This window comes from Carcharhinus amblyrhynchos, chromosome 30, assembly GCF_965287045.1.
Source record: "Carcharhinus amblyrhynchos chromosome 30, sCarAmb.v2.hapA, whole genome shotgun sequence".
NCBI lineage: Eukaryota > Metazoa > Chordata > Chondrichthyes > Carcharhiniformes > Carcharhinidae > Carcharhinus > Carcharhinus amblyrhynchos.
In genome coordinates, this window is record NC_137353.1 from 12143932 (window position 1) to 13093741 (window position 949810).

At 42.2% G+C, this 949810-nt stretch overlaps 2 protein-coding genes, 1 long non-coding RNA gene and 1 pseudogene across 5 annotated transcripts; 3 read left to right on the forward strand and 1 right to left on the reverse strand.

Annotated features, from left to right (window-relative positions):
• The first annotated feature begins 140086 nt into the window (after positions 1-140086).
• LOC145360182 (actin-1-like) lies at positions 140087-141205 on the forward strand. 2 transcript variants are annotated; one of them, XM_080215211.1, is made up of 2 exons: positions 140090-140707; positions 140894-141205. In XM_080215211.1, exons 1-2 carry the CDS (start codon positions 140090-140092, stop codon positions 141203-141205), a joined length of 930 nt encoding a protein of 309 aa, XP_080071337.1. The 2 variants fall into 2 exon arrangements, with proteins under 2 accessions (XP_080071338.1, XP_080071337.1); XM_080215212.1 differs by having other exon boundaries at positions 140087-141205.
• A 43066-nt stretch (positions 141206-184271) lies between these two features.
• LOC145360313 (uncharacterized) lies at positions 184272-194717 on the reverse strand. Its single transcript, XR_013889683.1, has 3 exons — positions 194539-194717; positions 188709-188797; positions 184272-185202 (listed from the first exon to the last, which is right to left on the reverse strand). It is a non-coding gene; the product is annotated as an uncharacterized LOC145360313 (long non-coding RNA).
• A 1179-nt stretch (positions 194718-195896) lies between these two features.
• prdm16 (PR domain containing 16) lies at positions 195897-930533 on the forward strand. Of its 2 annotated transcripts, XM_080215484.1 has the most exons (17): positions 195897-196324; positions 450058-450407; positions 809056-809190; positions 847087-847189; positions 850755-850953; positions 852581-852728; positions 856531-856684; positions 862839-862874; positions 863987-865367; positions 869612-869635; positions 869756-869840; positions 890697-890866; positions 893401-893478; positions 899310-899479; positions 901138-901312; positions 920476-920718; positions 930413-930533. In XM_080215484.1, the coding sequence occupies exons 1-17, from the start codon at positions 196288-196290 to the stop codon at positions 930423-930425; spliced, it is 3501 nt and encodes a 1166-aa protein (XP_080071610.1). In that variant the 5' UTR covers positions 195897-196287; the 3' UTR covers positions 930426-930533. The 2 variants fall into 2 exon arrangements, with proteins under 2 accessions (XP_080071610.1, XP_080071611.1); XM_080215485.1 differs by lacking the exons at positions 862839-862874; positions 869612-869635.
• LOC145360334 (U2 spliceosomal RNA) lies at positions 533193-533373 on the forward strand (annotated as a pseudogene).
• Positions 930534-949810: the final 19277 nt, after the last annotated feature.

The following is a 949810-nucleotide window of genomic DNA, read 5'->3' on the forward strand; positions in this document are numbered from 1 at the left end:
TTCTGCCATTATTCAGGCTAAGTGGCCTCCTGTCAAATGCATTAACCTGGCATTAGTATGTTTATTGTAGCAAGACTCAATGCCAGGTCTTTGCCGTTAATTTGTTCTCCAATAAAATGTGCTTTATTGATTCTCCTCAAACATTTGAACACAGGCCTTTTGAAGTGGTTGGTATTATAAAGCCATTATTTGTCTGAAAAAAAGATATAGCTTTAATGTGTTTTTCTAATTGATAACAAGATTTGTGATTGGCAATTAGCATCCACTAATTGCAGCCTTTACACTTTGAAAGGTTTCTAACCAGGTTAATAGACCACAATCATCCATGCGTTGAATCTGTATAACTGTATTAAGTAGGAGGACAGTATTTACTACCTGAAAGATAGTTTGTTTATGACACAAAGCTTTTAGTCCTGTTTTCTTTTTGCAGTACTGTTCAGGAACTATTACATTCACAGGGATCACAGTAATTTAAAGCGTAGCATTAAAGGTTAATCACCTGGAATCACCATTGGCTCCCTGGTGTTTGATGAGCTACTGTTGCTTCAACGGTTGTGCCTACATTTCAAGGATTAAGGAAGTTTTTCTAACTTTTGACTTTCTGGTGATTGTGACATCACCTGATTCACACCTTGTCTTTTACACACTTCTTATCAGTGGACAGCTGATCAGCCAACACCCTTTACATATTTGTTAAACTTTAAACATTAATATTACTTTTTACAGTGTTATGGAGCTAACCTGGCTTTAATAAGGATAAATTCAGTAACCCTATGTTCCCGAAAGGGAGGCTTGCTTGACTGGTATGTAGGCCAGTTGAGCTTAGCTGAGGTGGTAGCACTCAACTTCCCTTTGGAAGATCCTACTGGCATCCCAGCCAATCGTCATCACTTGACTAATATCTCTAAAACAGTTCAACTGATCAGTTATTTAATTTGCTGTTAGTGAGACCTCACTGGGTGTAAATTTATTGCTGTGCTTATTTATATGACAACAGTGGTTACACATTGATATAATTTGTTGTACTATAGCATGTCCCGAGAAAGTGACAGGCACATTGTAAAGACAATGGGTACAAACTTGTGCCCTGTAGAGCTGCTGCTGATGGCATGCTGGCACTGTGGAAGCCCTAAGCTCATAAAATGCCAGCCAAACTGCTTCTGGCCACCTTCAACATGGCCCACCTGGAACATGTTTGTAAGGGCACTGGCAGGCGCATGCAATGGGCATGCTAGAAGCATGCTGAGTGGATGGATAGTGATATCAAACAGCATCTAACACCAATTTGTCACATGACCTGCCATGTTGGATTTTGCAGACCCTGTTATTGCCCTCTCTTAAACACTCCCAGTTTAACATACATCCAGCTGCATGAGAGACCCCACGTTATTTAAAGGGATCAACATGTATCTTCTAGATGAGGTGCTTTTGACTTTATTTTGCTACTGCAAAGTAGAAGCATTATGTTCAATGCTGTTGGTCGAATTTGAAAAACTTTTTGAATTCAGAAGGAACTGATGCTGGACTTTGACAAAAAGGTTAGAACAGCTTGAAAACCTGTCAGCAGATAGCCTGCTTTCACCATGGGGATTACAGCTGCAGTTCCTCTTGGGCTACAGCATAGGACCGTAAGAACAGAAATAGACCACTTAGTCCCTTGAGACATTCTAGAATGACAGACCACATTTTAGACGAAAGAGATGGCAGATTTAAAACAGAAATGAGGAGGAAGTATTTCACTCAAAGGATCATGAATCTGTGGAATTCTCTACCCCAGAACACAATGGACAATGAAACGTTAAGCAAATTTGAGGAGATAGATAGATTTTTAATTAATAGCAGGACAAAGGGCAATGGGGAATGGGCAGGAAGGTGGAGGTGAGGCAAGATGAGATCAACCATGATTGCATTGAATAGCAGAGCAGGCTCAAGGGGCTGAAATGCCTACTCCTGCTCCTCGTTCTTATGTTCATATGACTCTGCACCAGCATTCAACAAAATCATGACTGCTCTGCAACTTAACTGCATACAGCTACCTTTGCCCTATATTCCTTGAAAACTTTGGTTGACAAAATTCTACCAGTCTCAGATTTGAACTTAACAAGTGATCTAGCATCCATTGCCATTTTGGAAAAGAGCTCCAAACCTCTCTCAACCTTTCCAGGCCTAGAATTTTACCAGCTCTTTGACAATGGGCTGGGAGATAGGAAAGCTAGCAAAATGACAAGAGAAAGTATATAGAGGAATGACCAATGTACTCCTGCCACCATGCCATTTTGCCAGCCAGGGAAAAACTGGCAAAGCAGCTGTCTGTGACAGTTCAATTGAGAGCACTTTGTCCCTTTCAGGGACGTGTGGAGATTGCCCATTGAAGCCTGCCAGCGGGTTCTAGTGGGAGGCCCTCCTTTAGAAGCACTCATGGCTCATGGAGGGGCCCCATGGCAGCAACAGCACTGCTGGTACTTAACAACACCCAACCTAAAGATCAAACCCCAAGGGTCCTGTTTACCCAAACCCGACATATCTTCCTTTGAGGATATCCAGCCATTGAGGAACTCTCCTCCAGCAACTGCAACCTCATCAATGGCCATCATTACCAATGCATTGCTGAGTCTCCCCAGTTCCCACTGCCAGCTGAAGCAGGGATGACATCTACTTTCCATGGCAGGACTTCTGGCTCTAATTTTCGAACAATACCGCACCCCCCCCCCCCCCCACCTCCACCCAGCCCCCAACCCCCCTTTAGTCCTAGGCTACTCAGTCAGTAGAAACAGTTTCTTTATATCTACTGTTCCTAATAATATCTTAGAAACTTTGATCAAATCACTCCTGAACCTTCTAAATTGCAGGGGATACAACCCTGGTTTGTGTAATCTATTCTCATAATTTAACCCTTAAAGTCCAGAATTATGCTGGTGAATCTACTCTGCACTTCCTCCAAGGCCAATATAACCTTCCAAAAGTGCTCACAATACTCCAGGTGTGGTTTAACCAGAGCTTTGTGTAGCTGAATGACAGCTTCTACCCCTTGTACTCTAATCCTCAAAAGTTAAAGTCCAACATTCCATTTAGCTTTTTGATTATTTTCTATACCTGTTCATGATATTTTAATGATCGACGTATCTGGATCCCCCACAATTTCTGACTTTTCATCAATTAACGGTACACTGTTCCATCCATTTTAGGTCCTTAATGGATGACCTCACATTTTCCTACATTGAAATTCATTTGCCAAAGTTTCATCCGTTATTTCTTCTCATTTTGTTTCTCAATCCATACTGTCTTTTTGTCTGTGACAAATTTAGTTATGTGGCTCACTATCTTCTCATTTAAGAAAATTTAAAAATGTAATGAATACTTATGACCCCAACAAAGGTCCTTGCAGGACACCACTATTCATATCCTGCCAATTAGAGTTAGCTACCCATTACCCCTATTGTCTATCTCCTGCCACTCAGTCAATTTTCTAACCAGGTCAATAATTTGCCTTCCATTTTATGGGCTTTAATTTTAGCTCGCATTCTCTCACGAGGGGCGTTAACAAATGCCTTGTGGAAGTCCATAAATATCATCTGCAAACATTGTATTATTCGCTATTTCAGTCAGCTCTACAAAAATTCAATCAGGCTCATCAGACCAGTGTGATATGTTGGTGATGTGGTGGATAGGAGAGATGAAGACACACAGACCTTGACCAATGGTATGAGGTCATTGAATTTTTTCCGGCACTGCAATGAGGCTTCTGAGGTCAGATTTTAGGAATTGACCTCCCTGGTTACTTCCTCCCATTCGTTACGCTCAGAAGATCTCTTAGTTCCCTTTGGAAACAGGAACTTTGCCATCCTGATCACCTGAAATAAGGCATCCAGCACTGGGGCTGAGAGTCTAGGAGCTTTCTCACTGGTCTATTGCTCAAGTGGCGGTCTCCTCTCTTCCCTCAGAAGCTTTCTGAAACATTCCTCTAGCTGCTATCGTATGACTGCACCTCAGCTTTAATCAGTACAGCTGCCTTTCAAGTGTAGGCTAGCTGTGTAACGTATTAGCCAAGTATGTATCTGAGCCATAATATAATGGATAGGCTCAGATACAGACTTAGATGGAGGATGGTCCAAATGGCTACCACTGTACATCAGTTGTGGAGGGATATTTGTGGAAGGGTTAATAATCAAGTTGGCTGCTTTGTCCTGGATGGTGTCGAGCTTCTTGAACGTTGTTGGAGCTGCACTCATCCAGGTAAGTGGCTCATCCAGGCAAGTATTACATTACATAGCTGATTTGGAAACCAGTCCATTATATACCTGATCTGTGTCTTGTAGATGGTGTACAGACTTTGGGGGGGTTCAGGAGGTGAGTTAACCACAGGCATATATAGTGGCAAATCTTGTCTATAATCCCATTCCATTGACAAATAGAGCAATAGGAACGATCACAATGACCTAGAAAAAAAACTATGATTTTGCTTTGTGCCTTACTTGACAATTTCAAGCTATTCCAAATGAACAAATGAATTAGGAGCAAGACCACTTGGTCCTTTGAGTCTGTTTCACTGATCAATAACATCATGACTGAGCTGATTATAACCTCAACCCCACATTTCTGCCTACCCGAGGCAACCTTTCACCCCCTTGTTTTTTGGGCAGCACAGTGGTTAGCACTGCTGTCTCACAGTGCCAAGGACCTGGGTGATTCCTGGCTTGGGTCACTGTCTATGTGGAGTGTGCACGTCCTTTACCCTCCCCCATCCTGTGCCTGCATGGATTTCCTCTGGGCACTCCAGTCTCCTCCCACAGTCCAAAAATGTGCGGGTTAGCTGGATTGGCCATACTAAATTGACCCTTAGTGTTGGGGGAGTAGCTAGGGTAAAAGCATGGGGATAGGGCCTGGGTGGGATAATGATCGGTGCAGACTTGATGGGCCGAATGGCCTCCTTTTGCACTGTAGGATTCTAAGAATCTATCTAGCTCTGCCTTAAAAATATTTAAAGACTCTGCTTCCACTGCCTTTGGAAGAAGCATTCCAGAGAATTACTATCCTCAGAGAAAAAACATCTAATTTTTGCCTTAAATGAGCAAAACATTATTTTAAACAGTGACCTCTAGTTCTCGATTCTCTGACAGGAGAAAACATCCTCTCCACACACACCCTGAGAATACACCTCAAGACCTTAGCTAGACCGCTTAAGTTTCTGGTTAATAGTAGCCCCTTAAATGAGCAACCCCTTCCTTTTAAACAGTGACCCCTAGTTCTAATTCTCCCATGAGAGGAAACAACCTCTCCACATCCACCCTATCAAGATCTCTCAGGGCAAATAATATACATCGCTATTGTATTTGGACAGTACAAAATACATGTCTCTATCTATAAGTTGGAATTTCTGTTGAGACAGGACTAATAATACACAGGTGAGAATATACACAGGTGAGAATCCTCAAGATGGCACTGTATAAACAAAGATAAGATCCTCAGTTGTGTCTACAAGACAGCTCAGAAAGAATTGCAGAAAAAATAGATGGAATAAACACAGCCTTCTATATAGTGGGCAAGTGAATGACATGGCATGCAAAGTTAACATTTTGCCATATAAACCTCGAAATTACTGCTGGTAATGGTTCGCTCATTGCTCAAATATTAGGAATAATTTCAGGACTACAGACATTTATAGAGCTGGAAGGGTGAGGCCATGAATTAATTTAAACAAAAAAATTAGCATTTTAAATTTGAGCATACTCAAAAAGAAATGTGGGGGGGGGTGCGGGGTGGTGAAAAACAAAGTACAGAACAAAGTAGAAAGCTTCTAAAAAGAGTTGTATAGGCATGATGAGCTGAACAACCTCATCCCATACTGTAGAGGCCTTTGGTTTTGTGTAATTACCCAAACCTCTACTGAGCTAATTGATATTTTCCCCTCAATGATTTTAGTGGAAGCATTAATGAATTCCACATAAATGGTTTAAATCCTCCATTAAAATAACAGAGAAACGAATGTTTATCTACTAATAGTGCCAACAGTTACTTCAAGGCACTCGCAGTTTAATGAAAGATAGGCTGAACAAATAGTAATCTGCAGACTTAAAAATGAAGGATTTTTAATAGGGTAGTTTAGGAAAACACTTTCCATAGGCTTGTGGGTTGGTAACCAAAGGACACAGATTTAAAATAATTAGCAAAACAACTGGCGGGGGAGGGGGGGAGAATGTTATTACACAGCCAGTTTTTCTCATATGAAATCTTAAATGGTGGTTTAAGCAGATTCAATATTAACTTTGGAAAGGAAATTGCACACATACTTCAAAAGGAAAAATTGTACAGACAAGTAAAATTAATTAGATAGCTCCTTCAAAGATCCAGCGCAGATAGGACGGACCAAACTGTTTAGTATAAGGGTGTGACATGATGGCTAATCACTGCTCTGCTTCCTATAGGACAATAAAATGAATGGGACTATTTTGCATTTGCTGCTAAAGTATGATAATAGGAAAGGATGGATGCACATTCCTTTTAAACTTTGGCCTGGACAATACGAAGACTCCAGGAGCAGCAGCAGCAGTCACGTACATGATAACAATAAGGATCGATGAAGGTTGAAGTTCAGTCTGCAGTTATCTCTTTATTTTCAAGGTGCGCCTTATCCATTAGCAACCACTGCTCTTTTGAATCAATAGTTGAAAGAAATTCCACACTTTATTTTCATTGTCCTATTGTCACCACTTTAGCTTTTGTAAATTATAGGAGATGCCCCTTTCCCCTCAATTTATTAATCTCTTTGCAGTAAACAGCCCAAGCTGGAGTGGTTGTCTTTAGATAGTATTATAATGATGTCTTCTTATCTTTTAGGGTTGCTGACCTTTGGGTTTTTTTTAATTGGAATGTGAACACAACTGTGTGATTATCTGAGTTATAGGTGAATCATCAATTACCATGTAGTGAATGATTCCTAATCCATTAAGTCTAGGTCCTCATGTAGATCAGTGAATAATACTGTACACTGCCTGGTGTGGTACTGAGACATACAAACAGGAGTAATCCAGATTTGATCCTGCTCTGTAATATGCCTAATCATGGCTGGAGATTAATGGAAATGTTACAATTGGCCTTCGTGTCCCTGGCCCAGAGACAGTAAACTCAACCAGATTCTCACAATAAGCACTGTAGGAATAAAAGCAAATTACTGCAGATGCTCGAATCTGAAATCAAAAGAGAAAATGCTGGAAAATCTCTGCAGGTCTGGCAGCATCTATAAGGAGAGAAAAGAGTTGACGTTGAGTCCAGATGACCAAGAAGCTTTGACAAAGGGTCATTTGGACTCAAAACATAAGCACTGTAGGGGCGTGCATGTGTGTGGATGTTGGATCTTCACGTTCATCTGGGATGGTGAAATGGTCAAGGCATGGACAGAGGGGCCTATAATTACCCATGATTTCCTATCTGTTAACTGCTGGTATTAAGCCTAGCCAATAAACAAGTTTGATTAAAGCTCTGGGATCTTTAAATGGCCAGAAGTTGAAATTCAGGTGACTCTGGGCTGTGCAAAGGCAATGCATTTCTGTTTAGTGCCAGGACAGAGGAGCCAGGAAATCACTTGTAAATTTTCCATGTCCATTCTTACTGTTGCCCGGAGCTTTGATTGAATGGTTAAGTTGATAACTGCCAAATCTCACTTCAATATGACTAGTGAGTGTGAATGGCATGACGCCATAGTAGAAAAATGCCAAACTTTGGCATTAAAGAATTCACTGTCTTACTGCTGCTGCAGAAGAATATTTGAAGGTCGATATCCAGTATTACATCTATTATAAAAAATAAATTCCCCAACCAGCAAGTGGTAGAGGAGTTGGGGAGAAAGGGTGATGTACAATACAATACTGTATAGGGCATTGGTGAGGCCGCAGCTGGAGTACTGTGTGCAGTTTTGGGCGCCGCACCTGCGCAAGGATATTTTGGCCCTGGAGGGAGTGCAGAGGAGGTTTACTAGGCTGATACCGGAGTTGAGGGGATTGAGCTATGAGGAGAGGCTGAATAAACTAGGCTTGTACTCGTTAGAGTTTAGAAGAATGAGGGGAGATCTCATTGAGATGTATAAGATGATGAATGGGATGGATAGGATAGAGGTGGAGAGACTCTTCCCGCTCAAAAAAGACAGTAGGACTAGGGGGCACAGCCTCAAGATAAAGGGGAGGCGGTTTAGAACGGAGTTGAGGAGGAACTTCTTCACTCAAAGGGTGGTGAATCTCTGGAATTCTCTGCCCGTTGAAGTGGTGGAGGCTGCCTCGCTAAATATTTTTAAGAAGCGGGTTGATGGGTTCTTGATAAGAGAGGGGATTAAGGGTTATGGGGAGAGGGCGGGAAAGTGGAACTGAGCCACAACAAATCAGCCATGATCTTATTGAATGGCGGGGCAGGCTCGAAGGGCTAGATGGCCTACTCCTGCTCCTATTTCTTATGTTCTTATGTTCTTAATACAAGCTGAGGAAAAGGGCAGCAACTTGTCATAGAACATGGATCCATCAGGTTTCTAAACTTTTTACATTTCCCCCTATATTGCACTCAGGGACACAGGGGTTCTTAAGTCTTTTTGTAACATAAAGGAGGCTAGCTGAGGGACTTCTCAAGACATCATATCCAGCTGATGGGCCTTGCAGGGCCTCTGGTTTTTCAGAGATGGGTAGTTCTTGTTTTGAGAATTAAGAAAACCTAATATTTGTAAGACCATTATAAATATAATCCTCTATGAAACTATATTTATCTCAAAAGATTATTTTTGAATTCACTCATTGAAAATCAGTAACTTTTTAAAGACTAAAGTCATTCCATTGACTTGGTACCACAGTCAAATTTGGCTGCACAAATCATTGCATCAATGTACCTTCTATCTCCCAAACTATTGAAATGGAGAAGGACTATGTACAAAGTCACACAAGAAATAATGGCTTTGAAAGAGCTGAATGAGGGTCATCACCTATCCCATTAGCAAAACTTCCAGACAATCATCTGAGTCCTCTTCTGGGTGGAGATGCTTGGAAAATGAGGCCCTGGCTAAGAGAGGAATTCCTAGCCATGATCAAATCAAGGTAATAGAAATACACTGGCCGTGATCATATTTAGGTGACAGGCCAGTTGGAAAGAGGTCATCTGGCAAGCCAGCCCTTATGTGTTTAACACCAGTTTTCTCTGCAGAATGGAACAAGCAATTGAGATGCTGAAGGAACAAGAGCCTGAGTGGGTTCCTTGCCCTTCTCTTTTTCTTTCCATCCAACTGGCAAGTTTTGAACGCTGCACATTTTTTTTTAGAAAACTGCCTCCTGAAGAACAGATCAATCATTCAACTGTAGCTTTTAAACCACTTAAATGTCCACAGCAGAAGGACCACAGAGTTGGGCCTGAAGCCACCCAACCTTCAAAATCCATGTACCTTTTTAATTTTATGACTCTAAATTCTCCCCTGTCCGTAATCTATTTGTGTGCATGTGAGCTTTGGGTGTCAGTAAAATCCAGAGGGTTTCTTTGATGATTACTGGATTAGTACAATTAACACTATCCTCTTTTTCTTTTAAAATTACTCAACAAAACCTGTCTGAACATCTTTTTTTAATGGTGATAGTATGCAAGTAAGTTAGATACTCATGGAATTGTCAAGTAAATCAATTTCTAAAAAAAATTAATTGCACCAAATGAGAACAGGGAAAATAGGAGAGTCATTCGATCCTCTCCTCGTCTGATCATAACACCTCTGTTCATTGAGGGAAAAGAAGAAAATAATTTTTACCATTTTTCTTCTAGACTTTCAACCCTTCTCTGAGTGGAAAAGTGCTGTTCCATCTTCTCATGTATGGACACGCATGCCATGTTTTTTTTCATTTCTTCTTGAACAATGAACAAAGCTGGCAAGACCAAAGTTTGTTTGAGCCTATCACTGAATGCCCTTGAGGAGATAGTGATGAGTCACCACCTAGAACCTCTGCAGTCCTTGTGGTATAGGTACATTCACAGTGTCTTTATAAGGATAGTTCTAGGATTTTGACTCAAGAATGGTGAAGGAAGCACAATACCAAGTCAGGATGGTGCATGATTGGAGGGAACTTACAGGTTGCGGGAGTTCTCCTATGCTCGCTGCTTTTGTTCTTGTCAATGATAGACTTGCGATATCACTTTACGTAGTAGTGTTTTGATAAGCATATCACTGAATAAAATGCATCATCATAAGAAGTAATGCAAGGCAACATGTGATACAGCAATTAGAGCAATGTTGATCCCTTAATAGGATGTGTACATATAGCTGTCCTGTAACCCTGTATAGAGTGTTTTTCAACAATAAAGAACCCAAGAATTTGTTGCTATCCAATGTGAGATTTGTGCTTGAGATCAATAACAAAACCATAAATTTGGAAGGCAATGTTGAAGGAGTCTAGTTGAGTTGCTCCTGCCATTGTGCTTTGGTGGAGGAGGGAGTGAATGTTTTCAGCTGATGGACGGGTTGCCGATCAAGTGGGCTTCTTTAACCTGGATGGTGATTGGCAAGTGGAAATATGCCACCATGCTTCTGACTTCTGCCTTTTCAATTGCAGATAGGCTATAGGGAGTCAGGAGATGCACTACAGAATTCCTGGCCTTTGGCCTGATATTATAGACATGTCACCTATACATGAAGATACGAATTAAGAACGGGAAAAGAGCATTCAGTCCCTCAAGTTGCTCTCTCATTCAATAAGGTCATGGTTGATCCGATTGTAACCTCAACCTCACATTCCTGCAACCCTCTTGTTAATCAAGAATCTATTTAGCTCTCCCTAAAGAATATTCAATGACTGTGCTTCCACTGCCTTTTGAGGAAGAGACAGAAAAAAAAATCCTTTCACTTCAGTCTTAAATGAGTGACTTCTTATTTTTAAATAGTAAAGCCTAGTTCTAGATTCTCTGACAGAAGGAAACATTCTCTCTGCATCCACCTTGTCAATACTCCTCAGGATCTTAATTAAGTTTCTGATTAACGGTAACCCTAGAATTACATTCTTATCTACAAGTTGTAGCACCAACTAAATGGTTATTAGTGTCACCGCTTTGGTGACTATACACTTTTCTGACCTTCAAGGATGTTGATGGTGGAGGATTCAGTGATAGTAATGCTGAATGTCAAGGGGAGATGATTTGATTTTCTCTTGTCAGAGATGGTCATTGTCTGGCACTTGACTGGCATAAGTGTTACTTTCTACATACCAACACAAGTCTGTAAGTTGCATATTACCCCTTTCAGAGATTCAGGAGAACTGCAAATTGATGATATAAGTCCCATCCACTATATTATGGCTCTTCAAACTTTAATGTTCTAAAACATCCATAATATATTGAAAATTAAATCTGTAGATGCTTCCTGCAAAATTCTGCCAGTATAAATGTAAGCTACACATTCACAGTGGAAATTGGTTATGTAAACTTATACAGTAATTAAAAGTGGCAGTGGATAGCACTCTTGCTTCTAAAGTCCTATATACTGCTGCAAAGACTTCAGACACCTAGGCTGTCACTCCAGTGAAGTACTAAGGGAACGCTGCATTGTCAAAGGTAACATTCTTCTGATAAGCCCCCCCTTGATGGACGTGGAAGATTGAATGGCACAATTGAAGAACAGCAGATTTATCTCAGTATCCTGTCCAACGTTTATTCCTTAACCATCACCAAAAACAGAAGGGAAAATTTGTTTGCATAGCATTGCGTTATGCAAATTATATCAATCCCCAAAGGGTAGATTGCACCGTCAGCCACTATTTATGTAGCTCACAAAGGCTTCTTCAACTATATTAATGCATAACCATGCAGTGCCCGTGGCACTGTGCTCTAGGCAACTGATGCAACTCTGCATATCATTCATTGCAAACAAATTTCTCTCCCAGGGTTCAATATTTTCTTGCAATGCTGTTTTTGGGACCTTGATGTGTAACAAATGGTTAAAAACAGGAGTGTAACAAAACACAATAAAAACACTCTTTAATAAAAGATAGAACTCCACAGATCAGTCAGGGCAATGGGTTTTAGAACTGCTAATCTTTATCTTATCGTTTTAAATTCAGATGGACTCGTGTACATACTGAGAATAGAGGTGAATTGCATAGTCACTGAGACACTGACACCAACAGCCATTTACTCAGTGCTACCACTTGCAGATAAGAGTATAATTCTGCCTCAATTTTTTTTTCCCTGGAGTGGTTATCATTAGCTTTCGAGTAATCTCTGGCTGTAGAGTAAAAGAATCATTTGTTTTGTTATTAATTTCAATTATCTAGTCAGAATGTGCAATTGAGGAAATTATTAACTTTTACAGTTCCATAAAAGCCAAGAACACACCGAGTAATTTGCCTCTCTTGAACCCTTGTTAACTGCCATGATGCTGATTGTGCAGAAGGAACTTTAACCCATAGTAAGGGACCAATAAAAAGCAGAATTTTTGTCTCAAAGTGTATAATGTGATATTAAATCATAACTAAATATCCCCCTCCGACATTGATTCAACCTACTTGTCTAATCTTGTCCAGTTTACAACTGTGATTTATTTTCTTCCCTGGGTGTTGTGTCATCGGCATCTCTTTTAAGTAAACAAATGGCAGCAACCTGACTAAAGGACAAGTCTTATCTATCCATAGTTCAGCCTGTGAATCTTCAGTTTGCTATCATTTTTTTCTGAGGAGGTGGGGTTGCATGCATGAGGATTGAGTCATAGCACAAAAGAAGGCGATTTGAACCATTGGGTCCATATTGACTTTCCATGGAGCAATCCAATCAGCCCTTTTGCCTTACTGTTGTAAGTTTATTTTTGCTCAGGCGCCCATCCAATTCCCTTTGAAATCATTAATTATCTCTACTTCAACCATCTTCAAAAGCAGCAAGTCATTACCACTTGTTAAGTAAAAAGTTCTTTCTCACATTGTCCCCTGCATCTCTTGTCCAAAACCTTAAATCTGTGAGCCATAATCCTTCATATCAGTTAATGGGGACAATTTTTTTTGTCACCCTGTGCAAACCTGTCATACCCTCGTACACCTTTCTCAAATCTACCCTCAATATGAAGATACAAATTAAAAACAGGAGTAGCTGACTTGGCTCCTCGACTCTGCTCTTCAATAATCAAAGAACAAAAGAACAAAGAACAATACAGCACAGGAACAGGCCCTTTGGCCCTCCAAGCCTGCACCGATCATGTGTTCCTAACTCGACTATCCATTTTTATCCCTCTATTCCCAGTCTGTTAATATGGCTATCCAGATAAATCTTAAATGATCCTAGCGTGTCTGCCTCAACCACCTTGCTTGGTTGTGCATTCCAGGCCCCCACCACCCTCTGTAAAATACATCCCCCACATATCTGTATTGAACCTTGCCCCCTTTATCTCGAACTTGTGACCCCTTGTGTTTGTTATTTTTGACCTGGGAAAAAGCTTCCAACTGTTCACCCTATCTATGCCCTTCATAATTTTGTAAACTTATTAGGTCACTCCTCAATCTCCATCTTTCCAGGGAGAACAACCCTAGTTTACTCAATCTCACCTCATAGCTAAGACCCTGTATACCAAGCAACATCCTGGTAAACCTTTTCTGCATTCTCTCCAAAGCTTCCATGTTAGTGTGACGACCAGAACTGGATGCAGTATTTCAAATGTGGCCTAACCAACGTTCTATACAACTGCAACATCATATGCCAACTTTTATACTCTATGCCCCATCCAATAAAGGCAAGCATGCCATATGCTTTCTTTACCACCTTTTCCACCTATGTCGCCACCTTTAAGGATCTGTGGACTTGCACACCCAGATCCCTCTGTGTGTCTATACTCCTGATGGTTCTGCTATTTATTGTACAGCTCCCCGCTTCATTAGATGTACCAAAATGGATCACTTCACATTTATCTGGATTAAATTCCATCTGCTATTTCTCCGCACAATTTTCTAGCCTATCTATATCATGCTGTATTCTCTGACAATGTTCATCACTGTCTGCAACTCCAGCAATCCTTGTGTCGTCCGCAAACTTACTAATCAGACCAATTACATCTTCGTCCAAATTATTTATATATATCACAAACATCAGAGGTCCCTGCGGAACACCACTAGTCACAGACCTCCAATCAGAAAAAGACCCGTCCACTGCTACCCTCTATCTTCTATGGCCAAGATGTGCAGATGCTGGCGTTGGACTGGGGTAAACACAGTAAGAAGTCTGACAACACTAGGTTTAAGTCCAACCAATTTATTTGATAGTAAACTCGCAAGCTTTCAGGGTTTGCCCCTTCGTCAGGTGAATGGAGAGTTCTGGCCTCAGACAGAGCATATAACAGCACAGACAGTTTACAGATTACTGATTAGAACATAAGAACATAAGAACATAAGAAATAGGAGCAGGAGTAGGCCATCTGGCCCTTCGAGCCTGCCCCGCCATTCAATAAGATCATGGCTGATCTGACGTGGCTCAGTTCCACATTCCCGCCCTCTCCCCATAACCCTTAATCCCCTCTCTTATCAAAAACCCATCAACCCGCTTCTTAAAAATATTTAGCGAGGTAGCCTCCACCACTTCAGCAGGCAGAGAATTCCAGAGATTCACCACCCTTTGAGTGAAGAAGTTCCTCCTCGACTCCGTTCTAAACCGCCCCCCCTTTATCTTGAGGCTGTGCCCCCTAGTCCTACTGTCCTTTCTGAGCGGGAAGAGTCTCTCCACCTCTATCCTATCCATCCCATTCATCATCTTATACATCTCAATGAGATCTCCCCTCATTCTTCTAAACTCTGACGAGTACAAGCCTAGTTTATTCAGCCTCTCCTCATAGCTCAACCCCCTCAACTCCGGCATCAGCCTAGTAAACCTCCTCTGCACTCCCTCCAAGGCCAAAATAGAATGCGAGTCTTTACACCTAACCTTACACTTAGGTGTAGAGACTTAAAGATATTCAAAAATTCAGCTCCACTGCCTTTTGTGGAAAAGTTCCACCTGCAGAGAAAAAAAAACTCCTCATTTTATCTTAAATGGGCGATCCCTTATTTTTAAAACAATGGCATTTGGTTCTAGATTCTCCCAAAAGAGGAAAAATATTTCCAAAATTCAAACTGTCAAGAACGCTCAGGATCTTATGCAATTCAATCAAGTCACTTCTTACTCTTCTGAACTCAAGAGGATACAAGCCAAACCTGTCTAATCTTTCCTCATAAGACAACCCACCCATTCCAGGTATTAATCTAGTAAACCTTCTTGGAGCAGTATTCCAGAAGTCGTCTCATCAATGCCCTGCACAACTGAAGTATAATTTCCCTACTTTTGTATTCAGTTACCCTCACAATAAACAATAACACTCTATTAGCTTTCCCAATAATTTGTGACACCTGTATATGAATTTCTTGCAATTTATATACTAGGACACCCAGATACTTCTGCGTCTCAGAGCTCTGCAATCTCTCACCATTTAGGTAACATGCTTGAGGTGATTCTCCCAATCTGCTCTTCACGTCTCCGGCTCCAAGTTTTTTGGAGACATCAGTTCTGCACTGGAAATAAGTGTGGAGCTGATTACAATATTTAAATGTCATTAGCGGGCCCAGCATCCCCACCACCCCCACCCACCCGGCAAAGAATGGTTCAGCAGGGAGGTTTATTCTTGCTCCCATGGAGAACAGGTCGTTGACCTCGCTGGAGGGAACAGAAGCCATGGAGGACCCCCAAGACAGACGGTCAAGGGTAAGAGAGGGATGCCCCCTGGGCAGTGCCATCTTGGCAGTGCCAGTCTGTCCCCCTGACACTGCCCAACAGACACCTTGGCACTGTCCACCAGGCATCGATCACTGCCAGGAGGGCAGGACATATTGGAGGGTGGGGGGGATCCTGCTGCCACTCTACCAGAGCATCATAGGCAGAGGGAGACTGGATGGCAAACGGGGCTGGCCATTCAGGTTCCAGAGGGAGTGGATGGTGTTTGGGCTGCAATGCAGGGTCACAGGGCTGGCCAGCAATTGAGTTTGCCAGCGATCAGGAGGTCAACAGTGCAGGCCACTACTCATGTGCTGATCTCTGCTCTGACAGATCAACACAGTAGCCCGTTCAGCAATATGCTGCCAGTCTCTTCAGTGGGAATAGGCAACACTCCTGATTTTCAGTATGGATCACGTTAGGGCACTCTGCAGTGCTCAAGGTGTGGGAGAATCATTCTGAAAAACATGCTATAAAAATGGCAGGAGTTACTCTAGTTTTCACGTGAATCCAGCACTTAAAATTTTTTGGGGCGTATTGCCCCTGTTTTTTAAAAAAATTTCCAAAATTATGCTCTATTTGCATGATACTCACACATTCACTTAACCTGTCTACAGCCTCTTGTGGCCTCCTTATGCTGTCTTCACAATTTACTTTCCTACCTATCTTTGCTCCATCAACAAATTTAGCAACCACACATTTTGGTTCCTTTATACAAGCCATTTAGATAAGTTGCAAAAAGCTGAGGCCCCAGCACTAGTCCCCGTGGCACACCACTTGTTACGTCTTGCCAATTACCTTATGTCAATTCTCTGTTTCCTGTTAACTAGCCAATCTACTATACTTGCCAATGTGCTATCCCTGCACCATGAGCTTTTATTTTCCATAATAATCTTTGATATGGCACCTCATCAAATGCCTTTTGGAAATCCAAGTATCATACATCAACTGGCTCCCCTTCATCCACAGCACCTGTTACCTCTTCAAAGAGCTTCAATAAATTGGTTAAAGATGTATTTCCTCTCACTCTGACTGATTGCCTTGCTTTGCCCTAATATTTCTAAGTGCCCTGCTATAATATCTGTACTAATAGCTTCTAACGCTTTTCCTTTGACAGATTTTAAGCTAACTGGCCTGCAGTTTTCTGCTTCCTTCCCTTTTTGAATAAAGTTACATTCACATTTTTCCAAACTAATGAAACTTTCCCTGAATCTAGGAAATTTTAGAAAATTAAAACCAACACATCATCTATCTTGCATGCCACTTCTTTTAAGACCCTAGGATGAAGTCCATTAGGACCCGGTGACTTGTCAGCCCACAGTTTCAACAGTTTGTTCAGTACCACTTCCCCAGTGATTGTAATTTCCTTGAGTTCCTCCTTTCCTTTCATTCCCTGATGTACAGCTATTTCTGGGCTATTACTTGTATGTCCTATAGTGAAGACTGATGTGAAATACTGCTTCAATTTATCTTTCATCTGCTTATTTCTCATTATTAATATTCCAGACTCACTTTCTCTAGGACAAACACTCACTTTGTTAACACTTTGATAAAAACTGCTATTACCTGTTTTTATTTCCAGCTAGCTTTCTTTCAGTCTAATTTTTCCCCCCTTATCAATTTGTTGCTGTTTTTGACCTTCTGAACTGTCACCCAGCTTTGTGCAATCTCCTTTGCTCCAAGAAAAACAACCCCAGCTTCTCCAATCCAATTTTGTAGCTAAAATGCCTTCTCCCCTGTACACATTCTCATGAGCCCTCATATCCTTCCTAAGGTGTGGTGACCAGAACTGGACACAATATTCTAATTATTGCCTAACCACAGCTTCATACAAGTTCAGCCTAACTTCCCTGCTTTTGTTCTCAGTATGTCTATTTATTCTTTGTTATCCATAGTCTTAATTTATCTTATGTTGCAACCGTCAAAGATCTATGCACATGCACCCCCAGGTCCCCCTGTTCAGGTGTATTTTTCCAAGTTCAGAATCGTTGGCTAATTTTGAAATTTTACTTTGTATTCCAATGTCCAAATCATTTAAATATATCTAAAAAAAATCAGTAGTCCTCACATTGACCCTTAGGGAATACCACAACCAATCATCCTCCAGTCTAAAAATAATATAATTTACTGTGGTTCATTGTTTTCTGTCCTTAAGCTCTTTTTAAATTCAAGCTGATATTTACCCTCATATTCCATGAGCCTCAATTTTGTTTATCCACCTTTTATATTTTTCTTTGTCAAAGGCTTAAAATCCAGATGAAGAATATCCATTGCTTTCCCTTCATCAAACCTTTCTGTTACTTCATCAAAAAATACAATTAGATTAGGCAACATTACATGTGCTTTTTACAAATCCATACTGACTCTCCTTAATTAACTCAAACATCTCAAAGTGTTTGTTGACTTTTTTCCTTGATTATTGTTTCTAAACCATTACCTACCACAAATGTTAAACTGACCAGCATGTAGTTATTCGACTTTGCACCCATTTTGAATAAAGGTGTCACATCTGTTACTCTCCAATCCTCTGATAGCTCCCCCATTTTTAGGAAAGATCTGAAGATTATGTCACTATCATTGTTTCCACATCCATTAGCAAGCCATCCAGACTAGGTTACTTGTTCACTCTAAATTTTTACAAGGATGTTGCCTGGATTGGGAGGCATGCCTTATGAAGATAGGTTGAGGGAGCGAGGTCTCTTCTCCCTGGAGAGACGAAGGTTGAGAGGCAACCTGATAGAGGTTCATAAAATGTCGAGAGGAATAGATAGGGTGGATTCTTGGAGGCTATTTCCCAGGGCTGAAATGGTCGCTACGAGAGGACACAGGTTTAAGGTGCTGGGAAGCAAGTACAGAAGAGATGTTAGGGGTAAGTTTTTCACTCAGAGGGTAGTGAGTGACTGGAATCGGCTGCCATCGGTGGTGGTAGAAGTGAACTTGCTGGGGTCCTTTAACAGACTTCTGGATGAGTATATGGGATCTAATGGGATTGGGAGTTACAGATAGTTCTATAGCTTGGTAGGTGTAGGTGTGATTGGCGCAACTTGTGGGCCGAAAGGCCTGTTTGTGCTGTAGTGTTCTATGTTCTAAATAAAGTCAGCCTTTCTAGTACATCTTACCTAATAACCTTGCCTCAGACTTCTTGAATTTTCTTGACTAGTATGTTCCCAGTCCAAACAGGAAGGAAGCATTGCTGAATCTGGTGCTGGGGAAAGAGGTGGCCTGAGTGTTTGTCGGGGTATACTTGAATAAGGACGATCATTGTATCATAATGTTTAGATGATCAATGGAGGAGAGCAAGGAACAGTCTAAAGCAAAACTTTTAAATTGGAAGAGATGTCATCTGTCCCCTTTGAATAGAAACTTCTTGGTCCAGAACTGGTCCATGTCCTAAGAATCTCAAGCCACACATCTTCATATCTCCACTCTTGCTGGTGTGTGTCACTGGGAGGAATTCAGAAATGATTATCTTCAAGGCACTTGTTTTTAACTTGTGCCCTAGCTCCTGAACATCTGTTTAGGATCTCAGTACCAGCTCTCTCTATGTCATTGATACTGGTGTTTACTACGATTTATGGCTCAATTCCTTCGGCTTGCAGAATATTCTTTACCCAGGCATCAAAGAGGCATGAGGAATTTATGATGATAGTTACAGAGATGTCTGTGTGTCTCCCAGCCATCAAATTTCCTGTTGCAACTGCATTTCTATTCTTTGCTGTTACCCTTGTGCATTCCTTTGCCAACTGGTGTTTTGGGCTGAACTATACTCTTTCAAGGTATTGTCAACCCCGACAGTCTTTAATGTTGAACACCAGGTTCAATGTGGCACACTCTCCAAAGACTTCTGCATTTCCTACCTCTTCCTACACTTCCAATGTCCACCCATTGACTATTCTGAACTCTCACAGCTTGGAGTGACCATCTTCCGGAATGTATAATCCAATTCCCACATGGTGCAGGAATTGCAAACAACAGGTCTCAGTTGCCGGTCGTGATTTAACTAATCTTCATCGCCTTTTTCAGAATCTAGTTCACAACTTGTTTAAACCACCTAACTTTAATTAATGCCTCTAGACTGCACTGTGCTAATATTAATTCACTTACTGTCATGTTTACCGATTGTTTTTTTTATTTCCCCGACTCCTACTTTAAAATAATGCCCTGATTTATACGGAGAAAACTAGAAATGCTCAACAACTGATCAAGTACTCATTTTTCTATGATGTCACATTCTCTGTCAGGCTCGCTCTGACTCCTGTTGATATTCTGCTGCTGCTTAACTGTGGATGTCCAGCACTGTTCTCTCTCAAGGTTACTTACTCCATTCAATTGTACCCCTGAGTTTTTTTTTAATTTGTTCTCGGGATGTGAGCATTGTTGGCCAATCCCTAATTGCCTTGAGAAGATGATGGTGAGTTGCCTACTTAAACCATTGCAGACCATATGGTGTAGGTACACCCACAGTGCTGTTAGAGTGGCAGTTGCAGTATTTTGATCCAGACTTGCGTTTTGTAGATGGCAGATAGTATAGTGAAATCAGGAAGTGAGTGACACGTTGCAGCAATTCCCAGTCTCCGATCGGCTCTTGTAGCTCAGTACGGCTGATCCATTTAAGTTTTTAACTCGCAGGATGTTGGAGGATTTAGTGATGGTAATGCTATTGAATGTCAAGTGGAGATGGTTTGTGAACCAGATGGGTTTTACAACACTGACATGGTGGCACAGTGGTTAGCATTGCTGTCTCACAGCAACTGAGACTCAAGTTCAATTCTGACCTTGAATGACTGTCTGTGTGCATTTTACACATTCTCCCTGTGTCTACGTGAGTTTCCTCCAGGTTACCATTCTTCACTTTCTAATCTGTAATTATCTTGCAGTTGTGTTTTTGCCTATATATGCCACGTTTGTGAACCTACCTCCACTCACTTGATGAAGGAGAAGTGCTTCAAAAGCTTGTGATTCCAAATGAACCCGTTGGACTTTAACCTGGTGCTGTGAGACTTCTTACTGCATCAACAGGTCCGGGCAGAGGGGGTCTTCTGACCTGACTGTCTACGCCCTACCACGTCTACATGTGTGGCTGGGTGTCCCCGGAGAGGGAGCATACAGTGTCCATGGGCATTATCAAGACCTACTGTGGTCAGTGGTCACTGAGGGGACTGAGGTGCCTTATCAACTCCTTTAATCACCTTTCAGTTTGACATTTTAATTTTCACTTGTAACTTGCTTTTGTTTAGCTTAGTATTCCTTTAAGGGTCTGCCCCTTTTATTTTGTCCCTTAGTTTGTTTCATTTAGTTTAATTTTTTTTAAACAGAAGAGCTGGGAGACAAACCCCAAGCATTGAATTTCATGGCTTGCACTCAGCATTCAATTTCACCGTGACCTGGCTAGTCAAGCCAAAGCTACGGGTTCGCCTACGTAGCTGGCTTGCCCCAAATGCAGGATCCAATTGACTGCATGCTTGTGGCCCTGCATTCCCCATGGCAGCATAGAGTGCCTTTCCTAAACTGCAAGGAGTTCCACTCCCCGCACGTGCAGTTTGTCTGCAGCAGCACCAAGCATACCGTGCAGGTTGCATCCGTTTCCTGGTAACTACATCCTTGACCACTCTCTGATCCTGGCAGTCTTTGAGGGAGAGCAATGGCTAGAGGGATAGCCCCTCTGAGACAAGGGGTACCCCCTCAGGAGGTGGCTGATGATGCCAGTGCAAAGGCTACAAACTGCAACTGAGACCCGATACAATGAGGCTCATGCAGCTACGCGTGTGCTGGTGGAGCAGATAGATGGCCTGCTGAAGATGCAGCTCCGGTGCCCAGGCTGGTCAGATTGAGTCCCACAGACCTCACAGGATATTGCATATCATGGTATTCTGCATCCTCCATAACCTTCTGTTACAACAGGACAAGAAACTGGCTAAGGAAGAGATGGAGGACTGCAACATCTCCTCACATGAGGAGGACATCCAGGAGGGTGGTGAGCAGCAACCCAAGAAGAGCCTCAGAAAGGATCTTAGACAATGGCCAGGGCCCAAATTCCATGGGATGTCTCTGCCTCTGCCAGTGTGGATTGTCAGCTACTTATCCAGAAACCTGCTTATTCATTGTACTCAAGTGGTGCAAATATCTGCATTGGTGGAGGTGCCAGTGATAGCTGGGATGCCTCTTCAGTGCTAATCTCTGAAATATTTTCCTTAGAGCTGCTCGGGTCAATCATCTCCAAAGGGCGAGAGGATGGGCCAGCCTGGTCGACTGATTGATCTGCAAATGAAATGTGATGGCACAAGTGCATGGAAGGGGCATAAGGATAGCAAAAACATAACTCATGTGAAGCTGGCACTACTGCTGGATAAGGGTTCTCATTCTTGTCTCTTGTCCCCATCTCGCACAGGTGAGGTCCTGCTTCTCTCCGACCAGTTCAAGGGCTATCTCCTCAAATTGTGAGGGTCTTCATCTCAGATATTACACTAGTTGGCTGTGCCCACTCACTGCCAATTGTGCTTGAGCATATCCTACAATGAGACAGATGGGGAGAGTGTGGGTAGGATGCATGGCATGCATGCATGATAGGTAAGTGGGAGAGGGGATGTGAAGGAAAGAGGAGCCACTAAGGGGATCAGGGGTGCAGGAAGGTGAGTGCTGGGACACTGTGAGGTGGCTGTGAATTATCTCCTTGTGGTAGTGTGATGCGTATGAGAGTGGGTGCATTATGAAAAATGAGAAGAGTGACCTACCCTGACTGCATGAAGGTTATTCATCTTTCTCCTGCATTGAATACCCATACTCTTTTGAAGCATGTTGGTGCTCACAAGTGCTGTCTTCACCTTCCATGCAAAGTTGATGACTTTTTTGATAGTCCCTCTACCCTTCACAGGGTACAGAATGTCATGTCTGCTTCACCCCATCCAGCATCTTGGTCAGGACTCCCTCTGAAAACCTTGGGGCTCTTTTTCTGACTGCCAGCCTCCTGATTGGACTTGGAACAAATGCTGGGGAGGTGTTTAAAAGGTGCACCCATCTTATTGTTGAGATCAAATAAAGCCAAGGTGAGTCAATCAGAAACAGGCTGCGATAGCATGACTTGAAACTCGTGAAAGTGGTGAAGTTACAGCAACTTTTGTCACCAATGATATTAGCGGGATTCTCCCTTTTTTTTGCTGAGACTGACACTTTGAAAAAATATTGAAAGATTCTGTCTGTTGTGTTGTGACTGGTGTGTTTTGCTATGTACTTGATGTATTGTGTTTGACATGATGTTATATGTTGCTGTGTATTTTTTCTTTTTTATGCGCAAGTTATTATGATCTGAAATGCACTGTCTGGAAGGATAATGGAAGTTGATTCAATGGTAACTCTTGTAGGAATTTGATATATACTTGAGAAAGAAAGAAACTTCAACACTTTGGAGAAAGTGTAGGGAAGTGGAACTAATTGGATAGACTTTTTAAAAAGATGGTGCCATTGGTCAAATGGCCTGCTGAGGTATCAGATTGTTTCATATTGAACTCAGCATATAGAAATATACAAATCATAGCACACAGCAATACATGACAACAGACTAAATACAACTTACTGTAATGTCATAAACTATATTATAGCATCACATGGTCACTTATCATACACAGCACATTGATTATATGACCTTCTGGAAGTCATCTAGTTAATGGTGCTTATTTTTAAATTGGTACAGCACAGAGCTACTACAGAATATTGTCTTTCAATAAAAACCTTATCATTAGCCCAAGTACTGGGCTGTGTTTCCTGTTATAAAGTTTGATCTTGTGACCAATGTCATTACATAAAACAGCTGGGACATTTTAAAGTACACCTGCAGCAATTAAAATACACTTTATACAGTCATTTCTGTCTTTTATCTCTTTTGAGCAACTCTCGCTTTCCAGACCTGCAGCCATCTGCCACGTCCAATTCATCAGTGCATTTAACTCCCCCTGTACCAGGGAGGTGTTCACCACACTTACAGCCTAGTACATTGAATCTTGGAATAGTCAACTAGTCTCTGGAGTTGAATCCTCAATCAAGTTAGATATAAAACATTTAAGGTTCTTCCCTCATCCACACCCTATAGAACAATGAAGCCCTGCTGACTCCTAACCTACCAACACCACAAGATCAAAATGTTCATAATTGTGTTCAAGCTCCTCCAGATGACCTCGCTGCTCTCTATTTCTGTAACCATTCCTACCTGCAACTCTTCAAAAGGTTTGCATTCCTTCAATTCTGACCTGTTGTCCTTCCTTGACTTCCTCTGCCCCATCATTGGCAGCTGTATGACTAGACCCTGAGCTCTCAATGCGTTTGACACAATTTCCTTCTGCAATTGCCTAGCAAGTTCCTCAATCAAAAGCAATTAGGGACGGGAATAAATGTAGGCCTCGTCAGTGAATCTCACACCCCAAGAACAAATATATATAAATTACCCACCTAAACTTCTCAGATTCTCATCTCTTATTTGCAATCCACCCTTAAATCCTATCTCTTTAGTCAAGCTTTTAGTTACCTGGCCTAATGTTTCCTCTTTTGGCTCAGTGTCAATTTTTTTGACATTATTGTTCTGATTATCCCTCTTCAGATGTTTAATCACCTTGAAGGCTCTATATAATACCTATATAATGTTGTTGTTCATTAAAACTCCCAATTAGACACCTTCAATTAGACACAGATTTCCACTGTTATTGCCACAGCAGAATACAGAAGTATATCCAATTGGATGGAAAGGTTGTAGCTCTTGATGTCCTGTCAACACTCTGCTGAGGCAATATTGTATATTCAAGATTAACAACATAGATCAGCACCCCCATATTGCTGCTTCTATGTTGATCGCCACATAAAAATGGGCAAGGAAGACTAATGCGACTGCTTTAATTTATTCATCCAGAAAGATGCTACTGCCCTCCTCTTCAGCAACCAAGTGATTCCAGGACTTAAGTCTCCACTATCCTACGTTGAAGTCTATTTAATATGTTGATTACTCTTAGTGGGAAGAAAAATATCCTGACATCAGTCCTAAATTTACTTTTAACTAGCTTCCACCTGATATTTTGTCCAACTTACAATTTATCTTTCCTGTTACATTTACTGTCTTATGTGGCACTCAGTCATTCCAAGACTGAAATTCCTGAGTTCCTCCAAAGTTGTGTTGATAAATTAACCGTAGATCTGAAATCATCCTCATTTTAACCTCAAACTATTGGTCATATTGTCTCAAATCACTGCCTCTTCCAGTTCTTGCTGAGATCACTGTTCCTCTCCTTTGATTACTAGTTGTCACTAATATTAGGTTCCTCTGCTATGGTGAATGCATTCTTCGTTCTCCTGAGGATAGCAATTTTTTTAATAGACAATCCTCAGCCTAGAAATTATACTATGCAACACCAGTAGCCAAACATTTACCATTTTGAACACATTCTGCTCAATGTGCACAGTTGCAACAGATGTGTTAACCAACTTGATTACTGGAAGTAGAGGGATTTCACACACACACACACACACACACAACACACACACACACACACACACACACACACACACTTCATATTGTTACAACCATTCCTGATTCCCAATCCCTAAACCTTCCTCCACTGAGGAGCTCCATGTGATTTCATCATACACATCATCCTTCAATGGCCAGAAGTACAACACCCTAACTCACCTAACTTTTTTATTGCCCCTAGGTGTAAGTCTCAGTCCAACTCTAAAGGATCTGAAAAGAGTAAAAGTCATCTCACTGCATCACACCCCCTCCAAGTTACACACTATCTTGACTTGAAAATGTGTCACCATGCTTCCACCAACACTGGGTCAGAGTTTGTAACAACACTATGGGCGCACTTATACCTTATGGACAGCAGCTGTTCACCACCACTCTCTCAAGAGCCTTAGGGATGGGCAATCTATGCGGGCCTTGCTAGAGACGCCCAAGTCCCATGAACAAATAAAAAACAATGGTGAGCACTGTTCTTTTGCCACTGACAGCAAAATCTAGGCCATAGTGTTTTGCAAAAAAGATTTGAAAATTTTTGAGTAATTGAATTTCTGAAAGGAGAAATTCTACAGCAAATAAAGTCATAAAAGTTCCTTAAGACAAGACAATGGACAAGTAATAGTATTAAAGAAAGAAGGAAACAAAAAAAAATTTAAAAATGTTATTGCGTTATCTGCAATTGACAAAGGCCAATGATTATCCTATAATTCTAAAATGTTCTGGTAGCTACTGGTCCTTGTTGCTGGGGACCAGCTCTGATTCTCGCCAGACAGAACCTCTTTGGCGAGGCCACAGAGGCAAGTGACCTGGGATGATTGCAACCTGAATTAGAAGGTACATTGATTTGTTTTGCCTTCAGGCTACTTTTACGAGATTTGATTTGTTCTGTTCATTAATTTCTATATGGGTCAAGAAGAGGAAATTTACACAATGCAACTGAAAGATACTTTCTCACAGTTAGTGAAGCATAATTTACATCCATAGAGACCTACAAAGAGCGTATCATTTCCTTCTGTACATAGTACTGGAAAAGAAAAAATCCATAATGTAATGGGAAAAGAGCAAGGGAATGGGATGAATTGTATAGTTCTTCCAAAGTGAGCACTGCACGATGTCTCCTTCTGAAATGTCCAATTTTAAAATCGGAAGCATGGCCAGCTTAAAAAGGGAAGTAAGAAAAAAAGGGGCTATTTAAAAGTATTATTTCCAAATATTATGATTTCTGATCACAAATACCTGTCAACATTTACAAGGGAAAGGAGATAGTGGTGGGAGTAGTCTATAGGCCTCCTAACAGTAGCTATACTTTAGGATGGAGAATAATTCAGAGATAATAAGGTCATGTAAAAAAGCCAGCACTCTAAACATAGGTGACTTTAATCTTCCTGTAGATTAGGAGGATAGACTGCAGAGTTTCAGCAGGGCTCCTCTCCCCTCTTCCCAACCCCCCATCCCCTTTCCTCCAACTGTGCCCCCAGTAGGCCCTGCCTCCCCTCAGAAACGCTTAGCCCTCAGGCCCTGATTCTTGGCACTGCCCACTGGGCACTGGGTAGTGCCAGGCTGACACTGCCTAAGGGGCACCCCCATTTGCCCCCATCCTGTTCCGGGAGCCTAAATGGACTTCACTACTAAATGCCATCACTACTGGTCCTTGTTGCTGGGGACCAGCTCTGATTCTCACCAGACAGAACCTCTTTGGCGAGGCCACAGAGGCAAGTGACCTGGGATGATTGCATCCTGGGCTTGTCAATTACATGCAAAACAGATTTAAATAATTTATTCAGCCTTGTGCCCATTTCCGGTACGAGGCTGAATAAATTATTGAAATCTGTTTCACTTAAATCTGTTTGCTGGATCTCTGGTGCTGGTAAGATAGCAACAGGAGAGAAACCAGGGGCAAACCTGATTTCTTGGCTCTCGCACGACACATTCCACTGATCAGCTGGTGAGGCGCAATGGTAAGATCTTCATCTTTGTGTCATTCTTCAAGGTGGAGGAGAATAAATAACATTCTAAAACTACTAAATAATCAATGGGTAGAAAATGGGGTGGGGGAGTTGCGTTGTGGGGGGCAGGGGGTGAGGAGGAAATAAATACAATAACAATCACTAGAGAAAAAGAAAATGTACCAGGGAAACTAATGAGACTAAAGGCCTATAAGGACCCTGGACTTGATGGATTACATCCCAGGGAAGAAGTAGCTACAGAGAAATTCATTGCACTGGTAGTAATCTTTCAAGAATTCTTAAATTCTGGAAAAGTGGCGGTTTTCCAATTCTCTGTGACTTTTGACTTTTATTCAAAAAAGGAGACAAAAACAACTAATGATAGGCCAGGATGTGATCACGGAACATTTAGAAATGTATAATATGATCAGGCAGAGTCAGTATGGCTTTGCAAAAGAGAAATCATGCCTGACAAATTTATTTGAATTCTTTGAGGTGGTAACGAGCAGGATAGATAAACAAAAACCAGTAGATGTGATTATACTACAATTTCCAAAGTCTTTGATTAGATACTGCGCAAAAGGCTACTTTAATTAATAAGGCAATGGTGTTGTGGGTAATATATTAGCATGCTCGAGGATTGGCTGACTGAAGACAGAGACTTGGAATAAGAGATGCTTTTTCAGGGTGGTAACCTGTGGAGTGCCACAAGGATTTGTGCTGGGGCCACAATTAAATCACAAAAAGCTAGCACTTAAATTCAGCAGGTAACTGAGAAGGTAAATGCAATGTTGGCCTTAACTTCAAAAGGAATGGAGTATGAAAATAGGGAAACCTTGATAAAACTATACAAGGCTCTAGTTAGAACATAGAACACTACAGCACAAACAGGCCCTTCGGCCCACAAGTTGTGCCGATCACACCTATACCTACCAAGTCATAGAACTATCTGAAACTCCCAATCCCATTAAATCCCATATACTCATCCAGAAGTCTTTTAAAAGACCCCAGTGAGTTCGCCTCTACCACCACTGACGGCAGCCGATTGCACTCACTCACCACCCTCTGAGTGAAAAACTTACCCCTAACATCTCTTCTGTACTTGCTTCCCAGCACCTTAAACCTGTGTCCTCTCGTAGCGACCATTTTAGCCCTAGGAAATAGCTTCCAAGAATCCACCCTATCTATTCCTCTCAACATTTTATAAACCTCTATCACGTCACCTCTCAACCTTCGTCCCTCCAGAGAGAAGAGACCTACCTCCCTCAACCTATCTTCATAAGGTATGCCTTCCAATCCAGGCAACATCCTTGTAAATCTCCTCTGCACCCTCTCAATAGCCTCCACATCCTTCTTGTAGTGAGGCAACCAGAGTTGCGCACAGTACTCCAAGTGGGGTCTGACAAGGGTCTTATAAAGTTGCAGCAATTAGACCACACCTGGAATACAGTGAACAGTTCTAGTCTCTTTATCTAATGAGAGATATACTGACATTAGGGGCAGTCCAGAGAAGTTTCATTAGGTCAACCCCAGGCATGGAGGGATTTTCTTATGAGGTGAAGTTAAATAGGTTGGGCCTGTACTCAATGTTCAAATTCAACCATCTACCATGGTAAGATTTGAACAGGGAATTCCATAGCATCCCTCTAGTTTTTGTAGTTTACCAGTTCAGTAACCTATGCCACTAGTCCACAGGAGGAACTCGATCAGGTGAGCCTCACCTGCCTCAAGAAGTTTATTCCAGAATTCAAATTCAAATTCAACCATCTCCATGGTGAGATGCAAACCTGGAACCCCAATTCTTTTGAGTTAAACAATTAAATTGCACAAATTGAGGGACAAAGTAAAAAGGATAATTCTTTAAAGGGCTACTGCCCTAAACCAAAAAAAGTCTTTAAACGTGAACGACAGTCCCTGCGGTACCCAATGGCATGAAAGATTTTGATGGTGCCTATGGACTCTCCAGAGACACCTAGCTGCAAATGTAGGCACGGTAAAGAAGCAGACAGTCAGGTCAGGCAGCCCCCTCGGTTGCCCACTGCCTGGGTCTGTTAATGGCAATGAAGTTACCATGAAATTCCCTTAGTCGCCACACTTCAGCATCCGTTCGGGTCAATGCACCTAACCAGCACGTCTTTCAGACGGTGGGAGGAAACCGGAGCACCCGGAGGAAACCCACACAGCCACGGGGAGAACATGCAAACTCTACACAGACAGTGACCTAAGCCGGGAATTGAATCCAGGTCCCTGGCACTGTGAGGCAGCAGTGCTAACCACTATGCCACCCTGCCGGCCACAAAACTATAACAAAAGATTTTTTAAGAAATTAAAAAGAGAGTGCAATCTAAAATAACTGATATAAGCATGGTTCACAAGAGCACTAAAAGGGCAAGTATGTTGGAAGTCCATGAACGATGCATCCTTCATTGTATAGGACTGCTGCATATTGCTACAGGGACTGAAGGCTAAAGTTCACCACCTGGATTCAAATGCACATCAGTACCTGACCACTTTCCCCAAGTGGAAGACTCAGAATTTCAGCAACGGCCCAGTGCAGTCTTTTACCCCAAAGAAACTATACAAGTGTTCTCTGGAATTTTGGTGACAAAGTCGTGATGCAGAGATGCCAACGTTGGATGGGGGGAAACACAGTAAGAAGTCTCACAACACCAGGCTGAAGTCCAACAAGTTTATTTGGTAGCAAAAGCCACTAGCTTTCAAAACTCTCAGGTAAGTGGGAGTTCTGTTCACAAACAGGGCATATAAAGACACAAACTCAATTTACAAAATAATGGTTGGAATGCGAGTCTTTACAGGTAATCAAGTCTTAAAGGTACAGACAATGTGAGTGGAGAGAGGGTTAAGCAAAGGTTAAAGAGGTGGGTATTGTCTCCAGCCAGAATAGTTAGTGAGATTTTGCAAGCCCAGGCAACTCATGGGGGTTACAGATAGTGTGACACAAGCCCAAGATCCCGGTTGAGGCCGTCCTCATCTGTACGGAACTTGGCTACGAGTCTCTGCTCAGCAACTCTGCGCTGTTGTGTGTCGTGAAGGCCGCCTTGGAGAATGCTTAGCCAAAGATCAGAGGCCAAATGCCTGTGACAGCTGAAGTGTTCCCCAACAGGAAGAGAACGTTCTTGCCTGATGTTCATTCATCCGTTGTCATAGCGTCTGCATGGTCTCCCCAGTGTACCAAGCCTCGGGACATTCTTTCCTGCAGCATATCAGGTAGACAACACTGGCCGAGTTGCAAGAGTATGTACCGTGTACCTGGTGTATGATGTTCTCACCTGAGATGATGGCATCCATGTCGATGATCCAGCACGTCTTGCAGAGGTTGTTTGGCAGGGTTGTGTGGTGTTGTGGTCACTGTTCTCCTGAAGGCTGGATAGTTTGCTGCAGACAATAGTCTGTTTCAGATTGTGCGGTTGTTTGAAGGCAAGTGGGGATGGCCTTGGCGAAATGTTCGTCTTCATCAATGACATGTTGAAGGCTCCAGAGAAGATGTCGTAGCATCTCAGCTCCGGGGAAGTACTGGACGACAAAGAGTACTCTGTCCACCGTGTCCCATGTTTGTCTTCTGGAGAGTCGGTGCAGTTTTTCACTGTGGTGTGTTGGAATTGTCAATCAATGAGTCAAGCGCCATATCCTGCTCTTATGAGGGCATCCTTCAGCATCTGGAGGTGTCGGTTGTGATCCTCCTCACCTGAACAGATGCTGTGTATATGGAGAGCTTGTCTGTAGGGGATGGCTTCTTTAACGTGTTTAGGGTGGAAGCTAGAGAAGTGGAGCATTGTGAAGTTATTTGTGGACTTGCAGTACAGTGAAGTGCTGAGGTGACCATTCTAGATAGAGGTGCATGTGTCCAAGAATGCAACCGATTCCAGAGAGTAGTTCATGGTGAGTCTGATGGTGGGATGGAATTTATTGCTGTCATCATATAGTTGTTTCAGTGATTGTTCACCATGAGTCCAAAGGAAGAAAATGTCATTGATGTATCTGGTATATAGCATCGGTTCAAGGTCCTGAGCGGTGAAGCGGCAGAGGGGTGGTGCTCAAGATTCGGATGGGGGGTGGCGGTCAGGGTCAGGCCTGGGAATGGTCAAGGACCAACAGTTGAACTGGCCTGCAAACGGGAGGTTGACAATGCAGGGCCATTGTTCATGCGCAGAGACTCGTTGATTTCAGCCTCTCCAGCAGGAATAGACTCTGCCCCTAAAATCCAATGATATTCACACTGGCCTCTGCATTACACAGAGTGTGGGAGATTCTAGTGTGAACTCCCACTGAAAAAAATGTGAATTATTCCAGTTATCCTGCAAATTCAACACTCAGAATGTTTTAGGGAGAATTCTGCCCTAATTCTTTCCCTCACAATTTTGTTCCTTGTCCTGAGATCAGACTTTCCTAAATGACTGGTATGAGTGATAGGGTTGACTATAGAGCAGCCAGGGTGACACCAGCATGACTGTGTCCTATCAGTGTGAGTAAAGGCCAATCATTGGGCCGACATGCTTGTTGATGTGAAATGGAGACAGCGCTGATTGTTAGCATCCAGCCTTAGAATGTTAGATGCAAGGTATTGTGTATGCAGCAGGTTTTGGATCTATGGTATGAGAATAGGAGACACTAAGTAAATGCAAGAACTTGGGTTTAATACATCTTAGAGGTGCTCCCATATTTACATAAGTGCTTGCTATCTATGTGGCTAAAAACATCTGTGCCCACACTATGCAATCAAAATTTCTTTACTTTTCTAACGCTGTTGCCATGTTTTGGTGTTACTCCAGGATCCACAGCTGAGGTGGAGCTGGCCTGCTGCATTACTAAGCCCTGTTGTCTGAGATGACATTGATGAACATCCTCTGATGAAATCTGGAGAGTCCCAGCCTGCTTTGGGTAGCATGGGTATGATGGCGCTACATTCCTCGATGTGTGAGACTGAAGTTGTGTTGGTCACAGGCAGGGAGGAGTCAGATGGGCTAGACACCCCTTGGATCTGCTGGGTGAAAGGCCCCAGACTATGCACCAGCTTCAACTCCTCCCTGTGGGTGTTCAGGGGCTCAGAATTCCTCCTTGGGATGGAGGAGCAGCAAGAGTGAGATCCTGAAGCTCGACCATCCTCTGGCGCTTGCACTCATGGTTGCCCACAAGTACCTGCACCATACTGCTGATGCTCTGAACCATGGAGTTTATAGTCTGAATCATGCAGTGCAGATCCCTCACCTTGAACATCCTACATCAAGGTCCCCACTGTGGCCACCATCTCACAGTGTTGGCCTGGTTGTCTCGAGTGTCAACACAATATCCTAGAACAGAAAGCATTGGGACTTCTTCACTCAGTCTTGCAATTTGAGGGGTGAAGCTGAAGTCCCTTCCTGATGTTCTTGATTTTCCCTTTGTAGCTCTAGTGACTGAGAGATGACCGATTCCAGAGGCATATCATCTGACTAAGGCTCGGTGTCTTGGCCTCCAGTAATCCTCCAAGTGCTGGATTCCTGGAACATACTGGTCTCTGTAGACCATCAGAAGTGAGTTGCTCAGTCGTTAGTAACCCAGAAGCCTGTCTACTACTAATTGCACTGAGGTGCACTAGTGGAAGGTGCAGATAACCATGCTTCTTCCATGGGAACATCTAAGAATTTGTTGGAGCTGCTCTCCTAGCTGGTCTCCAAAGCCACACTTTTGGATGGACCAGGTTGCTCCACTGATTTTCATGTAAGAGAAGGGAAAAGGCATCAGTGTATGGCAGGAGCAAAAGGAGAGACAATTCACATAAAGCTGGCCAGGTGAATGAGTGTGTTGTGGGTTCTCATTTTTTCCTTTTGCACCCACCTTGCCCCAGCACAACAGAGGTCTTCTTCCATCTTGGCACACTGGATGAGAGGATTTTCAGTTCAGGCATGACTCCAATTGTGCTCTCATTCTTCTTTTTATTACGAGTCAGCCTGTCCAGCAAGGAGACAGATGGGGAGACTGTAATTGGGTCACGTGCCATGTCAGCTGGTAAGAAAGCCTGGCATATGATGTTGGTGAGTGAGAGGTGGGATGTGATGAGGAGAGAAACTGTAGTGAAGATGAAGTATATGAGAGGATGAGAGGGAGGGTCGAATGAGATGAGAATTAGTGAGCTCCTGGTGGATGTGTGCTGGTTAGTGAGTGGGCAAGTATTGAGAATCGAGAAGAGTAATTTACCCTGGTTGCCCGGAGGTGCTGCAAGCTTTCGGGGCAGTCTGTCCCTTCATCAGGTGGCTGAGAACTCCCAGCCACCTGACGAAGGGACAGGCTGTCCCGAAAGCTTGCGGCTCTTGCTACAAATAAACCTGTTTGGACTGTAAACTGGTGTTGTGGGATTTCTTTGTGTTTTACCTCAGTCCATTGCCAGCATCTCCACATCATGCCCGGAGGAAGACATCCATCTTCTTCCTGCACTAGGTGTCCGTCCTCTTGTGCAGGGAGCTTGCACTTACAAGTGCTGGCATCACCTCCCATGCAGGGTTGGTGACCTTGTTGGTGGTCTTCTGCCAAGGGTACAGTAGGTTCCACCTCTACTCCACTCCATCCCCACAGAGAACCTTAGAGCTGCCTTCCTTAGCAGCCATCCTCTTGACTGGACTAAAAACAGTGCTGGGGAAGGACTTAACATAGAGCAGCCCCCGATTGGAGAGCTCAGATGATACTGGGGCAGATGAATCAGAGACAGCATGCCATGGACATGGCATGAAATGTGTGCAAAGCCGTTTTCTCAAATGCCTAAAATACGGTGTATGGACACAAAGACAAGCTACTCACCACCTTTCTTGCCCAAAATGATCCTTAGCCAAGATAATGGAAAATTCTGCCCAATGTTGCAGGTTTTGGTTACTCAAAGGTTCAGCGGAGTAGGTTTCAGAAGTCTTTCACCCAACTTTGTAACCATCTTGTATGTAAAAAAAACTTACAATTTACTGTGGCCAACTCTATGCACAAGTTACTAACTGAATAAAAAGTACCAGTGCTTTCTGAGAGTTTGCAACCTCTTCTGGCCCATAGGGAAATTATCCATTAGACAGCCATAGCAATGTTTTTTGAAGGCTGTTCTGCGGTAGTGTTTAAAATGGATTTGAGAGTGAAATAGTGGGTGTAGTGATGTGGTGTGAAATTGCTACTGTAGGCTTTCTTCTAATGAATTATTATTGGCAGCTTCTTGAAGCAAAGAAAGTTTATTTTGTTTGGCATTTCAAATAAGAACCATACATTTTTGTACTCTTCATTGACAAGAGCTTTAACTGTTTGAGTTAAAACATCAATTGCCGTGACAACTTTAAAAAACTTCCTTAATATTCTGGAATGTTCAATGGTAGCCACTAACAACACGACAGGCAAAGATTGATGCTTTCATTTGTTCACCTCAGACACTCCTGGACCAGTAAATCAGCACTTTATTGTATAAAAATTCCTTTTAAGGAAATGTGGTCTTGACTTTTTCATTTGTCAAAGAACTCCAGTCCCCTGAGAGTTAATTACTTTCTCAAAACACGACCCCAACATTAGCAAAATAAAAAATTCCACCTGGGTTGTCACTCTGTAAATCTCTGATTCTAATTGTTTGCAGCTAATCTTTAATGTGTTGGGTAAAGCATTTCCCTCCCTTTATCATTCAAAAGACTTAAAAGTTTAAATGTACTACTTATTATGATGTGGGCCACTTGCATATATAGCAATCAATCTTTTGATGAAGTGTTCAGGTGGAGACATCCCATTCTTTTCTTAAAAATGAAAGAATTATTTTTATAAGAATTATATCCAAAAACAAAACTTGAACCTGCTTCACTATGCCCTTTACCCCAGCTAAAGGCTGAAGGCATCCATGTTTTATAAGCTAAAAGTAACCACAGGATTACACAATATACTTAGATTCCAATAATATCCTCTTTATGGCCTCACCAAATAAGTAAATTTGCTGCTGTCCATCAAATTGAGACACACACGAACATATAAAAATGATAAGCAAGAAAAGACCAGCTGTTCCATCAAGCTCACCCCACACTCATGATGCCTGGGGATATCATGGCTAATAATTGTTTAAAATCCAGCAAAGGGAACTTTGCCAACAAGTCAATATTTTGTCCCGGTTAGGGTAAGATAGGGTTTAAAAAGAAGGTAAAGTGAACTTTTAAATTCTTTATTGAAGAATGCCATATATAGAACATAGAACATTACAGCGCAGAACAGGCCCTTCGGCCCACGATGTTGCGCCGACCAGTTAAAAAACAATGACCCTCTAACCTAAACCAATCCCTTTTCATCCATAAACCTATCCACGGATCTCTTAAACGCCCCCAAACTAGGCGCATTTACAACTGCAGCAGGCAGGGCATTCCAATCCCTCACCACCCTCTGGGTAAAGAACCTACCCCTGACATCCGTCCTATAACTACCCCCCCTTAATTTAAAGCCATGCCCCCTCGTGCTAGCTTTCTCCATCCGAGGAAAAAGGCTATCACTATCCACCCTATCTAAACCTCTAATCATCTTATATGTTTCAATAAGATCCCCTCTTAGCTGCCTTCTTTCTAGCGGAAACAACCCCAAATCCCTCAGTCTCTCCTCATAGGACCTCCCCTCCATACCAGGCAACATCCTGGTAAACCTCCTCTGCACCCTCTCCAAAGCCTCCACATCCTTCCTATAATGTGGGGACCAGAACTGCACACAATACTCCAAGTGCACATTAGGGGTCATGTAGGAGAACCATTGGGAGGGCTCCAATGCCGGCGATCTGTGTTCGGGAGGGGTTGGGGAAACATGTCACAGATGAAGGCGGGGGTCTCAATGCCCATGGAGGGAGGAAGGAGGTCTCCCAGTGTGCTGTGAGATTGGAACACCCTTCCAAAATGGAGCTTGCTCACTTTGCAGCTGGGCTCACCGGCTTGTTTGGGCCTCACTTCTCCCAGGAACAGCATGCAACTCACCATTCTGCCAAAAATTGACAAATTGTGGGGACAATTGTGATCTGGACTGTGCTGGTCTGTCTGGTGTGGATCGCTCTGGTTTTCTTGACATTATGACATATATGATGCAATCTTACGATGGAGGCACACCCTGCCTCCATCAATGAGCACGATGTGCCCTCACTCCTTGTCCTAACAGTTCATCCAATATGGTCACAGCCACCATTATGCCAGTTTCTCTGCTGATGCTCCATGCCGAGACTTGGTGTGCTGTGCGTGCATCCCTTGATGTTTCAGGTATCAAGGGCGGGTTGTCGGTCTTTTTGGCTGCCTCTGATGTATGACTTATCTGAGAGATGAAAACAAAGGGTGGAATCTTACGAAAAAACTTCTAAGTGCTGAATGAGCAAGAAAATGGGAGAGTTTCAGACTCATTAGCTGCGATTCTCCCATCACGAACCGTAACTTTTCTGGCGGGTCAAGGTGGGAGATGCACGTCGCCAGCCTTGTACTGGAATTTGCACCAGGACACATATGCATCTCCCAGAGCCAGCAAACAGACCACCCTGGAAAATGGCGGGTAGGCAGGTAAGTTATTTCAATCGATTTTTGATATCTTTTAAATGTATTTTAACTGAATTATCGGGAACTTTCATATCCCAGTTGAATTTCCTACTCTTCCAGGGGTACTCCATTCTGGCGGACTTTAGACTAGCTCCCCACATTCAGACAACTATCAGAAGAACCCGCTGGAAATGAAAGGGGGTGGGGGGGGGGGGGGCTCAATCACCCTGGCACCCTGGCAATGTCAGCTTGCACCCCCTTGGCCCTGCCCAAGGGGCAAAGAGCCCATGCTCACGAGCACCTTGGCACTGCCCTTTGGGTAGTTACAAGGGGTGGGGCCAATTATGGGCAGGGCCTGGGGTGATCATTCGGGGTGGGGTGTCCTGCTGCCACTCTGCCTGGGGATTGGTCTGGGATGGAGGAAGGGCAGTGATTGGGGGGTGGGGAGTTTGCCTCTGGTGGGTCAGCAGGGGATGGTCTGCAGGGGTGAGGGGGATAGGGGAATTGCTGGGTGGGGTGGGCTGTGCATCAGGGTGCTCTGGGGTGAGGTGGGGGGGTCAGTGCTGGCCTGGGAATTGTTGGTGGGGCCATGAGGGGGCTGGAAGGGCAGCACTGTAGGGATCCCAGGCTGGCCAGCATTCGAGCTGGCCAACAAATGGGGAGTCCAACAGATCATGACCACTGCACATGCGCAGAGTTCCAGAACTGTCAGACTCCGGTGTGAATAGCCCCGCCTCCTGGGTTTTTAATGATATTCGTGACTGAGAGCTCTGCATTGCACAGAGTGCAGAGATTCAGATGAGAAACTGAACTGAGAAAACAATTGAGATTTAGAACAATTTTAAGAACATAAGAACATAAGAAATAGGAGCAGGAGTAGGCCATCTAGCCCTTCGAGCCTGCCCCGCCATTCAATAAGATCATGGCTGATCTGTCGTGGCTCAGTTCCACGTTCCCGCCCTCTCCCCATAACCCTTAATCCCCTCTCTTATCAAGAACCCATCAACCCGCTTCTTAAAAATATTTAGCGAGGCAGCCTCCACCACTTCAACGGGCAGAGAATTCCAGAGATTCACCACCCTTTGAGTGAAGAAGTTCCTCCTCAACTCCGTTCTAAACCGCCTCCCCTTTATCTTGAGGCTGTGCCCCCTAGTCCTACTGTCTTTTTTGAGCGGGAAGAGTCTCTCCACCTCTATCCTATCCATCCCATTCATCATCTTATACGTCTCAATGAGATCTCCCCTCATTCTTCTAAACTCTAACGAGTACAAGCCTAGTTTATTCAGCCTCTCCTCATAGCTCAATCCCCTCAACTCCGGTATCAGCCTAGTAAACCTCCTCTGCACTCCCTCCAGGGCCAAAATATCCTTGCGCAGGTGCGGCGCCCAAAACTGCACACAGTACTCCAGCTGCGGCCTCGCCAATGCCCTATACAGCTGCAGCAAGACCTCCCTACTTTTATATTCAATCCCCCTCGCTATGAAGGCCAGCATCCCATTCGCCTTCCTGACCACCTGCTGCACAATTCAGCACTTTTGGGAGAATCAGATCATTTTTTTCAGTGATTTTGAAAATGCAATCCTACAGCACTTGTTGCAAAAAAAAGTAGCAGGATGCGATTCTTGTCAGCAGGGGAAGGAGAGCTGTGAGCCTGACCTCGCTGGTGAACTGGCTGCTGAGCTCTAGGTGCACAATTACACAGATGCCCTGATCTCCAAGTGTGCTGGGAGATCTTCTGTGACCACCCCCCCCCAACCACAGACAGTGCCAGCCCCCTACCAATCATCCCCCTTGCAGAATTCCTTCCCTCCCCAATTACCAATTGCCCACCCCTTGCAGAGTTCCCTCCCTTCCTTCTGATTGTCCACCCCTGCAGATTCCCTCCCATATGCAGCCTCTGCAGAGTTTCCTTCCTCTCTGATCATAGATCACCCCCCCGCCGCCAGAGTACCCCTGTAAGTCGTACCCTCTGGCAGAGGACCCCATTCCCTCCCATACTGGCAGACTTCCCTCCATCCCACACAGCTGAGCTCCCCACTTGTCTTCCCTCATGCCATGGTTCAGCTCACTCTGGTGCCAGGAAGCCTAATAGGCATTTTCAGAATGCTTGGCCCTGACCCCCGACTATCCAAGGGTTTCAATGGCCTCCAATTCCCATCACATCTGGTTCTGTTGGTGGGGACCATACGTGATTCTGGTCAGTGTGTACTTCAGCCATTGATGGGGTAGAGGTAAGTGAGCCCAAACAATAGTATCCGAGGATTTGATGGTTTGAGTTATAAAGAGAGGCTGGATAGACAGAGACTTTTTTCTCTGAGGCTTAGGAGGCTGAGGAGTGATTTTATAGAGGTCTAAAAAATAACGAGGGGCATAGATCAGCTAGTCAATATCATTTCCCAAAAGTAAAGGAGTCTAAAACTAGACGGCATAGGTTTAAGGTGAGAGGGGAGAGATATAAAAGGGTCTGGAGAGGCATTTTTTTCACACAGAGGGAGGTGAGTGTCTGGAACAAGCTGCCAGAGGTAGTAGTAGAGGTGGGTACAATTTTGTCTTTTAAAAATATTTAGACAGTTACATGGGTAAGATGGGTATCAAGGGATATGGGCCAAATGTGAGCAATTAACATAAGAACATAAGAAATCGGAGCAGTAGGCCATCTAGCCCCTCGAGCCTGCCCCACCATTCAATAAGATCGTGGCTGATCTGAAGTTGATCAGTTCCACTTTCCCGCTTTCTCCCCATAACCCTTAATTCCCCTGTCTATCAGAAACCTATCTACCCGTGACTTAAATATATTTAGCGAGGTAGCCTCCCCACTTCAACGGGCAGAGAATTCCAGAGATTCACCACCCTTTGAGTGAAGAAGTTCCTCCTCAACTCTGATTTAAACTGCAACCCCCCCCCCCACCCCTCCTTATCTTAAGGCTGTGTCCTCTAGTCCTGCTATCCTTTCTAAGCAGGAAGAATCTCTCTACCTCTACCCTATCCATCCCCTTCATTGTCTTATACATCTCTATAAGATCCCCCCTCAGCCTTCTAAACTCCAATGAGTACAGACCCAGTCTATTTAGTCTCTCTTCATAGGCCAACCCCCTCATCTCCGGTATCAGCCTAGTGAACCTCCTCTGCACTCCCTCCAAGGCCAAAATATCCTTCCACAAGTGCAGCGACCAAAACTGCACACAGTACTCCTGCTGCGGCCTCACCAGTACCCTGTACAGTTGCAGCAAGACCTTCCTACTTTTATATTCTATCCCCCTCGCTATAAAGGCCAACATTCCATTTACCTTCTTGATCACCTGCTGCACCTGCAGACTGGGTTTTTGCGACTCATGCACAAGGACCCCCAGGTCCCTCTGCACCATAGTATGTTGCAGCTTTTCACCTTTTAAATAATAATCCCTCCTACTATTATTTCTGCCAAAGTGGATAACCTCACACTTGCTAACATTCTCCTCCATCTGCCAGGTCCTCGCCCATTCGCTCAGCCTATCCAGATCTCCCTGCAGACTTTCCACACCCTCCACACAATTTGCTTTTCCACTCATCTTTGTGTCATCAGCAAATTTCGTCACCCTACACTCAGCCCCCTCCTCCAGATCATCTATATGGTGGAGAGTTGGGACTACCTTCATGGTAATACTTAATTGGGACTACCTTCATGGTAAAGAGCTGGGGCAAAGGGCCTACTTCCATGCTGTAAACCTGTATTACCCTATGCTAAGCGTGCAATATTTAAATCAGCTTCATGTACGATTTTGCATGCAAAACAGTGTCAGTACAATCGGGGGATGCAAAAAACCTGGCATGTACCTGATTTTTCATCTCCCCATCTTGTCTTGCTGAAATTTGGATGAGATGTGGTTGTAAGATCGCGCCCAAAGAGTGAGATGCTTCATTCATATTACACAGATTAAATTCTCAGCACACACTGCCAAATGTCGTTGGTCTTAGCTGCACTGAGATGCCTCAGTGACTGGCGCATAACAGAGATTATTCCGATGGATGAGACGCTCATTTATCACTTTCACCCTCAGCCTGTTATGCTTCAGCCAATGGGTTCTTACTTTCCTCTGAGACACCAACCTCTCTGTGACCTGATGGTCTCTTCCTCACTGGGTCTCGAGTTCCAGAGCTCCCAGCTCATGGCTGGTGAGGATTGTAGTTTTGGCACTCACCACCAGTGACAGATCACCCATAATTTACCCAAGGGTCCTTCATCTTTCGCGCCTTGAGACGCACCAGCATATGTGAGCTTTGAGACTTCCTGAAATACACACACTTGTTTATAACAATGGATGGGCATCCTTCCTCAGTGCCCAATCTGCACAATGCCCACTCAGAACTCACCCATGGCGAATACAGGTTATTGAACCTTTTGCCATATTGGTTCCAGGTGTGCCAGACCAGGTCCTACCCCTTGACCTCCTCAATCACTTTCTTAGCCTTCTTGATTAGATGCAGTGGTCTATTTCTTCAATCCCTTGGCATCAGAATATCTCTCCTTTTGCAATCATTTTCGGTTCTGTCTGCCATGACATGTGAAATTCTACCCATTGTTTGAAGATCTTTGAATAAAAAGCTTCTTGATACTTGTCCAACAAGACTGCCCAAACTATTGCTACTTTTGCATGCAGATAAGCTTACAAGAAAAAGACATCAGGAGCGAACACCCAGTCACTTTTCCTTCTTCAGGCTCACGTAGGTCAGGAACCAATAATGCCACACAGTCAGTGTGTTCCAATCCCTACCTCCACTTCATTTCAAAAACTGCAGCAGGCGACGGTGCAGAGGGACCTCGGGGTCCTTGTGCATGAGTCGCAAAAACCCAGCCTGCAGGTGCAGCAGGTGGTCAGGAAGGCGAATGGGATGCTGGCCTTCATCGCGAGGGGGATTGAATATAAAAGTAGGGAGGTCTTGCTGCAGCTGTATAGGGCATTGGTGAGGCCGCAGCTGGAGTACTGTGTGCAGTTTTGGGCGCCGCACCTGCGCAAGGATATTTTGGCCTTGGAGGGAGTGCAGAGGAGGTTTACTAGGCTGATACCGGAGTTGAGGGGGTTGAGCTATGAGGAGAGGCTGAATAAACTAGGCTTGTACTCGTTAGAGTTTAGAAGAATGAGGGGAGATCTCATTGAGACGTATAAGATGATGAATGGGATGGATAGGATAGAGGTGGAAAGACTCTTCCCGCTCAAAAAAGACAGTAGGACTAGGGGGCACAGCCTCAAGATAAAGGGGGGGCAGTTCAGAACGGAGTTGAGGAGGAACTTCTTCACTCAAAGGGTGGTGAATCTCTGGAATTCTCTGCCCGTTGAAGTGGTGGAGGCTGCCTCGCTAAATATTTTTAAGAAGCGGGTTGATGGGTTTTTGATAAGAGAGGGGATTAAGGGTTATGGGGAGAGGGCGGGAAAGTGGAACTGAGCCACGACAGATCAGCCATGATCTTATTGAATGGCGGGGCAGGCTCGAAGGGCCAGATGGCCTACTCCTGCTCCTATTTCTTATGTTCTTATGTTCTTATGTTCTTATAGCTGAAACATGTTTCTTACCAAGCTGATCTTTCATCTACATTGAATTTCTTAAGGGTTAGACGAGGACAGATATACATTTCTTACAATGTAATTAAATTCTCACTATGTCTTACTACCTGTTTTCCACTGTAGCTTGTACGAATTGTTGGTTTGATAGACACTGACTATTTGATCTTGGGAAGCTTCAGTGCCCAGACAGCTTGTTTCATCTGTGAACTGGAATGAATACTGTATTGATTTACAATTAATCTTTAATGATGGTTTGCAGAGACTTTGGGATAAGATTCTGTGGCTCCGAGATCATACATTGTTTCCAAGTCCCATCATGTGCCTATGTTGTTTCCAAGTCTCACAAAAGTCTCCAATAATTTTCCAAGATACAAACACATGAAAAGCTTAGAGAAGCAGTAGGTCCAGAGAAAAGTGACATTTGTTCTGGTCATCCTTTCTGTTTCAAAACATCCATATGATGTGCTCTAGTAAAGCAGGGCATTATTTTTTGCTCAGGTCTTCAGCTGACCTCCATTATAACACCCTACTTATTCTGTCCCAAAAGTAATGGCAGAGCATGCAATCTCTGTCTGAAAGGATAATACTCAATAAATAAAAAGTTAATTCTCGCATTGGCAGGCTGAGGCTAGAAGGGTACCAGAAGGATCAGTACTTGCACCGCAGCTCTTCACAATATAGTTGTGATTCTCCCATCTGTGCCCGCCACTTTTGTGGCGGGTTCAGCCAGGAGACGCGGGTCTGTGGCCTTGAACAGGGATTTGCGCATGCACGGGGAACACGTGCGCATCTCCCAGAGCCGGTGAGCAGTCGCCTGCCAGACCACACTGAAAACTGGTCCCGATTGAATCTCCCACCCCACCGGGAGTACTTCATTCCAGCAGTGTTTGGACTAGCTCCCCACGTTCGGGTAGCAAGCAGGAAACTTTGGCAAATGAAAGGGAGGGGCAATCGAGGGACCTCAGGGGATCGAGGGTGCCCTCAGGCATGGGCACCCTGGCACTACCAGCCTGCCCCCCTGGCAGTGCCCAAGGGGGCAACGTGCCCATGCCCAGGGGGTACCTTGGCACTGCCCATTGGGCATTGGGCAGTGTCAAGGGGGTGAGCCATTGTGGGCAGAGCCTGGTTGCAATTGATGGGGGTGGAGGAGTTCCGCTGCCACTCTGCATTGAGATCGGTCTGGGCTGGAGGGAGGGCAGTGATTGAGGCTGGCTGGGGCCGGTCTGCCAGGGGTCTGACTTGGTGGGGGGGGAGAATTGCCACTTTTGGGTTGGGGGGCGGGGGGGCCATGAGGCCTGGACATTGGGGAACTCCAGGACAGGACAGGGTTAGGGCTGGCCCGGGAACTGCTGTGGGGGCCACAATCGGGCTGTACAGGTGCTGGAGGGGCAGCACTATGGGGGTTCCAGGCTGGCCAGCGATCAAGCTGGCCAGTGAACGGGAGTTTGACAGTTTTGGGCCACTACACATGCTCAGAGCTCCTGAACTGTCAAACTCCAGCGCAAATAGACCCCACCCCCCTGGAATCTTAATGAGAATCATGATGTGGAGATGCCGGCATTGGACTGGGGTAAACACTGTAAGAAGTCTCAGGTTAAAGTCCAACAGGTTTATTTGGTAGCAAACACCACTAGCTTTCGGGCCTCTGCCCCTTTGTCAGGTGAGTGAGGGTTTCTGATCACAAACACGGCATATAAAGAAAGACACACATTCAGTTTACAGAATACTGATTAGAATGCGAGTCTTTACAGCTAATGAAGTCTTAAAGGTGCAGACAATGTTAGCGCAGATGGCATTAAGCATAGATTAAAGAGATGTGTATTGTCTCCAGACGGGACAGTAAGTGAGGTGTTGCAAGCCCAGGCAAGTTATTGGGGTTACTAATAGTGTGACATGAACCCAAGGTCCTGGTTGAGGTTGTCCTCATGTGCGCAGAACTTGGCTATCAGTCTCTGCTCAGCAACTCTGTGTTGTCGTGTGTCATGAAGGCTGCCTTGGAGAACGCTTACCCAAAGATCAGAGACCGAATGCCTGTGACCGCTGAAGTGCTCACCAATAGGAAGAGAACATTCTTGCCTGGTGATTGTCGAACGGTGTTCATTCATCCGTTGTCGTAGCGTCTGCATGGTCTCCCCAATGTACCATGCCTCGGGACATCCTTGCCTGCAGCCTATCAGGTAGACAACATTGGCTGAGTTGCAAGAGTATGTACCTTATACCTGGTGGATGGTGTTCTCACCTGAGATGATGGCATCCGTGTTGATGATCCAGCATGTCCTGCAGAGGTTGCTGTGACAGGGCTGTGCGGTGTCACGGTCACTGTTCTCCTGCAGGCTGGGTAGTTTGCTGCAGACAATGGTCTGTTTGAAGTTGTGCGGTTGTTTGAAGGCAAGAAGTGGGGGTGTGGGATGGCCTTGGCGAGATGTTCATCTTCATCAATGACATGTTGAAGACTCTGGAGAAGATGTCGCAGCTTCTCTGCTCCAGGGAAGTACTGGACAACGAAGGGTGTCCTATGTTTGTCTTTTGAGGAGGTCAGTCCGGTTTTTCGCTGTGGCTCATTGGAATTGTCAATCGATGAGTTGAACATCATATCCTGTTCTTATGAGGGCATCTTTCAGTGTCTGAAGGTGTCTGTTGCGATCCCCCTCATCTGAGCAGATCCTGCGTATATGGAGGGCTTGTCCGTAGGAGACGGCTTCTTTAACATGTTTAGGGTGGAAGCTGGGGAAGTGGAGCATCGAGAGATTATCCGTGCGCTTGCAGTATAGTGAGGTGCTAAGGTGACCGTCCTTAATGGCAATGCGTGTGTCCAAGAATGCGACTGATTCCCGAGAGTAGTCCATGGTGAGTCTGATGGTGGTACAGAACTTGTCAATGTCATCATATATTTGTTTCAGTGATTGTTAACCATGAGTCCAAAGGAAGAAAATGACATCAATGTATCTAGTGTATAGCATCGGTTGAAGGTCCTTTGCAGTGAAGAAGTCTTGTTCGAGCCTGTGTATGAACATGTTGGCATATTGGGGTGCGAATTTGGTCCCCATGGCTGTTCCGTGTGTCTGGATGAAGAACCGATTGTTGAAGGTGAAGACATTGTGGTCCAGGATGAAGCGGATGAGTTGTAAAATTGCATCTGGAAACTGGCAGTTGTCAGCATTGAGTACTGAGGCAGTTGCAGCATAGCCATCGTCGTGAGGGATGCTGGTGTAGAGCACTGAGACATCCACTGTGACGAGTAGTGCCCCTGGTTCAACTGCTCCATGTGTGCTGAGTTTCTGTAGGAAATCCATAGTGTCACAACAAAAGCTGGGGGTTCTTTGTACAATGGATTTCAGGATGCCCTCAATGTAGCCGGACAGATTCTCACACCGGGTCCCATTCCCCGATACGATGGGACAGCCAGATGTGTTTGGCTTGTGTATCTTTGGGAGGCAGTGGAGATCTCCAACGCCAGGAGTACGTGGGATGAGAGCACGCAGGGTGCTCTGAAGGTCCGGATCCAAGGTCTTGATCAGGGTGTTGAGTTGACGGGTGTGTTCTTTGGTCAGATCTGCGGTAACTGTCTGTAGTGTTCCTCATTGTTCAGTTGTCGGTACACTTCTTTGCAGTAATCTGTTCCGTTCAGTATGACGATGGCCCCTCCTTTGTCTGATGGTTTGAGGACAATGTTGCAGTTGGTCTTGAGAGTGCGGATGGCATTGTGTTGTGCTTGGGTGATGTTCGGGACATCTTGTGAGTGCGATTGATGAATCTGGTGTTGACGCACCTCCTGATGGCTTGGGGCTACATGTCAAGTCGAGGGCAGCGGCCTTCCGGAGGAGTCCAATTGGACTCCTTCCTATTTCGTTGCTGCACTGCAGATCTCTCTGTCAGCTGTTCCGGTTCATTGGCTGTTTCATTGTGTTCGTTGTTGGCCTCCTGGAGTTTGTGGAAGAACTCCCGCAGCCTCATTTGCCTGATGAATTCCTCTGTGTCTGCTGCGAGACTGATGGAGTCCATTTTGTGGTGGGGCAGAAATTGAGCCTTGGGCTGAGAACTTTGACTTCATCTGGTTGAAGTGTGTAGTCCAACAAGTTGACAATGGACTTCCCTGCGATGGTACTGTTTTCTACTGTGGTGCCAGGGGAGGCTTAGTTGCTGCTGGTGATGATGCCAAGTTTCTCAAGTTTCCTGTTTTTGGTGTGCATGTAAATGGTGTAGTTCCTTTGTCTCATCCGCTTGGCAGAGTTTTGCAGCTGGTCTGCACCCTGAGCACAAGTTAGAACATGAATTCTGTCTTGGTTTCCAGGATGCAGCATTTGCTCTAGAGCTGGTGTATGAGGTGGTTGAGGAGTGTGAGAAGAGGTGTGAAGTCAGGTATGATCAGGCTTGATTTGCTCTATGATCAGAATGATCAGGTATGAATTGTTCTATGAGTAGAAAAGGTTACTTAGATAACTGCTACAGAAATGTTAGGCTCCACAAACAGAAACAGTTTACCTAAGTGACTGGGTGATTCAGGGCTATAGAAATGCGAAGTACGTGGTACATACTCTTGCAACTCGGCCAATGTTGTCTATCTGATATGCTGCAGGAAAGGATGTCCCGAGGCACGGTACATTGGGGAGACCATGCAGATGCTACGACAACGGACGAATGACCATCGCTCGATAATCACCAGGCAAGACTGTACTCTTCCTGTTGGCGAACACTTCAGTGGTAATGGACACTCAGCCTCTGATCTTTGGGTAAGCGTTCTCCAAGGCGGCCTTCACGACACACGACAGAGCAGAGTCGCTGAACAGAGACTGATAGCCATGGCCTCAACTGGGATCTTGGGTTCATGTCACACTATTTGTAACCCTCGTGACTTGTCTGGGCTTGGAACATCTCTCACCGTCCTGTCTGGAGACAATACATATCTCTTTAATCTATGCTTAATGCTATCTCCACTCATATTGTCTGCACCTTTAAGACTTGATTAGCTGTAAAGACTTGCATTCTAATCAGTTTTCTGTAAACTGAGTGTGTGTCTTTATATGCCCTGTTTGTGATCAGAATTCCCCACTCATCTGAAGAAAAGGCAGAGCCCCGAAAACTAGTGGCGTTTGCAACCAAATAAACCTGTTGGACTTTAACCTGGCATTGTGAGACTTCTTACTGTTTTTAATGAGATTCATGACTGGCCGTCTGCAGTGCACAGAGTGCAGAGATTCAGATGAGAAGCTAACCTGTCAGAACTGGCATGATCTAGACCAGTTTTGCTGCCAATTCAGCACTTTTGGGAGAATCATCCCCATATTTCAATGATTTAGATGTAGGGACCAACTGTAATATTTCCAAGTGTCAGGGATTTGCCTAACAGCAACATTAATAAGATTTTAAGGGCGGCACAGTAGCACAGTGGTTGGCACTGCTGCTTCACAACTCCAGGGATTTGGGTTCAATTCCCGGCTTGGGTCACTGTCTGTGTGGAGTTTGCACATTCTCCTCATGTTTGCATGGGTTTCCTCCGGGTGCTCAGGTTTCCTCCCACAGTCCAAAGATGTGCAGCTTAGGTTGATTGACCATGCTAAAAATTTCCCTTAGTGCAATGAGATGCGTAGGTTAGAAGAATTAGTGGGTAAATATGTAGAGTTTAGAAGAATGAGGGGAGATCTCATTGAGACGTATAAGATGATGAATGGGATGGATAGGATAGAGGTGGAGAGACTCTTCCCGCTCAAAAAAGACAGTAGGACTAGGGGGCACAGCCTCAAGATAAAGGGGGGGCGGTTTAGAACGGAGTTGAGGAGGAACTTTTTCACTCAAAGAGTGGTCAATCTCTGGAATTCTCTGCCCGTTGAAGTGGTGGAGGCTGCCTCGCTAAATATTTTTAAGACGCGGGTTGATGGGTTTTTGATAAGAGAGGGGATTAAGGGTTATGGGGAGAGGGCGGGAAGGTGGAACTGAGCCACGACAGATCAGCCATGATCTTATTGAATGGCGGGGCAGGCTCGAAGGGCTAGATGGCCTATTCCTGCTCCTATTTCTTATGTTCTTATGGATGTGGGGGTAGGGCCTGGGTGGGATTATGATCAGTGCAGACTTGATGGCCAAATGGCCTCTTTCTGTACTGTAGGGATTCTAAGTCATTCAAAAAGACCTGAAAGGTAGAAATATGCCTAGCAACAGTAACAACCAGCATTTACAGGGGCATGCAAGCCTCTAAAAGTGATCAGGGCATTCCAAAGGCATAAGGGAATCTAAAGATGATCAGGTATGAATTGCTCTATGAGTAGAAACAGATTACTTAGATGACTGCTATAGAAATGTTAGGCTCCACAAACAGAAACAGTTTACCAAAGTGACTGGGTAATTCAGAGCTGTAGAAATGCAAAGTGCCACTATAGGAAGTAATTTGAGATCTGTTTGCCTTTTCAGAAGCAGATGGCCAGTTCATACCTCACAGCTAGATGCCAGTTCACACCTCAGAGACAGAAGCCTGCCCATAACTCACAGCCACGAGACTAGGATCTATTTTACAGCCAACGGGTCCTGTAACATCTTTTACTTCTCAGAGATGCTATAGTGTTGCATCCATAGTAAGATTTAGATGCAGAATTAGGCCAATCGGCCCATTGAGTCTGCTCCGCCATTCAATCATGGCTAAGTTCCTCAATAACATTCTCCCACCTTTTCCTCACAACATTTGATCCCTTTACGAATCAAGAACCTATCTCTGTCTTAAATAAACTCAATGACCTGGCCTTCCTCTGTGGCAATGAATTTCATAGATTCACCACCCTTTGGCTGAACAAATTCCTCTCCATCTCGGTTCTAAAGAGTCATTCATCCCTTTACTCTGACACTGTACCCTTGGATCCTAGTCTCTGCTACTAATGAAAACAGCTACCCCACAACCACTCTTCCAGCCTTTTCAGTATTCTGTAAGTTTCAAAGAGATCCCCCCTCATCCTGACAAACTCCATTCAATACAGACCTAGAGTCCTCAAATGTTTCTCAAATGTCAAGCCTTTCATTCCAGGGATCATTCTCATGAACCTCCTCTGGATCCTCTCCAAGGTCACCACATCCTTTCTTTGATATGGGTCCCAAAATTGCTCACACTATTCCAAAAGTGGTCTAACCAAAGCCTTATAAAGCCTCAGAAGTACATCTCTGCTTCTGATTTCGAGTCCTCTCAAAGCAAATGCTAACTTTGCATTTGCCTTCCTAACTACCAACTACCAAGCCTTAGATCCAAAGCACTGCATCAAAAAGATAGCTTAAATATACTCACTGGACCAGGATAAGACATTTCTCAGACTTGATCATCAGCCCTGTATTATGTGGTAACTGTCAGCTTGATTTGACTTGTTGTGTTGTTTAACTTGGATGTTGTTCAGGTAAGGCAAGTCTTTGAGAGTTCAGGGATCATAGATATATTTTGGAACAAGTGATAATTTCTGCATAAACTATGTTTGTATTTAGTACTCATGTACTTAAGTGTCTTAGAGTATTGTAGTCCTTTTTGTTGTGTATTTTGCTTTTCTTTTAGGTTAATAAATATTCTTTAATAATTGTTCATATGACAACTGGACTGGTTCCTCATTGGGTTTTATGTGACTCCTCACAGTATTCCATAAAAACTATACACCACCGTGAGCTAGTGTTTGAAGTTGGAACACCTTCACAGGTAACATAAACATGGTTCATGACACTAGTTCATAGATGCTACAAAGCTAGGTGGAAATGTGTGTTGTGAGGAAGATGTAAAATGGCTACAGGAGGACTTGTACATACTTAGTGAGTGTGCAAGAACATGACAGATGGAAGATAATGTGAAAAAATATGACGTAATCCATCTTGGTAGAAGGAACAGATGTGCAGAGTATTTCCTAAATTGTAAGAAATTAGAAAGTGTAGATGTACAAAAGGACCTGGGCGTCCCTGTCCATAAGTCACCGAAGGCTAGCATGCAGGTGCAGCAAACTTTTAGGAAGGCTAACGGAATGTGAGCCTTTATTGAAAGAGGATTTGAATACAAGAGTGGTGAAGTCTAACTCCAATTAATCAGGAGCTCGGTTAGACTGCACCTGGAGTAGTGTGTGCAGTTTTGGTCCCCTTGTCTCAAAAAGGATATTATTGCAAGGGAGTACAATGAAGGCTTGTCATTCTTGTTCCAGGGATGGTGGGACTGTTTTATGAAGAGAAATTGGCCAAACTGGTCTGTAGTCTGTAGAGTTTTGAAGAATGAAAGATTATCTCATTGAAACAATGAGACAAAATAGATGCTGCTAAAATGTTTCCCATGGTTGGGGAATTGGTAACCAATGGGTACAATTTCAAAATAAGGAGGATGCCACTAAGGACTAAGATGAGGACAAATTTCTTTACACAGCGGTTTGTGAATCTTTGGAATTCTCAAACCCAGAGGATTGTGGAAGCTGTCATTGAGTGTGTTTACAGTAGAGATTTACAGATTTCTGATTAACAATAAGGTTAAAAGGTTATACAGATAGTGGGTGTAAAAGGCGTTGAAGTGACTGATCAACCATGATCGTGTGAAATGGCAGAGCAGGCTCAATGGGCTGAATGGCTTACTCCTGTTATTCTCCTTGGTTCTAGTTTGTCACCCAGGCTTTCCTGTTGATTTAAATAATGACATCCGGTTCTGCGCTAATTTGCTTTCAGCTGGAACAGGATGCAAAAGATCTGCCCAGACGCAAAGAGGAGAAAGCCTGGTTCTCATATATTTTCTTTTACATCTCAGATCATGCTGCTTGTAGTCACTGTGATCATTGGTGTAATATGAGAAAATGTAGAAATTGAGAGTACAGACCCAAATATCTTTTGACTAAGCTTTCACCTATATCTCTCTTCATAGGAGATGATTTTTCTGCCTGAGAATCTTTTTTTCCCTGAAAAGATTCCTAAATTGCCCCTTTATGATTTGGAGCTTAAGCTCACTGTCTTGTTTCAATCCTGAAGTGGTGCATTTATTTGGCCTTCTTGCTCCAGCTTCAGGGAAACAAGGATCTAGGACTTCTAACTTCTATTCAGAAACTAATGAATGTTAGTTAGCTCAGGTGAGAATGGTGCTTGGTTCTAGCGGACCCCATTGTAAATAGGCCGTTGGTATTCACTGTCCAAATGCAGAATCCACAGAATCCCTACCGTGTAGAAAGAGGCCATTTGGCGCATCGAGTCTGCACAGACCCTCCGAAAGGATATTTTACCTACAGAGTCACCCAAAGCCAGAACTGAACCCAGGTCCCGGTTCTGTGAGACAGCAGTGCTAACCACTGTGCTGGCTTACATACAAGAATGGTCACTTAAACAATGTATTAGAGTTGCTGGTAATCTAGCATCTTTGCCAAGGGTGTCATATTGTAGAGACAACTGGTTGTACCAGATGGAACACATAATGGATTGAATTTTATGTTTATGCACCAGGAGGTTTGTAGGCGAGGGGGGCTGTAATATTCCCCAGATCCCTTCCACTCACCCTAACCTGTACACAGCCATAGGGTGAACCAGGCAAAGCCTAGTCGGACCTGTCCACTTGGCCCCAACTGAGGTCCTTAAATAGGTAATTAAATGACCACTTGTGGACCATTACCTACCTAGCCTTAATTTTCAAGGAAGTGGAAGAATTTCAAGAGTAAGGGAAGCCTGGAAAGTCACCCTGCTCTGACCTCAGGTGGGAAAGGGAGTAAGGCCACCTCGTTTCAACAGTGCTTCAAAATCCATAAAATGCCTACTAGCTTTTATATTTTTTAATAATAGATTTTACAAGAGAAAAGTTGGAATAGATTACAATTTTGGGATGCTAAGATATTTCTTTATACCTAAAGCATTCATTGTTGGTAACTTTATCTCCATATCCTTTACTTCTTACTGCACTAGGGAGAATATAAACACTCAGTCAAGCAAAACAAATACTAAACATTAAAATAATGTTGTCACCAAGTAAAAGTAGCTCCGTCCTTCTTATCTGTTGGACATGACAGGTGATTTTTCTACCTGGACATTGTATAAATTCTCATTTCTCTTTGTCTTTCGACAGGTTGGAAATCCCTGTTCCTAGTGACAACATTATTTGATCGTGTTGTAGCAGAGACAGAATGACCTTTGCAGTTGGAAAAACTGTTAAGCTGTCAGTAGTATGAAGAAAAATGAGCATTTCTTAGCACAAACACTCCACATTTCAAAGTTACGGTATCTCATTTCGTTGGACTTTTGTAGTATTATGTATTTAAATAACATGATCTCCTAATCTCAGGGAATTTTTCATCTTTTGTGAGGACCACACAACGTTTTGCATGTTCAGTGTATTGAATATATCTGTAATGATGTTTCAAGTTTCTTTTATGGGACCCTGACTGGACTGAGAGAAATGTTTAATTTATGATACAAAGAATCTTGTGTGAAGCATTGTGGAAAATTTTTACATTGGATAAATGAGTGGGATCAAGTGAATGTTTAATAGTCAAAAAACTGGCATGTGCCGTAATGCTGGTTCCAACCTGATTCTGAATTTTGCTAAAGCGGAACAAAGGCAGGCAACCAACCTGCTCCAAGGAGGTGGGTTGGCATTTTAAATATGTTAATGAGGGTGGAAGCTGTGGTAGTGTGGCCCTCAAAGATGGGGGCATTGCCTGAGGGCCAGTGTCAATGTTACTTATCACTGTCAGTGAGGATCGTATGATCCTCTCGATGAGAAGCTGAGCCAGTCAGCAGGAGGATGTGTACAATCCGTTGAGGAGGGACTCTGCCATTGGATCCAGGGAGTCAGGTAGAACAATCACATTATAATTTGGTCTGAACATTGTAGAATTATTCTTCACTGGGCAATAAAGTCTTTTTTGATTCCAACACATCAAGTTGCCTTCAATCTATCACATTGGCAGTGAGGCAACACATCGAGGTCATCAGGGATTGTGGTGTCCAATGAGTGGGGAGGACACTTAAGTGTCAAGAGTAAGAGGGAGTAAGGTATACGCACCTATCAATACCTTTGATCAGAAAAATCGAGCCATTTGAACTCAGGGGCAATACATAGAAAAGCTGCACTATTTCTTCATGGTGAATGAAAAAATTACTGAAAAAAAGCATAAATTTATTTTGCTTACAGTCTGTGACCCACAGACTTATAGTTTAGTGAGAACAATAAGATCATCAGATACTCCAAAGACAAAGAAAAGGCCCATTGCTTTCGCTTCAAAAATGTTGTCTGATGTGGAGAGGAAATACTCCCAAATAGACAAGGAAAGCTAGGCTGTCATCGCTGCAGTTAAACAAGTTCCATCAGTATATTAATGGCTGGCATTTTAAAATAATCTCAGACCACAAGCCACTGTGAAGTCTCTTCAGAGAAGATAAGCTGAGATCACCAATTACCTCTGCAAGGGTGCAGAGATGTTTGTTAACAGCCTAGAATTATATGTTTCAGTATCACCCTAAAATATAGATACTACATGCAGATGAACTTAGCCAGTTGCCTTTGCCACAAATAGTAGCATCACTACCAGTTCCTCAAGAGATGATACTCACACTGCAAAACACAAATTTGTGGACAGAAAGAGACCCTGTATTGGCAAAGCAAAATAGATGGTCATGCAAAGGTATGAGATGTCAGAGTTATAACCCCATCCCAGGGAAGATGACTCCTGTTATAAGAATTGCATGGTTAATTCAGGTCAAAGTAGAATGAAGACCCTAGCCAGGAGTTGTGTGGTGGCTGGGCATTGACAAGGGAATAGAGAAGATGGTTAGTCAATGCCTAATTGCGAAGCTCAACAGACTTCACCAACATCGTCGAATCTGCATCCATGAGCACAGCCAAGCCGACCATGGGTGAGGTTACATATAGGTTTTGCTGGACCATTTATAGGTTATACGATTCTTACACTGGTGGACTCATATTCCAAGTGGTTAGATATGCAGTTGATGAAGATCACAACAGCCACAAATACCATTGAAACGTTAAGAAAGATCTTTACCATTCATGCCATTCCAGAAGAGGTGGTGTTGGACAATGGCACATTTTTCACAGCAGAAGAGTTCCAAAAATGCTTCAAGTCCAATCACAGTTGCCATTTTGAGTTCAGCACCTTATCAGCCAGCATCAAATGCGCTGGCACAGCGTGCAGTACAAACATTTAAGTCAATTATAAAGCAAGTGAACAGACCCCTTCATTTATGGATAGCCAGTTCTCTATTATCACACAACATCACACCTAATGTGACTACAGGGGTCATGCCAGCCGAACCACTGATGAGAGGTGGTTAAGAACACAATTGCTCATTACCAATCAGAAGTGTAGACATGTTAACCTGAAAAGTAATGATCAAGAGGGGACATAATCAATGCATATAAAAAGATTCTTCCCATTAAGCAATCCCTCAGGATTGAGAATTGCTTGCTTCACTCCAATCTGTTTAGTGTGCCTAATGGGTCTGGTGCGTGATAGACAAATTCCACCACCAGCGGCACAAGTGGTGTTTGCAGGGATGAGTAAATGAGTTACTCTGGAAGTCTGTGTGCTCCTTCTGCTGCTTGGATTTGGTCTCTAGAATTAAGCTGTGACAGTGAGATAAAGAGACTCAGGTCAAGCTGAAAAAGTAAATTTTAAATTGATGTCATGAAAACTGAGTAGCATGTGAAATAAACTTTTGAGGGAAGAGAGTAGAGCAAAACTTAAGAAATTATTTAACAGTTGGATCCTGCATAAAGGAAGCTCTGAATTATATCTAAATAGATAGTCAAGATGCATTAAGTGGCTGTTTCCATCAATATTTATTTTAATTGAAGTAGCACTTCCAATTCAGAAATCAGGTATTAGATAGAAAGAATATTCCCAATGGTGAGGGAGTCCAGAAGTAGTAGTCATAATTTGCAGATAAAGGGTAAAACCTTTCAGAACTGAGGTGAGGAGAAATTTCTTCACCCAGATGGTGGTGAATGTGTGGAATTCACTACCAGAGTGTAGTTGAAGCCAAAAGGTTGTCTAATTTCAAAAAATTAGATATAGCTCTTGGGATGAAGGGAATAGAGGGATATAGGGGGAGGGGGTGTCAGGATGTTGCAGTCAATGATCAGTCATGAATCAAATGAATGGTGGAGCAGCCTCGAAGGGCCGAATGGCCTACTCCTGCTTCTAGTTTCCATGTCTCTAAATCTGCATAGACACTATCTCTGCTCATGAAGCGATTTTAGGGGGACTGATGGCCTAGTGGTATTGCTAGACTATGAATCCAGAAATTCAGCTAATGTTCTGAGGACCGGGGTTTGAACGCTGCCTTGGCACATGGTGGAACTTGAATTCAATAAAAGATATCTGGAATTAAGCATCTACTGATGACTCTCAGAAGGTGGTGAGTGTCTGGAACAAGCTGCCAGAGGTAGTAATAGAGGCAGGTACAATTTTGTCTTTTAAAAAGTGTTTAGACAGTTAATTGGGTAAGATGGGTATAGAGGGATATAGGTCAAATGTGGGCAATTGACATTAGCTTAGTGGTTAAAAGAAATGGGGTGGCATGGAAAAGTTGAGCCAAAGGGCCTGTTTCCATGCTGTAAACCTCTATGACTATGACCATGAAACAATCGTCGATCAGCCACGTAATACGAAAGTCAGGATCTACCCAATTGTCTTCAATGTCTATCTTTTGCGGTCAGTCGTGAAGTAATGATACTCATATGCATGCAGCATCAGTAATGTCATCAAGCAGGGTAAGCAGGCAATCACATTGAAAAACTCTCACAAACAGCAAACTGTGTAGTAAAATGCACCTATTATCCTTCATGTTTTATAAATTTTACAGTGATTAAAATAAGATTTGGATGTATGTATTAGAAGCCGAACTATCATAAACAAATGTTTTTAAAAATAATTTCAATTATATTAAAAATAATGGAGCATAGTGCAGCAATTTGACATTCCAGAAATATTTTGAAAATGGCTTCCCAGAGGCAGAAAGCACAGCACTTGTTAAAAATCCAGTTATGTCTCATTAACAAGAAGTAAAATTTGGAGGGAGATCGAATTTTAACAGTCATATTCAAGTGCTAAAAGAGAACATTTTCATCAGTTAAATAATTTCTACCATCTGCAGGAACCTGTATATTCTAAAGTGGGACAGGAAAATACTGACAGCAACTTCTGGATTTCAGATACTGACATGTGTGTGCAGATGCCAGAAGCTCCTGTCTGTTTATAATTCATGACAGTGAACATGAACAGTTCTGGCATCATGACAATTACAAAATAACTCCTTGACCGAATCTGGTATCTCAGTGGTATTAAACTGACGGGTTTAGTGTGCATTTTTCCCAAATTAGCTTTGTGCTTTTACCAAAACAGTTGCTAATTAATACATCTAAAAATTTGGTTTGTACAAATTCAGAATTCATAGAACAGTCAGTTGAAACTCTACCATTCCATTTTCAGAGTCCTTTTTTCACTATTCTTCTTGTAATTATAGGCCTGTTCCATTTTACTATGGAGAAAGACTACACAGGTGGTCCCATGTTACTGTCTGGGACTGTTGCCTCAGTGCAGCCAAGCCTTCAAATCTATTCCTTGTGATGCAGTGAGAATTGAATAGCTATGCTTCCATCAGGATCTGCAAAGCTGCTGATTTCAGTGGGCAGACACAGGGGCCTCTTTCTCTCTCTTCTTTTTTAATCACTTAATGATTGACAGCTGCTCATTCCTTCCCATAAGACCATTTTGCCAGCCTCCTGAGGGTCATCTTTTCTCTGTTAATGGCCAATGCCCTGCATTCTTCCATTGTCACTGCTCACTCTTTCACTGTGGTAGGTAAGGGGCTGATATTTTTTCCTTAATACACCACTTCCCTGCCCTCTCAAATGTCATACCTTTTCAACATTCCTGATAGGCAGAAATAAATCTTGGCCCAGTCTCTGAGCAGGTCCCTGAATAGAACATCAGCAGCCAACAATAGTAGAGAGGTTTATGGTTTGTACTGTTTAGAATCTCCAAGCGCACCTGGATGGAAGAGCTTCTTGGCCTTGCTGTGAAGATTATTGTTCTCTATGTCAGCAGCCTGTGCTTTTAATGGGACATACATCATCATTCTGATTATCTGAGATGAATGCAAAGGGCTTAATTCAACACTGAATCCCTTGGCTGAAACCTTAGCACTTAACCCAACCATTGGGCTTTGTATGTGTTTTTTTAGTGGAGTATTATCCACTTTCATGCTCTCTCTTTATTTTTCTTGCATCTATATTTGGACAATAGAAATTGCAAAGCAGCCACAGTTCCCCATGGATTCACATACATGAATGGGGAATTTATGTATTGTGAAGTAGAATCAGTCATATTATTGTACTTTCATTAACTGAATCGGGAAGGGGTGTAAGGGTTAATGAAGATAGCTGGGGGCAGGGGTGAGGAGTGGTGGGGGTGTGGGGGGAGGGCGCAAAAGAACAGAACACAAAAATAAGTTAAGACATATTTTCTTTTGCATGGCAAGTCCTTATGAGATTAGTAATGACAAGATAATCACTATTTACAATATTGAAGGCATTACGAGTGTTGTGAATTAAGTAATGTCAAAAGTTTCAATATGAAGACCATGGTTTCAGACTGTAAAACAATTTTCAGAAGTTCTTTAATGGGTTGCTCATCTCCAATTGCCCTTGGGGTGGTGATGAACTGCTTTTTTGAACCACTGCAGTCCATGTGGTACAGGTACACCTACAGTGCTGTTAGGAAGAGAATGTTTTTACAAGGAAGGAATATTGAAGTGAGCGTTGCTTATTCTGAACTTTGATCATCCTGGACTGGCATTCGTTGATTGGCACAATTGTGTCATGAATTGACAACTCATTGGCTTGTAAACAAAAAAATTATGGCCTGTCATTTTAAAGAATTATGTAGCATTTCTACAGTTAAAGTGGGCTATATTAATTTCCCACCAAGCCACTCACCTTAAGAGTCTCTTATCCTTCAAAGCAGCAACTTGGGTCCATAAATGAAACAAGGAAATTACAGGTGCAATTTCATGTTAGAACTGTGATGATATAACCTTGGTTTTCACAGAGCTGGCTTTGAACATGACTCCTCAAGGATCAGTATACAGTCAACAGAACTCCTGGCTCCACTAACCTGGCCTTTAATAATAGCTACTTGTACGTCGTACTTTCAGTCCAGGGCAGGCAGCTAGCATAAGTGTCGGGGGGGGAGGGGCAATCCCAGAAGTGAGAAGGTTGATAGATGTGGAGTTGGATTGGATGGAACATCTGTGTTGGGGCTCCAGCAGTGTCCAGGGATAAAAAGTGACAAAAACATAAAACATCCCCCCAACTCTCAAACCCCTCACCTCCACAGATGTTCCCTATGCTTCATCCATGCCAACCAATGCCACATCATGCCCTGCACCCACTATACTGGCCTCTCATATCCTTCATGCCAATCTATGACCCTATACACATTACCTATGGTCATGGACAGCATACATGTCAACTTAGTACCAATTCATACAAACCCAAACCCTTCATCCCCATGTTTGCCTTTACGTATACCATGCTAACTCAGATAGAGAATCTGGTGAACTGGTGCGACAACAATAATTTTGTCCTCAATGTCAGCAAAACAAAGGAGATAGCCATTGACTTCAGGAAGCGTAGTGGAGGACATGCTCCTGTCTACATTAATGGAGATGAAGTGGAAATGTTCGAGAACTTCAAGTTTCCAGGTGTTTAGATCACCAACAACTTGTTCTGGTCCTCCCATTCGACACTATAGTTAAGAAAGCCACCAACGCTTCTATTTTCTCAGGAGGCTAAGGAAATTTGGCATGTCTGCTATGACTTTCACCAACCTTTACAGATGCACCATGGTAAGTATTCCTTCTGATTGTATCACAGCTTGGTAGGCTCCTCTTCTGTCCAAGAAACTACAAAAGGGTCGTGAACGAAGCCCAGTCCATCACACAAACCAGCCACCCAACCGTTGACACTGCCTACACTTCCTGCCGACTCGGAAAAGCAGCCTGCATATTTAAGGGCTTCATGCACCCCGGACATTCTCTCTTCCACCTTCTTCTTTTGGGAAAAAGATACAAAAGTCTGAGGTCACGTACCAACCAACTCAAGAACAGATCTTCCCTGCTGTCATCAGACCTTTGAAAGAACCTACCTTATATTAAGTTGATCCTTCCTTACACCCTAGCTATGGCCGTAACACTAATTCTGCACTTTCTCCTTTTCTCTTCTATGTGCGGTGTGCTTTGTATGAATAGCACGCAAGAAACAACATTTTTCATTGCATACTAACACACATAACAATAATAAATCAAATTATCTACCACAGGCAGGCCTCAGGATCTGCAGAAGTGTGGATTAATTCTACGTTTATGTTGCAGAACTCACTATACTGAAAACAAAACTCCAAGAAATATTAAATCTGCATACCTTTAAGTATTTTAGCAACAAATTGACGAAGGAAGCACAGTGGATGTGGTTTACATGGACTTCAGCAAGGCATTTGATAAGGTCCCCCATGCAAGACTTCTTGAGAAGGTGAGAGGGCATGGGATCCAAGGGGTTTTGGCCTTGTGGATCCAGAACGGGCTTGCCTGCAGAAGGCAGAGAGTGGTTGTGGATGGGTCTTTTTCTGCATGGAGGTCGGTCACCAGTGGCATGCCCCAGGGATCTGTTCTAGGACTCTTGCTGTTTGTCATTATCATAAATGACCTGGATGAGGAAGTGGAGGAATGGGTTAGTAAGTTTGCCGACGATATGAAGGTTGGTGGTGTTGTGGATAGTCTGGAGGGATGTCAGAAGTTGCAGCGAGACATAGATAGGATGCAAGACTGGGCGGAGAAATGGCAGATGGACTTCAACACAGATAAATGTGTAGTGGTCCATTTTGGCAGGACCAATGGGATGAAGGAGTACAATATCAAGGGTAGGAGTCTTAGCAGTGCTGAGGAGCAGAAGGATCTTGGGGACGGGTCCATAGGACTCTTAAATCGGCATCACAGGTGGAGGATGTGGTCAAGAAGGCATATGGTGTACTGACCTTCATTAATTGAGGGATTGAGTTTAGGAGACGGGAGGTAATGCTGCAACGTTATAAGACCCTTGTCAGACCCCACTTGGAGTACTGTGCACAGTTCTGGTCACCTCACTGCAGGAAGGATGTGGAGGCTATTGAGAGGGCGCAGAGGAGATTTACAAGGATGTTGCCTGGATTGGGAGGCATGCCTTATGAAGATAGGTTGAGGGAGCTAGATCTCTTCTCTCTGGAGAGACGAAGGTTGAGAGGCGACCTGATAGAGGTTTATAAAATGTTGAGAGGAATAGATAGGGTGGATTCTCGGAGGCTATGCTGGGAAGCAAGTACAGAGATGTTAGGGGTAAGTTTTTCACTCAGAGGGTGGTCAGTGAGTGGAATCGGCTGCCGTCAGTGGTGGTAGAGGCAAACTCACTGGGGTCTTTTAAAAGACTTCTGGATGAGTACATGGGATTTAATGGGATTGGGAGTTACAGATAGTTCTATGGCCTGACAGGTACGGATATAAGAACATAAGAAATAGGAGTAGGAGTAGGAGTAGGCCATCTAGCTCTTCCAGCCTGCCCCGCCATTCAATAAGATCATGGCTGATCTGAAGTGGCTCAGTTCGACTTTCCCGCTTTCTCCCCATAACCATTAATTCCCTTGCCTACCAAAAACCTATCTACCCGCGTCTTAAATATATTTAGCGAGGTAGCCTCCACCACTTCAATGTGCAGAGAATTCCAGAGATTCACCACCCTTTGAGTGAAGAAGTTCCTCCTCAACTCCGTTCTAGACTGCCCCCCGCCTTATCTTGAGGCTGTGCCCTCTACTCCTGCTGTCCTTTCTGAGCGGGAAGAATCTCTCTACCTCTACCACTATCCATCCCCTTCATTATCTTATACGTCTCTATAAGATCCCCCCTCATCCTTCTGAACTCCAACGAGTACAAACCCATTCTATTCAGCCTCTTCATAGTCCAACCCACTCATCTCCGGTATCAGCCTAATGAACCTCCTCTGCACTCCTTCCAAGGCCAAAATATCCTTGCACAAGTGCGGCGACCAAAACTGCACACAGTACTCCAGCTGCGGCCTCACCAGTGCCCTGTCTCATTGCAGCAAGACCTCCCTGCTTTTATATTCTATCCCCCTCGCTATAAAGGCCAGCATCCCATTCGCCTTCCTGATCACCTGCTGCACCTGCAGACTGGGTTTTTGCGACTCATGCACAAGTACCACCAGGTCCCTCTGCACCGTAGCATGCTGCAGCTTTTCGCCCTTTAATTAGTAATCCCTCCTACTACCATCCCTGCCAAAGTGGATAACCTCACACTTGCTAACATTGTACTCCATCTGCCAGGTCCTCGCCCACTCGCTCAGCCTATCTAGATCCCTCTGCAAACTTTCCACACCCTCCGCACAATTTGCTTTTCCACTTATCTTTGTGTCATCAGCAAATATGATCGGCGCAACTTGTGCGCTGAAGGGCCTGTTTGTGCTGTAGTGTTCTATGTTCTATGTTCAAATATTTCATTCAAGTGCACAATCCCTTAAAACAAGCATTGAAATTCAAAGTCCCACAAACCACTTGTAGCTGTCAATCAAACTGAAACCAAATGTCAACAGACAGAAACATTGAAATAGCAAAATCATTTTTTTACACTCCAGGCATTTAGGACTGTACTTAAATGCTTTCACAGGTCGTTTCAAAAGGTTCTTCTGACAGATTTGTCAGATCCATTTGTTAGGTGTTTTGTAATGAGTTTATTCACTTTTTACGCATATTTATGTTGATTTTGAACTCTTTCAAAAGGCACCTGACTTCTATCAAAGGATATGCTGCCTCTTCCAAAAGTGTCATGAGCACAGATACAAAGGAGCACTTCACCATCCTAAAGGAGTACTTTGGCTGTTGAAACGAATCCACCAAAGTCTGAACTGCTCTTATCTGGTCATACGTGTACACATCAGGTTTCATTGTTCTGGCCTGCCAAAGTCCCACTTAAGTGGGGGAAGCTGATTAATTAAATGGCCAGCTACCTCCATCAACCATGCATCCATGAAAAACGCCCCACCTCCATTTATGCAAAAATTGGAAGTGCCATGTTTGGGTGCAGGACTTTTGATTTTTGGGCAATTCCCTGATTTTTACTACAATGGAGATTCTCTGATGTTTGGGCTTCCATTGCTACATTGGCCATTTTGGCTGATGCAAGTTCATTGCCCAGGCAGGCCACCTGCTCTCATAAGGCAGGCAATTAGGTTCATCAAGAGCCTTGTTAAAGGCAATTTGAAATTTCTCGTCAGCTTCCAGTTTTCTAACTAATAACTTCTAACTGATCAACTACTTGGAGCAGCAAGCAAGTATTCTCGGACTCTTGGCAGGCCTACGTACATTCCAGTCTGTTTGGGAGGAATCCACCCTTCAGAGGGACTAGAAAGTGACTGAGAAGTTATCTTCTTATTGAAATGCCCTCCCAGTGACTTACCTTGTACTGCAGCCAAGCATTCCTCAAAGTAAGAAGGCAAAATCTGATTAGCCCTCCAGCTTTGACAGCCCAGAAGCCAATCTTGATTGAGATACAGGACCGAATAATGTTCAACCATCTGAAAATCCTGATTTTAATAATTTTCCCAATGGAGATAGTTTTAGAACCAAAAACAAATCTGCACTCATGTCTCCTAACTATATGAAGAAAATTCAACTCCTGATTCCTACACAGTGACTGACACCTGTGAACCTGAAGAGTAGCATCAAGCTCAAGTATGACACCCAGCAGTTGTGAAGCTAAATGATCATTCATTAGGCTCCTACAAAACAGTGACCATTCAGGTGAGGTACCATAAGCTGACTGGCACTTGTGAAATTACAGCTAGCTTCGCTGTATTTATTCGTTTACAGGATGTGAGTTAAGGCCAGCATTTATTGCCCATCCCTTGTTGCCCTTGAGAAAGCAGTGATGAGCTGCCTTCTTGAACTGCTGCAATCCCTGTGCCAAGATTTTGAACCAATGGCTGTGAAGCAAATGCGATATGTTTCCAAGTTAGGGTGGTAAGTAACTTGGAATGGAATCTTCAGGTGGTGGTATTCCCAGGTATCTGTTGCTTTGTCTTCTAGATGGTAGTAGTTATGGGTTTAAAAGGTGCTGTCTAAGGAACATTGGTAAGTGAGGTGGGAACCGAATTACGAAGAAAAAGAGGAAAAGTTAGGAACAGAAGCCTTGTAATCGTTCATAATGGAACAAGTATGAAACAGCACTGGTTAGTAATGAGAACTACTACTTTATTATATTTTGTTCAATCAATTTAGAACGCTGGTTTGTCAAATGACTTGTAAATTATGAGGGTAATATTTGAAAATATTTTAAACACTTGAATTGAGAAATATTTGAAATTTCTGAAGATTTTACATTCTTCTGGAATTGAATGTTCCTATTCTCAGTTTCCCATTCTACCCACCTGCCTTATACGATTCTCAATAATAACATCCTGTTGCACTCCACCCTCTCATATCCAGCCCTCATTATAAAACTCTGGTATAATACTGTTACATCCTTCCTAAGCTGTCAGCTTTAATAATGGGGCAGTTTTTCCATTTGGACATTAGCCAGCATTCACATTATTGGCACCTGTTAAACACGAGTGTGCTGACAGCATCTATCTTTGCACAGTCACTTTCAATCTCACGGCGTGGATGATCTCCCAATCCACATTTCTTGACAGAAAGGGGCAGAAATCACATATAAACGGCCCTAAAAGACCTACTTTACAAAGAGTGACAGATACATTTAAAGGGATATAGAAATAAAAATTTTGATAGCCTTTTGTTATGTTCTTGTTATTTGTTCATTGGATGAGTATCACTGACAAGTGCAGCACTTATTGTCTATGCCCTAGAAAAGGGGGGTGATGACCTGTGTTCTTGAACAGCTGCTATCTGTGTGGTGTAGATGCACCCACTGTGCCATTGCATAGAGCTCCAGAATTTTGAACCAGTGATGAAGAAGTAATGGCGATATATTTTCATTTCAGGATGGTGTGAGACTTGAAGAGAACTTGTAAATAATACTGTTCCTATTCCCATGCACTTGATGTCCTAATTGTTTTAGTCTCTGCAAAGGATGTTGGGTGAATAAATATGTACTAGGATCCAATAATTGATAAAATAAATGTGGAGACTGGCTGAGACTGTATCAAATGATGGCGTGGCATACACTTCCATCCTGTGGTGCCTGGAGTAGGGGTAGTGGTGCCGAATAAGGTTTCCCTGCTTATCTTTCTAGAGCACCCTCAGAGGATTGCATCATGGACGCAACTGAGTATTATTGTTATGAACGGCGTCAGCATCCCCCAATTATGCATATTATCTACAGGCATTCTTGCAGGAGACTTAACAGCTCTATATCTGGTTGTTTGTCACCCAGAACACATATAGCTACTTATATAAGTATGAGTGGGATGGCACCAGGACTTGCTATACTAATCTGGTAGTCTCCATATGCGTGGCATCCATCCCTCCATCGCTTCTTCTCTTTCTACTTCAGGGAAACATAAAGGAAGAGTTACATTGAGAACCCCATTTTCCAACTATAAATGAAAATATAGTAGTGAAAGAACATCTGGCTCAAAGAACATCTGGCTCAAAGACAAAGTTGAAAAAAGAAAGTATATTTTTAAAAAGGAGTTGGAAACAGCCTCACAAAGCTGCTGCATTTTTTCTTAAGACATTCTTTAAATGCAATTCTCTAAACAGTGCACACCGTATACCCATTTAATATGGATTATATATGACAGAGATCTTTGCTGACATTTGTGAAATTGCACCAATGTCTAAGTGATGTAATCAGAGTTACTTTTACTATAATTAATTGAAATTTGCTGTCTGCTTCAGGTTTCATTGGAAAGTTCAACTATGAAATAGCTTGAAATCTATCATAGTGGATCTCTGTCCACTTTACACCTGTTATTGAAATATAACCACTCAGGAATATGCTCTCTCTATTATACACACTGTTTCTCATGATAAAGCTCTCAGCTATATTAACTTCGCTACAAACTACTGGGCTATGCCCAGATTTCTTAAAACCTTCAGACTTTACAGTGGATGTTCCATTATACACTTCAATAGATTAAATGATTGGAAACCTGAGCAGGGATTACTTTGATGCATACTAGATCACAGTTCCAGCTCTTGTGTATGCCACCAGAAAGATGCTATTCACCAAAACACTGAAGCAAACTGTAGCAGAACTCCTATATTTGTACAAGAGATATTTGATTCAGTCAATGATAGTGTGTGTCATGTAACAGGTAGATAACAGGGGACTTCACACTTCCAAATGCCAACAATTTTATTAGCAGACCCATAGCACTAAACAGCAAATCCCTTTGGGGTCTGAAAATGTATAGCACAATCTGGCAATAATATGCGTTATGGGGTATTGATGTACACTGCTGTGAATGGGCTGTGTTTCAGTTTGGTTCAGTTAATGTGGAAACAAGAGAAATAGGATCAGGAAGCCATTTTGCCCTTTGAGGTTGCCTCACCATTCGATACATTTATTGGCTGAGCAAATGGTGGCCTTAACTCCACTCTCCTGCCTGCTCCCAAAAGCTTTGTATTCCTTGTACAAAAAAATCTGTCTGACACAGCTTCCAAAGTTCTCTGAGGTAGAGAATTCCAAAGACGAAAGGCCATCTAAGAAGAAATTCCTCCTCATCACTTTTAAATGGGAGACGCCTTATTTTGAAACTATATCCCCTAATTCTAGATTTCCCCACAAGGGGAAACAATGGGCGGAAATTTCCCATCTCACCCACCATTGGAATAGTAGTGGGTGGGATTGGTCCATGTAAAGGTCTGGTGACCTTGGGCAGGATTTTCTGGTCTTGAGGTGAGCATGGATGGAAAATCCTATCCATTTTTTCAGATTCTACCCTCTTAAGTCCCCTCCGAATCTTACGTGTTTCAGTAAGATCACCTCTCATTCTTCTGAACACTGATAAGCCTCGGCCCAACCTGTTCATTTGGCAATCCTCTGTCCTTTAAGTTGGAGTTTATGCATTCAAGTCCCATAAGTGAGAATGGGGGAAATTTAACAAGCTGCATTTTTGGGCATGATTTCATGTTCACAATTACCCTGCACTCTGTCCCATTGAAGAAGTAAGCATACAAGCTTTGTGCTGCTTGCTTATCTAACTAGTTTTAGCTCACAGCCCAGAATGGAGCAGGCTGCTGAATGGTTTCATGATGGATATAGAACTGGCTTGGCCATAGAAGATAGAGAGGAGCAGTAGAGATGTGCTTTTCTGAATAGAAGGCTGTGGACTAGCCGTGTTCCACAGGGAACAACTTTGTTGTTCATGGTATATATAAATGATTTAGAGGAGAATGTATCTGGTCTGATTATAAGTTCACAGACGACACAAAAATTGGGGGAGTTGAGGATAATGAAGAGGATTGTCGGAGGATACAGCAAGATATAGGCTGGCTGGAGACTTGGGCAGAGAAACGGCAGATGGAGTTTAGTCCGGACAAGCGTGAGATAATGCATTTTGGAAAGTCCAATATATGTAGGAATTATACAGTAAATGGTAGAACCCTTAGGAGTGTCAGCAGGCAGAGATGTCTGGGTGTACATGTCCATCAATCACTGAAAGTGGCAATGCAGGTGAATAAGGTAGTCAAGAAAGCATTTGGTATGCTTGCCTTCATCAGTTGGGGCATTGGGTATAAAAATTGGCAGGTCATGCTGCAGCTGTACAGAACCTTAGGCCTCATTTAGAATATTATGTACAATTCTGGTCTTCACACTACCAGAAGGATGTGGATGCTTCAGAGAGGGTACAGAAGAGATTTATTGCGTGGTCTGGAGGGTATTAGCTATGAGGAGAAGTTGGATAAATTTGGTTATTCTTACTGAAATGACAGAGGCTGAGGAGTGACTGGTCTACAAGATTGAGTGGCATTGACAGAGTGGATAGTCAGATGCGCTTTCCAAAGGTAGAAAAGTCAAGTACTAGGGAACATAGGTTTAAGGTGCATGGGTAAAGGTTTAGAGGAAATGTGCAAGGCAAGTTTTTTTATGCAGAGAGTGATGAATGTCTGGAACGCGCTCCCTGGGAAGGTGGTGGGACCAGGTATGATAGCGGCATTTAAGGGGCGGTGAATCTCTGGAATTCTCTGCCTGTTGAAGTGGTGGAGGCTGCCTCGCTAAATATTTTTAAGACGTGGGTTGATGGGTTTTTGATAAGCGAGGGGATTAAGGGTTATGGGGAGAGGGCGGGAATGTGGAACTGAGCCACGACAGATCAGCCATGATCTTATTGAATGGCGGGGCAGGCTCAAAGGGCTAGATGGCCTACTCCTGCTCCTATTTCTTATGTTCTTATGTTCTTAGTCGAATAAATGAATGGAATGGGAATGGAAGGATACAGACTGCTTAAGTACATATGGTTTTAGTTTAGGCAGGCATCATGATCAGTGCAGGTTTGAAGGGTTGAAGGGCCTGTTCCTGTGCTGTACTTTTCTTTGTCCTTTGAAAAGGGTGCCTACCAGTGTGTGTGCTGAACATGTTTAGCCAGCCCTCATAAGTTAAAGGAAACCTGTCCTTCTTAAAAGGAAAGTTGCATTCATTGTTCAGACAATGCTGCATACTTTGAGATGAATTTTACACTGGAGGCAGTGGTTCCAAACCTTGCATAAAAATCAAGGGTGAGCCACCTCCACTTTGATGCTCATTAAACAGCTGATGGCCCTTTAATTGGCTGGAAGTGAGATGTCTGCTCTTCACCATGAAGTCCTGCTTCAGAGATCAGTTGGCCAATCAAAAAGATGGCAGCTCTCAAGTCCTAGCGAGAGAAACTGCAGTAAGGCTGAAATTGCTGGGGCCAAGATGGAATGTTCCTGTTGTTATAAAACAGTACATTATCTGACTTATCCATAAGCATTGCCACAGGTGGTTTGTTAATCCATAGGGTGAAAAAGCCAACTTGGTAAAGCCTTGTTACATCTGCTTATTAAGATCTGTTAACAATGATTTAAACTCCTTAGGAGTGTTGAGTTGTGTGTTCCTGATTTGTTCAGCAGAAGAGAATTGTACAACATGTATTTTAAAGCCGAAAGGCATTTTGTTTGTTCAATTTTCTGTTGGTTGATTTTGGTCTTTCAACACTTGAAACCCAAATGCTTTGCATCTTGTTCCATATAAATACACACCACCAAAATGTTCAGGAAAAACATGACATTATTTATTGTCAATAGAACAGGGAAAACAATCTGGATTGAATTAGAACCCCATGATGATGGGAAAAAATGCAATTATAAATATCTCACATTTTTCAAAGCTGGAAGTAGCAATTCTACCATTTATGTTGCACCTTTCAGCTCCTCAGACTGGCTTAAAAAAATTAATTGATGGACAGAGCTTGAAGCTACTTATCATCCAAGCTTAAGGTGAGGTTTTTAAAAAAGCTGAGTGGACCTATCTGAATTGATTGCAATTAGTTCAGTTGTGTTTGAGTCCTATTTTAATTTATTTGGCTGTCTCTCTCTAAGGGGCTTAAAAATTCATTGTAATGGATCTGGTTGCATTTTTAGTTGAATAAGTTTCTGAACGAACTCCCTTCAAGCCTACTGTATTCAGATATGTTTGATTTCATCCCATATAGAGCCATTTCTGATTCAAATGACCCATTGAGATAAACATTGTTTCACAGGTGCGTTAGTTCTAACAGAGCATATGGAGGGGTAAAGAAATCAGAGATCCCCCTAGAATCGCTGTCAAATCTAATTCTGGGGCTCACAATTTAGATTACTCAGCCATGGGAGGTTTCTTCTCTCCCGCAACATTGAGAACTGACACTGGACAGTATTATTTAAGAGTACTGTTGGAAACAGGGATACTTTCTACTTTCATAAAGAGTAGATTTTGTCTGGTAAAAAAGTTTTACTGAAGCCTTTAAAAAAAACTTTTAGAAAGAATTACATTTATATGGTGCCTTTCATGAGCACAGAATATTCCAAAGCACATTATAGCTAACTGAGTATCTTTGAAACGTAGTCACTGTTGTAATGCAGGAAAGACAGCAGCCAAGTCGCATACAGAAAGTTCCTACAAACAGCAATATGATAATGATGAGATGATCTGTTTTTACGATGTTGATTGAGGGATAAATATTGGCCAAGATGCTAGAGATAACACTCCTGACCTTCTTCAAAATATCTTTTATGTCTATCATGAGAGGGCAGACAAGACTTCAGTTTTAGGTCTCGTGAAAAATGGCACCTTCAACAGTATGAGCATATTAACTCAAAAGACAGCACTAGAATACAACGAGAAAAAGTTAATTTGCACAGCACTTTTAACGAACACTCAAAGCCCTTTTTTAAAAATAAGAAAATAATGCATGTTTTGGCAAGATGGAACCTTGCAAAGGCTTGACTTTGAGAGCAAAGGATGCGACAGAAGCAAACAATGACCTCTCTTAGTGACAAAATGACCAGAGGTCAAGAGATAAGAGCTCCGCTCATGTGCTATTGGAGGTGAGGGTGGAGAGGACAGGGAAACGAGGTTGAAAATAATGGCTCATAGTGAAGAAAAGGAGCAGGAGTCATTTTAATTTTCCATGATGATCCTAAAACTAAGCAGTTTTACAAATGACAGCATGGTTCACTAGTGCTTGATGTGCTTCATCCAGAACTGGCATTAGATTGCTGCTTTAGATCTGTGCGCCTTGCATTTAATGGAGTAAAAATATGGTTATAATCAGGGAAAATTACTCAACCAGCAAAGGGTTAAGGTTTTAAATAGGGACAAGAGCAAAGGCAGTGGTAAAGAAGCGGTTGTTGAGACCCACAGCCACAGCATTCTGATAAATGGGGGGCCAAATGCCAGAATATTGGAGCTTTGAAAGAACAGTTGCATGCAACTTGATGGGAGCTTTTTTACGAGGCAAAAGTAGTAGGAAATGGAGTCTGAAGAGGATAGGGGATGTGGGTAGTGAGGTGGACATGAAAATGGTTGGAATTGGTCCTGTCAATCACTGTGATAATGAGTGTATGGAAACAATAAGAAATGGTGAGGTGAATATGGGTAGACAAATTTATATGGAGGTTCAAATTAAGGGAACACAGGACAGTAAAATCAGAGAAGCAGGATCATGAGACAGAAGTAAGAAAAAGGTAGTGAACAGTAGAGAATAAAATAGACAGTTTAAGCACTAAAAAGTGAGATAAAGGAAATGATTGACAGAGTAACTAATGGAGTATGTGTGAATATGCAAGGGATGAAAAGTAATAATAAAATAGAGACATCTGTATTCATCAATACCCCTCCTCCATATAGACTCTTGAGGGTTATTTAAACCTCAAAAATGAGTACGGTGGGTTGGGAAGTAAAACTATTTTTAAAGATCACAAATGCAAAACCAACCTGCCCTGCACCCATTCACTTATGATTTTAACAGAATGAGAAAAGAGACAGGTTTTTAAAGTGCAAGGTAACTCATTTCAATATTTTATGCTGTTTATCTTCAGATTTTTTGTCACTGTTTTCGCTTGAAAACTGGTGAGCCACGTTTCCTGGCCTTCAGAGAGCCTGGCAATTGTGGGGAGGTGAAGAGTGCTCAATGGAGCAGGTGTTTGTTTCAAGCACCATTTGTGGGCCAGAAGGCACAATAATGCCTCACCAAGCAAATTTACTAACTTATGAGCAAACTGATACTCTGCAATCAAGCCTACAGTGTGCTACTCGTGATCTTCTTCCTTCTCCAATCTCTCTGGCCCTGTCCCTGACCATCTCCTCTTCTTCCCAATCTCTCCACCTCCCTTCCATCAATGTCCACCCATCCCCGCTCCACCACTGACTCCCTCTCTCTTGCTCCCTTTTTTCCACTTACTGGTTCTGGTCATTCAATCTTGTATGTCTCTCACTCTAGTTGGCTGTGGCCAGAAAAAGGAGTTCAAAAATGGTACTCGGGTTCTAGCATTAAATTCAGTCTTACAGGATTTCTGACTACATAATAACATCCATGCTGTTCCCTCCCCACCTGAGGTCATGCTGTCCAAGAATAACCCGAGCCTTCGACAGTCTGTAAGCAGCAGCACATGAGATCAATGGGGGTAAAAATTCACCTTACGTGGTAGTGCAAAAGGGCAATTGTGAAACAGCAGCTTGTTTTGCACACTGCCTGATTTTCTCTTCAATTGACTGATACCAGTAGCAAAGAAAATTGGACAGGGTGTGAAATGGACTGGCAATTTCCTATTGCCTAAATTATGCTACCACCCAAGGTTAATTTATGTGTTACGATTCTCAGATATCTGCTGAAAATGATTAATTTGAAGATACTTTTGGTGATTTAAAATAAAGATAATTTATTTAAAGGTGAAAGCCTCCCAAAATAACAAAATGTTTACACCAAGCTGGAAATACATAGCATTTGAGTGGCTCGGTGGCACACCGGTTGATACTGCTGCCTCACAGCACCAGGGACGATGGTTCAAATCACTGTCTGTGTGAAGTTTGCACGTTCTCCCCATGTCTGCGTGTGTTTCCTATGGATGCTCCCGTTTCCTCCCCCAGTCTGAAAGACAGGCTGGTTAGGTGCATTGGCTCAAACAGGCGCTGGGTGTGGCAATTAGGGGCATTTTCACAATAACTTAATTACAGTGTTTTTGTAAGCCTTATTTGAGATTAATAAATAAACTTTACTTTTACTTTATGTTTGTCAACATCTGTAAAGATAAAAATCAAGTCAACATTTTAACCCCTCAATTTTTTCAATTCTTATAAAAAATCCACAGCCAGAACATTACTTCTCGTAATTTCGGCGTTTATTGTCAGTTTTCAATTTTTATTAGAAAAGTACTTCAAATTTTTAAATTGTAGAGAACACAAAAAAAGCTTCATAAATTTAAGTTTTGATCTTCAGAATATGGTGCAACTCAGCAAACATTGCTTATCATTGCCATTAATAATTACATAAATGTCTTTCCTTCTTCAAGTACCCTACCCATCAGTTCTCCTCTTCACCCTTGATGGTGGAAGTGTAAAATTCCCTGGACACAAGTAGCATGTCTTATCTTGCACAATTTGACATTCTTCAGATGTGAACATGGAACAATGTTTAATAAAAGCGAACAGGGACAGAGTATTAGTTTACGGCCTAGGCATAAAACTAGTGTTCTGGATTGTTGGCATGTTTGTGATGATACTGTGACTATAACAAATACATTTGAGTCATCTTGTGCAGGATTCTTTTTTTAACAATATATTCTAAACACCAGTGCTGCTTGTACTATAACTGCAGCCTCTGTTATTGCAGCAGCATAATTGCTCCTAACAGCTAAAATGTTTTGTTTTAATCTGGATTGATGCAGTTCTGTTGTTTTAGTGTTTTTCTGTGGGGTTTTGTAGAGTAGAACTTGATTAGGTCGATCGACAGAAAAATTAGGTGACTGAGTGAAGACAGAGTATTCAAGCTTAGGTGCACTTTGGAGTTGTTAGAGAGTGGTGCCACTCTTTCTCTCTCTGGAGTTGGAGACTGCAATCTGCCAGGAATAAGTGTCTCTGAGAATCTGCTATTTAGGGGCAGATCTTTTTCTGGAGGTGGTTGCATGAGAGTCAGAAGACAGGTATCCATCTGGATCTCTGTCCAGAGGTGTTAAAAAGCTGGAAATCCAGCATCCATGTAATCATATCTGTTTTTGTGCTGATTCAAAGAAAAGGATTTATGTCAATGGGGGATGTTGCTTACACTGGAACTATAGAGATAACCAGCTATTAAGAATTATAACTTGTCATGTTTAGACATTTAAATTGGTAACAGCTATGCTAATTCTTTTTGTTATATTCTGTGTTCTTAAATAAAGCTTGTTTTGATAAAAGCTTACTTGTGGTCAACTGAACCATTCCTGGAGCGAAACACCTTATGCTCATCTTAATGCCAAAATCAGAAGGAAAAGTTAGGGTTGAGGCTAACTTTATAATGTACCTTGGAGTTTCTGATCCAGTCCCTAACATGTTATACAGATAGGTCCGTTTTCATGGCACAATTTCTACAGTAATTGATGAACGCACAGTGTCATTTTTATGCCTAGACATCAAGTTGAAAATACATCCTAGGGATTCAGATTTTCACAGGAAACAAAACTCCATGAATGTAATTTGGTTGTGAGTGGAACCTTGAGGAATGAAAACCTCTTTCAGCAAAAATGGAGAAGCAGCTATGATTCATTCCAATCAATTGCTTAAGACCATTATTACTTCACCTTACAAAATAGTTCATTTGCATGTTCTCAGCCCTATAAATCCCCAAGACCAGACAGGGTATTCCCATGGATCTTGAGGGAGGCTAGTGTTGAACTTGCAGTGGCCCTGGCAGACATATTTAAAATGTCAGTATTCACGGGGGAGGTACCAGATGATTAGAGGGTGGCTCATGTTGTTCCGTTGTCTAATAAAGGTTCCAAAAGAAATCCGGGAAATTATAGGCCAGTAAGTTTGACATCGGTGGTGGGCAAGTTATTGGAAGGTGTTATAAGGGATAGGATCTACAAATATTTGGATAGATAGGGACTTATTAGGCAGAGTCAACATGGCTTTGTGTGTGGTAGGTCATGTCTGACCAATCTATTAGAGTTTTTCGAGGAGGTTATCAGGTAAGTGGATGAAGGGAAGGCAGTGGATGTTGTCTACCTGGGTTTCAGCAAGGCCTTTGACAAGGTCCTTCATGGGAGGTTAGTTGGGAAGATTCAGTCGCTAGGTGTACATGGGGAGGTAGTAAATTGGATTAGACACTGGCTCAATGGAAGAAGCCAGAGAGTGGTTGTGGAGGATTGCTTCTCTGAGTGGAGGACTGTGACTAGTGGTGTGCCACGGGGATTGTTGTTGGGTCCATTGTTGTTGGGTCCATTGTTGTTTGTCATCTATATCAATGATCTGGATAATAATGTGGTAAATTGGATCAGCAGATTTGCTGATGATACAAAGATTGGAGATGTAGTGGACAGTGAGGAAGGTTTTCAAAGCTTGCAGAGGGATTTGGACCAACTAGAAAAATGGGCTGAAAAATGGCAAATGGAATTTAACACAGACAAGTGTGAGGTATTGCACTTTGGAAGGACAAACCAAAGTAGAACGTACAGAGTAAATGGTAGGACTCTGAAGAGTGCAATTGAACAGAGGGATCTGGGAATACAGGTACAGAATTCCCTAAAAGTGACATCACAGGTGGATAGGGTCGTAAAGAGTGCTTTTGGTACGTTGGCCTTTATAAATCGGAGTATTGAGTATAAAAGTTGGAGTGTTACGGTAAGGTTGTATAAGGCATTGGTGAGGCCTAATTTAGAGTGCTGTGTACAAATTTCGTCACCTAGTTACAGGAAGGGTGTAAATAAGGTTGAAAGAGTGCAGAGATGGATCACAAGGATGTTGACGGGACTTGAGAAGCTGAGTTAGAGAGATTGAATAGGTTAGGGCTTTATTCCCTGGAGCGTAAAAGAATGAGGGGAGATTTGATAGAGGTGTATCAGATTTTGATACGTATAGTTAGAGTGAATGCAAGCAGGCTTTTTCCACTGAGGCTAGGGGAGAAAAAACCAGAGAGCATGGGTTAAGGGTGAAAGGAGAAAAGTTTAAAGGGGGCTTCTTCACGAAGAGCATGGTGGGAGTGTGGAATGAGCTGCCGGATAAAGTGGTAAATGTGGGGTCATTTTTAACATTTAAGGAAAAACTTGGACGGGTTCATGGATGAGAGGGGTGTAGAGGGATATGGTCCAAGTGCAGGTCAGTGGGACTAGGCAAAAAATGGTTCGGCATAGACAAGAAGGGCAAAAAGGCCTGTTTCTGAGCTGTAATTTTCTCTGGTTTCTATGTCAAATAAATAAAACAGAGGTAATCAGTAAAAGTGATACAAGGATAAACTTTTTATGCAACGAGTGTTTAGGGTTTGGAATGTACTACCTGAGACTAAGGTGCTGACAGGTTCAATTGAAGCACTGAAAATAAAGTTAGACTGTTATCTGAAACTAAAGAATGAACAGGTTATGGGGAGAAGACAGGGAATGGTGCTAAGTTGTTCATTTGGAGAGCCAGTGCAGACATGATAGGCCAAATGCCTCCTTCTGTGCCATAACAACTCTGTGATTCTGTAGGATAAAGGGATAACTCCATTGTATTTTTAACTTCCAAACCCATGAACGCTATCATCTAGAAAGACAAGGGCAGTAGATACCTGGGACCATCACTACCTGGAACTTCTCTAAATAATTCAGCATCCTGACTTGGAAATCTATTGCCGATCGTTCACTGTTGCTGTGTCAAAATCCTGGAACGCCCTTCCAAACAATACTGCAAGTGTGCCTACACATCAGGGATTCCAGCAATTCAAGAAGACAGCTCACCACCCCCACCTTCTCAAGGGCAACTGGGGTTGTGTAATAAATGCTGGCCTAGGCACTGACACCACACCCCAAAAACAAACAAAAAAACCGTGTACTATAACTGTTTTGGCTCTGGTTCAAGCTTTCATTAAGTACATTTATTTTCAGTCTCAAATATTTGCATTTCATTTTGCTATTCCTGCCTTAACATTTTACTAAATTCTCTTATTTTACCTTAATTAATCTCTTCAACAACTATCCAATTAACCACACAACAGAAAATGGCCCAGACTTGCGAAGTAGTCCCAGGCAAGAAACAATGAAATGGGTTACTAATAAAAGAAAGAGAAAAGCTGCGTTTCTCAAATGCCTTCCACAACCTCAAGGTGTCACATGGTGTTTTACAACCAGCAAATTACTTTAAATATATTTTCTGTTGAGATGGTGTGACAACCAATGTGCGCACAGCCAATCCCACAAGTAGCAATGCGATAGATGACCAAATAGTATTTTTAATTATATTAATTAAGGGATAATTTTGGAAAGAACACCTGGAAAACTCGCCTATTATTGTCCGAATAATGTCATGATTCTTTTGTATTTTCCTGAGACATCAGGCAACTGTTTGTCATCTCATCCAATAAGTTACATCTCCGACAATGCAGAACCTACACACTAATGTAAAGAACTGACAGCCTGAATTATGTTCTCCAGCTTCTGAAATGGGGCTTCAGCCTCTGATCTTCGATTGCTATCACTGGCTATAGGCTGACATTGTCTATTCTCTACAAAGTAGGAAACTGTTCTAGGCCAAGATTATCAAGGGCTGATACTGGGCCTTGATCTCAATTCAAATGCAAACTCAGCACTGCCATCAGCTGAAATCCAAGCCCACATTTTTCAGTAGAGGTCACTGAATAGCACAACTCCAGTTCAATTTATTTTCTTTCTACTCCAGAGACAAAAACAATCTGTGTACATAAATGTCAATGAGCAAGAGTGAAAAGGGTGTTGATAACAGATGTGGGAATAGATAGCAAATAAAGGAGATTATAAAGGCTATAAGTCTATTTACCTGTTTATCTTGGTAAAGGATTAAATGGAAGGTTGTAGGTCTACAAAGGGAAGTGTCACTCCTACAGAGACTTGAAGAGGTGTGTTCTTTTTAGCTTTAATAGGACCTTGCTGCATTCTCATTTTACTGTGACAGTTATGATTTATTACTTTGGATTTAATTGAAAATGCTGTAAATGAGAAATCTTTGAATTGGGATAGTCAGGAGAACAGAGTAATCTTAAGCATGTCTCAAATCAAAGAGAGCAAATAACCCAGGGGACTGATCTATTCCTGCTGAACTGCAAAATATATGTTAGAAGAGAGCATGCAGACTAAGAAAAGGGAAGAAACTCATCAGCATTATACAGGGTCGGATACTTATATCTGCCCCGTCTTATGTTTTTAAGTGGTTAGAGAAATATAATGCTGATTAAAACTTCTGAAGTGAAATGTAACCAGACACACTTAGAATCCCTACAGTGCAGAAGGCCATTCAGTCCAAGTCTGCATCAACTCTCTGAAAGAGCACCTTACCCAGGCCCACCCCATGCCCTATCCCCACAACCTTACACATTCACCCCACTAATCCTCCTAACCTACACACTCTTTGGACACTCAGGATGGGATTTTCCAGCTGTGCTCGCAAAACTGAAAAGCCCATCCAAGCTCAACAGATCTTTGCACGGTTTTCCTCCTAGCAGCAGCGCCCCCCCTCCTATGAGCTTTGAATCCTGTGGTAGGTGGGACGGGAAAATTCTGATTCAAGGAGCAATTTTGTCTACCTATGCACATACCTACACATTCACTCGTACACTGAAAATCCGTTTAAATGTCCCAAAGCTTTTCACTGTGGATGTGAGCCCTTACTGGAATATGGCAGTTACTGCAATAAAAAGGGAGCATGACTCATAAGAACATAAGAACATAAGAAATAGGAGCAGGAGTAGGCCATCTGGCCCTTCGAGCCTGCCCCGCCATTCAATAAGATCATGGCTGATCTGTCGTGGCTCAGTTCCACTTTCCCGCCCTCTCCCCATAACCCTTAATCCCCTCTCTTATCAAAAACCCATCAACCCGCTTCTTAAAAATATTTAGCGAGGCAGCCTCCACCACTTCAACGGGCAGAGAATTCCAGAGATTCACCACCCTTTGAGTGAAGAAGTTCCTCCTCAACTCCGTTCTGAACTGCCCCCCCTTTATCTTGAGGCTGTGCCCCCTAGTCCTACTGTCTTTTTTGAGCGGGAAGAGTCTTTCCACCTCTATCCTATCCATCCCATTCATCATCTTATACATCTCACCTTCTTACAAAGTTCCAGCACTACAAGGAAGCAGTTAGATATAAGAGCTCTGCATCTCTTAAAAAGCTAGAATTGGAAGATTTGGCCAAAATGCAGAGCTTCTTCATGCACAGAAATGTACAAACTATGTGGCCCATCCCTCACTGACCTTGAAAACATTGTGGTGAATCGTTGGTGTTGGAGGGAAGAGAGACTGGTGAAAGGTAGGGTGGGAAGACAGACTGCCTGCCTTTGATCTGCTGCACTCCATTTGATCTAAGTACATCCACTATTAAGAATGTAGTTCCAGGATTTTGTGACAATCAGAATGGTGTGTGGCCTGGAGGGAAACTTGCTGATGATGGTGTTCATGTCTTCTGCCCTTCGAGGTGGGAGGGGGCATGGCTGTGAAAGGTAGAGACAAGGCCCCCAAAAAGACTACACGAATAAAGATAGGAAAGAAGCGGTTGAAACAACAGTGGAATTTGGAGTAGCTCGAGTGTTAGACAGAGTGGAGAGGAGGAGTCTTGGTACTCTCCTTAGTGTTTTAATGTCCAAACTACCTGTATCCATCAGGCAGGAGTGAGTGAGCATGTGCGTGAGTGAGTGAAACGAGCGCAAATGTATTGGCTCACACCCAGTCTCGGGTTTCACTCACCTTCACCTGAGTGAGCATCCTGATACGAGGAGTAAACTGCACTCTCACATATTCATTCTAATTGTCATCTTTCTTAATTACTCATTTTAAAATTTCAATTTATTTCTTTAATGCATTTTTTCTCAGCAAGTTGTTTCTTTTCATTATCAACTTTTACTTTTTAATTTGTGTTTAGTGTTGTGCCAAACCTTTTCTTTCCGAAGATAAAAGCAAAATACTGTGGATGCTGGAATGTGAAAGAAAAATAGAAAATGCTGGAAAATCTCAGCAGATCTGACAGAATCTGTGGGGAGAGAATAGAGCCAACAGTGAGTCTAGATGATCCTTTGTCAGGGTGGGATCAGCTCTGATGAAGAGTCATCTGGACTTGAAACATTGGCACTATTCTGTCCCCACAGATTCTGTCAGGCCTGCTGAGATTTTCCAGCACGTTCTGTTTCTTTTCTTTCCACAATTTGCTCATTGGCCCCTCGAAAAATAAAATGAAATGTGGCCCACATGTGGAAAGGTTGGACAACCCTGTACATAATGCTGCCAGTGTGCATCAGTGGTGATGGTTAAAGGTGGTGAATGGGCTCTCATCTGTCCAGTGGACAGTTTACCACCACACTCTTGACTTGTGCCTCATTGGTGTTGGATAGGCTTTGGTGAGTCAGAAGGCAAATTACTCACTGCAGAATTATCAGCTTCTACTCTGCTCTTGTAGTCATGGTGTTTATATGGTTAGTCTAGTTACATTCTGGGCAAAAACTTAAGTCCCAGGATATTACCTTTGGGGGATTCAGTGATAGTAAGATAGTGACTGTCAAGGGGAAATAGTTAGATTCTCTCTCATTGGCTACAATCACTGCCGGGCACTTGTATGGTCCAGAAGTTAGTTGCTACTTAACAGCTCAACCAAGCCTGAGTGTTTTCCAGGTCTTGCTGCATATAAGCACACACTTGTTCAGTATCTAAGGAATCACAAATGGTGATCAGTGAAACTCCCTACTTCTGAACTTATGATGGAGGGAAAGTTATCAATGAAGCTGGAGATGGTTGGGCCTAGGATACTATCCTGAAGAACTCCTGGGATTGAGATGACTGGCCGTGAACAATCACAACCATTTTTCTCAGTGCAATGTATGACCCTGATTCCCAATAACTTAATGTTGATAGAGTTCCTTGATGTCATACTCAGACAGGTGCTACCTTGGTATGAAGAACAGTATCTCTCTCCTCAGCTCTTCAGTTAACCTAAATGGGCTTGGCAGATCCCAAACTGAATATTGGTGAACAGTTTTTATTCAGTAACTGCTGCCCTATTATGCTGTTGCCAACAAATTCTAATTGATGATCAGGAGAATAAGACAGTGTTGTGGACAAGAAAGAGGAGCAAAAGTCCTTTGTTACCTCACTATTGTTCATAAGCTGAGGTGTTTCTTGTTTTAAAAAGAAGCTGTAACACTCATCCCAAAAGCTCTTTGTGTGGTCAATTTTTAAAAATGACTCACTGTTTGGTGGTCAGTTTTTAAAAATGACCTTCAGCAAACTGAGGACTAAATTGGAAGTTTAGTTTATTTACACATTCAAACCCAGGAGGGATGATCAGAAATACACACTTGCAACCCTCATCTACACAGAGACAGAAAGAAAAAACTTGCATTTTTATATATTTTTCAATTTCAGGACTTCTTAATGCACCTCAGAGCCAATGTGTACTCATGGTTCAAAACTCAGCTAAATGTATCTTGACTTGGATCAAGTCCCATTCACCCATGACCTGTGTTCATATTGTTCCCTGGTCTAGGATGTCTCAATTTTAAAATTCCTGTTCTTGTTTTCAGATCCCTCTGTGGGTTAGATTTCTGTAAACTCCTCCAACCCTACAATCCTTCAAAATCTCTAACCCTCAAATTCTGTCTCACACATCCCAGTTTTAACCACCCTACCATCGGTAGCTGTGACCTCAGATACCTAGATCCTAAATTCTGGATTTCACTCCACAAACCCCTCTGCCTCTCCAACTCCTGTTGTTATCCAAGGTATTTTAAAATATATCTCTGTCATCTAAACTAATATTTTCTCATGTGGTTAAATGTCAAATTTGCTTTGATAATGCTTCTGTGATGCATCTTCACAAAACAATTACAGCACAGAAAAGGGCATTCGGCTCATCATGAAATTCCCCTTGTGCCATTCCCCCATTTTCTCCCCTGCATATCTGTCCTTTTCAGTGCCTTGATAGAACCAGCCTCTACCACAGGGCAGCACAGTGGCAGTGGTTAGCACTGCTGCCTCACAGTGCCAGGCACGGGCAACTCCCAGCTTGGGTTTGCACATTCTCCCTGTGTCTGTGTGGGTTTCCTCCAGATGCTCTGGTGTCCTCCCACAGTCCAAAAGAATTGCTGGTTAGATGCATTGGCCTTGCTAAATTCAGTTATCCGAACAGGCGCCAGAATGTGGCAACCAGTGGATTTTTACAATAATTTCATTGCAATGTTAACGTAAGCCTACTTGTGACACTAATAAATAAATAAACACACAGGCACCAAGTCCAGATATTAATCAAGTTTTGTCAATCCATTTGTCAATCACCTTAAATCTGATGTCTGGTTTGCCATCATTCTACCAATGGGAACAGTTTCTTATCTGTTCTATCTAGCTCCCTCACGAGTTTGAATACATTTATCAAATCTCCTCTCAACTTTCTCATTTTATTACAATGAGGGCGGAGGAGGGTGCAATCTTACTGGTTCACTGTGCTGGTCAATCAGCACGGCAAGCAGGGAAGATAAAAGAATGATTCGCAGCCGACGAGAATGGCTTCATGTACAGAGAGAGCACAAAGCCTATTTATATAAAAATAACCAAAGTTGAAAGGACTTACCTTCTTCCACATAGCTGCTTCCCCTTTCACCAGAGAGGCATCACAAGCTATTACAATGGTAGGTCGGAATGGGAGGCTACTAAAGCCCCCAAATGGTCGGGAACATGGTCTGGCCACACCTATCAGGCAGTGCCCACCTGGCACCACAAGTGTGCTGGGTCAGTGATATGACAGGAGGGGTGAGGGGAGGGCCTGATGCTGCCTGTCAACAATCAGTGTGGGGGATAGCAATGTCATCAATGATTGGGAGGTGATGTTGGGAGGTGGTCTTCCGGTACACAAGTGGATTGGGTCACTGCATAATGGCACCCATGCACTCTCAACTGATTTCCCTGGTGTACTTAGGCTCCCCACCAGCACCACTGGCACAAAGCACCCTGCTGAGGGCTGGAAGATTGCAGTGCCAAACTCACCAAAAGACTAGTGTGGAACACTCCTGTTTTCAAAGTGTCAAGTCACTTTGACAGGGGTCATCTGGACTCGAAATGTCAGTTCTTTTCTCTCCTTACAGATGCTGCCAGACCTGGTGAGATTTTCCAGCATTTCCTCTTTTGTTATTTTGATGATTATTATTGACCAAACTTCCTAGCCAAACTCTGATTTAAAGATTTATCTGTAAGGATATCTCCACAAATTTATGGGTTTGCTGTATATATATGTTCCTGGAGATATCTTCCAGGCATCAAACAATATATCAACGGAGATATCCATGGGAAGATTATGGCCAAACTGCACGAGGGAAAAAGGAGGAGGATATTGTAATGAAACTGAAAAGAAAAAGAAACTTGCTTTAAACTGGAGCTCGGGAACTGCAGTTCCCAGTGTGCCTTGGAGCTTCTGTTTATGCATCAGCCAGGAAAGGAAACAAGTGAAATTGATCTCTTTCAGGCTGGGAACCAGCCCTGCCCACAAACATGTTTAATTTCTTTAACTTCTTTAAGCCAGGAACTAGCCCTGTATGCAATTGCAGGTCAGGTGACCCAAATAGGAGCACCTCCGCAAAGATGGTGTCCCAAGGAAAAGGACATGGGGAGGGGATCAGGGAGTGGCTCCAAACTAGGAGTGGGATTAAAACACATCCCAGAAGATAGTCTGACAAGGACAAGGGCAGAAATCAGAAATAGATCCTGTCAAACAAAGTTGAGAGAAATGAGCAAAGCAATTGACTTTGTATTAAAGAGTGAAAGCTGCAAGAGTAGACTTTAAATAAAGTAGGCTCAAGTGAAACCCTGAAGACCCGAGGGGGCAAACGAAGTTTGGTGACTCCATGCTGTGGGCTATAAGAGTAAAGGTACCCTTTGGTGTCGTTCTGCTTGGCACGGTCAAAAGACTGAAATTGTGCTCAGAAGCAGGATTTCAAGTATACGCAGAGATATAGGAGAAAAGAATTTCAGAAGGCAAGATTGAAATTTTGCAGATGAATCCTGGTTGAAGCTGTCAAGGATGAGTGCGATGTGTGCGAGAGAATTTTAAAGCATGCTTTGAACATGGAGAAAAACCTACGTGAGGAAGACAACGTACCAGTGAGCTTCTTTGGCTCACACACTGAAGAGCGTCTGATGGGGTTGGTGGGAAATCCATGGAATCTGCTTCGAGGACATGTCACTTCTTTTGGGATTGGTGTGTCTGACCACAGTCCATCTGTCAAATCAAATGTATCGTGCGCGGACCCTGAATGTTATAAAGCATAATAGATATTGTAAATTGTGTGATCATTCTAAATCTGTATGTACCTGTAAAGGTATGACTGGAGTGAAAGAATAGTATAATTTGACTAATTTACTTGTGTTTGTATTGAAATCTTTCCAATCTTTGACAAAGGGTCATCTGGACTCGAAACGTCAGCTCTTTTCTCTCCTTACAGATGCTGCCAGATCTGCTGAGATTTTCCAGCATTTTCTCTTCTGGTTTCCAATCTTTTTGTCTGGTTCATATAGTTCATTTTTCTTGTTTAACAAATGTTTTATTCTTTATGTTAAAAGTTCCTCAGCAGATTCATGTAAACTTGTTCAGTTAGGATCTATTAAACTAAGTTTCACTGCGATCTGACTTATCCCACATCAGCTGGGATCGTACCAATATAGTATTGAGGTGTGATGAAAAGGTGTTGGAGGAGATTTGTGTGGAGCATGAACACTGAATATGAACCTGTTGGATCAAATGACATTTCTGTAATACTTTGTCATTCTTCCATCAATGGCTTTCATGAAAATAATTTCTGCGTCCAAGTATCTGTTTGAAAAAGAATTCGCCAAAGTGCTGGATAGATGATTTCCAATGATAATCTTATAATTACGGGTTGAGTATCCTTTAACTGTATCTCTAAACACATCAAAAACTGCACTTCTTTTGAACCTCTAACTTTTATTCTAGTTGTTGTCTACACTCTACAATGTTTCTGGTCAACATGTCAAAAAGAAACTTACAATGTATTTATTGTTCATACTTTTCTAGCCATTTACTTTAGACTATAACTAGCTTCAACTTGGACTACTGTAATATAAGTTTTCAAATGGTATCTAGAAAATGAAAATTATCTGAAACCCTAAATGCAAATGATCCCAAGGATTTCGAATAAAGCAAACAAACTTCCACAATATTTCCTGCCATCTATCATCACCCTGGGACCAATATGACATTTATTTTTCAAGGGATTTTTTCCAAATAGTAAAAATTTTTGTAAACTTCAATTGGTCTCCTCAACATTGAAACTGACAATAAATAAACAAGCGCTGTTGTGACTTTAAAGTCAAAAAATCTAGTCAGGTTCTTCAAATGGTATTCAAAAAAAGCACAACTGTGTTTGGCAGTCTGTTGAAATTGGGATTGTTGTATTTAATAAATAAAAAATGTGATAATAAGTTGCAATTCCAGGGGAAGCACATTATATACAAATTCATCAGAAGTATTGGCCAGGGATTTCAACAAAAAGTAAAAAGAGTTATGGGTTTAAGTCAAAAATGATGCAGGTATATTTAGCTGTTGTTCGTCCAATGTCCAAGATGGAAGTGCCCCAAAAGCCTGCAAACTCTTCTGTTTACATCATGACAGGTCATGCGACATTTTACCAACAGAGACGCAACTACTTTAAAAACGTAACAGGACACATGAAGACAAGCATTCTTTTTTATTCTTTCATTGAGGCCTGACTCTCACAGCTTCTCTCCATCACTCAAACTTCTATTGCATGCTACATTACTTGAAAGTTACCTCAAGGAATTGAGGAAAGCCAAGTCAGTTTTATTCCCATGCCGTCTGGTGTGGAATTTTCCCCTCCTTTATTGAATTTAACTCGTGTACATGCTGACCATAATCTTTCAAATGTAATATGGCCTTCCAATGTCAAACCTGTTCAAGAAGGGAGAAACGGTATAGCCAATAACTTTTAAAAGTTCACTTTTAACAGTGGATTAATTAACAGCAACTAGCATAGATCTGCAACTAACCATCATGTCTAATAATTTTGAAGAAATACTCAAGTGAATTGTTAAAAAATGCTGTGGATTTTGTGCAAATGATTTTCAAAAGGCATTTGATACGGTGCCTTATAGAAGACCTATAAAAAAACAAATGTATGTCATAGACAGAATAAGTCTGCTCTCTTACTCTCCAATCAGTAACTGTCTTTTCTTAACCATAATGTGTAATAATTCAGCAGGAAGCTTGTGAGTTTAAAATCATTGCGCTGTACATTGTGCAAATTCACAAACAGTCCTAAGGCCATCACTTTCAGCACTGAAAAGTGCCCAATCTACCACAGATTACTCTGTAAGGGCAAAATGTCTCAAACATCTGAGCAAAAGGTGAAGCTATTAGAGAAGTTTAGTATGCTCAATAGTAGTCAGCATGGCTTTGTCAAAGGCAGATCGTGCCTTACAAGCCTGGTTGAGTTCTTTGAAAATGTGACGAAATACATTGACGAAGGAAGAGTGGTAGATGCAATTTATATGGACTTCAGCAAGACGTTTGATAAGGTCCCCCATGCAAGACTTCTTGAGAAAGCGAGAGGGCATGGGATCCAACAGGCTGTTGCTTTGTGGATCCAGAACTGGCTTGCTCGCAGAAGGCAGAAAGTGGTTGTAGATGGGTCATTTTCTGCATGGAGGTCGGTCACCAGTGAGTGTCCCAGGGATCTGTTCTGGGACCCTTGCTGTTTGTAATTTTCATAAATGACCTGGATGAGGAAGTGGAGGGATGGATTGGTAAGTTTGCTGATGACACAAAGGTCGGTGGTGTTGTAGATACTTTGGAGGGATGTCAGATGTTGCAGCGTGACAGAGATAGGATGCAAGGCTGGGCGGAGAAGTGGCAGATGGACTTTAACCCGGATAAATGTGTACTGGTCCATTTTGGCAGGTCAAATGGGATGAAGGAGTATAATATCAAGGGTAAGACTCTTAGCAGTGTAGAGGATCAGAAGGACCTTGGGGTCCGGGTCCATAGGACTCTTAAATCGGCCTCGCAGGTAGAGGATGTGGTTAAGGAGGTGTATGGTGTACTGGCCTTCATCAATCGAGGGATTGAGTTTAGGAGTCAGGTGATAATGTTGCAGCTTTATAAGACCCTAGTCAGACCTCTCTTGGAATACTGTGCTCAGTTCTGGTCGCCTCATTACAGGAAGGATGTGGAAGCTATTGGAAGGGTGCAGAGGAGATTTACAAGGATGTTGCCTGGATTGGGTGGCATGCCTTGTGAGGATAGGTCGAGGGGGCTCGGTCTTTTCTTAGAGAGACAAAGGATGAGAGGTGACCTGATAGAAGTGTATAAGATGTCGAGAGGTATAGAGTGGGTGGATTCTCAGAGGCTTTTTCCAAGGGCTGGAATGGTTGCTACGAGAGGACACAGGTTTAAGGTGCTGGGAAGTAGGTACAGAGGAGATATCAAGTGTAAATCTTTCACTCAGAGGGTGGTGGGTGAGTGGAATCGGCTGTCGTCAGTGGTGGTGGAGGCAAATTCAATAGTGTCTTTCAAGAGACTTCTGGATGAGTACATGGAACTTAATAGAATTGAGGGTTATGGTAAGCCTAGTAGGTATGGATATCATCGGCGCAATTTGTGGGCCAAAGGGCCTGTTTGTGCTGCAGTTTTTCTATGTTCTAACTTTCACACTGCTCAATACAGTGGTATTTGCCACTGACATGATGCTGCCATCAAGCCAAAAGGACATTCTGTCTATCACACAAATGAGTAAATATTAATTTCAGTACCAGTGTGATGCTCAGTATGTAAGCTGAACGTCTCAAAGACTGGCAGACTATACAATGCAGCATGTCCCTTCTGCTGTTCACAATAGGCAAGGTACAAACTATGCCCAATCAGCTTGTACTTGCAAAACTTAAACGTAAGTGTCTATCAGACGCGATTGAGTATTTGCTAAATAATCCCAGTGTGCTACAATTGTGCTGACAACAAATTTAAGATTGCCGGGCTCACAGTGTGGCATACTTCGTGTATTGGAAGCTACATATATTAATGCATAGGGTGCTGTTCTTTGCAGATAGAAAGATCATGTACATATATGCACTTGAGCTAAACAAAATAAGCAATAGCCATTTTCTGGTTCTTTCCTCAGGGAAATACCCAAGTCAAGTTACCTGGTTTAAATTTTCAAATAATGCTTGGCAGTTAACTGTCAGTCACCATTAACTGATACATTCACTATGGCAATGTCTCCACTAATCACAGTCCACTTGCCAACCAATCAGCACTCTTTTTTAAATTTGTTTCCCCAGCTTTGACATTCTTGTGATTGTCCTGTTGAGTACAAGTCAAAAAGTTTTGACAAAACACCCTTTTCAACAATTCTGAAATAAAGAATGTTATTTATTCTCATTCACTTGCCCTGAATTAACATAGCATCATACACAAAGATTGGATACAGATTGGAAGCACTGTGTTTACAGATTATAGTGCACTTTGTTTATAGATTATGGTTCATTCAGTTTCTGACTTACAATTTCCAGTCACAAAGGGTTCACAGCAAGTTGCGAGATTTCATATGCTCGAAAATCTAGGAGGTTGGTTTCAGGCAAACTTTGAAACTGAAACAGATTAAATACAGTTTCAGAGTCTAGTTCTCACACTGGCTGATGACTGATGCTTCACTTAAATCTGCTAAGTCCTGGGATAATAAAAACATAGAACATAGAACGTAGAACATTACAGCGCAGAACAGACCCTTCGGCCCACGATGTTGCGCCGACCAGTTAAAAAACAATGACCCTCTAACCTAAACCAAACCCTTTTCATCCATAAACCTATCCACGGATCTCTTAAACGCCCCCAAACTAGGCGCATTTACAACTGCAGCAGGCAGGGCATTCCAATCCCTCACCACCCTCTGGGTAAAGAACCTACCCCTGACATCCGTCCTATAACTACCCCCCCTTAATTTAAAGCCATGCCCCCTCGTGCTAGCTTTCTCCATCCGAGGAAAAAGGCTATCACTATCCACCCTATCTAAACCTCTAATCATCTTATATGTTTCAATAAGATCCCCTCTTAGCCGCCTTCTTTCTAGCGGAAACAACCCCAAATCCCTCAGTCTCTCCTCATAGGACCTCCCCTCCATACCAGGCAACATCCTGGTAAACCTCCTCTGCACCCTCTCCAAAGCCTCCACATCCTTCCTATAATGTGGGGACCAGAACTGCACACAATACTCCAAGTGCGGCCGCACCAGAGTTGTGTACAGTTGCAACATGATGCTGCGACTCCTAAATTCAATCCCCCTACCAATAAACGCCAAGACACCATATGCCTTCTTAACAACCTTATCCACTTGATTCCCAACTTTTAGGGATCTATGCACACACACACCCAGATCCCTCTGTTCATCCACACTACTCAGAGTCCTCCTGTTAGCCCTATACTCGACACATCTGTTATTCCTACCAAAGTGAATTGCCTCACACTTCTCCGCATTAAACTCCATCCGCCACCTCTCGGCCCAGCTCTGCAATCTGTCTAAGTCTCCCTGCAAACTATGACACCCTTCCTCACAATCTACCACACCTCCGACTTTGGTGTCATCAGCAAATTTACTAATCCACCCAACTATACCCTCATCCAGATCATTTATAAAAATTACAAACAGCAGTGGCCCCAAAACAGATCCCTGAGGCACACCACTCGTAACTGGACTCCATGACGAATATTTACCATCAACCACCACCCTCTGTCTCCTATCTGCTAGTCAATTCCTGATCCAATTTCCTAGATTACCCTCAATCCCATACATCTACATTTTCTGCAGAAGCCTACCATGGTGAACCTTATCAAACGCCTTACTAAAATCCATATATACCACGTCAACTGCCTTACCCCCATCCACATCTTTAGTCACTTTCTCAAAAAACTCAATAAGGTTAGTAAGGCACGACCTACCCCGCTACAAAACCATGCTGACTATCTCCAATCAATTCATTACTCTCCAAATAACTATAAATCCTATCCCTAATAATTTTTTCTAAAACCTTACCCACAACAGAAGTAAGACTCACTGGTCTATAATTCCCAGGGAAGTCTCTGTTCCCCTTCTTAAACAATGGGACAACATTCGCTATCCTCCAATCTTCCGGTACTATACCTGAGACCAACGACGACCTGAAGATCAGAGCCAGAGGCTCCGCAATCACCTCTCTTGCCTCCCAGAGAATCCTAGGGTAAATCCCGTCCGGACCAGGGGACTTATCTATTTTCAAACCCTCGAGAATATCCAGCACATCCCCCTTATCAACTGCAATACTGTCTAGTTTACACCCCTGCAACCCAGTGTTCTCCTCAGCTACATTCATGTCCCCCTGCGTGAACACCGAAGAGAAATATTGGTTCAATGCCTCTCCAATCTCTTCCGGTTCCACACACAACTTCCCTCTGCTGTCTGTAACTGGCCCTAATCTTGCCCTAACCAACCTTCTGTTCTTAACATACCTATAGAACGCCTTAGGATTCTCCTTGATCCTATCAGCCAAAGTCTTCTCATGTCCTCTTTTAGCCCTTCTTAACTCACTCTTCAACTCCCTCCTAGCCAATCTAAAGCTTTCTAGTGCACTACCTGAGCCCTCAAGTCTCATCCGAACATAAGCCTCCTTTTTCTTTTTAACCAACGAATCAACTTTTTTAGTGCACCACGGTTCCCTAGCTCTACCAATTCCTCCTTGTCTGACAGGGACATACCTATCAAGGACTCGCAGTAGCTGCTCCTTGAAAAAAACTCCACATTTCAGACGTTCCCAGTCCCTGTAGTCTCCTAGTCCAACCTATGCTTCCTAATTCTCTCCTTATAGCCTCATAATTACCCTTCCCCCAGCTAAAACTACTGACCCGAGGTTCATACCTATCCCTTTCCATCACTAAGGTGAACGTAACCGAATTGTGGTCACTATCACCAAAATGCACACCAACTTCCAAGTCTAGCACCTGGTCTGGCTCATTTCCCAGCACCAAATCCAATATAGCCTCACCTCTAGTTGGCCTATCTACATACTGAGTCAAAAAACCTTCCTGCACGTTTTGTACAAAAACTGACCCCTCTAATGAGCTAGAGCTATAGCAATTCCAATCAATATTAGTAAAGTTAAAGTCCCGCATAACAATTACCCTATTACTTTCACTCCTAACCAGGATCGTCTCCGCAATCCTTTCCTCAACCTCTCTAGAACCTTTAGGAGGTCTATAAAAGACTCCCAACAGGGTGACCTCTCCTCTCCTATTTCTAATCTCTGCCCATACTACCTCAACAGACAAGTCCTCATCAAACTTCCTCTCTGACACTGTGATACAGTCCTTGACTAATAATGCTACCCCTCCCCCCCTTCTATCTCCTTCTCTACTCCGACTAAAGCATTTGAACCCCGGAACCTGCAACAACCATTCCTGACCCTGCTCTATCCATGTCTCTGAAATGGCCACAACATCAAAGTCCCAGGTACTGATCCACGCTGCAAGTTCATCCACTTTATTGCGAATACTCCTCGCATTGAAGTATACGCATTTCAAACCCTGCTCCGCCCCACCCCCACGATGCCATGCATTGCAGTCCCCATCAATGCCCCCCTCACTTTCACCCCCTCTACTCAGGATCCCACCCCCCTCCGAATCAGTTTAAACCTCCCTGCATAGCCTTTGCAAATTTACCCCCCAGGATATTGGTCCCCCTCTGATTCAGGTGTAGACCATCACTCTTATAGAGGTCCCACCTTCCCCAGAATGAGCCCCAATTGCTCAAGTACCTGAACCCCTCCCTCCTGCACCATCCCCACAGCCACGAGTTCAAACTTTCCCTCTCTCTATTCTGCTCTAAACTATCCCGTGGCACAGGCAAGAGTCCGGAGATAACCACTCTTTCTGACTTGGCCTTTAGTTTCCACCCCAACTCCATAAATTTCTGCTTAATATCCCCTTCCCTTAACCTCCCTATGTCATGTGTCCCCACATGAACTATAACTTGGGGTTGATCTCCCTCTCCCCTAAGAGTCCTGAATATCCTATCCAATACATCCCGGACCCCAGCCCCGGGAGGCAACACACCAGCCCTGAGTCCCTACCATTACTTCTGACTCTCCTATCCGTCCCCCTAACTGTGGAGTCCCCAATCACTAGGCCCAATCTTTTACATCCCCTAACCACCTGAGCTTTCACAATAGGCTCACCCCCAGACACCTGCTCCCTTTGGCTATCTCCAGTTGATTCCTCCTCAACTGTAGCCTCCAGGACCAAAAACCTATTTTGGAGGGGAACAGCCCCAGGGGATTGTCCCCCCAATTGCTTCTTTCCCCTCTTCCTGGCATTTACCCAAGACTCATTTCTAGGAGTGACTATCTCCTTATAACTCCTATCGATGTCCGCCTCCGCCTCCCGAATTATGCGGAGTTCCTCTAATTCCACCTCCAGCTCCTTTACACGCTCCTCCAGAAGCTGCAATCGAACACACTTCCTACAGGTAAAATCACCAGAAACACTACTGGAGTCCCTCACCACATACATCCCACAGGAGATGCAGCTTACCGCCTGAACTGCCATCCCTGAAACAATTACCAGCAGAAAAAAAAGAAAAAATATTTAAAAAAAATTTCCCACACACTTATAATTAGGTTAGAGGAGGTGGGAGGGTGGGATTCTCTACCAGTGTAGAGGTACAGGTAATAAAGGTACAGTTCTTGAAAATAGTTTTGATCACCTGACTGAATTAACAATTCTAAGGCCCAGTAAATCTAGTTTGGATGGGAGAGATCATTGTGATACAATAGGAAGGTGATAGTGGCCATTGAGTTTCGATCTTCCCTTTAGTCCAGTCTGAAACATGCAGGCAGTCTGGAAATTCTATAGTTTTTAGATGGTACTACATCACCTATGTTCATATTCAGTTAGATATTCACCAAAATGTTGTTAGCAGTGATTTCTTCTAAAGCTAACTGATAGGTTTCACAATGAAGCAAGATGATAGGAAAATATTGCTAATCATCACGCCCAAGATTTCATGGAGTGGTGGATCCACAACAGCCTCCTTCAACATAAAATTCCATTTCCAATTATCTTAATTGTGATCTTTTTGTCATCCACCCATCATTTTAGCATGCTTAAGCAAAATTCTAAACAAGCAACCCATAGCCTACTTTAACTGATATCACTTAGCACACCAGCCTCAATCTCCCATTTCACAGAATCCTACAATGCAGAAGGAGGTCATTCGGCTCAGAGTCTGCACTGATCACAATCCCACCCAGGCCCAATCTCCATAACCCCCATGCATTTACCCTAGCTAGTCCCCCTTATAGTAAAGGGGCAATTTTGCACGGCCAATCAGCCTAACCCGCACATCTTTGGAGTGTGGAAGGAAACCAGGGCACGTGGAGGAAACCCACGCAGACACGGGGAGAATGTGCAAACTCCACACAGACTGTGACCCAAGCTGGAAATCGAACCCAGCTCCCTGGCCCTGTGAGGCAGCAATACTAACCACTGTGCCACCATATCACTCTTCCAATTTTTCTTTTTAATAGATTTAATGCAACTATAGCTCCAATTTATTCAGTTTCTGTTTAACAGCTGTGGGAACTGACTGCTTAATTGTAAAAAAATCTGCTGGTACAGATTTCTGAAGTGACCCACTGGCACCCTTGTCTAATTATTCCCCATTTCATGAAATTGCATTATTCCTATGTTAATAAAACATGAATCATTTTTTTAAAAAATCATCCTCTGCATTCTTGTGCAGTAACACTTTTATGGGGTGATATTTCTGAGCAATCTCATTGTGTCAACTTTGAATTGACACACTATTGTTGCTTGTGACATGGCTATCATATACTTAGAACATTTCCCATTATAAGTCCCTACAATTGAAACAATTTGATTTTGTTAGATACAAAATCCACCCATTTGAGAACTAAAACATTAATGACATTAATGAGAATTAATAACATTATTGTTACTAGAGAGGCGGTACTCAACAGACTGGAGGGACTGATTGTGGACAAGTCCCCAGGACCGGATGGAATGCATCCGAGGGTTCTGAAAGAAATGGCGGAGGTGATAGTGGATGCCTTGGTGGTTATTTTCCAAACGTCGCTGGATTCCGGGGAAGTGCCGGAAGATTGGAAAACGGCTAATGTTACGCCGTTATTTAAGAAGGGTGCCAGGCAAAAGGCAGGGAATTATAGGCCGGTTAGTTTAACGTCTATTGTAGGTAAAATGTTAGAATCTGTCATCAAGGAGGAAATAGCGAGGCATCTTGAGGGGAATTGCTTGATAGAGCAGACGCAGCACGGTTTCGTTAAGGGGAAGTCGTGTCTGACAAATTTACTGGAGTTCTATGAGGATGTGTCTAGGGCGGTGGATAGAGGAGAGCCGGTGGATGTGGTCTTTCTTGATTTTCAGAAGGCGCTCAACAAGGTACCTCACAAGAGGTTATTGAAGAAGGTCAGGGGACATGGAGTTGGGGGTAGGGTGTTAGCATGGATAGAGGATTGGTTGTCAAATAGGAGGCAGAGAGTGGGGGTCAATGGGTGTTATTCAGATTGGCGGATGGTGACTAGTGGAGTGCCCCAGGGGTCGGTGCTGGGGCCTCAGCTATTTACCATTTATATAGATGATCTGGATTGTTCTCCGGAGCATTGAACCTGGTGGCTGTGGCTGTGGTGAGTGACTGATTTAAAGTGAAAACCGCTTTTTTCCTGTACTTCCGGTTCTCGGGGCTTGTTAGAGTGTAGTTTACTTCCGTACCGGAAGTTAGGCCAGGGGATTGTCGTTAAGGGGGAGCGGGGGGTATAAAAAAGGGGTAGCAGTATAGAGCGGGCAGCGTCGGGAGCGGGCAGCGGAGTGAGTGGGAACTGAGTGAGAAGGGCTTTGGCTTGCTGGGCTTAGGCGAGGGCAGGCTTGGAGAAGGTGAGTGACAGATTTCTACCTTGGGCACTTACAGGAGGTTGGGACATGGCAGGGAATATAGGGAGGAATGTAAGTTGCGTCCGGTGCCACATGTGGGAGTTCCTGGTGGTGTCACGTGTCCCCAAGGTACACATCTGCAGTAAATGTTTAGAACTACAGCGATTGAGGGCCCGGGTCAGGCAACTCGAGGGGCGACTGGAAGATGCGTTTCTAGTTAGGGAGAATGAGGAGATAATGGCTGGGAAACATGAGCAGGAGGAGGTCTCAAGGGCTGAAGAGAAGGGAGGATGGACGACTGTTAGGAGGGGAAAGAGGAAGAAGAAGAGTAGTCAGGGTCCCCCGGCCTCCCCGGAGGCCCCCCAAGGTTCGTCGGCAGGGGCACAGAAAAATAGGAAGGAAGGGGAGGCTGACTTAGAGGGACGGAAGGGAGCTGGTAAGGTGATAGTGGTAGGGGATGGGAGGGTCCGAGGGATTGATAGGAGGTTCTGTGGGCAAGGGCGCGACTCCAGGATGGTGGTCTGCCTCCCTGGAGCAGGGGTAAAGGATATAATGGAAAGGGTAGAGGGAATTTTGAAAGGGGAGGGGACCCAGGCAGAGGTCATAGTACACGTAGGGGAGGGGGATATAGGAAGGAGGAGTAGGGGAGAGGTCCGTAGGCAATTTAGGGAGTTGGGGGCCAAACTAAAGAGCAGGACCTCTAGGGTGGCACTGTCTGGGTTGCTGCCCAGTACGAGCAGGGCTAAGAATGACGAGATCATGCAGTTGAATGCATGGTTGAGGGACTGGTGTAGGGTAGAGGGGTTTACTTATGTAGATCACTGGGAGGTGTTTAGGAGAGAAGGGCAACTGTACAGGAGGGGTGGGGAGGATTTGAACGGGAGGGGGACTAGTGTCTTAGCGGGGAGGTTAGCTGGGGTGTTCAGGAATGATTTAAACTAATAGGGAGGGGGGGTGGGGAGGTGGCTGGGAGAGAGACGGGTGAAAGGAAAATTATAAGGGAGAAGGTGGTTCCGAGGGACATTTGTGGGTTGAACTGTGTCTGTTTCAATGCTAGGAGTGTGGCAGGGAAAACGGATGAGCTTAGGGCCTTGATGTTTGTGAGGCAGTTGGATGTGGTGGCTGTAACGGAGACGTGGTTACGGGAAGGGCAGGACTGGCAGCTGAATGTTCCTGGGTACAGGTGTTTTAGGTGTGACAGAGGAGGGTTGAAGAGAGGTGGAGGGGTGGCACTGTTAGTCAAGGAAAACATCACAGTAGTGCAGAGGGAGGGCGATATGGAAGAGATAGGGATTGAGTCGCTGTGGGTGGAGTTGAGGAATAAAAAGGGAGAGATCACACTGCTAGGGGTGTACTATAGGCCACCCAACAGCCCAAAGTCAGTGGAGGAGGGAATTTGCAGGGGCATTTTGGACAGGTGCAGAAAGAATAGAGTGGTTGTAGTGGGTGATTTTAATTTTTCCGGAGTGAATTGGAGGGGGCCTAGAGCTGGGGGTACGGAGGGAGAGGAGTTTGTGAAATGTGTTATGGAAGGGTCGCTAGAACAGTATGTAACTTTCCCGACTAGGGGAGGGGCTATACTGGATTTAGTGTTGGGAAACGAGCCGGGGCAGGTGGGTGAGGTAGAGGTAGGCGAACATGTGGCAAACAGTGACCACAGGTCCGTCTACTTTAGGATAAAAATGGAAAGGGACGAGTGCCGTCCAAGCGGGAGTGTACTGAACTGGGGAAAGGCGAGCTATGGCAGGATTAGGAGGGAGCTGCAGCAAACTGACTGGGAGGGACTGTTAGCTGGCAAGTCCACGGTTGGCAAGTGGGAGGCTTTTAGGGACAAAATGAAATGGTTGCAGGGGAGGTTTGTTCCGGTTAAGCGAAAGGATGGGAAAGGTAGGATTAGAGAGCCGTGGATTACGGGGGATATTGAAGACTTGGTTAGGAAGAAGAGGGAGGCGTATGTTAGGTCAAAACAAATGGGTACGGAGTGTGCGCAGGAGGAATATAGAGAGAGCAGGAGGGAGCTAAAAAGGGGAATTAGAAGGGCGAAGAGAGGGCATGAGATGGCTTTGGCCGGTAGGATTAAGGATAATCCTAAGGCATTTTATTCCTATATTAGAGGCAAGAGAGTAGTTAGAGGGAAAATTGGTCCTCTTAGGGACAAGAGTGGAGAGTTGTGTATTGAGTCGGAGGGAATGGGGGAGCTCCTGAATGAATACTTTGCGTCGGTATTCACGAAGGAGAGGGGTTCGGAATCGTGCGGTCTCTTGGAGGGAGCGGAGGTGCAGTTGCAGGATATAGTTATTACGAGAGAGGAAGTGCTAGGGCTTTTAGGTAGCGTAAGGACGGATAAAGCTCCGGGGCCTGATGGTATTTATCCCAGGCTGCTTAGGGAGGCGAAAGATGAAATTGCTGGGCCTCTGGCGCACATCTTTGTCTCTTCTTTGGACACAGGTGAGGTCCCAGAAGACTGGAGGGTAGCAAATGTGGTCCCGTTGTTCAAAAAAGGTAGTAGGGATAACCCTGGGAATTATAGGCCGGTGAGTTTGACGTCGGTGGTAGGGAAGTTAATGGAAAAAATACTTAGGGGTAGGATGTATGAGCATTTGGAGCGTTGCGATCTGATTAGGGATACGCAACATGGCTTTGTTAGAGGGAGGTCTTGCCTTACGAATCTGGTGGAATTCTTTGAGGAGGTGACAAAAACGGTTGACGATGGGAGAGCCGTTGATGTCATCTATATGGATTTCAGTAAGGCGTTTGACAAAGTCCCTCACGGTAGGCTGGTAGAAAAGGTTAAGGCGCATGGGATACGAGGCCAGGTAGCTAGGTGGATTGAGAACTGGTTGGGAAATAGGAGACAGAGGGTAGTTGTGGAGGGTACCTTGTCGGGCTGGAGGCCAGTGACCAGTGGTGTGCCGCAGGGCTCGGTACTGGGACCTCTCCTCTTTGTAGTCTACATAAATGACTTAGAAGAGGGAGTAGGTGGTGTGATCAGCAAGTTTGCTGATGACACCAAGATGGCATGGTTGGCGGGTACAGAACTGGATTGTCAGGTGATACAACAGGATATAGATAGGTTGGTGCAGTGGGCAGATAGGTGGCAGATGGCATTTAATCCTGACAAATGCGAGGTGATGCATTTTGGAAGGAATAATGCAGGGAGGAGCTATGTGATAAAAGGTAGGCCGATTAGGAGTATAGACGTACAGAGAGACCTGGGAGTGCAGGTCCACAAATCCATGAAGGTTGCGTCACAAGTGGAGAACGTTGTTAGGAAGGCTTATGGGATGTTAGCCTTTATAGGAAGGGGCTTAGAGTATAAAAGCTGCCGTCTAATGCTTCAGTTATACAGAACGTTGGTTAGATCGCATTTGGAGTACTGCGTCCAGTTCTGGTCACCTTATTACCGGAAGGACGTGGAGTCTCTGGAAAGGGTGCAGAGGAGGTTTACCAGGATGTTGCCTGGCATGGGGGGACTGGGTTACGAGGAGAGACTGAAGAGACTGGGGCTATTCTCCTTGGAAAGAAGGAGATTGAGAGGGGACATGATAGAGGTATATAAGATACTGAAGGGAATAGATAGAGTTAATAGTGAGAGACTGCTCCCTAGACTGGGTACGAACACAAGAGGTCATCACTTAAGGGTGAGGGGGGGGAGGTATAATTTGGAGGTAAGAGGAAGGTTCTTTACGCAGAGAGTTGTGGGGGTCTGGAATGCGCTACCGAGTAGGGTGGTGGAGGCAGGCACGTTGGACTCGTTTAAGATGCAGTTAGATAGGCACATGAGTGAAACGAGTATGGAGGGATATGGTAGGGGCTATTAAATAGGGTTAAACCTCGGGAGACACCGGAAGGGCAGGCTGTATGATTAATATGTTTTGTCTTTATTCCACAGGTGGAGGTCCACCTCGTGTCAAGCGAGGGGCATGCACACGGCGGGTCGTGCGTGGGCTGCTCTTGGAAGTCCAGGAGTGGCCTAGTACTTCATGTCGGTGTGTGTGCTTGATCCTGGACCGATAGACGGGCTCCACAACAGCTCAGTGACTAGCACTGCTAGCTGTGCAGATACATGGATTTGGGCCTGTGTCTGTGGGAGTTTGCGCATTCTCCCTGTGGTTGCGTGGGTTTCCTCCGGGCGCTCCGGTTTCCTCCCACACCCCAAAGATGTGCTCTTAGGCTAATTGGTTTCCACCAAATTGACACTATTTCTTCCCTGAATCTGACTGAGTAGGGTCCCATTCGTAGACATGCAGGGTAGAATAGGTGTAGGGCGATGCGGCGGCGCGGGCTCGTTGGGCCGAAGGGCCTGTTTCCCGTGCTGGGTTGTTCTTTGTTCTTTGTTCTTTGGAGGAGGGAACCGAGTGTGTGGTGTTGAAATTTGCTGATGACACCAAGATTGGTGGAACGGCAAATTGCACGGAGGGTGTGGAGAGTCTACAGAAGGATCTAGATAGGCTGGGCAAATGGGCCAGGAACTGGCAAATGGAATTTAATGTTGGCAAGTGCAAGGTGGTCCACTTTGGTAGGAATAATGGTAGGAAGGGCTATTACTTACGTGGCAAAAAACTGCAGCAGGCGATGGTGCAGAGGGACCTCGGGGTCCTTGTGCATGAGTCACAAAAACCCAGCCTGCAGGTGCAGCAGGTGGTCAGGAAGGCTAATGGGATGCTGGCCTTCATAGCGAGGGGGATTGAATACAAAAGTAGGGAGGTCTTGCTGCGGCTGTATAGGGCATTGGTGAGGCCGCAGCTGGAGTACTGTGTGCAGTTTTGGGCACTGTACTTACGCAAGGATATTTTGGCCTTGGAGGGAGTGCAGAGGAGGTTTACTAGGCTGATGCTGGAGTTGAGGGGGTTGAGCTATGAGGAGAGGCTGAATAAACTAGGCTTGTACTCGTTAAGACTTTAGAAGAATGAGGGGAGATCTCATTGAGACATATAAGATGATGAATGGGATGGATAGGATAGAGGCGGAGAGACTCTTCCCGCTCAGAAAGGCCAGTAGGACGAGGGGGCACAGCCTCAAGATAAAGGGGGGGCGGTTTAGAATGGAGTTGAGGAGGAACTTCTTCACTCAAAGGGTGGTGAATCTCTGGAATTCTCTGCCCGTTGAAGTGGTGGAGGCTACCTCGCTAAATATTTTTAAGACGCGGGTTGATGGGTTTTTGATAAGAGAGGGGATTAAGGGTTATGGGGAGAGGGCGGGAATGTGGAACTGAGCCACGACAGATCAGCCATGATCTTATTGAATGGCGGGGCAGGCTCGAAGGCCTACTCCTGCTCCTATTCCTTATGTTCTTAAAACCAAACCCAAAAATTCCCAAATTTGAAAAATAACTATGGCATTTTAAGGCTCTAAAATAACTAGTCAACTTATACTTGGAAAATTATCCCTCCCAACTACACACATGGGAAACAGGATTCCAATACATTCTGTAAAACAGTTTCCCATTGCCCACGAGTGTATAGTACCTTTGTAAATTAATCTTATGACTACTCACTTGTCGATCAACTATGTAATTACATTCTTGTAAAGTACTCAGTGACACACTTAAAAAAGTAACAAATCATTGTATGCTTGTAAAACACCTATTTGTGAAATTATCACCCCAGCTGCTTACTTGTGCAACACCTGCTTGCACACTTTTGAAGTCATTCAGTTCATGCTAATTTGCGATGCATTATTTTGTTGCACTTGTGAGTGCTATTCCTCTACCGGTCATTAATGAAATTATTTCTTTTGCCTTTGCACATTTGTGCGATAATGCTTTGGCATCACACACTTGTGCTCGGATAATGTGAACACTCGGATAAGCTTTCTCAAACAATTGTACTCATTGTTGCAATACAGCTTCTCCGTCTAACAAATTGTTTCTCGCAGCGGGCAGCCCAGTTTTTTTTAAACAGCTGGTTTGCATTCCCAAACAGTGTTGGAAGGAACATTCGTATTTTATGCAGAGAAAAAAATATGATGTTGGGATGGCGAGGAGTCTTTATTAAGGTTTAAGTAAGATTGCAAAAGGCTGGCGCAACCGCAAGGAAATCCCACAACCACAAAAAACTTGTTCCATCTGAAGTTCTTGCAATGCAAAAATTGTTGTTCAGCCAGACTGAAGGGCGAAATAAATCAGGCTATCACACCGCACGCTACACAGATGTGAGGTATAAAGCTTCCCCTGTGAACGACAAAACACATTCCCTTGTGGACACAAGCAAACAAGAGCACTATAATTCAGAGATAATAAACATTTCGAGCACTGGTGATAACATGTCATTCCTACTCCCCAATTCATATGAGCTACTCATAAGAGAAATTAACACCAACCTATTCTTCCATATGTTAAAAGCATGAATAGATATCATTTGTTGGCTAAATAAGTGCGTTCTGGACAACTAGGCTGTTCCCGGAATCTATTTTCGTAGTTCAGATATGAGATTTTAAAAATCAGGGATGTTTAAGATGGGTGAAAGAAGTTCAGGTGAGATCTTCGAGCTGTGAGCCTGTTGTTCACTTTCCCACACTGCCCATTATCTGCTCGCGCTAATCCTCCACGTGCAGGCCCAGCACCTGCCGCCGGCTCGTGCTCCCCCGTCCTCCAATCACAACCTGGCATATTTCCCTACCCCCTCTGTCGCGGGCGTTTTTTTCCCGTTGGGTTTGAATGGTGGATACGTGGCTCATGCTCCCGATCCACCAATCGCAGCTTCAAATTTTCCGCCCCCACCCCGCGCGTGCACTTTCTTCCGTTGGGTTTGAATGTTAAGCACCTGGCGCTGGTTCGTGCTCCGTGATCCACCAATTCACATTTGTTGGCTTGTCTCTCATAGAATCCCCATCATGCAGAGGGAGGCCATTCAACCCGTTGGAACCTTCACCAACAACAATCCCATCCAGGGGCCCTATCCCCTAACGTCGCGTATTTACCCCTGCTAATCCCCCTGACACCAAGGGGCAATTTTTGCATAGCCAATCAACCTAATCCGCACATGGTTGGAGTGTGAAACCCACGCAGCGAGGAGGAGACTGTGTAAATTCAACGCAGATAGACCGGGAGTTTGAATATCCAATTTGTGCTCTTTCTTCAGTTACTTCTGTTGCTTGGTAGCAAACATTTTAAATTAGATGTGTCTGTTAATAAAAGGTGGAGCAGGTAAATGGAAAAGCGGACAGGAAACTTTGCCCCAGCCAGAAAAGGGACTGAAAACAAAAGCTAAGAATAAGATCAAAGGCTGTTTGAATTAAATCAACTGGGATGGCAAAGTCATCCTCTCCGAGACCACATGTTGAGACTTGCACTCTGACTATAAAATGGGAGCCAAGACTGTCTCAGTCAGGTAAATCTTGTCTGTGAATCCTCCTTCAGTGAAGGCAGAAGATGGGTCATGGGCTAAGATATTGTGGTGGACTTAGATGGTGACCAGTGGGGCTTGGTGAATGTAATTGTCAGAAGCCATTTTCAGGCACACAGATGATTAAATTTAACCATCAGGACACTTGGATTTGTCTGGTCTGATGCCCAAAGCCCAAGGTTCTCACAGTCTTTTATTCTGTTAAAAATGTGGAGATGCAAAGGAACAGAAGAAATTGGGAATGAGCCAGAAAGAAGATTCCTGGAATGAACAATTGAAGAGGCTGTTTTGAGACTGGCCCTGCATGAGGTACACAAAAATGAAAATCGAGTATCTGGTGATATGATATGGTTAGTAGTGGTTCTAAAGCTGTCTGTAAACATTGAACCCAATGCTTAACACTTTAATTTGAGCCTGTATCTCTTCATGCCCAGTTCCAATCACTAACTTTAATCTGTCAAGTCCTAACCTCTAAAACCCTAACCCCATGCTGAGCCATACCCTTACCACTAATCCTAATCCCAACCACTAACCCCAAGTCCAATTCTAACCATTGTCTAAATCATGCCCTATGATTTGGGTCTGTGATATGTCGCCAGTTACTTTGAAGCCATTGCTGGCTCAGTTGACATTGTCAATAGTGCCTCCAAACAGGAAAAAAAATCCAAATTTCCTTGAAAAAATATGAAGCAAGTTACTTTATTTGAACAGAAAAGTTTACAGAATAAAGCATGTAGGTTACTATGTGAAGGTATCCTTTTTTATTTTCATGCAGTTTTCTTCCCCACTATGCAGGCCACAGAGATAATGTGTGCCAGGTGTGTGAACAGAGAATGCTGAGTGTTTGTACTTTATATTTGGTAATCAGTATGGCAGCCAGTTGTGGTGATATAATAAATTAGGTTTCCAAGAAGTTCAACATAATAGGTGCATTCCAAATCAGATGGCTCAATCTTAGTCCATTTTGACTTGTGGCCCTTTTGATTGTGATTCACATTCTTTGGGTTGGGAGAAGTTGAATATATTTAGTTTTGAAACGGGTATACATACTCTGCTTGAAGCTGCAACTGGTTAATTCAATAGCTGGCTTAAACTGGTTTTCAGAAGCTTGAATCAAGGAGCATAAAAACAGGTCTTTTTTGGTGCTGCTTGTGTACACAAGAGTGCTGTTTTGCATGCATTAGAGTGCTTAAGTTGGAGTTTGGTGAGTGAAGGAGCTCAATGAAGAGGAAAATTAGGTGATTCTTTAATATTCCACCTTTCCTCCAGTTGCTGGCTTTTATAGGAAAAGCCTAAAAGCGGAGGGAATTCAGAGATAGAAAGACAGCTGGGAATTTACAGATAAAATTTAAAAGTGACATTACAAGAGTCCCATAAATTGATTGCTTGGTAAGGATTGACTTTCCAGACTCAACACAGAGAAGACAATTGGTGAGTAACAAGTGAGTTATTAGATTATACCATATTGTCATAAGTACTTCATGTAAAGTTTAAAGTGTGTCAGTGCAGCTTGGCCATGTGGAATGTGGCAAGTTGTGCAGATACAAAGTGTCCTAGATGTCCTATATCTGCACGAAGTATCACCAGCTGCGGAAACCTGAGTTCTGGATTGAGGAGCTTAAGTGGTGGCTGGAGTCACTATGGTATATCCATAAGGCTGAGGATTACATGGATTGCACTTTTGGAGAAGAGGTCTCACTGCAGCTAAGAGAGATGCAGGTAGAGAGGGAATGGATGCCTGCCAGAGTATCTAACAGAAATAGGCAGGCACTGCAGGAGTCCCTGAGGCTTTCTCGCTCTCTAACCATTTTGGATACCAGTGAGTGAGGTGGATCGTCAGAGGACTGCAGCAAGAGCCAAGTTCATGGCACCACGGGTGGCACAGCTGCAGAGGAGATGGGAAGAATACTGTGAATGCTTTATTTGTAGGATATTCCATAGTTAGGGGATCAGACAGGTGTTTCTGCAGCTGTTGACTTGACTCCAGGATGATATGTTGCCTCCCTGGTGCCAGAGTGAAGGATGTCACAGAGCAACTGCAGGACATTCTTTTGCGAGAGTGTCAACAGCCAGAGGTCATGGTCCACATCGAAACCAATGACGTTGATAGGAAAAGAGATGAGGTCCTGAAAGCAGATTTTAGAGAGTTAAGAAAGGAATTAAAAAGCAGGACTTCAGGAGCAATAACCTCAGAATTACACCCAGTGTCACATGCTACTGAGCGTAATAATAGGTAGATTGAGCAGTTCATGGCTGGAGAAATTGAGTAGGAGGAAGTGTTCTACATTTCTGAGGCATTGGGCCCGGTTCTGGGGTGGCATTCCCCAGGGGTCAGAGTTAGGACCTTTATTCTTCTTGATATATATTAGTAACTTAGAATGTGGTGTTCTGGGCACGATTTCCTAAATTTCAAAATTTGCTGATGATACCAGATTGGAAATGTTGCCAACTATGATGCAGATAGTATTGCATTTCAAAAGGATATAGACATGTTGGTGGTTTTGGCAAGCAAGTGGAAGATGAAGTTTAATGCAGAAAAGTGTGACTCACTTTGGTAGGAAAATATGGATAAATGGTGAGATCTTAACTTCTCGTCCCATCAGCCGACAGGCGAGGAAAGCCGATAAGATCACGAGAGAGGCAGAAAATTGGGTTCACACCAGATTTCTCATCTCTTGCTATCTTACTGGAACTGGATATCTTGCAAGATCAGCCTTATGCTTGAAAAAGGGCAAGGATCACATATGGTCCCCATCAATGGGGACCTGTCGTGATGGCCTTGCCAGTAGGACTGGAGGCCATTGAGGTTCCCCTGGGAGGTTAGGAGCGTGGGTGCCATCTGACACTGCCAGCCGGCACTCTGGCAGTGACCACCAGGCATTGGGCAATGACAAGGCCTTGTATGTTGACCAGGAAGCAATTCCATGATTTTGCAAGACTCACCCAGTACTATTTGGCTTATGAAAAAGTTGAAACAGAAATCCAAACGCTGGAACGTGAAAGGATCATCAAACCAGTCCAGTGTATGGATTGGGAAGCACTGGTCGTACCAATTGCGAAGCCAGATGGATCAGTCTGCTTTTGCAGGGATTTTAAACAAACAGTTAACCATTTCTCATTGCTGGATAAGTACCCATTCTCTCACATTGAGCATTCATATGAGAAATTAGCTGGAGGACTCTCGTTTTAATGAGTCATGCTTAGTTATAATTACAGCCAGATGAGGATTCCCAGAGACATTCAACAATTCATATTGTAAGAGCTTTTACCAATACAAAAGACAATTTGGGGTATCGCAGCCTGCTCAATTTTCTAGCAAATGATGGAGAACATTTTACAAAATCTACCTCAGCTTGCTATTTAACAGGATGAAGTCCTCATAACAGAAAATACAGATAAGGAACACCTGGAGAACCACTTTCCCAAGGCTGATCCTTTTCTAGTAGTTGGTATTATGGTGCTAGGATGGAGGCAAGGTTGGGTATAAATTTCCCCTAGTAGGTTACCAACCCTAGAAACTAAATTAACTCCTGGATGGACGAAGGATGTGGGGCGCCTTTGATCGTCTGCACTTTGTCCTCCAAGGGATGAAAACTAGACTTGTCCTCTAGGTATTGCAGATACGTCACTTGGGGGACCTGGAATACACATTATTCCCTTCTTAGACATACGCCTACATTGGAAAATCGACTCACTGGTGAAGGAGCAGCATTCTGAAAGCTCATGCTACCAAATAAACCTGCTGGACTTCAACCTGGTGTTGAGACTTTCACTGGGCTCATATCAGCCAAGCTGACCATCCCATTGGTTGCTAGCTAACATTAAAATTTTAATTGGCAGTCGACGGCATTGAACATGGATTTACACATGCATGCTTCACTTAAACTAGTCAAACTATAACCTGGGCCTGCTAACATTGTTTGCTGGAGCAGACGAGTGAAGGAGCAGAGAGAGAGCTAAGATTTTACCTGTTAAAAACCTGTTTAAAATAAGTTTAAAGCACTTTGTTCTTTGTAGAACTGTTTAAAGCATTTATTTATTGTATTTACTGCTTTAAGAATTCTGAGGGAGTGGTTAGCAGGCAGTTGTGGGACATCAGCTTTAAATCAGCGCCAGGTTTAAAAGGAGGCCTGGTGTAGACAGCGGGCAGCGGAGTGAGTGGGCAGCAGAGTGAGCTACTAGGGCTTAATATCAAAAAGGGCTGGAAGGAAAAAAGGCCAGGTGAGTTCGTTTGAAAAACAAAAAAAAACACAAAAAAAAAATTTTTTTTTTTCAAAACTACTACAGTGAATAATGGAGGGGCATGTGATGTGTGGTTTCTGTATGATGTGGGAACTGGTGGACCCCAGGGTTCATCCCAGTGACCATGTCTGCAGTAAGTGTAGGTTGCTGGAGGAGCTCCAGCTCAGGGTAAATGAGCTGGCCTCTGAGCTACAGACACTGAGGCTCATCAGGGGGAGAGAGGGTGCCATTGTCAATGGGGTGCAAGTGACATCCACCCCCCCTAGACTGGCTAACTCTAAGGGTCAGGGACAAGTGGGGGCTGCTGGGAGGAGGAAGAGGGGTGAGGAGCGGAGGCCTCAGCCTCTTAATCTGCATAACAGGTTTGAGGTTCTTGCTTCCAGGCTGGACGAGAACGAGGCAGGTGAGGTTGGTGAGCAAACTGCACACGGTACAGTGCTGCAGCACGACATAGGCCAAAGAGAAGGGGAAAAGGAATGTAGTAGTGATTGGGGATAGTGGGGTGAAGGGTATTGACACTGTCCTTTGTCACAATGACAAAGTGCACAGAAGGGTGTGTTGTCTGCCTGGTGCTCGGGTCCGGGATGTCGCAGCTGGGCTGCAGAGGAACCTGGAGTGGGAGGGTGAGAATCCGGTCGTTGTGGTTCATGTGGGTGCCGGCGACGTAAGCAAAATGCAGACTGAGGATCTGGGGAGGGAGTATGAAAAGCTGGGAATGGAATTAAAAAGTAGAACCGACAAGGTGGTTATCTCTGGGCTACTGCCTGAACCGTGTGCAGATGGGCGTAGGGTTGACAGGATTAAGGAAGTGAATGGGTGGCTCAGGGATTGGTGTGGGAGGAATGGGTTTGAATTTATGGGGCATTGGCACCAGTATTGGGGTAGGTGGGACCTGTTCGGGCGGGATGGGGTTGGTCTGAACCGTGCTGGGACCAGAGTGCTGGCGAATCGAGTAAAGAGGACTGTAGACAGGGCTTTAAACTAATTGGGGGGGGGAGGGTGCGAGGGTAGGTGATGGTACGAGGTCTAAAGTTAAGGAGAGTGTACATGTAAGGGAAGAGGCCGAGGATGTCCCAATAATAGAGGGAGTGGGGGCGTGAGTATAGTTGGTGGCGTTGCGGCAAATAGGGTCCAGGTGAAGGCTGGGATGAAAGCACTTTATCTGAATGCACGAAGCATTCGGAATAAAGTGGATGAGCTGGTGGCGCAGATCGACACAAATGGATACGATCTGGTGGCCATTACAGAGACGTGGCTGCAGGGTGACAGGGATTGGGAGATGAATGTACAGGGCTATCAAGTGTTTAGGAAGGATAGGCAGGAGGGAAAAGGGGGGGGCGTAGCTCTGCTGATTAAGGATAGCATCACGGTGGTAGCAAGGGATGATATTGGAGCCAAGGAGCAGAGGGTGGAATCGTTGTGGGTGGAGATTAGGAACAGCAAAGGGAGGAAGACGCTGGTGGGTGTCGTCTATAGGCCTCCGAATAATGATCTGGAGGTGGGGCGGGCTGTTAACGCGCAAATAAGTGCGGCGTGCAGGAATGGGATGGCCGTAGTTATGGGGGATTTCAATCTGCATATTGATTGGTCGACCCATGTTGGACGTGGGGGGCTCGAGGAAGAGTTCTTGGAATGCTGCCGGGGTAGTTTCCTCGAACAGTGTGTGTTGGAGCCGACGAGGGAGCGAGCTATCTTGGATCTGGTGCTATGTAATGAGGCGGGTAGAATTAGGGACCTTGTGGTGAAGGATCCTCTTGGGGAGAGTGATCATTGTATGGTGGAGTTTCTGGTGCAGATGGAGGAGGAGAAAGTGGGTTCCCGGACACGCGTCCTTTGTTTGAATAGAGGGGAGTACGGTAGGATGAGAGAAGAATTGGCGAATGTGGACTGGGGGAGCGCGTTGGAGGGAGGGTCTGTTGAGGAGCAGTGGAGGATCTTTAAGGAGATCTTTCTTGGTGCTCAGCGGAAATTTATTCCGATGGTCAAAAAGGACAGTAGGAGGAGAGGTAATAAGCCGTGGATAACGAAGGAGGTGAAGGAAAGTGTTAAACTAAAAGCGGAGGAATTTAGAGTAGCTAAGAGTAGTGGGCGAGAAGAGGATTGGGAGAGGTTTAAATGTCAACAAAGATTGACAAAGAAGTTGATAAAGAAGCGTAGGAGAAACTATGAAGCTGGGCTAGCGCTTAATATAAAAAAGGATAGCAAGAGTTTTTATAAATATATAAAAAGGAAGAGGCTGGCTAGGGTGAATGTTGGTCCTTTAGAGGATGAGAAAGGGGACCTAGTGGTAGGGGATGGGGATATGGCTAAGGTATTGAATAACTTTTTTGTTTCTGTCTTCACGGAGGAGGACGTGAATAATTTGCCGGGTGTTAGCGATGGAAAGGTGGTAGGACTGGAGGGTCTTAATGACATTACTGTTACTAGAGAGGCGGTGCTCGACAGACTGGAGGGGCTGATTGTGGACAAGTCGCCAGGACCGGATGGAATGCATCCGAGGGTTCTGAAAGAAATGGCGGAGGTGATAGTGGATGCCTTGGTGGTTATTTTCCAAACATCGCTGGATTCCGGGGAAGTGCCGGATGATTGGAAAACGGCTAATGTTACGCTGTTGTTTAAGAAGGGTGCCAGGCAAAAGGCGGGGAATTATAGGCCGGTTAGTTTAACGTCTGTGGTAGGTAAAATGTTAGAATCTGTCATTAAGGAGGAAATTGCAAGGCATCTTGAAGGGAATTGCTTGATAGAGCAGACGCAGCACGGTTTCATTAAAGGGAAGTCGTGTCTGACAAATTTACTGGAGTTCTATGAGGATGTGTCTAGGGCGGTGGATAGAGGAGAGCCGGTGGATGTGGTCTTTCTAGATTTTCAGAAGGCGTTTGACAAAGTACCTCACAAGAGGTTATTGCAGAAGGTCGAGGGACATGGAGTTGGGGGTAGGGTGTTAGCGTGGATAGAGGATTGGTTGTCAAATAGGAGGCAGAGAGTGGGGGTCAACGGGTGCTATTCGGATTGGCGGATGGTGACTAGTGGAGTGCCCCAGGGGTCGGTGCTGGGGCCTCAGCTTTTTACCATTTATATAGATGATCTGGAGGAGGGAACCGAGTGTAGAGTGTCGAAATTTGCTGATGACACCAAGATTGGGGGAATGACAAATTGTGCGGAGGGTGGGGAGAGTCTGCAGAAGGATCTAGATAGGCTGGGCGAATGGGCCAGGAAATGGCAAATGGAATTTAATGTTGGCAAGTGTGAGGTGGTCCAGTTTGGTAGGAAGAATGGTAGGAAGGACTATTACTTACGGGGCGAAAAACTGCAGCAGGCGACGGTGCAGAGGGACCTCGGGGTCCTTGTGCATGAGTCGCAAAAACCCAGCTTGCAGGTGCAGCAGGTGGTCAGGAAGGCGAATGGGATGCTGGCCTTCATAGCGAGGGGGATTGAATATAAAAGTAGGGAGGTCTTGCTGCAGCTGTATAGGGCATTGATGAGGCCGCAGCTGGAGTACTGTGTGCAGTTTTGGGCGCCGCACCTGCGCAAAGATATTTTGACCTTGGAGGGAGTGCAGAGGAGGTTTACTAGGCTGATACCGGAGTTGAGGGGGTTGAGCTATGAGGAGAGGCTGAATAGACTGGGCTTGTACTCGTTAGAGTTTAGAAGAATGAGGGGAGATCTCATTGAGACGTATAAGATGATGAATGGGATGGATAGGACAGAGGTGGAGAGACTCTTCCCGCTCAAAAAAGACAGTAGGACTAGGGGCCACAGCCTTAAGATAAAAGGGGGGCGGTTTAGAACGGAATTGAGGAGGAACTTCTTCACTCAAAGAGTGGTGAATCTCTGGAATTCTCTGCCCGTTGAAGTGGTGGAGGCTGCTTCGCTAAATATTTTTAAGACGCGGGTTGATGGGTTTTTGATAAGAGAGGGGATTAAGGGTTATGGGGAGAGGGCGGGAAAGTGGAACTGAGCAGCGACAGATCAGCCATGATCTTATTGAATGGCGGGGCAGGCTCGAAGGGCTGGATGGCCTACTCCTGCTCCTATTTCTTATGTTCTTATGTTCTTAACTCTATAGCAATCTGTGTACATCTATCTCAAATGGGGATCTATAACAAAACAGTACCAAGCGATTTTGTAATAGCCATGTGATTTTTTTTCAGTGTTATAGAACTGAATAGATTTATATACCAATTTCAGTCTTGAAGAAAATTAGTAAACTGAAACTTGTAATATGCATTTTAATCTGGCATTACACTTTAATAAGAGTCTTAATTGAAACACGTACTGTTTGGTTTGCCCAGTGCTGTACGTCCTTGGGACTTATTCACCTGGGATTTTATTTCTGATGGAATGATAGAAGTTTGATTTGCTTGAAATTAGTGAGTGTAGCCTTTAAAGTCATTTCTCTTTGTACAAAATGTCTAACCTTTCATGTTAGTAAGGACTGAATAAATTCTACTTTTAATGTCAGACATATTAAAGCAATGTTCTGTTAAAGACTGATACATGTAAGTTTGTGTCTAAATTGCAATTCTATTTTCAGCTCACTTTAACACTTTCACAAAACATTATTCTTTTCTTGTGTTTTTTTATTTTTTCACATATTGGTGTCTTTGGTTAGGCGAGCATTTCTTGCCCATCCCTAATTGCCCTTCTCCAAGACTGGATTGCATGTTACAATAGTTCGTGTGGTTATTAAAGAAAAATGAGCAGGCAGTTCTCCTGGCACAACTTCTTCAATAAACACCACCAATTAAAACAAATAAATTGATTATTCAGTCCCTGCTGCTTCTGTTCACAAACTGTTGCCTTGTTCTCTATATAAGTTTTCATTCTACCCTCCATTCAAAATTCTGGTGCCTGTATTTTAACTTGCAGTAAGTCTGATTCCCCTATCCCCCTGTACTCACTGACCTTCAGATCCCAGTCAAGCAGCCTCTTGGTTTTAAAATTCTCATCCTTATTTTCAAATCCTTTCATGAGCATACTCCTCTCTATCACTGCAATCTCCTCCAACTTTACAGCCCTTTGAAATATCTGTGCTCCTCTAATTCTGGCCTCTGTATTCCTTATCATAATTGCTTCATCATTCGTGGCCAGGCCTTCAGTTGTCTAGTCCTCAAGCTCTGCTCTCCTACCCACACGTCTCCACCTCACTTTCCTCTTTTAAGATAGGTTTTAAAAACAATCTCTTTGACCAAGTTTTTGGTCATGTGATTTATCTGGCTTGGTGTCGTAATTAGTTTTATAATGTTCATTTGGACATTTTATTACATTAAATACCCTTTCTAAATACACATGGTTGTTGTTGCATAAGTTTTCTCATTCCATAGTAAATCGAGTACTTTGAGACATTTTGGGACACGAGGAGATATCATTTAAATATTAGTCCTTCTTCCCTTCTGCCTTAACTAGAGAAATATTCTATTGATTTGCTTTTTATTCAGTGAGTAACATACTTGACTGTTAGCAACAAAAATAGAAAATGTTTCAGTTAGTCATAACTAGTCTGTCGGTATTAATTCCCAAAAAAGACAGATGTTTATTTCATTTTGAAATGTGGAGGTAGATGGCCAGGATCCAGGACTGGCATTGCCGATTGGCCACTTGGATCTATATAACCACGTGATTTCCACTTTGACTGAAGTCAGTGGAAATGCAAATTAGGTAGTTTCTACACAGAAATGACCTAATTTGCATTTCCACTGACTTCAGGCAACACCAGGAGGACAAATTGAAAAGATGACTGCCACCCTGTCCCATGGCCTTTCTCATCATTTCAAGGTACGTGATAGAGTTAACCATCTGTTGATTTTGATGACTGAAATGCTGGCAGTGTGTTGGGGACATGAATGAATTGAAGAGGAATCTGTATGGAGCATCTTGATCAGAAATGTTGGGTACAACATTTCCAGAAAAAACTAAGTACCCAATGGGCAGGGAACCCCCCCCCCCCCCCGCCCACCCTACTTTTTGGGCGAGCTTGATGAAATGAATTTACGGCACTTATGTCAGTGGGGCGGATGGGGCTGGGGAGGGGGGGGGGGGGGGGGGCAAATCCCACTATAGAGGCTGGCATCAGACTACTGATGGGGCCACTGCGCATGTGCCAATCTCCCAATATACTGGGAGATTGATTGACATGACTTGGACCGTCTGAGAATCTCCTCTCCCCTCAGTTGGCTGCCCTCCGAGCACCAGCCCCACCCCTCATGCAGAGATCACCCCTTCTCTCCCCTCCTACTTCCCCACCCACACCAGTCTGGCTTTTCCCCTCCCTGGCCCCAACTCCTTGGCTCTGTCCAGAGCCTGCTCAGAAGTGCCAGTGCCACATTGGCAATGCCAGGCTGGCGCTACCAAAGCGGCACTCCCTTGCTTCCTGCCTCCCAGGGGCTTCAATGGCCTCCAATCCCATCAATGAGTCCATCAAACCAGATCCCCATTGCAGGGGACGATGCATTATCCCTGTTGGTATGAACCTCCTCCAGCGGAGTCAGGGATATCATTGACCATGGGTGATACTATCCCAGGATTTATATTGTAAACAGCCTTGTGCTATTCCCCAGTGTGAGGCTGATTACATTGAAAGAAATGACCCGGGAAGATTCCGACTGGCTGAATGCCAGCCATGATTCCTACTTATGGCCTCCCGTTGACATTTCACATGTGACCAGCGTAGCAAGGTGGGAAAATCGTGCACATTAAATTTGTTTCCTTCCGCAGATGTTACCTGACCTAATGAGTTTTTCCAGCACTTTTTCTTAAATTCCAGCTTTTTAGGATCTGGAGTATTTTGCTTTTAGATCAGTCAGCATCTTGTGAAGAACCTGTGAGCCTCTTCTGCCAGTCATTGAGATCATGGTTTATCAGTATCTTATCCCCTTCCAGCTGCTTTGACTTTGTGGCCTTCCATACACTTAGCTAACATAGTCTATTGATCTCCAATTTAAAATTACTAGTTGAGTTCACAATTATTGTTGTTTGTGGGAAGGAGTTCTGCACACTGCTTTGTGTGAAGAGGTATTTACTGACAACTTTCCTGAATGGCCTGTCTCTGATTTTAAGATTATATCCCCACATAGACTCTGTTGCCAGAGGAAAAGATTCTATTCATTTTTAAAATGTATTGATGGGATGTGTATGTCACTAGCTTGTCCAGCATTTATTGCCCATCCCAAATTGTCCTTCAGAAGGTGATGGTAACCTGCCTTCTTGAACTGCTGCAGTTCATGTGGTGTAGGTATATCCAGCGGGTTATTAGGGAGGTAGTTCCCAGATTTTGACCCAATGACACTTAAGGAACAGTGATATATTTCCAAGACAAATGTGAATGCCTTGGAGGTGACCTTTCAGGTGGTAATGTTCCCATGTGCCTGATGCCCTTGACCAGATAGTAGGTTTGGAAGGTGCTGTCTAGGGAGTCTGGTTGAGTTTCTGAAGTGCATCTTGTAGATAGTACACAGTACTACCACTGTGCATCATTGGCAGAGGGAGTGAATGTTTGGGGATGGGTGCCAAACAAGTGGGCTGCTTTTTCATGGATAGTGTCAAGCTTCTTGACTGTTGATGGAACTGCACTCATCCAGGTGATCCTTCTTGACTTGTATCTTATAGATGGTGAGCAGGCTTTGGGAAGTCAAGAGGTGAATTACTCGTCACAGGATTCCTAGTCTTTGACCTACTCTTGTAGCCACAATGTTTATACGGTTGGTCCAATTCAATTTTTGGTCAATTGTAACTCCCAGGATTTTGGTAGTTGGGGATTCAGTGTGGTAATGACATGGAATGTTAAGGGGTGATAGATTATCTCTGGCTGGGGATGGTCATTGCCTGGCATTTTGTGGGGCACAATGTTACTACCAATCATCAAGTCAACCCTGAATATTGTCTAACTCTTGCTACATTTGGACATGGACTACTTCAGTATAGGAGGGGTCACGAATGTGCTGAATATTGTTCAATCATCAGTGAACATCATCATCTGTGCTTTTTTTTCTGAGTAAAGTTGGTTGAGGAATAAACATTGGCGAGAGCCTTTGAGAAGTACCCCCCAGCCCTTTTATGAACAATGCCATGTAATCCCTTACATTCACCTCAGAAGGAAGAAGGGACTTTTGCGTAATTAAAAACCATACATGCTGGAAATACTCTTCAGATAAGGCAGCATCTGGGGCAAGAATCAGAGTTAATGGCCCATAATTTCTGCCTGTGGCAGAAAGCCATGTGTCGCCAAGAATAGGATAATTCATTCTGAAATTACCGGACTGAATTGCCAATCTAACTCCCGATGGGAGCAGTAGTCCCCAGCAAAGCACATGAGGACTTTAACCACGCTCCCTTATGATGGGACCAGATTGGGAATGCCCATTGAGGTCATGCTTTGAAACACCATCCTGAGGACTGACTGGGGACTTGGTGCTGACATCTGATATGAAGGTAAAATGTGTGTTCCAGGTAAATGAGGTGGTGCACTTCGGGTGTAGAATTGACAAGTATGGGTTACACCCTGTTGAAGAAAACATAAAAGGACCTCCTACTCCAAGGAACACAACAAAATTGAAGTCTTTGCTAGGTCTCAAATTACTATTGGAATTTCAAACTAAACATGGCGGGGCGATTCTCCCATCCCATTGCACTAAAAAACTAGCATAGTGGGCCAGGAGAATCCTGCAGCGGGTGATGCACGTGAATTGTGCGTGTTCCCACCACCATAATATCTCCCAGTGCCAGATCTCCAGCGGCATCTATTCTGCGCCAGAAATTGGCAGGGAGACAGGGCAAGTATTTAAATCGTAATTTTAATCTAACTTAAATGCTATTAGTGGGCTGGGGACCGAAGTCTCTGGGCCCGCTAGCATCTTTCTCTCGGCCTGCCCCCGCCAGAGTGTTTCACTCCAGCAGGGTTTAGAGTAGCCTCCATTTTTGGGGAGCTAGTGTCCTGACCCTGCTGGGAGCAGTACTGGTGGGGCAGTTGGAGTCCTTCAGAGGGTTGGACTGCAGAGGCTATCCTCTGGGTATTGGCACTATGGCAGTGCCAACCTAGATCTCCTGGCACTGCCCAAGGGCAAAGTGTCAATGTCCGGGGTGGACATGGGGGTGGGACATGTGGGGGCGGGACTAGGGGAGTGATCCGCGGTGGGGGGGGATCCCACTGCCACTCTGCCATTCTGCATCGGGATCAGTGAGAGGTAGCGACTGGGGCGGGTGGTGGTCGTCAGCCTACTTGAGGGTGGGCGGGATGGTCAGAACAACAGGATGTTGCCTGGTATAGGGCTTTAGCTATGAGGAGAGGTTGGAGAAACTTGGTTTGTTCTCATTGGAGCAATGGAGATTGAGGGGAGACCTGAAAGAAGTCTAAAAGATTATGGGAGGCATGGACAGAGTGGATAGTGAGAAGCTTTGTCCCAGGTGGAAAAGTCAATTACTAGAGGGCATAGGTTTAAGGTGCAAGGTTTAAAGAAGATGTACGAGGCAGATTTAATACACAATGAGTAGTAGATACCCTGGAACTCGTCGCCGAAGGAGATAGTGGAGGTGGATACGGTGGTGACTTTTAAGGGCATCTTGAAAAGTACGTGAATAGAATGGGAATAGAGGGATATTGTGCCCGGAAGGATAGGAGGTTTTAATTAAGTTGGGCAGCATGGTTGATGCAGGCCTGGAGAGCCGAAGGGCCTGAACCTGTGCTGTAATTTTCTTTGTTCTTTGTGCAGGGCTGTTGGGTTACTGTGGGTGGGGGGAGCCGGAGATCCTAATGGCAGGAGGCATTGGTGGTCAGCAGTCGGGCTGTGGGGTGGCGGGGGGGGGTGCGTAGTGGAGAGCCAGTGTTGCAGAGGTCACGGGGCTAGCCAGTGATTGAGCAAGCCATTAATCAGGAGGCTGGCTGACGGGCTGCTGCGCATGCACCAATTTTGGCACTAACAGATCAGCGCATGCACGGTGGCCCACTCAGCGCACTGATTTAAGCCTCTCCAGGCTGAAATTAAAAAGTCCCTACTTTTTAATGATATTCACGCTGTTGGCTTATGTAATGCAGTGAGTGTAGGAAGTTCTTCTCTGAGCTCCCACTGAAAAAACTAATGTAAATTACTCCAGTTTTCACATGAATTTGGCACTTAGAATTTTTCTGGGAGAATTCCAACTGGCGACTCTGCTGTCATCCCTCCACGTACTGTTAAACAAAATCAGAAGTTGGCATGGCAAATGCCACAAGAAGAAGCCTTTGGAAATGTCAAACAATAATTGGTGTAAACAAATGTATTAGCCCATAAAGATCACTCATTTTAACCTCCTTCTATGGGATATGAGTGGAATTTTTGCACTGTTAGGATGATGTGACAAAACACTCAATTTCATATGCATCACCAACCCTAGCAAGATGCAGAGAGGAAGTATGCCCAGATCAAAAAGAAGGTTTTGCCAAGGTGTTCATAGTGAAAAACATCCAGCAGTATGTCTATGGTCAGCATTTCACAATAGTAACTGAAAACAAACCTGTGGGCCGCTTCAAGCAAGACAAGTGATTCCTCCCATTGCATCAGCCCAGATCCAATGCCGGGCGTTGATATTAGATGCCGATGAATAAACTTCAGAATACCATTCAGGGAAACATATAGACAACATGGATGCTCTGAGTTGCCTGTCACTACCATCCAGTGATGATTGTCCAGCGACCAATACTTCAAGAATTACACAATGGCCACCAGGAATTTTGAAGATGTCATGGACACTGATGTCGAAAACCTGGTCAAGTGGTGCAGAACTTGCCAGGAAAACCAGGAGGCCCACCAGCAGCCTTGTTGCACCCTTGGGAATGTCTGGGGAGAGCCTTGGTGCGAGTACATGCAGACTTTGCAGCGCCATTTATGGGCTACATATTTTTAATCCTTTTCACCCATTCAAAATGGATTGACATGCACTTTCAGTATGCATGGTATACCCGTAACAGGACCCCATTTACCAGTGAGGATTTTCAGACTTTCATGAGTATAACTGGAAAAGCTCACATCTTCATGGCACCCGACCACATGTTCTCAAACGTGACTGATCAGGCAGTCCAGACAAACAAGTGTCTTATAGGGACAAACCACAGATTCCCTGGAAGCAAAGCTCACATGTTTGTGTTTCAACTATCAGACTATGTCATATATGACAAAGAAATAACCCTGGTGGAGCTATTAATGGGCTGATACCTTGGGACTAAGCTTAGACTGCCATCCAAATTTGGAATTGTCAAAGTTGTTTTCAAACAAGAAGCCCAGAAAAGTGACCATGATGGTCAAAGGCCAGATAGAACCTTCAAAATGTGAGATACAGTCCATGTGAAGAACTTTGGCAATGGCTGTCTCCATTCTGGAGCTCAGGAGTTATATGACATTGGTTCTGCTTTTTTGAGAATAAGGTACAAACTAGGGAGAAGACTTCCAAAAAACACATTGATCACAGCGAACTCTCTACAGAATCAACGAGTTCTATGAATATGCCACCGTTGGCATTGTTCACATCAGTATGCAGATGAGACATTCCAACCACTAAAAGCTGAAGAACTAGTCCTCAGGATGTTGATGATTTTGGCTCAGATGTGGAGACAGAGGTGGCAGAAACCCAGTCAGAGTTTGGCACCAAGGATAAATAGCCTGCAGTGGCTCTTCGGCACTCTGCACAAAAGAGCCATTCACCAACCCGTAATATGTCCCCCCCTCCCTCACCAGACCCTTCAAGCATTGTTACTGTTTCAACTCACAGTGGCTTTCAGCCAGTACTCTTGTTCAGTCAACTGATTAAGATTAATTGAGATTAAGATTATGAAGGGAATAGGTAAAGTAGAAACAGGGAAGTGGTTTCCACTGGCTGGTGAAACTGGAACTAGGGGAGATAGCCTCAAAATAAGGGGAAGCAGATTTAGGACTGAGTTGAGGAGGAACTTCGTCACACAAAGGGTTGTGAATCTGTGGAATTCCCTGCCCAGTGAAGCAGTTGAGGCTACCTCATTGAATGTTTTTAAGGCAAGGATAGATACATTTTTGAACAGTAAAGGAACTATGGGTTATGATGAGCTGACAGGTAAGTGGAGCTGAGTCCACAAAAAAATCAGCCATGATCTTATTGAATGGCGGAGCGGGCTCGAGGGGCCAGATGGCCTACGCCTGCTCCTAGTTTTTAATGTTCTTAACTTGAAACCAGTGTCTTCAAAAACAAAAATAATCCTGGCTCCAATTAAACACCTCAAGATTCCAGCCCTGGGAAATACATGCTTTGTCCAACATCTAAGAGAAGTGGTGGGAGGTATTTCATATAACCACCCCCAAGCTGCTAGAACTTGTTTAATATTGCTCTGTGGACCTGAACTCAGGCAGTCACTCAGGCAGCTCTGATGAAGGCAGTATTTTGCCTTTGAGGCAGTCAGTGTTTGATCTCCAAAGAAAGTTGCTCCAGGCAAGCATTGGAACTCCACGTGCTGTCTCCCCATGTGAAATTCTTGTTTCTGAAAAGGTGGATCACCTTGCAACAATCAACCTCCTCTCTGAAGAAACAATCTATTAGACTTTTGATGCCAAATTCTGGATTCATGGAAAACCGTAACTTGTATTTTTATTGTGAATTTGCACTGAACACCCTAGCTGGGATTCTCCCAAAGGAAAAGTGCCCAACAGGCAGGAAAACTGGAAAACTTCCTGCCCATTTTTTGGGCGTACTTACCTGAATGAATCTCCAACACTGTGCAATGCAGAGCACCTTAGAGAGATTCACCTTGAAAAGTAGAGGGTGGGGCCTCATCCCACCTGAGAGGCCAGCAGCAAAGTGTTGAATGAGCCATTGCACATGCGCTGATCTGTCAGTGGGGAGATTGGCGCATGCGCACTGGCTCCCCTATCGCCATCCTTCCAATCGCTGGTATACCTGATGTTCCTGAACACCCCCCGCCCCCCGCATTGGATACTGCAAAGACTGTAGGCCCTGACAATATTCCGGAAATAGTACTGAAGACCGGTGCTTTGTGAGCCAAGCTGTTCCAGTGCAGCTACAACACACAGTATCTGGAAATGTGGAAAATTGCCCAGATATGTCCTATACACACAATGCAGGTCAAATCCAATCCAACCAACCCACTTGGGAGGCTATCAGTGCGAGGCCACTAAGCATGCACCGATCTTGGCACTGACAGATTGGTGCATGGCCTGCAGCCTACTCAGCGCACTAATTTCAGCCTCTCCAGCAAGAAAAGGTCTCGCCTCCTAGAATTTAATGGTATTTATGCTGCTGGCTTCTGCAGTGCACAGAGTGTATGAGATTGTTTTCTGAACTCCCAGTGGAAAAAAAGACAGCCTGGATTGCTCCAGTTTTCATGCAAATTCAACACTTAGAATTTTTTTGGGAGAATTCTGCCCTAGGTGTCTGGATCAGTGAAGCTCCAACAACACTCATGCCCTGGAACAATCCAATGGGAAGGACGTTCAGGGTGATAGTGACCTTTACAGCCACCAGGAGCCAGTGTCCTCCTCCTTCTCTGTGTCAAGTGATCAAGAACCTGGCCAAATTGACTGTCTTTACAGACATAGTCTTCTATGGCACATGAAATCCAGCAGCTCCTCAAAATGCCAGCACCTCCTGTAGACCCAGAATGAATGGTATCACTGTCTTCTTGCTCCTTCCTTAGCCTGATGGCTGACACTTGAGTCTTTGCAGCAGCTCCCTAATCTTCTGGATCCGTCTCCTGTGGTACAGCATCATGCCTGCGCTGGCCTTGGCGCTCTCGCTTGCCTCAGTCCAACAATCAGAAGCATCACTATCTGGCATAGCTCCAATCCAAAATCTGTGAGGACATAGGAGAGAGAGAGAGAGGGACAGATAGTCATCTTTACACTCTAACAACCACTCCCATCCTTGTGTGGTGCAGTGGCTGGAGGATGACCAACCTTCAACATTCCCCCTCCATAGCTATGCATTAAAGCAGCTGCTGTCCATACCATCCAGCTTGCGGAGTGAGGCCTTTGCCCCTTGTCCCATTACTCCTCCTTTCATATCATCTATGGAATACTTTTGGATGTGCTAAAAGTAGTGAAGAATGAAGGTTTCCTTCAATAGGCAAAGTAAAAATGCAGCACATCTTCTCCTAGACTGAGTGACACAAACATTGGTTTGAATCTAAGTTCTGACTGAAATCTTTTTGTGGCCCAGCAAGTTTCTTGGGGCGTTAGTGTCATGCAGTGGGTTAACAATGAGACATGAGGGAGCAGATGGCATGCAGGGGCAATGAACAGCATCCAGGACCATCCCTTGTGTGTCTCAGCAATGAAGCTGTTTCTGTGATATGGGTTACCAGGCAGCACTTCTTTCAGCTGCTACGGGGGCACCTGATCCTCAAGTGCACTCACTTTACAATTCCCCTCCCTCACCTGGTTGGGGCCTTGAATGATGGAAGTTCCAAGGGATGTACCAACATCCATTTTTCATGTACAGTCTGAACGAAGAGAGATCCTGGGTTAGTGACGCTCCCTGTGCGTGAAGGGAGTTAAGACAGGCTAGCTTGAATTGGGGGTTTCTGCATGAGGACAGGACAATGTCAAACTGTGAGTGGTTAATAGGTACAAATATGCAGAGGTCCGGATGTCCTCTGTGTTTGGTTTCCATGGAGCCAAAAGGTCAGAGCCAAGATTCAACACAGAGGAAACAACACTTTTAACATTCAGATGGCTGAAACTGACATGGATTGAATTAGCTACAACGTGATAGAGTCAAAGGAAGTGGCCGGACAAGGATTCCCTCTCTTGGGGATCCCCGAGGTCATCATCTTCCCTCCAATTGAACCCGTTTCCCCTGTTGAGACAGACATGCCCCCTCAAGCAAAACCAAAACATTTCAAAATGAACACTAACCTGCTAGCTCCCCCTGGGATAACTTGCCACCAGGTCTCCACTTTTCAGTAGTAACACGAAATTATGCTTGCGTGACTTCCGGAGCCAAGGAGGTGAACATCACGTGGCCACTACATCTAATGACATGGAAATTAAGGTATTTACATAATTATTGGGTTGCTGCCTGCCTTGGAGAGGAACCTGATCAGGACTGGTGGCGCAGTTCAGGTGAATCCAGATTGCCTTGATGCCCATCAGGAATCCTGATTTTTGGTTGATGCCCATTTAGCAGGGCATCAGGGTTCCTGCCAACCATCTGAGGCGATCACTGAATCACTCCCACTGTACCTGGATTTCCAGAAGGTATTTCATAAGGTGCCACATCAAAGGTTATGGTGGAAAATAAAGGTTCATGGTGTATGGACGGAATGTCGGCTGGCTGGCAGAAAACATTGAATATGCATAAATGGGTCTTTGTCTAATTGGCGAGTGATGAGTGGAGTCTAGCAGCGGCCTGTCCTGGGTCCTCAACATTTTACAATTTATATCATTCACTTGGAAGAGGGGAGTGAAGACATGGTAGCTAAATTTGTAAATGACACAAAGACAGATAGGAAACCATGTTATGAAGAAGATATCAGGGGAGAATTTTCCCATGCTGCCCGCCATGGGAATTATAGCAGGTGAGGGGTGGACCACGGAAAGATCCGTTGACCTCGGGTGTAATTTTCTGGTTTTGGGGTGAATGCGATTGGGAAATCCAGGCCAAGGAGTTCACAGGCAGATATAGATAGGTTGCGTGAGTTGGCAAACATCTGGTAGATGGCGTATAATGTGGAAAAAAATGAAGTTGTTCACTTTGGTAGGAAGAATAAAAGAGCAGAGTATTAATTAAATAAGAATGAGTACAGAATTCCGAGGTGCAAATGGATCTAGATGTTCTCGTGAATGAGTCACAAAAGGTTAACATGCAGGGACAGCACAGAATCAAGGCGGCTAATGGAAAGCTAGTCTTTATTTTGAGAGGAATTGAACATAAAAATAAGGTTGTGAAACTTCAATTATATAGGCCATTCATGAAACCTTGGGCGGGATTCTCTGCTCCCGTTCACCCCGCCACTGCTGCTCGTGAGAACAGAAAACCCCATTCACTGCAGCTGCACCAGAGGGTCCCAGCCACGGACAAGATCGGAGGTTTCTAGCGCACATAGAATTTCTACAATGCAGAAGGAGATAATTGGCTCATCGAGTCTGTACCGACCATTATCCCATCCAGGCTCTATTCCCATAACCCCACACATTTACGCTTTTAATCCCCCTGACACTAGGGTCAATTTGGCATGGCCAATCCACCAAACCTGCACAACTTTGAACTGCAGGAGGAAACTGGAGCACCTGGAGGAAACCCACGCAGACATGGGGAGAAAGTGCAAACTCCATGCTGCCCATTTCCAATACTGTGTATACTTTTGGTCTCCTTATTTAAGGAAGGATATAAATGCATTGGAGGCGGTTCAGGGGAAGATTACAAGATTATTCTGGAATGAGGGGATTATTTTGAGGAAAGGTTGGCAGGCTGGGCTTGTTCCCACTGGAGTTTAGGAGAGTGAGTGGTGACTTGATTGAAGTATAGAAGATCCTGAATGTTCTTGACAAGATGGCTGTGAAAAAGATGTTTCTTCTTGTGGGTAAGTCCACACCTAGGGAACACTTTTAAAATTAGAGGTCACCCTTCTAGAACAGAGATGAGGAGATTTATTTTCCCTGAGAGTTGTGAGTTTGGCATTCTCTGCCTCAGAATTCAGTAAAGGTCGGAGAATTGGGGTCATTGAGTATTTCTGAAACACAAGTAGATAGATTCTTGTTAAGCAAGGGAATCAGAAGTTATTGGGGTAGATGTGAATGTGGAACTTGAAATACAAACAGATCAGCCATGATCTTATTAAATGGCAAAGTAGGTTTGAAGGGCTAAATGGCCTACTATTTTGTATGTTTGAATGAATCCTTGTTGCACTCCCTCTAAGGCATGTATTTCCTTTTAGCTAAGAAAACCAAACTACATACAGTACTTCAAATATGGTCTTACTCGAGCTTTGTATGTTTTACTTATTTTCTTCTTATTGTTATACTTCAGTCCCTTCATTATAGAAGTTTGTATACTGTTTTCTTTCCTAATTTAAGGGGAATTTCACAGTAATTTCACTGCAGTATTAATGTAAGCCTTACTTGTGACTAATAAATAAATGTTACTAATTGGATACTGTACCTGCATGTTAATTTTATGATTCAAAATAAGAATTCAAAGTGCATTTGAAAATCAACAATCCTCTGTCTCTCACCATATTAAAACATTCTGCTTTTGTCTGATCCTTACCATAGACTCCCCACAGTGCAGAAGCAAGCCATTTGGCCCATCGAGCCTGGACTGACATCAATCCCACCCAGGCCCTATCCCCTTAACCCCACAGGTTTAACCTGCTGACCCTGACAAAGGAAAATTTCTTCTGGCCAACCCACCTAACTGTCACATTTTTGAAGTTTGGGAGGGAACTGGAGTACCTTGAGGATACCCACACAGACACGGGGAGAATGTGCAAACTCTAAACAGACAGTGACCCAAGGCCAGAATTGAACCCAGTTCCATGGCACTGTGATGCAGCAGTGCTATCTACTGTGCCATTGTACTGCCTATATAGGACTGAATTTTTAAAATCAGTTTTAGGAAAGTTACCTCAAGTTTCTAGTTGCACAATTTTGTTACATACAGCAGACATATCAATAAAAACATGATCTGCATTTAAGATTTAGTATAGACCACACTGACCAGCTTTACTGAACGACTGGGAGAACTTAGGGGTGGCACGGTAGCACAGTGGTTAGCACTGCTGCTTCACAGCGCCAGGGACCTGGGTTCGATTCCCGGCTTGGGTCACTGTCTATGTGGAGTTTGCACAGTCTCCAAGACCTAAGATAACAATCTGACCTCACTCCCCCCCACCCCCGACAACGAACTTGCCTCACTCCCCTCCACCCCCAGAGAATGATCTGGCCTCACTCCCCTTCCCCTCCAGAAGAACATCTGACCGCCTCCTCCTTCCCACCACCAGACAATGATCAGCCCTCTCCCCCACCACCAGAGAATGATCAGCCCTCCCCCCTACTACCAGACCATAATCAGCCCTCCCCTGCTAGAGGTACATCTGATTCCCTCCTCCACCTCCCCCCTCAACCAGACAACGATCTGACCTCAGTTCCCTCCTCCCCCCTCCAACCAGAGAATGATCTGACCCACGTCCTCCTCTCTCCTCTCCCCCTCCTCCTCCTATCTCTCCCACCTGCCCCCCGCACCCCCCCCGATCTGAATCAGAGAACAGTTGCAAACACAACATGCTGTTCAGAGGCTGGAGCACCTGACTCAGACTTTTATTCAGCAGGTCCATAAAATCGTGGTTCCGGATCAGTGAACACAGTGGTAATGGGGGAAATACAGTTCATTAATTCAATTTAAATGCATGCAAATGCGTTTACGTTGTCGTTGCGCCCTATTTGGGGATGCCATTCGCGGGTCTCGGTAAAGTGGCAATCTGTGTGAATTCGGGTGCAGATTTTGATAAAGGCCTTACACCCGACTTTACCATGATTTTCACAAATTTCTGGTAAAATTGGGCCCAATATCTCCCATCTCTGCCTTTTCCTGCCAAACATATTTAGTTTATTTTGAGAAAATAGCATTAAACAATTAAGATTTCCCCACTGCGGATTTGTTTGAAGGGCAGATTTCTTCTCCTCAACCCATGAAGGAAAAAATGATTTGTGAAATTTGGACATTTGAGATACAAAGACCTTCACTCAATTCAAGTAACAGCCTGCTAGCGCTGAGAATGAATCTACATCTTGTGGCATCAAAATGAAATCTTCATACTTCTCCATATTGTATTTTTTTCCGGAGAATTAGACTTAACCATTTCACTCTCAGATTCAATATAAAATTGTATGCTATATTCACTTTTCTCTGAGGTTTCTTTGCTGCAAAGTTATTAATTAACTCTGTCTTATTGCACAATACTGGGCAAAATCTTACCAAAAATATGGCAGAGTGTTGGCTCTGGCATGTTTTTCTCTAGCTCTTACCCCACACCACTACGAACAAACAAGCAGGTGTATTTCATGCCACCGTGTAGGAGGATGGGGCCTCAACACACCACAAAGCCTAGCTTCGTTGAGATCAAGGCTCCATGTTTAAAGGGCATGCTGATCAAAGCAAGAAATAATCCCCCCCTCAATCCCACCACAGAGGTTTCAGGGGCTACATCCCACACCATGATCAGAGCTGACATGGTGCTAAACTGGCAGTGCCAAGCTATGCTGGAGGCATTGCCTTGCCATGTCCCTCTCCCCCCGGGATTATACTCCCCTTTACGTCCCCAGGAAATCCCCACGACAGGTTCATGTCTGGGTGAACCTGTTGTAAACTGGGGCGGGAGGGGCATGCGGGGGTGCTCAATAACATACTAATATAGTGTAATGTATGTAAATCAGATTCACGCCATTGTGAGCATGAACCTGATGACGATGCTGGTGAGATTTGTGACTTCTGGATTTTGCCAGATATTGTTACAGGGGAAATTAAATACAAAGATAGAGAGGTTATGCTTCAGTTTTAAAGGGAAATAGCGAGGTCATGTATGGAGCGATGTGTACATTGTTAATCTCCTTATTTATGGAAGGATGTAATTGCATTGGAAGCACTTCAGAGAAGGGTTTATTAGATTAATTGCTGGTGTTAAGGAAAGTTTGGACAGACTAAATTTGTTTCCACTAGAGTTTAAAAGAGTAAGAGATGACTTGATTAAAACATATAACATCCTGAGGGATCTTGACAAGGTAGAAAGGAAGATATGTTTCCTTCTGCGAGAGAATGTAGAACTATGGGTCACTGTTCAAAAATAAGGGATTGCCTATTTAAAAGACAAATATAGATTTTTTTTCTCCTCGGAGTCATGAGTCTTTGGAACTCTCTTCCCCAAAAGGTGGTATAAGTAGAGTCTTCAAATATTCTTAAGGCAAGAGATGGATAGATTCTTAATAAGCAAGAGGCTTATGGGGTACTATCGTTAGACTCTTAATCCAGAAACTGAGCTAATGTTCTGGGGATCTGGGTTTGAATACTGCCATGGCAGATGGTGGAATTTGAATTCAATAAAAAAAATCTGGAATTAAAGAATGTACTGATGACCATGAAACCATTGCCAATTGTCTGAAAAGCCCATTTAGTTCACTAAAATCCTTTAGAGAAGGAAATCTGCCATTCTTATACCTGGTCTGGCCAACATGTGACTCCAGACCCAATGCAATGTAGTTGACTTTCAACTCCCCTTGGGCAACTAGGGATGGGCAATAAATACTGGCTGGCCAGCGATGCCCATGTCCCATGAATGAATAAGAAAAAAATTCAGCCTATCCACCATTTGATAAGATCATGGTTGTTCTGATTGCAGTCTCAGCTCCATCTTACTGTCTATCCCTAGAACCCTTGTTGATCAAGAAGATCTTTCTAACTGAGCTCTGAACATATTCAATGACCCAGCTTCCACTTCTGGGAAGGCCTTATGTCAGTCTTAAATAGGTATCCCTAATTTTTAAATTGCGTCCCTAGGTCTAGACTCCCCACTCTTCTCAGCACCTACCCTGTCAAGTATGTTTCTTCTGACTGTTGGCTCTACAAACTGTTACTACTGTTCCTCCAGATTTCTGTAGATCCTACTGAAGTAACACCAGTGAGTTGAAAAAAAATCACAGGCAACTTAGTCTAAAATAACAACAGGAAAAGTTGGAATTACACAACAGGTCACTCAGCTCCTTAAAAAAAATGAATTATAGATTCTAGTCTATGGATTAAGTGGGGCCCTTAATCCATTGACTAGAAGACATTATATGAATTTGGGCAGATCTTAATCCTAGACCAACAGCACAAAACTGTGCCTAATTGGTCTTTAACTGATTGACTCATCTTAAAGAAGCCACCGGTAGCTAATTCATTCATGTTCGTTCATAGGATTTTGACATTGTTGGCAAGGCCAGCATTTATTGCCCATGCGTAATTGCAGTTGCTAAAGTGGCATTGAGCTGCCTTATTGAACCACTCCAGTCAGTATGGTGTTGGTATATTAACAGTGTTATTAGAGAGGGAGTTCTAGAATTTTGACTCTGTCATGGTTCAGGTTAGAAACTCCAGAATGTTTAATGAAGCCCACCTGAACCATACGTTTTGCATCTTGAATTTAGCAAGGATAAGCATGAGATGTTTCATTTCAGGTATGATTCAAGTAAACCACTAGGGAGCTTTTATCAAAGAAAGCTTATTTAGTAATATAGTCAACATGTATAGTAAGAAAATTAACAAGAACTTTCATCAATTACAAACAAGAAACAAAGCAACCACTATAATGTATCACCCTTAATGAATATCTCTAATGTATTCCAATTCAAGCCAAAACTCATAGACAACAAAAAAACTCTCTTCACATGTTTAACATAGCACAGATTAATTCTCACTTGATACTGGGATTGAGCCCGTTAGTTGAATTTTGTAAATCAATGCTTTTGAGACTCAGAACAGTCTGAAGACAAGACAGCTTTCCAAAGCACCCCAACAACAGATTTCCCACTTCAGGAAGGCTTCCACCTAAACAGCAGAATTTCACAACACCAGAGAGAGAGAAGAGACACTGCTTTCAGTCTGATGTCCAATCCCTTCTAAACCTAACTCAAAACTGCAGCTCAACACTGAAACTGAAAACAACGCCTGTCACCTGATCTGCCTACAGTTTCTTTTCATCTCCCAACAATGACATCACCTAAGGCAGTGAGCATGAAACTACTGAAACTGTGAGCTGCAGAAATCATGTTTTTAAAAAAAAACTTTCTTAAAGATATACTGACATCACAACCCTGCATTGATGAAGGAATGATGATAGAATTCCAAGTTAGAATGGAGTATAACTTGAAGGGAAGTTGCAGTTGGGACGGTCCCATGACTCTGCTGCACTTGTCCTTCCAGGTGATCGAGGTCTTGCATTTGGAAAGTGATTTCAAAGAAACCTTGGTGAGTTACTGTAGTCCATCTTGTAGACAGTATACACTGCAGCCAAACTGCACTAGTGGTGGAGGAAGCGTTTTGTTTGATAAAAGCCCGTTAGTGGGTCACTTGAGGTATGGATATGATGCCAGTCAAATGGTTTATCCTGGATGGTGTCAAGATTCTGCAGTTGTTGGAACTGCACTGATCCAGGCAAATGGAAAGTATTCGATCACACACAACTTGTGGTTTTTAGATGTTAGAAAGACTATGGTGGATCAGGAGATGAGTTATTTACTGCAGAAAATCCATCCTCTTTTTTGCACTTGTAGCCGCTTAACTTTCTGGTCAATGACGCCAAGGTGTTAATGGTGAGGGATTCAGCTATTGCAATCCCATGGAAAAAGAGAAGATGGTTAGACTCTCTCTTGTTGGAGATATGCTTGTGTGACATGATTGTTACTTACCACTTATCAGTCCGAGCCTGAATGTTGTTCATTTTGCATATAGACATGGACTGCTTCAATATTTGAGGAGTTATTAAAACAATTGCACACAGTACATCTGTAGCAAACATCCCCACTTCTGAGTTTGGAATGAAGGAGACTTCATAATAAAACAAATGTGGACGATTGATCAGACATCACTGAAACTGAACTCCAACAGCAACATTCTAGTGCTGAGATGTTTGGTTTCCACCTACAATTGAACCATTTACCTTTTTGCTTGTTATGACTCTAGCTAGTAGAGAGCTTTCTCCCTAATTCTCACTGACTTCAATTTTATGAAAGATTTTTTTAAAATCAAGGGCTTTCATGGGATATGGGCATCACTGGCAAAGCCAGTATTTGATAAACTGAGTGGTGTGCCACATTATTTCAGAAGGCATTTGTGAGTCAACTCCAGTACTGTGGGTCTGAAGTCACATATACACCAGATCATGTAAGGATGGCAGATTTCTCTGCCTAAAGTACAGTCGTAAACCTGATGGGTTTTTACAACACTCATTAATGGTTTCACGGTCACCATCACCAATGACTCGCTTTTCAGTTCCAGATTATTAGTTGAATTCAAATTTAATCAGCTGCCTTGGGATTTGAAACCATTTCCCCAGAACGGCCCAGACCTTTGGACTTCTAGCCCAGTGACATCACCACTATGTCACCTTCCCCACCCCCACCCCTCACCCTTGATGTGTTAAGACCAATCCCTGGGTGAGGTCCCCCAATACTTTGCAATTCTGGACAAGATACCACCCCCCCCAAATTGTTATGCTCCCAAATGAGGAGGGATAAACTGGCTCTCCTTTACACCATCCCTTCAGTCGGTCACAACAACGTTAATTTAAAAAGGATGGACACTCATGGACACCTTTTCCTAATCTAAATGTATTCATGTTTGAAAAGGAACCAATTTAGCCAGGCTTTCATGAGGTAAAGGAACAGTAAGTTTGTTAGTTCCTAAACCATGAGAAAAATTAATAAAACACAACACACACAAATATTAGAAACAAGAAGTGAGTTCAAAAATAAATGTTAAAAAGATCATTTAAATGCATGAGTCAGTCTTTGAGTTGTCCATGAAACACTGAAGTCATTAAGTTGGGTGACTTCAGTAGCACTGGATTTGGTAGTTGAGCAGTTAGTTAGGCGATCCTTGGTTCTGCAGATTAGCTGAAAAGAATTGTCCTGTTTTCTCTTTGACTTTGCCGTTGCTGTCTTGTGACCTTGCTTTCAGCAATCAGAGAGACACATTTTTTATCGGCTAGCATAGGGATGCCAGTGGATGTTCTTCAGCCGTGACCTTCACAGCACACATCATCACAATAGAACCAGAACACCAGACTAGCATACAGAGACCAAGGTTGCAGTTGGTTTTTAACTCCTTTTCTTGTGTATCCCTGTAAGGAGAAAAACATGTATTTCACCCAGAACTGGTTTTTTTCAACTCACATCATGTCTAGTCTGGGATAAAACTGACAGGAGATAGTTACTGCTGAATGGTAATCAGTCTCAATTATTTCAAAAAGTGGTTAAAGTTCAATTTTTGCAACTCCTCCCTTGAAATGTCTGAAAAGGTGCAACATTCCATTTTCTGGACTTACTGGTCAATGTAATCCCCAATGGGATTTTCCAGCAAATGGTTATTTTGCAGTTTTAGCCAGATTTTGCTTTCATATCCTTTTTTATAATAACACACATCTTACTTAAAAATTCATTATGTCTGTAAGCAATTCAGGGCTATGATCCGTTGTCATGCAAGGTACCACACTCAATCAAATATTGTCTCAACGTCAAAGGCAGTCAATCTCACATCACCTTTGGAATTCAGTTTTCTGATTTTTAAATTTTGATTTTGGGTTATGCATGTCATTGGCAATTTCAGAATTTATTTCTGATCCCTAATTGCCCTTGAAAAAGTGGCGGTGAGCTGCCTTCTTGAACCACTGTAACCCAAGTGGTGTAGGTGCACCGCATGGTGCTGTTAGGGAAGGAGTTCCAGGATTTTAACACAAAACAGTGAAGGAAAGACAATATAATTTCAAGTCAGGATGATGTGTGGCTTAGAGGGAAACTTGGAGATGCATTTGCTGTCCCATCCTTTTAAGTAGTAGAGATCAGGAGTTTGGAAGGCGCTGTTGAAGCAGGCCTGACAAGTTGCTCTGGTACTACGTGTAGATGGTCCACACTCGTGCCACTCCATACCAGTGATAATCGAGTGAATGTTTAAGCTGGATAGGGTGCCCTTCAAGTGGGCTGCTTGGATGGTGTAAAGCTTCTTGAATGTTGTTGGAGCTCTGCACATGCAGGCAAATGGAAAATATTCCATCACACTTCTAAATTGTCCCTTATAGATGATGGACAGCATTTATGGAGTTAGAAGGTTGGTGTGGTGGGGTGAGGGGTGGGAGCTGACAGAGGCAGTAGTTGACCACAGCAGAATTCTTAGCCTCTGAACTCCATATGTAGCCACAGTATATATCTGGTCAGTTTAATTTCTAATCAGTGGTGATTCCAGGATGTTGAATGGTGATGGATTTAGCAATTTAAGGGGGATTTTCTCTTGTTGAAGATGACCATTACTTGGAAGTTATGCAGCACAAATGTCACTTTCTACTCCTCAATCAAGCCTGAATGTTATCCAAGTTTTGCTGCATGAAAGAACAAACTGTTTTAGTTTCTGAGAAGTTGTGAATGCTACTGGACACTGTGCAATTAGCAGAGAACAACCCCACTTCTGACCTTATTTTGGAGACAAAGTCATTGATGCAATTACTGAAGATTGTTGGATTTTGGATATTACCTTGAGGAGTTCTTGCAGCCATGTCCTGGGGCTAAGGTGATCAGCCTGCAACAATCACAACCAGCACTCTTTGCGCAAGGTGTGAAACCAGTGCAGAGTTTTGCCTTGATTTCAATTTTACGAGCGTGCCTAATGCTACATTTGATCAGATACTTCCTCGATGTCAAGGTCAATTGCTGTACCAATCTTTGGAATTCAACTGTTTTGTTTGGAGCTTAGTGGCTTTTGTGGAACCTAAGCTAAGTATCAGTGAGCAGGTTGTTGCTGAGCAAGTAGCACTTGATAGCTCTATCCATGACACCTTCCATCACTGAGAGCAGACTAATGGAGTTGTAATTGGCAGCATTGGATTAGTCCTGCTTTGTGAGGACAGGATATACCTAGACTATGATGTAACTGTATCAAACACAGCTCCATAGCCAGAATAATATCAGGACCCTAGTCTTTGCTGTTTTCAGCCTGTGACCTTTTTCCTGACCTGACTGTGAATATCAACTATGCTTTTCAATGTATACTGCCAGACTCCTGATTATTTCTGGGATTTTTTAACATTCAGAATTCCAACATCTCCAGAATCCAGTATTTTGCTTTGTCTCCAAATCATTGGTCCAAACCTATAGATTACTATCCAGTCACATGGCCACTATGCACTATCCAACTCAATTTGGGCAGTGGAAAAGTGCCGTACTGGTCCTAGTGAGTTGATCTTCTGAAGTTCCAACTAATTAATCAGCCAACAGAGTCAAACATTATTTCTTCTTTACTCCTCTGACTGATCTACTGCACATTTCTAGCATTTTCTGTGCTAATTTTGTAGTAAACTTCTTGCATTTAAAATGCCATTTTGGCAGCTGCTCCCAGTGTCCTCAGATGGTAGCTTTTGGTGCATTGAAGAGCACTATTGTCTTCTGCAGTTATCTAAATCATGCCATAGACAATCTTAGTTAACATAGCAAAGGAAGTACAGTTATTTTATGTTGAAAAAGAGAGAAATTGGGAATTTGAATCAAAATCTTTATACTAAGTATGATTCTAAACACCCCCATTTTAAATTGTTGTCATAAAGTGTCAGTTCTCAGGCCAGTTGAAAATTAAATATTGGTCCCATGGGTTGGCAAGAACTGGCATGCTAAGAAAATATGGACAGTAACACTTATCAAGTTAATTAGATCTTCTTATTCAGCTTGTCCTGGCACTAAAAAAGACAGGAAATATTAATTTTGTAAATACTTTATAGATACTCTTCCTTGGTAATGAAGTTTAAAATGAACAAAGAAAAGTTTTTTGGTTCAAAACGTCCATTAGGGTTGGTACATAAATCTTTCATCCACATAAAGTCCTTGCAGAAATATACAAACTCACAATTGGAACATAATTTTATATAGTGTCCAGCAAACACAAGGTGATTTTTATAACAGAATAAATATAAACTATTGTTAATCAACAGCAATAAATTGTATTTGTAAAGTGTTTTTAATGCCTTAAATCATCCCACAGATGTCTGACGAATCCCATACTGAAGAAGGAAGGTAACAACTTATTGAAAGAGGCGAGTTTTAGTAGAAGAGCGAGAAGAATAAGGAGAATTTTAGGGAGTATTGGATCTGGGCATCTGAAGACAGAACCATCATAGGATAGGCAAAAGAAATAAGGATGAACAAGAAAAATGGAGATTTGATGGTGTTGGAGGATTGGAGGATGAACAAGAAAAATGGAAATTTGATGGTGTTGGAGGACTGGAGGAGGTTACAGGTTCAGGGAGGGACAAGGCTATGAAAATATTTGGATACACAGGTAAAAATTGCATTCAAAGGATTCATTTTAAAAATTCAAATGTAGTATTGAATAATGACACAAATCGGTGCAGGATTATGCCACACAAAGTAAAACTTTCCAGGAATATATACCCAAATATTAAAGGATATTTGACATTTTGAAAGGACAAAAAGAAAGGAAAATTGAATGGGATGACTTTGTCAATAAAAGATGAGATGATTAGTGAGAAATGATCTTGGTTCAGAGGATCAACATATAGGATCAGTTTAGGTTGAGATAAGAAATGGGAAAGGAAATAGGTCACTGGTGGAAATAGTTTATACTAGATATAGTATGGGACAGAGAATATATGAAAAAATAATGGGGACTTGTAAGAAAGGTGTGGAATAATCATGGGAAATTTTAATCTGCATGTAGATTGGAAGAATAAAATTGGCAAAAGTAGCCTAGAGGATGAGTTCATGAAATGTATTCAGGACAGTTTCTTAAAACAATACATTCTGGATCCAGGAAACAGACTATTAAAGAACTGGTAATGTTTTATTGGACAGGATTAATTAAATATCTGGCAGCGGGCGATCAAAGGGGCCGTCCATTCCGACTGCCTGCCCCTCTACCGCGGCTACGTTCGCGGCCAAGTGTCCCTGGAGAGGGAGCATGCGGTGTCCACGGGCGCAGTTGACGCCTTCCGCGCCGGCTGGGCACCGCAGGGGCTGGTGTGTGTTACAGACCCTTACAACCACATTTTGATTTAATGTTTTAAGTTTCCTTTGGACTTTGGTTTCTGTTCAGGCCGTCCCCCTGTCCTTTTTGGGGGGGCTGCCCCTCTTAATTTGTCCCTAAGTTAATTTGAGTTTGTTTTACTTGTTGGGTCGTTGAAAGAACTACCTGATGAGTAAAAAAAAACCTAATTAAATATCTCATTGTAAAGGAACATCTCGGTAAGGGTAATCATTGCCTGATTGAATTTATCAGTCAGTTTGAGAGTTAAATATTTGAGTCTGAAACTTAGTATCTTTGACTTAAATAAATGCAATTACAAGGCTATGGAGAGAATATTGGCTTAAGTGGAATGGAAAACAAGATAGAAGTTAAAATAGTAGAGTAACCGTGGCGGACATTTAAGTGAAAGATGTATTCCATTGAGAAATAAAGACTCCACAAGAAATAAAAACCATGTGTGGCTAACTAAGGAAGTTAAAGATAGTATCAAATTGAAAGAAAAGATGTATAATGCTGCAAATCTTAGTGGTAGCTTAGTAAATTGGGAAAGTTTTAGAAACCAGCAAATAATGACTAAAAGAAAACAGAGGGAGAGTTTGGAGTACGAGAGAAAACTAGCAAGAAATATAAAAACAGCAAAAGCTTTGCATGTGCATAAGGAAGACAATAGTTAAAGTGAGCATTCATCCCTTCGGAGGGAGACACTTGAAGTTAATCATGGGGAGCAAGGAAATGGCAGAGGCTTTGGACATTTACCTTGTGTCTGACTTCACAGTAGAAGACACAGAAAACATTCCAAGAATAGTAGAAAACCAGAAGGGACATAAATGAACATAAAACAAGCATAATCACTGGAGAAAAAGTACTGGGAAACCTAATGGGACTGAAGGCTGACAAATCCAATGAACCCTATAGTCTGCATCCTCGTTCTTAAAGGAAGTCAATACAGAGATAGTGAAAACGTTGGTTGTGAACTTCTGAAATTTCCTAGATTCTGGAAAGGTTCCAGCAGATTGGAAAGCCGCCAATGTAACACCTTTATTCAAGGAAGGATGGAGACCAAACACAGGAAACTTAAGGCCAGTTAATCCAACACCTCTCTTTTTGAAAAAGCTAGAATACATTATTAAAGGGCAGCAGGACATTTAAAAAGAATGATAATATATTCAGGCTGAATTAATATGTTTTTGTGAAAGGGAAATCAGATTTGTCATGTTTATCAGAATTCCTTGAGGATGCAACAATAATGGTCGATCAAGGGAAACCAACAGATGTACAAAATGCATTTGACAAGATACCGCATAAAAGGTTGCTGCAGAAGATAAGAGGGCATGGTATTGGAAGTGATATATTAGCATCAATAGAGGACGAGTGTTATGATCTCTGTTGGTATTAAAACTTGACAGGGAGATCCCAGAATTGAACCCTAACTCAAAAGATTCATCAGATATAGGAGCAGAATTAGACCATTTGGCTCATCAAAACTGCTCCATCACTTAATCATGGCTGAAAAGCTTCTCATCCCAATTTTCCTGCCTTCTCCCCATAACCTTTCAACCCATTACCAATTAAAAATCTGTCTAACTCCTTCTTAAATTTACTCACTGTCCAAGCATCAATCTCACTTTGGGGTAGCAAATTCTATAGATTCACTTTCTCCCTGTTGATTATTCTAAGTTCCACCCTTTCTATTACCTCTGACTTGCCTGTTCCTATAGGAATGGTACTAGTGTCCTGCACCATGAAAACTGAGGCAAGGTATTGATTTAGCATCTGTGCCATTTCAGGATTCATTATTATTAACTCTCTGGTTTCATCTTCCAGGGACCAACATTCATCTTAGAGACTCTTCCCTTTTATATACTTACAGAAGCTTTTGCTATCCTTTTGGATATTTTGCACCACTTTTATAATTTATAATAAGAACATAAGAACATAAGAAATAGGAGCAGGAGTAGGCCATCTAGCCCTTCGAGCCTGCCCCGCCATTCAATAAGATCATGGCTGATCTGTCGTGGCTCAGTTCCACATTCCTGCCCTCTCCCCATAACCCTTAATCCCCTCTCTTATCAAAAACCCATCAACCCTCTTCTTAAAAATATTTAGCGAGGTAGCCTCCACCATTTCAACAGGCAGAGAATTCCAGAGATTCACCACCCTTTGAGTGAAGAAGTTCTTCCTCAACTCCGTTCTAAACCCCCCCCCCCCCTTTATCTTGAGGCTGTGCCCCCTAGTCCTACTGTCCTTTCTGAGCGGGAAGAGTCTCTCCACCTCTATCCTATCCATCCCATTCATCATCTTATACGTCTCAATGAGATCTCCCCTCATTCTTCTAAACTCTAACGAGTACAAGCCTAGTTTATTCAGCCTCTCCTCATAGCTCAACCCCCTCAACTCCGGCATCAGCCTAGTAAACCTCCTCTGCACTCCCTCCCAGGCCAAAATATCCTTGTGTAAGTACGGCGCCCAAAACTGCACGCAGTACTCCAGCTGCGGCCTCATCAAAGCCCTATACAGCCGCAGCAAGACCTCCCTACTTTTATATTCAATCCCCCTCGCTATGAAGGCCAGCATCCCATTCGCCTTCCTGACCACCTGCTGCACCTGCAAGCTGGGTTTTTGCGACTCATGCACAAGGACCCCGAGGTCCCTCTGCACCGCCGCCTGCTGCAGTTTTTCTCCACGTAAGTAATAATCCTTCCTACCATGATTCCTACCAAAGTGGACCACCTCGCACTTGCCAACATTAAATTCCATTTGCCAGTTCCTGGCCCATTCGCCCAGCCTATCTAGATCCTTCTGCAGACTCTCCCCACCCTCCGCACAATTTGCCTTTCCACCAATCTTGGTGTCATCAGCAAATTTACTTTTTCAGTATTCCTTTGTTTATGTTTGAAAGTTTCCAATCTTCCAGCCTGCCATGGCCTTTGCAATATGATAACCTTAGTTTTTGTCTTTATATTGTCCTTGACCTCCTTGTGTAGCCATGGATTTTTGTTTTACCCTGTCTTACCATCTTTCTTCCTCACTGGGATATATTTTAGTTGCGAGGAATTGAGTGTCACCTAAAACAACTGCCACTGCTCATCTGCTGTCCTACCTTATAGCCTTCCTACCCACTCTACTCAGGCCAGAACTGTCCTCATGCCTATGTAATTTCCTTTGTTCAATTCCAGAACATTAGTGTGGTACTCCACTTTCTCACCCCTAATTCTATCATACTGTGGTCACTACTCCCAAGAGGATCCTTAACTATGAGGTCATCAATTAATCCCTCCTCATTACACAATATCAAATCTAGAGTAGCCTGTTCCCTAGTTGGTTCCACGACATGCTGTTCCAAGAAACAATCTCCAATGCATTCAGTGAACTGCCTCCAGGCTACCCTTGCCAATTTTATTCTTCCAATCTATGCACATATTAAAAATCACGCAAAATTATTGCCATACCTTTCTTGCAAGCTCCCATATTTCCAGTTTTATACTGTGCCCCCCTGTGGAACTACTGCTTGGGGACTGATAGATTCTTCCCTTTGTTATTCCTTATTTATACCCAGACTGATTCCACATCTTGATTTCCAGAGCTTATGTCATTTCTCTTTACAGCACTGATCCCTTTCTTCACCAACAAAGGTACACCACCTCTTTTTCCTTTCAGTCTATCTTTCCAAAATACTTGAGTATCCATGGATATTCAATTCCCAGACCTGGTTTCCTTTTAACCATGTCTCAGTAATCGCCACCAAATCAGACCCTTTTGTTTCTATTTGCACCATTAATTCATTAATTTTCTTCATGCATTTCGGTACAAAGCTTTTAAATTTGTTCTACTGGTAAATTTCCTTCCTCTTTTATAATTCTTTAGTGCATAAAGATATTCACCCTTTCTGTCCCTCACCTTTATTGTCTGGTAACTATCCATCACATTGCTAACCTGCACTCTTAACTCCTCCTTTAATTTGGATTTTCTAATTTCCCCTACAATTGAACACCCACTCCCATTCACTTTAAAGCACTATCTATGGCCCTTGTTATACAATTTGCTAAAACTCTGGTCCCAGCATAATTCAAATGAAGACCAACCCATCAGAACAGGTCCCTTGTTCCCCAATACTGGTGCCAATGTCCAATGAATTCAAACCCATTTTTCTCACACCAATCTTTAAACCATGCATTTACTTGCTTAATCTTATTGACCCTGTGCCAGTCATGACTCAGGTAGTAATCCAGAGATTATTATCTTTTTGGTTCTGCTTTATAATTTAGCTCCTAGATGTCCATACTCTGTATTATCTATATTGTTGGTACATGTGTGGACCATGACAAGTGGATCTTTACCCTCCCATTCCAAGTTCCTCTGCAGCCTCGATGAGATATCTGAACCTAAACACCAGGTAGGCAATACAACCTTTAGGACTCCCAATCCTGGTCACAGAGAACAGTGTCTACGCCCCTAACTATTCTATCCCCAATTACAACTACATTTCTTTTCTCTTCTGCCCCTCCCCCACTTGAATGGCTGCTTGCACCACAGTGCTGCAGTCAGTTGGCTCATCCTCCTTGCAGTCCCTGTTCCCATTCACACAGGGAACAAGAATCTCGAACCTGATGGACAAAGAGAAGGGCTGAGGCTCCTGCAACTCTACCTCCTGGATCCCTCTACCAGCCTCAGTTGCAGCCACGTCCTCCTGTCCCTGACCACTGGTCAAATTTATGTTAGTAAGGGGTGTGACTGCCTCCTGAAACACAGCATCCAGGTAACTCTCCCCCTCTCTGATGTGTTACAGCGTCCGAAGCTCAAAACCCACTCATCAACTCTGAGCCAGAGTTCCTCAAACAACCAACATTTACTACAGATGTATCACTGGGAACCACAGTGGGGTTCACCTGCTCCCACATCTTGCAGGAACAACACATCACCAGATCCTCATCCTTATTTAATTAGTTTTGAATTTGGTTTTTAAATTTTTTGAACTTTTTTATATCTCTGCTTAATATCTCAACCTGAACACAACTTATCACCAGGAACTTAACAGATTCAAACTTAACACAAATTCAAATTTAGCAGATTCCCTTTTAATCAATCAAATCATAGCCTTCCTGTGACATCACTTTTCAGTCTCCTCCCCCATTCCCCCCATCCCCCCACCCCCGCACCAGTCTCCCCCTATCTCACACCCCCTCAACTCGGAATCAGAATCCTGAAAATCCTTGAGATAAGTTTTTATATATCCCTTACTTTGCCAGCCTACTGTTCAGCTCACTCCTGCTCAGTTCCACTCCTGAAGTGATTGTAACTTTTTAAAATATGAAATGCAGAGGAACAGAATCACAGGATCACTAATTAGTCCTAACAACAAGAAAAAAAATTATTAAACATGAAAATTGGGTTACGATGCCAAAGCCCACTCTAAGCACAATAGAAATGGTAGCACAGTGGTTAGCACTGCTGCTTCACAGCTCCAGGGCCCTGGGTTCAATTCCCAGCTTGGGTTACTGTCTGTGTGGAGTTTGCACATTCTCCTTGTGTCTGTGTGGGTTTCCTCCGGGTGCTCTGGTTTCCTCCCACAGTCCTAAGATGTGCGGGTTAAGTTGATTGGCCATGCTAAAATTGCCCCTTAGTGTCCTGAGATGTGTAGATTAGAAAGATTAGTGGGTGGATATAGGGGTAGGGCCTGGGTGAGATTGTGGTCAGTGCAGACTTGATGGGCCAAGTGGTCTCTTTCTGCATTGTAGGGTTTCTATGATTCCATGAAACACAGTTGGAATTGAAACCAACCCAGATAGACAGCACCTGCAGGGGAATATAGATAAGTTATGTGAGTGGGTAAAGAATTGACAGATAGCATATAATGCGAGAAATGTGAAGTTGTCCACTTTGGCAAGAGGGAATAGAAAGGCAGAATATTATTTAAATTGAGAGAGACTGCAGAATGTGTGGTACAGAAGAATCTGGTGTCCTTGTATATTAACCACAAGATGTCAGCATGCAGGTAGAACAAGTTATTAGAAAGGCAAATGGAATATTGGTCTTTATTGCAAGGGGGTGGAGTATAAATAGAGCAGTCTTGCTGCAACTGTATATGGCATTAGTGTGTATAGTATATAGTTTTGTCCGCCTTGTGGAGGGATATACTTGCACTTGAAATAATTCTGTGTAAATTCACTAGGCTGATTTCTGGAGTCTCGAAGAATGAGACGTAATCTTATTGAAACATATATGCTAAGGGGACTCGGCAGGATAGCTGCTGAGGATGGTTCTCCTCCTGCAGAACCTAAAACCAGGAGACTCAGTTAATAAGAGGTGTCCCACTTGAGAGAGATAAGGATTTTTTAATTAGTCTTTGGAATTCTCTTACACATTGAACTGTGGAGATTGGGTCATTGATTATAGTCAAGGCTAAGTTAGATAGATTTTGACTCACGAGGGAGTCAAGCGTTAATGGTGGATGTGCAGGAAAATAGAGTTGAGGCATAATCAGATCAGCCATAATCTTAACCAATGTCGAAGGGCTCACGCCTTAAATGATCTTATGAGTTCGTCACAATGTCTATTTTCTATTCTTTTATTACCCACCATCGTCTATTTTCGATATCCCATTGTTTTCCGCTATCCTGAAATTAACATTCTATTTCCCTGTGTTCTTTATTTCTCTGACTTGCTTATCGCTTTAGGTAAAGCTCAAAATCCAGCGCTATGAACTGCTAATTTGCGTTGCCAATGTATCTGCATCTGTCATCTTGCGTAACAATGTGTCTGGAGGGAAGAGAAAATAGGATACTCCGAGATAGGGGCCCCTTATTGGCACACAGAGAGAAAGAGTACGGCCGAGCTCTGTGACCTCATTAAAAGAGAACTCTCAAAACCCATCTCTTTCACTCAACCTTCCCTCACAAGACGAACTGCTTTCCCCAACTTCGCCACGAGCATAAACGGGATCAAAACCATGGACCATTCCGCTGTAATCATTGACAACGGTTCGGGTATCTGCAAATCAGGGATAGCTGGGGACAACGCTCCAAGATCGGTTATTACATCCATCGTCGGCCGTCCCAAAGCCAAGGCAACCATGCTTGGGGCTGGTCACAAGGAGTACTATGTCGGGGAAGAAGCTCAAGCCAAGAGGGGCGTCTTGAGTTTGAAATATCCAATTAAACATGGCATAGTGACTGCCTGGGACGATATGGAAAAGATCTGGAGACATGTATATGACTGTGAGCTCCACTTAAAATCACACGAAAGGCCTGTGCTTTTGACCGAAGCCCCTTTGAATCCCTTACATAACCGAGAGACCATGACCGAGATAATGTTTGAAAGTTTCAAGGTGCCCGCAATGTATGTGGCCGTCCAGGCTGTGCTAGCTCTGTACGCTTCAGGGCGGACCACTGGCTTGGTTATGGACAGTGGAGATGGCGTGACCCACACCGTCCCCATCTACGAAGGCTATTGTCTCCCTCATGCTGTCAACAGATTCGACCTAGCTGGCCGAGACATCACACAATACTTCGTCAGGATCTTGATGGAAGTTGGACACTCCTTCATCTCCTCTGCAGAAAGGGAGATTGTGAAGGATATCAAGGAGAAACTGTGCTATGTAGCCGTTGATCCACAGTTGGAGCTGAGGAAAAGGCGGGAAGATATCCAGAAGGAATACAAGCTGCCTGATGGAAATGTGATACAGATTCAAAGCCAACTTTTCAGAGCCCCGGAGATACTTTTTTCTCCTGCTAACGTGGGCGTTGAATGTCAGGGTGTCCATAGGCTGGTCTTCAAGAGCATCTTGAAATGTGACATCGATCTACGGAAATGTCTTCATTCAAACGTGTTGCTCTCGGGTGGCTCCACGCTCTTCCCATGCCTAGACGAAAGGCTGCTGAAGGAGCTTCAGTTGCTGGTTCCAGCTGGAGTCCCGGTGAAGGTCATTGCTCCTCCAGAGAGGAAGTACTCTGTTTGGATAGGGGCTTCCATCCTAACGTGTTTAACTTCCTTCCAAGAAATGTGGATTACTGCTTGCGAGTACCTGGAGATGGGATCGTGTGTGGTTCACAGAAAATGTTTCTAGGAACTCCTGTTTGAATAACAACTATCGCTAAGAATAGCAGATACTTTAATGGGCCATGGTTTTAAATGTTGAATGAGAAATAAACGACTGGAACTAATATTGCTGAGTAGCTTTGGTTGTGGGATCCTGTGACTTTAACTTAGCTGTTAATTGGTTGTTAACAATACAATCCAAAAGCCCAGGTAGAGGTGTGTGTGTAATATGTGTTTTACATAGAGTTATTTAAAAAGCATCTTGTGTACGAAACTTTATTTCCTGTTGTAATGTTTTTGTAACATTTTTGCGTCAACATATTCCCATTATAAATTCCTTTGTCCAATTTATCATGAAAGTAATCATAGTTCCAGGTGACCACTGGGGGTGATTTAAACTGAGGAGCACCACACCTCAGGCAAGGGACAAGATTGAGGCAAGCATTTATGAAAAACCTCACCTGTTACTGGAATTAAACCAGCACTGTTGATATTGCTCTGCACCACTAACCAACTGTGCAGTCAACTGAGCTAAGTAACCCCTGGTTAATGAAAACTTTCTATATAAACTTGTAATTACAACATTCCAATTATGGTGGCATTGTCACACCTCAATCTTATACCTCAAGTCTCTCAAAGCTGTACTGTGGAGGAACCCTTTTACTCCAGTCAAATCTAACTCTCTGCTTTCAAAACTGATTTTCAATTGGATAATATTTTAATATTATCTGCATAAAACAGAACAAAAAGTATAACTTTAATTTGGACAGTAAACATATATAGGGTGGCATGGTGGCGCAGCTGCCTCACAGCTCTAGGAACCTGGGTTTAATTTCAAGTGACTGTGTGGAGTTTGCACATTCTCCCCAAGTCTGCTTGGATTTTCTGAGTGTGCCGGTTTCCTTCCACAGTCCACGAAGATGTGCAGGTTAGGTGGATTGGCCAGGGTTAATTACCCCTTAATGTTCCAAAGTGTGTCGATTAGATGGATTAACTGTGGAAAATGTGGCAGTTACAGGGATAGGGCAAAGGATGGGCCTGTGTAAGATACTTTGTCACCGATGGGCCATGTGGCCTTTTCTGCACTATAGGGATATGATATATTTAGCTGAAAAAAGAGACATTATGCTAATCTTTTCATCTTGCATTCTGGTGGCAATGATAGACAAAGATTACCAACAGTCAAGGGAACAACAAATTTATACTGTGTGAGAAAAGAATGCTAACTGGTTGATAAGTAGAGTACTGATTGGTAGAGGTGTTGCCAGGGAGAATGGAGCAAGACCAGTTAACTGCCAGGCTTATTTTCAAATATAAAGCACACAAGTCAACTCTGGTCAAGCCATTGCTGTGGGGAATTAACAAAAGCAGAAAACACTGGAAAATCTTAGCAGATCTGACAGCATCTGTGGAGGTAGAATAGAGCTAATGGTTTGAGTCTGGATGGTCCCTCATCCTGGGGAATTAACCTGCTGTCCCCCAAGCTATTGTTTAGTTGAAAAAAGCATAATGTGCAGTCAAGCTCCTTCTGTCTGCAAAGTACAGGGCCTTGTGTGTGAATTAATATACGTGGCTTCCAATTTGCCAATCAGAACTCCCATCTGATGCATATAAGTTGCAATACCCTTTATTGTTGATAATCTTGTGAACTGCTCTGATGAGTGCAAAGGGAAAATCTTGGACAGCATGTCTCTTTTTTCAGCAATGTTTAAGTTCTGTACCATCAATGACTTTATATATTCTAAATCTAAACATTTTTCAAATGTTCCCTGTGCTCTGACCTTGCTTCACCTGAAGACTATTCAGTACATCAACTAGTAAAATACCAAGAGACGTAAAAAAATGTAAATTCTACTTCAAGTTAAATCATAACAAATGGGTTAGGGAACATAGATTCAAACTGGAGAAGACCTAATCTAGGACTCATTTAATGAATTTCCTGGTAGAGCAATAGAAGCAAATTAGAAAAACCAAATGAATAAAGAATAGGCATTTAGATAGTACATTTTATGACCTGAGAATCTCTCAAAGCATTTCATAGCCAATTAAGTACCTTGAAATGTAGTGATTGTTATAATGTAGAAAATTTGTGCACGGGTCCCACATAAGTCAGATAGTGATCAACTAACCTGTCAAGAGCATGGAAGAAATATTGACCAGAACATTGTGAGAATTACCTTTCTCTTTGCTGAGTAGTGCTGTGGGATCTTTTACATCAGTCTGACAGGGAAAATGGATTCATCGTTTCATCTGAAAGATGGCAACTCTAACCATGCAACGCTCCTTTAATACTGCACTAAAGTGTCAGCTTGGATTATGTATTCAGGTCCCTGGAATGTTAGTTGAACTCCGAGTTCCCCAACCCAGTCCAAGCTGACGTGGGTCAAACATGTCTTAGTTAACTTTCAGTTGGGTAATCCCTTTCAAGGAAGGGGGGAACCTCATCTCAAGATAACTTGTAAAGGTCCAAAACAAAAGTAAAATTTACCTTGCTGAACGTCTTTGGTAATGGTTGCTTTCTTTGGCAGTTTTCCCTGGCTGAAAGCCATCATTGTTCCCCTGGAGAAGACTCAGGTTAAAATGGCAGATTGGGTCTTGCTGGTATCATCGGGATCTAATTTGCACATTTAAAGAATACCCTGCTGGTTTGTGACAGGTGTGGAGGAAAGGAGTTGGTAAGGCCAATTTAGAATCAGAGGCTGAATTTTGTCACTTGTGACCTATTCTGACCCCAATTAATGACCAGTCAGTGTGAAACTGATGCTGAGACTGGCTCAGTGTTGTTAGCAGGGGCAGGAGCAGGGCAGGTGCAAGGTCAGTGAGATTGTGGAGGGGGATTTAAAAGTGGGCGGGAAGTTCCCTGAAGGCTGCAAAGAGGTGTTTAGGATCCTTGGGGAACTGTCCCACAGTGTGCCATTACCTGGAGGGATTATTAATTCCTTGCATTAATCATGGACTCATGACCCTAATCCATGCCAGGAGGGAGGGCAATACAGGCAGGCACTCTGCCTCCTGCTTCTCAGATGAATGCTTGCAGGTTCTGCTTGAGGCAGTGTTTGATCAGCAAGATGCTAGTAATCCTACAGAATGATAAAGCCACCTCATCAAATGAAGAGCAATGGTAAAAGGTTCAATGACCTTGTGCACTCTGCGGGGGTTAGTACAGAATGATTATGGAACTGTTCATAGATGTCTATGTGGATAACAGTCTTCATGCTGCACATGGAGTGTGAGATGTCCGGTGCCAAATATCACATATCCCTGTGCTGAAAAATATGCCTCCTTGGCTTGGTTATGTGCAGCGATAAGTTGTACCTTTGTGATAGGCATCTGAGCCTGTGTCTCCTAGGCGGATGGAACAGGCTGTGGTGATTGGGCATGTAGAGAGTGGAGTCATTACAGGAGAAGAAAAGCCCGAATGCAAGGAGCACAGATGAAGATAATGGGGTGCCATCCTCCTGATCATAGAATCCCTACAGTACAGAAGAAGCCATTCAACCCATTGAGTCTGTACTGATTCTCTGACAGAGTATCTCACCCAGGCCCTCTACTCTACCCTATTCCTGTAACCCCTTACATTTAGCGTGGCTATTCCATCTAACCTACACATTTAACTTACACTAAATTGCCCCTTAGTTCTGCCTATATGCATTCTTTGGAATGTTGGAGGAAATTGGAGCACTGGAGGAAACTCAGACAGACTTGGGGAGAAGGTGCAAACTCCACACAGTCACCCAAGGCCAGAGTTGAGCCTGGGTCCCTGGAGCTGTGAGATAGCAGTGCTAATAATGCCACAGTGCCACTCATCCTGATGTAGGTCAAGGAAGAAACCCTTGATTTAGCATTTGTGTGTGGAACCAGGTCCACAGGTATTGGAGAGGCAGGGATCTTGTAGAAAGAGAAGAGTCCAGAGGACTGTAAAGAGATTAGGGCAGCGTACAAGAGAGGGCAGTGGCATTTGGAATGAGATGTCACCCATTTGCAATGCTTCACTGAGGCACTTGTCCGTTGTGACAAGCAACTGCATGTATATTGACTTTGCAGGCCAGGGTTCTCCCAAAACAAAACTAAGTGCCCAACAGGCAGGAAGATGGGAGTATTTCTCGCTCATTTTTTGGGTATACTTACCTGAATGAATCTCTGACACTTTGAGCATTGCAAAGTGCCTTAGTGCAATCCTCTCTGGTAAGTAGGAGATGGGGCTTATTTCCTCCTGAGGGGCTAGCAGCATTGTGCTGAGCAGGCTGCTGCACATGCACCAATTTGTCAGTGCAGAGATCAGCACATGCACACTTCCAGCCCTCCCCCTCAACAATTGCTGGTCTCCCACTGATCCCCATGGAATGTTGTACAACTAGATCATAGGCCTGTCCACAACTCCCTGATCACTGGCCTTCCACCAGATCCCCCACCTCCCAATCACTAGCTTACAGAACCTCCTCAGGCCAGCCCTGATCTCCCCCTGTCCCATGCGGCCAGCCCCGATTTCCCTACCACACCACCACCACTCCACCGCACCCCCCCCCCCCCCCACTCCGATGACCAAGCCCGATTCCCCACGTCCCCCCCATCTCCATGGCCAACCTGAACACCTCTTCCCCACCCTGATGACCAAGCTCAATTATGCCCCTGCCCCCACCTCATGGCCAGCTCCTATCACTTCCTCCCTCCTCCCTCCCCCACCGATCCCATATCAATGTGGCAGAGGGTCCACTTTCCACCAGTCCCCCCCAAATAGGCCCCATCCCCAGTATGCCCTGTCCTTTCTGGCCCTGCCACCAGTGGACAATCACAGTAAGAAGTCTCATAACACCAGGTTAAAGTCCAAAAGATTTAGCTAAGTCTTACCTGATGAAGGAGCAGTGCTCTGAAAGCTAGTGGCATTTGCTATCAAATAAATCTGTTGGAATTTAACCTGGCGTTGAGGCTTCTTACTGTGTTTACTCCAGTCCAACACCAGCATCTCCACATCATGTCCAGTGGGCAATGCTACTTTTCCAACTATGGCACCCCCAACCTTGCCTACCTCTTGGGGCAACCTCAATGGCCTCTTTTCCCATCAACGGGGTCAGGATGCTTGTACTCCATTAATGGGGAGCAGTCAAAAACTCTGCTGGAGGGAACCACTCGCAGGCCCAAAGAATACAGTCCTGATTTCTGGCACTGAGCAGATTGAGCTAAAAGCACTTGGGAGTCACAAACCTTGTTAAAGGCTGCTTGAATAGTGTAGTGAGCCAGGAGACTCCTGGTCATAATATTTGCTGCTGACATTTTCCCTTCCTCCCTCAGAGGGGGCATCCTCATGATGCACCCCAGCCCCTGAGTGCCTTCCTTTGACCGCCCACCCCCTCCAAGGAGGAGCTGATGCACCAGCATCACAGCCTTTCTCTTACCAAACTCCAGTGCAGACACAGCACATTGCATTAACATGTCAGATTAGATGCCAGTGCACTGTTGTGAGGGCACATCACACTCACCCGAGGAACTGGAGGAGGCAGATAGTTCACTGGGAACCTTCAGTGACAGGATTGCTGGAGACCATGATGATGCTGACTATGAGGCAGATGATGAGCTTCTGCAGTTGTCCATCAGGTGCAGAAGCTGGTTGTCCAGCAGGATGTGTTAGAAGGTCCAGCAGAGATACATGGACAGGATGGGGTGGTGGAATGTGGTCTGCGTGCCATGGTTTGTCATGGGCATTGTGTTCACCTGCAGCTCCAAATACACATGCTCTGCCATAGAGGTATGGCGACTCTCATGGAGAGACAGTTTCAAAAAGATTAATCCAGTTTCTGGGGTTATATTTGGAGCTGCATGCTCATTCACTGGCAGTGACCTCAACTGGGTGCCCATCCATCTATATTGAGTCAGGAAATTCAAATCAATCTCATGTTGATGGACAAGCTTCAGTTTGTATCTACAGACACTTTGCAAGATGCTCTGGATAATGGCAGCAATTCTCTGTCCCTCTGACGGTGACAATTCATCTGATGAGCCCACAATAACTGAGTAGTGCCTAGCCATGGCACTGGATGCTCCTGCCCAGATGGAGCCTGAACAGGACGTTTAGAGTTAATAGGATGCCTCCAATGCCACTGCCAATGAAGGACGGGGCACCTCGATGCGGAAGTTTAAATTACTTTGCGCATCAGAGGGTTTGTCACAGATGATGTAACTTTCACTGAAACAAGTACTCTATTCAATTTGTATTTGTGAAACCACCATATAAATGTCAGATTATGTGCAATAGCATGAACATGTTTCATAATTTAAAGAGGTGATGGCCTGAGAGTTGCTTGTGACACATGGGAAGAACTGCAAACTTTACTTCAGAGGTCATAAATTGACTTAGGGGTGACAAAATGGCCTCATCAGGGAAGATCAGTAAGGTGATGTTATCGTTGCCCTCATATTCAATTCACGCCATGAAAACCAAGCTCAAAGTTGATGAATTAGTGTCTCCCTACCTCCGGCAAGGATTTTCACTTTGACATCCACCTCCTCACCCTGAGGTTCCTTCAGCTCCTCCTCAGACCCAAGCACTTGAGTCATCCTCTGTGACCTCTGGAACAACATCACTATGTTTGTCATCCAGTGAATTGTCACTTGATAGAGCCAGATTGTGCAATGCACTGCAGACAACAATAAGTTAAACATATTCTGGGGAATACTGAAGTGATCAGTTTCGGCAGTGGAACCTCATCTTGAGAAGCCCTATGGTCCTGTCCATTGTGGAGGTACGAATTTGATTATAGAAACTAACAGCAGAAGTAGGCATTTGGCCTTTCAAGCCTGTTCTGCCATTCACCACGATCATGGCTAATCCTGGATCTCAGCCATATTCCCACTTTCTCCCCATATTCCTTGATACCATTAAAATCTGAAAAAAACTTTTTCTTGAATACACAGTGACTTGGCCTTCCGTGGTAGAGAACTCCACAGGCTCACTACCCACTGAGTGAAGGACTTTTTCCCTGTCTCAGTCCTAAATGGTCTACCCTATATCCAGAGACTTTGTTCCCTGGTTCTAGATTCTCCAGCAAGGAAAACATCCTCTCTGCATCTAATTTATCCAGCCCTGTTAGAATTTTATATGTTTCAATCAAATCTCCTCTCATCCTTCTAAACTCTAGTAAATAGAAGCTCAGTAAAAGAAATCTCTCCTCATGAGATAGTCCCATCAATCTTGATATCAGCCATTTGAACATCTGGTGCACTCCATCTATGGCAAGTATATCCTTTCGTGGATAGGGAGACCAAAACTCTAGGTGTGATCTAGCAAGGCTCTGTACACTGCAGTAAGACAACCCTACTTCAAATCCTGTTGCAATGAAGGCCAACAAACTATTTGCATTTCTAATTGCTTGCTGCACTTGCTCTTCACTTTCAATGACTGGTGTACAAGGATAGCCACCCAGATCCCTTTGTACATCCACAATTCCCAATATATCACCATTTAAATAATACCCTTCCTTTCTGTTTTTCACACCAAAGTGCATAACTTCACATTTCGCCATATTGTATTGTATCTGCAATGTATTTGCCCACTCACTCAATTTGTCTAAATCTCCTTGAAAGCTTCTTGCATCCTCTCAACTCACGATCCTGCCCAGCTTTGTGTGATCACCAAACCTGGAAATGTTAAATTTGATTCCCTCATCCAGTTCATGTGAACAGCTGGAGCCCTAGCACTGATCCCTGTGATACTCCAATAGTCACTGCCTGCCACCTAGAAAGAGACCTATTTATTGCTACACTCTGTTTCCTATCTATCAACCAATTTTTGATCTATGCCAATACATTGCCCTGTGTCCCACATGCTTTAGTTTTGCCTACTAACCTCTTATGAAGGATCTTTATCAAAAGTCTTCTCCATTTCTGTCTTTGGGTGTTTGAGTGGTTTTCAGGCAATCAAGAAAGCTTCCAGAGTACCTACAATAGCTGAGTCATGGTCACAAACTGGATATTCAGGGAGCGGAAGACCTTCCTATTGACTAAAGCACTCAGCTCATCTGCTGGCACACTTATGGTCATATGCATTAACTCCATGGCTCCCCAGATGTGGGGAAACATAGCAATTGCAGCAACACTTCTAGCTCGCTCAACTGGCTGACTTTGTTTGTCCAGAAGTGAATGAAAGTACTGACCCTTCTGAAGAGAGCATCAGAAACCAGGTTGACACATCTGTTTTTAGGTGTCCAGATCACCAACAACCTGTTCTGGTCCCTCCATGCAGACACTATAGTTAAGAAAGCCCAACAACACTTCTACTCGGAGGAGACTAGCGAAAATTGGCACATCTGCTCTCACCAACTTCTACAGTTGCACCACCGAAAGCATTTTTTCTGGTTGTATCACAGCTTGGTATGGCTCCTGCTCTATCCATGACCACAAGAAATTACAAAGGGTCGTGAATGAAGCCCAGTCCATCACTCAAACCAGCATCCCATCCATTGACTCTGTCTACACTTCCCGCTGCCTCGGAAAAGCAGCTAGCATAATCATGGACCCCACGCACCCCGGATATACTCTGCCACTTTCTTCTGTCAGGAAAAAGATACAAAAGTCTGAGATCACGTACCAACCAACTCAAAAACACCTTCTTCCTTACTGCCAGACTTTCAAATGAATCTACCTCACATTAAATTGATCTTTATTTCCACCCTAGTTATGATTGTAATACTACATTCTCCACTCTCTCCTTTCCTTCCCGATGTGTGGTATGCTTTGTCTGTACAGTGCACAGAAACAATGCTTTTCACATGTGACAATAATAAATGAAATCAAAATCAAATTTGTGGACAGTCAATTGGGAGACAGCACATAGATCTGACCCCTGGAAAGAACCTGAGGTGCAAAAATTCAGAATCAAAATAATTTTAAGAGCATAAGGTGGCCCCCTACAGTTTGAAATAATCAATCTTTAGACCAATCATCTTGCATATGGAGGTCACAGTGTCACTAGAGAGGCAGAGCCTCCTTCAGCACTGGCTCTCAGACATGTCTGGATAGTAAGAACGCTGGCTATAAACTCAACCTGTTGCACAATGGCATATTCTGCAGATCCCTCTGCCTTGTACTTCTGGCCATGCACCCGTTCTGGCTGTCTTCCCATGGGTCGCAATCTGAAACACTGTCTGTGCCAGCTGGCCTCTTTTCTCTTTGGCCTTCTCCTCTTCTGAGGAGGCCCCTCCAGCCGAGTAGACAATCTCTATTTTTTGGAAAATGATTGCACAAAAGGCACCCTTGGCAGAAAACCCCTGCAAATGCTTGGGAAATCAAAAGAGTTCTCCGAAACACACAGAAATGCCAGAAACTATCTGTAAAGCAGCTCCAACCTACTTGCATCAAAACTCCTATCTACTCACCTTGCCAAAATCATGTTCTCCTTTTATCCTGAGCTATATATAGAATTTATAAAAAATGTGAAGGTCACCTGGCTGAGTGACTGTGTGCTGGGCAAAAAAAACACACAGGCCCCATAAATTCAAAGTCAATTGGTTTTTAATTGAGTCACATTGTCCCTTTTATTGTCAGCAGGTGCACTGCTGACTTCCATGCATACCTGCTGACCATAATATCAAGAGATGGTGCAATAATGTCAGGACGCCCTCCTAATAATTACACATATCACTTTATGTGAGATTGGGATGGCGTGTGCCCATTCTGACAAAGTTTAGTGCAGACCATAGAAATTAATAGCACAATTCAAGCATCATGACTAGTCCATTTGATAAAATGTTAACCAGTCATCCCATTTTCCAGCTCTTGTTGTGGCACTTCAAGTGCATATCTAAATATTTTAAAAATATAATTGGTGGAACTTTCCAATATTTTGGCAAAATGTTAAGACATACAGGAAAATTGGTGCGCTGCCCACCAATGGCAATGCGGTTTTTGCTGCCATATCTTTAGCCACTTAGCAATGAAAGTTTTTTCTCGGGTTTCATTCTACCTCCATGATGACTGGAAGTTGATTTGCCCATCTTGAGTGCCTGATTACTGGGGACCTCCACTCAAACACCTTCTCAGCATCAATTTCAATTCTAAAGCAAATGATGGCTGGTAGGAAGGCCAAAATTTTCAGACCAAGACCTGACCAAAATGCTGGACATGATGTGGATGTGCCGGTGTTGGATTGGGGTAAACACAGTAAAAAGCCTGACAACACCAGGTTCCCTCGTCAGACGAGGGAAACCTCAAAAGCTTGTGCGTTTACTATCAAATAAATTGGTTGGACTAAAACCTGGTGTTGTCAGACTTTTTACAAAATGCTGGATGCAATGAAGGCGAGACTCCGGGGAGGGGTGATTTTGTCAAAGAGAAACTAAGTGCCCAATGGGTGGAAAAACAGGAGATATTTCCACCAGTTTTTTTGGGCACAGTTAGTTTGATGAATTTCTGGCTTCACAGAGTCTGCCAGGGAATTCAGGCTGGTGGTAAGGGGGTGGGATTAAACCCCACCCAAGAAGCCAGCATCAGCGCACTGTGCAGGCCATTTCACATGTGCTAATGTCCTCCCCATCGCTGGCTTCCCGATGGCTTCCTCGATCCCAAGCCACCCCGACTGCCCCCTCTCCATGACCAGCTGACTCCTCCCACCCACCCGATGGCTAGCCCAATCCCCCTCTCATAACCACCACTACCGATCAGCTTGTCCCCGGTCTGGCCCCACCCCTCCAGAAGAAGACCCTGCAATCAATTAATCAACTGAGCATAAGCAGCAGTGGCAGCACGAGCAAGCACCAACTCCCTGTACAAAAGATTGGGAGTGCAGTGCAGGAAGAGAATGAATGACCTCCTCTGCTTAGCCAGTGTAAGTCACTATTTTCATCATACCTGTTCACCCACTCACAGACGGCCTGCGTAAGCTCTCCCAATCTGTTCTCTTGCAGGAAAACTTGTCTTACAGCTGCCGTGACAGTGCACAATCAGGCAGATGAGCAGCCGAGTTAAACCTCCAAACTGAGTTTGAGGAGAGAACTGTCCTGCTGGTCGGGGAGGGACAGGACCACTTCTAGGCGAGGTGGGTGCAAAAAATAAAAATGAGGACCTATAAAACCCCGCATTGTCTACCTTACCAAACTCATGTTTGTTCTATCTCTTATATCCTTATGCCATTTCCAAACACTAATGCCATCTCCCTTCTCTTGCAAGCACAGCAAGGGAGCAGTCAGAGCCACATTTATGCAGGGTGAGAAAGAGCAGCCCGTCAGCAGCAATGAGGATTTCTTGGATGTGCACCCGAAAAAAGTATCACAGCTTTCAGCCACATCTTCCACCAGCACAGAGGCACACACACTTGTGGGACTTAATAATAGAGGTTTTGGGGTCGCAACTGGTGAGCATCTTGCTTTTTCTGATCCACAACAGGCAGAGGCAGGGATGTACCATGGATTGGCACTTGGAAAACTGCTCAATGCCAGGACTTTGTGCTCCAATCAGATGATGCGCCTCTGGGCTAAGTCATTCCACAGTTGCTGGAGCTCCAAAAGCAGAGTAGGGAACATCAGGAAGTGACAACCACACCAATGCTTGGATTGCAAGGCCGACTGGAGGAGTCCCAATCTCTTGCATCTGAGGAAGTCATGTTGGCATTCTGGAGAAACCAGGTCAACACTGCGAGGGTGGCAGCCGCAATAGAGACTTTGGGCACGACATCTGCCCTGCACTGGTGGAGGCCATGACCTTCCTCATGCAGGGCATGAGCTCCATGGTGGAGAGTGCAAACTTCATGATGCAGACACTTGTTGGCATTCATGAGTGCTAGCGTCAGAAAATGGTGGGGTTTCTGCATGTCACTCCAGCTGCCCCTCTATCACAAGGAGGAAGCCAGGAGCCCTTGACCACACAGGGGGAGGAGGAAAGATTGGTCCATATCACAGGGCCTTCCACTCAGGAGACTCTGGGAGTGCCTGGCCCATCTGACTCCCTCTCTTCTATGATCATTCTAGCTCCAGCCTCGCACACTCAGGAGAATGTTGTTACCACATCACAGCCTAGCCTGGAGGATGACTACCAAAGTCATTACAAAAATTGGGAATGACAAACAGAAGACTTCCTCCATCTCTGCTGTGGATCCTGAGCAGACACTGACACTGTCAAAGCGCAAAAAATATTTGGACACAACGTTTGTGAGTGCCGAATCCTTTATTGCCTTCTTATCGATAAAGAGAGGAGAACTGAAGAATTCCTAAGGTTTCTTCAGACTGCTCTCTTCAATTGTGTACAGTCAGCTTTTTTATAGAGCACAACTTCTAGTAATAATTGTTTCGAGTCACGCACAGCAGTAACTTATTTACATATGATACAAAGAGGCAAGCCTGAGACAATAGCTGTTTAATCACATCCCATTGATAATGTCATAATCTTTAATGGTAGATGGATGGAATGTTTGCTTAGTCAACAGTCACTTAATCATGTAATCAATACAGTTTCAGTGCTGTTAACAGGGACATTCAGCTGTATTCTGATGATAGATTATAGTGAAACATTCAACTTTGCCTGCGCTGTCTATTCCATGCATATACAGAGACAATGAGGGTGCTGCTAATTTTCCAGGCCACCTGGCCAACCCCCTGCTGAGCTTAGTTTTCCTCTCCCACAACACTAAGACACAGAGATGGGTTTTGAAAGATGAAGAAAGTTTATTTGCACTAAGTGGATATTAGTGTTTTTAGGCAATTATAGATAGGCAGCACTTATGTAAGCATTAAACCAACTTTGTCAATTTTTGTGCACCCTATTTGTGCCTGTCTGCTCTGATTAGATCTCTCCACTGACCTGCAACCTGACCAGCAATGTGGCACAGTGATTAGCACTGCTGCCTCACAGCACCAGAGATCCGGGTTCGATTTTCGACTTGGGTTACTGTCTGTGTGGAGTTTGCACATTCTCTCCGTGGGTTTCCTCCAGGTGCTCTTGTTTCCTCCCACAGTCCAAAGATGTGCTGGTTAGGTGGATTGGCCATGTTAAATTGCCCTCCGTGTCAAGGGAACTAGCTAGGGTAAATGCATGGGGTTATGGGGATAGGGATATCAATTGATGCAGACTCAATGGGCCAAATGGCCTTCTTCTGCACTGTAAGGTTCTATGATTCTCAATGACCACCATGGTACAAACCCCCCTTCTCCCTGGAGCAACAACACTCATCCCCCAGAAAATGGAGCCCCATAGCCATCACTGAACCTGCAGTGCCAGGATCTTCTCTCCCCTTGGAGTCTAGTGGAGGGGGTGGGGGGCATTTGCTGTGAAAATCCCCTGTTTTTGGCTCCCATGATATTTTACACTCCTTAAGGGGAACAGATGCTCCTTATCCACTCTGTCCATGCTCCTCGTAATCTTGTACACCTCGATCAGGTCGCCCCTCAGTCTTCTGCTCCAATGAAAACAATCTTCTCTGCACCCCCTCCAAATGCAATCATGTCCTTCTGTAATGTGGTGATCTGAACTACACACAGTACTCTCGTTGTGGCCTCACCAAGGTTCTATACAACTCCAACATGACTTTCCTGCTTTTGTAATCTTTCCCTCAATTGATTAAAGGCAAATGTCCCATATGTCTTTTTCACCAACCTATAAACATGCCCTTCAGAGATCTATGGGAAAAATGCCAAGGTCCCTTTGTTCCACAGAACCTCTTAATGTCATGCTGTTCATTGAACATTTCCTTGCCAAATTACTCCTTCCAAAGTGTATCACCTTACGCATTTCAGGGTTAAATTCCATCTGCCACTTATCTGCCCATTTGATTATGCTGTCTATATCTTTTGTGGCCCATGACACAGCCTCAGTGCTAGCCACCCAACCACCCAGCCAATCTTTGTGTCATCCACAAACTTGGTAATCCTACCACCTCCCCTCCCCCACCCCACAAATACATAATCATCTATGTTGTTTTTACAGATGACGAATATAGGGAACCCAGCACAGCTCCCTGTGGTATGTCACTGAATACTGGTTGCCAGTCACTAAAGCAGTCTTCTGTCATCCTGGAACTGAGAAAACTTTACATCCACTTCATCAAGTTACCCTGTAATCCATGTGCATTTAGCTTCTATATAAGTCACCCATGTGGGAGACTACATCAAATGTACTATCCTTAATGATCTTCATTGCACCCACTCAAAACATCCATTCAAGTTATTCTGACAAAGTTTTCCCTTAACTAATCCACGCTGACTATCCTTCATTAAATAACTTCAACAAGTTACTAAAAATGTCCCAATGTGCTTCACAGAAGTGTTATAAAGCAGAATTTGACACTGAGCCACATAAGGAGATATTAGAGCAGATAACCAAAAGCTTGGTCAAAGAGGTAGGTTTTCAGGATAACATTAGAGGAAGAGAGACCAAGAAACTTCCAGAGTATAAAGGCCTTGGCAGCTGAATGCACAGTCACCAGTGGTGGAACAATTAAAATCAGGGATGCTCAAGATGCCAGAATTTATGGAGCACAGATATCATGGAGATTTGTGGGTCTAGAGGGGATAACACTGACAGGCGAAAGGCAAGACTATGAATGTATTTGATAACAAGGGTGAGCATTTTAAAATCAAGGCATTACTTAACTGGGAGCCAATGTAGGTCAATGAGCATAGAGAAGATGGGTGAATGGGATTGTGCAAGGACACAGGAAGAGAGTTTTGGATGTTTTCATGTTTCCACAGGCGAGAATGTGGGAGGCTAGCCAGCAGTGCACTGGAATAGTCAAATCCAGACATAACGAAGGCATGCATGAAGATTTCAGTGCAGATGAGCTGAGGCAGCTTAGGTATGTTACAGAGGTGGAAATAAGAACTCCTGGCAATCGTGCAGATATGTGATTGGAAGCTTATCTAGGAGTCAGATACCAGATCAAAGTTGCAGAAAGCTCAGTTAGACTCAGACAGCTGCCAGAAAGAATGATGGAATCAATGTCTAAGGAACATCTTGTAGAGAAAACCAGAATAATGGTTTTGTCTCGTCCAAAAATTTAAGTGAAATGCACTACTAATCATCCAGCACAGATGTCAGACAAATAGTCTGATAACTGAGGGCCAGTGAAGGAGTTATAAGAGAGTATGGTGAGGTAGAGCTGTGCCACTTGAATCCATGTAGAAACTGATGTTGTACGTGTGGATATGTCACCAAGGGGCAACATGCAATTGAGAGAACAAAAGGTTAAGGCTAGATCTTGGGATCAACAGTGGTAATGGCGCAGAAGCAGGAAAAGAAACCATTGCAACTGATTCTCTGGCTGCCATTAGATAGGTAACAGTGTAACCAGGTGAGTGCAGTCCATCCAGTTGACAAAGGTGGAACAATGGGGAGGAGTTGGAGGATGATGAAGTCAATCACGTCAAAAGCTGGAGATATTCGTCATCTATATTCCTCGGATGGAGAAAGCTAGCACGAGGGGGCATGGCTTTAAATTAAGGGGGGGTAGTTATCGGACGGATGTCAGGGGCAGGTTTTTTACCCAGAGGGTGGTGAGGGACTGGAATGCCCTGCCTGCTGCAGTTGTAAATGCGCCTAGTTTGGGGGCGTTTAAGAGATTGGTGGATAGGTTTATGGACGAAAAGGGATTGGTTTAGATTAGTGGGTCAATGTTTTTTTTTTAAAAATAAGACCGGTCGGCGCAACATTGTGGGCCGAAGGGCCTGTTCCGCGCTGTAATGTTCTATGTTCTATGTTCTATGTTCTATGACATAGTTTATCTTTGTCATAACCATGAAAGGCATCATTTATGACAGTGATAAAGCCATTTTAGTCTTCTGCCAGTTGTGAAAACCTGACTGGAAAGATTTAAACATGAAGTTTCAGGAAAGACAAACATACGAACTAGAAGCAAGAGTACGCCTCTTGGCCCCTCAGGCCCACTCTGCCATTTAATAAGGTAAAAGGTCTGACAACACCAGGTTTTAGTCCAACCGATTTACTTGATGTTCACCTCATGGTGAACAATCACTAAACAACTATATGATGATACCAACAAATTCCACCCCACCATCAGACTCACCATGGACTATTCCCCAGAATCAGTTGCACTCTTGGACACACGCATCTCCATCAAGGATGGTCACCTCAGCACCTCACTGTACCGCAAGCCCACACACAATCTCACAATGCTCCACTTCTCCAGCTTCCACCCTAAACATGTTAAAGAAGCCATTCCCTATGGACAAGCCCTCCGTATATACAGGATTTGCTCAGATGAGGAGGATTGTGACAGACACCTCCAGACGCTGAAAGATGCCCTCATAAGAACAGGATATGGTGCTCGACTCATAGATCGACAGTTCCAATGCGCCACATCGGAAAAACCGCACCAATCTCCTCAGAAGACAAACACGGGACACAATGGACAGAGTACCCTTCGTCGTCCAGTACTTCCCCGGAGCGGAGAAGCTACGACATCTTCTCCAGAGTCTTCAACATATCATTGATGAAGACAAACATCTCGCCAGGGCCATCCCCACACCCCCACTTCTTGCCTTCAGACAACCATGCAACCTCAAACAGACCATTGTTTGCAGCAAACTACCCAGCCTTCAGGAGAACAGTGACCACAATACCACACAACCTTGCTGCAGCAACCTCTGCAAGACATGCCGGATCATTGACATGGATACCATCATCACACGTGAGAATACCATCCACCGGATACATGGTAAATACTCTTGCAACTCGGCCAACGTTGTCTACCTGATATGTTGCAAGAAAGGATGTCCCAAAGCATGGTACATTGAGGAGACCATGCAGACGCAACGACAACAGATGAATGAACATCGCTCGACAATCACCAGGCAAGACTGTTCCCTTCCTGTTGGCGAACACTTCAGTGGTCACGGGCATTCAGCCTCTGACCTTCGGGTAAGCATTCTCCAAGGCGGCCTTCACGACACACGACAGCGCAGAGTCACTGAGCAGAGACTGATAGCCAAGTTCCGCACACATGAGGACGGTCTCAACAGAGATCTTGGGTTCATGTCGCACTATCTGTAAGCCCCGTGACTTGCCTGGGTTTGCAAAACCTTACTTACTGTACTGTCTGGAGACAATACACATCTCTTTAACCTGTGATCAGTGCTCCTTCCACACACATTGTCAGCCACTTTTGGACTTGAACAGCAGGTTAGGTGTAAAGATTCGCATTCTAATCAGTAATCTGTAAACTGTCTGTGCTTTATATGCTCTGTCTGAGGCCAGAACTCTCCATTCACCTGAAGAAGAGGGAATCCCCTCGAAAGCTAGTGAGTTTACTATCAGATAAATCGGTTGGACTAAAACCTGGTGTTGTCAGACTTTTTACTGTGTTTACCCCAGTCCAACGCCAGCATATCCACACTATTTAATAAGACCATGGCTGATCTGATTGTAACACCAGCTTGACATTCTTGCCTACCCCCAATAACTTCTCACCCCCTTTCGTTTCAGAAATCGATCTAGTTCTGCCCTAGAAATATTCAACAACTCTGCTTCTACTGCCTTTTGAGGAAGAGAGTTCACAACCCTCTGAAAAAAAAGAAATCTCTCATCTCTGTCTTAAATGAGTGACCCCTTAATTTTAAACATTAACCGCTAGTTCTAGATTCTCCCATAAGATGAAACATCCTCTCCACATCAGTCTGTCAAGACCCTCAGGATTTTCAAAGTTTCAATCAAGTCAAGTCTTACCCTTCTAAACGTCAGTGGATATAAGCCTAATCTATCTAACCTTTCTTGTTAAGACACCAGCCTATTTCTGCTATTAGTCTAGTATACCATCTCTGAACTGTTTTTAGTGTGTTTATATCTTTACTTAAATAAGGAGACCAATGATCTATGCAACACTCCAATATAGTCTCACTAATGCCCTGTACAACTGAAATATAACCTCTCTACTTCTATTATCAATTTCCCTCACAATAAATGATAACATTCTTTTAGCTTTTCTAATTACTTGCTGTACTTGCACACTTGCCTTTTGTGATTTATGAACTCGAACATCCAGATCGCTCTGAAGTTAGACCTCTACAATCTCTCAGCATTTAAATAAGATGCGTCTTTTTCATCCTTTCTGCCCTAAGCACCGCTCCACTATTGAACGGTTGCAACGTGGCCCTCATTATTATCAGATCTGTGCCTCAGTCTCAGACCTCTGCACAGGCATCATCAGCCAAGTCCAAATAGGGTACCCCATGTCACTTATGAGCCATCCCTACACCCTGGGCTCCCCTCAAAGACTTCCAGCACATTGAAGTTATTCAATATAAAACTCATGCACACTGCTGGGGTGTCTGGCGCAGACGTGCATGATGTTCAATTGATGGTCACACACCAACTGCACATTTATTGAATGGAAGCCCTTTCTGTTCATGAACCTTGAGGGTGACGTGGATGCAGTTTACAGCCCGCTACACATTTGGCATCCCTGTGATGGCTGTAAATCCTTTAGCCCAGACTTCCTGCTGGGCCTGGTCCAGGTCAAATTTAATATACCAGCCGACCCCAGCATACAGGGCATCCATGACTTCCTTGACGTACTTGTAGATAGATGTTTGGAAAAATGTCACAAAGGTCTCCTCCACTAACAGTCTGGAAAGACCTGATAGCACAAAAGTTTAGGTGGCCGTCACTTTCACATCAATCAGGAGTGGGTGCCCCCTGTGTCCTGAGGTGCCAAGTCTTTTTTTTTATTCATTCGTGCTACATGAGCATCACTGGTTGGACAGCATTTATCGCCCATCCCTCGTTGCTTGAGAGTGCACTAGGCCATCGCCTCCCCCATGTTGTAGCGGGCATGTCAAATTTCCTTAGTCTCCTGAGAAAATAGACATTGGTGGGCTTTCTTAATTATAAGAAAGTTGTTGCATGGGAGGACCAGGACAGGTTGTTAGTGAGCTGGACACTAGAAACTTGAAGCTCTTGACCACTTACAATTTATCCCCTTTGATGTAGACAGGGGCATGTCTTCCACTACACTTCCTGAAGTAGTTGACCATCTCCTTCATTTTGCTGACATTAAGGTAGAGATTATTGTTGTCGCACCAGTTCACCAGATTCTTAATCTCTTTCCTGTACTCTGTCTCATCACTGTTTGAGATCCAACCCACTACAGTGGTATCATCAACAAACTTGAAAATTAAGTTAGAGGGGAATTTGGCCACACAGTCATAGGTCTAAAAGGAGTATGGTAAGGGGCTGAGGACACAGTCGTGTGGGGCACTGGTGTTGAGATGATCGTGGAGGAGGTAGGTTGTTTCCTATCCTTACTGATTGTAGTCTGAGGCCCAGGCCATGGAGTTCGGAGATATGTTTTGTGGGAATAATTGTGTTGAAAGAATAAAGAAAATTACAGCACAGGAACAGGCCCTTTGGCTCTCCAAGCCTGCATCGACCATGCTGCTCCCTAAAAGAACAAAGAAAGCTGAGCTGTCGTCAGTAAATAGAAGTCTGACATAGGTGTCTTTGTTTCCCAGGTGTTCCAGGATTGAGTGTAGAGCCAGGGAAATGGCGTCTGCTGTAGACTTGTTGCGGTGATGGGTGACTGGAGTGGATCCAGGCAACCTGGGAAGCTGGAAGTGATTTGTGCCATGATTAACCTTTCAAAGTCCTTCATAATGATGGGTGTCAGAGCTACTGGACAATAGTCATTAAGGCATGCTGCCTGGCTTTTCTATGATACCTTCTTGAGGTGCTGGGGTCCTGCTTTGGGAGAGGCAGGCTGCATGGGCAGTGCGGGGTTATCAGTAATGGGGAGCTACCCTGCTTTATGTGACATAGAGACCCTCTCACTTGGGAGAGGGCGAATATTGTGAAACCTACAAATGCTCACTCTGTCAATGGGGTGAGACTAGAGAGGATTACTGGACAGGAAGTTTCACTCCATTTCTCTGTGAACTCTGACTGTGCAGCAGTGAGAATGAGTTGATTGCTCTCATGCAATGCTACTTAACCACACAGCATTGAAGATCCTTAAGAATGAGATTGCTCTCTAGGGAGTTGCTTGAAAAGCTAATTGCATACCTCTTAAAATTCAGCTGTGCCTCCTCAAGATGAATGTTGTCGCCCAAGCAACTAACTGATGATCCTTTGAGGAGTTCGGCATGCCAGTTTAATATCCAGAGCTAGATCTAGTTACATGGTCTGGAGAACATCAAGCCCCAAGAATGTAGATGCTTCTTTCAATTCAAGCCTTAGCAGTACAGAGCTTGCATTGTGGTGAACCCCTAGGTAAGGCAAGATGGTGATGGCTGGCATCACTCCTCCTGTTCAATATCATGTCTGGCAACATTTCTGAGGTGCCCCTTTGGGATGCAGACCTTGCATTCCTTGTCATGCATTCCCGGTTCTTTGGCGGGTGCAGAGCAGGGGGTGTGAATGTGCAGGCCAGATGCCATGAGACAATTGAGGCTCAATGCTATTCCTCCTGCTGGAGTACAAAGAAAGCTATGTGGGGATGTAGTTATCGTGTCATAATGGGTGGGAACAATGCTGGGTAGTGGACTGGGCCCGAATTGGCCGTCAAACAAGGAATGCCCTGATCTTGTCCCTAGTTTCTGGGACAAGCGGAAGTAACAGATGGTGAGGTCTCCCATAATGCGTGCAAGTTCAAATCAATGATGTAGTGCCACGATTATTTAACAATTATGTTACATGTTTTCAGTGAGAGGGGGTTGAAGTCATTGGCCTGACTCTTCAGGGGAATGATGATGACTTGCAGCGAGGACAAAGCATTGCTTTTCTCATCATCAGCGAACAATATGTCTGACTCCTGACTAACACAGAGATGCATGTGTTCTGCCAGTGAATGGGCACATCATGGGGTTCATCACAGTTGGAATGATAGTCTCAGGCATTGCAGGCCACTTTAAGTATTTGACCATGTTTTCATTTTCATCTTACTCCTGAGGTGGGCATGTTACAGCACGTTGACAGTTTCTTGGCCTCTCCTGCTCAGAGATGCAAAGTTGAATGGCTCATAGTCCTGATGGATGGGTGAGGGGAGGCCGTGATTTGCTACTTCCTTGAGTGGGGTCCTGGGAAGGGTGTCCAGAGTTTGGGTGTGGTGAGGCGTTACCTGCAGCAGGGCTTCTTTACTGTCTTCAGTGTGGAAGAGACTTGGCACAGCCATTCTCATATTCAACAGAAATAAAGCATTAGGTGTGTGCATGGGCCCACCAAATTGGGTGACATGACTGGAAGCTAGTGTCCAGTGGCATACCACAGGGATCTGGGCTAGGTCCCCTATTATTCAACATTAATTGTGTCATATAAATGACACAAATTAATTTATGGAGGTTAGGCATAACAAGTTTGCGGATGACACAAAAACTGGTCAGGTGGTTAAAATGAGGTTGAGTGTTAGGTGCTTCAGGAAAATATAGCTGGGATGGTCAAATGGACAGATAAGGAAGTTGCAGATGGAATTTAACCCTGGAAAATGTGAGGTGATATGCTTTTGAAGGAGTAATTTGACAAGGAACTATTCAATGAACAGCAGAACACCAGGAAGTTCTGACAAACAAAAGGACCTTGGCATGTTTGTCTACAGATCTCTGAAGGTGGAAGGGTATTGTTTTGATTTGATTTGATTTATTATTGTCATATGTGCATGCTATGCATACAAATCATACCATAAATAGCTTGCAAAGAGTTGCCACCCTCCAGTGCTATCTTGAAACATGGATATGGTCAGCCAACAGTGACAGCAGTACCACATCCCCGTTGTCTCTCCGCTCCCTATGTTGTGGCGATTGACCACAAGTACTTTAGGGCCTTGTATCGAGGTCAGGATTTGTGAATTAAAGGAACTTGACCAACAGGGGAAAGAAATAAAGTTTTAAAATAAATTTAAAAAATAAAGACAGCAGCTTGCACAATGAATTGCAGTCCTACGTTAACATATCAATAGAGAGAAATTGCAAACATGTGAGAGACTCATGGGAGTGAAGTATGCACACAGCTCACTTAGGATGATTTGAAGTTGGAGACTTCACTTCCCAAACCAGTAATCCCTGAAAATATTAGCAAGAGGATTTGAATATAGGAATCAGGATGTTTTATTGCAAATGTATAGGGAAATGGTGAGGCCAAACCTGAAGTGCTGTATGCATTTTTGGTTTCCTTTTCTGAGGAAATTAGTGGGTGGTGAAAAAGCCATGTGGGACACTTGCCTTTATTAATCGAGGCATAGACCATTAAAGCAGAGAAACATGTTGGAGTTGTATAGAACATTGGTGAAGCGACAGCCAGAGTACTGAGTTAGTTCTGGTCACCACATTATAGGAAGAATGTGATTGCACTGGAGAGGGTGCAAAGGAGATGCCTGGGATGGAACATTTATATGATGATGGGAGGTTGGATAAGCTTGGGTTGTTTTCACTGGTGCAGAAGACTGAGGGGCAAACTGATCAAGGTGTATAAGATAATGAAGAGCATGCACAAGGTGGATAGGGAGCAGCTGTTCCTCTTAGTTGAATGGTCAGTCACAAGGGGACATAGGATTTAGTGGCGATGTGAGGCCAAACCTTTTTACCCAGAGCGAATGATGGTCTGGAATGCGCTGCCTGGGGTATGGTGGAGGCGGATTGCCTCACATTCTTCAAAATATCACCATAACCGAAACATGGCTGGAAGAAGGCCAAGCCTGGCAGCTCAGTGTTCCAGGATACAGATGCTGCAGATATGACAGAGGTACAGATAAGCAAGGAGGGGAGTTACCTTTTTGATAAGGGAGAGCATAACCACAGTCCTTAGAGGGGATATTCTTGGGTGTTCATCAAATAATGCCATATGGATAGAACTTAGGAATAAGAAAGGGATGGTCACTCTGATGGGACTGTATTATGGATCCCCCAAGAGCCAACGGGAACTAGAGAAGCAAATGTGTAGAGAGATTGCAGATAGTTGTCAGATAATCAGGTAGTATTAGTGGTAGATTTTAATTTTCTTGGTATTGACTGGGCCAATCAGAATGCAAAGGGCATGGACAAGGTGAAATTTATTAAATATGTCCAAGAAAGTTTCCTGAATCAATATATAGAGGGCCCTATTCGGGAGGACGCAACACTGGACCTCCTCTTAGGAAATGCGGTAAGGCAAATGACTGAAGTGTCAGCACGTTGGGTCCTGTGACCATAACACTATTGGTTTTAAAATAGTTATGGAAAAGGATAGGATGGATCCGCAGGTTAAGAACTTAAACTGGATCAGGGCCAATTTTGGGAGCATTAGGCAGGATCTAGCAGAGGCCGATTGGGTAAGTCTATTTGAAGGGAAAGGAACGACTAGCAAATGGCAGGCTTTTAAAAGTGTGATATCAAGAGTCAGGGCTGTATGTTCCTGTTAAGGTGAAGGGAAAGGCTGCAAGTTTAACGATCCCTGGCTGACAAGGGATATTTAAGCTCTGGTCAGGAAGAAGAAGGAAGTATACATTGGATTTAAGCAATTGGGGACAAGCGAATCCCTCGATGACTATAAAAAGTGTAAGAGTACACTTAAGAGGGAAATCGGGAGACCAAAAAGAAGGTATGAGATGGATCTGGCAGATAAGGTTAAAGAAAATCCCAAGAGGCTCGATAGCCATATTAAGAGTAAAAGGGTGGTTAGGGAGAGAATAGGTCCCCTTAAAGATCAGCATGGTCATCTGTGTGTAGAGCCAAAGGAGATGGGTGAAATTTTTAATGAATATTTCTCCTTGGTGTTTATTGTGGAGAAAATCATGAGTGCTAAAGAAATAATGGAAACAAGTGCTGAAGTCTTGAGCCATATGCATATTACCTGGGAAGTGATATTTGCAGCCTTACAGCACATTAAAATGGATAAATCCATTGGGCCTGTTCAAGTGCAAAAATTGAATGTTGTGGGAGGCTAGGGAAGAAATTGTAACAGCCCTTGCAGAGATATTTGCTTCACATGTTCCTTCTGGTGAAGTTTCAGAGCACTGGAAGGTGGTTAATGTTGTTCTGTTGTTTAAGCAGTGTAGCAAAGACAAGACAGGGGATTACAGGCCAATGAGCCTGACATCAGTGGTGAGTAAGTTACTAGAGGGGATTTTGTGGGACAGGATCAAACAACATTTGAATAGTCAGGTCTGATAAGGTATAGTCGGCACAGCTTTGTGCATGGGAAGTCATATCTGCTGAATCTTTTAGAATTTTTGGAAGAGGGAATCAAGAGGACGGATGAAGGGAGGGCAGTTGATGTCAATGTGAACTTTAACAAGGCCTTTGACAAGGTCTCACAGGGCAGGCTAGTCTGGAAGATTAGGTCGCATGGGATCCAGGGAGAGCTAAGTAATTGGATTCAAAATTGACTCAATGGTAGGAAGCAGAGAGTGATGGTCAAAGGCTGTTTCTCAGACTGGAAAGCCTGTGACTAATAGTGTGCCTCAAGTGTCAGAGTTGGGACCTTGTTATTCATTATTTATATAAATGAATTTATAAGGCGTGGTTTGTAAGTTTGTAAATTAGGAGGTATTGTTGACAGCAAAAAAGGCTATTAAATTACAGGAGAACCTTCATCAGTTAGGGAAGTAGGCCAAGGATTGGCAAATGGATTTCAATACAGACAAGTGTGAGGTATTACATTTTGGAAAATCAAACCAGGGTAGGACTTATACAATGAATGATAAGGCCCTGGGAGTGTTGAGGAACAGATGGGCCTGGGAGTACAAATACATAGTTTATTGAAAGTGGCATCACAGGTAAACAGGGTGGTGAAGAAGGCATTTAGCACACTGGTTTTCATCAGTCAGGGCACTGAGTATAGGAGTTGAGACAGTATTTTACAGTTGTGCAACTCATTGGTGGGGTCCACTTGGGAGTATTGTATGCAGATTTGGTCACCCTGCTATAAGAAAGACATTGATAAACTGGAAAGAGTGCAAAGAAGATTTAAGAAGATGCTGCCAAGATTAGTGGGCCTGAGTTATAGGAAGAGGTTGGCCAGGCTAAGACTTTCCCTTGGCACACAGGAGAATGAGGGATGACCTTATTGAGGTATATAAAATCATGAAGGGCATAGAATAGGATGAACACACATAGGGGGGGGATTTTTCAGCCTTGCTCAACCCAAGACTGAAAATCCCCACCAGAGGCCAATGGACCTTCCTATTGTCCACCCCTTGCCTGCTCCGATTCCCTTGGTGGGCGGAGTGGGAGAATTCTGGTCATGGTCTTTTTCTCAGGGAAGGTGAATTGAAAACTAAAGGGCATAGGTGTAAGGTGAGGGGAAAGATTTAAAAGACCTGAGGGGCAGAGGAGGAGGAATAATATGGAATGAGCTGCCAGAGAAAGTGGTTGAGGCAGGTACAATAGCAACATCTGAAAAGCATTTGGATAAGTACAAGGATGGGAAAGGATTAGAGGGATATGGGCTACACACGGGCAGTTAGGACTAGCTGGAAGGGCACCATGGTCAGTCTGGACCGCTTGGGCCAAGGGCCTGTTTCCATGCTGTATTGGTCTGTGACTCTAAGTACTTGGATAAACACTTGGCCATGCGCTAAATGTTGGTAAATGGGATTAGGCAGGTGGGTAGGTAGGTCAGTGTTTCTCGTGTTGGTGGAGACTCGATGGGCCAAAGGGCCCTTTGATTCTGTGATTCATGAAATGGCAGAGTGAATGCTGTGTGAGTGAACAGAGTGATTTATTATTTGTAACTATATACAGTGGTGACCTCTCTACACTTGTGCCTACTTTCACCCGTGCCAGCTAGATTGCTCATCATCAAACTACATCTGGGTTCTTCCTCAGGATCCACAGTTGAGGTTCAGGAGGCCTTCTGACTTCCACACTCTGTTGCCTGAGATGACCTTGATGAGCATCCTCTATGGGCCTGGACTTTGAGGGCCTACTTTTGGGCAGCACGGATGTTGCAGTGCTGCCCCCATCAGTGTGTGGGGCTGGGAGTGTGACTCTCACAGGAAGGGGGGGAACTCAGATAGGCTAGACACCCCAGGGTGAAGGTTTCGGATTCCCGCTGGTGCCTGCACCATGGAGTTTATGCCCTCAGATCATGAGGTGAACCATGGTGTGGACATCTCCTACCATGGAGCACATGTCCTGCACCAAAATCTTCACTGCAGACACCACCCTCACAACGTTGACCTCGTTGCACTGAAGTGATGGCACCATCACCTCAGGTAGAAGACAAAAAGTCTCATCCAGTCGGACTTGTTGTCCAAGTGATTCTGCCTTTCCAGTTGCATCAATTCTGCAATGACCAGACCCAGGGACACATAATCAGCTGGGGGTCCAGCAGAGTCCTGGCCCCTGGCATCCCTCTGCTGGTTCCCTGGGACATCCCTGCTTCCACCTACTACAGATCATCATCTATGATGTGCTCACCAGAGAGTGACCCAGAAACCTGTCTACTTAGTGATCCCACCAAAAGTGCCAGGTATGAGTGACAACTGTAATGCTTCTTCAACAGTGGGGTTCGAGAAGTTTCCCTCAGAATTGCTCCAGAACGATTGGTCCAGAGGGCATTAGTGAATTACAGAAGTGAAAGAGGGAATATTGATTTCTGACTTGAGTCTTGAAGAATGACAGCATGTCCTGAGGATTCTCACGTTTGTGTGCTGCCTCATTCACCATTGGTGCAGATGTACTTTTCCTCCTCCTCAGCCAACTCAAGGGCTCTCTCCTCGACTATCATTAGAGTTCTGAGTTCTGGCATCACTCTAGCTGGGCATGCCTGCTCATGCTTTTAGTGGTTGATTTTGTCCTTCTATGAAACATGTAGAGAAAGTGTAGACATTAAAATGGTGAGGAGGTGTGGAAGGCATGAGTCTTGATGACAGCTAGAGTTTGAGGAGCGTGGAACCGAGTAGGGGGGAACATGGTAATTGGGGGGTTGCGGGAGGAGCATTTACTGCCCATTCTAGTTGCCCTTACCATACTCAAATGCATCAAGAAATATTTTATAATGCAAGGGGAAAGAAAGAAAAATAATGTTTGAAAATACTACCTGATTGTATTGGTTTATGAACAATTTTACATTTCTGATTACACAAATACAAGCAGAAAATTGACCCATAATTTAACTTCTAAAAATCAGTGTTATTTTGAGCACAATTTGTGACCATATTGTACTTAAAGTGGAGATTGTACCTCGGTTTTGTATCCTTTTAATCCTTCTTAGATCTGTAGGTTGGGAAGTTTGTGAACATCATGCCAATTAAAATAGAAAAAAAACATAAAATATTTCATTCAATGTTTCACTGGATATTTCAGATCTACTGGAATTATTCAAGGATATAACTAGCAGAGTTGATGAGGGGATTCCTGTGGGTGTGATTTATTTGGACGTTCAGAAGGCTTTCGACAAAGTCCCACATAGAGATTAGCATGTAAAATTAATGCACATGGGAATGGGGGTACTGTATTGAGATAGAAAACTGCTTGGCAGGTAGGAAACAAAGGCTAAGAATAAATGGGGCTTCTTCCAAATGGTAGGTCATGACTTGTGGGGAGCTGCAGGAATCAGTGCTGGGATCATAGTTATTCACTATATAGATTAATGATTTCGATGAGAGAACAAAATCTAATATCTTCAAATCTGCAGATGACACAAAGCAGTGTGGGGGGGTAAGCTATGAGGAGGACGCATTGATCCTTCAGTGTGACTTGGAACAAGGTGAGTGAGTGAGCAAATAAATGGCAGATGCAGTATAATGTGGATAATTGTGAGGTTAAGCACTTCAGTAGAAAAACAGGAAAGCAGATTACTATCTCAATGGCCATAAATTGGAAGAGGAGAACGTGCAACCCAGACCTGGGTGTCGTCTTACACCAGTCACTGAAGGTAAGCATGCAGGTGCAGTAGGCAGTTAAAAAGACAAATGGTATACTGGCCTTCGTTGCGAGAGGGTTCGCAGACAGGAGCAGGGATGCCTTGATGCAATTATACAGGGCCTTGGTGAGGCCATACCTGGAATATTGAGTGCAGTTTTAGTTTCCTTATCTGAGGAAGGATGTTCATGCTCTGGAGGGAATGAAGTGAAGGTTTACCAGACTGATTCTAGGGATGGCGGGACTGACATATGAGGAGAGACTGAGTCAGTTAAGATTGTATTCGCTGGAGTTCAGAAGAATGAGGGGGTGGAATCTCACAGAAACTTGTAAAATTCAAACAGGACTAAACAGGGTAGATGCAAAAAGGATGCTCCCAATGGCTGGAATGTCCAGAACCAGAGATCACAGTAGGGTAGAGTATTTAGAACAGAGATGAGGAGAAATTTCTTCACCCAGAGAGTGGTCAGCCTGTGGAATTCACTTCCACAGAAAGTAGTCGAGGCCAAACATTATATGTTTTCAAGAATCAGTTAGATAAAGCACTTGAGGCAAAGTGGATCAAAGGACATGGGGGAAGGCAGGATCAGGCTATTGAGTTGGATGATCAGCCATGATCCTGCTAAATGTATGGCAGAGCAGGCTCGAAGGGGTCAAATGGCTTCTGCCTGTTCCTACTTTCATTGCTTCTATGTTTCATACCCTTTGTAACAGTGTACTACTCATAATATTCCAGTGGGAAATAAGGTAGCATTTAAAGAACCATCAAAAATCATTATTAAATGATATAATATTAGCTGTATCAATAAGCTGTACTGATTATTCTCTTAGATTTGGGCACTAGAACATAAGAACATAAGAAATAGGAGCAGGAGTAGGCCATCTAGCCCTTCGGGCCTGCCCCGCCATTCAATAAGATCATGGCTGATCTGAAGTGGCTCAGTTCCACTTTCCCGCTTTCACAAGAACATAAGAACACAAGAAATAGGAGCAGGAGTCGGCCAACTAGCCCCTCGAGCCTGCCCCGCCATTCAATAAGATCATGGCTGATCTGTCGTGGCTCAGTTCCACATTCCCGCCCTCTCCCCATAACCCTTAATCCCCTTGCTTATCAAAAACCCATCAACCCGCGTCTTAAAAATATTTAGCGAGGTAGCCTCCACCACTTCAACGGGCAGAGAATTCCAGAGATTCACCACCCTTTGAGTGAAGAAGTTCCTCCTCAACTCTGTTTTAAACTGCACCCCCCTTATCTTGAGGCTGTGCCCTCTAGTCCTGCTGTCCTTTCTGAGCAGGAAGAACCTCTCCACCTCTATCCTATCCATCCCTTTCATCATCTTATACGTCTCAATGAGATCCCCCCTCATCCTTCTAAACTCTAACGAGTACAAGCCCAGTCTATTCAGCCTCTCCTCATAGCTCAACCCCCTCAACTCCAGTATCAGCCTAGTGAACCTCCTCTGCACTCTCTCCAGGGCCAAAATATCTTTGCGCAAGTGCGGCGCCCAAAACTGCACACAGTACTCCAGCTGCGGCCTCACCAGTGCCCTGTACAGTTGCAGCAAGATCTCCCTATTTTTATATTCAATCCCCCTCGCTATGAAGGCCAGCATCCCATTTGCCTTCCTGACCACCTGCTGCACCTGTCGGCTGGGTTTTTGCGACTCATGCACAAGGACCCCCAGGTCCCTCTGCACCGTAGCATGCTGCAGCTTTTCGCCCTGTAAGTAGTAGTCCTTCCTACTATTATTCCTACCAAAGCGGATAACCTCACACCTGCCAACATTGTATTCCATCTGCCAGGTCCTCGCCCACTCGCTCAGCCTATCTAGATCCCTCTGCAGATTTTCGACACCCTTCTAGATCCCTAGACTGGATGGATTTCAGATTACACCATGGTGTTTGATGTTCCTAGCCTCTCTTTGCACTTATTTAATCAAACCCACATAAAAAGGCACCTGTGTCAGTCTGTTTGTGTACATTTTCCCTATAACAAATATGAAGCTAACTGGCCTGCAGTTAGTTGCTTCCTGTCTCCCTCCCTTTTTGACTAAAGAAGTTACATTTGCTATTTCCCAATCTAATGGGACCTCCCCCAAATCTAGAGAATTTTGGAAATTAAAACCTATGCAACAACTATCTCACTTGTCATTTTTAGAATCTTATGATGTCTATCAGGACTTTGGGACTTGTGAACCCACAGCTCCTATAATTTGCTCAGAATCACTTTTCTGGTGATTGTAATTTTCTTGAATTTCTCCATCCCTAGCATTTCATAATTTACAGTTTTCTCTGAGAAGTTGCTCGTGCCCTCTATAGTATACACTGTTGCAAAAAAATCTATTCAATTCACCTTCCTTATTTTCCAATGTTGTTTCCCTGACTCATTTTCTATAAGACCAGTGCTCACCCTATGTCTCCACAGATGCTGTCAGACCTGATGAGATTTTCTAGCATTGTTTTGTTTTTGGCTCACTTTTATTAGCTATTTTTAAAAATAAGTATAGAAACTCTGAGACCACGATCTTACCTTCTTGCCCCACTGGCCAATGGGTGGGGGAAGCCGGTAAGATCGCGAGAGACCCTAGAAAACAGGTTCTTGCCCAATTTATCACCTCTCGCGATTTTACCAACAGGGATATCCAGCAAAATCAGCCTCATGCCCGAAAAGAGTGTGAGGCTGATTGTAATACTTAAGTCCAATGTTAATGTGAATTTCCTTCGCCGTGGCTTCACCGGTGAAGGTTCTCTCCAGCGAGGATCATGGATGGTCCCCATCAAATGGACTTGTCATGATGCCTTCACTGTTAGGAACAGGTGTCATTGAGGGTCTCCGTGGGAGGTTGAGGGAGAAGGGCAGATGCCCTTCAGCAGTGCCAGCCTGGCACCCTGGCACTGCCCACTAGGCATAGTGGCACTGCTAGCCTAGTATCCAGGCAGTGCCCACCTGCCAAGGTTGCTGGACAAGAGGATCAGGGCCGATGGGAGGGCCTGAACAGGACAGGTCTGAAGGGGTGGGCCAATCAGTGGGGCGGACTCACTGCTCACTCTGCAACAACGATCAGGTGTGGGGGACACATACAATGCACACTGCAACAGTGGTCAAGAGGGGAAACGCTGTGCAGTCTGTGCATGGGGGAATGGGTGTATGTTGGCCACAGAGCCTCATGTTAGCAGGGGGGTCCGATCGGCATGTGCAGTGCCAGGAAGATCAGATGGCGCATGCCAGGGGTGGGGGTGCAGAACACAGAGATCTGCACATGTGCAATGGGACCCTCTGCTGCTATCTACTAGCTTGCAGTGAGCTTAGGCCCCACTCCCTCCCCCTGCTGGCAGAAAACAGATATGGCTTCATTTGTTGACAGTGAATTAAGATTCCATTTTTAACTTACCCATAAAAATGATGTGATTCTCTCCCATTTTCACACTTGGGCATTTTTAGCATTTTTAATATTTTTGGTAAGATCGCCCCCAAATTATCTATTTCTAGCTAACTTTCCCTCAAACTCCAATTCTTCCCTCCTTATTAATCTTTTAGTCAGTCTTTGTTTTTTTCATGTTTTATCCAATCTTCTGACCTGCCACCAATCTTTGCACAATTAAATGCTTTTTCTTTAAGTTATATACTGGCTGGAATTCTCCAATCTCGTTCACTTCAGCACCACTGATAGAATGGAGAGTTTAGCACTCAGCCTAATTTCCATTCACTGCAATGGGATCGGGAAATCCCAGCCGTGGGGGAGGTTGGAGAATTCTGGCCACTATCTTTCATGTTTTTAGTTAACCATAGACCCCCGCTCTCTTGTAATTTATCTTTCCCATTGGAATGGATCTATTATGTGTATTCTAAATAGCCCCTTAAATGTCTCCCCTGTATTATGTTGACCTATCCCTGAACCTAACTTGACAACTTATTTTAACCATCTCTGCTTTCATGCCCTCATAATTGCCCTTATTTAAGTTTTTAAATACTAATCTTAGGTCCACTCTTCTCTCCCCCAAACTAAATGTAAAATTCAATTATTAGGATTGCTGCTACCTAGGTTATTAACTAATCATACCTTGTTGCACAACACCAGAGTTAGAATAGCCTGCTCTTTGGCTGACCCAAAAACTATTCTGAGAAACCATCCCAAAAACATTCTATGCATTTGTCATCTAGGCTACCTTTGTCCACTTGATTTTTCCAGTCTATATGTAGATTAAAATCCTCCATGATTGTCGGCACACCTTTCTGAGAAGCTCTTTCTTCCTGTATATTTCTTCCTGTATATTTCTGTCCTGCCATTATTACTTATGATATTTAGTTAATTTAGTATAATTACTTCTGAACCCTTGCTGACAATGGCAAGGTCTGCAAGATGTAACAGGCTACAAGATGAAGGCATGTAAACTCTGGCTCCAATGTACTCCTCTCTGATGAGCTCAATGCGTTCTATGCCTATTTTGGGCAAGAGGTCAGCGAGAGCATGCCCTCCATTTTGGAAACTCTGGATGAACTTGTACCTGAGATCAGAGCAGCTTTGTCAAAGATCAACCCGCGGAAAACGATTGGCTCAAGGTCACTCGCTTGGGATGAGCACTCAGATCCTCTGCAGATCAGCTGGCGGGAGTATTCGCAGACATCTTTGATCTCTCTTTACAACAACTTGAGGTCGCTATTTGCTTCAAGAAGATGACCATCTTCCTGGTACCTAAGAAAAACTAAGCAGCGTGCCTTAATAACTATCAGCCGATGGCTCTGACATCCATCATTATGACGTGCTTCGAAAGTCTTGCCTTGGCACGAATCAATTCCAGCATCTCAGACCACCTGGAGCAACTACAGTTTGCCTATCACTGCAACAGGTCCACAGCAGATACCATCTTCCTGGGACACCTAGATAACAAGGACAACTATTTCAGACTCCTGTTTATTGACTACAGCTTCAACACCATTATTCCCACAAAACTCATTTCCAAACTCCTTGAGCCTTGGCACCTTCCTCTGTGACTGGATCCTGAACTTCCTAACTCACTGACCACAATCAGTAAGGATAGGCAACAACACCTCCTCCATGATCATCCTCAGCACTGGTGCCCCACAAGGCTGTGTTCTCAGCCCCCTACTGTATTCCTTATACACCTGTGACTGTGTAGCCAAATTATCCTCCAATTCAATTTTCAAGTTTGCTGATGATACCACTGTAGTGGGTCAGGTGTCAAACAATGACAAGATAGAGAACAGTAATGAGATAGAGAATCTGGTGAATTGGTGCAACAACAATAATCTCTCCTTCAATGTCAACAAAATGAAAGAGATTGTCATCGACTTCAGGAAGTGTAAAGGGGAGCATGCTCCTGTCTACATCAACAGGGACAAAGTAGAAAGGGTCGAGAGCTTCAGGTTTTTAGGTGTTCAGATCACCAACACCTGTCCTGGTCCTCCCATGCTGACACTACAGTTAAGAAAGCCCGCCAACGCCTCTAATTTCTCAGAAAACTAAGGAAATTTGGCATGTCAGCTATGACTCTCACCAACGTTTACAGATGCACCATAGAAAGCATTCGTTCTGGTTGTATCACAGCTTGGTATGGGTCCTGCTCTGCCCAAGACTGCAAGGAATTACACAAGGTCATGAATTTAGCCCAATCCATCACGCAAACCAACCTCTCATCCAGTGACTCTCTCTATACTTCCCACTGCCTTGTCAAAGCAGCCAGCATAATTAAGGACCCCATGCACCCCGGACATTCTCTCACCTTCTTCTCTCAGGAAAAAGATACAAAGGTCTGAGGACACATACCAACTGACTCAGGATTAGCATCTTCCCTGCTGCTGTCAGACTTTTGAGTGGACTTACCTTGCACTAAGTTGTTCTTTCTCTACACCCTAGCTATGACTTTGACACTATATTCTGCACTCTCTCATTTCCTCCTCTATGAATGGTACTTTTCACTGTATGTTAATACATCTGACAATAATAAATAAATCAAATCAAACTTAGAATAACTTATGTATACCACAATTCACCGTACCTATTAAATACTCGTACCACAGTCAGCTAAGAGCTATATAGTTCCTTGTTGTAAATTGACATCAGTTACTCACCAAGCAGCTCCTTCTGGTGCACCACCCCACCTCAGCCAGAGATCCATCTGAGCCCTCTCCCCCTCTCCAGCAGATGCCAGCCGAAGGCCAAGAAGATGTTGCAGGCTGTCCAACGAGTGCAAAAAGAAGTCTCACAACACCAGGTTAAAGTCCAACAGAAAGTCAGAAGGATGGTGGAGGGAGAGCAGCAATCCAGGTAGGTTGGGGGTGTGCTCTGCCGAGGTGGGGGGGGTCTGCCAGGGGGGCCTGCTTCTCAGGGGGGATTGATCATGCCGGGGGGGGGGTGCTGCCTTCCAGGGTGGTTGGATCACGGGGCGGTCTGCCAAGGGGGGCCTGCCTCCCGAGTGGGTCCGATCGCAGGAGGGTAGTCTGCCAGGGAGGGGTCTGCCTCCCAGGGGGTTAGGATCATGGGGGCAGGTCTGCCAGGGTGGTTAGCGGGCGGTCTGCGAAGTGTGTTCGAGGAGGATGGGCTTTGGAGGTTCCCCTGCAGAATAGGAATCCTTCAGATTTTTATTCTGCAGGTTGAATACAGCACAAATCCAGAACGGATCCGAAGACGGTAAAGTGGGGTTTGGCGGTAGAGTTGGGCGTGCGGTTCATTAAGTCGATTTAAATGCATGCTAATGCATTTAAATTGTCGGGCCGCCCGATTGGGGCGCGGTCTGGATCTGCTTGGTTTCGGGTGCAGATCGTGTTATAGGCCCAATTTGCCATGATTTAAAATCGGGCCCTGTATGTTTTCAAGAAGCAGTTAGATACAGCACTTGAGGCTAAGAGGATCAAAGAACTTGGGGGAAGGTGGGACCATGCTTTGGTTGAGCTTGATGATCATAATGAATGGCGGAGCAGGCACGAAGGGCCGAATGGCTTCCTCCTGATCCTATATTCTTTGTTTCTACATGATTTTATTTGCTTAAAAGATTAGGTGGAAAAGAAAGAGCAGCAGAAAATCTGACATGCCACATTACGAATTAAATTTACAAGAGTGGAGACATTACCATCCTGTTCTTGCCAGCTGCAAGATTTAAACTTTGGAACGTGATACCGATTAGAATTAAAGAAAGTCCATTTCAACAGCCTGTGATTGTATTGGACCAGACACCGCAATCATGAAAGTTGCTACAAAAACAGGATAACACGTAAAGAATGTGAAGAAACAACAGAAATCCCTTTGCCTTCGTTGGAAAAGATGATTCTGTGCAGCAATGAAGGCAATTAAGGACAACTGTGGCGGATCTGGTGAGAAACCAGGAAATGAACACCGGAGGGCTTCACACCCCAGCGGGTTTAAACGCACTAATTCCACAGTCTCAAGTCATGTAAACTACAAAGGGCAGATAAAAAAGAAATCTATTTCTAAAATAAACAGGAAACTTTGAAAACTTGTCCAGGAGAAAAGAAGGTGGAAAAAACAATTTCATACATTTCCATCTCATTGATTCTGTTTATGATGTTTCTGCAACGGAGAAATTTCCTCCACGACGTTTATGCTACGGAACGAAATATGTAGTGTGTTTTAAGTGTATTAAACCTAACACCATAATGTGGGGGATTTTTCTGGTTAAAAATTCTGGCATAAAAGTCAAATTCATTATCTTAAACATGTTGATATGATTCACCCTCCTATTTTTAAATATGTAGGATTAAACTTTAACATTAACTCTTTGTTGGGAATGTAAATCATTAATATCACATTAATCTAAAATATCACAAAATTACCTTTCCTCAGGATTCTGATGTATAAAAACATCAACGTAAAAATATAATAAATTCATCAGAAGTTATATGTAGGAATAGATGACCATTGACGAATCATTTTGAATGCTAAATAATAAAATCCTGAATTGCTTAGGTAGAATGAAACATGAAAACATTTGTGCTCGAATTTCTGTCATCATTAACGGACGCAAACGCCTACCAAAAGATGCCAGTCAACCCACATTAGTAAGCTTCATAATGTGGGCCAGATGTTATGGATTCATTTTGTGTCATAAATCAAAATAGAATGCAGCCAGGGCAGAGCTGAAAGATTGCAACTTCTCTTAGCCTAATGTTTGTAAATTTTAACCATATGAAAACAAAATCAACTAAATGGCCTTTACAGCAGCCTTACTTTCCAAAGTCAATCAATACCTACTTACAGTGAACTTTTAAATTAGACAACAAAATTCTACCCCTTGTCCACCAAAATGTTTGTACCACTACATCTTTAAATTTCTGCTAAGTATTATGGTAAATCTAAATAAATTATTATTGGAGACAATTGTTCTGATAAAGTATTGATTGTGAAGGTGCAATTTCGGAAAGAAGGGTCGACAGGTCTCAATTTTAACAAGCCCTTTTAGTTTGAAGAGATTCAAAATATCAATGTGTAGATCGTTTTGCATATATTGCAGGTAAATAAAAACAGCTGGGAATGAAAGGATCTAAATCTGTAAATAGCGCTGAAGGAACCCTTCGATAAACTGGTCACGTTTTCACAAGTAATATTTTAACTAGTAAAACAATTCATTGTATGTCTTCCAGCCTGCCCCTCTTCAAACATTATTCTATCAAATGGAGGGGGGGATCAGCATTTGAAAAGTATTCACTCTGTAACTGTCTGCTTTAATGCATTTCTTTCTACATTGAAAACATTTAAACTTAGCCCCTAGATTTGCGGCCCCAGAAATTTGTTTTCCTTTTGCTGGCTGGATTTATTGGCTTTGAAATCGGTATCTTTGTTTCTTCGTTTATTTCTTTTGGCAAGCAATTATTGCTGGATTGTGATTTTTATTCCTTTACAATACATATCTTTTCTCTTTTCCACTCTCTCCTTTACCCCCACACTCCACCCGTAATTCTCTTTTTTCTTAGCTCTGTCCCTTAATTGATTGTTTCGATATTAATCAATTTCTTTAAAAATATCACTCTTCAAAAGACTAATCCGTCACAATCAATTTGGAAACATGTCGCCATGAATTAAAATAATTACTTGAATTAGTTACCTTACTCTTGCTATGTTTTCTGTAAAAAGTTTAACCTTTGGAAGTGTGGGTGCCTCCCATATGCAATCCTTGGATAATTTGGCTATGAATGTACAACTAAAGGACATGTTTGATTTAATCTCCGTTATACTCTCAAGGCCTGGTCTAACGATGTTTCAAACAAGCCACATATTGCATATGTCTCACGTAAATTGCTCTCCGCCAGATAATCTGATTAATGTAGAAATTAAAGCCGAGTTGATTTTATCTTTTTCAAGATGGACATTCCTATGGAAGAGTATCTTATCGATATATCTTCTGCCTATCTCTGTGCAAGTGACACGCTTCAACAGGTTTACAAATATTGTAGGCGAGAGCTTCACTCAATCGTTTGGGCAAGCGCGGTTTGCCGCAGCTTTATTCATAAAATACATTCCATTTAAGTAATTTTGCCCCAGTTATTTCAATCAGGGCCTTGAAACATCTGTACTAATTTATAAACCTTCAACCTGGGACTAAATGTTCCTGTTGTATTAGATTTTCTCAACGAGTATGTTTCACAAGACAAAAATATTTAGATAAGTCATTGCAGCGGCGTTGAAACTCTGGGATAGTTTCAGAGTTGTGTGAAATGATTTTTATACTGACAAAATACAACTGGTAACATTAAAACATTTCATACTCTGCTTCAGTGCACCGTGACTCCAGAAAATCACCTCTATCTTAAAATCACTGACATGATCGAGACGAATAGGGCGGAATTATTATTTGTTTAATAGCTCTTTTATTGAACCACCTTGGTTCAATAGATAGTACTTGGTATTTGTAAAATTTTGTTTTCTAAAGTTAAGTAAATTTACATTGTTCCTTTTTTTCCTACTGTGCTCGTTCTACTTTTTCTTGTAGCTGTTTCTGGTTTGAAATTGCTAATTAAAAAGGCAGTTTTACCAAGCTGCCAAAATAATATGTAACCACAATAAAACAGGTACCTCGTCTGGCATCTGGCCCAGGAGGAGAGACAGATGTGACTAGCAGTCCGGCTCACCCTTCCCCCAGGCACCAAACAGAAAAGTTAGAAAACCTTGAATTAACATTTCAAACCCCTCCAAATTATCATCTATTACAAACAATAATGCAATAGCTAATATGATTAAATCTGTTCGCATTGTATCTGTTAAGAGAAAATGTAGATTATATACAAAAACAGACAATTATAAATTATTAAAGTTTCTAAACCTTTCTAATTAACACTTTTCATAACACATAAATATAGCTGTGATGGACACTGGGAATGACAACACAATAATTATTTGTCAAGCGCAGTAGTCTGAATCATAAATAGAGAATAAACTTAAGGGGGCATGTATTTATGGGGAGAATCGTTCAGATAGTTTATAGAAATCCATCTTGCGCTATTGATTTATCTCCCAAGATAAGGTTAACTTACTCCAGTTAATGGTCGTTATTTTGTTGAACAAGTTAACTGGATGTAACTTTAGATCCTAACTGTGTGGAATTTAAAAGAGACTCAATTTAAAACTTAGTTCCAGGAGAAACAGGGAACGATTTTCTACAGTTTATTTTAATGATCTTGATGTCGTTAGTGACTTTATGGCCATTTAATCTTAATTAAGGCACTGTTCGCCAATATTAAATCAAGACAATACTTTGCTTTTTTAAGAAAGAAAACATTAAGCCAGCAAATGACCAATTGTTTTCTGTTTGCTTCGTTAAATCAAAGAAAATATGCTGAAATGGTGGACAAATAACTCTAAAATGTGAAAGTTGAAGTTGGGGATGTATAAATAAATCTGTGAAATATATGTACATCTGTATATGTGAGAGTGTATTTTTGTATATGAGTGTGTGTTTACATGCATTTTTAATTACGTGTAATTATAAAAGATCCAGCGTGGATAAGTAGATGTGCTTAAGTCTGCTTTTAGGCTTATTTGTGCGCAAATATGTATCCAGTATGTTGGTCTTTGTGTGTGTATGAGTGAACGTGTCGGTGGGTAGTTTGCATTAGTGGGTGGCGGAATTCATCTGCAAAAGTAAAGGTACACCACATAGTGAATATACAAAAAATAGATTTAAAGTGCAATAAAAATAAATTAACTGTCTAAAATGTGCAATGATTGAGAAAAACTAAAAGACGTGTGTGTTCTGGAAATGTGTGTGTTACTTGCGTCAGAAATAAACATAACATTGAAGCAGTTCAATTATATCTCAGAATCTATATTAACACCTGCCTTGAAAGTAGCATAAGTAGATATGGCATTTAAAGGTTTAGAAAGAAAACAACCAGCGGTTAAAGGGAGAGGGCGACACGTGCACACGTGAAGCAGTAGCCAGGATGCATCCAGTCCCATTCGAAAATGAGAAACTTTTTTTTCCCAAAACTTACAGAACAACTATTGGCCAACCTATTCAAAGCTTCCAACCCATTTCCTTTTAAGTACAGTAGTTTGATCGTACATTTATGGTATTTTTTAACTGATAGTATACAAGTTAAAAAGCTCTTCAGGAAATATATCATTTCTAGAAGATGAAGCATTGGGGCTTATATATGAATTATCAACATTACAGTATTCACTCATTGACGCAATGGACTAAAATATACAATAGCATCCACAGACAAAGTATCAATTCAGTTATCGTGTGAGTCAATTTCAGACATCCTTGAAATGTAATAAATTCGGGAGGAAAGGGACGTTATCAAATAAATCATACGAACAATTGTGATTATTTTATAACACAATATCATGAAATTTTTGGAAACATTATCAGGCAATTACTTGGGCTGATATCAAAGATTCTGCTTCAGTCGGGGACATTGGCAATGGTCAATCAATGTAAATACAAAGAATTGGTGTTTATCAAACATAAGCAGATGAATAGGAGGAGATGGGGCGATAGCGGCTAAGTCGCAGGAAGGGAAAAAGTACACCCAGATCCTTAGGTAAGCAATCTTTCCTGTTTGCCTGAGACACGAAAAGGGCAAGATTTTGGTGTGTATGTGTTTGTTTTATCGCCCCTAATGAGGTTGTAATGAAATCATAACGCACTCCGTGAAGTCAAAATATTACCACTGTTTGTATTAGTTGTCATTGTATTAATTAGATAGTATACACGGATGCAATAATCCTCGAAATGTCTCCGATTAACGTGGTGAGTCTGAGAGTTCGTGAGTTTATTAAAGGGAGACACATGATTTATTGGAGTTATACAATAGCTTCCTTTAACGATTCAGTGTTTCCTCTATAGAGGGATAGGGACATTCTGCCTCACCCGGGGGACGTTTTTCTACACAACTCAGGTGCAGATCTCAAAGGGTTAATGTGAGCCCTCCAGGCATGAACAAGCTATTAATCCCCCTAGTTTTTTTTCCTTGAGACAAGGCGTTTTAATCAACAACTGGGGTCTACTTGTCAGTGAAATAGGATTATATTTATATCAGGAGACATTTATAAAGGGGAAAGGACATGCATCATCTTGCCTAATGTATCTATGTATTCGAAATGTGTTAAAATACTCACATATTTAGAGTTAGCTATTTCATTACTGTTGAATGGTATTTGTTTCAATGACAAGTGTAGTCCTTGTTAACTTCCACAAAAAGAAATTGGTCTAAGCTTTGTTTCTTTAAAATGAAGGCACTCCCCTAACCAGGTAATCTATATCTCGGGTTTTTCCCGAAATCGGATAGTTTTTGGAAAGCTGCGCTTCGAATCCATAGCCACGAGAACCGAATTTCCGTAACTATTTGGCCATGTCCTTAGCACAAACAATGGCGGAACCTTCAGTTTGTTTATACTGTCGTGTTGTAGTTAGATAGGTAAGGCTATCTCCTGGCTATTCTCAAATGATGCCCTTGCCTTTTTCAAGAAATAATTACTGCCATCCGCACTGAAGCCTTCCCAAGCTTGTTTGGTTTTAAATTGAGAATCCGGCCATCAGTGCACCATTTTAAGAGGACAGCTACAAAATCTGTCAATTTATACCGGCTCTCTAGCAAACAATATTCAGAAGGGCTGACAAAATAATAGAGAAACTAAGTCTGTGGGAGTTTCTGAGCCAATCGGACGAGGGAGTCACCACAAGAGATTCAACTTTTAATCTAGCAACCTTTAATAATTGTGCTTTCAAACATGTGTTAATCCAACACCTGCATATTGAAGTTCGGCAACTCATTCAAGGAAGCTACTCTAGTATTAGCGGGATCCACTGCTTCACTACAATAATATAAAATAAAGCCCGTATGTAAAAGAATTTAGAATAGGGAGTTAGGCAGATTCTAGCCTTCTTGCAATCATCACCTGACTGTACCTATAGACAATAATTTTAGCCATATGCAGAAAGAGAAGGCATCTTGCTTAATGTGCCCAAACGGCAGCCCGCATTGTTCCTGTATCGTCTATTTTTACTCTTTAAAACACCTTTATACTTTATATTTTAAACTGCCCCACTCTCTGTATGATACGCTTGAGTTGCATTCAGTGAGGCTATGATAGAGATGAGTGAGTTGCGAATCCCATTCTCTGTGTCACGCAAATAAATTAACAATGATGTCATCAAAAGAGGCAACGTATACAAATATTCTCACTGGGCGATCATGTTGCTTTACCCAGAATCACGACTAAAGGGAGCAAGGGTGGGGTTAGGTTCGGAGGAATCCTCGTGGGTCCAGCCATTTTATTTATAAGTTGCATATTGCTCCAGGCGGGAAATGAATTAGATGTAAAAGGATCGCTGACTTGTGTCTGCAATAAACTCAATTTAATAGTAATATGATCCAATATTTTAAATATAAGACTAATATTATAATATTCTCCGCGAGTATTTTAAATTATTAAATGTTGGAAGCCAATCTGTTTCTTGCGATGGCTCCCTGTAAAACCTAAAGACTGCTATTTTGTTAAAGAATAATAGGCACCATCATGAAATGCGAATTGGAAGTTCCAGAATGTAATTTGAATAAAACCAGATACAGACTTATTCAGTACACATAAGACAACCCCCCTCCCTCCCCACCATAACCTGATAGGAAAGCAAATACCTTCAAAATACCTCCCAGTTAAAAAAAGACTGGATTTTTTAAATGTCCCCATAAAGCATTGACCTGATCAACTCCTGACATTAACTTGCTGCACCGACTTTGGGTCCTCTTATATGAAAGGACTAAGAATTATTGTTCCAGAACATGTTGCGATTACAAGGCAATCCATCAGAAGACGCTTACTCCTTTAATCGAAACACTACAGACTCATAATCTCAACAGTTTAAAGAGGGTCACGAAGAAATATTGAGATATTGTAATATTCGTCATTTCAATCTTGTAAATAATTAGAATAATTTAGGGAAAGTGTACAGCATGGATCTGCCAGCTTCATTCAAGAAATGATTTGGTGACATATCACAAAGGAAACGGATTATTTATAAAATGTGGATAGTGCAGTAAAATAGACCTGGTTTATAAATGCCTCTGCAACATATCTCGTACAAAGTAACATCTTCCAGTTGAACTGGACGCCACTTTGCATTTCAATTCTTGAGTAAATAGCTTGACTGTCTTCTAACCCGCTTCAAAAGCAGCCTAGCTGTTTTAAATAACACACTTCCTGACCATAGGCATATTAGAGTAAATTAAATATTTGTCATTCCGTTTACAGCGGGAAAAAACGAGCGCAAATATGACCCAGCTCTCGGTGTCCCTGTGCTTTATTCGCTCTGATATTATTCTTTCATAAAAGATTTATGCACTCCTCCGGAGCTATTCTCTACCTCTCGTGCCCGAGGTAACAATTTCTTAAAGGGGTAAAAAGAGGTGTTTTTTTAAATCACATGACTCTCTCATCTAGCCTCCCTTGAAAGATTAAGACTGTGATACGTGTCCCTACGGATCGTTTGATTGATTACATCATCCTAAGGTCACTTCTACTTCTGGTAATTTTCTTTTTGCCCCGGGGCTCTGCATTCGCGCATTTTTATTGCACGCTTTGGAGACGTGCAGCTTCGTTGTTTTAGTCGTATGGATTAATGACTTGAGTGCAATGAAGTGAAACAGGGATTGCAATGGTGAGCTGCCTATACAGCCAAGACATGAGTCTTAAAGTGGCAACAGTAACCCATTTTCTCCCTCTCTGAATCTGAAGTATTAGCAACGGCTTAAAGATCGCTTTTAATACAAATGACAAACGGTCTTGCCACACCTGTATGGTTTATTGCTTCTTATCCACATTGAAATATTAATATAATTTCAAATATAAACCGCTTTCGAAAGATAGAGGAATGCTTCTTCCAAATGCAACCGGAGAGGCAATATAACTGCAAGGGCTGCACAACTAATACATATTAATACATGTAGCAAAATGCAATCTAATAGTGATATACCTTATTCACTTCGTCAAATAATTACATGTAATACATTAACAAGATCTCATCGCATTTATGTCTATAAAATTGGTTTATTTCTATGTTATCTACCGTTAAGATACTGAAATACAATAGCACAAAATTAATGGATTGGAAGCAGTTGTGAAAAATAACTTGTCTTTAAGTGCATACCATCCTTGATCACCAAAGGCTGCTGTGCCTTTAAGAAAATGTTGGTCCTTTGTAAGCTTTCAAAAATAGATCTGTTTATAATATCATAATTGAAAATTATCATTTAAAAGATAAAAAGACAAAAATATCGCTTCCAATACGTTACGTATATATGCATATACACCAAATACATACACACATGTACACTCACATATACAATAGGCAATCATTGTTGTAACAGTTGCAACTTGGCCGCAGTCCCCAAACAAAAACAGGAGTAACACAGAAACGTTGGAGGAGATGCAGCCTGGTTAATATAAGCTGCTTGTAAACACCTACCAAAGGGGGCACTCAGGATCCGCCAAGTTCAAGATTTGATGCTGTTCCAACCGGCGGTCTCGTCCATATAAAAAAAATCCAACCCAACATCTGTCTCCAAAGCCTTCCCTCATAATGTATGTACAGATCTTGAAAAGTGACTGGAGACAGCCCCCTCTAAATATAGAATAAAAGTTTTTAAAAGTTTTATTTCCCATAAGATCGACGCCAGATTGCAGTTATTTAAATATATTTTACACACCAAATTATTTGACGACAGATGCAGGTGGGGAGCGGGTGGCTGTAGTGCTTGACTCAATTGTTTCCCAGATAGTCAATCTCACTGCAAGGAATGGAAGCAGAGGTTATCGAAAAAAATTTAGCAAAGTTGAGGAAAGAGTGATAACACCTCACTAATTAAAACGCCCTCTGTTGTCCCTTTTAAAATCCGAAACATTTCAGTCCCACAGGAGGAAACGTGTCTTTATTCAAACCAAAAAAGATAAAAGTTAAGGGGCCGTTGTTTTTGTATGAAGTGGTAGGAGTTGAGTGCGATTATATTTTATAATAATTCTGAAAGCGTCTCAGGATCTCTCTCTCGAACGTAATCTGGATTTCTAAGAAGGCCGAGAACTTAACAATCCTCCAGAGGTAATAAACAGCATGGGGACACTTTCAAACACACCAAAGGTTTCATCTCGCTCTAATACATATGTGTGCTCGTCTAGTCTGCCTGTATGTCAACGTCTACCTCTTTAGCTTTGTCAATTTCTCTCTGCTAATCTATCATTTTGTTATGTCAATTTAGATACATATATATGTTTCCCTCTGTCTGCCCCCGCCCCCCCCCCCCTTGTGTGTGTCTCTTTATCTATATTTTCTCCCCCTTTCTCCATCTATAAATGTTATACATTTCCATTGACTGTTTCCATATAGTGGAAAAACAATCAGTTAAATACTAGAAACGTCAAAGTAGAAGCCATGATGTAAATAAAGTCAGGTGTGGTCCAGGGCAAGGTGGCGTGGACCACAGTGATCAAGTTGATAAACTAAAATAAATGCAGAGGCACAATTCATTGAGATGCCTGGGGCACTTCTATCAAAGGCGGCGCCAAAACTCCACCGCTTGGGCTAAAGTCAGGCGCTACACAGTAGACTTGTGTCCTCGGAGAGGAAGGGTTCTGCTTTTATGTGGTTCCGCTTTCTTAAACATAATCACTTTGGTTACCGGTGTGAGCGACAACCTTGTCCATTAGTTGAGAGTTGCAGGCGAGGTATCTGAGGAGTGAGCAGGTTTACAACACTCTCACAGGGTGACGATACAAAGTGAAAGGATACGGGAAGGAGAATACTGGGTCATTCTTGAGAAATGAGTGCCTTTAGTAGCTGGCAGCAATCCATCGCTCTCTTTAAATACATATTCCTGAACCGAAATTGGGTGCTGTGTTGTGAAACAATGTTATCACGCCCTCGCCGTTTCATATCTTTTCATTTTATTCAGCCCTTAAACTCTCTGAGATATGCTAAATTTCTAATTCTGACCTCCAAAGCATCTCCGATTTAATCGCTGTACAATTGGCAAACCAACTTTTAGCTGCCGCGGTCTTAAGAGTTGGGATTCCCTTTCTAAATCACTTTGCTATTCTCCCTTTCTGCCTATAGGACGCTCATTGAAATTCACCGTTTTAACCAAGCTTTTGGCCACCCGCCCTAAAATTTCCTCATGTTGATCAGTGCCAAATTTTGTTTGATGATACACCTGTGAAGCATCTGAGGACGTTTTCCTACGTTAAAGGTGCTATGCAAATACAACATGTTTTATTAAATTTTGTCGGTTCATTACTTATAGACACCTAATTTACCGATATAAAGAAAGCAACATCTATCAGCTCTACACCAACTTTAAAACAATAATAGAATTGTGTTGGAGATCATTCTGTAGCTCCATAATGCATACACTGCTTATCTCAACATTGTTTCGCGGAATAACAAAACAATCGATTATTTAGATGTTACATTGTTTTGGAAATAACTGCCCACTCAGTGGTGTATTGACTGCCTTCAATTGGACTCCAGTTTATCTGATGATGAGTAAAGGTACATCACCGGAGTTATATTGAACTTGAAACGAAATGCATTAAAAATACTTCTGTAATGATTTTTATCACCAGTGACTGCACTGCTGTACTATGGAGGGCCGGAATATCTAATTCGTGGTAGCAAAAACAAGTTTAGAATATTATGTATACACTCGAGAAAAATTTGGTTTGGTTGCTGATTCTCATTTATTTCCTCTCAAAAGTACTTTCTGGGAAGTTAAATGAATCTTTAGTATTCGCGGAGGAGACAGTTGAATCAAGCCACCAATATTAAAACGGATCAACGGAGTCTTAGTTTCGTGAAGTTTTCAGAGCTGCTGCATTCCAAAATGGATCTAGTTCATTGTCATGAGCTAGCAATTCTGGAACAACGCTGTACTCCGCCATCCTTTTTAAAACTTGTATTTAAATGTGTTTTTCAAGAAATAAACTGTGAAACAGAGAGTACATTTGTAACAAGCGAGTGTATGATTCATTGTAACCAATGGGATTGTTAATCCTGACATACTAACATATTTGAATTGAGTTTTATAATGAGTAACATTCGAGTGCAGTGCAAAGGACTAATCCGAAAGCACGCAATCGGTGTATCGAAACAACTACAGTGTTTCACGTATGTTTGTTCAAATTTACAGCATGTAATAATCCATCAATAATGGGGAAATATATTTAGTCACAGTGCACCCGTGTAACGGTTTGTATCGATTCATCCGTTTCTCCCTTTCACACACAATCATTTTGTTGTCTATTTTATAATTAATTAGTTGGCAAAAAGTATAATGGGGTTTGCATAAAACGAAACCATGTGAACATATTAGTGTTTGGAGTTGAGCAATTGTTGCAGCTCTGGCGTTCGCTATCCCATCTCACTCAAAGAAATATCTAATGATGACATTTTCCTTCAAATAAAGTTTTGTCTCCTTGAAACAACAGATCCAAATATGCAGCATAGATGTTGTATTTTCTCATGCCCTTTTTGCTTCTAATGTAGCTTACGGCATGGATGTGGCTGTTATCTATGTGCTTGACCCCCTGGAGTGCGGCAGGCTGAGTCCAACCAGTTCTGGCTTTTTCTAGCCCCCAGCTGTATATCCTGATTGGGATTAGCGGTCAGACTTCTCATTTACCACAACCACAAAGGTCCTGAACCCAATTAATGGCTAATAATTACACTCTAAACTCCTCCACAGTCCCTCCCTGCATCATTAGTCGGCGCTCCGGATATGAGAAGGATCCACTATGATCAAGCTCTTGAGTGACTGTCCCTTTACCGTCCTCTCATTATGTAAGAGTGAAAAAAAACAGTTGGTCTAAAAAATAGACAGGCTTTTACATGAATTGTGGACGAATATCTTCAATGTAACTATGAGTAAAATTTTAATACAACGAAAGGATAAAAGTGGATACCAACCATTCTTCATATGTAGAAACGTACTTGTTTATTATAAAATATAGTTAGTAGCTCAGTTATATACGGTAGGGTGGTACTATGCTCAAATATACTGTATAAATAGCTGCAGATAGTTATAATGAATTGACACCTGAAAATATGCGTCGAAGACTTGAAAAACTTCACAAATCGAAGAAAGTCTTCAAAGTGTAAAGATCCTTCTATATGGCGATTAAATATTGGATGTGTTGTACATTTTTGGGAAACAAATGTCGGCTTGACAGCTACCAGTTAATGAGGAAACGTGAATTGCCTACTAACTCGAGGATATTAGCTGTTAGCGGTAGTAATCTGGTTTACCTGTAACGTTCTGCATTGTCCGCGAAACGTCAATGACCCAGAATTTCCTCGTGAACAGTTTCGGTGACTTTCAGAAATGTTCAATGTTACTAAAGGCATGGAAAAGGATAAAGGCAATTGAGAACTACTTTAAATTCACAACACTTGTGCAGTATTGTTGCGAACTCACTTCTGATGTTTTCATCCCTATGAGCAGATCTACATCTAAATCCAAATATTATTATTGGCCATCGAGAGTCCATGGTCAGCTGATTATCAATCACTGCATTGGCGGCCATTTGTTCCGTGTTAACTCAACAGTCCAATCTTAGCCATCGACCTTTCATCTACTGATTGTCCCAATTATTTAGAAACATGCATCTCCTGGTAGTCCTGCCATTAGTTATCATCCATGGGCGGCAAGGTGGCAGAGTGGTTCACAGTCTGCCTCACAGCACCAGGGACCCAGGTTCATTTCCAGCTTTGGGTGACTGTGTGGAGTTTGCACGTTTCCTTCGGGTGCTCTGGTTTCCTCCCACAGTCCAAAGATAGACTATGCTAAATTGCCCCTTAGTATCAGGGGGGATTAATGGATAAAATATTTGGGGTTACGGGAATAGGGTTTGGGTGGGATTGTTGTCGGTGTAGGCTCGATAGGCCGAATTACCTCCTCCTGCACTGCAGGGGTTCTATGATTCAATGATAACCTCTGCATCTACTGACTACCTCTTCATTAGCAGTCATCCAGACTATCCAGAAACCCTGTCTATACTGACCATCTCACTATTATGGCCATCCAGATAACCTGCCTCGAATGACCATCACATCACAAATGACCGCTCAGAAACCCTATTTCTCCTGACCATCTCACTATTAATGACCAACCAGAAACCTTGTACCTACTAACCATTTCACCATTAATGCCCATCCAGAAATCTTATATCTACTGACCATCTCACCATTAATCACCATCCAGAAATCCCGTGTTTACTGACCATATCACCATTAACGACCACTTGTAAACCCACTTGTAACCCCTATATCTATTGACGATATCATCAATAATTATGCAAAAAAGCTTAATATACGGATTAGACCACAATTGGTAACCATCCAGAAACCTTGACTCCACTAATCATCCCACCATTAATGGCCATCGAGACACCTTATATTTATTGACCACCCAACCGTTAATAACTACACAGAAAACCTGCATTCTATGTTATTAATGACCTTCGACAAAACATGCAAGGTGCTTGACATTCTACTAGTAGTGAACAAAGTCAGAACTCTACTTCGTAATATCCATCCATCTTTGCTGACCAGCTACAAAACTGCGTGTACTGGCAATTCAATCTGTGAGCACGTGCGCGTTCTAAATATACTGACCGTCGCTACTTTGTTAGGATGGACGCACCATGCCAGTGGTAGAACTTAGAGTAATTTCTTGAAAACGGTAGATGCAAGATGACTCTGAGGCCTGATGAAGTCTGGTTATAATCCTACCAGATTTTATTTCTTAACTGCGTGCAGAAATTGCTGATACATCATTGAGAACAGAAAGAAATATGTTTTAAGAAATCAGAAAAGGAAGTAAAATGAGGGGCAGCAAATTGTAATACATTACGTGCAGGAGTTCTAAACTCTGAAATACTGAGATCGATATTCCGGTGAATAGGACATTATCTTTTGCTGATGAGTTTAAACTTTATTTGTCAATTTTGCAGTTTGCATGAGTCCGCAATTAGGAAATGCTTTGATTAAAAACCTCTTGTATTGGCAACTAATTTGTAACAAATTTTGAGTTGTAGGACTTGTGCTTGATTGGGTTCCTGTTGTTTGGCAACATAAAACTAACATGCTTACGCCAACTACAAATAAAAGAAGAAACTGTCTTGAAATATTTTGCAAAATGCAGGTCAAATGTTAGAGAATAAAAAAGGGATCCTTTAGCTTAGGATAAAAACGGTTGCGGCCTGAGTCAATTATCATGTCCGAATTCTTCTTTCCCTATTGCAAGTGGGAGCAGAGTGTAAAAACGGCATTGATAGTTTAAGTGAATGAGCGAAATTGTGGCAGATGGAGTCAATGTGCAGAAGTGATTTGAATATTTTCTCAATAGTGAGAAACTATGGAAACTATGTAATAATAGAGAAATTTAAGTATTATATAAAGACATTTCTAAAAGCCAGTGGAAGACAAAAGGTGATTTAAAAGGCTCGTGGAATGTAAGCTTTTATATCAACGGGACTGGAGTACAAAGGGATGGAAGTTACATTGAAGTTGTACAAAGCTGTAGTTAGACTACACCAGGAGGACTGATTTTAGTTTGGACACTACAACTCAGGAAGGATATATTGGCCTTAGAGATGGGTCAACCAGAATTATACTGGAACTCAGAAAAGTTATGTTGTGAGAACCGATTGCAGAGAGTAAGCTTTTATTCTTCGAGTATTGAAGATTAAGGGGTGATCTATTTGAGGTACTAAACGTAGTTAAATTATTTGATAGAGCTAATGTAGAAAAACGATTTCATTTGGTAGGGAGTGGAGAACAAGGGTGAGTGACATTAAAAATATAGTTAGGCCTTTCAAGGGTGATGTCAGCAAGCATCTTTTCACTCCAAGGAAATATGGATTTTTCTCCCACTGGTCAATTGAAATTTTCAAACTGCGATTAATATTTTTTCGCTAGATAAGGGATTTGGAATCAATGGGGGTAAATTAACTTGAAATACAGACTGAGTGGCGGAACAAATTCGAGGGGCTGGATGGTCAATCCTGTTCCTGTTTCCTTGAGATTTAAAGCCATTTTACGAACGTTTTATGAACAATTACATCGCAGAGTGATCATATATGTACCAAGAAGACACGAAGGAAAAATAAATAGGGAGGGGCGAATGGTGGAGATACACTACAGTTAAAAGATTTTACTGGTACTTACAATCTGACTGGGGTGGGGGGGGGGCGTTCCCTGTGGAACACTCATTGGTAATTATGTTTTTACTATGTGAACAAGGTCCTATCTGACGTCCGCTTTGACCCTCAGATGACTATAGCATCACATTGGAAACTTCCAGATTATTTCTTCCTCCACATTTTCTGGCGTATTAGAATGGAGTGGCAGGGGGCATAGTGATGGAAACACGAGTGAGGACTTAGAAAGGTGCGCAAGCTTTAGACTGATCACAAATTGTAATTTCAGGCCAATTGATTATGTGATTATTTTCAACGTGAGTTTATTTTGTTCTAAGATTTTAATCTGTGGTCCACGGCAAACTCAATTACGTGCATTATTTCATCATTTCCAATGGACGTTCTACTCTTGGCTATTGAGTGCACATATACCTTATCGCCAACAGATGTATGTAGCAAATGTCATGTAGAAAAATTATTTTTGTGAATAATTTGGCTTTCACTGAAGTGAGGCAGTAAACAAATGCAGGCTAATGAATAAAATTGAAATATTGGGCCGAGAATGGGGAGACGAGTCGTGTTTGCTGAACGGGCAAAGCACGTATTTCCGGTGGACCCTGAGGACAAGTAGCTCAGCTCATCCTCTGCCCCCAAGGAACAGGCAGTGATTCCTACATCTCAACCGATTTATAGTATAATAGACGTACATTATTTCCAAATGTACTTAATTCTGAAAATGTGTCTGTTGGAGCAGAAAAATATTCCCCGAAGATCTTTATCGGCAACTGTTTAAAGCAATTTAATTACCAGTTGACACAATTAGGAATTGTATAAGTGGAATTCCTAAATGTCAGACACGGGTCTTCTAATTAATAATCCTAAACCGATTAGAATCTGTAATTCTAATCCTTATTACCAAACCATAATCTCAACCACAGTGATCCATTATGTACAACATTTTTTTATGCTGAACTGCGAAGTTTACTTCGAGATTTAGTGAATGTATGATTTGAAATCGAAGTGCGGTTACTCCTCAGGTTCAATTCTGGCCAGTTGGTTGCTATAGGGGAGAATTGATTCCCAATTGGATTTCCATTGTGTGTGGATATAACGGTAAAACGGGATGTGTCATTCGGGGTGCTAGCAATGTTGTAAATGCACCTGCATAGGCCTATTTTTAAACCCTATTACTGCAGTTTTTATAACATGCATCTGCTAAATGTATGTTTATAAATGTATTCACACGCGCAGAATGCATATTTACTTAAATATTACCAGTGGCTTCTGCAGATAGCATGCCATGTTACTTAGGAAAATTTTTGCACAATTAAAATGCAACTGGGTTGAAACAATCGGCCCGAGTATTTTATACAAGATGCGACACAGTCAGATTGTTGAATCAGGTGAGGTAGTCGTGGTGTATTCATTTCATATAATGATTTTACAGAGAGATACTTGGGTTCAAACTGAACATGTCCACCCGCATAGAGATTATGTAATCTGTATCTTTTACGTACTTAATTGTCCATACGAAGGGTTAATCCACTCATATCTCACACTCAAGAAAATGTCAGGAATATGTATTAAATTCTACAGATCTGCATAAGTCGTAACTGTTAATGTTACCGGACAAAACGCTGCAGCTTTCTTAATTTCAGATATAAATGATCAAAAATCATTACACTATTATAATTGATGAGCTGTAAATAAAATGAAAGTACCTGTGCGAACGTCTCATTGCGTGTTATGCGTGATAAGGATTACATTGTAACAGATATTTCTATGGAGATTAGTTCCTTGCTTATACCCATGATTTAAAGTACTAACAGTGGACACTCAGTGGGATAGGATGTAAGGATTATACTGAGACCATTGTTTTAAAAAATGCTTTCCAAAACACATTTCTGACCTGAATTCATCCAACTTTAATCATTATTATGATCACATTAATTAAACCATTTCCCACTACCTGTTTGTCCCTGACCTCTATATTTTTAAAGAAAATTCTTGTTACTGCGAATACATCCAACTATTTTCCACTGCAGTTTTACTCAACGAATTGGCATTTTATAGTTGTTGCTCTTCGTGATATTCCTTGTAATTTAAATTTAAATTTATTGTACAAGTTGGATTAATGGGTGTTATCTTCTTTCAGTACTAACAATGAATCATTTGTGTATTCCTTCACTCAAATATGTTGCTATGTAAAAACTAATTCGATTACATGTTATAGCCCAGAACACAGAGGCCCCTGTTCCTTCTGTGCACTGTTCCGATTGCTGAAGAGCAAGTTTAACGGTGTTTGCAACATACCTAAAATTATAAATCGCAATCCCTCGTTTAAGCAATAAAATAAAAAATACGCTAGATCTAACTTACAGCAAACCCTACAAATTCCTGAATAATATTTATGGTAACTGATAGTTAATGTATAAAAGAGATACTTTGTATGTGTACTACCAAGCTTGCCAAGTTTCTGAAAATAGGAATCTACTTCCTCGGAGGTATTTGTCCCGGACTTGTGTCTTCTGCGGTGATGTATTTCATGGGATTAATTTTAGCAACAAAGACTTCGCTGACGCTTCACTATCATTGGATTTGCAGAAACCGTCCCGCACTGAGCGCAAGTTATGACACGATCCTAGTTAAGAAAACTAAGATTTATTCCAATTTGCAGTTACACATTTATATCATGCTGTTGGATTGAATTACGCGATTGTGCCGTTCACTTGGAAATACCTCTTTCGCCATAGTTATAGTTTGTCCTTACTCCTTCATAAAATTTCCTAATTTCTCCCCCCATGTTCCAGTGAAACTTTACTTAAGGATTTACTCAAACATTGTCCATTGTGAAAAGGTCGTTTTTCTAAAGAATTAAGTACAATGAAACATTTCTAATTTTACAGAGCTCAGCATATAGTAAGAATATATCTCACCTAAAGAAGCACGGCGAATTGTAATACAGAATATGAAATGTCTCAAGGGCAGCTTTGAGAACTCCAGCCTCCAACCAACACCTCAACCATGTAACCACAGCCCACCTTGAGTATGCGTGTAATGCTATACGATCTACATTTGCTATGTCTAAATGCGAAACACTTGCCATAGAAGCTGTTACAACAGATGCAAATATACTCTAGCGATTCTCTGATACTGACTTCGAAATCAACGAGTATAATTTCTCTTACTATGGGAAGTGCGATGTCAGTAAAGAGGTGAACACTGCAATATAGCAATCTTCCAAAAGACCCTTCGTCAGTTATATAGCCTAAAACGTGGCGCCTGCAATGTGTCTCTGCCTTGAAGTTCAAAGACATTTAGTCTGGCAGAGAGGTGTAAACAAGACATTAATAGATCTAAACCCCTCACACCCAAAGCCCAGTAATCTATTAAAACCTCGTTAATAAGATGGAGAACATAGAATTATTAAAATAGATTTTGTCAGTTTGCATTTTTAAAAACCAAGTGACTGTTTTTGTTAACCATATGAATTAAACTACCCACATAACTATACGAGTTACACCCTAAACTAATTCACTTTGCGTCGCAATTTTATTTTCATCTGTTTTTCTGTTGGTTAGCAATGGATTTTAAAATAATCATTTTCTCCTTTTACCTGCAGTACAAAATCAAAATACATTTCCACCATCTTTCTCACTATGCTGAAGTTTGTCCTAATTAAATAAATTGCTATATAAAACACCACACATAAGAGACGGATGGAAACGTGAAGCACTTACTGTGTTCAGTCTCAGCTTCTTCTCTCTCTCAGTCACCACCCCCTCCCCCCTCTCTCCCTCTCTCTCTCAAACTACAGGGTCCATTCATTTTGAATGAAGAACTTGAAGAGAAACGGTCTGAGAAAACCGTGCATTATAACCCATTATTTTTCTTCCCTTAAAATTATGTATATTAAATGATATAATTAGTTTTGTGCTAGGTTTAAGGTAGGGACGAAGATGCTGAGGCTGCAGTTTAGGACAGAAAAATTGTCTGTTTAGATGTCCGGTTCTCACCGTCGATTAGCTCTAGTAACTGCCAGACCCATGTTTATTATTCCATAGCACTAACACCGGTTGTTGAATCACTGCTGTTATCCGGGACTATTCAATCAGCTAAAGCTATCGATAGCTTTAATTAATACCGTCATAACCGATGGGGGTTATTAGGGCGCATTATTGAGTTAAGATAGCATGCCAATCTTTTCCCCTGCCACGACCAGTTGTGCTAAAACTACATACTATAAATCATCCAAGTCTACAAACTATTAACGTAATTTTTAACGCGGGTAACGTGTGCACTGAATTAAAATTACTAATTTGATAACTTTTTTGGTAAATTTCCACGGCAGATCCTCTGCAAATGAGTTTTGTTTTGAAAAATGGTCGTGTGATTTTTTTTGTAGGTAAGCTATCTTTACCGGGCAGTTACTTCCCAAGGTTTAGAAGACGAATTCGTGCAAGTGAGAGGAATACTGTGTGAAATGGCGTTAGAGAAGCAGAGATAATTGGTCTGATGGAGTTGAGGACAGATCGCGGCCAAATGATGAATATATTCAAACTTTTCCCTGCGTGATGGTGTCAGATTGAAGGCTCTGTGCGCATGTGCGAAGGTGTCCAAACTGACAATGCCAGGGAGATAGCGTGTGCGATTCTCTGAAATCACGACCAACGCCGACAGACAACATGAGATCCAAGGCAAGGGCGAGAAAACTGGCCAAAAGTAGGTCCCTATTTTCTTCTCCTATCTCTCCGCACCTTTTTTTAGCTCCTCTGTATAACCTTCCAAAAAGACCCTCCATAAAAAACCAACAACTCCAAACGATCCGCTATACACCCATGGTCTTTGTGAAGAAGCGATCAGGAATGTATTTTCTCCTCCAGATGATGTCGATGCAGTGGGGACGATTAGAATGATGTACACCACGGGCTCGCGAAAAGGCTGGGGCGCAAGAACTTAAGACTTGAACGCTCTGGCCACAAGAGCGGCGCGGAGCTCTCTTTCTTCACAAGTTTCCATACCTTGTTTATTTCTCTCATTCAAGAGAAACTTGAATGCCCCCCGCGTCTCGACCCGAGAGGTTGAGAAGTTGGAGAGAAACAGCAAAAAAATAAAATGAAAGTTATCGAAGTTGACGAAGAGATATGTAACTTTTGTTAAAAAAATATAGAGAGCCATTGCAGAGTATAAACAGTTTTCCCAGAGTCTTAAATAGTGGGCGCTAGAGCACCGTTGAAGAGTTGAAAGTTGCTGGCCAACTGTTCGTCTCTGGTTGAAAGGGGGCAAAATATCTTGGGGAAGTCCGTTTAATAGACTGAGTATCATTAGGAGCGGAGCCGTACGGGGGTTTCTGAGAAACCGGGAATATTGTTTTGGGGGCTGCTTCGGGGAATTAATAACGTCAATTTAGTGCGAGATGAATCGCACAGGAACTGCAGGGAACGCGTTGGAATAACACAACTGACAAGCTTAAACTTTCAATTTAATCATGCCAGATCGTGAAATAGTGATCTAAGGGAAACAGGTTTGAGAGCATGGAGGGAGTTTCTCAAACTTTATATTTTTTAAATATATCTTAATTTATACAAATATTTTATCTTCGCTCGTAGTGTGTCAAACGTTGGAGTTGCGCTGAATATTAATCTTTAACCCATAGCCGGAAGAAAAGCATGTATGTGCGTGTTTAAAATGAAATTATATTCACGTGCCAAGAGTGTAGACTTTTCTGTGAGGCCGCAAGCAGGTTAGATCCGTCCGGATTTCGCTTTTTAGTTGTTTTTTTTAAGGAGCTGGGCCATTCTGTAGTTGGAAAGTATCTTTTTTGACTTCGCTATGTTCCACACTTTCTGCTTCCGCCTCTCTTAACATGACCGCATTGATCAACGTGAATGTGTGTGAGATTGCCCGACTTCTACTTTCAGTTTGAAACCTCATTATTCTCGTCAGCTTATTTTTCTCAAACTATACGGAATGCCAGAATGCTCCTTAACCCAACTGAACCTTTCTGAAAAATAAAAGTTGCAAATTATTAAACTTTTAAAGTTTGAACTACTGGCACTATTAATAGTCACCGCTGTATGCAGAAACAAGTCTGCACATTTATATGCAATAGTATGTATGCATAATACTATTTATCTGTTTGCATACTTGATGTTATATATTTAGGTATTTGAAGTATTTAATGAATCTATGCCCTTTATTGATTGACATGAAGAGTCATTTACAAAAATTAAATAGGAAATTAAAGTTTATTTTCTGGTATTTAGGCCCGGTTATATTACACATACATATCACTGTGCTGGGTGCACTGCAAAAATAGCATTTAAGTTATTCACTGGAGAGATTGGTATCCAGTGATCCTTGATTCAAATCCCCAATGAGAAGGATTAATTACTAAGGGCGCATTTAAAATAGCTTGTTCATATGCATGATTTGTATTCTAAAGTGTATACGGTTTCAAGAATATGTGTGTGTGTATGCATAAACGTGCATGTACGCACGTGTGCGTACATGATGTAAAGGTATTTATAAATATTTATCAGTCCCAATCACCCGCACCAATTAACAATTTGGCTAATAGATTTAAACACCTTTTTCTATAAATTGGGTATAATTTTAGACTTTTTTTATATTGCAGTATATTTTATTGCTTTCAAGGAGCGAAATTGTTTGATGAATGGCTGAGTCTTAATATTTTTCAAAGTTGTTTGTAAATAAATGTGTGTTTAGTCTGCGTGATACGATCCCCGCTGAGCTCCGATTACTAATTATTACCATTAAAAATGATGCATAGCAAATGCCAACATCAGACAGTGAGAAAAGTGCGTTTAATTGAATCAGAAGGTTTGGTTACAGTTGCACGGGGCTCATAACTAGAAATGAACTGATAGTGATTTTTTCAAAGGTAGTGTGTGTTTAGAGTAGGACACAAGGAAGATAAAATACCAGAGTCGTATGAAACTGGGATTGGGCCGAAAGCTTTTCAAATGGAAGGCATTTATACACGACACACGTGTATAACATTATTTGCTCCCCAGATCGGACTTGGAAGTGATCGTATGTGCTCTCGCGCTCTTAACTTATAACATCCTACTATGATTTTCATGTTTGGGGTTGTGGGGAAGGCGGGGGAGAGAGAGAACCCATAATTCAACTCAGTACACAGTTAAAAATAAACAAATAAGATTGCCAGACATTGCAATAGCACTTAGCGTGTGTATAACAGTGTAATTGTGCGTGGCCAGACAGAAAGCTGTTATTTGCTTTTTATATACATCTGTGTGTACATGTATGTCTGTAGAGGATGTATATATGTGTGAACACACGCACGCATACATATACCAGACTTTGACGTCTAATTTTTTTTGTATTACGCTTCGGTTTATTTTTAAGGAAGTTTGATGATACCGCCATACTATTATTCTATATTTGAGTTTGTTTTTTTAATGAAATAGTTTGAGTTATGGTTAAATAAAACACTTCAACAAGGAAGGGGAAATCGATGCTCGCTTGTTTAACTATCATTTAAGGAATTAATCGATGTTTTATTTAAGCAGATATTTCACTTTCAACGCTCAGATGAACTTGAACAGCTGTAAATATTATCACTCGATAGGTTTAGGTCGAGGCACCTTAAGGAGACATCAGTTATTTTTCATGCTGTAATAGTACCGTGCATCTAAAGTGCACGCATATGCAGTCAAACCATTGCACACCTGGAAGATTTACAGCAAGGGAACCTTTAAGCTTTTAATGTCCTTTTAAACATCAACGTGTTTATTTAATGCTACACTGCTCAATTCCAACTATCGTCTACATTATTTCACAAAGCGTTTTTTTTGTTTTTAATCTCCAAACCACTGGATCCTTTCCTTGTTGTTTCGAGATGATTTAAAACTCGGATCAGCTTTAATATATCAAACAAATGAAGGTATTTGTACAGTCTTACTTAAAGAACCAACTGAAACAAATATCATAGGTGTTTTAATCACAACATGCCAATGCTTCATTATAAACTGGATTGAAAATTCAGAAAGAATTGAGACTGTACTTCACCAAGTAACCCTGGTGACTTTCTCCCGTCAGATCTGGGGATTTTTAAACAGCAGATGGGAATGCTAATTGCTAGCGTTTTATGATTCCATGTTTCGAAGGTAATGGATTGTTTATTAAAACCAAGTAATTGAAACAGTAAACAAAGAAGTTGTGAAAGATTTTGATGTTTAACTGCTGCACGGGGGGAAAGTGGCCACAGTAATGGGTTTCCAATAAAGCAATTACTGCACCCGGGGGCTGTGAGGCCAGGATCAATGCGGACAGGACAGATTTCATATATAGGGGAGGCAGCCAATGATTAGAATGCTCTTAACCTGAAATCGAGTTGTTTGTCACAATAAGAAAAACTGACAAAACAGAATGGAAGCTGGAAAAACAGTTCTCGATAATTAACGTAAATTGGAATAGCACATCTGATCAATGTGAAAATTGACGGTTTCAATAAAAGTTATCGAAAACTTTTTAAGACCTTTAATTTCCCAACTCTCGGAGTGATGCCAATGCCTAATTTATGCACAAGACTTTTTCTTGCGCATTCTCAAGATGACTTGAGAAGGCATCCCATTACTTTCTAAAAGGGGTTTAACTTATACAAGTGAAGATTAGTATATATAAACGTTTGCTTCTGTGTACATGCGGATTAGGAAATTACTGCCTTATATATTTGGACACGACAGTAGTTTTAAGAAAACAGTTGCATAATTATCACAGATATTACTTTATATATGCAGACATTTTATATTTACATTAGCGGTGATCTTTTCCTCCTATTTTGTCTGCATCACAAAGTTATATTTGTGAACCTTTTAAATGTCCTTTTTACTTTAAAAAACATATTAGTTTTCTTAGCAAATCCAATCCTCGTTTATGTAGTAATCACGATTTCAATATGTTTTACCAGAACAAAATACAAATTAGAATTTTATAGGTGTTGCGGTGGTCTGAGGCTCAATTCAATTAAAATGCTTTGTAAACATTGTTTTGAGCATGGGAATCCCTGGGTGGGAAGGAAAACTTTTAACTTGGTTGGCTTGTACAAAACACTATCGGAAGAACGTTGCGGTGTTCTGGCTGTATTCTATGCATTCTGACTCCTCCTCCAGGCCCCCCCCCCCCCCCCCCCCGACAAAACTTGCTTGATTTCCTTACAATAATCTGACTCGGCAATCAGACATTTTTCCGAGTTACAAGCGAGGAAATATGCTGCTATGGTAATCGGGTCAGAGTGCAGGGGAAAGAGATTGGAGCCAGAACGCACTTTCTCTCTCTCTCTCTTACACACACACATCGTTTCATTCGCATATTTCGCTTTCCTCTCTCGCCTTTTCTCTTCCAGTTTCTGTTTTCTCTCCCTCTGTTTCTCCCTCTCCCCTTCGCTGGTTCTCTCTTTATATTTTCCACTTCATTTCAATAGCTGTGCATCTCGCCAATATTTCGCACACCATCTTTTCCCTCGCTTTTTTTTCTCACGCGTTGTTTCTCTACCGTTTGCTGGATGTAACGTTCTTTTCTCCTTTTACATATTCCCCATCTCTGCCCATACCTCTCCATTGACAGAATTTATTTCTCGCTCTCCCTTTTCCAGCAGAATCGGCTGATTCATCGCTCCTGGTCTCAAAAATTCACCCGAATTACTGCACGTCACAGCGACAACTCTATAGTTTCTACATTTCAATCTTGACATTCACTTCTGCAATCTCTCACACTTTGCACAATCACAATATCTCATACACAAAAAACTGACGGGGGCCGGGGGAGGTGGGGGGGAAGTGGGGTTGTCGCTACAAATTAAAGGCTCAACGTTTTCAGCTTTCACTTCAGGTTAGAAGGGTATTACTAAAATACTAAGATGCAATCAGTATAATGTTGCTATCTGTGATTGCGATTTATGTGTTGAAGCTGAACTCGTATGGGGCCGTTTACTGGAATCGGAATGCTTGTATGAACATTTTCAGTCACACATACACACTTGCAGTTTTCTTTGCAAACACAACCACACATGCACTAATACACAGTTGCACAAGCGCTTATTCACTGGACTGCACACTTACACTCAGTCACAGACATATATACGTGCAAACATATACACGCAGTCACATAACATACTATATACATATACGCAAATTCTCTTATTCACTCAAACTCACAATACCCTCACAGACACACGTCACGGGCTCTTAAATTGTGTCGCACACTCACACTTTTGAGCGTGCTTCAATTTAACTCTTCTATTTCTGAGAACATGCTAAGATTTAATTTCATGTGTCGTTTCTTACATTGGTCATTTCTCACACATCTAACATGCCTCCAACTTTATTATAATTATTCCGTTCATCAACTCTCGTCCATGTAACAGCTCTTTTTCTGTATCCTAATTATCGTACCTTAATGGTACAATTTAGGTGTTGATTTTGTGCATGTATATACGAAATATAAGCATAATTTATAGTAGAAATTATTATAAATTGCACCTATACAGTACATGATACGTAATTATTAAAAACTACAAAGGATGCATAATCGTATAATTTTTTTGGACAAAAGTTTGCAACACGAATGAAATAGAAAATTGAATTGCGTTAGCAGCAAATACAAAGCACAAATACCAACACAATGTATATATACATTTTCAAATGGTACGCATGCTTGTACTTTCCAGGTATATCATGATTTCGTCACGTTGATCCGAATTCTCAAAAAGGTACTCTTGGCTGGATTCGAAGATTTTCCGAATTTTTAAAAACATAAAATTAAAAAGACAATGCACTACACAACTTTAAGATATCAGCTTTCAGCTGTGCAGCGTTTGATTTATTTTACTAGATACTTGTATATTTTGTTCAATTTATGAAATACTTAAGTTGTTACAATTTTTAAACAGGAACTCTGATATCTGACAACCTAATGGACCTCGAAAGAAAAGCAATTTATTCCAAGCTTTTTTTAAAAAATGAAGCCTCTTGTAAACAGATACTGTGATGTCGAACATAATTTCCTTAAGCAAATATTTCGCAGTGCTGCGTTATGTATCTGGTTAGTGGAGGGTTGGGGGGCGAGCGGCGGAGATGGGGAAAGTTACTGAATCGCAGTTCTCATTGTAGAGATTGAAGTAAGCCTACGAGTTGTCTGTCGCGCACTGATCAGTGGGTTTTATACATTGTGTAATGCACCTAAACATTCTGGAACACCAGCATTGCTTTTTCCCTTCCCCTTCTTTAAGTTAAAAGTGTGCTTAATCTGCTATTCCTTCTCAGCCCAGCACCCGTTTAAACCCATCACTGCACACACCTCCATATGTTTCAGTGAGTGTGACTGAGGGTCCCTACCAGCTCTGTAGATTTGTGGTAATCAGATAAACAATTTGGGAGCAAATTTTATTGATCATTAAATGCACCTGTTAAATCTGAATTTTCTCCACAACATACAATTTCCAATGTTCTAATTATAACTACATACGTATTTCAAAGACATCCTATGTATACTTGAATGTCTATCGTTAACAATACATTACATCTCATGTATATTTCGCCACCCAAGCCATCTTATCTCTGCTATTTCTTGTCATTCCCAAACACCGGGCATACTTGGATTTTAGACTTTGAGATTTTGCCTTAATCATAGGTACCTTCTAAAATTAAGCATGTACAAAATGATGCAATGGACACTTCAAATGAACAGCGAGTCATATGTTGCAGTGTTTATTTCTCCGACATTTCTACTAAACAAACATGCAGTGCTATTCAAGTAATACTGGTTGTATGTCACTGGTTATATATTGTTTTAGACAACGATCTATCAAAATTGTAGAATACAATGCGTATGTGCATTATTTTTGCATTTGTGTCACGAGTGCCGATGTACCTTTATGTTTTCATTCTCCATCTCTTTGGGCCAACTAACTTAATAACTATTATTGCTAACGCTGTAATTCTTCTTTTGTTTATTAACGACGTGTCAGAGTTGGAAGCGCTTAATTCGATTAATCTCGCGTAACAAAGCTCAGACCTCAACGCCTGTCTCTGAATTTTTACTTCATTAACTAATTAGGAATCATTTCATTGTATCGAGTGACTGACCTTGTTCTACCAACACCACCCGCCCCCCTTCAACATTACCCCGGCCCCATTGAGATTATTTGGTGAGGTAGGCTTTGCAAATTGCTGCCGTCCTTCTTTACAGACATTAGGGGAAATGCATAATTAATATATTCAAATATTAGTTTGGCGATCATACAAATATATGTAGTTTTGATATTCTTTGATGGGATGTCATGTCACTGGCAAGGCCAGTATTTGTGCCCATCCTTAATTGCTTTTGAATTGAGTGGTTTGCTAGGCAATTTCACGGGATAGTGAAGAAGCAACAACATTACTGTGGATCTAGAGTCACATGTAGGCCAGACCAGTTAAGGGCACATATTTCCTTTCCTTAAACACCTTAGTAAATCAGGTTTTTTTAGGACAATGGATCATAGTTTAATAGTCGCCATCACTGAGACTAGCTTTCAATTCCAGATTTTTAAAATTATTTAAAATTCTACCAGCTGCCATACCAACATACAAATTAGGCACAGGAGTAGGCCATTTGCCCCCTTGAGCCTGCTCCATATTTGATGAGATTATAGATGATCAGTTTGTGGCCACTACTTTCCTGTCTATCCCTTTGAATCCCTTGTCAGTCAAGAATCTATCTAACTCAGCCAGGGTGGGATTTGAACCCATGTCCCCAGAACATTTATTAGCTTGCATGTCTGGCTTACAAGTCCAGTAATATTACTACTATGCCACCATTTTCCTATGGCTGTGAGGCTGGGTTTGATTATTCAGCAGCAGCTATCATGACTTGTGACCCAGAGGTGATATTTTGCTTTGCAATCTGTTGTGCTTCTATCAGTCTATTATTCATTATTCTCTGCAATGCCCCTATGTCAAGTGAGCTGGGTCATAAACTGCCGTCTTCAAGGAGAACATGCGCTAAAACGTGGAATGCAGGCTTGTTAAACATATTTAGCAAAATGATCTCCATGATTACACCAATCTAATTGAGAGACAGAGAACCTGTCATTGCAGTACAAGATTTAACAGCAATTTACAATGTAACATTTTAAATATGTAAAATAAAACATAGCAGCTGCAATTCGGTGTGATGGAAGACTTCGGTAAAAAAATACATTTTTTAAAAATGAAGCCTATTTGCAAAATTGGGAAACCTAAGCCATTCAGGCCTTTGCAATTTCTGTAGTTGGCACCCAATACGATACTTGCTGTATTGTGTTGATGGTCCTCAAACTTTTAGCTTTGAATATGTGCTCTGCCTGAGCCACCTGCCAACTTCAGGTGGCATTTCATCAATTTCACATCTGCCTTGCTCATGGTGAGGACTCCATATTTAAAATGAAACTTAATAAAACTTAAAACACAAACACATTTTAAATAGGAAAGGTGGATTTTTAAAATGCTAAACACATTTAAAATGAATGACATGCTAGGATACACGCTCCACACACAAATACATAATAATCATAAGATTGTTCTGACCAGGAATTTTGAAAGTAAATATGGTTTCATGATTCATTCTGGGCCAACATGAGTATGGTTATGTGAAGCTCTAGAGAAAACTACAGTTACGAGCTGAGCACTAATGAATGAGATGTTTAGGAAAGCGTACATCAGTCTGAATACTTCAGTTGAGGATCTCATTCTCTTATCCCTAAAACACATAAAAAGAATCACTATTTCTCAGCCCCAACTTCCATTGATTTTATATATCTCATCCTCTAACATTATTTGGGCACTTGCCTGTTGAGGATTATAGCTGAATTCCTGATTGAGAATAGAAGACGTCATTAGACATTAGCTCAACTAAATGTGAATAATGCAATTGTCACCGTTAAAAGCTGAACTACTGGGGTGGGTGGGTGTTAACTATTAGAGATCTCACTCACTAGGTTACATATGGAGCAAGTATTGATTTTACGTTCCATTTTAATGCATCATATTTTTATGTGTATCAGACCTTTGTGAAGGGACTAGATTGGCAAGTCCAGATATTTCATTGACTTGTGCCCTCCTCCTTTTTGTGCACTTTCAAACCTCCCCAAAGGCTTGAAAACAACACTGCAGCCTGTGTCCCTGAATTGTCCCAAATTCCTTGGACTGGCTTATGGAAAGAAACAACTTTGATGGTGTTCTACATTACTGACATTCTACAGCAAAATTAAGTGTGACATTTTGATGTGTTGTGCTAATTAATACCCACTATTCCACTTGGAAAATATGCATGTTTAGGTGTCTGATTGACACATCATTAGACTCAGACTCAGATGCCAGGTATTGAACAGCTTTCCGATGCTCATTGTCTTGCATCTGAAGAATGGCTGTGAGTGTGGCATCTGTAAGTAGGTAGCACCTGTGGAATCATAAAATCAGCAGTTGTTACTGATGTAATGGTTTGTTTGGTGTCTCATTAAGAAAAAAGTTAAAGTTTATTTATTAGTCGCAAGTAAGGCTTACATTGACACTGCAATGAAGTTACTGTGAAATTCCCCTAGTCACCGCACTTTGGTGCCTGTTTGGGTCAATGCACCTAACCAGCACGTCTTTGAGACTGTAGGGGGAAAACCGGAGCACCCAGAGGAAACCCACGCAGATACGGGAGAACATGCAAACTCCACATAGACAGTGACCCAACCCAGGTCTCTGGCACTGTGAGGCAGCGGTGCTACCACTGTGCCACTGTGAAGAGGTTCAGAGTCTTGTGTGTTTAAACATAAACCATTTATTGTTAACCCACAACTGTGTACATATTCCTTGTATGGGTGCTGCCTCCATGTTGGCTCCTTCCAAACTCTACTCCACAGTCCAGTAACATGTGTACATCGTAATGTGGGCTGTACTGTTCTTCAGAATCACATTAACTCTTGCTCTGCCAGACATCTTTATACTGTTATGACATGCTGCTATCACTAAATAGGTATACAGCAGTTACTATCTTCAGGAGAATGTTGAAACAGAATAAGGTATAAATAATCTAAATTATAAACATCGCAAGTTTTCATACAGAGAACAGGAATGTCCTGGGTTCGATTCACAATCCAGCTAATTGATCTCAGTAAGTTGCAATGACCAAAGGTATGTCAATTGACCTAAGCAATCCAAGATTAGAATGGAAGAAATCAATCGAGTTTCCCAAAGCTGATAACTCATTTGGGAGAACATCTGTGCAGGTATTGGTTGAGTTTTAGATGTTCCCCATTTCTGAAGCTCATCTTACATGTGGCTGTTTGGATAACAGAAGCCATGATGTGGGTATGCCGGCGTTGGACTGGCGTAAACACAGTAAAAAGTCTGACAACACCAGGTTTTAGTCCAACCTATTTATTTGATAATATACTCACAAGCTTTCGAGGGGACTGCCTCTTCGTCAGGTGAATGGAGAGTTCTGGCCTCAGACAGAGCATATAAAGCACAGACAGTTTAGATCTAAACTGTCTGTGCTTTATATGCTCTGTCTGAGGCCAGAACTCTCCATTCACCTGACGAAGAGGCAGTCCCCTCGAAAGCTGGTGAGTATATTATCAAATAAATAGGTTGGACTAAAACCTGGTGTTGTCAGACTTTTAACAGAAGCCACTCAGCATCTGGCTAATCATATAACCCTGCAAGGAGATAATGCCTTTAGGAAGGGATAACATTTGTGAGATTGAAACAAAATCACTTTTGGTTTGGTGCCATTAGAATTCTTCAGTGAGTTTTAAGTTTTAAACATTTTCACCAAAGTTGTCACTACATAAAAAAGTCGGTTAATACAACATACTCTTCCACATGATGCAATATCCAGGACATGATACATTATTTATTGTACAGCATCTAATGCTCTGTTTTTGACTAAATAAAATGTCAACAGTTTTGGCGTGAAGTCAACCTATTGTAGGAGACTGTGACAAATTAAAAGTGAAACTTGGTTTCTTTAACATATTATTAATAATGAAAGTTCTGGAGTCAAATTAATGCTATATTTTTCTTAATCTTCCTGGCTGCACATGTTATTTCTCACATTGGCAAAAGAGGAATAGCTACCTCAATTGTTTTGGCATTTGGGTTCCAGCCTAAAGACTTATATTCTTGAGGCCTATGGTGGTGTCAGCTATTTTGACTTTGAGAAACATTTCCAAAACAAATTTGGAAGTCGTTTGTAGGCAGATAAAGTAAATTCAAATTATTACTTTTAAATGTATTTTAAGAATTTTGCTCAAAAGTTGCCAAGAAAGCTAATTTGGGGAGGCAATGGCATAGTGGGATCCAGCACAATGTTCTGGAGACCCTGGTTCAAACTCCACCCTGGCAAATGGTGAAATTTGAATTCATTTAAAATCTGGAATTAAAAGCCTATGATCATTAAACCATTGTTGATTGTTGCAAAAGCCCATTTGGTTCACTGATGCTCTTTAGGGAAGAAAATCTGCCATTCTTACCAGTTCTGGCCTATATCTGACTCCACTCCCAGAGCAACGTGGTTGACTCCACTCCCAGAGCAATGTGGTTGACTCTTAAATGTTCTCTTAAACAACCTAGCAAGCCATTCAATCCAAAGGCAATTAGAGATGGGCAATAAATGTTGGTCCAGACAGTGATGCCCACATCCCATGTAAGAATAAAAAAAAGTAGAAATTTTAAAATGGATTCAGGAGCTATTAGATAGTATGATTGGATATTCAATAGATTTTTCTAAAAGGGACCCACTTGTTAGGCTGAATGTTTTTTGGCTGGTATAGAAGCATAGAATCCCTACAGTGCAGAAGGAGGCCATTTGGCCCATTGAATCTGTACCAATCACAATCACACCCAGGCCCTGTGCCCGTAACTCCACATATGGTGTAAAAATATCTTCAAGGAATTGTTTAGTGTCAGTAGAGGAAAGTTCCATCTTATCTGGCAGGATGCATTAAGTGCAAGCAAGGGTCATAGAGAAATGATGGAATCCATATCAGAAGAGAAAGCTGAGGTATCCTTGTCCTGATTGCTTTTTCATGTCATCATGGCTGGAAAAAGAAACATAATGGGTACTGAAGTGTAGGATGAATAGAATGGAGAAACCATAGAGTTCAATAAATATAATTACCTACTTGGGTGAAATGGATCGTCTTTAAATTCTAAGGTGCTTACATTGCCAGTGAGATCTGATTAGCACAAGTTCTGTTTGGGTAAACTGTCATGAGCACTGCACTCACTGGCGCTCTGACTAGCATTTTGCCTTTGTCACTCATATGTTTTCAGATCTTAAGGAAAAAAATAGGATTGACATGCCCAGTACTATCATAATGCAAGTCTGTTGAACATAGGTTTTCAAACTAGGATCCACTGACCCTAGAGCTTCCATAGTCAATAGATTTCTGTCTGCCTGTGATTCAATGTATAGATTTTTACCTGTATTTTTTAAACATAAGAACATAAGAAATAGGAGCAGGAGTAGGCCATCTAGCCCTTCGAGCCTGCCCACCATTCAGTAAGATCATGGCTGATCTGAAGTGAATCAGTTCCACTTTCCAGTTTTCTCCCCATAACCCTTAATTCCCTTGTCTATCAGAAATCTATCTACCCGTGACTTAAATATATTCAACGAGGTAACCTTCGCCGCTTCAATGGGCAGAGAATTCCATAGATTCACCACCCTTTGAGTGAAGAAGTTCTTCCTCAACTCTGTTCTAAGCTGCGCCCCCCCCCCGCCTTTTTTTGAGGCTGTGCCCTCTAGTTCTGCTACCCTTTCTAAGCAGGAAGAATCTCTCTACCTCTACCCTATCTAGCCCCTTCATTATCTTGTAAGTCCCTATAAGATCCCCCCTCAGCCTTCTAAACTCTAACGAGTACAGACCCAGTCTATTCAATTTTTGATGAATCAACATTATTTCTGCGGTTGGACACTAATGAAAAATATCACTATTTTCCTTCTGGGTAACAGACTGTCTTTCAGGAGCGAGGACAGATAGCCCTCAGGATTATGTCAGTTGCAGGGGTCACCTAAGAGTGCATTAATATTTGCAATAGCTTTTCCACTCCATTCCCTGTCTTGCTCAACCCCTGACATAAACATATGCGTGCACACAAAAATGTTTGAAAGCCAATATTGTATTAGGTTTTATAGATAATTGTGATTATTATTAAAGGAACACTGTCTTCATCAAAATTGCCAAGTACATTATGCAATTAAGGCAAATATGTTATATTAAATCGAGGAACTTCTCATGTCTCTTGGTCTTTCTTCCTTTTCTAATTGATGGGTGTTTAAAACACAATTGACCAGCACTTCATTTATCTAATTTTTCCAACTATTTTCAGTCCTTTGGTTTTTTTGTACACCATGGATTTTAGCCTTTCAATTTGCTTGTTATTTAAAAAGTGCTATTAAAATACCATTCTACAGTGGTGCATTTTCTGATCCCTTTTCCTGACAAGTAAAGGTATTCCTATTGCTTTATGTGTTTTATTTTTGAAAGGTCTTTTTCTTTCTGAAGTGATGAAATGTTTGGCGTCTAATATATTTCCATTTTTTATTTAATACCAAGATTAATATACTTCTGAACATCACCCTTTATCCCTCAACCCCCTGCAAAGAGATTATTTCATTTATTGTAATATATTAACATGTCCTGTAGTTGTTGCTTGCAGTACTCACAAATGTGCTGTTTGTGATTGTAATATTATATCATGGAATGCATAAGGTTGCATTATGTTCCTGAAGTGAATCTAAAGTGTTCTTGTGTTTGTAAAACTACAAAGTGTAATTTTTGCAAATAGACACATCCTCCTTTTTAATTGCTGTTGGTGGAGAGAGTTTGTAGGTTAGTGGGTGGTTGCAGATTCATGGCTCCAGGTCAGAAGGAAACAGCTTGAAATTTTGTTTTTCTGTCCATCGCCAACAGCCCCACCACCACCCTCATAGCCCCACCCCCATGTTTAAAACTCCTGAAACATGATGGTGTGTACTGTAGGCAAAACATTTTAAAATCATATTCAATTGATTATTTGAATTCTTTTAGAGTGAGAGCTATCCCAGGAAGGATGCCATGTAATATTACTGTTTGTCTGAATTAAGTTTGTCAATTTTTTAACAGGTGTTAAAATAGTAATTATACTGTTTGGTATTATTGTAATGTTTGTGTGTACTATCATACTGAAATTGCACAAATAATTGCAGTGGCTCTTCCTCTCCATTCCCTGCATTGGCCAACCCACAACGTAAACGTGTGTGCACACAAAAATGTTTGAAAGCCAGTGTTGTGTCAGGTTTTACAGGTAATTGTGATTATTACTAAAGGAATACCATCTTCATCAAAATTGCTAAACATATTATGCAATGTTGGCAAATATGTTATACTAAATTAAGGAACTTCTCATGTCTCTTAGTCTTTCTTCCTTCTCTAATTGATGGGCTTTTAAAACCCATTTGATTAAACTAATTTTTTCGACTATTTTCAACCCCAACACATGGTGTTCTTCTAGACTGTGGAGATATTTGTGTGGATCTAACACTAATTGTAACATGGCAATTAAATTTTTACTGCTGTGGTAATTGGTTCTATGTTGGACCAACCTTTCAAAAGAAGAGCAGAGACATTTTAATGAGTCAGCCTTGCTTAAATCTCTCTATTTTATATCAAATGTGTCTAATTATTGTAATGGCAATAGCTTTTATAATTTATATTGTAAAACTATCTAACTAGGATCATTTATCTTCATTTGTAAAAGTTGACAATCCCCTATGGTCACTTGAAGGCTTGTGTTTGATTTCACTGGTGCAGGCTGCAGTGGACTCTCACTGATATAATTATATCCCACAATCCTCCTCATCTGCAGGAATATTCACTCAGTGTCTCTGCATGATTTTCTGTCATTCTTTACTTTCCAAAAAGCTTGTACTATCTCCAGAAAATGGATTTCAGATCCTTTCAGATTGTTTTAGATTCAAAATTTACACAAAATGTGCTAATCTCTAAATTACTGAACCATCCAGATACTGGTAGCTCCCAGGTTTAATATCCCAGACCATGATCTTTGCCAGTGTCGGCTGGGGCTGTAGAGAACTCTACTGGGGTCTGGGGAAGTTGGGGGGAGGGTGCAAGGGGAAAAGAAACAGTCAGAGTTCCAATGTTGGAAATTGCATGTGGCAGAATGAGAATCACCTCAGCTAGTTGAATAGCCTGCCCACACTTGCTGCCTGTGTTCACACATGATGTGAAGGTAGCAGACGGTAGTTGGAGCCCTTACAACTGTATCCTGCTTGAGGCAGCAGCATTAGGAGAAGAAGGGAGGAATAAATTGTGGGATTGACATTGGAATTTGTTTATTTCCAAACTCTTGTGAAGATTATTGCTTGCTCCTTTGTTAGCCTGATCTCTGCTGGGGGGGAAAGCTCCATTTCCAATTGTGTGTAAATTAGCAATAAAAACTTCGTAGTTAGTGACATCAGTAAACCATCTCCCAGATTCTTTTGTGTACAGAGACTCTGCTGAGTGATGTTAGCCAAATGTGGTTTCAGTACTTAAAAATGTCAAGAAGCATTTGTAGTCACAAGGACGATACATTCAACAAAAATAAAATATGCATGCAAATGTTTTCTATGATCTGGTTGTATATTTCTTGCAAGCATTGAAATTATTATTTCAGCAGTGTGCAACTTTTAGTTATTAATGTTGTTTGCAGTCTGTGGTTAAATGATATTTTGTGTTATTGTATGGCTGACTCAGTCTGTTATTGCTGCATGGGAGTGTATTGGATGACTGAAGTCAGCTTTACTTGTGTTGATTAACAATGGTGCTGAGAGTTTATGAAATAAGTAGCTGAGATGTTGGGAACATGGAGGCCCCATGTTTGCTCCCTGGGTGTGCTAAGTTAACTGATCTTTGGTTGAGTGATAGGGATGTTGTATTTGATCACAGCATTCCTTGGAGTAGATTGGGAAACTACGAGTACACTTAAACTGGATCTAACACAAACTTTTAATGAAACAGTTTTTCACTAAGCTCTGAAATGACAAATAAGCAATTCATTTGACAGTACTCTTGTCCCTGAATCACAAAAGAAGTGGCTTTAAATCCCATTCCAAAACTTCAGTGCATGATTCAGGCTAATACTGGCTGCTGCAGTGGCCCACCATCTTTTAAGTGAAATGTCAAATCATGATCCCATCAAAGCTGCCCTGTTGGGAAAGACATTTCCAAGAAAAAGCAAGGCATTTCATGTCCTAGTCAACATTGCTCCATCAACCAATGCCACCAAAAAACAGACTCGGTCGTTGCTTGTCTTCTTGCTGCTTGTGAGATCTTACTGTGCGTAACCTTGTTGCTGCAGTTGCCTCTTTAACAACTATTACCCAATTCATTCATTCATTGTATCTGAAGCCCCATGAGTGGTTTCTGAGAAATATGCTTAAGTGCTGAATAATGTGTGTCTCTTTTTCATTTAGAAGTATGCCCTGATAACTGCTGTATTATTTGCTGCACAAAAAAGAGCCTATTGCATCATCCAGTCAGCAACAGCAAACATAACATATAAGCTAGCACTGTGAAAGTGACCATGAAATCCGCTGGATTTTTGTAAAAACCAGACTGTTCCACTATTATCCTTCATGGAAGGGTTATCCCTTCCCAGTCTTACCTTTATATGACTCATTGGCCCATACCTGTAATTGGCTGTGTTCTCTGGGTAGTTGTAGATATGATGTGGAGATGCCGGTGTTGGACTGGGGTAAACACAGTAAGAAGTCTCACAACACCAGGTTAAATTCCAACCAGTTTATTTGATAGTAAACCCACAAGCTTTCGGGGTTTGACCCTTCATCAGGTGAGTAGAGAGTTCTGGTCTCAAACAGAGCATATAAAAGGCACACAGTTGTAGATAGACAGCCCTTCCCACATTGTCTACATCTGAAAATCAAGATTATATCAGCAACTGGTCATCTTGTTGAAAGCAAACATGGGTACATTTCAGCCTTTCAAATTTGAATGTCTCACTGTGTGCAATTGTTACATAGTTCCATTGTTTGATATGGTAGTGAGCCCTAAAGAAGAGGAAAGTCACAAGTTCAAAATATAGTTTGTGTCTCACCCAAGCCATTTGTGATTGTTTGTGATGACGTTGCATTTGTTAGGACAAAGTTCAGCCAATGATCTTGAATATTGTGCCTTCTCGCAGCTAGAAAGAGCTCATATGTGGATGTTGCCCTGTGACAAAATTGACGTTGGCTGTGATGTCCCCACCTTGCATTATCAAAAGATTTGTCAACATCCCCCCCCCCCCGCCCCCCAGTGCTTCATGCTCCTGAGGTCTGCTTGTTAAGTTATGAGGAAAAATGGCAAAAATGTCTTACAGGCTGATAGCTCATGGGTTTTGTACTCAAGAGCATTACCTCATTAATGCCATAGTTCTTCAGATGGATTTGGTTCACTATTAAATCATTGCAAGTCTATTGTATAGCAAAGACAAATATGTTTTGCAATTTCCATGTTTACATTGCTTATTAATCCAATCCAATATTAATTAATTAGGGATTTTCACAATAACTGCATTGCAGTGTTAATTTAAGCTACTGTTAAATAAACATATAAACTACTGCTAACTAGTACTGAATTATGGATCTTTTATAATATATATACTTATAATATGAAGCTATTTTCAAGAGGGCCGACGATGCCCCAAATTCATTTCTTTAAGGTTCCTTAAGTTGCAAAAAGACACTTGCACACTGAATGAGATTTAAACCTAGGTAAAGAAAATAGTGACTCTCAGCCCACTGCAGTTTGCTGACTTGAGGATTTATTGGAGAAATGCCACTGGCGAATTTCTTCTGAATGTTAAGTGTGTTGGTGGGCAATGTGCAACATTGTAACATGCTCTCAGACAGGACTGTTAGAAAAAGCACAAATTGGGCAGGAATGGAAACCCAACTTAAGATGGATGACTCCCATCTGATTCCTAACAACTGATGCTATTGCAGAGAACTGGGCACCAATCCTCTCTCATCCCCTCTCCAGCTGAAAAATCGTGTATGAAGGGATTGAAAAATAAGAACATTTAATTTTCCCCTCACTTCAATTTTGACAAAGTATGAAAATTCAGTGTGGCATCTGTTGTAAAAAAAAATCACATTATCATAGAACTATTTATTTAAAGGAGCAGTACCCCATAAATCATGATCAGTATCTACATATTAACCTGCTCACTGATGTTCAGTTTGGATTCCTCACCAGGATCACCCCCTTGGCTTCTGGCCCGATTGCAGTCTTAGTCCAAACATGGATGGAAGAAATGAACTCAGGTGAGAGATACTACCTTTGATATCAAGGCAGTGTTAGATGGGCTGGGCATCAAGGAGACCTGAAAAATTGAAGTCAATGGATATCAGAGGGAAAGGTCTCCAATGGTTGGAGTAATACTTATCACAAAGGAACATGGCTGTGTCTCACCAATCATCCTCTGTCTCAGGACATTACTACTGATGTTCCTCATGGCAGTGTCCGAGGTTCTACCATCTTCGCCTCCTGCATTAATGACCTTCCTTCTGTCATAGGGTCAGTAATGGAAATGTTTGTTGTTGATAGCACACTGTTCAGTACCATTCACAAATCCTCAAATACTAAAGCAGTCTGTGTCCATGTACAACAAGACCTGGACAACATTCCAGATTGGGTTGAAAAACAGCAAGTAACAAGTACCAAACAATGACCAAATCCAACAGCAGAAAATCGAACCATCTCCCCTTGAAATTCAATGGCATACTATCACTGAATCTCCCACCTTCAACATCCTGGAGTTACCATTGACCAGAAAACTGAACTGAACCAGCCATATAAGGACTATGACTACAGATGAGCAGATCAGAGATTGGAAATTTTTAGTTGAGAAACTCACCTTCTGACTCCCCATTCCTGACAACCATCTACAAGGCACAAATCAGGGGTCTGGTGGAATACTCTCCACTTGCCTGCATGTGTGCAGCTCCATCAATAATCAAGAAGCTCAACACTAGCCAAGACAAAGCAATCCACTTGCTTGACCCAATATATAAACATTCACTTCCTCCATCACTAATGCACAGTGGCAGCAGTGTGTACTATATACAAAATACACTGCAGCATCCCACCAAGTTTCTTTTGACAGCGCATTCCAAACCGGCAACCTCTACCACCTAGAACAATAAGGGCAGCGGATGCATGGGAACATCACCACCTGCAAGCTCCCCTCCAAGTCACATGCCATCCTGACTTGGGACCATATTGCTGTTCATTCATTGTCGCTGGATCAAAATCCTGGAATTCCCTTCCACTGTGGGACTTTCCATTATAGATGGACTGCAGTGGTTCAAAAAGGCAGTTCAACACCACTTTCCCAAGGGCAGTTAGGGATGTGTAACAAATGCTGGTCTTGCCAGCAAAGTCCATATTCCATGAAACAATAAAAAAAACTTAGTGCCAATAGATTTAATCATTGTGTGTATTCTAACGTTTTGCACTGAGCGTGCCAGGGCTACTCCACTGTCTCCTGAAATTGGGAGGAATTAGTGTTAACCTATGGATTGCTGTCTGGCCAAGGGGCCATATAGTGCAGAAGGAAAAATTAGCTCTCACACACCTTCTGTTACCCAGACAATCTTAAGAAGAATGATTGGTGAAGTGGACTGACTATTGGATTACCATTAAATCAGACCGCAGTTTCTCAACATGTCTCTTTTAGCATCTTCTGAAAGGACTTTAAGGCACTCTTCACTGCCTCCCTAACATCAGCAACTGTCCCATCCTATTCTCTTGCTAAATTTCCCTTCGAGTACAATGCTGGGATCTAATGTTACTAATCTCCTTCCCATTTAACTCACCACTCCAAGTACCTGGTAAACTTTGCCAATGTATTGGCTATCATTGCCCCCTTTGTATTTTCATCCATCATGTCCATTCACTTATGAACAAGATTCTTGCACTCCATGGCTTATTGTAGATGATGGCATTGACATAATGGCTTGATTGAAAACTGGTTGAGGAATGATGATGCATTCCCTCAAAATGAGGCCTCCCCATTTGGGTTCATCTTCCACCATTTGCCCCACTCTTATCACCAAATTACACTTTGGCCTTTTCCCCTATTTCTGGTATCTTCTCCTGCTGTGAGTATCTTTCTTTGTGCCATCTCTCCCACCTCTCATTTGAAATCCTCTTTCTCTCTCACATCCCCAAGTGCCATGAAAACTTTGTGACAGATGTCTTCAATACTTTCTGTTGTTTATTGCACTGAAATAAGACTTACCATGTGGATTTACTGTGAGCAGTCATTATTGAACTCACTTTATTTGCACATCCCCAACAGAAACAAAGAAGGTCACAGAGAAGCCACTATAATGTACTACACTTCTTAAATTCCAGAATACAGTTTGAATATAAACCAATATCAACAATACCTCAAACTTAGCAGGTTGCCTCTGTAGTCACAAAACATAAATGGTCAATATTACCAGACTAAATAGCATGTTACTACCAATAGCAAATAATAGGATGTATCATCATAACATTAACTTGACCTAACAACAGAATGCTGTCATTGGAATAACTAGTCAGTTCTGCGTAAGAAAATCAAAGATAACAGACATGGTTAAAGATATACAAATGATGAAAGCAAGTTGTGAATTTCCAACTCTCATTTTGATTGTGGATGTTGGAATAATATCTTCAGCCCTTTTATTCTTATCCATGTGCTGTTTCATTTGCTCTCTGAATGAATACTGTGCTTAATCAACGTTTTTTTACAGGATCAATCATGTGTGCATCAGATGACTTCCAAGCTCCTGAACTAGTTTTAGCCTTGCTTTCCTGCAACCTAGAGCATTACTGTTTCCTCCATTCCTGCATGCCATCTGCATGTCATCAACTCCCAAGGACATAGTGGGAAATTTTAGTGGGCATTTTGATAGTTGGTGGCTACCATAGCAATGGCAACCAATAAATATTTGACTCTGAGACTGAAATGGCTATTGTGCCCTGGATTTCACTGAAATCCAGATCTCATCAGCTACTGTGGGAAAATAACTTCTCTGCAATCTGCAATTAGTTTGATTTTTAAACAACATTTCAAAGCAAAGTTTATTTGGAGGCTTTCTCTCTCTCTGGACATCTGCAGTTTCTTGACAATAAAGAACTTTTAAAAAAATACACCAAGTAACATTTCTACGCAAGCACTGTCTCTGCTGCACTCACTTTTGTCCTACTCCATGAGACTACAGTACCTGGTATTCCTAGGCAGTCTCCCATCCAAATACTAAACAGGCCTGAGTCTTCTTAGCATCTGAGATCAGATATCTTTAGACTAGAATGGCCATAGGCAATGGAGAAAGAGCCCCACTGTACAATTAGCTCAAATGGAATAAGAATTACCTCTTTCTGCCAATTCCATAGCTGTTATCTCAGGCTTCCTTCCACATCAACTCATTGTCTTTATTTAAAAGCTTTGTTTGGATTTTATTGTTCTTTAGGCCTCCTGTGAAAGCACCATACTCACAACGGTGAGAGAATTTTTTTAAACTTGAGAATGTAATCTGCAATGATCTCACATGGCAACTGCTTCCTTTAACAAAATACACCTTTCAGTGCAATTTCATTCTTAGTTGTGCCGGAGTTTCATTAATTTCAGTATATTCCAGAGAGCTAGGATCTCACTGTCAGCGCTGGGTATGCACTATATCAAAAAAATTCTGACCCTATCATGGTGAGGATAACTACTTTATCCTTATCTCCTATTTTGTTTGTTTGCTTTCAGCCAAATATGTGTCTTTGTTCATGATTACACCAGTCCTCTTTGTTGGGGTTGAATACCCTATTTTCCCCAGATATGTCTTCAGTGACTTTTTTCAATTACATATTGTGCCAACTTGTTGAGCTGAACCTAAACACAATGAATAGACAGAGCAATCTTTCAAATTTCCAAACATCAACTTTAGAAGTTCCCAAAAGTGTGTCATAATATTCTTCAGTCCTTGATTTCTCAAATGCAATATAAAAAAGAATTTCACCCTATCCTAATCACATCTCTTTGTTGTATACTGCTCTGAGAAAAGACTTGCCATGTATATTCATTATAAGCAGCCATTATTGAATTAAACTTATTTATATATCCCCAAAAGAAACAGAGAGGGCAGCAGAGAGGTAGTTGTCATCTATTACACTTCCCCCCCCCTAGTTTCTGCAGTGAGCAACTTTTCATTCATGGTGATTTTACCTCCATTTTAATTATTAAACCTCCTCTCCTCTCTGTTACTGCCTTCTACCCTGCTTTAATTTTCTTCATATAAACTCCCTGACACATATTCATGTCCTCCCTATTTCATCATGTGGTCTCACTATTCCATCATGTTCCATCATGTTAAAGACAGATAAGGCCATCTCTGATCAATTCCTTGTATTGCATTTCACTTATATATGCCTTATCTCTTCCAAACCTATTTTCCTTTTTGTCTATCCCTGGGAAAATCTCTCTCCCATTCACTTAAACCAGCCTTTCAAAATCCAGATGTCTAACCCAGTAGTTCTCAAACGTTATCATCTGTGGATTAGATGGAATAATAGACTGTATAGATCACCTGAAGATCCTACCCTATCTGCTTTTGTTTGCAACTGCAAAAATATTTATTAGAACTCATATTGCTCCTGCACAGTTCCCTCTGGTCTCCCCCAAAAATCTATCTTCACCCTCAAATTCCCATCTGTATGCTGCCCTTCAGTAATATCACACAAAAACACATGTAGAAATTGATGACACTGATTGCACTGATGACACTCAGTTCTACCTCACCACCGCATCTCTTGAACTCTGCCGTGTCTTTAGATTATCACACAGCTTATCCATGTAGGGTAGGAGAAGTAGAAATTTCCTCCACCTGAACGTTGGAAATCTCAAAGCCACTCTCTTTGATTCCTGACATAAACACAATTTTCTAGTCGCTGGGTCTATCCCTCATCCTGGCTACTAATTGACTGTGGCTGAATCAGACTGTTCTTAACCATTCCATTACATTGACCCCAAGATCAGTTTCCAACCTTATATATATACCATCATTAATATAGCCTGTTTCTCCACCATAACATTACTGCCTGTGTCTCAGCTCATCTGCTGCAGAAGCTTTCATCCATGTCCTTCTTTAATCAAGACTTGACTATTTCAATGTACTCCTGACCAACCTCCTATTTTTCTATACTTCATGAAATTGAAGTTATCCTGAACTCTGTTGCCCCTATCCTAATACATACTGAGTCCTGTTCACTCATCACCCTAGTACATGGCTTTCCTACATTGGCTCCCAAATAAGCAACACCTCAATTTTGAAATTTTCATCTTTGTTTTCAAGTCCTTCCTTGTCTTTCCGTTTTCTTCTCTCCATGATCTTCTCTATCCCTAAAAGCCTTCCAAGATACCTCTGCTGCTTCGATTCTGATCCCTGAAGCTCTCTGATCATGTTCCACAATTGGTAGTTGTGCTTTGGCTGCCAGTGCCCTGAGCTCTTGAATTCCTTCCCAATACTTTTCCTCTTTCTCTAGCTCTCTTTCCCCCTTTAAGCTACTTCTTAAAACCTACCTCTTTTACCAAACGTTTGACCATATGCCTTAACATCTCCTTGTGCAGCTTGTTGTCTAATTTTGTTAACTAATTCACATGTGAAGTGCCTTTTTATCATGTTAAAGGCACAATATAAAGGCAGATTATTGTCTAGATCATGGTCTATACAAAAGATTAAACACAATATCAGTAAAATAAATTGTGGCATTAATTTTAAAAAAGATAAGTGTATTGAAAATTCCAGATTGCTCTCTGAATGCAACCTGTTATGTTCTCTTCTCACGCAGATCACAAAAGAATTTTTTTTAGAACAACTGAACTTTGTCTTTTTTTAACTGAAGTTCCTTGGAGGGCTATGCAGTGCTGTGAAAGGCTGTCGTCAGCATTGAATCTTCTCTGCTAATTGCAAGGGATGACTGTTCAGGGTCAGCTCTGCAGCACCACCTGGGCCCACTCTGTTAGCAGCCTTTGATAATGGATCACTCTCACCCTTCCTGAAGCTTTTCTTGGTTGGCAGGAGTTTTAAATTGCTTCCACCACTGCCACACTATCCTGATTCAAACAGACCAAAGGCTAAAGTAGGTATTACCAGTCCATTACAGCAGCCTGAACCCTGAATGGTCTGTGGGGAATTTCTGTATCAGACAGAATATTACATTGTGAGAAAAAGATCCCGGTGAAGGAATGTGGTCTCACATCATCTCTGAGATCCCCCACAATACTTGATTGTGCGCTTAATATTAGCTTCTTCAGCTGTAAGAATTATAACGTTTTTAATATATTAAAGTTAGCTAACCTGAACTATAATTCTTTATGTTTTTAAGGTATCTGCAGGCAATATTAATGCTATTTTTAAATATTAAATAATATTTTAAACAAATTTGATGTCAAAGGGGTAAATGTCAGGTAAACTTCAAATTTGTGCACTGTTTCTGCTATGTTGTCTCACATTAACATCTTTTAATGGTAAATTTTATTAGCCTACCTTGTGAGCCCTCTTTTTCATTCCCCTGCCCCCAACTGCCCATTCCATGAAATCTTCCTCTCTGTCAAGCTCCCCTTGCAAGAAGTGAAGACATCCACCTTGCTTTCTTGAAGTTTGTAGATGCTCTGTGTGTGTTTATGATCCCTGTTTTAATTAGTAAGCACTGTTCTTTCTCAGGATCAGGCCAGGTTTGAGTTTGTTAATTCAGAATTCCATTGTAAATCAAAGCCAAATATTTATTTCTGTGATTGAGATGCTGCCACTGGGAAAGATAAATGTGCTGACTAAAGTTTCCCTTTACATGGAAATCACAGTGAGTATATTTTATTTTCTTCCTGCCCCTAAACCTGGAGTCAAATACAGACAGTAGAAAATTGGCTTTGCTCTTTCATCTAATTTTCTCTTGATATTTCCTCCCCTTTTTCTCTCATTCGCTCTCTTTCCTCTATTGCAGTCAAATCTCTTTTGCTTTTGAATTTTCTAAGCTACTGGCAAACCCAGTAAAATAAATGTAAACTAAGTCACTACTTCAACTTTTATTTTCATAACTAAATTGGGTTTCCTTGTAGTTTCTTGATTGAAATATTCAATCAAGTTTTGCTGAGCAGCAATAAGGATTAACTAAGAAGTGCACTTTCCACAGGGGTGCAGTATGAGGCTAGAACAGAGCTATGTTAGCAGACTTGCACAAGGAAGTATTTGCATCTCACCTGTGCTGTGTGTTCTCAAGTATGTGTGAGGCAGCTTGCACTAAATGTGTGTTGAACCTTACTTAAAAGTATGTAAAGGAATAATGTAGCAGTGTTACTTTGCAACTCAACTACTGTTCCATTGAATCCATGATTCCAATTTATCAATTTCACTTAAGAAATATAGAACAATTTATTGCATAAGCAATAAACTTATTGCTTATTGCTTGGGGCAGCACGGTAGCACTGCTGCTTCACAGCTCCAAGGACTTAGGTTCGATTCCTCGGTTGGCTCACTGTCTGTGTGGAGTTTGCACATTGTCCCTGTGTCTGCGTGGGTTTCCTCCGGGTGCTCCGGTTTCCTCCCACAGTCCAAAGATGTGCGGGTTAGGTTAGTTGGCCATGCTAAATTGCCCCTTAGTGTCCCGGGATGCATAGGTTATAGGGATTAGTGAGTAAAATATAGAGGGATATGGGGATAGGGCCTGGGTAGGATTGTGGTCGGTGCACATTCAGTGGGCTGAATGGCCTCTTTCTGCATTGTAGGGTTTCTGTGATTCTAAACAATCGGTATCCATCAACCTGATTGTCTCTTTCAAATAAGCTAGGTATTTTTGTTGGTGATGTTAAGGGTATACAGGTATTACTGTCAACCTGTGTTTACCCCATGACATAATTTTCTCCTCTACCCTCCAAATATGCCAACTATCTGCCATAAAATATTTTAAGAAATCTGATTTGGAGAGGATGGTGTTTACAATACTTTTCGTAAGTGCTACCTGAGGAGAAATTACACACCACTTAAATCACTATGGAACCAAAGGTTTAGTTGCCTAAAAGTTATAATTCTGGACTAACAAACAAGGGGTCACTTCCGGCCCTCAGGAATGGCAAGAACCTGGCAAGAACCACTACTGGTCTCTGCTAACAGAGACTAGGTATAATGGACACACTGGAAGGGCTTGGAGACCAATGAAGCCCTTAAGTGGTGTGGGGGCATGGCTGTGCCATGCGCATTTAGCAGTACCCATCTGACACACTGATCATCAAAGGAATAGGGCCTGAGTGGGGGTCAGGCCTCAAGGAGAGGAGGTTATGATGGGGGGGGAGGGGGGGGAGGTGGTGGAGTGCGGGGAAGGACACTATGCGGGGGTGGAGGGGGCCTATGCAGAGGGAGTTGTAAAGGGGTGGAGCATGAATGGAGGTACAAAAGATACAAATGGTGGGGCATGAAGGGGGATCCATTGGGAGGGCCCCAATGCCTCATGATGGCAATCCGAGTCAGAGGGGGGTGGGGAAACATGCGCTCTTTCAATACGGTGCCCGATTGTTTTGCAGCCTGGTTGTGTTGAGGCTCCGTCCCTCCAGAAAAAGTGCACAACTCACCACTCTCCCCAAAAAATGACTAAGCGTGGAATGATACCGGTCCAGTCTGTGTCAGATAAACCTGCGTGGATCACTGTGATTTTCTCGTTATGACACTAGTTCGTTTTTAGGAAAATTCTGCCTGTTAGGTTGCTATTTAAAATCTTTTAGATCTGTGCTTAAAATCCCATTTTACACTGGTTCAATGGAAAGAGCAGGTGCCTTTGAGGCTTTACTGTCCTAAAACACCTAGATTTAATCAGTGCCAGGTTCTGCACTTTCCTAACTTAAGGATTGCTATTTTGTCGTGCTGTTTGTAAAAGGTTCCTCAAATGGTGGTCGGAATTTACCACCCCGCCCGCCATGGGAATCGAAGCAGGTGAGGGGCAGACAATGGGAAGATCCATTGACCTCGGATGGGATTTTACAGTTTCGGGATGAGCGAGGCCATAAAATCCAGCCCAATATGTCAATTTAAAATCATTAAATGTGGGGTTTCTTTGCCCTCTCCAGCAATCTCTTGAAGAATCTTGAATTGTACCAGGATGAGGGTCAACACATTGTGGCTGGAATAATAACCAGCCAAAACCCCATCATTCTATAACAACTGGACATTGATATTTGAGACGATTGCGGCAACATTAGATCGGGACATAAGTGCACTCCCACAGGCTGTCTTGTTTGAGGTTGTGCCTTTAAATCCACCGCTGCCAAAATACCGAGCGGATTTTGTAGCTTTCACTACACTGCTGGCAGGACGACAAACCCTGTTTAGGTGGAAATCAGGTGCACCCCCCGATGCACTCACAGTGGGAGAAGGAGGTGGTAGATACTAGTAAGCTGGAGGAGATGAGGTGCAAACTACATAGGTCCACTGCTAGCTTCCATAAGACTTGGCAACCATTTATAGCGCATGTTGAGACGCTGCAGTCGGAGCCATGTGAGTAGATATCAGGAACCTGGGTGCTCCCACAGAACCTCCCCCTCCTCACCTGATTGGCGGATGCACCTTCGCCCTTTACCTGAGTACTCCCGCCCACCCTGCTGAGGTGTGGGGACCAACATGAGAACTTTTCTTTTTTCTCTCTCACCCTCTTCCTTCTCTCTCCTTCACTGTCTCTCATTCTTTTCTCTGCTTGCTAGCTTATAGCCTGTGCTGTTTGGGTGCTCAGTTGGTTCTCCAGCAGTGTTCCTCTGCCTTTTTGTTTATGTATTATTACTGTCATTACTGGTGCAATTAGATCAAACTTGGGTGGGATGGGTGCCAGGGAAGTCTTGTCCCCTTCCTCAGGGAGCCCTGTGTCCAGTCGCATTGCAATGTACATGTGAGCACTGTGTGGATCTGTAGCTGTGTTTGCTATGTAAAATATAAGAAAATTTTCAATAAACATATCCAAAAAAAAAGCCAAAACTCACTCCCTAGGCTCAGGTATATCTTAAAATACCATTTAGGGACTTGTATACCAACATGAGCCAATGCCTTCAGAAGAAAGATGCAAAACTGTAGTGGCAAATTACATTAGTTTACATACGTTGTTTGTGATTAAAGTTTCACTTGTATCATTGAATATACATGCAACTTATGCTGAATTACAACATAGTTCTGCCTGTGCAGAACACTTGTTGAATTGCACCTTCCAGATCCAGATGTGAGATGCTCCATCTGCAATGTATTAATGACTATTAGGTGCTAAAATTAAACAAAAACATTTTACATACAGCTTTTTTTCTTTGCTTCAGCAAGGCCTGTACTTAAGATGCACAAGGCCAGAGCTGACAATGATTAGGGGCATTGGAATGAAGTAGGCCTTTCTTGACAAAGAGCTCTGTCTGAGGTGAAAGGCTTACACATCTGAGTTAACTTTACTGAAATAACAACAGATGTTTATCTTGTATTGTATGGCAACAGTACTAACACCAGTTGCTCCTTCAGCCTCACAGACAGCCTATATGCACTACATCTCTTCATTCCTTCTTCCTCGACCATGAGCCTCCCACGTCCCCACCCCCATGACTTTTCTAATATAACTCAATGAGCTTTGCAATTCCATGGAGTATGTGCCAATAAAAAGATATCTGTTTCTAACACTCCAGAGATTGTATTTCATCTGCAACTCTATTTTTTGCTTTCCAGAGGTATTTAAATTCTCCCAATGACTCAATGAGTAAATGCACCATTCAGTGTGACACTGACTGAAGGAAACCAGGGAAGTCTTGGCTTCAATCCAAAGTGTGTACTGTTTTAGCTGATCTCACTGGTGACTCTGGAGCACTATAATTAGCCTCAATGATTCTGGTTTGGGGATTGGAATAATGCTATTGAGTAGAGCAGAGGATTCTTTGCTTTTTATCTAACCTTAGCTTTGCAGTCTACATTTACAGAGCACTCCACGCAGGAGTAGACAAGAGGAATGTTAAATCTTGAGAAGGAAGTTAAAAACATGGTTGAAAAGATTATTTATTCGAAAGCATTAATGAGCAAAGAGAAAGAGATGTGAAGACAAAAGTGTCTCTGGAAGAGTTCCAGAGGACAGGAATGTAGTAGCTGAAAGAATGGACTCCAGTGACTGAGCAGAGAGAGTGGGAATAGAGCAATGATTCTGAACCAGAGGAACCAAGGGCGCAAGCTGATTGGTAAGGAGGAAGATGGCAAGACCAAGATCATGGAAAAATTGAGAATGGATGTGAAGGATTTTGAAATTAATTTATTGGAGATTGCTAGGTTGAGGGTGATTTTGGGCTGAATTTTCACTTGGGAACAGGAAATAGGAACTGGGACTGTTTCCGGGCCTTGAAACTACCTGCCAAAAAAAAGTCATTGATCTAGAATTTTAACGAGGCAGCTCCCAAATTGCCATGTAGACAGATTCACTGTTCAAATAAGGGTGGTGGGTGGGCTCTCAATGATGGAGGGCAAGCAAAGGCCTTCCAGCTTCACAGAAGATCAAACTGAGGTACAAGGGAGATAAATGGGAGGGTGCTTGAACAAAACATACCCTCTAAGCTACTTTTGAAAAACTTCAAATAAAAAAATCCAAAAAGCAGCCAGGCCACCACTATGGAGTGGAGAATGTCAGGGGTGGGGAGGGGTTGGTGGTAGTGGCACAGTGGTGTCGGATGCTGGTAAGGGATGGGGGGATTTCTAATGGTGAGGCAGTGGTGGTGAGGCAGTTAGGAGGAGGCGACTAGAGGATGGTGGTCTAGGAGCTGCCACTCTTCATAGTGGCCTTTGGTTCCAACCTCATTCAGGTAGGCAAAAAGGGTCTAAAGGTCTACCTGACACTCCAACTTACTGCTGAATGCATGTCTCCAGGCATTTGATAGCCAACTCCATATTATGATGGGAAAATACTGGAAAATTCCAATTGGCCTCCTTAATGGCTGAAATTGGGAATTAGGTCCAAAGCTGGTGTGCCAGCCAGCCTATAATATTTGGGCCCTATCTGCCTCCATTCCCATGCTGGTGGGGCCCAAATATTTAGCCTCTTATGAAGGAAAGGGGCAAAATCTGCAACATCTTGGATTAACTGAGTTTAGGAAAGATGTAGCTGGGCTGAGACCTCAAAAATGGAGGATAAAATTACATTCTGCAATATTAATTTTCTTCACATCAGAAATTTTTAAAAATTAAATAATTTGTTTGATGCAGTTTCAGTTCAAGGGCAAATTGGGATTGCCAAAATAAAGCTTTTAATCTCATTACTTGTAAAACAAAGGGACACAAGATAATTATAATGCATTGAATGTCATGAAGCATTTAGTGTACAGTTCAGACCATAAGATAATCCAAATATATCCAAGTTTTCTTTTTAATCTGGCTTAATTTATTTCAATTACATATTAATCTTTCAATTAAAGAACTCTGATGTATATAGCTGCCAGACAAAAATGAAATGGGAGATGGGCAGCAGGTCACTTGGGGCAGAATCTTCTACTAAATTGTCAGTGTTGATTTCGGTGAGAAAACCAAAACGTAGCTCTCCAGCTCCACAGCCTAGTTTTTTCTCAAGATTCCCTGGCAGTCTTTGCACAGAGAATCTGGGGGTAAATGTTCTGATGTCATTTTGATGGTATGGGGTCTGATAGAGACGGTAACAGCAACTCCACAGAGATCGGGATGCCATCTTTAGAGGGCACCCCAATCTGTGCAAAAAAGAAATTCTCCACCCACCCCCATGGATACGGCAAGCATTGGGATATCTCCCCAGGAGGTGATGGCACCATGGTATTGTCACTGGACAGGTGATCTTGAAAGCTAGGACAAAGCTCTGAGTATCCAGGCTCAAATGCTACTGCAGCAGATGGTGAAATTTGAATTCAATAAAAATCTGGATTAAAAAGCCTGATGATGATCATTGTCAATTTTTGGAACCCCTCTAGTTTACTAATATTCTTTAAAGAAGAAAATCTGCCATCCTTAAATGGTTTGGCCTACATATGACTCCAGAACCACTGCAACATGGTTGACTTTTAATCACCCTGTTAGCCTAGCAAGCCACTCAGTTCAAGGGCAATTAGAGATAAGCATTAAATGCTAGCCCAGCCAGTGATGCCCACACCCCAATAAATTAAGAAAAGGCACTGGGGCAACCCATATCCCCATCCAAGGTTTGCACTGCTGGGTTGGACTGCCCAGGCATGTCCCACTCCCACCAGGGATTGTACTTAGCAACCCTGCTTCTCATTCCTAACCACCTGTTGTAATCCTTGCTGACGCGATGTCACATTGGTAAGATATGAATATTCAATGGAATATGGCTAACATGGGCTCAAAATCGCCCCCGGCATCTGAAAGGAAAGGAGGGGTTAAAATTCCAGTTGTATGTCTGTTTTCCCATGTCACAATTTCTTTAACTGAACTTAGTTCTATTTAGTCCATGTTTTCTTGATTGAAATAGAACTTTCAATGCAAAGTTAGATCCATGATCTTTCAATGAGGCCTGAAATAGAAGACAACAACACAGTAAAACTAGAAAAGGAGACCATATGGGATGACAAAACATGGGATAGATACAGGATATGCCATGTAGCTCTAGTTTCCCAATCAACAGTCATCCAGCAATGAAACAGATACTCTATGGGTTACCTACTAGGCACAATATTTGTCTTATACAGCTTTGACTAAGTTCTCATCTCAATAATTTGTGTAAAATGGAATATTCAACATTGGGGAAACTGGGAAACACATAAACACTGACTGAAACTGTTCTAATGCAAACCTCTAGTCAGGCCAATTTGATTGCTCAGCAATGATCTCAGGCCCCTTTTAACAAGTGATTTATTTGTACGATGCAAATGTATTATTTTTCAAAGAACAAATAAGAATAATAGAGCGTTCAATTTCCATCTTGAATATTTACTGAAATGTTTCTGTCAGCTTTATTCTGTAAATATTGATCACCAGCTTCCTCTAGCTTGGCAGTTGAGCGTGGTTAATGTGTGAGGAACTCTGTTGACAGAAGTGGTTTCAGTGGAATAAGCTGGAACCTCTGTCTTGGTTCATGGTTACAGTTGGTGCCTGTTCTCTAAACCAATCCTGGTAAACTAAATTAAAATTGGAACATATATATACATCAGTGCTCTGCTTAGTGGGTAAGTGTACAGCATGATACATATAGGGCAGAAAGTTTAATCTCTGATTTATGCTGAATTAGCTGATTTTAATTAGGCCGCCTCCAAAGTTGCTGCAGCTGACCTCCACATCACTGAAGATAGGGAGGGATAAAATCAATTCCTGATTTACCTGCCTTCAAGTTGGTTTGCATGAATGCCTTGCACATAAGAAAACCAAAGTTATGGTCTGATGTTCCCTTTGGAAAATTAATCTGTTCAGACTCCCTTCCTAGCTCACGTTGAAAGGATGACCAATTGGATCAGATATTGCAGGAATACTATTACCTTTAGGAGAAGAGAGGCGAGTATTAATATCTGCTTTGATTCTGTGTACCTACTTAGTGACTGCCCATGTCACATGACATTGAATGCACCATGGCATCTTGTACAGACCAATTAACTGCAGGTGAGAAACCAGAACTCTGTCAATATGACAAAGTCTCCCTCTCCTCTCTCTCTCTAGCACGTCCTCATATTAAACTCTCCCACCTCATGAATTCTTTATAGAGTTAATCAGTAAAGATGAAGAGGTTCATTATAAATTGAGCTTTGAAATTTAAGATCTGTCAATTTCTAGGTCAGTTCACATCATAAAACTAATGCATTTTATTTTTTAATAACTTTTTTTTGAAGAGAGGTCTATGATGAAGATCATGAGCATTTGAGGATAACCAGTCTAATTCCATCAAACCCAAGTATTTTTCTTGGTTATTTTCAGTGCACAAAGCATTAGTAATTGGACAAAAGGTGCAAAAATGATGCTATATTAAATAAATATGGTCACTAGCTCCAACTAAAGGAAAGGGATATTTGCACTATTTGTTATTTATCTGTTTAACTCTCGCGTTCTGAGATAAACCTACATTTTCAAGCTCAGTAGAGTTGAAAATAAAATTGGTGCAGGAGTACTGCAGAAGTGGATCATCAAATTCTGTGAACAACTTTATATCACAAACTGCAAACCAGAGCAAAATTACTATTCTCACTACCTGAAACCAAACTCTCCCAAAACATAATGGCTGAGATTTTGCAGGTAAAGGTAATGCTGAAGTTAACAGTTCTCACCACTTATAAAAAGCAAATGGAAAGCAATTTTGAGAAGTATACATGCACAGTTAAATGCAGAAATCAGGAAGTTGCTGTCCAATTCCTCTGCCCCACCAGCATCTTGGCTATAACACTATCTAGCAGGGAAATTTGGAACAATGCAAAGTTGCTACTTACCTGATTGATGTGCGGGGCTGTCCATCCTAGACTAAACTAAATTCTTAATGGTGCAGTAAGTCTTAATTACTGCCTAAAAGCCTCTCTTACACTGAAAATTAACTTTTACAAGTGTGGAGTCTCATTTCCTTAGACTGTATTAATAAAAATTTCTAAAAATTGTTTTTACTTTTACTTTTTGTCTCTTATCGTTCCATCTGTCTTATTCCTGTTCTTTCCTTCTCTTTATGTTGCTTTCTGTACATGTTTGAATTCAAACCCCAATTTATACTTCTTGATTCAAGCTCTGCATGAATTCTTCAATCAGATTGAGTAAGAAAATGCACAGTTGCTTATTCTATTAACTTGGGTTTCAGGCCCACTGTAAGGGGAGTGGCATTCTTTTGGATTTCTAATCACTGCAGGTTCTAGTGCAAAAGTCCATAAAAAGCTTGTGAGCAAATTTAAGTATCATAACTGGCTAGTGCTGTTTGTTTGCCCTTGACTGTAAACATATGCTTTTGTGTTTCAAAATGCAATGGTGATGTTATATGCATCATGATTCCTTTACAGTTTACCACCAAAGTGAGCCTCTGGTGACAGTTATCTTGTATTATGGGAGTTGGAAAGTAGAAGTAAGCCTCTTTTGTACTCCCACAGAGTCCTAGCTTCCTGTTCAAGAAATAAAGAACCTGCATTTATAAAGCACCTTTCATGACCTCAAACCCTTCCAAAGCATTTTACAGTCAATTAAGTACTTTTGAAGTGTAGTCACTATTTTATTGTAGGAAATGAAACTGCCAATTTATGCTCAGCAAGGTTCCACAAACAACAATGTGACAATGACCAGGTAATCTGTTTTAGTGATGTTGAACATCCTCTCAATATAACTTGAAATGTCAGCCTAAAATTTGTGCTCAAGTCTCTCGAATGGAACTTGAACCCTTTGGCTTAGTGGCAAGACTGTCACCACTGAACCACCATTTAAGTCTGTGCTTTGAAATACCAGCTGCAGTCTCAACTTAGAACTCAATCTTTTGGTGATAGAAATCAGAAATGTCGGGCATGATTTTCCCACCCTGCAATGTGGGTAGTGTAGTGAGGCAGGAAGTGTCAGCAAGAGGCCAATAATGGGAATCAAAAATCATATCCAGCTGGTCGCAATCTACCCAGGCCATTATTTATGATGTGATCACTGGTGTGAGGCAGATTTAAATATTCATAACCTGATTTAAATCTGTTTAGCGAGCCTGGGTCGCAATTATCAGGACATACCTAAGGTTCCAACCTCACGGTGGAGGTCCGTACCAGCGGGGATCACTGATGGTTCCCAGCAATCGGGTCTTCCATGATGGCTGGTGGGACTGGAGGCTGTTGAGGCTGCCCTGGAATTTGATTTGATTTGATTTATTTATGTCACATGTATTGGTGTACAGTGAAAAGTATTGTTTCAATGCTAACACTGCAAGGGTGGCAATCATAGTGAAAACCTTGGTGCAGGACGTGCACTGCAAGACAGGAATGACCGCACCATTGTGCAGGGCTTCGACTGCATGGTGCAGACACTGGTGGGAATCCACAAGTGTTGAGCCAGAGGAAGGTGGTGCTTCTGGATCACAGCAAGGGAATTGCTGATAAGAAATAAGTGAACTCCATCAAATGCTTGAGATGACTGGTATTCACCTGCTTTATTTTCCAAATTACTTGCTTCACCAAAAACTGATGATTCATTCTGGAGTACAGAGAAGAGAGCAGAAATATTCAACTGGATTGACTTTCTTTATCTTTTGCTGAACTGTGAGGTCCTCTAAGTTTGAATTTGAGTCGAAGTTTGAATTTGAGTGGGACAACTGGGCCAGGGGCACATCCCTGGTAAAGGGCTCAACAGAGTCCTGGGCTCCGGGCATCCTCTGAGTGCCAGTTCCCTGGGACATCCCTACCTCGCCTGCTGTAGATCTTCAGTGTGATGTGCTCATGAATGCCTACATATTGGACCCATCGAAGTGTGAGTATCTGTACTGGTGCCAGTGACAACTGTGAAGCCTCTTCACTGGTGGGGTTGGAGAAATTCCCCTTTGAGCTGCCGGAGTCTGGTAGGTCCAGAGGGTGGATAGATGGTCGAGCCTGTTCTGTTGGCCTGACTGCATGAGAAGGGATATGGCATCAGTGTATTGCAGCGGATACAGAGGGAAATTGACTAATTACTTGAGACTTCAGGAATGACAACATACGTGTTGAGGATTCTCACATTTCTCTACTGGCTCACATCACCAACAGTGCAAGCACACTCTTCCTCCTTTCCGGCCAGGTCAAGGGCTCAGTCCTCAAAGCATGTGAGGGTTCTGAGCTCAAGCATGACTCCAGCTGACTCCATCTGGTCCTGGCTGTTGTAGCTGAGTTTGTCCTGCAATGAAACAGAAAGGAAGTATAGATGGGAGTGTTGACATTTAAGATGGCGAAGATGTGTGGCAGCTGTGTGGCTTGGGTGGGAACTGCAGTGTGAGGAGCATAACAGTTACTGGGAAAACATGGTGATTGTGGGGGGGAGGGGGAGGGATCCTGGTACTTGGCGTTGGCAAAGGCCAAGATGGCTGAGTGAGAGAAAGGGTTGGCGGTGCGAGGAGGATGCAAGGGGAAGGCTCACTTATCTTGGCTGAGAAAAGTTCAGTCAGTTTCTTCCATCACTGCTGCCCTCTCCTCTTCTGGAGTGCACTCGTATTGACCAGGGATATCACTGGAGCCCAAGCAAGGGTAGTGACGCTGCTGGAAGGCCTTCTCCTGGAAGCAGGGTCCTGCCTCTGCTCCATTCCATTCAGCATCCTTATGAGCCTCCAAAAAGTACAGTGCTGCCTTCTTGCCTGCCTTCCCCTGCAGTCACTGTGGAATAAGCGCTGGGGAGTACTGGGGAGCTGTTTATCTGGAGCTCCTCAGTGCTTGCAGCAATTAAGTTGTTGCAGAGCAGGTGAATCAGAGAACATTGTGGACATAAAAATTATCGCTAATGAGGCATAACACACTCGCACCATCATCAGGAAACATTTGGTTTTTCGCACTGGAACCAGCACTCTGCCATTGTTTGGTAAGATTTTGCCTTTTGTTTTTATTTCAGATAACCAGCATCCACAGTATTTTGCTTTTATTATCATAAGCATGCATGCTTGCTGTGTCTGCTCAGTCCTTGCCAGTTAAGAGATGAAGAAGCCAAATTGCTATGTAAAATGTGGTTTAAAGGGTCTGTCAGACAACCAGTGCTGATGTCCCTTCTGCTCGTAATGTATTAAGCATTTTATCAATGATTTGGAAGAGAGGGCTGAAGGATGGGTTAGTAAATTTGCTGATGACACCAAGCTTGGTGGAGTAGTGGATGAGGTGGAGGGCTCTTGCAGGCTGCAAAGAGATACTGATAGGATGCAAAGCCAGGCCAAAAAGTGGCAGACGGAGTTTAACCCTGATAAGTGCGAGGTGATTCATTTTAGTAGGGCAAACTTGAATTCAGATTACAGGGTCATCGGCAGGGTTCTGAGGAATGTGGGGGAACAGAGAGGTCTTGAGGTTCATATCCACAGATCTCTGAAGGTTGCCACTCAAGTGGATAGAGCCATGAAAAAGGCTTGTAGTGTGTTAGTGTTTATTAACTCTTCCTCCTTTCTGGCCAGGTCAAGGGCTCAGTCCTCAAAGCATGCTCCTGGCTGTTGTAGCTGAGTTTGTCCTGCAATGAAACAGAAAGGAAGTATAGATGGGAGTGTTGACATTTAAGATGGCGATGATGTGTGGCAGCTGTGTGGCTTGGGTGGGAACTGCAGTGTGAGGAGCATAACAGTTACTGGGAAAACATGGTGATTGTTGGGGGGAGGGGGAGGGATCCTGGTTTAAGAGCCATGGGGTTATGCTGCAACTATACCAGACATTGGTGAGACCACATTTGGAATATTGTGTTCAGTTCTGGTCACCTTACTACAAGAAGGATGTGGAGGCATTTGAGCGAGTGCAGAGGAGATTTACCAGGATGCTGCGTGGTTTGGTGGGTAGGTTTTATGAGGAAAGGTTGAGGGAGCTGGGGCTTTTCTCTTTGGAGCGGAGGAGGATGAGAGGCGACTTAATAGGGGATGATGAGGGGGATAGATAGAGTGGACATGCAGAGACTATATCTTCAGGTGGATGTAGCTGTTACTAGGGGGCATAACTATAAGGGTCATGGTGGGAGATGTAGGAGGGATGTCTGAGGTAGATTCTTCACTCAGAGAGTGGTTGGGATGTGGAATACACTGCCTGTTGTGATAGTGGAGTCGGACACTTTAGGAACTTTCAAGCGGTTATTGGATAGGCACATGGAGCACACCAGAAGGATAGGGAGTGGGATAGCTTGATCTTGGGTTTGGACATAGCTCGGCAGGGCTGAAGGGTTTGTACCCGCTGTACTGTTCTATGTTCTATGTTCTATGAAATCCCTATGGACTGTAATCTTTTGAATGCCTGATGTCCTTGTGAATGAGTTTGGAGTGAGGAGAAGGTTGACTTACCCTGGCAAAGCAGATGAGATCATTCATCCTCTTACTGCACTGCAAGGTGGTCTTCTTCTGGGGTATACATACGCTGATCTCCCTGGAGACCTCATCATGGGCCAGCATGGTCAGGCTGATGGACGCCCAGCTTCCATCCTGAGGAAAGAAGACCTCCCACCAGTCCAGGATGGCCTGGAATGCTCTCTTTGGGGAGGTGGGGAATGCATGGTTCTAATCTTCAGGCTGCTGCATACCTGGGCTACAGAGAGTGAATGTATATCTGGGTACCATTTAATTATGGCTACCTGACCTTCAACTCAACAAGGTAACGGCAGGATGGATGAATGCCTGCCCGCCCCACCATAGGACTCGATGAACTCCTTACTGATGCATAATAATAAGCTGAAGAGTGGACGATCTGATGCAAGAACCTGCCCAGTTGGAATCACATTAATTTTCCAGCCCAGATCTGAAAGCTACAGAACTGAACTTTCAGTTTTCCCCTCCTCCAATGAGCTTCAAGTTTTGAAAACCCAACCTTGGCACTAACAAATAAATCTTTACCCCAATTTTCCTTGCCTTCCTGCTTATTTTTATTGGACTTTGATGAAGACTAGCCTGCACAATGGACCTTGGGCCTTCACTGAAGCCCTGTCAAAAGCTTACAAACAACAATAAGTAACCCTTTAATTTCCTCTGATGTGTTCTAAATCTAAATATGTCCTGGAATCTTCTTTGTTTTGAGCAGTTAACTATTCAAATGCAAAACATATTATCCTGGTATATATGACTTGTTTCTGGTATTGCACTAATTTGTGTATTATGTAAAAGCCGTGTGCTACTTTAATGAAGTAACTATTGTGACTATTTTTACACAAAGGATCGACTGCAGTTAAGTAACATGCAAAGGAATTCTAGACAAACACTTCGCTCTGAGCCACTCCAGGATATTAAACCATCATGACTCCCACATAACCATCCCCCTCCGCAGTCCATGTTTCTTTTAGAAAATTGGGATAAGCATACAGACTTGTCTTGTTCAAAATATACTGTTAAGTAGGAGAATATTGACATCTAGAATAATCTTGGACTGTCAGCTTTTTACTGCTGATTAATCGGGCTCACGTGGATGGGTAGGGTTGATATGAGTTAAAATTGTAAGCCACAGTGTGGACTCCTTCCTTTGTTGTTTGAGAAAATATGAACTGCATGTTAATGGCACAGTTAAACCCCATCAGCGAATTCAGATGGACAGTGATTGATGAGAGGCTCCGAAAGGAAAATGCTTCTCGTATAAAATCCGTTTTTCAATCTAGGGGCAAGTCTGGACTAATTAAGTTGTTAGCATGGATCGAAATGTGCTGGGTAGTGCCCATTTTCTACTGGTTGTTAAGACAAGCCTGTCTTAATTTCTAAGAGAGTTAGTCTGCACAGTGGAAAGAGCCATTGGTTAAACTTCTGTACTGCGACAGTTTATGCTGTAGCAATCTCTGTATAGTTGCAGATTTCTGTTTATTGCTGGAGAGCTTTCTCCTTATTGGTCTCATTGTTACAATAAATGTGCACTGCTCTCAGGAGTTCATTTCTAGGCTCCTGGGACATCCTGACCAGCATTGCTTTGTGCTTTCCTGATTTCCTCTCCATTTTTCCTGAAGATTCTAATTTTGTGCTGCATTACACTCCTATAGGTGCTAACTACTCTTCTGGAATGTTTGTGTGAGATTCTCAAAAGTCAGCATGCCTGACCTTGTTTCATCGAGTGTGGACTTCCCAGCAGGAGTCACTGAAATGGCAAAGAACAGCAGGAATCCCAACTAAATTTCCCTTACTCCTTCTTAACCCAGAGGGGCTGGAGACAAATGTGGCATCAGAATGAGAGTCAGATTGAATGTGATACTCTCCTATTTTGAATAACTCAGTAACTACATACAGTAGTATACACTGTACAGAACTTCTGATCTTAGCTGTGCTGCTTTAGGCTACATATTTCCTTACTGAGGGTAAGGTGGATGAGAACAAATGTCTTACCTGGACTGCTCATGTACCTTTCAACAAACAGCTAACTTTGAGCCAGTTAGTAATCAGAATGATAGAGAATTTGTTGCCCTTACTAGTGGTAATTATTAAATGTATAATTAATAATTATAAAAAAGGGAAAAAGGAATCTTAAAAATAGGGGAACCATCTAAAGGTGACAGTGGTTAAGCTACCTCTAGTGAATGTTCCTTTTGTACAAAAAGCTTCTGCCCCAGAAAAGATAGAGACCACATCGATTATGGAACTTCTTCTCTTTTCCTGAGCTCCTTCCTCTTTCTGTCCCCAGCTGCTTCATTCTCTTTATTCTCTGTTCTAAATCGAGTACCTGAGCATGTTTGGGACAGCTGGCAAGTAGATCTGCACTCCCGTGAGGAGAGCTGGAGATTATCTTAGAACAAGTTGTTCAGGTTCGTGGTGGGGAGTTTGTTTACAGGTAAGTTGTTGTCTCCATTACCTGTATTGAAAAAAAGTGGAGGTAGAATATTCTAATAGTCATGCTTAATTAAGAAAGCAGTGGCAGAATTATGCTATGCAATGAGAATCTTCTAGAATTCTAATAAGCTTTGAAGACAAAATGTGAAAATATGGAATATATCACACCCTTCTCTGATATGCTTCAGGTTTAATTTAGTTAAGTTTAATTCTGAGTTTTTTTTTAGAATTCATTTTTAACACAAGAAACTTGTCAAAATCAGGTGGGCTGTAATAAGGTTTGATCCACTGTGTGTGTAATTGCATGAGCTAGGTACGCTAGCTCCCTGCTTTACATTGTCATGGTCCCTGCCAGAAAATGCATGTGTAGATGTTGGGTGTGCTGTTCAGCTGACATTTGCTAACTGTCCATTTGCAGAGTGTTGTTGGCACAAGTGGAAATGTGCAGCAGTAAGCATCTGCACCTTCATGAAAGGGAAGCAAGTCAGAGTATTGGAGGAAGAGGAGGAAGGAAGGTCATGCTGAGATTATCTGAAATTATTTAGTGATTTATAACCAAGCAGATGAAGATCTCTCTGTGTCGCAGTTGCTCATCAGACCACAAAATTAGCATTTTTATGTAATTCAATTCAAATTTGCATCGAATTGTAATAATGTGTATTTGTTTTGTTTGTGCATTTGAAGACCACGGGGGAATGATTCTCTGGCCCCACTTGCTCAGGTGCAAATGCCGTTATGACTGAGATTCTTCCAAGAGGAGTCATAACACGATTTGTGCCAGTGAGAACTCATTTTGAGAATCTCCCTACCTTTGGCCAGCGATGTAATCTGGTTCATGCCCAGTGAGGGTGTGAACCAGATTAATATATTTACATCTTTATTTAAATATGTAGGATCTGTTTTAGGCCGAATTTGCCCGGTTCCTGGAATTCACCACTACCGACGCAACTCGAAGCCGATGGGAATCATTGCTGGTCTACACAAAGAATGACGAGAAATAATGACCATGCCGGGGATTTCCAAAGGCCATTGGAACCCCTGGGTGGTAAGGGATATGGTTATGTGGCTGTGCAGTATCCTGGCATGCTCCCTGATGCTCTGGCAGTGCTAAATTGAAGCGGGGGGGGGAGGTGTACCTGAAGGGGGCAGAGCCTGAAAGGACCTTTGGCAACCCCATTGGGGAGTGTTATCACCTGAAGGGAAGGGGTTGGTACTGGCAACTGGGGGTGTGCCTGAAGTCAGTGAATTGGTGGGTTTCTGTAGCGGCAATTTGCAGGGAGCAGGAAGTGGGGGTGGGGTTCTGTAGAGCTATTTTGAGATCAGGTCACTCTTTGAAAAGGGCACCCCAATATCTGAGGAGCGTCTTTAGATGTCAAACATCTCTTTTATAGTGCTAATTGCCTCAACCTCCAAAGAATTGCCTAGGTGTGGTTGGACTGTGATCAGAAACATACGGACCCACCCGGCAGGAATTGCATTTCCCACCAGAGTCCACACTTAGTAATTCTTTGGGAGAATTGTGGCCCAGATGTGTACTGTTTTTTTCAAAACTGGCACAAAAGTTTCGAAACCCTTGTGCCAATTTTTATAAATCATTATGAAGCAGCCATAGACTTCAGATACTTGCTGTAAAATCAGGATACGCATTGCTACCTGGGAAACCAATCAGAACGTACTAAATTTTATAATTTAAAACCTACAATATACCCCCTCACTAGTACCCATATCCCTCTGACCAGAAAGTGGGCAGCTTGGTTGTGGAACTTCCCTAGTTCAAGCTTCCCAACAATACACTTCCCCCTTGAATCAAGAGGATGGAATAGGCCACACCATAGGTTCCTCCATGGTGTTTGATCCTTTTGGCTTCCCCCGTTAGCTACGGCAGGGTAGTGCACCCTCTGGTGGTCCGGCTTAGAGGAAGCAACATTTGACAACTGAGCAAAATGTTCATACAGGCATTCTGGTCTCTTCTGAATAGAATCCCCATGTTCTACAACTGCGTCCTGTGTTATGCTACCAGTTTGTTTTGATTTTAAGTTTATTTAAATAAGCTTAAAATAAAAACAAATGAATATGTGATCCTTGTGCCATTAAACAGAGGACAAATTTCAAATTGGAGCTGTACTTTCAAGAGTAGTAATCAAAGAGCATTATAGCCAATAAACAGTGATCATATGACAGGGTGAATCATACTTCTTAAACTTGAGAGTATTCAGCCAGAAAAGGATGGGAATAAATGTGATAGCTTATTCAGCAATAGTTTGCATTAGTTTTTGACCTGAATGAAATGACAATGAAACATCCTTTTCCAGATGATGAGAATGGATATGGAATATGCTAATAAACCCTAATGACCATTTAGAATGTTTAATTCTGCCAGCCACCCATGATATTGTCTCTGTAACTGCTGTTACAAAGTTATTTTGGATGTCTGTGATCTTACTCTTTCTAATGTCTCAGGGTAATCTATAGCTTGTACAAAGCAGATGATCACAGCCAGGGTGATTCAGGAATTGCAGGATCCAAGTGTCACCCTGAGCAAGCTCGGAAGTGTTAAAGAATCATCCAGGTGCCCTGCTGCTGATCATTTTCTATTGAACCCATCCAAGAAATGCTGACAATGGGTGAAAGTAGGACTAGACTCAGCAAAGATGCTTCCTGCAGTTCAATAGCTTGTCTATCTGGGCTCAAACATGAAGAATGGTCACTGGGGAGGAGCAACTAGTGCCTACAGAGCTGCATTCAGCAATGATTCAGCAATTTCTGAAGAGGAAAGGGAGGGCTAAAAAGTAACATAACTGGCTGGACGTTTTGTGGGTGAGTGGCACGTATCATACTTTTGCTGGTTAAAGGTTAGAAATTTTTAGGTTAAAGTTGGAGGAAAACAGAAGTAATGGTTTATGGAGTGTTAGGTGCTTGGTGTTTATGTTAAAAGAATAGACAAAGATGAACGACAGTTGACAGAAGTATAGGCTCATTTTAAAGAAAGAATTTGCATTTATATCACATTTTTCATGTCCTCATAGCATCCCAAAATGCTTTACAGCACATGAATTACTTTTGAAGTAAAGTAATTGTTTTGTGAGCATATGTGGAAATAGGCTTTTACATAACGTAATGTAGGAATAGTCATTTAATGTGTGGTGGAACCTGTCCATTTAATTACGACCAGACATGACAGCAGCACTGGCTCAGCAAGCTATTTGATTTGAATTTGATTTGATTTGACTTATTATTGTCAGATGTATTAGCATACAGTGAAAAGTACTGTTTCTTGCACGCCATACAGACAAAGCATACCATGCATAGAGAAGGAAACAAGAGTGTGCAGAATGTATGTTACAGTCATAGCTAGCAAAGAACAAAGAACAACCCGGCATGGGAAACAGGCCCTTCGGCCCAACGAGCCCACGCCGCCACCCTAAAGCATTCTCCTACACCTACCTTGCCCCGAGTGTATGCGAATGGTACCCCTACTGTAGCCAGATTCAGGGGAGAATAGTGTAGGGTCAATTTGGTACACCAATCAGCCTAAGAGCACATCTTTGGGGTGTGGGAGGAAACAGGAGCACCCGGAGGAAACCCATGCAACCACAGGGAGAATGCGCAAACTCCCACAGACACTGGCCCAAATCCATGTATCTGCACAGCTAGCAGTGATAGTCACTGAGCTGTTGTGGTGCCCGTCTGCTGGTCCAGATTTAAGCGCACACATCGACATGAAGTACTAGGCCACTCTCGAAACATCCAAGAGCAGCCCACGCACGACCCACCGTGTGCATGCCCCTCGTTTGACAACAAGGTGGACCGACACCTGTGGATTAAAGAGACAAAACATTAACATATACTATTACATTTCCAGTATTGACCCGAGGCTCTGTCCCTTTTTGAAACCCTCCATACCTGTTTCACTCATGTGCCTATCTAAGTAAACCTTAAACAAGTCCAGAGTGCCTGCCTCCACCACCTTACTTGGTAGTGCATTCCATACCCCTACGACCCTCTGTGTGAAAAACCTTTCTCTAGTATCAAAATTATACTTCTCCCCCCTCACCCTTAGATCGTGACCTCTCGTGATAGTTGTCCCCAATCTAGGGAAAAGCCTGCCACTGTTGACTCTGTCTATACCCTTCATTATTTTATACACTCTATCAGATCCCCCCTTAATCTCCATCTTTCTAAGGAAAAGAGCCCCAGTTTTCCCAATCTTTCCTCATAACCCAGTCCTTCCATCCAGGCAGCATCCTGGTAAACCTCCTCTACACTCTCTCCAGGGTCTCCACATCCTTCCGGTAGTAAGGTGACCAGAACTGGACGCAGTACTCCAAATGTGGTCTAACCAACGTTCTGTACAACTGAAGCATTAGACGACAGCTGTTATACTCTATACCTCTTCCTATAAAGGCTAGCATTCCATAAGCTTTCTTTGCAACCTTCTCCACCTGTGTTGACACCTTCAGAGACTTGCGCACTTGCACTCTCAGGTCCCTCTGCATTTCTATACTCTTAATTGGTCTACCTTTTATCATGTAACTCCTCCCTGCATTATTCCTTCCAAAATGCATCACCTTGCATTTGTCAGGATTAAATTCCATCTGCCATCTATCTGCCCAGTATACCAACCTATCTATATCCTGCTGTGTCACCTGACAATCTTTCTCAGTATCCACCAATCCTGCCATCTTGGTGTCATCCGCAAACTTGCTGATCACACCACGTACGCCCTTTTCCAAGTCGTTTATATATATTACAGACAGAAGAGGTCCCATTACTGAGCCCTGCAGCACACCACTGGTGACAGACCTCCAGCCAGAAAAGGACCCTTCCACTACTACTCTCTGCCTCCTATTGCTTAGCCAGCTTTCAATCCACCTAGCTACCTGTCCTTGTATCCCATGTGTCTTAACTTTTTCTAGCATGTAGAGAAAGATTAACTTAATGCAAGGTAGGCCCATTCAAAAATCTGATGGCAGCAGGGAAGAAACTGTTCTTGAGTCGATTAGTATGTGATCTCAGACTTTTGTATCTTTTTCCCGACGGAAGAAGGTGGAAGAGAGAATGTCTGGGATGCTTGGGGTCTTTAATTATGCTGGCTGCTTTGCCGAGGCAGTGAGAAGTGTAGACAGAGTCAGTGGATGGGAGTCTGGTTTGCATGATGGATTGGGCTACATTCACGATCTTTTAAAGTTTCTTGTGGTCATGGGCAGAGCAGGAGCCATTCCAAGCTGCGATACAACCAGAAAGAATGCTTTCAATAGTGCATCTGTAAAAGTCGTATTTGACATGCCAGATTTCCTTAACCAGACAAGAATTCTGTTTTGAACTCCAGCCAATAACAGACCATTGCACTTTGTACTTATTCGTAAAATTTATAATTGAAGATGAGTGTTAATTTGTGCATCAAGCTAGTAATTATCATAATTCAAATGCATTATGACAAAATTCCTTGTGGTTTGACATCATGATTTATATTTTTATGTCTTTTCTGGGTGCTAGGCACTTATCTAACAATTCCTTTAGGGGAAATGTCATGAATTGCAATTTTTTATACTGCAAACAGCATCTCTTTCAATGGCTGGAAGTGTTCATCCATAATGGCGATGATTAGTATTGGCACCCCATTCAAGTCCAGGCAATGAGGCATTCAATGTTAAATTTGGTGTTGGGCGTACTACTGCCTGAGGAAATACCACTTTTGTGGTTGTTGCACTTCAAGAGGCAGAAGTACATTCTCATTTACCCTACATCACCAGTAGCTCAGGGTCAGTGGCTAGCACCCAGAAAGGACACAAAAATATAAATTAACACTCATCTTCAATTATAAATGTTATGATTAAGTACAAAGTGTAATCATCGTAATTGGCTGGAGTTCAGAACAGAATTCTTGCCTAGTTAAGTATAAGATGACTAACATTTAGTGTAAAACAGTCTTGCATTTTTATAGCATCTCATCACATCACCCAAATGTATGCATTAAATAAACATACTGGTTGCAATGTATGTAAACATAACTTGTCCACAATATGATCCCACAAACAATTATGAGCTGACTGACTGGGGGTTGGATCAGGGAGAAATGTCCAGTATATCCGAAAAATTCCTAGTTCCTCTTAAAAGATATAACACTCAGGACAAATAAAGGCAACCAATAAATGTGATGTATTTGGATTTCCAAATGGCATTTAATAAGGTGCTACATAAAAGGTTACTGCACAAGGTAAGAGATCATGGTCAGAGGTGGTATATTAGCATGTTAGGGGATTGGCTGACCAACAGGAAACAGAGTCAGGATAAATGACTCATTTTTAGGTTGCAAACTGTTACCAGATGGATCAGTACAGGGGCAGCAACTGTTTATTAACTATATTAATAGTTTAGATGAAGATACAGATTGTATTGTAGCCTAATTTGCTGATTATCCAAAAACAGGTAGGAAAACAAATTGTAAGGAGGATACAAAAAAATCTGTAAAAGGAATATAAAATATAATAGATTATTAGAGTGGGCAAAGAATTGGCAGTTGGAGTATAATATGGGGAAATGCGAGGTGTCACAAAAGGTTAGCATGTAGGTACAAGTAATGTGGGAGACAAATGCAAAATTAACCTTTATTACAAGGGAGATAGATTATATAAGTAGGGACACTTTGCTAATTGTACAAAGCATTGATAAGACTGCACCTGGAATACTGTGTTTTGGTCTCCTTACTTAAGGAAGAGTATTGAAATAACTCCTCAGAGGCTGGTGTTCCTTCAGCAGAATCCCTTTTATTTACAAACTTGTCTCTACTTCTAAGAGTGTTTCAGGTACACAGTCAGAAACCCTGACACTCCTCAGTACAGGTGAGACTCCCTAATTGGGAAGGAAATCATGATCTCAATCAGGGACGTCTTTTTGTGTCCAACCAAATAAACAAAGTCAAACTAACTTAAGGACAACTCAAAAAGAGCAGCTCCCTAAAAGGAGGGAAACCACCCGAAACACATAAACAAAGCTGAAAGGAAACTTAAAACATCAAACTAAAATGTGATTAAAGGGGTTAATACACCCCAGATACACCCCAGATCCTACGGTGCTCAGCAGGCATGGGAGGCATCAACTGTGCCTTCAGACACCGCATGCTCCCTCTCCAGGGACACTCAGCTGTGAATATAGCCGCAGGTAGAGAGGCAGACAGTTAGGTTGCACAATCCCCTCAATCGCTCGCTGCCTGGACCTGTAGATGGCATGCCTTGCCAGGCTTAGGAGCAGGTTCATGAGGAGATTCTCCTCCTTCCCCACCCCCCTCTGCACCGGATGCCCTTAGATCAGGAGAGTGGGAACAAAACTTCAAAAAAACGTTTTTGAGAAAACTGAAAATATTGTGCATCCTACAATATAGAACATAGAATATGGTCCATGGGCTCACAAGGTTGCAAAAAGGACACGCTTGGGAGCCAGTGAACCAATACAACCTGTGGCTGTACAGTACTGCCGCATGCAGCACCAGGTCCCTGAGAAGGCGGGGAAGATCCCTCCATAGACAGACCTCCACTGGGAACTTCTGCCGCACGGTGTCAACAAGGCCTAACAAGGTGTGTCTGGGCAACAGGCGAGGATGCGGTAATAGAAGGTGTGCAGCAGCAGCCCATACAGGAAATGCCTCTGTGTGGTAGCAAAGAGCTTGGAGGGCATTTCCACGAGGTAGTGCAAGCTGTAGGGCACCTGATCCGGGTGGGGTGAGGTGGTCTAGGTTTGAGGCCAATATGAAATTCCGTCCAAGCAAGGGTACACTCGGGCGGGATCCCACTGCACAGTTGCGCCTCCTCGAGACCATGTGTGCCCTCGAATTCGAGCATGACCATTCTGTGTTCAGTGAGCTCGTGCGGGTTCATCCAGCCCTCTCCTCCGCCACCCAGCATGCCCCCGATCCTGGTCACCCCAGCATCAACGCCCTCCTTTCTGTTAGCCAAGTTTTTTGGTTGGAAGAGCGGATAACCACTATTCCTGATGGAGGAGAGCTGCGGCACAAGGTGACCATATTCCAGACTTCGAGAACGTTCTGGAAAAGATGGGCAATGCCTGCTAGGAGATTCAAAGACTCCCCAGATTTATGTACAGGAATTGCACGTCGTAGTTCAGGCCAGGCACCTGGCGAAAGAAATTACCACAATCAGGGAGCTCATATTCCAAGAGATCAACCTCATGCACCTCGTTGAGGTCATTACAGATATAGTTGCATTTGAAGCAGTTCAGAGAAGGTTCGCTAGGCTGATTCCTGGGATGAAGGGGTTGCCTTATGAAGAAAGGTTGAGCAGATTTGGCCTATACTCAATAGAGTTTAAAGTATGAAAGGTGATCTTTTTCAAATATAAAGTTGTGAGGGGGCTGGGAGGATGCTTCCTCTCGTATTGGAATCTATAACTAGAGGGATAGGTTAAAAATAAATGGTCCCCTTTAAGATGGAGAAAAAGAGGAACTTCTGCTCTCAGATGGTTGTTAGTCTTTGAAACTGTCTTCCACAGAGACTTGGTCATTGAAGATATCCAGAGAAACATAGAACATTGGAACATAGGAGCAGGAGTAGGCCATTCAGCCCATTGAACCTGCTCTGCAATTCAACACAAATCATGGCTGATCATCCACTTCAATGCCTTTTCCCACATTATTCCCATATTCTTTTACATCATTTGTATTTAGAAATCTATTAATCTCTGCTTTAAACATACTGAATGACTGAGTTTCCACAGCCCTCTGGGTAGAGAATTCCAAGATTCATAATCTTGAGTAAAAAAATTCCTCATTTTCATTCTAAGTGGCTGCTACCTTATTTTGAAATTGTGTCCCTTGGTTCTAGACTCCCACGTCCGGGGAAACATCTTACTTCCATCTACCCAATCTATTCTTTTAAGCATTTTATTGGTTTCAATGAGATCATCTCTGATTCTTCAAAACTCTAAAAATAGAGGCCCAGTTTCTCCATTTTGTCTTCACTGGACAGTCCCAGTATCTGGGGGGAATAATCTAGTGAATCTTCATTGCACTCCCTCTGTGGCAATAATATCCTTCCGCAGGTAAGGGGACCAAATCAGCATACTGTACATTCTATACAGTTGAAGCAAGACTTTGCTATTCTTCTGCTCAAATTCTTTTGCAATAAAGGCTAACATACCATCAGTCTTCCTTATTGCTTACTGCACCTGCGTGATAGTTTTCAGTGACTTATTAATGAGGACGCCCAGGTCTTTTTGTAGATTGACACTTTTGAATCTCTTACTATTTAAGAGATACTCTGCATAACACTTCTTCCTAATAATGTGGATAACCTCACGTTTTCCCACATTATATTTCATCTGTCATGTTCCTGCTCACTCACTAAGCCTGTTCAAATCCCTTGAAGCCACTTTACATCTTCCTCACAGCACACATTCCCACCTAGCTTTGTGTCATCTGCAAACTTGGAAATATTGTATTTGGTCTCCATCATATCCGAATCATGGTGAACAACTGAGGTCCAAGTACTGATCGTTGTGGTACCCCACCAGTCAATGTGAGAATGATCCATTTATTCCTATTCTCTGTTTCTTGCCTGTTAACCAATCCTTAATTCATGCGAGTATATTATATCCTGTCCGATGTGCTTTAATTTTGCTAACCAACATCCTTTGGAGGACTTTATTGAAAGTCTGCTGAAAATATACTACATCCCACCAATTCCCCTTTATCAATTCCATTCATAACATCCTCAAAAACCCCCAGCAGGTTCATCAAACATGATTTCCCATTCATAAGGACATTATTAAACTAGAAAGAGCGCAGAAAAGATTTACTAGGTTGCTACTGGGACTTGACGGTTTGAGTTATAAGGAGGCTGGATAAACTGGGAGCATATAAGGCTGAAGGGTGATCTTATTGAGGTCTATAAAATAATGAGGGGCACAAATCAGCTAGATAGTCAATATCTTTTCCCAAAGATAGGGAATCTAAAACTAGAGGGCATAGGTTTAAGGTCAGAGGGGAGAGATACAAAAGTGTCTAGAGGGGCACTTTTTCACACAGAGGGTGGTGAGTGTCTGGAACAAGCTGCCTGAGGTAGTCATAGAGGTGGATACAATTTTGTCTTCTAAAACGCAGTTGGACAGTTACATGGGTAGGCTGGGTATGGAGGGATATGGTCAAATGCAGGCAATTGGGATTCGTTTAGGCATTTTAAAAAAATGGGGTGGCATAGACAAGTCGGGCCGAAGAGCCTGTTTCCATGCTGTAAACCTCTATGACTCTAAATCCATTTTGACTATGCTCAATCAGATTGTTATTATCCCGGTGTCTATTTATCACATCCTTTAGAACAGATTCCAGCATTTTCCCTGGTACTGATGTAAGGATAACTTACATGCTCTTAGGCTAATCGGTTTCCACCAAATTGACACTATTTCTTCCCTGAATCTGACTGAGTAGGGCCCCATTCGTAGACATGCAGGGTAGAATAGGTGTAGGGCGATGCGGCGGCGCGGGCTCGTTGGGCCAAAGGGCCTGTTTCCCGTGCTGGGTTGTTCTTTGTTCTTTGTTCTTATCTGTAGCTCTCTGTTTTCTATCTCTATCCTTTCTTAAACAGTAGGGTGATATTTGCTATCTTCCAATCTGCAGGAAACGTTTCAGAATATATTGAATTTTGGAAGATGATCACCAATGCATCCATTATCTCCTTAGCTATCTCTTTCAACATTCTGGGTTGTGGAAAGCAGGACCTTCAATCCCATTACTTTCTCCAGTACAAGCTTCTTACCAATACTGATTTCATTCAATTCCTTATTTTCCTAGTCCCTTTGATTTGATTTATTATTAAATAGTTTACAAAATATTATTTAAGTGCTAGTCCCGCCTCCCAGCCGATTCCTAGCGCTGCGCAGACGCAAGCATGGCTCGAATGCTCGCAGGAATCCTGCGAATCGGCCAACATGTGATTCTCCCGGCCTGCTTTGCTAAAATGGGAGAATCGCCCCTCTATATTTTGTTCTTCTGATCTGACATCCTCCCTTACTAATATACTGATTCCATCCCCTATTGTTAGTGCAACACTATCGCCTTTTTCTTTTTGATTGTTCTTCCTAAATGTCGAATATCTTTGAATATTCAGTTCCTAGTCTTGGTCACCCTGTAGTCGTGTTTCCATAATGATAATCAGATGATTAGATGGTAATTAGATTAGGGTGGCACGGTGGCTCAGTGGCTTGCACTACTGCCGCATAGCACCAAGGACTCGGGTTTGATTCCCGGCTTGGGCCACTGTCTGTGCCGAGTGTGCACATTCTCCTTGTGGCCGTGTGGGTTTCCTCCAGATGCTCCAATTTCCTCCCCACAGTCTGAAAGATGTGCTGCTTCAGTGCACTGGCCTGCTAAATTCTCCCTCAGTGTACCCGAACAGGCGCCAGAATGTGGTGACTAGGGGATTTTCACAGTAACTTTATTGCAGTCTTGAATTTGTGACGATAATGAAATAAAATTAAGATCATACCCATTTACCTGTGTTTGTGCCTTTAACTCATCTACCTTGTTGCTAAGGCTACATGCATTCAGGCAGAGTGCACTTAATTTTGTCTTTTTGACATTTTCGGCATTCTCAGCCTCGTTGATTCTCACCTTCATTTTGCTTGTCTTTTTGACATTAATCATCATTCTAAGCCTAGTTGATGCTCATGTTCATTTGGCCTGCCTTCTAATTTGGATTGCTACTTTTTTACTTCCTGTTATCTGCTTTATTTCCTTCCAATCCAAGCTGCCCTTCAGGTTTCTATTCCTCTGACAAGCTAATTTAAATACTCCCCAAGAGCACCAGTAAATCTTCCTGTGAGGATATTGGTGCTTCCTGTGAAATTGTAACCAGACCATCTTGTACAGATCCCACCTACTCAGATCCAGCCCCAAAGCGTCAGGATTCTGATACCCACCCTCCTGCACCAATTCTCCAGCCATGTGTTCAATTGATCAATCCTTCAATGCACTAGAAAGCTTTAGATTGGCTAGGAGGGAGTTGAAGAGTGAGTTGAGAAGGGCTAAAAGAGGACATGAGAAGACTTTGGCTGATAGGATTAAGGAGAATCCTAAGGCGTTCTATAGGTATGTCAAGAACAGAAGGTTGGTCAGGGCAAGATTAGGGCCAGTTACAGACAGCAGGGGGAAGTTGTGTGTGGAACCGGAGGAGATTGGAGAAGTATTGAACCAATATTTCTCTTCGGTGTTCACGCAGGGGGACATGAATATAGCTGAGGAGGACATTGGGTTGCAGGGGTGTAAAATAGACAGTATTACGGTTGATAAAGAGGATGTGCTGGAAATTCTTGAGGGGCTGAAAATAGATAAGTCCCCTGGTCCGGATGGGATCTACCCTAGGATTCTCTGGGAGGCTAGAGAGGTGATTGCAGAGCCTCTGGCTCAGATCTTCAGGTCGTCATTGGTCTCTGGTGTAGTCCCGGAGGATTGGAGGATAGCGAATGTTGTCCCATTGTTTAAGAAGGGGAACAGAGACTTTGCCGGGAATTATAGACCGGTGAGTCTTACTTCTGTTGTGGGCAAGGTTTTAGAAAAAATTATTAGGGATAGGATTTATAGTTATTTGGAGTGTAATGAATTGATTAGAAATAGTCAGCATGGTTTTGTAGCGGGTAGGTCGTGCCTTACTAACCTTATTGAGTTTTTTGAGAAGGTGACCAAAGAGGTGGATGGGGGTAAGGCAGTTGACGTGGTATACATGGATTTTAGTAAGGCGTTCGATAAGGTTCACCATGGTAGGCTTCTGCAGAAAATGCAGATGTATGGGATTGTGGGTAATCTAGGAAGTTGGATCAGGAATTGGCTATCAGATAGGAGACAGAGGGTGGTGGTGGATGGTAAATATTCATCATGGAGTGCAGTTACGAGTGGTGTGCCTCAGGGATCTGTTTTGGGGCCACTGTTGTTTGTAATTTTTATTAATGATCTGGATGAGGGTATAGTTGGGTGGATTAGTAAATTTGCTGATGACACCAAAGTTGGAGGTGTGGTAGATTGTGAGGAAGGGTGTCATAGTCTGCAGGGAGACTTAGATAGGTTGCAGAGCTGGGCCGAGAGGTGGCGGATGGAATTTAATGCGGAGAAGTGTGAGGTAATTCACTTTGGTAGGAGCAACAGATGTGTCGAGTATAGGGCTAACGGGAGGACTTTGAATAGTGTGGATGAACAGAGGGATCTAGGTGTGTGTGTACATAGATCCCTGAAAGTTGGGAATCAAGTAGATAAGGTTGTCAAGAAGGCGTACGGTGTCTTGGCGTTTATTGGTAGGGGGATTGAATTTAGGAGTCGCAGTGTAATGTTGCAACTGTACACTACTCTAGTGCGGCCGCACTTGGAGTACTGTGTGCAGTTCTGGTCCCCGCATTACAAGAAGGATGTGGAGGCGTTGGAGAGGGTGCAGAGGAGGTTTACTAGGATGTTGCCTGGTATGGTGGGGAGGTCCTATGAGGAGAGACTGAGGGATCTAGGGTTGTTTTCGTTGGAAAGAAGGCGGCTAAGAGGGGATCTTATTGAAACATATAAGATGATTAGAGGTTTAGATAGGGTGGATAGTGATAGCCTTTTTCCTCGGATGGAGAAAGCTAGCACGAGGGGGCATGGCTTTAAATTAAGGGGGGGTAGCTACAGGACGGATGTCAGGGGTAGGTTCTTTACCCAGCGGGTGGTGAGGGATTGGAATGCCCTGCCTGCTGCAGTTGTAAATGCGTCTAGTTTGGGGGCGTTTAAGAGATCTCTGGATAGGTTTATGGACGAAAAGGGATTGGTATAGGCTAGTGGGTCATTGTTTTTGTAACTGGTCGGCGCAACATCGTGGGCCGAAGGGCCTGTTCTGCGCTGTAATGTTCTATGTTCTATGTTCTATGTTCTATTCCTATGTTCACTAGCGCATGGCACTGGAAGCAATCCTGAGATTACTGCTCCTGGGGTCTTGACTTTTAATTTCCTTCCTATTCAACGCTGAGTTAGACAGATTTTTGATTGACAAGACAGCTGACAGTTATAGGGAACAGGCAGGAAAGTGGAGTTAAGGTCTTAAACAGGTCAGTCATAATTTTGTTAAATGACAGAGCAGGATTGATGGGCCAAATGGCCTACGCTGCTTTTATTCTTCATTCTCTTATGGTCAAAAAAACAGCACATTCAAGAATGGAACATTCCCTTAGTGCTGTACTGGAGGGCAGCCAGGATTCTGTGTTCATCCTCTGCAGTGAAGCTTGTGAGTACACAGTTGTTTGAATCTAAGATGACCAGAGTCTTTAGGTTCTGAGGAAAAAGATGGACGACAGTTTTTAAAAAAACCAGAAGTAAGAATCAGCCTGAAAAGAAAGTACTGCTTTTGTCTTGGCTTTTGAACTTATAAAAGTAAAAATTAAAAGTTAATATGGTCGGAATAGACTCGTGATCAGCAGGAGGTTTTAGACACCTCACCGTGCGCTGTATCACCAGGAAATGCCTAATAACTACTGACTCTAAAGCTGCAATGAGCACTCAGTCACAAAGCACTAGCAGTCAATAACCTATTAACCTCATACACAACTCTGCAACAGCAGGCATTGAGAGAGAAAAACTCCCTGCGAAGGACATTTCGGGAACATGACAGTTAATATATGTTTTGAAAACTGAAAGAAAGAGGGGGGTGGTAAACGGTTTTATTTCCAAATTTTTTGGCCTTTTCAAACCTGTGTGACAGTACAAAAGTTATTAAAATTTTGCCCTGGTTGACTTCGTTGTCAAATGAAATAATGTGTAATTTATCATTGCCAAAGATCAGAGTGTATTGCAGGTGACTGGGTTCCTGCCTTACGGCCAAGCACTGCAGCAATTGCTTTCTACTTCTCCCAGACCAACTCCTCCTACCTTTTCTTCAGTGATGAACAAATGAAGGTTGGGTGACAAAGTGACTATAGAACATTTTATTTCCAGAGAAGCTGTTTGTTTTATTTGTCTAGACCTGGCTGGAAAGCATGTACCTGTTGACCCCAATATTTGTTAGTAGCATCTAACGTAGTATGTACTTTCATTTGCAAACACAAATTATTCTGATTAAAATTTTATAACGATCAATAGGCTTTGTCCCTTAAATCATTCAAAAAAAGTTTATTTTATACCTTGTTCACCTGAAAGCATTGACCTGGCTTGCTACTGAGCCATAAAGCAAAGAAGGAACCTAGTCTATGCTGAATATTTTTTATTTTTGTGTGAGTAATGGCCGAGGTAATACATTTAGCATCAGCAATCCAGGGTTAGGGAGTGAAATAATTAGCTATCTTCCTGCTATTAGATTTGGTTTTCCTTATGTGGCATGCTCACTTGGGGTATGTATACAATAAAATGATAGGCTTTGATACCCGGGTACAAACTCAGAACCTGGTTTTTATAAGGGTAAATGATGCAGAATTGTTTGAGGGCCTGTATATTGGCGATCTAGTTATCGAGGAAAGATGTGCGATAAGTATATTGAATACATAGTGAAGGTCTGTGCTATCAGTACTTCTACAGTCATTTTTCTTCTCAACGTTTCACTCTTGCCTCTGAAACATTCACTTCTCCATCATGTGGCAACTTATGCGTTATGGCGTCATACGGTCTGCTGCTACTGTATATGTTGAGGGTCTTGATATAGACCTCAAGGGATCTGTCCCTTTGCTAAGCAAGTTTTGGGTGCGATTTTTCATCACCCAGCCGCACACCCACTGCAGCGTGTATTGCGGCGGTGAAGGTGGCCCACCAAGATGTTGTTTGCATCCTCTGCTGCCAGGGAACCCATGGTTGACATTAGCAGGACCAGAAAATTCCGCCGGCAGGAACTGCCGGAAAACCTCTCCAATTGAGAATGATGAGTGTTCTGGTTGTACACAATTACATGAAATTTATGACTAGCAATAACTATATACATCTCTGCTCAAGCCTTGATCTAGTCTGGGTCCTAATAGTTACATTCATTGCTTGACTATATGTCTGGCTCATAAGGTACATATGAGCTGGGATTTTCTGATCTTATCCGTGGCTGTCCCACTGCAAGTGAGGAGAATTTGGCATTCCAGCCAAAACTCTATTCACTTCCAGCAGCACCAAAGAATCCCAGCTGTGAATGAAGCCAGAGATTTTCAGTGATGATTTCTTACTGATACAGAGTCACAGACAGTAGTGAACATCTGCAGTAGGGATCACAGGCAATAGTGAATGCCTAACATGGAGGTTGTACCTTTCATTCTCCAGCCTTACACATGGTGATATCAAACTAATGTCACTGTGCAGTTTTTTAAAGGTACATGTCATTGTCTAAATTGGTACGTATACCATATCTCAACAGTATGTGCCATCTATAAGATGCACTGCAGCAACTCACCAAGCCTCCTTCAGTAGCACCTTTCATAGAATCCCTACAATGCAGAAAGAGGCCTTTCAGCTCATTGAATCTGCACCAGCTGTCTGAAACTGCATCTTACCCAGGCCCACAGCCCATCCCCCCGCCTTATTCCCATGACCCCATGCATTTACCATGGCAAATCCAACTAATCTTTGGGCACTAAAGGGAAATTTAGCATGACCAATACATCCAACCTGGACCTCTACCACATAGAAGGACAAGGACAGCAGACACATGAGAACACCAACACAACGTGTTCCCCCTCCAATCCATACACCATCCTGATTATGAAATATATTGTCACCTCTTTGTCGGTTCTGGGTCAAAACACAGAAATTCTTTCTCATAGAAGACCCATAGAATCCCACAGTGCAGAGGAGGCCATTCAGTCCAACGAGTCTGCACCGACCACAATCCCACGCAGATCCTATCCCCATAACTCCATGCTTTTACCCTACCCAGTCCCTCTGACACTAAGGGACAATCTAGTATGGCCAATCCACCTAATCTGCACATCTTTGGACTGTGCAAAGAAACCAGAGCAGCTGGAGGAAACCCACACAGACACAGGGAGAATGTACAAACTCCACACAGACTGTGATCCAAGCTGGGAATCGAACCTGGATCCCTGGCACTCTGAGGCAGCATTGCTAACCACTGTGCCACTGTGCCACCCCTGTGGGTGCAGTAGCACTGTGCTATTAAGGTTAGTCACGCACAATGGGAACTGAGAGCATAGGAAGAACTTGGAAATTAAATTGTTCTGTACACAAGAATGAAATTGAGAACTCCAAGTTTGAACAGACTGCAAAGAAGACAGAATGGCAACAAGTCTAGGTTGACAAAATGGCCTCTTATTCACTAATTATGAGTAAGTAAAGTTTTAATAAAAAATTGGGAGTTAGGTGAAAGAACATCATAAAGATTGAAAAAAGACAACAAGAATGACTAGAAGTAGTTAAATGTGGTGACTGGCCCCAACAGCACTGTGAGTGTGAATTACAGTGATTTAAAGTGGCGCCTTACCACCACCTCCTCAAGGGAAATTAGTGATGGATAATGAAAGCTGGCCTTGCCAGCCATGCTTCCATCCCATAAATTAATTTAAAAAAACCAAACACCATGCTATACTCTCTTTCTTTTTGCATTCTCACTGTAGTGAAATTAATCAGCTCCTATTCTAACTTGTTCTTTCTCTGATGGTAGAATAACAGGCAAATATATTGCCTATTCATCTAACCTTCTTCTGCTTGCTATTTTAATGGAGATGTTTAACCTGTTTTTAAAGATAAAGTATTGGACAGAGGAAGGCCATACACACCACAGCTGCGGCAGAAACCTCTGACCTCGTCCGCAGCTTGGATTCTCCGGTGCCACTGCAGCGAATGGAGTATTGGCTGGGCACCAAATTCTCCATTCTCACTGGCAGCAGAGGTGGGGCGAATGAGATCGGAAAATCCGGCTCTTGGTGTTTGTCAATTAATCAGTCTCTGCAATCAAATTCTCCAACATCACCCCACAATCTATAGGCTATGGAAAACCAACTTCATGTCATTTAACTACTTCTTGTTGTCTTTTTTCAATCTTTGTGTTGTTCTTTCACCTAACTCCCAATTTTTTATTAAAACTTTACTTACTCATAATTAGTGAATAAGAGGCCATTTTGTCAACCTAGACTTGTTGCCTTAGTACATCCATTTTGACTGCTTTGCAGTCTATTGAAGGTTGGAGTTCTCAAGTTCATTCTTGGGTACAACACAATTTAATTTTCAAATTCTTCCTATGCTCTCAGTTCCCATTGTGTGGTGACTTTGTTGCAAACTACACCATGAAATCATGAATTAAAAGGGGGATTCTTCAAAAGTAGTTTGCAATGTTACTTGGAAACAAAATATTTTAAAACGTCAAAATATCATGGCAATGAAGGATGAAACCCTCAAATGCTCTAGAACTAGCTTATAGGAGATGAACTGAGCTGATAATTCCAATCAGGGACTTTACCAGGTTATGTGTTGGAAGAGAGGAAAAATTGGGACTTGGTCATATTGGACCATAAGAACATAAGAACATAAGAAATAGGAGCAGGAGTAGGCCATCTAGCCCTTTGAGCCTGCCCCGCCATTCAATAAGATCATGGCTGATCTGTCGTGGCTCAGTTCCACATTCCCGCTCTCTCCCCATAACCCTTAATCCCCTCGCTTATCAAAAACCCATCAACCCGCGTCTTAAAAATATTTAGCGAGGCAGCCTTCACCACTTCAACGGGCAGAGAATTCCAGAGATTCGCCACCCTTTGAGTGAAGAAGTTCCTCCTCGACTCTGTTCTAAACCGCCGCCCCTTTATCTTGAGGCTGTGCCCCCTAGTCCTACTGTCCTTTCTGAGCGGGAAGAGTCTCTCCACCTCTATCCTATCCATCCCATTCATCATCTTATATGTCTCAATGTGATCTCCCGTCATTCTTCTAAACTCTAACGAGTACAAGCCTAGTTTATTCAGCCTCTCCTCATAGCTGAACCCCCTCAACTCCGGGATCAGCCTAGTAAACCTCCTCTGCACTCCCTCCAAGGCCAAAATATCCTAGCATAAGTGCGGCGACCAAAACTGCACACAGTACTCCAGCTGCGGCCTCACCAATGCCCTATACAGCTGCAGCAAGACCTCCCTACTTTTATATTCAATCCCCCTCGCTATGAAGGTCAGCATCCCATTAGCCTTCCTGACCACCTGCTGCACCTGCAGGCTGGGTTTTTGTGACTCATGCACAAGGACCCCGAGGTCCCTCTGCACCGTCGCCTGCTGCAGTTTTTCGCCACGTAAGTAATAGTCCTTCCTACCATTATTCCTACCAAAGTGGACCACCTTGCACTTGCCAACATTAAATTCCATTTGCCAGTTCCTGGCCCATTCGCCCAGCCTATCTAGATCCTTCTGCAGACTCTCCACACCCTCCGCGCAATTTGCTGTTCCACCAATCTTGGTGTCATCAGCAAATTTCGACACCATACACTCGGTTCCCTCCTCCAGATCATCTATATAAATGGTAAATAGCTGAGGCCCCAGCACCGACCCCTGGGGCACTCCACTAGTCACCAATCTCCAATCCAAATAGCATCCATTAACCCCCACTCTCTGCCTCCTATTTGACAACCAATCCTCTATCCACGCTAACACCCTACCCCCAACTCCATGCCCCCTTACCTTCTGCAATAACCTCTTGTGAGGTACCTTGTCAAACGCCTTCTGAAAATCAAGACAGACCACATCCACCGGCTCTCCTCTATCCACCGCCCTAGACACATCCTCATAGAACTCCAATAAATTTGTCAGACACGACTTCCCCTTAACGAAACCGTGCTGCGTCTGCTCTATCAAGCAATCCCCCTCAAGATGCTTCGCTATTTCCTCCTTGATGACGGATTCTAACATTTTACCTACAACAGACGTTAAACTAACCGGCCTATAATTCCCTGCCTTTTGCCTGCCACCCTTCTTAAACAACGGCATAACATTAGCCGTTTTCCAATCTTCCGGCACTTCCCCGGAATCCAGCGACGTCTGGAAAATAACCACCAAGGCATCCACTATCACCTCCGCCATTTCTTTCAGAACCCTCGGATGCATTCCATCCGGTCCTGGGGACTTGTCCACAATCAGTCCCTCCAGTCTGTCGAGCACCGCCTCTCTAGTAACAATAATGTCATTGAGACCCTCCAGTCCTACTACCTTTCCATCGCTAACACCCGGCAAATTATTCACGTCCTCCTCCGTGAAGACCGAAACAAAAAAGTTGTTCAAGACCTCAGCCATTTCCCCATCCCCTACCACTAAGTCCCCCCTCTCATCCACTAAGGGTCCAACGTTCACCCTAGCCAGCCTCTTCCTTTTTATATATTTATAAAAACTCTTGCTATCCTTTTTTATATTAAGCGCTAGCCCAGCTTCATAGTTTCTCCTTCCCTTCTTTGTCAACTTCTTTGTCAATCTTTGTTGACATTTAAACCTCTCCCAATCCTCTTCTCGCCCACTACTCTTAGCTACTCTAAACGCCTCCGCTTTTAATTTAACACTTTCCTTCACCTCCTTCGCTATCTGCGGCTTATTACCTCTCCTCCTACGGACCTTTTTAACCATCGGAATAAATTTCTGCTGAACACCAAGAAAGATCTCCTTAAAGATCCTCCACTGCTCCTCAGCAGACCTACCTTCCAACGCGCTCCCCCAGTCCACATTTGCCAATTCTTCTCTCATCCTACCGTACTCCCCTCTGTTCAAACTTGTTGTAACTCCAAGAAATTACTTGACGACTTCCCTATTTTGGACTAGCCAGGCCATTTTCTGGATGGTCAAACTTTGAAATTAAATCTGATCTCCCCCATAGCAAATCAAATATTAGAGCTCAAGTCAATTCGACTTCATCTTCCTTATTCCTATTCTGTCCTTTCTGATTTTGACTAAGTAATAGAGTGATAATGCTAGATAGCGATTAGCATTGGTCATGATGTTGTAATGGGTCTCACAGTTGGAAAAGTATGATTGTTTTAGGAGACTGCAGACAGAAATTAAGGGAAACAAACAACTATTTTGATTTCAGTAGAACAAATGCCAGAGAAAATATCTTTATGGTCAAGCATACATTTTTCTCTTTACAATATTTGACAAGGAAATGATAACCTTTACGGTATGCTACATATACAATGCCTTGCAAAGAATATTGAGTACATGGAGGGTTAATGAAGGAAGAAGTACATGAACCTGCATAGTTTTCACTCTGTGTGTGTCTATGTGTGTGTGTGTGTGTATGCGTGTGTGGCCCTTCATGCTGTACCTGCGGGCTGCTTCTCACTGAAACGTGTTTGATACAAAAACCATTAAGGAAACAAGGGAGACTCACTATAATAGCAGCAATGTCAGGCCATAGCTTAGGGCAAAGGCTATTGAAGGGCAACAGAAATGTGTCTCTCTCATTCCAACTAAGACTGTGCTGGAGTGTCCCTGAAATTTTCTGGCTGACCGGTCAGCTCACCCATAGGCTGCCAGTGAAAGACTGTGAGTGACAGTTTAATTTCTCAAGGACCTGGTGTCAGGGCTCAGGTGATAACAATGGGAAAAGGCGCAAGAGAGCTGATTAGGTGCTGGATCGATGATGCCTAGAGACCAGGTGAAATCACTTCACTCCATAACGACTCTAGAGTCCAGTTAAATACAGAAAGAATCTTGTTTTTACCATCTCTGCCTTGATGCAAGAGCGTAGACCGGAAAACTATCTTATTTCCCTCTATAACTTTGGAATGTTCCTTCTCCTGGTTCCAATTTTTTTCTCCTCCCCACCCCACATTCTCCTCCTCCTTGCCTAACATGCAGCATAGATGCCACATCCCTCCTGATTGGGTAGCCAAGATTCATTTGTGCTGCTGGTTGGTCAGCATTGAGAGATTTTTTTCCTCTCAGACAGGTTGAAAAAAGTAAAAGAAAGAATGAAGTAAATAAAAAAAAACCTGATTAGATTTTGAAACCAGCAGACTTTGAGAGTACAGATGAGTCCTGTAGTCATTTGGGACACTTGAAGTGGGAGACTGCAATGAGTTGTGATTACAACCTTATCAGTATACAGGAAGGAGAAACAATGATCTGTGTCTCGAACTTTGGAAGCATCAATTTCCAGCCCGATCATGGTTTCACCATACATACTAACCATTAAATTTTTAAGTTGACATCAGCTTTACAAACCTTTTGCCAACTTGTCATCATTTCATAAGAAAAATCAGCATTTCTTTTCCCTCTGGGCTTAGAGATTTGTTCAGCTTGAAGGCACATGGGAGGCTTTCTGAACCAAACAGATTAGTTAGAACTGAAGATTGTTACAACCGATTACTTCTTTGCATTTTTGCCTGAGATCAAAATTGAAGCAGAAATGTTTTACGATGAGCTGATGGTTTCAGGGAATCACGGTTACCTTTAATTTATATTTGCTGAATATAACATTCAGCAAAGCTAAAATTCAGCTTTGCAAAAATTTTAACTTTCCTTAACAAAGCTCTGTGGCTTTGTCCAATTTGTGGTTTTATTGAAAGATTTGATTTCTTATAAACTAGTTGCAGCCATCTTTTTCTCAGATAGAATGTTGTATGAATGCACTAACTGCTTTATTTGCACTCTTATGTTTGAAGTGGTAAAATTGCTCAGGTTTGGAAAGAGAATTCAGTGGAAATGCTGATGAGCTTTGCTTGGTTTAAACAAATCACATTTAAATTTCCATGTTTAAAATTTTATTACATCCATGTTGACCTTTGCTTCTTTGTGTGTGTCGCAGTAGTTGATGATGTTTTCAGTTTTGAACGCATAGTTTGAATTTTTTTGGTACTGTGGATTAATCGGAAGCTTTTTGTTGTCTTCATTCGCGGGTAGATATAATAGTAACATTAATAATTAGTGAGTACAATGGTCAGTGCCAGACTGGAGGCAATCAGGCAAGTGAGGCTCCCAGCATGAAATTTAGCTCCCTGAGTGAGTTCCTGGAAACCAGATATGTATCCACGTTACTTTGTTTAGAAAGATAGCAGTGTGCAAGATTTTTTTTCTCTAAATAAACTTTTTTTGGTGGTTCAAAAGAACAAAATATGCCAGAATATGACTGCGTATGACAGTAGTTAGCTATTTCAGGTTTTTGTATTTGTCTATCTGTTCATTTAGTAGATGGTGTCAAAGTTATAAATTGCCTGTACCCGCTACATCTTCAGTGTAAACCTGGGCCATTTCTGAGACATAAGCTTTTCAGGGTTTTTTTGGACTTGGCCAGCAGATTAGCTGATATTTCACTGAATAACAGAACAGACTTGATGGGTTATAACCTATTCTTTTCATTGAATAGTACAATATAGAAGATCTTTTGATTTCCTGTGGAGGTGTTGATGAAGTTTTGGTTTTCTAAATTGGCCCATGATTGTGACAAGAGAGATCACTGTAACAAACATGGAAAACCTGTCTGATTTTTTGCAGTTCCTTTTCCCTAGCCGAAAGGTGGAGAAGCAATTTTATCTCCTCCACTCTTCACCTTGCTGAGATCAACTAATAGCGTAGGCAAAGGATTGAGCTTTAAACTCTGCAGGTTGCCATTGTTCAGTGCCAGGTCATTCATGTAACCACCGATCTATCATAGGAACTCACATAGTCTGAATTTACATTCAGAATTTAAACAAATACTTATTCACATTTTCTGGATCTATTTCTGGAAACTCACTTAGCCTTAAATGGAATGAATTAGAAGGAATCTGCATAAAGCTAACAACTGGTTTCAATGTCATTGTTGCTAGTTGTCAAAAATTAGGGATAAATTCTTAGCCGCAGGATAATACACATGGAGGGAATCCCCATTATTTCGCCATTTCCTTCCCGCATTGCATCCAGGATGCTGATGCCCATTGTGGTAGAATGACCTGCTACTGCCTCAGCTGAGATCTGCTAACTCAGCACAGACTAGAAATGAGATCCATTGCTAATATGGATCCATTTGTAGTTTGCATGCTGGTAGCTATTTAAATTACACTGTCTGGAGTATCAGGTAAATATAATTAACGTAATTAATTTTAACTTCCGCTATTCAGAGTAATTAATTCTAATCACAGATATGCATGTGATAAATTTGCTAAAGACTAAAAATTAATCAACACGCTTTACTAAAATGAAAGCAAACTAGCTATTATATTAACAAGTATAGAACTTCTTTGAAATATTTAATATACATAGCATAATAATAATTGTAAAATTTTGTTCAACCTATGAATATTTTATTGCTTTTGCTTCTGTTTTTCAGTTCCCTTGTTCCCTCCACCTCTCCCCCCACATTTCCCCCAAAGGGCACATGATAACATTATTATAATCGTGGAGTTCAATCATTGGACTCGGGGCCATCCATGATCCAAACAATGTAAGAATCTAATTTATGAAAGCCAGTCAAATCAGTAATTTTATTCCTTGTATATCTTACTCACTGAAGTGCCCCATTTGAATTTCATGCGCACAGAGATTTGAAAAGGCCTGTTTTAATGCTGCCTCCTGCCTGACGGGTAAATCCTAAATCAGAACGTATAGAGATCTGTTAGCTAATAACAGCAACTGAGAGATATACATAACAGGAATGTTAGTCTAAACTGCTCTATGGCTGCTGATGCTTCAACTGTATGACTCATGAAGGCAAAATATTTGGACACTCCTTAACGTATAATTGATATTCATCAATATGCCCAACAGCTCTGAAGGCAGAACAATTTAAAAGGTTCCCCCAAGTCTTAATTGGAAATGTTTTACTGAGTACAAAGTTGTGTTATAATAGGCTAGGAAGATCCTAGTTCTCTTTCTAGTTTGCATTGAGATAGTTGATCCAGGGTGGTAATAGGTACAATACATTTGGCCGCAATGGTCCAGAGGTAAGGAAAAAGCAAATTGACCAATGTTGTCATTCACAATCATCATAGAGGAATCACCTTAATATGTAAGTGTGTGGTTCAGATTTTGCTGATCTTTTTGTCTCCTGGCCTGTTGACACCTATAGTTCATGTTTTACTCATGAATAGTCATTTGGATGAAATTCCGAAAGGCATCTGTTGCGATGTAAAATACGACAGCATGAGACAACGTCTGAGGGAGAAAAATGAAAGGCAAGAGAAGAAAAGGATGGTAACTTTGTGAATAGCATAGCGTGGTAGGCTTAACTTTTCATTTGGTTTATTCACCATTGCATTGGGTGAACAAACTGGATGCATTGTGTAAAGGGGAAGTATTATGTTTGGTTGGCTGAAGGTATTTCATCCAGTGGCACTTCTATACGAATCCATTCAACTTCTCACAGCTGAAACATGAGATATGTTAACAGCAAGCACCTGTACTTCTGGAAGATTCCAAGACAAAAGATTGAAGTTAAAGCTTTTGTTTTATATGGATCTTCTTTTAAAAGGAATTAGGAGGAATGTTAAGAGTTAGAGTGGAGAGAAAGCTACCTTGTTTTTTGACTTCCTGAAGAAACATTTGACCAAATTTAACCTTTTGAACTTTCATGTTACTACAGGCCAATGTGTTCCAGCTTCCTGTTGGATTTTGACAGGATCGGTGCTGAGAATCACTGAGGGATACTGACTGTAGTTAACTATAAAGAACAAGTAGAGTGTCTTGTTGTTTTTGCTTTTTTATGCAGAAATGAATAAACTTTAAAATTATTAGAAAGGCAAATCTTATTTTGCATCACGGGTTTCTCAGTAAGAGGAGTTAAAAGGGGTGAATGACCTCTCACCTGAGCACTTTTGTGGGCAGAAAGATGTGAACTCCAATATGGAGAATGCAAAACTAAGTTAATGACTAAGTAGTCAACTTTTCTTCCACGCTATGCGCAGGAATAAGTTAAATATTTAATCTATTTATGTTATTAAAAGTCCTGTGTATGCAAATATTTCTTCTCCATCTTCCTGCTAAATTTTGAGTCACATGTTTATGTCAATGTTTAATATTTCAAATGTTTCCATTGACAATTTCAATGAAAAATATGTCTGTAAACATTTGCTGTAACTGTGCCATTGTAGTTATCAGCTAGCAGGTGACATTTTCAAACAATTTTCTGAAGGCTCTCCAAACTGAGGGATACTGAGGATTGCTATACAAAAATTATAACCATGAACTGAGCAATGCCACGAGCAATTTATTTATAATTTAACAGACCATAAAGGGTTGGAATAGCATTTCTCATGTAGGGTAGTGACTCTTCTTGGAGTTTATTTGTTTCTCTTTGTGTCCATTCCTTGCCCCCTGGCTGGGATGTGTATTAGCTGTCCTCCAGTATGTATGTATATTGAAGGGCAACTAATACACATTCCAGCAAGAGGCAGTTAATAGAGGCAAACGTTCAACACATGCGTGATTATTTTCAGCACCATGAACTAGATAATAATCGCTTGAGCCTAGAGGCCTTGTGGCAAACTGTTAAACTCAACAACATATACAACATAATTGTTGGGCGAGATTTTTTCACCCTGCTACGCTGGTCGAGTAGCATGGTGGGGCAGGAAACATGAGCAAGAAGCGAGCAATCAGGTTTGTGCCGGACTTCGTGTCTCTCCCGATCTTGCTGGCCCCATTATGCCAATGAAATCAGTCTGACATCCTCTGCTAATTTAAATATTAATAGAAGGCAGGGTCTGATGGGGAGTATTGCCGGAGGGGATGTAGCCTAATGGGGTGGGGCTGGGAGTGGGAGTGAGAGGTCCGTGGGAATGGAGGGAAGGGGGTAACTCTGCACCAGGACAATCGGAGGAGAGGGCAGCAATTGGGGTGGTTTGATGATCGGAGGGATACACTATTTGGGGGTTGGGGGTCCATGGGATGGAGGTTGATGTCTGTTGGGCATTGCCCATGGGGAGGAATGACAGTTCTCCCAGTAGGGGATCCAGTTTACCAGCAAGCTGAGACTCTAGGCCCTCCATCCTACTGGCAAGAATTACATTCTGGCTTCTGTATTGTACAGAGTGCCATAAATTACGGCTATAGAATGGCTATATGTTCCAAATTGCACATCTGACATTTGTGGTTCACAGAGGCAGCTTTCCACATAAAACAGTAGCTGTCTCCAGTCATGTTGCATTTTCCTTAACTAAGAGTAGGAAACACGATGTGCAAATTAGACCTGATAGGACCAGGTCTAAACTTTATGGAGTTGCTTGCATTGATAGAGTGCTATTTTTGAGAGATGAGCTACTCTTTTGAATATAGTCCTAAGACACCTTTGGAGAGATAAACTGTTCTCTCAGATTGTTAAAAGTCAATGTGAATGAGTGTAAGAAGTGCATGAGCCCATTGGGCCCGACAGAAAGGAGCTATCAAGATATTTAAAACTCCTTCCCTTTAAAGATATGGGCTAAAAATTGTCTGCATTGTTTAAAAAAGTCAATGCTTGATATTTAATGCTGTCCCTTGACATAAACCTGAGGGTTATTGTTACTGGATTAGTGTTGCATGACTGATCACAAATCTTTCACTAAATCAGCATAATAGCTATAAAGGGCCATGTGGTGTGCAAGAGCATGAAGATAATCTGGGGGTGGGACGGGGGGTGAGGGGCAATGGGGTGGAAAATGAAGGGTGAGGGCTGTTTTATGTTTTTTTTTAAACTTTGACACAGTGTTGATGCAGCCCAATCCACCTCCATAGCTGGTGGCCTCCACACATGGTTTGCCCACCATGACTCCCATTTTGACTCAGCACCTCAGACCAAAATCCCAACCCACTTGGGTACTTTCTCCCAAGTGGGATTTGCGGATCCGGGAATTGTCCCAACTTTGCCTCTGATCCTTCCTTCTTGTGAGGGAGTGCTTGAGATGCAGTGAAGTGCACCCACTCAAATATTACCTGTGCTATTTTCTACTCACATGAGTACATCCTCAATAAAGTAAAGAAGAAAGCTAGGTAATCTTAACAGTCCATAGTTCAGTTTGTTAGTTCTTTATTCAGAAGTGATTGATTTTCAACTTTTTCCATATTAGCAGATTTTGGTAAGCTATCTGGATGGGTTTCAGTTAATTTTTTAGAAGTGTTTTTTTCCCTTTGAACTTTTCTGACTAGTTCATCAGTACTGGCAGTGCTTCAAGCATTAACAGGATATTGCTTGCAAGAAAATAAAACAAAAATCTTGTCATACCACGTGCAAGTCAATTACATCATTTGAATGTGACCAAATGGGGCAGTTTGACGGTTAGAGATCTGGTTGATGACTAAAGTAATCACTAAGGTTTATATTGCATCTCTTCACGTGGAAAACTGTCCCAAGATACTTCCGAGAGACCTCAGGAAATATGGATACAAAACCAAAGGAATTGGTCATAAAAGATGGAGTTTTGAGGATGTTTTAAGAGAGGTGGAGAGGGCATCATTCAAAAGTGTAGTATCTTGACATTCAAACATGTCATTTTCCATATACATATATTTTAAAAAATCATCATTGGTAGGATTCCATGTGCAATGCTTGCTTTTTGACACCTCTTCCAAATGGTTCTCCTCCATAATTCACTGGAGATTATTTGACCAGGAACAAATCACAAGCAGGGCCAATCTTCTCTTTACCTGAACTCTACTGAGTTTTCAAAAGGAATAAAATCTGTAGCACAATTTTTTTTTCCATTGGTCTTGACACTGCTGAAACTAACTGCATGATCTTTAATACTTCCCTTGCCCAATTCAACTAACTTGCACAAATTGGGGGTCAAAAACAGCACTTTAGTCTGTGAGTTTCGGTGAAAATGTTGGGTGCATTTTTTGAGTGAGGGTTATGGGGAGAGGGCGGGAAAGTGGAACTGAGCCACAACGGATCAGCCATGATCTTATTGAATGGCGGGGCAGGCTCGAAGGGCTAGATGGCCTACTCCTGCTTCTATTTCTTATGTTCTTATGTTCTTAAACCCTATTCATGAAAACAGTGGCCCCTTTAAAAGAAATCTGATGAAAAGAGCTTCTTCAGTTTAGCTGGAGAAGATTTTGATGTAGGGATGCAAAGACGATGGTGTAGGTGGAGTTGTAATGACCCGTGCCGAAGGATGATTGATTGGAATTACATGATTGCAGCAATCAACAGTTTCTTTCTGGAGTGACTTTGTCCACGGAGCATTGCTGTCAGTTGGGGACATAGATGAATGTTTTGTTTTTGTACGTGTTCCGTGAAAATGCAATCAAGGTGAATGAAACCCAGAATGGAATGTTTGTACACAATATTGAGAAATAATTGGTCCTACACTGCCTCTACAGGTAGTTTCCTTTACAAGAGTACTATTCGTTACTGGATTGTTCAGAATAAGAATCCCCCCAATAAAGGCAGACTTTTGTTGAAGTTATTTTCCTTTGACACCATCCAAGCTACATTACCTCACCCAAATGGACATTTATCATGTGTAAGTCAGCAAGTGTGGTAACTTGCTCCATTATGGAGAGAAGGGGTCATTGCCACCCAGCTGAATCCCATCCTTTACTCTTTGATATGAACTTGCCAACAGTGGACCATGCATTAGTTTAAAATTTATTTTTAAAGTTTATTTATTATTGTCACAAGTAGACACTGCAATGAGTACTGTGAAAATTTCCTAGTTGCCACAGGAGGAGGAACTCTATTTTTGGCATCAAACCCATCTCTGGTCCAGCAGTTCTTGAACCAATTATTAGGTCTGCATTGATGATCCAGCTAACTCCAGCAATAAATATAAATCTGGCTAACTTCACCATGGGAGTTGCAGGATGCAGGGAAGTTCAAACATACAAGTGGCAGGAGGAAAGTATTTGAAGTGGAAGTCAATGGAGTAAATATACACTGTCTAGTGTGTTAATGAGTTACGCCAAGACCTCTCCAGGTCAGTCTTTCAGCTGTGTTATTTCTTCACTTTGAGGAAGTATGATCTATGTTTCTATGATTCTAGGAAGTGACAGAGAAAGAAAATAGTCATTATGTTGTTTTGACCTGTCACATCGAAGTAACACTGACCCATTCCAAATTCAACCCAAATAACATAATCACATACCAAAGCTAAGCATTTTTCACAAAAGATAGTGTCCTTTTGATTCCTGATCGACAAGTCATTTTGCTGATGTCAATGACAATTTTTGAGCATGCATATAGATCAGCTATTGATGCTAACTAAATATACTGTGTTGATGCATGATATCGTGAATAATTTTTTAGTCAATTCTGGCAAAGTCAATGACCGGGGCATTATATCTTTTGTCAACATTCAAACCAGTAATATGTAGGAACATTTACAGTAGGAAATGAAAGATCAGTACATTGGTAATGATCTTCACTCCGAACAATTTAAGACAAAACAAAGGTCAAAGAAAAGTTTATTAGGCATGCATTAATTGAGACATAACTATGAAATCCATCAGCTTTTTACTGGAACCTAAACTTAACCATTAAGCTGTTTGACTTGAATGGGCGTACACTTTGGGCAGAATTGAATACCTTCCCCTTTGGTGAATTTGATGGTGGAAGGGGCATTAATCAGGTAGGAGATTGCATGTGAGATCTCAGCCTTTTTCTCACCTCCACCCCAATTAAGTTAATGACAGGAAGGCCTGTGGATGGCCTTCCTGCCCTGCCACCAAAATATAAAACTAGTGGCAGGGGACCATGAAAAGCAGAGAGGGCGGGGGGGGGTGAGGGGTGGTGGGGGCAGCCTGATGCCTTTTTCCCTGCAATCCTCATGTTGTGACTCTCCTTCCACTATCACTCACCTGGTCTGGTGTCCAGCAATGATACAAGGTCTTATAAGGGTGTCATACTGGCTGAAGCCACCACCACTATATGATGACATCAACAAGTTCCATCCCACCATCAGACTCACCATGGACTACCCTCTGGAATCAGTTGCATTCTTGGACACACGCACCTCCATTAAGGACAGTCACCTCAGCACCTCACTGTATCGTAAGCCCACGGATAACCTCACAGTGCTCCACTTCTCCAGCTTCCACCATAAACATGTTAAAGAAGCCATCCCCTACAGATAAGCCCTCTGTATACACAGGATCTGCTCAGATGAGGAGGATTGCAACAGACATCTCCAGATGCTGAAAGATGCCCTCATAAGAATAGCATATGGCGCTCGACTCATCAATTGACAGTTCCGACACACCACAGCGAAAAACTGCACCGACCTCCTCAGAAGACAAACACGGGACACAATGGACAGAGTATCCTTTGTTGTCCAGTACTTCCCCAGAATGAAGAAGCTACGACATCTTCTCCAGAGCCTTCAACATGTCATTGATGAAGACGAACATTTCGCCAAGGCCATCCCCACAGCCCCGCTTCTTGCCTTCAAACAACTGCGCAACCTCAAACAGACCATTGTCCACAGCAAACTACGCAGCCTTCAGGAGAACAGTCAGCACGACACCACACATCCCTGCCTTAGCAACCTCTGCAAGACATGCTGGATCATCGACACGGATGCCATCATCTCACGTGAGAACATCCTCACCAGGTACACGGTACATAGTCTTGCAACTCGGCCAACGTTGTCTATCTGATACGCTGCAGGAAAGGATGTCCCGAGGCATGGTACATTGGGGAGACATGCAGAAACTACAACCGTGGATGAATGAACAATCACCAGGCAAGACTGTTCTCTTCCTGTTGGGGAACACTTCAATGGTCACAGGCATTCGGCCTCTGATCTTCAGGTAAGCATTTTCCAAGGCAGCGGTCATGACACACAACAGTGCAGAGTCACTGAACACAGACTGATAGCCAAGTTCTTCACACATGAGGACAGCCTCAACCAGGATCTTAGGTTTATGTTACACTATGTGTAACCACCACAACTTGCCTGGACTTGCAAAATCTCACTAACTGTCCTGTCTGGAGACAATACACATCTCTTTAACCTGTGGTTGACGCTCTGTCCACTCACATTGTCTGTACCTTTAAGACTTGATTAGCTGTAAAGACTCACATTCCAATCATTATTCTGTAAGTTGAGTTTGTGTCTTTATATGCTCTGTTTGTGAACAGAACTCCCATTCACCTGACGAAGGAGCAGTGCTCCAAAAACTAGTGGCGTTTGCTACCAAATAAATGTTGGACTTTAACCTGGTGTTGTGAGACTTCTTACTGTGGGAAGCCACTACTTCCATGGCAACACTGCCATTCATTAGAATTGCCGGCCTCTGATTGGCCTGCAGGACGTCTGACCCTGGGGTCATAGATCACCTAGAAGCTCACTGCTGTGCAGTTAAGCACCCTTTACCCACTCTTGATCTGGTGACAAGATCCCAATTACCTCCATTAAATACCACTCTAATTAATTGCCAACTAATTGTTTACTTAAAGACCTCTCTTGGCAGCAGGGTGAGAAGGCCATACACAGGTCTTAAATTAGGATGAAGTGGGTAGGCAGCGGGGATCCATCACCCTGCTGCCTGACCACCAATTTTGCCCGGGAAAGGGCATTAAGTTCTGCCTTACATGCATCGGAGGGCTATTGTCTTCAAACCATGAAAAAAGTCTATTTTATTCTCTCTACATGTAAATAGAATTATCTTGGAGAAAATGCCTCTTTTGTTTCTAGACTATGGGAGTTGTGTTTTGTGTAATATCACTTCCTATGTGAATTTATTTCTCTTCCACACCCTGTCCAAAAATAAAGAGCCTACTTGCCATTTCCAAGTTGGCATTCCTGCCTTTTGATTGTCAATGCACTTGGCCTAGACTTTTCCCTGCTGATCCTGTTAGTGTTCAAACACATTAAATGAGAGATAGTGGCCAGCATCCAGTCCAGCCCCGCTAATCACTCTCCATCGTGGGAAAGCCACAAGATGGGGCCTAAAAAACAGGTCATTGTCTCTGTAAGATTAAAGCAGAAAAAGCGGTATTGTGTGGCAGAGGGATAAATCTTCCTGCTGTCACTCAAAGTCTGAATTAAACTCTCCTTCATTTCTAAGGGGCTTATCTGTGCTGAATAGATTGTTGCACCACAAGTGTAAGGGAACGTATTTAGTGAGCTTCCACTCAGCCACCTTCTCACAGAATACACAGAAGACGAAAAACCCAAGGCAAAAAATAAAAATGAAAACCTTCAGATTATGAAAGAGGATGTTCATGCTGCTAGATTGTTATCATGTGAAGAGGCAAATGGTCTTGACTTCATTGCCAGTGTTTCACATTGTCTGCCCCTAATTCCACTACTTCCTCCTCCGTGCTGAGCACTGCTGTATGGCTGGTGTTTTCCGGAGGTTATCTGCTATTGAAGGGAGGAGAAAGCAGACTTGGTGCCTGGTGGGGGAAAAAGGGGGCAGCTTAGAGCATGGTCGAGTTGCAATATTGTAAAGAGAAATTCACAAGCAGCAGAGAATTTAACAACCCTGGGTCTTTGTGCCTGTAGCGTTGCAATTTAATTTCAATCTTTTGAATCGCCTTCATTTGTTTATTTCTCTAATTATTGGTTGTGTTTACAAATGTACTCTCTTGCCCTCCCGTTGACATTTTGGAAGTTGTCGAACAGGTTAGTTTGACAATTGGATTTACTGAGACTTGAAGATGGTTGGTTTCTGGTGTCATGGCGACGCTGCAGTAGGGTAAAGGTTAAGGAGTTTCTTAGACTCACTGTCATAGAAAGCAAATTAAAGGCTCAATTTTTTGTTCCTGATTCATTTATTTGAATACATTGACTTGAAAAAAAAATTGGACAATGTTATCGTGGTGGAAAACTTATATAGCATTTTTAAAGAAATAAAATATTCCATTTGTACAGGAACACTATAAAACAAGGTATGACACTGAACCACATAAGGAGATATTTGGTCAGATGACCAAAAGTTAGGTTTCAAGTAGCTTTTTTTTAAAAAGAGAAGTGACGTAGCGAAGCAGAGAAGTGTAGTGAGGGTATTCCAAAACTTGGGGCCTAGGCAACTGAAGGCATAGCCATCAGTTGTGAGTAGATTAAAATCGGGGATGCACAGGAGCCAGAAGTATAGGAGCACACCTGGATACGGAAGAGATTCGATAGGTAGGGATGAGGCTATGGAAATACTTGAAAAAGAGGATAAGAATTTTAAAATCAAGATGTTGCTTGATCTGGAGCAAATATTGATCAGCGAGCATCAGGAAGATAAAGGGAATGGGATTTGGTGTGAGTTAAGACTTGGCGAGCAAAGTTTCAGATGATGTCAAGTTTATGGAGTGTAGAATGTGGGAAACCAGCCAGCAGTACACTGGAATTTTCAAGTTTAGAGGTAGCAAAAGGCATGAATGCAGTTTTCAGCAGCAGATGCGTTGCGATAGGGGCAAAGGCAAATGATATATTGAGCTGGAAATAGGCAGTCTTAGTGATGGCACAAATATGAGGTTAGAAGCTCATCTTTTTAGGTTGAATGTGATACCAGCATGATGAACAGGTTGACTTAATCTCAGATTGTTGCCAGGGAAAAGGATTCAGTGAGTAGTTAGGGAATGGAGTTTGGAGCTGGGACTGAAAAAATGGTTTCAGTCTTCAATGTTCAATTGGAAGAAATCTCTGGTCATCCAGCACTCAATGTCAGATAAACAGTTTAATGATACTGAAGCTGTTGAGAAAATTTGTGGGTAGAGCTGGGTGTAGTCAGCGAACAAGTAAAAACTAACACTGTGCTTTCAACTGACATCAATGAGGGGCGGCATAGAATGTTGATGAGGGCCAAGGAAAGATCCTTGAGGACACCAGAGAAAACAATGTGGAAGAAAAGCCAAAGCAAGTGATTCAGTGCTGACAATGAGATAAGAATGAAACCAGCTGAGATTAATCCCATCTAATGGTTTGATTGCGGTGTGACGTTGGAGGAAAATAGTGGGGCCTTCTGTGTTGAAAGCTGCAGACAGGCAGGATAAGTTTGTCACAATCACGTAGGATGTCATTTATGACATTGCTAAGAACTGTTTTGGTATTGCGGCAGAGCCAGAAACCTGACTGAAGGATTTCTAGCATGTAGTCTTAGGCAGGATGAACAACTCCCAATTAAAAGTTCAAATGACACTTTGCCATTAGCGTGAACTTGTGGTGGTGGTGGTGGGCGGAGATTGGAGTGAGTGGTGAATGCTGCCAGAACTATAAGATGTGGGTATGCCGGAGTTGGACTGGCGTAAACACAGTAAAAAGTCTGACAACACCAGGTTTTAGTCCAACCTATTTATTTGATAATATACTCACAAGCTTTCGAGGGACACCCTCTTCGTCAGGTGAATGGAGAGTTCTGGCCTCAGACAGAGCATATAAAGCACAGACAGTTTAGAGATTACTGATTAGAATGCGAATCTTTACACCTAACCTGCAGGTTAGGTGTAAAGATTCGCATTCTAATCAGTAATCCCTAAACTGTCTGTGCTTTATATGCTCTGTCTGAGGCCAGAACTCTCCATTCACCTGACGAAGAGGGTGTATTATCAAATAAATAGGTTGGACTAAAACCTGGTGTTGTCAGACTTTTTACAGAACTATAAGAGCCAGAGAGGGTGGGTGCTGCCAGAGCTTTTAAGGCTACCGAAGAAAAGATCAGGACAGAGAGAGCAATGTGCATGCACATGACTAAGCCCAAATATCACAAATATTGGGAAAAATGGCACCCTCAAACCATCCAGAACATTAGACAATCGGCCCAATTATGAGACAATCCCATAAATTCCAGATTGGTTGATCACTCTGGTCCCGGGTAAAATGGGAACAGATTGGAGAGGCAACAAAACACTTAAGGACAGAAAATGCTGGAAAATCTCAGCAGGTCTGACAACATCTGTGGAGAGACAACAGAGCTAACGTTCTGAGTTTGGATGACTTGAAATGTTCCAGACTCTCTGCACAGATGCTGTCAGATCTGTTAAGATTTCCAGCATTTCTTTTATTTGTTTCAGATTTCAACATCCACAGTAATTTGTTTTTAACACATGAAAGGACTTGAGAGGGAAGGGTGATTGGAGATGGTAATTTGCAAGGATGGTGGTTAAAGGGATTTTTTCGAAAGGGGCTAATGAGCCAGTTTTAAAGGAAAGGACAGAGGCACTGAAGAGGTAAGCGGCAAATTATGTTGTTCATCAATGGGTTAACACAGCAAATTCATCAAAGTAAATTCATTGTTAAAATGACTTGTCATATGACACCAAGTGAAAAGGTGTCCTTTATACAGAGCCACAAAACAGAAAGTGATCTTTCAGTCCAACTAATTCTCATTGTTTATCCTTCCATGACAAGGTCTCCTTGCATTCAATGGTATCATATTGTGCATTATGACTGAATAATCCCTCGCTAAACTGCAAATGAACTAAATGTTGAGAGCAGGACTTGTCTGATGAACTTTCATGGGGCTCATATTCTGGTGTAACTGCTGGGTTATGGTAATTGGTGACCTTTGTTTCTGATCCTGAGTAAGTAGCCATTCCTCCTAAATTATAGGGCAGGATTTTGGTCGCAAGAAGAGGGTGGGATGGAGGCGGGTAGGTCTGAATTTCCCAGTACTGACCGGTATGCCAATTCCTCTTCAGGGTTCTGAATCCTGGCCATTTCTAAGGAAGCTGTGTCAGGTTCAAAACAGCTATCCACCTTCAGGTAGTCGGTAGCTATTAGAATTAATTGAGGTATGTATTAATGCTCCTTTCCCGAATCAAATGGAATTTTCCAGTCGACAAGCAAGTCCTCTTAAGGGAGTTGAAACACGATCAGAGGAGGCGTTCTCTTGGTGGCTGCCAAACAGGCCAGCACTCCATTAATGTGTTCGGACTTTGCGATATTTTATTAAAGTATACTGAAGGTCCTGAAAAGATAACTACATTTCATGGCACTTTCTTGCCCTAAACTGCAATAGCAGGCTTCCATTCCAAGTGCGGGAGGGTTTTCTTTTGGCTCCACAATGTTGGGAGTGTGCCTGCCATTCTTAATTGAATGGTAAGTGAGACCTATGGCCATTAATTGGCACTTGTTTGGAAAATTGCGTCCGGTGACTAATCTCAACAGCGGTACTGAGTCTTGGATTTGATCCCGGTCCCAAAACAGAAATCCTGACCATAGTGGGAGTGCATTGGAGGAGTTGCAGAATTTTAGACATACATCTTGGATGGAGTTTAACTTCCTCACCCTCTTATAGTTTCAATCCATATCGTGCTGGTATTACTCAAATGATTCAGTTCTAGTTCCAAGCTTATTTACTCTCAGACAACTACTAGCATTAGTATTTGGGATGCATGTCCCTCAAGAGCTAAACTAAATTCTGATGATGTTGCCCCTCAAGGAGCCACATTAACATGTAACATGACTGAAAAGAAGTTCAACTTGCATTGGTGAATAGAATTTTTTATGATTGATGGGTGGGGAGGTGTGGAAAGGTGATGCACACAAGAAGCAGAATTTAACACCCTCCCAAGAGGCAAGTTTGTTGGCGGAGGGGGTATTTTATCAAGTGGGAGAGTGGTGGGTGGGGACCCTGCTGCCTTCTAGCTCTGCCCTGATTAAGTCCAAAGCTGTAGGGATTATGGATGGCCCACCTGCCCCGCTGCCAATTGAGTTCTCAAGTGGGCAATTGAAGTCCACTTCAGGCCTCATCCTACCATGGCTGGCATTCACCCAGTGGCAAGTGAGGAGTTCGCGAAAAGCAAACCCTATTGGTGTTGCTGAAGGGCTTGCAGGAGGCTCCCTTGTTGTCAGCCTCTCAGTCTGATTTTAGTAACTCTGATTGTGTCACCTTGCATCAGGAAGGGGATTCACACTGACAACTGGACATCTCCAGTTCTCAGAGGATGGAGGCGGGCTTTCCATCCCCAGGATCCTTGATCCTGGAGAAGATCTGCCATTGCCCAGTCAAGTACTAACTTGCACTTAGTTCAGTGAGTCTTCGTAAAAGGACTTAACATGGGGCACTGATCAGCTCTCCAGCCAGCAGGCAAGATTGATGTCACTTATATTAAATTCTGACCAAGGTGTTCAAGTGGATATATATTGCCTTGACTAGTCTTCAAGTTCCTGCATATATTTGATAACTTTTCGAATGATCTCCTTTGGAATCATCTTAAGTGATCATAAACAGTTGTGCTTCAATGGCAGTTTAGTCTAGAATTGAGTGATTTATAAATTCAATTAGCATTAACTCACTTGAGTTACAAAGAGCCTCCTGGTGGTCTTCTTATTTTTGCAATTATCTCATTCAATCTCGGAATATTAGACTATGGCTCTACTTGCCTCTCCTCCTCATAAACATTTAAATATGAATTCTGTCATTTTCTCACTGCTTTTTGATCTCCCTGCCTTTTCTCCGATACTTTTCAATCTGATTTTCCACCATATGGGCTTTGAACTTCCATCTAAATATCTCAGTCTTAAAATAAAAAAAAATGTTGATTTACTATGTCCACTAGTCCTTGCACATGAATAGAGACTGTTGAATTTAGAGGAGAGATATTAGAGAATCAATTACTCTTCATGTAGGGCACTAAAAGCCGAATCTCAATTTCCATGAAAACAAGGTATGTAGGCCATTTCATATTTCCAGGAACAATCAACGACAGCTGTAATTTTTTGTAACCAGTGGCATCAAACATGAAATTCAATGGCAGTGTTCTCAATCCTGATCATTCTTCATTGATTTCTATTATTTTCTAGCATGCGTCGTAAATTACATGATTAAATCCCACCCCACAGCTAGATCAATTAATCAAAACTGATACTCCATTGCGGTGCTGAGGGGGTGCTATATTGTCTCAGATAGGAGGCTGGATTTTGTTCAAGCAGTCCCACCCCACTGTTTGGAGAACTGGTGGAATCCCTGTATGAGTTCTGAGGGGAAGGTCTGACACAATTGTCCATCAGAGAACTTACCTGGCTAACGTGGGCCTCTCATGCAATAAAAACCCTTAAAATTTGCCATTGAGAACTATGGCAAATCAAAGGCTGGCAGAGTACCATTGTCAGCAGCACCACTGAGTGTGGGGGTTGCTGCCGATAATGCAATGGGGTCCATCCCCAGGATCGATGCTGGATCTCAGGATACCAAGTGAGTGAGGGTTAGATGGAGTTTTCAAGGAGAGGCTCACCAGAGAGGAGATGAAAGGGATCAAAAGAAAGAGCAGACTGGTAGATTGTGTATCCCTCCCTTTCCCAACATCCCATATTCCACAGAGCAGGGTCCCTCTATCTGGCATGGAGTGCTAAGAGATCTCAATCCCCTCTCCTCTCTCTCCCAACCAACGGTTTGCCATAAGGAAACTGATTAGTCTTTGGGAGACACAAAAAAGCTATGTGAATTTGGGAGAATTCCTAAGCTACCACCATTTGGGAATAATTGACTTTAAGTGGTTTATTAATGAGCCCAAATGTCTTTCTACTGCTGATGGCAGGATTTCCGGATCAGGCTCTTGCCACCCCCACTGTAATTGGGGACTGTTTCCTTGACATTGGGAGTCTGATGTGGATACTCCCACGCAATTCTCCTGATTTCCCTGCCAGTATGTCCACTCTGCAGGCTCCACTACTCCACCAACTCACTCTCGATCAGATGACATGTTTAATTCAATCTTCATCTGAAATGTTCAGCACCCAGGAAGGGCAGAGCATTCTCCCCATGTCCTGACTAATATTCTTCTCACAAAAACACTAATGAAACTGATTTTCCTGGTTCTTTGATTTCCATCCATGGGATCCTAAACTAATGCAAATTGGACATCGTGTTTGCCTACTAAACAAATGGCTGGAATTCAGAAGAAATTTGGGTGGAATGTCTTGAGATTTTTTTTGAAGACAAGATGAGACACTGCATAATATTGTCGGGATCCATGCATTCCAAGTGGACAAGGCACCAGTGCATGGCCGAATTCCTAGGGAAACATATGCCAGCATGAATCAATACTTTAAGAAGAGAGACAAAAATTAGGGGATTCTTTTTCAAATTCATTAACTGTTCCATCAAAATAATTTGTTCTGCATGTCCCAGAAACATTCAAACTGGATCCCTTCTAATTGTAATCCTGTCACAGGTCTCAGTTTAGACATGCACTCTATTAAAGCTTTTACAAAAGGATTGTTAGCATCCGGATTGAGTTTGTTGTTGTTTCACAAGTCTTTAATGACCTGTGTAAATCAATGGATTTCCCCTCCCTGTGTCTGATGGTATCTTACATCTTACATCTTTTTATCAGATTACACTAATTAGTTTAGGAGAAATAAAGTGTGTTGCAATGTTAAAGGGGAATAAACTTCAGGTAGAGTAGCGGAGATTGTTAAACAGATGAATATCCAATTACTGAATTAGGCAGCAGAAACATTCTGATAGTTCATAACTGTTCTGTTGTGATACTATAGTTTATTACAAACATGGTTTCTACTCCTCCCTTCTCGACTTTCTCCCTGTCCCAACTGGGGAAAACCCAACTACCCAGCTCTTAAGTACAAACTTCAATAAGCATCACTTTCTCTCAGTTCATTCTGAAGCAAGACTATTTACTCTTACAGTATGTGTGTTTCTAACATTGTTAAGAGGTGAAAACCCTTGAATCACTCAAGGAATAATTTGAATATAATGATGGGACTGCTATCAGCGTCTCTCTAGATGGGTCAAATGCCGTTGTACATTAATGATTATCTTATGAGAAGAGAAAACATTGGTTAAACTTATATGCAGTGAGTTCTACCAGTAGACCCTATTCTCAATATGAACCAAATTAAATTCAAGACCTAAATCTGTTTTAAAAAATCCCAATATAGTACATAATTAACCCTAATTTTAACTACGTTAAACAATGGTCCTACTTCTAACGTTTGCATATTAAAATTGGCCCAGGAGATGATTTAAAAAGATATCAGTAGGTTCCATATTCCATGGAAAGTGGAACTTCATTTGTTTATTTTCTCCCTTTGTCACCTCAGCAAACTGACACATTCCAGATCACCATTAAATGGGCAGAATCCTTCACTACCATGCATAAATGGCTATTCTTCATGTGATTTCAAACAGTGAGATTCAGCAGACCATTAGAAAAGTGGGAGGACCACATAGCTAAACACAATCTTTTCCATCTAGCATCCACAGAGGTGCATTTTCCAACTCGTGCCCTTAGATGTTGATCAGGCATTGTGGGTTGGATCTGAAGATAAATTGTGGCATTCCACCCAAGCAGAGAATCAGCTATGCCTGAGCAGCACTCTAGAAGCTGCACAATTTGGTCTTCATGAACAGAGGCCTCCCATAACAGGACAAACACTTTAGTATACAGTCTTGTTGTTGTAAACACCCTTATTGGACTACCTATCAATATTGCCTCCAAGTGTTGAAGAATTTCCACCAGCAGTATTTCTGCAGGATGTTCAAAGTCAAGTAGGAAGTCCCTCAAACAAATTCTAGCATCCTCAACATAAACAATTTCTTCAGCAATGCAACCATGATCATGCAAAATCAGCTCTGGATGATCTGGACACTGCATCCACATGCCAAAAAGAGTCATAGTCATACACCGCAGAAACAGGCCCATTGGCCACCATATCTATGCTGACCATTAAAAATCAATCCATATTAATCCCATTTACAGCATCTGGACCATAGCCTGCCATACTTTGGTGATTTAAATGCTTGTCCAAATGCTAATTGAAACATATTGGGCATAATTTTACCACCCTGCTACGCTGGTCGAGTAGTGTAGCTGGTTAGGAAATTTAAGCAGGGGGCCTAAATTGGGGATGCCAGTCGCAATCTTCCTGGGCCATTTTTTCTGATGTAATCATCCGGGCATGAGGTTGATTACAATATTCATTGTGTCATTGAAATCTATTTAGTAAGCTCAGAACAGTACTATCTGGATTCACTTATGTTTCTGACCCCACCATTGGAGGTCCGCACAAGTGGAGATCACCTATGGTTCCCTGATGGCCTCATTGTTGCACAGAGTGCCATACATTCATCTAATGAAGCTTGCACAAAAAGTGGGCAGGAAATTGGGAGGTTTTTCCTGCCCATTTGGCACTTATAATTTTTTTGGGAAAATTGCATCCATAAAATTATGATGTGGAGATGCCGGCATTGGACTGGGGTAAACACAGTAAGAAGTCTGACAACAGCAGGTTTAAGTCCAACTGATCTATTTAATAGTAAACTCACAAGCTTTCGAGGTTAAACTCTTCAGTTTATTCATTCATATGGTTCAATAAGAACATAGCTGATCCTCTATCTCAAATCTCACACTCTTCCCAAACCCCTTGACCCCTTTATAGTCTAGAAATCCATCCATTTCCTTTTCAAATATGTGCAGTGATTTAGGCTCCACAGCTTTCTATGTGAGAGAATACCACAGGTTCACCACCCTCAGAGTAAAGAAATTTCTCCTCATGTCAGTCCTAAGTCTGCAGAAGGATCTAGATAGGCTAGGCGAATGGGCCAGGAACTGGCAAATGGAATTTAACGTTGGCAAGTGCGAGGTGGTCCACTTTGGTAGGAATAATGGTAGGAAGGACTATTACTTATGTGGCGAAAAACTGCAGCAGGCAACGGTGCAGAGGGACCTCGGGGTCCTTGTGCATGAGTCGCAAAAACCCAGCCTGCAGGTGCAGCAGGTGGTCAGGAAGGCTAATGGGATGCTGGCCTTCATAGCGAGGGGGATTGAATATAAAAGTAGGGAGGTCTTGCTGCAGCTGTATAGGGCATTGGTGAGGCTGCAGCTGGAGTACTGTGTGCAGTTTTGGTCGCTGCACTTACGCAAGGATATTTTGGCCTTGGAGGGAGTGCAGAGGAGGTTTACTAGGCTGATACTGGAGTTGAGGGGGTTGAGCTATGAGGAGAGGCTGAATAAACTAAGCTTGTACTCGTTAGAGTTTAGAAGAATGAGGGGAGATCTCATTGAGACGTATAAGATGATGAATGGGATGGATAGGATAGAGGTGGAGAGACTCTTCCTGCTCAGAAAGGATAGTAGGACTAGGGGGCACAGCCTCAAGATAAAGGGGGGGCGGTTTAGAACGGAGTTGAGGAGGAACTTCTTCACTCAAAGGGTGGTGAATCTCTGGAATTCTCTGCCCGTTGAAGTGATGGAGGCTGCCTCGCTAAATATTTTTAAGACGCAGGTTGATGGGTTTTTGATAAACGAGGGGATTAAGGGTTATGGGGAGAGGGCGGGAATGTGGAACTGAGCCACGACAGATCAGCCATGATCTTATTGAATGGCGGGGCAGGCTCGAAGGGCTAGATGGCCTACTCCTGCTCCTATTTCTTATGTTCTTATGTAAATGGCCTACCCCCTATCCAGAGACAGTGACCCCTTGTTCTAGATACCACCAACCAGAGCAAAACAACATCCCTGTATCCCATGTGCCACCCCTGTCATAATTTTATGGAGTAAGAAGTCTGACAACACCAGGTTTAAGTCCAACTGATTTATTTGACAGTAAACTCACAAGCTTTCGAGGTTAAACTCTTCAGTTTAAACTTATGGTTAAACTCTTCAGAAATAAAGTCATCTTTGTACCTTTTCCATTGTTGCTACAAATGACCACTTTGTATTGATGACTCTTATAAATGTTAATATGCTGAATTTCCATACAATAATCATGCAAATAAGAGTCTGTACTTGCATGATTGATAACATACTCCGTAGTAAGTATTAGGGTCATTCTCCTACCTGCTCTGTCTTTCAAAAAAATGCATATCGGTCCCAAATTCTCCAAAAATTGGCATGCATTATCCTTCCTCTCGCTCGTATTAGTCAGGATTGGTATAAGGGAGTCAAGGTTATGGGGTGGAGATGGGGGGGAGGCGATATGGGTGCGCAGACAAGAAAGTGGGGTTGAGGCCACAGTCAGATCAGCCATGACCTTATTGATGGTGCAGCAGGATCAAGGGATCAAATGGCCTACTCCTGTCCCTAAATCTTGTATTCTCTGCAATTCAGCAGTTGCTGAATTGGCTGCACTCTCACCCATCAACCAGAAGGCTGTAAGTTTGAATTCCTAATACAGGAAGAACTTTAGGGGAAATTTATGAATATGAACTGGCAAACGTGATCGCAGTAAGCAAATTCCCTGCCACGAATGGACATTTAAGAAAGGCCTTTGGCTGTGGAGGAGGTGTGCATCATCCTTTAAATGAGATATTAAACCAAGATCAAATCAGCCTCGACATAAATGACCCCATAAGAGTAATGGTAAAAAGATAGAGAGGTTTCTCACTATCTTTGCCAATATTCCTCCCTTTACCAGTACCATCAAAAACACTGAGTGGTCATCCACTCAGCTGTTTGTAGGATATGGCTGGTACTGTCTGCTTGCTACAGTTAAAGTTTATTTATTATTGTCACAATTAGGCTTACATAACCCTGCAATGAAATTACTGTGAAAATCCCTGAGTCACCACACGCCAGTGCCTATTTGAGTACACTGAGGGAGAATTTAGCATAGCTGATGCACCGAACCAGCACATCTTTCAGATTGTGGGAGGAAACCAGAGTATCCGGAGGAAACCCATGCAAGCATGGGGAGAACATGCAGATTCTGCACAGACAGTTACCCAAGCTGGGAATTGAATCCGGGTCCCTGGCACTGTGAGGCAGCAGTGCTAATCAGTGTGCACCGTGTCACTCATTTACGTACATGATGCATCAAAAAACAATTTCTTATGTGAAGAGCTTCAAGTTGTGCTAACGCAAAGTTCCACATAAATGAGACGTCAGGCAATCAAACTTATTTCTTCCCTTCTGTCCTCCGAGGAGGTGCCAGAGCCTCTATCTGATTTGTCCCCCATCTAATCCAGACTGAAGTCAGAATTTTGCCACTCCTAACATTTGGAACCACCAAATGCCCAGAAAAGCAAGCAGGCTCACCTGTTATAAGGTTCTGAATTAACATGGAAACAAACGTTCATGACTGAATTCAATACACATCATTTTATATTGTTGATTCATTTGATAAAAAATACTCGCCAACACTGAGGCTAACAAGTACCATTTGTGCCACACAATGCCAAGGAATGACCATTTCCAACGTAAGAGAGTCTAACTATCAACACTGTACATTCGGTGGCATTACCATCACTGAATCCCACCTATCAATGTGCTTTGCGTTAACATTGACCAGAAACTGAACTGGACTAGCCATATAAATACTCTGACTACAAGAACGGGTCAGAGGCTGGGAATTCTGTGGTGAGTTACTCACCTCCTGACTCCCCAAAGATTGTCCACCATCTACAAGGCACAGGTCAAGAGCGTGATAGCCACTTGCTTGGATGAGTGTACCAGGACAAAGCCCGCTTGACTGGCACCCCATCCACAAATATTCACTCCCTTTCCACCAACGCACAGTGGCAGCAGTATGTATCATTTGTAAGGTGCACTGCAGCAACTCACCAAGGCGCCTTTGAAAGTACCTTCCAAACCCATGACCACTACCACTTGGAAGGACAAGGCAGCAGATACATAGGAATACCACCACCTGGAAGTTCCTGTCCAAATCACTCACCATCCTGATTTGGAAATATATCACCATTCCTTCACTGTTGCTTGATCGAAATCCTGGAACACCCTCCCTAACGCACTGTGGGTGCACCCCACCACATGGACAGCAGCAGTTCAAGAAGGCAGCTCACCAGCCCCTTCTTAAGAGCATTTGGGGATGGGCAATAAACAATGAGCCAGCGATGCTCACGTTCTATGAATGAATAAAAAAACTGCTGTCAAATATGCCCTCATACATAAAGAGTCTGTGGACTGCGAGAAACTTTTCCACTGCAGAAAGTGATTTCAGAGCATATAGAGTTAACACACATATAAAAAAATGTTGACTAGCAATTCAGTCCGATGCAACCTATATCCATCCTTCAATCCTTTCCTTATGATACTGATTAAGGCAAGGGGATGAATAGATTGAGCAATCATTCCTATGGCAACCTACGGGACACATTCCTTTTGGAGACGCGCCCACTCAGGCTAATTACATTCTTAACTTGTCTAAGAAATAGCATGCTAATTAGATGCTTTACCAGCTTCATTACATTAGCTTCACTGGTTAGACAATTTTGCATTTGTAATGAATTCAGAAAACTCCACATATTGAGGGGGAAATCATCAAGTAGCACTTAAATATAAGTGTATGGTTCTCTTCAATTTCTCAATTTCTATCATGGTTTCTTTTCTGTTTTCTCTCCCTCTGTATTTGATTGGATTGGACATTGTCGGGTGAGCTTTTTGGCATATTCCCCAGAGCAGGTGGGATGTTTCATGGAGATACCCATAGCTTTGTTTCTCTCATTTAAGCAACACATTGGGCAGTGGCCTTTTCTGTGAAGCCCTTTAACTCATTCAGCTATTTTCAACAGGATACTCTCTCCTAATGGATAAGTTACATGATGTCTTTGGAAGCACGTATTTTGATTTATTTTCCCACCAACTCACCAAAGCTGCCGACATGTACTTGGATATATTATCATAGTTACTGGCAGCCGTCCAATACCTCCATTCTCCATGTTCATTATTCATAAAAATACATGCATGGGTACTGAATTTATTCGGGCTATTTGGCAATGATAATATCACAGCCAAGTTTAACGCAATTCTCTTGAGATCTACACATATACTTCAGAGATAGACAAGGAGCAGGAGTAGTTTTTAGTAACCCCCACCTCTCACTTTCCAATGATATGGGGACCAATTACCTACTGCCACTGTGGTGATTGCCCCTTTAAGGACAAAACAACACAACAAAAGAGGGTTACCTGGCTGGAAGGACCAAGTGTAGGTAATCACTCCAAATGAAGAGCAGAGCCGGGGTGGGGGGCATCTGGGTAACAATCCCCGCACTGAGTGACTGCAAGCAAGCAGCGAGATTAAGACATTTTGGGGAGAAGTCTCCAACCTGTACAAAAAAAAGTTTAAAAGTTTCTTAAGAAATAGCCCCGAACATACTGAATCTCCCATTGAAATTGACAAGGGAAACCAGCACACTGAGGAGAGGAGGAGAATGGACTTTTCATGCAGCCAATGGAAAGAATAAAAGCTGCAGAGATCACTAGAAGGACATTCTAGTCTCGTTCTCATCACAGAGAAGTTTTAGAAATTGAATAAAGTTTCAAAAATGAGCAGCCAGAATTCATGCATGGGAAAATCACATAAAGAGAACCACCAGCTGCTGACATTTGAAAAAGCTGATAACCTGAAAATGGTAACGCATTTAATGTGGCAATATAATCAAAGCAGCAACCACAAGAAGAACCGTGGCAATGGACAGGAAAATTGGAGAAGACTCCAGGTAGAGGACAACTCTCAAAAAGGTCCATAAGCAACAAAGACATCAAGGAAGAGGCAATGGAAAACCTCAAAGGAGGCAATGAAGACCTCGGAAGGAGGGCATTGAAAGATCCCAGAAGGAGGGCACTGAAAGACCCTGGAAGGAGAGCAATGACAAAAGACCTAGAAAGAGAGCAATGACAAAAGACCCTGGATGGAGGGAACAAAAGACAATAAATGACCAAATGAAGGGCAATGAGAGAATTGCAGAATGGAAACAAGTCAACACTTCATTGGAGACAGAACCGATCAAAAGTGAAGCCAAAAATTACATAATATGACATGGTGTCATAATATGAAACTTTGGTAAAGGATCAAGTTAGATCCCTGGAATTATTATGTCTGTGACCAGACCTCCTGTTGACATGGAGGGACAAATCATTTGAAAACATGGGGATCATTGGAGGAGTAGAGAGGCGCTCCAGAAGTCAGTGTTGCCATCAAGAAATGTTTTTGAACCTGTAAGCACTAAAATACCTGATCAACCTGTTATAGACATAACTGATAATTGCATAGAAGTAAGTGTGAATGAACTGCCTGTAAGTTATCTGTTATTTGCAGTTCCTGTTAATACCAATCTAGTGGAAGCATCTCAGACTACGGAATTATACAGTTCTCCAAGAAACAGAAAAAAACCCCAAAGATTTACAATTGTCCAATTTATGTATAAATGTTTAGTTAGAGTTTAGGACTAAGTAACTTTATTGTCGAAGATTGTCGAAACGAATTAAAGGGGGAGGGATGTGGCAGTTGTCTCTTTAAGGGGAACACAGCAGTAGAGGATCATATGCTTGAGGAAACATTTAGGATTGAGAGTAGGTAATCACCCCAAGGGATAGAGTCATCTCTTAGATGGAAGACATTCTGAAGACATGTAGTAGACATAAAGGGACTGGGGCTGCTGGCCTCTGTACAGTTTTTCCTTATTAATGAATAATTGTAGTGTTCTTGACAAAGTCTGTGAGTGTGCATCATTACAGCCACTGACCAAGATCAGCTAAAATAACACAGACCAGAAATCAAGGGTAGAATTTTGCCATACCACCCACCACAGGAATCCTAGCGGATGGGACAGGACCATGCAAAGATCCATTGATCTCAGGCAGGATTTTCCAATCTTGGGGCAAGTGCAACAGGAAAATTCTGCTCTAAGTCTGGATTTTTCTAATCTATGTGGCTGTGCATCACACTTATCTACTGTGAGTCACTAAAGGGCCTCAAACTATGGCAGAAGTCAACTATAGTGTAATGGCAAATTAGGTGAAGGAAAAATAGATTTATAGAATGCCTTTAAATCTTTTAGACTCACTGATGTACTTCACAGCCAACATATTTACATCTGAAATGTAATTTGTTCTATTTCAGAAAGCCAGTTGGTGAAGCATAGTACTGGAACCCATATTTACTCAGTTATACATTTATTTAATGAGTAAAATTTTATAAGCTGACACCTAACTCAATCGTAGCACAATTTCAGTAAGTGTCTCTTTAAATGTGCTCAAGTGCAAAAACAATTAATACCTACCACTTGCATATAATTAAACCAAGTTAATATGCAATAAAGTATGTAGGTAAATGTGGTAACCATTTTTTTATTATCATCCATGGGATGAGGATGTCACTAGAAAGGCCAAAATTTATTTTCCTTCCCCAACTGCCCTTGAGAAGGTGATGGTGAGCAGTCTTGAATGGCTACAGTCCATGTGGTGTCGGTATGTACAGTGCTGTTATGGAGAAAGCGCCAGGCTTTTGATTAAATAACAACAAAGCAATGTCAATTTTTTCTATGTCAAGATGGAGTGTGAATTGGAGCCGAATTTCAGGGTGGTGCCGTTCCCATGCTGCCCTGTTCTTTTATGTGGTAGAGGTCATAGGCTAGGAAGATACTACCAAAGAAGTCATGGCAAGTTGCTTATGTGAATTTTGCGCATGGGATGCACTGATATATATGGTGGTGTGTGCTGTTGATGAAGTAAGTGAATGTTTAAGGTGGAGAATGGGGTGCCAATCAAGCAGGCTTCTTTCTTCTGGATGGAATCAAGCTTCTCAAGTGATGTTGAAGTTGCACTCATCCAGGCAAGTGTTCAATTACATTTTGGCCTTGAGCTCTATAGATGGTGAACATATTTTGGAGAATCATAAAATCATAGAAGTTCTACAGAAGGAGGCCATTTGGCCTATTGAGCCTGCACTGACAACAATCCCACCCAGGCCCTATCTCCGTAACCTCACATATTTACCCTACTAATCTCCCTGAATTAATGGGCAATTCATCATGGCTAATCTACCTAACCTGCACATTTTTGAAGTGTGGGAGGAAAGCAGAGCATCTGAAAGAAACTCAGACACGAGGAGAGTGTGCACGGACAGTCACCTAAGGCTGGAATTGAACATGAATCCCTGATGCTGTGAAGCAGCAGTGCTAACCATATGTCACAGTGAATCAACTATAACCTTGATGTCAAGGGCAGTCACTGTCACCTCATCTCTCGCATTAATCTCTTTGTCCATATTCAGACTAAGGCCATAATGAGCCAAAACAGAAAATGTTGGAAAATCTTTGCAGATCTGACAGCATCTGTGGAGAGAGAATAGAGCTAATGTTTCAAATCTAGATGACTCTTCATCAGAGCTACTATCTTGTTCTCTCCCCACAGATGCTGTCAGACCTGATGAGATTTTCCAGCATTTTCTGTTTTTGTTTCAGATTTCAGCATCCCCAGTATTTTGCTTTTAGGCAATAATAAGATCTGGAGCTGAGTATTCCTGGCAGACTCCCAAACTGAGCTTAGATGAGTAGGTGCCATTTGATTGCATTGTCATCACTTTGCTGATCATTAAGAGAAACTGATGGGGGTGACACTGTGCAATTTTCCACTTTGCACAGTGAGGTCCCACAAACAGTAATGAATGAATAACTGGAACACCATTACTTGGTGGTGTTTCCTGAAGGACTGATGTTGGTTAAGACTTGGGAGAGCTCCCTATTCTCTGAATTGAACCATGTGATCATTCATATCAACCTCTTGAACCATGTGATCATTCATATCAACTTCAAGAGACAAATGGAGTTTTGGTTTAAAATTTTGTGTTAAAGAGGGTGCCACTGATAATGCAGTACTCCCTCAATACTATACTGAATCATCAACTGAAGTTTTATGTTTAAGTGCCACATCCACTTGATTCGGAGACTATCTAAATTAATAAAAGAAGCATTCTAAAGCCCTTTTCCCATCAAAAATTGTTCCCAGTTGTTACAGTTCACATTTACAGGACGATGCCAAATTTAACCTGCCATGGGATTATGGATGGAGACCAAACAGCACTGCTCCTTACTCAAGTATCAAAGAGGCAGATACTAGAATCATAGAATCCCTACAGTGCAGAAGAAGGCCATTTGGCCCATCAAGTCCACACCAAGTCTCCGACAGAGCATTGTATCCAAGTCCATCCCCCGCCCTATCCCCTTAACCCCAGACATTTACCCTGTTAATCCATATTACTCCTCTGAAGAAGAATCAAATGACTCGAAATGTGAACTCTGTTTCTCCCTCTACAGATGCTGCTCAACCTGCTGAGTTTTTCAAGCATTTTCTGTTTTATTTCAGATTTCCAGCATCCATAGTATTTTGCTTTTATTAAAGTTATGCATAGTTTTTCTTCTTCTTAAGCTAAAATGGGTTTTCTTTTAAATGCACAAATGTCAAGCTGGGATTTAAATAGGCATTGTGTCTTTCAGAGACTCCAGGACATATTGAATAAGTATAAGGTGATGTACAGGGGTAATTTTTACTAGGCAGCCAGAAGTGAAAACTGAGAGTGAACTTTGGTTGGTTAATCATCTCAACTTCATGTTGTGTGACATGCTGGAATTTTACCACCCTGCTCGCCATAGAATCGGAGTGGGTTAAGGGCGGACAATGGAAATGTCCATTGACCTCTGGTTGGAATTTCCGTCTCACTCAAGCGAGGCCGTAAATTCCCACCTATTGCCTTTCAATAGCATTTTCTATATAACATAGAAAGTGAGCTTTGTTTACTGTTTGCAAGAATGCCAATTGTTGAGGGGGGAGTGTTGCGGGGAGAGAAAAAGCTCCCTAAGAGGAGGAAGCCTGGATAACTCTTGCCAACTGGTTGGGAAACCTCAGACTAGCAATATCTGTTCATGCTTTTGACACAAGTAAAGTAAGAGGTAGGCAAACAAGGTTGGTGGAGAAAATAATTCTGTTGTGCTGTTCGCTCTTATGCAAAGAAATTATTGGACTGAATTTTTAACAAAGAATTAAATAGTCGAAAGAGGCATCTTCTTGACATCGAAGATGATGAGCAAGCGGATGGCCTGCTAACAAATCTAATTTGACTCCTGGATAATTGTAAATCGTAAAATTCATATTCCTTTCTCTGAATTGTTTAAAACATGTATACTAAGTGATGTTTTATTGTTTGCAATTCTCTCCCTTTTTTAATTAAAAAGGTGCAGTTTTTCCCAATCATGTGAGGGTAGGTAAACTGAACTCCATGTTCCTAGGACTTGCATTCTAAATGCAAGAAACTGTTTTTGATAGCATGTTTCAAATTTTGCAGCTGACATGATAAATCCAAAACTTCAAACAGAATAGCACATCAGTCACTGTGATGGGAGTCTTTCACTAGGGCTGGCGTAACATTTAATGATTTTATTCCCTCCCCATCTACTAATAGACAAATGGGCTGACTGGCATTTGCAGGGTTAAACTGCTCCAGCCTGAGAGTAGAGGCAGCCTGTGACTTTCCAGGCAGCTTTGATCCCTTCAGGTATTCCTCTATTGTCTAGAGATATAACGGCCGCCTGTCAGCCCACTGTCAGGGGCCTAATCTTTTTTCTGTGTGCCATGAATGGTCCCAGTGCCATGTCAGGGCAACACGCCGACTGCCTATTCTTGCTCCCAACAGAATGCAATCATTCGACAACCTGATGATAATTCACTCTCTGACCAGCTTTTACAAAAGGTGCTCGCTCAATGCTGTTAGCACAGCAAGATAAATCATGTACTTCAAATTAACTTCTATTGAAGAAAATAAAAGCAGTGGTCAGGCAAGGAGTTAGAAGAAAGATGACTAGGGTTGATAAATGTCAATGCATATAATTTGGCTGTGATTAAGATCTTATCTTAGTAGGAACTAAATGGAAAGGATTTAATAAAATTCCAGCAAGGGGACTCTGCGTACAGCAATGTCAGTGTGTTTCTGAAGCTGTTTTTTGTTTAACAGAAAAAAGACCTGAACAGCAAAAGCCAGGAAGGAAGAAACTGATATTCAGGGTGTCAAGCAAAGGGATTAGTGACCCCAGGTGAAGCCAGTGCACTCTTTTCTTCCTTTTCAGACAAGTAAATCTTTCACAAAAGCATCTATGCTGGGGAGAAAGAGAGCAAAAAAAACGTGAGAAAAAGGGATGATGGTTGATTGCAGTTGGCCAGCAGAGAAGGCCTATCTTGGTTTCTGAGATCTATGTGTCATTCCAAGGCCTAAATATGGGGTATGTCATCATGCTTGGGTAATGATTGACTGAGACAAGATGCCTATTCCTCAGAAGCCTGCTCTCATGCCCAATGTCCGTCGATGGCCGACTGCAGTGTTTTAATGAAGCCCATCACAAACTGTGGGAACATAGAAACATAGAAAATAGGAGCAGAAGTAGATTACTCGGCCCTTCAAGCCCGTTCAGCCCGTGCCATTCAATATGATGGCTGATCCTTTATCTCAACACCATACTTCAGTGCTCTCCCCATATCTCTTGAAACTTAAGTCCAGAAATCGATCTATTTCCTTCTTAAATATATTCAGTGATTAGACCTCCACAACCTTCTGTGGTAGAGAATTCCACAGGTTCTGAGTGAAGGAATTTCTCCTCACCTCAGTTCTAAATGTCCTACCCCACAACTTGAGACTATAACCCTTTGTTCTGGACCCCCTCCCCACCAACCCCCAGTCAGAGGGAACAGCAACCCTGCATCCAGTCTGTGCGGTCATTTCAGAATTTTATGTTTCAATTAGATCTCTCATTCGTCTCAATTCCAGTGAATACGTGGCCACTTGACCCAAGCTCTCCTTATATGATAATCCTGCTTCCCAGGAATGAGTCTGGTGAACCTTTGTTGCACTCCCTCTATTGCAAGTATATCCTATCCTAGTTAAAGAGGCCAAAACTGCTCACAATACACCAAGTGTGGTCTCACTGAAACCCTGTACAGCTACAGTAAGATATCCTTGCTCCAGTACTTGGGTCCTCTTACAATGAAGGCCAACACCTATTTGCCTTCCTATCTGCTTGCTGTACCTGCATGCTTGCTTTCAGTGACTGACGTATGAGGACATTCAGGTCCCTTTGTAGGTCAACATTTCCCGATCTATCACTATTTAAATAATACTCTGCCTTTCTGTTTCTCCATCTGAATTCAGTAACTTCACATTTATCCATGTTATACTACACCTGGGCAAGACCTGCTACCTGTCACTGCTTAGAGCTACTTAATTCAATGGGCCTTTCAAAATAAGGTGAGGTTGGGCTCCCACTGGCTATCCAGCTGATAGGCGAGACTCCCATTATTCACATTAAATGTCACCTCGAGTCTCTTGCACCAAGATACACTATTCCAGTAACAAGACTCACTAGCAGCCCCCACTGGTGGCTTTCAAGCATCATGATATTCTCATGGCCTGAGGAACATTTCCAGTCTCAGGTGCAATCTTTTGGATCATTGAGGTATTTTAGGTGCATACATTTTTTAAAAAAATCTCATGTTGTATTCTTGGGTAAGAGTCCAAACATCTTTTAGAGTGCTGAAACAGCTACACCCCAGGGAAAACATTGTTTGATTGACAGCTGTGGCTCTCTATTCTAGTCTATCAATTTCACAATGTTTGTTTACAGAAGATAAAAAAATTCCAAATGCTTGTACCTTCTGTGATTAATATGTAAAAGAACCTGGTTGATTGACACTTGGATACCATTAAAAACATTTTTTATGACCTAATGACCATTTTTAATGTTTTTTAAAAAGACATGGTTCAATGTCAAGTGTATAGTGAGTGAATGGTCATGGGAGTGCCATAGCATGGCATGGAAAGTATGAGGGCCATGTGGATGGATGGGGCATAGCTTAGTATGGGGAGGCATGGGAAAGATCTCTTGAATTTACTTTCCAAAAGGTTCCCTCATCCAGACTATGGTTTGCAAAACGTTTGAGGTGCTATGAACTACAGGTCCTTTAAATGTTGGCCTGACTCCATGCAAATTGTAGAGGGCTAAGTCATGCCTATCTCCACAATGGACCCAGCCAAGTTGGGAGTGCAGGATGTGAGCATAAGATCAAACAACCCTGCACCCTGAAGCAGCACTAAAAAAAATCAGAAACCCTGGGAATGGGATCACAAATCCTGTTTTGCTGCCTTTTTCGTACTCCACGGAGTCCCCCTGACTGTATGAAAACCAGCCCATTGGGTATAAATGGGAAAGGAAAAATCTTCCACAGGATTGATAATTTTACTGCTTTAAGGATGAGGATAAGGAGACATTGACTTGCCTGTAAGCATATTCTGGTCACTTCCATCTCTGTTCCTTCTTTCCCTCATGTCTCACATCCTCTTTTTTTTTCACCGTTCCTCATTCCTGCTTTACTTCATCCATGCACTGTTTCATCTCCAAATCTTTCATCTTCTCTGTCTTTCTTTCTCTTGCCCACTATACTTCAAGATATTGCCTTCTTATTGATGCGTGGGTTAATAAGCATCACACAATCTTCTAGCTTTCAACCAAGTGTCAGTGTGGATAGCACTACAGTTAAGCCCCTTACCATCCATATAACTGCAGTACAAGGAGTCTCTGCGTAATGATTGAAAGCAGTAACCCTCATTGATTTAACACCACCCCCAGGAGTGCTGAGGCCAACTGTACTGCTCTTACTGATATTGCAGCTGAGATCAGCTACTTTGGCATAGGTCCAAGAATGGGACAAGATATTTTCAGCCATTTATTGGATGAAGTCACTGAGACATCAAGACAACTCATTTTGTTTAAATTTAAATTAAGCCTGCATGTTGCATTTCTGCTGGCTTGTTGAATCAGTCCAGCTACTGAAGCTTATTTGTACACGTTAATAACCTTTCTAATCTCTGTACAGCTTCCTTGTGGCATCATAAGGAGACTTTAGTCAGTAAATGTTTCTCTATTTCTCTTTTCATTGAATCTTAGTTTAAATATGGGATTTCAAAATGAATATTGCATTCTCTATTGTCAACTGTGGGTCAGACAAAAGGCGCAAGAGGGAATTATGATTGAGTTGATTCTTTCACATCCTTAAGTCTGGGATTAGGAGATTTATTACTTGATTAGTACATTTTATGTACGCCATTTTCCCCATCCCCTGTGCATGTGATTGTTAGCTGCGCAATTGATGAAGTCCATTAGAAATTTGGATCGAATTCTGGTGAAACACGATTAGTGTTCAAGTGAGCAAGCCTGGTCCAGTGGTTAGGCGTTACATTTTTCAATCAAATGCTTTCTAATTTAAACATTCTTATAATTTAAATGCGACTGGATGATTATTCCCTTGGAGCAAGGGACTCAAGTTAATTCAGCTCAATTCTTCCCAGATTCTAAATAGGTATCAGCAAAGATTGGAAGACAGTCGTCCTATGTGAAATCATGGATCCCTATCCACTTTAAGTGCAAATCCTTAGCCATGTACCTTTGAATTAATTGTACTTCTCATTTATAAATAAGGACTAACTATGGGGAAATACAACTCCTTTTAAACATGTTTAAAGGACCTTGTGGATTCAGTTCAGACAACCTTTAAAGAAATTAAATTGGACTGTCTGAGTAGAATAAAATTAGACTTGTATAGAGCTTGTGACACTAGGTGTGCCTAACACAAAATACAGTACTATCTCTCTTCATTGGGGAAAAGCATTGGGATGTGAATGTGAGTAGTGCTTGTGCCATTGAGTTGGATTAGGTTGAGGAGCAAGACTATTCTGGCATGTGATTGCCAGTGTTCTGTGGCACAGCTTGGAAATATGTCCTTCGATACTTCATAAGAATCACTGACTGAGAGAACAAATTATGTCCTTCAGAGGGAAGATAAAATGGAGAGTGCTCAGCAATGGATTGAGAGTAACATTGGATCTGCCAAGTCACTGAGTATGGCCACTTTATGGAGAGAAAAATACATTTTTTAAGTTTATTTTTCATTGATTTGGGAAATATTATCAAGATTTTTAATTTCAACTCAAATAAAAGGGACACTGAGACTAGGAAATGAGACTTAGAAAGAATTTAAACTACTGTTAAGTGAACTTCATTGGGAAGAAGATCTTGTGTGGTGAAAAGTCAACTGCTGATTCAAATCAGGTCCATTTTGTACTGTTGACATAGTCAAGTTTCAGCCCTTATGTGTCCAATAATTTCTACAGTGAATGTGGCTAAAGTGTTACGGCTATAATTTAACTCTCTCCCTTTACTCATAGAATTCTGCACTTTATGTTATCTAAATACTTACTAAGATGATGTAGCATGCAATATTATTGGATTTTTCATTAATTGAATTCAAGTTGGCTAGGAGCTGGAATATTAATGGTCAAATGACTTATTGATGTGACAAAATTCTGAGTGGACCTCCCATGTGCTAGAACCAAAACTATATTAGCATTAAGAAAGATGTGCCAAGTGCAACAATGTGCTAAAAATGGCAAGCACTAACCAACATCTTATGAGTGACCTAAGAAAGAATTAATGTCATCTGTATTTTTCAGGCATACAACAGGCCTTTAACATTCAATATGTTGCTCTCCAGACATACATTATTGGATTGGTTTCGGGACAGATCTGAAATTGTTTGGCCTTGGGGCACACTTGCATCAGATTAACATTGGTTTATCATGATGAGCTATGTGGAGAATTATGCTCCACAGTATCACAAGGAACTGGCGAGTTTATGTGACCCATACCTTATCCTGTTGAGTATGGTAAATTTCTTGTCATGTACGGAAGTAAGATTGCCAATCCTCCACAAGAGTAGAGTCTCGGGAAGTAAGGATTAATCTCCTGGGTACTGCTGTAAGCAGCCCTTGAGTGAAATCATAGAGATGTCAAAATTATTATTTTTATTTATTTTTTGAACATTTGTGTTTATTATTTATTGATGGTGGAAAAAAGCCATTTGACTGGATGGGGTGATTGGACACCTGAGGTCATGCAATGAAACCTCCAGGAAAATATCCAGCTAGAAGTGGTATGACTAACTGGGGCTAAAAGGTGGCCAAGGTTTAAAGCAGAATGGGTATTGAATCTGCTATGAGGAAACTAGCACTATTAGCCCCTCTTCCAGTTCAATGTTGCATGTCAGCCTCAGGAAGGTATAAACTTTATAAAACAGAACTTGTAGATTACTGATGGTTGATTTTGGAAGTCCTGCCTCTTCTGATAGTGGGACAGGATGGACAGGGTGTGGGCACAAGAACCAACCATATCACAACCCAATCAAAATTTGTCAATAGAGAGGATGGGTGGAATCTAAGTGGAACCAAGGGCTAAATAATATGTTTGCATATTGGGTGCTTTTTCTGTTTTGTGGAGCATAGTTTGGAGTGTGATGACGATGGGCGTCATTTATGATGTCATCATGCTGGTTTGTGATTATATGGTATCTGGGTGGATCAAAAAGTCAGAAATTTGCCTGCATTATTCAGGTTGCAATTGAGAAGGCAATTAAAGTCATTAATGACCCAACTCTCAGCTATAATTCATTCAGAAGGCAATAATACATCTTCAGAATGAGAATCACAACAGGTGGGGAATCTGTTTTTTAATGGATAAGCTTGTTTGGGGGGAATTTAAAAGTGCAGCTGAGACCAGAGTCTTAGTTTTGCAATTAACACTTCATTGACTGCAGGACTTCTCATATGAATGAGGACAGGAACCTTTTGAATATTGTTTAATCCAGAGGACTCTCCTCTGATTTGAAGGACTTTTTTGATTGATTATATTCCTGTCCATTACCAGGGCATAAAGTTTCTGAGCCAGATGGGCATTGTTTTCTCAGTTGGAGACACAAGCTCCAGTGAAGAGAGGAATGGTGCTGAAACATATCCATTTAAGCTGTCAAGGAATTGAATCAAGTCTGAGGAAAACAAGAGAAGTGTTCCACTGGCAAAATGTGAACAATAAAATCAAAGGCCACATCAGCCAGTGCAATGCTTGTAATGAGTGCCACGTGTGACATTAGTGTCCGTTAAAGAAAGGTTTCTTTTAAAATCATGCTCACAGCCTTAGGTGGTATCATTGGTGGGAGGAGAAAAAAACTGTGTGCCGGTCAGGTGAAAAGAGTTGCTTTTAGTTTTGTTTGGTTGCTGTGTTAGAAGCATAGCCAAAAGAAGTCTCTCTCTCTCTCTCTTTTTATTTTGAAAGTTTTACTAGTTAGCTGAAAGCACAACTTATTGCCATCCTGCAGTAAAAAATCTGTGTTTTTGGTGTTTTGGGGAGCTGATGACTACAAGCTGCTCTGAGTTTTCAAGATCATTTGAAATTAGCATTCAACCCAGGGAACAGGATTCCAGTATTATGTGAGTTTTAGCCTGTGCAGTGATAAATCTGTTTGTTTATTGATCTTCGTTTTAATTGAACCGCATTTGAGATATTCATCAAGTTATACATTATAGTGGTTTTGTTTCTTGTTTATAGTTGATAAAAGTTGTTGCTAATTTTCTTAATATACATGTTAACTATATATATTCTTAAATAAACTTTTGTTTTAAGCTCCCTAGTGGGTCACTTGAATTATACATATGATGAAAAACATCTCATGCTTATCCTGGCCAAATTCAAGATGCAAAACTTGTGGTTCAAGCAGGTTTCATAAAACACTTTGGAGTTTCTAACTTGAACCATAGCATAAGCTCAACAAGCTAGAGAGCCTATGATTATGCATGATGTCCCAGACAGACCATGGATGCACTTGGGACTATACTTTCTCATTCTAGAAGGAACTGATTGTCATGTCATTGTAGACTACCATTCTGACCACTAGGAGATTGACCAGCTGATAACAAGAGAGATGGCAGAATGCTTGAAGGCATACTTCAGTTCTTACAGACATTGTGATGAGTGATAATGGCCCTCAATTCATGAGTGAAGAATTCAGCCGCTTCACAAAAGCTTGGGAAATTCAGTACAATATACTATTTCCGCACTCTTCCTCGGAGTAAGGAAGGCTGAGGTGGCAGTGAAAATTGCCAAAAGAACCGTCAAAAAATCTAGGAAATCTAACACAAGCATATATCAGGCAACCAAAAGAGAAAATGCTGGAAAATCTCAGTAGGTCTGGCAGCATTTGTAAGGAGAGAAAAGAGCTGACATTTCGAGTCCAGGTGACCCTTTGTCAAAGCTGGAGTCCAGATGACCCTTTTCAGCTTTGACAAAGGGTCATCTGGACTCAAAGCATCAGTTCTTTTTTCTCCTTACAGATGCTGCCAGACATGCTGAGATTTTCCAGCATTTTCTCTTGTGGTTTCAGATTCCAGCATCTGTAGTAATCTGCTTTTAACCATGTATGAAGCAATCCTCGAGTAGTGAAACACACCAACTGAAGGAATTAAAGTAGTCCAGGCCAAAGAATAATGTCACATAGCACCGAACTACTCTTCCAACAGCAAAAAAGCTACTGAATCAGACAAGAGTAAAAAAAGTCAAGGTGGAATGATAGAAGGCTAAAACCCATTTTGACAAGACTGCAAAACCAGAGTTGAGAATTAGACAGCCAGTCAGGGTACAAACCTTCCATAATTTCAAATGAAGCCAGTTCACATGCAACTTGGGACTTACATTGAGCAGTTGTCACCTTGCTCATACACAATCAGGAAGGTGGAACCTCATCAATTGTACAGAACAACCATTTGTCCTAGAGGTCAACCGGTCACCCAAAATAGAAATGGAACAACAACAATAGTTACCATGGCAACAATGCCACAAGGATGTTGACCCAGCCCAGACAGGGAACATAACCAAACAAACAGCCAATAACAACATGCATGCGTCATTAAAAGACCTGCGCAATTTAACAATTATGTGTGCAATACATGTGCAGCAACTGGTGAGAGTAACAGATAGTCCATTAATATTTTAGAATAGTTGGAGTATAGTAGGTGACTTGGGTCACTTACAGTTACATATATTCGTACATGCAAACTTGTCTTTTGTTAATTATGAAAAGGGGAATGTTCACTTTTTTCAAATGCAATCATTACTACGTGTCCTATCTCGTTTAAGACGTTATGTGACCTCTGCCATGAGTAACTCCCAGAAGGTAGCCATCTTGCATCCAGTTCAATAAACACATCACACTGGAAAGACTGTAGTTTTTGAGCTTGTAACATCTGTCCTGTGTTTTAAAGTGCTTTTAAAGTGCTGGCTCTGATCTTGTTCTGGGGCACAGCCTGCAGCTTCAGAGAATGGACATTAGACCTTCCAGCAGATTAACGTCTGTAACCTGCCCTTGCTGCTAATTGGTGGGAATTAACATATTATTAAGTGCATTCTGATGTCAGGCCCTGACATTGGAATACCACCGACTTCTATGCACACAACCGTATTATTCAGCCCAAGTTTTAAACAAAATTCTGTCCCTTCTGCATACACTCTGATAATATCATGTGAGATCCATAAGTTTTAAGTTGACCATCCACAAGGAGGAAATATGCACTGGATAGTCAGATTGCGATGGTTATGTTCACTGGGATGAGTGGTAAGATCTCTCTGAAAATGTTACTTTTGATAATGGGTTCATGATTTCTGTTGTTCTTTATGTTTGATTGAAAAGTGCATTCCCATTCAGAAAATACGAACAGCAACCTTCATTCAACTCCCTGTAATGGGTGAAACAACAGCAATGGAATACTCGCTGACCTTTACGATCTAGATTTATCCTTGAAGCATAGCTGTCCTACCCATGAGATATTTTAAGCATGTAGCAGCTGACAGGCGTTCTACTGTCTCTGGAGTGTAATACACCATCATCCACGCATTGTTCTTTTGAAAGGAAATCGAAGTAAAGCAGGAAGCCTTTGAGGGAATCTAGTGAGAGTTGTACGAGGCGTGAAGGCAGTGGTCGTGTTTGATCCAATGTGACATCATTCTGGTATTTCCTGGAATGAAAAGATACAATGATGGTTACTGAGGAACTCAGGCCACTCACATTCCACTCATCTACATAGAAAAAACATATGTTGAGCAAGAGCAAATTTCATTGTTTTGCTGAGGTTCCACCAATTTATCTCATGAGAGAAGGAAGGTCATGACCTATGACATAAAGTGTAATGGGAGCGCCAATTTATTTTATTTCAAATTCCAAATTTATTTGTCATATTTACATTAATTATGGTAATAAATTTGCAATAAACAAAAACCTCCATTCCTGCTTATGAGCTTTGAACTCTCTGGTCTTTTCCGCCCTTTTACATTGCAAAAGCAGGCCATTCGGCCCATCACATCTGCATCAACTACAATCCCACCAAGGCCCTATTCCCATAACCCCACATATTTACTCTGCTAATCCCCCTGACACTAAGGGTCAATTTAGCATGGCCAGTCCACCTAATCTGCACATCTGCACTGTGGGAAAAAACCGGAGCACCCGGAAGAAACCCACGCAGGGAGCATGTGCAAACTCCACACAGACGGTGACCCAAGCTAGGAATCAAACCTGGGTTCCTGGAGCTGTGAGACAGCAGTGCTAACCACTGTGCCACCGTGCCGTCCGAACATTTTCTTTACAATGTAGCTGCTACATTTAAAAGAATGGTAAGTGTGATTTATTTTTTCTACTTCACCAGCTAATTTTCATAGATTTACTAAATACAAGGAAGAAGCCTTCAGACCATCATGGCAGTAGCCAGGTTTTGAATGCTTTTCCGTTTCCCTTTAGCCCACCCCATAGCATTATTGCAAATTTCCCAACACTTGGAGGTACAGGTAACCAATGTTCTTTCATTCCTCATCTAAGTGACAATTATATAGTTGTCAGCCGAAACTGTGAATACTGCTAGATCAGTTAGACTGGGGCAGTCTAATACTATCCAACAAAAATCACTGGTGATCCGGTGCCGAAGTTCTGGCCTCATTAATATGGAGGCACAGAGGCCACTGGAGCACCCATAGCATCGTGCAGTCTACAAGTAAAAGAGGATGGGTGCTGTGCTTGAGTGGAACAATTTTGTATCCGCTTGATCTGAGTGGCTAACTATCACCCTGGACATAAACACAGTGCCTTATAGCTTCTTAACAAAATCAGAGATACCTCAAAGTGTCTCTAATCAGGCAGTCTCAGGTAGTTAGATAGATATGTTGGTAAAACAATTGCCCAATATGCATACATTGCATTCTTCACACATCAAGGCAATGTGATGAATGGGTTGCTGATGTGAATGTAGTCCTGTAAATAAGACTTGGTAGAGACATGGGCAGAGAAAATGAACAATTAATACACCGTATATTTGAATGTGGTCGCCCTGGTTGGATGACAGCATGAAAGTTGAATGCTTTATTCCCAATCTGTGATGAGTTAGCTGGTGTCCACTGGAGCTGCAGAGCAAACACTTCACATTCTCAAGATACTGGGTTGGAGAAACCAGGCTCAGATTTGCTGTTTTTCATCTTAAACCAGTGAATACACGTCCCACACCTCAAAATCTTCAAGAAGTGTGTCTGACTAAACATCCAGTGATAATGTTCAGACTGTTATGCTTTTCTTCAGCCTCTCCTCGAATGAGCAAACAGGCCGGTGAAACTACCCAGTTGTGAACAAGTGGAGCAATTGTTGGCACACTGGAAGGCATTTGTAGATTTGTATCAGGAGTGAGTCAGTGCCTTCAAGGGAAGTGAGGATGGGAGAAAACTGGTGGAGGAAAAAAATCAAACCATCCACTGATTAATTTTCTGGTTGGTAAAGTGTGATTTACCATGGCAAATATAGGATACAACTCCAATTTATTTTACTTCATTCAAAAGGAAATTGAAAACATGTTTCCTAAACACAGAATGCAGTGTTAGAATTCCAGCCAAAACAATATTTCATCACATGCAACATCATATTCACCTCCACTCACTATTATTTGATCACTCAGCTCCTGATCTCATTACAATCTTGATCCAAACATAGACAAAAGATCTGAACTCAAGATACAAAGATGTGTAGAGGGACAGGTAGTACTGAGGAAGCAGGTGGAATACAATGTAGAAAAGTGTGAGGTAATGCATTTTGGAAGGAGGAATCGAGGCATTGACTATTTTCTAAATGGGAAAATGCTTAAGAAATCAAAAATGCAAAGGGACTTGGGAGTCATTTTTCAAGATTCACTTAAGGTAAACATGCAGGCTCAGTTAGCAGCTAAGAAGGCAAATGCAATGTTAGCATTCATGTTGAGAGGGCTAGAATACATGAGCAGGGATGTACTTCTGAGGCTGTATAAGACTCTGGTGAGACCCCATTTGGAGTATTGTAAGCAATTTTGGGCCCCATATCTGAGGAAGGATGTGTTGACCTTGGAAACCATTCAGAGGAGGTTCACGAGAAGAGCTTGTCAGATGAGGAATGGTTGAGGACTCTGGGTCTGTACTCATTGGAGTTTAGAAGGATGAGGGGGGATCTTATTGAAACTTACAGGATACTGCGAGGCCTGGATAGAGTGGATGTGGAGAGAATGTCTCCACTAGTAGGAAAAACTAGAACCAGAGGGCACAACCTCAGGCTAAATTGATGATCCTTTAAAGCAGAGATGAAGAGGAATTTCTTTAGCCAGAGAGTGGTGAATTTGTGGAACTCTGCCGCAGAAGGCTGTGGAGGCCAGGTCATTGAGTGCCTTTAAGACAGAGTTAGATAGGTTCTTGATTGATAAGGGAATCGCGGAAATGAGAAAATGGCAGGAGAATGGGAAGGAGAAAAAAATCAGCTATGATTGAATGGCGGAGCAGACTCAATGGTCTGAGTGGCCTAATTCTCCTCCTATGTCTTATGGCCTTATACTCTGAGAGTTGAGGTGACAGTGATTGCCTTTGACCTCAATGTGGCATTTCACTACATATTACATCAAACAGCCCGAGCATAATTAGTGCCAACTGGAATTGGGTGGAAAACTTTCCACTGGTTGGACTCCTACCTGGGGAGATGACTAAGGTTTGTTTCATCTCAGCCCAGAATATTGCTTCAGAAGTTCCTCAGGTAATAGCCTAGGCTCAGTTATCTTTAGCTACTTAATTAATCATCCCTCCATCATAAGTGGTGATGTTTGTTGATAATTGCACAATATTCAGTACCATTTGCAACTTTTCAAATACTGAAACAGTCCTTATTTATATGAAACCAGACCTGGACGATATTCAGGCTCAGAATGACACATGGTAAGTAACAATTGTGCCACACAAATGCCTGGTAACAATCATTTCTATCAAGAGACTCCGACCATATCTGTTTGACAGTCAACGACATTACCATCATAAAATCATTCACCATCAAATCCTGGTAGCTTTCATTGATCAGAAACCAGACTGGACCAGCCATATAAATGCTGTGGTTAAAAGAGCAGGGAATTCTGCAGAAATAACTCACCTTCTGTGTCCCAAAGCCTGTCCACCATCTACAAAGCACAAGTCAGGAGTGTAATGGAATACTTTCCACTTGCCAAGGTGGATGTGGCTCTAATAACATTTCAGAAGTCAACATAATCCAAGACAAAGCATGCTGCTTGATCAGCACCCCATCCAGCCCCTTTAACATTCACTTTCTCCATCATCCCGGGTTTGATTTCCCCACTTGGTTTACCGTCCATGCGGACTCTGCATGCTCTTCCCATGCCTGCGTGGATTTCCTCCGGATGTTCCGATTTTCTCCCACAATCCAAAAGACATGTTGGTTAGGTGCTTGGCCATGCTAAATTCTCCCTCAGTGAACAGGTGCCAGAAGGTGATGACTTGAGGATTTTCACAGTAATTTAATTGTAGTGTTAATGTAAGCCTTCTTGTGACAGTATTAAATAAACTTATCGATGCACAGTGGCAGCTGTGTATACCATATACAAGGTGTACTGCAGCAACTCGCCAAGCCACCTTCAGCAGCCCCTTCCAAATCTGCAACTTGAACAACCTAGAAGACAAGGGCAGAAAGCCATCATCTCTAAGTTTCCATGCAAGTCATACATCATTCTGACTTGGAACTATATCACCACTCCTTCACTATTACTGGGTCAAAATTCTGGAACCCTCTTCCAACAGCATTGTGGATGTACCCAGGTCAGATGGACTGCAGCCATTCAAAAAGTTGGCTTATCATCTTCTTCTCGAGGGCAGTTAAGTGGGCAACAAAGTCTGGCCTTACCAGTGAAGCTCAGATCCCACGAAAGAATAACAAAACCAGGATTTGCCATGTTAGTTGGCTTGTTCTAAACTTGCATCAACAAAAATGGCATATTGGAGCTACCTCAGTCCTAAAGAAATTCCAGACATGTATTCTGTCCATTGCAATCACTATTTGGATACTTCTGAAGGACATGGAAATCAGTGTTGCCATTGGAGAAAATATGTTTTAGTATGAAGATAGCAGTATAATAAAAATAAATGCTAACATCTTTAGATATTATTGATTCCTAGGGTACTAGCACCATTATTTAAAAACTGTACCAGAGGGTATGATGGAAGCACTCATTATTATGGTCATGCCTCCCAACTCTCCCAACATCCCCATTCTGATTAGATGAATATTCTTCTCAAGGCAATTAATAACAGCCAATCAAAACCAGCCTCTGCACCATCACATCCCAAAAATAATTTTATTTTCACAAAGACGGCTTGAATGACAATTGGTAGTTGCTCCATATTGTCACTACCTGAGGGGCTTGGTCCAAACCTTATTCTCCTCACAGGTTAGCAAAATCTTATTGTGTAAATAAATTCCATGGCAATGATTAGTGTCATCAGCCGTTTATGTTGACATTTAGTTAAAGCCACCAACTATATTTGGGCAGTTGTGTTAAATTCCTTGGTGCTCACAGTTCCTTAGCAAAGTTAAAGTTAAATCTAATGGAAGGATGACAATGCATGTTTGGAGTGACGGATGGATAGAGGGTGGTAAGTGAGGGACGTAATGGTGAAGTGGGCATTGAAGTGCCCAGTTGGTAGCAATTTGGTGACATTGGATCGTCCCAATGTTGAATAGACCCCTGCTAAGGTCAATTTACAGTGGATCAGCGAGCTCACCATCTCATGCTATCTCCACGCCCAAAAAATGGCAGGCCATACATGCATATTTTTACACTTTGATAATTCTTAAATGGCATCTCCATTTTGAGGCATCCTCACATTCTCCAACCTGTGTCAGCAGTGCCCTACCTTGCCTACTGGCATTGCTGGCTGGACATTGTTGCGGGCACTCTGGACCTGCTTGCCTTGGTCTGCTTGCCATCCTTCATTGGATGGGGCTCCAGGAGGTGACTTGTTTATTGGCTACCTCTGGGAAGATTATAACCAGGGTCCTGCCATGACCACTTGTGTGTTCCCAGGCCTAAATTGAACCAAACATCAGGATCTGAACAATCTCAGCAAAACCCAGCCTGACATCTCTCTTTGGGTTCGAAATCATAGAATCATAGAAAGCCTACCCTGAAAGGCCCCAGCTTCAGATTGGCCATTGGCACCCGGGAAGCAGTGATACCAGATGAGTAAAGTATTTAAACTTACACTAGCCTAAAAAACAACAGGTAGAATGTTGAGATTATGGCTCACAAAGTTAAATATTAAAACTATAAGGAGAAAAAGTGAAGGGACAGGAGTTGGAGAACTGCAGAAGGGAGAATTAGTAAAGATAAATATTTACTCATATAGTTTGTAGGTTCACGGTAGTAAAAATTTCTTTTGACGTCTCACCAGCTGTGCTACTGTGACCAGAAAGTTCCCTTCAGCATTACAATGAGAAAACTAAACATTTTATAAGAGTGGCCAGTCCAGGAAAATTGAGTTTGCTGGCAGTCTAAGGTATTTATAGTACGTTTTTAATTACAACATGAAGTTAATTAGCTGCACTTCTTAATACAAAACCTGACAATATTATGGTCTGCTGGAACTTATTGCACCAATACACCCAGACAGACACAGCCCACTTCACCACCCAGATAGATGACTGAGCATTAGAGACAGGACATTTATACAATGCACTACTGTACAATACATTGTATGCAATTACAAGAAATAAATTAAAGAATTCCTCATTCACAAGCTGAGAAGTGTCTGGAATAACATAGCAAGTAGGGCCATAGGGACAAACATATTAGCAATATTGTAAAGCAGCTGGATGTGCAGTGGAGAGTTGGGGACCATGGCAATGGTTTTTGATGAGTCACACGGTCTCCTCTTGCTTTTGTTTGTTGTTAGCATGTAGTTCCTTATAATTTAATGGTTACAATGGGTAACTGTGTCTTGTAAATGAATATTTCTCATTGCTGTTTACTGTTGAGAAAGGGATGGATATTAGGGAACTTGGGGAAATAACTAGTGATGTCTTGAGAAGTGTCAATATTACAGAGAAGGAGGTACTGGAAGTCTTCAAGCACATCAAGGTACATAAGTCCCCGGGATCTGATGAAGTGTATCCCAGGATGCTGTGGAAGGCTCAGGAGGAACTTGCAAGTTCCCTAGCAGAGGTATCTGAATCACCGACAGCCACAGGTGAGGTGACTGAAGATTAGAGGATAGCAAATGTTGTGCCTTTGTTTATGAAAGGCTGCAGGGAAAAGCCTGGAAACTACAGGCCAGTGAGCCTAATGTCTGTAGTAGGTAAGTTGTTAGAAGGTATTCTGAGAGACAGAATCTACAGGCACTTAGAAAGGTAAGGACTGATTAGGGACAGTCAGTGTGGCTTGTTCAGTGGCTGGTACATATGAACTTGAATCGGGACACATTTGTTCATCACCTGAAAGACTTCAGTTCTGTCACATTTCTCAGCTCTGGCAGTCCTACATTAACTTTCACCTTATCTTCAAGGGGATGCAATCCCTTTGCATCCACTTTCAACCTGAGGTATGCAATCTCTTCATCTTGGAAAACACATTTCTCCTGTTTCAATTGTAAACCAGCTTCCTTAACTCTCTTCACAACCTCTTCCAGGTTAGCTCATGTTCTTCAGGAGACGCGCCTGTAACCCCCACTTCGGGGATTCCCTGTAACAGGCTCTCCATAGTGCGTTGAGAAATGGTGCAGGCTGACGGGACACTGAATGGCAGTCTGGTGTACTAATCTAACCCCTTGTGGGTCCTCTTCCAATTCCAGCTCAAGTAAATTTTAGCTTTAACCCGCTTTCATTCAATCAAGTTCTCTTTTGAACACCTCCTGGCATTTACACAGGAGTTCCTGGAATCCTCCATCCTGGATTTTGAATGTTTCAGCTAGTCCAGTTTTATTTGTCCAATCACTATAATGGGCAGCTGAGTAGGCTGGCTACTGTACGATACCAACACAGAGGTTGGCTCCAATATTCTTAATGTTTCTCCTACATAGGTCCTCAAGTTAGCTTCTGAACGGCTAAGGCTTACGAGCTCTTGTCTCTTCTGGAGGTGCTTGAATGTCTTTTCCCCGATGATGGTCACAACCCCACCAGTGTCAACCTCCACATTTGGGGGCACCATTAGGTCAATCCGTATAGGTGGTACCTTGCTGAGTTGAATTTGATTGAGTGTGTAAGCCTCGGATCTTTCCTTTAGTTTCTCTAAAAGCTTTTTCACAGGGGTTGTACTAATTGTTCCTTTATTGGGGGGTATTTTATGCAGCCTGCCTAACTGTATGCCTAGCTTGCAGATAACCCTTCTTTTTACATAAAAACAGACATAATTGCTGGAATTTTACCGCCAAGGGGTGGGTGCTGTTTACAGAACAGAATTCCCTGTTGACCGTGGAGGGGATTTTATGAGCCTCACCCAAGCGAGGTCATAAAATACTGGCCAGTTTCTGTTTTGGCATGTCTCTTGGGGGTGGGGTCTTCCCCGACACCTAAAGCACATCTCAGACCCTGATGCTGAATAACTCTTTTTCAGGCTCTGCTGCGGTTCCTTGCAGTAATCGTTTCCCAACACAACGGGTTCATCTCATTCTGCATGCCTGGCAGCTCATACATGCCTTGCTCAGCACACTCAATTACTTGGACTATCTCCACTGCATTCTCCAGCAAGATTTTTTTTCCAGCCAGCAGCTTCTTTTGGGTAAAGTCAAAGTATTGCAGATGGTGAATCTGAAACAAAAACAGAAAATGCTGTAAAATCTCAGCAGGCCTGACAGCATCTGTGGAGAGAGAATAGAGGTAAAATTTTCAGTCAGGATGACCCTTTAGCTCTATTCTTCACCAGAGATGCTGTCAGATCTGCTGAGATTTTCCAGCATTTTCAGTTTTTTTTGACTGTTGGGTTTGTTGATCCTACATGCTAAACAATCCCTCAACATGTCTCCCAACGAAGGCCCAAACTCACAGTGCTCTGCCCGCTGTCAAAATCTAGCGATGAAGCCAGAGGCTGATTCTTCTGGCTCTCTGACTGCAGAATGAGATTTGTATCTGCATAATTACAGAAGGCTGGGGGTTATAATGCTCCTTAACCAAATTTACTAGCTGTTTGAAAGTTTTTGTGTCTGGAGCTTCAGGTGAGGTTAAGTTCCTCACTAGGTTGTAAGTCTGTGGGCTATCGACTGTAAGCAATATCACCTTTTGTTTCTCCTCAACTGCTATTTTGTTTGCCATGAAGAAATGCTGCAGCTTTTCAATATATTGCCCTAACCAACAATTTCAGGGTCAAATGGTTCTATCTTCCCAAATAATGGCATCTGGGTTGAAACCTTTCTCTTTTTTGCTCTTTGACTTAGACTTTCCTCCCCCTCCAATTCTGCACTGTGGCTCTTAACAACTGACCCAGTCCCATCACCAGTGTGATAATCCAAGGCAACCTGAAGTGGCAAACAATTAACTACAAGGTTTATTAATAATAAGAATTATATACATGAAGAGTTCAATAGCAGAGTCAGTTCTACTCCTAACAGCATCTTAACTCCAGCTGAAGCTCTTCAGTCACAGGACTGCTCACCCTCAGTCCCAGTTGGCTCAGTTTCACACGCTTGGTCAGGTTGGCTCCTGTATGGTTATGTAGGCCCGTGAAGGATTGCCCCTTAAAGGAGCCATGCTATCACAGAGAAGTGACATACTATACTTTATCTGTAAAGCTCATACAACCCAATGACTACCTCAGCCAAAGTGCCCAGGAACATTAACCTCTGTATCCACATTCAGAATAAGCACTCCTGGCAGACCTGGCAGACCAACTAAGAATGAGTTGACCCTGTAGCGTTTCTCACAAAAAATAATATCATTTTCACTCCAAGGAACATTTATTATATTTGCAGTATATTGAATCAATCCATAATACATAATGAAAAACATATAAATGTTTATTATGTGTGTATGCTTACCTAACTATGTCTTCACAATTAGTTTACATGTTCTATTAATTCAGAATTCTTCACTAAGCATTTCAAGGAATTGAGGTAATGCACAGAAGATAGTTATTTCCTATTGGAATGCAATGTGACTGAGTCTCTGTGTGGCTTTTCAGAATTAATCAACATGCATGAGTTAGCACTGGTCCCTCAGGATGGTGTTATATTATAATTACTGTCAGATCCCAGAATGAATCTTCACAACATACTTACTGCAGACTAACAATTCGACAACACTTATTTTGTCTTCCAATAACAACAATCCATTAAGGATGACAGAAAACAATGTTCAATTCAGAATGCATAATTAATTGAAGATCACCCCATAGTTGTTCAAAGATAAGAAAGTGGTTGAGGGAGGTAACAGAGGTTGTTAGCATGAACACGTCTGTGGAATGAAAGCATCAGCCATGCATCCAGAGCATTGATTCTAAGAAATCAACTTAGTTAAAAGTGCCAAGCTTCACATATTAGTCACCATCAAAATAGCATTAATGTGTTCTTTTTGCCTTATTCACTTTACCTCTCTTCTTTTCTTGTTCCAGTAATTCTTTTTTCACAGCCAACTTGTCTGTGGAATTTATAAGTTTGCTTTTCTCTCCCCCACCTCCCTGGCAAACAAAAAATTGTGATGGATGAGGAGGTATTTAATATTTAAGTCAGTGCTAAAAATCCTTGACTGTTAATAATTGAGACCTTAACCAAACCTAAAGCAATTTTAATAATTGACTTTTTGTATTGCTCTGAATGCCAATAGCCCAGTATCCAAAATATTCTTTACCTTTCTGTCCATTGAAAGAAATAGTGAAAAATATTTGGGAACTTGCAGGCTAGTCAGACTTCTTCCCAAACACCAGAACAACAAATCTTAGCCTTTTTAAACTCATTCATGGTTGTGGTTGTAACTGGCTAGGCCAGCATTTAATGCCCACCTCTACTTGCCCTTGAGAAGATGGTTGTCTTTTTGAACTGCTGCAGTTCATGTGGTATAGGTATACACACAATGTGGTTAAGGAAGGTGTTCCAGAATTTTGGAACAATGAATATATTTCCAAGTCAGAGTGGCATGTGGTCTAGAGAAGAACTTCCAAATGGTGGTATTCCCATGTGTTACTGCTTTTATCCTTCTACATGGTAGCTCTTGCAGATCTGGAAGGTGCTGTGTAAGGAGTATTGGTGAGTTCCCACAGTGCATCTTGTAGATGATATATGCTGCTGCCACTCAGCATCAGTGGTGGAGGAAGTGAATGTTTGTAGGTGGGACGCTAATCAAGTGGGCTGCTTTGCCCTGGATAGTGTCGAGCTTCTTAAGTATTATTATAGTTGCACTCACTCAGGCAAATGGAGAATATTCCATCGCACATCTGACCTTATAGATCGTGGACAGACTTTGGAGAGTTAAGCAGTGAGTTACTTGCCACATGATTCCTAACCTCTGGCATGTCCTTGTAGCCAAAGTATTTATATGTCGAGTGCAGTTCAGTTTCTGGCCAATGGTAATCCTCAGGATGGCGAGACTGGGGGGATTAGTGATGGTAATGCCATTAAATGTCAAGGGGCAATGGTCAGGTTCTCTCTTGTGTCATGCGAATATTACTTGCTGGACATTGTGCAATTATCAGCATCCCCACTTCTGACTTTATGTTGGAGATAGGATCATTGATGAAGCAACTGGAGATGGTTATGCCTGGGATGCTATCCTGAGGAGTTCCTGCAGTGATGTCCTGGTGCTGAGACTCCAAAAACCACAACCATCTTCCTTTGTGCTAGTATGATTCCAGCCAGTAGAGAGTTTTCACCTTCCTTCTCATTCGTCCCAGTTTTGCTAGAACTACTTGATGCCTGGTCAATTTTCCACATTGTTGGGTAGATGCCCAGCTGCACTGGAACAGCCTGGCTGGGGGTGTGACAAGTTCTGGAGCACACATCTTCCGTACTATTACTGGAATATTGTCAGGGTCCGTAGCCTTTGCAGTATCCAATGCCTTCAGCTGTTTCTTGGTATCACATAGAGTGAATCAAATTGGATGAACACTTGCATCAGTGATACTGGGGACCTCCAGAGGAGGCCTAGTTAGATCATCCACTTGGCACCTCTGGCTGAAGATTGTTGCAAATGCTTCAGCCTTGTCATTTACTCTGTGGTGCTGGATTGCCCTATCATTAAGGATGAGCATATTTATGGAACCTCCTCCTCCAGTGAATTATTTAACTGTCCACTACCATTCATTGAATGGTTTCAAGGTGATAGATATATTTCTAATAAAATAAAGGGATAAAGGGATATGGGGAACAGGTGGGAGAGGTTTTGAGACAAGAGAGAAATCAGCCATGATCTGATTGAATGGCAGAGCAGTTTCAAAGGGCTGAATTTGTCTACTTCTGCTCCTAATTCCTATGTTCCTCTTTACAACTGGATGTGGCGGGACTGCAAAGTTTAGATCTGATCCGTTGGTTGTGGAACCACTTAGCTCTGCCTATCATTTGTTGCTTCGGTTCTTTGGTATGCAAATGTTGTAGCTTCATTAAGCTGTCCCCTCATTTTAGGTATCTTGGTATTGTTCCTGGCATGCCCTCCTGCACTCTTCATTGAACCAGGGTTGATCCCCGGCTTGGTATTAATATTAAAGTGAGGAAAATGTCAGGCTATGAGATTACATTTCATGGTTGAATACAATTTTGCTGCTGCTGCCTCATGGTTGCCCAGTCTTGAGTTGCTAGATCTGTTCAAAGTCCATCCCTCCTAGGTCAGTGTAGTGCTACACAACACAATGGAGAGTATCCTCATTGTGAAGATGATACTTTGTCTCCGTAAGGACTGTATAGTGGTCACTCCCATCAATACTGTTAGGTACAGATGCATCCTTGATAGACACATTGGTGAGGATGAAGTCAAGTACATTCTGCCCTCTTGTTGGTTTCCTTACCACATGCAGACTTAATCTAGTAGCTATGGCCCTTATGCTACCAGGCACTCTTGATGATGAACACTGAAGTCCAAAGATGTGCAGGTTAGGTGGATTAGCCATTCTAAATGGCCCCTTAGTGTTCCAAGATGTGTAGGTTGGATGGATTAGCCATGGTAAATGGGTTAGAGGGATAGGCGAGGGAGAGGACTTGGGTAAGATACCTTGTCAAAGAGTCAGTGCACCGTATGGATACTATAATTCTAAATTCCCCACCCAGAGTACATTCTGTGCCCTTGTTACCCTTAGTCTTCCTCCAGGTGGAGGTCTGAAATCAATGTTGAGGACTCCCAAAGCAACTCCCTCCCGACTGTATACCGCTATGCCACCACTTCTTCTGAGTCTGTCCTGCTGGTGGTGATGGTGGTGTCTGGGACATTACCTCTAAAACGTGATTTGGTAAGTATGACTACGTCAGGCTGTTGCTTGACTAGTCCGTGAGACAACTCTCCCAATTTTGGTATAAGCCCTCTGACGTTAGTACAGAGTTGATGAAGCTGAGCTAGCCATTGTCATTTCCAGTGCCTAGGTTGATGGTAGGTGGTCTGTCCAGTTTTGTTATTCATTGAATTGTTTTTGACACAAGTGAGTGGCTTGCTAGGCCATTTCAGAGGGCTTTTAAGAGTCAACCACTTTGCCTTGAGCCTGGAGTCACATGTGGACCAAACGAGGTGAGGACAGCAGATTTCCTTCTTGAAGAGCATTAATGAACCAGATAGATTTTTACGACAATCAACAATGGTTTCATGGTCATCGTACTTTCAATTACTGATATTTATTGAATTCAAGTTCTCCCATCTGCCTTAGTGCATTCAAACCTGACTCCCTAGAGAATTAGCCTGGGCCTCTGGATCAATAGTCCAGTGACAATACTGCTATCCCACTGACCCCCCACAGTTGTGAACGGGTGTGCAAGGAGATGGGGTGGGAAAGGATAAAGAATGCATCAGGTTCATCTGTGATGCATTTCTCCACCAGACTCAAATTTCTCATATTCCATATTTATCATTATGCAAGGAAAATGACCAACTGGATGAAGTACGCAAACGCCAAATGACCATGAATCCCAGAAAAAGCTGGTATCTGGTGAAGGTGGGGGTGGAAATTTCAGCATTTTTATAAATCTCACAAAAGTATCATCCAGAAACCTTGGGCATTTTTGAGCCGAGTAAACTATGTAAGGGCCACATTGATAGCAGAGTTCTGGCTCTTCTGACTGATGCTTAACAGTCTGTTAAAAATTATTCTCTAAATGTATTCCCTTTCACAAAGAATTTATGATTTTGTAACTTCAGCCAAGAATCACATGAAATGGGATGTTGTGTTTGTCTTATGAATATCCTCTTAAATCCTTAAAAGATCTAGTAAAAAATAAACTCTGACCCATTAAATGAAAAGCTCTTCCTTGTGTTTTAGGGATCATTTTTGATGATTGTGATTAGATTACTAACATTGCTGGATTTCATTTTGCCTGAAAATTGATATTATGCATTTACTTCCTACTTTTTCTACATATTTTGGCCAGGGTATGGTTCCAGAGACGTATGCATCATCCAGCACTTTGGTCAAATAACTATGCTTTATGAGTGAGCATGGAAAATTCTGAATCAGGCTATTTAACTTAGTGAGGAGGCACTATAGTCAAGCACTGTCTTGTCCTCAGTCGATTTGTGTCAGCGCGTGTAACATGCATACACAGACACTCACTCAACAGAAACATTCGTTAGCGACCAGGAGCGGGAGCTCAGGCTGATTTTCCCCCTCCCTCATTCAGAGTACTGGACCTAATTGTAATGCTATAATTTATAAAAAGAAAAGTTGAAAGGGGAGGCAAACTCTATACACTGACTAGGAAATTGTACAGTATTTGTCTGAACATTGGGATGGTTGTGTATTCACTAATTAAAAGTATCCTGAATGGACTACATCTTGATATGTGGTCAGTTTGGGTCACCAAGAAATAAAACAAAGCATAGAGGTAAGTTACAAAGCTGATCCTGTTCATGAAGTAATTGGGTTACATGAAGAAACTGGGCTGTTTAGCTTTGAAAAGAGGAGACCCTAAGATGTAAACAAGACCTTAGACTTTACAAATATTATATTAAAGTATGTGCATTCAAGAAGAAAAATATATCAGTTAAAACTGATGAAAGAACAATTTAGGTTTGATGTCAGGAAGAACTTGCAAAGTGGCCAATACCTGAAAAAGTCTTCTTAGTAGAGTGATGGGAATGAAACAGATTTATTTAAGCAATCTAGATGACATAATGGAAGGGGCGGTGTGGTAAATGTAAGCTTTTTAAATTCTTGTTGTTCAAATTAAATTGACTTCATGGATTCCTTTCAACTCTATCTATCTTGCAATTTTAATCTCAATTGATTGCTCCTTGACTCAGATATCAAGTCATCAGCTATCAACATATGAACTGGTCTATGTTCAGCAGCAAAGCTGGCAAGCTGAAACCACAATGAATAAGAATATGGGAACATTGATATGACCATTTACCAATCCTACCCATCCTTTCAGCGGATAACTGATTGAATGTGGGTTCTACTTTTAATTTCTAGAAAAGAAACATAAGAACATAAGAAATAGGAGCAGGAGTAGGCCATCTAGCCCTTCGAGCCTGCCCCGCCATTCAATAAGATCATGGCTGATCTGTCGTGGCTCAGTTCCACATTCCCGCCCTCTCCCCATAACCCTTAATCCCCTCATTTATCAAAAACCCATCAACCTGCGTCTTAAAAATATTTAGCGAGGCAGCCTCCACCACTTCAACGGGCAGAGAATTCCAGAGATTCACCACCCTTTGAGTGAAGAAGTTCCTCCTCAACTCCGTTCTAAACCGCCCCCCCTTTATCTTGAGGCTGTGCCCCCTAGTCCTACTGTCCTTTCTGAGCAGGAAGAGTCTCTCCACCTCTATCCTATCCATCCCATTCATCATCTTATATGTCTCAATGAGATCTCCCCTCATTCTTCTAAACTCTAACAAGTACAAGCCTAGTTTATTCAGCCTCTCCTCATAGCTCAACCCCCTCAACTCCGGTATCAGCCTAGTAAACCTCCTCTGCACTCCCTCCAAGGCCAAAATATCCTTGCGTAAGCGCAGTGACCAAAACTGCACACAGTACTCCAGCTGCGGCCTCACCAATGCCCTATACAGCTGCAGCAAGACCTCCCTACTTTTATATTCAATCCCCCTCGCTATGAAGGCCAGCATCCCATTAGCCTTCCTGACCACCTGCTGCACCTGCAGGCTGGGTTTTGGCGACTCATGCACAAGGACCCTGAGGTCCCTCTGCACCGTCGCCTGCTGCAGTTTTTCGCCACGTAAGTAATAGCCCTTCCTACCATTATTCCTACCAAAGTGGACCACCTCGCACTTGCCAACATTAAATTCCATTTGCCAGTTCCTGGCCCATTCGCCCAGCCTATCTAGATCCTTCTGCAGACTCATTTTATCCCTGGCAAAATAACAAACTGTTAAGTATTATCCAATCTTAGATCCTGCATTATTGTCTCCGATTAACTATCTTCCTTGAGAGCTTAGGGATCCATATGTCCCACAAACCATTTGACCAGCTATACGTATACTTACTTCCATGTGTTGAAAATTGTGCATGTCATTCCATTATTTGGCAATTGTGAGAATACAAAACCAGAGAATTATAAATCAGTTCGCCTAATAACGTCAGGGAATTGCTAAAGTCTACAATGAAGGATAGAATGACCGAATATCTTGAAAATTTTGAGCTGATCAGAAAGAGCCAGCATAGATTTGTAAAGGTTGGATTGTATCTGACAAACATAATCAAACTTTTTGAAGAAGCGCCTAAAGTATTGGACAGGAGATGTCTATAATTGTTATTTATATGAACTTACAAGCATTTAATATTGTCCTATGTGACCTGCACTGGGGCCTTTACTTTCACCACATTTATTAAATATTTAGATGATGGGAGAGAAAGGCACATATCCAAATCTGCTGATGACGAAGATATGTGGCATTGTAAGCAACGTAAATGGTAACGTAAAATTATAAAGAACTATTTATAAATTAATTGAATGGGCAAAAGTTTGCCAAATTAATTTCAATGTTGATAAATGTGAAGTTATAGAATTTGGACAGAAAAAGTATATAACAGACTTCTTTTAAAAGATGAAAAACTAGAAACAGAGGATATCCAGAGGCCTGGAGTTGATGTACATAGATCATTAAAATGTTGTGATCAGGTGCAGAAAATAATCAAAAAGATTAATGGAATCATGACCTTTATTTTCAGAGGTCTGGAATACAAGGGGATAATGATGTTAAGTTACAGCTATAGAAACTATTAGTCAGACCCCACTTGGAGTTTTGTGAGAAGTTCTGGGCACCGCACCTAAACTTAGTTAGATTCATTGGCTATGTTAAATTCTCCCTCAGTGCACACAAACAGGTGCTGGGGTGTGGTGACTAGGGGATTTTCTCAGTAACTTCATTGCAATGTTAATGTAGGCCGAATTGTGACACTAACAAATAAACTTTAAAATTTTTGTAAGGATACGTTTACCTTGGAGGGAGTGCAACGTAAAATTACCAGAATGATGCCTAAAATACAAAGATTAAAACAGAGGAGAGTTACACAAAGTAGGGTTGCATTCCCTGGAATTTAGAATTGATTTAATCAGAGTTTTTAAGTTAATAAGGGAAATTGATAAGGTGGATAAAGAAAAACTAGTTCTCCTGGTATGAACGTGGAGCATAGTTTAAAGGACTGAAATTAGGAAATAGTTCTACTCACAAAGAACAGTTGATGCTTGTAACTCTCTTCCACAAATGGCAGTTAATGCTAGGACAATTGTGAATTTTAAAGCTGATGTTAATGGATTTTTTGTTAAACAAAGGCACTAAGGATATGGAGCAAAGGCGGGTATATGGAGTAAGGTCACAGATCGGCCATGATTACATTGAAAGGCAGGCTTGAGGCGCTAAATAGTTCCTATGTTGTATTAACTGCTGCTTTAAGAAAACAAATACGAGAAGAAATGACCCATCAATGTTTGCTCATCAAAGGGCAAAAGTTAATCATTATTGTTGTTCTAAGGTTAGAAATACTGGTCTGAAAATGTTCAGCGGTTCTCCACTTTAACATTTTTAACAAAATCAGTGCAGATGTCATGAGCAGAATTATACAGTGTTCGAATCCAGCCACATCTTGGAAACTCAGTTCAGGTTGGTTATCAACACAGAATGAATCATTTGAATTATGGAGCCCTGAAGAGATGCAAAAGGCTGACCCCACATTGCAGTAGATAGAGTTAATAGAAAATATTGGAAAAACTGGGCCTTTCTAACCGAACAGTGATAACTGAGGGGAAATTACAGAAGTATACAAGATATTAAATTGCATAAAACAGGTAAACCTTGAATACTATTTTAAGGTAAGCCAATAAGGGAGACACAAGTTAAAACTGGTGAAAAGACAATTTAGGATGATGTCAGAAAGATTATCTTTTTGCAAAGAGTGACCAACAATTGGAGGTGTACACTACTTACAGAATTGTAGGTGAAAACAGATTCATTCAATACACAAATTAGATGATGTAATGTAGGAATTCTAGAGTAACTTTTTCCTAGATGGATGAGCTAAGCTAGGCTGAATGGCTTTCTTTGTTTATCTTGTATCCATTCTTTTGATACTTCCTGCTATTTCCTCATTCTAATCCATTCTTCCCAAGATTACAGAGCTCCTCTTTTATATTGAATAGAGTAACTGAACATTCTGAGACTGGCACAAGCGAAGTTGAGTTATCATTCACAGTAAAGATCAGCAAGCTCAAACTTTTCTGACATATGACTGAATAGTTACCACTAATTGCTTTTGTATGAAGCAAACAATTCAGACTTAGTTTTTATTTTCCCCCCTCCTCCAAGCTCCTGCTTGGTTCTTGGTAAAAAATTATAAACAGGATACAATTAATACGTCAAGTTGACAGAGTTTGACAGTAAAACAATGAAAACTTCAGATTCCGGGGTACGAACAATCTAAATTTTAATTGTATTATAAATGTTCTCGAAGTTCAATACTTAGGATATTCCCTTTTGAAGAAGTGCTATAGGCGGGGATTAATCAATCAATATGTAGCAAGTAGTACGAAACTAGTTCCACTTCCTCAGATAATGCCAACTATAGAACATCCACTGTGTTCTCAACTTCTCAGAAGAAACTACATATGGGTTGCTTGGATGAAGTTCAATTTTGGAATAAAATATGCTTGAACTGGAAAATACACTTAAGTGTTCATTCTGGCCTGTAGTGTGAAGTGTCTTCACATTTTTTTTCATTTGAGGCATTATGCAGATATGTTTGTTGTTGTAATTGTGGTGTTAGATTTTTCTGGTTACTAGTAGGGAGACCACTGTCTGGTTTTCAAGTGATCAAGGATCAACAGATCCGTAACCTTTGGCCATTGAAATGTGAATAGCATAGCTCCAGTTTCTGATCACATTGCTGGGGAGAGAGCTATAACTTGAATCTCACACTACATCTATCCAAAGAACAGAAAAACAGACTGCAGAAATTTTGAAAGCCCTGAAGACACATTTTGAACCCCAAGGGAATGTGTGCAGATTGATTAGTGTGAGTTGTCCTGTCTCAATATGGACAAGTCTGTTTCATTAATACATGTAATAGTTTATTTTTTAAATACCATCCCACTGTCCTGATCTTGAACTCAAAGCCAGTTGTGTAGTCTGAACAATATGTAGGTCCAACCCTGTTTGATTATAGTGGGTCTGCAATGGAATATCATTGTCAAATTTATACCTGACATTGGAATTGCCAACTTGGTTTTGCAATGCAAGCTGTGACTTTGGGGATTGCTAGTAAATCATAGAACATAGAACACTACAGCACAAACAGGCCCTTCGGCCCACAAGTTGCACGTATCATATCCATACCTACTAGGCCTATCTATAACTCTCAATCCCATTAAATCACATATACTCACCCAGAAGTCTTTTAAAAGACCCCAGCAAGTTCGCCTCTACCACCATCGATGGCAGCCGATTCCACTCACTCACCACTCTCTGAGTGAAAAACTTACCCCTGACATCTCCTCTGTACCTGCTCCCCAGCACCTTAAACCTGTGTCCTCTCGTTGTGACCATTTCAGCCCTGGGAAATAGCCTCCAAGAATCCATCCTATCTATACCTCTCAACATTTTATAAACCTCCATCAGGTCGCCTCTCAATCTTCATCTCTCCAGGGAGAAGAGACCTAGCTCCCTCAACCTATCTTCATAAGGCATTGCGCCCAATCCAGGCAACATCCTTGCACATCTCCTCTGCACCCTCTCAATAGCTTCCACATCCTTCTTGTAGTGAGGCGACCAGAACTGCGCACAGCACTCCAATTGGGGTCTGACAAGGGTCTTATAAAGTTGCAGCATTACGTCCCGACTCCTAAACTCAATCCCTCGATTAATGAAGGCTAACCACCATATGCCTTCTTGACCACATCCTCCACCTGCGAGTCTGATTTAAGAGTGCTATGGACCTGGACCCCAAGGTCCTTCTGCTCCTCAACACTGCTAAGAGTCCTACCCTTGATATTGCACTCCTTCATCCCACTGGTCCTGCCAAAATGGACCACTACACATTTATCCGCTTTGAAGACCATCTGCCCCGCGTTGAAGTCCATCTGCATACATAAATCATACATAAGTCATTTTATTGCAAAGTAATTAAAGTGTGTTCAGCAAACAATGCATTCAGTTTTATGCACTGCATTTACGGAATAATATGTTGGTTTTGGAGGGGGTGGAAGTCAGCACAGTTGGCTAGATAGATAAAACGTGATGAAGAATGATGCCAAAGGTACGGGTTCAGTCCCTGTAACTGCTGAAGTGTTCTGGAGACCTGTCTCCTTATCTTGTCCCACACTTATAAATGATGCCCCTCAAGCTATGCATAAACCCATTCTAGTGGCAAGAGATGCCTATGTTCCTTTGTGGGTTCTGGTTCATTACTGATCACCATAGAGTGAATGCAACACAAATTCAGCAAAATGATGTCAAGGCTAAGATATGAGGAAAGACTATGTTAGGTTTTGAAATGCAATAATTATTACACATTCTATCTGGGTTGCCATAGCTATGTGACCTCTGCCATAAGGAACTCCCTGCAGGAAGTCATCTTGCATTTGGTTCAGTGAAGATGTTCTTTGAGTTGGTAACACAGAGTCAGAAGTGAAGCTGAGACTGAGTTTTGAAAAGCTGTAAGAGAAGCCACTTCTGTTGGAAGAGGAACATGGAAATGTCCCAACCTGCAAAAAGCTGCTAAGAAAACACAGACAAGGAAAAGCTAGTATAAATGGAAGGCTGCAAGTAAAAGTGACAAAATGACTGTAAATTTTCCACCCCCAGCTCCTGTCTAAAAAGAAGATATGCAGAAGAACTGGCAATTTTTTCACTTGCAATGGTAAAATGATGAGGTTGCAACAGATTTAATTAACAAGGCAGAACCAATAAAACTAGCAACACTTGGAAAACTAAAGTAAAATTAAAATACGATGGATGTTGGAAATCTGAGATAAAAATAGAAAATGCTGGAAAAACTCATCAGGGGTGGCGCGGTAGCACAGTGGTTGGCGCTGTTGCTTCATAGCTCCAGGAACTTGGGTTTGATTCCTGTTTTAGGTCACTGTCAGTGTGGAGTTTGCACATTCTTCCTATGTCTGCGTGGGTTTCCTTTGGGTACTCCAGTTTACTCCCACAGTCCAAAGATGTGTAGGTTAGGTTAATTGGCCATGCTACACTGCCTCATAGTGTCCCGGGATGTGTAGATTAGCGGGTAAACGTGTGGGGATGTGGGGATAGGGCCTAGGTGGGATTGTGGTCGATGTAGACTCGATGGGCCGAATGGCCTCCTTCTGCACTGTAGCGTTTCTATGATTCTAGGTCTGGCAGCATCTGTGGAGAAGGAAAAAGAGTTAACATTTTGAATATATCTCTGTTTCAGAATTAAAGTGAGGGAGGAATGAGATAGATTATACACTGAATAAGAGTGGGTGGAACAGGTGGAGCAAAATAGAATGTCAGTGATAGGTGGGAGCTAGTGATTGCAACAAAGATGTGTAAAGCACAAGACAGAGGAAGTGATAATGGCAGTGTGATGGATTATGGAAGGTGCTGATAGTGACATTAAGGTAAGATAGCTGAATGTGTTACTTTTAACACTGCTGGATAGAGACTGCTACACATTGCATTCTACTCTAAATCTATCCAAAGAACAAAAAAAGACTGCAGAAATCTTGAAAGCTTTGGAGACACATTTTGAATCCCAAGTGAACATAACTTATGGACAATGTGTGTTCAATATTAGGAATCTAGGTGAAAAAGAGTCCATTGACCATTATGTGACTGTGGTGACATAATCAGAATCATGTGAACTTGGGCTATTAAACAGAAATCTCACTAAAGATAGAATTGTCATAAGTATAAGAGATCCAACAGTGAGAGTATGTCCACTGAAAGAGGAGAAACTTATTCGCAAGAAAGTATTAGACGTGTGCAGAAGTTCAGAGATTATAAAACATCAGTTAGGACACATACATGGCAGAAAGACAGCAGAGGAGTACAAATTTATGTTGACAGAGTTTGTATTCTTACCTGGAGAATATCATCTCAAAGTAGATGAGAGTGTAGGACTAATTCAGCAACCACCAAGGAATGGGCCAGCTGCCCTCAAATCAAGCCTAAAAAGCAAAATAGAAGAGCTGGAAAAAAAGAGAATAATCGAGAAAGTGACAACTCCTACAGACTGGATTAGCATGGTAGCAATGAAACAGCCTGGAAAGCTGAGAGTATGCTTAAACCCAGAGGATCTAAATCACTGAAGAAATCTCACTATCCCATTCCATTTGATTTGATTTATTATTGTCACATGTATACGTATATAGGGAAAAGTGTTGTTCGTGCACACTATACAGACAAAGCATACCATTCATAGAGAAGAAAAGGAGAGGGTGCAAAATATAATGTTACAGGCATAGCTAGGGTGTAGAGAAAGATCAACATTGGGTGAGGTAGGTCCATTCAAAAGTCTGATTGCAGCAGGAAATAAGCTGTTCTTGAGTCAGTTGGTACGTGACCTCAGACTTTTGTATCTTTTTCCTGATGGAAGAACGTGGAAGAGAGTATGTCCAGGCTATGTGGGGTCCTTGATTATGCTGATTGCTTTACCAATGAAGTGGGAAGTGTAGTCAGATCAATGGATGGGAATCTGATTTGTGTGATGGACTGGGCTTCATTCATGACGCTTTTTAGTTTCTTGTGGTCTTGGTCAGAGCATGAACTATACTAAGCTGTGATACATCCAGAAAGAATGCTTTCTATGTTGCACCTGTAAAAGTTAGTGAGAATCGCTATGGACATGCTGAATTTCCTTAGCATTCTGAGAAAGTAGGGGGGTGAGTTGACTTTCTTAATTATAGAATCGGTGTGGAAAGACCAGAACAGGTTGTTGGTGACCTGGGCACCTAGAAACTTGAAGGTATCAACCATTTCCACTTCATCCCCATTTGTGTAACTGGGGCATGTTCTCCACTATTGTTTTACTGATACTGAAGGAGAAATTATTGTCGCCGCCCCGATTCACCAGTTTCTCCATCTCTTTCCTGTACTCCGCCTCATCATTATTTGAGATCCGACCTACTACAGTGTGTCATCAGCAAACTTGAAAATCGAACTGGAGGGGAATTTGGCCACACACTCATAGGTATGTAAGAAAGAGAGTAAGGGGCTGAGCACCCAGCCTTATGGGGCAACAGTGTTGAGGATAATCGTGGAAAAGGTATTGTTGCCTATCCTTACTGATTGTAGTCTGTGGTTAAGAAGTCTAGGATCCAGCCACAGAGGGAGAAGCTGAGCTCCAGGACATGGAGTATGGAGATGAGTTTTATAGGAATAATGGTGTTGAAGGCAGAGATGTAGTCACTAAATAGGAGTATGACGTAAGTGTCTTTGTTATCCAGGTGTTCCAGGGTTGAGTGTAGGGCCAGGGAGATGGCATCTACTGTGGACCTGTTGTGGTGATAGGCAACTGTAGTGGATTCAGGCAATCCAGGAGGTCAGAGTTGATCCATGCCATGACTAACCTGTTGAAGCACTTCATAATGATGGATGTCAGAGCCACTGGGCGATAGCCATTAAGGCACGCTGCTTGGCTTTTCTTTGGTACAAGGATGATACTCATCGTCTTGAAGCAGGCAGGGACCTCAAATCATTGTAAGGAGAGGTTAAAGATGTCTGCAAAGATCCTATCAGCTGTCCAATGCAGGATCTAAGTGCTCCTTAAGTACCCATCTGGGCCAGTCACTTTCCGTGGGTTAACTTTCAAGGAGGTTGATCTGATGTCTGCAATGGTGACTTCAGATACTGGTTCGGCCAAGGCTTCTGGGGCGGAAGGAGTACTTTCACTGACCTCTTGCTCAAAATGGGCAAAGAATGCACTGAACTAATCGGGGAGGGCTGCATTGGTGCCGGTAATTCTACATGTCTTCATCTTGTAGCCTGTTATGTCTTGTAGACTTTGTTATAATCAGTGGGAGTCTGTGTGGCTAGTGGGACTCCAGCTTGGTTCAGTACCGTCTCTTGGCATTTTTGATGGTTCTCCATAGATTGTATCTGGATTTCTTGTATAGGTAAGAGTCATCTGACTTGAATACCTCAGACCTAGACTTCAGCGAGCAGTGGATATCCCTGTTCATCTATGGTTTCACTTGGGAAACACATGGATTTACTTCTTTGGCACAGTCTTCCACGCACCTACTAATAAAATCTGTTACTGTAGTGATGTATTCATTCAGATTGGTCATTGAGTTCTTGATCATCCACTGACTCTAAGCAGTCCCGTAGGAGATCATCATATTCCTCAGACTAGCATTTCATGACTTTCTTTATCGGATTGCCAACCATTGAAGGAATTTTGTCACAGCTTTCCAAGGCAAAGATCTTCACTATTCTAGATGTATAGGATGATTACTATGAAGTAAACATCCTTTAAGTCGGTGGCATGGTGGCTCTGTGGTTAACACTGTTGCCTCACAAATCCAGGGAATCATTTCCAATTCTGGTCTTGGGTGACTGTGTGGAGTTTACACATTCTCCCCATGTCTGCTTGGGTTTTCTCCAAGTGCTCTGGTTTTCTCCCATGATCCAAAGGTGTGCAGGTTAGGTGAATTGGCCATGGTAAATTGACCTTTAGTGTCCCAAGATGTAGGTTGGATAGAGTAGCCATGGGAAATGTGATGGGTTATGGGGATAGGGCAAGGGCTGGGTCTGTGTAAGATACTCTGTCAGAGAGTCGGTACAGACTCGATGAGCCAAATATCCTCTTCTGCACTGTTGGGATTCTATGATTCTATGATATAAAGGTGGATGAAAACTGAAGCTTTCTAATCACTAAGATAAAAGCAAATTACTATGGATGCTGGAGTCTGAAGCAAAAATAGAAAATGCTGCAAAATGTCAGCAGGTTTGATAGCATCTATGGAAAGAGAATAGAGGAAGTTTCAAGTCTGGATGACTCTTAGTCAGAACCCCATTCTCTCTCCACAGATGCTGTCAGTCCTGCTAAGATTTTCCAGCATTTTCTGTCGTTGTAGCATCCTAACTACATTCTGGATGCCATTTAGGATATATGGATGGTTATACATGCTTTTCGACATTTCCAAGGCTCCTGAAGAGTATCAACACAGATATGGAATAATCAGTGATCTTCCCAGAGTGGAAGCCACTGTGGGTGTCCTCCTAGTCTATGGATGTGGAGACACAATGGATCAAGTCATAGCTGACCATGATCAAAGTTCAATATAACTGTTAAGGAAAGGTTATTAGATGAACCAGCAGCTGAACAAGAAAAAATAGCAATTGAAGAATCCTGAAGTCAAGAACATGGGTCATATACTGACAGCACAAGATCTTCACCCAGATCCTAACAAGGTAACAGCTCTAGCAATAAAGTAGCGACCAACAATGTAAAAGTACAAGGGATGTTTGGATTTGTGAACTATTTAACAGATATTTTGCCTAATTTGTCGTTGGAATGTGAATCATTACACAAGCTCACTGCTAAGGATGTGACGTTGTATTGGGGCACAGAAAAATAAATAAAATTCAGTAAAACCAAACATGACAACACCGCTACTGAGCTACTATGACATCGATGACATTGATGCCAACCAGACAGATCTTTGAGAAGCCCCAAATGCAGCAAGGACAGCCAGTTGCATGTGCACCTAGGGCATTAATGCAAACTAAACGACACTGTGTTCCGATCGAGAAAGAGTGTCTGGCTATTGTTTTTGCTTGTGAGCATTTTTACCAATACCTGGAAGGCAACCCTTGAGAAAAGAAACACACACCTGAAGGAATGGCAAATAGTCCAGTCCAAACACCAATGTCACACAGCAACGAAACTACTTTTCTAATAGTAAAAAAGCTACTGAAGCTGGGCATAGTAACAGACATGAGTAAAAAATTAAGGTGAAATGGCAGAGAGCCAAATTTCATTTTAACAGGATTGTCAGACTATTACCAGAGTTGAGTATTGGAGAGACAGTCAGGGCACAAATCTTCAAAAGTCAGCCCACATGGCAACTTGCGTAGAGCATTGTCATCTTAATCATATGTAGTGGAAGTTAACGGCCAAAGATACCAGTGCAACTGCAGGCATATACAAACAACTAGAGAAACTGTTCCTTCACTGCAGGTGGCTGATCAGGAAATAGGGATCACAACAGCAGCGCAGAATACAGAACAGCCATTAGTCCGAGGTCTACCAATCCTCAATAACAGAAATGGGACAACAGGAACAGTTACCATGGCAACAGTAAGTGCCATGGAAATTACAGTCCCAGGAGATGGAACATCATCCAGATGACCAGCCAATGACAACATGCAAGTGTACCGTTAACAATTTGACAACTATATATGCCATGCATGAGCAGTGATTGGCAAGAATAATAAAGAGTTTGTTAATGCATGAGAATAGTTGGGGTGACTTGGGTAACTCACAGTTACACATGGTAGTACACACAAATTTGTATTTTGTTCATGAGGAAAAGGGAAATGTTTGGGTTTCGAAATGCAATCTGTGATGAGCGACTCCCTCGTAACAGGCTACATAAAACTGACATTGATTCTCTTTGAAACATTGGCTGAAATTTTACCAGCAGTGAGGTAAGCCTTAATGTTAGGATCAAACTGAGCAGCGACAGTAATCTTTCTAGTGGTAGCATCTTAATTTGCTACCATTGGGCCCACCATTTAATTTGGAATGATGGGTTGGCTTTCCTCACAGCTGTCCCAATCAGAGGACCAACAGCTTGGCAACATCGGCAGTGCCAGCAGGAGAGATGGCTGCTGCTGGACCTCAAGGAAAATGGGAAGACACCCTTGCAGGTGAGTTGGAATTTTCCTTTCTGTTGTGGGACAGGCATGTAGACCCCAGTGATTGCAGGGACAATGTCTCCAACAGCAGCAAGAGGACCATAGGGTGGCCTTTGCTACTAGGGGCTCTTTCCTTGGATCTTGGAGCCTTTGAATATGATAACCTTCCCCCTAGGAAGCCACAGGGAGGACGCATCCATGCAGCTGGTGATCTCACTGTACTTTTCTGCATAAGTGTAAACATTCTCTGTACCTTCAAGCTGTTTTGAAGGCTGGATTTTTAGAGGAGGCTGTTCCAACAACTCTCCAATGATTCCTTTTTCACTCATCTTTAAAAACCAAGAGCTGTTAACTGACCAACTAGGTCTGAGAAATTTATTGAACAGTATAATCTGGCTGTCTTTAACAGGCCTGCTCCCAAACAGCTCCTTGACTTATAAGCCATTATTGTTAAAAAGACTGAGGCCCACTAATATACCAGCATTTTAACTTTTCCTTTCCTTGTTCAAGTTCTTCCATCCACACATAGCACTTCCCACAGACCTCCCTCAAATTATGTCTTTCATCTGATGAGGTAGACTAATGCTTCTTCAATGCTATTTGGACACCAATGGAGGAAGAGAATGGGGGAGTATCTTTGGCAGCCTTCCTCTTTTGAGATGGTGGTTTGCATCTTACTGGTCAACCATGTGTTAAACGTTGTCTGATGTGGCTCAGGAGCCCTACTTTGGTAAGTCTCTGGCACTTTTTCTGCAAATAAAAACAGTGAGTTGAGAAAGTTCAGGATTTGCTGGCTCTTTTTTTACCTTGACCCTCTTCCCAGCTGGCTGAGCTTTCTGTTTCTCTTTTGGGGAGTCTACTGACTTACTATTCCATTGACTAAGTAAACAGTATCTGGAGTGATTCTTTAATGTCCCACGAAGTTGCAATTTTCCACTTCACTTATTCCACAAGATCCTAAACTCAGACAAAGAACAAAGAACAAAACCAGTCCGGGAAACAGGCCTTTCGGCCCAATGAGCCCGCGCCGCCATCTCAACACCACCAGTCCCTCTCTCCACCCACGACCCCTGTCTAATGTTTTATGGCCATCCAGATTGAGGGAATCTGATTTAGGGACAATTTATTCCTGCCAATCAGCCTAACAGCACATCTTTGGAGAGTGGGAGGAAACCGGACTATACATTTTATCAAACTTCACAATCCAGATTTCAGCCTTTACATGTCAACTCATTTTGTGGTCCATATTATCAATTTAAAAGTACAATAAGGAACAAAGCATTTTAGCTAGTCAACAACAGGGGCCCATATGATCCAACAAAAATATTCTCACCTTGAAAGTATGTGAAAGATATGATCAACCTAGGTCACAGGACAGTCCAAGATCTTCCACTAGAAAAAGCCACAATTTCTGGTGTGCAATTCAGAACTGGTATGAGTGTGATAGTCAGAAGTGCCAAATTGTTTTTAACAATTATCTTTTAATTCTTTGAATTGGGCTAGAACTAATTGCCCATCTCTTGTTGGCTGGAGAAGCTGATGCTAGAGAACCAACACCAGTGTACTACTCACTCAATGCAGTATTGTATTGTACCAATTTTTATAACTGCTCACGACTGACCTGTGCATTCCAGCTGATAGGATTAAATACAATGCTGATCAATGTTAAAGTGATCTACTGAAACAAAGATCCTCCAATTCAGTGGCAAGAAAAATTCAACAGCAGTATCTTCTCTCAAGCCAACCTAACTTGCCCAGCATTCAGAATGAGCTCTATTGAGTGGAACATGTCATTCCCATGCCTGATACCTGATTTTGAAAGCAACTGCTCTACTTGGGACTTAGTCATGACAGGAGATTCCCAGAAGAACAGCAGAAATGCTTTTAGAATGTCCTTCAAATATCTCTGTAGAAGTAAAAAGCACCAGCCAACACATGAAAAACCCTGACTTGTGACTGGCCAAAATGGAGAAGGCTCATTTGGGAAGGCGTCAAACGTATGGTAAGACATCATCAGGAATGTGCAGAAGTGAAGTCAGGGTGTCAGAGGGAGCACATAAACTTTCAAACTCAACCCATCTTTCAAGCACCACCTGCCCTGCACGTGCTGCAGTCACCAGATCGTGCATGGAATGGAAGTAAGTCATCTTCAATCCCAAGGGCCTGCCTAAGAGAAGAGACCAGTCACTATTGATAATGACAGTTGTAATATTATGTCATCATAGAGTTAAAAAATCTTTCTAGTTGTGTCTGCAGCTCTGTGTTTAGTGAGTCATATTTTCAGTTAAGTAAGACTTCTCTTATATTAGTAATAGTTTTCTGTTATGAGACCATCATTAATTGACTTTGAACTATTGCAGTACCACATGACAATGTAGGTGTAAAGTTCCTTTATTCTATCAATCTCAAACCACAGACTGTAGTTCAATTTACCACTGATTCAGCATTCTATCTGACCCTGAAGAGAGCTTCTGTCCCCATATCCTTTCCATCACCATTGCTTCACCTCCTTGTCTCCATTTCTGCCTCAGTTCAACTATTGGTGTAATCTCCATCAATGCTCTTATTATCTCAATACCTAATAATTTCAATGCTCCGAGCCAGCATTCAACTTCCATCAGTAGTTTCTGAAGATTCTGTCTGAAACTTGATAGTAAACAGCATGTCCAAAGCCAAAAAGGGACTACAACTAATGGGCCACCTCCCAATACCTCAGACAGGTAATGGCAGGTTAGTAGAAACAGAATGTGATGGAAAATCTCAGCTGGTCTGGCAGCATCCACAAATATTGAGCTTGAAACATCTCTTTTTCTCTCCCCATAGTTGCTGCCAGACCAGCTGAGTTTCTTGAGCACTTTCTGTTCTTAACTTCGATCTCCAGCATTCGCATTATATCGCTTTTATTATACGCAGGTTCATAGGATCCTGGATATCCCCCAACTCAAACTTCAAAGAATCATCAAATTATCTAACTTCCACCTAATTCCACCACCCCCCCACCCCTTCCCAAGAATTTTGTTATTTTGTTTGTGTGCATAACTATGCCAATAATCCTGAATGTTTGAATATTCACCCAACTCAACCCTGGAGCAAATTTGCAAAAGCAATTTATAATATTTTTGTTTGTACCCTGCTTGTTGAAGATAATTTAAAACACTTTGATGGAAAATTTAAGGTTGTATCATTCACACTTGGATTGGCTTCTGTGGTAGAAATTTTAAACAGCAGTTAATTTACAATAATGCCTTACCTTTCCACAGGAGTTGACTTCACTGATTGGAATTTTTAGTTGTTCATGTGTGTGCATGGATGGGTGTGTGTGTTTAGGTACATGTTTGTATTTGGGTTCATGTTCGATAAGAGTATGGAATACTGTGGAGTTTTGTGTAAGGCACAAAAGCCGTGTTGGTTGAATTTGGAGGTGCATGTTCGCTGTGAATAAAACTGTATAAATCTGTTAAAACTGAGCTCTATTTCTATCCTTCACTGCTTGGCTTTCCTGCATGTAACACTAACAGGGCATAAGCAATCACCCAAACACTTTTGAGCAGCTGAAGTTGGTGACGGAGATGAGGGGTAATCCAATGCAGCAGAGGCGAAAGAAGCTGCTCGCCTGCAACGTTCTTTTTGAGAGCACCATCTGCTACGTGTTTAAACAGCATGATCCCAAGAGAGAAGCTGCAATCTGAAGATCTGGCTGTTCAAACATTTCACAAATAGAGGAAAGTGGATGGTTTGCTTACACCCCTGATAGTATGATAATGCTTGGTTCATTTAATATTTTGGAAAGGGGGCAAGACAAATAGGCAGTCAAATATTGCACCACTTGCATTTAAAAACGACGTGCTCTTGTATGCACTCTTTCACGCTGCAATGTGTCATAAAGAAATTAAGGCTGGATGAAATTGGGATAAAAATACAAGGATCTGTTTGACCTACACCTCTTCCAGGCAGCTCCTGTTCCTACAATGTGAGGTTAAGAGTAAAGTAGGAGTGAGTTAACATGCACATGAGACTGCACATCCCCTTCTCTCTGCCAGTACAAGAAGAGCAGTATTTGTATGTCTTTGCCAACCAATGTTAACCATGCCTTTAGTTGACTAGGCCCTAAGCTTTGAAATTCTTCCCTAAACTTCAAACCCTTTACCCCTTCTGCTTGTTTGAATTTCTCTACCGCAGAGCGTTGTGTATGCACCATCATTATTTACATTTAAGGCTTTGATAGACAGATCCAAGTTTCTCAGGGAATCAAGGGATATAGTGAGCAGGTGAGAAAGTGGAATTGAAGCCCAAAATTAACTTTGATCATGTTAATTGGTGGAGCAAGCTTGAAGGGTCAATATGGTCTACTCTTGCTGCTGTTTCTTTTGTTCTTACGTCCGAGGCATTTGTTTTTCATCAATTGCTTGGTCACCTCTCCTAATAACTTCTTACGTGGCTTAGAATCAAATTTTGTCTGATAATGCTCTTGTGAAGCACTTTGAAACATTTTACTATGTGGAAGGTGCTACATGCATGCAAATGTTTGTAGCTGTGTTACCCATAGTGCTGTTCTGTCACTAATATCCTAAGAAGTATTTTTGTCTTATTTCTTAACCAGAAAAAATGTTTTAATGAATTTGGTCAAACTATTTGATTTTCCGAGGTAAATTCCTACCCTAACCCCTCAATCTTAATTCCCCAATTGCACTCTCCACCCCCCTCCCTCTACCCCCACCCTTCCATTTTCCACTCAGAAACCTTCACTTTAGAAGCTACATCAAGATTCTGTCAAGGAACAGTGAATTGTGCCTGGTTTCAAGTTCTTCTGCTCCAAAATGTTTCAACATTTGAATAAATGGATTAAAGTCTTCAGAGAGAGGAGAGAAGTAAATCAGGGACAAAGGATAAACAGTGAAAAATGAACTCTGTTACAGTGCAGAGAAACAACTGTGGAGCTGCACTGAATGAAAGAAGGAAGACCATTATATGAAGACAGAGTAGAATGCAATATAGATGAATGAAAATTGCTGAGATATGCTGCTTGTATCATCATTTCTAATGCACAGTCCACTTACTTATAGAGCAGAGAACATAAACACATCTCACATGCTTACAGAAATTGAGGATGATTATGAATTGGAAGCCGAGGGGAAAATCAAGCTCTCAGGGCAATGATGTATCATCAGCCATTTGCATGGGCAAACTGGCAGTGTAATATCACAGCTTATAGTGTTAACATCTTCTGAATAAAGCTGTTAGTTTTGTTGAACCTCCATGGCCTTCTAAAGTCAATCCTGCAAACAACACACTAAAGTGGCCATGAGGACATTGAACAGCCACTGGGGAAAATAAATTGTTGAAAAATTCAAAGAAAATAACTTTGAAGAGATCTCGCCTTCTGCTGCGCCTGAAACTCATGATAACCATGAGTAGCAGGTTCCCCACAACAACAAATTTAGAGTTGGGAATGTATTAAAACACAAAGAAAACAGGCTGAGCTTGGGTTGTGTCTTCATGTAGGAGAAAAAAAGCATTGTAATGCTAAATGTTTGTGACACATTGTGCACATGCAAATCCTTCCATAATGAAAATGGCAGAAATTTGTGGTGTCGTGAGACCGTTTGATGAGAATATGGAGCGATGGAATTCACGTACGGAACAGTTTGACCGTTTTGTTCAAGCTAACAAGATAGCAGTAGATATAAAAGTTCCCACATTCCTCAGCATGATGGGTGTTGGGGGAACATTTAGCCTCCTCAGGAGTCTGGTGTAGCCAGCAAAACCGAGCGTATAGACATACAAAGAAATAATGGAAATTTTGCAGGCTACTTTTCACCAAAACCCGTCATCGCAGGTTTAGATTTCATAAATGCAATCAAAAAAAGGGGGAATTGATTGCACAATTTGTAGCTACCCTGGAAAAACTGGTTGAAAACGGCAAATTCGGGGATGTGTTAAATGATACCATCAGAGGTGGATTAGTTTGTGGAATAAGGAGTGAGGCTATTTAAAAGCGATTGTTAACCAAAATCAAGCTGGCCTTAAGGAAAGCTTTGGAGTTGCTGTATCCAGCCAGAGAACCTCAACAGTTCAATTCAAGAATTCACAAGATGTCAGCCGAAACCCAAATGCAAACACGGACTCACATTTGCCATGATTGTGCAAACACCAGACACCCAGCAGCAGATTGTTGGTGCAAAGACATACGCCGGAATTCTACTGTCCCGCCTGCTACGGAATTGGAGCAGGCAATGAGCAGACAGTGGAAGTGTCCATTAACCTCAGATGGGAATTGCCAATCTCACTCGAGCAAGACAGTAAAATCCCACCTATCATGTGTAGAAACTGTGGAAGAGAGGGCCACATTGAATGTGCATGTTGGAAAAAAAAGCGTACTTCAGGCAAAGGTTGCAGAAAGCAAGAGCCAAATAAAACAAATGGCATGCTGAATAAAAGAAACAGTGTTCATGTATTATATAGCAAAATTGAAGGTGACGCATTGTTGTGGCTTCAACAATGAATGATTATTATTAATATATATATACATACAAGATAAGGATCTGACAGAGTTAGTACACAAGTCTCTTTTGTCCCTCCTGGCCAACTGAGGTTCCTCCCTGTCCCAGGATGTTCACCCTTGCTCCTGATTGATTCAGCTTCTCACACAGCTCCTCCACAAGGTCTGGCCCAATAACGTGACCCTCAAAGGGTTGTCCCTTTAAAGGGGTCACATTATCACAGAGTAAAAAAAGGAGAAGGAACGGGCGCCGCACCTGCGCAAGGATATTTTGGCCCTGGAGGGAGTGCAGAGGAGGTTTACTAGGCTGATACCGGAGTTGAGGGGGTTGAGCTATGAGGAGAGGCTGAATAAACTAGGCTTGTACTCGTTAGAGTTTAGAAGAATGAGGGGAGATCTCATTGAGACGTATAAGATGATGAATGGGATGGATAGGATAGAGGTGGAGAGACTCTTCCCGCTCAAAAAAGACAGTAGGACTAGGGGGCACAGCCTCAAGATAAAGGGGAGGCGGTTTAGAACGGAGTTGAGGAGGAACTTCTTCACTCAAAGGGTGGTGAATCTCTGGAATTCTCTGCCCGTTGAAGTGGTGGAGGCTGCCTCGCTAAATATTTTTAAGAAGCGGGTTGATGGGTTCTTGATAAGAGAGGGGATTAAGGGTTATGGGGAGAGGGCGGGAAAGTGGAACTGAGCCACGACAGATCAGCCATGATCTTATTGAATGGCGGGGCAGGCTCGAAGGGCTAGATGGCCTACTCCTGCTCCTATTTCTTATGTTCTTATGTTCTTATGTTCTTAACTCGATTCAGTCCAAAGATAAATTGTCATTAAATGTACAGGCAATTGCTGGTACAACAAATGGATATTAGATAACTCCCTTACTGGACAGACAGCCGGTGAACATAGAGGTGGACACTGGGGAAGAAATCTTGCTCATGCCAGAGACTGTGCACAAAGAAAAGCTTTGAAATCCTCGAAAATAGTGTTTAAAACCTACACAATTCCAATTAGTTTGATTTTGCCTTCATCTGAGAACTACGTGAGTAACTTCCAGCAGGAATCAAATAATTGTAAATAGGGCTGGAATCCCACTCGGTGTTTCATATTCCCCAGCCTAGTGTAACTAAAGCTGGTTATAGTACCCTTGACCATGGAAGGTATCTGTGTTATGAGCCCCCCACTGATCTTCAAAGTGAGGGTACCCCAAATCCCAGAAAGAAAACTTAGAATATCAGTTCTTAACTATTTATTTTTGCAGTTTGGAAAAAAATGTGAAAATAGAAATGAAACCTGTTGAGGAAAGGGCTCAGTCTTGTTCTAAGTTATTCAAATAGCAAAATGTTTATTAAACTTTAAAAACGTACAAGAAAGTCAATAGTAAAGAACAACATTTACAATTAAATACAGCGATGATTATCCAGGCAGTATATGTAAACTACCCCCAATTCAAATCTATCTATTTTTCTAAACTCCTAGGCTACACCTCTCCCCAAAAAAATTCTACAGAGTTTAGCACCATGAGTCAAATCCAGCAAATAATTACTACACAGGACATATGGCTTTCTTTTTGGAACTTCTTTGGTTTCGAGTAGAAATAATGGGATCTGACACAGAATTCTGCTGCTTTCTCTTCTGCACAGCAGCTTGATCCTGTGAAAGAGCTCTGCTTTGCAACTGGCATAGATATGGTCTAGGTCCCAAGATGGCTAGTCTCTTTGCTTAACATGGTGTGCGTGATCTTCCAAAAAATATTCTAAGTCCAAACCAGTGAGAAAATGGAAGAATGGCGCTAGTTTTTTCAGCGAGCAGTGAGTTGCAATCATACGACATTCACTCTTATGGGGCGGGGAGAGCCTAAGTTTGCCAATGAAGCCATTGCAGAGCACTTGGGGTGCCATTGTGCAGGCACCCGATCTACCAGTGCACTACCCCACAGACATTGCGCACTTCCCACCCCTGCCAGCAGATCCATGTGCCAATCCCTCCTCCCTCTCACCAATCGCTCCCTGTGCTGGTTCCCCCCCACCTTCACCCCCCGCCCCATCTACAGAGTTCCCTTTTTCCTCCCTGTAAATCACCACTCCCGCAGAGCACCTCCCCACTGATCACTACCCCTGCAGAGCTTTCACCTTCACCCATCACCAAACTGTCTGCAGAGATTCCCCCCAGTTGATCACCATCCCCGCAGAGTTCCCTGCTTGCCTCCCATTATAATTGCCCCACCTCTACTCAGGTCCCACAGGTCCAACCCTTTTGCACTGCCCTTGGCACCATTATGGTGCCCAATGGGCAGCATCAAGGTGCTTAATGGGCAGTGCCAATGGTGGACTCAGTGAGTCGGGAATTTAACTTGAGGCTTTTGTGCTTGGGTGCCTGCCCCTAGTGGGCACTCCCAGGGTGCCCTGTAGGCACTGCCAGGTGGCATTGCCCATAGATAATGCCTAGCCATGCAGTTCACCACAGGGGGGGATTGGGACTTCAATGGCCTCCGACTCCCCCACACCCACTCCCCCAACCCTCCGCGAGGCTACCATGTCTGGTCCCCACTGGTGAGAACCATGAGTGATTCTCTTTGGTGAGACCTCTCGCAAAGCTTGACATTAATATTTAAATCAGCTTCCCACCCATTTTGATGAGACCCTGATGCCTCAGCAAGATTGCATCCAATGCCTCACTTTGGAGCAGCAGGAGTCTGCCCATTTTATTGTGTATATTTGTGTTTGGCCAGTCACGGTTTAAATAAAAAGCATAATACTCTATATGAATTATGTAAGCATAAATAACCTGAAATTGTATTGTTAAGCCAGTGTAATACAAGTTGGAGGATGTCAGCATAAAATGTACAATATCTAGGTAACACAGATTCAAGCTGACCAAGTGCAAATTTGGTACTAATGGCAGGAAGTTCCTCATGCAAGAGATGACCAACAATTTGATTCTTGAGCAGGAATTTCAGGCAATAACCTTGGCATTCTCTAAAAGATATTTGGATGCTGAGAAGGAGAGGTTATGACTTTTTCGGTATTAAGTAGCTTAATTAATCATAAAGGGCTTCCTCATCCACTTTTATCTTATCATCTGCAGTGGACATTGTCAGCAATATGGTATTTCTGATCAAACAGAAAATCTCAGACAAGAAAAGGAATGGGAAAAATAGGTTCCTGGGAACTCTTTTTCTGCTCATCTGAAGGCACATTTTTCCTTTCAATTGCTAGTTCTATATTTAGCCCCAGAACAGAAGATTAGGTCGTGGTGCAGATTCACACATTTGCATTTCTGAGAGCTGGATTTGAATCCAGCTCAGGATGCTGAAATAAAGATCTACCCTGTCTGTCTCCTGTAAACATTCTATATGAGGCAAATTTGAGTAATCTCATTCCTGTTCTTGAAGGGATTAAGCCAATAACACTGAACTATTTCTAATTTAGTACCAGAATGCCAACCTCACTCAAAAGACGGGTTTGGGAAATGAAAAATGGTACAATGGTTTAGATGAGGCAGTCTTCTAATACAGTTTACTGTTCTGCTATACCTAATGTTCTTGATATGAGAATGTATTGCATTTCTCAGGGCTTACATTCCTTCTTTCTAATAACACAAAATGAATGATTGCTCACAGTCCCCACAAGTCCCAGCCCTTCAAATTCCCAAGAATCAAGTTGTGCCAAAATTGGAAATTGCTAACAAGTCTTTCATAAGACCAGGTTTCTTCAACCCTTATTGAAGTAGTTGCCCCTTGACCTTGAGCAGAAAATTATTACTGAATTCTTTAAAGCTATTTAAAGAGAGAAGAAATCTTGTGATGAGGCCAAAGTGTTAACAAATTATTTCTGAAGGCCCCCCCTTTCTTGGTTGATGCGATTGGAGAGAATGAACCATGATGTTTTCTTCCCATCGTCTATCATTAGCTTCCAATACTGGCAGAGGGCTAAGTAGCATGCTTGTGTGTCTATCGTCCAGACACACAGACAGGGCGTCTCACTCAGCATGTCCGTGTTAGCATTTATTTTTGAGAGGCAAAAGAAGCTGAGCGAGGAAGCCAAAAGGGCTCGCATCGGAGCTGCATGTTTGTTTTTTTGTGTGGAAGCATTAGGGAAAATGCAAATAGCATAGAGGTGCTAGAAGTATTGAGATCAACATTAAACTGTCTGCCACGTTCACCTTTAATGACAGTTGAATCTGAGCCTCATCTGTATTAAACTAATAAACTGTTTTTGTTACATGTTTCCAAATCTGTAACAAGAAAGCTCACTTGGCAGAAATTCATGCTGAAATATTTGGATATGCCAATTGTTGTGGCCTCAGCCGTCTTCAGACATATTTATAGATCTATTTTATACTGCAGACATAGAGGAAAGAATTGCACTTTGAAGAAAGGAATTGGACAGAAGAAGGGAGGAGAACATTGGGCTGATCATTGAGATTTCCAGTACAGCTACAACATTGACATCAACAAACCAGAGTGGAAAATTGCCCAGGTATGTCCTGTACATAAAAAGCAGGACAAATTCACCAGGCCAATTACTGCCCCATCGTCTACACTCGATCATCAACAAAGTGATGGGAAGTGTCATTGACAGTGCTATCAAATGGTTCTGACTCAGCAATAATTTGTTCACTGATGCTCAGTTTGGATTCTGCCAAGGTCACTCAGCTCCTAACCTCATTACAGACTTGGCCCAGACATGGATAAAAGAGCTGAACTCCAGAGGTGAGATGAGGGTGACTGCTCTTGACGTCAAGGCAACATCTGAGCAAATACAGCATCAAGGAGCCCTAGATAAACTGAAATTAATGGGAATCAGAGAAAAAAATTCTCTGTCATGATGCACACTTATAGACTTCATCAGGAACACAAAAAGTATTTATTAAAAATGAAAAACTGTACAGATGCCTGCACCCCCTCCCCCACAGCTGCATTGGAGCAGCCCACCAACTAGCCCCTGCATGTCTTCAAACTGTCTTCAGCCTAAGAAAGGACTCCACTCCCTGGGTGATTGCCCACTTTCAACCTCAATTGGTCCCTCAAGTCAGATGACCGTCTTCTGCTTTGTTGATCTTAAAAGAGACAATCACTACATCCCTCCCCCATTAATTCCTTGACACAATTTTCAATAACCAAGTTACACAAGCTCAAATTCTAAATAAACAAGTTGTAATTATAAATCGAGTCTTTGAGGAGTTCTTTTGTATTTTGTAGAGCGGTGTAATTCTGTAGCCTGAGATGCTTCCAAAGGATCAACATTAACAGGAATGGTAAATTACAGAAATTTCTTCTGGCAGAGGCAGTTCGTTAATACTTTGTTCTGTGAAGAGATCAGTTATGTGTATGACAGATATATCTGGTACTTCAGTGCTTATGGGTTCAAAAACGTTTATTGATAGCAATATTGATTGCTAGAGCATCTCTCTACTCCCCCAGTGATCTACATGCTGAGGAATGATCCATCACTCCATGACTGCTGGGTACGACAGGAGCCCAGTCACATTGATACTAATTCTAGGGATCTAAGTGATCCCCTACTGAAATTTCATATCACAACACCATATCATATTGTGTATACAATATGGATTTTAAAAAATTTTTACAATGGTGATAGCTCATTGATATCGTTTTGAGGCTTGTGTGTTCAAACATAAACACTTAATGGTAGGCTTTTACTATGTACTATGAGGCAGAATTTTATGAGATTGATTCTAAGAGTCCAATTAGTGTGAAAATGGGAGAGCTCCTGATCTGTTTTTTGGGCGAGTTTTTATACCCAATCTTATGCACTTAGTCACTGACAAAAAGTTCTAAACCGTTTCTAGCTGCTGCAAGCAGTGGGCTGGATTTAGTTCACCAGCCAGCAAGTAGAAGGAGAAACTGCACATGTGTAGACCTTTGATCCTGCACATGATCAATAGCAACTGAAGGAGTCTGACAGACAGAACAAGTTGTCAGACGCCTGCTACAGCAGACAGCTACAACCAGTTCCCCCTACAACTGCCACAATTGTGGGGGGCCCATGGTCAATTACAAGCCCCTCAATACATGGGTATTTAGCCCCCACTGCCCAGACCAATTGGGCTCCCCCTCTCCTGATCCAATTGCAACTGCAGAGTGGCAGTGGCTCCCTTCCCCCTCCTGATCCAATCCTATGGCAGAGTGCCCAGCAGGGCCCGTCCCCCGATTGGGCTCTCCCTTCAAGCCAAGCCCCCATAGGCCCTGCACCAAAGGCCCTACCCTGTGGCCTTTCTCCCTATGCCCTGCCCCCAGGCTAGTGCCATTATGCCTGCTGGGCATTGCCCAGGTGCCAAGGCCAGGCTGGTACTGCCCACGAGGCACCCCACCCTTTGCCCTCAGCTGTCCCAGGCGGCCTCAATGGCCTCCAGTTCCACCGGTGAGACAAATAGACTGTTCCCCGTTCATGGGGAGCAGGTGTTTTCCTCACCAGAGAGAACCTCTCCTAGCGAGGCCATAAAAGCAAGTGAGCCCAGATGATTGAGTTCACTAACCATGTGGAAATCCAAATTTAAATAACTTATTTAGCCTCTCACTCATTTCCGGTGAGAGGCTGACCTCGTGATCCTTCTTTCTTGGCTCTTGCCCTGTCCATTGATGGACAGGGTGACCCAGTAAAATTCCACCCATAGCCTTACATGGAGCTCTTCCAAACAGGCTTGCTGCTTTTCTATTCCCATGACCAATTCAGCAATCTTGTGCTGGCATATAATCTCAGTTTCTTTCTCTGTCTGAATTGCTGATTCTGCTGTCAATTTAAATTTTTACACCTCTTCAGATAATTTCTCATTGCCAAGCTTCCTTTTTCAAGTTCTTATTTTCCTGATTCAATTCTTCGCTGGACTTTTCTTACTTTCAGGTTACTTTAATGGAGTTCAGTTTATTCTCCATTGTCTCACGAAGTTCTCCTGAGCTTCATTTTGTCAATTTTTGCAACTTTTTAAATAAGTTGTCTATCAGTTGTTACACCTTGTTGTGTTAATGTCCCCTCTAGAGCTTTAATTCTTTTTACTGATTCTTCTTTATGTTCAATTGTTCCAAGCTAATTTCGAAGTCTTTAATTTTTTCCAAGGTGAATCCATCAGGTGGGATTTTATGGCCTCGCTTATCTCAGAACAGTAAAATCCCGCCCAAGGTCAACGGACTGTCCTATTGTCCGTCCCTTGCCTGCTCCGATTCCCATGGTGGGTGGGGCAATAAAATTTTGGCCATCATGTTCTTACTGGACATATACTTTTCACAAATGGAATCTTCATTTCTACTTGTCTTAACTTCAGCATTTTTGGCTTCATTGTGGGTTGGGTCTGTCTCTGATGATTGTTGACTTGTTTCCATTCTGCAATTCTCTCATTGTCCTTCATTTAGTCATTTAATGTTTTTCATTGCCTTCCTTCCGGGGTCTTTCATTATTATCCTCCTTTTGGAGTCTTTCACTGCCCTCCTGTGGTCTTTCATCATTGTTCATTCTTGGGGTCTTTCATGGTCTCCTGAGGTTTTCCATTGGTCTTCCCTGGGGCCTCATTGCCTCCTTTGATGTGTTTGAGGTCATTGTTGCTTATTGACATTTTTTGAGAATTACCCTTTAACTGAGGTCTTAGAACATAGAACATTACAGCGCAGAACAGGCCCTTCAGCCCACGATGTTGCGCCGACCAGTTAAAAAAAAACAACAACAATGACCCACTAACCTAAACCAATCCCTTTTCGTCCATAAACCTGTCCACAGACCTCTTAAACGCCCCCAAACTAGGCCCATTTACAACTGCAGCAGGCAGGGCATTCCAATCCCTCACCACCCTCTGGGTAAAGAGGGATTGGGTCTTCTCCAAGTTTTCTGTCTGTTGCTCGCTGTTCTTCTTGTGGTTGTTGCTTTAAATACATTGCAACATTAAATGCATTATCTTTTTAAATGCATTACTGCTTTAAGACTGTCAACTTTATTAAAAACTGTCAGCAGCTGCCAGTTTTCTCTATGTGCTTTCCTGTGCTTTTGAAGTTTTGGCACGAGCCGGGCAGGTTCTCTTATTAACCTTTTTTTAAACTTTTTGAACTTCTTGTGTTTACAAACAGAAAGCTCTCTCAGCGATCTCTGTAGCATTTTTCCTCTCAGGCCATTTGGATGCACTGGCTTCTCCTGTTAATTTCACTGCAAAATCCAACGCTCTCAAGGCCCATGGGGCTGTTTTTAAAACTTCATGGCTGGAATCTTATGGCCATTCACGCCAGTGGGATTTTCTGGTCCTGCTGCAGTGAACAGTAGTTTGGCTGGGTGCCAAATTCTCTATCCCTGCTGCAGCGGCAGCAGAACATGAATGACCAGTAAGATCACAGCCTTTAATTTATCTTCTACACAGATGAAGATTTTTTTAAAATTTGGAACTTGCTCGCTGTAGTCTCTCAGTGCAGAGACCACTACCGTCCCACTCACCACCCGTAGACTCTGCTTGGATCGTGAGCTCAACAATCTCAGCCTCTTCACTTTCCTGCACTCTGAAAACCAAGCTACAGCTCCTTGGGGCATTTTCTTTGTTTTAATTTGTCACTCAAAATACTACTGTGTTCTCTTTGCTTTCTTATTAAGAAAAACAACTTGCAGCATCTCCTTGGCCTTTTTTAAAATTTATGTTCCACTTTTCCTTCGACACAAAATCTCGCTTCTGAGAGGTATTTTCCCTTCATTTTCTTTCTATATATTTCTAAACTTCTGACTGTACTGGCCATTTCAGTTTGCTCTGTGTATTTTCCTCAGAGTCTGGTAATATCTTAACATCCCACACTCACACATCTCAAGCCTCAGGCAGTATCCTCATAATCCATTTTTTACTTGCTGCCAATATAATGATTCACATTTATAGACTTTGTCAGGAACACAAGAATTATTTATTAACAAGAATAATTGTACAGAGGCCAGAAGCCCCCCCGCTGCCCCAGTCCGTACATGTCTTCCACATGTCTTCAGACTGTCTTCTGTCTAAGAGAAGACTCCACTCCCTGAGGTGATTACCCACTTTCAGTCCCAATTGGTCCCTCAAGCCAGGCAATCCTTTTCTGCTTTGTTGTCCTTAAAGGGATAATCACCACAATCTCCATTAGTTGGAATTATATCTGGCATAAAGGAAGATGGTTGTGGCTCTTGGAGGTCAATCATCTCAGTCCCAGGACATCACTGCAATAGTTCCTCTGCAATAGGCCCTACCATCCTCAGCTGCTTCATTAATGACCTTTCTTCCATCAGAAGACCAGAAGTGGAGATGTTTGCAGATGACTATACATTGTTCAGCACCATTCATAACCCCTATGACCCTAAAGCAGTCCATCTTCCTATGCAACAAGACCTGGAAAATATTTGGGCTTGGGCTGATAAGTGGCAAGCAATATTCATACCACACAAGTGCTAGGCATTGACAATCTCCAGAAGATAATCCAACCATCACCCCTTGACATTCAACGATAAAAGCAAATGACCACAGATGTTGGAATCTGAAACCAAAAGAGAAAATGCTGGAAAATCTCAGCACCATATGTAAGGAGAGGAAAGAGCTGATGTTTTGAATCCAGAAGACTCTTTGTGAAATTCAATGATGCTACCTTTGCTGGATCCTATTATCAATATCTTGGGGGTAATCATTGACCAGAAACTTAACTAGGCCAGTCATATAAATACTGTGACTACAAGATCAGGTCAGAGGTTGGAAATTCTGCGGAGAGAATACACATCCTGACTCCCTAAACCATGTCCACCATCTACAAGGCTCAAGTCAGGAGTGTGATACTTTCCACTTGCTTCCAACAACGCTCAAGAAGCTTGACAGCATCCAGGAAAAAGCATCCTGATTAATCGACATCCCATCAATCAACATTCACTGCCTCCACTACTGACACACAGAGACAGCAGAGACAAAATCCACTCACTGTGGCTCCTTTAACAGCACTTTCCAAATACTTCACTTCTATCACCTAGAAGAACAAAGGCAGCAATTGTATGGGAATACCATCAGCTGCAACCTCTCCTCCAAGTCACACACCATTCTGACTTGAAACTATATTGCTGTTCCTTCACTGTCACTCAGTCAAAAATCCTAAAATTCCCTTTCTAACAGCACTGTATATATTCCTACAACATACACACTGCAGCAGTTCAAGGCAGTCCACCATCACCTTCTCAAGGGCAATAAGTGCTAGCCTAAACAGCGATGCACACACCACAAAAACAAAAACAAAAATTAGAGGTCTGAAGTATGAGGAAAGGAGGAATTCCTGCTTTGAAAAGTTTTTGTGGATATCTAAGATTGTACATGATATGGAAAAGATAAATCTAGAAGTTAATTTTAAATTGTGAATAGGACAAAGTGACGTTGTGTCAAACCAGTAAAAGGAAAATTTAAGACTAATTTCAGGAATTCTTCGCGGAAGAGTGATCAATATTGGGAACAGATGGTGGCTGGAATAATGGAATCAAAAATCTTGGAATTATCTGAAAATAATTGAATACCATGATGGAAAAGTCACTAGATCTTTCTGGGGGAATGATCTAAGTTAAATCAAATGGCCTGCCTGATCCATATTGATCTTGTGGTTATGACTTGTGGAAACTTGAAGCCTTAATAATGTTAGATAGCTAGAAAGTACAGGTTTACAGGACACCACAACATAACCACTATGGTATTGTGACCCTACAGCATTAGGATTTGAGTAACTTAATTTTTTGTTAATTTAAGGTTGCAAATGTTGTAAGGTTGTAAAGTATAAATTATAATGAAGTAATTTGTTCAGCTAAGAAAGAGGTTTTATTAGTGTAGCATTTTATTACATCATCAGGATCCAAAAACAATTTATATTTATATAACACCTTTAATGTAATAAAATCCCAAGATGATTCACAAAAGAATTATAAAACAAAATGAGACACTGAGCCACTCGAGATATTGACCAGTGAACTGAAAGTTTGGCCGAAGTGTTGGTTTTAGGAAATGTTTTAAATGAGGAAAGTGAGGTACAGATGGGAGAAATATAGTGAGGATATTCCAGAGCTTAGGGACTAGACAACTGAAGGTGTGGGCACCACGGTGGTACAACTAAAATTGGACATACTCAAGAAGCCAGAATGAGAGGAATGCAGAGTGAGGCTGGAGATAGGAAGGGATTGAGGCCTCTGAGATGGGATCCTTACCTCATATTTGCATGGATCATTAAGTCTAGCTATTTCCACCTCTACAACATTGTCCGGCTTTGCCCTTCTCTCAGCTCATCTGCTACTGAAATCCTCATTCATGCCTTTATTAGCTTCAGCCTTTCCTCTTCCCATGCACATCTGTGGTTTCCTACATTCTACCCTCTGTAAACTTAAGGTAATCCAAAATTCTACTGCTTGTCTTTTAACTCACACCAAGTCCTGTTCACCTATCACCCCAATGCTTACGGACCTATAGCAGTTTGCAGTTAAGCAACATCTTGATGTTAAAATTCTCAGACTTGCGTTCCAGTCACTCCATGGCATCAAGGTTGCAAACAGACTAGTTAGTCTCAGAATGGACTCAATAGCTAGGTAATGGAGTTTGGAATGAAGACCAAAAGCATTGGCTTAATTCTTCCCAATTTTTAATTGGAGGAACCTTTTGTTCAGTCACAAAGATTAAATTTGAGATGTTGAAAAGACTTGCCTACTATGCTTGTGCTGCTTTAATGATGGTTCAAAAGATTAGACGAAGCCTACTGGTTCCATTCAATTTGTTTCAGCCACTGATATTGTCCAAAGTGTAACTTTCCCAACTAATATTGCTTCATGTTTGGTACATGAGGAGTACATGAGGCAAGGGAATGTGTACATTACAATGTCTGTCTGTCCTTTTCCCCTGCTGTCCTCTGAAAAATGGCCTAGTCCTGAAAGAACTGATAAAATGTATCCCAAATAGGGAATTGAGCGGCAGCGCCTGGAGGCAGACTCCCATGGGTTTTCAGCTGACAAAGTCATGCTACCAGTCTAGGTTTCTGAAGCTTGATATATTTTTAGTGACTTTGTGCTCATCAAACTGACACCACATTGTTTAAAAAAGCAAACCAATTTTTCACAGCATTTTGTGTTCATGGATTAGGTGTGAAGTGGCTAAGATAAATACCTCATTTATCTAACCTAAATGCATTAAACCTGACACTGGAGTACCCCTACAGCTCCAGCGTGATGTTGTCATTGTCTCACATCAGTATTTTGTAGCTTCTCTTGACTAAGACTATTTTGTGCACAATACACATTTCACTTTGAGCCTTTACTGTTGGCATCATATGAGGGACTGTTTATTCAACTTTACAATTCAGGTCCAGATCCCAGAGGTGAAAGGGGAGTATGAGGCCCACCATCATGCTGAAATCTTTTCCATATTAATTTTTTTGTGTTGTAACTGGGATTTAATATTCTAACTTCAAGCACTGACAACCCATACACAATGACTAGCTACCAGGTAATCTTACTGGAGCTAGAGATTAAATTTTTTATTTTAACCATCATCTCTCCCATTTAATGTATCTTTCAAATGTTTTCCAATGCTTGAATAAATTGGAAAACAAGAGACTGGTCTATTTGTAATGCACAAACTGGGAAGCAGCTCTTAGGGACGTTGAGACTAGCAGCATCTGCTGTTTGCTTAGCGTATGACTGTTTGTCTCACGCCACCAGACCTATTGATGTCAAGTGTGCTGTTCAACATAATGAAATTGTGTTCGAAACCCACGAGCAATTAACAGGGAGTAATTAGCCCTGAATTATAATTTAAGTGGTTGATCTTTGCTTAAATCCTTGTAAAAGCTGGAGCCATTATCTGATTATGCATTGATCGCGAAGGTTAACACTGTCCTAAGGTAATTTTCCACTTGCTATAAACTTTAAATATACAATTGTTTTAATATTCAACAGCTCTCATTAAGCACAGTGAAGTTTCATCATCAGTAGGGCTGTAACGTTGCCACTAATGAGCTTTGCGTAAATTTTGCCCTACAGCATGAAGGCCAAGGTTTTGCAAGCTTCTCACTGTCTCAACAGAAAGTGCAGCACTTAAAAGGGATGGTATCCCGAATGATTCTTACGTTATCATTTCTGAATCTTGAAAGGACATATACAAGCTATGATAATTATTGTGTTTTTATCTAATCAATTTTCCAATGATTTTAACTTGGCCATCATATTAAATTCTATAAAAATGAATCTCTGATAATCCAACTGAATTTCTATGGTAGAAAGTTAATGATCATCAAGACTAGTTCTTGGCTAGAAAAGTCAACTATAAAACATAGCAACTATAGAGAATTTTTTTTTAATGACCTTTTAACCAATTTTCTCTTGTCCATGAGTAATTTGTTTTTGTTTGGTTAATGTCCCAAACTTTACGAGGGCTGCACTTCAGTACATTATCTAGATGATCATTGTCCATTGGAGATGGTGGAAAGTTGGTCATCGTGAAGCACTTGACAATTATACACTGAACTGATTTTTTTTCTATAATCGAAGTCAACGTGCAATTGATCCACTACTGCTAAAAATTATAATCAGTTTTTAAGTGTCAACAGCCTGTTGAACTACAAAAGACATTACAGTTAGCTTTTGATCCTGTTTTCACTTGATGTCCATTTTTCAGGAGTGACCGTTGAATCCTCGGTTAGAGATTTGCATCCTTTGTAAGCATAGTAGAGCACTAATGCCATTGTTCTGCTCCAACTGCCATCCAGCTGAGATAATCTAACGTGGTAAAGAGCAAATATTGAACTTGCGGTCTATTTGATTAGTGTGACTTAATTGTACTCTGGATAGGACATTTACCAGTAGAGCCAATAGATGTTTAAAAATGAATCTAAGCTTCCAGTACTTTAAATTCAACTCTAGAAGTGCATTCTCTACTGCACCAGCGACTCATCAATCACCCCAAGGTTCTTTCTGAGTGTGATTGCCCATACATTTTCAATTTAATGTTAAGTGAGTTTTTAATTGGTGATCTCACCCACCAGAAACTGCTTTAAGCCCACTACAGGCTGGTTTTCATTTACTTCCTGACAGACAATGGTAACGCAAGACTATATTCCCAACTGTTCGGACTAGATTCAAGTTTAAGTTCCATTCAATAGACTTAAGCACCTACCGCAGGTTGACATTTCAGTGCAGCACAGAGGGAGTGCTGTACTGGAGTTGTAGAGGTTATGACAACGGATGAATGAACATCGCTTGACGATCACCAGGCAAGAATGTTCTCTTCCTGTTGGGCAACACTTCAGCAGTCACAGGCACTCAGCCTCTGATCTTTGGGTAAGCGTTCTCCAAGGCAGCTTTCACAACACACAACAATGCAGAGTCACTGAGCAGAAACAGATAGCCAAGTTCCGCACACATGAGGATGGCCTGAACAGGATCTTGGGTTCATGTCACACTATCTGTAACCTCCACTACTTGCCTGGGCTTGCAAAATCTCACTAATTGTCCTGGCTGGAGACAATACACATCTCTTTAATCTGTATTTAACCCTTTCTCCACTACGTTGTTGTACCTTTAAGACTTGATTACCTGTAAAGACTTGCATTCTGACCATTATTTTGTAAATTGAGTTTGTGTCTTTATATGCCCTGTTTGTGAACTGAAATTCCACTCACCTGATGAAGGAGCAGCGCTCCGAAAGCTAGTGGCTTTTGCTACCAAAGAAACCTGTTGGACTTTAACCTGGTGTTGTGAGACTTCTTACTGTGTTTATCCCAGTCCAACACCAGCATCTCCACATCACTGCAAACTGTCGGAGTTGCCAGCTTTCATTTGAGACATTTAATTGAGTTCCAGCTGCCCTGTAAGTGGGTATAAGGTATGTTATGTTACAATTTGAAGAGCAGGAGAGTTCATCCGACCAATATTTATTACTCATTATCTGGCCATTATCTCATTGCTGTTTGTGGAGCCTTCTGAGACAATTGACTCTGACCTTTTCTATGTTATAACTGTGAATGTGTTTCAAAAGTGCTTAATTGGCTGTAAAGTGCTTTAGGACATCCAGAGGTCATCCAAGGTGCTTTTTAAAAACAAGTTCTTTCCTTTTCAGTTTGGAAGCTAGGTTGTTGAGGTAAACTGATGGCATGCTAACCCATCAAGTTATGCATACCCTCTGTTTTAAATTTATCTTTCAGTTTATCCATATTCTCGATTACTGAAGTATTTTCACTGAATATTCTCTGTGACAGATTACATATAAATTTTGGATTGTGGCATTATGTTTGGTTTTAAACTTGGCCTGCAAGTTTCTTGAATTGACCTTGGAATGGGTGCAATAATTGGTCTCATTAATGAGGAAACCCAGTTATACTGAAGGGCAGACTGATAAAGGAGGAGTGTTTCTGCAATCTTTGTGATAAAGGACCTTTGTTATCTCAGCCAAGATACAAACAGCAGAGAGAGACTCAGCAAGTCACAGGGTACAAATACCACCTTTGCACTTATCACTGCAGTCATGCACCTGCTGTAACAATGGAAAAGCAGACAGTAACAAGCTGGTGCTTGGTTTCCTGCAGGTGATACCTGTTAGATGCAGCAGGTTATAGGAGCACTGTAGTCTGTGTCTGACATCTGACTGAATGTTTTGTTGTATCTCCATAGCACTGAACATCTATTGGAGTCCACAGGTAGTTTAGAGGTTCATTTCCTGTTCAATGGTATTGCTTCTTTTTCAACCTGCCCCAATTTTACCCCACTCCATCCCCTCTTCCTTAACACTGCGGCTTAATTTTATGCACCCCTCAAGGTGGGTTCTGAGGCAGGTGTGGAGTGGAGAGTATAAAATTATAGGGGTGGGATTTCCCCTGGGATCTCGCCCGTCCTCACACAGGTGCAGTTTCATGGTTGGAAAGGAAAGGCCTCTGGCAGAAAACCTGTCCTTTTACCTATTAAGACCCTTAAGTAGCTACTTAATGGCCATTTGAGCGTCTTTTCCTGCCTAGCCTCAATTTTTAGGCTGGTGAGAACAATAGAACAGCTGGCAGCTCTTGGCAGGAAAAAAATTCTGCCCCTCTGGTCCTTCATCCTGGGAAGACACAAAGCCATCCAGTTAAGTGCCTGAGTGATATTTAATTCAGCAGGTCTTCCCTAAAGAGGCAACACTGGGTTCTCATTGCTCTAGAGACAATCAGCAAGACTCTCATCGCCTCCATTAAATATTACTCATACTCTCAGCCTGATATTATCTTCCTATTCTATATAACTACAGTTCAAACCTGTGAAGAACCATAGGCAGAGAGATCAACAGTAAACCTGAAAATGTTAACACTGCTCAAATTTAACACCAATGGAGATGCTGGGACAAAAGGACAGCATTGTTTCTTCTTTGGCTGAGACATGTCTTCTCATGGAACAGTGGCGCTCATAGAGAAATAGAATCATAGAATTGACAGCAAGAAGACAGGCCCTTTGGCCCAAACTGGTCCATGCCGACCAAAATGCCCATCCAAGCTAACCCCACTTGCCTGCATTTGGTCCATATCACTCTAAACCTTTCCTATGCATGTTTCTATCCAAATGCCTTTAAATGTTGTCAATATCCCTGCCTCAACCACTTTTTCTGGCAACTCATTCCATGTGTGTACCACCCTGTGTAAAAAAGTTGCTCCTCAGGTTCCCATTAATTCTTTCTCCTCTTAACTTAAACCTATGCCCTATGTTGCTCATGGGGCGAGAAGATAGTGGGATAAAGGGCAGCATTTTTCTTTCCCTGGTTGACAGCACACGTGTTGGTGCATGTGCTGCTCATGAAGATGGGGGGTCGTGTGTTGCTCACAGAAGCAGTGACATATGTGCTGTTCACAGAAGTGGTGCTGTATGTACTTTTCATTGGCACTTAAATGTTGAAATTCAAAGTTATTTTTCTGCTGCTGTATGTGGAAACATAGCAAAACTTATGATCTGCTTTGTATTGTGTTTCTGAGGCACTTGGTGCAAAAATAAAATCTAAAATTAAAACAGTTTTAAACAAAAAGGAAAGAAGTGCCGTTGAGATGTGAGTTTTGCCATTGAAGACTATGCTGACAGAGGAAGAATTAATCACTTGCAATCTTCTTTAGTAACACAGAAAATAGGAGCAGGAGTAGGCCATTCATGCCTTCCAGCATGCTCCGCCATCCAATATGATCAGGGCTGATCCATTTTGCCATTTTCAATGATGTTTCATTTCAGTGGTTGTGGCAATGTGAAAAAAGTTGTATTTACACCAAATCACATTGGGTGGAATGTTGTGCACTCCACACGGCAAGTTTGGTAGCAGGAGCTACTTAAATAAGCATGAGAATGGTGGGTGGGGATTCCACCACCTTCCCACCTCCACCCCCAATTGAGTGAGCAATTAATGCATTCATCCTGCAGCTGCTTTTATTAATCCAGTGGTGGGAGAGGGACTTGTCATGAGGAGAACACAAGAAGCAAACCCTGACATTTTTGCTTGCAGGCTACCAGAGGTATCCTTCATTCAAAGGCACTGCCTGATTTAATGACCCGGCATTAGGAGCGGGGTGCCCACTGAGAGCCACTTACCTGCCCTTGTTGCTGACAAGCCCCATCCCTCTTTCCCCCCTAACCCCTACATTGTAAGCCCCTCCCTGCCATCACTCACCTGTGCTTTGTTCCCTCCTTGATCCAAGGACAGTGAGAGTAGCACCTTTCCCCTGTAATACTGACAAACACAGGCTTCTTACAGGCATTTCAGCAAGACATCTGCTCAGGAACCTGTTAATTGCCTGAATGGCAGAAGATGCAATGGCCCAAACTACAAATACCCTGCCGCCAGCCAGTACCCACAATTGCCTCCACAAGGTTCTGCTTATAAAATAACAAATAGTAATAAGATTTAACTGTATGGTATCAGAGCCAACTGCAAAGGACAGGATTGCTTTTATTCTGGTTGGCAATTCAGGTCCTGCTATATCATTCTCAAAGTTGTATTTGCTGTGGCTAACCTAGTTTTTAGTTTTTCCTGCCTATCTCTTAGGGTTGCTGATGGTTCTTTATCATAAGTCAAACACCAACTTGTAACTTTGAGTAGTCTACTTATCTTTCTGTTAAATTTTTGAGCTCAAGGATATTAGCACTATTAATGAAACTCATCACATTTCACTTAGCGTCAGCATCAAACACTCCCAGGTCAGCTATCACATAATCAAATGCAGAATAGAACAGGTTTTATAATAAGTGTTAAACAGCATTGACAGTAACATTTGGTAATTGTATTTACTAAAGTACTGGAAATATTGCAGAAAAGAAATGCAACTTATTATTGGAGTGGGCTTGGGGTATCACTAAGCTTACACAGAAATCCAAACATTTCTATTTGGTTGATTTTGGACTTCATGGATTAAACTAGAAAATCAAACCCTCTAATTATTCTAGAATTTGCAAAACTAATTCATTTGAGCTCTTGACAAAAGTAACATCGCAAGTGCATAGTAAAGCCACATTATGTGGTTCTTAGATTTAGAAAAGCCTTTGATAATGTTCCTCATTAAGCTGCTACTATAATTGAAAGCTGTGGTAATTCAAAATATGACTAGGATAAGGGAATTGCCGAAAAAGACAGCAGTATTTGTTGGGCTGAATAAGGCTGGAAGGAAGACAAGCATTGAATGAGTTAATGTCTATTGTACAGATTAAAACCAATGGGTTAACAATCTCAATTTCAGTGCTTTAGCAACCAGAGCAGGAGAACTTAGGTTCAGTGCAAATTGGAATACTTGAATGGGAAACGGATCAAGAAGCTAAAGGGATCAAGGGATATGGGAGGGAAGGGGAGATCAGGATATTGAATTCGGTGATCAGCCATGATCAAAATGAATGGTGGAGCAGACTCGAAGGGTCAAATGGCCTACTCCTGCTTCTAATTTCTATGAAAACAAGGTCCAACCTGACACCAGCATTTTCATTTCCAGAAGTGTATTGAGGCAACAAACTGCAGGATTTGTGAAGGGATATTTTGGAAAACTGCTTAGCTAATTGCTTTTCATTGTCTTAACACCACGTGCACAAGGCCAGGCCAGGGCTTCTTTTTAAATAGTGTGACCAATTTATTAATTCTAAATCCATGATGCTCTGGAGCATAGAAGTGGGCTGAGGTGAGGGATATGTTTGAGACTGGAAGTAACAAGGATACGAGATGTCTAGTGCATTTTGTTTATTGGCCTTCTGATATGTTCCTTCCTCTTTGTAACTTTTTTTTTCTTATCCTTCAGTTGTCTAACTGCTGGAAAGGAATGTCATCTTCCAGACTCTTTCCAATTTTCTCTTTTCCCACCCATCCCAAACCAACTCCCAGAAAATGCCAGAGAGAATTCAAGTATAAATACAAAGAAAAACATGGAAATTATAACACAGAGACAGACAGTCACATTCATGTGAGCAAACAGTTTGAATTGTGTGACACTGAAGCAGTCCATGTCTAAATGCAGCAAAATCTGGCCAATATCCAGGCTTGGGATGATAAGTGGCAAGTAACATTTGCGCCACACAAGTGTAAGGCAATGACCATTGTCAACAAGAGAGAATTGAACCAGTGTCCCTTGATATTCAATGGCGTTACCATAGTTGAATCCCCCACTATCAACATCTAGGAGATTAACAGAAATTGAACTGGATCAGCTATATAAATACTATAGTGGGAGGTGGTGCCCATCCTTCACAGGCATTCAGTGCCTCATTGAGGGACTCAATATCAAAAAGGGGATAGGGTGGGGAGATGGGAGCTGGATTGTCACTGGAAGTCACACCCCTATCTCTGAACTTCTTGTCCTTTCCCACTGCTAAGAATCATTTCCCATGACTTCCAATATATCTCATTCACCTGTATCCAGGAATACAGCCAGGAGTCCTTAGAACCTTACTACAATCAGCTGACACTTCTAGTGGACTTGCAACTCTCTGATTAGTTGGGAGCTTTCAGGGGGCTTTCCACCCATAGGGCCCTAAATGCTGGCAAAAGCCCAAGATTGACCAGTTAAGTGCTGACGAGCACTTAATTTTGTTGGGCCTCCCCCACAGAATCAAAGTGGGATTCCCATTGGTGAGTGAGATACTGTTGCTCACATCAAATCTCAACCATAATTTTTGCTGCAACCATTAACTCTGAAAGTGAGTTCCACAACCTCAAAAACTCTCTGTGATGAGGCTTCTGCTGTCCTCCATTCTAAATCTTTATGTTCAATTTTGCCTGTCTCTCCATCAACTCATGACATTCCTCTCTTTTAAGCCTTCTAACTCCCATTCTGAGAGACCACCCCATTCAGTGTGTCTAATTCTAGCCACAACAGTCCTTTACATTCTCTCATGTTTTCCTTCCCCCATGCATTCACCCACTCTCAAATGTTCTTTGGATGAGTTCCTTAGTTAACCCTTCGGCTAATCAGAAGCCTAAATTGCTAGGTAGATTGAATTTGAACAAAACAAGATGTCTTTCTCTCTTTGCTCCTTCCCCATGGACACATGTTGTGCCAGGGACTAAGAGAATTAAGCAGAAAACTTCTTAATAACCGTTTCACCAGAAGTGCCCCCTGTTCATGGGTGAGCAATATTCTGTCACCATGAAAGCAAGCCAAATTTTCTAATCTCTATGTTAATGCTCAGCTTCATTACTTTAGTGCTGATGGTTTAGTTGTGTTTTCAGTGTCCCGCACACAGTGATCGAACACCTCATCTCAATTTATCGCCATCAAGCTCAGGCGAGTAACAAAAGCAGATTGTTTGCTCACCCTTTCCTTGAAGCAGCTTAGGAACATTTTTCTAATTTTTGAATGGCTAAAATCTTGCTATGTAGTGTAATCTCTTTAGTTAAAGCTTGATGTGAAAGCTTTGGGTATTGATGCTTATTGCCTGACAGGATTCCTGCTAGGCTTTTATTTTTCAAATCAAGATATTTCCTGCTAACTTGAAAAACATACAAGAGTCTTTTCAGCTTTATGACTGAAGAGGTCAGAGGTTGAAATATTTGTGTATAATATTCTTCTCTGATTTAAGGAATAGTGTCAACTTTGATTCCATGTCGATGCTGAGATACCTGAACTGACTATCAGTGGTGCTGAGGAATCTACGGTTATAAGAACATAGAAACATAAACAGGAGTTTATGCCCAAAGCTTGCTGTGCAATTCAATAAAATCATGGCTGATCTGATCTTGCCCTCAACTTCATTTTCCTGCCTGTACCCCATAACATTGTCCCCTATCATTCAAAAGTCTGCCTATCTGTCTTGTCCTTGGCAACCATGGATTAGTGGGAACTAAAAGAACAAAAGAGAAAAAATGTCCATCTAAGACTACCTGCTCCTGATCACATTGCTAGTTTGCATGAGGAAGTTAAATATAGTCAGGATTTGGTTTGATTTCCTCAGCAGGTCTGGCAGCATCTGTAAAGAAAGAAAAGAGCTGACGTTTCAAGTCCAGATGACCCTTTGTCAAAGCTTTGACAAAGGATCATCCGGACTTGAAATGTCAGCTCTTTTCTCTCGTTACAGATGCTGAGATTTTCCAGCATTTTCTCTTTTGGTTTCAGATTCCAGCATCCACAGTAATTTGCTTTCATCTTGGGTTTGATTTTGTTGTCTCTTAACCATTAAGTAGCCTGCTGTTCCTTCCTGTCGATGTTCACATTTGACAATGGCCACTTGCATTTATTCACCACTGCTTTATGCCAGAACCATAGAATCTCTACAGTGTGGAAAGAGTCTATTTGGCCCATTAAGTCTGCACCAACTCTCCAGAAGAACATCTTATCCAGGCCCATCCTCAGCCTTATCCCCAAAACCCCCTGTGCATTTACCGTGGCTAATCCACCTAACCAACACATCTTTGGACACTAAGGGGCAATGGTCAATGCATCTAATTTGCATATTTTTGGATTGTGGGAGGAAAGCGGAATACCTGGCGGAACCTCCACAGGAGAGAATGTGTAAACTCCACACAATCACCTAAGGCCAGATCGAACCTAGGTCTTTGACACCATGAGGCATAATCCTAACCACTGTGCCATCATGTTGCCCATAAACATTTCAGATGGTCTCATAAATGACTTTCTTTTGCTGTTAGTCGACAGTTGGTGTGTAAGTAACTTGGGGGAAGAATTCCAGAAAACTGCAGAACCATGCACTCACCACAAGAATGGAGGGAAAGTTAGGCAAATGCTCTTACATAGAGGGTTGTTAGGGTATGGAATTGTTTAAAAAGGAACAAGATAAATACTTAGGGAAGAGAGGGTATGGGAGGAAAGGGTAGCCAAATAAGACTATGGACTATTTAACCAAATCTTTGGTCACATAGAGAGATCTTACCTAAAAAATTCTAAGTGTTGACTGAGTACAAAAACAGGAGAGAATTGTACTAATTTTTTGGGTGAGCTCTCAAATGCAATTGTATGGCATCTGGTGCAAAAAAAAGGAGGCAAAGTGTGATTCATGCCAGTTGGGGAAGTGGATGGAATTAATTCTCACCTGGAAGCCGGCTGCTGACTGCGAGGGGTGCTATTATTCCTGCGCCTTAACCTCTCATTGTTCTTTGTATCAGTGTACACAAAACACAGAGATCTGTCACTACTCCCACATCCTGCACTTCCCCCCTCTAGATGTCATCTCCCCACTGCCTTCCACCCCCCAAACATTGCATCCCCCCCCCTCCCCTGATCACAGGCCTCCCTGGTTAATCACCACCACAATACCCGCCCAGCTGAACGCCACCCCAACAGATCCCTGTCATATGCCTTGCCCTCCCATTAGGCCCAATCTTTTGGCACTGCCCAATGCTTGATGAGCACTGCCAGGGTACAAGACTGCCCAGGGTCACTGCCCACCCTTGCCCCCAACAACCTGGGGCATCAGTGACCCCTGGCCCCAGCAGCGAGGCTATCACAATAGATCCCTGATGCTAAGAACCTTATGTGATCCTCGCTGTTGAGGTCCTCCACCAGTGACACTGTTAAGGCAAGGGAGCCTGGACAATTCCATCTGGGGCTCACTAATCATATTTAAATAAGAACTTAAATATTAAAATAAGTCTTGCACTCTTCCTGAGTGTGAAGCTGATCATGCCGGCAATCCGGAGCTGGTAAGATCACGAGGACGAGAACTGGGCGCAAACACAGTTTTTCATCTCTCTCATGATCTTACTAGCTCGCCACACTGACCAGCGTGATGAGCTGGTAAGATCACCCCCAATATATCCTCATGTTACTCAGTGCCAAAATTTGTTCATAGCACTGTTCAAACACTGTAGGTTTTGTATGGCTGATGGAATCTCCAGATTTGCTAAACCCATCTGTTGGTGTGGTAATACAAAGACTACTTTTATTTCAGCCTCTTTGAAATATTCTTCTGTAGATATAACATGATGAGACCTCCCTGCATTGTGTCTGAATCAAATTTTTGATGTATTGCACTAATGTGAATGATGTGTACGTATTTGTCACTGGTATGAACACTTTCAGATGTTTCATGATAATAGCAAAACAGGAATGGAACATGAAAGATACAGCTTTTTTTTTAAATAACAGGGAAGGTTAAGAAGAGTTTTAACAAGAGTAAGAGGAATGAGCCTATACCAAGTATAAGTAATTATTCCTTGGAATTTTCTTAAGGCTTCTTCCATTGTGTTGCTGTAACACTGGCAGAAAGGCAATTTATGTTCATAATGGCTTATCTTATTTGGAATGGTGATGGGGGTTTTACAGTTAGCCTCAGTGCTCTGAGGTTAGGTGAAGGAAATGAAATCAGCCAAATCTCCCACTGCAAGTTACTTCTTATTAATCCCTGGTGGTAGGTGTGCCTCTCTGGGCATTGAGGGAGTACATAATTGAGTTTGGTTCCAGTGCCTGCCAACAAGGGTCAGATTCTTTGGAAATGTTGAAAACAATAAAGCACTTGGGTTAATAGCAACACCAACACCTAAAGATCCTCTTGTGCATCAGTACCAGAGAGTTAGGCTACCATATTGTCACTGGGCCTAACTAACATTACAGCTTACTTTGTTTAACCTGTCACATTCTGTGTGAGATTACAATGACCAAAAGAGTTATATACTTCTGCTTGAACAATCCAGAGTTTATATCTGGCTGCTGACATGCCAAGATGATACTGAAGAGGTTTCATCACTAAAACATGAATGATTTCAAGAATTGGCAAAATACAATTTCCATCTTCAGTTAAATCTTCAGAAAGAAATACACATTGCCACATTAGTACTCCATAATGTTTAGCAGCCCAAAATAACTTCAGTTATTTTTAAAGCTAGAAGATGGATTTTTTGAGATGAATGCTGAGGAATGGAATTCCTTTCATTTCAAATATCATTATTGAGATCTGACAGGTGATGCAGAGTAAAGCTTCCTAGTCTCCACCTCAAAAATACTTTTTCAACCTCAAGAGAGCACCCCCTACTGTACATAGAAACATAGAACATTACAGCACAGAATAGGCCCTTTGGCCCTCAATGTTGTGCCGAGCTATGTCAAATCCCATGATCAAGCTATCCCCTCCCTATAATTCTGGTGTGCTCCATGTGCCTATCCAATAACCGCTTGAAAGTTCCTAAAGTGTCTGACTCCACTATCACAGCAGGCAGTCTATTCCACCCCCCCAACCACTCTCTGAGTAAAGAATCTACCTCAGACATCCCTCCTATGTCTCCCACCATGAACCTTATAGTTATGCCCCCTAATAACAGCTACATCCACCTGAGGAAATAGTCTCTGCACGTCCACTCTATCAATCCCTCTCATCATCTTATAAACCTCTATTAAGTCGCCTCTCATCCTCCTCTGCTCCAAAGAGAAAAACCCCAGCTCCCTTAACCTTTCCTCGTAAGACCTACCCTCCAAACCAGGCAGCATTCTGGTAGATCTCCTCTGCACTGTCTCCAAAGCTGCCACATCCTTCTTATAATGATGTGACCAGAACTGAACACAATATTCCAAATGTGGTTTCACCAACGTCCGGTATAGTTGCAGCATAACCCACGGCCCTTAAACTCAAACCCCCTGTTGATAAACGCTAACACACTATAAGCCTTTTTCACGGCTCTATCCACTTGAGTGGCAACCTTCAGAGATCTGTGATGTGAACCCCAAGATCGCTCTGTTCCTCCACATTCCTTAGAACCCTGCTGTTAGCCCCGTTATCTGCATCCAAGTTTGTCCTACCAAAATGAATCACCTCACACTTATCAGGGTTAAACTCCATCTGCCACTTTTTGGCCCAGCTCTGCATCGTATCAGTGTCTCTTTGCAGCCTGCAAGAGCCCTCCACCTCATCCACTACTCCACCAATCTTGGTGTCATCAGCAAATTTACTAACCCACTCTTCAGCCCCTTCTTCCAAGTCATTGATAAAGATCACAAAAAGCAGAGGACCCAGCACTGACCCCTGTAGTACAACGCTGGTAACTGGCCTCCGATCTGAAAGTTTTCCCTCCACCACCACCATCCTCTGTCCTCTATGATACAGCCAGTTACTTATCCAATTGGCCAAATTTCTTTCTATCCCACACCTCCTTATCTTCTTCATGAGCCTACCATGGGGAACCTTATCAAACGCCTTACTAAAATCCATGTATACGACATCAACTGCTCTACCTTCGTCCACACACTTAGTTACCTCCTCAAAGAATTCAATCAAATTTGTGAGGCCCTCAAAGAATTCAATCAAATTTGTTGTACAATGTCAAACTTTCCGGTTGATATTGTACAGTACGTACATACGGGGCAGCATGGTAGCACAATGGTTAGCACTGCTGCTTCACAGCTCCAGGGACCTGGGTTCGAATCCTGGCTTGGGTCACTGTCTGTGTGGAGTTTGCACATTCTCCTCGTGTCTGCGTGGATTTCCTCCGGGTGCTCCAGTTTCCTCCCACAGTCCAAAGATGTGCGGGTTAGGTTGATTGGCCATGCTAAAATTGCCCCTTAGTGTCCTGGGATGTGTAAACTAGAGTGGTTAGTGGGTAAATGTGTAGGGATATGGGGATAGGGCCTGGGTGGGATTGTGGTTAGTGCAGACTCGATGGGTTGAAGGGCCTGTTTTTGCACTGTAGGGTTCTACGGTTTGTCAACACCCATAACTCCTACCAACACACTGTAGTGATGCTATGCAAGAGCAATTATTGGCTTGTTCAGGGTTAGGTGGTGTCCAATTCCAAGACCCCCTTAATTGTGCTAACTATGCCAACTAAATGTGACATAATTAAAAATGTTTTAAGATTCCCTCTGCCCACTAATTCAGAACTGATTGGACTGATATTAGTTTTTCTTCAAAAGTCCTCAGTTATACCCTGGCCGGGAGCTAACACAAGTTTCATTCTAAAGCAGTTAAAAAGATCTTAAAATGTAGTCTGCCTGTAGTTTGTTACAAAAGTGACATCAGGACAGTTAAAAAGGACTCCACGTGGCTATGCATAGAACTGGTAACCATGCAGTTAAAATGATCTTGAATTGGACGCTACCCATCTCCGTACAGTGCTGGGAACAATATTGTTAAAAAGGTCTTGAATTGGACATCAGCCGAGACCTTGCATGGGAGGCACTATTAATACAGATGAAAATGTCTTAAAGTGGGCTGCCCAACCTTTGGTTAAAAAGACTGAATTTGACTCCCTCCCATCCCCAACCCCAGGCCAGTGGCTGGTACAAAACTGGTACCAGCATATTCAATTGTCAACATCATTCAGTGTTATCAGTCACTGCATTATCACATTGCTATTTTTGTTCTATGAGAATATCAGATTTAAATCAGTGACATAAAGTTCAAATATTTAGTCTCATAAATGATATCGTACTTGTATAAATAAACATTTAAAGAAAATGACTTTTGGAAGTATTGCAAAAATGTTGCCAGAGACCTCAGAGGGCTAATGTGGGTTGAGAAATGAGCCAGCAATAGAATAGATGAGGAGGAATGTTTTTGAACTGAGGTCAGAGCCAAGGCAGCTTTTTTGTTCTGTTTTTGGTCATTCTGCTGGCACAGAAATGGGCATTGCAGGTCCAAGAGCTTCGAATGTTGGAAGAGTATGGAGTCTTATCCACAGATTTGGAGTCTGAAGTCAGTTATTTGTTGCAGATACTGGCACAGACAGATCTTGCATTTGGAGGATTAAGTTATCATATAGTTTTACATCAACTTGTCCAGAAACTTTGAAGTCTATCAAGTGCTTAGCAGAAACATAAAGCTCCTAAAATAGAGAAAAAGGAGAAAAACTGCTAATGCTGGAAATCTAAAACAAAGAAAGTTCTGAAAACATGCAGCATTCAGTAAGCAACGAAAAGCAAAGAAATCCAGCTGGGACTCTTCATTAGAACTGGCAAGTCATGTCACAGAGGCCCCCTCTGTCTAACACAAAACAGGACCCATCCAGAAAGAGATATTTGAGAGCATTAGCATCAACTACAAAGTTGAATGGCTTGATGACAATTTCTGAAATGAGGTGTAAAATTATCCAAATAATACAAAGGGTTCATCATATTAGGATTGTAGAAACAGGGTTGATATTAATAAGCAGACACTTGACTGTCCTCTCTCCCTACAAATGTTGACAGACCTGCTATGTATTTCTTGCACTTGCAATTTCTGGTTCTAGTCCCTTTGTAGATCAGTGCACAGTGACTTCCTCCAGAAGTGTATATATGGTTATTAAATGAGGATGCACATAGCTGTATTATATTTCCCTGTGATGAAACTGGCTGTTTTCAGACATTATTCTGACTACTAAATGAACAAAGAAAGTAAAAGGAGAGACTAGATGAAATTGATTGCTGAAGCATAGAATGTTTTGCCCGAATGGGTAATTGAAGCATTTTAAGGGAAAATCGGGTAAATATTAGCTGCAGATGAAGAAACAGGATTAGGTGTAGAACGTAGGCCAGCAGAATTATCTTTGGATTACTGAAAAGAAAATGTGAAGCATATAATGGCTGAATGGCCTGTTCCTGCAAATTCCTTTACTGTTTTTAGATTGAGAAGGCTTCTCCATTCACAAAACAATATCCCAGCCTGGATCAAGGTTGTGGGGAGGAAAGGAAAACAATATAGAGGTTTGAAATGGGATGCATTTATTACACATACACACACAAACCCACATACGAAATGGCCTCTTAACAACTAGACAGTGTTTGAGCTTCTCCCACTGTATGTGATATACAAACATTGCAGGACAAATCTTTAAGGACAGGGTGTCCTTGTTTGCTCTTAAACAATAAGAACAATCTTCAGTAAACACCACATGAAGCATGGCCCAGTAGTTTGAGCCTGGATAAGGTGTGAGAGAACTAAGAATGTTATAGCATCAAAATAATAATATCTCATGCTATTAACAGTAAGATTGGCAATGAGAGCAAATTTGTTTCACCATACCATAGCTGCACAATCTCTTCTTAGCTAAGTCTCTGACTACAGCTGACACTCGATACTGCAAAACTATGGGCCATGGCAATATTCTAGCATTGCTACTGAAAACATATTCCAAAACTAGCCATGCCCCTAGTCAAGCTGTTCCAGTACAGCTACCACTTGACAATGTGGAAAATTGCCAAAATATGTCCTGTCCACAAAAGCAGGACACCTATAACCTACCCAATTACCACACCATCAGTCCACTCTCAATCATCAATAAAGAAATAGAAGGTGTCATCAACAATGCTATCAAGCAACACTTACACAACAGTACCCTGCTTGCTGATGATCAATTTGGGATTCACCAGGGCCACTTGGCTCCTGACCTTATTCGATCCTGAATCGAAACAGAGACAAAGGTGCTGAACTCATGAGGGAATGTGAGAGCGACTGCCCTTGACATCAAGGCAGCATTTGACCAACTGTGTCACTGAGGAGCCCTAGCAAAACTGAAGTCAATAGGAATCGAGGGGAAGCGTTTCACTTGTTGGAGTCATATCCAGCATGGAGGAAGATGGTTGTGGTTGTTGGAAGACAATCATTTCAGTCCCAGGACATCACTGCAGGTGTCCGTTAGGGTAGTGTCATAGGCCCAAGCATCTTTAGCTGCTTCGTCAATGAAATCCCTTTCGTCATTAGCCAGAGATCAGGATGTTTGCTGATGATTGAACCATGACCTTTCTCACTTAGAAGAACAAGGGCAATAAATGCATGATAACACCACCAGTTACAAGTTCCCCTCAAAGCCCCAAATCATTCTGACTTGGAATTATATTACCATTCTTTCGCTGTCACTGGGTCAAAATTCTGGAACTCCATTCCTAACATCACATGGGCTGCAGCAGTTCAAGAAAGTGGCTCATCACCACATTCTCATAGGTAATTAGGAGATGGGCAACAAATGCTGACTTAGCCACATCCTGTGAAATAATTAATTTAAAAAGATAGATTACATTTGATAATTTTTGAAATGAGTCCTCAGAGATTTAATATCATTAACTCCACTGTTGCCAATTGGTACAGCTTCCAACTTGTACTCAGAGGGGGAAGGTGTTGCCCTGCATCAACTTATGGCATTTTCACTTTCCTATTTAGTCAAATGTCCCTCAATGGTTCTGTTGGTATATGCACAGCCTGAAGTAGTACTGAGCTGTAAAGAGCATGGATGTCTTAGGTTTAATCAGCGACTGCCCTATGATGAGTTTAGCTGATTTCATCTGGGGTTGTTGGTCTCTTCAACTTTGGACTGAGGAGGAGAGAATCAGCTATTGGCATCTTTTCTATCCTGCTTTCCAGTAGTTCTTTGAAGTTAACTTATATGATCTCTGGGGGAGAAATCAGGCTCAGTTACAATACCCTCTATGGAAGAATAGTCTGCCAATGCTATTTTTTTTTCAGGTGTACAAATGAAGGGTGATCCCTTGAGCAAACTGTCTTGGGGAGTCGAGTTCTTGGGGAATCTTACATTAACCTTGGTGGTTCCTTCATTAGAGAGAGTTAGAGCTCCTTTAAAAAACACTTGAACGCTGCTTGACCTCTTTGCTTTGCAGTACTCAGTCAATTCAACTGGGCCACAGTGTCCAGTCTGACTTTCACAGGTAACTCAGTAAGGCCAATGGATGCATAATTTAGCAGCTCCTTGCACTGTGGGCATATAATTTAACACTCTTAGTACATCAATCAGCTTCGGCATCCCATGAAGAAAGCTTAGGGATGGTACTCAGATCAGTTTGTTCCCTCTTCTCTAAATTCAATCCAGTCTAAAAGGCTTGAAAAGCACACACATTTATCAAAAAGCTCCAGAATTGAGTTTTAATTTGCTGCCGGGAATGTACATGCAATGGGACCCTGGCCGCTCTTGTAAGTGAGCCATTTTACTGGCCTACTATCAGCTCCAGATCCAATTAAGGAGAAGGAACATTACAGGTTCATGCAGACCATCACAGTGTAGTTGTAATGCATTGGACTAGTAATCCAGAGGCTGAGGCAAACATTGTGGAGACATTGGTTCAAATCTCAGCACAGCAGCTGATGGAATTTAAATTCAATTAATAAATCTGGAATATAAAGCTCGACTAAGCAATGGTGACCATGAAGCCATCATTGTTTGTCATTATAAAAAATTTGGTTCACAAATGTGCTTTAAGGAAAGAAATTACCAACCTATGGCTCCAGTGGTTCCACACCCATAGCAATGTGGTTAACTACCCTCTGAAATGGCCTAGCAAGTCAATCAGTCCAACAGTGATTCTGGATGGGTGACAAATACTGGCTGTGCCAGCGATGCCCACACCCTGTGAATGAACAAAGATTCATTCCTTTTGGGTATGCATTCAAGTGTACTTCTCTTTTCTCTATGTATTATGGGCTGGTCTTATTGAACTTTTCCAATTTATAGTAGAGAAGCAAATATTTGACTGCGCTCCCTGAAACTGAACATTAAAAGCACAGCTTTCAAAGTCTCACCTTTCCCTTTCCACATTTAAATTTGTAGTTCTGGTGCCATTTTAGTGCCATGTCTTTGAAGCTCTTCCCAATATTCCCCAGTGAGTACTGTGGTAAGTTAAAGTGAAATTACAGGGTATCCTGAAGAAAACAAAATCTTCTATGTCAGCAAAGTATGACAAACCTGTTTCTAAATGTGCCTTCTCTTGCCTCTCAGTGGCCAGAATTTTCTGCCCACCAGTGGTGGACTTCATTGCAGTCAAGGGTGGAGAATATAATGTGAGAAAAAAATCAGTTTCTGACGTCAAGAAATGATGACAGGAACTTGCATCATGGCAGGATCAAGGCAGGTTACCACTGCAGCCAAAGGTCTTCAGAAAGATATTTAGCATTTCATTTAGGGGATTAAAATGAGCATCCAACTGGAATTCTCTTCCACGCTGGACTACTATCATCTATGCTGCTAGTGGTGTTCATGCAGGTCCAAAAGACGACTAGACCAGCGTGGTGTGCAGATGTCGAGGCTGATCCACTCACTTGAAGATACGTGGTGAATGGTGTGGGGATGGGCAGATAACACAGGGGAATACTGGATATGATGGGGAGAGGGTCTGGAACATAACCATGCTGCCTTGTGGATGGGCAGGTTGGTGGTTGCTGGGAGTAAGGACTTGGGATTGGTATAGCGGGAAGCAGGGGACAGTATGTAGGGATGGTTCTGACCCTTTGTAAGCGCATCTGATGCAGGTGGTGTTCACATGCTGCTAATCTCCACCACCAAACCATTGATAAATTCAACTGGTATGCTTCAAATGATAGGTGCACTGCTGCTAGTCCCCAAGGGTACTTTGGCAGCACCTTCCAGACTCCATGAGCTCTAACCCTGGAAGGACAAGGACAACAGAGGCATGGCAGCAGCAACATCAGCAGTTATCCTCTACACCAACCACCACCCCCCCACCACCAAGACTTATACTTTTTGTGTGACTTGGTCAGAGATCCATAGTTGCCTTCCTAGCAGCAAACCATTTGAACTACAGTGGGGCTAAGAGGCAGCACTCCAGCATAGATGGTTGTCTTGCTATTGAGGGCCATTTTGTAATTCTCGTTCCATGAGGTGAATATGAGGACAAGGGGATTCAGTTAACTAGGCAATGTGGATTAGGTCATTCATTCTTTTCTTGCACTTCAGGGTGGTCCATCTCTGAATGGAATTGGCATTGACTACCCTGACAACCTCCTCCCATGCAAGCGTGGTGAGATGAGTGCCCCTGCTTCTCCCATCCCTTGGAAAAATTACAATTCTCCTTTACTCCATGGCTTGAAGTATTATGCAGAGGCATTGCTGAACCATAAGGCTGGTTCTTGCTGTTTTCTGTCTAAGCCCAAACTCTGGCACGATGAATGAGCAGTTGTCTAGACACCTTTTAAATATGGTGTCTGGTTATGACGGTGGACATTTGACTTCCTCCCTGCCTCATTGTGTGACTCACTGGGAAACTCCTGGCTGCACAATTGATGAGCTTGATGTTGCGCAATTCACATAGGTTTACCCACTGGTCTCTGTGATATGAATCCCTCTGACTTCCCACCTCCACCACAAGACAAATCTCCTGAAGTATGGTTGTTTATTTACCCTCACACCCATCTTAGTGTCTCTCTTGCTGGCTGGTGGTTGAGTAGTGAAATGATAGCTGTTTTTCTTTCTGTATAGGCCCTTCAGTAATGAAACCAAGCCTGAGACTTACTGAGTAACATTTACAAACATTTGAAGGAAATATCATTGGAATTTTACTGAAGTAATAAATGTAAATTAAATTCTCCCTCTGAATTTTTAATAATCATTTTGTGGTTGTTGGGCACTGGATACCAGAGTGAAATGTAATTCTTTATGGTGGTGGATGATGGAGTTGGAACTTTCTCGTCAGCATTAATGCCAAGAGTTCCCTGTTTTCAGTATGCAACTGCTGTCTTTCCCATCCTTAGTATTGAGGTCATTGCTTTTCTCTGTGCCAAAGAGCAAATCATTGGCACAGTCTAAGAACCATCCAATTTCTGATTTAACAAGTGCGTAGTCTGTCATGAGATACCAAACTAAAATAAAATCATCTCTAACACCCCTCATATCTGTTTGTTTTGATTATCAAATCAAATTAAATGTGTAGCACATTTTAGAGTCTCTATTTGCTGCCCTTGTTTCAATCGTCAACATCATGACCCCAAATCAAAGTTTCTCTGTCACTCCTTGAATTTGGACCCCTTGACCTTTCCAAGTACATCAGCCAGACACTAGACATGTGAGAACTATCATATGGAAAAGATTTAGACAAACTCATATCATCCTATCAGAAGAATGTAAAGTTGCGGATCCCTCAGCAAAGCTGCATCATGTGTAAGAGATAAATGAGAGAGGAGGCTGCTGGAAGGGTTCCTGTCTGCTGCAACAGGACAATAACAGCACTCAGATAGACTCCTATCTCATCCCCTTCAGGATTATAACAACTTGACCCAGAGGGCGCCCTTGATTTCAACTCATCTTAAATCGCTTTTTATTTATCTTGCTCACATTAACACTTCCATTCTTTCTGTTGGATGGCAGGATGTCTATGTAACCTTTTGAATGTGATTTGTTTGTCTGTAGAGCAAAGCAATGAGACCCTAGTCATCAGGGTGAATGTCAAATGTACTACCTTTTTGAAAACCAACTTCTTTGCCCAGTACTGTTTTCCTACTTTTGGTTTTTCTACATGCTGATGTACAACATTTTTAATATTTATGCCCCCTATTTAAACCAAGTTTTGTGTGAACATAAGAAATAGAGCATAAGAAATAGGAGCAGGAGTAGGCCATCTAGCCCTTTGAGCCTGCCCCGCCATTCAATAAGATCATGGCTGAGCTGTCGTGTCTCAGTTCCACCTTCCCACCCTCTCCCCATAACCCTTAATCCCCTTGCCTATCAAAAACCTATCAACCCGCGTCTTAATTATATTTAGCGAGGCAGCCTCCACCACTTCAACGGGCAGAGAATTCCAGAGATTCACCATCCTTTGAGTGAAGAAGTTCCTCCTCAACTCTGTTCTAAGCCGCACCCCCCCCCTTATCTTGAGGCTGTGCCCTCTAGTCCTACTGTCCTTTCTGAGCGGGAAGAGCCTCTCCACCTCTATCCTATCCATCCCATTCATCATCTTATATGTCTCAATGAGATCTCCCCTCATTCTTCTAAACTCTAAAGAGTACAAGCCTAGTTTATTCAGCCTCTCCTCATAGCTCAACCCCGTCAACTCCGGTATCAGCCCAGTAAATCTCCTCTGCACTCCCTCCAAGGCCAAAATATCCTTGCGTAAGTGCGGTGACCAAAACTGCACACAGTACTCCAGCTGCGGCCTCACCAGTGCCCTGTACAGTTGCAGCAAGACCTCCCTACTTTTATATTCAATCCCCCTCGCTATGAAGGCCAGCATCCCATTCGCCTTCCTGACCACCTGCTGCACCTGCAGGCTGGATTTTTGCGACTCATGCACAAGGACCCTGAGGTCCCTCTGCACCACTGCATGCTGCAGTTTTTCGCCATGTAAGTAATAGTCCTCCCTACCATTATTCCTACCAAAGTGGATAACTTCACACTTGCCAACATTAAATTCCATTTGCCAGTTCCTGGCCCATTCGCCCAGCCTATCTAGATCCTTCTGCAGACTTTCCACGCCCTCCGCACAATTTGCCGTTCCACCAATCTTGGTGTCATCAGCAAATTTCGACACCATACACTCGGTTCCCTCTTCCAGATCATCTATATAAATGGTAAATAGCTGAGGCCCCAGCACCGACCCCTGGGGCACTCCACTAGTCACCAACCGCCAATCCAAATAGCACCCATTGACCCCCACTCTCTGCCTCCTATTTGACAGCCAATCCCCTATCCACGCTAACACCCTACCCCCAACTCCATGCCCCCTGACCTTCTGTAATAACCTCTTGTGCGGCACCTTATCGAACGCCTTCTGAAAATCAAGAAAGACCACATCCACCGGCTCTCCTCTATCCACCACCCTAGACACATCCTCATAGAACTCCAATAAATTCGTCAGACACGACTTCCCCTTAACGAAACCGTGCTGCGTTTGCTCTATCAAACAATTCTCCTCAAGATGCCTTGCTACTTTCTCCTTCATCACGGATTCTAACATTTTACCTACAACAGACGTTAAACTAACCGGCCTATAATTCCCTGCCTTTTGCCTGCCACCCTTCTTAAACAACGGCGTAACATTAGCCGTTTTCCAATCTTCTGGCATTTCCCCGGAATCCAGCGATGTTTGGAAAATAATCACCAAGGCATCCACTATCACCTCTGCCATTTCTTTCAGAACCCTTGGATGCATTCCAACCGGTCCTGGGGACTTGTCCAGAATCAGTCCCTCCAGTCTGTCGAGCACTGCCTCTCTCGTAACAATAATGTCATTCAGGCCCTCCACTCCTACCATCTTTCTATCGCTAACACCCGGCAAATTATTCACGTCCTCCTCCATGAAGACCGAAACAAAAACGTTAAGCCATTTCCCCATCCCCAACCACTAAGTCCCCCCTCTCATCCTCTAAGGGTCCAACATTCACCCTAGTCAGCCTCTTCCTTTTTATATATTTATAAAAACTCTTACTTATTTATTAATGATCTGGATGAGGGTATAGTTGGGTGGATTAGTAAATTTGCTGATGACACCAAAGTTGGAGGTGTGGTAGATTGTGAGGAAGGGTGTCATAGTCTGCAGGGAGACTTAGATAGGTTGCAGAGCTGGGCCGAGAGGTGGCGGATGGAATTTAATGCGGAGAAGTGTGAGGTAATTCACTTTGGTAGGAGCAACAGATGTGTCGAGTATAGGGCTAACGGGAGGACTTTGAATAGTGTGGATGAACAGAGGGATCTAGGTGTGTGTGTACATAGATCCCTGAAAGTTGGGAATCAAGTAGATAAGGTTGTCAAGAAGGCGTACGGTGTCTTGGCGTTTATTGGTAGGGGGATTGAATTTAGGAGTCGCAGTGTAATGTTGCAACTGTACACTACTCTAGTGCGGCCGCACTTGGAGTACTGTGTGCAGTTCTGGTCCCCGCATTACAAGAAGGATGTGGAGGCGTTGGAGAGGGTGCAGAGGAGGTTTACTAGGATGTTGCCTGGTATGGTGGGGAGGTCCTATGAGGAGAGACTGAGGGATTTAGGGTTGTTTTCGTTGGAAAGAAGGCGGCTAAGAGGGGATCTTATTGAAACATATAAGATGATTAGAGGTTTAGATAGGGTGGATAGTGATAGCCTTTTTCCTCGGATGGAGAAAGCTAGCACGAGGGGGCATGGCTTTAAATTAAGGGGGGGTAGCTACAGGACGGATGTCAGGGGTAGGTTCTTTACCCAGCGGGTGGTGAGGGATTGGAATGCCCTGCCTGCTGCAGTTGTAAATGCGTCTAGTTTGGGGGCGTTTAAGAGATCTCTGGATAGGTTTATGGACGAAAAGGGATTGGTATAGGCTAGTGGGTCATTGTTTTTGTAACTGGTCGGCGCAACATCGTGGGCCGAAGGGCCTGTTCTGCGCTGTAATGTTCTATGTTCTATGTTCTATGTTCTATCCTTTTTTATATTAAGTGCTAGCCCAGCTTCATAGTTTATCCTACCCTTCTTAATCAACTTCTTTGTCATTCTTTGTTGATATTTAAACCTCTCCCAATCCTCTTCTCGCCCACTACTCTTAGCTACTCTAAACGCATCCGCTTTTAATTTAACACTTTCCTTTACCTCCTTCGTTATCCACGGCTTATTATCTCTCCTCCTATGATCCTTTTTAACCATCGGAATAAATTTCTGCTGAGTACCAAGAAAGATCTCCTTAAAGATCCTCCACTGTTCCTCAGCAGACCTACCTTCCAATGTGCTCCCCCAGTCAACATTCGCCAATTCCTCTCTCATCCTATCGTACTCCCCTCTGTTCAAACATGGGACACATGTCCAGGAACCCACTTTCTCCTCCTCCATCTGCACCAGAAACTCCACCATACAATGATCACTCTTCCCAAGAGGATCCTTCACCACAAGGTCCCTAATTCTACCTGCCTCATTACATAACACCAGATCCAAGATAGCTCACTCCCTCGTTGGCTCCAACACACACTGTTCAAGGAAACTATCCTGGCAGCATTCCAAGAACTTTTCCTCAAGCCCACCGCGTCCAACATGGGTCGACCAATCAATATGCAGATTGAAATCCCCCATAATTATCGCCGTTCCATTCCTGCATGCCGCATTTATTTTGCGCGTTAACAGCCTTTAACAGGTGTGGCTGAGATTGAGAATGATGCCCAGTTTTATTTTCACAAAGTTATATGAAAGAAGAGTGCGCTGATTTCATATGCTATACGCTGACTCTTAGTGAAACATTTAGGTGTGGTATTGAACCATGGAGACAAGACAGTCCTAGGTTTAGTGCATAATCAGTGCTAAATTTGCCAAACTCCGCAAATTCAGGTTAGCCGTTCAGGGAAGAAAGCCCTTTGGGGCTAATCAACAAGGATTCTAGATTGTGATCTCTATCCAATGCAAGCCAACTCGAAAGCAGACGTGTTTGTGTATGGACATTAAATGAGGATGAGATCAGCCTTTGCTGAGATGCCATTGTCGTTGAATATCCATGCAAATGTAAAGGGTGCATACAACAAGAAGTATCCCATAATCAGTCAATCTATCCAGGGGAGGTAAAAGAACAAGTATACTGTTTTGGATACTGTTGGGCGGGATGCCCCACCAGGGTAACACAGCAGTAGCAGCCAGAGCAGTGGTACCATGGCTGGCTCTGTTGCTAAGCAGTGAGGGACAAAGAGCACTAGAGCAATAGGTGTAGGGGATTCTATAATTTGGGGTGCAGAAAGGTGCTTCTGTGGACATGAAAGAGGCTCTAGGATGGTATGTTGCCTCCCTGGTGCCAGGATCCAGGATGTCTCTGAATGGGCAGAAAGCATTCTGAAGGAAGAGGGTGAGCAGCCAGAGCTCGTGGTACATTTTGGTACTAACGACATAGGTAGGAAGAGTGATGATTTCCTGCAGCGGCAGTTTAGGGAGTCAGGTTGAAAATTAAAAAACAGGATCTCGAGGGTTGTAACCTCAGGATTACTTCCTGTGCCACGTGTCAGTGAGGCTAGAAATAGGAAGATAGTACAGCTTCAACACATGGCTAAACAGCTGGTGTCGGAGGGAGGGAGGGTTTCAGATATCTGGACCATTGGCATCTCTTCCGGGGCAGGTGGAGTCTGCACAAGAAGAATGGGTTGCATCTAAACTGGAAGGGCATATATTTTCTGGCCAGGAGGTTTACTCCTGAGGGAGGATTTAGACTAGTTTGGCAGCGGGGTGGGAATCAAAGAAAAGATGAATTAACTGAAAGGGAACCAGAGAGTAGGGCCAGTAAGTCTCAGAGAAAGAGCAGGCAGGATGTGGTTGCTAATCAAAGAGGGCCTAATGGACTGAATTGCATTTGTTTCAATGCAAGAAGTGTAATAGGTAAGGCAGATGAACTTAGAGCTTGGATTAGTACTTGGAATTATGATGTTGTTGCTATTACAGAGACTTGGTTAAGGGAAGGGATTGGCAGCTTAATATTCCAGGATGCAAATGTTTCAGACAGGATAGAGGGGGATGTAAAAGAGATGGGGGAGTTGCACTACAGGTTAAGGAGAATATCACAGCTATACTGCAGGAGGACACCTCAGAGAGCTCGTACAGCGAGGCAATATGGCTAGAGCTCAGGAATAGGAAGGGTGTAGTCACAATGTTGGGAGTTTACTACAGGTCTCCCAACAGCCAGTGGGAGATGGAGGAAGAGATATGTAGGCAGATTTTGGCAAGGTGTAAAAGTAACAGGATTATAGTGGTGGGAGATTTTAACTTCCCCTAAATTGACTGGGACTCACTTCGTGCTAGGGGCATGGATGGGGCAGAGTTTGTAGGGAGCATCCAGAAGGGCTTTTTGAAACAGTATGTAGATGGTCCATCTAGGGAAAGGACCGTACTGGACCTGATACTGGGGAATGAGCCTAACCAGGTGGTCGATGTTTCAGTAGGGGAGCAGTTTGGGAACAGTGACCACAATTCAGTAAGCTTTAAGGTACTGATGGATAAAGATAAGTATAGTTCGTAAGTTAAGGTGCTAAATTGGGGGAAGGCTAATTACAACAATATTAGGCAGGAACTGAAGAATGGAGATTGGGGACAGATGTTTGAGGGCAAATCAACATCTGGCATTTGGGAGGCTTTTAAGTCTAAGTTGATAGAGTTTCAGGATCAGCATATTCCTGTAAGGATCAAGAATAAGTATGGCAAGCTTTGGGAACCATGGATAATGAGAGATGTTGCTAGTCACAGAGGAAAAGGAAACATTTGTCAAAGCCAGGAGACTGGGAACACACAAAGCAAGTGTGGAATACAGGAAAAGTAGAAAGAAACTTAAGCAAAGAGCAAAGAGGGCTAAAAGGGGTCATGAAAAGTCATTGGCCAGCAGGATTAAGGAAAATCCCAAGATTTTTTTATACATATATAAAGAGGAAGAGGGCAGCCAGGGAGAGGGTTGGCCCATTCAAGGACAGGGGAGGAAATCTATCCGTGGAGCCAGAGGAAATGGGCGGGGTATTAAATGAATACTTGGCAACAGTATTCACTAAAGAGAAGGACTTGGCGGATGATGAATCTGGGAAAGGGTGCATAGATAGTTTGATTGATGTTGAGATCAAAAAGGAGGAGGGTTTGGGATTCTTGAGAAACATTAAGGTAGACAAGTCCACAGGTCCTGATGGGATATACCCCAAGAATGCTGAGAGGCGCAAGGAAGGAAATTGCTGGGGTCTTGAGAGAAATCTTTGTATCCTCACTGGCTACAAGGGAGGTCCCAGAGGATTGGAGAATAGCCAATATTGTTCCTTTGTTTAAGAGTAGCAGGAATAATCCAGGTAATTACAATCCAAGAGCCTTACGTCAATGGTAGGGAAATTATTGGAGAGGATTCTTCGAGACAGGATTTCCTCCCACTTGGAAATAAGTGGACATTTTAGTGAGAGGCAGTATGGTTTTGTAAAGGGGAGGTTGTGCCTCACTAACTTGATTGAGTTTTTTGAGGAAGTAACGAAAATGATTGATGAGGGTATGGTAGTGAATGTTGTCTACATGGACTTCAGTCAGGACTTTGACCAGGTCATTCATGGCAAACTGGTGCAGAAGGTGAAGTGACATGGAATCAGGTGAGCTGGCAAGGTGGATACAGAACTGGCTCAGTCATGGAAAATAGAGGGTAGCAGTGGAAGGTGTGTTTCTGAATGGAGGGCTGTGACAGTGGCATTCCTTAGGAATCAATGCTGGGACCTTTATTGTTTGTAGTATATAAAATGATTTGAAGGAAAATGTAACTGGTTTGACTAGTAAGTTTGTGGATGACATAAAGGTTGGTGGATTTGCAAATAGCAATGAGGACCATCAAAGGATACAGGAGGATATAGATCGGTTGGAGACTTAAACGGAGAGATGGCAGATGGAGTTTAACCCGGACAGATGTGAGGTAATGCATTTTGAAAGGCCTAATACAATAGGAAATATACATTAAATGGCAGAACCCTTAAAAGTATTAATTGATAGGCAGAGGGATCTAGGTGTACAGGTACATAAGTCACTGAAAGTGGCAATGCAGGTGGAGAAGGTAGTCAAGAAGGCATACAGCATGCCTGCCTTCATTGGCTGGAGAATTGAGTTTAAAAATTGGCAAGTCATGTTGTGGCTTTATAGAATCTTAGTTGGGCTGCACTTGAAATATAATGTTCAATTCTGGTCACCGTGCTACCAGAAGGATGTGGAGGCTTTGGAGAGGGTACAGAAAAGATTTAGCAGGATATTGCCTGGCATGGAGGGCATTAGCTATGAGGAGAGGCTGGAGAAACTTGGTTTGTTCTCACTGGAACAATGGAGGTTGAGGGGCAACTTGGTAGAAGTCTACAAGATTAATAGGGGCATGGACAGAGTGGATAGTCAGAAGATTTTTCCCAGGGTGGAAGAGTCAATTACTAGGGGGCATAAGTTTAAGGTGCGAAGGGCAAGGTTTAAAGGAGATGTACGAGATGTTTTTTTTAACACAGGGAGTGGTGGGTTCCTGGAACTCACTGCCAGGGATGGTAGTGGAAGCAGATATGATAGTGACTTTTAAGGAGCGTCTTGACAAATACATGAATAGGATAGGAATGAAGGGGTATGGTCCCCAGAAGGATAGGGAGTTTTAGTTCAGTTAGACATGGTCAGTGCAGGCTTGGAGGGCCGAAGGACCTGTTCCTGTGCTGTAATTTTCTTTGTTCTTAACAAAGGAGGTGGGAGAACAGAGAATGTGCTACTGCAGGGCAGGGGCTGGGAGTTCACTTTGATAACTATAAATACTTGGCAAACCCGGTTCACTATATTTCAGTTACAACAGAAAATGTTGGAAAATGCAGCAAGTCACAGTCTCTGTTGGAAAAGAAACACTCTCTGTTTCAGGTCAACCACCTTACATCAGAAGTGGAAGATGTTAGAGTTGAACAGCTTTTATGCAAGTATAGAGTGAAGAAAAAAGAACAGGGAAAAAACATTTGCATTGACCCGAAATGTGAACTCAGCTTCCCTCTCTGTTGTTGCTGTCTTGACTTTTTTTCCAAAAATATACTTTATTCATAGGAAATCTGCAAGAACATTACAAACATTCCAAAACAGCGATCACACAAAAAGCAAAAATATTCATATTCTTTACATACATCAAGTAACACTCTGAGATGATTCAGCACAGTAAAGGAAACAATATAAACATTTTACAATGGTCCTTGCAAATGTTGCAAAGTTATTCTCCAGCAACATCTGACCTATGTCTTGGACCGCGTCCCTGGGAACAGCCCGTCAAGCACGCAGACCTGCATCACAGAACTGGTTGGGATGAACCTTGACAAATAACACTTTGGGCAGGACTTTATGGCCTCACTCGAGCGAGACCGGAAATTCCTGTCTGAGGTCAACAGGCATTTCTATTGTCTGCCTGCTCTGGTTCCATGGCGGGCAGGATGGTAGAATTCTAGCATTCATCTCTCCCCAGATCTTCACAAGAAAGTGAACAATGATCTCCTCCCCACCACAGTCACTTTGAGGGCCATGATGGGCTTGATGGGTGAACACACCAGGCATGTAGGAAGGATCTGAAGAGGAGGGTCTTTCTTACCACTAACTAAGCTGGATCTTGGTGCTTGTTTGAAAGTTCTGGTGATGAGGCATTCTGCCAGATGATTCTGACAGTCTGCTCAGGGAACTACCGACAGGATGCACCACCTCCTTTTCCATAGGGCCTCTAGGACGTTACATGCAGACCATGTCCTGATGAACTTGTGGTCAAAAGTGATTTTCTGCATAAATCTTTCCACGAAGGACAGGTGATACAGCACGGTCCAACTACTTGGAGCATTCTTCAGCAGTTTGGCAAGGCCTATTGTTCACATTATTGGGGACAGGTAGAACCGCAGTCCAGAGTGATACTTGGTGTATGCATACTAGGGACCTACAAACAGCTCGATGCAACGGCACACAAAGGTGGCCATCAGGAGTAGAGTAATGTTGGACACGTTTTTTTCCCCCTTCATGTAGAAATTTATACATCATGATTTCCACAGCAAAGAAATGAGGAATGGGCCAGACCTGCACCAAAAGTGCCCCACATCTGATGACCAGGTTCTTACCTGCAATGCAGAGAAAAAGTGGCGCTCTCACCCGCCCAATTTTTGATTCATTATAGTTATTTGCTCCCTCCAATTTCTAACACATGTCCTAGTCCCTCCAAATCATGTCCCCAGTATCCTCAGGCCATCTGACTTGACAGTAGAGTCAATGAGGTTTACAACATGGAAACAGGCCCTTTGGACCAACTTGTCCATGCTGCCCCTTTTTCTAAACCCCTAAGCTAATCTCAGTTGCCTGCATTTGGCCCATATCCCTCTATACCCATCTTACCCATGTCTAAATGCTTTTTTAAAGACAAAATTGTACCTGCTCCTACTACTACCTCTGGCAGCTTGTTCCAGACACTCACCACCGTCATGTGAAAAAATTAGCCCGTCTGGACCCTTTTGTATCTCTCCCCTCTCATCTTAAATCTATGCCCTCTAGTTTTAAACTCCCCTACCTTTGGGAAAAGATATGTACAGTAAAGAGGACTAAGGATTGATCCATCCACTCCATGGCCTCGCTCTTGGTGTGGTTTAATTTGACACCCAAAGCCAGTTCAAACTGGTCGCAGATGTTGATCAGTCTGTGCATCGACCGCAAATCTGAGCAAAAGATGGTGATGTCATCCATGTACAGGAAGACTTTGACCTGAGTTCCTCTGCTGCCTGGGATTGTCACTCCTCTTATGCCTGAATCCTTTCTGATGGAGTCAGCAAAGGGTTCTATACAGCACATGAATAGAAGGGGGGCGGGGGGGTGGGGGGGAAGAGAGGCAGCCCTGCCTGACTCCAGATTTAGTTGGAAAGCTTTCTGATTCCTACCCATTGATTGAAACCTCACTACTGATGTTTGTGTAGGGCAGTTGGATCCAATTGTGGATTCCTTCCCCAAACCCTATTTTGGAGAGCACATCCATTGTGTAGGTGTGTTATTCTGTCAAAAGCCTTCTCCTGGTCCAGTCTGAGGAGGCAAATAACTACACCCCGGTCCCGCACAGAGACGATCGTATTCCTGAGGGGCATGAGGCTATCAGAGATTTCTCTGCCAGGAACAGAGCAAGTCTGGTCAGGGTGGATCATCAATTCTAGAGTAGACCCGACCTGGTTATGACCTTACTTCACAGTCGGCAGTGAAATGGGTTACCAATGTATAATTTTGTCCATTTCCCCTTTCCATTGGTAGATGAGGGTAATAATGCGTTTCTTCATGGATTCTGGCGTGCATCCGGCCAGCACTATACACTTGTATATCTCCAGCATGTCCGGGCCTATCCAATCCCACAGAGCAGAAAAATTCAGCTGGCGAGCCATCACTTCTGGGAGTTTTATTCTTCTCAAGGGGCTTGAGCACCTTGGTCAACTCATCCAGGTTAGCAGTTTGTCAGGCTCTCCTGCTCACTACCTTCTGAGACTTCCATAACAGAGGATAGAAAAGACTGGGAAGCTGTGCTGTCTGTGGGCTTCACGTCATACAGTTTGGTATAAAAGGATTTACTCATTCTCAGAATGTCAGACTGCAATGACTACTGAGCCATCTTCTTCCTTCAGGCAGTTGATCACTGAGTTCTCTCTGGGTACCTTTCAGAAGAAGAAACATGAGCACCTCTCATCCTGTTCCATGGAGCAGACTCTGGACTGGAAGATGATTTTAGAAGCCTTCGAGGCAAAGAGTGAGGCTTCCTGGCTGTTCACCTCCAGGAAATCCTCCTTGACATCGACCCCCATCGACTGCAGCTGGAGTAGATTCTGCATGCTTTTCTGGAGTCAGGACATTTCCCTCTGTCCCGCTCACCTTCTGATCACTTTTGAGGATGAAAAACCTTTTCATGTTCTCCTTTCTTGCCTCCAACCTGAGCAGTGGAGCATCAGAGCATCAGAGGGGTGTCACAGTTCACTGACCTTTGCAATACCTCTTGAGCTGAGATTGTCTAAGGTCAACAGCTTTACATTCAGCTTCCACTTTCTCTTCAGCTTCCAAGTTTCTGGTCCTCCCATAGGTGGCATTTGACCAGAAGGAGGCAGTGAACAAACAAAGAAAATTACACCACAGGAACCAACCCTGCGGTCCTCCAAGCCTGCGCCAACCATGCTGCCCGGCTGATCTAAAACCCCTTGCCCTTCAAAGAACAAAGGATGAGAGAAGAACACCAGTTGGACATCAGTGGATCTGAGTGTGAAAGCTTGAGACACAAATAGGAAGACTGTCCTTGAATAGGAAGGCCCATCTGACTGTGACCATGTGTACCCACACTGTGCTCCATCTGCAGGGTTGCTGAAGATGTTGTGCAGCTTTGCATCCTTTCCTGTTTCCCTCAAGAGTCTGGATGCTGCATCCAATCTGCTGTTGTCCCTGCTGGATTGTCCAGCTGAATCAATGATGCAGTTGAAGTTACCACTCAGGATGACCGACCTGGAAGTGGCCAGCAGCAATGGAAACTGCTGAAGAACGGCAAGCCGCTCACCACTCTGGGACAGGGCATGCTCATTTATTAACCAGAGTACAGCATTATTGTACAGTACGCCTGCAAAGAGGTGGTGCCCACCCACTACTTCCTTAACTTCGGAGGTGGTGAAGTCACACCCTGCTCCCCAATCCCGCAGCAGAATACCCTGGCCTGAGGAACGTGAGTCATTTTCTCCTGACCATTGTTGCTGTCTCGATCAGCTGTTTCCAGCAATTTCTGTTTATATTTCAAATTTCCAGCATTTGGCTCTTGTTTCAGTGTCCATTATATTTTAAAGTGACTGTGGAGAGCTCATGCCTTGTTGCATTAAGCAGAAAATCACTTAAGCAATTTATTACATTGAGTCTTTTAGACAGAATGTTTGGATTTTGAAATTAACTTTCTCTGCTTTGTGCCCAAGATATAATTCTATTTCTGTATTATTATTCAAATGACTGTGTTATGCATGATATTATCTGGGAGATTTCTAATGTGCAAGAATTATGAAGCATTTTGGATTTCCGAGTCAGCCCTAATTTAGTTCAGAACAGAATTATTTTCTGGCACAATTGTGTAATGCACATCCCATATTCTCCTCTTCTGACTTTTGTGGGGATACAGTGCCACAAGCTGGAACAGCTTCTGTTCTCTTACCTAGGTGGTCACGCTTTGGGTGGGATTTTCCCATCATGCTTACCCCAAAAACTGGAAAATCCCCACCCAAGGTCAATGGACCTTTCCATGATCCACCCCTTGCCCGCTCTGATTCCCATGGCAGGCGGGACAAGAAAATTCACCCTTGGAGTGGAATTTTCCTGTGCGCCACAGGAATCAAAGCAGACAGGACACAGACCATTCAGAGATCCATTGATCTCGGGCAGGATTTTCTGACTTTGGGACGAGCGTGGTTGGAAGATCCCATCCCTTTGTGTGCGAAACCTAATACTAAACTGTTTCTTAAATTACTCCAAATACTTTGGGCAGGATTCTCCACTGCACTTGCCCCAACTGACTTTTGCATGGTCCGCCCACACCTGCTATGATTCCCATGGTGGGCACGATGGGAAAATACTGCCCTTTTTCTCCATTACTTTATATAAAAAGGCATCACCACACAACCTGATTCTGCCCTCACCCAACATCAGTGTCAGTGCATTTGTCAGCAGAGACCACTAGAATAGAAACATCAATTTTCTTTACCTTTTCACTTCACTAGTTTAGGGGAGGTGAGGCCACCTGTAGTATCTGAATGATGTTTCGTTCAAGTGTTACATCGGACTGTTGGTATTTGGTAAGTAGAATCAGAGAATTATATGTCTTATGAGGTAATTTAGCGCACCTTGCTAGTGGTGTCTTTTTTGAAAGAGTTATCCTCTTAGCCCTATTTCCCTGTTATTTCCGCTTAGCCACCAGTACATTTTTCCTTTTACAAGTATATATCTGTGGTGATTGTCCTTTTAATGGCCGCAAGACCCAGGAAGCAAATTGGGGAGCAAGGTGGGGATCATGGTGGTGAGCTCAGGAGCTAACTACAGCCATGAGACAGTAAGCCTTTACCTGTAAATGTATTGTTGTTTTACACTTAATTGGTGAACAAGAATGCCCACAATGCCATGAGAGAGGGAGGGAATTCCAGGATGTTGACCCAGCAACTGCGAAAGAATGGCAATATATTTCCAAGTCAGGATGGTGAGTATCCTGGAGGGATGTGGTGTTTCCATGTATTTGCTGCTGTTGCCTTCTAGATGGAAGTGGTTGTGGATTTGGAAAGTACTGTCTAAGGATCTTTGGTGAATTGCTGCAGTGCATCTTGTAGTTAGTACACCCTACGGCTACTAAGTGTTTCTAATGGAAGAATTGGATGTTTGTGGATGTGGTGCCAATCAAGTGGGCTGTTTTGTCCAGTATGGTGTCAAGCTTCTTGAATGTTATTGGAGCTGCACCCATCCAGGCAAGTGGGGAGTATTCCATCACCCTCCTCACTTGTGGACAGGCTTTGGGGAGTCAGGACAGGAGTTACTCACTGCAGTATTCCTAGACTCTGATCTGCTCTTGTAGCCACTATGTTTATGTGGCGAGTCCAGTTGTGTTAACCCCAAGGACTCGTCACATAAACACAGTGGCCATTGGAGCAGATCAGAGGGGGATTCAGTGATGGTAACACCATTAAATGTCATGGGATGGTGGTTAGAGTGTCACTTATTGGTAATGGTCATGCCTGGCATTTGTGTGGCACAAATGTTACTTGTCACTTGTTAGGTCAAGCCTGACATTGTCCAGATCTTGTTGCATTGGACTGCGAGTATCTGAAGAGTCATGAATGGTGCTGAACATTGCACAATCATCGGCGAACGTTCCCACTCCTGACCTTACGACAGATGGAAAATCATTGATGAAGATGGTTGGGCCTAGGACACTACCCAGAGGGACTCTTGCAGCGGTGTCCTGGAGCTGAAATGACTGACCCTCCACAACCATCTTCTGATGTACCAGGTATGACTCCAACAAGCGGAGATTTTGCCCCCGATACCCATTAATTCCAGCTTTGCTAGGGCTCCTTGATACCATACTCAGCCGAATATGGCCTCGATGTCAAAAGCCGTCACTCTTACCGCACCTCTGGAATTCAGCTCTCTCGTCCATGTTTGAACCAAGCCTGTAATGAGATCAGGAGCTGAGTATCCCTGGCAAAGCCCAAACTGGGTGTCACTGCTGAGGAGGTGCTGCTTAATTGCACTGTTGATGATCCCTTCCATCACTTCACCAATGATCAAGAGTTAAAGAGACTGAATTAAAGAGATTGGAAGAACTGGGCAACATCCAGCCAGTTGAGTTCCCAGAATAAGCAGCAACTGTACTTCCCTTACTGAAGCCAGACAAGGCCATCCGCCTTGTGGAACTACAAGTTAACAGTTAATCAGGCTGCAAAGTTGGATAAATATCCAATCCCAAAGTTTGAAGACCTGTATGCAAAGTTGGCCACAGATCAATCTTATACAAAGCTGGATATGAGTCATGCACATCAACAACTTGAATTAGATGACACTTGATAGGATTATGTCACAATAAACACACACAAGGGTTTGCTCCAGTCTACATGCCTACCCTTTGCTGTGTTGTCAGCATGTGCTATTTTCCAGAGGAAAATCGAACGTCTGTTGCAAGGGCTGCCACAAGCTATAGTCTATCGTGATGATGCTCTTGTGGCTGGATTGACCAAGCTGAGCACCTAGCTAACTTAGAGGAGATGCTAAAGTGATTTCAAGAGACTGGGGCTCATCTCAAGAAGCAGAAATGCACTTTTAAGCCACCAAAGTAGGCTATCTGAGTTACTGTGTGGATGCACAAGGATTATACCCCATGGAAGACAAGGTCAGAGTCATGAAGGAGGAACCGATCTACAGAATCAATAGGTATCAACTCTCCACTGATTGAAGTCATGCCTGGCACCATTCGCAATTCCTCAAATACTAAAGCAATCCATTTTCAAATGCAACAAGATCTGGACAATATCCAGGCTTACGCTGACGAGTGACAAGTAACATTCACATCACATAAATGTCAGACAATGACCATCGCTAATAAGAGACAATCCAGTACGAAGATATGTGGGTTAGGTTGATTGACCCTAAATTGCTAAAAGCTAAATGCTAAATTGACCTTCATGTCAGGGGGATTAGCACGGTAAACATGTGTGGTTACGGGAATAGGGCCTCGGTGGGATTGTGGTTGGCTCAGACTCAGTGGGCAGAATGGCCTTCTTTTGTACTGCAGGGATTCTATGATTCTAATCACCACCCTTGACATTCAGTGATCAAAATCCTGGAATTCCCTCCCAAATTCCAACCCACAGCACCTGGACCGCAGCATTTCAAGGTGGCAGCTCACCACCACCTTCTCAAGGGCAACTAGGGATAGGCAATAAATATTGGCCAGCCAGCAATGTCCACGTCCCATGAATGAATAAAAAACACATCGGAGCTCAACTCTTTTTTGAGGAGTGGTGAATTACTATGGGTGTTTTTTTAACTGGACTTGCTGATATTATTGGCCCCCTTACATATGCTGCTAAAGAAGCACCAGCTTTGGTTTTGGAAAATGCCCCAGAGAGAAGCTTTTAACAGAGTGAATCAATTGTTACATTCATCAAGTTTACTGTTGCATTTGGACCCATCAATGCAAATGATGCCTCTCCATGTGGCATTTGTGTGACGTTGTCCCACAAGATGGATGACAGATCTAAAAGGCCAATAGGTCACATCTTGAGAATCCTCTCAGAAGCTGAGAAAAACCACTCACAAACTGAGAAAGAAGGATTATGAATAGTTTTTGGTGTCAAGAAATTCCACCAGTACTTGTACAGTAGGTGCTTTACTATTGTTTCTGATCACAAACCAATTTTGGGTCATTTTAAAGAAGACAAGCCAATTGCATCAACAAGAATTCAGCATTGGGTGTTAATTCTCTCTGCCTACAAATATACTTTCAAGCATTGGCCTGGAATATATGCAGCGAATACAAAGGGACTTAGTTGCCTATTTTTACAAGAAAGTGTTGCGCCTCCCCCAATACTGCAGGAAATCGTCATGGCATTGAATTTCTAGGACACATTGCCAGTTTTGGTGAAACAGATCAAGTACTGGACCAGTCGGGATCCACTACAGTCCAAAGTGAGGCACAGGATACTAATAAGTTGGGCTGGTGAGTCAGTTGAAACTCATTGTTTAGGCATGGATACGAAATTATTTGCTCTATTTCTTTCTTTTTAAATCTTAAAGTTTTTAAACTTAAAAGGGCTGAGTCATGGCAGGAGAGCTCAAAGCTGTGGTTTGCTCTTCTTGCTCCAAGTGGGAATCCGGGCATATTTCCAGCGCTGAAGGCCAGCATGTGTGCAGGAAGTGTGTCCAGCTGCAGCTCCTGGGAGCTTAGGTTTTGGAGCTGGAACGGCTGCTGGGGACACTATGGAGCATCCGCGAGTCTGAGAGCATTGTGATAGCACATTTAGGGATGTGGCCACACCACAGCTGAAGGGAACAGAGGGAGGAAGGGAATGGGTCACCATCAGGCAGTCAAGAGATGTAGGCAGATAGTTCAGTAGTCCCTGGGGGTCTCGCTCACAAATCGGTATTCCATTTTGGTGACTGATGAGGGCACCTGTTCCTCCAGGGGGTGCAGACAAAGACAAGCTTCAGGCACCACAAATGGCCTGTCTGTACTGTGGGGGAAGTGGGTGGAGAAAGAGAAAGAGAGGCAGGTCAACAGTAACAGGGGATTCTATAGTCAAGGATACAGATAGGCACTACTGTGGCTGTCAACGTGACTCAGGATGGTATGTTGCCTCTCTGGTGATAGGTTCTGGGATGTCACCAAACGTCTGCAGGGCATTCTGAAGGGGGAGGATGATAAGGCAAAGTTCATGGTACATATTGGTACCAATGACATAGATAGAAAGAGGGATGAGGTCTTGCATCAAAAATGCAGGGAGGTAGACAGAAGACTAAAAAGGAGGACTTCTTGAGTTGTAATCTCAGGATTACTCCCAGTGCTACATGCAAGCAAGCAAAGAAGTAGGAGGATAGTGCAGATGAATGTGCAGCTTAAGGGTTGGTGCAGTAGGAAGGGTTTTAGATTCCTGGATCACTGGGGCCATTTCTGGGGAAGGTACAAGCGGGACAGTCTACATCTGAACCAGAACTGTACTAACATCCTTGCGGGACGTTTTGCTCATGCTGTTGGGAGGAGTTCAAACTAATTTGGCGGGAGGAGGGGTGTAGACTGTTAGCAGAATAAGGGCATGGAATCATGCAGCAAAACAAACAAGTCAGAGGAAGTGCAGCTGTATTAAGTTTCAAGGGAGTAAGGCCAGGCTGAATTGCTCTACTTTAACACCAGGACTACTGCAGGTAAGACAGGTGAGTTGAGGGCAATGATTGACACATGGAAGTGTGACATAGTAGCCATCACAGAGAAATGGTTGAAGGAAGGACATGATACATTCTAGGATACAGAATCTTCAGACGAGACAGGGGAAGAGGTAAAAGAGGAGGCATTGCATTCTTAATTTAGGAGTCAGTTTGCTATAGTAAGGAGACATGACATCTTGGAGGGGGCATCAAATGAAGCTTTGTGGATAGAGCTTAGGAATAAAAATGGGGCAGCCACATTGTTAGGTGTTTATTATAGACCCCCAGATAGTCAGAAGGATATTGAGGAGCAAATATGTGCTCGGTTTGTGGAGGTGTGTAAAAGCAGTAACAATAGGGTTATTATATTAGGTGATTTCAATTTACCCGACATTAACTGGAATATACATAGTTTTAAGGGCTTGGATGGAGTAGATTTGAAATGTGGACAGGAGAACTTTTTAAATCAGTATGTGGAGGGCCCAACAATGGAGGGAGTTGCACTGGACCTGATTCTGGGGAATGAAGTTGGACAGGTGGTTGAGGTTGTGGTTGGGAAGGATTTTAGTGAAAGTGATCACAATATGGTACAATTTAAGTTTGCTATGGCCAAAGAAATAGACAAGCTACAAAAAAAGTTTTGGATTATGGAACTGCAGATTTTAGTAAAATAAGACAAGATCTGGCCAAAGTAGACTGGGAACAGCTACTAATAGGAAAAACTACAGAAGAGCAGTGGGGGGCATTCAAAAAGAAAATGGGGAGAGCACAAGCCCAGCATATTCTTTCTAGGATGATAGGTAGAAATAATAAGCCCAGAGAACCTGGATGACCAGAGGTATTCAGGATATAATGAGAAGGAAAAGAAAGGTTTTTAAAAAATACAAGGGTAGCAAATCAGTGGAGGCATTAGTGAAGTATAGAAAGTGCAGGGTGAAGCTTAAGAAAGCAATTAGGAATACAAAGAGGGAATGTGAGAAAGCTCTGGCTGGTAAAAGGTAGGGAAAATCCTAAAATATTATGTAAGTATATCAATAGGAAGAGGATGAACAGGGAAAGAGTAGGACCCATTTGAGACAAAGGGGGTAATCTGTGGGTGGAGCCAGAGGACATTTGTAGAGTGTTGAATGAATACTTCACATCCATCTTTACCCAAGTGAATGAGGACAATGGTATGGAATTTATGGAGAGAGACTGAGGTTTTTGAGCAAATTGACAAAGGGAAAAACAAGATGTTGGAAGTGTTGATAGCCATAAAGTGGATAAATCCCCAGGTCCAAATGAATTGGGCCTCAGGCTGCTTTGGGAGGCAAGGGAGGAAATTGCAAAAATTCCTTCCTGGGGAACTACTCTGACCCAAATTTTCAGTTCCTCTCTGGCCACAAAGGAGGTATCCAATGACTGGAAAACAGCTAATGTCATTTCGCTATTTTAAAAAGGTGTTGTAAAGATAAACCAGGGAACTATAGACCAGTGAGTCTCATGTCAATGGTAGGGAAAAGATTAGAGAAACTTCTGAAGGAGAACATCTATCTCCACTTGGAGAGGCAAAGCTTGATCAGGGATAGTCAGCATGGCTTCATCAGAGGGAGGTCATTCCTAACAAATTTGATTGAATTTTTTGAGGTGTGACCAGGTGTGTAGATGAGGGTAGCACAATCGATGTAGTTTATATGGATTTCAGCAAAGTCTTTGACAAGATCTCATATGGGACACTTGTAAAGAAGGCAAATTCACATGGGATACAGGGTAATTTGATAAAGTGGATTCAAAATTGGCTCAGTTATAGGAGACAGATGGTGATGACAGAAGGCTGTTTTAGTGACTGGAAACAAGTGTACAGTGGCTTACCACAGGGATCTGTTAAGGCGATACCCCCCACCCCCTCCCCCCGCCGGCTTATTCATTATTTATATAAATGACCTTGATGACTATGTGGGGGTTAGGATTAGTAAGTTTGCAGATGCCACAAAAATTGGATGGAGTGAATTGGGCTACAAGAAGTTATAGCCGGAATGATCAAATGATAAGTGACAGATGGAATTTAACCCTGAAAAGTGTGAAGTGATATACTTTGGAAGGAGTAATTTGACAAGAAAATAAAATGATTAGAAGATCATGTGCATTCTATCATGTCGCTCACAGCATTACTACTGTGGAGCTCCAAGTAACCAGGAGTGAACTCAAGAGCACTCTGCCTTGTTTTCATCAAAGATTATCTTGGGCTGATTTATTAGGCTACTTTGGTCTTGCCATCAATTATAGATTGGCCTGCATGTTGACTTTCAAGTTTTAGTGCCTCTTCTTCCACTGGTCTCAGGATAGTAGCGTCTTGGCCCTTTCTTTATCAATGTGCAGTGTTCTTCTCCAAACACACGTGTCCACTGCATGCCAAAAATAACCACAACGTCTATGCCCATGGCAGCTTGATTGACAGGAATGCCTCCTAACATGGCCATTCATTAGCAGCTGTTCAGGAGTCAACGCTGACAGATCATGGCCTTTCACAGAGATACTGACATGCCTCTGACAGACAAGGTTGCTGTTTTGCCATTGCCAAGGAATCCACATGTCCTTTTCAACAGTCTCATATTTATGCCTAGTCATGTAAGGCTGTAGCAATGTGGTGTACCCCCAAATAAAGTGCTGAAACAACTCAGCAGGTCTGCAACATCTGTGAAGAAACAGAATTATTGTTTCCAGTCCCATATGACTTTGGAAGAACTGAGTGTGTTGCACTCACCTTGGCTGATTGCATGAGGTCATTAACTTGCTTGTAACACTGCAGCTAGATTTGTGAAACGTCCTCAGGTCTGCTGATTTCCTTTGCCATTCAGGCTTTCTTCGTCACCCAGGCCAGTCTCTTTCTTCCATTTTGTGGGAAGAGGACCTCTCTCCTTGCCCAAGTAGCCTTAGGAGAGCCTGCATGGAGACATTAATGGACCATGAGGCCTTCCTGGATCTTGTCAGCCATTTTGGACTGCCTAAGGTAATTTCACATAGGTTCAAATCTAGGTGCTACAAAGGTCCTATGCCCCAGAGATTGAATGCCTGGATTTTCTAAATTGTTTTGTCCATTTCCTCAAGTGGACGATTCTAAATTGTTTGCAGAGATATTGTTGTCTGGGACCTACGGATTTACTAATTTGCTCCAACATTTGATTGCCCAGCGTATAATATTTAATGTATACATTGATGAGTAGCATTGCTGCAGTTTTTTATAATTTCTTGATTTAGTGTATCTTTTTTGTTAATCATTTCAAGTTTGATTTATCCTGCACTATGACCCAACACGGTGGCAAGCACTGGTGCCTCACAGCGCCAGGGGCTTGGGTTCAATAGCGGCCTTGGGTCACTGCCTGTGCAGAGTTTGCATACTTTTCTGCATGGGTTTCCTCCACACAGTCCAAAGATGTGTGGGTTAGGTTGATTGGCTATGCTAAATTGACTCTAGTGTTAGGGAAATTAGCAGGATAAATGTATGGGGTTACGGGAATTGGGATCTGGATGGGATTGTGGTCAGTACAGATTTGATGGGCTGAATAACCTCCTTCTGCACTGTATGATTCTACAACCCTTTATTTCTGAAAGCAAAGAGAATGCTTTTAAAAATAGGTGCAATTATCTTTTTAGGTTAGAACTGATTTGTATGGACAGCTCCAGTGGGGTGAATTGAACTGTGCGATATTAATAAATGACAATGATAAAATCCAATGGATTAACGACAAAGGAATGTCGAATGAACAGATTAATGTATTTGTATGTCAATCTCACACAGCATGATTTCAACTCAACTGAGATATCTGAACCCACAAAATGATGATTCACAGAATAAATATTGATCCACTTGTCACTTTGAAACTATTGAGACATTAATAAAGAAGCACAATTTAAGAACATAATTTAATCGGTAAAGGGTTATCCTATAATTGGTGTTGTAATATTTTCAAAATAGTACAAACCATTCACAGTGACTTTGCATTGCTCTAGACAACTTTTGTTTAAAAAAAGCTTTCAATTATATAGTTAGTGCTTTATCATAGTGTGAGGATGTCCCAAACCCTTCACAACCAAATTAACTGCTTTTGGAAGTGAAGTCAGTGTCATTCTATGGATAAACACAGTAGCCAATTGCAAGGTCCCAAGAACAGAATGATTAACCATATAATCTGTTTTTGGTGATTTTGGTTAAGGAAGAAATACTGCTATCATACCAGAGTACAACTGGCTATTTGGTTAACTATAAGATTAATATGATTTTCTAGCAGGAGTCACTGGATGGTGATAAGTAGCTGAAACCCTAACTGATTTTTCCCTTCCATAGGCCAGAGATTTTGAAGCCCAAACTCTGTAAAGATTAAGGACTGAAGACCCAAGGTTCTTTGGTCTGTAAAAGTCTACTTTTCCAGAAGATAGTGCCATTTATCCCCAATCTTTTCAATCTTTTCACTAGGGAGCCTGTGTTTCTTCACAGCATGGTTCCGTTATAGCAAAAGGTTGTTCAGCCCTTCATGTTTGCACTGGCTGTCCGAAAATGCAATTTACCTAGACATTTCCTATCTTTTGCCTCACGTTCTTTTGCCTTGCACGTTCTTTGTTTTTAAATAATAATAATCCAGTTCGTTCCTTAATTTCAAATGAACCTGCCTCCACCATACTGTCAGGCAGTGCATTCCAGATCCCAACCAGTTGCTGTCTGAAAAAGTTTTGAATTAAAAATGACCGCAGCTGCTGGATCATTATTGTGGAGAGGGAAACCCCCACTTCTTGTTCAAATTGCCATAAATGACATTTACAAATCAGAATGAGTGACACATGGCAAATTTGAAATAAATCCTCACTGCCCCACCTGTACCTGCACACAAACTTCTACATCCACCATGTAACCTAAGTGGACACAGTTAACAGGTCAACCACAATGACACATAACCCCCCGCCACTCATTTTTTGAATGCAACAATGTTAGTCTCTCAGACAAGAACACCAAGTTACATTAGGAAACTAGACTAGACCCGAACAATCTTTCCTTTTTGGCATAAAAATGTGATGATGGAATAATTCCTGGAAAGGAATATCCTATGAACAAAATAGGGATTTTTATAGTGAAAGAATCTTTATTTAATAATAAAGTTTAAATATAACTCTGACAAATGAATTAGCTTAACTATTAACAGTTGAAAAATATTTAAAAACAAAAAGAAACAACTTTATTTTCATTTTTTATTCCTGTTCCAAATAAGCCCCATTCATGCATAGATTAAACCCATTTTTAAATAATGTTAGCAAACCCAGGCATACTTGCTTTAACATTTGTTAATAATCTTGCAGCTTTCAAGAGAGATAGAGTTCTGAAGCCTACAACATCTTTTTAACTTCAACCAGGCTTCAGTTATATCTAACTGCTTTCTGCCACAGTTTTTTCTATCTGCTACAGACCCATCTTTGCACATTAATAACACCATCACATGATCCTATCAATCACTCTAATCAGAAATCCCAGGGGAACTTAAGTGACCAAAAGTCCATTAGCTCTACTTAAAATAAACACTTACAAAGTGTTTACAAATACCTTATCCAAAAGGCATTTGATAAGGTGCCTCATAAAAGGTTGCTACAGAAGGTTAGGGTGCACGGCGTTGGGGGTAAGGTGTTAGCGTGGATAGAGGATTGGCTGTCTGATAGGAAGCAGAGAGTTGGTATCAATGAGTGCTATTCTGGTTGACGGTTGGTGACTAGTGGAGTGCCGCAGGGATCGGTGCTGGGGCCTCAACTATTTACCATTTAGAAAGATGATCTGGAAGAGGGGGCTGAGTGTCGGGTGACGAAATTTACTGATGATACGAAGATGAGTGGAAAAGCAAATTGCATGGAGGGTGTGGAAAGTCTGCAGGGAGATCTGGATAGGCTGAGCGAGTGGGCGAGGACCTGGCAGATGGAGTATAATGTTAGCAAGTGTGAGGTTATCCACTTTGTCAGAAATAATAGTAGGAGGGATTATTATTTAAAAGGCAAAAAGCTGCAGTATGCTATGGTGCAGAGGGATCTGGGGGTCCTTGTGCACGAGTCACAAAAACCCAGTCTGCAGGTGCAGCAGGTGATCAAGAAGGCGAATGGAATGTTGGCCTTTATAGTGAGGGGGATAGAATATAAAAGTAGGGAGGTCTTGTTGCAATGTACAGGGTACTGGTGAGGCCGCAGCTGGAGTACTGTGTGCAGTTTTGGTTGCCGCACTTGCGGAAGGATATATTGGCCTTGGAGGGAGTGCAAAGGAGGTTCACTAGGCTGATACCAGAGATGAGGGGTTGGACTATGAAGAGAGACTAAATAGACTAGGTCTGTACTCATTGGAGTTTAGAAGGATGAGGGGGGATCTTATAGTGACGTATAAGATAATGAAGGGGATGGATAGGGTAAAGGTAGAGAGTTTCTTCCCACTTAGAAAGGATAGCAGGACTAGAGGGCACAGCCTCAAGATAATGGGGGGGTGCAGTTTAGATCAGAGTTGAGGAGGAACTTCTTCACTCAGAGGGTGGTGAATCTCTGGAATTCTCTGCCTGTTGAAGTGGTGGAGGCTACCTCGCTAAATATATTTAAGTCACGGGTAGATAGGTTTTTGAAAGACAGAGGAATTAAAGGTTATGGGGAGAAAGCATATTGATTGGTCGACCCATGTTGGACGCGGTGGGCTTGAGGAGGAGTTCTTGGAATGCTGCCGGGATAGTTTCCTGGAACAGTGCGTGTTGGAGCCGACGAGGGAGAGAGCTATCTTGGATCTCGTGCTATGTAATGAGGCGGGTAGAATTAGGGACCTTGCGGTGAAGGATTCTCTTGGGGAGAGTGATCATTGTATGGTGGAGTTTCTGGTGCAGATGGAGGAGGAGAAAGTGGGTTCCCGGTCACGCGTACTTTGTTTGAATAGAGGGGAGTACGGTAGGATGAGAGAAGAATTGGCGAATGTTGACTGGGGGAGCGCGTTGGAGGGAGGGTCTGCTGAGGAGCAGTGGAGGATCTTTAAGGAGATCTTTCTTGGTGCTCAGCGGAAATTTATTCCGATGGTCAAAAAGGACAGTAGGAGGAGAGGTAATAAGCTGTGGATAACGAAGGAGGTGAAGGAAAGTGTTAAATTAAAAGCGGAGGAATTTAGAGTAGCTAAGAGTAGTGGGCGAGAAGAGGATTGGGAGAGGTTTAAATGTCAACAAAGATTGACAAAGAAGTTGATAAAGAAGGGTAGGAGAAACTATGAAGCTGGGCTAGCGCTTAATATAAAAATGGATAGCAAGAGTTTTTATAAATATATAAAAAGGAAGGGGCTGGCTAGGGTGAACGTTGGTCCTTTAGAGGATGAAAAAGGGGACCTAGTGGTAGGGGATGGGGATATGGCTAAGGTATTGAATAACTTTTTTGTTTCTGTCTTCACGGAGGAGGACGTGAATAATTTGCCAGGTGTTAGTGATGGAAAGGTGGTAGGACTGGAGGGTCTTAATGACATTACTGTTACTAGAGAGGCGGTGCTCGACAGACTGGAGGGGCTGATTGTGGACAAGTCGCCAGGAACCGGATGGAATGCATCCGAGGGTTCTGAAAGAAATGGCGGAGGTGATAGTGGATGCCTTGGTGGTTATTTTCCAGACGTCGCTGGATTCCGGGGAAGTGCCAGAAGATTGGAAAACGGCGAATGTTACGCCGTTGTGTAAGAAGGGTGCCAGGCAAAAGGCGGGGAATTATAGGCCTGTTAGTTTAACGTCTGTGGTAGGTAAAATGTTAGAATCCGTCATTAAGGAGGAAATTGCGAGGCATCTTGAAGGCAATTGCTTGATAGAGCGGACGCAGCACGGTTTCCTTAAAGGGAAGTCGTGTCTGACAAATTTACTGGAGTTCTATGAGGATGTGTCTAGGGCAGTGGATAGAGGAGAGCCGGTGGATGTGGTCTTTCTGGATTTTCAGAAGGCGTTTGACAAAGTACCTCACAAGAGGTTATTGCAGAAGATCGAGGGACATGGAGTTGGGGGTAGGGTGTTAGCGTGGATAGAGGATTGGTTGTCAAATAGGAGGCAGAGAGTGGGGGTCAACGGGTGCTATTCGGATTGGCGGATGGTGACTAGTGGAGTGCCCCAGGGGTCGATGCTGGGGCCTCAGCTTTTTACCATTTATATAGATGATCTGGAGGAGGGAACCGAGTGTAGGGTGTCGAAATTTGCTGATGACACCAAGATTGGGGGAACGGCAAATTGTGCGGAGGGTGTGGAGAGTCTGCAGAAGGATCTAGATAGGCTGGGCGAATGGGCCAGGAAATGGCAAATGGAATTTAATGTTGGCAAGTGTGAGGTGGTCCACTTTGGTAGGAATAATGGTAGGAAGGACTATTACTTACGTGGCGAAAAACTGCAGCAGGCGACGGTGCAGAGGGACCTCGGGGTCCTTGTGCATAAGTCGCAAAAACCCAGCTTGCAGGTGCAGCAGGTGGTCAGGAAGGCGAATGGGATGCTGGCCTTCATAGCGAGGGGGATTGAATATAAAAGTAGGGAGGTCTTGCTGCAGCTGTATAGGGCATTGGTGAGGCCGCAGCTGGAGTACTGTGTGCAGTTTTGGGCGCCGCACCTGCGCAAAGATATTTTGGCCTTGGAGGGAGTGCAGAGGAGGTTTACTAGGCTGATACCGGAGTTGAGGGGGTTGAGCTATGAGGAGAGGCAGAATAAACTAGGCTTGTACTCGTTGGAGTTTAGAAGAATGAGGGGAGATCTCATTGAGACGTATAAGATGATGAATGGGATGGATAGGATAGAGGTGGAGAGACTCTTCCCGCTCAAAAAAGACAGTAGGACTAGGGGGCACAGCCTCAAGATAAAGGGGGGGCGGTTTAGAACGGAGTTGAGGAGGAACTTCTTCACTCAAAGGGTGGTGAATCTCTGGAATTCTCTGCCCGTCGAAGTGGTGGAGGCTACTTCGCTAAATATTTTTAAGAAGCGGGTTGATGGGTTTTTGATAAGAGAGGGGATTAATGGTTATGGGGAGAGGGCGGGAACGTGGAACTGGGCCACGACAGATCAGCCATGATCTTATTGAGTGGCGGGGCAGGCTCGAAGGGCTGGATGGCCTACTCCTGCTCCTATTTCTTATGTTCTTATGTTCTTAAAATGGAACTGATCCACTTCAGATCAGCCATGATCTAATTGAATGGTGGGGCAGGCTCGAGGGGCTAGATGGCCTACTCCTGCTCCTATTTCTTATGTTCTTATGTTCTAAAATTGAAATAAGTAATTACTATGTTCTCCTGAAATCTGAGTTGCATTCCTACCAGACATACCAACTGCCTGTAGCAATAAGCTGAATTTTTAAACATTCCTCTTAAAGATATATATGTGACTGGTTGAAGTTATTTAAGGACAGGTAACCTTGCATAGGAGTACCTTGAGGAAAGGGTGGTTGCAACCAGAGGAGATGCTGGGGGAAAGATTTCTGCACTGCCCAGTCCTTTGGCTCAGTGTTCTGGACACCTCACAGCTTACAGTCTGGCCCTGTGGTTAATGAAAACTCAAAAGGCTGCTTCCAGAATGGTAGTAAAATCATTATCGGTAATAAATCTGGCATAATTGGGTGAAATTAATCCTTTATACAATGAAACACAATCAATTTGTTGATGTATTTCAATAGTGTTTAAGTAAAAGAGCTTTGATTCAAAGACTTCCTCATCACACACCTAAGAAACAGTTCAGTGACTGGTTATATAAGCAAATGTGAAACTATTCAGAATTCCATAAACAATGATGATAAGCATGACCAGTAAATCATTGAGGTTTTGTTTAGAATCATAAATAGAGTCATATAGCATAGAAGGATGTGTTCAGCCCATTGTACTTGCTCCAGCTCTTGAAAGAACTATCCAATTAGTCCCTGTTTAAAGGATGAATATTAGCCAAGACATTGATTGAACTCCCCCGTTCTTCTTGGGATCTTCAGCATCCAATAAACAGCAGTAACATGCAGGTAGTGCCTCTGTTTAATACATTCCCCAAAGGGTAGTGAATTGCATCAGTGTTTTCTGGAAGTGTCAGCCAAGATTGTGTGCTCAAGTCCTGGAGTGAGGCCACAACCTTCTGACTTGCAGGTGAGAGTGCTACCAGTTGAGGCAAGCTGCCAAAGTAATTATTAAGCTAACTGTCCACCACTTCAATGAGTAAAGGCTAACTAGACATATGTCCACTGATGTCCTTGACTCTAATCTGGCTCCCAGCCAAGTTAATCTGAAAGTAGAATTCATGTAGAAATGTAAGAGCTTCACTCCAACTCTGATAATGTGTCCTTTTTAGCGCAGTGAAGTGACATGCAGTATGTGGTAAAGGTGACAGGGCAGAAATATTGTTTAGATTTGGTGAAATGAAAAGCATGCTATATGTATTCAGCTTCATTCTAACAAGTTTAAATGTGCAAAAACAAGCCGCAGAGTCCACCAGGTCTGGCTTGCACTCCATTATGTGAATCAACTGATATTATAGCAATTCCCTTGAACCATCAGCACAGAGGGAGGCAGCTGTGGGTCATTAGCAAACCACAGAAAGTTGAAGGCCACTTTGATGTTTGTTATAATTGAGAGTTGCGAAGAAAAGAATCTAAGATATCACTAGTTCTGCCATCTTTGATTTCAATACTCAAAATGTGTGCAATAAATGTTACTGAGTTGTTTTGATGAGATTAACAGTGGAAGAAAGTATCCTGAGAAAGGAACTTCCGAGTCCAAAGGAATGATGAAGCCTTTATTTCTGCATTCCCATAGTAATTCATCAGAAGATGTTCTTACCCAGGAACTGTTACCACATCAAGAATGCTCTTATTAATGTCATTGAGAAATCCAAGTGGTTAGCAGAGGGGAAATGTGCGGGTCATATATTTGGATAAATTAGTTGGTCATTAGATGATACCAAACTTCCTCTGATCATGGGAAGGGGAAAGCTGAAGATTTTCATATCAGGTCTTCTACTTTTTGGTTCATTAAGTATGTATGAGCCAGACCAGGTGCTAGACTTGGAAATTGGTGTGCATTTTGGTGATAGTGACCACTATTCGGTTACGTTCACCTTAGTGATGGAAAGGGATAGGCATGAGCCTCGGGTCAGTAGTTTTAGCTGGGGGAAGGGTAATTATGAGGCTATTAGGAGAGAATTAGGAAGCATAGGTTGGACTAGGAGATTACAGGGACTGGGAACGTCCGAAATGTGGAGTTTTTTCAAGGAGCAGCTACTGCGAGTCTGTGATAGGTATGTCCCTGTCAGGCAAGGAGGATTTGGTAGGGCTAGGGAACCGTGGTGCACTAAAAAAGTTGATTCGTTAGTTAAAAAGAAAAAGGAGGCTTATGTTCGGATGAGGCTTGAGGGCTCAGGTAGTGCATTAGAAAGCTTTAGATTGGCTAGGAGGGAGTTGAAGAGTGAGTTAAGAAGGGCTAAAAGAGGACATGAGAAGACTTTGGCTGATAGGATTAAGGAGAATCCTAAGGCGTTCTATAGGTATGTCAAGAACAGAAGGTTGGTTAGGGCAAGATTAGGGCCAGTTACAGACAGTAGAGGGAAATTGTGTGTGGAACCGGAAGAGATTGGTGAGGCATTGAACCAATATTTCTCTTCGGTGTTCACGCAGGGGGACATGAATATAGCTGAGGAGGACACTGGGTTGCAGGGGTGTAAAATAGACAGTATTGCAGTTGATAAGGGGGATGTGCTGGATATTCTAGAGGGTTTGAAAATAGATAAGTCCCCTGGTCCGGATGGGATTTACCCTAGGATTCTCTGGGAGGCAAGAGAGGTGATTGCAGAGCCTCTGGCTCTGATCTTCAGGTCGTCGTTGGTCTCTGGTATAGTACCGGAAGATTGGAGGATAGCGAATGTTGTCCCATTGTTTAAGAAGGGGAACAGAGACTTCCCCGGGAATTATAGACCGGTGAGTCTTACTTCTGTTGTGGGCAAGGTTTTAGAAAAAATTATTAGGGATAGGATTTATAGTTATTTGAAGAGTAATGAATTGATTGGAGATAGTCAGCATGGTTTTGTAGCGGGTAGGTCGTGCCTTACTAACCTTATTGAGTTTTTTGAGAAAGTGACCAAAGAGGTGGATGGGGGTAAGGCAGTTGACGTGGTATATATGGATTTTAGTAAGGCGTTTGATAAGGTTCACCATGGTAGGCTTCTGCAGAAAATGCAGATGTATGGGATTGAGGGTAGTCTAGGAAATTGGATCAGGAATTGGCTATCAGATAGGAGACAGAGGGTGGTGGTTGATGGTAAATATTCGTCATGGAGTTCGGTTACGAGTGGTGTGCCTCAGGGATCTGTTTTGGGGCCACTGCTGTTTGTAATTTTTATTAATGATATGGATGAGGGTATAGCTGGGTGGATTAGTAAATTTGCTGATGACACCAAAGTCAGAGGTGTGGTAGATTGTGAGGAAGGGTGTCATAGTTTGCAGGGAGACTTAGACAGGTTGCAGAGCTGGGCCGAGAGGTGGCGGATGGAGTTTAATGCAGAGAAGTGTGAGGTGATTCACTTTGGTAGGAATAACAGATGTGTTGAGTATAGGGCTAACGGGAAGACTTTGAATAGTGTGGATGAACAGAGGGATCTAGGTGTACGTGTACATAGATCCCTGAAAGTTGGGAATCAAGTAGATAAGGTTGTTAAGAAGGCATATGGCGTCTTGGCGTTTATTGGTAGGGGGATTGAATTTAGGAGTCGCAGCGTCATGTTGCAACTGTACACAACTCTGGTGCGGCCGCACTTGGAGTCCTGTGTGCAGTTCTGGTCGCCACATTACAGGAAGGATGTGGAGGCTTTGGAGAGGGTGCAGAGGAGGTTTACCAGGATGTTGCCTGGTATGGAGGGGAGGTCCTATAAGGAGAGACTGAGGGATTTGGGGTTGTTTTCGCTAGAAAGAAGACGGCTAAGCGGGGATCTTATTGAAACATATAAGATGATTAGAGGTTTAGATAGGGTGGATAGTGATAGCCTTTTTCCTCGGATGGAGAAAGCTAGCACGAGGGGGCATGGCTTTAAAGTAAGGGGGATAGTTATAGGACGGATGTCAGGGGTAGGTTCTTTACCCAGAGGGTGGTGAGGGATTGGAATGCCCTGCCTGCTGCAGTTGTAAATGCGCCTAGTTTGGGGGCATTTAAGAGATCCGTGGATAGGTTTATGGACGAAAAGGGATTGGTTTAGATTAGTGGGTCATTGTTTTTTTTTAACTGGTCGGCGCAACATCGTGGGCCGAAGGGCCTGTTCTGCGCTGTAATGTTCTATGTTCTATGTTCTATGTATCAGCAGGAAGCTTGTCAAATCTAGGGGGGGCGGGTGGGTGGGGTGGGTGGGTGTGGAGCAGGGATTCACCTATTTCACCATTATCTCACAGGGTCAATGGCCCTGCCACCATATTTAAACGGCTCCTGCATGCACACTCACTTACTGCAGGCCAAGTGTATATTATCGATCAGGCTTTCCATGGTGCCTAAAAGAACCAAACTACCCATTCCATGGTTCATCGGGGACTTCTACTCCAGGCCATCCAGGAAAGGGAGGGTATCCTTTTTCCTCAGGATGGAAGCAGGAGGTCCACCAACCTAACCTTGGTGGCCTGAGATGTCATTGGTGAAGTCAGCACCCGGGCCACCAAAAGAAAGAATGATCTAATGAGCACCACCAGGGTAAGTGAATCTTCTCCTCAATCAAATTCACATTCTCGCAAGAGCTTCAGGCAGCCTAAGATTGGAGACCACAATGTCATGCACAACCAGCAAATGGGACAAGAGCACTGAATGTCTGACAATCGCTTTAAGATCCCCATCTCACATAAGACTCTGCACAAATGGCACATTCATCCTTTACTGGAGAGGGCTCAGTGCCCACAGTGAGCATGCATGCTTCAGAACTGCTCCTCCCTCAAGAAGCCAATGAGGATCCATCCAATGTACATCGGCCACACACAGACGATGACTGTGAGTGACCTATAGTGTAGGTGCCTGCCGAGTCAATCATTAACACTTTTCTCCATTCCAGCTAACAGTAAGAAAGGGGATAGGGAGAACTCCAGAAAACGCTGGATAAGAATGATGAGCACTGCATTCACTTGCACCTTCCACCAGTGCAGATGCACATTCTATTTTAAGAATACTTTTGTGAAAACTGAGATCAAGACCAATGATGAGCCTCTGCAATCAGCCTTGATAGAAATGTTGCAGATGTAGAGACAGACAAGGGAACATCAGGCAGGATTGTCACCTGACGAAGGGGCTAACCCGAAAGCTTGCGAGTATATTATCAAATAAATAGGTTGGACTAAAACCTGGTGTTGTCAGACTTTTTACTGTGTTTACGCCAGTCCAACGCCGGCATACCCACATCATATCTTCGCTCTAGCCATGGCAGTGTTCCAGCAGTGGCTAAGCAAGAGAAGCAAGAGGCACCTCAGCCTTTTTGCAGGTGGCCCTTTTCCTCAAGCAGTCAGGGATAGGCCCTTGGGCACCCAAAAGGAGGAGCAGTATCAGCCAGACTCCCAGGGCTATCTACCCATGAATCTCCAAGGATGCCTGCCACTCCAAGTCTCCTCTGCCTGTGACCCCCATCATCTCCTGCAGGTCTGATCGAGTAGGGTGCCTGTGCCCTCAAGCAAGAAACTCTGAGTAGACTGGGTCCCTCCAGGATTCAGGCCTCCTTAGGATGCACACCAAAGTCATCTCAGTCAACAGGGCATAACAGTCAGCAGGCTGCCTCCACCTCTGTTGCGGGTGTCAAGGCTGCATCTAAACATGACGGCAAAGGAAAATGTAGAAGTTGTAAATGCACAAAGATATATTTTGTTTTTAATCCCTCTCCAAGTCTTAGATATTGAAAGACTCATGGATGTGATGCAATGTCCTATATTCATTCAAGGGTCTAAATGCGTTCCCCCCGCCCCGGCAATTGTTTCTAATTTCCCATCTTGTTCCTCAGTTCCACGAGATTTCACTCAATCTGATCACCGTCAATTGCCTAGTTCCACGTAAGAAACATGAACAAAAGCAGTTCCTATTTGAAAATGATAGCTGGAAAATGCACCTGTAACCCATGCATCTGAGGCTCACATTATGTGATCTCATGAGAATTGCAAATGGGAAGTTAGTCAATATCCTGATTTGCTGCTCTGAAATATATTCTTAATATTTATCGTGACCCATGTTGGAGTCTTTTCATCTAAGTATTCTGGCTGGGGAATGGAAGAGAAGTGAGGATATCACAGTGAATGCTGATATTGTCCTTGACCCGTGTCCAGTGGTTGTGTTGGAGATCAGAAGGGACAATCCTGATTTCACTTGACTAAGGGACAATGAAAATATTGACAACATCTACAACACTCAACCTGAAACTAGGTAACACATCATAGAATGGGGATCAATCCTAGCTCCCATCCAGGTCTGTATGGTTCATCCGTACTGTCTCAGAGAATGCTGGAGACATCAGAACCCACGAGCATTCTCTGTGCAGGCTAGTTTCCAGCTGATCTATGTCGGGAACCATATTTGCATTAATTTTCATCTCATGAACATTTGGCACCTCAGTGGGATTACATTCTCCCTCCAAATTAAGCACACTCCTGTGGATAATTAAAATGGGGAATGGGGTATTGAGGAGTGAGGATGCAAAACAAAGTGGAGTAGTAAGAGTCAGAGACTGTCCTGGGGCTGAGATCACACTGTTGGAGACGTTTTGAACAGGCTGCCCCAGGGCTGGAGACATGATATCAGGCATATACTGACCAAATGTCCTGGGGCTGGGGCCACACTGACCATTTCTGGGAAACTTAAAGGGAAAGGATACAATAATAGAATGATACAGCGATCAACTCAATCACAATTCTTATTACGTGAGTCCTAAGTTTGAGAATGTTCATTTAATATCATTCAGGCTGAATGCAGCTTGCACCAAATGATTGTTTTATTTTATTTATTAATTTGACAATAGAAAAATCCTAAAGGATTCCTAGAAATCATTTGTATTTCATAAAGAGTGATGCCAGCACAGTTTGACAAAAGAAACTTCATTCCTTCGTTCCATTATTTTTTCACTCACGATCTGCCTCTAAACTTCTATTGAACCATTTGTTAAGCCATGAACTAGTCACCGTCATAGAGTACCATAATTGCATCCCATTCAAACAAAATTTTGGTGAGTGAGATTTGGAAGGCACCAAATCAGAGTGAGGATGTTTATACTGTTGTAGGGTGTCAGTAGGTCAGTAGGACTGAAAAAAAAATTTGTAGTCCTGTGTAAGCTAACTACAAGTCTTTACTGACTCTTAGAACTATTTACAAATATAAATAAAGGGTATAAGCTACGAACTGTCTCCATGCTTGCTAGTTTACAGTTCTGTCCAACACTCAACTGAACCTGGGTGCAGATCATGTGTTCTCTTACATAATTTTGTGGCAGTACTGTACTCAGTCCTACATTAACACTTTATGTACCAGACCCCTTTATTGCACTTCCCCCAAGTCTTTGCCCAATGTAGTTTGAGTAATTACGGATTACCTTGTGTATTGTATTGTCATTCATTAACATTGTCATTACTACATTATCACTATTCCATCTCCCCCTTTAGTTCCTGAATCCAAGGGTTCAGACAGCCTGGGAGACAGTTCACAGAAGCCTTCCATATCTCATTTGCACCACTGTTGGAGGTGTGGTGGGCTCTGTTATTACCAGTTTTTTTCTGTAGGGTCGGAGGTTGTTCTGGCATCTGGGTATGTTTCTGTGTCTCTCCATTGCACAGTGGGATGGCAGTCTTGGGATAAGGTGGAGATTCCTTCTGTCTCTCCTGACTGTGCCCCCTGTGGTGCCAACTAGGTAGAAGCAAGGTTGGTTCTTATCCTTTCTAATGATGGTACCTTCTCCCTCAAGGTCTTTAGTCCAGGCCTTCTCATCTTTCTGGAATTGCTGTTAGTGTCTGCTGCAGTACCTTCTGTTACGTGGCAAAAAACTGCAGAGGGACCTCGGGGTCCTTGTGCATGAGCCGCAAAAACCCAGCCTGCAGGTGCAGCAGGTGGTCAGGAAGGCTAATGGGATGCTGGCCTTCATAGCTAGGGAGATTGAATAAAGAAGTAGGGAGGTCTTGCTGCAGCTGTATAGGGCATTGGTGAGGCCGCAGCTGGAGTACTGTGTGCAGTTTTGGTCGCCGTACTTACGCAAGGATATTTTGGCCTTGGAGGGAGTGCAGAGGAGGTTTACTAGGTTGAGTTGAGGGGGATGAGCTATGAGGAGAGGCTGAATAAACTAGGCTTGTACTCGTTAGAGTTTAGAAGAACGAGGGGAGATCTCATTGAGACGTATAAGATGATGAATGGGATGGATAGGATAGAGGTGGAGAGACTCTTCCCGCTCAGAAAGGACAGTAGGACTAGGGGGCACAGCCTCAAGATAAAGGGGGGGCGGTTTAGAACGGAGTTGAGGAGGAACTTCTTCACTCAAAGGGTGGTGAATCTCTGGAATTCTCTGCCTGTTGAGGTGGTGGAGGCTGCCTCGCTAAATATTTTTAAGACGCGGGTTGATGGGTTTTTGATAAGCGAGGGGATTAAGGGTTATGGGGAGAGGGCGGGAATGTGGAACTGAGCCACGACAGATCAGCCATGATCTTATTGAATGGCGGGGCAGGCTCGAAGGGCTAGATGGCCTCCTCCTGCTCCTATTTCTTATGTTCTTATGTTCTTATAAGTGGAACCTTGCTTCTGCCTGTAGAAGAGCTCTCTTCTTTGAAGGTCCTGGTAATTGTTGATTACCACCGCTTGTAGGAGTTTTTTGGCAAAATTGGAAGTAGTGTGCAGAGCTTCCTGCCCATCAAGAGTTCAGAAGATGACAGGTTGCATTATAAAAGGGTGGACCTTATGTGAGCAATACTGTTGGGAAATCCTCATTCTTTGTTAGATGGACTTTTACTGTATAAAACTCTCTTTCAGCTGGCACAGTGGTGGAAGCTAGATGTAGCGGTGAAGTACGCAAAATATTCATTTGAAAATTGTGCACTATTATCAGACACAATCTCATCCAGGATGGCATGGTTCACAAACGCAAATGGGGGAGAGGGCCTGGGTAAGATACACTGTCAGAGAGTCAGTGCAGACTCGATAAACTGAATGGATTCCTCCTGCACTGTAAAGATTCTATGATTCTATCTCTGAGCCTTAATTACTGTCTCTGTGGTCAGCATATAGTGTTACTTCACCTCAACCTTTCTACTGAAGTAGTCCATCACTATAAGGAATTATTTAGGGTTGAAGGTGAGCATCTGCCTTAGCCTGGTAAGGAATTGTATAGGGATGAGAGGTTCTCTTTAACCCTGCCTAATGCGCACATCTGGCAATTTGCAATGGTGTCTTCAATTGGTTGGAAATACTTGGCCACAGGCATTCTATTGTGCCCATGCTCTGCACTTGGTGATGCCCAGATGGCTCTGGTGTATTTTCTGAAGGATGTCTGGATGCAAGGAGACTGAATCACCAGTCATTCATCGTAGACCAATAAGTCATCTATAATCATAAGAGTGTTTCTGTTGTTCAAAACAGGTTTTCATGGTGTCTGCATTTGGTCACAGCTCAGGCTATCTATGTTGGCAGTATTTGCAGAAGTGAACACACTGCTCACTGTGTAACTGTGTTTTTGTCCTTGATGGATCTGTTGGTGTTTGCTTATGGTTGCTGGCAGGTATCTCCTAGTCTGTTGGGACTTCCAGTTGTTCGATGAGATTGACATTCTTTTTGTTGGGAAGTCCATTGTGGCCCTTGAAAATGTGTTTTGTTTTTAAGCTGGAATGTATGCCATCTTGTAGGTGAATCTCATGAGGTGCAGGCAAATCCTTTGGATTCTTGGCAGCATCTTCTCTTGCTCCTTTGCATCCAATAGGAGACTAGTGGCTTGTGAACCATTTTGATAGTAACACTGAGGCCGATGATATAGTCTGAAACCTTGTTGCGTTTCCATGTACTGAAAGACTTTCCTATGGTGGCGTAACTCGTCTCCATGTCCAACAGCCCTCTGGATGAATAGCGCACAGGTCGGCAACTTCTATGCAGTTGTTCCGGGAAAAGGACCACTGCCAAGCCTGTGGACAAAGCATCGGTTGCTTTGTGGTGAGTACCATAGCTAGGTCGTAGTGGACCAGAATGTCTATGAAAAGTAGCATCACCTTTAAGTGAGTGAAAGTTTGCTCTTGATATGAGTCCTAACACCAAGCTTAGTCTTTTTTAAGCAGATGCCTCAAAGGTTCTGAGATCTGTGCCAAATTTGGTAAAATTTTGCCAGCTGGCTCACCAATCCCCAGAATCATTGGAGGTCCGGACAAATGTTAGAAACTTGCCTTCACCTTGAAAATCTCATGTTTATCATTCAGTGTCAGCCCTGCTTCTTGCTCTTAAGTCTGCTGTGTCTCTTGCCATGTTTGTCTACTGTTGCACTGTGAACCAATACATTGTCCATATGGCAAATTAAGGTGCTGCAAGATGATCATTAACTGAAATGTCAGTATTCTAAAATGAAAAATGAAGATCTTTGACCTCACACAGGAAGCATGGCTGTGTGTCTTCTAGTTTTGACCTTGTGTATAATCTTTGGACCTTAGGTTTGTTTCAGTTTTTGCCCTGAGCAGCTTGGCATGGTGTCCAATCTTGTTACATTGAAAACATTGGGTTAAAATTGCAGGACCTTAATCTCACCTGTGGGGAGTGCTCCACTGGATTGAAATGGTCACTCCACTGGCTGGTTTGGATATTGCTTTCTCTGTTTTGGAGGATCCCACATCCTTGTTGCTTCAGTAGCTGAACTGTGGGTTGGCATCTGCACCCAGTTTATTTTCTTCCCTTAAAATGATTCTGTACTGCTTACAGAGTTGTGACTGTCTAACTATCTGGATTGTTATTTTCAGAGTTAGATTTTCTTCTACTTGCATGAGTCCATTAATGTATCAATTGCATTTCCCACAATTCCATATTCGCAACCTTCTGCCATCTTCGACAGATCATTGATGAATGCATCAAAGGTTCTCCAGGCTGCTGGACTCTCTTAATTTAAGCTCTTTTGAGTATTTTATTGCTTCTTAATTTAAAATAAATGTTGAATTATTTTCATATCTCTTCAAATTTTGAGGATGATTCATTAATTCCCTCTCTTGAAATAATGTCCACAACTGGGTCCAGCGAGTAAAGCAGCATATTGACCTGCTCTTCCTCTGACGTTTTATTTAAACCTGAAGCGATGCAATAGCTTAAGAAGTTTTTCTTCAAAAGTTCCCAGTTTCATGATTAATCTGGGCCGTGGATTAGTCCATATTGATTTGGAAATGTGGAATTCTGATATGTAGTTAAATTTTGTAAAAATGTTGGATCTGCTTTAAGAGCTTTTTGAATTTCAAGATAGCATTGCCATTCATTTGAAGACATTGGTGTTTCCCACACTTGTCATTTTTGGCAGGCTCTTCAACAATAGCAGTGGCACTCAGCTGGAATGTTTTCTTTAATGGCTGCTTGGATCAGCTGCCTTCAGCCTTCCCTTGTTCAGTGTTTTATTTTGGTGACTTGCAAGTCCATCGAATTTTTGCTTCTGCTTGCCTTTTGCTAAATTGACAGCCATGATGTAGTTAAAATATTTAATAAACACTTTTTTTATGTTTCTGATGAGTTCAGATGCCACATTTTCAGGCTTCAACTCAAGGATTGGTTTTTAGCAATGGGTTTTTCTCAAATTGCCCTTCTGACTCTGAATTGTTTTAAAGATTTCTTAGGACTTGCTGCAACCTGGAACTTTAAAATATTTAGCACACCCTTGCAAGTTCTGCCAATCCTGCACTTTGAAGCTGGACTTCTAAAGGAGATTCAATGCAGTCTTCTCATCTGCTGCAGTAAGGGCTTTTAAATATCTGCCTTCAGCTTTTAAGCTTTTCTTTGGAACTATTTCCAGGCAATTTTAGTGAGTTTATGAATTTTTGTCCCTCTGCTTCCCCATATTCTGATGTGTTAGTTATAGTTCAGTAGGTCTGAAGAATTCTTCGTAGTCATACATAGGTTAATGAGAAGTCTTTATTGATTCTTTGCCCTATTTACAAATATACAGTTAAGGGTACAAGCCAGGGGTCATCTCCATGCGTGCTGGTACACATGGCTTTGTCCATCAGATCCTGGGTGTGGGGCACGTGTTCTCTTATGTCATGGCATTGGTGGTACTGTACTCTGTCCCAATTCGCTTTTTTTGTGCCAGACCCTTATACTACATATATGTGTGAGACAGGTTCTGCTCAGAGAAGCCAAAATTGAGAAGGCCTTCAGGAAAGCAGCACAGAGTAAAAAGTTTCAATTGTATTTGTACTAATGAACTTGCTAATAATTAAGATGAAAAATGCTCTTCCACATCTATTTGTGTAATTTGTACACCAAAATCAGGCCAATTCATGCAGGGGTATCTGATCCAAGTCCAAAGATAGTAGGGGTACTATAGTTAACCATGCCCGCCTTTGGAAATTAAAAGAAGCCAACAGTGTCTCCTCATCCTTGACTTCTTGCAGGAAAAAAGTTATATGTGAACAGTCATGGCCAGAAGTAGCTTCAGCTGCCATTATACCCTGTCTTCTGGTTGCTCCAACACAAACCCATTGTAAAACCTTCTGATAGTGAAGAACTATCACTTAGTGAGATACTGGTGAGCGCAGGTTAATATCTTCAGAACAAGGAAAGGAAAATGTGAAGATGAGATTGGAATGAATACAGGATGACTAGGGAACAGCAGAATGTCTCCTCAGTAGCCCTGTCGGTTCAATTCCAACACCAATAAATTGGATCAATTGGAAAAATGTCTGTGTGAATATTGATCTTTTATCCTTTTTTCCTCTGCGCAAATCATTTTACTAAGATTATAGTGCAATCTAAAGTCTTCACGTATAAGGACAACAAGGTAGAGGAGCATGATACCTATGAATTTCTAATAGGCTCTGGTGACAAACAAATTACTACACTTCTGGCATATACTTGGAAAAATTTACATTATTTTGCATATTTCACATGCTGATTGACTTATTGTGTATTTCAAGTATTTTCAGCATGTCCTTTTTTCCCTCTCTTGCCAAGTGTCTTCCAATTTTTCTACTGTTTCTTCAGTGTGAGAAAGATTCTGCTCAGAGAAACCAAAATTGAGAAGGCTTTTCAGGAAAGCAGTACAGACTGAAAAAGTTTCAATTGTGTTTGTATTAATGAACTTGCTAATAACTAGAATGAAAAATGCTCTTCCTTATGTGTTTATACAATTTGCACACCAAAATCAGGCCAATTCATGCAGGGGCAACTGATCCAAGTCCAATGGTAGTAGGGGCACTACAGCTAACCTCATCGGCCTTTTGAAATTAAAAGGGGCTAGCAGCATCTCTTCATTCTTGACTTCTGGCAAGAAGAAGATATATTTGAAGAAATTCTGTGATTAGCCATAGTGCCTCTACTATCTTTGGACTTGGATCAGATGCCCCTGCATGAATTGATCATAGAACATAAATCATAGAATCCCTACAGTGCAGCAGGAGGCCATTTGGCCCATCAAGTCTGCACCAACCACAATTCCACCCAGGCCCTATTCCCATAACCCCACATATTACCCTGCTAGTCCCCCTGACACGAGGGTCACTTTAGCCTGGCCAATCAACCTAACTCGCATATCTTTGGAATGTGGGAGGAATCCCTCTCAGACACGGAGAGAATGTGCAAACTGTGGTCAGTGCAGGCTTGGAGGGCCATAGGGCCTGTTCCTGTGTTGTAATTTTCTTTGTTCTTTCGACACAGACAATGACCCGAGGCCAGAATTGAACCCGGGCCCCTGGCGCTATGAGGCAGCAGTACTTGGTGCTGTGAGGCAGCAGTGCTAACCACTGTGCCATCATGCTGCCCTTGCCCTGATTTTGGTGTTCAAATTATACAAATACAATGTTGCTGCTTTTCTAAGGTACTATTCTTTGGGCTGTTGCTGATAACCCACTAAAGTACCTACTGTTCAGTTCCAACTCTCTGTATGGGTCAGCCTTGGAGTTGTATGTTGCCAGTATGTTAACTGGAGCCCAGTGCCATTCAGGATTTATATACATGCCCTTTCCAACAATGTACTGTTGGATTTTCCCTTTCTTAACAAAATAGATGCTGGAGTCAATTGCACAACTCAGCTCAGATCAACTGACAAAAGACAGCCTATGCATTAAAACTAAAGGGGACAATCTTACCGGCTCGTCGCGTCAGTCAATTGGTGTAATGAGCCAGTAAGATCACATGAGAGGTAGAAAACCGAGTTTGCACTCAGTTATTCACCACCTGCAATATTACCAACTCTGTTTTGCTGGCGTACTCTTGGACACAGTGTACTGAGAGATCAGGGCATTTGCACAATAGCACCCTGTAGCTGTTTGCAGCCAGCTTCCTAGCATGAATAGACTTTGTCCACTCCCGCTACTGGTGAGAATCACACTTTGCTTCATTTATTTTCTAAGATAACATCTGAGAGCTTACTTAACAAATGGGTATGGTGCTTTCCTATATTCATGTTCACTTAGTACTTAGAATGTTTTTGGTATGATTGCCCCCAAAGTGTTCTACTTAAACTATGAAGCTGGGCTGAAACTATGAAGCTGGGCTAGTGCTTAATATAAAAAAGGATAGCAAGAGTTTTTATAAATATATAAAAAGGAAGAGGCTGGCTAGGGTGAACGTTGGTCCCTTAGAGGATGAGAAGGGGGACTTAGTGGTAGGGGATGGGGAAATGGCTGAGGTCTTGAATAACTTTTTTGTTTCGGTCTTCACGGAGGAGGACGTGAATAATTTGCCGGATGTTAGAGATGGAAAGGTGGTAGGACTGGAGGGTCTCGATGACATTACTGTTACTAGAGAGGTGGTGCTCGACAGAGTGGAGGGGCTGATTGTGGACAAGTCCCCAGGACCGGATGGAATGCATCCGAGGGTCCTGAAAGAAATGGCGGAGGTGATAGTGGATGCCTTGGTGGTTATTTTCCAGACGTCGCTGGATTCCGGGGAAGTGCTGGAAGATTGGAAAACGGCTAATGTTACGCCGTTGTTTAAGAAGGGTGCCAGGCAAAAGGCGGGGAATTATAGGCCTGTTAGTTTAACGTCTGTTGTAGGTAAAATGTTAGAATCCGTCATCAAGGAGGAAATAGCGAGGCATCTTGAGGGGAACTGCTTGATAGAGCAGACGCAGCACGGTTTCCTTAAAGGGAAGTCGTGTCTGACAAATTTACTGGAGTTCTATGAGGATGTGTCTAGGGCGGTGGATAGAGGAGAGTCGGTGGATGTGGTCTTTCTTGATTTTCAGAAGGCGTTTGACAAGGTACCTCACAAGAGGTTATTGCAGAAGGTCAGGGGGCATGGAGTTGGGGGTAGGGTGTTAGCGTGGCTAGAGGACTGGTTGTCAAATAGGAGGCAGAGAGTGGGGGTCATTGGGTGCTATTCGGATTGGCGGATGGTGACTAGTGGAGTGCCCCAGGGGTCGGTGCTGGGGCCTCAGCTATTTACCATTTATATAGATGATCTGGAGGAGGGAACCGAGTGTAGGGTGTCGAAATTTGCTGATGACACCAAAATTGGTGGAACGGCAAATTGTGCGGAGGTGGTGAGAGTCTACAGAAGGATCTAGATAGGCTGGGCGAATGGGCCAGGAAATGGCAAATGGAATTTAATGTTGGCAAGTGCGAGGTGGTCCACTTTGGTAGGAATAATGGTAGGAAGGATTATTACTCACGTGGAGAAAAACTGCAGCAGGCGACAGTGCAGAGGGACCTCGGGGTCCTTGTGCATGAGTCGCAAAAACCCAGCTTGCAGGTGCAGCAGGTGGTCAGGAAGGCTAATGGGATGCTGGCCTTCATCGCGAGGGGGATTGAATATAAAAGTAGGGAGGTCTTGCTGTGGCTGTATAGGGCATTGGTGAGGCTGCAGCTGGAGTACTGTGTGCAGTTTTGGGCGCCGCACCTGCGCAAAGATATTTTGGCCTTGGAGGGAGTGCAGAGGAGGTTTACTAGGCTGATGCTGGAGTTGAGGGGGTTGAGCTATGAGGAGAGGCTGAATAAATTAGGCTTGTACTCGTTAGAGTTTAGAAGAATGAGGGGAGATCTCATTGAGATGTATAAGATGATGAATGGGATGGATAGGATAGAGGTGGAGAGACTCTTCCCGCTCAGAAAGGATAGTAGGACTAGGGGGCACAGCCTCAAGATAAAGGGGGGGCGGTTTAGAACGGAGTCGAGGAGGAACTTCTTCACTCAAAGGGTGGTGAATGTCTGGCATTCTCTGCCTGTTGAAGTGGTGGAGGCTACCTCGCTAAATATTTTTAAGACGCGGGTTGATGGGTTTTTGATAAGAGAGGGGATTAAGGGTTATGGGGAGAGGGCGGGAATGTGGAACTGAGCCACGACAGATCAGCCATGATCTTATTGAATGGCGGGGCAGGCTCGAAGGGCTAGTTGGCCTACTCCTGCTCCTATTTCTTATGTTCTTATGTTAGCAACATGCCAACTCATCAGCAGTGCATTTCACTGATCTATTTTTTGTTTAATATTTGTAAACAGCCTTCCAGTTCCCTCAGTTTTTATATCACTTTTCTCCCTCTCTTTCCCTTCTTTCATTCTTTTTCCTTTGTTGCACATTGTCACCTCCCTCACTTTCTCTCCCACTGTCTCACTGTCTCTCCCTCTGCCTCTGTCTGGCCTTCTAGATTTGACAGCCTGTATGCCTCCCTTAATTAGACAGGGAATATGTCTCCTTGCCAGTTAAGTGGTGTCTTGGTCAAAATTCCACCTCAAAAGTGAAAATGCAGCCCTCTGTCTCTCACACTCTCCTCACATTCTCTCGCTCTCCTATTTGTATAAGGTCTTCACATGACCCCTCTGTCGCCCTTTCTCACTCTTTGGCGGACACACACACACACACACACACACACACACACACACACACACACACACACACACACACACACACACACTCTGAAAGCACCATCTAAAGTCTGTAATGTGGTATCATGAGGCCTCATTGTTTTGCATATCTCATGCCCTCCCCTAACGAGTACCATCACCGCTGCCTTCTGCTGCCCGTTGTTTTAAGTATTTAGACTGATGAGCCCAATTCCGCACAGGGCCCTATTGCTGCAGTGATTAATGCAGGGATGGAACAATGTTAGCACGAGGGCTGCACCTGGCTGTCAGTGCAGCGTCAGCTACAGCTCGATCAGCCAATAATTGATGATTCCTGCCTGTAATTTGCAAGTCAAATATAAAAAGAAGGCTAACTGGTGTGTGGATTAGACTGCGTTTTATTTATTTATTAAGAATCCCCTGCTTTGTAAAACAAATGACGATCCACAGCAGAGACATCATCGCTGAGACTCGATAAATATTTTATCAGGCATAATGGAAATTGTCAAATCAATCTAATTGTACAATATGTTATCAAAATATTGGATGTACAGGTTTTGGCCCAGACCTTGTCATTTCTGTTCTGCTTGAAGTCTGTGTTGTGTCTAAATGTGGATCAGAGAGCTGGAAAAATATCCAAATTCTTTTGCTTGTGCTAACTGTGATTTCTTAATCGTATTTTTAATCAAGTTTTTTTTTAAGTTTTCAATCCTTTATATTTCTTCCTTCCAGTGCTGGTCTTGAGATAATCTTGTTGCAAATGTGGATGTCGAGGTTGGTAGCTTTGTGTCTGACTTTCTCTGGCCTAGTTCTTTGGAAGTGTCTTCAAGACAAAGAATTATTATTTTTTCAATGATCTGCAGAACTCTGGATGTCATAGCTCTGGTAGATAAACTAATTGGGCATAAGTATCTTACGTATTTCCTTTTTAATTATCTCATTTCTCTGCCTGGCCTAAGCAAACAGTATCTATCTCCAGCAACCTAGTGTAGTTACCTAGCAATTGTCCAGTCACATATTCCCAGTTTCTCAGTACTTGCCACATGCTTCGTCTCCTGACTGGAGATGACCTGAAATCAGGCAGATGCTGAAAGTCATAATTGTATCCAATTCATCCCATTTATAATTATGGGACGTGTTTATCCATCAGGCCTTAGTTCAGCTGTCCAGCAGCCACTGAATGATGCAATCCCCTTGAGATGAATGATCAGAGCATGATGGAGCTATAACGATCTCAAATGAGCACCTATGAACTCACTGGGAAATAGGATTACCAATTTTGTCTCCTGTTGGAGTTATTAGCTATTAAAGAAATTGATGAGCACCATATTGGTTGATAAGTATATGAATAAACCAGTGACATAATTAAAGGCACATTTGAAGCTCTGCTGTCTTTCAAAGTGACTTGAAGGCATTTGACACTGAAACTGACAACATGCTCTGAATCAGTTATACTCCATACTGTAAGCAGGCCCAGGTTCTTCAACAGAGTAACAGGCCAATATTTTGGGCAGAATGTAGCTGGTCACCCATCCACCCTATGCTTTCAAACCTCCCATCAGGGGTCCATTCTATGATTTTGGTACCTTGAATCCTATTTGCCAACATGAATTCATCCAGCCTTTTTTTAAAACTAACCGTGGTTTCTAATCCCATATGCAAGCTGGTAATCTAGTCTACCATTCTTTCGTAAAGGCTGAGCCTGCAATTCTGCCATCAGGAGCCATATGGAAACATTCAATCCCTCAAGCCTACTCTGCCATTCAATTGGATCATTGCTGATCTGCAACTCAACTGTGTTTATCCATCTTTTCTCCATATCTTTCAATACTCTGACCAAACAAAAGTATAAGGGAGATGATTTCAGTATTGTGAAAGTATGGTGGTGTCCTATTCCATTGGTCTCTGCAATCCTCAGTTTAAACATTGAGCCCAGCACAGCTATGGGAAGATTGCTTCATCCTGTCCACCCTAAATAGAAGCTGAAGAGCAACATTCAAGGTGCCCCTCCCAACACAAGTGAAGTGACAACACACGTAGAAAAGTGAATGCATGAATATGATGAGATGCTATGGCAGACATTTGTCATTAATATTCAGGGCCATGCTTTTAGTTCACACCAATCTTTTGTGGTTTTTTCCAGTTTGTCCCTATCATTTCACGCTTGTGTATGATTCTGTAAGCATATAGCTTTTACACTTTGTACAAGCAAACGTTCTGCACTTTGAGAGGTGTGCAGTAACCGTCAGTCAGTTGGATGTAGAATAATTTGCAGTCTGAACATCTGTACGTGTAGAATAGCTCAATGTGTGTACATATGGGATAACTCAGAAACTGTATGTGGAGATCTGTAGTATAGCTAGCAGTATGGACTTGTGTACTTATGGGATAATGTGTAGGATAACTTGTGTATGTGTAGGATAACTTGCAGTCTGGATGTTTGAATACGCAAGTACTCTCCAAAGTGTACTGCACAAGATAGCTGATGTGCAGTAATGACACAAAGCTGAGTGGGAGGATGAACTGTGAGGAGTGATTTTGACAAGTTGACTGAATGGGCAAATGATTGACAGATGCAGTATAATTTAGGTAACTGTGAGGTTATCCACTTTGGTAGCAAAAACAGGAAGGCAGATTACTCTCTGAATGGCCTTAAATTAGGAGAGGGGAATGTGCAAGAAGACCTGAATATCCTCATATACCAGTCCACTGGAGGTAAGCATGCAGATGTAGCAGGCAGTAAAAAAGGCAAATGGTATATTGGCCTTTACAGTGAGAGGATTTGAGTGCAGGAACAGGGATGTCTTGATGCAATTATTCTGGGCCTTGGTAAGGCCTAGAATATTGTTTGCAGTTTTGGTCTCCTTATCTGAGGAAGGATGTTCTTGTTCTGGATGGAGTGCAGAGAAGATTTACCAGGTGGCAAGATGGCAGGACTGAAGTATGAGGCAAAATGAAATCGATAACGATCGTATTCGCTGCAGTTCAGAAGGATGAGAGGGGATTTCAGAGGAACCTATAAAATTCTAACATGACTAGACAGGGTAGATGCAAGAAGGATGTTTCCGATGATGGGTGTGTCCAGAAACCGGGGTCACACTCTGAGGATACAGGGTAGACTACTTAGGACAGAGATGAGAAGAAATTTCTTCAGCCAGTGAGTGGTCAGGCTATGGAATTCGTTACCACAGAAAGCAGTTGAGGCCAAAACAGTGACTGTTTTCAAAAAGCAGTTTGATATAGCACTTGAGAAAAAGGGGGATCAAAGGATATGGGGGGGAAGGTGGGATTAGGCTATTTAGTTGGATGATTGGCCACGATCATAATGAATGGGGGAACAGGCTCGAAGGGCCAAATGGCCTCCTCCTGCTCCTACTTTCTATGCTGTTGAAAAACAATATGCCTCTGTTCTCCTGTTTCCACATCATAGCTATTGAGAGTGTACAGTCTGTCTAATATTTGTGTTGTGACCATTGAGAGGTATCCTTTCCATAAATATGGCTGACAGTTTTAGTGGGAGACGGAATTTGGTGTGAATCATTTTGTCAGTTGATCCACTCAGTCAGTCAATTCCAAGATAGTGTTAGCTTACATAATTTGTTGGGGAAATTTTCCTTCCCTTTTTTGCAAGCTTGGGTCACAGAGGTGTTTCTTCCTTTTCAATATGAATTTGAAAAGAAAGGTTAAAAGGAAGACTTTGGCTGGGTTATGTTGCACAGTTCAGTGAGGCTTCACAAGCAAAGAGCACATCTTGTGTTATCTCAATGTCTTCGTAAAACTGTTAGGAATAGTTAGGTAGGTGAGTAATAATCTTATTGTAGTTTACCTTTTCCTTTGTAACATGGCTATTGATGGAATATCATGCTTCAAAAAATATGCATTTTGAGACAGCTATGTATTAAATATGAGTATTACTATAGGCAAATTCCAATTCTTGCTTGTTTTTAGTGGTTAAGAATATCTCTGGCTCAATGGTCTGGACTTGAAAAAGTGATGTTAAGGGAATCGAAGGGCAATTAAGGATGTAAAAAGACGTCTTTTTTTCTGGAGCTACCATAATTAGTGGTTGTCTGTGAGGCTCATGCAGTCTTTACCTTCGTAATTCACAAAACATCGTTGTAGTATCAACACATTTTTAAAAACAAGCAGGAACTCTGTCTGCGCCCTCTCTCCACTCAATGAATTTCTTACTCAGTCAGGAAACCAGTTCAGGAGAGAAAAACAAAACAGAAGTACTAGTGTTCATTCTGAAAATGAAGAGTCAGATGTCTCCTTTCAATCCCCAGGTATTGTTAATGTACATTCTATCCATTGCAAGTTGCAGTTAAGAGAAAGTTATTTAAGTGTATAAAGGAGAAAAACCTGGGACTGGATGAGATGAAGCAAGCTGTGAAGTGACTGTGAAGCAAAAATATTGGTATAGACCTGTTGGGTCGGATGGCCTATTCCTGTGCTGTAAGGTTTTGTGTGTGACCCTTTGGTTCCGAATTATAGGTACTGTTACACCTGGGGCTCTGTGCAGGTATGTACCAGTGCCATGCTTTTATTCATGGGTAGAGGAGTCAGTTGCCATATGTACACTAAGTTCTGCTCAATTACTGTTCTTTTGCACACAGAGAGCATGCTGTTTGAGCTCCTTGCCACTGAGTAACTAAGGCCAGATGTTCAACCATGATGACACACATCATGAGAGTTCTAGAATGCTTTGTTACATTCTGGAGTGAAGCCATAGGATGAAGGGATGATAAACAAATGCACAGTTGCAAATGAGTTTGCATGGGCTTAAAAATCACGATTGGCACTGTTGGTGTTGGTATGACATTTATCTATCTGTTTTAATACAGGTTTTTTATTTTAAATGAAGTAACAACTCTGCTAAAATAGCAGATAAATGAGTGTCATACGAACATACTGTGCATTAAGATCACCAATGATAATTTATAGGCTACGCTATAAAACTGTCTGCCAGTGCTGTACAAAGGCATGTTAAGAGATTGGCTGAGTGGCAGGAGACAGAGGAGGGATAATGGGCAGGTTATTCTAATTTGGCAGAGTGTGACTATAGGTATTCCACAGGGATCTGTGTTGGGGCCTCAATTATACACTGTATTTATTAGCGACATAGAAGACCAGATAGAAAACCACATATCCAAGTTTGTCACTGACACAAAGATAGGTGACATTGTTAGCAGTGTAATTGGAAGCATAAAATTAAAGCAGTAATAATAGAATAATTAAAGTGGAAAACAATGGTAAATGGATTTTAATTAAAGGCAAGTATGAAATCATCCACTTTGGATCTTAAAGGTTTAGATCAGAATATTTTTTAAATCGTGAAAGGTGATAAGCAGTGAAGAAAGGAAGAAAAACTTGCATTTATTTCGTCCTTTTCACAATTACCAGACTTCTCAAAGCACTTTGCAGCCAATTAAGTACTTTTTGAAATGTCGCTATTGAAATGTAGGAAACGTAGAAACCAATTTGCACACAGAAAACTCTCACAAACAACAATTTGTTAATAACCAGAGAATAGGTTTCTTTGTGATGTTGATTTAAGGATAAGTAATTGCCAGGAACCAAGGTGAACTGCCCTGTTCTTCTACAAAATAGTACAATGGGATTCACAGAGGAGCTAACTTTTCAGCCTCGCCACACTTGGCACAGATTGCGCCAATCCTGGAAAATAGCATGTGGGCCTAAAAATCGGTTTCATGCCCAGTGCCAAATGGTTTGCCATCGTTCGGGTCCCTTTCTAATGGCACAAATTGGATTGCACCCTGAAAGGTTGCAAGGTCAATTAGCATATTTAAATTAACACTTAAATATACATAGGCCATTTTCAGCTCCCCAGACTTCTGACCTTCAAGTGTGGTGTGAGACCAGTGAAAATCACTACTAGCCCACCACTAGTGGAGACCAGGCTTATGGGTACACCGGGTGGGTTCGGAGGCCATTGAGGCCCCCGGGTGATCGGGAACATGGCTAGGCTGTGTCCATCTGATAGTGCCCACCTGACAACCTGGCAATGACAATTGGGCACTGTTAGTGTGTAAGGAGAAGTGCCGTGGGGGTGAAGCCTAAGCACTGGCTATGATGTGGGGGGGATGGGGGGTTGCGGTGCGAGGGGGCTATGATTGCAGCAGCCTTGCAGGGGGAGCATGTCAGGAGACATGCCGGAGGGGCACCTATCAGAGGTCATGGAAACTGTATTCATATTGTTCTGGATATCACATCTTAGGAAGAATACATTAGCTTTAGAGTGAATGCAGCATTGACCTACGAAAATGATACCTGGGCTCTAAGGATTTAATGATGAGGAGAGATTGCACAAACTACGATTGTATCCACTGGAATTTGAAAGACTAAGGTGGTTCGATTGAAGTCTTCAAGAGATAAAAGGGGACTATTTCCACTGGTTAGAGAATCTAGGAATATGGAATATAGCCAAAAATAATCAGGCCTTTCAGAATTGAAATTAGAAAGCATTTGTACACACAGAGGATGGTAAAACAGTAGTTCATACTGTGTTAATTGTTAATTTTAAGTTTGAGATTTCTTTTAACTAAACAAGGAGGGGCAATAGTGGAGTTAGCCATGATTCTACTGAATAGTGGAACAGGCTGGAGGAGCAAAATGGCCATCCCTGTTCCGATGTTTCTATATAAGTTTATTGTTAAATCAGAGGCAAATACCACTCCTGAAAATCTTTCTGTGTACACAATGTTGCATCAATTTGTTTTAAACTGGATAAACATATCAGTTATCTTACTGTACCAATAGTCCAGAAAAACAGTTCAAGTCCCACCGGGGCTTTTTGAGAATTTAATCCAGTTTTAGGAAAAATCTGGAATCAACATTGTAATCCCCTCAAATTCTGACTGTCCAATCTGGTTTAAAATGGGGGCTATCTGCAGCCCATTCAGTGAATTGTATGGGTTTTATAATGCCCAAATCATCCAGCCTCTGAAGCTTGACTTCCACCTTCTGATGAAGGGCATAAGTTACCGGGTGAGCCCGAAAATATTTAGGCGCCACTTCTTGATCCAGATAGATTTTAGCTTCCACAAGCCATATACATCCTAATTCATCTCTGAAGAGCTCTGGATATTTATACAGCAAGTTTTAAAGTTTACTTATTAGTGTCACAAGTAGGCTCACATTAACACTACAATAAAGTTACTGTGAAAATCCCCTTGTCACCACACTCTGGCATCTGTTCGGGTACACTGAAAGAGAATTTAGTATGGCCAACGCATCTAACCAGCACATCTTTCAGACTGTGGGAGGAAACCAGAGCACCCAGGGAAGAACGTGCAGACTCCACACAGATAGTGACCCAAGCCGATCGCACCCAAGTCCCTGGCACTGTGAGGCAGCAGTGCTAACTACTGTGTCACCTTGCTGCTCCTGAAAACCTCCACCCTTCAGGTTTAAAATGTTTAGCTAGGTCAGCTGTATCTGTTTTAACCAATCATGTCTCATTAAACAAGATCTGCGACCTTTGATTACCAGTACTGGCAGCTTTGACTTCTAGCTCTGATATCTCACTGTTACTGTACCTGAAGTCCGTAGTGTCTCTGCTGTATATATGAACCAAACAGCACCTCGTTCACTTAGTTTAAATGGTTGGGATCCCTTTTGCAGATAACAAAATGCCTATTTCCCTATGAGTGTGGCAGGCACCCCTGTATCCATTTCCATTTTTAGTAATTCGGCATTTACCTGCAAGGTATCTGTATTGAGGGTAATTTGTTTTGCTGGACCTGGTTTAGGATGAATGACTTGGACCTCTTGCTAGACTCCACATTCAGATTATTTACAAGAGTTAGACTAGTGTCTGCTATATTTTTTGCACTGACTACCCTGATTGTTTCATTCTGCACCATGACTTTAAGTGACCTTCTTGTTACATTTCGAACACACATGGTTCTTGAATTGACAAACTTCATGAGTGTTCTCCCTCACGTTGAAAACACATTTCAGCCCACAATGTTGCATTTCTTCTACTGGCTACCGTTCCATCTGTTCCTGAGCTATTTAGTACCACAGCCATTCTCACCACAAATAATTTAGCTTGTTCAGCACTTCATAAGCCTTGTCAGTTTGGATCAGTTGGTCGAACATTCACCCCTGGGTCAGAAAATTAGAGTTTCTTGCTATTTACCTAAGAGCCACGATTTTAATTTGTCCTGACCATTCCACTGCATTACTGCAAAGTAGAATTAGCGAAGATACTATTTTTCAGATGAGATGCTAAGTGAGGTTCATCTGCTTGTTAAATTTTCCATGACATTGTTAGAAACACAGGGCAATTTGCCTGGACAATGTTTCTTAGCACTGCTTCCTCAGAGCACCAGAGATCCAGGTTCAATTCCAGCCTCGGGTCATTATCTATGTGGAATTTGTACATTCTCCCCATGGGTTTCCTCTGAGTACTCCGGTTTCCTCCCGCAGTCCAGTGATGTGCAGGTTGGGTTGACTGGCCATGCTAACTTGCCCCTTAGTGTCAGGGGGACTAGCAGGGTACAATGTAGGGTTAAAGAGTTAGGGTCTGGATAGAATTGTTGGCGATGCAGGCTCAATGAGCCAAATGGCCTTCTACACTGTAGGGATTCTATGACATGATTCTCCCTCTACCAATAACAGACTAACTGGCCATTCATCTCACTTTATATGTGGAGTGTGCCTCTTTCTCAAACCACAGTGTAACAATTTGATATAATTAAGTCATTTGATAGACAATTTCAGAAGGCAGTTAAGAATCAACCACTTTGGTATGGAACTGAAGTTACATGGCCAGACCAGATAAAGATGACAAGTTATTTTCCAAGAGGGTGTTAGCAAGCAAGCTAAACTTTTGATTCAATCCAAAAAATTTGCAATCATTTTTACTGATAACAGATTTTTATTTCTTGGATTTTAATATGGAGTTCAAATTCTTAAACTGTCATGGGGTGGAGGGGGAGGAATATAGAATTACTTTCTGGATTACAAGTCCAACAAAATAACCATTATACAATTGTGCCCTCAAGTATGTTGGAACAATTAAAACTATAGAGAAAAATGATGCCAGTCCCTGTTTATATTTATGCAATGCAATAGACTCTGAACTGTATTTCAAAGTTATATCTATCTTTGGAGTGAGTGAGAAAGCATCAGTCATGATCTCTACCTCATTCTATGAAAGATGACTGATTGATAAGACAAATAAACAGAGCCATGATTATTTTCCTTTCATATTTTACAATTGAGATGCCTAATAAAAACTAGAAGTGCATCCCTCATGTTACGATACTTGGCCAAACCCCAACACATGGGGGAAGCCCAGTTAGAGACCAGTAATGTTTTGTTTAAAGTAGATAAAGTTAGAGATTCAAGATGCTTACTAAGTGAATAAATCTACAAGATTCCATGGGTTTGGAACAAAAAGAAAACTTTACTGTACAATTTCAGAAAGATAAAACAATTTACAATACCTACCTTATACTCTAACATTTAGGGTAAATATGAAGTACAGGTGAATTAACAGGCAAACTGTGGTCAGACACACCAAACTACACACCAGGGATGTTTAAAGGGCTTTTAAATAAACATATGAATATGCAAGGAAGAGGGATTATGGACCAAAGGCAGCCAGAAGGAATTTGATATCATGTTCGGCACAATATCATGGACCAAAGGACCTGTTCCTGTGCAGTGCTGTTCTATATTCTGATAGGTGACAGATGCTACCAAAACAGATTCCATGGATTTCTGAACAACCCACCCAGATATGTGTCATACTGTGAGACAACCAATCTCACTGAAAGTTTGTCAGTTTACAAAGGTTTCCAATCACTTTTGAAGATCTTGCCTGGGAATTCTCACTAAATATTCCCCAGGGTACCACTTCAGCAAACCCAGTAATTATTGGAGGACAGATCGTGATGCCATGATGCCCTTTATACACTGTAATCAATAACTCTGGCTTGAATTTTTCACTCTACCACCTGTGGGTTTTTAGGCAGGAAGAGCACGAAATAGGATGAATGGGCTTCCTGCAGGGTTCCCCACTTAACCATTTATTAATCACTTAAGGGCCATTTCCCACTCAGCCTTAATTTTGTGACTGGCAGGAAGGTTTCCTAGGTATGGGGAAGCACAAGTTTAGGCCTTGAGCAGGAAGGAGGGGTGATGTCTCCATCAGAGGCCTCCTTCTAATTTCAGGCAGTCCAGCCTATTAAGGTCCAGTGGTCGCTGGACCTTCCTGTACCCCCCAGCCAAATCTCCCCTGATACTCCAATTTCCCACTATCCAGTCCCAGGTCTTCCATATCCATCCCACTCTGAAAATTGAGAACACTCTTGCCTGTTGATTGTCGATCAATATTCATTCATCCATTGTCATAGCATCTGCATGGTCTCCCCAATGTACCATGCCTCGGGACATCATTTCCTGCAGCATATCAGATAGACAACGATGGGTGAGTTGCAAGAGTATATATCGTGCACCTGGTGGATGGTGTTCTCACGTGAGATGATGACATCCGTGTCGATGACCAGCAAGAGTATTCTCTTCCTGTTGGGGAACACTTCAGCAGCAGTCTCGGGCATTCGGCTTCCGATCTTTGGGTAATTGTTCTCCAAGGTGGCCTTCACTATACATGACAGTGCAGAGTGGCTGAGCAGAGACTGATAGCCAAGTTCCACACACGTGAGGATGGCCTCAACCGAAATCTTGAGTTCATGTCACAGTATTTGCAACCCCCACGACTTGCCTGGGCTTGCAAAATCTCACTGACTGTCCCAGCTGGAGACAATACACATTTCTTTAATGTGTGCTTAACCCTCCCTCCACTCACATTATCTGTACTTTTAAGACTTGATTACCTGTAAAGACTCACATTTCAACCATTATTTTGTAAATTGAGTTTGTGTCTTTATATGCCCTGTTTGCGAACAGAACTCCCACTTACCTGACGAAGGAGCAGCGCTCCGAAAGCTAGTGGCTTGTGCAACCAAATAAACCAGTTGGATTTTAACCTGATGGTGTGAGACTTCTTGTTGTGTTTACCCCAGTTCAATGCTGGTCTTGTCCTAGCAGTCTGCTGTTTCTTGCCTTTTCTCAACACATTTGTTTAAATCAGCTCCTTGTGGACAAAACCAATCTTTAGTCAACAAGTGAAAAATTACTGATTTTCCCTGAAGCTGGCACCCAGCTCATCCTGGCATTTTCATCATCATAATATCAATACTGAGACAGCATAATGGATTTTTTAAATTAATAATGTGGAAGGAAGATTTACACAGCCAAGTAAATGTTATCTTTTATTTCATTCTTACATTTGTCACTGTTCACACCATACAGGAACTCACTGGGAAAATGTCGAAGAGAAGGGGAGATGGTGTCAAAAGGGTTTGAATATTCATTGTCTGTATTAAAATAGCAAAGAATATACATAGATGAGAAGAACTTGCAGGCACACTTCAGCTGCTATATTGTGGGTGGGAAGTGGTGTTAATGACATGACCCTTTACTTTCCAGATTGAGGGAAATAATCTGGTTTACATCACAGTATTTCTGTTGACTTTGAACTAATGGTAGCCACAGTAGCATGACAGTTTGGTAAGTAAAGTAGAGGTTCGGTAAGTAAGTTGGCAGTGGCTCCTCTGTAGGATCGGGACTTTTTTCAGGTACGACTCTGCTGTCATCATGAGAAACTCAGGTGACTCATAACAGTCCCAACAAGAGAGTTTTCCACTTCCTGGAGTGTATGTATATTTCCAGCCTTTTGGCAATGATACAGTACACATAGACAAACTTGCGATTTGGGGCTTCAATGGTCATGAATACATCATATTCATTAAAACTGGCAATGACAGGGATCAGAAAATGGAGTTGCTGCAATGCATCCTATAGATGGTACACACTGCTTCCACTGTGGTGTATTTAAGATGATAGATGTGGAGCAAATCAAACAGGCTGCTTTGTCCTGGATGGTGTCAATCTTCTGGAGTATTGTTGAAGCTATCCTCATCCGTACAAGTTGTGATTTTTTTTTAGATAGTGGACAGATTTTGAGGAGTCACTAGTTGAGTTACTTGCCACAGAATTCTGAGCCTCTGACCTGATTTTGTAGTCACAGTATTTGTGGCTGGTCCAGTTAAGCTGGGGTCAATGGTAGCCCCAAGATATTGACAGTAGAAGATTCAGCGATGGTAATGCAGTTGAAAAGCAAGAGGAGATGGCTAGATTAACTGTAAGGACAGTAATAATGTAGGAAACATGTTAGCAAATTAGTGCACAGCAAGGTTCCACAAACAGCAATGTGATTAGAATTGGATGGTTTGTTTTTTTGATGTTGGTTGAGGGGTAGACATTGAATGGGATATCAGGCAGAATTGCCCTGCAGTTTTTTTTTGAATAATGCCATGGAATCCTTTACATCCACCTGAGAGGGCAGATGGTTTCTCATCTATTCAGAAAGGGAGCAACTTCTGATGGTGCACCTTCTCAGCACTGCTCTAAATTGTCAGCCTAGATTTCTCTGATGTGGCACTTAAATCCACAAATCTCTAACTCAGTGATGATAGCGTTACTACTGAGCAATGGTTGCCACAGAAGACATTAGCACACTGGGAGCCACCAGCAGGGCATGATATGAGTGACAACTTTAATTTATACCTTAGACTGTGGAATAACTACTCCAGTCTTCCTGTGAAGGATCTTCAGATGTTCCATTACTGTTGAATCTGTTGTTTCAACTTTATTGAGAGGAATTGCCCCTTGTCCAAAGTTTCGATCAGGATGATCTTCATACAAACATCCCCACCTCCCCACGTTTTGAGTATTTATGTTTTAGGAGTTTTACTCAGTCCTTCCTTGGTTTGACCTCCCAGATTGGCCTCAATCTCCCAGCAATGCTGTGAATCTGATTTTTATTTTCTCCCCGTATAATGGCTGCATTTCATGAATAATTTTGCACAATTGGATCAATATAAATCACAAGTTGGATTTCACATCGTCTTTTGCCACTGAGTGGGATTGACTTTAGAACGTTGAAATTTCACCTCAAAAAAAGTCATTGTTTCCCTTCTTCAGACAGAGGGCTGTTTCAAACAAATTGTCAAGTGTTTCAGCATAAACTTGTTAAAGATACACTCCTATTCTTTATTATTAAAAATACAACCCACCCTCCACTATTAAAGGAGCTCTCACATTCTTAATTATTGAAGGGACATCTCCATTCCTAAGCATATCAGAGGTATTGTTCCACTATCACACGACTCAGATTTTTAAAAGCATCATCTGGTATGAAATTGAGCCATACAGATGAGAAAAATCCCAGGTTCAATCCTCAGTCTTTGCTGTCAATTAATTTGAGTTATGATACTGCAATCAATCTCAGCACCCTTGAATTAAGGTGAGAAAAATCAGGTCCTGCTCCTTAGCAGTATCATGAGGCCACTACAGGAAAGTGCCCATGCGTGAATTTTGACTGAGGATTAAATGCAGATCAGCTGAAAAACGCAGACACTTTCCATTCTACAACAACCTTCTGTAGAAGAGGCTGACTCCAGATGTTCAGTCTTTCAAACATCAGTTGGACTGGTAACTGGATCACCTTGAAAAGAATATAATTTGTGCCAGGGAGCCTTTAGTCATGCTTGACCAAACCGTTCTCTTAGCTTGGGAGCTGCCACACTGAGCACTACATTGAAGGAGGACAGAGAGTAACTAACTGTGTCAGAGTTAGCAAAACCAATTGCCGAACTTGTTGGCAGCTAGAGAGATTTGGTCATGGGGTGGGTCAGGTAGTTGGAGCTGTGCCATCCCATCTTGGGAAGGGACAGGTGCAGAATCAATAACAGCAAATGGTCTGAAAGCAGAGAAGTACTGAACAGAAAATGCTGCCTTAAGGAGGCCTTTTAAATATTGTCACCCTGCGTATAATTAGAGGGTCATGTCAATAGAGAGCTGTAAATTAAGATAAAGTATTTTGTCATTAACGCCCCTTGGTAGTCAATGAATCGAATAAACATGGTGCATTTGAAAGAACATTTGCTGGCAATGGAAGCCATCGTTCTGCAACACGGTTTGAGAAGCCCAAAGTGAGACCCCCTTTCTCTCGCCCTCCTCCTTATCTAATTTTCTCTGCTAGCTCTGGGTTCATTGTCGATGACTTTCTAATTTTCTTTATTTTTCTGCCTGACCAGCAAATGCTCATTTCTCAGTGGCACGGTTCAGGCTTCTCCCTGTCCCCCAAGCCTGGTCAGGTCACAGAAACGTTAAGGCTTTTGTCAAGGTGATTAATAGCACTTTATATCATCTCTAATTCACTCACTAATGACTGAGAGTCACTAGTCTCAGAGTAATCGGGTGATATATGTGCCGAGCCTATACCTTATGGCAGAGGTGAAAATCATTTAGACAAGTCAAATATTGTTGCAGGGACAAATGGCTTTCTCTGTTAATAAAAATTAATGAATTTTTTCAGTGGTTTGCTAAATGAAGCTATAGAGACTGTGCACAAGAGACTCTGGACCTGATCTCCCAGCCATTGGGGAAAATAAAGCATTTGTATTCAGCATTTAGTGAGACCGTCATGTTTGCTTTAGCACAGCCCTGCATTTCTCACCTGCTTCATTCCTTTGTTTGAGTTTTTCTTTAAATATCTTTTTAAAAATGCTATTAATGTTAATCATGTTCAGTACTTTGACAAGCTTCAATGTTGTTCTATCTTAATGGTGCAATTTGTCTTTTGACAAGAGTTTTCAAAATACAGTTTCATTTTCATCTCTACAGCCAACTCGATAAAATTTTGTACCACAATATTTATGTAATTTTAAGGCTGGTGTTTTTATTAGCAAGATAATATGTACTCTAATACATCACATCACTGTCCCATCTCAAAGTGTTTCACGAACAATGAATTGCTCTTTGAAGTGCAGTATTATGGGAACCATTCTGTGCCAGTAACAACCTAGGAGAAGTCAATGAGATAGAATTAATCTGTTTTTGGTGGTGGTGTTTGAGGGAGGAATATTTGCCTGGCCAACTCTCCTTTTTGCAAAGTGTGCAGGGATCTTTAGCATTCACCAGGCAGTGTCTCATCTCATCCAAACATTAGTAAGCATTCCTTTAGGTATTACAAAGATTTCTTTTTTGACAAGGGTCCATTTTGATTGATTCTTGATCATGAAGTGAAACGGTCAGCAATGATTTGCAAAATCTGTGACCAAGTGATATATCAGGTTTGAATCCCATGTCAATTGCAAATAATGTCATCACAGTGTCACTAAGCAAAACAGATTGAAAGTCTTCTAGTCATATCATTAAAATCCAGTGCCAAGGAACATTGTATGGACATATTGCCAAAGTTGCACAAATTACCACAATTGCATGTCTTCTTAGAACAGAAAAAAGAGATCAAGGGTAGAGCAAACTAGAATACTGGCAACAGATTAATGACACTTACTCCATAACAGTAACTAAGTAATTCACCCCCTGACTCCCCAGAGTCTGGCCACTATCGAAAAGGCACAAGTCAGGGGTGTAATGAAATACTCTCCACTCATATGGTTGAGTATAACTCACTTGGACAACACTCATGAGGTTTGATACCTTCAGGACAAAGCGATCTGCTTGATTGGCACCTTATCAATCATCTTCAACATTCGCTCCCTCTATCACTGATGCATAGTAGCAGCAGGGTGCACTATGATACCAGGGGGGTGCCAGACGTCCGGCTTTAGGCTGGACTGTCCAACTTTTGAGCACTCTGTCCTCCATCCGGCGCCACCCCGAGCCGGACGTTAACTTGTCCTCCTTTTTTGGGTTTGACTAAAGGTTGTGACCAGCAGCTGAGAAAACCAATCGGTTATCCAATTGGTTATCCCATCACGGTTATCCAATGGATGCTGTGCGCCCACTGACTGGCAGCTACTTTATCCAATCTGCGAGCTCCATTCAACTGAATTTAAAAAACAATGAAAATGATGTTCAACAATTGTAACCAATCACAGACCGTGCTGCCATCAACACATGCCCCTCAATGTGATTGACATCTTCATTAGCCAATTGCAATGCACTGACCAATCGGAACACGCTGAACCTGTGAGACTCGCGGAGCTGATTGACAGCTACATTATCCAATCCGTGAGCTCCATCCTTCTGAACTGCGAGAACACCAAAAATGACGCATACAATTGTAACCAATCACAGACCGCGCTGCTGACAACACACACCCCTCCATGTGATTGACAGCTTCCTTAGCCAATCGCAATGCATCGACCAATCGGAATGTGCTAAACCTGCGCAACTCTCAGCCCAGCATCATTGCAGCGTTCAGTTCGAACTGGGGCAATGTCCTCCTTTTTGGTAATTTGAAATGGCCACCCTATATGATACACTGCAACAACTTACCAATGTTCTTTCAACAGTACCTTCCAAACCTATGACTGTATCACCTAGAAGCATGAGGGCAGCAGATGCATGGGAATATCACCATCTGCAGGTTCCTCTCCAAGCCACATGCCACCCTGACTTGGAACTATATCACCATTTCTTCACTGTCACTGGTTCAAAATCCTGCAACTTTCTTTCTAACTACAGTGTGGGTGTATCTTCATGACATGGACTGCAGCAATTCAAGAAGATAGCTCACCACTAGCCTCTCAAGAGCAATTAGGGATGGGCAATAAATGTTGGCCTAGGCAGTGACACCCAGATCCCATGAAAGAATAATTTTAAAAATAACAAAATTGGATTCATCAACACCTGAGATACACAACTCCAGCATGGCTTATAAATGTGAGGAGGTGGTCTTGCATGTTAGTGCTCTGTAATGATAAACAAAGCCATGCAGAGACCACACTCTGCCTCCAAATAGTGTAAAGAAAAGGGCATGGCCCCCAGTGACCTATACTGACCTCTTGTGCATCCCCACATTCTTCGCCCCACATTTGATGGTTAGTCCTTTAGCTGCTTAGAAGCAGTGAAATTACTTCCCAAAACCTTTGCATGATCTCTGCTTCTCTCTCTCTCCTTGAGATGCTTCTTATATAAAACCTACATATCTTTGACTAAAACTTTGGTCGGTTGTCTGAATATCTCTTTATATAGTTTAGTGTCAATTTTAGTGTACTAACTCTCCTGTGAAATAACTGAGACATTTTACTGTGCTGTTGAGTATAAAAGTTAATTGTGTTGCATGCAAGTACAAAAATATAGGGCCTACACTGCCTCACCTGCAATCAGTTAGAAATCGGCTGACTAATCTAGAAGAAGAATCAACAGAAGTCCTAAAGGACTTACAGTATCCCTTGTAGTAATATAGGATTTGTACCCAAACTATGGGGAGTTTCTATGGCATCATTTTTTCAAGGATTGGGAAATTGTGTAATTTTTTCAAGGATTGGTAAGAAGAATTTGTGACCTTGCAGAAATTTGTTTTTACAGCACAACCTTGTAAGCTTCTCACCCTCAACATTAGAATGATAGATAAGCAGTGGAGGAGAGGAATGCACCCTCACCTAAAAAGGGGTGCTCAGAACAAATTTTCAACAATTGCACAACTGTTATATTTTTGTTTCAATATTTCTCCATCGTTTTCTGCCCTCCTCTACTGGTAATATGGTTCTATGTTTTTATTAGGCCTCTGATATCTTTCCCCCCCAGCCCACACAATACCTAATTTTCATTCATTCCTTGTGATAATGAATATACGTGTGTAAAGCCATCATAACCCAGTCCAATGTATTGGTGTTTTCCAGAAAGTTATTGGATCGGATCAGGAGCAAGACATTTGACTGATTCTAACCAAGTTGACACAGTGCTAGCTAGCACTTTCAGCTCTTAGGAGTTGTGGGTTTAAGTCCCACTCCAGAAATGTGAACACTAGATCTGCAACTATAATTCCTATTTATACTGTACTTCTAAAATAGTAAAACATCCCACTGCACCTCACAAGATTGTCATAAAACAAATGCACTATGCTACCCAAAAAGATATTGGGGGAGATTGCCAAAAGTTTAGTCAAAGAAGTAAATTTTAAGGAGCGTTTTAAAGAGTAAAGAGAGGCAGAAAGATTTAGAAAATAAACTCCAGTTCTCTGGGCCTTGGCAACAGAAACAATAGCTGGAGGAGTACTTAATGTCAGGGATACTGAAGAGGCTAGCATCTGAGGAGTGCAGATTTCTCAGGGAGTTGTAGAGCTTGAGGAGATTAGAGATAGGGAGGGCTGAGGCCATGGAGGAATTTGAAAACAAGGAGAATTTGAGAACAAGGAAAATTTTAAAATCTAGGTGTTTCTTACCCAGCAGTCAATAAGAATCATCAGGCACATGGGTAGTGGATGACAGCAGAATTTGGTGTGACTTAAGACATGGGTAGCAGTGTTTTGGATGAGCTCAGGTATATGGAGAATAGAAAGTGGAAGGCTAGCTCAGTGTGTTGGAACAGTCTTGCCTACAGATGGCAAAAGCACGGATGAGGGTTTCAGCAGCAGATGAATTGAGGCAGGGACAAATGTGGAAGTTGGTAGTTTTAGTGAAGCAGGGATATGTAATTGGAAGCTGACCTCTAGATCAAATATGACACCAGGTTACGATCAGTCTGGCTCAGCTTCAAACAGTTTCAGGGAGAGGGATGGAGTTAGTGGCTAGGAAATGGGGTTTGTGCTGGCAATTAATGACAATGGCCTCAATCTTCCCAGTATTTACTGTCAGGTGTCTTTAATTTTAAGACCTTATACCAAAGTCCTGAATGTTCTCTTTGGATGTAAAACATCCTATGACACTATTCAAAGAAAAACAAAGGAGTTCTTCACATGTTTCTGAGCCAGATTTATCCTTAAACCAATATCAGTAAAAGAAAAATAATCTCCTTATTGTTGTGGGAGCTTGTGTGCTTGTTTCCTAAAGTATAGCATCGACTACATTTCAAATGTATACAATTGAAATGTAAGTTCCTTTTTTTTATTCTACCTACTGCAACAAACCCACCACCCATGCTCCATATCTGGGATCCTCAGGCCAATTGCAACATGTCTTAACACTATTCTGGCATAGATCAGTAAACTAGGGAATGAAATCAGGACCTTCCCGATTTGAATGGCAACATTACACCCACGGCAGCATATTTACCAACTAAGATAGTGGGCGGCAGACAGCAATTGCTGTTTGCAGTTATAATCAGTTATGATTATTAGAACAGCAGGGGCTGAGTTGGAGAGGAAGCAAAAAATACCTTTTGTAGCCCCAAGGTCTAAGACAGATATGTATTAACTACTGAATAGAAGGGAATGGGGGAAGTAAATCACATTTCCTTGAAACAAAGAGATTTTAAAAGAAAACAAGCCTTGATAAAAATTACAGTTGCACACCAGGTCATTTCACCAGTTTAGCCTGGAGCGACATAAAAATCAGAAGAGGAGATAGGAAAGCACTAGCCTGAAACACAAACACAGCAACCCCTTTACTGAGCCGCACATTACCCTAAGGAAGAGCTTTTAATAGTTTTAGATCAGGATGACTAATCAGTAAACTGAAATATAACAATTTGTGACCATGTAAAGTCTTAGCTTGTATTTCAAGGCACTGGATATGTTTGTACTATACATAAATTTCAAACTGGGATCTGTGAAATGAAAGGGGTCCCTAAGGAAATGACGAGTGATCTTTCAGGCTACAGTATTGATCATTTTTAGTTAGGCATATGTGAACAGAGACTGTGTCTTGAGAATTTTGTGTTTTGTTCTTCATTTGTTGTCTTATTAGCACATTTATTTCTCTTGCTGTACACAAAATAAAAATGTTTTCTGCAACCATAGCACCATTCTCGTGGGAGAGTGGTGTTTTAAATGTTCCTAGGAAATAATCAGTGTTAGTAGGGAGAGATCTCAGGATATTACAGAATGTCTACAGTGGTCTTGAAAGTGTGTTGGGACGCAATCCTACCGGCTCAATTGGCACGATGAGCTGATAAGGTTGAGTGAGAGGCCAAAAATCAACCTGATTTTCACCACACATAATTGTACCAGCTCCATTTTGCCAGCGAGATCAACTTCATACCCAAAAAGCACACAAAGCCAATTTTAAGTGAGTCCCAAGCAGCATTGTCCGAGCTCACTTGTACTTATGTCCTCACTGGTCCATTCCCTCACCAGTGAGAGATCGGGGTGATGACCTTGCTGGGAAAATCAGAGGCCATTGAAGCCCCTGAGTGGTCGGAGGCAGGGCTGGGCAGCGCCCATGGGGCAGTGCCAGCCTGACTGTGCCCACCTGCTTCGCTTGCACTGCCCACCTGGCACCCTGGCACTGCCTGTTGGGTAGGGGCAGTGTCAATGGCGTGGGGCCTGATTGGAGGTGGAACCTGAGTGGAGGTGGGACTAGAACATGGGGGAGGCCAGGGCTGAGCTCCATGGGGGGGGCAGGGGGAGCTCTGTAAGGGGGTTGGGGACTTCTGCAGTGGGGGACATCTGCAGTGGGGGAGACAAGGGGGAACTCTGCAGTGGGGGAGCTCTGCTGATGGAGGAGATGAGGGGAACTCTGCAGGGGATTAGCACTGTGGAGGGGAGGGGTGATTGACAGGGGGAGCTCTCCAAACTGGGACGGGGGGTGATCGGTGGGAGGAGATCTGCGGGTGTGGGAGTGGGAATTCTGTGGGGGTTAATCGGCAAGAGGGAGTGCACTGTGGGGAGGTGATCGGCAGGGGGTAGACTGGCAAAGAGGGGAACATACAAGTTGGGCCACTGAGGGGGCTGTGACGGGGGATGCATTGGGGGAGGACCCCGAGGCCCTGATGCTAGTGACCTGTGTTGGCCAGGGCAGTGTTGACAATATCGCTGATGATGGGAAGGTGTTTGATGTCCTTCGGAGGGTGTGGGAGTTGATTGGAGGTCCCTCAGTTCAATGGGAGAATGGGGCACCTGAACAAAGGCACCCCGAGCAGTCTGCAGCCTGCTTTACCAATGATCTTAGGCTCTGCACCCCCTCCCCCCACCATCTGTTTTGCTACTGTTTTGACTATGGATCATGATTCTAGAGGCAGGGCATGTTGTAAGGTGGGAACTGAATGAATTTGGAATAAATTGTACCCCAGAATGGAACAAAGTTCACGAGGATCCATTGCTGTGAGAGGCCCTAAATTTAACTGTGAGATCAATTGTATTATGGTGTACAAGGCACGGGAATGTTTTGCACTTCTTAACATCAACAGCAATATAAATCACAGAAGGAGAAAAGGCCATAAGCACATTCCTTTTCAGACTATAAGTTATAAACTTAATATACCCACAGAACATTCTAGGAAAATTTTCCATTCATCCACAACTGTTATCAAAACATCTGCTTCATGATATAAGAGCAGAAAATCTCAATTTTTAAAAATTGGAACTAACAACAGGAAGTTTTTTCTTCATTCAAGGAATGCTGGACCTGCATTTATTGCCCATCGCCAATTGTCCTTGACAAGACAGTGATGAGCTGCCTTCTTAAGCTGCTACAATCCATGTGGTGCAGGTACACCCACAGTGCTGTTAGGGAGGGAGTTCCAGGATTTTGGCCCAAGGACAGTGAAGGAACAGATATATATTTCCAAGTCAGGATGGTGAGGCTCGGAGGGGAACGCCCAGGTGCTGCTTTACCCATGTTTTTGCTGCCCTTGTCCTTCCAGACGTAGTGGTCATAAGTTTGGAGGGTGCTGTCTAAGAAGCCTGAGTGAATTCCTGCAATGCTTCTTGTAGATGGTACATATTGCTGCCACTGTTGATGGAGGAGTGAGTAAATGTTTATGAATGGGGTGCCAATGAAGCAGGCAGTTCTGTCTTGGATGGTGTCAAGTTTCTTGAGTGTTGTTGGAGCTGCACCCATCCAGGCACTTGGAGAACATTCCATCACACTTCTGTCTCAAGCCTTGTAGATGGTAGACAGGCTTTGGAGAATAAGGAGGTGAGCTACTCGCCTCAGGATTCTGAGCGTCTGATCTGCTCTTGTAGCCACAGTATTTGTATGGTGAGTCCTGTTCAGCTTCTGGTCAATGGTAACCCCCCCCCCCCCCCCCCAGGGTGTTGATGGTGGGGGATTCAGTGGTAGTAATGCCATTGAATTGAAAGGGGCAATGGTTATAGTCTCTCTTGTTGGAGATGGTCATTGCCTGGGCAATTCTATTGCATGAATGTTACTTGTGACTTGTCAGGCTAAGCCCAGATACTGTGCAGGTATCACTGCATTTGGAAATGGACTGCTTCAGTATTTGAGGAGTCACAAATGGTGCTAACATCAGCAAGCATCTCCACTTCTGACCCTATGATGGTCATTGATGAAGCAGCTGAAGATGAAAATGAAAGCAGAAAACACTGAAAGTAATTTCAGGAAAGCATGAGGGACTTAGAATGGAATGTTTTTTGTTAAAAAAAGGGGACATATGCAGGTTTTTACTCAAGTGAAACATATCATGCAAGTCCGGAATTATGTCTTGCCAGTTCTGGCCAGCTGGGTTACCCTTTACATTTGTGCAGCAAAATTGAAGCAGAATTATCTTCTCTGACCATCCAATGCCTTTCATATTTCATCAAAATTATTGTGGAAAAACACACAGCCATAATTAATCATAACTGGAGCTAATGCTTTTTCACAATAACCATGCAACATTGCTGCTCAATATCTGGTGATTCAACCCCATTTTCACACCTATTTGTGTCTAATTGCTACCTTGATGGCTCAGTAACTAATTGTGATGTCAGGTATTATACTGAGCCATTGTGAGACAAGGTCAATCTCAAGTTTATGCTGAGTTAGCTGGTTTACATCATGGCAGCACCAGTGGCCCAAAGATCTTTATTTCTGCTCACTATCTAGTGATTCCTAGAAGGAAGTTTGGGTTTTTGGATGTCCAAAAAGGGAGGGGCTAGGATTGGCTAGTTTTGTGCCTGAACCTAATAAAATACCCTGTGATGAGTGAGTGGTATTGGAGCGTATGAGGCACCAATGAGAACCATATGCAAGCATAGGGCAATGCTTTAAGGAGTAGAATCCATCGGGAGAAAATAAACAGCAATTTTATCTTTTCAACAAATCCTTGCTCTTAGTCCAGCAAGAAATACTTTATTTTGTAAAAAGAACTAAAAATAAATCTAGGAAATTACAACAGTGCAAAAATTCAAATATAAACCTTTATGTTTTCTCCTCACTCTCCCTGTTGTGATTGCACTCCACATATCAGAATAACCAAGAATTCTCCTATTGTTCTTTATATGAAAAATATGGCTGACATTTTCTTTCGTAATGTTTTAACACCCTATCCTCTCCACCCCCCCCACCCCTCCTCCTCCTCGCTGTGAACTCTAGAAAAAATTCACCCTTGGGTATTGTTTGTAGCTCAATTTAGCAAATGTAAGTTAATATTGATTATTATTAATATTTATCATGTTTGTGAAAATGTCTTTTCCCATAGCTATTAATCTGAGGTTTTAATAAACGTCAGTGGCCTCTATGGGTCCAGAGGGAGTTGCCCTGAGTAGAATGACAATGAGCAGCAATAACAACTACAATTGAACATTACAGCCTGGATTTACACTGTATATTACAGTTTATATTAATGTATATGTTAACTATACTACAATTCCCATTAAAACAATAACCTGCATTTATACGCTGCACTTAATGTAGAAGAATCTAAGGCGCTTTCCACAATTATATTCAGAAAAGCATAAATACCAAGTTAAGGAAGAAACTTTTAAGAGGGAAGCTTTTAAAGGACAGTGACGTGAAGAGGCATAGGGAGTGAATTCTGTATCATGTGACTGAGGTGGCTGAAGCTATGGCTGCCAGCGATGAGGTCAAACACACAATAGGCCAGAGTCAGAAGAATGGACAATTTATGATGATGACATTGTAGGGAGTGCAGAGGAGGTTTACTAGGCTGATACCGGAGTTGAGGGGGTTGAGCTATGAGGAGAGGCTGAATAAACTGGGCTTGTACTCGTTAGAGTTTAGAAGAATGAGGGGAGATCTCATTGAGACGTATAAGATGATGAATGGGATGGATAGGATAGAGGTGGAAAGACTCTTCCCGCTCAAAAAAGACAGTAGGACTAGGGGGCACAGCCTCAAGATAAAAGGGGGGCGGTTTAGAACGGAGTTGAGGAGGAACTTCTTCACTCAAAGGGTGGTGAATCTCTGGAATTCTCTACCTGTTGAAGTGGTGGAGGCTGCCTCGCTAAATATTTTTAAGACGCAGGTTGATGGGTTTTTGATAGGAGAGGGGATTAAGGGTTATGGGGAGAGGGCGGGAAAGTGGAACTGAGCAGCGACAGATCAGCCATGATCTTATTGAATGGCGGGGCAGGCTCGAAGGGCTGGATGGCCTACTCCTGCTCCTATTTCTTATGTTCTTATGTTTCTTATGAAAAGGAGAGCTGGAGCCATGAAGGGAATTGAATATGGGAATTAAATTTTTGCTTTGGCTTCCAGTTTCTCAACGCTTCCCATGTAGATCAGCAAGGACAGGAGTAATAGGTGAGCTGGGGTTAGTGTATGATAAGATACAGGCAGCTTAAATTCATGCAGGGTAGAAGATTGGAGACTTGCCAAGTAACTACTGGAATGGATGAGTCTGGAGTAGATAAAGGCAAAGGTAAGGATTTCTGCAGCAATTGGGTTGAAGCAAATAAGGGGGTGGAGGTGGAGAGGATCCAGAGAAAGTTCACAAGAATAATCCAGGGAATGAAAAGTTTGATGTATGAGGAGAATTTGAGGACTCTGGCTCTGTACTCAGTGAAGTTTAGAAGGATGAGGGGAGATCGCACTGAAACTTACAAAATACTGAAAGTCCTGGATAGAGTGGATGTGGAGGTGATGTTTCCATTAGTAGAAGAGACTGGGATCCAAGGGGCCAGCCTCAGGGTAAAGGTATGATCCTTTAAACCGAGATGAGGAGCAATTTCTTCAGCCAGAGGATGGTGCTTCTGTGGAATTCATTGCCACAGAAGGCTGTGGAGAACAGTGCATTGAGTGTATTTAAGACCAAGATACATAGGTTTTTGATTGGTAAGCGGATGAAAGATTATGGAGAAAAGACAAGAGATTGGAGTTGAGAAATATTTCAGCCATGATCGAATGACGGAGCAGACTCGATGGGCCGAATGACCTAATTCTGCTCCTATATCTTATGGTATTATGGACAATGATACAGAAGTTGAAATAGGCAGTCTTGTGGTGGAGAGGAAATGGAAACAGAGATTTAGTTCAAAAAAGAATAGGTCATTGAAGTAGCAAATAATGTGATTCAGTCTGAGGCTGTAGCCACAAAGGGTTGCAATTAGTGCCTAGGGTACACAGTTTGTACAAGGAGTTAACAAAAAACGTTTCAACCTCATCACTATTTATCCAGTGAAATTGTAACTCATTCACAATTGAAAACCAGACAAACAGTCTGACAATGCAAAGACCCTGGAGAGGTCCAGAGAGGTGGTGAAGCAATAGAGCAGGGTGTCAATAGGATACATGTGCAACCTTGGATCTTTGAATGATGTCACCAAAGAGCAACTTATGAATGAGAAGGAAGAGGGTAAGACATGGGCGATTCGGGTGATAATAGTACCCAGGGCTGCAAAAGAAACCATTACTGGAAATGCCATGATTATGATCATTTGTGCAAGAGTGAATCCAAATAGGGAAAATCCATCTGAACTGGAGAATGGAGGAAAGGATTTGAAGAAAAACTGTGTGGTCAACCATGTCAAAGGCTGCAGGGAAGTTGAAGAAATGGAAAAAGAATGTTTTATGTGCAATCCTCGTTACAGAGTATGTATTTTGTGACTTTGATTAGGGCCACATTCAGTGCTGTGACAGGACTGGTGTCAGCTGTGGCTCAGTTAGTAGCACATTCACCTCTGAATCACAAGTTTCCAGCTTTAAATTCCCCTCCAGAGTTTGAGCACAAAATTTAAGGCAGACACTCTGTGCAGTACCGAGGAAACGCTCCACTATTAGAGATGCCGTTTTTCAGATGAAATGTTAAACTAAAGCACTGTAAAAAAATCCTATAACATTATTTTGAAGAAAAGCAGGAAAATTAGTATTTATCCCTCAATCATTATCACAAAAAAGTTTATCTTGCTGTTTGTGAGAGTTTGCTGTGCATAAATTAGTTACTGCACTTCGGTTATTAACCATGACTACACTTCAAAAAAATTATTTAATTTATTGTAAAGTGCTTTAAGATGTCTGGTGGTTGTGAAGAGAGCTAAATAAAGTCTTTCCTTTGCTCGGAGAAGTTTAAAAGGAGTTGTGAGAATGATGGGCATAGATTTGGATTGTTCAAAAGCTTTGGAGGAGATAGGCAGATTGCAGAGATTTATATTTTAAATTACACAAAATTAAATTGTAGTCTGAATTTATGCACTTTATATTACAATGTCTATTTCTCTTCAGTTTGAATTCCACTCTATTTACACTGAAGTCTGAATTTCTAGTGCGTATTAAATTGTATCCTGTAATCTGTTATACAGTGAATAATATACTGCAGTTTGGCTATCCGCAGTACATGTAACATCATTTTATTTAAACACTTCAGTTACTATCCCTGTAACATTTACAAGAGCAGAACATCTGATATTAAATGATTGAAAATAAATTGTTTTATTATTTTGTGTTTGATAGATACTGCGGGAGATTTTCTGACCATGTTGCGCCTGTCACAGATTGCACTGGGGCTGCGGAAGATCAGATAAACACAGGGGAAGGGCACTAGAACATTTAGCATTGGCGAGAACCTACTTTGGGATTCTCCAAGGCCCCTTATTCATTTAACTATGTTTAGTCGATTTCAAGCCAAATTCTCCCTTCTCCCAGGATTCTCCAACCCTCAGGCACAGTGGGAACCCAGCTGAATCATTACTGGTCTCCAGAAAGGAGGACCAGGTCTGATGGCCATGCTGGGGGTTTGGAAACCATTGAAACCATTGGGTGACCAACGTTGTCTACCTGATACGCTGCAGGAAAGGATGTCCCGAGGCATGGTACATTGGGAAGACCATGCAGATGTTATGACAACGGATGAATGAACACCCCTCAACAATCACCAGGCAAAACTGTTCCCTTCCTGTTGGTGAACACTTCAGTGGTCATGGGTATTCGGCCTCTGATCTTTGGGTAAATGTTCTTCAAGGCGGCATTCACGACATACAACAATGCAGAGTCGTTGAGCAGAAACTGAAAACCAAGTTCCACACACATGAGGACGGCCTCAACCGGGATCTTGGGTTCATGTCACATTATCTATAACCCCCATGACTTGCCTGAACTTGCAACATCTTACTTACTGTCCTGCCTGGAGACAATACACATCTCTTTAACCTATGCTTAATGCTATCTCCACTCACATTGTCTTCACCTTTAAGACTTGAATAGCAGATTAGTTGTAAAGACTCGCATTCTAATCAGTATTCTGTAAACTGTGTGCGCCTTTATATGCTCTGTTTGGGATCAGAACTCTCCACTCACATGATGAAGGAACAGCATTTCAAAAGCTAGTGGCATTTACTAGCAAACAAACCTGTTGGACTTTAACCTGGTGTTGTGAGATTTCTTACTGGGTCAAGGAGATAGCAGGGCATTGTTCACCTGGCTATACCAGTCTGCTAGTGCCAGGTTAGCTGGGGACAATGCCAAGGGGTTGGGACCCGAGGGTGGCATGAAGGGGGCGGGGCATGAAGTGGGGGCAAGAAGGGAGGTGCATGCAGGACTCCAATGCCAGCAACCTATGTTCAGGGCAGGGGAAAGATCAGGCCAGCAATCTATGTTAGGGAGGGATAGGACACACATGGGGAGGGGGGGTCCCAATATCCATGGGAGGAGGGAGAGGACCCTCAATTTCACTTTGAGAACTGGGCACTCTTTTAAAACAATGCCCAATCTCTGCGAAGCTGGGTTTGCTGGCATGTTTAGGCCTCACCCATCTCAATCAGTGCAAAACTCACCCTCTCTCAAATAATGACTAACTGAAAGAACATCATGATCCAATTCCTTGTTTATCTTGCCTGAAATGACATTGAGGCCGAAATTTTCTAGCTATTCACACCAATGTGATTCTCTGGTCCTGTTGCAGTGAACAAACATTTGGCTGAGCACCAAATTCTCCATCCTCGCTTACCAGGGCCAAAAAATCCCCCCCAAGTTATTTTTGATGAAAATTTTGTCCTTTATGTATGGGGGAGTGATAGTTATAATAGGGCCCTGGTTACACTTGGGGCTCATCTCATCTTCAACTTTGACACTTGACTCATGCAATCATGGAATCCCTACAGTGCAGAAGAGGGCTATTTGGCCCATCAAGCCTGCACAGACAACTATCCCACCCAGGGCCCTATCTCCATAACCCCATGCACTTACCTGACTAATCCCCCCCTCTAAAATGAAATTTAGTATGGTCAATCCACCTAATCCACATGTTTTGGACTGTGGGAGGAAACCAGGACACCTGGAGGAAACCCATGCAGACATGGGGAGAATGTGCAAACTCCACATAAGCCAAATTGAACCTGGGTGCCTGGAGGCAGCAGTGCTTACCACTGTGCTGCCTCGTTCCATGGGTCTGGTCTAGGTTTTCTGTGCCAAATTTCATGATTTCCACACTGGGGCTTCAAAGTTGTTCTATCTTCTGCCATCAGTATAATGGTACTATGAACTAGGTTTCTAACAGCAACTTTCACATAGGTTAAAGGAGCTTGTAAGTGCCTAGCCCATCCATGAAGGCCTGAAAAGTTGTTTATTGGCCCAGGAAGGAGCTGCCCCAAGCATTGGCATCAAAAGCAGTTTTCAATGTGATGACTGATATTTTATCCGCAGACTTGAACATACACTGTATTATAGCCCTGCTACTCAAAACGCCTGTGCAGGGTAAAACTGCATCCTGTATAGCAGTTCTTATAGGATCCGTTTTCTCTCAGACTAATCCCACCACTTTCTTCCCAATACAGTTTTAAGTGTTTACTTTAGTCTTTGGAATGTGCTTACTGCTGATCTTAAACCGCAAATGAGTTCCAATCAATGCTCCCCCAGGCCCGATTCCGATTTCAAACAGGTTTCTTATCCAATTCAGACCCTGGAAGCATGTGCTGCAAAATAAAACTGTTTGGTCATTCCCACAAGTAATATCAGTTTCACAGCTGTCATACTTAAAAACTTCCCTAATTTTTTAATTCCTGAATGATTAAAAATACAACAAAAACCTCGCCAAAGCCATCTTGTTTCACCTATGATTGGTAGTTGTATTTAGCTGTGTTTTAAAATATAATCTGTTATAATGGGGTTTTTCTTTAAGGATAATGATGTCTAATCAAAATATTATTTTGTTGAATCCATCCTGTATATAATTTTTAAAAAAAATACAGATTCCTATTTCCTAAGGTCCTGTTATCCTCTGTTAATACCTTGCCTCTTGATGCATTTATTATCTGAGTTATCGCTGTCTATCTTGAATTTGCACCTTTTAATCACATGATTTTGGAACCTCACTGCAGAGATTTAAGCATAAAATCTAGACTGACAATCCAGTGCAATGAGAGAGTATCACACTGTTGGATGTTTCACCCTTCAGATGAGATCTTAAACCAAGCTCCATCTGCCCTCTCAGGCAGATGTAGAACATTACACGGCACCATTCAAAGGAGAAATACAGAGGAGTTCTCCACTGTATTCGGGCCAACATTTATCCCTCACAAACTAAAACAGATAATCTAGTCATTTAATTCATTACTTTGTTTGTGGGAGCTTGCAGCTTGCAAATTGGCTGCTGTATTTCCTCATTGCAACAATGGCTACTTAATTGGCTGTTAAGTTTTAGAATGTGCTAACTTCTTGAAAAATGGCACATAAATGCGCATCTTTTTCTTTCTATTTCAATTCTTAAGATGTCAAGTAAGTTCAGAAATGCCTCACTGGTAAACAATAGCTAAAAATAATTCTGCGACATGACAGCTTTTGCCTGCCAACCCAATTACATTGGATTTGGGGTATGTATTGGAGTGTCTTGAGAAGCAACCCACAGTTAAAGCATCTTTCTACACTGATAAATTAAATCTAAATATTAGTAAATTGATTCACTCATTCACCACACACTAACACAGTTAAATCCCATACAGCAATATGTTGACCTCAGTAATTTTCTTTTCCTGAGAACTATACGAAGGTTCATTTCCTACAATAGAGTTTACTACCAAAGTGCAGAAAGGATAAATCAGGCAGTGGTTATGAGATGACAATGAATCTTGCAAATTGTAGGAGACCTGTAAGTGAGAGACAAGTTTCACAATTTTTAGGTTCTGGGAAAAATCCATTCTTTCCGGCCACACATGTCCCAAGACTGGAAATTCCCACCTGAGGTCAATGGACCTTTAAATCATCCCCCAAATTTTCTGTCCCGCCGGCTGCAATTCCTGCGACGGCTGGGTTGGGAAAATTCCATCCGAGACTAGGATGTATTCTGATTTTAATATAAAGGAGCAGGGAGAAGGAAGAGTGTGAATGATCTGATGAAAGATGATAAATTACAGCATATAGCACACTACTGCAATCTTGTGCATGCCCAGCTGTGAGACTCTCCCACCCCACTGTGCTAGAAAATTAGCACAGCGAGGTAGGAGAATTCCACCCCCCCCAACTTCATCCAGATTAACTCCTCTTCGGTAGAACCTGTTATTAAAATGTCATCCAAATAAATGAAAACTCTGGGAAAGCCTTGTAGCTAACTCTCAATAGTTTACTGGAAGATGGCGCAAGTCAATGAAACCCCAAATAGTGGTCATGTTTCCTGATATGACTCTTACAAGTGTTTATGGTGACATATTCTCCAGTTCTAACTATTGATAAGTGTGGATCAAAATGTTCTGTTGATTTAGTGGGCAAACCTTCTTACTATGAACTGGGTCTGAGTTATTTACTCTGCTGGCACTGGGCAGGCTCAGCTTATTTTTATACCTGTGTCTCTAATGGCCTTTTCTTCCACATGTGAAACACTCTGCTTCTGTAAATCTATGCATTTCTGGAGAGTGACTTCCCCCATAGAGTCCTGACAGTGCAGAAGTTACCACACATATTTATCCCACTGTCACTTCAGGGCAATTTAGCATAGCCATTACACAGAACCAGCACATCTTTAGGTACTAAGTGGCAATTTAGTGTGGCCAATCCACCTAACCAGCACATCTTTGGACACCAAGCGGCAATTTAGCATGGCATTTCACCCTAACCTGCACATCTTTGCACACTGAGGGAGAATTTAGAATTGCCAATCCCCTAAGCTGCACATCTTTGGACACTAAGAGGCAATTTAGCATGGCTAATCCACCCAAACCTACACATCTTTGGACACTAAGGGGAAATTTAGCATTGCCAATCCACCTAACCTGCACATCTTTAGACTGTGGGGGGGGAAACCCATACAGACATGGGGGAGAACGCGCAAACACCACACAGACAGTCACCCGAAGCTGGAATTGAACCCGGGTCCCTGGTGCTGTGAGGCAGCAGTGCTAACCACTGTGCCATCCTGATGGCACCAGGTATCTCAACCCCTGCCAGACCTAACCCAACACTCTGTGTTTGCAGATGTCAAGCACTAAAATCACCACCACAAACAGAGCGACAGCTTTTCATTAGCTCCCCAAGTTGATACAATGAGCCTGCTGGTTGCTAGGAAGCCAACATTCTGACATTTAAGCAAAACAGCCTGGGTTGAGGATTCCTGTCAATTTTACACCAGGTTACCCTACATGGGTGACATCTATGCAGCAAACTCTAATCTTGGGACGGCAGTCAATTTGGTATTGGATTGATTCCAGAGTAAACAGCAGGGCAATAACGTTGAGTTAGGCCTTACTGTAAAATAGAATCCTTATATTGGCCCCCAACAATCCTTGTATCCATTATCAATAACTCTTGCATTGGGATACTAACTGGTTCGGTACACACACGCACACACACTCAGGCCTGGCTCTTGGCCTGCGAGGAGGCAGTGGGACTCGGCCTAGGCAGAAATGGCTTCGGAATAGGCCTAAATCAGAGTCAAAGAAATCCAGACTAAAGGGTTGGGGGGGGAATGGTTATTGTAATCTCCCCCTCTGCACTTTGGAGTTTACACCCTGCTGGATTTTGATCTGTGAGCAGTCAGCTGCCTAATGGGAGGGTCCAGTTAAAATTACCTGCTCTACATTGGCTAATATGATTAAATCATTATGGGGGGTGGGGGTCCAAAGAGGGAGAGAGAGAGAAATGAAAATCCAGTATTCTCCGACAAAGTTAACAGCTTGCGTTAATAAATGCGAGCTTTCAGTGAGTAAACACCAAATGGCTGTGATTAAAAGAAACACGAGTTGACCATCTGTACAAAAGGCAGCCCGCCCCTTGAAAGATCTGAAGGTCCACACAGCATTGGCCAGTGTGTAATCATAGTCACACCCGTCCAGACTGGAGTCTGTCCGGATCACATGCGAAACTGTGGTGTAAGGGCCACATGGTGCTGGGGAAGGGGGAGGAAGGTGCGGCGGGGCAACATGGAGGGGAGAAGGCCTCCCTCCCCAACACTACTGACAGGAGGAAGACTCTGCATTATTCCTAGTTGTTTGAATCTTCTATTGGAAGAAATTGTGACTCTTCTAATTTTTGCATTTATTTCTCTACATAAACTAATACCTTAATTCCTGGTGCTACTGCTGCTCGTAGCTTCCTGCCTTGTCCTAACTGGTGCAGCTGGGCACTCTGTGCACTTTGTAGCTCCTGTGTGTGCTTCTTGGCACTTTCCATCACTGGTGCCATTTTCAGTGCCTTTTTTAAAACTATCTCTGATTGAGCTAACAATTTTCTCTATATAGCTGCATTGTTTACACCACATACCAATCAATCCTTTAACAGGTCATCCAATGCTGCCCCAAAATTGCAATGCTCTATGATTTGTCTTATCCTTGCTACAAAGGCTTTAATGGTCCCTCTGTGGCTCTCCCCATGGAGTTAAATTTATATCTTTACAATATTACTGAGAGGTCAGGGTGGTAATGTTCATTTGCTAGCTCAATGAACCTTGCAAAGTTTTGGAGTCAGGAGCGTCTGGGGACATTAAACTTTGGATCAAGTTATATGTCTGGGTCCCACATGCAGTCAGCAATAAAACTTTCTTCTAATCCTCCCCCTCTATTTCATTCACACACAAAAAGTTCCACATTCTGTACCCAGTCTTCTATAGCAGCATTGAAACTTTCTAATTTTCTGAAGTGAAGCATGTCTACTTTTTCCTCTTTTGCTAACTGGACTCAATTGAACTTGAACTACAACCCTTGAAAATTAACTTTCCTTCACATTTTTCATTGCAATCTGAGTTACTGTTACTTTCCTCATCACAAATGTAGTAAATTCAATAATTGATGCCAACCAGTTAGCTAACAACCAAATCAATGTGTTCATTCTTAGCTTTAGGATCAATCTGGCCGCAAAAGCCTACACTTTGCCCTGAGGTTCCCACACTCTTTTCAATTGGGTGATCAGATCACATGGTCCTTCCAACGCATATTCCTTAAACTTTATTGAAAGCTGGGATACCTTTTAGGTTACATTCCACTGGATGCCAGCACCATCTGATAGCTCAACTGACAGCTTCTTTCCAATTTAGATTTGACAAAATTGATTTTGCTGAGTTATTTGACCAGGATGGATGTCCTAGCCAGTTAAAGTCCAATTTCACTCCTATTTTATATCTAAATGAGTTTCCAGCAGGATGATATGACTCTAAGATTAAGCCCAAATCAGTCCATTTTCTACCTTCCACAACCTGTTCACTGGGTATGATAGTATAAATGCACAATCTGACATTGCTAAGGCTCCACAATTGCCCCCTGTTCCTGCTGTGGAATTGAATACCACAGCCCCTCAACTCTCTGTATAAAGAAATCTTGCAATCCCATGTTTTAAATCCTTACATTCATTGTTGTATCTCTGGCCGTTTCTACCACTGGAAACTGTCTGGTTCTATCAACTCTGTTCTAATTCTTTTATGATTTTAAATACTTATGTTTTGTGGTTCCCAGAAGTTTGAAATAATGACACTTTTAGACACAAATACTGGAGTTAACATCAACTGTTATTCTTGATGCTCGCCATGTGGACAGTGAAATGATACTTTGTTTCTTTGGAGTACTGACTGTAGTGCAATAGTAAGAGACATGTCGTTTTGGGTTTGCATGTACGCAAGTGGTTAGGTTGATTGGCCATAACAAATTGCCCCTTAGTGTCAGGGGGATTAGGGCTGTAAATATGTAGGGTTATGTGGATGGGATCTTGGGAGATTGTTGTTGGTGCAGGCTGGATGGGCCAAATGGCCTCCTTCAGCACTGTAGTTTTTATGTGCATAACAATATATCTCCTACCTCTTTTCAAATAATATAATAACATATTTCTCTCTTTTAGAAAAATACTTCTCTGTATCAGTGCAACTATTCCAATCTTTTTTATTATGTCTAAATTAAAGAAGATTAACAATTGACTTTTATAATTAAACCAAATACCTTAACAGTCTTTTATAGCTTGTTTTCTCATGAAAACTATTTACAGTATCACTTAGTTGGTAGGATGTTGTGCCGCCATTTCATGAATTTGGTTTTCTTTGCTCTCAGTGATTAGTTGGTATGTTGTACTGGCAACGATGTACATGTTGGTCCTGGTGTTGTAAGAGTTGTAAGAGTAACTATGATATCATCTTTCTTTGTGTATTTCTATACTTCTGACATGCAATGATGTAGCCACCAAACTATAAGAAAACTCTGTAGAGCACAGCAATACTGCAGGGGTTACTCTTAAGGTTTCAAACTTATGATTTCACTCTGAAATACAAGCCAAGGTGACAAATACCCGAAAGCAGATACCCTACCTCATTTGTCACTTTATGAGAGATACAAGATAAAAGATCTAAGGGATGAATCTTTACATCTAGTGAACATAACACCACTGAAATTGAGTCAAAATGGAGTTGAGACCAACAAGGAAGAATTTTAAATGCTGCCTCAGTATGTAATCAAAAGATAGCCTGACAAGTTGTAGCAAACACAACCAACAACAAGGCACTAATGATCAATCAGAGATAACATCTCATTGGACAATGATGCTCTTTGGCCTGATGCAGAATCACCGTGCACAAAATGATGCAGAGAGAACACCTCCTGAAAATATATGAAGGTCTTGGAGACTCTCGGTGCTAGATCAGCAGCATGCTGGCTGACCTTCACAAGGACATGAAATGAACATCATTGAACTCTCTTTCAATGTGGCATATCTGGTCTCAGCTGATTTTAGAGCTTTGGATGTGAATGCTATAGGATTCCCCTCTTGGACCAAGGGCACTGCCAGAAAAATTAATTAGTGCCTGAGAAATAGGAGACATGACTCGCAGCATTGTTGTTGGTGGACTTTGCAGTGCTGGATCCTCACTTGGTTTATTGCCACCAACTTCACCATCAACACAGCAATGGTTGATATATTCCCTGGCCAGCTGAATGGCTCTGTTCTTGCACATCTTGAAATCCATGACAGCAGGGCAGTGCAGGGACCAGCGCTGGAGAGTGTGTTTCGTGAGGCGGGGAGGGGGCAAGGGGGTGTACTGCTTTGAGGTGAGTGTCGGGGGACTGTTCAGGGAGAATGTTCAGGAGAGGTGTCCCATTTTTACTTTTTTGTATTGGGGCGACCTTTAAAAAAGGTGCCCCGATCTTTAATAATCTAGGTTGCTGGCAGGGCAGGCTCAATCAGAGTCGCCCCGCAAGTGTGACATTGCAGGACTTGTGCCTTGGATTTCTTTTTCAAAGATCCTAATAAAACATCAGAGAAGGCTGTCATTGGGCCTGGAGACTTCAACACCACTTTCCCCACCTGCTGCGATATCACGCATTAAAAAGATAGAATGCTGCCCTCAAATTTTTCTTTCTCTCTGGCATGAACTTGGGTTGTTTTTTTTCAATCTAATTCAGCACTTATTTTGTTTACAATGCTCATGTAATACTCACAAACACCTGCTGCCACCACATTATGCCTTGTGGTTCTGAGAAATTCAAAATAATCTCACCTTTGGAAATAAATACTAAAGCTGACATCACTACAGCTATCCATGTGGGAGGTGGAATGATGCATTGCTGCTTTGGAAAATAGACTGGAAAATAGAATAGAAAATATTCTGAGTGATGTGACTTTCTGGATAACAATATAGTTCCTAGTTCTTTTTGAATAACATAAGACAACACTTCTATTATATCTGCATTGTTCTAATGAACAAATCATTTTGTCAAGACTCTTCATATTTATATTTCACAGGTGCATACTGTTGCTGAGGTAGAGTTTCACAGGTGCCTACTTTTGTGGTGTTAGAGTTTCATGGGCACACACTGTTGCTAGGGTAGAGTTTCATGGGTGCCAACTGTTGCTGGGGTGGAAGTTCACTGGTGCACGCTATTGATGGGGTAGAGTTTCATGGACCACACTGTTGCTGGAGTAAATAGCATCAACTTACTCAGTACGAATGGAAAGATCAAACCTGGAGTCTTTCTGTTTTGTGTAGTTCAGCAACAGCCTGAGTAGTGCAGTTACTCCATGAACCATCAGCAAAGGTATATTTTATGCTTAGGTCAAGTGTCACTCAAATCCAATGTTTGTCTGAGGAAGAAGCTGAAGATTATGTTCCAAATGACTATGGTTTTCTTTATGCAGTCGCAAAGTGTTCATGATAGTTCCTAATCCATCACGATTCAATAATAATGCAAAACCTAAACGCAGAAGTTATCAAGCAGTGAAGAGTTGAACAAAATCACTCAGCACACACCCCGTCCTGCTTGGCTGCATTTGCCTCTATCCACTTAAATTTGATGCTATTTTTACAACTGTGTCCTATAGCATGACGCCAGTGGGATTATTTCACTCTGTGATGGTTTGAAATTTGACCATGAAGATCTATGAATGTGATACAGAGAGATCAGCATTCTCTCACATAACTAGAGTCAGTGGAATGTGAGTGATATTGGAGTAAATTTCTTATTTTCTAATTTAGTTTTGCCACTCCCTAAGGCCAGAACACCAATATCTCTGTCGAGACTTTTTTGTCACATTGGCTAGGTCTCTGAGAATGAGATATGAATGACCTCCAAATCTTCCCCCTTTGCATAATTAATATTGTGTTTGCTCGCTTTCTGGCACTACAAAAACAATTTCTATTTCTATTAGCAGCATAGCCAAGCATTCCAAGGCACCTCACAAGGGCATAGTCAGACAAAAATTGACATCAAGCTAAAGAAGGGGATTTAGGATAAGTGCATAAAGGAGTTATCTAAATGAGAAGGAAGAGATGGAGAGGTTTTGGGAGGCCATTCCAGAGTTTAGGACCAAGTTGGTTGAATACACTTCTGCCAATGGCAGAATGAAACATGTGAGGAATGCATAACAGGCTGGAATGTGGCTTGTAGGGCTAGAGAAAGTTAGAGATAGGGATGGGTGAGGCAATGGAGAGATCTGAGCACTCAGTTGGGAAGTTTTAAATTGACATATACTTACTCTGCCTGTCAGCCTGTTGTAAAGTGAGTTGAACAACCCATGTGACCGCATTAAGAGCCATGTCTGGTAGGATGGGATCTGATCTGAGGTTACTTCTATATAATAAAGTTAGACAATTAGTTTGCACCATGCCAGAAGCCGAAGAACACATGGACTGCCTTAGTAGTCTAGAGTCTGACCATAATGGCCTGTTGAGGAAAGAAGCTCATGTAGGATGTTGGGCCCAGAACCCCAAAAAATTTGTTTTGAGACCAATCCATGTGCAAAAAGAGGGGGATTGATATCTTATCAGAAAGAGTTTTCAAATTAGAAAGATATCAATAGCACTGCTTTAGGGAAAGGAAATCAACATTCTTTAAAGCTGACAATCAGTATTTGGTGTTAAAGGGATATCCATGGTAAAGCACTTCACTTTACTGGCTTACTCAAGAATCTTAGTGTTGTTATATACTACACACTCTCTGATATCTCCAGGACCTAGACACCCTCTCCTTTATACTTATTAGGGCAGTTCATAGAGTCTTACAGCATAAAAGATCATTCATATCCATTCTGCCACACATTTGAAAGAGTTGATGTAGAAATCCCCTTTTGCAGTTCACTTGAAATAGACATGCATACTTTACTGTTAAATCTTACAAGCCTGGTTCAATGTCTTAAAGCGGTTGTTAGATCCTTTTGAACGCTTCTCTTCCTTCACCTATGTTTCAGTGATACAATGACTATCTTGAATTTCATGTTCTCTTTTTCACTGCCCCTCCAATGTCAATTCCACAACACTTCATCCATTTTTGCTATTCTCCTTTCATGCTCTCTCAATTATTTAGACAAACTGTCTGATACACTCTCCCTGCTCCTGCATCCTCATTATGTAGAAATCAAGATGCATTACACTTCCTTCCATCCCAGCACAATCTTTGTTAATCTTGGTATTCTTTTAGTTATGTGATAGGGCAGATCCAGCTGACATATTAGCCATTCACCCTGCAATGTGTTTTTCACTTGTTGGTCCTACCCAATCAAATATTCACGATTCTGACTTTTATGCTACGATAGGTAATCCATCTCTCTCATGGAATGCCTTCTGGCCCTTGTTTTACCTCATTAGCTCTTGACTGACCTGTCAATGTCTCTCTGCCATGCTCTTCTCTCTGTTCGAGACCACTTAACTCATCAGTCCCTTGCTGCTTTAGCGCACTCTGAATCACCGGCCCACCTTTGACTCACTGATCCCTATCTGTTGTAATTTTTTCTTGTTGTCAGGTATTTTGTTTCATATAGAAGTATTTGAAGTTCTAGAGGGAGACAGAATGTGTTTGAGTGATATTATCAGAGTTTGATGTGAGCATCCCACCCACAGTAATTTTATTTAAAATATGTTTTTAATATTGAACAAATGAACTTCATAATTGACTAAGGGATTGTGCTTCAACTCACACCCCCACACAGAGAAGCTTTGAATGGCATATTGTTTTCTGGTATTCAGGAAAATGTACTCCTGTCCTCAGAGAGCTGAGTTGATTCCAAAAATCAGTTGTTCAAAATTAAATTCAAAAGCAATTGGAATATTTGGAATTACTTCAAGTTATGATTTAGAACAAAAGTGGTGCATAAGTTGGGGAACAGCAATGGGTTCACCGTGAAGCACATCACATACCTGAATGCCACCCAAAAATAAATTGTATGTAGAGGCAAAGGGGAGCGGGTGGGGGCTGTTGTAGGGAGGGGTGAAAGGAGTAGGTGGGAATCGTAATGGGTGAAGAAAGCAAGATTATGACTGGAGGATTTAGGTAATGGATGAAAGTCAGCAGTCAAGTGTTAAAATGTGGATTCTGGGGGAAGAGCCAAGAGAGATCTGGAGGGAGATTGGAAAACCCAAACCAGAAAGGCTGGCATTTACAGTATAGGGAAGAAATGGGCCAATAGAATTACACTGTAGATTCTGGAGGAGTGGGGCATGGTACAGAGAAGGTCACCTTAAGGGTAGAGACAAGTCATGACAGCACTTGGGGCCTGCTGACTTGCAGTAGAGAAAATAAAGATTCCCAAAAGGAGCTAAACTAAGGCTGGGAGGAAAGGAGGTGAGGAGACAGCCATTGACATTGCAGGGATGAAAAACTTTCTTAAATGTTAAAAAGTCATTGCAAAATAGTTGAAAATGTGACTCCTCAAAGGGATGAAAGAAATGACTACCCAAAATGATGGGAGGAGAAGTTAAATAAGTACACTGGACAACACAAGCATCGTCTGTGGACAAGGATAGGCTGTGCAAGCAGACCTAGGCATACCATGGCCTGAAAAGCAGATAGAGTGAGGTATATTGCAGTGCTGCAGATAGCACATTCTTGGCACAGTGCAGGCACAGACTGATGGAACAATGATTGCAACTACACATAATTGCTGCCTAGTTAGTGAATGATTGCAGTTTGTGTTTATATTTTAGGACATACAAATTACATGACACTGGCTGGCTCTGTCAGCTTCATTTCCAGTGGTCTATTATTTCAAAAAAAATGTTTCTGTGGTTTAAGTTTAAATTGAGGATCTTCAAATATGCAGTGGTACACCAGGGCCAATACATCTCCACGTCCTTAGTAAATGAGACACTTTCCAACAAAGCAAACAGTGCGTCATACAACTTTTTGACCTATCTGGAATTGCTTCTGCTTCAATTCAGAAAACTGAAATTCCTGACTGTATTTCCTGAAAGGTTGACACCTTTGCTCCCTTTATAACTCATTGGGTGATTATACCACCGAGCATTATACCGATCTTTAGAGAGTAGTAAGTGCCTCAGTTCAATGCCTGGAGCTTGTTGCTAGTCTCATTCAGATGGGGTATGTGATGCTTCAATTGGCCTCAGTGTCTGGGAAAGGGGAGGAGAAAATTTTTATAAATTATCGGTCTTGTTGGAAGGAGAACATCCAGCAGTTAAAATTGTGCTTCAGGGCGAGAGGAAATCGGGGAGAGTTATGACAGTAGAACTAAAGGGAGATACAATAAAGAGCAATGTTGAAGGCCAGTCCAAGGCAACAATTTAGTGGTTAGTTTACTGGGAGTGAAGAACACTCAGTCAGGGTGATAAGGCATAGTATTAGGGAAAACAGCGTCAGGTGAATTTTTACAGGAAAGAAAAGTTGGAAATGCGTATCTGTGTGAAGAGAGTCAGAAACGTGATGGCAAGATTTGACTCAATGTTGATCACTCAAGACAATCCCCTTCTGACTGTAAATGAAGTGGAGAAGAATAGTCACGGCTAGAGAGTCGTACTTAGCTATAGTCGTGCAGGACCACTGTAATTAGTTTAAATTCTATTAAAGCAGAAATAGTTATCCAGATGGTGTTTATTTGATGAGATCCAGTTTCCCAATTTTCTCACAGATCTCTAATTTACTGCCAGTGTGAACAAGCATAGTAGTGTAAAAGTGCACAAATGCCAGTCTCAGAAAACATAATTCGGAACAACTCTTTAGAAGAGGAGATAATTGGGAATAAAATACTGATGCCTCAACAATGACAATTTGAATTTATATCCACCTTTAACTTGGTAAAATATCCCAAGTTACTTGACAGAATTGTAACAAGACAAACAAGCAACGATTAGCAGAAAGTCTTAAAGGAGGAGTAAGAGGTAGAGAGGCATTGAGTTTGGGAATGAATCCCAGAGCTAGGGCCTAGATATCTGAAGGCACAATCTCTGGATTAAAGGAAGGTGGAGTTGGACAAGAGACCAGAGTTGAAGAAATGAAGAGTGTAGAGTTGAAGAAGGTTACAGACATTGAGAATGTAGAGAGTCTGGTGCAGTTTGAACATTAAAATGTTGTTGTAAAAGGCACAAAAACATTTCAAGCTGTACAGTAAGTCTCCTCATTTTATTCTCTCTTTTTCCCCCCAATGTTCAGGTGACAGTGAGGTGGTAGATAACATGTATGAAACAGATCCTGAACCACCAGCTGGGGAGAGCGGAGAAGAAGAAACAGAAGACAGCATCATGTCTCCAATTCCTGTGGGCCCACCATCCCCACTTCCCCCCAGCAACGAATTCACTCCAAAGGAAGGGTCCCCTTATGAAGCCCCTGTCTACATTCCTGATGACATTCCAATCCCACCTGACTTCGAGCTGAGAGAGTCTTCAGTCCCTGGAGCAGGATTAGGGATTTGGGCCAAGAAGAAGAATGAAGTAGGAGAGAAATTCGGTCCCTATGCAGGGATTCAGAGGGTGACACTAAAGGACCCAAACTTCGGATGGGAGGTCAGTCATGTAATTGTTGATTTATTATTGTTCGTGATTGATTGGGCTCAGGGGTGCTACATGATTCAGACTAATGACATTTTTACCCTGACAATTTGTCACTGGCAATATCCCTACAATATTCCTACTAGTGCAAGCCTTCAGTATATATGATATAAACTCTATGCTTCTGACGGAGCCACAGCCCTAGTTTTCCACAGCAACCCTATGTCTGGGCCAGAGGAGAATAACAAGATAAAACAAAGAGGCAATGCTTTCAGATAATTTCAAAGCAGCTCTCATGATGTAACATCGCCAGTGTCAAATTCTATTGTTGCACCTAATGGATCCTATTGGACTGTTGTCACGTGAGAAAATGTTAATTACGATCTTGTGCTTCTTTGAGGTCTAAGAGCAAGTCGAGGGCCTACCCTTACAGCCACAAATGGTGCATTAGACAAACAGATTAAGGAAATGGGGAGAAAGTTGCTCAAAAACAGGAAGTCACATCCATCTCTCAAAAAATGAAGGATATGGTGTAAGATCTTATGTATCATCAATTCTAAAGAATTGCACAGGGTACCTTTTTATTCTGTTTTTTATTGGATGTTTATGGTTGTTTTTAATAAGTCAATGTTTTTTCAAATGCATTTCACAACTTTCTCTTGCGTGTTTGTGCAGATCTGAAAATTCAGATAATAGCTAAGTTATTGTAATATTGGTGCAATCGCTTAGCTAATGGTTTAGCTATGTTTGAAGGTAAAATCTGTAACTGGTAGTATGTACTACTGGACATTTTCTTGTTCTGGTATTTGTGCTTATGATAACCAGAAGGAAAAACTGTTTCATACAAGCTTCATAAAAAATAAGATGTGACTGTTTTGGGAGTGACAGAACACTTCTGTCAAGTGTGTTTCCAGTATAGTGTTAGTATACTGCATGACCAGGTATCAGGTAATAATATACTCACTAAAGCACTCCTTCCAGTGAATTGTTGGATATTCTGCTTTATAATGGTGGGAGTCATGCCATATACTGGACAATATATTTGTTAGCTGATGAGAGACAACAGTTCATTTTAACTAGCATATCCCCAATGTAGAGCTATTCTGAGGCCAGTTAGAGGCTAATTGCTTGTAGGCATATCCAGGGGGTCAATCAGCAGTCAAAGGAAGACAACTGGAAATAACTGGCTTCATTTTTACAGTGTGGCACAAAACATTACATATGACAAAAGTGTGACAGAGTCATATTTGCAGTTCCCTGTGGCATTGCTCATGGTGAATTGAAATATATGTTATTTTGTAGCTGTAAAGCTCTTAGCAATAAAGTGCAACAGTGGAAATATTACAGGAAGCAAGTGTGACACTTAGAGGATGTGCATGCTAGATGCAAGATTCATAATGCATTGTAGATTTGCAGTACTGTTATGGGACTTGGAAGACATGCAACATACTGAGCCTCCATAGAATATAAATCAAGTGTCAGCATGTGTGAAACAGTTCTTGGATTCGAATTTATGCCTTGTTTTAATCTGACTAAAGTAATTTCATATTCCAATATCCTATTAACCTTATTGCAGAGTCACCAGGATTTAAATCTAGTCTTTGTTATAACCTGATCGAAGAGCCTCCAGGATCCTGATCCAACCCTTGTATAATTTCACAGACGATGATTCCAAAGATGCTTGCCCAGTCCACATTTAATTGTGACTGAGTCAACTTCAGGATCCTGATCCAATGCATGTTTTAAGGCTGATTCTCACTTCTGTTGATAATGTAATTATATTGTTTGGCATTTGTTGTTATGGAAGCATTTCCCTTTTTAAGAAAACAATGGCCAATGAGACAGAATTGAATGAATGGTTTTGTGTCTGCTTTGCCGCACAATGCCAGGATTGTCTTCAAAGAATAGCCATTGCGAGACTGTCCAATGAAAATGATGTAACATGGCTGAAGGTCATGTGACTTTCAAACGTTGATCATTCGCCGCTGAAAGAAGATCAGTGCAGCTATATCACTTGGATAATGTTGTATTAATTCTTCTGCAAAAATAATATTTAATTGCAAGCTCAGCCCACCTGTGACATGTTTTAAATGACAAGCCAACACTTGCAGCAATGGTGAACTTTTATCATGGCTGCACTTTGACTGGGAAGATAAGGAACCAAACCATCTTACAGCATAGTGTTACCTGTACGTGAAGGCATCCAAATTGCCCTGTTTATAAAGAGCCATCACAATGGCAGGTCTACTTCTACAATTATCGTCATAACATAAGTGAAGTAATGTGTAGTTCTTGTGTGTCTGTGCTACTTAGTTCTCAGTATCCATTATTTTCTGTATTCATCATTCTGGACTGTGTAGAGTAGCAGTTATCATTCTAACAATCCTGAATATATGTTATTTCTTAGTATTTGTTCTTTGAACACAATTCTGTCTATGGATTCTCAGGATCAGCAAAAGCTTTGATCCTGGACACTGTTAGAAGGACGCTGATTCAGTTCTTTTCTAACGGAATTTGTTACTAATGGTGGTGGAGCCCTACATGCACCTGCTACCAATGGCACTACGACTGCAGAAAGGCCTTAACATTAGGTCTGAAATATTGCAGGGGGAAGGGAGACTTGCTGCCTTCAGGCACAGGAAGCTCCGAGGATTAATTTAGACCCATTCTACCAAGACAGACAATTCAATCTACTGGATGCATAGCTTCAGGCTCTATCCATTCTCTGTCTATTCTTCTCCGACATAAATGTGTTTCACTAGTAATCGCCTATTTAAAAACCATTAAGTGGCTTTTATTGCAACATAATATTTCACTCACATTACTCAAAAGCTATTTAGATGAGGTTGCCTCTCTCCCTCAATAAGTTCAGGTGAAGCTGCAAAACAGTGTCAGTTCTGCAGCTAATGGATTCAGTCCATGTTAGTTTGAAGTAAATATCCTGTCTTACATTTTCCTGAACTTGATTAAGGGTCATTCAATAAAATTGAAGCTATCACTTGCAAGACAAAAGAAAACGCCAATTTGTATTCCTAATGATAACAAAGAGATGTTATTTGGAGTGCAAAAATTTTAGAAATGGTGCACCCCCTGAGATAATTGCTGCACTCCCAGGAGTCAGTGTTGCACCCACTTCTACCTTTGGTACACATGGATGATTGAGATTTGGATAGATGGAGCACAAAAATGTTAATGACATAAAAATAGGGGTTTAAAAACAGTGAGCAGAGCTGTAAAAGATTTCAAGAGGAGAAAGGCAGATTGGTGAAGTTGGTAGAGAGGGGACAGATTCAAGTTAAAGTGGACTTTTTTTATTTGTTCATGTGGTGTGGGCTTTGCTGGCAAGACCAGCACTTGTTGCTGTACGTAATTGCCCTTGGGAAGGTAGATGAACGCGTGGTAATAGATTTGAGAATAAAGAAGGAAAATGAGTGAATGCTCAATGAAAAGATGTGAAAAGGTCTGGGTGAACAGGTAGATTTAGATTCAAAATGCATAATTATCTAACAGTAAGAGTGCAGGTACATAAATCTGTAAAGAAGAATAATGGCATTTTGAGTTTTAAAACACGCACAGAGTAAAAGAGCAAAAATAAATAATACATTTGCACAAAGTTTTGCTTCAGTCATGACTAGCTTTTAATGTTTGAATTCAATGTGTAGCTATAAAGAGCGTACATCATAGATTTAACAGGATGGAAAACTTGATATAGGGGACTCCTTTTACTGGACCAGAGAAGGCTAAAAACAGATTTAATTAAGTTTTATAATTATGCAATGGTTTTGAATGAGTGACAGGGAAAGACAATTTTCTTTGGTTGGGGAATCAATTTCACAGGGCATCAAAACAAGATTGTCCCTAAGAGATTGAGGAAAACTTAGCCAAAATTACTTTGAGGATTGTTGGAGCATAGAATGATTTACTGCAGGGAGTGGTTGAGGCAGTGACCATTGTATCTCCACGAGGACAACTAGAAAAAATATCTGAAGCAGGGAAGGAACAAAGCTATGGAATAGGGTGAATGAGTGGGATTGGTTTTGGATTGCTGTGACAAAGTGGTGGCATTGATGCCATTGGCCAAATGGTCCTCTTTATGTGTAAACTTCAATGATTCTCCAACACCATCGCTGAGTTTTGGCAAGAGGATTGTCACCATTTTTTATGTCTGAAATTGGACAGCTGCAAAGAATAGCTAATGGGAGCATGGCATAAGTTTTGAAATTTGCATTATCCTGCATAATTTTGTTGAGAACCTAAATAACTAACTTCATTAATTAACAACTGCACAAGATATGAGTATGTATGAAGATCCAGCCTGATCAGAATCAGTCTTTTGTGTGTAGTTTACATTTTAGAAAATGTCATATTACCATTCATAAACAAGATCATCAGGGTATTATCAGTAGACAGACACAATCCCCTTTAGTCCTCAGGTGAACACAAACAAGTTGGCCTAATGTCACCAAAGCAGTGTTACAATTGACAACAGAGGTTGCCTTCTCTCCCCTTTTCCTCCTCTTCTGGTGGCAACAAGACAGGGCTTTAATGTAAAACAGGAAACAGTTCCATTAGCAATGTCAGTGTGTCAGGAAACTGATACATTGTGATATAAAAATTTATTTGCCCATCATTTTAAGTAATGATAAAAAGTGATAATGCAGACTATTATTTTAAGATAAGAATTAGAATCCTACAGCAGAATCCATGTGTTTTTTTTATTTCTGTGTATAGATCAGACCTCCCTTAAGGCCACTTATATATTAGAGATATAAGAAAGTACAAGCTATCCCAAAGACTAATCCGCAAACTACTTCAGATTAAACTCTGACTAAAGGACAAAAGGGGTAAGAGAATTTAAGACTGATGTCAGCAAGTTCTTCTTCACACAAAGAGTGGGTGAAGGATTTTGCACATAACACTCATCAATCTGAGATCTTATTCCCATTGTGGGGATTTGCTGGATGGAAGATTGCAGGCCAGCAAATGCAAAGACATGAAATCTGAAGCCTGCCCCTGAAAAGATCTTTGGATGGAGTTGCAGCAGCACACCCACTTGATTCATGTGAGTAAGTTAAATGCTATGATGTGGGTCTTTTCTCTGTTTGAATGAGCTAAATTGACTTAACTGAGATTCCCTCATTTATATTTATTTTCTGACCTGCACAAGGGAACAGTTGGGACAGATAGCCATAAACTATTTCCACTAGTTGAGGAGACTAACTTGGGGCAGAGTCTAAAGATTGGAGCCAGAACTTCCAGGAATGAAATTAGGAAAGGTGTAGACATTTGGAACTCTTTTCTGTGGCAATTGATGTTAGATCAATTGTAAATTTTAAATCTGAAATTAATAGATTTTTGTTATTCAGAAATATTGAGGAAAATGGGCAAAGCCAGGTAAACAGAATTAAATCACAGATCAGCCATGATTTCATTGAACAGTGAGTGAAACAGGTTTTATGGCTACTTGGCTTACTGTGTTATCCTTTCCCCCAGCCCTCACTGCATGCCATTCATGCCAGTGTCTCTAGCTATCCTCTGACGTAATTGCAGTGTCAAGGTCTGGGCTGATGGCTGTGAGTGTGAGGATGAATGATAATCTTTATCACTTCCACTGCTTCCTCTTCCACCATTGCCTGGCCACATTGCAGTTCCTGGGTATCTGAAAGGAAGGAGAAAAGCAAGAGGTGCAAGCTTACACCATCTGCAGCTAGTAAATCAGAAGATACCGTAGGATGAAGGGGAAGTGAGAGGGAAGATTAATTATAATGTTAGAAACATAGAAATAGAAGTAGGCGTAGGCCATTTGCCCTCTGAGCCTGCACCACCATTCATTATATCATGGTGATCATCCAACTCAGTAACCTGCTCCAGCTTTCCCCTTATATTCTTTGATCCCTTTAGCCCCAAGAGCTCTACCTAACTCCTTTCTGAAAACAAACAGGCCAGAATGTTACAGCCATTCACACCAGCAAGGTTTTCCCATCTGACTGCAGTGAATGGAGATTTGGCTGAGCACCAAACTCTCCAACTTTGCTGCAGCAGGAGTGTGGCATGAACAGCCGGTAAGAACACATCCAGCATGTTTTGACCTCAGCTACTTTCTGTGGTACAGGCTTACCACAGGCTTATCACTCTGTGGGTGAAGAAATTTCTCCTTAACTAAATCGTAAATGATTAATCCCACATCCTTAGACTGTGACCCCTGGTTTTGGATTCCCTGCCATGAGGAACATTGGATATCACGGTTTCACCATCAGCTAATTTGTGACTGCTCCAATGATGGCATGTACCATCATCTCCATGGGGTTAAGGATATGTAGTCATGCCTGCCTTCTGCTGGTGAGGTGCTTTTTTAAAAAATTCATTCGTGGGATGTGGATGTCGCTGACTAGGCCAGCATATACTGCACTTGAGGAGGTGGTGGTAAACTGCCTTCTTGAACTGTTGAGTCCATAGTGGCACAGTGGTTAGCACTGCTGCCTCACAGCTTCAGGGACCCAGGTTCAATTCCAGCCTTGGGTCACTGTCTGTGTGGAATTTGCACATCGCATCGGCATGGAGTTCCTCCCAAAACCCAAAGATGTGCACGTTAGGTAGACTGACCATGCTAAATTGCATCTTAATGTCCCAAGATGTGTAGGTTAGGGGGATTAGCCATGTGAAATATATGGGGTTACAGGAATAGGACGGGAGGGAGGGCCTGGGTAAGATACTCTGTCAGAGAGTTGGTGCAGACTCAATGAGCCAAATAGCCTGTTCTGCACTGTAGAGATTCTATGATTCTTTGATTCCCACTTGCTATCTCCTGTTATTCACCTCCTTGTCCTTAAAGAAAGAAAGGGCTTTGTCACTGATTGTGCTGCAATAGCAGAATCTTGTGATGATAGACTTGGCCACTGGTTGAAGAGCCTTTTCAAGAAGGCCCAATGCATTTTGTGCCACTCAGATATTTAACAAGCCGGCGCCTTTTGGCCTGGGTTCAAGGACCCCAGGGCAGAAATCCTGCCTGACAAGAGCTGCCAGCCAGACAGAGCCAGCAGCTGTTCTTTAGTCAGCAGTGCCGCTGGTGAGGTGTTGGTTTCTGCCAATGTTACACAAACCCAAGGCATCATGTCAAGTAGAGTCTCTGATTGTACTAATGAGTGACAGTGGGAGGGTGTCACAAAGTTTGGGGGTCGACAGCAGCATTGAGGTGGGTTTTAACAGGCCTACCCTTTCCCAATTGTGGGTCTCTCAATCAAGCACTGAGCACTTTTGGAAGATGGGCCTCGCTTTCCCTGGGAGACAGCAAACAAACATGTGAGGGTTTGTTCATCATGCTCCCTGCATAATGAGTCCCCTGCTCAACATTGAGTTAATGCCAGAAGGTGTGAGCTGAGGCCTTATTGTGGGCATTAATTGTTCATCTAAGAGCCTCCTTTATCGGTGTGGCAGGAAGGCCATCCATAAGTTTTCCTGCCGTGAACAGCTTAATTAAGGTGGAGACAAGAAAGACAGCATCCTCACCTGTTCAATTATTTCCTTGCCATCAAACTGACCTTGGAGAAGGGCACATGATTCCACACAATGTGCATGGGTGATGTGGCAGTACTGGCTGAACAGTTGGTAGTGTGGGCAATCTGTGAGATGTGGGTGTGAAGCTTACAACAGTGTAAGCACAGACAATGCAGTGAAGCCATGAATGTCATGTATGCGTCATGACTGATAGAGATTATTGGTAAGTGAGTGGTAGGGGTGTGATGCATTGAGCTTCGTAGTGCAGTTGGTGGGATATGGCACCACTTCACTCATATGAGCATTGAACCTTTTGTGGCACTGTATCCAGCGGCGTGACTCTTAGCATTGAATACCACAGTTACCTGATCCTACTGCCTTCACAAAGTTTATCTGGATGTTCTCCTGGCTCCTGTGGGTGGAAGATATATCTTTTCCTGTCCACCTCCTGCACCAAGGCCTCCAGTATAACATTGGGTAATCTTGAAGCCTGCTCTTTACTACGTTTTGCCATTCTGTGCTTTTCCCACATCAAAACCATTTTTTGAAAGGCCTCCAGTACTGGCTCCAGCCAAAATAACTTTAAGAGGTTCAGCCTAGTTTTCAGTCATACAAGCTAACTTGAAATTGTGTTAGCCACAATTTTGCTCATCATTTTGCACTCCCTGCTGAGTCATAGGGTTATTTAACAGTACATTTAGTGCTGGCTGCACACTACAATGATTGAAATTGGCAGATAGCACAAACTTTGCACACTGCCTGCATCAGAAGCAATTGACATGGGTTAATGACCATCTTGATCTCTGCACTTCTTTTAAGGGGCAAATGAATTTTGTGGCCAGAGGCTCTGCAGAGAAGTCTGGATGCACAGCCTCTGCGAGATTCCTCTTTAGTCTGTACTTTCTATCAGACACCATGTTTTACTGACAGCATGCTGGCGGACAGACTGATAAAAGTCGGAGTCTATCTTCAGACCTTCAGAACACCTCTGTGACATATAATACAATAAAAGATAATCTACAAATTTAAGTGAAGGCTATCTTGGAATGAGAAAACAAGTCCAGGTTCTCAGTTGAAAAGTGATGCTAACATTGATTTTCTCTTGCCTTTCATAGTTTTGTGTTGAAAGATTTGAACTCAGGATGGAACAGCCACACCTCAGAGCAGTGTAACCATTGAACTGATTCCCATGACGAAAAATTGACCTTCACAGCCTGACCAAAGCCAAGGTTAAGCCCAAATATGATCCCTTTATGCTGGCATGTATCTACGTTCCTTGGTGTTGGGCCCGATTCAGAGGTTATCACAAGAAGATACTGGTGTTGTCATGTTTCTAGATAAGCTCAACATAGAGACGGTTACCTTAGTCTAAAAGTGAGTTGTTAAAAAATAGATGAATTTTAGAAACCACATTAACGGAAAATCAATTGAAATCTGTCAAGTTAATATGTAGCTGACAGCTTGCCCCAGTAGCTTATTAGTAAATCCACTGCCTGGTGGTACTGAGCCAAACAAATTGTAGACAGCATGGTGGCACAGTGTTTAGCACTGCTGCCTCTCGGTTCCAGGGACCTGGGTTCAATCCCTGTCTTGGGTCACTGCCTGTGTGGAGTTTGCATATTCTCCCTGTGTCTGCATGGGTTTCCTCCGGGTGCTCTGGTTTCCTCCCACAGTCCAAGAACGTGCAAGTTAAGTTGCACCTTAGTGTCAGCAGGACTAACTAGGGTAAACGCAAGGGGTTGTGGGGATAGGGTTTGGGTGGGATTGTGGTCAGTGCAGACTTGATGGGCCAAATGGCCTCCTCCTGCACCATAGAGATTCTATGATTCCATGAAAACCCAGGTCTGATCTTCAGTTTCTGCTTAGTTAGCTATCTCAGTTAAGCTGGCTCCTGGTGAAGAGGAAAAATTATCTGGGATTCCTACTCCTGATCACTATCCAACAGCACCTCCACATCATGCAGAAATTAAGCAAGGAGAAGATTAAACTCAACCTAACAACGATTCTGTACCTCAACCAACTATTCTTCATTACAGCCAAGACAGTCTATCGTGGACTATTTTATTATAGAGGGAATCACAGCAAAGCTTGATGCTGTATTCACCCTCAGGACGCACCTTTCAGCAGCAATCGCTGGATAAGGTTCAGGAGCTGGAAGGCCATTGTTTCAACAATCCAGAAATGCTCGTCAGTTGTGAAAACATCATGTTTTCCTATCTGAGAATAGGGGGAAAGGAAGGGGAAAGAGGCACTGGAACGTGGCCAATTTGTGCACAGCAACCTCACACAATAGGCAATGAGATAAGTGACCAGATAATCTCTTCTTTGTGATGTTGGTTAAGGGATAAATATTAGTCCAAACAGTGGGGAGAATTCCTCTACTCTTTCTTTAGTAATATTGTGGGACCTTTAACATCTATCTGAGAGGGCAGATGGAGCCTAGTTTCAGTGTTTCATCTGAAAGATATCAATGCAGCTTCTTAAAACAGCAAACAGAATTTCACATAAATCTTTTATAAAATGTGTTACCAGAAGCATCTAGACCCCTCAATTGTTCTTTCTTTCAATGACCTTGATTGTGTAATGAACTGCAACTTAATCCCAGGTTCTCCATATCTTAAGCATTTTCCAAGTTCCATCTGCATAGGTAATTTGTTTCAGCTGCTGCTTAGAAGCATACATTCAAATACATAGACACACAGGGAGGCATGTTTAACCCTTCAACATGTTTGCCTGATTGCACCCCTTCTGATTCTTTATGGGGTATGTTACCACAGCTGCTTTCAGAACATCAAGAGGTATTATTCACGGGTGGGCCTGATCAGAAAGTGTCAGTAGAATATTCAGTGATGAGGGATGAGGGCTAAAGGATGAGGATGGGGTATTAAACAAGCCTCAACTTCAGTATCCATAATCACATTGTTTACATGATATTGATCAGGAGAATGGATCTTGGCTGTTTTTTTGTCTCCCAACCCAGGGACCAATTGGAAAAATCCAATTGACTAAGATCGGTGACATTAACATAGGCCAGAAACTTAGTTTGTCTATGTGACTTAGTCCTATATCGAGTGGTCTGTTTATTAATTGAAACATGGAGGGAAGTCCAAAGCTTGCTCTGTTATGCTTTCCTCCAGTGCATTGCACAATGAATATGCAATGAGCCCAACAAGACAGTAAAATATTCAGCCTCCAGACTCTGTATCCTCCTCAGTTGTGGGACAAACTGCAATTCATGGAATCCATGTTGTTTATCTTTGCTTATCTGTCTTCGAATATTTTTAACCACCCACGTTGACTGAAGGACTGATAGTGCTGGCCAAGCAGTTATCAGTGGATGAGCTTTGATGGGGGCCATCAGTTTATTGAGTTGCTGTCCTTGTGTAACAAGAACTATGAAGCAGGCAGGTGTTAGACCTTTGTGACATATGAAGAACAAGATATGTGATCGATATAACAGGTATTTAAGGTTCACAAAACCAGCACAAAGCTGCTAACAGATGAAGTAACAGCGTGGAAAGGTGCCAGAGACATTAACACCAAGCAACCCCAGTCTTATTTAACTCTAACTCCTTCTACAAAAATAATAGAATCTTACAGCACGGAAGGAGGCCATTCAGCCCATTATGTTTGCTGACTGTTGAAAGAGCAATTCAATTAGTCTCACTTGTCCTTATTTCCCATAGCCTGGCATAATTTTTCTTTTTCAAGTAAATATCCAAATCCTTTTCAAAAGCTACTGTTAAATATATTTCCATCATAATTTCAGGCAGCACATTCCAGACCATAACAACTTGCTGCATCCATAAAAATTCCCTTCATCTGTCTCCCCCTCCACCCAACCCCGCACACTCACGGGTATCATAATTTGTGTCTCCTGTAATGTTGGAATTTTCAATTATATTTCCTTTACCTTGTCCAATAGTGAGGAAAGACTTTTTCCTTTTTTCCTTAACTGTCTTTTCTTAGAAGGGTTGAAGCAAATTGAAGCACTTTAGCCACTGTCCCAGCTCAGCTCAACATAAGTCAGCAATTGAAGCCAGAGGTTATTGCTGCAAGTGGAACAGTTACAAAACCGGGTGACAGTCATTAACAAAATGGTGCCTTCTATTAGTGAGAAACTGCTTTGGTACAGGGATTGATGGTCTGCTGGGACCATATTTGACTGATTTGGTAGGGGAAGGCTGGCATTGAATTTGAGATGTGGTCAACTTGGAAAGATGAAAACAAGAATTAGGAAGTGAATCACAGAACTGTTACAGCACAGAAGAAAGCCATTTGGCCCATCATTTCTGCACTGGCTCTCCAAACAAGTTTCATGATTCAGTGCCATTCCCCTGTCTTTTCCCCATACCCCTGACATTGTTTCTATTCAAGTGATTATCTAATGCCGTCTTGAAAGCCTCAATTAAACCTGCCACCACCACAATTAGAGGCAATGCATTCCAGACCGAGCCATTCGTTTTGTGAACAGGTTTTTTGCACATCACATTTGCTTCTTTTGCAAGTCATATTAAATCTGCAGGGCCCACCTCATTCTTGATCGTTTTATGAGGGGAACAGTTTCTCTCTACTCTAACCAGCCCCCTCATGATTTTGAACATCTCTATCAAATCTCCTCTTAGCCTTGTCTCCAAGGAGAACAATCCCAACCACTCCGATCTATCCTTATAACTGCACTTTCTCATCCCAGGAACCATTCTTGTAAGCCTCTTTTGCACTCTGTCCAATGAGTTCACATCCTTCATATAGTGTGATGCTCAGGACTATACACAATATTCCAGGTGAGGTCTAACTAGTATATCGTGTAAGTTAAGCATAATCCTCTTGTTCTTGTACTCCATGTCTCTATTAATAAAGCTTAAAATGCTATATGCTGACATATAGTGCTAACATGTCTGGGCCAATGGCTGAGCCAGGAATCACAGCACTGCCAGTAAATTAGGAGTCCAAAGATGAGTGACAGAGGTTTCTAGAGCAGAAGGAAGCTGGTCCTTCAAAGTCACATTAGATAACCTCCACGAAATTGATCCCCCCATCCCCCCATTCAGTTGTGCCATTGAGATCATCAGCTCTGAAAGCATTAGATTTGTGTAACCAAAAGCATATTTAAACTAAATTAAGATCACTAAAGTCAGCATCAGGTGAGGTCCCATAAAACAATGAGCCAGCTTTAGTGAATCTAAGCCCCAACATTCCCATAAAGCTAACATAAACAGCTAAAGCTTTTTCCGCCCTGCCCGTCACAGGAATTGGAGCAGCCGAGGGGCGGAGCATGGGAAGGTCCATTGGCCTCAGGCGGGATTTTATGTTTTTCAGACGAGCTAGGTCATAAAATACCACCCATTGTCTTACACTGAAAGATCACATGAATCTGTTATAGTGCATTACGCACAAATCATTGAAATGCATTTCAGATAAAGATAAAATAAGAATTGTAGCAAAGACCTGGGGAGTGATATTTATTTTTGACTTCAATGGAAAAGAAAATCAGACTGGATATAAAATTGGTTGATGATTCGCTGATGCCTGTTTTGTGCTCCATTGAAGACCTACGTCACCTGTCATCAATGTTCGAAAGGGGAAGGGGGCACACTGTGTTGTGACAAGCCCATAGTTGTAGGGATGTTGGATTAGGAGTGTCTGAGAATGGCCTACGTCACATAATACCTTTTCGTTTTGTAATTTGACGCCAATAACTCCCTGGCTGTTACTGAACCTACATCACCATAGCTGATGGCTGATCCTCTCCTAGCTTGTTTGGTGATATATATATTCCTGTGTGCATGACCAAACCTTTCACCGCCATGATGCTCTGAAACTTTTTTGTCCTCTTTCTCCTGACATGTTGCATTCATTTGAAGGTGCTTAACCTCAAAGTATCATCCTTAGACAGAATTCATTTAATCACACCCTCTCTCTCAAATTTGCAACATTTTCACTTCCATTTTAATTTCAATTTTATTTTCATTTAATAAAATATGCTTTACTTGTGCAGGAGAGGGGTTTTGAGTCAGAGAATGATTCTCAAATGTGCAGCAGACATTAATAATACAGGTGGTATAATTGACTGCTGGCCTAGTTGATTATTAATAGAATTTTCAAAGAATAATTGTTGAATGTTTCCTGAAAATTTCACCCAAGGTTAAAGCATTCATTGGATTGCATAGGTCTTTATCACTAGCTTTGTTTGTTGTCCTCGTGTTAACCTTTTGAGGTGTAGAACCGCATTTCATGAGAGCTTTTTAATTTCTGAGACTGAATAGCCACTTAATGAGACGGTGTTATTACAATAAGGTACCCTGCAGGAATCAGTTGAAAACAATTTGTTCAAATAGCAGTGTCTCGTGAGTCAGGAGCAGGGAGGAGCACAACTTTTGAGAATGAGAAACACCGTTAACACCAAACAAGCCAACCTCACAGTACAACCATCCATTTCTCTGGAAACAAGTTCTTTCTCTGGAGTACTTTCTCAAAATAAGCTAAACCCATATAATGGAAAAACCCTACATGCAAAGCAACTTGTTCCCTTCATTAAATCAAACCCTATAGACAAACACAATTACAGTCTAAATGCTTCAGAACAAGTCAATTTCTAACCTACAGGAAGTTATTATTTAACAAAGAGGATTTAAATGACCCATTTGACCTCTATAGAATTAGGCCTACTGTATGTCAACAGCACAAAGTTACATAAACACTACTGAAGTCTTCCAAGAGAGCTCAATTGATTAGTGTACTGCCCAGTATGCTATCGAACTATTCCAGCCAGGAAGATCCAGGGTTTATAAGCTGTGATTAGTTAGCTGATTTCTGTCATGGGTACAGTCGGAAAACTACAGTTGACCTCAGCATCTCTGAACTATTCAGTGGAAAAATTAACTAGGATTCCCACTTTGAACACTGTGGATGTTTGGTAAGGACATGATTTGCTCAGCAGTCGATTAACTAACACTATTGATGTGTTAAACCTTCCCAGCACTACATGGTTTAGGCCTCCTTGACGGAAGCTGAGTTAGATATCATTAGTTTTGAAGAGTCATGCCGACTCAAAATGTTGAGCAGAATTCTCCGTTTTTGAGACTGAGTGCAGTGGTGGGTAGCTCCAGCTTCAGCTTTCCCACTATCCAGAATGATGGAATCCCACGCCAGATTCTGTGCTTGGAACCTCATTAATTATGCACAGGAGAGCTCTCCTCTGAGTCATTTGGCAGCGCAGCAGCTGATTCATCTGTCCACTGTCAGCTGGTGAGTTTGAAGGAACTGGCACCATATTTTAATACGAGTTCAGCACTCTGCCCCGCATGCCTGTCTTCAGCAGACTATGCAGAATGTTAGAATCCCAAAGGATAAAGGCTAAAAGCTTCAACAGGAATGTTGTTCCTCAATTTAGCCACTCTCCCCGTTGAGCTCATCACCTACAAAACGACCATGCCCTACTTGGATTCTACCTACCGCATCTGGAGTCTTCTTGCATCCTCTTCTGGTTAATGATCTGGTCTCCCTTTGAGTGCCTTGTTCGTAAGCTTTCCATGCAGCCTTGTCAGGGTCAGTCTCCCTCCCCTTGGTCTCTCCTCTGTCTTCCATTGTTTATCTTCCTCATCCATCCTCTTGCCCTCTGCCTACCATCATGAGCTCACGTCCTTCCCCTACCCTTGCACAGCCCTCTTTTCACACTGCACCCACTGTCTTTGTCAGGCAACCATCTCCCTCCCTCACTCCCCACCAACCCTCTGTCACCCTCACTCCTCACCTCACACTCCACCCCCAGTTGAAGTTCAGACTGTTTTTGCAATGGCCACATGATCCTGCAGTACAGGCCAGATAGATACTGGTATGTGACACTAGAGAGGAGGCGGCCTCTATACTCCCCAATCCTAGGCACAATACTGATCTGAGATGGTGACACAGGTAGGTCCATGGATCCAACACTTCAGTGCTGTCCATGAAGACCAGTGCAGCATGGATATGGAGGCAGGAATCGGTCTGCCCCAGCAGAGTGCTGAACAGCACATGAGGAGTAACACATCATTATGGCAGAAAGGCTTTGTTACACTCACCTCCAAAGTCTTTTGTGAACTGAGGCATGCCACTCCCTAGCAATTAGGTTTTAATCCAAAGTAATCTCATACTGGCGTGACACAGGATTAGAAAGTCTGATGAAATACTGGCAGACAGCTGTTTTAATGAGCATTCATAAGATGCAAATGGCATGAATGCCACAGGCAGAGGGAAGACCAACCTTCCATTAATCCATCTGTGCCGATGGGTTTCTGACTTTTTGGCTTCTGCTAGATTCCCCACTCCCACTTTCCACCAAACCCAGGTGGAATGGGAGAATTCTTTTTCCCTCTCCACAGATGCTGCCAGACTTGATGAATCTTTTCAGCATTTTCTGTTTTTATTTCAGATTTCCAACAGTATTTTGTTGTTATTTTAGTGTTGAAAGAGTTAGACTTCACCAGGATTGGCTGAGTCAGTCCTCACTAATAATGGCTGGATTCACTTTCCTTGACATTAATCTTGTTCGGTCTCAGGTTAGGTTAAGATTTGCCAATGCTTGGTGAATTAGACCACACCAGTATTGGGTGGGTTAAGCATTCATAACATTAAATGGATTAGGCCTTCCCCGCACTGGAGGAATTTGATCACTGCTTATTGTTTGGGCTGGACCCCACCTGTACTGGTTCAGTGAAATTTAAGTACTGATTACCTAGGTTTTCCAACTTTCCCAAAGCACAATTTCTGGACCATTCAAATAATTGTGTGAGAAGAAACTTGTATAATTCCACCCTCTCCTTATTTATTTCTGGTACAACAATTGATTCACTTACCATATTAGTAGTATAAGGAGGCAGAAGTGAACAAATTATATCCAATTACTATATTGTCATATCCAAAGCTAATGTAATCTATGAAGACTTACAACTGCTTGTCATTTCACACATTATATTAACATAGGTAATGAAAAGGAAGGCTGGTCTTCATTTTGGTATTCTTAGTCTAGTGAGTCTGACAGGAAAAATAACAACCACTATGCTCTGGAACAGTAAGACCATAATTCTCACTAGGGTTGGATTTTTATAGAGATTTCTAGTGTGGGACTTGAGCAGAGGAAAAAAAAGAACATGCTTTATTTATTGTGATGTGTTTGAATTTATGTTGGGTCTTCCAGCATATTATTCCCTTGCTTGCTGATACAGAAAGCGCCACTCACAGTCCCCCTTATAAATCACCAAGGGTTTTGCCATTTTGCCCCAAGGGTCAAAACAACAATGATTGTGGTCTTTCATTGAGTAAATAATGGCATTTATCATGCTTCAGTTTATCTTGTTAATTAAGCAATAACAGCTCAAAGTAATCGCACGGGAAGGGAAAGAATTATACATAAAATGTGAAGGAAACTACAGTTCATACTCTGCTGCTTCACAGGCCTAAGTTCTGTATTTTATAATTACTAATATTTTTCTGTCAAACCCTTAAAAGTTATATCTGAAAGGAAAAGACTTGCATTTACGTAGCTCCTCTCACAACCTTAGAACCTTCCAAATTGCTTTACCGCCAATTAAGTATTTTTGAGAAGTTACTGCAATGTTGCGAGATAGACAGCCATTTAGTACACAGCAAGGTCCAATAAAGAGCAACATGGTAATGATCAAATATTCTGTTTTTGTTCAGTGATCAGTCCTCAGTTTAATGTCGCTGCCAAAAGATGGCAACTCCAACAACGCAGCACTCCCTCAGTACTGCACTAAGCCATGAGTTTAGATCAGGGCTGTCAAACTCAACTTATATTATGGGTCTGATTTGACATCCTGGCTCTTGGTATGGGGCATCCTCCCCAAACTTATTTGGAGACACAGGAATTGAAATTGGTATGCATTTCACTCCATTTTTAAATGTAAAATGGATGTATTGTATACTAATTACCAGGCACAGGGTCTTGTGCCAACGTCATGACCACTTCTTACAATTTTAAACCTTCCTGGCAGGCTGCCTAAAGTCAGCAATGGATTAATTTAAATCTGCAAAGAAAAATACTGTGCCTCTTTTGAAGTTGAAAATTGACAGTGCAGATCCCCTGGGCTCCAAGAGGTATCCTTTGAATGGTATATAATGGGTTGGATGGAACTGTTTCACAGATTCAACCCATGGGATGTATGTTAGGTACCGCTGGTCTAAATTTTGTGCTCTGGTCCTTGGAATAGGACTTGAACTTATCAGATTCTGACACAGAGTCAAAAAATGCTACCATTGAATGACAGCTGAGTTCTGGGTCTCAGGTAAGACGACGTGTAAACAGTGGGTAGATTTAACAACAGAAGATAAAGGTGTTAAATTCATGGGGGAAACAAGTATTTTAAAGTTGTAATGCACCTTGACCAGCAGTGGTGGAGAGATTTGTTTTAATTTGAACAAAACAATTGAAAGAAATGGAAGAAGCGCACACCTTGGGTTGGCACAGTAGCACAGTGGTTAGCACTGCTGCTTCAAAGTGCAGATTTGATTCCTGGCTTGGGTCACTGTCTGTGTGGAGTTTGCACATTTTCCCTGTATCTGCGTGGGTTTCCTCCAGGTGCTCCGGTTTCCTCCCACATTCTGAAAGACATGCTGGTTAGGTGCATTGACCCGAACAGGAGCCGGACTGTGGCAACTAGGGGAATTTCACAGTAACTTCATTGCAGTGTTAATGTAAGCCTTACTTGATACTAATAAAGTTTACTTCACTTTTTACATCATTGAGGATTATGGATTTATGTGCACCAACCATTACTTTTATTTTGTTAACTGTGAGTAAGAAATGTAAACATGAATTGGATGTCTCCCTGACCCATGATCCCAAACCCTGAGTGTGCAGTCCTAAAAAGAAGTAGGATTATGAATCATGCCTGTAGTCTTATTCCAGAATTTAGCTAAACTCGCACTCCCAGGCTAATTTAGTAAGATTAGTAACTTCACTTTGAAAAAAAATGGCTTTTTTTTGTGCATTTTTCCAGCTGCAGTCACATTTTAACAACTCTTTCTAAGCGTGAAGGGTTCTGTTTATTTTGTTTATGGTTGTTGCCAAAATCAAACGGAAGTGTAAATATTCATGGGTTTTATTTCTTTCTCCAAATGATTTTTTGAGCCAATGTGTACATATAGTTGTTTTCTTTTGCCTTATGGTGCTGATTTGAAAGTGCAATCATAGGAACATAGGGAGATTTATGGCACAGAAGGAGGCTCTTCAGCCCATTGCGTCCATGCCACCCAACAAAGAGCAATGCAACCTAATCCAGCCTTTCAGCTTTTAGTCCATATCTTTATATGTCAGGGCACTTCAAGTGCATTTCTAAGGATTTTTTAAAATATAGTACAGGTCTCTGGCTTTACCACCCATTCGGGCAGCGGGTTCTAGGTACCCATCCCATGTGTAAAAATATTACACTCATCCATCCCCTAACCCTTCTCCCAATTATTTTAAATCTGTGTCCCTGGTTATAGACCTCTCTGCATATGGAAATACATCCAACCTATCCGCTCTCTTAGGCCCCTTATAATTTGGTACAACTCAATTGAATCTCTCCTCAAACTCCACCATTGCAAAAAAATCAGCCCCAGCCTGTCCAATCTTTTCTCATAGCAAGAAATTCTCAATTTCTGGCAACACCTACTTAAATCTCCTCTGTACACTCTGTAGTATGATCACATCTTCCTGTAATGTAATGACTAGTAATGTATGCAACACTCGATCTACACCCTATTAGTGTTTTATGGAGCTGGATTTTATGGCATCCCACCAGGCCTGTATTTGGCAGCAGGGTCATGTAAACTACAAGAGGTACTAGTCCACTCCCAACCCAATCTCAATAATATGGTGGGTGGATGTGTGCAGAAACTAGGCCAATTGCCATATTTAAATAAATAATTAACCATGTGCCATAACGTGGTTGGTATGGTGTAATAACTCTAAGGAGGCAAAAGTTAGTTTGTTTACATCAAACATCTGTACATAGCCAGTTCTCCATTTGCTCCCTGCTGAATACAGGTTGCAAGTCTGACACACCTGCTTTAAATAGGGAACATGAGGCTTCCTGATTTAACCATCAATTAAGACTCAATTCATACTCTAGCAAGCCAACCTCATTAAGCTGGCCGAAGTCATCAAGTATGGTCAGACAAATGGGAATGAGGAGCCCACTTTCAAAAACATATTTTGTAAAGGCAGGAAGGGAGGGATACAGCATTCAGGGCATTCAACAACATCCTCCCCTCCACCACAAGATGTTGCCTTCCCCTTTGTGCCTCTTCACCTGGCCTCAGAAACCCACTCTCCTCCCTGATCATGCTCTGTCCCCTAGGCTGCCTGCTCCCTCCCCGCACAGAAAGGCCCAATTTCCGGCTATAGCATCCATCTTCTCTTTCGTGGAGATGGTTACAGTCCCAGCAGCACCTATTATTCAGTTCTGGTACTGCTGGGAATACTAAGCTCTCGAGAGTGGGACTTCCTCCCACTGAAGGGCAGATGTTCTACTCGACGCTTATTTAGTTCACCAGCAGTGCATTATCACTAAGGGGCAGGGTTTCTTTTGGATTCATCAGCTGCAATGGGAGAACTTGTGTTGGGGTGATGATCAATGGAATCCCTTCATGAAATTCCCCCTGTGCAGTTCTAACATAACCTCCCTGCACTTACACATCTGGCTTCAGCCAATAGGAAGTGTCCCATATGCCTTTTTGACCACCTCTTCTACGTCTCTAAAACCTTCAGGGAATCCATGGGCATTTACTCCAAAGTCCTTCTGTTCTCTATACGCCTCAGTATCTTGCTGTTTATTGTGAACGCCATGGTCTTATTAATTCTCTCCTTATCTATTAACTCCCACATTTTTAGATCAAATTCCATTTGCCAAAGAGAGTCAAATGGAGATTTGGATAAAGAGTCAGAAGGAGTCAGAGACTTTAGGGGAAAATAGGTGAAAATTGGGAAGAAAGGGCACAGACACCAGAACGATTGAATTTTTATTTCAGCAGTTCCATTTATACAGAGCATTCTGACTTAGCCTGCTCCTTCACCCAAATACCAAAGAAAACCTCTGATTCATTACTTCCATCACAGAAGGGGAAAAACTGTTGACTGATGCGGGAATGACTGCCTTTCCTGAATTGAAACAGTCTGATTTAAGAAGGAAGAGGAAACATCTCTTATGTTTTCTTACACATTTTTGGAAGGCCTGCTTGAACCTAATTGTTTTCAACAAGTTTGGCTGATTTCACCATTACAGCTCAAACAAGGACTGATTATAGGAGACGAGGAACAATCTGTTAGGCCCGATGGCTGGCCTTTCTGCCTCTAAACTGCATAAAATGAGACAAACTTTTCACATTTTTTGTTTTTCTTTTAAGTCACTGAGAGAGACTAATGACTGTGACTTTCGCAGCCCAAAGCATAATCACAGGTATTCTTAACATTTTCACTGCCATATTTTGAGCAGAACTGAAGTGATTGTGAATTTTCCTTTCTTTGCCATTCATCAGAGGGAGCTGATTCATGGTAGAATATTGTTGTATGAGTGCCAGCTGCCCTCTGGTATCATATCCAACTAGTCTATCCTCATGTGTGAACCTGCGCAAAAGAACATAATGTAAGAAATAGAAACTAGAGTAATCCAGCTGGCCCCTCACCTGCTCCACCAATCAGTAAGATCATAGCTGACCTGATTGTGGTCTTAACTCTACTTTCCTGTCTGCTACCTCCAACCTCCACCCCATAATCCTTGACTCTTTCCTTTACAGATGAAAAATCTGTCCAGTTCAGCCTATAAGATATTCAATAATCGAGCCTCCATTCATGCTTTAAAGTCTAGATTTTCTGATTTTTTTCAACACCAAATGTTTTTGTTCTTGTGTTAAAATAATACTGATCAGGTAATGCAGACTCACATTGAACCAAAGATGGCATTGCGATTAAATCCAAATCTCAGCTGACATTCCCGTTGTAGAGAGGAACACTAAATAAGAATGCTTGCTGATCTTTTTCTCTCATTGTGACCTCAGTATCCTTGTTTATCCTGTCATTCCGTTTGTCCTTACTTTTGCTGCTGTAAAATTTCGTTCATTTTCGGAGGTTTCAACAGGTCGAATGCCAAATGTAGTTGTTTCTTCATCATTAGTAATGCAGGAGAGGTCTGAGAGATATACAGTGCAGAAAAGACTCTTCAGCCCATCGTGTCTGCACCCACATTACCTACCACTAAAGGCATGCTAATCCCATTTTCCTGCTCTTGTCCTTTATCCTTGAATATTATGAGACTTCAAGCACTCATCCAAATATTTTTTAAAGGTTGTAAGGTTTCTGGCCTCAACTACCTTCCTAGGTAGTGCATTCCAGATTTCCACAGTGAAAGATTTCCTGAGTGAAAAGATATTTTTCTTAAATCTCCTGCCGCCTCGTGATTGACCCCTTAACCCAGGGGAACTGCTGCTCTTTATTCAACATATCCGTACCGCTCATAATCATATATATCGCAATCATATTCCCCCTTAACAGTTTCCGCAGTAAAGAAAACAATCCAAGCCCACCCTGTCTCCCTTATAGCTCAAATGCTCCATCCCAGGCAGCATCCAGGTGAAACTCCTGTCTGCCCCCTCAAGTACTGTCACATCCTTCCTATAGTGAGGTGACCAGAACTGCACACAATACTCCAGCTGTGGCCTAACCAATGCTCTCTACAACTCCAACATTACCTTCTTGCTCTTATACGATATAACATGACTGATGAAAGTATGTGTCCCTCATGCCTTCTTAACTATCCTATTCACATGTTCAGCCAATTTCGGGGATTTGTGAATAATTACCCCAAGATTGCTCTGTTCCTCTGAGCTTCCCAATGCCATCCATATCTTCCTGCAACCTATAACCATCTTCTTCATTATTAACCACCCCACCAATCTTGGTGTTGTCTGCAAACTTGCCTATCATTCCCCCCACATTTCCATCTTAACGTTTCTGTATTTACGGGACTTAATCCATATGGATCTATCATTCTTGATGACTAGAACTATTTGCATGGTCCATTCACTAATGCTGACAGGTTTCCAGACTCCCATCTTCCTAAATTGTTCCAAGTCAGCTTCCACTTTTGGCTTAATGGCATATGGTGCAGACCTTGCCTTTAAGCATTTTGTTTGATCTCCTTTTCTTATTTTCAGTTCAACTGTAATATCATTCATGCTCCCTAATTCTCCATCAGACATAATTGTGTGCTTCTTTAAAATTTTTGCGAGACCTGATTCTCGGTTGGTGATTATGTTGACTTCGGCCCAGCTCATTCAAATCTTCCCCAGCCATATATAGTCCATTAAGACTGGATAGTTGCATTTTACTAAAATTAGAGACGAATCTGCTGTCCGCCTATTAAATTGCACTGCTACTTTGATGCAGCACTTCACTGGAACTATTTCACCAATGTATGTCTTCTGCGCTATTGTTGGTTGATTCAAGGGGATATGTTTAAGTTTCAACTTGTAAGAAGTCTCTGGCATCAGAGACTGATGCCCCGGTATCAGCTTCTATTCTTACTGGTTGTCCATCCAACGGTGGAGTGACTGAGCATCAGCGTGCAGCACCAGCAATGGCTGACACATTCGGTGATGATTGCTCCTCAGACTATGAGTCGTGATGTTTTTCTCAGCCCTTTTGTACAGAATGAACATTTCGTCCTTTGTTCTAATTAAGTGCTGTCTTGGTTTGTTCTTATTTTTTATTTTTAATTAGAGCTTGCTTTTACTTCCAGCCAGTACATTCTGGCTGTTCTTTTTTTCCCACAGCTTCAACATATTAGGCAAAATCTTACCAAAAAACAGCAACGTGTTGGTTCTAGCATGAAAAACTGAATGTTCCCCATCAATGGCGCTGATGTGTTTTTAGGCCAAATCCGATGCCTTGTGAGCAATAATTTTTATGCCCATGAGTTTCATGCCACTTCAGTGGCATGTTCCCTCTGATTCGCCTGCCCTGCAATGACTTAACTGCTGCAAACACTGGGGAACTCCATATAAATGGCTCTCCCATACTCCCAGCACTTGTTCCACAATGACTGCAGGAGAAGGCAGCCAAGAAGGTAGCACTGCACTTTTCAGAGGAGACCACACCAGGATGCTGGATGGAGTGGAGCAGACCCTCTGTTCCGGTGGGACACCCTCTACCCTCATTCAAGGACTTGGCCTTCCAGCAGGTCACCACCCCTGCCTGGGATGCAATGGCAGCCCTAGTCAGTGAAAGCACGCTCCAGAAGAGGATGGGGCAGTAATGTCAGAAGAAGATGAATGATCTTCTTCGCTCAGCCAGGGCAAGTGAACTATCCATAGTCTCCCACTGGACCCACTCACACATCCCTCATCCCCAACCCTAACTTTACTCAGCCACCTTGGCCTTTGCAAATATCAGGCACCGGGCTCCCCTCCCACCGACCGTCTCTTCCACAATCACCATGTTTTCCCAGTAGCTACTATTCTCCTCACACTCCAGCTCCCACTCAAACCCACAGCTACCACACCTCATCACCACCTACACTTCCTTTCTGTGCCATTGCAGGATAAATTCAACCAAATTAGGCATCAGTGGGTGCAGCCAGCTGAAGTCACGCCTAAGCTGAGAACCCTCACATGTTTTGAGGAGCAAATCTTCGAGCTGACTGGGAGGAGAAAGAGTGTGCCTGTACAGTTGATGAATATTGTCATTCTTGAAGTCTCAACTGAGTAATCAATGTTCTATCCATAATCCCCTGTAATCCAATGGCCAGCCCTCTGGGTTCACCAGACTTCAGCAGTTCAGAGGGGTCCTTCCTTGAAGAGGTGCATAGCTGCCATCAATACTCAGCACCAATACGTATACTCACACCTCAGTGGGTCCAATAAGTAGGCAAGCTTCTGGGTTACTCACTGGTGAGCAACTCACAGCTGAAGATGCGCAGTAAGCAAAGGCAGGAATGCCCCAGGGAACTGACACCCAGAGGAATGAGGAGTCTAGGACTCTGCTGAACCCTTTGCCAATGATGTGCCCCTGGGGCCAGTCATCCCACAGCTGCTGGAGCTGCAAAGGCAGAGTCACAAGTATCAGGAAGGGATGGCAGCCGCCCTCCTTGGAATATAAGTCCGATTGGAGGAAACCCATTGCCTTCTGTCCAAGGAGATGGTGCCTTCACTGCAGCACATGAAGGCTAACACTGCCAGCTTGACATCTGAAGTGGAGATGTTGGTGCAAGACATGCACTATATGGCAGGAGAAGTCCACATCATTGTGCAGCGTTTCAAATGCTTGGTGCAGGCACTGATGGGAATCTACAAGTGTCAATGCCAGAGGATGACGGGGCTTCTGGATCTCAATCCAGCTGCTCCTCCATCCCATGAGGAGCACAGAGGCTGTCAGGAACCTGAGGGAAGAGGATTAGCAGGAGTAAAGTCCTGGGTCCTACAGCCGGGGAACCTGGACATCTCCAACCCATCTGACAGCTCCCTCCCTATAAGTGACACCTCCAGCCCCTGACACCAAGGAGAGAAGCAGTCAAATATTCGTCATATTCTCAAGTTTCTGACATTGGAGGACTCCTACCAAGGTTATCTCAGGCAACAAGGCATGGAAGTCAGCTGGCTGCCTTAACCTCAGCTGTGGATGTTGGAGATACACCTAGACATAATGGGAGGGTCAGGAAGATTAAGAAGCTGTAGACACTTAGTGGGCAAGAGTGAATATCAGCACTAGTGTTCATGGGCCATCAGTTTGTTTTGAATGTTTGGCAATAAGTTCCATTTTGTTCACCCACACCCACAAAGCCTCCACCCTGTCTGTTCTTGCCACCAGTGCCTTATCCCTGTGGAGTGTGAGGATGCCAGTGCTAAGCCCTTCCGTCCCCTTGCCAGCTTCCACTAATGAAGGCACTCCTTCAACTGTGATATGGAGAGGGATCCTGCTGCATGCATACCAGCCTTCATAGCCTCTTTAAAACTTTGAAATGAAGGGAAGGTCAGGCCTCCAAGTGACCCCTCCCAATCCCTCTCCCTGAAATCCCAATTCTGGGACCAAGTTCCAAGTTGAACTTATCTGTGTCCCTAAATCCTCTCCAGTGCCTCCTGAGCAGTGCACACAGTGGAGGGTATTGGCTGTCAGGGCACCCATGTCTGAATTCCTCTCAGAGGTGAAGACACTAGGTTCATGCTTATGTAGAGTTGTTGTAAATAGTGCTAAATAGTGATGTCACCCTGGTGCCCACAAAACATTCAGTGAGGGAAGAAGTTCCGGGGACAGTACTTGCTAATGATATGCTAATGTATTAAAATGAGCTTTCTGCAGTCCTACAGAATGTTTCATACCCACTCCACCAGCGAAAGATTATAAGATCGGAACTCGGAAACTCACCAGCAACAATCGCACTCTCTGGATTTTGAGCACGCACCTCCAATCCTGCAGATGGAGAATGCAGGTTCAGAATCACCCCCCCACCGCCCCATGTCTTTACATCAGCATTCAGCTGCAGAATACCCTACCTTTGCACACCAGTGACACGTACAAATTTTGAGGTTCTTGGATATCAAATTCGACTGCCATTTTGACTATTCGAGCACGAGAACTCAATTCCTGAACTTCCTTTGCAGCCAGTTCCATAGAAACAGCAAATTCTTACTCTTTTTTAGAATAAGGTTACTCTTCATTAGCAAACATTTCTGTATTGCTTCCCTGTGCAGATCACAGACAAATCTGTCCCGAATAATGTCATTCAGCACATCTCTAAACTCATAATATTTGCAAGTCTTTTATACACAGTCACGAATTGCACAACTGACTCCCCCTCCTCTTGATTTGTTTTTTGAAATCTAAAGCTCTGTGCAATCATCAAAGGTTTTGGAGAAAAATGTCTAGATGAATATAGGAGCAGGTAGAGGCTACTCAGCCCATTAAGTTCACTCTGTCATTCAGTACAATCATTGCTGATCATCCACTTCGATGCTTTTTTTCCTCACACTATCCCCATATACCTTTATGTCATTTGTATTTAGAAATCTATCAATCTCTGCCATAAACATGCTCAGTGAATGGACTCCAACAACTTGCTGCACCTGAACATTAGTTTTCAATGACTTACTGACGATGATACCTAGGTCCCTTTGTATGTCTGCACTTGCAATTTAAGAAATACTCCGTGCATTTGTTTCCTCTACCAAACTGGATACCCTCACATTTTTCCATATTATATTACACCTGTCATGTTATTGCATGTTCATTATGTCTATTCAGATCCTCTTGAAGCTGCTAAGCATTTCCTCAAAACACATTTCCACATAGCTTTGTGTCATTCATGAACCTGGAAATATTACATTTGATCCCCACATCCAAATCATTGTTATATATTGTGAACTGCTGGGACCGAAGAACTGATCGTTGTGGTACCCTACTCGTCACACACAGCCTGCCAACATGAGAATGATCCATTTATTCCTACTCTCTATTTTCTGCCTGTTAACCAATCCTTAATCCATGCCAGTACATTGCCCCCTATCCCATGTGCTTTAATTTTGCTAACCAACCTCCTGTAGTGCATTTATCAAATGTTCTCTGAAAATCCAAATACCTTACATCCACCAACAACTCCACATCAATTCTGTTAGTAACATCCTAAAAAAATTTCAATGCGCTCAACAAATATGATTTCCCATTCATAAATCTATGTTGATAATGCCCATTCAGATCATTATTATCTGAGTGCCCATTTGTCAAATCCTTTAGCACAGATTCCAGCATTTTCCCTACTACTGATATAAGGCTAACAGGCCTGTAGTTCCCCATTTCTCTCTCTCTCCCTTCTTAAATAGTGGGTTGACATTTGCTACCTTCCAATCTGTAGGAACCATTCCAGAATCTATAGTATTTTGGAAAATGATCACCAATTCATCAATCTACATAGACAATCTCTTCAACACACTAGGATGTAGAATATTGGGTCCCATCAATCTTCAGCTCACCTGCTGAATTAAGTAGGTTTTGAGCTGTTGAAACTCAGCCAAGCATTCACAACAGGCTCAGCTATATGAACAGTCCTTAGGAAATGTCAATAATTAAATCTATTGAAACAAGAGGAATAAATGTGTTTTCTTTTGTTGTAAACCATAGCAGATGAACTGTCAATCAGTGTACTCTAATGTATTTTTTAAACTCTGAATGAATCAGAGAAGCCGTACAAGGAGGAGGAGCCACTTGGCCAATCGAGTCTACGTGGACCACAATCCCACCCAAGCCCTATTTCCATAATCCCACTTATCTGCCCTGCTGGTCACCCTGACACTAAGGGGTAATTTCCAATGGCCAATCAACTTCACCCGCACTTCTTTGGACTGTGGAAGAAACCGGAGCACCCGGAGGAAACCCTCAAAGACACGGGGAGAATGAGCAAAATCCACACAGATAGGGACCTAAGCCGGGAATCAAACCCGCTGTGAGGTAGCAGTGCTAACCACTATGTCACTATACTGTAAACTGTAGCTTTTTATTTTCATGTTTGAGATGAAAGATTTAATAACTTCAGATCATGACACTTCAACAAATCTTATCTGCCTTTCAAGAATGTTTATGTCTCCACCATCAATTCCTGATTCCCACATTGTGGATTAAGGCCCTTAGAACAACCTAAATGGGATCTATTTGAACTCAGCAGTAATTTCAAATGAACCTGCTGAGTCTGGGGCTTCTCCCTGTGTGATCTGCACCCTGCCGCCTTTCCCAAAAATGGGATCTGCCAGAAATGGGAGCAGGACTTCTGCATCCAATTCCCATCCATCATTTTAAAGGCCTCAAGAGATTTGCCCGACTCTGTAAAATCCAGCCCATTGTTTCGAAGAAAAGTTAACCCCTTTTTAAACCTATCTCTTTGATCAAGTTTTTGATCACCCCTCCTAATCATTCCACTCCTTTGTGGCTAACAGTGAAGAATAACTTCACCTTGGGACTGGCTTTTTTGCTCAAGAATTTCTGCTTAACTCAATAAGAGGGGAGTTCAGAAGTAATTTATTTCATGAGCATGGTGGAAGTCTAGAACGTCTGAAGGGTGAACAAGTCCGAAATCATCATCACATTAAAAAAAACACTTGGATATGCACCTGAAGTGTTGTAATCTACACGACTATGGGCTAAGAGCTAAAAGGTAGGATTAGATTGGATAGTTATTTTTTGCAACACAGACACAATGGGCTGAATGGCTTTTATGTCCTAGGTGGTGAAAAATGTAAAATACATTGATCGGTGTGTGAATCTCATAGAAATTTATTTCCTCCAAACTACAAAAACACAGGGACATTGAAACCCATGAGACGACACTTCTTAAAATCTTTCAGCATTTTATTCTGATTTGGATGAAATAGGCGTAAGCAAAGAAATTATGTCCTACAGGATTCTGAAGCAATAATATTTTTGAAACAATCATTTTAACAGAGAATGAAATGGTCATATCTCCACATCCCTGTGTTACCTTCTTATTAGCTCCACTCCTTGCGTCTAGTTAACAAAAAAAAAATCACATTTTGGCTGAAATGAATGTTGTCTTCCTTCCATTTACACCATCAGTTTGGATCTGAGTAAAATCTATTATGTCTTATCTGTGCAGTAATTTAGTGAGCAAGGATCAGATTTCTACTGTTTAGGCTCAGGGCTTTGTGTACCACAGCTGCAGTTGAGATAAATCCTCATCAGGAACAAAGTTTCAGTGACCTTTACAACTAGTCTTCACTTGTTCACTCCAAACTAATTTATCAGCCTTCATTTTGGCCCTGATTCCCAGAGAGGTCGTGAAAGAACATTATTAAGAGCATGAATGAAGGGAGGATTAAGAAGCTTGGCTAGTCTCTCTTACTACAGACACCTAGTTATTTAGCTTTCACAAGAATAGGAGGCAGAGAGATAATCCATACTATCCAGGAGGGCATCCGACAGGCCTTAGCAATGTCTGACTTTTTGCTCTCAGACAATTTTTTTAAGAGAAATAAACTGGAAGCTATTCTGTCTATTATTATCCTGGTCCGAAGCTGCCTTGTTTGAACTTGACGGACCACTATTAACATCTGCTCACTAATGGAGTCTTGGAAAGCAGAATGAAAGAGAGGCTGAGATGAATTTAACCCTTTCTATGGTGTCAGTGTTTGTTCCACTGGGGTTGCCACGCAGATCACTTTTCTCCTGATTATCCCTTTGTTTTAAATCATTACCTAGTCGATTGGAATGTCCTTTTTGAAATTTCATTTCCTGCCTAGTTTTGCCTCTTTTCCCTCATGTTGTCCGGTTCCTCCCCCCCACACCCCCAACCTCCCCACTCAGTTCTCCACCAAAGAATTGACTGATTCTAGGATATGCTGCTGTGGGCATAGCTAGTCAAAGGTACATTGCACAAGTGGCCTTGGTTCATGATCTTAGTTAACAGTGAACCATTCTTGGGGAGCACCACAGCTGAACCTGATATTGTGCTTTCTTGACATCAACACAAGTTGTCAGCTGGATTGCAAACAGGAGCAGAGAACCTGAACAAGACGACAAATGTAACCCACCAAACTACTAATGTGAGATCTTCTACAGCACAGGCTGTAGCTATATTGTGTGAACATATTTTATGATTCAGTTACTCTCTTTCATCCAATAAGCTGTTGTTGAGTTTGCAGATCTAATTTGGATTGTTGGTGCACCTACAGTCCTACCAGGGAGAGAATGCCAGGATTTTGACCTAATAAAAGGAAAAAAAGTAATATATTTTCAAGTCAGGGTGTTGTGGGACTTGGGGAGGAACCAGCAGGTGGTGTTACCTTGCATCTACTGTCCCTGTTCTTCGAGGTGGTTAAGGTTGCAGATGTGAAAGTTGCTGTTGAAGGAACCTTAGTAAATTGTTGCAGTGTGTCTTAACGATGGAAAAATAGAAGTTACAGCATAGATAAAGGCCATTCAGCCCATCATGTCTGCACCAGCCAAAATAGAGAAATAAAGAAAACTAGCCATTCACTTCAATCACATTTTCCAGCACTTCATCTGTCGCCTTGTAGATTATAGCACTTAAGGTGCAGATCCAGGTACTTTTTAAATGCCTATCCAATCTTTCCTCGTAACTACAATTTTTAAGCCCTGACAATATTCTTGCAAATATCCTCTGTAGTTTCTCCAGAGCAATTTTGTCCTTCCTGTGATGTGGTGACCAGACTGCACACAGAATTCCCCCTGTGGCCCAACAATTTTTATATTTCCAGCGTTACATCCCTGTTTTTATATTTAATACTTTGCCCAGTAAAGGAAAACATTCCATTTGCTTTTTGACCACCTTATCCACCTGCCCTGCCACCATCAGGGACCTGTGGACCTGCATTCCAAGGTCTCTCGCTTTCTCGAATCCTCTCAATATCCTCCTGTCTACTGTGTATTCCCAACTTTGTTTGCTCTTATCATTTGCTTTACCTCACACTTCTCCAGATTAAATTATATTTGCCATTTTTCTGCCCAGTCACCAAACCACTGGTGTCATTCTGGAGACAGTTCTCTGCTCTATCACCTATGTGGCCAATTTGTGTATCATCCCAACCACATTTAAGTCCAGATCACTTATATACAGGCAGAAAGTGCCCCAACACTGAGAAACTGGAAACGGCTTTCCATTCGCAAAACCACCCATCAACCATTATCCTTTGTTTCATGTCGCTGAGTCAATTTTGGATCCAACTTGCCACTTTTCACTGTATCCCATGGGCTTTCACTTCCCTGATCAATCTGCCATGCCTTTCTAAAACAATGCAGACCACTTCCACTGTAGTATCCTTATCAATCATTGTTAATTCCTGAAAAAAATGATTAAGTTAGACATGACCATCCTCAAACTGACAATCCCTGATCAATCCATGCCTTTCTTAGTGACAGCTTATCCTGATACTGAGAATTAATTCCAATAATTTATCCACCACTGAAGTCAGATTGACTGACCTATAATTTTCTGGTCTATTCCTCACACCCTTTTTAAATAGGGCTACAATGTTCACAGACCTCCAGTCCTCTGGTACTTCATCTATATCTAGTGAGGGATGGAAAACAATCCTCAGAGCATCCATTATTCCCTCCCTGGCTTCCATTAACAGCGTGGGATGCAATCCACCTGGCCCAGGTGATTTATCTGACTTCAAGAATGTCAGTCTCTCCAGTATTTCCCCTCTTATGATACTTACTGTATCCAATACTTTATACTCCTGCTTTAATTAGAAGGTCTGTTTGGCGAAGACAGAGACCAAATACTCATTGAGAACCCTGCTCACATCTTCTGCATTGAAGCATAATTGCCATTTATTCACCAAAGACCTTCCAAACCTATGGCTACATCCACCTGGAAGGGCAAGAGCACAAAATACATGGGAATACCACCACCTGCAAGTTTCCCTCTAAGCCACTCACCATCCTGACTTGGAAATATATCCCTGTTCCTTCACATTCGCTGGGTTAAAATCCTGGAATTCCTTCCCTGAAGGCATTGTAGATCAACTCACAGCACATGGATTGCAGCGTTTCAAGAAGGCAGCTCATTATCACTTTCTCAAGGGCAAATAGGGATAGGCAATAAATGCTGGCCATGCAGCGACACCCATGTCCGGTGAATGAAATTTTTTTTTAAATGCACATCTCTGATGGGCCCTCTCCATTTTTGTTCTTAATATACTGGTCAAATATCTTCAGGTTTTCTTTGATTTTACCTGCCAATATTTTTTACATTTCCTCTCTTTGCTTTCCTAATTTCTTTCTTTACTTCTTTACTTTGTTTACTTTCTTTACTTTGTTTGAATAGAGGGGAGTACGGTAGGATGAGAGAAGAATTGGCGAATGTGGACTGGGGGAGCGCGTTGGAGGGAGGGTCCGCTGAGGAGCAGTGGAGGATCTTTAAGGAGATCTTTCTTGGTGCTCAGCAGAAATTTATTCCGATGGTCAAAAAGGACTGTAGGAGGAGAGGTAATAAGCCGTGGATAACGAAGGAGGTGAAGGAAAGTGTTAAATTAAAAGCGGAGGAATTTAGAGTAGCTAAGAGTAGTGGGCGAGAAGAGGATTGGGAGAGGTTTAAATGTCAACAAAGATTGACAAAGAAGTTGATAAAGAAGGGTAGGAGAAACTATGAAGTTGGGCTAGCGCTTAATATAAAAAAGGATAGCAAGAGTTTTTATAAATATATAAAAAGGAAGAGGCTGGCTAGGGTGAATGTTGGTCCTTTAGAGGATGAGAAAGGGGACCTAGTGGTAGGGGATGGGGATATGGCTAAGGTATTGAATAACTTTTTTGTTTCTGTCTTCACGGAGGAGGACGTGAATAATTTGCCGGGTGTTAGCGATGGAAAGGTGGTAGGACTGGAGGGTCTTAATGACATTACTGTTACTAGAGAGGCAGTGCTCGACAGACTGGAGGGGCTGATTGTGGACAAGTCGCCAGGACCGGATGGAATGCATCCGAGGGTTCTGAAAGAAATGGCGGAGGTGATAGTGGATGCCTTGGTGGTTATTTTCCAGACGTCGCTGAATTCTGGGGAAGTGCCGGATGATTGGAAAACGGCTAATGTTACGCCGTTGTTTAAGAAGGGTGCCAGGCAAAAGGCGGGGAATTATAGGCCGGTTAGTTTAACGTCTGTGGTAGGTAAAATGTTAGAATCTGTCATTAAGGAGAAAATTGCAAGGCATCTTGAAGGGAATTGCTTGATAGAGCAGACGCAGCACTGTTTCATTAAAGGGAAGTCGTGTCTGACAAATTTACTGGAGTTCTATGAGGATGTGTCTAGGGCAGTGGATAGAGGAGAGCCGGTGGATGTGGTCTTTCTAGATTTTCAGAAGGCGTTTGACAAAGTACCTCACAAGAGGTTATTGCAGAAGGTCAAGGGACATGGAGTTGGGGGTAGGGTGTTAGCGTGGATAGAGGATTGGTTGTCAAATAGGAGGCAGAGAGTGGGGGTCATTGGGTGCTATTCGGATTGGCGGATGGTGACTAGTGGAGTGCCCCAGGGGTCGGTGCTGGGGCCTCAGCTTTTTACCGTTTATATAGATGATCTGGAGGAGGGAACCGAGTGTAGGGTGTCGAAATTTGCTGATGACACCAAGATTGGGGGAACGGCAAATTGTGCGGAGAGTGTGGAGAGTCTGCAGAAGGATCTAGATAGGCTGGGCAAATGGGCCAGGAGATGGCAAATGGAATTTAATGTTGGCAAGTGTGAGGTGGTCCACTTTGGTAGGAAGAATGGTAGGAAGGACTATTACTTACGTGGCGAAAAACTGCAGAGGGACCTCGGGGTCCTTGTGCATGAGTCGCAAAAACCCAGCTTGCAGGTGCAGCAGGTGGTCAGGAAGGCGAATGGGATGCTGGCCTTCATAGCGAGGGGGATTGAATATAAAAGTAGGGAGGTCTTGCTGCAGCTGTATAGGGCATTGGTGAGGCCGCAGCTGGAGTACTGTGTGCAGTTTTGGGCGCCGCACCTGCGCAAAGATATTTTGGCCTTGGAGGGAGTGCAGAGGAGGTTTACTAGGCTGATACCGGAGTTGAGGGGGTTGAGCTATGAGGAGAGGCTGAATAAACTGGGCTTGTACTCGTTAGAGTTTAGAAGAATGAGGGGAGATCTCATTGAGACGTATAAGATGATGAATGGGATGGATAGGATAGAGGTGGAGAGACTCTTCCCGCTCAAAAAAGACAGTAGGACTAGGGGGCACAGCCTCAAGATAAAAGGGGGGCGGTTTAGAACGGAGTTGAGGAGGAACTTCTTCACTCAAAGGGTGGTGAATCTCTGGAATTCTCTGCCCGTTGAAGTGGTGGAGGCTGCCTCGCTAAATATTTTTAAGACGCGGGTTGATGGGTTTTTGATAAGAGAGGGGATTAAGGGTTATGGGGAGAGGGCGGGAAAGTGGAACTGAGCAGCGACAGATCAGCCATGATCTTATTGAATGGTGGGGCAGGCTCGAAGGGCTAGATGGCCTACTCCTGCTCCTATTTCTTATGTTCTTATGTTCACCTCTGTATTTTCTATATTCCATCAGACTTTCTACAGAATTATGCTCTTAGTGCCTGTCATAAGCTTTCTTATGACAGACACTAAGGGCAAGTTAGTATGGCCAATCGACCTAACCCGCACATCTTTGGACTGTGGGATGAAACTTGAGCGCCCAGAGGAAACCCACGCAGACACAGGGAGAATGTGCTAACTCCACCCATACAGTGACCCAAGTCAGGAATCAAACTCAGGCCCCTGGAACTGTGAGGCAGCAGTGCTAACTACTGTGCCACCATGCCGCATGCCGTATGTTTCTGGATAACCAGAGGGCTCTAGATTTGGCAGTACCCACTTTTCCCTTTGTGGGGACATTGCCTATGGAATCTTGCTTTTGAATGCCTCTCAATGATCTGACACTGTTTTTCCTTCTCATAGCTATATGCAGTCAACTTAGGTTTATCCATCAGCTTTGTAACATTTGTCTTTCCCCAATTTAGAACTTTTACCCCTGTTCTATCTTTGTTCTTTTCTATAATGATGCTAAATATTGTTATTATCCTCATAATGGTCCTCCACTGTGGCTTCATCCACTTGTCCAGCTTCATTTCCTCAGACTAAGTTGCATCCCCTCTGGTTGGGCTTGTTATGTGCTGACTAGAAAGGTTCTCTTGAATTCAGTTCAAGAATATTGTTGATCACCCAAATAAGGAACATAATGAACAATAACAGGTACCCCAAGTGTTCTAAGGATGTGAAGCCCAAATACAACAAGTTATGAGGAGTAAGTAATTTTTATCTGGGGCAACATGCCATAATAGCATATTTCTGTGAAGTGAAATCTTCATTCAGTAGCTGCACTTTTAACCAGTTCCCTTTGCAGGTTCACTTCATCATCAATCAAATGATCCCTGATAGCTGGAGGGTGGAGGATAATGGCGAAAGTATTCCAATTTGACCTACTGTATTGGAAAGTTTCAGTGTATTGAATTATCAATGGCCACCATCCTCACCCTTCTCCCCACCCCTGAGAAGCTAAGTTGGTCAATGTTCTGTGTAAAATAGAATGGAACCAGCCACCAATCACAGTCTGTGCCAATTAGATTGATCAAAACTACAACCAGTTAATCTAGAACAGTCTTTCATACTGTTTGCATTCCAATTGATATTCGGGTAGTTGAAGCCCCCAACAAATACTGCCTTCTTTTTTTGCATATAGAAATTTGCTCTTCTGACTCCTCGCTATTTGGGAGTCTGTAGTTCACTCTTCGTATGTGGCTGTCCCTTTTTAATTTCTGAGTTCAACCCATACAGCCACATTTGATGCTTCCTTCAGTATATCATCCCTCCTCAGCCATAATGATTGATATTTTTTGAAGGGAGGTTTGAAGTGGCATTTCCTAGGGGTCAGGATTGGGATCCTTGCTTTCTGAAGTTATGTTGGCAAACTAAGATTAAGCACTACACTGTGTCTATCTGTTAGACCTGTGCTATATGGTTCTAGATTAACTGGTTGTAGTTTAGATCAATCTAATTGGCACAGACTGTGATTGGTGGCTGGTTCCATTCCATTTTACACAGAACTTTGACCAACTTAGCTTCTCAGGGGTGGGGAGAGGGGTGAGGATGGTGGCCATTGATAATTCAATACACTGAAGCTTTCCAATACAGCAGGTCAAATTGAGATACTTTCGCCATTATCCTCCACCCTCCAGCTATCAGGGATCATTTGATTGATGATGAAATGAACCTGCAAAGGGAACTGGTTAAAAGTGCAGCTACTGAATGAAGATTTCACTTCACAGAAATATGCTATTATGGCATGTTGCCCCAGATAAAAATTGCTTACTCCTCATAACTTGTTGTATTTGGGCTTCACATCCTTAGAACACTTGGGGTACCTATTATTGTTCACTCTGTTCCTTATTTGGGTGATCAAGCTTTGACTCCTTGCATAACCCAGTGTCCAAATATCTCTGTCTCAGTAGCGATCTTCTGATGGTGATTTGTACCATGATGGTCAACTCTGTATTAAATATTACCTGATGTGGTTCAGCAGTTCCACCCTGGCATGGCAATCTGTGTCACATTTGCTGCAGAAGAAGACAGTGGGATGAGGTGCACAATTCTCTGGTGTCTTCTTTCTCTGAACCCTCTTTTCAGCCAGCTGAATTTTCTGTTTCTTTCCAATGCCCTTCCAGTCAGCTTCCAGAGATCACAAACATAAGCGACTGACTCCCTGCTGTCTGTTTCAATATCTTCATATCTGGCTTGTAGATGTCCTTGTAACAGAGGTATGGACACCCAGGTATGGTCACACCTTGTGATCCATCAATCAGTTTACCGTACACAAGGTCTTTGGACTTATTGCCATCATCCATCCAATGAACATGGCCAAACAAAATATCAGGTTACTTCCAACTCACTCCATTTTAGTTGATAATGATTATTTAACAGAAGCTATTGCTTGCCATCTGATATAGTCCCCATCAGCATATTACAACTGCACAATGCAAAGTTAAAACATCTCTATGCTTCGGACTAGATTAACACCCAAGTGAAGCACTGAAGTAGGACAGCACTGTTGAAGGTGTTGCATTTTGGATCAAGTTTTAAACTGTGGTTCTACCTGCCTCTCTCTAATTTGAATAAAAGATCTCATGGCATTACTTCAAGGGAGAGCAGTGGAGATTTTCCCATATTCCCAGGTGTTCTAGCCAATACTTATGGCTCAATTAACATAATGGAATCAAATGATTTGAACATTAAGATAAAAGCAATTCTGACAAAGTATCATCCAAGCTCAAAACATTAGCTCTAACTCTGCAGATGCTATCAGGCCTGCTGAGATTTTCCAGCAATTTTGTTTTTGATCTAAGCATATTCTTATTGTTGTTAGTGGGTCCGTCCTGTGTGTAAATTGGCTGTCAAGTTTCTTTCAAAAGTGACTATACTCTAAATGTGCTTCCCAGAGACATTTCTCTTAGCTAATCAAAAATCAGCATTGAAATTATCATACAAATCAAATTTGGTCCATAACTACCTCATCTATTATCTGACCAAAGAAACAATCACTAACCAGATTGCTTCTAGACTGCTCTCAGCTGAAAGTGCACAAAACCTGTTTCTCTGCCTTGCACTTTTGCCTCTTCTCAGAGCACACACATCAATTTGACTCTTGAGCCAATTTGCATTCCTGAATGTGGGACTATTAAAAAGCTTCCAGGAACCTGAAAAGTCTGTGGTTCAATAATATTCCAATTAAATGATGGTGCTGCTCTTTGTTTTTCTCACTCTGGTTTCACAGCTCCGTGGATATAACTGTCCTCTGGTATCTTACTCATATGTCCATTCTTCATGCATGAACACAATCATCTATTCCACTGTGAATGGCATTGCGACTGAGCTTGATTCTATCCTCATCTGACATCCACACATGTGCATTTAATAGCATTCAAGAGAAGGAACCCTGGCCATTATTCCCTTGCCAGCCCAAGTGGACTTGAATCAATTGTGATAATCCAGAATAAGCTAACCCAACACATTCCAGGGATGTGCTGCATTGGATCACTCTAGGATTGTGAGTCAGAGGACATGAATTGCCTCTGCATCAGTAGACCATGAATTAGTTCCCATTCTTGACCACTATCAAGTGATTCCTGCCACAACCCACTTGCATCTCTGGGCATAGTGTATACAGGATCTGGCTGCAAGTGAATTTAAAAGCAAAATACTGTGAATGCTAGAATCTGAAATAAAAACAGAAAATGCAAGAAAATTTCAGCAGATCTGATAGCATCTGTGGGGAGAGAGTAGAGCCAATGTTTTGAGTCTAGAGGACCTTTTGGTTCTATTCTGCTGAGAGTTTCCAGCATTTTCTGTTATTTAGCTTGCTGACCTTATCGGTCAGATATGAAGATTAACCACTTTTGCTCAGTCCCAGGAACTAGCTATCATCCTGTGGAACTAAACACAGCTTGATTTACATATCCTGAGGAGACGAGAAAAGAAAGGCATTTAAAAAAAAAATTAGGGGAGGTTGACAAAATGGATGGAGAGTGACGGCCACCCCAGGCCAGCAGCAAGTTCATTAGTTGAAGTGGAGAGGAGAGGGCACTCAGCTCTGTGAATGTTCTTGGGACAATGAAGTAAAGAAATAGGAGCTGGAAGCACCAACTAAATTGTTGGTGAATTAGCTGAAGTCAGAAGCTCCTGAATAGTCTGAAGTAGGGACGGGAAATGCTAGACATGTGCACAATTCAGACTGAATTAGGTAATCTATTCAGAGCAAATGAAAAGACTGTGAGCCTTCTTTCTTTAGGTAAATTGGGAGGAAATTCCTTTTTTTTGTCAGCGATTCTGAAGGGCTTGAGCTTTTCAGTTAGTTACCTGAGGCCCACAGGGCAGTGAAAGACAAAGAAAGGGAAATGCTCAATAAAACTACTAGCACTGTACAGATAAATTGGTAATAAATGAAGATTTCAGTCTGAGCTTCAAGGCTTACAGTGTCTGTGAGACCAGCAGCATTAGGGGAAGGGGTGGGAGGGGACATGAAGTGGTATTGTCCCCTCCTGACCCAAATTTAACAGATTTAGTCAATACGAAATCTTTGTTTAAAGACAGTCTAAATGGCCAGCTTTCCTGCATGACAATCGGTATAATAAAAACAGACTTAACAAAACAGTAATAATTGAACAAAAAAACTTTTATGCTCATCTTCTCCCTTTCTGGAAGGTGGCAATTCATGAAAGGAAGGAAAAGGAAGAACTTGGATTTTCACAACTTCAGGACATCCTAAAAGGAAATATATACCCAATGAAGTACTTATGAAGTATAGTCATTTTTGTAACATAGGAAATGCTGTGTCAATTGCAGGCACCAAATTCCCACAAACAGCAAAGTGATAGATAGGTTCACGCTTTCCTTGGAGGATCGCCAACTCTCCAGGATTGTCCAAGGGTGGAATTTAATCCACGTGAATGGAAGGCCACCCTTCAACTGGAGAGCCAGTGACAGCCAGGTCTCACCTCCACTTCGGCATGCAGGTGGCCAACAGCAGACCTTCCCCAGGATCAAGGACCCTGGGAACAAAAGTCCCCAGCTTCTCATTGCCATCAGTACCACCGAGAGAGTGGTGGTAGTTGCCAGCAATGCACCCACCAAAGGCCAAGGATCAGTGAGTGATCAGGCTGTAGCTGAATGAGGGCAGAATGAGAGTGGTGGGGAGTATCAGAGAGTCAGAGCAAAGGGTGACTCATATGGGCCCCACTCACTGGTACCAGATCACTCGATCAGACGCTGAGTGCCCAATAATGAGGGAAACTTCCTGGGAGCTCCCACGTGCTGACTGTCCGGTCCGCCACTGATGCTCAATCAGCAGAGGTTGAATGAGGCCCTTAAGTAGTCATTAGTTGCCACTTAAAATCATCAGTTTGTGATGGGACATATGTCTATGCAGTAACATTACTCAGCCATAGTTGGGACAGAGGCTGGAAGGTGGCAAAGACCCCACTCAATAATCTTCTACCCAATTAAATGGCACTTTGTCTCCAAACTTGCCTGGCGGAAGGGTATTAAATTCTGCCCTATTTTCACCAAAACATGACGGTTAATATTCTGGACACAGCTGTGAGCAGCCTAGGAGAAAAATCACAGAAATATTAAAAATTATGTTTTTTTCACTTTTAATGGGTGGCATCTTACCAAAGAAATGGCAAAGTGTCAGGACCTGACTGAAAACCAGCAAGAAACAGGCAGATTTTATCTCCAGATCTTACAATACTTTGTCAAAAAAAATCAGGGGGGCATGGTTCACGTGGTCATGTTGAGGTGTGGAGCCTAAACACACTGGCAAAGCCTGGATGCGCTGAGATCTGAATGCCATTTTTAAAGGGCACCTCAATCAAAGGAAGAAATAACTTTTCCACCATCCCACCACAAGGGGTGGCAAGGGATACAGTGGTTGGCACAGCAGCCTCACAGCCAGGTTTGATTCCTGGCTTGGATCACTGTCTGTGCATAGTTTGCATGTTCTCCCCATATCTGCATGTGTTTCCTCTGGGTGCACCAATGGGGATATATCAATCTTCAGCCCTGTTAATTTCTCCAATTAAACCTTCATTAGATTCGAGAGGCACCTGTGTCGGCACAGTCTTGGTAGGCCGACACAGTTCCTGTGCTGTTTTGTTCTTTGTTCATACTATTACAAATTTCCTTCAATTCCTTATTCTCCCTTGTCCCTTGGATCTCTAATTCTGGGAGATTTTTTGCATCTCTCTCAGTGAAGATAGACACAAAGTAATCATTAAGTTTCTTTAGCTTCTCTGCTATTTTGCTATTCCCTGTTATAACTTTTCCTGTCTTTATCTGTAATGGACCCACACTTGTCTTAGCCAAAGATTTATTTTTTAAGTAGCTGCAGAAACAGTTACCATCTGTTCTTACATTTTTCCTAGTTTACATTCTTATCCGAAGCTTCCTTTCTTTATCAGTTTCCTGGTCCTCCTTAATGTATTCAAAAATCTTCCTGATCCTCAGGTTTATTACAGTTTCTGGTGGTTTTATAGGCCTTTATTTTTAATCTTTAATCCTTAATTTCCTTTTTAGCCACAGTTTCTTTGGGTATTTATACCTTGAATGTATGTGTAAATACTGCAAATTATGTCATAATGATTATCCATTGGAAAAGACTATTATATATTTTATTACATTTTCCCAATCCACCTCAACCAACTTACTCCTCACACCTTCACTTAATATCCTGGCTTCAGATTGAACTACCTCCCTTGCCGCATAATGTAAAACTTTATCATATTATGGTCACTCATCCCTCAGGCTCTTTTACAAGATTATTAATTAGTCTTTTTTCATTACATAATACCAGATCTAAACTTGTTTGTTCTCCAGTCAATTCCTCAACATTCTACTCAAGAAAATGATCCCTAACACACTCCAGAACACTGCAGAAACTTGCCTTTCATTACATTAGCACTTATCAGATTTCCTCAGTCTTTATGCAGATTGAAGTCACCCATGATCATTGTATTACCCATACTACATACTTCTCTAATCTCCTGACTCATACCATGACCCACACTACCACTATTGTTTAATGGCTTATAAACAACTCCCACCAGTGTATGCTGCCCCCTTGCTGGTTCTTAGCTTCACCCAAACAAATCCTCCATTTTGTTCTTCCAAACTGAGATCTTCCCTTATTAATGTACAGATCCAATCCCTTATTATCAGCGCAACCCCACTCCCTGCCTGTCCTTAATAAAAATTAAGTGAAGTAATCAACAGTGGATTTCTCCTCTGATTACATCTGCTGGATGCATGAATGTCAAAGGAGGCCTTAGCTCCGATGTCCTCCAAGACACATACTGAGTATCCAACATTCCAGTGTTGCAATTCTTAGGGGTTTCATTTTATGATGTGAAATGATACATTTTGGTGGGAAAAATAAGGAGAGGCATTATGAACTAAATAGTACCATTTAAAAGAGTGTGTGTGAATTGAGAGACTGGGGAATACATGTACACAACTATTTGAAGGTGGCAGGAGAAGTTTAGAAGGCTATCAATAATGTTAATAGGAGATTATTGAATAGTGAGTTCCTAGTCTTGGTCACCCTGCAGCCATATTTATGGTAATTAGATCATACACATTTATCTCTATTTATGCCTTTTAAATCTTGTTGTGATTTCTGCATGCATTCAGTAGAGTGCCTTTAACTTAGCCTTTGTGATATTATTCCACGTTCTAGATTCAGTTGATGCTTGCCTTCATTTTGCTTGCTGTATAATTTCACTTTTCTACTTCCCATTACCAGCTTTACTTTCTTTCAATTTGAACTACCCCTCGGATTCCAACCTTCCTGCCCAACAGCACTAGCAAAGCTCCCTGTGAGGATATTCGTCCTGGTCCTGTTCAGGAATAACCTGTCTAGCTTGTACAAATCCCACCTGTCCTAATGCCACAAAATCTGATTGCCCCCCCCCCCCCCGCCATACCAATCTTCCTATTCTCATTCTCATCCTGTCGAGATGTGCAATGATTGACAGTAGTTGAAAATACACACCCTTAAAGGTACATGGGCCTCATATCAGAACAAAAGTTATCTAATAATTCCAATCACCTGTTCTTTCCCATAACCCTTCAAGCATTTATCAAATTGACTTTAACATGTTGTTGTTGAAACTGTCTCCACCACTCTCAGCTGGAATAATCAACAGTAAATTTCTCCTCTGATTCTCTGATCACATCTGCTGGATGCACAAATGTCAAAGGGGGCCTTAGCTCCGATGTTCTCCAAGACAAATACTGAGTACCATGTAGTGCCCAACATTCCAGTGTTGCAATTCTTAGAGGTTTCATTTTATGATGTGAAATGATACATTTTAGCAGGATGAATAAAGAGAGGCACTGGAATGCAGTGCATTCCAAATCACAGGAACATACTGAGTAAGAAATGTTTCCTCATGTAGCCTCTGGTTCTTTTGCCAGTAGTCTTAAATTTGTGTCCTTTGGTTACTAATTATTGGAAACATTGGCAGGATTTTCTAGCCATGCTTGCCCCAAGTCCGAAAAATCCCATCTAAGGTCAACAGACCTTTGCATCGTCCACCCTCCGGATCGCTACAGTTCCGTGATGGGCAGAATGGGAAAATGTCACCCATTGTCTCCTTATTTACACTTTCAAAACCATTCATAATTCTGAACACCTCGATCAAATCTTCTCTTAATTTCCTTTGCTCTAAAGAAAACTAACCCAGCTTCTCTATTTCCTCAAAATAACTGAGGCCCTCATCTCTGGTACCATTTTATTATGTCTCTTATGCCCTCGCTGCTCCAAGGGCTTGACATCTCCTATTAATAAAGCCAGGCTTTTTGATAGCCTTCTAAGCTTCTCCTGCCACCTTCAAATAGTTGTGTACATGTACTCCCTGGTCTCTCAATTCACACACACTCTTTTAAATGATACTATTTAGTTCATAATGCATCTCCTTATTTTTAACCGCTAAAATGTATCATTTCACATCATAAAATGAAACCTCTAAGAATTGCAACACTGGAATGTTGGGTACTCAGTGTTTGTCTTGGAGAACATCTGAGCTAAGGCCTCATTTGACATTCATGCATCCAACAGATGTTATTAGAGGAGAAATCCACTGTTGATTATTTCAGTTGAGAGCAAGACTGTATGAGTCTGTCTATGATCGGATTGGGCAGCAGTTTTCCACCTTTCATGGTCAAATAGCCAGTTGACAATGTCTCGACACAAAGCATAGCTAGTTTGACAACGTACTAGAGGACGACTGGTACTTGTGGAACTAAACCCCAATATGGAGTCCACAACATCAGACAAGAGGAGGGGAGAAGAGAAAAAGATATCAGAGAAATAAAAAAAGCCACTTTCTAAATTAATATCACCAACTGGGTGTTGAAGCTAATGCTTAGAATTAATAATTAGAAAGTTTAATACTCCTAATTCTACAGTAACAAATTGTAAGTTGTGCATATATAGGGAGTTTAACCATAGCAATGAATGTTAGATTGCCTTGTACAATGGTTTCAGCTGTTTCATGTCATTTGTTTGAGAATCAGCTCCTTGTGTAATGAATGGATAGCGGGGCTAGTATTGAAAGCAAAACAATGAATCAAAGGGATTTCTACAAGTTGTAAACTTGTTTTGTGAAAGTTGATTGATAATACCACTAAAACATTAGTTCGATTCCGTTCTGAAACAGTATTCAAAAGACAAACAGTGATTGACAGAATTCACTTAGCGATTTCAAGAATTATACTTGGACAAATTTACTCCCTTCATGTCTTGAAGTGGTTGGCTGTGCCAGGCTACTGTCAGCACTCAGTCTGTAAGAGCTTTTTGGCTATTCTACCATGAAGTTAATTGTGCCTTCATCTTGTTTTCACACAATGCATTTAGGATTCACTGGAGAGCAATCAATGGGCTCAAATTCCAGAAAAATCAAAGGTTATTTTGCTTAGAAACTTCTGTTTTTTCATTTTCTTATTAAAATGAGAGATATTAATGTTGGAGGAAGAAATCACTTAGGGAATGGAACACTCCCTGCCTTAGACAACTAGTGCCAGAAGTAGGCTCCATCTAGTTAGGTGCAGCATAAGTTAGATACAGAAGGTAGTTCCCTTCAGTCTACCTCTGAAAGCTACCTCAGTTCCAGCCAGAGAGGAGTACCCCCACTTCATTAATGCAATGCTTTTATCCAGCGCTTGAACCAGTCACCTCCAGGCCCGTTTCAAATGGCAATGCCAATGAGGAAGGTTTTATATTATGGGCTGGATTTGTATATTGATCCCAGCGTTGAGTGTTTAATCCATCAAGTACCTGATGCAAAATTCTGAGAATTCAATTGTTGACCAAAACACTGCTTTGCTAGGAAGGGTCAGTGCAAATGCCTTTGCTGATTTTATGATTTCCCAACTCCAGTGTATTGACATCAATGCAAATTACAAGACACCCAGATAAAGGAATTTTCTTCCAATTTCCTGTTTTCCAAAAGAGCACTGTCTTCACAAATGAAGTGTCTGACAAATCTTTTCGTGTTGGCTGTTAAAGAAGGAGCCACAAAACGTGTATACCATTTTTACCATGATGTGTTGACTCTTTGGTGCAATGCTAATGTGTCCTGCTTTTGTAAACACATTAGCATTTGTCAAATGTAATCTGTAGAATTGAGAGCCTCAGCACCCGTTTTTAGCACTGTGGAAATGAATGGATTTTGACTGAGTTAAAATTTCACCATCTGTGATGAGATGAGATAGCATGACCATTTATTCAACTTTGAACCTGATAACCAAACTCTGTGTTTCTTACTCTTTAAAAAAAAATGATGAGATGCGCATGCATGGAGCAAACTAGCTACCTGAAATTGCAATTGAGCCTATGTTCAGTTTTGTGAATGCCTGTTCAGATCAGCTTTTTTTTATTTTCTGCTACTCTCCTGTTCAGAAAACCATCTGGTGTTTGACAGGGCACAAGGTGGCCACATGACGACAAAACCCTGAAGCAAGATGACCCTTTGTTCATTCAATATCCCCTCCTCCACAATCTCACCCCCCACAATCCCAGACACCCCACCCCTCACCCCAACCCCCACCACCAAACTGGGCTCCCTTAACCTGAAGCAGAGACCGAAAGAGAAAAATAGTGCAAATTTGGAATCCAGAACATCATAAGATAATGAGAAAGCTGATTACTTTTAATGCCAGTTTCCCCTTTGACTCATCAACCTCTCTTTCATGGTTTCTGGTTCTCAGCCTTCCTCGTCCTTGCTAGTTTATTTTAATTCCCTTTGGGTAATCCAACTCCTTGAGGAGTCAGAAACTACAATTCCAGGGGAAGATAAGTGTGCTGATTATAGGAGTATAATATTTTCTTGTTTACCAAAGAATGATCATCATCCAGTTTGACCTAAAATTCTCAAAGTTGCAGTATGGAAACAATTATCTGCCTTACACTGTGCTACAGAAAAGAATTGGTTCATTTAAATTTTGCAAGATATCAAGTTGCCAGTGGCAAAACTAACCTTACAGAGCATGTGAGAATTGTTTAAAAGAACACAAATATTTTTCTGCTACTTTTAATTAAAGTACATTTTCAGACTGTCCTTATATAACTGTGAGGAAATAATAACTTCCATTTATAACATTCTAAATTTTGTGAAGTGTGAATATTTTGTGATTTAAATTGGCCCATTTCTGACAGATGTGATGAAGAACAGTAGCGTTAGAGTCAGTGATTTTGTATTTTGGTATAGTTTTCAGGTGCTCGGAGCAACATCAGCATGACTCCATACTGTTAACGTATTTTCTATCCAAAAACTCCGTCACTTTGCAACAGGGAAATTAAATCCTGATGCAGGGCAGACATTTAGGAAGGCACTTGCTTAGAAAAATAGATGTTTTGCAAACTTTTCCTTTTTGAGGTGAAAGGATTTATCCATTGGAAAAAAAAATTGACAAAGAAATCAACCCATTTCCCACTATCCAGTGCCTCTTTGTAGAAACTTATCTCTTTGTCTGCCAATTAAGGGAAAGATCAAGCTATCTTGCCACCATGGACAAATAATGGCCAAACTTTCATTATCTATTCCCTGTTAGGAAAAAAGCCCCATTTGAGTGATGTATAGTAAGAGGCATGGCCACTAAAGACAACAATGCTCTAACCCAGCAAGGAATCAATACTTTCAGGAGAGGACTGAGAAGGGACTTTTGAAGGTGGAATTTATCTTAAGTGGTAGTATAACAAATAGTAAAAAATATAAAACAGTTACTTGACAGCCAATTTTCCACCTCACCTGACTTTGTTTCCTAATTGAAGCTTCTTTGTGTCTTAAACATGGAGTCACGATCCAAATGGCTGGATAAGTACTCATTCTTCACTGAGAAACTTGGATGAAGAAGCAAGGCCCAAACCAATGCTGACAAGAGTAAAAAAGAAAATTATGTAAATTAAGAAGTACTAGTTACATGGGAGTAAGCTTGAACTTTAAAAGTCTATAGGCTGGAGGAAGAAGGGAAGAGTATTAATGTTAAAAATTCCAGCGCTAGGAGATGAAAATTAGACAGAGTGGGTGGGATTTCATTTTTAGTGTAGGACTCGTCTGGATCGTGACACTGCACCACTGTGGCAACATACACAGGTTGCAGTTTTAATTTAGAAACTAATTGACCCAGAGTCATATTCACTACCCAATTAGCATTGCTGAATGTTGGAAGGAAGTGGGAAGTAGGCAGCAGTGGGCTCGATTTAAAGGTCAGATGGCAGCTATTGCAGAAGTTGCCATTCTTACAAAAAAAAGGAAGAAGGACCTGGGCAGAAGACAGTGATCAGGAAGGGCCCTCACCACACCATTTTTCTAATGCCTCACAGTGATGAAAGCAATGACTGAACACCAAAACATCAACTGAAAACTTACAAGACTAACCACGAAGGCATGGCTGGAAGTGGCACATGAGATCAACTGCAGTGAGGAACTGGGTGCAGTTTGAAAATGTTTCAATGACCGTCTCAGGTCTGACAAGGTGATTCCAGAAAAAGATCTACATGCTATGCCATAAGCTGTCACCACAGTGCAAAAGAGAGGGACATCCTGAAGTTACATAGAGTTCTCCTGATTATGGGAAAGATGTGTGCTCAACAGCTTTGATACATAAGCATAGATCAGAGCCTCAGTGCTGCTAGTCGGGTGGCTGAAATGCAGACTGCAGAAGCACGTGCAAATAAAGAGCTGTGAGTGTTAAGGGACAAAGAACATATAAGAACATAAGAACATAAGAAATAGGAGCAGGAGTAGGTCATCTGGCCCTTTGAGCCTGCCCCGCCATTCAATAAGATCATGGCTGATCTGTCATGGCTCAGTTCCACTTTCCCGCCCTCTTCCCATAACCCTTAATCCCCTTGCTTATCAGAAACCCATCAACCCGCGTCTTAAAAATATTTAGCGAGGCAGCCTCCACCACTTCAACGGGCAGAGAATTCCAGAGATTCACCACCCTTTGAGTGAAGAAGTTCCTCCTCAAGGCATTCCATTAACAGTATCTTTCTTCATCTTGTGGGCCAAGTGAAAGTTGAACACCAGGGAAATGAGAGGGATACCTGAAAGGCATGATGCCCAGCTTGTGGTGGTGATGGACGTTGAGGAGCTAATCCTTGGATGTGGCCAGTGTCAAACCCACAGGGACACCGAAGATGGAGAAATGGGAATTTGCTGTAGATAAGGTAAAAACATCTAAAATTTGTACGTTCAGGGGATGCATAGCAATGCTTCACATGCAACAAGCTGCCATTGCATTAGTGATCATCTAATTTTTGTAAGGAATAGGATCAGCTGTTCATTGTCCTGATCTCCATCATCACCTTATTTTATATCTCTGGCAGGGCCAGCCACAGAGAGGCAGGGGCCCACACTATGACAACAACTGCCTGAGGAACCAGAAAAGACAAATACTTTGGAGCAAGTACCACCATATCTCACAGGCGCATCCCCCACCAGTGCAAGTACTTGCACCTTGGTGTGTCCTTGCACATTATTAGAGTTGGTGGCATAGAGTGAAGGAAACATTACATCAGAACTGAAGGATTTAGGGGGTACAGAATCAGCTTTAGCCACTTCTCCTCAGAGGATGGAAGACAGGTGAAGCTCTGTTCAGAGTAGAGATGCAGTGCCTCAAGGGCCACAAAACTGGCCACTCTATCTGGAGAACTAGCATGAGATGTTTGCCAACTTGTTGGAGTTAGTTGAAGCTTTGCAGAGTCGTAGGATGAGAATGGAGGAGACCATTCATCTCAAATGTTCCACAGTGCTTTGAATGCATGAGCTCCCCCTTGAGAGAGTGGCAAACACCTTGGAGAATTGTATGTGGCATCACTGAGAGTGGATTCAGAAACAGGGCATTAAACATGCTCAGTATACATGGCAGACTCAGCAGCATTGACCACAGAATCATATACTCTCCCACAGTGCAGAAGGAGGCCACTCGGCCCATCGACTCTGCACCGACAACAATCCCATTCAAGCTCCATCCCCTCAACCCTTCACATTTACCCTGCTAATCTCCTTATCAGTAAGCGGCAATATAGCATGACCAATTCACCTAACTGCACATTTTTGAACTGTGGGAGTTTAACAGAGCATCTGGAGAAAAGCCACGCAGACATGTGGAGAACGTGCAAACTCCACGCAGTCACCCAAGGCCAGAATTGAACCCAGGTCCTTGGCGCTGTGAGGCAACTGTGCTAACCCCACTGTGCCACCATGCCACCCAGATTTTTTATTTGATTTGATTTATGATCATTACAGGTATTAGTATACAGTGAAAAGTATTGTTTCTTGCGCACAACACAGACAAAGTTTAGAGAAGGAAAGGAGAGGTGCAGAATGTGGTGTTACAGTCATAGCTCGGGTGTAGAGAAAGGTCAATTTAATATGAGGTAAATCCATTCAACAGTCTGATGGCAGTAGGGAAGAAGCTGTTTTTGAGTCGGTTGGTCTGGTCCTCAGACATTTGTATCTTTTTCCCGACGGAAGAAGGTGGAAGAGAAAATGTTCAGGATACATGGGAGTCCTTTTCCGAGGCAGCGGGAAGTGTAGACAGTGTCAGTGGATGGGAAGCTGGTTTGCATGATGGACTGGGCTTTATTCACGACCCTTTATAGTTCCTTATGGTCTTGGACAGAGCAGGAACCATACCAAACTGTGATACAACTAGAAAGGATGCTTTCTAGGGTGCATCTGTAAAAGATGGTGAGAATCGTAGAGAACATGCCTAATTTCCTTAACCTCTTGAGCAAGTAAGGCGTTGGTGGGCTTTCTTAAAGATAGTGTCAGTGTGGAGGGACCAAGCAGGTTTTTGGTGATCTGGAAACCTAGAAACTTGAAGCTCTCAACCATTTCCACTTCATCCCCTTGATGTAGATAGAGCATGTCCTTCGCTATGCTCCCCGAAGTTGGTGACTATCTCTTACTGACATTGAGGGAGAGATTATTGTCGCACCAATTCACCAGGTTTTCTACCTCTTTCTGTACTCGATCTAATCATTATTTGAGATTTGACCCACTACAGTGGCGTCATCAGCAAACTCAATTTATTGTGCAAAAAGAAATGAAGTGAATGCTAGCTGCGTCCCAGCTGGTTGCCCCCTCCAGTGATTAAAGGCACCATGACAGGGACTAGGATGCTACAGATGGAGATGAGGGGGCCACACTTCATGGGATTCCATCATCATCATCCGCCCCCATTGCCCCTTTGATGGACAAGGTTTCTGTGAAGTCACATCATGTGACAGAAGTTACCCCCACAGTGCTGCCAGTGCAGCAGTTTTTAAAGGTACCTACTGAACACTGGCACCTCTACACCAAAGCTGACCACCATGGGCATCTCAGTCCAAGCCAGACACTAATAAGCAGCCTGTCTCCACTTCATGCTCCTCCACAGGTGGAAAACGTCATTAAAGTGGCTGTGAGCACAGGCCATTCAGTTGGTAATATCATGTTGATGTTTTGATATAAATAATAAAGAAATGTAAAGCAATAAATCACTGAGAAGATTGTGCAATAAAGCTGACCTGGGTGTTTCCATTTTATTTTGGCAAAACATAGGAGAATGGGAAGTGAGAGTTACTAGAATGATGGAGAGTTCTGGTGAAGTCTGCTTAAATTAGAGTACTGAGCCTTTCAACCCCTCTTTCTCACCTTTCACCTCTCTGCTTTGGAGTCTGCTTCTGCTCCAGCAGCTTCTTTGCTGCTGTTCAGAGCAAGCTTGAAGAAGTTTGATCACATTTTCACTAATGCTCTTCCTTCATTGACAGTGGAATGCTGATTCTTCCAGAATCCCCACTCCCCACCTTATCATGAACCTATGAGACCCATTACCAGAAGGACCTTTACCCGTTCCCCATTCAAAATGCTTTTGTTAAGAATACTGAGATACAAAAGATAATCCTTTCCACTGAGCATGACTAGTTGTCTGCAAATGGGGGCCTTCTCTGAGTCATTCCTCTTCAATGCAGCCTCTTGCTTCTGTCCCACCATTCCAGCTCATTCCCCACTATATCTCTACCTCCTCCTCTCTGTCATGGTTATACTGGTGCATCTAATCTGCACTTTGGAAAGAAAATTCAAAACTGTCCCTTGAACAAACTGATAATAATCCTTAACATGCTTAAGTGGCTATTTGAATGAGCAGGCAGGTTGCCTCTTCCGGATCCTGCTGCGAACTTTTAAACTCGCAACATGCCAGTTTTGCATCGGGAAACTGGCATTCTGACCCGAGGCACGGGTTTAAGTGCCCTCACAAATGAATGAAAATCTCATCCTGTAGATTCAATTTATTTCCATTGCACAATCTAGGTGAAGAAATTAGGCCCATTGTGCATAAACACCAACATTGAGAAAAATCAGAGAGAAGGTAAGGTAAAGCAAAATGTTGTGGCTACAACAGAGCCAAACTTGCATTTAAACTCCTTCAGATTTTCAGAAAAAGGGAAAATGAAGGAATTATCTCAACTGGGATCATTCCCTGTGAACCACAAGTAAAGGTTAAAGTATTTAGACTCATCTTGTTAGAGCAGAGACTGTTGGGCAGGGAATACAATACAACACTATATTTAAAATGATGAAGGAAATTGATAAAATTCAGATTAAGTAATTTCACAGTAAGAGGCAGGAGTGGAATGAGAGGAAACAATTAAGATTTGGAAAAAATATCTTAAGGAATTATGGAAAATTGGACTAAACGGCCAACTAATGGAGTAACAATGGATTCATTTAATAAAAAGAGTTGGACCAGTATATATTGCTGGAAGAACTGGAAGATTGGAAGCCAAGAGTCTGATAGAGTAATACAAATGATGGATAGTGTGCAAAAAAAAAGTTAAAAGGTTATTAGAAGTTGAGTTGGGATTTCAGCAGTAATTTGGGTCATGTTGAAGGGAGTTATATGATCGTAAGGCATTTTCCTGTTTCATGAAAGAAAGTAAACCTCACAATTGCTCGGGTGGGAAAATGTGTTGAGCACAGTTAAGGGAATGTCATAATTTAGGAACATTGTATTATAGACAAGAAGGAAGCTGACCAGCAGAAACAGGTTTTAGGTTATTAATTGCTAAAGTACAATGAAACTAGGGTATCTCACCCACCCCACAGATCCCTTGACGGGTTTTTTATCTGACTCCTAAAGATCCAGTAATTACTACTACGGGAGCTTGTTGCAATGATCGATATGAAATAATGTGATATTTGGTCAATACATGAAAACTGCATTACATGGGTAAATGTAACATTAATAAATCACCTTGACTTACTTTGCAGCACTCTGTCTTCTAATACGCCAGCAATGTTGCATTGTCAGAGGTCCTGTCTTCCAAAATAAACATCAAACTGTCTGGTCCCATGGTTCACTCTGTGAAGAACAGCAGAGAGGTCTCTTGATGTCCAAACTAACATTCTGCCCTCAACCAATATCAGCAAAAAAACTGGTCCTTCATCTCATTGCCTTTTTTTGTGGAATCTTGCTGTGTGTGAAATTGGTCCCATGGTTTGCCTCATATAAGAACAGTAACTGTCTGTGAGATGCTGGAAGATGGTTCAGAGAGACCTGGAAATACACCATATAAATGCCAGTCTTTTTTCATGTGAAAGTGTTCTTCCTGATTCGATAATCTAAAGTAGGTTGTAAGTCAGAGGGGGCTAGTTATGTATCAGTGGAGTTCACCAAAACACTCAAAGGGTAGGATTTTCCAGTTGCACTCACCCAAAAATGGAAAATCCCACTCGAGGTCAATGGTCCATGGTTCACTCCTCGCTGGCGGACGGAATGAGAAAATTCACCCCAAAGTAACTGTTAGGTGGATGAGGTCTTGTACAAAGTTTTGATATTCTGTTGCTCTTGACCGGAATTTAAAAATAAATAATTGTTTAATTATTGTGGAATGTTTTATCAAAGAATGTTTTACCTCTGACAATAAAACATGTGCTGGGTGCATTGCTGAGATATTAATATTTACATCAATACAATAACTTGTATTAATAGGGCTCAAGATCCACTCCAGAGACTTGAGCATATGATCTAGGCTACCACTCCGCTGCAGTACTGAGTCAGTTCAGGACTATAAGGGGTGCTATCTTTCAAAAGAAATATTAAACTAAGGCACAGTATGCCCTCTTGGTTGAACATAAAAGATCTGACAGTATGATTTGAAATAGGTTTTTCCCAGTCCCAGTTAATATTAACCCCTGAACCAACATCACCAAGATTATCTGCTTGTGGGCTTTGCTCTGCACAAGGTGGCTACTAAATTTACCGACATTACAATAGTGATTATACTTTCAAAAATACTTCATTGGCTGTAAAACACTTTGGGATGTTGTGAGGGCATGAAAGGCTCTACAGAAATGCAAGTCTTTCTTTTACTAATGTACTAGAGGGACAGCAGTGCTGTTGCCTCCTGTAAGTCAGAGACTGCACTGTTTCATAAGGACATTATTCTATTTAATGAGCCCTGTATTATTCTGCTGCTGAAGCATGTCTCTTTCAGCCAGAAGATGTAATTGCTAAGAATTAGGCACATCCAGAGGTCAATTAGCCATTAATTCCTATTTGTTGGATAAGGCCAGTTGGAGAGTAATTGAGGCGATTTAGCAGTCATGTCTGTCTCAAGTGTAAATGGCGACACGGGCGCAAAATCCCACGAGAAGCAGGAATCGAGATTCTCACCAGCAACATCTGGTTACGCGATTTTCCCCACTCCTTACTGATGACGTAATGAGGTTCCTGTCTATAAAGGGATGAACTTGATTTAAATACATTTGACTACAATTTAACATTAACACGCCACCCTGCCACATGATCCCCTGACTAAATATGCAAATCTTGACAATGTGACCACGTCAGTGAAGTTTGCAACAGGTATTTAAAGATGAAATTTAGTCAAGAGGATCCTGCCAAGGTCATTAATGTAAGTATAGCTCCTGGGGAAAGAGGGGGGGTGTTGGGGGGAAGAGGGACATACTTCCTGGCACTGCCCCCATCACAGGGTGGCACTGCCCCAGCACAGGCTTCCAGGGGAGCCCCAGTGGATGTGTTCTCCAATTGTGTGTTCAGGGTAGGGGAGGGACCGATGCCTGTGAAACGAAGGGGGAGACTCACCTGTGAAGTGGGGGGTGGGAATTGCATGTGAAGTTGGGGGAGCTTGCTTGTGAAAGGGGGGACTTGGCTGTGAGGCGGGGGGTGGTGAATGCCCATAATACTGCTGCAGCAGTTGGGAATGGAGGAGGGAGAAAACCCCTGAGACTTTTGTGGTTGGGTGGGAGGGCAGCCCTGATACCTTCATTGTGAGAGGGGGGTGGCTCTGTGCTTTTGGGGGGGTGGAGGGGGTCCTCCATGTCCATGGGGTTGGGGTGAGTATAATTTCAGTGCCCTATCAGGCCCCACCTTGCTAGAATGATGATGTAAACCAGCCCCCAAATGTTTTTTGCTCCGAGTGGCTGAAAACCTGAAGTGACAACTCAGCTGTACATGTCAATTTTCACTCAGAGCATGATACTCTGACAAATTATGAAAAAATTCTGCCCCTCATTTCTCTGCAGACTGGCAACTGATCCCTTCATTCGACTCAAAGACAGAGAAAACAGTCTGACATCTGGAGCTGATGTTTCTGAAGTGAAGTCCAGGAGTGGCCTAGTACTTCATGTCGGTGTGTGTGCTTGATCCTGGACCGATAGACGGGCTCCACAACAGCTCAGTGACTAGCACTGCTAGCTGTGCAGATACATGGATTTGGGCCTGTGTCTGTGGGAGTTTGCGCATTCTCCCTGTGGTTGCGTGGGTTTCCTCCGGGCGCTCCGGTTTCCTCCCACACCCCAAAGATGTGCTCTTAGGCTAATTGGTTTCCACCAAATTGACACTATTTCTTCCCTGAATCTGACTGAGTAGGGTCCCATTCGTAGACATGCAGGGTAGAATAGGTGTAGGGCGATGCGGCGGCGCGGGCTCGTTGGGCCGAAGGGCCTGTTTCCCGTGCTGGGTTGTTCTTTGTTCTTTGTTCTTTGTTGTTCTGATGGTTGGGTGGGGCAAATGTTCATGATTGTGGAATGACAAATAGAGTATAACATTTGCTGTGTGACTAATTCTATATATACTATATGTAATATATATGACTACATCTGTACAAACCTATTTGTAGCTTTACATTTATGCTCTTCAGATATATAAATAATGTCTTGAATGCTTGCAAATACTAATCATCTATATATTGACTGTTGAAATCTTTATCTTGCACGAGGATGACTCTGAGAGAATTTTAGATGGGAGTCTAAGTGTACATATGTTTCATTCAGTGAGACTTGTTGCTGAGGTTATATACATGGTACCATTTTATTTTCTTTAGAAATTGTTTGTTTGTTATACCTGTACAACTATAGCAATTTTTGTGCAATATGATGTTATTGTAGCTCCTTATCTAAATCTCAGAAAAGATTTAATATTTCAGCTGATAACAAAGCAGATTGAAAAATTATACTGACACAAGGTGTGAAGTTTAATAAGTGTGAGGTGGTCTTGCTCATTGGGTGGAGAATCGATCAGAGCCCAGTGTCGCTTTTTTCCCAGAGGTCTGAAACAATTACAAGTAATCAGGCAGAAGGGATCGGCCATCAATCCCTCAACTGAGGCAATTGTGAGTGGGTTGGGGGCCATGGGGTAGTGGTTCCCAACAATTGAGGTTGTCATGTCCGAAGAAAGGGCAGGGGGTGGCTTTCAGTGGCTCCTCCTGCCAATGCTGAGTCCCTTGATCCAGCACAGACTGCCTGTCAACAAGGGACTTCCCCAGCCCCAATAGCCCATTGGCAAACTCAATAGGGTTTGGTGGAAGGCCTCACCAACCTGACTACTGCCCAGGCCACCTACTGCCTTACCCACCTCACCCACTTGCCAAACTATCAACTTGCCATGCTACCCACCTGTCGCAGTAGCTACCTGCCACCCTACCCACCTGCCTCTTCACCAACTTGTCACCTTACCCACTTGCCACATTACCACCTGTCACCAGACCTGTCCACCACCTCACCCACCTACCACATGATGGGCTGGTGCTGTTTGACTCTATGGTGGGAACTTTCTGACCATTCACACTGGCGGCTCTTCCAGCCCTGCACCACCACCATGGGTCTCCCGGTGGCGGGGGGAGCATTCAATAGGAAATCTCATTGACAATGGTGTGAGCAAAAGATCCAATGGCAAACTACCTCCCGATCCTACGAAACATGCGGTGGGTTGCCTGATAAATCCCACCCTATGACACTGAGTCAATAGCTTTAACCATTGATGTGATTCCTCATCAAATGCCTTCTGAAAATCTGAGTACAGTACATTGCTGATGACACCAAGATTGGTGGAACAGCAAATTGAGCGGAGGGTGTGGAGAGTCTGCAGAAGGATCTAGATAGGCTGGGCGAATGGGCCAGGAAATGGCAAATGGAATTTAATGTTGGCAAGTGTGAGGTAGTCCACTTTGGTAGGAATAATGGTAGGAAGGATTATTACTTACGTGGCGAAAAACTGCAGCAGGCGGCGGTGCAGAGGGACCTCGGTGTCCTTGTGCATGAGTCGCAAAAACCCAGCTTGCAGGTGCAGCAGGTGGTCAGGAAGGCGAATGGGATGCTGGCCTTCATAGCGAGGGGCATTGAATATAAAAGTAGGGAGGTCTTGCTGCGGCTGTATAGGGCATTGGTGAGGCCGCAGCTGGAGTACTGTGTGCAGTTTTGGGCGCCGTACTTACGCAGGGATATTTTGGCCTTGGAGGGAGTGCAGAGGAGGTTTACTAGGCTGATGCCGGAGTTGAGGGGGTTGATCCATGAGGAGAGGCTGAATAAACTAGGCTTGTACTCGTTAGAGTTTAGAAGAATGAGGGGACATCTCATTGAGACGTATAAGATGATGAATGGGATGGATAGGATAGAGGTGGAGAGACTCTTCCCGCTCAGAAAGGATAGTAGGACTAGGGGGCACAGCCTCAAGATAAAGGGGGGGCGGTTTAGAACAGAGTTGAGGAGGAACTTCTTAACTCACAGGGTGGTGAATCTCTGGAATTCTCTGCCCGTTGAAGTGGAGGAGGCTACCTCGCTGAATATTTTTAAGACGCGGGTTGATGGGTTTTTGATAAGAGAGGGGATTAAGGGTTATGGGGAGAGGGCAGGAATGTGGAACTGAGCCACGACAGATCAGCCATGATCTTATTGAATGGCGGGGCAGGCTCGAAGGGCTAGATGGCCTACTCCTGCTCCTATTTCTTATGTTCTTATGTCTCCACTGACCTCTCGAGTGTTTTTTCAGTCTCTATTGCATGTTTATCTTTTCAATCTAATCCTTTTTTTTGGTATAATTTTTTTTCCTCTTTTTAAACTTGGCTTTCTTTATCTCTAATTTATTTTTTACTCCTTTTTTTCAGCATATGCTCTCTCCACTTTTTTTTTCATACTCCTTCTGTCTTGTTTTGACTTTTACTCCTTATGGTCATGTTCCTCTCTCTTCCTCGCTCTCTCTCTTCAACTTTCTCTCTTCACCCTTTTCTCCACCTGCTCACATTCTTTCTCATTTGTGTACATTCTCTCCCTCCTTTCTTTCTCTCACTTTATTTCTCTCCACTTGCCTCTTGCTTTAATATATCCCCCTTATCAATCTGCCTCCTTGCCAGTGCCACTTGCTGCTCCCCTCACACTCTCTTGGAATACTGTGTGCAATTCTGGTCACTCTATTATAGAAAGGATATTATTAAACTAGAAAGAGTGCAGAAAAGGTTTACTAGGATGGTACCGGGACTTGATGGATTGAGAGGCTGGATAGACTGGGACTTTTTTCTCTGGAGCGTAGGAGGCTGAGGGGTGATCTTATAGAGGTCTATAAAATAATGAGGAGCACTGATTACTTGATAATCAATATCTTTTCCCAAGGGTAGGGGAGTCTAAAACTAGAGGGCATGGGTTTAATGTGAGAGGAGAGAGATACAAAAGTGTCCTGAGGGGAAATTTTTTCGCACAGAGATTGATGTCTGGAACAAGCTGCCAGAGGTGGTAGTAGAGGCGGGTACAATTTTGTCTTTTAAAAAGCGTTTAGACAGTTACGTGGGTAAGATGGATATAGAGGGATATGGGCCAAATGTGGGCAATTGGGATTAACTTAGGGGTTTTTAAAAAAAAGGGCGGCATGGACAAGTTGGACTGAAGGGCCTGTTTCCTTGCTGTAAACCCCTATAATTCTATGACTCTGTGACTCTCTCTCTGTCTCATTCTCTTTTGCTCAATTTTTATCACTGTTTTTCTTTTTCACTTTTGTGTACCCTATGAGTTAATAAATTTCACTTCACTTTCTCCTTATGTCCTTTCTTTTCCCAGTGCACATGGTTCTTTGCTCTCTTCTTATGCTCTGCAAATGCTGGCCTGTCCCTTAACTCCCCTCTTTCAGTTTCTCTCCCTTTGGTGCCCTCAGGTCCTCTAATTTTCCTACTCTCTCACAAATTCTATCCATGTCCTTACACTCATTAATCAAAGTCACTGCACACAGTTTACAACAAGAGCTGTATTCTTCAGAGCCTCCTCAGCCTTCATATATCTCATTGTTCACTGCAGATTCAGATTGGTAGAAAACGGGCTCTGAAACACATGAAAGAGATGAGACAAGAATTAAAGGAATCAGAAAGAGGCATTTTTCCCAATGCCAGAATAATACAGTGATGATGATTTAAATTATTCATGCAGCCTGAAAACAGTCATTCAAAACTGATGTGTATGATATCCTTTGTCTATTTACATTCTCTTGTTCGCGATTAACTTTAAATGAAACTTGGGTTGGCATTTCCTAAACAAAGCATATTACAGAGAAGAAATTTCCATGGGAAAGAAGGGTTCATCATTTTCAAAAAAGCCACGTAAGGGAAAAGACAAAGTTGAACCATTTATTTTTGCTGATATAACAGTTTTTAAACTGTCAGATTTTTTTCCCCCATTCAAAATGTTCCTGAGATTTTTATGTGATACAATGCTTTAACACTTTAGTGACTGGATTTTCATAACAGTCATTGGGCACTTGCTGCTGAGTGAAAGGACTAACAAGAAATTTGTGCTGTGAAGTGTGAGGATTGAAAGTGTTTGCCTGAGATGTATTTGAGGTGCTGCACTCTTATTCCAAGTAGGTTTGTTGTATATGCCAAGACAAATGTGTGGTGGAAATGGCAACCTGTATGATTTTCCAAAAAGACATTTGGTGAAAGATAAAACTGGAGCCAATTCTATTCTAGAAGCATTTTATTTATAGAGCCTTACATTTCAAGCATGTACCTCCTAACCAAATACCCACAGTTTCAGAGGTAATAACAAAAATTGCTGGAAGAAACTCAGCAGGTTGTACAGCATCTGTGAAAAGAAACAGTTAACATTTCAGGTTGTGTGTGACCTTGCATCAGTTCTGTTTTTATTTTGTATTTCCAGTATGTGCAGTATTTTGCTTTCGTACCCACAATTTCAGTCTGTGTGTATTTTGTAGAAGCACAAGTAAACCCCCAGTTAATGTTCATCTACTTGGAATTAAACACGACAATATACAATTAAGAGTCTGCGGCTCTTTAAAAGCTGCTTAGACTGAGCCGCTAGCTAAATTCTGGTCCTTTCAGTATTTTCTTGGTATTTTCTTTCACTGGCTGGTTCCAGGAATTTATGAAAGAGCACCAACACCACAACACCATTACCTCTACATGAAATGCCTAACCTGTAGTGAAATGGCACAGATATCCGTCGAAAATATCCAAATTCACTGACCCAAAGATTAGCAAAGGTGTTATCATTGGGATGCTATTGGTAATCAGGAGTTCTGCCAATCATGTTTCCAGAAGTTCTCAAGCTTACTAAGAATTTCAGGGCTTTGATTTCTTTACTGCCTTCTCTCCCAACATCCACTACAAACACATCTGAAGTGACCATCAATCTCAGACTGAACAATCTAGTTTCAGAAGTTGTTACCCAATATTTTTTGTCTCTGCAATGGAAGGATTTAAAGAGCGGACAAAGTTTTAAAGTTAAAGTTTTGGAGGACCTGAAACCAATGTAGGTCCACCAGGATTTGGCTGATGAATGAGCAAGACTTGGTGCAAGATTTGACCATTGGGTAGCAGAGGATGGTGCTAATTTGCCGGAATTTTACCAGCATTCCCACTCCGGAATCAGGGTGGGCGAGGTTCACAGAACAGTATTGTGCATTGGCTTTGGGTGGGACCTTACGAGCCTCGGGCACATCAATGCAAAACTGGTGATGTACTTATAATCAAAAGGAAGAGGTTCTCATGTCTTGTCAAATATATCATCCATTAGAATATGCCACTGGGCCAATGCAGACCAGGAAAGGTTCTCAATTCTGTATCCCTGGTCTGTGCTGTTACCTCATTTTACTCAAGCTTGCATTTGGGGGTATCACCATTTACTCTGGTGCTTCTTAAATAAGGAGAGCTATTAGCCAGGGCATCCATTCATCAGTCCAATGCCGGCATCTCCATTAGCCAGTGATTTTAGTTGGAAAATGAATACCTATAGATATTGGATGATGGCAAAATCAGAATTGTCAATGATGCCTCTCACGTTCAAATAGCTTGCAAACACTTGCTGCCTCAGATTATATAAGACGAATGAGTTGTTTGGGTGAGGTGGCCTAAGGATTGCTAACACATGCAACACAGAACCCAGTTTCAATCAACACCTTCAGGACGGGGGAGAAGAAGTTGAAGAACGATGAGTGCCTCATCACATGGAACATAAATACTGGAAATCTTCAGTTTGCTAAACTCAGTGACAGTCACAGATAAATAAATCTGGTAATGGCTGCAAAAACGAATGAATACTCACTTGTGTATTGATTTTACCCTGAGGCAAAATACATTGTGTGACCAACTGATAATGATCTGTTCGGTCAAGTCAATGATGTATCATTTATTCATTCATCAGCTCTGAAAACAATGACATAAATTGTTAAAAATGACTCATGAGCATAACATAAGCAATCTAAATGACAATACAACATCTCCACAGCTGCACACTTTTATTACTCTGCAATTAGTCTCTTTGGATGTTTTCCACAATGCTTACTCCTTTTTCTTGTTATTGCGAATTTGTGTGCAGATCAAGGTGCAAGATTCTGAGTGCTGGAAATGCTACATTTTCCCTTTCAGATACCATCCTTCTTCTGAGGCAGTCCTCAGAATCAAGAATGAGTGGTTCCTCCTTGGTTTCATGAGTTTTGAGATGGCTGATAAGTCCAAAGTATGATCTACAGATTCTGCCATAAGCAGGGCAATTGGAACTTAAAGGTTAGGTAGATGGGTTATATGGAGTTTTGTGCATTCTGTTGCCCTGACGTCATCTCTTGCATATTCCCAACAAAGTCTCTTGAAGTGTTCAGTGCCTTCGCTAATAGCATTCTCCATTTGGTCAGCCACAAGCAATGGACTCCCAAGAGTTGGCAATGATGTTTGACCTCTTCAGGGATGCTTTGAGGACATCCCAACAGCATTGTCACTGTCCTGGAGGTTTCCTGCCACAAACAAGTTCCAATTATAGCAGTTGCTTTGGGAATCTGATGTCAGACATAAGAACTACATGTTCTGTGCAGTGGAGCTGATTTTGCGTGCGTAGTACCACAATGCTGGGCACGTTGGCTTGGGAAAGGCTGCTGCTATTGGACTGCCTTTCTTGCCACTATATTAGAAGGATCTTGTGAATGCTTACTTGCTAATACTTCTCCATTGAGTTGCCTGCTGTAAATAGTCCAAGTTTCCATAGGAACGCGAGTATTATTCCTGTAAATCATAACCTTTGTTTTGAGATGGAAATCCTGGTCCTCAAAAACGCCTTTCCTCAGTTTGTTGCCATATTGGAGGCTCCAAAGATATGGAAAATGTTCCACATTTTCCAGATTCTTGCTGTTGATCGTAAGTAACAGTAGGAGGTGTTGTGCTCTGGGAGCTGATTGGAAGAAAGTGTTTCCAGGTATTTAGTACAAAGCCTATTTTTTCACGTGATTCATATCCTTCTTAGACACCCCATATTTGTAACAAACACTGACAGATCAAGTGCAGGATCAGTTAGATGCAAAGTAAAACTCCCTCCTGAACAAAGATGGAGACTATTTCTTCCATTGTGTCCATGCTAGCTCTCTCCACATACAACTCACCTAATCCCCTCCCCTACCTGTATCTTGTAGCCCTGCAAATATGTTTTCTCCAGATAATTATCCAATTCCCTTTTGAAAGCTACAACTGAACAGCCTCCACCACATTCTTGAGCGACACATTCCAGATTCTAACCGCTCTCTATCACATTGCTTAAGTTGGTGTCATTCTTCATTTCTCTGTCATTGGGAAGAATGTCTCCCTCTGTCCAGACCTTTCATCATTTTAACTACCTCAATCAAGTCTCCTCTTAATTTTCTCTTCTCCAAGGAAAAAAGCCCCAATTTCTTCAATCTATCCATGAAACCAAAGTTATTAATACCTGGGACCATTCTGCACTCTGTCTAATGTTTTCACATCTTAACTCAAGTGTGGTGCCCAGTACTGGATATAGTACTCCAGTTAAGGTCAAACCTTTGTTTTATGCAAGTTGTAACTTACTTTCATACTCAATATCGCTATTTTGAAGGCCTGGATCCCATGTGCTTTATTAACTGCTGCCCCAGCCTTCCTTATTACTTTCAATACTTTGTGCACATTTACTGATTTAGAATTGTGTTGTGTGCCTCTGCCAACATGCTAAATGGGATAGATTTTGAACAAATCGAGCAACTCAGGACTGGGCAACCATGAGGCACTGTGGGTCATCAGCAACAGTAGAACTGTCATCAACTACAATTTGTAACCTCCTGGCCCGACATATCCCCCATTCTACCATTACCACCAATAAAGAGTGCATGAGGGCATGCCAGGAGCAATACCAGGCATACCTGAGAATGAGGTGTCAGCCTGGTGAAGCTACAATAGAGGACTACTTGCATGCCAAACAGCATAAGAAGCAAGTGGTAGAGCTGAACGATTCTACAACCAACGGACCAGATCTAAGTTATACAGTCCTGCCACATCCAGTTTTGAGTGGTGGTGGTCAATTGCCACTGGAGGAAGAGGCTTCTCAAATATCTCCATCCTCAATGATGGGGAAGCCCAGCAGATCTGTGCAAAAGATAAGGCCAAAGTATTTATTACAATCTTCAGCCAGAAGTGCCAAGTGGAGGATTTATCTCAGCCTCCTCCTGTGATCCCCAGTATCACAAATGCTCGTCTTCAGCCAATTTATTTCACTCTATGTGATTGCCTACCCATCCAAAAGCGTGTCTAATTCCTCTTGAGGTCTATCACCATCCTCTTCTTAGTTCACAATACTTCCAAATGTCAGTCATCCTCAAATTTTGAAATTGTGCCACGTACACCGAAGGTTGTAGAGTAAAACTCTTTATATACTTTCCATGGGATTATTACCTGAGAGTAAATTAACACATAATATAACTGGAATTACAATATGAGTTTTCATCTCAAATAAAGTCAATAAAATTAGACTAACTGAAGAGCCATTGAAATCACAGTTGAGCTCTCATTGAGGTTAAGAGTTGTGAGAATGTAGGATCAAAATGAGTTTTCTGATTTCAAAGTAAGAGCTTGTAACTGTATGTCACACCTGCAGCAAAATGTCATTGTCCAGACTGCCTATTTGTCACACGTGTACAGTGAACATAGGCTTATTTTGACTTTGTGCAAAAGAATAGAGCAGGTGATTGTGAGTCAACAGCCAGTCTTACATCTTTCCTGATTCTTATATTCATTGATTCCAATAGAAATAAAAATTAGGAGAGATGTCACAAGGACTGCCAACTCATATCACCCACTACAAAGTCAAGAAATATGCCAATATGGCTAACACCAGTGGGTCACACATGCACAATAGTGGCATTATCTATAATACGTGTTTTTTTTTAAATGCTTTATTCATGGAACTTGTAAACAATAGCATAACAGTTCAAATTTGACATTACATAAAGTGCAGTACAGATCAGTTTCTTGAGGCTCTTCGCTAACTTGCCAGGATTTTACTGCCCCACCCGCCATGGGAATTGGAGCAAGCGAGGGGTGGACAATGGAAAGGTCTGGTGACATCAGGTGGGATTTTACAGTTTTGCAATGAGCAAGGCCATTAAATCCCGCCCATCTCATTCTCTGGCACATTGTGACTTGAGGGAGTTTCACGTGACCTCCAGCTCCTCAGTACACTATGGCAGGAGAACCTTGGGTAGTCGCTCATCCCATCTTGAGCCTTTGTGGTGGTTCTCCTAAGCTTTAGAACATCTCTCAGCATGTAGTCCTGAATCTTAGAATGTGCCAGTCTGCAACACTCAATGGTCTGCAGCTCTTTGCACTGGAAGACAGGACAAGTTTCAAGCCAACCAAGTTGGTGATCCTCTAGCAGCAGCTGATATTTATCTTAGTGTGCATCCCTGGGAACAGAGAGCACTGAGTCCTGTATATTAAAGCTTCTCAGGATCAACCTTGACAAAAACCATTACATCTCTTTCCAGTCCTGCATTGTGAAGGCATAATCTAGGAACATGTATGTGATGGTCAGCAGACCCTCCTCGAGGGCAGTATGCAAAGGTGGTGAGACTCCAAGCATGCAGGAAGGATCTGACAGGATAATCCCTACTCATCACCAGCTAAATTAGGTCTTGGTGCTTGTTTGATTGTTCTGGCAATGAGGCATTTTAATTACTTTGATAGTCTGATGAGAGAACCATTCAACAGGATTCACCAACTCCTTTTTCCCACAGGGCCTTGAGGACATTACATGCTGCCTGGTAGAGTTAATCGCTGCCTGGTAGAGTTTTTGTGCACAAAATCCTCCTCAAGGGACAGGTGTTACAACCTGTCTAATTGAATGGATCATTCCATGACAATGTGGCCAGACCCTTCCTTAGCAATATCAGGTTACAGATAGAATCTCAGTGCACACTGACACTTGGGCGGAGGGGGGATGGTGGGAATTTTCCTGTTCCATCCACTACGGGAATCGTAGTGGGTGGGAAGGCAGGCGAACCATGCAAAGGTCTGTTGACCTCAGGCAGGATTTTCTGGCTTTAGGGTGAGCAGAGCCAGAAAATCCCGCCCTTCATGTTTTTGAGTCCCAAGGATCTGTGCACAACTTGATGTAGGGGCACACAAAGGTGGCTTTTGTCGGCTTTCAGCAGTTTGTTCACACACTCCTGCATATTGTTATCTAAGGCCTCCATGATAAGAGAACAGGAAGGACTGGGAGGCCATGCTGTTTTTGGGCTTCATGCAGTCCAGCATTAAAGGGTATGCTGATTCTTAGTATATCAGGCTGCAGTGACCTTCCTTTAGGGTAGTGATCTGTAAACATTTTGGAAGAGGAAACACAAGCATTTCTTACTGTGATCCATGGAGAGAATTCTGGACCAGAATATGATCTCGGAGGCCGAGCAATAAAGAGTAAGGCCTGATGGCTTTTCCCCCACTCAGATGTACTCCTTGCCATTGAACCCCATCAATCACAGCAGAAGCAGACTGTGCATGCTTTTCTGGAGTTGGGACTTTAACATTGTCTGTCCATCTCATCTTATGAACCCCATCGACGGGGACAAATTGCTTGATGTTCACCTTGATTGCTTCTCACCAGTTCATTGGATATTCAGAGAGTTTTCGTGGTTGTCTAAGCATTGTAATCCATTCTGAGTTCCTTGATTTTGTTTTGAGACTTAACAGTTTTATGTTCAACTTTATGCCCCCCTGGGCAGCACATTGATTAGCACTGCTGCCTCACAATGCCAGGGATACAAGTTACATTCCTGGCTTGGGTCACTGTCTGTGTGGAGTTTGCAAGTTCTTCCTGCTCCAGGCGCTTCCGTTTTTTCCCATAATCTAAAGACGTGTAGGTTAGGTGAATTGGCCGTGCTAAATTCTCCCTTAGTGTACCCCAACAGGTGCTGGAGTGTGCTGACTACAGCATTTTCACAGTAACTTCATTGCAGTGTTAATGTAAGCCTATTTATGACCTAACTTTAACCTTCTGATCATCTTGTAGGTGACAGTCAATCAGCTGGAAACAGTGCTCAGAGAAAAGCACTAGCCTGATTTTGGCTGGCCTGATCATGAACTTTCAAGCTACAGAGGGGAAGGGGGCAATCTTAATGGCAGTCATTTGATGTGGTGAGCCAATAAGATTGGGTGAGAGACGATAAATCAGGTTTGTGCCTGGTTTTGTGCCTCGTCTTCTGCCTCTCATGGTGTTACTGGCCCTGTTTTTCTGATGATACCAGCTTCGTGCCCTTTTTTCAATATTCATTACTTCATTTAGACATAATTAGTAAGTCTCAAATGCTATCGTCCAGGCTTACTTGCTCACCTGCCGACATACTTACTGGCAAGGATCACGTATGTTCCCCCCAGTGGGCACCAGACATGATGGCCTCGTCGGTGTGACTAGGAACCTGCAGGGTTGGGAGCAGGGCTGGGCAGTGCCCTTTGGACAGTGCCAGCTTGGCACCCTGACAATGCCCACTAGAGGGCAGGGCCTGAGGGGGTCAGGATCTGAGGGGATGAGCCTAAGGGAGCAGAGCCTGACAGACTGGGACCATGACAGGCAGAGCTCCATGATGGGGGAGGGGGCTGTAGTGTAAGGGAACTGGGGAACTCTGCGATTGGAGGGTGGGGATCGGCTGGGGAGTGATCAGGGAAGATCAGTGAGGGAGGTGGTGACCAGAGGTGGGGGGGTTAGGTAGGTGGTAGAGAGGGGTTGGGGGGCAGTTGATCAGCTGGAGCAGCGACCGGGATGCAGGTGCGCCACTGGCACAGTGAATTGAACTATGTATCATTCATCAATCTGGCAACCTGGCACTGGTCACTGGACACACTGGCAATGCCCATCAAGGGAGGGCAAGGCCTGAAGGAGTGGGGTCATGATTGGGAAAGCTCCATGGGGGAAGCGGCCAGGGAAGGGGGAACTCTGCAATTGGCAGGGTGGGGATCGGTTGGGGTGACAATTGGATGGAGGTGGTGGACATTGACAAGGAGTGTGATTGTGGGCTGTGATCAGCCAAAGCGGTGATCGGAGGGGTTGGGGTTTGATTGGCTGGGCGGCGATTGGGGATGTGAGGGGTCAAGTGCTCAGTGAATTAAACTATGTATCGTTGACCAATCTACTTGTCTTCCATAGGCCCAACCCTAAGGTATGTTCCTGTGTGCCCATTTTTTTTGGACAAAGCATCATCGATAGATCCGCATGTTTTTTTTTCCAAAAACATATTTTAATCATAAAATTTGTAAAAATAAATTACATTACAGTGCATTACAGAAAAATTTCGTTCAATATATTACATGAGATGTCTCAGTACACTAGCCATTGCAGGTTACATTTATAATGTACATTTACATTTCATGTCAAACATTTTCTGGTGCATATTGCCCAAGGGGCTTTATATGATTTCCAACGCCTCATTAAACTGTCAATGGGAGGACCTTAGACAGTGGCCATTCCCCACTGAGACTTTGCAGTGGCCCTCCCAAACTTTAATGTGTCTCTTAGCACATAGTCCTGGATCTTGGAATGTGCCAGTCTGCATCACTCAATCATCTACCTGTCTTTATACTGGAAGACCAGCAGGTTTGAGGCTGAACAAAGAGGGTCTTTCATGCAGTTAATGGTCCTCCAGTAGCAGTTGACATTTATCTCAACATGCATCTCTTGGGACAGCCCGTAGAGCACAGGGTCCTGCATAATGAAGATGCTTGGGACGAACCTTGACAAAAACCATTGAAATTTCTTCCACACCTGTTTTGTGGAGGGACATAACCGATGCAAGTGGACAGCCACTTTACAGGTATGGTGCAAAGCTGGTGAGGCTCCAGGTTTGTGGAAAGAATCTGAAGGGATAGGTCCTTCTTATCACCAGCCAAGCAACATCTTAGTGTTTATTTGGAAGTTCTGGTGATACAGCACTCTGCCAAACTACATTGCAGTCTGCTCAGGAAACTATCATCAGGATCTACCACATTTTCCCACTGAGCATCAAGGCCATTACATGCAGACAACATCCTGACGAACCTGAGTTCAAATATGTTTTTCTGCACAAACTTTTCCACATGGATATATCCACATGTTTCAGGGAACAGTGTGTGTAATATTATTGTGTCATGCTTGTATCAGTAATAGTGTGTGCAATGCCATTGGGTCACACTTCAATTAAAATGGGAGAGTGGTATTTAATGGCAAAACACTGGGGTTGTGCCTGCCAGCTGGAAAGCAGCAAAGGCACTGTGTCACTGCCTTTCGTGAAGACTCACTGTATTAAGTAACCCTCAGACACTTAACATGGCAGCTGTGGGCCTTCCTCAGGATCATGGAGCCTGGGGACTAAAATTTCATCTCCTGAGAATTGCTGGCCAGAGGCCGACATTTGTGCATTGATCATCAGCAACTTCAGGGAAGTGGTGCCAATTGCTGATAATTTATCCATCTATTGCCCAGGATCACTGAAGGACCAATGCCACTAATGAATGATGATGGGATGGGATTCATGGAGTGGGTGTTACAGGGTAGAGGAATGGAATTTGTCAGCAAGGGCAGAGGTGTGGCCCTAAGCAACACCCCCACTCTTTCCCAATGCTGGATTGCTCGATAAAGTGCCTTTGAATGAGGGCAGTCTGCATGCAACCGTGATATGACCCTCAACCATTGCTGGGTAAATAACAGCAGTGGCAGGATGAGGCCCTTAAGTGGTTATTAATTGCCCCTTAAGTGCCTCCGTTGGGGAAAGGAGTAGCCATTCACGAGCTGTCTGCCCCAGACTCGATTGGGGCAGAGATAGGCAGGCTCTGTGATCCCCACACACCATCCCAATTAAATGCTCCCTGCACCAAACTCACCTTGGGAGAGGGCATAAATTCCACCTTCTGTAATGCCCGTATATTTCCATTTCCTATATTGTCCTTGTATCATGTCAGGATCAGATAATTATGGGATTTGCATTGTGACATTGTCACTTGCATTACTTATAAGAAAAACAAAAGGGTCAAAATAATTTTTTTACTTAGTAGCAGTATTAGTTTGGATTGTGCAATTTTTTGAAAGTTTGATTTCTAAATTTTAATCTTAATGAATTAATTTTAGCGATTCTCTCCCCTAGCCCTGAGGCTAATTATAATGCTTTTATTGCTGACTTGCTTGTTCAGGATGTGGGTATGCCGGCGTTGGACTGGCGTAAACACAGTAAAAAGTCTGACAACACCAGGTTTTAGTCCAACCTATATAAATAATTATTGTATATAAATAATTATATAAATAATTATAAATATAAATATTTAGTCCAACCTATATAAATAGGTTGGACTAAAACCTGGTGTTGTCAGACTTTTTGCTTGTTCAGCACTGATTTGGGGATTCAGTCTGAGATTGTTTGACTCAAACATCACATAGGGTAGTGTATTCACCAATTGAGTCATCAGGGAGGCAATTAAAGCACAAAAGCATTTAAAGGACGAACAGCCCGGATGAGTATCAGTCAGGGAATTCAAATGCACACAGAATATCCTTTCTTGTGACTCTTTTACATTTTAATAGCTGCCCACTGGAGGTTCTTGTGAAGGGATACAATTGTCTTTGGATTATAACATTGACCATTTGATTACAGTAGAAATGATTTGGTAAGTGCATATTCAATTAACAGAAATTCTTACTGAGACTGTTAGTAACACAGGGTGGAGCAGATAATACAAAATGCAACCCCCTCAACAAATTACAATTATGCGGGGTCAGGTCATGCGAACCAAAAACAATTGGACTCAATCCTGAGTTATACAGGGTTAACTGATTTCACGTGAAGGTGAAATAAGAGCTTTAGATTTGGGCTTAGTGTGTCTTTAGTTAGATGTTGCAGAAAGCTGCCCTGGTTTATCCACTTACCATCACAACCAGTGGTCACCCACCCACCCCCCTACTCACTGCCACCCCCCAACCCAGCCCCACCCCCTCCCCATCTCACCCACTTCTCCCACCCACCAGAAAATGTGAGGTTAGAACTTGTGGGATCAAGTCACATGCTGACACTTGTCCACACTCACACATGAAGGAGTGTCAACAAGGTCAAGTACAGCAGAAGACATCTGTGTGCTGGAAACCCGAGGAAATGTACCCCAGCAAAAATTACAAAGTCAATAGGGAGAAAGGCAAAAGAGCTTGGTGTTGTCAGATGAAGCAATCACTGCTACTTCTTTTCAGTTATTCTATTAATTAAAATTGATGTTAAGAAAATTGCAAAGCAGATTCTGATTGCTTGGACTCCAAAAACAAAATCAAATATTCTTTTTGTTAAGTCCACCTTTTCTTTTTCCTTTTTCTCTTCTTTCTCCTTTTCATCTCTTCTTTTCTTTGACTTGCTGACTTTCTCTCCCTATCCCTCTTTCCCTTTCCCAGAATCTCTCACCCTCGCTTTCCTGCCATTCCCTTCTTCCCCAGTCTCCTCCTCTCTGCTCCCTCTGTGCATGTGTGTGTGTGTAATGAACATCAATAGTACAGTTTTCTTCCACATTCAGTGAATCAATGCAAGAATCTTGTATGTCCATACAAGGTATCAAAATGACTCAGTTATGCCTCAAAGCCTTGAACATCCCCCCTCCCGTCCCCTTCCCACATACATAAAAAATCCTTTGCCATCACTGTGACTGGGAAGACGGCCAAATGCCACCAAGGACATTGGGCAATAAATCATCCACTCCCAGCATCTGTAGGCTTAAGCTTCCCCTGCCGGGGATGATTCTCTTCTCTGTTTTCCCCTCACAAAACCCCTATTGTTGAGAATGGGGTGAAGAAGATTCCTCCTTGCACAAAAGCCCTTCTGAAGCTCAGTCATAGGCTGCAAATGAAAGAGTCTGTATCTCCACAGGGAGGCCGGCCTCTATCCTCCAGTTAATACACTCTCCTCTCACCAGGGTCACCATCATCCTCTTTTCATTCTGCTCTTATTTTATTTTCTGATTCCAGTATGAAGCATTTTAAAAGGGCCTCCTCGTTTAAACCGCCCTTTGCCACAGCTTCATTACAGGGACAGGAGCCTACACTGACCACTTTTGAAAGTTTTATCTTACTACTGGCACATAAGCCTTAGAACCGGTAGAGACCCTTTCGTTCTAAACTCCCATCAAACTTACAGGATCTTGTCTCATTTGCAAAAAGTCTCTGTATTTAACTGATTTTTCTCAAGGAACTGTCACTGCTTTAAAGATTTTGAAACAATTTATATTTTTGCAGTGTATGCAGTAGATTTGTGAATAGGTCTGGAGTTCAGCTTACATCAATAAATAGATCTTTTATAAAAATATGTCCTCAGACAAAGAGTATACACTTATTTAAAATGTATTTTTGTCACCAAACTTGTGAATAATTGAAGCTACACCCTGTAGCTGCCAAGATTTCAAAAGAGCTGCACTGATTCTCACTTAAAAGACAAAGGGACTAGTTTCCAATGAACGACTGGTGATAAAGATTTTCAGTTGACACAAACTATTTTATTAGCATGCAGAAAACGGCATTTTCATTTCAATTGCTGAGGCAAAGGAGCTGCAGAAAGGGTTAAAAGCACAATTGACATATCTCAACATCCTTTCACTCACCATTTCGCTTGACAGCACTCGAGTTGCTATTTTTTAATATTTTGACAACAGCATGTGGTCTCACAGACACTGCTGATGGTTTGGAATGTGAGTCCGTGAGGACCATCGTCATGATGGGGTTGTGTCGTGGCTGGGGGTGGGCTAGGGGCTGTGGGGGAGGAGTGAGGATTGAGTAAACAGCCGGCAAAACATCTCAATCTGCAAAATGTCAAGGAGTGAAAGAGAAATGTTTCGCATGGTGATACAGAGAAAGAAGCTGCTCTTGAGAGGGTCACAGAGCTGAGGCCAGCACCAGATTGACTGCCACGACGGTGAATTACTTACACAAGACACACATTGTCTGCAGTGCCAGGCACAGCACACTCTCTGGGGAATGCAGAGATTACCCAGACTGCCCAAGCACACAGAGAGCATGAATAAGGGCCTCTGCTTCTCTGTCTCATATTCCCATCAGGACCATGTAAACTGATAAAACGGATTCCAGTTGTGAAAGCCAAACACATTAGCGGGTACATTACATCCTTTTGTCCTCTTCGCAAGTCCTTAAAAACAACTCTGTGTTTCCTTTGAATTAAACAGAGCAGATTCCAAAGCTATTCCCCAAACATCCTAATATAGTTGTTATCTGGTCACAGCTGGGCAGTCTGGTAAGAATCCCTGTGTACTAATAGTGATGAGCTGCGTCTAATCAAAGCTATTCCCAAGTCAGTCAAGATCCTAGTACTGAATGTCACCCACAGTAAAGAAAAATTTAAAAATATTTTGAGTATCTGTTTATTAATGGGATTTTGTATCTCTCCCTAAATTAGAAAGCATTCCTCATTGAGTCATAATAGCAGTATGCTTTTAAATCATCCAAGTGGTCATTCATCGTGTGTGAGTGTACACAAAAAGTGTTAACAGGTTTTGAGACCATGAAAGGTATCATAACATTGCTTTGGCCCATCTTTGCTTTAGTCTATGAACAGACACATATTTTCCAATTTTTGTCAATAGAAGTAACTGGCTAGTGATCAGGACTCAGTATTGCATGTGTGCATTTAATCAATAAGCCGATTTAAAAGAAAGAACTTGCATGTCTATGATGCCTTTCATGTCCTTGGGACGTCCCAAATGCTTTACAGCCAATTAAATACTTTTGAAGTGCAGCTTCTGTTATAATGTAGGAAACATCATAGAAAATCTATGCACAGCAAGCTCCAACAGACAACATTGAGACAAATGATGATAAGTCAATCAGTCTCTGATAGCATTGATTGAAGGGCAGGTGCTGGCCAATGGCACTGAGAAAGTTCTCATTTAATAGTGCCATGGGATCATTTGAGAGGGGAAAATTGACAACAATAAATGTCCTGACATTTAGCAAACATTATGTATTGTTAAGTTGATTGTCACAAATTCTCAGCAGAAAGGACAAACTGCTGCTCACAAGTTCATCTTTGAGCACTCCCATTTCTTTCTGCAACACCACATTCATCCACTTTCTCAATCTAAATCTAAATCTCCCTGTCTTGCTGTTACTATGATTTAATAAAGTTAGTTATACAGTCTGCTTCAGTAAAATATTGTTATTGGTACAGACAAGCCTGATTGATTCCCTGCCAAGGAAGTTAGTGTAATGGTCTGCTCGTCATGCTTACTGGTCAAGAATATTCTAACTCCCTTAGAAACCCAATGTTAAATGCCCCATCTGTTACAAGTGCTTAAGCAATTACACCACATTACCCATCATTTACACTTTGTATTGTTTGGAACTTGGATGCTCTAACCTCCTCTTCAAGTGAATGAACAGTTTGTCCCTCTGAGTATCTTTGACTTAGAGCCGTATTCATTCATCAGAGGGCACTTGTAAAGTGTCATTCTGCATTTAGATGTGAAATCCTCTTCCATTCTGTTTAAATAATTGTTATCTTTATTCAGTTGACAAGTTACTTTTTCCAGTGTGTCTATCTCGTTACATTCACCTTCTTCTCACCTTAATTTGCAGACTCCATTCTTCGTTACAGTTAACTTAGCAATGGTAGCTCAATCCATGGCTCTTTTGCTTCTGAGTCAGAAGATTGTGGGTTCAAGTCCCACTCCAGAGACCTGAGCTCAAAATCTGGGCTGACATTTGTAATGCTAGTACCAAAGAGCATTACCGTACCATTAGAGGTGTTGTCTTTTCCGTGAAATGTTGATCCGAGGGCCTGTCTGTTCGCTATGGTGAATGAAACAGATCCTACCACACCACTTCAACAACAATATCAAAGAAAAACAGGGGAGTTCTCTTGGTGTACTGGCCAGCGTTTATTCTTCAAGCCATGTTACTAAAACAAGTTATCTGCTTAATATCTCATTGGACCTTGGTGTGTGCACTTGGGCCTCAATATTTCATATATTGCAAGAGTCTGAAGTTTTCGAGATGTCTTGAGCATGTGAAATGTATGATACAAATTTCAACACCCCTGTTAATACCTGTTAGTATTTAGCTCAACATAAGCCATAAATCAAATGCCTTCCTGTTCTGTCGCCAGTTTGGGATTTAACCACCTGCATTATTGAGAAGTCAACAGCATTATTGTACATCGAAAGGTTTTCAATTGTAATTTTCTAAGACAGAAATTGGTAGATTTGTGTTAGATAAAGCTATGAAAACAAAAACGTAAATGTAATTGAGGTGCAGATCAGCCATGAGCCAAATTAATGATGCAATAGGGATGAATGGCCTACTTCAATTTAGTTATAATAGCATTTGAATAGACTAAGTGCCACTTGGCTATGGAGGTTCACAAATATCAGCCAAGACTCCTGCTCTTGATTGTTATTCAGTAAAAATGCATTTGTGAACATTGAGTTGAGGAGGAGGACCAAGCTCAACCATAAAGACCTCCATGATCAAGTGTTCCACCAATCATCCAGCTTTCACCTTCTAACTTGTGTAATTTTAACAGAAATGCAAGGCCTCGCAAAAGCTTAAATGGATAGCTAGTAGAGATGTTCAAAATTGTGAGTGGCTTTGGGTAGTTGTTTCTATTGGCAAGGGAGTAGCTAAAGGACACAGATTGAAGGTAATCAACAAAAGAACTAGCTAAGGTGAGAACTTTTTTACGCAGAGAAGTAAAATCTGGAACACACTGAGGATACTGGAAGCAGATTCAATAGTAACTTGCAAAAGAGAATCGGATACATGTGTGGAAAGGAAATATAGTTCGCATTATGGGGAAAGAGCAGAGGTATTGGACTAACTTTCACAAATATGAAGGGCTGAATGGGCTTCTTCTGTACTATATAATGATATGACTCCATGTTTGGGCTCATACTCAAATAATTGCTTCTGTCTATAAGTGTTTCAATTCCCTGCACTTAAATATCCTGGGCACATGATTGGATGGGATAACAAATCATAAAAAGCAATATGTAATTGAGCAGTCCATAATGTGAACAAGACTAAAGTGATTAATATGAAACATTATTAAAAGGTACTGATCTATATTGACCCAACGACCTAATATCTAAACATAGTAACCCTGTGAAATGCAGTATCCGAGTCTGGATTCCTCTGCCTTTAAGACTGTCTGACATTTCTGTCAATAGATTGTAATGATTTGTTTGTCAGCTATGAACTGCTTATGGCTAATCGATACCATTGATTTCATCAATCACCATGTTTGGACATTTATTGCCCCATGAAATTTTGCCCTGTGACAACAAGGTGATGATAAATGATGAATAAGCACGGTTTGGGATTAAATGTTGCAGCTTCTCTTCTCTAGCCTGCTGCTAAATCTTCCCTTCATCCCAGTCTGATTCTAGATTGTTAGGAAAATGAAAACAATTTGCTTCTGGGCAACTTATGAGCAACCTGGTGACACAGTGGTTAGCACTGTTGCTTCACAGCACCAGGGACCCATGTTCAATTCTGTGTTGAGTTTGCACATTCTTCCTGTGTCTCCATGGGTTTCCTCTGGGTGCTCCGGTTTCCACCCACACTCCAATGATGTGCAGGCTAGTTTGATTGGCCATACAAAATTGACCCTAGTGTCAGGGGGATTAGTAGGGTAAATGTGTGGGATTACGGGAATAGGGCCTGGGTAGAATGTGGTCCGTACAGACTCAATGAGCTGAATGGCCTCCTTCTGTACTATAGGGATTCTATGATAATAACTCCTCCCCTGCCCTCTCCAGTTCACCGAATCCCCAAACATACTCTCATCAGCCTTATTGTACCCATCCCAATTGACTGTTCTTCATGTGTGAGGAAGTTTAAATGGTAAATATCAGCACGCCACTCAATGTGAAGGCCATTGCTGTCAGGCTCCCATCAACACATGCATATTTTTCGGTAGGAACAGAACATAATTGATTTTTCCATTTCATGCCCAAGATTATTGAAGCCAACTGCTCCAATTATTGCCTTAGTTAGGATCTGCAAACTCAACTCTGACCAGCAATCAAACCTTAGGCTTTCCCTTCTATTTACCTCATGCAGAATTTTTACTTTTTCATCCAATGATACAGTTTCCTCCCAACCTAATCAGTATACTCTCTGAAACTGTTACTTGCTGTACCCATCCATTATGCTCAAGCTATGTATCACAACGCTGACTTATCCTAAGGAATCACTCAAACAAAAATCATTAAAATTAAGCTCTCCAAAGTAGCATAGCTATTGACCTCAATATCCTTGAAATAGGGAGATGGAAATCAATCCAGATTATTTTTTCCGAGTCATTATCCAGTGATTCCTAAAGTGGGTTATGTTGCTATTGGGTGAGAATGGGACTGGGTTCACAGAAAGCAGAGATGGGCAACCAACAAAGACATTGAGGTATTGGTTCCATAGCACAGTTGCTAGATTAATTCAATAATGTCCAGGCCTTTTAATTCTCCAGCAAGCACATTCTAGTGCCCAATGTGATACAAAGCCATGTAAACCAGTAGGCTTGAAGATCCAGGATATCCTTGCAAGCATTCCTTAGGGTGGTGAATGAGGTACAACCATCATCACCTGCTTCATGAATGATCTTCTCTCCAACATAAGTTCAGTTGTGGGGATGCTTGCTGATGATTGCCTAATATTCAGTGCCATCTGCAATTTCTTCAAGCATGCTGCATGTAACAAGTCCTAGAAAACAGGCTTGGGCTAATAAGTGGTAGATAATATGTCACACAAGTGACAGGAAATGATCATCTCCAACAAGGGAAAATCTAACCATCACTCTTTTGACATTCATAAATCAGAAAAAATAGGAGCAGGAAGCTGCTCTGCCATTCAATAAGATCATGGCTGATCTGACTGTAGACTTAAATCCTGCCTGACCCTCATAACCCTTCACTCCCTATTCAATTAAAAGTCTGCTTAACTCTGTGCATTACTGTCCCTGAAACCCCCCCACCATCAATGTCTTGGGGATTACCATTGACCAGTAACCTTACACGATGAGCACATCAGAGCACAGTGGCGGCAGTGTGTACCATCTACAAGATGCACTGAAGTAATTTACTGCAGCTCCTTCAACAGCACTTACCAAACCTACAACTTCTAGAAAAACAAGGCTAGCAAACACATGGGGATAGCACCACCTGCAAGTTTCTCACACACCTCCTAACTTTGAACTATGTTTCTCTTCCTTCGTTGTCACTGGGTCAAATCCTGGAGCTCCTTTCCTGAAAGTATTGCTGTTGCATCTATACCAAATGGACTGCAGTGGTTCAAGAAGACCTTCATCATCACCTTCTCAAGGGCAATTAAAAATAGGCAAAAGTTACTGGCTTTGCCATCAAATCCCAAGTTTTTTTTTAATTATTCCATTCTTAAAGTTACAAAGCCATTATGCAGAAGGTCAGGTCAAGCCCTTAATCCATCTCTTTGCTTACTCAAAACCAATTCAAATTGAATCCAATTCATGGTCCCCACAATAGAGATACATACAAAATCCAAGCAAATTAGGAAAGGCATTGCACCTGGACTTGGGCCCAAGAATGAATAACAAGAAAATGAGGTGATTGCTGTGGCTCAGCAGTAGTGATCTTGTCTCTGATTTAAAATGTCATGAGTCCAAGTGCCAACCAAGGAAGAGCAAGGTTCTTGTTTTTGGATGACACGTTAAACCAAGGCCCCTTTTGCTCTCTCATGGGGGTGTAAATGATTTCATGGCAATATAAGGTCTATCCCAAAACAAGCACCATCAATTTTGATTATCAAATTACTTTGTATGATCTTAGTGCATTCAAATTAGTTGACAAGTTACATTATAGCAACAATGGTCAAGCTGTAAAACACCTTGAAATACCTGAGGCTATAAAAGGTAGAATGTAATTGTAAGTTTATTTTCTAAATTTGGAGTCTTTTGTGTTACTTTATTTCAGGTAGGGTAACTGGAGATAACTGAAAGATATTTCATGTAGAATGTTGCTCTGTGAAAAGGAGATGGAAACATGGAGATGAATGCCAGGACTGATTAGGGACAGTCAGCACGGCTGAATTTTTTGGAGGGGTAACCAAGAAGGTAGATGAGTGCAATGGAGTTGATGTTGTCTATATGGACTTTAGCAAGGCCTTTGACAAGGTACCATGGCAGGTTGTTGCATAGGGATCCAGGTAAGCTTTCTAAATTGATACAAAATTGGCTTCTTGACATAAGCCAGAGGGTGGTTGTAGAGAACCGTTTTTCAAACTGAGGCCTGTGACCAGTGGTGTGCCTCAGGGATCAGTGCTGGGTTCACTGTTATTTGTCATTTATATTAATGATTTGGATGAGAATATAGGAGGCATGGTTAGTACTTTTGCAGATGACACTAAGATTGGTGGCATTGTGGACAGTGAAGAAAGTTATCTCCAATTGCAATGGGATCTTGATCAATTAGGTGAGTGGGCTGACGAATGGCAGATGGAGTTTAATTTAGACAAATGCGAGGTGATGCATTTTGGTAGATTGAACCAGGGCAGGACTTACTCAGTTAATGGTAGGGCACTGGGGAGAGTTACAGAGAGTACAGGGGTACATAGTCATAGCTCCTTGAAAGTGGAGTCGCAGGTGAACAGAGTGGTGAAGAAGGCATTTGGCATTGTTGGTTTCATTGGTCAGAACATTAATTATAGGAGTTGGAATGTCTTGTTGAAGTTGTACAGGCCTTGAAGTTGTTAAGGCCACACTTGGAATACTGTGTGCAATTCTGGTCACCCTATTATAGAAAGGATATCATTAAACTAGAAAGAGTGCAGTAAAGATTTACTAGGGTGCTACTGGGACTCAATGGATTGAGTTATAAGGAGAGGCTGGAAGACTGGAACTTTTTTCTCTGTAGTGTAGGAAGCTGAGAGGTGAACTTATAGAGGTCTATAAAAAATGAGGGGCACAGATCAGCTAGATAGTCAGTATCTTTTCCCAAAGGTAAGGGAGTCTAAAACTAGAGGGCATAGGTTTAAGCTGAGAGGGGAGAGCTGCAGAAGTGTCCAGGGAGGCATTTTTTTTCACACAGAGTGTGGTGAGTGTCTGGAACAAGCTGCCAGAGGTAGTAGCAAAGGCGGGTACAATTTTGTCTTTTAAAAAGCATTCAGATAGTTACATGGGTATGATGGGTACAGAGGGATATGGGCCAAATGCAGGCAATTGGGATTAGCTTAGGAGTTTTAAAAAAAAGAGCGGTATGGACAAGTTAGGCTGAAGGGCCTGTTTCCATGCTATAAACCTCTATGACTCTATAGGACACAAATTTTGGAAAGGCATAACAAACCCTAAAATCTTCAAAAAGTTTCTTTCTCCTCTATAGTAATTGTCAAGGAAAAGAATTACAGTTTTCTTAAGTCAGATATCGCATGAAATGCAGCATTTTATCTTAAGCTGTAAAGTAATTTTCTTTTGTCTAATTTGTAAATGCCTTCATCTGCAAAAGATGAACAAAAGAAAGCAGAAAGATCCCAGATTCAATCTGTGTTGAGTGAGCAACAGACACCCAGTGCAGGCTTGTTTTCGTTATTTACAAATAAGACAATCAGTCAAGTTTGCTGGTCCAGATTGCTATCCAGTGATCCCTGCTGGATAATGTGTGCGATGGATGCCAGCTGAGAACTGGTTTGGAATCAACTGTGCTTCAGTAAACTTCAGAATGGCTGCAACTGAGGAGAAAGACCTGGAATTTAGAGTAAAAGGGTTAACATCAGAAGTATACATCAAACAACGCATGCTAGTTGATTGTCAAGGACTGTACAGATGAGTTCAGTCTCTAGACAAATGTCTATGGATCTGTTCCTCATTGCAGTGTGGAGGAGTGCAGAAAAACTGGGGAAAACTTAATTTAAACACAGAAATTTTGGGCAGTGAAAACCAAAATAAAAAATTAGATCTTCAGGAACCAAATATGGAGTATCTTAGAATTAGGCCCAAAGACTAAAGTGAATTAGTCATTTTTATAATATTAGTCTTTAATGAATGACCATATTAGAACATATTTACCTGTAAGAAACAAAGTTTTGGAGGCAATATTTTTTACAGTGAATTAAATAAACCATGTTAATATTATAAATAATTATGGATCCTTTGTTGTTTATATATCCTGATCACCTCTAACTGTGGGCCTACAGCCAATAATAAAAAGTTTAGTACAAGAGTTTCAGATTAATCAGGTCAGTCGCCTGTGTTTTGCATCGGGTGTCCAAACTCACCACTGCCCCAGGCACAGATTTTTCCAGACTCTCCCAATTAGAACAAATACTCTTTCTGTTCAGACTGCAAGCACCTCGTTGAGTAGGATTTCCTCTGAATGTATGTTTGTTTACATCGAGGAAACCTGCCTTCCTGTAGAATAGCTACCTAATGAGAGGCATTCAGAAACGTTATACAGTGCCTGTGTTTTAGATAGATGGGAAGCAGTGAGTTTTTAATGAATCTGCAAAGTTCAAAACTCCTTACTATTCTGAACCTTTGCCAACATACATTCTCAAACTTCAACCTTTTTAAAATTTCTGTCTCCAACCAGTTGATATTCATATTCAACTGGCAGGACTGTCAACTTGTCTCACATCATAGCAATCTTGCAATTTTGCTTGGTCCAAGCTACAGTCCAGAAACCTGGGAGTGGATTTTATGCCTCTCAATGCCGGATGTGTTTTCAGCAAGGTGTAGAAGGTCAGGCATATAAAATATGACAGGTGGCTAGCCCACCATCTTCCTACCTATTCCCAATGTGTTCCCCATAATAAAGTTGGTGGTTTAGGCACCTACTCTTTTGTATAAAACAATTAAACTGAAAGTTTAGGCACCAATTAGGCGACCTGCCATTAGATTTATTGAGGCCCTTAATTATCCAATTAATTGAAAACTAAGGGCCTTTTTCTGCCTCCACTGCCATAATATGTTGGGCTGTGGAAAGCAGACAAGAGTGAAAAGCCCACTTTTTCATTTTCTGGGTGAAAAAGTGGGAAGGGCTGGTACCTCCTTTAGGGGTTCCCTCTCCGCATGGGGGGAAAGCACAAGTTTGTGCCTCCCCTTTTGCCTCCGAAACTTGACCACTTCCCACCCCTTCCTTGGGTGTCCAATCTCTCTCTGCCCAAAAAGACTGGACTGCCTCGCTCCAGCTTCCATGGTGCCTTCATTGTAGGCCCATTTGAACTCTTTGCAGTTCTGGTTGTCCCCTACTGAGTTAAGACGCTGCAAAAGTTGCCAGCAGTTCTGGACGATGGGATTTTCTTCCAGCAGGGGCAGAAGCCCGACTCTCAGCTTGTTAATGCCATTCACAGTATAATTTTCTGCAGGGTGGCCTTTTATAAAGTCTGCTGATTTGTGACTAACCAGAGGGTTGGGGGGGTAGAGGGTATGAGATCATTCTTCTCCCCGCCATACTACCCCCCTCCAGCCACCTACCCACTGCTCTCCTACATCATAGAGCTCTCCTCTGGAGCCAAAACCTATACTGAAGCTTCGGTGCAGTACTCTGGGAATACTGCAATGCTGTTCATGATGCCATTTTTCTAAGATATTGGACTGAAACCATGTTTCAGTCTTCAGGTACTTTTTTGCACAACAACCAGCTGCCATCGGTGGTGGTGGAGGCAAACTCACTGGGGTCTTTTAAAAGACTTCTGGATGAGTATATGGGATCTAATGGGATTGGGGGTTATAGATAGGTCTATGGCTTCATAGGTATAGATGTGATCGGCGCAACTTGTGGGCCGAAGGGCCTATTTGTGCTGTAGTGTTCTATGTTCTATGTTCTAAAAATGTCCTCTCCAATATTTAACTAATATTATCAAAACAGGACATTAATCTGAGTGTTTGGTTGTTAGGTCTTACTGCGCACAAATTAGATCTTTACTAGCCAACATAACATTGTGAAGTGGCTTGGGGTGACATGACAATGTGAAAGGCAGTATGCAAAGCCGGACCTCCCTAATGGCTCAAGTATTTCAGTGTGGCTACACACCAGTCAGGAAAGTCTCAAGTTCACTTTGCCGTCAATGTTGAGCTCTCTGATCACAGTTGGATGGGTATTAAACAGAGATCTTGGATCTTGCCCATGGGAGGATGGGGAATGAAACAAAATCACCTGAACACCTTTGAGCAATCCCTCCTTGAAACAAGCATGTGTGGACGTCAGGTAAAGATGAAGTCAAGATTAGATGTGGCGCACTCACTCAAAGCCAAATAAACTGCTAATATTCACTATGGCAGTATATCAAGAATAGGTATTTTGGCACATTTGTAGAAGGGAAATGCAGGAAGGAGTCAATACCTTGGGGTAAGAACAGAAACAAAAATAGGGAAAAATAAATATAAGGAAGAGTTTCAGTAACAAAATATCTGAAACAAGATAAAGTCACAATGTGTTTCTTGTGAATAATGATATCCAAAAAAATTTGTATTTTTCGATTTTAAAAATTGGTAAACCTGAATGACATTTAAGGCAGAATTTCCCAAGCTCAGGTGGAGTTGAGTTTGGAGGGTGCGAATTGGGAAAGTTCTGGAAAACGACATTGAGTTGGGATCGCAACAATTACCTGCCCCCTTCTAGATTTCCCCAGGATGGGATACAAATACAGTGGGGAACTCACAAGGGTTGAGTAGGACATCAGTTGAGATACTTGAAAAGGCAATTGGCCTTTTGGCAAGGATCAAATGTAATTTCTGTTCTTATCAGTTTAATATCTGATATGTCCCCTATTTGGGGTCAAATATATTACAGTAGCTTTTGGGACAGAGTGATGGAACAGGGATTTGCTCCTTCACCTGAAAACTTATCTTTCCACCAGCACTAGATTGCACACTAATGTGCCAGATTGGATAAGGTAATTGCACAGTGGGTACTCATTGTAAAGCAAAACTGACTTTATATGAGCATTACAGAGGGTGAAATCAATAAGCGCGGGATCAGCCACAGTGAATAACTTGAGCTATTCCATGCAATTCTTTCAGCCTAAAGGTTACTGATTTTGTTTGGGTTGGCAACTTTATGCAACTTATATCAAGTACCTTATCGCCAGTGAGATTTTCCTGCGACATTGGCTTGATTTTCAGTTCAGGGTTCAGATGCCTGGATAATTTTCAGGTCCAAACCCCATGTCTCTTCTGCATTGCTCATGCAGCTCCCATGCCCCAAAATATAATGATGCACAGTGAAGAGATTCACATCAGTGCTGATTGACCTGATACGACTCCCTGGATTGTGGTTCACTCTTTTATGGTTGTAATGTCCTAACTATGATCAGCCTTGTGTGTTTTAAATAAAAAAAAAGATTGTGGTTTGTACATGTAGATTCAAACTAACAACAACAGATTTATTCTAGGATCTCTTGCCTGTACAGAGTACAATCTGAAAGTAATGCAGCACTCTCTGCAACACGCTAATGATATCACCATCAAATCCGTGATCAGCTCTTCAAGCACTCAGGCAGCCATTTAAATATATCACAGCATTAATTTCATTGCTTGCCCAATGATTCAGTGATGTTCCCCACTGCGTATCTGCAATACAAGCCAGGAATGTCTGAGGTTGCATATTAAACTTTGTTGAATTAGTTGATTTCAGTCAGTAAGGCTTTAGGGAATATTACATTTATCCTCAGCATCCTTACCTGGGTAATCAGCTAGGGTTCCCACTCTTGATCACTGTATAGAAACCCCTCATTTGAGATTTTTATGATATACTTTCATGTGGACATAAAAGTTCCAGTGGCATTATTTATAGAAAAACAAGAAAGCTTTCCAAGTGTCTGAACCAAAATTTATCCCTCAGCCAACATCAGAAAAATTGTTAATTTATCTCATTGTGGGACCTTGCTGTACACAAACTGACTGCACTGTTTGTCTCAATTACGAAAGTACTTGATTTACTGTAAAAAAAAGAACTTTGAGATTTCCACAGAATGTGAAATGTGCTATATAAATGCATTTCTCCTCCCTTTCAATTCCCTGGCCCAACCACTGTGGCTGAGTAGCCAGCTGGGTCTCATTATTCAGCTCATATGAAGAATGGCCTCTTGTGCCAGACAGACCCATAGAACTGTTGCCCTATGAGGAATCATACAGGGTCTAAGAGGAGGGGAAGTCTCAACGGGAGGGTGAGGAGAGTTGGGGGTGTGAATGGAAGAAAACAAACTGCAAATGCTGGAGATGTGCAGTAGTTCAGTCTGCATCCAGGAAGAGACAAACAAGTTAATCTTTAAGTGCATTTTCAATTATATTTCAGGTTTGAAGTTTTCTTTTGAATTCTCCCAATCCATACTACCTTTCATAACCTATTTGGGTCATTCATTGTTCTCAGTGCTACCTCAAACTTTAGACCCAATGTGAGGAAAGCTAATTTGATGCAGCTGAAGCAAAGGGTGCTCTCTGAAAGCCTGCCGCCTGTTTACCTCACCAGGGCCTCTCTATCGATCAGTCCTGTCCTCTAGATAATACAGATTAGCAGACAAGCATTACTTATTCACCCTCAGCCCCTTCCACTTCGAGTGGCACTTTGAATACTACAGAGAGATCCACTTTATTCACTTATGATTATTACTTATCTCCTTGATAAACAATTTATCAATAAACAGCCTTCACAAAAAGACCATTTGTACTGTTCTGTCAATACCAAGTTCACTATTAAAGCTAAAAGAACAAGGGAGTAAAATGATATATGTGAGTACAATGAATAAAATTTGCCCTTTGTTAATAATGTTATAGCATAGATAGAGCAGAATGTCAATCTCTATTTATAGTTAATATAGTAAGTACGGAGCTAGAGGTCAAATAACAGGTAGAACTTTCCCAGACTTTAACCTTCTGGGCCTTTCACAGCTTTGTAGCCAATGATTATTGATGGAGATGAATAGGTTTTTTCACAAGTGCTGACTTATCCAGCGTGTGTTTCCAAAACATTTTTGTATTTCAAAATTCAAGCACCCTCAATTTGTCTACTTACAATATATTTCCATCGCAATTAAAAGGACAATTGTTTATATTGAATATTTTCCTGTTCAAAAACACCTTCTGTTCTTATTTAATCAGATTGTAGAATCCCTACAGTGCAGAAGGAGGCCATTCGGCCCATCAAGTCTGCACTGAGCTTCTTCCCTGCTGCTGTCACATTTTTGAATGGACTTATCTTGCATTAAGTTGATCTTTCTCTTCTCCCTAGCTATAACTGTAATACTACATTCTGCACTTTCTCGTTTCCTTCTCGATGAACGGAATGTTTTGTCTGTATAGCGTACAAGAAACAATACTTTTCGCTGTATGTTAATAATTGTGACGATAATAAATAAAATCATTGAGGGAATGTAGCCAGAGCCACCAAGACCATACAACAATGGGTGGCTCAGCTGCACAAGGGTTACAAGGACAGCTGGAAGGGCAATAGTAAAAGGTGATTTGATACTTAGGGAACGGATAGGTGTTCCTATGGCAGCAGACATGGATTCAGTATTGTGTGTTGCCTCCCTTGTGGCAGGGCCAAGGATGATACTGAGTGACTGTTCATCAACCTGAGGGGAGAGGGTGAACAGCCAGCAGTCATGGCCCATTCCATTACCGTCAACATTGGTAGACAAACAGATGTGGTTTGCAATCAGAATTTAAGGGCTAGACAGATATTTAGCAAGCAGGACTCAAAAGAATCTCTAGATGTCTCCCAGTTCCATATATAAGTGAGTATAGAAATAGGCAGATAAAACACTTGAATACATTGCTGAAGAGTGGGGTTGGAGGGAGGACTTTAGATTCTTGGGACATTGGGACTGGCTGTGTGGGAGATGGGACTTGTACAGGCTGGACAGATTGCACCTGAACATATGTAAGTGAAATATGGACCAAGAAAGTATAGTTTAAAGGGCAGAGATGGTCAAAGAATTTTTGGAGTGTGTTCAAGAAAGTTTTCTTCAGCAATATGTCCTGAATTTTCAGGATGGTGAGCACTCAGCGCTTGAGTCCCTACCATGCCAACATTGACTGGCAGCAGGTGTGACTTCTGTCTGCCCTTGGATGGAAGTTCCACCTTGCACAGCTGTTGGCCAATCAGATTAGATAGGAAGAAACTGTTCCCATTCATGAAAGGTTCAAGAACAAGAGAGTGCAGATTTAAAGTAATTAATAAAAGAGGCAATAGTGATATGAAAATAAACATTTTATGCAACAATAGAATAGTGTCTGGAATGCTGTACCTGAAAGTGTGGTATAGGCAGTTTCAACTGAAGCATTCAAAAGGGAATTAGACTGTTATTTGAAATGTGCAGGGTTACGAGGAGAAGATGGGAGAATGGAACTAGGGAAGTTGCTCATTCAGAGAACCAGTGCAGACATAGTGGGCCAAATAGCCACTTCCTGTGCTGTAACAATTCTGTGATTCTGTGACACATCTAAAAGGTGATGTACTTAATCAGCTGATAAGCACTTACTTTAATAGCGAGTGGAGCTGTATAAAGAGTGACAGGTGGCGATTATACTGCCTATCACCAACCTCCCTGTGTTTGGACATTAATGGTGACGTTTACTATCAGTTAAGGTCTATATTTGAATTGGCACAAGCTATAAGTGCTGAGCTTATTAAAGCAATTACTCAAATATGGATCATTGTCTCTTATCAAAAAAATTCAACCTTCTGATGCCTACAGTAGCAATGACAATGCAAGTTCATTCTATACAGCAGAATATCTCTAAGTCAGTGATATACTGCCATCTTGTTTGCATTTTACAAGAGTCAAAAAATTCATTAACTGATTCCAAAATTCAACAATTTCCTCTCCTTTCCTACATTGCAACAGTGACCACACTTCTACACTTCATAAGAACTTAGTTGGCTGGAAAGTACTTTGTAAAGTTCTGAAATCATGAAAGCCATGATATGAATGCAATTCTGCCTGCCTTTATTGATTTCAAAGCTGCTGACTGTTACTGAGATTCACAGTTCCACGGGTAGTGACGGAATTCTAGCATCTCATTCCCATTTGGCCCACTCACATGTGAAACTACTTGGAGTCATATTTTCTTGTTGGTGGGCAAATCCCATGCTGAGGAAACAGTGACCACAGGGGTGGAAAGTGGCCTTTAACTAGCTATATAAGTGGCTGCCCATTGGGTAACCACACTGTCAAAGTACCCACTGTTGTCAATATGCCAGAGCAGTGGAAAATCATCAAGCTACACTCTCAGTGCCTCCCACCATCGTATTGCCAGCTCTCCTGTGCCCTAACCTGTCTCCAAGGTGGTGGGAAAATTCAGCCCTGGGTGTCAGCAAACTTTTCCATGGTTCAGAATATTATCCTTATCCTATATCCTTATAGCCTTATCCTATATTTGCTCAAAATTTAGATATCGATACATTCCCTCATGTCAACAATTGGGCTGGATTTAATGCCCTCCCACAAGGTGAGTTTGGACCGAGTGATTACAATGTTTAATCGGGTGAGAGAGTGGCTGATAGGGACCCTGTCAACTTCCCTCTTCTACCACAATTAAATCTGGTGCAGGAAAGCTCATGGACTGCCTTATCACCCTGCCATCAGCTGGCCATTGAAGGCCTCATCTCACTGCAGTCAACCAATAGCAAGGGACCTGCTGTGTGGGAAGCTTGCCTGTGGGGGTGGTGTAGTCCCTCTATGTCAGACATTGAGTGCCGAATCGAGGGACCCAGCTTCAAGAAGGGAAAGGAGGGATATACCTGCTGAGAAGCACCCCCTGCCCTTTCTTCTAAACCCCATTCCCCACATCTTAATTACGACCCCCCCCCCCGCCCCCCGCAACCTCTGTCCTGCCCTCACCCACCTGTGGCCTGGAGTACTGTCCCAGATGTGGGAGCCTGGCTTATTTTTCTCGTCCCACATTTTCTGAATTTCAATTTAGCAAAAAGCCATACTGACCGCTGGTCATGGGTAAAATCCCTGTTCTGTATTAAATCAAGCAGTATGTATTGACTGACCTTATCTCAGACAAAACAGGTCTTAGACTCTATGATTGGATTCAGTGCTATTGGATTAAGGTGGGGATAAAATAATCAGCCACTCTTGATTGCCCACTAGAAAGCCTCTGAACTGGTGGTAGATTTGTGATGCTCACCAGAGTAGAATAGCCGACTGATATTCTAGTCACTTGTTTGAAGTACCAAAAAACTGCCTGTACCCATTCAACTGACCTTCAACAGAATTAGAGGAGAGCAAGTGATGCAGAGAGTGATCCGAAAATGTGTATATTTTCTAAACACAAGAGACACTTGTAAAAGAAAAGCAACTATTTGTCAACAAATTCTAAGGGTGATCACTCATGATGCATCCTACCCAAGTAGAAAAACAAAGTGCAGCAGGTGAAGGCTACGTGTCAGTTAACAGTGTTTCCCTATTTCCTGGTGAGCAGGGTATGGAGCTGATAAAAAAAAGGGTCAACACGTTTCCACATTGACAATGCAGCTGAATGTCTCAGCATGTCTCTGTCTCAGCCAGAAGAGCGAGCTCTCTTTTATCATGTTGTAATGTACGTCAGATCCAAAGTAAGATGTATTGTGTCCAGGTTAAAGAGAAGAATGCAGTTGAACACTGTACATAAAGGATTGCCTCATTATTCTGTTTGCACTGCCAGCTTTTCACAGTGAATGCCAGCCCGAACTTGGACTCAGGGACAGTGAATCTGATTCTGTGTCCATGTGGCTCACAGGGAACACTCTGCCATAAGCTGTCCCTCACTCCTGGACAGTCACTGAAACCCCATTGATACTAGACACTGTGCAGATAAGTGGCACAGGTCAGTTTCACTGCTTACCCTCAAAAGGAAAGATTCCCAACAGCACAGAGTAAAGATAATGCTGGTGTTCAGCTCCTACTATGCAGGCCAACAACGCAGCTTTCACACTGAGCGGGGGGATGGTCTGCTGCCAGTACAATTAACAGTACAGGCCACACATCTGCAGTTACTTTCAAACTCATTTTATGACTATCTGCAATCCATGTATATATGAAGTTATGAATTAGTATAAAGAATTTCACTGGAAGTACAGAAAGAACAAGTATTTGTCAAATGTGTTATCCCTACTGTTTATGAAACTTTAAGCCTAAGATATTGGATTTCGTCAAACTCCTAACCCAGCTCTGCAAATATAATTAAAAGCAAAATACTGTAGATGCTGGAAATCTGAAATAACAGAAAATGTGGGAAAAGAAAACTCAACAGGTCTGGCGGCATCTGTGGAGAGAGAGAAACAGAGTTAACATTCTGAGTCAGTGTGACTCGTCTTGTTGCATTGAAATAAATCAAAAAAAAATAGAAATGAATGCAACCCTGGGGCTGATAAGGAGTCATTTGGTCATCTGTCCACAGTGAGCATCTGAATTGAGCTGCATTTTACTTAGATTGTTAAAAACCAAGTTTCCATTGTCCATCAATCAACAGACTGCACCTCATAACCTCACCTGCCAAAATAATTAGCTGGAACCTTTGAGTTTAACCAGGCAAAAGTTAGTGTGCCACAGATCAGAGTCAGTTCCAGTGCAGACAACTCTAAAGCTCAGCTGAGGACTGTTAACTTACAATAATAAAGACTATGGAGTTATTTTTGGATAATGCTACGGGATTAGAAGTATCTGCAGCACAAGAAGACCTGAAGATAGCTTCTCTCCTGCCTCTTAATGGTATGTGGAAAAGGAGATACTTTGAACAGTGGTACGTTAATGCCAGATTCTCTGTACGAAAACAGAATGCACTAAATCTTTAAGGTTCAGTGAATTGAGCCGCAGAATCCAAAATAGCATTTTGTGTTCCTGTGTGCATTTTATATAATGTGCTGAGTGTTTGTGTATCACTTTCACTGTTAACGAATGGATCTCATTGATGCTGAAGTTTTCTTTAGTTGATTGTTGCTTCCTGGCGGAACTGACATTGGATCTTACGTGTCTGAGCTCTTGGCTGACTTTCGGTTTTGCAATACACCAGGACTTAAGTGACGGTTAAACATTTAGATTCCCTGAAATTCCAGTCAGTCCTTACTAAGAGAATAATGTGGGTGTCACCTGTCTTGGAGTAAAATCAAAGGAGCAATATATAGCAATGTGACAAATCTAGTATAAAATAATATCTACATTACTTAAAAATATATACATTCATAGGACTTCAGATGTTTCATAGAAGACTCATTCTCTCTCAGACAGGGGAGTAAATCCTTTTGAAACCTTGATTAGAATGCTTAATTTCCTTTCTCCAGTTTTTAAATTCATTATTAGGATGCAAATGCAGGGACTGGCAAGACTGGCATTCATTGCCCATCCTACATTACCTTTGAGAAGGTAATGCTGAACCATCTTTTGATGGTTTGATACTATTGAGAGGTTTACTGGGACACTTCAGAGGGATAAAAAAAATCAATCTATTGGAATCAAACCAAAGACATGCAGGAGTTCTGACCTCAGCCTTCAACCAATCTTCATGAATGCTTTGTCATTCTGCATAAAGCCTACTATCATTTGCTCATCACCCCTCCCTCTCTTTTAGCTCCTTGCTGCTGGCATTTGATCAGGGTAATGAGAAAATGTTTGAAATTAAGCAAAATAGTCCCATTGTCAGGGATGTGAAAGGAAAGATATATGCGTAATTTTCTATTTGCTTTCCATACCCTTGTACGTCTGGTTCTGGAGGTCTGATGAAGGTCAAGATAAAGACTGAAGTAATGAATAGTTTGTTTTATCTGTTTAGTTTGTATTCTAAGAAAGGGGATCAACATTAATCACCTCACTGTTTAAACTGTGTCATCAAGGCCCAGGTGAATAATGCAGCTTCACACACAACACTCTGAAACTGGAAAACACAGGTGTAGTCTGGGAAGGCATGTCTGCATTACAGATCTTGCAGAGAACTGTAAACAAATGGGAAGAAAGTTAACAATTAATAAGATGATTTGTTCTTTAGCTCATGCAATCAATAATGCCTTCCTCCTCTCCCATTCAATTAATAAAGCATTCCCCTGTCCAATTCACATAGCTAATCACATGGTTAGCAAGATATTTAACCTCCTGCTTGCATCACTAATAAGATACTGCCCTTTCCAAACCGCACAAAAACTCTCATCAACATAAGTAATTGCCCTATTCCTTTTCACACAGTTAACATTTGGCCATTCTCCAGTCATTCATTGTACCGCTTAGTGAGGAACTAAACCATTCAGATTGGGGAAGGTCCCATTTTTGGTTATTGATCTTGTGGCAGTAAGAACATTTAATTGGTCTTGAACAAGGAAAGATAACCATTGGCCAGGATCCCCTGACCCAAACTGCACTCCAGTGACCCCTGCTGGAAAGTGTGAATGTGCAAACATGAAATAAGGAAAGATTTGGGCCTAGCTATGATATCCTGTATGGTTGTGTAGCCTGATGACACTCAGGTGGCCACTACAATGCCCTGTAATTTTTTTCCCAGCATGATTTAGCAGCTGTGATAAAGGGGTTGTGTGGGAGGGGTTACAGTGGGGTGAGGGGTGGGACAGGTGGCAGCAGCAAAGAAGTCTGAAGAGGCAGAAAATTCCCCTAATTTCTTCAGTGATGTTTGTTGTATGATTGACTGACCATCAAACAATAGCCCATTGGCCTGTGTTGAGCTAATTCTGTAGGGAATTATCTCCTCAGTCGGACTTATAAGGGGAAATCCTACAATTTCACACTCATGGAACCACATATTAGGAATTTGGAGGTCAAAAGAAAATGCTATGGGTCCAATTAACTTCTAAAATCAGTCACCTGATTTTGTCTGTGTAAATCTTCATGCTGGGCAAGCAAATTCATTAAATCTACACAATTCACTAATTGGGCAGGATTTTCCAGTCATGTCTGCCTCAAGACTGGGAATTCCTGCCCAAGGTCAATGGATCTTTAAATTGTCTGTCAAATTTTCCATCCCACTTGCAATGATTTCCGTGATGGCCGGAACTGGAAAATTTAACCCCTTATGTATAAACAAACAGTAGATCATGGCATTGAAGTCAACTCATCGTGTAAGATTACCCCACTTTTCCAGCCCCAAAAATCGTGTTTTTACATATAGACAGCGTGTAGTTTGATCCCTCTTTTCAAGCATGAAATGCAATATTCATATTGGTAGTCAGCTTCACATTTTCACCAACTAATGCATGTTTTACTAATCTTATAACTGGGTGCAATGGATCAAACAAGCTGTGTTGCGAAGCTGTGCAGGAGTTTAAGATACACCCTCACAGACAGCAGATTCCGCATATGACAAAAGAAAATGATCTTCCAACAAAATTAATGAAGTATGAAGCTGGTTTCAAGCTAAAAATTATTAAGATTGCTAACCTGTCAAATAACTGCGCTGCACTGAAGAAATTCATTGTTATTGAAAAACAAGTGCGAGAATGAAAGAAGGCAACCACCCTTAAGAAGATTCCCAAGACTAAAGGCACCATGAGAACATGGGCAAACTTCCCGGTGGCTTACATAAAGAAGCCGGCTTATTTATATGGGACATGTTCAGATCCCATATAACTGACTGGATCAAGATGTGCCTACAAAGAAACAACTCCCATAATTCAGAAAAACCAGGGGGTCCAGTGTCTGTATTTCAATCTTTGGATTTATGCATCAACGAGCAATTCAAGGATTATGTTTGCATTAAATGGAATACGTGGATGGTTGAAGGAGAATACCTTCATTCACGTGTTGCACCGGTTGATGTTTTGTCATCAAATTGTGGATGCTATTAGTGCACAAACTGTTATTAGATTATGCGGAATATCTAACTTAATAGATGGAGAGGAAGATCATTTGTTGCAGAGGGATGATTCTGAAACTGAAAGCAGTACATCTGTTTCAAAGTCAGATCTTTACAATGATGCCAGAGCTAAAGTGACTCAGAATAAATTTGATTAATTCTGTGCCCAATGACAAAGACACAGAATTTGAAGGTTTCTAAACACTTAAAATATGATTAAGGATATTTTTGTACAATTAATTTATTCAAAAACTGTGCACATTAATTTAATATGAATTGCCAATGTTTTTCTTCACATTTGAAAATGGCAACCATCCACAGCCACATCAAAGACTCATATTTTATATTTGATGTATAAGTTGCCCCCGTTTCTGGAATGATTTTTGGAGGCTTCAGAGATCGACTTATATGCCAACATCTACTGTAAGCAACTGCTGGAGAACTGCAGATATTGAAGCTCTTGCTTTCAAGCTTTGATCTTGTCCTGTTAACAAGGAAATGCAACTTTTCCACATGAGGAGAAGAACACCATTTTAATTCCTTTGAGAGGAGCTGAATCCAACTTGCAGCTTTTTTTTGTTCTGGTTCCCTGTGTATGACCGCTGGATGCCCTTATGCCAGAACATACTGGTAAAACCAGCACTGAACTTTTTACCTTCCCTTCTTCCATTAGTCATCGGAGTTGACAGTAAGCTTGGCTGTGACTCAGCAGGCATTTATTGTCTTGTGTTGAAGATGGCAGCAGGATGCAGGGTGGCACCTCTGCACCATCATCACTCAAGGCAGATAATTATCTAATACTTGTCACAAGGAAGATTCCAAAGCAGTTCCAAATGGCTGAGGTACTTTCTTCATTTGATGGCTTGAACTTAACTCAAGGATAAACTGTCAGCAATTACATAATGCTTGAAGATTTCTTTTTCCAAAAAATAGGCGCAATTAAATCTAAGGAGACATCACACACAAAGCCTTATTTAAAACCACTTTTCATCACTTTCTTTCTTCCCTTCTGTTCTCTCCTTTCGACCTGGACCTTTGTGTTTGGTTCTGATGATGCCAAGTGAGTGTTTGCAATCTACTCTACATTACAGTTGCGGCCAATCCTCTCTTTGAGTAACATCCATATATACATTTTTCTAGCAGAGGCCAGTGGATTGTTACCATAAGTTGTGTCCTTTGTTGATTTTTTACTTCACAGCTCAGGAAAACTGAAACCAATTGAACCCTCGTTGAGACTGCTAACAGCGCAGGAATCAAATATTGATCTTCCTTGTTTGTACCACTCAATAAGGCACCAAACGCTCATTGTACTGAAGAATAAGGAGCCTTGTCAACTGGCTGCTCAGATTAAGATATAAGGGGTAGTGCGGCCACAATTTTGTGAAGGGCTAACAGGTTTGTTGATCTCGGGAGTTGCTCAAAACAAATTGGCTAAAGTGTCCATTCACAGACTGAGCCATCAGAACCCATGTTTGGATCAAGTATGCAATTCAGATGCCAACAGTTTTGAGACCATAGGTTAAGTTCATGATTCAAAAGGTAATAAGTTTCAAAATAGTACAACCATAGCAATCCACTCGATGTACATGAGCATTTAATTTAATCTTGGAGAGTGGGACTCAGCTAGATAATCAGATGAAGCTTTGGTGTACCTTGCAAGTAGAAGCCAGTAGGACAATGATAGGGTAGTGAGTATATAGATCAAAATGCAGCAGAAACCTAATTATGATGGACGTATTCCAATGATATAAATCAAAACTTCCTCAGTATTTGTACTGGAATCAGGAAACTTCAGGATACTGTTGTCACAAGTGAACGTAAGGCATGAGCCTAGAGTATCTGTCTTTTCAATAAAAGAAGGTATTACAGTCACACACGTGACATGCGATCTCACTTTCTAATCCAGCACTAACAAGTTAGGGGCAGAAATCCTTTTTAACCTGGTTCCTGGAGCCACTAATACTGCCAGTCTATCCAACTGGACACAGACGGCAAATCAATACAGTAGCTCTGTCTGCGCTCAGGTTGATATAAAGGATCCTATTGGCACTATTTGAAGAAGACCACAGATTTCTCTCAAATATCCTTTTCAACATTTATCCCTCAACCAATACCATACAAACACATTATCTGACCAATACCTCATTGCTCTTTGGGGAACTGTGCCATGTGCAAATAGGCTGTTGTGTTTGCTACACATCAAAAATATTTCACTGGCGTTCAAGCTCTTGGGACATCCTGAGATCTTGAAAGGCACTATAGAAGTACAAGCTTTTCTTTTCACGCTAGTCACCACTCCTAACAAATGAGCAGGGGGGAATTTGAATAGACCATTCCAAGGCCAACTGTTCCAAGTGAATCAATGAAAAAAAAGTAGCAGGATTTGTGTGGAAACTCCTCTAAGCTGACACAGTGCATTTAGCAGAGGATAATAGAAACCCTTATCGAGCAGCGCTCCCGGTGATATTCTACTGCGTGCTGTAGGCATCCATAATGAAATGGTCATATTCTTGGAGGCTGTCCACAAGTGCTTACAGGGAAACTAGTGTCCTGGAGTTGTTAAAAGAAAACACCTTTCAATGACCTTTGTGTAACCTCGGCTTCCGAATGACTGCATGAGTGTCAATGGATCTTTTTCATAAAGATCTGGCAATTAGTCCAAGTTCTGCTGTTTAACTTTGAGCTCAGGTCTGCAGTAAGAGCATGGTATTCATTGAGTCATTACATAAATGTGGAAAAATAGTACAAAACCATCATTATGAAATTTGCATTATCTTTGGGCTGATTCCAATGCTATGTTCTTATACAGTGTTTATAAACCACTTGAAAATCTCACTTTTGGTTTATAAAATCATCCAAATGCCTTGATTAGAACTCCTATGTAACTATTATCCACACAAGCTTCTAGGTTAGATCCCAACCTGCAACATACTCACAGGCATTCATTATTCTATATAACAATCATCCAAGCCCCTCAAATAGATCCCAGCTATAACACACGTCTGGGTATCTGCTGTTCTAGATATAAGCTATCCAAGCTCCTTGATTAGATTTCTGCCCAGAACAAACTCCCAAATAACTATGATTCTATATGTTACCCACCCAACCTCCTGTTTTCAATTCAAGCTTATGAATTAAAGAATCATACATTATTCTTGAGCACTATATCAATGCCAGAACCAGAACAGAACCAGAGACTACATGTGCCTATTCTTGCACAAGGAGGGACATTGCCTGGTGAGATGGGTGCCATGAATAGTTCCTTGAATTAATTGGAGTAAGAGCAAACTCTGTGCATTCTGCAATGCAAGTGCCGCCAAAATTTATGATCCAAGATATGATTCCTGTGCCTGCCACCATGGTACTCCCCTTTCCTAACAATCTGTGTGTATCATATTATGCAACCTAACCTTATATTTCTGGGTGTTATACCCCATGCCTCATTTGGCCAATGTCTCTGAGATTGGTGTCTGTTGTATGACCATGAAAACCCCCTAGGATTGATATAACATTCTGTATGGGTTGTACAGTCATGCTGTATATTATGTCACCTGCAGAGATGTATGCTGAGTTGCAATGGGTGACATTGTGTTGTCAATGTAGCAATGTGATTCATTTTTGGGCTTTGTGCTTGTGTGCCCACTGATAGGTGTCCTATGGCATCAATGGCATTACTGATGTCCCGTTCAATGGCAAATCCCTCAGCAAATAAAAATACTTCTTTTTCAGGTTATAGGGAATTGGTGCCAATTAAGGGTTAAATGTGGAGCACAGGGTGTGTCCTGTGAGTTTGAGGTGATAAATGAAAAGAATGACATGCATGTGATTTTACAAGCAGTCTCCAGGAGGAGTGGGGAGTCAGTAGAAGAATGGGGAGAGGAGTTAGGAAGGGGAATAAGGAAGGTGAAAAGTTCAAGTTTGATTCACATCATGTGTTGATCATTGTATTAGCAAAACAGGTCCATCATGTCACCACTCTGAACAGACTGAAGTCAGCACTGTTTAAATAATTTCAGGTGAAGGAGACATGATTTACAGATAGTCCAGCTGCTAATATTATTTGATTTTCTATCTTCATTATTCTCCCTTTTCTGTACTTCAGAAAGAGAGAATTTGCATTTATATAACAATTTATATTAATAGAGCAATTTTAACATAATAAAATGTCCCATAGCTCTTTATAGGAGTTTTATGAAACAAAATATGATGCCAAACTATATAAGGAGAATTTTGGCCAGGTGATCAAAAGCATAGCCAAACACAGATCTTAAAGAAGAAAGCAGAGTAAAGAAGCAGAGAGGTGTAGAGAGGGTATTCCACAGCTTGGGACTTGGGCAGCTAAAGACACCGTGACTGAGGGTGGAGTGATTAAAATCAAGGATGTTCAAGAGATCAGAATCAGAGGTAAGATTACCAAATCTGGTTGGACATATTCCAGGAGATTTTGGTGGAAGTAGCGTCATGGAAAGCTGGCGGTGTGGGATAAAGGGGTTATAAAAGAACACAAGAGAGGAAAATGTTCCAACTTTAATCAGGCAAAAGGGATTAATGTGCAGTGAGGGTAAACAATGATTGAAGTTTAGAGGAAAAATATACTTACTCAGTCTTAAGGGGCTCGATGTAAGATCTGCCACCCATTTGGTTTTCAATCAGGGATATTAAAAGCTGCTAAAACTGAAGAAAGAATAACTTTTTTTTCTGTGTTTTTAATGAATAGGTCCAATCCTCTACCTCCTCCTGCTCTGCATGTCCCCACCCATGCCTATCATTCTTGGACAAATATTTAGTGCTTGCACCGAATCATAGAAACTCTCCAGTGCAGAAAGAGGCCATCTGATCCATCGAGTCTGCACCGATCACAATCCCACCCAGGCCCTACCCCCATATCCCTACACATTTATCCGCTAATTCCTCTAACCTACACATCTCAGGACACTAAGGGGCAATTTTAGCACGGCCAATCAACCTAACCCGCACATCTTTGGACTGTGGGAGGAAACCGGAGCACCTGAGGGAAACTCACACAGACACGAGGAGAACGTGCAAACTCTGCACAGACAACGACCCAAGCTGGGAATCAAACCCAGGTACCCGGAACTGTGAAGCAGCAGTGCTAACCACTGTGCCACCATGCCCCCTGCCCCTTGTTGAAATTCAAACCACAGCAATCCTTCCACAGCCTGCCAAAATCCCAGCTAACAGAATACTTCTGGCTATTCCTTTTGGTTTAAGGCTGGAGAGGGTTTGCAACCCTAATCAGGGGCTGCTGAAATTTTGTAAATGTTGTGGGGCTGGAGGAGATTCCAGAGATAGGGAGGGCAAGGCCATGGAAGGATTTGAAAACAAGGGCAATAATTTTTAAATCATTGTGTTGCTTGACTGGGAACCAGTATAGATAGTGAGCAATGGGATGATAGAATAACGGGACATAGTGCAAGATAACATGTACAGCAGAATTTTGGATGACCTCGAGGTTACTGAGGATAGAATATAGGAGACCAACCAGGAGTCAGGTATGGAGGTAATGAAGTTATGAATGAGGGTTCCAGCAGCAGATGTGCTGAGATGGGCAAAGCTGGGCGATGTTTTAAGTAATAAATAAATTTAAAAGTGTCACAAATAAGCTTACATTAACATTGCAATGAAGTTACTGTGAAAACTCCCTAATCAGCACACTCCAGTTCCTGTTCGGGTACACTGAGGGAGAATTTGGTACGGCCAATGCACTTAACCAGCACATCTCTCGGACTGTGGGAGAAAACTGGAATATCTGGAGGAGAGGTGCAGATGGGGAGAATGTGCACAATCTGCTCAGACAATGACCCAATGACAGGAATCGAACTCGGGTCCCTGGGACAATGACGCAGCCGTGCTAACCACTGTGCAGCCATGCCGCCCATTATGGTTGCACGATAGTTAGCACTGCAGCCTCACAGTGCTAGGAACCTAGGTTCAATTCCAGCCTTGGATGACAGTCTGTGTGGAGTTTGCACATTCTCCCCTTGTCTACATGGATTTCCCTTGAGTGCTACAGTTTCCTCCCACAGCCCAAAGATATGCAGGTTAGCTGGATTGAAAATGTTAAATTGCCCCCTGGTGTCGAAAGATGTGTCGGGTAGGTGAATTAGCTATGGTAAATACACCGAGTTATGGGAAAGGGCAGAAGGGAGGGCTTGGCTGGGATGTTCTTTCACAGGGATGGTGCAGACCTGATGGTTCAGATGGCTTCTTTCTGCACAGTAGGGGTTCAATGGTTCTATGGTTACAGAGTTAGAAATAGGTGGGCTCTTAAAGATTGCACAAGTGTGAGGTTGGAAGCTCATCTCGAGGTCGGAAGCTCATCTCGAGGTCAAATGAGACTCCAAAATTGTGAATGGGCTCGCTTAACCTCAAACTGTTGCTGGAAAGAAGGGTTGAATCAGTAGCAAGGGAATGGAATTTGGAGCAGGAACTGAAAATGATGGTTTCAGTCTTCATTCAGTATCGAATAGTTTAGAGACAGTAGAAGTGTCAGAAGTACAGTGGTGAGGTATGGCTGGGTATCCATTTAAAAAGTACTGTAATGCCATAGCACCTTACACAACATCAGGACGTCCCAAGGCATTTTACAGCCAATAAAATACTTTTAAAGTGAAGACATTATTGGAATATTGGAAATGTGGCAGCAAATTTGTGCACAGCAAGGGCCCGCAAACAGTCACTCAAGTGATATTTATTTAAGATTGTTATTGAAAAGTGCACAGGGAGAACTCTCCCATTCTGTGAAATACTGCCATGGGACCTTGAATTCCACCTGAGAGGGCAGATGAAGCCTAGCTGCTAGGATCCCATTCCACAGGGCAATAGCTGCCTGCCAGTACCTCACTAAAGTGACCATCCTGTATTAGTTTCAACATTGAATGGCATCAAACCATTCAATACTTAGGGGAAATCACCATTGAGTTTGATTTTGTTCTTGCTTGATGTACGATTTAGATAGGATTTACTAAATGACAGTCAGGAGCAGAAGCCCTGGCTCTTATTTCCCCTTTCCCTTCCCAAGGTGAGATACTAAGGCCAACTATCCACCCATGTTGCCTGCTCCCTACCTTTGGTTATATCTTGGACAAGTCATTATGGGCGAAGTTCCTTTCTGATTCATTTGAATCTATGCTACATCATGCAGACACAATCAGCTGGACAAGGCAGAAAGGTCATTCACCACTTATATCAGAGACAGAAAATGTCAAATCATATTGATAAATAAGGATAAAATGTGATGTGAATCAAATTTCACTTTTAGCTCCACTTGCATGCTCATCGAACCAGGTGATCTCACAGCTTTTCCTTGTCAATTATTCTCCTTACCTGATGATATTTACCAATCATCATGCGTTAGTATATGAGCGAAAGTTCCTCTGCCCTCTATGAATTAAGATCTGTTTTAATGCCAACCTCTGCTGAGTACTAACTCAAGCATATCATAAACATATAGCTTTCACTTCAGTCCTGATCTGGAAGAGGGGTCAGATTACATTTTCTTTAAAGAAACAAAGGTCATGGGTTCACATGTAATTCTCTGCCAATCAGGTTCTTCCTTCTGAAAAGCGCTGTAATGTAGTAAGTATTAGGAATCCCATGCACAGTGTGGTAAAGTGTGCTCACACTTTTCCCTCTGGTCATTCTTTGTTGAAGTTTTCAGGGTTCTTTGGTCCTTACCTCATTCAGCATGTTCAATAAGAATTTCCATTTTTGCTAAGTGAATAGAAGGAATGTGAAGTGTTTTGAAGTAGCATATTGTACTTTGTATATTCATAATTTAGAATCCCTAGGCCTTTGTTTTCCTTGAGCTTTTCTCTGCCAGTCTCATGCGCATCAAGATAAGGGACATTAATTTCCATTTTGCACATGCCGTGACAGCAGCACGCATTTCCAAATCAGGTACAGTGAATTAGAAACAGTAAAGCACCTATCACAATGTTCTATCAAACTGCAGGTTACAGAGTAAAGTTTGGTCCACACTCTACAATCAAACACTCACAGGTCAAGTGCAGTGGATTAGGATTTTTTTTATTCACTCTGGCTACCAAGTCAGGAACAATAAATTAGAGTCAGAGTGAAGTGTCCTCTACCCTGTCCCATCAAACACTTAGAAAGTAATTCGTTGGCATAGTGCTCATTGGGAGGTCCAGAGATTGTGATAAAGTATAATATAAATATAAGCTTTCTCTGAAGTTGCTTATCTCTTGCAGAGGTATAGCTTCACAGACCACCATTGTCTTGGTGTTGAAGTCACCAGGCTATTGAACTGTACTGGATCCAATTTCTGCCTTTGTTTGACATCCATACTTGCGTGTTTTCCAGCAGAACTACTGGCTAGCAATCAGAAGTGAGAAGCCTGGACAAGTCCCTGGGATATTGAAGCAATTGAAACAGTCCTATCAGCAACCAACTGAGACAACATTGAGCATGCAATCTAGGGACATTTGAGGCAACACAATTCAGTACCTCATTCGGCAGCACACTAAAGTGTTTTCATAACCATATTCATAAAAAAGGAAACCAATATTCAGGCGAAGTGCTTTGTCATATGTTCTGTTTTTTGCCAGTTTCATGTCTGTATTCAGAAACATTGAATATAGGTTGCTACAATTTTCATTCTTGTATAAGCATCAACAGACAGGCAGTAATAACCTTGAGGAAAGACCAATCTTCAAAATCTATGCGCTACAATTGTGGCAATTATGCTGCTCTTGTTCCTGCTAATGTTTATTTCTTTGAACTTCAGAGACTCAGTCAAAGGGCAATTCATTTACAAGTGCAACTATGTACCCTGACCAGTAAATACAATGCCTGCCTGCCATTGGGTGAGAGTGCCTAGTAAGAGAGTGCCCTACATCCAACTATGGGGCAGGCTATTCTAGACCTTGTAATGAACAATGAGGCAGGATTAATCAGTAACCTTGTAGTAAATGAGCTTTATCACAGTCATAATATGATAGAATTTCATGTTTAAATGTTCAGTTTGAAGGGGTGAAGCATTGGGGCAGAATTCTCCAGCCATGTGTGCCCTAAGACCAGAAATTCCCACCCGAGCTCACGCACCTTCAAATGGTCCATCAAATTTTCCTGCAGCAGTGAGATGAGAACTTAGGTCTGAATAAAAATCATTATAAGGGTATGAAAGCTGAGCTAGCTAAAGTGAACTGAAATATTAGTTTAAAGATAGGACAATAAAGATGCAGTGGCAGAGTTTTAAGGAGATATAAAAAATCTAAAAAAAGAGGGAGACAGTTGCACATGAGAAAAATGAGTTCATGCACTTTTTACACATAATCATATTTATTTTAGGAAAAGGGTCCCTTACCACTCCCAACAGGTGCCTTACTAATCCTAGAGTGCCTCACATATTCCAAAGGGTGTTTTACCTCACCCAAAGGTGCCCAATATACCAAATCCAAAGGGATATCTTATCTGTCTAAAGAGGAACACTGACTATCAAAATGAATCCACCAAGTTCAGACCAGCTCTTAGCTGGTCTAATCCACACAGTCTAGGTTTTGCGCTCCTGGCCTATCATAATCCCACTTCAGTTGAGAAAGTTAGTAGTTTAAATGGCTGGCTGCCTTCAAAGACAGTGCCTGCCTGAACCCCAGCCTGACCCCAGACCCAACCCTGTGAAAATAGGAAGTGTCATGTTTGGGGGTGGAGCACAGAACTTCTTAGCTTGTCTGCCATTTCCCCACAATGGAGAGGCTTTCTATCATGATGAAAATCAGGGCCCAGGTCACTGTTACATTCTGGTAGGTTCCACCAGAATCCTGTTAAGATTGGGAGTCCAGCAAACCCTTCAAGAATTTAAGAAATTTTTTGCAAAGAGTTCTTGCATTTTCCTCTTTGCCTCGGTCATGTATCTCCACATGCTAACTGAGAACTCAATAAACAATCAAACATTTTTCTAGTATACCTCCATTGTTGATTAAAATCGCCAAATTAATACTTCTATTATCTGAACAGAATTACTCCAATGTCAAAAGGACATGGTGTTTCTGTTAATGCAATTAATCAATAGACAGAAATAAAGTGTAAAACTTCTGGTTTTATAATCCAGTTCAAAGGAGAGACAAAAATGAGGAAAATAAGGGAAAAAAAGAACATATACATGTAGTGCCTTTCACAATCTCAGAACATCCCAAAGAGCTTTATAAAAGAATTATGTTTTGAATTGCAATCATTGTTATAATGTAGAAAGAGCAGCAGTTAGCTTGCACCAAACTCCTCCAAACAGCAATGAACCAAATGACAAGACAATCCATTTTTAGGTGTAGATTTAGGGATAAATGTTTGTCAGGGAACCATAAGAACTCTCCTACCCTTCTTCATATATTGCCTGATTTGATGATCAGCCATGATCACAATGAATGGTGGCGGTGCAGGCTCAAAGGACTGAATGGCCTAATCCTGCTTCTAGTTTCTATTTTACTATGTTTCTATGAGAGACAGAGACAGAAAAAGATCCTCTTGGGGATGAGGAAATGGCAGAAATATGGAACAGGTATTTTGCGTCTATCTTCATAGTAGAAGACATAATTACATTTTTTAAAATTGTTTCACGGGATATGAAGGTTGCTGCCAAAGCCAGTATTTGTTGCCAATCCTTTTATTGCCATTAAGAAAGTAATGGTGAGCAGCTTGCTTGAGCCGCTGCATTCAATTTGGTATAGATACACCTCCAGGCTTTTGTATAATGACAATAAAGGAATGACAATATAATTCCAAATCAGGTTGGTGTGTGGCTTGAAGGGTAACTTGCAGATTGTGGTATTCCCATTGTTCTGTTGTCCTTATCATTTTATGTGGTAGAGTTCAAGGGTTGGAAGGTACGGTCAAAAGAAGCTTGGCAAATTGTTGCAATGCATCTTATGCACATTGTACACGTGTGGTACATACTGTTGCCTCTATGTGCCTATAATAGAAGGAGTGATAAAGAAATAGAGTAGTTAATCCAAGTGAAGGATTTAAGGTAATTAATGTTAACAGAGAAATGGTAACTTAAAGGACTTAAAGCTGATAAAGCCCCAGGCCTGATGGTCTACATGCTAAGTTTCCAGAAAGAGGAGCTGCAGAGTTAGTAGATGTACTAGTTCAGATTTTCCAAAATTCCCTAGATTCTAAAACAGTCAGAGCAGATTGGAAGTTAGCAAATATAACATCATTGTTCAAGAATTCAAGAATGACTGAAGAAAGCCACAGCACAGAGTAATTTGGGGGTCCTCGAGCATAAATCACAAAGAGCTAGCATGTAAGTTCAGCAGGTGATATGGAAGGAATGTTGAGCTTTATTTCAAAAGGAATGGAGTAATAAAATAGGGAAGTTAGGCAACATGTGGATACTGTGAACAGTTTTTGGTCCTCTAACCCAAAGAAAGATATATTGGCATTGGAAACTGTACAGAGAAGGTTCACTAGGTTGTTCCCAAGTATGGAGGGATTTTGTTATGTGGAGAGGTTGAGTGGGTTGGGCCTGTACTTATTGGAGTTTGGAAGAATGAGAGGCAACCTTATTAAGACATATAGGATTATCAGGGGGCTGGACAGGGTAGATTCTGAGAGGTTGTTTCATCTTGTAGGAGACTCTAGGACCAGAGGACATAATCTCAGAGTAAGGGGTCACCCACTTAAGACAGAGATGAGAAGGAATTTCTTCTCTCAAAGTGTAATGAATCTGTTGTATTCTTTACCACAGAAGGCTATAGAGGCTGGATTGTTAGGTACGTTGAAGGCCAAGATAGACAGGTGTTTAATCAGTAAGGCAATCAAGGGTTATGGGGATAAGGTGGGAATGTGGAGTTAAGGATTATCATTTTAGTTATAATATCATTGTATAGGGGTAGCAGACTTGGTGGGCCAAATGGCTTACTTCTGCTCTTCCTACTTGTGAGTAACATTAATGTTACTCACAATGATAGTAAAAATAGAGAAGCAGAATAATCTTTAACCAGTGTTGATGTTCAGAAAGTCTTGGATACACTTGTACAAGGAACACAAAGTTAGCAAGGAATCTGAAAGGCAAATTACATGGCGGGCATTATTACAAGGGGATTGGAGTACATGAAGTCTTGCTACAATTGTTCAGGAATTTGGTGAGACCAAACTTAAAGCACTGTGCATAGTTTTGAAAGAAAAGGAAGAAAGACTTGCATTTTCATAGCAATTTTCACAATCATCAGATCTCTCAATGCATTTTGCAGCCTAAGAAGTCTTTTTTATATAGTAAAGTGCAAAACAGGCCTTTTGGGCCACCAACTCTGTGTTGACACAGATGCCTCTCTAATCTAATATTTTTTTGCCTCTACATGCTCCATCTCCTTGTATTGCCTGCTTATTCATGTATCTATCTAGATGCCTCTTGAACGTTGTTATAGAATCTGCTTCCACCGCTTCCTCCAGCAGCACATTCCAGGCATTCACCATGCAATGTGTGAAAAACTTGCCTCTTGCATCACATTTGAACTTTCCCCCTTTCACTTTTAACCCACGTTCCCGAATAATTGACCCTTCAACCCTGGGAAAAAGACTCTGATTATCCACTCCATCTAAGCCTGTCATAATCTTGTAAACCTCTATCAGGTCCTCCCTCATCTTCCAACACTCCAGTGTAAACAATTCAAGTTTGTTCAATGTTTCATATCCTCCAAACCAGGCAACATCCTGGTAAATCTCTTCTGCACCCTTTCCATTGCAGCAACATCTGCTGTATGTATCTGCTGGTAGTATGGCAACCAGATTGTACACAATACTCCAAATGCAACCTAACCAGCTACAACATGATTTTCCAATTCTTAGACTCAACGCCCCGATCGATGAAGGCCAGCACGCCTATGCCTTCTTGACTACCTTGTCCGTCTGAGTTACCACCTTCAGGGAACTGTGGATCTACATGCCTAGATCCCACTGTATGCTAATATTTCAATTAGCATACAGAGGGACCTTTACATTACTTTTTAAGTGTAGCCGCTGTTGTAATGTAGGAAATGTAAGGACATCATTCATGTAAATCGAGTTTGTATCTTTATATGCCCTGTTTGTGATCAGAACTCCCACCCAGTGGGAAGGAACAGCCAGTTCCGAAAGCTAGTGGCGTTTGCTACAAATAAACCTGTTGGATTTTAACCTGGAGTTGTGAGATTTCTTACTGTAATGTAGGAAACACAGCAGCCAATTTGTGATCAGCAAAATCCATGAACAGCAATGTGATAGTAACCAGTTAATGTGAATAGGCAGATGGGGCTTTGGTTTAACATTTCATCTGAGAGGCAGCAGCTCCAAGAGTCCAGGACTTCCTGCATTATTGCACCGGAGTGTCAGCCTTTATTTTTGTGCTCAAATCTTGGGACGGGACTTGAACCAGGAACCTTGTAACTCAGAGGCACAAGTGCTACCAAATGAGCCTTGGCTGACACACATGCCTCCATATTCAAGGCCTTTGAAGTAGAACAGCAAAGGTCCACTAGATTAGTTTGTGAGATCAGAGGGTGGTCTTACGGTGAGAGATTGAGGAAATTGTACTCTCTAGAGTTTGGAAGAATGAGATTTGACCCCACTGCAATATACAAAACTTTGAAGGTGCATCACAAATTGGACACTGAGATGTTGTTTCCCCTGGCTGGGGGAGCTTAATCGAAGGGGCAAAGTCTCAGGATAAGTCCAATCATTTAGGACTGAGAGGAAGAGAAATATCTTTGCTCTTAGGGTTGTGAATCTTTGAATTTGTCTATCTCAGAGGAATGAGGATGTTACTTTGTTGAATAGATGTGAGGTTGAGAGATTTTTGGTGCCTCAGGGAGACAAGGGATATGGGAGCTGACTTGAAAATGGAGTTGAAGCAAAAGATCAGCTGTGATCATATTGAATGGCAGAGCAGACTCAAGAGGCCATATGATCTACTCCTGCTTCTAATTCTTATGCTCTTATATAGTACCATTTGTGCTGAACTGAGAAGACAGATAAGGTATCTCAGTTTAATGTCTGATAAGGACAGGATTATGCCCAGCTGTGATGTCCGCTGCTTTTGAATGGACAATTGATGTTCACTGTCAAGGCTCAGGCAAAGAGTCAACAACTTCAAACAAGAAAACAATCAAATAAGACATGTTCTATGGCCCTAACTGTCATAATTCTGCCGGTTATTTTGTGTGTAAACCCTTTCTTAAACAAATCTCAGAGGTGAAATGCCCCATTGGAGTGCCTTAGGACCAAACCTCCCTTCAAGGTAAATTGTGTGACACAGTCCATTAATTTTAATTTACTTTCCATATACAATTTTACCATTTGGACCCCAGTCAAGTTGCAGCCAAACAAGTGTAATTTTTTATGATTTACAGAATGCCATATTGCATTATAATTGCTTTTTATCGATATTGTAAACCTGGGGATTCACAACAAGCATGCACACACTGCCCCAGTTTGGACTCAACATGAAGAGCCTGAATGGATTACTTTTTCCAAGTACAGTGACAGCAGACCTCCGGGATTGCTCTGGCAGAACAATTTCCATTTAGTCTCTGTTTACGCAGAGGAGAAAGCCCGAGGCTACTCAAGAAAAAACATCTGTGGGAGATTATCTCCTTCGTTATCTGTCTATCTCCTCTATTACTACTCTCTGCCCTGTCACCCTGGAGAAGAGGTTGAGAGACTTGTAATAAAAAGGTATAAGAGAGGAGACTTTAGGGACATTTAATGGGGCATATGAGGGCCAACAAATTGGGAGGATATCACAGTTCACTTAGTTTTCAGAGACTGGAGGAAATACATTGCTCTAGTTATTCTCAAGGAATTTCCAAGAGAATATATAGATTTGCAGAATACTTGTCTTCCTTATTTATGTAATATAAGTTTGTATTAATGGTGTGGCTCTTCTAAAGTGCATGGTTATATTTTCCCCAAAGACATAGCCAAGGGATAAAAAAGTGTTTAGAAACACAGCTGATTTAAGCACCACTGCTGCCATGTTCCAGTGCAGCTAATGGGAAATGTCAAAAAGAAACTTTGCCACGTTCTCTAAGATGGTTGTTGGATAGAGCGCTGTGTTTTTAAACAGTGCCTTCCCAGTCACTGGGTATCAACAAAACTGGGTGTTTGGTATTTTCACTAACGGTCTGAGGTCTGTACGGCAGGAGGTGGCTGGACCATGGCATTAAAGATTGCTGTGCTGCATAATATAAAACAGTCTTTTCCTTCTGGTTCAATTAAGGGATTATAATGCTGATACTTGAAAAATTGCAACAAAAGTCCTGATGATAGGGCCTGCATGGCCTGGACCATGATGTGGAGATGCCGGCGTTGGACTGGGGTAAACACCAGTAAGAAGTCTGACAACACCAGGTTTAAGTCCAACCGATTTATTTGATAGTAAACTCACAAGCTTTTGAGGTTAAACTCTTTGTCAGGTGAATGGAGAGTTCTGGCCTCAGACAGAGCATATAAAGCACAGACAGTTTAGTAAACATATTTTATAAGTTTACTATGTTTACTATGTTATATAAACATATGTTTATATGTTTACTCCACCTGACGAAGAGTTTAACCTCGAAAGCTTGTGAGTTTACTATCAAATAAATCGGCTGGACTTAAACCTGGTGTTGTCAGACTTCTTACTGGCCTGGACCATCCCATTATTCCAGTGATTAGTCTGTGGAGCCAGACACTTTTGGTGATGGCAATTGCTTTCTCCAATTCGGATGGACTTTTATGATCCAGATTTTGCATATTCCCATTTGAATCCATTGTCTCTGGGGCTTGATTTTACAAACAGACCATCTCATCCTGGTCCTGAACCACGCAAACCAAAACCTCTGGCCTCATCCCTAGTTTCTGCTGCCTTAACTGCGGTCCGATTGCAGCCAGAAGAACAAATTGGCACACCACAACTGAGCTCAGTGTCGCTGAGGGAGAGAATATGTTGCCTGGCTTCCTGCTCCAGATGGGCCGCACATCAGAAAGAGCATAGACATGGACATCTGATGAGAGTATGGGGTCAGATTTGACTCTCATAACCCCCATGGCCGAATAGTTTTCTGATATTCAAGCTGCAGAGTCACACAGAAAATATGCTTGCCTGAGCGAGATACAATAAAGAAACATCTGTGGAAATGGGCCCAGAACTGGTCAGTTCCTTCAAGTGGGAGTTGTGAAAATGCTGCAAGAAGCAGGTGTAGAATTAAGAAATATAAATAAATGACCAGGAAGGCTGACTTTTGAATTGATTTAAATCACATTTTGCAAGCCCATTGATCCTATAGCATCTTCCGTTGGAGTTAAAAATCACCCGGTGTGATAGAGAAAATGCTGTACAAACATAAGTGAAATATTTCACCACCTCAAGTTCACGGTCTTTTCTGTACAGATTTATACATTTAGAAAATAGAATGTTATGCTTCAGGCCCTTGAAAGTAGCTTAGTAACTTAAGGGGATGAATTGTTAATGTAGTGTGATTGATTGATTGATAATTATGCTAATTTCCTAAATGATTATCAGAATATTATTATCATGAAGTCCCCTGTTGTGCCAAGTTTTAAATTGATGGTGCATTGGAGAAGCCCACTGGTAATGAAAGGGATGTAAAAAGAATGGGGCTTCTAGGGTCTATCCCCATGAGGCTTGAGCAACTGATGAATAAAGACCCTGAAGATTTGGAGTGGAATAAAATAATCAGTAAAGATGAGAGGAAGCAAAGGAACTCCCAGCTTTCTTCTAAGTGGTCTTTTGCGAATCACACAGCCTGAGGCTTGGGTAAACCCAGGGCATGTGGGCATGTGATTGAAGTTGCACTGAGTTTGAGGAATCATTTAAAGATTCTGACCACCGCACCCCCCCCCCCTCCCTGCTCTCCCCCCACCAGCACCACCACTCAAAGAGAGCTTTTTTAGGAAAATTGGAATATTCCACCATTATCCTGAGTATACAAAAAAAATGTTTGAATGAATTTATGTAAGGTGATGTTTGCCACTCACAGTTAGCCTGTCAATCACAATGTTGTTGAAATGTATGCTAAACCATTCTCTATTGTTATCTCCACCCCTCCCCCCCCTCCACCCCACCATCACCAGCCCAATTTCCTATCCTTAGTTCTCCCCCCAGCACTCTTGGAAGTTGGGCCATATTCTTACAGCTATAGCATCCACTGATAATATTTCCAAGTGGCATATCTCCATGAGCTTAGGCCTTGAGAAATGCCAAGTCATCCAATCATGAGGCTCATCAAAGTCAAACCATATCCTGATCTCACCCAACATTTACTAGCATTTACATGGCTGGTAAAAAGGAATGGAAAATGCACTGGTATTTCATTCTTGATCCAAAGCACCAAAGACATTATAACACCCATATTGCTACAATCGTGACCCGGTGTTCTTGGAGAGGGATCATTCAGTGTCCACTAGCACGCTTGAGACCTTCCATGACAGGTGTACACAGAGAGGCTACAGTGCTTCATCACCTCCCAAAACCACATTTGGTTTTGATTCAATAAGGTTCCTTTAAGATTTTTGTCTTTTGTTATAGTGCCCCTTTAAGGAGCTGTCATTTTAATCTGTTTATTGTTTCTATTTAAAAGAGTATAACGTCTATGCTGTTGCTATGCTTGACAACAGATAACTTAACACAGCTCTAAAATAGTCTGTGACAGTCACCATCCTGGCTATAGCACAGGAAATGGCACTTGGGTTCTCTGTCAGGCTGGTCGAAAGACATAACACTGAGCTAGAGTCAGATGTTTTCAGGAGGAAAGAGAAAAAGGCAAAACAAGAATAGAAAAAAAATGCTGTCAGCAAACTGATAGCAGAACTGAAGGGTGTAATTTCCTCAATTTTCTATGGATTGAGAAATATTCGGAAAGTTCTTTGCTTATTTCATATAGTGTCTGTTGGTAGTGAGGTGCAATCTGATAACTATGAGTTTAGGGAGAGGGAATTTGTTGACAGCGATGCTGTAATTTGGGCAAACAGCATTACCCCAGGATTGATTTTGTTATAATTAAGCCCTGAATAGAGTTGTCTTCTCAACTCAGACAAAAAGGCGGACAGTTAGTCTGCTTCTAGTGGGAAAAGGCACTCTCTTTCCCCGTGCCTCCTCCTTACTTTCACCAGTGGAGAAGTGATAAAAAGAGTGCAGGAGTCTATTATTTTAATGAATGCACATATCGCAGGGAGGGTCGGCAGCTGCGCACAATAACGTAGGACAAGGCTGGGTCAGTTGAGGTTTCCCTGGATACTGAGAATCTGTAAAGAAACCTCATCCAAGTATCCTGGAGAATGAAGTTAAAAAGACTGTTGGGGGAGGGGAAGGATTTTAGACACAAATTGTGGGAAGAAAATGCAGAAATTGAAACCTAGAGGGTGCTATTACTTGATCTGCAGTAGTGGCATGATGGTGAGAAAGAGAATGTGAAATGTATGAGATTCTGTGAAAATGTTTAGAATTTACACCACAGAAATACGCCATTCGTCGGAACAGTGTAGGCCCGCTAGTACCTTGAGCCCATTCTCCACCATTCAATGAGAAGGTGGCTAATCTGTGACCATTATTCTAGAAGCTTTAATACCTTTGGCTAACAAAAATATTGAGCTTTCAATCCTATCATCTAAATTGTTAATAAGTACATTGAATAGTTGGGGCCCTAGCACAGATCCTTGCGGGACACTACCAGTCACATTCTGCCAATTAGAGTACCTGCTCATTATCCCTTTGCATTGTATCCTGTCACTCAGCCAATTTCCTAACCAGATTAGTAAGTTGTCTCCATGAGTTTAGCTAACAATCTGTTCTGAGGGGCCTTATCAAATGCCTTCTGAAAATCCACATAGATCACATCCATAGAGATTCCCTTGTCCATGTGTTTCGTCATTTCTTCAAAAAATGCAATTAGATTTGTCAGGCATGACCTACTTTTCACAGATTCATGCTGACTCTTTCTAGTCATCTGGAGACTTCCAGGGTGTTCAGTCACCCAGAAATTATAAACTCAATCAAGCTCCTGCTAACTGGTCAATAATTCCCTGGTTTTGCCCTTCATGTTTCTTAAATAGTGGTATGACGTGCATGATTTTCCCAAAGAAACAGTTCCCAAATCAAGAGAAGTTTGGAAGGTTATTTGGGCACCTACAATGTTCTTATCTATTTCCTTTAAACCCGTGGATGGAAATCACTATGACATGGTGTTTGGAGATCTGCACATCAGCTCCTTTATTCCTTTTTTTGTCCATAGTCTTTTGGTGCCTTTATATAACAAAAATCCAATGATCTCCGTCTTGGAATCTTCACTTATCCCAACCTTTTGATGTAGAGCATCCCAAATTTCTAATTTACTTTGTGTGAAAAGGGGTATCCTGATTTCCTTTCTAAATTGCTGAGCTCTAATTTTAAGGTTATGTCTCTTCGTTCTTGCTTTCCCCCACCTGAGGAAATAGATTTTCCATATCTATTCTGAGATCCAAGCCTTTTAACATTTTAAAAACCTCAATCAGATCACACCTCAATCTCCTATTCTCAAGGAAATTTGAAATTATATTTGGCTGCATTCTATCTGGAAATAATTGACAATAGAACATAGGACATTACAGCGCAGTACAGGCCCTTCGGCCCTCGATGTTGCACCGACCAGTGGAACCAATCTAATGACCCTCTAACCTAAACTATTCCAATGTTATCCATATGCCTATCCACTGACCATTTGAACGCCCTTAAAGTTGGCGAGTCCCCAACTTCTGAGTAAAGAACCTACCTCTGACATCCATCCTATAATTACCATCCCTTAATGTAAAGCTATGTCCCCTTGTGTTAGCCATCACCATCCGAGGTAAAAGGATCTCACTGTCCACCCTATCCAATCCTTTGGTATCAACCTGATGAGAAAATCTGCCCCCAAAATATAGATATCAACTAAAGTAAGAGAGGGATATTGAAGCTTGATTTTTACAATCATGTTACCTAAATAATCCTGATTAGACTGAAGTGAAGATTGTTGCAGCAGGGAAGGGTAAATCTATCAGTCGTGAAGAACAGTTTGAGTTTCCAAGAAACAGTTTCTATCACATATTCAAATAATCTCAAAGATTTAAAAACTATTATGAAACTCATTCGGTATAAAATACAGAGATGAGTTGGCAGATGCCTTCACTTAGGGATGGCACCAAAATATTCTCGTCCACAGCAGCGTAGAACATGGTATCTGAAATGTTTGCTGCCTCCTTTAGAGGAATTTCTGGATTTTTTTAATTTAAATGTACTAAGCTGGCATTTTATAGCCTTTGGTGCCAAGCACATTAAGTGCAAAATGTCCTGAAATTTCATAATAAAACTATGGTGTAATAAATCTCAGTCACCTTTCAGGGGAATAAAAATATGATGCATGTTAAATACATCATTAAAAAAATAATTTCTCCAAAAGGAAGACAGTGGATGTTTGAGCTGTTGATGGGTTTACATGTCTCAATATCTTGAAGTCTGTAAATGTTTTATATATTGGGTTGGTTCAAGCCCATCTGAAAATATTGGGCCTTTGCTTTTCGGATTTTGACTGAGTATTCTAGGAGTATATTGGCAGAATCCTCTGTGTTCAAGAAAACATGACCTGCACAACTTTTACAGGTTACAAAGAGCGCACCTGATCCAAGTATAACTTCACATGTTATTTTTATCTTTTTGCACCAGGATTGGGTTCACAATGCAGCTGGTGAGCCATGAGTACAGGAGGAGTGTGAGTGTATCCATCTTCATGCCAGGTCATGGTCCCTCAGATTACCCATGCTACCCCATGGCATCCTTGTGTCCTCCACATATCCTTTATGCCCCTTCAGAATCCTCAAGCCAACCCTCTGTCCCCATGTATCGTCCATGCCCCATCAGATTCCCCCATGCCATCTCCATATCCCCATTTATCCTCCATGCTTCCTTGGATCATCCATGTCACCAATATGACCCAATGTATACTCTATAGCCACTCAGCCAACATGCAGTATGTACAGTTTTCAGATTCCATGCAATGTGAATGGAGAACATTTTACATTCCTTAAGAAAAGAATAATTTCTCACCATGTAACAGAAGTCTCCATATCTGTAATTGGGATATAAAAGAAAAACTCCACTCTACCATGTAAAATAATTCTTTGCATTATTTGTTGTAGTTTGTGTGAACAAATCTGAAATCACATCAAAGGTACAATTTGTCATTACCACCTCTTGAAACTTTTGCAGGAACACGGCATCCTTCAATGAGATATACAATATCATGGCACATGGACTTTTTTTCAGCTGAATCGATTGCTCATAAACACCCAACAATGTAGCAAACTGACAGTGGCCAATTACATACCCAGTGCTCCCTCTTCTTGGAGATGAAACGTTGGCATCCGCTACATTTTTAGCGGGTTCTGCATAGATGCTTACCATTTCAGGCCATTCAAAAATAAATATTTAGAAAGCTAGTTAGCAACAAATCTTGAATTATATTTATGTATATATATTTTAAATGCCCATCTTAAATTAAGAATAATTGAACTAAGCAGGGCCACATTCAGGGAGAAAGAGGAAATTAAATTGACTAAATGTGTTGCATTCAAAAATAAGAGAGAAAAAGATTCTGATAGATTCAGAAATTGACCTGAAATATTCAGTTAAATTTGTTATTTTTTTAAACTGCTGAAATCCACATTAGCCTTAGAGGGGGAGTAAACAGCAAATGATTTCTAGCAAACTTGCTCACCACAAACAAAAGATGATCTGTCATTAGCAGTTGGAGGAAAACTATGCCTTTCAACGAAAACCTTACAAGATTGCAATTTCATTTATTAGTTGCAAATAATGGCCAAATAAGTGGGTCATGCCAGAATACTATAAATGTAACCTCGTCTTTTCTTTCTAGCATTATTCACTGCATTAGGTATTAAGAAACGAGTTCACAACCCCTTGCACATGCAGCACATCTTCTCTAAAATCTGTAATTGGGAATGCAGCCTCCTTTACCTTATATGTGGGATGTCAGGATTCTGCCCAGGTAAAGCTAGCTCTGTCAATCTGATGCTAGGAGTCAGGCTCATGCTGTTGGAATTGTCCAGCCATTTGTAGGGAAAAACCATTGAGATATCCAACAGATTTAAATTCTCAGCATGCACTTGGATTGGAACAGCGTAGCTTTAATCTCACAGATAACCATCTACTTGGGCAAATTGCCACTCATGTTCCCAGATATAATAACATACACTGAATTTTCCAACTTTTTTGAAAAAGTATATGGAGATGGAAAGCTCAGTTCTTCTAAGTGTCTTTTCCACTGACTCCTTACCCACATAATTTTAGCTTGCTGGAAAATCTAAGTAACCAGTCGGACCAAAGACGTGAGGGAATCCCTGCACTTTCCATCCAATCAGCCAATGAGGTTACGTTTGTCAAGCCAGGTATTTAAATAGAGTTTAAAGCTTTAAAAAGCATGAAAATGATTCAGACTCTGGCAATACAAAGAGATCATTGCGGAAGCATTGCATCACTTTAAGTTAGTGTTACTAATAAGAAAAGTATGCTCTTATATAGTAATCTGCTTTACAATAAATTTATATAATAATGTCTTGTCTAATGCTCTCAAATCTAGGACAAAATTTCATGACACACTTGGACGTTTGTCATGGCACACCAGTGTTCCATGGCATACTGGTTGAAAACCACTGTGCTACATTATCATTATGTGGAGATGCTGGCGTTGGATTGGGGTAAACACAATAAGAAGTCCCACAACACCAGATTAAAGTCCAATAGGTTTATTTGTTCGTAACACTGTTCCCTTCCTGCTGACAAACACTTCAGCGGTCATGGGCATTCGGCCTCTGATCTTCGGGTAAACATTCTCCAAGGTGGTCTTGACGACATATGACAGCGCAGAGTCTCTGAGCAGAAACTGATAGCCAAGTTCCACACGTATGAGGACAGCTTCAACAAGGATCTTGGGTTCATGTCACCCTATCTGTAACCCCCATGACTTGCCTGAACTTGCAATATCTCACTTACCGTCCTGTCTAGAGACAATACACATCTCTTTAACCTATGCTTAATGTTATCTCCACTCACATTGTCTGCACCTTTAAGACTTGAATAGCAGATTAGTGGTAAAGACTCGCATTCTAACCAGTATTCTGTGTGTGTGCCTTTATATGCCCTGTTTGTGACCTAATAGAGGTGTAAAAGATTATGAAGGGTATAGATAGAGTGAACAGTGGGAAGCTTTTTCTCAGGTTGGATACAAAAATCACGAGGGGTCATGGGCTCAAGGTGAGAGGGGCGAGGTATAACTCAGATGTTAGAGGGATGTTTTTCACACAGAGGGTTGTGCACTGCCAAGTAGGGTGGTGGAGGCAGACACACTAGGGTTGTTTAAGACTTACCTAGATAGGCATATGAGCAGACTGGAGATGGAGGGATACAAAAGAGTGTTCTAGATGAAGATCAAGAGCCTCAGGACATTCCTGGGAAGTAATAGATTCCTATTGGCCATCCAACAAATTTTAAGGCTTACCTGTCTCTTACGTTGGAGCTATTGGGGATCTTCCATTAATGTCTGTATAGCCTGTTGTATGTTTATTGATGTCTCTTTTTCACATCCACAGGCGATTCAGTCCGCCTTGTTGGCCAACAAGGGGCATACACGCGGTGGGCCGTGCGAGGGCTGCTCTTGGATGTGGCTTTGAGAGTTGCCTAGTGCTTCACATCTGTTAGTGTATGCTTACACTGGACCAATTTATGGGCAACATGACAGCCCAGTGGCTATCACTGTATGCTATGCAGTTACAGGGACCCAGGTCGGATCTCCAGCGTGGGTCAATGTCTGTGGGAGTTTGCACATTCTCCCCGTGCTTGCGTGGGTTTTCTCCAGGTGCTCCGGTTTCCTCCCACACCCCAAAAACATGCTTTTAGGCTGATTGGTATCAATAAATTGTCCCTAAATTGGACCTCCCTTAATCTCTTAATTATAATTCCCTAAATTTGCACTCCTTTATTGTGGAGTCCACTAGATGTAGACAAAAGTTGTAGGTAGAAGAAGGACTTGAATAAGGCACTCACTGAGAGATAAAATGGGCGGTGCGGGCTTGTAGGGCCAAAGGGCCTGTTTCCTGTGCTGTGCTGTTCTTTGTTCTTTGTGATCAGAACTCGCCACTCACTTAATGAAGGAACAGCGTTCCGAAAGCGTTTACTACCAAATAAACCTGTTGGACTTTAACCTGGTATTGTGTGACTTCTTGCTACATTATCATTGACAGTGATTGTCAAGGCTTTGCTTTCATCCTGGAAATCTTTAAGAACATAGCAACAGGAACGGAAGGAGAGTCATATTGGACTTGAAATGTTGGGCAGAATTCTTCCATCTGGAACTAAGTCCCATGGCGGATGCGGGGGTGGGGACAGGGAGTGCCCCCCCCCCCCCCGCCCCCACCCCCCGTGAATGCTGTCAGGAAACCACATCATATCTTCCGGCCCCAATCTCATTCCTTATGCATCAGAGTGAAAATTCTTTCTTCAAATCAAATAGGAAAATACCTCTACAATGATCAGCTCACTTATTAAATTGCTCTTGGGTAGTACAGATGTGTTTTGGAATTTAATTTGCTTTAATTCAAAAGGAAATTTTAGGGTCCCCAACTTCTGTACACTTAATAATTTCTAGGATGAGCAAAGCACTGGTCGATCAAAAATGCCTGGACTTTTCGTCAAAATCGTATTTTCAAAAAATAAAATCAATGTGGTTTATTAGAGATTAAAAGTTAGAATTGCAGTTCTGTATGCAAGTGTGGAGTGTGCTGGTAAAGTATTCATCAGAATGACCTCAATATAATAAGTTAGGAAGGCTGTGAATAAAGGTTGAGCCCTTATGATATACAATATTGAGAAAAGACTTGCATAGTGAGAGCTGGGTACAGTCCATTTTGTGGGAAATCTGCACAGGTTAAGGGGTTAAACAGAAATGCTGAGTGACTTTGAAATACTTTAGCTTGGGGGTGCAAAGGAAAATGTTGTTTTAGGATTCAAAGTGTCACTTGAAAACATACTCCGGGGCTGGGTGTATTACAGGATCCTGCTGGACTGAAAATGCCAGAATGCCCAGGAGATCACTGTTTCTTGTGCGCCAGCCAGACCCTGTCAGCCACGAAGCAGGTCTGTCTGGGGTTCCCTATTCAGCTGCATCAAGGTCATGTGAAAAATGGTCCCCGTCTGGAGAAAGTCCTTGACCCCTAACCTTTGTGACCTTTTGACGGTCTCTGCCTCATTCAGGAAGACAAAACATTGTAAAATCAAGCAGAATAGTCTTGTGGGGTTTAACTGGGAGGCCTTCACTTCTCGACTGTCGCAGTCATAGAACAACTTTAGGCTTCACAGACAAATTGCTCAAAAGAGAAATCTCTTTTAAGTCCATGATCTTAGTTGGTAGAAAAAATATGTGTGGTTTAATATATGTAAATGTGAGTGTACATGCTTAAATTTGGGTGTGTGTGGATGCTTGTGTTTGTAAGTGCATGTTTTTTTATGTCTGTACATTTATTTATGTACAGAATAATACAGAATTGTGTGTATGTTTTCATGTTTGTTGCACATGCTTATATGTTATGTATGAGTATACGCTTGTGTTTGCATTTGTATATATGTTTTTGTGCAGCAGTGTGAATATGTGTATACGTGTGCTTGTCTGTGTGTGTGTACATATTTATTTGTGTTTGTGTGAGTGTATATGCATGTTTGGATTTGTCTGTGTATATGCACGTGTGCTGGAATTAGGCTGGCCAAAATAAAGCAGAAAAAGTCTTCTGGGTTCTGATGAAATATCACCAACCTGAAATATTAGATAGAATTTAATGGGGTTTTTAAGACTAGATTGGGAGGCAAAGATTTAGGGCAGAGAAAAGGGAAGGAAGATCTGAGGTTGAGTTCCTGTTGTCTTGTCTGAGCACCAGGGAAGATGGTAGGCTGCTTTTATGCCCAGTAGCCAATTGAGGCCAATGAGAATCAAATTTAGGGCCACTTAAGGGCCTCCTCTCTACACCACTAGTATTTTATCAATGATAGGGTAGAGGTGCAGATTAGAGGGGGAGGTAAAGGGAGAGAGGTGGGGAGGGAAGGTGAGGGTCCTCTGTCATAAGGGGAGACCATCCAGTGAAACCTGGTGACCTTTGTAGTCATCCCTTATAATCAGACACCCTGTTGCCCAAGGAAGGTTCCCCACCCCTAGTGATAATACCTATTACTGCAGCAACTCCTCCCTCCCTCCATTCGCCTCATTCATGCAGCCACCCATCACACCCCTTGCCTGCTTGATTTTCCTCAGGGACCTCCAACCCCACTTACCATGGTCTGAAGGCAAACCCAGGTTGCTTCTCTAGGCCAGACCTAGTTCCAGCAATGCACAACACTCCTGGTGCTGCTGTTGGAACTGAAGAGCTTCTGGCCCTGAGGTCAGCCACCGCTCTTAAATGTGGGAACTCATCCCCCAAAGGGATGGGCAGCCCCATGCCAGGCAACTAATAACTGATTGCTACTGTCATCCCAATATAATTCAGGCCATCAATGCTTATTCTCTACCCACAGAAGTCACCAAACTTGTTCAGTATTTCCACCATTTTATTTCAGATTTCTAGCATCTGCAGTATTTTGTCCTAGCAGAAGAAAGGCCATCTCTCATCGGAAACTGATTTTATAGGCCCTTGCAATTATCCTGCAGTTAACAATTGAGTTTACATTGATGTACACTCTTCGCTGATAAGACCATAAGACATTGGAGCAGAATTAGGCCACTCAGCCCATCAAGTCTGCTGCTGCATTCAATCATGGTTGATGTTTTTCTCATCCCCAATCTCTTGTCTTTTCCCTATAACCCTTGATCTCCTTATTAATCAAGAACCTATCTATCTCTGTCTCTGTGGCAAAGAGTTCCACAAATGACCACTTTCTGGCTAAAGAAATTCCTCCTCATCTCTGTTTTAATGGATCATCCCTTTAGCCTGAGGTTGTGCCCTCTGGTTCTAGTTTTTCCTACTAGTGGAACCATCATCTCCACGTCCACTCTATCCAGGCCTCGCAGTATCCTGTAAGTTTCAGTAAGGATCCCCCACCTCATCTTTCTAAACTCCAAAGAGTACAGACCCAGAGTCCTCAATTGTTCCTCACACGACAAGACCTTCATTCTGGGGATCCTTTCAAGACCAGCACATCCTTTCTTAGATACGAGGCCCAAAATGCTCACAATACTCCAACTGGGGTCTGACCAGAACAGGATAACAGAACAGGAGCTCCATATCCTGGCACAGGGCTATGTGAACTGGGGGTGCATATTAAAAACTCAAGCAGAATATGGTGTGTACAATTTCCTGTAGTTCATGTGAGGCATATTGGTGTCTATGCTTAAATTGTCATTGGGATCTCTAATTAATAAAACCTGTAACTACACTTACTTCTAATTCTCTTTTCCTCTGAATTTTCTCCCACAATAGCACTGGCTTTTCAAGGGACATATTTTCATAGGCTGTGGGTAACTTTTGTTACCTCGAAGAAATGGCCATATGTGGCCTAGTAGGTTGTTTCATAGTCTGGCCCAATCCTAACCCCACACAATTTCCAGTCTCACTTTCAAAATGGATTTACCAAATTATGATTAGCAGCAGGAATCCTGTTTCACTTTTTCTTCTGCTAGCCTAGGGGTGCTGAGCATAAATGTCATACTTCTGCTGTGGCATAAACATGAGCTTAGTGAAACCGTTTACTGAACCTGGGACCATGTGCACTTATGTGCTTCATTATCACAGCAGAAAATGTATATATCAACTGTACCTTCAGAGGAAATCTCCTGTGCCTCACACCTATGTGAACAAATATATCAATTAACATGCAAAGTGCCAAACATGTGCAGTTTCTGTCTCATCACTAATGTTGACCCATTTCAGATCATTTCAGAAGGAAAAATAAGCATGCCTAAAGGTCAAAGTGTCCTTCCGAATGAAATATGCCCATATATTGTCTGGATCTTGTCACAGTCTCATAGAATCAAAGAATCATATGTGGGTAAATTACAGAGGGGATTCTGAGGGACAGTATCTACCAACACTTGGATAGTCAAGGTCTCATTAGAGGTAGTCAGCACAGCTTTCTGCATGGAAAATCATGCCTGACAAATCTTTTAGAGTTTCTTGAAGAGGCAATCAACAGCATGGATGAGGGTAGGGCAGTAACTGCTGTATATATGGACTTTACTTAGCAAGGCCTTTGGCAAGGTCCCGCAGGGCATGCTAGTTTGGAAACTAAGGTCGCGTGGGATTTAGGGAGAGCTGGCTAATTAGATTCAGAATTGGCCTGATGGTAGGAGGCAGAGGGTGATAGTCGACATTTGTTTCTTGGACTGGAAGCCTGTGACTAATAGTGTGCCTCAAAGGTTGGTGTTCAGGCCCTCATTGTTGTTGTTTATATAAATGATTTGGATGTGAATGTACAAGGCATGGTTAGTAAGTTCGCAGATGATACTAAATTAGGAGGTATCATTCATAGCAAAGAAGGTTATCAAAAATTACAGGGGGATCTTCATCAGTTAGGGAAGTGGGCTGAGGATTGGCAAATGGATTTCAATACAAATAAGTGTGAGGTGTTGTATTTTGAAAAGTCGAACCATGGTAGAACTTATACACTGAATGGTAAGGCTCTAGGGAGTATTGAGGAACAGAGGGACCTTGGAATACAGGTACATAGTTCGTTGAAAGTGGCATTACAGGCAGACAGGATGGTGAAGAAGGTGTTTAGCACATTGGCATTCATCAGTCAGGGCACTGAGTATAGGAGTTAGGGCATTATGTTACAGTTGTACATGTTGTTGATGAGGCCACACTTGGAGTATTGTGTACAGTTTTGGTCACCCTGTTATAGGAAAAACATTGATAAACTGGAAAGAGTGCAAAAAAGATTTACGAGAATGTTGCCAGCACCAGTGGGCCAGTGAATTGAAAAGAGGGATTGCCCAGGCTAGGACTTTATTCCTTGGACATAGGGGAATAACAGGTGACCTTACTGAGGTGTATGAAGTCATGAGGGGCATAGATCAGATAAAAGCACATAGTCTTTTTCCCAGCGAAAGGGAATTGAAAATTAGAGGGCATAGGTTTACTGTGAGAGAGGAATGATTTAAAAGATACCTGAGGGGCAACTTTTTCACGTAGAGGGTGGTACATATATTTTTGAGCTGCCAGAGAAAGTGGTTGAGGCAGTACAATAGCAACATTTAAAACACATTTGGAAGAGTACATGGATGGGAAAGAATTAAAGGGATATGGGCTAAACACAGGCAATTGGGACTAGCTGGGAGGGCAGCATGGTTGGCATGGACCAGTTGGGCCGAACAACCTGTATCCTAAGCCATATTGCTCTAAAAAAATTCCCTACTGTGCAGAAGAGGTCATTCGGTCCATCGAGGCTGCACCAACTCCCTGACAAAGTATCTTACCCAGGCTCTCTCCTCATAATCCCACACATTTCCCATGGCTAATCCCCCTTATGCAAATATCTTGGGACACTAAGGGGCAATTTAGCATGGGCAATCCACCTAGGCTGCACACCATACCCTGTCTGTTTTCTCTAATAAAAATTGGGTCTGTCAGAAAAGGAGATGGACCCTTCACTTCCAGATCATTCCTGCCATTTTGGAAGCTTCACAGGGCCTCCATGACTCCACAAAAATTGCGCCTTCGTCTCCATTCTGCTCTTGTAGCCACAATAAATTTGTGGTTGGTCATTTAAGTTCCTGGTCAATGGCCTCTCTCCAGCTTCTTTGTTTCCAGTTGATGTTCTGGCCTCTATGAAGCTACAAAACCAAATGGAAAAAAATGAATAACTGTCTGAAAGTACAGGATTTGTGAGGTTAAGGTGGCTGAGTCTTTTTACTGATTGGTGGGGAAGAAAGTTAGGTCTTTGTGTGAAGTTGTACGAATGAGTTAGTGGCACGATGGGAAAATTGGTCAAATATTTGGTAAAAAAAAGAACACTGACTCCGCATAACCTAAGACGTGAATAAGACCAGAGAAGGTCAAGACCTGATAAGGCTGACTCCACATAACTTAGGGCTGGAGGAGTGAGGTGAGATAAGGTCAGAGTCACAGAACCTTCTATTACATCAGAAAACAAGATATGGTCAGACATCACGGAACCTTTCTGTTCCTTCAAAGGACAAGATAATGATATTATTGATGAGACAGAGGGGTCTTGGAGGTCACAGGATCATAATACAATTAATGATGTACTACTGCTTGTATTATTAATTGAACTCCTGAGGTTATGTAAGCTGATAAGAAAAAAGGTATAACTATTGAACTGATTCCTGTAGTTGGCGTGGTCTTGGGATAGAATCAGCAGTTTGTACGGACTGCTCTCTGTTTCCAAGATTCTGCCATATACTGCATGCAGTCTTTCAGAAATAAAGATAAGTTGTTTTGTTAGAATGAACTTTGTTGAGTCTCTCTATCACAGTCAAGAAGCAGGAAAAATTTCCACTACATTTGTTTGAGGTCTGGCGTTTGTTGAGGATGAACACTTATAGAGAAACTGCACAATAGACACCTCAAAATTGCAATCTGAGTGGGTGAGAAAGCTGAATCCATTTTAAAAACAAAGGATTTTGATAGAATATTAATTGCATTTTAAGGGGTTATTTGGCAATACTCACTAAATATAAGCACAGTTCAGTGATACAACTAACACTAGAATGCGAGTTCTAAATTTGACATTTCCATGTAGCAAGAGTCCAGGCTGGGCTGGATGCATTTAAGACGGCTCACAACCAACAGAGATGGAAAACTTTCTGAAGGAGAGGAACACCTTAAAGAAAGAGGAATCCCCTCTGCTTGAGTCAGAATGGACAATGTCCCACAGGGAAGTAAACAAGGTTCTAACTGAATGCATCACCCAATATCCCATTTAGACCCCAACTGTTCAGTTGGGCTGCATCTCAACCTCCTCCTCAAGTTGAAAAGATAGGATTCCCTGATCATTTAAATGAAAGGGAACGTTTCTACAACCGTACACACTTGTCTATTGTCACCTCATACATCAAATTGGTGAGTAATTAGTAATTGCAATTAAGATAATATCCCCTCTCCTATCACTGTTTATCAATCTATCAGCAAAGGTATGCTGGTTGTTAGCACAGTAGATCTGTCATCACCTATGCAGTTCCCATTCAGAAGGCTAGATATGGCAGGTGAGGTGATGAGTTGAGAAAGTTCATGTTGCACCAGTCATACAGATAGGAGTTCATCTGGCATAAGTCCAGCATCCATTCATCAAACATTACCTAGTTACTGTGTAGAGTCAGACTAGGCAGTAGAGCTTTGACTTAATTGTGGGACAATATTTGGCAATAAGATAATCAATTAGTAATGAAATTTGAAAGGGGAGAGTGACATACCTGTCTACGCTGCCCCAACGGTGACTTAGGGTCACCAACCTTCAATGATTATTCCGGAAGCTCCAGGAATTCAACATAAGTTTCTTGGACTTGCACACTGTTGCAAGCAATGATAGGAAAGATTATCAGCGTTCTGAAGAAAAGCACTTATTAACTTTTCTTGCCCCAACAGTGACTTAGGGTCACAAACCTTCAATGATTATTCCGGAAGCTCCAGGAATTCACCATAAATTTCTTGGAATTGCACACTGTTGCAAGCAATGATAAGAAAGTTCATAAGGGTTCTGAAGAAAAGCACTTATTGAATTTTCTTTAAATATTCTTATTAATTAGTTATGAAATATTAATTAAAATGAAAAGGCTATTTGAGTGACAGTCAAGAATTATTCAATCAGCTAATGAACAGAATGTTCATTTTCTAATTGTTGCAGAAAGGCTGTGTGGTACAAGGATAGAGGTGACAAACAACAAATGGTGAGAATGTGGGAGCAAGGCAGTTGGAGGCAACATATCATGCAACAGGTCCAGAAATATGTCCAATTAAAGTTGGCAACTCAAGTGGGTTTCTACCCTCTTGTAAAAGAATATTGGGGACAGTATACATCTAAATTGTCTAATGCCCGGTATACTTCTCATAAGTGCAACTGATTTTAACATTTCCAGAGAAGTCTTGTTATCACACCCTTTGTATTTGCACACAAAGCTGTCAGTATGGGCTACCTTCGAATGCCACTGGGTTGGGTCCCAGCCAAATGGATCTTACAGCAAGAAACTAAAACAGGAAAATCACAACCTCGTCACATTTTATTCTCATTTGATTAGGAAAATATATTCTGCACTAAATGAACCAACTGCAGTCTCGAAATATGAACAGAATAATCATTGGTCTTTACAGGTGCCTTCCCCAAGTTCCAGGCACTATCACCATAAAAGACTACCATGTGTCCATTCAGGCACAGGTAGTTTCTCTATTATTAACCTCCTGGCAACTGAGTGAAGGAGGGGGGAATTAGCTAGGTTTCCTTCTCCTACTCATTGTACAATGACACCTGCTGGAATGTTTAACAATGCCCAGTGATAATGGGATTAACCTGAACTGTGATGTCCTGCTTCATCAAATACAGCACTGCATGGAGAAAGTAATACTATGGAGATGCTGATGTTGGATTGGGGTAAACACAGTAAGAAATCTCACAACACCAGGTTAAAGTCCAACAGGTTTATTTGGTAGCAAACACCATATGCTCTGTTTATATGCCCTGTTTGTGAACAGAACTCCCACTCACCTGACAAAGGAGCAGCGCTTCAAAAGCTAGTGGTGTTTGCTACCAAATAAACCTGTTAGACTTTAACCTGGAGAAAGTAAAGCAGTGAGATTAGTTTTGAATTGTTCTTGCAAAGAATCGACATGACAAAAAGAACAAATAGTTCTCTTCAATACTATAAATTTTCAGGGTTCTGTGATTCTGAAAAGCCTGCCAATGCTGACATGTGAAAAATGGGTGAGGTACCAGAGGGCAACTGGTGTTGACTGAACCTTACCAAAACATGAGGCAGCTGTGTCAAAAGTAAATACATATAGGGATCTTCTTTATATTATTTTTTAAAAATCACATGCAGGGTACAGACTTCCCATGCACAAAACCGACTTCCAGATGTCACAATTTTTATCAGACTTTTCTTTCCATTGTAAATATCTATATCAACATTTCCTATTCAATTTTGCTATGTCAGCATTCAAAATGTACTTGCATGCTGCAGCTGCTAGGTCGCCCTATGGATTCAGGTTCTGAAGGCTTTCTGGAAACTGTTACTATCCTTACTTTCATCTTTTTTTAAATCTTTGTTCATGGGATGTGGGTGTCACTGGCTAGGACCACATTTATTACCCATCCCTAATTACCCTTGAGAAGGCGGTGATTTGCTGCTTTCTCAAACTACTGCAGTTAACTGTCTTGTTAGGAAGGGAATTCCAGGATTTTGACCAGCAACAGGGATATAATTGCAAGTCAGGAATGTGTGGCCTGGGGGGAAACTTGAAGTGATGGTGTTCTCATGCATCTGCTGCCCTTGTCCTTCTAGTTGGGAGAGGTCGCAGGTTTGGAAGGTGCTGTTGATGGAAAATCATAGGAACTTTACTGGTATATAAAAGGAACAGATAGGCTCTGTCCCTTTAACAGTTAACCTACTAGAACGGGTTGTGAGTAAAATCTGATTGACCATAGCAATGGTACTGATTTGTCCAGCAAGCTAGAGGTATTTTTTCTTGTTGAGCTGGATTCCCGAGCATGACTGATGGCTTAATCTTTATCGATGAGACTTGCCCGTCAAGGACTCAGTGGTAGTGCCTGCCACAGCCTGGTTCAAGAGACACAAGGAGTGATTTGATCAAATAAGTTGTTAAATAACTCTTTCATAATCCTTTGCACAACATCAAGGAGAAACAATGAGTATTTGGAACACTTATTTTGACATGCCAGTCAGGCTTACTCAAAAAGACCTCTATAATTAATAAAAATGTTTCTTTTTACTGAAACTTTTTCTCCACTAATGATTCTTTAATAATCATGATAAAAAAAACAACACGTTTCTTAAATCAGATCCCCTGTTTCTCTTCGGCCCCACTTTTTTTCTGTTTTCTGATCTGGAAGACATTGCCTCCTTACTTGCAGTAGATATCCACCAGTACTAACAATACTTTGGTCAAGTGGATATTCTTAATGTGTCTGTGTCTTCAGGTTTAAGTGTCCAAGGGGGTGGCTGGGTTGGGGGTGTGGGCAGGGAGGTGGGAGATCCAAGTTGGATGACAATCTTCATCCATCTACTGCATGTTCCTTTTACCAGCAGTCAGTGGCTTGTGGTCAGGAGCAGGTATTTCTGATATTTCCTTTCTTTAACCCAGGATGCCTGATGACAATTGTAGATACTTACACCAAGATTTAAGTGCATAATCCAGGCATGACACTTCATGACTTTTCTTGTTTTATTCATTTGTAGGATAACTATTAGCATCACTGGCATGATCAGCATTTGTTGCCCATCCTAGCTGTCCTTGAGAAGGTGATGATGGATCGTGTGACTGCTGCAGTCCATATGGTGAAAGTATTTTCATGGTGCTGTTAATGAGGAAGTTCCGGTATTCAGACCCAGCAATGTCGAAGGAATGATGATATGTATCCAAATAGGGAATGTGGGAATTAGATGTGATAGTGTTGCCTTACACCTCTTGTCTATGTTTTTGGTTGAAATTCTAACTGAATTTCCCTTTGCCCAGATGTTCTAGGCAAAAAGAGATTTGTTGCTAGTACAGAATCTGAAGAAAGACATATGTTGTCAAAGTTTTTTATCTTGTACTCATTTGGATAATTCGCAAAATTACCAAATGTAAACGGAAACAACAATTTATACCGTATGAGTAAAGAATGCTGATTGGTTGGCAAGTGGACACTGATTGGCAGATAATGTTGCCATGGAGAATGTACCAGTTAACTGATAACTGACAGTTAACTGCCAAGTTTTATCTAAATTGATAGCAATTCTGGCTGGTCAGGGCATTGTCCTAGGGAATGAACCAGAATTATACTGAAAACCAACTTAAGGCTGGCCAGTGGCTTGCAGTGTGGCTCACTTAGGCATTTTTAAAAATTAATTCAAGTGATGTGAGCTTCACCGGCTAGGCCAGTATTTACTGTCCATCCCTAATTGCCTTTGAGAAAGCAGTGCTGAGCTGCCTTCTTGAACAGCTGAAGTCCATGTTGTATAGGTATTTCCACAGTGCTGTTAAGAGGGTGAATTCCAAGATTTTGACCAGCGACAGTGAAGGAACAGCAATATCTTCCCAAGTCAGGATGGTGAATGGCTTGAAGACGAACTTGCAGGTATCGGTGTTCCCATGTCTTCTAGATGGTAGTGGTATGCCCATGTCTTTCTAGATAGTGGTAGTATTGGGCTTGAAAGGCATTGGCTAATAACTTTGGTGAATTCCTTTACGATGTCTTGTAGATAGTACACACTATTATGTGAAGATGTTGGAGGGAGTGAATATTTGTGGGTGGGATGCCAATCAAGTGGGCTGCCTTGTCCCACATGGTCAAGATTCTTGAGTGCTGTTGAAGCTGCACTCATCCAGGCAAGTACAGAATATCCCATCACACTCCTGACTTGTGCCTTGTAGATTTTGGACAGACTTTAGGCAGTCTGGAGATGAGTTATTCGCTGCAGTATTCCTAGGCTTTGAGCTCTTGTAGCCTCAATATTCATATGGCTAGTTCAGTTAAGTTTCTGATCAATGGCAACCTCAGGATGTTGATAATGGGAGGTTCAGCAATTTCAGTGCCATTGAATTTTAAAGGATGATGGTTAATTCTCTCTTGTTGAGATGATCGTTGCGTGGCAGTTGTCTGGCATGAATATTTATTGCCACTTAGCAACCTAAACCTGGATGTTGTCCAGGTCTTGCTGCATTTGGACATGGACTGTGTCAGTATCTAAGGAGTTGCAAATGGTCCTGAGCATTGTACAATCATCAATGAACATCCTCACTTTTCACTCTATGATGAAAGGAAAGTAACTGATGAAGTAACTAATGATGGTTGGATGTAGGACACTACCCTGAGGAATTCCTGCAGTAATGTCCCGGAGTTGAGATGACTGACCTCCAACAACCACATCCATCTTCCTTGGTGCCATCTATGACTCCAACCAGCAGAGCGTTTTCCTCCTGATTCCCACTGACTCTGGTTCAGGTCCAGGCTCCTTGATGCCAAAAAAAGTTCTTCTCACCTCATCTCTGGAGTTCAGCTGTTTTGTCCATGTTAGAACCAAGACTTTATTGAGATCAGGAGCTGAGTGGTCCTGGCAGAATCTAAACTGAGCATCAGTCAACTACATATTTTAACACTCAGGTGTCTGTACTTTTCAGACAGAAAGAACATGTGCATGTATTCGACCTTTTTCAGCTAAACAAAATAGGTGACAACCATTCTCCTATTCATTTTGTTCTTTCTGCCTATCCCCCTTTCCTCACCTTTACACTTGCTTACAAACTGTTATGTTCCTTACTTTTTCCAGTTCTAATAGAAGGTCGTTGACCTTTTTTGTTCAATTGTAGGACATGGGTATCACTGGCTGGCTGGCCTTTATTGCCCATCCTATTTGCCCAAGGGCAGTTGAGTCAACCACATTGCTATGGCTTTGGAGTCACATGTAGGCCAGACCAGATAAGGGGAGCAGATTTCTTTCCCTGAAGGACATCAGTGAATCCGATGGGTTTTTCCGATAATTGATGATGGTTTCATGGTCATTAGTGGATTCTTAATTCCAGATATTTTTTGCTGAATTCAAATTCCACTGTCTGTTGTGGTGGGATTCATACCCAGGTTCCCAGAACATTCGCTGAGTTTCTGGATTAATTGTCTAGTGATAATACCACAGAGCCATCATCTTCCTTATATGTTAACTCTGTTTCTGTCTCTACAAATGTTGCCTGTTCTTCTGAGTATTTCTAGTATTTTCTGTTTTCTAACAGGTCATTGACCTAATTTTAGTTTCTGGAATCTTATTGTTCTGCTGTGTTTTCCTACAGAATAATTAACTATATTAAAAATTAATTAATTGGTTATGAGGCCCAGGGACATCCCAGGGAGATGAAAAGTGCTCAGTAAATACACTTACTTCATTTATTTTCTAATGCTGAGATCAGCTGATATAGCACAAGACAAATAATTCCTTGTCAGTATGCCTCAGCACCACCTCAGTCTTTACAAATAAAGCCAGGAGAGCTCAGAATTGAATTTCCAATTATCTTTGATATCTTAAAACAAATTACTGTCTTTTTGTGTTAAACTGCATTTTTGGGATGCACCACAAGAGTTAACATTCAGCATGATCGGGTTTTGAAAGTAGCTTATCCTTTCCACAAAATAATTACTTTGTGGCCTGATTGTAATGCAATGCAATTAGTACAAGTTTACACTCTTTTTAAAGCTGCACTGATGTATAGAACTGTAAAAAGGAACTGCCTTTACAGCAGAACAGTCTGGTATAACGCCTCTGCCCTTGGCCCTCCTTCTCTGTATTATGTGCTGCTCCTCCCCTCAGTTCAGCAACAAGTTGTTTCTGCTGCCTGCTGTCCTGTTCAGTATGCTAATACAAGTTGAGAAGACAGGGTTCCCTGAGAATATTGGCGTAATTAAGATAATTAAATACGAAAGCTAATTGGGTAAACAGGTCCTTGGCTTCTCCTCTCAAATTAACAGATTACACAGAGAGACAAGCACCGTGACACAGATAATTAACATGTACTTATTGAGAAAGCTGTGAGGCAGGGGAATTATCTGATAGTAAAACAATGATTTGAGTCGACAGGGACTCGGAGAAGTAAAAGATTGTGAACAGTGAAAGGCTTTACATCTACTGGTCCTTAATAAGTAGAGGGGTATCTAGGACCAGGACAGGATAGGTTAATTTACCTTAATTTAGTTCCCAAGGGGAGCAAAGCCTTAAGAAAATCAATTTGCAGACACTTTTACTAATTTTAATTACTTTTGCAACTCAGTATAAATCCAGTTGAAAAGAAGCATTGTCTTGCAGTTCAGTCACTGTGAGCTAATGAAAGGTTTACCTCAATTTTAAAATTATACCAAATATAGAATTTTTAAAAAACTTTCTTCCCATTTTACAATGAAGTCACTTCCAAAGTGAAGAATTCTCAATTATGTACCGTGAAAAACAGGTTTGTATACACTTGAGTTTGGCACAGACGAGTTTAATATGTGAGCAATTACTCAGAATTTGACTTAGTAGCCATATTACCCTGGCTGTGGATTTCTAGCTGTTTAATAACTACTTCTGAATTTGGGGAAACAGCAAAAACTGACTTCTATGTGTTATTTATTCATATTTTTACTGTCCAGTGCACCCGCTATCCTGTGTTTATACTGTTCTGTGCGCTCAATCACTTGAGTTTTTGTTGACCTGTTTGTGTTATCTTGTGCACTGACATACTTGTGACCTTGTCATATCCATCCACACCTCTGATATCAAAAAGTACAGAGGTTGGGACATCATGAGCAAAAGTCACTTGTCTACATTTCCACTCCAATCTATTTTCATTATGTGGCAGTACTGAATGCATTCCAGGATCTTTTGGATACATCATCAAACATACACCAGGGGTTGAGAATCTACAGTTACAACAACGAATAAAAATCCTTTAATCTAGGACTGAATTAAAATCCGGTAATAGTTGGTGGAATGTTCTCCAAACCAACTGTGATCAGATTTAGTAACTTGGAAATGCTAACTCCAGCAGGAATTTATTAGGAATTATGTGCAAACTCCTGGCCACTTGGCACCACAGCTCCTGTGAACTCACGGACAGTACCTGTGGCAATATAGTTCATTGATAATCTGAATTAAGGAAAATAATGTACACTTCCATCACAACTTTTACAACCTCAGGATATCCCAGAGTTCTTCATAGCCAATAAATTACGTTTTTAATGTAGTCACAATTCTAATGTAGGTGGAAATAGCAACCAATTTGCACATAAGAAAGTTCCACAAATAGCAATTAGATGAATGACCAGGTAATCTGTATTTTAATGATGTTAGTTGAGTTTAAGTTTATTTATTAGTGTCACAAGTATGCTCACATTAACAGTGCAATAAAGCTATTGTGAAGATCCTCTCGTCACTACACTCCAGCACCTTCATTGAGCAAGAATTTAGCATGGCCAATGCACCTAACCAACACATCTTTCAGACTGTGGAGGAAATCAAAGCACCTGGAGGAAACCCACGCAGACACGGGGACTGGATTCAATTCCCGGCTTGGGTCACTGTCTGTGTGGACTTTGCACATTCTCCCCATGTCTGCATGGGTTTCCTCCCACAGTTCAAAGATGTGCAGGTTAGCTGGTTTGGCCATGCAAAATTGCCACTCAGTGTCAGGGGGATTAGCAGGGTAAATACTGGGGGTTATGGGGATAGGGGCCTGGTGGAATTATTGTCAGTGCAGACTCAATGGGCCAAATGGCCTCCTTTTGCACTGCAGGGTTTCAATGATTCTATGCTGTGAAACTTGAAAGCTTTCAATGCTCTCATGTTCAACATTGGTCCTGTCTGCTCAGTCATTGCCCAAGATTTCTTCACAGAGTAAATAAAAGTAATGTAGCAAATTGATTCCGCATAATGTACACATTCCCTGTCAGGCCTGTATAGATATGGGTCTCTATTGCCCACTTAGATATTAGAGTTTCTAATTGGATATATTCCATTTGAGTTCTGAAGAAAGATTCAAAAAAATTGAGTTCCTTTGTTCAGAAAGAAGTTACTTCAATGAGATCCAAACTTTGACTATGATGTTTTAACCTTAAACACACTCACTATCTCTTCCTGACCCCTGATCTTCATTCTTCCACTGGTACTGAGCAAGATTGGCCCTACTCTCTGGATCTCCCTTCCTTTAGCTGCCTCAGTCGCGACCTCTATCGCCACCCTCAAAAGCCTTTTTCCCTAATTAAATACTCACTCTTGATCAGCATTTTTTTTCCTTTGCAAAGCTCATTGGGATGTTTTAAAATAGTAAAGATACCAGATGTGGTTAAGAAGGTGTATGGTGTACTGGCCTTCATCAATTGAGGAATTGAGTTTAGGAGTCGGGAGATAATGCTGCAGCTGTATAAGACCCTGGTCAGACCCCACTTGGAGTACTGTGCTCAGTTCTGGTTGCCTCATTACAGGAAGGATGTGGAAGCCATTGAAAGGGTGCAGAGGAGATTTACAAGGATGTTGCCTGGATTGGGTGGCAAGCCTTATGAGGATAGGTTGAGAGAGCTCGGTCTTTTCTCCTTGGAGAGACAAAGGATGAGAGGTGACCTGATAGAGGTGTATAAGATGTTGAGAGATATTGATTGGGTGGATTCTCAGAGGCTTTTTCCCAGAGCTGAAATGGCTGCCATAAGAGGACACAGGTTTACGGTGCTGGGGAGTAGGTACAGAGGAGATGTCAGGGGTAAGTTTTACACTCAGAGGGTGATGGGTCCACGGAATCGGCTGCCAGTGGTGGTGGTGGAGGCAGATTCGATAGGGTCTTTTAAGAGACTTCTGGATGAGTACATGGGACTTAGTAGGATTGAGGATAAGCCTAGTAGGTAGAGATATGTTCGGCACAACTTTTGGGCCGAAGGGCCTGTTTGTGCTGTAGTTTTTCTATGTCCTATAAGAATGTGTTGTGTAAATAATACAGAAGAGGGAAATTCAGAAACATTCCTTGAACCATGACAGAGAGACAAAGGGGGCACAGGTTCAGACTAGCAAAAAGTACTGAAGCCAGGAAGCGGGATTTCATACAAAGAATGACTGGGAATGCTTGTAAGATTAGAACACAGGAATCATTTTAAGAAACATATTGCAAAAGAAAGAGTGGGAGGCCATTCAGGATGGATGAGCTCAGATGGCTTCCTAACCTGTGATCATAAAGCCTAAAACCAAATCAAATGCGCACAAAATGCAGAGTTGATTTTAATCCTTTGAAATATAATAATTAATTCATCAGCTGGCCACTTTTCAAGATCCTGTGAGTGCGTTACTTATGTTCCAAGATTACATAGTCAATGCCACACTTGGGCTTCCTCAGTGTGGAGTTATTATCAGCTGCTAATCAAACAAAAGCTACTGCCAACCTCTGGGCTTATCTGTCAAGCCGGGTTTCTTTATTAGAAATATGTTACTTTATGAATTCTGGTTCATGCAGAGCTAGGGGAAAGTGCAGTGTTTGGGCTGTTGAATAGCACCTCCTTGGTGATTAGCCGCCTTTTAATGGAGGCTCCCGCTGCTTGGCCTAAGCCCCCTTTTATTGGCAATTCATTTAAGGTGCTATTTCTGAGATGCCTTTGTACAAAGACGCTGCTACAAAGTCATGTTTTAACAAGTAACTCTACCCAGTCTCCCATCATTAAATCCTAGATAAAATTTATATTAAAGTTTAGCCTGCCGTGCAAGGCCCTTTAGTTGTTTTGTTTTAATCTACATGAGGAGAAAAACTCATTTCATCCACTGAAAGGAATCATCATCTTTTATACTAAATACCTAGCCACTAAGCATGATTCTTAAAGGGACCATACTTCTTAATATTGCCCCATTGTAGAAACTGATTATTCCTGTCAGCTGCTAGGTCTTGCCAGTGGTAATCTTTAAAGTCTCATCCCTCCTGCATGGGATACCTCATTTATGTGAAGTAAAGTGTTTTCAGGAAGGCTTTGACTTCTGAGGTAAAAGCAAATTACTGCGGATGCTAGAATCTGAAACCAAAAGAGAAAATGCTGGAAAACCTCAGCAGGTCTGGCAGCATCTGTAAGGAGAGAAAAAAAAGAGCTGACGTTTTGAGTCCAGATGACCCTGCTGTTCATATTTGCCGCATGTTGGCACTGAGCAATCAGAGGTGGACTGGAAATATTCTCTTGAGGATGTTTTGGCCTCTCAGATTTTATTGAAATCCCTAGGGACGATCTTACCAAAACAATTCTAAGTGCTGAATGAGCATGAAAATGAGCAAGAGAATCGTGCCCATTTTTTGGGCAAGCTCCCAGGCACTTAGAAAAAATAATGAAGCAAAATGTGATTCTCACCAGTATGGGGAGTAGATAAAGTTGATAAATGTCGGGAAACTGGCTACAGACTGCTAGATAGCACATGCGCCCTGATCTCCCAGTTTAAGTTCATTTTTTAGTCTTACATGTAGGCTTACATTAACACTGCAATGAAGTTACTGTGAAAATACCCTAGTTGCTACACTCAGGTGCCTGTTTGGGTACACTGAGGGACTTTGGCATGGCCAATGCATCTAACCAGCACATCTTTCAAACTGTGGGAGGAAACAAGAACATCTGGATGAAAGCCACGCAGACAAGTGGAGAACATGCAGACTCTGCACAGACAGTGACCCAAATCAGGAGGCAAACCTGACTTCCTGGCACTATGAGGCAGCAGTGCTAACCACTGTGCCACGTGCCACCCCTGGTACTGTGTACAAGGGACATAGTGCACTGGGAATCTGTCACTCCCCAATTCCCCCGCCTCCCCTGGAAATCACACCCTCACCCGCCCAGCCCCCTGAACATTGCCCCCCCCCCCCCCAACTGCCCTCCTGATTGCGGCCCCCTCCCAATCTCCACCTCCCCTGATTGCAACCTACCCCCCCCCCCGCCGAGCGTCATGCCCAGCAGTGCCAGGGTTACTGGTGGGCAGTGCTGACATGCCAGGCTGGCACTGTCATTGGGACCAAACATGATCCTTGCCAGTGAGGACCTTCCATCAAGGCAAATGAGCCTGGACGATTGTGTCCCAGGTTCACTAATAATATTAAAACATGCTCTTGAATTTTAAAATCAACCTTGTGCTCTTCTTGGGCATGAGGCTGATTATGCCAGCAGAACAGGGCCAGTAATATCATGAGAGGCAAGGAATATACCCAGTTTTGCACCTCTCACCCGATCTTACGTGCTTGTCAGGCCAATTGACTGGCGTGACGATAAGATCACCTCCACTTTGTTTAGGTAGGAGTGTTAAAGATCTTTTCCTTATGAAAATTTTAATGTGTACCACCGAGACTTGGCATATATGAAATCAATGGCTCGCATTATATGCTGTCTTTAACTAACAGTTATATATAAAGAGAAGAAAAATCAAGTTAAAAAGATAAAGAAGCCACCACTAAACCAGGATGTGACATTTACAGAGACAGATTTTCATGGAGCTAATGGTAGATGGAACCCAGATGTAAAAGTCCTGCCCCCATTTACGACAAATCCAATTCTGCACGTAGGAGAAAAAGAGCAAGGTATGACTCACATAGGAGGGAAATGAAAACTCAGCAGGACCATTTGAACTTAATACTGAGTTCAACAGATCCCATTTTGGCTATAGACTGGAGTGAGAATGTTGGAGTAGATGTGTTAAAGGGTAGATAATGTCTGTTTGACCATCATGATCAGATTCTTTTTGAAATTCCTTCTCTTTAAACTATAAAATAAACTGATTGCAGCTGTCAGTGATTGTTTAAAAAAATGTCTCTGCTGGATTGACAGGCCTGCTGGTATAACATCTGTTTGAGCCATTTGAAAAAGTTCTTTGTTGGCATTTCCCTAATAGTTGTTCATTATGAATGATTGGCTGAGTTTCATAAGCTACAATTCCCTCATCAGCGAGTTCTTAGTTCACACTTTGACAGTTCATGGAGGCTATTAAACGATCATGGGTATGAACGGAGGTTTCCTTGTTTCATAAGAAATTAACACTTAAGGAGATTTAAAAGCTTTGATGCTTTCATAAATGGATTTTTTTTCACTATCAAGTCAGTATAATGAGAGCTAAATTTGATCTTGGAAGTTTAATTTATTTTAACTCCACATGGTCTGCTAAGGCTGAATACTGGGTGAGTTAACACTGAGTTGGTATGGGAGTGGTGGGGGGGGAGGGGGGTTGTGGGTGGGGAGGGTTGGTATCAAGGGCCATCAGGGTGAGTAAGGGCTCAAGGACCTTAAATCTTCTAAAACAACTTGAACTTGATAAGTGTGTGGTGATTCACTTTGGCAGGTCAAATAGGATGACAGAATATAATATTCAGGGTAAGACTGTTGGCAGTGTGGATGATCAGAAGGATCTTGAGGTTCAGGTTCATAGGACACTCAAATCAGCTTTGCAGGTAGAGGATGTGGTTAAGAAGTCGTATGGTGTACTGTCCTTCATCAGTCGAGGAATTGAGTTTAGGAGTCGGGAGATAATGCTGCAGCTGTACAAGACCCTGTTCAGACCCCACTTGGAGTACTGTGCTCAGTTCTGGTCACCTCATTACAGGAAGGATGTGGAAGCCATAGAAAGGGTGCAGAGGAGATTTACAAGGATGTTGCCTGGATTAGGTGGCATGACTTTGAGGATAGGTTGAGAGAGCTTGGTTTTTTTCTCCTTAGAGAGACAAAGGATGAGAGGTGACCTGATAGAGGTGTATAAGATGTTGAGAGATATTGATCGAGTAGATTCTCAGAGGCTTTTTCCCAGGACTGAAATGGCTGCCACAGGACGACACAGATTTAGGGTGCTGGGGAGTAGGTACAGAGGAGATGTCGGGGTAAGTTTTACACTCAGAGGATGGTGGGTGCGTGGAATCGGCTGCCGGCAGAGGTGGAGGAGACGGACTCGATAGGGTCTTTTAAGAGACTTCTGGATAAGTACATGGGACTTCGTAAGATAGAGGGTTATGGGGAAGCCTAGTATGTAGGGACATGTTCGGCGCAACTGGTGGACCGAAGGGCCTGTTTGTGCTGTGGTTTTTCTATGTTCTATATTCTAATAAAGTCCCAGAGAACCAAAATGGGTCTCCTAACCAACTCACCTTGGCACTTTCCTGCCATCATGTCCTCCTAGCAACTACTTCCGGAATTAACAGGCCTGACCTCATCCCATACCCAGCCACTCTGGAGCAAAGACTTGTGATTAAGGATATTTTTACTAAGGCTGGTCCAGAGAATTGGAAGATTTCCTGACCTGAGCTACCTGTCTCAGTCGCCAAACTCTGGCCCTGAGAGTGCACCATTGCAGTTTGAAAATTTGTATTCAGTTCATTAAAAAAAATTTGGTATCAGTAAAATTCAGATTGTCTTCAAAGCCCAACTGGTTCAATAATGTTCTTTGGAGAAAGAAACCTGCAGCCTTTAATCTGTCTGGTGACACCAGTTCCTCAAGAACATAGTTGACTCCTAATTGCCCTTTAATGTGGCCTAGCAAGTCTGAGTTGTATCAAAACTCTAAAGTGTTGAGAAAAAAATCTATTACCACATTCCCAGGATAATTAGGGAGGGGCAATAAATTCTACCAAGCCCACAACCAAAAGTGAATTAAGAAAAAAATTATAGTGTCAAATGCTTGGTCAAATAGTTGACATGGAGAAAGTTTCTAAAAGTGGAGACTGTGGGAATTTCAGAAAGAAGTTCAACAAGTAAAACAGAAGCAACTGAAGGCTCTGTTATCATTGGTAGGCAAAGAGAGGGGAGATGCCCAAAAGACCAAGGTTTGTGGACTGAAGTAGGAATGGATATAAGGTTGAAGGAGTTTAAGCATACATTGCAACAATATTATGAAGGGAATTGAAAGTGAAGATAAAGATTTTAAATTCAATGTACTGGGGGAACGGAGTCTGTGATGGAAGATAAGTGAGATTAATGCAGGATAGCAAATAAGTAGCTGAATTGAACAAATTGACATTAATCCAGGTTGAGGGAAGGGAAGATATTAGGATAATGAAAGCAGTTTTGAATGAGAATAGAACGTCACCCAAACAAAGCCAGTTAGAGGGTAGGAGGAAGAGTTGAGCATTCACTCATTGAGTGAGGCAAGGTTCAAGGGAGAATGTGATGCTAATGGAAAAAATAAGCTTGGGAAGGCAGAGAGGAAGCAAGACACTAGCTACAATATAGAGATTGGAGGTATAGCTGGTAGGCAACTCAGATGGTTTTGAATACATTAAAAAATTTGTGAACACTTGATTCCCTGATATCCGAGATCAAGCAGGGGACGAATTTATGAAGCAGGTGGATTGTTGCTCAGAGGAAAAAAAACATCCATTTCACTTGCTTTTCTAGATAATCTTGGAATTATGGAGAGATTTAGTTGAAGGGAGTGAGCTCTTGTAAAGCAAACATGGTTGAGCCACATTTGACCTATTCCACTACTGCTCATCCTACAGGCAGGCATGAGCAGTAGTGGACCAAGTAACGAGACGCAAAGGCTGGTGGAGAGCTAATGGAGAGTTCTACATTCACGTTCATTTATATATAATCCCAGCTGCTGATACTACCAGATCCTAGTGTTCTGATTTAGGATTTATTGATTGGATTAGTGCGAAGAACAGTCCATTCCAAACCTGCACGATTTAAAGAGGACAAGCCAGTGAGTGAGAAGTCCGGGTTTCAACATTCAGGTTACTAAGAACGCAGGTTCCACAACTCATAGTTAAAGAACAAAAACAGCCCGGGAAACAGGCCCTTCGGCCCAACAAGCCCACGCCGCCATCTCAACACCACCAGTTCCCCTCTCCACCCACGGCCCTTGCCTAATGTTTTATGGCCAACCAGATTGAGGGAAACTGATTTAGGGACAATTTATTACTGCCAATCAGCCTAACACCACATCTTTGGGGTGTTGGAGGAAACCAGAGCACCCGGAGAAAACCCACACAAGCACGGGGAGAATGCGCAAACTCCCACAGGCACCGGCCCAAATCCATGTGTCTGCACAGCAATCAGTGATAGTCACTGAGCTGTCATCTTGCCCAGTATCTAGACTAGTTTATGCACACACTAATGACATGAAGCACTAGGCCAATCTCGAACAACCAAGAGCAGCCCCAGTACGACCCATCGTGCGTATGCCCCAGACACACCAGTTTTACGAGATAGGTTCTTGATAGTGCAGTGGTTGATAAAGACAATCATGTAAAGCTATCAGGTTTCACTTTACCACCAGGGGTCTTGTGTCAGAATGCAGGCTGATTGTTTAAAATTGCTTACAAAATTTCAGTTTCACAAGCTTTCAATGAGTCAGGAAAGAGTCAGAAAGAGCCCGTCAATAATCCTGTAGCTGAAGGCTACCGAAGGGTTCATCTTGCGTGTTTCACTCCTCAGAGTTTTAACACAGTAGTATCTCCTTGTATCTCATGTCTTGTCTAAACACCGTGCTCCCTCATTAACTCTGTTGCTAAACACGGCCCATCAGTCCAGGAGCAATGAGGTGAGTCACTCCACTCTGTGAGCTCCTACAGCTGACACAGGCGCTTACAGCAAGCTCTCTAGAATTACTTCTACGCAGATGCGATTAGTGATAACTGAAAGAGACTTCTCCCCTGGGCACGGAGAGATAATGAGGTGCGAAAACAAACCAATTACTGGATGTTAGGGCTGGGGCATTGTCACTGCAGCTGAGCCCCTGGGCATTTAAAGATACTGCGCTAGTATTGTGTCTGAGAGCGCTTTCTTGGGCTTTGCATGAGCAAACTAATTGCATCGTTCTCCCACAATTTACTGTGGACAATGTACAGGTGACCTTACTGTAAACTAGTTGCACAATGGGTCCTACTGTTTTCGCTATGTCCTCAGTGTTCCTGAGATTAAGTCAGTCAGGAATGAAAGCAGCAAACACTTTTGAACGAAAAGTAATGGAAATCATCCAATTTTGCAGCACAGAAAGAGGCCATTTTCCCAGAGTTAGCTTTTTGAAACAATAACCCAGTGAGAAGCCCGTTCTTTCACCAAACCCTGCGAAGCCTTCGATTTGAAGTATGTGTCCAATTCCCTATTAAAATCTGGAACTTTCCTCTGAATTGCTACAGATTTTAGACAATTGAAATCTTAATGACTAAGATTAATTGATTTTTATTTGGTGTGGATATTAGGACATATGGAACAAAGGTGGGTAAATGGGGCTAAGGAATTGATCAGCAAGGTTCTAATTGAATAATGGAGCAAGCTGTGGGGGAATTCTTCAGGATAGTGTCCTAAGCCCAACCATCTGTATCTGCTTCATCAATTACTTTCCCTCCATCATAAGGTCAGAGGTATGGATGTTCACAGAAGATTGTTCAGCACTATTCATTACTGCTCTGATATTGAAGCAATCCCAGACACCATCATTGCTGTTCCTGAGTATGCACTATCTCATTGGAAGGACAGGCCCAGCAGAGGTAGCGGCGCAGTGATATACAGTTGGGAGAGAAGTCCTAAACTTCAATTATAGACCCTATGCAGTCTCATGGTACCAGGTCAAATTTGAGCAAGGAAACCTCCTGTTGATTACCATGTATGTCCCTCCAAAACTGCTGAAATATTGAAACATAGAAAATAGAAACAGGAGTAGGCTACTTGGCACTTCAAGCCTATACCACCGTTCATGATGATCATGGACAATCATCCAACTCTAGAGCCTGATCCTGCCTTCTCCCCATATCCTTTGATCCCCTTCAGCCCAAGGGCTATATCTAACTCCTTCTTGAAAACAAACAATGTTTTGGCCTCAACTGTGGTTGCAAATTCCACAGGCCTACCACTCTCTTTAAGTGAAGAAATTTCTCCTTGGGCAAGATTCTCTGGCTTCACAGCTGCTTGTTTCCCACTGGTGGGAGGTGTGTCACCAATGTCATTGGGAATTCTGATTAATGTCACCCCACACCGGGAGTCACAGAAGGGAGTGCACTGATGGCAGGACTCAAGAATCCTCTGGACATGAACGGCTGGAAAATTCCAGCCCTCATCTTCTGGACACTCCCAGCATTGAGAATATTGTTTCTGTATCTATCCTGTCTAGTCCTGTTAGAATTTATGGGTTTCCCCTCAGTCTTCTAAATTCCAGCAAATATAATCCTAATTGACTGAATTGCTCCCCATATGTCAGTCCCAGGAATCAGACTGGTGAATTTTCTCTGTACTTCCTCTATAGCAAGAACATCCTTTCACAGGAAAGGAGACCAAAACTGCACACAGTATTCCAGGTTTGACCTCACCAAGGCCCTGTTTAGAACCATAGAATCCCTACAGTGCAGAAGGAAGTTATTTGGTTCATCGAGACTGCACTGACTTTTCAAAAGACTACCTTACCTTGGCAATACCCCTGTCCCTGTGAATCAGTATTTCACCAAGCTGAGCACCACTTGAAGGAAGCACTGCGGATGGCAAAGGTGCAGAATGTACTCTGGGTGAGGCACTTCAATTTCAGTCACCAAGAGTGGCTCAGAAATACCCCAACAGACTGGGCCAGCTGGATCCTAGAGGGCCTAGCTTCTAGAATGCAACTGCAGCACATGGTGTATGAACCAAGAGGGAAACAGATACCTGACCTGATCTTTACGTTGCAGATGCATCTGTCCATGAAAGTATTAATGGGAGTGACCACCATGATGAAGTCCTAAGAACATAAGAAATAGGAGCAGAAAGGAGTAGGCCATCTAGCCCTTCAGGCCTGCCCCGCCATTCAATAAGATCATGGCTGATCTGAAGTGGATCAGTTCCACTTTGCCACTTTCTCCCCATAACCTTTAATTCCTCTGTCTACCAGAAACCTATCTACCCATGACTTAAATATATTCAGCGAGGTAGCCTCCACCACTTCAACGGGCAGAGAATTCCAGAGATTCACCACCCTTTGAGCGAAGAAGTTCCTCCTCAACTCTGATCTAAACTGCACGCCCCTTATCTTGAGGCTGTGCCTTCTAGTCCTGCTATCCTTTCTAAGTGGGAAGAATCTCTCTACCTCTACCCTATCTATCCCCTTCATTATCTTATATGTGTCTATAAGATCCCCCCTCAGCCTTCTAAACTCCAACGAGTACAGACCCAATCTATTCAGTCTCTCTTCATAAGCTAACCCCCTCATCTCCGGTAACAGCCTAGTGAACCTTCTCTGCACTCCCTCCAAGGCCAATATATCCTTCCGCAAGTGCGGCGACCAAAACTGCACACAGTACTCCAGCTGCGGCCTCACCAGTGCCCTGTACAATTGCAGCAAGACCTCCCTGCTTTTATGTTCTATCCCCCTCACTATAAAGGCCAACAATCCATTCGCCTTCTTGATCACCTGCTGCACCTGCAGACTGGGTTTTTGCGATTCGTGCACAAGGACCCCCAGGTCCCTCTGCACCGTAGCATGCTGCAGTTTTTCGCCTTTTAGATAATAATCCCTCCTACTATTATTTCTACCAAAGTGGATAACCTTACACTTGCTAACATTATACTCCATCTGCCAAGTCCTCGCCCACTCACTCAGCCTATCCAGATCTCTCTGCAGACTTTCCACACCCTCCACGCAATTTGCTTTTCCACTCATCTTCGTATCATCAGCAAATTTCGTCACCCTACCCTCAGCCCCCTCCTCCAGATCATCTATGTAAATGGTAAACAGTTGAGGCCCCAGCACCGATCCCTGCGGCACTCCACTAGTCACCAACTGCCAACCAGAATAGCACCCAGAATAGCACAATGTAAAGTCCTGTCTTTACATTGCCCAGCATATCACCACACTATCATTACCATCAAGCCAGGGGGTCAACTCTGGTTCAATTAAGTGTGCAGAAGGGCATGCCAGGAACAAAACCAGGCATACCTGAAAATGAGGTATCCATCTATTGAAAGTACAACACAGGACAACTTGTGTGCCAGATAGCATAAGCAGCAAGTGATTGGCAGAGCTGGGCAATCCCACAACCAACTCTGGCACACCTAGCCATGAATGGTGATGGATAATTAAACAACTCACTGGAGTAACCTGGAGCTCCTGCACCTTTGTGCATTCACAACAATCTTCAGCCAGAAGTGCCAAGTGGGTGTTCCATCTCTTGAAAAGACCTTCTAAATCCACAATCTCAACAACCAAGAGAGGCAAAGACAGCAGACACACTAGAACACTATCAACTTCAAGTTCCTCTCCAGGCTGCGCACCATTCTGACTTGATTTGATTTAATTTGGTATGATTTGATTTGTTATTGTCACATGTTTTGGGATACAGTGAAAATATTGTTTCTTGCACACTATACAGACAAAACATAGCATTCATAGAATACATAAGGGAGAAGGAAAGGAGGGACTGCAGAGTGTTACCATCACATCTAGAATGTAGAGAAAGATCAGCTTAAACTATGGTAGGCCCATTCAAAAGTCTGATGGCAGCAGGGCAGAAGCTGTTCTTGAGTCTGTTGGTGCATGATCTTAGACTTTTGTATCTTTTTCCTGACAAAACAAGGTGGAAGAGAGAATGTCCAGGGTGCATGGGATTCTTGATTAGGCTTCTGCTTTTCCCAAGACAGCGGGAAGGCTAGACATATAGCTGAAACTTTACCCCTTCCATAACTGTTGCTGGGCCAAAATCCCAAAACTCCTTTCCTAACAGCACTACAGGTATACCGACACCAAAGGAATACAGCTATTCAATGTGACTCAACAACAGCTTCTCAAGGGTAATTAGGGATGAGCAACAAATGTTGACCATGTCAATGGTGCATCATATCGTGCACATTGCATGAAATAATTTTAAAAAATGGATCGTTCATGGACTTAGCCTCAGATCAGTTTAGTTCCATGATGTGTCCACTAGGACACAATTTCTGATCTTTAAACCATCCAAAGTATACTAATATGCCACTGGCATCAGAGTGAAAATTTCCACTAAAATTAAGTCATTATCCAGCCCCCTTCAGCTCGACTGGAACATGAAACTGAACCCCAGTGAAGCAGACATAAGCAGGGACAGTCTTATTTTTCAGCTCCATCTGCACTGTTCCGTAGCTTTCCCTTCAACTTCTCAGCATACTTAACAAACTTGCAAAAATAACTCAGCAATGAATCATCACAATCACAAAAGGACACTTCTGTTCTCTGCATTGATTGATCTCAGCCACTCTTTGATTACAACCAATTACAGCAAAGAGCTGGTTGGACTTCCAACTCTATTATCTGAATGGGAGATTAGTATGACAGTTTGCAAACTTAGATCCAGCTATCTGACTTGATAGTGAAGAACTTCCCCACTTAAATGCCGCTTAACTGATTGCAGCTACAGTCACCAATCTAGTATTTTGTTCTGTTTGGTGAGGTTACTAGAGAGTTCAAACTTAGTCAAAGTTTAACAGGTTACTAGGCTCAGTGAGAAAGATCACTGCTAATTGATGTGGAAATTAGAATTGCAAATTGTACAATAGTAGGCACTGCTTTGCTGTTGGGCAAAGCACCGAGCAAAGTATTATTTCTGTGAGGGAATGCATTCTCTTGATCTCCCACCGTGTGTTTAGCCTCTATTTGCTTTCCCAGTGGAGGTTAGTACAGAAATTGGGGAGAAAATACCTTCAGAAACTCAGGGTCATTGAATTTCCTTTGGCATCTGGAAGTAAAAGCTAAGAATCTCAATAAGTTTGGCAGCATCTGTAAAGGGAATACATCATAAATGTTCTGGGTTTAGACCCGCCATCAGAACTAGATGCTGAATGAAAACCAAGTTCCCTGAGATCTTGGAGGGTTACGGGCCAGCTGGGAATGTAGATTCTACACTCTCCCTCATTCCCTTCATTGGGCGGGAGACAAGGTCAACCACAGTGCTTGATCTGACACTGGACGCTAAAGCAATGGCATCCTTCACCACAAACAAGATGTAAATAGTGGAATAGTCCAGTGATCCAGTTGTAGTACTTGTTTCAATTATTCAGGATTCTACCTTTGATTGCTCTATATATGACAGGAAGTCTGCCACAAAAAATTAGTAGCCTTCTTCTGCAATGTCTGATTATGCTTTCTTGTATATGTATGAAGTAAGACCATAGTTAGTCTTAATTACTCAGGTCAATGATTCTGTCTCGGTCAAGGTCTCTGATCCAAACCTTCTCACCTTGTTACCTGGGTTAGTTTCTACTAGAGTACCTCCTATTGTGAGTGGAAGCTTGTTGCAGTTGATAGGACTGTTTTCGGCTCTGAAACAATAGTTCCTGGATGACCAATCTTGCGATTAATTTCTTTGGCATCAACAGACATTGATTGCAAAGCTTTCTGCCCATCAGCAGCTCTGATGGGGCTCACCTTTATTGCAGTGGGATTGATCTATATATCAAGCGATGATTCCACTTTCAGTGTCTTGAATTAGCTCATTTTAGTTTACGTAGAAGTGAGAACACTATCATTAACCTCAATGCCCTAAAAAATGGAAGAAAGTTATCAGTCCAGGTTCTCTTTTTTCACTTTCATATGATGTGGCTATCGCTGGCAATACCCATCCCTAATTGCCATCGATTCCCTAATTCCCAATCAATCCTGTGACACTTTTATAAACTGTGTATGTGAGGCTATTGGATTACAATATTATGAGGCTTCTCATGGGTAAAGAGAATGCTGACAGTGTTTGGTTAATTAGTGATAGCAATGTAGCAGAAACATTGGTTCACCTGATTCGCAAAAAGAAAGTACCAAATTGGATCACTGCAAATCAGTTCTTTTAAAGGGGTGCTCAGCAATCTGTCTCCCTCATTACTCTCCCACCAAGCAACCAATGAACATTAAATTTGGACAAGCCCAAGATTGGTACCACAAAATGAAGCTGTGCAGTCTCCAAGGCTAGAAACTTTTAGCAGCAGCTTTCATATCTGTGATCATTTGTCACAACTGCAAGAAAAACTGTAAACATCAAAAACTGAAAATATTTTAAAAAATCAACAAGCCTGACAGCATCTGAGGCAGGGAGCTCCAGTATAGCAGTGCTCCTTTATCCCTTGAACATCCCTAAGATTAATCGCATCACCAATTTTGGCAAGGCTTTCAGCTACCTGGGCCCTATGCTCTGGAATTCCAAACTTTCTGCCTCTCTACCTTGCTTTGCTCCTTTTAAGACACACCTTAAAGCCTTACACTTTAACGTAGCTTTTGATCATTTCCTCTTGTAATGTTAATGGCGATATATAAATACAACTTGTTATTGAATAGACAGCATTGCAGGTTAGCACTCTCCATTGAAGTCAGTGAGAATTTCCTGATATGGCTGTCCCATTAAGGACAGCTCCACAGCACCTCTAAGTGTGCAGTTGGCGCATCTACAGGGCTCAAATTGCTGATGTTAAACCACACAGTTCACTGCAAACAAAATCTTCATCCAGCCTGCCATTTATTCATGCAACATCATGGAATTAAATTACTATTTCTAAAAGAAACTTTTCTTTCAAATAACAAAATTATCTAATTGAGTTCTGGCAATTGGTTAATTTACCTGAACTGTTAATTTTGTTTCTCTATCCACAGATGCTGTCTGGCCTGCTGAGTATTTCCAGCATTTCCTTTTTTATTTCCAACATTCGTAGTATTTTGCTTTTGTTTGCTGAGGTGCTTGGTGAATGTTCAGTATTTCCACCCCTTTCACCTAAGTATCATGCAATGTCAAAGTGTTCCCCTCAGAAAAAGATTCATAGTTGCAGATTAATTCCATAAGGCTGAAGAATATTCCTGAGATTAATTGTACCATTATTGAAAAATAAACATGCATTTATATAGCATTTCCCACAATCTCAGGATCTTCCAAAACATTTAATTTAACTGTCTTATCTTTGTTTTATAAAATTCCTGTGAAACTCCTTAGGGTGCTTATGATGTTTAAAATGTTTTATAGATATAAGGTATTTTCTTGTTATGCATGTAAATGTTAATTAACTTCCACCTAGCTCCAGAATTTTAAATCCATGTTGAATTTTAAAGCATGGTTCCTTTAGATAAGTGTAATTGGCAGATTTGCCTTATGCCGCCAAAACTAGGAAGTGCCAAAGTTATACAGAATAGGCTTCATTTACCTTCCTAAGTCTTTTGACACAAGGATTTCCCAACTGTCTAGTCACAAACATGTGAAAATTTCCCAATCTGGTGAAGTGCTGCCTCCCACAAAGTCATTTTTTCAAGCAGCATTGGCAGCCAAACCTTCAACAACACAGGTTCAAATGCCCTGAAATTCCATCCTGAAGCATCTCTGCTTCTTGCTTCCTTTAATACGGTCCTTAAATCCGAACTTTTTGATTAATCTTGTGATTACCTGCCCAAACATTCCCTTTTTCGACTTGATGTATATTGTTGTTTTATTTTGTTTCTGTCAAGTGCCTTGGGAGAACTTACCATGTTAAAGGCATTACATAAATTCAAGTTGTTCTTAAGAAAGAAATACCAAAAACCTCTGTCCTCATTTACAGCTGGGATTCTCTGGTGCCGCTGAAAGTGAATGGCATTTTGGCTGGAACGCCAAATTCTCCATTCTCGCAGAAGGGCAGGCACGGACAAGATTGAAGAATCCTGCCCAAAGAGCTGCATCTGTATAATACTTTTCATGACCTGAGGACATCTCAGTGTAGTCATTGTTGTAACGTAAGACACATGGCAGCTAACTTGCACACATCAAGTTGCACCAAAAGCAGTAAAACTAGATAATCAGTTTTAATGGTATTGTTTAAGGATAATTATTTGACACGACACTATAGAGAACTCTCTGCTCATCTTTGCAATCATGATATAGACCTTTTACTTCTACCAAAGAGGATAGACTGGGCCTCAGCTTAATGTCTCACCTGAATGATAAGCAGGACTCCCTCAGTACTGCACTAGAATGTCAGCCAAGATTTTGTACCCTCTTCTTTTGAGTGGGGCTCCAGCCCACAATCCTCTGATGGCTGGCACCTTTAAGGTGAGAGGAGAAAATGGAGGGGGAAATGTGTCATGAAGTATCTGCACTGGTATGAGCCATTCTCCCAGGCTTCATTTTGTTCTGTGTACTGGATTTGCTCAAAGTCTTATTTTATCTTCAATCTGGCTCTTTTCATGCAGAAAAACTTTTTGCTTTGATCCCAGAATTCTTTTATTCCATGCTCTGCACTCCTGAGATTTGAGCCACTGGAACAAGAGGAAAGGGCTCTGTGAAAGCTTATTCTGCAGACCTAGGCGGTGATCTGAGACCAACATTTCTCTCTTTCCTCGTTCTTCTCTCCTTTAAAAATGGTTCATATTACCCCTTCTTATCCGGCAGGGTCAGGATGTCAGGATTCAATGGGTATAGTGTAGTGGTTCCAAGTTGTGATGATGTAGCAGTGAACATGGGAACATCACAGGAGTGCCGTCCTGCACAGATATACTGGTGTACATAGGCACATGGTGCCATTGTGTAACGATGCACAAAACAATGGAAATGCTGGGGGTGAGTTACAGGATGTAATATTATTGAAAGGTTTTGATGATTTGCGTATAAAGTATATCTGGAAGTGATTTAGAGGTTTAATCTAATAAATAACTACAAATTGCATTTGTATTGCACCTCTAAGATGTTTAAGCATCCCAGGAAAACCACCCCCCAACACTTTAATAATTACAACGGCTACTTAAGGGCCTCAACCCACCACAACTGATAATAATCCAGTGGTAGGCAGATCTATCAACATTCAGTGTCCATGACTGTTCTCCTGGCCTGTCTCAAATCTTCCACCCTCCATAAATTTGAGCTCATCCAAAATTTTGTTGGCCATATCCTAACTCAAATCAAGGGGATGATTCTCCCAGCCCGCTGCGCTGCTCAAGGAGGCCGGGAGACATCAGCAGCAGCTATTTCACAGGCTTCTCAATGGGTGTCACGGCCTTTGTGAGTCTCTGGTACTAAGATTTTCAGCATCATCAGCTGTGTGCTGGAAATCGGCGCAGAGCTGATTTCAATATTGAAATTGCTATTTGCATCTGATTAGTGAGCCCAGGACTGAATTCTCCAGGCCCGCTAGCACCTCCCCCCTACTGCTCTGATAGGTTCACTCCAGCCTAGCACTGCCCAAGGGGCAAACTGGGGGAGGGCACTGCCCAAGGGGCAAGCTGGGGGGGCGATCAGTGGGGGTGGGGGGGAAACCTGTTGCCAGATGATTGGGAGATGGAGGGAGTGACAGCAATCAGGGCTGGCCATCTAGCTGGAACGGAGGTGGGTGGGGGGGGTGGGGGGGTGTTGGTTGTGCCTCTGACTTGTTGATGTATGTTCCTGAGACTAACCAACAATTATTAGTAATTTCATAATTCGTATAGATGACCCACTGCCAACCTCCTATCCTTTCTAAAAAATATAACAGTTATTTTACAGTTTCTGCCAGATATTCTGTATGTTAATTTAAATATTAAGTTCCAATTACATCATCTGCTCAGTCCCCAGTTGGCTGTAATTGCTTCTCAATTCTTTTAAACCCTAGAGTCTCTCCTACAAAGTATGTAATCTCAGCCCAGATAAAGAGCCTTGTTGTGACGCTCAGCTCTGAGCAGGCAGACAGACAGTCCTGTCAGTGTTTCCATAAAGGGATCCCGGAGGTTCCAGAATCACACTGTAAGATTGTTCAGGCTGCGTTGTACACTGTCAATGGCACTTCATTTCAATCTTCAAACAGCCTGTTTGTTTTTTGTAACTTAATAGGCCAGTCAGGGCTGCCCGGATGGTGAGCTCAGGGTCTCCAACCCAGCTGCTGTGAGCCCGTTCTTCTTCTCTGGCCTCCAAATGGCTTCAACAGGGTTAGAGACAACAGTTTTTAAAAAATTGTATCTTCCATTTACACAAAAAAGTTCACATCGGGAACAAGAAAATATTTATGAATTATTGTTTTTTTTTGTTAGGGTCTGAAAATCTTTATATTTTTTCTCACAGTGCCATGCATGGGTTTAGTTTCCCCTCCACCCCCACTCCACCACCACCACCACTGCCACTCACACCACTTACAGTCAATTAAGGGCTTTGAAGTGTAGTCACTATTGTATTGTAGGAAACAAAGCAGCCAATTTGCACACAGTAAATTGCCATAAGAACATAAGAACATAAGAACATAAGAAATAGGAGCAGGAGTAGGCCATCTAGCCCTTCGAGCCTGCCCCGCCATTCAATAAGATCATGGCTGATCTGTTGTGGCTCAGTTCCACTTTCCCGCCCTCTCCCCATAACCCTTAATCCCCTCTCTTATCAAGAACCCATCAACCCGCTTCTTAAAAATATTTAGCGAGGCAGCCTCCACCACTTCAACGGGCAGAGAATTCCAGAGATTCACCACCCTTTGAGTGAAGAAGTTCCTCCTCAACTCCGTTCTAAACCGCCTCCCCTTTATCTTGAGGCTGTGCCCCCTAGTCCTACTGTCTTTTTTGAGCGGGAAGAGTCTCTCCACCTCTATCCTATCCATCCCATTCATCATCTTATACGTCTCAATGAGATCTCCCCTCATTCTTCTAAACTCTAACGAGTACAAGCCTAGTTTATTCAGCCTCTCCTCATAGCTCAATCCCCTCAACTCCGGTATCAGCCTAGTAAACCTCCTCTGCACTCCCTCCAGGGCCAAAATATCCTTGCGCAGGTGCGGCGCCCAAAACTGCACACAGTACTCCAGCTGCGGCCTCACCAATGCCCTATACAGCTGCAGCAAGACCTCCCTACTTTTATATTCAATCCCCCTCGCTATGAAGGCCAGCATCCCATTTGCCTTCCTGACCACCTGCTGCACCTGCAAGCTGGGTTTTTGCGACTCATGCACAAGGACCCCGAGGTCCCTCTGCACCGTCGCCTGCTGCAGTTTTTCGCCACGTAAGTAATAGTCCTTCCTACCATTCTTCCTACCAAAGTGGACCACCTCACACTTGCCAACATTAAATTCCATTTGCCATTTACATATAAACATAAACTTTTCTAAGTATGAGCATACTGTATAAAAGCCAGTAAGTTATATACATGAGCAGCAATTAAATAAATGACAAAACATTTTGTTTAAATGGGGGTCGCTGAAAGATAAATAATGGCAGAGACACTAGGAAGAGCATCCCTGCTCTTTTTTAAAGAAATACTGTAGAATCCCTTGTATTCACTTGAGAAGGCAGACAGGGCCTCGATTTAACACGTAACCCAAAAGATAGTATTTTTGACAGTGCAGTACTCCTTCCTACTGAACTGAAATATTAGCCTAGATCACGAATTCAAACATTTGGATCCAGACTTGAACCCACGCTTCTGTGAGTCCTGTGAGTTGCTGCTGTCCTTCTCTGGTAAAAGCTACAAGTGGCATTCACATGAATGTAGCCTCTTCATTAGGTGAAACTAAGGAAGAAAAATAAAAGCTTGTTGTAAAAGTTCAATGATTGTTCTTTCTTCCTTTGCACAGAAATATGCCTATCTTCACCACCTCCCTCTTCTACTTCTGCAAGTTCTGCTCTGGGACTCAGTATGTGGTGAATTGCTGGTAGATATGCTACCATTAAGCAGTTTATCAAATAACCCTCTGAAAGACATATTGGAGACTAGGCACTCACAGGAGATCATTCCTGATACTGCAGAATGATTGAAAGTTAAACAGACATCATGGGGATAAGGACAGGCACATTCACACTGGTCCTGGCACAGACATGACGGGGAATCCCATAACTTTCTATGATTCTATAATTCAGAGCCCGCATTGCAAAATGCCTTACTGCAGTGGCACAATCATAAATCCATGAAAATTGCATCTCTCATTCTGATGGTGTAATAAAAGAGCTGATTTGTTCAGAGTGAAAACAGGAAACCAAGCCACAAATATCAGTTTCCTACAATTCAAACTAAATTGGTACCAGTTTAAGCGTCAGTTGGTTCCATGAGCAGCACCTCTGTCTCTTGTGGGTTCAAGCGCCACACAAGGAAGTGAGCTTGAAGCATGTACTGACAGCTCAATGTAGTATTTAAGGAGTGCCACATTTACAGATGAGGATAAACTGAAATCCGGTCTGTCTTTGCTCTGGAACACCTTCCCTGAACCTCTCTCTCCTTTTACAATGCTGCTTAAACCTACCTCTTTGACCAAACATTTCTTTGCCTATGCTGATACTTCCTTTGGGTTGGTGTCGGTTTGTGTCTGATTGCTATGGAGTGTCTTGGGATGCTTTATTGGGTTAAAGATGCTAAAATAATTCACATTATTATTGTTTGGGTGTTAAAGATCCTATGGCATTGTCCAAAGGTGGGTAGCATGTTCTGTAAATGTCCTGGCCAATGTTTGTGCACAACCCCTCAGCAGCAAAAAAAGCCAGGTTAACATGTTCCTCAATCTTATTATAGCTTTTGGAGGTTTCTGTCACATTTGACTGTGAGAATCCATGAAGACCAAAGGAATATTTCTACCATTTTGTTCGTGTTTAAGTCTATGACAAGAATGAGCTGCCTACTGTTTTGACACTCTACGTTATGTAGCCATGTTTAATAGAAAACTCTGAAAAAGTCTGACATTCCCTCCTGCAAACAGAAAATTGCCCAAATATCAAACAATATTCCTCTGGACAGCCTCTGTTATTTTGTCCAAAATGCCACTCTCCATGCATGAGCCGAGACAGTGATTGACAATGGCATATTCAGCCAAAGTAGACTCTACAGCTAAAGCCAAATCTAATCCAATAACCACATGCATACACTTTACAGCTGGTAGGCAACATCATCTGCTCAGGAAGACAGGTCAACTTTTTTGCTGTCTACCATGGAGAGAATACTTGCATACCAAATGTTGCACTGACCAAGATAAGCACCTGGGGCCTTTTTGACCTATACATTTCAAAAGCACACCAGGCTGAGCACATTTGGCCAGGTTGTAGGGGTGGGATACCCCTGAGAAAATGTTCTTCAGCATCCTCCAGCAACCACTATGCTCGGTAACGAAGGATTACAATTCAAAAACTAAGGTTTGTGTCCCCCATGATTCCTCATGGTATGCTCCAACTGAGAGTCCCCATGCTGAGAATGAGATCCTTCTGATTGTATTTTACTTCTATATTTCCTCACTTTAAGGCACAAAACCTCTGTTCAGTACAGTTCCACAGGTACCAGGAATCCTCTGTTACTTGTCAGCTTGCAGGCTTAAGAAGGCATCAATTACCCATAATGCTCATACATGACGTCCCCTATTCAAACCTCCTCCTACAATCTCCAGCATTAGAAACAAAAACATCAGATTAGTTAATCACTGGGTCCTATTTTACCGCATTTTCTTCCCTATGGTCCCACGTCAGTGATTTCATGGGCCATTCATTTACGTTTTTCAATTTAAAAAAAACTTTCAGTCTCATTTGGGTGGCAAGCTGTTTATCATCTGAACCAGGAGTGTCCAAATACAGTCCCATGAGTTCTGTGCACCACCCTAAAAAACATGCAACCCAGACACATTGCTGTTTACATGTCTTTCTTACTAATTGCCCTGTTTGAAATTTGTGGGTCTGGAGGTTTGGACAGGTTTAACACTATCATCTCATTCTAAGTAAATAGCTGATGGTATCAACAATTTGAAATAGGTAACTTATTAGGAAGAAAGAAAAACTTCCATTTATATAGTGCTTTTCACAACATCTGGACATCACAAAGCACTTAATAGCCATTTAAGTATCTTAAGGAGGGGTCAGATAAAGCACAGAGCAAATTTGTGCATAGCAAGTTCCCACAAACAGCAACATCTTAATGAACAGATAATCTGTTAATTGTGACACAAATATTGGCGGGGACATCAGGAAAAAGGTCACTGCTCTTCTGCAAAATAGCGCCAGGGGAGTTATTACATCCATCTGGGGTGGCAAAGGGGGGCCTCTGTTTATATGAAAGTAGTACCACCAATGGTGTAGCATTCCCTCAATATTGTGCTTCATTCTCTAAAGTGGAACTGAACCCACAACTTTTTGATTCAAAAGCTAGTACTGAGTCAAAGCTGGAATAATATATAACAACTCTCCTCGCCTTTCCAGAAGGCATAATCACATGTATAATTCCAAAACAGAAAGCTATCTCTATCCACTTACCCAAGTGGACATTCAACCACAGAAGGCATCATAGCAAATCTTGATATGCCTGCAGGAGTCATTTAATAAGCTTAGGAAACATTAGCCCCCTGGCTAATTTTCTTTACCCTTCTTAATCCCTAGTAGTAAGGCCAGTATAGCTCTTTTCTACCATTATGGCTAAGATCAGTTAATTCAATGTAGACTGAGTTTTGAGTATGCACTGTCTGAATTTGTGGTGTAGTGCTGCTCCTCAGTGCGCATTGGGTCTTTTTTAACACACTTAAATCCACTCAGAGAGAGCTAACATTTATATAGCATCTTATCAAAAACCTCAAACCTGTAAAGCTCTTCACAAGTCCCAAAGGCAGCAATGTGATAAATGACCTGTTAGTGATGTTGGTCAGGACCCTGAGAAAACTCCCTGCTGTCCCTGGGACTTTAGCATTCACCTGAACAGACAGATGTGACCTTGTCTGAAAGTCTCATGTGAAGGGTGCAAGTGCAGTAGTGTTTTCAACGCAGAAACAATCCCTTTGATTTGGCCTCCTGAAATGTGATCGGTCTCAAATGCACTGCATGTTACTGCAGTTCTTGTACTTGATCTAAAAAGCAAGAGGCTGAGTAAATGTGTTTCTGTTGATCCATGAGATGCTACATCATAAGCTTGTCATTTGGAACTTTTTGCTGCAGGGTGGCTGAAATTTTTCTTCATCTGTGCTATATGGAATTTTAGGTGTATGGGATGGCAGGCAGCAGTACATATGGAGGACACTTGTATATCCTATGTTGGTGGGAAAGTCAGAAGCAATTCACTGGTGGTCACCCCTAGCAATAGCAAGAATGACAGTATCACTGAATGAAGGTGCCCTCTGTTGTTGACATGCAGAATACTGCCCTCGTGATTATACCCACTGAAATGATGGCATGACTTTTTCAGATCATGTCGTTGCCTCTAACACAAAAAGTTGGATCGTGATACAGTTTGCTATTCAAATACAATCCCTTTTTTAAAAATGTATTTGTATTTCTTTTGGTAAATCTTGATAAATACTTTTACCAAAAGAATGGGAGAAGTATTGTTTTACTGCAATTAAAATGTCTTTGACTTAAAGAGGTAATGGCAGAGTGGGCCCACCAGTTTTACATTAATTAAATTCCCTGTCTTCATCAATGGAGGATGTTGAACATAATCATTTTGGCCAGTACGAAAGGCTGGAAGATTTTTTGGGAATAGTTCATAATGCCAGAAAATGGATTCTAGCAATTGCACCAAGAGAGTTTTGTCAGATGTCCACTGAAGGAGATTTCTGCACAATAATTATTTGCTTTCCTACCAGTAGTTCTTAACAGGTAGACAAGTCCAGGAATTATGAAATTCATCAGTTTCTGGGTTGGCCAAATTTCTCAGCCAAGTCCCTGTAAATAGAGAGGGATGAAAGAGTGCACCACAGAGGAAGGCTGTCTGTCTCATCCCATTCAAATCATGATTCATATTGACTAGTCCTGGGGAGGCATTACCTTACTCTCAAGCTGATGAATAGAAAGTGGATACAAATCATCTGTGGGAAAGGGCAAAATATATCCTTGTAACTACGATGGAGTAGATTTGCATGTGGAATTGATTTCTTGTTGATTTGGTCATTTGAATTGTATGTAACTGGCTGCCACTTTAGGACAAAGGCAGCTCCCAGTGTAGTACTGAAATATACAGATAGAAGATGCTACAATACGATCCCAGTTCTGTGCTGTCATGATTTCAGCGACAATTAGCCTCTACATCTCTGGCGAGGGAAGGGATTGTTTAGTCATGGTTGCCACTCCTGATTCCTAAACAACAACCCCCACCTGCCTTTATGTCCACACACGTGTGAATATAAAGGCAGATGGAATTATCCTCAGCTGTGATGTCAGCCATAGTTGGACAGTTTGCCAAACTAAGACTCACACAAATAGTTATTTGGCCTCTTTTAGGTACAAATAGTTATTTGGGAATGTGAGCAGGTCATTCAGCCCAATCATTCAATTATATCAGGGCTGATCCTTATCTCAGCCCCATATGCCTACTTTAGCTCCATGTTCCTTGACTAACTTACCCAACATAAAACATGCAAACTTAATCTTGAAACTTCCAATTGTCCCAGCAACCTTTCTTAAAGGAGATTTGGCTGAGATACTGGAATATAGGCCGCACCCTTGATATAATACACCAGGAAAAGGAAGCATCTTCAGGAGATACACAAAGAAAATGTGGTAAGGAGAACTGAGCCATTTTATTGGATCATGTCTGTAAATTGCACGCATGATAGACTGCTGTGATATCTGTAGGCTTGTTCCATAAAATTGTTGTTTGGGAAAATTTGCAGAATTTTTAATTCTGTTTTTGGGAAAAGAATCCCTTCAACTCCAGTTATAGTTTTATTTTTATATATAACATTGTCAGTGATTTGTTTTTTTAATATTCCCAGTTGAGCTGCTACCTCTTTCACTCATGTAACATTTTCCAGCTGACAATTATACCTGATCCTATCCGTTTTTCACTGATAGAGTCATGTCAGATCTTAAGAATTAGACTAGTAAATTCAGCTTGAGTAGACGAGGCTTCCCTTACAACACTAGTTTGGCAGTTACAGTCTGACTCATGTTCTCAAGGGATGGGTGGGTGGAGCAGTGATTTCTCTGAGTTGGCAAGCATTGTATGGTCAGCACATGTTAACTCTTCTGGTTGCTTCTTTTAGCAGTGCTGAGACACCGTACAAACAGAAAGAGTGCTGCATCTGTGCCAAGCAGGTTGTCAACAGAACTGTTGAAGTTATTGTTCCTCAAAAAGCAAAGTCCCAATTTCAAATATTTGAGATTTGGCTGTGTGTGTGTGGAAGCAGTGGGGGGTGGTGGGAGAGTTAGGGGGTGGGGGGTGAGGGTGGGCTGTGGGTGATAGTTGCCTGTTTTCAGGATTTAAGTCCATTACTCCATTTATTTTTCATTGAAAATCCCACCAGCTATTGCAATTTTAGCTCCTACCATGTAGCGCTACTCAGTCTGGGCATGATCCCAAGCACCATTGGTCTTAGCAGTTTGTGCTCTATATCATGCACTTTATCATGTGCTGCTAACAATCTATGTGAATGCCCTCTCCAGTATAATCTCAATCAGCATGCAAACACTGCTAATCTTAGTCTCCCTCCTCACTGGGGTTTTGTGTCAGTAATTTAGAAGAAAGGAAGAATTCACAGCTGCCTTGCCCCAATCACATTCACAGCTTCACATTCATTGGAATATTTGAAGTGAGGCCATTGTTATTTTGTAGGCAAACACAGTGGCCAATTATTTGTACTAGAATGTCTTCTTAGATTATGCGCTCGAGCCCTGCAGTGAAGTTTGAACCTACAACTTTCTGACTTGGGCGCAAGTGTTACATTCAGCCAGCTCTTAAGACATTTTAACATTTGAGTTCTTTTGTACTCCAAACTTCACATGCCAGTCTTCCCTGCCCCATTTGATCGGCCTCTAACACTAATTTCTGTAGATATGTATCTTTCAAACACATTGGGAGTTGGATTATAGGAGAGTGCAACTGCACGGAACTTAAAACCCCACTGCAAAACCAGAGACAGTTAACCTAATGCCAAGTTCATAGGCCCAGAGCTTTATTGGCCTGTGATGCTGTTGGCTCTTGATGTTGATATCATATATCTTCAGGTGGGGGAGAATCATATCTTGTTATCAGATGCCTCTAAAATATAGATTAATCGAATCTCTACCAACAACAGTCCCACCCAAGCCCCTTCCCCATGTATTTACCCTGCTAGCCTCCCTGACACTAAGAGGCAATTTAGCATGGCCAGTCAACCTGCACGTCTTTGAGCATGGGAGGAAACTGGAACAGCCAGTGAAAAAATATGCAGACATGGGGCTCCACACAGACAAACTCCACACAGACAATGACCTGCGGCTAGAATTGAAGTAAGAAGTCTGACAACACCAGGTTTAAGCCCAACCAATTTATTTGATGGTAAACTCACAAGCTTTCGGGGTTTGCCCCTTTGTCAGGTGAATGGAGAGTTCTGGCCTCAGACAGAGCATATAACAGCACAGACAGTTTACAGATTACTGATTAGAATGTGAGTTTTTACAACTAACCTGCTATTCAAGTCTTAAAGATGCCGACAATGTGAGTTGAAAGAGCATTATGCATAGGTTAAAGAGATGTGTATTGTCTCCAGACATATAGTAAATGAGGTTTTGCAAACCAAAGCGTTCTCCAAGGCGGCCTTCACGACACACGACAGCACAGAGTCGCTGAGCAGAGGCTGATAGCCATGTTCCGCACACATGAGGACGGTCTCAACAGGGATCTTGGGTTCATGTCGCACTATTTGTAACCCCCATGACTTGCCTGGGTTTGCAAAACCTCACTTACTGTACTGTCTGGAGACAATACACATCTCTTTAACCTATGCATCATGCTCTTTCCACTCACATTGTCGGCACCTTTAAGACTTGAATAGCAGGTTAGTTGTAAAAACTCGCATTCTAATCAGTAACCTGTAAACTGTCTGTGCTGTTATACGCTCTGTCTGAGGCCAGAACTCTCCATTCACCTGACGAAGGGGCAAACCCCGAAAGCTTGTGAGTTTACTATCAAATAAATTGGTTGGACTTAAACCTGGTGTTGTCAGACTTCTTACTGTGTTTATCCCAGTCCAATGCTGGCATCTCCACATCATGGTTAGAATTGAACCCAGCTCCCTGGAGCTCTGAGGCAGCAGTGTGAGACACTGTGCTGCCCCACATAATTCTATGATTCTATGATCTTGTTATCAGATGCCTCTAGAGTTAGTTACTAGACTGATAGTCATTAAATAGCTTGCATTCTATTCCGGATTCTTTGTCCACTTTGCAACCACTAGGTGCGGTCACTTGGAGGAGCCTCAGATAGCCAGGAACAACCATGGAATAGAAAACTATGATTTTAGCATTCATTATTGGCAGAACTGCAGGACTCCACTCACTAGCAGTACATGTCAAATCACCATCTGTAAGCGCAAGGGAAACATAGATAAATGTTCAAAGAGGAATGTACATAGCTATGAAGAAAGGAAGTAAGGAGTCTCACAACACCAGGTTAAAGTCCAACAGGTTTATTTGGTAACAAACGCCACTAGCTTTCAGAGTGCTGCTCCTTCATCAGGTGAGTGGGGAGTTCTGATCACAAACAGTGCATATAAAGGCACATGCTCAGTTTACAGAATACTGATTAGAATGCAAGTCTTTATAGCTAGCCAAGTCTTAAAGGTACAGACAATGTGCAATCTCACATTGTCTGCACCTTTAAGACTTGACTAGCTGTAAAGAATTGCATTCTAATCAGTACTCTGTAGACTGAGTGTGTGCCTTTATATGCACTGTTTGTGATCAGAACTCCCCACTTACCTGACGAAGGAGCAGCGCTCTGAAAGCTAGTGGCGTTTGTTACCAAATAAACCTGTTGGACTTTAACCTGGTGTTGTGAGACTTCTTACTGTGTTTACCCCAGTCCAACGCCAGCATCTCCACATTATGAAGAAAGCAAGCCAGTGGGATTAACTTTGCATTGTCCCAGCAAATTGCTAATACATAGATAATGGGCTGAATGCTGTGCTGTAAAGTTGGATGGTCCTGATGTTCTACTATGAGACAATTAACAACCATGGGAAGTGCTGACATTTGCTCCTCAAACTTAACTTTCTAATGTCAGGATTTTTCGTCATGTTTTTCTGTCAACATTTACCACTGTAAATTGCTATGTCAACTGTAACTAATTAGTTGTGGACTTTGACCACTAGGTGGCTCTGAAGTAGCTCTCTCTTGTTATACAGTTGCCACTTTGTGACTGGGCAGTAGTTTTTTAACTTCTTAATTTTGCCGTTACCTCATTTTCAAATTGCTGATTCATGCTGACATTTACTTCCATTCTATACCCCACAGTACTCTTTATAATGAACATTGGCAGTGAATGTATTTTCAGCTGGGACCAACCTGATTGTTAAATGATGTCCCTAAAGTACAGTTTCCATCAAGAGTGACCAACAGATAGCAATCAGAAATGGGAACGTAAATATTTCCTTCCATAGCCTAGGCCAGATGTCAGTAACAGTAATAAGAAGATTTTAAAATTTAGTCAAAAGTCAATTTCTGAAGAGCCACAATGCTGTTTCTCACATCCAACAAAATAGAAGCACATTTCAACATGTTTTTGCAAAAATGTTGTTAACTGAATGATACTTTCTCGCAAATACAATGCTAAGTTTTTAAAAATCAAAACAAACCATTTAATTCCTTTGAAATTGGTTTGATTGATCAAGACTGGGTGCAGCTTATGAGTCTTTAATCAGTCTCATGCAGCTCCAGGGATACAGGTTGCAGATTCCTGGCCTAGGCCCAACAACAAACTGGCCCAACAGCCAACTCAGCTGACACCAGCAACTGGATGAGATTTGTGACACATTGTCCTGAATTGGCCATAATTGCCATTCCTTCATCATCGCTGTGTCAAAATCTTGGTCCTCCTTAGCTAACAGCATTGTGAGAATACTTTCACCACAAAGAATGCAATGATTCAAAAAGGTTGCTTGCCATTACCTTTTCAAGACACCTAAGAATGGGCAATAAAATGCCAGCCTTGCTAGTGACTCCATTATAATCCTGATAATATCTTTAAAATACTTTGCTGGTTGCTGTGGCTTAGAATACAGGTGGTGACTGTACGACATGAACCATTGCAGGCATATCTGTTATATGTCTGAAATGGTGCCAGATACCAAGCAAAGTAAGACAACACTGAAGACCCAAGATGCTTGCCTCTTCGAAAGGACATGCTTAGTTTCTGTAAACACAGTAGACGGCACTTTGACTGTTTATAATAAACATTGTTTGATATCAAGAAGTCTTTATTATAACTGGCTGAAGAATGTTTACAGCCACAAGTCACAGTGGAGTCAATCTGCCGCCGCCAGTGTTTATAAGCACTAAACATGCTGCTTATGGGCACCAAAGCTTTGACATCCTCATTGTTGACTGTTGTTCAGTCTTCTCATTGGAAGTAATAAAAACAACTGAGATGGTGGCCTTAAAGGGTATGGAATCTATAGAAATGAAACAGAGATCCTTCAAGGCTGCCAGATTGTGAGGAAAGCAAAGTCAAGATGACTTTCCAGCTCCGAAATGACATTGTTCTACAAATAGATTGAGAAGTATTTGATAGAATGGTTTAATTTTTGTTGCTATATTTTATTGGCATGCACATAAAAAGCTCTCATAAGACATAAATATTCCCAATTATAGGGTCTTTTGTATAATTCACTTGTCAAATACTAATGAACTCTCTGTGGTGCTGTACACAGATAATTTGAGGTCAGATGATCACCAAGATGATCATGGAGGGATTTGAAAAAAAAAGAGAATTTTAAAATTGTGATGTTGCTAAACCAGGGGCCAGTGAGAACAGGAATGGTGGGTGAATGGAACTTAGTGGGGGTTAATACATAGGAAGAAGAGTTTTGGACAACCTCAAGTTTAAAGAAGATAATGATTTAGTGAGGGCAATGAAGTAATGAATTACTTTTGAAGTGCATTGCCACATTTGGCTGCTTGGCAATAGATAATCAATTTTCACAGAGCAAGACCCCACAAAATTGATGGCCAGTTCGTCTATTTTTGTTGTAGAGTATGGAAGGAATGTTAGTCCGGATGCTGGGAGAACTCTATGTTTCACTGGGTCAAAGGGCTTTCAAGGTCCACCTTGAACATCCCAACTAGTGGATTTGCTTTAACAAGTAATCCATAGGAAGTCAACTATTGCAAATTCTATCGGTATTAAGACTTTTGAGACAAGGTATCAGGTTACCTGAAGATCAGGGAAGGTATCTGGGAGTGCTGACTTATCCAGAGCAATGGTACAACAAGCACTGGCTGGTTTCTGGTAAATCAGACAAGTGTCATTTTGCATACGTGATTCTAGTCAATGTCAGGACAATGTGTAACAACAGGGATTTCAATGAGAATACACATGGTACAGTTTTTACAACAGGTAATTAAAAGAGGAAAGGGAGCAAGCTATGAGCAAGATACTGAGTAGCATGGCAAAAGGGACAATATATTGAAATGGATCCCAACAGAATGATGTGTCCTCTATGAGCTCCAAGATCCATCTCGCAGGCCTTAATTGTATTGCTTTTCTGTGTTGTGCTTCTGACAAGAAAAGTTGAAGTAACATTCTGCAAAACATCCTCCTTGTTGTAGGAAGGGAAACTCACAACGTCGGGATCAATGAGCATGAATCCACATTCAATCAATTAATTAAGTGGAAACATATTAAAATACCAATGTCTAACAAAATTACTTGCCCTTTTTCTAAATATGTAAGCAGAAACACAAAACAGGAGGTTAAAACCATTAGTTTGGACTAGAACAATTTTATCACTCTTGAATTAGGAAAAGGAAAAGCAACCAGTGGTCTTGCTTCAAGGATCTGCATGGAAGGTGCACCGAGCAAGAACAAAATGGCCTACAAGACTGAGTGCACTGCCAATACTCAACATCTAGACTTGCTCATAAAATGGTCCCTTTAACTTGCACATAAAATGGTCCCATTATTTATATGGCAAGTTATCAATGACTTGCCGGGGAGGAGTGCAATATACAGGAACAAGGTACTTTAACATTATGGGGTATTTTTTGGACTTTGTGCTCCTGGCAGAGATCCTCAGACCACCAGCACCTATCACAGGTAATCTATTTACCTAACTGAGAGCACAAATTGGAAGAAATATCCTTACACAAATGTAGGTGGCTGAGAGGGGCCTGGTCTTTGTTCATTGATTGTATCCTACAAACAAGCCAGACAACCATATTCCAGTGGCAACACAAGTCTACAATTCTGCAGCTTGGAATAAAACCAGCTGGTTTTAGTTAAGTCGATGAGATCTGATCTGTGTTTGCATTTTGTAGGAATTCGTACTATAAAATGGAATCTATTGCACTCCCCACTCCAATACAAAAGCAGGAGAGCAGTGCCTAGACATCTATCACCTCATGCCCTCAAATACAAAACCGTCTCTTTGGTGCAACCTGTATTGGCACTCTTGTCACCTGTGCTGCTGTGATTAGCATCATCTTACAGGAACAACACATCAGCTGCAACTGGCAATTAAATCTTCTTTGGAAAAAAAAGTGATAATTTAGTTAAACGACTACACCAAGTGAAACCGGCAATTCATGTTCTACAAATCTGTTGCCATGGAAACCCATGTTCTCAGTCAGCAGTATGACAGCTCATTTTGTAATCAGAACCTGCAAGGAAATTAGTCAGTGGGTGACAAGATTGGCAAGTCAGGCATTCCTGAAGTACGGGAATCCTAAGTTTCAGTTTTTTTTTCTTGGGGTTTAGAGTGGCTGGGTTTGATTTTGAGCCAGTTGCCATGAAGTGTTGCATTGTTGCTAGGGTGGGTTGTGTGGTTGTACACAGTGATTGCTATTTTTTACACCTGTTGCATTTTTCCCTGAAATGAGGTGTCCATCTTTTCGAAGTGGAGCCGCATTCAGCTCCAGCTCCGATAACCCAGGCTTTAAAGACTAAACAATTGAAATCGTATTTGTGCTTCTATTTTCCCTTGCTGATTTATTTCCACTGAATTTGGTGGGATGGGGATTTTGAAAGGTCTGTTCTTTTCACAGATTCTTCAATGATGGATATGAATGCTTACTAATCAATCCAGATGAATTCTGATAAAAGAGAATTATCCATAATCTGGTTTTTCTCTTCACAGATCTGTGTATTTCCCTGATATTATCACAAAGGTTTTTGCTGTTTTTGCTTTTCCATTTTGTCACAGATCTAGTGAACCAGTTCAATTTAACAGTGATGAGAGGAGTGTAGGTTGGCTACACCCAAACCAGGCTGCATGATAGATCACAAGCCCACTTCAGGAGATTGTATCAAACCACTCCAATTATGATCTGGCTGCAGTATTTTGGAATGGTGCTGGTAACAAAACGTGTCTGTAGAAGAGGTCTTTGTAGCTCTCTGTATGTTAACAGCAAGTCTTTATTAGTCACTTGTAACTATATACATGTTGTTATGACAGCCATGAAAGACAAAAGGGATCATCATCGATAGATCTCCTCGTAGGTTTCGTGGAATACAAACATTCTTATTGAGGCTTGCTCAACAGGAAGTGATCAGCGGGAGATTGAAGCCTGTTGCTCTAACCCGGACCATTATGTCAGCCCCCGGGTACAGACATGCTTTCTGTAAGCCACGAATGGAGCTCTTCCTTTGATTTTCAATAAAGGGATTCTGGTGATGGGAAACTGGCCTCAGCTGAATTACTACATTGGCAATGAGGAGAAATTAAATGGAACACGTTTTCTCTTCTCTCTCTGGGCAATCTCCATAAGTAGAGAATTTTCTCTAGTAAGGGAAAACAGTTATACCACATATTGGGAAACCTGAATCCTACGATACCAGTGTGGGAGACTGGGCCCAGTATGCAGACTGGCTGTGTTACTTCTTCCATGCTAACAATATTGAAGGAGATAAAAAACAAAAATATTGTTGACAACATGCAGGACCCCCATCTGCAGATAAAAAGTTTGATCTGTCCAGATCCCTGGGTCCAAGCTTGCTTGCTGTAAGCTGTAGGTGTGTCTCTTCCTTTGATTTCCAATAAAAGGTTTTTGGTAACAGGAAACTGGCCTCAGCTGAATTCCTACACATATATGTGGGCATGAAAAAAGGTTTGCAAACTGGATTAGGGGCAATGCTAAGATATTTTATGAATATGTTAAAGGGAAGAGGTAAACCAAAGAAAGAGTAGGGCCCATTAAGGAACAAAGGGGCAATGTGTGTATGAAGCCGCAGGACATTGGGAGTATTAAATCAATACTTCCCTTCCCAGTCTTCGTTCTGGAAAAGGAGAATGTAGGTACAGAATGTAGGGACAATGAGGAACTTGCACAGTTTGACATAGGAAGTAGGGAGGTATTGGAGGCTGCGATGCGCTGAAAGATGGACAAATCCCCTGGCCCCGATGAATTGCATCCCAGGCTGCTGTGGGAGATGAGGCAGGAAATTGTAGGGGCTCTGACACAAATTTTTAATTCCTCTCTGGACACAGGGACAGTGCCAGAGGACCGGAGGATGGCTAATGTGATTCCACTTTTCAAGAAGGGTGGTAGGAATGAACCAGGAAATGACAGACCTGTGAGTCTCATGTCACTGTTAGGGAAACTATTGAAGAAAATTCTGAATGAGGGAATTATTATCTACTTGGGAAGGCATGGGTTAATTAAGGATAGTCAGCGCAGCTTTGTTACAGGAAAATTGTGCCTAACAAATTTGTTAGAATTTTTTGAAAATGTGACCAAATGTGAGGATGAGGGAAGTTCAGTTGATGAAGTTTATGTGGATTTTAGCAAAGCTTTTGACAAGGTTCCACATGGGAGATTGATTGAGGAGGTTAAAGCACATGGAATTCAAGGAAACTTGGTGAGATGGATGACAAACTGGCTGAGTAATGGGCTAGTGGTAGAAGGCTGTTTAAGTGACAGCTCATGTCCAGTGGTGCACCACAAGGTACTGCGAACCTTATTGTTTGTTATATACAGAAATGATATAGATAAAAATGTGGGGGGAATTTAAAGCATGTTTGCAGACTTTGCAAAACTTCAATTTTTAAAGTTCAAAAACTTCCCAATCACCCAAGTTCCCAATCACCCTTAAATTTCCAATATTGAGAAATAACAAGCTGAACAATAATGCTCAAGATTTATTCTGTATTTTCACAATGAATAGTTACATAGGGTGATTTTGTGCACATGTAGTGTTCTTCATTTCCTGTTTCAGGAGGGGTGCAGACACAGCAGTATAGCTTGTTACTACTTAAGCACAAGCAAGAGCAGGTGTCAAACTGGTAGCTGCAATAAAATGGAACATAGTCCAGGCTGCACGAAAACTAAATAGCATGAAAATCAGTTCAAATTCTACAGGGCAAAACTTGTCCAAGGTCTGTTTGAAATTATTTAAAGAATTTTTAAGTATTATACATTGACTGCATCTAACAGAGAGGCAGTTGGTTTCACTTAACAGAAATGCTGATCAATTAATATGTTTGGTTAAGGGAATCCAATTCTAAATCTAAACTATTGTCTGCCAGCACATGATAAATTAGTTCTATTAGCTTTAGATTTATGAAATTAAATGAACTTGTGTCCTGGAACTCACTGTACATATCCCAGTTTCTTTTCTCCAAAGCAAACTGCCTTCTTATAACCCTTCCCCCATCATCTCCCCCCTCACTTCCAACAATAAGTGTGAGGAACTCATGGATTTATGTGTCACTAAGATCAAGATCATCAAAGCAACTGTCTATGTTGCAACCCTCCCTTCCACTCGCTCACCAGAACAAACTTCTTCTTAAGCTGCCCTTAGTGTGGCCCTGAACTTGACTCTTTCTTGAGCTTTTCTCCTATCTTCCTTAATGTCCTCTCTGAGTTTATCTGCCTATGAGATCCACCTTGACCCCATTCCCAATAAACTGCCGATGACCTAACTTCTCGTCCTGGTCTCCATGTTTGCCAATATTGTTGACAGTTCTCTCTCTTCAGATGTTGCGTCTCTTTCCTTTAAATCTGTTGTCATCAACCCTCTCATCATAAATCCAAGCCTTAACTCCACATTCCTTGAAAAGTGCCCCTCTATTTCCAAGCCCCTTGCCTCTCCAAAGTCCTTGAACATGTAGTCATCTCCAAAATCTGTGCCCCCTTTTCTGGAACTGCATGAAATCCTCCAATTTGGTTTCTGCTTTGCAAGAATAACAAAATGGCTCTTATCAAAGTTATAAATTAACTCTCTCCATGTTCTTTGCAATTTGTCTTCCGTCTTTGACATGGTTGATTACATCACCCTCCTTTGACACCTCTGATACTTCTTTACTGTCATTCAGCTGGACCGGATTTCTCTCAACTGATTCCATTCTTATCTAACTCATCATGACTACCGTATCATTTGCAATGGCTTTTCTTTCTGTTCCTGCACCATTACCTTTGATATCCCTTAAGAATGTATTGTTGCCCCCCTCCTATTTCTTATCTACATGATGCAACATTATCTGAAAGCACAGTGCTAGTTTTTAAATGTATGCTGATGACATCCAATTCTACCTCACCACCACTTTTGTTGACTTGTACATTGTAACCAGATAATCAGGCTGCTTATCCAACACTTGGTACTGGATGAGTAGAGATTTCTTCCAATTAAGTACTGAAGGTATTGTTTTTTATCCTTCCTGCAAAGTCCATTCCCAAGCTATTGACTCTATCGCTCTCCTTGGCAATACTCTGATACAAAGAACATCTGTTCACAACCTTATTTGACCCTCAGTGGAGCTTCCATTAACATATTTGCTGCATTACTAAGACCACCTATTTCCACCTCTGTAACACCAACCAACATTGCCCTTGCCTCAACTCATCTACTGCTAAAATTTTCATTCATGCCATTATTACTTCTAGGTTTGACTATTCTAATGCACTCCTGGCTGACTTCCCACATTGTACCCTCTGTAAACTTGGTTATTCAAACTTCTGCCACGTTTTAACTTGCACCATCGTATCCTTTTCACCTATCACCTCAATATTTACGAACCAATAGTGGCTTCCATTCAACCAGCTTCTTGATTTTAAAATTCTCATCCTTGTTTTCAAATGTCTCCATGTCCTTGCCCCTCTTGAGCTCTGAAATCTCTTTCAGCTTCACAACCAATCAAGATATTTTGCATATTCAATTCTGCCCTCTTCAACATCCCCACAGAATTACTTGCATGCCAAACAACAGAAGCTGCAAGCGACATACAGAGCCTTAATGATCCCTTAACCAACTGATCTAAGCCCTGCAGTTCTACACATCCAGTCATAAATGGTCAATTGAACAATTAACACAGAATACTGCATCAATAATTCTGTCAAGGCTACCAGCCCTCACAACATTTTTGTTTGTTAATTCATGAGATGTGGGCATCGCTGATTGGACCAACATTTATTGCCCATTCCTAATTGTCCTTGAACTGAATGACATGCTAGGCCATTTCAGAGAGCATTTGCTGTGGTCTGGAGTCACAAGTAGGCCACACTGGGTGAGGATGATTTTCTTCCCTAAAAGGCATTTTATGACAATTGACAATGGTTTTAGGCTTTTCATTCTGGATTTTTATTGAATTTGAATTTCACCAACTGCCATGGTGGGATTTGAACCCAAGGTCCTCAAAACATTACCCTGGGTTTCTGAATTACTAGTCCAGAGATAATACCAGTACACCACCGCCTCCCGTTCTGGCAAAAGTACTGAAGACTTGGACTAGTCGCGCCACAAGCTACAACAGCTACAACACTGGCATCTACTGGAAATGTGGAAAATTTCCCACGTATGCTCCATCGACAGCACCTTTCAAAACTGTGATCTCTACCACCTTGAAGGACAAGGGCAGCAGATATATGAGAATACTGCCACCTGCAAGTTCCTTCTAAACTGCACTTCATTCGAACTTGGATCTATATTCCCATTCCTTAACTGCCACTGAGTCAAAATCCTGGAACTCCCTACCTAATACTGTAGGAGTACCTACACTACATCAAGTGCAGTGGTCCAAGGAGACAGCTCACCAACACCTTCTCAATGGTAACATGGAATGGGCAATTAATGTTGGCCTAACCAATGATGCCCACTTCCTGTGAAAGAATAAATATTTTAAAAAATAATCTCCCCACCATTGGTGGTCATATCTTCAGTTGCCTAAGTTAGACCCTAGGCTCTTGAATTTGCTTCTTACATTCTTGCTCGCTACTTCATTTTCCTCCTTAAAGAAATTCCTTAAAATTTATCTGTGTAACCAGATTTTTGCACATACACCTGACCTAATATCTCTTTATGTAGCTCAGTGCCATATTTTGTTTTATAATGTTCCTGTGAAGGGCTTGGGTCATTTTATTACATTTAAGGTGCTATCTAAGTATCAGTTGTATTCAGTGGCCTATTAATGGAAGGGAACATTTAGTCTCATGTAGTGGTCAATGCTTCATGAAATATTTATGATGCATAGAAAATAGATTCTGCATGATAACTGGGTTGAGGATGCAACTCATGTCCCTCCATCAGTTAATATGTATCTGAAAAACCAAATAATAGTATATTGTAACCATGCTGACATCACACTCTAGACATCACACATTGTTACAGATGCAAAGAAATCTGAACATAATGGGCACTTCTTAGCTACAGCCTGGGGCTTGTGACCACATTGCCAGCAGGGAACTTGACCAAGTTTTGGTGCTCTGTTCCCAAGTTCCCTGGCCAAAATAATAATTAAATTTTAATTGACCTGATGCTTACAAGAAAAAAGACCATAGCAGTTAATGTTTCATTCGTGTGAATCTATTGCCCTCCGTTTGTCACACCTCAGACATCACACTTTGTTACAGATGGAACACAATCTAAAAAGAGAGAAATCCCATGTCTTTTATCCTTCAGCCTAAAATTTGCAAGCAATTTGCTGACCTCTAATTGACCATAGGAATTTAGAAGCAGCCACAATTACCTGGATTCCCATAGGGAATACTTCAGCAGTTGCCTTAAAGGGACAGACCAGGTTAGTAGTTCATCATCATAGCCATGCTCTAGATTCCAGATTTCCTGTGAACAATACCTTGGGAGATCAGCTAGCATTGCTGCGAGGACAGAGGTTGGAGGGTTATTGCTTCTGATAATGTTATAGTTTGTCACATTGTTACAGATATAGCTCTAGCACTTCTGCCTCCAAATCACAGAAATTCTGGGTTCAACTTGAGAACATAATTCAGTCTGGCATTCCAATGAAGTGATGTGGACAAGAGGTGCCATTAGAATGAATGAAGCATTCAACTGCATTCTCCATCCTTATTTCAATGGTTGAAGTAAATATTAAAGATTCAATTCACAACGATTAGAACTTTGGGTTGTTTTATGGTCTGGTCAATATTCCTTCCTCAGCCAGAACCACCCAAATCACATTACATATTAATCACCTCACTGCAGTTTATGGGATCTTGCTGTGTACAAAGTACCTGCCATGTCTGACAAAGGGTCATCCAGACTCAAAACATTAGCTCTATTCTCTCTCTACAGTTGCTGTCAAACCTGCTGAGATCTTCCAGCATTTTCTGTTTTTGTTTCAAATTCCAGCATTCACAGTAATTTTCTTTTCTTAATCAATGCTCTTCAATGTAATATATAGTATCATAGAATCCTACAGTGCAGAAGAGGTCTGCAGTGACTCTCTGACAGGGTGTCTCATCCAGGCTCTCTCCCCCATACAATCCCAAGACTGCACACATTTCCCATGGCTAATTCATCTTACCTATGCATCTTGGGACACAAAGGGACAATTTAGCATGGCCAATCAGCCTGACCTGTACATCTTTGGACTGTAGGAGGAAGCGCACGCAGTCACTGAGAGAACATGAAGCATTTTGAGATTTTTCTGAGAGACAAATGATTTGGGTCATATAAGTGTGAGTCTCTTGGTCTTCAAATTGTCATCATAAAATAAGGGGACAATTTGTGCACAGGTCCATGCTGACATGATGGCCAGGATTTAGTCAGGCTGACAGCTGACAGGAACCCTTGTCGGTACCATAGGGAAGGTCCGACGGGATCAAGTGCCGTTCAGGCACCTAAGTGGTCACTATTGAATCTTCTCTGCTGTTGAGTTCCCCAGTGGTGGGAGGGAGTCCTGTCTGCCAACAACTGCCAGTCAATCATAAGCCAGCAGTTCATCATTGCCACCAGTGAAAGCATTGGCTGCTGGTTGGAATGCACCCACCAGAGGCCTGGTATCATCATGGGATCCTGGGCCAAGATTGAGTGAGGGCAGGATAGGAGTTGGGCTCACGGGAAAGAGGGATTGGAGGCAAGGGCAAGGGGTGGCTTTCAATAATCAACTTCCTGCCTGATGTTGGAACCTTGATTGATGCCTGACTACAAGGCTGCCACCTGAGAAGGCTGCTGGCAAAGCCAACAGACTTTGCTGGGCAGCCCTTCTAGGGTATGGGAAAGCCATGCATCCCCCATTTAATCTCTGAAACACCATTAAATTGTGGTGTGCCCAGGGATAATTGGGATCAATTGGGTCATTCATGAGACCTTGTAATATGACATCATCAACAGCCAGGAAACTCATGGGGGAGAATTTTGCCACTGCTAAGAGATTGATTCAGTGCCACTCCAATGAATAAGTAGCCCCAGCCATCATATTTTTCACTGTGATGGCCTGTATTAAATCCAACCTGATAGCCTAGTTTATCTTCTCAATTTTTGGCATGCTCTTGAACCGACAACTTTCTTCCTTAAAGGCAAAAGTGCTACAGATTGAGGCCAGTTGAAGCAACGGACCTTTAATTAAATCGTTGTTGATAGCAGTAGCGTAACAGTTTTATTCGTTTATAAAATACAGACATGATTTTTTTTAATCTGCCAGCATGTATTATACGTGAATGCTTACAGTGGATCCTCATAATTTTATTTGTAGATCAGTATATTGCAGCAATATGTGTCACTATTGAGTTTTGTTTTTGGAGTATAGGTTGAGGATTTCTGCCAGTGTTCAACAAAGGACATTTTTTAAATAATCAATCTATCATTAATTATTGTTACATAAAGGCTCTTAACAAATAAATATTTCTGTAGTAAGCAAAGGAAGAAGATTATTGAATGAAAACACAAAATAGTACATTGAACATTTGAGACCTCAGCATGATCTCTGTTAGATGGCTATAGGTCATTATTTGGATGTTGGTAATGTTAGCGTTTCCTATTAGTAAGATTATTTCTGTCCATCATTTAATTATCCATTGTTATACCAAACTGCATAATATTTACACTTTTAAAAGAACGAACTATATCCTGAGAAGGCAGTTTGCAAAGTTCTTAATTTCTGATCATTAACCGCTGAGCTACTTGGTCTCAGTGAGTATATCATTCCTATAAAAACAGTGGAAAGGTTCTCCACCTCATCTCCCTCTTGAAACAGAATAGAGAGGGAGGTTGATTTAAGGGGAATAATCCACTGCTTAAAATAAATCAAATTACTCCGTAAAATGTCAGCAATGTAAATGCGTTTTTTTCAACTCCTCCCCACAGCCCTCCATCACCAAGGCAACGTTTACAAGTGAAGAAATGTTGTATTAAAAAGGGTAATTACTGGGCCCTGTGAAAGGCGAAGGAGTCAGCATTCTGTAAACATGTAACAGGACTCCAGTCGACAGACACCATATTCACAGTTCCTAAGCCATTTCTGTCTTAGAGGCAGTGTCCCTGCACTGCGGTGAGATAGTAATTGAAACAAGCCAATACAGACACAGAAGAAGGAAAAAAAGTATATAGTTAAGGAAATGAAAAACAGATGTGGCCAAAATGGATGGCTGCATCTTAAGATATGATAACACTGATACTGGAAGGACTAAGCTTTCAAATTTTAAAAAGCCATCGGCTCTAACAATAAAAGCTATAAGGACACTAAACGATTGATTATCACTGTTGAGAAAAATTTAAATTCCTTTACTGACACAAATGTTACAAAGAGGTTAAAATTCTACAAGCTGTCACAGTAAATTTTTATTTATTTAATTTCTTAAAGATTGCACGGTTCTGTGCTTTGAAATTATGAGTTTAAAAACTCCTGCTGGCCAGATCTTAGTGTTGGCCAAGGCTGTAAAGTCTCTGTGGTGCTGGCAAGGAAAGCTGACAAGAATCTCCTAGCCATTTCCTACAGAATGGACAAGTTCTACAGGAGCTCATAATCTAACACTCCTCCTCCATCAACTATCGCCCCCTTCACCACCATTGTCCTGCAAACAGACGATGACTAGCCTCAGCAAAAGTGGAAAAGAAGGGGGCAGGGTGGGTGTGGGGGAGGGCGACACAAACAGTAAGACTGAAAATGATCTTTCTACGTGTGTGTGCATGTGTGTGTGTGTGGGGTCAGTGGAGGCAGGGGGTGGGATATAGTTAACCTAAATAAATAGAGGATTGCATCTAGAAGCCAGCCAGGCTGTTCCTTCTGTAACTGCATCAATACTTCTTTTATAGTGGCATTGTTCTCTCAGGTTTGCATTTTATTAGTTGAAATGAGTTAATCAGTTGCACTCTCCTCCATTTCACTGAACAGCCAGTATTAAACCACTGGAAATCTGCAGCAATACTGAAAGACACAGCAAGTCAATCAGCCAAACATTTGCCTGTCTTTCCATTTCAGATGTTGGTAGACTTGTGCTTTATTTCCAACATTTTCCAGTCTTATGTCCATTAATTCCAATGTCAGCACACTGACTTTGAACAGCAAGACATTTTTAAATTATTTCATGGGATGTGGGCATCATTGGCTAGGCCAACATTTTTATTGTCCATTCCTAATTGCCCCTGCGAAGGTGCCATGAGCCACCTTCTTGAACTACTGCAGTCCATGTGGCGTCGGTGCATCTACAGTCCTATCTGGAAGGGGTTCCGGGATTTTCAGCTAGCTACAGTGAAGGAATGGCAATATAATTCCATGTCAAAATGGTGCATGGCTTGGAGGGGCCCTTGGAAGTGGTGGTGTTCCTATGCATCTGCTGCCCTTGTCCTTCTAGTTGCTAGAGGTCACAGGTTTCGATGGTGTTTTTGAAGGAGCCTTGGTGAGTTGTTTGGTGAGATGGCACAATTTGCTGCTGTTGACAGTGGCGGAGGGAGTGTGTATTGGAGGTGGTAGATGAAATGCCAATTAAGCGGGCTGCTTTGTCCTGAATGGTGTTGAGCTTTTTGTGTAATGTTGAAGTTGCATTCATCCAGGCAAGTGGAGAATATTCCATCACATTCCTGACTTCAGTCTTGTGGACAGGCTTTGAGGAGTCAGGGAGTGAGTTATTCTCAACAGAATTCCCAGCCTGCTTTTGTATTAACTATATTTATACGGCTACTCCAGTTCAGTTTTTGAAAAAAAAATTACAATTGGGTCAAGTTTGGTGATTATTACAATATAGGAAGCATAGCAAACAGTTTGCATATAGCAAGAGTCTGCAAACAGCAATACTTTTTTTATTCTTTAATGATTGGATCATCTCAGGTACAGGTCCTTCTCTCACCCACTGCTGTAACTTCAGTGGAGGATTGGTGGAAAAGTCAAAAAAGGTATAAAGCTTAATTTAACCAAAATTATTGAACAGTGGTTAGCACTGCTGCCTCACAGTGCCAGGGATCCGGGTTCAATTCCAACCTCGGGTGACTGTGTGGAGTTTGCACATTCCCTCTGTGTCTGAGCGAGTTTCCTTTCGGTTCTCTAGTTTCCTCCTACAGTCCAAAGGTGTGCAGATTAGGTTGATTGACCTAATTGTTAAATTGCCCCTTGGTATCCCTAGATGTGTAGGTTAAAAGGATTAGTGGGGTAAATACATGGGATTAGGGAGAGAGGATCTGGGTAGGATGTGGAATAGGAGAAAGACGGTGCAGACTCAATGGGCTAAATGGCCTGCTTCTGCATGGTAGAGATTCTATGATTCTAAGATGGAAATTACTGACATAACTATTTGTAATTGGCTATCTTTCACCAACACCATCAGCAATTCATTCATCTTGTTTTTATTTGTGAGGTCTTGTTATGCTTAGATGGCTGCCATTTATTCCTACATAGCAATAGGGTTTCAAAATGACAATCAATTATATATGAGCTTATGTTGAAAGATGTGATAAAGTGCCAAATAAGTGCAACTTATGGTCTTGTTCTATTAATATTCAGTAAACAACAAGGAACCTTCCCCCACAAACATAATCTGCTCTTCTAGTTCTGTGAACCACATTTTATTAGCATGTTAACCAAAACTGGGTGGCATTGTTAACCTCTCAGCCCTGGGATCTGAATGCAAGTCCACCTTAGACCAATGGGATGGAAGTATCTTTTGATTGAAAGAAGAATGTGAAATGAGATTGTGCAATTCAAGCCCACTTTCTGCACTAGCAATCAAGGAGGTCACAGAATGTGGAAAGTAGGATTTATTTCCACTGGGAGAATTTGATGGGAAAATGTAGAAAGAGCTTTACATTGTTGGGTGGTACAGTGGTTAGCGCTGCTGCCTCACAGCGCCAAGGGCCCAAGTACAATTCTGGCCTCGAGCGACTGTGTGGAGTTTGCAGAGTCTCCCTTTGTCTGTGTAGACAGCTGCTCCGGTTTCCTCTCACACTCCAAAGATGTGCAAGTTAGGTTGATCGGCCATGCTAAATTGCCCCTTAGTGTTAGCGGGACTAATAGGGTAAATACGTGGGATCATGGGGATAGGACCTGGCTGGGATTGTTGTCAGCGCAGGCTTGATGGGCCGAATGACGTCCTTCTGCATTGTAGGAATTCTATGATTCTGTGAGAAATATAATCTGTGCTATGCCTGACCTGGAAGTGTTTGTTGAGACAACGTAGAGAGCAGTTTACTTAGTGTCTGACTCATGCTCTACCTGACTTTGAATGGAACATGTTCCATTTTCCACCACCAACATTCCTCACCTTGATGATCCAAAATTCACTGATCCCTTTTTTAAGCTCAGGACCAATCAAGCTCCAAGAGTTACTGTACAGAGGCTAATATTTTAATAAGAAACATACAGATGACCACAAGAAAAAATGAAACATTCCTTCTTCCCTCAAAAAATTGTGTTAAGATAAATGTAGTGATTCTGACATCTTCATGACTGTAAACATCTTCTTCTAATAAATTAATTACAAAGACCTGAGAAGCATCATGAGGCAACAGAATATTGAAAAATAATTTGTGTAAGTTTTATTTTGTAAAGTTCTTTACTTTTTGAAGTGCAGCTCAAAGGCTTACGGAAAGAGAAATAGTATCCATTCCATTTGAAATTCCAGTTATTTATGGTGGGATCCACCAGCCATTAAATGGCCAGTAGTGAATCATGTTTCATTAAATTAAAATGTAGAGATGATCTCTGAAATCAAGAACATTTTTTGTGGGGAAAAGTGCAAATTCTATCATCTCTTCTGATGCACTTTATCTCCTCTCAATATATGTTTTACATTACATAGGATTACACAGAACATATGGTGCAGAAATAGACCATTCGCCCAACCATTCCACTGAAACCTCCTCCCATCTCTGCTCATCTAACTCTATGAGCATACCCCTTTATTCTCCTTATCCTCGTATGTTATCTAGCTTCCCCTTATATGCTATTCTATTCGGTTACTCGTTGTTGTAGTGAGTTCCACATTCTCACCACTTTCTGGATAAGAAGTTTCTCCTGAATTCCATATTGGATTTCTTGGTGACTATTTTATCTTACAGGCTTCTAGTTTTACTATTTTCAAGAACGGAAAACATTCTCTCTGTGTCTACTCTATGAAAACCTTACAGAATTTTAAAGACCTCTGTTCGAACACCCTTTTCAAGAGAAAATATACCCAGCCTCTTCATGCTCCCCTGATAGGTATGTCCCTGCTTTCATCATTGTAAATTTTGTTTGTGCCTTCTCCAGTGTCTCCAAATCTTTTTCACAATATGGCAACAGAATTCTACATAGTATTCCAGGTGTATTCTGACCAAGGTTTGAAATATGTTTACCATAACTTCTTTACTTTCCAATTTGATCCCTTTCGAAATAAATCCTAGTGTTTGATTTTATTTTGAATGGCCTTGTTAACCCGTGTCACTACTTTCTGTCATATGCATTTGCACTCCTGGACCCTTTTATTCCTCTATCCTATTTAAATTCTTATTTTCTAAGTAAATGCAACCATTTATTGCCATAATGTAATAGCTCACATTTATCAATGTTGAAATTAATTTTCCAATTATATACCCAATCTGCAGGTTTGTTCATATATTCTTGTGGTACTTTGCAGTCTTCTTTGCATGTTGAGATTATGGTTGGAGGTGTGAAGCCCAAATTGTAGTCACTAACCATCAAGATTGAGAAAACGTCACAGAGAAGATGAGATAAATGAAGTAGCTGTAGTCGATTGACACAAAATTTGGTTTTTGAAAGTCATTGGGTGGGAGGAATATTGAGAGAGAGAGGAAGTCCACGTTTTTCGGTTCCTGATTAAGAATGAACTAAGATGGGAGATAACAGACGGAGTCCAGTTCAGAATTTATCTTTACCAGCATCTAGAAACTATGGGGGGACTTTCCACCTTTGACACATTAAGTGCGGTGGTGGATGGATTTCATTGTTTATTTCCTATTAGCTGGCTTGGTGGGAATTCTCACTTGATTTCATACTTGAAAGCTCTTATGCATCAGCAAGGAGGTCTTCAAGTCACATGACAGTTCAGACATTGCGTCATCGGCTCCACCACTACCTAATAGATCTGAAGATCCGGGCACCATATTTAAACAGCACCTAAACACAAATTCACTCTCCATCCCAGCTGTGTGGGGGAGACATCTCAATATGGCTACGTCCAAGAAGAAAGCTGCACTAAAGTTCAATAATGACTCTCAGGAGACCTTCATCAATGGAACCTGTCAACATTGGGAAGTTCTCTACCCAAGGGTTGGCTCCAGGAGACCCACCAGTCTCTCCTTGCCATCCAGGAAGGCAGTTGTAAGAAAGATCAGCTTGTCAAGCACCAGTTTGAGAAATACACAAAAGTCTGAGGTTACATACCAACTGACTCAAGAACAGCTGTTTCCCTGCTGCCATCATACTTTTGAATAGACCTACCTTGCATTAAGTTGGTCTTTCTCTACACCCTAACTACCACTGTAACATTATATTCTGCACTCTCATTTCCATCTCGATGAATGGTATGCTTTGTATGTAAAGCACGCAAGAAACAATATTTTTCATTGTATGCAATACACGTGAACAGTCAAATCATAATCAAAATCCTGTGAGATGTTAAGCTGCTGGCCTTCCAATGAGATGTTATACATGCCCCTCTGAGTTGAGAATTATAACCCTGGTTCTCTTTGATCTCATAGTATATTGGGCTGTATGTTTCTCCTACTTTCCTGAACTCTCAAAAATTAGTATCTGTATCCCTGCCCTGATCTCTCAGTCATCTTGGTAAACTGATTCCTGATGATAGGGCCATTTACATTTGATCTTATCTGGATGTCTGCTAATCTCATTGCTGGGAAAATGATGCATCTCATCATCCCCTTTGAATGTGGACTGCTGGCAGATTCTCCCTTGTTGCTAGCTAGATTACATCCCAACATTTGCTTTGTTAATTCTGGGCTTTGTTGTTACCAGGCAAATCCATGCCATTACCAACTTTATGTTGGATCAGATAGAGATTCAAAAGTCATGATTATCCATGAATAAAGAAGAACTGTGGTAATAGATCACAGGGTTCCAGGGTGTTGTGTAAAAGTTACCTCTAGACAGAAAAGGACCATATATCAGGAATTTTGTTATAGATGAAGTTGATATATCAGGATTCAGCATAGGAATTCTGAATTGGGAATCGCATGTCCTCTTCACCCTCCACTCTGAAAAATCACCTGCTGATTAGGACAGTGAACAAGGAAAGACAAACAGATTGTATATGTGACTTCTGGCTGCTTCAGGTTCATTTTAAATGAAGGACTGCAACTTGTCACAAAACCATAATTCTGATTTTTTTAAAGTATTTACTTCATGGAAGAATCAACATATTCATGGGACCAACCCTACTCTCCCCTCCATAAATATCAACACACCCCATGTGGCCTTCCCCTTCCCCATAACAAGCAATACACCCCTGGACACCCAAACAAATATCAAAGCACTGCTATTAGTGTTCTCTTAGCAGACACTGGAGGAAATGCTGCCCTCACAGAATGAGTTGAAGGAAACAGAGATTTAGGAAACAGGTGCAAGTTCAGAATCTGTATAATTATAGTTTGTACACAGCAATCAAAGGAAATCCACTATGGCCCCTCCCCCAACCCCTAATTGTAATCCAGTGACAATACCACTATGCTACCACTACTGTTTTATTGAGAATCCAGCTGTCAGACTCATACAGAATAATGTTCACATTTCAAAGTCATTCTTTTGAGTGTAGTCTGATGTCGGATACTGTTTGAAACAGCAGACGCACTTATAATTTCGTGTAGAGTGGGCTCTTGCTTGCTTTGTCTTGATGTCCAAGAATTGAAACTGATCTATGTTTGAAATTGTTATGGGCTGAATTATCACACTGCTGTCACCATGAATTGCCATCAAGTATGTCTTGCTGTTATTGGTGCTCAACCCAAACTTCAGACTTGACTTTCTCAGCTTTTCAGCCATCATAGATAGTTCTTGCTTGTCATCAGCCATTAGTCTAGTGCCATCAGCACAGTTGATGTTCCGGAAGTTTTGATGCCAATAATGACCTCAAGGTGTTGATAGCAAATCTGAATTCTATCATGATTTCTTCTCGTATGGTGTTGGAAAGTTGTGTGAGGACAGACACCCTTATCTGAGTCCTTTGCCAAAACTGTTTTGTCTGTCTTCAAGTCCATGCACCTCTTTTGCCAGTTCATAAAGTCCCTGAATGAATCAGATTAAGTGGTGTGAAGCTTCCTCAGGGTTTTCCACAGCTCTGTGTGTTAAATTGAGTCAAAGGACTTTGAATGGTCTTCAAAGAGTACCTACATTTCCTTGTCATCTTGTTTTTTGACATACTTTTCAATGTTGAGCAGCAATAGAATGGTATTTGGTGCCTCTTTGCCTTGTTCTCAATATTGAAAGGTAAGGTAATTTGTATTACGAGACAGGAATTCAGGATGTGTATACTATGTTAAAGCAACAGGCTTAGGATGACATACATCAACTGCTAAAGGGTGGAGGAGTGATGGCATTCAAAGCTAGGAACAAAATTGAAGGAATTGTTCTATATGTTTCAAAGTCATGTTTGATTTTAGTAGTGTAGACAAATGCTGAAGCCAACGGTGGGCCGAGCAAAAGTCTTGTTTGGCCAGAAGCTGGAAAGCTCTGTGATTTTTTTGCAGACATCAGTAATAGAAGCAGAACTGTCTCTGCCAGACCATGTTCCATTGTATACCTCAAAACACAGGGCACCTAGTTGTTCCAGGCCCCAATCTGTGTGATCTCAGTTAGGATAGCAATAAGGAGATGCTATATTTGGCTGTCTCATGTCCCAACATATTATTGTCACTTGTCTCATCATTGCGTATGGCTGCTGGCTATTTTTTAAAAATAACCCTCCAGTATCACAAGATGTTGAATTCAATTGCCTGCAAGACACTGAGACTGTTGCATTCAGAGCATTGAGGGAGTCTCTTGGGAATATAGACTGGTGATCCAGGCTTTATTGATATCCAGCTTTTCACCCGACTGTGAATTCAGGACAAATCAGTAATAGGATGGATCAGGTTGCCGGAGGCAAAGTACAACGGAACCCATCAGATGCAGTGAACTCTGACAGTTTTGCGAGTACAAATAATTCTATTATTTTCGCGGATGATGAGTTTGAGGTGCATGGATCATAGAAACACTGGCCGCAGGAGAACAGATTTCTTTAGCTGAAATTGAGAATAAAATTTTGCAGAGAATGAAGTTTTCTACCATTGTATATTTTTAACATAAGAGTGTCAGAACCAGTAAAGGGAAATAAAGAGTAACAACTGTTTGAAACAGCACTTTATATCCCTTCAGTTTAGACGCACCTATAATTTTGTGCTTTTAATGGTATTACATTGCCATCAATTTCACTCAGCAGATTTCTCATTTCTCCTCTCAAAGCTCATATATATCTTCCATTGCTCTTTCTTCCTACAGTTCCAATCAATTTAAATCCATTCCCTTTTCCTTTCCTTCTTGTCCTGAAACCTTCTTCCCCCATTCCCTGCTCTGTTTCTTCTCTAACTCTTTTGTCCTCTTTCCTTTCTTTGCCTCTGCTGTCCTTTCTTCTCCCCCCATTATATTTCCACCTTAACTATCTCCTCTCTACCTCCTCATTTTCTCTCATTCTCCTTCCTCCTTCAGTCATCTTTTCCTCTCCCTCTGCAAGAAATCATGCGAGTACAGATCCACAGATCCTTAAAAATGGCAGCAGTGGAAAAGGTGGTGAAAAAAGTAGATGGCATGCTTGCCTTTATTGGCTGGGGCATTGAGTATAAAAGTTGGCAAATTATGTTATGGTTATATAAAATATTGCTTAGGCGACATTTGGAATACTGTGTCCAATTCTGGTTGCCACACTACCAGAAGGTAATGGAGGTTTTCGAAGGAGTACAGAAGAAGGTTTACCAGGATGTTGCCTGGTATGGAGGGTATTAGCTATGAGGAGAGATTGAATAAACTGGAATTGTTCTCCCTGGAAAGACGGAGGTTGAGGGGCTACCTGTTAGAAGTTGATAAAATTATGAGGGGCATTATAAGAACAACAGTTGGGAGCTCTTTCCCAGGACAGAAATGACAATTACAGGAGGGCACAAGTTCAAGGTAAGGGGAGAAAGGTTCAGTGGAGATGTGCAGGAGAGGTTTTTTACACAGAGGGTGTTGGGGGCCTAGAGTGCACTGCTAAGTGAATGGTTGAGACAGACATGTTTGTGACATTTAAAACTTACCTGCGTAGACACATGAGCAGACAGGGACTAGAGGGATACAGATGGTTGGTCTGAAGGACAATGTGATTGGCGCAGGCTTGGTGGGCCGAAGGGCCTGCTCCTATACTGTACTGTTCTTTGTAACTTACTTGCCTCCTTTTTTTTTCATTCTCCTCTCAGTTTCTTTTCCCTACCTGTCTCTCTCCTGCCTTCCTTTTTCTCTCCTTTCTCCCTCTTGCTTCACTCCTACCATCTCCATCTTTTCCCTCTCCCTCACTGTCCTCTTGCATCCTCCCAAAACTTCACCTTCCCTCTCCCCCATCTCTTTTTATTGCCCACCAGCCCTCCCTTTGCCCTTCCCCAGTGACTCTAGCAGTGCAGCAACGAAATGAAAAGCTAATTCATTTAATTAGTTAAGATGATTATCCCAATGGTTTTGTACCATGCCTAAAGTAATAGTTACTTTTTTCTGGCTCTCAAATCATACCTATCTAGTCCACACATTTGAGGCAGTGAATACCACATAGCAAAGTTCTAAGAAATGCACAAAACTAAACAGGCATCCCTCAACTGACAATATACACGGAATAGATTTTTTTAATGTGTTCTTGATAATGGGCTTTGTTCTACACAGCACATAGAGGCAATCTCATCCACCAACCACCGTGGCTCCCAACCACCCCAACTCCCCAAACCCCCTATTTAAATTAAAGGACAGAAAACAAACTTTTGGTACAGGGCTCCTGCTTTAAAGATTAAGGATTCTGACAGATGCTGAGACTCATAGCGACAGCAGCATAGGGAGTGGAATTTAAAACCCTCCCCCAAAATGAGTTTTGAGATACAGGGCATTTTATTGAGTGGGAGGGTGGCACTCTACCTTCCAACCTCTAACCCAATTATGTTCAAGGTAAGAAAGCTTTTGGTCTGCCTTCCTGTCCTGCTGCCATTTGAGACCCTTAAGTGAGCAATTAATGCCCACTTAATAACCTTATTCTGTTGCAGGTGGCATTCAAACAGGCAGTAGGTGGGGGGTTGCCATGTGACTGTCGTGTGAAAGAGCAAACTCTTACGGGGTTTCTGAGGTGTCCCTCACTCAAAGAAACTTAGTGCACGATTAAGAGACCCAATATCAGGTATGGAATCTTGCTGTGAACCAACTTTTTGCTGCATCCTGCCATCCTTCACCTATTGCCTAGGTCTCTTGCCAATTCCAAGCTTCAGTTAGGTGCATTGCTAACAATAGCCATTGCTTCTGCTGGCGCTGCTGAGCAATGCACAGCTGCTGGCCTCTGATTGGCCAGAAGCTCTCAGGAAGCAGGATTTCCGACCACAGGGACCTTGATCCTAGGGAAAGCCCATCACTGTCCAGTTAAATGCCTGTTTGATACATATTTCAACGGACCTTCTTGAAAGGAGACAATGCGGGACTCTCACCAGCACTCCAGCCGTGGGTGAGACTCATCAAATACTACCCAAGGACGCAGAGCGAGTCACAAAACATTTCTCACAGTTGCTGTAAACTGCTGTTTAAGTGAGAAGCTGTGTTCATAGCCAGTTGGCAGGCAGCCTAACATTTCCTGCTCTTCTGCTATTGTTTCCCCATACCGTAGTTTAACTTCCCATCTTGTAGTATTTAAAACACAATGTTATTACTGCTTTCAGTACATCCCTCTCTGGAGGCACGACTCTGTTATTTGGCTTATATTTAATGCAGGGAGATTTTTCTTTTAAAAGCTAATAGTTCTTGGAATTATCACCAGAACCTTTCTCTTTCAAATTTTGCTTCTTGTTCGGTTTGGAGCGTTCTCCTTTACTCTTTGGTGTGGCCAATGTTCCAGTGGTTGGAAAAATCTGTTCAGAAAAATGTGGCCAAATGTTGCAAAATGCACAAGTCTTGCTCCATGTCACCACGTTTGTCTGCTGATATGCTGATTAGACGATTGAGATAATCAAACCCACATTATTATATGAAACTAAATAGACACCTGTTCCTTTTTTGTAAAATAAAATGAATGTTCATACTATTAAACAGCTACTGCTATGAATTTGGAGAGACGCCCCTTAGCCAGTGCCAGCCTGGCACCCTTGCACTGCCAACTTGGCACTCTGGCACTGCCAACCTGGCACTCAGGCAGTGCCCACTGGGCTCTGGGCAATGCCAGGGGATGTGGCCTAAGGGGGCAGGACCAACTGAGGAGCAGGGCATTCAATGGGGCAGAACTGCTTTGTCCTCTGCAGCAGCGATCAGTGGGGGGAGGTGGGGAACCTTATTTCTGGGCCCCTTATTCTCCACCATCACCCTTTAATTACCCCCCCACTCACATCTTTTTGGTGTCCGTAATTGAAAACCATAGTCACAGTGGAGATTGGAGAATCCCGCCCATCATATAAATCAGGATATCAAAGTGGTTTGTGTAGAGATGAGAAACAATAAAGGTAAGAAGTCACTTGTGAGAGTGAGTGTATAGGCCCCATCACAAGCACCACACAATAGGATGGGATACAAAAGAAGAAAGGTACAGCAATTAAAATGCTCCATGTTAATCCACATATAGACTAAAAAAAAATCAGTTTAAGGGAGAATAGAGTGGGTCCAAGACAAGTATTTTAAGTTAAATAAGAACAATTTTGAGGACATGAAAGCAAAGCTAACTAAAGTGGACTGGCAAATTAAGTTAAGGGATAGATCAATAAAGACGCAATGGCAGTCATTTAAGGGGATATTCAGGGAACAGACACATCCCAACAAGAAAAGAGAATTCCAAAGGACGAACCTACTGTCTGCAGTTAACCAAAAAGTTAAAAGTAGTATTAAACTTAAAGAAAAAGTATATCATTGTGAGGCAGTAGGTGGCAGGTCAGAAAATTGGACAGAATATAAAACAGCAAAGAATGACCAAAAGATTGGTAATGAGGGAAACATTAAAATGGAGAGAAAGCTAGCTAGAAATATAAAGACAGAAAGGAAAAGTTTATAAAGATATTTAGGAAAGAAAAGAGTTAACAAAGTGACCATTGATCCTAAAGAAAGTGAATCTGGGGAATTAATGGAAAATAAGGAGACGGCAGATGAATTGAATAGGTATTTTGCATCTGTCTTCTCTGTCGTGGACACAAGTAACATACCAGAAGTAACTGTAAATCAGGAAATGGAAGGGAGGAAGGAACTCAAGAAAATTACAATCACCAGGGAAGTGGTACTTAGCAAATCGTTGAGGATGCAGGCCAACAAACCCCCAGGCACTGATGGACTTCACCCGAGAGTCTTAAAATAAGTGGCTCATGAGATAGTTAGCTTAACATCTGTCACAGGGAAAATGACAGAAGTTAGTAATAAAGACGCTATGGCAGCGCACCTGGATAAATTCAAAGTAGTTAGGCAGAATCAATGAGATTTTGTGAAAGGGAAATCATTTGTAACCAATTTGTTGAAGTTCTTTGAAGACATAACATGAGCTGTGGATGATGCACTTACTTAGTTTTCCAGAAGGCTTTTGATAAGGTGCCACATTAAAAATTATTGTGGAAAATAAAAGCCCGTGGTGTGGGGTAACATAATGGCTTGGATAGATGATTGACTAGATAACAGGAAAAAGAATTGGAATAAATGGGTTATTTTCTGGTTGGCAAGGTGTAACACATGGTGTGTCACAGAGTTCAGTGCCAGGGCCTCAAGGTTTTATAATTTATACAAATAAATGGGATGCAGAGACCAAAGGTCTGCTGAAGACACAAAGATAGGTTGGAAAATAAGTTGTGAAGAGGACATAAGAAGGCCTCAAAGAGATATAAATAGGTTAGGAATTGTTCATTTTTTAAAATATTCATTCAAGGGATATGGGCTTCATTGACTAGGGTGGCATTAATTGCCCATCCTTAATTGCCCTTGAGAAGATGAGGGTGAGCAGGTTATTGCCAAGCAAGTTCCGCTTGATAGCACTGTTGATCATCGCATCTATTATTTTATTGAGGGCGATAATTGGCTGGGTTGGATTTGTTCTGCTTTTTGTGTACAGGACATGCTTGGGCAATTTTCCACATTTGGCAGGAAACATAAAAAAGAAGCATATTATCTAAATGATGAGAGACTGCAGAGCTCTGAGATGCAGTGGGATCTGGGTGTTTTAATGCATGAGTCCAAAAGCTTAATATGCAGGTACAGGAAGTAATTAGGAAAGCTAATAGAATGTTACTGTTTATTGCAAGGGGAATTGATTACAAACATAGGAGGCTGGCCATTAGTGAGATCAGATATGGAATATTGTGTACAGTAGGGGCCTCCTTATTTAAGGAAGAATGCATTGAAAGCAGTTCGGAGAAGGTTTACAGGACTAATCTCTGGAATGGCTGGGTAATCTAATGAGGAAAGATTGAGATAATTTATTGAATCATAAAGAACCCTGAGGGATCTTGTGAGGGTACATGTGGAGTCAATGTTTCCTCTTGTAGGAGAATCTAGAACCAGGATCAATTTAAAAATAAGGGATCACTCAATTAAACAGAGATGAGGAAATGTTTTTTCTTTTAAAAGATCATATGTCTTTGGAGCTCACTTCCTCAAAAGATGGTGGAAGCAAAGTCTTTGACTATTTTTAAGGCAGAGGTTGTTATTTGATAAGCAAGAGGGTGAAAGGTTATTGGGGATAGGCAGAAACATGGTGTTGAGATTAAAATCAAATCAGTAATGATCTTATTGAATGTCGGAGAAGGTTCAAGGGGCCGAGTAACACACTCCTGCTCCAAATTTGCACATTTGTATGTATCTCAGCATGAGTCCTAGCAGTTGAGGATATAAATAGAGATAGAAGAACTATAGACTATAAGTAAATAGGATGACAGAAATTATTTCAAATAACAGAGGCATTTGATAAAGTTGACAGGGAAATGCCTTTTCCTATGGTAGTGAATCCAGAAGGAAGGACAAAATCTCAAAATTAAATAATTCAAAGCAACTTAGGAACAAGCCTAAAGGTTTGGGAGAATGTGGATTGTGTTATCCCGGAGACCACAGAGTCAACTGAAATGTTTAAAAGGAAGATGCGATTGTCCCATCCCACTGCACTAATTTTTTTAGCTCAGCCGGGAATGCTCGGGGGTCCAGTGTTTGGGCTGTGGGGGTGTAATAAAGGAAGGATGTAAATGCATTGGAAGCAGCATTGTGGTGGTCACAGGACTGGCCAGCTTAATTGTTGGCCAGTAATTGGGAGATTGACAGTCCGGGCCACTGTGCACGTGCTGATCTCAGCACTGATAGATTGGCGCATGTGCAGTAGCCCGCTCAGCATGCTGATTTCAGCCTCTCCAGCGTGAATAGGCCCCACCCCCTGAGATTTAATGACCACACTGGTGGTCTCTGCAGTGCACAGAGGTTGGGAGATTCTTCTCTGAACTCCCATTAAAAAAAATAATGTGAATTATTCCAATTTTCACACAAATTTGACACTTCGAATTTGTTTGGGAGAATTCAGCCTGAAGACTTGCTTGGGAATGCTAGCTATTAATGGATACAGAGAGAATAACAGAACTTGTGAAACAGTAATGTGGCATGGCTTGGAAATGGTGAATCAGGCTGTTTGGCTTAATGGCCAACTCCTATACCTGTGTTTGTTAGCAGTAATACAGATCAGGCAAAAGCAGATTCATAACGCCTTCTTGTTCTAAAATGTTCCCTTGCAGTAGTCCAAGGAACAATTTCAAAGTGAGTATATAAATTCATTGCAAAATATCTCTAAACACAACATACACCAGTGAAGATAGTCTTGACATCAACTCCTCATGTCTCAGTATAAATATACTTCCCATAGCTTAATAGCATATTTTTCAACAGCATAGTACCTTCAAATTTCCATTAAATGTCTCTAGTGCACACTGACAACAGTTTTTAACTCCATATTTACAGAGAAGGCTGGTAAATGTAGATTCAACACCAGCTCCTTACTTTTGTTGCCCAGCAAAGAAAATCCTAATGCTGTGCTTTTTTTTTCTATCTCCTTGTCTTTCTCAAGCCAAGCCTGTAAGAATACACCAGATAATATTTCAGAAAATAATTATGCTAGCTCAGAATCAGGACAATATCATGGCCAACAGCAGCACCAGTAAATCTGACATTCAATTATAGATGATTTCAAACCAACTTTTTTTTCAAAAAAGTAAAAACATTTTTCGGCCAAGCTTCTTGCCGTAATAATGATAAATGATCCAAGCACAGAGATAAACCACTTTGAGGTGAGATTACCAAGGCCACATACTAGAATTCCCAGTCGGCTGGTCCATACACTGCAGCCTCTGTTCATGTTTATTTTTTCTGCTCTTTCTTGGCTTTTGTCAATCAGTGAGTAAGATGATAACTCCCAACTTATATTCATTTCTTATTCCTTCTCCCTGTTCTCTCTCTCTCTCTCTCTCTCTCTTTCATGATGGGAAGCTTGTTCCTGGCGCCAAGTGCTGGTGGGCTGTTAAAGTGTTGAGCAACTTTGGAGGGATTTGAATATAGAGAGGAGGGGTTCCATCCATTATTACTATAATCACAATCTGTGATGCTGACCACCACAAGTGGAGAAAAATAGTCACTCAACAGAGCTCCACAAAAAAAGGACAGTGTGGTTCTATTAACCCTGTGTATGCTGTTAGCAGTTCACCACCTCCAGAACCAGACCAACATACAGTTGAGCAGCTTAAAATTGGTTTCAGCAATCTGGGATAGGGAGCAGAAAGCAGTTAGGGTTTTTGCTTTTGATCCCGAGCCTGTGACTTCTGATGGAAGTGTCTCCACATGAATGCCAGGTGTGAGCAGGTAAGTCATTCTCCTTCCATAATGTCCCACAGTTAAAAAAAACTTAGTCACATGCAAATGGAGGAATGACACATGGCTGAAGGAGACAGATAGTAGATATCGAAATTATGGCAAACAAAAAGTTAACAATATGCACATATATTTTTAAAACATTCCAGAAAAAAGTTATTCCTGGGACTGGAAACTTAGTTTAGTAAGCTGTATTTGTTTTTGCATTTCATGTACTGCAATACAGGAGAAATAAATGTTTTTTTTCAATAACAGGAATTTTTCAAAAATAAAACATTCATCAATTTTCTAATTAGCCGACGTGGGAAATTCATAAAATCCCTGCAGTGCAGAAGGAGGCCATTTGGCCCACTGAGTCTGACTGACTCCCTGACAGAGTATCTTACCCAGGCCCACCATCCTACCCTATCCCCATAACCCCACACATTTGCCATGGCTAATCCATCTTACCTGCACATTTTGGGAAACTAAGGGGCAATTTAGCATAGCTAATCCACCTGACCAGCACATCTTTGGACTGTGGGAGGAAACTGGAGCACCCAGAGGAAACCCACACAGACACATGGAGAACATGCAAACTCCATACAGACAGTCACAAGGCCAGAATTGAGCCCAGGTCCCTGGTGCTGTGAGGTAGCAGTGCTAACCACAATGCCACTATGCCAGGATTGGAGCCTCTCCTGCTTTCCCCCTGTCACTTTCAGTAGTTCAGTCAACTTTGGTTAAAAATACTGGGGCTTTGAAAAGAGCTTTGAGGTGCAAATTGAGAGTGTTCTCCCAGAAATTAACAGCTCTCAATAATGGATAACCCAAGATCTTGAGGACTAATGCCTCCAGGTCACATAACATTGGGTAATTTGTTGCTCAACTTTGCCTCTAATTTGCTCCATCCTTTCCATTGTACAGCCCCTTATTTCATTTCCCAAGAACTCAAAGATCCATTTGGTTTGGCACCAATAAGCGTTTTTGGGGGCACTCTCTATATTAATCTAACCCTCCTCGATGTGCTGTTCAGTTATTGGCATTACCATCAGCCAACTGAGGAAAATGCTAACAATATTACTTTTTGGCTAATACTTTTCTCTACTTGAGCCAACTTGGCCAAGGCAATGACTAGACTGCAGAAGGAAGACATGTATCCTTTTACATACCAGTCCATTTTGTGTCCTAACACTTTAAAAACTGAGCCAAGGTAACTACAGCATAAAATGTTCAAATGATGAGTTTCTGTGTGAGGTTTTCTTTTCCACTCAAAGTGATGAAATGTTGTTTGGTCTAGTGCTGCCTTGCACTGTACTGAAATAATTAGCAGCACATTAACAGTACCCTGCATAAAGTGCGGATACGGTCAACAAAGTGGTCATACTCCCCTACTCCCACACTGCTCCCTATCCCCGACCTACTACCTCCTTTGAATAATGTGAAGAAACATCATTCCAGTAAAATATAAGAGAGTTATAGAATGAAGTAACTTTTTCTGGATAGGACTGATTGACTATTAATTGGTTTCAGATTCAACAATGCTTCAACATTGTATCTGTAGCATGGAGATTTGCACAACAACTTCATTGCAGTGCTACTTATAACACTAATAAATAAACTTAAAACTTAATGTGTGTTTTTACCCTTAAACCACAATCTGTATCATGGGCAGCACTAAAGAGAGTCAATTTTAATATCACTTTTCATTATTTCGTGGAACCCAATGATTGTTTTAACATATGTAGTTTCCCATTATTATGACAGAGTTTGTTCCATCAGTTGGGATTCTGGATGGGGAATTTTCTCAAACTTTTCTTCATAATTACCATACAGGAACAGCACAGCAAATTTTCTTTCAGTGAGGAAATTTGGGAGAAAGTTGTTGCTTGTACAACTTTAAACTGCTTATCCCAACCCCCACCAAGTTTCTGTTTCCCTTTTGGGTAACTTAGACAACAATAAATGAGGTGCTGCAGCTGCCAGGATCAGTCAGTCTCTGTGAAAAGGAGGAATTTCTGAGCTGGAGAAATTTGGAATCTTCATATAGTGAATTCTTCACTCTGTATGAATATATAGATGTTTTTCTACTAAGATCCACATTTAATTCTGAACTTTCTCACATGCAATCCATCAGAATAGTTTCACTCAATCGTCTAATGCCAGCAAGATGCTGTTGGCCTTGTCATCTTTGTGAAGGAGGTTGAGTCTTTAAAAGTGGGGTTGCACCCTCTCTCTGTTGGGCACTGATTGTGAATTTGTTGTGAAAGAACATAAGAACATAAGAACATAAGAAATAGGAGCAGGAGTAGGCCATCTAGCCCTTCGAGCCTGCCCCGCCATTCAATAAGATCATGGCTGATCTGTCGTGGCTCAGTTCCACATTCCCGCCCTCTCCCCATAACCCTTAATCCCCTCTCTTATCAAAAACCCATCAACCCGCGTCTTAAAAATATTTAGCGAGGTAGCCTCCACCACTTTAACGGGCAGAGAATTCCAGAGATTCACCACCCTTTGAGTGAAGAAGTTCCTCCTCAACTCCGTTCTAAACCGCCCCCCCTTTATCTTGAGGCTGTGCCCCCTAGTCCTACTATCCTTTCTGAGCGGGAAGAGTCTCTCCACCTCTACCCTATCCATCCCATTCATCATCTTATACGTCTCAATGAGATCTCCCCTCATTCTTCTAAACTCTAACGAGTACAAGCCTAATTTATTCAGCCTCTCCTCATAGCTCAACCCCCTCAACTCCGGCATCAGCCTAGTAAACCTCCTCTGCACTCCCTCCAAGGCCAAAATAGCCTTGCGTAAGTACGGCGCCCAAAACTGCACACAGTACTCCAGCTGCGGCCTCACCAATGCCCTATACAGCCGCAGCAAGACCTCCCTACTTTTATATTCAATGCCCCTCGCTATGGAGGCCAGCATCCCATTCGCCTTCCTGACCACCTGCTGCACCTGCAAGCTGGGTTTTTGCAACTCATGCACAAGGTCCCTCTGCACCGTCGCCTGCTGCAGTTTTTCGCCACGTAAGTAATAATCCTTCCTACCATTATTCCTACCAAAGTGGACCACCTCACACTTGCCAACATTAAATTCCATTTGCCATTTCCTGGCCCATTCGCCCAGCCTATCTAGATCCTTCTGCAGACTCTCCACACCCTCCGCACAATTTGCCGTTCCACCAATCTTGGTGTCATCAGCAAATTTCGACACCCTACACTCGGTTCCCTCCTCCAGATCATCTATATAAATGGTAAATAGCTGAGGCCCCAGCACCGACCCCTGGGGCACTCCACTAGTCACCATCCGCCAATCCGAATAGCACCCATTGACCCCCACTCTCTGTCTCCTATTTGACAACCAATCCTCTATCCACGCTAACACCCTATCCCCAACTCCATGTCCCCTGACCTTCTGCAATAACCTCTTGTGAGGTATCTTGTCAAACGCCTTCTGAAAATCAAGAAAGACCACATCCACCGGCTCTCCTCTATCCACCGCCCTAGACACATCCTCATAGAACTCCAGTAAATTTGTCAGACATGACTTCCCTTTAACAAAACCATGCTGCGTCTGCTCTATCAAGCAATTCCTCTCAAGATGCCTCGCTATTTCCTCCTTGATGACGGATTCTAACATTTTACCTACAACAGACGTTAAACTAACCGGCCTATAATTCCCTGCCTTTTGCCTGGCAGCCTTCTTAAACAACAGCGTAACAGAAAGATAATTGAATGACTGAGGGTAAAAATAGTAGTAGACAATTGTGGGCCAAGGATAAGATAGGAAGTAAGAGAAAAGGCTAATAAGTGATAGTTTTTTAAAAAAGGGTGTTTTCTCCACTCTTGAGGCCAATATTTATCCTTCAAACAACATTACAAAAACTTCTACCGAAGGGCAGAAGTTATAGCTGGGGGAAAGGTAATTATGAGGCTATTAGGCGAGATTTAGGATACATAGGTTGGAGTAGGAAACTGCAGGGGCTGAGAACATCTGAAGTGTGGAGCTTATTCAAGGAGCAGCTACTGCGAGTCCTTGATAAATATGTACCTGTCAGGCAGGGAGGAAGTGGTCGAGCGAGGGAACCGTGGTGTACTAAGGAAGTTGAATCTCTGGTGAAGAGGAAGAAGGAGGCTTATGTAAAGATGGGACGTGAAGGCTCTGTTAGGGCACTGGAGAGTTATAAATTAGCCAGGAAGGAGCTAAAGAGAGAGTTAAGAAGAGCTAGAAGAGGACATGAGAAGACTTTGGCGGATAGGATCAAGGAGAACCCTAAAGCTTTCTATAGGTATGTCAAGAATAAAAGATTGGTTCGGGCAAGATTAGGGCCAGTCAGAGACAGCAGTGGGAAGTTGTGCGTGGAGCCTGAAGAGATAGGAGAGGCACTGAATGAATATTTTTTGTCAGTATTCACACATGAAAAAGTCAGTGTAGTCGAGGAGAATTCTGTGATACAGGGTTGTAGACTAGATGGGATTGAGGTACATAAGGAAGTGCCTAGAATCATCTCCTGTTAGTCAAACTCTTACCATTGCCTGTGTCCTCACTGAACTAAACAAACAGGAACTTCACAGAATCACAAGAAAAACAAAATATTTTAGTTGCTTGGAGAGCTGAAATAAAAACTGAAAGTGTTGGAAAGGCAGTCATAACCATTCTGTCAAAAGCAATTGACCTGAAACAATATAACTTTTTTCTCTCTCTTTGTAGATGTTGCTTGACCTGCTGAGTGTTTCCAAAATGTTATATTTTTATGTATTTCTACTCCTCCAAGTTCTATATTGAACCCTCATTAGGCAGTATAATCTCAGGAGACAATGAATAACATATATTGGGCTACTTCGAGGTACTAAACCAGCACTGCACCCTTCCTCCAGTTATTCTCTAAATCCTGTTATGTATCCAACATTCCTGTGGGTGCCAGTGTTTGATATCATGATTCTTCCTGAACCCATTATTCCACAGTATTTTCTAAATCCCATTGTTCTCAAATTTTTGTCATCCAGATATCATTGTCTTGTGACTTGTAATTCTGCCTCTTTCCTGTGTTTCCTTCAAATTTTGTCATTCCTTATTGTGTGCTCTTTGTATCCCAACATTCCTTGTTCTGTGTACCTCCGATCCCACTGTTCTCCATTATGCATTTTCCCTGCACCTCTATTCCTGTGTATCTTATCAGTTTCCTGCGGTTTATGTAACATTTGTATCTGGATATTTAATGTGCAACTGTAGGTTGCACACTGTAGCCATAATGTGCCTTTTGAAAGGACCACCCCTATGGAGCCGTAGCTTCCTGAGGTATTTAATAGTGGAACCTGCAGAGATGATGGGATGAGACGTTGGTACAAATGGATAGGTATCACAAATCATCTCATGGCTCAAAACTGATTCATAGCTCCTGGCTGCAGTTCCTCTACAGTCACTGAAACTGACACATGTTCTCTCAGCAGGAGAACAAGCAGAACAGACACTAGAAAGAGCTGTGCAGAGTGAATCAAAATCAAAAACAGAACAGAAATGATACTGAAAGTATACAGCTAGTCTGTTAGTAACCTGAATAAAGAAAGGTCAGTTGACTGTCAACTTGTTTGGGTTGGTGGTACTCTCACTATTGTCTCACCAGCTACAGCAGGAACACTGACTTCTAGATGACAAAATGGTAAATTGCCCAGGTATATCCTGCCAACAGTAAGCTGGACAAATCCAATCCAACCACTTACTGCCCCATTGGTCCACTGTCAATCCACTGACAAAGTGGTGGAAGGTGGGTTTGACAGTGCCACCAAGTGGCATTTGCTTATCAATAACCTGCTCATTGATGCTCAGTTTGGGTTCTTTGAACTTTGAGGACCGCCTTAGTCCAAACATAGACTAAAGAACTCAGTTCAAGAGGTGAGCTGAGAGTCACTACCTTTGATAACAAGGCAGCATTTGATCGACATCAAGGTGCTGTAGTAAAATTTAATTCAATGAGAATTGGACGAAAATGTTTGCTGTGGCTGGGGCCATACCTAGAACAAAGGAAAATGGTTATGGTTGTTAGAAACCTATCATCTCAGCACAAGACATCACTGTAAGACTTCCTCAGGATAGTGTTCTATGCCCAGCCATCTTCAACTGCTTCAACAATGATCTTTCCTCCAAAACAAGGTCAGAGGTGGGCTATTCACTGATGACTATACCGTGATCAGTTCCATTCATAACTTATACATATGCAACAAGACCTGGAAAATGTTCAGGCCTGGGCTAGTAAGTTCTAATAAAATTCACACCACACAAGTGCTAGGCAATGACCATCTCCAACAAGAGAGAATCAAAACATCCCCTGTTCATAGTCAATGGCTTTACTATCACTGGCTCCCTTTATCAACATGCTGGGGATCACCATTTACCATTAACATAACCAGAATAGTCACATAAATAATATGGTTGCGATATCAGGTCAAAGGCTGGAAATTTTGTGGTGAGTAATTCACCTTCTAAACCTCAAAGTCTTTCCACCATGTACAAGGCACAAATTAGTAGTGTGACGGAGTACTCCCCACTTGCCCGTATGAGTGCAGCTCCAACAACATGCAAACACCTCGATACCATCCAAGACAAAGTAACCTATTTATAGGCACTCATTCAGCACCTTAAGCATTCACTCCCTCCAACATCCATAGCAGCGTGTACTACTTGCATGAAGTACCACAGCAACTTGTCAAGACATCTTCGACAGGATCTTCCAAAGTCTGGCGTCCAGCAGAATAGCTTAGCAAGAGCATAGGAATACCTCCACCTGCAAGTTTCCCTTTAAGTCACACTACATCCTGACTTGAAAATAAATCAATGTTGGTTCATGGTCACTGGGTCAAACTTCTAACTCCCTTCTTCCAGGAGGACCTTCATGTGGCCTGCAACAGTTCAAGAAGACAGCCCGCCACACCTTTCAATCACAATTGGAATGGGTAATAAATGCTCACATCCCAAGAATAAATATTCAAAATTGAAAAACGTTGTGGGCACAGCGCCACATCAAGGCAAGATGTAATGAAATGTAACTCTGAGGGAATAACTGTATGGCACTATTGCTGGTAACTTGGTCAGCATACCAACCTCAGCCAAATGGCTGATATGTGTGAACTTAACAAGAACTATTGTTCTTCAAGGTAATTTGTGATATTTGAGATTTTTCTGAGAGACATAATAAAGCACTATATAGGCAGAAGTCTTTCCACCATTTCAGGTGGGTTTTCCATCAGTTCAGACGAAGGATCTACATCCGAAATGGTAAAGTACTACCACAACTACCCTCCCCAACTGCGTCCCCGCCCAACCCTGCGCTCACTCGCCAACCCCAGCTGAGTAAACTCTGCACAGATAAATGGTTGAACTCAAGTCCTGGTCTAAATGGCTTAGCTATTCATTGTGCAAACTCATTCAGACACTTGGGAGTCGGCCCACTTTTTTAAATACATTTTTGGTTCATCTAAGATCACCAGAGGAATTGACATGTAAAGGTTAATAAACTTGGCTGCTGAAGGGAATTTGTAATATTTACAGTTGAACTGAAATACTTCTGGAATTTTATAAGTTTCTCCCCTTTGATGATAAATAGTTGGGCTTATCATTTTCTTCCTTTCATATGTCTCTGGTAATTCATGACCAAACAACAAATATTAAAGTTACTCACAAGTTATTCATAATTGGTTGACTCAGTATATTGTTCATGATCAAATTCAAAGTATGTGGTCGTCCGGGTAGATTATGCATTGTCTGAATTTTTTTACACCCTTTTCCACCAACCTCCTCTCCTGAAGATGTTTGACTACTTTTATGATATAACTCAGACTTGGGAACTGAACCTGAAATCCTTCCATTCTGCACATTTGAGTACTTGACTAAGAGTTTCCTTTACTCAAGGGAAACCTCTGTCTACTTGGGCTCCACAATTTAAAGGGGAATTGCATTGTCAAGGAGAAGGTCAAAAGGTTGTGTGTTCATGTCCCACGCCAAAGATAAAATCTATTGTGACACCGAGAGAGCGTTGCATTCTTCAAGGCACTGTCTTTCAGTTAAGTCATAAAACTGAGGGTCCATCTGTTCTCTTAGGTGGACTTAAGGTCCTGGTGCATCTTTTTGAAGAAGTGCAGGGAAATGCTCCTGAGTGTCCTGGATAATATTCATCAATCAGCGAAGCCTTCTAAAATATTACCTGGTTATTATCACTTTGCTGTATGTGGGACCTTGCTGTGCAGAAAATGGCTGCCATGTTTCCTACAATAAAATGCTAACTTCACTTCAAACGTAGATAATTTGTGTGAACACTGGCATATCCTGAGATCTTGACAGGTGCTAAATAAAGGAAAGTCTTTCTTTGCCAAATTATGTAGTATGCATTATCATATTATTGTGTTGAAAAACATGGATAAAAGTTGTTTAGAAAATTGTTTTTGTAACAAATAGATGATTAGTGACCACCAGACTTGAACAATAACAAACTATTAGAATAACTATAACAATGTACATCATGCTAGGATGTGCTACCAACTTCTACAGCTTCAGGATCAATTCAGAAACAGTGAAATTTATAATGGGAAACAAAGGAATGGCTGACCAACTAAATATATATTTTGATTCTGGCTTCGTACCAGAAATTCTGGGGAACACAGGATTTAGTGAAAAAGGGAGCTAAAGGAAATCAATATTAGTCAAGAAATGGTGTTGGGGAAATTGATGGAATTGAAGGCTGATAAATAACTAGGCCCTGATAATCTATATCCCAGAATACTTAAGGAAGTGGTCCTAGAAATGTTAGGTGCATTGGTGGTCATCTTGCAGGATTCTATAGACTCTGGAACAGTTCCTACAGATTGGAGGATAGCTTTTTAAATAATAGCCATTATTTAAAAAGGGAGGTAGAGAAAAAATGGGGAATTATAGGCTCGTCACTCTGATGTTGCTTGTAGGAAAAATTCTAGAGTCTATTATCAAAGACTTTATAGCAGAGCACTTGGAAAACAATGGTAGAATCAGACAGAGTCAGCATGAATTTACAAACAGAAATCATGCTTGACAAATCTACTGGAATTCTTTGAGGATGTAACTAGTAGAATTGATGACAGGGAGCCAGTGAATATCTGGTTTATTTGGACTTGCAGAAGTCCCATCCAAGAGATTAGCATCGAACATCAAAGCACATGGGATTTGGGGTAGTGTATGGAGACAGATAGAAAACTATTTAGAAGACAGGAAACAAAGAGTAGGAATAAATGGGTCATTTTTCAAAAGCTAGGCAGTGATGAGTGGATTGGTACGATCCCAACTATTCACTGGATATATAGATTAGCAAACTAAATGTATTATCTCCAGATTTGCAGATGGCACAAATCTGGGTGGGAGAGTGAGCTGTGAGGAGGATGCAGAGATACTTCAGTGTGATTTGGACAAGTTGAGTGAGTGGGCAAATGCATGGCAGATGCAGTATAATGTGAATAAATGTGAGGTTATCCACTTTGGTACAAAAACAGGAAGGCAGATTATTATCTAATTGGCTATAAATTAAGAGAGGGGAATGTGCAAGGAAACCTGGGCGTCCTCTTACACTGGATGCAAGAGCAGCCAGTGGTACAGAAGGCAAATGGTATGTTGCCATTCATAGCAAGAGGATTTGAGTACAGAAGCAGGGATGTTTTCTTGCAATTATATCAGGCCTTGGTGAGGCCACACCTGGAATACTGTGTGCAATTTTGGTCTCCGTATCTGAGTTCTTGCTCTGAAGGGAATGCAGAGAAGGTTTACCAGACTGATTCCTGGGATACTAAGACTGACATATGAAGAGAGATTGAGATGGCTATGGTTAGATTTACTGGAGCTCAGAAGAATGAGGGGGAAATCTCATAGAAACCTATAAAGTTGTAACAGGACTAGACAGGGTAGATGCAAGGATATTCCTGATGGGGGAGTCCAGAACCAGAGGTCGTAGTCTAAGGCTACGGGGATGAGGAGACATTTCTTTACTCAGTGAGTGGTATGCCTGTGGAATTTGCCACCACAGAAAGCAACTGAGGCCAAAACATTGTGAGTGTGGTTCTCCCAGCCCATTGCATTGCAGACTAGGAGACATTAGCGAAAACCATTTTGTGGGGCTTCCCACTGGGCGCCATGGCCAACACGTCTCCCAGGCAAAGATTTCCAGCGTAATCAGCTCTGTGCCGGAGCTGGGGGCTGGGGCCGGTCGGGGAGATCATGGCTCCATAGGGGGATGACCAGCGATCTGGAGGCTGGCAATGTGGGGCTATTGTGCATGCACCAATCTCCCCACTGACAGATCAGCGCATGCACAGTGGCCCGTTCAGCACTATGCTACCAGCCTCTTGGGCAGGAATAGGCCCCACCCACTGATTTCCAGAGTGAATCACGCTAAGGCACTTTGTGATGCATTCTGGAAATCACGCTAAAAAAACTAGCAGGATTTACTCCCATCTTCCTGCAAATTAGGGACTTAGAATTTTTTTAGGAGAATGCTGACCTGTATGTTTTCAAGAAGGTGTTAGATATAACTCTTGGGGGGAATGGGGATCAAAGGATATGGGGGAAGTCAGGACAGCTATTGAGTTTGATGATCGGCCATAATCATAATGAATGGCAGAGCAAACTTAAAGGGCTGAATGGCCTACTCCTGCTCCTATTTTCTATGTTTCTGTGCTGGCCGGGAAAGCCCCACGATTGGCCAGACTGATCGGCTCTTCAGCCCAATTGAATCACAAGACCGTTTGAAAACTCATTCCTGCGAGGGGCTCATTATTACAGTTTTATTTTGATATCTTTCCCCATTTAGAGGAATGGATTGGTTTCTTTGGTCAGAGGTAGCTGACTGTGGAACTGTTCACTTCTGTTTGGAAAATTCTGTTATTCTTTTTTATTTATAATTATTCCCAAATAGTTTCACTGAAAAGTTAAACTAATGTGACGCCGAAACTCAACAGCAATTATTTTGTTACCAGACTGGTTCATTTCAATCATTAATAATTATTTAGGCTGTGACCTTCTCCTGAGAATTGCCTTTTTGTTTCAGATATGATTCCTGTCTTGCTGTGTCACACTTAACCCTTTCACCAACTGGGTTCAAAAGTCACCCGGAGAATGACACAAAATTGTGACATAAGAACATAAGAAATAGGAGCAGGAGTAGGCCATCTAGCCCTTCGAGCCTGCCCCGCCATTCAATAAGATCATGGCTGATCTGCCGTGGCTCAGTTCCACATTCCCGCCCTCTCCCCATAACCCTTAATCCCCTCTCTTATCAAAAACCCATCAACCCGCGTCTTAAAAATATTTAGCGAGGTAGCCTCCACCACTTCAACGGGCAGAGAATTCCAGAGATTCACCACCCTTTGAGTGAAGAAGTTCCTCCTCAACTCCGTTCTAAACCGCCCCCCCTTTATCTTGAGGCTGTGCCCCCTAGTCCTACTATACTTTCTGAGCAGGAAGAGTCTCTCCACCTCTATCCTATCCATCCCATTCATCATCTTATACGTCTCAATGAGATCTCCCCTCATTCTTCTAAACTCTAACGAGTACAAGCTTAATTTATTCAGCCTCTCCTCATAGCTCAACCCCCTCAACTCCGGCATCAGCCTAGTAAACCTCCTCTGCACTCCCTCCAAGGCCAAAATATCCTTGCGTAAGTACGGCGCCCAAAACTGCACACAGTACTCCAGCTGCAGCCTCACCAATGCCCTATACAGCTGCAGCAAGACCTCCCTACTTTTATATTCAATCCCCCTCGCAATGAAGGCCAGCATCCCATTCGCCTTCCTGACCACCTGCTGCACCTGCAAGCTGGGTTTTTGCGACTCATGCACAAGGACCCCGAGGTCCCTCTGCACCGTCGCCTGCTGCAGTTTTTCACCATGTAAGTAATAATCCTTCCTACCGTTATTCCAACCAAAGTGGACCACCTCACACTTGCCAACATTAAATTCCATTTGCCAGTTCCTGGCCCATTCGCCCAGCCTATCTAGATCCTTCTGTAGACTCTCCACACCCTCCGCACAATTTGCCGTTCCACCAATCTTGGTGTCATCAGCAAATTTCAACACCCTACACTCGGTTCCCTCCTCCAGATCATCTATATAAATGGTAAGTAGCTGAGGCCCCAGCACCGACCCCTGGGGCACTCCACTAGTCACCAACCGGCAATCCGAATAGCACCCATTGACCCCCACTCTCTGCCTCCTATTTGACAACCAATCCTCTATCCACGCTAACACCCTACCCCCAACTCCATGTCCCCTGACCTTCTGCAATAACCTCTTGTGAGGTACCTTGTCAAACGCCTTCTGAAAATCAAGAAAGACCACATCCACCGGCTCTCCTCTATCCACCGCCCTAGACACATCCTCATAGAACTCCAGTAAATTTGTCAGACACAACTTCCCTTTAACAAAACCGTGCTGCGTCTGCTCTATCAAGCAATTCCTCTCAAGATGCCTCGCTATTTCCTCCTTGATGACGGATTCTAACATTTTACATACAACAGACGTTAAACTAACCGGCCTGTAATTCCCTGCCTTTTGCCTGGCACCCTTCTTAAACAACAGCGTAACATTAGCCGTTTTCCAATCTTCCGGCACTTCCCCGGAATCCAGCGACGTCTGGAAAATAACCACCAAGGCATCCACTATCACCTCCGCCATTTCTTTCAGAACCCTTGGATGCATTCCATCCGGTCCTGGCGACTTGTCCACAATCAGCCCCTCCAGTTTGTCGAGTACCGCCTCTCTAGTAACAGTAATGTCATTAGGACCCTCCAGTCCTACCACCTTTCCATCTCTAACACCCGGCAAATTATTCACGTCCTCCTCCGTGAAGACAGAAGCAAAAAGGTTATTCAAGACCTTAACCATATCCCCATCCCCTACCACTAAGTCCCCCTTCTCATCCTCTGAGGGACCAACGTTCACCCTAGCCAGCCTCTTCCTTTTTATATATTTATAAAAACTCTTGCTATCCTTTTTTATATTAAGCGCTAGCCCAGCTTCATAGTTTCTCCTACCCTTCTTTATCAACTTCTTTGTCAATCTTTGTTGACATTTAAACCTCTCCCAATCCTCTTCTCGCCCACTACTCTTAGCTACTCTAAACGCCTCCGCTTTTAATTTAACACTTTCCTTCACCTCCTTCGTTATCCACGGCTTATTACCTCTCCTCCTACGGTCCTTTTTGACCATCAGAATAAATTTCTGCTGAGCACCAAGAAAGATCTCCTTAAAGATCCTCCACTGCTCCTCAGCAGACCTACCTTCCAACGCGGTCCCCCAGTCCACATTCGCCAATTCTTCTCTCATCCTACCGTACTCCCCTCTGTTCAAATAAAGGACGCGCGTCCGGGAATCCACTTTCTCCTCCTCCATCTGCACCAGAAACTCCACTGTACAATGATCACTCTCCTCAAGAGGATCCTTCACCGCAAGGTCCCTAATTCTACCCGCCTCATTACATAACACCAGATCCAAGATAGCTCGCTCCCTCGTCGGCTCCAACACACACTGTTCCAGGAAACTATCCCGGCAGCATTCCAAGAACTCCTCCTCGAGCCCACCGCGTCCAACATTGGTCGACCAATCAATATGTAGATTGAAATCCCCCATAACTACGGCCGTCCCATTCCTGCACGCCGCACTTATTTGCGCGTTAACAGCCCACCCCACCTCCAGATCATTATTCGGGGGCCTATAGACGACACCCACCAGCGTCTTCCTCCCTTTGCTGTTCCTAATCTCTACCCACAACGATTCTACTTTCTGCTCCTTGGCTCCAATATCATCCCTTGCTACCACCCTGATGCTATCCTTAATCAGCAGAGCTACGCCCCCCCTTTTTCCTCCCGCCTATCCTTCCTAAACACTTGATACCCCTGGACATTCAGCTCCCAGTCCCTGTCACCTTGCAGCCACGTCTCTGTAATGGCCACCAGATCATATCCATTTGTGCCGATCTGCGCCACCAGCTCATCCACTTTATTCCGAATGCTTCGTGCATTCAGATAAAGTGCCTTCATCCCAGCCTTCACCTGGACCCTATTTGCCGTAACGCCACCAACCATACTCACGCCCCCACTCCCTCTATTATTGGGACATCCTCGGCCTCTCCCCTTACCTGTACCCTCTCCTTAACTTTAGACCCCGTAATGTCACCTACCCTCGCACCCTCCCCCCCCCAAATAGTTTAAAGCCCTGTCTACAGTCCTCTTTACTCGATTCGCCAGCACTCTGGTCCCAGCATGGTTCAGACCAACCCCATCCCGCCCGAACAGGTCCCACCTACCCCAATACTGGTGCCAATGCCCCATAAATTCAAACCCATTCCTCCCACACCAATCCCTGAGCCACCCATTCACTTCCTTAATCCTATCAACCTTACGCTCGTCTGCACTCGGTTCAGGCAGTAGCCCAGAGATAACCACCTTGTCGGTTCTACTTTTTAATACCATTCCCAGCTTTTCATACTCCCTCCCCAGATCCTCAGTTCGCATTTTGCCTACGTCGTTGGCACCCACATGTACCACAACAACCGGATTCTCACCGTCCCACTCCAGGTTCCTCTGCAGGCCAGATGCGACATCCCGGACCCGAGCACCAGGCAGACAACACACCCTTCTGTGCACTTTGTCATTGTGACAAAGGACAGTGTCAATACCCTTCACCCCACTATCCACAATCACTACTACGTTCCTTTTCACCTTCTCTTTGCCTGTGTCCTGCTGCATACCTGTACCGTGTGCAGTTTGCTCACCGACCTCACCTCCCAGAATTCCTCTGCAGTATTAACAAGCCAGTTAAATAACTTAGAATAAACAGATTCAAGCCTTAATTAAATAATGAATAACTGTGGAAGGAAATGGGGCGGGAAAGTGGAACTGAGCCACGACAGATCAGCCATGATCTTATTGAATGGCGGGGCAGGCTCGAAGGGCCAGATGGCCTACTCCTGCTCCTATTTCTTATGTTCTTATGTTCTTATGTTCTTATGAAATTAATAAAAATTAAAATAATTTACAGCACAGAAACACACCATTTGGTCCACTTCAACAATACTGGTATTCGTGGTCTATGTGTGCCTCCACCCTCTCTATTTACCTCACCTCAATCTATCAATATTTTCTTGTATTTCTATTTCCCTCATGGAGTTTTTTGGCTTTCGTCCAAATGCCTGCCATCTCAACCACACCATGTGGTAGAGAATTACACATTCTTATCACTCTGTGAGTAAAGAATAGTTTCTCATCTGATGATATTCCACCTCTGATAGTAGACTTCCAGGAAAATGTGAAATTCTTGGGACAGAAACTGTTATATATTCAGCCAAAGGCAATTATAATTATAACTGTGTGAGCTTATAAACAAGGACCCCCATGATAACCCCCACCCAACCAGGTTGGTACATGTATGTACAACAGTTGCAAATGAACAAAATGCACAAATAATTTTCATTACATTACAGATATGGTTCCAGGGACACCAGCTACTGTCCAGTATTCACAGTGTGAATTCTAGTTCACTAAGGATGAAATTTTACCAAAAAATGGCAGAGTGGTGTTTCTGGCAAGATGCACATTGTGATCAGAGATACACATTGGTTTTCTCTACATATCTTACAATACTTTGCCTAAATAAAATCAAGTTTTTATGTTTCATGTTGTCATGCAGGGGAGTGGGACCTCAACATGGCAGCAAAACATGGCTGCACTGAGATCGGGCGCCATCTATAAAGGGCACCCCAATCAGAACAGCAATAAACACTGCCCTTCCAGCCCACCACAGACGTCTCGTTTACCCCCCCACCCCCGTTTGGAGCCAGTACTCGATCTCCCCCTGCCACCTGGCCATTGGAGCTGCCACTTGATCTGCCCACGCATCGCACATTGAAGCCAGCACTCAATCTCCCCTCTCCCTTCTGCCAATTACCAGCCCCTCCCTCCCCAAACTGTCAATTCCAGTACCGACCCTCCACTTCCCCCAACGGCAAATGCCAACATCACAACTCCCCATCCCTCTCCCCACGAGTTCCCACTGGGATTTGCCCCAGCACTGTCCTTGGCACAGATTGCCAGGTTGGCATTGTACCACTCTGACATCATACAGATGTGGTAAGGGGCCATGCCAAGAGGGCATTGCTAGCCCACTGTCTGGCTCTGTCCCTCTCTCCTGGAGGCTGTGCTTACCTTTTAAGCTCCCAAGAAGATCCCGGGGTTCCAGGTAAGGTGAACCTGGTGTAAAGTGTGCAGGTGTGATGTCACTATATGGTGGTAGGAGGAGTCAATATCTGGCAAAGGGGTGAGTTTTTGATATTAATATTGATTGAGATATATGTAAAGTAGGTTTAGGCCCCAGTGAGGGGTGGGGAAGATCCAAAATTGCAATCTCACAGGTGAGAACTGTGACTTCCAGGTCTTCGCACGGATGGTGAACATGGGCTGAAGATTGCTCCCCAACACATCAATAACCTGTTCGATTATAGCTGGGTTGAGCCATGTGAGTCTGATTGTCCTTATCCATCACCCACTTGTATGGACTTTCTTTCAGAAAGCTAGTGATGATGATCAGGGCCCTGGCTGATATCCAGTTATACTAGGCCCGGCACTGAGTGTGATGACAAACTTGCGGTGACATAATCCCAGTGACAGCTGAAGTCGTAATTCAGCATGCTATATGAATTTCTCAATAAAATCAGAAAATATTGGAAACACTCAGCTGGTTAGGCAGCATTTGTGGAGTGAGAAACAGATCCTCTGCTTAACCAGCTGAGTATTTACATCATTTTCTCTTTTTATTTCAGATTTCCAGCATTTGTAGTATTTTGCTTTTAATGGGAGTTTCACTTATAGTTCCACAAAGGCTCCTCCCTGAACCTGTCCCTCAATTGGAAAATGACTGCTAACAAATTGCAATTCCAATAGTGTTGTGCACTTTCTTTTAGAAATATGCAATGGCTGCTCACTTGTTAGTTCAAATCCTCCAAATCCCTTTGACAGCTTAACATGCAGTGAAACATAGCAACAAAGGAACGTCAGGAAATAGTGTTATCCCTTCTAAGACTTGGCTTCAGATGCTAACTGTTGAAACACTCACGTTTACCTTATGCACTTGGCACCTCCGTGGGAATTTGTACGATGTTTGTGTTCCTGAACATGGAATTATATTTTATGCCAATCATGCTGCTTAAGTAAATAAAAAGTAGTGGCACTGTGCCGGTTTACAGGAAAAATAATGGCGGTCTTTCACTTCAGAGCGAAGGAGTCTTTTTGTCAGCTATGAACATGTATCCCTATGGTGTGGGAAGACCAAAAAAGATGTCAACATCCTGTCAGCTTTGGAAGACCACACTGAGGAGAAGTTCATTCTCCTTAACTGGCAGATGCAGAGATTATGTTACAACAGATATGAAAATTAAAACTCAGCTTTCTCAAATTACTGTACACCAGCAGGTGAGGAACTGGACTTAGAGACCAGGACATCTCTTTGGTTCCATTGCCACCTGGTGCCAGGTTAAGTGATCACAGCCGAAGAGGTAGCTCCATCTGGACTGAGCTCACCTGAACTAGGGAGGGAAACGTCAGGTATATCTCCTGACTCATTATTGACCTGATATTGAGAATGAACAAAGTACAACATGGAGTCAGTGCCTTCCATTGAATAATAGCCTGCCAACATTCACAAAGCCTACAAAAAATAGTTCTTTGGATGATGGATACAGAATTAAGCCCGAGCGGGGAAAAAAGGAAAGAGAACTCTCAAAGGAGGACAGAAGCGAATGTGGGCTCTGCTGTTGAGCCTGTCCCCTGACAGGAGAATAGTAGATGAGAGTCAGGAATGGACGTAAAAGGAACTGGGAACTAACAGCAAAATTGTAGCGTCATAGAAGCCTAATCAAAGAAGGCAAAGCAACAATAGCTGGTAATTTAGTGAACCAAAAGCCAATCAGATCAAACCACATAATCCTCATAGATTTATTATTTGCAACAGATCCCAGAGGTCCCAAACAGGTTATTAAGTGAACACCATAACATGGGGTATAGAAAGAAACATTAAGTTCCAGAAATGCAAAAAGATTTGAGGAAACAACAGAGGAGTAGGACTGAATGTATAGTTGGTTCAGGTGCTAGCATAGGCTCAGTGGGCCAAATGATCACATCTTTTGCTGTAAAAGGAAATAATTCCATAAATGGAAAATTTTTTGAGATGCAGAGCACCTGAAAATGGTTCTTTGAAACTTGGCCTTCAATTACCTTGTCTGAAATTTCTCTTTTTTTTGTAACAGAGGTGCTAACTATTTTAAAATCAACTGTAAAGTCGCGGACAGTGGATTTCAAGCTTCTATGTATCCTTAAATACTCTAAAGTAAAGGAACTTCAAAACAAAATGCAGGTTAAAGTCTCAATTGGAACTCTTCATTAGGAGAGTACAAAATCTTGGCTTGGTGATAGCACTCACTTTTAATTCATGAAGGTTGTGGGTTTAAATCCCACTATGGAAGCTTGTGAACATTACCTAGGCTGATACTTCAGTGCAGTGCTGAGGGTGTCCCGCACTTTTGGAAGTGCCTTATTTTGAAAGAAACCTTAAACTGAAGCTCAATCTGTTCTAACAGGAGGATGTAAAAGATCACATGGCAACTGTCAAGAAAGGTAGGGGAATTTTCCCCTGTGTTCCAGCCAACATTTATTTCTCAACAAGCACCGAAACAATTCATTTGGTTATTGACTTCACAGCTGATTGTGGAATCCTTCTGTGCATACATTGTCTGCCACACTCCTACATTATAATGATTTAGGACATCCCAAAGCTGTGAAAGGCTCTTTATGACTTCAAGTCTTTCTTTTTCACCATACAGTTTTCTACTCTCAGAGACTCCGAGCTAAGGAATGTTTCTTCTGATAAAGTGCTGGTTCACTGTTTAGGCTCGAGGTTCTGCTTTTCATTTCAGGCTACTAAAGCCACATTGAGAATTCTTGGGATACTAGATGACAAGAAAATTTCAATCCTCCATTTTAATTCCTTAAAAAGCAAATGTTGACAATGGGGGCGATCTTACCATCGTGTCCCACTAGCCAATAAGCAGGGCGAGCTGGTAAGATTACAAGAGAGCCAGGGATTCAGATTCGTGCTTGACTTCTCACCTCACATGATCTTACTGGCACCAGATATCCAGCAAGGAGGCATGAGGGAAGTGGGCGTAAGGCTGAATATATTATTCAAATACACTTAAATTCTCATTTAAATGAAATTAGCAAGACTGAGACTCAATTGTCTGGACTCACTTGCCTTTGTGGCCTTACCGCAAGAGGTTCTCTCCAGTGAGAATCACAGCTCATCCCCACCAATGGTGTGGATATGCCAGCGTTGGACTGGGGTAAACACAGTAAAAAGTCTGACAACACCAGGTTTAAGTCCAACCGATTTATTTGATAGTACACTCACATGAACAGCAGGTTAGGTGCAAAGATTCGCATTCTAATCAGTAATCTGTAAACTGTCTGTGCTTTATAAGCTCTGTCTGAGGCCAGAACTCTCCATTCACCTGACAAAGGGACTAACCCGAAAGCTAGTGAGTGTACTATCAAATAAATCGGTTGGACTTAAACCTGGTGTTGTCAGACTTTTTACTGTGTCCCCACCAATGGGCCAGACCAGGACAGGCCGATTGGTGGTTGTGGTGGTCTGTGAGGTGGGGGTGGAGCAGTGCAGGTGGTGCACAGTTGTTGTGCACTGCGATTGATGGGCAGTGGTGAGAAAGAGGCACTGCTGCTCTACATTGTGATTGGTAGGGTTGGGGGGGCAGGGGGCTTGCTGCCGCTCTGCATTGCAATCAGTAGAGGGGATGGTAGCCTGCTGACGTTCTGCATTTACAATCGGTTAGGGGGAGGGAGATGGGTGGAGTCAGTCCGGGTGGGGGGAGGTCACAGAGGTCGATTTGTTGGGGGGAGGTCATGATAGGCTGCAGAACCCAGTGGTAACATAGTGGGTGTGGTATCATCTTTAGACCAGATTGCAGATTTGGATCGGAAACTCTTCCTGTTTTCACGCTCTCTCTGGACTTGCAGCCTTTCTCATAAGATCGTCCCCAAGTGTCTAATCATTAAATATCTAACTTTGTAAAGAGCTATGACTCTTCCACCACACCTTCACACCCCTACTCTGAGGCACCAATGTCTTCTTTACACACTATCTACAGGCTTTTATAACTACGGGCAAAAATTTCCAGATGTTCACTCCGGCAGGGTTTTCTGGTCCCACTGCAATGAATGGGGATTTTGCTGAGTGCCAAATGCTCCTTCCTAGTGGCAGTGGGGCATAAACATAAGATCATGCCAAAGATGTGCGTATTAGGTGGATTGGCCATGCTAAATTGCTTAGTGTCAGGGGGACCAGCAGAGTAAATAATGAGTTACGCGAATAGGGCCTGGTGGGATTGTTGTCGGTGCAAGCTCAATGGGCCACATGGCCTCCTTCTGCACTGTAAGGATTCTATGATCTTCCCAATTACATGCCGGTGCGGCTGATGCCAGGGAACATAAACCGCACCTCATCTTTCATCATCAGCAGTCAAATTCCAGTCATCAACCTCTATGCATTGCAACTAAGGTAGCAGTGCTATATAAGTTTAAGATGTGTTCAAGGCAATGTTAGCAGGGCTGACTAGGACTATTTTGTAAACACTTTCAGAACAGCAACTTAAGCTGGGAGGTAAAGTGTGGCTTGGAACAGTCTTACTTGCTGAGAAGCATACACAATATCAAAGAAACTAGGCCAAAGATAAGCAAACTCTAATGTTGCTCCTTTTTTGCTTTCAACAGTTACATAACAGAAGAGAAGGAAGCTCAGTTATTTTATTTAATTACCTATTCCTCCAGCACACTCAAAATAAAGGAATGACAATCACACCCATATAAGCAGAGACATTTTGGGGGCGATTTTCCAACCTCACCAAGCCTGGCGCAGCTTGCGCCAATCCCAGAAAACAGTGTGCCTGCTTAAAAATCAGTTCTGTGCCCACCGTCAATTGGTTTACAATCATCTCAGGCCCTTTTGACTGGCGCAAACCGGATCAGACCCAGAAAGAGGCACGAGGCGAATTATCAGAGATCAACTTGTTTCAGACCAGGGTGGTAATGAACAAATAGAGCGAGTTGATGAGTTTGGCATGCAATCATCTCCCTGTCCTAGAATGTTCCCAACTCTCCAACAGGCTATCACATAGGTGTGAATCAGTATTGGTTTTCACCAGCGGAGACCAGATGCCAAGGCCACGCCGAGGGGCTCGGAGGCCAATGAAGCTCCTGGCAGTGCCCACTGAACAGCCTGGCAGTGCCCACTGGATACCCTGGCAGTGCCCAGTAGACACCTTAGCAGTGCTCACTGCATACCCTGGCAATGCCAGTTAGGGTGGCACCTGTGGGGGCTATGATGGGGCGGGCTATGATGGGGCACGCAGGGGGGCAATGATGGTGGGCTTTGTGGGGGGGGTGTTCATGCAGGGTGATCATTCAGGGGTTGATCGTGAGGTAGGGCATGTTGGGTGGGGCATGTCAGGATCAGTGAGGGGGACCCTTCAGGAGGGCCCCAGTGATGGTGACCTGGGCTCACTGCTGTGATTAGGCCCACCCCCCCCCACCTCCATGTACCGGCACACAACTCACCGCTCTCCTAAAAAGCAACTGGGTGTGGGAAGATTGCGCTCTGGAGCGCATAGGCAGGAATCGCTCTGGTATTCCCGGCATTATTATTATTGGGAAAATTCCATCCATTGCTTCAATAACATGACTTAAATCAGAAGAAAATGCAAATTACATTTTTTAAATTAAATAGCATATGACTAAGAGTTTAAATTTTTGAATGGTGCTAGAAGCATGAAGTTGTAAGATTATGGAACTCATTATGCAATTGGCTGATCGTCTATGTCAGCCAGGGCACTTATAGGAGAACTTGAGAAAAAACTTAGGTTCTGAAAATCAATGGAGAGGGCATTTCCGTGAAGAAATGTCACCAACGACCTTTGACAAAGATCATGTCAAAGTTTGCAGGGTCGGGGAAGAGGCCACAAACAGCAGGCACATCTGGGAATGCCTGTCTTCTCACTGTGTTTGCCCTCTCCCTGAAATTACACTGCTGGCATGTTTAACAAGATATTTTACCTCCTGATTTTCCAGAGACCTAGCTTATTATCCAGCCTGAACCACAGATCTGCCAGACCTCCCCCAGATTTCAGGAGAACGTGGTCTGATCTCTGCCAATACTCTATTAGATTCTGCCTGAGAAATACTGTACAGGACTTCCTGATTTAGGAAGTTCCTCACCTTTAGTCTTTCCCGCTTATGTAATGTTTCTATTGTCAATAATTCTGTCTTGTAGTTTATTTCTATAAAACACAAATGTTCAATGCTATGTTCAAAAAACTACTATTCATAAAAGTGGAGTGAGGGTGATAGACTTAAGTCTTGCACATTGGCTCCAGTATTATAAATTGTGGATTAATTAAAGCAAAATAATTAACAAAGCAGGGTCTGCTATCTTATAACAGAAGAAGCCACATCACTTAACTGCCAGTGTATAACATGATGAGGGAGACTGGTTCAGAAAAGGACCAATTGCAGCCCCTAATGAAATCCAGATCAAGCCCGTAACAATAATTCCACTGTTACCCTCTGTCACTTGTTATTTAGGATGTGTCTTACTTTTTTTTAAGACATATTACTTAAAAAATGGAAATGCATCAGGAGAGCAAGGAAGAAATGGAATATAAACATCTGTGGATTCAGTTGTGATACAACGAGGAGTGAGGTGGAATTCAATTCAACAAGCACAAAAATGTACACTTGGCTTTATGTCCATAGACATGTTTGCCAATGATAGTCCAGGCATCCAGGTTTTAATTCCTTTAATACCCATTCACATTTCCTCCAATCAACTCTGACGCCGCATCCCCCCTTCCCCACCCACCCATAGTTCTCACCTTTATAGAGTCACAGAGTCATAGAGGTTTACAGCATGGAAACAGGGCCTTCGACCCAACTTGTCCATGCCACTTTTTTTTTTAAACCCCTAAGCTAGGCCCAATTGTCTGCATTTGGCTCATATCCCTCTAAACCCATCTTACCCATGTAATTGTCTAAATGTTCAATTTATTCATTACCACCCCGGCTAAGATGTGGCTCCCTGGACATGGGCTGTCCAATACCTCAGGCAAGTGAGTGACCAGTATTATTGTTTGAATCTTGACATTGAATGTCAGTAAACTATTAGAATTAAGGAAGCATCACACTCATCATCCAGTACCTATATGCACTGACTGATTTTTTTGGCATGGCATCATAGGCATCAGGAATCCTTTACTATTACCTGGATGGCAAAGTGGATGGCACAGTGGTTAGCACTGCTGCCTTGCAGCACCAGGGACCTGGTCTCAATTCTGGCCTTGGGTGATTGACTGTGTGGAGTTTGCATATTCTCCCTGTGTCTGCATTAGTTTCCCTCAGGTGTTCTGATTTCCTCCCACAGTCCAACGTTGTGAAGGTTAAATTGATTGGCGATGCTAAATTTGCCCTTTCTGTCCCAAGATACATAGGGATCATAAGGTAGATACATGGGATTACAGGGTGAGACTGGGTAAGAGTTAGTGAAGACTTAATGGGCCAAATGGCCCCCTTTTGCACTGCAGGAATTCTATGATCTCTTTCAAGTGCCTATTCTTCAGCTGTGAGCTGAGCAATTCAACCATGAGGGCACTGCAGACAAGCCTGACCCAGTCGTCATCCGATGTCCACACACATACACCTATCCATCAGGATCTGGATAGCGATCCAGAGCAGGAAGCCCCACAAAGATAATTCCTTCCCCTTAACCCAGATTAAAGCCAATTGCAGTTGCCATATTGATTGAGATCAGCTGATTTAGCACAGGAAGAGAATTAAATCAGAGACCTTGCTATTTTGTTTGGCTCACTACCCCTTCAGGCACAGAGCTATCAGCTTGTTGTTTACACTTATTCAAAGTACATACCCCTGACGTGAATCAAATTTTACCAGCTCTCATACAAAATGGATCTGCTCTCTTACTGCCTTAATCAGTATGTTTTGTAAGGAAGAAGGTATCTTTTCATTTCCCTTGGAATTTGTGCTCCAATTAAATAATTCAGCAGCAAGCTTTTGTGTCCAATTTTTAGAAGTATTGACGTTCCCTTACTGAGCATTTGCTGTTTTTTGTTTCAATTAAAGCTTTTTAAAATTTATTCCTTCGGAACCTAGGCCAGCCGTTTATTGCCCATTGCTAATTGCCACTAAGAAAGTTGTGGTGAGCCACCTTCTTAAAAACTGCAGTCCGTGGAGTATAGAAACATCTACAGTGCTGTTATAAAGGGAGTTTCAGGATTTTAACCCAGTGACAGTGAAAGAATGGCAATGGAGGGGGCGATTCTCCTGAAAGCACTGAATTGGTGGGAAAACTGTTCTAAATCACCATTGTTTTCTCAGTTCAACTTCTCACTCGAATCCCCCACTCTGCATTGCAGAGATTCCAATCGGGAATCTCATTAAAAACCCGGGGTGGGGGCAGGTGGCACCTATTCGCACTGGAGGTCTGACAGTTCTGGAACTCGGAGCATGAGTAGTGGTCCCAATCTGTCAGACTCTCCATTTGCTGGCCATTTCAATTGCTGGCCAGCCCGGGATCCCTGCAGTGCTGCCCCTCCAGCATCACCGCACCGCCTCCCCACCCCCCCCGCCACCACCTCCCCTACCCACCCACCCACCCACACACACACACACACAGCCCGATTGCAGCCCGAATGACAATTCCTGGGCCAACCCTGACTCCCCACCCCGAAGCACCCTGATGTCAGGCCCTCCACACCCAGCAGTGGCAATCCCCCCACCCCCTTCACCCTGGCAGACACCCCCCCCCCCCCACTGGTGCTCCCTCCCCCAGATGAAGACCCACCCCCTTCCCCCTCCAGAGACTATCCTCCCTCCCAGCCCACCCCAATTGCTGTTCTCGCCCTCAGTAGGCCCCAAAAACAGTAGGCCCTGTCCCCTGGCACTGCCCGATGCCCAGGGTGTTCATGCTCAGAGGGCACCATGACCCCATCGCCTGATCCCCTGGAGGTCCCCAATTGCTCTCCATTCCAGCAGGATCTGCTGCTAATTCCCTGACAGTGGGGAGCTACTCTAAACCCCGCCGAAATGAAATACTCCTGGTGGGATGGGAGATTCATTCGGGACCAGCAAGTTCCCGATAATGCAATATAAAACACATTTAAAATATATTTTAGGAAGATTCAAATGACTTACTTGTCTTCCCATCAGTTTCCAGCATGGTCTGGTGTGTCCGACTGTTCTCCGGCTCTGGGAGATGCGCATGTATTCCTGGCGCATACGCATGTCCCAAAACAAGGCCAGCAATGCGCATCTCCCACCCCAACCCGCCAGAAAAGTTGTGGGTCGGGATGGGAGAATCGCCCCCATAGTTTCAAGTCAGGATGGTGTGTGAATTGGAGGGGCCCTTGCAGAGGGTGGTGTTCCTCTGCATCTGCTGCTCTGTTGGTAGAGGTCATGGGCTTGGAAGGTGCTGTTGAAGGGCCCTGAGTGAGTTGTTGCAGCTGAAAATGGGCCACACTGCTGCTACTGTGCACTGGTAATAGAGGGAGTGAATGTTTATGGTGGTGGTGGATGGGGTGCCAATTAAGTCAGGCTACTTTAATTTTCCTGGATGATGTTGAGCCTCTTGAGTGTTATTAGAGCTATATATACCCAGGCAAGTGAAAAGTACTCCATCACATTCCTGGTTTGTGCTTTGTAGGTGGCACTGGGGAGTCAGGTCAGGTTGGGGTGTTACTTGCTATAGAATTTCCAACCTCTCACCTGCTTGCACAGCCATAGCATTTATATGGCTTGTCCAGTTTGGTTTCTGGTCAATGGTTACCCCCAGAACGTTGTTAGTGGAGAATTCAACAATGGTAATGCAATTGAGTGTCAAGGGGAGAGTGTTAAATTCTGTCTTGTTGGCGATGGTCATTGCCTGGTAATTGTATGGCCTGAACAAGTTATTTGCAACTTATCTGTCTGAATCTAAATGTTGTCCAGGTCTTCTTGCACATGGACATAGACCATTTCAGCATCTGAGGAGCCACGAATAATGTTGAAAAGTGTTGCTATCATCAGTGAATATCCCCATTTTTGACCTTATAATGGAAGTGATTGATTGATGAAGCAACTGAAGATGATTGCACGTAGGACACGACCTTCAGGAAGTCCTGCAGTGATGTCCTGGGATTGAGATGATTGACCTCCAACAACCAAAACTATTTTCCTTTGTGCCAGTTTGACTTCAACTGATGAAGTGTTTTCCCTGTGATTCCTACTGACTTCAGTAGCTCGGGCTACTTGATGTTGCACATGGTCAAATGCAGCCTTGATGTCAAAGGCAGTCACTCTGTATGGTCCTGGCAGAACCTGGACTGATTGTCAGTGAGCAGGTTATAGCTGAGTAAAGGTGACTTGATGGCACTGCCAGTGACCACTTCCATCACTTTGCTAATGATTAAGGGTAAAAAGATGGAGCGATAATTGGTCATGTTGGATTTGCCTGCGTTTTGTGGACAAAAGCTGACCTTTGAAGGAGCACAAAAACATGTGCTCCCTCATGTTTTTATATATCACATGACAGTTTATATCATAAATCATTTCAATTTTAGACCATTCAGTGATAGTTTTGGAGACCTTGGAAGGAGTTACCTGAAAACATGGGCAGTTTTCAGTTGGGTGGATTCAGTTTACCTGCTTCACTTACCATCTGAGATCAGATATATCATTTGACCCTTCCAATCTCCTCCTCACTCTTTTGATTTGTTCTGTCTTCCACAAGACCTCTGTGCTCCCCACTGGCCCCAATCTTCAATCTCCCCATTGGCCTCCAATCTCTCATTACCATAGCCTCTGATCTCCTCCTCTATTCTGACCTCTGATCTGGTCTTTGGATTCCAGGCTTCACGATCTCAAAGTAGCCACCCCGCTCTCTTCCCATCTCTGATTTATTATTCACTTCTATATATCAACAAAGCCTTGGGGAATATTGAAAAAACAAAATCAGAACCTCTCAGTGGTCAATTTATATTTACTAGAGCACACTGGCACAAAAGATATTATTGAACAGTCCCCTAAACCAGTAAGTCAGGGTTGAGGTGAAGTTAAATTTTTAGCTTGAAAGCCAGACTGTACATTATAAAATTAGTTAAATGGTGAAGAGTTTTGCCAAGGTCCTATTCACTTATTCTTGTGGTTGGGGAGGATTTTGAAGATGGCATATTACCATTTGAAGAAGAAAGGAAGTCTTGCCAGTATCTTAGCCAGCATTCTTTCCTCAGCCACACAAAGTGGAATAACTGCTTTGGTCATTTATATTGTTTACAGATCATTGGCAAGTCGAATGCTTTGAAGTAAATTAATGTGTGGTGCTTTCTGAGATATTGCAGTGCTGTTCATATGTTCATATAACTGCAAATATTATTCCTATTACTAATAATTATTATCAAAGTAACAGCTAAGAAGAATTTCGAGCAATTCTCCAGATCCTAAATGTGACCGTCATAGAATCCCTACAGCGCAGGAGGAGGCCACTCGGCCCATTGAGTCCGCACTGACCACAATCCCACCCAGGCCCCATTCACATAACCCCACATATTTACCCTGCTAATCCCCCGACAGTAGGGTCAATTTATCATGGCCAATCAACCTAACCTGTGCGTTTTGGACTGTGGGAGGAAACTGGAACACCCGGAGGAAACCCATGCAGACACAGGGATGAAGTGCAAACTCCACACAGACAGTCACTCGAGGCTGGAATTGAACTCGGGTCTCTGGAACTGTGAGGCCTAACTGCTAACCACTGTGCCACCATGCCACCCTGGCTGGGAACGTAAAACAATAAAGTGCCCCAGTTCATCATATCAGAGGAATAAACAAAGTCCTCTAAAATAATGAAAATAGGATGAAGATAGCTTATGAAAAGTGATGATGGAATGATTAGCTCTATAATAGTATGATACTTCTCTTATTGGGAACAAAGGTCTGTTGCCTGAGTGCTGGGCCCAATTTGACTGGGGGGTGAGTAGGACAGTGGGATCATAAACAGGGCCCTTCCCATTATGCAGCTGCATAGCAACTGTTTGGAATAGGCATTGAGTGGGCAACTTGCCTGCTGGCACCCGAATTTCCAGCATACCCATTACATCACAAGTTACACTCCCAGCGTACTAGTAACATGTTCTTAGGAGGCTGGCATTGAGTTACTGGGTGAGGTCAATTCATTCCCGAGCAGGCCCAAACAGTAGCACATTATAAGCCCCATAAAGTAATACCTCCGGCTACAATGACTTTATTACAAGCAGTTTGCACTGCATGTGCGTCAGAGCGTAATTATGGGTTTATGAATCATTAGAAAGTAAACTCAAAGTGGCTTAAGTAGCCTGCAGTGCATCAGTAGGTCAATGTGGCATGTTGCAGTATGCAGCAATTGTACACAGCACACTTTTAGTAGCGGTATGTAATCCATAGTTTCTCCAACTGGGATTTCCTTGCAAATCTCGAGGAATGATTGAAATCATCATAATTGTGTATCTTTCCTTATTTGTTGACTTTTCAACACAATATTTCTGTTACTGTATGCTAATAAAACTAAGGGCCATGTTTTCCTTTGTACAATGGGTCCTCGAGGAAGTTAGGATAGAGGGACAGTTCCTTTGAGCTGTGGATGGGATTCTGCCTCCTACTTCCTTCCGCACAGAAATATTTGAGAATCATTAGTGGAGTGTGATGTAAGATCAGTCAATTGAAAATACCTTTCTTAATCACTTAGAACCTGGAGCAACCACTTCCAGTGCATTTCAGATGAGCAGCTGAGTAAATGCACTGACTAATGTAGCACTGAGCCATACAAATTCAGGTCCCAGGTTAATTGCAAATACATGTGAAAGAAATATCATCTAGGATGATGGTGGAGATGGGTGCACTACAATTACTTTCGTTACCCCTGAATGGTGGAGGGGACAAACCAAGTTTTTATGCTGCTGATTGGCAGCCAATGATTTTCACCAAAAGTTCTTTGGCATTGAATTTCTGTAATGCTTTGACTCCTTGTCCTGTCACCCCAGACAAGAAGGAATTCACCCCAATTTAGCCTATTGGAAGGACATTCATCTATTGATTCAAAATGATGTGGGTTCAAGCCACAGCAAACTTAGGCTCCAGCTTGGAAATTGAATATGTCATGACACTCATTCTGAAGAAGAGCAGGACAGTCCTTATTTTCTTCCATTCAACATTCATGTGCAAGACACAAGTCTGGAGAGATGATGGAGTACTCTCTGTTTGCCTGGATGAGTGCAGCTCCAACAGCATTTAAGAAGCTTGACTCTATCAATTACTGATTTTCACAATAACTTCATTACAGTGTAAATGTAAGCCTACTTGTGATACCAATAAGTAAACCTAAACTTATCCAAGACACAACAGCAGCTTGATTGATATCCCATTCATAAATATTCACTCCCTTGACCACCAATGCAAAGTAGCACTTTCTACATTTAGAAGATGCAGTGAGGAACTCACCTAGGCTTCTTGGACAGCAGCTTCCAAACACATGACCACGACCGTATAGAAGGACAAGGGTGACAGATGTATGGAAATGCCACGACATGGGTAAGTTCCCTTCCAAGCCACATACCAACCTGACTTGGAAATATATCACCATTCCTTCACTGTCACGGGAACCAATTCCTTTCCTAACAGCACTGTGGATATTCTTACACATGTAGACTGCAGCAGTTCAAGAAGGTAGCTCACCACAATTTTCTCAATGGCAATTAGGGATGGGCAATAAATGCTGACTTAACCAATTTTGCCCACATCACATGAATGAATAATAAAAACTTATTGCTTAACCTGTCAATACTCATTATTTAGGCTTAATCAAATGAACTTTTGGAGGGCTGCTAATACCTGTTGGAAAAACTACATCAGGAAAGACTTTTGAAGAGGAAGGACAGAAAATGGAAGGGAGGAGAGGACATCCACATTTCAATAGTAAAAATAGACTTTGCTGGACTCTCAAGTGAAGCTGACTACTCTGAGGGCGAACTGCAGATCGGTTAACAAAATGCTACTAACAGTTGCAAAATTATTTGGTAGAATATTGCTGCTGTTTTGGAATCACATTTATACAGCAGACAGTTTCTAAACACACACAAAAACAGAATTATTTGTGCATTTGACGCATGATGATTTAGAATGGACAACAATTATTTTTCATTTCTCTGGTTCATATCAGGATAGGATTTAACAGATGCTCCTCCATTACTTCACCCACCTGGCCTTTTGTACCCTGTGGGCCTTCTCAGTGAACCTTAGCAGGAAAGTATCATCCTGGAGCCTGATCCTGTTCTCACTGACTGCACTTCAGAAGGAATAACTGCACAGAGATCAATAGCGGAAATTTTGGCTGATTTTCTCCTTCTTAACCAAGGGTCACTGAAGCTAACTGCAGCATCTTGAATGCTGCCACAGTTGAAATCCTGGGCCAAGATTTGAACCTGATGAACTTCTATGTGATTAAGCAAAGCATTCCCCATTGGATCTCGGGGCAAAACAACACACAAATCACTTTATGAGGTTAATGTTTTACTGGGTTTCTCAGGTAAAAGTTCCAGACTTTTATGGATTTCTGCAGTAGGATTCATGTTCAAATTATTGGATTACTTTGCTGCAGTTCCTGAGTTTCAAGTTAGGTTTCACCTCAAGGCCATGTTGCTTTAATGTTGAGATTGCTGCGTCTGTCAGGTAGCTTTACAGTAAATACTGTTAACAACAATAACAACTTGCATTTTTATAACATCTTTAATGTAGTAATAGTGTCCCAAGGTACTTCATAGGAGCTATTTCAAATAAAATCATTGACACCAAGCCAAAAAGGGAGATATTACAGCAAGTGGTCAAAAGCTTAGTTAAAGAGACAGAGTTTAAGAAGCATCTTAAAGGAAAAGAGAGAGGAAGACTGACAGCGACGTTTAGGGAGGGAATTATAGAATGTAGAAACTCGAATCTAGTTTAAAAAATTGCTGATAATAGTGAGGCAAGGGAAATCGAGATGCACAAGAGAACACAACTGAAGTTGTGCAAAGTTCTCATACGCCAGGAATATTGGATGAATAGGACCTGAAGTGAGTTAGGATAAAAACAACAATTTTTTGAAGATCTTCATCAAACTCCACAACCTGAGTGAATACAGCAACATGCAGAAACTCAACACCATCCAAGACAATAGGAAGCAGAACCTAGGTAAAAATGGGTCATTTTTGGGTTGGCAAGTCATAACAAGTGTCATAGGTACTTAACTGGGACCTTAACAGGGATATAGATGGGTTGAATGAGTGAGCAAAAAATTTGGCAGATGGAGTATAATATGGAAAAATGTGTACTTGTGCACTTTGGCAGGAATAATGGAAAAACAGCATATTATTTAATTTGAGAGAAATTGTAGAATTCTGCAGTGTAGAGGGATCTGGATGTTCTGGTATCTGAATCACAAAAAGTTAGTATGAAGGCACAGCAAGTAATTCCGTTGGCAAATGGAATGTTGTTGTTCATTGCAAGAGGAATGGAATACAAAAGTGGGGAAGTTTTGCCACAGTTGTATAGGGTGTTGATCAGACCATACCGAGAGTACAGTTTTGGTCTCCTCATTTAAAAAAAAATGATTGCATTACCAAACTGATTCCTGGGATGTTAAGACTGACTTATGGGCAGAGATTGAGTCAGTTAGGATTATATTCACTCAAGTACAGAAGAATGAGGAGGGATCTCATTGAAACCCATAAAATTCTAACAGGATAAACAGGGTAGATGCAGGAAGGAATTTCCTGATGGACATAGTCAGGGGACATAGTCTAAAAATATACAGGGGCAGTCCCCAATCTCTTAGGACTGAAATGAGAAGTTTCCTCACCCACAAGGTGGAGAACCTGTGGAATTCCCTACCACATTAAGCAGTTGAGAGCAAAACATTGTATGTTTTCAGGAAGGAGTTAGATATAGCTCTTGGAGCAAAGGCAGTCAAAGGATATAGAGGGGAAATGCGGTCAGTCAATTGAATTGGATGATCAATCATGATCATAATGAATGGTGAAGTAATATCAAAGGGCTGAATGGCCTACTGCTACTCCTATTATGTTGCTACGCAGTTCAGGGAAGGTTCAGTTGATTGATTCCTAAGCTGAGAGATTTGTTATATGAGGAAATATTGGATAGGTTGGACCTATTTCCATCTGACTTTAGAGGAATGAGAAGTGATCTTGTTGAAGCATATAAGATCCTGAGAGGACTTGACAGGGTAGATGCTGAAATGGTGTTGTCTTGTGAGAGAGACTAGGACCAGGACTTTCCAGTCCCGCCTGCTGCCAAACCAGAAATTCCCACCCAAAGTCAACAGACCTTTGGCTGGTCCATCAAATTTTTCATCCCACCTGCGATGATTCCCGACATGGATGGGACCAGTTAATCCCAGCCTAGAATTAGGGGACACAGTTTAACAGTAAGCACTCTCCCAGTTCGATGGAGATGAGAAGAATTTTGTCTGAGTCACTAGTCCGTGGAGTTGTCTTCCCCAGAATTAGCCTTATTATTTTTAAGGCTGAATTAGATAGATTCTTCCTTGATAAGGGAATCAAAGGTAATAGGGGTCGGGCAGAAAAATAGAGTGGAGGGTACAGTCAGATCAGCCACGATTTTATCAAATGATGGAGTAGGCTCAAGGGGCCAATTGCTGTTCCTAATTTTGTGTTGATATAAGGCAGCTTGTTTCACTGGCATTTCATCCACCACTTTCTGCTGGGCATTATGACCTCTGAAGTCTCTAGGTGCCAGATTTCTGGCGCTGTCAGCTTGCGCCAGAAATCGGTGCAGAGCTATGCAATTTATTTACATTGGGATTAGCATTTCATTAGCCGGCCCAGGACTGAAGATTCTGGGCCTGCTAGAGTCTCCCCACCCCCACCCTAACCAGGAGTCTTTCATTCTAACGGTGTTTACAATAGCTCCCCAGTAACAGGGAGCTGGAAGCTCAGCCCACTGGAGTGAAGGGGGGCTATCGAGGCCCCGGGAGGTCTGGGATAAGGCAGGTGCCCCCTAGGCATTACCAGCTTGGTACTGCCAACTTGCTTCCTGGCATTGCCCAAGAGGCTAAGTGGCAAAGCCCAGGGACACCTAGGAACTACCCAGCAGGCAATGCCAAAGGGGGTGCAGGGACACCACCTTTCCACCTACCACCTTTCCATCGTTAATTTGCCGGGTGTTAGCGATGGAAAGGTGGTAGGACTGGAGGGTCTTAATGACATTACTGTTACTAGAGAGGCGGTGCTCGACAGACTGGAGGGGCTGATTGTGGACAAGTCCCCAGGACCGGATGGAATGCATCCGAGGGTTCTGAAAGAAATGGCGGAGGTGATAGTGGATGCCTTGGTGGTTATTTTCCAGACGTCGCTGGATTCCGGGGAAGTGCCGGATGATTGGAAAACGGCTAATGTTACGCCGTTGTTTAAGAAGGGTGCCAGGCAAAAGGCGGGGAATTATAGGCCGGTTAGTTTAACATCTGTGGTAGGTAAAATGTTAGAATCTGTCATTAAGGAGGAAATTGCGAGGCATCTTGAAGGGAATTGCTTGATAGAGCAGACGCAGCACGGTTTCATTAAAGGGAAGTCGTGTCTGACAAATTTACTGGAGTTCTATGGGGATGTGTCTAGGGCGGTGGATAGAGGAGAGCCGGTGGAGGTGGTCTTTCTAGATTTTCAGAAGGCGTTTGACAAAGTACCTCACAAGAGGTTATTGCAGAAGGTCGAGGGACATGGAGTTGGGGGTAGGGTGTTAGCGTGGATAGAGGATTGGTTGTCAAATAGGAGGCAGAGAGTGGGGGTCAACGGGTGCTATTCGGATTGGCGGATGGTGACTAGTGGAGTGCCCCAGGGGTCGGTGCTGGGGCCTCAGCTTTTTACCATTTATATAGATGATCTGGAGGAGGGAACCAAGTGTAGGGTGTCGAAATTTGCTGATGACACCAAGATTGGGGGAACGGCAAATTGTGCGGAGGGTGTGGAGAGTCTGCAGAAGGATCTAGACAGGCTGGGCGAATGGGCCAGGAAATGGCAAATGGAATTTAATGTTGGCAAGTGTGAGGTGGTCCACTTTGGTAGGAAGAATGGTAGGAAGGACTATTACTTACGGGGCGAAAAACTGCAGCAGGCGACGGTGCAGAGGGACCTCGGGGTCCTTGTGCATGAGTCGCAAAAACCCAGCTTGCAGGTGCAGCAGGTGGTCAGGAAGGCGAATGGGATGCTGGCCTTCATAGCGAGGGGGATTGAATATAAAAGTAGGGAGGTCTTGCTGCAGCTGTATAGGGCATTGGTGAGGCTGCAGCTGGAGTACTGTGTGCAGTTTTGGGTGCCGCACCTGCGCAATGATATTTTGGCCTTGGAGGGAGTGCAGAGGAGGTTTACTAGGCTGATACTGGAGTTGAGGGGGTTGAGCTATGAGGAGAGGCTGAATAAACTGGGCTTGTACTCGTTAGAGTTTAGAAGAATGAGGGGAGATCTCATTGAGACGTATAAGATGATGAATGGGATGGACAGGATAGAGGTGGAGAGACTCTTCCTGCTCAAAAAAGACAGTAGGGCTAGGGGGCACAGCCTCAAGATAAAAGGGGGGCGGTTTAGAATGGAGTTGAGGAGGAACTTCTTCACTCAAAGGGTGGTGAATCTCTGGAATTCTCTGCCCGTTGAAGTGGTGGAGGCTGCCTCGCTAAATATTTTTAAGACGCGGGTTGATGGGTTTTTGATAAGAGAGGGGATTAAGGGTTAGGGGGAGAAAGCAGGAAAGTGGAACTGAGCCACGACAGATCAGCCATGATCTTATTGAATGGCGGGGCAGGCTCGAAGGGCTAGATGGCCTACTCCTGCTCCTATTTCTTATGTTCTTATGTTCTTATGACACAGAGGCAGGATCTAATGGGGTCTCTGTGGAGGGGGGTGATCAGTAGGGGTTGGGGGGGGTGTCATGCTGCCACTCAGCGGTGACAGAGGCAGGGAGAGAGGCCAGCAATTGGGGATGGCTATTGGGGTGGTGGTGGGAAGACAGAGTGTGGGGGCTGGTCTGCTGGGAGGTTTGGTGTTGTGAGGGGGGGATCGGGGCTGCTGGTGTAGTGGGAACAGAGGGAGAGAGATTGGGACTGTCTGGGCAGGGGAACATCAAGGCGGGCCTGCATATGTCTGGGGGTGCTAGCAATTGAGCTATGGGGGTATCAGAGGGGCAGCGATAGGGAGTTGCCGTGCTGGCCAGCAATCAGGAGGCTGGCAGTGCAGAGCCACTGTAAATGTACCGATCTCCGCTCTGACAGATCGGCGTACATGCAGTGGCCTGCTCAGCGCTATGCTGCTGGCCTCTGCAGTGGGCATAGGCCCCATCTCCTCATTTTTTGCAGTAGCGAGAATTGCGCTGGTTTAGGAGATGGATTTTAAAATTCCTGCTGGTTCTTTCAGCACAGAAAGGACACAGCTTTGACCACTATGTGTTCATTCTTTGCTAGAGCAACAAAAACTAATTCCACTGCCTTTTTCTCTCCCCATTACTCCCACATATTCTTTTGCTTTAAATATATGTCTATAAAATTTGAACAGATACACATTTCAGGTAACTTTCACCTTTGTTCCCTGGCAGTAATCAGGCAGGGCATATCACTCACCAGTTCTAAAATGCAACCTGGTTTTCATCGTAACTAAATCAATGGAACAGACATTAAGTGCATTCTGCAGCACAAATGCCACCAGCTTCCTGCTCGGGGGAAAGGTTGTAAATGTTGAAAGTTTTTCAAGTTTATTTATTAGAGTCACATGTAGGTTTACATTAACACTACAATGAAGCTACTATGCAAATCCCTGAGTCGCCACACTTCAATACCTGTTCGGGTACACTGAGGGAGAATTTAGCATGGCTGATGCACCTAACCAGCACATCTTTCGGAGTGTGGGAGGAAACCGGAGTACCCAGAGGAAACTCACGCAGACACGGGGTGAATGTACAGACTCCGCACAGATAGTGACCCAAGACTGGAATCAAACCCGGTCCCTGGCGCCATGAGGCAGCAATACTAACTACGATGCCATCATGACCCCGAGACCCGCATGCTAACAGCTGCACCAGACTCTGGCATCAAACCCACTCCTATGGAATTGCTCCGCTTAATGTTGGTCTGAGGCACTCTGCTCCAGACATACATGGAATAGAAGGAAAGATGAAAAGATTCAACCAGCAAGGACTCTGTCCATTCATGCAACTTGCTGTTAAACTGAGGATGGCTCAGTCAGGCTGATAAATGGCAGAGGAAGTACAGAGTTTTATTTCAACCCAAGGGACAAGCCCCCTATCAATCACAGGCTGGAGTAAAACAGTAGCTGACCTAATTCACTCCAGCCTACCAACTGTCCCACCAAGCAAAACTACTCCCATCTTATTTCCCCTTGTAATACCGCAGGACTCACCGAAGCATGTGAGAGAAAAAGTTAGAACAAACTGCGGGTGAGATGGGGGGAGCTGGGGGAGAAAGCAAGGGGCGGGGATGAAGAGCACGGGCAGGAGTGAGGAATGATAATACAGAGATAATAAAGAAAAATGGTTCTACTCTGGAGGACGAGCACTGTTAAATGATATCTCAAGGGACAGAGTTAGAATTCCACATTCCTTTGAGTCAACCAAATAGAGAACAAAACCTAGCTTTTACTTCAACCAGAACTGGAATTCTGGCCTCCTCTAAATGAGTTTAGACCACACAGGGAAAGCCTGCTTGTGTTTCTTTCCCAGCTTTGAATTGTAAGCTGAGGCCAAAGATGCATGTGCAGAAAGAGCCCAGGGCGCTCCCATTTCTGATTCAGCCTCGTTGTTTCCACATGAAGTATAAGATAAGATTTGTACAGAATTGAACTTCAACCTAGTATGTTTGAAGTCCTCAGAACTTTACAGCATTGGCTAGAAACCCCATGCAACATTTAATCTGAAGCTACTCTCATAGCTGATAGAGGAAATTTGCAGAGACAAATCACAAAGCCCATTCCATCAGGGACCCAACTACCCTCTGTTGAACAGACATCCATCCATAGCAAAAAGGATAGCAAATATACAACGAAGTATTAACATTTAAACTGTCACTCAAATGCATTTAAATTCTATGATGTAAGAACTGTAACAAATTGCTACATATTGTAACATATTAAGCAGATCAAGGAGAAGAATTTGACTCAGCTTGTAGGGGGTCTTGTCGCATTCTAATGGAGTAGAGAAAGGAAAGCCAAAACAATATTTTCAGCAACACCAAGCAGGAGGATCAGGGCACTGGATCAGGATTATGAAATTCAGGGAGAGGAGCATTATGTTTTTATTTTGTAGAGGGCAACCAAAAGCGGGATGGTCTCATCATTTGGGAAACAGTTCCATGTTGTAATGGGAAATTGGAGAATTGGTATTCTAAAAAATAACAAGTATCAGCTTGGCCAAAGGATTTGCCTCATTCTTAAGCTCCCCCTGATCTTATAAAATAACCTCACACTAAAATTTTTGGTTTCTACCTTGCTTAACGAAATGTCCCTTGCAGCCCAATAGAACTTTCTCTAGTGTCATGAATGTTCACTGTTTCTGATCTTTAAAACTATCATTTACTTCTTCATAAGCATTCTGCATGTACAGATGAACATACCAATTAGGAGCAGGGGTAGGCCATTTGACCCCTTGGGATTTCTTTGCCACAATAAGATCATGGCTGATCTGATAGACCGCAATGATACTTTCCTGTCTACTCCCTTACTTTTGACTCCCTTGCCAATCAAGAATCTAGCTAATCCAAACCTTAAAAGTATTCAATGATCCAGCCTCAAGTGCTCTCTGGTGAAGCAAAATCCACAGACTAATGATACTCTGAGAGAAAAAAAAACCTCCTCACTTCCATCTTGAATGGGACACCCCTTTTTAAGTATTGTGTCCCCTAGGCATAGTCTATTCCAGAAGGTGAAACATCCCCTCAGCATCCAACCTGCCATTATCTGCCTACCTGTTTCAATAAGAACAACTCTCCTAAACTTCAATGGATACGGGACAAAAGGTGAATTGTCCCACACCTGCACTAGCAGGATCAGTGGCAGGAGGGGAAAGAATTTGGCAGAAGGCCCAAGTATCAGTTTCAAGCCAGCGTGAAATTATAGAGGGATCCTTAGTGTTGCCCACCATGGTTGATTAACAATGCCATTGGAGGGCAGCTTGAGACTGATTTGCATCCTGCTAAAAGCAGCATGGTGGCAGAGTGGGGGTTGGAGGGGCGGAGGTGCACAGTGATTAGCACTGCTGCCTCACAGCTCAAGGAACCTGATTCAATTCTGACCTCAGTTGACTGTGTGGAGTTTACACGTTCTCCCTTTGACTGTGTGGGTTTCCTCCAGGTGCTCCAGTTTCCTCCCACATTCCAAAGACGTGCAGGTTAAGTTGATAGGGGCCATTTAGCGTTGCCAATGTGAAAGGGGGACGAGTAGGTTAAATACATGGAGTTACGGGGATAGGGCCTGGGTGGGATTGTTGTCAGTGCAGGCTTGATGGGCTGAATGGCCCCCTCTACTGAGAATCTACATGATTCTCATGGGATGCAGATGAATGCCCAACCAGAATCTTTTCCCCATTACTGATTCTCCATGATCGCAGCGGAAAATCATGCTAGTCCAGAACATGGAACAACATGATGTGCAAAAGTTAGGACTGGCCTGAAAAAAGCTGCCTCTGGAATTCAGGATGGAGCCACCAGTTATCCTGCACCCTGCAACAACACATCAATGGGTGGGGAAAGCTTCTATTAGGGGATTGTCCCACTTCAGTGGTGTTGAGGAGATCCATCTTCCAGTCTCAGATTATTGCTGGAGTTCCACTTTCCTTCCTTCTTGCCTCCTCTGGGATGGCACGGTGGCCTCAAGTGACTGTGTGGAGTTTGCACATTCTCTCCATATCCGCGTGGGTTTCCTCAGGATGTTTTGGTTTCCTCCCAGAGATCAAAGATGCGCTGGTTAGGTTGATTGCCCATGTGAAATTGCACCTTAGCCAGGGGGAATAGTGTAAATATGTGGAGTTATGGGATGTGGCTTGAATGTGGCATTGTTATTGGTGCATGCTCAATAGGGTGAATGTCCTCCTTCTGCACTTTCAGGATTCTATAATTCTTCAGGAGGTCCATCTTCTTCTTCAATGGTGGGCCAGTAATGTTGGGCACCTTTTGTATATGCCCCTTGGATATGATGGCAGGATGCCCACCACAGAAGATAGCACAATCCCTCAAAATGCATAATTATTTACCCTGGTGATGGAAGATATGGCATAGCTTCTTGTTGGCCTGTGCAGGGGAAACACCCCCCATTTCCACCCTGCAATAGGACTTAGTCCCAGATGGGAGAATTCTGCGCAACCCATCCAACCATTTTTCATAAAATAACACCTATATCCCAGAATTCAGTCGAGTAAACTTCTCAGAACTATTTCAAATAAAATAATAATCTTTTCTTAAGGAGACCAAAACTATATACAGTTCTCCAGATATAATCTCACCAATTCTCTATACTCCGTGATAAATCTTCCCTACTTTTATAATGAATTTGCCCTGCAATAAACAATATTTTGTTGGCCTTCCGAATCAGTTGCTGTACCTTCATACTGAGCTTTTGTGAATCATGCGTCAGCTCACTCAGATCCCTCTGCATCATAGAGTTCTGAAATCTATTTTGCCTGAAATAATATATTCCTTTTCTATTCTTCTTATCAAAATAGACAAGTTCATATTTTCTCATATTAAACTGCATCCACTGCATGGTCCTTAACATAACCTATCTATAGCCCTTTGACGACTCCTTGGGCAAATTCCTTGTGCAGACTACCTTGAGATGCAAAGCAGGAGTCAGGGAAATTCCTGCTCAGCCTACCTGCCGCAGGAGAAAGTTCCAGGAAAGATGGAATTTTTATTGTAGGAGTGCAGGTGCAGGCTGCCAACCTGGGCCAACTGACCCAGGAGCGCATTAGGACGCAGCCAGAGGGGATACTACATGCCAAGGCAAGCTGTTTAAAAGGCCAGTTTGGTGCTGATGAGATTTTGTCACTGATACAATGGCAAAAGTGAGGTCCTTTATTCCTCATACCCGCTCACCTCCCACACACATGCCCCATCCATACCCCTCGTGCTCCTTCAACTACCTCTACAGCCTATCGTGTATCCCATGCCAAGGTATCTCAACCACATCCATTGCCCTTCATGCTTCCCATGCTAATGTACATTCTTCATCCACTACCTATACCCTCTTACGTGCCACATGCCAGTTAATGGCACTTACACGCCCATTGACCCACTACCTACCATATAAAACCAGTGAATCCTATAATCACAATAGGATGCCTAAAAACAGCTTTTACAAACAGTCATTATGTAGGGTAAATTGAGATGGCCATTACTATCTTTAATTATAGACAATAAAAACTGACGAGGCATATATCTTTGTATAAAAACGTAACATTTATTCAAAACAAAAACAGAACAAACAGCTGCTCGGAGATCACCATACAGGTTAAGTAGCTCTGAAGTAGAGTGACAGAACCTCTCCTATGGATCTAATGTATACAATCAAAAACAGATGAATTTTTTTTTATCAATTATTTTTACCTCATATTAGTTTAATATCAATTACATTCAGTAAACATACATCAATAATGATCCCTGACATACACTTCAGCCAAATGCATTTTACCATCCAACATAATGATATCTCATTCATCCATTTAACTCGGGTGCTAACTCCCATCTTGTCTAAAGTCACTTCCTGGTTGCCTGGTTACCCTAGACTCTTGCTACAGGGGTCAAAGTGAACGTTCCCACAGGATCATTGCCGATCTGGATAAACACATGTTCCTGCATCCAGGCACATCCTTATCCTGAGTCAAGATGATGAATGGACTTATTCACAATGTTGCAAGATGTATTCCCTCATAAGAAACCTTCTGATATGAATTTTGCTAACTACAGAGGTTCATAAGAACATAAGAACATAAGAAATAGGAGCAGGAGTAGGCCATCTAGCCCTTCGAGCCTGCCCCGCCATTCAATAAGATCATGGCTGATCTGTCGTGGCTCAGTTCCACTTTCCCGCCCTCTCCCCATAACCCTTAATCCCTTCTCTTATCAAAAACCCATCAACCCGCTTCTTAAAAATATTTAGCGAGGCAGCCTCCACCACTTCAACGGGCAGAGAATTCCAGAGATTCACCACCCTTTGAGTGAAGAAGTTCCTCCTCAACTCCGTTCTAAACCGCCTCCCCTTTATCTTGAGGCTGTGCCCCCTAGTCCTACTGTCTTTTTTGAGCGGGAAGAGTCTCTCCACCTCTATCCTATCCATCCCATTCATCATCTTATACGTCTCAATGAGATCTCCCCTCATTCTTCTAAACTCCAACGAGTACAAGCCTAGTTTATTCAGCCTCTCCTCATAGCTCAATCCCCTCAACTCCGGTATCAGCCTAGTAAACCTCCTCTGCACTCCCTCCAGGGCCAAAATATCCTTGCGCAGGTGCGGCGCCCAAAACTGCACACAGTACTCCAGCTGCGGCCTCACCAATGCCCTATACAGCTGCAGCAAGACCTCCCTACTTTTATATTCAATCCCCCTCGCTATGAAGGCCAGCATCCCATTCGCCTTCCTGACCACCTGCTGCACCTGCAAGCTGGGTTTTTGCGATTCATGCACAAAGACCCCGAGGTCCCTCTGCACCGTCGCCTGCTGCAGTTTTTCGCCACGTAAGTAATAGTCCTTCCTACCATTCTTCCTACCAAAGTGGACCACCTCACACTTGCCAACATTAAATTCCATTTGCCATTTCCTGACCCATTCGCCCAGCCTATCTAGATCCTTCTGCAGACTCTCCACACCCTCCGCACAATTTGCCGTTCCCCCAATCTTGGTGTCATCAGCAAATTTCGACACCCTGCACTCGGTTCCCTCCTCCAGATCATCTATATAAATGGTAAATAGCTGAGGCCCCAGCACCGACCCCTGGGGCACCCCACTAGTCACCATCCGCCAATCCGAATAGCACCCATTGACCCCCACTCTCTGCCTCTTATTTGACAACCCCCCAGGCCTTTAACCCTGAACTATTCGCCTTTACCATCCTTGCACTAACCTGCTTTTGGCTAAGTGGAGCAATGATTCATACACACTTAAAACACATTTAAAATATCAATATATGTTTTCAAGTCACAATTACTTGTTTAATTTTCTTATTGTATCCACGTGTGTAAACAATTAGCTTATTAACTTTGTTTCAAAAATCACTTAACTCTTTAATGCTAGTGTTGTTAGTGCCTTATATATTGTCTAAAATGTTATTAACTGGTTAATAATTTTCCACTTCAGTCATTCATTGGTAACTTTCCACACAAAAAAAACATTTACTCTAGACAAATAAAAGTGTCGATCAGCCAGACCTTTTAAAGTATCAATAGCTTAAACTTCAAGCACTTGAAATATCATTATTTTGGAAAATAAACATTGTACAACTGACAGAAAAGTTCAGAGAGCCAGAGCTGTCAATCAAACAATGTTTTACCTGGAGTGCAGGTGTTTTTACAGTTTAATAATCTTCCTAATAACAGATTCTAGCATTTTCCCAATGATGGATACTGGGCATCTGAAATACACTGCCTAAACTGCCTAAACGATAGTGGCATCAGATTCCTTGGGATCATTAAAAAGGCATTTGGGCATCTATCTAAAGAGGCCTAATTTTCAGGGTAATAGGAAAAAGATGAGGTGTGGGATTAAATCAGAATCTCAAAGATCTGATGCAGGCACAATGGTTCCAATGATGCCAGTTTTGTTATAAAATGCAATAATTCTTAAGGTGTAATTATTCATGCATTTAGTGTTGTTAGCAATATGACTTATCAGGCAATAACCTGATGCCTGAAATGTTAATTTAAAAAAACATATATAACGTGATAAAAATGATACAGATACATCTGAAACTTCCCTAATGAATCCAGTCGCATAATTTGCTCTCTCATAAATAACCAGTTCAACAGGGCTGCTGCTTGAGGGGCTAAATCCAAAAGTAATCTATCTTCTGAGATTCTTCTGTGAATAATCCAGCAACCTTTATGCAGGCTGTGACAATACAAGATTTAGGTTTTCTGCAGAATGTTCCTATAATAATATGGTATGAAGGGAAAGCTACAAGCGGTAAGCAATTCCACATTTTGAAATCCAGGAAATGAGCTAGAAAAGGAGATCTCACAATAAATAATCAACGAATGCGGATATGGATCAAGGACACATTTGCACAATCAGACAACTGGAACAATGGGTGGAATTTAATGCCCTCTCTGGAAAAGAGTTTGGATGTGGGGATAGGGTGGTATTTAATCAGTCAAGAGTACACTGGCTGGATATCCCTTATTGTTTTCTTGCCTCTGTACCAATTAAGTCCAGGGGGGAAAGGTTTGTGCCTTATGCCTTCCCATCTCCCTTTCTTAATTAAAGGCAAATAAAGGCCACGTAAAGACCTCATCCACTAATGCTAGTATTCAACCAGTGACAGGCAAGGCAGTCACCATGTAGAGAGCCCAAAAGGCAAATATAATTTTGGGCTCTTGGGGGAAGTCTTTTATTGTCAGGCAGTCTGTGCTTAATTGAGGGACCTAAAATTGGGAATGGGTGGATATGTTGGAAGCCACCACTGCCCTTTCTTCCAACCCCTCTGCACACCCCTAGCCAGTGACCTGCTCCCTGTCACCTTCATCCTGCCTTTACTCACCTGTCAGCACCAGTCTCCTTGGTGGTGCTGATAACAATGAAGAATTGCCAACCTCTGGATAATATCTGGGAAAGGATGGCATTCCCACTCCCATGGTCCTTGATGCCGGGGAAGGCCCATTTCTGGGCACATAAGTTCCTGACTGTCATGTAATATGACCAAAGAAGGTGACAAGGGACTCTCACTCACCTTCCAGCCAACAGTTGATATAACCATTGTTTGAGCTAAATTCTGTTCAATGGGTCACAAGTGAAAACGAAAAAAAAGCTAAGTGTCCTCTTCCAACCTTCTTGCCCGCACTGGGGCTGACGAGCCATTGAAATTTCCATTCACATCGCCAGACCAGAAAATCCCATTGCCATGAAGGACTGGAAAACTGCAACCTATGTTTCAGATTTTCACTATTCATTTACCTCTGATACAGTTTTGCTTGCTCTACAAACATTGGCATTTCATTCTTCTTTCATTCACAATTTATATGGCATCTTTAATGTCAGGAAACATCCCAAGGTGGTTCAGGGAAGGGTGTGTGAAAATGGACAGCAAACCCATGGAGAGGTTACCAAGGATTTGGTTAGAAAGACAGGTTTTAAGGCTTTTCAAAGGGACAGATAAGTTGGGAGGCTCTGAGGATGGAGTTCAAGAGAGAGAAATGCAGACTTGGCATGTCAACTGTTGGTGGGATGGAGGGGGTAAATGCACAACAGACTGCAGTCAGAGAAATGGAGAGTTTGGGGTTGCAACGCTAGAGGTTATTCCGAAATAGGGAAAGAATAAACAATGAAGGCACTTATAGGCAAGAATTTTATACAAATTATATACATATTTAACAACAAACCTAGCTTGTGGTGCAATTCAATCCTTCCTCCTGTCCTGCCCCATCAGTCAGACACAAACACTATTTTCAAAGTCATTCTCAGCATGTTCACCTGAGCTTGAATCCCTGGTTGCAGATTTTATGGTTGTTTCAGGTTCAGATTACCTGTGGTCTCCTGTCTGTGCAACAAACTCAGGTAGAATGCTAAAAGTTGCAACATGTGAAAATGTTGCAGAAACCATAGCAACAATGTTGGGTCATCATAAATTGCCTTGAGACATGATTTCCTCTCCGTGTCTCCTCCTGCACTTAAAAATGATTCTGTCTCCAAAAAGATTCCCAATGATTGATTAAATTCTAACTATTGTCAAGCTCGAACTCCCCAGTTAATCTTTGCAGCTACCTAAATCTAAGGTTGAGAAGTGAGCAAATTGACATTAGCTCCTGGGAATAGGAAGTGAATATGTATGCAGTCACCTATTGAATCACAACTCTTACCCCTTCCCAACTCCACTTCAAGAGAAAAGTGAAAACCTGTCCTTTATCCAAATTTCCCTTTTACTTTAAGATGGATGAGAAAATAAAGTATGGCATATTCAAACACAAACTTCAATTATTGGCTATTTCGGCAAGAAGTGGTGCACAAAGCAGCTACTTTTTGGGTCTCGATAGACATTGGTGTCTGATACAAATCTGCCTTTCCATCTCTCTTTTTCACGCCAGTTTCACATCTGCAAAGCAGCGAAAGGAAACATAAACAAGATGGATACAAGTCCAGTAAAGGCTTTCACAGATTTGAGATTGTTTTAATATGTTGTGGCTCCACATTTATGTAATCCGTTAGGAAAAGATGGCAACACAGTGATCAGGTTTCTTCTTAGATTCAATGTGCATTGCAAAAAAAAACGAGATGTTGTTTCATTAACTGCCATTGAACTGCAAAATGCAGATCCTTCTATGTCTTTGAGAAAGAAATTAAAACACCCTGAGTGAAATTTTCCCCCAAAAATTGTACGTGTTGAATTTATAGGAAAACTGGAGTAATTCACGCTGGTATTTTTTTACAGTGAGAGTTCAGACTGGAACCTCCCACACTCTGTGCAATGCAGAGGCCAGCATCATTAGATTTCAGGGCGCGGGGCCTATTCCCGCTGGAAAGGCTGAAACCAGCAGACTCCTGTGCATGCACAGTGGCTCCGCACTGTCAATATGCAGTTTGCTGGTCAGGGTGATCGCTGGCCAGCCCAGGATCCCTGCAATGTTGCCCCCCCAAAAGCCCCCTTGGCCTGATTGTGGGCCCCCTACCCCCTCCCACTCCAGGGGTAGCCTCAACTCTCCTCACTATCCCAGATGACCCTGATCTCCCCCCAAACAGTTTCTCCCCAGAATGCTGATCCCCCCCCCACCCACAGGCAGACCCCTGTCCCCTGCCAAGCCCCAAAATGGCAATTCCCCCACAGGCAGACTGCCCCCTGCAGACCCCACTCCCTGGCTGAGCTTCCTGATTACTACCCTCCCACCTCTCCCCATGCAAAGTGGCAGCGGGAACTCCCACCTCCACTGATTGCCACCTAGGCCCTGCCCAATAGGCCAGCCCTCTTGGTAATGCCCCATGCCTGGTAGGCAGTGCCAAAGTGTCTCCAGGCATGGGCATTTTGCCCCTTGGACAATGCCAGAGGGCACAGGCTGGCACTGACAGGGCACCCATGCCCAGGGGGAAACACCCCCTCACCACCTGACCGCCTGGAGGATCTGATTGCCCCCCAGTGGGGTCCTCCCTCTAGTTTCCAGCAAGTGGGGAGCTATTGTAAACCCTGCTGGACTGAAACACTCTGGCGAGGCAAGAGAGGTTAGTGGGCCCAGAGAATTCAGTCCCGGGCCCACGAATCACTTTCAATAAGATTAAAATTAGTTTAAAATTACTTGGTCTTCCCACTGGTTTCCAGCGCAGATCTGACGGTGCCAGAAATCCAGGGCTGGGAGATGTGCGCACGGTGGGAACCCATGCGCAAATCGTGTGCGTGCCCGGATGCGGGATTCTCCCACCCCACTGCACCAGAAAACTAGCATGGCAGGGTGGGAGAAGTGCTACCCCATACCCCCCGACCCACCCATTAGGGAATGGCCACAGAGTTGAGAGACTTTGTTATGAGTTGAAACCAGAAAGGCTGGTCTCCTTTCAGTTGGACAATGAAGGTTAAGAGACAATCTGATAAAAATGTTCATAATTATGATTAAGCAAATCGGCAGATCTATTTTCACAGTTCCAAACCTCAAGGCATCAATTTAATTTAAATTAAGATCATCAGCAGAAGGATGATGGAAGAAGTTAGGAGAATTTGTTGTTAGGGCATGGAGATGTGAAATTAGGATTAGTATGGAAGTTGTGCCACCATACCTATGCAGTCTTCAAGGGGTGTACATTGTGCTGCCACCTTCTTCCTGTATTAAGCAACATGATGTACCATTTTGAGAGCCAGTCACGCAGGCATCCCTTGTGTGTGCCACAGAAAGCTAAAGTGATGAAATTGTGATATCACACAACTCAACCAGATGATGTGATGTCCTTTTTCCAAATCTGAGCCACAAAAATCCATTCAACAAATTCCCAAATCACTCCCAATCGAATTAAGCTGTAAGCTGAGTGCTGCAGTAGCATTAGTTGAAGAACCAGACACCTAACTTCTGGGTAAGATAACTTTGAAAAGTTCCTGCTTTTGCAAGTCTCAGGAGGCATGCTTAAGCGTTTTGGGTGCGTTATCATGAATTCTAATGTCCCTTGGTCACCAAGTGAAATGGAGCAGAGGCTGCAGACAAGTAAATGCAATGCTCTCTACCAAGTTGGAGCCAAAATCCTCCCATGTTCCTTGATAGTGACAAAAGGCTGTCAGGAGTATGATGAAATACTCTCCACTTGTCTCAATGATTGCAACTCCAACAAAATGCATTGCAGCAAATCACCCAGGCTCCTTTGACAGCACCTCTCAAATCTGTGGGCTCTAACTCTTAGAATGGCAACAACAGTGCCACCTGCATGTTCCCACACATCATCCTGACATGAAACGATATTGCTGTTCCTTCACTGTCACTGAGTCAAAAGCCTGAAACTTCCCCTCTATCAGCATCAATGGATGAGGTGGTTCAAGAAGATGGTTCACCACTGCTTTCTCAAGGGCAATTAGGGATGGACAATAAATGCTGGCTTTGCAAGCAAAGGCCAGCCAATTCATCCAGCAACTCCATGTGCATAGCCATCAGTGTTTTCCTGTTTGCTTCCCCATCAAGGTCCTCATCCAAGTCCTCAGCAGCATAAGTTGGCTGCAGCCTTTCCCTCAAGAGCTAGTACACAAACCAGTCCTACACCCTGGCATGGCTGCAGCTCATTCATGCCTGGTGATTCACTACATGGAGATCCCAATTCTACATTACCCTCAAATAAAGCAAAATACAGTGACTGCTGGAAATCTGAAATAAAAGTAAAATATACTGAAAAAACTCAACAGTTCTGGCAGAATCTGTAGGGCCAGAAACAGAGTTAACATTTCATTCTGAAGAGTCATACAGACTCAAAACATTTACTCTTTTTTTTTCTCCACAGACGCTGCTAGACCTGCTGAGTTTTTCTAGCATTTTCTGTTTTTATTCCATGTTACCTTCTAAGGCACATATACGTCAGTGCCTGAACTTGTGGCTGCAAGTGTCAGACCAAATGACAGCGTTCTTTCCATTGAAGCTGAGCTGCTGCATCCTTTCCTGTTCCTGGGGTTGCTGTGTCTGGCCAGTGGCGGATCCAGATTGCAGAAAATCAGGAAAGGAAAGGTGGGCTGGAGAAGGGAGGGGGAGTAGAAAGCAAGAGGTCCAAGATGATGCTATTTCATCATGCTAGATAGCCGGATGTGGGTGAGCTGTTAGTTGAGAAGAGTCTTATGGAGGGAACAGCCATCATCCTGAATGTTCTCAGTGATGCCAAATATGATGGGCTCTGTAGTGGGCAGCCCCATGATGTCGAGAGCAATCTCTTCCATAAGCTGAGATACAGAAGTCCTTATTCCTCATTCTTTCTACTGTGCTCTCTTTTATTGTATGAGAGAAAAGAACGCAAATGATAATGTATCACTGATTTTACATAATAGGCCTGATACAGTTGGATAGCTGAATGTTTAGCCTGTGAGAAATGAGTGCGAGGCAAGTTTGAGAGGATGAGGTGGAGCATCAAGATGATAGGCATGAGTCCTGAGTGCCAGGGCTGCTGATGGCTAAATGATGGGGATGTGGTCAAGTGAGAAGCACAAGAGGCTGATGAAGTATGATAGTAAATGCAATCACCGACCTTTATCATCCATTTAACCTCATCAGATCTCTTGTGGCATCATTTCCAGATCCTTGTGTTCAAACACTGGGAATTTACTTCCTTGACCACTTGCTTCCACTTCTGTGGATGGTCCTTGAGGGCCTCTTGCCTTCCCCCACCCCCTGTCCCCACCATGCTGTCTCTCTTGTTCAACTTCACCACTAAGGCCTTCAGTACTTCATTGTGACCTTGAAGCCTTTTCTCTGCTCTGGTATTTAACTTTCTTTGTTTATAATTGCAGCAACAGTATTCAGCAGCAGCCCACTATAATTCAGTCCAGCTCCCCTTTAAGGGGGGCAAGTTGCTTTTAAAGCCACATGCTCTCAGCAAGTGCTGCTTCACTTGCTGATGCATGCAGAGACAAGCACTGTAGGAGATTCTCAGCCCCACATGGCAATCATTTACATGCTACCTACTTCCACAGAATCATAGAATCCCACAGTGCAGATGTTGGCCATTCAGCCCATTGAGTCTGCACTGACCATAATCCTACCCAGCCCTACCCCCATAACCCCATGCATTTACCCTAGCTAGTCCCTTTGACTCTAAGGAGCTATTTGGCATGGCCAGTCCACCTAACCTGCACATCGTTTGGACTGTGGAAGGAAATCGGAGCCTCCAGAGGAAACCCGTGCAGACACAGGGAGAACGTGCAGACTCTGCACAGACAGTGACCCAAGCTGGGAATCGAACCCGGGTCCCTGGTGCTGTGAGCATGGACAGCTCGTGATTTGTGGCCCCCACACCTGGAATAGCCCCACCAGAAAGAGTGGTGAAAACAGAATCCGTAATAGTTTTAAAGGGAAGATTTCAGATTTCAGATTTGAACAAGAAAGATGTTAAAGAGTGTGGGAAAAAGGATAGATGACTGTGTCAGTAGCTTTATCAAATACACTGGTGTAATGAGCTTAATTGTTTCCTTCTGTGTCGGAAATTGGAATAGCTTCAGACAGACATGGAGAGAAGTAGTTTTTGATACTGTAGCATTCTTCATTAACATTGGATTAAACGCCAGAAGACTTTTGCACCTCATATCAACAGCTGACAAAATAGATAATAATTATCAGTTGTGAAGCAATGAATTCTAGAATACGGTAATATCAATCAGGATAAATAATTACTGTCTATGAACAGTCTTAGCATTCCCATTAGGATTGGGTTGGGAAAATAATCATTTAAAGTTTGCCACAGCTGATTGGCAACAAGTGATCACTGGTGAATGCGGACATTGGTATCCATCCTGATGCCTGACACAGTCAAATAGCTGACTGACGTTATTCCGTTTCAAATGGAAAGAATAGCCAATTAAATGAGGCCCCAGATGACAAGCAGTACCAGTAAATCAGACTCCAGCATGAGTCACTGCATCCAGAAGACGGAAGAGAAAAGACAAATGGTTTGCGAATCAACAATTTCTTCCACAGAGCTTTTCAAAACAAATAGCAGCAAGTCAACATGTTTCTAGACTGTTCTTCCAATATGTAAACCTGAGGGGAACATTCAAAGGTGCCAATTCAAGATTAAAAACAGCAACAGATTTTGGAGTATGGGTCTGGTACTGAAACCAGTTCTTAATCAGAATGAAATTCCTGCTGTTGTTTCATGATTGTGAGACAGAATTAGCGGATTTCCCAGTTCCTGCTTGCACCGACTTGGCCGGCTACACTCAGTGCAGCTGAAGACTGGAATAAACATCACCACCTAACAAGACCACAGGACTCCCTTCCCCTCGCTGTTGGGGAGTTGCTCTGTGTGGACTTCTGTAATTGCAATGTGTGCTCAAACTGATTGAAGGAAATTATACCCTGGGCTTCATTTTTTCTCTCAATTTCCTCAATAACACTTTGCAACCGACTCATGTTCCATCTTATGTTTGCTTTTGCTTTTGCTTTCAATAATAATCAATCATGTATCTGATCTCTGGTTGGCTTTCTCAGCATGAGGTGTCCATTATACCTCACCCCATGCTGTATGATAAAATTGTACCTTAGTGCTCCCCTTTTTTGGGAGCTATTTGTATCCCTTTGGGATTTCCCATTTTGAGCGCTTCAGGTTTATCAAACAACACTGATGATGTAAAAACAGTTCCAAGTATTTTTTGTCATTCAACCATTTGTTTTCCTGCCATCCTTTATCCAGGTCAGTTTACTGGTGCACTTTGCTTTGCTTGATCATCTCTAAAGCATTGTTTAATTACTGTGCATCCTTAAAATATTCTCAGAGGGAGGCCTGGAGTTGAATCCCTGGCCAGTACTGCTCTCAGTCAAGATTGGAGAACAATTGGTCTCATTGTCCCAGAGCTAAGAAAAGGCAATAAAAAAATCAGGCAGGCTTCCCACTTCTGATGATTATCAAGGGGTCTCTGCTTGGAGTAAATATGTTTGGACATCATGTGATGATGGGATTGTGCTTGGAGGTGAGCCTCCTCCCAGTGTTGAATAGCATATCAACATCCACTGCCTAGATTCATACTGTAATTATGGTTGAAGCAACAATTACTGTCTGTGAAATTAAATAATTTTTACTCCTATCCCTGTGCCTTGCTGTTAACAAGGATGAAAGATGAGAATTGTTGACAGAAATAACAGTTTGATTGAACTCCTCCATGTTGGATACTGACCAATCAGGCAGGTAGGTTTCTATAATGCAGTCTGTTCTCTCAGAACATTTTTTTTAATGAGGCAGATCAGAGTATAAAAATTTTGGATGCCACATTCGGTCAGGATTCCTATGGTGTGACTTTCAGGAGCATTCTGGAATAAATCCTGATAACTAATAATGTTACCTTGCTCCACTTCGAGACCCCTTCCCACAACTTAATAAAGAGACATTGGTCTATCATACTATAAAACAGTATCATGGACTATCATGTTTCCTGTTACACTCCCACTGGTCTTTTCAGATGAGTGGTTGCTGGAGAGTTGTCTCCTTGTGTCGGCTGGCCAGACTGACCCTTGACCTTCAGCTCCCGAGCTACTGATAGCAGCTGACTTAATTAGTTATCTCTGGGTGAAAAGGAAAGTCTTCAGGATGGGGCCTCTCAGCAGACTGATTGGCAATTCCAGTGCTGTGAGGTAGCCATCAAACAAAAGGTCAGTGACATGTTTAACCCTTGAGGAGCCAATCCACGCTGTTTTATTAACAGGAATTTAATTGCTGCAGTTACGGTCACACCAAGTTTATATCCCAGGGTAACTCTTGGGCTGTGAAAACAACTAAATTAAAACCTAAAGGAACTGGCCGGAAATATAAAGATGGAGATAAAAAGCCCCATAAAACAGTGAACGACATGCACACTAAATCCTACTCAATTAAGAAGCTTCTCCCCATTACAGCAATCTACTCTGGGATTATTTTTCATGGGTATTTTTTAACCGCTATCTTGAATAGGTTTAAATGGACCCATTGGGTGAGACCATCACTTATTCACCAATAAAAAGAAATCAAAATTCGTGTCCTTTTATTTGCCCTTTTGTTTTATTCTCTTTCTTTCTTGGAGGTGTTGACTGAAGGTTTACACTGACTGTCCAGACCCTAGGGATTGAACTTTTAGTGGGGGGGTTAGTGGGGGAGATGCTGGTCTCCCGATGTCCTCCCCGGCACTGGGAAGTTTTACAACACCAGGTTAAAATCCAACAGGTTTATTTGGTAGCAAACGCCACTAGCTTTCAGAGCACTGCTCCTTCGTCAGGTGAGTGGGGAGCTCTGATCACAAACAGGGCATATAAAGGCACACACTCAGTTTACATAATACTGGTTAGAATGCGAATCTTTACAGCTAATCAAGTCTTAAAGGTGCAGACTATGTAAGTGGGGATAGCATTAAGCATAGGTTAAGGAGATGTGCGGACACATGAGGATGGCCTCAACCGGGATCTTGGGTTCATGTCACATTATTTGTGACCCCCATGACTTGCCTGGGCTTGCAACATCTCACTTACTGTCCTGTCTGGAGACAATACACATCTCTTTAACCTATGCTTAATACTATCTCTACTCACATTGGCTGCACTTTTAGGACTTGATTAGCTGTAAAGACTCACATTCTAATCAATATTCTGTAAACTGAATGTGTGCCTTTATATGCCATGTTTGTGATCAGAATTCCCCACTCACCTGACAAAGGAGCAGCACTACGAAAGTGGTGTTTGCTACCAAATAAACCTGTTGGACTTTAACGCGGTGTTGTGAGACTTCTTAGTGTGTTTATCCCAGCATCTCCACATCACTGGGAAGTTTTGCCCAATTTGAGGGGAGGGCAGACTGAGATCTTGCTCAAATCAATTAGCATCAGAAATTAAGATTGTTAAAGAGCTCATTGGGAGCTCATTAAGGGGCATGTTCTGATTTTGATGGGAGCACACGGCAGTTTGTGTTGTTAGGAGCAAACCAAATGCATTGCAGCAGATATACAGTAAAGAGGAAGTCATGGAAACCCCTGGGAATTTTGTGAGCTCCATGAAAGAATAAATGGGGCAGAGGGAAATTCCGCCATTGACACGCAGGTGCCATTAGCTCAGCAGAGATTGCAGGGAGAGTAGTCTGGAGGTGCTCAGGCAGTCCAGAGGTTGTCACACTGCTGACATTGCAGGATCATAAGAGGAGGGGACGTTGCTACCAAATATAATTTGAGAGGTTGCATGAGTACAAGGAAGCTGGCAGCTAACAATGGGAACATAACTCTTAATCTTGCATCGAGTGGCAATGTGGAACAGCTCCCTCCACAAGAAGGGCAGGCAAGAAGATGAAGAGCAGGAAGGACATCAAGCCAATCCCTAAACATAGGATCTACCAGCAGAGGAGGAATTATCTTGAGACAATGATTCGCAAGTCAAATGGCCACAGAGTCCTGTACTCTCATCATACCTCACAGAACTGCTCACTATACTATTCCAGTAGCTGTTAAAGTCACTGTAGTCTTGAACATCTTCATATCTGACTCCTTTCAAGGATCATCTGCAACCTTGCTGGCATCTCACAAGCTATATCACTGTATCCCGTAGGTTACTGATGCCCTATTTGCATGGACAATACATTCATTTAATGGAAGCTTTGCAGCACAGAAGGAAGGTGGATTTCTCCTCCACTGCTGGATCTCCCAGGTACAAGGCATTATTGATTGTACCCACATGGCTATCAAGGCACCCAGTGATCCGCCAGTAAGACTCAGCAACAGGAAGAGCTTCCACTCCCTCAACTTTCAGCTGGTCTGTGACCACAGCAAGAGTTTCCTCTGTGTGGATGCTCACTTTCCTGGCAGCTGCTATGATTCTTTCATCCCCTGTCAGTCGAGGCTGTGCAGTTTCTCACTCCACCCCAAATTCTATGCATGGATTCTACGGGAGAAGGGTGATGAGATGGCTCTCTCTTAGACCCCAAGACAGAGGCACCAAAGGAATACAACCAAAGCCATCTGCCATTAGAACATCCACTGAACAGGCCAAGGGGCTTTTGAAGATGCAGTTCCAGTGCCAGGAGCAGTTAAGTGGCACTGTTCACTACACCACTGCAAGCATCTCGTTCATTGTCGTAGTTTGTTGTGCTCACCATGATATGGCTCTCCAGTGAAATGTGAACCTTGAAACAGAGGTTGTCCTGGAAGGCCACAGCTCATTGAAGGTAGAGGATAAGCAGGAGAAGACAGTGAGTGGGTAAGATGCAGAACACTGAGGTGTTCGAAAACGTAGTTATATTAAAAAAAGGTGTTCAATTACACTTGATCAGTTAAACGATAGCAGTCCCATTGTGGTGTTGTTCATAGTAGGTACTGTCATGCCAATAAATGTGCTGCTAAGATAAATCTAAGTCTTTTTAAGGCTCCAAAATCCAATTGTTAAAAGTAAAGACAGTCTTGAGTCAATCAGAGTTTAATTGCTGCTTGAAGATTATAGATTGTAATGTGCTGATGAGTTGCAGGCTGCGACGTGCGACGAACGTGCGTGGAAACAAGACTTATATAAAAGCTGTGTTGAAGTTGTAGTGTACAACTCTATTAATGAGCTATTTCAATGTATTTGAATGCATTTGCCAGTTGCAGTTTTAACATGGATATTGATAGGCACGAGTGTAAGTTTTAACTATAACTATGCTTTCATGTATAATCATATGCATGTATGTGTTTAAGTGTGTATGCATGCAAACATCTGAATGTATTTGTGTGTGGTTATATCTATGTGTATATGAGAACACATTTAATATGAGTATGTATTATATGAGTGTGTGCGCGCACACACATAACTCCCCTGACTGTTCTGTGCTGTAGGATGTCTGCATAAAGCACCACAATCTAAATGCTGTGCCAGAACTCAAGTGACAGGGAGGGAAGGAGGCCAAAAAAGAAATAGTCTGTTGATTTACTCACGTTACATCATTGCCTTCCCTTGAAGAGCCTATAAATCTAGCACTCCTTGTAAAAACAGAAGTTAAAAACAATCAGTCGCTCTATGCAGACTCCAGGATTCATCCACCCCTGAGAAAATAAAGCAGCCATTCACCTCAGCCCAAGCACTTGTTTCCTATTAGATTGGATACTCAGGGAGCAAACGAGACAGCCAAGCCACCAAAGTTGTTACAATACGTTTTATATTTACCAGAACCTCAGGTATTACTGCACGTATCTTGGGCTATTTAGGTTTAAGTCGGTGTCTGCCCATAGGCAAGTTAAAGGCTCATTTTCAAAAGACTGACAAAGCTTACTTCATTGAGTTATTTTTTTCTGGGGTGAGGGGGAACCTTTTCCTCCCATAGCTAAGTCAGTAAAAATATAGACAGCCTTTGAAAGATGAATTAAAGAAACAGGATAGCTAATCCTAATTGTGGTATGCCTTGTAATTCCAGTCTCCACAATTGAGAAAGTTCAGATTGAGTAAAATTCCCATTGATTTTCTTTTATTCATCATTTGCGGGTAAAAGCCTTGCTGTGCCTTTCTTGGGAGCACAGATCACAGAAGTCCACATTCAAAATAGATGTGACACTACAGTATATTTTGTGATGTAGATTGACACAAAGGAATTTTTACATCCTAAATCTCCTCCAAAGAAAGCACTTTTATCCAGTGGGTGGGAGACAGCTCACGAGTTTACTATGAGGCTGATGATCATTCTCCTTACTCAGTCCCAACAATGTTTTAAATTGAGGAAAGGTTGTTTTACTCAGCTCAGATATGATTTGGTAAAAGTGGACTGGAAACAGTTGAAGTAAATCAATGTCAGCACAGTGGCAGATGTTCAAAGAGAAGATAAAGAGGGTTCAGAACAAATATGTTTCCAGGAGGGAAAAGGATGAGGATTCACTCCGGATGTCATAGAGCATGCAGAGCAGGATACAACAGAAGTAAGGAAAACTATAGAGAACTCAAAACAACAGGAGGCCTCCATAAAACAAGAGAGTGAATTTTTTTAAAAAATGGAAAACGAAGAGAGGACATGAACAAATATTTGCAATTTAAATCAAGGAAATATGTTTTATAAATGCATTAAAAAGCAAGAGAATAATTGAGGAAAGAGTAGGGTTGAATGGAGACCAAAAATGACTCATCTTTAGAGGTGGAACATGTGGACATGGTACTTCATAAATACTTTCTATCTGTTTTCTCAAAAAAGAGAGGGTTGTACAGACATTGTAGTTAAGGAGCAGGAGTCTGAGTTATTAGATGGTGTAACCTAGTCGAGAGATGAAATATTAAGAGTTTAATATCTTTCAAAATGGATAAATTACCAGGCTCAGATGCCTGCTACATGAAGCAAGGGAGGAAATGGTGGAGGCTCTGGCTACAATTTTCTGGTTATGCCTGTGATGGTAGACTGTTGATATTGAACCAACGTTTAAAGTGGGTAATTATAGGCCATTCAGCCTAACTAGAGGGCATTGCCAGGATGCCAGGGGTTAGTACTAGGGGACAATGCCAGAATTTCAGGGGGCAGCACCAGGGTCATACCTGGACACTTTCCTCTCCCCCTGGGGGCTATACTTATCTGTGCACCCCTAGCACATCCCCTTCACCTGGTTCATGTTTTGCAAATCAGTTGTAAACCTCACTGACATGATGTCATGCTAGCAAGGAAGGATTTCTTAACATGGGGGGAACATATGGTGGAGAAACCCTTCAGTTTGATGATACTTTATGGAAATGAGGCTCCCAACCTTTCTGTGCAGGAACCTTCTTATGTTACCACAAAGGGGCGGGAGTGATCTCGTGAGATCTTCTGCTGACGCCACCATTTTGCTTGCAGAAAAAGCCAGCTGAAATTCCCAGCCATAGAAGTACTTTAGTTTACTTCAAATCTTACATTGTTATAACTCTTATGCTTTAACCTTATTGTGACAACTTTGATGCTAATCTAACATTAATGCGATTACAGCATTAACATTAACAACACCTTTGCTATTCCATCTGCACCCCCCCCCCCTCCCTCAAGTCATTGAAGTTAGATGTTCAGATGCTCAGGAGGCCTTATAACCCATTTGCCATTCTGTCAGGAGAGTGGCAGATTCTGATGGTTGTGGTTCTTGTTGTTGGCTTTGAGATTGAAATGGCATTTGTGTATGGTTCAATCCATTTCTTCTACTGCTTGATATTAAACATACCTGGCTGGTCTGGCTGGTATGGTTGTTGTTCCTGATTGTTTCTAGTGGGGTGGATTAAAATGGCATACATCTGCTTGGCAGTTTGAGTGGCTGGGAAGCTGTCTGAGACTGAGGAAAAACCATTTCTGTGGCAAGGGGAAATTGAGTAGCACGCTCACCTCTGTTTTTTATTGTTAATGATGTGAGACCACTCCAAAGTTCCAACATCCCATATGATGCAGGTCATTGGCTTGAAGCTGCCATGTATGCACAATGGTTGTTGTGTCTATCAATTATACCATCATAATAGTTGGAGGTAGAAGCTGCTCAGACTGTAGATCCTTCTCTGGTACCACTTCCACTGGAGGTAAACATCGTCCTTATCCACCTTCTCTGTTGCCTCCTCAAAAAACTCCAGCAAGTTAGTTAAAAACAACTTTCACTTAATTATTCCATCCTGGCTTTCCTTAATTATCCTGCATTTGTCTAGGTGCTAATTGGTTTTGGCCAAAACTATATCACTGAAGTCAAGCTGACTGGTAGTTAGTTACCAGCTTTATTCGTGCACCCTTTTTTAAAGTAGGATGTAACACTTGCAAATCCCCAATCTTCTGACACACCTCATGCCTAAGGAAGACTGAAAGATTATCACCAGTGCCTCTGCAATTTCCACTCTCACTTCCCTCAGTGCTGTTGGGTGCAGCTCATTTGGTCCTGGTACTTCTATCTATTTTAGTAAAGATAGTCTTTCTAACATCCCCTCCCACTTAATTGTAGATTCTCCTGGTGTATCAGTTACCTACTCTCTCACCTGGGTGGCATCTTTTTCCTTGGTAAAGACAGGTGCAAAGTACTCACTTAAAACCTTCACTATTTCTCTTGTTTCCATGTGCACATCCCCGTTTTTATTCCTAATATGTCTTACTCTTTTTTTAACAGTCTTATATTATTTATTTGCTTATAGAAGACCTTGGGATTCCATTTTATGTTAGCTGCCAGTCTCTTTCATTCATTGTCTTGGATTTTTCTTATTAGTATCCTATCTTCCCCTCTGGTCCTTCTGTTTTCAACCTGATTCTCTATTGTATTTTTGACCTGACACCTGTCGGACACACTTTTTCCTTTTCATCTCCACCTCTACCTCTCGTCATTCAGGGTGCTCTGGATTTATTTGTCCTACCTTTCCACTTCAAGGGGATATACCTTAACGTTGCCTGCAATACCTTTTCTTTGAAGATAGCCTTTTGTTTGGCCACCACCTTTTTTGCCAACATTTGAGTCCAGCTCATCTGACTCAAATGCATACTCAGCCAAACAAAATTGATCTTCCCCCACTTTAATTATCACTGCTCTGGATCATTCCTTCTCCTTTTCCATGGCTGACCTAAAAGATTTGCTGTTGTCATACCTTAGTGGTTCAACGATCATGCCAATAACTGGAAGTCAGACCCCCCAGACTCCATAAAGTGGAATGTCTGCCATTTGAATCCAAAGGCCTTGCAGCTATGTTTCCTCATCTGACAGGACCATAAGATGTAGAAGCAGAAGTAGACCATTCGGCCCATCGAGTCTGCTCCACCATTCAATAACTGTCACGGTAGTAGCTGAATGTAATTTCTGACGAAGTGTCATCCAGACTTGAAACATTAGCTCTATTCTCTCTCCAAAGATGCTGTCAGACCGACTGAGATTTTCCAGCATTTTCTGTTTTTGTTGTTTATGTTGAATATAATATAACTTTGGTCAGATGACTATTCACCAGGATGTCAGCATTCCAAAAGAAAGAACCTCATTCTCTGATGTCATCCAAGAAGCCTGATTTTATGTCTTCAGGGTTTTCAGTGTTAACTTTGTGAATTATCTTTAGAATGTCAGTGTGGTGCTGGAGTTTTGATTTGCTCAGTTTACCAAAGTGTCCCTGCCGGTTGTATTGGAAGCACTGGGCAGCGCTTACAAGATATTGATCTTTCCTGTGAGGACACTTGTGCAATCATCAGCAAATAACCTAACTTCTAACCTTATGATTGAGGGAAGTTCACTAATGAAGCAGCTGAAGATGATTGGGCCTCGGACATCGCCCTGAGGAACATCTGCAATGATGTCTTGTGACTGAGATTATTGACCTCCAACAACCACAACTATCTTCCATTCATAGAACCCTACAGTGCAGAAAGAGGCCCTTCGGCCCATCAAGTCTGCACTGAACACAATCCCATCCAGGCACTACCCCCATATCCCTACATATTTTACCCATTAATCCCTCTAACCCATGCATCCCAGGATACTAAGGGACAATTTTTTAGCATAGCCAATCAACATAACCCGCACATCTTTAGACTGTGGGAGGAAACCGGCACATCCAGAGGAAACCCACGCAGACACGAAGAGAATGTGCAAACTCCACACAGACAGTGACCCAAGCTGAGAATCGAACCCAGGTCCCTGGAGCTGTGAAGCAGCAGTGCTAGCCACTGTGCTACTGTGCCGCCCATTGTGCTAGGTGTAACTCCAATCAGAGGAGCATTTTCTCCATTTGTGACTCCTTAGGTACTGACGCATTACGTGCCCATATGCAGCAAGACTAGGACAATATTCAGGTTTGGGCTGATAACTGGCAAGTTCCATTCATACCACATAAGCAACACACAATGAGCATCTCCTGCAGGGGAGAATCTAATCATCTCCTAATGACATTCAATGGCATTACCATAAAGGAATCCCTCAATATCAGCATCGTGGGTGTTACTATCCATCAGAAACTGAATTGGATCAGCCATTGAAATCCTGCAAGAACAGATCCGAGGTTGGGAATTCTGCAAAGAGTAACTCATCTCGTGATTCCCCAAAGCTTGTCCACCATCTACAAGGAACAAATCAGGAGTGTAATGGAATACTCCACACTTACTTGGATGAGTGTAGTCCCAACTACAGTCAAGAAGCTCAACACCATCCAGGACAAAGCAAATGGCTTATCTGGCACCTCATCCAGCATCTTCACCACTCACTCTTTCTATCACTGGAGCACAGTGGTGACAGTCTGTATACCATATACAAGATGCACATCAGCAACTCACCAAAGCTCCTTCAATAGCAACCCCCAAATCTGTGACCTCTACCACCAAGAAAAACAATGCCTGGGAATGCAACCATCTGCAAGGTCCCTTCCCAGCTGCACCCCATCCTGACTTGTAACTATATCGCTGTGCAGTGTCACTGTCCTTGGGTCAATCCTGGAACTCCCGACACCAGATGGACTGCAGAATTTCAAGACAGTTGCTCACCACCACCTTCTCAAAGGCAATTAGGAATGGACAATCGCCAGTGATACCCACATCCCATGAGAAAATATCACAAAAAAAATCAAAAAAAAAATCACAGGAGGTTACCCTGAAATTTGTGAGATACATGCAGATCATTCACTGTTTTGGAAACTTGTATTTTTTTGCATATGTGTCAATCTGTACACATGACAGACAGACGGATGGACAAACTATAGATTATAATTAACTGTACAGCTGTGTTAAGTGAGAAGTATGTTGATGGTGTAGCAGGAGAAAGTCCAAGTTAATTTAACCCCAGATCTCTGTATCACTGTCCGGCTTCTATTTTCTTTCCAATTATTTCAGTATCACCAATTGAATTGTAAATTCAATGGCGTCATGACAGTTATGGTGATGTGTAACTATGGTCCAACACCTCTGAAATTCTGAGCACCGGATAATATCTTAGCCAGGAACAACGTGACAGTGGAAATATGTAAATATGAAGTCACGACCTCCCAGTGGCAAATTTCACTTCACTGTTTCCTGCATGCTTTGCTGCTGCAATACTGCCATCAAGCCTCACGTTCACTAGTCAATGGAGAGCTGGCATGCTCCAGACCCTGCATTAACCATGGGCAATGCTACAAAAGGCTGATTAGCAATAAGAAGAGTTGCAGGACTAACAGCTGAATTTAAGTCTATAATGCCATTGTGCACCATGGTCAATTGCTAGTGATGGTAATAGGAGAGTTTGGGACTTCAACGCAGAGATTTAGATGTAAAACCAACAAGGTTTAGACTGAGGACACCCAGCATTTCTGGGAAAAACACAAGATCCCTCTTCTCTCAGTTTCCTCTCTCCTCCTTTCTTTTAATCTATTTTAAACAAAGTTTCTGTAGGCATGCGGGGTTGAATGTTATGAGGCTGATTTGGAGTGTAACTTGCCAACATTCATTCTCTTGCATGTTGTAGTTTTGACAGCATTTGAGTTTCCCCTGTAAGGAGACTGTCAGTGTTTGTCAGTCCCTCTGACAGTAATCACTGCACTAGTATTACTGGGGCTATACTACTTCTTTCAGCACCTCCAGATCGAGCTGACAGCACCATACTCTGTTTTGTCTCAGTAAGGTGGATGTTTAGCGGCAAGCAAGGCCACACTCACTGACCAGGGCACAATGTGTCCTCTGTCTCTGTGAGAAAATAGCAGCTGACAAGAATCATCCTCCTTTCAACTCCCAGGCACCCAACTAAATATAGGGAAAGCCCACTGTGCAGATTTGCTGCCTGTTAACAGCCACGTAGGTTGAGTCGGGGTGGGGAGGAAGGAATAGAATGTGGGAGATCACCGCTCAGTTATTCCTGAAATTTGGAGAAAGAATCATATAGCTATTACGCAGTAATTATGTTTACAATGGCAAGATGTTATATGTCTACCCTTCCCCCAAACCCAGTTTGATTTGGTTTCCAATATCAATTCCTTACATCTGGGCTACATTCCAACAGAATAGAATGAGCTATGAAGAGCACAAGGAGGTAGCAATAAGGGTATTTGTTACTTTGAAGGGCCAGCTGGTCCTATTGAACCACAGACAGCTTTCCTCAGTAAAATATCTAGTTCAGGACAAGATCCATTTTAAGCATTACAGAGTTTACTCCAATCTGTTTTCCTTGACATTTTCTTGAAGCCTATTTGCCTAACTATCTGGAATATTTGCGAAATAGGTGAGTCATTGTAATTTATAAGGATTTGTTTCACATATACTTTAATTCAGATTGAATAGATGGAGGCATTTGCAAAAATCAAGCTCCTTTATCTGAAAGACAGACTGACATGTTTCACAGCTGGTGAGGGCTACTCGATTTAGCAGTATCTTCCTGAAACCCAGTTAAAGCTGTATCATTAGGAAAGCAACTTGCGCTTTCTTCGATCCTGTGTTTGAGTTTTGCGTTTTTTTTAAGGAAAGCTCAGGTTTTATGGCTATGGTAAACTAAATGTTTGCAGCTGGGGCAATGATTTTTATTCAACAATTAGCCTCAGTGCTCTTGGATCAGGAGCAGAGAAGAAGCAAATGAAGGTTCTATTTCTTAATCACTATCCAGTGATGTCTGTTGGAAAGTATGACTGTATGGCAGGACTGAGCATGATCCATGCTCTACCACAACGTTTATCACAGCCAAATGGATGGCCAATATTCACTGTCAAACTGACACGTGGTGAGTAGCTATTTGATTGAAGTACTGGGGGACTTCTGGTGCTGTAGTAAAGACTCCTGCCTCCCTGTGGGAGCTAATACCGTAAAAAGTCTGACAACACCAGGTTTAAGTCCAACCGATTTATATGATAGTAAACTCACAAGCTTTCAGAGTTTGTCCCTTCGTCAGGTGAATGGAGAGTTCTGGCCTCAGACAGAGCATATAAAGCACAGACAGTTTACAGATTACTGATTAGAATGCGAATCTTTACACCTAACCTGCTGTTCAAGTCCTAAAGTGGCCAACAATGTGAGTGGAAGGAGCACTGATCACAGGTTAAAGGGATGTGTATTGTATCCAGACAGTACAGTAAGTGAGGTTTTGCAAACCCAGGCAAGTCACAGGGGTTACAGATAGTGCGCACATCTGTAACCCCTGTGACTTGCCTGGGTTTGCAAAACCTCACTTGTCTGGATACAATACACATCTCTTTAACCTGTGATCAGTGCTCCTTCCACTCACATTGTCGGCCACTTTAGGACTGGAATAGCAGGTTAGGTGTAAAGATTTGCATTCTAATCAGTAATCTGTAAACTGTCTGTGCTTTGTATGCTCTATCTGAGGCCAGAACTCTCCATTCACCTGACGAAGGGACAAACCCCGAAAGCTTGTGAGTTTACTATCAAATAAATCGGTTGGACTTAAACCTGGTGTTGTCAGGCTTTTTACTGTGTTTACCCCAGTCCAACGCCGGCATATCCACATCAGAGCTAATACCTTCAGAGGAAGAGGGGAGAAAATCAGTAAAAATGACCTTAAACCTACTTCAGACCTACTAACAGTTAATACAGAGTTCCTACTGGTGATGGGTTCTGCCCCTCATCAGCTCTCAAGATCAGTAGGTATTTTAAGTTTGAAAGGAAAAAGTTGTAGGATAGCAGTTCATTCCTTTCCCTTTCATCACATCTACTTATTCAGGAATACTGGATAAAGGGATTCTTGGATTTCAACTTACTTATTTAAATAAAACTAAGATTTGAAACAAGCTAGAATTAGCATTTTGGCTTACTTATGAAGTGGTTAAATCAGCGTTTATTTTTTAAAAATGAGCTGAGTCTGAAACTGGCACGGTAAATTATCATCATTCAAACATTGCAGTTTGTGTCAAGTTGCTCTACCTGATGTTTTAAGGCAATTGATAGCTGGTGGGCCAGAGTTTAAAGCAGCAGCCAGAGAGATTTGATCCAAAAGTGTTAAGCATTTAGCAGTACTATTGCACAGTGCAATTTGCATTATTGTATTACATCAGGGTTGATAGTAATATTGAGAGTGAGACTGTTTTTTTGCATTATAATGTGAAGGAAATGTGTGTCTAATCCTTCCAGCGTGGGAAGGATTGCTCTTTATTTCAGAAAGAGCTTGGTTTTAAATCATTTCCATTGTTTTTTTTATTAAAAAAAGCTAAGGATAAGTTTGTTCAAGTTCCTTCATCGCATAAAATGGGTAACGTAGGAATCAACAACACCAAAGACAACAATGTACAAAATAACAATTGTAAATGCTAATCTGTAGGGCAGTGTGATTCGGAAGAGGTTAGGCTACCTAGTGTGTCTAATTGAAGCAATTGGCGATGTAACAACTCTATTTACTTTGATGGCATTTCCTTCATACTTCATATTGCAAGAAGGAAAATAATATTATATTAAAGGCATGTGGACAGAGTGGCAAGGGCTTTTAAAAAATTATTCCTGGAATATTGGCGACACAGATAAGGCCTGAGGTATTACAGTTAACCACATAATGTGGGGTGTGAATCATATATTGACCAGACAATATTGGGAGGGCAGCTTCTCTTCACTGACAGACATTTGCACCTGTTAGTATTCTGTGCTTTGGCCAAGCAATTGTTTAATTGTATTTCTAACTGGCCAAAGAACTCTAAATCTGACAGTCTCTTCAATATCAATGGTTTGCAAATAATTCTGCTTTAACGTGTTGAGATCTTGTCTACCCTCTTAAGTAGATTAAAGTGATTTGAAAGTATTATTTGAAGACGAGTTATTTCAGTGATAAGGAAAACAGAAAATGCTGAAAATGCTCCACAGGTCATGCAGCATCTGTGAGGAGAGAAAGAAAGATGGAAAGAAAGAATGTTTTGGATGAACAACATTTCTTGAGAACTGGAGAAAGCTACAGGTACATGGGCAGGGAAAGAGACAGGGAAAGAACAAAAGGAAGGACCAGTCATAAAGTGGAAGACTGGAAATATTAAATTATATAAGGGATGATGGTGCCGGGCAAAAAGGAAAGGTAAAAGGACAAGTAAAGAAACCAAAGATCAGACTAGATGAGGTGTGTATTGGATTACTAATCGCTACCTGCTGCAGTCTGAAAAAGCATGGTGATTATGATCTAAAATTGTTGAACTCCAAAAGGCTGTAAAATGCTTAATCAAAACATGAGGGTACTGTTCCTCATATTTACGCTGATCTTCATTGAAATGGTGTAATTTACCAAGGAGAGAAAGAGATCAGAATGGGAATGGAGCAGAGGATTAAAATGGGAGGTTACTGGAAGCTCAGGGTTATGTTTGTGGATTAAGGAGGTATTTTGCAAAGCAATTACCCTTTAGTTCCCCAAATGTAGAGGAGACCATGCTATGAGCAACAAGTACATTAGTATACTAAACTGAAAGAAACATTAGTAAAATCACCGTTAGGGTTAGGAAATTGGAAATCTTTAGAGTGACAGAAGGAGATGGCCAAGTTGCAGATTTAAGTGAGAAGAGGCTGGAGAAAGGGTAAAAGTAGAAATAAATCAATTCCTTGAGGCAAAGACAGGCTGAAATGATTGGAATTTTGGAAGTCCTGTGTTTGGATCTTTGGAAAGAAGATCTGGGCTGGCTGCATAAGGTTTTGGGACTATGAGGTTGGAAGTCATGGAGGGATGATTCCCAAAATGGATGAGGTCAGTGACAATCAGGAAAATGATAGCTTGATAGTCTCTCCTCGTGCATCAGTCACTGAAAGTAAGCGCGCAGGTACTGCAGGCAGTAAAGAAGGTAGATGGTGTATTGGCCTTCATAGCGAAAGGATTTGAGTATAGGGATAGAGATGTTTTGCTGCAGTTGTATAGGGCATTGGTGAGGCCACACTGGAGTATGGTGTGCAGTTCTGGTGTCCTTATTGAGGAAGGATGCTTTGCTATAGAAGGAGTACAGCAAAGGTTTCCTGGGATTGCAGGTCTGTTATATGACTAAGTCAGTTAGGATTGTATTCACTAGATTTTAGAAGGGGGTCTCATAGAAATTTATAAAATTCTAACAGGGTTAGACCAGGTAGATTCAGAAAGAATGTTCCCAATGGTAGGGGAGTCCAGAACTAGGGGTCATAGTTTGAAGATAATAGCTAAATCTTTTAGAAACAAGGTGAGGAGAAATTTTTTTACCCAGAGGATGGTGAATGTGTAGAATTCACCACCATAGAAAGCAGTTGAGGCCAAAACATTGTCTGATTTTTTTAAAAATTAGATATAGCTCTTCGGGCTAAAGGGACCAAGGGATATGGAAGGAAGGGGAAATCAGGATATTGAATTTGATGGTAAACCATGATCAAAATGAATGGCAGAGCAGGCTTGAAGAGTCGAATGGCCTAGTCCTTCTTCTAGTTTCGATATTTGATGTTCAATGATAGAAGCATAATCATGAGCATTTTCCATTTTGATTTTGAATTTCTAGCATCTGAATTATGTTTCTTGATTACCAGTTCACTCTCCTAGCCAATACTTGTACCTCAGCCAAAATCACTACGAAAAGATTGTCTACTCATTGATCTCACTGCAGTATGTAGAAGTTTGCTTTGCAAGTATAAGTGTTGCCACATTTCCTCACACTACAATATTACATATAACTTAGTTGTCTATATAGTGTTTTGGAATGCCTTGAAATCATGAAAAGCATGACTAAATGCAAGTTTATGCTTTCTTCTTCACAGAAATATTATATTGCTAAGGAGGAGATTTTAGATATGGAGCATCACAATTTATAAGATTAATATTCCTGAGGTTCGGTGTCTTGGTACTTTTGGTATCTGCAAATCTGTCCAGGGCTTCATCTTATCTCTGCAAACTCTTCCATCCCTACAACAGCTCCCAGCCGCTTCAATTCTCTGATTCTATTCATGTCCCTCCTCTCTTCAACTATTGGTAATGGAGCTCATATCAGTCTTGCTCCCTAGGGCTCTTCACCGTTTTTCCCATCATTAAAAGTCTTCTTAACACCCATCTCTTGAGTCAAACCCCTTTTTCTAATTTCACTCTTTTCAGTTCAGTCACTGTTCATTTTCTACTGCTATCTATGAACATTTTCTGTGTTTAAGAAACTACATAAATGGAGGTGCATAGTGCAAAGTTATTTCAGTGAAAATTTGGCCAATTGGATAAGTAACTGGCTATCTCGTAGAAGACAGAGGGTGGTGGTGGGTGGAAAATTTTCAGACTGGAGACCAGTTACCAAAGGTGTACCGCAGGGATCAGTGCTGGGTCCTCTGCTATTTGTGATCTTTATCAATGACTTGGAGGAGGGGGCTGAAGGGGGGGGTCAGTAGATTTGCTGACGACACCAAGATTGGTGGAGTGGTGGATGAGGTGGAGGGCTGTTGTAGGCTGCAAAGAGACATTGCTAGGATATAGAACTGGTCCAAAAAGTGGCAGATGGAGTTTAACCCTGATAAGTGCAAGGTCATTCATTCTGGCAGGACAAATTTGAATGCAGATTACAGGGTCAATGGCAGGGTTCTGAGGAATGTGGACAAACAGAGAGATCTTGGGGTTCATATCCACAGATCTCTGGAGGTTGCCACTTAAGTGGATAGAGCTATGAAGAAGGCCGATAGTGTGTTAGCATTTATTAATAGGGGGTTTGAGTTTAAGAGCCGTGGGGTTATGCTGCAACTGTACAGGGCCTTGATGAGACCACATTTGGAATATTGTGTGCAGTTCTGGTCACCTCACTATAAGAAGGATGTGGAAGCATTGGACAGAGTGCAGAGGAGATTTACTAGGATGCTGCCTGGTTTGGAGGGTAGATCTCATGAGGAAAGGTTGAGGGAGCTAGGGCTTTTCTCTTTAGAGTGAAGCAGGATGAGAGGCAACTTAATAGAGGTTTATAAGATGATGAGGGGGATAGATAGAGTAGACGTTCAGAGACTATTTCATCGGGTGGATGTAGCTGTTATGCATAACTATAAGGTTCATAGTGGGAGATATAGGAGGGATGTCCGAGGTAGGTTCTTTACTCAGAGAGTGTATGGGGTGTGGAATGGATTGCCTGCTGTGATAGTGGAGTCGGACACTTTAGAAACTTTCAAGTGGTTATTGGATAGGCACATGGAGCACACCAGAATGATAGGGAGTGGGACAACTTGATGTTGGTTTCATACAAAGCTTGGCATAACATCGAGGGCTGAAGGGCCTGTACTGTGCTGTACTGTTCTATGTTTTCTAAATAATCAAAATGTCCCAAATTTGGAAAGGGTAGGAAACAAACTGTTCCATGAGACTTGTGCATTCAGTGGAACTGAGAACACCTGAGGTGGTCTTATTGCGCTCTCCCAAGATTATAAAGGACAAATGTTGGAATATCGTTTCCGTTGGTTGGTGTTTGAAAAAACAGGTTAATTAAGTTTTGGAATTCTGTCAAGCATTGTTGAAACTGCGTCCAAAAACCTTTTCAAAAGGGAGTTACATTTTTTGAAAAAAGAGATATCAAAGGTGATGGTGGCAGAGAGTGGGGGTTGGATGCTATGGAAAATGAGAGTGCCTCATGTAAAGGGAAATAGCAGCAGAGAATTGATGGGCTAAATACTTTAGAAAAGGCAGATTGTATGTGATATATCTTCACAACACTATTAACATTCCTCCACTTTGAAAATAAGCCAAAAGAAATGTTGATGTGACAGTAACTTGCTGTAAAGATTGTTCTTTATCTTTTTGGTTTTCAAAAATCAATCTCTAGTTTAGCTGGCTGTGTACTCAAACTGAAAGACTGAATGAGGAGTTCAACTGCAACATTAAAATAAAGTGTTTTAGATTTGTTTGGATATCCTTTTTGCAGCAGTGATAAAACAGAGGGTATCTTTGTGCACAATTCAGACTCTGTGTGGGTTCAATTGCAAAAGTATAGATAAAAAATGGCACTGTTTCTTTAACAGATGGGCTCTTACTTCTTTTCCCCCCTCGCAACCCCATCCCATGACTGCCTTGGTTTGATTTCTATCAGCAAGGTGATGATGTGAGGGCTCTACAGACAACAAGAGACTGAATTATCAGCCCATGAGGTTGGCAAATAGATGTCAAATTACACTGACCACCCAGTCTTTCCATTTACTCTTTGGAAGTGGCCAGTAAAAGATCTTTGTCGCACTTGGAACAGAGAGGGGGAGGAGGAAGGGGAGATGTCCGGTTGGAAAGAGAACGCTGTCACCTGTATGGGAAGCTGGAAACTGAACCCAAGACAAGTTGCTGCAACTGGAGGTTGAGGGCTAGCGAAATAAAGCACTACTTCCTTTTGCAGGAAGTAACAACTAACAGGTAGCAAAACTGAACTGAAGAGAATAGTAAGAGTCTACACACTCCTTCAGTATCTGACAACACCATGTCCTAAAACTTAATAGTAACAGAGTGGTTTGTCTTGCAGAGTACAAGGAATCAGTTACGTTGGAAGCCCAAGTTTAAAACACAATATATAAATGCATTTATCTTTATCTGGATATATATGTAAATTTGAAGAGCAACTTTAAGATTTAAGTGGAACAAGAAACACACCTCTCTGGTGAAACTTATTTATTTGGATATTACACATAAAAATCTGGCATGTCTCAATGCATGATTCTATGAATTAGACACACCATGCAATAACTATCCAAAATGCAGGGGCCGCAAATCAGTTTGCATTGCTATGGATGTTGTTTTAGGCCCAAAATGGCATCTACGCCATGCACATGAAATTCTAGTGCAGGCTGCACCAAACATCAATTTGGGTTGGTAATTAGCATGGGGCTGGAAACATTTAAAAATATTTATAGGTTGGCCTTTAATTAATTTATTTGAGCTGTTGCTGAGTTAGTAGAAATGTTTGTAATGCTACTTAAAACTGGAGTCTACAGGGCATGTGGCACATGCTAAAGGTCTTAGTCATGGGTACAATAGTTTCTAATTCTTTTGTCCTGGAGTATGACAGGAAGAATGTGCAGAGGTGACACAGAGAAACAACAATAGAGGGAGGAGGAGGAGAAGGGTCTCAATGATGTCCATATCTATCAAAGGTCTTTAGGGAGCAATTCTTGTATTTCAGCCTTAGCAAGGGATAGTTTGTGTGGCGTATCCATTTCATAGAATCCCTACAATGCAGAGGGAGGCCATTTGGCCCATTGAATTTGCACCGACTCTCCAACAGAGCATCTTACCCAGGCTCTACCCCATTACTCCACGTATTTACCTTGCTTAATCCCCCCAAACCTACACATCTTGGGACACTAAGGGGCAATTTAGCATGACCACTCAACCTAATCTGTACATCTTTGGATTGTGGGAGGAAACCCATGCAGACCCATGCAGCCAGACATTGAATGGCTTCAGCTTTTGTTCTGCAATGGAAGCTGAGACATTGGCATCAGTTGCTGCATCATGATTGGAACTACCAGTGTACTAGGGAACCACTTCCACACTGGAAATGAAAAACTGCAAGCTCTGTGCTAAACCTGTGCCAAGTTGCTGCTTGACTCCTCCATTCTCATTGACAATGACGGCAGGCTTTCTGGCTGGTGTGAGGAGTGAATTAAGTTTATGTGTGAATCCGATGCACTGGGGAAAAACGTGCGTTAAGTAATGTTTATTGCAACTCCTAGAGCGTGCTAGTTATTTGTTGGATTTATCATCAATAGTTGTAGCATTTAATCAGTTAAGGCCAAGTAAAATAAAGTTAACATAGTGAAGTAAAGTTAAGACACGGCAGGGCAGCTCGGTCACATAAAATCCATGTCCTATAATATGTGGAAGAAGCAAAGGTTTAAAAATGTACAGTACAGGGCTTTGCCAGTGTTAAAACATATATATTTAAATGCAAGGAGTATAGCAAGCAAAGCCAATGAACTGAAGGAACAGATAGACACATGGCGGCATGATGTCATTGCTATAACAGAAACTTGGCCTAAAGAGGGGCAAAATTGTCAACTCAGCTCAACTTCTTTGAATTCTACTGCCCTGCCTACCGTGGGAATCAGAGTCGGCGAGGAGTGGACAATGGGGATGTCCGTTGACCTCGGGGGAATTTTCAGGTTTCGGTTCGAGCAAGACTGTAAAATCCTGCCCATGGGGTTCAGACAGAATTGAGGAGGGGCTAAAATATGGGCGACCCTCCAACAGAGCAACTTACCCAGGCTCTACCCCCTTACTCCACATATTTACCCTGCTTAATCCCCCCAGCCTACACATCTTGGGACACTAAGGGGCAATTTAGCATGTCCTTGCAACCTAATCTATACACCTTTGGACTGTGGGAGGAAACCCACACAGACCCATTCAGCCTGACATTGAATGGCTTCAGCTTTTGTTCTGCAATGGAAGCTGAGACATCGACCATCAGTTGCTGCATCATGATTGGAACTACCAGTGTATTAGGGAACCACTTCCACGCTGGAAATGAAAGACTGCAAGCTTTGTGCTTAGCCTGTGTGCAGCATTATTGATTAAAGAATCAATTACAGCTACAAGGAGTACTGACGTACAAAATGAATCATCAAATGAAGGCCTTATAGATTGAGCAGCGATATGACTGAAAGTACTGTCGATGCCCAAATAGTTGAAAGGGAAATGGAAGAGCAAATGTGCCAGCAAATTTCAAGATTCAAAAACAATTGGTTAGTAATACTTTCGGACTAATGTGGACAAAGTTCTGAACGAATAATTTGTCTCTGTCTTCACAAAGGAGAGGGAAGATGCAGACATTCTAGTTAATGAGGAGGGTGAAATATTAGATACAATAAAAATAACCAGAGAGGAAGTACTGAAGGGACCGATGTCCTTGAAGATGGATAAATCGTGGGCTATTTAAGGAAGCCAGGGAGGAAATAATGTTTTCCCTGAGGATCATTTTTTAACCTTGTTAGGTACAGACCAGGTACCAGAGGATTTGAGGTCTGCTAATGTTGTATCATTATTTTAAATGAGTGCAGGGAATAGGCCAGAAAATTATGGTTCAGTTAATGTGATTTCCATGGTGGACAAATTATTAGAATCAATTCTGGTGACAATCAGCTAGAAAGGCAGAGATTACTCAGGGATAGTCCATATGGTTTTAAGGGAAAGTCGTACCTTACTAACTTAATTGAATTATTTGAGGAGTTAACAAGGAGGATTGATGAGGGTAGTGCAGTTGATGTGGTCCACATGGATTTTCTAAAAGCACTTGACGGGGTTCCATGTGGGAGACTGGTCAGAAAAGTAAAAGCCCATGGGATACAGGGGCATGTAGTAGGTTAGATTCAAAACTGGCTCAGTTAAAGGAAACAAGGGGTAATGACCAATCAATGTCTTAGTGAATAGACAAGGTTTCCTGTGGCATTCCACTGGGCTCAATGTTGAGTCCCCTACTGTTTGTGGTATATATTAATGACGTGGACTTAAATGTGGGAAGCACGATTGGCAAATTTGCAAATGACACAAAAAACGGGCAGGTAATTGATAATATGGAGAATAGCAATGTTTGGTTGAGTGGGTGGAATAGGAGCAAATGCATTTCAACCTGAAGAAGTGTGAGGTTATGCATTTTAGGACAGCAAACTAAACCAGGGAATATTTAACTAACGGGTGAATATTGAGACAGGTAGAGGAAGTGAAGGACCTTGAAATGCATGTCCAGAGGTCCCTGAAGGTGGCAGGATAGGTGGAATATATGGAATCCTTTTCTTTATTGCTCAAAATAGAATGGGGAGCAAGAATGTAATGCTGGAAATGTATGAATCATTGGTTAGACCACGGCTGAAATTTTGCGTACAGTTCTGGTCACATTTCAGGAAGGATATAATTGGTCTAAAGTGACTACAGAAGGGATTTACAAGAATGTTGCCAGGGTTGGAAAATTTCAGCAATGAAGAAAGATTAGGTAGGCTAGGGTTGTTTTCCTTAGAGAAAAGGTGGCTGAGTGGTGACTTGATTGGGATGTATAAAATTATAAGGGATCTAGATACAGAAGACAGGGAAGATTTTTTTTTCCCCTAGTGGAGAGGTCTATTAAGGGGCACAGATTTAAGGCGATTGGTAGAAAGATTAGAAGAGATATTAAGAAAAGCTTTTTCATCCAGAGGGTGGCAGATGATTGGAATTTGCTGCCCGGATTGGTGGCTGAGGCATAAATCCTCAACACACACCTGGATCTCCTCCTGAAGCACTGTAACCTTACAGTCTGGGTGCTGGAAGATGGGATTAGAATGGGCAGCTAATTTTTTTTCCACCCAACGCAGACATGATGAGCTGAACGGCTTCTTTCTATGCCGTAATGTTTCAATGGTTCTATGTGGATTGTGTGAGAAAAATGGTGTTGAGGGAGAAGATCAGCAATGGTCTAGCTGAATGGCAGAGCAGACAAAATGTGTCAAAAGGCCTATTCCTGTTTCTAATTCCTATGTCCCTCTGTGCTGGCCACAGGCTATTTGTGTCCTGTGTCTCACTACGTGCAGATTATACCTTCATACTATTCTCTAATTTGAATACAATGTCAGTATCTGAGCTGGTAGCTGAATGTTTGAGAGTGGTAATAATATTTCATGTGTTTATCAGTCTCTTCTTTCAGTTTTTCTTCTACACCACTTCTGAATCAGGTTGCTGTTCCTGGGTTTCTGAGAGAAGGAAGACAGGAGGAGAGGTTTGCAGTGAGGGGAGTGGGTTGAAAAGAAAGAGATGCAAGCCTTGCAGCTTGTAAATCTGAAGAAATTGTGGGATGAGGAAGAAATGGGATATGAGGAGGAGGATTAGGAATGTCGATACCAACATCTTCAATCCTTTTAACCTCACCGCTGGGCACACTCTCAGTTAAAACTGCGTCATATCATCAAGCACTGACATCTTCATCAAGCTGACAACCTGCAGTTGTACCTGCATGTTGCCAGTCAGGTGCTCTGCCAATATTGTGCGCCACCTTGTCCTGCAAGAGAGAGGGAAGTGTGTCATGATTGGATACCTGGACAGTACATGCAGCCTGCAAATGTGGATGTGAGGCTTGCAGCAGTTTAAAGTTTATTTATTAGTATCACAAGTAGACTTACATTAATACTGTAATGAAGATACTGTGAAAATCCAGTGCCAATTGTGTAAGGTTGAGGTAAAACTATGAATGAGATCTGAGTCATCGTTTCTGCAAATTGTTTATAAGTGATGTGAAGGGGCAGTGATTGCATGAGCAGTTTGTGAGGCTGTTTGGTTCTTTTGTGAGGATATGGAAGTTGATGATGGCTCCAATGACTTTGACCACGTTTATGTATCAGTGAACTTGCATAGCAATACATCCAGTGCCTCAGGGCTATACTGCTGGAATTGACCGCAACAGCTGTCTGCTTCCGCTGCTTTGGCAGTGTATGGCTGGAGAATCTCCAAACCTTGCTGCGTACAGAGTATGTTTGCCTACCTTCCGAACTGAAGTCTTCAGTGCTTTGTTGGAGAACTTTAGAACCATGCTGTGCCCCATCACACATTTTCCAGTGTTTTTCCAGCATAGACACTCGTCCAGTACTTGTTATTGTCAAAATACACATTCCCTCTAAGAGGCATACATCCACTCAGCAGGGTGCTTAGCACTGGCTGCATGCTATAGTCATGGTAATAAGTCAGAACATGAGAAGTATATCTACTGCCTACATAGGGAGGAGCAGACCTGTGATAATTTTGCAGCCAAGCTTTCTCAGTCAATAAGTTCAATACAGTTCTACAGCAAGCTTTCATAGCACTTAACGAACAATTCTATGTGGAGGATGCAATATTGATATACTCTAAGGTGCTTGGTACAATATTGATATAAACCCAAAGACCTGCTGCAACATTAGCACTCCCAGAAACACACAAAATTGACCAACTCCCAGGGATCTTTAGCAATATTGATGCATTCCCAGACACTACAAATGCTAACACAATCCCTGAGATCCCTTGCAAATATCCACACAGTCCCAAGGACTTCCAGCAAATGCTGGTATATTTGTAAGGACACGCAGTAAATACTGACACACTCCAAGGGACAGCTTACTGATGTGTCAGCAAAGGCTGAAATAATTCTCTAAACTTAGTGCTAGTAGTGAATAGAATTCCTATCAGTGAACAGACAAATTTCTAGTGACTTCAGCTTTTCCTGAGATGCTTCATTGACCACTGTGTGTTCATGGACTCAGGTTTTATGTGGAGTAGCCAAGGGGCTGAGCACCTGCATTGTTGAGTATGTCTGGTCATCTAGAAGAGCTAACATCTACACAAAATAAACCCAAATTTTCAAGAACTATACCCTGCCACCAACAGTAGGATGAGATTCTCCTCTGTGTTACTCTGCATCTCTGCTCTGTGGTTTCTGTTTATTGATGTTTTCTTGACAAGGTGTGACTTTGACTTCAATCCCGGGCCTGCTAATGATATTAAAATACTATTAAAATTCTAATTTAAGTAAGTTATGCAGCTCCGTGCCAATTGCTGATGTGGAGCTGATGGAAATCCGGCTGCTGGAGACGCGCAGAGGCTGTGGCACCCAGTGAGGAGCCCCCAAAACAGCCTCCACTAGAGTTTCCCGGCCCGCTGCACTACAAAAACTGCGCAGCAGGCTGGGAGAATCACCGCCAAGGAATTTCCTCCATGAAGGAATGGAGCATCTCTGTGAATAGAGTGAGAACTTTGCCTTTTAACAGAATTGAGCTTCAGCAATTGGGTTTAGCCTCCTCACCTGCCACTTCCTCTATACCCTGGACCTACTCTTGACCTTCCACCCCATGGAACACACCAATCAAAGGAGGGGCTAACATGCCTTTTTTAAAGATTGGGAGCTGCATTTTCTGTCAGGCAGGATTTGATTTCCACCAATTACATGTGACCTACCGACAATATTTTTGCTGCTGATGCTGAAGAACAGACTAAAATGTGTAACTATTTGGTCTTTTATGCTATTCTAATTCTAACAATGGTGACTCTATATCTGACTGGACAAGAGACTGGAAAGTGTGCCCAAGTAGCAACTGGGAAGAAAGGGGCCTCCCCAGAACTAAAGACCATTTCCCAAAAGAGCCAGATGGGTTTGGATGATTGAGGGCCTGTCTGGCTTTCATCTCCTGACATCAATTGTTGTTGAGGTATAGTCCTCCAGTCCCTCTGCCAGGTAGCCATTTTTCATTCAAAGCCTGGGTAGTTGTACATGAGCAGGCTATTTGATGGTGCAGGTCACTACAACAAGATCTTTAACTGCTACATGCACACTTTTAAAGATAAATTATTGGGCAGCAGACAGGGCAACTGTGGGAATCATGACAGTCATCATCTCCCAAGCCTAAGGGCTCTTAAATCAATTGTACTGTCCCAAATCTGCTAATTTTGTAGGGATCAATGAGCAAAACTAGTGTCCTCTGGTCTCTTTGGCTTACTTCCAAATCAGACAGTACCTTTATCTAGTGGGCTGGTCAGGGAGCAGGAATATCTTGCTCATATAATTTATTTTCAAAAGCTGGACTTCTTTTCCTGAAAGTGATCAGAGAATTGATGTGCTGTTCACTGACACAGAGTTCCTGTCATGGCCCAAATTTCCCAGCTTAACACTTAATGAAAAAGCACAAAATATCCTGAATCAGTGAGTGCCCCAACTCACCACATACCATCTTCAATCATTAACCTCTCCACACACATGCTTAAAACACATTTAAGCAATTTCTTAAACCTCTCACAACACAACTGTGCTATTTGCACTGAGCTCAAGCCCTTTCATTTATTTAAAGTGCAGTTAACATTTTTTCAGATTTTTCCCTTTTTAAATAAAACAAGGTGCCAGTGGCCTGTTAGACGAATGACTTGACAGCAGGGTTTATATCATTACATGTGGTTTTTTTTCTGTCCTCTGCCTGTTTTCTGCAGCTGCTTAACAGATGACAGAGAGATGGACATGGCTACTGTAACTGCAAAACTATGTTCATCCGTCAAAGATGCGGAAACTTGTCCCATGGCGTACAGTAGAGTACTACATCCCACATTATGACCTACCTGGAGCTCATTCCACTATAAACACATTCTATGAGCTAAGCATGGTTGATACTGGCTCATACTACTGCGTGCAAATACCAGGTGGAATGAATTTTGTTTCTCCTAGCAAAAAAACATTGATAGCGGGATATTAGATCTGTTGGACAGACCAGCTGGATCACAGTGATCTTCCCAGTCTTGTATATTCTTATGATCCCATGTAGATGAAGGGGCCAGAGAAACATTACCTTAATGTAAGTGCCATATTTAGAGACCATCCATCAGTCAGAAACCCAACTGGTACTGAATTAATCATAAATTATGTCAATGCTAGCTATGACTCCTTGCATTATTTTGTTACTGAACTAATTGTATCCATGATGATGACTTGCAGATAGAATAAACATAAACTAATCCAAGGTTATATAGCTTCACCAATATAACTGACCCTTATTTACAGATTTCCCCCACCTACTCTTCTCCCAAAGTCACCCATTCATGTGAGAGTACGGTTCTGTCAATGCTGCCAGTTCTTTTGTACCTCAGCAAATTGGCGATCTTCAAATGCAAGACAAAACATTGATTCTGTTCTTCTCTGGTGTCCATACAATTTACAGCAGACTCAATGTGTGCCAGTTGGAAGCCTGAATCCTTTTCCACCTTCTCCAACCTCAGAGTAATTGTAGCATCTCTGCTATCACACCCAAACTAAACAATGATTGTCCAACAAATCTGATTCCGAATGCCTCAATGCCACATCAGATACTGCATTTACCTGGTGTTGTCAGACTTTTTACTGTGTTTACCAACTAAGCCAGAAGGAGGACAGAGGAGGCATGCAAAAACTAGAACTTTTATTAATGTTTTTCAGAGTCTACGACACTGTTTTGTATATTGCAAATGGTAACTCATCACACTGTTAAAACGTTCTCTGCAAAGGTGTTTTGCAGTGCAGACAATCCACTGAGCAAACTGAGGCCAGGATTCACTCAGATGTTGAAGGTTATAATTAGTATGGTTAACACTGTCCAACTCAAAGAAGAGATCCTTGGGGTTTTGAAATGTAAAAATCTATGCTACCTACAAAAAGGTTTTGTGGTTGGTTAATCACATAAGAACAAACAAATCTGAGGTCATTGTGCTAGTTATTAGATAAAAGTACTGAAGGTGTGAATGTGGTGTGTTTTTTAAAAAATCATTGTTCAATTATCAGTCAACCAATTGCAGTTCCATTTTTATTCAAAGATTTGCACAGGTGCCTCTAAGGCTGAAAATTAAACAAGTTTCTGAGAACAAACAAATAATACAGAACTTGAACATTGCTAAAAAAAGAGACATAATGCTAAAGCTTTATTATTTTGTACTCATCTGGACAAATGCAAGAAGACCGAATTTCAAACAATCACAACAATTTATATCACAAGAGAAAAAGTTGGTGATTGGCTAGAAAGTTGACGCTAATTGGCCGAGACATTGCCATAGAGAAATCAGCAGATAACTATAGGCTTCTCAAGCTCCAGGGGATAACTGATGTCAAGTATGTAGGACATATGTCCCAATGATTGGTAATCGAATCAAACAGCATGTTAATTCACTTGCTGGAAGTGACATATATTCATATCCCAAAATCCATTCTGTGCAAACAAAAGGAATATGTTAAGCTATGCACCTTGTTTGAATTATCCGGGAGCTTGGGAAGCTTATTGTTCACTGATGAATGCAAGAGGAAAATCTTCGGTAACATGGCTCTCTTTTCAACAATATTCAGTTTCTGAGAAACTGAAATATTTGCAGAGAGGGGCATTGAAACAATTTTAAAGCTTCAGCTGCAATTATGTGTTGCATTGTTACTTGTTTGGCTACTTTACTGGACTCTTTAAGGAACCTCTTGACTCTCCTTGTTTCGGTACCAAGGAAACTTTGCAGCATTGGAGGCGCTGTCTTTCCCATGAATAACACATCTTTCCTCTCAAGTGTACATAAAAGATCCCATGGCACTATTTTAAACAACAGAAGAGTTTTGAATAAGAGTGACATGCTGCTATACCTGCTGAGTTTATCCAACATTTTCTCTTTTTATATTAGAGGAGTTCTCTACTTATTTGCAGCCATCATTGCCAGAGATGTGCTTGCCTACATTTATAACAGTGACTGCATTTTAAAAGTATTTCATTGGCTATAAAGCATTTTGGGTGAATTAAAATGTGAAAAGACCCAGTGCGCACCAATTTAGTTGCTAGTACCTTCTTCCTTTGTCTCCATTTCTGGTAATAGATTGTCTACCAATAACATCTACTAACTCCTCCAGCTATCTTGACTACAGCTCCTCACACCTAACTTCCTGTAATTACTCAAAGAACAAAGAACAAAGAACAACCCAGCACGGGAAACAGGCCCTTCGGCCCAACAAGCCCGCGCCGCCGCATCTTCCTACACCTACCCTGCCCTGAGTGTATGTGAGTGGAACCCCTAATGTAGCCAGATTCAGGGGAGAATAGTGTCAATTTGGTACACCAATCAGCCTAAGAGCACATCTTTGGGGTATGGGAGAAAACCGGAGCGCCCGGAGGAAACCCACGCAACCACAGGGAGAATGCGCAAACTCCCACAGACACAGGCCCAAATCCATGTATCTGCACAGCTAGCAGTGATAGTCACTGAGCTGTTGTGGCGCCTGACTGCTGGTCCAGGATTAAGCACACACAACGACACGAAGTACTGGGCCACTCCCGGAACTTCCAAGAGCAGCCCACGCACGACCCACCGTGTGCATGCCCCTCGTTTGACAACAAGGTGGACCGACACCTGTGGAATAAAAAGACAAAACATTAACATGTAATACTACATTTCCGGTGTCGTCCTGAGGCTCTGACCCTATTTAATACCCTCTACTATAACCCTCCATCCTTGTTTCGCTCATGTGTCTATCTAAATAAACCTTAAACAAGTCCAACGTGCCTGCCTCTACCACCCTACTCGATAGCGCGTTCCATACCCCCACGACCCTCTGCGTGAAAAACCTTCCTCTCATATCCAAATTATACTTCTCCCCCCTCACCCTTAGATCATGACCTCTCGTAATTGTCCCCAATCTAGGGAAAAGCCTACCACTGTTGACTCTATCTATTCCCTTCAGTATTTTATACACCTCTATCATATCCCCCCTTAATCTCCGTCTTTCTAAGGAGAAGAGCCTCAGTTTCTCCAACCTTTCCTCGTAACTCAGTCCCTCCATGCCAGGCAACATCCTGGTAAACCTCCTCTGCACCCTCTCCAGGGTCTCCACGTCCTTCCGGTAGTAAGGTGACCAGAACTGGACGCAGTACTCCAAATGCGGTCTAACCAATGTTCTGTACAACTGAAGCATTAGACGGCAGCTCTTATACTCTTTACCCCTTCCTATAAAGGCTAGCATTCCATAAGCTTTCTTCTCAACCTTCTCTACTTGTGTTGACACCTTCAGAGACTTGTGCACCTGCACTCCCAGGTCCCTCTGTATTTCTATACTCTTAATCGGTCGACCTTTTATCACGTAACTCCTCCCTGCATTATTCCTTCCAAAATGCATCACCTCGCATTTGTCAGGATTAAATTCCATCTGCCATCTATCTGCCCAATATACCAACCTATCTATATCCTGCTGTGTCACCTGACAGTCCTCCTCAGTATCTGCCAATCCTGCCATCTTGGTGTCATCTGCAAACTTGCTGATCACACCACGTACGCCCTCTTCCAAGTCATTTATATATACTACAAAGAGGAGAGGTCCCAGTACTGAGCCCTGCAGCACACCACTGGTGACTGACCTCCAGCCAGAAAAGGACCCTTCGACAACTACTCTCTGTCTCCTATTGCCCAGCCAGTTTTCGATCCACCTAGCTACCTGTCCTTGTATCCCATGTGCCTTAACCTTTTCTACCAGCCTACCGTGAGGGACTATGTCAAACGCCTTACTGAAATCCATATAGATGACGTAAACAGCTCGCCCATCGTCAACCATTTTTGTCACCTCCTCGAAGAATTCTACCAGATTCGTAAGGCAAGACCTCCCCCGAACAAAGCCATGTTGCATATCCCTAACCAGATCGCAACGCTCCAAATGCTCATACATCCTATCCCTAAAAATTTTTTCCAATAATTTTCCTACCACACTACTCCATTTCATTCTCCAGATTTCTCTGCCTGGATCGCATCTGTTCTGATGATGCTGCCTTCCAAAATGGTGCTTCTGACATGTCTTTCTTTTCCCCGAAATGTGGTTTCCCCCTCACTGTGGTTGATAGGGCCTTCAACCATGTCTAATCCCTTTCCCACATTTCTGCTTTCACTCCTTTCTCCCAGAACCATGATAGGGTTCTCCCTGTCCTTAGTTGTCACCCCACCAGCCTGTAGTCAAAGGTTCATGTTCTGCCATTTCCACCAACTCCAGCATGATGCCACCACCAAAAGCATCTTCTCTTCATCTTGCCTGCCAGATTCCATAGGGAACATTCTCTTCATGACATCCTAGTCCACTCCTTCATCCCTCACCCCTTTCCCACAGCATCTTCCCATGAAACCACAGAAGATACAAAACTTGCCCTTCTACTTCCCCTCTCTTCATCTTCCAAACACTCCTTTCAGATGACGCATTTCACTTGTATCTCCTTCAATTTAGTCAACTGTGTTTGCTGCTCACAATGCGGTCTCCTCTGCACTGGAGAATCTAAACACAGACTACTTCACTAAACATCTTTGCTCAATCTGCAAGTATGATCCCAATCTACCTGTTGCTTGCCAATTTAACTCATCATCTTGCTCCTATGCCCATCTTGACTTGCTGCAATGTTTCAACGAAGCACAGCACAAACTGGAGGAATGGTGTCTTATCTTCTGATCTTACAGCCTTTTGGACTTAACATTGGGTTCAATAACTCCAGACCATTAACTCTGTCCTCCAGTTTGATTTTTTTTCCCACTTCATCCCCCACAAGGCCACCTGTAACTTGTTTTATTTTCACAGAGTGCTAACCCTCGTTCTGTTACTAACACATTTTGCTACTTGACGGTTATGATATTTTTAGCATTTTCTTTGGTCATTTAACACTACCATGAACACTCTCTGTTTTGTGTCCATGACATCTTTGTCAATCCCTCGAGTTCCCATCTATCACTGACCTATTCTACTCCACTTTCTCCACCTCCCTTCCCAACTAATGAATCCGTCACATTTCTACTCCTCTTCAGCTCTGAAGAAATGTTTTACGGACTTGAAGGATGGAATTCTCCAGCCGCGCTGGTCTAAAAGCCGCAGATTCCTGCCTGACCGTCAATGGCGTTTTATATTCTCCGCAACTCGCCCGCTAAAATTCCAGTGGTGGGTGGGATGGGAGAATTCCAGCCGAAATGTTAACTATTTCTCTCTCCACAAATGCTGGCAAACATGCTAAATTTTTTCAACATTTTCTGTTTTTATTACCTTCTTCCTTTATTGGATAAAGGTGCTATCCAGGTCAGCACTAAGTCAAACCAACCACAAGACTAATTGCTAGTCTGAGTTAGAAAAGGTTTGAAAATCAACCGGAATTCCTGTTTATGAAAGGTGCACAAGTAATGTGAGAACAGGGTTATTCTTGGGTGTCATGTGCAATTGTCTGTAGACGGGCACACATCACTATTGTTAACAAGTGTCTGCTTGGAGGAGCTAAATGGAAGCTGCTTGTGCCTGTGGGAGAGTTAACACCTTCAAAGGTGAAGGGCACAAAATAGGTCAAAGTAACAAATATTCCATCTCAGTTTCATGCTTCTTCAGCCAGAATTCATTTTATTAATGATCAAATTTTGAGTTGCACCAGTCTGTTTTCTTCAGATCTATAACAGTTCAAGATGGCATTGGAATGTGACAACTTCTTGCGAGCTGTGCCCAGGATACTCTCTAATTCTATCTTTTACTTTCGTTCTGTGCTACTAAAACGCTATTCTAATTCTTTTAAACTCTCTCACAATGATGACTGGAATATTACATTCTGCATCTTCTCTTTTCCTTCTCTATGTAAGGTAATGCTTTGTCTGCATAGCGCGCAAGAAACAATACTTTTCACTGTATCCCAATACATGTGAAAATAATAACTCAAATCAAGTTGAAGTTGTTTTGGTAGAGGTGATGAAACATCTGAAGATCTACAATTTAATGATTCACCACAGGGATAAAGGGGGCACTTTGGGCCTTCCATCCTCTTACAACATACTCACGTAAGGAGGACAACCCTGCCTGGACTATCACTATCCCTGATCCTAATACTTATCGATACACATGATTCTAATGCTCTCATACACCCTTGTATATTTAAGTGGGCCAAGTCATCTGCATGCCTGGCACAATATTCCAAAATCTCTTGCTCGTGACCATCCAAAGTGGAGAAGAAACATCCATGAAGGGACAAACATTTTACATGTCTCCAAAGGCCAAGCACAAAGAATTTTCAAAAAAGTTTATTTATCAGTGGCACAGGTAGGCTAATATCAACACTGCATTGAAGTTACTGTGAAAATCTCCTAGTTGCCATACTCCAGTGTCTGGTCAGGCAGACTGAAAGGGAGAATTTAACATGGCCAATGCACCTAACCAGCACATCTTTCGGACTGTGGGAGGAAACAGAAGCACCCAGACAAAATCCACAGCATGGAGAAAATGTGTAAACTTCACACAGTGACCCAAGCTAGGAACTGAACCCAGGTCCCTAGTGATGTGAGGCAGCAGTGCTAACCACTATGCCACCTTGCTGCCCCAACAACTGTAGGGACAGACCAAAATCCAAACATTTTAACCCCCCCACCACCACCTCATCAAACACTACTTGCACCACCTGCAGCAGAATGTGTGGATCCAGCATTAGACTTTTTAGTCACCCCAGGATCCACAACCCTGAAAGATATCCTTGGTCCTGAGGGACCGCCTAAGGAGAAGATACTTCTCTACATTCCACACAAGCCAAATGTATGAGCAGACTAATATATCAACAAGTGCTACTTCCTGGAAAACGTTGTTTTAATATTAAAAAAATTAGGAAGTTTTAGAAATACAAAGATCTGAAAGAGAGATAGATACAGGTAAACATTTCTGATAAAGGGTCTCCAGCTAAAGCAACTACCAGTCTCTACTCTTTAAACCTACAATGCTTTCCTGACATTTTCTGCTTTTAATACACACTTTTAGCATTCATGGTTTCCCTAACTGGAACAAAGAATAATTTGTGAACCTTGGTTTCTATTTTGTTTGGGTCTATCCCATGAGACTGTAACTATGTGTAAGGAGTGTCGGCAACCAGTCAAACGGCACAATACTTAGGAGGCGTACCTGTGCCGTGCATCCTGATGAAATTTGCTGTGGGGAGCTGGGGGCTGGGGGAAGCTGGGGTGGTTAGAGGGAGCAAGAGAAAAGGAACAAAAACGTGTTGTCTGTTTATCAAGCTGCATTCAGCAATGCACAGTGAATGCCACACACAGTGCCTCAGACAGGCTATTCTGTGAGACAGCAAAGCTGTCTAGGGCTGATGGGTATCAGTTCTCCTTGCCATAATTAAGCACAATTCAAACAGTATTCAACTAAGCGGTGAGGAGACACCAAGGGCAAGAGGCTGCATCCTCCGTCTTTCTTTCCGAGGGATGTGTATCACTTTCAGGGAAGTGACAAAAAGGCATTGATTGTACTCACCCACCCCATTGTTCAAACCATATCGTTCCAGGGCTACTGCTGATACCATGTGTCTCTTATTAGTGCCCAGTGTGGCCATTAATTCCGGAAGCACTGAATAACTTCATGGCTATTAAACTGGTGTTGTGTGCTTTCCCCTCAGCCCACACCACCACACACACACACACCACTTGATGTTGCTGGCTCGTGCTGCAGTAAAGTTACAAAGGTGCCAGGGCCCTTTCCAAGTGATATTCCTCAGTATGTGTTGACTGACTATTCAGCCACAGCAAGCTATAACAGCCAACCTCCAAACCCATTCTCACCCAACAACCGCATACAAATACTTTAAAATCAGAAGCACTGTATAGTAAACCTCAGCTCACTTTGCTCACCACCTGCGCAACCCCCTCTCCCCTCACTATGGCTAAGGGATGCTAAAGGAATTTGTGTATTAAAAGCAATGCATCAGCTGAAGTGAATTGACTTTGCACAGGACTTACTTTGGTGTTGGGCTCCATACTATAGTTTGCACATTAGATCATGAGGTGAGCAATATCACATTCATGAAGCCGTTTTTTGAAACATCATGGCTGTGAGTTATCTACAAAACTCTGAGCAGCGGTGTTCTAGAGACAGCAACAGAATGACTGAAAACATCTTCCGTGATTTGAATTTTTTGATTTGATTTATTATTGTCACATGTATTAATATACAGTGAAAAGTATTGTTTCTTGCGTGCTACACAGACAAAACATACCGTTCATACAGAAAGAAATGAGAGAGTGCAGAATGTAGTGTTACAGTCATAGCTAGGGTGGAGAAAGATCAACTAAACGCAAGGTAGTTCCATTCAAAAGTCTGACAGCAGCAGGGAAGCTATTCTTGAGTCAATTGGTACGTGACCTCAGACTTCTGTATCCTTTTCCCAAAAAAAGAAGGTGGAAGAGAGAGTGTCTTGGGGTCCTTAATTATGTGATGTGGGAACAATAAGTTTTACAATATATAACTGGAGAAATATCAAGTAGTCTCCCTTTTGCAAGACAGATGATCCAATCAATTTTTTATCAAAGCTCGCTCAGTACATTCTACTTACCCCTCTCAAAAAAACATCCTCCTTTATCTTAAAGGACAGAATAAATATGCAAAATACTAACAACAGTGGTTAAATAAACCAGGGATCTGGGTGATTAGAACCAAAAGTTACAAGCAGAGTTCTTCTCCACCTCCCCACCCAGCATTCAGTTGGTTCCCTCAAGCTTATTTCTTCCTCAGAATATTCCATTCACCTCCGATGTGTTACTTTTGAAGCACAGTGTTGCTGTGTAGGTTACACAGAAGCCAATTTGCTCACAGCAAGTTCCCATATAAAAATAAATGAGATGAATGATCAGATATTCGGTTTTTGATTGATGAAGGAATATTGGTCAAGAACCCTGACCTGCGAGCTCCCTGCCCCTTTTCCAACAGTACCACCATGCATCTGAAGGGATAGGTTAGTTTAAAACTTTCAGCAATTCAGCACTCTTAGTCCTAAAATCCAGATTATGTGCTTACATCTAGCAGTGCGATGTGAATGCTTGACCTTTTAACTCAGAGATAGGAATGTGAGCAACCCAGCCAACCAAAGATAGAAATGCAGACAAATTGCTTCAACATTTTAACACTCATTGTTCCCAGTGTAGGAATAGCAACTGACAAAAAATCCTAACATGCTGCTATGTAAACAACATGCAAACTCAGTGTCCAATGCCTGAAAATCTGAGATGGAAAGTATACATCAGCTATTGTGTCGCAGATTAATTTATTCATTGAGTAGCTGAGCCATACAGACCACAGCTTTCTCTATAGGTGAAGCAGGCTTGGCCATAGTACCTTTCTCAAACTGTCTGCTGTCACTTTTTTTCTAGACTCATGTTCATCAACTATGGCAATGTGGGGAGGTGCAAAGCCAATAGTGCGGTTTGCCCTCTACAATGGCGATCTGGCAGTTGTGGCCCTTTTTAGTTCTTATCTTTTACCTGCAGTGGTAAGCTGCATCACCTTCTGAGCATTTCAACCTTGAAATATTTCAAAAGATATGTTGACACTGGGAGATGGAGTGAATTGATTTTCTTTTAAAATATTGTTGACTGTTGCAAAATGTTATTTTAGGATCTGTGCATTTGCTTAGCTACTGTGGTGAAATTTGTCACAACTGTCAAAATGTGAGCAGAGTTTTCAAAGCAGACTGTTGGATGTGGACCAGCCTGAAGCCTCCTCAGTGAGATGGAAGTTTTTAATAAAAATATTTATTTATTCAGCTTTGTAGCTATAAAGGATTTACCAGACATGGAAAAGTCTTAAGAAAGAGTTGCGTAATTAAGTTACCACCGCATGTTGGAGGTCGACGATTCTCATTTCTCACTTCTTGAGCCTGTATTTGGTGTGGGTATTGCATTTATTAAACATGTACCCAATGTTGGTAACTATTCAGTAAATATCATATTTGCATCTTTCACTCTATTTTCCGGCATACAGCAACAGAATTGCAGCAATCAGTGAAATTAAATATTTTGAGCATGTAATTCCATTATTTAAAAAACATACTTTCCAAATTTCCCTTTTTTTTTAGCTTACATTTAGCTTTATATGAAATTACAAACGTGTTTAGTGATTACAGCCCCATCCTATTGCTGGAGCTTAGTTTACAGTTCAGTACACACTCCCAGATCTCTGTAATGAATGAAGATAATGATCCTAGGCTACATTTTACTTGCAATACAACTAAAATCTGATTATCACCATGTATTTCCAGGATATAAAACAATTGTTTTCCTCTCTTCATTGATTGTTCCTGTTAGTTAGTAAAATTCTGCAGGTGTTAAATTATTAACTAAATGTTACTCATAACAAGAGGATTGTACTTCATAATCGTCAGCAGAATACAATGATCCTTTTAATGAAATGAATAACCAGAGCAGTGCAAGTCAATGACATAGAACAGTTGAGCTGCACAAAAGAAAATGTGTACAGACTTGTATTTGGGGATTGGAGTGGAGGGAAGCAGGGGTTGTGAAGGGGAGAAGAATGGGAAATGCTTTTTGAATTTTAAATCCACCAAGTAGACATAGAGTCTATGTTTTCCTTAATCCCATTGAGATTAATTATGAGTAAGTATTTTTTTCCACAAAATGTTGTGTTTTCTGGCATTTATAACTTTATATCTGTATGAATCCAAAACAAAACACTGTACTTGGCAGGGGTCGTCACTTTGGGCAGAACTGAGTCATGCATGGCTGATTTTTTTTAAATGTGTTCCTAAATAGCACATTCTTGTGCGTCAGTTGGCAATATCCTATACCTAAGTCAAAAGTTTATGTTGCATTTTGAATTTTTTTGGATTTCAGGCCTATTTATATAAAGGAATTGCTGTTAGATTAAAAATGCTGCAAAAAAAACCCTGGAACCCACAAGATGTCTGTCAATGCATCTGCCAATCAGTAGTCAAGAACAGTCAGTGTAGCTAGCTGAATTACATGTATCACAGATAATGTTAGTTTTAGGATTGGACCTCATTAGTACCATTTAGTAACATTCTCATATGTCCCTGCTCCCCATTTTATCCAGAGCAGGTTGGCGGTTGGCAGGGCCATAAAATTGGGTGCCATGACAATGACTCCATGCCCATCACCTCCCAGTATTTATTGGGATTTTAACCCATTGCGGGAGTGATACGTTTGGTAATTAATGGCTACTTAAGGGCCTTTTATTGCCATAGCTAGGTTTTATCCATAGATGCATGTTCTAGGGCCAAGTGTTCAAGCTGCCAGTTAATACCAGGCAGCCTTGTTGTTCAGGCATCCTATGCCCAATGGATGTCTCCCCGAAGTAATTCCACCTGACCACCTGTATTTCCACTAGGCTTGCCAGTGTGGCCTCAGCAAAACCAAGTTCTGGTCCATGGTGTTTCTTCTTTGAGGGCCATTCCTGGTGGCATTGCTGTGCAGATAATTAACTTCCTTTCAAATACTGATGAATGCATTTTAGTGCAGGGTTTTGTGTTAAATGAACATTGCACAGAATCAAAGACAATCATAATCCCTGCTGCATAAAGCTGGCAGCATCCAGACATGACCACAGGATCACCTGTGGGAATCAGCCATATTAGAACCGACTCCTATTGTCTTTTGCAATGGTGGAAGAAAGGGGAGAGGAGGCCATTGTCAGAATGTGATGGGAGGTCACTAAGAGAGGGGCAGAAGCTTGTGGTTACACTTGGTGGAGCTGAGGGATCACATTGTGGTCTTGGTCTCTCAACAGGACATGGAAAGGGTGTTTCTTACTGATTCCAAAGGGAGTCACCCTCGCAGAGCAGAGGAGGTAATTATATCATATTTGGCACTGCACCCAAAGTCAAGGGTGAACATTACGGCTGCCGACCTCTGCTGCTATCTCCATTCAGGCACTTTTGGTCAGGCACAAGTCCATTTTCTGTAACAGTGTCTCAGCAACAGTGGTGAAGATCCCTTTGGCTGGACTGGAAAACTTGCATCCTTCTAGCTGCATGGAACATCCCTTGGGATAAGCAGCTCCCACCTTTCCCATGTAGTTGAGTGACAATCTGCAGAACGGCATTACAGAACTGTGTTTTTGCGGTGCACAGTTTCTCCTCTGTCAAACTGGTAATAGCCTCCCAGACAATCATAAGAACATAAGAACATAAGAAATAGGAGCAGGAGTAGGCCAACTAGCCCTTTGAGCCTGCCCCGCCATTCAATAAGATCATGGCTGATCTGTCGTGGCTCAGTTCCACATTCCCGCCCTCTCCCCATAACCCTTAATCCCCTCTCTTATCAAAAACCCATCAACCCGCGTCTTAAAAATATTTAGCGAGGTAGCCTCCACCACTTCAACAGGCAGAGAATTCCAGAGATTCACCACCCTTTGAGTGAAGAAGTTCCTCCTCAACTCCGTTCTAAACCGCCCCCCCTTTATCTTGAGGCTGTGCCCCCTAGTCCTACTATCCTTTCTGAGCGGGAAGAGTCTCTCCACCTCTATCCTATCCATCCCATTCATCATCTTATACGTCTCAATGAGATCTCCCCTCATTCTTCTAAACTCTAACGAGTACAAGCCTAATTTATTCAGCCTCTCCTCATAGCTCAACCCCCTCAACTCCAGCATCAGCCTAGTAAACCTCCTCTGCACTCCCTCCAAGGCCAAAATATCCTTGCGTAAGTACGGCGCCCAAAACTGCACACAGTACTCCAGCTGCGGCCTCACCAATGCCCTATACAGCCGCAGCAAGACCTCCCTACTTTTATATTCAATCCCCCTCGCGATGAAGGCCAGCATCCCATTCGCCTTCCTGACCACCTGCTGCACCTGCAAGCTGGGTTTTTGCGACTCATGCACAAGGACCCCGAGGTCCCTCTGCACCGTCGCCTGCTGCAGTTTTTCTCCACGTAAGTAATAATCCTTCCTACCATTATTCCTACCAAAGTGGACCACCTCGCACTTGCCAACATTAAATTCCATTTGCCATTTCCTGGCCCATTCGCCCAGCCTATCTAGATCCTTCTGTAGACTCTCCCCACCCTCCGCACAATTTGCCTTTCCACCAATTTTGGTGTCATCAGCAAATTTCGACACCATACACTCGGTTCCCTCCTCCAGATCATCTATATAAATGGTAAATAGCTGAGGCCCCAGCACCGAACCCTGGGGCACTCCACTAGTCACCATCCGCCAATCCGAATAGCACCCATTGACCCCCACTCTCTGCCTCCTATCTGACAACCAGTCCTCTATCCACGCTAACACCCTACCCCCAACTCCGTGCCCCCTTACCTTCTGCAATAACCTCTTGTGAGGTACCTTGTCAAATGCCTTCTGAAAATCCAGAAAGACCACATCCACCGGCTCTCCTCTATCCACCGCCCTAGACACATCCTCATAGAACTCCAGTAAATTTGTCAGACACGACTTCCCTTTAACGAAACCGTGCTGCGTCTGCTCTATCAAGCAGTTCCCCTCAAGATGCCTCGCTATTTCCTCCTTGATGACGGATTCTAACATTTTACCTACAACAGACGTTAAACTAACAGGCCTATAATTCCCCGCCTTTTGCCTGGCACCCTTCTTAAACAATAGCGTAACATTAGCCGCTTTCCAATCTTCCGGCACTTCCCCGGAATCCAGCGACGCCTGGAAAATAACCACCAAGGCATCCACTATCACCTCCGCCATTTCTTTCAGGACCCTCGGATGCATTCCATCCGGTCCTGGGGACATGTCCACAATCAGCCCCTCCAGTCTGTCGAGCACCACCTCTCTAGTAACAGTAATGTCATCGAGACCCTCCAGCCCTACCACCTTTCCATCTCTAACATCCGGCAAATTATTCACATCCTCCTCTGTGAAGACCGAAACAAAAAAGTTATTCAAGACCTCAGCCATTTCCCCATCCCCTACCACTAAGTCCCCCTTCTCATCCTCTAAGGGACCAACGTTCACCCTAGCCAGCCTCTTCCTTTTTATATATTTATAAAAACTGTTGCTATCCTTTTTTATATTAAGCGCTAGCCCAGCTTCATAGTTTCTCCTACCCTTCTTTATCAACTTCTTTGTCAATCTTTGTTGACATTTAAACCTCTCCCAATCCTCTTCTCGCCCACTACTCTTAGCTACTCTAAACACCTCCGCTTTTAATTTAACACTTTCCTTCACCTCCTTCGTTATCCACGGCTTATTACCTCTCCTCCTACGGTCCTTTTTGACCATCGGAATAAATTTCTGCTGAGCACCAAGAAAGATCTCCTTACAGATCCTCCACTGCTCCTCAGCAGACCTACCTTCCAACGCGCTCCCCCAGTCCACATTCGCCAATTCTCCTCTCATCCTACCGTACTCCCCTCTGTTCAAATAAAGGACGCGTGTCCGGGAACCCACTTTGTCCTCCTCCATCTGCACCAGAAACTCCACCATACAATGATCACTCTCCCAAGAGGATCCTTCACCACAAGGTCCCTGATTCTACCCGCCTCATTACATAGCACCAGATCCAAGATAACTCGCTCCCTCGTCGGCTCCAACACACACTGTTCCAGGAAACTATCCCGGCAGCATTCCAAGAACTCCTCCTCGAGCCCACCACGTCCAACATGGGTCGACCAATCAATATGCAGATTGAAATCCCCCATAACTACGGCCTTGGATCTTTTGTCGAACCTCTGGGGTTTGAGGGTCTCCAGTGAAGCTAGAAGGTTCAGGAGTTTCAAGTGCAGCCAGAGGCGTTCATAGATTTCCTTTCCAGCTAATGAGATCTCCACCACTCTTGTTGAGGACAGATCAATGGAACACTATATGCAGGGGAAGACTTTTACGGTCTGCTATTGGTGGTTTGCAGTCTGTAACAATTCCCCAGGAGTTTTCTCACCAATCTCCAACTTGTCTGCAATTTTATGAGGATTGGGTGAGGCTGAGGTGGCTAACTGCCCTCACTGAAATTCAGGCCCTTGTGTGGCCAATTATTGGTCACTTAAGAGCTGTTTCCCACCTGGCTGCAATCTTTCAGCTAGTGGGAATAGTTCAGGGACAGGGAGAAGCACAGCAAATTACCCTGCTGGGACCTCAGGTGAGAAAGGATGGGGTGCCTCCAACACCTTTCGAGAGGAAGCCAAAGTCTGCCCCCACGCACAGGTGCACCCCCCTGCTTGGCCTCGCCATCACCCCATTCCTGTGGGCTCTGCTAGTGGTCCCACCAAAGTCCACTGCTCCCAGTAGACCTACTGTGACCATAGAGAACCAGCAGGTCTTGGAGCCAATTCTTCTTCCCAAATATTGGTAGAAAGTCCTGCCTTCAGCTTATGAATGCTCTTCAGAGCGTTAAATTGCCGTGGGGTCGCTGGTCTCAGTGGAGATGGGTCCCCCACTGATTCATCGAGTGGAAGAGTGGGAAATCATGCCATCTGAAAAATCCTAGTACAGCTTTGTGTTATTTTTTCACAGGTTGTAGGCATAGATGGTCAGGCCAACATTTATTCCCCATTCCTAATTGTCTTTGAGAAGATGGTGAGTCATCTTGTTGAACCACTGCAGTCCATGTGGTGTAGGAACACCCAGACTGCTGGTAGGAGAGGATTTTGACCTTGTGACAGTGCTGGAATGATAATGTATTTCCAAATCAGGATAGTATGTGGCTTGGACGGGAACTTGCAGGTGCCAAAATTTGCATGCAGCTGCTGGCCTTATCTTTCTGGGTGATATAAGTTGCAGGTTTGAAAGTGCTGTTGAAGGAGCCTTTCTGTGTTACTGCAATGCATCTTGTAGATGGTACACACTGCTGTAACTGTGAGTCGATAGTGGAGGCAGTGAGTGTTTAAGATGGTAGATGGTGTAAAATCTAGCAGGCTTCTTTGTCCTGGATGGTGTCAAGCTTCTTGAGTATTGTTGGAGTTGAACTCATCCAGGAAAGTGGAGAGTATTCCATCACACTCCTGACTTAAATCTTGTAGAATGTGGACACACTTTGCGGAGCCAGAAGGTGAGTTGCTCATCACAGAATTCCTAGCCTTTGATGAACTCTTGTAGCCACAGTATTTATTTGGCTGGTCAAGTTCAGTTTCTGATCAATATTAACTCTTAATGAACTCAAGAGGTGGGAGGAGAGTGACTGCCCTTGACATCAAGGCAACGTTTGATTGAGTGTGGCATCAAGGAGCCCTGGTAAGACTAACGGGGTAGTATTTTGCAGTGTTAGATTGTTCTGCTTTTTGTGTAGAGGATATACCTGGGCAATTTTCCACATTGTTGGACATATTCCTTTACAGTATCCAGTGCCTTCAGCCATTTCTTTACATCATACAGAGTGAATCAAATAGGCTGAAGATAGCCATGGGCCATCTGTGATTCTGGGAACCTCTGGAGGAGGTCGAGATTGATCATTCATGTAGTATTCCTAGCTGAAGATGGTTGCAACTTGTAAATGCTTCGGCCTTATCTTTTGCACTGATGTGCTGGGTTCCTCCAACATTGATGACGGGGATATTTGTGGAGCCTCCTCCTCCAGTTGGTTGTTTAATTGTCCACCATCATTTCCAGCTGAATGTGGCAGGAATGCAAAGCCAAGGTCCAATCCATTAGTTGTGGTATTGCTTAGCTCTCTGTTTGCATGCTGCTCCCACTGTTTGGCATGCAAGTAGTCCTGTGCCGTAGCTTCACCAGATTGACATCTCATTTTTAGGTAAGCCTGATGCTGCTCCTGGCATGCCCTCCTGCATTCTTCATTGAACCTGAGTTGATCCTCTGGCTTGATGGCAATGGTAGAGTGGAGATTATGCCAGGCCATGAGGTTTCAAATGGTGGTTGAATGCAATTCTGCTGCTGCTGATGGATGCCCAATTTGAGTTGCTAGATTTGTTTGAAAGCTACCCCATTCATACGGCCACACACACACAGTGGAGGGTATCTTCAATGTGAAGACAGATCTTAGTTTTCACAAGGATGGTGCTGTTCTGGTAGCCTTTTAAAGATGGCACTAGTGTCTGCCTTTCAAACCCACACTAGCTCCAGGTCTATCAATTCCTCAATTTTTAAATTTGCATCCTTAATTTCAAGTCTTTCCTTGGCCACGCCCCTCTCTATCTCTGTAATTTCCTCCCGACCCACAATCCTCCTAGATATCTATGCACACCTAACACTGACCTCATGATATTCCCAATTTTAATTGTTCTATCCATGGTGACTATACCTTCACCACCTAGGTGCTACGTCCTGAAATTCCCTTCCAAACTTTTTCCACCTCTCTTTATCCTTTTACAACATCTCTTAAAACCTACCCCTTTGACCAAAACCCACTCTTTGCTTGACTTTTGCCTTATGTGTCGCAGTATTAAATTCTGCTTGTAACATTCCTGTGAAGTGCCTTAGGATGTTCTGTTACTTAAGACACTATATAAGTACAAGCTGTTGTTATCAGTAACCTTTAAAATGAATTATTATACAATGTACTTCAATATTATCCCTTCGTGAAAAAGAGAATTATCCTTCTGGTTCGCATATGTGTGTGTGTTTGGATAAAATCTTCCCAATTGGCGCAATGCTTCAACTGGCAGAAACTGAAAACAGAAAGCTACCTTCAGCTTCAGGTCACAATTGCTGAAATCTAAAAAGGTGGAAAAGTTACCAAATATAAAATGTGTTAAGTTCCCTCTTTCCACTAATTTTAGAATGCAAAAATGTTACAGCTGCACTAAAAATAATGCAGAGATTACATGAACCAAGTAGCTTTTGAAGGACTGAATGCATCATTTTTTAATACTCAGTCGGTTGGTGCTCGCTGTTCCCCCTCTCTGCTCTCGGCCATTGCCTTTCTCTCTGTCCCCTATCTCTCCCACATTAATATGTTTGGTAAATTAAACCAAAATTCTAGTCCACTATCTGTTCTATTCTATTCAGGCAAGTAATAATGCTTCAAACATTTATTAACTAGTAATATCTTTGAACAAGCAAAGTTCATGCTTTAAACCATTCGTTATGAATTCCTGATAGCCACAATGAGTGGGCAAAGTTCCCTGTAGCAAGTCAGGCTTGAAGTTTCTCCCATGCTTGTTAACATATGACGTTAAACCTCATTTCAAATGATATTTTATTCTTTAAGCATAACAGGACCAAAGCTCAGATATCACATTGAAACTACTTTACGAAGTTCCTGTAAATGCAATGTTACGTTGAAATGCCCACATACACTATGATGACTAAGAAGTGATAGCTTAAATTAAGCTTTCAAGATGGATGAAAGTCACATGTTTTTGCGATCAGCGCAATAAAGACCTGAGCAGGAAATGGTGGGTTTTGCCTTCTTCACAATGATGCAGTTGGTTTAAAAAAATTGACACTGTTAACTGGAGTTATAAATTTTGAATTACTGGTCTTTGCTGAGTTTACTAATTTCAGCAACAGCACCACAATGGGATTCAGCACTCCTGAACAAAGGAAAGGGAAATGAACTGTAATCCTCCTTCTATTCACTCTTGCATGAACCTCTTGGGAAGTGTATGAGGATGTCAGCTAAAGAATGGACTGATTCAGCAGTGATAGCTTACAAATCATAGGGTGGAATTTTCCTGTCCCACCTACCACGGAATCATACTGGGCGTTGGCAGATTATGCAAAGGTCCATTGACCTCAGGCAGGAATTTGCAGCCTTGGAGGTGACCGGAGTCTTTCATGGCACACAAATACCCACGCCCCAAAAAATCAACATTTGAGTTAGGTACCTTTTAGTTAGTGACAGGTGTGGAATCAGATCCCAAGTAGAAACCAATACCTCCTGCTGGCACAAAACCCTGACCCCACCTTCGAGTCATGTACCAATTTCCAATATAATCATGGCTCAAATGCAATAATAGTTGATAATGAGCAATAAAATGGGCAGTGGATTATTTGTTAGAGCAAGGTAAACTTATTGAAATTTTCAGCACTTTAATTGGATAAGACTGGAAGAGAAATAACTTCCAAAAATAGTGCAGTATGTCTCTCGGCCAAACATTAATTTCAGTAGTTTAAATGAGAGCTTTGTGCTATAGAAATGTATGTTTTAAGATCTCTTTTACATATATAACAACATATAACTTATACATATAACATGTTATATTTGACATATAATGGCACAGTGGCACAGTGGTTAGCACTGCTGCCTTAAAGTGCCAGAGACCTGGATTTGACTCCTGACTTTGGTCACTGTCTGTGTGAAGTATGCACATTCTCCCTGTGTCAGCATGGGTTTCCTCTGGGTACTCAGTTTCCTTCCACAATCCAAAGATGTGTGGATTAGGTGCACTGGCCATTCTAAATTGCACCTTAGTGTCCCAGAATGTGTAGTTTAAAGGGATTAACAGGGTAAATATATGGGGATAGGGGCTGGGTGGAATTGTGGTCAGTGCAGACTCAGTGGGCTGAATGGCTTCCTTTTCCACTGTAGGGATTCAATGATTCTATAAATATTATTTTATTAACCTTCTAAATGCAGCACAACATTAATTTGTCAAATATACACTTTGTGGTGGGTGGGTGTGTGGGTGACATCTTCCAGTAGGCTCCAACCTCAGCAAAGCAAATGGATTTCAAGCCACCCTGGCTGTAAGTTAACCACATCAAAAATGAGCTTTTGTCAGCCATTAAAAAGTGAAAAGCTAAGGTAATCATTCTGTTTGGTTTTCTTTGTACCAAGTTCCATTCAAATCACTTGGGAACATCTTCAAAATAAATAATTATATTCAGTCAGTTTCAGCAAGTCTCCGTTGGACTATCAAAAAACAAAGCAAGAGAGGGTGCCAGAGTTAGGTTTGGAGCACAACTTTAGTTTGTAGAATGATCTAATTGAAGTGATTAAAACATTATTTTGTAGGGCTCCAGAACAAAGATCACGATTTTAAAATCGGTCTACACCGGTCAAAAGCAAATCCAAATCTACAGAGCTTTTCAAAGATGGTGAAAATTTGGAATACGTTGCCTGATAAGGCCATATATGCAGAATCAGCTGAGATGTTTGAAAGGGAGTTGAGAACATAAAAAAACTCAGAACAAGCAAAAAATTTTTGGCCTGCCTAAGTCTTCTCTATCAGAGGCTGTGTATGCATATTCTATCAGTGACATTTTCTCTCTGTTAATCGCCTACATCAAGGACAATAGTTTTGTGATTGTTTGGTTCAGAATTGTCAATTGCAAACATGTTTTCACATGGCATGTCTAATTTTAGCAATATATCCAAGAAAGAAAGATATAAGGAAAGGGATAGTGGAGTTCATTGGACCAATGTATCTCTGTCTTAGACCTCATAAGTAGCCATTCCTGAAATTTTGCTTTGACTCCAGCAACTTTCCATTTAATTTAGTTTTCCTGGAGTACCAAAGGAGTGCAAATGGATGAATGTCAGTGGGAATATTTAAATAAAATGCGAATGATGGGAAGAAGTGATGACAAAACATTCGCCAACAGCTGACACAAAAAGATTGCCCCATGAAGGTGGTTTGAGTGGATTTGGAGATTGACAAAGAGGCTGTCTGGAATCCCTAATAACTCTGGAAAAACTATGGCCTGAGTTTTCACCACAACAGAGACACTCTATTATGGCGAAAATGGCAGTCAAACCCAGAAATCACAAACAGTGCCCAAACATGGCACTTCCCATTTTCACGGCAGGGGTGGTTCAAATTTCACTCATGTATGTTTCACGTGGGTAGCTGTCCATTTAAATCACAGTTGCCTCTATTCAAATCAGATTTTGATATTCCAGGAGTATGAAACCTGAAATGTAGACAGATCAGGTGAGAGCAGGTCTGAACTTCGTGTATTTCTTTGGAGAGCCAGGATAACCCTTTGTAGAGGTAAGTTATCCCTTTTGAAATGTTCCCAGGGCATCTTTGGAGAAGATCATGTACCCTTTGAGGGAGGTAAGATGACCTTTGGAATTGTTATAAGTAGGGATAAATTTATGTTAAAAGTGCTTAAACTTATTAACTGTCAAGCTCAGTGGAACTGTTAACATACCAGTTAAAATTGTCAAGAGGACTTGTCAAAGAAATCTGTCAAGGCATTTAAAAGTCCTGTCCATTAAATTTTTGAAAACAATGTCTGGAAGCTAAAAAGCTTTGCTTGCTATTTCACACTGACAATTAACATAAACCTGAGAGCTTCCATTAATAGATTATTGCTGCATTATAGCCATCTGTTATCACAGTAAGGTACCTGCCATTTCAGTTTGACTGATACCTGTGAATAGTTACAGATTCTTTAAAGTAGAACTATGAATTCTTGTGCTTGTTGTTATAAGAGATTGTGCACTTGAATAAAATGGTTGTTGTTTTAAGACTTTATGTAGTTCAAGTGTTTTTATGAATGAGCACTTTTTTTCAATTTAATTAAATCTGCAGTTGGTACTTAGAACTTCATTTTATAGAACCTTATTTTTTCTCATTTCTGCATTGATCCTAAGGTCTGCCCTTGGGGGACACTGGCTGAGTTGGCATGGCAGATGTAAAGGAAAATGGTGATGGGTGGACGGCATGGGCTGGCATGAGTTAACACTAGTTGGCATAGGGGCTATAGAGGGCCACGGAAGTAAAGGAAAAAGGTTGGCATGGAGAGTATGAAGGGCATTGAGGTGATGAGTTCATGGCATGAGGTGGCATGGGTTAGTATGGAGAGTGTGTGGGGCATTGTGATGGATGAAAGATGGAGGGATGTTTTATTCTTTTCTTTAAATTTTTGGACATAGTGCTGGTATCCTGACGTGGTCCTTCTGCCAGCCTGTATTCACGCCCGGCAGTCTCCTCACTGTAACGATCTCAAGCCACGGTTTTTGATGTAGCCAGCCCCCGCCCACACCCCGCCCCCTCCCCCAATACATGCGCTCTGACACACACACACACACACACACACACACACACACACATCCAGCCCCCTTTGGACTGTAAATAAGATATTTTTAAAAGTCAGCTTTGTGGAGCTGAGAATTCTTCCAACTCTACGCACCAGACACGCGAATAAAAATCCAGGCCTGCAGTATTTGTTATTCTGGTCAGCATGGAGTTGTAGGGCAGTAGACAACCAAAGCTGTTATTCAGAGCAGCCTTAGGTATTAGTACTGCCGTGGGCCTGACCTACACCCAAATCCCCTCCCTGCAACCGAGGATATAGTTCACCCATTTTTTGTCTGGATGAAGGCCAGGGCATGTAAACTAGTTTTAAGTTTCATTCCAATCAGGTTTATTGCATTTTCTTACTCCCACTGGGACATAACAATTTTTGTTCCTAAAGTTACAAAGCCAATGCACAGGCAATCATAAATCCATCTCCTTGCTTGCTTCAAAAATCAAATTCAAATTCAAATTGAATCCAATTCATGGACCCCATAAGAGAGACAAACTCAACCCTAGCTGACAAGAATAGGCATTGCACACCACCTTGGGCTTGTTTTGATGCTTACTGTTAGCCAAAAAGCTGAGAAGTGAGAAAACTCCGACCATGATAGCCCATCTTAATGACCAGATTCACCTACTTCAACTGAACTCAGGAAGGGGTCATTTCTTCATACATGTTTGTATGAATGATCTAAAATTACAGCTAATGGGGTTATCTGTAGTTCTGTGACCTTTAGTTACAGTTGGAAGTATATAAGGACTATTACTTGACAATGGTTGGATAACAACACCCACATAAACCCTTGAGTCTTGTGAACTGCACTTTTGTTCAATGTAGTAAGAAGTCTGACAACACCAGGTTTCAGTCCAACTGATTTATTTGATAGTAAATTCACTAGCTTTCGGGTTAGCCCCTTTGTCAGGTGAATGGGATGTTGATGTTCAATGTCAGATGTAGAATAGCGACAGTTGGGAATGTGGTGAACGGGGGTAGTGGGCAGGTGGGGGGGATGTGGGGTGCATGGTGCCAGGAATCTAGTTTAATATCACTCTCCTGGAATTAGAAACACGTAAAAAGACACCCTGAATGATCTGCATGAAACAGTTTGAGAAATGTACCACCAATTCTTCAACATTAATCAGTCAGATCTCCTTTCTGCACTGGATGTGTTCATCTTATACAGTCTCTGAGGTTCATGAATAAATAAAGAGCCTTATACACATGAAGATTTGGTCGGGATGTTTTTTAAATTATACTTCAAGCCAGGGTTGCAGCCTTCATTATGTGCTGTTGTTACACAGCCATTGTCAAGTGATTGATAGGACATCATCAAACATTTCAGCTTCAATCCCTGCAGGCTGTGATGGTTCTTATCATTAAATCTCTGTTTAAAGTTCCTTCCAACACATTTTGTTTAGAGCGTCATTAAACTGTGATCCGTATCACAAAAGTACACTCTGTGTATCTTGTGCTGATTATTGCAGTACTTGACGTCTCTTCCTCCCTCACAAAAGAGAGAAAAACAAACGAAGCTTGAATCAACTGATAAGATCTTGTGGAGCCTTGATCATTTGAATTAATCCTTTCTTATGTAAAGCAGTCTAGCTGTGGAATATGGTAGTGTAGTGATTATGTCATTGGGCTAATAACCCAGTGGTCTGCATTAATCACCTTGAGAACACAAATTCACATCCCACCATGGAAGTTTGAAAATTTGAACTGAGTTTTAAAAATTTGTAAATAAAAAGTTGGTATCAGTATCAGTGACTATGAAGCTACCAAATTGTCATACTGTTTCACTGATATTCGTTAAGGAGATAAATCTGCCATTTTTACCTGGTCAGGCATATCTGTGACTCCCACACCTGAGGTTTGGTGTGTAATTAAAGGCATCTGGCAAATCACTCAGTTGTACAAGAGGGCTTACTGCTATCTCTTCAATGATGAGCAATAAATGCTTTAAGCCTTGTGAGGCCAGAGTCCTAAGAATATCTTTGTTAACTCACGGAGCCATGATGTGGATATGCTAGCGTTGGACTGGGGTAAACACAGTAAAAAGTCTGACAACACCAGGTTTAAGTCCAACCGATTTATTTGATAGTACACTCACTAGCTTTCGGGGTTAGTCCCTTCGTCAGGTGACTGGAGAGTTCTGGCCTCAGACAGAGCATATAAAGCACAGACAGTTTACAGATTACTGATTAGAATGCGAATCTTTACACCTAACAATCACTGAAACAACTATATGATGACATCAACAAGTTCCATCCTACCATCAGACTCACCATGGACTATTCCCCAGAATCAGTTGCATTCTTGGACACACGCATCTCCATCAAGGACGGTCACCTCAGCACCTCACTGTACCGCAAGCCCACAGACAATCTCACAATGCTCCACTTCTCCAGCTTCCACCCTAAACATGTTAAAGAAGCCATTCCCTATGGACAAGCCCTCCGTATACACAGGATTTGCCCAGATGAGGAAGATCGTGACAGACACCTCCAGACGCTGAAAGATGCCCTCATAAGAACAGGATATGGCGCTCGACTCATAGATCGACAGTTCCGATGCGCCACAACAAAAAAACGCATCGATCTCCTCAGAAAACAAACACGGGACATGGTGGACAGACTACCCTTCATTGTCCAGTACTTCCCCGGAGCGGAGAAGCTACGACATCTTGTCCGGAGTCTTCAACATATCATTTTTGAAGACGAACATCTCGCCAGGGCCATCCCCGCACCCCCACTTCTTGCTTTCAGACAACCACGCAACCTCAAACAGACCATTGTTCGCAGCAAACGACCTAGCCTTCAGGAGAACAGTGACCACAATACCACACAACCCTGCCACAGCAACCTCTGCAAGACATGCCAGATCATCGACATGGATGACATCATCACACGTGAGAATCCATCCCCCAGATACACGGTAAATACTCTTGCAACTCGGCCAACGTTGTCTACCTGATACGTTGCAAGAAAGGATGTCCTGAAGCATGGTACATTGGGGAGACCATGCAGACACTACGACAACGGATGAATGAACATCATTCGACAATCACCAGGCAAGACTGTTCCCTTCCTGTTGGCGAACACTTCAGTGGTCACGGGCATTCAGCCTCTGACCTTCGGGTAAGCATTCTACAAGGCGGCCTTCACGACACACAACAGCGCAGAGTCGCTGAACAGAGACTGATAGCCAAGTTCTGCACACATGAGGACTGTCTCAACAAGGATCTTGGGTTCATGTCACACTATCTGTAACCCCCGTGACTTGCCTGGGTTTGCAAAACCTCACTTACTATACTGTCTGGAGACAAAACACATCTCTTTAACCTGGGATTAGTGCTCCTTCCACTCACATTGTCGGCCATTTTAAGACTTGAACAGCAGGTTAGGTGTAAAGATTCGCATTCTAATCAGTAATCTGTAAACTGCCTGTGCTTTATATGCTCTGTCTGAGGCCAGAACTCTCCATTCACCTGACGAAGGGACTAACCCCGAAAGCTAGTGAGTGTACTATCAAATAAATCGGTTGGACTTAAACCTGGTGTTGTCAGACTTTTTACTGTACTCACAGAGCCCCAGGGACTCATTAGCACAAGTCTCTCCAGTTTCTACTGAGCTCATTGAAAGGCCCTCACAAAGGTGAAAGTTTGCATTTGATGCTTGAAACCCATGAAAGTTAGGTTCTGGATGTTACCTAAGGTACAAGTTTTGCCTGCTTATATTTTTGACTGATGGCAGCAGTGGGGAAGCACCACACATATACTGCCAACATCAAAACTGCCTTCAGGTATCACAAGTTCACAGAATATTAACATACTAATTGTAATGTGTTTCTGGTTACATTCCGGTGTTCATTCAGTCTTTTTCCTCTTTTAATGCCTTATTTCATTCCATTCTTCCTCTTCGTTTTATTTTTTCCCCTTTTTTGTTTCCCTCTCTTTCTCATTTTTTCTCCTGATGTCTTTCTCATATTTTTTCTTTTTCTTTCTCTCAACATGGGTCCAGCCCCTATCATTATGCACACAACTCTCCTGCTGTTTTTAATAGGCCTGGAGGCTTTACCTTTTGATGAGAACCAAACAGCACAGCTTGCTCCTGAATACTTTCACTGTAATCACTTAATGCCATATATTAATCATTACTGTCACAAACAGGCCACTTCATATTTTGGGGCCTAAAATAGGGTTATACAGCATATGTCAGATAAAGATAATTTTTAGAATATTAAAAACTACCAATTTCTGCACATGTTGAGGGGATTCATTAAACCTTTTCTCTCGGGCATACATTGGACTTCAGCTTTTGAATCAAATATAAACTTTGAAAGAGAAACTACATGTGCAAGTGGTCTAACTTAGCTTCAAGGTTGTGTTTTCGCAAGTCCATGCACGCACAAACACACATGGCTCGGCAACAAGAAGCACCAGGTAACTGAAGTCTTTTATATAAAGGATTGAATACATGGGGGCATATTACATTGACTGATGAAAAAGTATGCATGCGGAGTGAGAAACTAAAAGTCATTGATTCTCTCCAGTTATGTCATGCTACTCCTGTCAAACAGTGTGTCTTCATAGTACAGCTGATGATGAATAAGGTGCTTCCATTTTAGTTTTGCTTTCAAAGGTAAAGATTTTAATTTTAAGCAAATAAGGACTTTCTAGAAAGGAACTTGTATTTTTATAGTATTTTTCACGTCTTAAGACCATTCTAAATGGCTCCACAGCCAATGAATTATTTCTTGTTTTGTCACTGTTTTCATCTGTAAATGTTGCAGCCATTTTTTATACAGCAAGATCCCAGACACATAAAAATTTGATAAGTGACTAGTTAATCTGCTTTGGTGGTGTTGGTTGGGTGAGGGATGTTAACCAGGATGATTTTAGATACAGAAGCATTTTAAAGATCTGATAACGAAAAGGGCATAACATTTACATTACCATGAGTGATATATTCAGTAGAAAATAGTTCCAGAGGCGGATCTGCATGATGGTATGTTTCAAACTTTTATTCAAGAAAGACATTAAAATCCTGACATTACATTGAATGTATCACAACGGATATTTCCAATACTATGAGTGTTTCCAATGCATGTTGCTATTCGCCATGTCCAAAGAAGAAGCCTCTGTGGGTGTTCCCTCATCTAACAGAAAGAAACTTTGGCTGCAGCAGATATAATGTCCACCTTATGCAAGATATAGGCTGCAATATCAGCCATGGATCTCGCTCTTACCACTAGCCAGTCATTCCTTCTAAAAAATGCACATGTGTGGACAAGGCTTGTACTCCACACAGTTCAACAGGCCACCACTTTTAATCCAAGATCATGTTTAATGACTGACCACTTGGGCGAGGTATGGAGAAGGGAGGGCCTGCCACATTTCAAGCACTTACTGACTCAAGCCACATTTCAGCACTTGGTGACATCAGGCCAGGCCAAATAGTGTGGGGGTGGGGGAACATCAGATTTGGGGATGGTTGTGTTGTGGGGAGCATCAACACAGCTTGGAGCTCGGGTATCGGCTTAGAACACTTGTCTGTGTTGTTATTACAAGCAGACTGGAGGCAAAAATCCTTTATCCCACGGACAAATAAAATGTACAAGATGCCTTCATTGCCTGGTAATTTGATCCTGTAATGTGCTTGCAAAGTAATCTTTCTTGGGAAATGATGATGTTTTATGTCATTCCAACAGCTGGTCATCTTGAAATAGATTTTCGCAGCCGCTGAGAAACTTAACATTTCAGATGCTTTTTTTTTGCCATTTCAGCTGTTGTGCAGGTTAACATGATAATTTTAAAGTATGTGGGTCTCTTTGCTAATGGCCAATAGAATCTGACAGTAAAAGCATTGAAATGATTTTTGACATTTGGTGATGGTGCAAAATGGGCAATGTCGAATTGGCTGCCTGTGATGAAGGTTTGGGAATAGATTCAGAAATGAAGGTGTTTAAACAGGACCAATATCAAATGTACCCAGTGCACGAAGGGTAGGAGGAAACTTCGAGTTTAATTGATAGAGAAAATAATTTCTGAAGTCGTTCAGGTTAAATTTCAATGTAGCGGGGGACTCAAATACTGGGAAATATATGGCCGGAATTCTCTAACCTTGCCCACAGCTGGGATTCTCCTGTCCCGCTGCAGTGAAGGGAAATTTGCACAAAATTCTCCATTCTTGCTGGCAGTGGCACAAGACCAGAGAATTCTAGCCATAAGGTAATTATTAGAAAGAGGTCAGGCAAAAGTTTTTCACTGAAAGAGTAATAAGATTTGTGGAATAAATTACCAGGGAAAACCACTGAAGAAGAAATGATGAATAGATTCAAGGAACTGGAATTGAGTTACATTCTGCAGGAAATAAAATACATATTCCAAGAAAAGTAAGTGATAAATCTTTGCTTTCATTGAAAAATTGGACTTTGAGACTTTAGAGAGGCAAAGTATTTTAGAAAATAATTCTGCACAATAGAAATGGTCACCAATGTTAACACTGCTCTCATTGGAAGTTTAACATTAACCATTTGTGGGGAAGCACAGTGGCATAGTGATAACACTACTGCCTCACAACGCTAGGGACCCAGGTTCGATTCCCAGCTTGGGTCACTGTCTGTGCAGAGTCTGCTCCGGGTGCTCTGGTTTCCTCCCAGTCCGAAAGACATGTCAATTAGGCCATGCTAAATTCTCCATCAGTGTACCTGAACAGGAGCCAGAGTATGGCAACTAGGGGATTTTCACAGTAATTTAATTGCAGTGTTAATGTAAGCCTACTCGTGACACTAATAAATAAACCTGTGTTTCAGAGAGACTTTGCTTTCATGCAGACATCAGCTGATCTATTTTCATACTCTGTGGTACAATTCCTTACCTGGTTTCTAGCAATGCTAATGCTATCAAACTTAATAACTTAATAAATGACCACCTTTCAAGAAATTAGCTGGTTATTGTATATTTAGAATCTATTTATTGTGGTCACCCAACATTTCCTAGAATAAATTTATGTCTCTCCCAACAAATTAATCACCGCCGTAATGGGTTTTCGTAAAATATATAAAATATTAAGTAATAGTAACAGGACTTATCGGAAGGCAACTTGAAAAATCTTTGTGAATTAACCCTTTCTTGTAATTATTTGGGTACACTTTAGAAAAAATTGAATGCACATGAATCTCCCACATATGTATTACATGTCAGATTGTTGTGATTTACAGAGGAGTTTTAGGATTTTTAAGTAATCTCTGCCCCTAAATGTCTCCCAAAGATTAGGTGTATTAGTGTTGCCTGAAAGTACAGCAACACACATTACATCTACAGTAAATGCATTTGGTTTGACTGTTTGAGTTAATTTTTAAAATTCTTCCATAGGATGTGAGTGACCCCTGGCAAGACAGTGTTTATTGCCCTTGAGAGCATGGCAGTGAGCCCCCTTCTTAAACCTAACTACCACCTAGAAGGACAAGAGCAGCAGACACCTGGGCACACCATAGAATCGTAGAATCCTTGTAGCGTAGAAGAGGCTATTCAACCCATTAGGTTTTCACTGGCCCTCTGACGAAATATCTTAGCCAAGTCCTCTCCATACCCTATCCCATTGAAGGACCATCACCTGGAAGTTCCCTCCAAGTCACTCACCATCTTGACCTGGAAATATATCACCGTTTCTTCACTATCACTGGGTTTAAATCCTAGAATTCCCTCTTCAACAGCACTGTGGGTGTACCTACATCTCAGGCACTTCAGCAGTTCAAGAAAGCAGCTGACCATCATTTTCTGAAGGGCAACTAGGGATGGGCAATAAATGCTGGCCTCTCCAGAGATGCCCACAAGAAAAAAATTGGCGCATTCATTACAGCTCTATTAAGGAGGGAATTCCAAGCTTTTAACAGTGAAAGAACTGCAATATATTTTCCTGTAGGATTATGTATATTCTGAAAGGGAGCTTGAAGGTAGCAGTGTTCCCATGGATCTGCTGCTTTTGCTGGTACATAGGACAAAATCTTACTACATGCTTAGTAGTAAAGAAATACAAACTGCGTGGATAAAGTTGCAACATCCGTAGTAAAGATTGTGCAGCAAACAGGACCAACTTGCAGCACTTGTTATACCATTCTAGTTCACTTCATTGCTAGTTATGTGGGGAGGAAACTCAACACAAGTTCATGTTAAACATTGAGAATATGTATCGCTAAAAGAATCACTGTATTTTCAGTGTGTAATAAGTGACCGAAATGCTGTACCAATCACTATACTGCACCTTTAAAGCGAAGCATGTTCCAAAGCATTTCTTCTTCATTTTCCACTGTTCTTTGCCTGAAGACAGGTCCAACCAACAACCTACAGGGTGACAAGGTGGCACAGTGGCTACCACTGCTGCCTTACAGTGCCAGGGACTCGGGTTCGATTCCAGTCTGTGTGGAGTTTGCATGTTCTTCCTGTATCTACATGGATTTTCTCTGGGTTCTCCGGTTTCCTTCCGCAGTCTGAAGATGTGCAGGTTAGGTGGATGGGCCATGCTAAATTGCCCCTTAGTGTCCCAAGATATGTAGTTTAGGGGATTACCCAGGGTAAATGTGTGGGGTTACAGGGATAGGGTGGAAAATGGTCCTGGGTGAGATGCTCCATCAGAGGGTCAGTGCAAACATGATAGGCTGAATGGCCTCCTTCTATACCATAGGCATTCTCTGATTTCGTGACTACTGCACCAATAAACCTACTTGAAGGAGGCCTGCTGGTAACAGCATTGAAGAAAAGGTTGCAGTGGCAGACTTGTATTGTCATCAGCTAAGGAGAGAAGCTTAGCCAATTATATCTTGCCATAGTCATTGCAATGCTTAGGTATTGCTGAAAAAAGACATTTCGTCAAAGCTTTTCATCTTGCACAAACAATATAATGGAGGAGGTGAAGCTCAGAGCAATTCTCCTGAGTATGTATGGAAACCAAACTTATAATCTGTTTTGGAGTGTCATAGCCCCAAACATGCCCAACTCCAAATCTCATTTTCAGCCTAAACCATCAGTCATACTCCAGAGATTCAAATTTAATTCAAAGGGAAGTATCCCAGGTGAAACGATTGTGACGTATGTAATTTTTTGAAAAAGATATCAGAGTATTATGATTTTGGAGCCACCTTGAATGATATGTTATGGGATAGATTAGTCTGTGGGGTGAATAAAGAGGTGATTCATCAGAGATTACTTATAGAGGTGGATATAAATTTTAAATGAACAAAGGAGATGATGCTGGCGACAGAAGGCAATGAAAAGCACTGAAAAAGGTGCCGAAGAGTTACAGAGTGCGCAAAATGGTACTGTTCACCTATTAGAGCAGGAACAGGCAGTGATGCCAAAACCAAAGAAGTAGCCACGAGGCAGGAAAAGAGTTTAGTCACAAATACAACAAGAAGATTTAGAAGAGGCAGTTCATCAGCAAAGTTTGAAGTGGAATGATATTGATGTGGAGAGAACCACTTCTTTGAATCTTGCAGATATAAGGAAGTTGTGTTTTTTTCTGTCTTTTTGTTTTGTTTTTATTCCAATTAAATCAAATCAAGTCCAATTCAGAGCCTGAACAAGTTGAGACATTCCCAATCCAAGCTGACTGGACAATGCTCTCACCTCCTGTCTTGGGCTTGATCTACATGATCCAAGCTGATTGGAGTTGGCATAGCTCCTTCTCCAAGACTTGATCTCATTTGCATCTTAGCCAAAAGGCCGAGATGCTGCTTTTAAAAATTGCTTCCAATGAAGCTAAAATGTAACCTAATGACTTCAACCAAGCACAACATATTGATACTACACTTAATCTTAGCCAAGATAAGACCACTGAAGGCATAGATGCAGGGCCAAGTCAAGTCTACTGAGTAGCCCTTTAAATAATATGTCATCAGTATACAATGTGGAAGTCTAGTACCAACAATATAAATATTCACTCACTGTTTAATATAAAAGCGGGCAAGATAGCCCCTGTTACTGTAATGCTCCAGGTAAATGGGAAGTGTCTTAAAATGGAAGAAAATACAGGCACATCAACTACTGTGATAGATGAGCAGACATTCAGTACTTGAGAGAAGGAGTTCCACCATTGAATTTGAAGAGTACTGCAGCCAAGTTAACACCTTATACTGGAGAAGCAATAAAAATAGCGGGCACTGCAATGGTACATGTAAGCCAAGGGCAACAGTCTGCCCAACTCCAAGTGTTCATAGTGAGAGTCAAAGGATCAAGTCTTCTCAGCTGCAATTGGCTTAAGGAAATCAAGTTAAATTGGACCAAGATTTTCCAAGTGTGAGAAGGAGGACTACTCAAGCTGATGAAGGAATACATCTTCAAGGATGAAATAGGCATAATAAAAGGCCTGCAAATGGAGAACTATGTGGATCCAGAGACAACCACTCGATTCTTTAGGATAAGACCAGTATCATATGCTTTGTATAATACAAAGCTGGATATGAGTCACGTATGTCAGCAAGTTGAATTAGTTCACCCTTCCTGAGGCTATGTCACAATAAACATATATAAGGGGTTGTTCTAACACATGCCGCTGCCTTCTGGCAGGTCTTCAGCATGCGCAATTTTCCAGAGGACAATGGAATCTGCCGCAGGTTGTAGTATGCTTGATGATGTTCTCATAACTGGATTGACAGAAGCCAACCATCTTGCTGAAGAGATCGCAAGAGTCTGGAAAAGACTCCTCAAGCAGAAGAAGTGTACTTTTCAAGTCACTGAGGTACCTACCTGGTATTACCTACCTGGAGTACCGTGGAGATGCACAAAGATTACTACACTCTCTGAAAGACAAATTCAAGGCAATAAGAAGACATTGGCCCCACAAAAGTACATCTGATTTCAAGACATTTTTGGCAATAATAAATTACTATAGGCGTTTTTTACCAAACCTGTCAACATTATTGCATATTCTGCTAAAGAACCACCTGCTTTGATCTTCAAAGTCTCCCCAGAAAGAAGCTCTCAACAGAGTAAAACAATTGCTGCATTCTTTAAATTTGTTAGTACATTTCAACCCATCTAAGGAACTGGTGTTGACCTGCGGTGCCTTTCCATGTGGTATTGGTACAGTGTTGACCATAAGATGTTGGATCTAAAAGGCCAATAAACTATATCTCAAGAACCATCTCAGAGGCCAAAAAAAAGTCCACTCACAAATTGAGAAAGAAGCATTATAAGTAGTTTTTGGTGTCAAGAAATTCCACCAGTACTTATCTGAAAGGCATTTTACCATTGTTTCTGAACACAAACTGCTTTTGGTTCTTTTTAAAGAAGACAAGGCTCTTCCGCAAATTGCATCAGCAAGAATTCAATGTTGGGCATTAATTCTGTTCGCTTACTAATATACATTCAAGCCACCCTGGAATAAACACCACAAATGTTCCAACTGCTCTAGTAGCACAGAAATTGTCACGGCTTTTAATTTTTTGAACACATTGCCAGTTTTAGTGAAGCAAATCAAGTACGGGACCAATCAAGAACCACTTCTGTCCAAAGTGAGACACAATGTACTTACAGATTTGGCCAGCTTCTAAAGGAATTAAACCATGTGTTACCCACAAGGGTGAACTGAGTTGCCAGGATGGCATCATACAGTGAGGAGCTAGAATAATCAGGCAGAGAGCCACTTCTGATGGAATCATCTGGGCATCTCAAGATGAAGTTGCTTGCCAGAAGAAGTTATGTGTAGTGGCCTGTCATTGATGCCAACATTGAGAGCCTGGTCAAGCACTCTGAACAGTGCCATTTACAACAGAGGTTGTCTTTTGCAGCCCCACTGCATCATTGCTGAGTGAGCCATCCAAACTTTTAAGACTGGCCTAAAGAAGCAGTTAGGAGGAACTTTGGAGATCTAAATCTCGTGCCTTCATGTTGGCCATTGGACAACTCCACATGCAACAACAGGAGTCCCACCAGCAGAGTTGTTAATGAACTCTTGTCATAGAATGAGACTGAGCCTCGTGCTTCTAAACTTGCCAAGGAGGGAGGAGGCTAGCCAAAGCAGTCAGAAGGCATCATGATTCACGTCAGTCTACACAGTCATTTATGATGGATGACGCCATTTATGTGTGGAATTTTGGTAGTGGATTGATGGGGTCCCTGGAATCATTGTCTCTTAAACTGGATCCATGTCTTAACAAGTGGACATAGAAGGAAAGATTGGTTAAAAACACATGGGCAATTTGAGAAAAACAGTGATGCCTCAGTTGCCAGTTTTGCCATCAGGAAATATTTTAGCACTGAAGTACCTGGTTGTTCTGTGGTAGGCACAACTGACGTCTCCATGGAAACAGATAGAATTGAAATGGCATGTGTCATTGTGATTTTGGCTGGCAGCAATCCTGTGGAAGCACTCCAACAGAGAGGTTACATTATTCCACAAAGATTCGGAAAACCCCGAAAGGACTTAATTTATAATTGACTAAGTGTTTAATTATTGGGATTGTATACATTGAGTATTGACATTTGTATAAAAAGATTTACTAGTGGGAGGGGAGGATGCGGTGATTGTTCCTTTAAGGATCAATCTGCAGAGTAAGGGTTACATGAGCCGGGGAATGAATTGGGGAGTAGGACCGGTGATCACCCCAGCAAGTGTAGGATTCTGTACCCACACATATCTCGGGAGTGGTTTGCCTTTGTGTAGTTTTAATCTGTGGATATGTTTTCCCTAAACTGGTGAACGAACACCTTTACAGTGTCACAAGCAAATTAAAGAGCCTTTCCTTATTTTATTCCTGTAATGTGCTTTTTTATATAATAAAGCATTACTTTATCAATTGCTGTATCATTACTTTATAAATCCAATGCATCGACATGAGTCCAGAGCATTAAATGTCTGTCTGTGTGATATTATATCCTCTCCAGTATTTTCACTTGAAAACAACCCAAATCTTGGTTAATGTATTGAGCCCTGACAGGAACATCTGCACCAAATCTTCATTTGTCGTTACTTTGAGCTCAGCTTTCACCTTCACCTGTCATCAGTGTTTATCCTTGTATTTTCATTACTTCTGTCTCCCTGTCTGTGCTGACCCTTCCCCCACCCAGTCCCTCTTCCCACCCCACAAAATATGTGGGACCCTTGGGGAAAAGTGAAACGCTGAAAAAGAACAAAACAATTAAGAAATATTCTCCTGGTTTAACTCACTGAGTACCAAATGTCTTTCATATTTCATGCCGCAAACACGTATTAAATCACGGACACAAACAATATTGAATTTTGCTGCTCTAGTGTTGAATTCTAAGATTATAAAACCATTGGGTACTTCTTTATCACATGAGCTTAGAATTGTGTTGCGCAGCAGAAAGAAAACACATTCCAATACTGAAATTACTTTGAGGCTTTTACAAAAGGTTTACTGTAGGCAGGAGTTAAAGCCTTGAAATGGCACTATGAGAACATTGCCATGCAAATGTTTAATGAGTTTAAATTAAATTACTTTGTCTTAAATTTTAACTGTAAATTACATCACAGTCCAAAAAAGTAAGAGACAAAGGAATTGGACAAAAATGTGTCAAGTATTCTGATGTTCACAGACTGATTACAAAGATTAAGAGCAGTGATTAGCTTAAGAATGTGAAAGGAAATTTTGACTGGATTTACTGAGATATGTGAATCTTGTGAATAACAGGTTCAAGATCATTTAAAGTGATCATCGTGCACTGGGACTTGCTTGTTAAATGCAGCCTGGTAACCTGTTCTGCACGATGTTGGAGCATGAGATTGCCAAAAAATGTGTAAACGGAAAGTATGAAAATAAGATCCTTAAACCAGGTTTGGATAAACCAATGGAAATATGAGGGGAATGTATCTGAGGTCTTTATATTGCACAATACTGATACACAGCATTTGAAGCATGAGGAAAAAAAAATTTTGGACCACAGGCAATGAAAGGAGTTTTGAAATGTAAGACGTGATTCTCCCAAAAGTGCTGAAATGGCAGGAAAACTGTTCGAAATCCTAATTGTTTTGTCAGTTCAGCTTCTCATCCAAATCTCCCCACTTTATGCACTGCAGAGGTCCCAATCGTGAATTTCATTAAAAACCCAGGGGGCCAGGGCCTATTTGTGCCAGAGTCTGACAATTCTGCATGCGCAGTGGCCCCGATCTGTCAGACTCCCCGTTTGCTGGCCAGCCCAGGACTCCCACAGTGCTGCCCCTCCAGCCCCACCCCAATGGCCCGATCACGGCCCCCACAACAATTCACAGGCCAGCCCTGACCCCACCCCCCCGACCCAGTGTGCTCAGATGCATAGTCCAACCCTCCCCAGCAGTGAGGATCTCTGGAAGACCGCTCCACCCCAAGCCCACCCTCCATCTCAGACTGGTCCTGTCTGCAGAGTGGCAGCGGGACCCTCCACCCCCGCCAATCACCCCTAGGCCTCACCCACAATAGGTCCCACCCTCTTGGACTGCCTGATGCCTGGTGGGCAGCACCAAAGTGCCTCTTGGGCAATGCCAATGGCACAGGCTGGCACTACCAGGGTGCCCATGCACAAAGGGCACTATGCTCCTACCACCCAACCGCCTGGGCGGGCCCCAATTGCCCACTTTCATTCTGGCAGGGGCTCTTGCTAGTTCTCTGAACATAGGGAACTAATGTAAACCCTGCTGGAATAAAGTATTTTCAGTGGGGTAGGAGATTCAATCGGTACCTGAAAGGTCCAATAATGAACTGCTAAACATACTTAAAACATATTTTAAAAAATTCAAATGACTTATCTGCCTTCCCGCCAATTTCCAGCATGGTCTGACCGGCAACCATTCGCTGGCTCTGAGAGATGCATATGCGTGCCTGGAGCATGCGCAAATTTCTGTTCAAGGCCAGCAATGCACATCTCCCACCGCAACCTGTCAGAAAAGCTACAGGTCATGATGGGATTGCAGCCATAGTTCCTGTTGCACTATAAGAAACATGGCAACCAATTTGTACACAGAAAGGTCCCGCAACCAAATAAATAGATGACCAGATGATCTGTTTTGAGATGCTGCTTGAAGAATAAATATTCACTGGGCTCATCACAATGCATAAAGTGGGCATATATTTCCTTCTGGAGCTTTATAACACTACAGACATGTTGCTTTAAAGACAGCTGTCAGAATTTGATGGCAGCTTAAGGCACAGCAACTTAAAGACTTTGGTTGGCAAACGAGAAAATCTACAGTGGATGACTAACCCACCACCCCCTTCCCCCATCCTTTAGTTGAATCCATACGGATGACCGTTGCTTGAAGTTGCATTATTATTCGGTGGGCCCCACTGAGACTCCAATTAAACTTCAAAACAAAGCAGTTCTCAAAAAAAAACTATCTGAGCAACTCATTTCAGTCTCAGTTATGGCTAATTGCAGTAAGGATTCAGATAATAATAAAAGACGCTACCATTCAGATGTTGCAATTTTAGTAGTTCTGTGTTTGAAAATTAAGTGAGTTGCATATTTTTAAAACTCTGCAAATTAGGATGCACCTGTTTTGATGCAGAGAATGTGAGTATATCTCTCCACTAACTGCTCCTAAATACATACCATAAACTTCTGCTATAAACTTTTGTTCCAGGGCAGTCATTAACAAGGATGCAGACCACAGGATGACTGCAATCACGGTCCCTGTAACTACCAGTAATAAATCAGAAGTAATTGTTTCATTATTTGGGTAGCAGAGCAGTACAGAAACTTCCTGTACATTAGAACCAGCTGCATTAGCTCCTTGTTCTCTTTTCTGGAGCTCCACCTACTGTGTACTTTTCTCACTATGTAAATTATTTTCACAAATCCTTCAGGTTGTCAGTTGAGAAAATAAATAGCAACCATGTGCTTTATCCAAATGTGGCTGTGGTAGTTTTCCGTAATATATTTTTTAGTCAAGGTTAAGTGTCGTATACTAATCAACACCCAGTGAGTATACATTCCAAACTACTTTTGAGTAAGATTGTGAGGCCATAATCAAATCTCTGCTAAATCTCCACTTGTTACTGACTGACTCAGTCAATATTGACACGGACATATCTTGCTTGGTTGAGTTAGATTGGATTTGTTGCCCTCATTGAAACTGCTGGAAATGGAATTAATGCATTTATTGATAGAATGAGTGAACCTCCCACGATAATGTGGAGCATGCAAAAATAATAATAAGTTCCAAACTTAAAATTGTTATGCTGACCTGGTCACATTGCTTCCAATGTAAACAGCATGCCAACTTCATGTTGCATGTTAATTTGCATAATTGCTGTGGGAAAATAGCACCAGAATTGTTGTTGAGTAGCTACGTTCCTCAGATGGGCAAGATTTACGTAGAGCTAGTATCCCCTGTCGCGGATGTTGCTTTAAAACAGCCTCTACTTGTGAAAGGGCTGAACATAAGAACATAAGAACATAAGAAATAGGAGCAGGAGTAGGCCATCTAGCCCTTCGAGCCTGCCCCGCCATTCAATAAGATCATGGCTGATCTGTGGTAGCTCAGTTCCACTTTCCCGCCCTCTCCCCATAACCCTTGATCCCCTCTCTTATCAAGAACCCATCAACCCGCTTCTTAAAAATATTTAGCGAGGCAGCCTCCACCACTTCAACGGGCAGAGAATTCCAGAGATTCACCACCCTTTGAGTGAAGAAGTTCCTCCTCAACTCCGTTCTAAACCGCCTCCCCTTTATCTTGAGGCTGTGCCCCCTAGTCCTACTGTCTTTTTTGAGCGGGAAGAGTCTCTCCACCTCTATCCTATCCATCCCATTCATCATCTTATACGTCTCAATGAGATCTCCCCTCATTCTTCTAAACTCTAACGAGTACAAGCCTAGTTTATTCAGCCTCTCCTCATAGCTCAATCCCCTCAACTCCGGTATCAGCCTAGTAAACCTCCTCTGCACTCCCTCCAGGGCCAAAATATCCTTGGTGCTGGAAATGTGTGTGGAAGAGAATTTAAGTAGAAAGTAGAGTCAATTACAGCACCACCAAGATGAACATTCCTATATTGGATGCCTTGGTGGAGGAGACGAGAGAAGAAGAGAGGTTCTCTCACCACAGGGATCTACTACAGCCTCCAAACAAACTGAGCAAAGACAGAAGGAGCAGATACCTTGATGGTCAATGCAGCAGTCAAGCCCTGAGGACATAGATGCGATGCTGCAAGTTCAATGAGCTCTCATGATTAGTCAAAGTCAGTGAATTAATCTCCAAATGCCATATCCCGCCAAATCACTACCAGCCTCCCACAACGCTCAGCACATCATATCCCAACACACGTCTACCAACAATCCTTATCAACCATGATTCATACTTAATATTTGCAGATTCACCTCACCCTCACACACTTAGCACTGTTACAAGCCTTGCACCCACATCTCAAAGCTTGCACACACTGCAACCATAACAGGCACAGTATCTAAACAGATTGCACCACTCACTGACACATATTCCTCCCTCTTGAAGGACAAGTTGGTGCATAAACAGAGGTAGCAGGAGCTAACTGACAAAGACAGGTATAATTTTATACCCTTATCCTGATGGAGAAGACAGTGGTTGCCATCATTAGAGCAGCCGTTGATAAGCCGGTGGCCTGCAGCGGAGCTAAAACCATGGAAGATGACAATATCCTCACATCTAACTCTCCTCAAATTCCATTTTTCCCTAGTCCCACAATGTCTTCTGACATACAAGCTGTAAATATCCCCTTCTTTCTTCCCCCTCCCACTCTTGCCCCTCATTACAACACAACATACGTCTTGTGTCTTTCTTCTTTCAGATATCTAAAAACTGCACCTGGCTAGGCAGTGATGGAAGAGCAAGAGGTAGAAGAGAAGGAATCATTAATGAAGATTAAATAAAGTCACTGGTTCTCACACAAGCAACCACCAGCATAGATACTGACAATATGTGTAATTTAGAGGTTAGCAAAGAGATGGGATCTGCATGTGGTGAGACACCAGACACCGCAATTAGGACAGGGGTAAGGTTAGTACAGGTTACAGCTCACCAGAAAGCGAGTTAGCATGCAAGCTCTAACATAGAGGACACAGACGAGCACACTAATAGGATAGGCCACAGAAAAACAGCTGATGGATATGCTCAAAGAAATGTTTGCACCGAAAGCCTGCAGTCAATGTCAAGAAGCCTAGAGAAGAGCAGCACCACTTGGCACAGGGTTTGCACAGAGCTTGGAGTTCATCTTTCTCAGCGTGGTAGTAATGGCCAACTCCATTAGCACACTTGCAGATCCAACCATGATGGTGATGTCTCAGCTTACATTGAAGCACCAGCAGAAGTCACCCAGCATCCAGGTGCTGCATTGGAATCTCAGACAAAAGTAATACAAGCTCAGCATATTGCCATGCAACTTCAGACTCCTACATCATGACTGTGGATAACAATGCATAGAGGGGCTTGTAGGGTCACAGAACAGTTGGCAGGATTGTTGAGGCGCTGTTTTTGGGGTGTAGCTCCATGGAGCACGAACTTGCTGTGCATTCTCGGGTGAGAGCATTCATCTTCCCACTACTACCACTCCACCAGTGCCCTCTGCTGAGGCCTGACAGATATCCAGCCCAGACTGGCCACCTATGCCAAGAACGATACACCCCTTCTACTCTCATTGATCATTGGCATCTTCTCCATCCACCCTCCCCAACACAGTCTGAGCCGGCACCCATCACCCCTGCCATTGCTGTCAACTCCTGCTCCTCCGTCTCCCTCCATGAGGCTCCTGCTGAGGCCCACCTAATGGCACAAATTGGCATTGCCAGGCTGGCACTGCCATCAACCTAAGCCAGGGAACATTGCAAGGTCACTGCCTGACCATGTCCCTCTTTCCTGGGAGCTATAGAAAAAAACCCGGGTTTGCAACCCTGGGGACATCCCTCATGACTGGTTCATGTCTAGGTGGACCTCGTAAATGGTACTAGCATAACAGCATATCAGCACCTGCTGAATATCCTGTGGTCTGGAGCTGGAAGTCCCAGCGAGAGTGCATGCTGATGACATGGTAATGTATTAAAATGAGTTTTCTGCAGTCCTTTGGCCACCCCGCCGGCGAGGGATTGGTAAGAACAGAACTTAGAAACTCAACAGCTTGAACCACCCTCTCCAGATTTCAAGCACACACCACCATCCCCGCAAATGGAGAGCCCAGGCTCAAAATCGCCCCCAGTGTCTGTCATCTAATTAGTTTCAAAACTGGGGTCCTTCAATCCAACGATGATTGTGAGAGGATCCCAAGGGGCTCAGAGTGCTAGTTAATTTTTGTTTGCATGTATTTGGGTCACTGACTAAAAATATATTTTGTTGCTTTTAACTAATGAAATTCTGCAGAAATTTCAAGGAGCCTTACACAGAACAACTGCCAGGCCTCCCCACACCCATCTTCAGTGCAGAGAGGGATTTAGTGACTTGCAGTGAATACAGTGACTACATGGCTACTAATAGGTAGCAACACCCTGCTTCCAGATCCAACTGAATTATTGATTAAGTTTTCCCAACTCTGACATGTTCCTGTGACAGCTAATCTTAATACAGCAATGTACTTTCTTCTTCAGGCAATAATAATGATCAATAGATTTGAAAAAAATGAATTTGAATTCTTGACGATTCAATAATTGTAATGATAGCTGTATTTATCTTTTGATGGATGGTATTGCCTTTTCTGATTTACAGTTTATTAAGTGTAGTAACTTGTAATTTAGGAAACACAGCAGTCACCTTACGGAAGGTGGTGGCACCGCTGTTTCGTCACTGAACTAATAGTCTAGAGATCCAAGGTGATGCTCTGAGGACCCAGGTTCGAATCCCACAGAAGATGGTGAGATTGGAATTTGATAAAAATCTGGGATTAAGTAGTTCAAGGATGAGCATGAGATCACTTGCCAATTGTAAAAGCCCATCGGATTCAATAATGCCCTTTAGGGAAGGAAATCTGCCATCCTTAGCTGGTCTGGCCTACATGTGACTCCAGATCCACAGCATTGTGGTTGATTCTTAAATGCCTTTAAATAAGGGCAATTAGGCGCAGGCATTAAATGTTGTCCTACCTTGTGCTGCCCACGTCTCATGAACAAATGGAAAGAATTGCACACATAGATCGGGGCCCTTCAAAAAGCAAAAAGATAATTGGTTGAGAGAAAAATGTTGGCCAGGATTCTGAGAAAACCACCCTGTTCTTCAAAATAGTCATGGTGTGGATATGCTGGCGTTGGACTGGGGTAAACACAGTAAGAAGTCTGACAACACCAGGTTTTAGTCCAACCGATTTATTTGATAGTAAACTCACAAGCTTTCGGGTTAACTTCTTCAAAATAGTGTCATGGAATCATTTACATTTGCCTGAGAGGGCAGATGGGTCCGGTTACTGACTCACCTGAAAGATAGCACCTCCATCTCAGAACCTCCTCAACACTGTGCAAGCCTAAATTATGTGCTCAAGTCACTGAAGTAGAACTTCAACCCACAACTTTCTAATTCAGAAGCAAAACTGCTATAATTTAGCCACAGTTAACACTGTTAACACTTGTGCAGTATGGAAAACAGCAGAGAAATTTGAAAGGAAGAAACAAAAACAAACACATTAGAGGTAAGTTGTTGCTTATACAAGCTAGAACCACATCTTCTTGCCCCTCTTGTGGTGGTCTTACTTACCATTTAACAGGCGAAAAATGAAAAATAACATAAGGTGAGAGACCACAAAGTAAATACCAGGTAAGGCTGGTATAACACAACAAAGAGAGATTCACTTACACATTATATTATATTGATGGCAGTTAGCTTCTGTAGCATTTGCAAGCACGTTTGAAATGTCAATGACTTAGCATGAAAATAGAAGATTAATTTTAATCAGTGTCAGATATGTAGCTTTTCAGTGACTAAGTGTTGGGCGATGGATTGGATTCCAGACAGACCAATAGAATTTCTCACTTTGCAAAAAAAATGAGGAAGGGAGACTGTAAAACAGGCTCTGGACAGCACTTCATATCCTCTGGGAAAAGATAGATCAGTCAAGACTTAAAGATCCCCTCGCGGACGAGCTCTGTGCTAGCAGGATTTTGTGAAGTTAATAAAGTGTGATTGATGGCATCATTTTTTTGTAGTAATCTTTCTAACAGACAAAAGCTGTCCTCTGGAATTTAAAGAAAACAAGTATTTATATGATCCTGTGTGAAAGAAGTGCTTGCTTTAGTTTGCAGGAATTCATCTATCAAATGAGGGCATTCTCAGCAAGGAAAAGGGACCTTCTGGAGATTATAGTTAAACATGGAAAAAAGAAAATAACTTATCTAAAAAAATGGAAAAATCTAATTATTTATCTTTATGTCTCTGCCTTCCTCAGCCTCTATTTCATCTCTGTATAATATCAATTTGTCTGTTGTTTACTTTCCTTTTATTTATCTCTGTCTCTCTATGCCATTGATCACTGCAACTGTGAGTATGTATATCATTGCACTCATCTACATCTGTTCTATCTCCAGTCTACACTCTCTGATAGTCTTACTGATGCATTTATCTTCATTGGATGTGACTCTTTATTACCCAATCATTGTGATAACATGAGCCAAAGAATACCATTAGTAACACAATGCAGTCTCCTGAAGTGTATAAATTATCAATCTCTTTAAGATTACGAAAACTTCCCCAAGTGTCACAGAGTTGATTTGGGGGCTGTTTGCCATTTTGGATTTGTCACGTCTTATAGATAGTATAATCTTGTAAGCAGGTGGTACATCAGCACTGATGAATCGCATTGTAAACTTCATTAAAAGCAACTGTCTCCGGGAATATGATAAGTGACTATAAAAATGCAAATCTTCTTTTCTGTAAATTTTGTTTACTTAACAAGAGATCTGCGCACTAATTTGCTGCACAATGATAAAGGTGAATTTCATGCCTGGTCCTCCTAGAGTTTATGATTTTGCTGCCATTAGGGAACAAGGACAAAAATCAAAGGGAGTCTTCTATAGCCTAGTTTCGTACTCTTGGCTCACAGCTGATTCATGATGCAGGGCAACACCAACAATGTGGGTTAAATTCCCATACCAGCCTTCTCAATCTTGCCCTTCATCTGAGATGTGATCATCTTCAGGTTAAATTACTACCAGTCAGCTCCTTCTCAAAGGGGAGAGCAGCTTATGGTCCTCTAGGACGATGGCAACATTTCATTTTCAGTTTCATATCCCATAGTAGTTGGTTCAGAGTGGGGTTGAGGCGAGTCCTAAGAGCAGGTCATATATGTATGGACAAAATAAAATAATTTACAAATAACAAATAAACCTTTTTAATAGCGCCAGCTTGTCAATATCCTTGTCATTTTCTCATCAATTATTCAAATGTTAACTGTAATGGCGATAGATTCAGAAGCAGTTTAATATGACAACTAAGTTTGATGTGATTACGAGGTGTTGTACAACTGAATTATTTTTCTCCTACATAAAAGTGTGTAACTTCACCTGGTGAGAGTTTCAAGTGCTCTGGACCACCACTGCACTTATATAGAATTAGTCATTGCATTCATGGGTAGTGTGATCCTAACTAGACTAGCAGCAGGCAGCTTCCCAGTGATGCATACTGGTAAATTGTGTGGTTAAGCTGCACACACAGGAGTGTCCTCTGCTATTCTTTCTTAAAAGCACTTTGGATTAAAATGAGTCAAATACTCCTCTTCTTAGGCGGTATCTTGAACCCATGTTCACTGTCTGTGAAGTTGCTGGCAGGGGCTCAAGATGTGAAAGTCACAGTTCTTGTCAGCGAGGAAGTGATTTCAGATCTTCCCCATCCCTCGCTGGCAAAGTCATCATGGGCATGAACCTGATTTACTTGGATTTCCATTCATTTCAGTGTTATTAACCTGCCCCCTCGCCTGATATTGACCCCCCACCTCGCCATATCTTCAAACTGCTTCACACTAACTTGAATCTGTCGTAGGGATCGCCGTGGGGTCATAAAGGTAAATATAGCCCCCAGGGGAGAGATATGGTCAGGCAGTGCCCTGGCAATGTCCCTAGACACAAGTTGGCACAGTTAGCTTGGCACCATGCCAATTCCACCCTTGCAGTGCCAACCTGGCAGTGCCATTATAGGAGAGCCAACCTGTGCCAAGAAGTGGGCCCCAATGGGAGCAGCATGGGAGGAGTATTTGTGCAGATGTCATTTGGGCTGAGAGTGGACGGATGAGCAGGGAATGCTGGCAATGGTTCTTGGGGATGGGGTAGGGTGCTGGGGACAGGGAAGGGACCGATGATCATTGGGGGGGTGGGGGGTGTTGGGGGGGGGGGGGGGGGCGGGGGGTGTTGGGGGGGGCAGGGTCAGAGTGAATGGGGTCTCCAATTGGGAATGGGTCAGGAGCCCCTAAGGCCTCTCTATTAGGGTGGCAAAGGGGGAGGTTTATTGCTGCTTTGATCAAGGCAGCCTTTAAAGCTGGCGCCCAGTTTCTATGCAGCTAGGTTTGGACGATATGTTTAAGCTCCACCCCACCCCCTTGATTTTTTTTGGTAGAGTGTGGTAGAATCAGGAAAGAAAACGAACCAGTTTCTCTGGAGAGAAATGCTGAAAAATCTCAGCAGGTCTGGCAGCATCTGTAAGGAGAGAAAAGAGCTGGCATTTGGAGTCCAGATCATCCTTTGTCAGTTTTTGGTATGCCTTAGCCCACCATGCCTTTTAGAAACATTTCAAAGTACTTCTTGTACAGTTCTGAAGAGCAGTGACTTGTTATGTACGCAAATGTGACAACAATTCTGACTCTGTGGCTTGAGGGAAAGTTGAAATGAAAATGTAAGCACTCCATATAGGGATACCTAGAGCACACAAATGGTTTTCCACGTGTTGAACACTGTAAAAGGGAAATGGCAGATCTTTTATTGATACAGGAGGTCATAACACATATTGAAATCACAACTCCTTGTTGCACTGTGAATTTGGCAGGAATATGTAGACTGATAGTCAAATTAGGTTTTAAGCAGGTATCTCAGTCATATTTACTACCAGCTTCAGGTTACTGGAAACATTAAAAGCCCTAGAGCTTTCAATCCTCTTATAAGAACAGCATGAGTCAGAAGTTGTACTCATTGTAATTTCTTAAAATTTATGTTACCTATCTATTGCATTGAAAAAAAACTACAACGAGGTAGAATAGGTTGTTCTGCCCAATCACATCCATGTTTCCTCTATGCAGGTATTTAGTTCAACTTTTAAAGCTTTGGTTTTAGACTTGTGCCAGTCCCAGGCCAAGGTTAACCAAATAAATTCCCTCTTTCTCCTTAAATTCACATGTTGGATGGCTCCCACTGCTTCTTCATGAGGTGGCACTCCCACCCTGCCACGCAGTGGACTGGCATGCAATTGTTTTGATTCCTTGCCCATAAATCTGATATTGTACACTCATCCCACCCAGTTCACATATTCCTTCAAACCCCATTCCGCCCACCTATCCAATCTAACCTTGATGCTGAGATTTGGGTTCAAGTCCCATTTCAGAAAGTTGAGCACATAAACCAGATTTGACACTCCAGTACTGGGGTAGTCTTGCATTGTTGGCAATTTCAGTTTTTGGAGGAGATGCTTAACTGAGACCCTCTCCACACTCTCAGGAAGACATAGAATTTGAGAGAGAAAAAGACATTCTCCCCAATATCCCGGCTAATACCTATCCCTTGACCATCATGAAAACAGTTTAGCTGGTCACCAACACATTATTCTTCTGGAGCCTTAATGTGTGCAAATTTACTGCCATTTATCTAACATTACAACAGTGACTATGTTTTAAAAGTACCTTATTAGCTTTGAAAAACTTTGGAATGTTCTGAGTTTGCCAGTGGACCATTTAAATGTAAGTTCCTTCTGTATTTCTTTTAAGTTGACAGAGTTTTTGTCTCAAAAGTAGTCATTGACTCCGTCACAACTCTGTGTGAAGAAGTTTCTCCTGCTCTCTGTCAGCACATGAATCAAATTGATCTTTGGGTGTGGCAGGTGTCAACTTCAAACTGAAAGGCCTTCAGCCCACAGCACCACAAGACTGAATCCAGCTGGGGCTTTAGCAAGATCTACTTATCTTTTGCTCCCCTTTTTAAAACCCCTACATAGCAGATTAATAAGAGATTTGCATGGCAAATATAGAAATATATAACTTTAGTCAAACTTTCACAGTGGCTATATGGGTGTTAATATTGGAATAGAACAGCAGCATGTCTTGCAAAATCAGAGAGAATCTTGAGTGTGGAAGGGAGGAGGCGACAGATAAAAAATATATTCCTTTCTCAGTGCTAACAGCTGGCTCCAGGGCCAAAATCACCTCTGTCAGATTCATCCCAATAAATTGTCACTATATTTAATGAAATTTGTTGTTCAAAAAATGAACAAATCAGAAAGAACAGTACAGTACAGAACAGGCCCTTCAGCACACCAAGTCTGTGCTGACACAGATGCCTCTCTAATCTAATATTTTATTGCCTCTATGTGGTCCATATCCCTCTATTCCCTGACTATTCATGTATGCCTCTTGAACGTTGTTATAGAATCTGCTTCTACCACCTCCTCCAGCAGCGCGTTCCAGGCATTCACCACCCTCTGTGTGAAAAACTTGTCCCTTACATCGCCCTTCAACTTTCCCCTTCTCACTTTCAACCTATGCCCCCAAGTAATTGACCATTCAACCCTGAGAAAAAGACTCTGGCTAGCCACTCTATCCAAGCCTGTCATAATCTTGTAAACCTCTATCAAGTCCACCCTCGTCCTCTGACACTCCAATGAAAACAATCCAAATTCGTTCAACCTTTCTTCATAGTCCATATCCTCCAAGTAATTCTCTACTTCTGCACCCTTTCCAATGCATCAACATCCTTCCTGAAGCATGGTGACAAGAATTGTACACAATACTCCAAATGCAGTCTAACCAAAGTCTTATATAGCTGCAACATGATTTTCCAATTCTCAATGCCCCAACTGATGAATGCCAGCATACCATACCCTTCTTGACCACCTTGTCCACCTGAGTTGCCACCTTCAGGGAACTGTGGATCTGCACACCTAGATCCCTCTGTATGCTAATATTTCTAAGTGCTTTACCGTTTACTGTATACTTTCCTTCTGCAGTAAACCTTCCAAATCACATCACCTCTCATTTGTCCAGGTTAAATTCCAAATGATATCTTTGGGCCCAGGTCTCCAGCCAATTTACATCCTGTTGTATCCTCTGACAATCCACCATGCCATCCGCTACTTCCCCAAATCTTGTATCCATGGAGTGTGCCCCCCCCGACCACCACCACCACCACCACTACCATCTTTAGTTGGATACTCCTTGGCTATTAATTAATCAATTGTGAAGAAATTCCTTGCTGGGTGACAATTCGTGACACAGGGTCAGGTCCTGCAGTATTGAAGCTCCAAGGCCAACAGAAAATCCAGCCCCAATTGTTATGCCAGAGCGGGGATCAGGTTTCTCATCATGGAGTAGAGATGGAATGTGAAATCTTCTTGATCTGTACAGTTTAACTAGTCATTGCAACACTAGCTGAGACGTTGGCAGAGCCCTCAAACCACTTTCATGAATATTCTGGCAGGTTTTAAGTGAACAGGTTGGTTGTAAAAAACAAATAGGCTGAGAAAATTCAATAAGCTGGGGAGATAATTAACCATCCTCAAAAATTTAGTTAAAATATATATGTTCCAGTAATCAAAATTTAAGATGATTAAAGAACCAGATGGGAAATTTTTTTTTTAATTTTACACTTTGAGTTCTATTGAGCAGAGAGCACAGCCTGAAAGAGTGGAGGAAGCAAAGTTAATAGTAATGTTTTAAAATAATTGGATACATAAATGAAAAAGAATAGTCTCAGAACCAAAGAGAAAGTGCAGATAATTGGATCGCTCTTTCAGGATCAGATGCGGGCATGATGAGTTGACTGGCATCCTTCTGTACTGTATGATAGTATGATGTTGTACACAACCATACAGCAGCATTCTCACTACCCTTAATGTCTCTCAAAATTAATATGATAATCTTCACAAACAAGGGAACACTGACATTATGTAGGTGACACAATGAAATAGGTTTGCAGATGTCTCTTGCACATGGTGTTAACCTGAAACGTTTTGCTATTGGAAACAGCTTGAGCTATGCTGAAGGTTACACACTTCCCTCCCAAAAAATACATGCTTTGCCAAAATGACAAAGGCCTTTAATAAAATGCAAAAAGGGTTCTGTTACTCCAAGCCAGCTTTAGGAGGGCTGAGTGTTGGAGCGGTTTTTGTGTGTGTGTATGTGTGTGCGTGTGTGTGCGTGTTTGTGTGTGTGAGTGAGTGAGTAAATGGGAAACAGACCAGGCCAAATTGTGTGGGAGTGCAGGGAGAGCCCAGTTTGCCTGAAGAAATTAAACCACTAATGAGCTTCACCTTGACACAGTGCTGACAGCAGCAGAGTGCACAGCTGTGAAAGTCTGGGCACTACTAGGTAGAAGTCAATCCCTTCTGTCTCCTTCTGTCTGACTCAGGCACGGCAGTGTACTAGAACTATGCTATAACGTCTGGTTTTGTAAATCCTTGCCCTGGGACCCTAAAGGTCATTGGATTTCCGCCCATCTGTCAACATATAATTGTATTTTCTGATTTTTTTGGCACTTCATTTATGTTGTTGGACTCATATGCAATATTAACACTTTTGGTAGTTGACACAGCTTTTCAGGAGGTGGGTGAAAATTTCTGTGAATGTGCCAGTATTGGCAGAAGTTCCAAAAGAATGTTAATAATGGTGGGGGTTCCCCAGGTGTGTGTAAATGTGTATAGGGATTCCCTCGGAGTATGTCAGTGTGCTTACAGATTTCCCAGAAGTGTGTCAGTGTAGGGATTCCCCAAATGTGTCAGTGTGTGCAGGGATTCTCCGGGTATGTGTCAGTGTGGGGGTTCCTCAGGGGTGTGTCAGTGTAGGGATTCTTCAAGAGTGTGTTGCTGTCTGTAAAAGTTACCCAAGAGTGTGTCAGTATCGAGAAGGATCAGATTTAGATGATCATCTAGCAATTGCTGTTCCTAAATAAATGGTTAACATGTTCATATTTTATCTTGGTAAACTCTGTGTAAACTGGCTGCTGTCTGTGAAACAACAGTGACACTTCATTGGCTTTGAAGTGCTTTTGGATGGCCTGAACAAGTGAAAGGTGCTATATAAATGTAAGGTCCTACTTTTTATCATTTAAGATAATCAAATTTAGTCCAAGAATGCAGAGCTAGCCTAAAAGTACATCCAGACTTATCTGTGCAATATGATGTCTGCTTAGAAATATGTTCTCATCCCAAAGCAAGAATATAAGGTTTGCAATTAGGTTTTATATTTATATTTTTCCCTTTCACCTCAAGATACTGATCTTCACCAAGGGCAGCACGGTGGCTCAGCGGTTGGCATTGCTGCTTCACAGCACCAGGAACCCGGGTTCAATCACAGCCTTGGGTGACTGTGTGGTGTGTGCACATTCTCTCCATGTCTGTGTGGGTTTCCTCTGGGTGCTCTGGTTTCCTCCCACACTCCAAAGATGTGTGAGTTAGGTTGATTGGCCATGCTAAATTGCCCCTTAGTGTTAGGGAGATCAGCATGGTAATTACGTGGGTTTACAGGGATAGAGCCTGAGCAGGATTGTTGTTGATGCAGGCTTGTTGGGCCCAATGGCCACTTTCTGCAATGTAGGGATTCTAAGGTTCACTCCACAGGTGCACTTTAATATCTCAGTCAGTTGGTTTTCATGTGAAAACAGAACCAATGAGATGTTACAGGGCATCATAACAACACTTGTTCCTTTCTTCACACGATGTGCACATATACATCAGTGGCTGTAGGGTAGCAATCAGGAATGTGAACCCTGAATGATTCCCCTCTACCTCGCCTTCACCAGTCAAGCAGTACTAAAGTCAACTGAGATCAGCTAACTAAGAATTAAACCTCAGATCATCCTGAACTTTACAATTCTATCGTTGCCAATGGAGAATGTTTCAGTGGTGGGTAAGATTACCTTCAGCTGCTTCATGCAAAATGTGGCAGTGTGTCCTGTTGGAGAGGAAAACCATTGCCGATTGGGCTACCGGGGGAGTTGAAAACAATACAACTTGAAGTGATTTTTTTAAACAAGTGAGTCTTTCTAATGAGGGATTTACCTAAGGTTATGCACCATCTATTGCTGCACTTGTTCTGTGTGTGAAGATCAAGGAGGAATAGGCGTTTTACTAAATGTCCTGACTAACATTCCTCCCTCACCAACATTATCACAAAATGAAATTGACTGTTCATTTATCTCATTGATGCTTATAGAATCATTCATGGTAAAGAAGGAGGCCATTCAGCCCAGCGGGTCCATGCCAGCTTTTCATTGAGCAATCCAATCAGTCCCATTATGCCATTCTATCCTTCTACCCCTGCCAGTTTATTTCTTTCAAATGCCCATCCAATTTCCTTTTGAAATCATTGGTCATCTGTTCCCACCACTCTGAGGGACAGGGCTTTCCAGGTCATTTCCACTCAATGTGTGAAGAAGTTTCTTCTTCACATCACCCATCATCCTCAAATCTGTCATAAACCTGTACACCTTTCTTAAATTTCCCCTCAATCTCCTTTGGTCTAAGGAGAATGAGACCTAGCTGTGTACAAAAATGCTACACTGCACATCAAAGCAAATGCTTGGCTGTGACGTACTTTTACACCTGCTAATCAATAAGGCGATATATAAATCTACAAAGCTTTTCCTTTCTTTAGAGGAAATGTAATCAACAAAAGGAATTTGACTACTTCAGTATTGTTATGTTATCTGTATGCATGTTCCAAGAAAATGTTACATTTGTTACCTTTTTTCAATTTTTTGTGGATGGAAATACTGACGAGCAGTGTCACCAAGTCTGGTCTAAAAGGCAACTACACTGTCCTTGAGGACAGTTAACTGGCCATTTTTAAGAACATAAGAAATAGGAGCAGGAGTAGGCCATCTAGCCCTTCGAGCCTGCTCCGCCATTCAATATGATCATGGCTGATCTGTCGTGGCTCAGTTCCACATTCCCGCCCTCTTCCCATAACCCTTAATCCCCTCGCTTATCAAAAACCCATCAACCCGCGTCTTAAGAATATTTAGCGAGGCAGCCTCCACCACCTCAACGGGCAGAGAATTCCAGAGATTCACCACCCTTTGAGTGAAGAAGTTCCTCCCCAACTCCGTTCTAAACCGCCCCCCCCTCCTTTATCTTGAGGCTGTGCTCCCTAGTCCTACTGTCCTTTCTGAGTGGGAAGAGTCTCTCCACCTCTATCCTGTCCATCCCATTCATCATCTTATATGTCTCAATGAGATCTCCCCTCATTCTTCTAAACTCTAACGAGTACAAGCCTAGTTTATTCAGCCTCTCCTCATAGCTCAACCCCCTCAACTCCAGTATCAGCCTAGTAAACCTCCTCTGCACTCCCTCCAAGGCCAAAATATCCTTGCGTAAGTACGGTGACCAAAACTGCACACAGTACTCCAGCTGCAGCCTCACCAATGCCCTATACAGCCGCAGCAAGACCTCCCTACTTTTATATTCAATCCCCCTCACTATGAAGGCCAGCATCCCATTAGCCTTCCTGACCACCTGCTGCACCTGCAGGCTGGGTTTTTGCGACTCATGCACAAGGACCCCGAGGTCCCTCTGCACCGTCACCTGCTGCAGTTTTTTGCCACGTAAGTAATAGTCCTTCCTACCATTATTCCTACCAAAGTGGACCACCTCGCACTTGCCAACATTAAATTCCATTTGCCAGTTCCTGGCCCATTCACCCAGCTTATCTAGATCCTTCTGCAGACTCTCCACACCCTCCGCGCAATTTGCCGTTCCACCAATCTTGGTGTCATCAGCAAATTTCAACACCGTACACTCAGTTCCCTCCTCCAGATCATCTATATAAATGGTAAATAGCTGAGGCCCCAGCACCGACCCCTGGGGCACTCCACTAGTCACCAACCGCCAATCCGAATAGCGCCCATTAACCCCCACTCTCTGCCTCCTATTTGACAACCAATCCTCTATCCACGCTAACACCCTACCCCCAACTCCATGCCCCCTTACCTTCTGCAATAACCTCTTGTGAGGTACCTTGTCAAACGCCTTCTGAAAATCAAGAAAGACCACATCCACTGGCTCTCCTCTATCCACCGCCCTAGACACATCCTCATAGAACTCCAATAAATTTGACAGACACGACTTCCCCTTAACGAAACCGTGCTGCATCTGCTCTATCAAGCAATTCCCCTCAAGATGCCTCGCTGTTTCCTCCTTGATGACAGATTCTAACATTTTACCTACAACAGACGTTAAACTAACCGGCCTATAATTCCCTGCCTTTTGCCTGGCACCCTTCTTAAACAACGGTGTAACATTAGCCGTTTTCCAATCTTCCGGCACTTCCCTGGAATCCAGCGATGTTTGGAAAATAACCACCAAGGCATCCACTATCACCTCCGCCATTTCTTTCAGAACACTCGGATGCATTCCATCCGGTCCTGGGGACTTGTCCACAATCAGTCCCTCCAGTCTGTCGAGCACCGCCTCCCTAGTAACAATAATGTCATTGAGACCCTCCAGTCCTACCAACTTTCCATCGCTAACACCCGGCAAATTATTCACGTCTTCCTCCGTGAAGACCGAAGCAAAAAAGTTATTCAAGACCTCAGCCATTTCCCCATCCCCTACCACTAAGCCCCCCTCTCATCCTCTAAGGCTCCAACGTTCACCCTAGCCAGCCTCTTCCTTTTTATATATTTATAAAAACTCTTGCTATCCTTTTTTATATTAAGCGCTAGCCCAGCTTCATAGTTTCTCCTACCCTTCTTTATCAACTTCTTTGTCAATCTTTGTTGACATTTAAACTCTCCCAATTCTCTTCTCGCCCACTACTCTTAGCTACTCTAAATGCCTCTGCTTCTAATTTAACACTTTCCTTCACCTCCTTCGTTATCACTTTTGACAAAGTGTCACCAACCTGTTGAACAAACGCAGTCAATTTTGCAAGGTAGTCTTTATTTTTGCTGGGTTCATGGTCAAAGCACTGTAAGCTTCAAAACAGTGAGCTGTCAGGGTACTGAGGTTTGAGGTTTAAGCACAATTCCTCGATGCTTTGAGTTAATGATTCAGGCATGCAGTCATGGGATAAGTACCAAACAGAGGACAGACAAGTGCACACAGGCAGGGTGACTCCAGGCTGTTCTGGCACATTACTGGGGTATAGAAGCAGGATTCCAGCCTGTCCTCGCACTTTAAATAGAAATTGAAGGAGAAGGACAAAGAAGAGGAAATATATTTACCAAGCAAAAGCCTGAAAAATCTGAAGTTCAGAGAAGGAAACATTTGCATTCATATGTCAGAGCTCTCAGAAACATCTCAAGATCATTCATGCATAATTCATTATTTTATGGTACATGACTAGGTAGTCAAATAAACATGACATCAATAATCCACCAATAATATTAAGGTCCAACACCAGAGGAATTCTTGGCTCCTCTTCAGATGGTGCCTCAGGATGTTTCTTACAACAGACAGAGCTTTAGTTTAACATGTCATTTAAAGCACAAGCCATTCCTTCCATATCACGTGAAAATGTCAACTAGATTATAGGAGTGATTTATGCACCCAGGGCAATTTTGTGCCCATGCCCATAAGGCCATAGACATAGGATTAACTTTAGGCCACTTGGCCTATCAAGTCTGCTCCTCCATTCAATCATCCTGATATTTTTCTCATCCCCATTCTCCTTTCTTTTCCCCATAATCTCTGATCCCCTTATTAATCAAGAACCTATCTATCTCTGTTTTAAAGACATTCAATGACCTGGCCTCCATAGCCTTTTGTGGCAAAGAGTTCCACAGATTCACCACCCTGTGGCTGAAGAAATTCCTCCTCATCTCTGTTTTAAAGGATCATCCCTTTAGCCTGAGATTATGCCTTCTGGTTCTAGCTTTTCCTACTAGTGGAAACATCCTCTCCATGTCCATTCTATCCAGGCCTCACAGTATCCTGCAAGTTTCAATAAAATCCCCCCTCATCCTTCTAAACTCCAACGAGTACAGACCCAGAGTCCTCAACCACTTCTCATACAACAATCTCTTCATTCCAGAGATCATTTTTGTGAATCTCCTCTGGACCCTTTCCAATGCTAGCACATCCTTCATTAGATATGGGGCCCAAAGCTGCTCACAATGCTCCAAATGGAGTCTGACCAGTGCCTTATGTAGCCTCAGAAGTACATCCCTCTCTTGTATTCTAGCTCTCTCGACATGAATGCCAACACTGCATTTGCCTTAATTGCCGACTGAACCTGCATGTTAGCCTTAAGAAAATCTTGAACAATGACTCCCAAGTCTCTTTGTGTATCTGATTTCCTAAGCATTTTCCCATTTAGAAAATAGTCAATGCCTCCATTCCTTCTTCCAAAGTGCATAAGCTCACACTCTTCCACATTGTACTCCATCTGCCACTTCTTTGTCCACTCTCCTAACCTGTCCAGGTCATTCTGCAGCCCCCACCTCCTGCTTCTTCAATATGTATTTGAGGAATACTCCCTCCACATATTTTTGTATCATCTGCAAACTTAGCAATAGTGCCTTCAATTCCTTCCTCCAAATCATTACCGTATATTGTGAAAAATTGTGATCCCAGCGCTGACCCCTGAGGCATACCACTAATCACTGGCTGCCATCCTGAAAAAGACCCCTTTATCCCCACTCTCTGCCTTCTGCTAGTCAGCCAATCCTCTATCCATGCTAGGACCTTACCCTTAACACGAGCCCATGAGTGCAAATGGTGAAGTGGGTGCAAAATCTTAAGAGAGTCAGGAAACAAGATTCCTACCAGCAACATCTAATTTCCTGATTATCCCCACTTCCACCGACAAAGGGCAAGAATCTCACTGCAGTATATTAAAATAAATTTTAGTATAATTAACGCGCCCCCCCCCCCCACTACATGATTCCTCCACTTAATATTCATACCTCGCTGACAAGCTGTCACGTTAGTGAGGTTTAGAACAGGTACACAAAGATGTGAATCAGTTGAGGGGACCACCCCCTGGGAGAAGAAAGATAGGTATTGCCCTGGGGGGGAGAGGGACATGGGGATGCTGATGGGAGTTCATTTTCAGTTCAGATTAGGATGTCCTTTAAAGATATCTCCCTGATCTCTGTGGAGCCACCTTGCCTGCTCTACCAGGCCTCACCTTGCCACAGTAACAGTGTAAACTGTGCCCCCAATTCTTTTTTGCTCAGAGTGTCAGAAATCTGGAGAAAAAACCAGGCTGTGCATGTGGAGAGATACACATTGGTTTTTCAGTCAGAGCCTGACATTCTGACAAATTATGGGCAATTTCCACCATGTGAGCTCAAAGACCTAATGGGGTTGGGTTCACAGAATTCTGAGTCAATTTCTTACTTGCCAAGATTGTAAAATTGCAGCTCTAGTGATGTATATCAGCTCTGACTCATTCTTGAATTTAGAAAGACTGTAGGTCAATCGGAAAGACTAATATTCCCATCATAGCTCTTTTATCTATTCAGTGTCTAGTAGTGTCATGGTTTCAGTGAAGGACTAGGAATTCAATTGTGACATATTGCTAAAAGAATTTGATAAAGTCTGCTCTTTGGTGGGCTGGCACCAATCATGTGATCAGAAAACTTGTTGTGTGATTGTAAAAACTCAACTGCCCCACGAATGTCCTTCAGGGAAGTGATCGTGCCACCTTTACCTGGTCTGATCTACATATGATTCAAGTTCCACATCATGGTCGACTCTATGGTGTCAGCTGTGGCTCAGTGGTCGTACTTTTCCTTCAGTTATGACGGTTGTTCATTTAAGCTTCTCTATAAAGACTTGAGTACAACATCTTCAGTGCAGTAAGGAGAGAATGCTGTTTTGTTCAAGGTGCTGTCTTTCAGATGAAATGTTAAAGAAGGCCCATTTACTCTCTCAATCAGAAGTAACATATCTCATGGTAATATTCACAAAACAGAGGGGTTCTCACCGGTGTTCTGGCTAACATTTATCTCTCAACCAACATCAGTAAAACATGTTATCAAGGCATTATCTCATTGCTGATTGTGGAAGCTCGTTGTGCATAAATTGACTGCCATAGTTCCTATGGTACAATAGTTACTACATTTCAAAAGTACTTAATCATCTCTCAAACACTTTGAGTTGCCCTAAAGTTGTGAAAAGCATTAAATAAATGCAAGTCCTTTCTTCTTTAATACTCCTCCTGAAATAGCCCAACATATCATTCAAATGTCAGGATAATTAGGATTGAATAATAATGCAGCTTAGCCAGAGTTGCCCCAATCTCAAGAATATTTCTGATTGAATTATTGTGTTAATTTTCAACTTTTCAAAAAGATTGCCATTAAAAGTAGTTAAAGCAAAAGATCACCAGTATTTCAACAGTCTTTATGTAGCAATGAATTCAGTGTACAGGTTTGGAGTAAAGCAGGAATTTTGCTCATCACTTCCTGATGCACTACTATCAAATGTAAATGATTTGCACCATGATCCTTCTGTGACAAACCAATCAGCACATTGAATGTTTGGGAAAAAAAAGTTTGCTGAACTTGAATTGTCTTTCACTGACACAGTTCATTGATAAAACTTACCAACTCAGCACACAAGTCTCCCCCTGTCCCACCACAGCACAAACATGGGTTTCTCCCTCCAGCTGAACATACCTAGTCCAGCCTCTGTTTGTCTATTAGTGTTATAACATGTTTGTAGTACATCGCCTTAAACAAATCTGCTGCACTGGGTGAAATTGTAATTCTCAATGTCTTCAATCTGAAAAGTTTTGAGTATAAACAGAGTTGGCTCAGCTGAATAGAAGCTTTATCAAACTGCGGGCTGCAAAAAATATTCAGTGAGGTGTTTGCATTTTTTCCTTCTTTTGACTTAAATCTCAAAGTGAAATACAAACGAGCGGCCAAATTTTAGTCTAAGAAATGTATACATATATGGTGTGCCTAACGGAGAAAGGGTAGTGACCTTATTTTGGGAAAGAGGAAATGGTCTTTCTGTTGTACTACTGACTGAAAGCTATCAGCACTCCCACTTATCATACCATTGTATGTGTTATGGACCAGATATAGCCAATCTCTTTTTTAGCTGTCAATGAGATTAACGGTTTAGTCATGAATAGGATAGTGATGAAAGCCAAAGCTAAGAGTTGACTCTTATTACTGCATCCATTAAATCGACAGACAGTGAAAAAGCACATGTCATCTTCATTGCTTTTTTGTTTATTGGATTTCGGGAGAATAAAGAAACTGCTCAGGGATTTCCCGAACAACTCTCTTCAATGAGCACAGACTTCTGCTTTCACATATTCCACCAGGAAAATGATCAGTATGTGACGTGGCACATTAACACTTGGAGCTTTATTTTGAACTCGGTCACAAATCACAATTGTTTTTTATTTGCATGAGTGAAAGGAAGGCAGGAGCATTCCCTCAGCTTAGCCAGTGAGCAGATGGATCATACAGACCATGAAAGTTGCATGTTGGGTTTCTGTTTGTAGGTAACCTGATCTTAGCAGAACTGGTGGTGAAATTGTTGCCATTAGCCTTGGTGCATTTGATTAAAGAGGGGTTCCCAGCAGGGTTCCAACTCCTGATCACTGTCCAATAAATCTTGCTGTAAAGTGCAGGTACATGTATGCCACTGAGGACTGGATTGTGTTTGGCTATGTCGTCACCATGGCAGAATAGCCTGCTGTCAGTCACTCAAGGCTGATACCTGAAAAATGTCAAGTCGGATGGTGTTTCTCTGGAATCTTACTTCAGAAGCAGGGCTGTATCTTCCAAAGAGATGTGGAACAAAAGGAAACTTGCACAGCTGGTTTGGCACAATTGGCCATGGACATGTGGCACCATGGAATGGTGGGGCACAGGTGCTACCACTTTGGAAGTTGGAAGTACATTTGAAGAGTTTTTCGAGCACGGAATGCTTCACTACAAATTTTGAGGCAGCAGGTATTATAGAGTGCAAAAGGAAATTGTGTAAGTGAAAAGGGAGACAGTAAGTGGGTACATGAAAAGGATTTGAAAATTATATTGGAGGAGACTGCTCCTGGAGAGTAAAACAACACAATTGGGATGTACAGAGTATTATCTTTCTGTTCAGTAACTGTATTCTATGGCCAGGATTTTGTGGCTCCACCACCGTGCGTCTCCCCTGGCAGATGTGGCCATTTAAATTGCTACTCATTTCAGTGGGACTATTATGTTCTGCCAGGTGGGAGGGGCCATAAAATCCTGGCCTATGACCTCTCAGGGGCCAAAAGAATAAAATACTGTAGCATGTAACTATTGTGCTCCTTACAGTGGTATTTGCATGGTGGATTAATTTATCAATATTCACTTCCTAAACTTACTTTGACAAAGTGATCGCTATGGTGCTGGGGAGTTGCTGGTGCCCATGGAACCATACAACCAGCATCAGAAATGGGGAGAAATGGAGGGTAAAATATATCTCAAGTGCAGGAATAATATTTCGTCAATTCTACTTTAAGAAAGTTGTGAGCACAGCATCAAGCTCTAACTAGTTTAAAAAGTTGGAGCAAATGTTGTAGCAGCAGACAAACATGCAATGTTATAAGGGATGGTGGAAACTGTCAAAAGTGGCAAAAAAACTTTAGGAATGAACTAACTAAAGGCAGCTTTGAAATGTGGTGTAACTTGTTTATCACAAGTAAGATACTGATCCCATAGGGGTTATAGCACGAGTACAATGACACTATTTATAGTAGGCGTGATGTACAACCGTGGTTGTATGGTTATGTGGTTAAACTCTATGGGTGAAAAGGTCAATCGCTATGTTATCGGTTCAAGTACACTATAGTGTAAACCACAGCAATTACCACACAACGCTCCAATTTTTCAACATTTTTGCCAATGCAAAATCTGTTTTACTTGCCACAAGATGTGGAAATGCTGTTTATATTTCTTCCCAATGCCCTTTCCCCCCTGACTACCCCCCTGCCAAGAAAAATCCCTACCATTCATAATATAGCTGAAAGGATTATGCATTGTGTTGCTATGTTAGACCCTGGAGAGACAATAGGATCAAATGGGGAGTAGGTAACTATTGATTGACAGCACAGCGCACACACAATCTATACAGGGTAATATGGGTTTTGTCATGGGAGATTCCATAACAAAGGATCATAATCTTAAAATTAAAGCTTGGCCATTCAAGAGTGAAATTAGGATGCATTCATGTGTACAGAGCAGGGCTAGTCTACAGGTAAGCATTTAATTTAATCAATCTATACAGTAAGCTAAATCAATGAATTAGTATAAAAATTAAAAGGTTAATATATCAAAATTATGATCAATGTTTAATTAATCTAAGGGGATAAAGTTAAAATTAAATAAAGAAGGACTGGTAACATTAAATGATTGTTAATTTTTAATTAAACTAACATCTATGACATAAGCATTATGTAAAACAAACAAGTGAACCTACATATAAAATGAGAAGGTCTGATGGTGCAGTGGTTTGAATTGCTGCGTCTAGGCCAGAAGCTCCAGGTTCAAACCCCCACCAGGACTTGATGGCCAAGGAAAGTGGAATATCAACTTGCAAATCCTACCCTCACACACCAAGCCAATGGCAGGCATTAAGAGTGAGAGAGGTTATGGAAAGAAAGTTGGAGCCTCTACCTTCATATCCATAGCTTCACATTACAGCATGTGTGTAGAAGTGCATGTTGCCTCCAAAACTTGGAGACTCACTAAATGATCAGTAATGCCATCATCCATAAAACAAAATGTTATCAGCACATGCAAAGGAGATGACTAGAGAGTAGTTGGTTAATGTTTATTTCTCTTAATTATCTAATAAATAGAGTACCTCAGGCCAATGAATGTACATTCTGTTCCATGTGAGAACTCTTGCCAATCGCATCTGCAAGAAGTGTCATCAGTTGGAAGAGCTCAAGCTGGTGTCACTTGGTGCATCTACAAGACTGAAAGTTATGTAGATAGTAAGTTTCTGGAGATGATTACCCTGAAGCTTAAGAGTGAACAGGCAGAGAGGGAATGGATGGCTGCCAGGTGGTCAAGGAAGTCCAGGCAGGTGGTGCAGGAGACCCCTGAGTACATCTTTCTGTCCAACCAGTATTCAGTTCTGAATGTTAGTTAGAATGATAGTTCCTCTGGGGAGTGCAGCCAGAACTGATTCTTGGGTGGATAGGACGGATACAGAATAGACAGGTTGCACCTTTACAAGGCCATGATCAGTGCCTGTGCAGGTTGGTTTGTTAGTGTGTTGAAAGGATTTAAACTGACTTGATAGGAGGGTAGGAGTTAAATGTAGCATAAGAAAGTAGAAACAAGGGGCACAGTGGATTTGAAGAGGTAGGTAGCTCTAGAGTAAGAAATGGGAAGTTATAAGGTGGATCAGACTAAGAGAGAATGCAATAAAATCAAAATGAGGTTTACAATGCATATATATGTAAATAAGGTAGGTGAGCTGCAGCTGCAAATAGTCACATGGAAATATGATGTTGTGGCAATAACAGTGCTATCTCAAAAAAGGGTAGCAAAGGGTACTAAATGAGAGTTTGGCAATCGGTCAGATCTTCAGTCATGAAGCAGGACCAGTGAATCCCAGTCGCAGTGAGGTTGGAGAATCCAGACCAGAGTATTCTATTCTAGAAAGCCAGTTAGTGAAGGAGAGCCAGGCAGACAATCTTCGCTATTTGCAGAGTGAAGCATATATCACCTAACTCAACTGCACACAGTTTCAGTAAATGTCCCCTTATACTCTTTGAGTATGTGCTCAAGTGAAAACCCAATTCATGCCCTTCAGCTGGATATAATTAAACACAATTGATAAAAAATAAACAGGTGGAGTAGTGGCTGCCTTTGAATGGCAGGAAACAGAAGGCAGTGATGAACAGTTGTTTTTTGGACTGGGGGAAATATACAGTGGGGCTCCTAGGGGTCAGTACCTGGATCAGTGTTTCTCTTGATATATACTAATGACCTAGACTTCGCTGTACAGGGCACAGTTTCAAAATTTGCTGACACCATGAAACTTGAAAATCCAAAGATGCGCAAATTAAGTTGATTGGCCATGTTAAATTGCCCATTAATGTCGGGGGCTTAGCAGGGTAAATAAATGGGGCTACGGGGATAGGGCATGGGTGGGATTATTGTTGGTTCAGGCTTTGTGGGCTGAATGTCCTTCTTCTGCACTGTAGGGATTCTATGATTCTATTGTAAACTGTAAGGAGGGTAGTGATAGACTTTAAGAGAACACACACAAATTGAGTTGAGAATCAAGCTGGGGCTTTTTTTTGTCGTCCCCAATCCATCTGCACACTCCCACCAGAGCTGCTGGGTAACCATGAAGTGCGGGAACCTTGGTTATCAGCAGCTGAAGTCAATTTGATTACAGTACTTCTCTTATGCTACCCTGGACAGCTAATTTAGCAAAGACAGGACATCAAACCCAGAACAATATTCTCAAAAATGATTGATGTCTGTGGTAACTGAACCATTAACAAATCTTGGTAATATCAATTTCCAATAAAACATCACTTAAGATTGCTGAGAGAATCGCAAGTTTTGTTAAAACTGAGGGTGAAAGTGATGGACAAAGAAAAACAAAATTTTACAAAGATAGATTCACTTTTAAAATAGTTGAACTCTTAACCTCAGTGTGCAGTTCCTGTCTATGTATATGCTCGTGAAACTTGAGCATTTCATCTGTGTATGAGATTATTTGTGCGAAACCACCCATATTGCAACATAGCACATTGAGGTGCCATAAACAGGGTGAATTTTCAATTTAAGTACTAGGCTGCAATGCGTTATGAATTGATCTTGCATGAAAAGCAGTCAGGGGAAAAGGGATAGTGCCAATGATCAGGAGATGGGCATTTCCTAATGCTTATCCTAATCTAAACTCCAACCTGTTATATTTTTGTATGATTATAAAGTGTTAGACACATAAGTAGAATACTCCTCAAGGTGTTAGTAATTCACATTCTCTCTCAATTGTTCTTCAAAAGAACAACCAGAGGGAGGAAAATAGTTCATTTTTATATTTAATAGTGCCACTCATGTTCCTGTTTTTGTGTGTTGTGCTGTTTGGGAGGAAATCCTGTTCCATCATTGTTAGTCAAGGCTGCAAATTGATATTTTACTTCACACCTTCTTTGACCTGGGAATAGTCTTGCAGCTGCTTGCTTAATTTCAGTTGAAGGGCCGAGAGGGAGACTTTCCTATTGTATTGGCCCCTGCCATCTTGCCATGCCTTTGTCAGTATCTTCCTGTGTCAAAATGTTTAAGCTGAGTTTTGCAGAACGTGCACATTACAAGAATGCACTTCTATAACTGATGTTCTCCGTTCTGACCGGAATGTGTGAAGTTACAGTCAGGTTAGCAGGGGAACGTGACCTTTGGTATATAATTGTACCAGAAGCCTCCTACAGACCACCAGTGTTACTTCCTTTCTCTGTTATTTAATACAAGAAAAGAACAACAATTGATCTATTCACTTTGGTTTCAGTTAACAAAGCTGTTTTTGCTTGTTATGATCAATCAGGATTAGGTAGAATAGTGGCTGGCTGAGAATGGTTTACGAAAGTTAACTGTGAAATTCACTTGTGTCTACGTGCACTGCTCATTTACAAATCAATGCTAAAGCAATAGAGGGAAAATGCACGTTAGTAATTCACCCATGCCCACCATCTCTTCTTCATTGTATGATATGGACATGGCAGAGGCTGTATCTTGCAACATACTGACAAAATTGTAATGTTTGCAACAATCAGTTTTCTGTATTGTGATCCAAGCTTGTCTCCTTATTGCAAAAGGATTTTTTGGAAACCCCATGTTCTTAAATAATTCTCAGGTACCCTTAAAAGCACCAAATAACCTCAGCAGAAAAATCACACACAAGTTTAAAAAAAACCTCAACCACAGGTCAACACTTTCAGTGATGCATTGAACAGATTAACCCAATGGGCGGGATTTTACAGCCTCACTCATCCCAAAACCATAAAATCCCACCCAAGGTCAACAGACCTTTCCACGTTCCGCTGCTTACTCGCTCCAATTCCCGTGGCAGGCGGAACAGTAAAATTGCAGCTAATGTTTTAAAAACAGACAAATCAGCCAAATATCCATCTCTGACCATAGCAATTGAAATTAATTGAACAAACCATACAAAAAAAATATAGGTGAAGTGATACAAGGCTTTACACTATATTCAATTATATAAATATAGATAAAACATTTTTAGTTTATAATGCAATCTAAACCCCTCTATAGTGTTACTATCTTCTAACACATCCATACCACTACTACTTGATTGGCTGCTTAGAAATAAAATTCTGTTCTGCATGACATGTGGGCAATGCATTTGAGTGGTAGCTATCAATGATGAAGAATCAAAACAGAATTATGATGTATCCTGGCCAAAATGATGAATTCAGAAAATCAAAACAAAACCCAGTAAGGGTTATTGGGAATGAACACTAAGACAATCATGCAAACACGTTGCCCTACATACTCTGCCTTCTTCCTACGTAGCTTTATTACTGAAATCAAGATTTGTTGCACCATGTGCTGCTTTAATTCTTTTCTCAGAACCACCAACTTGTGGAACTCTTTAATCCTCCCTTCCTCCTCCAAACAAGCCCAAATGTACTGTTACCTAACCACTAAAATTGTGATTTGCTTTACTTTCATCCTTACTCCTTTTCTAACCTTGTTGATGTGCTACACAATGAACTTTGGTGCTTCACCTAGATTTCTCATTAGTTGCATTAACATTTTCATCACAGCATTTTACCACATGTGATAATCTCCATTTTGATGTCAACCCTCATAAATTAAACGGTTTAACCTTATGACTCACTAAAAATAAAGCAGTTCCACTGATAGTTTTGCCACTTCAAAAGAAGAAGCCACTCAAGTTAGGAGTTGTGTTACATTTTCACTATTAACGCTAACAGCATCAGGCCACCTAAATCAATATGAGTGATATAATGGCTCCATATTATTCGCAGAGTCACTGTCATCAGGCTGGTTGAGTACTGTTGGCAGGCTCTGTACATCAACTTTGCCATGAAAACCATCTCAAAGACTGCCAAGAGAAAACAAAATGAACACTACAATCTAGTACAGTCACAAATCTTACCCAAATTGTTTTTGCACCAGCTGTACATTTTACAAACTATAAACTGTTCAGGTATCACAATCATATGACTGACATTGCTCAATGTTTTACAAGTCAGTTTACTGAAATAGGAATGCACCTTTAACAGGAGTTGCCTGAGAACTCCAAGTGGGTAAATGCAACAGCTTGTACAGTATTACACATTACATACCAAAAGATGTAAGGTTTTCCCTTATCTCTGCATTTTCTTTTTCCTTCAAGTATTTCTCTTATCATTTCTGGCTGTGCTGAGTTACTTTATTTCAGCCAGGGCTGCAGTATGAGATTGGCTTTGGTGCCCTTGGGGAAAAGAAGGCAAAACAGGCCGGGTTGTTGGTTCCTACATGATAACTAGCAGCCCCTTGCTATAAACTGCATATCAACGTACTCGACTGTGATGCCTGCCATGCATGAACAGCCTGCCAACTCCCAAAATAGATGATTTAAAGGCACAGAGAGAGGTAAATGGGTATGATCTAATTGCCATTACAGAAACATAGCTGCAGGGTAATAAAGAAGAAATTGAATATGCAAGGATGTTCAACATTCAGCAACAACAGGCAGAAAGGAAAAGGAGCTAGTAGTGTGCTGATAATAAGGGATGGGATATGTGCAAGGGAATATCTCAGACCAGAAGAATAAAAGGTTGAATCCTTTTGGGTGGAGCTAACAAACTCCAAGGGGCAACAAACATTGCTAGGAGTTGTTTATAAGCCATCAAACAGTAGTAGCCATATGAGGCAAAATATTAATCAGGAGATTAGGGAAGTATGCAGCATGGGTAATCCAATAATCATGAGTGACTTCAATCTGCACATAGACTGGGTAAATGTAATAAACATTAATACTGTGGAAGGCGGGTTTCTGGAGTGTATTAGGGATGGTTTTCTAGAGCAGTATATTGAGGAACTGACTAGAGAACAGGCTATTTAAGATCTAGTACTATGTAATAAGAAAGAGCTAATTAATAATCTTGTTGTAAAAGAACCTTTAGGGTTGAGTGACCATAACACAAAATTCGAAGAAAGAAAATTATGAAGGTTTGAGGGGCAAATTGATTGAGGTGGATTGGGAAAGTATATTAATAGGCCTGATGGTTCAGAGGCAATGGATAGTCTTTAAAGAGTTATTACATGGTTTACAGCAACTCTACATTCCCTCAAGGCACAAAAATTAAAGAAACATCAGTCAACCGTGGCTAAAAGGGAAGTTAAGGATTATATAAAATTAAAAGGAAAGGCTTCTAAAATTGCCAGAAGTAGTAGCAAGCCTGAGGATTGTGAGCATTTTATAAGAGAGCAAAGGAGGTCAAGAAACTGATAAAGGGAGAATGGAATATGAATGTGAACTAGCAAAAAAATATAAAAATGGACAGTGAAGATTCCTATACTTATGCAAAAAGGAAACATTTGTCTAAGACAAATGTGTGTCCATTACAGGCAGTCAGTAGAATGTATGATGGGGAATAGAGAAATGGCAGAGAAGCTAACTACTTTGTATTTGTCTTCACTGAGGAAGGTATAGGAAATCTCCCAGAATTAGAGATCCAAGGGACTAGGGATAATAAGGAATTGAAGGAAATTAGTATTAGTAAGAAAGTTATGTTGGAGAAAAATGTGCAGGTTTGGTTGATTGGCCATGCTAAATTGCCCCTTAGTGCCAAGGGGACTAGTAGTGTAAATACATGAAGTTACGAGGATAGGGCCTGGGTGGGATTATTGTTGGTGCAGGTTCGATGGGCCGAATGGCCTCTTTCTGCACTGTAGGGAACGTATGATTCTAAATTAACAGATTGAAGATTGATAATCCTCCAGGACCTGATATTCCACATCGCAGAGTGTTGAAAGAAGTAACTATGGAGATAGTGGATGAATTGCTGATCACCTTCCAAAATTCTACTAATTCTGGAATGGTTCCTACAGATTGGAAAGTAGCGAAAGTCACCTCACTATTTAAAAAGGGAGGGTGTGCTCAGGTTTCTGGAGTGGAACTTGAACCAACAAATCTAAGAAGTGAGAGAGTTACCCACTCATCCATGGCTGGCATACACTAACATTTTACTGAATTAAAAATGTGTACCATCCAAAATTGAAACTATTTAGGTCATTGGAGAGTTACAATTTGAAAGCTTCTCTTCGCATAAACATAAACCTCAACTCTGCGGCTTGCAGACCACGTTCAAATGTAACCTTGGTGAGTTGCAGTTGTCCGTGACTCATGGTGATCCTGCCTAACCTCACACCACCTCCTGCCCCCCAGGTTTCACAGCTATGATTGCTTTCAGCTGACATTTTCCTCATTAACTCACTAGCACATCATCAGGATGGCCATGTAATTACTCAGATAAAGTTAAATTTACGAGCATATCAGGCTTCAATGTCTGCAAGGTTTGACATTCACATGCTTGCAGGTGGTTTCCGGATGGGCCTTGTTGCAAGAATGATTTTCTGTTTCTGTTACTTGCTGAAGCTATAAATTGTACATTGCCTGGGTATATGGCAAGTCCCAATCAGCTGATGGCTCATTAAGGAGAAATTAGTCTTTGGTGCTTGGTAGCTGCAGCATGCTTAAATTTGGCAAGTGCCTCACCCCTTTTCCTAAATGGGCCTCTGGGTCCTGGGAGCTTTCCTACCACTTAGCCCTGTTGGAGCCTTCAGGGCAGAGGGCTGTAAACCTTGCCTTACAAAGGGAAGGATTCATTTTGGAGACTGAGCTGTGTCATAAATCAGACACATAAACTACTGAAGCATAACATCCCCTGCCTAAATAATGAAAACAATCAGGAATGATTAGAGAACATGTTTCCTTGTAAGAAGAAAACTGCTAGTTTGCCAGAGAAAAGGGTGTAAGCATGTAACTCGTTGCTTAAACTACATAAAAATAGAAATAATTCAAGCATTTCTGAATGTTCCACTTGTAAGCATTTTTGCAACATCACAGTGACTAGTTTTGGCCACTGTGTTTGCTTTGTCAGTCAGGGACTTCAGTAAGAAACATGATAAAGCCCTTGTAAAATAAGCAACTTTCCAGCTGACGTGTTTGTTCTCTCAGAAGCAATTGTTTTCCCCTGACTTCTGTTGGATTTCAATTTCTTGGAGGCTAAGTACACATCACTACCTAACTCAAGGGGCCATTCTTCATGTGTAAGTGTGGAGAGTGGAGTGTCAGCAAGTTATTCAACTACAATGTGCATCATTGCCATCAACCAATGGTCGGTCACATAACCAAACATGTACACACACACACCACCACTTTCTCAGGGCAACAAGGGATGGGCAATAAATGCCAAACATGTCAGAAACATTATGTTTTCAGAAGGCTTTTTTGAAACAACATGTTGAGAGAGACAGACTGTTTTCTGTAGCTGAGACCCAGAGCGAAAGGCAGAGAGATCACATTAAATATAAGGGTTATATATATATAGAAGGTTATGAAGCTGTGGAATTCACTTCAGGGTAAGTGGTTGAAGCAGAAACTATGGGGGAGAAATTTGTTAAGTCGTGCCACTTCTAACTTCTGGCAGTGTTACACAATCTTACATCGATTCCCGGGGCAAGCAGTCTGCAGGTCCTAAACTGCATAGCCAACACTGTTTTAACATCATTGATTAACGTCATTTAAACTGCAGAGGTGTCAACCTGCAACATTACCTGCCCTTGAAAAATTGACATGGGTTTGAGTGGTAATCCTACACAAACAATTTTTTTCTCCCTATCAACACTGAAGATTACATTGGATAGGTTCATAGTTCATAGAGTCCCTCGTGCAGGAGGAGGCCATTCGGCCCATCGGGCCTGCACCGACAGCAATCCCTTTCATCATAACCCCACATATTTACCCTTCTAATCCCCCTTATAATTAAGGGGCAATTTAGCATGGCCAATCCACCTAACCTGCACATCTTTGGACTGTGGGAGGAAACTGGAAGAAACCCATGCAGACACAGGGAGAATGTGCAAATTCCTCACTGTGACCCAAGCCGGGAATTGAACCCTGGCGCTGTAAGGCAGCAGTGCTAACCATTGTGCACCATGCACAGATGAACAAAAGGTGAATAGAAGGATATGAGACAAGATAGGCAAACACAATTAGGATATTTGATCATGTGGGGGGTAAATGCCAACACTAAGTGATTGAAGCTCTGTTTCCACATTATAACCTCTATATGTAACAATGTAACATAATAATGGTGTGGCGTTATAACAGCACTTACTGTGACTAAGGTTGAAGTCTAAGCACATTAGTGTATTGAAATAGTGAATTTTCAACAAGGAATCTGCTGAAGTGACAAAATTAAAGTTGGAGATATTAAAACAAACACCATGAATTGGAGAGGCCGTTCCCAAATTCATAACACAAGTTTAGGGATCACATGGCAATGTAACATGATCATGTTGTGGTTGATGAAATCATTCAAAACCCTTGAATATGTTACAGCCTTATAAATCCCCTAGGCATCATTTATTCTCTATACTAACATTCCCTCAAAATAGTGTCTGCTTTGTGACTTTGCAGTTCTGTTGCTTGGTTAATCTGTTCATTCATGACTATTTTTCATCATTGAACATTCTAGGTGAAAGGTCAAGGTCCCCAGTACAATAATTGAGGAAAATTCATATAGGGCATAATAATGATTACTATTTTCTTAATCAGAGGTCATGGACAATATAAGGAGGCAGAAGAGCATGTAAGACGTGTATATGCAACTTAGAGAGACCAGGAGAAGTATCAGTGACTAGCAGACTGTAATTGACTTTGATACTCAAGTAACTTCTAAGACTGGATTATAACCATTAACTCCTTTGTATTCATAGTCTTGCCTCCGAAATGAAAAATACGTACATAATGTTGTGCAGTCCACTTAATGCATGCAGTCTGCATTATTTCCTGGCAATCAACTCTTGATTAACACTTGATAAACTGGCTGTGGTTACTTCACTATCATTAGTTGTTCAGCCTGGATATTATCACAAATCAACAACATGCAATATTCTAGCTGTCAGCAAAATGACATAGGCAGTCAGCCAAAAAGGACCCTAAATGAGAAATGGATCAGTGACATAGTCGACTCCTCACACATAATAAAATATTTAAAATTGTGAATTGAGAAAAGAATGAAAAGTAATTAAATAAACTTCACAGCATGTAACTTATTAGTGTTTGTGGCTATGTGACTATCATTGCAGAACTCTTACTAATTTTCATTTTGGTCCATGTTATCCATGATGTCTTAATTGTTACACACATAGTCAGGACCAAACAAATCCCAGAGTGAAAGCAGAAAGAGGCAGGAAAGATCTGATTCCCAGTCATTACCTGTCGATGTTTTAGTTTTGCAATTGATCAGTTTACAGACCATCTGGCCACAGCTGACAATCAACCCAACTTTCAGCCTCTCAACTCTCCATCGAACTGAACGCTGCACCTATGCCACCCAGCCTGACTCAAATCTGATGCCACTCTCGCTGCTCAACCATGAACAACAGCAAGAAAGGCATGGTAGTTGTATCAAGTGGTTTAAAAAAAATCATCTCTTCATAATCAGATGAACATAAGCCACATATGTAAACTGATCTTTAAGATTACTATATTGTTATAAATCCCATCCAACCATTATTCTGTCTAGGCATCAGATAAATCAATAGATAGATCAGGTCACAATTCCAAATCCTTCATGTTACACCTTATTCATAACATTAGAATCACCATGTTCACCCTCCCTTCTTAGAAGTTACTTGACTATCAAAATCAATTACGATCTGCTAGTCACTGATACCTCTTCTGGTCTTCCTAAGTTGCATATACCCATCTTACATGCTCGTCTGCCTCCTTTAATTGTTCATGACCTCTGATTAAGAAAACAGTAATCATTATTATGCCCTATATGAATTTTCCTCAATTATTGTACTGGGGACCTTGACCTTTCACCTAGGATGTTCAATGATGAAGAGAACCAAAACTGAAAGCATACCGCATGTATTTACCAAGTATTTTAAGAAGCGATTTTTTTTTTAAACTACTTGAGGTTTTGTCTTGTGGCTTCTGATGTTATCTGAATCCCTTAACCATATTTTTCCAATCGTCTTTCTTATTCCCTCTGTTGGTCTTGCTCCCTGACTCTCTGTTTCTAGCAGGGACTCTTCTTTTATGGGTTGCATTGAGTTCCTCTTCCTTAGTGATTGTGTAGCTGAGGCCAAAACACTGTCTGATTTCAAGAAGAAATTAGATATAGTTCCAGAGGGATCGAGGGGAAGGGGGGATCAGGATATTGAATTCAATATCAGCCATGATTAAAATGAATGGTGGAGCAGGCTCAGTGGGCCAGATGGTCTACTGCTGCTTCTAGTTTCTATGTTTCCATGTGTGCTCCCAAGGATAGCAAAGGAAGAAGTCAGTCAGTCTCACAAATTGAGCAATAATATGAATGGGAACAGTGTCTGTCAGCACTCTAAGTGGCAAAAAGCTTTCATAATGGGAGGAGAGACTGTACAGGATGGTATTTTCTGGCTCCTAGTCATGTGATTCTTGTGGTAGGAAGCAGCATACAGTTGACAGGCAGTGGGATCTTCTGCTCCCACCACAGTGGGGTTTCGCTGTCGGCCGGACCAGAAAATCCCGCCAGCATGAATGGTTGGAAAGTTCTGTCCACTGTGTCCAACTTTGAACATTCATAGGAACATAAGAACACGAGAAATAGGAGCAAAATTAGATCACCCAGTCCTTCAAGCCTGCTCCACTATTGAAAAAGATCATGGCTGATTGTGACCTCAACTCCATTTTCCTGCCTGTCCCCATAATCCTGGATTCCCATGTCAAATATCTGCCTAGCTCAGTCTTGAATATATTTGATGACCCAGTCTCCACTACTTGCTGGAGAAGAGAATTCCAAGCACTAACAACTCTGTGAAAGAGGAGTTTGGCATCAATGGGCACTATTCTGATTGGCGGTTGGTAACTAGTGGAGTGCCACAGGGATCGGTGCTGGGGCCTCAGCTATTTACCATTTATATAAATGATCTGGAGGAGGGGGCTGAGTGTAGGTTGTCGAAATTTGCTGATGACACAAAGATGAGTGGAAAAGCAAATTGTGCGGAGAGTGTGGAAAGTCTGCAGAGGGATCTAGATAGGTTGAGCGACTGGGCGAGGACCTGGCAGATGGAGTACAATGTTAGCAAGTGTCAGGTTATCCACTTTGGCAGGAATAATAGTAGGAGGGATTACTATTTAAAGGGCGAAAAGCTGCGGCATGCTATGGTGCAGAGCGACCTGGGGGTCCTTGTGCATAAGTCGCAAAAACCCAGTCTGCAGGTGCAGCAGGTGATCAAGAAGGCGAATGGAATGCTGGCCTTTATAGCGAGGGTGATAGAATATAAAAGCAGGGAAGTCTTGCTGCAACTGTACAGAGTATTGGTGAGGCCGCAGCTGGAATACTGTGTGCAGTTTTGGTCGCCCCACTTGCGCAAGGATATTTTGGCCTTGGAGGGAGTGCAGAGAAGGTTCACTAGGCTGATACCGGAGATGAGGGGGCTGGACTATGAAGAGAGACTAAATAGACTGGGTCTGTACTCGTTGGAGTTTAGAAGGATGAGAGGGGATCTTATAGAGACGTATAAGATAATGAAGGGGATGGATAGGGTAGAGGTAGAGAGATTCTTCCCGCTCAGAACGGACAGCAGGACTAGAGGGCACAGCCTCAAGATAAGGGGGGGGTTGCAGTTTAGAACGGAGTTGAGGAGGAACTTTTTCACTCAAAGAGTGGTGAATCTCTGGAATTCTCTGCCCGTTGAAGTGGTGGAGGCTACCTCGCTAAATATATTTAAAGTCACGGGTAGATAGGTTTTTGGTAGGCAAGGGAATTAAGGGTTATGTGGAGAAAGCGGGAAAATGGAAGTGAGCCACTTCAGATCAGCCATGATCTTATTGAATGGCGGGGCAGGCTCGAAGGGCTAGATGGCCTACTCCTGCTCCTACTTCTTATGTTCTTATGTTCTTATGTAGAAATTCTTTCTCATCTCGGACTTGAAAGGGAATACTTTTATTTGGAAACTGTGTTGCCTAATTCTAGATTTCCTCACTACAGGAAACACTCTGTCCACATCTGTTTTGTCAAGCTCCCTCAGAATTTCATGTTTCAATAAGATTATCTCTCATTCTTAAACTCTAATAGGTATAGGCCCAATCTGCTGAACCTCATAAAGCAAGTTGCTCATGCCAGGAATCAGCTTACTGAGCCTTCTCTGAGCAAGTCTAGTGCTCCTTAAACAAGGTGATCAGAACTGTACAAGTGGAGTTTGATTTCATCAATGGCCAGGACAGTTGTACTGAGATTTCCCAACTTTTATACTCCACCCCCTTGCAATAAAACCAGTATTCCATTTGCTTCCTAATTACTTACAGTACCTGTATGCTGACTTTTTGTGATTGATGTTCAAGGACACCCAGATTCTTCTGTACTGTGGCATTCTTAGTCTTTCCTCATTTAAATAATATCCTGTTCTTCCTGCTAAAGTGGACAGCCTCACATTTTTATGCTTTATCCACAATCTGCCAGTTTTTTGTCCACCCATTTAACCTATCTATATCCTTTTGCAGACATGTTGTATCCTCCTCAGAACTTGCTTTTCTACCTATATTTGTACCATCACCAAATTTGGCTAAATACAGTGGGTCCCAAATCATTAATATAATTGTAAATAGTTAAGATCCCAGAACTGATCCCTGTGGCAGTCCACTAATTACAGTTTGCCATCCTGAAAATGACTCATTTATCCTGACTCTCTGGGCAGGATTTTATGGTTTTGGGACAAGTGATGCAAGAGAGTTTTTTTGGGAGAATCCCACCCCTTGTCTTGGATTTCAGGAAGGAATTACAGAGCTTAGAACCTGGAATTTATGGCCTCACTTGTCCCAAAACCATAAAATCCTACCTGATGTCAATCGATCATTCCATGTTCCGCTCCTCACCCACTCCAATTCCTGTGGTGGGCAGCATGCTAAAATTCAGGCCTCTATTTCCTACTAGTTAGACAATTTTCTATCCATGTCAATATATTTCCCCCAAAATGTTCTTGGCTGGATTTTTCAAGCCGCTTCTTATGTTCTTATGTAGAAATTCTTTCTGATCTCGGACTAGAATCCCCCTCCGCCCCCCGCCAGGAGTGTTTTACTCCAGTGGGATTAACAATAGCTCCTCACTTGCAGGGAGTTGACAGCCTGGCCCCATTGGAATGAATCCCCCTAGAGAGCCCGGGTTAATGGGGGTTGCCCTCTGGACATTGCCAACTTGGCAGTGCCAGCCTGGCCCTCTGGCACTGCCCAAGGGGCAAAGTGGCAATGCCCAAGGGACAAAGTGGCAATGTCCATGAGGGCACCTTGGCACTGCCCACTGGGTATCGGGCAGTGTCAAGGGGGCAGGGCCTATGGGGAAGGGCTCTCTGGGGGGAGATCAGGGGGGTAGGGGCTCCTGCTGCCAGTCTGCAGTCAGTGGTGACAGAGGGACGGTGGCCATGGGGGTGGGGGTAGGGGGGATGTCAGCCTGCTGATTGTGGGGGGAGGCGGAGCGGTGGGGGCATAGAGGCTGGTCTGGGAGCCAGCGATTGGGGCATGGTGGGATTCTGTTTGCCAGCAATGCGGGGTTGTTGTGCTGGCCATCATTCGGGAGGCCAGCAATTGGAAGGTCGACAATGCAGGGCTACTACACAATACCGATCTCAGCACTGACACATTGGCGCATGCGCAATGGCCCACTCAGCACTATGCTGCCGGCCTCTTCAGTTGGAATAGGTCATGCCCACTGATTTTTTTGTGAAATTCACCCTAGTGCACTCTGTAGTGCACGTAGTGTGGGAGATTCCATTTTGAAAATACTGCTGAAAAAAACCAGCAATTTTTACGCAATTTCGAAACTTAGACTTTTTCTGGGAGAATCCCACCCCTTGTCTTGGATTTCAGGAAGGAATTACAGAACTTAGAACCTGGATGATTGAAGTCATAGCTATCAATGGTGCGGCAAAGGAACTCAAGGATACATAAAAGGCCAGAAACGGAGAAATGCAGACATTTCAGAGGTGTTCCAAGAGAATAAATTGAAAGTACACCATCGTGCAGATTGCAGCAGAATGGATTTAAAACTAAAATTGAGTTTCAAAATGGACATTCTTAGAAATGTTTAATTTTGATCTGTTAATTTATTGCATTTTTCAGCACATTGAAGCTTCCTGTGCTCTACCTTCCATGCCAATGCTAGGTTAACTGAAACGTGAATTTCAGAGCTGAAATCTTTTCCAACACACATCTACAACCAGCTTTCAATTTCACTATACAAGCAAAGTTGACAGGTTTATACTAACAACTTTCAATCCTCGCGTAACAAGTTGACATGTTGATTGAAACATTGACTGTCACCTTAAAAAAGCTGAAGAGATTCCATCTGTAGAAGGCTACAAATGCTGTCTGCTGTAGTTACACTTTAGCTTTGCCACCATGAATACTCCCTATATCTGCCAATATGTGCCAATGTTCTCCAGCTTTAGGTAAGTTTATTATTTTTCCCTAAGAGATCTTAATCTCAAGGAAACCTCTGCAGGTTTATATGTTTTCAGTAGCTTGGTTTGGAGATTGTTCGCCATAATGATGGTTTCCTTGTAAGCCAGATGCCTTTCTGACCAAAAATTCTCTTTGCTCCATCTCTCTGCATTTTGCCTTTCCGTTTTTTCTTATTGTATCTCAGTCCCTTTTTTCTGCTTTTTCATCTCTCTTTATTCCTCTTTCACTTATGCTCCTGCTTTCTTTTCTACTCCCACACAGGCCTCCTCTCTCTCCGCACTTTTGTCTTTCAAACATATCTTGTTTGTCTTGTTGTCCATCAGCCCCCACTTTTCATCTTAGCCTTTCATTGCCTCCTTTCTCTTTCTCTCTCTCTCTCTCTCTTTCTCTGTCCTGTCTCTTTTTGTATCACACCTCTCTGTGTGTTTTAAATTGTAGTAAAAAGTCTGACAACACCAAGTTTAAGTCCAACTGATTTATTTGATAGTACGCTCACTAGCTTCCAACGCCGGCATATCCACATCATGTTTTAAATTGTGACAGTTGCAGAGTGAGTTGTAGAGTCTGTGTTAATGAAGTGGAAAATGGTGGCTTTTGTGTTTCATTTTGAGAGGCCAGTCTGTGGTTTTGATATCCTTTCCACTTTTGCATTCTTCACCAAAATTGCAGCAAGAAAAACAACAGAAAACCTTATCAACATCATTCAATTCAATTATGCAATGACCTACATTATATATAAGACATAGAACAAATGGACAGCTGCTTAGCTGTACAGAATTTAAGTATCGCTGAATAAAGAGACATGTTGCCAAAGTTTTTCATCTTGTACTCATCAGGACAAATGCAAGAATGCGAAACTTCAAACACTCATAACAATTTATACTGCAGAAGAAAAGGGTGCTGATTGTTTGGCAAATCAACTCTGATTTGCTGAGGCATTGCCATTGAGAAAGCAATGACCTCCCAGGCAATTCAAAAAAGGTACAAGGCTTGAACATAGCTATTAATTCAACAGAGGCCAGTTTCATGTCACCAACACCTTTTATTGTGCACCAAAGGAAAGGGCCGCATCCTGCAGCTTATAGTCAGGTAATCTTCATCTCAGGACCTACAACTTTGGCCCAGGTAAAGTAACAGACTTAGAAACACCTGTTAACTGCTTCCCATTGGGTAAGTTTCTGCTCACTCTCTAAGACAGTTCGTACCCCACAAAGCCCAAGGGGAGATCAATTGATGACCCTCTGTAGCCTTCCTGGTGATCATAACATTCCTGTCCCCTTAGGTCCACATCTCTTCCAGCATCCCCACTGTGAGAAGGTCCATTCCGTCATCTGGAACTTGGTCAGAGGTCTGTTGAATGCTGGATTAGATCAGGCAGTGTAAACGGAACAGGGGACCTTCTTTGGAGGGAGTGTTGCAGGGTCACTGATGCAGGATCCTCCTCATGTTCACTTCAGCTCAGAGGCCCACTTCTTCAGCCTCCATCTCTGAATCTCTACCTTCACTTTTTGGAGAGGCCAATGCATAGTCAGCTTCAAGCTGAGGGCTGGCACTAGCAGTGGCTATCTCCTTGGCCAGTGGCGGGGGCTGATCAGGCAGGGACTCCCCGGTTCTGAGATGGTCCAAATGCTTCTTTATTTTTTTACCCTGAATTTTGACCTTGTAAGACACTAGTCCTGTTTTCTCCATAACAATCCCAGGGACCCATCTGGGACTATTCCTGAAGTTCCTTACACAAGACTAGATCATTCATTGCAAAGCTCTTTCTGTACTTGCAGAATTGTAGTTTCCTTTTTGATTTTTCTGTTGGGACTCCAGCCTCCCAACTAGGTTTGGGGATAGCAGGTTTAATCTGGTGCGAAGCTGCAGGCCCACTAACAGTGCGATTGGAGCAACACATCAGATGTGTTGTAATTGAACAATAATCATGCCACTTTAGTCTCCATGGATGCCATCATATGTTTCTTCGTACTAATTTTGAAGGGTTGAATTGCCCATTCTGCCAGCCCATTTGGCAACTGGTGATAAGGTGCAGTTTGGATGTGCTAGATACCACTAGAGAGCACAGAGTTCTGGAAATCACCAGGACTTCTGGTATTTTGTTTCCGTTGAAGCTTTGTCCTCTTTTCTTGACTGTAGCCTGAACCATTGTGGAATTCGTGCGCTGCACCTCCAGCCATTTGGACTGTGTACCCACCATGATTAAAGCCATAGAATGTATTAAGTCCACATGCACATGCACCCATGGCCTGCCAGGCCACTCCCATGGGTGTAGGGAGGCTGAGGATGGGAGATTTTGATTTTCCTAACACAGGTCACATCATTTCATCAAGTCTGTGATGTCAGAGTCAAGACCGGGCCACTAGTTGTATCTCCTTGCCAATATCTTAATTTCTGATACTCCCTGGTGGCCATTGTGTACTTCTGTTAATATTGGACATTGTCCTGGGGACGGAACAATTACTCAGGGCCTCCAAAGAATGATCCCATCCTCAACACTCAGTTCAGTTTTCTTAATCAGGTAGGGTTTCATTTCTTCAGAGGGTTGTTCTTGGTATCCATCACATAAGATCATGGGCCTTATTTTGGGTAAGGCTGGATCATTTTGGATTCAGGTTTTAATCTGCCTTGCTGCTGTTGACAAGATCTCCAAAACATTGAGAGTCATCACAACCTCTTCCAAGGAGACAGGCTTGTAGGCAATGGGAGGTACGGGCGGGGAAGTGAATCAATGCATCCACATTAGCTATCCAGGTTTCATGATTGTATTCCAGAAAATATTCAGAGGCCACCAGTAAGAAAGCCCAGCATTGTATCTGAGTGGAGGTGATGGGAGGAAATGCCTTCTCCTCTTTGAAGAGGCCCAATAAGAGTTTGTGGTTGGTAACTATAAAAAAAATTGACTGTAGACATATTAATGTTACTTCTTCACACCAAAGATGACTGCCAACCCTTCCTTCTCAATTTGAGAATAACTTCGCTCCATATCTGAAAAAATCATGGAGGCCTACGTTAATGACTTTTCCATCCCATCTTTCCAGCAATGTGACAGCACTGCACCAACCCCATATGGGGAAACATCACAAGTTGATAAGTTCTTTCTTAGGATCGAAATGGGACAACAAGCTCGTTAACGTTTGCTGATGTTTAACTTTAGAAACAATCTTCGCCTGCAAAGCTTCCCAGGACCACCTTTGGTATTTTTGTTGTTGGATATGCAAGGGGGCCAGCATGGAAGCCAAATTCAGGATAAATTTTCTGTACTAATTGACTAATCCCAGGAAGGATTTTAACTCTGTAGTGTTCCTAGGGTTAATGCTTCATTGATGGCAGCCTAAATAGGTTACTTTGCCTACTTGGAAAATATATTTCTCCTTCTTTGACTGCTTTGCAAAATTTCTGCAGGATGACTTCTAGGTTGGCCAGATGTTCTAAAGTCTCTGCGACCAAGACATCATCTAAGTATACTGCTACCTTAGGCAGCCCTTGAAGGATGTTCTCTATAACTCTTTAGAAGATGGCACATGCTGAAGAGACTTCAGAGGACAAACGCATATATTTGTAGAGTCCCTTATGTGCCTTGATTGTCACATATTTCCAGGAGCACTCATCCAGTTCTGTTCTAGCAAATGGAAATAAGCCGTGTTACAAGCTCAACTGATTATTTTAAATTGATTGTTAGTGTAGGTATTAGAACACTCATAGTAGTTAAGCAAGTGCTGCCCAATTGTAGAATCATATCTAATAATAGATGTTCTGGGCTTTGTAAGTATGAGCTGTTTGAGTACAGTGTGCACTTTGCCAAATAATCATACAGACTGTAATCAACCAACCTGCGCTTGCAAAACCCAAAGCAGTACCAAAAACCTCCAACCTCATCCGAGGCTGGAATTCTTCGGTGCTGCTGCAACGAATGGAGTTTTGGCTGAGCGGCAGATTCTCCGTTCTCGCTGGCAGCAGGACAGGAATAATGAGATAGGAGAATCCCGTGCAAAATGTTTACCATTAGATGGGATTCTATGATTGGTGGAACTTGTTGAACAATCCTGAGTGTGCTAAAAGCTGCACTAACAGCCAGTTTAAGATCATGAGTAAACTCATCACGTGGCTCATTCACGCTTGCGAGAAGTGAGATATATTCATATATACAGAGATCTGTTCTCTGGAAACAGAAGTTATATGTTCACACTTTGCACTTTTTGAATTACCACAGAGCTTGGGGAGACCATAGTTCCCAACTGCTTTCTCCACGGCAACACTGTGACCAGTCAGAGTTGGCTTGGCAACTAATCAGCATCTTTTTCTCCTGTACTGCAAAAAAAATTTGTGACTGAAATTTGACGTTCTCACATTTGTCCTGATGTAAATCTTAGGCAACATGTCTTTCGTTTCAGCAACTATTTAAACCTGTATCCCAGGAGAGAGAGGGGCAATAAACTATTTACATTTAATGGAAAAAAATCATCCTGTTGCTACTAACAGATAACTGTAAATTAATATTTCAAATCTAGCTCTATTTACAAATTGTGAACCAGCTTCATAGTATAATTTTTAATCCAAACAGTACTTTTACTTCCAAAAGCTGTAATGATGATAGATGATAAAATGTGGTAAAGTTTTTCTCTTAGAATCATAGAATCCCTACAATGCAGAAGGAGACCATTCGGCCCATCAAGTCTGCACCAACAACAATCCCACCTAGGCCCTATCCCCGTAACCCCACATTTTTACCCCACTAATCCCTCTAATATGCGAATCCCAGGACATTAAGGGGCAAATTAACTTGGCCAATGCACCAAACCCACACATCTTTGGACTGTGGGAGGAAACCGAAGCACCCTGAGGAAACTACACAACATGGGGAGAATGTGCAAACTCCGCATAGCCAGTGACCTAAGCCAAGAATCAAACCAAGTTCCCAAGAGCTGTGAGGCAGCAGTACTAACCACTGTGCCACCATGCCACCACTCTTGTGATTAAAATTCCTTGACCTCTTATGCAAATTTGTACTATCACCTCCAGCAGCATTATCTGTGGTGGTAGTCTGTTTACTGTGAATACTTTAGCTGCAATCACATTTCTTTTTCATTTCTTTTCCAAGTTAACTTTCACTGAGTCTGAAAATTAAGAGAAAAACATACGAATTTTCATTACTCTCTGATCCAAATACAAATAAGGTTACTTTCTCTTTTTTAAAATATAAATCAAGGTTGAATGAACTTTCATATTCAGGACTGGCACAAGAAATGATAGTGCTATCTTGTCATTCAAAAGTGTGACTGCACAGGAAGTTTTAAAAACCCAGTACACAGGGCAATAGTGACCATATTTTGGTTGACTGACAGTCTACTGGAGACCAAGAGAAAATAATGTCACACTGCATTCTGTTCATTTTTCCAAGTCAGAAAGTTCAAATGTCAGTGACTCAACAAGAGAAAAAAATCAGCATCTCTCTTAACCCCCAGCCCCCATCCTTCCCCAAGAGGTGTGAAAATCTATTCTATTGAACTGTTTGCAAACAGAAACATTTCTGAGGAAACAGCACCGTAGAATTCGAATACCGCAGATCCTGGTTTAATTAGAAGGTATGTTGTGTTAATCGATCAATAGCTTCTTGGGTTTTTTTGAGTGGTTGACCAGAAGGCAGGAACTTCAAGGAGAAAAGATGAAGCTTCTATACTTCTACCCTCTGAAAATACAAATGCAGAGGAAAGAATGTATGAATTGAATTTGAGCAAAGGATTTGTTCTGTGTTTTAAAGGCAGTCTGTTGCAATTGCTTTAAAAACCTCACTAATTGTATGGGGTTTTTCAATGTGTGCTGCTTTTGAAAGAGCTATAGACATTTTTAATCATAGAATCTCTACAGTGCCTTTGGCCCATCGAGTCTGCACCAACCACAATCCCACACAGGCCCTATTCTTGCAGCCCCACGCACTTATCCTGCTAATCCCCCTTGACACTAAAGGACAATTTAGCATGGCCAAACAACCTAACCCGCACATCTTTGGACTGTGGGAGGAAACCGGAGCACCCAGAGGAAACCCACGCAGACATGGGGAGAATGTGCAAACTCCACAAGACAGCGACTTAAGGCTGAAATCGAACCCGGGTCCCTAGTACTGTGAGGCAGCAGTGCTAACCACTGTGCCACGTGCCACCAATTTATTTATTGAATTTTATTGAAAGAAATTGTCTCCTACAGTGCCATGTATGATTCTGAGGCTAAAGGAGGCTTCAACTGCTCCTAGCTGTGTTTATTTATTCCCTGTTTTACTGCAGAGCTCACACTGTACATGTAAACAAGCAAACTTGCAGCGTGTGGAAGTGTGTCAACCGATGTGTTATCATTTGATGGTACAATTCATTGATAAGCGAGAAGTGTGAATTTATAAGTTCACTCCAAGATGTCAACAGTAACAACTCTTTCTGGGGATAACTTCATATTCACAGAAATATGTGTCAAACTGAGCTTTAACCTTCACTTCCTGTGTAATCAATTATGGGCAGAATCTTACCAAAAATTGGCAAATTGTCCGGGTCTGACTGAAAACCCGTGTGTTTGCAGGTTTCCTCTCCAGATCTTATGGCACTTTGTCAGACAAAATAGGTGAGGGTGGGGGGGTTCACACCATCAGTTTGAGGGGCAAGGTCTAAAAATTCCAGTAATTGGCTGCACTAAGATCGGGGTGCCATTTTTAAAGTATATCTCAGTCAGACCAAGACATAACCTCTCCCCACTCCACCATGGAGATCTCAATGGATCCCATACCCCCAACCACAGTCAACGTCAGCATCTCCCCTGTCTCCTTTCCCCCTTGCTCCTCCCAACAGTCATCACCGACATAACCTTCTCTTGTCCCCCGCAGCCCCAACAACACAACACATATGCCCCACCTCACATGAGGCTCCGTTAGAGTCTGCCCTCATGCTTAACCCCAGCACAGGTTGGCCAGTGTTGGCATGACCAGGTTGGCACAGTGCCAACTTATGACAGGCAGCTGTGCTGGGAACAGTATCAGGGCATTACCCAGATATATCCCTGTCCCCTGGGAGTTATACTCACTTTACGCCCTCAGGAGGATCCTCACGACAGGTTCATATCAATGTGACGTCATATTGGGAGAATAAATGATGGTGGAGATGAGTGGGGGTGGTTAATTATATTAAAATATATAAAAATACATTTAAATGAGGTTCTCATCCTTTGTGCGCATGAATTTCGCTAATCACCAGCGAGGGGCGGGGAAAATCATGGAATTTGATCTCCAGAGAGAATTGTGTTTCCAATTCTTCACTTGTGTCGCTGTTCTCTCTGATGGTGAATGCAGACTGAAAATCACCTCCTATATGTCTGGGAGCATTGAATTGCAAATTTACCTCCATTGATTCAGATTTTTCAAATTTGTTAACCATTTCTTTGATTTTTCACTTTTATGAGGTAATGATTATCATATACTCCAGCCACAGAGATATTTACAATAAAAAGAAAGGTGGGACTGAAAAAAAACTAACCTGGAAATATGCACTCAGCAACAATGTTCTGTTGCAATATTATATACAGCAGGATATTGGTACGGAATTATTGCTAATCCTTCAGTACAGGATTAAGAGTGGTGACATTCTTCATATCAGATGCTAAGCAAACCATAGAATGCCTATAGTGCTGTACACTATCTGAACAGGTTGTAACTGTACATCTGTCCCAAATTACATGTCATTAAATACTAATGACATGCTTTATATGCCATTAATGAGTCTTGAATGGCATTGTCTGAGCTCACTTGCACTTACCCGCTTGCTGGTCAGTCCTCACACCAGCGGAAATCACTGTGGAGACCAGAAGTGATGGCCTATCAGGGGTGATTGGAGGTTATTGAAATCCCCCAGAGGTCAGGGCATGACTGGGACAATGCCAGCCTGGCACTGCCCATTGGTCACCTTAGAACTGCCCAGCAGGCACCCTGGCATTGCCAGGAGGTCTCCCAGTTAACTGGGGGAAAGGGGCATTTGTACAATGGCGACCCAAGCAGTCTGAAACCCGCTTCACCAATGGGTTTATGCTCCACCACAGTCACTGACAGAGAATTTAAGGATCAGTGTTGGAGGAAATTAGTGTGGATGGTGACTTTTGGAAGAGATCAACATTGTGCGGTCAGTGATGGAAGAGGCCAGCATTGCGTGGTCAGTGTTGGAGGAGGTTAGTATTGTCTGGTCACTGTTAGAGGAGGTCAGCATTGTCTGATCACTGTTGGAGGAGGTCAGCATTGTATGGTCAGTATTGGAGGAGGTCAGCATTGTGCGGTCAATGTCAGAGGAGGTCAACATTGTGCAGTCAGTGTTGGAGGAGGTAAGCATTATGTGGTCAGTGTTGGAGGAGATCAGCATTGTATGGTCAGTGTTGAAGGAGGTCAGCATTGTGCAGTCAATGTTAGAGGAGGTCAGAATTGTCTGGTCACTGTTAGAGGAGGTCAGCATTGTGCAGTCATTATTGGAAGAAGTTAGCATTATGTAGCCACTGTTGGAGGAGATCGACATTGTCTGGTCAGTGTTAGAGGAGATCAGTATTGCATGCTCACTGATAAAGAAGATTAGCATTTTTCAGCAGTATCTAAGGAAGAGTACATGAGCAATTCTTCTGATTAATCTTCCTCTCTCATTGTCTTTCCTGAAGTTTTCAACAGCCTCAGTAGGATACTGTTCCACTGGCACCAGTCATCATCCATTGCTACCCCAGCATCCTGCAATTGGAACTTTGACCATGAGCCTCAGCAGACTATTCAACTAGAGCTAGAATCAGAATCAAGCCAGATTCTGTCTTCATTTGTCACAAATCAATATATTTTGCAGTGTGAACTCTACTTTCTTCCAAGCCCAAATTCTCTAATTGAATGGAGATCAGGGATCAATCTGTGACATATATCTTAGATGATATTACAAGAATACACTCATAAAATATTTGGAGGAAATTGAAAATAAATTTTAAACATAGTCCTGTATCTTGGTGGTTCAGTGATACTGCAAATTGATAGCTCAGAATATTGCATATGGACTGCAAGAATATAAATTGGTAACCACAATTACCCACACACTGAGAAACTCCGCTTCACTGTGTCTCAATAGGGAAATATCAGTCAAAAGCCATGTGATTCTCTGATAGGTTAGTGGTCCTGGGTTTCTCCTTTACACCACCCAATTACACCACCACTTTTAGAGCAGAATTGCCAATCAATGAGGGAGGGAGTAAGTTGAAGGGCACCACAACAAAGGGGGAATAAAACATCTTTCAGTATGAATCATGAACAAATGCCAGGTAGGTTTTTTTTTATATTTGTCATTATTCAGCTTCTGACATTTTATTTTGCTACCTTTTAACTATTAGAATTAATGGAACCATTAACTGACATCCAACATTGTAATTCACCCATATAAGAAAATCCATGAATGGATTTTTCTTGAATTGTTGAAACAGACAGGTTTGTGAAGATGATGTGTGCTACATGATATGATTGTTAACTAGTTTTAAAACAGAATGCTAACTACATTGTAGCTTTAAAAGTAGTCAACTAATATACCACGGTTAAAAAATTCTAAAATTATCTATCCAACACCATTTTAAAAAGATGCCCTTTGACATTCAATATGCAGTGATGAGCTTTGAACTCATCCAAAATTAACATTTCATTTAATGCAATGTTTACTTGAATTTTAACTTGATGAAATGGATCTGGCAAACAAATTGAATACCATCCTGTATAAATCAGAGGCTTGTCACCAAAGGAGGGAAAGAGCTGGAAGAAAATAGAAAAAAAGGCATTGGAAATTTGGAGATAAATGTGTCAAGACAACTGATTTATAATTTCACTGGAATGTGAGTGGCATCATGGAGTGAGATCTTTCAAAAATCCTGGATTCTAATTAAAAATTACATCTGGCATTTTAGAATGCCATAAAACAGTAGCCTTAATGGTATTTGCGTCATATAAGAGGTCTAATAATATCACAAAGTCACCTCAAAGTTATTCATATCCCTTTAATTCCTTTTGGAGTGCAGTGGCTTTTGGAATTGAGGGTTATGGTGAGCAGGTGGGTAAATGGAGCTGAGTCCACGAAAAGATCAGCGATGATTTTATTGAATGGCGGAGTAGGCTCGAGGGGCCAGATGGCCTATTCCTGCTCCTAGATCTCATGTTATGTAGCCAAATTCCAACCTAAGACTGTCAGGTTGTTTCCCTGATTGTTATTTTGCCATACTTGGAGATTAACTTTTCCCCACTTTAGTCAGCATGTGAAATTTTCCAGCTCTATACTTCATAAGTATGTTCTTTTGACACGGGGGAAAGGTCTCAAAATTCCAGCTCAGAATGCTCAAAGCATAATGTTCAACTCGGGATGTTATCTGCCAAGACATTGCATTTAGAGTTTGTTTAACAAAATGGCACTGACAGCAATTGTAGAAGTTTGAAACCAGTTTTAAAACTAACTGAGAATTTAATACCAGCATGCAGCAGCCAAATATTTTATCAGACCATTCAAATTTAACCAGAGCTTAAACAGCCTTTAAAAAATACTCAACATTATCAAATCCCAGTCACTGTAAATTCTTAAAACAAAACAGATGTACAAAAAATCCTTTGTTATTTCTATTTTCAGATGGCTCAGGTATTGCACCAGTTTTTGTACCATTTGGATCATGTTGTATCGACGTTATATTGCAAGTTTCACTGCCAATTAATATTTCTGGCACTCTAAATACATCATCCTGAAACAGCATGATTTCAAAATAATTAGGAAATGTTTCTATCAACTTTCTTTTAAATGGGACTAGTAAAGGGGTTTTGATAGATTAAACAGAGAGAAATTGTTTCCACGGGCAGAAGGGCTGGTAACCAAGCATGGAAATACCAAGGGGAAGATGGGGAGAATGTTTTCATGAAGTGATTTGTTATGGTCTGGAATGCACAATGGGAGCAGATTCAATGGTAACTTTCAAAAGGGAATTGGATAAATATGTTGTAAAGGAAAAGGTTTTCAAGTTAAGGAGGGAGAACAGGGACTAATTGGAAGGCATATTCGAATAACCTATACAATTGTGATGGACCAAATAGCTTCTGTTTGTCGAAAAAATTACATTAAAGGAAATTAATGTGAACATCCTTTGAAAAAAGATTTTAAAAAGCCAAATTACGTTCATATTGCTAATGTGCCTCTGTGTGAGTTTTTTATTTATCACCTTATTAATTGAACAACAGTATTGTTTAATATGGCACAGATGGTTACTTTTGATGGGAAAAATGTCATAGAACCACAACCCCACCACCCACGCACATCTGCCAACCCTATAGATGGCAGGTCACTTATTTCTATCCAAGTAGTCACAGGTGATACAATGGAAAAGTAAGTTCCTCAAAAAGAAATGTAACAGTGTGCCTATAATGCTAATTTTGAGACATGCTCAAGTCAGAACTAAAATGCAGCTATGGTACAATTGGTAGCTATCTCACCATTGAGCCTGAAGTTGTGGGTTCAAGTTCAACTCCAGGGACTTGATCACTCGTGGCTGACATCAATGCAGTACAGAGGGAATGTGGAAGTGTTGGTGGTTCTATATTTTGTATGAGACATTGTTGAAGCTGCCATCTTTTGGACGAGATATTAAACCAAACAAAGCCCCTTATGACCACTTAGATAGATGTAAAAGATCCCATGGACCTATTCAAAGAAAAGTAGGGATTGAACTTGCTGTCCTAGTTATCATTATCTGCAATCTAAAACACTGAAAATAAATAGTATGGTCCCTCATTTCGCTGCTGTTTGTGGGACTTTTGTGCACATTTACTGTTGACAATTCTCAAATAATTCATTGGCTATAAAGCACTTTGGGACATCCTTAGGTCATGAAGGGTGCTTTCTTTTCTTTTTTGATAAGATCTAGACAAAAGATATGGGAAGAAGACTGGGTGATTTGCTTTGAATCACTGTGCAAGACTATTTTGCTCGACTTACTGCCTGTCAAGTGAAGGTGTATTTACCCTTTCCTTTGAAATAGTAAGTTGACAGGATGTGGTTGTAAATAAATCTCACAAGGTTGAATTATTATCTGAAATCCTGTATTGGGAATGGAAGTTGTGGTGTTGTAAAAAGTACATGGGTTTCCTGCCTGTATATCTGCATTAGGGTCTTCAATTCTGATACTTGTTTCTTTGAGCAGGCGTCTTTCCACCAAAGGGTCTTTGGGGAAGGCTATGCAAACAGATAGAAACAACATCAATAGCACTGAATGCTGGGAGTATTGTTCGGTGCAGTCGGTTAGCACAGTAGGAGCTGGATTTGAATCCACTGAAAATCAAATAGACAAACAGTTCCACTCTCTGCTGACTTCTTGGGATCCTATATGCAATCACTTTCAATCAAGCTCTGATTGGCCATGGCAGAACTTACTATTGTCACATAATGGCAATTTCACTTAAGACACGGAAATGCCTGGTGTGGAAAATGACAACTATCACATTGTGCCTTAATGGGCAAAACTCTTTTTAAGGTTGATGATAAGGTGCTTTACTTTGCACCTGGCTACATTTGATGAAAACATGTGGCAAAATTGGTCAAATGTTTCTTTTCCCCAGTACTGACAACATTTGCCTTGTCAGGAATGTTCTTTGCCTCCCACAAAATAAAGAAGGGAGGGGGAGGCACAAAGGAAAATGAAAAGACAGAATCATCTGGATTGCACAGCTTCCACAGTTGACAGAAGAAATGGGATTGTCTAATTTTGACTGGGATTTTACATTAGTCCCCTGATAGAACCATAGAATTCCTACAGTACAGAAGGATGCTGTGCGGCCCATCAAGTCTGCACCCCCTCTCCAAAAGAGCATCTTAACCAGCCCCTATCCCCATAACTGACTTGGAATGGTTCAGAATAATATTTAATGAAAGAAATGCTTTTATATTACACCTATTACAATCTCCAGATGTCCAAAAGAACTTTATAGCTTAATGAAAGAACTGCTTTTATATTACACCTATCACAATCTCCAGATGTCCAAAAGAAATTTATAGCTGGTGAAATGCATTTGAAATTTAGTTACTGTTGTTGTGTAGGAAACATGACAGCCAATTTGTGTACAAGGTCCGACGAACAGCAATGTGATAATGACCAGATTTTCCGTTTTAAGTGTTGGTTGAGACAAAACTGTTGGCTAGGACATCAAGGGAACTCCTGTTCTCAGCTCTGAATATGGTCATGGCATCTTTTTTGCCCATCTAAGAGCACAAATGGGCTTTGATTTATTGACAAATGACAGCATCTCTGACAGTGCGATTGTCCCTTGGTGCTGCACTGAAGTACCACCCTAAAATTATGTACTGAAAGTGCTGAGGTGACATTTGAGCTCATGATTTTCTGACTTCGAGAGAAGTCTGCTAACCACTGAACCAAGGCTGACACCTAATGTTGAAGGACTGGAAGAAAGTCAGCTGCTTTCCTTCTTGAGCATATGTGGTACCTCATCCAACCAGGGAGGCTAGAGAGGGAAAAAAGAGAAAGGGTGAAACCCATTGACAGTATAATTAACTCAAGTCTGCTTGTTGTGTAACTTCCATTTACTTAGAATTGCAGCCAATTTCAAACATGGGTCAACATGCAGTAAGTCATATTAGTATTGTAGGATATAAAATAAATTCAGCTCAAAAAATGTAGCTAATTGTATCTATTCATTTAGAAAATCCCCTTTTATTAACCATGCCAATCAAAATAAGACTTATGGAAACAACTGATCGCGCTATTTGTAATTAAAATACCAATATTATCATTGGTACTCAATCAATTAGGACACTTCTATGTTCACTGTCAGTTTGCTGTTCTCTGGAGATATGTGGCTTTGTACGTTTATCTTTCCTCCAACCCACTCTTGTGTTCCCGCCTTCAAATCAACCAGCAAGTTGCACGTTTAAGACAGCAAAGCAACTATTTCTTGGAAACGATTTGTAGGCAGGTTGTTTTTTTAAAAGAACTCTCCACTATAAATCATTCTCATTTTATTTGCTAAGTGAGGAGCTGGAAATTGTTGAATTCCCCAGTGCAGGGAGTCAATGCTTAAGGTTGATGACTAATCACTTTGTGCGCAGTCGGGGATTCCAGCCCTTAAGCTAGATTGTAACAATAATTTGGCTTGTTGGTTTCAGTCGAAGAACTCCACAGAGTTTTCCAATTGCTGACCAAAGAAGCATTTTTCTTCTACTTGTTGGTCACTTGCCACAACACACACTAATTACAGACTACTCCATGACCACTGTTTTTTGCAGCTAGATTGGCCAATAGAACACACAACACACATTTTAGCCATGTCTGACCCTTGCGTTGTGCTTTTGTCTCCTGGCCTTTAGTCCTCTTTCCCTGAAGTGAAGTTGCTGACCTCTGGCAAAGTGCATTTGAGCAGCTTGTCTGAGAAATTAAACAGACAGATTTTAATAGCAGGCAGGCCCAGGACCCAATAAACTGGGCCTTGCTCAGACACAGACTCAAAATGATCTTGGATTGGGAGCAAAACACTATCAGGAAGATGATGGTTGTAAGTGTGTGGTTACAAACTGCAACAGCATTCTTTCTTTTTCGATTGAAGTTGCCAAAATGAAGTATTTTTGTAGGTAAATAACAGATGAACATTGTATTTGCCCATGGTACAGAGAATGAAATGCATTGGAGGTACATACTGGAATGGTTAGTTAGGTGAAAACAAAAATCTGTCCATTAGAAATGTACAAATTGACTAAGCAAATGTAAAGATTGTGTATTATTAAAAATTTTTCATGAGAGGGAATGAGTTCCTTTAGCCTTTTATATTTAATATGCCCATCAACAGCCATTTGAAAGCTTAGAGTAGTGAAATGTTGGCTTTGAGGTGATTATATGATAAGCAGATGGAAACTTTTTGGAAAAAAAACCTGACGCTTGCTGTTACTGTTCACATTCAAAAGGGTGACGGAGTTTAGTTACACTGCTTTAATTCTGCCTTATTAGGTTTCTTCACTTAAAACCACATGTGGGCTTTAACCCTGAAGACTCCAGTTGCCTTTAAACATCTTTTATAGCATCAATTTTATATCTGAATAAAAACTGATTATTAAGAGCATTCTCCTGAATTGTATGCGCTAATTTTAAGGAGGACTGGCCATGTGCAAGGCTCTTCACTCCAAAACACAAGAATATCTACATGAATAAATGTTCGCAACCCATCCCTCTGCCCCACCCACCCCACCCCCAACCACCATTTCCGACAATCCTTCCCACTCTCTGAGGTTAGCAGAATTGTCCAGCTTGTAGCCCAGCCATACAGACAAGGAACCCCCAAGGTTTTATCCTTGGTTTGCTCTGTGCATGCCAAGTTCATCCAGGGGTGGAGTTAGAGTAGTCTCTGGGCTAGGGTAGAGAAATAAAGTCATCTCAGATCCGCATTCTCGACTGTTGTACAACAACTGGTGCATCTATGTCAGCATTTGACTGTGACATTCCCTGGTGTTGAACAGTCTGACAACAATCACCCATAAGTGTTGTACACAAGGAGTGCTCGTTTGGATTGCTGGTAGCCATACTGTATCCTTCAGGAGAAGAGGGAGGAGAGATAGTTAGCAAGCAAAAACAATCAGCAGCCAGGCAACTGCTAGATTAGCATGAGCATCTATTTGTTATTGGACTTTAGTTTGTTGCAGGCATGACATTGTAAAAGAAGGTCGATAGGTTAGGCTGGTGAGGAACCTTTCCCACTCAATAAAATGACGACTGATAGACCCACAGGTTTGACTATGCCTGTAGACTAGAACTCTGGAAGGAAGCTCACGATGCAAAGAAACCACAAACTATAGCAGGGAAATAGTGTGCATAGCGATTAGCATTGCTGTCTCACATTCCAGCCTCAGGTCACTATCTGTGTGGAGTTTGTACATTCGCCCCCTACTTACTGTCTGAGTGTTTTCTGGGTGCTCCGGTTCCTCCTACAGTCCAAAGGTGTGCAGGTTAGGCTGAATGGCCATGCTAAATTGACCCTAGTGCAGGGGATTAACAGGGTAAATGTGTGGGATTGCAAGATTGGGCTTGCATTCTCAAGGAAGATTCCTTCTCTTAATTGGCGAGTCTCTAGGTCAAACACCGGGAGAGTGAAGCTCTTGCTTATGCAAATAAATAAAACTTTGAGATTACTTAATACTTCATTCTTTTTGAAAATACTGCAAATACACAGCAGATCCCATCAAACTTCATCAGGTTGTCTTAAAGGTGTGAAAGATCCTATGATATGTTTCCAGCATTTTATATCAGATTGTTGTAATCTGCAGTTTATTTTTACAGAACCATGAAACAGTTTACCTGTTGACTGGGTTACTTAGATGGTACAAATGTTGCTCTTTTGTTTTGCAGATTGTTGACGAGCTGGGGAATGTAAAATTCTGCATTGATGCAAGCCAGGCTGGAAGTGGGAACTGGCTTAAGTACATCCGTTCGGCACACTCTTACAACCAGCAAAATTTAGTAGCATGTCAGATTAATGATCAGGTGAGTTACCTCCATGGAACCAAATCCAGAATCCTGTTTTGGGGCAATTCCCACTGATAGAATGCCAGGTATGAAACCAAATGTAACAGTATGTTTCTAAACCAACATCATGAACACTAACCTACATCTGGAGTCACAAATTTTAAAGTAAAGGTTAAATGTTTCAACAGTTGCATTGAGATGGGAATTAGTAGTAGTAAAAACTGTACTAGGTTCACATGTTTTGTATCCAATCTTCCTCCTGCTCTATATTATGTGTGTTAGCTGCACCAAGGCAGGAACACTGTTAAAAAATAAACTTCCCAACTGGAATATATCCTAGAAATATATTTTTAATTAAAATGGAATTCTTTCTAGAAGAATGAGTGATCTCATTGAAGTGGATAAAATTCTTACAGGACTCGATTGATTAGAAGTGGGAAGGATGTTTCTCCTGGTTAGGTGGATTGTCCAGACTAAATTGCCCCTGAGTGTCCAAAGATCTGTAAGTTAGGTGGATTAACCAGGGTAAATGCATAGGGCTATGGGGATAGGGTGGAAAGCTCTTTCCAAGAGTTGGTGCAAATTTGAAGGTTTGGATGACCTCTTTCTGCACTGTAGGGATACAGTTTTATGGTTGGGAGGGGGGTGTTTGGGACCATGGGACACTCTCTCAGAATAAGAGGTAGGCCATTTAGGACTGTGATGAGGAGGAATCTCTTCATTCAGAGGATGTGAACTTTTGGAATTCTCTACCACAGAGGGCTATGGAGATTCAATCATTCTGCATGCTCAAAGCAGAGGTGGGGAGATTCCTAGATACTAATGACATCAAGGGATTTGGGGATAGTGTGGGAAAATGATGCTGAGGTAGAGAATCAGCCATGATCTAGTTAAATGACAGACCAGGCTCAAGAGGCCAAATGGCCTGCTCCTATATTCCTGTACATTGGTTTGAAAATCATGAGGCCCTGACTGCAAATTTTTTTTAAATGGGTACTGAACATGCTCCTTATTTTCACATTATTAATGCAGAACTACTTTAAACAGACACAATTACAATTATAGGAAAAAGATTTCTGCAGAATCTTAATTCTAGGTTTTCCTTTCTCTTTCAGCTTTTCCCATATTAAATAGGGTCACCAGGATTCTGGTTGATGACCCTTGATATCAACCTTCTTTTTCAATTTTGTGCGTGGTTTTGCAGCATTATGTCTTTCCTGCTCTAACCCTCCCTTTTATCAAACCTTAATCCTGAACAAAAGCATTTCTTAAAATCGTTTGATTTTTCACCTACAGGCACCTACCTGCTCTAAATAGCCACAAAGGGAGCAAAGTTTCTTGGTTGGTTAATATAGTACATATGTGTTCAAACTGTTGTGATGGACACTTGCAGCCTCTAGCATTTGGTCCACAAAGTCCAGACAAGTAAATATGGCAGCCCAGGAGGTTTACTGTGGCTAAGTAAAACCAATATATGAGAACCTGCAGATTTAGAAAGAGCCATTCATCGAATCCCTTCAGTGCAGAAGGAGGCCATTCTGCACCGACTACAATCGCATCCAGGCCTTATTCCCATAACTCCACATATTTATCCTACTAATCCCCTGACATTAGGGTCAATTTATCATGGCCAATCAACCTAACCCGCACATCTTTGGACTGTAGGAGGAAACTGGAGCACCTGGACAAAACCCATGCAGACACGGGGAGAGTGTGCAAACTCCACACAGACAGTGACCAGAAATTGAACCCAGGTCCTTGGTGCTGTGAGTCTGCAGTGCTTGCCACCGTGCCGCCCAGAATCATAGAATCCCTACAGTGCAGTAGGAGCCTCCACTGACAACAGTCTCATCCAGGCCCTATTTCCATAACCCCTCATGTTTAACCCGCAAGTGATTGGTTTAGGTTAGAGGGTCATTGCTTTTTAATTGGTCGGCGCAACATCGTGGGCCGAAGGGCCTGTTCTGCGCTGTAGTGTTCTATGTTCTATGTTCTATGAGAATGTGGGAGGAACCTGGAGCACCCAGAGGAGAAAATGTGCAAACTCTGCAGAGTTACCGAAGGCAGGAATTGAATCTGAGTTCCTTGTGCTATGAGGCAGCAGTGCTAACCACTATGCCACCATGCCATCCCAAAGCACTGTTGCTAATTCCTCCACCACAATAATATGATTTGTCAGCATCAGCAATTTGACTTAGATACAACTTAGTAGGTGCCATAGATTTAAACTCCAGAGGTAGTCTTCCAATCACATTGATATGTATCTCTGCAGAAGATAAAAATCTTACACAGACTAGGTCAGGTGCAAAGCTGGTTTTACACCACCTCCTGATTTTACTACCTATTGAAGTTATCAGAGAGTAATTTTGAGCAGGATGTAAAACCTGCCCAAATATTGGCTGAAATTCCTGTTTTTATACAGATTTGTAGGCCCTATTTGGTTTGCAGGGAGTTGCATAAAGTTTCTCTGGTTGGCATTCATGTTGACTTCCATATATAGAGGGATGTCAGTATTGTCCTGCCAGTGAAGGGCCAGGTAGAAGGCTGTTTTTTTTTACTGCATATTGGTCTAAGCGCCATCTCTGATCATAACTAGTGATTAACTATGAGACAACATCCCACGAAAAAACCTTCAAAGCTCACTGCCGATTGCTGCTTTGGTTGTGCAGTCTGGATGGTGAGTAGTTGGTACTGGGTTCCTGTGAGTGTCAGAGTGAGTTAGAAAGTCCATGCCTGAAAACTGTAGCTGGATGGCAAGGAGAATTTAGAGAGAGATAGCAAATAACAGCAACATGTAGCCTGAGTGTCACCTCCTGCTGAACTTTTTCATAGCACTAAAATTATTTGAGATAGAATGCTGCAACAATAAAATGCTTTGACCTCACTATAACACCCACATAAATATTGCAAAATCTTGCTTTGACACCTTGAACCTGCCCTCGTCACACCTTGCATCTCTGCAGTGCTTCCTTCGTGTAAAATTTGATACAGCACACACTTTTGTCTTGCACTTTAAAAGGCTGCGTGGCCTTCACTCTCCCGCCTCTCTCTGTAACCTCTTCCTGTCCTATATCCCACAATTAAAACTCTAGTTCGACTCCACCCTACGATGCAATGACAGTTCCACTCTCTGCAGTTATGGCTTCAGCAGCTTAGATCCTTATACTCTGAAATTACCTCCTAAACCCGATCACCCAGCCACTCCTAATTCTTTTCCAGTTAGACTACTATTTTCCTAATGTCTCCATGAAACATTATGATATTTATCCAGTTAAAGGCAACATGCAAAGGCCCCTCATTTTGGAAAAAATGTTGAAAAAGCTTTTTTGTGACTTCCAAACTCTTCATTATTTTTTGGCTCTTGTACTGGCAATTTGCAAACAAGCGCTACTTTTAAAGAAATTCACCATTTAGAAAAATGAAAATTCATACAGAAGCATCCCTCAGGATTCAAATCCATTAAATCTTCATCATTGGGATTTTTATTATTTATGTATGAATTAGGGGGAAGGAAACCTGATTTCACGCTGGAAGGTGCAGCCAAAAAGGCTCAGCAACAAGGGAGCTCAGTGAAGCGGCTGAAAGTTGTGCAGTGTTTGAGTCCCAGAGCTACGAGTCACTCGGAGATTGCTGGGCTGAAGCTCTTGATGTTGATTGACCCGCTTCTCTTAGTCAGCAGCAAGGCCAAGCATCTTTGCCAGAATAACAAGTTGCACAAGTGCGCCTGATTGACTAGTAGCTTGAGTAATCCCTGCTTCAGTCGCACCTCCTGCAGATTGTTGAGGGAGTGGGCTAGATGCCCGTTGTGGTAAAGATGACCTTTCTTGGCTGAGTGAGAGTGTATGAGAATGAGAGGGACTTATTTTTTAAATAATCAAAACCTGGAAACTGACTTCAGCACAATAGCTTACATAAACTTAATGCCTTCCTATCAAATTCTCATATATTATATATTGGTGAACAGTTTTGTTAAAACAACGGAGAGATGGTTTGATTACAAATGCATTAGGAATCACCAACAGCAACTTTAGCCTTCAACGGGTTAATTTGACATCAGTGGGTCAGTTCCCGTCTGCATTTGTTTTTGATATCGTTTCAGCTGTAATCTTGCAGCCGACTAAATCTCTTGCTGAAACAACAGTAATAATTGTTGCCCCCACACAATAATAAAGGATGAACAACAGAAGCACTTGCAAGAGGACGTTGATCGTGACATATCTCAGCCAGACGACAAGGAGTCGATGTAATCCAGTGAGAATGATGAATGTAACATCTGCTGGAAAGTTGCAGAGGACCTGGGTGCTCTTCAGAAGTGAGGGGTTCTCGAAGGCCAGCCAGCTGGTAGCTATGAATGGGTCTGTGTGCGAGGTAGCTGTCAGCTCCGAATGATTGATAACCCAGTACTATAAAGTGAAGATCAGAGCCTTCCTCTTCACATTGGACATCTAGAGAGTCTGAGACCATGACATCATACTTTCATATCCACTCAGTCCTTTAAAGTGTCCCTTCAAGGATAGGAAGCAGATTTGTGCCAAACAAAAAAACTTCAGACTTGAATTACCAGTTTAAATTGTGTTAGAGCGAAAATGATTTTCTTGCCAGAAAAAAAGCTACGGAGTTTCCCAGCCTGGCTTATGTCCCAAGTGATTTGTATTTTGCATTTTTAATCCAGAAGTTGTTTTAAAAACCAAAATGTTTTATCAGCAATTCTCTTCATTATTTTATGAAAAGTCATCAACTCAAATTAAAAATGATGTGACCAAATCCGACTTCACCCCTCCCTACCTTTGTACACCTTCTAAGAACTCTGCTTTCCTTCAGTTTTGATCTCTTGTGCATCCCCAAGTCCCTTCACTCCATTATTGGTAGCCGTACCTTCAGCTGTTTAGACCCTAAGCTCTGAAATTCCCTTTCAAAACCTCTCAATCTCTCTCCCTTTCCTCCTTTAAGATGCTCCTGAAAACCTACCTGTTTGACTAAACTTTTGGTCACCTATCTAAGGTCGCCTTCTTTGGCTCAATGTCAACCTTTTGTTCAACTGTAATCCTGTGAAGCACCTTGAATACTTTTGTTTGTTTAAGGTGCTCCAAAAGTGTAGATTGCCATTGTTGATAAAGATGATTGGTTGAATAACAGTTAAATTATTCGTTATGATTAGCCTGACAACAAGGTCTGAGATGAAGACTGGAAGATTACTGTCCCACCTGCCATGGGAATTGGAGCGGGCAAAGGGCGGAACATGGAAAGATCCATTGACCTCGGGTAGGATTTTACGGTTTCGGGATCAGCGAGACCGTAAAGTCCCACCCATGGATGGAAATCTAATTGGGTGGCATGGTGGCACATTGGTTAGCACTGCTGCCTCAGAGTGCCAGGGACCCGGCTCAATTCCCGGCTTGGGTCACTGTCTGTGTGAAGTCTGCATATTCTCCCTGTGTCTGCATGGGTTTCCTCCGGGCGCTCTCGTTTCCTCCCACAGTCTGAAAGATGTGCTGCTTAGGTGCATTGGCCATGCTAAATTCTCCCTCAGTGTATCCAAACAGGCGTCAGAATGTGGCGACTAGGGGATTTTCACAGTAACTTCATTGCAGTTTTAATGTAAGCCTACTTGTGACGCTAATAATAAATGATATTTGCAGAGAATTTCCAGTGTGCCTGTATTTGCAGGAAATTTCCAGTGTGAGCCAGAATTTTCAGGAAGTTCCAGTGAGTGCCAGTATTTACAGGAAATTCCAGAATGCGCCAGTATTTGCAGGGAATTTCGGAATGCACCAGTATTTACAGGGAATTCCCAGTGTGTGCCAACATTTACAGAGAGGTCCCAGTGTACGCCAGTATTTGCAGGGAGTTCCCAGTGTGTGCCAGTATTTACAGGGAGTTCCCAGTGTGTGCCAGTATTTACAGGGAGTCTCCAGTGTACGCCAGTATTTACAGGAAGTTCCCAGTGTGCGCTAGTATTTGCAGGGAGTTCCCAGTGTGTGCCAGTATTTACAGGGAATTCCCTATAAGTGCCGGTGTTTGCCAGGAATTGCCAATGTTTACAAAGGTTTCCCAGAAAATGTCAATTTTTGCAGGTAATTCTCATGGTGCTGTTCATTGATTTCTTTTCCAACACAAATGCTGTTTACCAAGTAAGAAATACTTGCAATTTTGTAGCATCTTTCACAACCTTTGGAATTTTCCAAAGCATTTTACATTCAGTATTGTACCGTTTTTGAAGTGTAGTGACTGATGTAATGTTGGAAATCACACACAGAAATGCTAATGACTAGATAATCTATTTTTATTGACTTTGAGGAATTAATATTGTTATATGTTATCTAAATATAATAAATATAGCACTCACTGAAAATGGCACAAGACCGTCAGCCTAGATTTATGTGCAGAAGTTTCTGCAGTGGAGCTTGAACCTACAATCTTCTGGTCCAGAGGCAAAAGTATTTGCAACAGAACCATAATCAACACATTCTAAAGGGTAGAGCCGATATGACTTACAATTCTGCTACATTTTGTTGATTGAAGCTATGGAAAAGCAAATGAGGCTAAGTCAGAAATCCGAAAGACCTGGGCTAGTACACTGAGGTGACGCTTGGAAAAATTCACAAATGAGGACACAAATTCTGAATTCAGTGCACTGTGGGATGGGAGCCATTGGAGATGATCAAGACAAGGACAAAAATAAGCATAGAAAGTAGGCAGTGGAATTTTGAATGGAACAGGGTGGAGTCACGTCTACTTAATAATTTTGAAGACTTCTACAAATGGATGCTTAGAATGGAATATAATGTAGATTTAATGACAGGCCTTGCCCGTCAGCTTGACAGTGGTGAAAGTCTTGGGTTGCTTGTTTTCAGGAAGGCTTGCCACACGCCACATTAAGTGTCAACTGCGCAACAGTGTGCCTTCCCTGGGATCTTGCAACCTAAGGACGGACCCATTCCTTGAGCGCTGCTCAAGATGATGCCAGCTCTTCCTTGCTCAACAGCACCACCAGAGAGGTGGTGGCTGCTGCTGGCAATGCATCCACCAAAGAGTCAGGATCGCTGAGGGACCCAGGCTATAGGTGATGGTGGCAGGGGGATCATATTGTGGGGTTCAGGATGTTGGCAGCATTCTTTCAGTAGACCCTGACTATTCTCAGTAGACCCCTCCCTTCCTGATGCTGCATCCCTCAATCAGGCACTGGGTGCCTTTCAACAGGGAATCACCCTGGAAGCCTGCAAATGATCCCTACAGGTTGCATACCAACAGAATGAGGCCCTTAAGTGGGGATTAATTGCCCACCTAAGTGCCTCAATTAATTGCAGGGAGGGAAGTCATCCATATATTTAATTGTGGCAAAGGCAGGAAAGTGGTGGGGTCCCCACTCGCCAGCCTTCTACCCAATTAAATACCCAGCTGTCACCAAACACGCCGCAGGGATGGCATTAAATTCTGCCCTTACAAACCACTGCCATGGTCAAATCTGGTTGAGTTAAGTTGGTTTCCAAAAGCCAAGTAGCAAGTCAGGTCAGCAGATGTTTCTCTTAACATAGTTGTGCAAAGGCGTTTCTGTATTATATTATGGCTAATAGTGCCATTACTCTTGGAATAATCCCCTTAGTAAGTACAGTCTTAATGGAGCAGTGTGTGATCTCATGTTTACTTTTCACACATTAAATAACATATTTTTTCTGATGCACAATAAGGAAATACATTGCGTCATATACTACTGGACCAAACATTAGAAAGATATCAGCTTTGATGTATTGAACCTGAAGAAAATGTAAAAAGAACATCCCAAGAACTGCAATGGATTCGTCATCAGTTTACTTTGAAATGGGATAACCAAGAATGGTTATTCTAATTAAAGGAGATAACCACATAACAAGCAATATATATAATAGAGGTATTTTCATTACAGTTTTTACTTGGAGAGAATGCTAAGTTTACAAAGCAGTGTTTAAATCTTTCTGTGTGGAGCATTCTCTGCAAATAATGTCACAATCCTGAGAACTCCCAGCAAATCTTGACATGCCATAGGGACCTAATGCAAATATTGGCACATCCATTGGAACTCGATGCAAATCTTGATATACTCTGAGGGGCCTTGGCAAATATCAACTCATTTCTACGATGCAGTGAAAATGTTGGCACTCCTCTGGGAGCCATGTGCAAATAACAACACTCTGAGACCCCAACAAATACTAACAGACTCCTAGCGACACTTTGCAAATCTTAACTCCAGCGATACCAAGTGAATATTGACAGGCTTCCAAACACCCTTTGTTTAACGAATTGAAAACAATGTTAATTGCTCATAGGGAAACAGTGCAAAGAAACAGAAATAGTGTGTTGGGAAGAAACAAATGCCGAAAGAAATCATCAAATTCTCAAATATATGCGCATGATGTACAGAAATTCTAACCAGAGACAGAGAGAAATCAGACAAGCTTGTGATCATGTGGGACTCCCTTGCACACCATAATTTACAGCTGCAGCTCTTGGATTTATATACTCATTTTAACATAATAGACTGTACCAAGGCAGTTTGTCATAATGTGAGGCATGAAGTTACGAGACAGTGAGATGTATTACACCTAATCTTAATACTATAGACAGTAAGATGACTCCACCCACTCCATTCCATCAGTCTGCTTTAAACTTGAGTGAGGAAAATCACCTTATTACCTCACTGTCACATTGCCATTTCCCACATGAGCCATGTCCTCCTGCCCTTAAGGACTGAGACAGCCAATTAGTAACCAGTTATTGTGACTCTTCTCGTCTGGGTTTGTGCCAGTACATGCTGGATTGAGTCCACCAAAGCTCATTTGAATCGGGATTCTACCAGCTGCCAAAGAGAGACGAGTAGGCTCGCTGATCAGTCAAAGTTGGTTTCAAACTTATAGGTGAAAAAACAGTGCTGGTCCTTTACCCAGTCCTGTTTGAGATAAATATTCAAATAAATATCTGTGCAAAATGATCTTTGTTCATTCAAAGTATTCCTCCCTTTGGGAGTCAGTTGAGAATATCTGTCTTGTGCAACATTGTGTGACTGGAGACACCAGTGACAGTAATATTCAACTGTTCTACAATACTGGCTGTGGCACTTTCCTGGCAACTCTCCGACTCAATTCAGTACTAAACAAATCCTCAGGTTTGTCAATAGTTGGGACTGTTCGACTAGTTGGCACCCGATGGTGTTTCTTGTATTTGTTATGGGTAGTGCGTTTTGCAGTTCTTTTGCCTCCCTTTTGACTTCCTGAATCCCATTCCCCCCTGCAGCCGAGAACACAAGTGGGACTGATCGATCTGAGACCATGCCTCTTGAGAGGTGTGAGAATATGGTCTTTAACCTCTCTCTCTCTCCCTCGCTCTCTCTCGTTTTCCTTCACATCCTCCAGCAGTAGGTCTGGATTTGATACTTCAGCGGAGTTGTGGTCTAACCTTACATCCCATGATTGATGCTTTAAATCCAGTGTTACCCCTAACCCTTTTGAAATTTTTTTGTGAAAAGGGAAAACAATCCACTTACAAATAGTGATAGATCCCCAGGGAGACTTCCCAACTTCTGATGGGCAGTATTAACTATCCAAAGGAAATAAGTGGCATCAATACATCAAGGGGGAGGGGGGTTGGGGGTTGGTGGGCTGCTGCCGGGGGGCGTTGGTCAGGGAGATCAGGACTGCCAAAGGGTTGGGTGGGGGGGAGGGGTTCGGGGAGATTGGGAGGCCAGCAATTGGGTGGTAGGTGGGTTGCATGGCTAGCAATGTGGGATTGCTACTGTGCACGTGTTGATCTTGGGGCTGACAGATTGGCGCATGCGCAATAGACCATTCAGCACTATGCTGCCAGCCTTTTCAGTAGGAATAGGTTCCAACCCCTGATTCTCAGCATGATTCATACTAGGGCTCTCTGTGATGCACAGAATGTGAGAGATTCATTTTGAAAATCCCACTGAAAAAAATCAATGACATTTACTCCAGTTTTTATGCAAATTTGGCACTTAGAGTTTTTTGGGGATAATTCCACTCAATGAGTTGGATTGTGAGATAATGACGACACTCATCAAGCTCTGAAGTTATAGCCTGCTTTCACAGCAAGAAGTTCGAAACTCAGGCAGTGCCCACTGACGAGGTAAGCTGCATTACTGCTGCTGCAGTCACAATCTAAACAGGATTTCATTGTACTTTTAAAAATACACCACTCTTCAAAATCTTACCTTTTCCTTTCATAAAATGAACATAACCTGAATTGTATCTTTCAATACTAAACTTCTCCTTCACATCAAAAGTCCTCACGCTAGCTATATCATCATCTAATGGGTCCTCATTGCCATATCACCTCTTACAAAATAAGTGCTATAAACAGAATATCTCATTTTTTTGAATAGGGTAACAGAAAATCCCATTTTTTTTAAATAGGATCATGGAACATCCTGTGATTTCTTTTTTAACAGGATCAGTTCATAAGACAATGAGAATTTACCCAGCGATCCATTTTTAACATCCCATGACCCACCTGTAATTCGTGACCTCCACTTTGAAAGAGCCTGTTCTAAAACAACAAGTACAATAAAGTTAAGACTTCTTTTACATTGAGATTTGGGGAGTCCACATTGAAAACCTATATCCTCTTTAAACAAAGCTGAAAATCTCCCTGTTTCTCATCACCATGTAACAAAAGAATGAAACAAAAAGAAGCTTTAAAACAGTGAATCCCAAACGTTTTCTTGGTGTGTCCCCTTTTAATGCCCAAGACTTTTTGTGAAAGTTTGGGAAATACGAGACTTGTTGAGTGTGATGTGGTGACTTTTAGCGGCTGGATGGGAAGGGTAGTCTAAAGCTGCTGAGTGGTGGTCGAAGTGAGTATGTTTAAACTGCAGGGGTTTTGTTTTAAAATAAACACCTACCTTTACACAACCTCTTTTGCAGCAGGAATCAGACCTCAACAATTTGTCCATTCGGCCACACCCACCACTAGAATAATACAAAGATTTGAAGGGATATTGCAGCTGTCAGAAATCATTCTATGTTCTATGGCAAGCTCACAACCACAAAATCTCCTTTTGCCACCCCACTGGGGACCGCAAACCAGTTTGGGAAGTCATTTTTAAAAAGTAAACATATCCCCCCCCTATTCTCCCCCTTCTCCCTGGACCGCCCCCAACCCCATCCCATTTCAGATTCACTTCATTCCTTTCAAAACTTGAAAATAAACTGAGAGATGATTCCACCATGTCACAGTGAGTGGAATCGTATTTTTAGTTCCACCCCTTAGGAACACCAACCAAATTGTGAGAAAGGGCAAAATATGACATCTTATTAAATCCTCAGAATGACTCAAAGCCACAGCCACTGAACATCTTTTTGAAGCATGGTAATGTAGGGGAAAAGTCAGTCACCATTTTAAGTGCAGCAAGGCCCCACGCAGCAGAAAATGAGGTGAATGGCCAGTCAACTTTTTCTTTTAATGATGCGGGCTAAAAGAGGGGCAGTTACCACCCCCGACTGTCACTTCTAGCTAACACAGAATGGACCAAATAAAAGTGCAACATTTTCAGGAGCAAAAAGCACAGGTCAAATCTCAAATTCACCCAAATTAAGCCCAAATTGCAACCTAGTGCCTGCTTTATTTTCCTTCCTCATTAACAGTAAGCTGTACATAAAAAAACTGTTTCAGCTCTGTGACTAAGTCTTTCTTTTCAGCGCTGGCTGTTATTAGTACAATGAAGCAATCCCTCAGTAGCATACAATATGATCACAATGTGGGGATTAGATGCAAAAAAACAGCATTAATGCCCAGCACTGTAGCTCATTGTTTCTCAATGAATCGTTTTGAAGATCTCCTCAGGACTGGGTTGCTAGTTGGTTTGTTTTTTGAAAGATCACGTAAACGGTTTGTGCTTGTACTTCCAAGTGATTTCTTTGTGATGTACCTAATCGTTTTAAAGCCACTGCTTATTTATTAAGGCTTCTGGATGTTAAAGCAGTGAATTTATTTATTTTCAACATTTAGCATGCGTGTTACTTGCAAAATTAGTCTCCACATTTGGATAAGGGCTCAATGAATCAGAAAGCAGAGGGTGAATGAGTTGCTGGCATTCTTATTGATAAGTAAACGAGCCATAATCTCAACAATTAATTCTACTGTTATCAAGATTTCTCCAAGTACAGAGATTTGAGGTGGTGACATTATCTTCAGCTTAATTGATTTGCGGCATGCAACTTAGCGATTCAGGACTCAATTTTAACTCAGTGTAAGTGGATAGACTTTGAATGAGCATTGACAAGCTTTCAAAAGTGAAGCAAGATTTGTTTAGCCACTCAATTCAACCCACAATTTCTTTCCTCTCCCTTCTTTCTCTTGAAGATGTTGGGTTCATAATGAGCTGCAGATCCACAAGCACTGGTGATCCTTGTTATTTCACCCAAGTGGCCATTATTCATCAGTGAGGCTTTGTAATGAATGTTGATGAATCATTCAACCACGGAAGGCACCCAATCCAAACCTACCCCAGTTATCATCCAATAGATATCTGCATGCTCTTTCATAAAAGTTTTCTGAATCGTGATCAGGAAGGAAGCCTTGGCCAATTTGCCCTTCCTGATCACAGATTGCAAACAGTAAGGGTTCATGATGTTGAGGGTAACATATTAACTTGGATAGAGGATTGATTAAAGGACAGAAAACCAGGATTAAAAATAAATGAATCTTTTTTGGGTTGGCAAGCTAGTGAGATGCCACAAAGATCAATGCTGGGGCTTCAGCTATTTACAGGTACATTAATGACTTAAATGAAAGAATTAAAAGTAATGTATCCAAATTTAGCTGATTATACAATACTAGGTGAGAAAGTAAGCTGTGAAAGCAAAGACAATGCAAAGGAATATAGGCCGGTTAAGTGTGTGGGTAAGAAGGTGGCAGATGGAGTATAAAGTGGAAAAACGTGAGGAAGGAAGAATAGAAAGACAATGGGACAGTCTTACCAAAAAATTCTAAACAAGTGTGAAAACGGGAGAGAATCGTGAGTTAAAAATTGAATCCTATCTCACTCTGAGGCAAAAATGAAGGAAGATCTATTTCCTGTCAGCAAGGGGAGGGAGAGAGGCTTAAGGCCGCCAAAATCAGCATCTTGCAGCAAAGAGTGCATTGCACATGCATAGGTCTCCCTGTTCTGCGCAATAGCCCTTCCACACCAGCTCCACCACATGGTCTGGATGATCATGCACCCCTGCCCTACACAGGCTATCTAATCCCTCTACCCCCACTAGGGCTGATCCATTCCCCTTCTTCCCCAGGCACAGACTGGCTGATCACTAGTTGCAGAGTGCACAGAGTTTTCCTCTTCCTGCCGATCCTGGTTGCAGAGTGCATCTGCCTTCACCTTAGGCCCCACCCCCTTTAGACTGGCACTGCCCAAGATGCATCCCCCTGGCCCTGATCTCCCAGGAAAGCCTCAAGGGCCTCCAGTCCTACCAGAGAGATCCGTTGAAGGGGAGCATACATGATCCTTACCGGGGTGGACCTTCACCAGCGAGGCCACAAAGGCAAGTGAGCCTGGATGATAATGTCCTGATTTCTCTTGTAATATTTAAAATCTATAAATATTACAATCAGCCTCACGTCCTTTTCAGGCATGAGGTTAATCTCCCTGGCTATCCGGTGCCGGTAAGATTGCGAGAGGCAAGAAATCGAGCACGAATCTGATTTTTTGGCTTTCTTGTAATCTTACCAACTTGCCCTGCCCATTGACCAGCAAGGGGAGAAGGTAAGATTACTCGCAATATATTTAAATATTAAATTGAACTATTCAATTTTCATGTCTAGAGGGATTTAGGTGGTTTTGTACAAGAAATACAGAAAGCTAACAAGTAATAAGGAAGGCAAATGGTATGTTGGTCTTTATTGCAAAGGAGTTGTATACAAGAAGAAGGAAGTGTTCCGGTGAATGTACAGGGTTTTGGTGAGACCACACCTAAAACATTATGTACAATTGTGGTCTCTGTGCCTAAAGAAGAATATATTTGCCAGACAAGGGCACAACAAAGGTTCATTAAATTGTTTCCTGGGATAAGAGTCCTGTTCAATGAAGATATATAGAGTGGGCCTGTATTGTTTGGTGTTTAGAGGAATGAAACATTTAAGATTCTGAAAGGCTTGATAGGGAAGCTGCTGAGAAGTTGTTTTTCCTGTTTGAATTCGAGATCATAAGGGACAATCATGTTAGACTGAGATGATGTGAGATGTCTTCACCCAGAGGATTATTAATCTTTGGAATTCTCGACCCCAGAGGGCGATGGTTGCTCAGTCATTGAATATATCCAATGTGAAGATCAATACAATTTTGCATTTTAAAGGAATCAAAGGAAATGGGGATCCGGTGGGAACGTACGGTTGAGGTCGAGGGCCAGTCTTGATCTTATCGAGTGGTGGAGCAAGTTTAAGGAGCCATATGGCCCTACTGAAACTCATGTTTCTCATGTTCTGAGGATAACTGAAGCATCCTGACCTCCATGCTAGCTAAAATGATCAACCTCATCACAAACTAGAAAACGAACTTTGAACCTTCCTGGTATGCACTGCAGCAATTCACCAAAGATCCTTAGACAGCACCCTCCAAATCCATGAACACTTCCACCTAGAAGGACAAGAGCAACAGATACACGGGAACACCATCACCTGCAAGTTCCCCTCCAAGCCACTCACCATTCTGACTTGGAAATATATTGCCTTTCCTTCGCATTCACTGGGTCAAAATCCTGGAATTCCCTCCCTAACGGTATTGTGGGTCAACCCATAGCAAATGGATAGCAGCAATTCAAGAAGGCAGCTCACCATCGCCTTCTCAAGGGCAACTAGGGATAATCAATAAATGCTGGCCAACCAGTGACGCCCATTTCCCACGAATGAATTAAAAAAAATGCACAGCTCAGCTACTCACTGGATAAATTCTGACAGGAAATTCGAGGCTTCATAAGAGTGTTCACATAGTGCACCTGCAAAGGTGGGCTTACACACCGGTGTGCAGCTTTGATACACCATGAAAAATAATCTCAAACTGTCTGTCTTAAAGTTGGTAGCTCCAATATAATAGCCAGAATTCTCCAGCCATTCATGCCCTGCCACCACCACCAGTGGGGATGGAGAAACTGGTGCTTAGCCAAATCTCCATTCACTGCAGCAGGACCAGAGAAGCCAGTTGATGCGAACGGCCAGAGAATCCCGCCCAATGTCACCTTTACAGTAATGCAGAACAGTTCAGCAATACAACAAAATACTAAACAATATTCTCTTCATTTCTAATGCAACTTCCTTTCTAAAGCACTTCCCTCTGGAACCATCTTGTCCTGTCTCACACAAATCAACTAAGCCCAAGAAATATGAAAATCAAATAATGTTACTTTGTTGTCCTTGCTTTTCTTCCTACCCTGAGACTATTGCTTATGATGCTGCTTCACAACTCCCCAAGTAGGATGCCAGAATTATAGTAGATGGTGAGATTGCAATGTTCACTTTTTAAATATAGTGTGCAATCAATGATTTTAAACAATTTATTGGTTCATGAATATGGAATTTTTGAAAACAGCTTATTCTAAACAAGATACAAATTGCTTAAAACATTTTAAAGGACTTTCTGAGAACAAGGAATATACTAATTTGTCTGTTTTTTGCATTTTGTGGCTGAGCTATTAACATGGTTTGAGCCATGTTAATAGCTGCAACTACTTGCCAAAACCAATTGATTTAGTATCCAGGCAGTCCAAAGGTACAAAGTTAAGAAACTTTGTTTACAGCTCACACAAATCTCTGAAGCCTTACCCATAGTTAATGGAGATTATCCTTGACTTGTTTGTGTACTGAATTTAGCTTCAGATATTTTACATTTCTACCAAAAAACTTGGCCCTCCAGGACAAAGCAGTTAGCTTTATGGGCATCCATCAATAAACATTCACTCCCTCCGCCACTGTTTCAAAATGGCAACAGATGTACAATGAGATGTACTGCAGCAACTTAACAACACTCCTTATACAACATATTCCAAACCCATGATCGCTACCATCTGGAACGACGAGGGCGGTCGATATTTGGAAACATCACCACCAGGAAGTTCCCCTCCAACCCACTGACCATCCTGACTTGGATATATATTGCTGTTGGTTCACTGTCGCTGGATCAAAATCCTGGAGCTCCGTCTCTAATGGCACTGAGGGTGTATCCAACATGCACTGCAACCATTGAAGAAAGCAGCTCATCACCATCTTCTCAAGGGCAACTGGGGTTGGGTCTAGCCCACATCCCATGAATGAATAGAAAAGAGAAAATACGAGACATTCTTTTCTGTCCGACATTGTCTGACTCAGCAGCCAGAGGCACAGACAGCCCAGGTCTTTGGCACTGGGAAGGCTGCTGGAGACCAGCCACTGCTTAGTCCAAATCAGATGATGAGTCTCTAGGAGTGGCCATCAACTCAATGCTGGAGGTACAACAACATGCGAAATATCAGGCAAGAGATTCAGCAGTCACTCAACAGATTAGAATGAAAGATAGGGGCGTCAATTTGCATTCTGTCTGACATTATGGCCCCAACATGTGAGCACCTTAAGACCATAAAAAATGGTGGCATGGACAAGTTGGTCTGAAGGGCCTGTTTCCATGCTGTAAACTTCTATGATTCTATGACTCATAGTGGGAATGTTGGCAACCACCATGGAATCCTTGGTCCAGCAAGTTTTATTGGATTTGGGTTCCCTTCAACTCAGCTGTTTCCTTGTGTTGTCCACAGTGCACAATGTCACAAAGCATGTTTGCTTCCCAGCCAACTGTTCAAAGTTCTGGCATATAGGTTTAGCTGCCTGATGTTAGTTCTTGTGGACCGTCTGCCTGAGTGGAGTGACATCTGAATTATTTATTACATTTTATAAAGCACACACAAGAACTGATTCATTACTGCAGGGCATAATTACATTTTTTGCATTCTAAGTAAGCAAAAACGTGTAACCAATACTAGGCTAACAATAAGCGAATAGAATATGGGGCAGATCCACTAATCCTAGCAGCAATTTGGACTCATACAGACCATGAGATGTAGAACTGGTGCTGCAGAGTCAGAGTCTGATCTCTAACTCATGCCTCCTTTAAGCATGGTTCCTCATTGGAGCCAAAGGATCACTGAATTTGCCTAATCATCTAATTATGAAGAAAATATTATACACACATATATATATATATATATATATATACACACAATCACACAATCATCCCCAAGAAAAACCTTGAAGGAAAAATTTCATTTGCATACCGTGTCTTCCAATTCCAGGACTGACTCCTGTGCCTTTGCAATTGCGTCTAATTTGTCGGTAATTTGTAAGGTAATAAACTGCATCTTTCAGAGGAGAATACGTGCTTATGGCTCTTAATGTTAGATGAAACAGGCCTCCATGGGTCTGGTCATAGATGGAACTGGCCTTTTTGAAGATTTTGGCATGTCTGGCTGTTGGATGGAAAACGAGCTTCCTTCACCAGTTATGCTGTTCAGTCACTTCGATATTGCACCCTGTGGATTTGGCTGTCTGTCTCTCAAATTACTTGCCTTTAGATGTCAGTTTTTATATAGCCCTACCGATCTCTTGTAAACAACTTTTCTGATATGGCAATTCGCACCCCAATTTCTCTAGACAATGCCAATTTTATTACTGGGCAAATCGTATTTCAATATTCCTCTAGACACCTACTAATCTTGTTTTTCTGTTTGTTATTTTGTTTTCATCTCAAGCTCACTGTTAACCTTGTTAACTTCCAGATTCCTAATATGCATTGGCATAGTAGTGGCCTCAATTAGAAAAAGTGGTGTGCTACTGAGGGTACTTACCAATGAAAAATGAAAAGGGACAGTTTGTTTTCCTGCTGGTGTAACTATCATTGACCTCTTTCTTATGTGATGTAATGGAAAGAATCATTGTATCTTAAATTAGGGGATTAACAGATAAATGGTGGATTCTGGTGTGAGCGAGCTTAATGGGTCAAATGGCCCTTTTTTGACGGTGCAGAGGGACCTCGGGGTCCTTGTGCATGAGTCGCAAAAACCCAGCTTGCAGGTGCAGCAGGTGGTCAGGAAGGCGAATGGGATGCTGGCCTTCATAGCGAGGGGGATTGAATATAAAAGTAGGGAGGTCTTGCTGCAGCTGTATAGGGCATTGGTGAGGCCGCAGCTGGAGTACTGTGTGCAGTTTTGGGCGCCGCACCTGCGCAAAGATATTTTGGCCTTGGAGGGAGTGCAGAGGAGGTTTACTAGGCTGATACCGGAGTTGAGGGGGTTGAGCAATGAGGAGAGGCTGAATAAACTAGGCTTGTACTCGTTAGAGTTTAGAAGAATGAGGGGAGATCTCATTGAGACGTATAAGATGATGAATGGGATGGATAGGATAGAGGTGGAGTGACTCTTCCCGCTCAAAAAAGACAGTAGGACTAGGGGGCACAGCCTCAAGATAAAGGGGGGTGCGGTTTAGAACGGAGTTGAGGAGGAACTTCTTCACTCAAAGGGTGGTGAATCTCTGGAATTCTCTGCCCGTTGAAGTGGTGGAGGCTGCCTCGCTAAATATTTTTAAGACGCGGGTTGATGGGTTTTTGATAAGAGAGGGGATTAAGGGTTATGGGGAGAGGGCGGGAAGGTGGAACTGAGCCACGACAGATCAGCCATGATCTTATTGAATGGCGGGGCAGGCTCGAAGGGCTGGATGGCCTACTCCTGCTCCTATTTCTTATGTTCTTATGTTTTCCTATGGTTTTATATGTTCTAAAATGCAAACTTGATGTCACCTAACCAGTGGTTCTTGACTCACCTTAGCTCCTCACCCACTCTTTTCAATTTTAATGGTAACCTACACTATGCAACTTGCTCCTTTTAGATAGCTTTCTCTGTTTATGGATCTTGTTCAAGGCGATATTATTTTACGAACAATGATTAGATCCGATTGAATGTGCCTTCTTCATTCTTTAGTTCACCATTGCATTCTGGGGGAAGATATTTTGTCACAAGAGAAAGAAAGATTTGTATTATTGTAGCATGTCTTCCCAAGATGTTCCACGTTACTTCATAACCAATGAACTATTAGTTGAAGTGCACTTATTATTGCAGATGAGCATAAGAACAACATTCAACAGATAGCAAATAAGATGATTGGCCAGATGATCTGATAAAGAGATAGGACTTCAGTACAGCCTCCATTCCCAAAGTCTCCATGCCTGACGATGAAGCATTCCTTTAGAGCTGGACTGGATTGTCAGCCTAGGGAGAGGTGCTGAAGTGGAGCTTGAACCCCAGCCATCTGATTCAATGGGGAAGGTACTCCCAACTGACCCAAGTGACTTTAACAGATTGCAAGTATATGTTTTACATTCATCTGTCTGAAGCTCACTACTTTAAACATGTGTTCAAATCCGTATACCAGTGTAGCTCTAAACCAAATCATATGCTTGCTAGACAGCTGCTGTTGATTATAAACTAGTCACCCAGACTGAAACCTAACTGCCTAGAGTCTCTGTTTCTTGGAGATAATGATCACACCCCACGTGCCATGGAAAAGTTCAGGGCTATTTGGAGCAATTAACACAATTAGGATCACCTATCTTTCTTAAAAAATGCAAAAAAAATCTAACAGCAATATTTCAATGGCAGTCGTGGTCACAATCTTATATTCAGATGTATTTTTCTACATCTTTATGAGATTGCTTTTTTTAATTAGTGGCTGAAATTGCCAAGACCAACAAATTGATCCTAATGCTTCAAATGAATCCCAAACAAATTAAGTTTTTCTAATTAATTTATTCTGTGATTTTTACTTAATGGAGACCATCTCTTCACTTTCTGTTGAGTTTGGTATTTTGTAGCTGAGACCTATTTTATAGAAGTGGTATCATTAAAATCTGTCAGCAATTAAAACCTAGAGTTAGAACTTAATTTATTGGCATGCTCACATGTGGGTGAACTGAAGGTGTCAACAGGGTCAAATCTTGAGGTATTTCACCACAGTCTGCTTGGTATTGGAATGCTACAATACCATGTTCATTCCATTGAACATTCTAAATGAGTTTCCTCAATATAGCTTGATGCACTCCAGCATTTGAGTTTCCTTCACAGTTTATCCTGCTCTGTACATCTCTCTGGCTCTCTGTTCTGCTGTGTGCCTCCCTCTGGCTCTCTGTTCACCTGTGTGCCTCCACCAGCTCTCTGTTCCACCATGTACTTCCCTCTGGTTTTCTGTTCCACTATTTCATCTCCCTCTGGCTCTCTGTTTCTCTGCATGCCTCCCTCTAGCTCTTGGTTCCTCTGTTTCACCTCCGTCTGGCACTTGGTTCTACTTCCCTCTGGCTCTCTGTTTCTCATGATGTGGATGTGCCAGCGTTGGACTGGGGAAAACACAGTAAAAAGTCTGACAACACCAGGTTTTAGTCCAACCGATTTATTTGATAGTAAACTCACAAGCTTTCGAGGCGACTCCCTTTTAATCAGGTGAATGGAGAGTTCTGGTCAGAACTCTCCATTCACTTGACGAAGAGGGAGTCCCCTCGAAAGCTTGTGAGTTTACTATCAAATAAATCGGTTGGACTAAAACCTGGTGTTGTCAGACTTTTCTCTGTTTCTCTGCATGCCCCGCTCTGGCTGTCTCTTCCTCTGTGTGCCTCCCTCTGGCTCTCCGTTTCTCTGTGTGCCTCCCTCTGATTCTCTGTGTGCCTCCCTCTGGCTTTCTGTTCCTCTGTTTCATCTCCCTCTGGCTCTCTGTTCCTCTATGTGCCTCCCTCTGGCTCTCTGTTCTGCTGTGTGCCTCCCACTGGCTCTCTGTTCCCCTGTGTGCCTCCCCCTGGCTCTCTGTTCCACTGTGTACTTACCTCTGGTTTTCTGTTCCACAATTTCATCTCCCTCTGGCTCTTGGTTCCCCTGTTTCACTTCCGTCTGGCACTTGGTTCCTCCATTCCACTTACCTCTGGCTCTCTGTTTCTCTGCATGCCCCGCTCTGGTTCTCTGTTCCTCTGTGTGCCTCCCTCTGGCTCTCTGTGTGCCTCCCTCTGGGTCTCTGTTCCTCTGTTTCATCTCCCTCCGACTCTCTGTTCCTCTGTGTGCCTCCCTCTGGCTCTCTGTTCCCCTGTGTGCCTCCCTCTACTCTCTGTTCCCCTGTGTGCCTCCCTCTGGCTCTCTATTCCACCATGTACACCCTTTGGTTCTCTGTTCCACTATTTCATCTCCCTCTGGCTCTATGTTTCTCTGCAGTCCTCCCTCTGGCTCTTGGTTCCTCTGTTTCACCTCCATCTGACACTTGGTCCCTCTGTTCCACTTCCCTCTGGCTATCTGTTTCTCTGCATGCCCCGCTCTGGCTCTCTGTTCCTCTGCGTGCCTCCCTCTGGCTCTCTGTTCCACTGTTTCATCTCCCTCTGGTTCTCTGTGTGCCTCCCTCTGACTCACCATTTCTCTGCATGCCTTCCTTTGGCTCTTGGTTCCTCTGTTTCACCTCCCTCTGGTTCTCTGTTTCTCTGTGTGCCTCCCTCTGGCTCTTCGTTTCTCTGTGTGCCTCCCTCTGGCTCTCCGTTTCCCTGTGCCTCCCTCCGGCTCAATGTTCTTCTGTGTGCTTCCCTCTGGCTTTCTTGTTTCTCTGTGTGCCTCCCTCTGGATGTGGAGTTACCAGCATTGGACTGGGGTAAGCACAGTAAGAAGTTTCACATAACCAGGTTAAAATCCTGTTGGACCTTAACCTGGTGTTGTGAGACTTCTTACTGCCTCACTCTGGCTCAGTGTTTCTCTGTGTGCCTCCTTATGACGCTGGGTGGAATTTTCCAGACCTCCCTGTGGTGGGTTTAATGGCGGGCAGGATGGGAAACAAGAGCTGGGAGCTCAAAAATCAGCTTCTTGCCAGCATAAAATGATAAAATGTCATGGCAGGTCACCTTTCCCACCAGATGACAACATGAATCCAATTTGCAATCCATTAGTGGGATACAGATGAAGGTCCAACTAGAATCACCACCCCACTTGCTGCTCCAGGAGGCCATTCAGCCCATCGTGTCTACACCGACTTTCCAATAGAGCATCTCAGCCAGACTCTATCCCCGTGACACCATGTATTTACCCTGCCTATCCCCTAAATTACACATTCTTGGACATTTAGTGTGGCCAATCCACCTAACTTGTACATCTGTGGAGTGTGGGAGAAAACCGGAGCACCTGGAAGAAACTCACACAGACATGGGGAGAACAGGCAAACTCCACATGGTCAGTCATCCAGGGACAGAATTGAACCCAGGTCCCTGGCACTGTGAGGCAGCAGTGCTAAAGTGTTGTGATTCCTGGCGAAATCAATGGTTATGGGTCAAGGGTGGTGAGTGTGGGGAGAAGGGAAAGGATATTCAACTCTACTTCAATTGTTACCAGCACCCTGACCACTTGCAACTGTACAGATCCTTGTGGTGAGATCTTAAGGTGTTGCCATCAAGGGTGGGAAGAAATGTAAGTCATCTCAGGTGAACAACTGAAGGGGAATCCTTAAATGAAATCCAGTGCATACGAGAGACTTCTTGCATGTGGCTCACAAGAGCCCTGGCAAATAGTTTTGTCTCCCTGTATATGCCGGATTCTGGGAGACATGTGGTGTCATTGAATCCCTACATTGCAGAAGGAGGCCATTTGGCCCATTGAGCCTGCACTGACAACAATTCCACCCAGGTCCTATCCCGTAATGTATTTACCTTGCTAGTACCCCTGACACTAAGGGCCAATTTAGCATGACCGATCAACCTAACCTGCACATTTTGAGTGTCCCTTGGAAGATGATTTGTGGGGGTGGGGAGGTTGTGGAGGTACATACACAGGCTTATGGATTATTGCAAATAGACTTCCTCACATATGATTAAAATGCAAGTGCTCTATGTTTACAAATTGTAACAATCACCATGCACCACTTGTGAAATCAAAACTTTTAATTTTCTTTCCCCTTACACTTCTTCCAAATTCTCCCTTGACAGCAGCAGGAGTGGAGTCAGCCTGCTAAACAGTTGGCTGTGTTGCCATGAATGCCCTTGGCAGCTGTCCTCTGGAGACTTAAGGCCTAGGGGTCTTGGCTTACTTTGGCGGTCTTGCAGTGGGGCAGCCGCAGCCGCAGCCTCAGCCTGTCCCTTTGCAGTCACAGAGGTCAAGATGAAGGGGGTCACAAGTAGAGGAAATTTTGAAGAACCATACATCCCCAGAAAGTCCTGAATGTATGGCCCAGGTGTGTCCAACTGCCGCTTCTACTCTTTTTGGGTGCTTGAAGGCCCATGTTTGACTTCATGAAGGGAAGGGTCACATGGACAAATGTTGCGGTGCCGTGTCCCCCTCTTATGTAACCACTGCAGAAGTTCTACAACAATGGAGTGCAGGTCTGTGTGCATCCCTGGCAGAATCTGCTGGACTGGGTTCTCCATGGAGTCTGCCACCCTCATATATGTCTTTGTCTCCCTTTGTTTATGCAGCTTTCTATTTGTTCTTTCAATTGTTTTAACCTTTTTATTGACTGGTATATGTTCTGCATTGGAATACAAACTTGAAGCTGATTTAAAAATCTAACTTATTGCTGTTTTCCGGAACACAAAACACACCAACTATTGATAACAGCCATTACAAAACAGAAACTCAATTTGTAATGAGGCAGAAAGCCTCACTCAACTAAAAGGGACTGCTTTGGTTCCATTAGTTGCACTCATGTATCGAAGTACACTCTTGGGCATAATGTTAACACAATCCAGAGGGCATGCTGCATTGTCACCGGTGCCAGTTTCAAATGCAACATTAAATTGATGGCTCTACTTGCTTGTTTAGTAGTAATTTGAAAGTAATACAGGATTATCAACATTCATAACAGTGACAATATTTAAGGAAGACTTTACTCCATGCCCAACATCTGCTTTCCTCACCCTCCCCCCCCCAAACAACTAACAGTTACAAAATCAAATGCACTATCTCATTGGCTGCCATGTTTGCCTACATAACATCATAATTTCTAAAATATGAAGTGTTTTGTAATTGTTGAGTAGATGAAAGGCACAGTATAATTGCTAATTTATTCTGCCTTTAAAAATGATGAAACATTTCTCAAAGGACAGAATGATTTTTGATGGTGTGTGTATTTGGCTTTTTCTGTTTATTTAACATCTCTGCACTGGGTGAGGTGATTCTATTGTAAACAGCTATTTAGCAATCAGGTCCTGTGGGTGAGATCAGGAAAAGCATGATTAATAATAGTGTAAGCAAAACCAAACCTAAACAAAACCAGAGCAGCTCCACTCGCATGTGGCAAGCTGGGTACAATGGGAAAAAATAAATAGCACAGCTGAACAAACATTAGGAAAATACTGATAAATCAGTGCTGACACCCTGCATGCTTGAACTGTAAGTGACCAGATACCAATTGTTTAATCATTGAAGTAGATAAGGATAGTTTGATACCAGTGCAATAAATCCTACAGGTTGATATGATGGAGATGAATTTATATCAGTGCATTGAGTGTCACAACTGGACATGGTGGGGATAGGTTGATATCAGTGTATTGAGTCACACAGGTAAACAGGGTTGGGGATGGATTGATATCAGTGCAGTGAGTCCCACAGCTGGACATGGTGGGGACTGGTTGATATCAGTGTATTGAGTCCTATAGATAAACAAGTCAGGGAAAGGTTGATATCAGGGCAGTGAGTCCCACAGCTGGACATGGTGGGGATAGGTTGATATCCATGTATTGAGTCAAACAGGTAAACAAGTCGGGGATGGGTTGGTACCAGTGCAGTGAGTCCCACAGGTTGATGTGACGGGGAGCATTGATGATGGGGCAATGAGCTTCACATTTGAGCAGTGAGAGAATGCATTGATATCAGGAGTAGTGAATCCCTCGTGTGGACAAGTTGGGGATGAGTTAACATTTGGGGATATTGGATTTTCTGCATTAAAGGCAGAGTTTGATTTTATATTTGCAATTCTACAGTTTGAGTAAAAGCCAGTTGAAGCTCGATGCTGTGAATAGATGATTCGAGTTAGTTTATAAAGTAACCGTTTGAAAGTTTAGGGAAGTATTTGGAAGTGAGAGAGGGGTGAAGCTAGTGTATAGTTACAAGGTGCAGTTATTCTGAATCCCTTGTTAATATGTTAAGAGTGATTTGGTCAGCTGAAAGATGATGAAGTAAGGTAAGTTTGGGGTAGAGCTGCAGCACAAATAACTGAAACATGTCCAAAGTCAATCTGATTTGATTTGATTTGATTCATTATTGTCACATGTATTAGCATAGAGTGAAAAGTATTGTTTCTTGCGTACTATACAGACAAAGCACACTGTTATAAAGAAGGAAATGAGATTGCGGAATGTAGAGTCATAGTCATAGCTAGGGTGTAGAGAAAGATCAACTTAGTGCGAGATAGGTCTGTTCAAAAGTCTGACGGTACAGGGAAGAAGCTATTCTTGAGTCATGACCTCAGACTTCTGTATCTTTTTCCTGATGGAAGAAGGTGGAAGAGAGATTGTCCAGGGTGCATGGGGTCCTTAATTATGCTGGCTGCTTTGCCGAGACTGCGGGAAGTGTAGACAGAGTCAGTGGATGGGAGCTGGTTTGCATGATGGATTGGGCTACATTCACGACTTTTTGTAGTTTCTTACGTCTTGGGCAGAGCAGGAGCCATACCAAGCTGTGATACAACCAGAAAGAATGCTTTCTATGGTGCACCTGTAAAAATTGGTGAGAATTGGAGCTGACATGCCAAATTTCCTTAGCCTTCTGAGAAAGTAGAAGCAGTGGTGGGCAAGTTTTACTTCTGGAGAGATCATAGAATCCTACAGTGCAGAAGGAGGCAATTCAGCCTGTTGAGTCTGCACCGACCACAACTCCATCCAGGCCCCATCCTCACAACCCCTTACATTTACCCTAGCTAGCCCCCCAGACACTAAGGGCAATTTAGCTTGGCCAATCCATCTAACCCGCACACCTTTGGACTGGGAGGAAACTGGAGCACTGGAGGAAACCCACACAGACACAGGGAGAACACGCAAACACCACACAGACAGTGACCCAAGCCGGGAATCAAACCCAGGTCCCTGGCGCTGTGAGGCAACAGTACTAAGCACTATGCCACAATACTGCCCAAGATCTTCAAGTTCATGCTATGTGGTTAACTGTGAATTTCTTTTCTTTACACGCTCATGGATGTGAGTATCACTGGTTAGATGATCATTTATTGCTCATCCCTAATTGCGCTTGAGAAAGTGCACAGTATATATCCACAGTGCTGTTAGGAAGGGAGTTCCTGTAGTTTGACCCAGCCACGGTGTAGGAATGGTGATATGGGTCTAAATCAGGATAATGTGTGATTGAGAGAGGAACTTGCAGGTGTTGGTGTTCCCAGGCCGAAGAATTCTGGCCATGATTAACATTCCAAGTCCAATATGACTTCTTTAGGAATGCAGAGCGATATTGGACTCAAAACCTTAACTCTGTTTCTCTCTCTGTAGATACTGCCAGGCCTATTGAGTCTTTTCAGCACCATCTGTTTTTATTTCAGGGTGTTGATTATGAGGTATACTACTATTGTATAGTCATTGAATCTCAGGGGCGATGATTAGAACCTCTCTTGTTTCGGATGGTCATTGCCTGGCACTTGTGCAGTAGAAATATTACTTGCCACTCAAACAGCCCAAGCCTGAATGTTGTCCAGATTTTGCTGTATGCGTACACAGGTTGCTCCAGTATCTGAGGATAAAACAAAACTGGAAAATTCCCCTTATAATTAGTGTGGTGTATTCTTGAGGGCAAAAAACAGCTATTGAGGAGCTGATATTGGGGGATGTTGTTGATGTAATTGTAAAGGAAATATGATTTTGTTATGACCTGTGTCCAAGTCTCAGAAGAGCTCAAATCCCAGAAAGGTGTCCCTCCCACCTGCTTTATACAGCTGCACCTCTGATGAGGGGATATGTGAATGAACAGTAAACCTGGCAATAAACCTGCCCCTACTTTCTAACCACAAAGTGTCTTCTGTAAGTTGTGGCCTTGTTGGGTTTCCTTTTTCATCCAGAGACTCTGTTCACATGTGCAGTTTTGTATTACTCAGACTGAGTCCTCATTTTGTGAAATTAAAGGAACTGTTTGATAAAAGTTTCATGAAATGGAGATAAAACCTTGAAATAAGGCATTTAACCCCCAGTTATAAATTGATGGTTATTGTGCAGCTTCTATTCCCTCTCATTATGGAGGTGATTCTCCTACATCCTTGCTAGGTAAAGAAAGTAGGTAGATAGTTGAGACTCCCATGATTTTGGTCTAACATGAATGGGACAAAAATAACCTCAGGATAAGAATGAATTAAGTATAATGCAAGCAAAGAGAGAAATGTTGTATAGTTTTATTCACCAAGCGGGGGAGGTGAAGCATCAATATTGAAGAGGCTGTGTACTAAGGGGATGTCTGCAATTAGGCCTCAAGTAAGATTGTGAGCAGTTATGAAGAAAGAAATACAGACTTACATTTATATAGTGCCAAAAATTGCCTCAGGATGCCCCAAAGTGCTTACAACTAATGAAGTACTTTTGAAGTGTATTCACTGTTGTAATGTAGGAAACACAACAGCCAGTTTGTGCACAACAGGATCACACAAATAGGTAAATGATTTTTTTTGGATGATGTTTATTAAGGAGAAAATATTGAACAGGAACCAAGAGTACTTCTCCTGCTCTTTCCTGAAATAGTGCCATGGGATTGCCTATGCCTACCTTAGAGACCAGATGAGGGGGTCAATTTTATCTCTCATCTGAAAGGTATCACTTCCAACAGTGCAGAATTCCCTCAATACTGTACTGGAGTGCTAGCCTAGCTTTTTGTACTCAAGTTGTACCTATCAGGAAAGACTGTACAGGCTGGAGCTATTTTCGCTGTTCCTGAGAAGATTGAGGGGGTAATCTAACAGATATCTTCAAAATTTTGGAGGAATTCATTGGGTAAGCATTGAGATGATGGGTGTGATTTTACTCAGTCTCCAATATCCAGCTAAAGAATTAGTGGGTGGCAGCCTGCCCACAATCCTGACAGCTGCCATACATCATCTTAATGCAGGTAGCAGCGTTAATTGCTTTAAGGCAAGACTTTTGCCCCAACTCAAATTGTGCCTTAGAGAGCAATCAGCCAGGAGTGGCAACCATTTCTGGGATTACAGGCCGAGGAACCCAGGTCTGTCCAGGGTTGGGAAGTTCAAACAGGGGATGATGAGAAGGGTGCGGGACTGGGCTCAAGAAGCTGGGGGAAGGGTTAAAAAGGGGGATGACCTTGAGGAGAGAGGGTGTCTCCGATGAGCCCAACTCCCCTCCCCTATCTTCCCTGATTCAAGCATGTACAGCTAAAGTTGTGGGTACAGTACCAATGATGGTGGGTTGAGGTTCTTGACCATTAATTGGAAGGCTGGCCAACACCTCAACTGCCTTTTTGTAAAATTGAAGGCAGATTGGGGCAGGTGGATAGTTGGAGGATAGAGAACCTTTTAGATCTTACATGCCTTCAAATGGGCCATCAGGAGACCATGAAATCCAGCCTGATGTTTTCACTTCTGGGAGAACCCAAAGCAAAAAGTTATAAATGTAAGATAGTCACTATTAAATTCAGTAAGGAATCTAGAAAGAGCTTGTTTACCCAGATACTGGTTGGAGTGTGGAACTTGCTTTCACTTGAAATAATTGAAGCAAATAGCATTGATGCATTTGAGTGGAAGTTAGATAATGTGACGTGAGAGGGAAAGGAATAGAAATATATGCTAACATAGTTAAGTTAAGAGAGGTGGGAGGAGACTTGTGTGGTACATAAATGTTGGCATAGACCAGTTGTGTGAATGGCAGTATATTCTGTGTAATTCTATTTAATCAGGAATGTAATCACTGGAGGCTTCATTGTATTTAAGACCACTCCTCAAATGCATAGACCCTGAAATTACATAGTGCACATAGCTAGTGTCTACATTGGTGGAGAGAGGGATTTACTTTACATATGTTAAATATTCATCCAATGGCTCTCACGGACCAATGTTAAGGTTCCAACTAATAAAAGTCCCTTTGTGTAGTTTAAGGTAAAGGTCTGAATATTGCCATTCTTATCCTTTTTTAAAATATATTGCTGCATCTATTGCCAGCTGTCTCACATCTCCATTGATCTGTGACACAGCCTTTCCCTTCTCCCCTTCCAAAACCACAGAAATACCAAGCAACCATTATCAGATTTAAACTTGTGGCTACCGTTCAAACATAAACTCTGTTCCAGTCGATTTATTGGTGATGTATGTGGGGCCTCATCCAACTACTACAATCCCTGTATGCACAGGAATACCTCCCAGTTCTGTCTTGCAGGTATGAAGGATTTTAAAGATTCCAAGCTTGGTTGTTCCTTCAAATATTTGTGAAAGTCATTCAGTCCAGGGCCAATTCCAATTATTTAAAAACATGAAATATTGACAATGCACTACTGGCCAGTCAGCATCTACAGCAAAGTTTTGTGCGTATATGTGTTTCCTATCCAATTTCCTGTTGTCTATATGACACAGTGGTTAGCACTACTGCCTCCCAGTGCCAGGGACTCAGGTTTGATTTCTGGCTTGGGTCACTGTCTGTGTGGAGTTTGCATGTTCTCCCTGTGTCTGTGTGGGTTCCTCCAGTTGCTCCAGTTTCCTCCACAGCCTGAAGATGTGCTGGTTAGGCGCACTGGTCATGTTAAATTCTCTCTCAGTGTACCTGAACAGGCATTGGAGTGTGGTGACTAAGGGAATTTCACAGTAACTTCAGTGCAGTGTTAATATAGGCCTACATGTGACTAATAAATAAGCTTAACTTACTTCATTTATTGCTTTTAAGTTAGCATTCAACATTGAAACTGCCCTTGTAAATACTTAAAAAAGAAATCTTGTATGCTAACGACTCCTATAACTATGTAGGAACATAGAAGCATAGGAACAGGTCAGGTCTTTCAAGCCTGTTTCTGACATTCAGTGAGATCATAGCTTAGATATGACCTAACTTCACCTATCTACTTTTCTCCCATATCTCTTAACACCTTTGGTTTTCAAATATCTATCAATCTCAGGTAAAAAATATGAATTGGTTAAGTAATTGCCTTTTGCAGAAATAAGTTCCAAACTTCTATCACCCATTGTGTGTAGGAATGTTTCCTAATTTCACTCCTGGAAGTTCTGGTTAGAATATGCTTCTGAGTGCTGACTTTCCAACCAGTGGAAATAATTTCTATCTACATGCTGTTTCCCTTAATATTGGAAATCATCAAACAAATCATTTCTTAACCTTCTAAATTCTGACTGATACTTATTGGTGCCTTTGGTTCTCCTTTCCAAAAAAAAGTTCGGGGCAGAATTTTCCCAAAAGATTTCTAAGTGTCATAACAGTGCGAAAAATGGGGTGAACCACGCTGGTCTGACAGGCGAGCTCTGGATTGCAATCATCTCACACTCAATCATATTTTTGGAGAGTGGTGAGTTGTGCACCATTACTGAGGGGGCTGGGGCTTAAACACGCCAGTAAGTTGGCTGCAGTAAGTTCGGGCGCTGTTTCGCAAAGGTGCCCCAATCTCACAGTGCACTGGGAGACCACCTTCCTCCCCCCACCGTGGACATTGGGATTCCCTCCCCCTGTCGGCAGCATGCTCCCCCACCTCCTCCCCAACACGGGTCACCTACATCGGGGCCATCCCAATGGGTCCACCATCATGACTCCCAACATGCCCCACCTTCGTGATCCACCTCTGCACAACCACCCCCGTCATATCCCCTTACTGTCATAGCCCCATCCCCATCCCACCCACCTCAGGTTCTACCCTCTTGACACTGCCCTTGAACACACTTACAGTACCCAGCTGACACTGCCAGTGTGCTGGGTGGGCACTGCCAGGTCAGCATTGCCTGATGGGCACTACCTGGCCATGCCCCCAACCAGACAGGGACTTCAATAGCCTCTGATCCCTGGCATGACCATTGCACCTGGTCTGCCAGTGGAGATCAGTACTGATTTGCCCCAGCATGACGTCTCGCCAGAGAGATGGGAAGAATCCAGGAGGGGTAAGCATATGTGCTAAACTCGCTAATAATATTGAAATCCAGTCAATCTCATGCTAATAAGTCAGACATCCTTTCTGGTGCGTGAAACAGTTCGTGCCATTAGAAAAAGCCCACGGACATAGCAAATCGTTTGGTGCCGGTTGCAAATTGTATTTTTAGAATTACGTGCTAGTTTCCTGCCTCACCACACTGTTTGCTGGCCATGGTGTGTTGGTAATATCATGTAGGGAAAATTCAGTGAGAATCTCCAAAGTCTCCAAAAATTTCCATGTGTAGTTGAATTGCGAACTGAATTGCATTCACCTTTCCAACAGAAATCTCACCAGTTTTCCTGCTGGGGACAATGGTTGGAATTCTCCAATCTTACCTGCAGCTAAGATTCTCCAGTCCCACTGCAGTGAAAGGGGATGTGGATAAGTGCCAATTTCTCAGTTCTCGCTGGCATCGGGTGCGGGACGTAAGAGATGTAGGAGAATTTCAGCCTTAGAACTTTTTTGGGAGAATTCCGCCCCAGGAGCGAGTTATGCTGGGTTTCTGCTGCACCCATGGGTCGGTGAATTGCAGGAGCCAGGATAACCAACCCTGCATATTTAAATGATTATTTAAATATGCCAATCTGTTTCAGGCCCTGCCTGGACATGAACCAGATTATGTTGGGTGCGAGATTTTCCGTAAAAGGGTGGCTGCAGTGCTGCCAAGAATCCCAATAAACTGTGGTGAGGGCTTGGTTTGGAATTTACAGGTATCAGAACATTGGTTCCATACATGACTGTCTGAGGGTATAAGGAAACATGCAGCTAACACTGCAGTGGCTGCTATCCTGTCCAGGGCCCTGTCACTTCAAGACAGGATCTTCTCAGCAAGTAAGCAAGCTATGCTATGGAATTTCTGTGTATTTTTCTGTCAGTGCCTCCATGTTGCAGGTGTATCAGGGACATTAGGGGTTTAACACATATCGATTATTCTATGCTTTATAAATGACCAGATTGGTAACATCCATCATGTTTCATTCTCTTTTTCCTTGCTGATTATTTTCACTGTTGGCTTTCTTCATTTGTCTCTAGTGAACAGTTCAAGTGATCGGCTGAGTAACATCAGTTTTTTTCATTGTTTTGATTTGATTGTGGGATTGGTTATGGTTTAAGGATAAAAGCAGTAGACTACCAGTGGCTCTTCAACTATTGTTTAAGTTCCAACTTTTTTTTGTTGCAAGACAGACCTTTAAATGACATAGCGAAGTCTTTTAATTCCACTCTGCCAGGTCTGATGCACCCATTTTAACTTGCTGCTTTTATGAATGGTCTTGGTGTCGCAATCTTTTAGTAATAGAGACGCAATGTGGGGAAGGTTCAGAGGTCAAGCCTGGCTGATGTGATTAGTGGGAGTGACAGAATGTGCTTTCAAACCACTCAGCAGATCTCCGAGAGTGGGAGAGAGAGAGAGAGATAAAACTTCACCAGCACAGGGAAAGAAAGGGGTTGAAGAGCTGGTCAAGAGGGCTGAAGGCTCTGCCTCAATTGCTGAACAGGGGCCCGACACAGCTCAGTGTCCACTGGAGTTCTCTGAGCTTTCCAGTAGTTTGAAACTTATCTTTCCGGAGAATATTCAAACAAGTCCAGCACTTTGAGGCCCACAGTAGCAGAGTTCCACATCTTTAAATACAGACACAGGTCAGCAATTTCTGATTTTATTCTGGGTGCTGGAAAAATCCAGTGTAGCCTGCGTGTCATTTTAAGAAATATTTTGTGTTTTTATTTCACTTTCTTTTATGAAGTTCAGTGACAAAACCCATGAAGAGGCAGAAAGGGGGCTTCTCTTCTGATGTTGCAATTCAGTGTGCTGGGAGTTAATGGTGTGAGGAGCCCTTTAACTCCTTAGTGAAAGAATTTTGCTTTTTTATTTATTGCTTTGTTTTTTGATAGCTTTCAATCATCCAGTTTTGCCCAGAATGCCCAGTCAGTCACAAACAAACCCTCAATCAGCTCTCCTTTCGCTCTGCAGTCGAGTTTCAGAGTTAAAATAGCATTGGGAATATGTACACATATGCATATATTTATAAAATCATTAAGGCACTTTTCGTTATTGTGACTTTTATACTATCATTTAATTGTGGCCGACCACCACTGGAATTGAAAAATGGAAATGCGCCACAAAAAAGGGGCAAAATGCTCTGAATGCTCAAATGGTAGATTGGGGTTACTGCCAGTTGGAGTCCTTATTTTTGGGGGGAATCTATGCTTCACCCAAACATCTAAAGCTGCTCATTTAACATGCTTTCATGTCCTTGGAACAAGTGTGTTTTTTCCTAAGTCTTTCCCCTCAGTATATAAAACAGCAAATTTCAGAAAAGACAGTGATACCAGTCAAAGGAAAGTGATGGTTTGGCGGAGGAAGGGGTAGGGAGGAATCCCTTGGCTGGTGTAACCTGGGGAAAGTGTGCTGTGTGGTAACATTGCAGTTAGCTCATGCTCCGATTCCACAGTGTAAGTGGGGATCTTAAAGGCTTGGAGGAAAGATGGAAAATGGGATAATGGTTTTGGACTGTAGAAATACATGTGAAATGATAAGTGGGGCAGTTAAAAATATTTATCCTCATGTCAGAATACTGGAGAATCTGCATCTTTGCACCAAATCATAAAGAGAAAGGTCAAAAATGTTGTGACAGTATTATGACACCCCCCCGCCAAACGGGGGTAATAGGGAGGTGAGGGGTGCAGGGATGGCTCACAACCTTCCACCCTCTGTGGGGACCAAGTCATTCTCAAAAGCTCTCTTATGCTGCTGATGATTAACTGAACATATTTGTATAATATATTATTTTGAATTTAATGTATTATTTTTGTGTTGAAAACTGGCTGAAGTAAATATTGAGGGGAAAGAATTTGTTTGTTTATTAAATTTTAACAAATCATATTAAAAAAACAAATTGAGAAGAATGTTCCATGGAGCCAGAACTCAGTTTTATATTGTGAGCAGAAACGATCTTTGTTTTCCTTCCTCTTGAGATGTTATGAAAATGCTGAACTTACTAAAGAACAAGCATTATAATGGGATACAAAGGACAATGTCCCACTTCACTAGGCAAGGGCGTCTCCTAGTGGTAATAGAAATTAACTGCAGCTACTTAAAATCCCAGGCAGAACATGAAAGTAAATGTCCCAAGTTAGATAAAGGTTGAATCCTGTGGACAGTCAGCTGAATTAACCAAGGGCAATTGGGAGACTTTGATTCTTTGAAAAAGAATTGTGCGTGGTGAAGAGCTGCCTCAATTTGCAGCATATTACAGGAAATGGAATGAACATTTCAGTCACTACTTAACTAGTTGTGAACTCTGCAGTAAACCAGAATAGAAAGGGCTGTTGGCCTTTCCTCCTTAAGTTTTTTACAACAACCTGATCCACGTCCTTTCACAGTCACCTTACCTGCTGCCTTTGACAACTGATCAAACAGGAATTCAAATGTGTTTTGAGCTCACTGCTTGTGAATTTAATTCCATAACCATTAAGATGCCATCGACCAAGTCTCTTCCCTTTACAATGTTTTATTGTTGTCTTCCAACAAGGGAGTCAGAGGGAAGAAAGCAAGGCAGTGGCAGCTTTGAATCCTGTGACTTGAGCTGGTGCCACAGATTATAGGATTGAAGCATTAATCCCCTGTTCTACTTTTTCCCATTTCTCTCCTGCAATGATTGTTTCTTAATGGGTGAGATTCCACAGATGCCAGTCACCCTCTGGTACCTCCCCTATGTGCTTTTCTTTGTACATCAGTCCAGACACTGAGACTGGGCATGTTGCTCCGTCCACACGATTCCTCACCCCATATCACTGAACAGTGATTTGGAATGCAGGATCTAGTTGATTACTCTACAGGGCCCATTTGACTCTGATTCCACAACATGTGCTTCACTCTTACTGCCGTCAGAGCAGATTAAGGATAAGCAATAAATATGACCTTGTCTGTGTCACCACACCCCAAGAAAGAATAATAAAAAAGACCTACCTGTTTGCTATACTGTTTTCTGGGTCCTTCGTCTGTCTCCACATACACATCCACACTTATAGACCCCCACACCACCCACCATATTATTTTTATTTTTATATTTTTATTTCCAAGTATGATTCTGTTTCTCTTTAGTGATCCAAGAGATGTTTGTTGACATTCTGGGCTCTGTTGAACATGTTGGAGATTTGCCCGTCCCACTCTTCCCCTAGACACAGAGCATTTGGCCCTGGCCTCTGCCTTGTGAAGCCAACTCCAGCTGCAACTTGTATGTGTTTTCTGTGTTTATATATAATGGCTTTTTGCACATGTGTGTGTATAGGCATGTGTTTGGTGTACGTGTGTGTCAACACCATGGCATGTGTGCATGCGTATGTGTGTGTGTGTATGCGTAAATGCTGTGTTGTGTGTGTGTGTGTGTGTGTGTGTGTGTGTGTGTGTGTGTGTGTGTGTGTGTGTGTGTGTGTGAATGCTGTGTTGTGCGTGTGTGTATGCTGTGTTGTGTGTGTGTGTGAATGCTGTGTTGTGTGTGTGTGAATGCTGTGTTTGTGTGTGTGTGTTGTGTGTGTGTGAATGCTGTGTTGCGTGTGTGTGTGTGTGAGTGAATGCTGTGTGTGTGTGAATGGTGTGTGTGTGTGTGTGTGAATGCTGTGTTGTGTTGTGTGTGTGTGTGTGTGTGCGTGAATGCTGTGTTGTGTGTGTGTGTGATTGAGTGTGTGTGTGCACTGTGAAATTGGTCTTGGGCAGTTCAAGAGCTAAGCAATAGCAAACCAGCAGCTCCTTTTACACTCTGCTAGCCCAATTTCCCTTACCACTGTGGAAAAGGCAATTAGGCATAGAGAGTAAAAGGGGCCAGCACTTCACCAATGTCTGATCCGTGCTATTGCCCAAAACCAATTTTCACCATGTGTGTTTTTGTGTGTGTGCGTGATTTTTTTGTGTGTTGTGTGAATTGCTCATTCCTCTTGTGATACTCAGGTTATAATAAAGCACTGTTCGAGTTATTTCCCCCCAACAAAATGCTCAACACAAATCCCAAAGGCAAAAGTAGGTTCTGGTAACATTTAGCATCTAATATAATTGTTCTGCCCTAAGCTGCTTCTCATTTTTTTCTCCCTACATCCTTTTTAATTCCCTTCTTGCCACAAGACTATAAGCTTTCAAACTGGGGTCCTGACCCCAGGGTGTCAGAAAGTGGAGGGGGATCACAAAGCATTCACGAGGTCACCAGATTTCAGTTCATGTCCTAATAATTCAGGTATTGCTTGAATTATTTTCACCATCGTTTCTGTTGCTATTCTCTAATAACAAGACAATTTTTGCAGCAATAATGCTTTCTCTTCAGGTAACTGCCAGTGTCCATTTGGATATTGAATTGGGGAGTGTTAGGCTCATGTCTATTCACAATCACCCGCCTCCACAAAGAAATCAAACGAAGTGCTCTGTTTTAAATGACTTAATAAATAGAAACATGACAACTGACAGCACAAAGAGCTAGGTGTTATAATGAAAAACCTGGCTTCTTCTCTTTCATGAGGTGCCATCATTGGTGGCAGAGTGGTTAGCACTGCTGCCTCAGAGCTCCGGGGACTCAGGTTCAATTTCAGCCCCGGGTTACTATCTGTGTGGAGCTTGCACATTCTCCATGTGTCATTGTGGGTTTCCTCTGCGTGCTCCAGTTTCCTCCCACACTCCAAAGATGTGTGATTTAGGTTGACTGGCCATGCTAAATTGACCCTTAGTTTCAGGAGGATTAGCGGGGTAACTATGTGGGGTTACAGGATTAGAGCCTGGATGTGATTGTTGTCAGCATAGGCTCAATGGGCTGAATGGCCTCCTTCTGCACTGTAGGAATTCTGTGATTCTATGATCTATGACCCTCAATCTAGAGTCAACACCATTAATAGGAAACATCTCTCGCTAATGTGGTCTGCCATTAGCACCTGTGGTAGAATTAAAAGTATTTTTGGTGCCAACCTTTCACCAGCTGTCCTAACTTTCCACCTTTGGCTCAGTCCTCCTCTTGAGGGTTTGACCTCAGAGCTTTTCCTTCTCTTCAGTATCCTGTTGATCAAGAGCCCAGTTGCTTGAAGTGTAGAGTCTAAACATCACGAACAACTACTGAATCTTCCTCATTGCAAATATGAACTGCAAGACCAAGGCGCAGGAAGTGACCACTGACTGAACAGAGGCTTTTTAAGCCTTTAATATCAGGCAGCCATCTATGATACCCACAATTGCCATGTTCAGTCCTGTAGTGGCTCTTTGTTAGTCAGAGCTGTAAGTTTGAAGTGTGGCTAAGGCTTAATGGAGCTGGTCCGTTAACCAGATGCCTTAGTCACTGCTGCCTGCTTGAGAACCAGCAGGATTCAAAGCAATAGCTATATGGCCAGTTACATCAGCAGTGAGCCAAATAACATTTCTTAATGTCTAAATACTTGTTCTTAAGGGTTTGGAATATCCACTATCCCAATCTTTTACACTTTAGCTGTGGAGAATTGTTTGGCCAGATTACAAATTCCACTTACTGCTTCTCTGTATGAAGAGTGTGACGTGAAGCTAAAGAACTTTTCACTTTTGGTTGGAGTACATTGTGGATAAGTGAGACAGAATGTTGTTCAGGGCTGATGTTTATATTCCAGCCCTGTGAACAGGAATCACAGTGAAGGAACTATTGGTATTAATCACTGTAAATTGACAGAATCTCAATGCATTCAGCAAAGTAAGGACTAAATCAGTACTTGCTGCATTTTCTGTATAAAGCTATGAACACCCTGTTTATTTAACAGCCTAGATTAATTCCATATTTGATCTTGTTTCCAGATTTACTATAAAGTAATTAAAGAAGTTAAATCAGGCGATGAGCTGCTTGTTTTTATGAAGGACGGTATCTATCCTGATGGGACAATGCCACCAAACCTTGATGGTAAGCCTCGTTAATAAATCCATACACATCTCCGTAAATATAAATTAGACAGTCTTTACCTTTGTCTGATTGCAGTGAGACAAAACAATACCTCTAACTGATCACAGTGAGACAATGCAGTCCCTCTCCATCTGATCACAGTGAGACAATGTGGTGTCTCCAACTGATCACAGTGAGACAATGCAGTCCCTCCCCATCTGATCACGGTGAGACAATGTGGTGTCTGTAACTGATCACAGTGAGACAATGCAGTCCCTCTCCATCCGATCATGGTGAGACAATGTGGTGCCTCTCTAACTGAATGTGGTGAGACAATATGGTCCTTCTGTAGCTGGTTGTGGTGAAGCAATATTGTGCCCATCTAACTGACCGTGATGAGATAATACAGCTCTTCTCCGACTGATCACAAGACAAGAACTGAAGCACGCAATGTGGTGGATGTACCCCTGTATCCTCAAACAGTGATTCAGCATCTTCTGAGGTCTTTCCCTGTCCTCCATTCCCCTCAGAGAAGAGGGACAGTCAATGATCAGCCTTCCAAGTTTTCATCCATCTGTTTTCAGCACTCTCTGAGATGCAACAACAGTAACCGAGTCAGTGATGAGTGCAGTGCTTTCAACGGGATGGCACGGTGGCACAGTGGTTAGCACCGCTGCCTCACAGCACCAGGGACCTGGGTTCACTTCTGGCCTCGAGTGCCTGCATGTTCTCCCTGTGCCTGTGTGTGTTTCCTCAAGGTGCTCACCCCACAGTCTAAAGATGTGCGGGTTAGGTTGATTGGCCATACTAAATTCCCTTTAGTGTCCGAGGGATTAGAAGGGTAAAGATGTGGGATTCTGGAATAGGACTTAGGTGGTATTATTGTCAGTGAGGCTCAATGGGCCAAATGGTCTCCTTCGATTCTGTGATTTCCATGAGCTGGACGCTGCATTGTAAACCCAACGTCAGTTAACTCATTGCAAACAGATCCACCCCAGGTCATTTTGTGCTTTTTTACTTCCTCCCAATTTCCTCCTTTTAATTTTAATCATAATTCTAATTGGGCGATGGGACATCAATATCCTTCAGGATAGGGAAAGAAGAAGGTAGGAACTTCTATTTATACAGTGCCTTTCACAACTTCAAGATGTCCCAAAGCATTTTACCCCTAATGAGATACATTTTGAGGTGAAATGATTGCTGTAATTTGAAGAAGTACATTAGCCAGTTTCTTAACATTTGTGGTTTAGTGCCTGATTTTCTTCACTGAGTGTCAGCAAGTTTCAGAATCTGTTTAGAACGGAGTTTAACCCTGCTGTCTCAGTGGGTAATGGCATCTTCTGGTGCCGTATGGGGTCATAGAAACCAAGAAGGTTCTGGATTGTGCTGAGTTAGCAAATCTTCAGGTTCAGTGACCTGCTAGAATTGGTCCTAGCTCTCAATGCCTCTGATCTAGGGAGAGAAAGGAGGAAAATCAAAGAAGGACCCCTGTACCCAAGTGCTAACCAATGGAATCTAAACAGAAAGTAAATACTGCTGGATACTGGGTCAGGGCTGGAACCAAAAGAGAAAATGCTAGAAAATCTCAGCAGGTCTGGCAGCATCTGTAAGGAGAGGAAAGAGCTGATGTTTCAAGTACAAGTAACCTTTTGTCAAAGCTAAACGGCATAGAAAGTGGGAGATATTTGTACCACAGGGTGAGAGAATGAAAGACGAGTCATAGCTACAGAAACCAGGGGAAAAGATTGCAGATGGCAGTCCACAGAGAGAATAAAGGGTGTGAATGGCTAAACAGCACAGAAGCTAAAATGAGAGGGTAAGCTGTGTAAGATGAAGATGTTGGAGGAGGGGGAGATGGATGGGACAGCGGTAAAATTTAGAAAAGAGGAAGCAAAGGGGGAGAAAAGATAAGGGAAGGAGGATAAAATAGGGGGAAAGAGTGATGTAGAAGAAAAATGAAGAACAGCAATTAAAAAAAAGAGGTAGAGAACAATAAAAAAATAAACAAAGTAGAATGAAAACAAAGGGGTCAAGGTGGGGTAGAACAAATCATCTGAAGTTGTTGAATTTGATGTTGAGACCAGAAGGCTCTAAAGTGCCTAGCTGGAAGATGAAATGCTATTCCTCCAGTTTGTGTTGAGCTTCACTGGAACATTGCAGTAAGCCGAGGATAGACATGTGGGCACGGGAGCAGGATCGTGTGTTAAAATGGCAAGCAGCCAGAAGGCCAGGGTCCTGATTACGCACGGACTGAAGGTGATCAGCAAAGCAATCACCCAGTCTACGCTTGGTCTCTCCGATATAGAGGAGACCCCAGTGGGAGCAGTGAATGCAATCCACCAAATTGAAAGAAGTGCAAGTGAAATGCTGCTTAACCTGGAGTGAATGTTTTGGACCTTGGATGGTAAGCATAGAAGGGGTAAAGGGACAGGTGTTACAACTTCTGTGATTGCATGGGAAGATGCCAGAAGTGACAGGAGAGGTGTTGGGTATAGTGGAGGAGTGGACTAGGTTACCCTGAAGGGAACGGTCTCTATGGAATGCTGACAGAAGAAGTGAAGGGAAGATGTATTTGGTGATGGCATCATGCTGGAGTTGGTGAAAATGGTGGAGGATTATGGTTTGCATGCAGAGCTGGCGGGGTGAAATGTGAGGACAAGGGGCACTCTATCCTTGTTCTGGGAGGAAAGGGAATGGGTGAGGGTCATGGCACGGGAGATGGACTGCACGCTGTTGAGAGTCCTGTCCACAACTGTAGATGGGAATCCACAATTGAGTCAAGGGCTGGCCTTAACTTTAGCTTGACCTTGGCTGTGATGTCACCTACTCATTTGTAAAGGCTTGCACATGAGGCTCTCCCAGGGTGTGAAAGAAACCTCTGACAGAGTCAACAGTCAGCATCTTCTGGACCAGGAGAAGAATGAATTCTGGCAAGGATGGAGACTATGGTGTAGCACAGGAAGAGAAAAGATTGACCTATGTCCAACCAGTGACTGAAGCTTGAATGAGCTGCTCAGTGACCTGTCTCCTGAGGAGTTGGCCCCATGGATTAGTATGCAAAGGGCACACAACTCTCCTCTCTTTGGCTCTTTATTACATTTTTGAAACCCATTAGGACCTGATTTATTATTTGTCTGGCATTCGTTTTTGTCCCAAGTGCTGTTGATGAGAGCGAAGATACACGGACAGAGACACTGAGGCCAAGGACAGGAGTAGAGTGGTGCAGAGAGTGGGTCTAGGTTAATTCCTGTTGAAGTGAGAGGCGTGGGGGCAGAACCCAGGCAGACCTGACCCCTTCACACCAGTTGTTATGTTGGAAAATTTACAGCATCCAGTGGATTGTTTGACTTGGCACAGGGATCAGGATGCTGCCTCGTAAACTCAATAATAGCTGCTCCCTTTCTTTAATTTGTTTGAACTTGGGCTGCAATAATTTATGATTATACAGTACAGGCCTTCGCAGCATTCGGCCTGAAGGTTTCTGTGTGATTTTACCAGCTCTCTGCTCAGTACTTTAACTTTATTTAATTTCTAATTTTCGTTCTCACACTTGTGCGGGTTTTCTTCAACTGCTGGTCCCCCACAGAAGAGCAGAGGTACCGATGTGGAGACTGTGACGAGCTGTTCCGCTCAAAAGTGGCGCTGCGACGACACCAGGCGTATGCCTGCAACAACGTTAATGCCATCTTCACCACCATCAACGAGGATTTCAAACAGAGTCAGCTGGGTGATGAGCAGCTCCATGAGTGCAAGGACTGCGATCGGATATTTCCCAATGAGTACAGGTATGCATAACTACGGGCTAGGGCCAGAGACAGCCGGAGAAGAAGACAATTTAACCACTTTGCTGCTAGTGTTACTGGTGACGTTACTTACAGTGTGCTGAGACTGCTCGCAAACCATGACGCGCTAATCTAAGATGCTGCATATTTTTCTTAAACAGCAAGGGCCATAGTGAAGGAAGGTAAGCTTGTACATTATTCCCCAATTTAGTGTGAGTTTACAGGTGCAACATTTGTGAAGCACTACCTCCAGCAGCCTCATAGACATGCATGAGCTGGTTACTTAATAGCTGACCCATGTGGAAGGACCTGGCAATCCCATTATCAGTATTCTTGTTCTTCCCAAACAATTCAAGGGTTCTAACCACTACAATCTGGCTCTTGTGCATCCATTCAAAGCTCTTGTGCCCGATTCCTCTCTATGCTACTTTAGTATAGATGTTAATTCTAAATTACTCATTCTGGTGACAGCAAAACTAATCCCAATTTCTCTCTTTCTGTCCTTATACTTGTATTTAAAAAAGCTTTTGTGAAGTGTGGTATTTTCAGATTTGTAATATATACTAAGATCCTATCACTTGTTTTAGTTTAAACACAGCTCTTCATTCACTAATTGAGCTGTGTTCAACTAAACATGAGTTACCTGTGGTTTAACTGTGCTGTTGGGATTAATTTGAAAAGGTTTAGTCTCTTGCTGCTGCAACTTCCAGTAATTTAGTGAGATCAAGCTTTGTTTCTCATTCCCTTTCAAGTGGACTTGTAGTGGGGAAGGTGGGTGGGGGGGGGGGGGGGGGGGGGGGGTGGGGTGGTGGTGGGTTGCGGTGGAATGGGAGGGAAGTCATTTGTAAGTGGGTTATGTTTGTAGAAGCTACAATGTCCTTATAGTCATTTCCCGGAAGCCTGTTTAGCTAAAGTAGTTAATAATAAGAATATATTATTGAAGCAAATGATTTTTTTGTTCGCAAATGCAGCCTACAGCTCAGTCACAAATGGATAGCTCCCAGATTGGAAATCCTGGTCTGTTAACTGCTTATCTTAGTGCTGGGTCAGTAAAACCACTCCTTATTTGGTAAATATTTGATCCTAACCGTTAAAACCTGCTCTTTTGTTCTGTGCACGTTATGATTTTTTCCCCTCTAGTGTTGAGAATTTGGCATACATAGTTTTATTCCTACTACTTTTTCTTCCCCCAACTCATGTAAACCCCCCAAAAGATTGAGTGTCAGTGGGACACTCAACTATACAAGGCATCACAACTCACTTTTGGTACCTTCATTGCAAGCAGCATGGCTCCTCTTGTGTGAACCCAAACAGCAAGTGTCAGTGGGCTAGTCAACCATGAGGGCCATTAATATTGAGCCCAATGCTATGCTTATCTGAACTGATTCCCACACAAAAGCTTTCCAGCTGACACTCTGGAGAATCCAGGGTGCTGGGACTAACTGCAGCAAACCAACTACTACGCTGGCTGAAAGCAACAAAATGCAGCAAATTGAACTTGGGATCTCTGGTACCACAAAGGATGCTGCAATTACTTTTTCTTGTTTAAGGATATATAAAACTGTCCTCCAACATGTTGACACACAGTAATAAGTTAATGGTTCTATATCTCCTCTCTCGGTTGGTGCAGCCTGGAGCAACACATGATAATTCACAGTGAGGAACGTGAATATAAATGTGACCAATGTCCGAAGGCCTTCAACTGGAAATCCAATCTAATTCGCCATCAAATGTCCCATGATAGTGGCAAACGCTTTGAATGTGAAAATTGTGATAAGGTAAGGTTGAAGGTAAGAAGAGCAAAACCTTTCATTGTCTCATTGTTTATACTGTTATTTGTTTTTGCATAGAGATGATTAGTTAAAATGGTACAGTGGAAGCTGGTTGACAGGGATTCTGATTATTGCAGTTGGTTCAGGTTAATAATTAGGTACGGGTTAACTGGGGTTCTGATCATTTGAAATGTAACCCTCTAATTTCTAGCAAGTGGATTGAAAAGCACCCTCATGGGATTTACTCTGTGGACAAAACCTGACCAGTCTCTCCACTCAGACATTTCAATCAACTAGACTTCAGTTGTACCACATTACTCATAACTTTTACCTTATACTTAAAGTGATTTTGGAAAAATGTGCAAACATCTTTGGTGAAATTCACCACAACTGGCATCACTGGATAAGGAGATATGACTGGACAAAGTCTGTACTGTTGCAAAGAATCCAAAAAGTAGTTAATTTATTGCAGGTATCTACTTTGGGATGAATGGTGACATTGCATCCTGTATCTGTATTTGTGTTAGTGGTAAGTGAATTTGAATAGACATGCTATTATAGGCTGTGTCTGCATCAGAACTAACTGGCATTGCAGTCTGTGCCTGTAGCAGAGTTGACTGGGGTCACTGTTCAAACCATGATGTGATTTGCAAACTGCAACATTCTCTGGAACACTTTAGTATCGCCTATGTGAAACCAATTGCAAATGAGTGGGGTTAATTTCAATCCCCATTTTATCCTGTGCAGCCCTGACCACAATTCAAATATAGTTACCAAACAATTAAACTTAGATTGCGAATCAACAATCTCTGAGTGTCAGGTGGGTTTGAGGGGTGGGGAATGGTGTACTGCCAAGGTAAAAGAATAGAAGGGCAAACAAAGATCAAAAACCAGTCTTGGAATTTTTTAAAAAACAAAGCACTTTCTTTCTGCTGTTTGAGTTTCTACTGACTCAAATAGAAGTGCACTCTTATCAGATGGTGATGTGAGCAGAGTGTTAGATTGTGTCATCTTTCTGTTGGGTAAAAGGGAGGGAAAAGGAACTCTTTGTATCTCAGGTGGGGTTAGTTCAAGTGCCATTTAACCTTGCACTGTTCAGTGAAGTATCCTAAAGCAATGCTGCTTCCTTTACACACAAAGAAAGACAAGCCAGAACTTGCATTTCTATAGTGCCTTTCACAAACTCAGGACATTCCCAGGACACCTCACAGAAAATTAAGCACTTTCGAAGTCTAATTCACTGTTGGAACACAAAAGCAGCAACAGCAATGTAAGCCCTGGTTTTGTGGAGGTTTAGAAACAGCAGAACTCCTACACAAATTCAAGATAAACTGAAATTGCCTTGTACTGTTTTTAAACCCATCAGTTTGTGATGTTCTAATTCTTACCTCCGAATTTTATTTCATTTTCTCTTTGTGATTGATACAAACACATTGTTAACGATTGACCCACCTTTCCAGGTTACATACATGCTAATCGCAAGAATTGTATATTTATAAAATGCAGAAATTTTTCAAAGCCATAGGAATGATCAATTCATAACTTTTAATTTTATATATTATATATAATGGATGTAATATATACAAACACACAAACTAGTTGTCTAGTCATTATAGTGAAATTACATAGAGCATGTACTTCCTGTCTACATACTCCACTAGCCGTTGTCACAATTTCTGACTACCTTTCCTATTGACATTCCCATTGTAAATACCATGTATTCAATGCTATGACAGCAACTGTTGCAAATGTAGGCTAGAATTCACCGACCTTGTCTGCATTTGGGATTCTCCGGTTCTGCTGCTGTAAATGCAGATCTGACTGAACGCCAAATGCTCTGTTCCCGCTGGCAATGATAGGGTATGCAAGACCAGAGAATTCTGACCCTTGTGGGCAATGTTTTTGCAATATTTTTCAATTATGTTTATTTGTGGCTATGTAGTTGCTTAAGGCTCAATGCTGCGCTGGCTTATGTGAACCTTGCCTGGTTCCATTCTTAAACCATCAAATTGCCTGAGAATCACCTGAAGTTGATTTTCTCATTACTCCCACACCATTACCTCTGTGGTTCTCCAAGAATCTATACTTGGCCCTCTTCTATTTCTTGTTTACATGCTGTCCCTTGGTGATATCATCTTAAAACTCAACACTGGGTTTCACATTTATATGCTGACAACTGGCAACTCTTTCCCACCATAACTTCTCTTGGCTTGTGCATGTAACCTGTTTCTACTTTGTTTCTCTAGTTGCGTCTGGCATGCAACATTAGATAACATGCAGTTCTTTCAACTAAATATCAGGAAGGTAAAAGCCATGTTTCTTCCCTTCCACAAGTTCCATACCCTGACCACTATTTCCATTCCTGGCAACTGTTTAATGTTGAGCCTGAACATTTACAATCTTGGGTGTCCAACACTACAAGCCTCTGCACTCCACCTCTTACACATCTCAAATTTTAATCACTCCACCAAAGGTGGCTGTGTTTTCTGTTGCCTAGGTCCTAAGGTCTGAAATGTACAGCCTAAACCTTCCAGCCTCTTGACTGCTCACTGTCCCTTAAAACAAACCTCTTTGAGCTTTGGTCATCTGCTCAACTCCTCTTTCTGTGACTCAGTGGCAAAATGTTTTATTGATAATGCTCTTGTTAAATACCTTGGGGCATTTCACTAATGATTTGTTAAATGCTCTGCATAAGTGTAAATTTTTATTGTTCTGAGATTGAACACATATTCTATAAACAGGATAATTTATGGACTGTTACACAATAGGAATTGGGTGAATTCCGCTACCCTGGGAGTTGCCCTTTGTGTTTTAAACCTTGCAATGCAATTTCACTAACTGAAATTAGATGTGATAATTAAGCATTTAATTAGTGCCTGATTATGAAGAAAATGAGGTGCCAATCATTTTTTTTGCACCCAACCAAATAAATGAAATCAAATTAACTTAAGGACAACTCAAAAGAGGCAGCTCCCTAAAAGGAGGGGAACTGCCTAAAACAAAAGACAAAGCAAAAAGGAAACTTAAAATATCAAATTAAAATTAAAGGGATCAATAATACACCCCAGTCCCTGCCACGCCCAGCAGGCTTGGAAAGTGCCAATCATTATCAATGACGCTCCCATAATGGACAACCTTAATCCCACCAAGAGTCCATCCACAGTTAGGGAGATTCCAGCTTTGATTGGCCTATTTAGATTAAGTAATGAAATTCCCAGCATGTACAGATTTAAACCTCTTTGTTCCATTCTTTTTTTGAAAAAAATGAGTCATTCTGTAAAAGTTCCTGCCAACCCGACTTCTACTGGTCAAACATGTACAGACCCACTTACCAGAGTTGCATAGGTAGTATATTTTACCAGGCAATGGGCATGTACAGAACAGCCACCTATTCTACTAGATTAAGGGTCCAAAGTCTGTGATGTATTACTGCAAATCATTAAATTACGCCATAACTGGTTTAAGCAAACTTAGATTTTATTTCTTGCAAATCATTGTACTTGCAAAACATTGTACAAATAATTAAGAACATGTAAGTGCAGAAAGCATCGTATAACACAGAAGGAAGCCATTCATCCCATCTAGCCTGCGTCCACTTATTGAAAGAACTATCCAGTTCGTCCCTGCTCATTCCCCCAAGTCCGCAAATTTTTTCCCCTCCAATATCAATGTTCCACTGCTACAATGATTGTTCCTGTTTAAAAGAGATCTCTGATACCCGGGACCAGAGCAGTCCCTTTTAATAGACATTTGTACAAGTTTACAATGACTTCTATTTTTATTTCTTTTTCTCCTTCCTTTACATCAGGTCTTCACCGATCCAAGCAATCTCCAGCGACATATCAGGTCTCAGCATGTGGGAGCTCGGGCACATGCTTGCCCCGACTGTGGAAAAACCTTTGCCACCTCGTCTGGACTAAAACAACACAAGCACATACACAGCAGCATTAAGCCTTTCACCTGTGAGTTCTTGCGTCTATCTTATCTTCATTTGTACTTGCAGGTGTCCTGTGCTTTCTGACGTTTAATCACTTTCCCAGTCTTATGATTGACTAAGTCCAAGTACACAATGCAGTACTGCCACCTCTCTCCTTTATAAAGGTCATTTTTTTTCCTCTTTTAACACTCATGCCTGGCCTAGGTCTTCTCATTATCGCTGCAGTTTCAGAGATCCCCTTGCACGCTGAGTTGCCCCCTTATTGTCCCTTTAAATCCTTTCAGATTTTGGGTTCAGCTAATTAGCAAAAAAGTTTTGTTTCATCATCAAAACAGTTTATCTGAGCAGCTGAGCTCACTTTTCAGTTTGGATAGTTTCAAAATAAGCCAGTGGTCTGCATTCTGCCTGTAAAATATTTTTCTACCACTGTCCTCCTCAGATTCCTCCTCCCTCTCATTTCTCCCTTTATGGGGTGTCACTGAAGTTGGGCAGCTTCACCTGGTGACCTTCCTTCATCTCTGAGCCCAGAGAGTTAGGCCAGATTCCCCACTTTTGAACTCACCAGGTCTTTATTTACCACAGCCATTTCAAATTTGTAACTAACATTCTTCCACAAACTGCCATGTTGATTGGATAAAATCCTTCTTTGAAATTTGGGTGGTTAAGTCCTAATTTGAAACCAAAATGGCTGCCTAATGTGAACCAACAGAACTTTAATCTGTAGAAATGTCTCTGATTAATGCCAGACAGTCATTACACCAATCCCCATATTTACAGAGAGTTGACCTTACTCATATCTCCTCAGATTTCTGCATTAACTGTCACAAATTGGAAATTAAATGCATTTTCTGATAACTGGCCTGCCTGCCTTCACAAACCCATTAGCGCTCAGAGATAAGATTCTGTGGAAAGGTTTTCATAAAATTTTGCCACATATTTTCAACAATGCCAACTTGTTACTCATCGTGTCATTGATAAGTTGCTGATTAATTTCTGTGCTCAAACTGATAATTTGCAGTAATAGGCTGAAATGCAGAGATAGACTGAATGCTTTATGAAGAGCTTGCAAACTGTGATATTTGTATTAGTCACACCCTCCTGGGAGGCTGACCTTTGGGATCCAGAGCTGCACTGCAGAATTGAACTGAATATGTGGAAGCTGTCACTTTGCATTTCATTCACGCAGAGCCTGATGTTATTGGCAATAGCGTGTTCCCCTCCAAGTTAAAAGTCAAGTAGGGAATAAAGGCAGATGTTGATTACTTCTGCAGTAGTTGAAATGCAGCAGTCAATTGCAATGCTTTCTTTTCTTTGACCCTTGATTCTGCCCTTGGCCTGATGTTCAGTGTCACACTTTCAACTGATGCACTACTTCCACCTTTACCTGGGGTGGTAGCTGGCTAAAAAAACACCTATTCCATGTTCACCTGTGAATGGCAAATAGTTGATGGGCTTATATGGGTAGAGCACAGATTCCCACTGCTTTGAAGTAGCGTGGCCTGAAAGCCACCATGGGTAGGCGAATTTTACAAACTTGGCTGAGATTTACACTTCAATTTAGTTGGAATGTTTTTTCATTGCCACTAGAGCAAATGGATCAACTAGGAGTCTATTATATAATCTGTTCCCCGCTTGGCAACTGATACTATAGAACATAGCCAGCGAAGTCTGCCTACCCAAGATACTGGGTGTGTGACCAGAAGAGCATTTGCCACTTTAGAGGCTGCTGTGAGACCAGTAGCTGCCAGATGACTTGGGAAACCAGATTGCCTGATCAAGCAAAAGATGAACTCTGGCCCAACCCAAAAGAAGATATGGGTTATAAATGCCTTAATTGTTCCTTAATTACTAAAAATCGATTTGGGCTGCACCCTTTTTTCCTTCAGATTGCTTAGTCGACTCATTAGTACAGCATCATAGCAAAGATCAGTTGCATCATAATACTGTTGTTAATGATGTGTCCTTGCTATTGACTTTCTATATTTCCTTTCATTCTGAGTAGCATGGTGATATGTATGTACAAATACCTAAGAAAATGAGCATTTTTCTATGTAAACTAGTCTTTAACATGAAAGTTTGAAATATTGATGCATTCCATTATTGGCACCCTACCAATATTGACAGGGCGCCAATAGGCCAAGGGTCTGTCAGTAAATCCATACACTCACCTCTGGTCTCCTTACATATATTGGCAAACTCCCAAAGATAACCTGTTCTTTCTTCTAAAAGAAAATGTTAGCTACTCAAAGGAAATATTGCTGTCATTGCAGAAGCTATCTTTATATTACCACATATTAACAAGTACAAAGAAGTGTGGCAGCTTGATAATGATAGCACAGAGATCAGATCACCTAATGAACCCCCTTTCAGATGCTTCAATTTGAAATCCTATGCTCGTGCATATTTCATTTTCATGGAAAATTACTGTTCCATTTCATTTTTAGTATTATAAATCGAGTAAGGTTAAATTGATAGAATGTATATTTATGGGATTTTTTTTCATTTGGGTTGGGTTTTTTCTGTAACTTTATCCTGGTCTGTGTCTGCCTGGCTGACACAATTGCAGCCAAGAGGACAGATATCCTGCATCCTGGTAGGGTTAACATTAAACTCTGCCTAGTGAGTGCCACAGTAAAAAGTCTGACAACACCAGGTTTTAGTCCAACCGATTTATTTGATAGTAAACTCACAAGCTTTCGGGTTAGCCCCTTCGTCAGGTGAGTGCCAACAGCATTGGAGAGATCAGGCATTTTATCATTTTGGGGATCACTGGGCATCCACAGGTCAGAATACCATAGACTGGGTAAAGAATGATGTGGCATCTGCTTCGACCCTAAAATGTCCCTTCACCACCCTCCAAGCTCAGCATGCTTGACCCTTCTGGTAAAAAATGATGACCAAGCTGCATGTTCAACAGATGACACAGCATGAAGGATTTGCAGAACACTGCAACCTACAAATTGTCATTTAATTTCAGGAACGTTATTAACCTCCAAACACCCTGCAAATAAACTCTTTTCCTGTTTTGTTTGTAAAATCTATTCCCCAATACTGTAGGTATTATTATACTATTAGTTGAATTATTTTATTTGATTGCATTGATACAATTCATGATAAATAATTAGAAGGATGAGGATTAATGGGCCTAAAATTTTGATAAGTCACTTTACTAATGATTGATAAGCTGACAGGTCACTCAACTGTGTTGGATTCACTACCTTGTGTTTAATTAAGCCATGTACGAATGTTAGAAATGGATCTGACACTTCGAAAGACTTCTGGTAGTATAAGGTGCTGCCATTAAGCATGTTTTTGAGTAGAACCATTCGTAGTTATGTTGGGGTGAGTACGCACATGTCAAAAATTGCACCAGTTCCAGTCGTAAAGAATACATCATCCTGAGTTGCCAGATGAAACATTTTTAAGTTGCAGAAAGTGTCAGTTCCTTTATTAGAAGTGTACCTTTCAAATATGAGAGTTACTTTTGGATTTGTTATTACTTCGCTGTTACTAACTCTGCTGTCCATGATAGATTGGGTGGCATAGCTAGTAAGTTCATCATGCTCCTCACAAATTTATGGGATTGTCCAGTGAACATTATTCAATAAGAATGTAGCAAAGCTGTAAGTATATAGTTTAGGTTTGTGATCTTTTCAGTATTCGGCATATAATAAAGGATATATTAGGGATGAAAATCATTTTCTGCAGTCATGCAAAATGAACAGTAGTGCATTGCCAGTCTGTTTTTCACTGTTTTTCCAATTGAAATCAATGGACAAGGAAATCAAGGAGAATGTTGCCAATTTTCACGACTACATAAGGCTATTTTCATCCCCCACTGACTAGAAGTAGATTATGGGGTCAGCTTCTTGACTATAGTGTTGTGTGAACGATTGTGAGAATCAATTTGTGGGTCCAGTGGGTATCCTTCCTGGGGTATCCAAGTGTCACTGGGGTATCCATCTCAGTATCCATTCAGTATCTTATTGAGTTTTATATATTTATATATTTTGTTGTGTCCTTTGTACCTAATTGAATTATACCTGTGGTATTAAAATTCTTATCTGCATGCACTCCTTCCCTGCACAACTTGATTTCCAGTTCTCATATTTGTGAGTTGATTCTTTCCCTTTTTTTTCCAATGTAAGCTCATTACCCTGATCTCACTGATAGTCTAAATGCTTCCTCAAAGGTTTTTACGTATTCACTTCTTCCCCTCAATATTGTTCAGAAAAGAAGTTTTAAGCAAAATGAAAAAGTTCAAAAGATTACATTTTACAAGTATACAATTAAAATTAGTCAGTGAATTGTCTTTTGTGTCTCCAATGCCATCATAAAAACTTCTACTTGAAGGCCTCAAACTTTCCAGAAGTCTGACCTCGATTTGATACTTTGATACAGAGCTGTGTCTCTGAGCTGCATTTGATTTGTACACTCACAACATGTGCAGTGTACCTAATTTCACAAGATGTAATGGTATTGTTCGCACTAAGTACTGAGAATACTTTTGTTTAACTTCTAGTGGTATTTGCTCATTTTTTTTCCAAAATTATTTGAAGGAAATCTTGTAGACAAAATTGAAAATCTTTATTCAGGTAAAGTTAGCATTTATTTTTTAAACAGGCAACTTATATGTGTGTATTTTAAACAAACACAGATTGCTGACTGTATACTAGGATAGTAGAAATTTCAGTTCCAGAGGGAAAATATTATTAGGCGGCACAATGGCACCATGGTTAGCACTGCTGCCTCACAGTGCCAGGGACCTGGGTTCAATTCCCAGCTTGGGTCAATCTCTGTGTGGAGTTTGCATGTTCTCCCCGTGTCTGCGTGTGTTTCCTCCAGGTGCTCCGCTTTCCTCCCACAGTCCAAAAGTTAGGTTGCATTGGCCATGCTAAATTCTCCCTCAGCATACCCGAACAGGCACTGGAGTATGGCGCCAAGAGGATTTTCACAATAACTTTATTGCAATATTAATGTAAGACTACTTATGATGAATAAACTTCGAAAAGTGTGGTGAATGAAACATTCTGAGATATTAGTGGGAAGCTGAGAGCTAGTTTGTGCACTCTGAGTGTCAGAGTTTACTCGGCTAAAAATCCATTGTAAAAGTGGAGTTACAAATTTATAGTGGGGGAAAATGCTGATAGAAGATCAAGTAGATAAGAAATGCATACAAATGTAAAATTTTAAATAATATATTAGACGCACAATGACCATGTTTTATTTAGGCATTCTCTCAATTTAACTTCTTTTTCAACTATTCTGAAATTTTTAATTGCTTCTCTGACAAGTGACACTCCAGGTTATGCAAAACAAAAGGATTAGTGATCAATCCAAATAAAACTAGTCAATCTTGTTGAGACATGTGAGGAACCTGGTGCAGATACCCATTGTACAATAGGAAATCATTAAAGACATATTACTGAAATATTCACGTCATCAGGGAGAGATTGGAACAGATAGTGTTAAAATTAGATTTGAATTATGGAATATTCTATACTAAAGAAAATGGAAGAAGTAGATTATGATAGCCATCCCTTTATACATTTAAGGAGTCATCTTACAACTTGTTGATGCTGGCTTGCATGGCTTTCCATTCATTTCATCTTACTTTTCTTCATTTAGTGACTTTCCACACTGGGAATGAAAATTCACACAAGCATCCCTTCACTTTAGATAAAAACTTGTTGCTGTTATTAAATATTGTGGCTTGGTAGCTTTAGCAGTGGAACATTGAATTCCCAGATAAAGGGCTGCAGTTTATCCTCAAACTCAACTACTGAATGAGCTTGGCAACGCTCTAGTTGTTGTGTTTCACAGGATTGAGATCACTATCTTAGAGAAGGAGGGTTAAAGGGCTGAGAGAAGGGGAGGAAAAGTTAAACTGCAAGCAATACAGAGAAAGATCCTGTCAGTTTATTGTCTCCATTGATACAAACTCATAAGAATCCACAGTCTGGAGTGGTACAGTCTCTTGGCTGATGGGCAATGACAGGGGTAATTGATTGGGGAGGGAGTAGATTCCAAAGTACATGCAGTGTACTGTGTCCTTATTGCTGCAAGTGCTAATAGCCTGCTGTATCTCACTGTGACAGTGCTTAGTGTAAGTTAGTATGAGAGGATTTAGAATTGGTTTGATTATATTGTAATTGTATTTATCTGTATGATATTGACAGATAGGAGGCAGGGACAAGCATGGACACAGAGTGATGGTAAGAAACCTTTTTTTGTATAGCTGTTGAAGCGCAGGAGTGTATTGTCATCCGTAACCAGTGTTATCACTACGTATCTCCCTGCTTACTTCATTTTCAAGCCCTAGTCATATCCTTTTTTCTGTTTCCTTAATATGGAAGCTGGCCATTTTTTAATTGCCCTCACCAAACAAAAACCAACAATTGATTTGGTAATATGAAACTGCCCTGCTCCTCCCTTTACATTTTTATTTGTCTGGTTATAGAAAGATTGCATTTAATCACTATTTTAGCTTGTTGGGTTCCTTTGTGCACTATTTTATGCATTTGATACTAGGGAGAGGCAAGGTACACATGAAAAACACTCCTTTCCCTTCAATCTCTATTATAGAGTTCAATAAAAGAGAGTAGATTTACATGACACACATTGCCCATTGCTTTATACATTGCACACAGGAGAAATAAAATTCAATAGAATTCATTTTCCATCTGGTAACTGAAAGGTGATGCAAATGTAAATCTATAAAGCAACATATCAAGCATATTAGGATTCTATTAGTTTTGATCTTTGCTCTGTGGAGTTGTCCTGGGATCTGTCTTTATAAATATGATGGAGATTCTTTTTAGTTAGCCAAGTCTTACTTTTTACTTCGTTCTTTCCTTTGGGGTGATACAGTTGAATTTTATTGTGTTACCTAACCATGCCCTGGACATAGCTTTTCTATTCCCTTTAGTGAGAACAGTGCAATAGGTATGATATTTCATTTTCTTCTAATCACTTTACAAATGTCCATGTTCCTGTGTGAGTATATAAATGAAATGCACTATTAAAAAACAAAATTAAGTCCAGCACTGGTGTTCTTTGCTCAGTTGAAGTGATCCGTAATGATGAGTGACCTTTCAGCTTATCTCCAATTATGGTGGGCATTTCCTTTGAGAAGTTCAATGGCAATTATCAGAACTAGTTGGGGATGTAATCTGTCTAAAAACCTACCCAGGCTAATGTTTGGGTAGGTGGCAGTTAATATCACAATTGAGGCATTCCCTAAGTCCTCCTGTATGCTCATATGGCTAATGTTACTCGGATAGTGTAAAAAGCATTGTTGCTACATCTCCTTTGTATTCACTTACAGGTGAGGTCTGTCACAAATCATACACCCAGTTCTCCAACCTATGTCGACATAAACGGATGCATGCCGATTGCCGGACACAAATAAAGTGCAAAGACTGTGGCCAGATGTTCAGCACAACTTCCTCATTGAACAAGCATCGCAGATTCTGCGAAGGCAAGAACCATTACAATCCCAGTTCTATGTTCCCTCAAGGCCTGCCACTCACTCCCAGTGCCCTGCTGGACAAATCAAAACCTTCATCCACCCTTAACCATACTTCCCTGGGATTCAATGATTATTTTCCTTCCCGCCCACACCCAACAGGATTACCCTTCTCACCGACAGCCACATTTCCATCTATTGCTCCAGGTTTCCCCGGCCTTTTCCCACATTCCTTGTATCCCAGGCCCCCTCTATTACCAAGCAATGCATTATTGAAAGGCTGCTTAAACCATGATATCGACAGAACTGTCCAAAGCCCAATGGGAACTCCTTCTGTGTCACAAGCGTCTTCCCTGCTGTCAACATTCAATGATAGGGTTGGCCCTTTAGAAGAAAAATCAAACAACCGATCTGACAATTGCTACACTGAGAAAGGCAAAGTAAAAAACAGTGATTTATCAGAAGGTAGTGACTTTGAAGACATTAACACAACAAGTGGGACTGATCTGGACACCACCACGGGCACTGGCTCTGATTTGGACAGTGATGTGGAGAGTGATCGAGATAAAAAGAAGGAAAAGACCAATCTGATGGCTAAAGCAACAGACAAAGTCACTTCAGCCTCCACAAATTCAACCAATGAAATTAATGAGCGAACATATCTTCCGTCCCAACATTCCTTCTTTCCTCCTCCAGATGAGCAGAATCTTCCGACAAATGCTGCTAACGATTCCATTAAAGCGATTGCTTCAATTGCAGAGAAGTACTTTGGTACTGGCTTCATGGGAATGCAAGAGAAGAAGATGGGGTCACTTCCATACCACTCAATGTTTCCATTCCAGCTCCTCCCAAACATCCCACATTCCATATACCCTTTCACGGACCGAAACCTCAATCCCAGTATGTTAGTTAAAAATGAGCCAAAGTCACCCAGGGAGCACCAGAAAAGTGGGAGTGCAGGCTCAGAGTCACCCTTCGACCTCACCACCAAACGGAAAGAAGCAAAGCCCCCCCCAACAACCAAGCTCATGGCATCTACACTATCTGGGGAGGAGCAGCCATTGGACCTGAGCATAAGCAGCCGCAGCAGGGTCAGTCAGAATGGCCCGGGTGAGCCCAGGAAGAACCATGTGTTTGGCGACCGTAAGATGATGATCAACGATGAGCTGCCGAAGATGTCGCACCAGCAACCCTTTCATTATGCAAAGCCGTCACCATTTTTCATGGATCCCATCTACAGGTATTTGTAGATCCTACAGTAAACATTAACCATTTCTTCTGAAGACATCAACATTGTGTCATCTTGAATATTTCATGAAATGTCTGTGCAGATTTTTCTCTGATTCTGTGGGGGATTTTTAATGGCACATTGCAGCCTTCAGTTTTCTCCCTTCCTCTTCTGAAGCAGGCTTAGAGAGTTCCCCTGCTGCCCACTGCCCTACCCCACCCACTCCAAAACTCCCATGCCTTTCCATCACTCTCCAGCAACCTCCTGCTGAGGTACGAGCCTAGCCAGGATGTGCATACATTTGTAGCTCGGTGGGTAGTAGGGTGGCAGGGAAGACAACATCACGTGGTAATAACATTCTCCACAGGTAAACAGTATGCATTCAACCACTGCAGTGTCTCTGGCGTCAGTAACGGTTACTTGGGCAAAATATTGGAGAGCCTTCCAATGCCTGCAGGAACTGAACCCAAGTCACTTACATGCTTTCAAAACAGGAAGGGAGGGAGAGAACTGGAGAAAAACTTCAAAAAGCATGTGCACATCATGATTTCTTGCTTGGATGTCAGATGCTGATGCACCCCTGGCTGGCTTGTGTGAAGCATCACATTTGGCCCATGATCAGACATTGTGCAAGGCAGGGGACACATTCTGAGGGGAATGAATGATCTTTCTCTTTATATAACAACAAAATCCCAAAGGTCCACCAAGTCTTTGTCATTCTGCATGTGAACAAATTTACAGACTTCCAGATTGCATACTTGGTATTTACAAATGCAGTTACCTCCATCTATCCATTATGTGTTTCTGTGTGTGCATGTGCGTGTGGAGTTTTTTTCCCTCACAATTGGGATTATCAACAAAGTGTGACAGGGAAAATATCACAGAGGAAAAATTCGGTGTTTAGAAAATGAGTGCACTCCAGACAATAGACTTTGATACAGATTAGAAATAGTCTTTTAAACAAAAACAGAAATCCAGCCACTTCCATGATGCATTTTATTGACCTCTAAATCAGATCCAGTATTTAATGACAGTTTATAGCCACAAGAGAAACAGTCACTCGACCTCAGAGCAAATGCACTTTGATTGAGACCTGGTGACCTTAAACTGATCAGCTGTTGAATGTGGCATTGTACATTATGTTGCATCATGTTCCTGTCCTTATAACCCTCCACATCCTTCAACTTACTGCAAGTGATGCCACAGATAATAGGATCATAGGAACAGAAGTAGGCAAATTCAGCCCTTTGAGCGTGCTCCACCATTCAATCAGGTCATAGTTGATCTCTCCCTGGTCTCAAATCCTTCTCTCCACTGTTCTCTCATCCCTTTATCCCATTTTTTAAATTAGAAGTATATCTATCTCTTTCATAAAACCACTCAACAATTCAGACTCCACCATACTATGGGACAGCGAGTTCCACAAATTCACCACCCTCTGTGAGAATAATACAAGAGCACAAACTTCTGATTACAGGCAAATTCAATAATTTTAGATACTGGAGCACAGCAATGAAATATCCAACTTCATTCTCTCAGTTTAAGGTCAACGTGGCCCTCATGTTAGATTGGTGCCTAATAATGCACCAATAACACACTTGTTGTTTGCTTCTTCGCTACATCATAGTTTTTGTCTCAACATCATGACTGTTCAAAACTGGGGACATTGAGTTATTGCCCTTAATTAGCTGCACCAAAGAACAATTGTTTATACAGTTTCTGATCTTCATCATCAGTCTAAAAGGGGATAAGAACAATGAGAAAAAATTGGAGAAAGAAGGTTAAAAAGGAACAAACTGAAGTAAACAAAATATTACATGGCACATGATGAACTCAAAACCAGGTCGCTTAGACCATTAGGACAAGAGGTCGAAACATTAAATCAGTGAGATGTTTTTAATTTCTTAACAAAGTGTGATTTAAAAAAAAGTAATCAATCAAAGAAGGTATGTTGGCACAGTGGTTAGCACTGCTGCCTCACATAGCCTGGGGCCCGGGGTTTGATTCCAGGCTGGGTCACTGTCTGTGCGGTCTCTGCATGTTCTTCCCGTGTCTGCATGGCTTTCCTCCAGGTGTACTGGCTTCCCTCCAGGTGTACTGGCTTCCTCCCACAGGACAAAAGGTGTGCAGTTAGGTGCAGTGGCCATGGTAAATTCTCCCTCAGTGTATCTGAACAGGTGCTGGAGTGTGGCAATTAGGGGATTTTCACAGTAACTTCGTTGCAGTTAAATCTACTAGTGATAAATAAACTTACATAATGGAATGAAGATGTTAGCAGAGCTTTAAGAGCCGAGATTGAGATTTGGTTTGCTAAAATGTATATGTGTGTATTTGCATGAATGTGTTTCTGTGTGTGTTTGTGCATGTATGTTAGTATATGCATGTGTTTAGTGTATATATTTTTGTGTGTGATAGTGTATGTGTGCTTGGTATTAGTTGTGGATGTATGTATATCTCTCTAGCAGTCCCTTGAATTAAGGAGGATGCTTGTCACAAAGTCTGCATCAGGAGTCTGCACATGGGGGAAGCTATTCCACTGCAACTATGAGGTGGTTCTGTCTGACCAGGAACTCTCCTGCTCGTATCGCCTGCCATTACTGTATAGGAGGGATTTACAGGTTGACAATCAACCTGTTTGGCCATGCCATGAGCACAACTTCTGTGGCTAACAAATCCTGGCGTGGAACCAGAGCCTCTGGCACAGAGGTAGGGATGCTACCCACTGTGCCACTAGACCTCCTGGTACATGTATATATTAGGTAATCAGTGGGTATTTGTGCTTTTGTCAGTGTGTGCATGTTTTGTGTACATTTATGCAATCTGTGTGTGTGCAGAATCAGTTTCTGCTGCCCTTGAACAACCAGCAACCTGCCAGCGCTCATACGCCGTTTGAATAAAAATGCGGGAGGACCCTCAGTATTAATTCACATTGGATAATTCCAGGCAACAGAAATGTACGACCATCATCATTTAGCAAAACAAAGCTTGTTGAAGAAAAGAAGAAGCTAATTGGATTTACACAGGCCCCACAACTGGATCCTGTGCCTTTCCAACCTGTACAGCAAACCTGTTTCGATAGTTGAGGCACAATAACGATTGATTCATTAACTGCATTGATATAATCATTGAGCTGGAAAACATTGTTACTGAATTATGATAAAAACTGATTTTATTTCTGGAAGCAGTTACAAGTGAGATGACATGCAAAATCCCCCAATAATTGAACAGGGGAACATCAATTCTACTCCTCCAAGTTTAATATTTCAATTAATTAATAATTCTTTCCTCCACTGAGCTATGTAGCCACAAAAGTCTTTAAATCAACCCCTGGTCTGTGCTGAGTTAATTGATCTCAAGCAGGACTGAGGGTTGGGTCATGGAAATTAACACCAGCATCCCTGGGCTGGGAAGGGGAAATAAATCAACAAGAGTTCCAACTCCTGAGCACTATGCAGTAATCCTTCATGGGAAGTAAGTGTTTGGTCAACTTGGCAGTGTCTTCCATGGCCAAGTTGCCCAACCTTCTTCTCAACAGCAAGCTACAAGTATAAAGAACAGCTCTCTGGCTGGGTATTAGAATGCTGCCAGTGCTGGTGCCAGTGCCCTCAGCGGAAGGAATAATGATGGAGAAGGGAGGATTAGGGTACCTTTTCTTCTGTAGACCTTTAAAGAATACTCTGAGGAAACCCTCTCCTTTGTATTCTTTTCTGGTGTTATTGTGGAAGAAGTGGGTGAGTTAGTGTGGTGGCTACAGTAGTGTACTTGAATCCTAGTGATGATGAGTTTGAATCCCACCTTGGCAGGTTGTGAAACTGAATTCAATAAATCTGGTCAGATGTGAGCTGTCACCAGAAAATTAATGACCACAGAAGTTGTTAAATAAACCAGCTAATTCATTACCTTGTCCAGCTACACATAACTTCATTTCACATAATTGGCTTGAGTCTTAATGACCTCATGACAAATAGGGATGGGCAGCAGACATGGCCCTTCTGGTTTCCCCACATCGCAAGAACAAATCATGCAGAAAGTGTAGACTCCCTGCCCAAAATGTGGCATGCTCTGTGTTCACATGGTGATTGCGAGCACTTGCAACCCATGGGACTGAGGAATAGGCCAAAAGGTTCAGTTGCTTGACCTCCTTCAGGTGAAAGGTGTAAGGAAAAAGGGGGAGGGAGACAGCCCTCTTCCCTACAAGTTACACCCGAAGAGTCCACAGCCAGGATTTCATCCCAACCTTTGCTTTTCTCTTTCAGCTGGAACCATCTGCATTACACAGCGTAAGTGTGCATTTTTCCTTAAGACAACATTGTTCCAAAGTGGTCCGGAGTGTGAGAGGTGGGACTTTGGTTTGGGAAATGCTGGATGCCGATTTAACTCTTTACTTCTCGGTCCAGCAGGGTGGAAAAAAGGAAAATGATGGATCCCCTGAACTCATTGAAGGAAAAGTACCTGCGTCCAAACCCACTTCTATTCCACCCTCAGGTACGTTGAGACACCAAATAATGTCTTTAGTTGAATAACTGAAGTTCCAATCTTTATTGGCACAGTAATATTTTCTGGAGTGGATTAGTGTAGTTCCTATAATTATAGAGGTTCTGTACGAAAAAAAAATGCTAATGTTAAATCAGAAACAGATATTCAAACAAGGAGCAGAAGTAGGAGATTCAGCCCCTCAAGCCCCTACTTTGTCATTTAATGAAATCACGGCTGATCTGATAGTAACCTTAAATCTGCATCCCACCTGCTCCCAATAACCTATCACCATCTTTGCTTACCAAGAATCTATCCACCTTTGCATAAAAAATATTCAGATTCTGCTTCCATCATCTTTTCAGGAAGAGATCCAAAGACTCACAACCCTCGGAGAGAAAACATTTTGCCTGATCTTTGTTTTAAATGGTTGACCCTTTATTTCAAACAGTGACCCCTAGTTCTAGATTCTCACACAAGAAACATCCTCTGCACATCCACCCCACATCCACAGGATCTTGTATATTTCAATCAAGTTGCCCCTTATTCTTCTAAACATTAGCAGATACAAGTCTAGCCTGTCCAACCTCATAAGATAACCCAACCATTCCAGGTATTAGTCTGGTAAATCTAAGTATAGTAAAAAGTCTGACAACACCAGGTTTAAACCTGGTGTTGTCAGACTTTTTACTGTGTTTATGCCAGTCCAACGCCGGCATTCCCACATCAAATCTAAGTATACCCAGTATAAAAATTTATTGTCGTATGGCCACAATACCTCATTACCTTTGGCATTATGGTTCTTGCTCATCAGGGATAGGGCCTGAGTGAGATGATTATGAACCATTCAACAGGCTTTTCTTATTGAAACCTTAGATTTCTTAAAGTATGTTAGATTTTTGACCTTAGATTACAATTGATTTTTAAAAATTAATTTACTAGATGTGGGTGTCACTGGCTAGACCAGCATTTTTTGCCCTTAAGAAGGTGGTGGTGAGATGTCTCCTTGAACTGTTGCAGTACCTGTGGTGTAGGAACAACCACAGTGTTGTTAGGGAGGAAGTTCCAGGATTTTGACCCTGCAACAGCGAAGAAACCGTAATATATTCCCAAGTCAGGATGGTGAGTGACTTGGGGAGGAACTTCCAGATGATGGTGTTCCCATGTCTCTGGCGCTTTTGACCTTCTAGATGCTAGCATTCATGGGATTGAAAAACACTGTCCAAGAAGTCTTGGTGAGTTCCTGCAGTGCATCTTTTAGATGGTACACACTGCTGTCACTGTGCATCAGAGGTGGAAGGAGTAAATGTTTGTGGAAGGGGTCGCAATCAAGCAGGCTGCTTTGTCCTGGCTGGTGTTGAGCTTTTTGAGTGTTGTTGGAGCTGCACGCATCTAGGCAAGTGAGGAGTATTCCATTACACTCCTGAATTGTGCCTTGTTAATTGTGAACAGGCTTTGGAATATCAGGAGGTGGATTACTTGCTGCAGGATTCCTAGCCTCACTGGCTCTTGCAGCCATAGTATTTATATGGTTAGTCCAATTCAGTTTCTTAATGTAAGATATCTTTGGACACAGAGGAACAATTTTAGCATGGCCAATCCACTTAACCTGCACATCTTTGGACTGTGGAAGGAAACTGGATCTAGATGGAAAGTGCATGTTAATGGAGAATATTGGTGAGGGCTTAACTATGCTATCAGTTGACAACTAGCCTTTTAATACTCACAGTCCATATTTATATCAGAAAGATTGGGCATTCAAGTGGGATACCAGAGAAAGTCCTCACTTTCCCTCACACCCGAAAGACCCCCCCCCCGCCCAACTTTCCCTCACTCATCCTAAATCGTAACTCAGCAAGAAACACCACTTCCCTGAGTAGCACCTTGCTGAAATTCAAAGCACTTCTCTAATAACAATGTTTGTATCTTCATTAGGAATGTAATATTGAAAAGCACTTTGCAGCATTAAAGGAGGCTATTCAGCTCCTTGCATGTGTGCTAATTCTACAAGAGCTGTCTGATATGTGCTATACTCTTCCTAGGGCCCTATATTTCCCTTTGCTTAGAATGCATATCTTCTTTTCACTTAGAAGGTTACCTCAACAATTCCCTATGGCAAACCATTCCAGGCTCCAGCAACCAGCTGCATGAAATAATTTCTTCTAACTTCCCACTCTCTCTCTGACCATTTTTAATTGATGATCCCTTATCAGTGAATCCCTAAGCAGAATTGTCTTTCCCTATCCAAAATCCTTCATAATTTAAAATAAAACTCTTGCTAAATCTCCTCTGCTCTAATGGAAATAATCTGAGACTCTGCTTTAGAATTGTAGTTTTCGATCTGTGGAATAGTTTCAAGAATTCAAACTTTATTTTAACTTGTTTAGATTTTGAGCTGATGTATATGCAGGAAAGTACAGGCAATGCAACTTCAGTGAGGAGTGTACAACTTGAAGTCTGGCCCTATTTCTGTGCCATTTGCTTTCTGTTTTCCTGCACTGAGGAAATGGTCATCTTTCAGTGAGAGCTCCTGATTTCAGCTGCCATTTTCAATGGCCTCTTTCATTTTAACAGGCCACATATCTTTATGTTTTTTTCCCAGCTCCAATAAGCAAGTGACCAGGTTTCACAGCTAAACTTAGTCCGCTCATTGTTCTGACTCCCAGTCTGTCGCTTTAATAACTTCCCTCGATTTTAGTGGAGGGCCCGGCTGACAGAGGTGGCCTGTCTGGCAGGAATATCCTGTGTTTGTGTGGTTTAGAATGGAGTGCACACAGGGAGTGATCAGATATGGATACAGGCGAGAGAGGCAAGGCTTGTGGCAATTGTGAGAAAGGAGCAGCCGAGGAAAGAGGTAAACATCTGTGAGCCGCCTCCATTGTGATACGAGTCTGACAGGAGTGAAATAGATGTGAAAAAGCATAGAGCACAGTTTTCTCTCCCTCTCTGCATTCTCCTGTTTATTTAATCTCTCTTGGCCCTGGGATGTCAGTTTGGCACAAACTGTTAGCATTAGGATGTATGATCTGGCACCCAAATTGAATGGGCACAGCATCTAAACATCCAGCTGGTAGTACAACACTTCTGCCCTAAGTTTTATAATGATCAGCTTAGGTTTTCAAATCTCCCCAGTGCCACATACAAACCTTACCTCTGTAACCTCCTCTAGCCTTACAAAACTACAAGATCTCAGGACTCCTCCAATTCCAGCCTCTCACACATCCTTGATTTTCTTCACTGCATCAGAGGCAAGCAAGCTTTCAGCTGTAGAATTTCCCCAAACCATGCCACCCCTCTCTCTCTTCTCCTTTATGATGTTCCTTAAAACCTACCTCTTGACCAAGCTTTTAGTTATAAAACCTAAGATTTCCTTATATTACTTGGCATCAAACTTCGACTGATAATGGTTCTGTGAAACATCTTGAGATGTTATACCATGCTATCTGAATGCAAGTTCTTCTTATGCCGTGCTTTATACAAGGCTAATAAAAATCCAATTTTTTTTGTGTTGCATGGCTAATTCCTTTTAAGTGTGTGGGTCTTTTACATGTTTTAATGTGGCCATGCACATATAGTAATTTAAAGGAGCCAAATTATAAATTTTAACTTTTTTTCATTTAATTCAAATGCTAGCGCTTGAGAAGATGGCGGTGAGCTGCCTTCTTGGCCTGCACAGGATCTTTCAGGTTGCAGACTGAAGTAGCATTGATAGCAAATATACTAGAACATACCTCTGAGCCATATCAATCAGCAAAACATTAGATTCAATTCCCAAATGGTGTTGGGTTAGCTGACCTCAGCAATGGAGGGACTGCAATTATTCGGAACACCTAAACTGGAGAAGGGAGAAAATCCTCTTGGGTTCCTATCCCTGATCGTTTTTTTAATTACCTTGGTCACACAGACACAAGGAGACATTAAAGCTGTGGCAGTGGTGAGGAGGAGAGTCACCAGCCAGATTCCTGGCATTGTGAAATGAGGAGCTTTTCAGGTCAACAACTGAGAGGGGAATTCACAAGATATTTAAAATAGTAAAAGGCATAGGAAAGGTAGATTCACTAACTGACAGATTAGGACAACTTCAAACTGGTGGAAGGCAAGTTGAGAATTGATGTCACAAATTTTCTCACACAAAGACTGATCAACTCGCAAAATGGATCTCTGGACAGGTTTTATTTTATCCATTCCCAGAAAATAGACTCTACTCATGGGGCTGGCATTTATTAATTAGCGTGGCAAACATAAAAGGAAAATAAGACTTGTATTTACTTGCATTTTTGTGACGCTACTTGAGGGTTAAGTATTGACAATCCCCTGTTCTTCATCAAAATCGTACCTGAGAGGGCAGGTGGAGCCTCAGTTTAATATCTCATCAGAAAGACAACATCTCAGTGCTGTCCCTAAATTGACCCGAAATTAGGCGTCCCTCAATCTGGCTATAATTCCTTTATTGTGGAGTCCAATAGACATAGACAAAGGTCATAGGTAGAAGAGGGCACTCATAATGTTAAAATGGCGGCGCAAGCTTGTTGGGCCGAGGGGCCTGTTTCCTGTGCTGTGTTGTTCTTTGTTCTCTTTGAATATAAGAACATAAGAACATAAGAAATAGGAGCAGGAGTAGGCCATCTGGCCCTTCGAGCCTGCCCCGCCATTCAATAAGATCATGGCTGATCTGTCGTGGCTCAGTTCCACTTTCCCGCCCTCTCCCCATAACCCTTAATCCCCTCTCTTATCAAAAACCCATCAACCCGCTTCTTAAAAATATTTAGCGAGGCAGCCTCCACCACTTCAACGGGCAGAGAATTCCAGAGATTCACCACCCTTTGAGTGAAGAAGTTCCTCCTCAACTCCGTTCTGAACCGCCCCCCCTTTATCTTGAGGCTGTGCCCCCTAGTCCTACTGTCTTTTTTGAGCGGGAAGAGTCTTTCCACCTCTATCCTATCCATATCAGTCAATCTTCTGACTTGAAGGCAAAAGTGCTAACAACTGAGCCACAGCTGACTCTAAACCATCTCTAGTTTCTCTTTGAGAGGGGAGTGGTGGTGAGCTGTCTTCTTAAGTCACTGTATGTTGAAGGTAGATACTCTCGCAATGCTGTAAGGTAGGAAGTTTCAAATGTTGCCTCAGTGACACTGAAGGAATGGAACTTCAAGATAGTAAAGTTTCCATGCACCCATTGCCCTGTACTTTTAGAGCTTGTACAGTTGGATGGACTGCCAAAGAAGCCAGGATGCAATGCATTCTTTAGACAGTTCACACAGGAGGGAATGGATATTTAAGCTAGTGGCTGAGATGTTGATCAAGCAAACACCGATAAATGGAAGGGCTGCCCCTATATTTGCCCAGGTGTCAGCTTTGTTGTTCATTATGCATTCTCAGCTATTTTTCATGTGCAATAAATATGTACAATATATCATTGTAAATAGGGCAATCGCTAGAAGTGAGAGGATGTAAGTTTGAAGATAGTGAAAATAATATTGTAATGGTGAAGGTACAAAACAGCAGAGTAATCTTTTTGAAATGTGCTTTCCCATCCCCTCCTCTCCTTATTCATACTGGGCCTTGGACATCATCTGATATTCATGTTAACGTACTTCACATGTGAGCTCAGAATGTTGAAAACAATTTGATCAAAACAGGAAGTGGGGAACATCAGAACTAAGTTCAAGCCATACTCTTCATGTCACTGAGGCAGAATCTGAAACTCTGTACCTTACAGCACTACGGGAGTATCTACATTCAATATATGAACCATAGTGACTCAAGAAGGCAGCTCACTACATTCCCTGTTCCTCACGTAACACATGCCTTTTCCAGTGGTGGGATTGAGGGTGTGAAAAGAAATTACTGGATCAAGTGCAAGAATGAAAAGTGGTACTAGGAGCATAAGAAGGGAGTGAGGAAAGTTAGAAGAAATTTATTTTGGCAAATAATTCTTGGAGCATAAAATGCTTTGGCACAAGATTCAGTTGAGGTAGAGACAATCACATTTTTTATGGAAAAAGTCAGTATATATCTGAAATAGAGCAAGATGCTAGTTTATGGGAGGAAGCTTGGAGGATTTGTTTTTGAATTTCTTTGGCAGAAAACTGGCGCAGACAGGATGGATCAAATGGCCTTCTACTCTGCTGAGAACATCTTCTGAAACAGGGGTATGATTTTTCTCCGTCTCCGCGATGTAATTTGCGGCAGTGGGAGATGGCATGCCTCTGACTGGCAGTGGGATCTTATGGTTCCACCATTCTCAATGAGGTTTCCAGTTGAACATATCTGGCTGTAATGACTTCAACCAGGCCGTTGAGGTTGGCCTATTGGAGTATGAACTCTCTGATTAAGGATTCAATTGATGGATCTATCAGGGAGTCTTTGCCTTTACTGAACCAGGAGTGTCAGTTCCTTTGACACCCCCAGAGATAGATTGCTAACTGATCACATTCTGTGTACTGCTGTTGTAAATAGAGGGATTTTGGTGAAAGGACATGGCCTCCATAGACTTATTACATTCTCGCTGCCAGGAAACCGGGATGCACCGTCGGTGGGACCATAAGATCCCACTAGCATGGACAGCAGCAAGATTTTGGCACCTAGCTTATTTTCCTCTCTATAATCCAAGAGAATAAGAGAGTATTGAGAGCAGATGACAGAACCCGTCAAGCAGTAAATAAACTCCGAACAGCAATCTCTGCAAAAGGCAAGGGTCTAATCTAGAGATTATTTGTGGAATTATCTATTATAGATGATCAGTTTTCCCTGTGCAGTTCATTCTTTCACAACTCCCAGTTTAAAATGAAATAAAAAGCAGGTTATTTTTACAATTCAGTCTCTGGCTGAGGCCTCCACTGAAAGTGAACACCAGAGTTACTGTATTTGTTTTTTTGAGCGGCAAAGTGTACTGAGTCTTTTTTTGTGTTTCAAATATTTTGCTGGAAAAAATAATAAAACAAAGGAAATATCAAAGAAGAGTTTATGTTTTCATGAACGCTACTTCATTGCACTGCGTGTTGATCGAATAAAAACTTTTAAACAATTTTGCAGCACTGTATTCCCCAGAGCCTGTTTAATAGCTGTACAGCATGCAAAAGGTCTGAGGGAGGTTACTCATATTTGTACTGTAGAAAATATAGTAGCTGATATATGGCTTCCTACAGCTTTCCTGCTGTTTGGAGATGATGTCATGCACAGATCTATAAGGGAAGTGTTTAGCCTCTCTACTATTGTGCATTCTAAGGACGCTATTGAATTCAAAAGGTAGCACACTTAGAGACTGACCCAGACTCAAACAATTCAGTTCTCAAAAGGGGGCAATGTTTAATTTCCCAGCTCTGGAGTTTGTTTCTCCCTGCATGCACCCCCCTCCATTTCCCTTCCAATTTTATCAGTGATTGCAATACAATCATTTTTACTAGTTACTGCTTAGTTGGTGGATGTAACTGTTGAAATAAATCATTCTGCCTTTAATTTAAATCTTAGTTCCCAGTTTATTCCCTCTCTCTTCTCCCAATTTTCTCTTTCCTGTTTCTTTTCTGGTCTCTCGTATGTGTTGAGTCATTGCTTTGAGTACGTTTCTTCATTTTTACCTGGGGTTCATTTCTTCATGTTTGGTTGGGGTACAGTTCCACATTTTTACTTTGCGTACAATTCTACATCTTTGCTGGGTTACAATTCTACAGATGTTGGTTACTTTCCTCTGCGTCATACATTCTTCACTTGTCAGCCTGCACAATCATTTCAGGCAGATTATTTGACTCTCTCTCTCTCTGGTAGTCAAAGAATTCCTACAGTGCACGAGCCAGCCATTTGGCCCAGTGAGCCTGCACTGACAACAATCCCATCCAGCTCTATCCCCGTAAGCCCACATATTTACCCTACTAGTCCCCCCAACAGTAATGATCAATTTAGCATGGCCAATCAAGCTAACCTGCACATCTTTGGATTGTCAGGGTTTTTAAAGATTTGCCTAAACTCATTGTCGATTTGCCTCTTGTTCAATTTGTCAATCATTGACCAATGCAGCATCAATTTTATTAAAATCTTGCTCACTCTATTTGGACTCAGCCAGGTGAAGTTCGGCAAAGGCATTTTGGATGACTTTGCTATTCTTTAGCTTCTGAACTATGGGAGGAGACCGGAGCACCTGGAGGAAACCCACACAGACATGGGGTGAATATGCAAAGTCCACACATACAATCACCCGAGGCTGGAACTGAACCCAGATCCCTGGCGCGATGAAGCAGCACTGGTAACCGCTGTGCCACCTTGCCGCCTCAGATGTATTGGTCAGGTGGATTAGCCATGAAAGCGAAAGAGAGGCTATTGTTCCTAAAACCAAAAGGTTCTCTAATAGGGTGTTAACCAAAGTGATTTGACTGCCCTGCTTTGTTGTTGTTGGTTGAGGAAAAATTGCTGGTCAGGACAATGGGAAAACTGCTTTTTTTCAAATAGAGCCATTGGATCTAACCAGATCAGGCAAACAGAAATTATTTTCTCATAAAGCCTCTGCCCAGAATTTGCCGAACTTTACCAACCTTTGAAAAGAGAGAAAGTTCAATTCTGTCTCAATATTGAGACATATAACAAGGCGCAATCTAAAATAATTTTAAAACATTTTGAATGAAATAGCAATGAAAGCTGGTGACAGTTGACAGGCCAGCTTCTTTACCACTCCCACTATCCCCAGAACCAGATTGAGAACGGAACAAATAGGAGCAGTAGTAAGCCATTCAGCATCTTGAACCTATACTGCCATCCAATAAGATCATGGCTGATTTTATTGTGGCCTTAATTCCACTTTCTTGCCTTCACCCCATAAATCCTGGCTTCTAGGTCAATCAAAAATATGTCCAACTCAGCCTTGAACATACCCAATGACCCAAACTCTGCTTGTTCAGGAAGAGAATTCCAAACATTAATAACCCCAAGGAAAGAAATTCCTCCTCATCCCCGTCAGAAATAGGAGATTCCTTATTTTGAAACTGTGCTTCCAAGTTCTAGATTCCCCTATAAGGGGATGCATTCTCTCAGCATCTGTCCCCAAGAAGGCCCCTCAGATTCTTGTGTTTCAATAAGATCACCTCATTGCAGTTCAGAAGAATTCAGTAGGTAAGGCCAATACTCATTGCAGTTCAGAAGAATGAGTATTGGCCTTACCTACTGAATCCTTTCTCTTAAGGAAAACCCCTCATTCCCAGGAATCAGCCCAGTGAACCTTCTCTGAACTGCTTCCAATGCAAGCATGACTCTCTTTGAGTAATGTGACCAAAACTGTACTTTTTTTTTGGTCTCTCCAATGTCCTGTACAGCTGTAACAAAACTTCCCGAATTTTATATTCCATTCCTCTTGCAAGAAAGGCCAACATTCCATTTGCTTTTCTAATTACTCACCACCTGCATGATGACTCTGCAATTCAAATACAAGGACTTCCAGATCCTGTTGTACAGCAGCATTCTGTTATCTCCCTCTATTTAAATAATATTCTGTTTTACTAATCTCCCTGCTAAAGTGGACAACCACACATTTTCCTTCATAGCCCATTGCCCAAATTTTTACCCACTCATTTAACCTATGCATGTCCTTTTGCAGACACTTTGTAATCTCGTCACAGCTTGCTTTCATAACTAACTTTGTGTCATCAGCAGATTTGACTTCATGCAGTGACCTGTTCAGTCAAGTCAGCAATAAAGATTGTAAATAGTTGAGACCTAGCACTGAGGTATTCCACTTTCCTGTCTGCCCCCCCAAAAAACCTTGACTCCCTTGTCAATCAAAAATCTGTCCAACTCAGCCTTGAATGTATTCATCCTGACCCATTTATTCTGGCTGTTTATTTCCTGTTAGTTAGCCAGTCCTCTATGCATGTCAATGTATCACCCCAGGGCCAAAAGTTCTTGTATAGTAATCTTTTATATGGCATCTTATCAAATGCGTTTTGGAAATCCTAATACATGACATCTACTGGTTCCCCTTTATTCACCTTGTTTGCTACATCCTCAAGGACTCTAATAAATTTGTCAAATGCAATTCCCTTTTACAACACCATGTTGACTCCTGATCGTGTTACGATTTTCTAAATGTCTGGCTATTTTAATAACGCATTTTCCCACAGATAGGTGTGAGGTAACTGACCTACTGTTTCCGGCTTTCTGTCTTCCTTCTTTCTTGAACTTGCTTTCTAATCCACTGGAATATCTCCAGATGCTAGGAATTTGGAAGAATGCAATCAGTTAATCCACCATCTCTGCAGTTACTTCTTTTAAGACCCTAGGGCTATCTGGTCCAGGGAACTTGTCAGTCTTAAGTGCCATTAGTATTTCCATTGCCTTTTCTCTTGTGATAGTGATTTCTTTTTTAAGATCCTCCCTTTGGCTTCATGATTATGTATTATTCTTGAGATGGTTTATGTGTCTTCTACTGTGAAAAAGAATACAAAATATTTGTCAAAGTCCCTACCATTTTCTCTTTTCCCATTATTAATTTCCTGCAGGGGAGACAGTGGCACAGTGGTATTGTTGCTGGACTAGTAATCCAGAGAACCAGGATAATCCTTTGGGGACTCAGGTTCAAATCCCACCATGACAGATAGTGAAATTTGAATTCAATAAGAACAAATCTGGAATTAAAAGTCTAATGATAACTATGAAACCACTGTCAATTGTCATAAAAACCCATCTGGTTCATTAATGTCCTTTAGGAAAGGACATCTGTTGTTCCTTACCTGGTCTGGACGATACGGACTCCAGATCTACAGCAATGTGGTTGACTCTTAAATGCTCTAGGGATGGGCATTAAAAGCTGACCCAGCCAGTGACACTCATACCCCATGAAAAAATAAAAAAAAGTTGCATCCTTTAAAGGATCAATGCTCATTTAAGCTACTCTTTTCCTTTTCATATACTTGTGAAAGCCTTTACTGTCCATTTATATTCTTTCTGTATTTTCTCTCAAATTCCAATTTCTTCCTTTTTTTATAGTCATCCTTTGCTGGTTTCTAAAATATTCAGAATCTTCAGGCCTATCACTAATCTTCACAGCATCTTTTAATTTGATATCACCTTAACTTCCCTAGTTAGCTAGAGATGGTGCACCTTATGTGGAGTATTTCTTCCTCAATTAAATATACTTTTGTTGAGACTTATGAAGTATTTCCTTTAAATGTCTACCACTGTTTTATTATCATCTTACCTTTTAGCCTATTCACTAGTCTGCAACAGCCAACTCTGTCTTCATATCATTATAATTGCCTTCATTTAAGTTTCAGATACCAGCTGTGGATCCACATTTTTCACTATCAAATTGCATGTGAAATTCTATCATGTTTTAATCATTCTTGCCTGGAAGATCTTTCACCATGAGGTTTTTAATTAATCTTGCCTCATTACACATTACCAAATCCAAAATAGCCTAAATCCTGGTGGTTTCCAGAACATATTGTTCTAAGAAACTGTCTTGAATACACTCTATGAACTCATCCTCCAAGCACCTTTGCCACTTTGATTTATTCAGCGGCCATGAAGATTATTGTAGTACATTTGCAACATCTTTCGTCAACATCAGAAACTTTTTGGATGGGGATTTTCCAGCCACGCGCACCCCACGACAGGAAATTCCCACCCAAGTTCAATGGACTTTTGAACGGTCTGCCAAATTTTCTGTCCTGCCTGCTATGATTCCCACGATGGGCAGGATAGGAAAATTCCGCTCTTTGTCCATCTAGCCAGACTGACCTAAACATCATGCCATTGCAGCCAATTGGTTCATCAGTGATTCCAATGTCTTTGCCTTCATTGCTGCATCTGGACGTTTATTTCACATATGAATTACTCTCTGTATAAAGAAGGATTTGCTGATATCAGCACTAAATCAGTTTTTTTTTCTAATTTAAGCCACCATCCCTTATTCTACTCTTGCTATTTAAATTGATTTCATGAATTCACTTTTACCATAGCATTTACAATCCTGTACATTTCTTAAACATCTCAGGCATCCCCTCCCAAGGCTGAAGAGCCCAAATTTTCAACGTTTCTTTGTAACACAGACAGAGATGAGCTCCGTGGCTGTTCTCTGCACATTCACCAGAGCTGAAAATCTCCCTTGTGTCTTGGTGATTAGATTGAGCTCAGGATGTGGCCTGACCAGAACCCTGTACAGTTTGAGTAGTGGTATGTCAGGGTACAGGGTGAGTCCACCCGAGAATCTATTCTGTTACTCCCCATTTGTTTTTAACATCCTTATCTTTGTACTAATCCTATTTATTTAAAAAAAAACGGCTATTACAATAAAATGTGACTCTCTCCATTCAGCTTGTACATTGTTATCTTAATTTCCACTTGCTTTACTTTGGAAGTAAGTCAAGAAGTGACTGCTCATTGCAGCCCTGTATTTGATGATGGATGCGTCTGTGCCTGCCTTAAGATTATAAACAAGTGGAGTAATCTGAACGAAACAGGACTCTTGACAAGAGAAGATTGTGATTTTTAAGTGTTCAGTGGCACAGCCTTGAATTCATTTGATTTTGCTGTTGTTGTTCTTTCAAAGATGGAGTCATCCCCAATGTGTTTCTAAAATGAAATCAGAGTAGTTTGTCTCATTTGTGGTAGCAGTCAGAACAAAATATCTTTTTCCCAGCTATCGTAGAGAGAAGACAAATTCAATAAAGCATTGCCCTCCTGTTTCCTATCCAGTGATTTAGCTTTCCCCTGAGTAAAATGTCTGTGGGTTTAAGTCAAATTATGAGACTTGAGTATTCAACCTTGATTGCGTTGCCGAGGGGATTCTGCAGTTTTAGAGACTTGTCAAAGTCTCAATCACTTTTGCACTTGTGTGTGGTATTAGGCAAGGCTCAAACCTACCCACCTGTGATAGCTATCGACCAAAACAAGGTAGTCCTTTACCTTGCACTTTAAAGAAATTGACATATACTCGTTCCTGTGGTTTTCTTGTGTTTGACTACAGAACGAAAAGAGACCTTGGTTGGACCATCTTTCATTCCAACACACACTTTACTTTCACAGACTCTTCAATATTTTTAACTACCTTTGAATGCTAATAGTAACTTCTTCCTCCTCTTTCATATAGACTATCCACATGTGCTGTTGATGAGTTCCCTCTAATAATCTCTCTCTAAATCTTGGTGGAACATTGGCTCTTCAATCCCATACAAGACAGTTTTGATCTATACCCAGTTCATTTCTTTATTCCTGCAATTTCTCATCATCACACTCTTTATGCCAGCATTCGTGACATAATTGGGCACTTGACTGAGCACCAAATCCTTTCCAGTTTCTTCACTTTTTTTTCTGGCAGACACCAGCATGTCATTTTTGTATATGAAGTAATTCACTCATAACTCAGTGGCTAGGAATGAAACAATCTTCATGGGAAATCTCAAAAGAATGTCTGCATTTGTATGATTGCCGGACTTAACAATATTTAATATTGTATTGATGGGCAATCAAAATCAACACCCATCTCTGCAGCCATGCTACCGCCATGAATGGTACTCCCTTTTTAGATCAAAGGAGCTTGGTAGTCAGTTAACAAAGTGAACTTTTTTTTTATTTATTAGTGTCACAAGTAGGCTTACACTGCAGTGAAGTTACTGTGAAAATCTGGCCACCAGACTCCAGCGCCTATTCGGGTAACACTGAGGGAAAATTTAGCAACTAACCAGCATGTCTTTCAGAATGTGGGAGGAAACCAGAGCACCTGGGGAAAACCCACATGGACACAGGGAAAATGAGCAAACTCCGCACAATGGCCCAAGCTGGGAATTGAACCTGGGTCCTGGCACTGCGAGGCAGTAGTGCTAACCATTGTGCCACGGTGCCACCCACTTCCTACCATACAAGTATTTGTGGAACTTAATAACAATAAATGATCACTAATATCTCTTTCACTGCTGGGTTTGTGGGTAACTTTGCTCTGACTTTGTTAAAGTATGTGAAGCATATGCTACAGACTTCTCTGCACTATTTTACATTATGTGAGAGAATGCCACACCTAACTCTTGTGATAAGACATCACACACTAAAACAAGCATTTTCCTTGGGATCATTGGATCAAAATAGCATCACCTGTCAGTACTTCCCTCACTTCTTCAAATGCTTTCTGACACTGCACAGACCACTCCCAATTTATCCCATCTTTGAGTAGTTGATTCAGTGGGGCAAATGTATTAGCTAAGTCAGGCAGAGATAAACTTAGAATAATAACAACAAGCCCCATGCATGTTCTTCATTTACTGGTCTCTTTGCTTTGAAGATCCTCTAAACCTGTTCTATCACCAGGTGGATACCTTCATCATCTATTTGGTGACCCAGATATATTACAGTTGACACCAAGAAACAACACATATACTTTTTATCTTTGGTGCCATACTCTTGAAGTCAATCTAGAACATTGTTCAACATCACAGTGTGTTCTTTCTCTTACGGTTAATTAATGTCATCTAAAAAGCAGCACACTTATTTCATCCCACTTAGTATTTGATCTATGAAGCTCTGAAACACACAGCATCAGTGGATACCCAAACTGGTAACTGTGCCTATTAGTATAACCCTTTGTGTGTATGAATGGTAATCAGTTTGTTGCTCCTGTCAGTTAATTCTAATTGCAAATAAGCATTTAACAAATCTATCTGCTGAACCACTTTCCGTTGGCTAAATTAAAAAACAAAAATCTTTACTAGTAGGCGATAAGTATCACCTTATCTACAGTTTGCTTATAATCATCACACATCCAGACAGATTTGTACTTTTTGAACCACCACAAATGGGTGCGACTCATTCACCTTTTAAATTGCTTCTGTTCTTTCTAATCTATCCAGTTTTTTACTTCCTGCTTCCAACTATGAATAAGGCACTGGCCTAGCTTTGCAAAATGTCAGCTATACATTGTCCTTTATCTTGACTTTGGCATTGTGATGCCTCATTTGTCATTTGGTCCTCTTTGCTCAAAGACCACTTTGTTTTCTCTTAGTACTTTTTCAATGTCAGATGTGCTGTCACTGATCCCTACTGTAAATAACTCAGCCCAGTTTAACAGTATTTTCTTAAGGCAATTCCTTCCCATTAGGGAGATTTTATTCCCTCCTACTGCTACAATTGGCAAGTAAAAGGATGCATCATCATATTCCATTCTCACACTAACTTCATCTAACAATGGAACTTTTATTGAAATAACTAGTCAGTTTCACACCAGTTTTGCATAAGGGAATGTGTCTTGTTCTCGCTTTCTGAGATAGCAGACACTGTAGCAGCAGTATCAATGATAAAAGTAGGCTGCAAATCTTTGACATTCGTTTTTACTGTGGGCGTTGGAATTACATCTTCTGTTAATGCTATGTTAATTATATTGTTAAAATACACAGATGAAGAGTATTATTTAACTAAGAGCACTTGTAAAGAGGGACATGCCCCTTTAAGAGGCTGTCAATTTGGTTAATTTATTTTGATACATCATTCTGGTCAAGCTTTCAAGTTCTCAAAAGAGTTTGAAGAGGGGCAATTGCCCCTTTAAGGCCCTATCAATTCTGTGATAACCCCACAAGGTGTATGGAGAACCACTGACATCCTTGTGGGGCTCACTGAGTACCAGTTCCTCTGGTTACAGGCAGTAGCCTGCCTAGCTGAAACTCATTATCCAATCCTTTTTATAAGCAGACCCAGGACTGGATCCAGTGCTGAACAGTAATCCTAGGCAGGGACTAGTGTACGTATACCACGGTAGTGGTTTTACTTTGCATTCTGGAATAAGACCATAAAAATTAGGCCACTCGGCCCATTGAGGCTGCCTTGCCAGTCAATCATTGTTGACTTTCTTTTCTCATCCCCGTTCTCCTGCCATTTCCCCATAACTCCTGATCCCCTTATTAATCAAGAACCGATCTATCTCTGTCTTAAAGATTTTCAATGACCTGGCCTTCACAGCCTTCTGCAGCAAAAGAGTTCCACAGATTCACCACTCTCTGGCTGAAGAAATTCTTCCTCATCTCTGTTTTAAAGGATCATCCCTTTAGCCTGAAGTTGTGCCCTCTGGTTCTAGTTTTTCCTACTAGTGGAAACATCCTCTCCATATCCACTCTATCCAGGCCTCACAGTATCCTGTAAGTTTCAATAAGATCCCCCTTCATCTTTCTAAAGTACAGACCCAGGGTCCTCAACGTTCCTCATACAACAAGCTCTTCATTCTAGGGATCATTCTTGTGAACCTCCTCTGGACCCTTTCCAGGCCAGCATGCCCTTCCTTGGATATGGGGCTCAAAACTGCTCACAAAACTCCAAATGGCGTCTGAGCAGAGCCTTACACAGCCTCAGACGTAGATCCTTGCTCATGTATTATAACCCTCTCAACATGAATGCTAACATTACATTTGCCTTTTTAACTGCCGAATGAAACTGCACATTAACCTTAAGAGAGTCTTGAACAATGACTCCCAAGTCTCTTTGTGTATCTGATTTCCTAAGCATTTTCCCATTTAGAAAATAGTTTCTGCCTCCATTCCTCCTTCCAAAGTGCATAACCTCACACTTTTCCACATTGTATTCCATCTGCCTCTTCTTTGCCCACTCTCCTAACCTGTCCAAGTCCTTCTGCTGCCCCCCGCTTCCTCAATGCTACCTGTCCTTTTACATCGCTTTGTATCATCTGCAAACTTAGCAACAATGCCTTCAGTTCCTTCCTCCAAATTGTTAATGTATTTGTGAAAAGTTGTGGTCCCAGCACTGACCCCTTAGGCACTCCATTAGTCACTGGCTGCCATCCTGAAAAAGACCACTTTATCCCCATTCTCTGCCTTCTGCCAGTCAGCCAATCCTCTATCCATGCCAGGATCTTACCCTTAATACCATGGGTACTTAACTTATTTAACAATCTCCTATGCGGCACCTTGTCAAAGGCTTTCTGGAAATCTAAATAAATTACGACCACTTTGTCTAATTCCTTGTTACCTCCTCAAAGAATTCTAACAAATTTGTCAGCCCATGACCTCCCCTTGACAAAGCCATGCTGACCCTCCGATCTCATCTTTAATAATGGACTTTAAAATCTTGCCAATGACCAAAGTCAGGCTAACTGGCCTATAATTTCCCATCTGCTGTCTCTTTCCTTTCTTAAACATTCGCTACTTTCCAGTCTGCTGGTACCATCTCTGCCTCCAGTGATTCCTGAAAGATCACCACCAACGTCTCCACAATTTTCTCAGCTATCTCTTTTAAAACTCTTGGGTGTAATCCATCCAGTCTAGGTGATCTTTCCACCTTCAGACCTTTCAGTTTCAGCAGAACCTTTTCCTTACACTCATCTGTGCCCCCTGACTCTCGTGGAACTCTGGCATCCCATTGATGTCTTCCATCATGAAGACTGATGCAAAGTAACTATTCAGTTCCTCTGCCTTGCTTTATTTCCTATTATTACTTCTCCAGCCTCATTTTCCAGTGGTCCAATGGCTATTTTTGCCTCTCTTACCTTTTATATATTGGAAAATACTCTTCCTATCTTCTTTTGTATTACTAGCTTGCTTCCACTCATGTTTCATCTTCTCCTCCTTTATTTTTTAGTTGTCCTCTGTTCGCTTTTAAAAGCATCTCAATCCTCTGGTTTCCCACTAATCCTTGCCAGGATTAGGACATTACTAAGAACATAGTAATAAACTATGTTCCTTTCCAATTGATCTTCCTGAGTCATTACACATTTAATTTGTTAATCCATTGATTAGCCCACCTGCTTACTGCTGTGCTCTAATATGTAAAGAGAGCCTGACTCAAAATTATTTTAATTTAGTTTAAGTTTCCTTTAAAGTTTTGTTTTTGTTACAGTATTTCTTTAAGGAGTTGCTAATTAGCTTATTTGTTTCACTTTTGTACTCACGATTATGGAGAGGGACAGATGGAACTCTGGGTGGTAAGGCTGATATACGTATTGTTGTATTTTGTAAATAAACCTATTACCAAGAAAGGGATTTTTATCTAATTTCATACTTCACCATCTGGCTTTGAATCCGTTTAATATCTTGAGGCCTTCTACTCTCATCTTCCTTGTACCGTCTTTCTTGCTCTCTGACTGAGTACAGCTCTTGATCTTCCTGTTCAATATCAACTTCTGTTTCCAAATCTATCTCTGTGCATTTGAGGATTTGCAGACTCCTGGACAAGCTTTAGATTTATCATAACTTTAACCTGGTATATGGTTGCGACCTGGAGTTTTACCATGACCTGAAGAATTACTGTTTCCTCTACTCATGCCTACCATCTGGTCATGACTGACTTCTCCACAGGCATAGCACTTTGAGTCTAAACTCAAAGGGGTATTTAAATGGTGGTGGCAATGGGAGCATCGAAATTTCCGACTCTGAGACCAGAGGCTTGGCTGCTGTGGCCCAGAACTTGCTGAAATCCAGCAGACCTCCCCTGCTCACTCAGGGTTAAGAACCCCTTTACAATTTCTGATCATCTTCTTCTGCCTTTTCCATGGCTGTGGCCTCATTGCATATTCCATCGTATTGAGATCTGGTGGCAACGCTGGTTTGACACTACCTCAAAAGCATCTGGTCTTAACATGATGAGGAAAAACATCTATTTTATCCTCAGCTCCTATTTTATTCACTTTCAGTTTTCTTTGTTCGGATTGAATTTTCTGCATTTCCCCAAATATATCTTGACTGCCATTTTAATCAGTTGCATACCATGCAAGCTCTGTCCATCTGAACACAATGTACATACAGAATAATCTTTTAAATTGCTCCGTATTCTTCAAGTTCAATATTAGGAGTTCCAAAAGTAGGCCAGAATGCTGCTCAGTCCTTAGTTTCTCCAATGAAACATAAACGAAAATTCCATTCCAGTTTCTGTTGTGTTTCATTGAATAAGACTAACATGCGCTTAGCTGCTGGTAGCCATTATTGTACTAACTTGATTTACACCTCCCCAACAGAGAGGGCAGCAGAGAGGGCAATAAAACAAAATGCTCAGACCTTCCAATACACTGCTGTCCTTGGCGGTTCTATTTAGGAAGTATCTATCAGTTAGGTTTTGTTTATGTGAAAACGGACAATGAATGAATTTGACAAGCAAAAAATCAACCCAATGTGCTGCAAAAAAAGCAAACTTAATTTAGAGAGGAGAATACTGTTTCCTTCAGAGGCAGGGCTTGAACACAAAAATTGAGGCTGACGCTCGAGTGCGATGCTGAAGGAATGTTGCACTGTCAGAGGTATAATTTTCAGATGCAACATTAAACCAAAGTCCCACATGTCTGCCCTAGTGGATATAAAGGACTCCATGGCACTATTTTGAAGAAAAGCAGAGGAGTTATCCCCAGTACCATGGCCAATATTTATCCCTAAATCAACATCACAAGAAACAGATTATCTGGTTGTTGTCACACAGCTATTTGGGGAAATCTACTGAGGGTAAATTAGTTGTTGAGTTTCTATATTACAACAGTGACTACATTTCAAAGAAGATAACTGCAAAACACTTCGAGATAGCCAGTGGTTGCAAAAAGCACGACATAAATGCAAGTTTTTTTTTAAGGGTAGCAAAGAGATTTAGGATTAAATAATACAGATACCATTGCTGAAAATATGGCAGTGATAGATAGATTAAATGGCCTATTTCTATAGGAAGACTGGAATTTGGAGCAGAAGTAGGCATTTCAGCCTTTTGAGTCTGCTCTGCCATTCAATCAGATCATGGCTGATCTCAAAACCACCTCCTTACCAGTTCCCCATGTTCCTTTAACCCATTTTTAAAATCAGAAATCTATCTCCTTCAGCGAGTTCCACAAATTCATCACCCTCTGCAAGAAGTAGTTCCTCCTCATCTCAGTTTTAAATCTACCACTTCTCAACCTACACCTGTGACCTCATGTTCTAGATTGCCCCATAAAGAGAAACATCTGTGTTTTGTATATAAATAAAAGTGTAATGCTAATATGGCATCTTATCAAAGATCTTGAAGCATTTTGCACAAAATATAAATTCAAAGGTTAGAGTGAAAGAAACCAAATCCCTCCCATCGCTTTCTGCCATATCTATTGATAGATATGGTATAAGTGGTGGCTTCGGGTCACTGTTTGTGTGGAGTCTACACATTCTCCCCATATCTGCACGAGTGCTCTGGTTTCCTCCCACCCAAGATGTGCAGGTAGGTTGATTGGCCATGCTAAATTGACCGTAATGTCAGGGCGATTAACAAAGAACAAAGAAAATTACAGCACAGGAACAGGCCTTCAGCCCGCCAGACCTGCACTGACCATGCTGCCTGACTGAACTGAAACCCCCTAAAAGAACAAAGAAAAGTAGAATAAATATGTGGGGTTATGGGAATAGAGCCTGGGTAAGATTGTGGTTGGTGCAGACTTGATGGGCTGAATGTCCTCCTTCTGCACTGTAGGGATTCTATAATGTCAAATGTACAAATGACTTTTAATGGGAGCCATATTTACAAGTCGTGTAGAATGTTTGTGTCATCTGTGCAATTGCAGTGACTTCCACTAGAGGGCATGGATCTACCAGATTCTTTCAGTGTTCTTTTCACACAATGGGTAATAGAAGTCTGAAATACTTTCCACCAAAGGCTGTGAATATTGGGGTCAACTGAAAATTTCAAAACTGAGGTCAATAGATCTTTGTTGATTAAGAGTTTCATGAGATATGGAGAAAAAGTGGGTAAACAGATCAGCCACAATCTCAATGAATGAAGGAGCAAGTTTGAGAGGTTGTATTGTTTACTTTCATTCCCTTGATTGAATGACCTACATTGAAACTTCCTTGTCCTGCCATACCTGACAAGGGCAGCCACTATACTGTGCTTTCGTTTTCCCTTCCTCAAAGTATGAAACCTGTAATTTAGGTTGTGATTTTTTGTTTACAGATGGCTGCTATGGAGACCATGACCGAAAAGTTAGAGAGTTTTGGCACGCTGAAACTGGACACTATGGGCGCTCTGCAACCCCCTCCTCATCACTCCTTCAACTTCCGATCACCGCCATCCACACTGTCTGATGCCATCCTCCGCAAAGGAAAGGAACGTTACACATGCAGGTTAGAGACAAGCTGCAGCCACAGTTATATCCTGTGGTTAACCCCTCAACAGTAAAGAAGCAAAATCCATGATATTTATCTGCATGACAGTATTTGTCTTTGGCATATTGCTGTACATATTATATAGAATTACATACAATGTGCAACACAGAAACAGGCCATTTGGCCAATAGGTTCATGCTGGCATTTATGCTCCTCATGCACCACCATCCATATCATGTCATTATTTTCCCCATAAATATTCTCTATGTTATTTTCCTTAATTACTCCATGTGGTAATGGGTTCCACATTTTAACCACTTTCTGAGTAAATACATTTCTCCTATTTCCCACTAAGATTAAAGCAAATACTGCAGATGCTGGAATCTGACAAAGATTCATCTAGATGTGAAATGTTGGCTCTATTCTCTCCCCACAGACGCTGTCAGACTTGCTGAGATCTTCTAGCTTTTTCTGTTTTTAGAATAAAATCATAGAATCCCACAGTGCAGAAGAAGGCCAGTCAGCCCATCAAGTCTGCACCGACCATAATCCCACCAAGGCCCTACCCCCATAACCTCATGCATTTACCCTAGCTAGTCCCCCGATACTAACGGGCAATTTAGCATGGTCAATCCATCTAACCTGCACGTCTTTGGACTGTGGGAGGAAACTGGAGCACTACGCAGACATGGGGAGAATGTACAAACTCCATATTGACAGTGACCCAAGCCAGGAACAGTCCCTGGCATTGTAAGGCAGTAGCGCTGACCACTGCACGACTGTGCCGCTCTTTTTCTCCTGTTTTCCTATTGGATTTATTAATGACCACCTTATATTCATGGTCCTTAGTTTTAATCTTCACTACAAATGGAAACATTTTCTCAACTTACACCCTACCAAATCTCTTCAAAATACTAAGGAACCCAATCAGGAGTAATTAAATTGTTGTGCTCACTTTCTGCCACACTTTGGATAACATACTTTAGCACATACTTTCACTCAACTGTAAGAAACATCATATGAAATCTGCTCTTTAGGGGATTTGCTACTAATTTTAAAGGCATCTATAAATTGAAATAATGCTCTGTGATGTTAGTCATGAATGTAACTGTGACTTATTCCATTGTCCACTGACATGTTTCCCCTTATAGGGCAAACTGTGAGATCATTTATTTTAAACCAGTGAATATTCATATCAAAATCACAGTCAAATATATTTAATGTGAACACGTGGTTAATAATATCACAAAATGATCTCAATCAAACAGCTCTTCAAGAAAGCTGGGGTCTCTAAGATGTATTATGCATTGATGTTTCAGATCTGTACCATGGAACCTTGAGGCTTCATGTGAAATTCATTCCCCATTGTCTCCATTGATCTGCATTTATGACAAGTTTTTTAAAAGTTTATTTATTATTGTCACAAGTAGGTTTACATTAGCACTTCAATGCAGTTACTGTAAAGATCCCCTAGTCACCACGCTCTGGCGCCTGTTCAGGTACACTGAGGGAGAATTCAGCATGGTCAGTACAACTAACCAGCAAATTTTTCAGACTAAGGGAAGAAACTAGAGCACCTGGAGGAAACCCATGCAGACATGGCAAGAACGTGCAGATTCCACACAGACAGCGACTCAAGCCGGGAATCAAACTCGGGTCCCTGGTGCTGCAAGGCAGCAGTGCTAACCACTGTGCCACCATGCTGCCTCAAGTTGCTGCTACTCACAGATCAGGTTCAAATTCTCATGTCAGGTTTTGCCCTGCCAAGGCACTCAAATGGTCCTACTCAAAGTCACAACTGACACACTCTGTGACTGTGACAAAGGTGCACTATCCCTCCTCATTATATTTAACATCCCTGCTACCATTGAGCACCCTCTTCTTCCACCCATTTCTCCAATGAAACTCTTCCATTTTTCAAATCAGTCGCATGAGTTGATTCTTACCTATTTACTCATAGCTGGAGCATTTCCAGCAACGGCTTATACTTCCAGCTTCAGCACCTACACCTCTGGAATTCTCCCAAATATCTGCCTCCTCCGCTTCCTCATTGACATAATGCCTCCTGTTGACATGCAGTCTGGCTCCCCTTGTACACTGGCAACATCCAGCTCTGGCTCTTTGCCACCTCTCTTGACCCTTCCACTGCAACTGTATTAGCAAACACAGTCAGTCTTGGATCAGCCATAGATTCTTCCAGTTAAAATTGAGAACTCAAACCTTCAGCCTTTACCATAAAATACAAGCACTCACCACCTAATCCATATCCTTCCTTTAAAAAAACCTGATGCTACTTGTAAACCTTACCGAATCAAAAAATGATAAACTTGTAATAAGGCCCTCTGCCAGGTTAAAGAAATGTCAGCACTTACCACCTTCACTCCAGTTACTGAATTCAATCATCTCAAGTAGAGCGTTTGATTCTCAACATCAGAGGTGTATCCCATACATGGAATAAATCAGCCACTGGTGTCTTCAGGGTTCATAAATCATACAGAAATTTCTAGAATTGCTTGGCCAGTGATGCTGGTAAATTGCATTTCCCCCTTCAGGTACTGTGGGAAGATCTTCCCAAGATCAGCGAATCTTACTCGGCATCTCAGAACGCACACAGGGGAGCAGCCGTATAGGTAAGGATGCAAAAACTTGGCAGTTCAGTGCTATTTGGATATCTTTTTGATATACTTCTTTCTCTATGGTGCATCTCGTCTCCTTAATTGACAATGAATTAGTTGTGTCCTTTTAATAACATAACAAATTATGAAAATGTTATACCTTTATATGTTTTGTGTATAGTGTGCACATCACACTTTGTGGTGTCACACTTTTAGAAAGATTTGTGCCAGAGTGAGAAAGAGAGCCAGCTATTATGTGCTGAGTTTTTCAGAACTGCAGCCAGAAATTTAAAATTAACTAAAATTGCCATCAGCTTTGGCATGCAGCTACAGTTCCCTGTATTTACCTCACCTCTTTCGACTACTTCCCTAAGAGTAAACATTTGAGCAATACATTTAAAGGCACAGTTGTGAGTTAAGTACTGTTTTGGGTTAATAGCTAAACATGGCAATCGCAGCATCCCATGGAAGATAGGCTTAAAATATGGAAGTGAGCTCCTCCTGATGATTGCAAATACGTTTCCCACTGTGAAAATGAGCCATTTGGATGAAGAATTTTCCAAGTGTGGCCCCTGGACAGTGATGAGTCTTGCAAGTCTCAGCTTTAGACAGTGGTCTGATGTAACAATCAGTCTCAATGCTACTGGGTTATGGAGAAGTGGAACACAGGGTTCCAGTTCTGAGATGTTAACCCGTGAACTTTCTTTTGGAAAATACACATGAGCAGGCATTGAGTAAGAATAGGATGGTGCATCAATAGCAATGGGGCTGAGAGCAGCTTCAGGAAACAGTCATTTACAGAATGCAACAATGATACATTTCTTACATGTTTAGATATGTTGACATTAAAACAATTGTGAAGGGCCTAATACAATTGAATGTCTTTCAAAAACAGTGCGACATGTTCAGTGTCCATAATAAAAACGTGAATTTCTACAGCATCTTTCACAATGGTTAAGCATCTCAAATTGTTTCACAGCCAGTGAGGCACATTTTGAAATATAGTCACTGCCATAATGTAGGAAACTCAGCAACCAATTTGCACACAGCAAGGTCCCACAAATGGCAATGTCATAATGACCTGAAAGATAATGATGTAAGATAAATGATTAAAATTGGCCAGGGCACTGGGAGTTCTCCCCACTCTTCTTCGATTAGCAGCATGGGATATTTATCTGAGTGAACAGACAAGATAGTGGTTAGCTTCTCATCCAAAACACTGTACCCCTTGCAGTGCAGCACTCCTTCAGTATTGTACAACTGGGGGCTGGATTGCCAGCTAAGATTATGGGCTCGAGGTTCTCGAATGGGGCTTGAGCCCACAATTTTCTAACTGAGAGGGAAGAATGCAATTCACTTACCATGGTTGATGGAGTAAGGTTAATTCCGTAAGTGAAAGGTTGGAGAAACATAGCTGGTTTATTTATTATTTAATTATTAGTCACAAGTAGGTTTACATTAACATTGCAATGAAGTTACTGTGAAAATCTTAGTTGCCACACTCTGGCACCTGTTCGGGTACACTGAAGGAGAATTCAGTATGGCCAGTTCACCTAACCTGTACATCTTTGGACTGTGGGAGGAAGCCGTAGCACCCAGGGGAAATCCACACAGACACAGGGAGAACGTGCAGTCTCCACACAGAATCGAACTCAAATGCTATGAGGCAGCAGTGCTATCCACTGTGCCACTGTACTGGTGTCATTTGGAGTACTTTTTGTCTGATAAAAGGTGCTGAGAGCCCCCACCCCCTTTAAGGATACTAAAGACCAAACCTTGAAAAGAAAAAATTGTGTAACAAAAGCAAAGAGTTTTTTTCTCTCTAGGGTCTGATTAAGACCTGAGGGTATAACTACATTAACCTTTACCATGCTGGCCATGGCACTCATGCTAACCAGATGTCACTTTGTTTATTTCCCAGGGTACAGGGGAATGTGCTTACAGCAGTTTAAGGAGCCAATGGGGACAAGCAAATCAGGCAAAGCTCACACTTGCCTTTCATTTAAACTAATGCAAAGAGCTCTCATTTATTTGATTCTAAAATCAAATTAGAACTCAATGCAATTTAAATCTTCCCAGCCAGAAATATCAAAAATGTGGACATGCCTTCACTGTGTACCCTTAAATGGAAAAATGAGAGTCCAGTTTATTCTCTCCTCTTTATTGGAGCACTCTCTGTCTGGGGAGTAGTGATGGGGGCGGGAGGAGGGGAGAAGGAGGAGTGGCAGGGTGAAGGTGGGCAGACAAATGGAATTGCACTGAGCAAGAAGGTAACTTGGGTGGTGCAGATTATTTCAATCCGATGTCTGGCTGGGCCATCCCAATTATGAGAAGCTCACTGACTAACTTGGAAATTGTTGGGTTAAGGAATAACTGGAGCTGGTAGCACCTTTATCCTTCCCCTCACTCCGTTCACCCTCTCACATCATCTCACTCCCACCTCCAAAATAGGAAAAAAGGGTTCATAACATTGTATAATCAGGTTCCTTCCCCTACGCTCCCCCCCTTCTCCAATTAACTGTGCCAGTCAGGAGGAATGCATGAGGGCAAGTGTAACAGACATTTTCTCCCATTCCTAATCTACTAGATCTGTCCTCAGAAGCTGCAACTAGCAGATGAAGGAATTTTAAAAATGCACAGAAATAAGATTGATTCTGTTTAAATCTTTGCTGATTGTAGACATCACTTTCTTGCTCCCTGTTTGCCGTCTATGTTACAGATTGAAAATCCCCGAAGGATGATGTTTTAACTTTGTCAGCTTTTTTTTTGTTCTCTCTCTCTTTCTCGATGATTAGGTAATTTAGAAACCATTTACCCTAACAAATGACTGCGATCATTTTCCCTGCAACTTTTCAAGTTGACTTGGAGGTAAATATGCAGCACATTGGATAGCAAACCGGGGCTTTGTTTTAAACCCTTCACGGTTCACAGTGCAGAGCACTTCACTCACACAGTGATTATCAGATTGTGCAAGGAGATTGTCTGATGAACAGTGACCGCTTGAAAACCCCAGTTTAAGAGCAAATGATCCGGGCACTGCACTGATGACCAGCCGGTTCAGATGAAGTAACTTTCAGTCCCTGGTGCACTAAACAAAACACTCGGCTTTCTCGCCATCTGACAATTGCCTTTGACCCATGCTGCACCAAGGTCTTAAATTAGCATTAGGCATTTTTAGGCTGAACATAAAAGGATTCATCTGATTAAAACTTTTGATGCCCAGCAATTTTCCCAGCACAATTAGCCATGCAAAGTGGAACTCTGCTGTTTGTACAGCAAGGTAAAATTGTGGTATATCAATTCTATCAATAAACCCCTGGGAACAGCTCGTAGACTGCTGCTGTGTGCTCTATTCGCCATGTATTAACTCTTCAGAGTCCTTTTCTTGTTTCCTTTCGCTCCAATTCTCCTCACACCTTGTCGGTTGGTTGGTTGCTGGGTGGAAAAGGAAAGCGAGAGTTCCGAAGGCTGCAGCTCCAGTATTTTACCACAATTGCCAGTCTCAGAATCTAAGCCCAGACAATAAGCATCAGTTGGCTATTTGTATTTGGGAGCATCGTAGTAGATCCCAACAACATCATCCATATTCCTGAAGCAATGGCTAATAAGTTATTGGAAATGGGATTCTTGGCTTTTTATTCTCCCTCCCACACCCACCTCTCTGGCTTTCAGTTGATGTCACTTTTCCTCTAAGTCAAAGGTTTTAAGTTCAAACACCATGCCAGAGGCCAGTGGACCTTAGCATGCCCCCCCATACTCCCCCAGCCCGCTACAATTCCCATGGCAGGCAGGATGGGAGAATTCTGACGCAAGAGTTGCAGCTACATAATATAGCCATCTGATTTGATTTATTATTGTCACATGTATCTGTGTACAGTGAAAAGTATTGTTTCTTGCGTGCTATACAGACAAAGCATACTGTTCATAGAGAAAGAAATAAGAGAGTGCAGAATGTAGTGTTACAGTCATAGTTAGGGTGTAGAGAAAGATCAGCTTAGTGTGAGGTAGGTCCATTCAAAAGTCTGATGGCAGCAGGGAAGAAGCTGTTCTTGACTCAGCTTCTGTAAGTGGCCTCAGACTTTAGTATCTTTTTCCCAATGGAAGAAGGTGGAAGAGAGTATTCCAGGCTGCGTAGTATGATCAGTACAGAGAGATTGCTGCATTGTAGGATCAGACATTTGTCTGCTCCCTTGAGTTAACTGAAAGTTAATCAAAATTATTTGATTTTTTAATTCTTAAATCCATAATTTGCATGTTATTTACATTGCTTAATCTAAATTATTGGCTAATTCAGTCTTTTAGCACTTTAAAAAACATGCAAATGATTGGGTATGGACCCTCTATCCTGACCAACTGCACCAACAATTTACATTTATGTAGCACCTGTTACTTAACTAGGTGTCCCATGGCACAGGAGCACTTAAAGCAAAATTTGACACTGAAATAACATTAGGATATATGATCAAAAGCTTGGTCAAAGATGTTGACTTTAAGGATCATCTTAAAGATTAAAGAGAGATTAAGCTGTAACGGGGTGGAGAGGTTTCGGAGGAGAATTGCAGAGCTTGCGACCAGGCAACTGAAGACAGAACCACCATCGGCGGAACAATTAAAATTGCAAATACTCAAGAGGTCAACATTAGAGGAACACAGATATCTCTGAGGACTGTGAAGCTGAGGGAGATACCAAAATAGAGAGGGATGAGACCATGGAGAATTTACAAATAAGCTTGATAATCTTAAAATTGGGGTGTTGTTTAACAGGGACCCAGTGGAGGCCAGTAAGCACAGGGCTGATGGGTCACAAGTAAGGACATGGGCAACAGAGTTTTGGGTGAGTTTACAGAGGAAAGAATGTGGGAGGCCAACCAGAAGCATGATGGAATGCTCAAGGACATAAGTAGCAAAGGCAATAGATGAGGGTTCCAGTAGCAGGTACACTGAGGCAGGAGCAGAGTTGGGAAACCTTACAAAGGTCCAAATAAGCAGTCTCAATGATAGCACAAACATGTGGTCAGAGTTCATCTCAGGTCAAGTATGACATCAAGATTGGAAGTAGTCTGATTCAACCGCAGACAGTTGCCAAGGGAAGAGATGGAGTTGGTCTTGGGGCAAAAGACATTCTTCACTCAACCAGCAATATAAACCAATTAAGATTATTTCCTGACTCACCTACTGGCTTCTTTGTTTTAAATCCGAGGTGACAAGTTGGTTACATAAAATTTAGAATACAGAAAAAGACCATTCTGCCCAACTCGTCTATACTGGTGTTCATTCTTCACTCAGACCTTCTTTCACACCATCTCATTTTAAGATGAAATCCCGTTCCCTTCCCTACTCCATATCCATCTTCCCCTTAGATGCAACTATCCAATCCCCTCAAGTTTTCCACATGAAGGCAAGTTGCACATTCTCACCACTTATTCGGTTAAAGTAGTTTCTGCTTAAATCTTTATTGGGTTTATTTATGCCTTTCTTACATTTATCACCTAGAGTTCTGGACTCCCCACAAATGGAAGTATCTTTTCTACATTTGCCTGATGAAGCACCTTGATAATCTTAAAAATCTTTTAGATCATACCGTAAGTCTTAGCTATTCTAGCAAAATTCAGACCATCGCACAGGAGTTGTATCGGACAATGTTAAAATGCACTGGTCTATGTATCATTTCTCTAAGGCCTAATGTTTCCAGTATTCTAAATAAACCAGCTGGCTGCATTTAATAGGTCATTAACTGGCCTCCAAGTTTCAGGAGATTTCATTGCAATTCTTGATTGACCTTTGGTGATAACTTGATTGACCTTTGGTGATAACTTTTTCACAGCCAATTATTTTTGTCCTTCCAGGTGTAAATACTGTGACAGGTCGTTCAGCATCTCCTCAAACTTACAAAGGCATGTCCGCAACATCCATAACAAAGAGAAGCCATTCAAATGTCACTTGTGCAACCGCTGTTTTGGGCAGCAAACCAACCTCGACCGCCACCTCAAGAAACATGAGAATGAGAGTATTCCAGGTATATCAGGATCACTCCTTACTGGTTAACAGAAATTATACTTGATGGGAATCTTCTGGGTATGATGATTAGATTGTTGGATTAGTAATCCGGAAAACATGAGTTCAAATTCCACCGAAATAGTCTGAGAAATTGAATTCATTGAAAAAGGTTATGAAAAATAATCTGGTGGTCAACAGAAGCTGTCACATTGTTGTAAAAACCCAACTGGTTCACTAATGTCCCCCAGAAAAGGACACCCACCATTCTTATTCCGTCTGGCCTGGTCCTAATTAGCCTCCAGTCCCAGACTGACATGTTTAACTGTGATGAAAGCAAAATACTGCAGATGCTGGAAATTTGAAACAAAAACCGAAAATACTGCAAAAACTCAGCTGGTCAGGCAGGACCTGTGAAGAGCAGAGACAGGAAGAGGGGATGTTGAGCCTCAGGGAGGGGTAGGATGAGCCTTGTGGGCAGGTTGGGCCTCGCAGGCGGGAAGCCGAGGACTGGCGGGGGAGAACTGGGGTGGTTGGACCTCAGGTTCAGGGGTCATCTGATCTGACCTGGTGGAGGGGTGGGGAGGGCTGTCTTATTGGGCCTTACGTAGATTAGGGGAGTGAGTCAGACCTGGCAAGGCGGGGAAAGAATTCTTGTGGCAGTTGGGAGAACTCTGTTGTATAGGGTTTTCAGGGGGGCTAGGGGTAACCCATGTAGATTGACAGATGGGGAATCCCATCAGGGTGCTGTGGGGAGTCCCGTTTGGGTCCATGCATTGTGGGAGAAATTCTGTGGGTGGTTATTGTGGGTCTGTGCAATAGTTACCCAGAAGTTAAAAAAGATTTTTAGTTTCTTTGACTTTTTCTGGCTAACTGTTGGTGCAATCCAGTCTGCACCATCCAAAGTTTGTGATTTAAGCCGCACTCTTCTCAGATGGTTCCCAGTGTAGGGCCTTTGCCCAGGAGATGTTTGCATTTAGGGGCAAATGCTGTGCAAACCTCCCATGGGAACAAACAAAGAGGGTTCCTTAGCGCATCTTAGGAATATGATGCTGAGGAGTTTGGCAGTTATGGCTCAGTGTTTCAGATGTGTGACCACCAGATATGACGATGAAAGGTCACAGACCTGAAACATTAACTCTGTTTTTCTGTCCACAGATGCTGCCTGCCTTGCTAAGTATTTCCAGCATTTTCTGTTTTTATAGCACTTCCAACTAGTTCCATACAGTTGTGAAGCCTTAAGCATGTGTCAACATCCTCAATGCTGTGTGCTCCCATGAGAAAGGCCAAAAACAAAACCAAAGCCAATTAGGAGGGAAAATCTGGAAAAATTCCTCTCCAATTCCTCTCTAGTTGATTGAATCTAGTCTAGGAGTTCATACGCCATATCATATTGTTTGGAACCTATTTGATGTATGCTTCAGTTCCCATTGCAGATAAAACTCTGTTGAAGATGTATAGCAAGCAACGCTCACCATTGATTCTTTGTATTGAGTTTCATTGCCATATTCCCGGTCTGATGCGGATTAGCACAAGTGCAAGAGTCTTACCAAACAAAAATCTGCATAGGTTCATTATTTCAAAATGAAGGGCCAAAAGTAGTTAGAGAATTACAATGATTTGCACAAAATAATTCCAATTTCCTGTCGACGACCATCTGATTTCTTCCTTCTTTTCCAGTGAGCCAACATTCTGGAGTTTCATCCAATCACCTGGGCACCAGCGCATCGTCCCCAAACTCTGAGCTAGACAACACTGCACTTTTGGAGGAAAAGGAAGAGTCGTACTTTTCTGAAATCAGGAATTTTATTGGAAACAATGACCTCAGCCAGGCTTCCAGTTCAGCTGACAAAAGGTGACAATGCTTTTCTCTGAAATAGGCCTGATAGAGTGTGAGACCAGGGAGGTGGGGTTCAGGGTCGGGGTCAGGCCTTAGGGCCTCCCGGAGTATTTGAGGAAAGCAGAGGCAATTCTTAAAAATTATGTTGAAGGTTCATGCTGGGAGATATAGGAGGGATGTCTGAGGTAGGTTCTTTACTCAGAGAGTGGTTGGGGTGTGGAATGGACTGCCTGCTATGATAGTGGAGTTGGACACTTTAGAAACTTTCAAGTGGTTATTGGATAGGCACATGGAGCACACCAGAATGATAGGGAGTGGGATAGCTTGATCTTGGGTTCGGACATAACTCGGCACAACATCGAGGGCCAAAGCACCTGTACTGTGTTGTACTGTTCAATGTTCTATGTTCTACAGAGATTTTCGTGTTGATTCCTTGCTACTTGCTGATTCACCTATCACCCCCTCCCAGTTTCCCATTACAAATCAACTGCACATAGAGGCCAATTAGGAAAAGTAGGTTTTAACAAATTGTATAAAATTTGAGATTCCTACTCCCAAAATGACCATCCTGTGACACTTGTTGCACAAGTAAGAGACAAACAAAAGCCGATCGCAGAGGTTGACAGTTTCGCAGAGGATGGTTTATACCTGTCGGGTATCGCTTTCACTGCCCACTCTAAAAGCATGAGCGTCCAATCCTGCAGCATATTTTATCTCATTTATTTATAAGTGAATGTGACTCAATCGATGGCACAGTTATATTTACACAAAGACAGGTTTGCGACTCCATTGATTGACCTTCCATATCCACCATGAGGGAGGCCCAGTCTCTGCACACCTCACCATATCATCAAACGACTGAGTTTGGGACCTGAGGAGCAGGGTGGTTGGAACTGGTATCACACAGGTATAACACATTAGCATTCCCACATGTTGCGTCAGTCTGCCATCCAGTATTTTGTGCTTAGAAGGTTTAAATACACTGGACTGAATAACTCCCTAATCATTATCTACCAATGCTGTACACTTACTGCTGGCTCTAGTCACTTCTTGTTACCCCAGTTTAAATTGTAGAGCTGCTTGAAGCAACATTGGACCATTTTAGGTCACTTTCCTCTTCGACTGTCATCAGTTCTGCTCTAATGGTTTCATGTCTGGAATCTTCTCACATCTGGGATTTCCCACTGAAGAGCCCAATAGCTGGCGTGGGGGTAGGTGCGATATGGAAATGGCCATTTTGGCAGTCGGTGGGAACTGGTGACACATTTTATTGACAGCAGCTAATAAATAGGTTCTCTGGGGCAGCCGTCTCCATTAAGCATGACTGCCACCCCTCCAGGAAGTGGAAGGTGGGTTGTGGGTTGGTCGAGGCAGAAAAGGTTTGAGTGGGGTGCGGGGAACCCAATCAACTAGCAACTTCAGCTATAAAGCTTAAGACAAAGTAACAAGGCGACACACCAGTAAATGTACGGATATCTACATTTAAATCCAAATCATGATGATTCAAGCTTAAACTTGCAGGTCTCCTGTAGTATTACTCATTGCAAATCAACTGTTAGGTGATCTCACAACTGTGTGCTGTGTTGAATGGTTAAACTGGATCTGTACTTTAACTGACCAAACCATTTAACATAGCAAAGTCTAAATGCAGTAACACATTCTTTAACTAATTTTTGTCTTATTCTTGGTGGTGAGGGAGGTACTTGTAAACTGTCCAGGTCTGAAGAGATCAGTGCAATGTTTTCTTTCTTTCTTTAATTAGTTTTGAAACTTTGAATTATGACCAACACATGCTAGATTCAGGATTTGTAGGTGTGGATGGGACTGCCTATGTGTCATATACCTGTAGAGTTACAAACTGCGCTGTACCAGAATAGTCTTTGGCTTAACTCTGAAGTCACTTTGTCTGATATCACCACATGTTCTCCTTTTTAGTTTTTTGACATTTCAGTGACATAGTCATTCAAAATGGGAGCATGGAAGCCATGTTCCTCTTGTAACTTCCTTGTTCCAATGTAATTCTGGACTCTTTCCCACAAATAGACATTTGATGGTGGATTTCTGTTAGGTATGTATTCTCCAATAGGTAAACAGCCTTTTATTAGAACCAGGTCCTGTTACCTAACATGAACTGACTGTATACATCAGTGTAGAATGCCACCCATTAAACCGATTCATGGAGAAGAAATGCAGACAGAAAGAGACACAGCGTCAGGAGCCTGAATGTGCATTAGTGTTATTTATTTTGCTTTCTGTCAGTTTTTGTTTTCCTGAATTCCAATCTTGCCAGACCTTCATAATGACAACAAATTACTTCATCATCGAATCAATTACTGTCACTTCTCATATTCTTATCCACAGTACAGCTCACAGACGAGCGCCCTCCTTTTGGCTTTATTTCATACTGCATTATTGAAAACTTCTTTCTCCACCTTTTACAGTCCCAAAATAGATATAGACTCGCATTGAGTTTTATAAAAAGAAGAAAGAACTTACATTCGTACAACAACTTTCACAACCCCAATGAAGCACTTTGAAGAATGGTTACTGTTGTAATTTCTGAAATGTAGCAGCCAACTTGTGTACAGCAAGATCCCACATATAATAATGCAGTAATGACCCGATCATTTGTTTTAATGATGTTGGTTAAGGAATAAATATTGGTGAGGACTCTGGGGTGATCTGCTCTGTTCTTATTCAAATAGTGCCCTGGGAACTTTTACATCCAACTGAGAGAGGAGACGGGACCTTAGTTTAACATCTTATTCAAAAGACAGTATCTCCAAGTGCTCCATGATTACCGTACTAGGTGTGTCAGCCTACCTTATGGGCTCAAGCAGCGGAGTGGTGTTTGTATCTTTGTCCTCAGACAAAAGTGCTACTTCTGAGCCATTGCTGGCACTTAAAGAATGCTGCCTTTGGAGATCCCTAGGTCAATTCGTCTTAATTACACTTTTACAGCATGGTAACTGTCACCACCAACACTGTCGTCATTTTCCTCACATCCTTTCTCTCTATTTGTTAGAGTTGACAAAAGCCTGTGACTGTAATGGTTTTATCAAGCTCTGTGTAGCAGAGGCTGATGATGTCCATGTTGCTTCACCAAGTAAGGTATAAGCGATATGAGGTTATCCTCATATGGAATATTTTTGGGAAGTTGTAAAGAATTCTCAATCAGTCCATAGGAATTGGCCAAGTATCAATGTTGCATGCGCTTGCATATGATTTCCTCCCACCTCACTACTTTTGCCCCTTCCTGTCTGGAGTAGGTTGCATTGATGATAATCATCCTCTGGTTCCTCACCCATGTAAGAGTGTTTGTTGGCAGGGTACAACATTGTGAGGGACATCAGATCTGAGCCTGATCCTGTCCTCACCTGAAGCCAAGATGGGCTGCAGTGGCTTTAGGGCCCCCAGATTGAACACCCCTCTAACACTTCCTTCACTATCTGCATTTGAAGACCAATCGTTGCATTTTACATATGAAGAACATAGAAGACACACCAGAAGGCCTTCCTGAAAAACCATTCCTCAAAACAAATCATCACCCTTTGGAGAAAAGGAAGCAAAAGGAGAGGGGGAGTAAAATTTCAGAAAAGAAAACAATTCCTATTTACAGCGTCAGTGAGAAAATGTTGCGGTTTTCAGCAGTGGAAGTATTATTCCAAACTCAGCCTCACATATTTACTGACCTCTAATGTCTGAAACTGAGTACTGCAACAGCACCAAATCAACCCACACATGATAACAGGCATGCATTGACAAGTGATGTCTTGTTACTGTGTAAAATATTGAAAGATAATTCGAAATTTAGAACTCCTTTTTGAATTGACATGAATTTTGATGTATTTTTTCTCCATTACTATGTAAATACCTCGATATTGGGATGAATTCATTGACGTTTAAGGCATGGAATTATAATGTACCACAAGAACATGTTAGGAATCCAGGCGCAGAGGGCATACATTTATGATTTTCTGAGTACTAATGGCTTTCTTCCTCATCGCATCTCAGCCCATTATGCAATGTATTCTGTCCCATGACTGCTTCATTTTTGCATTTGTTGTTCATTATGTTAATGAAATAAATATGCTGTGGATGATTCTCCAGTCCTGTCAGATGGACCCTGGGAACCCAGATGCCCTGCTGAATTGGGCATCAGCCAAAAATCAGAATTCCCGCTGGGAGTGAAGGTAATCGAGATTCACCCGCCACCCCCCCACCCCGCCCTGATTTTTATTCAAAACCCTTGTTTTAAATCTCATGGTGGCACAGTAGTTAGCACTGCTGCCTCACAGTGCCAGGGACCTGGGTTCAATTCCAGCCTCAGGTCATTCTCTATGTGGAGTTTGCACGTTCTCCCGTGTCTGCATGGGCTTCCTCCGGGTGCTCCGATTTCTTCCCACAATCCAAAGATATACGGGTTGGCCATGCTAAATTGACCTGAGTGTCAGGGGGATTAACAGGGTAAATCTGTGGGGTTATGGGGATAGGGCCTGGGTGGGATTGTGGTCGGTTCAGACCTGATGGGCCAAATGACCTCCTTCTGCACTGTAGGGATTCTATGATTCAATGAAATTTGAAGCCTGATTCAGTATCCTCTCGCCATTCACCCGCCTTCCTATGGGGAGCTGCACTAGGCTGGTAATGATGTTGGTAATGAGCAGTACAGACCTGGCATGCTGGACCCCGAGGAGCGTTAAGGAACTAGGTCTAGTGGCCATTTGCCCTCTACAAAGGGTTCTCCAAGGATCCTTGGGGATGGGATGGGCTCAGGTGGATTTGGATTGGGGGCAAGGGATTGATCTCCGCAATGTCTCCTGGAGTAGGGGCTTTGTGGCTTGATCACCCTTTCTACCCCTAGCAGATCTGAAGTTTGCTCCTGGCATAATGATTTCAGGTAGTTCTGTGATCAACACTGAAGTGGCCTGGTCATTTTAATCTCTATGGACAGCTGGCAGGCTTCTAAATCACAGCAGCACTCCATTCTGCAGCAGAGATTTTCTTTTCACTCTGTCAGAAGCTGCACATGTGAGCAGACCTCTTTAAAGTCCTCTGACAGAGAGGAAATGTCAATTTCACTGGGTCGTGGTGGGGGTGGGAGGGGGGGGGGGGGTTCCCTTCTTTACAGCTTAACCCCAGTCTATTCACACAGCTTTTTGAATTCTCTGAGCCTTCCTGGAAAACTTAAATGCTTTGAAATCTTCTTCATTCCATTGAAAACTTCAGCTTTCTTTCAATTTCATTTTGCAGTGAAGTAGGCTTTGATTCACAGCTTGAATGGTTTTCTACTCAGCTTCCAGTAATTTGTGTTCACCTACTTTTCCCTTCACGGTTGCATGCATCTGAAGTTCCCTCCCCTCCACAATGTTCCTAACCACAATGTTTACAAAGATTCTAAGCCTGATTGACACTGTGCTTTTTTGAAAGGAAATAAGTTGTTTGCAAAAGAGGAGATGAAACCAGTTATTCCCTTTGAAGAAGGGATAGAGCAGTGATCAACCCTTTGCCAGGATGTCAGTGCCAGGGTGCTGGGCCCAGTGCACCATTAGCACTGATCAGAGGGGGGAGGGGCACCATTTCCAGTTTGGAGAAGGGGGACATCTCTGAGAATGTGGAGACAAGAGCACCCTTTATAAATGACGTCACAATCTCTGGACAGTTGAGCTGGCTGATGTGTTTCAGAGGGTGCATAGATTTACATCCATCAGGTGAAACCCGCCATTTTCACATCAGTGAGAGCAGGCCCATTATTGATTGAGACTATTAATGTTCTTCCATACTGCTTTTTATACATAGGTTTTTTTACCCCCCTGCTGTGATGGAATTGATCTCAATTAAGTGAATCCATCTGGAAGTGCAACCAAGTCACAATCCCTGGATGAAAATCTTTATCAGTTCCAATTCCGCAGATAACTTAAATATGCTGCTGCAAGTTATTGGTTCAAGTATCACACTAGGATCTGATGAAAGGTCATCAAACTGAAACATTTAATTCTGGTACTGTCTTCACAGATCCTGCCTGATCCTTTGAGTATTGTAAGAAGTCTCACAACACCAGGTTAAAGTCCAACAGGTTTATTTGGTAGCAAAATCCACTAGCTTTCAGAGCGCTGCTCCTTTATCAGGTAAGTGGGAGTTCTATTCACAGGGCATATAAAGACACAAACTCAATTTACAAAATAATGATTGGAATGCAAGTCTTTACAGGTAATCAAGTCTTAAAGGTACAGACAATGTGAGTGGAGAGAGGGTTAAGCACAGATTAAAGAGATGTGTATTGTCTCCAGCCAGGACAGTTAGAGATTTTGCAAGCCCAGGCAAGTTGTGGGGTTATAGACAGTGTGACGTGATCCCAAGATCCCAGTTAAGGCTGTCCTCATGTGTGCGGAACTTGGCTGTCAGTCTCTGCTCAGCGACTCTGCACTGTGTGTCATGAAGGCCCCCTTGGAGAACGTTTACCCAAAGATCAGAGGCTGAACGCCCGTAAGTGCTCCCCAAGGTGGCCTTCAACTGGGATCTTGGGATCATGTCACACTATCTATAATCCCACAACTAGCCTGGGCTTGCAAAATCTCACTAACTGTCCTGGCTGGAGACAGTACACATCTCTTTAACCTGTGCTTAACCGTCTCTCCACTCACAATGTCTGTACCTTTAAGACTTGATTACCTGTAAAGACTGGCATTCCAACTATTGTTTTGTAAATTGACTTTGTGTCTTTATATGCCCTGTTTGTGAACTGAAATCCCACTCACCTGACGAAGGAGCAGCGCTCTGAAAACTAGTGGCTTTTGCTACCAAATAAACTTGTTGGACTTTAACCTGGTGTTGTGAGACTTCTTACTGTATTTATCCCGGTCCAACGCTGGCACCTCCACAGCTTTGAGTATTTAGAGCATTTACTGCTTTTACTTCAAAGAGCTTTGTTGCTCATGCCGTGCTTTGAGATGTTATCAAGAAATGTGCTAAGAAGCTAGCTAAATGCAAGATTATTTTGAAAGGACACCTTTATATACAGAGCTCAATAAAAGAATTGAGTTCAGCTGTGAGGAATTAATGATGAATTTCCCCCTTATATTTTTTAGTCTCAGCCCGAGCATCATTCTAATCACATCAAGTGATTCAAACTTTAAAACCCAAACCTCTGAGAATTTGTTAATCCCAGTGTGCCAGCGGTACCAAGTTTGCTCCAGTAAGGGCACTGATTCCATGCTACAGTTTATAAACTGTAATTTCTTTTATTGGGTCTGTGGTTGTGGTATGGCTCAGTTAATGCTCCTCCTAGCCTTAGGTTTGAAAAATAAAATCTGCTGCCACAGAAATGCAAATAAACCATAGCCAGCCCAGTTCATTTAAGAAAGAAAAACTTGCATTTAAGCAATGACTTGCCTGATTCCCTTTTGCATTTTACAGCTAACTAATTACTAGCCACTGTTATGTAGGCAAATACAATTGTCAATTTGTGTGCTCATCAAAGTTTCTCAAACTTGGAATAAGTAACTGGCTAATCTAAATTAATTGCTTTGATTAAAGGACAAATGTTAGCCTGGACATTGAGGAACAAATTTGCCATTAACAGGTCCAGGCAGCAGGTAACCGAGGGAATCGTCCAACCCATCTGTCTGCCCCTCTACCCTGGCTATATTCGCAGCCGGGTGTCCCTGAAGAGGGAACATGCAGTGTTTGAGGGTGCTGTTGATGCCTTCCATGCCCACTGGGCAACGCAGGGGCCAGGGTGTATTATCAACTTCTTTAATCACATTTTAGTTTGATGTTTTAAGTTTCCTTTCTACTTTGTCTTTTGTTTCAGGCAGTTCTGTTTTTGGAGGATGCTCCTATTAATTTACCCCTCAGTTAATTTGATTTAGCTTAATTGTTTAGTCAAAAGTATTGACACCGGGGAAAACTTATTTGCTCTTCTTTGAATACAGTAAGAAGTCTTTACAACTCCAGGTTAAAGTCCAGCAGGTTTATTTGGTAGCAAAATCCACTAGCTTTCGGAGCACTGCTCCTTCGTTAGGTAAGTGGGAGTTCTGTTCACAAACAGGGCATATAAAGACATAAACTCAATTTACAAAATAATGATTGGAATGAGAATCTTTATGGGTAATCAAGTCTTAAAGGTACAGACAATGTGAGTGGAGAGAACGTTAAACATAGGTTAAAGAGATGTGTATTGTCACCAGACAGGACAATTAGTGAGATTTTGCAAGCCCAGGCAAGTCATGGGGGTTACAGATAATGTGGTATGTACCCAAGATTACAGTTGAGGCTGTCCTCATTTGTGCAGAACTTGGCTATCAGAAGAACTGCCACTTCTTTGAATATGCCATAGGACCTTTTACATCCATGTGTGAGGACAGACAGGCCTCAGTCCAGTGTTTCATCAGAAAGGCAGCACCTCTGACAACACAGCATTCTTCAGAAGTGCACTGGACTGTCACGTAGATTATCATTGAATCATAAGATTGTTACAGCGTGTAAGGAGACCATTCAGCTCATCACAATTTTGCTGGTTCTTTGGAAAAGAAACTCACCCAGTTGTACTCTCTCACCTTTTCCCTGAGCCCTGCAAATTATTCCTCTTAAGATAATTATTCATTTTCCTTCTGAAGGCCCCTTTTGAATCTATCTCCACCACACACTCAGGTAGTGCATTCCAGATTCGAACCATGCACTGCATAAAAACATTTTTCATCATGTCACCATTGCTTCATTTGCCAAACACCTTAAATCAGCCTCCTCTGTTTCTTGATCTTTCTGCCACCAGGAACAGTTTGTCCCTACTTATTCTGTCCAGAGCATTCTCGATTTTGAAAATTTTTATCAAATAACTTTTCTTCTATCAGGAGAACTGGCCCAGTTTCTCCAATATACTGCATAGCTAAAGTTCTTCACCCCGGAGCCATCCTCATAAATCTTTGCTGCATCCTCTTTAATGTCTTCACATCCTTCTTAAAATGTTGTGCCCAGAAGTGGACAAAATACTCCAGTGGAGGCTGAACAATTATTTTACACAGGCTCATCACAGCTTCCTTCCATTTCTAAAAATACTCTAAATGTAACTACTCCAAATGATCTGTAGTGGATCAAGAAGGTGGCCCATCACCCTCTTCTCAAAAGCATTTAGGCTTGAGCAACAAATGCTGGCATTGTCAGTGATGCTCACGTTCAAGGAAAGAATAATCATTTTTTAAAAATCCTCAATGCCCCCAATTTATATAGTCCTGGATCCTGTATGTTTTATTAACCACTTTCTCAGCCTAATCTGCCATCTTCAATGAAAGGTCCCAGATCCCTCTGCTCCTGAATCCCTTTTAGAATTGCACCTTTAGTTTACATTGTAGTTCCTAATTCTTCGTACAATGAATCAATTCACATTTCTCTGCATTAAATTTTATCTGTTACAACTGCCACTTCTGCCCGTTTGACCAGTTTAAGTTCTGTTGAAGTTTCATAGAAATCATAGAAACCCTACAGTACAGAAAGAGGCCATTCGGCCCATCGAGTCTGCACTGACCACAATCCAACCCAGGTCTTACCCCCATATCCATATATATTTTACCCACTAATCCTCTAACCTATGCATCTACTGTCAATTTAGCATGGCCAATCAACCTAACCCACACATCTTTGGGCTGTGGGAGGAAACCGGAGCACCCGGATGAAACCCACGCAGACACGAGGAGAATGCGCAAACTCCACACAGACAGCAACCCAAGCCAGGAATCAAACCCAGGTTCCTGGAGCTGTAAAGCAGCAGTGCTAACCACTGTGCTACTGTACCACCCAGATGACAGTTTATCACTGTCATCTTCACAGTTCACAGTATTTTCAAGTTTTGTGTCACCTGCAAATTTTGAAATTACACCGTCTATACCAAAGGTGAGTTTGTTAATATAGATCAAGAAAGGCAGTGATTCTAAGGCCACCCACGGGAAACCCCTTTATATATCTTCCTCCATCCCGAAAAACCACTACTCTTTTTTTCTGCTGTCATTTAGCTAATTATCTCTCCATGTTGTCATTGTACCTTTCAATCCACAGGCTTCAACTTTGCTGGCATTGCCTGTTAGGTGGTACATTATCACATGTTTTTTTGGAAGCCCATATACACCATATCAACTGCAGGACCTTCGTCAATCATTAGTCACAGAGGTGAATTTTATATAAAACAAAGTGGGTAGCTGGTCCACCGTATTCCTGCCCACCTCTGACATGTCCTCCAATTTAAAGGCAATGGGTGGGGTGTCAGGCAGTCTGTCCAGCCCATTGGCTTATTGAGCCCCCTTGCTGGAATTTCCAATCTCTACTGAACCAAAATGCCTGAATTAATTGGCAAGCCCTACTTAAGATTTACCCCATAGATTCATTTGTTATACACAAGACCAAATGGTCCATCAACTCATTGCCAACTCTCTTCAGAGCAGTCCAGTCAGACTCATTCCTCCATTCTATTCCTATAAATCTGTAAGTTTAGTAGCTTCAAGTGCCAATCTAATTTCCTTTTGAAATCATCAACTGTTTCCATTTCTACTTTGTGAGCAGCTTGTTACAGGTCATTACTCCTCCTCACATTCTCCCTGCATCACTCGCTCAAAGCCTTAATTCTGTATTACCTCGTCCTTGTACTATCTGCTAATGTGAACAGCTTTATCTAAACCTGCCCCAATTTTGTACTCTTTTATCAAATCTTCCCTCAATCTTCATTGCTCCAAGAAGAACAACCCTAGCTTTTCCAAAACAGCCATATGACTAAAATTTCTCTTCTATGTTTCTTCTGTACTCTCTCAAGAACCCTCGCACTTTTTCTAAAGTAAGAGTAAAACTAGACACAGTCCTCAAGTTCTCCATTTAGGGCCTAAGTAGAGTTTTACAAATGCTCAGCATAGTTTCACTGTGTTCACAATTAATGCCTCTATTTATGAAGCCCAAGATCACATATGCCTTGCTAACCATTCTCTCAATGTGAGTAGCCACCATCAGGACCACTGCATTTACACTCTAGGTCCTTCTGTTCCTACACATTCTTTGGTACTGTGCCGTTATGTCTATATTACCCCTCCCAACTCTTCTTTCAAAATCCAATATGATATTCTATCTGCCACTCCTTGTCCTCTCTGGTAGCCTAATTATGTTATGCTGCAGTTTGTATCATCCTCACCGTTTACCATCCTTCGAAGTTAGGTACCATCAGCAAATTTTGACATTCTACTCTGAGTCGGTTGTAAGTAGCATAAAGAAGCAGTGGTCCCAGCACTAACCCTTGAGGAATGCCATTGTCTATCATCCTCTGGTCTGAAAAATAACCAATTACCACAAGTTGCTATTTTTTGTCCTTAAGCCAGTCTTCGATCAAATTGGACTCTGACTTTCCAATTCCATGAGCCCTCAATTTTTGAACCAGCCACGTATGTGTTACTTTGTTGAAGACTTTCTTGAAATTCATATTGACAACATCCACTGCATTCTCTTCATCAACCTCTGTTACTTCATCAAAAAAATTCAGTTAGATTAATCAAGCATGATCTGTCTTTTACAACTACATCCTGGCTATTCTTAATTAACACAAACCTCTCCAAGTGTCTGCTGTTTTCTTTCTCTTAGTTATTATTTCTAGAACCTTACCCACCACTTATGTCTCAGTTAAGTGGCTGGTAATTTCTAGGACTACTCTTACATACTTTCTGGAATACGGGTAGCCACATCAAAACTCATGCAAATTCATTGAACATGATCTTTCCTTAGCAAATCTGTGATGACTTTTCTTAATCCATATCTGACCAAGTGACTGTTTATTTTGCCCTGAATTATTATTTCCAAAAGCTTTCAGATCACTGAGGTTAAACTGACTGGCCTCTGGTTGCTGGACTCATCTTTGCATCTTATTTTGAACAAAGATGTTAAATTTTCAATTTTCCGGTCCTGTATCTAAAGAGGCTTGGAAGATTATAGCCAATGCCTCTGCAATTCCCACCTGTCCTTCCCAAGTATCGTTGGATGATCTCATTCAGCCTTGATGATTTATTTACTTGAAGCACAGCCAGTATATCCAACACCCCCTCTTTGTCAATTTTTACTACAGTCAGTGCCTCAACAGTCTTTTCATTCACTGCCGTTTGAACTGCATCTCCTTTCTTGGTTCAGGCTAACTCATTTAGTATCTCAGCCCTGCCCCCTGAATTCATGCATAAATCCCCTTTTTGGCCCCTACTTAGCCACACTCCTCATTTTATGGGCATATAAAAAGTAGAAGGCTTCTGGTTGCCTATTAATGTTAATCTCATGCCTCTGAAGTAGGAATTGGACTCACAATCCCCTGACTCAGAGGTTAGAGTTCTAGCACTGAGTCAGGCCAACACTTACATATTATATGCTCAGAAAGACATCTTCCAGCTGTTGAAGAATCCTTCAGCAACTGAATTTGTCAGTTTTAAACTGACCACCTACTTTTAGGATATATTTTCAAGAACTGTGGTAATTGAAAACTGGACACATAAATGTTTTCCAACGTTGGGTTTTTAGAATGCTATACACACAATTGAACACTTGCAGTGTTGGTGCACACACTCATAAACAGGGCATGATAGTCCATGCATACTAAAAAGGACAATTCTGCCTTTCATATCCATGATCATTTCCCTATTTTGCATTTCTTTCTGAATGACCCATTTCTGTCCAGTTCACATGACTACACCAAATAGTATTGTATGACATGATTGCATAGTAGTTATATTGCTGGACTATTATTCCAGAGCCTTGGATTGATAACCCTCATGAATGGCAGTTTGAACATTTTAGCTCCATTTTAAAAATCTGTAAATGAATCTCAATATGACCACAACGCTGTTGGATGGTCATTACAAAACTAACTGGTTCATAAAGTTCTTGAGGACAGAGGATCTGCTGTGCTCACCCAGTTTAGCTTGTGTTGCTCAGTCCCATACCAATGTGGTTGACTCTTAACTGCCTCTTTAAGTAAACTGGCAAATCACACAGTGCATACAACTAGAACGACAATAATAAGGATAGCTTTGCCCACATCCGAAAGGTGGATTTTAAACAGGTATCATGTCATGAGGATTTTCTGTGCTGTCTCAATTTGGTGGCGCTGAATTTAAAACAGCATGGAATTTCAGACATTTCTTGATTCATGCTGTAGCGCATGGCTGAAAAGTCTTCTAGTTTCTTAAGTGTTAAAAGTTTGCTTAGTAAGTGAGCAATTGGTTTGCAGAAGATAAGAAGTTTACTGTTAAGTTGCTCAGCTGAGGGAATTCACTTTAGGAGTTCAGAGCTGTTTCTGTTTGGAGGCAGCTGAATCAGGCCTGTGCTAATTATCCAGCGTGCCTCCCCCTCCCTCTTCCCCTCTCCGCTTCCCCCTTTGTCCCCAGACGACAGAGCAAATGACCCTTTTCCTGCTACAAGACAAGGTAGCCTGGCTGGAGCAGACGCAGGTCCCCTGATACTCATGCCGCTAACTCAACAGATGAAAGAACAGAGTTGCTTAAAAAAAAAGAAAATGAAGGGGAATGTTGTTCTATCTGAAATCAGGACCGACCAGCATTATCCACTGTTTGCTTTTCTTAGAGCCCAAAGCAGACCAGATCTCTGTTAGCATTGTGATTAAACGTCACTCTCACTCAACCTCCTGCATTTAACAACCCTTCAGGAGGCTGTAAAAAAAAGAAAAGGAGAGAGGGAATATCAGCGAATCTGTCACTTTGAGAGGTCTTTGCTAATTAGAGGGAAAGACTAAGACAACCCGGTATTTTCTTTGTGGAATAAAATACAATTATGATGGCATTTCCTTAAGGATATACGGGAAATTCTAATTGGGACCTAGTTTCTAGAAAACTGAGTGCTTCAGAGACCTGGTACGATTGACCCCATAGGGAAGTGTCGATGTGCATTTCTCTCCCCAGAAAAAAATGAAGTGGCTTAATGTAAACACTTAGTTAATGTATGAAGATGAATTGACATGGAGTCTCGACATTTAGTATCAATCTGGGTTGAGCTTAACATATATTTTAATTGAAAGCTTATTTGGCTCGTGATTTATTTAATCTGGATTGAAATGGAATCGAGTGGTCACAAACTGCATTCCTGTCTTTGGAGAAAGTTTTGATTTTTTTTCCCTTGGACCTGTCTTGGGATCAGGTTTATTTGTACAAAAAAACTGAATGCGTAGCACGTGTGTTGTAAATGGAGCTCTGTTCTCTGGCAGCACATCACTTTTGGTGGGCTCTTTCGGCAGAAGAGAGAGATTTCTCCATATTCAGTTCTTTCCTGCAATGTCCAATAAACTTGTGCAGAGGAATAATATTGAGCAGCGATGAATGAAAAAGTATTTTTACCCGAGGTGTGAGAAAGCCAGTGTTTGTGATGGCAGAATGTAAAAGCCAGGTGCTGTAGATTCAGACAGGGTAAGATCTAAATAAATGCACACCTTTGTTTTAGCTGTACATCTCCATGGAAACATACATAAGTTGAACCTTGCGTGACATGAGCTTTTAACTGCGGCTGGCGGTTGGTTTATTAATCATTGATTTTGACCATTGACAGCGCACACTACTTCACTGCAGCACAGTTACAATTGTATTTCCATTTTGTGAAACACTTCCATTCTGGAAACATTTTGGCACACCAAGCAGCCTCTGAAAGATGCAGTGGCTGTAAATCAATGACAATATGGTGGCGAGCAGACATTACACGTTCCCATCTGTAGTAAATGCAATAATTAGCGACCACCAGTTAGCTAACAAACAATATTGGGTTTATTTAAAACTATAAATGGGATGCTATAATCAACATGTTCATTCCCACTTCCAAGATCAATCCAGCTGCAAAAGCTCATGCTTTACTCCAAGATCCCTACGCTTATTCCCCATTGGATGATTGTGTTACATGACCCTGGGATGCACACCCCTTAAAGGGGCCAACTACTACACCATCCATTCAGAAACTGGAACATTATTTCCACTACTTTCCTGTATTTTTTTAAATAAAGTTGCAAATCACATTACATAAAAAATGGTTTTCATGACTTGTATCTGTGTGTTGCGGGCGTGGGGTGCAGTTGTGACAGTTGAATTGGCCTATATACTGATCAAGCAGAAATGCGACTGTTTGCATGAAGTTCTGTATGCTTTGGGAAACTCAGACCTAGAAATTACAGGTGTGAAACAGGCATTGCACCTTAATTCTGCCCTCAACCACACCTGGCTCATCCAGGAATGAATCAGCCACTTTTTAGCCATTCCAGGTAGCCATCTAAAACATGTATTAGGCCCCTTCCATTTGTCAATGATAGGCCTAAGACCTGCTGTAAAAGCTCTCTGGGAAATTGAGTTGCTGTTCTTAAATTCTGCTGCTATGCATTCGGCTGAGCATATGCCCATCACCAACCTTTTTAAAAGTATTAATGTGGAGGCAGGAGGACCAGAAGTTTTTTTAACTCCTCAGTGTTCCTAATTAGAGCCCATCTTCCTCCCCACCCCACTGAGGGCACTTAAACATGAGGCCTTAAACTTGATTCTGCAGGAGGGCAAGCTGTCTGCAGAGCTGCAGTAATTTACCTATGTAATTCAATGAGAAGCCAATTTCAGGCCATTTGATTAGGGTGAAGGAGGGGTAAAGGGCTGAGGGGGGCTCTGGGGAGGAGGTGGGGGCAGACCTGGATTGGCATATTCATGTTCTGAAACCTGGCACCATTGAATTTCTACCCTGCAAGCTTTGTTCCAGAGCTAGTGCTTTATGATACTTCTAATGGAACCTTACATTGCCAATTATAACCTCTTTCTGTATCATGTTGGCTCAAATGTTGAAGTCTGCTGCAAATGGGGAGATTTGATTAATTGACAAGATTAAGATCTGCCTCAATTACGTGCACAGATATAGAAGTTTTTTTAGAAGTAATTGAATTCACTGTAAATGTTGCTTTGTAGCATGAATATACATTGAATGGCTTGAAATATGAACCCAGAAGGTACTCTAACCCTTGGGTGTTGGTTACAGAGAAAAGGACACCAGCGAAGTTGGAAGGGTTATGCCCGTATTGGATTCAGTGGTTGTCCACCACTCTTGAGAGAGCTTGCCGAGGTAGCTTTCCCTTTTGCAGTCGAGGCATTTTAAACCAGTGTACGAACGCCAAGTGTGAATAAAGGCCTACTCATAAATCCCTGACCTCCACAGGGATTTGGGGGAGTAGTGGGAAAGAGCAATGAGTCAAAATGTTTGAGTGGCTTTTGCCAGTTGATATAGTCCAAATAAAGAAACTCCTGCCTTGTCTAACCACTCATCTGGTATATGTATTAAGCTGCAGTCACTTCAAACTACAATGTACCTTTTTTCTCCGCACGTAGTCTTGCTGCCCCAGCATCTGGGATACAACCCTGCTCCTTCGACCGAGCTCAATCATTTAAAATATCACCCAAGTGAAAGATACCAGTTAATGCTCCGAGTTATTTGTGGTTTGACTAAATTTTTTTGTTTACTCAGCAGGGTTAGAAAGAGATCCAACCACATCCCAATGAAGTAGGCGAGTGCAAAGCTGACCCATGCAAAAAGCCCAAATCAGCATGAAATACTGCTTCTTCTTGTTTACTGATCCCCCTTTCTTACCCACTGGTAGTTAAACATCAGTCAATTCTGCTTGTTTACTGCTTTCTTTTGCATCTTAATAATCATTCAACCATCAGCCTACCTTAACAGAAGTTGAATTGTAAAATATGTTTCATTTGTTTATTGCTCCCTTCTCTAGCCCAAAGATTGTTTGATCAATCAAGATTGGCTTTTTTTTCATTCATTCTCATGACGTATGCCATTAGTAAGGTCAGCATTTATTTCCCATCATGCTTCACCAAGAGAAGGTGACAGTAGGCCTTCACTTGATCCACCACAGTCCTAGTGGGGAATGTACTCCCACAGTGCTATTAGGTAGGGAGTTACAGAATCTTGATGCAGCAACAGTGGAAAACAGTGATATAGGCCTACATTGGGATAATGTGTGACTTCTGTGACCTGGAAATGATGGTGTTCCCAAGCATCTGCTGCCCTTGTGCTAGATGGTGGAGCTTGTGGGTTTGGGAGAAGCTGTCAAAGAAGCCTTAACAAGTTGTTGTAGTGCATTCTGAGCTTAATGCACACTGCAGCCACAGTGCACCAGTGACAGAGGAAGGAAATGTTTGAAGTAGCAAATGGGCTGCTAATTAAGCAATTGCTTTATTCTGGATTGTGCTGAGTTTCTTGAGTGTTGCAACTGCATTCATCCAGGAGAGCATTCCATCACAATTTGACTTGTATTTTTTAGATAGCGGAGAGGTAGCATAGTTTTGTTGTTAAATATTTTGCCAAGCTAGATTGCTACATTGCTGTATAGCACAATACATTGCCACATAGCTATAAGTCGTATTGACTGGACATAGGCATTAGCCCAGATCTGTGATAAACTGGAAACACTTCAATTACCCTCAGCATTCCCTGGACTTGGAAGCTGAAATATAATCCAGGGTTCCCACCACTAATCGTTACTCAATAACCTCCAATTAAAATTGTGCTGAAGTGGAGATCAGATTTGACTTGGTGATGATGCCAATTCATGGTTGAAAAGCAAACCACTTAAGAAAGTGATCACTGGGGTGAGAGACTAGAAAGGTACTAGCATCCAAAGTCAGGTAGCACCTTCAGACTAGAAGGAGAAAAATGGGTCAAAGTGAAGAGGTTGGTATTTAGCCTGATGATCCCTCATATTGGGAAATCACACACTGCTGGACTTCGTTTCCTTGTTTATTTTTGGTGAATTTTGTGCTAGACAAGTACAGCAAAGTTTTTTAGGAATATTTTCCTAATTTAGGGAGTCAAATATTCCCATCTTAGGTATAGGAAGAAGTCTCACAACACCAGGTTAAAGTCCAACAGGTTTATTTGGAATCACGAGCTTTCGGAACACTACTCCTTCATCAGGTGAGTGGAGGTTAGTTCACAAACACAGCATATATAGGCAAAGACACATTTGCAAGATAATTACAGATTGGAATGTGAAGAATGGTTGTAATACGAGTACTTACGGGTAATCAAGTCTTTACAGGGATGAACAGTGTAAGTGGAGAGAGACATAATCACAGGTTAAAGAGGTGTGAATTGTCTCAAACCAGGGCAGGTTGTAGGATTTTGAAAACCCAGGCAGTACGATGGGCTTATAAGTAGTCTGACATGAACCTAAGATCCTGGTTGAGGACATGCTCATGCATGTGGAACTTGGCCAAATAAACCTGTTGGACTTTAACAGGGACATGTGAGACTTCTTACTGTGCCCACCCCAGTCCAACCTGGCATCTCCGCCTCATCTCAGGTATACCTTAGCAACAGGAGATCAAAGCCCTCATCCCAGACTAATGCTGAGCTGAATCTTAGACCCAACATCAAAGGAGTACCCCTTACACACCAATATGTCAGTTTTCCACACAAATCACCATGCTGGTCTCTCGAACTGATACTGATAATTCAGTGCTAAACAAGTCTTATGTTATGCACAAACAAAATATTGTGTAAATCTAAACAAATAGGAGAATACTGAAAACACGCAGCAGGTCAGGCGTCAGCTATGGAGAGAGAAGCAGTGTTAATGTTTCAGATCACTGATCTTTCATAAGAATTGGGAAAGGTTAGCAATGTCCTCGTTTTTAAGCAGTGCAAAGGCAGAGAGAAAGAGGAGAGGAAGAAAGGACAAACTGGAAGGTCTGTTATTTGGAGGATGCCAGGAGAGATTAAATGATAAAAATAACGATGGTGCAAAGCAAGGTAACAAGACAAAGCAACAAAAGGAGCTGCAAATGGCAACAGCAGAAAGAACCATTACTAGCAGTTGCTGTCTTGATCGACCATATATTGAGATTGGAGCCTTGCAACCACCAGAGGGAGACAATCTTCATCCTATCAGCCTGGGCTACATTGGACTGCAGATTTCAGAAGTAAAAGACTAGCATGTTAATCTATGGAATGACACAATTCTCCCCCGAAGCGGACAGAAACAGATGTTGTTAACTTTTCCAGATTCCATCACAGTGTAGGGATGTTGCTGTACACTGAGCAGAAAGTAAATGATGAAATAGGATAATTCCATCTATTAGTGTCCAATCCCTCGAACCGTTTTTTAATGTGCTGTGTTCCTATTTCAGGCATGAGGTGCAAAGTAGCCACCAGGAACCAGATCATCCACTGACCAGTCAAAAAGCAGAAGAGGCAGATGATGAAGATGAAGAGGAGGAACTGGAGGAAGATGATGAAGAGGAGGACGAGAGCATGACAGAAAAATCCCAGGATGATCCAGTTTCACCCAAGATTGACGCCAGAGCTCAGTTCAGAGAAAATGAAGAGGAACGGCCTGCTCCACTCACCCTAGGCTATGAGCAGGCCCACAGGTTTGTGAAATTCATGTATTTCTTCTTCATATATTCTTCTCCATATCTTCATATTGAAAGCATGCTACCTTCCCCAAGAACGTTTGGTTTAACAGGTTTGGGTTGAGAGGTCCACAAGGTGATGGAGTGGTCTCATACTATGCTGGTTCTGTTTCCTTAAGAAGAAAAGTGCCTGAATCTGAAATTACACTGGCCAATTTCATACTACCGTTTGTATTGTAAACCTCTCGAAAGGGTACACACTGCAGCTAGCCCATTTGCACTGTGCTTAACCCATTGAGGTAATGCACTATTCTAGGGGACAGGAACGCTCTTCAGGGAGCAAGGACATTTACCTTTAATGAACATTTGTCTGAACTTTATTTCTGATACTTTCGATACCCATAGTGAGGCATATGCAGAATTAAATATGTCAGCCATGTCTTGATGTTAAATACATTTGTGACCAAGTCAGAGTGATATCACATCCAAATATAAATCTAATTAAATCCCAATCCTTTTTTCTGTCTTGTGCTCTAAATTGAAGCAAGTTTTGGGTTGGGGGCTGGGTGGTGTGGTAGTGGTGATGGACTAAAGGACCTTTGGTGTGCTTTTGGCTTGTGCTGTCCTAACTTAGGAGTACTTGATGCTGATGCAGGATGACAAAAGTGGCAGGAATGTTCCATTTTCTAGCACGATGTCATCTTATCTTAAATTTCCTCCAGTCTTCACAAGCACATATAAGGAAGTGGCAGAATTCTCTCAAACTGAGGTATTCTGTACACCAGAAATTATTGCAGAGATTTCAAGCCAAGCACATCAAAATGGTGACATATATATAGTTAAATTGGATCTACAGATTGTATCCTCTGTGGACTCCATTTTATGTCATCAACCCTACAGATTTAAATTGGCCTGTCACAACTTTGTCTTAAAGATTAAGTACCAAGAGTGGCATCGTGGGGATTCTGTACTCCAGAGGTGATGGGGGACTGATGCAATCACAATTGCCTTTGCAGTTTGTTCCCAATTTTGCTGAAAATAGACTTTGAATTCTGCAGTATTTCATTCAGATAATTGTCTACTTGAAATCCAATTTAACCAAACAGTTTTGATCTGCTTTCCGCTGCATAAGAGATATAAACCTTGTTTTTGGCATATTGCCATGTTATAACTGAATCACACAGCCAGTATTCAGTGTGTGAGCTGCCATTCACTGTAATAGCATTATCAGAGATTGGAATGAAAGATCCAGCCTAACATACATTTTACAGCCTATTTCAGTCCCATGGACAGAAAGCGGAACTTAATGCCATTTCACTGACAAGTTTAGAAGGGGGTGGGGGCTGTGGCGCACAGGCGGTGGGGGGAGCATCTAATTGGGCAGGAGGTGGCAGGGTGGGTACTTTCCCACCTCCTACCTCTGCATAATTAAGTCTGAGGTGGGAAGGCTCATAGATAACCTTCCTGCCTGGACATTAATTGAGGCCCTTAAGTCAGCAATTAATGCCCACTTAGTGACCTTATCACTGCCCACCTGTGGGGAATTGCCATACAGGAAGCCTGAAAAGCATACCTTGTCAAATTATCTTGTGAGCTTCCGGGGAGCTCCCTCCTTCAAATGCACTCAGTGTCTTATCAAAGACCCCATCTTCAGGACGTGGGATTCCCAGTGAAAGCCAGTTCCCTCCCTTTCCTGCAACCCTCACCCCACATCCACAATCCCACCCTCACTCAACATTGGTCTGGGAACCCTCATTGATCCTAGATCTCTGGCGGTGCAATACTGGCACCTACCAGTCTCAGTGGCACTGACAGCAATGAAGAGCTGCCAGCCTGTGATTAGATGGCATCTCTCGGGGGGGAACTTTCGATTCCAGGGGTCCTTGACCCAGGGGAAGGCCCAACAATGAATGATGCCATTTAAGTAGGTCTTCGCCTACAGTGGTTAGGAGGGGTTCCCGCTGTTCTTCAGCTGGCGGGTGAGAGGTCCTATCACAGCCATTAAATTCTGCCTTAAATCCCAGTGAACCAAAGCCCTCAGCACTTGTTCCTAAGATACCCAATCATAATACGGGGAGGTAATAGCCTAGTGGTAGTTACGCTAGATTATTAATCCAGAAACTCAGCTAATGATATGGGAACTGGGATTTGAATCCCATCATGGCAGATGGTGGAATTTGAATTCAATAAAAGAAAATCTGGAATTAAGAATCTACTGATGACCATGAAACCATTGTCCATTGTCAGAAAACCCCATTTCGTTCACTGATGTCCTTTAGGGAAGAAAATATGCCGTCCTTGCCTGCTCTGTCCTACATGTGACTCCAGAGCCACATGTGGTTGACTCTGAACTATTCTCGGTCAAGTAGCGGTGAGCAATAAATGCTGACCAGTCAGTGGCACCTATGTTCCATGAATGAATTTTAAAAAATACATCAGTCTCATAATATGAAAAGCCAATGGATGCAGTTACTTGTATTTGAAAGATATTAAAAAAATTAAATTTCCATCACTCAAACTACAAGTGCAGCCAATCACAGTGCAGTCAGCTCAATTACCCAATGGGGTAATTAGCCAGTAATGCAATGGACCCAGTCATAGAAAAGTCCAAATCTGTAAAAGCCTAATTATTTTGTTTTGCAAACATGTTAAAATGGTAGCCAAAGGTAAAAATGGCCAATATCACTCACATCCTGAAAGCAGAAACTCTTTACATACCTACCTGATCGTAAAATAGTGATGAACTAAAGACCTAATAGAAATTCTATAAAAGTCACACTCCATATAGAGCCAAAGACAAAACATTTTGTATAATCTTCATGGGAATTTGTGATTTAAAATGAACCAGCAACAGTAAAGACGCTCTTTTTGGTGTTTTCTTCACCTGTGTGTCATCATGCTATAAACACCCCCATCTGATCATGCTTGGGTAACACCATTCACTGCACCCACTTCTGTTGTCACTGCCGTGTATATGGTTTGTGCTGTGCAACCCTTGCATGTGCATGCAAAGATTGAGCCAGCAGTGCTGACTCTGATTAGCTGAGTTGTGTAAGGTCAGAAGGGCTAACATGGGGTCACCTTTCCCCTCCCCCTGATCGTTGGCACAGGTGTATTGCTGAGGATGAAGCTGGGCTGCTGGCCTTGGACCAGATAGCGAATTTCACAAAGGGGCTGGACTTGCGTAAGGCAGCAGAGGAGCAGTACGAGGTGAAAGAGGCCGCAGTCTTTAATTCCTCCTTAGACTCCGAAGCAATAAAAGAGACACTGTACAGGCAGGCTAAAACTCAGGTATGGTACTCTACAACAGAAACACACTCTGAGTGATAAGTAACCTGTTTTACTATGTTTATTCCACAAGCCCCAGTCTTCACAGCATATACACATCTACCATTTTCCTGACCTGGACCTGAATCAAAAGTTTGATTTCATGAATGTAATTTCAGATCCTGCGGCCAATGCCAAAATTAGACATTGGGGATCATTTTGACTGTGTGTTGGAGTAAAATGGATGATATTGATTCCTGTCTGTTACATATCGGTTCTGATTTTAATTTCCTGTAACTTCAATTGAAATTAAAGTCAGGAAAGATATTGTGATGATTGTTCCTTTGAGGGCAACACAGCAGAGTAATGGTCACATGGCATGACTAGCCAGTCAGAATCACCAATAGTGAGAGAGGTTCCTAGGCTGAAGAGAATTTGGGAGCCAGCGGCTGCTTTACATTCTTATTAATAAATGTCTTTTGTGTTCACTAATGGAGTCTCTGCAGGTAACAGACAGCTGATCTGATGCAGATTATAGAGTAATCTCAATTTGATAGTCCTGACTCCAAGGTCTTTGCCATTCAGAGGTGAAAATATCTACAGTAGAGCTGTGTAGTTGTGTCAAGACTCCTTTTACAGTAAAGTGTTATGCAAAAAGTGGCTGATAGTTGCCAAACTCTTGAACTACCTGTATGTTGTACACTGGGAAAGAAATACAATTTAAACAATGATGGAACAGTACAATGTACAATGTGACAAAGGAATATGACATCCACTGCGACATTACAGTGCATACTGTAATAGAACACACACTGTAGCAGAGGAATAAAACATACATTGTGAAAGAGGAAATAATGTAACACATTGTAACAGAGGAGTACAACATATACGGTAACATACAAAAATAGTAGCAGAAATAGGCCCTTCAGGCTTGGTCCACCATTCAATATGATCATACCTGATCCACTAACTCAACACCACACTCCCCATGCTCTCCCCATAACCCTTGGTGTCTTTAGAGTCTAGGAATCTATGTTTCTATTTTAAAAATATTTAGTAACTTGGCCTCTATAACCTTCTATGGTAGAAAATTCCACAGGTTCACACCCACTGAGTAAAGAAATTTCTCCTCATCTCAGTCAAAATGGCCTATCCCATATCCTTGAGATTCCTTGTTCCAGACACCCCAGCCAGAGGAAACAACATTCCTTCATCCAGTCTGTCAAGCCCTAGAATTTTATATGTGTCAATTTGATCTCTTCAGCTTTTCCTTAATTCCAGTGAATACAGGCCCATTCAACCCAATCTCTCCTCAGGTGATAATCCTGCCATCCCAGCTGTCTGTGGCAAGTGAATCCTTTCTGAGACAAGAAGATCAAAACTGCACACAATATTCCAGGTCTGCTCACACCAAGGCGTATACAGATGTGGAAAGACATTCTTGTTCTTGTCTTCAGGTCCACTTGCAATGAAGGCCAACATACTACTCACCTTCCTAACTTCTTGCTGCATCTGCATGTTTGCTTTCAATAACTGGCATACTGGGACACCAAAATCCCTTTGTACACCAACTTTCCAAATCTATCACCATTTAAGTAATATTCTTTTATTCTGTTTTTACATCTGAAGTGGATAACTTCACATTTATCCACAGTATACTGCATCTCCCATGTATTTGTTCACTCACTCAACTTGCCTAAAACACCATTGAATCTCTTAACATCCTTCTCAGCACTTACACCCCCAGAGAGTTTCCCATCAACACACACTGTGGCAGAGGAACACAATACACACTATGACAGAGGGATACAACATATACTGTGACAGAGGAATACAACACACAATGTGACAGAGGAATACAACACTCTGCGACAGAAGAATGCAATACACATTGCGACAGAGGAAACACACTGTGACAGAGGAATACAGTAAGCACTGTGACAAAGGAAACACACTGACAGAGGAATACAGTAAGCAATGTGACAGAGGAATAGAACACGCGCTGTGACAGAGGAATAGAACACGCGCTGTGACAGAGGAATAGAACACGCGCTGTGACAGAGGAATAGAACACGCGCTGTGACAGAGGAATAGAACACGCGCTGTGACAGAGGAATAGAACACGCGCTGCGACAGAGGAATAGAACACGCGCTGCGACAGAGGAATAGAACACGCGCTGTGACAGAGGAATAGAACACGCGCTGTGACAGAGGAACAGAACACGCGCTGTGACAGAGGAATAGAACACGCACTGTGACAGAGGAATAGAACACGCACTGTGACAGGAATAGAACACGCACTGTGACAGAGGAATAGAACACGCACTGTGACAGGAATAGAACACGCACTGTGACAGAGGAATAGAACACGCACTGTGACAGAGGAATAGAACACGCACTGTGACAGAGGAATAGAACACGCACTGTGACAGAGGAATAGAACACGCACTGTGACAGAGGAATAGAACACGCACTGTGACAGAGGAATAGAACACGCGCTGTGACAGAGGAATAGAACACACACTGTAACAGAGGAACAGAACACGCGCTGTGACAGAGGAATAGAACACGCACTGTGACAGAGGAATAGAACACGCACTGTGACAGAGGAATAGAACACGCACTGTGACAGGAATAGAACACGCACTGTGACAGAGGAATAGAACACGCACTGTGACAGAGGAATAGAACACGCACTGTGACAGGAATAGAACACGCACTGTGACAGAGGAATAGAACACGCGCTGTGACAGAGGAATAGAACACGCGCTGTGACAGAGGAATAGAACACACACTGTGACAGAGGAATAGAACACGCGCTGTGACAGAGGAATAGAACACACACTGTGACAGAGGAATAGAACACGCACTGTGACAGAGGAATAGAACACGCGCTGTGACAGAGGAATAGAACACGCACTGTGACAGAGGAATAGAACACGCACTGTGACAGAGGAATAGAACACGCGCTGTGACAGAGGAATAGAACACGCGCTGTGACAGAGGAACAGAACACGCGCTGTGACAGAGGAATAGAACACGCGCTGTGACAGAGGAATAGAACACGCGCTGTGACAGAGGAACAGAACACGCACTGTGACAGAGGAACAGAACACGCGCTGTGACAGAGGAACAGAACACGCGCTGTGACAGAGGAACAGAACACGCGCTGTGACAGAGGAACAGAACACGCACTGTGACAGAGGAATAGAACACGCACTGTGACAGAGGAACAGAACACGTGCTGTGACAGAGGAACAGAACACGCACTGTGACAGAGGAACAGAACACGCGCTGTGACAGAGGAATAGAACACGTGCTGTGACAGAGGAATAGAACACGCGCTGTGACAGAGGAACAGAACATGCACTGTGACAGAGGAATAGAACACGCGCTGTGACAGAGGAATAGAACACGCGCTGTGACAGAGGAACAGAACACGCACTGTGACAGAGGAATAGAACACGCGCTGTGACAGAGGAATAGAACACGCGCTGTGACAGAGGAACAGAACATGCACTGCGACAGAGGAATAGAACACGCGCTGTGACAGAGGAATAGAACACGCGCTGTGACAGAAGAACACAATACACGCTGTGACAGAGGAATACAGCACACTATGACAGAGGAATAGAACATGCACTGTAATGGAATTATATGACATTCACTCTGAGCAAAGTATGACATAAATTTGCAGAGCAATATGACTCAGTCTGACAGAATATTATGATAAACAGTGCAACAGGTCTTTCACTGATGAAAAGTGCTTGCTAAGAATTATATTTTGATCTAATGTAAATTTGTTTTTATATTTAATAAGTTTGTCGAAAAGGACGTAAGCCACATGGTTAGATGTTTAAAATGTTTAATGTAATCCAGATAACCTTGCTTAACCTTGACTTCCATCTGAAAGTGGTTTAAAATAGTAGGATGCTTAATTATTTATAACGATATTTTACCTCATTAGATTCTTGGATTTCAATTTTTTTTTAATAATAAAACCTTTTAATTTAACTTCTAAAAGAAGTGCAACCTTTTATCATGATTAATTCAAGGAATATCATCTTCTGAATGCCTACTGGTGCAAGAAACTCTAGTCATTGGCCACCCGCTTTGAGCATAACTGCTTATGTGCTGATGGTCCATGAAGTTCTTTGTCACTGGCTTGGACTCAGAGTTAGCACCAGAGTTAATGAATGAGATAAGGGCATGCCTCAACAATTGCTTGTCTCTTACTAACTGTGTTTCACTAATACAGTTGCTGATCTTACTGTTACTGAGAACCTCTATGCTACTTTTAAAAAAAGGCCATATGAAAATATTGTTTTGTTGGGGTTTTTTTCCCAATGTTGCTCCATATGTGAAATGGATTTGGAACAAATGTTTGTGGTATTGAATACTGCAATTCCTAACTGTTTTATTTTAGTTGGGGTGGGATTTGATTCACTGGATATAGAAAGTGGCAGGCAAACACTCAGTTGCCTCTCTATTCATGGCCAGAGTATCTGAATATTTGAGAACCAAGAAAGATTACAACTTCTCTTCCTCCTTATGTTCACATAAAAATTAGGCAAGATTTTAATGGACTCAAAACCCATTCATCAAGACAGTGTTTGTATCAGGCCCCTTGAATCCAAATGATGGTGTTTAAGTTTATAATCTTCAGTTGAGTGGTTGCGTGAATGGTTTCAAATCCTGATGTCATGCTATGATATGGAAATGCTGGCATTGGACTGGGGTTGGCACAGTAAGAAGTCTCACAACATCAGGTTAAAGTCCAACAGGTTTATTTGGTAGCACGAGCTTTCAGAGCACTGCTGCTTCATGAGGTGAGTGCAGAGTTGGGCTCACAAACAGGCTCAAATGCAAGATAATTGTTGGAATGTGAGTCTTAACAGGTAATCAAGTCTTTACAAGTACAGACAGTGCAAGTGAAGAAATGGTTAAGCGCCGGTTAAAGAGGTATAAATTGTCTCAAGCCAGGACAGTTAGCAAGATTTTGCAAGCCCAGGCAAATCGTGGACATTACAGGTAGTGTGACATGCACTCAAGATCCCACTGAAGCCATTCTCATGTGTGTGGAACATGGTTATCAGTTTCTGCCCGGCGATTCTAAGTTGTTGTGTGTCTTTAAGGCTGCCTTGGAGAGTGCTTACCCAAAGATTGGAGGCTGAATGCCCTTCAGTGATGGAGTATTCCCCGACAGGAACACTCCGCCTGGTGATTGTCAAGCGGTGTCCATTCAACCATTGTCATAGCGTCAGCACAGTCTCACCAATGTACCATGTCTTGGGATGAGGGTAAGCATTCTCCAAGGTGGCCTTCAAGAGACACAATGCAGAATTGCCAAGCAGAAACTGATAGTCAAGTTCTGCACACATGAGGACGGCCTCAAGCGGGATGTGGGGTTCATGTCACACTACCTTAACCCCACGATTTGCCTAGGCTTGCAATATATCACTAATTGTTCTGGCTTGAGACAATTCGCACCTCTTTAACCTGTGTTTAACCCTCTCTCCACTTACATTGTCTGTATCTATAAGGATTTGATTACCTGTTAAGACTCACATTCCAACTATTATCTTGCAATTGAGTCTGTGTCTATATATGCCCTGTTTGTGAACCCAACTCTGCACTCACCTGATGAAAGAGCAGCACTCTGAAAGCTCGTGCTACCAAATAAATCTGTTGGCCTTTAACAACATGTTGTGAGACTTCTTATGATGTCATGCTAAGCAGGAAGATCCAAAGTTTTGACCCTAGTCTGCATTGATTTAGTTAATCTCAGCCATGATAAGAAGCAAAGTGGAGGAAAATTAGTTGCACTTCTTGTTTCTGGCTGACCCCTATCTGGTGACCTTCTGTCTTATAGTTGGCAAAGGACATAATTGAGCTTTTCTGTCAACTACATCCCCCCTCCCACCCCAATGATCACCATCTTGGCTCAATCATGAAGATTAGTCACATGAGCAAAGTCCTAAAGGTAACCTGCGCACACAGATTTGTGCCCCAAAAGTGAGGAGCAAAGAACGTTTGGGAAGAACAGTGGGCAAAACAGAGGGAGCCTTCAATTGTCAGCAGCCTTAACATAACAGTACTGTCGTTTTCCTCTGGACATGGAAAACACCCAATGTTTTAGTTATTGACAGAGTGAAAGGAACATGAGGAGCTAATGCTGAATTGCTGCAGTAACTTGGGTGTTTCCATACTTTCTCTGGCATTTCCATAGATTTTCCACTGCAGTCACAGAGGGTGGTCAGAAATGAATTGAATCATACAGTAATAAAGCACAGAAGGAAGCCATGAAGCCTATCATGTCTGCATTGACTCTCTGAATTTAAAATTACTTTGTATTAATGTTCTCATTTAGAAAGATGTATATTAATGCCATGTTTCCTTTATTTTCCTTCCTCCATTCCACCCTCCTTCAAATGGAACACCGCAGACTTATGCCATGATGCTTTCATTCTCTGAGAACGCTTCCCTGCATCCATCGTCCCAGAACTCTCTGGATGCTTGGTTGAACATAGCAGGAGCTACACCGGAGTCAGGGACCTTTCATCCAATCAACCACGTATGAGAGAGGGAGCATCAGCAAAGCAAGATGTGGGCCTGGCTTAGTTGGGAAGGATGGGGGTGTGGTGACGTAGAGGGCACTGGATGCTGGCACCAAGGGCATGGCTGCTGAAAACTGAAACTCCCATTGCCCCCTCCCCCACCACCCCCACCTGCTGAGCTAAAGAGGCCTTACAACAATTTCATTCCTTCGGTCGAAACTGAATTATGTTGCCGACCTTAAATTCCACAAGATATTTATTCCTGTTATATAGTTTTTTTGCACAAATATATAATTGGGGCTGCAGCTTAAAAAAAGAAATAAAATATTAATACACAGGGGCCAGTCAAGCTATGGGAAGAAGGATGTACGTCCCTTGAAAAAGGTATCCTTGCTTGATCATCTATATCCCATCTTACTTTACATCATTGAATTCTATTATAATTTAAATTATTTGTAGAAATAAGCAGGGGAGTCAATTCTGCAATAATGAATCTGTAAATAATTGCCTGCATTCTCTCAATCTCCCTCCCCCACCATCTAAAATATCTCCCTCCTAGGCATTATTTCTCTTCTATAACAAACAGTATTGTGTCTTGAACTCTTAGCTGTCATGAGAGTGATTTAAAAATATTAATATAATTATCTAGAGAAGGACCAAATGTTGTGTAATGATGTTGTACAATAACTGTTGAATAGGGAGAGTTGCTTGTGCCAAATAACCTAGGTTGTCCTTCTAGCTGCAGATTCCCAGACAATCAAATTTGTTTCTTTGTTTATTTTGTTTAGTCATAGATATTATTGAATTTCTTCTTGTCCATTAGTGTTTATGTCCTTGCTATTTATTCCTTAGACGATTTCCTTGCAGGCGCCCTGCTTCCAACAAAAAATAGTCCAAAAATGTGAATTTTTTCTCTGTTTTTTAATGTAAACATTTTTGTGTGGCATGCATTGTGGTAGTGCCAAACCTTTGAGATGGGAGTTTGGTGGGGGATTTTTTTGAACTCAGTATTTTATTTAAAGAGCAGATCCTGTTGTTAGATTTGATTCTTTACGAGGAAACGAATTAGAAGAATAAGAGAATAGGCTTCAGCAGTTGTGGTTTCCGTGGTAAATAATTATAAAGGAAAATTAAAAGAATAAAGAGACCTTTGCTTTGAAAAAGCTCCTGTAAATACTTGTGTAAAAGCCAGCAATTTCTTTTGTCCCCTGATGTGACTCAAGTTGGTGCTGAATGATTTCACTGATTCCTCTCAGCAACTGTGGAATCAGGTAATCAAGAAGGACACAGGTTCCATGCAATTATTACTTTGCACGATTGTCGGCATGTCCCTTAGTTTCTCCTTTTACTTTGTAATGAACCAAGCCAGCAGTGTAAATGTATAAAAAAAAGTGGGTCTTTTATTCTTTGGAACAGCTGATTAATTAGAGAAATTCTAGTTGTTCATGGCTGTGACATTCCGTACCTGTTTTTCAGTGTGCCATTCTTCCTTCTTCCCTACACTGTCTCACATACATTTTACCTTTCCTCAGTGACTGAATAGCAATCTGTAAAAGGCCAACCGAATCTTACAGCCTAACGTCCGTAGACAATCTTGCTTCCCAATAGCTTTCCAAGCAGTTCAACAATGCTGTCATGCAAGAGATGGGCACACTTTTGTGTTAGGCAATCCCACCTTGAGATGAGGTACAAATTTGATCCATTTTGTCACAAGCCCATTTCTCAGTCTTGGTGGAAAAACCTGATTAAAAGACATTTAGCACAGCTTCACACATTCATCCATAAAGAACTCTTCAAATATAGACAGCAAACTTACTCCAACTTATAAATCAAAGAAAAGGTTTAATAAAGAAACTTTATTACTCCAAACTTGAGGTGTCACTCTGGGCCATTCCAAGCAAAAAAACAACAATTCCCAACAAGTCCTTATTTATACTGAGTCAGCTGGTCAGCTGACATTCACATAATTCTGTCGTTGGTTACATGGTTTACAGCTGACCCTTACAGCTTGGTCACATTACAACAGCTACAATGTTATCACTGATTACATTGTGACATCACATGTAATTAAGAAGCAACTATACGCCATTACAGTCTCATTCTACAGCCATTCCCTGGCTACACAGCACGTACATTAATTATGATTGTTTAATATAATTCAATTCTCAGCTTCCCTTCCCTAAGAACCATTTAGCAGAATAAGCTGTTACAGCTGTTCTACTAGTTGGTGTAAATGGACAATCATTGAATTTTAACTGTGCCACTTACTAGAATTAGAGAAACTGATGGGAGAATTGTCCTCATCAGCATTTGAGGTACATGAAACAAAACAGCAGTGTCACCCTGTTCAACTGTACCCCACATCTTAATTTATTTCAGCTTCCAGATTTGTGAAGATTACTTCATTCAAGCATCTGATCTTAAAGGCACTGATTTTTTTCTAGGCATGGATATAACTTACCAACCACTTCCTCCCAAAAAGCCATTCTTCACGTCCAAGCCTAGATGGCAAATATCTTCAAGGAGAAGAACGAGCTAACCCTGATCCCATCCTATTCATGTCACGCAAGCAGTTTTTAGCAAAGGTCATTGTACAGCAATCAAGAAGGGCACCTTGGTCATATATTTCTCCCCCTTACAAGCCAAGAATACTTTGACTAATTTTAATATCATCCCTACCCACCTGCCATCATCTTCTAAGACCCATTCAGCACAATTGGGATGAATTTCTACGGCATTCTCCCATTTAGCACTACAATGGCACTAAATATTGATTTTTCCAGATTTTCATGACTTTCATGACATGGAGGGTGGCAAAGCTCCCTTACTGAAATTTTCGCCAACATTTTTAAGAACACCTTTACCATTTAAAGATAAAGGACAAACTGCCTCTGGTAAAAGGATCTGGTTGTCCAAAAACCCTGAGGTTCATGATCTCAGGTGTACCTTGTGCATTACATTGATGAGTTGTCAAGTTTTCACAGGCTCTGTCCACCTCTTCCACTCTGTTCCACTCTCAACTCACTCCCAGCTTTACTGCTTATGTTCACCTCCATTCTTCACCTTCATCCTTCTTTCTCATCTCAATTTCCATTCCTCATCTTCACGTTCCTTCTCCATTCCAATCTTCAATCCTTATTCCATTGCTCACTCTTCACTTTCCTTCCTGATCTCAATTCCTATCCCTTCCTCAAGCCAATATCTATTCATTCATCTTTGTTTCTCAAATTCACCATCATCTTTCCCAAGCTAGTTTCTTCTAATCTTTGGCACATATTTACCAGAATGAAGAGCCATACTTCGCAGTCTTGTGCTTTTATCTGATCAAAATACCATGTTCCAGGATAGTAACTACCACTCGCTTACTACAATCATTGAGAAATGTCTCAGATCAAACCATTGTGTTTTCAGTAAATGATTTTGTTTTTTTACCATTGGAGGCTGCTGGTCGGCCAATAGGGGTTTTACACTTATCTCACCACCTGCCCCATTTATTAAGTCTTGTGGAAAACAACTAGCACTTAGAATGTGAGTTAGCATAAACCAGAAAACATGCACAGGCCCGACGTTCCACTGCAGCATACCTCAAACAGATCATTCCTGTGATACCTCAGGCAGATTCTTTTCTTATACTGGGGGCAGGGAACAAAGGGAAGACATAACTTAAGGATTCTATGATGTGTCTTCCACTGTGAATGTCAGTTGAGATATTTAAGGGGCATTTTTTTTGCTGTGTCATGCAAAGAAATGTTTGCTTGACAACAATGCTAAAGTTTTGGTGGAGCATCAGCCCTGGACCTCGCATCCCAAGAAAGACTGTAGCTCTCTCTTAGCACAAGGAAGAATGTTCTATTCTCCCACTTGAAAGAGGGTGACCAGCGATAAGTAGCCTTAAAGAAGGCCAAATCCCATAAACACAGTGAGTACTAGATCCAACATGCTGGGTGTATGATGAAGTAGAGAAACACACCAGCAATAATCATCACACTTGAAAAGATTTTAGTGATTCACAGTACCAGTTACATTTTGATTAATTGAGGGTACAATTGGTCTTTGGAAAAAGTGTGATATAGGTGATAGCAAATTGACAAGACATTGTACACTGTACCCAATTTTCATTCCCATTGCCAAAGTCCAATTTCATTCTCATCAGTTCCTTTGCACTTGCCGGTAGGGTGCCTTGTATATTCCAAGATAATCCACAGTTAGCTTCTGTCTCCCAGTCACAGGCTGGCCTCTTTAGCTCTTATGTTAACATTGGTGTCCTTAATTCTGGACTGTGGACCCTAGAAGTTAATTGCCCTACCAGCAAGGTCTGCTGCTTGCAGACAGTGTGTGTATATAGCACTTTGAGTTTATTTTGACTTGTAAACAAGTGTTAGTCAATGGATGCATCCAGCCTGGTGACGAAAAGGAGTCCCATGATTACAGGCAGCTTGGCCTTTGTTAGTCTTGCAAGTTTTTTTAAGATGATGATGTGATCTCATGTTGAAACCATTCTAGTTTTGATTCTTAATGTGTTGTTTAAAGTTTCTTCTTTTAAAGAATAGTTTCCAATGTTAACTCCAAGAAGGACAGTTGGCACAGATGCACTAAGGGAAGATCGGACAACTTTCCATGAAAATTTCACTGCTCGTAAAGTCAGGCATGTGTCAACCAGAGCACGATGCACTTGCAAATTCCTTGCACTGAAGGCAGCATTAGAAGATGCCCAGTGATGTAATAGGCAAATATTGCCCAAGTTCTGGGTATTCCTCTACTTATGCATCAAGTGGACCTTTGTTATTCATTTGGGAAGAGTTCTTATAAGCACAGTGTCTGGAGGAATCACAAATGCTTTCATAAAGCATGCAATTGGGATTCCACTGCACTAGGTGCACTAAGAAAATCTTCCCTTGCATGAAGGATCCTTGGTTAAGCATAGGCAGAGTGAGATAGGAGCAGTGACATAATCCACTGACATCCTTGAGTTTTTCTTTCCAATGTAATTTTGCTGGTTGTGAGATGGGAAGGGAGAGGGAATAAAAGTGGTCTTCTTACCTGTAATATATATGTATTACTGTCCTATTTCAAGGTTAAAGTTGGAAAGCAGTCCTCTGAGCATGAAAAGCAGACACAAGTTGTGTCATGTGATTTTACCGTTGTACTTTTTTTTCACATTTGGTCACATGAGCCCTGGTAGGTTCAACATGAAGGAAACAGAAAGCTGAACTGTCTCATCCCCACCCCACTCATCCTTCCCCAGATATGCCTCGATCAGTATCCATGTTCTAGGTTTGTCCTCACACGTCCCAACAAATCATTGCGTGCTTTTTTTCTTGATTTCTATACATTTTAAACTGTGTAGTGTTTAAAAAAATAGTCATTGTAAGTGGTTAGATTTCATTAACCAGAAACTGTTTAAAGATTACAATGATGGTGCTTGTTTCCTTTCTGTTTGGGTTGTATATTGCTTACAATATGTTTTAAAAAAAATTGTCTTCAACAAAAAAAAGAAAAAAAATGGCTGTGCATGGCTTGTGTTTAGCTGTTGGTGTGTTTCTTGTGATGAAAATACTGTAGGGATGCACTTACTTGTATATGTGGTTAGGCATTGTCCAAAGTTAGGAGTCTTTAACTGCCCAGACACAGAAGGGCGCTTTGTTAATAAGCTGAATAGTTTAACACACAAAACACATCAAACACACACATACATACAGACACACACATATACATACACACACGCACACACACAAACACACACACACGCACACACACAAACACACACAGATCTTTGCTTGTGGGAGAGACAAAAGAGTGTAGGAAAATGAAAGTGAGTGATTCACAGAGAAAATAAATCTGTTCGTTTTGATGCTTGTGATACAGTTATTACCTGGAGAAATGAAAAAAAGAAAATCCAACCTGATTCCTATGTTTATGATGTAGAGTAGGAATGTATACCAAATGTAATCTTTCAAAATGCTACAATGAATTTATACACAAGATTGATATGCAATAAACCTGTGTGCTTTTTATATTAAACGGCTCCAGTGTGCTTTTCGTGGCTGTTAGAACTTGGGTTGTCTGATTTGAAGAGTTGCTGAGATTATATACCATTCACACAATCAGAGATTTCAATTTCCATTCCTTTGCCCCCTCATTAATAGCTGCAATATTAAGAACACTAGTTCAATCTTACATTCACTGAGCTCTTTGGATCTCAGCAGTACAAAGCAGCAATGTATTATCTTCTTCACTTTGCCTTTGTTACTTCCACACTTTATTTCAATATTTTCATGGCCAACCTTCCATCTTCCACTCTACATAAACTTGAGCTCATTCTGAACTCTATTGTCAATATCCCAACAAGAACCTGGCCTGTTCAGCAATCACCAGGTGTTCATTCCCTACATTGGAGCCTGGTCTGCTCACACTCCAACTTAAAATTCTCATACTTGTTTTCAAACTGCTCCATGACTTTGCCCCTTCCTATCATGTAGAATCCTCCAACATCACATGCTTTTAAAATCACAGCTCCTCCTGTGCATCCCTATTTTAATCACTATTATTGATAAATTCTTGAGCCTCACCAGATTGCCCGTGGGAATCCTGATGCCCCACTGAATGGGGCATCAGCCAAAAATCAGGATTCCAGATGGGCATTAAGGCCAATCAGGATTCATCCACCCGGCCAGCCTGATTGGGCTCCTGCCCATAACGGGTGATATCCTGATTACCATGCAAACCAGCTAATTGGAATATAGTTAGCGGGTTTGACAGCCCATTCACCAGCCCCCTGCCATTCACCAGCTTCTCCAACAGGAAATGCACTGGGTCAGCTTTGGTGTTGGTAATGACCATTGTGGACCTGACATGCTGGACCCCATTGGTTTGGGGAGCACCACCAACCCCTCAGCAAAGAAAGACATCCCCCAACCACCATTCAAACAATGAGTCTTTTCCTACACCAGGCATGGGAGTGACCTGACCTAACTCCCCCACAGCCCCTCTCCACCGCATCACCCCTCCTCTTTAGATCCTCATTCAGGCCATGCCGCTTGGGGGGGGATCTTTCGGGCCAGGCCATGCCCCTTGGCAGTACCAAAGGTGCACTGCCCTCTGGCACCCTAGCATTGACACTCTGACCTACTGCCTTGAAGTGGGGGGGCAAGAAGGTTAAGTCCAGTCCCATTCGCTCTCTGACACTGCCAGGTCAGAAGAAGGTTCCCCCAAAGGACCTGTGGTTTGGGTGGGCTTAGTCTGCAGAGAAGGGATTGATCTTGCCCCTTTCCCCCAGGATGGGGTCCCTTGGCTGGACTGCCCCTTCTAGCCCTGCAGACCTGAAGATCACCCCTAGCCTAGTGATTTCAGGTAGCTCGGTGATCAATATCTGCTTTCCTGCCCACCAGCTGTAAATATTTGAAGTGGCTGGGTCACTTTAATCTCCATGTTCCTGGACAGCTGGCAGGCAGCACCCCATTCTGCAGCAGGGATTTTCCTTTCTCTTGTCAAGAACCTCTAACCGGTGAGGCCATCACATCTGATCCCTGTTGGTGGGTAAGTGAGTCCAGACAATTGCATCCCAGGCTTATTAATTACAGTGTAAAACATGTGATTAACATTTAAATCAGTTGAATAGGGCTGGCAATATCACAAGAGGTGCAAAATCAGGTGCAAACCTCATTTTTTGCCTCTCATTCATACTTCTTGTCCCGCTATGCTCCTCGACCAATGCAGCAGGGCAGAACAATCATCCTTGAATCTTTGTACTTGATTTTGGGGCTCTCAGACAAAATGATAATTGATGCCAATGAGAAAAGGCTATAGATTCCTAACATTTGGAAGAATATTCTTCGCTCCTGGATTAGCGAGAAATCTCCTTATGTTCAGAATTGGCATAAAATTATTATGGAATATATCCCAATGGAATCCCTAACCTGTACACGCTGATCTAAATCTAAATTATGGGACCCCTTAGCTCAACCATAGGTTGCTTAAATCCTGATTTACTCCTACAAGGTTTTCCATAGGCTATGTAGCACTAGCTTAAACATACTATATGCAAAAGAATGTGCACCAATTTGCCATGTCTCCATGGATTCATTTTTCACCTGCCCATCCCTTCCCACCCCCCATCATGTTACTTATCCTCGCTATGTGAAAGCGCACCCCCCCCCCGCCCCGCCCCCCGGGTCATGTTACTTATCCTCGCTATGTGAAAGCGCACCCCGCCCCGGGTCATGTTACTTATCCTCGCTATGTGAAAGCGTCAGTATACTGCACCTACTGAACCAACTGCACTGGTCTCCTGCTGTCTTTTTCTACATTCATAGATGGAGAAATGACCAAGCCGGTTTGAGGATGTGTTGTATTGGTTTCAAAAATGGAAAAACTTTTAACAAAAATATATCTTATCTAAAAGTTGTCAAAAATGATAAGCTTGGGAATTGGGAGAATTTTAGAATTCTACAATAAATGACCAAAAAATGATTGAGAAAGGTGATTATGACAGCTATGGGAGACTGTCATTAGATCTCCTCATGAGTCTCGAAGAATACAAGCTCCCCTATTAGGCAAGTGGAGGCTCACCCAATAGGGAAAGAGCAATGGAGGGGTTAAAAATTACCTGGCTCCACTCAGGACAGTGGTTGAAAACTCGGGGATGACCTGTACTCTGTAGCCACAATGGCCTTTCAAACACTCTGTAAATAAAGGGCGATGGTGATGGAAGACTGACCTTGGTAAGATTATTACATTGGCAACAAGAAGTGAAGCAAGTTCTTTATCTTCTCTCTGGATTATCTATACTGTCAGGACAAGTAATTCTCAGGTAAGAAAAATGCCTCTTTTTGGTAAACTTGAAGCCTACAATACAAGCGTACATTTTTCAGCCAACAATATTGAGGGGGATGAGAAACAGAAAGTAGTACTGTTGATCACATGCTGGGTCCTGACTTTCAGTCTAACAAAAAGCCTGACCTACCCGATACCCCTGACTCCAAACTCTTTAATGAATTGGTGGACTTGGTTAAAGGCTATTATAATGCAAAACCTTCCAAAATGCTCCAGCTATACTGCTTTAACATGGCAAGGTGAACCCCTGGGGAATCTGTCACTGAATTTCTGACCAGGTTGCAAAAATTGGCAGAGCACATTGAATTGGGGCTACCCCTGAACAACCTGTTGCGAGATAGACTGGTCTGTGAAATTAACAATGTGACAGTCGAAAAGTAATTATTGGCAGAACCCAATATGGATCTAAAGAAGCTCCATCATTGGAGAATGCAGAGAAAGTAGATCAGGAACTACAGGGGAGATCAGGTAGCAGTATTCTCTGACTGGAGGGAGGGGGACATGCAGCATCCACCCCTCAACTGAGAGCTTTTTGGTGTTGGTAAAATATCAGGCAGTCAAGGAGAGTCAAGGACAGGTTTTTGACTCCTAGGGAGTATATTCCAGAAGATTGTAGATGCCAGACGGCAAACTATTGCAAGTGCTACAGAAGACTACAACTGAGGCTAAAATACAGAGACAGTCAAAACATGTGTTGTTTTGAAAAAAGGCCAAGGCCAATACCAGACCACACCTTGCAGGTAGGCCCACAACCAGGGACAATGTAATTACACCATATCCCCACGACAAAGGTTGCCCCCCATAATGGTGGAGTTGTTAACGAATGGCCATCAATTAAAAATGCAATTGGATACAGAGGCTGTGGTCTCCCATTATTGGGAGCAGACTTATAATTGCCTCTGGGGTAGCATTCAGCCCTGTCAGTCAAAAGATCTTAGCTTTGGTTCTCCTTATTCTTACAACACACTGTAACTAAAGAGTGGCAGTGATGGAAGACTGACCTTGGTAAGACAATTACAGAAAGGAAAATAAAATGAGAGTAAACTAGTGAGAAGCATAAAAAAGGACTCTAAAAGTTTCTACAGGTCAATAAAAAGGAAAAGATTAGCAAAAACAAATGTGGATCCATTACAAGCAGAAACAGGGGAATTTATAATGGGGAATAAGGAAATGGCAGAGCCCCTAAATAGATGCTTCATGTCTGTCTTCAAAGTGGAAAACGCTAAAAACGTCCCAGAAGTGATGGACAATCAAAGCACTAATGTAAATGATGAAATTCCAAATATTAACATTAGAAAATAAAGTACCAGATGAAATTCATAGAACTAAAAGCAGATAAATCTTATAGCTGTGATGATCCACATCCCAAAGTGTTGAAAGAGGTTGCTGCAAAGGTAATGGCTGGGTTTCTCCCAAAAACATTCCAAGTGCCCAATTCACATGAAATCAGGAGTAACTCCTGCCAATTTTTTAGAGTGATTTTCAGATTGAATCTCCCACACTCTGCATTGCAGAGTGGCCTAGTGGAATTCTCTCTGAAAATCAGGAGATAGGGCCTATTCCCACTAGAGAGGTCAGCAGCATAGCCCTGAGCGGGCTATAGTGCATTCGCAGATCTGTCAGTGTGGCGATCAAGCACATCCTCAGTGGCTCTGATGACCTCCCAATCATTGGCTTCCAATCGCTGGCCAGCCCCAAAACCCCTATCACTGCTTCTCCGACTCCCCCGTCCCTGATAGCTGGCCTTCCGAACCTCCCTGGGCAAGCCCTGATATGTCCCCCCTCCACCTCACCCCTGGCCAGCCCTGATCTCCCTGAGCTCTGGCCAGAGCCAATCTTCCCAGCCCCACCCCTGGCAATACTGATCCTGACCTCCAGCGGTCTATGGCACCCAGAGGGGAGTCTGCAAAACGGCCTCCACAGGTCTCTCCCAGCCATTCATGCCAGTGGAATTTTCCAGTCCTGCCAATGGCACATCCTTGCCATGGGTTCCATGGCAGTGAGAGGTGCGAACAATGAAAAAGCTGTTGACAACAGTGGGACCAGAAAGTCTTGCCTCTGGCCAGTGACAGGTCACCTCCTGCCACCACAAAACACGTGGTAAGTTATGTGGAAAATATCTCTCAAGGTTCTACCGTCTCTGGAATGGTTCCTGCATGTCAGCAAATGTCACCCCATCACTTAAGAAAAACAGGAGAGAAAATAGGGCCTGAGGTCAGTCATGGGGAAAATGCTCGAATCCATAATAAAGGATGTTATAATGGGACAGGTAGAAAAATCTGGTCGTGTTGGCCACAGTCAATATGAATTTGTGTAAAGGAAATCGTGTTTAACATTTGTTGGAGTTTATTTGAGGATGTAACTGACAGAATAGATAAAGGGGAAATGGATGGATGTGCTATATTTAGGTTTTCAGAAAACATTTGACCTGTCTACACCCTTGACATAGTTAATCACACTATTCTCCTCCAGTGCGCCTCCAATGTTGTCAAGCAGAGTGGGAGTGTTCTCATTTGATTCCATTCTTACCTAACTATTGCCAGAGAATCACTTGTAATATCTTCCTTGCTGCTCCTGCACTTTTATCCCTGGTGTTCTCCTAAGGATCTATCCTTGCCCTCTCCTCTTTCTCATCAACATCATCTGAAAGTACAGCATCAGTTTTTGTAAGTATGTTCACTACGCTCAGTTCTACCTCACCACCACCTCTCTCTCCACTCCTCCACTGGTGCTAAATTATCTGACTGCTTATCTGACATCCAGCACTGGATGAGCTGAAATTTCCTCCAATTAAATATTGGAAAGACTGAAACTATTGTTTTTGGTTCGCACATCAAACTCCATCCTCTAGATACTGACTCCAACCCTCAGCAAGCTGAGATTAAACCAGTCTATTCACAACCTTAATGTCATACTAGATCCTAAGATTAGTTTCTGACCAGCACCAAGACCACATACATAGAACATTACAGCACAGTACAGGCCCTTCGGCCCTCAATGTTGTGCTGAGCTATGACCAATCCCAAGATTAAACTATCCCCTCCCTATAGTACATATAATAATATATACATATTCCTATCGCCAATGATAACACTTGACTTTGCCCGTCTCAACTCGTCCAATGCTGAAACCCTCACTTATGACTTCCTTACTTCCAGATATGACTATTCCAATGCACTTCTAACAGCTCTACAACATTGTACTGTCACCCATAGCTCTGCTGTCAATGTCCGGTTCCTCTCCGACCTCTGTGCTCACTGACCTCCTGGTCAAACAATAACCTTATTTTAAAATGCCCATCTTTGTTTACAGAGCCCTCCATGGCCTCACCTCTGTCTGTCTCTGTAATCTCCTCCAGTCCACACCTCTCATTGTCTCTGCACTCCTCTCATTCTGGTTTCTTCTTCATCCCTCATTTGGATTGCTCCATCCTTTGCGGCTACATCTTCAGTTGCCTCGACCCCAGGCGCTCACTCCCTAAACCTCTCTGCCTCTTTAGCTCGCATTCCTCCCCTTTGCACGCCTTACAGCTTATCTCTTTGGCCAGGCTTTTGGTCAGTTGACCTAATACCTCTTTATGCAACTCAATATCACACATTGTTTTATAATTTTCCTTTCATGCTCTGCATAACATTTCATTGCATTAAAGGCAGTGTATAAATATAAGTTGTTGACCGAGGAATTGTTATTGGCCAAGAATACGGAGATAATTCCACTGTTCTACTTTAAGTAGCGCCATTGACTCTTTCATGTTCCATTTGAGAGGAAGGCAGGGCTTCAGATTAATATTTCATCCAATATCTCTGACAGCTCCCTGAGGAGAAACCAGAACCAATCAGAAAGAAGGATCTTACTGTTCAGTTACTGACACCTCAGCTAACAGACCGGAATGTGAATCAGGCACTTTTCCGCTCCTCACTGGATAGACTCAATCAACCATGCATCGAGGTGTCGATCTTGGCACTTCAAAGAATTGAGGCCATCGTTTGAGGTGACACTCCCATGTGTGGGACTGAGGGAGGCTGTTCTGTCAGAAGTGCTTCAGATGAGATGTTAACCAGACGCCCTCTCTGGTGGATGTGAAATATCTCATGGCATTATTCAAGGAGGAGCAGAGAAGATTCCCCCCCCCCGGCCAACACCGCCACCTCCCCCCCCCCCGCCCCCACTAATCCCCGCAGTCTCTAAACCAACCAAATAAACTAAATCAAATTAACGAGGGGACAAATTAAAAAGGGCAGCCTCCCAATGGGAGGGGAACCGCCCGAAGCAAAAGACAAGCATAAAGGAAACTTAAAACATCAAATCAAAATATGATTAAAGGGGCCAATAGTCCCTGCGGTACCGGGTGGGCACGGAAGGCATGAATGGTCCCCTGGGACACCGCATGCTTCGTCTCCAGGCCGCGAACGTAGCCGTGGTAGCAGGGTAGATGTGGGTTGGACGGCCCCCTCAGTTGCCCACTACCTGAACCTGTTTAGATCAATACTTAGGCCTCAACAATCATCCCTCAATTAAAAAAAGACATCGTGTGGTCACTTATCTCGTTGCTGCTCGTGGAGTGGACCACGTTCACTTATGTTTCAGTGACTACACAACAAAGCGAATTATTCCATCATGAAGCACCTCGGGATATAATAAAGAGCGATACCAGGTTTTCTGTCCTTCTAAGGTAACTTGCCTCATTAGTCAGATGCTTCCAGATCCTGGTTTGATAAATGTTTTATTATTTGGAGCTGTCAATCTTGTTTACATTCTTCCACAACTCTACATTGCCCAGGCTCCAGGAAGATCATTCGAAGGATGCAGTGGGTTTAATTCCCCTGGTGGTGGACTGAATAGCAACTTCCATGTAAACTTTCTTTGTGCATTGTTTTGACACTGTGACTTTGTTTAAAAAGTGGGTTGACGATTGTGTTAACAAAAGAACATAATACAAACATGCTAGTCAGGGTACTGACAGAAGCAGAGTTAAATCCCCTGCTTTAAAAGAAGTTTAAAAAGAGTTAACGTTTCAACTGCAAGTTTTACCAGCAAGATCAGTGGGTGCTCAGAGGACCTGACAAGGTAGGAGTCTCATCAAAGTATTTCAAGCAAGGTCATAAAGCTGCAAATAGTGACTTGTTTCAAACTGTCTTCTGAAGACAAGTTATATTGGTCCTTTTACCTTTCGCTTTTGTTTAATATTGCATGTTTCTGACAGTACAGGGATCAATGTGTTCAGGAGCAGTGACAACGGTTGTGGACAATAGGAGGTGCAACATGTGAATGAGAGAATGTGCTTCTGCCACTGACAATTACTTTGCTTCTAACGCTCTGTACTCTGAAACTGAGCTGCTGCGTTTCCATTTTCAATTCAGAATCCCCAATACAGAAGTAATTTTTCTGTTGACATAGAAATCTGAATCACCAAAGGACAAAAAGAACCCTACGCTGAAGCCAAGTTTCGGTGAAGAAACTTCCAGGAATACAGCTAGCCAGAGTTCAGAGTGAAATTTAAGGTTGAGATAGAATCATAGAATCCCTACTGTGCAGAAGGAGGCCATTCAGCCCATCGAGTCTGCACTGACCACAATCCCACCCGGGCCCTATTCCCGTAACCCCACACATCCACTCTGCTAATACATTAGGGTCAAATTAGTGTGGCCAATCAATCTACCCCGCACATCTTTGGAGTGTCATCTTTGCTCTGTGCCAACACTGAGGGGTGTGTATTTTCACTGAATTTCATTCCCTCTACAGTGCTTGAGCCTTCACCATTTTGCGTCACACTCTCTCAATACCCCTATCTTTAGCTTCCTCTCCCTACTTTGGAACCTACTTCATTAACCCTGCTTTCCATGATTCCTCCACTGCTTGTTAAAACTTACCTCCTTCTTGGATGTTTATTACATTGTTAATGTCAGTTGTTCTCACTGGAGCTCATTCTTGTCCAAAGGTTCCAGTTCCAGTTCCAAAAGTTCAGGTGTATTCCACTGTGTCAAAATGATCAGTCTTCTCTCTTGTGCCAAAAGCATTTCCTGAAGACCTTGTAACTCATTAAATACCAAGAGCTTGAGTACACTCTTGCGTCCGCGGAGGCACAATCAATGTAGAACCATAGCCTCAACCATAGAATCCCTACAGTGTAGGAAGAGACCATTTGGCTCATCGAATCTGCACCAACTCTCCTAAAGAGCATCCCACCCAGGCTCACAGGCCCACCCCTTGCCCTATCCCTGTGCACTTGCTGTGGCTAATCCACCTAACCTACACATCCTTGGACTATGGGAAGAAACCAGAGCACCCAGGGGAAACCCATGCAGACACAGGGAGAAAGTGCAAACTCCACACTGTCATCCAAAACTGGAGTTGAACCTGGATTCCTGGTATTGTGAGACAGCAGCGCTAAACATTGTGCCACCATGCCACCCTTTATCTTCCACATCCTTGGAAAAAGGATGAAAAAAACTTAATCCCCTGTGATAGAGTGAGGTAGCCAAATGGATACAAAATTGGCTTGATGACAGAAATCACAGGGTGGTTGTAGAGGATTATTTTTCAAACTGGGGGCCTGTGACCAATGGTGTGCCTAAGGAATCGGTTGCTGGGTCCACTGTTATTTGTCATTTATATTAATGATTTGGATGAGAATTTCAGAGGCATGGTTAGCCAGCTTGCAGATGGCACCAAGACTGGTGTCATAGTGGACAGTGAAGAAGGTTATCTCAGATTGCAAAGGGATCTTGATCAATTGGGCCAGTATTTTAATACTGGGAGTTTAATTTAGATAAATAATGCGAGGTAATACATTTTGGTAGATCGAACCAGGACAGGACTTACCCAATTAATGGTAAGGCTTTGGAAAGAGTTATAGAACAAAGAGATCTCGGAGTATATATTCATAGCTCCTTGAAAGTGGAGTCACAGGTGGACAGAGCAGTCAAGAAGGCATTCGGCATGCTTGGTTTCATTGTTCAGAACATTGATTACAGGAATTGGAATGTCTTGTTGAAGTTATACAAGACATTGGTAAGGCCACACTTGGAAAACAGTGTACAGTTCTGGTCACCCTGTTATAGTAAGTATATTATTAAACTAGAAAGAGTGCGGAAAAGATTTACTAGGATGCTGCCAGGACTTGATGGTTTGAGTTATAAGGAGAAGCTGGATAGGCTGGAACTTTATTCTCTGGAGCGTAGGAGGCTTAGGGGTGATCTTATAGAAATCTATAAAATAATGAGGGGCACAGATTGGCTAGATAGTCAATATCTTTTCCCGAAGATAGAGTTTAAAACTAGAGGGCACAGGTTTAATGTGAGAGGGGAGAGGTACAAAAGGGTCCGAGGGGCAATTTGTTTCACACAGAGGATGGTGAGTATCTGGAACAAGCTGTCAGAGGCAGTAGTAGAAGCGGGTACAATTTTGTCTTTAAAAAGCGTTTAGACATTTGCATGGGTAAGACAGGTATAGAGCGATATGGGCCAAATGCGGGCAATTGGGACTAGCTTAGTCGTTTAAAAAAAGTGGCATGGACAAGTTGGGCCAAAGGGCCTGTTTCAATGCTGTAAACCTCTATGACACTATGACTCTAGGTGATTACCTTTCAGGTGCAACATTCATCCCTTTCTCTCTTTCTCTATCCTTCCCTTGCAATCTTTCTTGTCTTATTTTATCAATAGCACCATGTCAGAAGTCCTCTGAACTTTCCTATTTTGTTCTAAGTTGTAAGTTTCCTTCTCACAGCGTTGTTGCTAACTCAAGACTTATCGCGCTTTCTTCACCTTCATTCCCTGGACTTCTAGATTTGGACTTCTTTGTTAAAACTAGCAAGCTTGGTGTCACCTAACCAGCAGATCCCAATTTACTTGATCTTCTCCCCATTACTGTTCATCCAGTACTTTGTGCACTTGTTCTTTCATTTAGGATTCTTAAGCTAACAACAAAGATCTCGCAACATCTGACTAAGCAAGTTGAGGCTTTGAGTCAAGAGTCAATATAAGGTGCCAATTAGTGAGTGGATCCACAGCGGATCATTATCTGTTTAACTTCAGCTGTTATTGGGGACAACAGATGAAACCAAGGTTAGGTCCATCCATGCTGCCCTGCAGAATTAAATAGCCAATGGACACACCCATAGAATCACAGGATCCCTACATTACAGAAGGAGGCCAATCGGCCCATCAAGTCTGCACCGACCACAGTCCCATGCAGGCCCAATTCCCGTAACCCCACACATTTACCCTGTTAATCCTCCTGTCGCTAAGAGTCAATTTAGCATGGCCAATCAACCTAACCTGCATATCTTTGGACTGTGGGAGGAAACTGGAGCACCCGGAGGAAACCCATGCAGATACAGGGAGAACATACAAACTGCGTACTGACAGTGACTCAAAGCAGGAACCTGTGTCCCTGGCGGTGTGAGGCAGCAATGCTAACCACTGTGCCGACCCAGTCTATATTCGAGCAACAATGAAATGGCAAGTACTCAATACCTCAGTAAAAGCCTGACTCTTCTGGTCATGTGGAAGGGGTAAGGCAAAGCGCTAAATAAAACATCACAAAGTCAGTTATTTAATGCAAAACTATTTTTCTTTACGACAGTAAGAGAGCGCACTATGGCACGTACGCACACACATGACAAACATGAGTCATCTCACTGGTACAGACCAGCAACGTTTCCAATGCAAAAGGAACTAGGAATGGTGCAAGATCTTCCCACAGTAAATTGTAAAAGCCACTTCTATTCAAAAATAAACCTCTCTGTTCTCCCTGCCAAATGATGTAGTGTCACACTTCAGAATTAAAATGAGAAAAGGTGAAGTTACAAGTAATGAAGGAGCTGTGAAGTTTCTCTTTATTCAGCAAGATAAAGTTTAAAAGTATCGCTGCGATGTTTGTTTTGTGATTGCACAGAGTTCCTGTGTATTCAACAGTGCATGGCGTCAACTTTGGCCCAATTGTTGCTCTCATGTCTCTGAGTCAATAGATTGGTGATTTAAAATCCAGCTCAGACACTTAAACACCTGATCTAGGCTGCCGGGACAGCACTGAGAGAGTACAGCACTGAAGTCTTTCAGTTAAGATATTAAATCAAGATTCTTTTTAATCCTCACAGTGAATATAAAAAAGTCCTGGGGGCAGAATGAGGAAGAATGGTGAAATCACAGTAACTTCATTGCAGTGTTAATGTAAGCTTTACCTGTGACTAATAAATAAACTTTATTTCTCTGGTCTTTTGCCTTAGGATTCCTATGGAAATAAAATCACCTGGTCATTAATCTCATTTCTGTTTGTTAAACTTTGCGATGTAAAATCAATCTGTCTCAATATTGCTAACTTTAAAAAAGTGACTGTGAAGCACTTTGGGAAGTCTTGGATATGTCCTTTATAAATTTAAATGTAAAATGTTCTTAGGAAGGTGTGGTCTAATGCTTGCGGCAGATTCCCCTGCAGAGTTACACTGTGCTATTAGATAAAACAGAGAAGTCTAACTGGTGTGACGGGACAACTGGTTAGACCATTTTTTTTTCGATTTGGCAGCAACCCCGTTCCTGGATTTGGGAGTTCTGGCACTGTCCAGTACTACATGGAATGAGTTTGTGTAGCCTGATACAGGCTGCTTTTCACTAACAAGGACAGTGAAAGTTAAGCAGCACTGGGGTTAGATTGCCGACTCAATACAAACAGCAGCTTGGGCCATTCCATTCTGCGCAGTAAGGGTTCACTTTTACACCAGCTCACTGTGGGTGCAGTTTGTATAAACTGTCCACAGGGCAGCGATCCACAACCTACACCGCCTGGAAGAACAAGGTCAGCATGGGAACGTCATCATCTCCGACATAATTCCCAACTCCAACCCTATTTGGACATGTATTAAACTTTATTCATTTGTCACAAGTAAGGCTTACATTAACACTGCAATGAAGTTATTGTGAAATTCCCCTAGTCGCCACAGTGCGGTGCCTGTTCGGGTCAATGCAAATAACCAGCATCGGACTGTAGGAGGAAACCGAGCACCCGGAGAAAACCCACACAGACACGGGGAGAATGTGCAGACTTTGCACAGATAGTGACCGAAGCCAGGAATCAAACCTGGCTCCCTGGCGCTGAGAGGCAGCAGTGCTAACCACTGTGCCACCATGCCACTCATATATTGCTTTCCTTCAGTGTCACTGGGTCAAAATTGTGGCTACTGAGCAGAATGGTTTATACTGGCATGGCTCTGCTGGCTTATCCTGTATTTCCCTGCCTTCCCCATCCACATGACAACTGTTAAAGAAAGTGACTCACCACAATCAAATCAAAGACAACAAGTGCAGGATGGTATGGTGGCACAATGGTTAGCTCTGCTGCCTCACAGCGCCAGGGACCCGGGTTCCATTCCAGCATTGGATCACTGTTTGTGTGGTGTTTGCACCTTCTCCCCATGTGTGTGTGTTTTCTCCAGTGGATCTGGTTTCCTCCCACAGTCC

Coding starts and splice junctions, on each gene's coding strand:
- LOC145360182 (XM_080215212.1), top strand. CDS start 140,090: ATGGACCATTCCGCTGTAATCATTGACAACGGTTCGGGTATCTGCAAA.
- prdm16 (XM_080215484.1), top strand. CDS start 196,288: ATGAGATCCAAGGCAAGGGCGAGAAAACTGGCCAAAA. Junction 862,875..863,986: donor AGCATGGACACAGAGTGATG/GTAAGAAACCTT, acceptor ATTCACTTACAG/GTGAGGTCTGTCACAAATCA. Junction 890,867..893,400: donor AAGGAACGTTACACATGCAG/GTTAGAGACAAG, acceptor TTCCCCCTTCAG/GTACTGTGGGAAGATCTTCC.